At 47.1% G+C, this 1,153,433-nt stretch overlaps 3 protein-coding genes and 1 non-coding gene across 10 annotated transcripts in view; all 4 read right to left on the reverse strand.

The window, feature by feature from the left end:
• fmn2b (formin 2b) overlaps positions 1 to 329,383 on the reverse strand; it is a 499,858-nt gene extending 170,475 nt beyond the window's left edge. Inside the window, exons 1-9 of one of the 2 annotated variants that reach the window (XM_038814205.1) lie at positions 329,318 to 329,383; positions 275,753 to 277,684; positions 234,666 to 234,847; positions 212,491 to 212,635; positions 197,737 to 197,748; positions 188,117 to 188,178; positions 125,676 to 127,147; positions 115,547 to 115,691; positions 40,896 to 40,983 (exon numbers count right to left, since the gene is read on the reverse strand). In XM_038814205.1, coding sequence (XP_038670133.1) covers positions 40,896 to 40,983; positions 115,547 to 115,691; positions 125,676 to 127,147; positions 188,117 to 188,178; positions 197,737 to 197,748; positions 212,491 to 212,635; positions 234,666 to 234,847; positions 275,753 to 277,613 — 3,967 coding nt within the window. In that variant the 5' untranslated portion in view covers positions 277,614 to 277,684; positions 329,318 to 329,383. The remainder of the gene's footprint in view (positions 1 to 40,895; positions 40,984 to 115,546; positions 115,692 to 125,675; positions 127,148 to 188,116; positions 188,179 to 197,736; positions 197,749 to 212,490; positions 212,636 to 234,665; positions 234,848 to 275,752; positions 277,685 to 329,317) is intronic. The other variant, XM_038814212.1, reaches the window with a different exon arrangement.
• Positions 329,384 to 404,700: 75,317 nt separating this feature from the next.
• LOC119974893 (muscarinic acetylcholine receptor M3-like) lies at positions 404,701 to 954,671 on the reverse strand. Of its 6 annotated transcripts, none has more exons than XM_038814246.1 (4): positions 954,614 to 954,671; positions 563,545 to 563,688; positions 533,210 to 533,316; positions 404,701 to 407,528 (listed from the first exon to the last, which is right to left on the reverse strand). In XM_038814246.1, the coding sequence occupies exon 4, from the start codon at positions 407,507 to 407,509 to the stop codon at positions 405,716 to 405,718; it is 1,794 nt and encodes a 597-aa protein (XP_038670174.1). In that variant the 5' UTR covers positions 407,510 to 407,528; positions 533,210 to 533,316; positions 563,545 to 563,688; positions 954,614 to 954,671; the 3' UTR covers positions 404,701 to 405,715. The 6 variants fall into 6 exon arrangements, with proteins under 6 accessions (XP_038670174.1, XP_038670182.1, XP_038670166.1 ...); XM_038814254.1 differs by lacking the exon at positions 954,614 to 954,671 and adding an exon at positions 796,761 to 796,841; XM_038814238.1 differs by lacking the exon at positions 954,614 to 954,671 and adding an exon at positions 733,962 to 734,170.
• Positions 419,006 to 419,137, reverse strand: LOC119978776. The gene has a single exon (XR_005463568.1). It is a non-coding gene; the product is annotated as a small nucleolar RNA SNORA35 (small nucleolar RNA).
• On the reverse strand, positions 419,437 to 420,128 carry LOC119974929 (40S ribosomal protein S8-like). The gene has a single exon (XM_038814280.1). The coding sequence runs from the start codon at positions 420,110 to 420,112 to the stop codon at positions 419,486 to 419,488; it is 627 nt and encodes a 208-aa protein (XP_038670208.1). The 5' UTR covers positions 420,113 to 420,128; the 3' UTR covers positions 419,437 to 419,485.
• Positions 954,672 to 1,153,433: the final 198,762 nt, after the last annotated feature.

Genomic DNA, 1,153,433 nt, shown 5'->3' on the forward strand with positions numbered 1-1,153,433 from the left:
TAAGCTTGAGATGATACAAAGATCTGTAGAGGGACAGGTAGCATTGAGGAATCAGGGGGCTGCAGAAGGAATTGGACAGGCTAGGAGAGTGGGAAAAGAAGTGGCCGACGGAATACAATATGGAAAGTGTGAAGTTATGTACTTTGGTAGGAAGAACAGAGGCGTGGACTATTTTCTAATTAGGAAAAAGCTTCAGAAATCTGAAGCACGAAGGGATTTAGGAGTCCAGTTCAGGATTCACTTATGGTTAACATTCAGGTTCATTTGGCAATTAGGAAGGCAAAATGGCTGAAAGAGAAGGGTCATATCTTGACTTCTTCTCCCTGGATTGCAATATCTTAATAGTGACAAATGTCACTCATGCTGCTGTTGGATAGCACTTGCATATCATTAGCAATGCTGTATCCATGTGCTCATTTGACATTGCTAGCCTATTTCACTAGTGTTCCACTGAAGGAAACCATAGATAGTTCTATTGAGCACTATATCATGGTGATCTAGACGCGCCACCATTGCGCGAATCAGTATTCATTGAGCTTATGAACTCTGCAACTCACACAATAAAGTCCTTTATTGGAAGCATTGAATCCAGATAATAAATTAAACAAAATGACAAAAAAATAGACAATGCCATTATCTGTACATATGATTACATCCAGATATTAGACTTCACTTGAATGAAAAGGAAAGTTCAGCTTTAACAACACGCTGTATACCCAAATAGATGGTGCTGCCACAAGATCCCCTCTAAGCTCATCTTTCACAAACATCTTTGTTGGATCTCATGATATGAAAAACAGGTCTTCGATGGAACAACACCTAACCTCCAGCTCTTTGCTAAGTTCTGACATGTGATGAGAAGTTTGCTCTATTTAAATCCTTAGCAGTATGTTATCATTTGCTTGCACGTCTTGATGGGCTCCATCCTGTGTTTGAAAATGAAGCAGTCAAATTAACTCCATTTGCTTCACTTCCAAGTTGACAAATATCTACCATTGTCTACAGCAAACCTGTCATCACTGGTCAATATACACATTGGGATTCTTACATGTTACAAGATTGGTCGTATTGACAACTTCGTAAATAGGACCCAAGCTGTGGAAGCTCGATGATGAAATAGGACACCTCAAAGATATCCTGTGGGATAATGGCTAGCCTGATCAGATCATTTTGCTCCGTCTATCGTGCAAACTCATGAATGGGCCTAAGGCCCTGAAAGTGCCCAGGTTACCTCAGATCTCAAAAATTTGAACAGGTGAAGCTAGCTGTTTCAGTCTGCTACTATGCAGTAGCAACACAAATGGTATTCACCATGTACAGGATGCTGCCTTCAAGCTAAAATGACTTCCTGCTTATCACACAAATGAGTAATGTGGTCCATGAATTCTAGTGCCAGTGTGATGCTGGGTATGTGGCATGTCCCAAAGACTGGTAGATACGATCAAATGGCATAACCTTTACCCAGTTGGCAAGAGGCAAGGTACATACCCAACCAACCCGTGCTTGTAAAACTCAAAAGAGTGTGCAGCATTCAATGTGATTCAGCGATTGGACACATTTACTAAATAATTCTCAGTGCACTAAAAAAAATTACACTGACAACCAATTTAAGATAATCAGTCGGGCTTGTAGTGTTGTGCATTTGTGTGCACTGCAAGCTAAATATATTAATACACAGGACCCTGTGCTTTGCAGACAGAATGAACATGTGCACACATTGCCCCGTCTCAGCTACACAAAGTGATGGCCATTCACTGGTTCGGTCTTCAAGCCAATTCCTTGGCCTGAATCATGCTGCTTCTTTTAAATTTCCAAACAACGCTTGGTAGTTAACGGTCAGTTACCATTAGCTGGTGCATTCTCCATGGCAATGCCTCTGCCAGAGTCCATTTGCCAACCAATCAGCACTCTGTTGTCACACAGAAAGTTTTTGTTGTTTCCCCTGACATTGGTATTCTTGGGATTATCCTGATGAATGTGAGATGAAAGGCTTCGACAAAAATGTATTTTTCAGCAAAATCCTGGATGTATTAAATTGCCTATGCTGTCCATCTCTCCAACCCCCTCCAACCTCTCCTCACATGCAAGTGCAGGGAGTTCATAGTTCATCACCTGGATCAGGACTGTGTCGTTGCTACATCATCCCCGTACCGTTGACCTCTTATCCTAGCCCTGATCCCACTTTACTTTGCAGTTTCTCTCAATCTCCCTCCATGGTCTTGAAACTCAGTCTACTTGATCAAAAACCACCTGACTCAGTTTCCTAGCCCAATAGGAAAAATACTGCTGATGCTGAAAACTTGAAATAGAATCAGAAAATGCTGGAAACACTGTGGAGAGAAGCCGAGTTTTAGTTTGAAGTTTGGATGAAAGAGCATCAACCACCTGAACAATAACTCTCGTTTCTTTTCTCCACAGATACTGCCAGACCTGCTGAGGGTTTCCCCCACCTTCGGTTTTTACTCTTCTTCAAAATCCCATACTAATCACGGTCCATAAGCACTATACATTTGCACCGCTCCAGGATGATTTATTTTACAGATTGACCATGGTGTTTTATCCTTCCTGGTGCTCTTTGATCATTTCATCATCTATTACAGGCAGGAAAGGCCCCAGGGCCAGATGGATTCACAGTAGGGTTCTGGCAGCGGTTCTCGGATATCATGTCTGAGATTCTGGTCTTTGTGACTGCGTAGGTTTCCTCCGGGTGCTCCGGTTTCCTCCCACAGTCCAAAGATGTGCAGGTTAGGTGGATTGGCCATGCTAAATTGCCCTTAGTGTCCAAAAGGTTGGGTGGGGTTCCTGGGCTGTGATGGGGTGGAGGCGTGGACTTAAGTGGGTTGTCCTTTCCAAGGGCCGGTGCAGACTTAAGGGGCGGAATGGCCTCCTTCTACACTGTAAATTCAATGAACAGTTGGTCACATCATCTTACTTCAATGTCTCCTCAGCCATTCAGTTTCTCAGGAATTGCCCTCGTGTTCCAATCCGATCTCTCTCATGGCAGACACAGTATTTCAAGCAGTGGTTTCTCTTTCCATCTACACTATCACCTCCAGAGTCCTTCAAGCATCTCTTCCTCATCAACAAGTAACCACTGGGCAATAGTGTCCACAGGCGTGCCATTTACTTTTGTGGGCAGTGCAATGGCACTCAGCTCTATATCTTTCTACTTTTTCTCTTGGTTCCTTGCTTGTCCAACACAGTCTAGAAACTGCGCCATTGCGTGGGAAGGCTAGCATGCAACTGTCACCCTAACAACTATGTTGGCTGGAATATAACTCCTGACTCAGGCACCAAATCAAATAATTGCTGGTAGATGCCAGACTGAGGATAGTCTCCTGTGCACAGTGCCACTGGGGACTAACTTACATGAGTCATAACATTCTCCGGCTCAACAGCAGGAAGACTAAAATCATCATCTTTGCCTTAATACTACTTAATCCCATTTCCCTCAACTTTATCCATTTCCTTGACCCCTTTTGAAGTTGAACCAGACATTTCTGAAACTCATGTATTCCTTTGTCAACTCCAGACTTCACAACTCTCGAATCAAAGCAAAATACTGCAGATTCCGGAGATCCGAAAGAAAAACAGAAAGTGCTGAACAAACTCAGCAGCTGAACTTTTTGAATCCAATTCTAAAGGGAGTAGAAATGTGATGGGTTTTATGCTGTCCTAAAAAGCGTGGGTGGGGAAAGGAGGAGGGGGGTCCGGTAGAACAAAAGGGAAGACCAGGTGTAGGTTAGGGGGTGGGAAAGATCTTGCTCTTGTGCTCACAGTATTTTTTATTCGACCTGCTGCAATGTTCTAGTTAAGCACAATTAAGTATGAGAAACTGTGCCTCATCTTCTGATTAGGTACTATTCAACAATCCAACAACTTCAGACCATAAACTCTATCCTGCGTTTTGATTTTTATTTGTCCAGCGCCAGTCTGTATCTTTTTTCCCCCCATGTTTTTGCTTTCTGACAGAGCTGTCCTTTATTCTGCCATTAATACTTCCTCTGGACCAAGGTTTTGTCTCTTTACAACAGCCATTACCATTCCCTCTGGTTTTTGTTCCTGGACATCTTTGTTATCTAATCCCATCACATTTCTACCGCAGTTCAATGCTGAAAAGTCACCGTGGACTTGGAACATCAAAGTCCCATTGCGAGCGCATTTAAACGCGTGCTTCCCGGCACTCGCAGCGCTGAGAAACACAAGGTTATAAAATGGCAACTGGGCCAAATGCCTTCTGCATTGTAAGGATTCTATATTTTACCCTACAGCAATCTCTCATTGCTCAATACCACCAGACAGTCCATCCAGTCATTTCTCTCATCACTGTTAGTAGGATCTTGCTCCACTTAAACTAGATGCTATATTTACAAGAATGCTAGTTAACTACAAAAACATGGAAGCTTTACCAAAGCTTTGCATTTTAATTCCTGTCGCTTCATTCCTTAAAAACCATGTTGGACTAAGAAAAGTCTCAACTATCTCGCACCACCCCTCTTTAATTTTCTCAACATCCCCCATCTCCAGTGATCTGCATTGCTCTGGAAACTGGCCACCTTGCAAACGTTCGTCCAAATGTACATGTGTGTGCAAGCTTTGACAGCAAGTGTCAGTAGTTGATGGTGGCAATTTGACTGTGGGAGGTTTTGCAGAAAAACTGACCAACCCATTGTCCACACATGTGCACTTCCAGACAGGGATATTGTGTGTTGGACTGCAGCATGCTCGACTGCTGCTTGCATAATTACACCACAAACAATGGAGATCAAAGCTGCTGAGATTGCTTTCTTGCTATCAGTCAGCCATCCTTGCTTCGCAGCCCATATAATAAAGGCACTGAGACACGTGCCTCAAATCAGCGTCTTGGCAGACCTTTCAAACACAAATCTTCCAAGTATATTGGCCATCATTAAGCAGAGGCAACTTTGCTGGTTTGGTCATGCTAAATACCATCACACTGCTGCTTGTAGGAGTTTGCTATGCTTAAACCTGCTGCTGCATTTACGCTTCAAAAAATATTTAATTGGCTATTAAAAGTTTGGTTATGTCCAATGGTCATGAAAGACAATAAATGCATGTTTTTATTTGGTGAACCCATATGGCTCTTGTTGTTGTGTTAAAACGTCACTCGTGAATTATATCTTCCCATTTATAAAACCCTCAAAATGCCATTGCATTTAGTATTTGCGCCCCCTCTCTTCCCCCCCATCCGACTCCCATCGGATTAGGAAAACAAAGGCGATTTTAAGGGATTTATATTTGTATTGGAAAACATTGGAAATAAGATATAGTTTCGGGTGGGTTTAACTTAATACTTGTATGCCTGGAAGGTACTATAGTTAGATTCATGCTAGACAAAGGTGTTTGTATGTGTGCGGATGTGTGTGTGTCAGCATGTGTGAGGGTTGGTTAAGATCCAACTATGATGGAGGGAGCTACGGCTTGAAGAGTAAATATCATTGCTTGGCAGCTGGTGGTCCTTGTAAGGGAGAAAAAATTCCTTTGCATTTTAGTTTTTGTTAGAAGCTACAGATGTTTGTAGATAGACAACCAGGGAGGGAACAGCTCCCACAGCTCTGCTGAAAAGAAATGGTTTTAGAAAGCCAAAGAGGGAATGTCTCAACCTTCTTGGAAGAAAAACCATACAATGGGGTAATGGTTATCTAAAGAGCAGCTCGTTCAGAAAACTGGTGAAATGAAAAGAAGTTTCCAGGTGGCCTGAGGTTAGGTACTAGAACAGAGGACTGTTCAGTCAAGTCAGACAAATCTCAGATTTTGCCAAAAATATGTCTGAAATGATTTTCAGGTTTGAGATTGTAGTACAAAAACTGTGGAACACGAATTGAAATATCTGCGTGAATTGATGGCTGGACCTCAATTGTGCAAAATCAGTTAAGACAAAGAAATACGAAGAAAGGTTGGTGCAAAACATGGTGTGGACTCACTGGTGGAAGTGGAATGGGAGCTCTGTACTCGAGTCTTTTGGAAAAAGTGGAGTGAACTCTGTAATGCCAACCTGCTCATGAAAAGCCTTATTATTGGAAAAGATTTTAAAGCCTATTCTTTAGAAACTCTTACGTGACAATCATCTGGGGGGTTTCTGCGGAGAAATCCACAGACAGTAACGTGGGATCAGAGTTGAGAGTGTGTTCGACTGCAGCCAATCTGTGATTGTAGTGAGGCAGTAGCAAATATTGTGCAGCAGACATAGCCCGTGGCTCATTTCAATCAGTGTTAAAGGCAAGTCATGTTCAGAATTTTATTTCCTGAAAAAGCTTCAGACAACAAAGGATTTTTAAAATATCTTTTCAAAGGTTTGGTGCTATGCCATGTGCACAAGTTCTGTCTCAACCCCCAAGCCATCAGCTCCCATGTCTTATGGTCGTATTATGGTTTTCCACATTCCCAAGGACAGCCACAGGATCTTTAACCGTGCAGATCATTGCCGGAGCCAGATACTTGTGGGGACATTGATGGAAACCCAGCATACTTATGGCATTCTTCTGAATTTCAAAATACTGACCGATGCATTCAATCTGTTACAATAGAAGAGGTGCAAGTGTTTGTGTTGTGCCAATTGCCTGATACTTGGCGAAATAGGAAATGAAGGACTCAGGAACTGCTTAATGGGGCAAATGCAGAAACTGTTTTTGAAAGGTGAATGGAGACGAGCGCCCAAAGAGCTTCATGAAATTTAAGGAAGAGTGCTAACCCAGTGATTAGTGAACTGCAACTTGAAGTTACGTATCACCACGATACAGATTGTTAATACTATCGGTCATCACAATTCAGACTGTACTGTGAACAAGACCAAGCTAGCCGTGAGACAAAATTGAAACTGTAGCCATGACAAAGCTACATTGAAAAATGAAGATACAAAACTATTCAAAGCATGTTGAAGGAGTCAGTGGACTTCGGGAGAGTGCAAGGCAAAGGTTTCAGACGAGCAATGTTGGAAACTGAAACCCTGTCTTGGGTTCACTTTAGACACTCGCTTGGATTTCACATTCTGATCACTAAATGGTGGATTTTAATGGAAGTTTTACACGGACAAGATGGAATTGAACTTGACCTTGGGGTTCTACAGCAGTGACATACATAGCTGCCACCTCTACTTGTCAACAGACTGGTCAAGGAAAAATGGTCTTTTGTATGAGATGCAAGAGTGCTGCAACGTCCAAGCTAGGTTCCATCAACAATCAGGCTCACCAGAAGAGGAAGAGGAAAAAACTCAAACTCCAAAGTTCAGTTTCAAATAATATAACCAAATAAACAGAGGGGTGAACGGATAGAGGTCTGATAAATTGCGCAGGGTCGAGGTAGGATGGATGCAGAGGCGATGCTGCCACTCCAGCCCCACTAAAAGAAATGGTCACCAATCCCAACGGGGAATTCAGGAGAATATTTCTTCATCCTGAATATTTCTTCACAACTTGAAACAGGCTACTGCAGGAAGTGGTTGAGATAAACAGCTCGATACATTTAAGGGAAAGTTAGACAAATACCTGAGGGAGGAAGAAACAGAAGAATATCCTGCTTGTGTTGGATGAAGTAGCCAAGTGCAAAATTGAAAATCATTAGCATATGCTCAAATGGTCTATTTCTGCACGCTAAACTATACACACACCCCTCCACCTGTTTCAATGATTTTCCAAAACTAGAGATAACTCAACTTTTCCAAAAGAAAATGTCATAATATCCACTCATGTATATAATGAGATGCAGACAGGCAGTGATTGACACACAGGATGACCAATGAACACACAACACAGAACAACCAATCACCAGACAGGACACCACCACTATAAAGCCCACAGGGCATTAAGACTCCCGCTCTTTTCGGGGCCCAGCCACTGAGACAGTCAGAGTGCACAAGTTAGTGGGCACTACTGCCATGTGGTAGCCAGTAAGTCTGGTCGAGCCAGTAAGAGGTCGTTAGTAGAGTGTCAACCCACAACTGAACATGTACAGCAGTTCATAGTTAAATAAAACAGTGTTGGATGATCTCCTGTGTCAGACGCTTGTTTCCAGCTTCCCTGCATCCAGTTGCAGTCAACGTCGAACCAACCTGCCTAACACATCAGAAAAATCCCACATTCCTGAGTTTCTCCGAGGCCTATTATACGGCAACCTGTTTGTTCGTTTTCGTCTGCTGATTTCCTGTCCTTTTTCTGAAAATGTAAGAATAATTTCCCCTATTTTGTGATGGAATCTCCTCAAAGCCTCAAATCTTACTGCAATTTAATTCCATATTCCTCCTTTATCCTCCTTTACAATATACATTAATGATCTGGAAGAAGGTACTGAAGGCACTGTTGCCAAGTTTGCAGATGATACAAAGATCTATAGGGGGGCAGGTAGTATTGAGGAAGCAAGGGGGCTGCAGAAGGACTTGGACAAGCTAGGAGAGTGGGCAATGAAGTGGCAAATGAAATACAGTGTGGAAAAGTGTGAGGTTATGCACTTTGGAAGGAGGAATTTAGGCATAGACTATTTTCAAAATGGGAAATGCTTCGGAAATCAGAAGCACAAAGGGACTTGGGAGTCCTTGTGCACAATTCTCTTAAGGTTAATGTGCAGGTTAGTCAGCAGTTAAGAAGGCAAATGCAATGTTAGCATTCATGTGAGGGCTAGAATACAAGACCAGGGGTGTACTTCTGATGCTGTATAAGGCTCTGGTCAGACCCCATTTGGAGTATTGTGAACAGTTTTGGGCACCGTATCTAAGGAAGGATGTACTGGCCTTGGAAAGGGTCCAGAGGAGGTTCACAAGAATGATCCCTGGAATGAAGAACTTGTCATATGAGGAAAGTTTGAGGACTCTGGGTCGTACTCGGAGTTTAGAAGGATGAGAGGAGATCTTATTGAAACCTACAAGATACTGCGAGGCCTGGATAGAGTGGACGTGGAGAGGATGTTTCCACTTGTAGGAAAAACTAGAACCAGAGGACAGCATCTCAGACTAAAGGGATGACCCTTTAAAACAGAGATGGAGAAATTTCTTCAGCCAGAGGGTGGTGAATCTGTGGAACTCTTTGCTGCAAGAGGCTGTGGAGGCCAATTCACTGAGTGTCTTTAAGATAGAGATAGATAGGTTCTTGAATAATAAGGGGATCAGTGGTTATGGGGAGAAGGCAGGAGAATGGGAATGAGAAAATATCAGCTGTGATTGAATGGCGGAGCAGACTCGATGGGCTGAGTGGCCTAATTCTGCTCCTATGTCTTATACCCAGAGTTTCCGGCTTTTCCTCTTTAGAGCAGTGACTCACTTCAGCTTCTTTTAAATTCTCTTGTTCAATTATGGATTAAGGTGTTTTTTTTTCTTTCCCTCTCCATTTCCCCTGCACTCAAACTCATATCAACATTAACATAAAAACAGGGAAAAGCATGGGCCATGCATGGGCCTTGTCAGCCTGCTCCACCAATCCGTAAGATCGCAGCTGAACCTTTACTTTCCTGCCCCTTTCCCATATTCCTCAATGTTTTACCATGCCCAAAATCTTAGCAACTATGCTCTCCAAGAATTGCATACGTTTCAAGATCACCATTTTTATTCTTCAAAACTCCTCAGGATACAGGTCCATTCTACCCAATCTCACCTCCCAAGATGGACCTCTCTCAGGAATCAGTCAAGGAAGCTTTGCTGCACTCCTTCAAGGCAAGTATCTCGCCCCCTGGCTAAGGAAACCAGACCAGCACACAATACTCCAGGTGTTGTACCACCCAAGGTCCTCTACAGTTGCAGTCATTCCTTGCATGTGGAATGCAACTCCCTTGCAATAAAGGCTGACAAACCATTTGCCTTCATAATTGCTCGTTGTACCTGCAGCCTTGCACTGTCACCTTAACCATAGGTTTCGCTAACCTTGAAACACGCCCTACCTACTGATGGCAATTCCATTGCTCCAGGATTTGTATGTTCTCCTGTATCTTGACTGGTGCATGCACGTCCGTGACATTCAGAACATCTTTGGAAATTTTTACTAACAGGTAACCAGATAAAGTTCTTTTGCACAGCAGGGAACTATGTTCTGTTTTTTATTTCTAGTTTCCAAACTTCCCTGGCCTTTGTGCTTTACTTCACATGCTTCCACTTAGTCTCAAGAGCTTCCAACTATGCTTTCAATTTCACACTCTTGCTGTGCTCGTAATGTTAGCTTTTCTTTGCTGAAGCGTTGCATGTAGGGAGCTGCTCTATTCATTAAATACGAAATGTTGAAGTTGCTCCTTTGTGGAGCGGGCTTAGATTCTCATCTCTACAGATCTGTGGTTCTACCAATCAATTACCGTTATAATAGTGCCCCATGTTATACAAATGGATGGCACGGTAGCACAGTTGATTCGTAGTACTAGGGACCCAGGTTCGATTCCCGGCTTGGGTCACTGTCTGTGCGGAGTCTGCATGTTCTCCCTGTGTCTGCGTGGGTTTCCTCCGGGTGCTCCAGTTTCTTCCCATGAGTCCCAAAAGTGATTTGTACATTCTGAATTCTCCCTCAGTGTGCACGAAGACGCACCAAAGTGTGGCGACTTAGGGATTTTTCACAGTAACTTAATTGCAGTGTTAACGTAAGCCTATTTGTGACACTAATAAAGATCATCAAAAAGTGTATGAACTCCAGATGCAAATCAAGTTTGGAGAGGTGCAGCCATTTAATTCAAAGTTGCCTTCATTTGAGAAAGGCAGTTTGCAGATTGACCTGGAAACTCTTCAAACATATGAGCGTGTGAATTTTTCCTGTACGCTGAAATCTTATGGTTTAACCCACAGCAAGTTAGCCTGAGCAGAAGCCGCCTTTGAAAAGGGACATACCAGCATTAGCAGCTAAGCAGTCAAGCTTCAGATTCCAAGCTACACACAGACAATGCCGGGAGAAATTATTTAATACCTGAGACAAGTGCATCCACAAACTCACAACGGGAGATCCCCTTGTTACAAGATGATCTTGCACTCACAGCTGGATCATATAATGAGAGATGTTCAGCCTCTGCAAGCTACAAGCACAGTGAATGTTGAATGACTGTCGTTGTATGCAAATGGTAGAAAAAACTAAATCAGGGGAAGTAAACCTACATGATGACAGTGCATATATTTCAAAAGCACTTCAGTGGTTGTAAAGCTGAAGACATCCAGTCTATATGTAGCAAGATCTGGACAACATCCAGGCTGAGAGAAATAAGTGGCATGTAACATTCAGAACACCCAAGTGCCTGCTAATGACCATCTCCAACAAGAGAAAATCTAACCATCTCCCCTTGACATTCAAGGGCATTACCTTAATTAAATCCCGCACTAACAGCCTAGGTGGTATCTGACCAGAGAATTACACAAGATCACAATACTGTGGCTACAAAGGTCAGAGACTGGGAATTCTGCACTGAGCAATTCACCTCCTGACTCCCCAAAGTCTGTCCACCATCTCCAAGACACAAGTCAGGAGTGCTATGGAATGCTCTCCATGGGCCTGGATGAGTGCAGCTACATCAGTCAAGAAGCTAACAGTTGTGGAAAAAGTACTCCACTCCATTCTTTACCTTCAACAAATACTCCCTTCACCACCAACACAGTGCACGCCATACGTACAGCAGTAACTCAGCAAGTCTCCATTTACAGCACCTTCCAAAGCAGAGACCTCACCACCGAGAAGGAGAAGGCCAGCAGATGCATGCGAGAAGCACCAGCTGCAGGCCCTATAAATAAATAATTTCCAAGAGCTGTGTGTGTGGAGCCTGCACGTTCTCCCAGTGTCTGCGTAGGTTTCCTCCCACAGTCCAAAGATGTGTAGGTTAGGTGGATTGGCCATATTAAATTGCCCCTTAGTGTCCAAAAGGTGAGGTAACTGGGTTGTACGGATAGGTTGGGGGCCTAGGTGGGGTGCTCTTCCGGAGGGTAGGTGCAGACTCAATGGCCAAATGGCCTGCTTTTGCACTGCAGGGATTTTATGATTTTGGTGAAGATATATAGGGGATTGGACAAGGAAAAAAAAGGGAGGCTTACGGCAGATACAGGGGGTCAAAACAGTAGAAGCCCGAGAGGAGTACAGAACATGCAGAAGGGTACTTCAAAAAATTAGAAAAATGAAGAGGCAGCAAGTATATTAAGGGCAAGAGGGTAACCAGGAAAAGAGTAATATCCATCGGGGATCAAAGTGGCAATCAGTGTGTGGAGCCAGAAGACGTAGATAAGGTTTCAATTAAGTGTTTTGCATCTGTGTTCACTATGGGGAAGGACAATGTTGGTATGAGGGAGGGAGGACTGTGATAATGTTTGCACAAATTAACATGGGGGGGTTGGGGGAAAAAGTATTAGCAGTTTCAAAGGGCTTAAAAGTGAATAAATCCCCAAGTCCAAACGAAATGAGCAACACAGTGGCTAGCACTGTTGCATCACAGTGCCAGGGATCTGGTTCAATTCCAGCCTTAGGCACCTGTGTGGAGTTTCACGTTCACCTCATGTCTACATGGGTTTCCTCCCACATACCAAAGATGCGCAGATGAGGTGGATTAGCCAAGCTAAATTGCCCAAAGATTAGTTGGGGTTACAGGGATAGGAGCGGGGGATTGGGCTTGGGTAAGTTGCTCTGTTCTATCAGAGCAAGGGCTGATCCAGTCTCGATGGGCAGAATGGCCTCCTTCTGCACTGTTTGGATTCTACGTATCCACGCTGTTGTGGAAGGTAAGGGAGGAGATTGCAGGGGCTCCAACACTAATTTCAAATCCTCTTTGGCCACAAGAGAGATGTCAGGGGACTGGAGAATGGTTAATGTGTTACCATTATTCAAGAAGGGTAGTAGGGGTAAACCAGGTAATTACAGGCCAATCATTGAATTTACTGTGCAGTAGGCCATTTGGCCCATCATGTCTGCACTGGCCATTGGAAAGAGCACCCCACTTAAGCCCACACCTCCACCCTATCCCCGTAACCCAGTAACCACACCTAACCTTTTTGGACACTAAGGGCAATTTGGCATGGCTAATCCGCCTGACCTGCACATCTTTGGACTGTGGGAGGAAACCGGAGCACTCAGAGGAAGCCCACGCAGACACGGGGAGAATGTGCAGACTCTGCACAGTGATCCAAACCAGGAATCAAACCTGGGACCCTGGAGCGGTGAAGCAGCTGTGCTAACCAATGTGCTACCGTGCTGCCCAATGAGTCTAACATTAGTGGAAAAAATTTCTGAGGGACAGAACTCATTTTCACTTGAAGAGGCAAGCTTTAGTCAAGGATAGTCAGCCTGACTTTGTCTGGGGGAGATCATGTCTAACAAATTTGACTGAATATTTTATGGTGACGACTAAGTGTATGGATGAGGGCAGTGCAGTTGATGCAGTCAACATGGACTTCAGTAATGATTTTGGCAAAGTGCCACATGGGAGAATAGCTAAGAAGATAATAGAGCCCTTGGGATCCAGGGCAATCTGGATCCAAAATTGGCTTATTGGTTGGACGCAGAGGGTGAGGACCAGAGGTTGTTTTGATGACTGGACGCCAGGGTCCAGTGGTGTACCACAGGGAGTGGTGCAGGATCTCATGCTGTTTGTAGTGTACATTAATGATCCAGATGAGAAAGGCATGAAAGTAGGCGGTATGAGTAGTAAGTTTGCAGATGACACGAAAATTGGTGTGCGATAAAGAGGAGGAAAGACTTATATTACAGGATGATATAGACAGGCTGGTCAGGTGGGCAGAACAGTGGCAAATGAAATTTAACCCTGAAAAGCGTGAGGTGATGCATTTTGGGAGGACTAACAAGGCAAGGAAACACAGTAGGATGCTAGGAAGCACAGGGAACCAGAGGGATCATTGGGTGCATGTCCATAGATTCCTTAAGGTAGCAGGACAGTAGAAATGGTGGTTAAGGCGACAGATGAGATACTTGCGTTTATTGGCTGAGGCATAGGATATAAGCCATGATGTGGAGATGCCAGCGTTGGACTGGGGTGAGCACAGTAAGAAGTCTTACACCAGGTTAAAGTCCAACAGGTTTGTTTCAAACACTAGCTTTCAGGGCACTGCTCCTTCCTCAATATAAGAGCAGAGAGGTTAAAATGGAACTGTATAAAACGCTCGTTCGGTCACAACTAGATTAATGTGTGCAGTTCTGGTCACCACACTATATGAAGGATGTGATTTCAATGGAAAGCGTGTAGAGGAGATTTACAAGATTTACCAGGATGTTTCCTGGGCTGGAGTGTTCCAGCTGTGAAGGGAGGTTGACTAGCCTGGGGTTGTTTGCCTTAGAGAAGAGAAGGCCGAGGTGTAGAAAAGTATGAAGGAAGGAAAAAAAAATATTCATAATGCACTAACAGTATGTTTCCCAGCAATCCATTACTGAAAAACCGATCAAATTGAAAGCAGGCCAAATTGTTATTAAGTAACAATTAGAAAGCAGGCTATATGAGCAAATTCCTCTTTTAAAAAAAAAGCTACAAACCCCAAATTGGCGAGCTGCAGAGAAATACCCATCGATCAATCACAAAATATACTTCCAAGTTGGAAATCTGAACCCCATCTTGAATTTTCGTCAGAATAAAATCCCAGAAAAGGGATATACAACTCGCAACAAAATATTACTCTGTCATCCTCTTCTTCAAAATCTGAGAAATGTTTTGTTTTAAAGAAATTATATATTTCCATTTATGCAGATATTCCTTTTTAAGCACATATTCCTTTTCAAAAAAACCGATAGCACCTGTACAAACAAACTGGGGTTTATTTAATGTCTCATCTGAAAGACAGCACCTCTTATGAAGTAGACTTTGGCTACAATATGCATGTTAAACACTGTCCCTAATTAACACCACATTGGGGATGAGCTGATTATATAATAGACGAGCGCTTCCTGTTCCTCTCACTCGTTTGTCTACACTTAAGCACCTTCCAGCTCACTCAGATATTGATGGAACCATGGTACTTGCCAGAAACAATCACAAAATACATAATTCAAAATCTGTAAGGATACCAACATTGTTGGTCCCTGGGCCCACATCCCCCTCAGAATGCTGACAGTTTAGTTTCAGTTTGGCATAGAGGCCAAAGAGTGTTCCATCTAGACAGTATTTAACACTGGCACCAGCGGGCTGGTGATCTTTGATGAGGTGAATAGCCACCATCAGATAGATTGTAAATAGTATGGGGATGATCACACATCCTTTCTCGCCCCTGGTCCAGATTTTGAAGTTACCTGTATCAGATCTCCCACTCATAGTTGCAGTTATATTATCACAGAGAAGGGGCAAGGAGTGTTATTTTTCTGTCCAAATCTGAAGGATGAGTGTATGGAGTTTTGATGTGATCAAAGGTTTTGAAGATCTCAACTGGAATACCATCAAGGCTGCAGGCTCCAGATGTTCAGCGAGCAGGAAAAAAAAAATTCATAATGCACTAATAATTTGTTTCCCAGCAATTGGGAATTGCTGAGAAACCGATCAAAAATCATGGGACAGTTGCAAAAGGTTATGCTGTGCCATGAAATTCTAATGTCCTTGTTCACCTATCTGTCGTGCTTGGTGCAGGGGCAACTTCCTGGAAAATCTCAAAACGCATTGGGCAATCAAATAAACTGTAAACAGCAAATAATGCGGAGGTGCATGCTTATTCTTACCACATTGCTGGCAAACTTTCTTGCCAATTTTATTAACATATATTTAAAAATTGGTGCAAGGAAACTATGCGGATGAAATAAAGTCTCTTGAGTGCAGAAGTTTTGCTGAATCAACAAATTCCAGTTAGCGGAACAACAGGACAATATACCTACACCTGAAATTTCTTCAAACCTTTGCTGACGATTGGCATAACTACATGCCTCTGGCAGCAAGGTGCAAGGAAACTGCGCCATAGTTAGCTGTGGCTGTAGGCAGCAATCCAATCCAATCCTGAAGTTATACTGATGCTCATAAATCACTGAACTGCTACCCTCATATTATTATAGCAGATATGAGCACAGCTGCCAAGATGATTTACTGCTCTGGAACTCGAAATCTACTTGCCTTACACTTGTGATCTTAAAAGTATAAGACAGAAAAATCTTATTTCCACAGAGGTGCTATTTTACTTGGTGATGTCAACAAATCTGCCCGGTCTTTGTAATATTGAATTCATCCTTTGAAAGCATTTGATTCCAGATTTGCAGCTCACTATCATGGAGGTAAATTGGAATTTGTCACTTGAAGTGAGTAATTAAAATTATGGTCACGAAATATGCGCCACTTTCCAAGAAGGGATGGAATGCCTCAGGAGTGTAATTAGTCTTTCTATGAATTTAGTAAATCTTGCGCCTGTGCTTATTTGAATCAATGTCTCCTGAAGGTGTCATGCCTCAGAAAAATCTAATTTGTACACCGAATACAAGCCATTTAGCAGAAAGGAGGTATTGACTTCAAAACAAACATCTGGGTACATGATCAAATTGAAAGCAGGCCATTGTTATTAAGTTACAATTAGAAAGCAGGCTATATGAGCAAATTCCTATCTTTTTTTTAAAAAAAAGCTAAAAACCCCAAATTGACTAGCTGCTGAGAAATACCCATCGATCAATCACAAAATATATCAATCAAAAAGTTGAAAATCTGAACCCCATCTTGAATTTTCGTCAGAATAAAATCCCAGAAAAGGGATTTACAACTCGCAACAAAATATTACTCTGTCATCCTCTTCTTCAAAATCTGAGAAATGTTTTGTTTTAAAGAATTTATATATTTCCATTTATGCAGATATTCCTTTTTAAGCACATATTCCTTTTCAAAAAAATCGATAGCACCTGGACAAACATACTGGGGTTTATTTAATGTCTCATCTGAAAGATAGCACCTCTTATGAAGTAGACTTTGGCTACAATATGCATGCTAAACACTGTCCCTAATTAACACCACATTGGGGATGAGCTGATTATATAATAGACGAGCGCTTCCTGTTCCTCTCACTCGTTTGTCTACACTTAAGCACCTTCCAGCTCACTCAGTTATTGATGGAACCATGGTACTTGCCAGAAGCAATCACAAAATACGTAATTCAATATCTGTAAGGATACCAACATTGTTGGTCCCTGGGCCCACATCCCTCTCAGAATGCTGACAGACCCCAGGAACCATCAGTAGGCTGAAACATAGATTATCCTCCTACAATGGTACTAAACTATCGGCCCATTTTCCAAGCTCGTAAATGCCTAGATTTCCAGCCAATTGCTAATAAATGGGAGCTCCAGAACCTCAGAAATTATTTCCCTGTGCTGCTAAACACCCTTTTGACATACAACACTCCTGTTGCCTCCTTGGATTCATTTCAACAAGGATATGAAATAAAAATTTGGTTTCCCCAGACTACCATTTAGATATTCCAAAATATAATAAAACATAATTTGACCTTTTCAATTAGCAAAAACTAATGGTACTGATAATACAGTATGCTCTATGTTATAACACCCTCAATAGAAATTGCAGGCTAAGAACCTGCAGTGGTAATGACAGCAAAACTATCCACTTGCGCCATCGCTCCACAGATGGCGCACTGTTCAGAAACCCCCCCCAGATCATAGACGATGGAAACAATGACAGGACCTTCCACTCAACACTCTTGTGGTAAATGCCCCCAAAAAGTTGTACCTTGCTGCATCAGCTTAACCAGGTTATTAAACGGATTACGTACTTTAAAACTATCCTCAATGGCCCTGAAATACTCAATTTGTTTTAAAGATTGTGAAATGCAAAATTTCTTCACGATATAAAGATTTCACATTTTTGATGAACTATATTGTAGTCTATGTCAATATTTTAAACTTTTGTGTAAATTCAACCATTAATTTAGCGATCTCAAAATTTAAACTAAAAACGCAGGGTAAAATGTCTTTGCTTTCCCGATTTGTGCTCTGTGAGATTACTTCAATGTGATTGGCTCCTTACCCTGCTTGCTGACATCACTGTTGCTGGAGACCTGGAGATCGCCTTGATTAACAGTTTAATCATGGTACTAATGAGGAAAGCCAGAAACTATATCAGAGAGAGAGCGCACTATATTTTTCTGGGATGCAGCAAGCATTGCTGTTGACCACAAAATCTAGCCCATAGCCTCCAATGCACTGAGCAATGACATGGGAAAGTTGTTAAGCAGCCAATACCATTGCATTTGTGACTCATATTAACAGATTGCTCAGCCATGAGAAAATATCTTGTGTACAAATAATTGGACTCACTCTCCCCAAATGATTTCACTTCCGTTGAAAATTCTCTCAACAGTGACAACAGACCACAAATACGTCAAAGTATTTCTAAAAGCAGCTAAAACTAGGTGCAAGTGTATGAACATGGAAATTTTAATGGTTCTTATGGATTTAGAGTGCTTTTAGTGGCACAGTGATGTTGTTCCTGGACTAACAGCCCAGATCATCATTCAAACTCATCTGGTTCACTGTCCTTCAGGGATTGAAATCTGCTTTCTTTACTCTGTCTGGCCTGTGTGTGAATTCTGACCATGAAAAACATTGACGCTAAATGGCCCAGGAAGCCATTCAGTTTAAGGGCAATAAATGCTGACCTGACCAGCAACACTTGAATCCCAATATTTGATTTAAAAAGTAACATTTACAGTTGGAATTTTGCCATCATGTATCTTGTAGTGTCTTCTACGTACCTAGAAGTGTTGCATTCAGAACTCACATCGAAGGATGACAACTAATGCTGCCAGTCTTAGGTTTGTGGGAGTATTATGAATAACGATCTGAACTTAAAACATGTTTAATTAAAGAGGTTCTTAAGTTATAAAGTATTTTGCCGAGAAAAACGGATGCAAATTAACATTTTATCCCTGTCTCTCCCAAATTTTGGATTTTAATGTTTCGGGATTAATGTGCGCACACTAAAACAGGTGGTGGAGCTGACCTATTTGCTCTCGAGGGTTAGGATGTTTTTTAAAAATTGAGTTTTTAATTTTCTATAAACAAAACAATATACCCTACAATCTGGTATAGTACAGTACAACCAATCAACCACTTTAAAAAAAAAACAAGCAGCTGGTTCATCTAACCAGGCAAAGTAAAGAAAAGGAACAATAAGATGAAGAGAAAAAGGACAAATTCTATAAAGAAATGAAACAAAGGCATACACCCTTGCATAAACTATGTTAGAGGCAATGTTGCATATTCTACAGAAAGCCTGACACTGCAGCAGCTGTATAGTCAAGAGGGCTCCCATACCTTTTGGAATGAATCCGAATTAGATCTAAGTATACAAGTTAGAAATTCCATTGGGATATACTCCATAATAATTTTGTGCCAATTCTGTACAGAGGGGGCCTCATCATTAACCCAAAAGCAGAAAAAGTTTTGAGCCACAAATGTTAGAATATCATTGAGATCAATTGTCAGCCCCACAATCATAAACACAGGATCCACCTCCAACGTCGTATCAAAGATATTTTCCAGCTCTTGATGCAAACCCCACCAATTGCTTTTAATTTTAAGGATCAGATACAGCGAATATAGTCCCCCATCATTTACAGTTATGACACATGGGATATGCTGGGGTCCATCTTGTGTCTTAAGCTTGGAGTGATATGCAGATGATGTAGAATCGCCTTTATTCTGTTACAGAGATAGATTTTATTCACATTCTCCCAGATATGACCCCAGGTCGCATCATCAATATTTACCGCAAGGACTTTTTCCCAAATCTGCAGAATCTCTTGTCTAATGGGTTATAAAGCTGACTAATTAATTGCTTCGGTTCTGTGGACAGTAAGATTTGTGTACCTTGTGTTGCCCGCTTTGGTTCTGTGGACAGTAAGATTTGTGTACCTTGTGTTGCCAGCTTTGGTTCTGTGGACAATAAGATTTGTGTACCTTGTGTTGCCCACTTTGGTTCTGTGGACAGTAAGATTTGTGTACCTTGTGTTGCCCGCTTTGGTTCTGTGGACAGTAAGATTTGTGCACCTTGTGTTGCCCGCTTTGGTTCTGTGGACAGTAAGATTTGTGTACCTTGTGTTGCCCGCTTTGGTTCTGTGGACAGTAAGATTTGTGTACCTTGTGTTGCCCGCTTTGGTTCTGCGGACAGTAAGATTTGTGTACCTTGTGTTGCCCGCTTTGGTTCTGTGGACAGTAAGATTTGTGTACCTTGTGTTGCCCGCTTTGGTTCTGTGGACAGTAAGATTTGTGGACTTGTGTTGCCCACTTTGGTTCTGTGGACAGTAAGATTTGTGTACCTTGTGTTGCCCTATTATGTATCTTTTATTTTCATGTACTAAATGATCTGTTTGAGCTGCACGCAGAAAAATACTTTTCACTATACCTCGGTACACGTGACAATAAACAAAATCCAAATTTTTTTCCAGTGGAGAAAACCTGGCATTAAGATGCAGGGATATTTTATTAAGAATGAAGTCTCTAAATATCTAAAAAAAAATGAATACCTTGGGATAACACATTGTTGACACCGTTACTCAAAAGATAAGAAGGAAGTTCCTCTGAACAGGTCCCACAGTCCTGCAAGTCCCTTATCCCTCAAAATGTCAAAACCATGGCCCACGAGACTGGGAAGAAAATCTGGGTTGCCCTATATGGCAGATAGAGGGGACATCACCAAACCACGGACCATTCCCCATGCTCTCAGATCACGATTATTGGATTTTCAAATTTGCCTGGCACAGCCTTAAAATTTATAAGGAACTCCAGAATTTGTTAAAGATATTCATACTGACCAGCTTCAATATCAAGCCAAGAGGAAGTGCTGTCCCCTCCAATCCACTCTTGTATAAATCTAAGATGAGAGGCATATCAAGGCCATCTTTTGAACTTGGAAGTTGTAATTTGGCCAATATTAAGCGAGGTCTCTTTTTGTGCCATACGGAGGAGATAAACACCCCATTAATTTCTTTCAGGAGCTTACCAGGAACTAAAATTGGTAGAATCTGTAGAAGATATGCCAGCCTACGTAATATATTCATCTTAAAATCAGAGATATCCAACCCAACCATGATATAGGTAGAGATGACCAGAGATGTAGGTCCCACTTTTTTTGCTAGGAGTAAGGGGGCAAAAGTTTGCCTTATACAATTGACGGAATGAAGGGGTAATAGAAACACCCAAATAGGTAAACCCCAAAGGGGACCTCTAAAGGGGGCAGGAACAAGGGGTGGAGGCCTTCCCTTTCGCCTTCCCAATGGCATGGCCTCAGACTTAGCTAAATTTATTTTATAACCTGAAAAGGAACATAACTGACCCACAATGGCAATAACAGCAGGAACAGACATTTCCAGCTCAGACAGAAGTAATAGCACGTCATCCGTAATCGTATGTTGCTTTCTTTCTTTCAGCATTGAATGGCTAGGACTCCACCACACACTGTCTCTGTTTCAGCCAATCTTATTTCCAGCTGACTAAGAGTCCTTCCTTTCATTTGGTCCCATTTCCAATACATTATTTTTTTTTGGACTATTTTTGGTCCATGGACCCATTATCAGGATGTGCTTTTAAGCAGAAGTCTCCAAGATGAAACAGCCTGCTTACCAGGGCACTGCATTCTCAGGTTATGTATTTTGGAACGGAGAAGTCAGACTCTTCGGCACCAAGTGGATCTTAGGAACCTGTTTTGGACGGAGTCTGTTCATTTGGTTAACTGGCAACCAGTAGGTTGGCCAGAGATAGTTTTCTGCCTGACAACAGTCAGTGATTTGTTCCTGTGTGATGCTTTCTGAGAGAACTGGGCAGAAGTGTTTAGACTTTGGAGGTCTCTTTCTCCAAGTGAAATAACTACTCTATTGTTCTGAGAGCAGTGAGTGTCTGACACATCCTTTGCTGTAAACTTGAAATGATAAGGAGTCTGCAGAGTAAGTAGACAACCTTAAAAGAGAAGACCATCTCAAGCTGAAGAGAAAGTTGTATCAAAACGAAAGCCTGAACTTCAGAAAGACATTGACTGTCCCAGTGAAAAGATCTTTACCCTTTTATTTTTAATAATATTTACTTTCCCTTTCAACCACCCTTCCCCTGCTGTGCTGTTTGCATGTGTGTGTATATAGAAAGTGGGACGAGTTAGGAAGAGGGAGTTGGGAAAGGGCTGGGAGATTCACATTTTCTGCCTGTTTAATTATAATACTGTACATAATAAAAGGTTATTTGTATTTTAATGTTACAACCCCGGTGACTGTAGTTGATTAGGTTCAACTAAGGACCTTACGTATTTTAAATAAAATCTAATTTCAGCATTGTTGTGTCTCCGGGTCAAGTGGGGCTGGAATGGACTGCATATTAGCCCGGGATGGGGGGGTGGGGGGTGGGGTGCGTTGACACTACTGCCATTACTTATTCAGAGAAAAGAAAAGAAGGGTGTGGGATGTCGACACAAGGAATTTGGCCTTTGATCCGCTGCTGATTTTTAGTCCCGCTTGGGTGTGTGCAGAAACCTGTCTCCCACATCTCCAGCTATGCAAAAAACGCCAGCGACAGATTATATACTTGTTTTCTCGTAAATTAGACTTGTCTGTACTCTTGCAGAAACACCAGTTACCAATTAACGATTCTTTAAACCCAAAATAAAACAAACACAGAAAAACTATTCCCAACCACAAAGCAAACCATCCTAAACCATTAACGCACAGGGGGTTTTCCCCTTACCAAATGGGAGTATGCCAACATATCTTCCAGAACTATACCAAGGAGCCTTTCTCTTTAAAAAAAGGAGTGAACTGCAATATAAGGAGGAAGAGAGTGAGTCGTTCTCTCTGCAATCTAACCTTACCTATTGAGTCTGAGGTCACACCTCCACCACCCAGCAGTGGCATCACACATTTATCAAGATAATAAAGAAGGCAGCACGGTGGCATAGTGGTTAGCACTGCTGCCTCATGGCGCTGAGGACCTGGGTTCGATCCCAGTCCCAGGTCACTGTCTGTGCGAAGTTTGCACATTCTCTTCATGTCTGCGTGTGTCTCATCCCCACAACCCAAAGATATGCCGGGTAGGTGGATTGGCCATACTAAATTGCCCTTAATTGGAAAAAAAAAGAATTGGATACTCTAAATTTATAGAAAAAAAAAGGTAACAAAAGAGACCACAAGATGTAGATGGATGTTTATCATGCCAGTCAGTGCCATGCAAACTGTAACTAGTAATATTAGTCATTAAAGATATGTACAAGTACAAATCCCTGCTTAAGTATAGTACTCATTCCAGTGATCAGTTACTAAGCTACTTTTATCAGAATGTTAAGTACAACCCCACAAACCCAGAATAAAAGAAAATTACAATGAAAAGAGATGAAGTCTGGACTTTATAGTCAACTGCAATCTGTTACTAATGACATTCATCTGAAGGATCAGAGTTGTTGCCTTCCATGGTGTTCCCAAAACCCATGGCTTTAGCCAGGGTTTTGTAGAATCGTTGAATGTCACCCTCAACATGACAGGATTCAATCAGGCATACTGTGCTCCAATGGACTTTGGCCATCTTCTAACTTCGTCAAAACCCTAGGGCCTTTGTTGTATTGCTGCTGAAAAATCTTGAAAGAAAAAGGCCTTCACTCCATCACAAAGCAAGGCCACACTCGGTTCAGCTGTCACTTTTTAACGACCTTTGAAGTTATGAAAATGGATAAAAATAGGCTGGTGTCATTGGCTGTCTCTAGGCCTCAAAGCAAGTATGTGGCAAGTAGACGGTGTACCCTTTCTAATTTTAATGTGTCTGATTTTCATTTTCAATATTGAGAAAATGTGGTACCCAGTTCTCAAAAAAACCCAAGTGGGAGCTTACCCTCTGCTCCTTCTGGAAAACCAATAATCCAATTTTGTTTTCCATCTCGCCTCGATTCTCTAGATCATCTAGATGCTCCGACATTTTGAGCAGTTGTTTTCCCATTGCATTGGAACCGGGCCTCTACCGAGAAAGTTGCATTTTCCACTGTAAAAAATCTCTCCTCAGCTTTGCCTGCTTTGCCAAGAATTTTACTCATATTCAGCAGTTATTTAGCATGAGCACTGATATTTTGTGGTGATTGAGGGAAATTTCTCATCAATGACCCTGATAATATTAGCAGCCATCAGTTATAATGCTTTTGAAGTGTTGGGTTGTAGCCACCTGGGGTGACCACGTCCCGATTCCAAAATGGACACTCGCAAAGAGTACAGGGAAAATTGGACAGTACTAGGAAAACAAGCAGGTGCAAGGTTTGCCTGTGGATTGGAACTTGCAGATCCCAGACAGAACTGATACTACAAGCCATTAGCATAGTAATGAGCTATCTCCAGTGACAAAAGAGAAACATTTAAGCCATCGGTACCAGGCCAGACTCCCCGGCGCCAGTGGAAACTAAAACAAAGGCAGGCCAACGGTTACCTAGGGCCCGCCCAGTGATCAAGGAACAATCCCTTTATTGGAGAGAATCAATACAAACGATTGGGACATGGTCCAATTAATTGGGGCCAAGTTCAGGAACCGCCCAGAACAGCGCGAAACCCTTTGGGGTATAAAGAAGAGTCCCCAAGGTCAGAGCGCTCGCTTCTTCTTCACCTTCATCTTGGCCTTGGCTCTTAGCGACGGGAGGCCCGCCAAGCACCAGCCAAGTAAGTCTAAGTCAACGCATGCTGTGAGATAGGAGCTCCTAGCTGCTATTCTATACCAGTTCGAAGCCAGCAGTATCAGAACCGGACAACGACCATTGTTCCTTTGACTGAGTGGGCACCCGAAGCTAAGTATAGGCTTTTAGTAGTAGTTGTAGTTTAGTGAGTAGAGTTTGTGCATGAGTAATAATTGACTGTGTGTGTAAATAAATGTGCATTGATTTCAAACTTACTAACTGGTGTATCGAGTCAATGATCAAGTATTCGGTTTTGAATCTTGTAGTGGTATCAAAAAGATACCTGGCGACCTTTGAGCAAAGGTAATTAAAACAGAGCAAATTAAGGAAAGTATAACGAGCAACAGGGTTGAGGGCTGAGTCATCCATCCAGTCGACTCCAACCCAGTTGCCTCCATCTGCTCTTTCTGGTCATTGTTTTTTTTTCATATTTCTTTAACATTTTGTCAGCAAAATTTGACTAAAACTCTTCCAGGGACATAACACTGAGTTCTCATTCCCGAATTAGCTGACTACGAGCTGTATGAGCACAATAAATACAAACATTTCCAGCTAAATGGTGCTAGGATTCAACAAGGAACTCCTATTCCTCCGCTTGCATCACGCAAGCCTCCCCCCCTCCCCAGGTTTTTTTTGCAGAAATTGTCATTTGTATTACTTTTCTTCAACACTGTTATTTTATATTTCTAATCAGGAAGGAACGAACTAGAAGGATCCGTAAGGTAAAAGATGAAAAATCCTGATTAAGAATGTGCACTCTAAACCAAGAAATGCAGAAAAATTATAAACAAGACAGCATTTGTGCAAAGAAAAACAAAATTAATGTTCCAAGTCCGTGAATTTTATCAGAAGTGGGAAGAAGTTAGAGATGCGGAAAAGGTTTTAAGCAAATGGCAAGAAGAGCGGAGCGGCAGAAAGATAAATAAGAAGGTCTATGATCAGATGGAAGGCAAGGGAGATTAGGTGATTGGAATCGGAATGTATAGAAACTAAACATGGATCTACAGGAGGTGCAAACGGCAATAGGAAAAGCATTACCAGCGGCTGCTATCTGAAACAAAGTGGGAAATGATCTGAAATTATTGAATGCTATGTTGAACAGTTAACGTACAGCTTCTGACTAAACGAAACTCCCAGTTTTCTACGACTTTGTGAATTTGCCTCTGACCCACGTCGGGCATCTTTGCGCATCATTGGTTTTCATGGGAGGAACTGGTCTTTGCTCTCCCTGCTATGTCCACACTTCTAATCTTTGCTCTGGACTTGAAATTCCTTTATGAAAGTCTTTAACACAAATAATTGGATAAACGGTGTATGTTTTGCCTCATCTTAGGGTTATTCTGCATGATGATAATACCTCCACCAAGCCAGCTCTGGTTAAAAATTCATCCACTAACAATAGACGCACTGTAACATCAGTCAAGGTGAGGAGTTTTAACAGCCAGTCTTCCATCACTAAAAATATCAAACTATTCTCTGGGGTTGGATAGATTACTTACTCCACAGTTCCTTTTTCTTTAAATTTAGCAGAAATACAATAGCACCCTTTTGCTCAAGTGTATCTGGATGTCCTTTCAACAGTCAGTTTGACATTCATCTTCCCTCACCTCCCCCTACCTAAAAGAAAGTACCATTGCTAGAGGGTGAGAGTGATAAAATCTAAATGGATTTTCAGGCTTGCTTATCCTCAATAAATCTGCCCTATTCCACTTCAAACAGCTGTTTGAATTGTGATAAAGAGTGCTACAGAAGAGAAGAATCTAGACTTTGATTTGAAAAAATAAATTGGAGCGCCCCAAATTAATTTGCTCCACAAAGAGGGCACTTAAATGCTGGATAATGACACGGCAGCATGAGAAAAGCACATCGAGAGATCATGGAGTCAGGTGGCAAGAGGAACTCAAAATGGGAGTTGGGGAGGTGACTTTAAAATGGGCAAATCATTTGACAGTTTATATCCAAGAGTCCAAAATAACAACAAACTAATGAAGGAAAATCACAAGTTCCTGCTGTTATTTCAAAGTGCCATGGAGAGGAGGGAAGCCATGCCAGAGAACCAAAAGGTGCCAAAAGTGACATCCTCCTTTCTTTTAGTTAAACAAAGGATTCTGGGAAATGCCACAATACCACAAAGGCAATTGGTTCACAACGGTCAGTGAACTACTTCAGTCAATAATACAGGTTGAAACGTTACTGCGTTCTTAAACTCCAAAGCATGACGCCGGGTCTGCATAGGTTTCTGTTTGGTTGGCTGTGCTTAGCTAACCCGTGCCATTCTTCGACAAAATGTGAAATTACAATGCAATGCACTGCATATTTTCAAAATGGTACCAAAGGGACATATGGAAAAGGTAATGATACATAGGAAATCAGAGAATGGTCAGTGATATTTGGGAGAGTAGGAAGCAAAGCGCAGCAGAAAAAAATATTTTCCCACTAAAAAGAGAAGGCTCAATATGTTTCCTAGGAACCTGCATTACTTTTGTATTACCGTATTACTGCTGCTTTTAGCTGCTATTCATTGAGGTAGAGATTTCAGAAGAATGGCTGATGACATCAAATTAGTGTACGGGAAATGGTGGGTTGGCTTGTGGTGGACAGAATGAATGTAGAGTGGGCAAGACAGGCGCAGTTGATTGGGGAAGTGAAGTATAGCAAGCTTGGTCTTATTTAACACGCTATCGTCTAGAGTTCTCTACTATCACTTTCAGTGTTCAGATTATGCATCCTTTAAAGAAAGAACCATAATAGATTGTAAATTGACAGACTTTGCTCCTGGGCACTGCACTGAAATTAATGGGGCAGTTTTGCTTGAACATTTGGAGCCAATTTCAGCCGGACTGACAGCTTAATATTTCTTTAAAAATCCAGTCCGAAACTCGTGGTGTCAAGTTGGTCTTCAGTTGCGGCGGTTTTACTGCATTGCCCTGCTGTGCTGGGACGTGTGCTGCCCAAGTGCTTCCTTTCTCCCCTCAATCCATCAAAGCTAGAGCAGTACCTCACCTTGTGTCCAGAATAAAGTAACTGCCGGTTAACTTGCATTTTTGATTAAGTTGCACCATTCATTCATTCCCTGAGCATGCTGGCTGACAAAGATTTAGCAGTACACCTTGAATAGCCAGACATTAAGTGGAGTAGTGATGCAGAAAGACCACGGTGTGCAGATACACAGGTCGTTAAAGACAATGGCATAATACAGATGATCAAAAAATAGGTCACCTGGAATCTTTAGTAGTGTTGCAGAGGATAGGATGAAGAGGGTTAAGTGCAGATTAACGTAGGATAGAGACTCAAGTTAGAGTCTTTTCATTAGAACAGGAATGATTAAGAGGTGATCCAACTGGGATCCTGAAGATCAAGAGGGGTTATTGGAGTGATAGATTGAAGGGCCTGACGTTAAAGATACAAGAATTGAAAGAGAAAAAGTTAGGAAACGTTGACTCAAGGAGGTATTAGCATGAGAAACTTTCTACCACAAACTACCACTGGAGTAGTCGGTCATACCCTTTAAAATAGGAAATGAAAGTTGCCATAGTCTCAGAGTACCAGAGGCTGCACTCCGTTTTGCGGGCTGGCTGTCTGATTTAATCTGAGGGTCACCGCACCTCAGGTGAGGGGCACAGTTAAGAAGGTGGAGCCTGCATGGATCACCACAGCCGATGCAGGAATTGAACCCGCGCACTTGGCATTGCGAACCAGCCACCCAGAGTTAATGAACCCACCCCTACCCCCACTCCCAAAATAGGAAATAGCTACATGGAAAAAGGAGGAATATTGAAGAGATGGGGGGGCTAAGAAAAAGAGAGATTGCATTGACAGCTATGAGAAAAACCATTACTGCAGATTTGATGGCAGGTTTCTGTGCTACAGCCTACGACAACGTGAAACTTGACATTTCCTAGATACTTGGGTTAGCTGACCACAGGGTCAATAAACATGGCAATATTGAGGTACGCACTGGGAAACTAGGATTTGTTATCGACACAACGTTCTTACAGACAAAATAGCTCAAGCTGAGAGAGAGACAATTAGGCTGATTAAGTGTTGTACAGAAGCAAATAAAGATCGGCACAAAAAAAAGCACTGTTTTCCATTTGTACTTCAACTCAATTTTTAAAAAAAATAGAATTTGAACCCAACATAAGGAGCCATTTCAAGATTCATCAGAATTCTTCCAACAGCGTTTTAGAATTACATAAATCTTGCTTGAAGTTTTATGGAGTCTCATCTCATCATGAGGCTGCGGAAATAATTGCCAGCAGCTGTCACATTTGTTCTCAGCCCACAGTGCCAGTGGAGAGAGAAGCTGTCCATCAAAATTAAAACAGAGACAATGACAGAGAGTAGATCAAATACCACATTGGTTGGATGCAACATCCAACATTCTTTTAAAGAGGGGTGGATTCATACATGGGCCGACTGGGGCCCAGCCAAATTTGGGGCCTCCGAGTGAAATTCAGCACAACGAAGAACTGCGCCAACCTTCAAATCAACTTTGATTTTTAAGTATACTTTATGATAGGGGTTTGCTTTCTTCTTAACGTGGCATATTAACAATTTACAGCCGTATTTCTTTTTCCAACATATTTGCTTTGTGGTGGGAGGGTGTGGGATGCAGAAAGGATGGAGCACAGTCTCCAGAGTGTCTTCATGAAGTTCTGAGGTGATGGATATTTTAAAATTATTTTTATTTTATTTTATTTTTTAAAAAAAAAAGAGTACCCAATTACTTTTTTTCCAATTAAGAGGCAATTTAGCGTGGCCAATCCACCTAGCCTGCACATCTTTTGGGTTGCGGGGGTGAGACCCACGCAGACACGGGGAGAATATGCAAACTCCACATGGACAGTTACCCGGGGCTGGGATCAAACCCAGATACTCAGCGCCGATGATGGATATTTCTGTCATGACATGCACTTGCTTAGTGTTTTTTTAAATAGATCTTTTGAGATTTCAGTCTTTGGGACTCAAGGGCAACCTTGGTGGACCCCATGAAGCATTGTTTGCACCCTTGCATGTAAAAAAAGGGTTTCTCCCCCTATCCCTCACTTCAATGCCAAGCTGAGCTTTAAGCATTTTCTTCTTCACAAAGCATTTGAAGCTGTTGCAATATTAGGCAATGGTACAAGTTTTTATAGATTTACAAGGTTGATGGTGACCCTTTTAACATTGAAAAAAAAATGTTTGCTGCATGTAGATGACACTGCTCTCATGCTCACAATGATTTAAGTTTCCAGGGCAGAGAGACTTAAAAAGAATAGCCATACGTGTCCACATCAGAATGATACTCTTCCTTTCTGGTAATGGACGACACTGAAGAGGCAGCATGGTAGCATACTCGTTAGCACTATGGCTTCACAGCTCCAGGGTCCCAGGTTCGATTCCCACTTGGGTCACTGTCTGTGCGGAGTCTGCATGTTCTCCCAGTGTCTGCGTGGGTTTCCTCCTGGTGCTCCGGTTTCCTCCCACAGTCCAAAGAAACGGAGGTTAGGTGGATTGGCCATGCTAAATTGCCCTTAGGTTAGGTGGGGCTGCTGGGTTATAGGTCTAGGGTGGAGGTGCGGGGTTAAGTAGGGTGACTTTCCAAGAGCCGGTGCAGACTCGATGGGCCGAATGGCCTCCTTCTGCACTGTAAATACTATGACATCTATGAAATAGATATGCTGTTGAAGCAACCCTTGCGAGTTGCTGCATTGCATACACAAACTACAGCCACAGTGCTGGAAGGAGTTGATTACGAATCCAGGGAGTATAAGTACCAGTATACAGTATAGATGTATACAGCATGGAAACAAGCCTTTCAGCCCAGCTTGCCCATGACACCCAGTTTCTATTACTAAGCTAGTCCCACTTGTCCACATTTGGCCCATATCCCTCGATACCTTCCCTACCCATGTAGCTGTCTATCTGCTTTTTAAAGGACCAAATTGTACCCGCCTCTACCACTGCCTCTGGCATCCCATTCCAGATGCTCACTACCCTCTTTGTGAAGAAATTTCCCACCTGGTCTCTTTTGTATCTCTCCCCTCTCACCTTAATCCTATGCCTTTTAGTTCAAGACCCTTCTACCTTTGGGAAAAGTAGTCTACTATCTACTTTCTCGATGCTCCTCATTATTTTTTAATATAAATTTAGAGTACCCAATTATTATTTTTTTGTTTTCCAATTAAGGGGCAATTTAGTGTGGCTAATCCACCTAACCTGCACATCTTTGGGTTGTGGGGGCGAAACCCACGCAGACATGGGGAGAATGTGCAAACTCCACACGGACAGTGACCCAGGGCCGGGATTCGAACCAGGATCCTCAGCGCCGCTGTCCCAGTGCTAGTCACTGCGCAGCGTGCCGCGCCCCCCCCTCATTATTTTATAGACCTCTATACAATTACCCCTACGCCTCTTATGCTCCTTGGAAAAAGGTCCCAGCCGATTTAGCCTTTCCTTATTACTCAGACCATCAAGTTCTGGTAACATCCTCATAAACCTCTTCTGCACTCTTTCTAGTTTAACAATATCCTTCCTGTAATAGGGTGCTCAGAACTGAACACAGTATTCCATGTGTGGTCTCACTAATGTCTTGTACAACTTCAACAAGACGTTTCAACTCCTGTATTCAATATTCTGACCAATAAACCCTTGCATGCTGAATGCCTTCTTCACCACCCTGTCCACCTTTGACTCCACCTTCAAGGAGCTATGGACCTGTATTCCTAGATCTCTTTGTTCTGTAACTCTCCCCAGCTCCCTACCATTAGCTGAGTAGGTCCTGCCCTGATTTGATCTACCAAAATGCATCACCTCACATTTATCCAAATTAAACTCCATCTGCCATTCATCAGCCCAATGGCCCAATTAGTCAAGATCCTGTTGCAATCTTATATAACCTTCTTCGCTATCTACTATGCCACCAATCTTGGTGACATCTGCAAACTTACTAACCATGCCTCCTACATTCTCATTCAAACCATTAATTAAAAATATATATAACAAATAACAGTGGACACAGCATCGATCCTTGAGGCACACCGCTGGTCACAGGCTTCCAGTTTGAAACACAACCCTCCACAACTACCCTTTGGCTTCGATCACCAAGCCGATTTTGTATCCAATTGGCTACCTCACCCAGGATTCAGTGAGATTTAACCTTTTGCAACAACCTACCATGCGGTACCTTGTCAAAGGCCTTGCTAAAGTCCATGCAGACAACATCGACCGCACTGCCCTCATCTGCCTTCTTGGTTACTCAAAAAACTCAATCAAATTTGTGAGACATGACTTTCCCCTTGCAAAGCCATGCTGACTTTCCCAAATTAGCCCTTGCCTGTCTAAATGCCTGTAGATCCTGTCCCTCAGAATACCTTCTAATTACTTGTCCACTACAGAAGGCCAAGCAGTCTGTAGTTCCCAGGCTTATCCCTGCAGCCCTTCTTAAACAAGGGCACAACATTTGCTACTCTCCAAACTTCAGGCATCTCTCCTGTGGCTGTTGATTATTCAAATATCTCAGCTAGGGGGTCGGCAATTTCCTCCCTTGCCTCCCACAGCATCCTGGGATACATCTCCATCAGGTCCCGGGGATTTATCTATCTTGATGCGCCTTAATACCTCCAGCACGCTGCCCTGTTTTGCAGGGTGCTGACCTTCAAGTGTTCGGGCCATTGTGTCTAGCCAGATGAGTAATTATTCCCATTTCTGACACGTTCTGCACAAGGAGAATCATCAGATGGTGAGCCACTTTTTGTGCAGTACACCAACTGCTCGTCCTGCTCTTGCAATGACTGTGTTGATATGGGTGATTCAGTTCACCGACTGGACAATAGTGACTCCACAACAGGTGGTAATAGTAGAGGATTTGGTAATGGGAGTTTTGCTGGAGACTAAGGGAACATAGAAAGACTTCTTTGATTTGAAACAGGAGAATTATACCAACAGTTATAAAGGACCTTTATGTCTGGAACTCATTTCAATATAACTTTGCAATAGGAGCCATTCAATCAGTAGAGACTTTGCTGAATATATGAGTGTATCATTTTCCTCCTTATTGGAATTGGCGTGCATATGCAGTCCCAGAGACAATTTAATGGGATTAAAAGAAGAATCAAAGAATCCATAGTGTGGAAGGAGGCCATTTGGCCTATCGAGACTGCACCCGCCCTTGGAAAGAGTACTCTACTGAAGCCCATGACTCCACTCTATCCCCGTAACTCAGGAACCCCACCTAACCTTTTTGGACACTAAGCAGCAATTTAGCATGGCCAATCCACCTAACCTGCACATCTTTGGACTGTGGGAGGAAACCGGAGCATCCGGAAGAAACCCACGCAGACACAAAGAGAAAGTGCAAACTCCACACAGACAAGTCACACGAGGCCGGAACTGAACCCGAGTCCGTGAAGCTGCGAGACACAAGTACTAACCACTGTGCCACCATGCCACAGGATACATCTGTCGAAAAATACATCTTTCCCAGTTGCATAAATAATTGTTTTGCCCCCTGGTTACTGCCACAGAACCAGGCCAATTCATCCCCACCAACCCCAGCAGGGGGCATCGCAGAGCCGCTCCACAGCAAGCAATGGGGTTCAAATTCTGACCAGCCAGAGAACACCACATGACCATTGCCGAACTCCATAAAGCTCCAGCATTCAATGACCAGGAGAAAAAACAACCTACTTTTATTCAGTGCCTTTAACATAATCCCAAAAAGGACTTCAAAGGGGTGGTCAAACAAAATTTGATACCGAGCCACACAAGGGAGATTTTTGTGGCAGGCGCCCCACTGGGACATCGGATTACTTGCTCAGGTTGGAGCTGCTTTGCAATGCCACTCCGTCAAGATTAGTGACTGGTATAGAAGTAGGGCCTCCATACAGTGACATTCTTTGTTTATGTGTGTTTTCCTCCTAAATTTGTAGTACTTTGAGGAAGTATTCTATCTCAACTTTTCGCTCTATTAAACTGTTCAATTCCAAGTTTTGTTTTTATATCCATATCATGGTGCGTCAGTGATCCGACTGCCAGTTGAAAACCTGGTCATTGTTAACATTTGAACACAGTCCCTTGGTGACCAGGTTTCAATATTTCTCAAGGCAACTGTGGCAGCTGGAAAAGACATCATGAGTAAAAGCGAATGAGAGTGCAGAAGGCAGTCTCCACCCGCCAAAATGTGGCATAATCAGCTCCGAAAATCAATTAACCAAATTGCAATCCTATCCACGGTGTACATGTATATAGGATAAAAGAAAATAAACCCACTGGTGCTGAAATGTTGTTCCTCCAAGTGGGATGTTGACAAGGATTGGATGAATAAATGCATTAAGTGAATCAGGAATCTGGTCCTGAATAAACAGACTTATAGAGGGTTAAAATAATTCACTTTAAGTCCTTCATGCCGCCTTACAAAGCCCTTCCAATATATACACAATTAAAATACGTCTGTGTGGCTCACTTGGAAGTTGAATGCAAATGTGTTTTTCATTATTATATCCAACCAGAATTCCCGTGTGAGCAAGGATTGCTCCATGACAGTCTGTGTTTGAGAAGGATTAGGAATGGCTATTTGTAAATTGCAGATCTTTTCCTCCTATACTAGTTAATGCACAGCAACCATTTGGTATTGTTGGGCCATTATTCTAGCCTGAACTCCAACAAATTTAAAAATCATGTTCAATAATATATCCAATATAAACTCAGAACACTTTAATATTTACTATGTACTGGAATACATGGGATGACTGAAACTCCCATTACATAGCAATAGATTAACAGTGATCCGGTGGACAATATGGTTCAGCTCATTGACAGCACTTGGACCTAATCAAATTGAGAGACTGCACACTTGAACAATCTAATTGGGAGTTGATTCCTTATGTTTCAATATGATGTATCTGGTCAAAATCTGCAGTGGTTGCACTGTTAAATATAGAATAACGGATATCTGATACTTGTTCAAAGGCAGCAAACTTATGGAAAGGTTCAGAGGATATCTTTTACAGTTAGAACTCCTACAGTGTAGAAGGAGGCCATTCAGTCCACTGGGCTTGCACCGACGCTCTGAAACAGCACCCTACCGAGGCCAACTTTCCCATCCCAACCCATAACCTGCACATCGCTGGACACTAAAGGGAAATTTACTGAGGGGAGTGGAAATTCTGGAAAATCTCAGCATAGAAAATATCTTTGCTGAGATTTTCCAGCATTTTCCCTTTAGTTTCAGATTCGAGCATCCGCAGTAATGTGCTTTTCTCTTTACTGAGGGGAGGGTACCCGGTTTCTCCAACACAAAATTAGTGTTTGTACCGTTTGGCCTTGTATATATTTTTTATTGTTTTAATAAAAAGATATGGCCAATCCACCTAACCGGCACATCTTGGGACTGTGGGAGTAAACCCACGCAGACACGAGGAGAGCGTGCAGACTCCACACAGTCGACCAAGGCTGGAATCGAATCCGGGTCCCTGACACTATGATGCAGCAGTGCTAATCACAGTGCCACCTTCAATATTAGATTGCTAAACTGGTGAATTGCTGTCCTCCAGCATCAGTTTTTATTTATAGTGCATGGCTTTTGATTTATTTAGCAGTTTTAATGCAATTTCTATTTCAGATGTTAGCTATTGCTCGGCGATTGCCCACTTGCCCTCGAACCTAAAGGATTCTGCATTCAAGCCCCACTCCAAAGATGTGAACACACAATCCGCAGAGGGAATGCTCCATCACTGGAGATGTTGTCACTCAAGATGAAACTTTAAACAGAGATCCCATCTGTGTTCTAAGTGGAACTATTCAAAGAGGAGCAGAAGAGGTTTTTTTTCCTTAGTGTCTTGACCAAAGTTTATGCCTCAACAAAACAATACTCCCCAACAGTTAAATTGGTAATTCATCTCATTGCCATTTGGGGAAACTTACTATGTGCAAACTGGCAATGTATACTTATGCTATTACAGTGGGCCCACTCTTACAAATTACCACAATTATAAAAGTAGTTAATTGACTGAACTACCTTGAACATTCTAAGGTCATGAAAGGGACAATATATTGAGTGGCACTAACGATTCATACAACCATTAATTATGAAAACCAATAAAAACACTGACTGGATAATATAAAAATGGCCATTTGAATTTCAAACTGGACATGAAGAGGCAATGAATTTCTACATAGATATTTGAACTGAGGTTCAGAACACGAATGCAGAGAGCTGATTTCAACCAGAATGGAGATGAAGAAAAACGGTTTTGGTAAGTCCTATTGCACCATGTATAATGGATGTTAGCCCTGTTATAACAAAGCACTTAGCTGTAATCGCTCTGGAACGCTCAAGATGCAATTTGTGCCATTAAAATTTCCTTGATCCAATTCCAGTTGATACACAATTGAAAATGAGTAGGAAAGAATGAGACAAAATATTATGCCGAGACAGCACCATCGATAAACAGCGCTGATTAAGGTCAGGCTCTCTTTATTCATCCCAAAGGAGTGCTTAGGAGTTACGTGCATTGTAATATAAAATGGCAATATCGTGAAGTGTGTGACAGTAATAAACCCAGATGCAACAAGTGGACTTCTAACCAGGTGAGTGAGGTGAGGTGCAGAAGACTGATCCCCAAGTATGAAGCGACAAACGTGGGCCGTTGTTGCTCCGGTTCCACAAAACTGACTGCTCTTGAGGGGCGTGACCTCAAGCTTGGTTTAACTGCTCCAGCATTGCTCGACTGAGATGATTCACTCCAACGCGAGCACCAGAAGAAAAAGATACAAAATTCATTCGTTCACTGGCTCGTCGGGACTTGAAAGGGGCTGGAAAATCCCAACACATGTCGGGTGCACAAAAGTCTGGGGCTTACACGTGCTGCTGCGAAATAATGTGCAGTACATTTCGAAACAAAGTTACAGGTTTTCATGTCAAGTCATTGTTAATATAATTGCACATCATGCAAGCCTCACAGTGAACGTGTGTCATGTGTAGCAGACCCACAGATGTTAGCTTGACTCCTTTATTCATTTGGTTCTCATTATTGACTCAAACTGACTCGAGTACTTGACTGAGGAAAACGACCATATCATTGTTTTCAGACTTCAGTCTATGACTTAACTGAAATACATCTGCCAGTACAAGAAATACCAAGTGCCTCTTGGCGCCAGGGTTGGCGCCGTAATATATGACTAGCACTCGGGATTTTTTTGATTTAAGAAGTTTAGTAACCCCCAGAAATCTATTTCACAGAACTCAGACTGTGACTAAATGTGATTCACAAACATCACTATTAATCCTTTTTAAATTCTTAAAATTTATTGCAAAATATTCACGCAAATCGGCATCCAACTCGAGAGGCATTATTGGAAAGCAGACAACTGCCGTAACAGCATTTAACCCTCTAAACAGTGGAACAATCTCCATTTCACAACGTCGTTAGAGGTACACATTTCGTACCCCACCCCAAACCTTTTCCAGTCATACTCGAGAGTTGCTAACTGAGAAATACTCTTGCTGCTTGGGTTATTTTTTTAATCACAAGACTCGCCAAATTTATCGCGCTAGTAAAGGACCCTTGAATTTACAAGCATTATTTTTTCTGGAATGCCGCCACTTTGAGACCCATCCTCCAAGAACATAGGCAAGACAATTTTAGCACTTTTCTGTCACCTATAACCACACTTCATTTTTTTCTGGGTGTGCATGTGAAGTTGGCACTCTCACATCACTCAGACAGGGGCCATCACACATTTACATCAATGAGCTTCAATTGCAAGCCAACCCGACCACTCATTTAACTAGTTTCAGTGGTTTAATTGCTCACATTGGGCTCTCCGAGGGAGTCCTTCTCTCATAGAAAGCCCCTCAAACGTGAGCAAAACCAAGTGTCCATCCCATTAGCCCTGCCAAGCAAGTCTCAAAAGTGAAAGATGCGGTATATGGAGAATTGCATTGTGCACTTTGTCCAGTTAAGGCTTCCATACACGTGGACCAGCAGAAGTTGACTAGGGGAATAAAGGAATCCCATGTTTTAACAGTTCTGATACTGAATGCATCTTGCTGTTTCTTCCTAAGAACTTCACAAAGCCAACTTCCTCTATTGATATTCTTACAGGAATGATGATGATCAAGTTACTGGTCAATGCAGTCCATCATTTTGCGAACTTAGACCATATGATCATAAGGTATATGAGCAGATTAGACCACCCAGTCTGCTCCGCCACTCGATCATGGGTGAAATGTTCTTCATCCCCATTCTCCTGCCTTCTCCCAATAGCCCCTGATCCCCTTAATCAAATCCGCTTATTAATCAGGAATGCCAGAGTTGTACTTGAGGTGCTGTTACCTACAGACCAAGAGCTGGAAGGTGGAATTAGTTCTTTCTTTGAACATATGAGGAGGGGGCATAATGGTATTATTGCTGGACTAGTAATCCAGAAACCCGGGATAATGATCTGGGGACCCGGGTTCGAATCCCACCACGGCAGGTGATGGAATTTTAACACAACAAAATATCTGGAATTAAAAGTCTAATGATGACCATGAGACCATTGTCGATTGTCATAATAATCCAACTGATTCACTAATGTCTGTGTCTGCTATCCTTACCTGGTCTGGCCTACATGTAGTTCACTCTCAACTGCCGCCTCAAGGGCAATTAGGAATGGGCAATAACTGCTGGCACAGCCTGCGATGCCGACGTCCCATGAACAAATGGTCGACGTCCCATGAACAAACGAACAAAAGCTAGAAGCAGGAGTAGGTAATTTAGCCTCTCAAGCCTGCTCCATCATTCAACATGCTCAGGGCCTTAACTCCACCGTCCTGCCCATTCGCCAGAATCCTTCAACCTATTACTAATTAAAAACCTGGCTAACTCCTCCTTAAATTTACTCACTGTCCCAGCATCTCCTACACTCTGGGGTACCAAATTCCACAAATTCACAACTCTTCCACAGATTCACAACCCTTTTGGCAAAGTCGTTTCCCCTCAAATCGGTTTTAAATATGCTACCTCTTCTTCTAAAATTATGGCCTCTCATTTTAGAATGCCGCACAAGAGAAAGCATCCGCTCCCAGTCTACTTTATCCATACCTCTCATCATCTTCTATACCTCAATTTGATCTCCCTTCATTCTTCTAAACTCTGGAGAGTATAGGCCTAAACTTTTCAATCTCTCCTCATACGACAAACCCCTCACCTCTGGAATCAATCTAGTGAACCTCCTCTGAACTGCCTCCAATGCCACTACATCTTTTCTCAAAAAAAGGGACCACAACTGTGCACAATACTCCATGTGTGGTCTCACCAATGTCTTGTACAGTTGCAACACTTCCTTACGTTTATACTCTCTTCCTTTACCTAAACATACAAACATTCCATTTTCTTTCTTTATTATCTGCTGCACATACATGCACGTTTTCTGTGACTCATGCACGAGGAGACCCAGATTCCTCCACATTGGAGCACCCCAAAGTCTCTCCCTATTTGGATCATAAGTTGCCTTTTCATTTTTACGACAAAATGCATGACCTCACACTTACCCACGTTAAACTCCATCTGCCACATTTTGGCCCACTGACCTAACCTATCTATATCCATTTGTAAGGTTCATATTTCCTCATTGTAACTTACTGTCCCACCTATTTTAGTGTCATCGGATTGTAAATAGTTGGGGCCCCAAGGACCAAACCCTGTGGCACCCCACTAGTTATATCCTTCCATCCAGAAAAAGACCCATTTATCCCGACTCTGTCTTCTGTCCCTCAGCCAGTCTTCTATCCAAGCTAATAAATTACCCCTAACCCCATGTGAACTAACTTGGTGTATTAACCTTTTGTGTGACACTTTATCAAGCGTCTTTGGGAAGTCCATATACACTACATCTACAGGATCTTCATTATCCACTTGGCTTCTTACATCTTTGAAGAACTCTGGAAAATTAGTCAAACATGATTTACCCTTCATAAAACTATGCCGACTCTGATGGATATTGTTTTGACTTTCCAAATGTCCTGATTATGTCCATAATAATGGATTCTCACAATTTCCGAACAACAGATGTTAAACGAACTGGTCGATCATTTCCTACATTCTGCCTCCCTCCCTTTTTGATTAAGGGCATTACATTAGCATGTTTCCAATCCACTACAACCTTTTCTGTGTCCATGGAATTTTGGAATATTATAACCAATGGATCCACTATCTCTGCTGCCACTTCCTTTAACAACCCTAGGATGTCGGCCATCAGGCCCTGGGGACTTGTCAGCCTTCAATTCCAATAGTCTGTTGAGTACTGTTTCCCTATTGATGCTGATTGCTCCAAGTTCCATCCTTTCTATTACCTCGGAATTACCCGTTCCTATAGGGATTGTGCTAGTATCCTCCACCATGACAACTGAGGCAAAATATTGATTTAGCATCTCTGCCATTTCTGTATTCCCCACTATTAACTCTCCGGTTTCATCTTCCAAGGGGCCAACATTAACTTTAGCAACTCTCTTCCCTTTTATGTACTTCTAGAAGCTTTTGCTATCCTTGTTACAGGACATTCATAATGCGTATCTGTAAGCTCAATGGGGTGTCCATGTTCCATAACGTTGCCAGCATGGATTGTTCTCTTAATTGGTATATTTAACTTCGCTAAAATGTTCTCCTCCTGATGGGGTGGTTAGTTTGTAGGCCTGAGTAATTACTGCAGCAACCTCAACTCCCATGGTGTAGAGTACAACACTGGGGAGCTCCTGCACCATTTTTCAAGGGACAAGATTGAGATGAGGATTCACCTTTTGAGGTGCAGCAGTTGCAAATTTTGCACTTGGATTCAGAAATTTTTCATGTTAGTAAGTCAAGGTAGTATTTTGCACTTCTCATGAATATTTGTCCAACATACATCAAAGATGTAAGCCGACCTATTCACAAGTGATGAAAACCTTACGAAATACATTCAAGCTCATGCTCTCTACATCTGTCCCACCTTTTTCTCCAGACACGCACCAACCTTCACAAACAGCAATATTGAATCACATGCACTTCATTTTAAGCACTGAAACTCAACCCTTTCATTTAGGATTTACAGTACAAGCCATGTTACATGCTTACTGTTCATGGGGTGAATTATGAATGACAGAAGTATCAATTCAGGTTACTACTGTGGAGGTTGATCGTGTGTGCGCATTCATCACTTTAATATAAGCTGACACTTACTCCATTCCCGCATATTGCATATCCACCTATCTTCAAAGTAACATTACTGATAACAACTGAAGTCGGAGCACATTGCGGACAGCTGTGAATGGATTCTGGAAAATCGTGACAAATAATTTTATGGGGAATTTACCAACAACCGTTGAATGGGCTTACCATGCTGGATATCTTTCATCTCCAGGTGAAGACTCGACATTAAAATTCCAACAGCTTGCGACCTCTTATTGTTCAGAAGTTTCACGACCTGGAGCAAGAAAGAAAGAAAGAATGAATCCAGTTGTTGGGAATCAGATCATAAATACACATCCCATTTTATAAAAAGAATGTAATTTTCAGGAGACTGGAGGTTTTTGAAAGCTGTCACCCGAACTGCAATAATGGTGGAGCCGAGGGAAGCCAGTACAATTAACACCAAGAATACTTCCATCTCGAGGGATAATGAAGATTGAAATTCACAAAGGGGAACTTGAGGATCCTTTCTGACATTAACAGGAATGCGTGAAACGAAGCAACCGTGAACTGGGGAAAAAACAAGCTTCAATGAGCATCAGCTGCTCTCAATTCACTCTGAAGCAAGAGCTAGTTTACTCTTAACGGGACCTGTATTTCTAACATTAACACGTAAAAAAGTGCAACTGCAGGAACATAAAGCCAATAATGCATTTGGATTTCTATAATTGTCAAATAGCAAAGTAGTACTGATGAAAGCTGTACAAGGCAGTGGTTAGCCACGGTTAGAGTATCTTGTGCAGTTTTGGACACTATTATGGAAGGAACATTAAAACCAGAGACCCTACGGGGTGGATTCACTAAGTATGATCGCAGGAATTAGTATGATGCCAGGCATGGGGAATTACTTTTAAGAGGAAACACTCAAGATACTGGGACAATTCCCACTGATGCAAAGAGGGATTTTAGAAACATTTAATATAGAAAACAAGGCTAAAGATCGTCTGACGAAAAAGTTCCTTCTTCCAGTCAACTTTAGTTCCAAGTGCAGATATCGCAGAGTCGAATTTGTTTTGCAATTTGATCAGCAACAGACTCCGGAATAATATTGGAATTTTGCCCATATTAAATTTCAAAATCGAATCTAATGCATTGCACAACATTGATCCAATATCAAAGCTATTTGTGTAGCTCATAGGGAGATATTCTAGATCTCGGCGAGAACAGCTTATCTGATTAAATAGAATGCTGTTGTGCAAAACGGTAGATGGGTACAAACTGCCATGGAATATGGCAATGGCATCGTGAGGTACGAGATGATGGAATAGATATAATTTTTAAAAATATATTTTACTCCAAACAATACAAAAAGTTTCACAGGCATATGAAAAAAAAACCATTGCGAACAGGTTGTCATTTTTTGTTTTTGCAAACTATCTACTATAACCCTGGAAACCTCCAGCACCCCCCTAGCCTATCGCCCTTCCAACCCCAGCCCCGCATCCCATCTCTCCTCTTGCCAATTGCTGGCAACCGACTACCGCCCTAACCCCCTCCCCCTTGCTGGCAACAAACATATCTTTAAAAACAGTGATGAATGCTCTCCACCTTGAGCAAAACCCTTTTTCTGACCCACTAAGGACATTTTTGATTTTTCTCTTGTTCTAGTTGCAGAAATCCTGCCATGTCCCCCAACCAGAGGTGGCATTGCTGACCTCCACCCAAGCAGGATTTGTTGCCGGGCAATCAGAGAGGCGAAGGCCAAAACATTGGGCCTCTTGCCCTCTAGACGCTCCGGCAAATCCAATACCCCAAAAATTGCCACCAATGGGCATGGCTCCAACCTCACCCCCACTATCACCAACATGGTCTCAAAGACGGAGGCCCAGAACCCGACCAATTTTGGGCCGGACCAGAACATACGGGAGTGATTTACTGGCCCCCTTAAATACCTCTCGCACTTATCTCCACATCGGGGAATAACCCATTCATGCGCGATCTAGTCATGCGCGCCCTATGGACAACTTCAAATTGTATCAGGCTCAGCTTGGTACAAGAGGAAGTAGATTTTACCCCATACAATATCTTCCTCCAGGCCCCTCCCTTCAGAGCCAAGCTCAATTCTTCTTCCCACTTCCCCTTTATCTCTTCTAATGGTGCCTTTCCCATCTCCAGCAACCACTCGTATATATCAGTGAACCTCCCTTCTCCCACCTCATCACAAGATAACATCCTATCCATCAATGTATGGCTCGGCTACCCAGGGAACACAAAGAGTTCTTTGTGAACAAAGTCATACACATGCATATGTCCAAAGAGAGCTTTTGGACATAATCAAAGATTCTTCCTTCAACTCCTCCAGCCCCATGAACCTACCCTCCACAAACAGTTCCTCAATCGTCTGGGATTATTCCTCTCCATCTTCCAAATCCTGTAGGTTGTGTCCATCACAAATGGTGCAAATCTGTGGTTTCCGCAGATTGGCGACAATACTGACATGTCCCACGATCAGAAATGCCAGCTAATCTGATTCCGGATTTTAAGTGATGCCACCACTACCGGGTTTGGACGAGGAAAACGGGAGAGGGGCTGTGACCAATGTCCGTAAATATGACTGAACACAAGAGACCTCTTCCATTCCCCCACTCCAATGCCTACCGCACCCCCCCCCCCCCCCCCCCCACACACCCACCATCACTGTTGCACCTTCTCAATATTTACCGCCCAGTGGTAGAACATTAAATTTGGTAATGCTAGCCCTCCCGAACACCACCCCTCTGCAAAAAGGCTCTCTGAATCGTGGGTGCCTCACCTGTCCAAACAAAAGCAGAAATGAACTTGTCCACCTGAACAAAAGACGATTTGGGGAAGGAAGATGGAGGGGGACTGGAACATAAATAGGAACCTCAGCAGAACATTAATATTGATCCTCTTTACTCTTCCTGCCAAGGAAAGCAGGAGGGCATCACACCTCTTAAAGTCCACTTTCACCCCCTCCACCAGACTGGCCAAGTTCAATTTGTGCAGTAGAGCCCAATCATGAGCCACCTGAATTCTGCCATTGCTCTTGGTCAAATATGTTTCTACTCGGAGAAGATTCCACACTTCCTGCATGATCCGATTTCACTATGACCGTTTACTCGGCTCTCACAACCCCCGGGAGCACCGATTTCCCCACCACAAATTCGCCTATTTGGGAGTACACCTTCTTAATAAAATCAGTGTCATCCCAATGCGGAGTGTAAATGTTAACTAAGAATACTGGTGCCACTGCCAAGACTCCATTCACCATCATAAATCGCCCCCCAGAGTCCAGCACCCTACTGACTGACGTAAAAACTTGTTAAACACGATTGCAACCACTCTCGACTAAGAATCAAAATTTGAATGGAATGCCTACCTCAGCCATCCCTTCCTTAGGCTCGTCTGATCCCTAACCCTCAAATGTGTCTCTTTCAAGAAGGTTACATCAGCTTTCAAGTCCTTCAAATGCGCAAACACCCACAATCTTTTGACCGGACCATCTAACCCACTCATGCTCCATTTAATCATCCTGATATGGGATATCTGAACCCACCCCTATTAGAATCTGTCATATCCACTTTGATGGGAGATCCAACTGAATCCAGGCACGCCTCGGTTCCCGGCCCACCCAAAATGGCTGCCATTACCCCCTTTGCCCAAACCTAAGCACAAAAAAAATGTGTCATCAGCACTCTACCGTCCTACCCCCCTCACTTGTTTCTCCCCCCCCCCCCCCACCTACGCCTTCCTAATCATCACCCCTGCTCCTTCCCCCTTCAAACAATCAGATCGGCCAACAATCTCCCGAAAACACTCTCCCACCCAAGAATGAAAACCCAACCAACCGAGGCATTCTGCCTCTGCCTACCAACCTAACAAGCCACCCCCCCCCCCCCCCCCACCACCCCAGGCTACCCGCTGTAGCCCTCTCCCTCACACCGCTCCCATTTACTAACATCCATGCTAGCATGGTGACCCCCACTTGGAAAATGACAAAAATAACTCAACCCAAATGCCAGCCCCCATCCACCTTGTGCAAAGCCAATAGGAACAAATCCATAACCCCCCCCCCTCCCCCTCTCAATGGGGTCCAATATCCCAAACGCCCATTGAGAACAAAAACACAGAACTCAAAGTAATCTTGACATCAACCATGGTGAAGAATCAACGCATAAATATGTAAAACCTCCAAACATTCAAATAACAAGAACACCAGAACAGTACATCATTAATTCCCCCCAAATCATTCTCTCTCTCAGTTATTTGCCTGCCCCGATGTATTAAAATACTGTTCTCGAAGGTGACCCATAGTTTTGCCGGGTACAACATTCCGAATCAAACTTTGTCACCATTGCTTCTTTTGCCAATCACCTTAAATCTGTACCTTCCGGTTCTCGATCCGTTCATGAATAGTTACATTTTCGCCCTATCCATTCTGTGCAGACTCTGTGATTTTGAATACATATATTAAATCTCCACTGAACCTTCTTTTCTCCAAAACAAACATTGCAACTTCTCCAATCTACCAATGCAAATGAAGTTCCTCATGCCGAAAATAATTCTGCATCTTCTCCAATGCATTCACGTCCTCACTCAAGCATAGCACCCAGAACTGGATACAATACTCCAGCGTTTTACACAAATTTGCACAACTTTCTTACTTTTGTACTTATGCCCCAGCGAAGAGTGCTGCATACTTTATTCATTCCTTTCTCAGCCCCCCCCCACCCCCCACTATCTTCAATGACTCATGCACATATGCACCCACGTCCCACTGCCCCGGTATCCCCTTCATAATTGTGCCATTTTATATGATCTCTCTACATCCTCCCTACAAAGTGAATCACTTCACACTTCCCTGCATTAAATTCCATCTGCCTCTGTGCACCCATTCGACCAATTCTACCCTCCTCAGCGTACACAATACTTCCAAGTTTAGTATCGCCCACAAATTTTGAAATTACGTCCTGCGCATCAACGTCTAGATTAATATGCAACAAAAAGAGTAGGGGGTACCAACAGCAACCCCTGGGAAATCTTCCTCCAGTCCAAAGAAAATCATTAATCACCACTAGTGACGAGAAGCAATTTCATATTCATGTTGCCACTGTCCGTTATTCCATGAGCTGTAACTTTGCTCATTGTTTACAAATCCTTATTTTAAACCCCCCAAAATATATATGTTTTCTTTTGAAACAACTGCGTGCATAGAAACGTGTCTTTAACTTATGAAACCGTGCAATCTTGTGAGGCTATTGTACACAGATAGGAACAACTCTCGAGACATTGCAAATTCTGATTTTTTTTTAAAAAACAGATGAGAAATCCTGCTACTGTTGAAGATAACTCGTTTCCACCAGAAGCCCTGAGCTTTCTTCAGTCATCACATTAGTCTGAAGGTTGCTTTTGGCATTTATGTTGATCTTTCACTTACAGCTTGAAACAAATAAACTTTTCTGGTGCAAAAACTAATTCTAGAGGGGACTGATGCATGAACTAACTTTAAACTCATTCTTTTAGCAGGCTGCTACTTAGAAAGCAAGGTGACGTGTTTTATTAACTGACAGGTCTAGCAATTCATTTCTTTTACAACACCAAATAAAGTCTTTCATCAAATTTGTTTTAATGGCATGATTTGGGTCAAGTTTCCTCACAGCTGATAAAAATCTGTGACAGCCATCAGGCACTAAGTGCTGAAATATTAGCCACCTAATGCAAGAGATTATTGACAAGCTTGAGGTTTTTATGGATCTTCATACAAAGGATTGCAGGGTGCAAAGGTTTTCCTTAATTGCAATAATGTCATTCCTTTGATACACCCATTTTGTCAAACAATTTAAAAAGGCAACTGACTTTCGCTGCTCCATTGGAAATTTACCAAGAACGAATGAGATATTTTAGCTTTAACAAAAAAAAAGGCAAATAATGTATCACACTTTCAACATTCTTTCCTATTTGTATAAAATTCAACCACGCATCAATCAACTTGGCAGACATTGCAGTTTAATTAATGGGTATGATCCTTCAAAAGTATAATCTCAGATCAGTCTGGAGTGTACTTTGCATTTATGTACAGGCAAAACATTGAATACTGTTCCAGCAACGCTACTTAAATGCGTGGGCTAATTATGATGTGGGAGAGAGAACAAAATCAGGAATTGGGCGCGATTTAACAAAAAGGTTTCCAAGTGTCATTTTGGGCTCGATTGGCGGGGCAAGATTGCGGCCCATATTTAATGGCACTTTAGTGCTGAAAGTTAGCCCCACAAACTTCTTGCCATTACTGGCCGTCATACCCATCAATTCACTGGACCTGCACCTCAGCGCCTCACTGCTAACAAGGGGGAATTGCTTTTAAAGGATGCTTCACCACTCACTCCCAGTCAACACGCAAGCATGGCGGTGCACAAACCTGTTCCTTGTGTTGGAGGTATCGACCTGGCCAGGCATCTCGCGCCATCAATGTGAGATGAGACATCCTGTTCCCAGAGAAGGGGGGGGGGGGGGGTCGGAGGCCGGAGCAGCAGGGTCACCAATAGCGCCTTGGGAGGCAGTGCCTTCAGTGCAGGCAGCATGACCAGGTGAGCTGCCCTCCAATGTTGGAAGAAGACCAATGACCAGGAAAGGTAAATCACCATCTCGCTCCTAGCATCAGTTCTGCCTGCCACCCCTTAAATTCACAACCCCTCCCACCCCGACACAAATCACTGCCTGACACCTCGCACCCTCCCCCTACATCCGATCATCGTGCTGGTTCTTCAAAAGTCACTGGCAGCCACCAGCACACAACCACTTCATGATTGGGTGCGATACCCACACATGCCACCAGCTAAAGACCCCCCCCGGACCCATCAAGCATACGGCTCATAATGCTCTCTCTTTGTCCTTGCAGGAGAAGATAGCCCATATTAAAAGGGAAAGGGCCAGGATGGTGGCGGTGAGGGAAGGTTGGGGGGAGGGAGCAGGAGGGTTGCGGTGTACCAGAGATTAGAGTCCTCAACTCCTGTGAGGAACAGGCCCTGGAGATCACGGGTTGCCCAAGGAGATAGCAGTCACCGTCAGAGAGGTTGCCCTTCGCAAGAAAGGCGAGGATCCACTACCCCTTCAAACAGATGACTTTTCTCAAGTGAGTTGTCCTGCCAGACAAAATTATCTTTCCCTCTCGCTGAACACATTTCCATTGTCTCGCAAGATCATTTGGGTGATATGGAGTCATTGTGGACAGCACGGTAGCACAGTGGTTAGCACAGTTGCTTCACAGCCCCTGGGTCCCAGGTTCAATTCCCGACTCGGTCACTGTATGTGCGGAGTCTGCACGTCCTCCCCCTGTGTGCGTGGGTTTCCTCCGGGTGCTCCGATTTCCTCCCACAGTCCAAAGATGTGCAGGTTAGGTGGATTGGCCATGCTAAATTACCCTTAGTGTCCACAAAGGTTAAGTGGGGGTTGCTGGGCTGCGGGGATAGGGTACATACATGGGCTTGAGTGGGTTGCTCTTTGTAAGGGCCGGTGCAGACTCGATGGGCCAAATAGAATTTACAGTGCAGAAAGAGGCTATGATTCTATGATTCATTCCCCCTCCCCAGCCATCCAAGAAACTATCTCGGAAAAAAGCTCTGAGGGGACCAACATTCCGAACATTCCCCACCTTCGACCAGCACAGGGAAACATACTACAGCGAGCGACAATAGTGGACAGGCTTAGGGGGCACAATCTGGTGAGCACCACGCAGTTGCTGATGTGCATCAGGTGGAGGCAGGAACATCCAAGGACAACAGCAGCCTGAGGTCTGCTGTCTCAGCCGGGTTCCAGTCAGATGCCGAGCCTCTGGACAAGGTTATCCCAAAGCTGATGCAGATAATAGGATGCAGATAATAGGACTGCCATGAGATTCAGCGGCATTCCATTGAGTGCATAAGAGGAGTCCCGAAGGCTAGGAATGCAGGAGATGATGCCGACAATGCGTGGTACCGAGGCCAATACTGCTAGGGTGGCGACCACAGTGGAAAGCCTGGGACGCACCATCCGCATCTTGAGTGGTACTGCAAGGCATCTCTCAATCTATGACGACCATGACTGAGGGCCTCGACATCATTTCCCAGTTGCTTATCCCTCACATCTTGTAGCCACATTGTTATTTTAACGAAAAATCACAAATCATCAACACGTTATTCAAAACATTTTCACAATTTTAATAAAAAGGGATCACTGTCTGGCAAATCTGCACATTAGAGAGAGACAGCTAGTCTCCGTTCCCAAGATCTAACCAAGGTGTGGGATCTAACTCCCTCGCCTTGGACACCACAAGAGAGCACCGTTCAGTGCTGGTCTCCACAAACCCCCTTATAGTGAGTAGGGGCTTGTGGGGGGCTGTGGCTGACAGAAGGGGTGTGTGTAAAATTGTATTCAAGAAAAATCAGACTCTAAATATTATGTGCTTTAGTATGTCAAATTGTAAAACTGTTAAAATTGGAAAATGCCAATAAAAATTTATATTTTTTAAAAATTCTGATAAAAAAACAAGTCTCAATGGGTGAGATTCACATCGCGAAGTCTTGCAAGATTACGTTAGATTTTGCGAGGCATGGCGAGCTGGGTAGACACTGAATGTGGGTTTCCTGGTATCTACCAGCTCGCACCACACTGCTTTTCTGGCGCAATGCGACTGGTAGATCCCACCCACTGTTTTGAAGTAGTATTACCTACACCTCCATTAACATTTGAGGTTTTTTGCTGGTCACCCATGCAGCTTCACCTTGCTTTGTAATAACATAGTCATTCTTTATTAAAATCGTGAAAGTGTTCAAAATTAGGTCGAGTCCTAACATGTCTAAACCAACCAAAACCCATCAGTAATTCTCATTCACAGCTTTGGCACTCTTGTAACCAATTGGCGAGCTCATGAATAGTCAGAAAATTCTCTAATCTGATTCTATTCCCCGACTGTATAGCCAAGTGCATAATATACAACTGTGAACATGTTTCTTTTAAGATTTTCGCTGTAAGAGCCATATTTCCCATTTCAGATTACAAAATCACACGGAGGACACCAAATACAAAAACACTCCACGCTTTTGAGAACTAATTTTCAGAGCATAATCGAGGTTCTTTGTTTTCATATGAAGAGCACTGCCAGTTGCATAAACTATCAGTCATGGAAGGCAACTGAATTGCATCTGATGCTGTACAGAAGGTATGTCCATCATACCCCTCTGAGTCACAAGCAATTCCCTTCATAGACTGTAATGTTTCACATGCAATGGGGCTGGGTAACCAAATAGGCAGCAAGAATTAATTCTTCCCTCGTATTTGGTGACACACAACACAGCCTACAGCTTACTAATTTCATATAATCACTCGAGAAACATCCTTTTGTCACCCCCGGTCTCAGAATAAGAGGCGGGCCAATTGAGGTGGAAAGGAGGAGAAATTTCTTCACTCAAGAGGTTGGTGAATCTTTGGAATTCTCTACCTCAAGAGGGCTGTGAGTAATTGAGCACAGTTCAAGACGGAGATCGATAGATTTCTGAATAGTGAAGACATCAAGTGATATGATGATATAAAAGCATCTAGGTTTATTGATGGCAAGAAATGTGTTCAATGCTCCCAGTTTCATTGTGAAGATCATCATCATTTTCTGGTTTGTCAATCACCTCATGTGACAGGATACTGAATGGTCACACTCATTGTGAGGAGGGGGAGTCCAGAACTTGGGGGTCACAGTTTGAGAATAAGGGGTAAACCTTTTAGGACTGAGGTGAAGAGCAATTTCTTCACCCAGAGAGTGGTGAATCTGTGGAATTCACTACCACAAAAAGTAGTTGAGGCCAAAACGTTGTATAATTTCAAGAAGGAACTGGATATAACTCTTGTGGCTAAAGGGCTCAAGGGATATGGTGGGGAAGGTGGGATCAGGGTACTGAATTTGATGATCAGCGATAGTCATAATAACTGACGGACCAGGATCGAAGGGCCAAATGGCCTCCTCATGCTTCTGTTTTCTGTGTATGTTTCTGTGTATATGTGGAGAGTGGGGAAAATGGCATAAGAGGTAGTTGATCAGCCATGACCTTTTTGAATGGCTCCATGGGCCAAATGGTCTACTCTTGCTCTCGTGTTCCTCCATTCCTATTGAATAGAACACTGGCTAGAGTACATAAATGGGGTAATATCTGTGCCCCCACCCCAAGACAAAGGTACAGTGCTTTTCCTTTTTAAAAAGGATGTTCTTTTGCACTTTCAGCGCGTAGTTACATTTCAAAAGCCATTTCACACAATTGCAGTTTGACTTAATGTCTCTCCCTATTGCTGAGGCGACTCAAGCCAAGATTTGTCCCCACAGGATACCCTTAATTTCCACCAGAAATCAAAATAAATGGCTAATTTAAATACCAGAACAATCTGTTTAATCATTGAACACCAATAGTCATCAGTAAACACACATGCTCAATTTATTCTTGATTAGCTAAGTCAACAAACGTTTTAGGAGGATAATGCACTGCAGATGCTCAAATGCTAATAAATCCCATAAACAAATCATTCCACAATAAGGCAACTTAAAGGACTTTTGACTTTGACCTGGGTTACTTGTGTGGACTCTGTGGTGATCACAAGTTAACCAGATGCAACACAACTGAGCGACCACTAGAGGGAGCACGGGAGAGCCATATAAATAGATCAGGACAGGAAGTGAGGAGACACTCTTCACAGCAGGGGGGCTGGTAAGCAGGACACACAGCAAGCAAAGCTGGTAGTTAGCACTGGAAGGTAGTTCTAGGTCGAGCTCTGGAAACTGAACGAACTCACAATAAAGCATCTTCTCCACACTTGAGACTGCGAGCTTTATTAAGATACGAGGAACAACACATGGTACCTAGGAGTGATTTCAGACGCTTACGACAGGACAACTCAGCTGCAGATACAGAAAGCACAAAATGGCATGGAAATCTCCTACTGGACATTTGACTGGGGAAGACATCGCTAATTCGAGGATGTGGCATGGATACCCACCTCAGCTGGACACGACTGGTAATGTAATAAATGTCTGGAAAAGGTTCAAACAAATGTTCGATTTTTATCTCATAGCTAATGATGTAGCAGACGCCTCAGACAAAATTAAAATAGCAATTCTCATCGAAGGGCCTGTCAATAAGAAAGTGTATAATGGATTTAAACACTCAAAAGGTGAAGACAGGAACAGCTTACAAACGTTACTAAACAAATTTGAAGAGTACTGTGAGAAATTTGAACAGCAAGGCATGCTCAGAGTCCAAACTGCAGAGAGGCTGAATGATGCAAAACTTCAAAAATCACAAAAAGATCAGGAAATCGCGAATGCACAGTACAGATCAAAAAGAAGAAATAACATGAATTTTTCACAAAGCCAAAACGCTGAAATCCAGTCCAGATCGGAAAGAAAAGGTAACTTACAACTTTTAGAAAGAAAAAACGCTGAAATCCGCGATAAAATGGCGTCGGAGCACATTTTGCAGTCTCTGGTAAGCAAAGAACTACAAATCGCGTCTGCGCATGCGCCGGAACCGGAAGTTGCGCGTGCGCCGGAACCGGAAGTCGCGCATGCGCCGGAACCGGAAGTCGCGCATGCGCAGTTTAAAAAAGATCGCGGCGCCGATCGTTATGCGCATGCGCAAGCCGCGCATGCGCAGTCAAAAAAAGTCTTCGTCGCGGACCGTCATGCGCATGCGCAAGCCGCGCATGCGCAATGGACACCGAACCGCACAAGGAAAGAAAGCCGATTTGCGCATGTGCAAGTCGTTCCTACGCGTGACGTCATGACGTCTGAGAATCCTGACCACGCCCACTTAAAAGGGAAATACCCGAAAATTGAAAACAAGACACTTAAAGTGGTAAAACCAAATTTTCTTGCCTCAGAACACAGAAAAACGCCTGAACTTAAACCAACAGTAAAAAACAACTTGCACAAAACCTTGGAAAAAGCTGCCTTCACCACACACAGTGAAGCGAACAAAAAGAATTCCGAAACAACAAAAGATGATTTGTTTTTCGACGATTACCTCTCAGACCTGACTGGGTCAGTCGGATATGCTTATCACAGCATCAGCGACACGGTCGCAAAGCACAACACGAACCAACTCGTGGTAGATGAATCCAACCAAGATGATTTGGTTTTCAAAGAATACTACTCAGACATGGCTGAGTCAGTCGGATATGCTTATCACAGCATCAGCGACACGGTCGCAAAGTTCAACACGAATCAACTCGTGGTAGAAGAATCCAACCAGGATGATTTGGTTTTCGGAGAATACTACTCAGACACAGCTGAGTCAGTCGGATATGCTTATCACAGCATCAGCGACACGGTCGCAAAGTTCAACACGAATCAACTCGTGGTAGAAGAAGCCAACGAAGATGAAATGGGTTTCAAAGAATACTACTCAGACATGGAGGAGTTATTTGGACATGCTGATCACAGCATCAGCGACACCGTTGCAAAGCTCAACACGACTATACTCATGGTGGATTAATCCAACACCATGGTGCCATGGCAGCTCGTCGATACACTGGATGACAGCAATACCCAAGACGAAGACGACGCCACACAGAGAGCACAGGAAGACTCCACGGAGCGAGCGATGACAGGCTCCACAGTGCGAGTGATGAAAGACGCCAACAGGGATGCAAGCAAACACTCCCGGGCGGACACCAAGCATGAACAAGACCATGAAGGTAAACCCGCTGTACCTGAGCAACCGCAAGCAGACTATGAAAGTCTACCAAGCTCACAGGAACAAGAAGAAAGAGCGGACTATGAAAGTCCAACACGCTCACAGGAACAAGAAGCAAGAGCAGACTATGAAAGTCCAACACGCTCACAGGAACAAGAAGAAAGAGCGGACTATGAAAGTCCAACACGCTCACAGGAACAAGAAGAAGACAATGCACCTCTGCCCACTGCATGCGAAGACAGTGACAAGGTGATCACACTCAACGTACAGGATCACAGTGAGACTGACAGTTCTCAGCTTGTCTGTACCGAAGCACAGAGCGAAAACAGTGACAAGGTGCTCGCACTCGACGTACAGGATCACAGTGAGACTGACAGTTCTCAGCTTGTCTGTACAGAAGCACAGAGTCGGGCCACCCAACAGTCCAGAGAGACGATGCCGAAAGAAAACATGCAGATTTTGACTCCAGAAGAGGAGCACCTGGAGTCCAGTGAGATAACATCAACAGAAATCATGAAGATTTTAACTCCAGAAGCGGAGCACCAAGAGTCTAGAGAAACCACGTCAACTGAAATCATGCAGATTTGGACTCCAGAAGAGGAGCGCCGAGAGTCCACAGACACCGCGTCAAATGTAATCGAGAAGACTTTGACTCCGGAAGACGAGCACCAAGAAAGCAAAGATGCGGAATCCAATTCTCCACAACTGATTGATGTCACCTGCACCGATGCAACATCAGATCATTCGCACCACTCGCGAGAAGACGAGCACCAAGAAAGCAAAGATGCGGAATCCAATTCTCCACAACTGATTGATGTCACCTGCACCGATGCAACATCAGATCATTCGCACCACTCGCGAGACGGAATGCTCAATGACTCAAATTATCCACTCGGGACACTCATAGAGTATAACAAGAAAAACAAAAGTCAAAAGAAACACAGCAAGAACAAAAACAACATGAAGCGCGACAAGACCAACAACAATAGCAAGAAGCACAGCAGAAACGAGAACGACAACAGCAAGAAGAAAGGCAACATGAAGCGCGACAAGACAAACAACAATAGCAAGAAGCACAGCAGAAACGAGAACGACAACAGCAAGAATAAAAGCAACATGAAGCGCAACAAGACAAACAACAACGTCAGGCACAAAGATAGCGACAACGACAGAGGCAGAAACAACAAGAATGGCAACAAACACAACAAAGTCAGGAACAAAGATAGCGACAACGACAGAGACAGAAACAACAAGAATGGCAACAAACACAACAAAGTCAGGAGCAAAGATAGCGACAACAACAAAGACGGAAACGACAAAAACAGCGACAAGTACGGCAACGGAAACAACAAAAACAGGAACGACAGAAACAACAGCAATGAAACAACGACTTGTACACAATGGCAAAGCACACCAGCATCCAAGGCGGATGAGACAATAAATCAACACCACAAGCACAGAAAAAAGTCCATGCCAGTCAACATCAGTGATGTGACCATGCAGACACCTCGGGATGACGCATTGGGTACTTAAGATAACAAGGAACACCAACAACATTCACAGCGGACTTGCAATATCAATATCACCACGTCATCAACAACAAAAAGAAAAAAAAAAGCTCTGAACAAATTCATCAAGTTTGGACTCATAAATGTTTTTATTAAGATTGGACATATAAATACATTGGCTTTGTTAACTAAGGCAATAGCATCATCACTTGTATAGATACGCATATCATAAGTTACTGTTTTGTATAAAATTTCTTTAATGATGTACAGAAACTATGTAATGAGAAAAAGGGGGATGTGGTGATCGTAGATTGACCAGATAAAAAAAAAAAAAAACAACAGAGCAAACACGAGCGGGAGAGCTATAAATACACTGGGACAGGATGTACAATTTTCTTTAACGATGTTCAGAAAATATGTTAAGAGAAAAAGGGGGATGTGGTGATCACAAGTTAACCAGATGCAACACAACTGAGCGACCACTAGAGGGAGCACGGGAGAGCCATATAAATAGATCAGGACAGGAAGTGAGGAGACACTCTTCACAGCAGGGGGGCTGGTAAGCAGGACACACAGCAAGCAAAGCTGGTAGTTAGCACTGGAAGGTAGTTCTAGGTCGAGCTCTGGAAACTGAACGAACTCACAATAAAGCATCTTCTCCACACTTGAGACTGCGAGCTTTATTAAGATACGAGGAACAACACAGACTCTTCTCATGAAGCTTCTTTGGAATTTAGTCTGCCGTTAGGATCATTAGCTTCCCCAGGTAAGCCTGGCGGGGGACGCAATGTGAACCATTAATTTGACGGTTCAGAGTTCACCTTGGACAGGCAAAAAGTACACAGAAAAGACAAACCAATAGATTCCCTCAAAGGCTCAGTACCGGCCCCAATCTTGTTCAACCTGTACACAAGTTACTTTTCAAAAACCAACTCCAAAAATTCATACATGCCAACGAGATCGGCCTCACAACTCAAGCCCCCGACTTCAGTCCAAGGTGTTGGACCAGAAACGAGGACTTGTCAAAACTTAAACAATACGCACACAGAGTTGACAGCCAGCTGAATGCTACCATGTATCTGTTGACTTATAACAACCACAAAGTGCCCCCTCTCCTGTCATTTCATGTTGATCTATTCAGCCCACACAAGGTACGGCTCCCATCAATGCGGCTGTTGATGTGGAAAAACCCTCCCACCGAGGAGTTCCAAAGGAAATTCCACCTGGCTAGATGAACGTGAATCACTCAACATGGTTATCATGTACCTGGTCTCAAACCTAACCCGACTGCTGCCTGGTTTCAACCTTCCTAGGAAAGATTGGTCCACCATCCTTATCAGGTTCAGGACCGGCCACAGCCCCTCCTTGGCCAACCTCCACAGATGGCGAGAGCACCTGTGCGAGAGAGCAAACTATGAACATCATAGAAGAATGTCCAACCCACAGACTCAGCAGCGGTCTGTCCGTACTCAACACAGCAGGACCAGAGGAAACTGCTCAGCTTGGGGATTACACATTCGCCAAATTAATAAAAATGGAAGACCTACGCTTTTGAGAAAAAAGCGGATTGATTTATAAAAGAGCACCTATCAATTCAGCATAAGACGGTTAAATGAGCCAACCAGTTCTTTCTCCGAGCCTACCCCGCATCCAAATTAATTCCCCTTCCATGCTCTCGCAGAATTACCAACTCACACTTTGACCTGCTCCACGAAATCCAGGAAACTGCTGGCCCCTCACGGAGATGAGCTCCACAAATGGTACCCTCATTATGTACAATCTCAACCAGGAAATGCTGGCATTTTATTCAATTACTGCAGAACAATCATGCCCAATCAAGTCTACACATGTACTTTCATGCAATGGTTTGTCGTAAATGGTCAGAAGTAGAAAGCCTAAGGGCAGGATTCTCCGTTCCTGAGACTGAGTGCTGACGCCGGGGCAGGATTCGTGGACTTCTAAGACAGCAAAACTGGCGGCACACCTGGACCGAATCAGCGACCGTGGAGGGGCTAGCGCTGGCGCCACATGGAACATACTAGATCCCAATGGAAAATGATGCCGGATTCGTTGGGTCCGTGATTGACACTCAGGAGGCTGACAAGCTGCAGCCGCGTATACACATTTCACTCCCCACACACACCATCCCAGCCAACAAGATGGCGCTTGTTGATCTGGAGTGCGCCCATCCCGTTGAAGAGTCGGTTGGTGCCAGATGGCAGCTAGTGGGTGGCCTGGGGAGGGGGGGGGGGGGAGTGGAACACGCATCTGACCTGTGGTACTAAGTTCACTGTGGGCAGTCGGTGGCCTACACAGTGCATGGCTGCCTTGCAGGCTGTGGCAATGGTGTTCTGTGCCAGTCTACTGGCCCCACGGCCCAACTGCTGGCTGTCCCCTGCTACTCCCCCGGTCAGCGGCACAACCGTCAGAAAACTATGGCAATTTTGGACACTTCTTGTATCCCCTGTCTCTCCCTCAGCAGCTACGGTGCTTGTTTCATGATTTTTGAAAGCACAAGTGAATCTCATTGTCGAGAATTCTCCCCAATGGAGGTGGAGAATCGGGGACACGCCAGAGAAAACCAGGTCAGGCCCGCTAATGATATGCAAACGGCATTTACTGTATGTGCTGAGTGGAACGCATTGTTGCCGCTGTCGAGGCACTGGAGAATTGCGATTTGGCATGAACCCGGCACCCGCCATGATTTGAGCTTCAAAACCGATTCTCCACTCAATGGCCTTTCCTGATTTCAGCATCAGCCAACGGAGAATCCCGCCCTATATTTCTCTATTGGTGCATTCATAATACATTAAAATGGGCAAGAAACATTGTGCAAGTTCAGTTTACATTAACTGCATATTTTTCCACCATTCAATGAATCTCAATGCTGAGGCAGAGCGCGAAGTGCTGCTAACTCAGCCAATGGCCAACAATCAGACAGCGCCATTTGTATTTCAGTTTAACCACCCCACTGCTCCTTGCCTTAAGCGTTTGTACCACATGTAGAAATAAGGGGCCTCATTGCTAACCGGACAGAAAAACTGCAACTACATTTTACACGTGACATTACAGCAGCAAAAAAATTAACAACTTTGCAACTACTAACCAAACACTTCCATGTTTGGATATTAATTGAAATTTGTTAGCTGCACAAATGCAGGCAAACATATCACACTGTCTTTTTGTGCTAATTGAAAAACAAAATCCACTTCAAAATGGAAGTAACTTAAAAGTTAAACCTTTACTCTTGAAGGTAATCAGGATTCTCTGTACTTCAAAACAAGTACAGAGCTCAGCGTTGAGTTTTGCAATATTGTGAAGCTTGATGGCACATCATCATGAATGTAACCAGAGCCATCTGGATGTGATGTTCAAACAAGGGCATTCCTCAAAACATGTTGAAGATGTAACTATTATCTGAAGTTCTGGCGGAATGTGTTCGGAGACTACTCGGCTCCTGCTCAGAGAGGAACCCACTGGGAGATTAAATTTAGCAGCTCCAGTTATAAACACTGCTCGCAGTAACATTCCATCACAATGGAAAAGCAATTTACCTCCAGCACCTTTAGGCACCAGCCTATTATTTCTGTGTGGGTGGGAAGAGGATGCAGATAGTGCTCCTTAATCTCATTCACATTTAACATGCGATTTGGCACCCTGCAAATTTGAAACAATCTCACCAGCAACGCATATTCAGATATCTAAGCAGATTGGGGTGATAAATAACTTGGAAAAAGTTTAATGTAATTCTTCTCAGAACAATATTTTTTCCAATCACTCCAGCACCAGGTTGGAAAGCAAATCATGGCTCTGCACCACTCCACCATCCCTCTCTCTCCACAGTTTTATATTTTATGCTGGATTAAATTGCCTCATCACTTCTTCCTCAAAAATTTAGAATAGCTTTGTTCTCTTTTACTTGGTAACAACTTTCTCTCATGCTCCCAAGGATGGCAGATCTCAGAGCATCCAACTTCCCAATGAGGTAACAGTGATGGAGCTTTGAATGACCTTATTAAGAGCTGAATAATCCCTCCTTTGCAAAAATGCTGACAGGATGCCGAGGGCATTCTCCTCTATGGAGAAGGGGTACCGTGATTGCATTTGTAGCACATCGAGTCTCTTAGTTAGAATCTATACAAGAATCCGTAGAATTCCTACAGTACAGAAGGAGGCCATTCAACACTACAAAGATTTGTACCCTAGATACAAAGGAAAGGGCAACTGTTTATAGCCAGATAAGCATCAACATTGGGCTGCCAGCCGATATGGTATTATATCGTGATCTAGAGGCTCAAAGTTCAAAATCCACCATACCCAGAGACAAGGTATCTACGTCACCCTCCAACACACTGATCTATAGTATGCATTTCTACATAATAAATGGTATTAACTCATCTCGCTTTCTTTAAACATCTCTGTAAAGTCCCAGGCAAGTGACCACTTTGAAGCGATGACTGTAACAAAAGTCCAATTTATTATACCTACTATATTAAACCTCTTAATCCCCGAAAGGCTTCCCATGCCCAGCCCACATGGGCAGGGTTTTTAATGTCCCAGAGGCCCTTGGCTTAAGGGGATGGCTCTGTTCACCCCCGCCGCACCCCCCCCCCCCCCCCCCCCCCCCCCCACTCATCTAGGGAGATCATACTTAGGTGAGGCCACAGGGACTTGGAGGTTGCAGATCCCTTGGCCTTCAGTCGGGTTATAACAATCTCCTTCATTAAGGGGTCAAAATCTTGATAACACTGTGGGAGGTACATCACAAGAATTGCAGTGGTTCAAGGCATGAGCTAATCCCCATCTTCTCAAGGGAAATGCAAAACAGCCAATATAAGCACTTTTCAGCGATGGCCATATCAGAGTGGGCCTTTAGGAAACAAAATGTCCTACTCCTCCATAGAGATAAAGCTCAACTCTCACAGATGTTGTGTCGGATGATAAGGGTGGAAAGACTACACCTCCATGGCTATTTTCCCCTTTCCTCATTTGAAATGATCCCCAAAGATATGAGCAGAGATCATACACGAGTAGCAACTTAGAAAGCAAAGTCTTGGATTGCAATAGATACATTTCGGTCAGTATAACTCTGGAGCTCTGCCATTCGGTGCAATAGACAAAATGAGATTTAATGATTTGCTTCCTCAACTTCAAACCATCCTGATACCATAAGACTTTTGAGTTGAAGGCAAAATAATTCAGAAACATTTCCCAATATCCACACTACCGCTCACATTCCCAGGTCCTCTTGAACCAGAAACCCATCAGTGGCTAAAAATAAAATTGTTCCTTCAAAAGTCATAAGTAGCAGAGATTATTGGCCAATGGATATTTTCCGGACTGGAGGTAGGATCGTAGTGGTGTCCCACAGGAGTTGGTTTGGAGACCCTTGCTTTCCCGGATATGTATTAATGATCTAGATCTTGGTATACAGGGGACATTTTAAAAGTTTGTGGATGATGCAAAACTTGGAAGTATTGTAAACTGTGAAGAGAAGAGTATGGAACTTCAAAAGGACATAGACAGTTGGTGGAGTGGGCGGATAGGTGGCAAATAAAGTTTAACACAAGGAGTGTGAGGTGTTGCATTTTGGCAGCAAGAACATGGAGAAACAACATTAAATAAGGGGTAAAATTCTTGCAAGAGCAGAGGGACCTGGGTGTTTTTGTGCATAGATCAAGGAAGGTGGCAAGATAGGTGCAGAGAACGGTTAATAAAGCATATAGTATTCTGGGCTTTATTAATTGGTACACAGCGTACAAGAGTAAAGAGGTGATGCTGAAATAAAAACAGAAAACGCTGGATAAACTCAACAGGTCTGGCAGCATATGTAGAGAGAAACAGTTAATGCTTCACATATAAATGGCCCTCTACAGATGTGATCAGACCTGCTGAGTTCATCCAACATTTTCTGCTTTTATTTAAAATTTCCAGCATCCACAATATTTTACTATTATTTGAGGTGATGCTGAACTCATAAAAGACACTTGTTAGACCCCAGCTGCAATAGTGTACACAGTTCTGGGTGACTCACTATGGGAAGGACGTGAACACATCGGACAGAGTGCAGAAGAGGTTTACAAGAATGGTTCCAGGGTTGAGAAGCTTCAGTTATGTGGACAGATTGGAGAGACTGGGGCTGTTCCCCTTGGGGAAGAGGCGATTTGATTGAGGTGTTCAAAATCATGAGGTGGAATAGTCAGATTCGAGGGGGCAAAACTGTTCCTGCTCTTAAAAGGATCAAGAACGTGAAGGCACAGGTGTAAAAAGATTTGCAAAAGAAACAAATGTGATAAGAGAAAAAAAACAATTTTATTTTTAATTTTTTTCATGGGATGTGGGCGTCGCTGAGCCAACATTTATAGCACATCCCTGTGGACGCTTAAGAGTCGACCACATTGATGTGGATTTGGAGTCATATGTGGGCCAGACCAGGTAAGGATGGCAGATTTCCTTCCCGAAAGGACATTATTGAACCAGATGGGTTTTTACGACAACCGACAATGGTTCCATGGTTGTCATTGGACTTTTAAATCCAGATTTTTATTGAATTGAAATACCATCATCTGCCCTGGATTACCAATGACAACACCACCAAGTCACTATCTCCCCATAAGAGTGGTTCGGGTCTGGAATGCACTTCCTGTCGAGGCATTCAAGAGGGCATTAGATGTTTACTTGAACAGAAACAATGTGCAGGGGTATAGGGGAATGGCACCAAGTCAGGATGCTCATTTAGAGAGCCATTGCAGGTACATTGGGCCTCCTTCTACGCCGTGACAGTTCTGGGATTCTGTAAATTCAGAGATAAAATCAGTTTCAAAACAAACATCTATTTCTACATTCGAGAAAAACAAGATGAGGATTTAGGAGTCAAACTACATGACAACCTACAATTATGTGCACAATTCGCAGGCTCCACTTTTATGTGGCTCACCATCAGATTCTCAGTTAAGACAGAGACGAGCCTAGTTATTTAAAAAAAAATCTAATTGTGGTGTGGCTGGTGGAATCCTTTGTTGGTGGGGCAAAATTGTTAGTGATTACACAGAGAGAAGTAGTAACCCTGTTTTTAGCACACGATGCCTTGGGTGTTTGACCGATGTGGGCCTTCAACTAATCACTTCAATCCACTGGGACTGACCATCAGTGAAATAAGTTCTGGCTTTCTCCCCGTGTTTGTGCAGATTTCCTCTGAGTGTTCCAGTGTCCTCCCACAGTCCAAAGATATGCAGGTTAAGTAGATTGGCCAAGCTAGTGCCCCTTAGTGTCCACAGGTTAAGTGGGGTTACAGGAATAGGGGCTGGTTTAGCTCACTGGGCTAAACCGCTGGCTTTTAAAGCAGACCAAGCAGGCCAGCAGCACGGTTCGATTCCCGTACCAGCCTCGCCGGACAGGCGCCGGAATGTGGCGATTAGGGGCTTTTCACAGTAACTTCATTGAAGCCTACTCGTGACAATAAGCGATTTTCATTTTTCATTTCATTTTCATTAAAGTGGGGTAGTGGGCCGAAGTAGTGTGCTCTTTTGGAGGGTCAGTGCAGCTCCAATGGGCCAAATGGCCTCCTTCTGCACTGTAGGGATTCTATGGAATTACCTGTTGCACGCGTAATGCAAATAATGTGCCACACATACCATCAGAATGTTCAGAAGAAACATTTTACACAGGATTGTGCTTCCCATGACTGACAAAGGCAAGCATCTTCCCACCCACACCTGACCTAGTCCCCATAATGCGGTGGAATGCCCACACAACAGTCCACGTTACGTAGGTACACCTATGGTGCTGTTACCAAGGGAGCTCCAGGATTTTGACACAGCGAGTCAGGGTAGTACGTGGTTTGGAGGGGAAATGGCAGGTGGTAATGATATGCATCTGCTGTCCTTGTCCTTCAAGGTGGGGGAGGTTTGAAGGTGAATAGCTTTGGATCCAACACGTGCATGGCTCCAATCTTCCACAAAGCATACTAGTGCACTCTAGAGATTTGCTAATGAAAAAGCAACATCGGATTGCAGGCCTAATGGTCTTCAGTCCCACCCTTCAACCGATGCCAATGGTGCCAACAAGCTCCAGACAATTGTGGTATATTTTTCAGGTTAATATTGAAAGTTGGCAGGGGTTGAAAGCCTGTTGGTTGACATTGAAGAATGTCAATGCTGCAAGAATTTAGAATTACAGGAGAAACTGGGGTTGTCGCTATCCAGGGAGAATAGCCTTAAAAGGATGTGCTTCATGCATTCTATTATATCTTGTATATACCTCGTACCCAATCTCTAGAAGACAGAATACATCAACAAAAACTACTCTCATCATTCAAGATCCTCCCTGTTATGAGCTCAAAAGGTCTTTCAAGTGCAACATGTATTGAACTGAACATAACATGGCTGTCCCCGGACATTTCCCCATGGCAGAGGTGGCATGCTTATGGCAAGCCAAGTAGTACACCAAGTAATGATTGTATTTCAAAACCCAAACATCCTCAAAACCATCGCCAACTAAGCTTCTGATCTTGCTTCTCAAACCTTCACAGAATCAGGTCTCACTGTACCTTTTATGAGGTACTCTGGGACATTTCTCTACATTCTCTATAAATGCAAGCCAAGAATATTCTAAAATTATTGCTGTTTTAGCAGGGTCCTTGGGCGGGATTCTCCGTTTGCCGGCACGCGGGGGTTTCCAGACAGCGTGGGGCTGCCCCACAATAAGAAACCCCATTGACCGGCCGGTGTAACGGAGAATCACGCCGGCGGTTCGAGGCTGAAAAGTGGTGTGGCGGGGCAGAGAATCCAGCTTCTTATCTAGCTACATGGGGAGCAAAATTGAATCGAGAGTCTTGTTGACAGATAGTGTTATAAACTGGCGCTTTCATAACTTACGGAGGATGGGGCACATGCATTTTAATTTAAAACTACATGATATTCATTTCCAACTACTCATGCATGTTGCAGTGGGAAATCTATCCATCTCTAGTTCTTTCTAACCTACCTTTAAAATGCGATCTTTAAAAATTCACCCCAGGAAACAAAATTCCAACATGTCTTGTGATGTGAGAGTACCTTTAAGAAATGGTGTTTAAGAAATGTACCTTTAAGAAATGTGTGTTTAACAGTGATGTCAGAGTGTGGGTGGAGTTGGGCTATCTGTCAGCATTTTACTTTTGTTTCAGGCTGTTTGCTACAGGGTGTGTTTTAGTTTCATACTCAGTGTTGGAGCTGAAGCCAGACAAAGCAGGTGTGCTGCTGTTCTCTCTGCCATGAAAAGACTATCTCTTGATCATTTGGTGAATTTAGAATTGTAAATGTTCTCAGTAGTGAATGTAAACCTAATGTGCTTCTGCTAAAAGGTGTTTCTTTTGTCTTCTGGATGTTGTTTGGGAAGTTATTAAGGATTAGTTAGTGTTGTATTCTTTGGGGCTGTATTTGAATTGATGGTTGCTAAGATGATCACTGTACGTTTTAAAAAGGTTAACTTGAGTTCATAGAATAAACATTGTTTTGCTTTAAAAAAAAATCCGTTTGCATTTCTGCTGTACCACACCTGTAGAGTGGGTCGTGTGCTCCCCATACCACAATCTATTAAAAGTTGTGGGCAAAATCATAACGGTGCCCAAGGTATAGGACTTTGAGGAAAGCAACAACAAAAAAAAGAAGAGCCTCGTGAAAATATGCATTGCATAAATACCATGCATGCCAAATGTAAGCACCCTAGCCCCGTGCATCCACACATCATTGTCTCCCAAGGGAATTCAGCATCCCTCATTGAGATTGACTCTGCTGGATCCGTTGTAAAGTAGAAATGGATACAGGCAGAAGAATAGTTGAGGAGATGGCACAGCTGGATGGAATGCAGTTTGCGTCACGGCGGCACAGTGGTTAGCACCACTGTGGTTAACGCCAGGGACCTGGGTTTGATTCCAGCCTTGATGACTGTGCATCTCTCCGTGGGTTTCCTCCGGGTGCTCTGATTTTCTCCCACAGTCCAAGATGTGCAGGTTAGGTGCTAAATTGCACTTTAGTGTCCAAAAGATGTGGTTAGGTGTTGTTATGGGGTTACAGGGATAGGGCGGGGGAGTGGGCCTCAGTAGGGTGCTCTTTCAGAGGGTCAGTGCAGACGCAATAGGTCAAACGGCCTCCCTTCTGCTACGGTTCCATGGAATGCAGCAGAAGCAGAAGCATTCTCCTTTCACTGGTTGTCTATAAGCAAACCAGGCAGAAAAAGTTGCAAAATAAACCAATGCTTTCAGAGGATCAAGGTTGAAATGGTTACTCAGGAGTGAAAAACAATTTTCAAAAGGAATTGTTTGAGACAAACCTGGCATCAACTGATACAGAGTTTCAGTTTCCCCAGTATTGGCTGCAGACACCTTTTGTCAAGATCATTGAATCATTTCAATATAATAGAAAAAAACAGAGGCCATTCCGACCATGCTCACCAGCTCAATTGAAGATGATCCTCTCCCACGCCCCTAACTTTTTCTCCCATTTGTTCCTTGATATCTAGCAAATTCCCTTTTTGAAAACTATTGAAGCCGCATCCATCACTATCTTTTTTTTTTTAAATTTTTTTTTATTGGAATTTTTTGCAGAAAATATAACAAAAAGTATAGCAAAAAGCAGTAATATGCAACTAACAGCCCCATAACACCCACAATTCCCCCCATACCGTAACATCACATGTATCACATTCCCCCACCCCCCCCAAACAAGAGAACTTAACCATAAATAAAAATTAGATCAATCAAATTTAAATAAAATAAGCTAACATAATCAACGCCCCCCCCCCCCCCCCCCCCCCCCGGGTTGCTGCTGCTACTGTCCCAGTACCCTATCGTTGAGCCAGAAAGTCGAGGAAAGGTTGCCACCGTTTAAAGAACCCTTGCACCGATCCTCTCAGGGCGAATTTAACCTTCTCAAGCTTAATAAAGCCCGCCATGTCATTGATCCAGGTCTCCACGCTTGGGGGCCTCGCGTCCTTCCACTGTAGCAAAATCCTTCGCCGGGCTACTAGGGACGCAAAGGCCAGCACACCGGCCTCTTTCGCCTCCTGCACTCCCGGCTCTACCCCAACCCCAAAGATCGCGAGTCCCCATCCTGGCTTGACCCTGGATCCCACCACCCTTGACACCGTCCTCGCCACCCCCTTCCAGAACTCCTCCAATGCCGGGCATGCCCAGAACATATGGGCATGGTTCGCTGGACTCCCCGAGCACCTGGCACACCTATCTTCACCCCCAAAGAACCTACTCATCCTCGTCCCAGTCATGTGGGCCCTATGCAGCACCTTGAATTGGATGAGGCTAAGCCGCGCACACGAGGAGGAAGAAGCATCCATCACTATCAAGCAGTGTATTCCAAATACTAAATCACTCATTGCATAAAAAACATTTACCTCCTGGTTATTTTGCCACTCACCTTTAATGTGTGCCCTGTGTTTACCGATCCTTCAAGCTATTGAAAACAACTTTTTTTAGTTACGCTAACTATTCATCTATCAAATCCGCTTTTAAACTTCTCTGCACCAGTGAAATACAGTTTATCCATATTAATGTAAGCCATTCATCCCCAGAATAATTCTATTCCATACTATCCCCAAAGCCTTGATGTTGTTCATCAAGTGCGGTTCCCAGAATTGGACACAATACTCCATCTGGGGTCAACTGCATCAAGAGGTGGATGAAGCCTCATACAAATGCATCCTCTGGCTTAATTTAAGCTATTCCCTCACTGTACTTATGAAATTATTACCATTGGAAACTGCAATAGGTGTGCGCGGGGGGGGGGTTTACAAAATGGTTACACAACATTAAAATAGTATGAAAAACTTTCCTTTTAAGTTCTAATCATACAAACAATCTGGCTGCCATTGATACTGTGCTCAGTTCTGTTCTGTAACTTGGAAAGAGCTCTCAGTTTGTCATGTGTAGTAAATGGGGAGACGACCGTACCACCCGTGTCTGAGCAGCCGATATCTGGGGGGTGGGGGCTGCGAGAAGTGACATTGATAAACCATGTGTGATAAACAAACAGATTGTCAACTCCACATGGAAAGCAATTGAGCCCACCCTAATGCACAAAAGATTTAGCCTTTCTTCTTCACCATCTGCTCCTGCAAGCCACACTCTCGAAAAAGTACTTTGAATCAACTAAGTGCAATGTGTAATCATTCTTATAGAAATTAAGGCTTTTGGACCAGATCACTGCGTTTTGAATGATAGTTCAGCACCATCCAAATGCTTAAAGCATGTGTCTGACATAGACGAGAGATTACTGAAGCTGATAAATTTGCAACAGTTAAAGCTTCTTTTAAAAGGGGGTAGTCAGCTAACAAAAGGCAATAAGAAGAATAATCTTTATTGTTGTCACAAATAGGCTTACATTAACACTGCAATGAAGTTACTGTGAAAATCTCCTAGTCGCCAGATTCTGGCCCTGTTCGGGTACACAGTGGGAGAATTCAGAATGTCCAATTGATCTAACAGCACGTCTTTCGGGACTTGTGGGAGGAAACCGGAGCACCTGGAGAAAACCCAGGCAGACACAGGGAGAATGTTCAGACTCCCACAGACAGTGACCCAAGCCGGGATTTGAGCCCGGGACGCTGGCGCTGTGAAGCAGCAGTGATAACCATTGTGCTCAGCAAAAGTTTATAGCAACAAAAAAGGAAGGACGGTAGAAAGAGGGAAAATCGACTGTGGATATTTGAGGAAATAAGGGAGAGTATCAAATTGAAGGAAAAAGCATACATAGTGGCAAAGATTAGTGGGTGACTAGAGGACTGGGAAATCTTTAGGGGGCAACAGAAATATACTAAAAAAAATATAGAGGAGTAAGATAGATTATGAGAGTAAACTTGCTCAGAATATAAAAACAGATAGTAAAAGTCTCTACAAACACATAAAACAAGAAAGAGTGGCTGAGGTAAATATTGGTCCTTTGGAGGATTAGAAGGGAGACTTAATAATGGGGGATGAGGAAATGGCTGAGGAACTGAATAGGTGTTTTGGGTCGGTCTTCACAGTGGAAGACACAAATAACATGCCAGTGATTGATGGAAATGAGGCTATGACGAGTGAGGACCTTGAGATTATTGATATCACTAAGGAGATAGTGATGAGCAAGCTAATGGGGCTAACGGTAGACAAGTCTCCTGGCCCTGATGGAATGCATCCCAGGGTATTAAAGAAATGGGTAAGGAAATTGCAAATGCACTCGTGATAATTTACCAAAATTCACTAGACTCTGGGGTGGTCCCAGCGGATTGGAAATTAGCAAACGTGACACCACTGTTTAAAAAAGGAAGTAGGCAAATAGCGGGTAATTATAGGCCAGTGAGCTCAACTTCGGTAGTAGGGAAGATGCTGGAATCTATCATCAAGGAAGAAATAGCGAGTCATCTGGACGGAAGTTGTCCCATTGGACAGACGCAGCATGGATTCATAAAGAGCAGGTCGTGCCTAACCAATTTAGTGGAATTTTCTGAGGACATTACCAGTGCGGTAGACAACGGGACCGAATGGATCTGGTATATCTGGATTTCCAGAAAGCTTTTGACAAGATGCCACATAAAAGCTTGCTGCATAAGATAAAGATGAATAGCGTGAAAAGTAAAGAAGCAGCATGGATAGAGGATTGGTAAATTGGTTTGGCAGATGGAATACAATGTTGACAAATGTGAGGTTATCCATTTTGGTAGGAACAACAGCAAGAGGGATTATTTAAATGATAAAATATTAAAACATGCTGCTGTGTAGAGGGCTCCGAGTGTCCTAGTGCATGAGTCGCACAAAGTTGGTTTACAGGTGATTAAGGTGGCGAATGGAGTTTTTCCTTCCTTGCGAGAGGGATGGAGTTTAAGACGAGGGAGGGAGTTTAAGACTAGGGAGGTTATGCAGCAACTGTATAAGGTGCTAGTGAGGCCACACCTGGAGTATTGTGTGCAGTTTTGGTCTCCTTACCTGAGAAAGGATGTACTGGCTCTGGAGGGTGTGCAGAGGAGATTCACTCGGTTAATCCCAGAATTGAGGGGATTTGATTACGAGAAGAGGTTGAGTAGACTGGGACTGAACTCGTTGGAATTTAGATGGATGTGAGGAGGGGGGGGGGGGGGGGGGGGGAAAGAGATCTTATAGAAACATATAAAATTATGGAATGGAATAAATAGGATAGATGTGGGGAGGTCGTTTCCATTGGCGGGCGAAAGCAGAACTAGGGGGCATAGCCTTAAAATAAGGGGAAGTAGATTTAGGACTGAGTTTCGGGGGAACTTCTTCACCCAAAGGGTTGTGAACCTATAGAATTCCCTGCCCAGTGAAGCAGTTGAGGCTCCTTCATTAAATATTTTCAAGATAAAGGTAGATAGTTTTTTGAAGAATAAAGGGATTAAGGGTTATGGTGTTCGGGCTAGAAAGTGGAGCTGAGTCCACAAAAGATCAGCCATGATCTCATTGAATGGTGGAGCAGGCTCGAAGTGCCAGATGGCCTACTCCTGCTCCTAGTTCTCATGTTCTGATGTTCTTCTATGTCAGCAGAACGCTTTCATTTTTTTAAATCTAAAATGTAATAACATACAATATTTTAACCAGGATAACCAAATAATTTTCCAGTCTGTTTCCAGTGACATCGGCAAAGAGCCATTCAGGATTACTGTTGGAATGGGGTTGGGAAAGGTTTCCATTCAGAATGTAACGGCTTAGCTGGGTTTAAGTACTCCGTGAAAGGAACGAGCCTCTAAACTGAAGGGAAAACTATTTTTGGTTTCAAAGGAAAATTTAAACTGGTTTCCAAAATGTTGCCACAAATAAAAATGCCCCGGGCCTTAATGTAATAAACTTAATACTTTCAGCATTGAGCTATTTTCAATCCTACCCCATTTCTATTTCTTTATTTCTCCTTTTCTTCAATCACCAATCCACCTTATTTTTAAAATACTGCCACGGTCTCTGCTTCAGTCACTAAATATGTTCCATGGCCCTGCATTCATGTGTTAAAAAAAAAATAGATACATTCTCCTGCTCTCTATCTGAAATCTGTTGCACCTAATCTTCCAACTATTCCCACTCATTCCAGACCCATGAATCATTGGGAAGAGTCGATTTTCATCTCCTCCATTCCACCCCTTTACAATTTGGAAAATCTTTAAAATGTGTTTGAACAGAAATTATTACAGGTTGACAAGATAATCTTCACATCGAGTTTTTTCTCACATCAGGCAGTCTCCTAGTCAATCAGTGGTATGACTTTCTATTGCCTCAATATCTCCATGGAGCCCAGAAGTACGTCAAATATGGCCTGAAGTTTTGCATAAGATCCATATTCAATACTTTTTGCCACAAATTCCAATACCATGGTTTTGCTTTATACAAAAATATGCAATGACTTGACAGACTTAAAGTGATGCTTTTTAAGTCCTTTTCTTCTAATTTCCTCAACTTCCCCTCCTCAAAGCAGAAATAATTGCTTATTTTTCAAATCCCACTTGCTGGCATACATTTCCATCTGCCAATATCCCTTTGCAACTTCCTTTGGGCTCAGAACTACCTATTTTTCTTTTCAGTCTTTGTCTGCAAATTTGAACACCATCCCCTCCAGTCCAGAGTTCAAATTAGTGAACAGAAGTACATTTTGAGCAACAAAGCAGCTTTTGCTGGTCCTCCAGGTTTGTAATGCATCAATCCCACTTATACCACATCAAATACCTCCCTTGAGAGTAACTCCACTGAATTAGGAACAGAATGGCTCAACTGCGTACCTTTTGGACTAGTGTGAGACAAAATTGTTGAAAACTGTCCAAACTACAAATTCATATGTTTGTAACCTAGGTGGAAGTTATGGAACCCATGTCACTATCTGAAGAGATGCAGGAGCTCTTCTTGTGGTCTGACCAACTCCGCACCAGAAGTAAAATAGACGGGTCATCCATTTGACAGCAATTTGCAAAATGGTTTCCACCTTTGCTTGCTCATTTGTGACATAGTTCATCGCTCAAAGGATGTCAAGAGGTTTTGAAGGCATTTTGCATTTGGAAGTCTTTCTTCTTCCAACCTGGTTTGGAAGAGAATGTAAAAACTTGCAACATGAGCCAATGTGCCCTTGTATTCCACAATATCAGAGAGAAAATCAGACAATAAAATGAATTAGAAGAGAAAGCCCACCCATCTATCAGGCGCATTGTATACTTAGAGACCAGGGAGAATCTTGCCTAATCATAGTCTCTATTCAATATCCTAATGGGAAGTCAACCATATATAATTGTCCACTATGGAATCATTCAAACTTCTCTCAGCCCAAGGTAACCAAAGGAGATGTGCTCTGTCCAGATCACTTAAAATGCTCTAAATCCCCCTTAATACTGAACACTTGACCACATAGCTTGACACATCAAGGGGAGGCGATGGTGTAGTGTTTTTGTCACTGGTCAGAGACCAGGGTAATGCACTGAGGTCCTAGGCTCGAATCCCACCACTGCAGATGGTGAAAGTTGAAATCAATAAAAATCTGGAATAAAAGTCTAATGATGATGGCCATGAAACCATTGCCAATTGTCGTAAAAACCCATCTGGGACGTCCAACTATGGGGATGTGCTGTGAAGTCGCACATCAGGTGGCTCTCCTCCCACGAACCTGAATAATAGGCTTTTTTCTCCCGAAAAAGCCTGCTGACACCAAAAAAAACCATCCCCACACCACTACCACAACAGGAAAATGTCAAATAGCAGCCATTCCAGAGAACTTGTGGAAACCAGGAGCAAAAACTCGGGCCTCGCCAGAGCTAGGGGGACCGGCCCCCAGGGGACGGTGGAGGATGTTTCTATCAAGAGAATTCCGAGAGCATCGGGAAGAGATCAAGTTGGGCATTCAAGCAGCGGTGTAGGGTACGGTAGCCGAAGCTCTGGCGACCATGCAGGTGGCCCCAGATAAGATGGAGAGGTGACTGCAAGTACAGGAGGAAACGATCAAAGAGCTGGAAAAAGCTGCAAACGACCAGGGCAACTGGATCGTCGCCTTGGAGAAGGAGGTGATAAGGCTGGCCACAACGCAGTGGAACTTGATAGGGAAAAATTGAGGACCGCAAGAACAGGTCGAGGCGGCAAAACCTATGAATCATGGGCTTACCGGAGGGGATCAAATCTAGGAAGCCCACAGACAATGTGGCCCAAATGCTGGTCAACTTGGTGGGAAGTGAGAGATTCCCCAACCCACAAAAAAAAAGAATTTAACAGGGCGAAGGCCGCGCTGTACAAAACCGATGTAAGGTTTGGGATGCTGTACCCAAGCTCTGGGTCACATTCCAAGGCAGGAAACACTTCTGCACGGCCCCTGCAGACACAGACAAGTTCGTCTCGGTGAAGACTAGAGAAGCAGCAGCAGAGACAGCGGTGAAGAACTCTTGGGAAGAGACTCAATGTTTACTTTCTACTTTCTGAATTGCGAACTGTGAACCACCGCCCCCCGACCACCATGTCGACCACTTTGCGCGGGGTTGTACTGCCTCATTCTGGGGACGGGAGAGGAAAGAGAGGAAGGTAAGAACAAGTGCAGCAAAGCGTAGATGGTGGTGAGGGGAATAGCGGACAAGCAGCTCAGGGTTCGGGCGATGGGGGGGGCGGCACCACACTAGCGGGGTAGCTAGCACCGGGAAGTGTGCAGGAGTGAAAGGTCAATGCGCATCTCCCACAAGGTGAGAAGCACCTGTGGGGGGGGGGGGGGGGGGGGGGGGGGGGCAGCTACAGGGTAGGGGGGAAAGAAGATGGTGGGGGGAGGGGGGGGGAAAGAAAACACCACAAGGGAAATACAGGTAAAGAAGGATTGAGGACATTCGGCTGGCTAAAGTAGCACAAGTGGATAGCACTGTGGCTTCACAGCACCAGGTCCCAGGCTTGATTCCCTGCTGGGTCACTGTCTGTGCGAAGTCTGCACGTTCTCCCCGTGTCTGCGTGGGTTTCCTCCGAGTGCTCCGGTTTCCTCCCACAGTCCAAAGACGAGCAGGTTAGGTGGATCAGCCATGATAAATTGCCCTTAGTGACCAAGAAGGTTAGGAGGGGTTATTGGGTTACGGGGATAGGGTCGAAGTGAGGGCTTAAGTGGGTCGGTGCAGACTTGATGGGCCGAATGGCCTCCTTCTGCACTCTATGTTCTATGGCAGGGGTGGGCAAACTTTTCCGTGCAAGGGCCACATTCAGAAATTCACAATTTTAAAGGGCCGCATAGTATATTAAGTAAAATAATTACTTCACCCGGTTATGATTCTGGGCGCCTCATATAGAACATAGAACAGTACAGCACAGAACAGGTCCTTCGGCCCTCGATGTTGTGCCGAGCAATGATCACCCTACTCAAGTCAACGTATCCACCCTATACCAGTAAGTAATCCAACAGCCCCCCCCCCCATTAACCTTGAAAAAAAAAAAAAAAATTCTTTAAATGACTTGGTGGGCCACATAAAGACCTTTGGCGGGCCGTAGTTTGCCCACCACTGTTCTATGGTGACTTGGAACAAAATGGCACTGCAAACAACCACTATGGAGGGTCCCTGAACAAAGGGAAACCCTGGAGTGCAGGGGCTCACCCACATGGCGTACTCACAGTTGCTGGCCATGTTGGGTTCCCCCTGGACAATGGTAAACCCCGGAGCACAGGGACCTGGCCTAATGGGGATAACAGTGCCTGCGGCAATCTTGGACGCCCCCTAACAATGGGAACCTCCAGAGGGCAGGGGTGTGTACACAAGGTAAGTATGAAATTAAAATCGCTTATTGTCACGAGTAGGCTTCAATGAAGTTACCGTGAAAAGCCCCTAGTCGCCACATTCCGGCGCCTGCCCGGGGAGGCTGGTACGGGAATCGAACCGTGCTGCTGGCCTGCTTGGTCTGCTTTAAAAGCCAGTGATTAAGCCGAGTGATCTCGCAGGAACGGGGGTGGGGGACAGTACATCATGGTCAGCGGTGTCCTAGACAGGACACCAGTAGTCCTGGTGAACATGTACGCTCCCAACTGGGATGACACTGAGTTTATAAAGACCATGGCGAAATCCCCGACGTCAAGACACACCGACTGACCATGGGGGGAGACTTTAACTGTGTACAGGACCCACGAATGGGCAGGTTGAACCCCAGAATGAAGGCTACAAGGGTTGGGCACACTGGATATGTGGAGCTTGTTCAAGGAACAGCTATTGCATGTTCTTGATAAGTACGTACCAGTCAGGCAGGGAGGAAGGGGTCGAGCGAGGGAACCGTGGTTTACCAAAGAAGTGGAATCTCTTGTTAAGAGGAAGAAGGAGGCCTATGTGAAGATGAGGCGTAAAGTTTCAGTTGGGGCGCTTGATAGTTACAAGGAAGCGAGGAAGGATCTAAAGAGAGAGCTGAGACGAGCAAGGAGGGGACATGAGAAGTCTTTGGCAGGTAGGATCAAGGAAAACCTAAAAGCTTTCTATATGTATGTCAGGAATAAAAGAATGACTAGGGTAAGAGTAGGGCCAGTCAAGGACAGTGGTGGGAAGTTGTGTGTGGAGGCTGAGGAGATAAGCGAGATACTAAATGAATACTTTTCGTCAGTATTCACTCAAGAAAAAGATAATATTGTGGAGGAGAATGCTGAGACCCAGGCTATTAGAATAGATGGCATTGAGGTGCGTAGGGAAGAAGTGTTGGCAATTCTGGACAAGGTGAAAATAGATAAGTCCCCGGGGCCGGATGGGATTTATCCTAGGATTCTCTGGGAAGCCAGGGAAGAGATTGCTGAGCCTTTGGCTTTGATTTTTAGGTCATCATTGGCTACAGGAATAGTGCCAGAGGACTGGAGGATAGCAAATGTGGTCCCTTTGTTCAAGAAGGGGAGTAGAGATAACCCCGGTAACTATAGGCCGGTGAGCCTAACGTCTGTGGTGGGTAAGGTCTTGGAGAGGATTATAAAAGATACGATTTATAATCATCTAGATAGGAATAATATGATTAGGGATAGTCAGCATGGTTTTGTGAAGGGTAGGTCATGCCTCACAAACCTTATCGAGTTCTTTGAGAAGGTGACTGAACAGGTAGACGAGGGTAGAGCAGTTGATGTGGTGTATATGGATTTCAGTAAAGCGTTTGATAAGGTTCCCCACGGTCGGCTATTGCAGAAAATGCGGAGGCTGGGGATTGAGGGTGATTTAGAGATGGGATCAGAAATTGGCTAGTTGAAAGAAGACAGAGAGTGGTAGTTGATAGGAAATGTTCAGAATGGAGTTCAGTTACGAGTGGCGTACCACAAGGATCTATTCTGGGGCCTTTGCTGTTTGTCATTTTTATAAATGACCTAGAGGAGGGCGCAGAAGGATGGGTGAGTAAATTTGCAGACGACACTAAAGTCGGTGGAGTTGTAGACAGTGCGGAAGGATGTTGCAGGTTACAGAGGGACATAGATAAGCTGCAGACCTGGGCTGAGAGGTGGCAAATGGAGTTTAATGTGGAGAAGTGTGAGGTGATTCATTTTGGAAAGAATAACAGGAATGCGGAATATTTGGATAATGGTAAAATTCTTGGTAGTGTGGATGAGCAGAGGGATCTCGGTGTCCATGTACATAGATCCCTGAAAGTTGCTACCCAGGTTGATAGGGTTGTGAAGAAGGCCTATGGTGTGTTGGCCTTTATTGGTAGAGGGATTGAGTTCCGGAGCCATGAGGTCATGTTGCAGTTGTACAAAACTCTAGTACGGCCGCATTTGGAGTATTGTGTACAGTTCTGGTCGCCTCATTATAGGAAGGACGTGGAAGCTTTGGAACGGGCGCAGAGGAGATTTACCAGGATGTTGCCTGGTATGGAGGGAAAATCTTATGAGGATAGGCTGATGGACTTGAGGTTGTTTTCGTTAGAGAGAAGAAGGTTAAGAGGTGACTTAATAGAGGCATACAAAATGATCAGAGGGTTAGATAGGGTGGACAGCGAGAGCCTTCTCCCGCGGATGGAGGTGGCTAGCACGAGGGGACATAGCCATAAATTGAGGGGTAATAGATATAGGACAGAGGTCAGAGGTGGGTTTTTTACGCAAAGAGTGGTGAGGCCGTGGAATGCCCTACCTGCAACAGTAGTGAACTCGCCAACATTGAGGGCATTTAAAAATTTATTGGATAAACATATGGATGGTAAGGGCATAGTGTAGGTTAGATGGCCTTTAGTTTTTTTTCCATGTCGGTGCAACATCGAGGGCCGAAGGGCCTGTACTGCGCTGTATCGTTCTATGTTCTATGTTCTAAAATTAAATTCGCCATCCGAGGGCTGGAGGAGGGCTTCCGTAAAACGGCGGAGCTGTTTATTCGGTTGTTCCAAAATCTGTCTGTAACCAATAGCTAAGAAGGGGCAGCTTTAGCCCCTAAAGATCAAAAGTTTTAGCTTTAGGGGCAGCAGGGTAGCATGGTGGTTAGCATAAATGCTTCACAGCTCCAGGGTCCCAGGTTCGATTCCCGGCTGGGTCACTGTCTGTGTGGAGTCTGCACGTCCTCCCCCTGTGTGCGTGGGTTTCCTCCGGGTGCTCCGGTTTCCTCCCACAGTCCAAAGATGTGCGGGTTAGGTGGATTGGCCATGCTAAATTGCCCGTAGTGTCCTAATAAAAAAAGTAAGGTTAAGGGGGGGGTCGATGGGTTACGGGTATAGGGTGGATATGTGGGTTGAGTAGGGTGATCATGGCTCGGCACAACATTGAGGGCCGAAGGGCCTGTTCTGTGCTGTACTGTTCTATGTTCTATGTTCTAAGTCGAAGAACAGGGAGGGCAGTCATGACACAGCAAGGAATTGGGGGGGGGGGGGGGGGGAGACATGGAACCCAATCATGCTCAATAAAAGAAACATGAGAAGTAGTATCACACCAACATAACTAGAACAGGTTACAAGTACAGATGAGGGAAGAAGGCAAGATAAATGACCAAGGGGTGGGAGGGGGGAGGGGCGGCAGGAAAGGATAAGAGGAGGGGAAACAGGGGAAAGAGCCAGAATGGAAATAATGTAAATAACGCAAGAAGTAGAACGCTGATATACATATGTAGATAATTGAAACCGACCGATGTGTAAATATTTTTCTTTGTCTTCTGTCTCAATGTTTGTTCACACTTATCCTTGTTTTGTAAATCACAAAAAACACAATAAAAGCATTTTAAAAAAAAGTAAAACCCCATCTGGTTTACTGATGTCCTTTAGGAAAGGAAATCTGCCATCCTTACCTGGTCTGGCCTACATGTGACTCCAGACCCACAGCAATGTGATCGACTCTTAACTGCCCCCTCAAGGGCAATTAGGAATGGGCAATAAATGCTGGCCCAGCCAGCGAAGCCCATGTCCCATGAATGAAAACAAAATTAGCAACTATTCTATGACACTGGGTCCCCCGAATGTCATTTGAATGAGACAATTGAATACAGAAAACACAGGAATACGGCAATAATCACTGTCCCTCGTTGCCTTTTCCAGTTTTCACCTCCTTCTGCTTTCGATTGACAAAGCATCACAACTCTGTGGGAGAAAGAAACATTCTTTTCCGACTGCAGTATCGCTGGAGGCTTGCTCAAAGCCAGTAATCTAATCTTAGTGCAGTTGATAAACTGCTTGAGCTTTACTTTCGCAACATCTAAATCTCTCAATTAGATTACTGCCTAATAACCATTCCCAGGTTGTCATTGCTCCCGACGAAACTTAGTCAACAATAAAATCAATTTTACATTAAAAGCTGCTGGTTTTGAAAACCTTTCTGTATTTACAATGATCAATTGGACAATTTATTTAGGCAATTTTGAAGATTTTTGTGACCTTATTAGAGGTTAAAATATCAAACTGCGCAACAATTAAGTTCATGTCCTAAAACTGTGTGGACAAGCCAACTTTGAACTCAACACCAATTCCTATAGGAGCAGTTGTGAATGACTCTGGATAGTCACTCACCTTTTGAAATAAAACAGGAAATTGATCTATAACATGCATTTTCACACACTTCTTTCAAACTCCTCCATTACAAATTCCTATATTCACATTTAGAATGAATCTTCTTCTGTAAATTTGTCATGTTGCAATTAGATCCTTCTCCCAGTGACTATAGCAGAATCTATGATGCGTCATGTCCTGTTCTTTCAACATAACGAGTTTAAGTGGACAGTTGCCATTATAATAAAGCTATTTAGAACGGAAACAGAAAAATGAAACAAACATAAGAGGGGCTTATTTGGGTCGCCCTGCTCCAACTGAATATTTCTGCCCTCACACCCCACTTCCCCAGAGGAATACCTTTAGTCCATATGTGGACATTTAAGATTTCCATTGGTATCAAAGTTCCGGGCATGGGGTGGGGGAGGGTCCACATGATGTGAGCACAGGTGAAGCTGTGTTTCCATAAGCTCTGGCACTACTCAGCCAATAGTCCTTCCATTTATTGCGTTCACACAGATTGTGCTGGACTAATCCTGGAGTCAGGGCTCCATATTATGTCCCTGGAAGATTTCTGGCAAACAATTGCTGACAAAATGCCGAGAAATATTAAGAAAACTGTCGACAAAAAGGAGCAATCATGAGTGATAGGAGTGGAGCCGACATCTCACCATGGCGGCTTAGTGAGCAAACAGGCTCTCGATCCGGAACTCTTAAAACTGATGACTCATTGATGAGAAACTCTTTCTGTCAGCACAAAAATCAGTGCTCATACTATAGAGCTTCAGAATAAGGGTAAAAATCTGAGGCCGGGAGAAGGTGGTCTGGATTGTCTGTTTGCCAGAAAGAGCAGGGGTTAAGCTTCCAGTTAAATCCTTTGAGAGCTGGATACCATGTCTCAATTTAGAAACGAAAGGTGGGCACATTAAGTTATAAAGGGCACATCTTATCCTGTCTCGGAAGACGAGGGACAATCAACAATCCCGGTCCACAGTCATCCATTTTCATAACTTCAAGGATCGCCGAGCGTATTGGAGGCAGTAATGGGACCTTGCTCCATGAGAGAGTGATGGTCTTTTTTTCCCTAAGATTTCTCGGCGACGATCAGATGCATGGGGTGTGATGAAGTTAGAAAATGCCTGAAGGCTGTTGGAGAGTAATATGCCCTACTGTAGCCTACTATACTGAAGGCGATATCCAGCACCTCTATAAAGACATTCGACAATCTGGCTAAAGCCTCATCTTTAGTAACAAACTGCACTTCACTGTATAATTCAGACTCTGTCCCTTGTCATTGAATTAATCCTGATGCTGTATTGGTGTTTTTCATTCTAACAGAGATGATTTAACAATTGAGCACTACAGTGAGTTTTTATCCTCAAGAATGGCAGGGACTTCCATCTCTCTTCAATAAAGATTACTCCTCAGCATGCTCCTTCCAGTTAAGGAATATTCTGTGCTAGTTGTATGGCACTAGAGCTGTATGAAGAATTTCCTTCTTCCTTTTCATCCACATGCTTATAAAGTAGGTATATGTTTTATGATCTCCTTTGCTCTGATCATAATGAATATTTGTGGTGTCACTGCTGGGGCGTGGGTGTGTGGATTAAATCTCAATAGGAGAGTTAGAATGCAGAAAGAACATTCTGTGCTCATTGCTTTTTGTGGCATAGTGTGTCTCCTCCTTTTTGAGGAAAAAAGACTCCTTGGTGTAATTATATAAGGTTTGCAGGTAAAGCCCTAGAGGGCGTCACATTTGGTGAGGAAAACTCCCTTAGACCTATTGGCATTGGGGTGATTGAAAAAAAAGATATTTTGGGAATAATGAATCATTAATTGGCTCCTGCAAGGATGCAGACAAGTCTCATGTCTTAGAAAAAGACTTTATGTAGGTCACTGGCACTTCCGATATGTTTGGAGGTGGAGAATGCATGTTTTAGTGCATGCCCGAATGAGGCAGAAAGCATTTTCCTTGTGCTGGTATCCTGTACTCACTTTGGTTGAACAAGCAATGGCAGTAGTTACTTCAAAACTCTGCTCTTGGAATGTACGGGGTGTCATGATATGCAAACATGCAGCTAATGAACACAGAGTAGGACACGACCAATGAGCAGTCAGGACACTCAGGGCTGGTATCTCACTATAAAAGGGATGAGGCACTCACACCCCGCCTCTTTCCACAGAACAACATCTACAGAGTGAGACCGGGTGTATCTCAGCATCACACCCCCGCACGTGGCTTAGAGCAAGGCTGGTTCAGTTAGACTGAGTTACTACATTTAGATTAGCAGCGAGTCGAAAACATTGCGAACTGTGCTAATAGTTCAATAAAACACATTGAACTCACTTCAAAGTCTGGAGCATCTTTTACTCAAAACTGCATCAAGTGGCAGCTTGTGTTATTCCAAATTACATAACACAACACGGGGGATACAGCATCCTATTAAAACAAAACAAAAACGATTCGGGGGCGCAATCTACCAGCCTTGTGGCACCAGACCCGGTGACGTGACAAGGCCGGTAAATCTCGCGAGGGTCCTCATCAGATTTACAATGCTCATTATGCCTTACAAGATCTAACGAGATGTCACGATCTGGATCCCGCCCTCACTGGGCATGATCCAGATTTGCATATTCAAGTGAGTAGTTAGTCTCACTTGAACCTGTCTATGATGGAGTTACCCAAGGCTTGGGACGAATGGCCTCGCCTCGGAGACCCGCGGTAATGCCTTTAGCAATGGTTTCGCCAAATGTGGACCAGGCGTATTGTCACATGGGGAAGGGCGGGTCTCCCAGGCGAGAATTTTATAGATTTTGCTACCTTTGATCAACTACCTTTGATGGACAAAATTCCCATAACTAGGATTCCTCCCCCTCAACAGGCAAAAGATTTTAGCATTGTTATGCGAGGATATAGGATACTTGGAGGCTTGGAGAACACCGAATCCCAAAGATAGAGTTCACCTCCTTCTCCACTCCCCACCAATGTAATGCTAGAATTGATTAGTTTCTCATGCCCAAGACAATATTACATTTAGTGGCTCCTGCTTTGTTGGTAGTACTGTAGTCTCCAATCATGCCCCGGTCTTCTTCAAATTCTTATTCAGGGGGATTTACCCTGTGTGGTTGCATGCCCCTTTCAAGGAAGAGTTCTCAGAGGGTCATGTGACCAGTTTGGCCAATCAGGCTGGAGGGTGCAAAGCTTGGGGCTGATCATGGGTTTTCCTCGCCAGCATGGTAGCCTTTATCTTACCTTGTAAATAGTTACTTACCTGGATAAGTATGTATTTATTGATCTATTTGGTGGTTGCCTGTTGTACAGGATGCTACACTTGGAGATTATGTAATCTAAACAGCATGGAACTCCTTTCTAACCCAACGTGCTGAGACGAGTATAAAAAGTTTGCCAAACAAAAGCAATAAGAGTTTGAAAAAAAAACGGAGTCGGTATTTGGCTTTCCTTACTAAGGGGGATGACACTAGGGCTAGATTCCATGGGTAATAGAATGATTAAGCTGGAGGCTATTAATAGGGAGTGTAAAAGCTTTGGTGCCACGGCAGCATTACCAATGGCTCAGAGTAGGTATTCAGGGAGCCCAGTGGTGCAGTCCACGGTGAAGACGTGGAATCAGTTGAGGAGGCATTTTAGGGTGGAAGGGATGTCGGTACTAACTCCACTGTGCGAGAATCATGGGTTTGAGCCGGGGGGATGGATCGTGTGTACAGGAGGTGGAGAAAAGTGGGGCTGGCAAGCCGAGGGTAGAGCTGCTGAGGGGGAGTGAGTTCAGGTATCTGCAGGTTAGGGACTTTGCGCGAAAAGGTCTGGAGGGGGTTCCCTAGGTTGCCAGGATACACCCTGCTTTAGCGACTGCTGCTTTCGGATGTGGAAGGCGAGAGAAGAATTGGGGATATATACAAGTGGCTGGGGGAGAGGGAGGTGAGCGGATGGTGAAGATCAAGGAGTAATGGGAAGCAGAGTTGGGAGCGGAGATCAATTGGGGAGTATGGAGTGAGGCACTGCAGAGAGTAAACAGACCTCCTCTTGTGCAAGGATGAGCCTGATACCGTTTAACGTGGTGCACAGGGTGGAAATGATTCGGGCAAGAATGAGTGGGTTCTATCAGGGGGTAGCAGAAGAGTGTGAGAGGTGTGGGCGGTCGGCAGCGAATCACACGCACATGTTTTGGGGTTGCGAAAAATTGGGAGGATTCTGGGCGAGAGTGTTACAGTCTTAGCCAGGATAGTGGAGGAGGGAGTGGACCCGGACCCTTTGGCGGCGATATTTGGGGTTTCAGAGAAGCCGCAGCTCATGGACAGGAGGAAGGCCAATGTCTTGGCCTTCGTCCCTGATTGCACAGCGGTGAGATTTTGCTGGAGTGGCGGTTGGCATCGCCACCAGTGGTAGTGGCTTGGTTGGGTTACCTGCATGACTTCCTGCAATTAGAGAAGATAAAGTATGAGTTAAGGGGTTCTTCAGGGAGGTTTGAGGAAAGGTGGGGGATGTTTGTGACCGTGTTTGAGGGGCTGTTCGTCGCGGGGGAGGAAGGGGTTAAAAAGAGGAAAAATCTGTACAGACTGTATAGTTGATTGTTGGGAAGTATGTTTCCTGGGGTGTTTATTTGCTGTAACCTGTTTTAATACATGTTTGTAATAAAATACATTTTTTAAAAAAACCTTAGATGCCGATTTATATAAAACAGGTCAGTTAGGGATTCATTAGTACGTATGTGGCATTTTATCTCTTCCTTTAGATTCCCAACAATTTCTGACGACCAAAGGTTGACCCTAACTGCTCCCAATTCCAAAGGGGAAATGGTATTTGCCCCGAGCAATCTTCAATCTGGTAAGACTCCGTGGCCTGATGGTTTTGGGAGTGAATTTTAAAAGGAATTTAAAGACTTGCTTATAGATTCTCTGATTGGTGTGTACGTATATTCATTCATTCAAAGCAGATCTGGTACCTTTGAGAAGCAAATATTTCCTTTATTTTGAAGGCAGACAAGATCCCCGAGGAATGTGCATCCTATAGGCAAATTTCAAGTTTACATTAGAGTGAAATTGTCTATAAAAAAAAAATCCTTCCCTGATTATCAGGGGTGGTCAGATTGGGTTCATAAAGAGCCGAAATTCCATGCAACAATGTTAGGAGATTAAATATTATTCCAAAAGCAGGCGATAGTCAGTTTAGTCATCTCATTAGATGCCGAGAAAGCTTTTGACCAGGTGATGGCATAGAATTATTTATTCTACACGCTGCAGAATTTTGGGCTAGGAGGGGAGTCTGTCAAAGTGGATACAGTGCTCGATATTAATCCTCTGGCGGCAACTCTTACCAACAGCGATTGATCTGATCACATTAGTCTTCAGCAAGGGACGCGGCAGGGTAGCTCTTCACCCCAGTTTTTGTTTGCAATAGCTATTGAACCTCAAGTTGAGGTAATTAGATTGAATCCTTTGAAGTTTGGGTTGTCTAGTTGTGGGAGACAACATAAGATCACGTTATACGTGGATGATGTGGACGATTTAGATCTAAGCCAGACGTCTCTGTTTCTGCTACTATTATTGATCATGAACAGGTTTGGCTCTTTCTTGGACGATAAAATTAGCTGTGACAATCTGAGGCAGTGTCGCTGGATATGCTTGGTGGTGGGGGGGGGGGGGGGAAAGAGAGAAGAGGCCTCACCCCTTCTCCCTCCCTCCCTCCCCCCCCCCCCCCCCCCCCCCCACTCACATGTGGGACATACATTGCCGGTCCTCCTTACTGATATCGTGGCTGGCTAGGATAGTATAGATTAAGATGAATGTCTTGCCTAGGTTGTTACACCCTTTACAGATGCTACCAATTTGGCTTCCTGCTGAGATCTTAAAAGGAAATTAATGGGGTTTTTAAATGGAATAAATAGAGACTTCCCTTAAAATTGGCTGAATTGCAGCTTCCTAGTTCAAAGGGAAGTCTGGGGTTGCCGAATATTAAAGGTGCATCAATTAGCTTCACATCTCAGATTTATTAAGAGGGGACCATGCCTCCATTTGGATTGATATTGAAGCTGGCCTGCCTGGATAAACCTTATAAGCTCTGTTAATTCTTAGGTATTTTCAAACTGTGCCGAACAAGTGCGAGAATCTAGTAAATATCAAGACTCAGGAGAATAGAGGATTGTCCATGAGCTGGAAGGTAGATTTAATTTGACCTGCACTCTCTTTCTCATTTAGAGTAACCCAGATTTCCCACCAGGTCTTATAGACTATGGTTTTGATATTTGGAAGGACAGGGGACTTATTATGCTAGGGGACATGTTTAGGAACACTTCCTGGTCATCTTTTGAGCAACTGTATAAACAATAGGATGTCCTGAGACATTCCTTTTACAGATATCTACAACTTATGAATAAAATCTCTAATAGATCTCTGCAACATGATGCTAGTGTCTCCCTGGTGGAAAGAATGCTGATTTCTATGGAAACAAAGCAATTAATTAGCACATTTTATGACATTATATTCTAGATCCCGTACAAATTTGCTAGAGACTGTGGTTTGGGGAAAAAGATCTCAAAGTGACTATTAACTAGGAGCCCTGGGGCATTATCTGAGAAAATGCCAAGAGAATCTCACTCTAATAGGACAAAGGAGACCCAACTATTTTGTACTGTCTGAATGTTATGCCAAGCTTAAGGCACAGGATAGACCCCGATACATTTTCTCTGTGCCAAAAATGCAAATTAGTGAGAGGAGACTATACTTATTGTGTATGGTACTGTGTCAAAATTAAATCCTACTGTTTGGGCATACTTGGAGCTTGAGAAGATATTTGATACGGCCTTAGAGTTTGATCCTTTATTCTTGGTTCTGGGGCGCCCAGACAAAAAGATAATTGATGCTAACGAGAAAAGGCTGTGCAATATCCTAACATTTGCAGCAAAGAAGAATATCCTTTGTTCCTAGATTAGAGTTCAGCCTTCTTCTGTTCATAAAATTATTACGGATTGCATCCCAATGGAATTCTAACCTGTATACCCCGATCCAAGTCGGATGCCTTCCAAAATGTATGGGCCCCTTATTGAAAATACTCAGGCTAGCATCCGACTTACTCCTACATGGTTTAACGCAAGTTACAAAACCAGAAAATGTTGGACAATCACAGCAGGTCTGACAGCGTCTATGGAGAGAGAAGGGAGTTAATGTTTTGAGTCTGGATGACTCTTTTGGCAAAGATTTACATAAGTTATGTAGTTCCACCTCTAATATACTCGAGACGAGGGTGTGCAGAACCTTGCTATGCTATCATTGTTTTATCCTCCCTCCCCCCACCTCCACCCAATCACTTAATTGGAAGAGCTGGGTTTACTGAACCAACTGAGTGGTTTTCTCCTGACACTCTGTACTTTACAACACACCCTCAAAAACTGGTTTTGATTGTAAAAGTGGAAAAGCTGATCAAAATATATCATTTTTAAAATTGCAACGAGACACATCAGGAGGACAAACAGGTTTCCATCACACAAGAAACAATAACAAAAATCATTTGGAGTGCATTCACTCTATAACTACAACACTGCTGTGAAGTGATTTCACTCCACTCAGACCGTAAAATTGTGTGTAAACACAATACAAACCTAGATCTATGGACCCAACTTGTAGGAGACTTACTGTGACTCACTTTGGGAGGCAGGGTTCGAAGCTGTACTCTTTTACAAACTTGTAATGTAAATTCACACACCGTAGTATTAACATTTTTCAATTCAATTCTGAGGGGTAAAGATACTTGCTAAAACAATGAACTTATCATCTCAAAACAGAAGTTTGTAGTTTAAGTTTTCCTAACAGCAATAAAGGCTAAATGTAAAGAATCCTACATCAACAGGTTACAATGCATACAGAATCCTCGAATGTTATTCCACTTCATATCAAGGGCAGGGAGAGTGTTTAAAAGGTTCAGAGTAATTTTCAATCACAGTCTCTCCAAAAAAACAATGGTGCTCTTGAACTGCTGACGCAGACAGTGAGGCAAATAGGATTGTACTGGTTAGCAGTGTTATTGAAATAACCAATAGGAAGACTATGCAATGTCACTTGGGTCTCTTGGCAACTGCAAAAAAGGCGATTGCAGATTGGAGAAAGGTTGCCAAAGTCACTGTTATTCAGCAGGATCCCATTGCAAACATGAAATGAAATGAAAATCGCTTATTGTCACAAGTAGGCTTCAATGAAGTTACTGTGAAAAGCCCCTAGTCGCCACATTCCGGCGCCTGTCCGGGGAGGCTGGTACGGGAATCGAACCGTGCTGCTGGCCTGCTTGGTCTGCTTTAAAAGCCAGCGATTTAGCTCAGTGAGCTAAACATCCACCCAAACACGTGTTTGTACGGGCTGTTTAGCACACTGGGCTAAATCGCTGGCTTTGAAAGCAGACCAAGGCAGGCCAGCAGCACGGTTCGATTCCCGTAACAGCCTCCCCGAACAGGCGCCGGAATGTGGCGTCTAGGGGCTTTTCACAGTAACTTCATTGAAGCCTACTCGTGACAATAAGCGATTTTCATTTCATTTCTTCCTTTCCCCTTAAAACCTTTCACTTAAATGTCCAGTCACACTTCTTTCCCATATGGTAATAAAATAGTATGGCACACACTCAGGATGGCACATAGGCACAAAATGACACAGACACTACCGTGCTATTGAAACGGTTCTTTGCACAGCAGCTGTTGCAATCTATTATCACCGTTCCCTCATTGGTGCTGGGCCCAAATCCTTTGCTAATACCACTGTGGGTGCATATCTGCACCAGATAGGCTGCAGCGATTTAAGGTGGCAGCTCATCATCACCTTCAAGGCCATTAGAGATGGGCAGCAGATGCTGGACTTTCCAAGAATTATTACATCCCAGGAACAAATAAGGGGCAAACTCCTTCCACCTTGGCTGTAATAAGTCATTGCCAAGTGGGAGGGCTGCAGAGTAAACACAAATGTCAAGTTGCTTTCTGCACTTGTCAAAATGTAGCAGTGACTGGTGTCTTAAATTCTGGATAATGGAAGTGCTTGATGTACCAGTTGATTTCCCTGAAATGCACTTTTTAAAAATTTTCCTCTTACAGCATGGAAACCTGTGGTGGGTGTTTTTAAAACACTGTACAAGATTCAACTACATTTTGCAAAACAGCTTTTTGTTTTTGAAAGCTCTCGTCATACAATAATGCTACTAGCTTAAACAACCAGTTTCCACAGAGTATCATGCAGGAAAAAACTTGAAAATATGGAGTTTCTCATTGTGTGTTAAACATAGAACAAAGAACAATGCAGCACAGGAACAGGCCCTTCGGCCCTCCAAGCCTGCGCCGATCACGTGTCCTATCTGGACCAACCGCCTGTATCCTTCTATACCCTGTCTGTTCATGTGCCTATCCAGATAAGCCTTAAAGGTCGCTAACGTATCTGCTTCAACCACCTCACTTGGTAGTGCATTCCAGGCCACCACCACCCTCTTGTGTAAAAACTTGCCGCGCACATCTCCACTGAACCTTTCCCCCCTCACCTTGAACTTGTGCCCCCTTTGTAATTGTCATTTCCGCCCTGGGCAAAAACCTCCAACTATTCACCCTATCTATACCCCTAATAATTTAAAAAACTTCTCTCAGGTCACCCCTCAGCCTCCATCTCTCGAGGAAGAACAATCCCAGTTTATTCAATCTCTCCTCATAACTGATACCCTCCATACCAGGCAACATCCTGGTAAATCTTTTCTGTATTCTCTCCGAAGCCTCCACGTCCTTCTGGTAGTGCGGTGACCGGAATGGGACACAGTATTCCAAATGTGGCCTCACCAATGTTCGACATAACTGTAACATATTTTTCAAGCTTTTAAACTCGATACCTTGACCTATGCAAGCAAACATGCCATCTGCTTTCTTTTCCACCTGTGCTGCCACTTTAAAAAAAAAAATTTATTTTATAATTTAGAGTACCCAATTATTTTTTCCAATTAAGGGGCAATTTAGAATGGCCAATCTACCTATCCTGCACATCTTTTGGGTTGCGGGGGTGAAACCCACGCAGACACGGGGGGAATGTGCAAACTCCACACGGACAGTGACCCAGGTCCGGGATTCGAACCCGGGTCCTCAGCGCCACAGGCAGCAATGCTAACCACTGTGCCACCGTGCTGCCCCCTGTGCTGCCACTTTTAAGGATCTGTGGACCTGCACACCCAGATCTCCCGGTGTCTCTGTGCTCCTGATGGTTCTGCCATTCATTTTATAGCTCCCACCTGAATTGGATCTACCAAAATGCATCACCTCGCATTTGTCAGGGTGAAAGTCCATTTGCTATGTTCAGAGCCAGGAATGCTCGTAGCTAATACCAACTGGGGTCTATTGCAAGCAGGGTCCTATTGAGAAGACAAACTTTTCCAATTCCCACTCACCCATTCAATGCTGGGGCAAATTATTCACATCATTTGGGAAAACCTGAAGTTGCAATGGATGAACCGAAAACCTACAATTTCAGAATCGACTGCCATTTTCAGCTCATGCACCGCAAGTCAATGTATTAGAAGAACCCCAATGGAGAACAATGTTGCATTTATGCAACAAAATCTCAAAGATACTTACAATGAGGGTGGTTCATGATGTTTTTAAATGTGTGGCACACAGATGATATATTCCGCAAGTGATTTTAAAATCTATATATGGCCTTCCATGACCTTTCCTGAAATGGTGGTGGGGGCAGGGGGGGTAAGAGGAGAATCCAGATTAGGCAAGGTAGGACATTAATTTGAGCTAAAGACACAGATTTCCTTGCAACCATGACCGAAGAAATACAGACAAATGCGCAATTCACAAATATAAATACACATATATATATATGGTCTGTTTGAAATTAGTCACATTCAATTAGATTATGAAGCTTTTCTTCTAGTTATTTTCACATTGCGAATCACAATGCCATCTTATTGAGATGCACAAGGTATTTTGTAACCCGAAAACAAAACTAGACAAGGAATTAAGTTCGATACTAATGTGTTTATTTCTTGGAAGGGGTGGAATTCCAACTGGACTCCACGTTTGAAGTGCAAACCTTCAATTAAGAAAAAAATCTCATCCTCTTAAAAAAGAAAAGGTAGCTCAAAACCTCTGCGAGGTCATGAGTTCAGGTCTGACCGTCAAAGGATATTCAAATCCTCTTGGGTCTTTCAGGATGGAGTTTCACTAGTGCTTCCAGTTAATTTACCACTATGCTGCCCAGAAATTAAGCATTCGGTCACAGAGCCAGAGGGGGAAAAAAAAGGGGAAACTACCTTTCCACCTTTCATTTCACAAATAAAGCAGAATTTTGCTTCGGAAATGTTACGCCCAGCTTGTACCATTTTACAGACAGAAGATGCGACACGTTTCAGGAAAGCAATTCATAAAACATTTTTGCAAATAGAAAATTAAAGAAATGCAAGCTTGCATTGAGAACATTGGAAGGTATACAGGGTAGAATTTGGATTTGTTTATTGCCACGTGTACCGAGGTACAGTGAAAAGTATTTTTCTGCATGCAGCTCAAACAGATCATTAAGTACATGAAAAGAAAAGAAAAACAAAATACATAAAAGGGCAACACAAGGCAAATCAGGTGAAGCATACAGGAATGTAGTGTTAATCAAGTCAGTCCATAAGAGGGTCGTTTTGGAGTCTGGTGACAGCGGGAAAGAAACTGCCCGTGCGCATTCTAAGACTTTTGTATCTCCTGTCCGTTGGAAGAAGTAAACAGTTGAAGGATCTCCTTTGATCGGATTTTTCCCGATTACAACAAACAAAAAAGGGTAATTTGTTCGTGGGATGTGGACATTGCTGGCGAGGCCAACATTTACTGCCCACCCCTAATTGCACTCCAGAAGGTGGCATTGCGCCGCCTTCTTGAACCGCTACAGTCCATGTGGTGACGGTGCTGATGCACGAACAATTGTACAAAGACTAAGGTTGGATACAACTGTGGCTTTATTGCAGTAAAATGTGTGGCCTCCCACAGCAGCTGGCGAAATGGCTGCTGAATAGAGGACACGCTCCTCCTACTGGGTGGAGCCAGAAGGCAGGGGCTACCGGCGAACCTGTAGTACAGGTCCTACCTTACATCACCGAATACAGGTGTAACCGTGGTTTACCACAGGTGCACCACTCGACTATTAGAGAGGGAGTTCCAGGATGTTGATCCAGCGATCGGAAGTAATGGTGATATATTTCCAAGTCAGGATGGTGTGTACTTGTATGGCATTTTCCAGGTAAGTAGCAGCTTTCACAAATTCAAGCTCCCCAATGTGTTATACAGCCGTCAGTGGTATCACATTTATCATAGAATCCCTACAGTACAGGAGATGACTATTGAGTCTGCATTGACTCTCTGAAAGAGCATCCTGCCTTCGCCCCCAACCTATCCCCGTAATTCAACAAATTTGGTGCTATTTGCTTTGCTGATTTGCAAACCAGATACGCAAGGAACGGTGAATGCCAGCTGTGGATCAGTCAGAGTTTGAACGAGACAAGTTAGAGAAACTAAATATTCACAAGCGAGAACAATGGCCCAATTGGGAAGAGGAGATTATTAAGGTTATTCTTTTCAACGGGTCCATATTCCACCACACATGTATAAAAGTAATCCACAAAGATCAAGCTTCTCCATATTACAAGAGTCATTACGAAAATTAACCAGACCAAATGGCATTTTATAGATAGATCCAACAGGACCAGTTAATACGGTCTTAATGTATTTTGTTCTTTGTAAATCAAAAATGCATCAGGTTCTTCAACTAAGACCATGTAAATCAATTTTCATGGTATCGTTTACTACACTGCTTGGTCTTATCTATTGTGGTGAATGTATAAATACTGTTAATTCACCAGTATGACTGTATTATGTTATACTATGTTATTAACCCTGTGGGCTCCATCTATGGGCCATTGTGTGGCTTCACCCACAGGGGGAGATGTTGGCGCATGTACGGGCTCTCCCCATGGCTCCGCCCATTAGAGGAAGTATAAGAGCAGAAGACCTGTGGGACCGCCTTCAGTACTGTACCGGTCACAGGCAGGCAAAGTTGTAAGCTGATTAAAACCACTGTTTACTTCGACTCGAGTCTTCGAGTGAATTGATGGTCGCATCAATTTAATCAACTTAAAGAACTACTATGGAGTCAGCCCTCAAACCTGACAGACTGGAGCTCGATCCATAGGCCGTGGAGGCAAAATAAAATTTTTCACATTGGTTTTGGTGTTTCAAGGGCTACCTTGCCGCGTCGTCAACGTCATCCATCACGGATGAACAGAAATCGAGTCTCCTCCACGCACGGGTGAGCCATCGCATTTCTGCTCAGCTCGACGAAGCCACCTCCGATACAGATGCCCTCGCAATACTCAAACGCATCTATGTGCAGCCTGTGAACGAGTCTACGCGCGACATATCTTCACTACTTGCCGGCAGCACCCCAGGGAGTCGCTGGATGACTGTCTGCACGACCTCAAAGCCCTCGCGCGCAACTGTAACTATCGGGCCATTACGGCCACTCAGCACATGGAGCTCGCCGTCCGAGATGTTTACGTTGCGGGGGTCAGATCGAACTATGTGAGGCAGCGCCTGCTCGAAAAAGGGGCCCAGGACCTGGATGACACTGTAAAACTGGCGACTGCGCTGGAGGTCGCTTTTCAGAGTCTCACTGCGTTCCCGGCCGACCACGCGACTCCCTCGTGGGCCCCCCGACCAGAGACTACCCCAGGCCTGTGCCGCGCGGCTGCCCGCTCATTATGGGGGGGCTACCTTGCTATTTTGGCGGCCAGCCTCAACACCCCCGGCAACACTGCCTGGCCCGCAACGCGAACTGCAGCAGCTGCGGGCGGAAAGGACACTTCGCCAAGGTCTGTCTGGCCAAGCCTAAACACTCAAACTCACAGACCCGATCCACCGACTCTCAGGCCCGCAGACCCCGCAATGTGGCAGCGTGTCTGCCGACTCCGACTCCACACAAGACGTGCAACTCATGGGTGCCGCCATCTTGGCCACCCTCCCCCACGCAGCAGGCCACGTGCGATCCATGGGGGCCGCCATCTTGGGTGCCATCTTCCTCACCGCCCGCCACACTCTATCAACGGGGGCCGCCATCCTGGCCACCATCTGCTATGCCACTCGACGCGTATGACCTGCACGGACAGTCATCGCGGGGCCGCCCCAACACTGCCAATCACGCCGCCGATTACCCTCAACTCAGTGCAGTCACCTTGGATCAGTCGCGACCCAAGAACCTCAGGCACTCCATGATGGCCGTCCGGGTTAACGGGTATGAGACACCTTGCCTGTTCAACTCCGGGAGCACCGACAGTTTTATTCATCCGGATCTGGTAAGACGCTGCTCGCTCCCGATATTCCTGATGCAACAAACAATCTACCTCGCCTCTGGGTTGCACTCAGTACAAATCCAAGGGTGCACTACTGCAACCTTAGCGATACAGGGCGGCGAGTATACGACGCCAACCTCCACCGATTTCTCCAAACCGCCCAAAAACCTAACCTCAATTATAAAAAGGCGAAATGCGTTTTCCACACAACCAGACTAGCCATCCTCGGCTATGTCGTGGAAAACGGGGTCCTAGGGCCCGACCTTAGCTCCCCCTCCTACACTCCCTCTCCCTCACTGTCCCAAAGCCCTCAAGAGGCACCTTCGACTTTTTTCCTATTACGCCCAGTGGGTCTCCCAGTATGCGGACAAAGCCCGCCCACTATTTAAGGCCACCCTTTTCCCACTAGCAGCCAAGGCTCGCCAGGCCTTCAACTGCATCAAGCCGGACATCGCCAAAGACGCCATGTGTGCGGTGGACGAGTCTGTCCCCTTCCAGGTGGAGAGCGACGCATCAGAGGTCGCTCTCGCCGCCACCCTTAACCAAGCAGGCAGGATGGTAGCGTTCTTTTCACACACTGTCACCACCTCTGAACTTCGACACTCCTCGGTCAAAAAAAGAAGCCCAAGCCAACGTGGAAGCCGTGCGGCACTGGAGGCACTACCTCGCTGGTATAAGGTTTACCCTTTGTCACCGACCAACGATCGGTTGCCTTCATGTTTGATAATACACAGCGGGGCAAGATCAAAAATGGTAAGATCTTGAGGTGGAGGATTGAACTCTCCACCTATAATTACGATATAGTATATCGTCCTGGGAAGCTCAACGAGCCCTCAGATGCCCTGTCCCGCGGCACGTGCGCCAACGTGCAAGATGACCGACTACGGTCTATCCACGACGACCTCTGCCACCCGGTGGTCACCTAGCTCGCCCATTACATCAAGGCCCGCAACCTGCCCTTCTCCACCGAGGAGGTCAGAGCTGTAACCAGGGACTGCCAAATCTGTGCGGAGTGTAAACCACACTTCTATCGACCAGACAAGGCCCACCTGGTAAAGGCATCCTGGCCCTTTGAACGCCTCAGTATTGATTTCAAAGGGCCCCTCGCCTCAAATAATTGCACTACCTATTTTCTCAACGTTATAGAGGAGTTCTCCCGTTTCCCGTTTGCCATCCCATGCACCGATATGACCACCCCCACTGTTATCAGACCCCTGCACAGTGTCTTCACCCTGTTTGGTTTCCCCAATTATGTCCACAGTGACAGGGGCTCGTCATTCATGAGCGACGAACTGCGTCAGTACCTGCTCAGTAAGGGCATCAACCCGAGCAGGACTAGCAGTTACAACCCCAGGGGAAACGGGCAGGTGGAGAGGGAGAACGTGATGGTCTGAAAGACCGTCCTACTGACCCTGTGGTCCAGGAATCTCCCAGTTCCTCACTGGCAGGAGGTCCTCCCCGATGCTCTCCACTCTATTAGGTCCCTCCTTTGCATGGCCACAAACCAGACTCCTCATGACCGATTGTTTGTCTTCCCTAGGGGAACTACCACAGGGGCCTCGCTTCTGTCCTGGCTGATGACACCGTGTCCTGTCTTCCTCCGGAAACACGTTCAGACCCACAAGACCAACCCCCTGGTAGAGAGGCTCCTCCACTCGAACCCACACTATGCATACGTCGAACACCCCGATGGCCGGCAGGATACCGTTTCCCTCCGAGACCTGGCACCCGCAGGCTCCTCCACCACTACCACTACTGTACCCCCACACTATAGCCCGCCCAACCTCCCATGTCCAGCGCCCCCACACCTGTTTGGTTCCCGTGCTCCCTTCCACCCGCACACCCGTCCGCAGGAATGAAGCTCCGGAAGAGCCGCCCCTGGACCCGCACCGGACCCACTTCCACAGCCACCCATAATGGATGCGACACCAGCGCTTCGGCGGTCGCAACGTACGATCCAGGCGCCGGACCGACTGAATTTGTGAACGCATCACCCCCGCCGGACTTAAATTTTTTTATTTTTTTTTAACAGGGGGTGAATGTGGTGAATGTATAAATACCGTTAATTCACCAGTATACTGTATTACGTTATACTATGTTATTAACCCTGTGGGCTCCATCTATGAGCCATTGTGTGGCTTCACCCACAGGGAGAGATGTTGGAGCATGTACGGGCTCCGCCCATGGCTCCGCCCTTTAGAGGAAGTATAAGAGCAGCAGACCTGCGGGACCACCTTCAGTATTGTACCGGCCGCAGGCAGGCAAAGTTGTAAGTTGATTAAAACCGCTGTTTACTTCGACACGAGTCTTCGAGTGAATTGATGGTCGCATCATCTATATTATGGCCAAAATTCCCTGGCCTTTGAGATGCTGTAGTCCATCAGCAACGCAGCCTTGCCTGCACATTTCCCAGCGGAGTGGCTTCAATTGGAAATCCCATTGACAAATGACAGGAATAGAAAATCCCGCTGCCAGCGAATGGTGCACTACTGAGAATCACGTGGCTGGTGGACCGGAGAAACCAGCCCTATATATTTAACCACCCACTCACTTTGCAAATTACTTTGCTGAATTCCTTACAACGCCACATAAGTAGGTGATCTATGCTAGAGCCTCCCAAGTGATTCTCTTGGATCTGGCCATCACTAGGCAAGGATACCATGCATTAAATCATTAGAATTCTCTTTACTTGTACAGACTGTGGTTGATCCTCTTGGCAGAAAATATTGCATTAGCCCAAACCACTAAGAATTCTGAAGACAAGAAATATTTAAGTAACTTTACTGTACTAATCTAAAGCCCAAACATCCACTTAGACATTCCTTTAACATCTTCGGAATTTAAAGAAACAAACATTCAGAATCAACATGATGCATTGACTTAACAATATTAAGATTCATGGGTTTTAGTCAAGGAAAAATATTCCTTTCGTCAAGGAAAAATATTCCTGCCCTTAGATCATATCAGTTGACAAAGGTAGTTTTAATACAAGACCTATCGATCAGACAAACAAAATTGTAGAATGCAGGTAAAGTCATCACAGTCCCAGTTGACCATAGGCTGCTGTCCCCTTTGAGGGGGAGAACTGACTGGTGGTGATTTAACCAGAGTATCACCACACCTCAGGAGAGGGGCAAGGTTGAGAAGGAGAGGCCTTCATGAATAACCACAGCCAATACAGGAAGCAAACCTGCGTTGTTGGTATCAAACCAGATGTCTAGCCAAATGAGCTAAACTGGCCCCCATCACGCCAGGATGGTAAACCAGAGTTACAAAAGAATGTTGAGTATCCGGTGAAAGTTAAGACTCGAGATAGAAGTAGTGATACAAGTGGCTGGCTAAATGACAGAAAATATGCTGCATAGTTGTGGTAAACCACTGTTACACCTGTATTAGGTGATGTAAGGTAGGACCTGTACTACAGGTTCGCCGGTAGTCCCTGCCTGCTGGCTCCGCCCAGTAGGCGGAGTATAAATATGCGTGTCCTCATTCAGCAGCCATTTTGCCAGCTGCTGTGGGAGGCCACACATCTTAGAGCAATAAAGCCTCAGTCGTATCTAACTCTAGTCTTTATACAATTGATCGTGCATCCATAGTATATCGCATTACAAACATGGGTAGCTGCCAGAGAGACATATCATCACGCAGGCTTTGCCAGGACTCAAAATAAAGGCGTTCTAAATCCATTAGATCTTGATATTCCTTTAAATTTATCCGACGTAGAACTTTAAAGTACAAAGAAAACCATTAAGAGCATTTTGACAGGTTAAATTTACCAGACGTGGAACGTGCAACATAGAGTTCAAACTTTGCACAATTATTTTCCACTATTTTAGTATTCCGAGACAAACCTTGAAAATTTTATTTTGGCAATTACCTTCATAGATCTTTGCTGGATTGCTATTCCAAAGTGGGTGGTGGGGCGCGGGGGGCGGGGGGTGTGGGTGGGTGGGGGGGGGGGGGGGGGGGGGGGGGGGGGTGGAGAACAACTGCAGGCGAATCCCTAATCTTGACATGACTCAAATGCGCAACAGGTTTTAGCATAGGTCATCAATTTAGGAGGAAGTGTGTGGAAGCCAGTGAATGCGAAGATGGAATTGCGATCTGCGGCCATCTCAAAGCAAATTACTAGTACCTCCCACCCCCCTTCCCCACAGGAACAAGGACTCAGAAGCTGACAGATGAATTTGCCTTGGGAGCCCAGGCATCACACCGATTTGGTTTTCCCCAACAAATGTCTGTTTAAAAGCTTGCAAAGATATACACAAGACAACAAAAAGAAAACTAAATGAAAACACATGCCTCTACACATTTGTACTTTAAACCATATGTTGGCATATCGTAAAGTAAACTGGTCTCTTGCAGCTAAATGCGTGTATGCTTAACATGCGTCTTTTTGTGGAGGGCTGGGCTAATGCAATTGAAACATTGTAATATTCCTGCGTCCAAGTCAAATCAGGCAATTATGCTCAGCACGAACACTGGCATGGTACAGCCAGCTTTGAAGTTGCAGTATCTTTATTTTAATTTGCACAAAGCCATCTATCCAAAAGCAATTGTCTACTTCAGTCGCCACATAAAGTAAATATTGATGGATTCTTTTATTTCCTTCATCTGCTGGAGGATTTTTGTTTTTAAAAAGTCCATTTCTTTAGTTATTTTGCAAGCTGTAAGATGTTCGCTCTACGCCACTATCTATGCAGCGTACATTCAAATTCACGGATTTTATTTGGCTGGACAACACGGGCAAAAACAAACTGCAACTTTCAGTGATTTGCAGCCTGGGTATAATAATCCCTTCATATACATTTCAATTGACATTAAAAGATGTGGACACCAATCAACAAAACAGATTCGGAATTCTGGAATATTTCAACTTCACACAAATAAATGAACATAGTCCAGAAATAATATCCTACAGGTCAAGTTAGATTTATTGTCACGTGTACGGAGGTAGAGTGGAAAGTATTGTTCTGTGTTCACTCCAGACAGATCGCTCCATACATGAAAAACATAGGACATACGATAAATACACAATTAAATAGATAGACATAGACATACAACAGGAGAGAAGATGCGGAGAGAGATCAGTTCAGTCCATGAGGGCCATTCAAGGAGTCTCTTACAGCAGGGAAGAAGCTGTTTTTGAATCTGTTAGTGTTCTCAGACTTTTGCATCTTCTGCCCGATGGAAGAGAGAATGATCCAGGTGGGAGGGAGCTTGAATTATGCTGCCTGACTTCACAAGGCAGTGGGAGGTGTAGACAGGATGGGAAACAGGTTCTCGTGATGGACTGTGCTGTGCTCATGACTATCTAGTTTCTTACGGTCTTGGACAGAGCAGTTGCCATACCAGGCTGTGATGCAGCCAGGTAGAATGCTTTCTCTGGTGCATCTGTAAAAATTGGTAAGAGTCAATGTGGACATGTCGAATTTCCTTAGTTTCCTGAGGAAGTATCGGCGCTGTTGTGCTTTCTTGGGTCATAGCATCGACATAGGTGGACCAGGAAAGATTGTTGGTAATGTTTACATGTAGGAATTTGAAGCTGTCAACCATCTCCACCTCGGCACCATTGATGCAGACAGGGGTGTGTACGACACCTTGCTTCCAGAAGTCAATGACCAGCTCCTTAGTTTTGCTGACATGGAGGGAGAGTTCGTTGCCGTTGCACCATGTCAGTAGGTTCTCGATCTCCCTCCTTAATTAATAAGGAAATCAATGGAAATTATAAAGGAAATTTGCCGATATCCTATCATGTGATATAAAAGTAATCTTGGTCAGGTGCATGTTGGTAATGACCAGGCATTTCACCAAGGCTACAATCATAGTAAACCCAGGCGTTCATTGACGTCAATCAGACAGCAGTAGATTTCATGCAAGTTTCAACTTCTGGTATTTTAGTTTTTTAGAAAATCCTGAGTGCAAAATAATTCTATGTATAGATTCCCCATGTTATTACTTACGAAGAGCCACAGTTTATAAAACGGTCCAGCAAGTCACTCAGTTGTAGCAACCCTCTGAGAACGAGTTCAAGAACAGACATGGGTGGACCCCGCTTGAACGCTGATTATTTTAGGAAGAGATTTTAGGAGGAAATGTGCGGAAGTCAGTAAATGCAAAGAGAAAACAGAGATCTTTGGCCATCTCAAAGCAAATTACCAATACCACAGACCACAGCAATGACTCAGAAATCAGACAGTGAAACTTGTGCATTTTTGAGTTGTTAAGATTAGGGACTTGTCTGAAGTTTTCCCCTCTTTGGTATAGCAATCCAGCAAATAAATATGAAGGTAATTGCCAAAGAAATCTTAAAAAAACAAAACCCACCGCATGTAGGCTGAAATACACAACTAGCAAAATCTCGCAACCCAGCAGGTACTACAACTGCACAGGTTGAAGGAGGCAGCTCACCACCATTTTCTCAAGGATAATTACCAGGGGCAGTAAATGCTGGACTTGGCGGCGATGACCACATTACAAAAGCAAAAAAACCTGTTGCCGCAAGGGGAACGTTGGAATGTTAAAGTGAGAGAAGAGTGCCACCGTGCCACTGAATCAACATGCAAAGACATTTCGTAGCAGGTCGAGTGTTTTCCAAAATTTTGCTTCCAAGAACCAATCCCAATGAGCAAATAAAATTATTTATTTTCTATCCCACATTATCAAATTTTGGCAAATAATATTTTGGGGGGGGGTGTTGGAGAGTTGTTTACTGTCCACCTTTCTCGAGACATGAACTTTTATAACAGATCAGGAAATGTAGAAGTTTATCAAACTAACATTCCTTTGACCTCCATTACATATTTTGGCAACAGTACTTATTTCCTCTCGTATGTCATTGCCCTTCTTCCTTACAAAATTTCTGATACCTTAATTTTAAAATACCTCCCCTCCCCGTGCTGTCCTTGCATGTTACCGCAGTATCTCTAACCTCCCTTTCCCCTCTCTCAAATTGTTGAATATGTTTCCTCCAAGATCTTTGCCCACCTCTCCCTAAAACTCGCTGCTTGATCAGACTTCCATCGCTCTGCGGGTTCTGAAGCAGGTGTAACTAAAATTCAGAAGTGTACAGTGCCCACGATACAACATTACTGTATTTCCTGTTCTCCTCAGCTCCTCCACAGTTTGATGTGGAGATGCCGGCGTTGGACTGGGGTGAGCACAGTAAGAAGTCTTACAACACCAGGTTAAAGTCCAACAGGTTTGTTTCAAACACGAGCTTTCGGAGCACGGCTCCTTCTTCACCTGAAGAAGGAGCCGTGCTCCGAAAGCACGTGTTTGAAACAAACCTGTTGGACTTTAACCTGGTGTTGTAAGACTTCTTACTGTCCTCCACAGTTTGACATTGCTCATCCACCTCCAATGCTTCAAATTGTTGAGACTGCTGGTTGGATTCCATTCTGCAGCAGACTGTCTTTACCAATGGTTACTCTACCCCTCCACCATCTCCCTGTCTCTACCAATGGTTTCTCTATCCCTGCACCATTTCACTGCCTCTACCAATGGTTTCTCTATCCCTGCACCATTTCACTGCCTCTACCAATGGTTTCTCCACCCATGCACAATCTCACGAGTCCTCCAAATGATCCAGCCTTCAATCTTGTATTCAAATTCCTTTAGAGCCTCACCCCTTTCTATTTCTAACCATATCTACCTACACCCATAGTCCTCCCCAACCCACTCCTCTGTGTCCTTGTCTTCTTCGACCCATTTACAGGAGCTTTCTGCTCCTTCCTCAACCAAACTTGTTATTTCATGAAAATAACTTAAATTCAAATCATTTGCAGCAGATTCCCTGGCATAAATTGCTTAAGCTTGGTTTTTGTCTTTTTTTTTTTTTAAAATCGACATGTATCAAGGAGGGATAAAAACTTTTTCATTAAAACTACCAAGGGGGCTGCTTAATTAATGGACAGAATTTTACAGTCCCAACGTGGTGCAGTCCGGGCGAGGCGTTCAAAGCTCAATTGACTTCCGCAGGACTGGAAATTTCTGGTGGGAGGGGCCAGAAACTTCTGTGCAATATTTAAGCCTAATCTTATACTTCCGTCAGAGTGGTGTGCTCCCGTACAGTTGCAACAAATGCAATATAGTTTAATAATAATAAACAGTTCAAAAGTGTTCCTGGACATTGGGATCTCTAGAATCTCAGATTAATTGGCACAATAAAATGGACGGGTTTAAACTAAATGCAAACACGTTGATATTTTAGTCTTTGAAGAAGTACGATTTGACGGCGAGGATGACAAACACAAGGACGATTAACATTTTCAAACATTTCTACCAGCTCTTAATGTATTCCCTTAAAGTTGGTGTTTTAGTCATTAAGATGAATTAAGATGCAATCACTCAATCACACTGGCTTCAATAACACAAGCAAACTGCAGCTCCAAACAAGCAGAGATGATAGAACATAGAACAGTACAGCACAGAACAGGCCCTTCGGCCCTTGATGTTGTGCCGAGCAATGATCACCCTACTCAACCCCACGTATCCACCCTATACCCGTAACCCAAACAACCCCCCCTTAACCTTACTTTTTTTTAGGACACTACGGGCAATTTAGCACGGCCAATCCACCTAACCCGCACATCTTTGGACTGTGGGAGGAAACCGGAGCACCCGGAGGAAATCCACGCACACACTGGGAGGACGTGCAAACTCCGCACAGACAGTGACCCAAGCCAGGAACCGAACCTGGGACCCTGGAGCTGTGAAGCATTTACGCTAACCACCATGCTACCGTGCTGCCCTAAATGATGATATTTAATTACATGTAAAACAAAAACAGAGTATCAAGCTGAGCTCGAATTTTATGAAGGACCCTTAATAACAACAATTGCCAAACCAAATCAAAGATATTGGGCTGGATTCTCCGGCCCGCCAGCTGAGTGTTCCTCGGTGGCGCGCCGTTCACTGGCGGCCGGATTCTATCCTCCTGCCGCTTGTCAATGGGATTTCCCACTGTCACCACCCCATACTTCCGGGAAACAAGCTGTTGGCGGTTCATTGCTGGCAGGAAAAGTGAATCTCAACGATCGGAGAATTCCGGCCATTATTCATCATATGAATTTTGATCTCACAAAAGGTATTTATTGTTAAATAAACAATAATAATAATTATTATTATTCAGATATTAAGAACATCAAAACAAAAGAAATAGGATCCCCAAGGTGGCAGAACGCAACTTCTGGTCTCTAGTGTTACTCAGATAGTTCAAGCTTTATGGTCCAAAGATCTTTCAGAATGCAATTTGCACACAGACACTGCAGCCATTGTTATCAAACATCCTCAATATTTTTCAGATTAAATGATCAATTAGCAACAAGATGGTTATGGTTCTGAATCTACACATTATCGTCTTAGAAATATTGTTGCAGGCTTCTGTCCACACTAAAAAGCTGGTGTCTAGTATTTAAATGATTAGCACATACACAAAAGCAGTGTTTCATTCATGGTGCAAGAGACACCATGCTTAGCCAATTCACAGTCATTGACTAATTATACTTGCACAATTGAGTCAAATGTCAGGACCTTTCTAAAATTAGGTAGATGCATTCATGAGAGGATAGGAGCTTCCATATTTTGCGATGGTTGGAGTGGGGGGGGGGGGGGGGGGGGGAGGGGGGAAATTCAAGCAAGGTGCACTAATTTACACTCGGGCTAGATGTGGTACATGAGGTTAAAAACACAGAAGTGTTAGGAGCCAGTTGCTTGCCTGTCTCGATAAGCAGGGCATAGTTCTGCACACGTTTAACCTGCCCTTCAATAACAGTTACTGCAAAATAACTAACAGCACAAATCAGAATTAACAGGATGGAATTAATTTCCTCACAGGCAAACAACATTATTGTGCGAGAGCGATTATAAAAATTCACAAAAGAGAACCAGAAAAATCAATACAGCATTTCAGATTACCTATAGCCTGCAGTTTATACAGCAATGGTTTGCAGCATACATTATTTCATTGCTGCCACCTGGAACAGTTTTGCTTTTCAACACATCTCCTTAGCCAACGGGTTCAGTATGTTTGGGGGAAAAAAAGTTCAAATACGCCATCAAAGTGATGTTCAAACAACTTTTGTAGTAGCAAAAAAGTCTTGCTTGTGGAAATGTTAAGCATTCTTTGACAAATGGTCTGGACATGCTGAATTGACATGTATTTAAAGAAACCCGATTCTAGGACGCAATCCCTGCAGATAATCAAAGTGAAAGCCTGGGGTATGAGGAAAGGCATCCAGACCCCGATCATCGACATGCTGCCCCTTTCGTAAGCTTCGTGAACCAAAAATTTCATTTCAGCAAAGCCAAGGAAATACATTTTTGGTGAAAGTGTGTGGCGATAATGCTCGCTTATCATAAAGAATGACACGGATTTACATCACAGAAGAAAGAATTTTGCCCCCAAATGACCTATGCCAGTGTTTATGCTCAATGCAAGCCTTCCCCCACCTTGCTTCATTGAACACTATTAGCATAACCTTCTATTCCTTTCACCCTTGTATCCTTAACTAGCTTCCCTTTTAATCCACCCATGCTTTTTGCCTCAATTCTTCCTTGTGGTAGAATGATCTACATTTTCTCTGAGTAAAGAAGCTTCTTCTGAACAACTTAATATAGCACCTTTAATATAAGAAAATGCCCCAAAGTTCTCTTATTTCCCTGATCTTTTATTTCTTGTCGCTACATTTTTGATTCATGGATGATAATGAACATGTCTCTTTATGGCAAGCAGCCTGTACCTTTACTTCAAGCAGAATAATCTAGAGGTTACAGGAAAGATCACTTTGCTAGCCTGTGCTGGCACTCTGATTGGTTGATGGCCAATAACTGGCCGAAAAAGGGCATACTCTGCCAGGTAACGGATGGTGATTGGATCCTATCCCAATGGAATGCTTTTCAAAGTCCCATGGTTTCAGTTTTGATCCTGACAGCACAGAGGAAGGTCTTGCTTCTCTGTCCCCTCACTTTGCTTTCCAGAAAACCTGTGCAGGCTATATTTCTGAACTGGCAGAGAACCTAGATTAATCCATTTACAGAAGAAGCATTACAGATTGTGCAAACAGAAGAACCTGTTTTTTCTCTCCAGAAAATCTGAGACTAGTGAATTTCTAAACTACAAAGAGCCTGAATTAGTGAATCTACACAGAAGACCATTACAGGCTGCATACAAAGGGCGCGATTCTCCCAGACAGGGAGAAATCGTAAGGCTGGCGTCAAATCCGGGCGGGTTTGACGCCAGCCTCCCCCTCCCCGACCGGGAACCGATTCTGGTCCCCGGTCGGGGCTAGTATGCCGCGGCCGTGAACTCCGGCATCGCGGGCTTAACGAATTCCGTTAAGCCCGCTTGCCAGAGTTTGCGCCGGCTGACGCATCACATGACGTCAGCCGCGCATGCGCAGATTGGAAGACTCCAACCCGCGCATGCGCGGATGACGTCATCGCGCATTTGCGCGAAACCCGCGCTTGCGCGGGCCGGGATGCCCCTCAGCCGCCCCGCGAAGTGATACAGCGGGGCGGCGGAAGGATAAAGAATGCGCGGGAATCGGACCCGCTGCCCGCGATCGGTGCCCACCGATCGCGGGCCCATGGCACCCTTGGCACGGCCATGGTACTGCCGTGCCAATCGGTGCCATGGTTTTCAAAATCGGGACTTTACGGCCGTTTTTACGAATGGCCAGACCAGGTGTGTTTGCCGTTCGTAAAAACAGCCGTAAAGGGCTTGGACTTCGGCCCATCGGCCAGCTGAGAATCGCTGCTGGCCGTAAAAAACGGCGGCAGCGATTCGTGTCGGGCGTGGGGGGGGGAGAATAGCGGGAGGGCGTCAGACTAGCGTGGCCGTAAAAATTTACGAACCCCGCTATTCTCCGCACCGTCGTGAGTGCAGAGAATTGCGCCCAGAGACTTTCAGCTACAAGCTTGCTGAGAATAAAGGTGTGCTAAAAAACATCTGAAACAAAGACTCGTTTTCCTTTTACTTTCAATTTTTACACCTTTACACCTCTGTTTTTGTCTGTCTTGAGTGTTTGCATATGCGCGTGTGCGCAAGCACACTGACAACAGGTGGGGGCAGGTTAAAGAGGGAATTAGGAATTAGCTAAAAGTTAACCAGTTGTATTTGCTGTATATGTGGGATTAGCTACTCGACACCCAACTAAGGTTTTGCAGTCTCTGTACATCCAACATACAAAGAATGAATCTTATAACGATCACCATGAAATCTCATTTCAACATTTCAAATACTCTAATATAACAGAAAGGAGAACTGGATCCCTTCAACTTTAACCTGGATTTTACTTTTGTTCCATGGAGTCAAACTTTGTGATTGCACATTTGCATTGATGGGCACGCATTTAGTTTGACGTCGCTTTCTCTTAATGCTTCACCACTTTTGCGACTGGTGCGTAGAGATTGATTAATACAAGTGACCATTCTACATTCAGAGGGATTGCTGGAATGACACGAGTAGCGCAAGAAGCAATAATTCATTGAATTTGTAAAGACAATTATCTCAGATGCTTTTTTACCTTTGGTTGTACTCATGGAACCACCCAGACTCGTTGCCCTGCTCATGACACTGGGAACATTCAATTGTAAATGTGAACTAGTTACTATTCAGACATATGTACGACCTAATTCGGAAGATCCTTTTGCAGTTTAGTTTTTAAAACTGGACAGGATTCCAAATATCACAGTTCTGTAGATTAAAGCAGTATAGATGAATGTACTTGTTCAATGAGTACAAGGTATGATAAACTTTACAGGATAATGCTTCAACTGTGGATAAATCCAGCTGTTCCTCCAATTAACATCAAGACAGTTTCTGAAAGTTTGATCCAGTTGGCTAATTTTCACAAAAGCACATTAAACCAAATTTCCAATCAGTGTATTTTACTCCAAATGGGTCACACAATTGGTAACTCCTTGCTGCTTGAGCCCCTACACCATCCTTTCTATAATCTATATATACACACGCAACTAACAGTGACATGTTTATGACTTGGAATGCAACATGAACATGTTGGCATAGGATTAGTCTCCGAACATTCACCTTTGGGTTGTTTATCTTCATCAGTGGATCAAATAGTTCATTACTTTTTTCTGTTTTGATACAAATTTCAATTCAAGAATGCACATTTATTTCCGCATCAAGTACATTTATGGTGCTGAGTTGTGAAAGGTATCACCCACTCTTTGTTGCTGATCAAGTGGATACTTGCCAGATCGCCACTTGGAATGCAGAGCTGTGCTAATAAAGGGATAAGCGCCGTTTAATGACGGTGCTTTGCTGCCACTGGATTCTGCATTCCTAAACAGCAATCCAGTAAATTGCTGCAGCAGGACCCAGTCAAGCAAAGCCATGTATGGGTAACACATACCGTTAAACCGGTTTCGGAAGAACAGAAATGTTCTGTCCTCCCGAACGGAAGGGTTTTCCAAACACCACGGGGACACCATCATCAAGTAGGTTACTTGCATTACATTATACTGCAGGAACTGGAGAAAAATGATGGTTGATGAATTTCTTCAAACTTTTCACTTCAAGTGAAACATGGCTCAAGTCAATTAATCAAGGGCAAGGTTAAAAGTGGTCAGCTTCTATGAGTTCTCGTCCAAGTGACACAAATTGCCATTTCTTACAAATTTAGACGCTATTCCCGTACCAGCCTCCATGAACAGGTGCCAGAATGTGGCGACTAGGGGCTTTTCACAGTGACTTGGTTGAAGCCTACTCGTGACAATAAGCCATTTTCATTTTTCATTTCATTTTCCTTGCAGTGCTTGAAGACAAAGTTGGAACGTTACATTAACTAATTTAGAATGAATTGCATAATACATAGAGAATTGTGAAGCAACATACTGTAATAAAATATTGAGTTAGGGTTCATTAGGATGGCGCGGTGGCACAGTGGTTAGCACTGCTGCCTCACGGCACCAAGGACCAGGGTTCAATCCCAGACCTGGGTCACTGTGGAGTTTGCACATTCTCCTGTCTGCGTGGGTCGCACTCCCACAACCCAAAGATGTGAAGGGTAGGTGGATTGGCCACATTAAATTGCCCCTTAATTGGAAAAATTTAAAAAAAAAGAGTTAGGGTTCGCCATCATTTAGATTGTCCTCGGGTATCAATTTGCAGGACACTGCGCAAGCAATGTGGGTTATGGTCAGAGAGGCATTAAAAAGGGAGTAACATTTGAACATTTCAATGTTGCAGAAATCTTGCAGATGCCGGGGGGGGAAAAGGCCTTAACAGTTAATCCAATCGCATAATGAAGTGCCTGTTTTCCTTCCATTAGGTATTGGACAGTAGTGCATTACAAGGGTAGACATACCAAGGCAGCACGGTAGCACAAGTGGATAGCACTCTGGCTTCACAGTGCCAGGGTCCCAGGTTCGATTCCCCGCTGGGTCACTGTTTGTGCGGAGTCTGCACGTTCTCCCCGTGTCTGCGTGGGTTTCCTCCGGGTGCTCCGGTTTCCTCCCACAGTCCAAAGACGTGCAAATTAGGTGGATTGGCCATAATAAATTGCCCTTGGTGACCAAAAAGGGAGAAGAGAGAGAGAGAAAAAGCCCAGAGTTATACTGAGCATGGTCTCAATTGGGCAACATCCTCTATTATTCTTGCCAAAATGAAAGCACTTTGTGTCACACCCTTGAAAAGTTAAAGATCAAAACACTTTTGTCACATTGCTCCATTGAATCCTGCATGACAGAGCAATGCCAAGATATAGCGCACTCATTACAGTTTGATAATATATTTCCACTTTCCTCAAACCTCTTCAACCAGTAACAATTCTGATGAAATGTTGATTGTTTTCTCTGCAGTCAGACCGGAGTATTCCCAACACTGTATTTCCAATAGAAAATCTGTCTAAATTGGCAAAATCCTCTCAATGATCTATGTGAAACCATTAACAAAGTGATGGGTTCTTTCAATAGAAAAACAAAGAGCTGGGGAGCCAAACAATTCGAACTAAAAAGATCAATAGAATGGGCCAGAAATACCCCTGGCTGGCATCTAACCAGAATCAGTATTTCTTCAAATCCTGAGCCAAGGTCCTCTGTTGGGAATATTCTTGAAAACATTCTTTTCAATTATACTAAACAGAAGAATTTATCAAGAAATTCTGGTGCTTCATTTATGTAATTATTGCAAATTGCTAACCTGCAGAGAATTTGTTCTTTAAACCACTTTAGGACTATCCTTTACCACACCCAACCTAATCTTAAAGTATTTTCAGAGCAATCCTCTTCACTCTTCATTGGCATTACAGCTTTCAGAATCAGGCATTTCATTATTTTTCTTGCTACCTCAACCAACCTGCCTGTTATCCCCCATTACTCCAACTTATCCAAATTTGAATCATTTTTTAATATATATAATTTAGAGTGTCCAATTACTTTTTTTCCCCAATTAAGGGGCAATTTAGCGTTGCCAATCTACTTAACCTGCACATATTTGGGTTGTGGGGATGAAACCCGCGCAGACATTGGGGAGAATGCAAATTTGAATCACTATATGAACAGCATCAGTCATGAAATATAGCTTCCTGCACATTCTCCCCATGTTTGCGTGGGTTCGCCGCCACAACTCAAAGATGTGCAGGCTAGGTGAATTGGCCATGCTAAATTGCCCCTTAATTGGAAAAAATGAATTGTATACTCTAAATTTAAAAAAATAAAAAAAAATAAAAGATAGCTTCCACCTTCATATTATTCTATTTCAGTAATTGATTTTATTTAAAAAGAACTCTTTCGATTAAACGAGTTTGCAATATCTCCCAACCAGCTGGTCATGCATTACTTCTCTCACCCAGGATTACACCCTATTATGGCTTCTTGCCAATTTTCCTCAAGTCATTCTTGCTTTCTTCCAACATCTCTGGGCTAATTTTCTCAACTTCCCCATTGCAGAACAGTCACAAGAGAACAAGGAAATCTATAACTATGACAGCCCTTTCATGTCGCATCCTGTTAGTTGATCTCAAGGGACATCTGGACTCGTGTTAAATTGACCTCCCAGTGGCAGCGCAGGTCGGGGGCCACGTACGGCGATTCTCCGCCCGGGATGGGCCGAGTGGCCATCAAGAAAGCCAGAGTCTTGCCGGCGCCGTTCACATGTGGTCTTTCCCCCCGGGACCTCACAGTCCATCCTGTCGGGGGCGGTCTGGTGGGGGGGGGGGGGGGGAGTGCGCCGAAACAGTGGCCTGCCCCGCTATCGGGGCCTACCGATTGGCGAGCCGGCCTCTCATGGTGGGGGCCTCTTTTATTCCGCGCCAGCCCCTGTAGCCCTATGCCATGTTGCGTCGGGGCTGGCACGGAGAAAGAAGCTACCGCGCATGCATAAGTTTGCACCGACCGCAGCGCGCATGCGCAGACCCGCGGCGCCCGTTTGACGCCGGAATCGGCAGCTGGAGCGGCGTGGGTCGCTCCAGTGCCGTGCTGGCCTCCTGGAGGGCAGAGGATCGCTACACTTAGCGGTCCGATGATGCCGTCGTTAAACCCTCCGATTTTTACGACGGCGTCAACACTCTGCCGTCAGAAGGGAGAATCCCGCTCTTGATCTTCGTATGAAATGCAACAAGGTGAACTGCACAGAATGGTTACAAATGTAGAGCTCAAAAGATTCAATGAATGTGACCCAATTCAGGGCAACACACGAGGCATTTTGCCTTGCTGATCACCAGAAGAAGTGAGGCAGGCTGGGGGATATCTACAGAGGTCACACTGCAGTAGCACAACTAGATAAACATAACTGCAAAACTAATTGTACATTTTGATTCATAGGATTTCTTCTGAAAGTTATTAACAGCCTTCAGGCAATTTGTACCAGTCCACAATGACAATCTTGACATCATGGATAACAATGACTGGAGATGCTCGAGAGATGGTGGAAGAGAGAGGGATTCAAATTCCTGGGGCATTGGGACCGGTTCTGGGGGGAGGTGGGACCAGTACAAACTGGACGGTCTGCACCTGGGCAGGACTGGAACCAATGTCCTGGGGAGGGGGGGGGGGGGGGTGTTTGATAGAGCTGTTGGGGAGAGCTTAAACTAATGTGGCAGGGGGATGGGAACTGATGTAGGAAGTTGGAAGGTAGTAAAACAGGGACAGAAACAAAAGGAAGTAAGGGGGAAAGTGCAAGGCAGAGAAGCCATAGTCAAAAATCAAAAAGGGCGACAGTACAAGGTACAGTGACTGAAGGGAGCTCAGTGAATAGGCCCAGTAATACTAAAAGGAATAAAACTGGAGATGTTAAGATTCAAAACAGAGGTAAAAAACCCAACATAAGTGTACTTTATCTGAATGCTCGTAGTATTCGGAATAAACTAAATGAGTTGATGGCGCAAATCATCATGAATGACTATGATTTAGTGGCCATTACTGAAACATGGTTAAAGGATGGTCACGACTGGGAGTTAAATATCCGAGGGTACCAAACTATTCGGAAGGACAGAGTGGATGGTACGGGAGGTGGTGTAGCTCTGTTATTTAAGGATGACATCCGGGCAATAGTAAGGGATGACATCGGTGCAATGGAGGATAAGGTTGAATCCATTTGGGTGGAAATCAGGAATAGTAAGGCGAAAAAGTCACTGATAGGAGTAGTCTATCGGCCACCAAATAGTAACATTATGGCAGGGCACGCAATAAACAAAGGAATAACTGATGCATGTAGAAATGGTACAGCAGTTATCATGGGGGGATTTTAATCTACATGTCGATTGATTTAACCAGGTCGATCAAGGCAACCTTGAGGAGGAGTTTATAGAATGTAACCGCGATAGTTTCCTAGAACAGTATGTAATGGAACCTACGAGGGAACAAGATCTTGTCCTGTGTAATGAGACAGAATTGATTCATAGTTAGGGATCCTCTCGGAAGGAGCGATCACAATATGGTGGAATTTAAAATACAGATGGAGGGTGAGAAAGTAAAATCAAATGCTAGTGTTTTGTGTTTAAACAAAGGAGATTACAATGAGATGAGAGAAGAACTAGCTAAGGTAGATTGGGAGCTAAGACTTTATGGTGGAACAGTTGAGGAACAGTGGAGAACCTTCAAAGCGATTTTTCACAGTGCTCAGCAAAGGTTTATACCAACAAAAAGGAAGGACGGTAGAAAGAGGGAAAATCGACCGTGGATATCTAAGGAAATAAGGGAGTATCAAATTGTAGGAAAAAGCATACAAAGTGGCAAAGATTGATGGGAGACTAGAGGACTGGGAAATCTTTAAGGGGCAACAGAAAGCTACTAAAAAAGCTATAAAGAAGAGCAAGATAGAGTATGAGAGTAAACTTGCTCAGACAGTAAAAGTTTCGACAAATATATAAAGCAAAAAAGAGTGGCTAAGGTAAATATTGGTCCTTTAGAGGATGAGAAGGGAGTTTTAATAATTGGAGATGAGGAAATGGTCGGTCTTCACAGTGGAAGACACAAATAACATGCCAGTGACTGATAGAAATGAGGCTATGACAAGTGAGGACCTTGAGAGGATTGTTATCACTAAGGAGGTAGTGATGGGCAAGCTAATGGGGCTAAAGGTAGACAAGTCTCCTGGCCCTGATGGAATGCATCCCAGAGTGCTAAAAGAGATGGCTAGGGAAATTGAAATGAAAAATGAAATGAAAATCGCTTATTGTCACGAGTAGGCTTCAATGAAGTTACTGTGAAAAGCCCCTAGTCGCCACATTCCGGCGTCTGTCCGGGGAGGCTGGTACGGGAATTGCAGATGCACTAGTGATGATTTACCAAAATTCACTAGACTCTGGGGTGGTCCCGGGGGATTGGAAATTAGCAAACGTGACACCACTGTTTAAAAAAGGAGGTAGGCAGAGAGCGGGTAATTATCGGCCCGTGAGCTTAACTTCGGTAGTAGGGAAGATGCTGGAATCTATCATCAAGGAAGAAATAGCGAGGCATCTGGATAGAAATTGTCCCATTGGCAGACGCAGCATGGGTTCATAAAGAGCAGGTCGTGCCTAACTAATTTAGTGGAATTTTTTGAGGCCATTACCAGTGCAGTAGATAACAGGGAGCCAATGGATGTGGTATATCTGGATTTCCAGAAAGCCTTTGACAAGGTGCTACACAATAGGTTGCTGCATAAGATAAAGATGAATGGCATTAAGGGTAAAGTAGTAGCATGGATAGAGGATTGGTTAATTAATAGAAAGCAAAGAGTGGGGATTAATGGGTGTTTCTCTGGTTGGCAATCAGTAGCTAGTGGTGTCCCTCAGGGATCAGTGTTGGGCCCACAATTGTTCACAATTTACATAGATGATTTGGAGTTGGGGACCAAGGGCAATGTGTCCAAGTTTGCAAATGACACTAAGATGAGTGGTAAAGCGAAAAGTGCAGAGGATACTGGAAGTCTGCAGAGGGATTTGGATAGGTTAAGTGAATGGGCTAGGGTCTGGCAGATGGAATACAATGTTGACAAATGTGAGGTTATCCATTTTGGTAGGAATAACAGCAAACGGGAATATTGTTTAAATAATAAAATATTAAAGCATGCTGCTGGTGCATACACCAAGTTTTGGTGTAGGTGCAGAGAGACCTGGGTGTGCTCGTGCATGAGTCACAGAAAGCTGGTTTACTGGTGCAACAGGTGATTAAGAAAGCAAATGGAATTCTGTCCTTCATTGCTAGAAGGATGGAGTTTAAGACTAGGAAGGTTATGTTGCAATTGTATAAGGTGTAGTGAGGCCACACCTGGAGTATTGTGTTCAGTTTTGGTCTCCTTACTTGAGAAAGGACGTACTGACACTGGTGGGTGTGCAGAGGAGATTCACTAGGTTAATCCCAGAGTTGAAGGGGTTGGATTACAAGGAGAGGTTGAGTAGACTGGGACTGTACTCGTTGGAATTTAGAAGGATGAGGGGGGAATCTTATAGAAACATATAAAATTATGAAGGGAATAGATAGGATAGATGCGGGCAGGTTGTTTCCACTGGTGGGTGAAAGCAGAACTAGGGGGCATAGCCTCAAAATAAGGGGAAGTAGATTTAGGACTGAGTTTAGAAGGAACTTCTTCACCCAAAGGGTTGTGAATCTGTGGAATTCCTTGCCCAGTGAAGCAGTTGGGGCTCCTTCATTAAATGTTTTTAAGGTAAGGATAGATAGTTTTTTGAAGAATAAAGGGATTAAGGGTTATGGTGTTCGGGCCGGAAAGTGGAGCCGAGTCCACAAAAGATCAGCCATGATCTCACTGAATGGTGGAGCAGGCTCGAGGGGCCAGATGGCCTACTCCTGCTCCTAGTTCTTATGTTCTTATTATGTTCTTATGCTTAACTTGGTGTATGAGTTGCCTAAGTTACACAGTTAAACTCAGTGAGATACTGAAATAATTATAGCAGGGCTTCCCAAAAGGGAACTACTAACCCCACTACCACCCCCCCCCCCCCCCCCCCACCCACGTAAGGCATAAAGCCCTCCTCCCACCCCCTCAGAAGCTGGGAGTCACATGAAGTTTGAGGAATTAACACTCGGAAGTGTTATCGGACTCGAAACGTTAGCTCTTTTCTCTCCCTACAGATACTGCCAGACTTGCTGAGATTTTCCAGCATTTTCCCTTTCGTAATACTCGGAATCACTGGATTATAGAACTAACTACAGAAGAGAAATAATTTGCCCAGCCAGACTGGGTACGGATGGCAGATTTTATTCCAAAGGAACATTAATGAACCAGATGGGTTTCTTACCACAATCAATGAGTTTCATGATCACCATTATGGAGACGGGCTTCAATTTCAGATTCAAAACAAAGGAATTTAAATTCCACCAACTGCCATGGTGGGATTTAAACTGTTACCCCAGGGCATTTGCTTGGGTCACTGAATCAATAGACCAGTAGCATTGCCACTGTGTCACTATCTCCCCCTAAAGGTAGCAAAGTACAACACCATTCACTGTTTGGTGCATTTTTTTCAGGTGTTCTTGATCCATTTTCTACACTATCTGTCCTTTTGTAGTTCCTTGGTACTTCATCCAAGCCAGCTACCCTCCCAAAAAGTGAGGATCAAAGAACTCAGTGCAGCCTACTGTATAATGCTGTTTGAGACATAAATTTGAAGCAGATTCTTGGAGGAGCATATTACATAGAATTTACAGTGCAGAAGGAGGCCATTCGGCCCATCGAGTCTGCACCGGCTCTTGGAAAGAGCATCCCACCCAAGGTCAACACCTCCACCCTATCCCCATAACCCAGTAACCCCACCCAACACTAAGGGCAATTTTGGACACTAAGGGCAATTTAGCATGACCAATCCACCTAACCTGCACATCTTTGGACTGTGGGAGGAAACCGGAGCACCCGGAGAAAACCCACGCACACACGGGGAGGATGTGCAGACTCCACACAGACAGTGACCCAAGCCGGAATCGAACCTGGGACCCTGGAGCTGTGAAGCGATTGTGCTATCCACAATGCTACCGTGCTGCCCATATATTCTATGTCAGATGCAAGTGGGGTGCACTGTAATATATTCCACCACGAGAAACATGCTGAACTGCACTGGAATATAATCAGTCATGTAAACCTTTTCAAACAGTACGGGAGTTCCGACAAGCAGGGGTGGTGAAGAGTTCTGACAAGGATGGGTGGTAAGGGTGGAGGGGTGGCGAGGGTGAAGCAGTGAATCAGGATCACATCTCAAACTCCTACAGGCCCATTTACATCGCTACATTCCTGGAGATTAGAACATTTGTATTGTAAGAAAGAGGGAATGTGTAAACTACTCAAAAATCAAGCGGCATTAGTCCTCTCTTTCCCAATGGCACCTCTAGGAGTCCGGCAAAAGTAATTACATTGAAACTGATTTACCACATTGGTTTACCATCTGAGAATATCTCAGTCAGTAAAAAAAGGCACTGAATCTTATCACAATATTTGTTTTAAATATATTTGTTATGGTGAAGAAATGACATTCCACAAAAGTAAAAGCCTTTTTTCAGGGCCAATGAGGGCTTTCATAAGTAATTAGTATGGCACTAAAGGCTCAGTTGCACCTCATTCAACAGGATTTAATCTTTGTAAGGGTTTTCAAAGCAAGGCTAATAACCTAAAAAGATAAATTTGCATCAGTTCAGCAATTCTACTTGATTACAGACAGGCAGGTTGTGGGGGGGGGGGGTGTGGAGGTAGCAGGTTAGGTGACTTCACTAACATTACCCATTGGGAAAAAAAAAAAGAATACAACAACCAAAAGCAACCTCTGGATTTCTATGCTTAGCTGAGCATGCGTGGGCGGCAAAAGTTGCTGTCAAGTACGAGGGAAGTTATGACAATAAAGGCAGACAGTTTCTCCATCATTGAAATGATGAAATGATCTTCTGAGGCAAATAAATGATGATAATATTTTACAACTTGTGCAGAGGGAACATGCCTCTCTATTAATGACAGGAAGAATATTGGTGTCACATGTGGTATCAGAATTCCATCTCCTTCAGTGTAAATATGAAAACAGGAAAGACCTGCATTGACAAAAACGAGGCCATAGAACGCTATGTTGATTATTTACAGAGGCATATCAATGTTGCGTTAGCTTGTATTAAAATGAAATCAATATAATGCAGTTTTGATAATGCGGCATGCTGTAGCATTCTTAATCTTTACGTTACCATCTTTTAACATAACTATGGGAAAAGTGTTTGCGTAGAGTTAATAAAAAGCAGAATGGTAGGGTTTCACTCAAATATCTCCAGGCTATTGGCATTGCAATTTCGATTAGCCGCAAAAGTAAAAAGAACAAGCATTTTTATAGCACTCATTCACATTTTCTGGATATGCTATGTGCTTTACAATCGTTGTTACTAAGGGAGCGTTGTTGCTGTTAATATCATCAAGGCCCCATAAACAGCTTGATCAATTATCCTATGTGGAGGAAACACCCACATTTGGGGATCACAGAAATCAGTAGTTGGATGTACCCAAATGGCCAATGACAATTATTTGGCTTTTCTCCACCCAACACTTCAATTGTGGACATAGGTCATGATTGGTACATTACTCTTCCCTGTACAGGCATTTGACATTGACATTGACATTTGACATTGGAAAATAGGCGACATGTTTAGATAAAGGATCTGGATCGGCGCAGGCTGGGAGGGCCGAAGGGCTTGTTCCTGTGCTGTAATTTTCTTTGTTCTTTGTTCTAATTGGGTTACTCCAGGTACATCAGCACTAAATGCTAGAAATCAGAAAACGTAGGAAATGCACACTTCGCTAGCCGATATGCGAAAGAGAAAAATGGAGCAACATTTTGGCAATGCCCATAACTCAGAACTCCCTGTTTGGCTTTCTACGCATATCTCAAGGTAACATTTGGTATTTCATTGTGCAGGCTGCTGCTAAGGTTTCTTTACAATCTAAGATAATTTACCTGTTTAGTTTTTGTTTTGCTGTATGTATCTAAAATTGGCTTTTTCCTTTCCTTGACAGCTGATTTCGAAAAGTAATTTTCCAGCTCCTGGACATTAATGGAGGGTTCCTCCAGTGCTGCCCAAATGGGCAATGTTTCTGTTTCCCTATATATATATTTAAAAAAAAGAAAGAGTTGTTTTAGATCACAAGTGTACTTAAATTCATAATAACTTCTTTGCTTCAATAAAAATGCAAGTGCTGACTTGTGAATTATTTAGGGAATAATCACAGCAGTCTGCAAGGGGAATGCTTCATTTTAATACACCAGACATAAGCTGGACAAGGAACACTTACAAACACACAATGTAATGGAGAATCTGCAATCACAAGTTTACTAATGCATTGAAAAGCTCTTTAGGTTAAATACTTATTTCTTTTTGAAAAAGAAAGTGTTTCCAGCGGCTGTCGGTAGATTAAATTCTGATAATCTTCCAGTCATGACATCATGCCCCAACAGAATAGATCACAGATGTTGAACATGATACCCATCACCAAACCAGAACCCCCTTCCAAAACAGCAGCATTTGGGACATATCTTCAGCCGCAAAATAATTAGCTATTAAACATTTTACTTGTTTCTTCTGCAGCACAACAAACTCAAGATGAGAAACGCAAGCAAACCACTTGATATTTAACCCATCAACGAATCCTTGCAACTGGATACTTTGCCAGCAGCAACTCCCACACAATAATTTCTCAAATTATTTTCATTGCAGCGATTTTGGTTATTAATATTCATGGCTATTCTACTGTTGTCCAAACAGTTCAGAAGGACAATACATTGCTTTACACCCAGTTTTGTTAACAAAGGGGAGGAAGAGATAACAATTGGTGAATGTTGAAATGCCCAGATTTGTGCTGCTACCACTCTATAGTAAAGCGAAAAGCATTGTGGGCCAGAACGGTGCTCCACCTTGGGTTATCCTGCTTGGAAGCCTGGGAGGTGCAAGCTTTTAACAGTCCAGATTTTTTTAAAAAGAGGGATTTTACAGAAATCACAGAATGATACAGGCCATTTGTATCACTAGAGTTGTACTCGCTCTTCGGTGGAGCGGTTTAGTCATTTCAAATCCCTGGTATTTCTCTATAGCTCTTTTTTTCCCCCTCCATCGAGCATTTATCCAATTCTCTTTTGAATGTTACCACTGAATCTGCTTCAACCACCCTTACCCATCATAACGGTATAAAATAAAAGGTTCTTCATGTTGCCTCTGGTTGTTTTGCACCCGAACAGGTACTGTAGCCTGGCGACAAGGGGATTTTCAGTAACCTGAAAATGTCTCAAAGATATGTCCCAAATGCACTGTTAATGTAAGCCTACCTGTGACACTAATAAAGATGAAGATTATTATGACCTTTATTCCTAGTGGTCAGTGAAGGGGATTCTTCAGGGCAGAAGAAGAGTCACACAAACTCAAAATGTTAACTCTGTTTCTCGCCCCACAAATACTGCCGGGGTTTTTCAGCATTTCCGGTTTCTATTGCCCCACATTAAACTACATTCACTTGCAAGGAGGTAAGACGAAGGATATGATGGAATAACAGACAAACTCAACAAAAGCCCCACAAAGTAAATAATAGAATTTAACATTTATATCCCTACATATCCCTAAAATATTGGGCAAAATCTTTGGCTCTTCACTCCGGTGAGGTCTTTTGGTCCCACTGACGACGCATCCCTGGCACCCATTTCCTGGCGGCATTGTCGGAATCAATGGGAAATCCCATTGATAGCGACCGCCCAGAAGATCCAGCCGCCGGGCATTAACAAGCTGCCTCCTGCCGCCGAAAAACACACCACGGAGAAGCCAGAGAATCCAACCAAATATGCTGCCTGCTTAATATTTCCAGCACTTTGCTTCATTTTTGTAAACTGATCACTCAGAAATGTGTTACAGATCAAGTAAGCAAGGTTAAAGTTGAAGATATAGTCGCACTGCATTATCACAGTGAACCCAGAAAATACAAGGGAGGGAGCAGATTGCCGCCATTTCCATAGAATCCCTGCAGTGCAGAAGGAGGTTATTTTGCCCATCGTGTCAGCACCAACCCTCCGAAAGAGCAGCTGACCTAGGCCCACTCTCCAACCCTATCCTCGCAACCCCACCTAAGCTGCACATCTTTGGACACTAAGGGGCAATTTAAAGCATGGCCAATCCACCTAACCTGCACATATTTGGACTGTGGGAGGAAACCGGAGCATCCGGAGGAAACCCATGCAGACACGGGGAGAATGTGCAAATTCCGCACAGTCACCCAAGGCCGGAATCAAACCCGGGTCCGTCGTGTTAACCATTGTACCCCCATGCCATATTAGTGTTCAAGCACGTCTGGATCTGGAACTGCCTGCTGCTGCTGAAACTGCGAAACAATGACTGCTGAAACTAATTTATATCCCATCAATGGCCACATGCTTCAAGATGATTTAATTTATTTCTTTGCCTTTGTTATACTTCCAAAAAGCAAGAGGAGACAGCGCCGAACTGATGATGCAACATCAACGTGAGCACATTTCTCTTTGTAAATAGACTGCTTGGCAATGATCCTGGAAAGCCACAATCTCTCTACTGTTAAAATTCACAGAACAAAAGCCAATTTTGTATAAACAACACTATTGCCTTTGAGTAGTACAAGTAAACAAAATCAATCTGGATCAAAACCGGACCTCATTTCCCAGCGCTTTTGCACACGTGACAGTATTTAGCATAACCCTATAAACTAATCTCCATGTTGGCAACACTCCTTTTAGGATCAATTAACCCATTTACAATTGTGCTACAAATTTATTGTGAAAAGTATCACAGCTTTTGATTGAGTGTAAATAGTGGGAAATTATTTTGGCTCAGTATTTGCACTGGTAATGGTGATTAAATTGTTAACAATCGCTCTCAATGCTGCAGCAAAACTGACAACAACCTCTGGGCTCCACACTTGCAGAATAACATATAAATCCACAAGTTGCTGTCAACGATTCTACCTTTCTCCAGACAATGTGCTGTTAAGGTACGCCCAGGTTGCAGCTAGAGAATTCATGAGAATTTCAACTCTTACACGGGTCGCCTTGCTGAAAGAACATTTGAAAAGTTACAACTCATTAAATTGGGCCAACAGGATTTTTGAAGGCTTACCAACATCATAATTACTGCAACAGTGGGCCGCATGGTAGCAGTGGTTAGCACTGTTGCTTCACAGCGCCGGGTTCCCAGATTCGCTTCCCAGCTTGAGTCACTGTCTGTGCGGAGTCTGCACGTTCTCCCCGTGTCTGTGTGGGTTTCCTCCAGATGCTCTGGTTTCCTCCCACAAGTCCCAAGAGATGTGTTGTTAGGTAATTTGGACATTCTGAATTCTCCCTCTGTATACCCGAACAGGCACCGGAATGTGGGATTAGGGGCTTTTCACAGTAATTTAAATGTTTGTACCGTACAAACCAAAGCTATTAAAAACTCTAGGTTGGGGATGGGGGGGGGGGGGGCAATAGCAGGGATACAAGTATAAATGATTAGGTGATGTTCAAGCTTTCTTCACCCAGTTTGAGGCTGCAGTGTTAATGTAAGCCGACTTGTGGCAATAAAGATTTTTTAAAAACAGCTTCAGTGGCTCTTAAAAGCTAATGTTATCCATAGAAATTACCCCAAATCATTAAAAAAAATCCACTTTTTCCAAAGAAGTTTACTTTTATTTTACTATCTAAAAGTTGAAATTAATCTTAACTGCCTGCTTTGCTTTATGTGAATACTTCAATGTGATTTGCTTATTACTTGCTTGCAGACATCACGGCTAGACACACCAAGACATCCTGTTGATTGGGCAGATTTAAAATGGTCATCTGGAAAAGAGGCCACAGAGATTGCTACTAAATTGGTGTGGGTAACTTTCTCCAAGGCTAGGAGCAAGCAATCTCGTTTCTCCATTGACCACAAAATCCAGGCCATTTACTTTGGATGCAAATGTAGTTTGTCTCGAGTCTTTCTATTTCCCAAGGCTGGAATACAAATGCGTACGAGCCCAATGCTCAATAAAACATGTTCTGATAATGAAAAATGCATACAATATATTTGTAACTATGCAAACCATTTAGGGATATGGACTAATACAAAGCAAATGGAGGCTTCACTGGACATAATGCACAGGGTCTTGTAGAAAGGAGGGATGAGATAGTGAAAGCCATTAGCCTCAGTGTTAACAGTCTTCAGATTCATCAGAATGAACTATTCTGAAATGCTCAGGGGCAAGAGTAGCTTGCAACTATTAGCTGGCTTCTCCGAAAGCTTGAACATCACCTAATTGTTTATACTTGTATACCTGCTATCTCCCTCCCCCAACCCCACCGTCTCCCTGTTATCCCCATCCCTCCCTTCCCATCCCCAATCAGGAGATTTTACTAGCTTTGGTTTGTGCAGTACAAAAGTTAAAGTCAGAATAGTTCACCCAGTTTGAGGCTGCTCTTTGTACTTTTAACAGATAATCCAACATTAAATACAACATTGTAGTTTAAGGGAATTGACAGGTAACAGGCAATGGAATATATGGCATTTTCTGTCTGTTTTACCTCCAGATCTGCCTGCCCCAATCCTGAGAACATCCATCCCCTAATTGTATTTGCTGTGTTAACAAATTGGTAAACACCTCAGTAATTAGCACTGTTGCTTCCCAGCACCTGGGTTCGATTCCCAGCTTGGGTCACTGCCTGTGCGCAGTCTGCACGTTCTCCCTGTGTCTGCGTGGGTTTCGTCCGGGTGCTCTGGTTTCAACCCACAAGTCCCGAAAGATGGGCTTGTTAGGTGAATTGGACATTCGGAATTCTCCCTCTGTGTACCCGAACAGGCGCCGGAGTGTGGCGACTAGGGGACTTTCACAGTAACTTCATTGCAGTGTTAATGTAAGCCTACTTGTGACACTAATAAAGATTATTATTGAATTCAATTTGTCAATCATTTATATCTCCTTGCATGTTTTAGCCTTTCTTCACTAGTACATGTTTTGGGATGTTGATCACATTTCCATCATTTAAATAAATTAGCTGTTCCCTATCATTCATGTAAAAATGCTATAAAAAGATATACTTTGACACCTGATTCAAAACTATAATATCTGCATTTCATTTTTTTTAAATCATATTTTCTTTGAACGTTACATTGCTTTGGAAGAGTTAGCATTGACACAGTTGACTCTCGTGCATTACATATAAAACTTACACACATTTGGACCCAATAGCAACTTGGATTTTGTCCAGTACCTTGAACATAGTAAAATGCTTCAAGGTGTTTTTCAGAAGCAAACAAAATTTGAGTCTACACGAGGAAAAATTAGGGAAGATGCCCAAAAAATACAAAAGGATTGGATTAAGCCTTTCAGCCTTTTGAGCTTGCTCCAACAGTAAGATCATGGTGGATCCAATTGTGGGCTAAACTCCACTTTCCTGTCTGTGCCCCCCCCCCCCCCCCCCCCCCCCATCCCCACTCCAATAACCCTCAACTGCTTTGCCAATTAAAATCTATCTAGCTTTGTCTTGAATATGTTCAAACCTCCACTGCTCTCTGGAAACAAGCATTCCACAGAACAACAACCCTAAAAAAACAAATCTCCATCTCACTCTTAAATGACAGACGCATATTTTTTTTTTAATGTGTCCCTGTTTCTAGACTACCCCACAAAGGGAAACATCCTTTCAGCATCCACATTCCTTCAGGATCTTTTGTATCTCACCAAGATAATCTTTCGTTCTTCCAAACTCCAATGGATAACCTCCAAGGACAGCACCGTGGCAGTTAGCACTGCTGCCTCACAGCGCTAAGGACCCGGGCTTGATTCCGACCTTGGGTGACTGCATGAAGTTTGCACATTCTCCCAGTGTCTGCGTGGGCTTCCATCGGAGCTCCCGTTTCCTCACGCAGTCCAAAGACATTCAGGTTAGGTGGATTGGCCACGCTAAATTGCCCCTTGGTGTCCAAAGATGTGCAGGGTAGGTTACGGGGTTGTGGGGATGGGGGAGTTTTGAAGGGTCTGTGCAGACTCAATAGGCCAAATGGCCTCCTTGTGCGCTACAGGGTTTCTATGATATAATCCCAACCTTTCCTCAAAAGCTAATCAAGCGAACCTTCTCTGAATTGCTTCCAATGCAATTATATTCTATCTTAAAAACTGTACAGTGCTCTAGATACAATAGCCAAGTATTATATTTTGAGGAGTTTGTTAAAGGTGAAGAGGATGAGAGGGGGAGAGGTTTAGGGAAGAAATTACAAAGTTTAGGGCTTCGGCAGCTGAATAACGGAACAATTAAATTCAGGATTGCTGAAAATGCCAGAATTAGAGGATAACAGATATCACCAGAGTACAACATTTACTTGATGGCAGTATTGCCATATAAATTACTCACTGCAGCCTATACCTATTATTAACATTGTAAAGCTGAACATAACATTAAACTACAGGAAAGATGCTCACCCACCCCAAAACCACTGCCCACCTCCGTCAACATTACTTAAAGGGATCATGAACTTCTTGCCGGCTAATTTCTGGGTTAGTTATTTTGGTTGTTGGTGCAACTCTACATGATCTGGGGAGCTTTTTATAATCTAAAGTTTCATTAGCCTGGCTAGAGCTGGAGTGTCTTTTTTGGTGACTTAAAGGCAAAAACTGGTTGCTTCAAGACATGGGTGGTCATTACTGGATCGTTACCTCATCAAAAAGAGGGTTGATGAGGGTAATGCAGTTGGAGGTGTTGTATATGGACTTCAAAAAAGGTATTTGGCAAAGTTCCAAAGAATAGATTTGTCAGCAAAGGTTGGTTAAGCTCATGGAATAAAAGGGGCAGCAGCAGACAGCTAATTGACAAGCAATTAGTGGTGAATGGTTTATTTTGGACTGAAGGAAGTAATGCAGTGGGGTTCTCCAGCGATCAGCACTAGAACCATTAGTTTCACTAATCTATATTAATGACCTAGATTTGGAATTGAAATGAAAAAATGAAAAATGAAAATCGCTTATTGTCACGAGTAGGCTTCAATGAAGTTACTGTGAAAAGCCACATTCTCCACATTCCGGCGCCTGTTTGGGGAGGCTGTTACGGGAATCGAACCGTGCTGCTGGCCTGCCTTGGTCTGCTTTCAAAGCCAGCGACTTAGCCCAGTGTGCTAAACAGCCCCATATTGCAGGGCACGTTTCATTTTTAAAATACATTTAGAATACCTGATTCTTTCTCCAATCAAGGGGCAATTTAGCGTGGCCAATTCATCTACCCTGCACATCTTTCTGGGTTGTGGGGGGTGAGACCCACACAGACACGAGGAGAATGTGCAAACTGTACATGGACAGTGACCTGGGGCTGGGATCGAACCCGGGTCCTCAGCGCCATGAGGCAGCAGTGCTAACCACCATGCCGCCCAGTGCAGGGCAAATTTCAAAATTTGCACATGTCAGCAAACGCTGAAGTATTGCGAGTTGCAAGGAGGATTGTGAGAGACGTCAGGAGGATATAGACAGGCTGGTGGAATGGGCAGGCACAATGAATTCAATGCACAGAAGTGCGAGGTTCGTTTTGGTAGGAAGAACATGGAGGGGCAATAAAAAGGCTACAATTCTAAAGGGGGTGCAGGAACCAAGAGACCTGGGGGTTACATGTGCACAAACCTTGGAAGGTGGAAGAGCAGGTTGAGAACATGGTTGAAAAGGCATCCATACACCTTTGTATTTGTAAACAGAAGAATCACATACAAAAACAAGGAAATGATGATGAAACCTTTGTTCAGCCTCAACTGCAGCATGGTTTCCAATTCGGGGCACTGCACGTGAAGGCTTTAGAAAATGTTCACAAAAATGGTTTGCAGGGATGAGGGACCATAGTTCCTTCTGTGGATAGATTAAAGAAGCTGAGGTTGTTCTCCTTACAGAAGGGATGATATGAGGGGCGGGATCTTATGGCCCCGCTGACTGCACATCCTCGCCATGGGGTGGATTCAATGGAAAATCCCATCGACAGTGGCAGGGTCAGAAGCTGCCTCCTGCCACTGAGAAACATACCGCGAGATTCTCTGGCCTCACGCCCTAGTGTTTAAATCCATTAGGTGTCCATTAGTTAAATAGAGAAAAACTGTTCCCAGCCATGAAAGGCTAAAGGACACTAATTTAAGATGATTGGCAAAGGAAGTAATGGCAACAGGAGGAAAAACTGCTTACGCCAATGAATGGAGTGTATCTGAAATGCGTGGTGGAAACAGATTCAAGTTTCCAAATCGAATTGGATAATTACCTGAAGAAAAAAAAAATACTTGCAGGGTTAATAGGGAAATGGCAGGGGAATCAAACTAACTGCATTACTCCTGTGGTGGGCTGGCATAGACCCATCAGGCCAAATGGCCTCCTTCTGTGTTGCATCCATCCTAGGATTCTGTGATCTTGGAGGACTGGGGACAGGACAAGAGATGGTTACAGACATGGGAGGCACTGAGGCTTTGGAGGGATTTAAAAACAAAGATGAGAATTTTTAAATTCAAAGCGCTGTTTAATCTGGAGATAAAAAGGAGGTGAAACTGACGGGTGAACAGGACTTGATGCACATTGGGAAAAGGGCAGCTTTTGATTCCCTCAAGTTTGTGAGGGGTAGGAATGCGGGAGGCTGGGCACAAAAGTGTGCTGAAATAATCAAGTGTAGAGGTAACAAAGGCATGGTCGAGTGTTTCAGCAGAACTTAAGTACCTGCATGATTTGTTTTTCTTCATTTCTAATAGTATTTCAGTCACCAGCAGCAACTTCAGAAAGCAAGTCAAATGGTTTCAGTACATTAAAAATACCCACAATTTCGTACAAAGGTCTTCCCAATCCCAAACCAATAGCTGGTCGCTATGCAAAACGCATTCACCTTGGGCTAGTCTTGCATTTGTTTTTCTGCACAGGCCTAATGGAGCACAAGCAAAAAGTGTGAAAAAGTCATCCATCTTCACCTTAGCTAGGTTAGGAGGCCCAACATCACCTACAAAATAACCCCAAAACGAGAATGAACTTGCGCGACTGGAGTGATAATTGCCCATACTTTAGTTATGTAGTTTATTGACTCAAACTCAACCAATGCTTGAAGGTGCAAATAGGGGATGATGTAGTGAAGAAATAGAGATCAAGGGCAGTATGGCGGCGCAGTGGTTAGCACTGCTGCCTCACGGTACCGAGTTCGATCCCGACCCCGGAGTCAGTGTAGGGTTTGCACATTCTCCCCGTGTCATAGAATCCCCAAGTGCGGAAGGAGGCCATTTGGCCCATCAAGTCTACACCATCCCTCCGAAAGAACACTCACCCAAGCGCAAACCCCAGACCTTCTCCACAACTCTGCTTAGGGCCAATTTAGCAGAGCCAATCCAGCTAATCTGCACATCTTTGGACTGTGGGAGGAAACCTGAACACCCGGAGGAAACCCATGCAGACAAGGGGGAGAACGTTCAAACCCCACGCAGACAGTCACCCAAGGCTGGAATTGAAACCGGGTCCCTGGCGCTGCGAGGCAGCAGTGCTAACCACGGTGCCACCGTGCTACCCTGTTTGTGGGGGTCTCACCCCCACAACTGGGTAGGTGAATTGGCCATGCTAAATTGTCCCTTAATTGGATTTATTTTTTTAAAAAGGAGATCATGACATTGTCACACTAATCTAAACCAGAGGCTAGGTTTGTTGACATGGGTTGGGAGGTTGAGAAATAAACGAGTTGTAATGAGGGGAGCGATGTGGGGTTGAGCAGAAATCTGGCAAGTATGATATGGCTTTCTATTAAACAAAAACTTTTAAAAACGATTACAAAAAAGAACCTATAAATTTGTTCAAAATATTTCAAATCACATTTAGAACTATGATATCACTTTCATTTGTCTTCCCCAAACAGTGGTATTAACGGATCAAAACTCCCAGAAAACTCTGGTTATCCAGGAGACTAATGGATAAGATGATTTATTAAAACCCCCCAACGCGGGATAAAATAATTTGGTATTTGGTATTGCTAGAATCCAGATCATGGAAAGATATTTAAACACCTCAGGAGATTCACCCAGCAATGTTAGCAAAGCAGTCACAATATGCAGCTATAGACAGCAGAACCATCTAATTACCTTTTGTTGCTTAGCTGGATTCTTGACCAATAGAGAGGTTTCATTGGACGGGATGGATCAATTGGAATTTTCCTGGGCAATTTGTCTTTAGTCATTCCCAATGCAAAGATTCCCACTGGAAGAGGTGGTGGTAGAAAACCACAGCCTGGAGGAGGAAAGGGTGGTGCTGGCAGACCGTGGCCTGCTGGTGGAGGCGGAGGGATTTCAGTTCCAGGGAACACAGAGCCTGGCAGAGGGGGTGGGGGAGGAGGGAGCGCAGAGCCAGGCAGAGGGGGAGGGGGTGGGGGGAACACAGAGCCAGGCAGAGGGGGAGGGGGAGGGGGGAGCGCTGAGCCAGGCAAAGGGGGTGGTGGAGGTGGAGGAGGCACAGAGCCAGGCAGAGGGGGAGGGGGAGGAGGAAGCGGGAGCCCAGAGCCAGGCAGCGGGGGAGGAGGAGGAGGAAGAGGGAGCACAGAGCCAGGCAGAGGGGGAGGGGGAGGGGGAGGGGGAAGAGGGAGCCCAGAGCCAGGCAGAGGGGGAGGAGAGAGCACTGAGCCAGGCAAAGGGGGTGGTGGAGGAGGGGAAGGCACTGAGCCAGGCAAAGGGGGAGGAGGAGGAGGAAGATGCACAGAGCCAGGCAGAGGGGGAGGGGGAGGAGGAAGAGGGAGCCCAGCGCCTGGCAATGGGGGAAGTGGAGGGGGAGTGGGAGGGGGAAAAACAGATCCAGGCAGGGGGGGTGGGGGAGGAGGGGCAAACACAGAGCCAGGCAGAGGGGGTGGGGGTGGAGGAGGCGGTGGCGTCAGGAATGCAGAGCCAGGCAGAGGGGGAGGAGGTGGGAGCAGAGAACCAGGCAAAGGAGGTGGTGAAGGTGGTAGCTCACACCTGGACAATATAGGTGGACACGAGAGGTCAGTAGATGGTAGAAAGGGAGCTTCACCATCAGCCAAAGATGAAGACAGTCGATTGGATAAAAAGTGCGGCAAAAATTGTTGTGCGTTTTGATCCGATGTCGTAGACACAGAAAGGGGTATTTCACTTGGGTGAGGCGTCAACGTTTGTGCCAAAGTACTATATTGGTATGTCGGTGTTTTTGGCAGTGATGAAGCTGCAGATACAGACTGATCCTGAGATGAAGAAACCCTGCAACTTGGAAGTGGAGGTTGTGATGATTGTCTATCAAATAAAGGCACTTGGTCAGTTGGATATTCTTGAGTAGGGGAAGTCTTTACAGATATAGCATCTACACAAGAAGTCTGTAAACTGCGAAGAAAGGTCGGTCTGTCTGCTTGAAGGTGAACATCTGAAGAAGCTTTTGAGACTACATCCTCACTAACAGATCCGTGGTCCTGTACAGTCCTCTCTTGGTCCAATAAGACAGAATGCTTCTCCAGGTCAGCTATTTTGGTCCTTAGATGTTCAATTGTTTGTTCAAGTTTCTGGATAACGTCAACCTGCTCTTCCTTCAACTCTGGTGGCTTCTCTTCATTATCTTTCTGAAAAGGAAGGTGCATCACCAGCGTTAGATTTAATTTATAGCACTCGCAACAGTCACAGCTTATAAATCAAAATGGAATACACAAGAATAAAACAAGATTGGCCATTTAGCCTCTTGAGCCTATTTCGCAATTTAAATAAATCGTGGCTCATCTGCATCTCAAAGCCATTTACCAAATTTGATTCAGATCCAATGATAACCTTGAAGAAGAAAATCAAGTCATCCAAGTATTCAAAACGTCAAACAACTCAGCATCCACATCCACACCATGGGGCCTCACGGTAGCATGGTGGTTAGCATCAATGCTTCACAGCTCCAGGGTCCCAGGTTCGATTCCCGGCTGGGTCACTGTCTGTGTGGAGTCTGCACGTCCTCCCCGTGTGTGCGTGGGTTTCCTCCGGGTGCTCCGGTTTCCCCCCACAGTCCAAAGATGTGCGGGTTAGGTGGATTGGCCATGCTAAATTGCCCGTAGTGGAAGGTTAATGGGGGGATTGTTGGGTTACGGGTATACGGGTTACGTGGGTTTAAGTAGGGTGATCATTGCTCGGCACAACATCGAGGGCCGAAGGGCCTGTTCTGTGCTGTACTGTTCTATGTTCTATGTTCTATGTGGGAAAGCAAGTTCTGGACATCACTCCCTTGTCTGTGAAATTATACTTCCTAGTTATGCCCTCTTGTGCCAGATTCCACCACCAGAGGAAAGTTTCTCCTTGTGTACCTGATCAAGCCTCCTTCATCACATCAAACTATTTGATTTCATCGCCCCTTACCCGTCATATCTGAAGAGACTACACAAGACAAGTTTATGCAAACTTATTATTCAATCCTTTTTAATTTTGGTATAATTCTGAAGAGTCAAAGCAACCGCCTGCTCCAGGTCAACACATCCTTTTGAGGTTCAGGCCCCACAATTGAATACAGTCAGGCCCCACCCAGAAGACTAAAGCTCTCTGCAACTGAAACATAACTTCCTCACTTTTGAACACCGACGTCTTGATGTAAAGGCAAACGTTCCATGGACCAAGCTTTTACTGACACATGCAGGTGGACTCCATTTCTTGCATCCTCCACAGTTCCTGGTCTCTCACCATTAAGGACATTGTCCCTGTGTTTGCATGGGTTTCGCCCCCCACAACCCAAAGATGTGCAGATTAGGTGAATTGGCTATTAAGTGCCCCTTAATTAGAACAAATTAATTGGGCACTCTATATATTTTTTTTATAGTTAGAGAAGAGTTCAATTATTCGTTACCATTTGTACGATAGTTATTCAGTTATCTTTCCACATGTTCATTCTGTCAATAAACTATATTACTACTCAAAGAACTAGATGTCCTGTGTGTATCATTACCATGGCCACAACACAGAACATAATATTACCTACAATTCTGTGCACATTATTTTATGTTTAAATTCATGCAGAACTCATCACACAGTTAGGGGGCATGGGATACAGGGAAATTTGGCTGTCTGGATACAAAATTTCCTGGCCGAAAGACGACAACGAGTGGCAGTGGATGGAAAGTATTCCGCCTGGAGGTCGGTGACCAGTGGTGTCCCGCAAGGATCTGTTCTGGGACCTCTGCTCTTTGTGGTTTTTATAAATGACTTGGATCAGGAAGTGGAAGGGTGGATTAAAAAGTTTGCCGATGACACAAAGGTTAGTGGAGTTGTAGATAGTGTTGAGGGTTGTTGCAGGTTACCAACAGGACATTGACAGGATGCAGAGCTGGGCTGAGAAGTGGCAGATAGAGTTCAACCTTGACAAATGTGAAGTGATTCATTTTGGAAGGTCGAATTTGAATGCTGAATACAGGGTTAAAGGCAGGATTCTTGGAAGTGTGGAGGAACAGAGGGATCTTGGGGTCCATGTACATAGATACCTCAAAGTTGCCAGCCAGGTCGTTAGGGTTGTTAAGAAGGCGAGTGTGTTGGGACTTCCGGTTGCGGCTATGACCAGCTAAGTCGCACGTTTGGCTGCTCCTGCTACAAAGGTGTTTTCGGGCCGATTGGAGGGCCCCAACGGCGCTGTAAGGACAAATCCCGGTGGGGGAAGGCTCCCTGAAGAGAACCAGACCAACTTTATGGTCGGTACCCGGAGTGGGGTGGTAAAGAAAGCAACAGCAGCTCCCAAAAAAAAGCGGGGGAAGAAGACCAAAATGGCGGCCGGTGGCGCACCCGAGGAATGGAGGAAATGGGCGGAGGAGCAGCAGGCCGCTCTCCTGCGCTTCTTTACGGAGCTGAAAATGGAGCTCTTGGAGTCAATGAATGCGACGACCACCAGGCTGATGGGAGCCCAGGCGACCCAAGAGGCGTCGATTCGGGAGCTGCAACAGGAGATGACTGTGAGGGAGGAGGAGGCCACGGTCCTCGTGGGAAAGGTAGAGGTGCACGAGGCACTCCACCTGAAATGGCAGAGCCGTTTTGAGGAGCTGGATACCCGAATGAGGCGGAAGAACCTGAGGATCTTGGGCCTGGCAGAAGGCCTGGAGGGGTCAGACCTCCCGGGATATGTAGCAGAAATGCTGAGCTCCCTGATGGGGGCAGGGGCCGTCCCTTCGCCCCTGGAGCTGGAAGAGGCCTACAGGGTCATGGCTAGGAGGCCAAGAGCAAATGAGCCCCCGAGGGCGGTGCTGGTGCGGTTCCAGCGACTCAGCGACCGTGAGAGAGTGCTGGAGTGGGCCAAGAGGGAAAGGAGCAGCAAGTGGGGGAATTCGACGGTGAGGGTCTACCAGGACTGGAGTGCGGAGGTGGCAAAGCGGCGGGCCCGGTACAACCGGACGAAGGCGGTGCTACATGCAAAACGGATCAGGTTCGGAATGCTGCAGCCAGCGCGCTTGTGGGTCACCTACAGGAACCAACACCACTATTTTGAGTCCCCAGAGGAGGCGTGGGCCTTTGTACAGGAAGAGAAACTGGACTCGAATTAGACCCAGGGGATACTTGGCGGCCGTAGCCGCTCGGGTACTTTCAGCTGAATTCTTTGTTTGGATTTTGAACTCTTGCTGTGGTTTTTCTTCTGATGTTTTTTCCCCCTTTGCCAACTTCCCTTAGTTATTGTTATTGTGGTTATTCATGGTTATTTATGGTTATTTATGCTGTTTGGTAGAGGGCGACTGTTAAGTACATTGTTATTTGTTATTTATCTGTTATTTATAATGTTAAGTTGGGGAGGTGGGACGGGGGGGGAGAGCAGATCGGGGATATGGGCTCCTAGGGGGGGTTCTTTTACAGGCATGGACGGGGACGGGGGTGGAACTGAAGATGGTGGGGTGGGGTGTGGCAGGGCGAAAGCGCGGGCTTTCCTCTGTTTTCCCGCGCGCGGGGCAGAGGAGGGGGGAGGGGAGGAGTGCGGGGCGTGGCTAGCAATGGCGACCTTTCCCGCGCTGGAGCGGGGCCAGGAGGAGTGGCAAGGGGGGGGAGGCCCCCCCCCGAGCCGGGGGGAGTCGGAGTGTGGCAGGAGCAGCCGGGTCAGCGTGAACCAGCTGACTTACGGGAGTACGATGGAGGGTACATCGCGGCTAGGAGGGGTCCTAGCCCGGGGGGGGGGGGGGGGGGGGGGGGGGGGAGGGGGGTTAGGGAGGGACACCGGGTTGCTGCTGAAAAGACCAGAAACGGGAAGTGGAGGACTGGAGAGGTGGGGGGAGGGGGACATCGTCATGGGGAGCGGGTCAGAAGGGGAGGGTCGACCCGGGGCGAGCAGGGAACAGGACATGGCTAATCGGCAGGGGAAGGGGGCGGGTCGTCCCGCGACCCGGCTGATCACTTGGAACGTGAGGGGGTTGAATGGGCCGGTCAAGAGATCAAGGGTATTCTCGCACCTGAAGGGACTGAAGGCTGATGTAGCAATGTTACAGGAGACCCATTTGAAGGTAGTGGACCAGGTTCGCCTGAGAAGGGGGTGGGTGGGACAGGTGTTCCACTCTGGATTGGACGCAAAGAACCGGGGGGTGGCGATTCTGGTGGGAAAGAGGGTGTCGTTCGTGGCGGAGGAGGTGGTGGCGGATAAGGAGGGTAGGTATGTGATGGTGAAGGGTAAGCTGCAGGGGGAGAAAGTGGTGATGGTCAACGTATATGCCCCGAACTGGGATGACGCGGGTTTTATGAGGCGCCTATTGGGCCTCATTCCGGGACTGGAGGCAGGGGGCTTGATCATGGGGGGGGACTTTAACACAGTGCTGGACCCCGGGCTAGACAGATCGAGCTCAAGGACCAATAGGAGGCCGGCAGCGGCAGAAGTGCTGAGGGGGTACATGGAGCAGATGGGAGGAGTAGACCCATGGAGGTTTGGTAGGCCGAGGGCGAGGGAGTATTCCTTTTTCTCCCACGTCCATAGAGTGTACTCCAGAATCGATTTCTTCGTGTTGAGCAGGGGGCTGATCCCGAGGGTACGGGAAGCTGAGTACTCGGCCATTGCGATCTCTGATCATGCACCGCATTGGGTGGATGTGGAAATGGGGGAGGCGCGGGACCAGCGCCCGCTGTGGCGGCTGGATGTGGGGCTGTTAGCGGACGACGAGGTGTGTAAAAGGGTCCGGAAGAGCATTGAGAGCTATCTGGACTTGAATGACACGGGTGAGGTGCAGGTGGGGATGGTCTGGGAGGCCCTGAAGGCAGTGATCAGGGGAGAGCTGATCTCCATAAGGGCGCACAGAGAAAGAAAGGAGAGGCAGGAGAGGGAGAGGCTGGTGGGGGAGCTATTGGAAGTGGATAGGAGATATGCGGAGGCACCAGAGGAGGGGCTGCTGGGAGAACGGCGCAGCCTGCAGGTCAAGTTCGACCTGCTGACCACCAGGAAGGCAGAGACGCAGTGGAGAAGGGCACAGGGCGCGGTCTATGAGTATGGGGGAAAAGGCGAGCAGGATGCTGGCACACCAGCTTCGCAAACGAGATGCGGCTAGGGAGATTGGGGGAGTGAAGGAGAGGGGCGGGAAGGTAGTGCAGAAGGGGCAAGAAGTGAACGGGGTCTTCAGGGATTTTTACAAGGAGTTGTATCGGTCTGAGCCGCCGACGAGGAGAGGGGGAATGGAGGACTTCCTAAACAAATTGAGGTTCCCAAGGGTCCAGGAGGGGCTGGTAGAAGGGCTGGGGGCGCCAATAGGGCTAGAGGAGCTAGTCAAGGGAATAGGTCAGATGCAAGCGGGGAAGGCGCCGGAGCCAGATGGGTTCCCGGTGGAATTCTATAAGAAAAATGTGGACTTGGTGGGACCGGTACTGGTACGAGCCTTTAATGAGGCGTGAGAGGGGGGGGTTCTGCCCCCGACAATGTCGCAGGCTCTGATCTCCCTGATATTGAAGCGGGATAAAGACCCCGTGCAGTGCGGGTCCTACAGGCCTATCTCGCTTCTGAACGTGGATGCCAAGTTGCTGGCAAAGATCCTGGCAGCTAGAATAGAGGATTGTGTGCCAGGGGTAATCCATGAGGACCAGACGGGGTTCGTGAAGGGGCGGCAGCTCAACACGAACGTGCGGAGACTGCTGAATGTAATTATGATGCCGGCAGTGGAGGGGGAGGCTGAGATAGTGGTAGCGCTGGACGCGGAGAAGGCATTCGATAGGGTGGAGTGGGAGTACCTGTGGGAGACGTTGGAACGGTTTGGGTTTGGGGAAGGGTTTATTAAGTGGGTGAAGTTGCTCTACTCGGCCCCGACGGAGAGTGTAGTGACAAACGGGAGGAGGTCGGAGTATTTCGGGCTCCACCGAGGGACCAGGCAGGGATGTCCCCTATCCCCCCTACTTTTCGCACTGGCGATTGAACCGTTGGCGATGGCACTGAGGGGTTCAGGGGGGTGGAGAGGACTGACTAGGGGAGGGGAGGAACATCGAGTATCGCTGTATGCGGATGATCTACTGCTGTACGTGGCAGACCCAGAAGGGGGAATGCCGGAGATAATGGAACTATTAGCAGAGTTTGGGGACTTTTCGGGGTACAAACTAAATTTGGGCAAAAGCGAGGTTTTTGTGATACACCCGGGGGACCAGGGAGAGGGTATTGGGAGACTCCCCTTCAAGCGAGCAGGAAAGAGCTTTAGGTACTTAGGGGTGCAGGTGGCAAGGAACTGGGGGACCCTCCACAAGTTGAACTTTTCCAGGCTGGTGGAACAGATGGAGGAGGAATTTAAGAGGTGGGACATGGTACCGTTGTCGCTGGCGGGGAGGGTGCAGTCAATCAAAATGACGGTCCTCCCAAGGTTCTTGTTTTTATTTCAGTGCTTGCCCATCTTCCTCCCTAGGGCCTTCTTCAAAAAGGTGACGAGTAGCATCATGAGCTACGTGTGGGCACATGGCACCCCAAGGGTGAGGAGGGTCTTTTTGGAGCGGAGTAGGGACAGTGGAGGGCTGGCACTGCCCAATCTCTCGGGGTACTACTGGGCGGCAAATGTGTCAATGGTGCGCAAGTGGATGATGGAAGGGGAGGGGGCAGCTTGGAAACGAATGGAGAGGGCGTCCTGTGGCAACACAAGCCTGGGGGCCCTAGTAACGGCACCATGGCCGCTCCCCCCCACGAGGTACACCACGAGCCCGGTGGTGGCGGCCACCCTCAAGATATGGGGGCAGTGGAGGCGACATGGGGGGAAATGGGAGGTCTGTTGGCGGCGCCAATAAGAGGGAACCATAGATTCATCCCGGGGAACATCGACGGGGGATTTCAGAGCTGGTACAGGGTGGGCATACGGCAGCTGAAGGACCTGTTTATAGAGGGGAGGTTTGCGAGCCTGGGAGGGCTGGAGGAGAAGTTTGAGCTCCCCCCGGGAAACATGTTCAGATATTTACAAGTGAAGGCATTTGCTAGGCGGCAGGTGGAGGGGTTTCCCCTGCTCCCCAGTAAGGGGGCGAGTGATAGGGTGCTCTCGGGGGTCTGGGTCGGAGGGGGGAAGATATCAGACATCTACAAGATAATGCAGGAGGCGGAAGCAGCATCAGGGGAGGAGCTGAAAGCCAAGTGGGAAGGGGAGCTGGGAGAGCAGATAGAAGACGGGACGTGGGCGGATGCACTGGAGAAGGTCAACTCTTCCTCCTCGTGTGCGAGACTGAGCCTCATTCAATTTAAGGTGCTGCATAGAGCTCACATGACGGGGACAAGGATGAGCCGGTTCTTTGGGGGTGAGGACAGGTGTGTCAGATGTCTGGGAAGCCCAGCGAACCATGTGCATATGTTCTGGGCATGTCCGGTGCTGGAAGGGTTCTGGAAGGGGGTGGCAAGGACGGTGTCGAAGGTGGTGGGGTCCAGGGTCAAACCAGGATGGGGGCTTGCGATCTTTGGGGTCGGGGTAGAACCGGGGGTACAGGAGGCTAGGGAGGCCGGAATACTGGCCTTTGCGTCCCTAGTGGCTCGACGAAGGATATTAATTCAATGGAAGGACGCGAGGCCTCCAAGCGTTGAAACTTGGATTAACGATATGGCTAGCTATATTCAGCTAGAAAGGATCAAATTTGCCCTGAGAGGGTCGGTACAGGGATTCGCCAGGCGGTGGCAACCTTTCCTTGACTTTTTAGATCAGAGATAGACGTTCGGGGTCGTGGCAGCAGCAACCCGGGGGGGGGGGGGGGGGGGGGGGGGGAGGGAGGGGGGGGGGAGGGGAGGGGGGGGCAGCAAGGGTCGTGGGGGGACATGCACGACTGTAACGCGGGCAAGTCTGCTCGCTGCTCATGTCTGAAACTGTAGGCTGCCTTGTTTGTTAAGGTTGCCTGGGGGGGGGGGGGGGGGGGGGGGAGGACTGGTGCGCGCGAGAGGGCGGGCGAGGGAGGGACATTTGCCTAGAGGGATTGTGTTGTAAATAATTTAAAAATTAGTAGGGGTAAATGTTTGTATGGAAAAACTCTTTCAATAAAAATAATTTAAAAAAAAAAAAGAAGGCGAGTGTGTTGGCTTTCATTAACAGGGGGATTGAGTTTAAGAGCCGCGAGGTTTTGCTGCAGCTTTATAAAACCCTAGTTAGACCACACTTGGAATATTGTGTCCAGTTCTGGTCGCCTCATTATAGGAAGGATGTGGATGCTTTGGAGAGGGTACAGGGGAGATTTACCAGGATGCTACCTGGACTGGAGGGAACTTCTTATGAAGAAAGATTGAGGGAGCTAGAGCTTCTCCCACTGGAGCGAAGAAGGGAGAGAGGTGAACAAGGTGATGAGAGGCATGGATAAGAGTGGATAGCCAGAGACTTTTCCCCAGGGTAGAAATGGCTGTCATGAGGGGACATAATTTTAAGGTGATTGGAGGAAGGTAAAGAGGTGATGTCAGAGGTAGGTTCTTTATACAGAGAGTGGTGGGTGTCTGGGATGCACTGCCAGCAGAGGTGGTGGAGTTAGAGTCATTAGGGACATTTAAGCGACTCTTAGACAGGCACATGGACAGCAGTAAATTGAAGGGGTGTGGGCTAGGTTGATCTTAGATAGGATAAATGGTCGGCACAACATCGTGGGCTGTAGGGCCTGTACTGTGCTGTGCTGTTCTATGTTCTTCTACACCATGCTTGCAACCTCAAGTCATTCAAATAATACTTGAATATCTTAGAAATCACTAAATCATGACTTAGTCATCTGGACTTCACCGATTCATCACATAAATCCTAATTACCATTGGTAATTCCTGGAGATTTGGCTACTGTAAACATCATTATTTTCTCCTGCGTTGTTCTATAAAATCCAGTAAGCTCCATCCCTCGATGTATTTTCAGGTTCCCCTCTGCCGCAGCTGTTTTAACTATGAAAGCTCTTTAACTATGAAATCACATTTAACAAGTTTACCATTTTGTTGCCGTCCATGATAGTGCTGCCTCCATTATATTTTAATGGACCTATATTCTCCTATAGCAGTACCTCAATAAAATCTTCTGCTTTTGATATCCTATTATGACCCCAGATCAGACCCCAACAGTGGCTAGGATACTGGACAGAAACCCCAATATTTTATTTTTGGCTTTGCAAGACTGAGGAAAGGAGACTTCACTCCAGGAGTGATCTCATGACGAAATAAGGAATATTAAAACAGTTTTTAAAAAAATCTTTAACAACACACCACTTAAACAATGCTACTCAATAAACTGAGTACACTACGATTAACTTCTATCTTTATTCCCACTCAAACAACAAGAAAAAAAACATCTTTGCTCTCAATCCACTGAAATCCCATTAGCACATTGGACTACATGCTTTACAGACATGCTTTTTTGAGGAAGACAGATCTTTTGACGATGCTTTAAAGTAAAGCTCTGAATCCTGTCAGAACCATGCAGAAGCTCTGGCTCTATTTCTTCAGATGCTGTTTCAGCTAGTTTGTTCACCTTTCCAACACACTGCTCCTCTATCTGCAGGCACAATTTTTTAACTGAACTGCGGAGAGCAAACTGCTTTACCTCTGTTCAAAGTGTTATCTCGAACTCTACTGAACTGCTTTCTGAAAAATGCCTGATAGCTTCGCTCCACCCAATAATGACACCATTTCACCAAGCTGAAACCTAATTAACTCCATTAGGAATCCCCTTAATCCAAACAAAACTGCATTAGCCCTAGCATTTTATGATTGCTTAATTGCACCCTTGGCTCCCAAAACCTTTATTGTCTTTCAAACCAAGATTTTTAAAAAACATGCTTGCAGCAGTCAAACACAGTAACCCAGGCGTTTAACCCCTACTGCACCAAGTAACTATAATACAATATAGCTGAAATTCCTACATTCATCATCATCCCTTGCAGGATTTCTTTTTCTAGTTTCCCATCTCTACTTCCTTTCTATCCCCATCACTTTCTCTCACTCCCAATCCATTCAATTCTGGTTTTCCATTGGATTTGTGCATCTTTTAAACTTGACTGCTTTCTACACAAGAGGAGAATGTTCTTTTAGGCCCATGTAATCACTTTACATTGCATCCACTACTTGACCCCTCAACAGGTCTGCTCCTTTTATGGTAAATTCATTCCTCAGCCAAAGTTTGCCTTGCTTAACTTTAAAACTAGTTTGGGACATCCTTTTCTCACTCTCAAACTGTATATGAACCTCAACAATTCTATAGTTACTATTTGCATTACGCTTTCTGACCATCACATCGTTACATGATTTAGGCTCGCTAATCATCACTAAATATAGTCTGGTCTTTTCCCTGGACAGTTCTAAGACATGGTGTCCTAGATAACTATCCCGAATACATTATAGAAATGCTTTGCCTTTCAGTACTAGAGTTGCTTTTTTCTCAGTCGGTGAGAAAATTTAAATCTTAAATAAAAACAAACTTGTGCATCAGTTGTAGATGTATTCTTGCAAGGCGGAGGACATTGGTAACACTATTTATTGCCCATCCCTAGGTCATTACTTAAGAGTCGGTCGATGCAGAATTGCCAGGCCACAGTGATTACCTTTTTCATTTTTCATGAAATGTGGGTATATCTGACAAGGCCAGTATTGTTGCCCATCCCTAATTTCCCTTCAGTGGAGTAGGTTGGTTTAGAGGGCAGTTGAGATTTCAGCCACATCGCTGTGGGTCTGGAGCCACATGTAGGCCAGACCAGGCAAGGATGGTAAAATTTCCTTCCCTGAATGATGTTAATGAACTGGTAAGTAACATGCCCTTCACTGCAGCACAATTGTAAACTAGTGGGCTTTCAAGCACTTTTCATGCTAGCCCAGAAACAAATGGACGTTTTTTTAAAATTAGGTTTTATATTTTTACAACTTGTGTTTCGATCGAATACCATAACCACTGGCTTGCTTTTTAACAAGTGCAACATTTTATTGTTAAATGAAAAGTGCAGCAGAACTTTCAGTATCTGTAAAATATTCCATCACTGAAGTAACCCAAGATGTTATGTCAACCTAGTTTTTGTTCAACTGTTTACATGTCTGGACAATACTGCTTCCTATTTTTCTGGACCTCAAATGTTCTGAAAAATCCCCAAGTCCTCCTTGCAATATTTGCCTCCGACTTCAACTTCTGCCATAATCCACGGCATTGCATTTTACTTTCAAGCCAAACCTTGCTTTTTCACCTTTTTTCCTGTACCTTTCAGAGAAACTCTCAATTGAATGACAAAAGTAATGCAAGTTGGATAGTTTTACCAAGTTCATTGTAGCCATGTCTTGTTTTGGCAGAATAAATTCAGGAGCATATTATTACAAGCAATTAAGTGAAATGTAATTTAATTTATGTGCATCTATTCAATATCTCCCCCTGCCAGGATAAAAGTGTTTTAAATTTAAACAGAGAACATATACAGACCATGCTTCACATAGAGGTGCCAGAGTTTCCACTTTAGGCACAATTGGCAATTTGGCCATGGAGAAGTCCCCCCCCCCCCGATCATAGAAATGTATTGCAAGGAAGGAAGCCATTTTGTCCATCATGTCTGTTCCAGCCTACAAGTAGTCATCCAACTTAACCCCACTTTCCAGCTCTTGGCCCTCGTCAGTTGTGGCATTTGAAATGCAGAGCCAAATATTACCACTTCAGGCAGCGAGGTCCAGACCTCCAGCACCCTCTGGATAAAAATATTTTCCCTCTTACCACTTCTAAACCTCTTACCCTGGAGGCCACACCTGGAGTATTGTGTGCAGTTTTGGTCTCCTTCTCGGAGGGAGGATGTTATTGCTCTCGAGGGAGTGCAGCAAAGGTTTACCAGTCTGATTCCAGGGATGGCGGGACTGTCAAACGAGGAGAGATTGACTAGGTTGGGATTGTTCTTGCTGGAATTCAGAAGAATGAGGGGGGATCTCATAGAGACTTATAAAATTTAACGGGACTAGACAGTGTAGATGCAGGGAAGATGTTACCAATGATGGATGTGTCCAGAACCAGGGGTCACAGTCTGAGGATTCAGGGTCAACCATTTCGGACAAATATAAGGAGACATTTCTTCACACAAAGAGTGGCGAGTCTGTGGAATTCATTACCACAGGAAGTAGTTGATGCTAAAACCTTGAATATATTCAAGAGACGGCTAGCTATAATACTTGGGGAGAATGGGATCAAGGCCATGGGGAGAAAGCAGGATTAGGCTATTGAGTTGGATGTTCAGCCATGAAAGTGACAAATGGCGGAGCAGGCTTGAAATGCCGAACGACTTCCTCCTGCTCCTATCTTCTATGTATCTATGTATCCATGTACCCTAAACATAGGTCCCCTGGTTAGGGACCTCAACCACAGGGGTAGGGTCTTCCTATTCACTCCAGCTAGATCCCTCATAATTCAATACATTTGAATTTTATCTCTCCTTAGCCACCTTCATTTCAAAGAAAACAACCTTTGCTCATCCAATCTTCCCTCATTAGCAAAACTTTGTGTGCAAGCACAGCCTTCCTATAGTACTGGGACCAGAACTGCACACATGGATACTCCAACTGTGGCTGGAGTAGTGCTTTATAGAATTATAGCATCACTTCACAGCTCATTTGTTTTATGCATGGGCTAATCAAGGCAAGTATCCCATTTAGCTTCTTAACTATCCCATCTACCTGTTCAGCCACCTTCAGGTTTCTGTGGCCATGTATTCAAGGTTCCTCTGCACCGTACTGTAACATTTAGTGTGAATTCTCTCACTTTGTTGAACTTTTCCCATATACATGACCTCACTTTCCTGGACTGAACTCCATTTTTTCCCGTCTCACCCAGCTCTAGTACATTGATATCTTCCTTTCTTTGTTGCCAATCACAAGGCCAAATTTTGTATTGTCTGCAAACATCTTAAGCCCCTGCAAATCAGTCCACTAATATATATCACACAAAACAAAAGGACCAGTACGGAGGTCTGCAGAGGTCCATGAGAAACACCCTTCCAGTCACAAAACCACCCACAGACCATTAAACTTCGCTTCCTTCAGTTTCCACTCAAAGCATTTCAGCGCATGTCGAATCATTTATGAACCAATGCAATCGGACAGCATTTAGAATGTTTCTTTTATAAATTGCTTCAACAAATTTCCATTAAAAAAAATCAAAGCTTTTTCATTGTAAATGAAGCATATATAAATGTTGTTTACTTCTCGATATTTATCGAAGATTGCTCTTGAAGATTAAATATTCCTGCTCTTGTTCTCACTTCAGGTCTAAATCCAGACTGCCATTCATCAATTTTTGCTTGAAATGGATTATTTCTTTCTGCTATGACTTTCAAGATCACTTGAATAAGACCACTCATTCAGCTTATAATTCTAAAAATGATTGCATGCCATTGCTTTAGGTGTTTTGAGTAACTTAGCAAATAATTTTTTTTTTTAATTTTAGAGTACCCAATTCATTTTTTCCAATTGAGGGGCAATTTAGTGTGTTCAATCCACCTACCCTTTGGGTTGTGGGGGTGTGGTGAATGTATAATTCACACTGTGTATCACTGTGTCCCTGTGGGCTCCATCTGTGAGCCGTTGCGTGGCTCTGCCCACAGGGGGAGATGAGGAGCATGTACATGGGCTCCGCCCATGGCTTCGCCCATGGCTCCTCCTACAACCGGAAGTAGAAAGTGCTGCGGTCTTGCGAGCCTGCCCTCAGTTCATCTGGTTGCAGGCAGGCTCAGTTGTAAGTCGATTAAAGCCACAGTTTACTTCTACTCGTGTCTTGAGTGAATTGATGGTCGCATCAATTTAATAGACTTGAAAAACTACCATGGAATCAGCCCTCATGATCAACTGGAACTCGATCCATAGGCCGCAGAAGGCAAGGAAATATTTCTGCATTGGCTTCGGTGCTTCAAGGCCTACCTGGCTGCGTCGACTACCTCCGCTGTTACTGAAGAGCAGAAACTCAGCCTTCTACACGCACGGGTGAGCCATCGCATTTCTACTCAACTTGATAGTACCGACTCGTACACCAAATCCCTCGCAATACTCGACCGCCTGTACGTGCGGCCCGTAAATTAAGTTGACACGTGGCATATCTTTACTACCCGCCGCCAGCACCCTGCAGAGTCGCTAGAAAACTACCTGTGTGACCTAAAAGCTCTAGCACGGGAATGTAACTTCCAGGGTGTGACAGCCTCCCAGCACATGGAACTCGCTGTCCGAGTTGTGTATGTTGCAGGGGTCCGGTCCAATTACGTGCGCCAGTGTCTCCTCGAAAAAGGGGCCCAGAACCTGGAAGACACAGTAACGCTAGCAACCTCATTGGAGGTCACTTTTCAAACTTTAAACTCGTTCCCAGCTGATCACGCGACCCCATCGTGGACCCCCAACCAGAGACTACCCCAGGCCTGCGTCGCGCTGCCATCAACCCACCACGGAGCGCCATCGTGCCACTTTTGCGGCCAGCCCCAACACCCACGGCAGCACTGCCCGGCCCACAACACGACCTGCTGTAGCTGCGGACGGAAAGGACACTTTGCAAAGGTGTGCCTGGCTAAAACCAAATCCTTAAACTCGAAGGCTATCCGGAACAATCGCCTCTCCATCTCACAGGCCCGCAGACCCCGCAATGTGGCAGTGTGTCTGCCGACTCCGCCTCCGCACGACATGTGCGACTTATGGGGCCCGCCATCTTGGCAATCCTCCCCTATGCGGCCGGCCATGTGAGAGTCACGGCGGCCGCCATCTTGGGCGCCATCTTCCTCGCCGCCCGCCACGTGCGATCAACGGGGTGGCCATCTTGGACGCCATCTTCCTCGCCGCCCGCCACGCGCGATCCACGGGGGCCGCCACCTTGGCCATCACCCGATATGCAAATCGACGACTACGACCTCTGCAGACAGTCATCACGGGGCCGCTCCAGCACCGCTGATGAAGCCACCGACTACCCGCGACTCAACGCAGTCACTCTGGACCAGTTGCGGCCAAAGCACCTCAGAAGCTCCATGATATCAGTTCAAGTCAACGGATACAAGACACCATGCCTCTTCGGCTCCGGGAGCACCGAGAGCTTCATTCATCCAGACCTGGTAAGACGCTGTTCGCTCCCAATCTTTCCAGCACGGCAAACTATCTCCCTCGTCTCGGGGGTGCACCGTTGCGACACTAACGATACAGGGCGCCAACTGCTCCAACTTTCAATTATATGTCCTCTCAGACCTCTGCGCCCCTCTCCTACTCGGACTCGATTTTCAATGTAACCTCAGGAGCCTAACACTCAGCTTCGGCGGACCCCTGCCCCCTCTCACTATATGCAGTTTAGCAACTCTAAAAATCGACCCCCCTCCACTCTTCGCTAACCTCACCGCTAACTGCAAACCCGTGGCCACTCGCAGCAGGCGGTATAGCCTGCAGGACAGGGTATTTATTAGAGCCGAAGTCCAGCGGCTCTTACGTGAGGGAGTCATAGAGGCCAGTAATAGCCCCTGGAGAGCTCAGGTGGTGGTCGTCAAGACCGGGGAAAAGTTCCCGATGGTGGTTGATTACAGCCAGACCATTAACCGGTTCACGCACCTCGATGCGTACCCCCTCCCCCGAATTGCAGACACGGTCAACCAGATCGCCCAGTACCGCATATTCTCCACGGTGGATCTGAAGTCTGCATACCACCAGCTCCCAATCCGCCCGGAGAACTGCTACTACACGGCGTTCGAGGCAGACGGCCGCCTCTTGCATCTCCTCCGGGTCCCCTTTGGCGTCACAAATGGGGTCTCGGTGTTCCAACGAGCAATGGACCGAATGGTGGACCAATACGGGCTGCGGGCCACGTTTCCGTACTTGGATAACGTCACCATCTGCGGCCATGACCAGCAGGACCACGACGCCAACCTCCACCGATTTCTCCAAACCGCCCAAAAACCTAACCTCAATTATAAAAAGGCGAAATGCGTTTTCCACACAACCAGGCTAGCCATCCTCGGCTATGTCATGGAAAACGGGGTCCTAGGGCCCGACCCTGACCGTATGCTCTTACAACTCCCTCTCCCTCACTGTTCCAGGGCCCTCAAGAGGTGCCTTGTATTTTACTCCTACTACGCCCAGTGGGTCCCCCAATATGCGGACAAAGCCGGCCACTATTTAACACCACACTCTTTCCACTGTCAGCCGAGGCCCGCCAGGCCTTCACCTGCATTAAGGAGGACATTGCCAAAGCCGCCATGTGGGCGGTGGATGAATCCGTCCCCTTTCAAGTGGAGAGCGACGCCTCAGAGGTCGCTCTCGCCGCCACTCTGAACCAGGGAGGTAGGCCAGTAGCTTTCTTCTCCCGAACCCTCTCCGCTTCGGAACCTCAACACTCCTCAGTCGAGAAAGAAACTCAAGCCATTGTGGAAGCCGTACGGCACTGGAGGCACTACCTCGCTGGTAGGAGGTTTACCCTCATTACCGACCAGGGGTCGATTGCCTTTATGTTCGACAACTCGCAACGGGGCAAAATTAAAAATGACAAAATCTTGAGGTGGAGGATCGAACTCTCCACCTATAATTATGATATCGTATAACCGTCCGGGAAGCTCAACGAGCCCCCAGATGCCCTGTCCCATAAGACCATAAGACCATAAGACATAGGAGTGGAAGTAAGGCCATTCGGCCCATCGAGTCCACTCCGCCATTCAATCATGGCTGATGGGCATTTCAACTCCACCTACCAGCATTCTCCCCGTAGCCCTTAATTCCTCGCGACATCAAGAATTTATCTATCTCTGCCTTGAAGCCATTTAGCGTCCCGGCCTCCACTGCACTCTGCGGCAATGAATTCCACAGGCCCACCACTCTCTGGCTGAAGAAATGTCTCCGCATTTCTGTTCTGAATTTACCCCCTCTAATTCTAAGGCTGTGCCCACGGGTCCTCGTCTCCTCGCCTAACGGAAACAGTTTCTTTGCATCCACCCTTTCTAAGCCATGTATTATCTTGTAAGTTTCTATTAGATCTCCCCTTAACCTTCTAAACTCCAATGAATACAATCCCAGGATCCTCAGCCGTTCATCATATGTTAGACCCGCCATTCCAGGGATCATCCGTGTGAATCTCCGCTGGACACGCTCCAGTGCCAGTATGTCCTTCCTGAGATGTGGGGCCCAAAACTGGACACAGTACTCCAAATGGGGCCTAACCAGAGCCTTATAAAGGCTCAGTAGCACATCGCTGCTTTTATGTCCCGCGGCACATGTGCCAGTGCGCAAGACGATGGATTACAATGACCTCTGCCACCCGGCTCGCCCACTACATCAAGGCCCGCAATCTGCCTTTCTCCACCGAGGAGGTAAAAGCTCTCACCAGGAATTGCCCGATCTGCGCGGAGTGTAAACCGCACTTCAATAGACCAGACAAGGCCCACCTGGTAAAGGCATCCCGGCCCTTTGAACAACTGAGTATTGATTTCAAAGGGCCCCTTCCCTCGACCAACTGTAATGTGTACTTCCTTATCATCATAGACGGATTCTCTCGCTTCCTGTTTGCCATCCCGTGCCCTGATATGACCTCCCATACAGTCATCAGAGCCCTGCAGTGTCTTCCCTCTGTTCGATTTCCCTAACTATGTCCACGGCGACAGATGTTCGTCCTTCATGAGTGACGAACTGCGTCAGTACCTGCTCGACAAGGGCATCGCCTCGAGCAGGACTACCAGCCATAACCCCAGGGGGAACAGGCAGGTGGAGAGGGAGAACGCAACGGTCTGGAAGACCATCCTACTGACCCTATAGTCCAGGAATCTCCTGACCTCCCACTGGCAGGAGGTCCTCCCCGACGTGCTCCATGCAATTAGGTCCCTCCCATGTACGGCCACTAATCAGACTCCTCACGAGCGATTATGTGTTTTCCCTAGGGGCACTACCACGGGGGCCTCGCTTCCATCCCGGTTGAGGACACCGGGCTATGTTCTCCTCCGGAAGCACGTCCGGACACATAAAATGGACCCGCTGGTAGAGAGGGTCCTACTACTACATTCAAACCCCCACTACGCATTTATCGAACACCCCAATGGCCGGCAGGACACCATTTCCCTCCGGGACCTGGCGCCTGCAGGATCCACCACCACCACTACCGCCGAAGTACCCCTCACACCACACCCGACCCCCCAAGCCCTGCGCCCACGTGCCTACAGGTTTCCTGCGCCCCCTTTCGCCCGTCACACCAGTCAGGAACGAGGCTCGGAATGAACCACCCCCGAAGTCCACCCTTAGATTCACACCGGACATCAGCACACAGCCATCCGAAGTGGCTGCAACCCCGGTGCTCCGCCAATCCCAGCGGACGATTCGAGTACCGGACTGACTCAACTTATAGACCCGTCACCCCCACCGGACTTGATTTTTTAACGGGGGTGAATGTGGTGAATATATAATTCACACTGTATCACTGTGTCCCTGTGGGCTCCATCTGTGAACCGTTGCGCGGCTCTGCCCACAGGGGGAGATGAGGAGGATGTACAGGGCTCCACCCTTGGTTCCGCCCATGGCTCGTCCCACAACCGGAAGTATAAAGTGCTGCGGTCTTGCGAGCCTGCCCTCAGTTCATCTGGTCGCAGGCAGGCTCAGTTGTAAGTTGATTAAAGCCACAGTTTACTTCTACTTGTGTCTTGAGTGAATTGATGGTCACATCACGGGGCGAAACCCACGCAAACACGGGGAGAACGTGCAAACTAACTTAGCAAATAATGATAGTCTTTGGTTTACATTCGACAAACAAATTTCTGTTATCACTTCTAATTCCGTTTCCCATGGGCCTTCAGATGTTCTGTTGTTCATTCATCTGTGACTGGACATTTGTTTCTGTCCTCAATTTCAAAGCATTCTTCACAATGTTTGGTCTATTAGTTGCCTCTATCTTGAGGATCCTTTCGAGGATCATCATACAGTCTACATATATTCTGTCCATTTTTCTGCTGCTGCATCTCTCTCATCTGCATCTCTTAGGGGCTGGTTTAGCACACTGGGCTAAATCACTAGCTTTTAAAGCAGACCAAGGCAGGCCAGCAGCACGGTTCAATTCCCGTATCAGCCTCCCCGAACAGGCGCTGGAATGTGGTGACTAGGGGCTTTTCACAGTAACTTCATTGAAGCCTACTCGTGACAATAAGCGATTTTCATTTAATTTCATTTCAAAATACCATTTTGCCATCTCAGTCTTTTATGTCCCCACTTTCTGTTATCCTTTTCCATTTATCAGTCAAAAGCTTTCACATTCTGGTGCATAACTCATCTTTCCAGCTCCAATACTTCATCATACATCTTGTTTGGCCATTTCTCTTTCGCCGTCCCAATTTTTATTCAATCGTGTTAACCACCAAAAGTCAATGGATGTGTTGTTGAAAGGTGGCATTGACAGTAAAGATGTGAGGCTTATCCAGAGCCCACATTGGGATCAAATAGTGAGCATCAAATTAGAACATGGAGTCCATGTTCTAAAGTGAAGAGAGGAACTTGGGAAGGCTACTGTACAGTCGCCAAAATGTACACCAAACAAATTTTCAAAGAATTGTTTGTACGTCAAGGGGTTCACAATTGGAGGCACAAACATAACATTTATTTAAATAAATTTAGAGTTCCCAATTAATTTTATCCAATTAAGGGGCAATTTACCATGGCCAATCCACCTACCTTGCACATCTTTGGGTTGTGGGGGCGAAACCCATACAAACATGTGGAGAATGTGTAAACTCCACATGGACAGTGACCCAGAGCCGGGATTGAACCTGTAACCTTGGCGCCATGAGACAGCAGTGCTAACCACTGCACCACCGTGCAGCCTTGGCACAAACATGAATTGATGGTTGGCAGGCAACACGTGTGCAGAATCAAGAGAGCCTCACAAACTATTGTAGCTCAAGTAGGGCATCAAAATACAAACAAATAGTTGACAGAAGGAATACATTAAAATAAGCTAGAGTGCATAGTGCCTGCCACACTGGAACAATTAGATGAGTTTGTCTAGTTAGGACAAATTATAACAGAAGATGGCAGGTGCACTGCTGAAGTCAGAAGGATAGGGATGAGCTGAAATAATCTTTTGAAAAGCGCAGCAGAAATAGGCCTTGATTTTGCTGTAGTTGGATGAGGTACATCACAAAGCAGTGGAAGACAAGCTGCAGCTGATGTGAGAGGATGAGCTTATCGTCTGGCATAAGTCACTACGAACAGCAGCAGGTGCAGTTTGATAATGTAGCTGAAAATTGGTTTTATCGTAAAAGCAAGCATTTTCTTTTCATTTACAGGATGTGGACATCACTGGCCAGGCCAGCATTTATTGCCCATCCCAGATGCCCTCGAGAAGGTGGTGAGCTGTCTTCTTGAACTGCTTGCAGTCCCCGAGGTGTAGGTATACCCACAGTGCTGTTAGGGAGGGAATTCCTAGATTTTGACCCAGCGAGAGTGAAGAAATGATGATATATTTCCAAGTCAGGTTAGTTAGTGACTTGGAGGGGAACCTCTTTTTTTTTTATAAATTTAGAGTACCCAATTCATTTTTTTCCAATTACGGGGCAATTTAGCATGGCCAATTCACCTACCCTGCCCATCTTTTTGGGTTGTTGGGGCGAGACCCACGCAGACATGGAGAGAATGTGCAAATTCTACATGACAGTGACACGGGGCCGGAATCATTAAATCATCCGAGACATGTGAAGCCTCGGTCACGTTATTCTGCATGGCGATCTGACCTGCACCCCTCCCCTTCCCTGTTTGCCCTCCCCCAGCCGCAGCTCTCCAGATACAGTGGTCCTAGATTTTGAACCTTGTCCCCCACCCTAACCACATGAAAGCGATGGGTGCGAGCTAGCTTTCAGCAGACCAGGCAGGAGTCAGACTATGGCATAGATTGAGGAGCGCTAGAGCTCAGCTCACTGTGGGATATCATCACCCTCCTGCCTGTATATTGACCCACTGACAGCGTCAACACAGGCCCACCAACCTGGAGTGATATAACAAATCCTGGGAGAATGGAACGGGGTGATTGGAGAGGCAGGGCAGTGAAGCAGTGGTGAAATAGCAGAAAAAGCTACTCAGAAGTGGGCAAGTTCAAGGGCCTCCTTAGCATTCCGAGCCTTCCAGACCCTCACCTCCACCATCCTCCAGCTGCTCCCATGGGTCCTACTGGGTTCCTCCTCCTCATTTTCTGATGAAACCATATGTTCCTCCTCGTCCACCACGTCTTGCCGCTGCTGTGCCATGTTATGGAGGGCACAGCTTACCACCACAAAGCCAGCGAACCGCTGCGGGCGGGGCTGCAGTGCAGGCATTGGAACCGCATTTTAAATAGCCTGATGCACTGTTCAATGACAACATGCGTGACACATGGGCCTCATTATATGAGTCTCTGCAACGATCACCGACTGCTGCTCTGGCATAATTAGCCAGGACCTACATGGGTACCCCTTATCCCCCAAGAGCCAACCAGTCATCCTGGGATGTTCCTCGAAGATGCCAGGGATTTCCGACTTCCCCAGGATGTAGTTGGTGTGCACATTCCCTGGGAAGCATGCACACATGTGCATAATCTTGACGTGACAGTCGCACACAAGTTAACCATTCAAGGAGTGGAACCCCTTCCTGTTAATGATGGGCACTCCTGGACCACCCACTACATGCAAAGAAAATGCATACCATCAATTACCCCTGGACTTGGGGCATCCCAATGTTGGCAGAGAAACCTGCTGCCCGGGCATCTTGATTAGCTAGATCCAGTTTATACAGTCAGCAGCCTAGGTGACCAAGACTCTGCTCATCATTTGGCCCATCAGCTCTGCTCTGCCTATCAAGGAGATCATGACTGATTTGAATCCTGAACTCCATTTTCCCACCTTATCCCAATAGCCCTAGATCAATAACCCTATTTACTAAAATGGTCCATCTCAGCCTTGAACATATTTAACGGCCCAGCCTCTACAGCTCTCGGCGGTAAAGGATTCCACAGATTCGCTGCCCTCAGAAGAAATTCCTCCTCATTTCGGTCTTAAATGGTCAATTCCTGACTCTGAGATTATGTCATCTGGTCCTAGACACTAGCAGCTACCTTGTCAAGCCCCCTGAGAATCCTCTATGTCTCAACATGGTCACCTTTCATTCTTCTAAATTCCACTGAGTACAGGCCAATCTACTTAACCTCCCCCTCATAAGAAACTCCCTCCATACCAGGGATCAAGCGAGTGAACCTTCACTGGGCAGCTTCCAATGCCATTATATAATTCCAACGCTTTTCGGCTTTTAGAACAAAATAATTTACCCTGCCACGTATTAGTTCAAAAGCTTGTTCTCATTATGGCAGTTACCGATTAGATTCAGTCTCTATCATGAAAATCATGGAATGATCCCCAATATGATACTTGAGACGAGAAAGTACAGACTAGTCGATGCAAAAATAGAACAGAGTCAAAAGCAAAAAGGAGGCAAATCTTTCCCAAACAGATTCTGGTAAAGTCATTCAAATGCTTGAACTACCTCCCACTGACTACCTGGTATTCACGCCGGACCACATCACTGGGAATGCATCAAAATATAGTCTGTTGCAGGTTAATTAATGAATGGAATTATTAAATACCCAAAATATGACGTGATCACACTATTATTTTCAAAACGAGAGCGGCATAAGATAAAACAATTAATTAGCTCCATTGTAAAATTCACTTTGGTTAAGGAGAAAACCCTGGCATTCCAGTCCACTGCCATTGAAATTATTTGCATGAAAGATTTGTTGCATCTTTAGCACCTGCTTTAGGCAAGAGTGGGGGGAGGCGGGAGTGAGGGTGTACATGCAGCACGCACACCAAAACCCTGCTGCTCTCCAAGTACCACTTTTGTCAGGACTTAAAAGTCTTTTAATGTATGTAGATATTTCTCAACACTTGCAACTCGAAACAAATCCAAAAATGCAGCATGAGGCTTTGCTCATAGCAGAGGCCAATAATTGCTCATCATTGGTATTTAGTGAACTGACACATTCTTCAAATAGTGCATCATCGGCACTGCCATTCGGCGCATTGCTCATACAACATTTCTTGAATTACTTCATAATTGTCTCCCCTTTTGCTAACCACTGAATTTCTCATTTACTTACACGCCTGCAAAATGGTGGGCTGCTTTATTTGCCCGGTTGGTGTCAAGTCACTACTGGGAGCCTCCATCCATTCAGTCAATCAGTTCACATGAATGCTTTCAATAGCAATGCTGTTTATAGAAATGTCTAGGGACTGCATTTGGCACAGGAGGCACCTTGAATTACTGCTCTCTGCATCTTCAATTCCCAAACTCTCTTCTCTGCAGCCTCACATGCGTGCCTGGAACTGATCACACACTAAGAGTTGGCCAGGCCTTTTATTGGTATTGTTTTCGTGCCTTTAATGTCTGTAGTTTGGTTCGAGAGAGCATCAACGTTTAAGGGAACTTCATCTATATTGCCAATTTGTTCCAGGTTCACAACACATTTTGTTTTTCCCTTGTTTTAATCATGAACCTGTGAAAATCAAATCTGTATTCAGCCAGTATCTCCTGTCCTGGTTCTGGGACACATTTTCACCCTCTGCGTTTATATACATCTGTGGCACCAAGATGTTGCCCCATCAAAATCAGTGAAATGATTTGTTACCCAATGCCCTTCTTGCTTCACATAATCATTTTGGCAGATACAGAAATTCTATGTGCTTGTGATCTATTATCTAATTTTCCACCTTTTCTTCTAACTATACTTGGTAACTGCAGCACACCCATGAGGAGTGTGCTTGACATTTTAAAAAATGTTTACAATTTTTTCCCCACTTGCTGGTTTCATTCTTATATCATTTTCTTGGTTGTGTGGGGGGGGGGGGGGGGGGGAGAACCCAAATGTCTTCCAGTCACTATTCCCAGGCTCTGCCATTTTCAATCCTACGTTACAAGAACATCCTTTTTGCCTTGACTGCCTGTGCTTTCTTTCAGATAACTATTGACATTTTTAATGAAAATTAGATCTGCCTCAAGATTTCTGACCAAGGTTCGGTTTAGCTCACTGCTAAAACTCCCGCCTTCTGCCGAGATTTCTTGGAATGGAGCTCAAGATGCCCCTGACTGTACAACACATTATTCAACACTCCAGTTTCTCAATCCTTTGGGAATGGCAACTTTATTCACATGGACAAATTTCTCCCAGTCTCTTAAGCTGCCACCCATCAAATGAAATTCTGTACTCCCATGCACACCACCCAGGGGCTTTCCCCACTAGACCTCACCTCTGCACTGATCAGAATTGCTTTTGACAAGCGGAGTCTCATTCTTCTCTCCTCTTCCCCCCCCCCCCCCCCCCCCCCCCCCCCCCGACCCACAAGTCATCCAATAGCTTGCTTCTATTCTCTCCCAGCCATTATACCACATATGTGGACAGCGTAATGTACAAATCAATCATTGTACCCTCTTTGGCCAATCATGTGTCAGGCAGTAATCCAAGGTGTTATATAACACTTTCTCTTTCATGAAATGTCAGAGCAGAAACAATAGCTTTTAACTCACTTTTACATTACAAATATTCCATGTACTTAGCATAGTAAAGAGTGCTATCAAGTTACAGAGCAAGGGGGAAAAGTCAAGAGTCTAGACTCCTGGGTGAAAGATTTGGCTCCTCTTCGAGAAACCAAGATTCCTCTAAAGTATTAAGCCATAATGATTAAGCATCACAATCTTCAAAGAGAATAAGGAATGAATGTAGTGGCACAGGTTCAGTGTAAGGACCCCTGGTGTACTGTTACATACGCAATAAAATCTGTCTTCACTTTGGCTGGCAGATGTAAGAATGTATTATTTTATCGTCACGCTATAACTCAGTTTCCTTCTTTAACCAAAAGGTTGCATTTCAAACAAAAGAAAATGTCATCCTTTCCCGAAATATGGTACAAGCAGGAGAAAAGCAGCCAGTACGCACATTAATCTTTAACCCGAAGTTGACGTTACACTTGAGACATTGGTCTCAGACCAGTATCTGGATAGGGTGCTGCCCCTATGGGTTGCGCTGAACTCGGCAGGGAGAATATTCTTAGACATTAGGGCATACAGTTCCCCTCCTCGGGTGATTATTGATAAAGGCCGAGAGGGAGCATTGCCCCATCATAGCATTTAAAAATAAAGCAATTAAAGCTTTTATTTGTTACACGAAAGGTAATCCAATGGAACATCTGTAAATGTGACTTCCTGAGCATACAGCACACAATGGGAGCTGAATGATATTCTGACTAGAGAATTGCTTTCTCAAAATCTACATGAATGCAGAGATCCACACCTTGAAAATGTCATTCGGATATGAAAAGAGGCACGACCAGTAGTCTTGTTTCAGTTGATAAGATTGATAGACTCGAGACCTGGGTGGCAAAATATTCTTACACCACTATTGCCATTTTCTTTTCTCAAGAACGAAGAAAAACCCATCAAAGCAGGAACTGTTTGGACACAATCCAATGGTAGGAATATTTTTTTAAAATCTGCATCAACTTTGCGAAATCACATTGATGTGGTTGTATACAGGGATCCAAATGGCTTTCATTTGGAGACATTTCTGCCAGTAAACATTGATCTTACATAAATGAAATATGATATTCCCTCAGACTTGCAAACTACTTAAAAAAAAAAGATAATTCATCTTTCCAAATTGGACCGGTGCTGGAACAGAAATCCTGAACCATGCTCACTGGTGGTTCATCCGTCTTGGTCGGATTTAAAGTGACATCAGGTTTCCCCGCAGTAACAGAAGCACATGAACATCCTCGGACAATCAACCCATACAATCTTATGCAAGAAAATTTCCTAAATACCCAGTTATAAATGCAAAACTATTAATCACAACATGGCTACTTTTCTACTGAACACAGATCAATCATGATGAAGATGAGAGAAGGGTTTCAACATTCCATGCAACACATTGCGATGGAATCATAGAATTAAACAAATTAAACAACAGGAGGGAGCCATTCATCCCATCATACCGTTGCTGCCCCTTTTTAAGAGCTGTCCGAGAATTCCCACTTTTTTGCCCTGCAACTTTAGACCACCACGCCTCTGCCGGCTTTCCAAATCAGCCTCGTGCGCCCCCCTCCCCCAGCCTTCCCCCCATAACCCTGCACATAATAGATTATAGAATTTACAGTACAACAGGAGGCCATTCAGCCCATCAAGTCTGCACCGGCCCTTGGGAAGAGCACCCTACTTAAAACCACACCTCCACCTTGTCCGTTTTGGACACCAAGGGCGATTTAGCATGCCCAGTCCACCAAACTTGCACATCTTTGGACTGTGGGAAGAAAACAAGAGCACCCGGAGGAAACCCCCACAGACACGGGGAGAAAGTGCAAACTCCACACAGTCACCCAAGGCTGGAATTGAACCCAGGACCCTGGAGCTGTGCCACACCAAATCATCTAACTCCTGTTTGAATACTTCAATTGAACAGGCCTTCACCAGAGACTCGGGCAGCATTCCAGACTTTAAACCACTCACTGTTTTCAGTTTCTCCTCAACACACCCCACTCCTCCCCCCACCAAATTGCTTATTTTGCCAGTTATCATAAATCTGTGCCCTCTTGTGCTCGATCCTGTCATAATATCCACTCATGTATATAATGAGATGCAGACAGGCAGTGATTGACACACAGGATGACCAACGAACACACAACAGAGAACAACAAATCACCAGACAGGACACCGCCACTATAAAGCCCACAGGGCATGAAGACTCTCCCTCTCTCAGGGCCCAGCTACTGAGACAGTCAGAGTGCACAAGCTAGTGAGCACTATCACCATACGGTAGCTAGTAAGTCTGGTCAAGCCGGTAAGAGGTCATCAGTTAGATTAATAGAGTGTCAGCCCACAGCTGAACATGTACAGCAGTCCACTAGTTAAATAAAACAGTGTTGGATCATCTCCTGTGTCCAACGTCTGTTTCTGTCTTCACTGCATCCAGTTGCAGTCAACGCTGAACCAACCTGCCTAACACATCAGATCCTACCACTAAAGGGAACAATTTTTCCCACATCTACTCTCTCCAGACCCCTCCATTATGAACAGTCCGTCAAATCTCCTCTCTATCTTCTGTCCTTCAAGGCAAACAGTCCCAACTTCTCCAATCTATGTACGTAACAAACTCCTCATTGCCGGAACTATTTGTGAATCCTTTCTAAATTCACTGTAATACCTTCACTTTTGTGGGCCTAGAATTGGATGGCAAACTCAAAGTTTGAGGCGGAACCAATTCCTTCCCGTTAAAGTGCATCCAATTCCCTCTTGAAAATTATCCCATCTGCTTCCACCACTCTTTCAGGCAGTGCATTCCAGGTCATAACCCAGTGTAATAAATTCATCTCACCTCAGGTTCTTTTGTCATTTAACATATATTTGCGCCATTCAGTTACCATCTGCAAATTATTGTAACGTAGGAGGTGTATGTCATTCAAGCAGGTGTCCGACCCATTCAATCCCTCAAGCCTGTACTGCCACTCGACGAGGTCATGCGGATGAGCTCCCTCAAAACCATTCCTCCATTTCTCCTCCCGCCCCCCACCCCATCCCTGGATATAATCAGTATCCAGAACCCTACTGATCTCAGTCTTGAATGTAGACAATGACTGAGCTTCTGCTGCCCTCTGAAGTAGAGAACGCCAAAGTTTCACGTCACCGTTGAAAGAAGAAATTCCTCTTCATCCCAGCCCGAAATAGATTGCCCCTTATTCTGAAACTGGTGTCCCCTGGTCCTCGACCCTGTAGCCAGGGAAAACATCTTTATTTAACCCAGTTGAGCCTATAGCAATTCATTCTTTGAAACTTCAGAGAAAACAGGCAAATGCTCCTTTATCCCTCTTCATAGAAAGAGAAAAGAGGAGGACTTGTTCAGATCATCGAACTATCCCACCTCCCCTCCCCCCGCACCCACCCACCCCCAACATCCTTTGATCCCCTTCATCTCAAGTGCTATATCTAACTCCTTATCTAAGGGTGCAGCACAATAGCAGTGGTCAGCACAGTTGCTTCATAGTTCCAGGGTCCCAGGTTTGATTCCCGGCTTGGGTCACTGTCTGTGCAGAGTTTACACGTTCTCCCCGTATCTGCGTGGGTTTTCTCCGGGTGCTCCAGTTTCCTCCCACAGTCCAAAGATGTGTAGGTTAGGAGGATTGGTCATGGTAAATTGCTCTTAGTGTCCAAAAATGGATAGGTGGGGTTACTGGGTTACAGGGATAGGGTGGAGGCGTGGGCTTAAGTGGGGTGCTCTTTCCAACGGCCGGTGCATCCTTGATGGGCTGAATTGCCTCCTTCTGCACTGTAAATTCTATTCTATAATCCTTCTTTAAAACATACAATATTTTGGCCTCAACTGCTTGGTTTTCACAGTGACATCATTGCAGTGTAATGTAAGCCTACTTGTGACACTAATGAAGATTATTATTTCTGTGGTAGCAAATTCCACAGACCGACCACTCGGTGAAGGCATTTCTCCTAATTCAGTCCTAAATGGTCTACCCAGTATCCTCAGATTGTGACCCCTGGTTCTGGACACCTCTACCATCGGGAATACCCTTCCTGCATTGACTCCTGGTTCTGGTCACTCCCACAATCTGGAACACCCTTGCTGTATCTACCCTGCCTAGCACTGTTAGAATTTTATAGGTTAGGAGTTCCACCTCATTCTTCTGAACTCCAGTGAATACAATCCTAATTAATTCAATCTCTCCTCACAAGTCAGTCCTGCCTTCCCAGGAATCAGACTTGTAAAACTTCTCTGCACTTCCTCTGGAGCAACAACATCCTTCCTCAGATAAGGAGACCAAAACCACACACAATATTCCAGGTGTGCCCTCACCAAGGCCCTGTGTAATTGCAGCAAGGCATCTCTGTTCCTGTATTCGGATACTCTCACAATCAAGTCCAACATACCATCTTCCTTCTTTACCATCTTCCTTCTTTACCACCTGCTTTAGCTGTATGCTTACCTTCTGCGACTGGTGTACAAGGACACCTAGATCTCGTTGCACATTCCCTGCTCCTAATTTATGACATTCGGATAATAATCTGCTTTCCTGCTCTTGCTTCCAAAGTGGATAACCTCACATTTAACCAAATTATACTGCATCTGCCATGTATTTGTCCACTCACTCAACTTGTCCAAATCAAGCTGAAAGATCTCTGCATCCTCGTCACTGTTCACTCTCCCACCCAGCTTTGTATCATCTACAAATGTAGAGATATTACATTTTGTTCTCTCATCTAAATCAATAATATATATGGTGAATAGCTGGGGTCCCAGCATCGATCCCTACGGTACTGCACAAGTCAATGCCTGCCATTTGGAAAAAGATCAGTTTATTCCTAATCTTGGTTTCCTGGCTGCCAGCCAGTTTTCTATCCATCTCAATACAATACCTAATCCCATGTGCTTTAATTTTACATGTTAATCTCTTATGTGGGACTTTGTCAAAAGCCTTCTGAAAAACCAAATAAACTACGTCCACTGGCTTCTCTTCATCAACTATACTAGTTACACCCTCGAAGAATTCCAGTAGATTTTTCAAGCATGATTTCCATTCCATAAATCCATGCTGACTCTGTTCGATCCTGCCACTTTTCCAAGTGCTCTGCTATAAAATCTTTGATAATAGATTCTAGAATTTCCCCCACTACTAATGAATGAAATGAAAATGAAATGAAAATCACTTATTGTCACGAGTAGGCTTCAATGAAGTTACTGTGAAAAGCCCCTAGTCGCCACATTCCGGCGCCTGTCCGGGGAGGCTGATACGGGAATCGAACCGTGCTGCTGGCCTGCTTGGTCTGCTTTAAAAGCCAGCGATTTAGCCCAGTGAGCTAAATCAGCCCCTAGATCAGTAATGTCAGGCTTACTGATCTATAAGGCCCTGTTTTCTCTCTACCTTCCTTTTTAAATAGTGGGGTTACATTAGCTATCATCCAATCTGTAGAACTGTTTCAGAGTCGACAGAATCTTGGAACATGACCACCTAATGGATCTATTTTTTCTTGGACCACTTCCTTAAGTACTTTGGGATGTAGATTATCTGGGCCTGGGGAATTATCGGCCTTGATCTCCTTTAGTTCCTCCCAGTCACTAAAACCTGCGTCTCCCAACATTTCAGGTATGCTATTGACGTCCATCTTTGAAGAAGGCAGAACAAAAGTATGTATTTTGTTGGTCAGCCATTTCTTTGCTCCCCATTATAAAGTCCTGTGTTTTTAATCCTTAAGGGACCTATAAGAACATAAGAACATAAGAACTAGGAGCAGGAGTAGGCCATCTGGCCCCTCGAGCCTGCTCCGCCATTCAATTAGATCATGGCTGATCTTTTGTGGACTCAGCTCCACTTTCCGCCCGAACACCAAAACCCTTAATCCCTTTATTCTTCAAAAAACTATCTATCTTTACCTTAAAAACATGTAATGAAGGAGCCTCAACTGCTTCACTGGGCAAGGAATTCCATAGATTCACAACCCTTTGGGTGAAGAAGTTCCTCCTAAACTCAGGCCTAAATCTACTTCCCCTTATTTTGAGGCTATGCCCCCTAGTTCTGCTGTCACCCGCCAGTGGAAACAACCTGCCCGCATCTATCCTATCTATTCCCTTCATAATTTTAAATGTTTCTATAAGATCCCCCCTCATCCTTCTAAATTCCAACGAGTACAGTCCCAGTCTACTCAACCTCTCCTCATAATCCAACCCCTTCAGCTCTGGGATTAACCTAGTGAATCTCCTCTGCACACCCTCCAGCGCCAGTACGTCCTTTCTCAAGTAAGGAGACCAAAACTGAACACAATACTCCAGGTGTGGCCGCACTAACACCTTATACAATTGCAACATAACCTCCCTAGTCTTAAACTCCATCCCTCTAGCAATGAAGGACAAAATTCCATTTGCCTTCTTAATCACCTGTTGCACTTGTAAACCAACCTTCTGTGACTCATGCACTAGCACACCCAAGTCTCCCTGAACAGCGGCATGCTTTAATATTTTATCGTTTAAATAATAATCCCGTTTGCTGTTATTCCTACCAAAATGGATAACCTCACATTTGTCAACATTGTATTCCATCTGCCAGACCCGAGCCCATTCACTTAACCTATCCAAATCCCTCTGCAGACTTCCAGTATCCTCTGCACTTTTCGCTTTACCACTCATCTTAGTGTCATCTGCAAACTTGGACACATTGCCCTTGGTCCCCAACTCCAAATCATCAATGTAAATTGTGAACAATTGTGGGCCCAACACGGATCCCTGAGGGACACCACTAGCTACTGATTGCCAACCAGAGAAACACCCATTTATTCCAACTCTTTGCTTTCTATTAATTAACCAATCCTCTATCCATGCTACTACTTTACCCTTAATGCCATTCATCTTTATCTTATGCAGCAACCTTTTGTGTGGCACCTTGTCAAAGGCTTTCTGGAAATCCAGATATACCACATCCATCGGCTCCCCGTTATCTACTGCACTGGTAATGTCCTCAAAAAATTCCACTAAATTAGTTAGGCATGACCTGCCTTTAACGAACCCATGCTGCGTCTGCCCAATGGGACAATTTCTATCCAGATGCCTCGCAATTTCTTCCTTGATGATAGATTCCAGCATCTTCCCTATTACCGAAGTTAAACTCACTGGCCTATAATTTCCTGCTTTCTGCCTACCTCCTTTTTTAAACAGTGGCGTCACGTTTGCTAATTTCCAATCCACCGGGATCACCCCAGAGTCTAGTGAATTTCGGTAAATTATCACTAGTGCATCTGCAATTTCCCTAGCCATCTCTTTTAGCACTCTGGGATGCATTCCATCAGGGCCAGGAGACTTGTCTACCTTTAGCCCCATTAGCTTGCCCATCACTCCCTCCTTAGTGATAACAATCCTCTCAAGGTCCTCACCTGTCATAGCCTCATTTCTATCAGTCGCTGGCATGTTATTTGTGTCTTCCACTGTGAAGACCGACCCAAAAAACCTGTTCAGGTCCTCATTTCCCATTATTAAAACTCCCTTCTCATCCTCTAAAGGACCAATATTTACCTTAGCCACTTTTTTTTGTCTTATATATTTGTAAAATCTTTTACTGTCTGTTTTTATATTCTGAGCAAGTTTACTCTCATACTCTATCTTACTCTTCTTTATAGCTTTTTTAGTAGCTTTCTGTTGCCCCCTAAAGATTTCCCAGTCCTCTAATCTCCCAGCAATCTTTGCCACTTTATATGCTTTTTCCTTCAATTTGATACTCTCCCTTATTTCCTTAGATATCCACGGTCGATTTTCCCTCTTTCTTCCGTCCTTCCCTTTTGTTGGTATAAACCTTTGCTGAGCACTATTTGTCTTCACCCACCGTTTTACCTTCACATACCTAGAGAAACCTTTACAGTCAGTTTTTATCTTCCCAGTAAGCTTACCCCCCTTTGTAATCAATACCTTGGCTCTCCTTTAGACAGTCGCACCATCCCAGGATTTAGCTGGTGAATGTCCACTACGCACCCTCAATAGTTAATATATCCTTGCATAGGGAAGGAGACCAAAACAGCACACAATACTCCCCACGCCTAACCAGGGTTCTATACAATTGAAGCAAGACATCTTTACTCCTCTACTCAAATCATCTTGTGATAAGAAGGCACACATCTTAGACCCCACATCCAAATCATTAAAATAGATTATGAACAGCTGAAACCCACTCGTTATTGTGGTATCCCAACCAACCGGAGAATGGCCCATTTGTTCCAATTTGTTTTCTATCAGTTAATCAATCCTCAATTAATCCCTTGTGATGGAATTTTGTTTACTAACCTCTTGTGCAGATCTTGTCAAAAGACTTGCAAAAATCAAAATACATCACATCCACTGGTTCCTCCTCATCTATTCTAGTCGTAAAATGTTAAAAATTCTAACATGTTTGTGAAACATGATTTCCCCTTCACAAATCCATACGGACTCTCACTAATATCATCCATTATTTTCTGAAGTGTCCAGTTACCACATCGCTTTAAAAAAAATGGATTCTACCCATTTCCCCATTACCAATGTCAGGCCATCTATTGTTCCTTACTTTATCCCTCCTTTCCTAAATTTTGGGGGCAGGGGGGCTTATTTGCTACTTTCCAATCTGCTGGCATCACTCCAGAATCTACAGAATTTTAATGATGACTATTCAATGCATCTATGATTTCTGCAGCCTCCTCCTTCAATACACCTAGACCATCAGGTCTTGGCGATTTAGCAACTTTGTCTATTGAATTTCTACAGTACTATTTTTAAAACTAATATCCACATCTTTCAGCACCTCATTCCCAATAGTCCCTTGCGTCTCTATTATACTAGGTCCAGGTTTTGAGATGGTAATGATGCCAAAAGTATCATTTGTCATCATTATTCTACTCAACCTCACAGCTCGGGAATGTGCACAGAATGCAGTGATTGTATGCTCCTCGAGAATGGGTGTTGTGTCACCCTAAGGCTCCAGTCCAGACACAACCAGTGCATGCCAACAACTTGCGTCTCTTGCTTCAAGAACCCTTGAGAATACATTACACCATCCTGAATAAGGTACAATTGGCTTTTTAAAATTGTGCACCAAGATCATAATTCAGCCATGGCACTTGTGGCAGACATTGCACCATTGGCTGGCTTGGTTGAGGAAATGAGAGCCGTTCTCACAAACTACAGTGTGCAGCATCAAACAACACATCAGACTACCAAAGTTTAGAATTACTGCGAAACAACCTCACTAGTCCAGAAAAAGAAATTTTACATTTGTGGAATGTCACATTTATCCTGTAATAACGCACAAGAGATCCTGTTCTTTTTTAAAATCAAAGCAAAGCGTGGAAGTTAAAAAGAAGGTTATAAGACACACGTTCGGCCACAACTGGAACAATGCCTAATTCTAGGAACCACACCTCAGGAAAGATATGAAGGCTCGAGAGAGGATGCAGAAACAATTTGAGATGGGTTCCAGGCATAAAGGACTTCAGCTAAGGGGATAGATTGGAGTATCTCCACAGAAGAGAAGGTAATAGAGGAGAGATGTGACACAGATGTCCATAAGCATTGGAGGAGGGGGGGGGGGGGGGGGGGGGGGGGGCAGAGAAAGAGAGGAGAGACAGACATACAGATAGACAGACGTACGTTTGGAATCTGGGATGAATCTGCCTCAACCACCTTTTGAACATTACAACCATGATTTTCAGGAAGGAGTTGAATAAACACCAGAAGAGAAGTGCAAGGCAATGGTAAGAGGGTAGTGGCGTGGGACTAGTTGAATTACACCTACAGAGACCCAGCACATGACAGATTGAATAGCCTTCTTTGGTGCTGCTTTAACCATTGTGATCCAATGCGCACATTAACTAACACCTTTGGCAAGTTTGTATATACCACATCAACTGTATGGACATTTCATCAACCCTCACTGTTACTTCATCAATACAACTCAATCGTGTCAGTCAAATGTATTTTGCCTTTAACAAACCTGTGCCGGCTGTTACTTATCAACCCATTTTGTTACAAGTAACAATTAGTTTTGATAAAAGCAAAATACTGCAGCTGCTGGAATTCTGAAATAAAAACAGAAAATGCTGGAAAACCTCAGCAGGTCTGGCAGCATCTGTGCTTCCAGTCCATTTGACTCTTCCTCAGAGCTATATGGACTTGAGACATCAACTCTGTATTAATTAATGTTGAGCGTTGCTAGAAATTGATACATCTAGAAACAAGCTTCAGCACATTGCTGGCTATTTAAAAAAAAACATGCAATCCCACACACTGGATGGCAAATGTCCCAGGATGGTGCTGGTCTCCAATTATCTTTCAGTTAGGTGGCATTAGTTAATGGATTGTCACGTGTACCAAGGTACAGTGAAAAGTATTGTTCTGCATACAGTTCAGACAGATCATTCCAAACATGAAAAGAAAATACATATTGCAAACACAAAATACACAATGTAAATACACAAACACAGGCGTCGATTGAAGTGTAGTACTTCTTAGTAGAAAAGATGTGTGAAGAGGTCAGATCAGTCCCTAAGAGGGTCATTCTTGAGTCTGAAACAACAGGGAAAAAGCTGTTTTTGAATCTGTTAGTGCGTGTTCTCAGACTTTTGTATCTCCTGCCCGATGGAAGAAGTTGGAAAAGTGAGTAAGTCGGGAGGGAGGGGTCTTTAATTATGCTGCCCGCTTTCCACAGGCAGCGGAGGTGTAGGTAGAGTCAATGGATGGGAGACGGGTTCATGTGATGGACTGGGCGGTGTTCATGACTCAAGTTTCTTACGGTCTTGGACCGAGCAGTTGTCATACCAGGCTGTGATGCAGACAGAAGGATGTTTTCTATGATGCATCTGTAAAAGTTGGTAAGAGTCAATGTGGACATGAAATTCTCTTTAGTTTCCAGAGGAAGTATAGGCGCTGTTGTGCTAATACATATGAATGTAGGGCCAGGGAGATGCCGTCTGCTGTGGACCGGTTGTGGCAGTATGCAAATTGCAGTGGATCTAGACATTCTGGGAGCCTGGAGTTGATGTGCCTCATGACCAACCTCTCAAAGCACTTCTTTACGATCGATGTCAAGGCCGATAGTCATTGAGGCACGTTGCCTGGTTCTTCTTCGACACCGTGATGGTAGTCTTCTTAAAGCTGGTGGGGACCTTTGAATGGAGTAGGGAGAGGTTGAAGATGTCCGCGAACACATCTGCCAGCTGGTCCTTGCAGGATCTAAGTGCGAAACCAGGAACCCCATCAGGACCTGTCGCCTTCCGAGGGTTCACTTTCAGGAAGGCTGATCTGACTTCGGAAGCGGTGACGGTGGGTATGGGTGTGTCCAGAGATGCTGGAGCAGTTGACAGCTGTTTGATGGTTTCCTGCTCGAACCGAGCATAGAATGCATCAAGTTCATCAGGGTGGGATGTGCTGCTGCCGGAGATTCTGCTCGGCTTCGCTTTGTAGTCCATTATGTGTTTAAGTTTTGCCACAACAGACGAGAGTCCATGACGTTAGTCTGTTATGCTAGCTTGGTCTAATATTGTCTCTTGGCATCCCTGATGACTTTGCAGAGCTCGTACCTGGATTTCTTGCATATAACCAAAAGAGAAAATGCTGGAAAATCTCAGCAGGTCTGGCAGCATCTGTAGGGAGAGAAAAGAGCTAACATTTTGTGTCCAGGTGACCCTTTGTCAAAGCTCTGATACAGAGAAAGTGGGAAATATTTATACTGTGGAGTAAGAATGAAAGATGAGTCATAGCTACAGAAACCCAGGGAACCCGGGTGCTAATAGCCGCAGAAACTATGGGGAAAGAGTGCTAATGGCAGTCGCCAGAGAACAAAAGATGTGAAAGGCCAAACAGCAGAGGGTAAACTGTGACAGATGTAGATGTGGGGGATGGGGAAGGGGGAAGCAAAGGGGAGAAAGAGTAAGGAAAGGTGGATAAGATGGAGGGAGTGTTAAATATGAATATAAAGAAAGACAAGAGAAAAAGAAATGGTAAAATACAGTTAAAATGAAATGGGATAAAAACAAATGGGTCGAGGTGGGGTAGAGCTGAACCTCTGAAGTTGTTGAATTCGATGTTGAGACCGGAAGGCTGTCGTGTGCCTAACCGGAAGATGAGATGTTGTTCCTCCAATTTGCGTTGAGCTTCACTGGAGCATTGCAGCAAGGTCTTGTGTTTCTTGTATAGAAGTCAGGGTAGCCTGACTTAAACGCCTCAGACCTGGCCTTCAGTAGGGAGTCAATCTTCCGATTAAGCCATGGTTTCTGATTGGGGAACGTACGTACTACTTTCTTTGGCACGCAGTCTTCTACACATTTGCAGACAAAGCCTGTGACGGTGGTGGCATACTCGTTTAGATTGATCGCTGAGTTCTTAAATATGGACCAGTCCACTGACTCAAAGCAGTCACGTTGGAGCTCTTCTGTTGCCGTGGATCAGCACTGTCATAAACAAAGAACACATATACACATCCCTTATACCCAACCCACAGAAACGACCCCCCCCCCCCCCCCCCCCCCCCCCCCCCGGGCTGCTACTGCTGGCCTTTTTCCCTACCGTTCTGCCAGGAAATCTAGGAAAGGCTGCCACCGCCTGAAAAACCCCTGTACTGATCCCCTCAGGGCAAATTTCACCCTCTCCAATTTGGTAAATCCCGCCATATCATTGATCCAGGCCTCCACGCTTGGGGGCCTCGCATCCTTCCACTGAAGTAGAATCCTCCGCCGGGCTACTAGGGACGCAAAGGCCAGAACACCGGCCACTTTCGCCTCCTGCACTCCCGGCTCCACGGCAACCCCAAATATTGCGAGTCCCCAGCCTGGATTGACCCTGGATCCCACTTAAGTTTCTGCATGTATGCCAGGAGAAGGAGCACCATCTTATGGTACAATTTTCTGAAGTGATGTCGTGTCATGGAATGGCAGGTGCCCTTGATTTTGGTGCAGCAGTGGTCAAGAGTGTTGGCGCCCCCTTGTGGGACAGAAGTGTTGGTGGAATTTTGGCAGTACACTCGAGGTTGGCCTGGATGAAATCCCCGGCCATGAACGAACAAGGCCTCCTGGTGTTCTGTTTCATTCTTATTTATAGCAGTGTACAAATTCATCCTGTGCCTAATGTTGCATTTTAATGCATCTTAAAGTAAATCAGGATGATAAGCGGGCGAAGACAAAAAAAAGGTCTGAATTTTTGTTCACATTATGTATATAGTCGGGTCACATTGAGATCAAAAAGGAGGTGGAGTTGGGTGTCTTGTAAAACATGAAGATAGTCATGTCCCCAGAGCCTAATGGGACTGACCTCAGAAAATAGAGGGAGGCAAGGGAGGAAATTTCTGGGGTCTTGACAGAAACTTTTGTGCCATCATTGGCTACAGGTAAGGTCCCAGAGGACTGGAAAATAGCTAATGTTGTTCCTTTATTTAAAAAGGGTAGCATGGGTAATCCAGGAAATTACAGGCTGTGAGCCTTGTGTCAGCAGTAGAGAAATTATTGGAAAGGAATCGAGACAGGATTTTCTCCAGTTTGGAAGCAAGTGGACATATTAGCGAGAGGCAACATGGTTTTGGGAAGGGCAGGCCATGTCTTATTAGCTTGATTGCGTTTTTCGAGGAAGTGGTGAAGGCAATCGATGAAGAAAGGGTAGTGGATGTTGTCTGCATGAACTTCAGTCAGGCCTTTGACAAGATTCCTAATGGTAGACTGGTACAGAAGGGCAGCAGGGTAGCATGGTGGTTAGCATAAATGCTTCACAGCTCCAGGGTCCCAGGTTCGATTCCCGGCTGGGTCAGTGTCTATGTAGAGTCTGCACGTCCTCCCCCTGTGTGCGTGGGTTTCCTCCGGGTGCTCCGGTTTCCTCCCAAGATGTGTCCAAAGATGTGCGGGTTAGGTGGATTGGCCATGCTAAATTGCCCGTAGTGTCCTAATAAAAGTAAGGTTAAGGGGGGGGGGGGGGGGGGGGGGGGGGTTGTTGGGTTATGGGTATAGGGTGGATACGTGGGTTTGAGTAGGGTGATCATGGCTCGGCACAACATTGAGGGCCGAAGGGCCTGTTCTGTGCTGTACTGTTCTAAGGTAAAGTCAAATGGGATCAGAGGTGAGCTGACTCGGTCATAGAAGACAGAAGGTAACATTGGAAGGGTGTTTTTCCGAATGGAGGGCTGTGAATAGTGTTCCACAGGGATCAGTGCTGGGATCTTTGCTGTTTGTAAGTATAAATGATTTGGAGGAAAATGTAAATAATCTGATTAGTAAACTTGCGGATGATACAAAGGTTGATGGAATTGCGGATAGAGATGAAGACTGTCAGAGGATACAGATCTGTTAGAGACTTGGGCAGAGAGACAGCAGATAGTGTTTAATCCGGACAAATGTGAAGTAATGCATTTTGGAATGTCTAATACAATTGGGAAGTATACAGTAAATGGAAGAACCCTGAAGAGTATTGACAGGCAGAGGGATCCGGGTGTACAGGTTCACAGGTCACTGAGAGTGGCAATGCAAGTGGAGAATGTAGTCAAGAAGGCATTCGGCGACTTCCAGTGGCAACCATGAGGGAGTAGGTCACACATTTGGTGGCTCCCGCTCTGGCTAGACAGTCGGACCTTTCCCCCCCCGACTTTGTTTGCGCTTTCAAGCGCTGGATTTGAAGAAACAGTGAACAAGTGTTCGGTGTATATATTGGTTTATGGAACAGAGAACCCGAAGAGATCGAAAGGGAAGAAACAAAAAGTCAGGGTCGAGCTGGGTGTTGGCTGCAGCAGCGGACAAGATGACCAGTGTCCAGACCCCTGGGGCTTCGACCCAACCATCAACGGAGGAGCTGATGCAGGTTATCCGGGAAGGCTTCGCCAGACAGAAACAAGAATGCCTGGACCAGATTAAGGAAACGGTGGAGAGGATGGAGCAGAGACTAGATGCCCAGGACAGAATGATCCAGAAACTGAAGAAGGCGCTAGCTGAACAAGAGGAACACCAGACGGCTGTGGAGATGGAGGTGGGGATGCTGAGGGACCGGCAAAAAAGGTTGCTGGAACAGGTAGAGCATTTGGAGAACAGGCATGTAAGCCGCGGCAAGGAGACCCCCCTCGGGCGATGGTGGTCAGGTTCCATAGGTACCTGGATGAGGAGCGTATTCTCCAATGGGCCAAACGCACACGGAGCTGTAAGTGGGACAACAGCATTTTGCGGGTATACCAAGATCTAAGCGTGGAGGTGGCCAGGAGGAGGGCAGGCTTTAATCAAGTCAAGTCGATCCTGTTCAAGAAGCAGGTTAAGTTTGGTCTGTTGTATCCAGCACAACTTTGTGTTACGTATGAGGACCAACATCACTACCTTGAGTCGCCTGAGAACGCTATGGAGTTTGCCTGGGAGAAAGGACTGGTGCCAACTTGAGACCATTCTGCTCTAAGTTTGAGAAACTGTTTTTCCTGCTCGTTTTAAATGTTGTTTGCACTGATTTATTCATTTGTTTGTTTTCGTTCCTGGTTTTTCTCTTCGATAATTGTGTTTTGTTTAAGAAGGGGAAAGTAGTTTTTAAAATTGTTTGATTTTGGTGAGTTTTCTGTGTTGTGAGGGGGATGGTGGTGGGGATTTTTGACTTTGTATTATTTTGAGTGGTATTACTTTGTATTATGGCGAGAGTTTGGCTTTGTTTTTCTTTACACGGACCTTGGTTGGCGTCTGTTTCTTAAAGGGGGCGGCCGTCAGGGCTGGGTTGATGAGGGCGATGATTTCTAGGGGCGGGGGAGGGCAAGTAGGTACCAATAGGTGGGAGACATGCTGGCACCGGAGCTGCGGGCCACTAGGCTAGCTGGGTGAGTGTTGTTGCTGGGGGGGGGGTTGCTTGGCTGACGAGGGAGGGATTCGATTTTAGAAGTGCAGAAGCGGTCGGGGATGGGCGCTCCCAGGAGGCGGGGCTACAGAGGCGTGGGGCAGGGGCTGGGGGCAGGCCCAGGAAAGGGGATGGATGACTGGCAAGGGAGGGGGCACGGTGCCCCCCAATGAGGCTGGTTACATGGAATGTTAGAGGGCTAAATGGGCCAGTGAAGAGGGTAAAGTGTTCGCACATCTTAGGGCTTTAAAGGCAGACGTGATAATATTGCAGGAGACACACCTGAAGGTAGTGGACCAGATCAGGTTGAGGAAGAGCTGGGTTAGTTAGGGCTCGACGCTAAGACCAGGGGAGTCGCGATTCTGGTGAACAAGCGGGTGCAGTTTGAGGTGGGGAATATCGTTTCGGATGGGGGAGGTCGCTACATTATGGTTAGCGGTAAGCTGGAAGGAAGGAAGGTAGTCTTGGTCAACATATATGCGCCAAACTGGGATGATGCGGATTTCATAGAGAGTGCTGGGGAAGATACCAGACCTGGATTCCCACAAGCTGGTTATGGGAGGGGATTTCAATACAGTTATGGATCCAGGCCTGGACCGGTCGTGCTCAGAAACGGGCAGACTGTCAGCAATGGGAAAAGAGCCGAGGGTGTTCATGGAGAAGATGGGGGGGGGGGGGAATCCGTGGAGTTTGGTAGGCCGACAGGGAAGGAGTTTTCCTTCTTTCCGCACGTTCATAGGTCTACTCCCGGATCGATTTTTCTATACTGAGTAGGGATCTACTGACAGGGGTGGTGGATGCGCAGTATTCGGCAATCACCATTTCCGACCATGCCCCGCATTGGGTTGAGCTTCAGGTGAGTGAAGAGAGCTTCCAGCGCCCGCAGTGGAGGCTGGATGTGGGACTGCTGGCGGATGAAGGGGTGTGCGAGAGGGTGAGGAAGTGTATACAAAACTACCTGTAGGTCAATGAGAGGGGGGAGGTCACAGCAGCGGTGTTGTCGGAGGCACTCAAGGCAGTGGTGAGAGGGGAGCTGATTTCAATCCGGGCTCACAGAGACAAGACGGACAGGGCAGAAACGGACCGACTGTTAGTGGAGATCCTGCAGATTGACAGGAGGTATGTGGGAACCCCGAGTGCGGAGTTCTTGAGGGAACGGAGGCGGCTGCAGGTGGAGTTTGGGGTGGTGTCCACGGTAAGGCAGTAGAGCAGCTCAGAAAGGTGAGGAATGCGATATATGAACATGGAGAGAAAGCCAGCAGGATGCTGGCTCAGCAGCTCAGAAAGAGGGAGACGGCTAGTGCAATAGGTAAGGTGGAGGGTGGAGGCGGTAACTTGGTAGGGGATGCGGCAGGTGTGAACAGGGCTTTCAAGGACTTTTATAGCAAACTTTATAGCTCAGAGCCCCCCGCGGGGCTGGAGGGGATGAGATGCTTCTTAGACAGCCTGACATTCACAAAAGTGGGCAGGGAGCTAGTAGAAGGGCTGGGCACACCGATCAGAGTTGAGGAGGTAATAGAGGGCTTAAAGGCCCTGGGCCGGATGGGTACCCGGTAGAATTTTATAAAAAGGGGCAGAGGGATGCTTCCCCAGACGATGTCGCAGGCCACCATCTCTTTGATTTTAAAACGGGACAAGAACCCGGAGTCGTGTGGGTCTTATAGGCCGATCTCCCTTCTTAACGTGGATGCTAAACTGCTGGCAAAGCTTTTGGCCACTAGGATTGAGGATTGTCTGCCGAGTGTTATTAGGGAGGACCAAAAAGGGTTCGTTAAAGGTAGGCAACTGGGGATGAATATGAGAAGGTTGCTCAATGCGATCATGATGCCCCCAGAGGGAAAGGAGGTGGAGGTAGTGGTGGCAGTGGACGCGGAGAAGGCTTTTGACCGGGTAGAGTGCGACTACTTATGGGAAGTGCTGGGATGGTTTGGATTTGGGGTGGGTTTCATCGACTGGGTCAGGCTGCTATATCAGGCCCCGGAGGCGAGTGGGAGGACAAACAGGACGACTTCCTACTATTTCAGACTGCACCGTGGGATGAGACAGGGGTGCCCCTTCTCCCCACTGCTGTTTGCGCTAGCTATAGAGCCGCTGGTAATTGCTCTGAGGGCTTCAGAGGGTTGGAAGGGGCTGGTTCAGGGGGGGGGGGGGTTGGAGCATAGAGTTTCATTGTATGCAGATGACCTGCTTTTGCACGTTTCGGACCCGATGGCAGGGATGGACGGAATCATGGTGACCCTGGGGGAATTCGGCCATTTTCGGGTATAAATTGAATATGACAGTGAATTGCTTGTAGTCCAGGAGAGGGGCCAAGGGGTCCGGTTGAGAGAGTTGCCGTAAGGCTAGTTGGGGATAGTTTCAGCTACCTGGGAATACAAGTGGCACGGGATTGGGGTCAACAGCACAAGCTGAACCTGTCCTAGCTGGTAGATCAAATGCGAGGGGAGTTCCGGAGGTGGGATGCGCTCCCGCTGTCGTTAGCTGGGAGAATACAGACAGTTAAAATGACGGTCCTCCCGAGGTTCTTATTCGTGTTCCAGTGTCTCTCCATTTTCATTCCACGTTCCTTTTTTAAGAGGGTAAGCAAAATCATTTTGGGCTTCGTATGGACGGGCAGGTCCCCGTGAGTAAGGAGGGTGATGCTTGAGCGGAACCAGGGGGAAGGGGGCGTACACTGTTGAATTTCAGCAACTATTATTGGGCGGCTAACATAGCCATGATAAGGAAGTGGGTGGTGGGGGTGGGGGTGGGGTCGACCTGGGAGCGGGTGGAGGCAGCCTCATGTAGGGGTACCAGTCTGGGGCGGTTGGTGACAGTGCCTATGCCGTTCCCGCCGGCGCGCTTCTCCACCAGCCCTGTAGTGGTGGCAGCCCTTTGGATCTGGGGACAGTGGAGGAGGCACGATGGAGCAACGGGAGCATCGGTCTGGTCCCCAATATGTGACAACCATTGGTTTGCCCCGGGGAGGTTGGACGGGGGTTCCGGGTATGGCGGAGGGCGGGGATTGAGCAGATAGGAAATTTATTCTTGGAGGGGAGCTTCCCTAGCTTGAGGGCGCTGGAGGCAAGTTTGGGTTGACAAGGGGGAATGGATTCCAGTATATTCAAGTGTGGGACTTTTCGCGCAGGCATCTGCCATCTTTTCCACACTTGCCACTAAGGGGGATCCAAGATAGGATAGTGTCTAGAGGCTGGGTGGGGGAGGAACATGTCTCGGATATTTACAAGGAGCTCATGGGGGCGGAGGAGACGCAGACCGAGGAGCTGAGGCATAAATAGGAGGAGTTGTTGGGGGGGGGGGGGGGGGGGGGGGAGGGGGGGGAGATTGAGGAAGGCCTGTGGGCAGACGTGCTGAGCAGGGTTAATGGGACTGCAAAATGTGCCAGGCTCAGCCTGATTCAGTTTAAGGTCGTCCACCGGGCCCACATGACAGTGTCCCAGATGAGCAGATTCTTCGGTGTGGAGGACAGGTGTGTAAAGTGTCTGAGAGGTCCGGCAGACCATGTACACATGTTTTGGGCGCGTCCAAAACTTAGGAAATACTGGCGGAGTATTGAACATAAGGGTGACAATGGGTCCGGAGGTGGTGATTTTTAGGATTTTAGAGACCCTGGAAGTCCAGGGGGAGAAAGAGGCTGACGTTTTGGCCTTTGCTTCCCTGGTAGCCCGGAGAAGGATACTTCTAGCTTGGAGGGAGTCAAAGCCCCCGAAGTTGGAAGCCTGGCTGTCAGACATGGCGAGTTTCCTGGGCTTGGAGAAATCAAGTTCGCCTTGAGAGGGTCGTTGTTAGGGTTCGCCCGGAGAATTAATCGTCAGCAGGGGGGCGGGGGGGGGGGGGGGGGGGGGGGGGGAGGGGGGGAGGGTTAGGGGAATGTAGTATCGGGGGTCAATTAGGCAGATCTGGGTAGGACGGGTTAGGGCAATTGCACTGTGTACTTTGTTTATTGTACAGTCCTTTTGTTTTCACATTCTGTAATTTTACTGTCTACAATGCCAAAAACTACCTCATTGAAATTGTTCATCAAAACAAAAATAAAATAAAATTGATCACTGTCAATTGCCTGTTTAACCTTAAAAAAAAGGCGGCATTCAGCATGTTTACCTTCATCAGTGGGGCACAGAGTACAAAAATTGGCAAGTCATGCTGCAGCTATATAGAACCTTAGTTAGGCCACACTTGGAACATTGTGTTCAATTCTGGGGCGGCATTCTGGGGCGGCCTACCCGGCGTGACGGAGGGTCCCGGAGTAGGGGAGTGGCACCAACCACTCAGAGGTCGCGCCTCCCCAAAGGTGGGGAATTCTCCCCACCTTTGGGGGCCAGCCCCGCGCCGGAGCGGTTGCCACCAGAAGACCAGCGCAAAAAGCCGGCGCCCCCGGCAGCGGGGCTGGCCGAAAGGCTTTCGCCGGGCCGGCGCATGCGCGATGTGGGGTTCTCTTTCGCTTCCGCCATGGCGGAGGCTGTGGCGGCTGCGGAGGAAAATAGTGCAGCCAGGGCACTGGCCCGGAGTCTGAGCGGGTGGCCCCGATCGCGGGCCAGGCCACCGTGGGGGCACCCCCCGGGGTTCGATCGCCCCCCGCCCCCCCCAGGACCCCGGGGGCCTGCTCGCGCCGCTGATCCCGTCGTTCGAGAGGTGGTTTAAACCTCGGCGGCAGGAGAGGCCTCCCAGCGGCGGGACTTCGGCCCATCCGGGCCAGAGAATAATTAAGCCTCAATAAACAATGGCATCCCGCCAGCGCCAGCCGTTCTCCGAGGCGGGCGGCGGGATTTGAAGAACGCCGTTTTATGGCGGGTGGGAGAATTTTGAACATGCAGGAGCGGGATTATCGGCGCCCCCGGGCGATTCTCTGACCCTGCGTGGGGTTGGAGAATTTCGCCCCTGGTCTCCACGCTACCAGAAGGATGTGGAGGCTCTGGAGAGGGTGCAGAAGAGATTTACCAGGATGGTGCCTGGTATGTCGGGCATGAGCTATGAGGAGAAGTTGGAGAAACTTGGTTTGTTCTCACTGGTACAACTGAGGCAACCAGAGAAGTCTACAAAATTGAGGGGCATGGACAGAGTGGATATTCAGAAACTTTTTCCCAGGATGGAAGAGTCAATTACTAGGGTTTAAGGTGAGAGGGGAAAAGTTCAGAGGAGATGTGCGAGGCAAGTATTTTTATACAGAGGATAGTGGGTGCCTGGAACTCTCTGCTGGAGATGGTGGTGGAAGCAGGTATGCTAGTGACGTTTAAGGGGCGTCCTGACAAACACATGAACAGGATAGGAATAGAGGGATACGGGCCCGAGAAGTGCAGAGGGTTTTAGGTTAAACAGATAGCCTTGCTGGCACAGGCCTGGAGGGCCAAAGGGCCTGTTCCTGTGCTGTACTTTTCTTTGTTCTTTGTATAGCGCAAAGTGGCAACATCACTGCATTTGAGGGACCAGAAAATTAAGCACTCTTACGATCTGTAGCAAAACGCAAATGCGTCTAGGCCGCTTCAAACTGAAAAATGGCATTATTATACACAAAGATTGAAGAATTGCCACTGATATCATTTCGCATTGGCTGCTAATCCAATTCCGCCAGTTTGAGTGAGATTTTTAAGTCAGGTGCTAGTCTTGTACAAATGGCCATAAAAAGAGGTGGTCACGATAATACATGTAGGGTCAACACTGCCTTACATGCTTACCCAATAAAAATCAATCTCAGCTTCATCTTTCAAATTCCTCCACGATCACATAACTCAGGTAAGTGTTTATAGATTTTCTTTTGTGCACACACTTTGTTTACAACCCTCAGACACGTGATATATGAACTGACAAAACAACGACAATCAAAAGTCGCTCACAAATTTGGGCCATCCACACAGCATGACATCCGACAGACTCTAAACATTAATATTTTTAGCTGCAACTTTATTTTTGCGGCAGCCATTGGATTTGTTAGCTGATGGAATGCAGTGGGCGAGCATTAGGTTGCCTCTCGTTTAGTTGAATGGTACAGGCTTGGAGGGCCGAAGGGCCTCTTCCGGTGCTGTATTAATTTTGTTCTTTGATGGTGGTTAAGAGGGGGTGAATCTCTCATCAATACCTTCCCTTAATGGCACAGCTAACTGGTTAAAAAATAGTGTAACTTGTATTAAGGTGGGCTGTTTTGTCATTGCAGTGGCAGAGTGATGAACGAGTGGTTATCAAGTGTGGTCATTACTACGTTGCACAATTATATGCCAAAGCTCTGATTTTGAACTATATGACAACTGTGCATGCCTCAATTTTAAAATTCCCATTCTTATTTTAAGAAGGTCATACCTTCCATCTCTGGGTAATCTCCCTCAGCCTACAACTATCCGAGATATTTGCACTCACTAATTCTGGCCTCTTGAGCATCCCCAAATTTAATTCCACCAGGAGCCATGTCTTGAGCTGCCTAGGCCCCAAGCTCTGCACAATACCCTCCTTGCACCTCTCCACCCTGGTTTTCCCTCAAGGCATTCCTTCATCCAACCTCTGGCCAAGCTTTTAGTCAGTCACCTCCCCAATGCCTCTAGTGACTCGGTGATCTTGTTTTGTGTACAGCCTTGTGAAGCACCTTTAGATATTGTGTGTTGAAGGAGCTACACTGCAAGCTGCTGATATTATCAAGAAGGCACGGGCGGCACAGTGGTGCAATGGTTAGCACTGCTGCCTCACGGGACCGAGGACCCAGATTCGATCGCGGCCTGGGTCACTGTCTGTGTGGAGTTTGCACATTCTCCCCATATCTGCTTGGATCTCACCCCCACTACCCAAAAAAGATTCACGGGATAGCTAGATTGGCCACGTTAAATTGCCCCTTAATTGGAAAAAGCAATTGGGTACTTAAAAATTTTTTTAAAAAGAGATTGTGAATGTGAAGGCACCAGGGTTACGTGAAGTTCTGGGTTTAACTTTTTCTCCCCAATTCCAGTTGATGTTTCTACACTACCACAATCTGAGGCGTCAGGTATATGGGTTAAGACAAATAACAACATAGCTCAATGGGATTACTGTGTCTGCCAGCAGAGGGAAGCAGTACACAATAGACTTCAATACATCTGCTCATAACTATAACTATGGCAAACGTCACATGCTGTTTTCAGTCATGTATCTATCATCCCCAGTTAAGAGAGTGGGTGGGTGGGTGGGTAAGGGGACCACCATATTACAATATAAATGTGGCTATTTTAATTCCACAGCAGAAAGCAATTTCAAACCACAAATAAATGGAGAATAATCCTGCCACCCAGTAGCATTCCCCCAGAGACCTGCTGTCACGACAGGACCGAACGTAATGGTTTGTGAAGCGTTATGGTGTACAAAAGCATGAGTTTCGTTTTTTTTAAAAACACTTAAAATTAGGTCAGAGCCTGGGAATTCTGTGGCAAGTAACCCACCTTCCGACTCCCCAAAGCCTCTCCACATCAATCTACAAGGCATAAATGAGTATAATGGAATACTCCCCGCTTGATTGGAGGAGTGCAGCTCCATCAATACTGAAGAAATTCAAAAGCAGCCATAACAAGCAGTCCACCTGGTCAACAGCCCATCTCTCAATTTCAAAGAACCTACACCACTGGCATACTGTGGATGCAGTGTCTACCATCCACAGCAACCAATGCAACAAGTGGCAAAGGTTTCTTTCAGAAACACACCCCAAATCCATGATATCTACCACCCAGAAGGACAAAGGCAAAATGGTACGGGCATCATGTAAACAAGCATCCCACTTCTGACTTTACAATGCAGGAAAGGCCATTGGTGAAGCAGTTGAAGATGGTTGGGATGAGGACTTACCCTGCGGAACTCCTGCAATGCTGTCTCTTGACAGACTGTTGCCCTCCAACCATCGGGAGGGTGGGGGTCGATCGCAGCATCAGGGGGTTGGGGATGGGGAGGGGGGGGGGGGGAAAAGAGAGGAGCCACACCTCAACATCCTGGGGTGCCCCAACCCTGAAGAGGCCTTCAGAGTGAGGCATCCCCTCCTTTCCCACTCGAAATGGGGAAAGATGCAAATGCCACTTACCCACACCCATCTTTACCAGCCTACAATTTGAGGCAGGACAGGATAAGATCCTGAAACATATTTTATTCACTCCTTCGGCACCTGCCAAATCCTTTGCACCTAGGTTTGGACCAGTGGGCTTTTCCGGGGATGGTGTGGGGGAGGGGGGGGGGGGGGGGGGAGGAGAAAGAGTGTTGTGGACTCCCGTGCATTCAATTTTACGCTACCCTCTCGCCTGCCTCAGAACCCATTTTGGAGGAGGGTCAATTTCTGACCTCGATCAGCAATGGCCTTCTTTGGCAATTACATTGTTAAAGACCAGTGATCATTAGCCCAACCCCAATTGTGCACAGCTGATATTTTGGCTTTCATTTGTTTTGGTGTAAGGTAGGATCCTGTTAAGGGGCTGCCCCTTTAATTTGTCCCTCAGTATGTTTGATTTAGTTTCCTTAGCTATTTGATTTGCACCAACATAGTTGGAACAGTTTGGGGTGGCGAAACAGAGAGGCTGTCACTCTGCTCAGCTGCTAGATTTGTTCTGAAATTATCCTATTTCGCACAGTGGTACGACCCCACATCACGATGGAGGGTGGTTTCATCGGCTAGATGGGACACCATCTCCACAAGAACTATAGAACATAGAACATAGAACAGTACAGCACAGAACAGGCCCTTCGGCCCTCGATGTTGTGCCGAGCAATGATTACCATGGTGAATGAGAGGTTCCCTTGCGTTGGTTCTCTCGCCACTTGCTGCAGATGCAATCGGGCAGATATGTCCTTCAAGACTCAGCTGACTCAGTCAGTCATGGTGCTACAGAGTCATTCTCGGTGATGGAAATGCATGTTCCCTGGCCAGAGTACATTCTGCCCTCATGCTCTTCTCAGGTGGTTCTTCCAAGCGGTATCCAATGTGGAGATGCACGGATTCATCAGCTGAAGGAGGGCAGTAGGTGGCAACCAGCATTAGGTTTCCACCCACACTAGATCTATCCTGCCAGAGATACAAGACATACTCTTTCCCAGGGTAGAGGGGTCAGTCACTAAGGGGAAGGTTTAAGGTCCTTGGGGCAAAGTCTAGAGGAGATGTGCGAGGCAAGCTTTTTACACAGAGGGTGGTTAGTTCCTTGAACAAGCTGCCAGGCGAGGTTGTGGAAGCAGATACATTAACACCCTTCAAAAGGCATCTTGACAAATACATGGAAAGGATGGGTATAGAGGGATACGGCACTTGGAAGTGCTGAGGGATTTGGACAAAGGTGGTATCATGTCCGGTACACACTTGCAGGGCCGAAGGGCCTGTTCTTGTGCTGTACTGTTCTTTGTTCTATACCCAAGGATGGTGATGGAGGAGTCTAGGGCATTGGTTAAAGTTTGTGAATTCTCCGAGACCATGTTAGGCTGTTGCTTTATTTTTATTTTCTTGATGTGGGTGGGTGGGTGGGGGGGGAGGGAGGATGAACATTAATAAAACAGACAACAATGCAAGATTGCTTCACAGTTCCACTCCACATATCTGTGAAGAACACATTATAAATAAATATGCGCTTGTGCAATGCTTCAATTGCCTACAGCAGCTCATTTTCATTTGCATGTGAGAAGGAGTGGAAGCAGAACAAATCACAAGTTTCAGCAGCACAGATATGGACAACAATCCAAAGCTGACATTAAAAATTGCTGCTCTTGACATTATTAAAATTGGCCGACTTCAACAGTTGAAGGTTGGGAACACTGACCAGCATTCTCTCCCTGGCACAACAAAGAGTACAGCTGTAAATGTAGCAAACCTTGGGGTCAGAGTCGTCTTGACATTCCCTCAACAAACATAGTCATCAGAGGACATGCAGGAAAGATGCACTTGTGCATGAGACAGCTGGGCAACTGTGAAATTTATTTTTAGCCATCATTTTAACAGCTATCAACTTATTCATTCACTTAAACTTTTATACACTCTGTATACCCAAATTCAGAAGAATGGGATTAAAATACACTTTGCAGTGTAGATCAGTTGTTTTCCAAAATCACCACAAGGTACACTTTTGCAAGTTGGATAGTGATTCCGTTCTGAAACATTCAATGCCCCTTTACAGAAAAATGATTCTCCCCCACCCCCATGACATCTCGTAGCAGCTTCATAATGACTAGAATTTTCTGCATCTCTTCACTGCCACCTACTGTTTGTTCTGCCCGATTTTTAAAATAGTGGGTGAGAGATTGGGGAGGATGAAGGATAAAAACAAATGTACAGCACTCCAAAAACTGAATGCAAAATGAGTTACAAAGTGTAAAGACCAGAGAGCTAACAAACATTGCTGTGATGTTTTTAAATAGTGGAGACACATTCGTTCATATAAAATTGCTTTTCCATCTTTGCAGTGCAGTAAATGATTTCATTTAAGTTAAGAGTTATGATAGAATGAAGCACTGTCATTATCATTTTGGAGCAACTTGTAGTGTCTATACTGTAAGGAAACTTCCCAAGCCAGGGACTGGGATCGATTCCGACCGTGGGAGAATTCTGTCTGGAGTTTGCATTCTTTCGGTGTCTGCGTGGGTTTCCTTCAGATGCTCCAATTTCCTACCCCAGTTCAAAGATGTGCAGGTTAGGTGGGATTGGCTATGCTAAATTGCCCCTAGGTGAGGTTATGGGGATAGTGTGGGAGATTGGGCCTGGGTGGGGTGATGAATGGCCTCCTTCTGCACTGTTGGGATTCTATGAACTTTAAAAAACCTAGTACAACACCACAGCAAACCACAAAAGAAGCAATTGCAACATGAGGGGAACCTTTTTCATGCAGTAAGGGGTGAGGACCTGAAATGCACAGCCTGACGGTGCGGTGGAGGCAGGATCAATTGAGGCTTTCAAAAGAAAATTGGATTATCTGAAAACAGAAAATAGTAGGGCTACAAAGGAAAAGGGTGGGAGAGAGGCACTTGTTAAATTGTGCCGTCAGGGAGCCAGACAAACATGGCAGGCTGAATGGCCTCCTGCTATACTGTAACCATTAATAATAACTTATTGTCAAAAGGAGGCTTCAATGAAGTTACTGTGAAAAGCCCCTAGTTGCCACATTCCGGCGCCTGTTCGGGGAGGCCGGTACGGGAATTGAACCTGCGCTGCTGGCCTTGTTCTGCATTACAAGCCAGCTGTTTCGCCTACTGTGCTAAACTAGCCCCTAAATGCTAAACCATTTGATGATAAGATGCTAGGGTAGATGGTCGAAAGCTTGTCCGGAAAGAGAGAAGCTTTGAGGAGTTTCTCAAAGAAGTGAGTGGGGTAAAGAAGCAGAGAGTTGCAAGGAGAGTAACTGCACAGATAGGGCCTAGACAACAGGAGGTGTGACCATCAATGGTGATTTTCCCAGATATTTAAATGAGGAGAAACTTATGTTCATTGAATAAAGTCAAGAATCAATATTTCCAATTTATTGCTTCTATTAATCAATTAGTAGCAGGCCAAAGTGGTCTATAATCTATTAGAACAAATTAAAACTCGTGAATAGTTCTACACTTTGGTTGAATTTGTTCTGATAGCTGTTTTAATATGGTGTCAGCATTTCTGGCTCATTGATGAGAAAGCTACGTGAATGTGAACCCTCTATTAGTAGTTTTTAACTATTTACAGATATGGTCATGCCGGGTCTTGCTCACCATGCATGTAAGCTGCTTCTAGAGCAGGTGGGGGTCGCGACCTGCAGGTGGGTCACGGGCAGGTGTCGAGAGGGTCGCGGATCCGTCCATCGCGGCGCTTCCAATCGCGGGAATTCACACGCAACAGCCACAGCAGCCGGCATGCTTTAAAAACGGCGGCCACGACCACCTAAAAAAATGCGGCCGCACTGTATAAGCGTGCCCGCTCATCAGTTCGCATGCGGCCCGGGAGTGTTGGAACCTGAACCCGGGGTCAAAGTGCGATCCCAGCATAGCGGCGGCCGACTTAGTGGTGATCACCGATGATGAACAAGGCTATGACCTTGATCTGTTTTGCATCCCTAAACATTATTCAAATGATCTGGAGAGAGAATGGTTTAATCATGGATTGAACTGAACATTTGGCAAGGGATATAATAGAAGCCATGGAAAATCATCACATCGTCACCCTCTGTGTACTGAAGAGTGGCGGTAAGATTTTTGCTGACCTTTTAAACTAAAGCATTGAATCAAAACAGTGACCAGTCAATCCCAATTATGGTGAACTTAATCCACTTGAAGAGTTACCGTAATGATCAGTCAACAGAGGAGCCATTCAGAGATTACAAACTGATGTACAAAATCGACGCTTTCCTCCTCGAGAAATTATCCTCACTGGCTAATTAATTTGTTGATGAAACTTGGATACTAACCACGTCTTACCTCTCCTCCTGTGAACCTAATTGGAGTGAGATCGTGAGGATCAAGAAAGCTCACCTCTCACATTAAAGGTAAGAGAAAATGGTGGGTCGCGAAGGTCGGCCGGTTGGTAAAAATGCGTCCCCCGAAAACACTGTTCTAGAGTACCCTCTCTAGGCTGTTCTTTCAGTCTACTACCACGTGACTCTATGCACCATACTGTGGTTGATGCTACTTTCTGGTCCCATATTAACCCTGGCTTTGCCAAGCAGATTTACATTACAATTACATTGCAGGTGGATACAACTACATCCTACATTACCCAAAGGATTTTATGCAGAAATAAGAATTTGCATCCTCCCTATCCTTACTTGATAAGTAAACTGCCCAGTTTAGAACCAACTATTCAAATCAGGTTATTCATTAAGGCCCCGCTTTCTCTACCTTGCCACTCACCTGAGGTCTGGTGATCCTCAGGTTAAACCACCACCAGTCATCTCCCCCTCAAAAGGGGAAAGCAGCCTTTGGTCATCTGGGACAATGGCAAATTCAACTGCTGATCTCTGAAGTTACTGAGGTCATCCAGGATAGTAAGTGTGGTGCTACAATTGGCTCAGCATCCACATTTTGAGGATAAGAAAAAAATTGCTGCCTTTTCATAGCTAGTTAATCGTTGGAGGCTACTGTTACTTTCAAATTAAACAGATAGGGGGAAGCCTATGAAATTTCAGTGCAGGTTGTGGAGTGATTGGTTACAGCCTTCCTATGATGGTCCCGATCATGGGAGAAGCGCCCACTGCCACTACCGACTTTTACTTCGAGAATGGCTGCCGCTGCCACCTTTCAAATGAAAAGAAATGATGCTGTGTACAGTCTTTCGGCCAGGAGGTGGAAGCAAAGAGCAGGTCATACGCCCTGCACATACATTTGACGTCAAGTCATGTGCCCTCCACGTATGTGCTTTTGTCGCCAAATCACAGAACAGAGCAGATTCTTTTTTCCAGCTGCTGGCAAGCAGACAAAAGATGGTTTATTTTCTTAAAAATAAGTGACAGCCAGAGACTCAAATAGGCAGTGCAGGAACTGTACAGGATCTCTCAACAGACGATTCTGCTCGAGAGTGCTGCTAAGGAGAGTCAAGAGTGAGACAGAGAAATGCTAGTGTTAGCTATGTACAGCGCTCCATGGGGCCCCTTTGGTTAACAGCCCACAAAGGAAATCTTAACTCGGGAACAAAGAAATATAAAAGATGATTTCCTGAGGTATGGTTGTGTCATTTGTGCCAATGCAAATACGGATGCAAAGCCCATGTGTGTTATATGCAGGGAAGAACTGGCAAATGAGAGGAGAAGTTTCAGATTTTGAAAAAGAAGTGTTGGGTGAAAAGTTCCTTTTGAGGTCAAGACTACAAAGTTAAAAGGCCACGCTGCTGTATCTGACCTGTGATACGACATTAAATCCATGTCAAAACCCCCGAGGTTGTCAGCATTCTGGAGTAACATCTCCCAGGAGTATCCAGTGTTGAGTAAAACAAGCATTTTGTTGCTATTGTGGCTCATGATGACATACACATGCAAGGCTGGAGTTTCCATTTTCATAAAGATGAAAATGACACAAAGGAACTGGCTGAAGTCTGCACCCGATATGTCTGCCCTCTCCTCCTTTGAACCTGATTAATGAGAGATATTAGAGGACCAAACATGCTCCCCTGTCACATTACAGGTAAACTAATGTGGCGTGGGTCGTGAAGGTCAGCTGACGCGAGTCAAACGTCAGCCATTTGGTAAAAGCTGGTTCCAGGAAAAATGTTTGAAAAACACTGTTCTAGAGGAAATCAGGAATGGATCTGAGCAAGGCAAACACCAAGAAATCTTATTGGGCGGAGATATGAAGTATTCTGACATGAACAGTACAAAGTACAAAGGAGGAAGCATACTTACAAACAATGAATTCAAATGAGCTATGAAAAGACAAATATATATCTAATTTTTCATCTCTTGACAACGTTTTTAAAGCTATTTTCTTTAAGGAAATCTCGAAATAATTGAAACCTGAGGGAATGTAGCTCCACACTTGTCAAGACAAATGTTAGCCATCAGTCTCAAAGATGGACTATCAATAACTAACACTTACCACCACATTAAAATTGTACTTGCACCAGGCCTTTCAAGCCTGCCCCACCCTTCAATATGATCATGGCTAATCAATGCCCGTCTCAAATCCTTTTCTGTGCCATTTCCCATAGCTCTATTCCTCAGTCAAATATCATCCAACTCCACTTTAAATACTTCTAATGGTCCAGCCTCCACCACCCTCCGGGGCAGAGAATTCCAGAAATTTCTACGCACCTCAGTTTCAAATGACCAATTCTCCTCTATCGACTCTATCGAAGGAGAGGATCAAATATGAAGGCAGGCTAGCCAGTAATATAAGAAATGATAGTAAAAGTTTCTTTCAATACATAAGAAACAAACGACAGGCCAAAGTAGACATTGGGCCAATTCAAACTGATTCCGGAAGGCTAGTGATGGGAGACGAGGAAATGGCTGGAGAACTTAATAAGTACTTTGCGTCTGTCTTCACAGTGGAAGACATGAGTAATATCCCAAAAATTATAGAGGGTCAGGGGGCTGAGTTGAGTATGGTTGCCATTACAAAAGAGATGGTGCTAAAAAAGCTAAAAAGGTCTTAAAATTGACAAATCTCCTGGCCCCGATGGGCTACATCCTAGAGTTCTGAGGGAGGTGGCTGAAGAAATAGCGGAAGCGTTGGTTGAGATCTTTCATAAATCACTGGAGTCAGGGAAAGTCCCGATTGGAAGATTGCTGTTGTAACCCCCTTGTTCAAGAAAGGATCAAGACAAAAGATGGAAAATTATAGGCCAATTAGCCTAACCTCGGTCGTTGGTAAAATTCTAGAAACCGTTAAGGATGAGATTTCTAAATTCTTGGAAGAGCAGGGTCGGATTAGAACAAGTCAACATGGATTTAGTAAGGGGAGGTCGTGCCTGACGAACCTGTTAGAATTCTTTGAGGAGGTGACAAGTAGGTTAGACCAGGGAAACCCAGTGGATGTGGTCTATCTGGATTTCCAAAAGGCCTTTGATAAGGTACCACACAGGAGGCTGCTGAGTAAGGTGAGGGCCCATGGTGTTCGAGGTGAGCTACTGGCATGGGTTGAGGATTGGCTGTCTGACAGAAGGCAGAGAGTTGGGATAAAAGGTTATTTTTCGGAATGGCAGCCGGTGACCAGCGGTGTCCCACAGGGTTCAGTATTGGGGCCGCAGCTGTTCACCATATATATTAATGATCTGGATGAAGGGACTGGGGGCATTCTAGCGAAGTTTGCCGATGATACGAAGTTAGGTGCTCAGGCAGGTAGTGCTGAGGAAGTGGGGAGGCTGCAGAAGGATCTAGACAGTTTGGGAGAGTGGTGCAGGAAATGGCTGATGCAATTCAACGTGAGAAAATGTGAGGTCTTGCACTTTGGAAAAAAGAATCCAAGCATAGACTACTTTCTAAACGGTGAGAAAATTTATAAAGCCAAAGTACAAAGGGATCTGGCAGTGCTAGTCGAGGATTCCCTAAAGGTAAACATGCAGGTTGAATCTGTGATTAAGAAAGCGAATGCAATGTTGTCATTTATCTCAAGAGGGTTGGAATATAAAAGCAGCGATGTGCTACTGAGCCTTTATAAGGCTCTGGTTAGGCCCCATTTGGTGTACTGTGTCCAGTTTTGGGCCCCACATCTCAGGAAGGACATACTGGCACTGGAGCATGTCCAGCGGAGATTCACACGGATGATCCCTGGAATGGCGGGTCTAACATATGATGAACGGCTGAGGATCCTGGGATTGTATTCATTGGAGTTTAGAAGGTTAAGGGGAGATCTAATAGAAACTTACAAGATAATACATGGCTTAGAAAGGGTGGATGCAAAGAAACTGTTTCCGTTAGGCGAGGAGACGAGGACCCGTGGGCACAGCCTTAGAATTAGAGGGGGTAAATTCAGAACAGAAATGCGGAGACATTTCTTCAGCCAGAGAGTGGTGGGCCTGTGGAATTCATTGCCGCGGAGTGCAGTGGAGGCCGGGACGCTAAATGGCTTCAAGGCAGAGATAGATAAATGCTTGATGTCGCGAGGAATTAAGGGCTACAGGGAGAATGCTGGTAGGTGGAGTTGAAATGCACATCAGCCATGATTGAATGGCGGAGTGGACTCGATGGGCCGAATGGCCTTACTTCCACTCCTATGTCTTATGGTCTTATGGACTGTTACATCCTCAAAAGAATGAGCCAATTTGTCAAACTTTATGTACCTTTCATAAAAGCATGTTGACTAGGTTTGATTATATTCAACCATGCTAAATGATTAGCTATTTCCCTTTTCATTATTGACTCCAGAATCTTGACAATAACAGATGCTAAACTAATTCCCTATAGTTCCCTACCTTCTACCTTTCTCCATTTTTAAACAAAGGAGTCACATTGGCCGTCTTGCAATCTTCTGGTACCCTCCCGGAATTTAGCGAGCTATGAAAATTTGAACCAATGGGTCCACTCTCTCTGCAGCCACTTCTATTAAAAGCATAGTGTGCAGTTCGTCGGGTCCTGGTGACTTGTTCACATTTAGCCACTTAAGTTTCTCTAAAATTCTATCTCTGGTGATTGGGATTTTTCAAAGTTCTCCCTCTTATTTGAAATCAGCCCATCTGATATCTTAGGGATATTTGCAATGTCCTCCACGGTGAAGATGCAAAAAATATATATTTAGTATATCTGTCATTTCTTTGTTTGCTGTTATTAATTCACCAGCCTCATTCAGTAGAGGTCCCACATGTACCTTAGCCACCTGCTTCCTATTTATATATCCACAGAAACTCTTAGTATTGTTTTTATACTGCATACAAGTTCTCTCTCAAAATTCATTTATTCTCTTATGAGTCTTTTGCCGCTGAATCCTAAAAACCTCAGTCCTTTTGTCTACCACTATCTCTTGCTACTTTAGTGTATCCTGCTTTTCAATTTATTATCCTTGACCACCTCTTTCTCATGGAATCCCACTTTTTGATTGGGATAAACTCTTGCTGAGCATTATGGACTGGCTGTTTGAATATCTGCCACTGCTCATCTACTGATCTGTATCTTACTTTGTTTACCCAGTTCACCCAAGACAACGCCTCCCTCATACCATTATAATTGTCCTTATTTATGTTCAAGACGCAGGTTACGGACCTGTGGCTCTCATTCTCAAACAGCATCTGGAATTGTATCATATTGTGGTCACTACCCCAGGGGATCGTTAACCACGAGATCCCTTATTAATCCTTCTTCATTACAAAACCAAATCTAAAACTATCCTATTCCCAGGTAGGCTCCACAAAGTACTGCTCTAAAAAAGAATCCCTGATGTAGTCCACAAATTCTTCTTCTATGCTACCCTTGCTGTTTCGGTTTGTCCTATCAATGTGCAGATCAAAATCACCCTTGAAACATGCCATTGGTAGTTCCCCATTTATGCTCTGGCCTCTTGAGAAGTCACATTTTGAGAGTCTATAGACTACTCCCACCCTTGCCTTCTTTCCCCCGTGATTCAGGATTTCAACCCAACATCACAACCAACTACTTATGTATTGCAACTCAGCACTGCTCAGAAACCTTCCTGGATTAACAGTGTTACCCCACCTCCTTTACTCTTTGACCCGTATACCCAGGAATGTTGAGCACCCAGTCCTGGCCACCCGTCATGTTTCTGTAATAGCTAAGCCTCACGTCATTGACTGCATTTCAATAATCCAGATTGAAAGGTGCCATTTTGTTTGCAGAGCTATCATCTCATACAGCAACTTAATTTTTGCATTTAATTGCCGATCTGACCTTGCCTTGTGTTCTACCATTTGCAAATAACCACTTGCACTATTGGCCACATTGTTATTTTGTTTTATGGACCAAAAAGCTGTGGTGTCCATTGCTGTGTTCATATAGATAGAGTAGGGATACGATGCCGATTGGTACAAGGGATTAGTTTAATGGCTTCAAATTTTGGGCTTTGTTTCCATTCACCGAGGAGTTCAAGCAAGGATCGAAAAATGTTGATAATTAAAAATAATGAATGATTTTGAATCTGGGGAAAAGTGTGAAATATCATTTTTACTGGTTGATGAAGTTATAAGAATGGACAGATTTAGGGTCAAAATTTAGATGAAAAGAAGAATTAGAAGATAGATTTTCATTGTTCACACACATCATAGCCATTATCATAAGTGGCTATGATGGCAGCAAACTTGCATTTGAAAACAAAGGATTAAGAAAAAGGATGGCAACAGAAAAGATTTGGCAAATCCAAGTGCTGCGACAGTAAACTGATTTTTTATTTCAAATCACACTGTAAAAACTATCACATCCAGCATTTTAATTCAGTAACTACATTGAATCCCATCCCCTACCATTTCCCCTTTTCATTCTTACAGCACTGATCCAGATTAAACAGCTTGATTCTTGAATGAGACATCTTGATCAAGCAGAAGTTTTTCTTTCATTTACAGATCTTTTACTGGTTGCACAAGATTACTTTTCACCGAATACAGCAACAATAAATAGAACATCTTGATCATCCTACATTGGTGTTCCCTGTTCTAGAAGCCCAAACCACAAGGAAACAATCTTTTCCTATTAATCCTATTCAATGCTGTCCTAATTTTAGTAAAAAGCCTTACAACACCAGGTTAAAGTCCAACATGTTTGTTTTAAACACTAGCTTTCGGAGCACTGCTCCTTCCTCAGGTCCCTTCACCTGAGGAAGGAGCTGCGCTCCGAAAGCTCGTGTTTGAAACAAACATGTTGGACTTTAACCTGGTGTTGTAAGACTTCTTACTGTGCTCACCCCAGTCCAACGCCGGCATCGCCACATCATGTCCTAATTTTAAACACTGCTCTCGAATAACCCCTTAATTTTCTCGACTGCAATGCAGGCCACATTGCATGCCTCCGTTTCCAGCCCAGCCTAACTCCTTTTGGCTGCACACTTCAGTCAAGTGGTTCACTACCCCTTTCTCTCAGAACATAAGACTTCCAGGTTCTCATTTTCAAATCAGTCCCAAGGTTTCATCATAGAATCAGTACAGTGAAGGAGGCTGCCATTCAGCCCATTGTGGCTACACCAACCCTTTAAATGAGCACTCAACCCACGTCCACCCCCCCCCCCCCCCCCCCCCCCCCCCCCCCCACAGCCTCCAACCTCCCCTCCCTATCCCTGTAACCCCATAAACCAACCTACACATCCCTGGACACTTGAGGGGCAATTTATCATGGCCAATTCACATAGCCTGCATATATTTAGACTGTGGGTTCAAACCGGAGCACCCGGAGGAAACCCTTGTAGTCATGGCGAGACATGTGCAAATTCCACACAGTCACCCAAGGCAAAAATTGAGCCCAGGTCCCTGGCACTCTAAGGCAGCAGTGCTCATCTTGCTCAAGATGAACAATAATTTTCATTCGCTGCGTACTTAATGAGTGTCATGGATGGCTCCATTCATACAGGATCACTACTTATTGGCCATACCATCCATTTTGCTCACCATTTATATTTTCTTTAAAACTACACCTTTGGATGTTGAAAGGTTGCCACTCTTTGGAAGAGTATCCATTGCCTGCTTGAAAAAAAACCTTCTGTTCAACTATACACCTTCCGTTTCCCTATTCCTTAGATTTCCTGCCCCACATTTGGTACGTTCCTCCATCATAACAGCAGCTATACTTGTGGTTTTAAAGCATGTTGGAAATAGAGGCCTAATATTATTACTGAAAATCGACATATAAATGCACATTGCATTATTGTTCATTTTCCTGCTAAGAGGTATAACAAGCAAAGTCTTATTGCTGCATTTGTGAATATATGCATTAAGCAATATGTCAACTTTATACCACTATTCCATTCACTGCCTATGGGTTTTACAGCAGTAATTATAGGTTTACCTTTCCTTACAGCTGGTTAATTATTACATTTTAAAGCTGTTGCCTGTGTGACTCACTAATGCAGGAAGTTTAATTTGCTACCCAAGCTGCGATCCTCCCCCAATCTGTTATGGCTGAGATTTGATTTCCCCTAAAAGAGGAAAGGGGAGAGGACGGAGAAATTAAATCACAACTTGAACAATCACAGCATCACTCAAAACCTTTTCACAAAGTTTTGGAACAGATGATGCAATTTTGGATTGCTGCTCGTCAGTCTGTAGTTCGACAACATCGTAAAGTGAAAGAGTCTATTTGTTTAAAATGAAAACGAGACATTTATTTATTTGTAGCAGATGAACAACACGATGAAACATTTAAGATAGGGAACATGTTAAATTTTGTCACTCGAGTCCAAAGCTGCTCCTCATGTCTTGGGTAGCTAAAGCATGACTATCCTCAATTCTTAATTTTCCACAGTTAATCCATTTTTTAATCCCATCCATACTGTGCCATCCTTTCCCATACATTAATCAACTTAAATGGAAATAATTTCAGAATTGTAGCTTACATTCAATGTTTGGAGCTCCTCTTTCTGTATTCGCTTCAAACTCAGAACAGCATCGTGGTTCTCTGTAACAAGACAGCAATTGTCCTCAGTCACCACAATTGGGAAAAACATTTACATTCATTCAATAAAAAAAGTTTGCTCAGACTTTCTTCCCCAGTTCAAATCGTAAAATATGCTCGTAACGCAATGGCAAATGATACAAAAGAAAAAAAGGGGTGGGGGAAAGAGAAAGGCAAGACTCCCAGACAAGTAGGCACACTCATTTACTTTCAGCAAGTTCATCAACATGCATGCTCTGACACTCCTCTAATAAGTGGAAATGCCCAAAGCAAACACAACAGTAGACATGTTTCCGGTTGATTAAGCTGAGCTGTCACAAAAGCACTAAACATTGATGAACATTATACATTCACGTCAAAATATCAGCAAAGTAAATATGAACAAAACTAGTTCAAAAATTCCATTTTGCTCTGCGATTGATGATTAAACACAAACTCAGGTCATCTTGAGGAAGTTTGTATTTTGTCTTTTTTTTTCCATACACTACATTTCCCTTAATATTGCAACACTACTATATTAGCAATGGAAATTTAGAATTTCTAAAGTTTACCCAAGATCGACAAGTTAATGGTATCCTGAAATTCTGAACACAACAAAGATCGAGAATGAAGGACATGACTGCACTTAAAATGCTATTACAGTGTACTTAATACTTCCTAATAATGAGTTACTTGCTTGGAAAACACTATCTAGATAAACTGAAAACAGGGAAATCCGACACCTCGCAAATAAGAACAAAGTGCAACCAAAATATTAACTTTCACTTTCTTTGGCTCAAACACTGTTCTGCTAACCTTCCACCCGCCTCATCCAGCAATTCAGCTGGCTACTCACCCTTTTAAATCCCCAAAATGGAACAGTCCCTCAGGTTTTTAAGCTCTCGGCTAAGAATCTAGCTCGACATTTTCTCTCGTTAGCCCATAAAATTATGTAACCATAGCAGCTAGCTGTCAGCTCGTACTGAACTGTTCAGTTCCTTCAAACACAGATGCTGGCTCTCTGCCTCTTGAGCTACTGCACATTTTAATGGGGATTTAAGTTGGGAACTTCTTGTACGGCACTTTGCATTGGCCGAATTAGCTACAGAATAGACACCAAGCACAGAGTTTACAAAGCTGCAGTCAGACAAACTCCTGAAGCATGAACAGATCGCAGCTGGAGTTGTTTCAGCAAACATCTTGGGCTCTCATCTCATTCCTCTTCTTTTTGCTCCTCCAGGTTTAGTAGGGGGCACCACAATTCTGGTTGATCTGTTTCCTCCAGTCAGACACCCAATCCTCTTCCAATTCCACTGTGATTAATTCTCTAACCATCACATCTGTCCACCTGGTCTTCGGCCTTTCTCTTCTCCTTCATCCTGACAGTCCCATCTCCCAGTACTTGGCTCACCACATTTTCACCCTCTCTATAACAGATAACCATATCATGTCAATCTCTTCTTGGCTTTCTTCAATGTTTTCACAACCTTTACTGCCCCCCCCCCCCCCCCCCCCTCCCCAAGCAGCTCACTACCAAGTATAAATATTAAACTAATTTGCCGGGGGATGGGAACCTATGCAAGGAGTCAGAGAAATAGGGAGCAAGAACAAAAGCAAAAGGTAGAAAAGTGAATAAGAAAAGTGAGAGGTGGAGAAACCAAGAACAAAATTCAAACAGGGCAGTAGAGAAAAATATTGGGAGCAAGACAAACATTGTGAAAAAGACAAACTTAAAAGCTCTGTTCCTTTGGCATTTACAATAAAGTGGATGAATTAATCGCGCAGATAGATAGAAATGGGTATGATATAATTGGGTTTACGGAGGCATGGCTGCAGGGTGAACAGGGATGGGAACTGAATGTCTCAGGGTTCAGTATATAGGAAGGACAGGCATAAAGGAAAAGGTGGTGGCGTGGCACTGCTGGTTAAAGAGGAAATTAACACAGCAGTGAGAAAGGATATTAGCTCTGACAATGTGGAATCTGTATGGGTAGAGTTGAGAAATACCAAGGGACAAAAAACATTATTGGGTGTCATATATAGACCCCCAAACTGCAGTGGTGAGGTTGGGAATGGCATTAAACAAGAAATTAGAAATGCATGTAATAAGGGAATATCGGTGATCATGGGTGATTTTAATCTTCACATAGATTGGGCAAATCAACTTAGCCACAATGCGGTAGAGGAAGAATTTTTGGAGTGTATACGGGATGGTTTTCTTGACCAATATGTGGAAGAACCAACTAGAGAGCAGGCCATCTTAGACTGGGTACTGTGTAATGAGAAGGGAATCATTGTCAATCTGGCTGTACGAGACACTTTGGGGATGGCGACCAGAACATGATAGAATTTTGTTATGAAGGTGGAGAGCGAAGTAGTTGATTCGGAGACTAGGGTGCTAAATCTTAATAAAGGGAACTATGAGGATATGAGGTGCGAGTTGGCCTTGATAGATTGGGGACAGTTACTTAAAGGGGTGACAATGGATAGACAATGGCAAACGTTCAAGGAACTCATGGGGGAACTACAGCAACTGTTCAATTCTGTCTGGCACAAAAGCAAAGGGGGTAAGAGGGCCAATCCATGGCTTACAAAGGAAATTAGAAACAGTATCCGATACAAGGAAGAAGCATACAGATTGGCCAAGAAAAATAATAGGTCTGAGGATTGGGAGCAGTTTAGAATTCAGCAAAGAAGCACCAAGGGATAGATTAAGAAGGGGAAAGTACAGTATGAAAGGAAGCTTGCAGGGAACATAAAGACTGACACTAAGAGTTTTTACAGATATGGGAAGAGAAAGAGATTGATAAAGAGAAATGTAGGCCCCCTACAGACAGAAACAGGAATGCATAGTAAGGGACAAAGAAATGGCTGAGCAATTGAATACATACTTTGGTTCTGTGTTAACAAATGAGGACACAAATCAGATCCCAGAAATGTTGGCGAATGAAAGATTTAGGGAGACGGAATAACTGAGGGAGATCAACATTAGGAGATAAATGGTGCTGGGAAAATTAATGGGATTGAAGGCGGATAAATCCCCAGGGCCTGAGATCTGCATCCCAGAGTGCTTCGGGATGTGGTTCTGGAAATAGTGGATGCATTGGTGTCATCTTCTGGGATTCTATAGGCTCTGGAACTGTCCCTGCAGATTGGATTGTAGCGCACGTCACTTCGATATTCAAAAAGGGAGGTAGAGAGAAAGCAGGGAATTATAGACCAGTAAGCCTAACAATCGGTAGTGGGGAAAATGCTTGAATCCATTATCAAGGACTTTATAGCGGAATATTTAGAAAACAATGGCAGGATCAGTCAGAGTCAGCATGGATTTATGAAGGGAAAATCATGCTTGACAATTCTGTTGGAATTCTTTGAAGAGGTAACCAGTACAGCTGACAAGGGGGAGCCACTCGATTTGGTACATTTGGACTTGCAGAAGGCGTTTGACAAAGTTCCGCAAAAGGGATTATTACGCAAAATTAAAGCGCATGGGATTGGGGGAAATATATTGAGGTGGATAGAAAACTGGTTGGCAGAGAGGAAACAAAGAGTAGGGATTAATGGGTCCTTTTCACATTTGCAGGCAGTAACTAGTGGGGTACCACAAGGATTGGTGCTGGGACCCCAGCTATTCATAATATATATTAATGATTTGGATGAGGGAACAAAATTTAACATCTCAAAGTTTGCAGATGATACCAAATTAGGTGGAAGGGTGAATTGTGACGAGGATGCAGGGATCCTACAGCAAGATCTGGACAGGTTGGACGAGTGGGCAAACCAATGGCAGATGCAGTATAATTTGGATAAGTATGAGGATATTCACTTTGGAAGCAAAAACAGGAAAGCAGATTACTACCTGAATGGTAGTAAATTGGGAGAGGGGAGTGTGCAGCGGGACCTTAGTGTCATTGTGCACCATTCGCTGAAGGTAAGCATGCAGGTGCAGCAGGCGGCAAAGAAGGCTAATGGCATGTTGGCCTTCATAGAACATAGAAAAATACAGCACAGAACAGGCATTTCGGCCCACGATGTTGTGCCGAACCTTTGTCCTAGATTAATCATAGATTATCATAGAATTTACAGTGCAGGAGGCCATTCGGCCATCGAGTCTGCACCGGCTCTTGGAAAGAGCACCCTACCCAAGGTCAACACCTCCACCCTATCCCCATAACCCAGTAAACCCACCCAACACTAAGGGCAATTTTGGTCACTGAGGGCAATTTATCATGGCCAATCCACCTAACCTGCACATCTTTGGACTGTGGGAGGAAACTGGAGCACCCGGAGGAAACCCACGCACACACGGGGAGGATGTGCAGACTCCACACAGACAGTGACCCAAACCGGAATCGAACCTGGGACCCGGGAGCTGTGAACAATTGTGCTATCCACAATGCTACCGTGCTGCCCTTAAGAACAAATTAATCTACACTCCATCATTCTACTGTAATCCATATACCTATCCAATAGCCGCTTGAAGGTCCCTCATGTTTCCGACACAACTATTTCCACAGGCAGTGCATTCCATGCCCCCACTACTCTCTGGGTAAAGAACCTACCTCTGACATCCCCCCCATATCTTCCACCATTCACCTTAAATTTATGTCCCCTTGCTAATGCTTTGTTCCACCCGGGGAAAATGTTTCTGATTGTCTACTCTATCTATTCCCCTGATCATCTTATAAACCTCTATCAAGTCACCCCTCATCTTTCTCCGTTCTAATGAGGAAAGGCCTAGCACCCTCAACCTTTCCTCGTAAGACCTACTCTCCATTCCAGGCAACATCCTGGTAAATCTCCTTTGCACCTTTTCTAAAGCTTCCACATCCTTCCTAAAATGAGGCGACCAGAACTGCACACAGTACTCCAAATGTGGCCTGACCAAGGTTTTGTACAGCTGCATTATCACCTCACGGCTCTTAAATTCAATCCTCCTGCTAGTGAATGCTAGCACACCATAGGCCTTCTTCACAGCTCTATCCACTTGAGTGGCAACTTTCAAAGATCTATGAACATTGACCCCAAGGTCTCTCTGCTCCTCCATATTGCCAAGAACCCTACCGTTAACCCTGTATTCCACATTCATATTTGTCCTTCCAAAATAGACAACCTCACACTTGTCAGGGTTAAACTCCATCTGCCACTTCTCAGCTCAGCTCTGCATCCTATCTATGTCTCTTTGCAGCCGACAATAGCCCTCCTCACTATCCACAACGCCACAAATCTTCGTATCATCTGCAAATTTACTGACCCATCCTTCAACTCCCTTATCCAAGTCATTAATGAAAATCACAAACAGCAGAGGACCCAGAACTGATCCCTGCGGTACACCACTGGTAACTGGGCTCCAGGCTGAATATTTGCCATCCACCACCACTCTCTGTCTTCTATCGGTTAGCCAGTTTGTTATCCAACTGGCCAAATTTCCCACTATCCCATGCCTCCTTACTTTCTGCATAAGCCTACCATGGGGAACCTTATCAAATGCCTTACTAAAATCCATGTACATTACATCTACTGCTTTACCTTCATCTACATGCTTGGTCACCTCCTCAAAGAAGCCAATAAGACTTGTAAGGCAAGACCTACCCCTCACAAATCCGTTCTGACTATCCCTAATCAAGCAGTGACTTTCCAGATGCTCAGAAATCCTATCCCTCAGTACCCTTTCCATTACTTTGCCTACCACCGAAGTAAGACTAACTGGCCTGTAATTCCCAGGGTTATCCCTATTCCCTTTTTGAACCGGGGCACGACATTCGCCACTCTCCAAACCCCTGGTACCACCCTTGTTGACAGTGAGGACGATTGCCAACGGCTCTGCAATTTAATCTCTTGCTTCCCATAGAATCCTTGGATATATCCCGTCAGGCCCGGGGGACTTGTCTATCCTCAAGTTTTTCAAAATGCCCAGTACATCTTCCTTCCTAACAAGTATCTCCTCGAGCTTACCAGTCTGTTTCACACTATCCTCTCCAACAATAGGGCCCCTCTCATTCGTAAATACCGAAGAAAAATACTTGTTCAAGACCTCTCCTATCTCTTCTGACTCAATGCACAATCTCCCGCTACTGTCCTTGATCAGACCTACCCTCGCGCTAGTCATTCTCATTTGTGTAAAAGGCCTTGGGGTTTTCCTTGATCCTACCCGCCAAAGATCTCTTAGCTCTCCTAATCCCTTTCTTCAGTTCCCTCCTGGCTATCTTGTATCCCTCCAGTGCCCTGTCTGAACCTGGTTTCCTCAGCCTTACAGAAGTCTCCTTCTTCCTCTTAACAAGACATTCAACCTCTTGTCAACCATGGTCCCTTACTCGACCATCTCTTCCCTGCCTGACAGGGACATACATATCAAAGACACGCAGTACCTGTTCCTTGAACAAGTTCCACATTTCACTTGTGTCCTTCCCTGACAGCCTATGTTTCCAACTTATGCATTTCAATTCTTGTCTATCAGCATTGTATTTACCCTTCCCCCAATTGTAAACCTTGCCCTGTTGCACACACCTATCCCTCTCCATTACTAAAGTGAAAGTCACAGAATTGTGGTCACTATTTCCAAAATGCTCCCCCACTAACAAATCTATCACCTGCCCTGGTTCATTACCGAGTACCAAATCCAATATTGCCTCCCCTCTGGTCGGACAATCTACATTCTGTGTTAGAAAAGTTTCCTGGACAAACTGCACAAACACTACCCTATCCAAACTATTTGATCTAAAGAGTTTCCACTCAATGTTTGGGAAGTTGAAGTCACCCATGACTACTACCCTGTGACTTCTGCACCTTTCCAAAATCTGTTTCCCAATCTGTTCCTCCACATCTCTGGGGGGCCTAGAGAGAACTCCCAACAAGGTGACTGCTCCTTTCCTATTTCTGACTGCAACCCATACTACCTCAGTAGGCAGATCCTCCTCGAACTGCCTTTCTGCAGCTGTTATACTATCTCTAATTAACAATGCCACCCCCCCCCCCCCACATCTTTTACCACCCTCCCTAATCTTATTGAAACATCTATAACCAGGGACCTCCAACAACCATTTCTGCCCCTCTTCTATCCAAGTTTTCGTGATGGCCACCACATCGTAGTCCCAAGTACCGATCCATGCCTTAAGTTCACCCACCTTATTCCTAATGCTTTTTGCATTGAAGTATACACGTTGAAGTATAGATTCATTGCGGGAGGTTTTGTGTATGAAGCAGGGATGTGTTGCTGCAATTGTACAGGGCCTTGGTGAGGCCACACTTGGAGTATATTGTGTGCAGTTTTGGTCTCCTTCTCTGAGAAAGGATGTTCTTGCTTTTGAGGGAGTGCAGCAAAGGTTTACCAGACTGATTCCAGGGATGGCGGGTCTGTTGTATGAGGAGAGATTGACTAGGTTGGGATTGTTCTCACTCGAGTTCAGAAGAATGAGGGGGGATCTCATCGAGACTTATAAAATTCTAACAGGACTAGACAGGGTAGCTGCAGTGACGACGTTACCAGTGATGGGTTTGTCCAGAACCAGGGGTCACAGTCTGAGGATTCAGGGTAAACCATTTCGGACAGAGAGATAAGGACACATTTCTTCACACAAAGAGTGGTGTTTCTGTGGACTTCATTACCACAGGAAGTAGTTGATGCTAAAACTTTGAATATATTCAAGAGGCGGCTGGATATATCACTTGGGGAGAATGGGATTGAAGGCTAGGATTAGGATTCAAAGCAGGATTGGGCTCTTGAGTTGGATGATCAGCCATGATAGTGACGAATAGCAGAGCAGGCTGAAAGGGCCAAAAGGTCTCCTCCTGCTTCTATCTTCTATCTATATATTCAAAGCATTTAGGCCTAAATTTTCCAATTTCAATGCCAACTCGTACATTTTCTAAAATGGGTTACTAGCGGCATTACTATACAATCAGAAAGTCTAGAACATGTCCAAGTTGAAGATGGTATAACAAAGACCAAGAAATGTAAACCTTTCCCCGATGAGAGACGTGTAGCATTAATGTACAATAAATTAGTAACTCTATTCCTTTGCCAAATGAACAAACCTTGACCAGTTTAATCATGGAGGAGGCAGAAATAATTAACTGAGAACCAGCCATCACTTTAAGCAGAGGTGGAAAGAGAAACGTAGACAGAGGTGCAAGGGTGGATTGACTGTTTTACATTCTTCCAATATTGACTTTTTCCTCAGTCACTATCCAACTAGGAAGGGTGATTTCTTTGAAAGTTGTATAATTTGAGAGAGCTAGAGGGATTTGATGTTGAGAGGCAGTTCTCTGAACTGGAGATTGTAGAGCTAGGGTCATAATCTCAGAAAAAATACTTGGCAATATAGGACTGGAATGAGATGACATTTCTTTACTGAGGTGATTGTGAAGCTTTGGAATTCACTACCCTAGAGGGCTGCAGATAGTATATTCAGGAGTGGGGGTGACAGATTGTTGGGTACTATGGGCCTCAAAAGATTTAGTGAAAATAGAGTTGAATAGAAGCTCAACAGTGATCTTTCTGAATAGTAGTACAGGCTAGATGGGTCTTATGGCCTGCTCTTATTTATCTTTTATTACATATAAATAGAAATCAAGGGTGGACACAGAGGACATTACGCCAACATATGCAGATGGAATGAAGAGAATGGTTTAATGTAAAGTGGACTGCGAGCACCATTAGAGTGACATAGACAAGTACTTTGGGCAAATAGATGTCAAATGCACTTCATTGAAGAGAACGTGCACGCTAAATGGTACCAGTTTTCAAAAAGATCAGAGGAAGTAGTTTTTGATACACTCGGTGCCCAATTTTAAGCACTCAAGGTGTCACAGACAGAATAAAGAGTGTAAGAGGGAACATCATGAATAAAGGTTCTGGCTGTAAAGTGGGGGGGTGGGGACAGAGGTGGAGAACTGGGATTATTGTCATCACAGCAGCAATTGCTTCATGAGGTTACATGAGTGCACAGCATTGCTGTAGTCTGGAAGGTACCATACAGGCCTTGCCCTGCGCAAAATATGACACGTTTGCAGCGACACCATAAATTTCAAGGGACCATCCAGCAGACAAAGAAAAAACTGGTCACACGGGCAGCACGGTAGCGCAGTGGTAGCACTGCAGTCTCACGGCGCCGAGGTACTAGTTTCGATCCCGGCTCTGGGTCACTGTTCGTGTGTGCGTGGGTTTCGCCCCCACAACCCAAAGATGTGCAGGCTGGGTAGATTGAACACGCTAAATTGCCCCTTCGTTGGAAAAAATGAATTGGGTACTCTAAATTTTCAAAAAATCTGGTCACACATAGCAACTAAGTTTTGAAGGGAATATTGGTTAAGGGCCATACCTGGATCCAAAATTAGATCCTAGCAACCCAGCTTGATCATTTGTGTTTTCAGTTATCACAAACAAAGCTCCTGCTGGGTCACTGCCAACTATCAGCTTTATGAAGAAATTACAGCTCTTACATTAAAACATCAAGCAGGAATAATTTCCCCTCAAAAATAGATCCCTCTCTCTCCCCCACCCCCAATCCCCTCAAGTGGTGGGCTTCAAGATAGTGCAGTGCAATGAAAATAATTGGCACAAAGTTTCTTTTAGCACCTTACCTTTCGTTTCCTCTGCAGGCACGAATGCATAGAGTGAATAAAAATGGCTACATTATTTCAGAAACATATTTCAAAATCAAACCAATGCTGGAATCACTAAAGTAGACTAAAGCAGCTTATCGGAGAAAAGGGGTATTGTAATGGAAACAGACAACACTTGGGAATTTGATTGAGCAGTTTTAAAAACATGCATTGGTACAGGTGAGCAGAAACAGACTTCCGATTGATTTGAGGGGTGTGGAACCAGGTACTGAGATAAAAGGTTAATGACAGGCTTGGATCTTTTGCATGTGTTGTTCTTTTACACAGAGGGTCATAAGGCCATAGATTGCTTCTGGAGAGTCGCAGTCCACTTTACATTAAACCAGCATCTGCAGTTGGAGATTGCAGCAGAGGCCATGTCAACATTGAGAAACCGAGGGCAGCACGGTGGCACAGTGGATTAGCCCTGCAGCCTCACGGCACCGAGGTCCCAGGTTCGATCCCGGCTCTGGGTCACTGTCCGTGTGGAGTTTGCACATTCTCCCCATGTTTGCGTGTGTTTCGCCCCCACAACCCAAAGATGTGCAGTCTAGGTAGATTAGCCATGTTAAATTGCCCCTTAATTGGAAAAAATGAATTGGGTACTCTAAATTTTAAAAAAAAAATTGAGAAACCGGGGTAGCTGATGAAAAGGCATTTGTGTTGAGGGGTCAAAGCTTGCCTTAAGTGCCATAAGATACCAGAGTTTCTGCTGATGGGTCTTGAGTTTTACATCAACATCGAAATGTAAGCAATGCCGCAAAGTAATGATCATCTTTAAATAAATACCTTTTACTCCAAGTCTGTTATATTTAGAGGTAAATTTGCAAACCCTTCACTTGCCCTGTTTTACTTGTTACCACCATCACCACAATTGACATTTCCCCCCTCCCCCAAAAGTAAATCAACTATGTCAGCAGACATACAATATCCTTCTCGAGCAAAGAAAAAAGCCTTATTTCCAATATTGAATTGCACAATATTGGTTGTGAATCAATCCTTTTAAGATAGGAGTGCATAATTCACAATAAAGCTCTCATTGCAGTTTCTCTCATGCCAGGTTTCTTATTACTAAACTATGTCGGACTTTAACAGCAATCGCCAGTGATGCAAAGATATTTAAATTGCATTTGCTTGGCGCTATATTCTTTTTTAGGCAGAAAATGTATCGTGTACAGTTATCTGAAGAATATTTGCAAAATTTCTACTGTTGTAGGAATGACAAAGAATCTATTAAAAATGTCTTCACTCAAGATACAACACCCCTACATTCTGAGCCGACCAGTTCAGAGATGATTCCCAATAGTGTGACAATTATGAGCTTTGCAAGATTATTTTTACAGCAAATGAACGGATCATGTGAGCTGCTTTCCATTCTGCCCGACAGTAAGCCTGGATGGCTTGATTGTTAGAGGTCAAAGGAAGCTTTACATTATTTTATAGGGGGGTGCTGAGGTGCAAGTTATTTACACTCGAAAACAATGGCAGCAGTATAAAAGATTACAATGAGTAATCAGTCTCCCAAAGTCCCAGAAAGTTGTTGAAGGTACAGGGTGTAAATCGTTGGGCTATCATCTGCCCACTTACTTCCAGGATAAAAGGGAGCTGGCGTCAAGAATAGCTAATCAGGAGTTTCACCAAGATTCAAGGTTAATGCGTTTCATGTTGCCATGGAAAAGAGCAGAGGAAACAATTTGAGATCAGGTTACACACTGCCCCTGCAAATCAATAAATATCACAGACAGGCAGCAGTTTTCTGTGGTCAGCAGGAAGAAGAGGCTGCTTGACTTTGAGAGCTATCACAGCTAGAAGAAAAAGGGATATGATCTCCAGTCAAAGAGATGCATCCTGCAGTCATCTAAGGATTCCAGGAGATTCGTCCTGGCAAGGGGAAAGAATGATCAGAGCAGGTCTAGCTGCGGGTGATGGATTGAAGGAACTTTGGCAATTAAAGATCTGTCGCTCTTTCAGATGCGAAATGGGCAATAACTATAAAAGAACAATGTTCATCTCTATAGTTTAAGCAGAAGTTGCCTCCAAAAAGAAAATGGTTCAGTCAAAAGTGCTTTTGGTCATCTGTTACAGTAAAGTTTTCAAAACATGAAACCTTGTCGTGTAAATCTTTCAGCTACTGACTGGTCGTTCAAATTTCTGTTAAATGTTATCAGTCTCTTCAGAGATCAGACTGCAGTTCTCCTGCATTTAGGTCTCAAGCTCCTGTCATGCCAGCTACTCAAAAGTTGCAAATCTGGGCAAGGTAGACATCCCGATAGATTGTGAGCAGCAACATTTAAAGTGTTGCAATGGGTCATAAATGTCTAGTCCATGGCTCATAATGATATTTTAGAGGTAATTGTTAGTCCTGGGAAGTTTAAAAGTAACATGGAAAATGGGATAAAGGCAACTAAAGCGCCTTGAAGATTAAAACGCACGTCGCGGTCATTTTGATTTAAGGGATTAACAACTAAAAAGGCAAGATCATGAATCATAAAATTTACAGTACAGAAGCAGGTCATTCGGTCCATCGAGTCTGCACTGGCCCTCAGAAAGAGCACCCCACTTAAGCCCACACTCCCACCCGATGCCCGTAATCCAGTAACACCACCTAATCGTTTTGGGCACTACGGGCAATTTACCATGGCATGTCTACCAACCTGCACATCTTTGGACTGTGGGAGGAAACCAGAGGGCCCGGAGGAAACCCACATGGACACAGGGAGAATGTGCAGACTCCACACAGACAACGACCCGAGCCAGGAATCGAACCTGGGACTGTGAAGTGACTATGCTAACCACTGTGCTGCCCCAGCAGGTGGGCTTACTTAGCTGATCATTTGGAGACAACGGGTCTACACTGCTTGCAAAACAAATGCAGCCCATTGTTCATTATTTTAAAATACGTATATCGAAACTTTTTCATATTAATCACAACAATCCAAACCAATCAACAGATATACACTATGGAAAAGAAACAAAAGTAGTAGAAACGTACACAACACCTAATTTATTTTCTTTATTTTAAAATAAATTTAGAGTACCCAATTTATTATTTCCAATTAAGGGGTAATTTAGCATGGCCAATCCACCTAGCCTGCACATCTTTGGGTCGTGGGGGCTAAACCCACGCAAACACAAGGAGAATATGCAAACTCCACACGGACAGTGACCCAGAGCCAGGATCGAACCTGGGATCTCGGCACCGTGAGGCAGCAGGGCTAACTCACTGCGCCACCGTGCTGCTTAAAACACCTAATTAACTTTTAACACGAAAACTAACCCAAACCCCGAACAGCTGACGAACTCCTTCAAAAGGGAAATGAATGGTTGCCATCTTAGGTAGAAGCTCTTCACTGACCCGCTGATGGTCTACTCCTCCAAATGCAGAACTGACGTGAGATCACCCAGCCAAGCCCAAGCATTGGGCGACGTAGGAGACCTCCACTCAAGCAGAATTCACCTCCGGACTAAGAACGAGGGAACTAAGCCTGCACCTCATACCGAACCACCGGCGAATCGGACACCCAAATATGGCCACCAGCGGATGTGACTCCAAATCTAAATGAAGTATCTCCGACATGGTGTGAAAGAAGATAGAAACCTATCAAGTTGGGACAGGACTAGAACATGTGTGTATGGTTAGCCGGCCCACAGGAGCAATGGTCATACTTATCCACAACCCCAGGGAAAAAAAACAACTCATCCTAGCCCTGGCCAAATGTATCCTATGCAAAACCTTGAAGTGAATCAGATTCGGCTCAGCAAGTGAAGATATGGAGTTGATGGTGTGAAGGGCCTCACTCCACACCTCACCTTTAGGAATGGGACCCAATTCACCCCCCCCCCCCCCCTCTCCCAATCCCCCCAATTTGGTCCGTCCACCACTCAACGGAGCAGAATCTGTTGAAAGGATATGGCCATATATGTTCCAAATAGACCCCACATCAGGTCCAGCCAGGGACTGAATCTTCTTCAACAGGGAAGAGGACAGTGCCAAAGGAAAGGAGAAAGAAGCTTTGCGTGAAAAATCGCGAATTTGAAAATATCTGAAAAGACTGGAACGGGGCAGTAGGAATTTTTTGGTGAACTCCTGCAAGCTAGTAAACCTCCACTCCACAAACAGGTCCCCAAATCTCTCCAGAACCTTCCCATCCTAAGACTTTAATGTCGAGTCCAAACCAGTTGGAAGAAAAAGGTATTATTACAAATGGGAGCGAGTGAAGACAGGGGAAGGAGCGGAGTCTGCACGTTCTCTCCGTGTCCGTGTGGGTGGTATGGTTCCTCCCACATTCCAAAGATGTGGTTAGGTGGATTGGCTATGCTAAATTGCCCTCAAGTATCCAAAAAGATTAGGTGGGGTTACTGGGTTACAGGGATAGGGAGGAGAGGTGAGCTTAAGAAGGGTGCTCTTTCTGAGGACTGGTGAGGACTCAATGGGCCGAATGGCCTCCTTCTGCACTGTAAATTCTATGTTCTATGTGGAGGGTAGGTGGACTGGCGATGTTAAATTGCCCCATAATTGGAAAAAAATAATTGGATACTCTAAATTTATTTTAAAAAGCGATCTCCATCATAAGGTGTCATTAGACACACCCAGAATTAAATGTACAAGCTGCTACAAGAACTTCTTAGAATTCAAATCGGTAATCCATCTGGACCAGAAGCTTTGCCAGATACCATCAAACCAATACTTTAAATTTCATCAGGATGCAACAGGGACTCTAACTTGCCATTCCTCTCCACCTCAACAGTAGGGACGAGTACGCCGTCCAAAAGGTCAGACGTTACCGATCCACCTGAAGGAATAGGAGGTGAAGAGATAGAGTAGACAGGATAAAATTGTTTCCCTTGATGGAGGCTTCTAGAACCAGGGGACATAGATTCAAGACAAGAGGCACGAGGGGAACTGTGGAAAATCTTTTTAACACAGAGGGTGGTGGGTATCTGGAGTTGGTTGCCCGAGTTGGTGGTGGAGGTAGAGACCCTAAACTCTTTTTAAAAAGAGTGCAGGAAGGTGGAATTCGGGGGCGGGATTCTCCCATTCGGCAGCAGAGTGTCCATGCTGTCGGAAACGCTGTTGCGTTTCACGACAGCATGAACGGACTGCTGGGTGTACCAATTCTGGCCCCTACAGTGGGCCAGCACGGCGCTGGAGGGATTCACACCACTCAAGCCTCCCATCCCGGTGCGAACTGTGCGCTGTAGGATCCATGTACGTGCAGTGGCGCCAACCCGCGCATGCACGGTGGCTTCCCTCAACATGCCAGCCCCGACGTAACATGGCACGCGATTTCAGGGGCTGGCGCGGAAGAAAATAGGCCCGGGGAGCGAGAGGCCATCCCGCCGATCGGTGGGCCCCGATTGTGGGCCAGGCCCCATCCAAGGCCCCCCACACAGGCCGCCCCCAGTGTGGACAGCGGCAGCGGGACTCTGCCTTTTTAGAGCGGCCACTCGGCCCATCCGGGCCGGAGAATCGGCGGCCTGGCCGCGTACAGCTGCACGCGACCACGCCGCGCCAAACACAGCAGCGGCACCGATTCTCCACTCCGTGGCGAATCGCATGCCGTCGTCGGGGCGGCGTGGCCCGGTTGCAAGGATTCTCCGGCCCAACCCCGAGCTCGGAGAATCCCGCCCAGGAAGGGCACCTGGATGCCCTCGGGCTGGCATGGACAAGACGGGCTGGATGGCTGTAACTCTTCTGTTATCTCAGGATCGTGGTAAAAAGATTCAAAAGCCGCATTAACCCGTGGAGTAGGAGAAACGAGGTGACCGGTCGAATTGTGTATCTGAGATCTCCCGGGAGGCCGGCTGCCATTTAAGCTGGTGAGCTAAAAGACGACTGACCTTCTCCCTATATTTGAAAAACGTGCCCCTCGAATGTCGCAACTGGCTTACTGCCTTCCCGGTCAACAATAGTTCCAACTGAGTTTACAGTTTTTTCCCCCTACTTGCCAGCAACTCCAGGGTAGGATCAAGCAAGTCCTGGTGGTCCACTTCAAGAATGGAGTCCACCAACCTCTGCTGCTCCACCTTCGCTGTCCTCACCAAATGCACTTTATAGGAAATAATTCTTTCCCCCCCCCCCCCAAGGAACACCCTAAGAGTCTCCCGCAGCTTGGGAGGAGAGATCGGCTCGGTCCGGTTAAATGTTATATTGTCCTGTGACAGTGGACATGAGCTCACAAAATTTCTTATCCGCTAACAGTGCTGTGTTTAACCTCTATGGTGGACATTGGGTGGGGGACAGGCTGTAGTGACAAATCAACAAAGTGCAGAGCATGATCCGAAATAACAAATCACTGAGTACTCAGCCACCACCACTGAAGGGAGTCGAGACCGATCAACAACAACAAAAAAAGTCAATCACAAGTATACTTGATGAACTTGCAACAAAGACAAAATAGTTGTCACTTGGGTACAAGAAACACCAAGGACCCCCCTCCATCCCATCATGAAAGATGACAAAGACCTAGTTATTCACACTTGAGCAAAGGAATTGGGCTTGGAGTGATATAACCTTGCTTCTAAAACACAGTACAGGTCCCCATCCAAAAGGCAGAGAACAGAACCCTTTAAACCAGGGCTGGTTTAGCACACTGGGCTAAATAGCGGACTTGTAATGCAGAATATGGCAGCAGCACGGTTCAATTCCCGTACCAGCCTCCCCGAACAGGCGCTGGAATGTGGTGACTAGGGGCTTTTCACAGTAACTTAATGGAAGCGTACTTGTGACAATAAGCCAATATTATTATTATAATTCATTAGAATCACCACACCCTTCCATTGAAACCTGAATGAAAGACCTGGCCTACCCACCTCTTGCACAGCCTGGTTTGGTCTCTGAACCACAAATGTGTTTTTTTCAAAAGAACCACACCGGAAGTTAAACTCTTACGGTGAACACAGTAAGAAGTCTTACAACACCAGGTTAAAGTCCAACAGGTTTGTTTCAAACACGAGCTTTCGGAGCACGGCTCCTTCTTCAGGTGAATGGAAAGGCTTGTTCCAGAAATGTTTATATAGACACAGTCAGAGATGCCCCGGAATGCGAGCACCTGCAGGCAATCAAATCATCAAAGATGCAGAGAGAGAGGTAACTCCAGGTTAAAGAGGTGTGAATTGTCCCAAGCCAGTTCAGTCGGTAGGCCTCTGCAAGTCCAGGCTTGTTGGTGGGGGCCGAATGTAATGCGACATGAATCCCAGATCCCGGTTGAGTCCGCATTCATGCGTGCGGAACTTAGCTATAAGTTTTTGCTCAGCAATTTTGCGTTGTCGCGTCTCCTGAAGGCCTCCTTGTAGAATGCTGACCCGGAGATCAGAGGCTGAATGTCCTTGACTGCTGAAGTGTTCCCCAACTGGAAGGGAACAGTCCTGCCTGTTAATAGTCGCACGATGCCCGTTTATTCGTTGTCGCAGTGTCTGCATGGTCTCGCCAATGTACCACGCTTCGGGACATCCTTTCCTGCAGCGTATGAGGTAGACTACATTGGTCGAGTCGCACGAGTATGCGCCGCGTACCTGGTGGGTGGTGTTTCCACGTGTAATGGTGGTGTCCATGTCGATGATCTGGCATGTCTTGCAGAGATTACCCTGGCAGGGTTTTGTGGTGTTGTGGTTGCTGTTCTGAAGGCTGGGTAATTTGCTGCAAACAATGGTTTGTTTGAGGTTGCGCGGTTGTTTGAAGGCCAGTAGTGGGGGTGTGGGGATGACCTTGGCAAGATGTCCATCCTCGCTGATGATGTGTTGGAGGCTGCGAAGAAGATGTCGTAGTTTCTCCGCCCCAGGAAAGTACTGGACGACGAAGGGTACTCTGTCAGTGGTGTCCCGTGTTTGTCTTCTGAGGAGGTCGGTGCGGTTTTTTGCTGTGGCGCGGTGGAACTGTCGATCAATGAGTCGAGCGCCATATCCCGTTCGTACGAGGGCATCTTTCAGCATCTGTAGGTGTCTGTTGCGCTCCTCCTTGTCTGAGCAGATCCTGTGTATACGGAGGGCTTGTCCATAGGGGATGGCTTCTTTAATGTGTTTCGGGTGAAAGCTGGAGAAGTGGAGCATCGTGAGATTATCTGTGGGCTTGCGGTAAAGCGAGGTGCTGAGGTGACCGTCCTTGATGGAGACGAGTGTGTCCAAGAATGGAACTGAATTTGGAGAATAGTCCATGGTGAGTTTGATGGTGGGATGGAACTTATTGATGTCATCGTGTAGTCGTTTCAGTGATGTCTCGCCGTGGGTCCAAAGGAAAAAAATGTCATCGATGTATCTGGTGTATAGCATCGGTTGAAAGTCCTGTGTGGTGAGGAAGTCCTGTTCAAACTTGTGCATGAAGATGTTGGCATATTGAGGTGCAAATTTGGTCCCCATGGCTGTTCCGTGCGTCTGGATGAAGAATTTGTTGTCGAAGGTGAAGACGTTGTGGTCTAGAATGAAACGGATGAGTTGCAGAATTGCGTCTGGAGATTGGCAGTTGTCGGTGTTGAGGACTGAGGCTGTTGCAGCAATGCCGTCGTCATGGGGGATGCTGGTGTAGAGTGCCGAGACATCCATTGTGACAAGGAATGTTCCTGGTTCAACTGGTCCATGGGTGCTGAGTTTCTGTAGGAAGTCCGTCGTGTCGCGACAGAAGCTGGGTGTACCTTGTACGATGGGTTTCAAGATGCCCTCGATGTGGCCAGAGAGGTTCTCACACAGGGTCCCATTGCCTGAAACGATAGGACGGCCTGGTGTGTTGGCCTTGTGTATTTTCGGGAGGCAGTAGAGATCTCCAATGCGGGGATTACGTGGGATGAGAGCACGTAGGGTGTTCTGAAGGTCTGGATCTAAGGTCTTGATCAGTCTGCTGAGTTGGCGGATGTGTTCCTTGGTTGGATCTGCGGGTAACTGCCTGTAGTGTTCCTGGTTGTCGAGTTGTCGGTATACTTCTTTGCAGTAGTCTGTTCTGTTCAGTACGACGGTGGCCCCTCCTTTGTCTGCTGGTTTGATGACGATGTTGCGGTTGGTCTTGAGAGTGCGGATGGCGTTGCGTTGTGCTTGGGTGACGTTTGAGGCTGCCTTGTGATTGCGAGTGATGAATCTGGCATTGACACGACTTCTGACGGCTTGAGCATACATGTCGAGTCTAGGGCAGCGGCCTTCCGGAGGGGTCCAATTTGACTCTTTCCTTTTCGGTTGCTGCACTGCAGATCTCGCGGTCTGCTGTTCCGGTTCATTGGTCGTGTCCCTGGGTTCGCTGTCGGCCTCTTGGGGTCTGTGGAAGAATTCCCGGAGCCTCATTCGCCTGATGAATTCCTCCGTATCTGCCGCGAGACTGATGGGGTCCATTTTGGTGGTGGTGCAGAAATTGAGCCCTCTGCTGAGGACTTCGATTTCGTCTGGTTGAAGGGTGTAGTCTGACAAGTTGACAATGGATTTCCCTGTATTGTTTTCGACTGTTGTACCGGGAGAAGCTTGGTTGCTGCTGGTGGTGATGCCAAGTTTCTCAAGCTTCCTGTTCTTGGTGTGCATGTAGGTGGCATAGTATTGCTGTCTCATCTGTTTGGCGGTGTTCCGCAGCTGGTCTGCTGTGTCCTGAGCGCAAGTTGAGAATATGGCCTCTCTCTTGGTTTCCAGGTTGCGTCGACTGCTGTAGAGTTGGTGTACGAGGTGTTTGAGGAGTGTGACAGAGGTGCGGTGGCAGAGTCTTTCAGCGTAGTCTGTGTTGTAAGTCGACTTGAGTGGGTTTTTGATCTGTAGTCCTTTCGGGATCTTGTCTGCTTTTTTGCATCTTTGTAGAAACTGAATGTCAGTGTCTACAGACATTCTTACGGTGAAAGTATGTCCTCTACCTTTTCACTGGCCCGTTCCAGGTCACCAAGCAAATTGAGGGTCTCCCAACCCTCCAAATCCAGAGTCAGCCATTTCCACCGAGAGATTACCCAAGGGCTACTTACCAAGGTACACTGAACAGAGCTACTCAAGATGGCCAACCCACCAAGTCACAAAACTGGGCAAAAGAATATCAACAGACGTGGTCAGCAAACTATCCCCACCCCCCTCCACCATCGAATACAACCACATCAAAGTACAAATACAAATAGGAGTGACGCAAACAAAAATTACTAAAATCTACATCTAACAAACCCAAACTAAACAAGAACTCCACTATAATGAACTGCAGCAAATCCTTCAAAACCTCTCCTGTTAGCTAACTAAGTTAGCAGGGAGGCTTCCAACTTAAAGAAAATTAGTTATAAACAACAAAATACCAAGACAACCATATACATTGCATTCCAAAAGGAGGTTATGTATTATCATAACAAATAGAACCCTACACAGTGCAAAACTCCAAATCTAAACAAGAACTATAAAGAAAAAACAAGAACAAGCATAGAACCCCTTACAATGTAACAATTCAACATGCCCCTCTACAAAACCGGATACTCAAATTACACCGTGCCCAACTTAGTCTGCTTCTCCTGGTGCGTCGAAAAAAAAAAGTATTTTTCCTTCAAATTTACTGAGTGGAGCTGGGGAGAGACCAAATCAAACCAGACTCTACTTTTATACAGGGCCATCTTAACTCCATTGAACACCACCCATCTCTTCGCCAGCTCTGCACCCATGTCTTTATACAACCTGATGGAGTGGCCTTCCCACTACCCATTTCAAACTATCTCCTTTTCCCTGAATCTGTGGAATGTCAACATCAATGCACGCATTGGATCTTCAGGACGAGGCCTCAGCTGGAGTGTACGACGGGCTCTAACCAACTCAGGTAGGGATTTGAATCCACCCCCACCCACCATCTTACTGAACATGCCGGAAACTTTTTTGGTGGGTGTTGGGCCTTTCCATCCTCTCTGGCAGCCCCACCATTTGAGTGTTTTGCCTCCTGGACCTATTTTCCCAGTAACTTGCCTTGGCTCCCAACGATTTATTCGCTTCGGCCGACGGAGACAGGCAATCCCATCGCTCTGGCCCAACAGGGTCACTTTCATATCTTTGATCGTGGCTCCCCGGGTTTCCATGATCTGATTGGTTTTCCCCAGAGCCTCTCGGAAGGGGGACAAACCAGAGTCTCTCGGAAGGGGCCAAGGCCTCTTCAATTTATTTCCTGAGGTCCTCTGGCAAAATACATTCTGCTGCTTTTCAAATTCCTCCGCCAAGGTACGCAAAAGCATCTCGGCTGTTAGCGGAGTGGATAGAGTACCAGAAACTGACTCCGCCATTTTACCTGCTGATGAGCTCAGAGAGGCCTCGGACTCCATCGACAAACGTCTGCTCTCAACCTTCTTTTCCTGGACTTATTTAGGCATTTCAGTGGCACAAGATCCTTGTTACAGTAACTATGTGGGTTTTCAGGAGTAAATACTCCATGATATTAAGAAAAGGGGCAAATGAAAATAGAGTTCTCCAGTGGGAGCCAACCTGTGCGTGCTTACCCCCTGCATTACGCCACTGATGTCCCCCTCCCAGAGTTGTTTTGTATGGAGGGCTCGGGCAACAATGTATTTAGAAGCAGTGAGTCTAGAAGACTGTGTCATTATGAAGATGGGTGGAATTCAAGGAGGTTTAGCACTTCAATTTATCTCTATGTTTGCTGGGGGAATTAGTGTTCTGTAACAGGGGAAAAGACCATACCAAAAAGGTGCTGCTGATAGCAGGTTTGAGGCAGAAAAATGACATTATTGTTAGCTGGCTCTGTGCAATTGGAGTTCAGGAGAAGCCCCAAGAGTCATTTGATAGCTCTGTGCAGTTAGGCGTCAGGAGAAGTCCCAAGAAATGGAGAAGGTGGCAGAAGTTCACTGATGCATACTGGAAAGGGTTACGGCTCAGAAGAAGCCTTTGGAGCCATTTATAGCTTGGTATATCTGGCAAAATTGGAGCTTGGTGAAATACATGGGGGAGTGCCCGCCCAGTGAAGCTAGACAGCTGTTGAAGAGTTGAAAATGAGCTAGTTCCAGTCGAGTCTGGAGTGCAAACTGAGAAATTGAGTCTCAGGAGATGAGGCAGAACCCCTGGGAGGTGTGCAGTTATTGAGGGAGTCAGAGTTGGAGTGGCAGGTAATTCAGAGGTTTGATCTTTTGAAAGTGACAAAATTTGGAGTCCCTCCTGAAGGAGACAGAGTTTTAGGAGATTGGTTGACTAAATGTTTATTGATGCCTGGGCAGTATGCCGAGAATTCCATCGGTTTTATGTTGGTTGTATTTGCTAATTATTGTGCTATGTGGAATGTTCAACCTCAGTTTGCCTGCTAGTCACATGCACCTCATACTAAACCTAGAAGGATATTATAATTCATATTTTTAATGAAATTTTTCCCAAATCCTGTCCTTAAGTGTCTCAAATAGAATATAGAACATAGAGCGTAAAGGAGGCCATTTGGCCCATCGAGTAGGCACCGACCCACTTAAGCCCTCACTTCCACCCTATCCCTGTACCCAATAACCCCTCCTAACCTTTTTGGCCACCAAGGGCAATTTATCATGGCCAATCCACCTAACCTGCACGTCTTTGGACAGTGGGAGGAAACTGGAGCACCCGGAGGAAACCAACGCAGACACGGGAAGAACGTGCAGACTCTGCACAGACAGTGACCCAGCGGGGAATCAAACCTGGGTCGCTGGCGCTGTGAAGCCACAGTGCTATCCACTTGTGCTACCATGCTGCCCTAACCTTAAACTTTGTCCAATTAAAGCAAAATGGTGGGTGAGAGTGTGAGTGTGAGTGTGAGTGAGTGTGAGTGAGTGTGCGAGTGAGTGTGAGTGTGAGTGTGAGTGTGAGAGTGAGAGTGAGGAGTGAGAGTGTGAGTGAGAGTGAGTGTGAGTGTGAGGAGTGAGAGTGTGAGTGTGAGTGTGAGTGAGTGAGAGTGAGAGTGAGAGTGAGAGTGAGAGTGAGAGAGTGAGAGTGAGAGAGTGAGAGAGTGAGAGTGAGAGTGAGAGGCTCTCAAGGATCATAACAAATATAAAGAACTAAAACAATCTCAGACTTCAATTTAATGTTCTCAATTTGAATATGTCTGACCATGAATCAGAAATGGCGTTTCTCTATCTCAGAACTATCCTTCTGTCTTGAACATGTCCTCCTGCACTATCTGTCATGGTGATGATCTCCAGTGATACTAGCTACGAGTGGGTCAGGATCTGTGCTGCTGACTTGACTCAAGTCAAAGGAAATGCTGGAAGAACTCAGCATCTCAGGAGAGAAAAACATAGAGGAACCTTTCAGGGTTTGTAAAAAAAATGAAGCTTCGATGAAAGGTTGCAGATCTGAAAATGTTAGCTTGTTATTCCCCCCCATAGATAATGCGGACAAAGTATTTCCAGCATCTTTTGTTATTTTCATACTTCCAATGCCTGCAGTATTTAACCCTGTTCATTTTGGGAGTATTCATCAGTTGTCTGCATGTTTGACACAGAGTGGGATTATATTTGGAGGAGCTCCCTCTGTGGGCAATTTGAATTTTACAAGAAAGTACCTTGTACCATGACCAACAAAGTCCATGCACCATGTGGGAATCCACATGCATTACTTAGAATCGCACTATTACTGAAATTATTTTGGCCAAAGGATATCGGTTAGGTCTTCTGGTTCCCACAAAAGAGAAAGAATCACATTTTAAGACTCAAAATGCTGGAGTGGCATCAAGGCAGATGCTTTCTGATGTGGCTGGTGGACTGATGCATTGCTATTTGGTACATGACTGCAGACTAGCAGTAAAATGTGGCACCCTGGATGCATATTTACATAACAATTGACTTCTAGTTCTTTGCACAAAAACACATCAATATAACAATGGCTAACCTACATCAAAGGGCGAGGCCTGTGCTGTGTCTAAAATGACTTCAGGCAGGGGAGTAGCTTTTGTGTATCGAACTACATTCAACACACCTCTGGACATTAGCAGATGTCAGCACCTGCACTAGACCACAGGTGTAGCCGAGGCAGATCCAATTTTGTTGCACCTCGCTATCTTGCAGGGTTGAAGACTTTGCATCTGTACTCATTGGAGTTTAGAAGGATGAGGGGGAAACTTATTGAAACTTACAGGATACGGAGAGGCATGGACAGAGTGGACATGGAGAGAATATTTCCCACCAGTAGGAAAAACTAGAACCAGACGGCACAGCCTCGGACTGAAGGGACGATCCTTTAAAACTGTGAGGAGGAATTTCTTCAGCCAGAGTGAATCCGTGGAACTCATTGCCGCAGAAGGCTGTGGAGGCCAAATCACCGAGTGTCTTTAAGACAGAGATAAATAGGTTCTTGATCAAAAGAGGATCAGGGGCTATGGGAACAGTGCTAGGGAGCATAGAACATAACAGCGCAGTACAGGCCCTTCGGCCCTCGATGTTGCGCCGACCTGTGAAACCAATCTGAAGCCCATCTACATTATTCCTTTATCATCCATGTTTATCCAATGACCATTTAAATGCCCTTAATGTTGGCGAGTCCACTACTGTTGCAGGCAGGGCATTCCATGCTCTTACTACTCTCCGAGTAAAGAAGGAGGCAGGAGAATGGGGATGAGAAAATATCAGCCATGATTGAATGGCGGAGCAGACTCGATGGGCCGAGTGCCCTAATTCTGCTCTATTGTCTTATGCCACTTGCCTGCCTCAAATCAGCAGAGAACAGATTGGGAAGTTAATTTATAAAAGGGAAACACGATGCAAACTAACATCTTGTTACAACCGACAAAACTTATCAAAGCAAGCTACAAGACATTTCCCTCCCCAACCCTTCCATCACACGTTTGCTCACCCGATTCCACAGACTTCAGCTTTCCTTCTGTCCAGGCTTTGGCTGGCGGCCACACTGCCTGAATTCTCCCAGGGATACGACCTTCCACGTGGTCACGTGACTGGGTTGGTTGGCTGACTGCTGCCCACGTGTACAGCTTGTCTTGCTTTTTTCAAGAACAAAGAAAAGAAAAAGCAAGCATTAGCTTTCAGAGAAGCACTGATGGGGCAAAGCCACTCGCCTTTCAAGTGGATTCCTTACAAAACATTTTCAAAACTGCAAACAGGACAGCCACATTTTGAGAAGCGTTATTCAAAACGTTTTGCTTCCAACAATGTTAATCTCAAAGTGGATCACATTTTCATAGCTGTACCCCCATATAAATGTTAAGTAAGAGCTGATTCCTGGCTTTTGAGATACATTTCTTAAGTTTTACCTGCCCAAAGCTGCCATCTGACGCAGCTCTTGCCTTGGTCTGCTGGTCACCGTGGATGGTTACGACCTCACCAAGTTTTCTTTGAACAGTTTTCTTCCACCTCAGCAAAGCTAGGTCAGCATCTGCTATGGTCATTTTGCAAAACGACTCTTCATCACCCTCTTTGGTGTCCTTCCTCTCTGCCAGCATGTTTGTGAAAAAGTCTGGCACCAAACCAGTGAAAGTCGAAGTGTCTTGGGACCAATTATTGTTATTACAGTTACCAAGAAACTCATTCCTTATGGGTACTGTCTCAGCAAATTCTACTCCGGCTTCAGACAATTTTGATGCAGAGTCAAAAATGGCACCAGCGCTGCTTCTGCAGTTCAGGCTGGGGAGTAGCTGGCCCATTCGTTCTCCTTTCACAGTGTTGTCTCTGATAATTAAAGCATTGCCATTTACCCAACTGCCCACCATCACCTCATTTATTCCATCACCGGCTTCACCTTCATTGTTGTTCAGTTCCAGTTCTTTTAACCAGTGTGTGGAGAGCAAGTGCTGCAACGCAGTCACTTCCGCGGGTCCACTCTCCCACTGAAATTCAGTAGTGTTTGAAGAGGCTTTGTCCTTTTGCTCGGACAGGCACGAGCTTGAAGCTGTATTTTGTGTTGCTTCCAAGGTATTGTTCAGGAAATCAGCCAAGCCCAGGCTGTCGTTTGCCATCTCACAGGAGGACAGTTCTGTCTGGCCTATTCTTTTATCAAGCACATCTACTGCTCTCTTATCACAAACAGATATCCACAATTTTGCTCGGACTTGCAAAGTTTCACCGCACATCCTTCAAATTTCATTACCCATGATCAAATATACTGCAGTCTCCTGTTTCCATATTTCAACGGTAGCAGAATCGTCCTTTTGAAGGTTCAGATATTTGAAGGCCTCAATAATCCTTGTATTTATTTGCATCAGAAAATTTCCCTCACATCTTGCTGCATCACAAGGCTCCCTGTGCCACGTCTACAGTGTCTGCTGGGCTCGGAGATATGGTGCATACAGACGCAAGAGATCAACTTCCAATGTAACTGATCCAGTATTAGAAGACAAGAAGCCAAGCTGCACTAAATCATTAAACAGCCAGGTTGCATCGACATACCAGTCCTCTCCTGCGTCCAATTCCAAATGATTATCCTTAGGTTAAAACCAGCATCAATATTCGCCGTAAAACTATCCACGTTTAAACTGTTCATTTGTTCTACACACATTCAAGGGCACTGCAGGGATATTGCAAGTCGAACGCAAAGCCAGCATCAGGCCAGTTAGAACAATCAATTTGCATAAACTTGATCAGGATGCAGCACCTGGCTCTGCAATGTGACTGGAACATCAGCATTCCCATTTGTATTTCTCGTGCTGTAACCCAACCAGTTGAATATTCAAGACAGTTACACAACAAACACTCTGCTAGCACAGTATTAACTAGCTCCAAGAACCTCAGCATAAACACTGGGGATGTACTGCAATAAAAGCATTAGCAAAGGAGAGGCTGTACTATGTAAAGAAAACTTTAAGAAATTGTAAACTTTTATTAACAGAGGTAGGAACTTTTAAAGAACAGATGAAATGAAAATGAATGAAAATCACTTTTCACTTGTAGGCTTCAATGAAGTTACTGTGAAAAACCCCTAGTCGCCACATTCCGGCGCCTGTTCGGGAAGGCTGTTACGGGAATCGAACGGGAATCGGTTGAGCAATGTGTTGATTCACAATAGATTTCGGAAATACACGGACCTAGATTTTGCAGTCATCAGCAAAGAGAGAGCTGCCCACAAAGATCTAACAATCTCTATGCTGCGATTCCATCTTTTCCGATGTTACTTTGAATCTGACACCAAATCAAGAGGATCTGTGGCATCCAGCAACAATTGGACTGTCGTTGAAAAAAGACAAATCACATTAAAGTATTCTCACAGACAGCAAGCCAGGAAACTAAAAAGCACTGATCAGCATTTACTTTTGGTAATTAAATAATTGGGACAATTGTTTTTTAAATATTAGTTTGATATTTCCAAGTTATGAAATCATAATGTGGAAACACATTAATACTTATACAACACCAAACTTCCAGTGTCAGAGTGGTTATTCAGCAGCAGCTATGACTTAGGCTGTTGAAAACCCAGGAGCACATTTCATAGTCCCGGTTTCTCCACAGTGAGGACTGACATTTTAAAAAAAAATCTTCATCTGTAATTTTCACCATTCCATACTATAGTTTTTCTTCTGCACACGCTTTACACAATTTGGGGATTACATGCATAAACAATATTCAGTAACATGAACAGACAGAGGACGGATGTTCAAGAGGAGACTGTTTAGCCGTAGACCACTGCATCAGCACATCTCCATAAATAAAATGAACAAAGCAACAAGGAAGAAGTATATTTCAATACTTCAGTGAAAAGTGCACTGCACTGCTTTGTATATACAATGAGTCAAGCAGGTCCCACATTTCCATTGTCAGTCAAGGGGAAAAAACCTTAAAATCCAACGCCCATCTGAATCGGAGGCTACTCGAGCCACCAGAAAACATTAGTGTTGGTTAAAATAAGAATTTGAGCTCAGCATGCAAGTGGATATTCACTGTTGCTGGGGCAACGTCCTGGAGCTCCCTCCCAAACAGCACAGGGGGTATATCTACACCTCAAGGACTGCAGAGGTTCAAGAAGGCAACTCACCACCACCTTCTGAAGGGCAACTAGGGATGGGCAAGAATGCTGGCCTAACCAGCATCGCCCATATCCCGTAAATGAATAAAACAAAAACAACACTGAAAGTGCAGTGCTGGGTTGCCAAAGGTTTTCCTTCCTTAAACAAGTCATCCAAGCTGCTTGCTCTAAATGAATCATTGCGCTATGAGCAATGATCCCCTGGTGTTTGACTAAACACTGCTTATTCAATGAATACCAACCTTCTCAAATAAAAAAAACCCACATTAACTCACCATTTAGGGGAAATGTTGTATGCAAGTTCTTGCTACGGAGGGAGTGCAGTGAACAAAGTTTACCAGGCTGATTCCTGGGATGGTGGGACTGTCATAGGAGGAGAGGCCAAAGGCACAATTCTCTGGAAAGATTTCCCAGTGTAGTAGCGAGTGGGAACTGCCCCGAGCGTCCCGATGCTTGGCCCAGCGAGGCTGGCAATGCTATTCAACGTGAATTGGTCTACATCACTAGACTCCATGGACCCCTCACCACAAATGAAGGCTGCCAGCTGATTCGCCAGCACCGCGCTCATCAACCCCTGCTAACAAAGGTTGAACCCAAGCTGTACTTGCTCAGCAAACCCCAGCCAGCTTGCATCAATGGCGCCGGGGAGACCGCCCAAGATTTGGCGATACGGACCTCGGGAGGCTCCTAGGTGCAGTGGAGACCAAGAGGGATCTCCTGTTCCCAGAGGGTCCTGGTAGGTCAGCCACAGGGCAGCCAGTGCTGTCTGGGAAGAGGTGGCGGCAACTGTGGGCGCCGGGAGTGTGAACAGGATGACTTGCCTCAGTGCCAAAAAAAATCAATGAGCTACAACGGGCAGCACGAGTGAGCAGACACCCTCCCCGTCCAGAGTTCTTTCTGCACCACTCCGCCCCCCCCCCTCCAAACTCTCCATGCGGCCCCCTACCCTTCCTTCACCCACCCTTCCCTGCAGCCCCCTCCCTTCACATCCCACCTGTGGTGAATGTGATACACACCGGATTATAACCTGTATATACACATGTGTCTATATTGTAAGTGCAGTTGCACTACCTGACCACCAGGGGGAGTAGCTCTGGGAATGCTCGAGAATTGTACTGGGCTTCTCCCTTGGCTCCGCCCAGGACTCCTCCCCCTGGAGCTGCTGTGTAAAGATCAGTGCCACATGGTCAGCCGGCCAGTTCACCGAGCGTTCAATGGCTAACAGGCTGGCTCTGTTGTGAGTATATTAAAACCGCTATTCTAATCCTACAAACACGTGTCCGTAGAATTGTTGGTTCCAACACCCCCTCACACCACTGTGAACTACGCGTTTGGCTAATGATGCCCTCTGTGTCTCTTCAGGACAAGCTCTCCCACAGCCATTGGGAGAGGGCCCAAACTGGCGGAGGCGTGCTGACACAAGTATCCTCGCCACGTTCGAGGAGAGGCACTGGAGGTGACTGGGGTGGCCAAGGACAGAGAGGTTATCGATGCGGAGGTTGGCGGAAGCCGCAGAGGTAAGGAACCTCCGGGCCCCACCCGGAGGACCTGTCAAACAGGAGTTGTTATTGCCTTACTGACTGACCCATCCCTCCCACTGACCACATGTCCATTCTCCCGCAGGTCCTGCAGCCAACAGCACCGTTCCAACCCGGGTGGCCCCCTCCAGCCTCCCAGGAGATCACCTCATTGGTGATCTGAGAGGACGACACGATCAAGGCGGCACAGCTGTCATCCCAACTCTCCACCAGCGCAGATAAACAGACCTCGGTGGGAAAGGTTAGGTCAGGTTTCTGGGAAACCTGCTGATGTACATCAGGGGGAGGCAGGAACCGCCAGGTGAGGCAACAGTCGGAGGTTAGGATGGGGTCAGGACATTCAGAAGGAGAGGTCAGGAATGATTCAGCAGGCCCACAGCCGATTGGAGATCCCAGAGGCCACAGGCGCTGGAGACGTTGCTGGCAAAGTATGGCATTGAGGCTAGAGTGGCGACCGCAGTGGAGAATCTGGTGCACGACATTGGCACTATTAGTGGAGGTGTCCAAAGCGTTGTGCATTCAGTGATGGCCATGGCAGAATATGCAACTCGCTGACGTAGTTACCCAGTACCAGGCTGACCTTGATGAGGTGCTGCGGGATATGTCCCGCTGTCAGATGGGAATGGCCAAGGTGCTGCGGAGCTTGCCCCAGTCACAGCTGGGCATGGCTGAGGCACTGAAGATGATGGCACAATCATGGAGGAGAATCACATAGGGCGTCGACACGATGGTGCAGGCATCGGAGAGCTGCCAGGGCTGATAGAACCGGCCTCGAACCAGCTGCCCCTCCATCGGAAGGTGAACCCCACGGCCCTATGGGCACAGAGTTGGTGGAGGCACTGGGTGTCAACTCGGACTCATCGCATGAAGTTCCACTCCTCTGCCGAGGCTGCATCTTGAAGTCAGCCCAGGGGGCAGGAGGCATAGCTGTGCACGTGTCGCCAAGTGCACCGGGACCCTGCGGCCCCAGAGGACGCCCACCAGTGGCACTAAAGGCCACAGGATGAGGTAAGCATTTTGATGCCTCCATCTTAGATGTGCATCCTGGGGAGACACCTAGACGTCGCGGTAGAGGGTCACGGATGGCACAAGGGGAGGGTGGAGGGGAAGGGTAGGCACCATCGTGGAGTGGGGAATTGTATAATAAATTAAACACCCTTGAGCACAACCAATATGACGTCTCTGTCACTTTCTTCTGCAATGCGGGCCGACCTCCGAACCCTTGGCCCATCTCTCCAGGCATCTCCTCCCCTCTTCCCTCGGGGGCACCACGTGCAGACGATGGGTGTGAGCGGGCACTCAGCAGACAATCAGGGGTTAGACTATGGCATAGATTGAGGGGTACTGGCGCTCATCTCTCTGCGGGTTATCACCCCCCTGCCCTCGACAATGACCCACTGACAGTGCCGACACAGTCCCAGCACCCTGGGGTGATATGCCTGGATGACCCTGGATGTTCAGATGTTGGCCGCTGCGTGTGTAGTGTTGCCTCATGCAGTGTTCCAGCATAGTGTCCAGGCTTCACGGTCTACTTGGGATACAAGGCAATGACTGCCACATGCTACATGACCCACCCACCCACCCACGGGAATCCACTTGGGAATTGTGAAGCACTCACTGAACCACGATTGGCAATTCCCTATTAGCAACGGCCTTCAGCTGCACGGCCAGAGGCCTCGGCAGTCGGTGGGGATTATGGATGACCTGAGGGGCAGACAGGCAGGGACAAGGGTTATCCCTGGAACAGATACACATGATTCTGTGGTTGGCATGGTGGTGCAGTGCGCCACACCCTCCGCCCCTCCCTACCACCCTCCCACGGCAGCCCACACTACAGAGGGTCCCCCACCCTGCGGAGGGTCCTCATCCCCCCCCTCACAGCCAAGGCAACCCCAGCTCCCACCAGGGTGGAAAACCCGGTGCCCTCGAGCTCTTTGCCTGTGAACAAGATGGCTACTCACCTCCTCTGCTCCCCACAGAAGCCTTTCTGCCAGGTTCACGTTTTTCAAAAGAGTACTAATCGGCACCAGTGTGACCACTTACTGGGGAGGCTGCTGAATCATTGGTGGCCATTGGATATGGGGATGCTCCCGTTAATTGTATGGAAATAGGGCTTAAATGATAATTGGTTCCTTGCCACGCTAAGGCAAGATCTCCATTTTGCCGAGGGGAGCAGGTTGGTTGCATCAAAAACTGTTTGGCGGCCGCCGCGGTTCTAGTTTTCTGCCTTTCCCACTATTCATCGGCCTTGTTTCGCTTGAGTGCTCAACGAGATAGGAGGATCGCGCCATGTGTCGATTAGCATTATATTCATTGGAATTTCGAAGAGTGAGAGGGGTATCATAGAAATTTAGGATTAGGGATTAGACTGGGTAGATTAAGAAAGAATGTTGCCGTTGTGCATGGGGTGGGGGGAGCCCTTAGCTAGAAGACATGTTTTGAGGATAAGGGATTAAGGGATGTGGGGGTGGGGAGGCAATACCAGGGTATTGAACTTGATGATCAGCCATGATTATAATGAATGGCAGAGCAGGCTCAAACATTGAACAGCCTCCTCCTGCTTCTATCTCTAAGCAAGATGGCTACCATGTTTGCTACAGAAGTCAACATTTAAAAAAGGAACATTATATAAATCACAGGTGTCTCAAATCAACAGAATTTCTATATAAACACAAGGACGCTTACACTTATCAATCACACAGTAGGTTATGGTTAGACACAACAGGCAAAATTCTCCATTTGGGAGACTAAGGGGGAGATTCTCCAATATGGAGCCCAAGTGTTCGCGCCGTCGTGAACGCTGTCGCATTAGGGGGCCAGCAGGGCGCTGGAGCGGTTCACGCCGCTCCAGCCTCCTTTTGTGGTGCCAAATGGGCGCTGCGCCAACCCACGCATGCAGAGTAGGGCCGCGCCAACCTGCGCATGCATGGGGGACTTCTTTAGCATGCCAGCCCAGACTCAACATGGAGTCGGTGTTCAGGGGCTGACTGCGCCAGAAAGTAGGCCAGGGGGAGGGGGGGGGTGGGGGAAAGAAAGAGGCCGGCCCACCGATCGGTGTGACCCGATCGCGCGCCAGACCCCATCGGAGGCCTCCCCCCCACACCCCACAGGCCGGCCCCCCCCCGACCGTTCGCCCTGAGTTCCCGCCGGCAGAATCCAGGGGTGAACGGCGATTCCAGCGGCCGGCACCGCGCCAATCGCACCAGCACAAATGGCGCTGATCCTCTGCACATCAGAGAATCGCGCGTTGGGGCGCCGTGGCGGAAATTCGGGGGGGGGGGGGTGCAGCGGTCACTATTGAGGCCTGTACCCTGAAAGGGACAGAGATTCAGGGAGGGTTTCAAAGGCTGGTGTATAGGTGTCCTGTGGTTGGGGTGAGTTCTGCTGATCCCGTGCTTCTCTGCAATGGGACAGCAATGGGCTCCTGATTGAACTTGGTCCTTGATGATACAGCTGGGGTATGGGGTAGGAGGGTGTCCCGAGAGGCGGCCTGGGTGGGCTTGGGCACTTAAAAAGGACACTCAGCAGTTTGAGCAGTCAGGAGCCTATAAGTAGCACCAAAGGGTATGTTTAAAAGACAGACTGCAGCACTGAGCTAGACCGCCCCGAGTCCACAAACTTGGCATCAGTCACTACCCACTGTTGCCCCTGGCCCAGGCAGCCATCCACCTGTAAGCCCGTCCGTTTTCAATGATTTTTCAGTGTTTTTGTAGCCTCCCATTGGGGAGACATCCCTCCCAAGAGGAGCATCACAGAAGGGCGGAGCACACAGTGTCCAACCCGCTAATCATATTTAAATGCACGCAAATGTCGGTTTTGCAAACCACCTCCAGTACACAAACCTTTTTATTGCCACCAGCAAGGGACTGGAGCTCAGCAGGCCAGCCTGGCCAGACGCCCGATTCACGGTTTTCGTTGCAGCATAGAGAGGCGGAGCATTCTACCCAACTTGAAGATTCGAGCTCGGATGAAATATAGATTTTGAGGTGGTCATTTGGCCCATTGATTAGGCACCGGCCCTTGGAAAGGGCACCCTACCTAAACCCACACCTTCACCCTACCCCCATAACCCCACCTAACCTTTTGGGGGGGCAATTTAGCATGGCCAATCTACCTAACCTGCACATTTTTGGACAATGGGAGGAAACCGGAGCACCCGGGGAAGAGACCCACACAGACACAGGAGAAAATGTGCAGACTCTGCACAGACAGTGACCCAGCGGGGAATCGAACCTGGGACCATGGCGCTGTGAATCACTGCTAACGTGCCGCCCACATAGCCACTTTGAAATTGTACCAACACAAATGGAGCTCACCTCACTGCACACAACGGCATGATCAAAAAGTCTCCCATGGAATTGATATTGAAGGGTAGCAGCTGTGGACTTTAAGAGGGTTAATTACTTCTGAAAGTACTAATTACGCAGCAAGGTTTTATTTGGGTGCATCAACGCACGTGTTAATCGCAAGGAGTAATTTTGGTACAAAAAAGAAATCAGCAGAAGCTGACTCATGCTCTGCATCAATTGATTGCTGTTTATGCAATAGCAACAACCAAAAGGGCTGCTCTCCAAATTCCTACAGTTTTCCTTAATCCATTTGGAGCCTGTATTGCAGCAGAACAAAGGCGCTGGCGGCGGCCTGTACTGAGACAAGCAGGACAGAGGCCAAAATAACACAAAGGACAGCGAGGGGGCATGCAGAAAAATCCCCAAGTTACCCTGACGCACTGTAACAGGCCCATGTGGACAGCTGGGGAACGTGGCTACCATTTAAAACAAGGCCAGCTACGCTGATGCAATATTGAGGATACTGTATCCATACTTTTGGAAGTCTGAAAGGGCAACATTGTTAAAACGTGAACTTTGCATTGGGATTGTGTACTCGAGAATCAGCACATTACCAGCAGGGATTAGTTAACATTTACAAGACTTGCTGGCATTTCAACTGATTGGCATGGTGTCAAACTGTAAAATTTTATGTTGCTTTATCTTTCAGCCATAAAAAGCACAAACAATAGCTAAGGTTAAAAATGTTAAAAGTGCTTTCATCTAAATGCCTCATCCAAACTCCATTAATTCCCTTGGGGGAAGAGAATTGTCGTCCGCAGCATGAAATCTTGTACCCTGCAACAACTAATACACATATCCATTTATAATGTACAAAATTGCAGAAATTCAATTCACTTGATTGATTTTTCATCGTTCCTGATCCCCATTCCAGCAAAATGGATCCAATGACAATGCAAACTCGATGGAGTCATCCCATAGTTCCACTGCCACATTTGGGGGTTAAAAACCTTGACCATATTTTCCCAAGTGACTGGAAAATAAAAACTAACGCACGATAGAGAGAGCGGAAAATCGGCAGCAGGTCCATTCGCCCTGTTAGGCATTTCACCTCCACCCTCCCTCCCCCACCCTGCTAGAATTAACCCCCCCCCCCCCCCTCCACTCAGCTAGAATTAAAAACAAACAGTCCTGCAAACACATTGATCTTACAAATAAACGGCATTTTATCTGAAGCTGTTGGGCTTCAGATGTGACAATACATGATCTGCCAACAAAGTTTAATGCCAATTAGTGAGTGGTTTACATCCGCAGTACAGTTCCTAGGTCCTGATGCGAGATCCTAATGCGACTAAAGTAGAGTTTCTCTGCAACTGGAATACAGGGATCTCCCGATTGAAGGAGAGACATTGAGGGTTTGTTGTGTTAGGTACACTGGTATAACACTGGCTGCAACTGGATGCAGCATAGATCAAAAAGATACTCCAGACCTTGAAGTTAGTTCAATCAGGTTTATTGAACTAATAGCACAGTTATCACAGTTCTCTGCGATTTTGACTCTCTGCTAACTGAAGTGTGCTTCCTCTGTCTGACTGAACCAGACTAGCTCTTAACCATGTGGTGGAGGTGTGAGATTGTAACAAACACTGACTCTCTTGTTCCAGTGGAAAGAGGCGGAGTGTGAGTGCCTCGTGTGTTTTATAGTCAGATCCCACCACTGAGTGTCCTGCCTGCTTATTGGTCATGTCCTGTTCTCTGTATCTATTAGCTGCTCGTCTATGCCTGCCTGTATATCATTATGTGTGTGTCTGCATATCATGACAGGGTTTCTAAGTGAAACTGTGAAATCGTCAGTTACAGTCATTGGATTTCTAAATGCTGGTACAGGTTGTTCGTGTGTTTGCAGTGAAATTCTATTCCGCGCTGTTTAATTTCTAATCTCTGTGCATTACCAATTAGCACCAGCACACAGTAAGACCCCAGTATCTCGGCTTCTCTTCAGTACCCAACATTTGGTTAGTCTGTACAAAAAAAGCGTAGCTAGCGACACTGCCAATGTCCAAACTAAAATAGTAGGAATTCTAATCCAGTGCATTATAGAAATTACAGTGCGGGATGAGTCCATTCAGCCCATCAAGTCTACACCTGCCCTTGGAAAGATCACCCTACCCAAGCCCACACCTCCCAGAAATCCTGAAACCCTACCCAACCTTTTTGGACACAGAGTAATTTAGCATGGCCAATCCACCTAACCTGCACATCTTTGGACAGAGGGAGGAAACCCTCACAGACACGGGGAGAATGTGCAGACTCCGCACACAGTGCCCCAAACCAGGAATGAAACCCAGGAGCCTGTAGCTGTGAAGCAACTGTGCTAACCACTGTGCTACCATGCTGTCCCCAAATTAATCCAATCAGGATGGCTAATTGTTAAGACCAGGACTCATCAGCATGAAGGTAGTTCGTGAACTGACAGACTGGAGTTCCAGATTCTAAAAGTGACTCACATTCATTTGAAAGTCTTGACATGGCATGATCAGACTTTTCTTTATGATGGAAGCATTACAATTTGAGGCCTAAATATCGCGAGACTGAATCTGCTCTATTTTTAAAAAGGACAATTTCGAACGGAGGACGGAACTTGGCTACAGCTGCTATCAGTTAAAGGCTATTTGCATGCTTCAACGCCTCCCTATTAGTTATAGCGCATAATAGCACCAAGTATACAATTATCACGGATACTCAAGCTTATGACAACATTTCCAATAGGACAGGCATAACTGATTTGTATTGAAAATGGCAGCAAGTGCTAGAAATAGAGCAAAACACTGTTCAGCTTCTGGAGGAAAGGAATACATAATTTGTATTTCAGATGCTGACAGATCTGGGCTGCAAGTCCAGGGGCAGTTTTATTTCTGATTTGTAGCACAATCTTGCTTTGTGTTTCATTGTTTTGTTTCAAATCCACCTGCAATAGGATAACATTTGCACTTACACTCCCGGGCATCATTGAAGTGCACTGTGGAATTGTATAGCAAAGGGACTGGCCATTCAGCCCATCACACCTGTGATGGTTCTTTGAAAGTCCACACACACATACACAACTTGTTCATTCAATTACCCATCATGTCATCTTCAGTTTTGGATGGTTTATGGCTTGCTCAATGATTCAAGGACTACTGGGTTTGTGCATTTTGTTTTACATTATCTGGGGCCAAGACAAGAAACACTCCCAAAAACTATTCACTTTCCATTACTTTTGGTCACAAAGCAAAAAATATTTCAAGCATATATACTGCAGCTTTGCAAATATAATCTTAAGGCCCATGACTAGAAGTTAACGAGTGACTGGAGGTCATTCTGACTCATGACTTAATTATTTTTAATGCATCTATATTCAAATCATACTCAAGTAAAGCTGTGAAAACTGCAGGCAAAAGAAAAAGTATTTATTGGAAAAACTGGTTGTTCTTGAAATCAAAAAAGAAACAACCCGAGCCCATTTTGTAATGAACCGTTCAGCGATGACATCACTAGAGGGGGAAGTGTGTCATGCAATCCAGTCTCTGTTTCGCTTCTACTGCTGAGCAGAACACACAGTTGGGACGTCCCATTTGCCTACTCTAAACAGATGAACCCACATAGAACATAGAACGATACAGCGCAGTACAGGCCCTTTGGCCCTCGATGTTGCACCGACATGGAAAAAAAACTAAAGGCCATCTAACCTACACTATGCTCTTATCATCCATATGCTTATCCAATAAACTTTTAAATGCCCTCAATGTTGGCGAGTTCACTACTGTTGCAGGTAGGGCATTCCACGGCCTCACCACTCTTTGCGTAAAAAACCCACCTCTGACCTCTGTCCTATATCTATTACCCCTCAATTTAAGGCTATGTCCCCTCGTGCTAGCCACCTCCATCCGCGGGAGAAGGCTCTCGCTGTCCACCCTATCTAACCCTCTGATCATTTTGTATGCCTCTATTAAGTCACCTCTTAACCTTCTTCTCTCTAACGAAAACAACCTCAAGTCCATCAGCCTTTCCTCATAAGATTTTCCCTCCATACCAGGCAACATCCTGGTAAATCTCCTCTGCACCCGTTCCAAAGCTTCCACGTCCTTCCTATAATGAGGCGACCAGAACTGTACGTAATACTCCAAATGTGTTTCCACAACTCGGTGATTGGTCGCTAGATTTAACTAGATTAAGCGAGTCAGAAAGTCATGGCGAACCCACAATTTGGACCTTCAGCACAGACTGCATGGTAAGATTGGTCCCCCACCCCGGCATTACCCTGATTGACAGGCTGAGCCTTGGCTCCGGCAGTGAGGCAGGCTTAGCCTTGGCTCCGGCAGTGAGGCAGTTGGCTAGTGCTGCAGCGGGCAAGATATGGCTGGTAAGAGTGAAGGGATGCAAGAGGTCAGGGCCAGGGGTGGGGAAGGAAAATAGAAATCAGGATCTGGTAGTGAGGGCTGAAGGGGAGGTCAGAGGCCCTTTGATGGGGTCAAAGAGCTAAAGGGTTGGGGGGGGGGGGGGAGAAAGAGCAAGAGGAATGTTGGGGGGGTGCCTCATTATGGAGGCTTCTCAGGCAGCCACCCAACTCCAGGTGTGAAGGCACTTGCCCTTGAAGTCCATCCAGCCCTCAGCTTAAAGAGACTACTGATCTGACGCTGAAGAAACTCGGCAAAGTGAAATAAAAGTGAGGAAATGAAGATCAAAGAGGTTTACATTTTTTGCACTTTAACCCCGGCAACCCACCTGACCTAAACCCATCCTTTCCTTAGGCTAGCCCCTGGCCCATTACATTCACTGTAAATTAAACCAAATAATAGATAGAGAAATACAGCACAGAACAGGCCTTTCGGCCCACAATGTTGTGCCGAACTTTTGTCCTCGGTTAATCATAGAATTTTGGACACTAATGGCAATTTATCATGACCCACCCACCCAACCTGCACATCTTTGGACTGTGGGAGGAAACCGGAGCACCCGGAGGAAACCCACGCACACACGGGGAGGATGTGCAGACTCGAAATCGAACTTGGGACCCTGGAGCTGTGAAGCGATTGTGCTATCCACAATGCTACCGTGCTGCCCTTAAAAAATTAATCTACACTCCATTATTCTACCCTAATCCATGTACCTATCCAAGGTGTTCCCTTTATTCTTCAAGGTAATATTAATACAAGATTTAAAACAAGCTGCACAGCACAGGGATGCATACATTTTTTGCGATAAATTGTGCTCATCACAAAATATTACTTCCAATTTAAAAACAGAGTATTTGAATGAATGGTCCAAAGTGGCTTTTGCGATTGACATTGGGTACAGATTTCCATGCAAATGCATTGATATTTGTTAATCTATGCAAATTCATTCAAAGTCTGTCTTATTGCAAGGCATCACAAATCTCTGTTCAACTAAACATCTATTTATACAACGAATATTTATCATTGGCTCGACAGATGGAGCTCAGTGTAAAAAGTATAGCCAAATACAACTCCAGAAACAAAAGCATCTCCCTTCAGAATTGCAGCTTTGTTCACATATTCATTCTGTCGCCTGATTTTCTGGAACAGCTGCTCAATAGCAAGTCTTTTCCTGTATTCGGGATGGGGTCTTTCTGGCGATTAATTGGGCAGCAGAGGCCTAGTTTGGGGATTTCCAAGTAAAATTTCCAGTCCTTCCCCCTCCCACACAACCCTCAACTGTGCAGAGGTGTGTCACCATGGTGGAATAAGAGTAGAAAACGGCCTTGTTTTCAGGAGAGGAACTAAAGCTCAAATTCAGTTCTGTCCAAAAGACCCATGTTTTGTAATCATATTTTATTAGTGATACTAATAAGTTATACAGCACAACAAGAGGCCCTTCAGCCCATCGTGTCCGTGCCGGCCCTCAAGCACGTATCTATTTTAATCCCATTTTCCAGCACTTGGACCATAGCCTTGTATGCTATGGCATTTCATGTATTCATCTAAATGCTTTTTATGTTGTGAGCATTCCCCCCGTCTACCATCTTTTCAGGTAGTGAGTTCCAGATTCCCACTGCCTTCTGGGTCAAAAGATTTTTCCTGAAATCCCACCTAAATCTGCCACTTACCTTAAATGTAAAAGGGGCTGGGTTAGCTCACTGGGCTAAATCGCTGGCTTTTAAAGCAGACCAAGCAGGCGAGCAGCGTGGTTCGATTCCCGTACCAGCCTCCCCGGACAGGCGCCGGAATGTGGCGACTAGGGGCTCTTCACAGTAACTTCATTGAAGCCTACTTGTGACAATAAGCGATTTTCATTTCATTTTTTCATTTACCCTGGTGATTTAACCTTCAACTGAAGCACGGTAGCACAGTGGTTGGCACTGTGGCTTAACAGCGCCAGGGTCGATTCCCTGCTGGGTCACTGTGTGGAGGCTGCATGTTTTCCCCATGTCTGTGTGGGTTTCCTCCAGGTGCTCTGGTATCCTCCCACAGTCCAAAGACATGCAGGTGAGGTGGATTGGACTGCTAAAAATTGCCCTCATTGTCCAAATGGGTTAAGAGGTGTTATTGGGTTACGGGGATAGGGTGGAAGCGAAGGCTTAAAGTGGGTCGGTGCAGACTCGAGGGGCCGAATGGCCTCCTTCTGCACTGTATATTCTATGTAAAGGGAAAAGGCTCTTCCTATCTACACTATGGGCGGAATTCTCCGCTCCCCACGCCAGGTGGGAGAATCGCGGGAGGGCCGGGCGACTCACGACACACCCCCCGGCGCCCCCCGCTCGGAAAAATCGCCGTTTTCCGTTTTTCACGAAAACTCAGATGGGCCGAGCGACCTGCCGTTCCCGACCGGTTCACGACGGCGGCAACCACACCTGGTCACTGCCGTCGTGAACATGGGCGCCAAATGCTGGTTTGAGGCTTGTGGGGGGGCGGAGAGGGGATTGAGCACCACGGCCGTGCTCGGGAGGGGACGGACCCGTGATCGGTGCCCACCGATCGTCAAGCGACGAAATCTTTCCCCTCAGCCGCCCCACAAGATCAAGCCGCCACGTCTTGCAGGGCAGCGGAGGGGAAGACGCCAACCGTGCATGCGCGGGTTTGAGCCATCGAGACGTCAGCCACGCATGCGCGGGTTGGAGCCGCCCAACCTGCACATGCACAGCCGACGTCACTTAGGCGCCGCCGTCACGCCATTCTCGGCGCGCCGCTTTGATGCAAGCGTCAAGGCCCGGCGGCCGAGTGTTACGGAGCACTGCTCCTAGCCCCCCGGGTGGGGGTGAATAAGGTGAGAGGAGCGGCCTCCGAGGCCATCGCGAAACTCGGCCCAGTTCACGACGGCCTTCCCGATTCATCGCGGGAGCGGAGTATTCCGCCCTATGTGTCTCAGAATTTTGTACTCCTCAATCAGGTCCCCTTCTCTGTTCCAAGGAATACAACCCAAGCCTAATCAGCCTCTTGGTAGAACGCTTCAGCCCAGCCAACATCCTGGTGAATCGGTTTTGCACCCTTGCTAATGCAAATCACATTCTTCCTATAATGTGATGAACAGAACTGCACACTGCACTCTAGCTGTGGCCTGATGAGTGAGTGTTTTATATAGATCCATCATAACCGCGATGCACTTATATTCTATGCCTCAGCTAATGAAGGCACATATCCCATATGCCTTCTTAACCTTATTATTTACCAGCCCGAATGCTTTCAGGCATCTTTGGACATGCACCCAAAAGATCCCTCTGGTCCTCTACATCCTAGCGTCCCACTGTTCATTGGGCATTCCCTTGTCTGGTTTGTCCTCCCAAAATGCACCACCTTTCACTTTTTAGGGTTAAATTCAATTTGCCACTGTTCTGCCCATTTGACCAGCCCATCTATATCGTCCTTTAATCCAAGACTTATTATTTACCACTCGTTATTTACCACTAGGGCCTTTTCACAGAAACTTCATTGAAGCCTACCTGTGACAATAAGTCATTATTATCATCATCACCAATTTGTGTGCCATCGGAGCTCAATATCTGGTTAGATTATTAGCTGCTTCACTGGCACTTGATGGCTAATGTGAACTTGCTGCATATTTCCACGGTCACCATAAGAGAGAGAACATATGCATGTCATCTGGAAATCTAAAAGGTGCTTTGACACCGGTCTGAACTCCAGAGGAATGCAAAGTGAGATTTCCTCCTGCAGGCAGCAAAACTAGTTCACACCTAAAATCACAAGTAAGAAATTACATAATAAAAACTAAAGAAATCAAAGTGCTGGAAAATCTCAGCAGGCCTGGCAACAATCTGTGAAGAGAGAAACACAAGAGGGTGGAATTCCACCATTTTGAGATGAAGTGCCGTGGCGGGGGCAAGAAACATCCCAAACCTCCCAGCCCCGGTATCATTAAATTATTCACCCGAGTGTTTCACGGTATGTCCCGTCGCGGGACAGGCCTGGATGGCGCATAGTCCGTCGTCATGTCTGGGTGCCTTATTGAAAAGGTGCCCAACATCATTGTTGAAGAAAGAAGGTGGACCTCCTGCAAAAGATAGATAGATTCCAGGAGCAAATTGACCAGAAGACGGACCTACTGACAATGAAGACGGATCTCCTGGAACATTCAGAGTCTGAAAGATGGACGTCCTCTCGGGGGCCCCTGCTCTGGCAGGTTCACCTGCAGATGATCTCCTGACCTACAGCTGTGGTGTTACAGGATCCAGGCTTGTGGGCGGCCTTGGCAGGCAGCCGCAGGCGTCGTTCAGCTGAGCCCCAAATCTTCATGCCAACTTGTTCTGAACGTGTTTCAGTCCAGCGTCAAATACTCTGGGCGTGGGGAAAAGCAGACCTTCATCTGCATCCTATTGACAGGATGCAAACGAGGTGCATGGCAATTTCTGGTGGGTTCTCTAACCCACCATGGTGGGCACCAGCGGAAGATACCGTTGTAAACTCACATTGGCGTGAAACCTATTTCTGGGCCTCCTGCCGTATTCTGCCCTCATGTACGCCATCATGGTTACCACTGTGGCTACTTATGACAATGAAGATTATAATTATTACATGCCAGTGGGGGTTTGGGAGAATTCCATCCAAATAGTTGACATTCTTAGTTCAATATGACTCTTTTCTTTGATTGAAACATTTGGCAGGATTCAGTGCCCCCCACCCATGACGGCAGAGGGGGCCCGCTGCTTTGATATTTTGGCCCCACCCCCGCCAAGGTTTCTTATTTTATGAATCCCCCCGCCTCTCTGAGACCTGCGGCGGGCGTTTGCTATCGGCGGGAACGGAAGATCCAGTCGGTGGGAACAGCCGGAAAGTTCCAACCATTAAGTCAGTTTTTCCTCGACCCGTTGCCAAATCTAGAGATTTCTTCCAGCACTTCATTTTTATTTCATATTTCTGGCATCTGCTGTAATTTGTTAAAAGCAAAAAAACGTCATCATTGCGATCCCATCACTACTTGAAAATATTTCTCTACTTAAAAATGCAATCCTTCAAAAATCTGACCTTGAGCAATTTTATTCACTGCTTTAAATCCTCTGACGAACAAACGCTGGCAAAAAAAATGAATTGGTCATCAAGACAAGCATCTCAACTCGAACGCTCCAGACAGATCTGGCAGTACTACTGGAACCAGCACCAAAGTCAGGCTCATTGTCACAAGAAAAAAAAAAGCTGTCAGTTAGCAGCTTTTCGACTTTGCGCCACATTTAGTTCTTTCGTATCAATAAATTCCGCTCCCCAAACTCCAAACGGTTCATCCACGCTCGAGCCCAAATCTTTTGCATTAAGAGTAAAAGAAATTATAGATCCTCTGACAACAAATTTAAAAAAGTATTAAACTTTGCATAGCGCAAAGGCTGAAACCCGTAGCTTCTGGAGCCGAATATTAGATTTCCAAAATGTGGAGATGCCAGCGTTGGACTGGGGTGAGCACAGTAAGAAGTCTTACAACATCGGGTTAAAGTCTAACATGTTTGTTTCAAACACAAGCTTTCGAAGCACTGCTCCTTCCTCAGGTGAGGAAGGAGCAGTGCTCCAAAAGCGAGTGTTTGAAACAAACATGTTGGACTTTAACATGGTGTTGTAAGACTTCTTACTAGATTTTCAAAAGCAGCGATTGCTAGCAGGAGGCCTATTTCTAGACAAAATGCTTTCTCCACAAAGATTAAGAATCAACAAGCAGCGAGAACTTGTGCGCGCAGCTCGCCTTTGTCAATCTGGGCTCCAGCTGGGCTGTCTTGCATCATCAAAAGTACCTCAGTCGCAGATCACCAGATGAGGAGTCAGGAACAGTGAGTGCAGGTTCCTTTTTATAGTCCTTGACTCGGCAGGTTGAAGCTTCTCTGGGAATAGTTGCTAAGACCTCCTGGCTGTTTTAGAAGCCGCACACAGTGCTTTCCACTTTTGTCAGAGGAAAGGAAGTTAGTATTTAGTCTAACAGGAACCTCAAAATTCCTCAGCAATACAAGCTGCCCCTGCTTCTGCTGTAGACTTACGTCAACCTTATTCTGCCTATTTGTATGTAAGAAAGAGCAAAGAGGATATTTAAGTTTCAAGAGCACTTGCTCAATTTGTACACTGGCAGTTGCTATTACCTCAACTTTATGATCAATTCTTTATCCCTCTTTTAAACCTCTCATCATTAAACATAGGCACCTGTTTTTAGTTTTCCCTCAGGCCCAGAGGAACAGCATTTACTTGCAAAGGATACAAATCAAAACGGTGATACTTTTACTACCCCAACTTTTAGAATTTGAAGGGCGATAACATTAAAAAAAGGTGAAAAGGAGAAATTATGGGGTAATAATAATCTTTCTTATTGTCACAAGTAGGCTTACATTAACACTGCAATGAAGTTACTGTGAAAAGCCCCTAGTCACAACACTCCGATACTTGTTCGGGTACACAGAGGGAGAATTCAGAATGTCCAATTCACCTTATAAGCACATCTTTCGGGACTTGTGGGAGGAAACCGAAGTGCCCGGAGGAAACCCACACAGGCACAGCGAGAACCTGCAGACTCCGCACAAACAGTGACACAAGCCAGGAATAAAACCTGGGTTCCTGGCGCTGTGAAGCAACAAGGCTAACCGCTGTGCTACCATGCCACCCGAGTCACGAGTAAGTGACTTAATTACACCACCTCTCGAGGGGCTCCAGACTTTTCTTGGTCCTCTGCACCACTTCCATTTGGAAGCCAATTTTCATAGCCCCTCTCCCACTGAAAACACATTGCTGAATTCTTGACAGCTTTCACGTTGCTGCCACTTAAAAATAATGGAGCCATAATCGGCGACCTAAAAGTGCTTTGGCTGATTAAGCAAACTTTCTCACAAAACGATCACTGAAGCATGAGCTAGTGACTAGGCTGAGCACACCTCACATGGCCATACTCAAATTCATGACATTTTGACAACCTGATCCATATCGCTATGGTGCAGGAGGGTGCCATTCGGTCCATCGAGTCTGCATCAACTCTCTAAAAGAGCACCCTACCCCAGGTCCACTGCACCATCCCCCTGCACCCCCACCCCGGGACCCCCATCCCCATAGCCCCACGTAACCTGCACATCTTTGGATACAAAGAGGCAATTTAGCATGGCAAATCCGCCTAATTTGCACAGCTTTGGACTGTGGGAAAGAACCACAACACCCTTAGGAAACACAGACACTGGGAGAATGTGAAACTCCTCACAGACGGTCACCCAAGGTCACAATCAAACCTGGGTCCCTGGCGCTGTGCAGCAGCAGTGCTAACCACTGTGCTGCCATTGACAGAGCGAGATTGGCTGGAGGGGTGGGGAGAAGAGGAAATAGCATTTTTGATATGCGTCGTTTCTCAGCTTTCTCAGTTGGTTGTAAGCTTTCATATAATAACAAGTTTAGGTATTCAGCAAATTGCTGGTGCCGGGGGAGGGGTTAGTGAGGAAAAATATTCAACAAGTCACAGTTGAGAAGCAAATTTCCACTACAAATTACTACTCTGGTTTCAATTACTTTATTTGATACCAAGGCGCAGCGATCAAACACTTTTTAATGAGTTCACATCGCAATGGCTCGATTATTAGCTGAATTGTTGGAGCACTTCTCCCACGTAGTCAATAGCCCTGGTTTAGAACAGTCAGCATGTCCATCCCTAGCGCATGTCAAAACTACCAAGAGGCATGATTTACAAATGATAAAAAAAACTCTTTGAATCTCCTACCTAACAATGTCCAATTTACCAACTGAAGGGAACGAATCACTGCATCACTCAGACATTAGGTTGCTAACTCTGGTTAAAGTTATTCTTGGAGATTTCAGCACATGGCCTCACACTTGCAAATAATTCAAGCAATCAAACAGCCTTTACAGCTCCCACCACCCTCCTCTCCCAATAGTTTTCTAATTGAATCACAGAATCATTACAGCACAGGAGGTAGCCATTTGGCCCATTGTGGTCTACACCCGCTCTCCAAATGAGCATCATGACTGAGGGCTGGGACGGTGGCTCGCCCTGCTGCATCAGTGCCGAGGACCCTGGTTCAATTCGGCCTTGGGTCACCGTCTGTGTCGGTTTCCTCCAGGTGCTCTGGCTTCCTCCCACAGTCCAAGAATGTGGAGGTTAGGTGGATTGGCCAAGTTAAATTGCCCCTAGTGTCCAAAACAGATGTGTAGCTTAGAGTCGGTGCAGACTCGAAAGGCCCAATAGCCTCCTTCTGCACTATAGGGGTCCTACGATATTTTCTTCCATGAAGTGTCGTTGTTCTGCCTTTTCCTCTGTACATTGATTATCGAATGCCATCTTGAATGCTCTGATTGAGCCCGCCTCCAGCACACTTCCAGGCAGTGCATTCCAGACCCCAACCAAATGTTCAAAAATCAAACAACGCCTTGTAATATCCCTTTAAGTTTGCTCCTGGGGTTTCTTGCAGCAGTGTTCAAGAGTTTAATATTTAATTGATGGAGGTTCATAGTCATTCCTGAGATGTGTCCACAACCATATTGTATAGTCCATGATCCGCACACAATGGCAAACAGTTGATTTGCAAATCACTATAGCACATTAAAGATCCAAGCTCAAGCACTTCAATGCAAGGAAATACATACACATAAAAGCACCTGCACCCCCACCAACACCCAACGCATCCCCATACCACATTGAAACTAAATATCCGCCCAACAAGTAGTGGGGGGGGGGGGGGGGAATTGATTTCCAGAACTTTAATTCAGAGCATCCCAGGTTCAGTCCGAATCTTACAGAATTAAAAGAAACTTACATCAAACATGGTGGTGACGGTTTGTGGAGCTTCTCCACAAAACTGTTCTCTGAAGCAGTCCCCGAACGGAAGTAGCAAACCCATAGCCAGAATACGAGAGCAAAGTTTCTCAGCTTCTTCATGTTCGCCTGTGAGTTGCGCCGTTTCCTGCTGCCCAAAAAGCTTCTCCAGTAAGGTTCTCCCTGCAAGAAAGATGTGAAGTGTCATGTTCAAAGAAAACATCAAAAAGACTTATGAAAAGAACTTTTGCAGAGCAGACTGGATAGCAAGGTGCTTCCTCAGTTGCACAAGAGTAATGCAAGATGGGCGGCATGGTGGCACAATGGTTAGCACTGCTGCCTCACAGGGCTGAGGATCCGGGTTCGATCCCGGCCCTTGGTCACTGTCCATGTGGGGTTTGCACATTCTCCCCATGTCTGCATGGGTCTCACTCCCACAACCCAAAGACTGGGTTGTATTGGCCATGTAAAACTACCCCTTAATTGGAAAAAGTAGTGCAAGGTACATAGAAGCAGCCTTCAGCAAGCCAAATGACCATTCACAAGAAACATTTCATTCACACTGCCATTTCAGCACATGGATTAGCTTTTTGCATGGAATAAGGTAGAACCTAGCACAAATGGGCCTGTTCTTTTTTGTGAGGGAGGGAGAAAGATGGCATACCTCAGGATACTGATGTGCCACATCTATTCGAAGGAACATTATTAGATTTATACCATGCTCTCGCCTTTGTAAATGTATTCTTTATACATGAAGCCATCACATACTAAATTACATTTTAATTAGGAGCCAATTACATCTAACCTTTTGTCCTAGCTTCACACTGGGCTACAAAGTGACATTGAAGCTGAACAGAGGCGAGGCTCTTTCAAAAATAGCTTTAAACCACCTATTTAAATTGGATTCAAGTGGCGAACACAGTTGGTACAGAGGCAAGACTGCAGATCTAGTTGGTCTATTAACACTAGGATGTTATATTAGAATGCAGGAATATTGGGCCAGAACCTCCAACTAGCATTGGAAAGTAGTGGCCCATTGGAATTACAAGGCTCCAATGGTTGGAGCTGCTTGGGACCTGCTCCGAAAGAGCTCCTGCAGGCTCCATTCTGGATTCAGGGAGCCCACTGCACTGGCTGACGTAAAGCAGTTAAATTTAAAGGGGCCAGTGAAATTGGCAGGCCAGGGAGAAAGCAAGTGGATGGGATTTGGGTGGCTGGGTGGGTCAGAGGTGATCGGCTTGGGTCAAGAGTCCGGGGGGGGGGGGGGGGGGGGGGGGGTCCCTGTGGGAATCTGTCTGGGTATTTAAAATAGTTACACAGCAGTAGTTTCATTTCCAACTTTTTCTGAGATAACAATTAGAATAACTCTGGCAGAACCATCCAAAGTTAATGATTTAAATCACTACTTCAGCTGGTTCCCAGCGCAGTGCCATTGCCCACAGGAAATGAACCCTTCGGACAATTGCTGGATAAACCCTTACTTGGGAACTTCCGAGAGGGATTTCCCAGTACATCTTTGGGGTATCCCCACTCTGATTCCCAACACTGGAGAACCAGGAGGTTAAAGGTCAATGATAACGTGTTTTAATTGCTGTGAATGACAAATTGTTATAAATTAATTCAATATATTGCATGGGCTTAAACTGGGATCTGTCGGAGGGGTTGTTCAAATTCCTAGCAACGTACAATGATTGAATGTACATTCTCAGATCTTATAACCTAGTTTGCATTTAGTTGCAGGTTACATTGCTTGAACAAGACGATGCAAGGTATTCTGATACTGAGGGGAAGCGGTGTTGAAACTGATGTTTCTCTGCTAACTGCTGTAATCCAAGGAGAAATAGCTAGGTTGCAAGGTCAACGAGAAGTCAGAATAAAGCAGCAAGAAATAACTGGTTTCATGTTTAAAAGTAAGTGCAACTCCTGGAAATCATTTACCAGCCATTTTAAGGGACTGGAGGTTTATAGAATTTTGGTGACCTCAATGCTACGGTCTACAATTGTTGGATTTTTTTTTCATCATTGACATTCACTCAGGTTTTCGATGATTCTTCTATGCAGATGACAGAGTTTAAGTCAGGGGTTATATAATTTACGCGCCTCAAATTGGCCTCAGCAAGGATATCAGCTATTGGCTGGTAGAGGCCGTGGTGCATGGTTGGCTCAAGCATTTGCCCGCAGTTTCCCTCACCATTCTCTCTCATTGCCGCTCCTGCTGACGTCCTCACACCTTTTGTGATGATGGACTCCAGTTTTGGTCACCATTGGGTGGCAAAGTGGTTAGCACTACTGCCTCACAGCACCAGGGACCGGGTTCAATTCCTGCCTTGGGTTACTGTGTGGAGTTTGCACTTTCTCCCCGTGTCTGCGTGGCTTTCCTCCAGGTTATGCGGTTTCCTCCCACAGTCCAAAGATGTGCAGGTTCGGTGGATTAGCCATGCTAAATTTCCCGAGTGCCCAAAAGGTTAGGTGGGGTTACTGGGTTCCGGGGATGCGGTGGAGGTGTGGGCTGAAGTAGGGGGGTCTTTCCAAGTGTCGGTGCAGACTCGTTGGGCCAAATGGCCTCCTTCTGCACTGAAACTTCTATGATTCTATGATTTCAGATTGTAAAAATACACTTTGTTTGCACCATAATGAGAATAGTGGTAGCCAAAAGCAAGCTGTGATAAAGACCCTTCTTCCAGATTATCTGCTTGAAACATAGAAAAGAATCATCAAATTAGCATAAATGCTGCCCTTTTCTCTTATCCATACAACAGACCTATACGGAGCTACAGCTGCTGAGAATCTCCATCACTTTTTCCCCCCCAAATGCTGACAACATGGCATTCCTTCAACAGCTTTTGTTACATAAGAATTGGGTGCGTGCATTTTGTACAATCCTCGTGTAATTCTCTTTTCTTAATTCAATGTTTCGGACTCCGCTCTAAAACTTATAGACCCTCTTGAATTTCAGTTGAAATGAAAATCGCTTATTGTCACAAGTAGGCTTTAACTGAATGAGCCACCTTTTTCCATCCTCCCCACCGACAGAATTGTACATCGGACCCAACAGTGAATTCAGGAGAAGAACTTGCATTCACATGCCGCTTTACCTACAAATGAAATGCTTTTGCAGTGTGTTCACTGTTGCAATGTAGGAAGCAAAGCAGCTCATTTAAATGCAGCAAGGTCTGGATTTCCTAGACCTGGATTTCACCTTGGACGATACACACAACTATAAAAGATACCCCATTGCACCAAATAATGCAAAATCTGCAAATAAATTGGAAAAAGATTAACTGGCTGACTTCCGTTCTTTGATTAACCCAGAGTCAAGCTCGACCTCTACTTTACACAAAGCAAGTGTGATACTCCTGTAAATAAGCTGAGTTTAGTACATTCCGGATTTGCGCCGTTCAACAGAAGTACCAGTCGTCATAGCAATTTTCTGACTGATCGAATGGTTGTATTGGCAGAATGAAACCAAACCAATAGTCATGCATTTAGCAGTGAATGTGCAGTAACACGTTACCCACAAGAACAATACTTTGAACAAAATCATCAAAGTCAGGACAGAGACTTTTATACTTATTTGTGTGTCCAACAGCTATAAATCTATTAAGTTAGTAGAATATCCAGCATCTGGTATACAAATTGCATGGGTATAGGCACCAGGTAAGCGGTTCACCCTTGACCAATTTGGATTTTTTTTCCCCCCCACAATGAAATAGCTGAGGACCAAGAGATGCAGGATCAGACTGTGGTGAATGTGATTCACACTATATATAGTTGCCAATATCACTCCATGTATATATGTTCGTTATCTACCCATTGTAAGTGCAGTTGCACTATCCGACCACCAGGGGGAGTCGCTCTGGGAGTACGCGAGAGTTTGTACTGGGCTCCTCACTTGGCTCCGCCCAGGACTCCTCCCCCTGGGACCGATGTATAAAGATCAGTGCCTTAGAGCCAGCCTGCCATTTCACCTGAAGTTCAATGACGAATAGGCTGGCTCTATTGTAAGTGTATTAAAGCCTCTATGCACATCCAACTACATGTGTTCGCTGAATTGATGGTTCCATCACAGACCAAAGCTTCACACCTTTGCCAAGAGACTAAAATATAAAACTCTTTTTCCTCTAATAATGTTGGCATTCTGTATTCAAGAGGTGCCTTGTCCAACTACCCTCACTGTACTCAAAAAACAAGTTGCTTTAATTTGAGGGAATCGTTGGAAGTTATTTGCTCACCTCTGGAATCTCGTTATTCAAGAATCTGACAGTTGTAATGTTTGCACCAAAATAAGTTTGATATGGTTTTCGCCCCAGTTGAGTACGTTCTAACTGTGCAGATTTTGTGCTCACATATCAGTGAATAATATGCAATGTACCTACTCATTCCAATCCCGATGTCTTTCTTGACTAGAACACTAGTCAATGCCATTTTTGGCTCTAGTGGCATTTCTAATTCAAATGGGAAACTGTTATTTGCTGCAAGAGACCTGGGAAGGTGATGCTAATAAAGGTTGGGTGGACTCTGCTCAGTTTCATCCTGTATGACAGATCCAAGGCCGACATGGCTGGATGGGCACTTGAAGTCTGCCTCTTCCCTGTCCATCCAATCTTGGGTCATGGAGCTTTTCGCTGACCAGCCACATCTTATCCGCACTTGGGAAAGACAGCAGGTAATGTTTGGGTCAATTGCATGGAGAGAATCTCAAGTCAGCCAAAGATAAAAATTATTTTGAATAAAAACAATCCTAATTATCAGTTGGCATTTGTGGATAGATGTGCATGCAATGTAACAGATAATACCAAAATATTATATTTTGTATGGACCAGAGGAAACGATGACTCAATTTAAAAATCATTAGCCATATGTCAAATGTGTTTTTTTAAATCTTTATGGTCACAAGTGGTCTTACATTAACACTGCAATAAAGTTACTGAAAATCCACATGTCGCCACACTCCAACGCCTGTTCAGGTACGCCGAGGGAGATTTCAGAATATCCAATTCCCCTTACAGCACGTCTTTCGGGACTTGTCGGAGGAAACCGGAGCACCCGGAGGAAACCCACTTGGACACAGGGAGAACATGCAGACTCCACACAGACAGAGACCCAAGCCGGGAACTGAACTTGGGACCCTGGCAGTGTGAAGCAACAATGCTAACCACTATGCTACTGTACTTGTTTCTGAATACCAATCTATTAATTTGAGATGCACCCTTACACATAGGGCTACAGTAAATGGTGCTATAATTCTCACCTATTCACAACTTTGCTACAACAATATTATTAGTGTCACTCATGTTGATTCAAGCTACACAATGCATTTTGGCACATGCAAGCTAAAAATTAAGTTAGTAATAATAATCGCTTATTGTCACAAGTAGGCTTCAATGAAGTTACTGTGAAAAGCCCCTAGTCGCCACTTTCTGGTGCCTGTTCAGGGAGGCCGACGCTGCTGGCCTTGTCCTGCATTACAAGCCAGCTCTTTAGTCCACTGTGCTAAACCAGCCCCAGTTCCCAGTGTTCGCATTGAGGTTGAGAAATGTCCACTCATCCTGATCAGAGATCTTACTCCAGATATCCCTCTCAGTGGTCTCGGCAATGTATAATGTGTTAGATTCAGAAGCTGCTTTTAGACAAAGAGGAGATTGTTCATTTAGAGAGACCATTTGTCCCTTCATCAAGACTGGATAGGGCATGACTGACTTATGTACCATTACAGTGGGACCTGCAAGTAATGAACATTTTAGGGACTGGTATCAGCTTTGTTACTTTGACAAAATTAATTGAAGGAAAGCAAGAGGGTACTGTTTGCAGTTATCTTTAAATATTAATATTGAACTTTTAAAAAAAGGAGTGACCCCCTCATTTAAATCACTGTTTACACAAAATTTGACAAAACAGCTGGAGTGACTCGGATGCTATTACATGCAGTCGAGCAGAAAATACAATAAGCCCGCAAGTTAATTTATTACATATTAACCAGATAATAAACTTTAACCAGCTAATCATTCTCAGGTTTTTAAATATCAAATACAGACTCATCTGGTGAATAAACTTGCCCAAATCTGGTTGGAAAAATTAGTGAGTTCATGTCACACTAATGGGTAAATTGACAAGAAAACGGGATATGCTGCGAGTTATGAATTGCCACAAAACATGATTTATGCTACTGGTCACGCACAAACATGGCACACTCGGTTGAATTAAATTCAACACAGAAACTTTTAAAAGTTTTAAAAGTCGCCATAGTCCCAGATGGCCATAGGCTGCTTTTCCCTTTGGGGGGGGGTTTAGGAAAGAGAGCTGACTGTTGGTGATTTAACCTGAGGATCACCACACCTCAGGTGAGTGGAAAGGTTAATAAGGCAGGACCTTCATGAATAACCTCAGGTGGTGCGGGAATTGAACCCGCGCTGTTGGCCTCGCTCTGCAATGCCACAGGACATCATGGCATAGGTCATCAGATTCTGAGAAGTAACAAAAATTAATCTCCAGTAGTATTGAAGGGTTAACAGCGACTGTGCTACAGCACATTCAACCTCCAAAATGATGTAGACAAGGTTCCAAACTTCTGCTAACCATTTCCCCGTAGCGAGCAACTGAATTCTGCCGTACCACAAGGGGTTAATTCTCTTCCCCAGTGAGCAGTGGGGCCTGAGTCATTGAACTTTTGTAGGTGAAGTCAGGTTTTTTGATTGACGAAGGAGTCGAGTTATGTGGGGGGGCAAGCAGGAAAATGGAATAAGGGCCATAATCAGACCAGGCATTGAATGGCAGAGCCTTATCAGGCCAAATGGCCTACTCTTGCTTCTATTCATTTTCCTGCTATGTTCTAAAGCAGGGTTATAGACTGAAGCTTAAAAGATTTTCTAGAGACTATGATGGAGAGGACGGAAGAGAAATCAGATGATGCTAATTTTCACAATTTAGAACCCTTCCCTGGTTAAAGTAAACAAAAAGGGGCTTCCGGTTGCGGCTATGACCAGCTAAGTCGCACGTTTGGCTGCTCCTGCTACAAAGGTGTTTTCGGGCCGATTGGAGGGCCCCAACGGCGCTGTAAGGACAAATCCCGGTGGGGGAAGGCTCCCTGAAGAGAACCAGACCAACTTTATGGTCGGTACCCGGAGTGGGGTGGTAAAGAAAGCAACAGCAGCTCCCAAAAAAAAGCGGGGGAAGAAGACCAAAATGGCGGCCGGTGGAGCACCCGAGGAATGGAGGAAATGGGCGGAGGAGCAGCAGGCCGCTCTCCTGCGCTTCTTTACGGAGCTGAAAATGGAGCTCTTGGAGTCAATGAATGCGACGACCACCAGGCTGATGGGAGCCCAGGCGACCCAAGAGGCGTCGATTCGGGAGCTGCAACAGGAGATGACTGTGAGGGAGGAGGAGGCCACGGTCCTCGTGGGAAAGGTAGAGGTGCACGAGGCACTCCACCTGAAATGGCAGAGCCGTTTTGAGGAGCTGGATACCCGAATGAGGCGGAAGAACCTGAGGATCTTGGGCCTGGCAGAAGGCCTGGAGGGGTCAGACCTCCCGGGATATGTAGCAGAAATGCTGAGCTCCCTGATGGGGGCAGGGGCCGTCCCTTCGCCCCTGGAGCTGGAAGAGGCCTACAGGGTCATGGCTAGGAGGCCAAGAGCAAATGAGCCCCCGAGGGCGGTGCTGGTGCGGTTCCAGCGACTCAGCGACCGTGAGAGAGTGCTGGAGTGGGCCAAGAGGGAAAGGAGCAGCAAGTGGGAGAATTCGACGGTGAGGGTCTACCAGGACTGGAGTGCGGAGGTGGCAAAGCGGCGGGCCCGGTACAACCGGACGAAGGCGGTGCTACATGCAAAACGGATCAGGTTCGGAATGCTGCAGCCAGCGCGCTTGTGGGTCACCTACAGGAACCAACACCACTATTTTGAGTCCCCAGAGGAGGCGTGGGCCTTTGTACAGGAAGAGAAACTGGACTCGAATTAGACCCAGGGGATACTTGGCGGCCGTAGCCGCTCGGGTACTTTCAGCTGAATTCTTTGTTTGGATTTTGAACTCTTGCTGTGGTTTTTCTTCTGATGTTTTTTCCCCCTTTGCCAACTTCCCTTAGTTATTGTTATTGTGGTTATTCATGGTTATTTATGGTTATTTATGCTGCTTGGTAGAGGGCGACTGTTAAGTACATTGTTATTTGTTATTTATCTGTTATTTATAATGTTAAGTTGGGGAGGTGGGACGGGGGGGAGAGCAGATCGGGGATTTGGGCTCCTAGGGGGGGTTCTTTTACAGGCATGGACGGGGACGGGGGTGGAACTGAAGATGGCGGGGTGGGGTGTGGCAGGGCGAAAGCGCGGGCTTTCCTCTGTTTTCCCGCGCGCGGGGCAGAGGAGGGGGGAGGGGAGGAGTGCGGGGCGTGGCTAGCAATGGCGACCTTTCCCGCGCTGGAGCGGGGCCAGGGAGGAGTGGCAAGGGGGGGGGAGGCCCCCCCGAGCCGGGGGGAGTCGGAGTGGGGCAGGAGCAGCCGGGTCAGCGTGAACCAGCTGACTTACGGGAGTACGATGGAGGGTACATCGCGGCTAGGAGGGGTCCTAGCCTGGGGGGGGGGGGGGGGGGAGGGGGGTTAGGGAGGGACACCGGGTTGCTGCTGAAAAGACCAGAAACGGGAAGTGGAGGACTGGAGAGGTGGGGGGAGGGGGACATCGCCATGGGGAGCGGGTCAGAAGGGGAGGGTCGACCCGGGGCGAGCAGGGAACAGGACATGGCTAATCGGCAGGGGAAGGGGGCGGGTCGTCCCGCGACCCGGCTGATCACTTGGAACGTGAGGGGGTTGAATGGGCCGGTCAAGAGATCAAGGGTATTCTCACACCTGAAGGGACTGAAGGCTGATGTAGCAATGTTACAGGAGACCCATTTGAAGGTAGTGGACCAGGTTCGCATGAGAAGGGGGTGGGTGGGACAGGTGTTCCACTCTGGATTGGACGCAAAGAACCGGGGGGTGGCGATTCTGGTGGGAAAGAGGGTGTCGTTCGTGGCGGAGGAGGTGGTGGCGGATAAGGAGGGTAGGTATGTGATGGTGAAGGGTAAGCTGCAGGGGGAGAAAGTGGTGATGGTCAACGTATATGCCCCGAACTGGGATGACGCGGGTTTTATGAGGCGCCTATTGGGCCTCATTCCGGGACTGGAGGCAGGGGGCTTGATCATGGGGGGGGACTTTAACACAGTGCTGGACCCCGGGCTAGACAGATCGAGCGCAAGGACCAATAGGAGGCCGGCAGCGGCAGAAGTGCTGAGGGGGTACATGGAGCAGATGGGAGGAGTAGACCCATGGAGGTTTGGTAGGCCGAGGGCGAGGGAGTATTCCTTTTTCTCCCACGTCCATAGAGTGTACTCCAGAATCGATTTCTTCGTGTTGAGCAGGGGGCTGATCCCGAGGGTACGGGAAGCTGAGTACTCGGCCATTGCGATCTCTGATCATGCACCACATTGGGTGGATGTGGAAATGGGGGAGGCGCGGGACCAGCGCCCGCTGTGGCGGCTGGATGTGGGGCTGTTAGCGGACGACGAGGTGTGTAAAAGGGTCCGGAAGAGCATTGAGAGCTATCTGGACTTGAATGACACGGGTGAGGTGCAGGTGGGGATGGTCTGGGAGGCCCTGAAGGCAGTGATCAGGGGAGAGCTGATCTCCATAAGGGCGCATAGAGAAAGAAAGGAGAGGCAGGAGAGGGAGAGGCTGGTGGGGGAGCTATTGGAAGTGGATAGGAGATATGCGGAGGCACCAGAGGAGGGGCTGCTGGAAGAACGGCGCAGCCTGCAGGTCAAGTTCGACCTGCTGACCACCAGGAAGGCAGAGACGCAGTGGAGAAGGGCACAGGGCGCGGTCTATGAGTATGGGGAAAAGGCGAGCAGGATGCTGGCACACCAGCTTCGCAAACGAGATGCGGCTAGGGAGATTGGGGGAGTGAAGGAGAGGGGCGGGAAGGTAGTGCAGAAGGGGCAAGAAGTGAACGGGGTCTTCAGGGATTTTTACAAGGAGTTGTATCGGTCTGAGCCGCCGACAAGGAGAGGGGGAATGGAGGACTTCCTAAACAAATTGAGGTTCCCAAGGGTCCAGGAGGGGCTGGTAGAAGGGCTGGGGGCGCCAATAGGGCTAGAGGAGCTAGTCAAGGGAATAGGTCAGATGCAAGCGGGGAAGGCGCCGGGGCCAGATGGGTTCCCGGTGGAATTCTATAAGAAAAATGTGGACTTGGTGGGACCGGTACTGGTACGAGCCTTTAATGAGGCGCGAGAGGGGGGGGTTCTGCCCCCGACAATGTCGCAGGCTCTGATCTCCCTGATATTGAAGCGGGATAAAGACCCCGTGCAGTGCGGGTCCTACAGGCCTATCTCGCTTCTGAACGTGGATGCCAAGTTGCTGGCAAAGATCCTGGCAGCTAGAATAGAGGATTGTGTGCCAGGGGTAATCCATGAGGACCAGACGGGGTTCGTGAAGGGGCGGCAGCTCAACACGAACGTGCGGAGATTGCTGAATGTAATTATGATGCCGGCAGTGGAGGGGGAGGCTGAGATAGTGGTAGCGCTGGACGCGGAGAAGGCATTCGATAGGGTGGAGTGGGAGTACCTGTGGGAGACGTTGAAACGGTTTGGGTTTGGGGAAGGGTTTATTAAGTGGGTGAAGTTGCTCTACTCGGCCCCGACGGCGAGTGTAGTGACAAACGGGAGGAGGTCGGAGTATTTCGGGCTCCACCGAGGGACCAGGCAGGGATGTCCCCTATCCCCCCTACTTTTCGCACTGGCGATTGAACCGTTGGCGATGGCACTGAGGGGTTCAGGGGGGTGGAGAGGACTGACTAGGGGAGGGGAGGAACATCGAGTATCGCTGTATGCGGATGATCTACTGCTGTACGTGGCAGACCCAGAAGGGGGAATGCCGGAGATAATGGAACTATTAGCAGAGTTTGGGGACTTTTCGGGGTACAAATTAAATTTGGGCAAAAGCGAGGTTTTTGTGATACACCCGGGGGACCAGGGAGAGGGTATTGGGAGACTCCCCTTCAAGCGAGCAGGAAAGAGCTTTAGGTACTTAGGGGTGCAGGTGGCAAGGAACTGGGGGACCCTCCACAAGTTGAACTTTTCCAGGCTGGTGGAACAGATGGAGGAGGAGTTTAAGAGGTGGGACATGGTACCGTTGTCGCTGGCGGGGAGGGTGCAGTCAATCAAAATGACGGTCCTCCCAAGGTTCTTGTTTTTATTTCAGTGCTTGCCCATCTTCCTCCCTCGGGCCTTCTTCAAAAAGGTGACGAGTAGCATCATGAGCTACGTGTGGGCGCATGGCACCCCAAGGGTGAGGAGGGTCTTTTTGGAGCGGAGTAGGGACAGTGGAGGGCTGGCACTACCCAATCTTTCGGGGTACTACTGGGCGGCAAATGTGTCAATGGTGCGCAAGTGGATGATGGAAGGGGAGGGGGCAGCTTGGAAACGAATGGAGAGGGCGTCCTGTGGCAACACAAGCCTGGGGGCCCTAGTAACGGCACCATGGCCGCTCCCCCCCACGAGGTACACCACGAGCCCGGTGGTGGCGGCCACCCTCAAGATATGGGGGCAGTGGAGGCGACATAGGGGGGAAATGGGAGGTCTGTTGGCGGCGCCAATAAGAGGGAACCATAGATTCATCCCGGGGAACATCGACGGGGGATTTCAGAGCTGGTACAGGGTGGGCATACGGCAGCTGAAGGACCTGTTTATCGAGGGGAGGTTTGCGAGCCTGGGAGGGCTGGAGGAGAAGTTTGAGCTCCCCCCGGGAAACATGTTCAGATATCTACAAGTGAAGGCATTTGCTAGGCGGCAGGTGGAGGGGTTTCCCCTGCTCCCCAGTAAGGGGGCGAGTGATAGGGTGCTCTCGGGGGTCTGGGTCGGAGGGGGGAAGATATCAGACATCTACAAGATAATGCAGGAGGCGGAAGAAGCATCAGGGGAGGAGCTGAAAGCCAAGTGGGAAGGGGAGCTGGGAGAGCAGATAGAAGACGGGACGTGGGCGGATGCACTGGAGAAGGTCAATTCTTCCTCCTCGTGTGCGAGGCTGAGCCTCATTCAATTTAAGGTGCTGCATAGAGCTCACATGACGGGGACAAGGATGAGCCGGTTCTTTGGGGGTGAGGACAGGTGTGTCAGATGTCTGGGAAGCCCAGCGAACCATGTGCATATGTTCTGGGCATGTCCGGTGCTGGAAGGGTTCTGGAAGGGGGTGGCAAGGACGGTGTCGAAGGTGGTGGGGTCCAGGGTCAAACCAGGATGGGGGCTTGCGATCTTTGGGGTCGGGGTAGAACCGGGGGTACAGGAGGCTAGGGAGGCCGGAATACTGGCCTTTGCGTCCCTAGTGGCTCGACGAAGGATATTAATTCAATGGAAGGACGCGAGGCCTCCAAGCGTTGAAACTTGGATTAACGATATGGCTAGCTATATTCAGCTAGAAAGGATCAAATTTGCCCTGAGAGGGTCGGTACAGGGATTCGCCAGGCGGTGGCAACCTTTCCTTGACTTTTTAGATCAGAGATAGACGTTCGGGGTCGTGGCAGCAGCAACCCGGGGGGGGGGGGGAGGGGGAGGGGGGGGGAGGGGGGTGGGAGGGGGGGGGGGAGGGGGGAGGGAGGGGGGGGGGAGGGGGGAGGGGGGGGGGGAGGGGGGAGGGAGGGGGGAGGGAGGGGGGGGGAGGGAGGGGGGGGGCAGCAAGGGTCGTGGGGGGACACGCACGACTGTAACGCGGGCAAGCCTGCTCGCTGCTCATGTCTGGAACTGTAGGCTGCCTTGGTTGTTAAGGTTGCCGGGGGGGGGGGGGGGGGGGGGGGGGGGGGGGGGAGGACTGGTGCGCGCGATGAGGGCGGGCGAGGGAGGGACATTTGCCTAGAGGGATTGTGTTGTAAATAATTTAAAAATTAGTAGGGGTAAATGTCTGTATGGAAAAACTCTTTCAATAAAAATTATTTAAAAAAAAAAAAGTAAACAAAAAGACAGTTTCCAGGTGTGGTTTATGACTGCTTTTAAACCAGCTGCCTACCAATGCAATTTGGAACAATCAACCTAAACAGCGACAGAGAACGTCATCAGTGAGTGGTGCTTTGTTTCAAAACTAATCCTCAAATTCTTCAACTGAGGAGTCCATCAACACTCTCTGCCGCAGTGCACATAAGAACTTACTGAATTCATAAAGGTGCTTTATAGGAACATTATAAACAACATTTAACACCAAATCAGATAAAAGAGATTATGACACATGCGCAGAGAGGTAGGTTTTAAAAGGACTTTTAAGAGAAGAGTGGAGTAGAGAGAGACAGTAAAAGTTCAGGAAGGGATTTCAGAAATTAAAGCCCCTGGCAACAGAATGAAAGGCCGTCATTGGTGGATAAAAATTATAAACAGGAAGCTCAAGAGGCCGGAATTAGAAAATCTTAGATATATCTGGGAGGGTTGTGGGACTGAGGGAAGAGATTGCATAGACATGGAGGGTCAATTCAGGTCAGCAAGCACAGGGGTGATCGGTGAATTGGACTTGTTGAGTTAGGGCATGAGCAAAGGTGTGCAAAGTTTATGGAGGGTGTATGTGGGAGACATGGTCATTAAGTCGTCGTCTTAATTCCAGTCACTTAATGTTGTTGCCCATGCCTTATTTTTTTAATTTAAATTAGAAAAATATTTGAAACTGGTCTAGAAAATTGCATCATATCAAAACACAGGGTAACTTCACAAAATAGTTTTAAAATATATAATATTCCTGTACAGCAACGGGAGTCGAAACTTATAATGGAGTTGATACAGAATCAAAAGTACATCATTTTGAGGGCTTAAGTTCCACTATGACTGGAGTCTAAATGTTAAATAGCAATAGGATTAAACTCTTTAATAGTAATTTGGTAATATGGAACTGGAGTATTGCTGAAAAAAAAATGCTGTTGAAATTTCTCATCTTGCACTCATCAGGACAAACGCAAGGATATAAATTGTAAAAAAGGGAACAATTAATACTGCATGAGAGGAGTGCCGGATTGGTTGGCAAGTGGACTGATTGGTAGAGGTGCTGCTATGGAGAATGCGCCTGGGAACAGTTAACTGTCAAACTTGTTTAAATTCAAACTAGATAGGTCAAATTTGACTGGCAAGCCACTGCCATGGGAAATGAACCAGGGAATGGCTGGCCCCCAAGCTTTTGTTCAGTTCAAAGAGACACAATGTGTGGACATGCTCCTTTGGTCTTCAAGGGATGGGATCCTGTCTGAATATATTTGTGGCTTTTAGCACATGCAAGTGAGCCACACTGTGAGCCTGACTGATAATCTTAAATTGGTTATCAGTGTAATTAGCATAATCAGGATTGTTTACTAATCAGGGAATCACATCTAAATGTTGGAAACTACGTTTTGAGTTTTGTAAAGACAGACTGGTTGGGTACAGGCAGTGGAGAACAGCCAAAAGAGTGAATCTGCTGGTTGTTAGGACATACATATCTGACATCATGATATGGAAATTCAAGTCCGACATTACTCATTTGCCTGATAGGAAGAATGTCCTCTTGGCTCAATGGCAGCATCCCGTTACTGGAGAATGCCATTGGAGTTGCTGCTGTAGAGTAGCAGCATGGAACAGCTTCACCTGTTACTCAAATTTTTGAAAAAAAACCTTACTCTTCCAGAGTAAGTTGAGGTAGACTGGGCACTTTTCAGGATTAAAGTGGTGGCCTTATGCCCATCCACAAGTTTGCGTGATACACAGCGAGCAATGATTGAACAGGGCGGCCATTATCCCACCGGATGGCTTTGACGTGCCCTCTTTCAGCATCAGGCCTGCAAGTAAGAAAATGGCTCGGACCCTATTTAGGAGGTCAAGGTCAATCATTTGCCTCATGGAACTGTAGGAATTCCAGGGCTTATATTTACCAATAAAGACAGACTTGCGGTAGACAGTAGTAGATAATACCTTTTGACAGATCTCTCAACGGGCACATTGAGGAAAGGGAGCTAATTTGACTGCTCCATTTTAAAAGGTGAATTTGAGTGCAGGATGTAGCTCATTAATATGTGCGGGAGGAAATTCATGGGGACAAATACAGATTCAAATCTAGCAAACATATCATCTACATACTGAAAATATGCATGGGGTAGGAGGTTGTGGCTCATTCCATCGAAAACACGTTTCTCGTGGAAACCAACACTGATGTTGGCAAGAGCTGGGCAGAGAGGGGATCCCATGGCAACACCATCAATCTGGGCACTCATCCCAACTCCCAGATTAATCTTCCAGCCAACAACAATAATTTTATGAACCAGTAGGCCAAGAATACAAATTACTTTTTCTGAAAGCAATTATTGTACAGACAAGATTCTGATGCCCATACAGATGGTTATAAATAGAAAAGGTTGATTAACTGAATGATTATCCATTTCTTCAAGGAGTTCTACGGATAACAGAATAATCAGTTCTGATGCAATAGCTCTGCATCATGCATGCTCAGACAGTGAACATCAATAAGAATCAACAGTAGGTTGACAATAAGTGCACCCATGACAAAACTATTGCTGTAGTCAAAGCTGAAGCCAGAGAAAGCCAAGTGAAGATGCAAAGGATTGTGAAGCAAGTGTATTAAATAGAGTGCTTACTTTATGCACGACTTTGCTTTAGTATGAGAAAGATTAATTCCATCTTTTTCGGCCCCAATTGTCAAAGACTGCAATGCCAGCCCGACTCATTGTGGCGCTAACAATTGCACACAAAAGACTCGATAAGGTACAAGAGAGGCTTTATTACAGTGAGATGCTATTCCTCCGGCTGCAGCTGTAGAATGGCATCTCAGTGAAACTCGTGCATATTTATACTGCTCCCTGGGGGCGGAGCTAACCGGCAGGGGCTTACCAGCAAACCTGTAATAGAGGTACTGTCATACATCCCCTAATGCACGCACCCTCATATACAGTGGTAGAGATCACCACATTCACCCCCTGTAAAAAATGAGTCCGGCGGGGGTGACGTGAAACTATAATACATAAAAGTGATATAATTACAGGGGGGGTGGGGAAGGAACCAAGAGTCCATCGGGCAACCCTGTGCCCATCACAGGTTGAGTCAGACTGGCGGTTAGGACGTTCCGTTGTGAGCGACACAGCAGTGGTGGTGACGACGTCTGCACAGGCGTGTCGGCGATGACAGCGTAGGTGCTGGCGGTGTTGGCGCTGGCCAGTGGCCGGATGACTCCGGGAGCGAGCCAAAATCTTTCATGTCCCCTAGTGTGGGCAGGGGAACGAGGGATGGACCTGGTGGGGCTGAATTCGGGGGCGCCGGGGAAAAAGAGGGTGGCGCGTGGGCAGGGAGGAGTGTGGGCATGGGATCGGCACCCGCGGGAGCCAGGTCCCTGAGCGAGACTGTATCCTGTCGGGGAACTCCACGTAGGCATATTGGGGGTTCGCGTGGAGCAGGCGTACCTTGTCCACCAGAGGGTCTGCCTTGTGGTGCCTGACATGCCTACGAAGGAGGACTGGCCCTGGAGCAGCGAGCCAAGTCGGGAGCGACACCCCGGATGTAGACTTCCTAGGGAAGGCAATAACACGTTCATGGGGTGTATTGTTAGTTGCAGTGCACAGCAGTGACCGAATGGAATGAAGCGCGTCAGGGAGGACCTGCTGCCAGTGAGCGGCTGGGAGGTTCCTGGACAGTAGGGCCAGCTGGACGCCCCTCCATACCATCCCGTTCTCCCTCTCTACCTGCCCGTTTCCCCGGGGGTTGTAGCTGGTCGTCCTGCTGGAGGCGATACCCATGCTGAGCAGGAACTGACGCAGCTCATCGCTCATGGACGAGGATCCCCTGTCACTGTGGATATAGTCGGGGAAACTGAACAGAGCGAATATGGAATCAAGGGCCTTGATGACGGTGGCAGACGTCATATCCGGGCATGGGATGGCGAAGGGGAACCTAGAGAATTCATCGACCACACTAAGGATGTAGGTGTTGCGGTCGGTGGAGGGGAGGGGCCCTTTGAAATCCACGCTGAGGCGTTCAAAGGGGCGGGACACTTTCACCAGGCGCGTGCGGTCTGGTCGATAGACAGCGGCGTAGGTGCTGGCGGTGTTTGCACTCAGCACAGACCTGGCAGTCTCCGATGACTGTCTGTACTTCCTCGACGGAGTAGGGCAGATTGCGGGCTTTGACTAGGTGGTACAACCGAGTGACCCCTGGATGGCAAAGGCTCTTGTGCAAGGCACGGAGCTGGTTCACTTGTGCGCTGGCACATGTACCTCGGGAGAGGGTGTCTGAGGGGAAATTGTGTGGACTGGATCAGTGGGCGGGCCTTGTCCGCATATTGTGGGACCCACTGGACGCAGTAAGAAAAGAACCCAAGGCAGCGTTTGAGAGCCTTGGGGGAGTGGGAAGCTCCATGAGGGGGTGCATGCGGTTGGAATCGGTCCCCAGTAGTCCGCTCTGGATATGTAGCCGAGGATGGCTAAGCGGTCTGTGCTGAATATGCACTTCTCCTTGTTATAAAAGTGAGGTTGAGGAGAGATGTGGCGTGGAGAAATTTAGCAAGGTTGGCGTTGTGGTCCTGCTGGTCATGGCCACAGATGTTGACATTGTCTAAGTACGGAAACGTGGCCTGCAGTCCGATCCAGTCAACCATTCGGTCCATTTCTCGCTGAAAAACCGAGACCCCGTTAGTGATGCCTAAGGGAACCCTAAGAAATTGATACAGGCGACCGTCTACCTCGAAGGCAGCGTAGGGACGGTCCGATTTATGGATGAGGAGCTGGTGGTAGGCGGACTTCAGGTCAATTGTCGAGAAGACCCGGTACTGTGCAATCTGATTCACCATATCAGATATGCGAGGGAGGGGGTATGCGTCGAGCTGCGTGTACCGATTGATGGTCTGGCTGTAGTCCACGACCATCCTGTGTTTCTCCCGTTTTAACCACCACCACTTGGGCTCTCCAGGGCTGTTGCTGGCCTCGATGATACCCTCCCGAAGCAGCCGCTGGATTTAGGACCTGATGAAGGTCTTGTCCTGGATGCTGTACCGTCTGCTCCTGGTGGCGACGGGCTTGCAATCTGCAGTCAGATTGGCAAAGAGGAAGGGAGGGTCAACCTGGAGGGTCGTGAGGCCGTAAACGGTGAGGGGAGGTAGGGGTCCGCCAAATTTAAGGGTGAGGCTCTGGAGGTTACATTGGAAGTCCAGGCCCAGTAATAGTGCAGCACAGAGGTTGGGGAGAACGTTGAGGGGGGGGGGGGGGGGGTTGTTGGGTTATGGGTATAGGGTGGATATGTGGGTTTGAGTAGGGTGATCATGGCTCGGCACAACACTGAGGGCCGAAGGGCCTGTTCTGTGCTGTACTGTTCTATGTTCTATGTATAGACGGAAACGGCTGAATTCAACGCCCTGTACGGTGAGTTTAACCAGACAGAAACCCCGGATCGGGAGAGAGTGGGATCTGGTGGCCAGGGAGATCCGCTGGTTGGCGGGATGGACCGCGAAGGAGCAGCGCCTTACCGTGTCCAGATGGATGAAGGTGACTGTGCTCCCGGAGTCGATGAGGCAGGAGGTCGCGTGGCCGTTGACAAGCACCATCCTAGAAGCAGTGGCCAGGTTGCGATGACGGGATTGGTCGAGGGTCATGGAGGCGAGTAGCGGGCGATTGACCGAAGAGTCCGACGAGTAGCAGCAGCGACCCGGGTCCCGTGGTCCAGTTCCGAGGGTAGGACAAAATGGCGGTGTCTGGAGTACCTGCGGGGAAGAAGATGGCGGCGCCCATGCAGCGCACGCTGTGGGGGCGGGGCAAGATGGCGGCGACCATGGAGCGTACGTTGCGGGGGCGGGGCAAGATGGCGGCGACCATGGGGTCGGAGGATGAAGATGGCGGTGCCCATGGTGCGCACATGGCGGGGCGGTCAAAGATGGCGGGGCGGTCAAAGATGGCGGCGCCCACTGAAGGCACATGGCCCCGGGGACGGCGAACGGCAGGGCCCATTGCGCGATCGGCTGCTGCAAGGGGGGGGGGGGGGAGAAAGAGTTTGGGCGTGATAGCAGCAAATGCACGGGACTGACACACCGCTGCATAGTGCCCTTTCTTACCACAAGACGTACAGGTCGCGGTGCGGGCTGGGCAGCGCTAGCGGGAGTGCTTCTGCTGACCGCAGAAGTAGCTGCAGGGACCCCCAGGGTGCGTGTGCGGCGAGCAGCGTAGGCATACTGCGCGGGAGCGGCCCCAGTCGGGGGGTCGGTTGTGGGGTCCACGAGGGGTAGGATGGGTGGGCCGCACGGCTGACGGGGTAACGATTGCACATTACGGGAAGTGGCCGTCATTGAGCGCGCTAAGGTCTTTGTTGCCGCAAGATTGAGAGCGACCCCTTCCAGCAGTCATTGCCGGATGGGGTCCAATGCAATACCCGTTACAAATGCATCCCGCATGAGTTGATTCGAATGTTCCGTGGCCGCGATGGCCTGGCAGTCGCAGTCCCGTACTAGAGGGATAAGGGCCACCAGAAGTCCTCAATCAACTCACCCGGTTGCTGAACACGAGTGGAGAGTACATGTCTCGTAAACAGAGTGTTCGTCGATTGAGCGTAGTTCTCTTTGAGCAGTTCCATGGCCCGGACGTAATTAGGCCCGTCCTGAATCAGCAGGAACACACTGGAGCTGAGCCTCGAGTAAAGGAGTTGTACCTTCTGAGCTTCCGATGGTGCAGGGTCTGCTGAGGAGATGTAGGCCTCGAAAACAGCCAGCCAGTGGTTAAAATCTTTCCTGGCATGTGGCGACTGCAGATTCAGCTGCAGGCGATCATGCTCGATTCCTATGTCCATGATGCTGGAAAATCTCACTGTAATAAATTGTGGTGCTAACAATTGCACACAAATGACCTGATAAGGTACAAGAGAGGCTTTATTACAGTGAGATGCTATTCCTCCGGCTGCAGCTGTAGAATGGCATCTCAGGGAAACATATGAATATTTATACTGCTCCCTGTGGGCGGAGCTAGCTGGCAGGGGCTTACCAGCAAACCTGTAATACAGGTACTGTCATACATCCCCTAATGCAAGCACACACATATATGCAGTGGTAGAGATCACCACACTCATACAAAAAGATAACACACCCACACCCTGAGCACCTAAAAAGGAGTCAAACCTAAAACTTCAGGGCATTGCACACAAGTGATAATAAATTGTGGTTTGCATCACTCACACACCACACACGTGTACAGACACACACATTTCCCCCCTTCATCAGTCTAAACACAATGCTTAATTTTCATATTTGTTAAAGAAAAATGACTGTGTTGTGAACAGTATATCATTTAGTTTGTAAACATATTTGTGCGTTAACAAAGGCAAAATGGTTTCAGCTTCATTTTTGGTTGTTTGCGAGCCTTGGTGCTAGGGAGTCTACAGACTTGTGACTGAAAAGATGAGGGGCTGAACTCACCATTTTGGAGGCCATATGCAGACACCGACGCGAGAACTCTGGCGGTTTACAACGGCAAAATCGGCGGTGAACTCTCATCGATCCTGTGACTGGTGAGGGGCGAGCAACAGCGGCCAGTAAAACACCCGGCTCCCACAATATAAACGCCTGGAGAATGGGCAGTTCAGTGGCCACGCGTGCGCATGGCGGCAACCTGCAGCAGTCGTGCCGTAAAACATGGGGCCGTCCGTGCGTGGACCTGACCTGCCAAATAGTGCCCACTTGACCGCCCCCAGCCATCCCCCACCAGTTCCACCAACCCTTGCAGAAGCCCCCCCCCTCCCCCCAGCAGTATGGCTCCCGGCCGACTGTGGTGGTGCTGGACACATTCCGCAGCCACCACGCCGGGTTCCGGCCCGCTGAGACCACACATCAACCACATGGTCGGGAACTCGGCCCATCGGGTCGGACTATCAGGATAGGGTGACGCGCCAATGGCGGGCAGCGGCAAGGCAAAGATGCCATTTTGGAGGGGGCGGAGGATAGAAAACTGGCTTAAACCGGCACCGCCCCCGATTTTGGCAGCGGAAGCGATTTTCTGACGATCACAGATTATGAACTCTGCGTCGGGGAACGGTGAATCCTGCCCCATATCTTTTCGGGTTTGTTCGTGTGTGTACACTTTTAATGAAGTTTCACAACCCCTGAAGTTAAAGAGATGGGTTTAAAATTTGATGCATGTGGGGAGGAAAACAAAGTTAAAAAAATTTTTTTTATTGTATGCAGGGACAGGACCTAGAAAAGACAGAAGACAGTTCAGTGTGTGTGTGTCAGAGAGCGCGTACAATGAATTTTAGCTGTTTAAGAAAACATCACAGGGTTAATAGGACAGTAGTTGGCTGAATAGTCAGTTATGGAACATCAATTTAGCAGAGGTTCTACTGGAAGACAGTTTATTTATTTGTTAAAATAAATTTGAGTGCCCAATTCATTTTTTCCAATTGAGGGGCAATTTTAGCATGACCAATCCACCTACCCTTTGGGTAGTGGGGGCGACACCCACGCAAACACGGGGAGAATGTGCAAACTCCACACAGACAGTGTCCCAGAGCCGGGATCAAACCTGGGACCTCGGCGCCGAGAGGCAGCAATGCGAACCACTGTGCCACTGTGCTGCCCTGGAAGAAGTCTTACAACACCAGGTTAAAGTCCAACAGGTTTGTTTCAAACACGAGCTTTCGGAGCACTGCTCCTTCCTCAGGTCCATACAACAGGAAACTTTGTTTCCAACAGCAGGAACAGGCTATCCTGCTACCGGCCAAAGGCAAGCTGCCCCCATGAAAGATGCCACTGGAAAGAGATATGGATGGGTTAAGAAGTGATGGGAAAATGTGAAGTTCTCAATTTTGACAGGAAGAACCGAACAGCAGAGACTTCAGAGTACTGCATTACAGTGATCTGCACATACTCGTCAGTGAATCCCAAAAAAAATAGCACACAGGTATAGCAAGTAATTAAGAATGCAATTTGAATGCTGCCATTTATTGCAAGGAAAATGGAGTATTAGATTAAGGCAGTCTTACTACAACTTGGACGAGACTGTACCCAAAGTAGGGTGTGGTCGTATTACTGAAGGAGGGATGTACTTGTATTAGTGATAGTTCAGAGAGCGTTTACTGAGCTGATATTATAGGGAGAACTTGGGCAGGTTGGGCCTATGCTCACTGGAGTTTAGCAGAGATATGATCTTATTGAAACACAAAGTTTCTGAGGCAGCTTGACAGGGCAACTGTTTAGAAATGGAGGGGGAGGAAGGAATTATTCTCTCACAGATGTTAATCTTTGGAATTTACCACCCCCAACATGCAGTAGAATCCAGGACACCAAATATATTCAAGGTCGAGTTTGGCAACATTTTGGTGTGCATAAGAGTGGGGAAGAAATCAGTCATGATCTTATGGCATGGCAGAGAAGGTTCAAGGAGCCAAATAACCTAATCCTGCTCCTATGTCTTATATTTTGCTTTCAATCAAAATAAGTTGGCTGTAAGAATAAATGTACTTCAAATAAGTCTGGAGCTTTTGTATTGGTGAATGGTTCAGCTGATGAAACCAAGACAAAATATCTTGCTTAAAAAGAATTTACTTCAAGAATGCCAGTTTGCATCCGTGAATACAATTTTCAAGTACAAGAACAATGCTGATTCTCGAAACTAAAATGCAAATAGAACATTCTGGAAATATTCAGGTCAGGCAACATCTGCAGAGTGAGAAACAGAGTTAACATTGGAGGCGGTCAATGACCTCATTCATCAGGCCTGCATAAAGGGCTACACAGCACCACAGTGGTTAGCACTGTTGCTTCACAGCTCCAGGATCTCCGGTTCAATTCCCGGCTTGAGTCACTATGTATGTGGAGTCTGCACATCCTCCTCGTGTCTGCGTGGGTTTCCTCCAGGTGCTCCGGTTTTCTCCCACAGGCCCCGAAAGACTTGTTAGGTAATTTGGACATTCTGAATTCTCCCTCGGTGTGTCAAACATGCGCTGGAATGTGGCGACTAGGGACTTTTCACAGTAACTTCATTGCAATGTTAATGTAAGCCTACTTGTGACAATAAAGATTATTATAAAAGCTTAGTCTGCAAAGGTCTGTTGTGTTTTTAACATATACACAAGACATGGAGGGGCAAACGGAAAAAGGTGATAGGTGGCGTGATTAAATGAAGAATGGGATGATGGTGCAATGCAAAAAAAGGAGATTGTAATGGGACAAGCAAAGAAACAAAAAGATGGTCCAAAGGAAGCGCAAAACGGCAAGACGACCAACAGCTGTCACCTGAAAAAGTGAGAGAAGAGGAGAGATTATGGTACAAAATGGTTGCATATAATGTGGAGTCCACAAATTGTTGTTCAAGTTTATATTGTCCTTCAGTGGAACAGTGTAGGCAGGAGACAGATCAGCGAGGGAAAATTCATACAACAGGGACCAGAAGCTTGAATCATGCTCTCGTGCAGAGGAGAGATATTCTGCAAAGCCATACCCTTGGCCACCCCTTTGTGAGCAGCAACTAAGTAGACACATGGAAGGAATGTTTTGGGTAATGGATACAGAGAAGGGAGGAGGCTAAAAAGGGAAGCTGTTGGATTGCCTGTGCTTTCATGGATGGTGCCATGGGAAGGGAAGGGTATGACAGAGGAACAAAACTGTGAGGGAACAGTCCGTTCAGAACGTGAAAAAGGGATATGGAAGAAAATAATGTTTGCCTGCAAGCTAGAGGTGATGGAAGATGATGAATTGAATGTGGAGACTGATAGAATGGAAGGTGGATAAGGGGAACCCTGTTTAACCTTGGATGACCGTCTCTGTGTGGAGTTTGTACTTTCTCCCTGGGTTTCCTCCAGGTGCCCCGGTTTCATCCCGCTGTCCAAAAATATGGTGGTTAGGTGGATTAGCCAAGCCAAATTGTCGCTTAGTGTCCAAAGGGTAGGTGGGGTGCGCTTTTAGAGGGTCAGTGCAGACTCGATGGGCTGAATGGCCTCCGAAATGGGCCTGGGTAGGGTGCTGAATGGCCTCCTTTTACATTGTAGGATTCTATTCTCTAATATAGTGAAGTAGGTGCATGTGTTGGGAATGTAACAAATAGGCGAACACTTGAACTAATAGAAGGCTTGTCGATATTAAAGAGTGATAAATGTTTTGGTTGAATCGGGCCTCACGGTAGCATGGTGGTTAGCATCAATGCTTCACAGCTCCAGGGTCCCAGGTTCGATTCCCGGCTGGGTCACTGTCTGTGTGGAGTCTGCACGTCCTCCCTGTGTGTGCGTGGGTTTCCTCCGGGTGCTCTGGTTTCCTCCCACAGTCCAAAGATGTGCGGGTTAGGTGGATTGGCCATGCTAAATTGCCCGTAGTGTAAGGTTAATGGGGGGATTGTTGGGTTACGGGTATACGGGTTACGTGGGTTTAAGTAGGGTGATCATTGCTCGGCACAACATCGAGGACCGAAGGGCCTGTTCTGTGCTGTACTGTTCTATGTTCTATGTTCTAAAAGTCATCAGAACCGAAATGATAAACAAAGCATGAAGTAAGGTTGGAAAACAAAAGCACGAGCAAGGGAGTAATAGATACAGTGCTATTGCAATGGGGAGGTGTTAATGGGCAGAATGATTTGAATATGTGGTGGAGTAAAGTGTGAAGATCTTTATTGAAATTCAGATTGCACGTCCTCAGCCTGCACAAATCGCCTTCCAGCATTTTTGCTCATTTAAAACGTAGTCTAATTCGTTTTTTTGTAAGCCACTAACAAGTAGACTCTCTGTTGCACAATGGAAACATTGATTTTCCCCCAAATGCCCCAACATCCAGCACCAAGCCATCTCCAAATACAAAACAAACTGTTCATCTCCATTCAAATTTCCATTCAGAATTTGCTGTCAAAGATAACCTGGAAGTGATATGATGCACTTAAAGATCTTTAATCTGTGAAAAATGGGATAAAATTGTCATAGTTTTTTAAAAACAAATAATTGCTAGATTGCATAGTGTTATGCACCAGCCCAGTCTACAACGTTTTTAGATTGGCTGTATGGAGTGCTACATAAAAGAGTATTACAGGGCAATAATACAGGAAACATTGTTCAAACCTCGGAGGTACAATTAACACAAGGCTGCTCACAGGATACAAAACAGGCAGCAGCAAACACCTAGAATTAACACCCAAGCTGCAGCCCTTTCACCATCATCTGACATATCAGACTGCGGTACATAATCACCTAGCAACCAATTAAAAGGTAGTCATTGCCATCAAAATCACAAGGCGAGATAGCTTAGCTCCCTCACCGACTTCAAGACATCACAGCTTACGTTAGACTTAAAAAGTGACGCCAACATGTGGCACATCACCTTAACAATTCACTGGCCTATTCCATTAGGTTTAAAATCAGGTAGAATTATTCTGTGCTTTACGTTCACTTTCTTAAATAGTGGGCGGGAGGGAGGAATATTCAGAACGGTTTCAAATGCTGGGAAAAAAATAGTTCCTGTCATGCATTGTGTAATTTATGTGAAATCTCTGGATTGAAAAATTGAGACCATATTAACCTCATGATCTGTAATAATGAACGGTTTCTAACTTTGAAACGCTTGGGTAACCATTGGGCAGCCTGTAAACACAGTAATTTGTAACTAGCTCCCTCATCGACAAATCCTTGTCCAGCCAGATTTTGAAGCTTTAACCAGAGTCAGAATCATTGTGCAACCAAAAAATAAGGAACAATTCAGCAATTCACGGGGAGGCAGTGGCATAGTGCTATTGTCACTGGACTAGTAATCCAGAGACCCAAAGTCATGTGCTGGGTACTTGGGTTTGAATCCCACCAGGTCAGATGGTGAAACCTGAATTCAATAAAAACCTGGAATTCAAAGGTGGCTAGGAAACCATTGTTGACAGTCATAAAATCCCATCTGGTTCACCAATATCCTATAAAAGTGGGCGGCATGGTAGCTAGCACTGCTGCCTCACAGATCCAGGGTCCCGGGTTCAAATCCGGCCTCTTGAGATTTCCTCCGGGTGCTTCAGTTTCCTCCCACAGTCCAAAGATGTGCATGTTAGGTGGATTGGCCATGCTAAATTGCTGTTTAGTGTCCAAAAGATTAGGTGGGGTTATGGGGATAGGGTGGAGGCGTGGGCTTCAGTGGGGTGCTCGTTCCTGGGGCAACTGCAGACGCGATGGGCTGAATGGCCTCCTCCTGCACTGTAAATTCTATGATTTTATGATTCCATGACTTTCAGGTCACATGCTTGGTACTTTTAATACCATAAATCCAGTTAATAATAATTTATTATTGTCACAAATAGGCTTACATTAATGCTGCAAAGAAGTTACTGTGAAAATCCCCTCATCGCCACACCCATGTTCGGTTACACCGACAGAGAATTCAGAATGTCAAATTCACCTAACAGCACGTCTTTTGGGACTTGTGGGAGGAAACCGGAGCGCCTGGAGGAAACCCACATAGACATAGGAGAACATGCAGACTCTGCACAGTGACCCAAGCCAGAATTGAACCTGGGACCCTGGCGCTGTGAAGCAACAGTGGTTGCCACTGTGCCACCGTGCCGATCTTTGAAGTCAGAGGAAAATGTGCAAAATTATATAATTTCTCACAATTTATCAGATATTCGGAAACATTAAAAGTTTGAACAATATAGTCCAAATCCAATATTCCGCAGGGGAGGAGGAGGAGAATCTTTTTCTCAAAGCATCATCACTGTGGAATTCTCTTCCTCAGTAAGAAATGGAGGCTGGGCCATTGAATTATTCAAGGCCGGGTTACATAGACAAGAGAGTCAAAGGTTATGAGGGACAGACAGGAAAGTGGCCCCGAGTTAACAGGTCAGCCATGATCACATTGAATGATGGAAAGGGCCGAATGGCCTCATCCTATGTAACATGTTCTCATGTTCCCAATACACCCAGGGGTGGCCTACATGCTTCGGATACAATTTTTACCCACTGACTAATATTAATAAAAAAGGTTTATACTTTTGACCTCATCTAATTATCTCTTATTGTTCTTGTATTGCTCGTTTAAGAAATAGAATTTTCCCAGAGTACTTAAACAAAAAAACTCCTTCGTCTAGGAGGAGAACATTCCTCTACAGGAATACATCATATCAAAAATCAGTCATGGATACAACAGTGCTCTTTCAAAGTCTAAGAAATTTTCATTGTTCTTTCCCCATTTTGAACAGTGGTCATGTACTTCAGTGACTTTCTGTCAAGTACAACACCAAAAATCATCTTACTCAAGGGTCACACAAGAGTACTCAAATGCGCCACAGTACAGAACAAGCAAGGTTGCAAACCCATCCAGCTCAAATGGACCTTTCCTGGACAACTGCTACATGGAAGCTAGATAATCTCAATTGATAATTTGAACAAAATGATAGCTCTCAATAGAATACAAGTGTTTCAGATACTGGCACAGCACCGCTTTCCAACCGCATTCCATGTGTGATACAGCAAAATAATAGCACCAAATTCCAGTGACATCCACAGCCAAGTTAAACACAAGGAAAGGCAGACTTTTGCTGTGTATCGGAACAAGAGACATGGACAAAGTCAGAAATGATAATTAGTCCTCAGGATTGATTAGTAAGAGACTATTTTTAATAATACGGTCTTCACATTCAGTTCACTGAAAGTCCTTCCAACCCCTCAAATATTAGTACCGGGGTAATGGATCTCTGAAAACTAAAACAGGTCAGAGCACACCCCAGGCAGAGGACGGTCAGAGGTTTCATGTGCACTGGCTTGTTGATTTACTTACGCACTGATATCTTTTTGCCCAGTCTGAAATAGAACACAAGTCTTATCTATTCTAGGTGGATGCTCAAGGCTCTTCATAGTTTAGATACTGGGTTTTGAGTTGGGCAGATGAACAAAAGGAAAAGCAAGATTCAACTGGAGTTATTTTGCCATAGTGGGTGTCTTTGGGATATGGAAATGCTTACAAAAAGAAAAGCAAATTGAGATAGTCACTTTCCCTTTCTCAGTGAATGCCCCACCTGCTCCCCAACTTCAAAGCCTCTTATGCTGGACTTTGAAAAATTATTCATTATGTCTGACCTCAAATATTACTGAAGGCATAACTGAAGGAATTGTATTTTATGGTGCATTCTCTCCAACCCCATCTAAAATTGCCATCAACCCCTGAAATTGCCAAAATGTCTGGTGGATCCTAGGAGGAGCTGGACCCTGCCAGTCCGGTTCTTTCCCCATCCATGGCACACTTGTGGATCCTCCATCTGCAGGAAAGTCAGAACCAGTAGTAAGTAAGTTATGCCATAGTAATGGCAACACACGCACATTCACATTCCTGCTCAGTTGACCATAGACGATGCAATTAAATAACCCTCTTTTCCTCACCACACAACTTAATGAAGTTAGCGACACAGAAAAGAAAATCCACATTATTAAAGTCTGTGAAACCATCTCACTCCCACAGTGATCTGGAATTCATCAAGTAACATGCAACATATTAAAAAAAAAGAGATTGCATTGCAACGATTGAGTAGATGTATTGTTACTTGGCATGGAGGTTGCAGTTATGGACAAATCCATCCAAGCATCTGTACCAGCTTAAGAGATCAAATAAAATAAACTTTTCAGAAATGGAAAATGTGCAGCAAGTTATTATGCAGCCAAATTTTAACTGTAGGTACTCAGAGGGGAAGGACGTGTGCAAGGAATGATAAACTAAATATGGCTTCCTCCAACACCTGGAGACATTGTATTCATTATGAGATGCAATTGCTTCCAGTTCCGATTTACTGATGCATTCCTTCTAGGCTGCCTGGTTAGCACAGTGGTTAGCACAGTTGTTTCGCAGCGCCAGGGTCCCAGGTTCGATTCCTGGCTTGGGTCACTATCTGTGTGGAGTCTGCATGTTCTCCCAGTGTCTGCGTGGGTTTCCTCCAAATGCTCAGATTTCCTCCCACATGTCCAGAAAGACACGCTCGTCAGGTGAATTAGACATTCTGAGTTCAACATCAGTGTACCCGATCAGGCACCAGAATGTGGCAACTAGGGGGTTTTCACAGTAACTTCATTGCAGTGTTAATGTAAGCCTACTTGTGACAATAAAGATTATTTATATTCATTTCTTGGAAGTTGATGCTGTTAGATATTAAAATATAACATGGCATCAAAACCAAATATGAACAGTCTGGTTCAAAGAACAGTCTTTGCCTTTCATTAATAAATCCCTTTGTTACTAATGGAAGCCTCGTCTCAAGCTACCGCAATGGTTTTGTTTGAAATGGCAGTTCAAATACATAAAACAATTTTACTGGTTGTAAGCGAGCACCATGCAGAACTATTTTTGCTTCTTTTCACTTACCCCCTTGAAAAAAATATATTGGAATATCAGGTTTGTTTTAGATTTAAAATAGCAGACGGATACAAACTTAAGTCATTCTGCTCTGATGCCTGTCTGAATTTACTTAACCTTGGACAAAAACAACTAACAAGTCAAGGCAAGAATGGAAGGAGAAGATCAGCAAAGACATTGGGCTAAACAGCTGGTTTGTAATGCAGAACAATGCCAGCAGCACGAGTTCAATTCCCGTACTGGCCACCCCGAATAGGCGCCGCAATGTGGCGACTTGGGGCTTTTCACAGTAACTTTATTGACAATAAGCGATTATTATTATTTATGCCAGGGACTGGTAACCTGTCAAATGTCATTAGAGTTTGACTTCCTTCTGTACTTAAAATGTGGCTGGAAACTTAACAAAACATGATCTATTTATTGAGCATCATTTGTTGGATAATAATTTCACTTCTGAAGCTTGTACTCTCAAGAGGTTTTCCAATTTTTAGGAGTGGCAGTAAATGGTAATTAACACATCAACATGTACCTGGTTGGCTATCAGTTTTAAAAAAGGAAAATTGAAAAATCAGGCAGACTGTTGGTTGGGGCATGCGGAGAGCAGGAATCTCTCTATAGATCAGCGTGTGGCTGCACCTTCAGTCAGGCAGACAGGGAGGCCATGTAGTCCTATCAGACCTAAGTCCACTATCATGTAGAAGGACAGGGGCAGCAGATGAGGTTCCCCTCCAAGCCATTCACCATCCGGACTTAGAAATATATCACCGTTCCTTCACACCCACTGGGTCAAAATCTTGGAACTCCCTATCAAACAATGTTGTGGATGTACCTACACCAGATGGACTGCAGTGTTTCAAGCCTTCTCAAGTGCAATCAGGGATGGACAAAGAATGCTGGCCCAGCCAGCAAAGCCCACATCCTGTGGATAAATAAAGAAAAAGAAAATGGGAACATTGGAATCTTGGTTTGGCATTAGGTGCCCGGTACCAGGCAGTATGCTGCCCCATCCCCTCCCCTCCCCATAGCATCACAAAACTGGAAGATCGGAAAATCCCAGTCCATTAACTGACCTCAAGGCTGCCATCGAACCAAATTCATTGTTGGTTTGATATGGGTGGGCTGCCCGATTGCGCATGAACTGCCTGCCCTAAAATGCTGGCACCAGAAACAGGATTGCGAAACCAGCATGCCCATCAGTGTCAGTATTTTAGGAAACTGAGCACCTCCATGGGACCAGAAGACTTTTCCCCACGTCTGCAAATTTTAAGCCCTTTTTCAAAAAGTGTACAAGGACAAGGCCAGCAACTGCAGACCAGGGCAGGTGATTTCAGTGGTAGGAAATCTTATGGAAACTAAAGTTCGGGCCAAAGTCAATAGCCATGTTAAGGAAAACCAGCTAGATTCTTAAAGGGAAAATCATGTTCAACAATTTGGGAGTTTTTTGTTGAGCTGTCAACAGAAAAGTGTTGATAAGGGCAATGCTGTTGATGTGTATATGCATTTTCAAAAGGCATTTGATACAGTGTCACACAACAGCAAAACTCTAGCTCATGGAGTAAAAGGGAAAGTAGGCACTTGAATAAGAAATTGGTTGATCGACAGGAATCAGTCGTGATAAATGGTATTTCAGATTGGAGAAAGGCTCTAAGTGGGAGTTACCCATGGGGTCAACATTGGGACCTGTATTTATAAATGACTTATTAATGACTGTGTGTGGTGTGCATGGCATACTATCAAAATCTGTAGATGATACGAAGATTGGAAATTTCTCAACCTTGATGAGGATAATCTTGAACTTGTAAAGGACGTAGACTGGGATTGGGCAGAGAAGTGGCAGATTAAATTCTATGTGGAGAAGTGTATGAGGGAATTCATTTTGGTGGGTAGAATATGCAGAGACAGCACAAAAGAAAGGGAGAAACTCTTAAGGAGGTGCAGGAACAAAGGGACTGGAGTGAGTATGTACATAAGCTATTGAAGGTGACAGGGCATGTTAACATTGCTTACGGTATCCTAGGTTTTATTAATAGGGACAATGTACAAGAGTAAGAAGCTCCTGTTGAATTTATACAAGACATGAGTTAGGCCTCATCTGGAGTACTGCGTCAGTTCTGGACACCTAACTGGAGGATGGATGCGATGGTATTGGAGACAGTACAGAGGAGATTCACAAGAATGATTCCAGGGATGAACAACTGTAGCTATGAAGATAGATTGGAGATGGTTTTGCTTGGAGAAAAGGAGGCTGAGAAGAGACTTGATCGATATTCAGAGGGGGAGAGACAGATTAAATAGTGGGAAACTGCTCCCTCTCTCAAGAGAGCATCAATAACTAGAGGGCACAGATTCCAAATAATGGACAAAAGGACTAAAAGTAATGTGAGGAAAACATTTACTACCCAAGAGTGGTGGGAGTCTGGAATGAACGTCCAGATAGGGTCGTGGAGGCAGAGTCTATTGAGGCATTCAAAGGGAAACATGTACAACTTTACAGGGACAAGACAGGGGAGTGGGATTGAGTAGAGTCCTTTTGCAGTGAGTCAGTGCAAACTCGAGGGGCCGAATGACCCCCTTCTGCATCAACACCAGCCACCAACTACCCCCACCAAAGAGACCATGGCAAATGTTGCTCTCCAATCCAAAAGCAATGTAAAAGCAATGTAATGTTTATACTCCAACTGCTCCCACTGGCTAATTCAGACCAGAGATGGAGTCCGGAAACTTTCCTCATGCATATTACCCCATACTCACTGGATAAACTGAAGCCATCATGGATGCTATGTCATTCCTCTCCTTGAACCATAATTAAAGTATAATTCCCTGCATTTTAAAGTTTTGGGGAGCTTATCTACATAGATCATAGAAATTTCATTTCCATTCCTTCAGTGCTGATGGCTTATTTAACTTTCCAATCATTTATAATGAGAGTGTCACAGTCTTTTCCTGTGATTTTACACATTAAATTCCACACTTTGAACAGCATTTTAAAAATCTTCCCTTACGCATGAAAGCAAAGTCATGAAGGTTTTCATTGCAAGTACCAGAAATCTAAAATGGACGGGATTTCTGTCATAGTCACTCATTCACAAAGTCAATGACAACAAAGCCTATGCAACGGACAGTTCCCATGCTAACCTTCAGCTGTAGGGAAACATTGCCAAACATCTGGCTTCCAGGCTGGATTCTATAATCAACCCAGATGAGTGATCTCTCCAGTTCTGCAACTGAACACACAAAATTCCCAGGTTTCAATCAACTGTCTTTAGGGCAAAGAATCAGATAATGTGGGCAAAAGGTTTTTCTCCCTCAAACATGCACAAATTGCGACATCCCCTGGTTTCAAACAAAGGGGCAGGCTTTCTTCTTGTTCCGCTTGTTCATAGGACTCCCCTCCCACAGATATGGACTGAAGCACAAAACATAATTTTGCCAATGGCATTATGCTGCATGCAACTCCACGACCTTTCAGCCTGCCAGAAGTTTCAGCTGTGTCTCAGACTACGAACTTGAGAATGTCAAAGCAAAATACAAGACCCAACCACCCTGAGAAATCAGTCAGCCCATTGTCGTCAACAGACATCAGCTTCAAAAACTGTAGAGAACTGAACCAATGTCCAAGTTTCCATCTAATTGCAAAAAAAGGTCCTCCCATCCCTAATTGCAAGAAAAAGTCCTTCCATCTCACAGAGCAAACACTAAAAAAGATGAACACATCAAGCACATCTCAATTTCTCTGCTCCTCCCATACTGTAACCCATCTCCACCTGAATTGGTAGCCAGAGGCAACCTGAATGTTGTCAACCTGTAGATAAGGGGTGGTGCCATTGCTGCAGAAAAAAGGGGCAGGAAGCAGCCATTCGAATCTTCAGAGTCTGCTCTGCCATTCAATATTGTGGCTGATCTTCTATCTCAACATCACACTTCCCCACTCTCACCAAATCCCTTGATACCTTTCGAGTCTATTTCCTTCTTAAATACATTCACCGACTTGGCCTCCACAGAGTTAACTGGTACAGAATTCCACAGGTTCACCATCCAAGTGAAGAGGTTTCTCCCCACTGTCCCAAATGGCTCTCTCCGTATCCTGAGACTGTGACCCTTTGTTGTAGGCCTCCCAGCCAGAGGAAACAACATCCTTACATCCAGTCTGTCCAGCACTATCAGAATTTTATGTTTCAATTAAATTCTCTCATTCTTCTAATTCCAGTGAACACTGGCCTAGTCGACAATCCCTCCTCATACAACAATCCTGCCATCACAGAAATCAGCCTGGTGAACCTTTGCTGCACTTTCTGTACAGCAAATATATCCTTTCTTAGATACGGAGAATAAAATTGGACACAATACTCCAGGTGTGGTTGTACCAGAGCCCTGTACAGCTGCAGCAAGATCTCTTTAATCCTGCACTCAAATCGTCTTGCAATGAAGGCCAACATACCATTTACCTTCTTAACTGCTTGCTGCACCTGCATGCTTGCTTTTAGCGATTGGTGTACAGGGACACCCAGATCCCTGTTGCACATCAACATTTCAATAATAATTATGTTTCTTCGCCCAAAGTGGATAACTTCATATTAATCCACATTATACTGCATCTGCCTTTTATTTGTCCACCAACTCAGCTTGTCCACTTCACCTTGAAACCTCTTAACATTCTCCTCATCACATTGTGTCGTCAGCAAACTTGGAATTTGATGTATATTTTGAATAGCTAGGGCCCAATCACGGATCCATGTGGGACTCCACTCATCTCTCCCTGCCACTTCAAAAAAATATCCATTTACTTGTACTCTGTTCCTGGTCTCCGAATCAATTCTCAATCCATGCCAATATATTATCCCCAAGCAAATGGGCTTTTTTTGCGCACTAACCTCTTATGTTGGACTTTATCGAATGCTTTCTGAAAATCCAAATATGAATATACGAAGAATACAACTCATCGTTTTCTTGCCCCACTGAACTTATTTCTTCCAATCTCGACTTTTATACTTTTTGTCCCTTGTCCAGTTCTTCTCCCCTTGCCCCTTGCCACCCCACACACTGCAGCGTCTCGTCACTTCAACAGTTCCCAGTTTCCTGGCCCTAACCACCTCTTCATGATGGACCAATCCCACTCCATCTCCATTCCCCAACAGGGCGGTATGAGCTCGCCGCTTCTTTCTTGAACAGAGATGCATCCACTATCACCCTCCTCCACTGAGCTGAACTCGATTCGCACATTGGATAATGTTGCCACCAACTCCATTCCCTTTTTATGGGCACCCTCATGGGTCAGAACTATGCCTGCCTTTTTGTGGAATGCATGGAACATGAATTATTCCAGTGCTGTTAAGGCCCCCTCCTTCAACACTTTTTCCAATACACTGATAACGTATCAGTGCCACTTCCTGCCCCAAACTAGATTTCATTGGCCGGTTACCGGTACTCGCCTTCCATCATCTGATCCATCTGACTCTTTCCTTCTCATCGCCTTCCTTTCCCCCATTCCTAGGAATAGGATATCAACTAATTTTTAACCAAAAACCCACAGACTCCCACAGCTACTTTAGCTACACTTTCTCACACACCCTACTTCAGTAAGAACCCTTTTCCAATTTTCACAGTTTCTCAATTGCATCTGTAGAGATGATGCAACCTCACATACTAGAGCTCCCAGTAAGTCTTCCTTTTCCCTGAACTGAGGATTCATCCCGGTGAGGGTGATCAGCACACTTCTGCTCTCACCTCTCCTCCTTCCCAGAAGCTGGTCCTCGCATTCTTCCACACCAGCCTCTGTATTCAATGATTCATCATTTCAACCAGCTCTAGTGTGGCACCACAACCTCCCCTCCCTCCCCTTTTCAGCATTCTAAAGGGACCATTCCCTCCGTGACATCCTGGTCCATTCTTCAATCACCTCCAATGACACTTTGACATGCAAGCGCATGAACTGCAACACCCTTTAGCTTCTCAATGTCCAAGGGCACAACTCTCCTTTCAAGTGAAACAGCGAGTTACTTGTACTATTTTCAATTTAGTGTACGGTATTTGCTGCTCACGATTCGGTCTCCTCTACCAACAGGGAGGCCAAACGCAGATTGGCTGATCACTGTGGAGTACCTCCATTCAGCACACAAGCATGACTCAGAGCTTCCTGTTGCTTCATGTTAATTTGCCCTTTGCTCCCACTCTGACCTTCTGTCCTGCTCAATATCCCAAAGAAGATCAATTCAATACAAACTGGAGGAACACCTCATCTTTCAATTGAGTCTAGAAAGCTGCAACACAGCCAGAGTTCAACAATTTCAGACCATGAGCCCTGTTCCCCATTTAGTTTCTTGGTTGCCTGGACATACCTGGTGTTCGACGCAGTATCAAAATCTTTTGTCATTGAACCTCTTTCCTCCACCTGATCAGATTTTGCCTTTATTCTTCCTCTACCACTTTCTCAAAGCAGACTACATTCCAATTTTTAATCCGTTCTGACAAAAGGTCATCCTCAAACAGAAATGTTAACTTGTTGCCGAGGTCAGTCTTTTGCATTTTGGCATGTGAAAAATGCCTTCAATAAAAATATTTCTTAAAAAACTGTTTCAAATCAATAGACGATGCCCGACTTGCTGCGTATTCCCGGCATTTAATGCTTTTATTACACATCGTCTTTTTTGATCTACTGGAGCCAATCCGGGTCTGAACATAAACCAGAAACAGCACACATCTGGTCTTTGTGGAGGCCGATGGTCAAGGATATTTCACCTCCACCACCAGGAAGGAAAAGCCTCGCAAACTTTGGAAATTTCTATGGGGTGGAGCAGCTATAGTGGGAAACATATCAAGAGCAAGAGATCATTCGAGAAATTAGACATTTCCCCATAACATATTTAGCTGGGAATGCAGAAAAGAACTGCCTGACCAGACTTCCGGCGGTGGCATATAGGAGGAGGTCGCATATTGGGTGGCTCCTGCACAAGACTTGATTTTTTAGAATTTAATGCCTGGTCCCAGAGGCAATTTTTGGTTAAATAAGTGCAGGAAGACATAAGGAAGAAGGATGTCCAAAACCCAAAGGAAAGCAGCCATGAAGGAGGAGGCGAATGAAGGTTTGCCGCTGAGTGGAAGGGTCGGCTCAGCAACTGGAGGGATGGTGGAGACTGGGTCGCTGGGGGGGCCGCACTGTTCACGGCAGAAAAGATGACCAAGGTGATGGTTGCGGAACTTGAAAAACAGTTCGCAAAGGACATGGAGGTGATGAGGAAGGAGATGATGGCAGCATTGAAGGTGCTGGTGGACAAGTGGGTGACATGGTGGTACAGCGGTTAGCACTACTGCCTCACAGCACCAGGGACTCGGGTTCAATTTCGACCTTGGGGGATTGTGTGGAGTTAGCACATTCTATCCGTATCTTCATGGATTTCCTCTGGGTGCTCCGGCTTCCTCCCACAGTCCAAAGATGTGCAGACTGGCCATGCTAAATTACCCCTCAAGTGTCCAGGTTACTGGGATAGGGTTGGGTAGTGGGCCTAGGTATGATTCTCTTTTTAAGGGTCGGTGCAGATCCGATGGGCCAAATGGCTTCCTTCTGCACTGTAGGGATTCTATGGTTCTTATCATTTCCTATAGACCAACTACAATGGGTTGGGAGAGGAGTCAATGGTTCATAATACTGCACAAACCAGGATTTCGTCCATCCCCAAATTGGACCAGAGGTTTGGTGGCCATAGAGTCATGCTCCATCCTGTATTATATCCCTGCTTTTGCCTCTGGGTCCTACAGAGCATCAAAGTTACTAATCATTACTTAATACCTACCATCTTTCACCGTGATAACCGCATGTCAGCTTTAGAAAACTGTGGTCCAAATCTTTCAGAATCTATGCTGACACTTCAGTATAATGCAAAGTGCCAGCCACATTGACAAAAGAGCATCGATTGGCTGAGATGTGAAACCATTATCTTGCTTCCCTGTTGGGGAACTACCATGGAATCTTTTCCTCAGAAACCAAGTCCTTGTATCCTGACCCAAATTTTCTCCCTCAATATTTATCACGTTATAATTCTTCAGAAAAATCTAGTGATTAAGTTAAACTTCTAATCTTAATACTTTTATTCCCAAATACAAAACGTCATTCTCATTCAGTTCCCACAAAAAGGGCAAAGTTAAATTTCATTTGGTTTCTTTGCAGATGTTTTAGGAACTGCATTCTTTAAGTTAATCTAATTTTCTGTGAAGACCGCCTTACTGATTACAAATCATTGCACTCCAATGTAGCGAGGCACCTTAGTGCACGTCAAACATCCTTAAAATGGTCAATACTAGGGCAGTAGGGTGGTGCAGTGGTTAGCACTGCTGCCTCTCGGCACCGAGGTCCCAGGTTCGATCCCAGCTCAGGATCACTGTTCGTGTGGAGTTTGCACATTTCTCCCTGTGGTTGCGTGGGTTGCGCCCCCACAACCCGAAAACGAGCAGGGTAGGTGCACTGGCCATGTTAAATTGTCCCTTAATTGGAAAATGAATTGGGTACTCTAAAATTTCAACAAAAAAAATGGCCAATACTTCTAAATTTTCCAAGCAGATCGCATATGGCCTACAAGAGCGAATAGCACCAACTTTTTGGTTTGCAATATAGTTCGATACAAAATGCCATTTTATGGAGTCAACGTTTCTGCTCCCGAGCCATAACAGTTTAAAACATTGGCGTAAATTTGAACAGAAATCCCAGGCTTCGGTGAAAAGTGAAAGTTAGTTAATCAAATCAATCACTTGTTTGTGAATTTAGGGAGCATGGCGGCTTCACGGCCACTGGATTGAAGGTGCAATTGCTGCAGCCTTCTGGATCAGGAATTCAACCCCTCAAGAGCTGCTCGCCAGCAGCATTCCAGATAGTTATAACGTCATTGAGATTTACAGCACAGAATAAAAAAAGAGGCCCTTCATATCTGTGCCAGTCATCAAGCACCTATCCGAATCTCATTTTCCAGCACTTTATCTGTATTTTTGTTTGCCTTGTATGTAAAGTGTTCATACTCGATGCTCCTTAAATGACGAGGATTCCTGCCTCTACTACCCTTTCAGGCAATGAGTTCCAGATTCCCAGCACTCTCCGGGTGAAAATATTTTTCCTCAAGTCTCCTCTAAATCTCCTACCCTTTACCTTAAATCTATGCACCCTGGTCATTGATCCCTCTACGAAAGGGGGAAATGTTTCTTGCCATCCATCTCCCTCATAATTAGGAGCACCTCAGTCAGGTTCCTCTTCAGCCTTTCTGCTCCAAGGAAAACAACCCCAGCCTAACCAGCCACTCTTCAGAGCTGAAACGCTCCTGCCCAGCCGACATCCTGCCCAGCCGATGTCCTGGTGAATCTCCTCTGCAACTTTTCTCATGCAATCACAGTTTTCCTACAGTGTGGTGACCAGAACTGTACATGGTACACAAGCTGTGGCGCAGAGTGTTTTATACAGCTCCATCGTAACCTTCCCACTCTTATATTCTGTTCCTCAGCTAATAAAGAGAAATGCCCCAAAAGCCTTCTTGACCATCTTCTCTACCTGCCCTGCTGCCTTCAGAGATCTTATGAACATGCACCCACCCTCTGGGTGTCTGTACTTCCTAGCATCCAACCATTCATTGTGTATTCCCTTGCCTTGTTAGTCTACCCAAAATGCATCACCTCACGTTTTCAGAACTAATTTTATTTGCCACAGTTCTCCCCATCTGACCAGCCTGTTTATATCATCCAGTAATCGAAGGCTTTCCTCCTCACTGTTGGCACACACCATATTTTGTGTCATCTGCGAACTTACTAACCATAACTTCCATTTAATAGGTATTCCTGGTGAATGAGCTGGCACAGCGGGCTAATTTAGTAGGGGGGGGGGGGGGAAGATGCCATTTACGGTAGCAAGGGATAGGTTTAGGTACTTGGGGTTTCAGGTAGCGAGGGAATGGACGGGGCTCCATAATTGGAACATAATGAAGCTGGTGGAGCAGGCTAGGGAGGATCTTAAAAGGTGGTATACATTGCACTTGCGCTGGCGGGGAGGGTCCAAGTGGTGAAAATGACTATTAAACTGAGGTTCTTGTTTATCTTTTAAGTTCTCCCATTCTTCATACCAAAGGCCTTGTGTTTTTCCGGAAAGTCGACACGATCATTCCTGAGTTTATATGGGTGGGGAAGGTGCCGAGGGTCAGGAGGACCCTGCTACAGAGGCAGCAGGGGGGGTTGGCTTTGCCGAACTTGCTTCATTATTATTGGGCGGTGAATGTGGACAAGGTGTGGCGGTGGTGGGAAGGAGAAGGGGTAGAGTGGGTTAGGATGGAGGGGGAATATTGTAAGGGGTCTAGTTTGAAGGCTATGGTGACTGCAGCATTGCCAATGGCTCTGAGTAGGTATTCAGGGAGCCCAATGGTGCAGTCCACGGTGAAGATATGGAATCAGTTGAGGAGGCATTTTAGGGTGGAAGGGATGTCGGTGCTAACGTCGTTGTGCGAGAATCATGGGTTTGAGCCGGGGGGGATGGATAGTGTATACAGGAGGTGGAGGGAAGTGGGGCTGGTCAAGGCGAGGGATCTGTATTTGGAGGAAGGGTTCACCATTCTGGAGGAGCTAAGGGAGAGGGTAGAGCTGCCGAGGGGGAGCGAGTTCAGGTATCTACAGGTTAGGGACTTTGCGTGAAAGGTCTGGAGGAGTTTCCCTAGGATGCCGGGATATACTCTGATGTAGCGATTGCTGCTTCCGGATGTGGAAGGGGAGGGAAGAATTGGAGATATATATAAGTGGCTGGGGGAGCAGGGAGGCGGGTGGGTGGTGAAGATCAAGGAGAAATGGGAAGCGGAGTTGGGAATGGAGATCAATTGGGGAGTATGGAGTGAGGCACTGCGAAGGGTAAACGGGACCTCTGCTTGTGCAAGGATGAGCCTGATACTCCATTTCAGAGAATCGCGCCCATTATTAAAGTTCATGCAGACTACATAGACTGCACTGCCCTCATCTACACACCTAGTCACCGCCTTGAAAAAAATCAAACGCATGGAACCGGATCATTTACTCTGGTTGGAAATCTTGTCAGATGCTAAACTGGCATGGCGCGGGTATGGCTGGGGAGAGCAGTGAAGAAATAGGGGTCTCCAGTGTGACCTTAGATAACCGTTAGAAGCAGCATTGACTAAATGGGGAGAAACATTTTCATGTGGAGAGTGATGCAGGTCTGGAATACGATGCCCGAGAGTGTGGTAGAAGCAGGTTAAAATAGAGACGTTCACAAAGAAATTGCATTATCTGAAAAAGGAAAAATGTACAGGGTTATGGGGAGATAGCAGTGGAGTGGCATTAGATGCACGACTCAAGAAGCCAACACAGACACAATGGACCAAATGGCCTTCTGTGCTGTAACCATTATTGATTTTGATTCAATCAGATATAAATACTTGATGTTGCCCTTCCCGACTTGGTAATGTTCCTGCCCAGTTGCAAATGATTATTACACTCACCTATGAGAGTTCAGAGCAGAGTTGCAATGTTGACCATGATATTACATTAGGAATGGTGCAGTCTCAACATCAGTTGAATGAGAAATATGCTGTAATAGAACTTGTGCAGATTCGCACCCAGTCAGATAGCAAATATTTTATATTAATTCATGAAATGTGGGCACCACTGGCTCGGACAACTTGCCATTTTGGAGACCACAATCTACCACTGCTGTCACTTTCAGAGTGTGTCTGGTGGATTTTCTAGCGCATAAATCAATATTGGTTTAGAGACAGTCTTCATCAGAGTACAGGAGAATTGGAAGGACAGTGAAACCTTTGCAATAGACTTACCAGTGAAGATCTCGGGGTAGCTGCTGACAGATAGCGAAGGCCTTTTTATAGGTCCCAGAGAGAGAATGTCTGGAGATTCCGACTGGTGCAAAGTATCCACGGACCCTGCTTTCTTTATACTGCTTCCCTTTGGTTGTTTGACTTCATCTGTCCAATCAGCTGAGCGACTGAGTGAACCCTTACCACAGGAGAATTTCCGCTGCTTGGATTGCCCTTTCTCCCGCTTGTGGTCAGCTGTACATCGCCGGCGCTGAAACAGCGGGCTCTGTGATGGTGAGACAGAGGGTGAGTTACTGGGAGAGCTCAGCTGCCTGGTAGTTGTTCTAACAAAGATGGCGTTCACCGGAGGATACGGCCTGACTAAAGCTGATGCTGCTACAGGGAAAGTCCTGCGCGATCGCAGCGTACTGGCAGGAGATTCCAACTTGCGTGCGTTAACGCAGTGGGCACCATTTTTGAGTGCAGAGCCGGTTGCATCAGAATCAAGGGCGGAGTGGTCACAGGTCAGCACGCTGTCCACACTGAAGTCCGCACCCTGCTCTTCAAAGTGGCTTTCCTCAGCTTCGTCACAGAGGCAGACTTTTTCAGGAGTGAAGTGCACCGAGGAAAAGTCAAATCCATTGTGTGTGAATGACAAATCACACTCAGGACCAAAGCCCACCTCTGGGCTGTGCTCAGCAGTGGTTTCTATGGAAACATGCCTCTCTGTTACAGCAGCCTGTAGATGCTCGGCACTTTCACCGGCTAACGTGCTGTTGGTTTCCTCAGTTTCAGCCCCCGTCTTACCCTGCTCATGCCACCTCTCGAGAGAAGCAAGGTTTCCTGCCTTGCCGGCCCCTGGAGAAGAGACGTGCGCCACAGCAGGAACAGTCTCTTTGTTATCAATCCCGGTCGGGATGGCAAATTCCTCCTTTCGGAAGAGGAGACTGTCAGTTTTTCTCTGTGTTTGCAGTTTGTCAGCAGCAGCACTAATGGACCCCTGCTGTAGCTTAATGGCATGCTGAATATCAGAGAGCAAATCTTCATGTTCTGCGGCTGAATGAAAGCTGTAAATATCCGTATCCGATCCAGAACTAACCCTTTGTCCATCCTGGAGCTCCGAACCAGCTGGGAGGCTGTCGTTGGTGATGTCTAAATGCTCAGCGTCTGTGTCCGACAGGCCTCCTTCATCAGCCGAAATGCTTATATCGGGAGTCTTTGTAATAGAGTGCACGCTGTCTAATTCTTCTGTTTGCAGGGCCCGGTTTTCCAACACATCATCTTTCGATCCGCTGGTGCCATTTTTACCCCGCGATAGTGTTTTTCTCTTCCTGATGGAGAACACCGATCGAGACGACTCTGACTTTTTCTTCCTGCTGTCGCTTCCCTTACCATGTTTGGAATGTGATTTCTTGCCGCCGGACACTTTCTTTGTGCCATCAGCGTCCTTGGGCCTAGCATCCTCCACGCACTCCTGCCCATCTCCTCCGGTCCTTTTCAGCTTCCCGTCCTGGTTCCCCATGTTACCGAACAGCCAAAAGCTCTTCCCCCTCAAGCCATGATGAGGCTCCCGGGTCGTGTCCGCTGTCAAGCCGTTAGCTAAGCCAGTGGTGGCAGCTCCCGGAGATGCAGGAAAAACAAACACTCGCTCAGTGCCGGAGATTCTCCCATCTGCTGTTGCAGTCTTTTTGCATAATGTGGTCCCCTCCTCTGGGACATGCTCAGTGCAGTTCGCACTCTTGCACTGTCTGTGAGCGAGCAGCCCGGCAGCCTTCTCCACACAAGGCAAGAAGCACCGCTCGGTGATGTTGTCAGTCAGTTTCTCAATTGTGTGAATGGCTTTCGTCGTGCAGTCAGCATTCCTTTTAAAGAGGAAATCCATTCCAGGAGGTCAGAGGAACACGAGAATTCAAAAGCGATCAGCTGAAGCTCTGAAACACTGCAATTGTTCTTCTGGAAAAGAGGGAAGGGGTGGGGGGAGAAAGAGATTGGATTAATTACACACTGCAGAATTAGTTTAAAAATAGAAGAGATAAAAATGTAACGCATCTTCAGTTTCTGTTCCCATAGAAACAGTTTACAGCCCACAAGGATACAAGATCCCCAGAGGGATCAAACCAGACTGCTGAAGCACCCTCCCTCCACAGAACAAAAACAAATCAAAATCAATGGATTAAGCAGCACCCTTGTTATTCCAGCCAATGTTTAGAATGTTTGAAAGTCTGATTGGTGTTTATCTCTTTACTTACACTGGGTAACACCACAGCTAACATTTAAGCAAATGTTTCATCTGCCCTGAGGCTATATATTTCTAAACTGCTGTTGAGTAACAAAGACTTTGCAGTTGATTTATACTGGAAGAAAAGGGAAAGCCACTTGATTTAGGACATGATTACTCTGATGAGATAAAGAATGTCCTTAATTTTAAAATATCAAAAAGAAAAAGCAGGCTTTATCATGTAGGAATATAAAAGCTTTCGGTTCAAGTTCCATTATCGAGGCAAGGTGGATTGCAAAGCCTAAGCAGCTACATATACAGACCTCTCGCGTGCACAACAAGCAATGACATGCACTTGTGTGGTTCTCTCTCTCTCTCACTCCCCAACACTAGTCATTGAGAGGGCTGGGGGAGGGAAGGAAGGGGAATAATGAATGAGTTGTAAACACGGCTGCAGCCTGGCTCCTATTCTGACTGGATCAGCGAAGGTAATTGTAAATCAGGAATGTTTAGCCGTAACGTAATCAGTATAGTTAAAAAAAAGAATTGGAGTAAAAAAAAGATACTCAAAAAGTCTCATCAATATTGACACATTAACCAATTCTGGGATCTGTGACTTTCGTAGGGATTTGTATTACAAGCATTTTTTAAAAAATAAACATTTTATTGAGGTATTTATTGGTATTATAACAACACAATAAACAATATACATGAAACTATAAACATAGTGCAAAAGCCGTCACCCTCCCTTACAGGTCCCACCTTTATTAACCCCCTACTCTCAGCTAAAACTAACCCCCCCCCCCCCCTTCTGCTGACAATTAATTTTCCACGAAGAAGTCGACGAATGGTTGCCACCTCCGGGCAAACCCTAACAGTGACTCTCTCAAGGCGAACTTGATTTCCGCCAAACAGAGAAAGCTAGCCATGTCCGATAGCCAGGTCTCCGGCTTCGGTGGCTTTGAGTCCCTCCAAGCTAATAGTATCCGTCTCTGGGCTATCAGGGAGCAAAGGCCAGAATGTCTGCCTCTTTCTCCTCCTGGATTCCCAGGTCTTCCGACACCCTGAAAATTGCCACCTCTGGACTCAGCGCAACCCTTGTTTTTAACACCGTGGACATGACATCTGCAAACCCCCGCCAAAATCCCCTAAGCTTCGGACATGCCCAGAACATGTGGACATGGTTCACTGGTCCTCCTGCACGTTTTGCACACCTGTCTTCCACCCCAAAGAATCTGCTCATCCGGGCCACTGTCATCTAATGAAATGAAAATCGCTTATTGTCACAAGTAGGCTTCATTAAAGTTACTGTGAAAAGCCCCTAGTCGCCACATTCCGGCGCCTGTCCGGGGAGGCTGGTACGGGAATTGAACCGTGCTGCTGGCCTGCCTTGGTCTGCTTTCAAAGCCAGCGATTTAGCTGTGTGCTAAACCAGCCCCTAGGCCCGGTGAACGACCTTAAATTGTATCAGGCTGAGCCTGACATGCTGCGGACGCGTTGACTCTACTCAACGAGTCCACCATAGACCATCACCTATCTCTCCTCATTGCACTTGCGATTCAGCTCCTCGGTCTGCGTCTCCTCTGACCCCATATGCCCCTTGTAAATGTCAGAGACGCTCCCTTCTACCCACCCTCTGGAAACTACCTGTCCTGAATCCCCCTTAGCGGTAGGAGCGGGAAGGTCGACACCTGTTTACATAGGAAGTCCCACACCTGCAGATACCTGAATGTGTTTCCCCTCGCCCACCCAAACTTCTCCTCCAGCGTCTTCATACTCTGAAAGCTCCCCTCTATAAACATATCCCCCATCCTCTCAATCCCTGCTCTCCGCCACATTCGGAACCCCCCATCCATACTTCCCAGGGCAAACCGGTGATTGTTACAGATTGGGGACCAGACCGATGCTACCACATGTCTCCTCCATTGCCCCCAGACTCTCCGGGCTGCCACCAACACAGGGCTGGTGGAGTACCGTGTCGGCGGGAATGACAGAGGCGCAGTTACCAATGCCCCCAAACTGGTGCCCTTGCATGAAGCCGCCTCCGTACACTCCCACGCCGACCCCTCCCCCACCACCCACTTCCTGATCACGGCTACATTCGCCACCCAGTAACAGTTACTAAAATTTGGCAGCACCAGCCCGCCCTCTCCTCCACTCCGCTCAAGCATTACCTACCTTACCCGCGGGGTCTTGCCCACCCAAACAAAGCCAGAGATCACTTTGTTGACCGCGGAATAAAGATGGAGAAACATTGAAATACAAAACAGGAATCTCGGGAGGACCGTCATCTTCACCGTCTGCACCCTCCCAGCTAATGAGAACGGGAGTGCGTCCCATCTCCGAAAATAGTTCTTCATTTGGTCTACTATCCGGGCCAGATTTAATTTATGCAGCCGGTCCCATTCCGGCACCACTTGAATTCCTAGGTACCTAAAGCTTCCCCCTACTAACCTAAATGGCAGCCCACCCAATCGCCTCTCCTGTCCCCTTGCCTGGAGCGCAAACATCTCACTTTTCCCCATATTTAGCTTTATACCCTGAAAACCAGCCAAATTCCCCGAGAAGCCTCATGATTTCTTCAATCCCCTCTACTGGGTCCAATACATACAGAATCCACTATCTCTTTTAACCCGATCGGGGCCCCCACCCCTTCTCCCAGCTCCCATATTCCAAGCATATTGACCTGTTTTTCCTCCAGAAACATATTCTACATTTTCTTTCCCATTCATTTTAAGACCAAATGTTCTCAATTTGTAATAATGACTTTATCATCTTTACCAGTCTTCATCCGATCTACAATTATCTTCTCTGTCAGACTGGTGGGAAAGGGAAAACTTTTAGAAATTTTCAGGACAAGATTAAAATTCACTTGGGTGGGTTAATTAAGGAATACCGGCACGGATCTGACAAGAGAAAATCATGTTTAACTAACATCCTGATGTTTTTTGGTGAGGCGGCAGAGAAGGTTGATGAGGGCAATGTGGTTGATGTCAGAGAATTTACAGTGCAGAAGGAGGCCAGTCGGCCCATCGGGTCTGCATCAGCTCTTGGAAAGAGCACCTTACCACTTCACCCTATCCCCATAACCCAGCAACCCTACCTAACCTTTTGAACACTAAAGGACAATTTAGCATGGGCAATCCATCTAACCTGCACATCTTTGGACTGTGGGAGGAAACCGGAGCACTCGGAGGAAACCCACGCAGACACTGGGAGAACGTGCAGACTCCGCACAGACAGACAGTCACATGAGGCTAGAATTGAACCTGGGACCCTGGAGCTGAGGCAGCAGCGCTAACCACTGTGCCACCATGCTGCCCTATGTGGTGCACATAGACTTCCAAAAAGCAGTTAACACAATGCCACACAGACTTGAACAGTGGCAACATGTATAGAAAATTGGCTGAATGATAGGAAAGGGTGGTGAATAGTGGATGCTTTTTTGGTTGAAGTATGTGGTACAGTGGCATAATTTCAAAATTTGCAGATGCTGAAATTGGAAGTATCATGGATTATGGAGAAGGATAGTGTTAAAACTTCAAAAGGAAACTGGCAGAATAATGGCAGATGAAAGTTAGCACAGATGTGCGAAGGGATATTCATTTTGGTAAATGCAGAGAATAAGGATACTTATAAACATTCAAATCAGCAGCAGGAATAGGCTACTCAGCTCCTCGAGCCTGTTCCACCATTCAATTTGGATAATGGCTGAACTCATTCAAACCTCAACCCCAAATCCCTGCCCACACACCCTTGCTAACCAAGAATCTATCTGGCTCAGTCTTAAAAATATTCAAAGATTCTCCGTGTGCTATTTTTTGAAGGAGAGTTCCAGACACAACTTGAGAGAGAGAGAGAGAGAGAAAAAAAAATGTCCTCATCTTGATCTCAAATGAGTAACCCCTTATTTTTAAGCAGCGATAGGGTACAAACCGAAAGGGGGAGAAGGAGCAGAGTGACCTCAGGATATAAGTGCATAGATCACTGAAAGTGACAGGGCAGGTTGAGAGACTGGTTAAAGGATGCAAGATCTTAAGCTTTATATTAGGTGTGGTGGTATGATTTGCATAGCTGTCTGCCATTGGTGCAGAACACTGGCTTACCATTGGCCCTGGTCGGTCATGTGCCTCTTGACCGATTGGTTGAGACCAGTCACGTGACGGCTCTCCGAAAGGTCGAGAGGCTGAGTTAACCCCGCCTCCAGAGCGAGGTATAAATAACCAGAACGCTCGGCGGTCGTCCATTTACTGTCGTCGACCGCAGGACTAACTTCTAGCTTATTAAAGCCTAACTTTTGTACAGCAACTCATCTCGCGTTCGATTGATGGTTCACCAATAGGGACATGTTGTAGAAAAGCAATGAAATTATGTCAAGCCTGTATCAAACTTTGATTCAACCTCAATTGGCCAATTGCATCCAGTTCATGGCACCATGCTTTAGAGAGGATGCAAAGATATTAGAGAGAAACTTGCACGAGTATGCAGCTCCTCATATCTGCAACCAGTTATGTAAAATCTGGTGCTGTCCTCCTGGGAGAAGTTACAGAAAAGGTTTAATAGATGTGCTCGACACGTCTGGACAGAGCAGTTAAGAACAAACTGTTCCCATGGATCCAAGAATCAGAGGACACCAATTTAAAGTGATTGTTAAGAATTGGGGACAATAGTTATTTAATCACAAATTAAAACCAGGAGTTGGTTAGAGGGAGATGTCTGGAGGAATGAGGAGATGCAAATTTGCTTCTCAGCGGAAAACAGCATTTTACATATGTGACAGGAGAAAATAGGCCAAGGACCAAACATCGAGGACTGAAAGACTTAAGATCACGGATAAAGGCCAATATCTGTCCCGGACTTGCCAGTCAAGGTCTTATTGCTCTGTTGTAAAGCGTGTGTGTGAGAGAGTGAGAGTGAGGAGTGAGGAGTGAGGAGGAGTGAGGAGTGATTGTATAACCTTAACATTTGAATGCATGTGAATAAATATTGATTGTTTAATTAAACAGATTTGCGGTCGACTTCCGGTTGCGGTGATCCGGAGCGAAGCCACACGTTCGGTAGCACCCCCTAGTTTTGGACTTTCGGGCTATTTTAAGGGCCTGCAGCGGCACTGGTTCGACGTTTCCCCGGGTGGGAACGCGGCCACTGTGCTCAGCTGCCGGTGGATGGGCTGGACCAGGAGCGGATCAGTCAGAAGATCGACTTTGAAGCAGAGAAAGGTGCGAGGCAAGGAAAACAAGATGGCGGCGGGCGGAGAACCGGCAGCGTGGCAGCAGTGGGTGCGGGAGCAGCAGGAGCTGCTTCAGCGCTCCTTCAGGGAGCTGGAGGCCGAGATCCTGGAACTGTTTAAGGCCTCGCTGGACAGGATCATGGCGACTCAGACGGCTCAGGCTGCAGAGATCCGGCAGCTACAGCTAAAGACCTCGGAGAACGAGGACGAGCACCTGGGCCTAGCAGTGAAGGTGGAATCGCACAAGGTGCTTCACAAGAAATGGCTGGCAAGGATGGAGGAGATGGAGAACCGCTCCTGTCGGAAGAACCTGCGGATTTTGGGCCTCCTGGAGGGGCTGGAAGGTTCGGATTTGGGGGCCTACGTGGTTGTGATGTTGAACTCGTTAATGGGCGCGGGGTCGTTCCAAGGACCCTTGGAGCTGGAGGGGGCCAATCGAGTGCTGTTGAGGAAGCCCTGGCTGAACGAGCCGCCTAGGGCGGTGCTGGTCCGCTTTCACCGTTTCGTTGATCGAGAGTGCATGCTGAGATGGGCGTAGAAGGAAAGGAGCAGCAGGTGGGAGAATGCGGACATTAGGATCTATCAGGACTGGAGCGCGGAGGTGGCGAAGAGAAGGGCTGGCTTCAATCAGGCGAAGGGAGCGCTTCACAGGAAGTTGGTGAGGTTTGGCCCGTTACAGCCGGCTTGCCTTTGGGTCACTTACAAGGACCGCCAGCTCTACTTTGATTCTCCGGAGGAGGCCTGGGCTTTTGGCCAGGCAGAGAAATTGGACTCGAACTGAGGACAGGGGGACTGGGGAATGATGTACATTGTCTGGAGGCTTTGTCCTCCTTGGTATCCTTTCGTTTTTATTGGCTGTGTTTGATGTTGCTTTTTTGTTGCTCCGCTTCTTCGTTTTTTGGGGCTGTTATCTATTTACTGTGGTGCTTTTTAGTTTTTTTCCCCACTGGTGGAGGGTTGGGGAGCTGTTCGCGGTCCCGCTGGGTCACGTGCCCATCTTTTTCCCGCATGTTGGGCTGGGGGGGCGGGATTCGGGATGGAGGCGCGGGCTTTCTTCCCGCGCTGGAGGGGTTGGGGGCAGGGCCGGCACTAGGAGGGGAGATTGGTGGTTGCATTGCATCGGGGGGTGGGGGGGAATCGTCGGTATGGCGGGGGTAGCCGGGGTCAGTAGGAGTCGGCTGACTTACGGAAGTACAAAGTTAGGGGTTACGCAGCTCGGGGGGCCCTAGCTCGGTTGGGGGAGGGGGGGTGAGTAGGGGGGTGGGGTTTCCCGGGGTGCTGCGTAGGGAAATGGCTGGTGAAGGGGGGGGCTGCCACCGTGGGGAAAGGGCCTGGGGGGGGTTCGCTGGGCACGTGGTGGGCCGTGGGAGAGCTATGGCTGATCGGCGCAGAGGGAGGGGGGAGACCCCCCCAGATTCGGCTGGTCACATGGAACGTGAGGGGGCTGAATGGACTGGTGAAGTGGTCCTGGGTCTTGGCACACCTGAGGGGGCTGGGAGCGGATGTAGCTATGCTCCAGGAGACGCACCTTAAGGTGGCGGATCAGGTGAGGCTGAGAAGAGGCTGGGTAGGACAGGTGTTTCACTCGGGGCTCGATGCGAAGAATCGAGGGGTGGCGATCTTAGTCGGGAAGAGCTTGTCGTTTGTTGCATCTAATGTGGTGGCGGACAGTGCAGGTAGATATGTAATGGTGAGTGGTAGACTTCAGGGGGAGCAGGTGGTTCTGGTCAATGTGTACATCCCCAACTGGGATGATGCGGGCTTCATGCGGCGCATACTGAGCCAGATCCCGGACCTGGAGATGGGGGGTTTGATCCTGGGTGGGGACTTTAATCCGGTGCTGGATCTGGCTCTGGATCGCTCGAAGTCTAGGACGGGTAAAATGCCGGCGGCGGCCTCGGTGCTGAGGGGGTCCATGGATCAGATGGGAGGGCTAGACCCTTGGAGGTTCTTGAAGCCGGGGGGTAGGGAGTTCTCCTTTTTCTCCCATGTTCACAAGGCTTACTTCCGGATTGACTTTTTTGTTCTCAGCAGGGCGCTGATCCCGAGAGTGGTGGGGGCGGAGTATTCGGCGATAGCCATATCTGACCATGCACTGCATTTGGTGGACCTGGAGCTGGGGGAGGGGAAGGATCAGCGCCCGCTGTGGAGGTTAGATGTGGGGCTTCTGGCAGAGGAGGAAGTATGCGGGCGGGTCCGCAGGGGCATAGAGGGGTATTTGGAAGCCAACGATAACGGGGAGGTGCAAGTTGGGGTGGTTTGGGAAGCGCTGAAGGCAGTAGTTAGAGGGGAGCCTATATCCATTCAGGCGCACAGGGAGAGAGGGGAGAGGATCGAGAGGGAGGGGCTGGTGGAAGAAATGGTAAGGGTGGATAGGAGGTATGCAGATGTCCCGGAGGAGGTGATTTTGAGGAAGCGGCGCAGTCTCCAAGCGGAGTTCTATATACAGACCACCCGGAAGGCGGAGGCGCAGTGGAGGAGGGCGCAAGGGGCGGTATACGAGTACGGGGAGAAGGCAAGTCGGATGCTGGCCCACCAGCTTCGGAAGCGGGAGGCGGCGAGAGAAATAGGGGGAGTCACAGATGCAGGAGGGAACTTGGTGCGGGGTGGCAGAGACATCAATGGGGCATTCAGATCCTTTTACGAGGGGCTGTTCCAGGCGGTGCCCCCTTGGGAGGCGGGCGGAATGGACTGCTTTCAGGATGGGCTGGAGTTCCCAAGAGAGGATGAGCAGGTGAGGGTCTGGGGGCCCCAATCGAGTTGGGGGAGCTGATGGAGGCGCTGGGGAACATGCAGACAGGGAAAGCGCCGGGACCTGACGGGTTCCCAGTGGAATTTTACAAGAAGTTTTCAGATCTGCTGGGCCCGCTGCTTGTAAGGACCCTGAACAAGGCGAGGAAGGGGCGGGGCTCTGCCCCCGATGATGTCTAGGGCAATTATCTCTTTGATCCTGAAGCGGGACAAGGACCCCCTCCAGTGTGGATCCTTTAGGCCGATCTCGCTCCTTAACATGGACACAAAGTTGTTGGCAAAGGTACTGTCCAGAAGGGTGGAAGATGTGGTCCCGATGGTTATCCATGAGGACCAAACTGGGTTTGTGAAGGGGAGGCAGCTGAATGTCAACGTACGGCGGCTTCTTAATGTTATGATGATGGCGCCGGTGGCTGGGGAGGCGGAAATAGTAGCATCGATGGATGCGGAGAAAGCTTTTGACAGGGTGGAGTGGAGTTACCTGTGGGAAGGGCTGAGGAGGTTTGGGTTTGGTGAGGGATTCATCAGCTGGGTGTGGTTGCTGTACAGCTCCCCGGTGGCGAGTGTGGTGACAAACGGGAGGAGGTCGTCGGATTTCCGGCTTTCCCGGTGGACGAGGCAGTGGTGCCCCTTGTCTCCCCTGCTCTTCGCGTTGGCGATTGAGCCCTTGGCCATGGCGCTGAGGGATTCAAAGAACTGGAGGGGGGGGGGGGGGGGGGAGAAAGAGAAAGAAGAGCACCAGTTGTTGTACGCAGACGATTTGCTGTTGTGCGTCGCGGATTCGGCTGGGGGGATGCCAGAGGTATTGAAAATACTTGGGGAGTTTGGGGACTTTTCCGGGCTATAAGCTCAATGTGGGGAAGAGTGAGCTGTTTGTGTTGCACCTGGGGGACCAGGAGAGGGAGATAGGGGAGCTCCCGTTGAAGAGGGCGGAGAGGAGCTTTAGATATCTTGGTGTCCAGATAGCTAGGAACTGGGGAGCCCTGCACAGGCTTAACTTTGAGGCTGGTGGCACAGATGGAGGAAGAGTTCAGGAGGTGGGACGCGCTGCCACTTTCGTTGGCAGGCTGGGTCCAGTCGGTTAAAATGATGGTGCTCCCGAGGTTTTTGTTTCTCTTCCAGTGCCTCCCCATGTTGATTCCGAAGGCTTTTTTCAAAAGGGTGAATAAGAGTATTCTGGGGTTTGTGGGGGCGCGGAAGGCCCCGAGAGTAAGGAGGGTATTCCTGGAGCGAAGAAGGGAGGCAGGCGGTTTGGCGTTGCACAACCTGTGTGGGTATTACTGGGCTGCGAATGTGGCAATGATTCGCAGGTGGCTGATGGAGGGGGAGGGTGCCGCGTGGAAGAGGCTGGAGGTGGCGTCCTGTGTAGGTACGAGTTTGGGGGCATTGGTGACGGCCCCGTTTTCACTCCCCCCGGCAAGATATTCCACAAGTCCGGTGGTGGTGGCGTCCCTCAAAATTTGGGGGCAGTGGAGGCGGCACAGAGGGGTGGGTGGGGGAGTGAAAGCCTCAGTGTGGGCCCCAATATGGGGCAATCACCGGTTTGCACCAGGGAGAATGGATGGTGGGTTTTTGAGTTGGCATAGGGCAGGCACCAGGCGGATGGGGGACCTTTTCCTCGATGGGAAGTTTGCGACTTTAGAGGAGTTGGAGGGGAAGTGGGGCCTCCCCCGGGAATGCTTTCAGGTATATGCAGATTAGGGCATTTGGTAAGCAGCAGGTGGCGGAGTTCCCGCTGCTGCCGCCTGGGGGGGTGCAGGACAGGGTTCTCTCGGGGACGTGGGTCGGATCTCGGCGATTTATCAGATGATGCAGGAAGAGGAGGAGGCCTCGGTGGAAGAGCTGAAAGCGAAGTGCGAGGAGGAGCTAGGGGAAGAGATTGACGATGGGACGTGGGCGGATGCCCTGGGGTGGGTGAACTCATCCTCTTCTTGCGCACGGCTCAGCTTAATTCAGCTGAAGGTGCTGCATAGGGCGCACATGACTGGGGCCAGGATGAGCCAGTTCTTTTGAGGGGGGTGGGGGGGGGGGGGGGGGGGGGGAGGACAGGTGCGGGATGTGTTCGGGAGGCCTGGCGAACCACACCCATATGTTCTGGGCCTGTCCGGCGTTAAGAGGGGTTTTGGAAGGGGGTGGCGGGGACTTTGTCCAAGGTGGTCGGTTCCAGGGTGGAGCCGGGCTGTGGGCTCACGATCTTTGGGGTAGCATCGGAGCCGGGAGTGCAGGAGGCGAGAGAGGCTGGTACACTGGCCTTTGCGTCTCTAGTAGCCCGGCGTAGGATTCTTCTACAGTGGAGGGACGCGAAGCCCCCGAGCCCGGAGGCCAGGATCAATGACATGGCTGGGTTCATCAGGCTGGAAAAGATTAAGTTTGCCCTGAGGGAGTCGGTACAATTGTTCTTCCGGCGGTGGCAGCTTTTTCTCGATTTCCTGGCGGAGAGGTCGAGGGTGGTCAGTCTCAGCAGCAACCGGGGGGGGGGGGGGGGGGGTTCGGGACTTGTTAAGGGGGTTTGTTTTTGCGACGGTGTGTTTGCTATTTTTTTTTTCTTTCTTGTACAGTTATTAGTTATTAATTTATTACTTTGTATTGGGGGGGGGGGATTTCTGTTTCTGTTTAGTTTTACACCTTGTTTACTTTAACTGTTGGGAGAAAATTTGTTGTTGAAAAATTGGAATAAAAATTATTTTTTTTAAAAAATGAAACAGATTTGCCATCACTTGTCCCCCGTGATGTGTTAGGTAGGCTGGATCTATTGCAGTGTAGAGAGAGACAGACTTCCAACACTTGAAGAGATGCCACACGATTTTATTGAACAACTAACTATAACACATGTTTAACTGTGGGTTGACACTATGCTGACTTGACTGGAGACCTGAGGCTAGCCTGACCAGACTAACTGACTACCACATAGTGTTTGTACTAGCTGCTGCTCACAAGCTCTGACTGTCTCAGAGGCTGGACCCCAGAGAGCGGGAACACTGGTGCCCTCTGGCTTTATAGTGGTCATGTCCTGTCTGGTGATTGGCTGCTGTGTTCTGTGTGCTCACTGGTCATCCTGTGTGTCAATCACTGCCTGTCTGCACTCCATCATATACCTGGATGTATATTATGACACCCCGCATATGGGTTAAGACACACAGTGGTTCAGCAACAAGGCGGGGGGGGGGGGGAAGAGAGAGAGAGAGAGGGGGAGGAGGGGGGGAGAGAGAGAGAGAGAGAGAGGGGGGAAGGGAGGGAGGGAGGGAGGGAGAGAGAGAGAGAGGGGGGGGGGGAGAGAGAGAGAGAGAGAGGGGGGGGGGGGGGGAAGAGAGAGAGAGAGAGAGAGAGGAGAAAGAAAACAAACATCAGAACTGTATCAAGTCAAGATATAGTCTCAAACAAAATAGCCATTTTCAGCCTTCGCTGAACCTAAAGCCATGGCCAGTTCAACTTGTTTGTGATAATTATTGGCTGGATTTAGCTTGTAAAAATTATTTAAAATTGTATGTTGCTTGGGAAAATGGGTCTCAGTTCAAATCAGGAGGTGGATTAGGTAGTTGGGGACCAAGGGATAGTTTCATGAAAACTGTTGTGTGTATAGTCATAGTATACTTAAGTATCATGGCATGCAAGTCATTCTTGTCATGTGTGCTTTTGCTTTTAATTGTTCACAGACCATTTGACTGTTGTGCATTGTTCCTCATATTATACCAGAAAACATATACACCACTACGAACTGTTGTCCCAGGTTACCCTTCTGGGTTTTGGGATACCCTCACATTTAACATCAGCTTGGTTCGCAATAGTTAGCATCATTGATACAAGGATTTAAAAAAAAAAACAAATGCAGCAAGTGGTTAGAATCTGGAATGCATTGCCTGAGCGTTACGATGGAGAAAGGTTCTAATCATGGCATTGAATAAGATTCATTAAGTGAAAAGAAACTGCAGGATTAAAGGGAAAATGTAGGGAAAAGGGCAACCGCTCCTGCAGAGCTAGTACAGAAATATTGGCCTGAATGGCCTCCTTCTGTGCAGTAACATTCTGAATCTCCTTGGGTTCAGCTGGAACATATTTTAACCAAACATGGAACAAAGACATCAAGAAAGGGAAAATCTGAGGTTTAAACCCAGTACAGAGGAAGGTGGAATGAGGTAGGCCTCAACCTCAGTACTCAAATGGTGACAAGAGGGAAGAATTACAAAATAAATTAGGCTTGCCCATGGTGCCCTAATGGTTGAATAGTTGGAGTTACTTAAAGGGTGACTTTTTCCACAAAAGTATCACAGGGCAGATTGCATCAGCTGGACCTAGATTCTGGCCATCCACCCCGTGCGTCCTACATCGTCGAGTGTCAAATTTTGCTGGAGGCATTTTATTTCCTTCATGGGACCATCTAAGTACAAGCTGCTGTTGTGAGCATTGGCCATTGAGTTCTGCAGAAGAGGATAAGTGGTGAAGTTATTCATAAAACATTGACACACTGTCTACCCTTCCTGAACATAGAACACATGGCCCAAATCTTCCAGTCTCTATTGGAGGAGACCAGACACATGGCTGGGATGTGCATTGGCACTGACCTAAGTGGGAAATTGGCCAAGAAGGTTCAACTGCTGATGGGCTATACCCCTGCCCCTTGGGGCACTCAATGGGAGAAACGTGCAGAGTTATGTGGTGATTTGCCTATGGGCTATATCATAGTTGGATTGTGCGCGACAGACACACCATGCGGTCTACCTTTGATTTGGTTATAAAGGGAGTCACATCCAGCCATCTTGAGAAGGTCGAGAGGGTATTAAGACATACACGTGAATGGTCAGTGCTCGGTGCAAGTTCCAGAGGAGTAGTTAGTAGACTTAAGGGGATCAGGGGTTATGAGGAGAAGGCAGGAGAATGGGGATGAGAAAAGTATCAGCTATGATTGAATGGTGGAATAGACTCAGACTTGATGGGCCAAGTGGCCCAATTCTGCTCCCATGTCTTATGGACTCCATGATAACGCACTCTGTATCAGATTGCTGTCCTTGCCTGGGCTACGTATCTGGAGTCATATGGCTGACCCTTAACTGCACTCTGAAATGGTCCAAGAAGTCACTCAAAAAAACAATAAAACCAGCAGTGGACCTGTTGGCATGGACAAGACATGGCCCAGCCAACCCTGCTGGTCCTCGATCCTCAACAAGCACAGAGGGGAAATTTACTCTGGATTGGGGCAGTGGGGGTGGGGGGGTTGGGGAGGAGACTTCAACATTCATCACCACTATCCGTAGTTTCATCGGTCCATGAGTGTCTCCACGTGTACTGTCCAATAAAATCCCATCTTTACACTGAAGGTACCCTCCTTAGAGTTGGGAAATACTAACCCAGCATTAAATAAAATAATTTCACAACAGAGCTAGCACCTCAAAACTGGGCATCCATGAAGAAAAGGATATTAAAAAATTTGTGGGCCTACTGTGGTATCCAGTGAAAGAGGCTAGTGAGGGGAGCTGAGTGTGTGTATGAATAATTTAATTAAGTTGGGATAGAGTGTCTACAGAGCTAAAGAACAACAAGAGTAACTGTGACACGCAGGCATTTCAAGTGAAATGGGCCAAGTTAGATGTTGGTAAACAAGACATGGGTGGATTTGCCTCTAGAAATGTGTTCAGTTGATTAATGTTCAAAGGGAAGTTAAAAAGTGGTTTACAGCTTGGAAAGGGTTGTAAATAAGGCAAAATTATTAAATACTATTTTACCCTAAAGTAGTGGCCATAATGGAGCTCATAAAGAGTTTTATATCTTGGGAAAGGTCAATTTCAAAGAAGGATAAGGACAATGGGAAAAGATAGAAGAAAACAATACATATAAAGCGGTTGGGAACTGCTGTGTTGGGGATGTAATCATGAAGTCCTCCTACAGCGTGTCTGTGCTGGGATAGGAATGGAAAGGAGCCAAGTGAAAAAAAGTTTTCAGCCAAGAAACAAAAGTCTGTTTTTCAGAAAGCAGGGTTTACATGTTTTTTGGAATTTCCTCAGCAGAGGGGGAGTGAGTGAGGATTTCTTTCCTGCAGTAACAGTGGGTGGCAGGTAGTAATATTACTGGAATTGTTTGTAGATTATATATCTACAAGGATTGTTGCCTAAAGGGGTATTTATTTAGGAGTACAACAAAAATGAATTGAATGGTCTAAAATGTAACTTTGCATGTAAAGTTAAGTTTTCTTAATAAATGTCTTAATTTAATATTTAAGATCTCCAAAAATGTCACTGGAATTTGTGGCTCCTGACTTCAGTACATATATCTTCTCATAGTAAATAAGTTGTGTAGCTTGCCAAGTTTCCCATCAGCATTTGTTTTGCACGGCACTCAGTACCTGCTGGATGGTAACACACCCAAACCTCGAGTTGTATTCAACCATAACCTGTAATCTCGCCATAATGTGAAAATGAGGAAAATGCAAATCCAAAAAAGGTCAGAAAAACAACTCTGGTCCATGAGGAGGGTGCAGAGGGGCATGCCCGAATCAGCATGGAACATGCCAAAATGATTTAGGTGCCAACCTGAAGCTATCGACTAGGACCACATGTATGCTAAAAGCCGAAGCAGTATCTTATAGAAAAATCTAATATGTGGGCAGAATGGTAGCACAAGTGGATAGCACTGTGGCTTCACAGCGCCAGGGTCCCAGGTTTGATTCCCTGCTGGGTCACTGTCTGTGCGGAGTCTGCACGTTCTCTCCGTGTCTGCGTGGGTTTCCTCCGGGTGCTCCGGTTTCCTCCCACAGTCCAAAGACATGCAGGTTAGGTGCATTGGCCATGATAAATTGTCCTTAGTGACCAAGAAGGTTCGGAGGGGTTATTGGGTTACGGGGATAGGGTGGAAGAAGAGGGCTCAAGTGGGTTGGTGCAGACTCAATGGGCCGAATGGCCTCCTACTGCACTGTATGTTCTATGTTGTTCTCTGCCAGCGGGGATGGATGGAGATGGTCAGGAAGTGCAGACCAGTCAGCATCATTTGCAGTTCCTCAGATATCGAAGCAGTCCATGCCTGCATGCAGGAAGACCCAGACAACATTCAGACTGGGCGAAGTGGCAAGCAAAATTTGCATCACGTGCAGGTTAGATGCTGGGAATTCTGCATAAGGTTTCTGCCCCACCACAGTACCAAAATAGGATGTGATTATAATAAAGGTAAACTTGTGTGCAGCCTTTGAACAGTTAACTATACCATCCTTCACCAACACCTACCTACTATCATCCAGCTGGTGGGACTTCTCTTACGTGGTTCAATTCTTATCAAATGTAACCAGAAAATCACTTGCAAAGGCTTCTCGTGCTACCTCTGTGCTGTTATCTCTGGTGTTCCCTTGGGAATCTATGCTTGGCTCCCTCCTCTTTCTCATCTGCAGGCTGCCCCTTGGCGCCAACATCCAAACGCACCATTGCCATACATATCGATGACACCCATCGTCATCTCACCGTCACATCATTCAATGTCTCCACTGTTGCTCTATTACCACACTTTTCATCTGTCATCCCTCACTGAGTTCATGCTCCAACATATTATGAATATGACAATATTATAAATTCTTGAACAATGAACATCCCAGGTGATGTTGCTATTGGACAATTTAGATCCCAGGGTGGATACTGGCTTCATAATCCCAACTTTTATTTTTGTTGAGATACATGGAAGGTGGCAACTGAACAGAGTCACAGGCGTCTGATGCACCTTTTAAATAATAAAATGTTTATTCAACAAGAAGGCTATTCCTTTACCCAACTACATGTTACGCTTATATACAGACATGTTAGGATAACTACAAGGGTCCTTTTTGTTGATTCCCTTATTTCCTTTTTCTGTTATTTGGTTATTTATCATTTTTCTGAGAAGTTGAGAGAAAGCTCCTGGACGCTGAGAGAGAGGAGGCTGTGTGTTGCTCTCTATTAACCATTCCAGACCAGACCCTAACCGAGGCTAGGATATGCGACAGAAACCCCAATACTTTATTTTAATTTTGCAAGACTGTAAGGATACCTCGCTCCAGGAGTGATTTCATACAAAATAAAGATATGGTATATTAAAACAATCTTGAGCACTACCAGTATTAAAATAACTATCATGCCAGAAAATAGCATACGATTACCACTTAAACAATGCTGACACAATAACCCTTAACTGCTATCCTTACTTACAGTCAAACAACAGAACCATCTCAGATTCCAATCCTCTTAAATACAGTTAGCACTCAGGAATACTTGCTGTCCTTAGATGTCTTGAAACTCCACTTTGAGCAAGATAAATGTTTTGACTCAGCTTTAAAGAAAGTCCAGACCCCGTCAGAACAATGCACTCTTGCTGTATCTCTTCAGAAGCTGCTTCTCAGCTAGTTTTCCAGCTACACAACTAAAACTCTTAATGCTTGGAAATAAACTGTTAGTCTGTCTGCAGACAGATCTTCAACTGAACTGTATTGAGAGCAGATTCTTGACTTCTGTTCACATCCCAATCTAACTAAAGCCCTTTTCTGCAAAATGCCTGGCACCCTTGCTCCTCCCATTAGTTCCATCTTCTGACCCAGCTGGAACACAAGGGTGGAATTCTCAGCTTCCCAGCCATGTGTTTCTTGGCGGCGCACTGTTTGCTGGCTGTGGGGTTCTGCACTCCCGCTCTGCTTGTTAATGGGATTTGGCCACCCCCATGCCGCCGGGAAACATGCGGGCAGGGATGGCTCTTCTGGCAGGCAAATGAAAATGCAACAGCCAGAGAATTATGGCTAAAGTCTCGAATGAACTACCCCACAGGGAACCCTCTGAAACCAAACGAAACCCGGATACCCAGATAACAAAAACTAGAACAGGCAATGCAAAAATGTAACGGTAGCACAAGTAGGCAGCACGGTAGCACAAGCGAGCAGCAATGTGGCTTCACAGCGCCAGGGTCAATGGTTCGATTCCCTGCTAGGTCACTGTCTGTGCGGAGTCTGCACGTTCTCCCCTTGTCTGCGTGGGTTTCCTCCGGGTGCTCCGGTTTCCTCCCACAGTCCAAAGACGTGCTGTTAGGTGGATTGGCCATGATAAATTGCCCTTCGTGCCCAAAAAAGGTTAGGAAGGGTTACTGGGTTACAGGGATAGGGTGGAAGTGAGGGCTTCAGTGGGTCGGTGCAGACTCAATGGGCCAAATGGCCTCCTTTTGCACTATGCTCTATGTAACATCACCAGATGTGTTCCCCACCATGGGGATTAACCGGAAGTATTCGCTATTATCCAAATTCAACTTAAAAGGCAGAGAAATAGTCAAAACTTCTAACTAGCTTCATTATCTCATGCACTGAGGATACTGGGTCTGTAATATAAAACAGATCATAAGACACTCAGATAAAAAGACGCTAACTATGCTCCCTCCCCGATTTATCCCCCTCTAATATGGCCTGCGATTCCATTGCTAAAGCAAATAGGACATCCCTGCCTCAGGGGAGAGTTCAAGGCACTTGTGTGAACACTAGCAGTGGGGGCCCTGAACAGTAAACAAATCCAGGAGATGAACTTTTGCCCAAAACCAAACCTTGCAAAAGAGAAATCCCCACTCCACCCTATCAAACACTTCTTCAGCATCCAGGGAAACAATCACCTCTGGTTCCGGCACTGGGCAGGGAGAAAGGACAATATTTAATAGCCAACATATATTTGATGACATTGACAACCCTTAACAAAGCTTGTCTGGTCTTACGTGATCACCTATGGGAGACAGGACTCGTGGGTATTTTAACATCCACATTCTAAAGCAAAATAGGTCAAAATAACGCACATTCCACAGGGTCCTCGTCCTTCTTAAGGAACAGGGAAATAGAGACTGACGCAAGTGTACATAGAACATTACAGCGCAGTACAGGGCCTTCGGCCCTCGATGTTGCGCCGACCTGTGAAACCACTCCAAAGCCCATCTACACTATTCCCTTATCATCCATAATGTTTATCCAATGACCATTTAAATGCCCTTAATGTTGACGAGTCCACTACTGTTGCAGGCAGGGCATTCCACATTCTTACTACAAAATATAGATAGTTGGAGAGTTGGGCAGAGAAATGGCAGATGGAGTTCAACCCAGGCAAATGCGAGGTGATGCATTTTGGAAGATCAAATTCAAGAGCTGACTATAATGGTCAATGGAAAGGTCCTGGGGAAAATTGATGTACAGAGAGATCTGGGAGTTCAGGTCCATTGTACCCTGAAGGTGGCAACACAGGTCGATAGAGTGGTCAAGAAGGCATACAGCATGCTTGCCTTCATCGGACTGGGTATTGAGTACAAGAATCGGCAGGTCATGTTATAGTTGTATATGACTTTGGTTAGGCCACATTTGGAATACTATGTGCAGTTCTGGTTGCCACATTACCAGAAGGATGTGGATGCTTTGGAGAGGGTGCAGAGGAGGTTCACCAGGATGTTGCCTGGTATGGAGGGTGCTAGCTATGAAGAAAGGTTGAGTAGATTAGGATTGTTTTCGTTGGAAAGACGGAGGTTGAGGGGGGGACCTGATTGAGGTCTACAAAATTATGAGAGGTATGGACAGGGTGGATAGCAACAAGCTTTTTCCAAGATTGGGGGTGTCAGTTACAAGGGGTCATGATTTCAAGGTGAAAGGGGGAAAGTTTAAGGGAGATGTGCGTGGAACATTTTTTTTACGCAGAGGATGGTGGGTGCCTGCAACACTTTGCCAGCAGAGGTGGTAGAGGCGGGCACGATAGCATCATTTAAGAGGCATCTAGACAGGTATATGAATGGGCGGGAACAGAGGGAAAATAGGAGACAGGTTTAGATAAAGGATCTGGATCGGCGCAGGCTGGGAGGGCCGAAAGGCCTGTTCTGTGCTGTAATTTTCTTTGTTCTTGGTTCTTCTTTGTTCTCCCGAGTAAAGAACCCACCTCAAGTGGAATGGGCAATGAACCACAGAGACAAGGAGGAGTCATTAAACTCCGCAAATGTCTCATAAAGCTCAATGGGGAATCCATCAGGGCCAGGGGTTTTACCCGTCTCCATCAACCCAATGCATTTCATAATTTCCTCAGGGCCCAACGGGGATTCCAACTCTTCCCGCCTTTTCCTCTCCACCACTGTAATGGGTAACTGTCATGGCTGAACTTTCGGGCAAGAGCTCCGATCACCTCCATGATTTTAACCCCTCCTCCCGGTATTCCTCGGTCCAGATAGCCACCAACATCAACAAAATACCACTGCAGCAGAGGCAAAGAACGTTGTGTAATAAAGGACTTTGATATAGCTCTTGGGGCAAAAGGGATCAAGGCATATTTTGGGGGGGCGGGTGGGAAAGAAGGCTGGATCAGGGTATTGGACTTGATGATCAACCATGATCATAATAGATGGTGGAGCAGGCTCGAAGGGCCAAATGGCCTCCTGCTACTTCGATTTTCTATGTATGTTTCTACAAATTACTCATCAGCTTGTATCACCTCCTTGGCCAATTCGTTCCGAGAATTCAGCACCCTTGGGATGAAGTGGTTAAAATCGATCACCATTCCCCCTATGGAGTCTTATTCCTTTCTCCCTTCTCACAATTATGGCTGCTATTTTCCCCAAAGTGCCACTTGTTACCTTTAAGAATCTTGACTACGTCAATAAAATCCTCCTTCTTTTACATATCAAGGGGATAAGGAAACACTTACCACACCCAAGGTGGACATAATCAACTGTAGCTTTGAATCACTCCTTAAATCCATCCTTTGCATAAATCAAGCCATGATTGTACCAAATGTGAATTTATTGGTGATTAGTGTCATAATATATACCAATATATCATGGTGCAGACACACACTGATGGACACACAGGGACCAATCAACATGTACAAACACCGCAGCCAATCACCAGTTAGAATACACACACTATAAAAGGCAGAGGGCACCACGGTTACCGCTCATTCTGGGTGCTACCTCAGAGTGTAACAGGAACTTATTCAGGCCAGCATGGCCTCACAACATGTGCTGAGAGAATCAACTGGTTCGGACAAGGCTTAGGTCTCTAGTTTAAGTTAGCATTATTTAGACCCACAGTCATCGTGTGTTAGTTGCATTATTTAGACCCACAGTCATCGTGTGTTAGTTAGTTAGAAGTAGTTAATAAAATGGAGTTGAACCTTCATCAGTGTTGGAAGTGTCTGTTCATCTCTCACGCCTCATGGTTAACCACAGAAATACAAATTTTCAACACCGGGGGCGTGGCATGAATCCCGCCCCACTGTTCCAACGCCGGCTGCCATATTCTCCGCCGCTGGTTTTCGGGTGGGATCGGAGATCATGCCACACCAGTCGGGGCCGCTGGCAGCGCCCCCCGCCAATTCTCCGGGCCCCGATGGGGCGAGCAGCTGCCGGAGTGGAGTAGACATGGTCCCACACGATGGGACTTAGCTGGTAGGCCGGCTGGTATGGTCCTCGGTTTTGGGGGGGGGGGGGGGAATTTTGGAGAAAAAATTAAATAAATAAATAAAATATTTTAAAAAAAATATCGGGCTCCAGGGGGCCTCACCCACAATCGGAGCCCACCGATCTGTGGGCGGGCCTGTGCCATGGGGGCACTCCTTCCTTCCACGCCAGCCCCTGTAGGGCTGGCCCTCTGCGCGGCGCTAGAATAAGCCAGTCGGTCTGCGAATGCGCAGAACCATGCCAGCGGTTCTGCACATGCGCTAACACACGCCGGCCCTTTGATGCCGGTTGGCGGGGCGCCAACCCCTCCGGCACCGGCCTAGCCCCCGAAGTGTGGAGGATTCTGCAACTTCCGGTCGGCCCGATATCAGAGTGGTTCGCGTCGCTTTTTACGCTGGCATCTGGCCATCGCGGGAATTTGGAAGAATCCCGCCCCCGAGTCAGTGTGGAGGGAGAAGACTGTGGAAAGTGGAAGGAGGGAGAGAGAGAGAGAGAGAGAGAGAGAGAGAGGGAGAGGGAGGTCTATTGTGCTTTGTGTCTGAAGTGGTCACCATTAAACACTGCTCTTTATAAAACAGATATCATAAAGTAATAAAGTGAGACAACAGTATGAGCAATCACGTTTGTTTCATCGACAACGGATAACTCTGAAGTCAGTTGCATGGTCAGGACCCAGCAGGTTATTCTTTGCACAACAGATACATGAAGTGGTCCTCCCCAGTAGGGACAAATGCACTCGCCATGTGGAATGCCAACATGCCAGGATGCATGACTCTACTGGGGAGGACCATGTGGTGATCGTAGATTGACCAGATACAAAAACAACAGAGCAAACACGAGCGGGAGAGCTATAAATACACTGGAGCATCAGCGACACGGTCGCAAAGCACAACACGAACCAACTCGTGGTAGATGAATCCAACCAAGATGATTTGGTTTTCAAAGAATACTACTCAGACATGGCTGAGTCAGTCGGATATGCTTATCACAGCATCAGCGACACGGTCGCAAAGTTCAACACGAATCAACTCGTGGTAGAAGAATCCAACCAGGATGATTTGGTTTTCGGAGAATACTACTCAGACACAGCTGAGTCAGTCGGATATGCTTATCACAGCATCAGCGACACGGTCGCAAAGTTCAACACGAATCAACTCGTGGTAGAAGAAGCCAACGAAGATGAAATGGGTTTCAAAGAATACTACTCAGACATGGAGGAGTTATTTGGACATGCTGATCACAGCATCAGCGACACCGTTGCAAAGCTCAACACGACTCTACTCATGGTGGATGAATCCAACACCATGGTGCCATGGCAGCTCGTCGATACATTGGATGACAGCAATACCCAAGACGAAGACGACGCCACACAGAGAGCACAGGAAGACTCCACGGAGCGAGCGATGACAGGCTCCACAGTGCGAGTGATGAAAGACGCCAACAGGGATGCAAGCAAACACTCCCGGGCGGACACCAAGCATGAACAAGACCATGAAGGTAAACCCGCTGTACCTGAGCAACCGCAAGCAGACTATGAAAGTCTACCAAGCTCACAGGAACAAGAAGAAAGAGCGGACTATGAAAGTCCAACACGCTCACAGGAACAAGAAGAAAAAGCAGACTATGAAAGTCCAACACGCTCACAGGAACAAGAAGCAAGAGCAGACTATGAAAGTCCAACACGCTCACAGGAACAAGAAGAAAGAGCGGACTATGAAAGTCCAACACGCTCACAGGAACAAGAAGAAGACAATGCACCTCTGCCCACTGCATGCGAAGACAGTGACAAGGTGATCACACTCAACGTACAGGATCACAGTGAGACTGACAGTTCTCAGCTTGTCTGTACCGAAGCACAGAGTCGGGCCACCCAACAGTCGCCGAACGATGCCGAAAGAAAACATGCAGATTTTGACTCCAGAAGAGGAGCACCTGGAGCCCAGAGAGACAACGCCAAAAGAAAACATGCAGATTTTGACTCCAGAAGAGGAGCACCTGGAGTCCACAGAGACAATGCCGAAAGAAACCATGCAGATTCTGACTCCAGAAGAGGAGCACCTGGAGTCCAGAGACATCAAACAAAAAGAAACCATGCAGATTTTGACTCCAGAAGAGGAGCACCTGGAGTCCAGTGAGATAACATCAACAGAAATCATGAAGATTTTAACTCCAGAAGCGGAGCACCAAGAGTCTAGAGAAACCACGTCAACTGAAATCATGCAGATTTGGACTCCAGAAGAGGAGCGCCGAGAGTCCACAGACACCGCGTCAAATGTAATCAAGAAGACTTTGACTCCGGAAGACGAGCACCAAGAAAGCAAAGATGCGGAATCCAATTCTCCACAACTGATTGATGTCACCTGCACCGATGCAACATCAGATCATTCGCACCACTCGCGAGACGGAATGCTCAATGACTCAAATTATCCACTCGGGACACTCATAGAGTATAACAAGAAAAACAAAAGTCAAAAGAAACACAGCAAGAACAAAAACAACATGAAGCGCGACAAGACCAACAACAATAGCAAGAAGCACAGCAGAAACGAGAACGACAACAGCAAGAAGAAAAGCAACATGAAGCGCGACAAGACAAACAACAATAGCAAGAAGCACAGCAGAAACGAGAACGACAACAGCAAGAATAAAAGCAACATGAAGCGCAACAAGACAAACAACAACGTCAGGCACAAAGATAGCGACAACGACAGAGGCAGAAACAACAAGAATGGCAACAAACACAACAAAGTCAGGAGCAAAGATAGCGACAACAACAAAGACGGAAACGACAAAACAGCGACAAGTACGGCAACGGAAACAACAAAAACAGGAACGACAGAAACAACAGCAATGAAACAACGACTTGTACACAATGGCACTACTTGGCACATGATGGACGATGCCACAGCACACTGCAAAACGATAACAAGACTACAAACATGTCATGGGATGACAACGAATCGCACAAACTCACGTCTGCTCCAGAACAAGCAAGCACACCAGCATCCAAGGCGGATGAGACAATAAATCAACACCACAAGCACAAAAAAAAGTCCATGCCAGTCAACATCAGTGATGTGACCATGCAAACACCTCGGGATGACGCATTGGGTACGTAAGATAACAAGGAACACCAACAACATTCACAGCGGACTTGCAATATCAATATCACCACGTCACCAACAACAAAAAGAAAAAAAAAAAAAGCTCTGAACAAATTCATCAAGTTTGGACTCATAAATGTGTTTATTAAGTTTGGACATATAAATACATTGGCTTTGTTAACCAAGGCAATAGCATCATTACTTGTATAGATACGCATATCATAAGTTACTGTTTTGTATAATTTTCCTTAATGATGTACAGAAACTATGTAATGAGAAAGAGGGGGATGTGGTGATCGTAGATTGACCAGATACAAAAACAACAGAGCAAACACGAGCGGGAGAGCTATAAATACACTGGGACAGGATGTACAATTTTCTTTAACGATGTTCAGAAAATATGTTAAGAGAAAAAGGGGGATGTGGTGATCACAAGTTAACCAGATGCAACACAACTGAGCGACCACTAGAGGGAGCACGGGAGAGCCATATAAATAGATCAGGACAGGAAGTGAGGACACACTCTTCACAGCAGGGGGGCTGGTAAGCAGGACACACAGCAAGCAAAGCTGGTAGTTAGCACTGGAAGGTAGTTCTAGGTCGAGCTCTGGAAACTGAACGAACCCACAATAAAGCATCTTCTCCACACTTGAGACTGCGAGCTTTATTAAGACACGAGGAACAACACAGACCATTTTCCGGTTGCAAAAGATCATGGAATAATTATGTCACTTGGAATCCCAATGCTGAAATGTTTGAAGATGGCTGCCATTTTGTCAATGTGACAGGATACACAGTCAGTTTCATTGAGTGACTTAATCTTACAGTAGGGATCGAGGTTCAACTCTAGCCTTGGGTGGATTTTGCACGTTCTCCCAGTGTCTGTGTGGGTTTCCTCCAGGTGCTTCGGTTGTCTCCAAAGATGTGCAGGTTAGGTGGATCGGCCACACAAAATTATCCCTTTGTGTCCAAAAGGTTAGGTTGGGTTCGAGGGATAGGGTGGGGGTATGTACCGAGGTAGGGTGCTCTTTCAGACGGGTGGTGCAGACCCAATGGGCCAAATGGCCTCCTTCTGCACTGTACTTATTCTATGGGCACGATCTTCCAGAACATTCCCAAGTGTTGCAGGGGATTGCCACAGGTTTCCGGCGCTCGGCCCAGAAAAACCGGCAACACAGTCCATGTCATTCGGTCCACTTAAGGAGGCTTCATTGCCACCAATAATGCCTTGCAGATGATTCGCCGGGTCCGCACTCGCCAGCCCTCTCCCCGCCAACAAGGTTAAGCAGCACTTAAACTACTTCTCTTTCTCGGCCAACCCCAGCCAGCTCGGAATAATGGCACCGAGGACACTGGCCTCAGGATTTAGGGACGTTGACCTGGGGAGGCTCCTGGACATAGTGGAGACAGGAGGGATGGTCTGTTCTCTCGGGGAAGGGGCCCGGGAGGGTGAGGCACAAGGCAGTCAGTGCTGCCTGGGATGAGGTGGCTGCAGCAGTCAGCTCTATCAGTGTGACCGCACCCCACCCACTCTCTCTCTCCCCCCTTCCCCCCCCAATCCTGCCTTCACACCCCCTCTCCCACCTTTGAACCACACGTGTGGCTAATGATGTCCGCCCAGGAAAAGCTCTTCCTCAATCAACGGGGGAAGGGCCCAGACTGGCGGAGGGGTGCCGGACGCGAGAATGCTCACCTCCTTCGAGGAACATGTCCTGGAGGTGACCGAAATGGCCGAGGACAGGGCGGTCACCAATGTGGAGGCTGCAGAGGTGAGGAGTTCTGGGATCCACCCAGAGGACCTGTCAAACATGAGTAGCGATTGCCTTATTGGCTGACCTATACCTCCCACTGACCATGTCCATTCTCCTGCAGGTCTTCTAACCGATGGCGCCGGCCCATCCCGGGTGGCCCCCCTCCTGAGAAACACCTCGGAAGAGGGCTCCGAGGATGAAACCGTTATAGTTGCGGCATAGCTGTCATCCCCACCCTCCACCAGTGCGGTTACACACACCTTGGTGGGAGATGTTAATGGTCAGGCTTCTGGGGCAGTCCGGTGAGCACCACACTGCTGCTGATGTACATCAGCTGGAGGCTGGAACCCCCAGGCAAGACAGCAGTCGGAGGTCTGCTGGATCCCAGCCGGACACGGAGCCTCTGGAAGTGGGTTACCTGGAGCAAATGGAGTAGATAGGGAGGGGTCAGGACATTCAGAGGGAGATGTCCACATCACTTCAGCAGAGCCATAGCCGCATGGAGGAGTCCCAGAGGCTATGGGCACAGGAGATGGCGCCGGCAAGGAGTAGCACACTGCTAGGGTGGCGACCGCAATGGAGAGCCTGGTGCATGAAGGTGTCCAAGGCATCGTGCAGTCGGTGACGGCCGTGGCTGAGGGTCTTGGTAGTATGTCTGCCTCGCTGGGGGATATCACCCAGTACAAGGCCGACCTTGATGAGGTTCTGGGGGACATGTCCCGCTCTCAGATGGACACGGCCGAGGCGTCACGGAGCTTGTTGCAGTCACAGGTGGGCATGGCTGAGGCACTGCAGAGCATGTCCCAGTCACTGAGGAACATTTACATGGGCATCGACACCAAGGCAGAGACTGGGCTGGCAGAGCCAGATGATGCAGGGGCAGCTGGGGCTCAAACCAGCTGCCCCTCTGTACCAAATGTGAACCGCAGGGCCCTATGGACACCGATCGGGAGGAGGGGACACTGGATGCTAACCCGGACCCATCATCCTCTGTGTTCCTCCCCTCTGATGAGGCCGCGTCTCAGGCAGTACATGGGACAGGGCGCCATGGCAGTGGATGCACCGCCAAGTAGCCGGGGCCCTCTGGCGCAGAGCCCCCAGAGGATGCCTGCCAGGGGCATCAAGGGCCATGGGCCGAGGAAGCAGCTGGCTGCCTCTACCCCAGATGTGTATCCTGGGGAAACACCAAGCTGTAGTGGTGGAGCTAGGAGGGCCAGGTACGTTGAGGATCACTGTGGGCACCGGGAAGGGTGTATTGTACAGCACAACCATTATGATGCCTGTCACTTCCTTCTGCAGTACGGGCTGATACCCTGACTCTTTGCCCGTCTCAGCAGGCAATCTCCCCTCCCCGTGGCACCCACCCACCCTCCGGCCATGGCCACATCCCCGGAGCTGTGTCCCATCCCCTGGGTGTTTCAGATGTTGGCTGCTGCGTGTGTGGCATTGCCTCCCGCAGGGTTCAGGCTTAGTGTCCAGGCATCAAGGTGTGATTGGGATTGGAGGCAATGACTCCCACATGCTGCATGGTCTGCCTGCCCACAGGAATCCACTTGGCATTTGTCAAGTGCTCACTTAAGCCAATTCCTCATTAGTGATGGCCTTCAGCTGCGCAGCCAGAGTACTCAGCAGTCAGTGGGGGTTATGGGTGATGGGTGGGCAGATGGACAGAGACAAGGGTCACCTCAGGAATGAGGTTGGCATGGTATTGCCGCAAGCAATTGACCCCCCCCCAGTGCCTTCCCGTCCATGGTGGCCCATCCCCAGCTGAAGGTCCCCCAACCTCCGCCGAGCATTAGGGTGGCAAGCGCAGGACCCCCGGGCTCTTTGCCCATGAGCAAAAATGGCTACTCACCTTCTCGGCTCCCCATGGAAGCCCTTCCATCAGGTTCATGTTTTTCCAAAAGGAGTACTAATCGGCACTAGCGTGAACACTTGCTGGGGAGGCCGATGAATCACGTGTGGCTGGTGGATATGGAGTCACTCTTGGTGATTGTACGAAAATAGGGCTTTAGTGGTGATAATTGATTTCTTGCCACGCTACGGCGAGATCCCGATTTCGGCTACAGGAGCAGGTCGGTTGCCACGCTACGGCGAGATCCCGATTTCGGCTACAGGAGCAGGTCGGTTGCCACGCTACGGCGAGATCCCGATTTCGGTTACAGGAGCAGGTCGGTTGCCACGCTACGGCGAGATCCCGATTTTGGCTACAGGAGCAGGTCGGTTGCCACGCTACGGCGAGATCCCGATTTCGGCTACAGGAGCAGGTCGGCTGCCACGCTACGGCGAGATCCCGATTTCGGCTACAGGAGCAGGTCGGTTGCCACGCTACGGCCAGATCCCGATTTCGGCTACAGGAGCAGGTCGGTTGCCACGCTACGGCCAGATCCCGATTTCGGCTACAGGAGCAGGTCGGTTGCCACGCTACGGCGAGATCCCGATTTCGGCTACAGGAGCAGGTCGGCTGCCACGCTACGGCGAGATCCCGATTTCGGCTACAGGAGCAGGTCGGTTGCCACGCTACGGCGAGATCCCGATTTCGGCTACAGGAGCAGGTCGGTTGCCACGCTACGGCCAGATCCCGATTTCGGCTACAGGAGCAGGTCGGCTGCCACGCTACGGCGAGATCCCGATTTCGGCTACAGGAGCAGGTCGGTTGCCACGCTACGGCGAGATCCCGATTTCGGCTACAGGAGCAGGTCGGTTGCCACGCTACGGCGAGATCCCGATTTCGGCTACAGGAGCAGGTCGGTTGCCACGCTACGGCGAGATCCCGATTTCGGCTACAGGAGCAGGTCGGTTGCCACGCTACGGCGAGATCCCGATTTCGGCTACAGGAGCAGGTCGGTTGCCACGCTACGGCGAGATCCCGATTTCGGCTACAGGAGCAGGTCGGTTGCCACGCTACGGCGAGATCCCGATTTCGGTTACAGGAGCAGGTCGGTTGCCACGCTACGGCCAGATCCCGATTTCGGCTACAGGAGCAGGTCGGTTGCCACGCTATGGCGAGATCCCGATTTCGGCTACAGGAGCAGGTCGGTTGCCACGCTACGGCGAGATCCCGATTTCGGTTACAGGAGCAGGTCGGTTGCCACGCTACGGCCAGATCCCGATTTCGGCTACAGGAGCAGGTCGGTTGCCACGCTACGGCCAGATCCCGATTTCGGCTACAGGAGCAGGTCGGTTGCCACGCTACGGCGAGATCCCGATTTCGGCTACAGGAGCAGGTCGGTTGCCACGCTACGGCCAGATCCCGATTTCGGCTACAGGAGCAGGTCGGTTGCCACGCTACGGCCAGATCCCGATTTCGGCTACAGGAGCAGGTCGGTTGCCACGCTACGGCCAGATCCCGATTTCGGCTACAGGAGCAGGTCGGTTGCCACGCTACGGCCAGATCCCGATTTCGGCTACAGGAGCAGGTCGGTTGCCACGCTACGGCAAGATCCCGATTTCGGCTACAGGAGCAGGTCGGTTGCCACGCTACGGCGAGCTCCCGATTTCGGCTACAGGAGCAGGTCGGTTGCCACGCTACGGCCAGATCCCGATTTCGGCTACAGGAGCAGGTCGGTTGCCACGCTACGGCGAGATCCCGATTTCGGCTACAGGAGCAGGTCGGTTGCCACGCTATGGCGAGATCCCGTTTTCGGCTACAGGAGCAGGTCGGTTGCCACGCTACGGCGAGATCCCGATTTCGGCTACAGGAGGTCGGTTGCCACGCTACGGCGAGATTCCGATTTCGGCTACAGGAGCAGGTCGGTTGCCACGCTACGGCGAGATTCCGATTTTGGTTACAGGAGCAGGTCGGTTGCATCGCAAACGGTTTTGCATCCAGCACGGATCTAGTTTTTTGCCTCTCCCGCTATTCACCGGCGCGCGAGCAAACGAGGCTGGAAGATCGCGCCCTATGATTCCATGTATGGCGGCAAATGAAGTGAAACCTGGGTACAATCGAGTTAACTTTGTTCACAACTTCAAAACTGCTTTATTTCCTTCCAAATTATTTACAAAACCCAGAGAAATCTTGATCAACTCCAATGAGAACATTTAATGTTAGTTTTCAGACAAAAATGAATTACTTACAGGACAAAGAATTGGTCACAAGTCCAAAAGAAATCTTAGTTTCTCCCTCTAGTGGCCAAATGGATATACGACACCACTACTGCGCTAAATTCCCAATTTAAAATGCATTGGTGCGACAAACCAGCACACGCCATCGAGTCTGCACCGGTCCTTGGAAAGAGAGCCCCATTTAAGCCCCCACCTCCACCCCATCCCAGCAACACCACCCAACTCTTTTGGACCATGCACGATGGCCAATCCACCTAACCTGCACATCTTTGGACTGTGGGAGGAAATTGGAGGACCCGGAGGAAACCCACGCAGAGGCGGGGAGAAAGTGTAAACTCCACACAGACAGTGAACAGGGAAGGGGCAGTGATTAGCTAAAAAGAACCAGTTTGATAGAGACGGAGGCAAGTAGTGGAGTCCAGAACAGAATGGAATAGAAAACAAATTAGAGAAGCATATAAATTGCTCCAACTTGGTCAACACTTCATGTCAGAAAACTGTGAACCATGAACATATTTATTAGCCAGTGTCTTAATATCTTGATTCAAAATTAAATAGAGCAGCAGGAGCAGAAAATGATAAAAAGCAAATTACTGCGGATGCTGGATCTGAAGCAGAACAGGAAAATGCTGGACAATCTCAGCAAGCCTGCCAGTATCTATGCAGAGAGAAGGGAGCTAAAGTTGAGAGTCTGGATGACTCTGTCAAAGCATCATCCAGACTCAAACGTTAGCCGTATTCTTTCTCCACAGATGCTGTCAGATCTGCTGAGATGGTCCAGCATTTTCTGCTTTTGAGCAGAAGAAGCAAGTCTCAACCATCGCTAATATCTTTAAACAGCAACTTACAAAATTTCCCAGTTTTGAATGTTCATGAAAATATTTTTACTAAGTATAAAATGCAGCGAGCCTTCCAGTCAGCTTAAATTATAGCTCTACGAAAAGTGATATGTAGAAGCAATATTCAACGAGTGACCAATCTTTGGAATAGAGTTCTTAGATGGTGGAAGCTGATAGCAGTGATTCATTTACAGACAAATCAGATTGATTTATTTCAGAAGGCAATAGTTTGGGAACCCAGTATACATGAACAGGGGCTGGTTTAGCTCAGTGGGCTAGACAGCTGGTTTGTCATGTAGAACAAGGCCAGCAGCGTGGGTTCAATTCCCGTACTTGCTGAGTTCTGAATTCTCCCTCTGTGGATCCGAACAGGCGCCGGAATGTGGCGACGAGGGGCTTTTCACAGTAATTTCATTGCAGTGCTAATGTAAGCCTACTTGTGACAATAAAGATTTATTATATGAGCAATGGCAAGTGTAGCATGCTTGGCGGAAATAATTTGGAGCAATATGATTCAAAGTTCTCCAGCACTCCCAAGGTCTTACTTCCATCAGTCCGGGTTTGTTGCAAATTAATTGCTAGAGGTTCCTTGCTACAATTAGACAACAATTCCATTATTATATAGCGTATGACTCCTAGAATGGCAGAAGGCAGAAAGGATGGATCTTAGTCTTTTATCCATTCAGTTTTTCACAAGTTCCCCAAGAGTTTGTCCTGCAAATGGATGGCAGTAGATAATGTTTATAACTATGCAGAGAGAATATTTTTGAGTTTATAGTACTTGCATACTAAATGCTTTTCGGGGAGAAAAGTAATGGAAAAATATTGCTTTAACCTTCAAACTGCATCTTGCTCCGTGCCCGGTGAACTGGCTCTCAATGCAAACAGCTCAAGGAGGTCTATATTTGCAGTGCGCAACTGATCAAATCTGAAGCTGATATTTGCAAAAGGAATGAAAAGATCACTGCTGCCTTTTCACCATGACCGTCTTGTAATCTCGCAGGAGATACATTAAGTATCTGAATTACTGTTACAAGCATAACAAAAAAAGAAATTTATGGTGCCAAATAGAATCCAGGTTTGCAACACTGCATAGTCTTTCACTAACTAAAATGAAATCCAGCCTAGAATGCCAACACCGGCTGTCTAAGAAGCATGGATATTTGGGCAATGTATCCATGGGACAGCTCGCCAACAGTCACTCCGAGCACGCAAGGGGAACAACATTGAGGAGGGCAAGTGGTTGGTTGGGTGGGGTCATTCTGGAAGAGCAAGGGCACAACTATTCAAAAAAAAACAATTTACCATTGTGTTAAACTCCATACAAAAGTGACATCTGGTGTTACAAATACCACCAATTTAATCTAGTCAACATGATCATGATTTTGCTGTATTTAAGAGGAAAACAACACTACAATTGCAGTTTAGAAGTCTTTTTTTTGGGTAACTAGTACAATTGGAAGTGCAGCTTAGATCTAAAGCCTGACCCACACTGCAGCAAAGGAAACTGGTCTCATTCTGCTTCATTTTGGAGGCAAGTTAATAGCTGGAACTTTAGTCCAAAGCAGAAAGCTCCTTGTGCAAAATGGTGGAGGCTCTTGGTTAATGCACATTTTCAAAGTGTAACTCAACCCTGCCAACTAGAAGATCACAGCTCAGAGCTGATCTGTGCAGCGCTAATTAACACCAGTCAGCACAGCAAAAGAGACAACAGTCTGTGTGCCCTTTGGGACTGGGAATCACTAACTGCCAACAAAGACTCATGGGGGAAGATAGCATCTGGTACAGCTATGATGTTGAATGCCGATTTCATTTTAAGGAGGTAAAATAAGCCAAACTATGGAACCTCCCAGCTTCTCAATTGCTGCCTAAATCGGTGGAGGATAAACATGATATGGCAGCATTAACATGGACACGATTTACCTCTATCCAGAATTTGAAACGCTGTGTTTAGAGCAAAGAGAAATTTGCAGATGAAACATTATTTCCATCCTATGGGCAAAATAGGAGAAGCAGTAGGCCATTTGGCCCTTCGAGCCTGCTCCATCATTCTACTGGCCTGTCCATGTTTCTAATTCTACATTCCCATCGACCCCCCGATAACCTTGGATTCTCTTGCCTAACAAGAATCTATCTTCCTCCCCATGAAAAATATTCAATGACCCTACCTCTACAGGCAGAGTTCCAAAGTTGGACAATGCTTGGAGAGAAAGAAATTCTAATCGCTGTAAAAAAAAGGGCGACCTATAATTTGATAAAAGACAGTGCTCCCTAGTTCTGAACTCACCCACAAGAGGAAACCTCCTTTCCACACCCAGCTGGTCAATACCATACAGGATCTGTTATACTTCAATTAATTCACCCCTCACCCTACTAAATTCCAGTGGAAGCAATTATCAAGATAGAAGTGACGGTGTTCCAGAAGCATTGCCTGTGATATACATCAAACATCATAGCTGCTGCACCAAGAGAAAAGTTCAAAGCAATATTTCCACTTCATTTGTTTTAGGAGGAAAAAACAAACAAGCATTTAGACTCATCACCTGACTGTGTATATAAATTAGAAGCACTTAATGGCAAACTGGAAGTCTTAAGCCTATACAAAAAAAAAGCAGCTGGTCAAAGGGCAGAGGAAGCCTCTTATTTGTCAAGCCTATTTTTACTTTCTAAAAATATTGACCTGCAAGACATAGGAGCAGAATTAGGCCATTCGGCCCATCAAGTGTGCTCTGCCATTCGATCATGACTTGTGTTTCCCACCCCCATAACCCTTGATCCCCTTATTAAATCGAGAACATATCTATCTCTGGTCTTAAAGACGCTCGCTGACTTGGACTCCACAGCCTTCTGTGGCAATGTGCTCTACAGATTCACCACCCTCTGGCTGAAGAAATTCCTCCTCAGTTCAGTTTTAAAGGATCAGCCCGAGGCTGTGCCCTCGGGTTCTAGTTTCTCCCACTCGTGGAAACATCCTCTTCACGTTCACTCTAGGCCTCTCAGCATTCTGTATATTTCAATGAGACCGCCCCCCCCCCCTGCTCAACCGTCACATAAATCACAGCGACCACCATCCCCTGGCTGGGAGAGCCCACGCCAGGTCGCAGAATCCCTGCCCCGGTCTTTAAAATGGAGAGTTGGGAGAACCTTGGATAACCACAGAGCTTCTCAAGCTGAAGAATTCAGTCTGCCAGAGTTCAGTAAATGCCACAGCTTTAATGACTTGATAAGTGTCGTCAACCATCCAGAAATATGGATTCAAATTAATAACTACTGGATATTAATGTTGTACGTGTGCGGGCGAAAGAGCATGCCAATAGCAAAATTTCAGAGTGCCGTTACCTTCACTACAGTTCAGAATCCAATACCTCCCCTTCCAGAGGAAGGGTGAAGAGCAGCTGGATCGTCTCAGTTTTTACTTTGCCATCCGCATGCTAGCCGAGACCCGATAAAAATGGCCACTGTGGGATTGCCACATGAAGGACATCAAAGCAGATTTCTAACAGCTTGCCTGTTATTATCAGCAAACATCAACCTCTCAGCAGGACGGACTGGTTAACAAATCAGGAGAAACTCACAGGCCAGGCAACTGGAGCCAGTTCACAGTCAGTAAGAAACAGGGATTATCAAGAAGGCCTTAGAGATCAGTGCGACACCCCTAGTCTCAACGTTTAAGAAGAGGGGGGACACAGTCTTTTGGACTGCAAGGTTAAATGTCTCCCTCGGCAAGGTCAATATCATACAAGTTATCCTTGACAGGAATATTTACCATAACTTCAATGCTGCAACTCCCATCAATAGTTTTGTAAATTACAAGAAGCAAAAGACAAAATAGCTAACTAACTTCGGTGATCAAACTACTAGCAGATCGATCTCTAGCTTCCAAACAGGGGTCTCTTTTCTGCAGGGGCTTTCTGAAAGTAGTTTCGTTTCTGGGGTATCTCTTTATTTAAGGGGTCTTTGGGAGGTCTCCTTATTTAGGGGTCTCTAGGGGGGTGGGGGGGGGGAGAAAGAGAGAAAAAAGGTCTCCTTATTGTGGGGGTCTCCTCATTTAGGTGGTCTCTAGGAGTCTCCTTATTTTGGGAGTCTCTTGGGGGGTCTCTGTATTTAGCTGGTCCCAGGGGTGGGGTAGGAAGGTCTTGCATGGGGGGGGGGGGGGCCTGTAGCCTCAAGATCCCGGTTGAGGCTACAGGATAGGATGTCCCGAAGCGTGGTGCATTGGCGAGACCATGCAGACACTGCGACAACGAATAAACGGGAATGTTCCCTTCCAGTCGGGGAACACTTCAGCAGTCAAGGGCATTCAGCCTCTGATCTCTGGGTAAGCGTTCTCCAAGGTGGTCTTCAGGACACGCGACAATGCAGAATTGCCGAGCAAAAACTTATTGCTAAGTCCCGCACGCATGAGTGCGGCCTCAACTGAGACCTGGGATTCATGTCGCATTACATCCACCCCCCACCATCTGGCCTGGACTTGCAAAAGCGTACCAACTGTCCTGGCTTGAGACAATTCACAACTCTTTAACCTGGGATCACCCCCTATCTCTGCATCTGTAATGATTTGATTATCTGCAAATGCTCGCATTCCAAGCATTTTCTGGCATCTCTGACTTTGTCTACATAAATGTTTCTGGAACATACCTCTCCATTCACCTGAGGAAGGAGCAGTGCTCCGAAAGCTCGTGTTTGAAACAAACCTGTTGGACTTTAACCTGGTGTTGTAAGACTTCTTACTGTGCTCACATGGAAAGAGTTCTTTAGCCACTGTCATGAGAATGTCACTTTAATAAATGTTTGGCTGCTCCGGTTACTGCAGTGATGTCAGAGTGTGGGTGGAGCGGAGCTCTGGCTCGGCTTTTTAGGTTCACTTTGAGAAAAGCTTGGGTGTGTCTGTTTTTTTGGTTTCATTTCAGTGTTGGAGCTGAAGCCAGACAAAGCAGGTGTACTGCTGTTCTCTCTGCCGTCAAAAGACTATCTCTTGATCATTTGGTAAATTCAGAATTATAAATATTCTCAGTAGTGAATGTAAACCTAATGTGCTTCTGTTAAAATGTATTTCTTTTGTCTTCTGGACGTTGCTTGGGAATTTATTAAGGATTACTTAGTGTTGTATTCTTTGGGGGTTGTATTTGAATTGATGGTTGCCAAGATGTTCACTGTATGTTTTAAAAAAGGTTAACTTGAGTTCATAGAACAAACATTGTTTTGCTTTAAAAAATACTTCTAGAATTCGGCTGTACCACACCTGTACAACGGGCCGTGAGCTCCCCATACCACAATCTATTAAAAGTTGTGGTCAGATGAATTCCATGCTACACTTTGGGGTTCTCTAAATCCTGGCCCATAACACCACCAGTACACTTAGGCTAATGTTAAAAGGGCCATCAGGGAGAATACTAAAGGATGGATTATCTCAAATGCAAATTTGGACAAAATCTTCAAAAAAGGTGTAAATTTGTACACATTAGAGGTAAGGTTAAGGGGGGGGTTGTTGGGTTACAGGTATAGGGTGGATACGTGGGTTTGAGTAGGGTGATCATGGCTTGGCACAACATTGAGGGCCGAAGGGCCTGTTCTGTGCTGTACTGTTCTATGTTCTATGTTCTATAAATGAATATCATGGAATAAAGATGGAATATGTCCAGAGAGATAGATAATGGGCAGGACTTTTCAGCCAGGCCCACTTGGCCACTGGATCTTTACTTGGTCCCCATCTGTGGCGATCTTGCGGCAGGCACAGCTGGAAAACCCAGCCCAATACCTCAAAGAATATTGGCCAGTTAAAACAGCTAGCAGTGAAAATGCTGATCTGAAAATAAGCATGGACGGAGGCCAAAGGATGACTAGGTTAGTGCTTCCACTCTTGATTCAGCTCATTGGCTGTTAACACCCTTGCCGCATTTACCTACAGATGCAAGTTCTCAAACCACTTTTCCATCCTTATAATCCGTAAAGTTGAGCTCATGCAAAGGCTCACTGTAATATTAGACATAGGATGAAAACTAACATCTTTTTCTTGGCACGATTAACCATCCTGTCCTTGGCCCAATCATCTTCAGCTGCATCATAAGGTCAGAAGTGGGCAGGGATGTTCACTGATGATTGCACGATGCTCAGAACCATTCACGGCTTGCTCCTCAGATACTGAAGCAGTTCATATCCAAATGCAGCAAGTCCTGGACCAACAAGTGGCAAGTATCATTCATGCCACACAAGTGCCAGGCAATGACCATCTCTGACAAAAGAATTGAACCATCACCTTTTCACGTTCAGTGGAATCTCTCCGTATCAACATCCTGGGAGTTACTATTGAACTGGACTAGCCATATAAATACTGTGGCTACAATGGGAGATTGGAAAGGTTGTAGCAATAAACCCTCCTGACCCCCAAAGCTTGTCCACCATTTACAAAGGCACAATTTAGGAGTGTAATGGAATACTCGCCACTTGCCTGGATGACTGCAGCTCCAACAGCACTCCATCATCCAGGATAAAGAAGCCCGCCCGCTTGCTATCCCTTCCACAAACATTCACTGCCTCCATGACTGACACACACAAGCAGCAGTGTGTACCCTTTACAAGATGCATTGCTGGATCTCATCAAGGTTCCTTAGGCAACAACCTCTAAACTCACAACCACTACCATCCTGAAGGATAAGAGCAGTAGACACAAGTGATCACCACCAGCTGGGAAGTTGCCTGCAAGTCACTCACCGTCCTGACTTGGAACTAGATCATCCCTGGGTCAAAATGCTGAAACTCCCTCATTAACAGCACTATGGGTGTATGGACACTACATGGATTGCAGCATCACCTTCTCAATGGCAATAAATGCTGGCCTAGCCAGCGACACCCACATCCAGTCAATAAAAACAGAGACTGCCAAGTTAGTTGACCAAAATATGGGGTCATGGTCTCGATTACGACATTGAAGATTAGTCAGGACAATGGGGGAAACACGAACAAGCAGATGGGGTGGCAGCATCCAGAGTGTGGTGTTAATAACAGATACAGCGCCAAAGCAGATGCAGATTACCTATTGGATCACAGTACCCATCTGGGATGATCCAAGTTTCCTTGTTCCTTTGAAATGCCAGGCAGGAAACAGTTAAAGCTCAGGAATAGTCAAGCAAACAGGATGGCCATTACCTGTTAACCAGACGTGCCAACAACAGTTGCAAATGTTTCAGGAGATGTTATTAGGTCTAATTGACTCTCAAGGGGACAAGAATAGAGCTTGCAGCTGCCTTGTTACTTGGGCTTAAAAGCAGAGGTAAATTTACAATTCAGGTCTCAGATTCAATACTAGGAGTCATGCTGAGAGCGTGGAGTCAAGACAATAGTGGAAGGCATAGCTTGACAGGGAGGTACGGTGGCACAATGGTTTGCACTGCTGCGCATACTGACAGGGATCAGAACTCAATTCTGGTCATGGGTAACTGTGTGCGTATTGGTGTGGAGTTGGCACTTTCTGCCAGTGTCTGTGTGGATTTCCTCAGGGGGGGCCATGATGTGCAGGTTTGGAGGGGGGGGGGGGGGTTTACACAGATAGGCCGGGGGAAATTGGCTCAAGTAGGGTGGAAAATAGGCCAAAGTAGGGTGCGAGGGACAATGCTGACGCAATGGGCTGAATGGCCTTCTTCTGCACGGATTCTATGAACTGGCAAATAAGGCACTGGGCCTCACCCAATACAAAAGTTGATAATATCAATTCTTGCCCTATTCTAATTATTGATCTTCTACTTATTGATAAAATAGCCATTATAGTGATCATAGAATTTACAGTGCAGAAGGAGGTCATTCAGCCCACTGAGTCTCCACCGGCCCTTACAAAGAGCACCCTACTGAAGCCTACATATCTACCCTATCCCTGTAACCCAATAACCCCCACTTAAATTGCCCTTAGCGTCCAAAAAATGTATCATGGCCAATCCACCTAACCCGCACTTCTTTGGACTATGGGAGGAAACCGGAGAAAACCCACGCAGACACGGGGAGAATGTGCAGACTCCGCACAGACAGACAGTGCCCCAAGCCAGGAATCGAACCTGGGACCCTGGAGCTGTGAAGAAATTGTGCTAACCACTGTGCTACCGTGCTGCCCCTGGTGATGCCTGGTTCAAACCATTCAAACTTTTATCTTTGCTGCCAATTACAAAGCACAAGGAGGCTGATCTTGGAAAAATCAATGAGAGTTTCAGGATTGGTCAGCAAGTCAGTTTGAAAAAGGCAACCCTTCAGGAAGTGTAGAGACTTGTCACCTTTTAGTAATTGGAGTGTGGCCAAGAGATGGTTTCTGCAACCACGTCTAATGATGGCGAAGAAAGCTCTACTGAGAAGATCTGCGTGCCCAATCCGATATCCGTTCTTGCGAGATGAGTAGGAAAAAGCAAGTATACCAAAAGATTCATCAGAAGCAGGTGGATGAGGAGATAAAACTTGAACCAGGTAAAATCCTACAGGAATGGACTAAGCCACAGGTTGTTACTGCCACAGGATTGATAGAGAGGGAGCACAGTTAATACCAGGCCTTTGACTCCATACAAATGTTGTAAAAAGTGTCTCTTCAAAATCCTTTGGCCAAGTGGGTTAGAAAAAAGGTAAGAGCTACATGCCTACAGCGAAGAATTAAAATTGCTGTCCGAAACTGTTTTTTCTATTTTTAATTTAAAAAAGAGGAAGAGGCTGTTTGATTCAATGCTCAGTTTCAAAGCACGTGAGGGAGTTTGCTGCTAGCTACGTGATCCTAAAAAGTTAACAGTTGATTTAATTATGGCAAAACAATTCGGTGCATACCCAATCAGGTTCATATTGAACACTGTTTATACATCACAGAAGATCCTTTGCAGGTCACTCTTCTTGAAAGTGTATCAGTCAGTTCAGATGGCGGGATGGTGAAATTTGAGAGTAGTCAGTTGGCATTGTATGGACCAGGTAGCCGGAGTCTTCCTTTCAACCACCACAGAAACAAATTATCTGCTGATTATCACATTGTTGCTGAGTTTTGTACTTGGAACAGAGAGGGATGGTACTTTGTAGAAATCGGAAGTCTCAGTTACAGAACAGACTATTGAGCCAATGGCAGCTCTCTGTACTGCTATACATCAGTTCCATTCCCCTGCTCAATTTTATTTCCCTCCAGCGCCCATTCAATTTCCTTTCTAAAATCCATCGTTGCCAATTCTACCACCTTTGTGTGCAGGAAGTTCCAAATCAATGCCACTCACTGGGTAATGTTCTTCCTCACATCCTCCCCCCCCCCCCCCCCCCGCATCTCTTATCCAAAATCTTAGTCCCCCTTGTCCTTGGGACCATCGACAATTTTATTTTATTAAATAATTTACGGGATGTGGACTTTGTTGGCTAGATCAGCATTGATTGTGCATCCCGAGTTGCCCTGGAGAAGGTGGTGACCTGCCTTCTTGAACAGCTGCAGTCCTGGACGGGTGTAGATACACTCATAGTGCTGCTAGGGAGGGAATGCCAGGATTTTGATCCCGACAGTGACAGTGAAGGAATATATCCAAGTCAGGATGGGGAGGGACCTGGGAGGGGAACCGCCAGGTAGTGGTTTTTCCAGATATCTGCTGCTCTGGTCCTTCGAGATGATAGCGGTTGTGTGGTTCGAAGGTGCAGCCTAAAGAGGCTTGGTATTCCTGAGCACATCTTGTAGATGGCACACATGACAGCCACTGTTAGTCTGTGATGGAGGGAGTAACAATCAGTGGGCTTCTTGTTTTGGGATGGTGTCAAGCGGTTGTTGAAGCTGTGCTCATCCAGGCAAGTGGAGAGTATTCCATTACAGCCCTGATTTATGCCTTGGAGAGAGTTGGCAGACCTTAAAATGGGTCAGGTGGCGAGTTATTCACTGCAGGATTCCAAGCCTTTGACCTGCTCTGGTAGCTACAGAATTTATACGGCTCTGAGCACCGAAGAACAGCATCTAAAACAGTTTCAAACATCAATTTTATTTCAGCACTAAGCTTGTAGCTCACCCAGTTCAGTTTCCGTTCAATGGTAAACCCCAGGATGTTGATAGTGGGGGATGTGTTTTAATGTTAAAGGGGCCATGGTTACATACTCTCTTGTTGGAGACCATCGTTGCATTGAACTTGTGTGGCACGAATGTTACTTGGGTCAGCCCAAGCCTGGAAATTGTCCAGGTCTTGCAGCCTGCTTCAGTATTTGAGTCAGTCATCGCAAACGGTGCTGAAAATTGAGATGTCATCCACAAACCTTATGATGCTTCTAACCTTATGATGGAGGGAAGGTCATTGATGAAGCAGCTGAACGTACTCGTGTCTGGGACACAACCCTGAGGAACTCCTACAGTCATGTCCTGGAGCTGATATGATTGACCTTCAACCGCCACAATAATCTTCCTTTGTGCCAGGTATGACTCAAAGCAGTGGAGGATTTTCCCCCTGAATCCCATTGACTTGAGTTTTGCTAGGGCTCCTTGATGCCATACTCGATCAAATGCTGCCTTGACGTCAAGCACAGTCACTCTTACATCACCTCTGGCATTCAGCTCTTTCTAAATGGCATCCCAATCTCAAGAGGCCCCGAAAAAAATCCCCCCCCCCCCCCCCCCCCAGACTGAACGCAACATGGGAGGGTTCCCCTGTCCTTCTCCGCACCCTCCAACACCCATGGCAGGCAACCCCGTCCCAATCATTCAGAAAATGGTGATGCCAGGATTCCAGGCTGGCACTGCCAGGATGCCCAGGTGGCACCAGCACATCACTCTGCCCGAAGGACATGCAGCTGGGGGCCTCCAATCCCCTTGGGGACCCCCCATGAGTACTGTTCTGTCTGGTCCCTGTTGGTGGGTACCAGTACCAAACTGTCCAGAGTCCCCGAGGTGAATGGATTGAATCCCAAAGCGTCAGATACCTCAGGAATCTGCACATTAGAGCAAGGCTTACTGCCGCGCTCTAATATTCAGATTCGCCAAAAAATAATCTTGCCCATTGTGGGCAGGATTCCTCTTGCAATGTCTCACGATGATGCGTCGAGTCTCACGAGGCATTGCGAGCCAGGTAAATCCTTTTCACCAGCTATGCTGGGCCACGGCGAGCTGTTTTTCTGGTGCTGCATGGCAAGAAGATTGTGCCCATTATTTCTGAAGTGTCAGATCCAGGGGATTTATAGTCCCATTAAGTTCTCTGGTACTTAAAAAAATAACCTGCAGTCCTCATTTACACTTGGTCCTTGAATCTCTTATTTCTGGATTTAAAAAAATATTTTCCTTATATTCTTGGGTAATAAATTCTCATGGCTCCGCTTGTAATGGAGTAGTTATTGCTAATCTTCTCCCTTTTTACATACCTGTAGAAACTTCCTTTTTACATATTGACATGATATGCAAACATGCAACCAATGAACACTCAGAATAGGACAACCAATGGGCAGTCAGGACACTCAGAGGTGGCATCACCACTAGGGGGCATGACATAAACACTATAAAAGGGATGAGGCACTCACACCCTGCCTCTTTCCACAGACAGACATCTAGAGAGTTATACAGGGTTGATCAGCAGCATCACACCCCAGCACATGGCTTAGAGCAAGCTGGCCGGTTAGACGGAGTTACTACAGTTGGTTTAGCAGAGAGTTGAACTCATTTGAGAACTGTGTAAATAGTTCAATAGACACTTTGAACTCATTTCAGAGTCTGGAGCATCCTTTAGTTAAGACTGCATTAAGTAGCAGCCTGTGTTATCTGAAGCAGCATAACACAACACATACCTGTAGAAACCTCCATTTTACATACCTGTAGAAATAGTCACTTTTTATATTTATTACCAGTCTACTTTAATTCTATTTTCCTTTCCAAAATCTTTTTCATGGTCCTTCTTTGCAGAGTTCTAAAATGGTCCCAATCCTCAGGTTTACCTTACTTTTGGCAAGGAACAGTGTGCTTGGGTTAAGAATAAGATACAAGGTATAACTTGCCGAAAAGAAGATATTTAGTTCAATGCGAAATCTTGAACTGTCATTTATTCAGCTGCATCAGTCTCAACAAGGATTTTAATGTTGTGCTACAACAAAAAAAGGGGGACTCGATTAACTAATTAAAAATCAAATCCTCATTAAAAAAAGACAACCCAAGAGAGATTGACCGATCAAGCAGGTGTCCACACTATGGGGCTCCTGGAGCTCAGAACAAACACCCTACCTACTAACCACCAGCAATAACCACCTAAAAACATGCATGTCACAGCCAGTACAAACACAATGATTTGGTTCTCCTGCAAAACATTTTACAATGGCTTCATAAGCACTTGGGCGAGGGAATGATCAGTTCATTCTGCACTTAGTGCTTGAACAGCGAGGTAGATAAAGAAATCTGTTCTACAAAGTCGAACCACACCGGAGACATTCATAGCAACACCAATCCCCAATTTGATTTGGCTCCGATTAGTCTTCAGCTGAAATCTAAACTAGACCTAGGAAAGGAATTTAAACTGAGAAATGCACTAACGTTTTTAAATTTACAGCATTTAAACAATGTGGATACCAATATTAATCATTTGTAATTAATTGGGCTTCAACTATACAAACAAACATAGTTTTATTTTTTGTCCATCTGTGTGGGCTGCCAGTGTTGGTTGGAGTCCACCCATGCACTTCTCGATTAAAGTGGTATTTGAGGCAACGCTGTGGGACAGTTCCCATAAATGTGATGCACCAGCCACCTGGTGTGCAAGGCAAGTGGGGGCGGGAAGAAATGGAGACTTTCCAGCCACTAAACCTGTGATAAGATTCAGGAAGAAGTCTCGCAATACCAGGTTAAAGTCCCAACAGGTTTATTTAATAATAATCTTTATTAGTGTCACAAGTAGGCTTACCTGCAATTAAGTTACTGTGAAAATCCCCTAGTCGCCACACTAAGGTGCCTGTTCGGGTACACGGAAGGAGAATTCAGAATGTCCAATTCACCTAACAGCACGTCTCTCGGGACTTGTGGGAAGAAACCAGAGCACTGGGAGAAGGTGCAGAATCTGCACAGTGACCCAAGCCGGGAATCGAACCCAGGTCCCTGGCGTTGTGAAGCAACAGTGGTGACCACTGTGCTACCGTGCCACCCCTCACAAGCTTTCAGAACACTGCTTCTTCATCAGGTGAAGTGGAGGCAGGTTCACAAACGGCATATACAGGCAGAGACACAATTGTAAGATAATTACAGATTGGAATGTGAAGAATGGTTGGAATGCCAGTCTTTACAAGTACAAACAAACAGCATGGGTGGAGCGAGGGATAATTACAGGTAATCGAGGTGTGAATTGTCTCAAGCCAGGACAGTTAGTAGGATTCTGCAAACCCTGGCCGTATGGTGGGGGGTTACATGTGACATGAACCCGAGATCACGGTTGAGGCCGTCCTCATATGTGCCTTTAAATGTATTTTACTCACAGTTGGTAGGGTGGAGGCCAGCCCTCAGGCCTAGAGACCAATTGAGCCCTTTAAGAGAATAATTTATGGACCTCTCCCACTGCTTCTGGTCCTCCACCACATGGGGGTAAGAGTGGGAGACATGCCTGGTCAGCTATGCTGGATGTACAGGCTGTAAAAGTCCTGGCGACATACTAGCAACCTGTTCCAGGACAAAAGACCTTGCAATGGGACGATCCTGCCACCACATGGTGGATGTTCGTGTTGTTGCTCACGGGCTCTGGCTGTCTCAGAGGCTGCATCCCAAGAGAGCGGGAAAACTAATGCCCTCTGGCTTTATAGTGGCCATGTCCTGTGTGTCAATTGGTCATTCAGTGTGTCAGTCAGTGTCTGTCTGTACACCATCATATACTTGTATGTATATTATGACAATTGTTACTTGTTACTTATAAAATGCAGAGCAACAAACTACAAGCACTTTGCCGCACTGGGAGGAAACAGGTTCGAGCACAACCCCATGCTAATTCACAGAGGCATGCTACCCATCTCCACACCCAGGTTGTTTACCTCTTCGAGTGAAAATGTATGGGTATGTACATTCTTAGCGGATAGGAAACCTGAACTTGCTGAGGTGCTGAACGATGACATGTTCTTGGGCTAAAGACATTGAGCCAAATAAATTAACTATGGAAGGTGGAAGAACTGAAACTCGTGCGCTAATCTGCCACATCAATTAGCCACCGAGCTCCCACTCTGATCTCTGCCCTTGGCCTGCTCCAATGGAACTCAGGAAGCTGCACCCTCCTGGACATTATATAGCCTTCTGGATTCAACATGGAATTCAACAATTTTAGATCATAATATTTGCTCCCATTTCTGCTGTCTGTATTTTTGCTGGTTTGGTTTTGGCTTCTTTCTTTCTATTCCTTCTCTTTGCATACAGATGGTTGCTATTTCAACAGCTTTCAAACAGAGGGAGCCACCCACGGTCCTCTGGGTCTGTGGCCACACTACACCGACAGATGGTTGCTTTACACCATTCACAACTCAACCCATTACCACTTTTTTGTCATTTAATCTGTCCTTCCCTCCGCCTTACCATGGACTTTCCCTTCTTTTCGTCCTCCCACTCCGCAGTCACTGACCAGAAATGTTTCCCTTCATAGATGCTGCCCGACCAGGTTGAGTATTTCCAGCATTTGTTTTTAATTTCTGATTTTCAGCTTCTGCAGTATTTTGCTTTTGTATTTATACTAAAAACCCTTGAAAAAGGTTCAACAACAACAGGAAGAAGTGACATTTCTCAGTGTGCCCCCCTCCCCTGCTGATCAAACTCAATAAATATACAAGTTATTCAACGGCTATCCCTACTGGTGCCTGAAACAATCTGGGCTGAATGAGTTATCAAAGCAGCACACCTACATCCCAGTGCTGTCCAAGGTGATGCTGCTCTCAAAAACCTTTTATGTGGTGCAAGTCCAGTGAGTGTTTCTGGAGCAGCTGCAAGAACTGACCATTGGAGGTGATAAGTGCAAGGACTGGGCCTCTGACTTACTCTGCCATCATTTAGGCCAAGTTGTACATTTATAGAATATTGCTGCAACACAGGAGGCAATTGGGTCCATCATCTCCATGCCAATTCTCTGCAAAAGCAGATTAACTGGATCCACTCCTTCACATCCTCCACATTGCCTGCCTGCCTGTGAATGTAGGAGTGTTGATCCACATTGCCTGCCTGTGAATGTAGGAGTGTTGATCCACATTGCCTGTGAATGTAGGAGTGTTGATCCACATTGCCTGTGAATGTAGGAGGGCTGATCAGTACTTTTGCAGATGATACAAAAATTGGTATGGTCGTAAATAGTGAGGAGGATATTATTCGATTACATGAGGATATAAGCAGGCTGATCAGTGGCAAATGGAATTCAATCTGGATAAGTGTGAGGTGATGCACTTGGGCAGGATAAACAAGGCAAAGGAATACTTAATAAATAGCAGGGCCCTGGAAGCACTGAGGATCAGAGGGATCTTGGTGGGCATGTACACCGTCTTGTGTTCTGTGATCCCACCATTGTAATGATGTACATGGAACATCTAGTTGGGTTATCTAGAACGATTATTTATTAGCAAACATGTGGAAAGATAACTAACAGGTTACTAGACAAACAAAGTTACTAAATGAATTTGGTGAACTCTTCTGGAGCGACTCTCGAGTGCGACTATCCTGTTGTACGTCTTACTACCAACTGGCAGGTATCTCCGGTCACATAATGCATGTCTGGTGCCACCAGCTGGTTGGAGGTTGCATAGCTAACTAGCTACAGAACTGTCCAGAAGCATATTACCACACACACCAGTCCCTCAAGGTAGCAGAGCAGGTGGATACAGTGGTTAAGGCAACTTATGGTATGCTTGCCTTTATTAGCCGAGGCATAGGGTTTAAGAGTAGGGAGGCTAGGCTGAAACTGCATGATACATTGGTTAGACCACAGCTAGTGTGCAGCTCTGAAATCCACATTATAGAAGGGATGTGTTAAAACTGGAAAGGGTTCAGAGGAGATTTACCAGGATGTTGCGTGGGCTCGAGAGAATTAGTTAAGAGAGATTGGATAGACTAGGGTTATTTTTTTTGGAGCAGAGCAGACTGAGGGGAGGGGTGGGGGAGGAAAAGAGACAGGATTGAGATGTATAAAATTATGAGGGGCATAGCTAGAGTAGACAGGAAGAAACATTTCCCCTTGGTGGAGGGTTTAGAGGGGAAACAAAATACCCAGGAGGGTGGTGGGAGTTTGGAACTCGCTGCCTGAAAGGGTGGTGTAGGCAGAGACCCTCGTAAAGTAAAGTATTTTAGATGTGCACGTGCTGGAAAATGGGATTAGAATAGTTTGGTGGTTTATTTTGACCATCACAGATACAATGGGCCGAATGGCCTTTTCTGTGCTGTGGACCTCCATGACTCAATAATTCAATGATCTTGAGATTCAAAGTGCACTTGAAGATCGGCATCCCAACACACACGACAACTTGAATATTTTAGTAGTTGTACGAAGCACACATGTGACACCTAGTGTCCTGTTGCTTACATTACAACCATTTTGTTGCGGAATTGCCTCACGTTTGTAAGCATTCCCGACTACCTTTCTGAACAGGTTCGTTCTTCAAAATCAAACTTAAATTGCTAGTAGTTTGAAATCAAAGGTGCAGTTCACAATTCAATTCAGCAGCTTATCCATTCAGCTCCCCCTTTCCTTCATCACAGCATGTACAATTTATATCAGAAGTGCTCAATCATATTCAGAACTAAATAGTTATAGGAAAAACTCACCACACCCCAAGACAAAATATGCAATACTACAAGAGACATTACCCACCAGTATCATCCATGATTTTGCCACAAGCCCAGCAGCACAAAGAATAATTAAATGAAAGAAAAAAAAAATCAAAGTATTTGGTAATTCATATAATCGACTCAATCCTGTTCTTTATACAATTCCCCGACGAGCTACAGAGCATTCATAGTCACTAACACTATCTATCTTTTAGAAAAATGCGATGGCTATAAACTGTTTTCTATGGACTACAGGTTCAGCCCCCACACATGCAACGTAATCAACCGGAATTGGTGGGGTGGGGGGGGGGGAATCATGAGATGGGCAAGGCAGACAAAGTAGTGTACTGGGAGGGGAGCAAGCGAAGGATATACCAGGACCCGAGTTCGCCAAGCAGTGGTTGAGCTACAACCAGATGAAGACTGCCTTCTACAAGGAGTGGGTGAAGCTTGGGGTGCTGCACCCAGCTCACCTGTGGGTCATCATCAGCATCAGGGGCTTTAATTTTGATATGTCGGAGGAGGCGAGGGAGTTTATGGAGACCGTGGACTGTGTGGATTCTGAACTGTGGAGATGTTAAATGTGGGTTTACAGAATAGGTGAATTGATGAATTTAAGGAGAATGGGAGTGGAGAGGGTGAGTACGCTTTCTTTTATGTTTGGGTTTAAGGGCGTGGGGGGGGTGGTGAAGAGTGGATTTGGGGAAGGCGGGTAGACAGAGACCCTGGATGGGGGCCACGATGCTAGTTGTTTGCCTAATTAACGGGAGTGAAGTGGGGGGGGGGGTCGACAGGAGGAGGGAGAGTGGGGGTGGGGGTAGATGGGTTGCAGACGTGGGTAAAGCTGGCGTAGCGCAGTTGATTAAGAACGGATGGCGGCGGACATCTTGGGGAAGGCCCGGATGAGTGTGGGCATGGACCGGTGGAACTGGGTAATGGAGGGATATGGCTGACTGGCAAGGAAAGAGGGTGGGGAGCCCCTCCAATCCGGTTGATTATGTCGAATGTGCGGGGGCTGAATGGGTCGGTTAAGTGGTTGCGCAAGAGTTTGAAGGTGGACATCGTGTTTCTTCAGGTGACACACCTGAAGCTGGGGGATCAGGTGTTCCACTGGAGGTTGGATAAAATGATGAGGGGGTGGTGGTGCTGGTTAACAAGAGGGTGACCTTCGAGGTCGGCAGTGTTGTGTTAATCACCCTGGGGTAACATGGACTGCAACTGGATGCAGTTGTACTTGAAAATAGACTCCAAACTTTGATGTTAGTTCAATACGCTTTATTGAACTTGTTCAGCAGTGCACACAGTTCACTGTGGGTTTGACACTCTACCAATCCAAGCGTGCTCACTATAACTAACTAGACCAGACTAGCTCTGAGCCGTGTGTAGAAGGTGCAACTGATATATACACCCTGACTGTCACTACAGTTGTCACCAGAAAGAGGCAGAGTGTTGATGCCTTGTGTGTTTTATACTGCCAGACCAGCTTCTAGTGTTCTGCCTGGTGATTGGTTGTGTTCTGTCCTGTGTGTTGATTGGCTGTACTGGGTGTCTGTCACTGCCCGTCTGTATCTCATTATGTGCATGAGTGCATATCATGACAGGCAGTATATCAGCTGACCCTGGGGACAAGTATGTGATGGTGAGCGTGGTGCAGGGGGAGGATCACTGGCCACAGTGAGGCTGGATGTGGGGTTTCTGGTGGACAATGGGGTCTTAGAGTGAGAGCGACCATTCGAAATAATGTGGAGCTGAATAATACAGGAGAGGTCATGGCCTCCACACTGTGGGAGGCACTGAAGGCAGTAATAAGGGGGAGAAATTTATTTTGTTATCGGGCACATAGGGAGAGTGGAACGGGAGGCCCCGAGGTTAATTGAGGACATCCTGAGGGTGGACCGGAAATATTCAAGTGGCCCCGTAGGAGGCGCTGCTAAAGGAGAGACACAGGCTGCAGATAGAGGTTGGACTGTTATCCATAGGGCAGCTGTGGAAGGCCAGTGGGGCAGTTTATGAGTATGTGGAAAAAGCAAGCAGGATATGGGTCATCAGTTGAGGAAGCAGGCGGCATGTGAGCAATTGGAAGGGCGAGGGATGAGAGAGGCATGGGGTGTTGGTGCTAGAGATGGTGAATGGGCTCTTTGAAGCCTTCTATCAACAGTTGTATGAATCAGAGCCTCCGACCAGGGAAGAGGGTATGAGGCGGTTCTGGCTGGGCTGGACTAGACCAAGAGTGGTGGAGAAGGAGCAGCTGCAGGGACTGGGGACCCCCGGTTGGGCTGAGAGAGGTGATGGACTGTGTGGGTTTGATGCAGGCAGGGAAGTCACTGGGTCCAGATGGGTTTTCTGAGGAGTTTGGGTCAGAGCTGTATATTGAGTTTGGGGGGGGGGGGGGGGGGGGGGGGGGGGGGGGGGGGGGGGGGGGGGGGGGGGGGGGGGGGGGGGGACTTTGGCAGGGTGTGTACAGACAGTGAACATGACCGTGCTGCCCAAGTTTCTGTTCGTATTTCAGAACCTTCCCATCTTTGTTCCCAATTTCTTTTATAGATAGGTGAATGGATGATTGATGTTTGTGTGGGTGGGGTAGACCATGCAGGTGAATAAGGTTTTCTACAAGGCAAATGGTTAGTACTGTTGCCTCATAGCACCAGGGACCCAGGTTCGATTCCAACCTCGAGTGACTGTCTGTGTGGAGTTTGCACTTTAGGGGTTTCCTCCGGGTGCTTTGGTTTTCTCCCACAGTCCAAAGATGTGCAGGTTAGGTGGATTGACCATGCTAAATTTCCCCTTAGTGCCCAAACATTGGATAGGAATAATGTGCTCCTTTGAAGGGGCGGCACAGACTAGATGGCCAAATAGCCTCTTTCTGCACAATAGGGATTCTACAATTCTGCAGCAGTACTTAGTAATTTTTTTTAAAGGCAAAAACCACCTCTCCTCAAAAGCCATTCTTCATTAATTGTAAATGCCAAGATATCAGTGACACATCAATTGGACCTACTCAATATCAACCTGCCCTATGCTGCACAAAGTCTCCTCTCTGAAACTTAGCGGCCATTCATAATCAGCAAGAATGTAAAGATGAAAAGGGAGCAAAGGATACATATTGTTACACACAAATCAAGTTTCACGTTGGGAATAAAACTAATTGGAGTGAGGGAGGGAGCAACAATGCCAAACCCTGTGCAAAAACCTGCCTCTTTCATTTTGCCAACATGCCCTCCTTTATCCTAAATCTGTGTAAGGAACTAATGGATTTCATCTTCAGTAAAATGGTGGCTCTTTGACCACCCCTCCCCCTCCTTGCTCCCATTCGTCTGATGGACAGATCTGATGTCTTCACACATCTTCTCTACTGAGCAGTACTACACTCCTGTATGCTTCACCAGAATCCTGTGTCTATGTATTTACGTAGTGTATTTATGTTTCCCCTATTATGTTCCCCCTATTATGTTCCCCCTATTCTGTATTTTATTTTTTTATGCACGGAAATGATCTGTTTGAGCTGCATGCATAACAATATTTTTCACTGTATGCTAAATCACTAGCTTTTAAAGCAGACCAAGGCAGGCCAGCAGCACGGTTCGATTCCCGTATCAGCCTGAATGTGGCGACTCGGGGCTTTTCACAGTAACTTCATTTGAAGCCTACTTGTGAGAATAAGCGATTTTCAATTCATTTCATATGTGACACTAAGCCAAACCAAAGAAATCAAGATACTTCATTCACTTTCAAGAGAGCCAACTGCAGGTACATTACATTCCTTGTACAATGAAAACAAACAGTACATAAACACAATCCTAAAACTAACTGCATATAGAAAAACAGGCACGTGTTCCAAAAATTAACTCATTTGCAGAATTAATTCATAATGTGAATAGCCATACCAAAATATTACTCCCAAAGAACTACTGAAAACTCAAATACTTTTTCTGCAAATTGGAAGTTTATAATCAAAAGAAAAAGTTTCTCCTTTGTCCCACAGCTTCAGATGGCAGTCAACAGTAGAACATAGAACAGTACAGCACAGAACAGGCCCTTCGGCCCTCGATGTTGTGCCGAGCAATGATCACCCTACTTAAACACACGTAACCCGTATACCCGTAACCCAACAATCCCCCCCATTAACCTTACACTACGGGCAATTTAGCATGGCCAATCCACCTAACCCGCACATCTTTGGACTGTGGGAGGAAACCGGAGCACCCGGAGGAAACCCACGCACACACGGGGAGGACGTGCAGTCTCCGCACAGACAGTGACCCAGCCAGGAATCGACCCTGGAGCTGTGAAGCATTGATGCTAACCACCATGCTACCGTGAGGCCCCTAGAGGAACCGGATCAGAGCAGTTACAGCTGTGCCATTCAAATCTCAAATCCTGGAGTTTGTTAGGCAGTGAGAAAGAAATATCTTAAAAAAGCTATATCCTGAATAAGTTTCATCACCCCATTTAAAGAAAATCCACAATTGAGTAAGGATCACAGTGTAAAATACTCTTATTCACCTTCTGCTGTTTATGGGTGGCAGGTTCAGCATGAGTGAGCTCTGGTGAGCATTCACAACACTCACCTCCAGACAAAATACAATAAATAACACTGAAAAGTTAAGGACTCATGAAATGAGATGGCAATGGCAATAAAGTACTTCAACTAACCTCACCTGGAACCTATTTATTGGAGCACTAGTACAATTAGGGAAAACACACACATTCCCAACTCCTGGTTGGGATGGTCTTTGAAATACCAAAACAAGCAGTAAGGAAAAAAAAACTTTAATGATGTATAGTACCTATAGTTGCAATTTTGATACAAGTCATATTTTCATTTGAACAAAATTGCCACAAGTAGTGTGCCACAGCAAATTATCTTACCTCAAGGCATGTAGAATTAAACTAATGGACCTTCTGACAAAAAGACATAACATGAACAGCAGAACATTGAACACTGCTTCATAACATTGCTTTACTTGATCATATTTTGTAGCTTTCTTACAGAGTAGAATTTGATAATTGCGTGAATATTAAAAGTAAATTTGTCACTTAAAAGCAAATGTACTGTTGAAAATATACTCACCTGCACATATTATCTACCACACATTTTCTCAACATGAATAAACTACCAACTAAACATACTATAGCTTAAGTGGCTCTTTTCATTAAAGAGAATCACTACTTGAGCAGTGAAACGTCACTGCAGTGGGCCTAAAGAGGAGCAACTGAGGTGAGGTTAGTTAAAATGGGATCTTTGGCAGAGGTGGGGCTATGCTGAGTAAGACTATTGAGAGGCGGGGCTGCAGTGGATTGAGGCTGCTCAAAGAGTCATTGGAGAAAATGCCTCAGATAGAATTAAGCCCTTTAAATGTGATTCTGCTTGTAACAGGATGTTACAAATGAATATTGAACTCAACGTCCAACAGAAACATGTTAATCCCTAGTTTCTTATGAGTGCACAACAGCAACATGTTTCAATCTTTATTCTAAACCTCTGAAATGTGTAGTCTTATCAGCGATGATTGTGTTGGAGACAACAGCAATTCTTGCAATAGTACTGGGTTTGCCGTTACATCTACACCATCACAATTTAATTTTGATCAATAAATCTGCCAGGTCCTTTCCATTTTAAGAGGATCTAATTTCATCCATATTGATTCCTGATGAGTAATCTTCCGCTTGTGAATAAAATCAATCCAATTTACAATACGCTATTAAAAGTATGCTTGACATAAAATAACTACACATTCTATTTATACCATTGATACCTTTCTCAATTGCGACCTATTCTTTTTCTAATCGAGCCCTTAAGTTCACGTCCACCTCATTATGGCAGTGATGCACTCAACTGTCAAAAAAACAGATGATTTTCTGTCAATTTGAGTAAAAAGAACTGGTAAAGGTTCCAGCGAATTAAAAAAACACAAGACGATGGATCAAAAATGAGCGCTGAAGATAATATTCAATTGAGTTTCTGTCTAATGGGTGTCAGGTATAATATAGTCACACAGTTCAGGTGAAAGCCATGAACTGCAAGGGGAAAGAAAAAATAATTTCCAAATGCCATCTGAACCCACACATTAGATTCCATCCACCGAGTCACTCTTTTCAAGAAACTATTAAAAACAATATAGGGCGGGATTCTACGGCTGCTTTCGTCCGGCAACCGGAGAATCCCGCCCGAGGACAATGGAGTTCTCCATTGTACGCGGCTCGCCCGTGGCCTTCTTGCGGCGGGAGAATCCAGCCCATATATTTTATTCCACACACAAAAAAAGACATCAATATAGCACAAAGTAAACAAAGTACATATAGATTGATCAATTTTCCCATTTTAAACCCCAGCCCCCCACCTTCCTCCCCTCCCCCCTACACCCCCCCCCCCCCCCCGGACACCCCCCCCCCCCCCCCCCCCCGCTGCGCCCCCCCCCCCCCCCACGACAAACAATTCCTCAGACACGGGCAGAAATGGCCTCAAAGGGTGTTAAATCCCTCCTCTGACCCCTGAGGGCAAACATTATCTTCTCCAGCCTAAGAAATTCATACAGATCCCCCAACCATGCCGCGACCCCATGACGGCTCAGCCAACCTCCAACTCAACAGTATCGGTCGCCGGGCAATCAGGGAGGCAAAGGCCACCACCTCAGCCCTCTTACGTCCCCAGCAGCCCTAGCACCTCCAACACTCCAAAAATCGACACCATGGGGTCCAGCATCATCTCCACCACCACAATCTCCGACAGACTCTCAACCATGGCCTCCCAGAAGCTACCCAACTTTTCACACCCCCAGAACATGTGAACATGGTTCGCCTGCTCCCTTGCACACATCCTCTACTCCCGGGAAGAACCAACTCATCCGAGCCTGAGCCATATGATCCCTATGCACCATCTCAAACTGTATAAGACTAATCTTCGCATAGGAGGAGGTTGAGTTAATTCGATGCATGATCTCACTCCAAATTCTGGACCCCAATCCGATCTCCATTTCCTCCTCCCACTTCCACTTGATCTCTTCCACAACCACCCATAGATATCCCCAATTCTCCCTTTCCCCCACTCAACTGGGACCAACAGCTTCTCCAATAACATACAGTCGAGCAGCCGAGGACCCGTGGGCAGCTCTTTCTGCCCAAAACCCCTCACCTGTCAATATCTATACTCGCTCCCCCTCAGCAACTCAAACCTCTCCTACACATCCTCCAACCTCACAAACCTCCCCTCAGCAAACAGGTCAGTGAGCCGCTCTATCCCTTCCTTCCCCCATCTCCTAAATATCCCATCCATCCGCCACCTCCCCCCTCCCCCCACCCTCCGAAACCAATTTGTCCATCCTTCGTAAAGAAACCTTGGGAAGGAAAATTGGGAGGGTTAAACAAGAACCTCGGCAACACATTCACCTTTACCACCTCCCTGCCAGTGTCAGGTGCTCAAAGTCCCATCTTTTGAAATCCCCCCTGACCCCCTCTATCAGACCAACCACTAATAATATACACTTTATCACTGTAGGAGGGCAGCAGGGTAGCACAGTGGGTTAGCACTGTTGCTTCACAGCACCGTAGACGCGAGTTTGATTCCTTGATGGCTTGGGTCACTGTGCAGAGTCTGCACGTTCTCCCTGTGTCTGCGTGGGTTTCCTCCAGGTTCTCCGGTTTCCTCCCACAAGTCCCGAAAGACGTGCTGTTAGGTGAATTGGACATTCTGAATTCTCCCTCCGTGTACCCGAACAGGCACCAGAATGTGGCGACTTGGGGCTTTTCACAGTAACTTCATTGCAGTGTTAATGTAAGCCTACTTGTGACACTAGTAAAGATGATTTACCATTTGAGCTGAAAAAATAAAGTCCAGTTCATTCTAAGTTCTATGAGCAATGCTCACACAGTGAATTCAGCCTGAGAATAGTTTTAATGAAAGCAGCACATTCCCTGAAACATGGTTTCAAAAAGAATTCTTGTGAAATTGTCTTGACCAGGAGGAATTGGGCGCTTGGTGGCCTAGGCCCAGTAGAGTTCCCTACCGCAGCCTGATGCTATCGTCACCTGAAGAAATGCCGATTTCCACAGGGTTGACTGGACAGTGATCAGTAATGAGAGCTCTGATTGAGTCGTCTCGACTGAGCCTGATTGGCAGTGGCTATTGGAATACAGATCAAAGAATGAAACACGACCATTTTTGGATGGCGACATAAGGTACAGGATGATAAGTTTTTTTTAAATTTAGAGTACCCAATTTTTTTTTTTCCAATTAAGGGGCAATTTAGCCTGGCCAATCCACCTAACCTGCACATCTTTGGGTTGTGGGGGGTGAAATCCACGCAGACATGGGGAGAATGTGCAAACTCCACACGGACAGTGACCCAGGGTCGAGATTCGAACCCGGGTCCTCAGCGTCGCAAACCCAGTGCTAACCACTGCGCCACATGCCGCCCCAGAGGATGATAAGTTTATCGCTGAGCACCTGAAGTGCATCAAATTCTAACTTGATGTTCTAAGCCCATGATGACATTTATAATTGTTTTTATATATCAGCAATTGTCTATTATATATTATGTACATTTTTTTTTAAATCTGCTCGACCATCTGCACCACCATTTTGAATGAGAGAAGGCTGAGTAAATCACAAGCGAGCATTTCTTCACCATCGCTTAGGTGTCAAAGCAGTACAGTCATAGCTTTATCCATGCATTTGCAGTTTTAAGATTCGATTCACAACATCATCTGTTATAATTACTCCCATTTACCTATCTCTTCTGTTTCTTCCTTCGGTACCTTATTTGGTGAGGAGCAGTGATCTGCTCTCTGGGGCTCTGCCAACAATCTTGGAATGAGATGTCCAGAGGCGAAGGGGGGGCCACCTCAGTCACCCAGTGTTTTCTCTGAGATTTTTTCTTCTTCCCTGGCTTCCTGGCAAAAAGCACCTTTCTTCAATGGCTGGTCCAAGATCCCAAGTCCAGTGTGAGAAGAATTGCAGCCGTCAGCAAGTCTACCTCTTTGTTGCCTCCAACAACCGTGCACTATTTTTAATGGGAGTGGGTGTAGTGGTGCTTGGAGACTGAAATGCAATTCAATGTGAGGCAACCAAATGTACAGGAATAGAGAAGACACTGTGTATGACATGACTTTTACTCTAGGGGATGCTGCAACATTGTTTTTGCTGAGATTGTAATGCTCCTTGTACTATCGCCACACATGTTTCTTATAAATTAAAATCTACAAACATACAAGAGATATACAAAGCAGTCGGTGTATGAGAATTTCATGGCATATTTATGAATGGGGAATCGCTATCTTTTACTCTCCTTCTCTGCAGGAGGAAGTGGCAGACAGCATAAAAAGGATGAAGACCAGAGAGGAACAGCCAGTAATGTGACGCTCCCCGTGCTGGCACAGTGACCTGCTGAGATTCATAAATCCTCCAGAACTGACCGAGTTGGATGTGACCAAAGTTTGTGACGATTATTTATACCCCTTTGTTTACCTCAGAAAAACAAGGCTGCATGAAGTGACACTGTGATGGCTGCCCCCTGTTAATGTCTCATCAGTCAGAAACCACTTTATTCACTTCTATTTCTCACCTAGGCCGTTCTCAGCCACAGAACCTGAAGAATTGGCGAAGAAGCCTTTTCAGAAGCAGCGACCCAACAAGGATGCGCTATTACATGCTCCGTCGCTCCCAAGCATCAGCCCAGAGATTGGCACACTGGGTATATGTTAGACAGTGAGTTTCAGTGGTAATCGATCCAGTGCGAGCGAGCAGGCACAGATAGTGGTGACAGGGACACACCAGGAGATAGCTCACCAGAATGTGAGGTCCAGTTATGAAGAGAAAATTGCTTGAATCACGCAATGTAATCGAAGGACTGCCATAATTCAGTGCCATAGCTGAAAGCATATTGTGTAGTGCCATTGTATGAGGCATCACCAATCTGTAGTGTACTTTGCAGAATGTGGCCAAGACAGTGCTGCCCAGCCCTCACATAAGGAGTTAATGCAAGCAGCCTTTGCAGCTTTGGTAGAAACTGTCATCACTCCAGACTCCCTTCCAAGTCACACAAGATCCACATCATATATCACCCTTCCTTCATAATCGCTGGGTCAAAATCCTGGAATTACCTACCTAACTGAAAATTCACCAAATGGACTGCAGGGAACTCAGAGCAATGACTCACCACTCCCTTCGCAGCGGCACCTAGGAATGGACAATAATTGCTGGGTTTGCCTGAAATGGCCATGTCCCAACAATGAATGAAAGAAACCTCGCTGTCCCACCTTGGAGAGAGACTAGTGGACTGAATGGATCCAGATTCCACCTTCTTCAGTTTAACCACCCACCAATCAGTGGGACCTTTGGGCCTTCGGACCTCAGTTCAACATCTCAGCTGAAATATAGCAGTAACCCATCAGCAAAGTGTGGCTCCAAAAACCCAGCAGATCTACAGCTTGGAGAGCAGAAAATAGATATCACAAATGTCTGCCAAGATTCCTCTTCAGCAATCACTCGCTAACGAGTATGACTGTCCACCTAAGAAACTCTGTGTTACTGGTCATGGATTCTATGGGTTCTTGCATGGCTAATGAGCCCGATCCTCGAGCCGCATCTTCGACCGTACACTTGGCAGGTGTTTCCGGGAGGTGGGATCTATCCTTGGATTCTAAATCGCTGGTATTCCTTTCTCAGGCTCCTTTTCCAGGTCTCCTCTTGCCGTCGGGTGTCCTTGAAGAATTGTATCCCTTCACACAGAAGTTCCTTTTGGTCTCTTTTGGGCAAGGGCCTCCCAGGCACCTATCTTGCGTTTCTTGAGACAAGCCTTCAGGGTGTCTTTGAAGCGGTTCCTTTGTCCTCTTCTTGTTCGGGAGCCTTCTTTGAGCTGGGCGAAGAAGATTTGCTTTGACAGTCGGGACTCTGACATCCTAAGCACAAGGCTGGCCCAGCGAAGTTGGTTTTGGATGATCATGGCCTCGATGCTGGTGCTCTTAGCTTCTTCAAGGACATTGACGTCAGTACGCTTGTCCACCCAACTGATATGGAGAATCCATCTCAGACAGCATTGATGATACCTCTCCAGGGCCTTGCGGTGGCTTCTGTACGTAGTTCAGGTTTCTGAGCTGTTTAGAAGAGTTGACAGGACGATCACCTTGCACACGAGGACCTTGGTGTCAGCACAAATGTCGCAGTCATCAAAGACTTTCGTCCTTAGGCATCCGAAGGAGGCACTCATGGATTGGATACGATGTCGGATCGATGTCCGCCTTGGAGGATACGTGGCTCCCCAGGTATGGGAAATGTTCCACATTTGGTAGGGTTTCTCCATTGATGTTGATGGAGGGAGAGACCGAGTATACATCCATTTCTTATGTCCTGCCATTTTCTTTTAGGAAGGCCATGAGGGACTCTCCATCCCATAAAGGTACCCCAATCATTTTCTAATTGACCTTTAAATAATTGTGTTGAAATAGTGGCCACAAATGCGAGTTTGGAGTGGAAGGAAGGTTTGAGTAGGTGTCGCAGCACATAATATTGGAAACTCTGCTTCTAATATATATCAGGATTTGGATTTCTTTTTTCTATTTGTTCATAGAATCTGGACATCGCTGGCCAGGGCAGCATTTAGTCCCCATCCCTAATTGCCCCTGGAGAGACCATGGGGAGCCATCTTCTTGAACTGCTGCAGTCCACCTGGTGTAGGCACATCCACAGTGCTGTTTGGAATGGAGTTCTAAGTTTTCACCCAGGGACAGTGAAGGAACAGCGATGTTCCAATTCAGGACGGTGTATAACTTGGATGGGAGTTTGCGGGTGATGGTGCTCCCATGTATGTACTTGTCATTCTAGGTGATGGAGATCATGGGTTTTGAAGGTGCTGATGAATGAGGCTGGGTAAGTTTCTGCAGTGCATCTCGCAGATGGCATACACTGTTGCCACATGGAGTGAGTTTATGGTACTGAGCTTCTTGAGTGTCATCGGAGACATTTAGGGCGCGATTCTACTAATATGTTGTGCCCAACACCTATTGGGGCACGCTGGGTGCATCGTGGGGCAGGCCCAAATCGGACTTTGCGACTGGCGGCTCTTGGCACGATTTGGACTATGCTCTCGCTGGATGTGATCCAGATAGTCATATTTAAATGCAGCATTAGGCTCATTTAAATATGCACGCCATATTGAGGCCGCATTCTCCTGACGTCCGAGAATCACCGGTTGGACTGGCGAGGCCTCACCTGAACGTCGATAAGTACTGGTCTCCAGCGGAGACCAGGCGTGATGGCCGCTCCGGGAGTCTTGGAGGCCATTACAGCCGCCGGGATGGTCAGGGACAGGACAGGATAGTACCCAAATTGGCACTTCCAAGGTGCCAGGGACACTGCTCACATGCCAGGCTGGGGTGCCCGGAAGCTAGTATGGCACTGCCAAGGGTCTGGGCCTGAGCACGGCATGTCCAAGAAAGGGGGGTGAGGGAGAATATGAAGGGTGGTGGGGGGGGGGGGGGGGGGGGGGGGGGGGACATGAAGGTGCCACATAACATTTGGGGGGGATGAGTGAGGGATGCTAATAGGGGGGGGGGGGGCGAAAACAGGGGCCCTCAGTAACCCCATAGCAGGGTCCTCACTTGGAGTGGTGGGTAATGCCCATTTCTGTGGGGGGTGCCATTATCTATGGGGTGGGGGTTGTGGGGGACCCTGAAACTCACTTAGAGTTTGGGGCACCCTTTCAAAACAGCGCCCCAAACTCTGAGGAGCCAGCCTTGCCAACGGGTTCAGCTCACCACTGTTGAAAAACTTCTTAATTAGGCTGGACCAGGGAAAACCTCCCCAAGGCCCCAGAAAATGACGAGAGTGTGGATGAATCCAGGTCTGGATCACATCCAAACAGCTGACGGGAAACACCCTGCCAAACACGCCCAAAATGACACTCAGAGATCTTTTGGGTGAAGCGCATCCTTGATTCAGACAAGTATTATTCCATCACACGCCATTGCCATGTAGATTGTGGAGCAGCTTTCAGGAGTTCAGACAGTGAGTCACTCTCCTCAGAATTCCCAGCTCCTTGCCTGCTTTTGTAGACACAATGGCCGGGTTTCTCCAATCCCCCGGCCAAGTTCTGACGCCGGCGTGAAAAGTGGCATCAGCCACTCCGTCGTCAGCGGGCCTCAAGTGGCAGGTGTTCACCCCATCCGAGGGGGCTAGTACGGCGTTGGAGTGGTGTCCGCAGCTCCGGCGCCTGAAAGACAGCGCACCACGGCCGGCGCGGGTCCCGCATGTACGCCACAGCCGGTGCATGTCCGCGCATGCATGTGGGTTGCCGTCTCCGCTCCGGCCCCCGGGCAAAATGGCAGAGCCCTACAGGGGCCCGGTGCGGAGGAACATAGGCCCCCACGGAACTGGCCTGCCCGCCGATGGGTAGGCCCCAATTGCGGGCCAGGCAACCTTAGAGGACACCCCCCCCCCGGGTTTGGATCCCCCCGCACCTCCACCAGGACGGCCCCCGCAGCCAGAAGTCCGAGGTCTCGCCGGGGATGACAATGCGTAACCTACGCTGTCGGGACTCGGCCGAACTCGGCGGGCATTCGGCCCATCGAGGCCCGGAGAATCGCTGGGTGGGGGGACACTTTCAATGGCCCCCGACCGGCGCTGCGGCGATAGGTCAATGCCATTGTACATCATGGGGAGATGGTTAGTTTCTCTCTTGTTGGAGAAAGTTATTGCCTAGAACCTGTGTGGGTGTGAGTGTTACTTATTCAGAAATTCAATCCAAATGATTCATATTTTCTGTTTCCACCAAATGAAGGGCAGTGGTGTTGAAAGAGGCAGCTTTAAATTCCAGACTGAGCTGGACAAAGTATATAAATTGATAGGATAATGGAATGTGAAAATATACCGTGACAGATGTGAATAGTAATAATAACAATGGTACATTAGAAGGCAACACACATACATGGAACAATGTTAAGATAGCTGTGCAAAAAGTTTAAAGATACTTCGGGGTCACTGTGTGGAGTTTGCACATTTTCCACGTGTCTGTGTGGGTTTCACCCCCATAACCCAAAGATGTGCAGGTCAAGTGGATTGGCCACGCTAAATTGCCCCTTAATTGGAAAAACATAATTGGGTACTCTAAATTTTAAAAAAAGTAAGATACTTAATAGACTCATCATAATATCCCGTATTAATGCAAAGCAACAAGCAGTGGCACCAAAAGAATGTTAAATTTCATAGCAACAACAGGATAAAATAAGGCCGAGGATGTCATCATCAAACTTTACAGTGCTTTACTCAGATCACACCTTGAATAATGTGTCCACGTCCAATCACCAATTACTGGAAATAATGCACAGAAAGTCCATGAAGTTGATTCCATTTGAGAGGAATGACTGGAGAAATCTAAACTTAGAGTCCAGAAATGTGAGCTGTAATTCTCCTTCTCGCGCCACCAATAGCGGAGTTACGGGTGAGGCAGAGAATCCTGTGTCAGGGATTGGAGCTGGCTGATTCCGATGCTGGCATCAGGATTGTGGGAGGATGAATATGGGTTATTAAAACCCGTTTGCATCCACATAGAGGACCGGGCACTATATTCTCTGGGTCCTCTGGGCTGGGAATCACATGGGCGAAAAATGCTACATGTATCAGCAAGTGTGGCCCAGACGTAGTGGACTTCATGGTGAGCAAGGGGTAATTCCTTTAGGGAGTTGCCCCCAAAATCGATCCGAGGGCCACCCCTCCCTCCACAATGCAAGACCTGCCTACCCCACCCCACTAGGCCCGTCCCCACCACCCCTGAGATCCTCTAAATAAAGAGACCCCCCCAGAGACTCCCTAAATAAGGAGACTCACCCAGAGACCCCTAAATAAGGAGACATCCCAAACATCCCTGAAATAAAGAGATCACCACAGACCCTACAGAAAAGAGACCGCTTTCAGAATGCCCCCGCAGAAAAGAGATCCCTGTTTGGAGCTAGAGAGCGATCCAGACAGAGGCAGTGAAATAAATTATAGCTGCAAAACTCATCTGGCTGTACACCTGCTGGCTCAGACACAAGAAGCAATGCCTGTAAATTCCTGGAAAGAGAAAAACAGTCAGTTGTGTTTAAACACGCTCAGACCCTTGGGGCGAGATTCTCCGCAAATGCGGAGAATCGTAAAGGCTGCCGTGGGACAGGCCTTGACCCACGGCAGCCTTCACGCCCACTTCCGGGGCCGATTCTCCCCCCTGGGTGGGGCTAGGAGCGGCGGCGCGGCCTTGACGCATGCACAGTTGCCGTCTTTTCCCTCAGCCGCCCCGCAAGATGTGGCGGCTTGATCTTGCAGGGCGGCGGAGGGAAAAGAGTGCATCCGTTACGAACTCACGGCCCGCGATCGGTGGACACCGATCGAGGGCCTATGCCCCCCTTGGCATGGCCGTGGTACTGCCATGCCAATCGGGCCCCCAGATGCCCCAAACGGGCATCTGGCGCCCATTTCACGACGGCAGCGAGCAGGTGTGTTTGCTGCCATGTTGAAACGGGCGTGAAGGCCCGGCTGCTCAGCCCATCGGCCTCGGAGAATCGCCGCTCGCCGTAAAAAGCGGCGAGCGGCGATTCGTGCCGTGGGTCAGCGTGGGGGGGGGGGGGGGGGGGGAGGGGAGAATAGCGGGAGGGCGTGAAAAATGTCGGGAGGCCCTCCCGCTATTCTCCCACCTGGCGTGGGGGTCAGAGAATCGCGCCCTTGAGCTGCAAGCCATTCATTCATTTCCATTACTAGGCTGTGATTGACAGCTGCCAAACACACACAGCTGTCAGCTTTTCTCCAATTCAACTTCCTCCACAATTGAGTAACTCTGAATTACACCAAATGCAATGCTTATAAATATAAATACATTGGATACAGAACTGGCTAGGTTATAGAAGGCAGAGAGTAGCAATGGAAGGTGCTTTTCTGATTGGAGGGCTGTGACTAGTAGTGTTCTGCAGGGACCAGTGCTGGGACCTTTGCTGTTCGTAGTATAAATAAATGATTTGGAGGAAAATGGCCACCCCCAGGCCACCCCCACAGTCCTCCCAGCCTTCGCCGAAGCCCCCCCCCCCCCCCCCCCCCCCCCAATTAGCAACACAACTCCTGCTCGACACAGGTCTGATTAGTAAGTGTGCGGACGACACAAAGGTTGGTGGAATTGCGGATAGCGATGAGGACTGTCAGAGGATACAGCAGGATTTAGATCGTTTGGAGACTTGTGCGGAGAGGTGGCAGATGGAGTTTAATCTGGACAAATGTGAGGTAATGCATTTTGGAACGTCTAATGCAGATAGGGATTATACAGTGAATGGTAGAACCCAAAAGAGTATTGACAGTCAGAGAGATCTAGGTGTATAGGTCCACAGGTCACTGAAAGGGGAAACACAGATGGAGAAGGTAGTCAAGAAGGCATACGGCATGCTTGCCTTCACTGGCCGGGCCATTGAGGATAAAAATTGGTCAGTCATGTTGCAGCTGTATAGAACCTTAGTTAGGCCACACTTGGAGTATAGTGTTCAATTCTGGTCGCCATACTACCAGAAGGATTTGGAGGTTTTAGAGAGGGTGCTGAAGAGATTTACCAGGATGTTACTGGTATGGAGGGCTTTAGCTATGAGGAGAGGTTGAATAAACTTGGTTTGTTCTCACTGGAGCGACGGAGGTTGAGGGGCGACCTGATAGAGGTCTACAAAATTATGAGGGGCATAGACAGGGTGGATAGTCAGAGACTTTTTCCCAGAGTAGAGTGGTCAAATACTAGGGGGCATGGGTTTAAGGTGCGAGGGGCAAGGTTTAGAGGAGATGTACAAGATGTATTTTACACAGAGGGTAGTGGATGCCTGGAACTCGCTGCCGGAGGAGGTGGTTGAAGCAGGGACCATAGTGAAGTTTAAGGGGCATTTTGACAAATACATGAATAGGATGGGAATAGAGGGATACGGACCCCGGAATTGGAGAAGATTTTAGTTTAGACGGCAGCATGGTCGGAACAGGCTTGGAGGGCTGAAGGGCCTGTTCCTGGACTGTACTTTTGTTTGTTCTTTGTTTTATCAACCACTTCAAACAGAGTTAAGTGCTGTCAATTTCCAACTGCCCAATTCAAAGTCACACAAGGTGAAGGGAGGTGATTGGAAAGCATGTAATTCTGTTTGAAGTGGGCCATCATCAAAGATGGTGGGCACGATTCTCCACACCCCATGCCGGGTGGGAGAATCGCAGGAGGGCCGGACGAATCATGCCACACCGCCATGGCACCCCCCACGATTCTCCCACCCCCCCCCCCCCAAAAATGGCGTGTCGCATTTATCGACAGGCCGCTCGGAGAATCGCCGCTCGCCATCTCTCATGGCGACCAGCGATTCTCTGGCCCGGATGGGCCGAGCGGCCAGCCGAACCCGACCGGTTCACGCCGGCGCCAACCATACCTGGTTGCTGCCGGCGTGAACAGCGCGTGACAGGTGAGTGTGGGGCCTGTGGGGGGCGGAGGGAGGATCGAGCACCACGGGCATGCTCAGCAGATGTCAGGCCCATGATCGGTGCCCACCGATTGTCGGGCTGGCGTCTGTAAACAACGCACTCTTTTCCCTCCGCCGCCCCGCAAGATCAAGCCACCATGTCTTGCGGGGCATCGGAGGGGAAGACGGCAACCACGCATGCGCGGGTTGGAGCCGGCCAACCTGCGCATGCGCGGCTGACGTCACTTCGGTGCCTGCCGGCCGCATCATTCCCGGCGTACCGCTTTGATGCAAGCGTCAAGGCCGGGTGCTCGGGCTTCACGTGCCGCCGCTCCTAGCCCCCCGGGGGGGGGGGGGGGGGGGGGTAGAATAGGGGTCGAGGAGCGGCCTCCGACGTCGGCACCAGAATTTATAAACATTGTGGTTAGAACACTTTAGAGTTACTCAACCGTGAAGGAAGATGCTCAGCTCTGGCAGGAGAACGTAGGGCTGGATTCTCCGATTTTGAAGCTATCTCTGGAGGATTCATGACGTTTTACGTGGGAACAATTGGCGAGGCTCAGCACCGATCCTCCGGCCGGCGAGGGGCTAGCAGCTGCGCCATGTTAATCGCACGGCCTTCCCAATATAAATGCCTGGAGAATTGCCGGGTCTGTGGCTGCGCATCTGCATGGCGACAACCTGCAGTGATCGCACCGCACAACATGTTTCCGGTGTGCATAGACCCGACCTGCAAGATAGTGCCCCCTGGACACCCCTTGCCACACCCAGGCCACCCCCACCAGTCCTCCCAACCTTTGCCGAAGCCCCCCCCCAGTCAGCAGCACAACCCCTGCCCTGACACAGCCCGCAGCTGCCATGCTGGGTTCCCGACTGCTGAGACCATGAGTCAACCACACGATTAGAAGTCGGCCCATTGGGGTTGGAGCACCGGGGGAGGGCCTTCAGGTAACGGCCTGAGGCTGTCCCAATGGCGTGCCGTGTGCTCCTCGATGATCCCATTTTGGAAGGGGCGGAGCATCCAAAAACAGGCGCCGTCCCCAATTTCATCGTAAAAAGGGATTCTCTACCCGATCGCCAATTACCCCACCCATAGTCTCCCAAATGGAGAATTTCGCCTTGATCTTAAAGATTTTTACGAGATAGCTAAGGGAGTGGGAAAGTTAAATATGAGCTTATGAAAACAGAGGCAGATGGAAAAATCTGCTGTTCCATCTAGACTGTAAAGGCTTCTGCATATTGTGAACCCCAATTCCTCCATCTCGTACATCAGCCATGCAGGAGACAAACATACCAGAGACAAATCTCAGAGCTTCTTTTCCAAGTCCCAAAGGTGATCAAACAGGTCTCGGGAGACCGTGCTGGCGGGGTAACACAAACCCCAGCACCTATACATTTTTATTTTGTTATATTGGCGACTCTCAAGAACTCATCAAGCTCCTTTTGAATGTTCTCAGCCAATCAGCAGTTGCTACATATGCCACTGCCTTGTTCCATTGGTCATTGGCTCTGCGATAGTTCTCAGTCAGGGTAAAAAAACCTGAACACTATAGACCTATTGTGGTAACTCAAGGCTTTTAAATTAAATATAGACGTGTTAGCTTTTCTCTGAAACTTTTCTCATGGCTGTACTTTACCCACCATGTGGGGGCACCAAATCTGCACACAAAATTCTAAATGAGACCAAATTAAGGCTAACTGCAAATGTAATCACTCTGGCAATATATCCTTGAGATCTATTTGTTTTTGTCTCTGCTTTATAAACTATGTAGCATTGAACATGGAAACCTTGGTATACACATACTTTGGAACACCACCTTTTAGATGCTTGCAAATTGTATCTAGATGTCTCCAATATATATCTTTCTTATCTAACCTATGCTTTTCTCATCTGAAAAGTTGCAGATGGTTTCCTTGATGTCGTCATCCTTCCAGACCATCGATAAGGACAGTCACGATCAATTGCCTTAAGTCCCTGAAAGACTCCACGGGTTGTCATTCAGAATCACGATGTGTCACAGTTGCACTCTGACTAAGAATTAAACCAATTGCTCTTCAACCTAAAATTCTGCCTCTAATCTCACAGGGCTCAGCCTTATTGTGTGGTGTCTTGTCAAAGGTTTTTGTGAAGTGAATCCGCATGGGGAAGATTTGTATCCAGCCCACCTGGGGAAGACAGTGAAAACATTGATAAGTATAGTGGTCGGGTAATTTGTGCTGTGCTGCTAATGCACTCGTGACTGCTGCCATTTTCACGATAATGTTTTCAGCCAAGAGAGAGGCAGCCTGAGAGCTGTGCGCAGTGGTAACCGCACCATTAAAACTGAGCATGCTGGGATTCAGAGAGAAGCAATGAGCTGGAAGTAAACTTGTAATTTTCCCTTGTGGCTTGCCTGGAAAGTTTTGCTATCGATCTCAAAACCATGGGCGCGATTCTCCGCTCCCCACGCCAGGTGGGAGAATCGCGGGAGGGGCCCCCAACTAATTTCACGACCCTCTGGCGCCCCCCGCGATTCTCCCACCCACCGCTTGGAAGAATCGCCGCTCGCCATTTTTCATGGCGACCGCCGATTCTCCGACCCGGATGGGCCGAGCGGCCTGCCATTTCTGACCGTTTCACAATGGCGGCAACCACACCTGGTCGCTGCCGTCGTGAAATCGCCGTGAGATGCCTGTTTTGGGGCTTGTAGGAGGCCTGGTGGGGAATGAGCACCATGACTGTGCTCGGGAGGGGACAGGCCCGCGATCGGTGCTCACCGATTGTCGGGCCGGCGTCTCAATTGGACGCACTATTTCCCCTCCGCCGCCCCGCAAGATCAAGCCGCCACATCTTGCGGGGCGGCTGAGGGGGAAGACATTCACCGCGCATGCACGGGTTCGAGCTGTCAGCCGTCGAGCTGTCAGCCGGTCACATAGGCGCCCCCGTCGCGTCACTCTCGGCGCGCCGCCCGGTGGCCGAGAGTTACGGAGCGCCGCTCCTAGCCCCACCGGGAGGGCAGAATAGGGGGCGAGGAGTGGCCTCCGAGGCCATCGTGAAACTCGGCCGAGTTCACGACAGCCCTCCTGATTTTTCCCGGGAGCGGAGAATTCTGCCCCTTGCATTTCGAACTGTCAGAGGCTACAGCTGTTATCTTCTTAGTAGTGTATGGATCCCCATGTTTAAACTTTGTTCTCCCTGTTTAGACCTTGTTTTCATTGCTTAATTCCTTTATTTTCTGTTCTGTTGGCTTCTGTAGCATGCACCAACTTGTATTTTTAAATCAACAACTCCCCCCAGTAGAAAATTCATTTTGGACTGGTCCAAGATCCCCCCCCCCCCCCCCCCCCCCCCCCGCCAGTGGAATGTGTTTTGGCATGGTCCAGTGATGACATTGTTGGCTGGCAGCCAGTCCCCTGCTATGCTATCAGGGGTCTTGTCTGACCCTTGATCCTGATCGGTGTTGGCAAAGAAGGCAGATTCCATTTTGAGTTAGTCCTGTTTGGTCCAGGAGATGCCTGGTGATGAAGGCTCTCTATCTGGCCAGTCTGTGCAAATTTCGCTTCTGATTAAAAGACTGAGGTAGGCACAATGCTGATAGCATTCTTCTGGGACTTCTATCTCGAAGAGAAATATCTTTTCTGTCTCTCCACCACAGCAAGTTAAAACCTAAAGGAAGATCTGACCAGTGATCAATAAGCAGAGTGATTGGAAAACTTCTTTTAAATTCTCAGGTCGAGAACTTTAATTTCACCTCAGTGTGACTGAGAACCAATCTGGTGGAGGCCAGTCAGGATTGAACCTGTGCGGGAATCTTCAGTGTGAAGACCCAGATTACTAAAAATGAAAGTGACTCCCCAGAAGAATCTCTACAGCTTGTGAGGTCCGATTGAAGGCACAAACCAGAAGGTATGATCCAAGACTACAACCCCAGCAGGAAAGATATTCATCCCACACCCTTTTAATCCCCATTATTTTGATCCTTCCCCTTCCCACTGCGTGTCTGAAATGTGTGTGTGTGGGTAAAGGGTAGCATGATGAAGGGGAGTAATTAGATTAGCATACCAATGTTCTATTATCACCATTACATATTTATCTCTTCTCTTATTATAAATAAACCCCTTTTGTATTTTACTTACAAATCTGGTGTGCAAGTCATTGAAGCAGTCGAGGGCCAGAGATCTCATAAACTTTATACAAATTATTGGTTAATCCACTTATGTTGGGACTTTGGGTCTGTGGGGCTGGAATTGACTGCGCACTTGTCTAGGATTTCATAAAAGTAGGTGCGTGAGGAAGCTATAGATTGAGTAGGGCCACCTCTCGGCTTTGTAGGCTGTTGAAGATTGGCTGTTGCCAGGGTAATCTGCTCAGCTGACTGGCTGGCATCATGACAGATATTGATTGAGGGGATGGCAAAGGAACAGATTTGCTAACCTTCCGAGAGAGAAGGCACACATATCCCACAACAATCATGATCTACCGAAGGGCAAATCTTCTGCACATTTCTCCACAGCTCATGATTGGGCTTTTTCTTCTTCAGTTTCTCATAAGAGCCTCCCATTTTCAGCTTCAGTGAGCAAGGAGCAATATGACGAGAGAAAATAACACTTGAGGTGCTGTCAGGTTGCCCCTCTAATGTTCTCAAAGGGCACACAAGTCCTCTTCCTTTGCCCCCGAAGCAGCCATTTTCCTCAGAGTTCTAGCTTTTCCACCACGGGGTCTGCTGTTGGGCATGGATTGTAACCCTGAGCATGGAATCCTTACTTGGGCCTGTGGCGACTTGCAATAGGATAGTGACAATCACCCATATAGGTCTCGAATGACTCTGCTATCTGTGTGTCCCATATAACCACCGCCAATTCCTTCAAAGCCTCAATCTATTCTGTCTGCCTATCCACTATCGATGGAAGACGGAGGCCAAAGCTTGTATGGTAGTTATTTGAACTACCAACAAAACTCTCACATTTGTAAAGATAGGCCTTTGCAGTGAGGGCCTGACTGCAGTGGCCCTCAGGCTGATCACACCCTTCATGATAGAATTTAGAGTGTTGATGCTATATCGGATGACAACATGAATGAACTGCTCCAGCCCTTGCATTATCATATTTTTCTTCATTGTGGAGCCTTTTGCTGTTTCAGCCACATGTCACTCCATTCCAGTAGACATATTTCCATTGTTGGATCACTACACACCACTTCTGTACCCTCAGTTCAGCCAGGAGGAAGTCTTCAATTCTGGTGATCTCTTTCCTGGGTTATTCAATTCATTAAACCCTGATGTTGCTTATTCATGCCCGACATCTTCACACATACAGATCCCTTTATCAGGCTATGTAATCCACTTGAAGTACCAATGGTGTTTCCTGAGGATTGTTTGGTGATGCACATCTTGAGAGAAATCAAGGAATGTGTCTATGAAAGAAAAAACATTGGAACAAAATAGAGGACTTACAGCCCACATCCACCAAGAAGACTCCATGCGAACTGTAGACAGGAAGAAAGAATTTAGTTACTTTGATTAGCTCCACTAGAATAGTGAAGGCAAAAAGGTGAATTCATGAAGCATTTAAAATCAGAGACTTCAAGAATGAATAGGAAAATATTATTTCTTCTTGTTGTTAAACTAAGGGATCATCAATTCTCAGCTTACTACAAATCCTCCAACAACCTTGCTCCTCTCTACCTCTGTGAATTCCTCCCAGCCTGAATGTCAGCCATTTTATTTACTCATCCAACTCTGGTTTCCTTCACATTGATGGTAACTTCCATTTAATTTTTATCAATAAACCTTTTGTTGTTCCAGCCTCCATATCCCGGAACTCTATCCCTGAACCCATTGCTTTGCTAGCTCTCTTCTTTATGTTAAACTTCGACATTTAATTATTTGACAATGCCACACAAACACCAGCCCCAACACTTTTACCGTTGCTTAGGTTATGCTTATGGATCTTCAAAATGACTAGTGATGTTCACTGCATAAATATAAATTGCTGTAGGTACTTATGTAGATAGAAAGTAAATGCTAAACCTTTATGGAAACCAAAGGCTCTCTGGGGGTGGCATAATCAGGCAAAATTCAACTATTGTCTCAAAGGAAATTTAATGACCGAAGTTTTATGGCTTTTCCTGCTGGCTGGATCTTCCGGTCCCAATTAGGGTGACCCCCACCATGGCACATTCCCCAGCGGAGGGTACAGGGCACACAGAGCTTTGCAGGCATTGGTGGGACTGGAAGTTCCTGCCAGCAGCCAATGGAAAGCCATCTCCGCCACTGCGAAATATGCGGTGGGGGTTGGGGGGGTGGAAAATCCCACACAGAGATTTTGAGTTCAGGTTCTTGGATAGTTATGGGATGATATGGTTTTGATGGTCATTATCATGGGCATTGCAACAGTAGCAGAGAAATTGCATGCAAAACCATAATTGCAATAACTTGGTGGTGTGCGTTGAAGGCAATGAAAGTCAAGGAAATTAAGGAGCACAGGATGTCACAGTTTCAGTCTATCCCTGATTTTTCCCACTTCAGGGAAACACGGAAAACAGATACAGGGATCACAATGTGTGGTATAGGGAGCACGCAAACTTGGTGTACCTGCTCATTATAATGATAGCAAAACACAAGCAGCGTTAAAAGTACAGTGGAATCCATAATATCCGGTTCCTTGGCAGGGAATATAAGTTAGTGTGGAATCCTGACATCTTGTTTCTTAGCGAAGGACATAAGTTAGTATGAAAACCATAATATCCTGTTTTTCAGTGAATGACGTAAGTCTATGGAGACAGGACGATGGAGGTAGCTTTCTCAGGAATGCACTTTTCTGTAAATTACCTTAACCTCCAAGGGCAAAGTGGGGATGGTTACGTTAAAGAAAGAGTGAAAGACCTTGCTCTTCTATTAGGTCACAGTGAAAAGTCTTACAATACCAGGTTAAAGTCCAACAGGTTTGTTTCAAACACAAGCTTTCGGAGTACTGCTCCTTCCTCAGGTGAATGATTCACCTGAGGAAGGAGCAGTGCTCCGAAAGCTAGTGTTTGAAACAAACCTTGATGCACGATCAATTGTACAAAGACTCAGATTGGGTACAACTGTGGCTTTATTGCAGTCAGATGTGTGGCCTCCTACAGCAGCTGGCGAAATGGCTGCTGAATAGAGGACATGCATATTTATACTCCTCTTCCTGGGCGGAGCCAGCAGGCAGGGGACTACCGGCGAACCTGTAATACATCACCTAATACAGGTGTAACAGTGGTTTACCACAAACCTGTTGGACTTTAACCTGGTGTTGTAAGACTTCTCACTGTACTCACCCCAGTCCAATGCCGGCATCTCCACATCATGGCTTCTATTGGTCAGTTTTCCCTGTCTACTATTGGCTAGAATTACTGTCCTTTCATTGGCCTAAAATGAAAGTTTAACCGTGATATTATTGGTGTGTGTGACATGCAAATGAAGGATTAGACTGCAACTGTAATGCTATTGGTTAATCAAGCTATAAATGTTTCTGCTTCGCTGGACTCAGATAGAGCAATGCAGTGTACCCCACTGGTTTGCTCTCCGTGTGCACATGTCAATAAAGATTGATCAAAGAGTGCTCCTGTGTATGCCTTGCAATAACTTCAACAGTACTACTGAGGAGAATTTATAATGGTGAACGGGAAAATGGTGGAGAAACTAAACAATTATTTTGCGTCTGTCATGGAACCATAGAATTCCTACAGTGCAGAATAAAGCCATTCAGCCCATCAAGTCTGCATCAACTCACTGAAAGAAGATCCTACCTGTGCCCAAACCCCTACACTAACCCCGATTTAACCTGCACATCTTTAGACACTAAGGGGCAATTTAGTATAACCAGTCACCTAACCTGCACATAGAACATACAGTGCAAAAGGAGGCCATTCGGCCCATCAAGTCTGCACCGACCCACTTAAGCCCTCACTTCCACCCTATCCCCGTAACCCAATAATCCCATCTAACCTTTTTGGTCACTAAGGGCAATTTATCATGGCTAATCCACCTAACCTGCACGTCTTTGGACTGTGGGAGGAAACCGGATCACCCAGAGGAAACCCACGCAGGCAGGGAGAGAATGTGCAAATTCCACTCCACACAGTCGCCCAAGGCTGGAATTGAACCTGAGTCCCTGAAGCTGTGAGGCAGCAGTGCTAACCACTGTGCCACTGTCTTCACATAGGAAGGTACAGCAAACCTCCCAGAAATACCCAAAAATCAACTGTTTGGAAAATCAGGAACAGAAAGAAATTAGTATTAAGAAAGAAGTTGTATGTGAAAATCTAATTGGATTGAAGGTTGATAAATCCCCTGGACCCGGTGAGCTCCACCCCGGGGTATTGAAGGCGATGGCAACGGAGATAGTGGATGCACAGGTGGTTATCTTTCAAAATTTGATAGGTCCTGGAAAGGTTCCTGTAGATTGGAAAGCAGCAAATGCAATCCCACTATTTAATAAAGGAGAGAGAAGGAAGAAGGAGAACTATAGACCTGTTAGTTTGATAGTAATATGATTACGCAGAGTCAACATGGATTTCTTTTTAAATTATTTATTCATGGGGCGTGGGCTTCGCTGGCTAGGCCAATATTTATTGCCCATCCCTTATTGTCCTTGAGAATGTGGCGGTGTGCTGCCTTCTTGAACTGCTGCAGTCCACATGGTCTAGGTACACACACAGTGCTGTTAGGGAGGGCATTCCCAGTGATAATTAAGGAACGGTGATATATTTCCAAGTCAGGGTGGTGCATGTCTTGGATGGGAACTTCCAAGTGCTGGCATTCCCATGCATCCGCTGTCCTTGTCCTTCTAGCTGATAGCGAGTTTGGAAGATGCTGTTGAATGAGCCTTGGTGAGTTATTGCAGTGCCTTTTGAAGATATTATGCACTGCTGCCTCTGTGCTTTGGTGGTGGATGGAGTGGCTATTTAAGGTGGTAGATAGAGTCCCAATCAAATGGGCTGCTTTGTACTGAATGATGTTGAGCGTCTTGAGTATTATTAGGGTTGCACTTATCCAGGTAAGTGGTGAGTATTCCGTCACATTCCTGCCTTTTACCTCATAGATGGTGGTCAGGATATGGGGAGTCAGGAGGTGAGTTACTCATTGTAGAATTCTCAGCCTCTGACCTGCTCTTGTAGCCACAGTATTTACATAGCTAGTCCATTTCAGTTTCTGGCTCACGGCAATCCCCATGCTGTTGGTGATGGAGGTTCAATGATGGTTATACCATTGATGGTCGAAAGCAGAGGTTTGAAGGGGAGTGAATGCATGGTAGCTAAATTTGTAGATGACACATAGAAAGGTAGGAAAGCATGTCCTGGAGGGGGTTGGAGATAGATGTGAATAGTTTGAGGGACTGGGCACAACTCTGGCAGATGGAGAATAATATGGGAAAATGTGAAGTTGATCACTTTGGCAGGAAGAATAAAAAAACAGTATTATTGAAACGGAGAACAACTGCAGAATAGATTTAAGGTCACAGCTGGAAGACTAGAAGGAGAGTTGAGAAGAAAGCTTTTCACCCAGAAGGTGGTGGGGGTCTGGAACTCACTGCCTGAAAGGGTCAGAAACTCTCATAAATTTAAGAAGTATTTAGATGTTCACTTGCGCTGCCGTAACCTCCTGGGCTTTGAGCCAAGCGCTGGGAAATGGGATGAGTGTAGTGGGATCTTTGCTGACCAGCATGGACATGATGGGCTGAATGTCTTCCTGATGTGTTGCAAATGTCTATGAATCTATCAATTCTGAGGTGTGGAGGGATCTGGGTGCTCTGGTGCATAAGTCACACAATATTAGTATTCAGGTACAGCAAGTAATTAAGAAGATTAATGGAATGCTATCCTTTATTATGAGAAGAATTGAACATGAATGTATGGACATTAGTGAACCAGAGGAGTGTTTCTGACAATTGATTCATGGTTATCATTAGGTTTTTTAATTACAGAATTTTATTTGATTCAAATGGTGTGATTCGAACCCAGGTCCCCAGAGCATTAGGTGGTTCTCTGGATTACTAGTCCATTGACATTACCATCACACCACCATCTCCCCTTACGACAGGGCATATCTGGGCAATGTTCAATATTGCCAATTGGATGCCAGTGTTGTAGCTGACCTGGAGTAGCTTGGCCAAGTTCAGCTAGTTCTGGAGGACAAGTCTTCAGTGCCACTGCTGGAGTATTGTCAGGGCACATAGCTGTTGCAGTATCCATTGTCTGCAGCTGTTTCTTGATATCATTCGGAGTGAATCGAATTGCCTAAAGACTGGCATTTGTGATGTTGGGGACCTCTGCAGGAGGCCGAGACGCATCTTCCACTTGTTACTTCTGGCTGAATATCGTTGCAAATGCTTTTCAACCTTGTGTTTTGCACTGTTCTGGGCTCCCCCATCATTGAGGATTGGGATATGTGTGGAGCCTCCTACTCCAGTTATTTGTTGAATTTCCATCACCATATGGCAGCACTGCAGAGCTTGGATCTGATCCATTGGTTGTGGGATTGCTTAGTCATCGCCTGCTGGTTTTGCTGTTTGGCATTTAAATAGTCCTGAGTTGTAGCTGCATCAGTTTGGCTCCCCATTTTTGTATATCCGTGGTGCTATTCCTGGCACACCTTCCTGTACTCTTCATGGAACCAAGTTTGATTCTCCAATGTGATGGCAATGTGCTGGGCCATGAGATTAAAGATTGTGGTACAGTTCTGCTGCAGCTGATAGCCCACAGCACCTCTTGGATGGTCAGTTTTGAGTTGCTGGAAATGTGCAAAATCTATCTCACACAACAAGATAGATAGATAGATAGATAGAGAAATACAGCACAGAACAGGCCCTTCGGCCCACGATGTTGCGCCGAACTTTTATCCTAGGTTAATCATAGAATTTTGGACAATTTTTCATGGCCAAACCACCCAACCTGCACATCTTTGGACTGTGGGAGGAAACTGGAGCACCCGGAGGAAACCCACGCAGTCACGGGGAGGATGTGCAGACTCCACACAGACAGCGACCCAAGTTCGAAATCGAACTTGGGACCCTGGAGCTGTGAAGCAATTGTGCTATCCACAATGCTACCGTGCTGCCCTTAAGAAGTTAACCTACACTCCATTATTCTACCCTAATCCATGTACCTATCTAATAGCTGCTTGAAGGTCCCTAACGTTTCCGACTCAACTACTTCCACAGGCAGTGCATTCCATGCCCCCACTACTCTCTGGGTAAAGAACCTACCTCTGACATCCCCCCTAAATCTTCCACCATTTACCTTAAATTTATGTCCCCTTGTAATGGTGTGTTCCATCCGGGGAAAAGTCTCTGACTGTCTACTCTTTCTATTCCCCTGATCATCTTATAAACCTCTATCAAGTCGCCCCTCATCCTTCTCCGTTCTAATGAGAAAAGGCCTAGCACCCTCAACCTTTCCTTGTATGACCTACTCTCCATTCCAGGCAACATCCTGGTAAATCTCCTTTGCACCTTTTCCAAAACTTCCACATCCTTCCTAAAATGAGGCGACCAGAACTGCACACAGTACTCCAAATGTGACCAAGGTTTTGTACAGCTGCATCATCACGTCACGGCTCTTAAATTCAATCCCTCTGCTAATGAATGCTAGCACACCATAGGCCTTCTTCACAGCTCTATCCACGTGAGTGGCAACTTTCAAAGATCTATGAACATAGACCCCAAGATCTCTCTGCTCCTCCACATTGCCAAGAACCCTACCATTAACCCTGTATTCCGCATTCATATTTGTCCTTCCAAAATGGACAACCTCACACTTGTCAGGGTTAAACTCCATCTGCCACTTCTCAGCCCAGCTCTGCATTCTATCTATGTCTCTTTGAAGCCGCCAACAGCCCTCCTCACTATCCACAACTCCACCAATCTTCGTATCATCTGCAAATTTACTGACCCACCCTTCAACTCCCTCATCCAAGTCGTTAATGAAAATCACAAACAGCAGAGGACCCAGAACTGATCCCTGTGGTACGCCACTGATAACTGGACTCCAGTCTGAATATTTGCCATCCACCACCACTCTCTGTCTTCTATCGGTTAGCCAGTTTGTTATCCAACTGGCCAAATTTCCCACTATCCCATGCCTCCTTACTTTCTGCATAAGCCTACCATGGGGAACCTTATCAAATGCCTTACTAAAATCCATGTACACTACATCCACTGCTTTACCTTCATCCACATGCTTGGTCACCTCCTCAAAGAAGTCAATAAGACTAGTAGGGCAAGACCTACCCCTCACAAATCCGTGCTGACTATCCCTAATCAAGCAATGCCTTTCCAGATGCTCAGAAATCCTATCCCTCAGTACTCTTTCCATTACTTTGCCTACCACCGAAGTAAGACTAACTGGCCTGTAATTCCCAGGGTTATCCCTATTCCCTTTTTTGAACAGGGGCACGACATTCGCCACTCTCCAATCCTCTGGTACCACCCCTGTTGATAGCGAGGACGAAAAGATCATTGCCAACGGCTCTGCAATTTCATTTCTTGCTTCCCATAGAATCCTTGGATATATCCCGTCAGGCCCGGGGGACTTGTCTATCCTCAAGTTTTTCAAAACGCGCAACACATCTTCCTTACTGACAAATATCTCCTCAAGCTTATCAGTCTGCTTCACGCTGTCCTCTCCAACAATATGGCCCCTCTCGTTTGTAAATACTGAAGAAAAATACTTGTTCAAGACCTCTCCTATCTCTTCAGACTCAATACACAATCTCCCGCTACTGTCCTTAATCGGACCTACCCTCGCTCTAGTCATTCTCATATTTCTCACATATGTGTAAAAGGCCTTGGGATTTTCCTTGATCCTACCCGCCAAAGATTTTTCATGCCCTCTCTTAGCTCTCCTAATCCCTTTCTTCAGTTCCCTCCTGGCTATCTTGTATCCCTCCAGCGCCCTGTCTGAACCTTGTTTCTTCAGCCTTACATAAGTCTCCTTCTTCCTCTTAACAAGACATTCAACCTCTCGTCAACCATGGTCCCTTACTCGACCATCTCTTCCCTGCCTGACAGGGACATACATATCAAAGACACGCAGTACCTGTTCCTTGAACAAGTTCCACATTTCACTTGTGTCCTTCCCTGACAGCCTATGTTCCCAACTTCTGCACTTCAATTCTTGTCTGACAGCATTGTATTTACCCTTCCCCCAATTATAAACCTTGCCCTGTTGCACGCACCTATCCCTCTCCATAACTAAAGTGAAAGTCACAGAATTGTGGTCACTACATCCAAAATGCTCCCCCACTAACAAATCTATCACCTGCACTGGTTCATTACCAAGTACTAAATCCAATATGGCCTCCCCTCTGGTCGGACAATCTACATACTGTGTTAGAAAAGCTTCCTGGACACACTGCACAAACACTACCCCATCCAAACTATTTGATCTAAAGAGTTTCCACTCAATATTTGGGAAGTTGAAGTCACCCATGATTACTACCCTGTGACTTCTGCACCTTTCCAAAATCTGTTTCCCAATCTGTTCCTCCACATCTCTGCTGCTATTGGAGGGCCTATAGAAAACTCCCAACAAGATGACTGCTCCTTTCCTATTTCTGACTTCAACCCATATTACCTCAGTAGGCAGATCCCCCTCGAACTGCCTTTCTGCAGCTGTTATACTATCTCTAATTAACAATGCCACCCCCCCACCTCTTTTACCATCCTCCCTAATCTTGTTGAAACATCTATAACCAGGGACCTCCAACAACCATTTCTGCCCCTCTTCTATACAAGTTTACGTGATGGCCACCACATCGTAGTCCCAAGTACCGATCCATGCCTTAAGTTCACCCACCTTATTCCTGATGCTTCTTGCATTAAAGTATACACACTTTAACCCATCTCCTTGCCTGCAAGTACTCTCCTTTGTCATTGTTACCTTCCCCACTGCATACGTGCTTTGGCGTCCTAACTATCGTCTTCCTTAGTTGCTGGACTACAGATCCGGTTCCCATTCCCCTGCCAAATTAGTTTAAACCCTCCCGAAGAGTACTAGAAAACCTCCCCCCCAGGATATTGGTGCCCCTCTGGTTCAGATGCAACCCGTCCTGCTTGTACAGGTCCCACCTTCCCCAGAATGCACTCCAATTATCCAAATACCTGAAGCCCTCCCTCCTACACCATTCCTGCAGCCACGTGTTCAACTGCACTCTCTCCCTATTCCTAGCCTCGCTATCACGGGGCACTGGCAACAAACCAGAGATGACAACTCTGTCTGTCCTGGCCTTTCACTTCCAGCCTAACTCCCTAAACTTGTTTATTACCTCCACACCCTTTTTCCTACCTACGTCGTTGGTACCAATGTGCACCACGACTTCTGGCTGCTCACCCTCCCCCTTCAGGATCCTGAAGACACGATCCGAGACATCCCTGGCCCTGGCACCCGGGAGGCAACATACCTTTCGGGAGTCTCACTCGCGACCACAGAATCTCCTATCTATTCCCTAACCATTGAATCTCCTATTACTATTGCTTTTCTATGCTCCCCCCTTCCCTTCTGAGCCCCAGAGCCAGACTCAGTGCCAGAGACCTGGCCGCTGGGGCCTTCCCCCGGTAGGTCATCCCCCCCAACAGCATCCAAAACGGTATACTTATTTTGAAGGGGAACGGCCACGAGGGATCCCTGCACTGTCTGCCTGTTAGTTTTCTTTCCCCTGACTGTAACCCAGCTACTCTTGTCCAGTACCTTTGGTGTGGCTACCTCCCTGTAACTCTTCTCTATAACCCCCTCTGCCTCCCGGATGATCCGAAGTTCATCCAGCTCCAGCTCCAGTACCTTAACACGGTCTCTGAGGAGCTGGAGTTGGGTGCACTTCCCGCAGGTATAGTCAGCGGGGACACCAGTGATTTTCCTCACCACCCACATCCTACAGGAGGAGCATGCAACTGCCCTAGCCTCCATCCCCTCTTACTTTACAGAATTAGCTGCCCCTTGGACCAACTGGACCTCCGCCCTCCGACTCTACTTCCAGTCAGCTGTACTCTAAACTCCTGGCTCCCTTCACGCTGGAGGGTATCCTCAATGTGAAGATGGGAATTTGTCTTTACATGGTCACTCTTACCACTGTTGTCACGGACAGATGGTAGATTGGTGAGGTCAAGTAGGCTTTTACCTCTTGAGGTTCCCTCACCAGCTCCCGCAGAGGAAGTCTAGCAGTTATGGGCAGAGGAAGTCCAGCAGCTATGAGCGGGATGGTCGCACAGTGGTTAGCACTGTGGCTTCCCAGCACCAGGGTCCCAGGTTCAATTCCCAGCTTGGGGCACTGTCTGTGCGGAGTCTGCATGTTCTCCCTATGTTTGCGTGTATTTCCTCCGGGTGCTCCGGTTTCCTCCCACAAGCCCCGAAAGACGTGTTTGTTAGGTGAATTGGACATTCTGAATTCTCCCTCTGTGTACCCGAACAGGCGCTGGAATGTGGCGACTAGGGGATTTTCACAGTAACTTCATTGCAGTGTTAATGTAAGCCTACTTGTGACACTAATAAAGATTATTACTATTAACATCCTTTTGGACATGACCAGCTTGGTCAGTGGTGATTCTTCCAAGTCACTCTTCATGATAGATAGTGAAATGCCCCACCCAGAGTACATTCTGAATCCTCGTCACCCTCAGTGCTTCCTCTAAGTTCTGTGCAACATGGGGTTGAGAGTCGATGTTGAGAACTCCCGGGCAACTCACCCGCAACTATATACCACTGTGCCTTTACCTCCAGTTGGTCTGTACTGCTGGTGGGACAGAGCTTACCCAGGAATGGTAATGCTGGTCTCTGGGACATTGTAAGATCTGAGAAAGTCTACATCAGCCCAATTTGACTAGCTTGTGAGACAGCTTTCCTAATATTGGCACAAGACCCAAGATGTTAATAAGAAGGCATTGTAAGGTCAATAGTGCTGGGTTTGCCATTATCATATCTGGTGCCTAGGTCGATGCCATGACATCCATTGCATTTCATTCCGTTTGACACAACTGAATGTCTTGCTCGGTCATTTCAGAGTCATGCACAGTGTTGTAGTCTGGGTTTGCATGTAGGCCAGGCAGGGTAGGGATGGTAGATTGCCTTCCTGAAAGGGCAGCAGTGAAATAGATGGGTTTTTACAGCAATCCACAATTCACAGTTACTGAGACGACCTCATTAATTCCAGATTTAACAATTAAATTTAAAAATCCACTAGTTGAGCTGGTGGGATTTGAACCTACATCCCCAGAGGATTGCCCTGGACCTCTGGATTATTAATCCAGTGACATTACGACTATGGCACCATGTTGTATTTGATGAAATTGTTGGAGTTTTTTGAGGATATTACTTGTAGTACAGATAAAGGAGAACCAGTAGATGTGGATTTTCAGAAAGTTTTTGATAAGGCCCGATACAGGACACTGGTGAACAAAATTAGAGCATATGGTATTGGGAGTAATATAGTGGTCAGGATTGAGAATTTGTTAATGGACAAAAAACAGGGAGTAAATAAATGGGTCACTCTCAGGATGGAAGGCTGTTGTTAGTGGGGTACCACAAGGATCAGTGCTGGGGTCACAGCTGCTCACAATCTATATAAATGATTTAGATGTGGGGATCTAATGTAATATTTCCAAATTTGCTGAGAAACCAAATTGGTGGGAAAGTGATTTGTGAGGATTGGACAGGCTCATTGAAAGAGAGGGAAAGAGAGCGTTAACGCACCCTCAGGAGAGGTTGAGAAGTCATGACCTTCATGAATAACGTCAGCCATGGTGGAACCCGCACTGTTGACGTTGCTCCACATCATAAACCTGCCATCCAGCCAACGGAGCTAACCGACCTCTGACAGGTGGAATAGAGGTGCAGCAGGCAATTACGAAGACACATGGCCTTCATCATAAGGGGATGTGAGTACAGGAGTAAAGATGTTGTGCTGTAGTTGTATACAGCCTTGGTGAGACTGCACCTGCACTATTGGAGGTTCACCAGACTAATCACTAGGATGGTGGAATTGTCTTATGAGAAAGGATTGAGAAAACTGGGCCTGCATTCTCCAGAGTTGCAACGAATGAAAGGTGATCTCATTAAAGCTTTTTATAAGGCATAACATGGTGGATGGGATGTTTCCCCTGGCTGGTGAGTCTAGAACCAGGAGACACAGTATCAGAATAAGGGGCAGGCCACTTAGGATTCAGATGAGGAGAATTTTTTTCACTGAGGATGGTGAATCTATGGAATTCTCTGCCCCAGAGGTCGGTGGAGGATTAATCATTCAAAATGCTCAAGACCGAAATCAATAGATTTCTGGATACTAATGACAACAAGGGATATGAGGAAAGTGGAGGAAAATGGCATTGAGGTAGAGATTAGCCATAGTCTAAGTGAATGGTGGAGTAGGTTCGATGAGCTTAAGGACCTACTCCTGCATCTATGTTTCTATAGGGGCTGCACACCTAATCAGGAGATGCAAATACTTCAGAGGCTGGCCCATGTCAAGCTAGCTTGAGTTATTTAAAAGCCAGACTGTGCCTCTTAATGGCGAGCTGCTGCTGGAATTCATTGAAGAAGGGATTTGGAATGGGAGAAGATGCAGGAAATGGCACAACATGGCAGAGAATGGGCTCCAAGTTTCTTTTGAGGCAGAATGGGAGGCCTTGGTGCAAGGGGCGGACAGTGGGAGAGAGATTGTCATCCACAGGGGCTTGAGGGACCCGACAAACAAATTCTGGAAAGGCAGTGGCAGCAGATAACAACGAATGTCAGTGCTGAGAATTTAGCATTTTAGCAACAAGTAGTTCAGTGACATCACATGAACAGCCAAGGTCAATAAATGCATCTTCAAATGCCACGTCCCACCTACTACATCATTAGGCTCACACTGTTCAATGCACTGCATCCCAAACACTCACCTACCACCAATCTCTACCGATGACAGGTCAGACTTTCCTTACATAGCTTCACCTCACTCTTACACACAGCTACCCAGTCAACTATGCATCACACTCGCTGACCCAGCTCCCTCTAGATTGCCGGTGTATAACTATGGGTAGAGAGACAGTGGACAGACATGCTTGCCTATCCTCGCCCATGTGGTCCCTGCTACCATTGGAGCAGCCTTTACTGAGGCTGTGGTCAGAGGCCGGCTGAAGGCAGGAAAGTTGACCATATGCCCCTACCTAATCTTCCTTCTCAGATCCCACTTCGTCCTCATCCCACAATCCATTTAGATTTCCGAGCCATAGAAGATGTACAGATGCAACCTTTTGTTAGTGGGTGGCCTTGATGTTTCCCTGAAGTAAGGCACCTGCTCTCATTTCTGGCAATAATGGATAAATCTATTTTGACTACAAGAAGCTCATGATGGCATCGCCTGCAGGCATTTTCAGATCTGGAATAGTAAAAACAACAATGCCAACAGGACCCTTGCAGCTGTTCAAAACAGGTCAACAACATTGAAAATATTTGTATTTTGTGGGATCAAAAGGACTCAGCTGTTCCACCAGACACCTTCCTCAACAAAGCCAGAGGTGGAACCTCAGGAGGACCTGGATGGGGTGGAGGATGGACTGAATGCCGAACACGCCCAAACCCGGCAGCTGGCGAGGCGATTTGAACTTCTTGGCTTCTTCTGCCACTGGTCAACTGCCTTCCCTGAACAAAGAGATGCTGCAGCTGGACAGTGTCGGTATGAGCAGGGCAAAAGCACAGGCTGCTGGCAGCAAACAAAGAAGGTACATTCTCATGGCATTCGAGATAACCTTTCGGAGGGAAGGCGAGAGCTCAGCATAGGGATCCTGTAACTTCCTGTCGGACCCAGAGGAGTGCTCTGGTCCTATAGTGAAAGTACCTCAAAAGGCCTCCACTGGTATCCGGTCTACTTTTTGCTGTCTTCACCTGATAGGAAAGCCACAACGGCTGAAGACTAGACCAGGATAAGATGAAATGGAATATGATTCAGGCAGGCCATCAGCTGGCATCCAGGTCAATTGTAAAAGCAGACAATGTTAAAATTGTCACTCGTCAGTGTAGATGATAAACGTTCAGAGCTCAGCTTCACGAGAAGCTGAGAAACACAGAATTTCAGAATTGTGACAGCACAGAGGGAGGCCATTCGGCCCATCATGCTTGCACAAATTCTCCGGATGAGCAATTAACTTACTGTCATTCATAGAATAGAATAGAATCTCTACAGTGCAGGAGGCACCCATTCGGCCCATCGAGTCTGTACTGACCCTGGGAAAGAATACCCTGCCTAGGCCCCCACACCCCGACGCTATCCCAGTAAACCCACCTAATCGTTTGGACACTAAGAGGAAATTTAGCTTGGCCAACCCACCTAAGCTGCACACCTTTGGACTGTGGGAGGGAACTGGAGAACCTGGAGGAAACCTATGCAGACACGGGGAGAAAGTGCAAACTTCACAGTCACCCAAGGCCAGAATTGCCGACTTCCCGTAATCCTACAAATGTTTTCCTTTCAGTTAGCAGTAACCCCCCTTTTGAATGCTTTGATTAAACCTACCTCTATCACACTTTCAGGTAGGGCATTCCAGACCTTAACCACTCAGCGTGTGAAAAGGTTTTTCCTCATTCCGCTTTTTCTTCATTTGTCGATTACTTTAAATCGGTGCCCCTCGTTCTCAATCCTTTCACGAGGGGGAACAGTTTCTCCTGATCTACTCTGTCTACATCCCTCCTAATATTAAACACCTCAGTCAAATCTCCTCTCAACCTTCTTTTCTCTGAGAAAAAGAGTTCCAACCTCTCCAATCTATCTACATAACTGAAGTTCCTCATCCCAGGTCCACAGACCATTCTTATGAATCCTCCCTGCAGTCTTCAATGTCTTCACATCCTTCCTAAAGTATGGTGCCCAGAACTGTACACAATAATCCAGATGAATCCAAACTAGTATCTTATGCTAGTGTCTTCAATATGAGGGGCGGGATTCTCTGATCCTGAGGCTAAGTGTTGACGCCGTTGTAAACTCCGTCGCATTTGTCGACGGCATCAACATGCCCTTAGAAGCAGCGATTCTGACCCCTATAGGGGGCCAGCATGGCACTGGAGGGACCCATGCTGCTCCAGCTACTGATCCCGGTGTCAGATGGGTGCTGCGGGTCTGCGCATGCTCAGTGGGACCGGTGCCAATGTGCGCATGCTCAGTGGGACCGGTGCCAATGTGCGCATGCTCAATGGGACCGGTGCCAATGCGCGCATGCTCAGTGGGACCGGTGCCAATGCCGCATGCTCAGTGGGACCGGTGCCAATGCCGCATGCTCAGTGGGACCGGTGCCAATGCGCGCATGCTCAGTGGGACCGGTGCCAATGCCGCATGCTCAGTGGGACCGGCGCCAATGCGCGCATGCTCAGTGGGAACGATGCCAATGCTCGCATGCTCAGTGGGGCCGGTGCCAATGCCGCATGCTCAGTGGGACCGGTGCCAATGCGCGCATGCTCAGTGGGACCGGTGCCAATACACGCATGCTCAGTGGGACCGGTGCCAATGCCGCATGCTCAGTGGGACCGGTGCCAATGCTGCATGCTCAGTGGGACCGGTGCCAATGCGCGCATGCTCAGTGGGACCGGTGCCAATGCGCGCATGCTCAATGGGACCGGTGCCAATGCCGCATGCTCAGTGGGACCGGTGCCAATGCCGCATGCTTAATGGGACCGATGCCAATGCGCGCATGCTCAGTGGGACCGGTGCCAATGCCGCATGCTCAGTGGGACCGATGCCAATGCCGCATGCTCAGTGGGACCGGTGCCAATGCCGCATGCTCAGTGGGACCGGTGCCAATGTGCGCATGCTCAATGGGACCGGTGCCAATGCGCGCATGCTCAGTGGGACCGGTGCCAATGCCGCATGCTCAGTGGGACCGGTGCCAATGCCGCATGCTCAGTGGGACCGGTGCCAATGCGCGCATGCTCAGTGGGACCGGTGCCAATGCCGCATGCTCAGTGGGACCGGCGCCAATGCGCGCATGCTCAGTGGGAACGATGCCAATGCTCGCATGCTCAGTGGGGCCGGTGCCAATGCCGCATGCTCAGTGGGACCGGTGCCAATGCCGCATGCTCAGAGGGACCGGTGCCAATGCGCGCATGCTCAGTGGGACCGGTGCCAATGCCGCATGCTCAGTGGGACCGGTGCCAATGCGCGCATGCTCAGTGGGACCGGTGCCAATGCGCGCATGCTCAGTGGGACCGGTGCCAATGCGCGCATGCTCAGTGGGACCGGTGCCAATGCGCGCATGCTCAGTGGGACCGGTGCCAATGCGCGCATGCTCAGTGGGACCAGTGCCAATGCGCGCATGCTCAGAGGGACCGGTGCCAATGCCGCATGCTCAGTGGGACCGGTGCCAATACCGCATGCTCAGTGGGACCGGTGCCAATGCCGCATGCTCAGTGGGACCGGTGCCAATACCGCATGCTCAGTGGGACCGGTGCCAATGCCGCATGCTCAGTGGGACCAGTGCCAATGCCGCATGCTCAGTGGGACCAGTGCCAATGCATGCGTGTGCAGTGGGACCGGTGCCAATGCACGCATGTGCAGTGGCTCCCTTCTCCACGCTAGCCCCAACACAACATGGTGTCGGGCTACAGGGGCCGGCGCGGAACAAAAGAGGCCCCCCGGCCTGAGAAGCCGGCCCGCTGATCAGTCGGCCCTGATCGTAGGCCAGGCCACAGCGGAGCCCCCCCCCCCCCCCCCCCCCCCCCGTGGTCAAACACCCCTCCTCCCCCCCCCCCCCCCCCCCACCAGGCCACCCCCGGATGCCTGCACGCCGAGATCCCACCAAATAAGAACACATGTGGACGGTGCCGGCGGGACTCGGATTTTTTGCACGGCCGTTTGGCCCATCTCGGGCAGAGAATCGCCGGGGGGGGGGGGGCATGTAGAGCGGCCACCCGACTGGCGCCGTGCCAACTGCGCCGATGCCAATGGCGGCAAGGCTCCGCTCTCCAGAGAATCGGCAGACTGGCATTGGGGCGGCATCGCGCGATTCACGCCCGCCCTGGCGATTCTCCGGTCCAGCCTGTGCTCAGAGAATCCAGCCCAAAGTTCTTGCCCTGGTACTCCCTGCCCCTATTAATAAAACCTGGAATACTATATGTTTTCATAGAATTGAATTCATAGAATTTCTACAGTGCAGAAGGAGGCCATTTAGCTGATCAAGTCTGCCCCAGCCTTCTGAAAGAGCACCCTACTAAGGCCCACTCTCCCACCCTATCCCTGTAACCCCATTCAACCTTCACATCTTTGGGCTGTGAGGGGAAACCGGAGCACCAGTTTATCATGGCCAAGCCACCTAACCTGCATATCTTTGGACTGTAGGAGGAAACCGGAGCACCCGGAGGAAACCCACGCAGACACAGGGAGAATGTGCAGACTCCACACAGACAGTCACCCTGGTGCTGTGAAGCAGCAGTGCTAACCACTATGCTACCATGCCGCCGTATTTCATTAACCACTGTCTCAACCTGCCACATCAATGTCTTATGCATGTATACTCCCAGGTCCCTCTGACCCTGCACCACTTGAGATTGTGCAGCTTATTTGATACTGGGCTGAATTCTCCAACGTGCCCGCTGCAGGAATGCCACGGGCGTGCCGCGTAGAACGGAGAACTCTATTGACCGTGGGCGGGATTCTCCGGTGTCTTGGCCGACGTGGCTGGAGAACCCCATCGACTCACCATAATCTTCCTGCCACTTTACATTTCTCCACATTGAACTTCACCTTCCACCTGCATTGCCCATTCCACCAGCTTGTCTATGTAGCTTTGAGGTTCTACACTGTCCTCATAGTTCACACTGCTTCCACGTTTTGTATCATCTGCAAATTTTGTATCTGTGCCCTGTAGCTCTAGGTCATTAATATATATCAAAAAAGGCAAGGGAGCGATTCTCCAATATGGAGCCCAAGTGTTTGCGCCATCGCGAACGCCGTGGCGTGTCACGATGTTGCGAACTGGGCCCGGGTACAACCGGTTCACGCCGCTCCTGCCTCCTTTAGCGGCGCAACCCGCGCATGCGCAGTTGGGCCGTGGCAACCTGCGCATGCGCGGGGGACTTCTTCTGCGTGCTGGCCCCGACTCAACATGGAGTCAGTGTTCAGGGGCCGGCCGCTCCAGAAAGTACTCCCGTGGGGGGAGAGGCTGGCCCGCCAATCAGTGTGCCCCGAACGCGGGCCAAACCCCATCGGAGGCCCCCCCAGTGAAGGAGCCCCCTTCCCCCCCACCACCCCACAGGCTGCCCCCCGACCATTCGCGCAGAGTTCCCGCCGGCAGCGACCAGGGGTGAATGGTGCCGGCGGGACTCTGTCCTATCGGCGTGGCCGCTCGGCCCATCTGGGCCGGAGCCGATTCCAGCGGCCCGCGGCCAGCGCTGCGCTAAACGCGCTGGCGCAAATGGCGCCGATTCTCCGCACCTTGGAGAATCGTGCGTCGGCGTCGGGGCGTCATGGCGCGGTTGCAGCGATTCTCCGGCCCGGCGTGGGGCTCTGAGAATCGCCCCCCAAAAGTCCCAACACTGATCCTGAGGAACTTCACTACAAAAATTCCTCTAGCCCAAATAAAACATTTATCAACCAAAACTCTCTTTTGCCTGTCACTCTAGCCAATTACATGTCCATATTGCTATTTCATTCCATGAGCTACAACTTGCCTCACAAATCTGTTGTGTGGCACTGTATCCAATGTGTTTTTGGAAGTTCATGTACACCATATCAACAGTGTTACCCTCATCAATCCTTTCTGTTATGTCTTCAAAAAACTCCTGAAGGTAGTTAATCCTGATTTTCCCTTCAGAACCCCATGCTCCCTTTCCTTAATTGCACTTGTATTGTGACTCTTAATTTTATCCCGAATTACCGTTTCTTTCCGTTTCCCCACCACCAAAATTAAACTGAGTGGCCTGTAGTTTTTGTACTTATCTTTCCCATCTTTTAGAGCAAGGTGTAACGTCTGCAATTCTCCAGTCCTGTAGCACCACACCCAAGTCTAAGGAACACTGCGAAATTATGGCCAGTTCCTCTGTAATTTCCACCCTCACTTCCCTTAGCATCCTTGAATGCATCTCATCCGGCCCTGATGCCTTATGAAACTGAAGTACAAGCAGCCTATTCAATACCTCCTCCTTATCAATCTAAAACCCTTCTGGTCACTGAATTGATTCCTCTTTCACCATAGCCTGGTGAAGACCAACGAAGAAGATGCAACTCTACTCTGGACACCTCCCCAGCCTTTAGTTGCTGAGTTCTTCCTAAGATTATTTCAATATGTGGTTCATTAGCAGAGGACTAACTCAGTTCAAACAGAAGGTCTGTTCTATTTCTCGAACACTTGACACTGTTTTCCGGATTATGAAATAAGATTAGCATTTAGGAAGCTGATTGTATCTAAAGTATGAATTTGTCTCCATCCATGTCATGGACTAATTCTTGAGGAACAGAAATATCAGACTAATTTCTAATATAGAGGCAGTTTGATGCCAAGATCCATTATCTAAAAGATTCTTAGCTGCATATTTAATGCCCATTATTTTGGGAAGCAAATGTAAAGCATGCTGCATTTGGGAAATGTCCCACAATGTATGCCCAGCAGCAAGGAAAAATATTGAGTTTTGTTTTTTGAGAGTAGGTGTGTACCTGAATCTCAAACCTCAAACCTGAATTTGTCATCATTTGTTTCTCATGTTTTGCCAATGTGATGATCTGATTGTTTGCATTAATGTAATTTACTCTCTTAGTCTGCTGATTTCCCTTTAATGCATAAACAAAGGAACAATCGATTCAACAAAATGAGTGTATTAACTGGAGAATCAACTTATGCTGGTGGATTTATGAATAGTGCAGAGATTGGGAAGTATCAGTGAGGAAGGCATCGAGCGGATTGCTAAAGACAAGACAATACCTACGGTGACAGAAATGTTCAGAGGATGTGTCGCTGATAGATGGAGAACCTGGCTTGGGTTTACCATGGACTCAAAATGTCATCAAATCCAACAGAACACTGACGTTTTTTTAAAGAAGGACATAAACCATTCCTAGTTAAGCGATAGAGAAAGGCCCATGATACATGACCCATGTGTGCCATAAGAACATAAGAACATAAGAACTAGGAGCAGGAGTAGGCCATCTGGCCCCTCGAGCCTGCTCCGCCATTCAATTAGATCATGGCTGACCTTTTGTGGACTCAGCTCCACTTTCCGGCCCGAACACCATAACCCTTAATCCCTTTATTCTTCAAAAAACTATCTATCTTTACCTTAAAAACATGTAATGAAGGAGCCTCAACTGCTTCACTGGGCAAGGAATTCCATAGATTCACAACCCTGTGGGTGAAGAAGTTCCTCCTAAACTCAGTCCTAAATCTACTTCCCCTTATTTTGAGGCAATGTCCCCTAGTTCTGCTGTCACCCGCCAGTGGAAACAACCTGCCCGCATCTATCCTATCTATTCCCTTCATAATTTTAAATGTTTCTATAAGATCCCCCCTCATCCTTCTATATTCCAACGAGTACAGTCCCAGTCTACTCAACCTCTCCTCATAATCCAACCCCTTCAGCTCTGGGATTAACCTAGTGAATCTCCTCTGCACACCCTCCAGCGCCAGTACGTCCTTTCTCAAGTAAGGAGACCAAAACTGAACACAATACTCCAGGTGTGGCCGCACTAACACCTTATACAATTGCAACATAACCTCCCTAGTCTTAAACTCCATCCCTCTAGCAATGAAGGACAAAATTCCATTTGCCTTCTTAATCACCTGTTGCACTTGTAAACCAACCTTCTGTGACTCATGCACTAGCACACCCAAGTCTCTCTGAACAGCGGCATGCTTTAATATTTTATCGTTTAAATAATAATCCCGTTTGCTGTTATTCCTACCAAAATGGATAACCTCACATTTGTCAACATTGTATTCCATCTGCCAGACCCGAGCCCATTCACTTAACCTATCCAAATCCCTCTGCAGACTTCCTGTATCCTCTGCACTTTTCGCTTTACCACTCATCTTAGTGTCATCTGCAAACTTGGACACATTGCCCTTGGTCCCCAACTCCAAATCATCAATGTAAATTGTGAACAATTGTGGGCCCAACACGGATCCCTGAGGGACACCACTAGCTACTGATTGCCAACCAGAGAAACACCCATTTATCCCAACTCTTTGCTTTCTATTAATTAACCAATCCTCTATCCATGCTACTACTTTACCCTTAATGCCATGCATCTTTATCTTATGCAGCAACCTTTTGTGTGGCACCTTGTCAAAGGCTTTCTGGAAATCCAGATATACCACATCCATCGGCTCCCCGTTATCTACTGCACTGGTAATGTCCTCAAAAAATTCTACTAAATTAGTTAGGCATGACCTGCCTTTTACGAACCCATGCTGCGTCTGCCCAATGGGACAATTTCTATCCAGATGCCTCGCTATTTCTTCCTTGATGATAGATTCCAGCATCTTCCCTATTACCGAAGTTAAACTCACTGGCCTATAATTTCCTGCTTTCTGCCTACCTCCTTTTTTAAACAGTGGCGTCACGTTTGCTAATTTCCAATCCACCGGGACCACCCCAGAGTCTAGTGAATTTCGGTAAATTATCACTAGTGCATCTGCAATTTCCCTAGCCATTTCTTTTAGCACTCTGGGATGCATTCCATCAGGAAGGTGCTTTTGCATTGACAAAATGCATTGTGGCAAATCTTCAATCTTGACCATTATCAACAAGGAAGGCAAGAGCAGCAAGATGATGGGAACACAATGACCTCCAAGTTCCCCACCAAGGGACACACCATCCCCATTAGGATCACTGCTGTTAGGTGGCACGGTGACGCAGTGGCTCGCACTGCTGCCTACTGAACTGAGGATCCGGGTTTGATCCCAGCCCCCGGTCACTGTCCGTATGGAGTTTGCACATTCTTCCGTGTCTGCGGGAGTTTCACCTTCACAACCAAAAGATGTACAGGGTAGGTGGATTGGCCACCCTAAATTGCCCCTTAGTTAGAAAAGAATTGGGTACTCTAATTCACCTGAGTTGGCCACTTCCCAAGTTCAAAATGGAGAAACACAAGGAACGCAGGGAAAACTGGACAATTCCAGAGAAACAAGCAGTTTGCAGACTTTTCCTGCGTATTCTGCCTGCAAAGAAAGCAGACAGCACTGAAACCAGCAGCCATGCATATTAATGAGCGATTCCCGGGCATAATAGTAACAATCAAAGGTGATCGAAGTAAAGCTTGACTCCTCGGCGCCAGCAGGAGTCCAAGACAAAAGAAGCAAACAGGCACCCAAGGACCGCCCAGCGATCGGGAAACAGCCCCAGTATTGGGGAATTCAAACCAATCGATTGGTATGGGATCCAATCGATTGGAAGTAAGCTCGGGGTCCGCCCAAAAGGGCACGAAGCCCCTGAGGACTATAAGATAGAGCCCCCAAGGTCAGTTCGCTCTCTTAGCCGGCCCTCCCAGCAGAACATCTTAGCAGCTCTCGAAGAACTTGACCGTAAGAAGGAGAGGCCTGGCCAACTGCTGCACCATCAAGTAAGTGTCGAGTCCACGCACGCTACGAGATAGATGCTCCTGACCCCTTAGTCCGTACCAGCTGGAAGCCTGCAGACTCAGGATCGAGCAAGAGGCCATTGTTCCCTGACCCAGCGGGTTCCCTCATCCAGATAAGTATTGGCCTGTTAGTGGTAGGAATAGCCTAGTCTTTTAGTATTGTATGCATGAGTAGCGATTAACTGTGTATTAATAAACGTGTTTTGATTTGAACCTTACTAACTGGTGTATTGAGTCATTGATCTGAACTTGAACTTGAACCTCGTGGTGGTATCATAATGATACCTGGCGACTCTAGAGCTAAGTAATAAAACAGAGCCATTTGAGTGTAAAGCACACTCACCAGAACGAGCAACACACACCATCCCCATTAGGATCACTGCTGTTAGGTGGCACGGTGGCGCAGTGGCTCACACTGCTGCCTACTGCGCTGAGGATCCGGTTTTGATCCCAGCCACCGGTCACTGTCCGTGTGGAGTTTGCACATTCTTCCGTGTCTGCGAGAGTTTCACCTTCACAACCAAAAGATGTACAGGGTAGGTGGATTGGCCACCCTAAATTGCCCCTTAGTTGGTAAAGAATTGGGTACTCTAAATTTATTTTTAAACAAGGGTCACATGCTGCCAATCCTCCATCATTATTGGGTCATGCCCTGGAATTTCCTACCAAACACAATTCTGGAAGCAGAAACAAAAAAAAGAATCTGCTACGACTCAGATGGTCCACTGTCACTTTCTCAAGACAACTGTAGAAAATAATTGAAAAGTCTATGGCTTTCGGTGTGGACCATGGAGTAAGTGGTCACACACAAGGCAGCTCCTGCCCAAGGTTACAGAAAAGAGCTCTTTTTTAATCAATACGGTGTGGAATTTTGATGAAAAGACGTAGGTGAATGTTGGAGGAGTACTTTCCCCCAGGAATGGTATGTTTCTTGGTTTCCAGACCCAGCAGAAACAGTGAAAGATTTGGCTGAAGCTGCAGCAAAGAGAAAAGCCTCTTTCAGCATGCAGGCAGGGGAAGGGCGAGCTTAAAGGCCTCATGCTGACTTGAGGGCCTTTATTAAAGCTGAATTCTAGCAGCAGAGGGAACAACTGTGAAAAGATCTCACCATGGCCATTGAAGAAGCGGTGACGGCTGATTTCCAGTGACGGTGGGTGGGAGGCAGCCGCGCGTTGGAGGGCTCCCGTTCGGGAACGGCATTGTCGGGGATTGACGCACGGTCCTAGGGGCAGCGAAGGCAGTGAGGGCCATGAGAAAGCACAGGGAAGGGATATGTCGAGGTCCAGTAAGAAAATGGCTGTGAAAACAGCTGAAAGTTCGTCGGGGAATAGAAAGGTCACCGCGGGGTCACCAAGGAAAATGGAGGCTGGAGTACCGGGGGAGGCCGTATTGCTTACGGCTGAAGAAATAACTAAGGTGATGGCTGCGGAATTCGAAAGGCAGTTTACAAAATACATGGAGACAATGAGGAAGGAGATGAAGGAGGTTTTGAGTGTGCTGGTGGAGGAGGCGATTTCCCCGGTGACGACGGCGATGACGAGCGCAGTGGCGGAGATGCGGGAGCAAGGAGAGGTGCTGAAGGAAGTGGAGGAGTCATTATTGCAGCATGGTGATCAATTTACGTTGATGGGGAAGGAGATGCGGAAGGTGTTGGAGATTAATAAGGATCTGCGAGGAAAAATGGAAGACCTGGAAAACAGATCCAGGCGACAGAATTTGAGGATTGTGGGGCTGCCCAAAGGAGTTGAACGGCTGAGGCCGACTGAGTATTTTGCTGCGATGCTGGTGGAGCTGGCGAGAATGCAGGCTGCTTTCAACCGGGTGAAGGGGGCACTGTACATCAGCAAGGTGTAGTGCGGCATTATTTTGGAACGGCGGAGGCAGCGGAGGAGTTTGCGAAGGCAGAACGACTGTGGCAGAACTGAGAAATTGAGAAATGGCCATGTGCCGATGTAACCTCATGACTGTATTTTCTTTTTCTCGTTTGTTTGTTTCACTGCGTGCGGGTGTATGGGCTAAAGAAGCCGATGTTGTATATATTTGGACAAGGGAAGTGATGTGACTTTCACTCGAAGTGCGGGCTCTTTGGGGTGTAGGTGGAATGTGGGGTTTGTGTGCTAAAAGGGGATTTTGGGGCTTTCATAGGGTCGGCAAGGGGGAAAGAGACCCGGGCGGGGGTCTCCACGTTGGCCGGTCTAAGCCGGCCAGTGAACGGGAGTGAGGTGGGGGGAGGGGCTGCGGCCATTGGAGCCTGGCAGTACAGGGTCCGAGTGGTCTAGCCGGGGTGGAAAGTTGGGGATAAGGAACCGAGGTTGGGGGAAGGAGTTGGGGAGGAGTGGGGGAGGGGGGGTTTTACAACTCTTGTGTATCATGTATGGCACTGTTTCAGAGGTTGGATGGCGTTGAGAATGTGTGTGTGTGTGTGTGTGTGTGTGTGGGGGGGGGGGGGGGGGGGGGGGGGGGTGGACTCTATGGTGACCATGGGCGGTCCCGGACTCCTTTCTTCTTTTTCTCCTTTGTTTTTTGTTTCCACCGTGGGAAGGTTTGTTTTATTGGATGCATATATTAACAGGTGGGCCGTTGTTTGGGGTGGTGGGAGGATGGGATCGTTGTTATTGTTAAGGGGATTGATTTTGTATTCGTTACCATTTACTGTCTGTGGGTGGGGTGTAAATTTTGAAGGAAAGTGTGAAAATGGAGAATAAAAACATTTATTAAAAAAAAGCTAGTTTTCCACGGGTTTTGTGCCATATGGTGGTGACAGTACTAGCTGAGAGCCACACACTGGTAGCAAGGACTTTAATAGATTCACAAACCAGCAGGGGGAGGGCGGGGGTGGGGGTGGGGGTGGGGGGGGGGGGGGCTAGTGTAGAGTAGAGTAGGGGAATATTGAGGCAGGTCCGTGCGTGAACAGAGCCGTGGTTTGCATTATGTTTAATGTGGAATTTGTGTCTTGACTTCTTTTTTGTTTGTACTGTTCAATGTCAGTATTTCTATATGCCTAAAATACCTCAATAAAATTGTTTGTAAAAAAAGTCTAAAAGAATTGAGTGCAAAATGGCAGTTATGCTTCAGCTACACAAAGCTCTGATTAGATCATAATTACCATAAGCAGTTCTTTGGAAGGATATATTGGCCTATGGGGAGTGCAGCGTGGAATGATATCTGAACCTGAACGTGGGCAGCACGGTAGCATGGTGGTTAGCATAAATGCTTCACAGCTCCAGGGTCCCAGGTTCGATTCCCGGCTGGGTCACTGTCTGTGCGGAGTCTGCACGTCCTCCCCGTGTGTGCGTGGGTTTCCTACGGGTGCTCCGGTTTCCTCCCATAGTCCAAAGATGTGCGGGTTAAGTGGATTGGCCAGGCTAAATTGCCCTTAGTGTCCTAAAAAATAAGGTTAATGGGGGTTGTTGGGTTACTGGTATAGGGTGGATACGTGGGCTTGAGTAGGGTGATCATTGCTCGGCACAACATCGAGGGCCGAAGGGCCTGTTCTGTGCTGTACTGTTCTAAAAGAAAAACCCAAGAGTTAATCTACAAGGAGAGACTAAACAAATATGGTAGTATTCCCTGGTTAAGAGGTGATTGGCCCTTGAATCCGCACTGACCCTCTGAAAGAACACACCACCTCGGTCCAATCCTCTGCCCGATCCCTATAACACCACCTAACCTACACATGTTTGGACACTAAGAGGAAATTTAGCATGGCCAATCTACCTAACCTGCTCATCTTTTTAAAAAAATAATTTTAATTAAGATTTTCCATAACATTTCAAAAACATAAAATAACAACAAGAAAACCATATTAACAACAACAAGAAGAAAAAAAAAACACAATAACCCCCAAAACCAACCCCCCCCCCCCCCCCCCCCCCCCCCCCCAGTAACTACAAAAAGAAGAAATAGAAAGGCACCCGGCATATTCAATAAACACATATACACATTTCTCCCTTCCCCGCAAACCCCCCCCCCCCCCCCCCCCGCCTCCTCTCCCTCCACCACCCCCCCACCGGTTGCTGCCCAAACTTCCCCTCTAACTCACCCAGGCTCGCAAACCTCCCATCCACAAACAGGACCCTCAACCTCCTAATACCTACCCTGTGCCAGCCAAGAAACCCGCCATCGATGCTCCCTGGAACAAACCGGTGGTTCCCCCGTATCGGGGACTCCATTGAGCCCCCCACCTCCCCCCTATGCCGTCTCCATTGCCCCCAAATTTTGAGGGTATCCGCCACCACCGGGCTCACGGTATACCTCGTTGGGGGGAGCGGCAACGGCGCCATTACCAGCGCCTCTAGGCTCGTGTCCACGCAGGACGCCATCTCCATCCTCTTCCATGCTGCCGCTGCCCCAGCCATTACCCACTTACGCACCACCGCTGCGTTGGCAGCCCAATAGTACCCACAGAGGTTGGGCAACGCCAGCCCCCCCCCATCCCTGCCCCACTCCAAAAACACCCTTCTCACCTTCAGAGTCCCATGCGCCCATACAAATCCTGTAATACTCCTGTTGACCCTCCTAAAAAAGGTCTTCGGGATAAGGATGGGGAGACACTGGAACAGGAACAAAAACCTCAGGAGCACCGTCATCTTGACGGACTGCACCCTCCCCGCCAGTGACAGTGGCAACATGTCCCATCTTTTAACTCCTCCTCCATTTGCTCCACCAGCCTAGTGAGGTTAAGTTTGTGAAAGGCCCCCCAGCTCCTAGCCACCTGGACTCCCAGGTACCGAAAGCTCTTCCCTGCCCTCACTCTTACCCAGGTTGAGCTTGTACCCAGAAAAGCCCCCAAATTCCCTAAGGATCTTCATCATCCCCCGGCATTCCCCCCACTGGGTCCGCCACATACAACAAGTCATCTGCGTATAATGACACTCGGTGCTCCTCCCCACCCCGCACCAGACCCCTCCAATTCCTCGACTCCCTCAACACCATGGCCAGGGGCTCAATTGCCAATGCAAAGAGCAAGGGGGACAGGGGACACCCTTGTCTCATCCCCCGGCACAACCAAAAGTACTCCGATCTCCTCCTATTCGTGGCTACCATCGCCATCGGGGCCTCATATAACAGCCTCACACAACTGACAAACCCCTCCCCGAACCCGAACCTTTCCAGCACCTCCCACAAGTACCCCCACTCAACCCTATCAAAGGCCTTCTCCGCGTCTAATGCCACCACTATCTCCGCCTCCCCTTCTACCGCCGGCATCATTATAACATTCAGAAGCCTACGTATGTTGGTGTTCAGCTGTCTTCCCTTCGCAAACCCCGTCTGGTCCTCATGAATGACCTCCGGCACACAGTCCTCTATTCTTGTGGCCAAGATCTTTGCCAACAGCTTGGCATCCACATTTAACAATGAGATCGGCCTGTATGATCCACACTGCAGGGGGTCCTTGTCCCGTTTAAGGATCAAGGAAATCTGCGCCCGTGACATAGTCGGGGGCAAAGCCCCCCTTACCTCTTTAAAGGTCCTAATCAACAGGGGGCCCAACAGGTCTGCATACATTTTGTAAAATTCAACCGGAAACCCATCCGGCCCCGGCGCCTTCCCCGACTGCATGCTGCCTATCCCAGTGACTAGCTCCTCCAGCTCAATCGGCACCCCCAGCCCCTCCACCTGCCCCTCCTCCACCTTCGGAAATCTCAGCCTGTCCAAAAAGCGCCCCACTCCCTGCCCCCCCCCCCCCCCCCCCCCCCCCCCCCCCCCCTCCACCGGGGGCTCGGACCGGTACAATTCCCCATAAAAGTCCCTGAAGACCCCATTAATGTCCACCCCCCTTCGCACCACATTGCCTCCCCTATCCTTAACTCCACCAATCTCCCTGGCCGCGTCGCGCTTACGAAGCTGATGCGCCAGCATCCTACTCGCCTTCTCCCCATATTCGTACACCGCTCCCTGTGCCTTCCTCCACTGAGCTTCCGCCTTTCCGGTGGTCAGCAAGTCGAACTTGGCCTGAAGGTTACGTTGCTCCCTCAACAGTCCCGCCTCCGGAGCCTCCGCGTATCTCCTGTCCACCCTCACCATCCCCCCCACCATCCTCTTCCTCTCTCTTTGCTCTCCCCTCTCCCTATGGGCTCGGATGGAAATCAACTCCACTCTAATCACCGCCTTCAATGCCTCCCAAACCGTCCCCACTCGGACCTCCCCATTATCATTGGCCTCTAAGTACCTCTTGATACACCCCCGAACCCGCCCTCCCACCTTCTCATCCGCCAGCAGTCCCACCTCCAAGCGCCAGAGCGGGCGCTGGTCCCTCTCCTCCTCAAGGTCTACACAGTGCGGGGCATGGTCCGAAATGTCTATGGCCGAATACTCGGCATCCTCCACCCTCGAAATCAGCCCCCTGCTCAGGTCAAAAAAATCGATCCGGGAATAGGCTTTATGCACGTGGGGAAAAAATGAATACTCCCTGGCCCTCGGCCTCGCAAACCTCCACGGATCCACCCCTCCCATCTGGTCCATAAACCCCCTCAACACCTTAGCCGCCGCGGGTCTCCTGCCCGTCCTGGACATGGATCAATCCAATGGGGGATCCAGCACCGTGTTAAAGTCCCCCACCAGTATCAAGCCCCCCGCCTCTAGATCCGGAATGCGGCCCAACATGCGCCGCATAAAACCCGCATCGTCCCAGTTCGGGACATAGACATTCACCAGCACCACCCGCTCCCCCTGCAACTTGCCGCTCACCATCACATACCTCCCTCCACTGTCAGCCACCATCTTTGACGCCTCAAACGACACCCTTTTCCCCAACAGGATCGCCACCCCCCGATTTTTTGCATCCAGCCCCGAATGAAACACCTGGCCTACCCATCCCTTCCTCAGTCTAACCTGGTCCGCCACCTTCAGGTGCGTCTCCTGGAGCATGGCCACATCCGCCTTCAGCCCCTTCAGGTGCATAAACACACGGGCCCGTTTGACGGCCCATTCAGCCCCCTCACATTGCAAGTTATCAGCCGGATCGGAGGGCTCCCTGCCCCCCTCCCCTGCCGACTAGCCATAACCCGTCCCCTGCCCGCCCCAGGCCAGCGCCCCCCGCTCGGCCTGTTCCCCACGGCGGCAAACCCCCACCCCGGTCCCCCCTGCATACTCCAGCTCCTTCCTGGCCATTTCAGCAGCAACCTGGTAACCCCCCCCCCCCCCCCGCAGGCTAGGACTCCCTCCGCAGCACTCCCGTGAGCCAGCTAACTTCTGCTGACCCCGGCAGCTCCCAATGTGGGACTACTCCTCCTCCCCCAGACCCATCAGCAGACCCTCCTCCTCCCCCTCCCGCTCTTGCGCAGGAAAAAAGCCCGCGCTTCTCAGCTCCGACCCCGCCCCCATCTACCCTCAGCGCGGGAAACAGAAGAAAAACCCGCGCTTTCCCTCTGCCCGACCCCGCCCCCACAAAAAAGACAGCACCCCACCCGCCCCAGAAACAACACACAACCAGCTTAAAACAGCATGAAACAGCATAAAACAGAGACCCTTCCCACCAAAAGTTAACTCAGTTACTTACAAACCCCCGACCCTCAGTCAGAGTCCAACTTCTCAGCCCGCACAAAGGCCCATGCCTCCTCCGGGGACTCAAAATAAAAGTGCCGGTCCTTGTAGGTGACCCACAAACGCGCCGGCGGCAACATGCCAAACTTCACACTCTTTCTGTGGAGCACCGCCTTCGTCCAGTTGTACCCGGCCCTCCGCTTGGCCACCTCCGCACTCCAGTCCTGGTAGATCCGATCTACCGTGTTCTCCTACTTGCTGCTCCGCTCCTTCTTGGCCCACCTAAGCACGCACTCTCGGTCAACGAACCGGTGGAACCACACCAGCACCGCCCGTGGCGGCTCATTCGGATTGGGCCTCCTGGACAGTATTCTGTGGGCCCCATCCAGCTCCAGGGGCCCCTGGAGGGACCCAGCTCCCATCAGCGAGTTCAACAAAACGACCACATAGGCCCCCAGGTCTGGACCATCCAGCTCCTCCGTGAGGCCCAGTATCCTCAAATTATTCCGCCTCGACCGGTTCTCCATCTCCTCGAACCGCTCCTGCCACTTCTTGTGGAGCGCCTCGTGCATCTCCACCTTTACCGCGAGGGCCGCGACCTCATCCTCTCTTTCGGAGGCTTGTTGTCGGAGCTCCCGGATCTCCGAGCTCCCGGATCTCCACCCCCTGGGTTGTCTGCGTCGCCAGCAGCTTGTCCGTATTCGCCTTCAGCGAGTCTAGCAGCTCCACTTTTAGCTCCTGAAAACAGCGCTGGAGAGTTTCCTGCTGCACCTGCGGCCACTTCCTCCATTCCTCGAGGCCTCCGCCGGCCACCATCTTGATTCTCTTCCCCCGCATTTTCTTAGGCGCTGCCACCACTATTCTGCTGGCCCCGCTCCTGGTCAAGACCATAGACCACTGGGGATCCGGTGCAGACACCTTCCCACGTCAGGAACCGTCGAGCAAGTACCGTTCCTGGTGGGAGCTGCCGAACATGCGGCTTAGCTCCACATAGCCGCAACCGGAAGTCAACCTGCTCATCTTTAACACCTCTGCCAGAATTAATTTTTGGGCAGGAAGGCCCATAGTCAGCCTTCCTGCCCCGCCACTAATTGAGGCCCTTAAGTAGCCTCATCCTGCAGCCACTGGTATTAACCCAGCTGCACGTTGGCCTGGCATCATGCATTTTGCAGCCAGCTTGCCATCTCCAGTTGTTGAGGGGTGGGGAGGGGGTCATGGGCGAGGCCACTCCATCAAGGCACTCTGTACCTGATTGAGGGACTGGTCATCGGGAAGGGGGGGTGGTGGTGGCTGAGGGCCAGCCGCTGTACTTGCTGCCGATCGCCCTCTGCACCCCTGCCCCCTCAACCCTGACCCCCATCGTGCCAAAGTGCGAAACCCTCTCCCTCACCACCATCACTACCACCACATTGGGCAGCCCGGTAGCACAAGTGGATAGAACTGGACTTCTGGTTACGGCTATGCAGAGCTAAGTCGCATGTTCGGCAGCTCCCGCTTGGAACGGACTTTTGGGCTCTTTTCAGGGCCCCCAACGGCATTTTTTCGACATTTCCCGGTGTGGGAAGGAGACTGCAACATTCCCCCGACAGTGTATGGCTTGGACCAGGAGCGGGGCGACTAAAAAAGTGGTGGTGAAGCCAAAGAAAGTGCGAGGGAAGAAAAGCAAGATGGCGGCAGGCGGAGACCAGGCAGCATGGATGCAGTGGGCGCAGGAGCAGCAGGAGGTTATCCAGCGCTGCTTCAGCGAGCTCAAAGCGGAGCTGCTGGAGCCGATGAAGGGCTCTATTGATAAGCTGCTGGAGACCCAGGCGGCCCAGGGGGTGGTGATCCGCGAGGTCCGGCAAAAGATGTCAGATAACGAGGACGAGATCTTGGGCCTAGTGGTAAAGGTGGAGGCGCACGAGGCGCTCCACAAAAAATGTCAGGAACAGTTCGAGGACATGGAGAATTGGTCGAGGCGGAAGAATTTGCGGATCCAGGGCCTCCCGGAGTGGCTGGAGGGGTCGGACGTGGGGGCCTATGTGGTCACCATGTTAAACTCGCTGATGGGAGTGGGGTCCTTCCAGGGTCCCCTGAAGCTGGAAGGGGCCCATAGAGTGCTGGCGAGGAGGCCCAAGGCTAACGAGCAGCCGCGGGCGGTGCTGGTGCGGTTTCATCGGTTCGCTGATCGGGAGTGCGTACTCAGGTGGGTCAAGAAAGAGAGGAGCAGCAGGTGGGAGAATGCGGAGGTTCGAATATATCAGGACTGGAGCGCGGAGGTGGCGAAGAAGAGGGCCAGGTGTAGCGCTAACAATTATACTCAAAGATGAGAGACTTGTACAATAGAGGCTTTATTGCTGTGCAATGCTATTCCTCCATCTGCAACTGTAGACTAGGGTCTGAGTGACTCACATGCATATTTATACACAAGCTCCCTGTGGGCGGAGCTAGCTGGCAGGGGCTAACCGGAGGTACCTGTATTACAGGTACAGGCATACATCCCCCTACTGCAAGTACACATAACTACAGTGGTTATATCACCACATTCACCCCCTGTAAAAAAAATGAGTCCGGCGGGAGTGACGTATGACTATAATACAAAGGATGAGCTATTTACAAGAGGGTCCAAACAAAGAAAACCAAGAGTCCATCTGGTCAGCAGGTTACAGGTTGAGCCGAACCGGCGGTCGAATGTTCCGCTGTGATCGGCGTAGCTATGGTGGCGACGTTGGTGCAGGTGCTCGCGGTGTTGGTGCTGGCGGGATGACTCCGAGAGCGAGCCAAAATCTTCCAAGAGCGAGCCGAAATCTTCCGTGTCCTCCAGTGTGGGCAGAGGGACGAGGGATGAACCAGGTGGGGATGAATAGGGGGGCGCTGGGAAAAGGCGGGTGGCGCAGGGGGAAAAGGGGTTGTGGGCATGGGATCGGCACCTAAGGGAGCCAGGTCCCGGAGCGAGACTGTGTCCTGGCGGCCGTTGGGGAACTCCACGTAGGCATACTGAGGGTTGGCGTGGAGAAGGCGTACTTTGTCCACCAGGGGTTCCGCCTTGTGGTGCCGGACATGCCTACGGAGAAGGACTGGGCCCGGAGTCGTGAGCCACGTCGGGAGTGACACCCCGGATGTAGACTTCCGAGGGAAGGCAAAAACACGTTCATGGGTGTACTGTTAGTTGCGGTGCACAGTAGCGACCGACTGGAATGGAGCGCGTCAGGGAGGACCTGCTGCCAGCGAGCGGCTGGGAGGTTCCTGGACCGTAGGGCCAGCTGGACGGCCCTCCATACTGTCCCGTTCTCCCTCTCTACCTGCCCGTTTCCCCGGGAGTTGTAGCTGGTCGTCCTGCTGGAGGCGATACCTCTGCTGAGCAGGAAATGACGCAGCTCATCGCTCATGAATGAGGATCCCCTGTCACTGTGGGTGTAGTCGGGGAAACCAAACAGGGCGAAAATGGAATCCAGGGCCTTGATGACGAATTTCGGAGGCGTGGAGGGTGCGTGAAAAGAATGCCACGGGTCTACCTGCCTGATTCAGCGTGGCGGCAAGTGCGACACCTGAAGCGTCGCTTTCTACTAGGAAAGGCAGTGTCTCGTCACTGCGTGCATCCCGGCCCTGGCTATGTCTGTTCTAATATGGGCGAAGGCCTGTTGTGCCTCGGCCGAGAGGGGAAAATGTGTGGACTGGATAGGTGGGCGGGCCTTGTTCGCGTATTGTGGGACCCACTGGGCGTAATAAGAAAAGAACCCAAGGCAGCGTTTGAGGGCCTTGGGGCAGTGGGGGAGGGGGAGCTTCATGAGGGGGTGCATGAGGTCGGGGTCGGGCCCCAGTAGTCCGTTTTGGACTACGTAGCCAAGGATGGCTAAGCGGTCTGTGCGGAACACGCACTTCTCCTTGTTGTACGTGAGATTAAGGAGCGATGCGGTGTGGAGGAATTTAGAAAGGTTGGCATCATGGTCCTGCTGGTCATGGCCGCAGATGTGACATTGTCGAGGTACGGGAAGGTGGCCTGCAGTCCGTACTGGTCAACCATTCGGTCCATTTCTCGCTGAAATACGGAGACTCCATTCGTGACGCTGAAGGGAATCCTAAGAAATTGGTACAGACGACCGTCTGCCTCAAAGGCAGTGTAGGGACGGTCCGATTTACGGATAGGGAGCTGGTGGTAGGCGGATTTCAGGTCAATAGTAGAGAAGACCCGGTACTGTGCAATCTGATTGACCATATCAGAAATGCGGGGGAGGGGGTACGCGTCGAGCTGGGTGTACCGGTTGATGGTCTGGCTGTAGTCCACGACCATCCTGTGCTTCTCCCCGGTCTTAACCACTACCACCTGGGCTCGCCAAGGGCTGTTGCTGGCCTCGATGATACCCTCCCGAAGCAGCCGCTGTACCGTCTGCTCCTGGTGGCGACAGGCTTGCAGTCTGCGGTCAGATTGGCAAAGAGTGAGAGAGGCTCGACCTTGAGGTTCGCGAGGCCGCAAACGGTGAGGGGAGGTAGGGGTCCGGCGAATTTGCGGGTGAGGCTCTGGAGATTGCACTGGAAATCCAGGCCTAGTAAGAGTGACGTGCAGAGGTTGGGGAGAATGTACAGACGGAAACGGTCGAATTCCACGTCCTGTACAGTAAGTTTAACCAGGCAGAAACTCCAGATCGGGAGAGAGTGGGACCCGGAGGCGAGAGAGATCTGCCGGTTGGCGGGATGGACCGCAAGGGAATAGCGCCTTACCGTGTCCGGGTGGACGAAGCTCTCGGTGCTCCCGGAGTCGATGAGGCAGGAGGTCACATGGCCGTTGACCAGCACCGACGTGGAAGAGGGTGCCAGGTTGCGAGGACGCGACTTGTCGAGCGTAACGGAGGCGAGTAGGGGGCGATCGGCGGTCGAGTCAGATGAGTCCGGCGATGAACAGTAGCGACCCGTGTCCCGTGGCCCTGTCCCGGGGGAGGACAAAATGGTGGTGTCTGGAGTACCTGTGGGTAAAATGGCGCCGCCCATGGAGCGCACGTTGTGGGGTCGGGACACAATGGTGGCGCCCATGGAATGCACATGGCGGTGGTGGATGAAGATGGCTGCGCCCATGGAGCGCACGTGGGGTCGGGGGAAGCGTAAAACGGGGCCCATTGAGCGAGCGGCTGAGGCAAGGGGACCGGGGGCATGATAGCGGCAACCGTCCGGGACTGACACACCGCTGCAAAGTGGTCTTTCTTGCCACAAGCTTTGCAGGTCGCGGTGCGGGCCGGGCAGCGCTGGCGGGGGTGCTTCTGCTGACCGCAGAAGTAACAGTGGGGACCCCTAGGGAGCATGGTGCGGCGGGCAGCGCAGGCATAGTGCGCGGGGCGGCTGCTGGGGGGGCCGTTTACGGGGTCCACGAGGGGTAGGACGGGTGGGCCGAGTGGCTAGCGGAGTAAGATCGCGCACTACGGGAGGTGGCCGTCATGGAAAACACCAGAGCCTTTGCGGCCGCGAGGTCGGGGGCGACCCCTTCCAGGAGTCGTTGCCGGACGGGATCCGATGCAATGCCTGTAACAAAGTCATCGCGCATGAGTAAATCAGAATGTTCCGTGGCTGTGAGGGCCCAGCAGTCGCAGTCTCGTACCAGAGGTATAAGGGCCCTCCAGAAGTCCTCAATCGACTCACCCGGCTGCTGGACGCGAGTAGAGAGTTGATGCCTTGCAAATAGGTTGTTCGCCGACTGTGCATAGTTCTCCTTGAGCAGTTCCATAGCTGTGGTGTAGTCAGTCACATCGCGAATTAGTGGAAAGACACTGGAGCTAAGTCTGGAGTACAGGAGTTGCTTTTTCTGAGCCTCCGTCGGGGGAGGGTCCGCTGAAGAGATGTAGGCTTCAAAGACTGCCAGCCAGTGAACAAAGTCTTTTCTGGCGTGAGGCGGCTACGGATCCAGCTGCAGACGGTCAGGCTTGATTCTGATGTCCATGGTGAACGGAAAACCGCACAGCAATAAATTGTAGCGCTAACAATTATACTCAAAGACAAGAGACTGGTACAATCTAGGCTTTATTGCTGTGTGATGCTATTCCTCCATCTGCAACTGTAGACTAGGGTCTGAGTGACTCACACGCATATTTATACACAAGCTCCCTGTGGGCGGAGCTAGCCGGCAGGGGCTTACCGGAGGAACCTGTATTACAGGTACAGGCATACATCCCCCTACTGCAAGTATGCATATCTACAGTGGTTATATCACCACACCGGGTACAACCGGGCAAAGGCGGTACTGCACAGGAAGGGGGTGAAGTTTGGCATGCTGCAGCCGGCGCGTCTGTGGGTCACCTACAAGGACCGGCATCATTATTTTGAGTTTCCGGAGGAGACGTGGGCCTTTGTTCAGGCCGAGAAGCTGGACACAAACTGAGGGTCGGAATGGGAGGGTCGTGCATGGGGATGGTTGGGGGTTGTTGTGGTTGTGTTACATTTTGAGGGGGGGTTCTTTGTTCTTGTTTATTTTTGGTTCGGTGTGGGTGGTTAGGGTGGGTTGGGCATTGTTTTGGTGGGGTCTGGCGGGTGGGCTCTTGGAGGGGGGCAAGTAAATGGAGTGGGGGGTGGATGGCCAGTAGGGGGGATGGGGCCCCGCGGGGGAGGGTGAGGGCCGAGTCGGGGGTCAGGGGACTGGGCCTGTAAAAGGAGGTGCGCCAGAGGAGGCGGGGCCGGGCAGGTGGAAAGCGTGGGCTTTTTCTCGTGCTGAAGGCTGGAGAGGGTGGGGCCGGGGCGGGGAAGCGTGCGCTTTTTCCCATGCTTGGGATGGCAGGGGGAGGCGGAGAGCTTGCTGGTGGGTAATGGAGGGGGAGGGGAAGTCCCACAATGGGAGGAGTCGAAGGAGAGGCGGGAGCGGCCGGGGTCAGCAGGAGTCAGCTGACTTGCGGGAGTGCAATGGGGGGAGCAATGCAGCTAGGAGGGGTCCTAGCTGAGGGGGGGGGGGGGGGGGGGGGTCCGGATTGATGCTGGTATGGGCAAGGGGGAGCTGGATTGAGTAGAGGGGTCGGGATGGGGGTCTGCCGCCGTGGGGAATGGGTCGGGCGTGGGCGCATGGCTGGCCTTGGAGGGGTTATGGCTGGTCGGCGGGCAAAGGGAGCGGGCAGCCCCCTGATTCGTTTGATTACCTGGAAAGTAAGGGGACTGAACGGGCCGATTAAGCGGGCCAGGGTGTTCACACACTTGAAGGGGCTGAAGGCGGAATAGGTCATGCTCCAGGAGACACACCTGAAGGTTGCTGACCAGGTAAGATTGAGGAAGGGGTGCTCGACGTAGGCGTTTTGAGGGTTTGCGTGCAGCAGGTGGACCCTCTCGACTATTGGATCCGTTTTATGGCTCCTCACGTGTCTCCGGAGTAGGACTGGACCCGGAGTCGTCAGCCAGAGTGCAAGCGAGACCCCAGAGATGGACTTCCTGGGGAAGACAAACAAACGATTGTGAGGGGTCTCGTTCGTAGCCGTACAGAGGAGCGACCTAATGGAATGTAGGGCATCGGGTAGGACCTCCTGCCAGCGGGCGATTGGGAGACTCCTTGACCGTAGGGCTAGGAGGACAGCTTTCCAAACTGTCACGTTCTCCCTCTCCACTTGCCCGTTTCCCCGCGGGTTATAGCTCGTCGTCCTGCTCGAGGCGATGCCCTTGCTGAGCAGATATCGATGCAGCTCATCGCTCATGAACGATGTACCCCGGTCGCTGTGGATATAAGCGGGGAAACCAAACAGTGTGAAGATGCTGCGCAGTGCCTTGATCACGGAGGCCGAGGTCATATCGGGGCAGGGGACAGCAAAAGGGAAGCGGGAGAACTCATCGATAACGGTGAGGAAATAGATGTTGCGGTTGGTGGACGGGAGGGGCCCTTTGAAGTCCACACTTAGTCGCTCAAAGGGCCCAGAGGCCTTTATCAGGCGGGCCCTGTCTGGTCGATAGAATTGCAGTTTGCATTCCGCACAGATCTGGCATGCCTTAGCCATGGCCTTGACCTCCTCTGTGGAGTAGGGTAGGTTGCGGGACTTGATGAAGTGGGCAAGTCGGGTGACCCCCGGGTGGCAGAAGTCATTGTGCATGGATCTCAGACGGTTCAATTGCGCGTTGGCGCATGTGCCGCGGGACAGGGCATCCGGGGGCTCATTGAGCTTCCCCGGACGATATTTAATATCGTACGTATAGGTGGAGAGCTCTATCCTCCACCTCAGAATTTTGTCATTCTTTATTTTGCCCCGTTGTGTGTTATCGAACATAAAGGCGACCGACCGTTGGTCGGTGACGAGGGTGAACCTCCTACCGGCTAGGTAGTGCCTCCAGTGCCGCACGGCCTCCACTATGGCTTGTGCCTCCTTCTCGACTGCAGAGTGACGGATTTTCGAGGCGTTGAGGGTTCGGGAGAAGAACGCTACTGGTCTGCCCGCCTGGTTGAGGGTAGCAGCCAGGGTGACGTCTGATGCGTCGCTTTCTACCTGGAAGGGAATGGCTTCGTCCACCGTGTGCATGGCGGCCTTGATGATGCCGGCCCTGATATGGCTGAAAGCCGACTGGGCCTCAGCGTCAGGGGAAAAACCGTGGTCTTAATGAGTGGCCGGGCTTTGTCCGCATATCTGGGGACCCACTGGGCGTAATAGGAGAAAAGCCGCAAGCACCGTTTGAGTGCCTTGAGACTACGGGGAAGGGGAAGTTCCTTAAGGGGACGCATGCGGTTGGGGTCTGGGCCTAGGACCCCGTTTTCTGCAACGTAGCCGAGGATGGCTAGCCGGGTTGTGTGGAACACGCATTTCTCTTTGTTATATGTGAGGTTGAGGGCCCGGGCAGTCTGGAGGAACTTCCTCAGGTTTGCGTCGTGGTCCTGCTGGTCATGGCCGCAGATGGTGACGTTGTCCAAGTACGGGAAGGTAGCCCGTAAGCCGTACTGGTCCACCATTTGATCCATCGTCCTCTGGAAAACGGAGACTCTGTTTGTGACACCAAAAGGGACCCTGATGAAGTGAAACAGCCGACCGGCTGCTTCGAAAGCCGTGTAGGGGCGGTCCTCTGGGCGGATAGGGAGTTGATGATAGGCCGATTTAAGGTCGACCGTGGAGAATACCCGATACTGGGCGATTTGGGTCACCATTTCTGCTATGCGGGGAAGTGGGTAAGCATCGAGTTGTGTAAAGCGGTTTATGGTCTGGCTATAATTCACGACCATTCGCTGCTTTTCCCCGGAGCGGACTACCAATACTTGAGCCCTCCAAGGGCTGTTGCTGGCCTCTATGACCCCCCTCTTTTAGTAGCCGCTGAACCTCTGACATGATAAAAGTCATGTCTTGGGCACTGCACCGCCGACTCCTAGTGGCGACGGGCTTACAGTCGGGAGTGAGGTTCGCGAAGAGGGGGGGGTGGCGCAACTTTGAGTGTCGCCAGGCTGCAGACCGTGAGTGGGGGCAGGGGGCCCGCCGAACTTCAGTGTCAGGCTCCAGTGGCTGCACTGAAAGTCCAGACCGAGCAGCAGGGGGAGGCAGAGGTGAGGGAGGATGAAGAGTTTAAATCGGGTGTATGCAGCGCCTTGAATTGCGAGGTCAGCGACACAATACCCCGTGATTTGTACCGAGTGGGAACCCGAAGCGAGGGCGATAGTTTGGGAGTCGGGGTGCAGGGAGCAGCACCTTACCTTGTCTGGATGGATAAAGCTCTCCGTGCTCCCTGAGTCGAATAGGCAGGGAGTGTCGTGGCCGTTGACTTGAACCCGCATCATCGAGTTCCGCGGGTGCTTTGGCCGCGATTGATCGAGTGTGATCGCTCCTAGTTGCGGGCCATTGGAGTCGAACTCACAAAATGGCCGCCCGGTGTCACAGGATGGCCGCCACCGCCGGTCGAACGTGTTGGGTTTCGAAGATGGCCGCTCCCATGGCTCGCACGAGGTCGATGCCACGTCGGAAGTGGGCGTGCCCGGCCGCAGCGCAGCCGCGTTGCGGGGTCCGTGAGACCGGGAGCTTGATTTCTGGGCCTGGTGAGGGTTTCGTTTGTGGCCTTTGGGCTCAGCCACGCAGACTTTAGCGAAGTGCCCTTTCTTCCCGCAGTCGTTGCAGATCGCGGAGTGGGCCGGGCAACGCTGACATGGGTGCTGGCCTTGCCCACAGAAATAGCATGGGGAACCCCCGGAGTGAGCGGATCGCTGCGCGGCACAGGCCTGTAGCGTGGCTGAGTCTGGAGGGGATCGACAGGGGTTCGCAAGGTCCACGGAGTATGTACGGAGGTTACGGTGGGACGTTTTGAGAGAAGAGGTGAGCGTTACCGTGCCATGGAGATCCTTTGCCCCGTCTTCTAGGAGCCGCTGCCGGATGTACGAGGACCTGATCCCGGACACAAGGGCGTCGCGAATATGCAAGTTCCTGTGGTCTTCTGCCGTCACTGCTTTTTGGTTGCAGTTCCTCGCGAGCTGTTGCTCATTCTGAGTTAGTGTGTTTAACACTCCTCCAACAGAGGAAGTGTGCTTAACATTCGCTTGGCTCTGTTTCTTGTTTCTATGCTCTGGAGTCGCCAGGTGCCGTAAGAGACACCGTCACAAGCATCAAGGTCAAGTTCAAAGCAATAAAGCTATACACCGATTAGTAAGTCCAAACAATTAGAGTTTATTATAACAATTATAATAAATACTCATGCACACACTAAAGACTAACTTACTTCTCTACCATTAAACGACTAATACTTATCTAAGAAGGAACAGGCAAGGTCAGGGAACAAGGCCTTCGTTCCGTTCTGGTCTGCAACTTCTTGATACTGCTGGTCGGCACGGGTATAAGTAATGCCTGGGTCAAGGTAGCGGTCGTCGTTTTGGCACTTACTTATCGATGGCTGCTGCTCGACGGCTGGTGTAAAAGACAGGATCTGGAGGCTGGAGTCGGAGGCCGGAGACAGGAGACCGAACCATGTGCGGAACCTTCTTTTATAGGTCCCAGGAGGTCCATGCCCCTTGGGGCGGGCTTCCTCACCTGCTGGGTATCGATTGGGCCTTTACCCAATTGATATGATTTGAACCCTCCTATCCTACGGTCGTTCCTTGATGGCTGGGGCGGTTCTTAGGACTCATTGTCCTGGTTTCGCTGGCTCCATCGTGTCTGCTTCTCTATTGAAATTATCAATAGATAATTGAGTGTATCTATTGTGCCCGGGATTGTCCCGGTATCACCTCATTAGTATGTAGATGGCTTTCCCATTAACAGCGCTACCTGAACTCTGCAGCTGTCGGGAAACCGGTTTTTGCAAGTGTCCCAATGCTTAAAGCTTCTGCAAGCTGTTTGCTTTTGACCATGTCGGTTTTTCCCTGCACTCTTTGCAGTCTTCCATTTTGTATTCACTGGTGTCCATCTTAGATGGCTACACTCCCTCCTTGTGATCCTCACTAGAAATTGTGAAGGATCACCTATGTACGGGTCTTTTCTGTTCCTTTGGGTTCCCTGACCTTTGCGAGTTCCAGGGCGTCTACTCTGTCCTTAACTATGGCAAAAATGTTTAGATAACATTTCTCTAATTGGCACTATGTCAAAGGGGACATGCACTACCAATACACGGGAACCTCTACCTATCACAATAACTACTCTCGTCTTATTTTAAAAAAACATTCTATCATATCTTAAAATCTTACTCATTCATACCACAGTACATCTTGCTTTCTGACTCGGCAGTCGAGTACAGAACCATATAATACATCCATATCATTTTTATTTACAGATCGCTATAAATAAATTTCTTATGCATCAAGGGGTTGGGGGGATTGGTGAAAACCGAAAATAGGGGATTGAACTCCGTAAATGGTTGAGGGGCAGGAACGGGAGGCTCTCCTTCTCCATTTCCTCAACCTGAGGGTCTGCACTATGATGCAGAGAATTGCAATCACCAGAAGTGATTCAATTATGTATGACATCGAGTACCAGGTCATGAATTTGGTGCACCAGGTCTGAACCTCGCTGATCATCGCTGAGCATGGAGAAGTCGGTGTGTGGGAAACATTAACGGCGGGGCTCATGGGGGAAACATGGTTTGCGTCTACGTGCAAAAATACAACAACATTAAATAGAAATAGGTAGGCTTCCATCTTGGTCTTCTTTCTTCTCTTCCTTCTCTTCCTTTTGTATGGCTGATCTTGCCGTGATCCCTCCTTCGACTGTTCGAAAGCTATGGGATCAAGCACAGTATCTGTCAATACAGTTTAATATCTGTAATGCTAGTGTATCTGTCCTCTCATTCCAATTGTCCCTTAAATGAATGGCCAAGTCACACCCTGTGACTCCCCTCATTTTTTTTTTTCAAATGCGAATTTAGGACCAGACATACACCTAACAACTTTTCCACTGCGAGCCGTCTCGCAGGCTTTGCGATTTACCATCCGAATGTTCCTGGATGTAAATAGCATGTGGGATGGCTGCCGAAGGGCTACCTAAAGAAAAATGAAACCAAATTTTGAACAAAAGGTCGAATGAGTTGCGTATGGGCCGCTACGGGTAAGATTTGTATGGGATCCCCGGGTAAGGCGTGCTGTGCCGTACCCGAGCTTGGCTGACCAAAGGGGTTCTCAGACAGGGCGGGTCCTCAATGCCGTTTCTCCACTGCCTGAGCTACCTGAATTGAACGGGCATGAATGTATTCGTCGTGGAATTGCAGCCTCTATTCACAGAATAGAGGGGCACCTGAAAAACAAGGGAGGAGCCAAGATGCTCCAACATCTGAAAACATAAGACAAGTCATGAACTTTGTCGGTTCACCAGAGGATATCTAACTGAAGTTCTCAGAGATATCTGCGGACAAACTAACGTGTATGTGAGGTGGTCACAAGCTTTTCAGCTGAAAAGACAGTAATCGATCTGCAATCAAACCCTTAACATATAAAAAAAAAAACAAACGTGCAGGTTCCATCAGAAAGGATATCGCTTCCCTCAAGCGGTTCCTCTGTTACATCATCTGGACACCTCACTTCTCTTCTTTCTCTGCGAACAGGGTCACAAAGGGGTTGCTGTGTCGGGAGTCAGACATCACGTCTTCCTCTTCTCCCGGATCCCATACTCTCGTATGGATCAGGCATGCAATCTGTGCATTATGTGACCGGGGGTCACTCTCGTCATTGCGGACAAGTCGCCATGAAAATGTCCCTGTGCCAAAATGTGGTGTCTAAATTTGAAGTGGCATAGTCGGTGTCGTCGGTGTTGGGTGGTGGGTCTGGGTGTGGGTTTGGATATTTAATGTAGGTGACCTCCATGGAGTCACTGGAGTCGGGGTCGTAGTCGCTAAAGTGGGGGCTGTAGGGTGGGGTGCTGTGGCTGTCCTCATTGTCACAGTCAGTGTTGCTGTCTCTGCTGTGGCAGCTTGTGGGCGTTCCGGGGCGTGGTCTGGAGTCAGTGGGCAGAGTTGAGGGCGAGTCCGATGAGGAACTGGTCTGTGAGGGGGAGGGTGGAAATGTGTCTCTCGTGGGCGGAGCGAGATGTTCTGTAGCGTCCAGTAAGACATGGTGTGTGTGGTTGGACTGTGTTCCATAAGCCTTTAACTGGTTAATATGAAACCACGCAGTCTTACCGTTGGGGTATTTTATTCTGTAAACGGAGGGGCTGATTTTGTCCGAAATTGAGTACGGGCCGGAAAATTTAGGAGCCAAAAACGTGCTGGGGTTGTAAACAGATAACATAACCTGTTGCCCAACCTGAAATTCCGTGGGGTGTACATTCTTATTAAAACAAGCCGTGCTCTGTTTTCGTCGCTTGCCTAGGGTTACTGCGGCTGTTAACTGTGCAGACCTCACAGTGTCAACTAAATCCTTGACTGCCTTCTCATGTGTGAGGGCCATCACTTCGGGGCTAGTCATGTCCAGTCCTAAAAGGAATTCTGTCCCTTTCATAGGGCGTCCGGTCATGAGTGTGTGTGGGGTGAATCCTGTGGATGGTGAAACCGTGTTGCGGATGAACATTAGTGCGAATGGGAGCACTGAATCCCAAGTCGAATTGTTCTCCTGTACCATCTTCCTAAGGGTCGATTTTAGGGTCCGATTCATGCGTTCTACTATCCCGCTTGACTGGGGGTGATACGCAATGTGGAAATTTTGTTTGATGCCGAATATGGTCAGGACGTTCTTCATGACCCATCCTGTGAAGTGAGATCCCTGATCTGACTCTATACTTCTGGGGAGACCCCATCTCGTAAAGATGTGGTGGGTCAGGAGCTTTGCAGCTGTCTTAGCTGTGTTGATTCGTGAAGGGAATGCCTCTACCCATTTGGTAAAGGTATCTATAACTACCAGAACATATTTATAGCCATTCCTGCAAGGGGGCAATGGTCCTATAAAATCGATCTGGAGGTTTGTCCAGGGGCCATTAACGGGGCGAGTATGGCTAAGTTGTGCCTTCTTTGAGTACCTCTCCGGGTTATTTTGTGCACAAATTAGACAATTCTCGATGTAGTGTGTCACATCGTTTCATAAGTTTGGCCACCAACAGAGTTGTCTGAGGTGTCTTGTGGTTGGGTCGATCCCTTGGTGTCCATGACTGTCATGGAATAAGCCAATCATTTGATTCCTATCCTGTTCAGGAACCACATACAGTTTTATCTTTGATGATCACACCCTCGTGTGGTCAAAGCGTGTCTGAACCTATCATATTGGGCCACAAAGTTTCCTTTAAAAATCTCCCTGAGATTTCCGTCCTGTTTCTGTGCCTCAACTAAATCTTTAATATCTGTCTGTGAGACCTGAACTGCACTCACAGGGGCGCTAGCTGGTGCGCTAGCTGGGGGTGTCCAAAAGTGACCTCGCCTGGAACCTGCTTTTGCCAGTGCGTCAGCTTTTACATTTCCAGGGGGGGATGACCGATGGTGACTCCTAACTTTAATTATGCCATAAGTCCTATCCTTTGCTTTGTCTAGGATATGGCAGAGTAATGGGGCTGATGGAAGGGGTTTCCCGTTTGCGGAGACAAAACCTCGTGTCCTCCACAGGGGTAGAAAATCTGTTAGGCTGTTGCAAACATATGAACTGTCCGAATATATGTCTGCCGGGCTGGGAAACAAATCTGGGTGGTTCACTATATAAGCTATGGCCGCGAGCTCTGCTGCCTGCGCGCCTAAGTGACCCGGTAATTTTAAAGAAATTTCCTCTAATGCGCGACCCTGCGCATCCTCCACATAGATCCCGCATCCATTGATGCGTTCTCCATCTAAAACTGTGGATGAACCGTCCACGTATATTTTCAGTGGGCCACACGTGTCTGTGTGCTGGGGGCTCTGGCTTGAATTTTCTATCTTTCTGGGGGGCGTCTTTGCTATGAAGGGTCCTGTGTTGTGTAGGGGTGCTACAATCTCACATTCAAGGGGCTGTCCTGGATACTGGAGGTTGTCTGCTAAAAATGTGTGTGTCCTTGTCCGTTTTACTGTTATGTCCCGTCCTTGTAACAGTAACGTCCATCTAGCTGCTCTGATCTGGCTCACTGAACCGTCCTTCAGTCGACCGTCTAAAAGTAACTGTGTGGGGGTGTGCTCGGTCAAAATGGTGATGGGATTGAGTCTGGTAATGTACGAGAAGCACTGAACTGCCCAAGAAACTGCTAGGAGGTGCCTCTCGCAGGCTGAAAATCCTTGCTCTACGGGGTCTAAAAGTCTGGAGGCATAAGCCACGGGTCGTAGCTGCTCGTGCCGTTCCTGGAGGAGCACAGCCGAGAGGGTTAGATCTGTGCTAGCTACCTCTATTGCATAGGGGGAGAGTTGGTCTGGGACTTGTAGCACGGGTGCTGCGCTAAGGGCCTTTTTTAACTCTTCCACAGCCTCTGTATGCTGCGGAAGCCATTCCCATGGGGCTCCTTTCTTAAGGAGGTCTGAGAGTGGGGCTGCCTTTGTCGCGAAACCATCAATATGGTTCCGACAGTACCCAACCAGTCCTAAAAACGACCGGAGGGCTGAAACATTCTGGGGAAGGGGCAATTTGACAATCGATTCAATTCTTTTGAACTCGATCTCGCGTTTGCCGTGCGTGATGACTGTACCCAAATACATCACTTTGTTCTCTAATATTTGGGCCTTCCTGGGGTTAACTTTACATCCGATTGAGTTCAGAAGTTCCAGGAGCTTGGCCAGAAGCGTAATGTGCTCTGCCTTGGTGTCTGCCTGCAGTAATAGGTCGTCCACATACTGTACCAGACATTCGGGGCGGGAAAATTTTGCTAAACCATTTGCCAGCTGTCGGTGGAAAATGGAGGGTGAATTGTGGAATCCTTGTGGGAGGCATGTCCACGTATACTGCTGTCCTTTAAATGTGAAGGCAAATTTGTACTGGCACTCCTTTGCCAATGGGAGTGACCAGAAGCCATTGCTAATGTCCAAAACCGTGAAGAATTTTGAGTGGAGTCCCTGTTTGAGCATGGTCTCGGGACTTGTTGCTACCGTGGGGGCTACTGCTGGGGTTACTTTGTTGAGCTCCCGATAATCGATGGTCAGGCGCCATGATCCGTCGGGCTTTCTCACTGGCCAAATAGGTGCATTATTGGTTGAGGCTACTGTCCTAAGTACCCCTTGCTCCAATAAGCTGTCTATTACCTTTCCAATTTCTCCCTCTGCTTCTAGGGGAAATCGGTACTGTTTCTGTGGTCTGGGGTCAGGTCCGGTAACTTGAACTTGTCCAGTTATTCTGCCGCAGTCGTGCCGGTGACTGGCAAATGCTGTCCTGTGTCGGTTTAAAACTGCCCTAACTTGTCTGTCTGTACTAAGCGTGGTCAAGTCGAAACAATAGTCGCCTGCTGCGCTAATCCGATTAGCGTACTCTCCTACTGTGAGAGTTGCGGGTGCTCTGTCTGATTTTGCCATTCTCCAGACACACTGGTTTACTGGATCGAACGACAGGCTTGGGGCATTCATAAAATCAATACCCAGTATGTGTTCTGCTATGCGGGGCAGATTAACTAGAACAACGGGGTGTCTGGTGGAGATGTTCCCTAGCTGAATTGCTACGGGGGCTGCAATGTGTCCCTGCTGCGAGTGACCTGTAAATCCGCTGAGTGTAATTGTGGATGTGGTCGGCCACGTGTCTGCCTGTGCTGTGGTGGTGGAATTAATTGTGGTGCGGGACCCTCCTGTGTCCCAAAGTAAATCTATGGGCTTCCCTCTAACCTTTGCTGTGCCTACCGGCCTTCCGGATTGGTCCCAGAGGGTGTCACAGACCCAAGTGGGGGAGCCCGAACACCGTCAGTCCGTTCCGTCCACATTGGTCTGTCCTGACTGTAACCCTATACTATGGATAGGCTTCGCTCTATTCCTGTTCAGAGTGCCTGTCTGCTGGCCTCTCTGTGATCTCTGTGGGGCATTGCATTCTTTTGCAAAATGACCTAACTGACCACAGTTGTAGCATTCCTGCGACTTCTGTGGAGGGCTGTTCTTCCCTTCATTTACCCATGCGGGTTTTGGTGCGCTCTCACTGCCTGAATATCCGCTGCAGCCTAAGCTTCCTCTGGGGTCTTCACCTTAACTTTGCCCTGAACAGATTTTTCCCAAGCGCGGGACAATCTTTTCAGAACCCATTTCTCATTATGGGCCTCCTCTGAGGGGTCATAACTATTGCAAGCATTCTGTTCTGCATCTGTGGCATGGGAGATTATGGTGCGGGTCCATTTAACCATGTTGTCTCGGTTTAAATGCGCTCGGTCGAATTCGCCAAAAACTGCAGTGAAATGGATCCACAGCCTTCCTGCGAATGCTGTGGGGTGCACTGTCCTCTTTTGCCTACATTTGTTCAGGCCTTCGACTAGGTCTCCTCTATTATATCCTATCGCATCCGGAATGGATGTATGCATCTCTTCTAGTGTGCCTCCTCCAACGTTCTGTGGGTCGGGGAGGGCTGCAACTACTGATGGGTCTAAGCTCAAAACAGTGAGCTTAACCTGCTCTCTTTCATCCAGGCCGTACATGGTAGCCTGCTGTTTTACCTTTGCGAAAAAGTGTTGGGGATCTGCAGTGGGGAGAAATGGAGTGATTTTCTCACACGCGTCCCTGAGTTGCATTACAGTTAAGGGGGTGGTGTAGGTGATTTTGGGTGCGCCGTCTGTGGTTGCCTTTCTTTGGGTGGTGACTGGATTCATTGGTGCGGGTGCTATCTGATCTGTGGGGGGTTAGGGTGCTTTCCTTTTCTGCTGCGTTGCTGGCGCACATGTTCCCTGAACATAGCGCTGCGCTGTCTCACTCAGTTCCTGCCAGTCTGGGGCATTCTCCTCATCTAACTGTGTTCCAAAGGTGCTTTGGAACCCATTCTGCACTGAAAGCAGCGATTGCAGCTCCGCAATCTGCTTCCTACACTTTGCGTGGTCCACTGTGCTCTGTCTTTGCTCAGTGGTGGCAGCATGGAGTGCTCTTAAAGCTGCCTTTAGGTCAGAGCATTGCCTCTGTAATGCCTCTACCTGCTTTTCTGATTCATCTCGTATCAGGACTGCAAGTTGCACATCCTGATAGGCTTTTTCATATTGGGTCTGGGAACTGCTCAGATGGGCTAGACACGACTGATGTGCCCTCTTGGCATCATCCACCTCTCTACCCTTCTCTGCCAGCTTCCCTCTTAGCTCGAGGTTTTCCTTTTCGATGTCCCTGACATCCACTTTACTCATCCTATTCCTTTCCTCTAACTCTGCTCGGAGCATCCGAACGACCTCCTCAGTGCCTCGCAATTGTGCCAAGCAGGACACAATTGCCATCGGCTTGCGTGCTTTACTAAGAATTTTCTTATGAATTTGAGAGAGGTTCTCCCACCAAGTATTTCCTATACTCCCGGGACCTGTCTCCTCATTCATACTAAACTCATTACAAAGGGGCCATCCTTTCCCTTTTAGATACTTGCGGAGTTCCAGCTCCCACACGGGACACTCTGCTCCCGTACTCTGCTACTGCTGGTCGCTGCGACCACGAACTGCTCTGGGTTCATGAGGGGTTCCATTGCCTGCATGGCCATTTCCTCCTTCTGTCTTTAATTTGGAACAGGGGATGTTCTGGTAATGTTTAAAAAGACGGGTAAGGCTTTCACTATGTTCCGCTTAAAAAACTACCGACAGTTTGTCGCAACACAAAAATCTCTCAGTTTAACCTTACAACCCTGTTAGTTACGCATGCACAAAACACACTACCGAATTATCGTTATTGATTTGAACTCCTTGAACACTTGTGATATTTCCTTTTTCCCAATTAGATTTCCAATTCAAATTTCTGGGTTCTCTCGGAGTGGGGGTGCCACTTCTAATCGAGTCCTGGCGGAGTCGCCACTAAATGTTGCTCGTTCTGAGTTAGTGTGTTTAACACTCCTCCAACAGAGGAAGTGTGCTTAACACTCGCTTGGCTCTGTTTCTTGTTTCTATGCTCTGGAGTCGCCAGGTGCCGTAAGAGACACCATCACAAGCATCAAGGTCAAGTTCAAAGCAATAAAGCTATACACCGATTAGTAAGTCCAAACAGTTAGAGTTTATTATAACAATTATTATAAATACTCATGCGCACGCTAAAGACTAACTTACTTCTCTACCATTAAACGACTAATACTTATCTAAGAAGGAACAGGCAAGGTCAGGGAACAAGGCCTTCGTTCCGTTCTGGTCTGAAACTTCTTGATACTACTGGTCGGCACGGGTATAAGTAATGCCTGGGTCAAGGTAGCGATCGTCGTTTTGGCACTTACTTATCGATGGCTGCTGCTCGACAGCTGGTGTAAAAGACAGGGGGCGCGATTCTCCGCCCCCCACGACGGGTCGGGGAATATCGGGAGGGCCTTCCCGACATTTTTCCTGCCCTCCCGCTATTCTCGCCCCCCCCCCCCCACCCAACTCCCGACACGAATCGCTGCCGCCGTTTTTTTACGGCCAGCAGCGATTCACAGCTGATAGATGGGCCGAGGTCCCAGCCCTTTACACTGTTTTTACGAACGGCAAACACACCTGGTCTGGCCGTTCGTAAAAACGGCGGGAACAACTCGCTTTTTATAACCATGGCACCGATTGGCACGGCAGTACCAATGCCCGCGCACTATTTCTCCTTCTGCCGCCCCGCTGTATCCATTCGCGGGGCGGCTGAGGGGCATCCCGGCCTGCGCATGCGCGGGTTTCGCACAAATACGCGATGACGTCATCCGCGCATGCGCGGGTTGGAGTCTTCCAATCCACGCATGCGCGGCTGACGTCATATGACGCGTCAGCCGGCGCTAACTCCGGCAAGCGGGCTTATCGAAATTCGTTAAGCCCGTGATGCCGGAGCTTACGGCGTCGGGCTGCTAGCCCCGACCGGGGACCAGAATCGGTTCCCGGTCGGGAAGGGGCGCGCTGGCGTCAAACCCGCCCAGGTTTGACGCCAGCCTTACGATTTCTCCCGTTTTGGGAGAATCGCGCCCAGGATTCTGGAGGCTGGAGTCGGAGGCCGGAGACAGGAGACCGAACCATGTGCGGGACCTTCTTTTATAGGTCCCAGGAGGTCCGTGCCCCTTGGGGCGGGCTTCCTCACCTGCTGGGTATCGATTGGGCCTTTACCCAATCGATATGATTTGAACCCTCCTATCCTAGAGTCGTTCCTTGATGGCTGGGGCGGTTCTTAGGACTCATTGTCTTGGTTTCGCTGGCTCCATCGTGTCTGCTTCTCTATTGAAATTATCAATAGATACTTGAGTGTATCTATTGTGCCCGGGATTGTCCCGGTATCACCTCATTAGTATGTAGATGGCTTTCCCTTTAACAGCGCTACCTGAACTCTGCAGCTGTCGGGAAACTGGTTTTTGCAAGTGTCCCAATGCTTAAAGCTTCTGCAAGCTGTTTGCTTTTGACCATGTCCGTTTTTCCCTGCACTCTTTGCAGTCTTCCATTTTGTATTCACTGGTGTCCATCTTAGATGACTACAGAGTTCAGTGAGTCTTTCCATGAACTCGTCCAGCGTTTCCCCGGAATGCTGGCTGCAGGTTGAGAGCAAATGTCTGGTGTGTACCTTGTTAGTAGGTTTTATGAAGCGTTTCTTCAGCATTTCGTCCGCGCATCATAGGTCGTAGCGTTCTCGATCACGGCGGAGAGTCGGTGGCCCACCCGGCCATGTAGTATACGCAGCATGCGAGTGCTGTCAACATCAGTTGTTGAGGAGTCCAGATAGTCCTCGAAACACCAGAGCCAATATTAAAAAATTTCCGGGGCTTCCGGCGACCTGGTGTCCAGGTTGAGTGTCTCCGGTTTTAGAGCGCTGTTCATCTTGATGTGTCTGTAGATTAAATTGAGGCACCCTCAATTACGACGCGAGAGCGAGGTCGGTAATCAAAAGGCTTTCATCTACAGAGAACTGAACAGCATCCGAGAGAAGTGTGCTCACCACATGGAGCCTAATCCTATATACCGTTTCCTGGGGGCGTAGCCAGAGGCGGAGACCCCAGGGTTTCAAGCATCTTAAAGGGGCAAGGTATTAAAGGTCAGGTACCGTTTATGGCAGTTATTAATACCGTTCATCACAATGCCGAAAATCAGGGGGTGGCGATCTTGGTGGGAAAGAGGGTGTCGTTCGAGGCGTCGAGCATTGTGACAGACAATGATGGCAGGTACGTAATGGTAAGTGGTAAGCTGCAAGGGGAGAGGGTGGTGCTGTCAACGTGTACGCCCCGAACTGGGACGATGCGGGTTTTATGCGCCGCATGTTGGGTCGGATCGCTGACTTGGAAGTGGGGGGCCTAATAATGGGGGGGGGGGATTTAACACGGTGTTGGATCCGGCACTAGATCGCTCCAGGTCTAGGACGGGTAGGAGGCTGGCGGCGGCTAAAGTGCTGAGGGGGTTTATGGACCAGATGGGAGGGGTGGACCCTTGGAGATTTGCAAGGCCGGGGGCCAGGGAATTTTCGTTCTTCTCGCACATTCATAAGGCCTATTCCCGGATCATCTTCTTTGTTATGAGCAGGGCGCTGATTGCGAGTGTAGAGAATACCGTGTACTCGGCAATAGCCATTTCGGATCACGCCCAGCATTGGGTAGACTTAGGGTTGGGGGTGAGAAGGACCAGCGCCCGTTGTGGTGCTTGGAGGTGGGGCTGTTGGCGGATGAGGAAGTGAGCGAGCGGGTCTGAGAAAGCATAGAAAGATACCTGGAGGCTAACGATAACAGGGAGGTCCGAGTGGAGATGGTCTGGGAGGCGCTGAAGGTGGTGGTTAGGGGAGAGCTGATCTCCATTAGGGCCCACAAGGAGAGGAGAGAACAGAGGGAGAGGGAGAGGTTGGTGGGGGAGATGGTGAGGGTAAACAGGAGGTACGCGGAGGTGCCGGAGGAGGGGCTGTTGAGGGAGAGGCTTAGCCTCCAGGCCGTATTCGACCTGTTGACCACCAGGAAGGCGGAGGCGCAGTGGAGGAAGGCCCAGGGGGCGATTTACCAATATGGGGAAAAGGCAAGCTGGATGCTGGCACATCAGTTTCGGAAGCGGGACGCAGCTAGGGAGATTGGGGGAGTTAAGGATAGGAGAGGGAGTGTGGTGCGGAGTGGGGTTGGCATCAATGGGGTCTTCAGGGACTTTTATGAGGAACTGCATCGGTCCGAGCCCCCGGTGGAGGAGGGAGGGATGGGCCGCTTTCTGGGCCAACTGAGGTTCCCGAAGGTGGAGGAGCGACTGGTGGTGGGATTAGGGGCCCCGATTGGGCTGGAGAAGCTGGCCAAAGGGATAGGGAGCATGCAGACGGGGAAGGCACCGGGGCCGGACGGTTTCCCGGTCGAAGTTTACAAAATATATGTGGAGCTGTTGGGCCCGCTGCTGGTTAGGACCTTCAATGAGGCAAGGGATGGGGGGGGGGGGGGGGGGGGGGGGGGGGCTTTTCCCCTGATTATGTCCCGGGCACTTATCTCCTTGATCCTGAAGCGGGACAAAGATCCCCTGCAGTGTGGGTCTTACAGGCCATTTTTGTTGTTAAATGTAGATGCCAAGGTGCTGGCGAAGGTCTTAGCCACGGGAATTGAGGATTGTGTGCCGCAGGTCATCCACGAAGACCAGACGGGGTTCGTGAAGGAGAGGCAGTTGAACGCGAATGTGTGAAGGCACCTGAATGTTATTATGATGCCGGCGATGGGAGGGCGAGGTGGAGATAGTGGCGGCGATGGACGCTGAGAAGGCCTTTGATAGGGTAGAGTGGGGTACTTGTTGGAGGTGCTGAACAGGTTCGGGTTTGGGGAGGGGTTCGTCAGGTGGGTTAGGCTGTTATACGAGGTCCCAATGGCGGGTTTGGCCACGAACAAGAGGAGGTCTGAGTACTTTCGGTTGCATCGAGGGACGAGGCAGGGGTGTCCCTTGTCCCCCCTGCTCTTCGCACTGGCGATTGAACCCCTGGCTATGGCACGGAGGGAGTTGAGGAAATGGAGGGGGCTGGTGCGGGGTGGGGAGGAGCATAAGGTGTCGCTCTATGCGGACAACTTGCTGCTATATATGGAGGACCCGGTGGGGGGATGCCGGAAGTAATGAGGATCCTCAGGAAGTTCGGGGATTTCTCAGGGTACAAGCTGAACATGGGGAAGGGCGAGTTGTTCGTGGTTCACCCAGGGGACCGGGAGAGGGGGATTGGCGTGCTCCCACTAAAAAAGGTGGAGAGGAGCTTCAGGTATTTGGGGGTCCAGGTGGCCAGGAGCTGGGGGGCCCTGCATAGACTTAATTTCACGAGGCTGGTGGAGCAAATGGAGGAGGGGTTTAAAAGGTGGAACGCATTGCCGCTGTCCATGGCTGGTAGGGTGCAGTCAGTCAAGATGACGGTGCTCCCAAGGTTTTTGTTCCTGTTTCCGTGCCTCCCCATTCTTATCCCGAAGGCCTTCTTTAGGCGGGTCAACAGGAGCATAACGGGGTCTGTGTGGGCGCGAGAGACTCCGAGGGTGAGAAGGGTGTTCCTGGAGCGGAGTTGGGATGGGGGGAGCTGGCGCTGCCCAGCCTCTGTGGGTACTACTGGGCCGCTAATGCGGCAGTGGTGCGCAAGTGGGTGATGGAGGGGGAGGGGGCGACATGGAAGACGGCGTCTTGTGAGGGTACGAGTCTGGAGGCGCTGGCAATGGCTCCGCTGCCGCTCCATCCAATGAGGTATACCACGAGCCTGGTGGTGGCGGCTACCCTCAAAATTTGGGGGCAATGGAGGCAGCACAGGGGGGAGGTGGGGGCCTCGGTGTGGACCCCGATACGGGGGAACCACCGGTTTGTCCCGGGAAGAATAGATGGAGGGTTTTCGGGGTGGCACAGGGCAGGGATAAGAAGGTTGGGGGACCTGTTTGTGGATGGGAAGTTTGCGAGCCTGGGTGAGCTGGAGGAGAAGTACGGGCTCCCCCCCGGGGAATACCTTCAGATATCTACAGGTAAGGGCGTTTGCCAGGCGGCAAGTGGTGGAATTCCCACTGCTGCCGCCATGCACGGTATAGGACAGGGTGCTCTCGGGGGTGTGGGTTGGAGAGGGGAAGATTTCGGCAACATACCAGGTGATGCAGGAGGATGAGGCCTCGGTGGAGGAGCTGAAAGGTAAGTGGGAGAAGGAGTTGGGGGAGGAGATCGAGGAGGGGACGTATGCAGATGCCCTAGGGAGGGTGAACTCTTCCTCTTCGTGCGCGAGGCTCAGCCTCATATAGTTTAAGGTGCTGCACAGGGCACACATAACTGGGACAAGGATGAGTCAGTTTTTTGGGGGTGAAGACAGGTGTGTTAGGTGCTCAGGGAGCCCAGCAAACCACACCCATATGTCCTGGGCATGCCCAGCGCTGGAGGAATTTTGGAAGGGTGTAGCGAGGACGGTGTTGAGGGTGGTAGGATCCAGGGTCAAACCGGGCTGGGGGCTCACAGTATTTGGGGTTGCAGGAAAGCCGGGAGTGCAGGAGGCGAAAGAGGCCGGTATTCTGGCCTTTGCGTCCCTGGTAGCCCGGTGGATTCTTCTTCTCCAGTGGAAGGATGCGAGGCCCCCAAGCGTGGAGGCCTGGATCAATGAAATGGCGGGGTTTATTAAATTGGAAAGGGTGAAATTAGCTTTGAGGGGGTCGGTGCAAGGGTTTCTCAAGCGGTGGCAACAGTTCCTAGACTTCCTGGCAGAACGGTAGACAATGGTCAGCAGCAGCAGCAACCGGGGGTGGTGGGGGGGGGGGGGGGGGGGGGGGGCGTGTTCTGTTTTATTTTTGTTTTTCTATATTGGGGGATCTGACGGGGTGTATATATTTGCTATGTGCTTCGATGGGTGTTCATTTATTATTTATGTATCGGGGGAGGGGTGCATTGAGTTGTTTTGTTCTGTTTTGTATTTAATTCTATTGGGTTCCTTTTACATTTTGTTGTTGATATTTTGTGAAAACTTTAATAAAAATTATTTTTTTAAAAAAGTGGATAGAACTGTGGCTTCACAGCACCAGGGTCCCAGGTTCGATTCCCTGCTGGGTCACTGTCTGTGCGGAGTCTGCACGTTCTCACCGTGTCTGCGTGGGTTTCCTCCGGTGCTCCGGTTTCCTCCCACAGTCCAAAGACGTGGAGGTTAGGTGGATTGGCCGTGCTAAATTGCCCTTAGTGTCCAAAAGGTTAGGAGGGATTATTGCATTACGGGGATAGGGTGGAAGTGAGGGCTTAAGTGGGTCGGTGAAGACACAATGGGCCTCCTTCTGCACTGTATGTTCTATGTTCTATCACCTACCTTTGGCCTGGTCCACTCAGCAATACTGGGACTCGGGTGTCTGTCCTTCTAGCAGCAGTCATGGCCTCCCATATGGTGCTGCTGAGCACAAGTGCCGTCGGCCTCTCATTGGGAGGCTGCTCTTGGTTGCTAAGTCTTCTGCCTCTGGGGTCTTGATTCAGGGGATGGCCTTGTCAGTGCCTGATAGGCATGCAGTTCGGTGGGCCTTTCCAAAAAGAAGCAGCATATCTTTCTCGCCAGCTCCCCAGCCGTCAGGGGAGGCTGTTGATGCCTCAATAACGTTCCACCCATTAACTCTGTTTCTCTCTTCACAGATGCTGCCAGGTCTGCAGAGAATTTCCAACATTTTCTGTTTTTGTTTCTGTCAGCAGTGACATCAAGAAACATTTCTACACTCAAAGGGTGTAGAACTCAAGTCCACAAGCAATAATTGATGCAAGATAAATTGTTAACTTTTAACCTGAGATTGATGAATTTTTGTTGAACAAAGGTACTAATGGGTACAAAGCAAAGTTAGATTGCAGGTCAGCCATGATCTAACTGAATTGCAGAACAGACATGGGGGCTAAATGGCCACCCTTCTTCCTATGTTCCAAAATAACATAGATTTGCCAAGGTTGTCCACATAGTGTGAATATTTTGAAAGATTAATAAAGGATTTCTTTTTTAAAATAAATTTAGAGTATCCAATTTTTTTCCAATTAAAGGGGTAATTTAGCATGGCCAATCCACCTATCCTGCACATTTTTGGGTTGTGGGGGTGAGATACACGTAGTCACGGGGAGAATGTGCAAACTGCACACCGAGAGTGACCACGGCCGGGATCGAACCTGGGTCCTCGGTGCCGTGAGGCACCAGTGCTGGCCATTGTGCCACCATGTTAATAAAGGATTTCACATTCAACAGGACTTCGAATTTCTTTTCTTCAGTCTCACAGAGAAGTGAACATATTTCTTCCAATGCCAGCGGTACAACTGACTAGTTTAGGAAAATTCCTCTCCTAATGTACAATAATAATAGTGCAAAGATTTTAATAAAATTTTGCATGACTTTATTGCCGCTATAAAACCAGTTGATAGAACATTACATTCAATATTGAAATGGACACGTCAAGTTATAGAACCGAATTAAGCTACCCATCTCATTTACTAAATTTTACAACATCATACAAAAAGATGGTTAAATTACAGTGGAGTGCTCTTTCATATTGACAATAAATTATGTTGTAAGTCTTCATTTTTACAATACTACCCTTTGGACCTGGCACTAAGAATGAACACTAAAAAGTCAATTGCATATTTTTCTCTAAATTCTTTTTAAACTTGAAACTACTATGATGGATCCAATATTAAATCCGGACCTGCATAACATTGAGGGCCGTTAGTTAAAAAGGGAGTTAAACATATATTGCGTATTTAATTTTTTTTTGCAGTGACAATAATTTAGGTCCAGAATAGTTTCTCTTTGTTGAAATACATAAAGTGAAACAAAATAGATATACATCATATAAAATCCTCTTTTACAATTCTTGGTCTTTGACTGTCCTTTTTAAAGAATTACGCCAGTGAATACAGATACTGCATAACTTTCAAGCTGGTTGATGTCAACGTTTTTTCATTGTAGTATTTCCAATCTTGATTTGCAACTCCAAACAAATAGCAGTCCAACAGCTGATGAAAGGATCAAATCCCAACTCCAATTAATATTGGGTGAATTTTCATGAGTCAGCGATTTACCTCCGCTGCAGAACACATTTTTGGCAGTGGATATGTCTTTTGTCGGGGAGGGGGGGGGGGGGGGGGGGGTTAGTTGAAAGCTGCAGGTTTTTTTTCAGCAGAACCAGTTCTGTCCTACTGAACTATATCACATCGGAGCTGTTCACAAAGCCAAATAGACATTTCATCCCAAGCCCTTTTATTTTCTGAAATGAAGAAGGGTGTGTGGCCATAAAGGGTTTGAAGAAGCGTGAAAATGTAATTTTGTGCGAGGTGAGGCATAATGGGAGGAACCATTTATGAAAATTGAGGTAGGGAAAACTTGAACATTGCTAAAAAGAGACATGTTGCCCAGGTTTTTGGTCTTTGCACCCATCAGCACAAATGCAGGAATGCCAAATTTCAAATAATCACAACAATTTGGGGAGCACTTGCTGAACAATCCTGAGTGTGCTAATAGCCACAATAACAACTGATTTAAGATATCAGTTGAGATGATATTGTGGCTCATTCCCCCCTGTTAGAAGTGATTTACATTCATATCCAGGGGCTCATTCTCTACAAACAAAAGGAATATGTTCAAGCCTTGCACATTTTCTACATTACCTGGCAGCTTGGAGGCCCTCTAGTTGCCCATCTCCAGACAATCAGAGTTGACTTGCCAACCAATAAAGCATCCATTTCTGATATAGCATGAATTCTGATTGTTTGAGATTTTGCATTCTTGTATTTTCCCTGATGAGTGCAAGATGAAAAACTTCAGCAATATGGCTCTCCTTTCAGAAATATTCAAGTTATGTACTCCCAAATGATCATTTGTGGCAACACTCTCGAGGTTTAAGATGCAAAATCCAGTATTTGTAATTGCCATAATGAGATAAAAGCATTTCAGACTAAAGTGTTATATTCATGTTAAATAAATATTAAGCAAAAGCATACATGAACTTCATATGAACAGAAAGATAAAATTATACAATTTAAATACACCAACACGAATTTAAATACTTGTACTGCTGTCTACATCATGTAAACACCATCCGACACATAATACAAAGCAGCGTATACTTCAGCCATGTGCTCACAACACTGATAGCCTGTATGCTCTTGACCAAAGCTGTTAATTGGTACAGAACAGAAACAATCACAGTCTGATGACCAGAGCTTCAGGAAGCCTCGCATGGAATCCTTTTATGGAAAATAACAGTTTGTCTTGGTTGATACTGTTGCCTACGCCTTTTTCTCTTTTCCCATTGACAAAGCAGTAACATTTTAAAAGTGTTTCTGAAGGTTTTGTTGCACAGTGCATAGCACATGGGGTTCACAGTGCTATTGACGTAGCACAGCCAATAACCTAGGTGCCACAGTGTGTCGCGGATGCATTGGTCACAAAATGTGTTTACCAGAACCATTATGTTATAAGGTGTCCATGTGATAATAAAGGCAAGCAAAATTGCGCTGAGTGTTTGTGCTGCCTTCTTTTCTTTTACAAGTGACAATCTTTTACGCTTCGTTATCTCAGTTCTCGTTTTCGATGCAAACGCTTTATTAATTGTGGCTTCTCTAAGAGACATAGATGTGGATGATTTTGCTAATGATGAAATTCCTCCAGAGGTCTTTGAAGGATGGATTGATGGCATTGACTGAACAGGAAGCTTGCCAAAATTGTGGTGGAAGCTATTGCCTTGCTCACCCGAGTCCTTGAGCTCCTGTGTTCTGAACTTCCTTTCCTTTGCATTAGCATCTGCTTTGTCAAGTTCATCACTACAAAGGTCCGTGTTTTCTGTAGTCGTAGACCTAGAAAGGCTGGCAGCCGTCTTAAGCCCCGGTAGGTTTAACACAATGGAGTAAATTGCTCTAGTTTCTGACACCACGTCATCCTCATCAGATGAAGCGGAGTGATCTAAAGAGCCGCCGCCGTCATTGTTATTCCAGCTATCGCTGCTGCTTGCCTCTTGTTCACCCTCAGTGTTGACCCTCCACGTCTTTGAGTTTGGCCAAAAGCGGCAGCTTCTGAGCCTCCTTTTATCTTTCATTCCTGCCCGCTGCATTTCGTTGCTGCTACAGCTTCTGGAACTGCCTGTTTGGTGAACAAAGCGGATGGTTTCCATGTCAGTGCTGGAGGCCTGGAGAGCTGCCAATTCTTTGGTGCGTTTCTCAGTTTCCTTGTAGATTCTCCAGTACAGAATTGTCATGATGGTGACGGGCAAGTAGAATGCAGCAATAGCAGTACCAAAAGTAATTATTGGTTCAGATAAAAACTGTATGGAACATTCATTGGGTTGCACAGTTCTTTCGCCAACAAAATATTGCCAGAACAAAATGGCAGGCGCCCAGAGTATGAATGAGACTATCCAAGCCAGGCCAATCATTATTCCAGCCCTTTTGGGAGTCCGCTTAGCTCTGTAGGTAAGTGGTCGTGTTATTGACAAGTATCTGTCAAAACTTATAACAAGGAGGTTCATGACAGAGGCATTACTGGCAACATAGTCAACAGCGAGCCAAAGGTCACATGCTATGTTACCCAAAGCCCATCTGCCCATTATGATGTATGTCGTGTACAGGTTCATCGAAAACACTCCTATTATCACGTCTGCAAAGGCGAGACTTAGCAGAAAGTAATTATTCACTGTTTTCAATTGTTTGTTCACCTTGAATGCAACCATAACCAAAATGTTTCCAACGATTGTCACCAAGGAGATTATTCCTGTAAAGAAGGCGATCAAAACAGCTTGCCAAACTGTGTGACCTCCGAGAGGGTCAGTTGTGCTATTGCTGAAAACAGACCCATTTGACTCCAGAGTGCTTGCAGGAGATGGTAAGATTGGTCTGAACAAGCCGTTGGCACTTTGCTCTCCTGGCCTACCACCAAGAGCCACTCTACTCTGTGAGCCATCGTTCCAGGAGAGGTTGGCATTGAAGAACAAAGGGGAAGATGTGTTGTTGTAGTCAGGGATCATTGTGACTTTCTGGCATGTTCTGCAAAACAAAAAAGAAAGCCAAATAAAGATGGATTCTGTGCGAAGAGTAAACAGGATTTGGCTAAAAACAACCTGACCATTGAGAATCGGTGGTAAAATGCCCACTCCACATTGCCATATACACTTGTTCAATACAACCTTCTGTCAGAATTTAAGTGGCACATTCACATTTTGAGCTCCACCCTAAAACAAAGTACAGGATCGCGAAATATAGGAATACTATAGGGGAGAAGGTCGCTCATGTTGCGCAGTTTTTCAGCAACACTGCACAGAATCACGTTGACTTCCCCCGAGGCAAGTAATGTCGTGGGCCACTTTTTCTGTAGCACACACAGGTACCTTCATTGTTACCACATGGGTTGTGCAAGTAGTACCTGTAAGCCACTGAACTGACATATGTTTGCATAGCGTTACTAGAAGTGTGAGAGCGTGGGCATTATATTAGTTGTACGAACCCAGTATTCAGACAACAGCAGGTTAGTTTTGTAGCCTTCTGGTGCTTACTAACTAATGGTTAAACTTAGCAGCCATACACCAACACTTTAACAGAAAAAAACAATACATTGGTGAGGAATTGCCTCAGAGGTTTTAAGGGGCAGCAGGGTAGCATGGTGGTTAGCATAAATGCTTCACAGCTCCAGGGTCCCAGGTTCGATTCCCGGCTGGGTCACTGTCTGTGTGGAGTCTGCACGTCCTCCCCCTGTGTGCGTGGGTTTCCTCCGGGTGCTCCGGTTTCCTCCCACAGTCCAAAGATGTGCGGGTTAGGTGGATTGGCCATGCTAAATTGCCCGTAGTGTCCTAATAAATGTAAGGTTAAGGGGGGGGGGTTGTTGGGTTACGGGTATAGGGTGGATATGTGGGTTTGAGGAGGGTGATCATGGCTCGGCACAACATTGAGGGCCGAAGGGCCTGTTCTGTGCTGTACTGTTCTATGTTCTATGTTCTAGGTTCCCCAGCTCCCCCACCATAAGGTTGCGGCAATTAAACATGGTTTTACACCATGCTTTCGGCAACATTATGGGAGAAAAGCAAGGGCAGCTTCCAAGAAATTCATGCCAATTGTGTTTAATATAACATATGAGGCGGGATTCTGCAATAATGGGTTTATGTCCCCACACTGGAGTGAAAAGCGGCGCCAACTACTCCAGCGTCAACAGCCTCCGAAAGTGAGGAATTCTCCACTTTCTCGGGGGCTAGGTTGACGCTGGAGTGGTTCCCGCAGCTCCAGCCGTGCCAAAGGGCTGGGGCGAGTTAGCGCATGCGCGGAACGGCCGGCGTATTTCCGCGCTGGCCCCCGGGCAATATGGCAGAGTCCTACAGGGGCCCGGCGTGGAGGAAAGACGGCCCCCATGGAACCAGCCCGCCCGCAGGTCGGTAGGCCCTGATTACGGGCCAGGCCACCGCGGGCCCCCCCCAGGGTCGGATACCCGCCCTCCCCTCAGGGTGGCCCCCGTACAGCTACTTGCCAGGTCTCGCTGTGTGTGAGGTGAGTAATTCACCCCGGCGGGACTGGGTAAAACTTGACGGCAACTCGGCCCATCGGGGCCCGGAGAATCGCCGGAGGGGCCGCTGTCAAAGGCCCCCGACCAGCGTGGCAGGAGTTCCGCCAGGCCCTGATAAACGGCGCCGGAGAATAGGGCAGCCGGCGCCGGGGTGGCGCGGCGGGATTCACGCCTCCCCCCGGGGATTCTCCGACCCGGCGCTGGTTCGAAGAATCCCGGCCATTATCCCTGGTATAAAAAAGACTGACTGGACTTACATACGAACATACAAATTAGGAGCAGGAATAGGCCTTCAGCCCCTCGAGCCTGCTTCGCTATCCAATAAGATCATGAATGATCTGATTGTAATCTCAACCCCACATTCCTGCCTACCCCTGATAACCTTTCACCCCCTTGTTAATCAAGAAACTATTTAGCTCGGCCTTAAAAATATTCAATGTCTCAATTAAAAATATTGAAGAAGAGAGTTCAAGAGCCTTACGACTCTCTGAGAGAAAATATTTTTCCTCGTCTGTGCCTTAAAGAGTGACCCCTCGTTCTAGATTCTCCGACAAGAGGAAACATCGCCTCCACATCCAGCCTGTCAGTACCTCTCAGGATCATAAAGGTTTCGATCAAATTGCCCCTTACTCTGCTAAACTCTGGTGGATGCAAACCTAGCCTCTCCAACTTTTCCTCATAAGACCATTCCTGGTATTAGTCCTGTAAACCTTAAAGTTGGTCGGACATCAGGATCCAATGCGACAAATCCAAAGATGCTGGTGGAAGTAGGGGATAAAATTGAGGAAGCACCGGCTGTAATCTTTCAAACTTTCTTAGGAGCAGCCAGAAAGAAGACCAGAGAATTGGAAATGGTGCACTCTTGTTCAAAAAAGGATTTAAGGATAAACCCAGGTCAGTCAGTTTAACCTTGATGGTGGGTAAGCTTTTAGAAAAGAAAATCCAGGATGAAATTAACAGTTACTTGAATAAGAATGGATTAATTAAGTAAAAACAATGTGGATTTGTGAAAAGAAAATTGCGTTTAACTAATTTGATTGAGATAACAGAGTGTTGCTCAGACAGAGAGCGCGTTTCACAATAACTTCATTGTAGTGTTAATGTAAGCCTACTTCTGACACTAATAAGCAATATTAATATTGAATATTAAGGCTAATGCAGTTGATGCGGTATACATAAACTTCCAAAAGATCTTTGATAAAGTACCGCACAACAGGCCTTCCAGCAAGGTTCAAGCTCATGGTAAAATGAGACAGTGGCAACAAAGATACAATGTTGGCTGGGTGACAGGAAACAGAGAATAGTGGCTGTTTATTGGACAAGGGGAAGGTATGTGCTGGGATTTCCCCATGTTACTAAAATCTTTTCTTGAAATGTATTAATGACCTATACTTAAGTGTGCATCAAGACACTACTTGAACATAGCGGGGGGGGGGGGGGGGGCACGATAGCACAGTGGGTGGCACAGTTGCTTCACAGCTCCAGGGTCCCAGGTTCGATTCCCAGCTTGGGTCACTGTTTGTGTGGAGTCTGCACTTTCTCCCCGTGTCTGCGTGGGTTTCCTCCGGGTGCTCCGGTTTCCTCCCACAGTCCAAAGACGTGTAGGTTAGGTGGCTTGGCCATGATAAATTGCCCCTTAGTGCCCAAAAACTTTGGGTGGGTTTATTGGGTTACGGGGATAGGGTGGGGGGTGTGGGCTTAGGTAGGGTGCTCTTTCCAAGGGCCGGTGCAGACTCGATGGGCCGAATGGCCTCCTTCTGCACTGTAAATTCTATGATTTGCAAATGACAAAAAACTTTGAACTTTGTCAGCCGTGAGGAGGATAGTGACAGACTTTAAGGAGACATGATGGAATGGGCAAATGCAAAGTAAATGAAATTGAATGCAGAGAATTGTGAAGGGATACATGCTGGCAGAAAGAGTAATGAGAGGTAAAATCAAATAAAGGGCGTGATTCTCCGGCCGTGTTGCGCTCAGTTGAGAGCACAACGCCCCGGAGAATCCCAGGAGAGACCTGCAGTGAGCCTCCTGACAGACTCTGCACCTCGCGATTTCACCAGAGTCCCGCGAGACATTTGGAGTCATGACCCCGCCACAAATGGGTGGGCCCGAATGATTCTCGCGGAAGTAGGTTGTAAACTCACTTAAGACCTACCTGCCCAGATCCACCGGCCTCCCTTGATTCTCCGGCCTCCCAAGGGAGGCTGCAGCCGGGCGCCAATCACTGCTGGTCCACACAAACGTGGACCAGGCAGAACAGCACCCGGGAGATCTCCTGGGCCATCAGAAACCTCTGGATGGTCAGAGTATGTTCAGGTTGGCCCCCTGGCCCTCTCCCTGGAATGCGGGCACCTTGGCAATGCGCAGCTGGCACCTTGGCACTGCCACCCTGGCACTGGCAAGGTGCCTGGATGGCACTGCCAAGCTGGCTGGAGCACTGCCTGTGTGCCAGTGCAGGGGTGCCCAAGTGCCAGAGTGGCACTGCCAAGGGCTGGGGGTGAGGGGGGCCATGCCCATGAAACAAGGGTGGAAGGGTATTTGGTGGAGTACAGGACAGGTATGTAGGGGCCTCGGGTTGTTGGGGAGGTGATGGATAGGGGTCCTAGAAGGGATGGGGTGCTGTAAGGGGACTTGGGGTCCTGAAAAGGGGGGCCCCAGTTTGACTATCACCGCAGCCGGTCCACAGCAGATGCTATCTCCCTGGCTCTACAATCAACACTCAAACACCTCGACAACAATGTCACCTATGTAAAATAGCTGTTCATGGACTACAGCTCCGTCTTCAACACCATTATCCCGACAAGACTAATAAGCAAATTCTGCAATCTTGGACTTGATCCCTCCGTGTGCAGCTGGGTCCTCAACTTCCTCACCACCAGACCGCAATCTGTCAGGATAGGCAACAGCACCTCCTCCACATTAGTCCTAAACACTGGGGCCCCGCAAAGATGCGTGCTCAGTCCTCTACTGTACTCTCTATACACACATGACTGTGTGGCAAGATTTAACTCCAACTCAATCTATAAGTTTGCAGATGATACGACTGTGGTGGGCCACATCTCAAACAACAATGAATCAGACTACAGGAGGGAGATAAATCACTTGGTTGCATGGTGCACCGAAAACAACCTCTCTCTGAATGTCGGAAAGACCAAGGAACTGATCATCAACTTCAGGAAGCGTAGCACAACACACACTCCCGTCTGCATCAATGGCTCCGATAGCTTTAAGTTCATGGGGGTCACCATCACTAACAGTCTGTCCTGGTCACGTTGATGCAAGAGTGAAGAAAGCCCAACAATGTCTCTACTTCCTACGGAAGCTAAAGAAATTTGGCATGTCTGCATTGACTCTCACAAACTTCCACAGATGTGTGACAGAGAGCATCCTATCTGGCTGCATCACAGCTTGGTATGGCAACTGCTCAGTCCAAGATCGCAAGAAACTGTAGACTTTGGTGAACTCAGCCCAGCACATCACACAAGCTTGACACTCCCACATTGATTCTGTATACACCTCCTGCTGTCTCAGAAACAGCATTATCAGAGACCCTTCCCACCCAGGCATTGCCTTCTTCCAGACCCTTTCCTCAGACATAAAGTACAGAAGTTTGAAGACCCGCACATCCAGACATAGGAATAGTTTCTTCCCCACAGCTACAAGACTCCTCAACGACTCCCCCTTGAATTGATCTGTTCGCTGTAAGAACACTATTCATGATGCCCTATGCTGCTCTTGCTCATGTATTTGCTTTGTTTGGCAACTTGTTCCGCACTGTAACCAATCACTGTTTGTTGATGTACCATTGTGAATTTTCTCTCTTGATTATTCTCTTTGTCTACTATGTACGTACTGTGTACATTCCTAGGCCGCAGAAAAATACTTTTCACTGTACTTTGGTACATGTGACAATAAATCAAATCAATCAATCAATCAACCCCTATGGGCAGGTGTCTTCATTTGAGAGGTGAGGGGTAGTGCCCATATGTGTGGAGGATGACATTGCGCATGGGTGGGGGGTGCGGGAGGCCCACAAGCTCACTTAAAGATCGGGGCACCCTTTCAAAATGGTGACCCGATCTCGGAGTTCAGCTCCCCAGTGCTAAAAAAAAATTTTGAGTGTGGGCTATACCAGTGAGAAACTCCCCAGGGGCCGGAAAATGTGACAAAGTGTCATTGAATAACAGTGGGGAACTCGCTGGCAGAGCCGGCGGGAAACTCCCTGGAAAATTAAAAAATTTTTGGGGGAGAATCGCACCCTATGAGTGCAATTCTAAAGGGGGAGCAGGAATAGAGAAACCTGGGCCGGGATACTCCCCTACCCGGCGGGGCGGGGGGTCCCGGCGTGTTGGAGTGGCGTGAACCACTCCGGCGTGGGACCGCCCCAAAGATGCAGAAGTCTACGCACTTTTGGGGGCCAAGCCCTCACATTGAGGGGCTAGGGTCGCGTCGGAGTGGTTGGCGCTCCGCCGGCTAGCGTGGACGGCCTTTGGCGCCACGCCAGCCGGGGCCGAAAGGACATCGCCGGGGTAAGTCCGCGCATGCGCCTGAGCATCAGCTGCTGCTGATGTCATCCCCGTGCATGCGCAGGGGAGGCGGTCACTTCCGCCTCTGCCATGGTGAAGACCATGGCGAAGGCGGAAGGAAAAGAGTGCCCCCACGGCACAGGTCCGCCGGCCGATCCGAGGGCCCCGATTGCGGGCCAGGCCACCGTGGGGGCAGATCGCCCCGTGCCCCCCCGAGGACCCCGGAGCCCGCCCGCGCCGCCAGTCAGGTAGGTGTTTTGATTCCCGCCGGCGGGAGAGGCTTGACAGCGGCGGGACTCGGCCCATCACGGGCCGGAGAATCGCCGCGGGGGGGCCCGACCGGTGCGGAGCGATACCCGCCCCCGCTGAATCTCTGGTGGCGGAGAATTCGGGACACGACGGGGGTGGGATTGACGCCGGCCCCCGGCGATTCTCTGACCCGGCGGGGGGTCGGAGAATCTCACCCCTGAAGTTATTATGTAGACAAATTGTTGAGGGTGGCAGGCCAGCTTGAGAAAGTGGCTAAAAAGGCAGAAACAGATAGAGGCACAAAGTAGAAAATCAAGAATGTTATGATGGATCTTTTTAAACACTTGTTCAGTCTCAACACGTGCATGTTGTCCAATCCTGGGAACCTAGCTTTAGGAACGAATGTGAAAGCTTTAGGTTGTATGGGGCGGCGGCGGCGGAGAGGATAGATTTATGGGAATGGTTCCAGGGATGAGGGACTTCCGTTATGTGGATAAATTAGAAAGGTTGGGGTTGTGTTCCTTCGAGAAGATTTAGAGAAGAATTGATAAAACTGTTCAGAATCATGAGGGTAGATAAAGAGAAGCTGTTCCCATAGGTAGAGGGGTTGAGAACCGGAACTATTTAGTATAGCTTGTGAAGGAAACAAAGGCACCATGATGTGAAGTTGTCTTGCACAGTGAGTGGTTGTGGTCTGGAACGCTCTACCTGAGAGTGAGGTGGAGGCAGCTTCAATTGTGACTTTCCAAATAGAATTGGATAAGCACCAGAGGAGAATGAGGACTATGGAAAAAAGTGAGGGACTAAGAGTGATTTTACAGTCAACCAGGATAGGCATGACAGGCTGAATGGCCTCTTTCTGTGCTGTATTCACTCAATGATTCTATGAAAATTCTGGGCAGTGTGATGGAGCAGTGGGCCATAGCTCCAACAGTATTTTGAGCTCACTTTCTGGAGGATTTTTGGATTGTACTTTCATCCTGCTACCCTGTTGCAGAGCAGATTGGAGTTTCCAGCGCACCATAGCACTGTACTGCTTCAAGTAGGTTACATCATTTTCTTAATACCCATTGAGAACCCTGCGTGAAATATGTGAGAATAATGAGAGGACTGAGGGAAACTAGGTGCAATACATACCTACTAAGTATCACATGAATACATTTATAACTTATGCACAGAAACTAAATTGGGCTCTTGCCAGCACATGACCCATTAGATTTCTTTTCACAGCATGCACATTCCCATTGATGGCAGCCTTTCATTCTGTCCTGTGGGCAACCTGCCAACTAATGCTTGAAGTAGTTTTTGAAGTCCATATCATGGAACATGCAACAATCTCCAAATACGGTAGCTCCCCACAGAATATAACAATCATGTTGATTAGCCTTCAAGAAAACTCTTAAACATGTTGTTGACAAGGTACGCAATGGGACTCAATCGTTTACAGGACACCATTCAACTGAGCAAATGGAAATGCACAGCTCATTTGATTATGGGCTCAGGAGCCCCCCCCCCCCCCCCCCCATTAATTTATTTAATCATAAATTATAATGTTTCATTGTCAACATTTGATTTTGCACTCTCTTCAGTATGTAGTGTATGGTTAGCATAATGGTGGATAGAGGATTGATGAGCACAGGTTGTGGATCATTGTGATGTTTGTAGGGGAACGCTGTGGAATTTATATGATCAAACCCTTTTAATCAAAAATGGAAAGTGGGGGGCAGCACGGTGGCGCAGTGATGAGCACTGCTGCCTCATGGTGCCGAGGTCCCAGGTTCGATCCCGGTTCTGGGTCACTGTCCGTGTGGAGATGGCACATTCTCCCCGTGTTTGCGTGGGTTTCGCCCCCACAACCCAAAGATGTGCAGGCTAGGTGGATTGGCCACGCTAAATTGCCCCTTAATTGGAAAAATTAATTGGGTACTGTAAATTTATAAAACAAAAATAAATGGGAAGTGGAGATCATCAGATTTGAAGGTTGCTATCAGTTTGTGTCTGTCAGAACTGTAATAATGTGGAATAAACTGTAAATGGAACAATGATTTCAAACTACTCCTGTAAAACTCCATTCTGAGCAAATGGGCTTATTTGAAAAGTATTTACTTTTCTCTCTCACAAAGGCGAGGGTAAAATGTTCAATTCATGGGTTTCAAATTGGACATCAAGTTAGTAAGAAGTACAGGCAACAATAATAATGTCTTACAACAACAACTCATGTTTATATACCACCTTTGATGTTGTAAACTGCACCCAGGTGCAACACAGGAGCAATTGTCCAAAAAACAATTGACACTCAGAAGAAAAACTAGGAGCAGGAGTAGGCTATTTGTCCTCTTGAACTTACGCCACCATTCAATAAGATCATAGAACATAGAACATTACAGCGCAGTATAGGCCATTGGGCCCTCGATGTTGCGCCGACCTGTGAAACCACTCAAAAGCCCATCTATACTATTCCCTTATCATCCATATGTCTATCCAATGACCATTTGAATGCCCTTATAGAACATAGAACATTAATGGCATCATGGCAGACCTGATTGAGGGCCTCAACTCCCCTGTGTTTGCCCGCAAACCCCCGACTCCTTTGCAGATCAGAAGTCTCTCTCACTCAGTCTTGAAGATATTGAATGGGCCAGTTTCCACTGCTCTCTGGGGAAGAGGATTCCAAAGATTAATGACCCTCTGGGAGAGGAAATTCCTCCTCATCTCAGCCTCATTTTGAAACTATTTGCCCCCTCCTTCTAGATTCCTTCATGAGGGGAAACATCCTCTCACCCCACTCAGAATCTTACATATTTCAATAAGACCACCTGTCATTCTTCTGAACTCCAATGAGTATAGGTCCAACTGTGCCCAACATTTACTCAAAAGACAACCCCTTCATACCAGGAATCAATGTTTTCTGAGCTGCTTCCAATGCAAGTGTACCTCTCCTTAAGTACGGTGACTGGCAGAACTTTACACTATTCTCTACGTGTGTTTTTATCAATGGCCTGTACAGTTGTAACAAGACTTCCCTACTTTTAGACTCCATCCGACATTCCAGCAACATCCCAAATGACTTTCTGCACCTGCATGCTAACTTTTGAGATAAAAGTAAAGGACATTTGGCAAATAATCCACTTTCTTACTCTTCCTGTCAAAGTGGACAACACCACATTTCCCCATATTATACTCTGCCAAATGTTTGGCCACCCAATGAGCTCATCTGTGCATGAAACCACAGAAGTGGAACAGGTAGGTTTTAAGGAACATCCTAGAGGAGGAGAACGAGTTGAGACATGGAGAGGTTTAGAGAGGGAATTCCAGAGCTGCCGGCCTCAGCAGCTGAAGGCCTGGGCGCTAATGGCGGAGTGATAAAAATTGGAAATATGTAAGAGGTCAGTATTGCAGGAGTGCAGAGATCTCAAGGGGGCATTGTAGGAGTGTAGGTTACAGAGAGGGATGAGATGAAAAATTTTAAACCGCTGTGTTACCAGACCGGGAGTCAGTTCAGAGGCGTCATTCAGCGACCCCGTTGTGTCTGGCACAGATCCGGGCAAAACGGGTGAAATGCGTGAGAGCCCCAAATCGTGCTCTGCGCCAGGCGCCGGGCCGATCATGAATCACCCGAATCGCTCCGTCAGCCGCGATCTGGATCTTGCCCTCGCTGGGGGAGATCTAGATCTACTTATGTAAATTAGCCATTAAATACTCGGGCGCTGGATTTACCCGACACCCGGGACTTAACGCAGCTGTGAAACCTCGCCAGGGCGCCGTTTAGTATTGGTCTATACTTTTTTTTTTTTTTTTGCACTTCCAAAAATATTATAAGCACACTGTTGGAATGTTGACATTGTTTTCTACAGCACTTTAGGTTCTGGAAATCAGTCAATCTCTCTTTGGCCCATTTCTCACCCCGACAAGCCCGTTCCTGTGTACTTGAAAAAATATGTGCCTGCATATTATTGGTCTCGAATTCACTGCAAATTAAACGTCTACCAGCGGACCAATTACTTTGCTTATTTCCCTGTAATGATTGATCTTTCATCACTCACTATTGTCCTGTATACTGGAAAAAGCCTGGATAAAAGACAGCTTTAAATCTCAAATTACAACCAATGAGCAATATTGATGGATTTTTTGTGTAGAAGATGTATAATCCAAAATGCTAAGTTTGCTCACCATTAACCCTCATCTAAATTGATGGCCGTTTCACAAAGTGACAAAGCACACCCACCTATCTTTTTGGTATTTTAAAAAAAAATTTAAATTACCCAATTATTTTTCCAATTAAGGGGCAATTTAGCGTGGCCAATCCACCTACTCTGCACATTTTCGGGTTGTGGGGGCGAAACCCACCCAGACACGGGGAGAATGTGCAAACTCCACACGGACAGTGACCCAGAGCCGGGATCGAACCTCGGACCTCAGTGCCGTGAGGCGGTTGTGCTAACCACTAGGCCACCGTGCTGCCTTATCTTTTTGGTATTTAAAGTCAATGTTTTAATTTGTGATTCAACCTGTAACTCAATGCTAATTCTGCTTATACTTCTACATAAGTAAAACAAATGCAAAGCAAAGCAAAGAAATGCAATATCTTGACAACCCTTAAACATTAATTCTTGTTTTGCCTGGTGCGGAGTATGTCCAGCATTTTGTTTGTATTTTTAAAAATGCAACATCCTGTTAGGTAGCTGCCAACATCATATGGCACTTTACATCAAAGCTACTTCTAGCTTTTTAATAAAAGTTCACCTGGCCTAGAAATGGTTATACCAGATAAGAATCGGCCCTTCCACATCAAGGGAGCTGAGGGGACACTACTTCTAAAATTATCTTGCCATTTCTATCCATCACATCCATTAAAAAAAACAAAAATGGTAACTGCACAATGTCTATGCTGTCTCCTGGTAGAACTCAGCTGCCTTTTCCCGAAGAGACCTCAATTATTTCTCTTCAGGCTTTAATCAGGTAGTACATTCCAGATCCTAGCCAGCTATTAAAATGATTTCCCTCATGCTGCCTTTCATTATATTGCCAATCACATTAAATCCATGGCATCCTGTTCTTCCGCCAATGTGAAGTTTCTCATGTACGATCATGCAAACCGATTTTGCTCATGTGGTCCCCACTCATGTGGCTAATCTCATGTGAAATAGTTCAATACTTTTACAAATTCTGTTCCATAGAAATGATTCAAAACAAGTTTAACCTGTCCCCAGCCTTCGAAAGGGAGAAGCCACAGGTACAAGCTCAGCCCTTCTGCAAACTGGAATTTGATCTCGCACAAGAATGAGACTTGGAAAGCCACAAGCAGGACACCAAGACACTATATTGTGCAAATAGCTACTCCAGTCTTATAAACAGCAGCACATGATGAAAGCTTGAACAAGGCGAATTGCTGTGCACCTTGGAAGGAAGCTAGATAGATCAGCCAACTTTACTAAATGCAAATCTGAAGCTATTCACTTCACATTTGGGATCCAACTACTGCGATGCTTATCCCAGCATAATAACTCTTCCAGAAGCAGCATAGTAGGATTTACTGGTTTACCTACCTTGCTGACAAATACCAGACTGACAAATATATATGCAAAATATACACAAAAACTAAAGATTCTCATATCACAACCGTACAACATATTGGTGAAAAATGGTTTATTAATCACATTTTCCTTAAAGTACTATGTTTATTTGCCCTTCTTTGCTCTGATCTTCCTCAGGTAGAATTCCAGCTCCTTTCCTTCAAGGACGTAGCCATCAGCTCTGCCACATTGGCCAGGTCTTGAAGCTATGCAAGCAAGCAGTTTTCCCTGCTGGAATTGTTCTTCTAGCAGTGAACTGATTTTTGCATTCTTCCTCCGATTATCATATTTCTTCTGAATTTTCTTCGACCTCTTCTTGTTCAGAATTTCTTCTTCTTCAGGAGTCAGTTTAGCACCCTTCTTCCGGCCAAGGGGGAGGACAAAGTGAGACTCGTACCACTGCCGGTAGGGAGTACTGTCGATTAGAACAACACAGTTCTTTACTAATGTCTTTGTCCTAACCAGTTCGTTGTTAAAGGCATTGTACACCACATCAATGATCCTGGTTTTGCGTGTGCAACACTCAGAACCCCAGGAGAAGTTTCCAGCATCCAACCTTAGTGCTCGATACTTCTTATTTCCGCCACGAACTCTCACTGTGTGAATACGGCGTGGTCCAATCTTAGTATTTGCAGGAGGCCGTCCAAGTTCATACTTTCTTTTTTTGTGATATGGCTTCCTTTTACCTCCAGTCTTGCGACGCTTGTGCCAATTGTTCCGGGAAATACCCATTTTCAGGCGCCGATTCTGTATTGGTTTATACTAAACGTGAATCAGGTGTAATGACACCTCAGGGGGTTTTGCAGGCTATGGTAGACCCTCGGGTGGTTGGAGACAGGGCAGGGTGGTACTCTAGCACTCCCCCTGGCACATCAGCACCTTGGAACTGCCAGGGTGCCAGGCTGGCACTGCCATAGTTCCCAGGTGCCAGATTGGTACTAACCAAGGGCTGGAACCCAGGGGGCCTCGACACTTGAAGGGTGGTGAGGGACAATTCCCAGGGACCTTAATAAGGCGGTGGGGGTGAGTGGCAGGGCCAAAATGCGGTGAGGGAACCTGGCAAGGGCAGGGGGGTGGGGGGGGGGGGGGGGGGGTGAGATCGGGGCTGCCGATCAAAATAATGCCCCAATCTGCAAACAGCTGTTCCTGCTGACGAAATTAGCATGCCAGCAAGAAATCACTCTGAGCGGGGCCCCAGCGGGTGGAAAAAACAGCAAAATGCGGTTGAATAACAGGATGATTCGGCGCTGCAGCCGCCGAAAAGTACCCCACTATATGCGCCCAAAAGCAGAATTTAACATTTGTCTGCTGAATCGCGCCCAAGGTCAGCACGCACGGGGCTAATTCCACTGCATTTTCTGTACAGCTCATACATGTGTCTGATGGCAGAAATGGCACAAGTGTCACCTTGCTGAACAAATATAATTTAGATGCTCAGGAATTTCCAACTTGTTTCTGGTACTTAAGTCATCTTTTTAAAAAAGATTGTTGGTATTGAAATCGAAGTGTGTTGAATGTTTATTTTGAAATGTATTTGAAAGTTCTACAAACACCATAAGATCATAATAGGATTTGGAGGAGGGCATATGGCTCTTCAGTAACCTACTCTGGGATTCAATAAAATCATGGGCTGAACATTTACATCCAGTCGACTTTCCTGCCTTATCCTCACACACATGCAGCCCAAAGCTGATCCACCATCTTGTAAAATACAAATGCAAAAGGCAATGCAAGGTTTAGGCGGGTTTTTGTTTTGTGACTTGCAGTAACAAGTCTGAGCTGACCTGGTCTTCTGCCTGGACGTCAAAGAAGATAAATGTGTGTTGTAACAACCTCACAAGAGCAATCTGCAGCCACCGTTAGTATTGCTGATGAAGGGCAGACGGCCACTCGAGTGCTGTAAAATACTTCAAGGAGAAGCCTTTTGCATCTTGTTCTAGTGTTAGACAAGCCAGCACTAAAAACTGTAGCTCTGTTTGCGTATTCCCACTGAAGTATCAGCTACATATTATGAGCCCAACCTTAAACAAGGTGCCCTTGAATAGTCTGCAGTTGATGTTCAGTGGAACCGCCACTACCGCTAGTCTTCAGTCCTCTGAAGACGGAGCCCTCTTACTGTAAGCTGAAATACCATATTCCACAGTTCTTTGTCATTACTTCAGAGAGTCCTGTTTGAATCCCATCTGTTCAGTGATGTAGGCAATTAAATTACTGATTGCCTTTTAAATGTGGCCTTCTGGCTGACACATTTGCTTCCACGCAGTTTCTTTTCATTACAGCAGCAGATCTCTGGAATGTTGTATGGCATTTGCATGAACAATATTGTAAAGGAATAAAATATGCAAGCGATGGAACATAATAACAATAATATTTATTAGTGTCACAAGTGGGTTTACATTAACACTGCAATGAGGTTACTGTGAAAATCCCCTAGTCACCACACTCCGGCACCTGTGTACACGGAGGGAGAATTCAGAATGTCCAATTCACCTAACAAGCACGTCCTTCGTGCCTTGTGGGAGGAAACCGGAGCACCCGGAGGAAACCCACGCAGACACGGGGAGAATGTGCAGATCCGCACAGACAGTGATCCAAGCCAGGATTCAAACCCGGGTCCCTGGTGCTGTGAAGCAACAGGGCTAACCACTGTGCTACCGTGCTGCCTACATGTGGAGGATGCTTATTTTCTAAATAAATTTGTGGATGACACAAAGATTGGCCGGGTGGTTAACAGTGAGGTTGAGTGTCTTGTGTTACAGGAAGTTATAGATGGGATGTTCAAATGGGCAGAAAAGCGGCAGATGGAATTTAAACCTGAGAAGTGTGAGGTGATACACTTTGGAAGGAGGAATGTGACAAGGAAGTATTCAGTGAATGGCCTGACACTGGGAAGTTTTGAGGAACAAAGGGACCTTAGCGTGTTTGTCCATAGATCTTGGAAGGAGGAAGAGCAGGCTAATAGGGTGGTGAAAAAGGCATATGGGACACTTGCCTTTATTAATCGAGGCAGAGATTACAAAACCAGGGAGGTCACGTTGTATTGGAGTTGTATTGAACTTTGGTGAGACAAGAGCTGGAGTACTGTGTGTAATTCTGGTCGCAATTCTAGGAAGGATGTAATTGCATTGGAGTGAGTGCAGAGGCAATTCACCAGGATGTTGTCTGAGATGGAACATTTTAGTTATGAACAGAGGTTGGATAGACTTGGGTTGTTTTTGCTGGAGCAGAGAAGACTGAGGGGATACCTGATCGAGGTGTACAAGATTATGAGGGGCATGGACAGGGTGGATAGGGAACAGATGTTCCCCTTAGTTGAAGGGTCAGTTACGAGGGGGGCACAAGTTCAAAGTCAGGGGCAGGAGCTTCAGGCGGGATTTGAGGAAAGGCTTTTTTGCCCAGAGGGTGGTGAAGGTCTGGAATGCACTGCCTGGGGTGGGGGGGGCGGGGAGTTGGTAGAGACGGGTTGCCTCACATCCTTTAAAAGGTACCTGAATGAGTACTTGGCACGGCATAAAATTGAGGGCTATGGGCCACGTGCTGGCAAATGGGATTAGGTAGACAGGCCAGGTGTTTTTCATGTGTCGGTGCAGACTCGATGGGCCGAAGGGACTCTTCTGCACTGTATTATTCTGTGAAATCCATACGGCACAGAATGAGTTGCAGGACAGATATTTACAAAGCAATTTGTCACTTTGAGTGAGCTGAACAGGGAAAGAAAACCATCAAAAAGCCATAATTCTGCTATAATGAGTCAAATATTATATAACAGACAATTAAGATTTAGACAACTGGGAACTCAGCCTGTCCGTTCCTTACAAATGATGTTTCAGTGGTAAGTAAAAAACAAAGTCACCATAGACCCAGATGACCAGAGGCTGCTTTGTCCCTTTGAAGGGCTGACTGGTGGTGATTTAACCTGAGGATCAGCACACCTCAGGCAAAGGGCAAGGTTGAGAAGGCGGGGATAACCCCATGGATAACCTCAGCCGGCACAGGAATTGAACCCGTGCTGTTGGCATCGTGCTCTGCACCACAAAGTGGTGTCCCGTCAACTGAGCTGAACCGGCCCTCTGCTGGTCTTACTGGTACAGCTATTATCAATATTCTACATTGTCACAAGCAGTTTACATCCAAGTATGAACCTGTCCTTTCTCTTCACAGATATTGGCACTCTTTTAAAGAATACACTATGTTGTTGTTGAAAGAATGTACATTCGAAGTTGACATGCTTTTCTATGTATTTTTTAGCATAGTCGCCTATCACAGGCTTTTTCAAAGTGGCAGTCGCGACCCGCGGGTGGGTCGCGGGCAGGTATAAAAAGGGTCACGGTGCATCCAGAAATTAACATAGGTATCCCAACTACTAGGTAAGATTAGCAGGATCGCAAACAGAAAAAGATAAATGAAAATGGCTTATGTGAGGTGAGATATGGGAGAATGTATGGCCCAGTAGTGAGAAGCAGAGTGGACTGGCAGGGTGACAGACATTGCAAACAGATGGTTAGCTGTAATTTGGAACCATCACATGGACAATATTGAAGCCGAGTAACAGGACATTGGGTGGTCACCAATCAATCCGACTCTTCACTCAACTAAACCTAAATTGAGTAGCTTTTCAAGTTCATCCACCAAGAGACTCAGTTCCCATTTCTATAGAGAAGCGAGCACAGATCCTCACCTTGAAGCCCTCCGCTTACACTCTCTCTCTCTCGGTCCTCTCGTTGGAAGGAGCTTTTAGGAAGCCCAGCACCAGCTTGGAGAGTTTACGCATGACTTCTAGATGTAGGAGGGATAACATTGTTTGGAGAAATCTGTCTTCTTCCTTTCTGGGTCTGGGTGTCGATCCTCACCCACAGTAAAACTCATTGCATTTACCAGATTAAACCTGGCACAGAACAATCACACTTGGATTCTTTCACAACAGCTGCCGAAGGAGAATAGAACATAGAACATAGAACAGTACAGCACAGAACAGGCCCTTCGGCCCTCGATGTTGTGCCGAGCAATGATCACCCTACTCAAACCCACGTATCCACCCTATACCCGTAACCCAACAACTCCCCCCCTTAACCTTACTATTAGGACACTACGGGCAATTTAGCATGGCCAATCCACCTAACCCGCACATCTTTGGACTGTGGGAGGAAACCGGAGCACCCGGAGGAAACCCACGCACACACGGGGAGGACGTGCAGACTCCACACAGACAGTGACCCAGCCGGGAATCGAACCTGGGACCCTGAAGCTGTGAAGCATTTATGCTAACCACCATGCTACCGTGCTGCCCTATCTTCAGAATTTTATGGAAATTCGCTGTCTTTGTCTTGACCCTGCCCCCCTCCCACCCCATAAAATCATCTTGCATTGTACATGAAAAAAAAATATATTTTTTAACATATTTTTATTCTCCATTTTCACATTTTCTACAGAATTTACTCCCCACCAACAAACAGTAAACGGAAATGAATACATTGTCAATCCCCTTATTAACAACAATGATCCCATCCTCCCACCACCCCCCAAACAACGGCCCACCTGATAATATAAGTATCAAATAAGACGAAACCTCCCAAGGAGGAAAAAAAGGTGAAAAGAAAAATCAGGAATTGCCTATGGTCACCATTGACATATACAGTCCACCCCCCAATCTCCCACCTAATATTCAATACCATCCAATCCCCAAAAGGCTACCGTGAATGACACCCATGAATTGTAGACACCCCCCCCACCTGCCTCCCAGACTCCTCCCCTTCACTTCCTTGCATAAACTCCCCCCCCCAACCTCGGTTCCTTCCCCCAACTTTTCACCCTGGCTAGACTCACCGAAACCTGTTCTGCCAGACTCTGATGGCTGCAGCCCCTCCCCCCACCTCACTCCTGTTCACTGGCCGGCTTAAACCGGCCAGCATGGAGGCCACCGTGGAGGGGGGGGGGGGGGGGGAGTTTCCTTCCCCCTTGCCTGGTCCCAGGAAAACCAAGAAATCCCCTTCAGCACACAACCCCAACATACACACCCAAGCCCCAAAAAACCATAATTGCAAATCAAAGTCCCAACTCTTCCCTTGTCCAAATATACAGTGTTGACTCATTTAGAACATACACCAACACGCAGTGAAAAAATAAGGTTACATGAGGCTACGTCGGTACGCGACCCGCTCTCAGTCCCATTTCTCAATTTTGCCACAGTCCTTCTGCCTTCGCAAACTCCTCCACCGCTTCCGCCGTCCCAAAATAAAAGTCCTTGGATTGGTAGGTCACCCTCAACTTAGCTGGATATACTATGCCGCATTGCACCTTGCTGATGTGCAGTGCCTTCTTCACCCAGCTGAAGGCCGTCTGCCTCCTTGCCAGCTCCACCGTAAAGTCCTGGTATAGGCGTATACCAGCTCCAGCTCACTGCACCACCCGCTTCTGCTTTGCCCAGCACAGGACCTTTTCCTTCACGCTATTGTGGTGGTATAACTAGGAGGTTTACGGTACCTATCTGCCATTGGTGCAGAGCACTCGCTACCCATTGGCTCAGGTCGGTTACGTGCCTCTCTGCTGATTGGTTGAGGCTAGTCATGTGACTGCTCACCCATTGGCCGAGAGGCAAGTATACCCGCCTACGAGGTGGGGTATAAGAACCCGTAGGACCCGGCAGTTGTCCTTTCTCTGTAAGTCGACTGTCGGGCACACAACTAGTTGATTAAAGCCTGATATATGGAACTTCTTCACGACTCAAGTCCAATTGATGGTACATCAGCTATACCTACGCAAACACATAGTCACTACCCTTGGCGGCTCACTCGCCTTTGGTATAGGCCTCCACGACCGATGAGCCCGATCCAGTTCATATCGAGAGGGATCGTCCCCCTTCCCCAATAGCTTCACCAACATCGTGGCAAAATACTCCGTCGGCCTCGGGCCTTCCACCCCTTCGGGCAGATCCACGATCCTCAGATTCTGCCGCCTGAATCTGTTTTCCAGGTCTTCCATTTTGGCTCGCAGACCCTTGTTGGTCTCTATCACACTCCGCAACTCTTTCCCCATCGAGGCGAATTGATCACTGTACTGTGATAAGGCCCCTTGCACTTCATTCAGTGTCTCACCCTGCTCCCGCACCTCCGCCGCTACGCTTGATACCGCCGCCCTCACCGGGGCAATCGCCTCCTCCACCAGCATTTTCATAACCGCCCCCATCTCCTCCTTCATCGCTTACATGTGCTTTGTGAACTGTTTTTCATGTTCCACCGCCATCACCTTGGTCATCTTTTCTGCTGTGAGCAATGCGGCCTCCCCTGGTGCTCCAGCCCCCGCTTACCTTACAGTTCCTGCGCTGACTTTTCCACTCACCGACGGAATTTCATTAACCCCCTTTTTCACTGCCGTTTTTTTTTCCAAATATGGACATTTCTCCTTCTTGTGCCTTCTTACAGCTGTTTCAGCCTCCGTTGCTCCCGGGACTGGGCGTTAAAACCCCAAAATTTCTATTCCCGAGTGGGAGACCTCCAGTGTGGGGCTGCCTCCCGCCCGCCATCACCGGAAGTGTCATGTGATAAAAATATTGATATCAATCCCCAAAACAGCTTTTCCAAGTTTAAACCTGTATCCCTTTGTCTTAATCTCAGTTTGATTCACAGTAATTTTCTGGATTCCTCTTCCCCAGCCATTTATTAGCATACTGCATCTTCGCCTGCAAGATTATTTTTAAGATTAAGGGCTATTAAGCCTAAATTTCTCCAGTGACTCCTCTGTGTTAGTCATTGCTCAATGGGTAATGTACTTGTCTTTACATCAGATGGGTGTGGTTTCACCTCTACATCTGGGCTAAGTGTAGTACTGCAGGGATGTTGCCCTGCTAGAAATGCCATTTTCCAATTACCATGGCCGGGATTCTCCCCTACCTGGCGGGGCGGAGGGTCCCGGCGTAGTGGAGTGGCGCCATCGGAATTCTCCGCACCTTTAGGGGCGAGGCCCGTGATGGAGTGGTTTCCGCTCCGCCGATGGCGCCACAACCAGCGGCAACGGCCTTTAGCACTACCCCGCCCGGCGTCGGGGCTGGCCGAAAGGCATTCGCCGGTCCGTGCATGCGCCGGTGTGTAGGGGGGTCTCTTCCGCCTCCGCCATGGTGGAGGCATTGCGGCGGCGGAAGAAAAAGAGTGCCCCCACGGCACTGGCCCGCCCGCTGATCGGTGGGCCCCGATCGCGGGCCAGGCCACCGTGGGGGCATCGTGGGGGATTGGCGGCGTGAGCAGGCCCCCAGGGTCCTGGGGGTGCACAGGCCGATTGGACCCTGGGGCCCGCTCGCGCCGCCAATCCGGCCGGCACCAGAGGTGGTTTAAACCACATCGGTGGGATTGGCCTGTCAGCGGTGGGACTTCGGCCCATTGCGGGTCGGAGAATCGCCGCGGGGACACGCCGATCGGCAGGGCGTGATTCCAGTTCCGGCCGATTCCCGGGTGGCGGAGAATTCCGGCCACGGCAGGGGCGGGATTTACGCCGGCCCCGGGCGATTCCCCGACCCTACGGGGCGGTCGGAGAATTCTGCCCCATGTTACCAAGTTACATGGAGGCTCTGCATCTCATTTGGATGTAAATGATTCCATGGGACTAGATTGCATAGGACCGGGGAGTTATCACTGAGGTCCTCACAAACATTTATCCTTCAATCAACTTCAAAAAAACAGATTGGGGTGGGATTCTCCGGCCGCGTTCGTCCTGCGACTGGAGAATCTGGCCTGGGGTCAATGGATTTTCCCATTGTCGGCTTCTTGCGGCGGGCGGGGCGGAAGAATCCAGCCCCTGGCTTTTTCACATTGCTGTTGTTGGGATTTACTGTGCAGAAATTGGCATCACAGCAGTGACTGTACTTCATTGGTTGTTAACTACTTTATGCACATTTAGTTGTGAAGGTGCTAGAAAAAAATGTAAATTGGGTTTTTTGAATAATTCAAACATTGACATCAACCTCATGGCTCTCCTCTGCCCTCTTCACTTTGAATATATCTCTACTTTCATAGAGTCATATGGTTTTGCAACACAGAAAGAGGCTCTTCAGCCCATCATGTCTGTGCCAGCGATCAAGTGGGTCCCAAAGGTCAGCTAGTTGGCAAAAGTGGGTCCTGGGAAAAAAAGTTTGAAAAACACTGGCCTATAAGACATGTTGCTGAAGCTTTTCATCTTGCACTCATCAGAACAAAGACAAGGAAGCCAAATTTCAAATGATCTCAGCAATTTACACAATAGGGGGAAAGTGCGCTGATTGGTTGGCAAGCCGGCTATGGAGAAAGCAAGAGGTAACTGTAGGTTCCCCAAGCTGCTGGGCAATTTGAAAGAAGCATAAGGCTTGCACATATTCCTTTTGTTCGCAGCGAATGGTCCCTGTATATGAATGTCTGTCACTTCTAGCAAGTGTAATTGAGCCACGTTCTGATTGGCATGCACTTGCTGAACAATCCTGAGTGTGCTAATTACTACACTTAACTACCAGTATAAGATAACCAGTTGAGCTCATAACATGGCTCACTGACATTTTAGGCATCCAATTAATATTTATTTAACTTCAACCTCAGAAGGTAACCCGTGTTGCATGCCACCCATGTAACATCTCTACTACGGACAGTATGGTAGCACAAATGGATAACACTGTGGCTTCACAGGGTTCCAGGTTTGATTCCCCGCTGGGTCACTGTCTGTGCGGAGTCTGCACGTTCTCCCCGTGCCTGTGTGGGTTTCCTCCGTGTGCTCCGGTTTCCTCCCACAGTCCAAAAACGTGCAGGTTAGGTGGGTTGGCCATGATAAATTGCCCTTAGTGACCAAAAAGGTTCTTGGGTTATTGGGATAGGGTGGAAGTGAGGGTTTAAGTGGGTCAAATGGCCTCCTTCTGCACTCTCTGTTCTATGTTCCTGTACCAACAATCTTGTGGCTTCTTTGAAATACATTTATGGCTTCTTCTTATGAAATGAGAAGTCATGAGATTTCACTCAAAGCCTGGGATACCTGACCGGGTCTCACAAGTTTAAAGACATGCCTGTGCAACTTGTGCAACTGCCTCTGTAGTATCACTAGTCAGAGTTCCTGTCGGCAAGTACCACACAGATGGCAGAATCATACGCAGTGAAATACACACTTCCTTATCAGCCAGATTTGTTAGATGTAAATTAGATCAGTGGGTGACAGGACCAGATAAATTAAAACAAACGTTGCAATCCAGCATCCATATGCTTTGTTGATGAATAAACTGCTAATTCAAGAACAAGATAAATGATGGAAAGCGCTCTGATACCATGAGGATAAATATCAGTGAAGGGTTCATCTGCTGTCTTCTGTGTACAGAAGAACGTTGGAAATGCCGGAAAAACACAACATTTCTGGGGTTTCACCTCAGGGTCTTAATGGTTTTGATCAAGTTGCCTCTTACTCTTCTAAACTTTAGTGAATACAAGCTAACCTCTCCAACATTTCCTCATAAGACAACCTTCCGATTCCTGGTATTAATTAGTCTGGTCAACCTTCTCTGAACTGCTTCTAATGCATATTCATCTTTCCTTAAAAAAGGTGTATACCATATACCAGATGTGGTCTCACTGATATCCTGGACAACCACAGCATATCCTCCCTACTTTTTGCAATTAATTCCCCTCACAATAAATGATAACATTCTATTAGCTTTCCTAGTCACCTGCTGCACCGTATATGGAGAAGCCTTTTGTGATTCATGCATTGGGACACCCAGGTCCCTCTTCAGAGCTCCACAATCTCTCACCGTTGAGATAATAAGCTTCTCTTTTAGTCTGCATGCCAAAACTGTTAATTTCACATTTCCTCACATTATACTCCAGTTGCTAGATTTTTGCCCACTCACTTAACCTATTTAAGCCACTTTGTCGACTCCTTATGTCCTCTTCACAATTTACTTTCCTACCTACCTTTGTGCCATCAGCAAATTTAGCAACTATACCTTCATTCCCTTCATCCAAGTCCCAGCCCTGATCCCTGTGTTACACCACTCGTCATATCCTGCCACCTAAAAGACCCATTTATGCCAACTCAACTGTTTTCTTTTAGCTAGCCAATCTTCTATCCATGCCAAAATGTTACCCCCTATACCATGAATTTTTATTTTGTGCAATAACCTTTGACTTGGCACCTTTTCAAATGTTTTATGGAAATTTAAGTCCAGTGCATCCACTGGTTCCACTTCATCCACAGCACACGTGACCCTTTCAAGGAACTTCAATAAAATGATTAGACATGATTTCCCTTTCACAAAACCATGTTGACTCTGCCTAATTGCCTTGAATTTTTCCAAGTTCCCTGCTGTAACATCTTTAACAATGGATTCTAACATTTTCCCTACGACAGATGTTTGGTCAACTGGTCTATAGGTTCCTGCTTTCTGTCTCCCTCCCTTTTTGAATAAAGGAGTTACATTTGCTATTTTCCAATCTAATAGAATCTTCCCGAAATCTAGAGAACTTGGGAAAATTAAAACAAATGTATCAACTATCTCATTAGCCACATCTTTCAGAAACTTAACAACCCAGACCAGGTGATTTGTCAGCCTGCAGATCCAACAATTTGCTCAATACCACTTCCTGGGTAATTGTAATTTTCCTGAGTTCCTCTCTCCCTTCCATTTCCCGATTTAAGGCTATTTCTTGCATGTTACTTGTGTTCTCTGCAGTGAAGACAGATAGAAAATACGGGTGCGATTCTCCACTCCCCACGCCGCGTGGGAGAGTCGCTTGAGGGCCCCCCGACAAATTTCACGCTCCCCTTGCGATTCTCCCCCCCCCGGCTCGGAAGAATCACCGCTCGCCATTTTTCACGGCGACCGGTGATTCTCCGACGAGCGGCCTGCCGTTCGCGACCGTTTCACGACGGCGGCAACCACACCTGTTCGCTGCCGTTGTGAAACGGGTGAGGAGATGCCCGTTTGGGGCTTGTAGGGGGCCTGGTGGGGAATGTGCACCACGACTGTGCTCGGAAGGGGACAGGCCCCCGATCGGTGCCCACCGATCGTCGGGCCGGCGTCTCAATCGGACGCACTATTTCCTCTCCGCCGCCCCGCAAGATCAAGCTGCCACGTCTTGCGGGGCGGCTGAGGGGAAAGACGGACCGTGCATGTGCGGGTTCGAGCTGTCAGCCGTCGTGACGTCAGCCGCGCATGCGCGGGTTGGAGCCGGCCAACCTGCGCATGCGCGGCTGACGTCATTAGGCACGCCGGCCTTAACATTCTCGGCGCGACGCCCCCGCGGTCGAGAGTTACGGAGCGCTGCTCCTAGCCCCACCCGGATGGGAGAATAGGGGGCGAGGAGCGGCCTCCGAGGCCATCGTGAAACTCGGCCGAGTTCACGATGGCCCTCCCGATTTTTCCAGGGAGCGGAGAATTCCGCCCTACATGTCTAATTCATCCACCGTGGCCTTACTTTCTATTACCAAAGTACACAGATCACATTTCCATCAGACCAATGCTTACTTTGGTAATGCTCTTCTTTTTCAAATATCTATTGAAACACTTAGGCCGGGATTCTCCGCTATCAGGCGGGGCGGGCCGTACGGGTGCCGAGTAGTGGCGTGAACCACTCCGGCGTTGGAATCCTCTGCACCTTCAGGGGCTAGGCCAGCACCGGCGGGGTTGGCGCTGTGCCAACCTGCTCTGAAGGGCCTCCGCTGGCCGGCGTAAGTTGGCGCATGCGTGGGAACGCCAGTGTGTTCTGGCGTGATCTCAGTACATCAGTACATGCGCTGCGAAGCTCTTCTCCGCGCCGGCCATGGCTGACCGTTACAGCGGCCAGCACGGAGGGAAAGAGTGTCCCAACGGCACAGGTCCGCCCCGCAGATCGGTGGGCGATGATCACGGGCCAGGCCACCGTGGGAGCCCCCCCTGGGGCCAGCAAGATCCCCCCCCCCCCCCCCCGACTCCGGTCCAGCCGTTGTTTAATTTACGCCGGCGGGACTGGCCGAAAACGGGTGGCCCACTCGGCCCATCGTGGAGCGGAGAATCGCCGGGGGGGGACCGGCAACCGGCGTGACGCGATTCCCGCCCCTGCCGAAAAACCGGCGCCTGAGAATCCGGCAGCCGGCGTCAGGGCGGGATTCACGCTGCCCCCGTGGCGATTCTCCGGCCCGGCGGGGGGGGGGGGGGGGGGGAGTGTTAGAGAATCCCACCCCAATCTCCTCCTGTATATTACGGACTAGCATTTTCTTGTACTCTTGTAGTTTATCCCTCCTGTCAATCGTTTTGTCATTCTTTAATGTTCTTTATATCCTTTCCAATCTTCTGACCTGCCACTCTACTTTGCATAAATATCTGGGGCTGGATTCTCCAATAATGGGGCTCTGTCCCCACGCCAGCGTAAAAATGCTGGCATTTCACTCTGCACTTACCTTAAGAAAGTCCTGAGTAATTCTCCCATCTGCAGGGGGCTGGCAGGGCCCCGGAGTGGTGCTCGCAGCTCTGGCTGCGGATACGTGGCCCCGCACTTCCGGTCGGGAGTTCCCGCATGCGCATGGCAGCGGCCTGCGGCGGCCCGCCTCATGTGACATGGCGGACTCAGATCGCGAACCATGATGGAAGAAGTAGGTCCCCACAAGATCGTGCCCGCCTGCGATCGGTGCCGCCTGATCGTTTGCCTGGTCATCAATGAGCCCCCCCTAGTGAATGATCCACTCGCCTCCCACCAGGGCAGCCGCGGAATGAGTCTGTAGCCGCCACCAATGTTCCCCGATGGCCAGAAGTCGGCCAGTTGTGTGCGGAGAATCGAGGGGGGGCTTCTGTCAATGCCCTCCTACCCGCGCTGCGTAGTTTGCGCGCGCCGATTCTCAACCAATTCACCAGGGTGGCAGTCAAAATTTTGGGGTTGACGCCCATTCTCGCCCATCTCATCCAGCTCATGCTTTTTTTTTAGTTAATAATAATCTTTATTATTGTCACAAGTAGGTTTACATTAATACTGCAATGAAGTTACTGTGAAAATCTCCTCGTCACCACATTCCGGCGCCTGTTTGGGTACACTGAGGGAGAACTCAGGATGCCCAATTCACTTAACAGAACGTCTTTTGGGACTTATGGGAGGAAACCGGAGCACCCGAAGGAAAACCCACACAGGACACAGGGAGAATGTGCAGACTCCGCATAGACAGTGACTCAAGCCGGCAATCGAACCTGGGGCCCCTGGGGCTGTGAGGTAACAGTGCTAAACACTGTGCTTACTGTGCCGCCCACAGTTTAATATTGTGCTTAACTGTTTTAGTTCATAATAGTCTTTATTATTGTCACAAGTAGACTGACATTAACATTGCAATGAAGTTACAGTGAGAATCTCCTTGTCGCCACATGCCGGCGCTTATTTGGATACACAGGGGGGGAATTCAGAATGTCCAATTCCCTAACAGCACCTCTTTCAGGACTTGGAGGAAACCGGAGCACCCAGAGGAAACCCACGCAGGCACGGGGAGAACGTGCAGACTCCACACAGACAGTGATCCAAGCCGGGAATCGAACCTGGAACCCTGGAGCTGTGAAGCAGTAGTGCTAACCACTGTGCTACCATGATGGGCCCTTACCTTGGAATTTTTTTCTTTCATTGAATATTCTGAAATATCCCTTTAAATGTCTGCCACTGATCATTTGTTGATCTATTACTTCAGCACATTTGTCACTTCAGCTCAGCTAGCTCTGCTTTCCATTGAAGCATAGAATCCCTACAGTGCAGAAGGCGGCCATTCATGCCCTCGTAGTTGCCCTTATTTAAGTTTAAAATATTAGTCTTGGATGCATTCTTCTCTCCTGATCGCTTCCAGCTACAGGTCCCTTCACTATGAGATTATCAATTAATTCTCTCTCATTGCACAATACCAAGTCTGCTCATGGTTGGCTCCAGAATGTGCTGTTTCAAGAACTACCCTGAGAACATTCTTTGAACTCCTCATCTACACCACCTTTGCCAACTTGATTTTCCCAATCTATATTTAAATAAAATCCCCCGCATGATTAATGCCGTAATATTCTGACAAGCTCCTATTAACTCTTATTTTATACATTGCCCTATCATGTAGCTACAATTTGGGGGCCTGTACTCCCACAAGTGACTTTTTGCCTTTGGCATTTCTCATCTCAACCTCAACTGCTCCTACGTCCTGGTTCCAGAATTTAGGTCACCCTTCTCTGCTGCACGAATACCACAATTAATTATCAGAGCCACCCTTCCACCTGTTCTCAACTTCCCGTCCTTCCTAAATGTCACAATATTCAGATCCCAGGCAATGACATCCTGTAGCCATGACTAATGGCTATCAATTGTACTTAAGACAATCTGTTTTGTTTTGAATGCAATTTTAATTTAGAGACAGAGCATTAGGTTTTGTCCTTTTATTATTTTTGTAGCATCCAGCCTTATTGGCTGATTTACTTTAAGATTTGTACTCTCGGTCCCTTCCTGCCACAGTCAGTTTATTATTTCCCATATTAGTACCTTTCTCTCTTGCTTTGTGTCTACTCTTTGGTAAACCACAAATTTGATCCCGTGTCCCCAGTGCCGGCCCTAGGGTTGCTGGCGCCCCGGGCAAGCTGAACTTCAGCACCGTGGGGGGCGGGGCTGAGGTGGGGGGGGGCGGAACCGAGGCGGGGGGGGGGGGGGGGGGCGGGGGTGGAGGGGCGGGGCCAAGACGGGGCCGAGGCGGGGCCGATGCGGGGGGGGGGCGGGGGGGGGGGGGGGCCGAGGTGGGGGAGGGGGGGCCGAGGCCGGGGAGGGGGGGGGGGGCCGAGGCGGGGCCGAGGCGGGGGAGGGCCGAGGGGGGGGCGGGGGGGCGGGGGGCAGGCGGGGTGGGGCCGAGGCGGGGGGGGGCAGGGCTGAGGGGGGCGGGGCAGGGCCGAGGGGGGTGGGGGCAGACGGAGGGGGTACGGACGGAGGGGGGGGGGCGGCCGGAGGGGGGGGCGGAGGGGGCGCCCCGGGGGAGGGCGGCCACCACGCTTGCGCTGGTTGGCACCAGCCCAACTGCGCATGCGCGGGACCCGAGTCTCTGGCGCCCCCTAACACATGGCACCCCGGGCGACTGCCCGAGTTGCCGGTACCTTGGGCCGGCCCTATGTGCCCCCACTATTTGTTTGAAAACTCTCTCTGCTTCCCCAGTTATGTGGCTCGTGAGAACACCAGCACAAGCACGGTTCAGGGGCGGAATTCTCTGCCAGCCGGGAATCGTGCCCCGCTGATCGGCGTGCCCCCCGCGCCAATTTTCTTGCCCCCCGTAGCGATTCTCCGGCCCGCGATGGGCCCAAAGTTCCGCCGCTGACAGGCCTCTCTCGTCCGGACGGGAATTGGAGCAACTCTGGTGTCTGGCGGGAGTGTGGCCGGTGGAGCGGGCCCCGGGGTCCTGGGGGGGCGCGGGGAGATCGGACCCCGTAGGGGTGACCCCTACCGATCGGCGGGCGGGCCAGTGCCGTGGGGGCACTCTTTTTCTTCCGCCGTCGCCACGGCCTCCACCATGGCGGAGGCGGAAGAGAACCCCTCCACCGCGCATGCGCCGGTGGTGATGTCAGTGGCCGCTGACGCACCGGCGCATGCGCGAACCGATAAAGGCCTTTCGGCCAGCCCCGACGCCGGGCGGCGGGCGTCAAAGGCCGCTGGCGCCGGTTTTGGCACGGCGCCAACCACTCCGGCGTGGGCCTAGCCCCTAAAGGTGCGGAGAATTCCGCACCTGTGGGGAGACCCGACGCCGGAGTGGTTGGCGCCACTCCGCTACGCCAGGACCCCCTGCCCCACCAGGTAGGGGAGAATCCCGGCCCAGGTGTAGACTGTTCCAATGTACAGGTTCCACTTTCCCCAGTATTGGTGCTAGTGCCCCACAAACCAAACCCATTCTCCCACACCAGTCTTGAATCTAATTTGTCCTTAGCCAATTTGAATGTGGCTCAAGTAATAAACCTGAACTTATTACTTTTGAGGTTCTGCTTCTTAATTTGGTGCCTAAACCCTTACACTGATAATGCAGAACCTCCTTCCTTGTCCTGCCTATGTCGTTTGTACCTACATGGACCATAACCACTAGATTCTCTCCCTTCCACTGCAAGTTTGTGGGCAGCATGGTAGCATAGAGGTTAGCACAATTGCTTCACAGCTCCAGGGTCCCAGGTTCGATTCCCCGTGTGTGCGTAGTTTCCTCCGGGTGCTCCAGTTTCCTCCCACAGTCCAAAGATGTGCAGGTTAGGTGGATTAGCCATGCTAAATTGCCCTTAGTGTCCAAAATTGCCCTTAGTGTTGGGTGGGGTTACTAGGTTATGGGGATAGGGTGGTGGTATGCGGTTGGGTAGGGTGCTCTTTCCAAGAGCCGGTGCAGACTCGATGGGCTGAATGGCCTCTTTTTGCACTGTGAATTCTATGAACTCTATCTATGAAGTTTCTCTCCAGCCCTGAGAAAATGTCCTGACAACCGTCTGGACTCTTGCTCCTTGCTATAAGAGTAGTCTCAATCCCCTTCACTATACTGTTCCCTATTACTACATTCTATGTGAACCCCCCACTTGAATGGCATCCTGTAACACAGTATGGCAGCCTGCCCTTTGGGTTCCCTTACCTGCCTCAGCTGCTGTCACACTGTCCTTCCCGTGCCCACTTTCCAAGCCAGAACACTCTATTTTAAGGGGTGAGACCACCTCCTGAAAAATAACATTCAGGTAATTCTCGCCCTCCCTGATGTGTTGCAGTGTCTGCAGCTCAGCCTCCAACTCACTGACTCTGAGCCGAAGCTCCTCAAGCCACAGACACACTGCAGATGTGCTTGCCCTAGATAAAATTGGGTTCATGAGCTCCAACTTGCCGTGGCACATCACCTGTCCTTCCAGACTTATGAGCTTAATGAATTACTTAATTATTTTGTTCAGCTATTTATTTCCTTTTATTATGGTCGGATCCAATGACTGAATGTATTCAATGCAAATCAGTATAAATCTGGATGTAGGTGGATAATTAGCCATTGTTCATGAAGGCCGTAGACATCTCTCCCCAGAAGAGAGAGAGAGACAAGTGGTTATGTAGCTTGAGGCGTACCACTTCTCATCAAGCATGGGGTAAGGCAAGGAGGCAGGCCTTCATGAACATTTCTTTTGGTGTCTTCCTGCATTGCACACCAACATCTAGTCAACTGAGCTCCTGCATTGATCTCCCATATGGATGCAATACCTTGGAGATCCCAATCAAATCTGCAGGAGTCCCATTTTTGCACTAATAGTTGTAAGATAAATTAAAACAATTTTTATAATTGAGCTTCCATATGCTTTGTTAATTAATAAGTGCTCATTGTAGAACAAGATAAATGATGTAAAGTGTCCTAATACCATGAGGATAATGTCAGTGGAGGTTTTGTCTGGCTGTCCTCCGTAGACAGAGAAGACTTGGAAATGCCGGGAAAACCACTGCAGCACTGAGGTTTCTGATATTCTTCTGGTCAAGTCCCATCTGAGAAGGAGAATTCTGTGTTCGCTATTCCAGCCCCCTACCACACCAATCCCTTCCCCCACATGACACCAAAATCTGTACTATTCCATCTCACTCCAGGCAAATAAGTAGGCCATTTTCATTCGAAGTACATTATGATACAACTTCTCATGCTGTGTCCTCTAGTCGTCCTGCAAAATGTGACCCTTTGTTGGCATAAACGAGATGATCACTTTTTCATGCCAAAACTTTTCTTCCTGTAAATATTTAACTTGATTCACACACAAAAGTTGGATCTTGACTATCCCACATCCCTTGAGTCATAGTAACAGGCTGGTTTGGAAATGAGTTGAAGTATCGCTTCTTCCTCCCAAACTCTTGCTGACAATCCACAAATCTAATTACATCTAACAAATCCGTCTGTCTCAGCCCAGAGCACTTCAATTACATTTCTACATCAGACTTGAAACAACGTATAAGGGATTATAATTTCACCCTTGGCTGCTCTCACACACTCTGAGCCCAGATCTTACGCTTGTATTTGTTTCTCGTTGCGAGAGAAGTCTCGAACTGTGAAATGGTGCCACTGAGTCCCTGCTCTAGCTGCGCTGTGCCTCCAGTATTGATCCTAATCAGTATTCATCCCCGAACCAACCTTACTTCTCGACATATTACCCGGTCATAATCTCTTTGTTGTTTGTGGGATCTTGCTGCGCAATCTGGTTGCCACTTTTTCCCACTTTGGAATATTACTGACTACAGTTCAAACATGTTTGGCTGAAAAGTGCTTTGGGGTGAGCTGAGATCGTGAATGACATGAGATAAATAATGCAAGTGTTTTTTCCCCAGATCCATCCAAGGTGCACATTGTACTCTTCTGTACCTATAATGGTAGATCAGAATCTTTGGTTGGGCGGTACGCATTATATGCATATGCTAAGTGATGGTTGGAGCTTATCCTCCCTTCAGATCTCAGAGAGGCACGAAATGAACTCTGGTAAATGGCAGATGACACCGGATAGAAATAATGGGCGGCATCCTCCGTCCAGGTCACCAGGATCGCATTCCCTGATGGGACGGAGAATAGGGCGTGTGGCAAAATCGGGACCGACGCTGACCCGTTTGCAATGCTCTGGGAATCCCTCTCTCTGGTGGCAAAAATGAGGTCCATGCCGCATGCCAGCAGGAGCATGTGAATAAATGAAAATGCGTCTTTCTCTTTTGTAAATTTAGAGTACCCAGTCATATTTTTTCCTATTAAGGGCAATTTAGCTTGGCCAGTCCACCTACCCTTGCACACCTTTGGGTTGTGGCAGACACGGGGAGAATGTACAAACTCCACACAGACAGTGACCCGGGGCTGGGATCGAATCCGGGCCTTCAGCACCATGCTAATATTTGCGTCATCTAATGCAAATGGGTCTGAATGACCTATTTGCATCTATTTCGTGGGCCCGCCGCCCTAGGTTCTGGCCTCCCATGATTCCCTGGTCACTGAAGAGAGGTAGGTGCTGTGAAATCACATGCTTGATTAATTGAAATGCACTTACCTCTCTTTGATGTGGTCAATGTTTACAAACATTGGCTTTTCACCACTTAGGCCACTGAAGACAGTGAAGGGAGATGAATAAATAAAAGCTGCAGATGATTTGTAGAAGTTATTAATCACAGATCACTACGAGAAATCTATGAATGGCTTGCAGCTCATGGATCTGTGGGAACCAGATGCAGGACACAGCTGCTCTCCTTCCAGGATTGGACACATGGAGCTTCAAGGTAAGTGTTATAGCAGTAATTCTTCTCACTGCCTCTGTCTGGTCTGCCCTTAGCTTCCAGGCATGGATCTCTTTTCCTCGGGGAGGGAGGTCTGTGGGGGGATGATCCCTTTGGGCAGGGGGTCCATCTGAGGGGGCCTCCCTATTACATGAGTCCCTATGGGGGGTCTCCCTGTTACAGAGATCCCTGTGAGGGCCTCCCTATTACCAAGGTCCCTACCTGGGGTCCCCCTATTACAGGGCTTCCTGTGGAATGTCTCCCTATTACATGGGTCCCTGAGGGATGTGGGTCAGGTCACCCCAATACATGTGAGTAGGAGGGGCACCCAGGTAATCCGGGGGGGTGGGGGGGCGGGTGGGACTTTGGTTCCGATTTACAGTGCGGTGGGGCGGGAGAGCGGTGACTGGCTGCGGAACCTCATTATAGGATTGCCCGCTCAAGATGTGGTCCTCCCCATAGGGGGGGGATTCCCTGAGAATCTCTCGTATTCCACGCCATGCATATATTTGCATGGCAAGGAATACGGAATGACTTATCGGTTTGCAATCCCCAAACTTTTGCGATTCAGCTCTGGTGGGAGGACAAAGTCTCCCAGATGGACAATCCAGCTCGATATATGTGTAAAATCCTGCTCTCAGTGTCTGGGAATGACAGGGCATCTAAAGAAAGCAATAAGTTTGACCTGTTTGTCAAAACTGAGGCAAAGCTTTTTAACATATCTCACTTGTACCAACCAAGTTAATACAATTTAGGGCATAAAAGCTGCCATTGTCATTCACATAGCCTGAATCAGCACAAACTGCCCCTTGAAAATCAGCTGCACTTCGAAATTGTAGAACAGCTTGACAATTATCAGTTTGGAGTTTTCAAGCACCGTTTGCACTTTTGCTCTCTTAAAGTAAGAAATTGTGGAATTTCCAAGCTGTCCACAACTTCAAATTAAAAAAAATTGGCATGACACCTTTTCAGTTGTAGAAATCACCAGGAGGAGTGATAATTGTGCGGTGGATGGAGGGGGGAGCTGGCGTGGAGAGCCCCCAATAATTGTGCAGTGTGGGGGTGGGCCTGGGTGGAGTTCAATCTTCAGAGTTTTATCTCTCTCTGATTGGATGCACCCTATAAAGATAGTGCCCCTAGACTCTGTGGAGCCAGCCTTGCCGGCTCTATCAGGTCCCGTCCTGCCAGACTGCTGCTTACAGAGCAGCTCAATATCTGGTCTGAAAACCCAACAGTGCATCTGGAGAGATACATGCCAGTTTTCATCCAGAGCCTGGCGCTGACAAATTATGGGAAAATCTTGCCCAACATCTTTATGTCAAGAACTAGCCATCTACATTTCAGCCTCAGTGGTTGCACTTTTATGGCTGAGGCAGAAAGTTATGAGTTCTCCTGAGTCCTGAGTACATAATCTAGGCTAACACTTGAAGGCATGCTGCATTGTTGGAGATACCATTTTTGAAATAATTAAACCTGTCTCTGAGGCAAATTATACCATTGCGCTATTCAAAAGATCGGGGGAATTCTCGCTGGTGCCCTGGCCAATAATTATTCCCTCAAACACTAAAACTGATCATTTAGAAATTTATTAAAACGTTTATCACAGTAAGGATTAAAACACATCACTGGTTACGGAATGTTTTGATGGCTTCGGTGGCTAATAAAATCAGATAGCTATAGTAGGAGAAGTGGGTTCAATCCTGTCAGTTTTCCAGTCAACTTCTGCAAAAACTCCCCCCTTAATTCTTACCTAGAAACGAGGAGCAGGTGTAGGCCCTTCAAGCCTGCTCCACCATTCAATATGATCATGGCTGATCCTCTACATCAATGCCATCTTCTTGCTTTCTCCCCAATCCCCTTGATGCCATTAAAATATAGAAATAATCTATCTCCTTCTTGAATACATTCAGTCACTTTTATGCGGTAGAAAATCCACAACTTCAAGACCCTTTGCATGAAGAAATGTTTACTCATCTCAATCCAAAATTGTTTGCCTGTATCCTGAGATTGTGTCCCTTGGTTCTAAATTCCCCCACCAGGGAACACATCTTCCCTCCCTCGCCGGCGGGAATCAAAACACCTACCTGACCGGCGGGATTGGTGGCGCCAGCAGGCACCAGGGTGGGCGCAGGGCAATCTGACCCCGGGGTGTGCCCCCACGGTGGCATGGCCCACGATCGGGGCCCACCGATCAGGCGGCGGGCCTGTGCCGTGGGGGCAGATTGCCCCGCGCCCACCCTGGTGCCTGCTGGCGGGAATCAAAACACCTACCTGACCGGCGGGATTGGTGGCGCCAGCAGGCACCAGGGTGGGCGCGGGGCAATCTGACCCCGGGGTGTGCCCCCACGGTGGCATGGCCCGCGATCGGAGTTGCACCCCGCAGCAAACACAGCTTCTAGATCGCAGCCATTGGCATTCTCCAACCACAAATTTAGGAAAGTGGAATACAAAACAAATCTAAAAGCTGCTTCACAGACAATTTTACACATGTTTTACCCTTTAGTTTGATGTGCTGAGAAGATCCCATGACACTTTGCCAAAACTGCTCTTTGAGCAACATTTTGACATATTTCACACTGACTCACCTGGAGTTTTGCGAGTAGTTTTTGTCTCCCTACCTCAGGAAGGATGTACTTGCCATTGATGAAGTTCTGCAGAGGTTCACCAGGCTGATGTTGGGTTGGCAGGACTATCCGATGGGGAGAGATTGGTTCAACTGGGCCTGTATTCACTGGAGTTCAGAAGGATGAGAGGAGATCTGATTGAAATGTATAAAATTCTAACAGGGCTGGACATACTAGATGCAGGGAAGATCGGGGCCCACCAATCGGGCGGCGGGCCTGTGCCGTGGGGCACTCTTTTTCTTCCGCCTTTGCCATGGTCTTCACCATGGCGGAGGCGGAAGAGACCCCCTCCCCTGCGCATGCGCCGGGATGACGTCAGCAGCCGCTGACGCTCCGGCGCATGCGCGGACTTACGCCGGCGGACGAAGTCCTTTCGGCCCTGGCTGGCGTGGCGCCAAAGGCCGTTCACACCAGCCGGCGGAGTGAGAACGACTCCGGCGCGGGCCTAGCCCCTCAATGTGAGGGCTTGGCCCCTAAAGGTGCGGAGACTTCCGCACCTTTGGGGCGGCCCGACGACAGAGTGGTTCACGCCACTCCATTACACCGGGACCCCCCGCCCCATCGGGTAGGGGAGAATCCCGGCCCTGATCTCAGATTCCCGGTGTTGCCGGTGTATTTACACCCCGCCCCTCCAGCTGGCTGTGTTATCTTCACCAGCACTCTGAAATTGTGCAGAGTGCAGTTAAATGATGAGAAAAGGCGGCTGTGAAGCTGATGAGTTTCAAACAGCTTTTCTTGCCCCATCCAACACTGCAATTGTGGGGAGATTACACCCAAATTTTTCATCTCTGCAAAACTAACATCATTTACTATCGCAAGCAATGATGTATCAAATGATGTCAGAAGTGTGATGATATGCCGAAGACTAGCTTGTAAATAATGTTATGCATGACCTCCGACCACTAGGTGGCATTGTAAACCCATCACGAGACCCTGTGATCTGGGAGTTGGGAGCAAACCCCCCCCCTCCCCCCCCCTCCCCCGCAGGCACAAATTGATGGTTCTGCTCCTTGGCTACTCCTGTCTGCTTCATTCCCCTGGCCCCCTTCCAGACCTCTCTACCCGCTCTGTACGATCCGCCTGACAGCCCCTCTATGAGAAATACCACAGATGATCGGCAAATGCTACAAACGGGACACACTTTATTTGTTGGAAGCGCCTTTCATGAAAAGCCATCTATACAGAACAGTACAGCACAGAACAGGCCCTTCGGCCCTCGATGTTGTGCCGAGCAATGATCACCCTACTCAAACCCACGTATCCACCCAATACCCGTAACCCAACAACCCCCCCCTTAACCTTACATTTTAGGACACTACGGGCAATTTAGCATGGCCAATCCACCTAACCCGCACATCTTTGGACTGTGGGAGGAAACCGGAGCACCCGGAGGAAACCCTCGCACACACGGGGAGGACGTGCAGACTCCGCACAGAGAGTGACCCAGCCGGGAATCGAACCTGGGACCCTGGATCCCAGGTAAACGTTTGTTCCAAAATATTAATTGTCCCTTTTCGAAAAACTGGCTCAATCTAATTTTTAAACATTGAAGGGATTACCTCCCATTGAATGCTTTGTAATCAACCATATTCAGCTTGAAATAAACTAGGAGCAGCCTGTGGGAATTTTAATGAAATTTATTTTCAACAGAGGTTGCCATTTTATTTTTGACAATTTTGAAATGTTATGTTAGAGAACATTGATGACTTGTGACTGTGATTATATTTAGAATTTAGATTTTACAGTGCAGAAGGAGGCCATTCGGCCCATCGAGTCTGCACCGGCCCTTACAAAGAGTAACCCACTCAAGCCCATGTATCTACGCTATCCCCGCAACCCCCACTTAACCTTTTTGGACACTAAGGGCAATTTAGCATGGCCAATCCACCTAACCCGCACATCTTTGGATTGTGGGAGGAAACCGGAGCACCCGGAGGAAACCCACGCACACAGAGAGAACATGCAGACTCCGCACAGACAGGGACCCAGCCGGGAATCGAACCTGGGACCCTGGAGCTGTGAAGCAATTGTGCTAACCACTATGCTATCGTGCTGCCCATTATATGTTCACCAAGATGGTGTGAATGGGCCAGCCAACGCCATATAATCAGTCACTTTTAATCCTCCAACTGATTTGGTCCAACTGCTCATATTACAGTCCAGTCATACGAATTGACTTTACAAATGGCTATTCACAGTGAGTATCTTTGCATTGCAAAATTATTTTTGATTCGCGTTTTCTTCAACTTTGTTGGCCTTTTGGGCCTGCATTGTCATTCAGTCACATTCTCCTTCAGTCAGGACAGGCAGGCCAGGGGTAATATCCTTCTTTACCCTGGTTCGCAAAGCTGGCCAGTGATCATATTGAATTGGTTGTTTAAAGAAGCGATGGAAAATACCGAGGATGCTGGAAATAAGACCAGAAAATGCTGGATGCGTTCAGCTGATCAGGCAGCATACAAAGTTAGCATTCCGGGTCTTTCATTAGAACCAGGGAAACATTCAAAATTTCAGAGCTTTACCTCAAAATGTTAACTCTGTTTCCATGGCTCTGATGAAACGCTAATTCCACTTTTCCCTCCACGGATGCTGCCTGACCTAGTGAGTGTTTCCAGCACTTTTATTGAATGGATTGGGTCCACCATTATTTTTTAATTCCAACAATCCTCAGATTTAGATGACCTCCCACACAATAGATGCATGTTTATGTTTTTCTGCAGCTCGTTTTCTCTCCCTGGAAACATCTGCTCGCCTGAAGCCGGAGCCTACTTGAGGCACTACTGTGCACATCAAACATCACTGATCAAGAGTCTCCACTGCTCTTAAACCCTGCCGTAGGGGTGCCAGAAGGATTTGAAAATCAGCCGGTTTGATCATATTATGAGCACACCCTCTGTGGCTGTTACGACCCAGAGGTTGGGCTTGAACCTGAAGCCTCTGGCTAAGAGGCAGGCATGTGACCAGTGTGCCAAAGAACCTCCAGCCACTGGTAAGTGTGTCATGTGCAAACCAGAAATGCCAGCAACTATATAAGGGTAAGGATGAACACATGACAGACAGAGCTGGGATTAAATGTTGTAATCCTCCTCCGAGCAGTTTAATGTGGTGCTGCTGGGGTTTACAGGCCACCTTCTCAAAGCTATAAGCATCAATCACCAGTCTCTTGTGTACCATTCAACGGCTGTCAATAAAAGCTCACAGCATCAAATACACTGTTCAAAGCATCCGATTTTTGCTGATCCATGGCAGCATTCCTTCCTTGCATTGTAAGTCAATGCAACCACATTAAATCTGTAACTGTACTTCCCATGAATGAAATGAAAATGAAAATCGCTTATTGTCACAATTGTCACATTGCTGCAAGCCTTGACACTTCACCTGTCCTGCCATTCTTAATGTGTTTTAAATAATAATAATAATCGCTTATTGTCACAAGTAGGCTTCAATGAAGTTACTGGGAAAAGCCCCTAGTTGCCACATTCCGGCGCCTGTTCGGGAGGCTGGTACGGGAATTGAACCGTGCTGCTGGCCTGCCTCGGTCTGCTTTAAAAGTCAGCGATTTAGCCCAGTGTGCTAAACCAGCTATTATTATTATGCAAAACTATATTTTCTACAAGGAATGACGCTGCGGTCATTGTAACTCCCGGGAAGCCAGGGTTAACATTAAGTCGTAAATCTCCCAGTGTGACCACTCAAGTGAAACACCTCATCCAAAGTGGTTGGGACTTCATCGTAGCTTTTAAAATGTTTTATTATCTGGTTTTCCTCCTCTGGATTGATCTTTACTGACTGCAAGATGAACAAGGAATACACATCTGACTGGCCAGGTACTGTTTGAATAATAATTTGAAGAAATTGCATTTATGTAGAATCACAGAATTTACAGTGCAGAAGGAGGCCATTCGGCCCATTGATTCTGCACCGGCTCTTATAAAGAGCACCCTACTCAAGCCCACACCTCCACCCTATCCCCATAACCCAGTAACCCCACCCAACACTAAGGGCAATTTTGGACACTAAGGGCAATTTAGCGTGGCCAATCCACCTAACCTGCACATCTTTGGACTGTGGGAGGAAACCAGAGCACCCGGAGGAAACTCACGCACACATGAGGAGAACGAGCAACGACTTTAACATAGCAAGTCATCCCAAGGCCCTTCGCAGGAGTATTTTCAAATAGAATTTGACACCAAGCCACATCAGGTGATATTAGGGCAGATGACCAAGAGCTTGATGAAAGAAGTAGGTTTGCATTTGAAAGGAGGAAAGAGGGGGAGAGAGAGATATCCCGAGGTTAGAGCCTGAACGTATTGACCAATGGTGGATGGTTTAAGTTGGTGGTGTGCATGAGACCAGAGTTGGAGAAGCTGGGGAATTTTGGAGGGTTGTAGGGTTTGAGGAGCTTACAGCGGTGGGATGGGAAAGGCCATGCAGAGATTTGAAAATGAGGAGGAAAACTAGGATATCCAGGCATTTCTCAAGCAGGAGCCAATGAAGGTTAGTCAGCACAGGGATGATGGGCGGATAGGACTGGGTGTGAATTACGATATGGGCAGCAGAGCTTTAGCGGACATTCAGTTGATTAATTAGGACTCCGCTACGGGAATCACTGAGGGTGGCAAGGGCATAGAATGTACTCTGGCTGGGTGGCTTCAATATCCATCACCAAGAGTGACTCAGTTGCACCACTTCTGCCCAAGCTGACAAAATCCTGAAGGACTTGTCTGAGTGAGTGGTGAGGAAAAAACCTACTGGACGTTGTTCTCACTTATCTCTTCCTACCTGTTGCAGATGGATCTGACCATGAGCGTATAGGTAGGAGTGACTGCCACACAGTCCTTGTGAAGACAAAATCCAGTCTACACAATCAGCATGCCCTACATCACACAGGAACATAGGAAATAGGAGTAGGAGTGGGCCATGTGGCCCGTAGAGCTTGCTCTGCCATTCAAAGCCATCACGGCTGACCTTTCACGTCAACTCCTTTTTCCTGCCCATTCCCAAATTCCTTGAGAGCCTGAAGTTCTGTCTACTCCAGCCTTAAATGTATTCAATGATGAAGCATCCACAATCCTCTGGTGTGGAGCATTGGACAGATTCACAACACACCCCTTCACCCCCGGGCTACTCCTTGGGATGGGGGATGGAGGGGGTTGCGGCCAGAGCAAGCTCCGGGAGCTCCGCCGTCACCTGTGCTGCCAGTCCTGGAGGCTCACTCTCGTCTCGACCTGGGTATCAATGCTCGCAGCCATGAAACACGAGGAATGTGCCATGTTCCACTGGGGCTGTCCCATGTCCCTCTGGCACTGTGCCATGTCACTCAGGGACCATGCTAGGTCCGTCTGTAACTGGCTCAGGTCAGCCAGTGCCAAGCCAATGCTCTCAAAGTCTGCAGCCATGGCCCCTTATGATTGGGTAACATTCTGAAGCACCGCAGTAATGTCCATGTGGCCCTGGTACATGGCTGCCTGGTACATGGCTGCCCTGTCCTGCGCATCAGCCACCCCCCCGCACATTGTGCCCCAGGCCATGGACATCCTGACCCATGGCTGTGACCCTTGCTCCCAAGGCCTCCACCGTGGACGGCACCTGTGCGGTTTTGGGCCTTGGTGGCATGCATTGTTGGCATTGGCTTCTGCTCCTGGTGATTTAACTCCTCCAACTGCACCTGCAGGCACTGGATAGTTGCTGACAGCCCCTCATGTAATCCCTGACTCTGCGCCTGCATCACCAACAAGGACTGCCCTTTCCATACAGCAGCTAGCCCCTGGAATGGGGTTGCCCAACGACCGTCCACCCCATCGGGGTTCCTATCCCCACATAATGGACCACCGCATTTGTGTTATGGGCACCAGATAGTGCCCAGGAGACTCTTCACTGATGAGCCCAACTGAGGTGATTGTCTTTGGGATAGTGGAGGATGCTGGTGACAGCATTGATGAGAAGTCAGTGTGCTCTGGGGTATTGTGGGATTGAGGTGGGGGGGGGAGAGTTGTTGCACGAGGGCCATGGATAGAACCGCCTCGTCGCCCAGCGAGCCGTGGGGTTGCGGCGGGGGCGACAAACACCAGCCAACTCTGCCACATCAGGAGGTGATCCTGCAAGACACGAGACAACACACGTGGTGAGATCGTAGATAGACATGGAGGGCGGCACACGGGTCGTAGGCATGCTGCAAGGCATTGGGGGCTCATTTGGCTGTCCCATGCCGACCTCCACCTCTGCGACTGCCCGCTCTCCCACCCCACCAACCAGGTCCATCACACTCTGCTCTGAGACGGCGAGGGGCCGCATGTTCAGTGGGCCCCCTCGGATCTTCTCCTGTCCTGGCGGTTGTGGGCCGCCTTCTCCTGAGGGAACAGATAATTCACAGTGTGAGACATTCAGATGTGGGCAGCACAGGGAGTCTGCAGCAGGTGGCCTGTGTGTGCAGGGCATCTGGCTATGGCAAGCAGTATGGGTGTTGGCATGTAGTGTCGGGTGGGGTGCGCGCGGGCTGCCGGCGGATGTGGTTCGGTCACCCTCTAGGAGGTGGGGATGCAGGTAGGGGAGTGTTGGACGGGGGTAATGCCAGGCACATGGTGCTGGTGACTCAACCTGGCTGGCGTGGGGGGTTGCCCAATCTCACCCAGCACTACTGGTCCGCCTGGTGGGGCTGCATTGGGGGTGGGGGAGGGGGGGCTTGATGGGTCTGAGGAGTGTGGGATGTGGGTGGTGCCAAGGGCACAGAGCTTGTGACTCACCTGGGCCACCCTGAGGAGGTCATGTAGTTTGTTTCTGCATGCTGTCTGCCAGCTTTCGAAGGCGGCATGACGTCCCAAAAAAGGGACCCAAGTCTCGCCTCAAGGAAATTAATGCTTCACCAAGCATTAAATTGCTGAAGACAGCCTTCAGGGTCATAGGTGAGCACCACCTAACATTTGGGGAGGAGGGGCGTGGGGCGGCAGGAGTACAGCACACCTGTAAAAAAATCCAGCCCAAAATGCTTACTCGGTTTCACGTCAAGAAGTGTCAAAATCTTGTAGCATGCCTGCTTAGTAAATAAGCTAACAAGTACCACGCTATGTTTATCTTTTGAGAAGCAATGACAGGGTGCATTATTTGCACAGTAGCCCTCCCATAGCACTCAACGCAGCCTCTGGGCTTGCAATTCACAAGTATCTTCTGCTTCCTATATTTGTATAAACAGTGAATCCACATTATCTCCTGTGCAGGTTTTCTGGTCAGACACCAAATTACTCTTTTTATGTTCGCACAATCTATTAGAGAGATGGTACGCCTTGTCAATAAGACGTTGGACTGTGTAAACATTAATACAAAGCATTTGCAGCAAGCTGACTGATTTTTTATCTCAACAACCTGTCTGAATGTTGAACCAGTTAGGAAATTATTGCATCAGCAACTAAATACTAACTCCCGGCAACACAACTGACAGAACAGCCCCATGGGAAATGAACAGGTCAGGTAGTTTGGAGTTTACATCAATATGGTGTGGGCTGCATTGTAACGGTGTTAAAAAAAAGAGAAAAGTGTAATGCGGCTGCAATTGCAGGCACTGAGAGTCCACTTCCTGGAGCTCTCACTTTGCACTACAGCCAAAACTGGCAAGCAAAGTTCAAAATGAGAAGTTGCTGGGTGGTTCATTCTCTTTTTTTAAAGTATTTTTATAAAGGTTTTGCAGAATTTTTCATAATAAAACAGTAGAAACCATAATAACAAAACAAACTAGAATGAACATTAACATAGTGCAAAAAGAGAATATACAATAATAATGAAATGTACATTACCCCATGTGACCTAATCTTCCCACACCATCCCAATGAAGCATTCACCTCTCCACCCCCCCCCCCCCCCCCCCCCACCCCACCACCACCAACTTGGATCCAATGCACGAGAGGGACAACTCATCTTTTAATTAAAGCAGAATTTTGCGGATTCTGGAAATCTGAACTAAAAACAGAAAGTGCCGGATAAACAAAGCAGCTTTGGCGGCCTCTGTGGAAAGAGAAACAGAGTTAACGTTTCCAGTCCCTGTTGATCCTTCTACAGAACTGAGGAGAGGTAGAAATATAATGAATTATACACCTGGAAAGGGGCACGGAGCATAATGTAAAGCCAGTGATTGGTCGGAGCTAAGGAAAGATTGACAAAGATGTCATGGGGGTGAGAAAAGGGGCTGTTAATGGTACCAGTACGGGCTGATGAGTGTTAATAGTGGCAAAAGGTAGGATAGCAGAATGAGTTAGTAGGAGAATAAAGGTCATTGCTCAGTGGCAGCAGAGATGAATATTAAGGGACAGTGACCATGTGGGGCGGTGTGGCGTTGTGTTCGGACAAGGCAGGGGAACCGAAGAACAGAAAACAAAAGGTGGAGAGTCAAGATGGAGGGGAAAGTTCGCAGCCTAAAGTTGTTGAACTCATTTTTGTGTCCAGAAGGCTTTAATGTTTTTTCTTTCGTTCATGAGATGTGGGCATCATTGGCTGGTCTAGCATTTATCGCCCATCCCTGAGGGCATTTAAGAGTCAACCACATTGCTGAGGGCCTGGAGTCTCATGTAGGTCAGACTAGGTAAGGACGGCAGATTTCCTTCCCTAAAGGACATCAGTGAACCAGATGGGGTTTTACGACAATCGACAATGGTTTCATGGTCACGTTTTAGTCCAGATTTTTACTGAATTCAAATTTCATCATCTGTCCTGATGGGACTCGAAACCAGGTTCCCAGAGCATGACTTTGGGTGTTTTTCGATTACTAGTTTAGCGTCAATACCACTACACCAGTCACTCCCTGTGCCTAATCGGAAGATGAGGCTTGCTTCCGATTGGACCTGTCCTAACACAACCCCATCCCTCCCCCACAAGGCCACTGTCCCTTGTTGTTCAGTTTTTCTCCCACTGAGCACTGACCGGTTTCTCCTAATAACACATTCTGCAGTCCTCCGATAAAAGCCAATTACTGCAGATGGGGGAATCAGAAAACAAAACAGAAAATGCTAGACAATCCTCGCAGGTCAACAGCATCTGTGAAGAGAGAAGCGCAGTTAACGCTTTGAGTCTAGATGACTCCTCATCAAAGCATTGACGAAGAGTCACCCAGACTCGAAAGGCTAGCTCCGTTATCTCTCACCAGGTGCTGTCAGGCCTGCTGAGATTGTCCAGAATTTTCTGTTTTTGTTTCTGCTATCCCACCTTTTGCCACTATTGACACTCTTGAGTCCCGAATGGAACCATTAACAACCCCTTTGTAGGCAGCATGGTGGCCTAGTGGTTAGCACAACCGCCTCATGGCGCTGAGGTCCCAGGTTCGATCCCGGCTCTGGGTCACTGTCCGTGTGGAGTTTGCACATTCTCCCCGTGTCTGCGTGGGTTTCGCCCCCACAACCCAAAGATGTGCAGAGTAGGTGGATTGGCCACGCTAAATTGCCCCTTAATTGGAAAAAATAATTGGGTAATCTAAATTTATAAAAAAAAAAAGAAAAAAAAAAACAACCCCTTTGTCTCAGATCTGTGACATCTTTGTCAATCTTTCCTTAGCTCCGACCTATCACTGGCTTTCCATTATGTCCCACCCCTCTCTCCAAGTATATAATTAATCACATTTCTATTGTTTTTCAGTTCTGTAAAGGTCCATATGGACTCGAAGTGTTAACTCTGTTTCTCTCTCCACAGATGCTGCCAGGCCTGCTGAATTTATCCAGCATTTTCTGTTTGTATTTCAGTTTTAATTAGGCATTTTCCAGCCTTCCAGACTTAATGTTGAGTAAAGAATTTCAGATCATAACCTCTGCCCTGAGTTTTTTGGATGGCAACTATTGGTCACAGTTCTGCTTTTTTACCGTCGTCACCTCCTCCGGACACATCTTTTGTTTCTTTATTCCTCCCATTGCCACCTCCCTCTTTCCTTGCACCATCATCTCTTTTGCCATTTAATCTCTTCTGTCTTCCACCCTGTCGTGGACCCTCCATTCCTCCCCAGCCACCTTTCCCCGCTTCTAATAATAATAATAATCTTTATTGTCACAAGAAGGGTTATATTAAGACTGCAATAAACTTACTGTGAAAAGCACCTAGTCGCCACACTCCGGCGCCTCTTCGGATACACAGAGGGAGAATTCAGAATGTCCAATTCACCTAACAGCATGTCTTTCGGGACTTGTGGGAGGAAACCGGAGCACCCGGAGGAAACCCACGCAGACACGGGGAGAACGTGCAGACTCCACACAGACAGCAACCCAAGCGGGAATCGAACCTGGGATCCTGACGCTGCAAAGCAACAGTGCTAACCACTGTGCTACTTGCACTTGTTGTGAACTTGCATTTTTAGCTTTATACAGTTCTGATGCAAGACCATCAACCTAAAACGGTCTGTTCCTCGCTCCACAGATTGTGCAAGACCTGCTGAGTATTTGCAGCGTTTTCCATTTTCTATTTGAGCCAACCCACTAACCGGATGCCAATCTCACACCGACTGTTTCGCAACTAAACCAAGCGATGATTTAATCGAGCACTGATCTCCCACACCCTGCCTGTGTCTTTAATTACTTCTGACCTAAAACATTCTTCAACAGATTATCAGCAGGAAAGGTAATATAATTTTCCTTTTAAAACTCCTGCTTACAATTTAAGAGAGTCACTCACCTTAGTAGAATGAAAACATTTTCAAGCAACAGAAGCATAAAGCAAAACTTTCCACTGGAGCATTTAAAAAATAATAGCCTCTCTTACAAAATGAACAAATCAATATTTAATATGCTGCTGAGGGCATGCGTGACTATGTTCACGTCAGCTCAATGGGCATGTACTGTATCAAAGAGTAAGTCTCCCAAACAAAGCAACTATCTAGAGTTTGAATAAGTATAATCAGCTGATCAGTACAAGATTACACTTGTATTTGTTCACTGTTGCATTGTTTTCCCTGAAAGAAATCAATGAATCACAGGATAAGGCAACTTTTCTGCACTAGTAGACAATTCAAAAGCATTGCATGAGCCATGTTAATGTGTTGCCTGGTCAGCTTGTCAATCAGGAAATGACGTATTGCGCAAAGGTTGGGTATATCAGTGTAGTTGCACTCTCCTCTCTGAGTTAGGGGATTGTGGATTCAAATGCTACTCCAGAGACTGGACTAGCTGTGGTGAATGTAATATAGACGTATATATGTTAATTCACACTGTCTTTGTAAGCGCAGTAGCGCTATCCTACCACTAGGGGGGAGTAGCGCTGGAGCACTCAGGAACTTGTACTGGGCTCCACCCTTGGCTCCGCCCATGACTCCTCCCCCTAGTGCAGCTGTATAAATACCCGTGTCCAGAGTCAGCCTGAGTTCACTACGAGTTCATCGACAGGTAACAGGCTGGCTCTGAAGTAAGTCGATTAAAGCCTAGATTCACATCGGAAACCCGTGTCTGGTGAATTGATGGTTCCATCACTAGCAGTGCTGAGAGAGAGCTGCATTGTTAGTGGTGCCATCGTTTCGGTACGACATTAAACTAAGCCTATACTTCTAAAAATATATCCTGGGGCTATTGGAAGAAGAAATGAGAAGTCATTGGCCAATATTTATTTCTCAACTGGCATCACTTATTAAAAGTCTATTGGACACGATTTAACGGAAACGTTTGTGTGTGGTAGCGAGCGGTAATGGCTGCGAGCTACCTGACGCTCGGCCTGGCGAGGCCGTCACCGCGATAAAACCTTAATTGGTCCACTTTACGAGGCCCCACAGGCTTCTCACAGCAAATCATGGTCTTGCAGGCTGATTCGCCAGGACCGCGCTAGCCAGCCCCTGCTAACAATGGAGAGCAGCATTTAAGCCGATCCTGCACAGCCAACCCTACTCAGCTTGCAGCAATGTCGCTGAGATAACCAGCTCCACGATTCGGTGATGGAAGGTCAGACACGATGCTCTGCTCCCTGAGGGTCTTGGAGGGTCAGCCACAGGGCAGCCAGTGCCATCTAGTGGCAGGCAGCTCGAGGAGCGTGACCAGGAGGACAGGCATCCAGTCCTGCAAGAAGGTCAATGACCTCCATCGGCCCACTTGGGTGAATTTGCACCGGACTCCCGACACCCCCCAGACTCATCGACCCCCACACACTCCTCAATCCCCCGATACTCCCCACCCCCTGGTACTCCCGAACCCCACCCCCCTATATTCTCTCCCCCATACTTCCCATCTCCCCCACACTCCCCATATCCCCATCCCCGCCCCCCATACTCTCCATCCCCGCCCCCCATACTCCCATCACCTCCATGTGGCCCATTTCCTCAAGCCCCCTCCCCCAACACCCAAGCCCTCCTGCCCCTCCATGGTTAAACACATGAGCAGATAACGATGCCTCCTCTGTGTTCCCATAGGAGAAGTTTGCCCATAATCGATGGGAGAGGGTTCAGATGGGCGGCAAGGTGCCGGACATCAGAGTCCTCACCCCCTATGAGAAATGGGCCCTGAAGGTCGCAGGGGTACAAAGAACAATGCAGCACAGAACAGGCCCTTCGGCATTCCTAGCATGGACCAGTCATGATACCACCCTTGGCCAAAACCCTCAGCACTTCCTCGTGCCGTATCCCTCTATACCCATCCTATCCATGAGTTTGTCGAGATGCCTTTTGAACGATATTAATATATCTGCTTCCACAACCTCCCCTGGCAGTGCGTTCCAAACACTCACCACCCTCTGTGAAAAAAACACTGCCTCACACATCTTCTTTAAACTTTGCCCCGCGGACCTTAAACCAATCCCCCCTAGTGACTGACCCCTCCACCCTGAAAAAGAGTGCCTGCCCATCCACTCTATCCATGCCTCTCATAACCTTGTAGACCTCTATCAGGTCGCCCCTCAACCTCCGTCGTTTTAATGAAAACAGTCTGAGTTTATTCAGCCTTTCCACATAGCTGACACCCGCCAGACCAGGCAACATCCTAGTAAACCTCCTCTGCACCCTCTCCAAAGCCTCCACGTACCTCTGGTGGTGTGGGGGATCAGAATTGTGTGCAATATTCCAAATATGGCTTACCAGCATTCTATCTAACTGGAGCATGTCTTGCCACATTTTATACTCGATGCCCCGTCCAATGAAAGCAAGCATCCCATATGCTTTCTTGACTACTTTGTCCATTTGTGTTGCCACTTTCAAAGATCCATTGACCTGCGTTCCCAGATCCCTCTGACTTTCTATATTCCTAAGAGTTTTGCCATTTACTGTAAATTACCCCTCTAGGTTAGACCTGCCAAAATGCATTATCTCACATTTGTCCACATTAAACTCAATTTGCCGTTTCTTTGTCCGAGTCTCCAACCTATCTATGTCCTGCTGTATCCTCTGACAATCCTAAACCACATCTGCCATTCCACCAACGTTGGTGTCTACATTTTCTTCCAAATCGCTTATGTATACTCACAAACAACAGAGACCCCAGCACCGATCCCTGTGGAACACCACTAGTCACAACCTTCCAATCATAAAAACACCCTTCTACTGCTACCCTTTGCCTTCTGTGACCGAGCCAGTTCCATATCCGTCTTAACACCTCACCTCTGATCCCGTATAACTTCGCCTTTTGTACCAGTCTGCCATGACGCACCTTGTCAAAGGCATTACTGAAGTCTATGTAAACAACATCCACCACCCTCTCCTCATCAATGATCTTTGTCACCGCCTCAAAAATCTCGATCAAATTGGTGAGACACAACCTCCCCTTCACAAAACCACGTTGCCAATCGCTAATGAGTTCATTTGTTTCCAAATAGGTATAAATCCTGTCCCTGAGAATCCTCTCCAATAATTTACCTGCTGCCGACGTGAGGCTCACCGGCCTATAGTGCACCACTCAATGATAGCCCAGGAGCCACGACGGCCTCGTTGTATCAGGTCTCCACATCGGTCATTGTCCTCTGTACTAGCATCATTAGCCAGTTCCTCAGCGGTTACCTCTTATTCCCCAAGAGCCAACTAGCTATCCTGGGGTGGTCCTTGAAGGAAACGGGGATGTCTGACTATCCCAGGATGTAGCTGTCGTGCACACTCCCTGGGAAGGGTGCACACATGTGCATGATCATCATCTGGTGGCCGCACATGAGCTGTATCTCCAGGAAGTAGAACCCCTTCCTGTTGATATAGGGCACTCCTTGATGGCCCGGTGTGTGCAAGGCGGCATGCATGCCATCGATTAGCCGCTGGACCTGGGGTGTCCCGTCGATGGTGGAGAAAGCTGCTGCCCAGGCAAACAGGAAATCTGTGACTTCACCAGTGAACTTGCAGGCTGTAGTTTGTGAGATGCTGCACAGGTCCCCATTCGAGTCCTGGAATGATCCTTAGATGTACATATTCAGGGCTTTGCTGACCTTCCTGGCCACTTGGAGCAGGTATCCTCCTCCTGCACGTGGTGTCAAGTCCGTGAGGACATGGAACAGATGCCACATCGTCCCCTTGTTGAGGCGGAGTCTCCTGAGGCACACACTGCCCATCATCTGCTCGAAAGATAAACAACGCCTGTGCTCCTTGGGCCGTCGTGGGCCTCCCCCTCGGAGTCCCTCTCCGGCCAGAAGGACAGCCGGGTCTTCAGGGTGTGGGGCGGGCCCTGCACATGGGCTGCTGCCTCGAGCCTCTGTCTGCACTGCTGCCAGCTGCACCACCAGGGCAATTTCTGCAAGGCCCAAGATATTGTCCATCCCAGAATCAGAGAATTTACAGTGCAGAAGGAGGCCATTCGGCCCATTAAGTCTGCAGCGGCCCTTGGAAAGAGCACCCTACTTAAGCCCACACCTTCACCCTATCCCCCTAACCCATTAACCTCACCTAACCTTTTGGACATTAAAGGCAATTTATCATGGCCAATCCACCTAACCTGCACATCTTTGGACTGTGGGAGAAACCGGAGCAAACCCACGCAGACACAGGAGAACATGGAGACTCCAGGAATCGAGCTTGGGACCCTGTAGCTGTGAAGCAACTGTGCTAACCACTGTGTGACCATGCCCTCAAGTGCAATATCTGTAAGGAATTGGTGAGGGTGTGAGACTGACAACTAACTGTGACTTCCACCACCCTGGGAACCTTCCAGACCCCCCATTGGTCCTCCCCACCCCATGAACCCCCTGCTGCAGCGGGGCCCCTGTATTCCAGAAACCTGCACATAGTTACCTGGACCGGCCGCTGGTTCTCTTCCCGGTGCACACGCACATCCTTTGGTCGCCGACATGTCCCCGGTGCGGTGCCCAGCCCCTGAGTCCCCGGGGGCCTCACGGTAGCATGGTGGTTAGCATCAATGCTTCACAGCTCCAGGGTCCCAGGTTCGATTCCTGGCTGGGTCACTGTCTGTGTGGAGTCTGCACGTCCTCCCCGTGTGTGCGTGGGTTTCCTCCGGGTGCTCCGGTTTCCTCCCACAGTCCAAAGATGTGCGGGTTAGGTGGATTGGCCACGCTAAATTGCCCGTAGTGTAAGGTTAATGGGGGGATTGTTGGGTTACGGGTATACGGGTTACGTGGGTTTAAGTAGGGTGATCATTGCTCGGCACAACATCGAGGGCCGAAGGGCCTGTTCTGTGCTGTACTGTTCTATGTTCTATGAGTGTTCGAATGTTGGCCGCTGTGTCCTAGGTGGTCCCTCCCGCAATGTTCAGGCGCAATGTCCAGGCATTACAACCTGATTGGGAGGCTTGCCAATAACTCCCACATTCTACATCGCACACCCACCCACGTGAAACCACTTGTTGGGTTGTGTGAAGTGCTCACTTAACTACAATTGCCTTATCTGAATTCCCAATTAGCTATAGTCTTCAGCAGGGTGGCCAGAGTGGTCAGTGGGTATTATGGGTGGTCAGTGGGTCAGGCGGGCAGGGGCTGGGGCTGCCTTGGGATGGACCACATGGTCCAGGGATTGGCATGGTGGACACGCGGGCGCTGAGACAACCATCTCACCCCATCTCCCCAAGCCTACCCCAGGCCATGATCTGTCACTCTCCCTGCTCTGCAGCATCCCCCACTCCGCCACTGATGACAACCTATCCTGACCGAAGCTGGCCCCCCGGTGGTTGCCGCACCCCTCTCCAAACACCAGGGCAGCAACCCAAGTGCCCCGGGCTCTTTGCCTGTGAGCGAAGATGGTTACTCACCTCCTCACAACAACCCTTCCACCAGCTTCACATTTTTTAAAAGGAGTACTAATTGGTGTCTGCATGACCGCTTGCTGCTGAGGCCGTTAGATCACGGGGCGGGCGTTCGATCGAGGGCCGCTCCCTCTAATTGTATGGAGATTAGGCCCAAGTGGTGATTATTGGTTTCTTGCCAAGCTGTGGTGTAATTTCGCCAACAGGAGTGGGTTGGTTAGGGCAGCACGGTGGCGCAGTGGGTTAGCCCTGTTGCCTCACGGCGCTGAGGTCCCAGGTTCGATCCCGGCTCTGGGTTACTGTCCATGTGGAGTTTGCACATTCTCCCCGTGTTTGCGTGGGTTTCGCCCCCACAACCCAAAGATGTGCAGGCTAGGTAGATGGGCCATGCTAAATTATCCCTTAATTGGAAAAAATGAATTGGGTATGCTAAATTTATAAAAAAAAACAAAAAAAAGGAGTGGTGGGTTGGTTAGATCCCAAAGATTGGTTTGGTTTATGATTTTGCCGTCTCCCACGATTTAACGGCCTCAGTGCATTTTCGCTTAAGCACAACGTGGCCATTAAATCGCATCCATTATCTCATCATTTTCACAGTGCTGTTTTCTGAACCACATTATTGCTGTAGATATAATTTATTATCCAGTTTTACCGAGCATGTTCTCTGTGGAGCTGAACAGTAATTCACTAGTACAGGTTTGAACTTGGTTGGTGCAGGGTCTGAATCTCCCCCAACTGGTCTTTTATTAAATACAAAACCATGGACACAAATACTGAAAACAGGCCAAACCACATCTGTACTGTCAGGGGTTAATCTTCAAAACATGTCGATACCGAAACCAAGCTACTGGGCCATTACTATCTCAAAGGCAAAAGAGTGGCCATCAGACAATCCAATTATAGAAACTGGGGGACCATGAAAAGATGACCCCAGGCGATAGCACGAGACAAAGAAGAAGTTTCAAGGAGAAATGGACTTTATCACATACATATCAACTCGGGTGCCAGAGACATCACACCTGAATGGGGTCAATTGTTCTGGTCGTGGAAACAACACTGCGATGAACGCTTTTTTCTGGACTAAGACAGGAACCAGCCTAAAAGAGGGTAAACGGCGCTGAACACTCGCCATCCAAACAGGATGTCTCCAGCATTGATACATTTGATAAAGTTTTGCAATAAAAAGGAAAAATATCTGAGTCTTGGGCTGCAGTCAAGGAGGTTCAGGAACGGTCACCCTCATTCATGACCCACAGTTCATACCGGAAGGACCAACTCTGTGGAGAGTTGTATGTAGCAGCCAGATCGGAGGGGATTGGAGCTGAGGTTTAAAGATAGTTTAAAGGTAGCAACTAAATCCTGAAGGGGGTTTGAGTTGAAGTATAGGCAGAAATGTGGGGTTTTGCTTGTGGTTTTCCATGGAGGCGTTTTATTAATAAGTTGTTGTTTCGAGTGTTTTGCGCTGTCATTAAACCTGTTTAAAGCTCCTAGAATTAGGAATGAAGAGTGTTTTTATCTGTTAATAAAAAGGTTTGTGGTTGAGCCTAAAAATACATGACCATGTAAGTTTCTCTTTTATAAATTCCTAAAGCCAAGAACTGACAGTGAGCGTAAACGTCATGCATGTCATAGATTGGTCAAGAGTCTGTTTTTTTCTTCATGTTAATTCAACCTTGAACAGTTGTTTTCTAACTGCTCATAAATTAGAGGAGGTAATTCTGAAATGATGCTCAAACTCCATCAATTTGGTTGAGAATCAATTGTGAAGTAGCAGAGATTCCTTGCGGCAGCCTACCCTGGCAGGAGTAAACAACGGATCAATAAGATAGAAAATACAGGAAAATGAGCGTAACATTCAATGTTCTTCAATACTCATTATTCCCTAGAAAGCAGGAAATCCGATCATGCAAGTCAAGGAAATGTTTGGGACGTTATTAATGTTGTGCAAGCCGCCACCATGAATAAATGGTGTCAACTGTGACGGAACCCGTGCATTCAAAACTTGGATTTTTTTTTAATGGGGTTGGTGCGGGGGAGGGGTAACAGACCCTACCCAAAAAGGGTACTGAGCCTTCAGGTTTCTAGGGAAACGTAAGCTTTAGCAGAAACAGAAAACTTCAGCTTTCTGTGAATAGGTTACCTGGTCACCTTGCTGATCAGGAAGTGTTAAACGCACTATATAAATGCAACTTGGGTTACTGCACAAGATTAAAATGATTGATCTCATTTTATATGCCAATAAAGCATACAAGTTAGCAAGTGCAACATCAAACTGGCCAACCATTTATGTCAATTGCTTTCTTGAAGCCCAATTTGAAATCAATGGCAAGTTTACTCTTTTATGATGTTCGGACATGTATGGGATGCACACATTAACACCAGGGGAAATGTCTGGTTTACATGATATTAAAATATTCTCAAATGTACGCTTTTTTAAACTCATAAATCTCAGCCTCAAATTTAGCTGCACATGTGGGAAGCAAAGGATCATTGATACAAATATACATGGCAGAACCTGCAAAGGGCAGGTGGCACAGTGCTGAGGACCTGGGTTCAATCCCGGCCCCGGGTTACTGTTCGTGTGAAGTTTGCACATTCTCCCCGTGACTGCGTGGGTTTCGCCCCCACAACCCAAAGATGTGCAGGGTAGGTGGATTGGCCACACTAAATTGCCCTTAATTGGACATTTTTTAAAAAAAGAACCTGCAAATGGATCCTTTGCTCGGAGGCAGCATCTCGTGCCCAAGGAAATAGGGATTGGAAGCCAAAGAGTGCTTTGAGCTTGTTGTGCCAGTAAATTCCACCAACTTTTCAACTTTCTCGCAAGGATGCACAAAATGCTGGTGTGAATTGCGTTTGTCTTCATCAGTGGCCCAACTATACACAAGGCAGCTCTTAAGGCAGTGATATCTGTAGAAGGGACTAGATGGAGTAATGACTATTTGCACAAGGTTCAGGATAGCGGATTTGTATTACATAGAATTAAGTAGGACAGACAGCCGTTCAACCCAGCTAGCCTCTGGGCGCGATCCAACGGCCACCCTGTGCTGGAAAAGCAGCTTGCCGGGGCGCAGTGTGGCCATAGAAAGCCGGGAGACCCTGTTCCCAAGATCTACCCGGCTTGCAATGCCTCGCAAGATTTAACACAATCTCGCGAGACGGTGCGAATCCTGAGGCTAAACGCGCTGGCTAGGGGACTTTGTTCCCTTTTGGGAGAATTGCACCCTCTGTTGCTATTGACACTCCATTCTCAACACCTTCCAATCCATTTACCTCATCTTTATTTTTGTCAAATGTAATTCCATTTCATCAGTTACTTATGTTTGCAGGAGATATTTGGGTGTCACCCATCAGGAATAAAGGAGCGTTGACATAATCATGCAAAATGAACCCTTGAAGAGAAATGTCAAATCACTTTTAAAATGCTGGAATATATATTGCAGTGCCTTTCTTTAAAATCCCCAAATCCATGAATTTATTTTATTAGAAAAAAAACAATATGCTGGACAGATCTGTCATTAACAGTACAATACTTTTGAATAGATGCAGAAGTGAAGTAGCTACAAATATTAAACAACCTGAGATAAATTGTTGCTTGACATGGAAACAAATTTGCCTGTGGACAAACCTCAGGATATGTTTGCTGTTTTTAGCAGTCAGATGGTTTAATGAAGGATAATGTTATTTATCGATGCATGATACCGCAGCAGCTCTGGGACATGTGGCTGTTGTCGAATGATTCATTCAACAGCGAGGTGTCCATGTAAATGACAGTTCATTTGTGGCAGAGAGCAAAGAGTGCTCAGTGAAGCCCCATTTGCAAGAAATGAATGCACCATATTATAGTAAAAGAATGATTTATACAAGGCCTTTCACAACCCAATATTTCAAAGCCTTTTTCCAGCCAATTAAGTAGCTTTTGGAACTGAGTCTCAGTTGTAAATGGAGGCATTCCGGCAGTCAATTTGAGCACAGCACGGTTCACAAACCGCAATGAAATAATGATCAGATAATTTGGGTTCTTTTTTAAATAATATTGGTTAAACGATGAATATTGACGAACCTACCAGGGAAAACATCCTTCTTTTTTGCGAGAGTGCCATGAGATCTTAGACATAAACCCGAGACAGAAACTTAGAAAAACCGAAGCCAATCTTCCACTTTCAAAATAGAGTCAATGCGATAAGGCAATTAAAAAATGTAATGGATTATTGGAAGATTTAACCAGAACAGTAGAATATCTGTCTGCAGAAATTCACAAAGCGGTACTTAGATCACATTTAGAATACCACATATAGTTTCAATCAAATATAAATGAGATATATGTATCCAAGAGAGAAGAGAAAATAGCAATGAGATTAAAGCTGAGTAGAAAGGGAAGGAGCTCTGGGGAAAGATTAGAGAAGCTTAAGCTCTAAATCCAGAAGAAAAGCTGTCAAAAGAGGGATTTGCATTGTGCTACATAGGTACAGAAAATGCAAACCTTACTTCTTAATGTAAAGTAAGACAGCAAAATAGGATTAACAAAACATAAACCAAAATTACTGATAAGTAAATTTAAAACAGCTATCGGGAAGAACGTACTTAAAGATACATAAATAGTTGGATTAATCTACTGAACAAAATAATATAGGAAAAGGTCACAATTTAATATTTCTGGCTTGTGCCAGGAACACATTCTGGGCAAACTAGATGGATTGAACTTCCGACAATTCTAAATCAAATAGTTGTGGATTCAATTTCCAAACCACAACCTGAGCTCAAAAATCTAGGGTGATGCCCCAGACCAGCACTGAAGGAGTGCTGCACTGTCAGAAGTGAAAAGAGATGTTGTACCAAAGCCCCGTCTTCCCTCGCAGCTGACCATGAAAGATCCCATGGCAGTATGTTGAAGAAAAGCAGGGAGGTTTATCCTCTAATCAACACCACAAAGACAGATTATTATCTGGCCATTTTTATACTGCTGTTTGTGGGAGCTTGCTGTGCGCAAATTCCCACATGCATTCCCGGCATTACAACTGTGCTACACTTTGCAAAGTACTTAATTTGTTATAAAGTGCTTTAGAAAATCCTGAAGTTATTAAAGGTGTTAGTTAAATGCAATGCATTTCACTCTCTCTCCCGCTCTCCCTTTGATCAACAGAAAACCACAGAATCTGACTGAAGCACCTGAATGGAAAATCTCAGCCAAAAACGTTCCCCTCATAATATTGAGATAGAAACGCACAGCTGGCGCCGGACAGAAGGATACACGTTGCCCACAAGCTGAGGGTCAGTTAGTAACATTCATTGCTTGAGGTGTTCGTTCAGGGTTGGGATTCTCTGGTCTCCCAGCTGCATGATTCCTGGCGATGGGAGGAGGCGCACCCGCCGCTGTCAATGGGAATTCTCATTGAAGCCACCCCATGCACCGGGAAACCCATAGGCATGAGCATGCTGCAGGCGGGACCAGAGAACCCTGCTGCCAGCGAACGGCCGGATAATTCTGGCCCATGTATTGAGGACTATTAAAAGCAATATACTGTGGATAGTGGCGAGGGTGAAAGAATAGCCTGACAATTGCTCAACACGTCTGTCCACTATGGAGCATCAGGCAATTTCACACACGTCTGGAATGGAGCCTTTACCTCTCTTCCCAACCCTGGAGCTCAAACTGATCACTTAGTTTGCAAATCGATGGAGAACGCTATCCCATAAGTCCTCTGGGTGCTGAGAATTTAATTTGCAATGCACATATAGATATCAACAAGGAGGTGTTGGATGTCTTAAAAAGCAGTAAGGTGGATTAACACCCAGGGCCTGATGGGATCTACCCCAGAATACTGAGGGAGACAAGGGACAAAATTGCTGGGGCCATGACAGAAATCTTTGTATCCTCACTGGCTCCAGGTATGGTCCCAGAGGACTGGAGAATAGCCAATGTTGATTTTTTGGAGCAGCTTGTGGTGGAGCCCACTAGGCAACAAGCAATTCTGGATTTGGTGATGTGTAATGCGGCAGACCTAATTAGGGAATTTAAAGTGAAGGAACCCTTAGTGGGCGGTGACCACAATATGATAGAATTTACCCTGCAGTTTGAGAGGGAGAAGCTAGAATCAGATGTAACGGTATTACAATTGAATAAAGTTAACTACAAAGACATGAGGGTGGAGCTGGACAGAGCTGATTCGAAGGGGAGCCGAGCAGGGGAGACAGTGGAACAGCAATGGGCAGGAGTGTTTGGAGGTTATTTAGGAGACACAACAGAAATTCATCCTAAGGAGGAGGAAACATGCTAAGAAGAGGACGAGGCATCCATGGCTGACAAGGGAAATCAGTGACAGCGTGAAAGCAAAAGAAGCATACAATACGGCGAGGATTAGTGGGAAGACAGAGGATTGGGAAGCCTTTAAAAGCAAACAGAGGACAACTAAAAAAGCAATAAGGGGGGAGAAGAAGAACTGTGAGTATAAGTTAGCTAGCAATATAAAAGAAGAAAGCAAAAGTTTTTTTCAATATATAAAAGGTAAGAGAGAGACAAGAATAGGCATTGGGCCACTAGAAAATAAGGCTGGAGAAGTAATAATAGGAAATAAAGAAATGGCAGAGGAACTGAATAGTTACTTTGCATCAGTTCTCACGGTGGATCAGTGGGATACCAGAACTTCAGGAGAATATGGGACAGAATTGAGTGTAGTAGCCATCATTAAGGACAAAGCTCTGGGGAAACTGGAAGGTCTGAAGGTGGATAAATCACTTGGACCGGATGGACTACACCCAAGGGTTCTAAAGGAGATAACTGAGGAGATTGTGGAGGCATTGGTGATGATCCTTCAGGAATCACTGGAGGCAGGGAGGGTCCCAGAAGACTGGAAAATGGCTAATGTTATACTCCTATTTAAGAAGAGAGGGAGGCAGAAGACGAGAAACTATAGGCCGGTTAGCCTGACTTCGGTCATTGGTCTTTGGTCATTGGTAAGATTTTAGAGTCCATTATTAAAGATGAGATTTCGGAGTACCTGGAAATGCACGATATAGTAGGACTGAGTCAGCACGGATTCGTCAAGGGGGAGGTCCTGTCTGATAAATCTGTTAGAATTCTTTGAGGATGTAACAACGAAGTTAGACAAAGGAGAACCAGGGGACATGATTTATTTAGATTTCCAGAAGGCCTTTGACAAAGTGCCGTATAGGAGGCTGCTAAATACATAACGAGGCGATGGTGTTTTGGATAAGATACTGATATGGACAGAGGATTGGCTGACTGGCAGAAGGCAGAGAGTGGGTGACTCGTGGTGAGCCTCAGGGACTACAACTTTTTGCAATATACACAAACGATCTGGAAGAAGGAACTGAGGGCACTGTTGCTAAGTTAGCAGCTGATATAAAGATATGTAGAGGTACAGGTAGTATTGAGGAAACAGGGGGCTACCAAAGGACTTAGACAGGCTAGGAGAGTGGGTAAAGAAGTGACAGATGGAATACAATGTGGAAAAGTGGGGGGTTATGCACTTTTGTAGGAAGAATGAAGGCATTGACTATTTTATAAATGGAAAAAGGCGTAGGAAATCAGAAGCACAAGGGACTTGAAGGACTAGTTCAAGATTCTCTTAAGTTTAACGCGCAGGTTCAGTCGGCAGTTAGGAAGGCAAATGCAATGTGAGCATTCATGTTGAGAGGGCTAGAATATAAGAGCAGGGATGTACTTCTGAGGCTTTAAAGGCTCTGGTCAGGCCCCATTTAGAGTATTGTGAGCAGTTTTAGGCCCCATATCTAAGGAAGAATGTTCTGGCCTCGGAAAGGGTCCAGAGGAGGTTCACAAAAATGATCCCTGGAATGAAGAGCTTGTCTTATGAGGAGTGGTTGAGGACTCTGGATCTGTACTCGGAGTTTAGAAGGATGAGGGGGGGATCTTATTGAAACTTACAGAATACTGAGAGGCCTAGATAGATTGGATGTGGAGAGGATTTTTCCACTTGTACCAAAAAGTAGGACGCCAGGCCATAGTCTCAGACTGAAGGGGAGATCCTTTAAAATTGAGATCAGGAGCAATTTCTTCAGCCAGAGGGTGGTGAATCTGTGGAACTCTTTACCGTAGAAGGCTGTAGAGGCCAAATCACTGAGTATCTTTAAGACAGAGGCAGATAGGTTCTTGATTAATAAAGGGATCAGGGTTTACGGAGAGAAGACAGGAGAATGGGAATGAGAAACTGATGCTTGATCAATGACTCCAGAAGCGAGATTCAGATGACAATTTAAGGATTTATTGGACTAGATTTTAAAGAATGGAGGTCCGAATCAAGCCAGAGTGTCTGCAACTCAGCCCCCATGCGGCAAACCCAGCGGCAACGTTCAAACACTGGCTGGCATGCTTCAACGGGTACCTCAGGACGGCCACGACTGCAGCCACGGAGGACCAGAAGATGCAAGTTCCCCACTTGAGGGTGCGCCCAGAGATCTACACCCTCATCGAAGATGCGGACAATTTTGAGGCTGCGATGGCCCTGTTGAGAGGACACTACATTCTGTATCTGCGCTGCTGGGGGAAACATCTAGTCCAATAAATTGATGCTCGATCAATGACTCCAGAAACGAGATTGGATGACAATTGAAGGCTTTATTGGACTAGATGTTTCCCCCAGCAGCGCAGGTACAGAATGCAGCAGCTGAGGAGACACAGACTCTGCCTTACTGGGTGGAACCAGCAGGCAGGCTTCACCAATGAGCTTGCTGTCTCAGGTACCTCCCACACCAATGGTCTTACAGCCTCAACCTGGGTAACGTAATACCCCTAATACCGACTACCACAGAAACATATCAGCCATGATTGAATGGCAGAGCAGACCCGAAGGGCCGAATGGTCTACTTCTGCTCCTATGTCTAATGGTCTTATGATTTTTGTTTAAGAAGGGTAGAAGGGATAATTGAGGAAATTATAGGCCGGTGAGATTTACGTCAGTGGCAGGAAATTATTGGAAAAGATTCTTAGGGGCGGCATGGTAGCACTGTTGCTTCACATTGCCAGCAACCTGGGTTTGATTCCCGGCTTGGGTCACTATCTCTGCGGAGCCTGCATGTTCTCCCTGTGTCTGCGTGAGTTTCCTCCAGGTGCTCCGGTTTCCTCCTACAGTCCAAAGATGTGCAGGTTAGGTGGATTGGCCATTCTAAATTTCCCTTAGTGTCCAAAAGGTTAGGTGGGGTTACTGGGTTACGGGGATAGGGTGGAGGGATGGGCTTAAGTAGGGTGTTCTTTCCAAGAGTCGGTGAAGACTTGATGGGCCATAATGCCTCCTTCTGCACTGTAAATTCTATGATTCTTTGATTTACTCACATTTGGAAACTGATGGGACTTATTTGCGATAAGGAGCATTTTTTGCAAAGGGGATGGTTTAGCACAGGGCTAAAGAGCTGGCTTTTAAAGCAGACCAAGGCAAGCCAGCAGCACGGCTCAATTCCCATACCAGCCTCCCCGAACAGGCGCTGGAATGTGGCGACGAGGGGCTTTTCACAGTAACTTCATTTGAAGCCTACTTGTGACAATAAGCGATTTTCATTTCATTTCATATCTCACTAACTTGATTATATTTTTTGAGAAAGTGACGAAGATGATTGATGAAGGTAGGCCAGTGGATGTTGCCTACATGTACATCAGTAAAGCCTTTGACAAGGTCCCTAATGGCAGACTGGTACAAAAGGTTCAAGTTATACGGGAGTTGGCAACATGGATACAGAACTGACTCGGTCATAGAAGACAGATGTTAGTGGTGGAAGGGTGCTTTTCTGAATGGAAGGCGGTGACTAGTGGTGTTCCACAGGGATCAGTGCTGGGATCTTTGTTGTTCATAGCATATACAAATGATTTCGAGGAAAATGTAGCTGGCCTGTATGTGGATGACACAAAGATTGGTGGAGTTGCTGATAGTGAAGAGGATTGTCAGAGGAAACAGCAGGATATAGATCGATTGAGGGCAGCACGGTGGCACAGTGGTTAGCATTGCTGCCTACGGAGCTGAGGACCTGGGTTTGAATCCCGGCTCTGGGTCACTGTCCGTGAGGAGTTTGCACATTCTCCCCGTGTCTGCGTGGGTTTCACCCCCACAACCCAAAAAAGATGTGCAGGATAGGTGGATTGGCCATGCTAAATTGCCCCTTAATTGGAAAAAATAATTGGGTACTCTAAATTTATTTTTAAAAAAGGATATAGATCGGTTGGAGACGTGGGTGGAGAAATGGCAGATGGAGTTTAGTCCGGACAAATGTGAAGTAATGTATTTTGGAAGGTCTAATACAGGTGGGAATTATACAGTAAATGGCAGAACTCTTAGGAGTATTGACAGGAGGAGAGATCTGGACATACAGAACCACAGATCACTGAAAGTGGAAATGCAGATGGGTAAGGCAGTCACGAAGGTAAACGGTATGCTTGCCTTCATCGGTCAGGGCAGTGAGTATAAAAATTGGCAAGCCATACTGCACTTGTACAGGACCTTGGTTAGGCCACATTTGGAATATTGCGTACAATTCTGGTCGCCACACTACCAGAAGGATGTGGATGCTTTTGAGAGGGTGCAGAGGAGGTTTACCAGAATGTTGTCTGGAGGGTATTAACTGTGACAAGTGGTTGGATAAACTCAGATTGTTTTCACTGGAACAACGGAGGCTGAGGGGAGACTTGATAAAGGTTTATATGAGTGGCATGGACAGAGTGGATAGTTGGACACTTTTCCCAAGGTGGTCAAGTCAATTACTGAGGGACGTAGATTTAAGGTGCAAGGCGGAAATTTTAAAGGAGATGTGTGAGGCAAGTCTTTTTATACAGAGGGTGATGAGAGCCTTAAACGCGCTGCCAGGGAGGATGGTGGAAGCAGGGATGATAGTGACGTTTAAGAGCCATCTTGACGAATACATGAATCGGATGGGAATAGTTGGATACGAACTCCAGAAGTGCAGAAGGTTTCCTTTAGACTGGCATTGTGATCGATGCAGGCTTGGTGGGTCGAAGAGCCTGTTCCTGTGCTGTTCTTTATTAGACAATGGGCAGGATTTTACACCTCCCTTCCCCATGGTGTATTTTGCAGCGACGGAGGTGTCCTGTCACTGGCTAGTGGCAGGAACTTCTGATCCCGCCACTGCCAACAAGGTTTTCCCATCGTTCGTATCCTCATTCCGCTGTGAAACCCGCAGAAGGGGGTCGCCATTGACGAGACTGGAAGATCCCGCCAACGGGAACGGCTGGAAAAGTTCAGCTAATACCACATCCAAATTAAAGGGGTTAAAAAATACTTGAAATAGGAGCCACTTCTCTCACTTTGTAGACAAGTATTAAGACAGGGACAAATGATTGGGCGGCCTAGTAGCATGGTGGTTAGTACTGTTGCTTCACAGCTCCAGGGTCCCAGGTTCGATTCCCGGCTCGGGCCACTGTCTGTGCTGAGTTCTCCCTGCGTCTGCGTGGGATTCCTCCGGGTGCTCTGGTTTCCTCCCATGGTCCAAAGATAGATGGATTGGCTATGCTAAATTTCCCTTAGTGTCCAAAAAGGTAAGGTGGGGTTACTGGGATAGGGTGGAGATGTGGGCTTAAGTAGGGTGTTCTTTCCAGGGGTTGGTGCAGATTCGATGGGCCGAATGGCCTCCTTCTGCACTGTAAATGCTATGATCTATAAACCTGTTGGCTGTTTAGCTCCATGACAATAGCTTAAAAAGACTATCTTCCCCTGTCGAGTTGTTCCCATCTACCAGCTTTAGTGTACATACATCAGGCTGTATTCTCTGCAGACTGAGACCAGCTTCAGAAAGAATTTGTGATTGTATCCAGCTGCATGCTTCACACCCACATCACTGCATATTATTTTATACATTGTTTGTTAGATTTCCGAAGCTCATTAGTCACTTAATGATGCCTGAGACATGCATTGTTCTTTCATCCTAGTTACTAGAATAGGTTTGTGGCACCAATTTGTTAGGAGTAGACAAATGCCAGAATTTCCAGTCAAATTGTATCACTGATCATTTTTTCAACTTTTTCACTGGACAGCCCACATAAAGTAGCCACTCTCCTCGGAAGCGGGTAACTAATCAAGGGCCGATTTAGGAGGGATTTTCAAAAGCCGATGGAATTTTACTGACATCAGATGGGCCCCCTGCTGAGGGCTGAGCTTGGAAGCCTCCTGGCTGTTTGGGAGTGGGGGGAGGGAGAGAAAATCGCAACCACAGCCAATCCTGTGGAAGGGCTTCTCCTTCACAAGGTTGGCCCTAATAGCACCGTTTTTGTTTTTTTTTATTTTCAGCAGGTTTCGAAGAGCATCTTCATTTTGAGGCGCCATCGTGGCCTCCTACCTGCCTCAGCAAAGTCCCCGTCTCCCTGTGGGGTTGCCGACCGTCCGGTGCTGCCGACCCTCTGATTGGACTTTGAAAACCCACCCGTGATCCTTAATTGGATGGCAAACATTGCGGCAGCCCTTAATTGGCAGGCATCTGCAATATTGCGCCAAGACACGAGAGCGGTCAATACCTACGATAGTCCCGAGGTTTGAAAGTCTATGAAGTCAAGAAGATACCGCTCTTAGAACCCAAAGATTGTAGCTTACAAATGTCAAGGTATTTGGACCTGGTGTTGAATTTCCTTTCCTTCAATGCACAGTCTGTAACAGCAGACAGAGGATGCAAGAAGTCCTGTTCCCAAGATACTCTGAGAAGATGGTGTGACGACTCACCTCCCCGTTCACTTGCTTTTCCGGTACTCCGAGAATAGTTCACAGGCATATAAACCCATGTCTATCCATGACGACAAAAATAGACTGGTAGGAATTTTCCTTTCCTCTGCTCACAGGTGCACTACTTTCCATCCATTAAAACAATTATGCGCCAAACCAGGTTCTGGAGCACAGAAGCGGAAAATGCTTTGACGATTTTTTAAAAAAATGAACACTTTAAAGCAGTAATTGAATTTTACTTGCAGATCACTGAATAGTGTATGAGGTTTGATAGGAATATTGAAGTCAAAGGCATGTCTGGCATTAGGTTTCTAATCGGGATAGTTTCAGTTTTACTCCCCACTTTCAACTGTATTGAACATTATGTCCAGTTCTGGCCACCACACTTTGGGGAAAAAAATGAAGGGATGAGGGAGCATGAAGAAAAGATTCATGAGAATAGATCCAGGGGTGAGGAACGTAACCTCAGTGGGTATAAGGTGAAGAAACTGGGGCTGTCTTCATTTGAGATGAGAAAGCTAAGAGGAGGTCTGAGAGAGGATTTCAAAGCGAGGAGGGAACTGGATAAAACAGAGGGAGAAACTGTTCCCTTGACGGATATCAAAAACCGGAGGACACTACTCGGAGACGATTGTCAGCATTAACAATGGAGAAATGAGGAACATCTTTTTTTGTCCTCTCGGTGAGTGGCTGGGATCTGGAATGCTCAAGATTGTGATGCAGGTGGATTCGATTGTGAATTTTAAAATGGAATTGAATAATTATCTGAAGGAAAAGAAATAGCAGGATTATGGGGGAAAGGTCGGGAAGTGGGACTAGAGTTGGCTGCACACGAAGAGAGTTAGTGCTGATGCAATGGGCTGAATGGCATCCTTCTGTGCTTTTATGGGCGGGATTTTCCTCCCCCTCTGCGCGTATTCTGTAGCAGTGGAGGATGGCTCACCAGTGGCTGCCGACGGGATCTTCCAGCCGTTGTCAATGGGGTTTCCCTTGAACGTATCCCTCGCCACGCAGTGCTGTGCCATTGGCAGGACAGTGAGATCCTGCCAGGTTGAACTGCCAAAAAATCCCACCCTTTGGTTCCAGACCAAAACGATCATTAGTATTATATTGCAAAAAAAAAATTGGTGAAATGTAGCGCTGAAGCCAATCTTTACCCAGTCTTACATTTGTTTACAGAGTTAACCATTACAAGCGCACACCTCCTAACTCAAATACACCACAGTGTCAATAAGTGTCTGTTTATATGTGCTCAAGTGAAATCCTAGGTCATACCAAACCATCTGTACACAATATTCAATTAAAAATTAGTACGCGAATACCCAAGACACAAGAGAAATATTATTCATTATTGTCCAAACCATTTTCTGCCAAAATCCTTTACTGTCCTCGAGCGTGGTAATGTTACGGTATAAGAGTGTGAGTACATGCATTATTTACAGTAGCAAAATGCATCAATCACTTGAAGACATCACAGAGCAAGCTTGCTGCAGTATTGAGGGCCCTGATGTGACAGAATTGAGAAGCCATCAGAGATTAAATTGAATGTAAAGTTTAGGATGTTCCATGCACTTCAATCACAATAATTCTGGTTTCAGTGTCTATGCTTCATATTCAAAGCTTAGAAGCTTTTTAGCCTGCAGAATAACAACATCAGCGCTTCAAAGAGATGGTGGGTGAAACGCTTTGATAAGCTTCAACTTGATGAAGTGCCTCAGAAGTACATGTAAAATTACTTATTAATATTAATCTGGGAAAAGAAGCAGAAAGCTAGTTCTTTATACTGGGAACCGTAGGTGTTTGAGAGTTATGCAACATTGCATATGGCCTGATGTACAAAGGGTACTTCCATCCAATTGTATCTGTCACCCCAGTTGCAACTGGTAAGAAAATGATATCACAATCTGCCTTAGGATAGAGACATAGTGATGAAAACAATATTAAAGCTAGACACTGCTTGCATGTGTTGTGAAAGTAAGAACTTGTACTATGTAATGTCTTTCATGTTACCAGAATGTCCTAAAGGACTATACAACCAACTGAGTATTTCTGAAGTGTAGTCATTGCTGAAGTTGGATGGGAATGTGATGGGGAGCGAGCTTCCACACTCAATAATGAAGTAAATAGTGTTAAACTGTTTTAATCATGTTTTTGAGAAATTAGTGTGGCCCACACATTCTTTTTCCAGTAATAGAACTGATAACCATTAATTGTCAAAAGTATGAAGTTACTGTGAAAAGCCCCTAGTCGCCACATTCCGGCACCTGTTTGGGTAAGCTGGTACTGGAATTAAACCTGTGCTGTTGGCCTTGTTCTGCATCATAAAACAGCTGTCCAGCCCACTGAGCTAAACCAGCCCTTGATAACAGCAATGGGGTCATTTACTTCCATCTGAGGGGCAGACATGGCCTTAGTATAACATCTTATTGAAAAGATGGCATATTTAATAGTCCAGTGCTCCCTCAGTTCTGTTCTAAAATACCGGTCTCGATGGTGAGGCGGGGGTTGGGGAGCGTGCTTTAGATGTGGTGCGGGGGTGGTGGGGAAATAAAGCATAAAATAGATTGGATGGCTAGTCCACTGCATTCTCACCCACCCGTGACAGGCACTCCATAAAACTGGGGCGGGGGGGTTGCCGTGTGAGGCATCCCACTAAATCAAGATTTTTCTAACTCATGGTCGTGACCCACAGATGGGTCGTGGACGAGTGTCAGGAGGGTCATGGAGTGATCAATCATGGTCTGATCGATTGCAGGAGAGGCGCCCAATGGCCGCGACCGGCTTTATAAAATTCCAGCCGCGACCAGCTTTTAGTTTGAGAATGCCGGTCATTCTGTGCATGTGTGCTCCGTCAGGTGAATTCAGCAATGTGCAGGCCCAGAGCGCATCGGGGCAGACTGCCTCCTCCTGACGTCAGCACGCTGTCCCAGTACCATCTCCTCCTGATGTCAGCACGCTGTCCCAGTACCATCTCCTCCTGATGTCAGTGTACTGTCCCAGTACCATCTCCTGACGTCAGTGTACTGTCCCAGGGCCAAGATTAAAAACTGCACACTCTTCCCACCAGAAGCGTCAGCAGTGAGCAGGTAATACGCCCGGCACGTACACTGATGTCACGCGGTGCGTGCTTTGGGCGCAAAATCACAGAGGAGAGATTCCTGCATTTTGTTGCTGACAGAAAGCAAGCAACAGGACTGTGCGAAGAACTGAAGATGGATCATTTTGTAATAAGGAAGAGAGGACCAGAGACACAAACAGGCCAGGATCTCACTACTGAATCTGCTGGAGAGAGCTTCTCAGCAGAGCTCACGTCAGGACATGGCAGTGCTGGTGTGAGCTATATTCAGAGCTCAACCCATTAAGAAGAAGCTGAAATCGTGAACAAAGCAGCGGGAAGATGATTTCTTGAGGTGTGTGGTTTTATTAATTGAGCCATTGCAAATCAGGGTGCAAAGTTCATATGCAAGGAAGTGCTGCCAACTGAAAGTTTAAAACCCTCAAAACTTCAAAGTCATTGGAAGGCATGGAGAAGTCCAAGGACAAACCTCATGATTTTTTTCAAAGCATGCAACGAGAACTTAAATCATCAGCTGAAGTCCCTGGCAGCAATGTAGCATTAAATGACTAAACAAGTGAGATTGTGAGGACAAGCAGGCTCACTTGTTGCATTAAAGGTAAGCGGAAAGATGGGTCACGAAGTTCGGGTGGTGTGGTGCGTGAAGGTCGGCTGGCATGGGTCGCGAAGGTCGGCTGGCATGGCTCCCGAAGGTTGATCGGCATGGGTCGCAAAGGTCAGTCGGTAAAAGTGGGTTCTGGGGAAAAAAATACTGCACTAGATGACCTACCATTAGGCCTATTAAGGTTCTTTACTGTCCAATTAAGTGGCAATCAAGCGCCTCAATCCACCCTCACTGCCATAATATGCTGGGCCTAGGAAGGTGGGTGAGAGCCAGAAGGTTATTATTCACCAATGGCAAGGTGCATCCTTTGGGGGTGTACTGGGGACATTGGGGGCATCTCCTCTAAGCCTTATATCCTCCTTTATGCATCCCTGCTTGTCCTCAAAAACCCACCCCACATTACCCCATTTCCTATGGGGCTAGATCCCTCCCTAGGCAAAAGTACCGGGACTTATTTGTGTCTGGAACCCATTCTGTCTTCTTTGTGAGACAGGCTTGCAGTCCCAGCAGTGCCCACTATTGAATTCTGGTGCTGCTAGGACTGCAAGAGCTGCCACCCAATCAGTACTTCATTTTACTGAAGGACGGAAGTCCCACTCTCTTCATGTTGTGCCTGCCTGCAGTTAATATCACTGTGAGACAGACTTTATTAAAGTTGGTTGGTTTGTGACTGACCTTTCTAATGGAGTGGGGGGGTGAGGAAGTATACCCACTGCTCCTACCCGCACCACCCTCCGTAAAATATGTCCAAGTCACTGGCGTGGGACTTGAACACAGAATCTTCTGACACACAGCCAGTGATACCACTGAGCCAAGAGTAACATTTTAGTGGGATCAGCTTTCTTTTTCTTTCCTTCAGACTTGTTTTTAAATGACTTTATATTGTTAACTTATTTATTTTAAATAGCTGCTCTGCTGAGTTTCTATCTTATTGCACAGCAGCTGGTGCCACCAAAAATGCTCGTTGACAACTTCTATGAATAGACTGATGTTTGATCTGATGTGTTAATTGAAGGCAGTTGGCTTGGATTGCAAGTGGAAGATTAAGGGCTTGGACAACAGAGGAGCCATGGGTTCACTTAACGTATTGTCTCCTTACTCACAGATATCAATGTGAATTAGTGACTCCAGAGATTGCTGGTGGTACCTGCATATTCTAACATCTCTACTTCATGCAGAGCCTATACTGTGATATAAAATAATCCATTTTGGAATTCTCGTAGTCCTCCTTCTTGTAATAAATATAATTTTAGGATAATGTTGTGGGAATATCTCTTTTTGTGTGACAGAACTTTGCTTTGCAACTTTTCTCAAAATATGGCTCAAAATACAATCCTCCAATTCTTTTCTCAACTTAGACCTGTGGATGGAAACATTTTACGGTGGATTATGGCATCTTGTACAATACCAAGACAAAATTCAGATGAGCATTTGGACTCTTTGGACTGAACAGCCTATATTCATGTTGTATTTTCGATGTAAATTGCTTGAATAAAAACTATTAGCCTGTTGGTATTTAATTTTGGAAAGTTTGGTCTAATGAAGGAAAAAGTGAGTCACATATAGTTCGACACATAAATCGTTGTAGGCATTTTCAATATGTACACCATCTTGAATATATACTGCACAACTGATATGGCATATGTTTTTGCCTTCCTCAAATAGATTAAAGTTGCTGATAATTGCACACAGATTCCTGTATATAATTAACTTCACTAAGGTTAACTCCGAACTGGGCATTGTTCATCAATACAAATAAAAGGTGTACCAAGCTCACAAAGGGAAGATTTATTCAGCAAGGCTGAATATCTGTGGCATTGGAAAATACTCCTTCATTTAATCTCGTGAGGTGGGTAACAGTGGGATGGTAGTGTTTAATGTCTATCCTTATTTGCATTGATGACTTTAAGATGGTGTGGGATTGAAGCTATGTGTAGACCAGATCAGGTATGACGGCCTTCCCTGAAGGATAGTCATGAGCCAATGTTTTTTTTTCAACAATCTATCAGCTTTCGTGGCCATTTTCTGGTGCTAGCTCATACCTTTGATTCAGTTTTACATTATGTCATGCTTGGATTTGAACTGTCAACATCTGGCTTGCTTGTCCAGTACAACCAGGCAACCTCACCCATTTCAAAATGCAACTCCATCCACAAATTCTTCAATGGTTCTGAAACAGAGGGCTGCATTTTCCCAGGTCTGCAGAGGTGGGATTGGGAGCAAAGTTGGAAAATGGTAGGTTGGGTCAGCATTCCCACCTCCGAGAGGAAAGCTGGTGGCACTGCCTGGATCTTCCTTATTTTTCTGCATGCATGGGATGTGGACGGCTAGGCTGGCATTTATTGCCCATTCTTAATTGCCCCAGAGATGGTGGTGGTGTGTTGCCTTCTTGAACCACTGCAGTCCATGTGATGTAAATGCACCCACATTGCTGTTAGGGAGGAATGCCGGGCAATCTGTCTGGTTTCATTCCTTTGAGACATTCCTTTGAGACATGGCTTGCTCGGGCATTTCAGAGGGTAATTTAGAGTTGACCACATAGCTGTGGATTTGAAGCTACGTGTAGGCCAGACAAGGTAAGGATGGCAGGATTCCTTCCCCAAAGAGGATTAGCCCATCACCAGGTGACTCTTTACCACAATTGTTTCATGGACAGCATTAGACTTTTAATTCCAGATTTTTCATAATTGAACCTGGGTTCCCAGGGCATTAACCTGGGTTTCTGGCTTACTAGTCCAGTGACAATACCACTCTGCCACCGCCTCCTGACCATGGATAGGTCCCTGCTGATGTTGCATCTTGGCGGGCACCTGCAATTGACCTCCTGTTGGCAGGCGAGGGCAGAGGGATGGGGATGGGGAGGCATCAATACATCCTTTCAATCACCCTGACAGGGACCCTCTATGGTACAAAGGCCACAGTGTGGTGTTTGTCCCCTTTAAGGGTGATCTGCTGGGAGGGTCACATGGCCCAGGTAACCAATCAGGGACCAGAGTGGGGGAATCACTTCCACAGGTGTGTTTTTCTATGTCAATCCTGGAAGCTGACTGGCAACAACAAGGCTGCAAGCCTTAGCAATGTAGTTATATGTCAATAATAATAATCTTTATTAGTGTCACAAGTCGGCTTACATTAGCACTGTAATGAGGTTACTGTGAAAAATTGTTATTTATCTAATTGGCGAATGGGAAATATTACATTGGCGATGAGGATAAAAGAAAACAAAAGTGGTCCCATGTTGAAGTTCAGTTTGAGTTGAAAAACAGAAGAGTGTTTGCAGACTATGCCCTTACTTGAATGGATAGACCCTTTTGATGCACCTGTGAAGGATTGGGCAAAATATATTGACCGTTTGGGCTATTTTCTTCAGGCCACGAAACAGAGGAAGAAGGGAAGAGAAAGGCAATACTTCTTGCACATGTGTGATCCAGGCCTACAATTTAATATGCAGCCTAACACCCCCAAACACGCCTGACTCCATGATATTCACTGAGATAGTTGAATTGGTGAAAACACACTACCATCCAAAGCCATCAGTAATATTGCAGTGATTTACATTTCATTCAACTGGGAGAGTCCCGAGGGAAGCTATTGCAAATTATATTACCAAGTTAAGACAGATCTCAGAGCACTGTGACTTCGGAGCCACTCTCAACGAAAAGCTGTGGAACCGTTTAGTCTGTGGGGTAAATAATTAGGCCATTCAAAGGAAGCGAACAGCAGAGGAAGATATAAATTTTAAGAAGATGTTGGTGATAACGTTGCCGATGGAGAGCACTGAGAAGGGCGGACAGGAGCATCAGAACACGCAAACTGGTGCAGTCCACCAGTTAGGGCGGGAAGCTGCATTCAGCAGTGGCAGCAAAAATTAAGATGTTGTTTTAAAACGGGAAGCAAATTCAGCCATGAATAGAGCAAGAAGGTTTAAAAGAATCCCACAGGTTTAAAAGAATCCCACAGGATTGAAATAAAATGTCACTGGTGAGGGAGTAATCACTTCCCTGAAGCCTGCCGGTATAAAGAGGCTGAATGTTCTTTCTGCCACAGGAAAGGTCACTTAAGGCACCGATGTAAAAGTAAGTCAATTCTACCCAGTAACAGAGTTAGTAACACATTGCAAGTTCATAATGTGGAAAAGTCCAGTACTATGGATTTAAGTGTTCACTTATTGTTCAATGTAAAAGCGGCCAAAGTAGCCCCCATCACTGTGATGCTTTTGGTAAACAGTAGGTTCTTAAATATGTAAGTTGACACAGGAGCCTCTGCCACAGTGATAGAAGAACACACATTTCGATGTTTACAAGAAGTCCAGCCATTGGGTTTGAGGGGTACCCCAGCAAAGCTAACAGCTTACACAGGAGAAGCCATCAAGATAAAGGGTACTACCACAGTACCTGAAAGCTAACAGCAGCGGTCTGCTTAGCTCCCAATAATAATAGTGCCGGCCAAGGGCCATGTCTTTTCAGTCATGGTTGGCTAAAGTACTCAAGTTAAACTGGATGGAGATCTTCCAAGTACGGGAAGAGGGACTGCCTGAGTTAATGAAGAAGTATGAGAACATTTTTTGTGATCAGGCTGCCAAGTTAGATAGGTATTCAGTCCCCAAGATTGAGACTTGTATGCAAAGCTGATTGGAGGTCAGTCTTATACAAAGCTAGATATGAGTCTCACATATCAGCAACTTGAGTTTGACGAGGCTTCCCGAGGTTGTTGCAATAAACATGTACAAAGGTTTGTTTCAGTATACTCCCCTACCCTTTGGTGTGTCATCGGCATGTGCTTTTTTTCAGAGAACAACGGAAGTCTATGACAAGGTCTGCCACGAGTTGGAGTATACCTGGATGATGTTTTGATAACAGAAGCTGAGCACCTGGCTAATTTAGAGGAGGACCTAAAAAAATGTCAAGAAGCTGGGAATATGCTTCCAGAAGGAAAATGTACTTTCCAAGCCACTGAGGTAGCCTATATTGGGTAATGCCTAGATGTACAAGGATTACACCCGGTGGAAGACAAGCAGCGGGATTCTCCGACCCCCCCCCCCCCCCCCCCCCGGCTGGGTCGGAGAATCGCTTGGGGGGGGGGGGGGGGGGGGGGGGGGGGGCGGTGCAAATTCCTCCCCGGCTGCCGTATTCTCCGGTATCGGTTTCCGGGTGGGGCGTGGTTCATACCACGCCGGTTGGGGGCCATTGGCAGCCACCCCCCCGGCAATTCTCCGGGCCCCGATGGGCCGAGCAGCCGTCCGTTTTTGGGCCAGTCCCACCTGTGTAAGTTAGACATGGTCCCACATGGTGGGACCTGGCAGGTAAGTCGGCTGGGGCGGTCCTCGGGGAGGCGCGGGGGGATCCGACCCTGGGGGGGGGGCCATGGTTGCCTGGCCCACAATCGGGGCGCACTTATCTGTGGGCGGGCCTGTGCTGTGAGGCCACTCCTACCTTCTGCGCCCGCCCCTGTAGGGCTCCGCCATGGCCGGCGCAGAGAAGCCAAAAACTGGCGCATGTGCCAGAATACGCCGGCCGGTCTACCATTAACCCGCGCAGTCCCTTCGGCGCTGGCTGGCGCAGGTCAAACCCTCCAGCATCTACCTAGCCCCCAGAAGTGTGGAGATTTCCACACTTTCGGGAGCTGATGACACCGGAGTGGTTTTCCTGCTGGTGTGGGGACTTATTCCCCGGAAAGGAGAATCCCTCCCAAGGTCAGAGGAAGGTCAGCTTTGACAAAGGGTCACCTAGATTCGAAATGTTAGCTCTTTTCGCTCCCTACAGATGCTGCCAGACCTGCTGACATTTTCCAGCATTTTCGTTTTGGTTTCAGATTCCAACATCTGCAATAATTTGCTTTTATAAGGTCAGAGCAATAATGGAATCACCACCCCTCATAAACACATTGGAGTTGAAGACATTCTTGGGAATAGAACACATAGAACATAGAGTGCATTCGGCCCATCGAGTCTGCACCAACCCACTTAAGCCCTCACTTCCACCCTATCCCCGTAACCCAATAAGCCCTTCTAACCCTTTTGGACACTAAGGGAAATTTAGCATGGCCAATCCACCTAACCTGCACGTCTTTGGACTGTGGGAGGAAGCCGGAGCACCCAGAGCAACCCCATGCGGACACGGGGAGAACGTGCAGACTCCGCACAGACAGTGACCCAGCGTGGAATCGAATCTGGGACCCTGGCGCTGTGAAACCACATTGCTAGCCACTTGTGCTACCATGGTCAGTTATGATGAATATTTTCTGCAAAACTTGTCAACATTATTGGCCCCTTTGCACATGCTATGATAGAAGCATCAGCGTAGGTTTGGAAGACACCCCAGAGAAAATCATTTCGCAGAGCAAAGCAATTGTTACATTAATCAAGTATATTGGTGTGTTTTGACCCATCTAAGCAATTGGTGTTAATCTGTGAACTCCAATGTCATTGGTGCAGTATTGTCTCATAAGATGGTACGATGGATCTGAAGGACCTATAAGGTATGTCTCGAGAACCCTCTCAGAGGTTGAAAAAGGCTACTGTCAGGTTGAAAAAGGTTTGTCTATAGTATATGGGATAACAAAGTTTCACCAGTATGTCTACAGGAGGCTCTTCACCATTGTTATGGACCACAAACCACTATCACAATTCCTTCTGAACTTTCGAAAGGCTCCAACTCTACAACAGGAGTGTCGTCAGCAGAGTTGTTGATATGCCGCTGGTGTCTTAGAACCAAACTAAGCCTCGTGTTTCTAAATATGCCGGGGGGGGGGGGGGGGGGGGGGGGGGGGGGGGGGGGGGGGTGGAGGGAAGGGGTCAGCCAGTGCAGTCAGAAGAAAAATCATGATTCGCAGGTAAATCAACAAGGTCGTTTTCAAGGTGTATGTCAAAACCTTTGGAAACAGCTTGAATTGGGTTTCAGGAGTTGTTGTAGCAAAACCGGGACTTTTTTGTCTTATGATGTACAAGGAGGAATCATCTGGAAGCATGCAGACCATTTACGAGGATGCGAATTGTCCCAGCAGCCAGCACTGTCACTTGAAACCATGTTGTCAGCTGGAAACGTTGTTGACTGTCGAAGCAGTGAAGTACCGAGCCAGCCTATGACAGGTGAGTCTGTCGTCCCCATGGAAACGGATGAAGCTGAGTTACCAGTACCTGAGGAGATGCCGGGTACAGTGGTTTCTACGGAAAGCACCCCAGTGGAAGCAGCCCCGACAAAGGAGTTACACCACTCTACTAGAAATCAGAAACTACCTGAAAGGCTCAATGTATGATGGACTGATCGCATATTTTTAATGTTCCAATTATTGACGACTAAGTAACTTCATTATTATCGATGTATAAAAGAACTTGGAGAGGGAGGGATGTGGTGTTTGTCCCCTTTAAGGGGTGATCTGTTGAGAAGGTCACATGACCTGGGTAACCAATCAGAGACCAGTTCAATCCTGGAAGCTGATTCGCAGCCATCAGGCTGCAAGTTTCTGCATTACAGTTACCTATAAATAAATGTTGCAGTTATTATTCACCTAACTGGTGAATGGGAAATATTATACACAGCCATTTTGATGACCTGACAGCTGTGGTCTTGTGTATTTTTCTAGTTCTTTCTTGTACTGTAGAAAGCACCCCCATTTTGTGATGCCCTAATTGTCACCTGCTTGGCTTCGCAACACCCAGCTCACCCGCTGGGCCTTCTGGCTGGACATCTCTGCCAGACCGCCTGTTTCCTTGGTTTGCCCACTGCCTTTAATTGGATGGGTCTCTTGGAGGTTGCATAATAACTTGCCATTTTGGGGAGGATCACAACTGACATCCCATCAAGGCCATTTCCACTTTTGCAACCTGGAATCCTTATTGCAGAGACTGATGTGGGGAGTGTGACTGAACTGGGAAAATTCAGCACAGATTATCATATTGTGAACATTTTAATGAAGCAGCTAATTTTACAAAGATCCAGTAACAATACAAAATTTAATTTGGCGTGTAATGCTTGGTTAATACATTTTGCTTTCACATGGTGGGTTGAAATCTAAGCCCATGTATTAGGGTTGTACATGAAATGCGGAGGTGGTGGCGTAGTGGTATTGTCACTGGACTAATAAACCAGAATAATGCTGTGGGGACCAGGGTTCGAATCCCATAACTGCAGATGATGAAATTTGAAATCAATAAAAATCTGGAAATAAAAGTCTAATGATAACCATGAAACCACAGCCAATTGTCACAAAAACCCAGCTGGTTCACTAATGTCCTTTTTGAAAGGAAATTTGCCTCTGTCCGACATGTGACCCACAGCAATGTGGTTGACTCTTAACCGGTTAAGGGCAATTAGGGATGGGTAATAAATGTTGGCCCAGCCTGCGACGCCCACATCCCATGAACAAACAAAATAAATGTGGGTTTGAATACTTTCAACCCGTAGCACAAAAATCTCCATCATATGACACAAATTGGCAACCTAAGAGGCACCATAAAATGACATGAGTACTCTATTGACATTGGGATTAAGATTTATTGTTTGACCAGGATGTAGAACTGGCTGAGACCCAAGAATGATCAATGGTTTCAAATACCCAAATACAAATACCCAAAATAGAAAAATATTTTATTTATCTTGCAAATGTTGACCAGGATTTGGTTCACAAATATTAAATACATTGTGTGTCTCAATATAATACAAGTGCCTGGCAGATATTCAACTAATAAAGCCCAGAATGGCCTCTAATATAATTATGAGGTGTTAAAAAATTATTATATTTTGCGACTGTAGCTTTAAATTTAGGGTGGATGAAGGAGGTCATATGACCAGTTCTGCCTGACAGTAAGTCTGGGTGTTTTGATTGTTAGAGATCCATTTATTTCGAAGACGAAAGAGCGTTGAGGTCAAAGATAACTAATTAGCATTTCTACCTGAAAATAAGGTTAATCATTTTCGTGTTGTCATGGGAAAGAGGGCAGAGGACGGCATTTTTGAGGTAACCTGTCGGCTTCCCTCCAAATCAATAAATATCACAGACAGAGTTTTTGAATGTGGTCGGCGGTCACCCGAGTTGCAGAGAGTAGGATATAGAAGCAGCCAGTACTGCACCTGAAGCAGAGAAAATTTTGACTCCATTATTTACCATGCGGAACATGGTGGGGGCTTGTGCTCAGATTAAAGAGATCAAGTTCATGATGACTTAAAGGAGGCTGGATGATTCGAGATTCACCTAATTCAGGCCAGAGGGAGTAGTATCTAGTGTAACTCTTACAGTGAAAGTCAGTTCTGTGATCAGGTATTCCTCTATTGAGATCATAAAAAAGGAAGCAGGCCATTGGGAGTGAATATAATTTCAGACTAGTTCCTGGAGGGTGAAGTGTCCACTTAAGGGACAGTGTAATGTGTAATCATAGTGAGCGATAGTGTTAAAAATTTAATGGGGAATCTCTTCTCTGTCGTTTAAAATTTACAGTAATGAAAATGAAATGAAAATCACTTGTTGTCACAAGTAGGCTTCAAATGAAGTTTATGTGAAAAGCCCCTAGTCGCCACATTCCGGCGCCTGTTCAGGGAGGCTGTTACGGGAATATGGTGACTCGGGGCTTTTCACAGTAACTTCACTTGAAGCCTACTTGTGACAACAAGCGATTATCATTTCATTTTCAGTAAGAAGTCTTACAACACCAGGTTAAAGTCCAACATGTTTGTTTCAAACACTAGCTTTCAGAGCACTGCTCCTTCCTCAATTGCCCACAAAAAGAAAATAGTCTTTTGTCAATCTTTTACCCCCAGTCATTTGGTACAGGAAAACTTTTGAAATATGAAATCTTGCCATGTCATTCTTTTGGTTAGTGACTGGAAGTTCAAATCTCTTCTTAAAAGTGATTGGTTTCTACGGAGATGGTAACATCTCTGGTACTAAACTGTGATCACAACCATCCGAATGGCACTTGTGGGAGAATACAGAACCAGGGCTGTTGTTGACTCAGCTTTATTTTCCAGTCAACCTCATTACTTTCGAGGTCATTGTATCTGCTGTTGACGGTTTGATTCGTTTCTCATAAATTGCCGGTGCAAGCATTGAGGAAAACTACAGTTGTGTCACAATCTTTATTGGATCAAAAAATATCTTCAATGCATTTACCAGTGTTCCACAAAATAAGAAACAAATTTTAGAATTGAGAAGATAGGAATGGACCAGCCGTTTATTTAAATTGCACCGGCCTACAACATATGTATTAAGACCATAAGACATAGGAGTGGAAGTAAGGCCATTCGGCCCATCGAGTCCACTCCGCCATTCAATCATGGCTGATGGGCATTTCAACTCCACCTACCAGCATTCTCCCCGTAGCCCTTAATTCCTCGCGACATCAAGAATTTATCTATCTCTGCCTTGAAGCCATTTAGCGTCCTGGCCTCCGCTGCATTCCGCGGAAATGAATTCCACAGGCCTACCACTCTCTGGCTGAAGAAATGTCTCCGCATTTCTGTTCTGAATTTACCCCCTCTAATTCTAAGGCTGTGCCCACGGGTCCTCGTCTCCTCGCCTAACGGAAACAGTTTCTTTGCGTCCACCCTTTCTAAGCCATGTATTATCTTGTAAGTTTCTATTAGATCTCCCCTTAACCTTCTAAACTCCAATGAATACAATCCCAGGATCCTCAGCCGTTCATCATATGTTAGACCCGCCATTCCAGGGATCATCCGTGTGAATCTCCGCTGGACACGCTCCAGTGCCAGTATGTCCTTCCTGAGATGTGGGGCCCAAAACTGGACACAGTACTCCAAATGGGGCCTAACCAGAGCCTTATAAAGGCTCAGTAGCACATCTCTGCTTTTATATTCCAACCCTCTTGAGATAAATGACAACATTGCATTCGCTTTCTTAATCACGGATTCAACCTGCATGTTTACCTTTAGGGAATCCTCGACTAGCACTCCCAGATCCCTTTGTACTTTGGCATTATGAATTTTCTCACCGTTTAGAAAGTAGTCTATGCTTGGATTCTTTTTTCCAAAGTGCAAGACCTCACATTTTCTCACGTTGAATTGCATCAGCCATTTCCTGCACCACTCTCCCAAACTGTCTAGATCCTTCTGCAGCCTCCCCACTTCCTCAGCACTACCTGCCTGACCACCTAACTTTGTATCATCGGCAAACTTCGCTAGAATGCCCCCAGTCCCTTCATCCAGATCATTAATATATATGGTGAACAGCTGCGGCCCCAACACTGAACCCTGTGGGACACCGCTGGTCACCGGCTGCCATTCCGAAAAAGAACCTTTTATCCCAACTCTCTGCCTTCTGTCAGACAGCCAATCCTCAACCCATGCCAGTAGCTCACCTCGAACACCATGGGCGCTCACCTTACTCAGCAGCCTCCTGTGTGGCACCTTATCAAAGGCCTTTTGGAAATCCAGATAGACCACATCCACTGGGTTTCCCTGGTCTAACCTACTTGTCACCTCCTCAAAGAATTCTAACAGGTTCGTCAGGCACGACCTCCCCTTACTAAATCCATGTTGACTTATTCTAATCCGACCCTGCTCTTCCAAGAATTTAGAAATGTCATCCTTAACGATCGATTCTAGAATTTTACCAACAACCGAGGTTAGGCTAATTGGCCTATAATTTTCCATCTTTTGTCTTGATCCTTTCTTGAACAAGGGGGTTACAACAGCGATCTTCCAATCGTCCGGGACTTTCCCTGACTCCAGTGATTTTTGAAAGATCTCAACCAACGCTTCCGCTATTTCTTCAGCCACCTCCCTCAGAACTCTAGGGTGTAGCCCATCGGGGCCAGGAGATTTGTCAATTTTAAGACCTTTTAGCTTTTTTAGCACCATCTCTTTTGTATTGGCAACCATACTCAACTCAGCCCCCTGACCCTTTATAATTTTTGGGATATTACTCATGTCTTCCACTGTGAAGACAGACGCAAAGTACTTATTAAGTTCTCCAGCCATTTCCTTGTCTCCCATCACTAGCCTTCCAGAATCAGTTTGAATTGGCCCAATGTCTACTTTGGCCTGTCGTTTGTTTCTTATGTATTGAATGAAACTTTTACTATCATTTCTTATATTACTGGCTAGCCTGCCTTCATATTTGATCCTCTCCTTCCTTATTTGTCTCTTTGTTAACCTCTGTTTGTTTTTGTAGCCTTCCCAATCTTCTGATTTCCCAGTGCTTTTGGCCACTTTATAGGATCTCTCTTTTTCTTTGATACATTTCCTGACCTCCTTTGTCAGCCATGGCTGTCTAATCCCTCCCTGGATAATCTTTCTTTTCTTGGGGATGAACCTCAGTACAGTGTCCTCAATTATGCATACAAACTCCTGCCATTTTTGCTCTGCTGTCTTCCCCACTCGGGTCTGCTTCCAGTCGATTTTCGCCAGTTCCTCTCTCATGCCCTCGTAATTACCTTTATTTAACTGTAACACCATTACATCCGATTTTGCCTTCTCTCTTTCAAACTGCAGACTGAACTCAACCATACTATGATCGCTGCTTCCTAAGTGTTCCCTTACTTTAAGATCTTTTATAAAGTCTGGTTCATAACATTTGTATTGTATTTTTTTTTTTTAGAGATATAGGTCTGTCATATATATAATTTAAGATGCTCTGCCCTTTACTGAAATATCTGGCGCAATTCTCCTAAAAGGGAATACAGACCCCTAGCGAGCGTGGTCAGCCGCATATTTCCTGGCACTTGCAGTGCTGAGATACTCATGCCTATTCAACGTGACTTGTGTTGAATGAAAGGCCAGAACGGGGAACGTGCGGCCAAGACAGCACATAGCCCCGTTTTGTACAGTGGGGAGCTCCGTTCACCGGAACACCCCACTGTCCCGAGACATCCCGGGACTCCTCGGGCTGGATTCTCCGTTTCTGAGGTTACGTGCCAGCGGGAACGGAGAATCCGCGGGAGGTTCACAACAGGAAAATCACGTAAACCCCTCACCAATTACGGTACTGGTGAGGGGTGAGCACCGGCGCCGCATGAAACTCCCGCGGATCGCGCCAAAAACAGCCGGAGAACTGCTGGGTCCCACGACCTGCGCTGGTTAATCCGTACAACATGGCACCGGCCGCACGCGAACCCTAACCCACCCACCACAACTCCACAGCAAACTGCCTGGATACCCCCACCAGTCCCCCCAGCCCTGCCAGATCCTCCACGGCCAGCGGCACGGATCCCGGCTAAGTGTGGCGGCGCTGGACACTGTCCACAGCTGGCACACCAGGTTCCCGACCGCTGAGACCACACGTGGTCCGCGCCGTCAGGAACCTGGCCCATCGAAGGGTGGAGCATCGCGGGTGGGCAGCCGATGGCACACCAATGGCGTTGAAACGCCGCGCATCACGATGATGCCGCCTTGGAGGGGGCGGAGCTAGGCGGATTGGCATCAAACCGGTGCCTACAATGGGAATCCATTCTCCTCCCGATCGCCGGTCACAATTTCGGCGTCAGGCTACGGAGAATCCAGCCCCTGATCTCCGAAGCCCCCAAAACAATCCCTGACCTCCCCCTCCTCCCCCCGCAGCACAAACACACTATGTGAGGGTCCCCAGCTCCCCCCCCCCCCACCAATACCTAGTAACCCTGGCTCGATCACATATGTGCAAAAGTGCCAGTTTGCCACCCTGGCAATGCAAATGCCAGTGCCACCTGGGCATTACCAAAGTGGCACCCTGGTGACATTGCCAGGGTGGCATGGCCAGGGTATCCAGGTGGCACCAATAGTGCCAGAGCACACTGCTGCCCAAAGGGTATGCAGCTGTGGCCCCCGATCCCCTGAGACACCCCCACAAATGCCATTCCATCTGGTCCACATTGGCGCTCACCAAAGGTCTCTGAGGCGAAGGAATTGAATCCCAAAGCCTCCGATACCTTGGGAATCTACATTTTAAAGTGAGGCTTACTGCCTTTCTCCAATACAAAGCGAAGCCGAGCAGTATCTCCGGCAGCAGTGCACCCCTCCCCGATGAACTCAATGCATCCTATGCTCAGTTCGAGCAGGTAACCAATAATCCGCTGTTGAGTGCCCCAGCAGCCCATAAGTCACCCATACCCACCATCACAGCTTCCAAAGTCAGATCGGCCTTCTTGAAAGTGAACCCTCGGAAGGCGACGGGCCCAGACGGGATGCCTGGTCGTGCACTCAAAGCCTGCGCGGACCAGCTGGCAGAGGTATTCACGGACATCTTTAACCTGTCCCTACTCCACTCCGAGGTCCCCACCTGCTTCAAGAAGACCACCATCACACCGGTGCCAAAGAAGAAACAGGCAACATGCCTCAATACCTACTGTCCGGTGGCCCTGATTTCAGTCGTAATGAAGTGCTTCGAGAGGTTGACCATGAAGCGCATCACCTCCATACTCCCAGAACACCTTGACCTTGATCCACTGCAATTCGCATACCGTCGCAACTGGTCCACACCAGATGCAATTTCCTTGGCCCAACACTCATTCATAGAGCATCTCGACAACAAGGACTCCTACATCAGGCTCCTATTTATTGATACATCTCCACCTTCAACTCCATAATCCCAGCCAAGCTCCTATAAAAGCTCCAAAACCTAGGACTTGACTTCCCACTCTGCAACTGGATCCTCGGTTTTCTGACCAACAGACCACAATCAGTAAGAGTGAACAACAACACCTCCTCCACAACAGTCCTCAATACCGGGGCCCCGCAAGGCTGCGTACTTAGCCCCCTACTCTACTCCCAGTACACACATGACTACGTGGCAAAATTTGGTTCCAACTCCATCTACAAGTTTGCTGACGATATGACCATGGTGGGCCGGATCTCGAATAACGATGAGTCAGAATACAGGAGGGAGTTTGAGAACCTAGTGGAGTGGTGCAGCAACAACAATCTCTCACTCAATGCCAGCAAAACTAAAGAGCTGGTCATTTATTTCAGGAAGCAAAGTACTGTGCACACCCCTGTCAGCATCAATGGGGCTGAGGTAGAGACGGTTTGCAGTTTCAAATTCCTAGGGGTGCACATCTCCAAAAATCTGTCCTGGTCCACCCACTTTGACGTTACCACCAAGAAAGCACAACAGCGCCGATACTTCCTCAGGAAACTAAGGAAATTCTGCATGTCCACATTAACCCTTACCAACTTTTACAGATGCACCATAGGAAGCATCCTATCGGGCTGCATCACAGCCTGGTATGGCCCAGGATCACAAGAAACTTCAGAAAGTCGTGAACACCGCCCAGTTCATCATACGAACCTGCCTCCCATCTATTGACTCCATTTACATCTCCCGCTGCCTGGGGTAAACGGCTGCATAATCAAAGACCCCTCCCACCCGGCTTGCTCACTCTCCCAACTTCTCCCATCGGGCAGGAGATACAGAAGTCTGAGAACATGCACGAACAGACTCAAAAACAGCTTCTTCCCCACTGTTACCAGACTCATAAATGACGCTCTTATGGACTGACCTCATTAACACTACACCCTGTATGCTTCATCTGATGCCGGTGTTATGTAGTTACATTGTATACCTTGTGTTGCCCTACCATGTATTTTCTTTTCTTCCCTTTTCTTCCCATGTACTTAATGATCTGTTGAGCTGCTCGCAGAAAAATACTTTTCACTGTACCTCAGTACACGTGACAAAAAACAAATCCAATCCAATCCAATATGCAGATTTGCTAAAAAGTGATCACGCCAATTGTGGGCAGTATTCACATTGCAATGTCTCGTGAGATTGTGTTGAATCTGGGGAGGTGTTGTGAGCCGGGTAGATCCTGGGGGGTGGGATCGCCCGGCTTTCAATGGCCACGTTTCCTCCGGGTGCTCCGGCTCCCTCCCACAGTCCAAAGACGTGCAGGTTAGGTGGATTGGCCATGATAAACTGCCCTTAGTGACCAAAAAAGGGTAGGAGGGGTCGCTGGGTTATGGGGATATGGTGGAAGTGAGGGCTTAACTGAATGCCATCAAGTCGATGCAGACGTGATGGGCTGATTGGTCTCCTTCTGCACTGTATGTTCTAAAATGACCGATTTACTTTGAGTTCTGAATTGATTTAAAGAAAAAACCCCGCCACATTTAAGGAAAACAGCCAAATGTTCTACATGTTCATGCAAATAATTGAGTTTGGAGACGCATGCATATTACATTCATGCTATTGGCATACATGTTGATGAAATCAGAGATGTATCCCTCAGCTGAAATTGTTGGCGAATATTTCGCAGAGTATAAACCTAAGGTGACAACCTTCTACATCCCCTTTTTTATTGGAATGGAATACAAAAATCATTTATATGCAAATATGGAGCTGTTCATGCAAGCCAGTCAAATGTTACAAAGCAGTACAACTGCATTCCAAGTTACAGTATTGCGGCAGCCAACGGCACTTTCAGAAGAGGTCGGAGGGATCACAGCTGGAAATTGGTCCTTCCAACTCGAATCTTCTCCAAGGAAACAGGCGGAAACATGACCAACCTATTCCCAAATAGCTTTACACAGAGGGAGCTGAATGCATGGAATCTGGTGCCATGGAAGCAAACAATAGGTGTGATTTATCCGCCTTGCCACACTCCACTTGGTGACGCGATGAGACTGTTGAATCTTGAAATGTCTTGCGAGATGTAATGGAGTGTCATGAGACATTGCAATCTGGATCTAACCCTCACTGGCCGTGATCCTGGTGCACATATTTAAATAATCATTAGGCTCCTGTAGATATGCGCTCGCCCGATTCGTTCGGATTCACCGCCTTGCCAAGAAGGCCTCAACCCAGCGTCGTTTGGTACGGGGTTCACAGAGTCGTGAACCAGTCGTGATGCCACCTCAGTGGGTCTTGCTGGGTGTTGTGACCCCTAGCTGGTCAGGGACTGGCAGGGTGGTAGCTTGGCACTCTTCCTGATGCCTGCCATTTTGGCACTTCCAGCTGGGCACCCTGGCAGTGCCAACGTGGTACTGTCATGAATCCTGGGTGGCACTGCCACGCTCAGGGGCACTTCCAGGGTGCCAGGCTGGCAATGTTGTCAGGCTGCCCGTGTCAGGGGTCGGTCTCGGGTGGGGTGACTTTGCCCGTAAGAGGTGGGGTGAGGGGGTCTCAAAGACCCCGAAGAGGTAAGTTGGGTGAAGTAGGGAGGTTCCTGAGCTTGGGGGCGTGGAAAAACGATACACGGGAAGGGATTTAAAGAAGGGGCTGCCTGTACAAAGGCCACTCCGATCCGCGAGTAGTCTTCCTGCAATAGCGAGCGGAGCTCATCAGTGCAGGAAATGACTTAAAGAGCAGCCACAATGAGTTGAGGCTAAAATAATTGCAAAGTGCTGCTGAATAGCAGGGTCTTCCTCGGCGCTACAGGTGCCGAGAAACTCCCTGTTAAATGCGCCGTTCAGCAGACTTGAATTTGAGTCTGTTGAACACGTCCATCGTTTTTTCTGATCTGATACTGATCTGATTCTGATTCTACACTCCTAATCAGCTCGAAGATATTCTCTGGCTGACTCAATCAGGTGAGGATATAGCAGGGTGAAGAACCTAAAGATTGCTTATTTCGAAGCATCTATAACCAAGGATCGCTTATTACTTTAAGGAGGAAACCCGGAGGATGGAGGGGGGGGGGAAAAGAAAAAAACCCAACCAAATAAAAGCAGATGGGTTTCACTAATGGATATATTTGTCTACTTATTTAACCCATATTGAACTTCTTAAGAGAACTAATTTTTCACCTGTTGGAACATCAAATGTTGCAATGAACCTTGGCATGTTTTCAAATTCTTGGAACAATCTGACAGTAGTTCTGTCAACTTTGCACAGTTGTGCAAAGAAATGTGGTATTGTGTGAAGCAAATAATGGCATGATGGGAAAACTAGTCAAGTCTTCTTGGTACAATTGAATTTAACCTAAGACACAGATTCAGAATACACATAGACAGCATGTCCTGAGAGTCTCGATAAGGCTTGAACCTAGAAGTAGTCTTAATACATAACAAGCTGAACAACTATTTCTTCCTGTTCCTAAACAAATTCTTCCCTTTCTTAAAATAAAGACAAGATAATGATATGAAACTCAAGTCCCCTGGAGGTCAGCAAGGTGACGCCATTGTAACGATTATTACTTATGTTTTACTTTCAATCAAATTCCTGACCAAGCTGTATTCATGTTATCTTGATCCTATAATGTATAAGAATCGCCTTCTTTTCCTGTAATATCGCAGACTTGGGACGGACTCAGCAGTTTGTAATTGACTGCTTTCCGACTCCAAGTATCAGCCATATACTGCTAGCAGTCAGTTCTAAATTCGGAAATAAAGTTCAGTTTTGCTTACCTAATGAATGCTGTTTGAATTTCTCTATCACAGTCAAGACGCGGGGAAAATATAAAATACAACAGAAAGCCTTTGCATTTAATGCTGCAACAGGTGCACACTCCCAGGAGAGGTAAAGAATCTTCCCCAAGTAAGGAAATAAAGGCCATTTACCGTCGGCTAACAGAGTCAATAAGTGAATTTGATATGAAGCAAGCATAACAAAAAGCAAGCTTTACAGATCTTTAGAATTTATTCACACTGTTCCTCATAGACTAACATTGACCTGTTAGGGATCACAAAATGCCATTTACCAATGGAGGTCAACCATATAGGTTCAGTGAAAGATTGCATTGTGAATCTTTGGGGAATTCTCTAACCCAGCAAGCAGTGCATGTTCAGTTATTGAGTATATTCAAGGATGAAATGGATTAAAATTTCTATACAAAGAGAATTAGAGGGGCATGGGGGTGGTGCAGAAAGGTAGAGCTGAGGTCAGAGGTCAGCAATGATAATTTGAATGGGAGAGCCGCCTTGTAGGGGTATAAGGCCTGTCAGCTCCTGTTTCTTGTCTTTTTGTGCTCTAATAAAACGGTCCCTAGTTTGTAAGTGCATCCTTTCACTCATACAGTGCTTATCATTGTCCGTCTGCTGATACCCTCGGTGCCAGGGTGTGCTGGGGCATAGGCACGGTATTGTGCTGGGGTGGAGGGGGAGGTGGTGCAATGCCAACCACAGAGACGTGGGAGGGGGAAGGTGGCAGGTGAACCGGTGCCAGGGGGCTGATGCCAACCCACCCATGCCTGATGGAGGTCGTTTAGCTTCTTACGGCCACAAGGTGGCAGTTCACTTCATCCCCCTCCCCTATGCTGATGGCCACTGCCACTGCTTCCCAGGCGACACTGGCTGCCCTGTGGCTGAACTTTCTACCCCCTTCAGAGGAACAGGGTATCCCCTCTGGACTCCAACGTGTCCAACAGTCTGGCCAGGTCGCCATCAATGAAATGTGGTGATTGGTCGGCAGCTCCACCGGGCAGGGCTGCCTCCTCAGTGAGGTTCACACATCTTACTCAGCCCTTGTTTATCCAGCCAGCCGTGTCTAATAGCTGCGGAGCAGGTTGACGTGGAGCCTGTCGACTTCACCTCAACTTTGCTCCTGGAGTGGGCGATGGGGTTGGGGGGGGGGGGGGGGGGGGCTCAGCTGGTTCTGCAGCCACCCCCACCCCCGTCCCCAAAATATGAGGTTATCACTTTGACAGGAAGAATAGAAATGTAGAATATTATTCAAATGGAGAGGGACTTCAGAATGGTGCAGTGCTGAGGGATCTGTGTATCCTTGTACACAATACAGGTACAGCAGGCAATTAGGAAGGCAAATGTTGGCCTTTATTGTAAGGGGATAGAGTCTAAAAGTAGGGAAGTATTTCCAAAACTGTACAGGGCAGTGGTGACACCACATTGTGTAATGAGACAGACTTGATTAGGGAACTTTAGGTGAAGGAACCCTTAAGGAGCAGTGACCACAATATGATAGAATTTACCCTGCAGTTTGAGAGGGACAGGCTGCTATCAGATATAACGGTATTACAATTAAATAAGGGCAATTACAAAGACATGAGGGAGGAGCTGTCCAGAGTTTATTGGAGAAGGAGCCTAGCAGAGAAGACAGTGGAACAGCAATGGCAGGAGTTTTTGGGGGTTATTCTGGAGGCACAACAGAAATTCATCCCAACGAGGAAGAATCATGATAAGGGGAGGACAAGGCATCTATGGCTGATGAGGGAGGTCAAGGACACCATGAAAGCTAAAGAAAAAGCATACAAAGTGGCAAGGATTAGTGGGAAGCCAGAGGATTGGGAAGCTTTTAAAAGCGAGCAGAGGACAACTAAAAAAGCAATATGGGGGGGGGGGGGGGGGGGGATAAGATGAAGTATTTGTGCAAGCTAGTTAGTAATATAAAGGAAGATAGGAAGAGTTTTTTTCAATATACAAAAGGTAAGAGAGAGGCAAAAATAGACATTGGACCACTGGAAAATGTGACTGGAGAAGTTATAATAGGAAACAAGGAAATGGCAGACAAACTGAATAGTTACTTTGCATCAGTCTTCACAGTGGAAGACACCAGTGGGATGCCAGAGCTCCAGGAGAATCAGTGGGCAGAGGTGAATGCAGTGACCATTACTAAGGAAAAGGCCCTGGGGAAACCAAAAGGTCTGAAGGTGGATAAATTGCCTGGACAGGATGGACTACACCCCAGGGTTCTAAAAGAGATAGCTGAGGAGATTGTGGAGGCATTGGTGATGATGTTTCAGGAATCACTGGAGGCAGGAAGTGTCCCAGAGGATTGGAAAGTAGCTAATGTAACACCACTGTTTAAGAAGGGAGGGAGGCAGAAGACGGGAAATTATGGGCCAGTTAGCCTGAGTTTGGTCATTGGTAGGATTTTAGAATGCATTATTAAAGATAAGATCATGGAGTACTTGGAAGTGCATGATAAAATAGGACTGAGTCAACATGGCTTCGTCAAGGGGAGTTCATGTCTGACAAATCTGTTGGAGTTCTTTGAGGAAGTAACAAGGAAGTTAGACAAAGGAGAACCAGTGGACGTGATTTATTTAGATTTCCAGAAGGCCTTTGACAAGGTGCCGCACAGGAGACTGTTAAATAAGTTAGGAGTCCATGGTGTTCAGGGTACGTTCCTAGCATGGATAGAAGATTGGCTGACTGGCAGAGAGTGGGGATAAAGGGGTCTTTTTCAGGATGGCAGCCGGTGACTAGTGGTGTACTTCAGGGGTCGGTTCTGGGACCACAACTTTTCACAATATACGTTAATGATCTGGAGGAAGGAACTAAAGACACTGGGCGGTATTCTCCCCTACCCGGCGGGGCGGGGGGTCCCGGCGTACCAGAGTGGTTCTCTTCTGCCTCCGCCATGGTGGAGGCCGTGGCGGCAGCGGAAGAAAAATAGTTTCCCCATGGCACAGGCCCGCCCGCCGATCGGTGGGCCACGATCGCGGGCCAGGCCACCGTGGGGGCACTCCCCGGAGTCCGATCGGCCCGTGCCCCCCCCCCCCCCCCCCAGGACCCCGAGGCCCGCTCATGCTGCCCGCTCCCGCCGGCTCCAGAGGTGGTTTAAACCACGTCGGCGGGAGAGGCCTGACAACGGCGGGACTTCGGCCCATCGCGGGCCGGAGAATCGCCGCGGGGGGCCCGCCGACCGGCGCGGGGGGCCCGCCGACTGGCGCGGCATGATTTCCGCCCCCGCCAATTCCCGGGTGGCGGAGAATTCCGGCGGGGACGGGATTTACGAAGGCCCCGGGCGATTCCCCGACCCTGCGGGGGGTCGGAGAATTCCGCCCACGGTTGCTAAGTTGCAGATGATACAAAGCTCTGAAGAGGGGCAGGTAGTATTGAGGAAGCAGGGGGCTGCAGAAGGACTTGGACAGGCTAGGAGAGTGGGCAAAGAAGTGGCAGATTGAATATAATGTGGAAAAGTGTAAGGTTATGCACGTTGGAAAGAGAAATGGAGGCATAGAATATTTTCTAAATGGGAAAATGCTTAGGAAATCAGAAGCACAAAGGGACTTGGGAGACCTTGTTCACGATTCTCTTAAGGTTAATGTGGAGGTTCAGTCAGCAGTTAGGAAGGCAAATGCAATGTTAGCATTCATGTTCAGAGGGCTAAAATACAAGAGCAGGGATGTACTTCTGAGGCTCTATAAGCCTCTGGTCAGACCCCATTTGGAGTATTGTGAGCAGTTTTGGGCCCCGTATCTAAGGAAGGATGTGCTGGCCTTGGGAGGTTCACAATAATGATCCCTGGAATGAAGAGCTTGTCGTATGAAGAAGGGTTGAGGACTCTGGGCCTGTACTCGTTGGGAGTTTAGAAGGATAAGGAGGGATCTTATTGAATCTTACAGGATACTGCGTGGCCTGGATAGAGTGGACGTGGGGAGGATGTTTCCGCTGGTCGTAAAAACTAGAAGCAGAGGACACAATCACAGACTAAAGGGACAATCCTTTAAAACAGAGATGAAGAGGAATTTCTTCAGCCAGAAGGTGGTGAATCTGTGGAACTCTTTGCCGCAGAAGGCTGTGGAGGCCAAATCACTGAGCTTCTTTAAAACAAAGGTAGATAGGTTCTTGATGAATAAGGGGATCGGGGGTTATGGGGAGAAGGCATGAGAATAGGGATGAGAAAAATATCAGCCATGATTGAATGGTGGAGCAGACACGATGGGCCGAGTGGCCGAATTCTGCTCCTATGTCTTATGGTCTTATCCAGAGTACTGTTTCAGTTTTGGTCACCTTACATAAAGAGAGATAGATGTACATTGATAGTGGTTCAGGGATGGTTCATGAGGTTATTTTCTGGGATGAAGGGGTTGTCTTGTGAGGAAACATTGAGTAGGTTGCATCTAAGGTCATTGGAGTTCAGAAGAATGTGTGGCCATCTTATTGAAACATGTGCCTGACAGGAAAAATGCTGAAAGGATGTACCCCTCATTTCCTTTCCTTACAGAATGTGACCAATTAACAGGATTCTTCTGGGAACCCCGTGAGAATAAGGACAACTCTCCAGATTCAGAGTCGGGGGTGCATCCAGAGCAGCCCTTAAATACGACCACTGGCCACCCGTGCAGTGTGGGTGCTGCTGAGAAGCGAACAACAAGAGTGGCACTGGCACCATGGAAGCAACTTCAGTGCAGGGGAGCCGTTGGGCAGGATTTTCAAATGGCAGGGTTCCCACCTCCGCCATCCAAAGAGTTGATGGAGAATGTAACCCCACCCAGCACTGCAGCCCTGCAGCCATTTCATGTTTGGAGGAGTCCTGTTTCAGAGAGCTGCCAGTTAATCTGATTGGCCTGCAGCCCGGCCCTCAGCCCTGTAGTCCCAGCAACACCAATGGCAGCAGTGGACAGGACTGAACAAGCAGTCACCAGATTCAAAGTCCCGGACCAGCCTACGTGCTGCGGGATTCAAGGAATGAAGGAGCTATGAGGCCCAGGGCAGGTGGCGGTGTGGGCTAAGTCGGGCCTTGATGAAGAGGCAAGGAGCCTTTTGTTACCATGGGGTGATTCCACACTCTGAGTCCTGATTTGTCACATAGGCCAGGTGACAACTCCTCTGCTGTGTTGCCCTTAAAGGAACTATCACCACATCCCTCCCCTTTATATAATCTTCAGTAACTAATTCACTCAGCCTTAAATATTATCTAAACGTTATGTACATGAGTTGGACAAATATAAATCAAGTCTTTGAGGGTTTTTTCTGTTTCTTGCAGAGCGGTGTAATTCTGTTGTCTGAAATGCTTCCACCTGGGTCGACTTTAACAAGAACTGCAATAACGGGTACCTCTTCTGGAAAGGAGCAGCAGCGGGGAGAGAGGAGCAGCAGTGGGGAGAGAGGAGCAGCAGCGGGGCGAGAGGAGCAGCGCGGAGGGAGAGGAGCAGCAGCAGGGCGAGGGGAGCAGCAGCGGGGCGAGAGGAGCAGCAGCGGGGCGAGAGGAGCAGCAGCGGGGCGAGAGGAGCAGCAGCGGGGAGAGAGGAGCAGCAGCGGGGCGAGAGGAGCAGCAGCGGGGCGAGAGGAGCAGCAGCGGGGCGAGAGGAGCAGCAGCGGGGCGAGAGGAGCAGCAGCGGGGCGAGAGGAGCAGCAGTGGGGCGAGAGGAGCAGCAGCGGGGCGAGAGGAACAGCAGCGGGGCGAGAGGAGCAGCAGCGGGGCGAGAGGAGCAGCAGCGGGGCGAGAGGAGCAGCAACGGGGCGAGAGGAGCAGCAGCGAGGCGAGAGGAGCAGCAGCAAGGCGAGAGGAGCAGCAGTGGAGGGAGAGGAGCAGCAGCGGGGCGAGAGGAGCAGCAGCGGGGCGAGAGGAGCAGCAGCGGGGAGAGAGGAGCAGCAGCGGGGGGAGAGGAGCAGCAGTGGAGGGAGAGGAGCAGCAGCAAGGCGAGATGAGCAGCAGCAAGGCGAGATGAGCAGCAGCAGGGAGAGAGGAGGTTCAGCGGAGCGAGAAGAGCAGCAGCAGGGCGAGAGGAGGTTCAGCGGAGCGAGAAGAGCAGCAGCAGGGAGAGAGGAGCAGCAGCGGGGCGAGAGGAGCAGCAGCGGGGCGAGAGGAGCAGCAGCGGGGCGAGAGGAGCAGCAGCGGGGGGAGAGGAGCAGCAGCGGGGGGAGAGGAGCAGCAGCGGAGGGAGAGGAGCAGCAGCGGGGGGAGAGGAGCAGCAGTGGAGGGAGAGGAGCAGCAGCAAGGCGAGATGAGCAGCAGCAAGGCGAGATGAGCAGCAGCAGGGAGAGAGGAGGTTCAGCGGAGCGAGAAGAGCAGCAGCAGGGCGAGAGGAGGTTCAGCGGGGCGAGAGGAGGTTCAGCGGAGCGAGAAGAGCAGCAACGGGGCACCCACCCAGATTAATTTTGGGACCTGGAACATCAGGGCCCTCATGGACAACCCCAACAGCAACTGAGCTGAATGTCACACTGCCATCATAGCCCAGGAACTCTCTCGCCACAAGAGTGACATCACCGCCTTGAGCGAGACACGACTGGCAGGAGAAGGCCAGCTTATAGAACAAGGTGGCAGATACACCTTCTTCTGGAAAGCCAGACTAGAAGAAGATTGTTGTCTTCACGGGATTGACTTCGCTGTAAACACAAATTGGCCGGACGTTTCAACGAATCAAGGAAGCATTTGACCAAATATGGCATCAAGGGGCCGTAGCAAAACTGAAGTCAATGGGAGTCAGGGAGAAAACTCTCCACTGGTTGGCACAAAGGAAGGTGGTTGTAGTGATTGGAGCTCAACTCCAGGACATCACTGCCAGAGTTCCTCAGGATGGTGCCATAGGCCCAACCATCTTCGGCTGCTTCATCAATGACCTCCCTTTCATCATAAGGTCAAAAGTGGGGATGTTTGCGGATGACTGCACAATGTTCAACACCATTCGTGACTGCTCAGATAATGAAGCAGTCCAATTGCAGCAAGACCTGGACAATATCCAGTTGACAAGTGGCAAGTAACATTCGCGCCACACAAGTGCCAGGCAATGACCTGCAAGAGAGGATCTAACCATTGACCCTTGACATTGAATTGGTATTACCATCGCTGAATCCCCCATAATCAAAATCCTGGGGGTTACCATTGATCACAAACTAAACTGGACTAGCCATATTAATACTGTGGGTACAAGAGCAGGTCAGAGACTAGGAACCTACATCGAGGAACTCACCTCCTGACTCTCCAAATCCTGTCCACCATCTACAAGGCACAAATCAGGAGTGTAATGGAATATTCTCCACTTGCCTGGGTGAGTGCAGCTCCAACAATACTCACGAAGCTGAACACCATCCAAGCAACCCGTTTGATTGCTACCCCTTCCACAAACATTCACTCCCTCTTCCATTGACAAACAGTGGCAGCTGTGTGTACCATCTCCAAGATCCGCTGCAGGAACTCACCGAGGCTCCTTGGATAGCACCTTCCAAACCCGCGATCACTAACATCTAGAAGGACAAGAGAAGAAGATACATGGGAAAACCACCACTTGGAGGTTCCCCTTCAAGTCACTCATCATCCTGACTTGGAAATATATCGCTGTTCCTTTACTGTCGCTGGGTCAAAATCCTGGAACTCCCTCCCTAATAGCACATTAAGTGTACCTACACCAGATGGGCTACAGCGGTTCAAGAAGGCAGCTCACCACCACCTTCTGAAGGGTAATTAGGGAAGGGCAACAAATGCTGGCGTAGCCAGTGGAGCCCACATCCCGTAAAAAATGAATTAAAAAGAATAATAAACTGAACTCCAAGGCACAGCTTTATGATAACATGAAATATTAAATTTTTCAGCTCTGGAAGGAAGGACCCCACACATTTACGGTCAATCATACGATTTTTCTGAAAGATCAATACTTTGGGTTATGATTTGTTGTGAAAATTATATTGCTACATTGCAGGGTGGCTTGTAAGATATCAGTTTGATATGTAGAGATCGGTAGGATGCTAGGCTTTGGACAGTCGAGTTGTCGACCTAATCATGTGTGTTAGTCACCACAACGAGGGTAAACTGAACATTTCTGTCGGGGAACACTTCAGCAGTCAAGGGCATTCAGCCTCTGATCTTCGGGTAAGCGTTCTCCAAGGCAGCCTTCAGAACACACGACAGCGTAGAATCACCAAACTGATAGCCAAGCTCCGCAGACATGAGTGCGGCCTCAACTGGGACCTTGGATTCATGTCTCACTACCTTAAACTACATTTAACCGGGCCACCATCTGGCCTGGACTTGCGAAATCCTACCAACTGTCCTGGTTTGAGACAATTCACACCTATTTAACCTGTGATTATCCCTCTCTCCATTCGCACTGTCTGGACCTGTAAAAACTTACTTACCTGCAAAAACTCGCATTGAAAGTATCATGCATGGTGGCTTTGTTATTATATGTGGTGTTTGTGTACCCTACCTCTTCATTCGCTTGATGAAGGAGCTACGCTCCAAATGCTAGTGATTCCAAACAAACCTGTTGGACTTTAACCTGGTGTTCTAAGATTTCTGTGCCCACCCCAGTCCAATGTCAGCATCTCCACATCATGAACATTTCTGATGAGACTGTAAAACCTGCATTACCTGCTCAAGCACAATCCTATGCAGGTTGGAGGAGATGGCGTGGGGAATTTCCTCTCCTTGGTGGGTATCAATGATGTGGAAACATAGCGAGCAGATTTCCTGGCTGGCATCATGTTAACTATTACAGAATATGGCACACCTTCAATGGAAAAAAACCTGTTTGTCACAAGACTGCGTGGATTTCCTCTGGGCGCTCTGGTTTCCTCCCACAGTCCAAAGATTGGCGGGTTAGGTGGATTGGCTATGCTAAACTAACCTTAATGTGCAAAAAGGTTAATTGGGGTTACTGGGTTAAGGGTGGAGGAGGTGTGTGCTTGAGTGGGGTGCTCTTTCCAAGGACCGATGCAGACTCGATGGGCCGAATGGCCTCCTTCTGCACTGTAAATTCTATGATTCCTCTTGCTCTAGCTGATTTTATGGAGTCAGTTCACCATTTTTTTTGGCATAATCGAGTTCGGGTTCTCAGCCTGTACTCGAGAGGGAAGAGAGGACGGAAGAGTGGGGAAAGGTTTGGCTGGACCCTGGCACCTGCCACATAGCTAGTGGCCACTCATAGGCCAAAGGGGCGAAGGGAGAATCTTTATTTTGTAAAAAGAAAATAGTTGACGTTGTAGAGCTAGGATCACTTCATTCAGTTGCAATTTAACTGCACCTGCGGCCAAATGTAATTGTGTGGCCAATTTATAATTTCTGATGTAAACTGTCGGAAGTGGTAGGAAGACATGGGAGGAGATGGAGTATATCCTAAAATAGCTTTGGCATCAAATACCATTGTGTTGGCTACTATTCATATTCAACAGGAAACTTTGATATCCACCCTTCATGCCAACATCATAATGATTTATTTATGATGAGAAATTAAAATAACAGCCTGTTAGCCACTGTCTGTCAGTTCAAGAAATGTAAATGTTCCACAACCATTTGCTTTTTATCTATCGAATGTATCTTTATTCATTCCTCCACAAGGCATGCTGACTGAGTCCTGAAGGGCACAGCTGCCAAACTTTGGCAATGAGTAGCTAGTGGTGTACCTCAGGGATCAGTTTGGGCCCACAATTGTTCACAATTTACATAGATGATTTGGAGTTGGGGATCAAGGGCAATGTGTCCAAGTTTGCAGATGACACTAAGAAGAGTGGTAAAGCAAAAAGTGCAGAGGATACCGGAAGTCTGAAGAGGAATTTGGATAGGTTAAGTGAATGGGCTAGGGTCTGGCAGATGGAATACAATGTTGACAAATGTGAGGTTATCATTTTGGTAGGAATAACAGCAAACAGGATTATTATTTAAATGATAAAATATTAAAGCATGCTGCTGTGCAGAGAGACCTGGGTGTGCTAGTGCATGAGTCTCAAAAAGTTGGTTTACAGGTGCAACAGGTGATTAAGAAGGCAAATGGAATTTTGTCCTTCGTTGCTAGAGGGATGGAGTTTAAGACTAGGGAGGTTATGCTGCAATTGTACAAGGTGTTAGTGAGGCCACACCTGGAGTATTGTGTTCTGTTTTGGTCTTCTTACTTGAGAAAGGACGTACTGGCACTGGAGGGTGCGCAGAGGCGATTCACTAGGTTAATCCCAGAGCTGAAGGGGTTGGATTACGAGGAGAGGTTGAGTAGATTGGGACTGTACTCGTTGGAATTTAGAAGGCTGAGGGGGGATCTTATAGAAACATATAAAATTGTGAAGGGAGTAGATAGGATAGATGCGGGCAGGTTGTTTCCACTGGCGGGTGAAAGCAGAACTAGCCTCAAAATAAGGGGAAGTAGATTTAGGACTGAGTTTAGGAGGAACTTCTTCACCCAAAGGGTTGTGAATCTATGGAATTCCTTGCCCAGTGAAGCAGTAGAGGCTCCTTCATTAAATGTTTTTAAGATAAAGATAGATGGTTTTTTGAAGAATAAAGGGATTAAGGGTTATGGTGTTCAGGCCGGAAAGTGGAGCTGAGTCCACAAAAGATCAGCCATGATCTCATTGAATGGTGGAGCAGGCTCGAGGGGCCAGATGGCCTACTCCTGCTTCTAGTTCTTATGTTCTTATGTTCAAACTAGGCCTGTGCCAGGTGGCGAGAGAACCAACCAGAAGGAAAAACTGACTAGACCATGTCCTCATCGATCGACCTGTCACAGCTGTAATTGTATAGGTCAGAGTGACCACTGCAAATCCTTATGAAGTGAAAAGCCAGCCTTCACACTCAGCATACCCGCCATTGTGTTGTATGGTCTTACCTCTGTGCTAAATAGGATAATAATAATAATCTTTTATTGTCACAAGTAGGCTTACATTAACACTTACATTAACACTGCAACGAAGCCACCGTGAAAATCCCCCAGTCGCCATATTCCGGTGCCTGTTCGGGTACACCGAGGGAGAATTCACCTCACAGCACGTCTTTCAGGACTTGTGGGAGGAAACTGGAGCACCCGGAGGAAACCCACTCAGACACTGGGAAAACATGCAGACTCCGCGCAGACAGTGACCCAAATCGGGAATTGAACCTGCGACTCTGGCGCTGTGAAGCAACAGTGCTAATCACTGTGCCACTGTGCCATGGTGGCACAGTAGGATAGATTCAGAACAGATTTTGCAGCTAAAACCCAGCATTCATGAGGGGCTGTGAGCCATTAGCAGTAGCAGAATTGTATTTAACTCCAAACTGTAACCTCATGGCCCCAGCATATCCTTTACTCCGCCATCAGCATCAAGCTAGGGAATCAACCCTAGTTCGATGAGAAGCTCAAGGGGGCATATCAGGAGCAGAATCAGGCATATCTAAAAATGGGTTGTTAACCTGTTTGTTTAGCGTATCTTCACACACCCACACTGCTTTTCCCTTGAGGGGATGTGGAGGAAGGATTCCCAAGCTGATTATCAGCCCTATGAACCGTGTTTCTGAACAGTCCTCCATGGCCAACAAGCCCTGACTTGGATTTCAACCCACAGTTTCTGGTCCAGAGGTAGGGCTGCTACCCACTGTGTCACAAGACAGCCTTTTCAACCTGGTGAAGCTACAACACAGGACGACTCGCATGCTGAGCAAAAGAAACAGCATACCATGAACAGAGTTAAGCGATCCCACAACCAGCGGATCGGATTTAAGTTAATTGATGTCTTGCCACATCCAGTTGTTAAGGGTGGACAATAAAACAGGTAACAGGAGGACGCTCCACAAATATTGCCATCCTCAATGATGGGGGGTCCAGCACATCAGTGCAAAAGACAAGGCGGAAGCATTTGCAACCTCCTTCAGCCAGATGTGCTGAATGGACAATCCATCTCGGTCTCCTCTTGAGGCCCCCAGCATCACAGATGCCAGTCTCCATCCAATTTGATGCAGCCCAATAGAAGTGGCTGAAGGCTATGGACCCCTGACAACATCCCGGTTATAGCATTAAAGACTGAATTGTGCCCGAGAACTGGTTGTGTCTCCAACCCAGCTGTTTCAGCACAGTCACGACATTAATATCTACCAGCCAATGAGGAAGAATCAGGACAAATCCAACCCGACCAATTGCCTCAACAGCTTCCTTTCAAGCATCGGCAAAGTGAGTGAAGGTGTTGTCCACAGTGCCATCAGACAATTGTTCATTTAATTTGATCTCTAATTACTGTTAGCAGTTTTCCTACCACAGACGACTGTTCGATAGCCATGGCAACTTGCATTTTATAGTGTACCTTAAATCGCAATTGAATAATCCTAACGTGCTTCACAGGGGCGGAAGAGAAAAATGATGACCAAAATTTTAATTAAATATTTGAGGAGGGTCCTCATGGAGGAGGGGAAGTTGGTGAAAGTGTTTAGGGAGGACAAACCTTCCACTGTTCAGGCTGAAAAACAAATTTGCTGGTTGTGAAATACTTTGGAATGTTTTGACAAAAGGTTCTTGCATTTAATTCAATAAATAATGAAGTGACCTATTCATTAAGGAACTTTGGCATCTTCTTATTGATGATATTATTTTTTAAAATAAATTTAGAGTACCCAATTCATTTTTTCCAATTAAAGACTGATTTAGCGTGGCTAATCCACCTACCCTGCACATCTTTGGGTTGTGGGAGCAAATACCACACAAACACAGGGAATATGTGCAAATTCCATACGGACCCAGAGCCGGAATCGAACCTGGGACCTTGGCACCGTGAGGCAGAAGTGCTAACCATTGCACCACCATGCTGCCCTTATTGATATCATAACAGCGCATAGTTCTGAGTGGCACCACCTCAATTCCTAATAATTCTCTGTTGAATTTGCTTATCTGTAACATGACACTGGCTTCTATGTTTTGCTTTATCTTTGTGTCTTTGTAATGAGCATCTTTTAAGCTGGCATCTGCAGCTTAAAGAAACTCCTCACTTGTTGAACTATGAGGCTAGAAGAAGACCATCCTTCTCCCCTCACTAGAATGTTCTTGGATAGTGATTCAGAAACATAGGGCGAGATTTTCCAGACCCACAGCAGTGTGATTGACTCTTAAATGCCCTCAGGGTGGGCAATAAATGCTGGTCCAGCCAGCGGCGCCCACAACCGGCAAATTAATTTGGGCAGCAGGGTAGCATGGTGGTTAGCATAAATGCTTCACAGCTCCAGGGTCCCAGGTTCGATTCCCGGCTGGGTCACTGTCTGTGTGGAGTCTGCACGTCCTCCCCCTGTCTGCGTGGGTTTCCTCCGGGTGCTCCGGTTTCCTCACACAGTCCAAAGATGTGCGGGTTAAGTGGATTGGCCATGCTAAATTGCCCGTAGTGTCCTAATAAAAGTAAGGTTAAGGGGGGGGGGGGGGGGGGGGGGGGGGGTTGTTGGGTTATGGGTATAGGCTGGATATGTGGGTTTGAGTAGGGTGATCATGGCTCGGCACAACATTGAGGGCCGAAGGGCCTGTTCTGTGCTGTACTGTTCTATTTTCCTGTCCCGCCCGCAATGATGCCTGCTGCTGGCGAGGCCGGAAAATCCCTCCCGTGGAAAATTAATGCCGCGGAAGGAGATCATTCGTGCCATCATGTGCTGGGTGAATAAGGTCTCACCGGCTTAATCCCACTTTCCTGTTCATGGTCTGTAGTCTCACAGGATAGGGCACTGCAAATGAATATCCAAGTATTTTTCTTCAAATGTGAAGGGGTTCCTAGGATCGACAGTATCCTGACAGTGCAAAGGAGGCCATTTGGCCCATCAGGTCTGCACTGACCCTCCAAAAGAGCAGGGTAACTAGGCCCACTCTCCCGCCCTATCCCCGTAACCCCACACATTGATCATGGCCAATCCACCTAACCTGCAAATCTTTGGACTGTGGGAGGAAACTGGGGTACCCAGGGTAAACTCACATCGACACGAGGAGAGCGTGCAAACTCCATATAGTTGCCCAATGCCATTATCAAACCCAGGTCCCAGGCGCTGTGAAGCAGCACTGCTAGCCACTGTGCCCGATGGCCCCCTCTGCTACTCTTCCACTCAGAATGTTCCAGATCTTCAGCACACTGTCGGTGCCAGAAGTTCACCTCTAATTATTTATGTGCCCTGGTTATTGACCTCTCTGCTGAGGGGTCAATCTAGGCAACTTATCATTTTATAATTAAATCTCCTCTCAGCATCTTCAGTTCCAAAGAAAACAACCCCAAACATAGGGCGGGATTTTCCAGTCCCGACCGATATGGGTCCAGACATTCCCGTCCAAAGTCAATGGAACTTTTGCTGATCCGCCAAATAATAATAATAATCTTTATTAGTGTCACAAGTAGGCTTACGTTAACACTGCAATGAAGTTACTGTGAAAATCCCGTAGTCACCACACTCCTGCATCTGTTCAGATACATTGACAGAGAATTCAGAATGTCCAATTCACCTAATAAGTACACCTTTCGGGACTTGTGGGAGGGAACCGGAACACGCGGAGGAAACCTATGCAGACGCAGGGAGAATGAGCAGACTCCGCACGTGACCCATGCCGGGAATCGAACCTGGGTCCCTGGAGCTGTGAAGCAACAGTGTTAACCACTGTGCTACCGTGCCGCCCTCAGAGCAATTTCCATTATCGAATCTTTACTTCCAGAGATTGGTACATAAAAATTCAGGAAACACTCAGGGGTTTCTCCAAGAAAGAAGGTCCTTGCTGCACTTTTGGATACTTGCCTCACAATTAAAGTGGAAAATTTGAGTCACTGACTGGAGGAATTTGAGTCAATGGTGAACGCTGAAATCCTGCAGTGATCTGTCCTTCACTCACTGCTATTCGTATTCTCAATAAGTATAAGATTTATGTTTTCTGTCTCACTGCCCTTCCCCATCAAAGTACTCCCACCACCAGTACTGATTGTACTTTTGTAAGAATTCAGTTGCACATAATAAACTGGGTAAAGAATAATAGATTGCCTACCTTACGGCCCTCCATATGCAAGCTTCCGCAGACTTGTACCTTTGATGGAAGTGTTTGTTTTTGCAGTAATTGTATGCCACTCCCCATACTAGAGCAAAATACCTAACACACATATTTCAAGGAACAAGGAAAGGTCAATCAAGTTAGACAACTGATTCTTTGCTGATATAAAGTCGTGTTTGTTGGGAGTGAGAAAACAATGGGACGGGCAGAGATCTCCTCATTGAACATTTTTGTTTATTGCACTTTACTAAATGCTACACTGCAAAGGATTTTATGAATGCTCACAGGCTCTTCACTTTTGGTGCATCTAACAAGTAAATTCAAATCTCCACTCAAATTAAAGAGCTTCTAACATGAGTCACCCTGCTGCGTCTCAGCTTGGAAAGAGGTATTGCCGGCGCACCAAGTATAATTTTCAATTCATAGAGAACTGTTACATTCCTTCTTTTGAAATGAGTGATGATGAATCCGGATTTAAATAAACCTGGGGGCATTGGATGTCTTCTGCGACTGTGATTTGCCATCAATTAGAGTGGATGTAGTCAGCACTGAACCAAAACTTCAGCAAAGATTGTCTATTCTCCTGCATTAGCAATGCACAAGGGGCTGAGTCAGGCTTCCAAGTAATCTTCTGGCGCAGCTAATTTCAAAGTAAAAGTCAACATTGTCCAACGCGCAATTTCACCCTTTAAGTCACATAAATTGGCCAGTCTAAATTCACAGGTGACAATTTAACGTGGAAATATTCCCCGTTTGAACAATGGTATAGAATGAGCACCGCAGTTGCTCTGGGAAATTTGGCATGAAATACACCATAGAATTGCAAATTTTATTTCCTGTTTTCAAAAATCAAGTTTGACTGGATTTATTGGAACTGACTTGAGTTTCTGTTCTGCTCTTGTCAACACATGCAACAGGCTGCCTGGGCCACCAACTGCGCAAACATCATCAAAAAGAAAAGGAAGATTGCAAATTATAGCCATTCAGAGCCGCAGTGACTTTGCCACAAAAGGCAACAGTGCTGTGATAGTTGCAGCCATCTGGGATGGCCACTTACAACTAGGTACAGAGAAACTAGCAAAGCCTAGCGGGTAAAATGGACAAGCCAGGCAGGCTCAGAGCCTGAAATGCATATTTGTAAGCAAGGAGTCCAGACGGTATCGAAACTCCATCCAATTAGCATTTTAATGGGGCCGATTAGCATTTGATGGCCCATCTTCACCAAAACAAAGGACTGGTACTCAAGCAACCGGAACAGTCCCAGACATTTCGGCACCACTCCCTGTTCAAGGGAAATGCAAACAACAGGGTCAGTGACCGCTTGGGACACACCCAGCCTTCCAGATCCCCGTCCACTTATTGGTTAGGAATGGAATAGAGTGATCAGGAATCACCCAATTAGTGGGGCCCAAACTGAAGGACCGCCCAAAAGAGCGCGAAAACCCCCAAGTGTAAGAAGAAGGGTTCACCATATGTTCGTCCTCTCTTGGACCTGGTGCCCCGGTCACGGCCATCTCCAAGTGCAGCAACACCAGAAGCAAGTCCAAGTTCAACGCTCGCTACCAGACGGATGAGCCTAGCTGAGCAGTAGTTACTCCTTCGGACTCGATAGATCCAGAATCGAACAGCGGCCACTGTTTCTCTGACCTAAGCCGGGTGCCCGCAGTTAAGTATAGTTTGTCTTAGTCGATAGGTGTAGTTAACTAGTAGTGTTTATGTTGCATGACCAATTGTGTGTAAATAAAGTACCCTTGACCTTGAACTAACGAACTGGTGTTTGGCTCTTTAATCGATAGCCGGTTGAACCTTGTGGTGGTATAATTTGGCACCTGGCGACTCTAAGCAGTAGAATATAGATAACATAGAAAGAAGGGCAAACTCACTGATTGCCATAATTGGAACAGAGCCAGAGAAAGGACAGAGTAAAAGAAAAAACTCATAACATAGTTTTGGAGTAGACTCGCAGGCTCCTCTTACAGCTCTGAAACTTCCTTGGCTTGAAAAGTGTGGGGGGGGGGGGGGGGTGGAATGTGGAACCCACAACCAAGTGAAGTAGTTGAGAGGTAAGCGGAGCCATTTAAGGGGAAGCTCGGTAAACACATGAAGAAGAAAGGAATTGAAAATTATGCTGATGGGACAAGATGAATTAGGATGGAAGGAGCGAGGGTGGAGCATAGGCCAGTTGAGCTGGAAAGGCTTCATTGTGGACAGTAATCTTTGTGGAAATGTGCTCTGCCGCTGCCGTGCTTGTGCACTATAGCCCCTGTGTGTGTTGAGGCTATAATAAGCCAAGGCTGGTGCAGTGTTCACTTTCCTAAAGTGGATTGCAGTTTGCCTTACATTCCTGCGTTCATTCTCTTCCTCCTCCTACTCTGACATTACAATCCCAGATCAGACACCAACAGTGGCTAGGATACTGGACTAAGGCCCCAATATTTTAGTTGATTAGAAAGGCTGTGCATTAAACCACCACTTCTTCTCCAACACAGCCCAGTGTAGCTGAAGCTGTAATTCTGCCACATAGCATGGGCCTCCTCTCCTGTGGTAAAATAGCAGTGAATGAGGTGCTTATGCGGTCATTAATTGGCCACTTATGGGCTTCATAGGCCCAAGTCCTCTATTGCTTCCCAGAAAATTTCACACAGGTCAGGCACTGGGAATATCACTCACCCCATCTTGAAACCCACCAGCAGGGCAACATAAAGTCAAGGCTAAAAAATAACATGGATATTGAAATCATGTCAGGAAGTTAATGTAGCATTCCTGTTGTTGTGGAATTTTTTATGAGCTCAGTATCTATCACATTCTCAGTACATTCTACCGAGCTCAGTCGTTGCTGTGTAACTTCCCATTATTTCTGATTTCACTGTACCATTAAAGTTGGTAATTATACCACGGAACATTATCTAAAAAAAACCTCTGTAAAATTGCATCCTCTGCTATTTTAGAGGGGGTGTTAATCCATTCATTTTAATTAGTGCAGAGAGAAATTTAAGATAAAACTCGATGCATTAGGCCATTAGCATTGCAGGTTGTAATTTTGAGCCTGTGAGGGTAAGATCATTATTACTGCTGAGACAAAGGCCTGAAGTTTCTGAGCAGCTGGTCCCACTCCAACATCCTCAGATCTGCTCCTGTTGCATTTCTGCCTCACGACTGGTGTTGTCCCAGAAATGGAACAGGAGCATTTCCGAAGAAAATCCTCCCCAAGGACCTGCAGTTGTTCACGCGGCCAATGGTACAGGGTCTGGAATGCACTGCCTGAGAGCGTGGTGGAGGCAAGTTCAGTCGAGGCATTCAGAAGTGAATTGGGCTGTTATTGGAAAAGGAAGAATGTACAGGGTTATGAGGAGAAGGTTGGAGAAAGGCACAAGAACCTCTCAATTGGAGAGAAGGCACATACATAGTGGGCCAGATGGCCTCTTTGTGCACCCTAACAATTCAGTGAAATTCTGTATCTAGGTGTAACAGAAATTCGATCCTCTTCACAGAGAGCATGGGGCGAAATTCTCCGACCACACGCAGGGTCGGAGAATCGCCCGGGGCCGCCGGAAATCCTGCCCCCGCCGTGGCAGAAATTCTCCGCCACCCGGGAATTGGTGGGGGCGGGAATCGCGCCGCGTCGAGCGGCGAGCCCCCTGCGGCGATGCTCCAGCCCACGATGGGCCGAAGTCCCGCCGCCGGGAGGCCTCTCCTGCTACCGAGTTTTGAGCCACCTCTGGTGGTGGCGGGATCGGCGGCGCGAGCGGGCCCCCGGGGTCCTGGAGGGGGGGCGCGGGCGATCGGACCCCGGGGGGGGGGGTGCCCCAACGGTGGCCAGGCCCGCGATCGGGGCCCACCGATCGGTGGGCGGGCCAGTGCCGTGGGGGCACTCTTTCTCTTCCGCCGCCGTCACGGCCTCCGCCATGGCTGAGGCAGAAGAGAATCCCCCAGCGCGCATGCGCCGGTGGTGACGTCAGCGGCAGCTGACGCACCGGCGCATGCGCGAACCGGCGAAGGCCTTTCGGCCAGCCCCGGCGCCAGGCCTGAAAGGCTGCTGGTGCCGGTTTTTGTGCCAGTCGACGTGGTGCCAACCGCTCCGGTGCAGGCCTAGCCCCCAAAGGTGCGGAGAATTCTGCACCTTTGGGGAGGCCCAACGCTGGAGTGGTTGGTGCCAGTCCCCTACGCCGGGACCCCCCGCCCTGCCGGGTACGGGAGAATGCCGCCCATGGTTAGTGCTGGTTATAAAAGCAAAATTAAAAATGTGAGAGCACTGTCACAGACGATATAGTGAAGCAAGAAAAGAGATAGATGTGAATGGAGAAGAGAAGAACACTGAGACTTAATTCTGAATCAAACCCTTTTCTCGAATAAGAGAGTAATGAAGGAGGCCAATTGGTCTATCAAGCCTGCGCCAGCTTTATCAAAGTGTAATCGAGTTAGGCCCACTCCCCCAATAAAAACTAAAAATTCTGGAATACCTTAACACGTTAGACAGCATCAGACGGTGGTGTTCCCAAGTATCTCCTGCCCTTATTCTTCCAGATGGTGGTCATCGTGGGTTTGGAAGGTTGTCTAAGGAGCTGGTTGGTGAATTTCTGCAGTGCATCTTGTAGATGGTACAAGCTACTGCTATTGTGTATCACTGGCGGAAGAAGTGAATGTTTGTAGAAGGTGTGACAATTAAGCGGGCTGCCTTGTCCCGGATGCTGTTGAGCTTCTTGAGTATTAATGCACACATCCAGGCAAGTGGAGAGGATTCCATCACACATGCTGGACAGGCTTTGGGGAGTCAGGAGGTGAGCTACTCGCCACAGGATTCCTAGCCTCTGACCTGCTCTTGTAGCCACAGTATTTATGTGGCTAGTCCAGTTCAATTTCTGGTCAATGGTAACCCCCAGGATATTGCTCTCCATCTCACCCTGGGCTCTTAGTCTTTTACCACAAATATGTATCCTCTGCTTTATGTGTCCTCTAGTTAGCTAGGGGCTGGTTTAGCTCACTGGGCTAAATCGCTGGCTTTTAAAGCAGGCCAGCAGCACGGTTCGATTCCCGTACCAGCCTCCCCGGACAGGCGCCGGAATGTGGCAACTAGGGGCTTTTCACAGTAACTTCATTGAAGCCTACTCGTGACAATAAGCGATTTTCATTTCATTTCATTTTTCACATTTCCCAGAAGACATGCTGTTGGCGGAATTGCACATTCGGAATTCTCCCACAGTGTACCCGAATAGGCGCCAGAATGTGGCGATGAGAAGATTTTCACAGTAACTTCATTGCAGTGCTAATGTGAGCCTACTTGTGACACTAAGATTATAATTGTAATTATTATTAAAATGGTGCCCAAAGAGTAATGTTGGTGCTGATGGTTCCGTATCATAAATATAACACAATCTTCCAATCCTACTGCTTTTATGGATTTTTATTTTAGTTAAAACATTTTGATGAGATTCTGAGCAAATTCAGGTAACTAATATTCATGCTAGGGATTGAAACACTAAAAATGCTGGAAAACCCTCAGTAGGTGAGGTAGTATCTGTGGAGAGAGGAATAGAATTAACGTTCCTGCCCAATGGCCTTTCAGGCTGTTTCATTGATGCAGAGCAAAGCTCTCTGTAAAACCAGGTCTCAATGAAACCCCAACATCGCAGAGTCAATCACACCTTTTGTCCTACATCATGTTAATATCTTTCCAAAGGCAATGGAACTTTGGCACCACAACTGTTGAAAAAATGTTTTTTTTTTAAGCATTGATACCAGTCCAAAACTCTATATGCAATTTACTAACAGGCTTTTGTATAGCGCTACACAGATGAACTACTTTAAACATGGAGATTTTACTTCCCATGCTTAGTTTAAAATAGGATTTACTTTAAAATGATGAAGGGGCCCAACCTGCAACTTCTCTTTTCGAATGCAATGTAATTCCAGAAATTTCTGCTTTAATTTCAGAACTTCAATATTTACGTTTTTCCTTATTGATCTCTGAAAAATGTATTTTTGCAATGTTCGGGCGGTACGGTAGCACAGTGGTTAGCACTGTTGCTTCACAGTGCCAGGGACCTGGGTCACTGTCTCTGTGAAGTCTGCACGTTCTCCCCGTGTCTGCTTGGGTTTCCTCCGGGTGCTGCAGTTTCTTCCCACAATCCAAAGATGTGCAGCTTAGGTGGATTGGCCATGCTAAATTGTCCTTTGTGTCCAAAAGTGTTCAGTGGGATTGCTGGGTTGTGGGGATGGGGTGGAGGTGTGGGCTTGGGTACGATGCTCTTTTCAGGGGCTGGTGCGGACTCGATGGGCCGAATGGCCTCCATCTGCACTGTAAATTCTATGATTCCCACTCTGTGCTAATTTAATAATTCACCAGGTGATTTAGTACAAACCTGAGAATAGGCCATTTGTCCCACTAATGCTCATAGTTGGTGGCACTGCAATACATCCTGCCTAACCTCCAGCTGAATTCTTTACTGTCTTTAACTCCACGACTTTGCCTGCTAGACGATTCCAAATGTCTATCAACCTTTGAGTGAAGATTTTTCTTCATCTCTGTTTAATCTGTTTAAAATTCATTTTAAACCACTAAATAGTTCTGGCCAATGGGCCTACAGTTTGGACTTACTAGAAATCAAATTCGGGCTTTGTCTTAATTACATCTGGGTCAAAATGATCCAGGGTGTTGGTGAGCTACGGATAGCCTGATACTAGCCTTACGGACCCACACTTACCACCCGGCCCCCAGATAAAATCAGGCCTAAAGTACTGGGTATTATCTCACCTGGCAACCTTGCATATATCATTCCACATGTTTGAAACACTTCCTACAAACTTGACCTGTTCGGGGTCTGTGTAAGGTCATGGCAGGGGAAGAGGCAGACTGTTCTGTGCTGAACCTTGCAGTTAGCGACAGACAGCATTCATGTCTTGCTACACAAACAGGCTCTCGTCTCACCAAAGAGCTCTAATTCCAGATGAATGGCCAGTAAATCAAAGGTGCCAGGAAGAAAAGGAAGACCATGATTGCACTACTTGATGGCGTGATGGATACAGAATCAATACTATCCTTCAAATAGGAAATGAATAAATTCTTGAGTGTTAAAAATAAATTGTGGGGATATAGGGAAAAGAGTTGTGTGGGGGGGGGGGGGGGGGGGGGGGGGGTGGTGGTTGGACTAACTGGATTGCTCTTTGAAAGACCTGGCACAAACTTGATCGGCTGAATGTCTTCCTTCTGTGCGATACTATTTCATCAGTCTGTGAGTACACAACATAAATCCTCTTAAAGCAACTCGTACAGCTCCATCTTATCTTCTGGTACATTAACCCAGCTACTGTGAATCAGAAAATACAGAAATATTCTTAATGTGATACAGGAGCACTGCCGTGAGCCTATCTCTTTACCACTCGAATGGCCCCTAATCTGTTTATCATTCAGGGTTAATGCTGTCATTAAAATATCAGAAAGTGGAATTTAATTAGCAATGTACCAAGGGTTCGAATGCAAGTTCCAACAACTGTTATTTGTAACACTAAGTGATCCCAAAGAGAACTGAATGGCTCTGAGACTACTGCAGCTCAAGCATCGGTGAAATATGTGAATTTATGCAGCGATGGGCAGAGGAATTGTCGGTAAATGAATCATGCAGCTTCGGTCCACTGTCAACCACGCTTCGGGATACAGCTACACACTGCCACAGACAACCTTCCTGCCAGAAGGTGCTGTTTTCTTCTGAAATAAAATGCGTTTGAATTCAATTTGGGGGGGAAAAAAAATTATGGCACATTCCTTCCAGACAACGGCTGAAGACGAGTTATGCTACCAAATGCTACAGGCATTGCAAGTGATCGCTTCCCATGACAGATTAATTTAAATGAATGGCAGATATTTTATTATCCGTGCGAGGTGATTGTTAAAAAGGCATTTGACTGTGGCAGGCTCCTATTCACATGTGCTGCTGCTGGGACCCTCCAGTCTATTAACATCACTTTGCTAACAGCTGTGGCTGTCACTGCCCTCAGCTCCAGCATTAATTATTTGGAATGCTCGACAGTCAAAATGGAAGGGCTACAAAGGTGACTGACCCTTCGAACTGACACTGTCACACTGCATGTGTTGAATTCGGTTTGAAATCTCAGCCGGTGGAATTTAATGCTCTACTACCCCCCCCCCCCCCCCCGAAGTGCGATTGGAGGCGGGGTCATTTAATCGGGTGGGAGGGTAGCAGGAGGGAACCTCACCCCCACAACCCAAGGATGTGCAGGGTAGGTGGATTGGCCATACAGAATGGCACCTTAATTGGAAAAAAAAGAATTGGATACTCTAAATTTATTTTTTAAAAGTCCAAGGATCACCGCACCTCAGGCAAGGGGCACGGTTGAGGAGGCAGGGCCTTGATGAATAACCTCAGCTGGTACAGGGATTGAACCTGTGCCATTGGCCTCACTCTGCATCATGGAGCAGCTGTCCAACCAACGAAGCTAAATCCACAACTGGTACACAATCAGCAGCAAGCAGGTTCACGCCAGCTGGGGGGGACTTCGACCCCTGGTTTCATTGATCATGGGGAAAGTTTGCCACTGACAAGTTAAATGCCTAATTCAGTGGACTCGTGCTATTGCTCGTGCAGGGGCTCGTGCGACTTTCTAGTTGCTGGGTGAGACTCCTCCCTGGGTGAGACGGCGGTAAATATCACTCTGTACCTCTCCTTAACAGCCACTCCATGCAAGCAAAAGTCCAACACTGTTTGGTTATGATGGGAAAGAGTTAAAATCAGAACAATTCTCAATCTTGGTCACCACTTACATTTATTCAGGGTGCAAATCCAACCGGAAAGCTGCAAGAAAGATGTTGCAGCTTTCATAACCCCCAGAAGTCCCAAAATGCTTTACAATCCATGAAGTACTTTTGAAATATTGTTAGTGATGTAATGTAGTGAGTGTAGCAACCAATTTGTGCACAACCAAGTCCCACAAACAGCGCCGAGATAATGGCCAAATAACCTGTGTTAATGTCCGTTGAGTGATAGATATTGGCCAGGACCTCAGCTGTGATATGGCATTTGTCATACCCATCCAGGGGCCTCCAACAATATTGTTTTCCCTCAGCGCTGAATTGGAGTGACGGCCTTGATTTTGTGCTCAGGGGAAGAATTCTCCGTTTGGGAGATTAATTTTTCCAACTGGATCTGAATCGATCCTGGTTTGCACTAGTGTCGGGAGCAGTGCGCAGGAGCAATTCACTCTCCCTTGCCATTCTGTTTTATGCATGGCGGGTACCTTGAAGGTATCCACTCCGAAACACGCTATCGGGCCATCATTCTGAGAGGGTGGCCCCCCTTCCCCCTGCTAACAAGTAGGGGCATCCTCCCGCCACCACACACATTGGACCAACCCCCTCATCACAGCAGCACGCACGAGGGTGACCCAAACAATCCCATGACGCACCACCCAGAAGAGACCCCCTCATCAGAGACCCCCCATATCAGATGCCCCCATATCAGAGACACCAATATCAGTGACATCTCCAAAACTGTGACCCACGCCCACCATATCAGGGAGCACCCCCCATATCAGAGACCTCCCACATTAGATACCCCCATCTCAAGAGATTCCCCCATCAGAGACCCCCATATGAAATGAAATGGAAATCACTTATTGTCACGAGTAGGCTTCAATGAAGTTACTGTGAAAAGCCCTTTTTGTGGCTCCCATCAGAAACCTCCCATATCAGAAACACCCCCATATCAGAGACCCCTAAATCAGATTTGTCCCCATCAGTGATCCGCCCTTCAGAAACCCCCATTTCAGTGACCCTCTTATTTCAGTGACCCTCCCCGATCTCTGATATGGGCGTGTCTCTAATGGAAGGGTCACTTATATGGGGATTTCTGATATGGAGAGTCTCTGATATGTGGGGTCTCTGATATGTGGGGTCTCTGATATGGGGGATCTGATATGGTGGATATTGGATATGAGGGGTCTCTGATATGGAGGGGTCTCTGATTTGGGGGTCTCTGTAGAGGGTTTCTGATGGGGGGATTGGATGATAGTCCCTTATGGGGGTCCCTAATGTGGGTCTCTGATGGGGGGGGGGGGGGGGGAGTCTGATGGGGGGTTGGATGGGGGGGTCTGATGTGGGTCTCTGATGGGGGCTGTGATGTGGATCTCTGATGGTGATCTCTGATTGGGGGGTCTGCTGGAGGAGACTGATGGGGCGGGGGTGGGTGGTGGTGTGTGCAGGATTTGCATTGTGGGAGCATGGTAAATGCTTATCCTTTGCCCACCTTGAGGTCCATCGTGCCAGCGCCATGCTGGAAAATACTATGCCTGCGTGACTCCTGGCCAAGAGCGCTGGAGTATGGCGGAGGTATGAATAATCCAGTGCCCAGCCCGATAATCGGAGGTCACTGAGGAATGAACAGCTAGCTACTTCTACCTGGAGAAACTGGATAGGACACGAGAGTTGCAAAGAGGCAGGCTACCTGAAATTCAAGTTATGGTCCAGATAACCAGATAACCAGGGAATTGGGATAGAAGTGCAAACTGTCAAACTTATTATGAGAACTTAAAGCATATTTTTGGAAGTGGAGTTTGGGAACTCTTCACACAATCATCTTGGGGAACTCTGACGAGAAAACCATAGACACTAATTTAGGTTCAGTGCAGAATGTGAGTATTTGACCACAGTCACCTTGTATGCTTAAAAGGGATGTTGTGTCAATGAGACCATTGTCACTTAAAATGTACTTTGTATTGCATGTTAATCTCTAAATCTGTGTGTATTTGTTAAACTAAGGGGAGTAAAGGAATATTGTATAACAATCCAATTTTCCATGTTTAATAAATGTTTTTTCTTGTTGTTGAAACTAATTAGTCATCCTGTGTCTCTTTCTCCACGCTTTATTAAACAAAAGTTACGGGGCTGGGGCTGGATTATCTGATAGTAAGGCTATGACCCACGCCGGCGTGGGAATGATGGCGTATTACGACAGAACAAATGGCCTAAAACGGACACCGATCCTCCGTTTGGTCGGGGACGAGCATGCCGGCAGCGTAAAGCACCCAGTTCCAGCTGCCGATAAAGCCCAGAGAATTGCCGGGTCCATGGCCGTGGCTCCCGGACCCGGCCCGCAAGATAGGCCTCCCCTTTGGCTGGCACGCGCGCCCCGGATCAACTTCACAGTGCCCCTAGCCCCTGATAAAGATCTCCCCCGCCCGCGGATCGACCCTCCCCTGACTGTGGCACGAATGGACTGAGTCTGCAGCCGCCACGCCGAGTTCCCAACGGATGAGGCCACACGCAACCGACGCCATCGGGAACTTGGCCAATCGGTGGCTGAGCATTGTGGGGTGGGCCTCAGGCAATGTCCTGAGGCTGTAGGTATTTTGCGCGGCGTACCTGGAGAGTACGCCGCTTTGGAGGGGGCAGAGCATCACAAAAGCAGCGCCGCCCCTGATTTGGTCAAGAACTTTGATTCTCTGGCTGACCGCCGAACGCGATTTCGGCGTCAGCGACCGGAGAATCCAGCCCACCGTCTTTTGAGCCTGGGTTCCATTCTGGAATCTTCCTGTCTAGTTATAATATCAGCTGGGATTGTAACAACAAGAATACCAATTGTAAAGTGAAGAACAATGGCATAAGAGAGTCCTGATTTTGGACTATGATTGGTCAAAGCATTGCCATGGAGAATGCACCGAGGAACAGTTAACTGTCAGGCTTATGGTTAAATTCAAACCAGCTTGGACAGCATGTCTTTTTTTTTCAACAATATGTAAAAAAAAATGAATATCAATAGAAGGTGAGTTTGTTCATGCCTAAAATAACTAATCCATAGTGTAATTACAACTCTTTAAGATTTGATGTGAAATTAAAGGACCCTGGGTGGGATTCTCTAGGTGAAATTCTTCCCAATCGGTGCGTTGGCCCGACGCCGGCGTAAAAAACGGCGTGAACCACACCGGCATCAGGCCGACCGTAAGTTGCGGAATTCTCCGCACCCCCGGGGGCTAGGCCGGCGGCGGAGGGGTTGGCGCCGCGCCAGCCGGTGCTGAATGGACTGCGCGAATTTGTGCATGCGCAGAACCGCCGGCGTGGTTCAGCACATGCACAGACCAGCCGGCGTATTCAGGCGCATGCGCAGGAGGGTACAGGGGCTGTCGCGGAAGAAGATACAGGCCCGCACGCAGAATGGTGGGCCCAGATCGCAGGCCAGACCACCGTGGGGGCCCCCCCTGGGGTCGGATCCCCTCTCCCCCAAGGCCCCCTGAGGACCGCACCAGCCAACTTACCTGCAAGGTCCCGCCGTGTGGGACAATGTCCAATCCACGCTGATGGGACTGGCCAGAAACCGACGGCCACTCAGCCCATTGGGGCCTGGAGAATTGCCGGGGGGGGGGCGCTGCCAAAGGCCCCCAACCGGCAGGGCGTGATCCCCGCCCCCGCCCAAAAACCGACGCCGGAGAATACGGCAGCCGGCATCAGAGCGGTGGGGCGGGATTCACGCTGCACCCCCTGGGGATTTTCCGACCCGGCGGGGGTTGGAGAATACCGCCCTCGGTTTTCCGCTGCCGATATCGTAATCGGCGATCGGGCAAAGAATCGATTCACACGCACAAATCGGGGCCAGCGCGATGGACGCCAGTCAGTTATGGATTCATCCCTTTTTCAACTTCACAGCCCATCAATATTTACCCAAAGATTTTTTTTTAAATTTAAGAGTACCCAATTCATTTTTTCCAATAAAGCGGCAATTTAGCGTGGCCAATTCACCTACCCTGCACTCTTTTTGGGTTGTGGGGGGCTAAACCCACACAAAAACAGGGAGACTTGTGGTCTTAGTGGTCGAGCACCCGGCATGGCGGCTGCAGAATGTGTCCAACACCACCACGGTTGGCCGGGATCCATGCCGCTGGGTGGTGGGGCCAGGGGGTGGCCAAGGGATGGTCTGTGGGGTCGCGGATGGTCGGTCGGGTCCGTGCAAGACCTGTGACATGTTGTACGGTGTGATCGCTGAAGGTCGTCAGCCGTGCACATGCCCGGCCCGGGACTTGGCCATTCTCCAGCCATTTTCGGCTTGGGAGCCAGGAGTTTCACCCGGCACCGCTGCTAGCCCTCACCGATCTGGGAATTGATGAGGGGTCGCGCCGGTTTTTTCATCGCAAACCTGCTGTGAATTCTCCGTTCGAGCTGGTACTTAGCCGCTGAAACGGAGAATCTGAAAGAAAAAAATTGCATTCAGAAAGCACCTAATAAGGTCCTCAGCCCTGATCCACAGCACTGAATTACTTTTGACGTCCAGCCACCATTGTTTGGTCGACAAAAGAAAGTACAGATTCCAATGACCTCACTGCCGAGGAGGGTAGTGGGAGCAGAGGTGATTAACAATTTCAAAAGGAAATTTGATGGGCATTTAAGGGAAATAGCTTATGAGGTTGTGGGGATAAAGTGGGAGAATGAGTCTTGCTACAGAAAGCTGTTATGGAATCAATAGGATGAACTGTCTCTTGGTGCCATAATTATTCTATAATTCTATGATCTTCTTAATTTCAAAATGGTGCCCTTGAAAAAGCATAATTTCAAAAGTTTTATTTAGTAAAAATGTTCAAGTCATATTACACTTTCAGTTCTGTTTATCCCAGTATAATAAGAGGCCATTTGTGATCAGAAAACATTGTCAGATACAATAAAGAACAAAGAACAATACAGCACAGCAACAGGCCCTTTGGCCCTCCAAGAAGGGACGGTCATGATACCACCCTTGGGGCAGCACGTTGGCGCAGTGGGTTAGCCCTGCTGCCTCACGGCGCTGAGGTCCCAGGTTTGATCCCGGCTCTGGGTCACTGTCCGTGTGGAGTTTGCACATTCTCCCCATGTTTGCGTGGGTTTCGCCCCCAAAATCCAAAGATGTGCAGACTAGGTGGATTGGCCACGCTAAATTGCCCCTTAGAACAGTACAGCACAGAACAGGCCCTTCGGCCCTCAATGTTGTGCCGAGCCATGATCACCCTACTCAAACCCACGTATCCACCCTATACCCGTAACCCAACAACCCCCCCCTTAACCTTACTTTTATTAGGACACTACGGGCAATTTAGCATGGCCAATCCACCTAACCCGCACATCGTTGGACTGTGGGAGGAAACCGGAGCACCCGGAGGAAACCCACGCACACAGGGGGAGGACGTGCAGACTCCACACAGACAGTGACCCAGCCGGGAATCGAACCTGGGACCCTGGAGCTGTGGAGCATTTATGCTAACCACCATGCTACCCTGCTGCCCCCTTAATTGGAAAAAATTAATTGGGTACTCTAAATTTAAAAAAAAAAATTCCTGCCAGGTGGCCTTTTATGAAAATCAATTGGTTTAGAATTGACTTTTACCCACCCCTCCCCCAATAAAATATAACATTCAGCCTAATTATTTTTAATGTACAAAAATGGGCCAAGTAATATCAGACAGCAATAGATGTCAAGTGAAAGAAGGAGATATTCAGAAAGATGATTAAATGCTTGGCAAAGAGCTGGGTTAAAAAAAGGCTACCAGGGAAGGCAGAGGTTTAGGGAAACATTTCCACGACATGGGGCCCAAGTCGCTGAGGGTAAAGCTACCATTCGTAGGGCAAAACGAGAAAGAATGCCAAGATGTCAGACTCATCAGAATACAAGATGGGTGAGGTGGAATATACTTGGAGGAGGTCACAGAGATAGGTAGCGGGGTGAAGCCATGAAAGGATTTAAATGGGAGTATGTCATTTTTCAATTGGATGCATTGGGGAAGCGTTCGTGCTCAAGGGTGGTGCTTGTATGGGACAATGTGTGGACAGGAGAGCTATGGGTGGGCTGAAGGTTACAAAGGAAAATGGATTGGAGACCAGCAAGGGAATTAATGGATTTTACCCAGCTTGGGAGGTCAATAGAATCGAAAAAGATTTTGTTTCTTTGCAGATTCCGACATAAAACAGGTGGCTAATAGCTGGACGTGGAATTGCCATACTTTGTCGTTATATTTAATTAAAATATCCTTGAGTAAAAGAAAAGGCTGAAATATGGCCAAGTGACTTAGGGCTGGGTTAACATTTGAATTGCTGATCCCAGAGTTGCTTACATTTGTGTTTCCTCCATTTGGTTACTATGTTCTGTGTACTTTGTTTGAAAAGATCCCTGAGAGGTTTCTGCATTGCTTTGTGAACATTTGGCACAATGGTGTAATTTTGTAGATCAGTGCCCACAATGAATGGGGTTGAGACTACCCAACCCCATTACACAAAGGCTCTGTTAACGAACAAAGGGCGGGATTCTCCGAAATGGAGGCAGAGTGTCCACGCCATCGCAAACGGGGGCCAGCATGGCGCTGGAGTGGTTTGCGACACTCCAGCCACAGATCCCGGCGCGACTGGGCGCCGTGGGATCCGCGCATGCACAGTTGCGCCGGCGCCAACGATGAAATGCGCAGTGGCACCGGTGCCAACCGACGCATGCCCGGTAACCTCAGAGCGCTCTGGCCCCTCACCAACATGGCGTCGGGATTCTGGAGCCAGTCGTGCAAGGAAGTAGGCCCAGGGGGTGAGAGGCCGGCCCGATGATCAGTGAGCCCCGATTGCGGGCCAGACCCCATCGGAGGCCCCCCCCCCCCCGGGAACGGAGCCCTCCTCCCCCCCAACCCCCCCTCCCCCCCGCACAGGCCGCCCCCCCAAGCTTTCATGACGAGTACCCGCCGGCAGCGACCAGGTGTGGACACGCCAGCGGGACTAGGCTATTTACGCTTGGCCCATCCGGGCCGGAGAATCGGCGGCCCGGCCGTGTATAGCGGGCAGCGACCAGCACCGCGCCAAACGCACTAGCGCAAATGGCGCCAACTCTCGTCACCTCAGAGAATTACGCGCCGGCGTCGGACCGGCATATCGCGAAAAAATGGCGCGGACGCCGATTCTCCCAGCCGGCGCGGTTTCGGAGAATCTTGCCCAAAGACTTTCAGCCCAGCTCTCAGAGATGCAACACCAGTATCTAATTCACTGTGCTACCCCAGTCGCTTTTACGATGCATCAGCATTCACAGCTGGCAGGTCTGTTGGAGCACTTTATTGTGCACTTATCTCAATACTGTGATGATGGTGCCTGTATATTTAGAACAAAAATAAATCAATTTGCTAATTGTTCTACTTAATTGTTTGGAATTGGAATTTGAACAGGCAAAGCTGGGCTGTCCAGCTAGCAGTAAACACAATTTTCATGACAGTAAAAGCAGAAAAGGCTGGAGATACACAGCAGACCAGGCAGTATCTGTGGGAAAAGGAATAAAGGTTATTGGGTCAGATTTTGCTGTGGAAGTAATGGTGAAGCTAATAGCGCTCCCTGGTATTAAAGTGTAAAGAAGATTTTCCAAAGATTGCACCTGTGTAGTTTAACACAGAATTCAGCAAATTGCTGTTCAGTTTGCCCTGTCCCTTTTGAAGCTGTATCATACCAGCATCCTGTCGATAAAACTCAGCAATGAAATACATGGAACGGTGTGAAGTTGCTGTACTTTGTGTTACTTTGTCCCTAAATGTGCCAGAAAATGTTGGAACTGGCACATTATTGTTCAGAAGCTTTTCAATGGTGTAATAAGTCTTTATCGCTGCTAAATAATCCCTCTTGTACTGAAAATCAATTTACACAAGTGTGAAGTCTCAATCCTTCAAAGTTTAATTATTGTTGGAGATCTGACAAAGTGAAAATAATCTTTCTTTTTCTTTCGTCCCCTTTTGTCTGAATCTTTTAATCTCATCTTTTGTTCCCTTTCTTTACTGCGTATTCTGCACTTGATTTGCCATGGAATCAAATGTGAAATGAAATGAAAATGAAAATCGCTTATTGTCACGAGTAGGCTTCAATGAAGTTAGTGTGAAAATCCCCTAGTCGCCACATTCTGGCACTTGTTCGGGGAGGCTGGTACGGGAATTGAACCGTGCTGCTGGCCTGCCTGGGTCTGCTTTAAAAGCCAGCGATTTAGTCCAGTGTGCTAAACCAGATGTTCAATCTTATATGCTTAGTATTCTGCACACTTCATTAATGGTCCTTCAATCTGATTTAATAAACAGATACTTTGTTGCCTGCCCTAGTCACACAGGTGCCAGATCCCCTATAGAGGACACTGCACCTAAATGGGTTTCTAAGTACTGCAGGTTCTAATGCAAAATCCCTTCCCCACAAAAAATGTCTCTGGGCAAGTTTGTCGTTGACTGCATATAACTCTTATAACCTTTGGTATTGCAGCCAAAGGTCATCTAAAATATTTATTTGCTTCTTATTCAGTGAGTGATATGCAAGTCTAAGTTCTACCATGGAAGTTTGAGAATTTGAGTTAAATTTAGAAAGAAATAGAGTTGATCAGCCTTTATGCTATTAAACTCTATTCCACCATTGATGCAAAGTCTTTGGAACTAATTCACTTGACTGTTTGTCATAAGTTGAATACTCAACCCCACTTCCGCATTTGAACTAAATAGAACACCAGTCAGCATGATGATTGAACAAATGAACCGGCAGCAAAATGGACAGATCTTCTGAGTGTCAGATTTTAAGTTCAGAATGCCGGCTGTGATCCTCTGTTAAATGCGAATGATGCAGTCTTTCCACTAGAAGCAACGCCAGAGAGCAGGTCATTCACCCAGCAGGTACACTAACGTCATGCTCCCTGTACGTCCGTGCTTTTGGAGTGAAATCACGGAGGAGAGATTCCTCCATTTCGTAGCTGCCAGTAAGCAAGGCAACAGGACTGTGAATATTTGAAGATGGATCATTTTGTTATAAGGAAGAAGGGCAGCACGGTGGTGCAGTGGTTGGCACGGGACTACGGCGCTGAGGACCCGGGTTCGAATCCCGGCCCTGGGTCACTGTCCGTGTGGAGTTTGCACATTCTCCCACGTGTCTGCGTGGGTTTCACCCCTACAACCCAAAGATGTGCAGAATAGGTGGATTGGCCACGCTAAATTGCCCCTTAATTGGAAAAAATAATTGGCTACTCTAAATTTATATATTTTTTTAAAATTTTGTTGTAAGCAAGAGAGGCCCAGAGACACAAACAGGCCAGGATCTCATAACTGAATCTGCTGGAGAGAGGGGCTCAGGGGAGTTCATGGCAGGACAAAGCAGTGCCAGTGCAAGCTGTATACAGAGGTTCAGGGCCTCTAGTGAACAACCTACTACGACAAAACTGAAATCAGAAACAAAGCAATATAAAGATGATTTCTTGAGGTATGGCTTTGTTAATTGTGCCTATTGCAAATTAGGATGCAAAATGTGTGTTATATGCAAATGAAAGTTTGAAACCCTTAAATCTTCAAAGGCATTTGAAGACAAAGCATTGTGAGTTCAATAACAAACCTCTTAATACTTTTCAAAGGATGCAGCTGAAGTCCTTAGCAGAAATATAACATTGAATAACAAAGCAAGTGAGATCATGAGGACCAAGCTGGTTCACCTGCCATATTAAAGGTAAGCGAAAATAGTGTGTCACGGACGTCGGCCGGCGTGGGTCGCAAAGGTCAGCCGGTGTGGGTCCCAAAGGTCAGCCAATGTGGGTCCAAAAGGTTGGCCATTTGGTAAAAGAGTGTTACAGGAAATTAAGTTTGAAAAACACTGCCCTAAAGGTCACCCGCTATCTAATTCATAAATCTGGAGCGTGATGGAATACTCTATGCTTGTCTTGATGAGTGCAGTTTCATCAAAACTCAAAAGGCTTGACACCATCCAGGGCAAAGCAGCCCACTTGATTAGCATCCCACTCACCAGCTTAACTATTCACCCCCTCCATTAACGGCACACAGTGGCAGCCGTGTGCACCATCTGCAAGATGCACAGCAGCAACTCATCACGTTCGACAGTACTTTGCAAACCCATGACATCTACCACCTAGAATAACAAAGGCAGCACGTACATGGGAACACTGCCGCCTGCAGGTTCCCATCCAAGCCACATACCATCCAGGGGCTGATTTAGCTCACTGGGCTAAATCGCTGGCTTTTAAAGCCGACCAAGCAGGCCAGCAGCACGGTTCGATTCCCGTATCAGCCTCCCCGGACAGGCGCCGGAATGTGGCGACTAGGGGCTTTTCACAGTAACTTCATTGAAGCCTACTTGTGACAATAAGCGATTTTCAATTCATTTCATCCTGACTTGGAACTATGTCACTATTCCTTCGCTATTGCTGGGTCAAATTCCAGAAACTCTCTTGCTAACAGCTCTGTAAGTGTACCTATATTACACAAACTACACAGTTCATGAAGGCAGCTTCCCAAGGACAATTAAGGATAAGCACCAAATCATGGTCTTTCCTGCGCAGATCACACCCCACAAAAAAATAAAAATAATAATTCCCCTGAGAGCTTAATGCTCTCTGCCTTGACTCCCCTTGAACAGAAAATGCTAGCCGCAATCTACAATGGCCAGTTAGTAATGCAGGCCTTCCAAAATTCTGGTCTCGTCTCCCTTACTCCAGTACTCCATGACTAGGGTAAGAGTAGGGCCAGTCAAGGACAGTGGTGGGAAGTTGTGTGTGGAGGCTGAGGAGATAAGCGAGATACTAAATGAATACTTTTCGTCAGTATTCACTCAAGAAAAAGATAATATTGTGGAGGAGAATGCTGAGATCCAGGCTATTAGAATAGATGGCATTGAGGTGCGTAGGGAAGAAGTGTTGACAATTCTGGACAAGGTGAAAATAGATAAGTCCCCGGGGCCGGATGGGATTTATCCTAGGATTCTCTGGGAAGCCAGGGAAGAGATTGCTGAGCCTTTGGCTTTGATTTTTAGGTCATCATTGGCTACAGGGATAGTGTCAGAGGACTGGAGGATAGCAAATGTGGTCCCTTTGTTCAAGAAGGGGAGTAGAGATAACCCCGGTAACTATAGGCCGGTGAGCCTAACGTCTGTGGTGGGTAAGGTCTTGGAGAGGATTATAAAAGATACGATTTATAATCATCTAGATAGGAATAATATGATTAGGGATAGTCAGCATGGTTTTGTGAAGGGTAGGTCATGCCTCACAAACCTTATCGAGTTCTTTGAGAAGGTGACTGAACAGGTAGACGAGGGTAGAGCAGTTGATGTGGTGTATATGGATTTCAGTAAAGCGTTTGATAAGGTTCCCCACGGTCGGCTATTGCAGAAAATACGGAGGCTGGGGATTGAGGGTGATTTAAAGATGTGGATCAGAAATTGGCTAGTTGAAAGAAGACAGAGAGTGGTAGTTGATGGGAAATGTTCAGAATGGAGTTCAGTTACGAGTGGCGTACCACAAGGATCTGTTCTGGGGCCGTTGCTGTTTGTCATTTTTATAAATGACCTAGAGGAGGGCGCAGAAGGATGGGTGAGTAAGTTTGCAGACGACACTAAAGTCGGTGGAGTTGTAGACAGTGCGGAAGGATGTTGCAGGTTACAGAGGGACATAGGTAAGCTGCAGACCTGGGCTGAGAGGTGGCAAATGGAGTTTAATGTGGAGAAGTGTGAGGTGATTCACTTTGGAAAGAATAACAGGAATGCGGAATATTTGGCTAATGGTAAAATTCTTGGTAGTGTGGATGAGCAGAGGGATCTCGGTGTCCATGTACATAGATCCCTGAAAGTTGCCACCCAGGTTGATAGGGTTGTGAAGAAGGCCTATGGTGTGTTGGCCTTTATTGGTAGAGGGATTGAGTTCCGGAGCCATGAGGTCATGTTGCAGTTGTACAAAACTCTAGTACGGCCGCATTTGGAGTATTGCGTGCAGTTCTGGTCGCCTCATTATAGGAAGGACGTGGAAGCTTTGGAACGGGTGCAGAGGAGATTTACCAGGATGTTGCCTGGTATGGAGGGAAAATCTTATGAGGAAAGGTTGATGGACTTGAGGTTGTTTTCGTTAGAGAGAAGAAGGTTAAGAGGTGACTTAATAGAGGCATACAAAATGATCAGAGGGTTAGATAGGGTGGACAGCGAGAGCCTTCTCCCGCGGATGGAGGTGGCTAGCACGAGGGGACATAGCCTTAAATTGAGGGGTAATAGATATAGGACAGAGGTCAGAGGTGGGTTTTTTACGCAAAGAGTGGTGAGGCCGTGGAATGCCCTACCTGCAACAGTAGTGAACTCGCCAACATTGAGGGCATTTAAAAATTTATTGGATAAGCATATGGATGATAAGGGCATAGTGTAGGTTAGATGGCCTTTAGTTTTATTTCCATGTCGGTGCAACATCGAGGGCCGAAGGGCCTGTACTGCGCTGTATCGTTCTATGTTCTATGTTCTATGTACTCCCATAACTTCAAGTGACACGCCTGGGATAGGGAAGCATTTTTAATGGAAACATGTAGCAAAGAGGACTTGCTGAAATACACAGATGTCCACCAGCCACCTCTGTTGTAAAGTGTCTGATATAGTTGCCCTCCCTCTTATTGATGAATAAGGTATTCTTTATGCACAGGGTAAAGGCATGGAGCTTCAGGGATAAGGGGAGGGGGCTTTAAGTTAATTAGATTTACATTAGTCATTCAGCAGCCTAGCTAAACCTCCTCTGTTTTTCAGTATGCACCATGAAATCTCAGATATAAATCACAACCAATCTCTATATCATTGAAACATTTAAACCCTTGTATAAGCAAACTAAAGTATGACTTGCACTCACATTGCACCACATCATCTTGAGATATCTGAAAGTGTTCCACGGCATGAACTTACTTTTGAAATTGAGTGAGTTATTGTGTCAGCAAATTCACCAATCAGTGTATCAACAATGTCACACATGTGGCACAAAGATGATGTGGTCTGTTTTTGGTGGCGCTGATTGAGGGATTAATATTGGCAAGGACACAGAGTCTTGTGCAATCTGTACCATTGGATATTGAATGCTCACTTGAATCACCATAACAAATCGAAGGAGACTGTCTGGCGCCATAACTGACAAGAACAGGGCATCAGGACAAGGCCTGTATGTTGGTCTTTTTGAGCTGTTAGATAAGATGGATGAACAGTTTTAAAATAATAAGGATGTTATTGGTGACTTTTGTTCCACTGCTACATGTTCAGAGTATGCATTTAGTTGAGCAACAAATGAGTAAAGGCTGGGTTCTGTATTGATTAAAAAGTCAAAAAACAAAGGGTATGTAATTTGAATTATCATCCATTTTATGCAGCAGATCTGATGTAACGATACAGGATTTTTTATTTGTTGCATTGTGTTGTGAAGATGAAAATTATACATTCGCCAAAGGGGTTCTCAGTCCAGATGATTGATAGAACAATATAAATCCAGTAATTATTAATAAAAATCTTGCATCTTTAAACTACCATGACACTATTTCCACACACGGTTTGTTTTCATTCAGCCCCTCGGCCCTAATGATTTCCAGTCATCTGCCTGTGTGCTAATTTGAAGCATCTATTACAGTGTGTATGGAGACGCCCAAAGTAGAAGATGTTCCACCCTCCGAGCTAACGGAGGCGGCCAACAATCTTAAATATGCAGATAATGTAAAATGTCAAATCCAGCCCAGAGTGAAAATCTGCTCATTCTATTGCCTTTATGAAGCATGAGTGAAATGAATCCAGACAGTTGCAGCCTCGCTATTATTGAGCATAAACCAAGAATACAAGACTTCCAGAAACTGGTGGTTTTATTTAAGAGGGACTACAAAACTGGTTGCAGACAGTCATGAAGTTTGTGTCATGGTTCTGGGGTCAGGACCCCAATGTGAGGAGCAATTTGGGGACCCAATTTGCATTGCATTTGTGCCTGATTCTTGATGCCATTTTGAAGAAGATAGCCAATTAATGGCCAGATGGCATATTCGTCATTCAATTAAGTGTGGGTGGTGACTTCCGGAGGCTGGAGCGCGTCAAGATGGAGGCTCCCTTCGAAGAATCTTCAAAGCTCTGAAGTAAAAAAGTGGCCACATGTAACTGGATTGTCATGGTTCTCAGGACTGCAGGAGTTTAGTGACGGAGTTCAGCCCCGCTGGCCTGGCATCGTGAGACCGCTTTCATTCATTGGCTTGGTGATGGCCTCCATGGGAGGCCCATATGTCCTCAACTGGAAAATTACAGTCAGGGATGGAAGATTGGCTTTACTAGGCACTTTAATTGGAGTGAGTGGTGATCTGCCATTTGTGGGTGGGTAGCTGTCAACCACACCCTCCCCCCCCCCCCCCCCCCACCACCACCTCTGAAGCAACCTGCTCCAACCAAAAAGGACTGGAGGATAAAACATGCCTGGACACTGCCAGGCACGTAGGTAACGGGAAAGTGTGGCTTTATCTGCCCACAGTCCCACCTCCACAGCGGAATGAAAATTCAGGACGCTGTACAAAGATCCCCACTCAACTGACAGCACTTGCACCTCTAAGTTGGGCGGTACGGGGGAGCTATGGTTAGCACTGAGGATCCGGGTCACTGACCATATGGAATTTACACATTCTCCCCTTGTCTGTATGGGTCTTACTCCCACAGCTCAAAGACGTGCAGGTTAGGTGGATTGGCCATGCTAAATTGCCCCTTAATTGGAAAAAAATAATTGGGTACTCTAAATGTTTTGAAGAAACAAAAAAACTTACACCTCCGAGTCACGAGGTTATGGACTCGAGGCACCGACCGCCCTGGACACAATCTCCCCGACATTTCCAAAAACAGGGGACCGTACACTGCTGACCCTCCTGGAGACTCCTGGAATCAAAGATAAACCACCTAAACACTACTGCAGATCAACCCAAGAGAAGAATCATAAGGGTTTTGAGAAAAAAAAAGAAAAACAAAGACTTGCACCCTTCATGATAATTGAATGTCCCAAAGCATATTACAGCCGTTGGAGTACTTTTTCAAAGGTAGTCGCTGCTGTAGTGTAATAAACACAGCAGCTACTTTGTGCACAGCAAGTGCTCACTAACAGCAATGTGAAAATGACTAGATAATCAGGAAGTGTGGTGTCGACTGAGGGATAAACATTGGTCAGGACACGAGGGACATCTCCCGTTTTTTTCAAAATAGTTAAGTCTCCAGAGTGGGCTTTTAACTCACAACGTTCCGACTCAGAAGCTTGGGTGCTACCAATTGAGTCACAGCTGACGGAAAGTTGTGGTTTTGCATTCTATCAGCATTTGTTAAGGATGGAGGAACGCCTGTTAGATCGGGGTGGGGGGAGGCTGCTGCTGGGGGGAGGCTAGAAAGGAGGTGGCCACTAAACGAAACCTCTAACAATGCAGCTAACTGACAATCCTAACAGAGGACCTTTTGCTTTTGGATACAGGCAGAGCCCTCCAGCCACCAGATGTCGCACTCCTATCTATCGGCCAGCCGTCAGCTTTGGGTGGGAGCATTTCCTTGAAGGCCGGGAGATAACATCGTTTGGGTCTCATGTTGTTGAGCTCAGTTTGCCAACTCTCTCAGCTTCCATCCTCCCAGTTCCCGCCATTGACTTAGTACTTGTGATGCGGATGCCGGTGAGCGTGGCAAATATCGAGGATGCTGAGATCAAAGTAAAACGTTGAACCAGAGAATCATTCCATTGCCATAGACTTTTTTGTAACCTTCCTATTCAATTTAGAATCATAGAATAGTACAGCATGGCATGAGGCTGTTCAGCCGCTCAGCCTGTACCTGCACATTTGAAAGAGTATATAATTAGTCCGAGTCCTCAGCTCCTTCCCCAAAGCCCTGCAAACTATCCTCTTTAAATGTTTATCCTATTCACCTTTGAAAAGCACTACTAAGTCTTCTTCCATCACCTTTTCAAGCAGCGAATTCCAGATCACAATAACTTATCATTATCTTATCGAAAGAGATGAGGAATTAATTTAACCTAACATATTGGGTGCGATACAGGTGGGTGGTAATCACCTATTCGTTGTGCTTAATTGTATCACGTGTTTGGCATTGTGAAATTGTGGTCATCAGGTTAGGAGGCGTATGCTTGTGATGTGGAACTCTGCAAATAAATGCTTACAAAAGATGTATAAAGATTGGCTCCAGTCTTCTCTTTCACCAACTGGCATTCTGCAATGAACAGGAGGACAGATATGCATTTTAACATCACAACTCGATTTTTAATTTTTACTGGCTTAAATTCTCCCCATTTCCCATCAGCTCAGTCTGAATTCACGCCATCAGGTCCCATTCTGCTCAATTTGATTAAAAGGGGAAACAAACACATGTTATTGCATCTTCAGAAGGGCAAAGTTCCTCTTCATGGTCATGGTTTCACCTGAGGAAGGAGCTGTGCTCTGAAAGCTGGTGATTCGAACCAAACCTGTTGGACTTTAACCTGGTGTTTTAAGACTTCTTACTATGCACGAGACTGACTTCTAAATGTAAAGTGGAGCACTGAGATATCAAGAAACTTACCAATAATTTGATTGACAAGTTTTGCTACATCAAGCTGTGGCAACATAAGCAGGTCCTCGAATATTCCTTATATACTGAGCTCCCAGGCAGGATATTCCTTTTAAAAGCTGGAAAATAACAATACAATATATCATTTGACTTAGCAAAGCATTATAACTGAGATAATAACATAGAGGATTTCAATGAAAATTTACAATGCTTTTACGTCATGTAAATCCCCACAGCCCCATTTTATCAGTTTCACCAAAATAGCGACTACAGGAATATTATTTCAATACACTCCGCACTGACTTCATAATATCAGCAACATTTTTAGACTAAACTGTTTTTCAATATGTAGTCTTCCCTATACTTTATAGATGGGTTTTGAATTGTGACATATACATTTGCAAAATAATGAATGCGAGGTGTGAGGGAAATTGTAAACCGTCCTTTTAACAAAATATTTTTTTTTTCATTCCAGGATTCATTTTGGGTTTATTAGCATGCAGCTTGCACAATGCAGTTCTCTATTTGAATGAAGAAAAACAGGGCGAAATTCTCCCCTACCCGGCGGGGCAGGGGGTCCTGGCGTAGCGGAGTGGCGCCAACCACTCCGGCGTCGGACCTCCCCAAAGGTGCGGAATTCTCCGCACCTTTAGGGGCCAAGCCCTCACATTGAAGGGCTAGGCCCGCGCCGGAGTGGTTGACACCTCACCGACTGGCGCCAAATCCGGCAACAACGGCCTTTGACACCCGCCACCGGGGCTGGCCGAAAGGCCTGTGCCGGTTCGCGCATGCGCCGGTGCATCAGCTGCCACTAACATCACCACCGGCGCTGGGGGATTCTCTTCTGCCTCCGCCATGGTGGAGGCCGTGGCGGTGGCGGAAGAAAAAGAGTGCCCCCACGGCACTGGCCCGCCCGCCGATCGGTGGGCCCCGATCGCGGGCCTGGCAACCGTGGGGGCACCCCCCCGGGGTCTGATCGCCCCGCGCCCTCCCTGAGGATCTCGGGGGCCCGCCCGCGTTGCCGATCCCGCCGGTACAGAGGTGGTTCAAACTACGGCGGCGGGATTGGCCTCTCAGCGGCGGGACTTCGGCCTATCCGGACCGGAGAATAACGGCAGCACAGAAACCCGTAGCCTCCCGCCGGCCCCCGCCATTCTCCGAGGCGGGCGGCAGGATTGGCGGCATGCCGACTTTTTGCGGGTGGGAGAATTCTGGACATGGCGGGGGCGCGATTTCCGGCGGCCCCGGGCGATTCTCCGACCCTGCTGGAGGTCGGAGAATTTCGCCCCCAATGTGGGAAACATTTACTGACTATTAATTAACTTGAAACCCTAGAGAATCATGGAAAATAAAAACTCCAGTTGGACTAGTATCTGGAAAGGCAATGCTCTAGTGGTATTGTCGCTGGACTGGTAATCCAGAGACCCACGGTAATGCTGTGGGGATCTGGGTTCCAAACCCAGGTGAAATTTGAATTCAATAAAAATTTGGATTTTCCAAAGTTTAATGATGGTCATGAAACCGTTGTCATGGGCAGCACAGTGGCGCAGTGAGTTCGCCCTGTGCCTCACGGCGCCGAGGTCCCAGGTTTGATCCCGGCTCTTGGTCACTCTCCGTGTGGAGTTTGCACATTATCCCCGTGTTTACGTGGGTTTCGCCCCCACAACTCAAAGATGAACAGGGTAGGTGGATTGGCCACGCTAAAGCGTTTGGACCTGCTTTTAGAATATACCGTGATGTGCAACCTAGTCTAGTGGGTGGGCCGCATGAGTCACCCTCCTTCATTTCAGTGGGCTGCATGATCGAAATCGGGCTTGTTCACTATGACCCGTGAATAAAATTGAACACATTTAATATACGCTGAATATTTATAACGAGTTATAGAAAATGGTCAATCATTTATATATTAATAGAACTGTCATCAACTTCAAGTGGTATAAACAGAATAAATATTTACGCTTGATTGGATGCACAGGGAGCACATAGCTCTCACCAGTTAACGTTGTCTGCAATCAACATGCACTTCACTTGCCCTTGCTTAATGTGTGTATCACTTCAGTCTGATTGGGAAAAATGCTACACGGATGGAAAGCAGCGGAATGAGGCAACTTTGCGCATGGGCAACAGTCAACAAAATGTCTTGTGGGCTGCACTCAGAACCCTGATGGGCCGCATACAGCCCCAGACCGCAGGTTGCCGCACTGATCACAAACCTCTGGACCCCGTGACTCCAAGCAGAGGCTGCACTGACATTGAACTCTGATCACCTAGTCCAAATCTACACAACACAATTGGGTAGACATTCCTCTGAATCTGTTCACTGATTGTCCCTCGCGTCGTAATGTGTTGCACATTAAGAATTGATTTTAATATCAAGACCGTAAGTATGCAAAAGATTGGATATAGGGACTAGACTAAAAACATTGCGAAATATTGAGACCATTCTTTCCCAAATTCACGATTACAACATTTTCAATGGCAACAAAATTAAGGGTCAGGGATTAGTCACATGATGCAAGCGCGGGAGCGGCTGTATTTTTACGTGCTCTGGCTCTGCTCATCTCTTTACCCTTTTTTAAATCCGCGTGCACGTTTTTTTAATGTCCTTTCTTGGTCTGGCCTACACGTGATTCCAGGTCCGCAGCAATGTTGTTGACTCTTAAATGCCGCCAGGAATGGACGGCAAATGCTGGCCCAGCATTTTACTGTGTTCCGAGATTTGTTGGTCAGTGTTTTGGCACTAGAGTCAAGACGAAATGCTTAAATCCTCAATGATTCATGGCAGCTGGAAGGAGTTGGGGTGGGACCAAATCTTTGGTGACGCGGCTGTGGTGATCGTAGATTTGACTAGATGCAATACAACTGAGCAAACACTAGAGGGAGCACGGGAGAGCTATAAATACACCGGGACAGGAAGTGAGGACACACTTCATGGAAGGCAGAACTCGTAGCAGGACACAGACACACAAGCAGGCAGCATTTGAGGTAGCTGTAAGTTAAGCTCTGAAGAGAGAACGAATTCACAATAAAGCATCTTCTCCACATTTGAGACTACGAGCTTTATTAAGACACGAGGAACAACACATGGTACCAGGAGTGGCTTCAGACGCTTACTACAGGACAACTCAGCTGCAGATATAGAAAGAACAAAATGCCATGGAAATCTCTCACTGGACATTCGACTTGGGAAGACATCGCTGATTGGAGTGATTGGAGGATGTGGCATGGATACCCACCTCCGCTGGACACGACTGGCAATGTAAGAAATGACTGGAAAAGGTTTAAACACATGTTCGATATTTATATCATAGCTAATGATGTAGCAGCAGCCCCAGACGAACTTAAAATAGCAATGCTCATCACAGGGCATGAAGCTAGGAAAGTATATAATGGATTTAAATACTCAAACGATGAAGACCGCAACAGCTTACAAACAATACTAAACAAATTTGAAGAGTACTGTAAGAAATTTGAACAGCAAGGCATGCTCAGAGACCAAACTGCACAGAGACTGAGTGATGCAAAACTTAAAAATTCACTAAAAGAACAACAAATCACGAGTGAAAAGTACAGATCAAAAAGAAGGAATAACATGAATTTTTCACAAAGCCAAAACGCTGAAATCCAGTCCAGATCGAAAAGAAAAGGTAACTTACAACTTTCAGAAAGAAAAAACACTGGAATCCGTGATAAAATGGCGTCCGACCACATTTTGCAGTCTCAGGCAAACAAAGAACTACAAACGGCGTCTGCGCATGCGCAGGAACCGGAAGCCGCGCATGCGCAGTTCCAACCATCCGTTTATCGTTCTGTGCATGCGTCAGCCGCGCATGCGCAGTGTAAAAAAGTCTGAGTTAGTCGGATATGCTAATCACAGCTTCAGCGACACGGTCGCAAAGCTCAACACGAATAAACTCGTGGTAGATGAATCCAACCAAGATGATTTGGTTTTCAAAGAATACTACTCAGACATGGCTGTGTTATTCGGATATGCTGATCACAGCATCAGCGACACGGTCGCAAAGCTCAACACGAATCTACTCGTGGTAGATGAATCCAACACCATGATGCCATGGCAGATCGTCGATACATTGGATGACTGCAATACCCAAGACGAAGACGACGCCACACAGAGAGCACAGAAAAACTCCACAGAGCGAGCGATGACAGGCTCCACAGTGCGAGTGATGAAAGACTCCAAAAGGGAAGCAAGCAAACACTCCCTGGCGAACACCATGCATGAACAAGACCATGAAGGTAAACCCGCTGTATCTGAGCAACCGCAAGCAGACTATGAAAGTCTACCAAGCTCACATGAACAAGAAAAAGACAACGTACATCTACCCACTGCATGCGAAAACAGTGACAAAGTGATCACACTCGACGTACAGGATCACAGCGAGACTGACAGTTCTCAGCTTGTCTGTACAGAAGCACAGAGTCGGGCCACCCAAGAGTCCAGAGAGACAACGCCAAAAGAAACCATGCAGATTTTGACTCCAGAAGAGGAGCACCAAGAGTCCAGTGAGACAACATCAACAGAAACCATGAAGATTTTGACTCCAGAAGAGGAGCGCCAAGAGTCCAGCGAGACCACGTCAAGTGAAATCATGCAGATTTTGACTCCAGAAGAGGAGCGCCAAGAGTCTAGAGACACCACGTCAATTGTAATCATGAAGATTTTGACTCCAGAAGAGGAGCGCCAAGAGTCCAGAGACACCACGTCAATTGTAATCATGAAGATTTTGACTCCGGAAGAGGAGCGCCAAGAATCCAGAGAGACCGCGTCAAATGAAATCAAGAAGAATTTGACTCCAGAAGAGGAGCACCAAGAAGGCAAAGATGAGGAATCAAGTCCTCCACAAATGACTGATGTCACCAGCATCGATGCAACATCAGATCATTCTCACCATTCTCGAGACGAAACGTTCAATGACTCAAATTATCCACACGGGACACTCATGGAGCATAACAAGAAAAACAAAAGCAACATGAAGCGCGACAAGAACTACAAAAATCGCAAGAAGCACTGCAGAAACAAGAACAACAACAGCAAGAACAAAAACAGCAACAAGAACGGCAACAAAACAACAAAGACAGGAACAAAGATAGCGACAACAAAGACAGAAACGACAAAAACAGCAACAAGAACGGCAACGAAAACAACAAAGACAGGAACGACAGAAACAACAGCAATGAAACAACGACTTGTACACAATGGTACAACTCTGCACATGAAGGACAATGCCACAGCACACGGCAAAACAATGACAAGACTACAAACATGCCATGGGATGACAACGGATGGCACAAACTCACATCTGCTCCAGAACAAGCAAGCACACCAGCATTCAAGGCGGATGAGATAATAAATCAATACCACAAGCACAGAAAAAAAGTCCATGTCAGTCAACATCAGTGGTTCGACCATGCAAACACCTCGGGATGACGCATTGGTTACTCAAAATAACAAGGAACACCAACAACATTCACAACGGAGTTGCAATATCAATATCACCACGTCAACAACAACAAAAGAAAAAAAAAACTCTGAACAAATTCATCAAGTTTGGACTCATAAATGTTTTTATTAAGATTGGACTCATAAATATAAATTGGCTTTGTAAAATATGCAATAGCACCATCACTTGTATAGATACACATATCATAAGTAACTGTTTTGTACAATTTTCTTTAACGATGTACAGAAAATATGTAAAGAGAAAAGGGTGGATGTGGTGATCGTAGATTTGACTAGATGCAATACAACTGAGCAAACACTAGAGGGAGCAAGGGAGAGCTATAAATACACCGGGACAGGAAGTGAGGACACACTTCACGGAAGGCAGAACTCGTAGCAGGATACAGACACACAGACAGGCAGCATTTGAGGTAGCCGTAAGTTAACCTCTGAAGAGAGAACGAATTCACAATAAAGCATCTTCTCCACATTTGAGACTACGAGCTTTATTAAGACACGAGGAACAACACAGCGGCTATTTCTGGGAGGTCTCCTGCCTTGACTACACAGTGTATACCAGCGGATAATGACTGCTTATAATGATATTAATCCGTTTGAATGGCTGGGTTCTGCTGTGCCGGTCGTCAGAGCCTAACTTCAAGAGTTACGCAGCATTTTTAATGGAGGCGTTGGAGATGCACAAGGAGGTTCTTGCTGCAGAGTGAGCACTGTCAATGGAGCACGTTTAATCCTGTCTTCGAGGTTGAGGGTGGGATTGGTCTCCTGACCCCTGGTCATGTGTTGTCCTGTTCCTGATGTCAGTTGAAAGGGGCTGGAGATGGCTGACCCGGCCGGATCATTCCCCCCGCTCCTGGAGCCTTGGTTGTTGACCGTCTGGGTTTGGGTGTGATGGCATATTGGAAGCAATGGGGTTCATGTTTTAATCTTTGGTATTCGTGGAAAATATCAATAATTGTTCAGCGTTTTGGATCCTGCCTTATCCTTGATTCTACTTTCTTTGTGTGCCAATGGAGAAGTCTTTATCCTGATAACGGCCTCACATCTCAGTTGTTATCCCGGATTTTGCTCCCTGATAATTGTGTGCTGTCTGTGGAAGGGAAGTGGATAATTTGGGTGTGATGTCCTGCACCACTGGTTATCCTGATTTATTAAGTTTTCATTATGTTATGCTGAATGTTGAATTAGGGATTTGTGCACAAGCTCTTTATTCTATTATCCTTGATGAGGGATGAGCAGAGCCAGAGCGGGATGAGGGATGGAGGGGAGGGGTTGGTCAGATTATTTCTGTCCTCTTATTTTTGTTTAGCCCCTTTCCGTTTTCAGGCCCAGGTGGACAGTGTGTTACGCTGTTGAGGACTGGGCTTGTGTGGCTCCCCGTTAGGGACAAGTCAGTCACTTCTCCTGATTTGGGTCTCTCTCTTTGACTGTTGGGTAATCCTTGGGGCTTAGTTCTCCTGAGTTTTTATGTGGTGATGGTATTGGTTTAGGCCAGGCTCAGCTTCAGGATCAGTGATCAGTATCCTGCTTCTTGGGTGGGTGCATCCTTTTTGCTCCTATGGGAGGTCCTGGGTTGAGATGTGAGGCTTGGTCATGCCTGGTCCTTCCTTCGGCACCCTGTGGTTATATCATGGTTGCCTGTTCAGGCCTGGGCCTGGAGAAGAGTGTAATTAGCACTTTGAGCATTCCTCCATTTCCCCATCAGCTCTGTGGTTCTCGGGATACTGTTTTTTTTCTTCTGTCAATGCTTTGCAGCTATGGGTACAACAAAGATCTGTGATGTTGCCTGCAACCTGTTCTGGTGCAGATGGGTCTTGTATCCATGAAGGAAATATGTTGGGCATTCTGTCCCTGATTCATCCAGTCTTATATGTTCCCATTCTTTCATTGACTATTATTCTGCACCCAACTTGTTGTACATTGTTACCTGTGGCTCATCTTTTTGTTTTGTTTCATGTGATTTCTGTAAAAATGGAAAACTCCAATAAAAAGATTTAAAACAAATTCAGGATAATGTTCACCCAAAGGGGGGCCTTGAAATCAGCAAGAAAGTTCTCTTTGGTAAATCTGAAGAAACTACAAGGGCCCCACCCTGCTGCTCTGCATGTTCCTGTTTTAGGGTCTCGTAGAAGGGTAAGGAAGGTATTACAGGTTTAGAGTCTTGCCTTCAACATACTGCCAGGTATAAGCATGTTTGTCGCTCCTGTAAGTGATCAGACACATGGGACTGACATTGTGGGGCCAAAATCTCTATTTGCAACCGAGGCAATCCCTTACTTCTATAATGTGTTGCATTTAGGTTTTGCAATCGCTGAATTCAAGCTCGAGGACAAAGGAGCAATCGCTTGATCAGGATTGTGAGTTAAAACGATAGGATTTAAACCTTGCAGGCCACAGGATTGTTGTCTCAAACTTCAGAGATTGGTGAATGATTGTTCCCGCTGGAGCCATAAGGAAAGCAATTTTTAAGAGTACTCGCTGAGTACTGCTTCCTGGACCTGTACGTAATTCCCAAAAATAATTTGGAGCAAAAATAGTCCAAGAACACTGTTGACTTGGACAGTCTCTATTCCCAGAAGCATTTTGTTTCTTGTACCGTCACATTGACTGAATTCCCAAGATTTGTTGCAATCTTAAGTGCATTGTGCAAATAATGCTGGTGTTATTCGAAGGGGGTTTATTATGAGACGCCAACAGCAAGGTTCCTTCTTGCCGTGGCTCAAATATTGTTACCGTCAGCATGTGCACCCGCTTAGAAGAGCACAGGCCATAGGGTGGCACGGTAGCACAGTGGTTAGCACTGTTGCTTTGCAGTGCCAGGTTCCCAGGTTCGATTCCCGCATGGGTCACTGTGCGGCGTCTATGTCTGCGGGGGTTTCCTCCCACAGTCCAAAGATGTGCAGGTTAGGTGGACTGACCATGCTAAATTGCCCTTAGTGTCCATAAAAAGGTTCGGTGGGTTACTGGGTTACAGGGATGGGTGGACGGGTGGGCTTGAGTGGGGTGCCCTTTCCAACAGCTGGTGCAAAATTGATGGGCTGAATGAAAATGAAAATGAAAATCGCTTATTGTCACGAGTAGGCTTCAATGAAGTTACTGTGAAAAGCCCCTAGTCGCCACATTCCGGCGCCTGTCCGGGGAGGCTGGTATGGGAATCGAACCGTGCTGCTGGCCTGCTTTAAAAGCCAGCGATTTAGCTGAGTGAGTGAGCTAAACCAGCCCCTCCTTCTGCGCTGTAAATTGTATAATTCTGTGATAAGAACTGGTGAGAAGCTGGCGGGAGAGGACAGCAACCCCAGTTGGAGTTGGGGGGACTTTCAGATTTTAACTGTTGCTCGGCAATAGAACCTTCTGGGCACAATGTGGAATTCAATAATTTTGGATCATAAAAACTGCTCCCATTTTTTTGTTGGCAGCATGCGGTGGTACTAATTCAGCCATGATTGAATGGCGGAACAGACTCGATGGGCCGAATGGTCTACTAATGCTCCTATGTCTTATGGTCTTATGCTTTTCAGTTAATCATTCCCACCCTTTCATAGGCCTTCCCTTTTGTTAATTCTCCACATCCCCCACCCCCTCACCACTCCGCCCTTTTCCTGCCTCTATACTTGCTTAAAACAACAATCCTGTGGATGCAAGGTTTAAAACCATATCGCTTCAAACATTTTCCAATTCTGATGCAAGGTCACCAGGCTGGAATGTCAACTCTCCTTCTCTCTGCACAGATACTGGCTAAGCTGCTGAGTATTTGAAGCATTTTCTGCTTATAGTGCAGATGTTGAAAGCCCGGGCCTCATGTGAATCTCGCCATAGTCAGCTGCTTACAGTTTTTCAGCAGAAGGAGCCAGCTGGATTATATTCCTTGGAGGAGAATGGGAGGTGATCTAATTAAAACATAAAAACCTCTTCAGGGGCTTGGCAGGATGGATGAAAGGAAAATGTTTTCCCAGGCTGGGGAAGAATGGGGTTACGGCCTCAAAATAAGTGGTCAGCTATCTAAGACGGAAATGAGGAGAATTTCCTTCATGCAGGAGGTTTGGAATCTTTGGTATTTTCTACTCCGGAGAGCATGGGAAGCTCAGATATTATTAAGGTGGAGGTCAATACATTTTTGAATACTAGGATAATTAAGGGATTAGGGGATAGTGCAGAAAGATGGAGCTGGGGTAGAAGTTCAGCCATGATCGACTGAATGGCAAAGGAGGCTCAAAGTTCCAAGTGGACCAGTCCAGCTCCTATTTATTTTGTGAAAAGCCAGTAGCCTGGAGCTCACCTGCCGACATCATTAGAAGGCCAGAGGGTGGGACAGCAGGTTTGATCACAAGGTCAGGGTTGGACCAAAGATAAAGAAGTGCAGCAAGTTCAGGAGGAGACAGGTTAGAGTGGGTGAGAGGGGCAGAATAATCTTCTAACCTTTCTCCTCGACCTTAAAACCTTTTTCAAAAATATCTGTTTCATATATTGTCCTAGTGAAACCCCCTCACCCGCCGCCCTGCTCCCCCTCCCACAATATCCAACACCAGGCCATCTGTCTTTTATTCTGAAAGGTGCTTCATTTTGTTGCAATCTCTCACAGCTACACTTTAATATCCAACATATTCTCCCTCTCCAGTTCAGATGAAGTGCCAGAAACGTTAACGCTGAATTTCTTTCCTTACAGATGCTGCCTGACCTGCTGAGTTTTCCCAGCATCCTCTGTTCTCGTTTCATAAGGAGGCCAATGACAGAAAGTTGGTCCGAGGGGTACATAGGATTTTGTGGTTGGGCAAAGCCTACCTGGCCCAGCAGATTTGGTGGATGTGATGGAGCACTCATCCCTCTACAGAGCTCATGAAACAGTGTTTACCTTTAAAGTTTTCTTCGTGGCTAGGTGATTCCTGATATGTTTATTTCGTAGACTGGTCACCCTGTTCAGGAGTCAGTTGAAATTCTATCGGGACCCGTGTACCTTATGGGACCTGCCACCTGCTTCACTACATGTCCAGCTACAATGCATTCATGCAGAAACAAATTGGCGACATTTTCTTGGCCCGCTTAATTATTCCTGCTGTCATATAATTTTGGGAGAATATTCTTTCTAATACCAGAAACGGATGCCAAAGATTTTCCTTTAAGGAACACCTTAACTGAGTTACAGCTGTGGTAGGGATAATCTTGCTCAAAGATACAGCATGTAATTATCAGGGTTAGAGTAATCATTAGAATTAATTTCAATCACCTAAGGCAGTGGGTGAGGAATTTCCCAGAACTTGTTTTCCAAATTGGCCTGGGCTGGGTTTCTTTGTATCTCTCAAGAGGCTTTTAGGGAGTGGTAGGGTGTGCATGTATTCATCAAATCAAGGAACTTCTGGTGTTGGCTATGGAGTGAGGGGTCGCACATTTGGGGCTCCCGCTCAAAGTGGAATTTTTTGGTCCTTTTTGACCTGATTTGAGGGGTATTATGCTGGTGAATTTTGCATAAGCTCTGAAGGATTGCAATGCTCCTCTGGTGGGGCTGGCTTATGGCTTACTAGGCAGGGAGTGTAACAAAGAAGAGGCAGCAGCTTGACCGCGAGAATAGTCGAGGTGCGACGCAGATGGCGAAAGGCACTAGGGCATCCTTGCCCGCCCAGTGGTCTACAGAGCAGCTTGTTAAATTGTTAAATTTCCGAACAACAAGTTCCAGCAGAAGAGAAAGGAGGCCTCAGTGGACCTGGCTAAGGTGGTGCAGCCCCTTAGAGTGGCTATCGAGAGATGAGCAGGGGTTAGAGCTGCAGGGCCTGGCACTCCAAACGGTGGAGGAGTCGATGGGGGAGCACGAGGACTGGCTGGCCTCGCTGGAGGTGGAGATGGTGCGGGTGGCGGATGGCCAATAGAGGTTTGAGGGAGAAGATGGAGGACCTCGCGAATTGCTCCAGGAGACAAAATCTCCGGACTGTGAGGATGCCTGAGGGGGTCAAAGGCATGCAGGCTGCTATGTATATGGCAAATATACTGGAGAACCTGGTGGGGCAGGTGTTCCACTTGGGGTTGGACGTGAAGACAAGGGCTGGTCAATAAGGGAGTGGCCTTTGACATCGGTAGTATCACAGCTGACCTAAGAAGGCAGGTACGTGACGGTTAGCGGGAGGTTGGAGGGGACGCCAGTGGTGCTAGTGAACATTTATGCCCCAAACAGGGATGATGTGGATTTTTTGAGGTGGGTTTTAGAGAAGATTCCAGACCTGGACACGCACGACTGATTATGGGGGGAGATTTCAATACGGTTCTGGATCCTAGGTTAGACCCGCCGTGCCCTAGGTCCCTGAAGTTTACGGCAACAGCAAAAAAGTTGATGAGGTTTATGGAACATATGGTAGGTTTCTGAGGCTGAGAGGGAAGGAGTTTCCGTACGTTTTGCATGTGTGTCGGGTGTACTCCCAGATAGATTTCTTTGTACTGGGTAAGGCGCTGTTGGCGGGGGTGGTTGGTTCGGAGTGTTCGGTGATCATGGTTTCAGAGCACGCACCGCACTGGATGGATCTGCGGGGGGGGGGGGGGGGGGGGTGCAGGGGGAGGCTCATGGCCGCAGTGGAGGCTGGATGTGGGGCTTCTGGTGGACAATGAGGTCTGTGAGAGGGTGAGGGTGGCTATTCAAAATAATGTGGAGTCGAATAATACAGGGGAGGTCACGGCCTCTACACTGTGGGAGGCATTGAAGGCGGTAGTAAGGGGTGGAAATGTATTTCGATTCGGCCACCCTGACTAAGTTTGGACACTAAGGGACAATTTGAGCACCTTACCTAGGCCATTCCACCTAACCTGGGCATCGTTGGAGGAAATGGAGCACCCGGAGGAAACCCACGCAGACATGGGAAGAAACTACAAACTCCACATAGACAGTCACTCAAAGCCTAATCGAATCCAGGTCCCTGGCGCTGTGAGGCAGCAGTCCTAAATACTTTGCCATCGTGCCGCATATTGTGATGTACAATTATGCAATGCAAACTGGAAGATACCAGGAGATCTCTTCCTGGCCATCATTGTTTGCATACTTATATGATATATACATATCTACAAATCCGTCGAACATATTGACCAGACCACGCTACTGTCAATGATGAATTTTGTTTTCAAGTGGACATACTCTAAATGTTGACATTCTTTAACGGGTGCTGGGATTCGCATGCAACAATGTAATTGTGTGAAATCTGAGGCTTACTCTAATACGCATTTTTGAAGATCTTCTAATGAGGCCAGGTCGTCCATCATGTGACAGCTGTCCCACCTGCATGAAAGATGGCTGGGTTATCGAATCTATCGTTTTGGCCACAGAATTGAGATGAGGAAATCAAACAGGAAAGTCTGCCGTCTGGTCACCAAAGTGAGAATACTTTACGAATGAGGTTCAAGATTGCCACTGGGCTATGTGATCATCAACTATATCGCGGCGGAGGTTGAAGATCATTCCTCTGTCAGAGTTATTCTGGATGTTGCACAGAATGCTTAATCGCACGTCATCATAACCAGCCCAAACTCATGGGGCGACATTCTCCCATTTTGAGACTAAGTGCCGTCCAGGAGGTGGGAACGTGGAGTGTTTCCAACTGTGGAGGTTGGTGCGACAACATGCCAAATTTTCCAGCCCTGACCTCAATTAATTATGCACCGGGATGTTTTACGCCCTATTCCGTGGCGGGGTGCTGGCCTGGATGGAGCGTAGTCTGCCGCCGTGTCTGGGTGCTATACTGAAAAGGTGCCCAACATCACTGACCCACTATTGAAGGAAGAAGGTGGACTAACTGAACATGTAGATAGATCTCCGGGAGCACTCTTAGGCTGTGTTATACCGTCAATTCATTGTGAGACCGTGAGAACGAGTGAACATAAAGCTTTAATATCCATGAACTCGTCTGCCAGAGTCGGTTGTACAAATGAGTGCCACCCACAGGTGGCCGGACTATATATGGCTCAGGTGAGGGCGGAACCAGAGGCGGAGCCCACCAGGGTTCCAGTACAGTACCTAGAAGTAGCCCATATCATCACTTCCAGGTCATGGGTCACATCATTATACAGACAGTACAGACAGCTTATGCATTAGTTGAAATACATTCACCACATTCACCCCCTGTTAAAAAAAATCAAGTCCAGCAGAGGTGACGTGGGGTCATTAGAGATTCAGCCTGTCTGAAGGCTGGATCGTTCTTTTAGACCTCCTCAGCTCTGGCGATGCGGGCCTCAGCCGTCAGGGGAAAAGTGGTGGTTTGAATAAGTGGGCGGGCTTTGTCCGCATAGTTGGGAACCCACTGGGATTAGTAGGAGAACAGCCCCAGGCATCGTTTGAGGGCCTTGAGGCTGTGGGGAGGGGAAGTTCCGTGAGGGGGCGCATACGGTCGGGGTCGGGCCCTTGGACTCCGTTCTCCACGACGTAGCCAAGGATTGCCAGTCGTGTAGTGCGGAAAACACACTTCTCTTTGTTGTACGTGAGGTTGAGGGATTGGGCGGCCTAGAGGAACCTCTGAAGGTTGGCGTCAAGGTCCTGCTGATCATGGCCGCAGATGGTGACATTGTCCAAGTACGGCTATGTAGCCCGCAAACTGTACTGGTCCACCATTCGGTCCATCGTTCTCTGAAAGACCGAGACCCCATTAGTTACGCCGAAGGGGACCCTGAGGAAGTGGAAGAGTCGCCACTGCTTCAAAAGCAGTGTAGTGGCATTCATCCGGGTGGATTGGGAGCTGGGAGTAGGCCGACTTCAGATCGACCGTTGAGAACACACGGTACTGTGGGATTTTGTTGACCATCACCTCTCTGCAGGGGAGGGGGTACGCATCCAGTTGCATGAACCGGTTAATAGTCTGGCTGTAATCTAAAACCATCCGGCGGTTCTTTTCCCCGGTCCGGACGACCACCACTTGCGCTCTCCAGGGGCTGTTGCTGGCCTCGATGATCCCTTCACTCTAAAGTCGCTGGACCTCAGACCTGATAAAAGCCATATCTTGGGAACTGTACCGCCTGCTCCTGGTGGTGATGGGCTTACAGTCGGGAGTGAGGTTCGCAAAGAGCGAAGCGGGGGGAGACCTTGAGGGTCGCGAGGTTGCATACCGTGAGTGGGGGTAAGGGTCCGCCGAACTGTAGGGTCAGGCTTCCGTGACTGCATTGGAAGTCTCATCCAAGCAGTATGTGAGCACAGAGGTGAGGGAGGACGTACAACTTACAACGAGCTAACTCGGCACCCTGCATCGCGAGGTTAGCGATTCAGTACCCCCGGATATGGACTGAATGGGATCCGGAGGCAAGGGATATTGTTTAGGATGCGGGGTATATGGGAAGAGAGTAGCACCTCACCATGTCAGGGTGAACAAAGCTCTCCGTGATCCCGGAGTCGAAAAGGCAGGGGGTCTCATGCCCGTTGACCCGGACGGCCATCACTGAATTTTTCAAGTGCTTCGGCTGCGACTGTTCGAGTGTGACTGCGCCCAGCTGCGGGTAGCCAACGTGGTCGGGGTAACAAAATGGCGGCCCCCATGAGTCACACATGTCAGGCTGGGTCGAAGATGGTGACCAAGATGGCGGCCCCCACGAGTCGCACGTGACGGTTGGTGTTGGAGCCGGCAGGCAAGATGGCGGCCCCCACAAGTCGCACACGGCTGATGACGCGTCTGAAGTGGGCGTTCCGGGCAGGCACGCAGCCATGTTGCGGGGTCTGCGGGCCTGTGAGTCCACGGTTTGGGCCTGGTGAGTGTTCAATTTCTGGGCTTTAGGTTGGCCCAGACAGACTCTGGCGAAGTGTCCCTTTTTCCCCCACAGGCGCTGCACGTCGCTGTGCGGGCTAGGCAACGCTGCTGGGAGTGTTGACCCTGGCCGCAGAAGTAGCACTGCGGTTCCCCAGGCTGGACTGGCAGCCACGCAGCACAGGCCCGCGACGTAGTCGGGTCCGACGGGGACCACGACGATGGTGTCCACGAGGGGTTCGACGGGTCCGCAGGGAATGCACTGAGGCTCTGGTAGGTCACCTCTGACGAGGTAGCTAGCTTTACTGTGTCCCGCAGGTCAGTGGTCCCGTTTTCCAGCAAGCGCTGCCTGATGTAGTTCGATTGGACCCCAGCCACGTAGGTGTCCCCGGATCTGTCGGTTCATGTGTTCCTCCGTGGTCACTTCCCGGTAGCTGCATTTCCTCGCGAGTAGGGTCAGGTTTTCCAGGTACTCGTCGAGCGATTCCCCAGCGCGTTGACGGCAAGTCCTGAGGAGATGTCGGGCGCACATCTCGTTTACAGGCTTCACAAAATGCGCCTTGAGGGTTGCGACCGCCGCCTCGTACGTGGCCGCTTTCTCGATCAACAGGGAGATTCGATGGCTCACCCGAGCGTGGAGGAGTCGCAGCTTGAGGGTTTCAGTGGGAGGTGTTGTGAAGGAGTCAATGTAGGCCTCAAAGCAGCAAAGCCAATGTGTAAAGATCTCCTTGGCTTCTGACGCGCGCGCATCGAGTTCGAACTTATCTGGCTTCAGAGCGGCTTCCATGGTGCTGTCACTGGATAATAAATTGTTATACCATCAATTCACTGTGAGACCGTGAGAACGAGTCAACATTAGGCTTTAATATCCATGAACTCGCATGCCAGAGTCGGCTGTACAAATGAGTGCCAACCACAGGTGGCCGGACTATATATGGCCCCAGTGAGGGCGGAGCCCACTGGGGTTCCAGTACAGTATCTGGAAGTAGCCCATATCATCACTTCCAGGTCATGGGTCACATCATCATACAGTACAGATAGCTCATGCATTAGGTGAAATACATTCACCACAGGCTGGAATATGTACCTCCTGAGAACGGAGATGGATCTCCAGTAACATTGATGCTGGAAGGTGGATCCCACTCCAGGAGAGCAGATCTGGAAGGCCCTCCTGCAAAGGTTCCCCTGACCCACTGCTGTGGTTTTCAGGGTTGCGGGTGGCCTCCATCTTGAACTCCGGAGGGAGTCCTGGCACTGTTAAGTTGAGTCCTGAAATCTATATGCCAGGTTGTTCCGAACGCGTTTCATACCGGCGTGTTTTCTCATCGGAATGCCAGAGAATCATCTTTGATCACATTTCCATGCTCAATAATGTCATTAGCTTTTGCAAAAGAAATGCAAAGGCAAATTATTTGACTCTGCACTAGATTGTCTCATACGTCTTAGGCAAATATTGCTAATACTATGATATATACAGTTCCACAGAGAAACCTACACATCCAGAAATATTTAATTAACTGCATCATTGTGCTGGAAAGCATCCATTGATTTTGAATGCCAAAGAATGTTTCCGGCGCACAATAAAGGCTTGAGGGCTTTCTAAGTTTCCCTCAGCAGTTTTCTCTCCCATGCCTCTCCTGAAGGCACAGCCCACTTGCTGGAGCCCTCGCGTATCTCACTGAAGTCAGCATTAGTCGTCTGCAAGCAGTGTTACTGAGTAGCTGCAGTTCGTTTAACTGAGCCCAGCTACCTCACATCCACACTACATTTGCAGGTAGGTAATGGTCACAATTAAGTGGCAGGCTGTTTTTCCTGTACCTAACACTGGGATGTTGAAGCTGACAGGAGCATGGGGTCCACCCAAGCTGAATTTAGCTATCTTGGCAGTGGCCAGGGAACACATCTGGATCTTCCTGCTCTCTGTAACCTCCATGCAGACTGTACTATCTTGTTCTGCCTTTTACATCGATGTAGTTTCAGTGTGAACAATTGTATTGCTTACATTGCTCTAGGATAAAGATATGATCCTGTACCCTTTTACTAGTATGCGTGTGTGTGTGTTTGTATGGTGCATGTGTGTGTGTGCGCATGTTAAACAGAGATGGAAGGTGCAAGGCTGAAAGACGAAAGAGCATTTTGCATTTATATAGCACTTTACACAACCACAAGATGACTCAGTTTACAGCCAATGAAGTACTTCTGAAGTATAGTTACTGTTGCAATGTCAGGAACACGGCAGCTAGATTTCGCACAGCAAGATCCCACAAAAAACAGTGTTATAATGTGCAAACAATCTGTTTTTTGTGCTGTTGATTGAGGGATAAATATTGGCCAGGACACCGTGGACAACTCCCCTGCTCTTCTTCAAAATAGTACCAATGGATCTTTTGCATCTACTTATGCAAACAGGTAGGGCCGTAATTTAAAGTCTCATCCAAAAGAAGGTACTTCTGGCAGTGCAGCACTTCCCCAGTGCTGCACAGGAGTATCAGCCTTGATGTTTGCACTCAAGCCCGAGAGAATTGAACCAAGAACCTTATCATCCACAGGTGAGTGGACTACCGACTGAGCCAGACGGACAAACAAATGCTTTCCATTAAAGTTTTCCGAGGAACTTTTAAAATGTGAAATAAAATGAGCAAACAATGGGTGAAATTTTCTGCCTCACACCGCTGATAGCGGTGGAGAATCCAGCGGGAGTGAAGAAAACGGGATCAGCGCCCATTTCCAATGCTCCAGCTCTCGCTGGCGTTGAGATGAGGTTTGCAAACCTCACGTAAGTGGGTCTGAATGGGGGGAGGATGAAAATGGGCCAGGCACCATATTCTCCGGACCCGCGTGCGCCGGGAATCACATGGGTGAGAATTACTACTGCTCTTGACAAGCATGGCCCTGACGCATGGACATCACATTGGGCCAAGAGGGTAACTCTTTAAGGACCTGCCCCCCAACTCCATCTGAAGCCACCTTCCCCTCCCCCACAATGCAAATCCTGCTCTCCATAAGACCATACAAAATAGGAGCAGAATTAGGCCACTCGGCCCATCGGGTCTACTCCGCCATTCAATCATGGCTGATATTTTTCTCATTCCCATTCTCCTGTCTTCTCCCCATAACTCCTGATCCCCTTATTGATCAAAAATCTATCTACCTCTGTTTTAAAGAAACTCAGTGATTTGGCCTCCACAGCTTTCTGTGGCAAAGAGTTCCACAGATTCAGAACCCTCTGGCTGAAGAAATCCCTCCTCATCTATGTTTTAAAGGATCGTCCTTTAGTCTGAGATTGTGTCCTCTGGTTCTAGTTTTTCGTACAAGTGGGAACATCCTCTCCACGTCCACTTTATCGAGGCTACGTAGTATCCTGTAAGTTTCAATAAGATCCCCCCTCATCCTTCTAAACTCCAACGAGGACAGACCCAGAGTGCTCAACCATTCCTCATACGACTAGCTCTTCATTCCAGAGATCATTCTTGTGAATCTCCTCTGGATCCTTTCCAAGGTCAGCACAGCCTTCCTTAGATACGGGGCCCAAAATTACTCACAATACTCCAAATGGAGTCTGACCAGAGCTTTATGTAACTATATAACCTCAGAAGTACGTCCCTGGTCTTGTATTCTAGCCCTGTCGACATGAATGCTAACATTGCATTTGCCTTCCTAACTGCTGACTGAACCTCCACGTTAACCTTAAGAGAATCATGAACAAGGACTCCCAAGGCGCTTTGTGCTTCTGATTTCCTAAGCATCTTCCCATTTAGAAAACAATCTATGCCTCCATTTATCCTTCCAAAGTGCATAACCTCACACTTTTCCACATTGTATTCAATCTGCCACTTCTTTGCCCACTCTGCTAGCCTGTCCAAGTCCTTCTGAAGCCCACCTGCTTCCTCAATACTACCTGCCCCTCTACAGATCTTTGTATCATCTGCAAACTTAGCAACAGTGCCTTCAGTTCCTTCCTCCAGATCATTAATGTATATTGTGGAAGTTGTGGTCCCAGCATCGATCCCTGAGGTATACCACTAGTCACCAGCTGCCATCCTGAAAAAGACCCCTTTATCCCAATTCTCTGCCTTCTGCCAGTCAGCCAATCCTCCATGCCAGGATCTTACCTTGAACACCATGGGCTCTTAACTTATTTAACAGTCTCCTACTCCTGTGCGGCACATTGTCAAAGGCCTTCTGGAAATCTAAATAAATCAAGTCCACTGGTTCTCCTTTGTCTAACTTCCTTGTTATTTCCTCAAAGAACTCTAACAAATTTGTCAGACATGACCTCCCCTTGACGAAGCCCTGCTGACTCAGTCCTATTTTATCATGCACTTCCAAGTACTCCGCGATCTCTCTTTAATAATGGACTCTAAAATCTGACCAATGACCAAAGTCAGGCTAACCGGCCTATAATTTCCTGTCTTCTGCCTCCCTCCCTTCTTAAACAGTGGTGTTACATTAGCCACCTTCCAGTCCTCTGGGACCCTTCCTGCCTCCAGTGATTCCTGAAAGATCATCACCAATGCCTCCACAATCTCCTCAGCTATCTCTTTTGCAACTCTGGGGTGTAGTCTATCCTGTCCAAGCGATTTATCCAGAACCTTCTCCTTAGTTATGGTCACTGCACTCACCTCTGTCCCCTGGTTCTCCTGGAGCTCTGGCATACCACTGATGTCTTCCACCGTGAAGACTGATGCAAAGTAACTATTCAGTTCTTATGCCATTTCTTTGTTTCCTATTATTACTATTATTACTTCTCCAGCCACATAATCCAATGATCCAATGTCTATTTTTGCCTCTTACGTTTTATATATTGAAAAAAACTCTTCCTATCTTCCTTTATATTACTAGCTAGCTTGCACTCATACTTCATCTTCTCCCCCCTTATTGCTTTTTTAGTTGTCCTCTGCTCGCTTTTAAAGGCTTCCAAATCCTCTGGCTTCCCACTAATCCTCGCCACTCTGTATGCTTTTTCTTTAGCTTTTATGCTGTCCTTGACTTGCCTCATCAGCCATGGATGCCTTGTCCTCCCCTTCGCATGTTTCCTCCTCCTTGGGATGAATTTTTGTTGTGCCTCCCGAATAACCCCCAAAAACTCCTGCCATTGCTGTTCCACTGTCTTCTCTGCTAGGCTCCTTTTCCAATCAACTCAGGCCATCTCCTCCCTCATGTCTTTGTAGTTATCCTTATTTAATTGTAATACCGTTACATCTGATTGCAGCTTCTCCCTCTCAAACTGCAGGGTAAATTCTATCATATTGTGGCCACTGCTCCCGAAGGGTTCCTTCACCTTAAGTTCCCGAATCAAGTCTGCCTCATTACACATCACCAAATCCAGAATTGCCTGTTCCCTAGTGGGCTCTACCACAAGCTGCTCCAAATAACCATCTCTTAAACATTCCACAAATTCCTTTTCTTGGGATTCACTACCAACCTGATTTTCCCAGTCCATATGCATATTGAAGTCCCCCATGATTATTGTAATATTGCCTTTTCACATGCCTTTTCTATCTCCTGATTTATTTTATAGAACATAGAACATAGAACATTACAGCGCAGTACGGGCCCTTCGGCCCTCGATGTTGCGCCGACCTGTGAAACCATCTGAAGCCTATCTGACCTACACTATTCCATTTTCATCCATATGTCTATCCAGTGACCACTTAAATGCCCTTAAAGTTGGCGAGTCTACTACTGTTGCAGGCAGGGCGTTCCACACCCCTACTACTCTCTGAGTAAAGAAACTGCCTCTGACATCTGTCCTATATCTATCACCCCTCAATTTAAAGCTATGTCCCCTCGTGTTGGTCATCACCATCCGAGGAAAAAGACTCTCACTGTCCACCCTATCTAACCCTCTGACTATCTTATATGTCTCTATTAAGTCACCTCCCAGCCTTCTCCTCTCTAACGAAAACAACCTCAAGTCCCTGAGCCTTTCCTCGTAAGACCTTCCCTCCATACCAGGCAACATCCTAGTAAATCTCCTCTGAACCCTTTCCAAAGCTTCCACATCCTTCCTATAATGTGGTGACCAGAACTGCACGCAGTACTCCATTTTCTGCCCCATCTCCTTCCTACTGCTAGGGCACCTGTACATAACTCCCATCAGTGTCTTTTTACCTTTGCGATTCCTCAACTCTACCCTTGCCTGCTTATCCTATATCGTTTCTTGCTATCGATTTAATGTCATTCCTTACTATCAATGCAACCCCGCCCCCTTTGCCCATCTGCCTGTCCTTTTGATAGGACACATATCCTTGGATATTTAGATCCCAGCCCTGATCCCCTTTCAGCCACGTCACTGTCATTCCCGCAACATTGTAGCGGCCAATTTCAATGTGCGCAACAAGTTCATTTACCTTGTTCCGTTTTCTGTGCGCATTTAGGTCCAGCACCCTCAACCCTGCATTGACCACCTCCCTTTTCACACTTGTCACCTTTTTTGCTCTGCTTGAGGGTGAGGTTGTTCTTTTATTGTGGTGCTCTATTTCCCCTTCAGTTATTACACCTTCTAAGCCCACATTCTGGTTCCCACCCCCCCCCCCCTGCCATACTAGTTTAAATACTCCCGAGCGAATTTAGCAAACCTTCCAGCCAGGATATCGGTGCCCCTCCAGTTTAGATGCAACCCGTCCTTCTTGTACAGGTCCCACCTGCCCTTCTTGTACAGGTCCCACCTGCCCTGGAAGAGATCTCAATGGTCCAAAAATCTGAAACCCTCCCTCCTACACCACCAGTTTAGCCATGTGTTTAGCTGCACTATCCTATTTCTAGCCTCACCGCACCCCACCCCACCCCACACCACCCCCTCCTAGACACCCCCTAAATAAAGTGACCACCCCCCCACAGAGATCCTCTAAATAAAAAGACCCCATGGAGACCCCCTAAATAAAGGGACCACCCCCCACAGAGAACCCCAAATAAAGGAAAACCCTAGCGACACCTAAATAAGGAAACCACCCACAGAGGCCCCTAAATAAGGAGATTCCCCCTTCAGACTCCCCCAGAAGAGAGACCCCCACCTGAAAGTTAGAGAGCAGTCCAGCCAGAGAGAGTGAAAAAAATGACTGCTTTAACACTCACCTGCTGGCTCAGACACAGGAAGCAGGATCTGTCAATTCCTGGAACGAGAAATCCAGTCAGCTGTGTTTAAACCCCCTCAGATCTTTTATCTGCGAGCCATTGATTAATTTCTCTTTGATATTAATTTTACAAGGCTGTGATTTATAGCTTCCACATACAAGCAGCTGTCAGCATTGTTCCATTCATCTCCCTTCACGCTTGAGCAACTCTGAAATGCTCTAACTGCAATGCCTATAAACATCAAGCTTTGATTGGCAGCTCCTGGACCACTTCAAACAGAGTTAACTGCGATCAATTTCCAGCTGACCACTTCAAAATAACTCAAGCGTTGAAGGGAAGTGATTGGAAAGCACTTAATTTGTGGGTCTCACGGTGGTGGCCTGTCGTGGGACCTTGCTATCCTTGCATAACACAGGAGAGAGGAGGCCCCAAGGTTTTCTGATGCTGAACTGGAAGCCTAGGCCACCGTGCTGCCCCGATATCTTCCATCTTATGAACTTTGCCAACATTCAACCATGGCAGCTATATAACCCAAACAGATATGGCAACACTCATTGATGCTTCCCTCTTTCTTGCAGGACAGGGTGGAGCAAAACTGGGGCTGCCTGTAGGAGGAGAGCAAAGCCAGCATGTCCAAACCCCGATGGAGGAGATGGTGGTGCCATTATTGAAATGGGAATTGCCCATTGCCAGGTTTCAGCTGTATTTATTAAAGATGACTCCATCTAACTGTCTATCTCACATCACATTTAATTTTCATCGCACATCTCTCCTCACTTACAAGCTGCAGATGGTGTCAGCACAAGCATTTTCCTGTCTTGTTTTCCTCTCACTGCAACCTGGAATCCTGAGCTTTACGAATGGAGCCATAGAAAAGCAAATACGTTATTGGCGAACCTTTCTGGAACACTGATGTGGCCACAACTGGAATACTAGGCAGACTGGAATTCTACCTTTTCTGGTCCGGGGGTGGTGGGTTTAGGGGTGAAGGGGTGGGTTGGGAGTGGGTGAGGGGAGGCAGTAAAGCAGCAGGGAGCCAGTTTGGAATGACTCCCCAATACATTCCCACTGTTTCCCAGCAGTCGGCTGGGAGCTGGGTGCCCAGTGCACAGATGCCAGCAGCCAAATGATTAGCCTAAGCTTCAGGGCCACTGGCATCTCTGTACCAACCCAAGGTGGACATCAGAGCTGGAAGCTCCATCCCCCAAATGAGGAAGCCATGGGGAAAAAAGACATCTTCTCCATGGCTCTGATGCTCGAGACTGAGGGATATCCCCTCCCTCCCACAGGGCCTTCACCCTCAGCTGTTTGGAATATAAAATTAAAATTTTCCCTCTGAGGGCGCCTACATTTTGAGGCGTCTTTGTGCTCTCTAAACTGCCCTGACAGCATTCTCACCTCTGCCTACCCTTGGGGCGACAGTGCTACATGCCGAGACAGAGCTGACACCTAACTGCAGTCAAACAGCATTCACAGAGATCAGCTCGGCATGCAAAAAATAAATGAAGTAAGAAATCACTTGGGAGGTGATTTGGTCTGTGTGCTTTGTGCATCGAAGTGTTAATGAAGTACATGAGATGTATATGCCTGTGACAGGTTTGGAAAGGGTAGACAAGGGGGAACTCTTCCCATTAGCTGATGGTACCAAGACTGGAGGACACAGATTTAAGGTTTTGGGTGAGAGATGCAGAGGAATGTGAGGAAGAACTTTTTTTTAAATACACAGAGTGGTAATGACTCAGGACTCACTGCCCATGAGGGTGATGGAAGCTGAACCAATCAATGATTTGGAAAGATGAGCAGATGGGCAGATGAAGGAAAACAACCTGCAGAGCCACGGGGATTGACAGGGGAAATGAGACCGACTGGAATTCTGAACAGAAAGTTGACGCAGGCACGATGGACCTTTTGTTCCCCACGGCTCAGATCGGGAATCCTGATCGGGTGGAGAATCTCACATTGTGTCAGAAACGGGATCAGCACCGGGCAGCAGCAAACACAGGGCTGGATTCTACATTTGGGAGACTAAGTCCCCATGCCGGTGTGAAAACGGTGGTGTTTTATGCCAGGAAAACTGCTGCAAAAACACCACCGATTCCCTACTCCAGGGTTTGGGGTGGGGTGGGGGGAGGGGTTGATCAGCTAGCAGCCAGGCAGGGTAGAGCTCCCAGCTCCAGCTGCCAATACGGACTGGAGGATTGCCGGGTCCGTGGCCATGCATGCGCACAGCACAGCCGTGCTTCATGGCGCACGCAGCCCGCAGGCCCGGACCACAAAAATAGTCCCACGCTCGCGTGCCCCGGCCATGGAGACGGTGCGTGGCTTTTCAGGGGGTGGAGCGATTTCGGCGTCGGGGATCGGAGAATCCAGCCCACAGCCTCCGTCCAGCGCTGCAGACCATAGTGGGCTTCCCACCCTGCATTTGCGGGAACATGAAAATAGCTGGTTTACATTCACTGGGATGCAATTAACGGGCTGGAAGCTTGTGGCTCCCCCCGCATCCTTTGTTCTGCTCCAACCCCCCACCCCCACAGATAATGTCACCGTGCACGGGGTCTTTTGTATAAGTATTGTCAAGTACAGTCCTGGCGCGATGAGCACCAAGTGGGGGGGTCAGCGCATTACTCATGTGCCCGGCTACCAGACTGCAGAGGAAGGGTCCCCCAAAGGTCTTGGGAGTTGGGTGTGCTCGGGCTGTGGGTAAGGGATTGACCCCATGACCCTCCCCAGGTTGGGGGTTCCGTGCCTAGACTGCCCCTTCCATTTCTGGGCAACCTGAACACCACTCTTGGCATGGTGATCTCAGGTGTTGAAAGGTCCTTTCAGTTACTTAGACTATACTGAATCCTGCTGTCTCTCTCAAGCTAGAAGGCCTCTGATTAGTCCTGCAGTTTCAAGAGGCTGCTCAAAGAAAGCCACTGATTGATGCTGATTGAGAGAGTTCCCCAGTCAAATTCCCAATCAGCAGCCGTTTCCTCCCATGCTGCGGTGTTTCCGATATCTGGAATCAGTCCTGACATCTGGTGACCACCCCAAAAGCAAAAGTTCACTCCTGGGTATCATGGGGGAAGGAATAGTGTACTTATCCATTTCACAACCTATTTGCCCTTACTTGTTCATTTTACTTTACTGCCTAGTGGAATGCTCCTTTCTGTTCTCGATCCAATCCCTAATAGGAGCTGCGACTGGAACAGGTTATAGTTTACAATAATGAGGCTTTTCGTACAGAGGAAATGTCTCAGGTTCTCAAACTGCCAAACAAGGCAGAAATATAATCTTTTTGTTTTATTTTTGATGTTTCTATTAAGTAGACAGTTGACCCATTCAAGCCTTTGAGGAGTGACTCGATTTCCTCTCTTCAGATAAATAGAGTGTAGAAGTTTCCTGACACTATTTGGCACATGAAATAATGCACCAAATAACTTGCTGCAGATAGTTCAGTTTGACATTAAGGTAAAAAGAAAACCTACCAAGACTCCATCTGTGTTGAATACATTTTTCTTCTTCCTCCCTTCGAAGGATGTTCTGTGTCACACACTATATTCTGGCCAAGGGAACAAGCACAGAATGCCACGGACCTGCTCTTTGTTCAATACTGGGGGAATACAAGCATGCTTAAAGGTGCCACTCAATAATCATTTCAAGATCTGGCTGTAAAAATTAATAAAAAATATGCATTTCTGTATTTGTTGTAGGCAGGTATGAAAACAAAGATGCTCTGTGCTTGAAACTTGCACTTCAGTTATGTAGACGTGGGCCGGGATCCTCCCTTCTGGGGACTAAGTATAGCACACCGGCAGGAAAACCAGCGCCAATGATTCCGGTGTCAATGGCCCCACAAGGTGAGGAATTCTCACCTTTCTAGGGGGCTAGGTTAACGACGGTGGGGTTGGCGCTGCTCCTTTCGGTGCGGAAGGGATGGCGCCAGTTCGCGCATGTGCGGAACGGCCAGCGTATTCTCGCGCATGTGCGGAGGACTCTCTTCTCCGCGCTGGGCCCTGGGCAATATAGCGAAGACCTATTAGGGTCCGGCGCAGAAAGCTGCCCCCGCCCCCGGAGGACCACCCTCGCATACTCACCTGCCAGGTCCTGCCGGTGTGTGAGTTGAGTGATTCACGCCGGCGGGACTGGCCAAAAATGGATGGCTGCACGGCCCATCGGGGCCCGGATAATTGCCGTGGGCGATGCTGTCAATGGCCCCCAACCAGCGTGACACCAATCCCACCCCGCTCAAAAAACAAATGTCACCGGAGAATACGGCAGCTAGCGTTGGGGCGGGATTCACGCCTCCCACTGGGGACTCTCCGACCCGGCGGGGGGTCGGCGAATCCTGCCTGTGACTTTCCATCTTGGTGACACGCAGTAGTGTTTACACAGACTTGACTCCATTCAACTCTCCGTGGTCAGTTGGCAGATTGAAACCAATTCAATTAGGAGCAACATTGGGCTGCTGAACCATGAGGCATAAAAATGTTAAGATCAAGTTGGAGTAGAACTCTGCGATATGGCAACTGCTGTGCTCGAGACCAACTGCTGTGTTGTATGGGTATCTTTAAGCATTTCTCTCTTGTGTAAGAACAGTTGATTTGCTGTTCCTAAACTTTTATCTGAAGGCTACCTTAGACACATGGAGCAGGATTCACCGTTGCCCGCGCTGAAATCGCAATCGCGATCAGGCGGAGAATCCCTTCCGATGGACAAATCGAGGGCGGCGTCATTGAGACACTGCCCCCTCAAAACCGGCATCATCGCGTCGCGCGCTGCATGCCGTTAGAACGCCGTCGGCGCGTCATCAGAAGGCCCTCCCCGATGCTGCACCCCCGATGGGCCGGGTTTCCAACCGCACAGCTGACACGTGGTCTGAATGGTCGGGAACCTGGCATGGCGGTCAGGACTGTGTCCAGTGAGGGCTGGGGGGACTGGTGTGGGGTGGCCAGGGGTTGTCCTATGGGGCCGTGTTGTATGGCGCAACCGCTGCAAATCGCCGCCGTGCGCATGTGTGGCCACGGACCCGGCCATTCTCCGGCCTCTTTTGGCGCGGGAGCCGGGAGATCTATCTGGCACCGCTGCTAGCCCCGCACCGAATCGGTGAGGGTTCAGGGCCGATTTTGGCAGCGTAAAACGCCATAGCTCGCATGCCGGAATCAGCACTTAGCTGCAGAATCAGAGAATCCAGCCAATGACTTCTGGCAATGAGGCCATGAAACTGCGGAGTTGTGGCGAGAAATCGGTGGATATCTTTAGAATGGGTATCTCATGGTAGACACTGGGCTGGGCTGGCTGGTTTTTTTCTTGTTGTTTAGCTAATCTTCTAATTATCTTGCTTTTCCTCCTCCCTCAGTTACAATATTGTCAGGATTGTTCCATTATTATTAAAGCTTTAGTGCACTTATTCCATTTAAATTACAATTTGTGACTTATCTAATCTAGTGTGTGTAGAACATAGAACATAGAACAGTACAGCACAGAACAGGCCCTTCGGCCCTCGATGTTGTGCCGAGCAATGTACTCAATGTACTCAAACCCACGTATCCACCCTATACCCTATACCCGTAACCCAACAACCCCCCCCCCCCCCTTAACCTTACTTTTTAGGACACTACGGGCAATTTAGCATGGCCAATCCACCTAACCCGCGCATCTTTGGACTGTGGGAGGAAACCGGAGCACCCGGAGGAAACCCACGCACACACGGGGAGGACGTGCAGACTCCGCACAGACAGTGACCCAGCCGGGAATCGAACCTGGGACCCTGGAGCTGTGAAGCATTTATGCTAACCACCATGCTACCGTGCTGCCCGTGTGTGTGTGTGGTTGCTGCTGCTGAACAATAATGTTGTAAATCTGATTGAAAATGCAAACCCAGGCATGTGATAATTGGAGCTGCTATTCTCGTTATGCTTAATGTATCTGGCAATCAAATCTGCTCGCTATTGTCTAGCTTTGGATTATCTCATGGAACAACGGAGCATTGAACGAATTTGGTAAAGCTCCATGTTGAAACGGTGCTTTGCCGCACCAGCTTCTTGAAGGAAGGTCATCGCCTACCTGGGAAGCTGGGCAAGCTGCATACCTTCAAGATCCGTGCGAGGTGTGTCCCTGAATGGAGTTCTCAAGCAGAATTACCAATTCACATTCTGAGCAAGCCCCATGTTATTTATTAGGGCAGGGTGAAGATCAAGGCTGCAGATGAGCTGGCGGGGACGCGCATTTTAGAGAGTGCTGCATTCATCAGTTACATGGACCTGTAATTGATCCCGGTGTCAAACAGAAAATCTGCAGAGCTGAAATGAACTTCCTGACATCAGAGGGCACCTTGTTTGATCCTACACTCTATTGACTGTTTAGTTCTTCGCAAAGAAGTGAAAGTCATTCAAATATGTTGCCCGGGCTCATCATTGGCAGGAAATTCCTTTTTGAGTTCGCTATTAAAGGAGCGCTGAGCTGCGATGTTAACATAGATGAGAAATTATAGGGGAATTGTACGTTTACACAGGATTTTGGCCTGATTTTGATAACAATGGGAGGTTCATATTGTTACTCGGGTTAACTTTCTATTTGTTATGAATTGTATTAAATTGATTGTTATTGGCCTGTAAAATAGTTTAGCTGAATGGAAACCCCAAATTTGCAAGTGCCAATTGTCATGTGTGTTATAAAGATACCAATTGCTCACAAGGGATTGTGCCAGTGCATTGTTGGTTTATTTATTTATTAATCCTCGGCACATACGACATGGACAGAAAGTTTGAGGACATCAGGAGCAAGGCTGAGCCTGCTCTGCCCTGCTGCAGGTCAAAGTGAAACTGTGGCTGGATTAAATGACACACTTCCCTTAAAGTGATAGCATGGTACTATTCCCTTAAAGGCATATTACCACAAACTGTGGTCAGTGGTAGCATTCTCACTTTTGAGTCAGAGAGTTCTGGCTCAGGTCCCACTCCAAAGCCACAAGTACAAAATCTGGGCTGGCACACAAGTCTAGCACTGAGAGAGTACTGCACTGTCAGAGGTGTTATTTTGCACGAGATGTTAAATTGTGTTCATGACTGCTCTCTTAAAGCTGTAAAAGATCGGGGATGTTCTTGGGAGCTTTCTGTACTCAAATTGGCTATCACTTTTCCTTCATTACAACAGTGACTACTGTTCAAGAGTAAAGCACTTTGGGATGCCCAGAGGTTGGGAAAGCAGATACAGAAATGCAAGTCTTTCTCCTTGTATTGTGGAAGGCACACAAAGCTTTATATCGAAGGACAGGGATGAAGTAATTCTGTAATATGAGCAATATTTCAGGTTGCAGAATAAGCATAACGCCATCATTAAAAAATAACTAGATTTAATTTTTTTGTACTTCATTGACAGCTGCATTACTACAGAGGTCTGTCGATGTACTTGAATGTCCGTAAAGTGTTTGTGATGTCCAGAGGCTGGCGAAAGCTGCTTGCGAGTTCTTCCTTTTCTATTGTTCCATTAAAACTTTCTTTGCACATAAATTATAGATCTAGGGACATGGGAGCAGGAGTAGGCCATTCGGCCCATCGAACCTGCTCCGCCATTCAAGCAGATCGTGGCTGACCATCTACCTCTTACGCCGTTTTCTCCACCGGCCAATGTCTCTGCACCTTCTTTTTTTTTAAACAAGAGTCGCACAGTGGGCTAAACAGCTGGCTTGTAATGCAGAACAAGGCCAGCAGCGTGGGTTCAATTCCTGTACCGGCCTCCCCGGATAGGCGCCGGAATGTGCCGACTAGGGGCTTTTCACAGTAACTTCATTGAAGCCTACATGTGACAATAAGCGATTATTATTATTTTTTTTTTATAAATTTAGAGTACCCAATTATTTTTTCCAATTAAGGGGCAATTTAGAGTGGCCAATCTACCTATCTTGCACATCTTTGGGTTGTGGGGGTGAAACCCACGCATACACGGGGAGAATGTGCAAACTCCACACGGACAGTGACCCAGGGCCGGGATTCGAACCCGGGTCCTCAGCGCCGTAGGCAGCAATGCTAACCACTGTGCCACCGTGCTGCCCAGCGATTATTATTATTAAGAAGCCCCACAGATATTGAATTAATAAGAAGAAGACGACTCACGTGTGCCCCAAGGGTCTGTTATTGTTTGCTGGAACCCACTGTCTGTCAGTCATTCAGTTTCACAGTCCAGCCAAAATATAAGTAGGACAAGGTTGGAAGTGTTTGCAGCATTGCATTTTCTTTTCCTTCAACATTTCCGTTCACCTAAAGATTAGCAAAACAGTAAACCTGGTTAATGTGATGAATATAAGCAAATTACATCTGGCAACACCAATAAACCAACACTGCCTGGAAGTCCTTTGCCAATCATTTCAGCAGAGATCATAGCCGGGATTCTCCGAAAATGGGGCTATGTTCAATTCCCATACCAGATGAGGTTATTCATGATAGACCCAGCTACTCAACCTTGGACCTCACCAGAGGTGTGGTGATTCTCAGGTTAATCACCGCCAGTCAGCTCTCCCCCTCAAAGGAGAAAGCAGCCTATGATCATCTGGAACTATGTTGACTTCACAACAGGTTCACTGGACTAATCTCAGGGACGACAGGATTGCCTTATCAGGAATGACTGAGGAAACCAGGGCTGGATTCTTCACAATTTTGAAGAATGAAGGTGATTGTGGTCACCTGGCAGCGATGAGGTGGAGGCTCGTCATGTGAACAAACAGAGTTTATTGATAACCAGGAACAATGGTACAGAGGCTGCTGGCCTCGCTGCCCAGGGGCAGCACAGAGCTGCTGCTCCATCTCTTTCACGTTTACTACATGGCTGTCTGATGTGTTCTGCCCAAGAGGGCCCTCTGAGGTGATCACCCGCTCTAGGGCCCCATTGGTCCCTGGAGCCATGTGACCCTCTTCTGATGTGCTGTCTTAAAGAGACAGGCACCCCAATCCACTACATCTCTCGCCCTTTAGCATTTTTATACAATCTTCAAAATTAATATAATATATAATTATATGGATGTTTGTGAATCGATGTAGTGATTGTTCGATGGTGAAATCCTGGGGCTCACACTTAACTTCTACTAGCAGGCTTCAACTTCGCACAGTTCCAAATATCGTTCTGCATGGGAATCTTCTATAAAGGATTTCTGCTTTCCGAGTTCTGTCCTCGACTCTGTGCTGACCAAGGACTCTACTTTACTTTTTGGACGGTGTCACTCTCCAATCCTCCATTGGTCCTTTTCTCTGCAAAGTACCTTACTCTACAACACAGGCAGGTAACTCCCACCCCCTCTCCACCCCTATCGCAATACCACACAATCTTATGTGTGATGAATGGAAGATGTTAGGAGAATTGGATTATAAATGTAGCGGACAATTTCAAGATTGAAAGCCTAGTGTTTAAAAATAATTCTGTTCTGCCGGGCCTGGGTGGGTTTTGCAGCCAGCAGATGAAATTGATGAAGGAATGTGTTTTTTCAGTCTAGGCTATTGGACTATGGTTTGACTGGGGAAGTCCCTGGGACATTAATGTGCTTTGCAGCCTGCAGAGACATTTGTTTTTCAGCTTGGGGAGATCAGGTGGAGCCCAGAAAAAGCAGAGAGGCAGTGAGTTTGGGCCGTTTTGAGAGAGCGAGAGAGAGAGAAGTGGAGTGCTTATCTGCATAATTCTGAATCCACAATTCTTTCCAAGTAGGATTGTTAAGAACAAAAGTAATAAGATTTAAAAGCAGGGCAGTGTAAATGGGTAAGTAAGCTGTTCTTTCTGAGTGTGAAAGTAGAAGTTTAATATTGTATTCATAATATAATTTTGTTTTAGAAACACCAAAGCCCTTTTTGTTCATGCAATCTCTCCTGGAGCGAATCATTCTTTCTACACAGTCTTAAAATAAACTAAAATATTGGGGTTTCAGTCCAGTATCCTGGCCATTGTTGGGGTCTGGTCTGGGATCATAATGTATGCCTTGAGAGCTCACTCATGAGCTTGGTCTTTCACTTTTGAAGGCGATGGCCATGGTACCCTGTTTCTGGTACTTTGGTCATGTGATTATGTCCCTTCTCATTCTAGCAGTTCCATCTGCATCTTTCCCATCGGCCATGTTACCAGATTAGCTCTTGTGCATATCTATTAATGCGACTGTTTCAGTGATCTTGTTCTGATACGTCATCTCAATTTCCTTCATCTACTGCATCAACTAATCTTGTGCTTGAGTGTGAGGAGTTGTTTATGCCATACATGGACATGAGGAGTACTTTATACCAGACATCTGCTCCCTCTTCCATCCCTACGTTTTTCTCACTCACCAGCGGCAGTTTGGTGTGAGCCTGTTTCAGTTCCATCTCCCGCAGTCAGTTTACCCAGTTCTTTTCCAACTCCTTTCCTTTCGCATGGTAATCGTGTGAAGCACCCTTGGATGAACTGAAATTCAAATGGCCCCTCGGTATTAAGATAATTCGCTGTTTCCGAATTTGTTCCAACTGAACTTTATTTCCCAACTGTTGCCTTCCCAAGCTTTCACTCAATTGAGAGTTGATCTGTCTGTAACCGATGATTCAGCTTTTCCCCTTGTTTTCTGATCCTTCTTCTCAGCGTGCTTTAGTTTTAAGCTTCGTCCATTTGTCTCATGGAAACTTCCAGCTCTTTGCGGGACATTCCCAATCCACTGACATTTTCCACGATCTTAATACTCTGTTCCTGAACCCCTCGATGTTCTTCCTCATTTACTGTGGCTTCCTTTTGGCCATAATAACTTACCATAAAGGATCACAACCATTCTCCAGTCCCCTGCTCTGCTTCTGCAATCCATTCAGTTTATCCACCTAAGAGTCTATTTCAAGGTGAATCCAACATTCTCTCCAACAACATTTGTGCATGGTTTTGGAACATTGCCACATTCCTTCTGCTGTGGTTGCCTCAAACACTGCACCTACATTCAACATTTCTTCCTTCTAGTTATGTTTATTAAACAATTCTCCCGAATTGCTGACTTGTCCCAACAGAGTTCTTCCTTTGGACTACATCCCAAATGCGATGTCCTCCGCAACACCCTCAAACACCAGACAGTTTCTGCCAATTTCTCGAACTCGTGTGTATTTTCCACACCACTATGGTTCCCAATAAAGGCTCTTGTAATCTTCCATCTGGTTAAACTCATCTTCCTCGTCTTCAGTAGTCAAAGCTCCATTGGTCTTTAGCATTTGAATTTAATATTCTAAATCCCTAATATATCTCTCCAATGAGGTATAAACAGGTATCCTCTATTTGAAAGATGGTGGCTCTCTCTTTAGCAGGGTGTGATTCTTTGAGACCTCAATGTTTTATTTCCAGTCAGAATTTTGATTATTCAATGTTTCAAGCTTGGTTTATTAGGCAAGGAGTTCAGATTCCTTCTTGGACAAATTCTCTTTTAACTGATGAATCTTATTTTTCATTAACTTTGAATGATCCTTGTGGTTGGTGTTGTGCAGGATATCCTACATGGACACCATGAATAACGTCTTTGATGTCTTTCACATTGAGACAAGCAGTTCTCTCATCCGTCACAAAACTGATAGCTTCCATTACACTGGGATTTTCTTGGCTCTACTCGAATTCCATTTTACGACCTCTGTTGCTGAGATTTGTTTCTGCATTTTCTCTCAATCGCCTTTTCTTTCCTACAGGCTCTAACTCCTGCTCCCTTACTGCTGTCTGGTGAATGCTGTACTGTTTCTTACTGGTCTTGATAAATTTCCTAGCCACTCCCACCTTTGGCATAGCGACTTTGATGAAGCTAGGCTGCTTCTCGTTTAGGCTAGGATCACAAACTTTTAACTCATGCCCTACTTGCTGCAGTTTCTGGTTAAGTTTTACCCAACTCTCTTCTCTTCACTCTTAGTTCTTCTTCTGCTGCGGTTTGTCTTACTTCCTGACTGAGTACAGCTTTATCATTTTGCTTGTAGTTAATTGTCAAAACTTCCAAGGAACTTCCCATTACGACACAAGGGGACGGAATGCACCTAAGGCGCGATGCCTTCGGCACTTCACTTAACCTTTTAGAGTCTTCTGGGTTCTCTCCGTGGTTCCATCCCTTTTCCGGGGTCAGGGTTGGGGTCTTCCACTGCTCCCCACCTCTCCGGGGTTTCTTTTGCTGCCTACTCTGAGTCTGATGGTGTCTCTCTCTTGTGGACTTATTACCACCTCTGTACTCCAGCGTTGCCTTTTCTTCGAGATCTTCCTATGCCTCATCCTTGAGGTCTTCACTACTTTCTCTGAGTTGTCCGTAGCTTATGGAACCTCTGTTTAGAGTTGCCCTCTACCTGGGGTCTGATCTGATTTTCCTATCCCTTGTCCTTTGTTTCTTCTGGTGGTTGTTGCATTAACATTGTAAAAATTTAAATTCATTACAACTTTAAGACTGTCAAGCTTTTTTGTACATGCTGATAGCTGCTGTTTCACTGTCTGTGCTTTTCCCTCGCATCTGGAGTTCTGGCAGGAACCTGCAGCTCTTCTTTTGGACCCTCTTCAAAACTGTTGAACGCCTCTTTTTTTTCCAAGTGGAAAATTTTCTCAACGATTTCCACAGCTCTCTTCCAAGCCTCTCAGCCACCCAAATGGAAAAGCAATGTCCTTTATCATTTGTTCCCGATGTGCTGTTTTTTTTATGTGTCAATTAAAACCAACAGGTCCAACGTTGGCAAAACCCAAAGGGCTGCATTTAAAAACTTTATTTTCCTTGAACAGATGGAGGTCTTCTCTCTTGAAAAAACCTCAAAACCCTCGCTGCCTGCAGGGATCACTACCCAACACCCTCCCGCAGGCTCTGCTCAGACCGGGAGCCGAGGTTCTCAGCCTCTCACTTTCCCGTGCTCATGGGACACGTTCTGCAGTTCCTTGAGGCTGTTTTCCCTTTTTATGTTTGACACTGCTCCCTGTGCTCTCCTTTTTCTTGTTTTTCTCCATTAACTTCAGATCCCTTTTTGTTAAACTCAGGATCACAGCTCTTTCTTCTTCAGGGTTATTTTCTCTTCATTTGCTTTATTTCCCCCCCGACATTTCCCCGAACTTCTGACTGTCCAAGCCAATTCCAGTTTGCTCTGCATCTGTCCCTCAGGGTTTGGCACTATCTATTTGCCCAATCAAACATTCGGATGAGCCTTTCCTTCCTCCATGCTTCAATTTAGCCAAATATTCACAGGTTGGCTGAGACCTCGTAATCGATTTGATCCTTGTCGCCAATGTGGTGAACAGGCAGCAGTGAGTCAAAGGCTCTTGTGTGAACAAAGTTTAAAATAATAATAATAATCGCTTATTGTCACAAGTCGGCTTCAATGAAGTTACTGTGAAAAGTCCCCGGTGATAACAAGGGACAATGGTACGGAGTCTGCTGGCCTCGCTGCCCTAGGGCAGCACAGAGTGACACCACACCAACAAAAAGTTCATCAGGATTCTGCTTGTGTGGACATCAAGATTGAATATTCTAATACCTTCCACGTCATACTTTGAGAACGGACTCAAAATGTGTCAGCCTGACGCTCTGCTGTGGTTCCAGTGTCATTTAGTTGTGTTTTGAATATCAATCGGCAGGTGCAAAGCACAAGAAAAAGAAACACACTCAGCTCTTGGAAGGGAATCACTGCAGGCACCTGCCCTCGAAGACAGGTAGCTTAATGGAGAGAGTGAAGAAACCAAACCGCTGAAGGGTGTTATATCTTTTCAGAGCCACGCAGTGATGACACATGTTTCTCTGTGTGTGACAAGTTTTAGTCAGTGTTTTAAAATGTCTATTCCTTGTTTCATTTCTAGCTTCCTGTTCTTCCTACAGTTTTGTTTACTTTTCTCTGAGTCCACGCACAGGCTTAGCCAATCAAGCTCAGTGAGCATCAATTGCAAACAGACCCACATAATCAAACACAGACCAGCTGAATAAACACTACATTGTACATTTAAAAAGTGTTCATGTTTCACTTGGTAACGGCACTGAAGAACCGACACCGGCAGAGTTGTACAGAGTTGGCTGCACATTTCATGTCATTGGCTGAGATGGTCCATTTCCAATCAAAAAAACTGACCAACAAAACTAAAGGCTCTTGAATGGGATTTGCTGTTCAAATTTCCTTCCATTCCATTATGTTACCTTCATACACTGTATTCTTATGCATTCTTGTCAAAATGGCTTTTGTACCATTAACGTAACCCATAGTTTCCAATAAATCAAGTGATCCATCATTTTATATGCGAGGCAATTCATGCAATGCATTATTCTGCTTTCCTATTAAAGCCGCAAAATCTACTTGTTTCAAAACAAACAACAACTCGGGACAGAATTTAATTAATTATTAAGCAGGAAAAGTTGGAGATAGAAAAGTGCTTTTCCATTAAAATCTGAAGCTGAGAAATAATTGCCATTTTAAGATCATTTGCTCTTGAGGCTGACAGAAGCCAGGATTTCCTCCCCTTTAAGAGAAATATTATTGCTACAATTATTTTTGAAGGACTAGAATGCAGACATTGTGTCTCCAGCATAAATAAAGGCCAGTGGTTCACGGGGAGCTCCTGCTCTTACACCTTGCTTACTCCACTGGCTGCGCCTGGGCTGATGGGAAGGCTGCTGACGTTCAGTGGAGATGGTCTTGGAGGATGACCTCGAGCAGCTCTGGGCCTTAACAAGGTTGAGAACAAGGGCAGTGTGAGGACGAATGCTATTTTTCTGCAAGAGGACAGCAGGGTCATCCTCCAAGAAAACATTGCTGCTACCCTGGAGCAGCACCTCAGCAACCCTAATGATCAGTAGCACAAGTGGATAGCACTGTGGCTTCACAGCGCCAGGGTCCTAGGTTCGATTCCCCGCTGGGTCACTGTCTGTGCGGAGTCTGCACGTTCTCCCCGTGTCTGCGTGGGTTTCCTCCAGGTGCTCCGGTTTCCTCCCACAGTCCAAAGATGTGCAGGTTAGGTGGATTGGCCATGATAAATTGTCCTTAGCGACCAAAACGTTTAGGAGGGGTTATTAGGTTACAAGAATAGGGTGGAAGTAAGGGCTTAAGTGGGTCGTTGCAGACTCGATGGGCTGAATGGCCTCTTTCTGCACTGTATGTTCTAGATATCTGCTGGAGGACAGATTGCTGCAGTGTGAAAGCCTGTGGGCCCATTTGCACACTGGCATGGCTGCAATCTGAGATTTCTGAGGAGTTTGGAAGAGTGAGGGCTGACTTGGTTGAAGTACATAAGATCCTGAACGATCTCAACACAGAGTATGTGGAAAGATTCTTGTGGCTGAATCGGAAAATAAGAGGCATTGCTTTAAAATTAGGGGTTTCCTCCCTTTTTGGACACTGATGAGGAGATCCCTCAGAACGTTGTGTGACTTTGGAACTCTCTGCCTCAGAGGGCAGCGGAGGCAGGGCCATTGAATATTTTTAAGGCAGAGGTAGATTATTGTCAGGCAAGGGAATCAAAGTCTATCAGGGGGTAGATGGGAATTTGGAACGTGAAACACAGACAGGTCAACCACAATCTTCTTGAATGGAAGAGCGGGCTTCTTCTGCTCCCATTTCGTATATTCGCATGCCACTGCAGCATTCTGAAATGGGGTGACTGCTGCTGGGGTTCCAACTGAAGCTACCACTGTAGCCATCAAATAGTGCATCATGGTTGGGTCCACAATCGCATGAACAGAATCGGCCACCATCTCCAGACTGGAAAAGATGGAATCCAAACAAGCTGGTGCTGGACTCTTGCATGCTCCCTGACATTGGCTGAAAACCTTCCCAATACACCAAGTGTTTCATTATGCAACCCTTAACAGTGTTCTCTGCACTGCCTAGTGAAGTGCCCATCGGAATCGGAACGCTCTGCAGTAGAATCCAGGTGTGACTTTGCCCTCTGGGCCACTGTCACCTGTGATACCCTTCACCCCTGCCTTGCCGGGTAGCCTACTTGTGTCCGGTGTCTCAGCATCTACAAATCTTGCCTTTAATTTATCCTGAGGATATGTGTAGTGTTGCCTTTAATTTATCCTGAGGATATGTGTAGTGTCAATCGCTGAGCTGGTGTAAGATCAAGTGATGATGTTGATCATCGTCACTCTCTTGCAGTTCCTCCCCTGCCTGGCATTGTGAATCTGAAAATGGAAAAGCACAAGGTAAGGTTGGGGTTTTGCTGGTGAGGAGGTAGTGTAAGGGCAGGGGGTAGAAATAAGAGGTGCATCTTTTAAGAGGAACAGGCTAGATGAGTGCAATGAAGGCTAGCTTTATGCAGTGCAGATTAGCTTTATGCAGTGCAGACTAGCTTTAAGTGCTCAGAAGTTATGGCTTTGGGCCTCCTCCTTCATCCAGCCAATGAACAAGCCAGTTACCGTCGGCTGCACTCAACAGTATTTCAACAAGCAGCATGAAGTTGGCACGCTGGCTACATTGCGTTGAACGAGGGCAGGTTTGTCACGCTTGTGATTCCCATTAAATATTTTTAGGCCCTATTCAATTTAGAAGAACAAGAACATATGCTTGTCAGACAACAATGAGCTCAAACTACATTTTTCATCGACCATCGGGCTTTGACTCTGGAATAATTTTATGTAAGTGTTAGGTATGCTTGAGGCTTCGATTTCCATTCCTGGGCTGAAATTATACACAGGCCCTAGGGAGCCAGCTGGGAGTCGGGGGGGGGGGGGGGGGGGGGGGGGGGGGTGGTATTTGCAAAGTCGGGTGTTGTTCCCATTGACCTCTGCTGCCACTGGTATTTTACCAGCAGCATGGGAGGTAGTGGGTGCCCAACCTCCAATCCCAGGGCAATTGTGACCTTTAAGTGGCCAATTAATGGGCATTGAAGGACCTCTTCCTGCCCCACTTGTATTATACCAAAGGCAGAAAGAGGGGGTAGGGGCAGCACTTAGCCAATTCGGGAGGCTGCCCAGTAAAATTGGGGGGCCTCCCTTTGGATTTAGTGAGGGGGGGGGGGGGGTATTCCTCCTGATTGGGCATCCTGTAGCCCGAGGAGAGCCACTCTCATGAATACCTTCGCCATCCTCACGATTGACGCCCTCCCCACCCCACTACCTCAATGAAGCCAGTTTGGTTGGCTCTGGTGATCCCTGGCCCCACTTATCTTTTTTTTTGCAGTCACTGGTCTGAGGCTTGGTGTAATCCCAGAGGTGGCATTGCAGGGTCTCAAGATTCGGCCCTCAGATTGGGTCTCGGGTCTTGGGACATCCTGCCTCAGAAGGGCGGAAGCCACTACTTCGGGTCTAAAACGTGTAAAATCGCACTGTGGCTTCCAGCACAGGCAGAGGCGGACTTGTCCCAAACTTACTGACTAGAGGGTAGGGAATTACCTCCATATGAAATCCTGGCCCTAATTACGATTCATTTAAGTGTATATATTAAGTCAAGGTCAACAGTGATGCACCCTCTGTCACACAGCTAGACAACAGTTACTGTCCAGGATACATATGAAGAGCAGTCACATAGATAAGGAGCATGAGGGCTACCATTGCCCAGTTTCGACCTTTCGGACAATATGGAGCATCATTGATAGAAGGAATCATAGCTAAGACAACAATCACATAGACACAAACATACAAAATAAGATCCAACATGGGAAAACAGATAGCACGCCTCCTTCAGTCCCTCAGTGATCGGATAAGGATGGATTAATATATCTTGATTCAATATTGATATGTACGTGCATAAAGTAATTGCCTGCATGACCTGTGGGTCATCTACTGTGCTCACGTATCCTGGATACTAGTCTAATTGAATGCCCTATCTCTGTGAAGGCTTTGAAAACAAACAAAAGAACACCAATTGCCAGCTAATAAACACTGAAAGCATTAAATGCCCAGCACTCGATTTAATCATTCTTAGGTAATTAGCCATTTCTGGATCAAACTAAAGGTGCAATAATTCCAACCTCATATCAACAGTTCAATGAGGTTCTTAAACACTGACCTTGTAACAACAAAAATGAGATAAACCAAAAAGGAAAAAGGAAGTTTATCTGGTAATTCAAATAACAATTAAATATAAAGCTACTCAGGGCTATTAAATAATTAGTAAAATAAATCTATTGCCTTTCAGAGACAAATTGGGCCCCTAAAACTCTTCAATAGCCTTCCTCTAATTGATCCAAAGAGTACGGGAAGGACCAAACTGAAGAGTCATTTGACCGTGTGTCCATGGTCTTGGAATTGGACCCTGGCGCAAAACATGACGCAGGGAATAATCCTTCTGCCAGTTAATAGCCAAGCATCCCATCTCATGCAGGCACAAGGCTGCTTAAAAATGCAAATTACTATTCTACTTCACAGAAAATATTCAGGGAGAAATGGAGTATTTCTTTGCATGTGCTTATCTGAGTCAGGACTCTCTCCTTGGCCCACATTATAAAATACCAGCCTGCCTCTGCCTCATTCAAGGTCTTTCCAGAATATAAAACATAAAACAGCTATCAAAGAAAGAGTAAGGCTGATTAGGGACCAAAATGGGGGTTTCCGCATGTGGACAGGGGACATGGCTGATGTATTGAATGAATCTGTCTTTACCAAGAAAGGAAATGCTACCCAAGGCCATGGTGAAAGAGGAGGTGAACCTGACACGAGATGGATTTAAAACAAACAAGGAGGATGTATTGGATAAACTGTCGGTACTTAGACGTTGACAAAGGAATGGAAAGGGCAGCACAGTGGAAAAAATAATTGGGTAATCTAAATTTATAAAAAAAAAGACAAAGGAATGTATGAGATGCATCCAAGGACACTGAGGTAAGAATGAGTAGAATATGCAGAGGCTCGAACCAAAATTTTTCAATCTTCCTTCGACTCACGGGTGGTGGCAGAAGACTGGGGAATTGCAAACATTATGCCCTTGTTCAAAGAAGGGTATAAAAATAAACCCAGCAACTACAGTCAGTTTAGCCTCGGTGCTGAGAAATCCAGATGGGAACAAAATTAACGTTCACATGGCCAAATGCAGATTAATTAAGGAGAGCTAACATTAATTTATTAAAGGAAAATTGACATTAACTAACTTTCCGGATGTTTTTGAAGAGGTACCAGAAAGGGTTGATGAGTGTAAATGCTGTTGATGAGGTGTACATGGACTTCCAAAAAGGTATTTGATACAGGGCTGCACAACAGGCCTCTGAGCTAATGGAATAAGGGGGACTGTAATAAAATAGATACAAAATCAGCTGAGTGACCTGGGGGGACGGGGAACGGGGGGGGGGGGGACGTGGAGAGACAGTGGGCAAAGTTCTCTGTTTGGGAGACTATGGGCTGGATTCACTGCTTTTGAGGCGATGTCCGGAGGATGTGTCTGGTTTTACAACAATAAAGTTGCTTCTGCCCCCGCACCGATGCTCCAACTGATGATGGGTTAGCAGCCTCACCACGTAAAATGCATGCCCTTCTCGATATAAACACCTGGAGAATTGCCGGGTCCGTGGCCACGCATTGGCACAGTGATGACCTGCAACGGTCGCACCGTACAACATGGTGATGGCCGCCCAATCTGCCAGATAGTGACCCCCTAGACACCCCCTCGCCACCTCGGCACCCCCACCAGTCCTCACTGAAGCCCCCCCCCCCCCCCCACCCCCGGATAGCAGCATGGCTCCTGCCCTACTGTGGTGGCGCAGCCGCCACACCAGGTTCACGTAAACTGAGAGCACACATGTCCTGTGCGGTTGGGAACTCATCCCATCAGGGACGAAGCACGGGCGAGGGCCTTCAGGTAACATCCTGTGGCCCTGATGGCGCCAAGTTGGAGGGGGTGGAGCATTCGAACACACACGCTGCCCCCCGATTCGGTGGTAAACAGGGATTCTTCACCCAACTGCCGATTACAATATCGGCATCAGGCAACGGAGAGTCCCGCCCTATGTCCTCCCGCTGGAGGACTATTGCTATCAATTAACATTTCCCTTGGGAATGCAAATTAGGACTCAATTCAGTATTCCTTGCCTTTAAAATTTATGCATGACGAGGAATAGGTAGGATTGTCAAGGGAATCCCACAATTGGGCTGCCATTTTGAGCGGGGGGCTCGATAGCAAAGTCCCGTAGCCCACCAGCCACCCCATCCACGCACCGCAAATCAGCCGGCCACCCCGCCCCCAACCACATCGCAAAGCAGCCCCCCCAGCCTTGTATTTTCTGGGGACACCCCCCCCTTGCCCCAAGTATGTCAAAGGGTCATCTGGACTCAAAACGTTAGCTCGTTTTTCTCCCTACAGGTACTGCCAGACCTGCTGAGATTTTCCAGCATTTTCTCTTTTTGTTTCTGCCTCATTCAAGGTCCTTCCAGAATATAAAAAATAAAATGGTTATAAAAAGAGGGGTAGGGCTGATTAGGGACCAAAATGGTTTCCGCATGGATACAGGGGGCATGGCTGATATGTTAAATCAATCTGTCTTTACCAAGGAAGGAAGTCATTGAAGGTGGTAGGACAGATGGTGAGCAGTTTCTAAAGAATTCAATGCTTAGGTTTTAGTACGAGGGACGCATTTTCACACAGCGAGCGGTTAAGTGTAGTGTCTGAGAGGGTGGTGGAAGCAAGGTCAATTGACGCATCCAAAAAGGAATTTGGGTTATTTGAAAAGGAACAGTGTGCCGGGAGACAGGGAGAAGGCAGGAGAATGGCACGAAGTGAAATGCTCATTTTGGAGATCCAGGGTTGGATTCTCCGATCCTGTGGCTATCGGCCGATCCTCCGTCCAGCGGGTGGGGGGGGGGGGGGGGGGGGCGCACTGGAAGCCGCACATCATAAAGCCCCCGGCTTTACCTGCGGATAAAGCCGCAGAATGATCGGATCCGTGGCCGCTCAAAACTGCCCTATTCTAACCAGCCTCGCCAATCCCGGACCACCCCGCACAAGTACCCCAGCCTCCGCCGAAGACCCTCTGCCAGCTGAATGGCTCCACGCAAGGTCCTCGAACGGTGTGAGCACACGCGAGCGATGCCGTCGGGGACGTGGCCCATTGGGGGTGGAACATCGGGGGAGGGCCTTAGGTGACGTCCTGAGGCCGTCCATATGGCTTTTGAGGGGGCGGAGCATAGGAAAAACGGTGCCTCCCCAGATTCCAGCATAAACTTGGATTCTCCGACCGATCGCCGAACCCAATTTCATCATCAGCAATCGGAGAATCCAGTTTACCCATGATGGGCTGAAAGGCCTCATTCTGCACCTTGATTCTGTGATCCCTCTCCACCCTGGAACCAACGGCTCGCCGGCATCTCTTTTATCTGACAGATTTGATCTGATAACACTTTAGAATGCTTTTTATTACAGTCAAAGTTCTGTACGAATGCAATCTGTTGTTGGTGATTACGCTTTGCTTTCAATGTTCTTTTGACCAGGATATTTGTGGAGACTCGTATGCTCTGAAGATGACACCAAAGCACAGATCAATGTTCAGTTAGCAATTTCTTTTGTACATAGAGTGAACCATTTTCAAGTGTACCCTGGAAAAGAAAAACCTAATGGCTATTTATGACAGGGATACAAATGGATTTAATAGTAAATTATCTCCACTTTGAATTGCAACCCAGCAAGTGTTTTATCGTTTATATATTCAGTACGCCAACATCTATAGTCAGTCAAAATGAGCTACAAAAGCAACTCTGTAGCATTCTTGGCGATAGGCTAACACAGCTGAGCACATCACTATTCTCACCCTTGCATCTTCACCTTCTCACAGGCGAAGCGGAAAGACGTATAAAATCCGTGATCAATTCAGATGAATGACGAAATGAGGAACTTCATGAAAAGCGGGGACAGTTCCTCTTGGAAAAGAGATGGTTGGAAGGAGATCTGTTGGGCCTTTTCAAATACATGGGCGTCTCAACAGAGTAATGTCGTCATAATCCCAGATGACCATAGGCTGATTTCCCCTTCGAGGTGGAGAGATTTAACCTGAGGGTGGTGATTTAACCTGAGGATCACCACACCTCAGGCGAGGGGGCAAAGCTGAAAAGGCGGAGACTTCACGAATAACCTCATCCGGTATGGGAATTGAACCCGCATCATTGGCGTTGTTCTACAGCACAAACCAGCCGTCCAGCCAACTGAACTAAAGGGAGGAATTGTTTCCTTAAGGACAGCGATTTAAGGTGATTTGCAAAACAATCAAAGATAAGGGGCGAAATTCTCCCCTACCTGGCGGGGCGGGGGGTCCCGGCGTAGCAGAGTGGCGCCAATCACTCCGGCGTCGGGCCTCCCCAAAGGTGCTCCGGAATTCTCCGCACCTTTAGGGGCCAAGCCCTCACATTGAAGGGCTAGGCCCGCGCCGGAGCAGTTGGCACCACACCGACTGGCACCAAATCCGGCAACAACGGCCTTTGACGCCTGCCACCCGGCGCCGGGGCTGGCCGAAAGTCCTTCGCCGGTTCGCGCATGCGCCGGTGCGTCAACTGCCGCTGACGTCACCACCGGCGCATACGCGCTGGGGGATTCTCTTCCACCACCGCCATGGTGGAGGCCATGGCGGGGTGGAAGAAAAAGAGTGCCCCCATGGCACTGGCCCGCCCGCCGATCGGTGGGCCCCGATCACAGGCCTGGCCACCGTGGTGGTACCCCCCGGGGTCCGATCGCCCCGCGCCCCCCCCCAGGACCCCGGGGGCCCGCTCGCGCCGCCGGCACAGAGGTGGTTCAAACCACGGCGGCGGGAGAGGCCTCTCAGCGGCGGGACTTCGGCCCATCCGGGCCGGAGAATAACGGCAGCACAGAAACCCGTAGCCTCCTGCCGGCCCCCGCCTTCTCCGAGGCGGCGGCAAGATTGGCTGCACGCCGACTTTTTGCAGGTGGGAGAATTCTGGACATGGCAGGGACGGGTTTTTTGTCGGCCCCGGGCAATTCTCCGACCCTGCTGGTGGTCGGAGAATTTCGCCCAAGGTGAGGAAAAACATTTTATTCAGCGTTAGGATCTAGAGTGCATGGCCTGAAAGGATGGCGAAGGCATATTCAGTCGTATCCTTCAAAAGCAAACTAGGTTAGCACCTTGCTGGGCTATGGGGAAATGGTGGGGGTGTGGGACTAGCTCTTCCAGAGAGCCAGCATGGACATGATGGTTTGAATAGCCTCCTGCATTGTAGCCATTCTATGATTCTAATTCTAACCTGTTCACATGCACAAGGAGATTATTAGCGCACATTGTCTCACAGATGTAACCTCGAGGGTGGCATTAAGAAAGTGAGCTGTAATCTATGGTATTTTGCAACTTTCAGCCACCCTGAAATAGAAATCTTGGACCCGAAGGTATCTGACACATCTCAGTGACAGAAAAGCACCAGTAAAGAAGCAGAATTTGGAAGTGCTGGCAGCAGTGAAAGAGCTTGTGGGTGTGCCTTTGTGACCACCTTGTTAGGCGGAGTTTGAGAAATTGTTGATACAAGTTAATCAGTTAGCCTGATATCTTGAGAGGTTTTTGCAATAGCCAAACAATCTAAAGCGTCACAAATTCCGCCTGATTAAGCTCATCATGTAGTCATTAGAAGCATTGAATTTTTTTTTATGCTGATATATATTTCAGGGTGAGTTCAGACTAATACTGGATATGTGCATGCTCTTGCGAGTGTTTCTCGGAATTTGGCTTTTCCATTTGAATGAGCATAGGTCAACCAGCGCAACATTTCCAGGACACTTGTGACTGTCACAATGTGGGTGCTGGCCCACAGATCAATGGCCAGCAGAATGGCGGCTGTCCACCACCTATCCCGCAGGTTCTGCCCTGAAAGTCCAAGAGAGGCCAAAGCACTCAATGTTTCCTGCATTTGGTGGGGTGCTTGTGAGCTGAGATAAGGCTGCAATGGCCTCAGAACCAGTTCTTATTGTGTTCCTGCATTAACAGGAAAGCAGGCACCAACTCAACGGTAACGACGCCTGCTTCTGCCAGTTTACTGGTGAACATTGTATGGGTCCAGCAATAGCAACACTGATCTTCACTGCCTAACCTTTCCTCAAGGGTTTGGCATCAAACTAAACACAAAGTCAGGAAATATTGAGCCCCATTCCTTCCTCCAGAGACTTGGTGTTTATATTGGGCCATCAAAAAATCAACAGGTCATTCATTAGAAAAACAAAGGGAGGAAGATCAAACCAATGCACAAGTAAATGCTAAAAGGAAACCTAAACATAACCCATTTAACAGAAGAATTTCCCTGTCCTGATGTCCCGATGCTTCTACATGAACCTGTAAGCTGCGTGTTTATGATTTCTCACAAAGACTGACCTTGACTCGAGTACATGTATCGGAGGTTTGGGATGTACAATGATGACACACAGCTCTAACTCATCCACCGCCTCCCTCAACTCCCCACCACCTCCTCTCTGTTGTCAGACTGCTTGCCCAATATCTTTGACCCTGAGATGACCCTAATAATAATAATCTTTATTAGTGTTACAAGTAAGCTTACATTAACACTGCAGTGAAGTTAATGTGAAAAGCCCCTAGTCGCCACATTCTGGCACCTATTCGGGTACAATGAGGGAGAATTCAGAATGTCCAATTCACCTAACAAGCACGTCTTTTGGGTCATGTGGGAGGAAACCAGAGCACCCGGAGCAGATTCCGCACAGACAGTGACCCAAGCCGGGAATCGAACCTGGGTGCCGGTGTTGTGAAGCAACCATGCTAACCACTGTGTTACTGTGCTGTCCATGCACAAATCTGATTTTTTTTTACAAATTATTTATCGCCTTTTCTCCTTCCGCTTTCATTTTCTAAACATCTTGCGAATTTGGAAAACTTGGAGTTCTTGGGAAATCTTGGGAAGCAATAGTTCTGCTGCAGCTAACGTGGGAAGGATAGTGTTAAGGATCTGATATTATTTGAATGGGAAGGAGGTGACTAACCTGCAAGTGGCTAAGCATTAACTGCATGCCTGTTAGGGCATTCAACTTTTCGCTCGCTACTAGCCCGAACCTGGAGTTCTGAGGGCAACAGCAAAACAGATAGAATGGGCTCCATCGTTGTTTGCAATGGTGGTGGAGTTGGAATTGGGAGTGAAGTGGATATTTAGCTGTTGAATCACCGTCAATTATCTGGCAATGATGGCTCCTGTGGTAAAAATAAAAAGTGCAAGAAACACTCAACGGCTCTGGCAGTATCAGCGGAGAAAGAAATGTTGCCAGTTGATGAATAACAAGGAAACATTTGCATGGCGACCGAGGAAGAATAGATTGGGTATTGGGATGAACTGGATAACTTGCCAAGCTAGCGCAGGCATGGTGATCCACTTTAGAAAATACATGTTTTCCCAATGAGCCAGTGTTCATTTGGAGAGATGGATGAATGGAAGCTAATGACCACTTCCAGATGCATGAAGTTGGTACTCTGGAATTAATGAGTTACAGAGGAACATACAGACGTGTGCCACCATGTTTCTGATTCAGGGATTTAAATCTTAAACAGATTTTTTTTTTTAAAAAGACTTCCAAAAGCATTACGTTGTGATTTTAGCAGATAGAAAAACCATCTGTTGACAACTGTTCAGAAAAAAAGCATAAAAATAATGCAGTAGGAATGTTTCTTATGAAAGGCCATTGACTGGCAATGTTTCTTTCTCCACTGATACTGCCAAACCGCTGAGTGTTTCTTGCATTTTCTGTTTTTACCAGAGGAACCAGATAATTGACGGTGGTTTAACAGCTAAATGCTTTTCCAGTAATAGTCAGAAAAAAAGAACAATCCAGACCTGGACCTCGAGGCGGAAATCAATTTTCGGGTGACCACTCCACCATCCATAAACGTGTCTTAAAGCTGGCCACCATGAATGGGTGCTAAAAGAGTGCAAATTAATTTTAGAAATGATAGAAAGCGCCCAGGAACGTTCCTAATTTTTTTTCTGCACGACCGCAACCCAGGAGCGCTCGGAGAGTCAGGGGCGGGATAAGAGATTTTTTTCTTTCAGCCAGAGAGTCGACTGCTATGGCAGTCGATTTGCACAATCGGTGGGCTAAGAATAAAAATATCCTCGAAAAGACAAAGCCAAGACAGGCCGTAAAGAATCGAGTTAATTATCGAGCTGGGGAGTTTTTCCAGCTGCTCGACTCTGCAGGTGGCAGGCTGCAGCGTCAGTCCTCAATACACAGCGAGAGAGAGGCCTGCTTTTGGGAAGTTACTGTTCAGAAAGGAAAAATAATACGATAGTACCAAGATAAAGCAGAATTACAGTTGAAATCTTCTGTGTTAATTCAGATTGATTCTTGCAAAAGGAAATTTTTTTTCTTAACGCCACAGTCCATATGAGAAATGAACATTTTTAAAGAAACCACAAAAGAAATCATGTGAATTAAATTGGAAGAGAAAGAGGTTAGAGGGGAGGAAAAGTTAAAGGAAACGCTGCAACTTAAGAACTGATAACTGCGATGCTGGGAAAAGGTGGCTCTATGGAACCGTTCGATGAGAAAGTGGAATTATGGAGTTCCTATGAAGAGAGATCCCAGTGCCACCTTGCTGAAAATGGGATACTAGACAGCATGAAAGTAGCAGCTTTCTTGAGTGTAATAGGATGGAGAAAGCTTTCAACCGATTACAAAGTCCTGTCCATCCAGCAAAGCCTGGTCTACTAACTTACGAGGAATTGACTAATAATATAATAATGTCTATTGGTGTCAGAAGTAGGCTTGCATTAACACTGCAATGAAGAATGTCCCCGAGTCGCCACATTCCGGCGCCTGTTCGGGTACACTGAGGGGGAATTCAGAATGTCCAAATCACCTAACAAGCACGTCTTTCGGGACTTGTGGGAGGAAACCGTAGCAAACCCATGCAGACACAGAGGGAACGTGCAGACTCCGTACAGACAGTGATGGGAATCAAACCCGGGTCCCTGGTGCTGTGAAGCAACAGTGCTAATCACTGTGTTACCTAACCGCCAATAAGACCCTTGAAGAATATTTCATACCCAAACCATTAATCATAGCAGGTAGATTCAGAATTCAATGACGTAGTTAAGAAGAGGGTGAAATATTCTACAATTTGTAGCAGTATTACAGAAACTAGCAAAGAATTGTGAATTTGGATCGACTTTTGAGAAAATGCTACGAGACAGGTTTGTGTGTAGATTGGAGAAATTAGACAATCCAGAGAAGATTGCTAACAGAAAGTTCGCTAACACTGAAACTTGTTGAAATAGCAGTGTGTATGAAATTGGAAGCAAAAGAAGCTTCCCAAATTGGAGCAGGCGCCAAAATATACAAGATGAATTCTGAGAAAAGAAGATCTCTCGACTTACAAGCATGCCATACATATGCCCAGATGGGATTTTCTCCACAGGGATGTTGGTGTCACATGTGGGTACAAACATCCACCACATCAAAGAGAGGTAAGTGCATTGCAATCACATGCTTGAGCGATTGGAATACACTTACCTCTCTTTGATGTGGTTGATGTTTGTAAACATTGGGGTTTCAGCACTCACTCATGAAGGGAGAAGAATGAATCAAGGCAGCAGCTGTTTTGTGGAAGCTGTTAATCACAGCCCAGGATGAGAAATGAATGAATGGCTTGCAGCTACAGGGTATGAGGAGTTTAAGCATAGGCCGCATCTGTTCTCTTTCCAGGAGTAGATATGTGGGGCGGAATTCTCCGCAAGGCCCGACGCCATCGTGAAACCTGGAGAGGTTCACAACGGCGTCGGAAGCCTCTCCCGGCCCCCTATTCTCCCCTGCCCGGGGGGATAGGAGGGCCTTACCGGGAAACTCGGCCGCTGGGCCTTGTCCCTGGCTTCAAGGCCCGGCGTGCCAAGAATGACGCTGCGGCGGCGCCTAATGATGTCAGCCGCGCATGCGCAGGTTGGGCAGCTCAAACACGCGCATGCGCGGTTGCCGTCTTTCCCCTCAGCCGCCCCGCAAGACGTGGCGGCTTGATCTTGCGGGGCGGCAGAGGGGAAAGAGTGCGTCCCCTTGAGACGCGGGCCCGACGATCGGTGGGCACCGATCGTGGGCCCGTCCCCTCTCGAGCACGGTCGTGGTGCTCGATCCCCGATCCGCCCCCCACAAGTCCCACACTTACCTGGCGCGCCATGTTCACGACGGCAGCGACCAGGTGTGGTTGCCGCTGTCGTGAACAGGCCGGGAACAGCAGGCCGCCCGGCCGATCCGGGCCGGAGAATCGCGGGCCGCCAAGAAAAACGGCGACCCACGTTTCTCCGAGCGGCGTGTCGCAAAACCGGACACGCCATTTTGGGGGGGGGGGGGTGGGAGAATAGCGGGAGCGGACCTCCCGCTATTCTCCCACTAATCGTGATTGCAGAGAATCGCGCCCGTGGTGCTTCCAAGTAAATTTTATAACTGTACTGAACGTCACTGCCCCTGCCTGGACTGCTCTCCAACTTGCAGACACGGGTCTTATTGTGGAGAAGTCTGTGATGGGTCTCTCTAGTTAGAGGGTCCCTGTGGAGGGCTCCCTATAGTTAGCGGGTCTTTGTGGGGAGTTCCTTCAGTTAGGGGTCTCTGTGGGGGTCCCTCTCGTTAGAGGGCCACTGTGAGAGGGTTCCTTTAGTTAGGGGATCGCTGTGAGCGATCTCTCTATTTAAAGCGTCTCTGTGGGAGGGGTCCCTCTTAGTTGGAGGGGTCCCTCTTGTTAGGGATTCTCTGTGGAGAGTTCCTTTAGTTAGGGGGTCCCTGGGGATGTATTAAGGTGGTCTCCCTAGTTTGGTGGGTCAGGTTACTCCTGTACCTGGGGGAAGAGGGTGTGCACCCAGAAAATCCCGGGGCGTGGGGGCTGCTTTGCGATGCGCAGGGAGGTGGTGTTGGTCGACTGCGGGACTTCGCTAAAGAGTCACCTACACAAAATGGCGGCCCGATAGCGGGATTCCTTCGAGAATCGCTCCGATTCCTCACCATGCGTAAATTTGCATGGCAAGGGTACTGAATTGCTTCCTGATTTGCATTCCCAGGGGAACATAAATTGGTAGCAATTCTCCTCCGGTGGGAGAACTTCTCCCAACAGGAGAATCTTGCTCAATGTCTACGGAGATGAAAGAACTGAAATTCAGAAACTCAATGCAAGGCGATACACAGAGATTTTGGGTCTATCCAAAACTGAATGGGAACAAAATTAAAATGGAAGTTGTTACAGGAGTCGCTGTATCTCTCATCTTCAAAAATATATATCAACAAAAGCTCAAGAATGTACTGGGGTCAGTTAGCTCAGTTGACTGGATGGCTGGTTTATGATGCGGAGCGATGCCAACAACATGGATTCAATTCCCATACCGGCTGAGGTTATTCACGAAGGCCCTGCCTGCTCAACCTTACCCCTCACCTGAGGTGTGGTGTCTCTCAGGCTAAATCATCACTAGTCAGTTCTGAAAAGGGAAAGCAGCCTATGGTCCTCTGGAACTATGGCGACTTTCACCTCAAAACTGTGATATAATCTTGAGAATTTACACGGTAGGTAGTTCCAGTGAAGTGTCATATCATGGTGCAAGTTGAAGCAAATGGTTCAGCTGAACAATTGCTATTAAATGTAGTAAAAGGAAATTTCCCTGCACTTATCAAAACAGCATGGTTGAACAAGATCAAAATAAATTGGTAAGCTGGTGGAAACACACTTTACAGAAACCCTTAGAAAAGTACAAGAATATATTTTAAAACACTTTAAGGGAAATGACCAGAGTCGAGGCATAACTTAAGATAAAACCTGATAGCACCCTAAATGCTCAGAGGTAAAAACTGTGCCATTTGCAATTCAACCAAAAGTTGAAGTGGAACTTGGCAAATTGATCAAAGCTGGAGTGATTAAGAGTATGATAACGGGCAATTGGGCAACCCCAATTGTTCCAGTTATCAAGCCAGATGGCTCGGTAAGAAGCTGTGGTGACTTTAAAATGATGATCAACCCAGTGTTGTGTGCTGACCATTCTCCTTTACCATTCACAGGGGACCTATTTGCTGGATTGTTGGATGGACAGAAGTTCAGTAAGATAGATTTGCCCCAAACGTACCCCGAGATGAAGGCAGCAGCTGAGTCACAACCTCTTCTAACTATTGTAACACACAAAGGACTGTTCAGGTACCAGCACCGACCATTCAGAATAATATGAGCACCGGACCTATTCCTAACATCCATGGACCAAATCCTTAGTGGTCGTAACGGTATTCAATTTTAATTATTGGCAGGAATCAACAGGAGCACCTAAAAAATTTAGAAGACACATTTGAGTGTCTTCATGTCAAGAGAGAGAAAAAACAATGGGCGGGATTCTTCCACAACTGGCCGGATGGCCCGACGCCAAGGGTGGAGCGAACCACTCCCGCGTCGGGCCGACGGGAAGGTGGCGAATCCTCTGCACGTCCGGAGTTAGGCCGTCGCCGGAGGGGTTGGCGCCGCGACAACCGAAACCGAAGGGTCGGCGCGAGTTGGTGCATGTGCAGAACCGCCGGCGTGGTTCCGCGCATGCGCAGACTGGTCGGTGTGTTTTCTGCGCATGCGCAGGGGGGTTCTTCTCCGCGCCGGCCATGGCGAAACCCTACAGAGGTCGGCGCGGAAGGAAAGAATGCCCCCACGGCACAGGCCCGCCCGCAGATCGGTGGGTCCCGATAATGGGTCAGGCCACCGTGGGGGCCACCCCCCTTGGCCGGATCCCCCCGTGCTCACCCGAGGACTCACCTAGCCGACCTAGAAACCAAGTCCCATATTAAAACCACTTCATACATTATTATGTGCGAACAAACATTGAGCTCAGACAAAATATTGCAAAGAAGCATATAATACTGAAGTCAAAAATATGCTGAAGAAATCGGAAGTCATTTCGACCTTAAGTTAAAAGGACAACTCGCATATGATGCACCACCCTATGGGGTGGTGCAGTTGTCTCTCATATAATACCAAATGAGAATAAAAGACCAATAACTTTTGCTTTGAGAATGTTGACAAGCACTGAACAGAATTATGCTCAGTTGGAAAAAGAAGCCTTGAGTACTATACTTGGAGTCAGATGATTTCATGGCTACTTGTGTGGAAGGCAATTTACCTTGGTAACAGACCACAGGCCTCGAAGAACGATGTTTGGTCCATACAAAGGAACACCATCTATGGCTGCGAGTCATTTGCAGAGATGGTCCCTCTTCTTATCAGTGCATATTAACAAGATTAAATACAGATGTTTGGCGCAACGTGCGAATGGTGATGGTCCATCACGTTTACCAATGTGGGACAAATCCGAATCACAGGAGAACTATGTAAACTATACGTACTTTCCCCAGGATTGATAGTGTACCTATAACAAGCACTCAACATTAGATTCGGTGATGGGGAAGGTCATGGACATGATCTTGAAAAGTATGCCACGGGATGAACAGAAGAGGAATCTGGAATTTAAGCCGTACCAACCATAAGAACTCGAATTAACGCCATACAATGGAGTACTTATATGGGGAATCCGAGTCACCATTCCTCCATGCTTGCAGAGTTGGATGCTGGATCAACTCCACCAAGGACATTCAGGAGTTGTACCTATGAAATGACTTGCAAGGAGTTATTTCTGGTGACTGGGACTAGACTCACAGATTGAAGAATGAGTAGGTCAATGTCAGTCGTGTGCTAGGATATGTAATACTCCACCTCTTCAACCACTTCACTCTTGGGATTGGCAGAAACACCCAAGGCAAAGAGTATGTATCGATCAATTGAAGGATCTATGTTTCTTGTCCTGGTGGATGCGCATTCCAAATGGAAGGAAATAATGATGATGAAGTCGATGACAAAGCATTTGCATGGTTCGGCAAACCAGAACAGCTAATTAGCCATAACAGGACTCAGTTCACATCAAAGGAATTTGTGGACAATCTTTGAAACAATGGCAAACAACATGTAAAAACTGCGTCTTGTCATCCTTCCACAAACAGATTGGCGGAGAGGTTGATACAGTCATTGAAGAATGGCATCAAAGCATCAAAGGATGAAGGACTGTTAGCTAAGAGAGTAAACATGTTTCTCATTTCCTACACAAATACTGTCCATGCAGCTATCCAAGACTCACCAGCAATATTGAGCGGGATTCTCTGAACCCCGCCGGGTCGGAGAATCGCCGGGGGCCGGCGTCAATCCTGCCCCCGCCATGTCCCGAATTCTCCACCACCAGAGATTCAGCGGGCGCGGGAATCGTGCCGCACCGGTCAGCGCCCACCTACCCCCCCCCCCCCCAGCGATTCTCTGGCCCACAATGGGCCAAAGTCCCGCCACTGTCAACCCTCTCCTGCCAGCGTGGATCAAACCACCTACCTTACCGGTGGAAGCAGGTGGCACGGGTGGGCACCACGGTCCTGGGGGGGGGGGGTGATCTGGCCCCGGGGGGTGTCCCCACGGTGGCCTGGCCCGCGATCGGGGCCCACCGATCGGCGGGCGGGCCTGAGCCGTGGGGGCACTCCTTTCCTTCCGCCTTCGCCATGGTCTTCACCATGGCAGCGGCGGAAGTGACCCCCTCCCCTGCGCATGCGCGGGGATAACGTCAGCAGCCGCTGACGCTCCGGGCATGCGCGGACTTACGGTGGCCGGCGAAGTCCCTTCGGCCCCGACTGGCGTGGTGCCAAATGCCGTCCACGCCAGCTGGCGGAGCGCCAACCACTCCGGTGCGGGCCTAGCCCCTCAAGGTGAGGGACTGGCCCCTAAAGGTGCGGAGACATCCGCACCTTTGGGGCGGCCCGACGCCGGAGTGGTTCACGCTACTCCATCATGCCGGGACCCCCCGCCCCGCCGGGTAGGGGAGAATCCCGGCCATTGTTTTTAAAACGGAAGTTGAGAATTAAGTTCTACTTCTACAATTGTAGAATGACAACAACTCGCCGTGAAAAAGCATCAAAACCAAGAGGTTTTGTGCAAGGAGACAAAAGTTTAGTGAGAAGCAACTCATGAAGTGAGAAGTGGATATCTGCCATGATACTCTCAAAGTTGGGATCTACTTCTTATATGGTGCAAACCGCTGACGAGAGAAGTTGGAGGAGGCACACCAATCCAATCCTCGCTTCCAAAGAAGAATTTGCAGAGTCGGTGTCTGAAAGGCCAAAGTCTGACACTCAAGGTTTGGAAATCCCTGGACCTATGATTGCGAATGAGTCAAATACAGATTCTACACCAGTTGAACCAATTGCATCTGTAAAAGCTGAAGAGGAAATAACTTTAATTAAATGAGGTGCCTGAACCAAGTGTGGAACGGACTCCCGAGAGTGTGAAAGCGAAGACTTCTGAACGATGGATTCAGCCTAAGCATATGGGCAGCACGGTAGCATGGTGGTTAGCATAAATGCTTCACAGCTCCAGGGTCCAAGGTTCGATTCCCGGCTGGGTCACTGTCTGTGCGGAGTCTGCACGTCCTCCCTGTGTTTGCGTGGGTTTCCTCCGGGTGCTCCGGTTTCCTCCCACAGTCCAAAGATGTGCGGGTTAGGTGGATTGGCCATGCTAAATTGCCCGTAGTGTACTAATAAAGTAAGGTTAAGGGGGGTGTTGTTGGGTTACAGGTATAGGGTGGATACGTGGGTTTGAGTAGGGTGATCATTGCTCGGCACATCATCGAGGGCCGAAGGGCCTGTTCTGTACTGTACTGTTCTATGTTCTATAACGAATATCCACCTGAAAGACTCTTGTACCGATGCCTATGTATGTGTACACATCATTGTACAATAATACAATTTTGTTAATTAATCACTGTTCATCATGAGTAAATGTTTAAGTTAGCATTTGGTAATACTTGTGCTACTGAAGTGAAGGGGGAGGTATGTTATGAAGAGTAGTTTCTTTTTAAAACTCTTTCTCCTTGCTCAAAATTTCTTGATTTTGCTGTTTGTTCACGGTAAGTGACTTGATTTTGTTGCCGTCGCTCAACAATGGTAGAGGTGTCAGGCACTAAGAGCAAATCAGTGCCCTATGTGTAGTGTGTCACATGATTACATGGTGACATCATCAGAGGCACTTGGCAGATTTTCCCTCTCTTCCATTTTCGACTGTAAGCAAGCACCACCTCTGCAATAAACTCTGACAACTGGTGAAGTAACGTACGGTGTGGCAACCTGGTTACCCCTTTTATCGACTATGAAGTAAACGCAAAATCCCTTAAGACATAACAGGAGTCGACTTGCTAACCAATCAGCACCCCTTTCTCCTGTAGCATAAATTGTTGTCCTGATGAGTGCAAGATGAAAAACTTCAGCAGAAGGAGATGGTGCCCAGACGGGCCAGTAACATCGCTGGGCTACCAACAAATGTTCTAGGGGTATGGGTTCAAATCCCACCATGGCAGCTAATGAAAATTGAATTCAGTTCATAAATCTGGAATATAAAGCTAGCCTCAGTAATTTAACCATGAAACTATCTTCAATTGTGGTGAAAACCCTTCCTGGCTTCACTAATACACTAACAGGGGTTCGGTTGGAGCAGTAGTTGGATGCACTTAGGAACATGCAGGTGGTGGAAAGCGTCATAGATAGGAGTTATAGAGACATGGTCACACCCAAGGTGCAGGCAGTCAGATGGGTGACTGCTAGAAAGGGCAGGCAGGCAGTGCAGCAATCCCCTGTGGCTGTCCCCCTCTCTAACAGGTATACCGTTTTGGATGCTGTTGGAGGGGATAGCCTGTTAGGGGAAAACAACAGCAGCCTGAACAGTGGCACCACAACTGGCTCTGTTGCTCAGCAGGGAAGGGCAAAGTGCAGGAGAGCAATAGTTATCGGGGACTCCATTGTAAGGCACACAGATAGGCGCTGCTGTGGACGGGAAAGAGACTCCAGGTTGGTATGTTGCCTCCCTGGTGTTGGGATCAAGAATGTCTCTGAACGAACACAAGACATCCTGAAGGGGGGAGGGGTACAGCCAGATGCGGTAGTACACATAGGTACTAACGACATAAACAGGAACAGTACCGGCCTCCCCGAACAGGTGCTGGAATGTGGTGACTAGGGGCTTTTCACAGTAACTTCATTGAAGCCTACTTGTGACAATAAGCGATTATTATTATTATTATAGCCGTACTGCGGGAGGACACCTTGGAGGGCTCATACAATGAAGCAATCTGGGTAGAGCTTAGGAACAGGGCAATCACAATGTTGGGCATTTAGAACAGGCCTCACAACTGCCAGCGAGAGATAGAGGAGCAGATAGGTAGATAGGTTTAGAGAGATTTTGGATAGGTGCAAAAGTAACAGGGTTGTTGTGAGAAGGGACTTTAATTTCCCCTATATTGACTGGGACTCACTTCGTGCTCGGGGCTTGGATGGGGCAGAGTCTGTAAGGTGTATCCAGGAAGCTTTCTTGATGCAATATGTAGATAGTCCAACTAGGGAAGGGGCAATGCTGGATCTGGTATCGGGGAATGAGCCAGGACAGGTGGCTGAGATTTCAGTAGGGGAACATTTTGGGAGCAGTGACCACAATTCCTTAGGTTTTAGGGTACTTTTGGACAGGGATGAGGGTAACCCTCGCGTTTAGGTGCTGGAGAAACTGGGGAAAGGCAAATTATGATAACAGTAGACATGAATTGAAGAATTTGGATTGGGTGCGGCTGTTGGATAATAAATCAACATCGGGCATGTGAGAGCCTTTCAAGCGACAGTTAATTAGGATTCAGGAAAGTCACGTTCCTGAGAGAATGAAGGATAAGTATGGGAAGTTTAGGGAGCCTTGGATTACGGGGGATATTTTGAACCTCGTCAAAAAAAAAGAGACTTTTGTATGGTCCAGAAGGGTAGGAGCAGTCAAAACCCTTGAGGAGTATAAAGAAAGTAGGAAGGTACTGAAGCAGGAAATTAGGAGGAGTCATGAAAAGTCCATGGCAAGTAGGATTAAGGTGAACCCTAAAGCTTTTTATTCATATGTAAAAAGCAAGAGTGTGGCCAGGGAAAGGATTGGACCACTTAAGGACAATGGGGGGGAATAGGAAATGGGCGAGGTACTAAATGAATACTTTGCATCAGTGTTCACTAAAGAAAGGGACTTTGTAGATGTTGGTTCTTGGGTAGGCTGTGTGGACAGTCTGGATCATGTTAACATCGAAAAGGAGGAGGCATTGGGTCTTTTAAAAGATATTAAGGTAGATAAGTCTCCTGGGCCAGATAGGAAGCAAGGGAGGAAATTGCTGGGGCCTTGACTGACATCTTTGTAACCTCATTGCTTACAGGTGAGATCCCAGAGGATTGGAGAATAGCTAATGTGGTACCGCTGTTTAAGAAAAGTAGCAGGGATAATCCTGGAAACTATAGGCCGGTGAGCCTCACGTCAGTAGTAGGTAAATTATTGGAGAGAATTCTCAGAGCTAGGATTTATACCCATTTGGAAAAAAAATGGACTCATAAGTGATAGATAGCATGGTTTTGTGAAGGGGAGGTCTTGCCTCACTAACTTGATCAAGTTTTTTGAGGAGGTGACAAAGATGATTGATGAGGGGAGGGTGGTGGATGTTGTTTACATGGACTTCAGTAAAGCCTTTGTGAAGGTGCCTCATGACAGACTGGTACAAAAGGTGATGTCACATGGGATCAGAGGTGAGGTGGTAAGATGGGTACAGAACTGGCTCGGTCACAGAAGGCAAAGGGTAGCAGTAGAACGGTGTTTTTCTGAATGGAAGATTGTGACTAGTGGTGTTCCACAGGGATCGGTTCTTGGGCCTCTGTGGTTTGTGGTGTACATAAATGATTGGAGGAAAATATAGTCAGCCTGATTAGTAAGGTTACGGATGTCACCAAGGTTGATGGAGTGGTAGATAGTGTTGAGGATTGTCAGAAGATACTGCAGGACATAGATAGGTTGGAGACTTGGGCAGAGAAATGGCAAATGGAGTTTAATCCGGACAAATGTGAGGTAATGCATTTTGGTAGGTCCAACATAGAGGGGAAATATATCGGAAATGGTAAAACTATTAGGAATATAGAAAGTCAGAGAGATCAGATCCACAGGTCTTTGAAGGTGGACAAGATAGTCAAGAAAGCATATGGAATGCTTGCCTTTATTGGACAGGGCATCGAGTATATAAACTGGCAAATCATGCTACAGTTGTATAGAACCTTGGTAAGGCTGCACTTAGAATATTGTGCACAATTCCGGTCGCCACACTACCAGAAGGAAGTGGAGGGTTTGGAGAGGGTGCAGAGGAGGTTTACCAGGATATTGCCTTGTCTGGAAGGTATTATCTATGTGGAGAGGCTGAATAGACTCGGATTGTTTTCATTAGAAAGACGGAGGTTCAGGGGTGATCTGATAAGAGGTCTACAAGATTATGAGGGGCATGGATAGAGTAGATGGGCAGGCACTCTTTCAGGTTGAAGGGGTCAGTCACCAGGGGGCATCGGGTTACGGTTCATGAGGCAGAGTTTAGAGGAGATACGGTACAAGGAAGTGCTGAGGGTTTTGGAAAGGTTGGTATCATGACTGGTACAGGCTTGGATGGCCGAAGGGCCTGTTCCTGTGCTGTATTGTTCTTTGTTTGCTCTCCAGGTAAGGACATCCTTACCTGGTCTGGCCTTCATGTGACTCCTAACCCACAGAAATGGGGTAGACTCTTAACTGCCCTCTGAAATGGCCCAGAAAACCACTCAGTTGAAGGGCTGGCCAAGAGCAATGCCCACATCCCATGAAAAAATAAACAAAAATGAATATGTTTCTCTTTCAGTAAATATCCAAGTCCTGTACTAAGTGACTATTTCTAATAGGATTTCATTTATTTTTTCCCAAAACCAGACTGAGGGTTTTGGCAAAGGTTGGTATTATTACCAGTACAGGCTTGGAGGGCCGAAGGGCCTGTTCCTGTGCTGCATTGTTCTTTTTTCTCTTTGTACTTTGTTCTTAAAACATGCCAGGGTTTTCTGTTTGAACATCCTTGTTAGAATTTGTTTCACATTTCAACAGACTCTTATGAAAAATATTGCCAGGTTCCCTGTTTACTTTTGACAACTCTTAAAATTAAAATGTGTGCCCTAGTATTCCATTATTATGTTCGACAGTTAAACTTACCTAAATTCAAACTCTCTTTTACTGGGTGCAACCTTGAGCCTGCACTAGCTGTCCGCGAGATCGGCGGTGCGGGCGGAAAACATCACGCGAATTGGGAAACGCGATTCTCACCGGAGAGATCGTGGTTGACCATTTTCCCCGCCTCTTTCCGGCAATGTCCTGAGATTCATGCCCACAAAGGGCATGAACCTCAGAACCTCAGGTTAACACATTTGAATTCATTTCATGAATGCTCCCCCGCCTCACAAAATATTTATTCCTTGCTGACATGACATCAGGCTGGGCAGGTCTACAACAGGTGGGGCCAGGCGTGAGGCAGTCAAGGAGATCAATCGGGGGTGCAGAGCTAAGTTTAGCTCCAGGACAGGGACACAGAGAGAGGGACATGCCCAGTCAGTGCCCTGGCACAGGTTGGCACTGCCAGTTTGGTACTGCCAGGTTGTCCCTGCCCCGCCAGAGTGACAGCGTAATGTACGCCCGCTCATTCTCTTTTGGCAAAAAGGCTTACGATTCCATGAGAAAACTGCTGGTCTGTGCGGCTGGAGAGTTACACACCAGTTTTCTGTTTAAGCCTGACATTTTGCTAAACTCGGGTAAGATTCTGCCCACTGTTAAAATCTCAACAAGAACGATAATCTCGTCTCATCGTTCTTCACTTCAGAGACTAAAGCCTGACTTGGACGATGTTCTCATAACTCGGTCCCTTGTGTTCAGGACGCCAACGTTCTCTCCCTTCCCCCACCCAACAAACACACTCGAACATTATCCAATCATTGCTGAAATGAGGACACCAGATTAAAACACAATGCTGCGAATGTGACCTCACCGAGTTCAGGCACAAGTTCAACATGTCACATCCTTAACTACGCATCGCAATATTTGGTTTGCCTCCTTCACAACTGACAAACACTGAACTGATGGGTTTAATGTCAACTGTCTTCCTGCAATACAGGTGGATAACATTCACTGCCTTCTCTTTATCCAACAGATCTACGCATTGCCTGAATAGAATACAGAATGTTGACCAACGTCAACAAAGTAGATTTAAATGGCTTATACTCGTCGTTCATGTAAATATATCTCAGATAATTCTATGTCCTGTTCTCACAGGATTATTTCCCAATAACTGACCTCACAGTCATTCCTTTCCCTGTATAAATCCTCAGTTAAAAAAAAATCCCCTTCAATGAAGTGGTCAATAAGGTGCCACTTTATTTAGCTGAACACAGTACTGTCAATAGAGGACCACCTTCTCGGACCATGCGTTAACCTTCAGCAACAAACAAACCTGATGTTTTCCATCAGCTATTATCCAAGAAGCAAAAATGTTAATGTGAAAATATTTTGCACTGTACACCGATGTACAATCTTTGATATTATGGGCATTAAAACAAAAACTGAATAAAGCTAATTGATCTGGACAAAGTTTCAACTACCTCTGCACAGCTGGCGTATGAAAGGAACCTGAATTTATATAGCACATTTCTTAGTCTCAGGATGTCCCCAGGTGCTTTACAACCAACCTTTTTTAGTGCAGTCCAATTTTGTACAACAACAACTTGTGTTTCTATAACACTGTTAATGTCGCTAAATAGCCCACAGTGCTTCATGGGAGCATTATCAAAGAAAATTTGACACAGATTCTATGGAGAGCAGTACAATAATAATAATAATCTTTATTAATGTCACAAGTAGGCTTACATTAATACTGCAATGAAGTTACTGTGAAAAGCCTCAAGTCGCCACATTCCGGCGCCTGTTCGGGTACACGGAGGGAGAATTCAGAATGTCCAATTCACCTAACAGCTTGTCTTTTGGGACTTGTGGAAGGAAACCGGAGCACCCGGAGGACACCCTCGCAGACACGGGGAGAACGTGCAGACTCCACACAGACAGTGACGCAAGCCCGAGAATCGAACCCGCGTCCTTGGCACCGTGAAGTAACAGTGCTAACCACTGTGGTACCATACCACCGTTTTGAGGAATCTGGCATCCACCTCCAGCGGTAGAAATGTGTCTTCAATGCCGTCGAAGTAATGCACCTCAGCTACCGTGCAGACAGCGATGGCTTACACTCGGTGGAAGAAAAGGTCCAGGCAATTCGGCAGGCTCCCCTACCAGGTGGCCAAACGGAACTCAGACCGTTCCTAGGCCTGGTGAATTACTCTGGTGAGTTCCTCCCAAACCTGGCCACCAAGTTAGCCCCCCTCTACCATCTGTTAAATAAGGGGCAACATTGGGAGGGAACCCGAGAACAGCAGGTGGCTTTCGCCAAGGTGAAACAACAGCACTCCTCATCAAGACTGCTGATCAAATTCTTTTTTTTTTAAATTTGAGATTACCCAATTATTTTTTCCAATTAAGGGGCAATTTAGCGTGGCCAATCCACCTACTTTGCATATTTTTGGGTTGTGGGGGCGAAACCCACACAGACACGGGGAGAATGTGCAAACTCCACACGGACAGTGACCCAGAGTCGGGATCGAACCTGGGACCTCAGTGCCGTGAGGCAGCTGTGCTAACCACTTGGCCACCGTGCTGCCCTGCTAATCAAATTCGACCCATCACGACCACTTCTGTTGAGCTGCGACTTGTTGGGGCTGTGCTGGCCCACACCATGGACAACGGATCTGAACATCCCATAGCCTTCGCCTCAAGAACATTGGCCAACGCAGAGAAGTAATATGCTCAGATCGAGAAGGAGGGTTTGGCCCTTTATGTTCGAGGTTAAGAAATTTCATCAATATGGCTACGGGCATTGCTTCACCGTTCTCACAGGCCACACGTCCTCCCTGGGGCTCTTCAAGGAAGATCGAGCAATTTCCCCCATTGCTTCCACCCGAATCCAGCGATGGGCATTCCTGCTGTCAGCACATGACTATGCTTTGGAACACTGCTCCGGGGCTAAGATTCTTCATGCAACCGAGTAAGCCATCTTCTCCTGTCATCCAGGTTACCTACACCAAAGGCCGGCGAGGTCATTGCCGCCCTCCATTTTATGGACTCATTACCGGTCACAGCATCCTGCATCCGCGGGTGGATCCAGACTGACCCCAGCTATCCTGTGTCCGCCACATGGAGCATTATGGGGCTCAGCACAGGGCTTTACCGCAGGGCCAGGAGGCTTACACCCCAAAAATGCAGGAGATTAGCATAGAGGACGGCGTACTTCTTTGAGGGACTTGCGTAGTGGCCCCTGAATGTGGACACAGTCGGCACCAGATTGGACACCCAGGTCTGTCCAAGATGAAAATGTTAGCTCGTCGCTACATTTGGTGACCCGGCATCGACGTAGACATCGAGCAAGTGGTCCAGCGCTGCTTCCAGTGTCAGGCACACCAGAATGTTCCTCCTGCAGCCCCACTCCACCCGTGGGAATGGCCAGGCCATCGTGGTCTCGCCTCCATATAGATTTTGCGGGCCCCTTTCAGGGTGTAATGATCCTCATCCTCGTCAATGCCCACTCCAAGTGGACAGAGGTACTCAAGATACAGGCAGAGACGGCCTGGGCCACTATAGAGAAACTCCGGCGCATGTTCAGCATGCACTGCACACCCGAGGTGCTGGTATCGGACAATGGTACGCCGTTTAGGAGTGCGGAATTTGCAGCATTCGTGTCCGCCAATGGGATCCGCATCTTGAGGACAACCCCATGCCACCCAGCTTTGAATGGTTAGCTGCGCGGCTTTGCAAACATTTCAACTCAGAATGAAAAAAGCAAACATCGGTTGCTGGATTCTCTGATCCTGCTGCTCTGTCCGTTTGGCCTTACGACCAGAAAGTGGGCACCACCTCCGCACCAATCCTCCTCCCGGTGGGGGGCTAGCAGCCGCACAGCGTAAAGCCCCCAGCTTTACCTGCGGATACAGCCAGAGAATGGCCGTGTCCGTGGCCACGCATGCGCAAGGTGGTGGCCTGCGGCGGCAGAGCTGTACAACATGGAGGCGGCTGCACAGACCCGGCCTGCCAAAAGCCCCCTAAACTGTGGCGGTGCTGGACTCAATCCGCAGCTGCCATGCAAGGTCATTGAACGGTGTTTGCACACGTGTCCCATGCCGTCGGGAACTCGGCCCATCGGGAGCGGAGCATCAGGAGAGGGCCTCAGGTGACGTCCTGAGGCCGTCCATACGGCGTGTGGCCTATTCCCAGAGTATGCCATTTTGAGGGGGCGGAGCAGCACAAAAATGGCGCCGCCCCCGCCTCCAGCGTAAAAGGGAATTCTCCGTCCGATCACAGAAAATTCATCCCCGGGTTCCTGGGAGACCCACTGAGCCAAGTTCTTATTCTGCTACGGGACAATCCCACATGCCACGATGAGAATTGCACCAGCCATAGAAAGCATCCTATCAGGCTGCATCAAGGCCTGGTATGGGAACTGCTCGGCCCAGGACCGCAAGAAACTTCAGAGAGTCGTGAATACCGCCCAGTCCATCACACAAACCTGCCTCCCATCCATTGACTCCATCTACACCTCCCGCTGCCTGGTGAAAGCGGGCAGCATAATCAAAGATCCCTCCCAGCTGGCTTACTCACTCTTCCAACTTCTTCCATCGGGCAGGAGATACAGAAGTCTGAGAAAACGCCCAAACAGACTCAAAAACAGCTTCTTTCCCACTGTCACCAGACTCCTAAATGACCCTCTTATGGACTGACCTCATTAATACTACACCCTGTGTGCTTCATCCGATGCCAGTGCTTATGTAGTTACGTTATATACCTTGAGTTGCCCTATTATGTATTTTCTTTTATTCCCTTTTCTTCCCATGTACTTAGTGATCTGCTGAGCTGCTCGCTGAAAAATACTTTTCACTGTACCTCGGTACACATGACAATAAACAAATCCAATCCAATCCAATCCAAGATGCACCGCTTGAGTCCGTTTTTCAGGAAACTGGCGGGAATGACTGACTTGCTCAGGACCGAACCGAGGCGGACACAGGCCGCTACAGGCCACTGCACGAGTTTGTCCCAGGAGACATGATATACAACCAGAACTTCCGTGACGGATCCGTTTGGATACTGTGCATCGTGTTGGCGAGAAAAGGTCTGGTTTCCTACCAAATACGGATACAGGGTCGCAGGTCTACTCGCCAAGTGGACCATCTCCAAGGGCACTTGGCGGATACTCCAGTCATACTGGCCATTGGTTCGGGCATCCCAGCTTCGCCGTCTTCATAGCTGCCCCTGTTGCCCCCAGCCCCGCCGACTGTCAAGATCATTTTTGAGGACACTGAAATGCCGGATGAAGAAATGCCGAGCTCCGTCTCAAAAATTGAGATGGCTGTTCTGCCAACACCAGAGGCGGCCATGCTGGCTCTCATGACCATACCAGCAATGCCGCTGCCACCCAGATGCTCATCACGCAAATGCCACTCCCCAGTCCAATATACACCTCCTGATATCGCGAGGTCTGCGCCTGAATGCCGTCCACAGGCAAAACGGTCAAAAAGCACTTACCCATGGATGTGGACATTGTTCTGGACTAAGGGTGGGAGGACCTGGGAGCAGGACCATACAGTTTCCCATGACCTCCCCGGAATATAAACTTCCCCTTTAAGGGGACAGGACTTCCCCTTAAAGGGTATAGGGCTTCCACTTAATAAGGAGAGCCCCAGCTGTACAAAAAACCAGGTCAAGGAAGGTGACCTTTCGGGGAGTGGAGGAGTAATTGGAATTGTATTGTAATAAACCTTGTTCGGTAATTTCCACTATTGTCTGTGCATCCTGCTCAACAGTGTCCCATTAAAGAAGACTTCCAAAAGCTATGGAGAGTAGATTGGCCAGGATTGAGAATCAATAAGCCTGACAAATTACTCTGGGCGTTGGGATAGAATTAGAAGACATTTACAAAGTAATTTAAAATTGTCACTATCTCACAGAGAGGGATGAGGAGCTATATCGTTACCCGGGGGGGGGGGGGGGGGGGGGGGGGGGGGGGGGTTGTTGGAGAGCTGCTTCCTTCACCACAGGGAATGAGTGAGGCCAAGATTATTGAAGAATTTTGGAGTGAGGTGGATAAACATTTGAAGCAGAAGAAGATACTGCATGGTAGGGTGAGCTCAAGGCAGTGGTATTCTTTTGGAATAAATCTAACAAACAGTCCGCACAAAGCTGACAGACTGTACAGCCTCCTTCTGTGTTGCAAGCTTTTATGTTTCTATGGATTTTTCTGTTTCTCCGTTTTGTAAATATTTCCATATGCACATTTTCCTCTGTGGAACTACTCTGTAAATATTTCCAAATGTGGACATCCTATTCTATAAATATTCCGTATGTATACACACCTCAAGTGTGAATCTGCTGTGTATGTATTTCAACACGTTACATATACTCTCTTGAGTTTCAAGTCTAAATTACTTCTTTCAGTGTGGGATGCAAAATCTTCAAGATGCAGAGCAGGTGAAGGAATGGCAAAGTACATTGCCAAAGTTTTTGCCATGTGATACGGTATTGGGAATGATTGTGGGGGTGTTTGGGGTGGGGGAGGGGTGCAAGAGGACATGATGGACAAATTACACCGGATATCGTAGATGAGGAAGTCAGACTGAGAAAACTGGTGGAAGTCCAAATGGTTTGGGGCTCTGAAGTCAGATACCCTTAAATGTTGAAGAGGAAGTGGCCAAGGTTATGACCACAATCTTTCACGTAGCCTGGCATACGGAGGTTGTGTCAGAGGATTAGAGAATGGTCAATTTTAAAACTCAGCTCAAAACCCAAAGGAATAAATCAATTTCTGTGGAATATCAGTGAGATTCCTTTCTTCACTGAGGCCTGTTCTGTGTTTTGCGCTTCTTTGAGTGCATTTGTGTGGTTTCCATACGAGCCACATAAACAAATGAAGCTTCCACGATTGTTGGGACTTAAAATGCTGAACCTGATGTATACAATTATGGTTAAATGATCCGAACCTGCCATCTCCATACGTTAAGAAAGGGTGCATTGTGAGAGCTCCACACACTCAGGCCTCTTAGTTTGCATCAGTACTGAGATTAGAGAACCTGAATCAATCTGTCAGAGGTTTTCACAATTTTGAAAACTTTTGGAAAGGTAAAGATGTGGAAAAATGTATCTCACTGGCTGGCTCGTGAGTCAGTAACCAGGGGCATTAATTGAGGATAATTACCAAAGAACACATGGAAATGTTAGCAGATGTTTTAGTGACAGGGGTTGAACATGTGCTCTGGGAGAGGTGTTTTCAGAACCCCAAAATGTATCATGGAGTTCAACCAACCCCCACCTTTAATGGATTGTTGCTTTTGAAGCACGCGGCTTGTTCCCCAGGTGTAGTATTACAATTATGGACACGTGGTTTTTAAAACAAAACAATGTTTATTCCATGAACTCAAATTAACCGTTTAAATAAACATTGGATCTCTTACCACCCCTTACTGCAAAGATAACCCCGAAAATAATACACTATCCAATCCTGCAAACTGTTCCTTTACACATCCAAAAGACTTAACAAATCCTTCACACAGAAGCACATTAGATTTATATTCAATACTGAGACCTTTTTACAATTCCGATTTCATCAAAGGATTAATAGATAGTCCTTCATAGCAGAGATCACCAGAAATGCAGCTCACAGCCACACCCAAGCTTTCTTCAAACTGAAACTAAAACTCCCAAAAAGCAGAAGTGAGCTCAGCTCCCCCCCACCCCACCCGTGACTACACTTCAGTAATATGATCAGCTTCATTTCTTAAAGGTACCTTTCTTAAACATCCAATTCTTAAAGGCACTCTCACATGACACATAGAATTTATGCACCAGTGACATTAGTGGTGCGACAATTAAAGAGAAATGATAAAAATATTAAAAATGTAAATGTCAGAGAGCACGCACAGGAGATGGGCCGAAACAACAATGTCTATGCTGCCCAGTTATAAGATTTTATCATAAAGCCATAATGCTTGAGCTATTTTACTTAGAAATCCAAAGTCCCTCAGCCTTGCTTTGAAATATGCCCAGCATTTACTACCAATAAAAAATAACAAAGGGAATTAATAACTGTACATCTTTAAAAAAATAACTTTATAACCATTAGGCTTCCATAGTTTTTCTATATATTAACAGTAACGGGGATAATTTTCTTACCCATGGAAAATTATTAAATATGAAGCTGCCAATGGGAGTGGCAGACCCTCCTGATGTTACTTCTGCTGTGTGTGTGGTTTAAACATGGGAGAAAGGCGCACAGGAGTAGCAAAGCACCCCAAAATCACGCTCCATTTATGCTGCTCTAGGTAAATGGGGGTGATGTACTTCAGTGTATTACTGATGGAAAAAAGTCCTAAGCTTTGCTGTGCATTAAGCCACAATGCTTTTAGGGAGGGAGTTTGGCCCAAAGACGGTGAAGGAATGGCGATACAGTTCCAAGTCAGGGTGGTCAGTTGCTTGGAGGGGAACCTCCTGGTGCATTACAAATGTTACTCACCACTTGTCAGCACAAGCCTGGATATTGGTCGGTCTTGCTGTATTTGGACATAGACTGCTTCGGTGTCCGGGTTGTCACAAATGGTGCTGAGCATTGTGCAATCATCAGTGAACATCCCCATTTCTGACCATGATGGAAGGAAGGTCATAGATGAAGCAGCTGATAATGGTTGGGCCTAGCACACTATCCTGAGGAACTCCTGCAGTGATATCCTGGAACTGAGAGGATTGAGCTCCTAACATCAGAACCATCGTCCGTTGTGCCAGGTATCACTTCAGCCAGTAGAGTGTCTCTCCCCCCTGCCCCCCCGATTCCCACTGACTCCAGTTTTTCTGGGGCTCCTTGATGCCATACTCAGTCAAATGCTGTCTTGGTGTCAAGAACAGTTATTCTCACCTCACATCTGGAGTTCAGCCTTTTGTCCATGTTTGAACCAAGTCTGTCATGAGGTGCAGAGCTGAGTGGCCTTGGTGGAACCCAAACTGAGTGCCAGTGGGTAGGTCTTTGCGAAGCAAGGACCGTTTGATTATACTATTGATGGTCTCTTCCATAGCTTACTGATGATTGAGAATAGACTAATGGGACAGTAATTGTCTGGGTTTAGTTTTTTCTGTTTTTTATGTACAGGACATACCTGGGCAATTTTCCACATTGTCAGCTAGATGCCAGTGGCTGTATTGGAACAGTTTGGATAAGGACACAGCAGGCTCTGGAGCACAAGTTGTCAGAAATACTGACAGGGCCATAGACGTGGCACTATCTAGTGCCGTCAGCTTAGCTTAACTTGTTAGTAGGGAAGATACTGGAATCTATCATCAAGGAAGAAATAGAGAGCCAATTGATGTGGTATATCTGTATTTCCAGAAAGCTTTTGACAAGGTGCCACACAAAAGGTGCAATGTGTTCAAGTTTGCAGACGACACTAAGATGAGTGGTAAAGCAAAGTGCAGAGGATACCGGAAGTCTGCAGGGGGATTTGGATAGTTTGAGTGAATGGGCTCGGGTCTGGCAGATGGAATACAATGTTGACAAATGTGAGGTTATCCATTTTGGTAGGAATAACAGCAAAAGGGATTATTATTTAAATGATAAAATATTAAAACATGCTTCTGTGCAGTGCAGAGGGACCTGGGTGTCCTTGTGCATGAGTCGCAAAACGTTAGTTGACAGGTGCAACAGGTTAAGAAGGCGAATGGAGTTTTGTCCTTCAGTGCTAGAGGGATGGAGTTTCAGATTGGGAGGTCATGCTGCAACTTTATAAGGTGTTAGTGAGGCCACACCTGGAGTATTGTGTTCAGTTTTGGTCTCCTTACCTGAGAAAGGACGTACTGGCGCTGGAGGGTGTGCAGAGGGGATTCACTAGGTTAGTCCCAGAGTTGAGGTGGTTGGAATACGAGGAGAGGTTGAGTAGACTGGGACTGTACTCGTTGGAATTTAGAAGAATGCGGGGGGATCTTATAGAAACATGAAAAATTATGAAGGGAATAAATAGGATAGATGCGGGCAGGTTGTTTCCACTGTCGGGTGAAAGCAGAACTGGGGAGCATAGCCTCAAAATAAGGGGAATTAGATTTAGTACTGATCTTTGGAGGAACTTCTTCACCCAAAGGGTTGTGAATCTATGGAATTCCCTGCCCAGTGAAGTAGTTGAGGCTCCTTCATTAAATGTTTTCAAGATAAAGATGGGTAGTTTTTTGAAGAATAAAGGAATAAAGGGTTATGGTGTTCAGGCGGGAAAGTGGAGCTGAGTCCAAAAAAGATCAGCCATGATTTCATTGAATGGCGGAGCAGGCTCGAAGGGCTAGATGGCCTACTTCTGCTCCTAGTTCTTATGTCAGCCACTTCTCTTTGTCATGTGAAGTGAATCAAATAGGCTGAAGATCGGCATCTGTGATCCCGGGGACCTCTGGAGGAGGCAGTGATGGATCATCCACTCAGCACTTCTGGCTGAAAATGCTTTCGCTTTATCTATAGTACTGATGTGCTGGGCTCTTCCATCATTGAGGATGGGAATATCAGTGAAGCCTCCTCCTCCAGTGAGTTGTTAATTGTCCACCACCATTTAGGAGTGGATGTGGCAGGACTGCAGAGCTTAGTTCTGATCCGTTGTTTGTGGAATCGCTTAGTTCTGCCTATCACTTGCTGCTTATGCTGTTTGGCACACAAGTAATCTTGTGTTGTAGCTTCAGTCCTTTGCTGCAGCTTTGAATATGGAGCAGGGCAAGCCGCTGGAAGAGAGAGGAGGAGAGGGGATGGGCTTTCTGCAGGAAGTCATATCCTCCCAGGGTGTTTAGAAAAGTAAGAACATACTGAAATTTACTCTCTGCTGCAGCCATAATGTCAAGTTCAGAGCAGAGCAAGGTTTGCATTGTTAGTGGCTGTCGAGGTGACCATGGTGATGAACTTCTGTGTTTGATATAAAGATTGAGTGTCAGGATTGCACGTTTCATCATGGTGCAGGGTGCCATTCACTGTATATATATTATTTTGTGGGCAAGTCACCCCTGTGCAATACTAGAACGAAAAGGATTATTATTCCACTAAAGCTCAGCTGAAGTGTGACCAAAGGCAGCAAATCATACAGATCGATGCCCAGCATCATAGCAGCATTCATGATGCCTTCATTCTGAGGAAGTTGGCTGTGCTTCTTGGAGCCTCACTCACTCCTTGGAGGGCAGATTGTTGGATATTGTGCGAACCCTGTATCTGTATTGTGCACGATTATCCACAGCAATAATGGCTGATGTCTAAGCCTGATTGGCAGCATTGCAGTGGAAGCTGCTAATGTTTCAATGAAAGTAGCGCCTTTTCCCAATAGACACTATACCATTGTTGGCTTCACAAATGAACAAACAGGGTTGCCCAGCACCTCCTTGCCGGAGAAGGTGAGCCTCCAAGCTCTGCACAAAGCCCTGTGCCAGGTTGGTGCTGGACTCTGGCGTGCTCTTTGGCATTGACCGCAGGCTTTACGGCTGATTTCCCAACGCATAGAGTGTTTCATTGTGCACACCCAGCAATGCCCTTCTGCAGACTGCCCCACCAAAGTGCTCACCTGAACCCTTTGCAGTAGAGCTGACAACTGCCTCCTCCTTATCTCAATCCCTGGCTGCAGCCCTTGTGCCCAGTGTCTTAACAGGTGCAGATCCCATTTCTGTGTTATTCTCTAAATAATGTTCAATGTCATTATCTGAGGTGGTGGCAGCAAATGTGAAATCGGGCCACGATGCGTCTTCATCATCTTCGCCTTCTTGCTGTTGTTCCATTGCCCTGGCCGGTTGCACCTCTTGGTAAATGATAAAGAAAAAAAAGCAGAGATAAAGTTATGATGTGGAGGAGGGGGTCTGGGGACCATAGGAGACACATGCTTACACCAAGTGTGTCAGTAAGTGTCATGCAGCTGGTTTGAGCTGTCACAATTGAAATGCTGGGGGAAATGGGTGTGAAGTCAATGTTAAGTGAGAGTGAGGTGCAGCATATGAATGTGAGGTATGAATCCTGACTGATAGAGATTGTTGGTAATTAATGATGGATTGAGCAGCTTAACAAGCTGCTGGTACAATGGGTTGGATATGGTATTTGAAGATCCATTCACTGATGACCACTTGAAGAGTTCAGTGACCTTATTGCAACTGCATCCTGGTCCTCCTGGCATTGATCTCCATGGCTATCTGTTTCCACTGCCTTCTGAGTATGTGCCTGAAGGCCTCTTAGCTTCATGTGGATACAGGATACCACTTTTCCACCACCTGCTGTAAGACTTCAATTGCAGCGTCTGAACCCCTGGAACTCATGCTCTCCCCTGTTGTGCTATTCTTCCTTCCTGCACAACTGTAAGAATTTCCATCACCCCTAGCACTTATCTTGTTCTGGGAGAGCAGGCTATGTTCAAGTGGTGGCTTTAAGTGGTTTCCACCACTCGATATTGACTCCCTGCTGATGCATAACCTATCCACAGTGTGGTTAGCATTGCATTGTCACTGAAATCATTGAGGTGAACAGGTCACATGAAATTGGTGCGTTGCCTGCATAGTGATGTATTGGACAAGGGTAAAACATGCATCATGAGCTCTATTTCTCATTTTCAGGTGCTACTGAATTTGGCCTCCTTCATATAAATGGACTCTGTAAACTGTTTGCTGAACCGTGATGTTTGAACAGTCTATCCTTGCTGAGTCAATAGACTTTGGCTGGCTGTGGAACCAACCTCCAGTTCTGTAAGTTCTGCCTCCAGCTCACACACTGACAGTGGTGGGAATAGATTGTTCTGATTGTTGTGGTGAGAATCTAGGGTGACCATGTAGGCTGCCATATATACAAGGCACGAATGTCAAAGTAAGGTGCAGGCCCCAAGAGTTTGCTTGAATACTTCAATGCACTTAATTCAAATTGATCCAGTAACCTGTTGTAAAACTACTGCAATTGCAACGCAGAATGAAACAATGAATAGAGAATGAGTGCAGAAAGCGGAAAAAAAAACCAAATTCCATGAAGAAAGATGAAGCTGAGGAAAGCTGAAGATTGGTTGTAGTTCTAGTGCACTCACCTGCCATATATTTTCTCAAAAGTCTGGGTAGGTAAGGTATATTGCAAACCAAAAACTCCATAACTGCCTATATGCAGCATAATCGATCCACTTATTGAATGTAAGTTTTGCTTCTCAAGAATGTGTATTTACGCTGCAGAATGTATTGACTGGAGAAATCCAAACTCGGGGAAATAACATAAAAAAGGTGCTTACTACATTCGCAGGAAACCATTTTCTATTAAAGGAATTTTTAGATTGTTGTTTAGACCTGTGGCGTATCATACTTTTGAGGTTCCTTGCTGCTATTGTTTAAAAGCTGAAAAATAGTGCAAGCAGAATATTAATTTACCACAGAAATTTCCAGAACTCAATTAGATAGTTTACTCTCAAGATCTGAGGTAAATTGAATTTACCCTGAGAGCTACACACGGACAAAAAATAAATATCAGAAAGATTAATAGGTGCAGTGAGCTGATGTTCACAGCACCAGCCCGCAACTTATTTGAAGATGTCAGTAAATCACTGTTAAAGTGCTTAGCAAGGAATTTGATGCAATTCATAACTTAGAATATTTCTGCTCAATATAAAATACAGGACAAAAGTTCCAGTGAGTCTTCCCAAATGCCCTATCTCCCCACCCTATCAAACATTTATAGAGCACCTCTACCCACAGAAAGACAGGGGCACCTTCACACACTGACAGACTATTACTCAAATGTGGGATTCACTCCCACTTGTAGCCAAGATCAATGTGTGCCCAGCAGATGGCGGGGGGGGGGGGGGGGGGGGGGGGCATGGGGTTTATTGGGAACGCATCTGAAGCACCTTCAGGCGCTCCCACAAGTTGTTTTTAGCATAGACAGGATGTTGGTTTCTAACTTCAAATCCGCAGCTGCACACCCAAAACTAAGAGAAGGAAGGGAGGAAAGGAAGGGAGGTAAGGGAGGGAAGGGTGGGAGGGAGACAGATCCCCTGGAGGTCATATTTGAGGTATCAATCCTGCCGGAGGTGCAGATGGGTGTGGGATCAGATGTTTTAGCCTTCACCACGTTTATCGCTCGCAAGCGGGTTCTGTTGGGGTGGAGGTCAGCTTCTCCCCCGTGCCTCAGCATGGTTGGGGGATCTGATGTGTAGTTCCTATACTTGGAGAAGGTGAAATTTGCTCTTGGGGGGGGGGGGGCGTAGTTCAGGGTGGGGTGGCATTGGAGGAGTATTTATCCGTTGGAAATATTTGAAGATGTTGAAAATTTGAATTAGAATCTTTTATAAAAAAAATACAAGGCTAGGCACATCCCCAAGCTCTCCCATCAAATCAAAATCCCACAGAAAATACAAATTAACTTGATAAAGAACAAACAACAAGCTCCTCGGCCTTAAGCACTGTATTTCACCCCAAGTCCGCCCTTCTTGACAATCTCATTTGCATCCTCTGGCGCATCGAATATAGTCTCTGACCAAGATCATATTCTTTGCCCTTAAAAGTCACCCAGAAGACGAGCCGGGTACACCACACGGAACCTCATGCACAGCGCAGCCTTGGTCTTTTTAAACACCGCAAACCTTCTCACTAACTCTGCCCCAATGTCCTGGTATATTCTGATGACCTTGTCCTCCTCTCTGCAGTCTCAATGGTCCTTTGCCCACCTCAGGCCCGCTCCTTATCCAGGTATTGATGAAACCTGACTACGGCTCCCCAGAACTGGGCTTCTGTCTCAGCGACAGATGGGCCCAGTACAATTCAGGAGCGGTCAGCCCTACCAAGACCTCCTCCCTACCAAGTTTCTGAACATCTTGGACATATAGTTCATGGAGAATGAGCCCTCCAAGCCCTCCGGCAGCCCAATGACTCTTAGGTGTTGCAGTCTGGAGTGGTTCTCCAGATTGCCAACCTTGGCCTTTAGGCCTCTTCAACCATCAACGTCATCTGTTGTCTCTGCCTCCAGGGAGACAACCCAATCACTGTGGTCAGAGAGCGCCATCTCCACCTTCTGTATTGTTGGCCCCTGTACCTCTAGCCACTGATCCATCTTATCCATGGAAGCCCAAATTGGAGCCAACCATTGCCTTCTCCAGATCCTCAGCAACTGCCTGCTGCTGCTTCTTAAATTTGTTGGTCAAAAATCTAACCAAGGTCTCAGTCGACCACTGAGGGGCCAATGGCACAGCAGAAGCCTCTGCCATTTCCCCCCTGCTGACGCTTGTATTTACTGGACATTATTCATACAAAGCAATCTTACTCTATCACACTGCACCAATTTCCTCCAAACAAATCACCAATAAACTTGGCAAAAAGTGCCAGAAGCCAACTACCCTGCTGGGAGCCACCTCGTGCGTGACTGCTCACCACATAGCCCACACCAGAAGTTCATATTTGTAAGGATAACACAAATTATAAAGTCTATTTTATACTCATGATCACAGAACATATACTGTCCAATAAGTGACAGATTCATTCCAAAGTAGATGCTATGGATTTTTCATCAACTTCCCCAAGACGCTTGTCACACCAACAAGCAACTGGTCTCACTGGAACTTTGTCTTTCACACGAGGGTTTCCAGTCTCTGATCTCAAACAGCAGACCTTGGAATCTTTTTCCCAAACAATGCTTTCTCTTGGATGGCTTCTCCAAGGATCCATCGCCAGGATTTCAAACTGTCCTTTCAGTATTCCTCTTCCCAGGATCGTCACATGCATACAAGCTTCACCTTCCACACACTCTCTCACAGATATTCAGCCGTACCAACAGAGCACCACTGCCTATTTTTCTTTAAGTCTGCTTCCTGCGACTTTCTCATTTTAAACTTGGCGCCTCCTTCTGTGACATAATCCTGACTTCACTGAACAGTATATGTTTGTGATAACATCCTGGGCTAGTGCATGGTCAATACCAGCCCCACATGTCTTGAAGTCACAGCACAAGTTAATTAATCAAAAATATCCAAAGTCTTTGGCTGCCTAATAATCAATCATTAAGTTTGTAAAATAGAAGGCCAACTTATTATCTAAATGGGTAGAGACTTTGGTGTACTCTGGTGCAGAGGGATCTTGGTGTCCTTGTTCATGAGTCAGTGAAAACTAGCATGCAGGTACAGCAGGTAATAAGGAAAGCAAATGGAATGTTGGCATTCATAGCCAAAGGAATATGTTAGAATATAGAACATAGAACAGTACAGCGACTTCCGGTGTGCACCATGGATTGAGTGGTCACACAGAGGCAGCTCCTGCCCAAGGTTACAGAAAAGAGCTCTTTTTTAAGCAACACGGGTTGGAATTTTGATGAAAAGGCGTAGATGAATGTTGGAGGAGTACTTTCCCCCAGGAATGGTATGTTTCTTGGTTATCAGACCCTCAGAAACAGTGCAAGATTTGGCTGAAGCAGCAGACAAAAGCCTCTGCAAGCATGCACGCGGGGGTAGGGCCAGCTTAGAGGCCTCAAGCCTTTATGAAAGCTGAATTCTAGCAGCAGAGGGAAGAACTGTGAAAAGATCTCACCAAGGCCATTGAAGAAGCGGGGACAGACTTCCGGTTGCGGTGATGTGGAGCTAGGCCGCACGTTCGGTGGCTCCCGCTATTTTCGGACTTTGGGGCTCTTTTAAGGGGCCGTAGTGGTGCTGTCTGGACTTTTCCCTCTGTGGGAACACTCCTTCTCAGATTCTCCACCGGTGGATGGCCTGGACTAGGAGTGGAGCGGTCAGAAAATCGGCTTTGGAGCAGAAAAAGGTGCGAGGCAGGAAAGGCAAGATGGTGGCGGGCGGGGAAGCAGCAACGTGGCAGCAGTGGGCGCGGGAGCAGCAGGAGGTGCTTCAGCGCTCCTTTAAGGAGCTGAAGGCAGAGATTCTGGAGCCGTTTAAGGCCTCCCTGGACAAGCTCATGGCAACCCAGGCGGCTCAGGGTGCGGAGATCCGAGAGCTTCGGAGAGCGAGGATGAACTTCTGAGCCTGGCAGTGAAGGTGGAGTCGCACGAGGCGCTCCATAAGAAGTGGTCAGCAAGGCTGGAGGAGATGGAGAACGGGGCCCGTTGGAAGAACCTGCGGATTCTGGGCCTCCCAGAGGGCTGGAAGGTTCGGATTTGGGGGCCTGTGTGGCTATGATGCTGAACACGCTAATGGGTGCGAGGTCGTTCCAGGGACCCTTAGAGCTGGAGGATGCCCATCGGGTGCTGCTGAGGAAACCCAGGCCAAATGAGCCGCCTCGGGCGGTGCTGGTCCATTTTCACCGCTTCGTCGACCGCGAGTGTGTGCTGCGTTGGGCGAAGAAGGAGAGGAGTAGCAAGTGGGAGAATACGGTGATCAGGATCTACCAGGACTGGAGTGCAGAGGTGGCGAAGAGAAGGGCTGGTTTTAACCGGGCGAAGGCAGTGCTCCACAAGAAAGGGGTCAAGTTTGGCCTGCTACAGCCGGCATGCCTGTGGGTCACTTATAAAGACCGCCAGCTATATTTCGACTCCCCGGAGGAGGCCTGGTCTTTTGTCCCAGACGCTGGACTTGAACTGAGGACTGGGGCTGGGGAACGTTGTACGCAGCCCGGAGGTTTTGTCCTCCTTGGTATCCTTTCGTTTTATCGGTTCTGTTGGATCATGTTGGTTTTTTTGCCATTCTGCTTTTTTTTTTGCTTCTTGGGACTGTTATCTGTTTACTTGGGCGTTTGTTTCGTTTGGATTTTTATTTTCCTTCACCGGTTGGGAGATTGGGTGAGGTTCGCGGTCCTGTTGGGTCATGTGCCCTCCTTTTCCCGCGTTTTGGGTCAGGTGGGGGGGGGGTTTGGGAGGGAAGCGCGGGCTTTTTTTTCCCGCGCTAGAGGAGTAGTGGGTGGGACCGTCACGGGGGGGGGGTGGTTGTGTTGCAATGGGGAGGGTCTTTGGGATGGAAGGTGCAGCCGGGGTCAGCAGGAGTCGGCTGGATAACGGAAGTACAATAGAAGGGGTTACGCAGCTAGGGGGGGCCCTAGCTTGGGGTGGGGGGTGGGAAGGTTTGGGGGGGGGGAAGGGGGGTACCGAGTTGCTGCTGAAGTGGCGAAGAAGCTGGAGCGTGTAGAGGGGGTTGGGATGGGGGTCTGTCGCTGTGGGGAACAGGCTGAGCTGGGGGCGCGGGCACGTGGCGGATTACGGAAGGGTGATGGCTAGTCGATGGGGAAGGGGGGTAGGTGGCCCCCTGATCCGGCTGATCACCCAGAATGTGAGGGGACTGAATGGGCCGGTTAAACGGGCCCGCGTGTTCGCGCACCTGAAGGGGCTGAAGGCGGATGTGGCCATGCTTCAGGAGACGCACCTGAAGGTGGCGGATCAGGTTCGATTGAGGAAGGGATGGGTAGGCCACGGGTTTCATTTGGGGCTGGATGCAAAAAATTGGGAGGTGGCGATCCTGGTGGGGAAGAGGGTGTCGTTCGAGGCGTCGAATGTAGTGGCAGACAGTGGCGGGAGGTATGTGATGGTGAGCTGCAAGGGGAGCGGGTGGTGCTGGTCAATGTATACGCCCCGAATTGGGACGATGCAGGTTTCATGCGGCGTATGTTGGCCCGGATTCCAGATATGAAAATGAAATGAAAAAATCAAAATCGCTTATTGTCACAAGTAGGCTTCAATTAAGTTACTGTGAAAAGCCCCTAGTCGCCACATTCCGGCGCCTGTCCGGGGAGGCTGGTACGGGAATCGAACCGTGCTGCTGGCCTGCTTGGTCTGCTTTAAAAGCCAGCGATTTAGCCTGGTGAGCTAAACCAGATATGGAGGTGGGAGGTCTGATAATGGGGGGGTGGGGGGGGGGGGGGGATTTCACCATAGTGCTGGATCCGCCACTGTATCGATCCAGTTCCAGGATGGGGAGGAGGCCTGCGGCGGCTAAGCTTTTGAGGGGGTTTATGGACCAGATGGGAGGGGTGGACCCATGGAGGTTTGTGAGGCTGAGGGCCAGGGAATTTTCATACTTCTCCCATGTGCATAAGGCTTACTTCTGGATTGATTTTTTCGTTCTGAGTAGGGCACTGATTGCGAGGGTGGAAGATGCTGAATATTCGGCGATAGCCATTTCTGACCATGCCCTGCACTGAGTGGACCTGGGGGAGGAGAGGGACCAGCGCCAGCTTTGGCGCTTGGAGGTGGGGCTGCTGGCGGACGAGGAGGTGGGCGGGCGGGTCCGAGGATGTATCGAGAGGTATCTGGAGGCCAACGACAATGGGGAGGTCCAAGTGGGGACGGTCTGGGAGGCGCTGAAGGCGGTGGTTTGGGGGGAGTTGATCTCCATTCGAGTGTACCGGGAGCGGAGAGAGAGGGAGAGATTGGTGGGAGAGATGGTGAGGGTGGACAGGAGATATGCGGAGGCCCCTGAGGAGGGATTGTTGCGGGAGCGGCACAGCCTTCAGGCTGAGTTTGACTTGTTGACCACCAGAAAGGCGGAAGCTCAGTGGAGGAAGGCACAGGATGCGGTGTATGAATACAGGGAGAAGTTGAGCAGGATGCTGGCACACCAGCTCCGTAAGCGGGATGCGGCTAGGGAGATTGGTGGAATTAAGGATCGGGGAGGAAATGTGGTGCGAAGGGGGGTAGACATCAATGGGGCCTTCAGGGACTTCTACGAGAAACTGTATCGGTCCGAACCCCCGGTGGAGGAGGGGGGGATGGGGCGGTTTTTGGATCGGCTGAGATTCCCGAGGGTGGAGGAGGGACGGGTGGAGGGGCTGGGGGCGCTAGTTGAGCTGGAGGAGCTGGTTAAAGGGATAGGGAACATGCAGTCGGGGAAGGCACCGGGGCCGGATGGGTTCCAGGTTGAATTTTATAAGATGTATGCAGACCTATTGGGCCCCCTGTTGGTTAGGACCTTTAACGAGGCAAGAGAGGGGGGCTTTGCCCCCAATGAGGTCTTGGGCGCTGATCTCCCTGATTCTCAAGCGGGACAAGGGTACCCAACAGTGTGGGTCATACAGGCCGATCTCACTCTTGAATGTGGACGCCAAGCTGTTGGCAAAGATCTTAGCCACGAGAATAGAGGACTGTGTGCTGCAGGTTATCCACGAGGATCAAACGGGGTTTGTGAGGGGGAGGCAGCTGAACACTAACATACGGAGGCTCTTGAATGTTATAATGATGCCGGCGGTAGAAGGGGAGGCGGAGATAGTGGTGGCACTGGACGCGGAGAAGGCCTTTGATAGGGTTGAGTGTGGGTACTTGTGGGAGGTGCTGGAAAGGTTCGGATTTGGGGAGGGGTTTGTCAGTTGGGTGAGGCTGTTATATGAGGCCCCGATGGCGAGCGTGGCCACGAATAGGAGGTCAGAGTATTTTTGGTTACACCGAGGGATGAGGCAGGGGTGTCCCTTGTCCCCCCTACTTTTTGCGCTGGCAATTGAACCCCTGGCTATGGCGCTGAGGGAGTCGAGGAACTGGAGGGGGCTGCTACGGGGTGGGGAGGAGCACCGAGTGTCGCTCTATGCGGAGGACCTATTGTTGTATGTGGCGGACCCGGTGGGGGAATGCCGGAGGTGATGAGGATTCTCTGGGAATTTGGGGACTTTTCGGGGTATAAGCTCAACTTTGGGAAGAGCGAGCTGTTTGTGGTACACCCGGGGGACCAGGAGGGGGGGATTGGTAGGCTCCCATTAAAAAGGGCGGAGAGGAGCTTTAGGTACTTGGGGGTGCAGGTGGCCAGGAGCTGGGGGGCCCTGCATAAGCTTAACCTCACAAGGCTGGTGGAGCAAATGGAGGAGGAGTTTAAGAGGTGGGACATGTTGCCGCTGTCTCTGGCGGGTAGGGTGCAGTCAGTCAAGGTGACGGTGCTTCCGAGATTTCTGTTCCTGTTTCAGTGCCTCCCCATCCTTATCCCGAAGGCCTTTTTCAGACGGGTTAACAGGAGCATTACGGGGTTTGTGTGGGCACATGGGACCCCGAGGGTGAGGAGGGTGTTCTTGGAGCGGGGCACGGATGGGGGGGGGGGTGGCACTGCCCAACCTCTGTTGGTACTATTGGGCTGCCAATGCAGAGATGGTGCTTAAGTGGGTGATGGAGTGGGAGGGGGCAGCATGGAAGAGGATGGAGATGACGTCCTGTGTGGGCACGAGCCTGGAGACGCTGGTGACGGCGCCGCTGCCATTCCCTCCAACGAGGTATACCACGAGCCCTATGGTGGTAGCTACCCTCAAAATTTGGGGGCAATGGAGGCGGCACAGGGGGGAGGTGGGGGCCTCGATGGGATCCCCGATACGGGGGAACCACTGGTTTGTTCGGGGGAGAATTGATGGCGGGCTCCTGAGTTGGCACAGGGCAGGTATCAGGAGGTTGTGGGACCTGTTTATAGACGGGAAATTTGTGAGCCTGGGTGAGCTGGAGAGGAAGTTCAGGCTCCCCCCGGGAACGCCTTTCGGTACATGCAGGTGAGGGCGTTTGTCAGGCGGCAGGTGGCGGGGTTCCCTTTGCTGCCGTCGCGTGGGGTCCAGGACAGGGTGCTCTCGAGGGTGTGGGTTGGGGAGGGGAGGATCTCGGCGGCGTACCAAGTGATGCAGGAGATGGACAAGGCCTCGGTTGAGGAGTTGAAGGGTAAATGGGAGGAGGAGCTGGGTGAGGAGATTGAGGAGGGGACGTGGGCGGACGCCCTGGGGAGGGTGAACGCCTCCTCTTCTTGTGCGAGGCTTGGCCTCATACAGTTTAAGGTGCTGCACAGGGCTCACATGACCGGGACAAGGATGAGCCGGTTGTTTGGGAGTGAGGACAGGTGTATTAGGTGCTCTGGGAGCCCAGCAAATCATGCCCATATGTTCTCTGCATGTCCAGCATTGGGGGAATTTTGGAAGGGCGTGGCAGGGACGTTGGCGAGGGTGGTAGGATCCAGGGTCAATCCGGGCTGGGGGCTCGCAGTATTTGGGGTTCCGGAGGAGCCGAGAGTGCAGGAGGCGAAAGAGGCCGGTGTTCTGGCCTTTGCGTCCCTGGTAGCCCGGCAGAGGATTCTTCTTCAGTGGAAGGACGCGTGTGGATTGGATTGGATTTGTTTATTGTCACGTGTACCGAGGTACAGTGAAAAGTATTTTTCTGCAAGCAGCTCAACAGATCATTCAGTACATTGGAAGAAAGGGAATTGAACAGAATTCAAGAAAGTACATGAGAATACATAATAGGGCTACACAATATATACAATGTAACTACATAAGCATTGGCATCGGATGAAGCAGACAGGGTGTAGTATTAATGAGGACAGTCCATAAAAGGGTCGTTTAGGAGTCTGGTGACAGTGGGGAAGAAGCTGTTTTTGAGTCTGTTCGTCCGTGTTCTCAGACTTCTGAATCTCCTGCCCGATGGAAGAAGTTGGAAAAGTGAGTAAGCCGGGTGGGAGGGATCCTTGATTATACTGCCTGCTTTCCTGGGTCAATGGCATGGCAGGGTTTCTCAAGCTAGAGAAGGTGAAATTTGCCCTAAGGGGATCAGTGCAGGGTTTTTTCAGGAGGTGGCAGCCATTCCTGGACTTCCTGGCAGAACGATAGAAACAGGCCAGCAGAAGCAGCAACCGGGGGGGGCGATGGGGGTGGTGGGAGGGAGGGGGAGGGTATGTTTTGCACTAAAGGGACGGGCACAGTTGTTCTGTGTCAATGTCGGGCATTAATTCATTTCCTCTTCTGTGTATACGCGAGGGGGGGTTTCTGTCCTGTCTATTAAAGGGACGGGCAGATGTTTTGGGGGAATGACGGGTGTTAGTTTATCTCTTCAGCTGTGTATGCTATTATGCAAAAATTTGAATAAAAATTATTTTTTTTTAAAAATAGAACAGTACAGGCCCTTCAGCCCTTGATGTTGTGCCGACCATTTATCCTAATCTCAGATCAACCTAGCCTACACCCTTTCAATTTACTGCTGTCCGTGTGCCTGTCTAAGAGTCGCTTAAATGTCCCTAATGACTCTGACTCCACCCTGCCACTGCATTCCACACACCCACCACTCTCTGTGTAAAGAACCAACCTCTGACATCTCCGCTATACCTCCCTCCAATCACCTTAAAATTATGTCCCCTCATGACAGTCATTTCCACCCTGACGTGGACCCCAAGATCCCTCTCTTCCTCCACACTTCCAAGAATCCTGCCTTTAACCCTGCATTCAGCATTCAAATTCGACCTTCCAAATGAATCACTTCACATTTATCAAGTTTGAACTCCATCTGCCACTTCTCAGCCCAGCTCTGCATCTTGTCAATGTCCTGCTGTAACCAGCAACAACCCTCAACACTATCTTCCGGGAGCAGAGAGGATTGGATCTGCATGGGACACTGCTGCAGGGGAGAGGATGAAGACAGCGCCAGGCCCGGGGCTGAGCAGAGAGGATTGGACCTGCGTGGGACACTGCTGCTGGTCGGACAGCTGTTTGTCTGTTTGTTTATTTCAAAATGGAAAAAAACTCAGTAAAGTGACATCACAGGAGACTGTGACCTGATGAACAAATATTTCAATATTTGTGGAGTTATTAGTTTGAATTTGATTTAAATCACTATTTTTAAGTTGATTCGAATTACTATTTTTAAAATTCGATTTAGATTACTATTTTTAAGTTGATTTGAATTACTATTTTTAAATCTCATTTAAATAACTATTTTAGTTTGATTTAAATTACTATTTTTAAGTTGATTTAAATAACTTTTTAAATTTTTATTAAATAACATTAAATTTCAATTAAATAACTATCAAGCAAGATAAATACTCAGGGATAAAGCTAATTAAATAGTATACAGGAAATTGGATATAATCCGACACAAAAACATCTTTCTAAAATTTAATTTCAAAAGTTTAATTTAACGGAATAATTCATAGCAGGACAGCTCCAAGGTGTGTTCTGCTCCTCTTGCTCCATGTGGCAGGCTGGGGACAGTTCCAGTCCCCAGGGTCAGCATGTGTGCAGGAAGTGTCTCCAGTTACAGCTCCTGGAAGCTCGTGTTTCAGAGGTGGAGCGGCGGCTGGAGACACTGTGGAGCATCTGCGGGTCGGAGAGCATCGTGGATAGCACGTATAGAGAGGTCGTCACACCGCAGGCTCAGACTCCGCAGGCAGGAAGGGAATGGGTGACCACCAGACAGAGCAAGAGAGCGAGGCAGGTAGCGCAGGAGTCTCCTGTGGCCAGTCCCCTGCAGAACAGATATACCGCTTTGGATACTGTTCAGGGGAATGGCCTCTCAGGGGAAAACAGCAACAGCCAAACTCGTGGCACCACGGTTGGTTCTGCTGCAGAGGGGAGGGGTTGATAAGTGTGACAGTGCAATAGTTATAAGGGATTCAACTGTAAGGGGAATAGACAGGCATTTCTGTGGCCGCAAATGAGACTCCAGGATGGTATGTTGCCTGCCTGGTGCTAGGGTCAAGGATGTCTCGGAGCGGGTACAGGATATTCTGGAGGGGGAGGATGAACAGCCAGTAGTTGTGGTACACATCAGTACAAACGACATAGGTTAAAAAAAAGGGATGAAGTCCTAAAAGCAGAATACAGGGAGCTAGGAAGGAAGTTAAGAAATCGGACCTCGAAGGTAGTGATCTCAGGATTACTACCGGTGCCATGTGTCAGTCAGAGTAGAAATGACAGGATATATAGGATGAACACGTGGCTGAAGGGATGGTGTCAGAGGGAGGGTTTCAGATGCCTGGGGCATTGGGACTGGTTCTGGGGGAGGTGGGACTTGTACAAACTGGACGGGTTACACCTGGGCAGGACTGGAACTGATGTCCTCGGAATGTGGCGACTAGGGGCTTTTCACAGTAACTTCATTGAAGCCTACTCGTGACAATAAGCGATTTTCATTTTCATTGTGGTGATGTGCATCGCTGTAAATACACAAGGGGTTAATGTAAATACATGTAGACTGGCTAGACACTAGAGGGAGCACCAGAGACATCACACACACACACACTCAACCAATAGATCAGTTAGATAGGACACGACCAATGGGCATTCATGATACACACAGAGGTGACACGACCACAGGATGGCATTACCCAACCCATATATAAAGGACACCACACACATGATCTGCCTCTTTTCCAGTGGAGGCAGTCAGTGAGTACAGACACAGGGTTGATTCAATATCACTCCCACTACGTGGATTGTAGCAGACTGGTTAGTCAGTCTGGGTAGCTATAATAGGATTAGCAGTAGTGTCGAACCCGAGTAATAGAAGTGTATATAGTTTAATTGAAGTAATCACCACGTCTGAACCTTCCTTTGTCAAGTGCACCACAAGGAATCCACTTATGCCACACTTAGAGCATAACAAGACAATTATGAACCCTATCTGTTTTGGCGGAACAATCTCAAGGGGCTCAATTCCCTACTCCTGCTGCTAATTCATCTGCTCTTATGTTAGATCCAGCAATCTCATGCCCCCAGAATCTTGTCACAAAGTAAGAGTGATTCTTATTGTGGAACTCTTTTTTAAAACTTTAAACTTGTTTGAACCTGAAAAGGAAATGGTACTGCCAACTTGATTTCGAGTGGCATTAGTTATATGACTTAAAAAGGACACCTCGATTCATCAGATTTGCTTGACAAATTTTGTTCATTCTCCACCTGCAAAAATGATCCTTTTTAAACTTGAAAACCGGCTCATTTAGCCGCACGTGCTTGAGATTGTTCTGCCATTCAATAAGATCAGGGCTGATCTGACAGTGGCCTTACCTGCACTCTCCTGCCCTCAGCCCCCCCATAACCATCGAGTCTTTTGTCGATTAAAAATCTGCCCAACTCAGCATGGAATATATTTAAATGGCCCAGCCTCCACTACTCACTGCGATAGATAACTACAAAGACCTCTGAGAGAGGAATATCTTCCTAATCACCATCTGAAATCATTGAGCAGGTTGAACGGGACTCCACTGATTTCGATGAGAAGAGACATCTCTAATTGAAGGAAGTATCATCTTTGTTTGACTGGAACTATTGAAATCATTGAATTGCAATGTTCAAGGAGAAATAGGTTTATAGAATGCTCTCTACAACAACCCTGTAAAATTCTGCAATATCTTGTCATAAAAGTTCACTCTGACTCACTCTTTCAATGTAAACCAGGCGACTATTTGTTTTTCTTTGACCGTAAACTGCCACATTCATGGATTGACCCTAGGAAGCAGCTGGAATGGCCTGTAAAAGACAGTCTTTTATAAAAGCAGAAACTCACCACACCTGAACGTGCGGGCAGCCAAGAGTTTGAGCTCCCCACACCCTCTGCTAGTTGAATTTAACAATGTCATATGTGGTGACTTTGTACCATAAAGGCAAAATCACAAAGTGATTGCTCTTGTGTGAGGTCTCTCAGCCTAACTTTTTAGGAATGTATGTTTCCAGTCACGTTGCACAGACAGAACTGCCCAATGTGGAGCCCAATTCGACAGCCTGGTGACATGTTTCTAGGGTCACCTTTATGCCATTTGATTTTCACATCCAGCCCAGACTCAGTGATAAAAACACCTATTTTTTTTTTCCAAGTATCAAATTATTAAACTCTCTATCAATTAGAAAATCCCTTTTGTTCATTACGCCTGTTCTGGCAGGTTAATACTGTTGGTAATCTGCAATCATACCCAGGGCTGTTGCACGCAAACACTGGCTGAAGATTGTAGTGATGTTAAGAGCACACTGAGATTATTGAACCAAGGTACTGGTATGAGTGGGAAAATCAACAAAGCTGGCTACAAGCTGAGAGTTCACGTGCAAGTCATGTTACGAGGTTAAAATATGTTTTTGAAGGAGCAATATCTAAAAGTAATGGCCATCAAAAAGACAATGGTGTGGGTAATCAGTAGAGACAGAGTAAAAGAGGAGTGCGACAATTACCATCACAGTGGTAACGCATTATTCTTGCTCTGAACTGCCTTCTTGAAAAAATGCTATGAGGAGTGACAGTTTTTGCGAAACTTCACGACTGGTTGGAAGCTGAAATGATTGGTATAACACAAGGTAAGGTTTCTTTGAGTATGAAATCAATACACATTGAAGTGTTTTGTATATTAACATGGTGTTGCATGATTTCACCTTATTTAGATCTGACATTTGTTTTATTACTCATCACAACAGCTCCACTTTCATGATTTTGTGTCTGGCAGTACCTCAATTTAAAAATTCTCACCCCAGGCAACTGAAAGCACAGCCACCAATTGAGGAGCAACTCTAATTGCAGAGGGCACAAAGGAATCAAAATGAAAGGAGTGACGTATTTAGTTTCATCCATGGGATGTGGGCATCTCTGGCTAGACCAGCATTTGTTGCTGGGTGACTTGCTTAGGAGTTCAGAGGGCATTTTAATAGTCAGCCGCATAGCTGGAGTGGATCTGGAGTTATATCTAGGACAGACCAGTTGAGAATGACAGATTCCCTTCCCTAAAGACCGTGAGTGAACCAATCGACAACGTTTTATGGTCATAATTAAGACTTTTAATTAGAGATCTCGTATTGAATTCAAATTTCACCATCTGCCGTGGTGGATTGGAAATTGGGTCCAGCAGAGATTTACCCTGGGTCACTAGATTACCAGTCCAGTGACAATGCCACTGAGCCATTGCCTCCGCCAAACAGATAACGTAAGAATAGAAAGCAGACAACATAAAAGGGAACACAAACGTCTTCTATCCACATGTAAACAGTAAATGGGTATAAGAGACAGAAAGGGTGATATGTGCTTAGACGTGCAGGGTCAGGCTAGAAGTGGGGTAGAAATTGATAGGCAGGATGCACTAGAAAGACTGGCTCTGCTTAGAATGGATAGGTTGCCTGTTCCAGATGGCTTGTATCCTAGGTTGCTCAATGAGGTGGAAATAGTGGGCTTCCCATAATCTTCCAAACTTCCCTCGCTACCAGAAAGGTACCAAAGGATTAACAAGTGGCAAGTGTGATTTTACCAGTGGCAGAGCAGGTGACCTGCAAACCCATTGGCCAATTGAAGCCCTCAAGTCCCCATATACGGTGATTGATGGGCTCTTTCCCGCCACTACCTTTGGTTGGGTGGGGAAGAACTCATGCCACGTGGCATGGCGGGGCCTTGTGGCATGCCGCCGCAGTCCCAGTGGTGCCCACCACTCCAAGTGATGCTGCGGGGACAGGAGAGCTGCTGGTAGCTCTTTTGGGCGTGACTTCCTCCCGGATGAGGCAAGCCTCAACCTGCCCCGATTAACTGGACGATGGCCATAGGATCAAGTTGTGGTTACCCGGGCACATGGAGGCGGCCTCACCCTTGACTTTTCAGCCCTAAGGCGGGGCTGCTTCTTCTGCATAAAATTCCGGCCACAGAATAAAACTTTGACATTTGCCAATGATACCAAACTTAGAGGTGTGGCCAACCATGAGGATGATACCCATCAAATGCAACTGGTTAGCAGAATGGGGAGACAAGTGGCAGAAGGGATTTAATACTGAGAAGTGTGAGGTGATACATTTTAGCAGAAGGGACAGGGAGAGGCAACACAGACATAATTACACAATTCTAAAGAGTGTGCAGGGACATGCGGAACTGGGGTTCATTTGGTTATTCCTTGAAAGTGGCAGGACCGGTTTAGAGGGATGTTAGCAAAGAATTTGGGGCGCGATTCTCCCAAAACGGGAGAAATCGTAAGGCTGGCGTCAAACCCGGGCAGGTTTGACGCCAGCGCGCCCCTTCCCGACCGGGAAACGATTCTGGTCCCCGGTTGGGGCTAGCAGCCCGACGCCGTAAACTCCGGCATCACGGGCTTAACGAATTTCGTTAAGCCCGCTTGCCGGAGTTAGCGCCGGCTGACGCATCATATGACGTCAGCCGCGCATGCGCGGATTGGAAGACTCCAACCCGCGCATGCGCGGATGACGTCATCGCGTATTTGCGCGAAACTCGTGCATGCGCGGGCCGGGATGCCCCTCAGCCGCCCCGCGAATGGATACTGCGGGGCGGCAGATGGAGAAATAGTGCGCGGGCAGCGGGCCCGATGCCGTGGTACTGCCGTGCCAATCGGTGCCATGGTTATAAAAAGCGAGTTGTCCCCGCCGTTTTTACGAACGGCCAGACCAGGTGTGTGTTTGCCGTTCGTAAAAACAGCGTAAAGGGCTGGGACTTCGGCCCATCTATCAGCTGTGAATCGCTGCCGGCCGTAAAAAAACGGCGGCAGCGATTCGTGTCGGGAGTTGGGCGGGGGGGGGGGGGGGGGGGGGGGAGAATAGCGGGAGGGGGGGAAAAATGTCGGGAAGGCCCTCCCGCTATTCTCCGACCCGTCGTGGGGTCGGAGAATCGCGCCCTTGGGATATGGAGCTTCATAAATAGTGGTACTGAGTACAAACTCAGGGAGGTTCTAATCTTTATTGTGCTTAAGTTAGGCCAGAAGTAGAGTATTCCATCCAGTTCTGGTCACCACATTTTAGGAAGGTACTTAAGAGGGTGCTGAGGAGATTTAACAGAATGGTTCCAGAGAGGAGCGATTTTACTTACAAGGTCAGGTCGGAGAAACAGGGGTTGTTCTCCTTGGAGCACAGGAGAATGAGAGAAGATTTGATCAAGGTGTACAAGATTAGAGCAGGGATTAGCTAAAATGGTCAAGGAAAAGTTGTTTCTATTATCTGATGGCACTCAGACTAAGGGGGCCCAGAGGTATCGGGTTTTTAGGCAAGAGATGTAACAGGTTGTGAGGAAGAGCTTTTTGAGCTCAGTGCTTGGTAATGACCTGGAAATGGTTGCCTACAAGGGTGGTGGAAGCAGAGATGATCAACATTTTGAAAAGGAAACTGGACAGTCACGAGAAGGAAATGCAGGGCTATGGGTTGAGTGGGAGGAATGGGGCTGATTGGATTGCTCTACAGAGAGCTGGCTTGGAATTAATGGGCCACGTGGCTTCCTTCAGTACTACACCGACCCTGCCTCCCTGCTGTTTTTTATTGTGCTATAAGAATCGGAATGCTGTCTCTGAATTTCCCTTTGCGAAAAAAATCAACCCAACACAGAGGTCAAGGCAAACAATTTTCTGTCTTTTATCTGTCAGCTGGGTCTATTTCTGATTCCCTCACAACCCAGCCCCTGCTAAATGTACATTTATTTAATTCAATCACTTGTTCTTTTCCCAGGTTAAATAATTTTCTCTTTCATTTTCTTTCTCCCATTGAATTTTCTATTTCATTGCCATCTGAGTAATTAACATGAGATGTTTTTGTTGGGCATATATTTGCATTGAGGTGTGTCCATTAAACACACTTGACTACACATATCAACTATGTAAATAGAGAGATAAAGACAGCGAATAACTGCTGCTATAAACAATGCCTATGTGTCATAGGAACTCCTAGCTTGATCTATACAAACAGTGTTCAATTAGTTTGCTCTTTTTGACAGTTGTGCGTGTGTGGTTGGTTAGAAGAAGTTTTTGCATAATTTTAGTGACAAAAATTGAAGCTGGCAATATAAGCAAAGTAATACCTGGTAATGCATAGTAAAACTGGAGTCAGTGGAAATCAAGGGGGAAACTCTCCACTGGTTGGAAAATGATGGTCGTTGTTGAAGGTCAACCAGCTCAGTCCCAGGACATTGCTGTTGGAGTTCCACCAGATAGTGTCCTGGGCCCAACTATCTGCAGCTGCTTTATCAATCACCTTCCCTCCATAATCAGGTCAGAAGTGGGACTCTGTAGATAATGGTTGGAATCTTCCAAGCCCTGGCAATTGACATTCCAAGAGAAGATTCTCCTGATGCAATGCCGCTTCTGGAATTTTCCAATCCTGGCAACACGGTAGCACAGTGGTTAGCACAGTTGCTTCACAGCTCCAGGGTACCAGGTTCGATTCCCGGCTTGGGTCACTGTGCGGAATCTGCATGTTCTCCCAAAGTCGGCCTGGGTATCCTTTGGGTGCTCCGATTTTCTCCAACAGCCCAAAGATGTGCAGGTTAGGTGGATTGGCCACGCTAAATTGCCCTTCGTGTCCAAAAAGGTTACGTGGGGTTACTGGGTTATGGGGATAGGGTGGAGGTGTGGGGTGTTCTTTCCAAAGGTCAGTGCAGACTTGATGGGCCGAATGGCCTCCATCTGCACTGTGAATTCTATATCTATCTGTCTATGGCTGTCAAAGAAATGTATCATGCAATGTCCCTCGAGGAACTGGTTGGAACAGAGTCAGGTCAGGGGAAGATGGGACGTGACACAAGCTGCTGTATACTAACGTCCTGTCTTTGAGTGTTAGTGAATGGACGAATGAATGGGTGAGTGGTTAGGTGGATAGGGTGGGCAGTTGGATGAGTGGGTAAAGTGGTGGGTGATTGAATTGATAGTTGGGTAGGGTGATTGGGTAAGTGGATGAGGTGGTTAGGTGGGTGAGATGGGTAGGTGGGTGGGTGAATGGATAGTTTGGTTGGGGATAATCGGGTCAGATTGGGGATTAGCTGGATTGGTGAGGATAGTTGGGTTTGGCCAGGAGATAGTTAGGTTGTGGAGGGGTGGGGGTATGTGGGTAGACAGCTGTGATCTAGGGTTGGTCAGGTGTGATGGGGAATAGTCAGGCTGAATAGGCAATTTAATCGGGTGGGTGTTGGCGTTTCAGTTCTGCAGTTACCCAGGTTTTAGACTAAGTTTTAAGATGTCTAACATTTCCTGGCTAACTACCCAGGTAAGTACAGTGGAACTGTCTGAAGTCGCAGACTCTAACTCCAAATCGGAGACATTCACAATGTGTCCCTGGGATCCCAGCGGAAGTGTAAACTGCCCGAGCAATTCCCACATAGGTCTGTGCATCAGGACTTCCACAGGGCACGGAAATGGGAAGATTTTGACGAATGAATCAATCTGTGGCTGCGTGCAGCGAGACCTGGACAACATTCAGGCCTGTGCTGCCACGTGGTAGGTAACTTTCGTTCCACCCAATGTCAGGCAATGACCATCTCCAAGCCGAGAACGGGGCATTTAACTATCAGGAAAAGTTGGATAGTCTGTGTTTGTTGCCTTTGGAACAGTGGAACCTAAGGGGAGATTTAATTGAATATAACATTTTGAGAGGTCTAGACCTCTAGATTCGCAGAAAGGTCAATATGCAGGCAGCATAATTTGAAATAATTGTTGAAAAGTTTAGAGGGGAGTTGGGGGGCACTTTATAAATGCTAACAGGTGGTAGGAGTATGTAATTCACTCAAGGGTGGTGGACACAGAAATCCTCAGCGATTTAATAAACACTCGGATGTGCACTTCAGCTGTCATTGCTAAAGGGCTATAGTGGAGGAAGTGGTGTAGTAGTGAATGTCATTAGACTCATAATCCAGAGGCCTGAGTTAATGCTCTGGGGACATGGGTTCAAATCCCACCCCGGTAGCTGGTGGAATCTGAATTCAATTAATAAACCTGCAGACAAAAGCTAGTCTCATTAATGGTGATCCTGAGACCATTGTTGATTGTCATAAAAACCCATCTGGCTCATCGATGTCCTTTCGGGAAAGAAATCTGCTTTCTTTACCTGGTCTGGCCTACATATGACTCCAGACCAGAAACTGCCCTCTGAAATGGCCTAGAACATCATTCAGTTCAAGGGCAATTAGGGATGGGCAACTAATGTTAGCCTTGCCAGCAATACCCACATCCCACGAAAGAATAAAAGTTTACCAAGAGCAGGAAGGATTTGAATAAATAGATTTCTTATTGACCAGTATGGACATGATGGGCTGAATGGTCAGAATCTCTTCTATGTTTCTATGTACCCTCCTTACCATTACCACTGCTGAGTCCCCAACCATAAACATCCTGGAGGTCACCTGAAACTTAAATGGACCAGATGAATCTATAAGGTCAGAGACTGGGACTCCCAAAGTATGTCCATCATCTATCTCCAAGCCATGAGTCAGGAGTGTGATGGAATATTCTCCACTTGCCTGGGTAAGTGCAGCCCCAACAACACTCACTGGACCATAACCCCACCATTGAATATCAAACTGTTGTTTCCAGGACTATCATTAACCTAATCTCCTTTGGAAATGTTCCCTCCACAGACTCCCACCTCATAGTCCCCCTACCCAAAAGCGCCCACTTCTACCTCCTTCCCAAAGTACACAAACAGCATTATTCTGGTAGATCCATCGTTTCAGTATGTTCCTGCCCCACTGAACATATTTCTCCTTATTTCAGCTCTATTTTTTTTCTCCCTCTTGACCAGTCAGTTACCAACTCTATCCATGATTCTTCTGATATCAATCATTTTAACAATTTCCACTTTCAAGGCCTTTACTGCCTGCCTCTCCTCTTCACTATAGATGTCCAACTTCTCTACACCTGTCACCCACCAGGTCGTCAGAGGGCTCTCCACTTCTTCTGCTAACCATTCACCATCTACCACCACCCTCCTACACTTGGCTGAACATTTCAGTCGTGGAACAATTTCTCCTTTAACTTGTCTCACTTCCTCCAAATAAAATATGTTGCTATGGATACCTGCATGGGTCCTAGTTATGCCTGACGTTTTGAGGGTCCTAGTCAGGTCCTCTCCATCACATCTCTCTTTCCATTACATTGACCACCGTATTGGTGCAGTTCCCTGGTCTCACCCAGGATTGGAACATTTAATCAATTTTGCTCGAATTTCAAGCCTTTTCTGACCTTCACACAGTTCAGTTCTGACACTTCACTTTCCTTCCTTGACTTTTCTGTGGTGAGGCTGCCTATTCATATTTATTAGAAGCCCAATAATTCCCATAGCTACCTTGAATATAAATATTCACATCCTGTTTCCTGTAAGGACTGCATCCATTCTCCCAGTTCCTCCATCTCCATGGCATCTGCTTCAATGATGCTACACCTTCCACACTTCTGAGATGTTTTCTTTTTCCTCAGCTGAAGATTCCAGTTCCCTCCCAATGTGATCGATAGGATCCTCAACCAGGTCCAACTCATTTCCCATATACCTCCCAGAACTGTGAGACAGTCCTCCGTGTCCTCATTTTCCACCCCACCAGGCTTTTCAAAGACTCACCCTCTGCCATTTCCGCCAGCTCCAGTCTGATGCCACACAACAGAGCATCCACAATCCTCTGCTATAGAGAACTCCAAAGATTCACAACCCTTTGAGTGAAGAAATTTCTCCTCAACTCAGCCCTAAGCGAGCACCCCTTATCCTGAGACTGCGCCCCCCCGTCCCCCCCATGTTCTAGATTCCCCAGTGAGGGAAAACATAGGGCGGGTACTTCCAGCCCCACCGCAAGTCAATGGGCTTTTGGCCGGGCCTCCGAATGTCCTGTTGTGTCTAAGCTTAGGCGTGGATGACACCTCAATGCTGATTGCAACAGAAATTAGAGCAGGGGAGAGAGATTAAAACCAGGAGATCAATCAACGGGTATGTTGGATATGGGTCATAAATTGTGGATGTCCTAAGTCAGTAGAATAGCAATTGTTTGATGAAGCACTGACTGGAAACAGGAGTCGCTGGCAGAGAAACAAAATAATGTTTTGAAAGGGTTGCTGGAATACAATGTAAATCTTCTTTCATTGTTTATGTAATTAATGAACATTAATGCGTTTGTATATTAATACAGCATTGTGCAGATTCCTTTTATTTGTATTGGGAATTTCTTTTGTTACTCACCCTGGCCATTCCAGTCTCACGATACTAAAAGGCCTGTGTATTATAATTTAAACTGGGGCCAAAATAAAGGGAGGAAGCATTTCCTGCTCACTGGCATTAATTTTAACATGGACACTCAGTATTTTTTAAAAACAGATCAATCCATAACTTCTTTGGTTTCCTCGGCTTTAAAGTTTTCTAACAGTGGAAGATAAGAACGGCAATACAAGGAAAGGCTTCTGGTTTCATTTGAATCCGGCTCTGGCAGATTTTTCCCATCTGCTCTTACGCCAATCACCAGTCTTATGACAGGAAATTTGTGAGGTGCCTTCCACAGCTTGCTAAGCCATGTCTCCTTGGGAGTCTTTCTGAGCAGTCTCAGGCCTCGAGCGCATCATATATTTGTGTCCATTAGTTAGTGCTTGGCATGTGGAGACTTAAGGAATGGAAATTTGTTGTTGTCGATTGAGTAGAATTGTGCTGCTGTCTAGAACCACAAGTTGAATCCAACCTGTAACCACCACACACCTTCTTATTCCTTCGGAAAACAATTTCACATGCATCAATATGTCCCAAGAAACTGGTGGGGATTTAAAATTTTTCATCCTTGCTTTCAAATCCCTCCAGAGTATTGTCACTCCTTATCGGTATAATCTCCAGCAACCTCACAGCCCTCCAATATATGTGTGCTTCCCTAATTCTGACCACGAGCAGCCCAAATCTGAATTGCTTTACCATTGGTGGCCTCTCCTTCAGTTGACTGGGCCCCAAGATCTAGCACACCCTGACTAAAGCTTTCAGTCTCATGCCATCACTTTTCCCCTTTAATTGCTCCTTAAACCTACATCTTTGACCAGATTTTTGGTCTTCCGACCTGGTTCAGCGTCATGTTTTGTTTCATGTGAAGTGCCTTGGGCCTTTTTATTACGTTAAAGGTGCGATATAAATATGAGGTGTTCTTGTTCCACATGAGCGCATCAGGACAAAACGATACACGTTGCTACTTGCTCTCCTCCCTCCCCGGCACCGTACAGGAAAAGGAGTCAAGCGCTGTTTCGTAAATATGCTGCCCCTTTAAGGGGAAGTAGTACACGGATTAATGGACAGAACTAGAAAAAGCACAAATGAAGTGGTGAAATGTGTGCCAAAAGCAACCAACAGAGGGTGAACTGCGCACACTACAACTGGCTGACCCCTGGCTTTACAGAAGGTTTCTAAACATGGAACAATCTGGTCTGGTTTTCTATTTAAGCTGCCTAGCATTCGTTGTAATCAGCTTCTGAAAGGTATCTGCTGAAAAGACCATCAACAAGATAGTGTCAAACTCATTGACCCGCGTCAGTTAAATTGTTGTTGAGATGCATAATGTCACCACCACCACGAGTTGATGTGATTTGCAACACGGGCGACTGTCAATAATTAGAGCAGATGTACAAGATAGTTTTGACACAGAACCGGGAGAGGATCCATTGAAATTTCAAGACGGCTACGGGAATATTTCTGCAGTTTTCTTTACTGATGTTATTGTCATGATATGCAAACATGCAGCTAATGAACACATAGAATAGGACATGACCAATGAGCAGTCAGGACACTCAGGGGTGGTATCTCACTATAAAAGGGATGAGGCACTCACACCCCGCCTCTTTCCACAGACCAACATCTACAGAGTGAGACAGGGTGTATCCTCAGCATCACACCCCAGCACGTGGCTTAGAGCAAGGCTGGTTCAGTTAGTCTGAGTTACTACACTTAGATTAGCAGAGAGTCAAACTCATTGAGAACTGTGCTTATAGTTCAATAAAACAGATTGAACTCACTTCAAAGTCTGGAGCATCTTTTACTCAAAACTGCATCAAGTGGCAGCTTGTGTTATTCCGAATTACATAACACAAGTTATCAGAGAACACTTACACAGATTCCATTAAAGGCCAGCACCAAAAGTATCACTCAGTTACTGTTTAAACTCACCGTGCTATACAGCTAATGTAATTTTGTGCCATGTAAACAATACAAAGCTAGCATTCATGTTGAGAACATGAATAGTGCAATGCAAGATTGAACGCTTTGGCTTTGCTTTGTACATACAAAGTTAGCTGTGCTATGCTATTGAACGGATGTCGTTGCACTTCCAATCCAAACACTTTGGAGCTTAGGTGGTCTTAAGCTTTAAGATGTGCCTGGACTCTCGAATGCTTGTGTGAAATGTCCCCGCTACGCTGTGTGCATTTGTCTTTTCAACAGACGTCACATCCCCTGCAGGGGTTACAGATCTGAGCAGTTCACACTGAGCAGTCAAATTAATACTACACAAATCTCAATTATCAACAGTTATTAATGGGACCTAAAAATAGTTCTAAACACACGGTGAGCCATTCAGCATCTGTAAAAAGTAAGCACTGCCTTTGTCAAAACTGATGCTTAAGAGCTTAGTGAGGATTTTAACCGGGCTGATATTTTATAAAAGCAAGAATATAAGGAGCGTTAGAAAATCTGCTCAGGCGCAGACTACTTAATGCTGGATAAAAGATGATAGAAACAGTCGTGGAAGTAACGAGAGAGGTTAAAAGAACTTGGAGACAGTGGCAGCAGCCTGTATGCTGACAGTGAATAGACAGTCAGTTTCCAAAGCCCCAGAAAAGTGTTGAGAATGTCAAGTTGTAAACAGTTATGCTTTAAGCTGTCTGTTTACTTCAAAGTTTGAAGAGAACTGTGGTTTCAACAATAACGATCAGCATTTCTACTTGGATACAAGGGCCATGTGATTCCCATCGCCATGGTGATGGGCTTTGAAAGGGGAAGGGTCCAAGGTATCCCTCAAATCTTACACACAAGATAGCCAGTCAGTTTCCTGGAGAGCGAGAAAGCCGGAGGCAGAAAGTTTCTATGGTTCACTGTGCAAGAATGTGGGTGGGTGCTCAAACTTGGATTGGAAAGACCAAATGCGCAAGGAATTAAAATGAGGCAGGAAGATTTGCCTAGCTTATGCTGGAGGGAGATTCTCTAGGGAAATAAACCTTTACTGTGAAAGAGTTCTTAGATTAAAGGTTCCAAAGCTGAGAAGGGAAACAAACTAAAGTAAACCCTCAGAGCTAAGAGCCACTTTGGGCTGATGTAGGGAAAATTGAATACCTGCTTAAAGCAGAGTGTAAAGTAATCATATAATTTACAGTGCAGAAGGAGGCCATTCAGCCCATCGAGTCTGCATTGGCCCTTGGAAAGAGCACCCCACTTAAGCCCACGCCTCCACCCTATTCCCGTAACCCAGTAACCCCGCCTAACCTTTTTAGACACTAAGGGCAATTTATCATGGCCAATTCACCTAACCTGCACATCTTTGGACTGTGGCAGGAAACTAGAGCATCCTGAGGAAACCAACGGACACACAGGGAGAACATGCAGACTCCGCATAGACAGTGACCCAAGCCGGGTACTGAACCTGGCACCCTGGAGCTGTGAAGCAACTGTGCTAACCACTATGCTACCGTGCTGCCCATATCAGTGAAGTTTGTTTTCAATGGTGTTAAAAATGTATGAGGTATAAGCGGTGTTTAAAGTATAAGTTACTGATAAAAGTAATGTTTAGTTGAAAGTGTTGTTTGTATTTTGTTACAGTAAAATTCTTGAAATGTGAATTCTTGTGTGATCCTTTCAGCTATTAACTGGAAGGTTGAATGTATTTTCAAATTCATCGGTCTCAAAGGGTATTGCAACAAAATAAACAAATTGTGCTGAAAACAGGTGATAACAGGGAAGATTGGGGGGGGGGGGGGGGGGGAGAATTGAAAATAGAACCGATCAGAAAATGGTGACAAAACACAAATGGCAGCCCCAAAGAGAGAAAATGCAAACCAGATAAGAATAGAGTCACGGATTTTGTGACAGGAATGTTGGGGTGGATTTTCCATTGCCCGGCTCTGCAATCGGGATTCCCAATCGGGTGGAGAATGGGATATCCCCCGACAAATGCGTTTGGCATCGTGAAGCTCTGATCACTCACTGGTGACCTTAACACCCTGCCCGTCCCGTGCCATTTCAATATAATTAACTGGCTAGAAGCCATATTCAGGCGATATCAGAGACTCCCCTTATCAGAGGCACCCAATTAGATATGCCCCTCCCCCATCAGTCACCCCTGCTTCGAAGCTAAAGATCAGTCCAGGCAGAAACTGTGAAAAATCACAGCTTTTTCACTTGTCTGTCCTTTACACCTGTGACATCAGACAGAAGTGTAGAAAGTAGCAACCGTTATTGCATAGAAAGCCAAAACACATCACAAGGCTTTAAACCCCTTCCGATCCTTTAGATCCATGAGGCTTCGATTCACTTTAAAAGAGAAACAGTTTTTAGTCGGCTGTCATTGACAGGATAATTGCTTCCAGATAGTCAGTGTCTGGATATTTTAATTTCCCTTCAAACTTGAATGCATCTCATGTACCCTGTTGTAAAGCCAGCTACAATGCTTATAAATATCTAGCTATGATATGCTGGTTATCACCACATCAAAAGCATTAAGTGCTTTCTGGTGAGAGAAAGTGAAAGCGGGATTTTCTGCCGCATCGGGTACTTTGCTACTGGCTGTGGGCTGCAGAGAATCCATCCCTTAGTCTCCATAACGGAGAATGTCGGCCGTTTTTTCATGAAGATTCTATACCCCAAATCTCACCAATTGCATAAAATTACACAGAATGTATATTCAGAAACGGGCCATTCAGCCCAACCATTCCCATGCTGGCGTTTATGCTCCATTCAAGCTTGCTCCAATCCTTCAATCAGTATGACATTATATCCCCTTGTCCCTCATATGTTTATCTAACCTGTACTTGAATACATCTTATTCTGTGCTTCAATGATTACTCCCTATGCAAGCACGTTTCACATTCTCAGCCATTCTCTGGGTAAAAAAGCTTCTCATGAGTTCCTTTCTTGATTTCTTTGTGACTATCTTATCGCGATGGTCTCTAGATTCACCCTTCCCCAGACAAATTGGAAACACGGGGGTTAAATTAGATAGCCCATAAAAAGGAGTGCCGGGACTGCGGTAATGAAAGTGCTGGTAATATTCAGCAAGTCCGGCAGCATCTGTGGAGAGGTGAAACAGTGTTACCTTTTCAGGTGAAAGACCTTTCTTCAGAACGTGTTGTGATGTGTGAGTAACATGCGTCCATTGTTTGAAATACAGGCAGTATGCCTGCTCATTAGCATGATATCTGCATCCAGACAGTAATAACTGCACTGCTCATTGATTACATAAACCAGCAGCAGACACAAATTTGTAATTTCTCAGCAATAATTAAAGCATCTACTCAAAGGGAAGTACACTTTTGATGGAGTAGATGCTGGCAGTGGTGCAGAAAGTCAGTCCAACCTGGGAAGCAGTGAAGAATGGCACAGCCTGGGAGAGTGTAGATTCCAAGGTTTTTGGATGCTTGGTGGAAGAGGTGGGTGAGGTGGAAATGAAGAGTAATGTCTTGTATTCGTAGAAAGCCGAGAGACCCTCTAGATCCATGCTCAGAAAATAGCAAAGGAGGATAACCATAGAGATCAACACCAGGCGTCTAGCCCAGCGGATCTAGATGCAGTGGCGCAAGAAGTTCAATGACCTCACATGAGTGTTCAAGGTGAGTGAATGCACATTTGAGTGCCATATCCTACCAACTGCACCACCATCCCAATTCAATATCATAATTCGCCTACCAACAATCTCCATCAATCAGAACTCAGATGTGACATTTGAATCCTCACTGCATCCTCACATACGTAGCATTGCTGCAAGCCCCTTGCCTATAATTCACAGCTTGCACACACCATCAGCTATTCAACCATGATAGCTATATCACCCAAACAGTCACTGGAACACTTCCATTTCCTTTGAATATCAGGATGATGCACAACAGGAAGATAATAATCGTTTTACATTTGCTGGGTGATTTCTTCTTAAAAGAGCAACATTTATGTGCCAACTGCCTGGACCCTTTGTGATGCATTCCTGATAGCTGTGCAACCACACCCATGTTGCTTAGAGAGAGCAATTGTGCCTGCAAATCCTAGTCATCGTGGAGGACTTGGTGCTGGCCATTATTGCGAAGTCATTGCTGAGGCCAGTGGTGGGGCGGAAACCATTGAAGATTTTTGGAATCCTCATACCAAATCCTCCTTCTAACATCCCACATACCTTTATCCCACAATTACTTCTGATTTACAAGCTGCAGGTGATAGAAGCAGCTTCCTGTCCCTCCTCTCATCCTCTCACTACAACCCTACCCCTGTGCCCTTTACCTTTCCAATAAAAACAAAAACTTAGGTCAGGTCATGGAGCATCGAGAGGGGAGTGATTGGTGAAGACACATCACCATCATTTGATCTCAAACTTGCAGCCATCAGCTCAGAAATGGAAACTGCATCTGTCCAGAGGATAGACTGGCGGAAAGGTCTGCATGTGGTGAGACAGTGAGCATGCAGCCAGGGCAGCTAGGGAAGGGAGCAAGGACAGTACAGGTTCCACCTTGTCAGAAGGTAAGGTCATTCATGGATTTCACTGCAGAGGACCACTTGGATGGGACAGAGGAACATTGATAACAATGGAGAATGGAGCTCTTGGTGTAATGGCGGATGTGTCTGAAATCCAGAGGTCCCCAGAATCACAGATGTCAGTCTTCAGTTAATTCGATTCCCCCAATGTGAAATTAAGAAACGGCTGAAAACACTGAATGTTTTCTTTTATTCATTCATAGGATGTGGGCGTTGCTGGCTGGACCAGCTTTTATTTCCCATCTCTGAGGGCAGTTAAGAGTCAACCACACTGCTATGAATCTGGAGTCACATGAAGGCCTGACCAGGTAAGGATAACAGAACCAGAGGATCATTAGTGAACCAGATGGGTCTTTACGACAATAAATTTTTCATGGTCATATTTCGACTTTTAATTCTAGATTTTTATTGAATTCAAATTTCACCATCTGCCATGATGGGATTCGAACCCAGGTCTCCAGAGCACTGCCCTGAGTTTCTCAATTACTAGACCAGAGTCAATACCACTGCGGAAGGCAGCGGTACTGTCGCTGGGAGGTGTAAAGGCTAAGGGCCCTGACAATATTCCAGCAATAGTCCTGACGACTTGTGCTCCAGAACTTGCTGTGCCCTAGCCAAGATGTTCCAATACAGTTACAACACTGGCATCTACCCAGCAATGTGGAAAATTGCCTGGACACAAGAAACAGGACAAATCGAACCAGGCCATTTACTCTCCCATCAGTCTACGCTTGATGATCAGCAAAGTGATGGAAGGGGTCATCAACAGTGATATCAAGCCGTACTTACTCAGCAATAACCTGCTCACGAATGCTCAGTTTTTGTTCCGCCCGGGTCACTCAGCTCCTGACCTCATTGCAACCTTGGTTCTAACATGGACAAACGAGCTGAATGTCAGAGGTGAGGTGAGGGTAACTGCCCTTGACATCAAAGCTGCATTTGATCAAGTATGGCATCAAGGATCCTGAGAAAAACTAGAGTCAATGGGAATCAGAGGCTGGTTGGAGTCATGCCTGGCACAAAGGAAGATGGTTGTGGTGATTGAAGGTCAATCATGTCAGCTCCAGGACTTCATTGCGGGAGTTCCTCAGGGTAGCATCATCGGCCCAACCATCTTCAGCTGCTTCCTCAATTACCTCCCTTCCATTATTAGGTCAGAAGTGCAGATGTTCGCTGATGATTGCACAATGTTAAGCACCATTCGCAACTCATCAGATAATGAAGCCATACATGTCCAAATGCAACAAGACTTAGACAATGTCCAGGCTTGGGCTGACAAGTAGCAAGTAATATTCGTGCCACACCAGTGCCAGGAAATGACCATCTCAAGCAAGAGAGGATCTAACCATTGACCCTTGACATTCAATGGAATTACCATCACTGAAGCCCCCACTATCAATATCCTGGAAGTTACCATTGATCAGAAACTGAACTGGACTAACCATATAAATACTGTGGTTAGCAGAACAGGTCAAAGGCTAGGAACCCTACGGTAATTAACTCACCTCCTGACCCCTCAAAGTCTGTCCACCATTCACAAGGCACAAGTCAGGAGTGTAATGGAATACTCTCCACTTACCTGGATGAGTGCAGCTCCAACACTGAAGAGGCTCCACACCATCCAGAACAAAGCAGCCTGGTTAATTACTACCCCTTCCACAAACGTTCACTCCCTCCACCACCGCCAAAGAGCAGTAGCCCTGTGTACCATCTACAAATTGCACTGCAGGAACACACCAAGGCTCTTTGGCAGCACCTTCCAAACCCATGATCACTACCATCTAAGAACAAGAGCAGCGCATACCGGGGAACACCACCACCTGGAGGCTCCCCTCCAAGTAACTGCCCATCATGATTTGGAAATATATCACCGTTCCTTCACTGTCGCTGGGTCAAAATCCCTCCCTAATAGCACAGTGGGTTTACCTACACCACATGGACTGCAGAAGTTCAAGAAGGCAGCTCACCACCACCTTCTGATGGGCAACTAGGGATGGGCCATAAATTCTGGCCTACCAACAACGCCACATCCCATAAAAATGGAGTTTTAAAAATCCTGCCATTATTGTCAAGGTGCACAGAGCAAACATGCACACACCTAGCGCAGGGCTTTGGGGAAGTCTTGGAGCTCATCCTTCCCAACATGAATACGGTGGTCAACTCCATGAGTGCATTTGTGGACCCAACTATGATGCTGTGTGTGGTAGTCACCACTGTTTGTATATATTGCACATATGAGAAGTAATACGGTAAGGCTCCTGTACTACAGGTATGGGGGTAGATCCCTGCCTGCTGCCTCTGCCCAGTAGGTGGAGTATAAATGTGTGTGCTCACCGAGCTGCAGCCATTTTGGCAGCAGCTGTAGGAGGCAACACATCTCTGCTCAATAAAGCCTCGATTACTCACTACTCTCGTCTCGTCGTAATTGATAGTGCATCATTGTGCCTGCTGGCCAATGTTCCATCCTCCAATATAGCACTGGTAGCTTCGACCATATGTCTAAATGCTACAGTGGAACTCAGAATGCTCTCATGAAAATTCTGTCCAAAATAGATGCTGCTGAGCCTAATTTCATGTCCATTCTCTCCATGTCTGCACTACCAAAAGCTTAATGATTTTAGAGATCTCCAGTAGGTCACCCCTCATTCTCCTCTTTTCAAGAACAAAGAGCCATCCTGTAACAATGTTAGAAATGCAGGTCCTTTTAAGTGTCTTGATTCAGAATGCACTGAGGGCAGGTGATGCTCACTGAAGCTTGTACTTAAGTCCTGGGTTATTCCCTATTTGGGAGAAAGCTTCCAGAAGGGTGGAGGATCCAGAAGGATCGAGGGTCTGTACGGGTAGAGGGGAATCTAGTATTTGTACTGAACTATACGATCACAACAAGACAGTCCTGAATCATGGGAATGTCTTCTGGTGTTTGATTCAGTAAATGGATATTCACCTGTAAAACATCTGACTCATCCTTTCCTGACTGGCACAATCTTAAACTTCTGGATTCTCCGCTGTCCAATGCCGAAATCGCGTTCGGCGAGGGGCCAGATAATCTCCGATGACGGCAAAATCGGGGGCAGCGTCGCTTTTGTGATGCTCCGCCCCCTGAAAAACGGCGTACTCGAGGAGTACGCAGCGCCACATATCGATGGCCTCAGACCATTGCCTGAGGCCCGCCCCGCGATGCTCCTAGCTGATCGGCCGAGTTCCCAACGGCGTGGGACTCTCATGGTCTCACCTGTCGTTAATTTAGCATGGCGGCTGCGGACTCATTCCAGCGCCGCCCCAATCGGGGAGGGCCGATCCGCCGGGCGGGGGGCTGCAATCGGGGCTGGGGCACTGCGGGCAGGTGGTCTGGGGCGCACGGTACTATTTTTGCGGTCTGGGTCCAAGGGTTGAGTCTGCCATGAAGCACGGCGCGGCTGCTGCAGAGGTGCTAGATGAACAAGCGGCGAGGGTGGGGGTGAGTGATGAGGGGAATTCATGCACAACCATGGACCCGGCCATGCTCCGGACAATATCGGCAGCTAGAGCTGGGAGCTCTATGCTGCCTCCCTGCTAGCCCCCAGCAAAACGGCGAATCAGTGGCCGTTTTGCGCCAGTCTTCCTGTCATAAAACACCACTGTGTTCACGCCTGCGTGGGGACTTAGTCTCCCAAACGGAGAATCCAGCCCAAGGTGTCTTCCTTTTAAATATTTTTTGAACCCTCTCCAATGCCACTATATATTTTTTATAATATGATGACTGCAGTGCTCCTTGTGTGGTCAAATCAAGGTTCGATGCAATATAGCAAAACAACATTACTTATCAATTCAATCTCTTTCAAAATAAATCCTGGTGCCTTGCCTTTTTTCCTCCAGTATTCTTATCCACTTGTATTGCTACTGTCATAATTTTATATTTGCATTTCCAAACCCTGCAGCTCCTCTACGCCATTTTGGGTTATTTTCTAAGGAACGTTTTACCTCTTTATTTCCCTCAGTAAAACACAGCACCTCAGACTGGTCTGTGCTGAAACTCATTGGCAGTTATACCCACATCTGCAAGATTATTAATGTCCTCTTGCTAATTGTTTAGTCACGTCGAATTGGTGGTGGAGGCATCTCCAGGCTGCTATGTGTCGAAGACATTATAAATCTAGCAGGGAGTTTTCAAATGTTCACGATTGCGAGCAGACTCGTAAATTAATTCAAAAAAAAACTTACAATGTCATAAGAAATAGTGATTGAAGGAGATCATCTGGGATGTTTACAATTCTTATGGTATACAAGTTAAGCAGAAATTAAGGGGCTGATTTAGCACACTGGGCTAAATCGCTGGATTTTTAAAGCAGACCAAGGCAGGCCAGCAGCACGGTTCAATTCCCGTACCAGCCTCCCCAAACAGGGGCCAGAATGTGGCGACTAGGGGCTTTTCACAGTAACTTCATTGAAGCCTACTCGTGACAATAAGTGATTTTCACTTTTTTTCATTTCAGAGGTATTCAAAATTATGAGGGGTTTCAATCGAGTAAATGGGGGGAGTGTTTTCCACTGAGGGTACTGGATAGCTACAGGACACAGATTTGAGGTGCTAGGTGAACAGGCGGCGAGGGTGGGGGTGGTGATGAGGGAATTCATTTTACGCAGCGAGCCGTTATGATCCGAAATGTTCTGCCTGAAATATTTTAGAGTGCATGTGCAAATTTCCACACATTTGGACGTTAAGGAAATTAATCCAGAATCCAGCCCATCTTGCAGTGAGATTGCTGCTGAATTCCAGCTCCCAGTACAGTGTCATCAAGACCCATTTTCAGACTTGACATTGAAAATAGGGGAAATTGGGGGGGGGACTTGTTTAATTAGATGTTCTGGTCTACCCAGTGAGGGAGGGGAGGGAAAGGAGGAAGAAAGGAGGAGCAAATATATATTGACACCAACAGAAAGGAGGATCAGGTCTGACTGTGTTGCCTTTCTCAGTTGAATTGCTTACGGGTGCTTATTTTTTAGATTAACATGCGAATAATATCCTCTCGGGTGAGAGAGCTCAACAGTGGTGGAACTCCTCCCACTAAAGGGATCAGAGTCACTGTTTGGAGAGAAAAGAGAAAATTGGCAAAACCACCAGTTAAGTACAAATCAATTTTATTTCTGACCACCTTTCGTTTTCTTTGTCTCTAAATTCTCCTTGCTCATTTTTAAAAATATCTGTTCATGCTGCGCCAGCATTTATTGCCCATCCCTGAGGGCATTTAAGAGTCAACCACGTTGCTGTGCATCTGGAATCACATTGAGGCCAGACCAGATTTTCTTCCCTGAAGGACGTATGTGAATCAGATGGGTTTTTACGACAATCGACAGTGGTTTCATGGTCATCATCAGACTTTTAATTCCAGTTTTTTTTATTGAATTCAAATTTCACCATCTGCCATGGTGGGATTCGAACCTGGGTCCCCAGAGCATGACTTTCAATCTGTGGATTAGGAGTGCAGCAACAATATCATTACACCACATGCCATTCCAGAAGCCAGCTGGTTATCCTGCACCTAAACCTTTGCCCGTTTCACTCAAGGAGGCCCATGGACTCCTGCGATTAACTCATCTGCTGATATTCCCACCATCCTTCTGGGTACAACAAGGCTACATTGGCAGTAATTCTAAAACCCGTGACATACAGCACCAAGGATAAGGTACATTGGGAGCACCATCACCAAAAAGTTCCCTTCTAAGTCACACACCATCTGATAGCATCTGTGGAGAGAAAAGAGAGCTGACGTTTGAACTCTGGATGACTCTTTGTCAAAGCTTTGTCAAAGCTGAGACAACCAGGCTCGAAACGGTAACTCCCTTTTCTCTCCACAGATGCTGTTAGACCTGCTGAGATTGTCCAGTATTTTCTGTTTCTGTTTTGGATTCCAGTATTGCCCACTTTCTTGGTAAATTAATTGAAAAACACACCTCTCCACCGCTCCTTCAGTCAGCCCAGCTAAATCATGAGCTCTTTTGTGCTCATCTCCTGACTTCTCACGTACTAATTAATGAATTGTATCATGATTATCTGACCATTTATAATAAGAAGTCAGCAAATTACCCCGACTCTATGGAAATAGAATTTGTCCAAACTCATATTGTGATACCTACAAATGATTAAGTTATTATTCACAAAATGTCTCCAGTAAGTGAGATCGAGCAAACAGTTTGCAGATTTAATAACAGCAATAACTTATATTTTTCTATTGCCTTTAATATAATTAAATGTCCCAAGGCATTTCACAGGAGCATTATCAAAGCACGATTGCGAGGTTAGCTAGCTCAGTTGGATGGACGGCTGGTTTGTGATTTTGAGCAACATCAACAGAGTGGGTTCAATTCCTGTACCGGCTGAGGTTACCATGATTGCCTTTGCAATCTTAGTCCCTCGCCTGAGGGTGTGGTGACACTCAGGTTAAATACCCACCAATCAGCTCTCTCTCTCAAGGCATACAGCTGCCTACAGTCCTCTGAGACTACAGCGACTTTCATTTCATCAAAGCATGACTCCCAGCTGTGAATTTCCTGGGACATGAGACAACCCCAAACACACCCAGAATTAAAAGTGCGTGAGCAAACATTGGCTTCCTTTATTAAACTGCTTCTGTCGTCTCTAGCAAGCTCCCTCTGGTGTTACAAATGCACATGGCAATTTCAAGCAAGCAAAATGAACATTGCAAGCCAGATTCTCCGGTTCTGAAGCAAAGCGTGGAAGATCTGTGGCATTTTACGTGGAAAAAAATCAGCGGCACCCCCTCACCGATGCTGCGACCGGTGAGGAGCTAAAAGCCGTGCAAGGTAAAACTCACGGACTCCATGAAATAAACGTAGAATGTCCAGGTCCATGGCCGCGTATGCGCGCAGCGGGTTTTAAAACATGGCACTGGCTGTGGGCAGACCCAACCTGCCAGATATTGCCCCCAGGCTACCCTCCACCAGAACCCCCAGCCCTTGCAGAAGTCCCCCCCCCCCCCAGCCAGCAGCATGGCTAGAGCCCAACTATCGCAGCACTTGACACAGACTGCTGCCGCCACGCCGGGTTCCCGCACGGCTGAGACCAGAAGTGAACTGCGCAGTCATGATCCCGGCCCATCAGGGGCGGAGCATCGGTGGAGGGCCTTCAAGTGACGCGCTGAGGCCGTCCCAATGGCGTGCGGGACGCGCCGTGATGGAGCATACGAAACCTGTGTCAAACAGGCGCCCCCCCCCCGATTTCGCCGTCAAAAAGGATCTCCGCCTGATTACCAATTACAAAATCGTTGTTGGAGAACAGAGAATCTCGTTCTGTATTTTTCAAAACACAATGAGCTGGATTCTCGATTTCAGCGATTAAATGCTGGCAGAAACAGAAGGCCGGGATTCACCGACCCTGCGCTGTGCTCCAATGGGCTGAGTGACCATAAAGTTTTGGCCAGTCCCACCGACGTGCATTACTCACCTGACGCACGGTGGAACCTGGCAGGTAAGTGTGCGGTCCTGGGGGGGAGGGGGGGGGGGTTTCCGACCCCAGGGGCGTGCTGACACCATTTTAGAGTGCGCGGAGACTCGAAAACCAGCGTCAAACCGGCACAGCCCTCATTTGGGCGTCGGAAGGGATTCTCCCCCCCCAATCGCCGATGATATCGGCGTCAGGCAATGAAAAATCCCACCCAATAATTACACTGGCCATTTAAGGAGATATTAGGTCCTATGACCAAAGGTTTGGTCTGATTGGGCCTACAGCCTCTGAGATCCATTGCTGTTCATCATTTAACAGCAGACCTGGTGTTGACTTCTGAATTGCTAGTGCGGGGTGGGGATCTGGAAATGGCTCTACCCATCAACTATTACTTAAAAGAACATGGGGCGGGATTCTCTGTTTTGTGTCTGCCTCATTACCGCCGCCAACGAGGACAGAGGATTTGGCGCCCAGCCAAATCTCCGTTCACTGCAGCGGGAATGGAGAATCCCGCCGGCGCAAAGGAACAGAGAATCAAAGCCTTGAGATTGCGGCCCCTTGCAGTGTGTTCACGTCGCAGGGGATAAATCCCACTGTTGCCAATACAGAGCCGCATAGCTAACACACTATTTCCAAAACCCAGATTTTCCTATTTAAAGGAGCACAAGGGTGAAATAAAAAGCAGCTGAAAAAGAATAAAACTGAGAGGAAAACGGGTCAGGGAAATAAATAATGAGCTTTGCTAGTTACAACTAATAGAAATGAAATAGCCTGAGAGACTGTCACATGATCTGCGCATCGCATGAACATTTCCTGTCGTTTGAACTCTCTAAATTTAACCTTGACTTTTCAATGAATATTAATCAGAGAAAATGATATATCCCTTGGTACCATGTTCTGACTCTTGTTAGTCTCAAAGGCATGAGTGTTTATTGCCATTTAAGAACTACTTTTTATACAATTAACATTGCTTGGTTTTCTCAATTTCAAGTACTCACATAAATTAAAACTGCTTTACTTTCAAACAAAGCAAAATGCCCACTGCTGTGCCGAAAGGTTGCCTTAATAATTAAACTAACAAGCATGGACTAAGAATATTATTGCCATTTAGGACACTATTCCTTTAAGGATTGATGCTTCACTTTTAGTAAGTGTTTAATTTTTTCCCATTTTCTCAGACTTTCACTGTATTCTGTAAAATTCAGCTGAGAATATTAATCTAAGCGATGCAGTGGTGATGGCAGCATTGCTTATTTTTCAGAAACTGAAAACTCTTCCTGGCCCTGGAGGGTTTGGTGTCGGTTAGCAGCTTGTTATTAATGTCGGAATAATCAATCTGCTGGGCGGCTGGAAACCCAGACTTGGCGTTAGTGCAGGATTTATCGCTTGATGCAACTTAATTTGAAGAGACCGAGAAGTAAAATCATAGAATGGAAATTTGAGCGGAATTACACGGCTGTTCAAGCTGGCGAGAAATTCCGGTCTCGCCGACGGTGCGTTGGTTGCCCAGTTAAGAGGGGTGCAGTTGACAACGGTGGGACCTGAAAATCCCACTGGCCGGCCGGCAGCCTCTGCCACCGAAAAACACCTGGCGGGTTGGTCGATAAATTCCCCCCCCCGGTATATTTCCAGGATCAGTGTAATTAATTCATTTCCGGGAGCTTCCAGGTGCTGTTCCCCATTCCATTGGAGAGCCACCTTGAGGGCAATGCGCAGTCAGGACTTAATTTCCATTGAGATACCATTGGTTCCCACACCACACTCTAAGGCGAGACCAGGGAAAATTGCAAGGAAACGGCAGAGACGCATTCCAGTTGGGAATTGCCATTTCCATCGGTGTCCATTTTGACCAGCTGTCAGCAGAATTTCAGTTTCTCCCCTTGCAATGCAAATGACAGAACAGACCGGAGTTGAGGCCAAGAACAGGAACTTGCCCTGGCTAGGATTTTCCACTATCCAGTCTGAAAGGGGATCCCACTGTTGCAGTAGTGGCCAGTGAGACCATTAAGGTGCAGCACATTGCTTACTGCAATGGCACACGTGGGCCCTACCAGCGCCATCCAACCTTGGCGAGTGGCTTTGATCACTGGAGAATTCAGAAACCTTGGGCGGGATATAACGGCTGTTCACGCCGTCTGGAAATTTCGGTCCCACGCCGGTCCCCCGCACACGGGTTTCCTGCGAAGAAGGGTTCTATAAACGGGAAATTCCATTGACAACGATGGGACAGATAGATCCCGCTGGTGAGCCGCATCTGCTGCAGCAGAACACGTGGTGGGGTAGTCGGTAAATCTCACCCCTTATTTTAGGAAATGCAATCAGATTAGTTTATTGATTGGGCAGCGGGTTGGTGTTAGTGGTGGTGGGGAAGGATTGAACCAATACCTGAGCCAGGAGGGCTATGTTCCTCTGGGTCCACAGGGCAGGCAGGTGCCAGCAGAGTACCATCAGCCATTACCCTGAAGTAACCACTCGTATCCCAACCAATTTTTGCACCATCGATTCATTTAAAGCAACAATTGGGCTGTGCTCAGTTCTTAAAGTCATGTATGAATCTGTGCAACAGAAATAATAAGGAATTAAACATACTCCACACATTTGAATGTATCCAATGTCAGAGGCAGTGCCATATAATGCCAACTGGACCAGCATCCTTGAGTTGGCCCACTTACAGGCTTTTCCAATGCAAAATGCTATTGGGGTCAATGAAGTGAATGAAGAGTAGATTTCATTGTTAGCTGATAGTTAAGGCAATTTCATTGCCTTACTGGAGGTGTCATGTTCGTGTAAGTGTCTGGTTTCCTCCCACAACTCCCGAAAGACATGCTGTTAGGTAATTTGGACAATCTGAATTCTCCCTCCGTATACCCGAATAGGCGCCGGAATGTGGCGCCTAGGAGCGTTTCACAGTAACGTCATTACAGTGTTAATGTAAGCCACTTGTGACAATAAAGATTATTATATTATACAAAATTCAGCTCCCTAATGTGAAATTTGGTTTACAAGTTTGAAGAGTTAAATTTCTGTTTGCCTTGGTTGTGTCGCTTCCTTTGAAAGAACTGGTCGAATTGATTTGTACAAAGCAAGCATTCCTGAGGCGTATTGGTGATAATCAACATTGAATCCTTGATGGAATTCTGCCCAGCGAGAAGGATAGCGAAATGCATTCCATGGTATTTCAGATTGCTTATTTGTTCACAGCACCACTGAAAACAGCGTTGATATTAAGCAAGTGGATAACCTTCAAACACATTCATTCCATGAGATTGATGCCAGTGGAAACACGAAATGCCACAAAAACTCTGATGGACAGAAACAAACACAGACAATTTATGGTCAGCCATGAAAGGCAGCTTCCTAAGGAATCCACATTGTACTGTTTGCTGAAGGAAAGAACTAATAGGCAAGGCTCAAAATGGAAACCATTTGAATACAAAACTAAATTAGAAGAGTTAAAGAGAAATAAAATGTAACAGACGCAATTTGTAATGAAAGTACTTTCACTAATCGTGGTTATCTTCTCCACTTGTGATAGATTCAGACGTGACATTGTCTGAAGTTTTGTATATTGACAGTCCAAGAGCAATGAAATGTATTTAAACTCTCAGTTTGTCTACATCTGTTGTTACCAATTCCATTAATGGCATTCAATTGCTCTCCCATCTCTTTTTTTTTAAATACTGATATGAGATGGCAGGATTCTCCGTTCCTGAGGCTAGTGTTGACTGCGGGGCAGGATTCGTGGACTTCCACGACAGCAAAACTGGTGCCGCACTTGGACCAGTTCAGCGACTGTTAAGGGGCTAGTATTAATTGGTGCAACGCGGAACACAATCGGTTCCAACGAGAAGCAGTGCCAGATTCGCGATTGACACTCAGGAGGCTGACAAGCTGCAGCCGCGTATATACACTTCACTCCCCACACACACCATCCCAGCCAACATGATGCCACTGGGTGCGCTGGAGCACGCCCACACAGCTGTTGGGTCATCTGGGGCCAGAGGGCACTAAGGGGGTGGCCTGGGGGTGATACAATACGACCCGTGACCCTAAGTTCACAGTGGGCAGTCAACGGCATGCGCAGCTGCTTGCCTGCTTTTCCGGCTGCAGCAATGGTGTTCCGTGCCCATCCACCCTGACCCCACAGCCCACCTCCTGGCCAACCCCCACTCCTGGTAGTGGCAGAAGCTCCTCGTCAACCGGCACATCCGTAAGCAAACTATGGTGATGTTGGACACTTTCCGTACCCCCTCTCACTTCCTCAGCAGCCACGGCACCTGTTTCACGATTTTTAAAAGCACAAGTGAACCTCGCCCTTGGGAATTCGGCCCATTGGAGGCGGAGAATCACGGTGACCCTGGAGAATATTGGATTAGGCCCGCTAATGGTATGCAACGGTGTTTACTGTATGTGCGTTCTGGAACGCATTGACGGCACTGTCGAGGCGACGGAGAATTGCTATTTGGCGTGAAATCGGCGGCCGCCACAACTTCGGCGCGGAAACAATTCTCCACCCAATCGCATTTCCCGATTGACCAGTCGGCCGATGGAGAATCCCTATTTTTCACATAACTGGGTGTGTGCATCAAACACATTTCAGCATATTTACTCATTTTCTTGAAGGCCTTGGCCAAAGCAGTTTTACATTCAGCTGCCATTGTGCAAATATTGGAATCAAAGTCAGTAGCTAGGAATGGTGGATTGTATAAAACATATTGATGAGGTAATAGTTCAAAGCCGGCATTAAATATCCTTGGAGATGAAGTTAGTTCTTGGTGGCAGTACAAAACTGGCATTAGTGGGCATTTTGCAGAATATCGGGCAGGACTCTGGGCTGCTGCATTTCGATGATAATATTAGGGTCATTACATTGTAGCAGCTTTTTATGGATACAGGGACTGCTAGGCTCACAGTTACTCTGTAACATTATTCATTAGGCTCACATCAGCTAACTCCTGAAAATTAGTTAACAGAAGGTGGCATAGAATTTACAGTGCAGAAGGAGGCCATTCAGCCCATCGAGTCTGCACCGGCCCTCAAAAAGAGCCCATGCCTCCACCCTATCCCCATAACCCAGTAACCCCACTTTACCTTTTGGACACTAAGGGGCAATTTAGCATGGCCAATCCATCCAATGTGCACGTCTTTGGACTGTGGGAGGAAACCGGAGGAAGCCCGCGCAGACACGGGGAGAAAGTGCAAACTCCACACAGTCACCCGAGGCCGGAATTGAACCCAGGACCCTGGCGCTGTGAGGCAGCAGTGCTAACCGCCGTGCCATCCCTCATGTTAAAGGCCAGGCAACAACTGGTTAAAGGCCAGGCAACAACTGCTCTTTGTTTATCCCCAGTTTGTGATCTTTTTGTTGACAAGTTTGGTGCAAGCTGTTTGCTTCGAACTCAAAGTCGGGACAAAAGTGAACATGGCTTAATGTAATGCTGTTTCTTTAGAATATCATTGAATAGGGAGACACTTGGAAGTTTGTAATCACCTTTATGTAATGGTTGCTTGGTGGAGAGATGGAAGAGGTGCTGAATCAAGTAGACCTGGGAGAAGGTTGGCCAAACTTGCTGTTGGGACCTTCCTGATCTCAGGAGGCTTGCCGGTGGGGGATTTGGGAGGGGGGGGGGGGGGGGGGCTGGCAGCAGCTAAGGCATGGGTGAGTAGTCACTGGTGCAAGTATTATTGAACTGTCTGTAACAGAAATCAAATAATAAAGTGCAGTTGTTTTGGGCAAAGTCTCAAGTATTCATTGGGTATTTGATGGTATCTCGAAGGTTATTGATATCCAGAGTAGTCCCCTGAACCTAGGTGGTAGGATTAGACTACAGGTCACAAAATGGGCCACTGGCTCATAATCGCAGGTTAAGCGCAGTGCCCAAGAGCGTTTTCATCCATAATGTCTGATACCTTAACATGTTACCTATGCCCAGGCTGGTCACATGGCAAGAGAGCCTTTTGGCAACATAAATCTCAAGACTGGAGGCAAACTGCAAATTGTCCACATTGAGTTAACTAGTAATGTATCTTGAAGTTAATGACGGGTAGTTTATCTCTACAGATCTAAGCCAACGAAATATCCACTCTGGCAAAAGTTTGAAGACAGAAGCAGTTCTGTTTGGAGATGTGCCAGGGAATCTCCAAGAACATCCCTCTCCATGTGTAAAATCTAATACTAACAGAAAAGTGCAAAGACCACAAACCTTTGTGCACACGGACCTATCAGAATACTTTACAGAAATTAAAACAGAAAATGCTGGATAAACTCAACAAGTCTGGCAGCAGCTGTGGAGAGAGAAGCACAGATAATGTTTCGTGTGCGCCTGATCCTTCTTCAGAGCTGAATAGTGGGAGAAATGTGAAGGATTATATAGTTGGAGAAGGGGCTGGAGGAGTGGAGCAAAAAGGTCAGGGGCAGGTCAGAGCCAAGGAGAGATTATCCAGCAGATTATCCAGAGGTCATCCAGCATTTTTATTTCAGACCTCCAGCATCCACAGCATTTTGCTTTTGGTATATTTTGCAGACTCGGTTCCAGAATAATCTTTACTATTCCTCTCTGAGCTCTCCACAACAAGGAAGTTCCCTTTTGAAAACATGACAACAGAAATTCAGATTGCCTTCACAGGCACTCAATGTGCTCACATGCCATGACGGTGTGAAATTTGGCACCAGTTTGGGATTTTTGTCCAGTATGGCCCGGAAGGATTTTGGTTGAATTCATGTCAACAAATGTATAAAGGGTTCGCTCCCCCAGGGGAAACATGGGCTGAATTAGATAGCCCCTAAAAATGGGGATTGCAGTGTGAGATTAACTTGCACCCCTTTATGTGGAGCTCAACGATTTTCTGTTGCCTGATCAGTTAAAAGCGCGTGCTAACTGCAAAATCCTCCGAACATTCACCACACCAGGTGGCTGTGCATTGTATGTGTTAATCTCCTGTCAATGTGGTGTCCCACATCATTCACTCCAAAGGTGAGTGATGTGTTGGGTATGCTGGGTCTGCGAGGACTGCGTTTACCATAGCAGTGAGAGAGACAGGCTTCCAACACTTGGAGAAATGTAACGATTTTATTGAACTCTGAACTATTAAACATACTTGAACTGTGGGTTGACACTATGCTGAGTTGACTGGAGACCTGAGACTAACCTGACCAGACTATCTTGCTACCACATGGTGGATGTTTGTGTTGTTACTACACGGGCTCTGGCTGTCTCAGAGGCTGCATCCCAAGAGAGCGGTAAAACTAGTGCCCTCTGGCTTTATAGTGGCCGTGTCCTGTCTGGTGATTGGCTGCGGCGTTCTGTGTGTTAATTGGTCATCCTGTGTGTCAATCAATGTCTGTCTGTGCACCATCATATTCTTGTGTGTATATTATGACATCTCCCCCTTTTTAAAAAATGTATACATGGCAATAAATAATGAGTATGTTAATGTGCCTGACTATGTACAAAGTATGTGAGCATATTTACATGACTAGGAACCTGACTATATACAAAAAATACAAACATATTTACATGGGAAGGTGTCTCGTGCAGATAGAGTGCATATAACAAATTATCGAAAATAATATGTACAGGTGATTAAACGAAGAACAAGGCAACAAAACATTCAGTCTATAAATTCAGTCTCTGTGGCGGGTGACAAATTCTGGTTGACCGTAAGGGTGGCACACCACTCGTCGTCCGGATCAATGCTCATCACTGGGAGGGGCGTGGCCTTTTTTGAGGAAAGCACCGCATGCATGGTGATGATGCCCACACGGAATGGGGATGTGAGATCCTCGGTGTCGGGGTCTGGAACCATGTCGGAGTTGGAATCTGCAATGGATTGCTGCACGGACTGGACGTTCCTGCGCTGCTGCTGGGACCGATGTGAGGTGGGCAGTTGAGCAGATCTGCACAAGGCTGCATAGTGTCCCAGCCTGCCATACTGGAGACAGCGTCTAGATTTTGCGGGACATTGCTGCTTTAAGTGGGAGGAGTCACAGTTGTTGCACGTCGTGGCGCCGACATCAGGGCGCTCCGTGCGCCACCGCGCATGCGCAGTGCGGTCGAATGATGTGCGCACCTGCGCAGTTCGGTCCTCGGCCTTGCCGTCCCCTCGGTCGTTGCGCGCATGCGCAGGAGCCCGGGAAAAGCGCGCAAAATGGCTGCCCTCATCCAGATTCAGGCCCTGGAGCTGTTTTACGGCCTGCATCCGCTCCGCATCGTGGGGGCCTTGCCGCGCCGTCTCTGCCGCCTTAATGTTGGAGTACCGGTTAGTAGCGTGCTCATGTAGGACACAGGTCTCGATGGCTATTGCGAGGGTGAGCTGCTTCACTTTAAGGAGCTGCTGGTGAAGGGGTTCGGAGTGGAGCACGAAAACAATCTAGTCGCGGATCATGGAGTCGGAGGTGGAGCCGTAGTTACAGGATTGCGCGAGGATACGGAAATGGGTTAAGAAGGATTGAAAAGGTTCATCCTTACCCTGCAACCTCTGTTGAAACACGTAGCATTCAAAACTCTCGTTGACTTCGAGTGGCTGTCGAACTTGACCAGGACTGTTTTGAACTTGGACTTGTCCTCACCTTCAGCAAATGTGAGGGAGTTAAAAATATGGATGGCGTGGTCCCCGGCTGTAGAGAGGAAGAGAGCAATCTTTCTGGCATCCGATGTGGCTTCGAGGTCGGTGGCTTCGAGATACAGCTGAAACTTCTGCTTGAAAATCTTCCAGTTGGCACCAAAGTTGCTGGCGACGCGGAGCGGCGGGGGAGGGCGGATGCTGTCCATATTACCGGATGGCTGATTGCTGGTCAGAGGCAGACTATCTCGAGGTAGGCCCGTCAAACTCTAACATCATGCACTGGTACCATGATGTGTTGGGTATGCTGGGTCTGCGAGGACTGCATTTACCATAGCAGTGAGAGAGACAGGCTTCCAACACTTGGAGAAATGCAACTCTATTTTATTGAACTAACAACTGTTAAACATACTTGAACTGTGGGTTGACACTATGCTGAGTTAGCTGGAGACCTGAGACTAACCTGACCAGACTATCTTGCTACCACATGGTGGATGTTTGTATTGTTACTACACGGGCTCTGGCTGTCTCAGAGGCTGCATCCCAAGAGAGCGGGAAAACTAGTGCCCTCTGGCTTTATAGTGGCCTTGTCCTGTCTGGTGATTGGCTGCTGTGTTCTGTGTGTTAATTGATCATCCTGTGTGTCAATCAATGTCTGTCTGTGCACCATCATATACTTGTGTGTATATTATGACAGTGAGCACACACTACAGGCACCATTTTGGAGTTCTATAAGGGCACGCATAACGCCCAAGAAATAGACGCTAACAAGCCCACTTCCTCGCTAATGGTTTTCAAAAGTAAAATTCACAGCACTTTCACAAATTAACGAGGAAGCAATAGGAATTGAGCGTGTGCACTCCATGGCAGCTAATCCCCTGTTGATGGAAAAGTTCCCAGGTCTGGGAGTTCAGCATACACGGATTATTCTGGTTTGTGTCATTAGCTCTGAGGCAACCTTTTTCTCCATTATGGTAAATGATATACAGTAGGTTACTTGCCTTAACTAGACATATAGATGCTGTAAACCTAACATCAAAAGGATGGTACTTAATTTAAGACAGCACAGTTGATTTACAGCTCTGTAGGTTAATCCTCAGCATAGAGAACTCAGAGAGCAATCGGAGGACTTACACTCTGCCTCCTTTTCTCTCAGTGGATCCAGTGTGAGTCACTCAGGTAAACTGTGAGGCTCCATACATGAACACAAACACGTACAGCTTTTAACTGAAGTATGAAGGCCAGTTAGCTGAGGAACAAGCAATGTGCAATTGAGTTTTGATTGGGACAATGTTGCATATTTTTATATCGTTCCTCACATATTCAACAGAACATAAACAAGTTTCTTTGTTGATAATTGTACCGCATCTCACTTCAGAACTTTTCAGTCCACCTGCATTAAAGGCAGGAGAAAAAACATGGCAAAACATAGAATATTATAGTATCAGGTACATGTAGCAAGGGTGTCTATCATAGCATTTCCTGATCGAGTCAGGCAGCAGAGTTCCACTTCAGAATGGAGATCCATTGATAGGAGTGACCTGTGATTCTGACCAAAGTCAGAATATCTAATGCATCCATCTGAAATTTATAACAGTGCTATTTTTATATAGACACTGGTCCTTTGCAAACATGTATAGCTATCATTTACTGCAGATTTAAAATGATTTGCTTGTCATTTCGAGCTCAATCCAAACAATTGGGAACAGAGTCCCACAGGGAGCACGTTTAGCCGCGTTATTTCCCTGCGCTTGCAGTGCCGAAAAACACATGTGTATTCACCATGACTCGCATTATATAAGAGGCCTCAATGGGGAACGCACGGCCGAGGCCACACATGACCCTGTTTTGGGAGCTCTGCCTGCCGAAACACCCCAGTGTTTCAGAGGGAAGTTAAGAGCCAAGAACATTACTGTGAGTCTGGAGTTACATGTAGGACAGACCAGGTAAGATGGCAGATTTCCTTCCTTTAAGGACATTATCCTGGGCCTCTGGATTACTCGTCCAGTGATGTTTCCACAACACCACCATCGCCTGATTGATAAGGAACATTAGGAAGTATTTCAACTGACCAATATATGGAATGGATTTCTGAACAGGGTAATGGGAGCAAAAATCCCGGAATCATTTAATAAAACAATTAGACACCACAATAAGGAAGCTTATAGACTCCTTGGATGGATGAATTAATGTGGCTTGAATGGTCTTTCAAATCTGTAATCACCTACTCTCATGAACACTGTCACTCCAAAACAAATGGGGTGGGATTCTCCGGTCTCCGACGCCAAAATCGCTCCCTCCAAAGCTCTAGGAGTCCACTGCACACCCTGTATGGATGGCCTCAGGACGTTACCCGAGGCCCTCCCCCGACGGGGGATCGGTAGCCGTTTTGCACCATTTTTTCGGTCGTAAAAGGGCACTGTTCCCACGCCAGCGTCAGCACTTAGTCTCAGAATCGGAGAATCCAGCTCCACATCTGTTCTTCTCTCTGGGTGAGAAGTTAAGCATATTTTATGGTCTCCAAAATGAGGATAATCATACTCTATAAGTACTCAGGAAAGACCTGTGACCGTTTGCCTTCGGAAGCATCTTCCATCCTTTAACTTGTCATTGTGTTGTGTAAGATGTCGAGGAATAATAAAAGAACTTGTATGTTCTCAGCCACGTCTGCAATACACTAAAGTTTGTCTTAAGCTTGTAACTCAGAAGATTGGCTCTCTGGCCTTGGGCTGCTCAGGACAGATTACGCTGCACCATTAATTAGCTTCTGTAACACTCTTGACAGATGGTTTCATGAACAAAATAGCCTGAACACGGAAGCACCCACCCGTGCTAGGTTTAAATTCAGTTACAGCTGCAAGAACAATTGCCTTTTCATTTCTTACACAGTTTCTAAATTTCTGGCTTCCATATCCATCCGTCTCTCCCTGGATCTGAGCTGCGACAGGCCTCGGCTCTTCGCTATTCTGTGTGCAGTTGACTGCTGCAGTGCAAGCTCTGTTAACATAAAGGATCGCTACTTTAGCTTTGGAATATATCCAAGAGAGAAAAAGATTTCCACTCTCTAGTAGTCAACGACTGTGAGATACAGGGGAAGGTAGAGCCAAGGGTAAAGTGGGAATCGGGGCTTTACGCTCATATCCACTTCTTCACTAAAACTAACAAAAAGATGAATGCCATATGCAATTTATACCTGTCTGTACATTATCAGTTTCAGTCAAGGAGCACCGTATTGCTATCTCCTGGCTCATAGTGTCATTTCCCATCCAAAGTTAAAGCTCTCTACATGCTTAGTTACAGCAACAATTTTAAATGTAAATGTTTGCATTTATGCCAATTCATGCTGACAGCCAGCAGCCATTTTAGGGATCCAGTCAGGCTGTCAGCAGTCGCTGAAAAACAATGTTGGTGTGAGATGGGTTCTCCTTCCTCAATGCTTCACCTCTCTCTGTACCCTCAAAGTTCTCCAACCAGCATCCAGCTGTAAATTAATTAACTGGCACCGGACCCTCTCTCTTCATCACCACAAATAGCAGGGATTTCAGCCACTGTACACCATAACAGGAAGCTCTTACAAGGAGCAGGATTAGGCCATTCGGCCCCTCAAACCTGCTCCACTATTTTATATGATCATAGCTGATCTGATCGTAACCTCAAATCTGCATCCTATCTACCCCCGATAATCACCGCCTTGCTTACCAAGAATCTATCAACCTCCACCTTGAAACTATTCAAAAACTCTGCTTCCACCACCTTTCAGGGAGAGAGTTCCAAAGACTCACGACTGTCTAAGAGATAAAAATCCTCATCTGGTGACCCCTTACTTTTAAACAGTGACCGTCTACAGTCCTAGATTGCCCCCAAGAGGAAACATCCTCTCCCCATCCAACCTGTGAAGACCCCTCAGGATCTTCCGTGTTTCAATCAAGTTGCCTCTTACTCTTTTTTTTAATGTAAATTTAGAGTACCCAATTATTTTTTTCCAATTAAGGGACAATTTAGCATGGCCAATCCACCTACCCTGCACATCTTTTGGGTGTGGGGGTGGAACTCATGCAGACATGGGGAGAATGTGCAAACTCCACATGGACAGCGACCCAGGGCCGGGATTTGAACCCGGGTCCTCAGCGGCGTAGGCAGCAATGCTAACCACTGTGCCACGTGCCGCCTGCCTCTAACTCTTCTAAACTCCAGCAGATACAAGTCTTGTCTGTCCAACTTTTCCTCATAAAGCACGGTGGCACAGTAGTTAGCACTGTTGTCTTACAGTGCCAGAGACCTGGGTTCAATTCCGGCCTTGGGTGACTGTGTGGAGCTTGTACGTTCTCCCCGTGACTGCATGGGTGTCCTCCCACAGGTCATAGATGACAGGTTAGTTGCATTAGCCATGCTAAATTAACCCCTAATGTCCAAAGATATACAGGTTAGGCAGGACTACCGGGATAAGGCAGAGGAGTGGGCCTTGGTAGAGTGCTTGTGGTAGGGTTGGTGCAGACTCAATGGTCCGAATGGCCTCCTTCTGCACTGTAGGGATTCTATGGACACCCATTCCAGGTACTAGTCTTGTCAACGTTCTCAGAACTCTTGCCAGAATAAAACTCCAGTCCACAGTATGCAGTGACCTGAATAAATGTAACTGGCAGCATTGAGGAGAGTGGGGTTCCATTCCTGTCCAGCGCCTTGGCAGCTAAATTTAGCTGCAGGTGAGACGGGGAGAATGGATGAAGATGAATGGAGAAATGGATTGCAATGAGGAGATTAATAGAAAGAAAGAAAATGTAAGACCTGCATTTCTACTGCACGTTTCATGACTCTAGGATGCCTCTTAGCCAATGAAGTATTCTTCAACGGGAGGTTGGGAGATAAGTCCCTGTTGGATATAGTTCGAAGGCGTGCACGGAGCACCAGCTTGAAGTGGGAGAGAGGAAGAAAAGTCAGGGAGTTGGGGGAAGGGGTGGCGGCATAGTCCGGTAAAGTGTTGCATTGACATAGGATCCAAAGGCATAGGACTAACAAGAATGCAGAGAAACTATAACATTTTTGTCATTCATTACAGGCACCAAGAAATGAGCATGATCTGTGGACAGTTCAGACAGAACATAAGAGCAAGAAATAGGGAAAGGAGTAGGCCATATGGCCCCCTTCAGCCTGCACTTCAATTCAGTAAAATCCTGACTGATCTGCTGATCTTTGGCATCAGACGAACTTCCTGTAAATTCTCCACAACCCTCTACTACCTGTAGTTCAGAGGTATATCTAAATCAGTCATGAATATATTCATAGGACCAGCCTCCACAGCACTATGGGATGGCGAATTCTAAAAGGAGACATATAACTGGACAACCCCTTATTCTGAAAGTGTGTTCCTTAGTTCTACATTCCCCTACAAAGAGAAATATCCTCTCGGCATCTACAACATCAAGCTCCCTCAGAATCTTCATGGGCAGGATTCTCCGAACCCCCACCGGGTCGAAGAATCGTCGGGGGCCGGCATCAATTCCGCCCCTGCCGTGTCCCGAATTCTCCGCCACCAGAGATTCGGCGGGGGCCGGAATCGCCCCGTGCCGGCCCCCCCCCCCCCCCCCCCCACCGGGGATTCTCCGGCCCGTGATGGGCCGAAGTCCCGCCGCTGTCAACCCTCTCCCGCCGGCGTGGATCAAACCACCTACCTTACCGACGGGAGCAGGCGGCGCGGGCGGGCTCCGGGGTCCTGGGGGGGGGGGCCGTGCCCCCACGGTGGCCTGGCCCGCGATTGGGGCCCACCGATCGTCGGGCGGGCCTGTGCCCTGGGGGCACTCTTTTCCTTCCGCCTTCGCCAATGTCTTCACCATGGCGGAGGCGGAAGTGACCCCCTCCCCTGCGCATGCATGGGGATGACGTCAGCAGCTGCTGACGCTCCGGCACATGCGCGATTTACGCCGGCCGAAGTCCTTTCGGCCCTGGCTGGCGTGGCGCCAAAGGCCGGCAACGCCAGCCGGCGGAGCGCCAACCACTCCGGCGCGGGCCTAGCCCCTTAAGGTGAGGGCCCCCGCACCTCTGGGGTGGCCTGACGCCAAAGTGGTTCACGCCATTCCATCACGCCAGGACCCCCTGCCCCGCCAGGTAGGGCAGAATCCTGGCCCATGTTTCAATCAGATTTGGGTGAACAACACGACAATGAAATAATAATAAAAGCAAAATATTGTGCATGGTGGAATATGAAACAAAACAGAGAATGCTGGACAAAGCAATAATATTGGGTGCTCTTAATTAACCCAAGACTAACTAATGTAAAGACAAAAGCCATGTGGGGGAAACACCCTTTTAGAATGTTCCATAACCGCTTCCTAAATTAGTCTGCTTCCAGCCTAATCAGGAACAGAGCATTACATGCTTTAGTTCTGGAGAAAGATGTGGGAGAGTAGACAAACAATAGCAATCACAACACAGACTCAATGCAAGGAGAGGAATTATTATGGGTCTGGACCAGAACCCTAATTGTTTTGTTAAAGATCCCAGACTAGAATCCAATTATTACGGGTCCAAGAACGTGAACACCAATTTATTCCGGGATTCCGGACCAGAACCCAAATTTTTCCTTGGAAACTCATGAGGAAATGTTACTGCGTCCCAAGAGTGACCAACAGACAGCTTTTATGGTAAAATAAACTTTAATTTAAACACAGAATTAAACGCATTAGCAACAAGGAAATAGCTTACATTTAACAGTTACAATATCTTACTTGTTTTCTAACTCTGCCTCTATTTCATATATATATATATATATATATATATATATATATATATATATATTACATACATAGATTTCCCAATTAATCAAACCAATGTACCTATGAATACCAATCATGGATAAAATCACCAACAAGGGTTTCCACTTCCTGATATTAGTACAAAGCCTTTCAGAGAGTGAGCCCTTTCAGAGTAAACCCTGTCTGCCCAGCTTGGTGATCCAGAATCGACTCACAAATCAAACCCTTTCCATTAACTATGCCTCCTGAATCCAAAAGCGCACCACATTCTGTCTTGTCACAAAAGGTTACATTATCCCAGAAAAAAAAAATCGACGATTCTCTCCCTTGGTAATCACAGCAAAAATACTCAATACAGACATAAGAACATGAAGATTTCTCACATACATCACAAGAGGGAGAAAAGTCAAATATAGGAATGTTGGGCTGTAAGAAGACAGTGGACAATGGGTGTGGGTACTTAATAAAACAGAGTTGTTCAAGCAGAAGAGAAGGATGAACCAGTTCGACAAATGTTAGCCATTTCCCTGGGGGGGCTCTCTGGATTGATTGTCCTGTTGGCCATTCACTAGACTTACAGTGAGAGAATGGTGGGAACACCAAGCATATTCCGGGGTAGTGGCTCAGTGGGGATTTGGATGACCGGTTGTATCTCTGTATCAGTTTGGAATGTCCTATATAAGGACATGAAACATTCTTTACAAATAGCAGTCAATCTATAGTCACTGCAAAGCTTAACAGTAATAACTAAAAAATATAATGTATCCTCTGAATCACCATAATCTCACTGATTTATGGATTATATTTTAAACATATCTTCACACACACACTTTTTCCCTTTGGGGAATGGTGGGGAAGTAGTGGAAGGATTCCCGAGCTCACTATCAACTCTTTGAACCACGTTATGAATGCTGCTTCCATGACCAAGTCCTGGCATTAGTTTTGAACCTGGAGCTCTGGTCCAAGGATAGGAATGCTATTCCTGTGCCACAAGACATCCTTACAGAGCCTTTAATAGTAGTTAAATGAGGAATTACTGCCCGAACTCCCCCTTCCTCCCTTTCTGCCTCGCCACCCCCGCTTTCGACCCCCCCTTTGCCCCACCAACTTTGGGGGGGGGGCCTGAGAACACCCCCTCACCTCCCCTCCACCTGGTAAGCGTCCCACGTCCTCGGGGCCCACCCCTGCCACCAAGGCACTCAGGCACTGTCAGCCTGGCACCATGGCAGTGTTCCTACCAACCTGGCAGTGCCAGCCCAGCTGCTAGGGGGAGTGCCAGGGTGCCACCCTGTCCTGTCTTCGACCACCCAGGGGTTCACATTTGTGGAAACCAGTACTAAATGGCACCCCAGTGAGGTCTCCCAGGCACAGCCGTTAGGCCCCGGGCATTAGAATACCACAAATGCTTTATTAAATGAGCCTAATGAATCAATGAAATATGCTGATCTGGATCACGCCCAGTGAGGGCGAGATCCAGATTGCGACTGTTGTATTACGTCATAGTAATATCTCTTTGCTTACTTCCAGAATGGTCTGATGGTTTCAGTCTTTAAATTAAGCAAATACTGTTTATTGAATAATGATTATAAATATCTATGAGTTCGTTCACTCTTCTACAACTATAACTGAAGACTAGTTAAATAAGAATAATTATATACTGTTTAACCACACTGGCCAATTAAGCTACATCTTTAACACTCTGCTCACTAGTCACTCCTGATACGAAGAGGTGGGAATCTCCTCTGAGTGTAGCTTCTATACATAGATCTGGGGCGCGATTCTCGGGGAGACTGAGTGCTGACGCCTCCTATTCTCCCCCCTCAGGGGGCTAGGAGCGGCGGTGCGTGAATCCCAAACGCCCGGCCTTGATGCTTGCCTCAAAGCGGCGCGCCGAGAATGACCCGGCCGGCGGCGCTGAAGTGACGTCAGGCGCACATGCGCAGGTTGGCCGGCTCCAGCCCGCGCATGCGCGGTGGCCTTTTTACCCTCCGCTGCCCCCGCAAGACATAGCGGCTTAATCTTGCGGGGCGGCAGAGGGAAAAGAGTGCGTCATTTACAGACGCCGGCCCGACGATCGGTGGGCACCGATCGCGGGCCAGACATCTGCTGAGCACGCCCGTGGTGCTCGATCCTCCCTCCGCCCCCCACAGGCCCCACACTCACCTGTCGCGCACTGTGTGTGGTTGGCGCCAGCGTGAACCGGTCGGGTTTGGCAGGCCGCTCGTCCCATCCGGGCCAGAGAATCGCCGGTCGCTGTGAGAAACGGCGATAGGCGATTCTACGAGCGGCGTGTCAAAAAACACGACATGCCATTTTTGGGAGGGGTGGGAGAATCGCGGGGGTTGCCAGGGCAGCGTGGCATGATTCGCCCGGCCCAAGGGCAGCACGGCGGCCTAGTGGTTAGCACAACCACCTCACGGCGCTGAGGTCCCAGGTTCGATCCCGGCTCTGGGTCACTGTCCGTGTGGAGTTTGCACGTTCTCCCTGTGTCTGCGTGGGTTTCGCCCCCACAACCCAAAAATGTGCAGAGTAGGTGGATTGGCCACGCTAAATTGCCCCTTAATTGGAAAAAATAATTGGCTAATCTAAATTTTTTTTTTTTTTAAATGATTCGCCCGGCCCTCCCGCGATTATCCCACCCGGCGTGGGGAGCGGAGAATCGCGCCCCTGGTTCTGCCATCTAGTGGTTGTCTAGCACTATAATACACGTTAACCCCTTGCATACCAGCACATATACAGATCATGACAGTGGCATGTCGCGAGATTCCATTAAATCTCTCTAAGCGTTTTGAGAAGCGCAGATCTCACGAGGGGCCTCTCGTGAGATTCACGGCTGCGTCCCAACACCAAGTCAGGCGCATGAGGTGTCTAAATCGTGCCAATCTTCGACAAAGAAATTTTGGAGAAGGAATGGAGAAAGCACGGTAGCATTGTGGATAGCACAAATGCTTCACAGCTCCAGGGTCCCAGGTTCGATTCCGGCTTGGGTCACTGTCTGTGCGGAGTCTGCACATCCCCCTCGTGTGTGCGTGGGTTTCCTCCGGGTGCTCCGGTATCCTCCCACAGTCCAAAGATGTGCAGGGTAGGTGGATTGGCCATGATAAATTGCCCATAGTGTCCAAAATTGCCCTTAGTGTTGGGCGGGGTTACTGGGCTATGGGAATAGGGTGGAGGTGTTGACCTTGGGTAGGGTGCTCTTTCCAAGAGCCAGTGCAGACTCAATGGGCCGAATGGCCTCCTTCTGCACTGTAAATTCTATGATAAGAATATACACAGAAGCCAGTTAAATCAGCAGATAAAATTAGCACTGTCGCACTTAATATTGATACATTGAACTATTTTATGAGCTGAACATAAACCATTTTGTGAATTGTCTTGCTTTAAGCTGAAGCTTTTTACGGAGCTTTTGTACAAGCGCTTGCCTCTTGCCGCAGTGACTTGGAAACAGGGGGTGGTCTGAGTGAACTAAAGCAATGGCCAACTGATGCTTATCGCAGCACCAAGCACAGAGCGGTCAATCAAGGTGGTTTCAAAGACACAGTCCTGGCACAATGTGAAGTGCAACAGCTGATGGCTCTGTCAGATCTCACGTAACTAGGAAGTGCAAAGAGCATCATTTGTCCTTTATATGATTAATGGCCGTGTCGAGCGTTCTTGAGCTCCTTTCTCACAGGAAGTCCGACCTGGACCTCAGTCGCTGGTCTCAGGAGGAACTCATTTCTCATTTTGACTCTCGCTAGTTCAAAACAATCATTTGCAGTTCCTTATGTTTATGCTTATAGTTCACGGAGGAAGGAAAGGACACAGAATCACAGTTTTAGAATTCACAACAGGGTTGGATTTAACTCACGCTACAGCCACTTTAGCGAAAGCTGCCACATTTACCCATGATGCTGATAATGACTTGAGAAATTACAAGCAGGAATAAACCACAGTCTATCAGTTCTAATTCTTCATGCCATAGACTTGGAGAATACAAATTTGTGCCTAATGAATCCCCACATGTTAAACGTTCACAATTTCTATCATGGCATTAGAGCATCTGCTGCAGAGAGGTCCTCCAACAGAAAGGAACAGCTTTACGGAGAGTTGCCTCAGGCAACTTGCTCATAGCTATTTTTCTGAATACCACTGGGGGCAGGTCATTCAATTAGGAGATGGTGGTGGAAAGGTGGAGCGTGCAGATATTCCCAGAGAGGACTGCCTAAGTACCTGGTGAAAAACCTAATTGAGTGGTGTGAGGGTTGTCAAGGGATGTAATACTCCCTGAGCACTAGGACCAGACACAAAGATGTGATGGTCTTCCCAGGTTCTGTACATTCCTATGTCCTTAGCATTATAAATGTGCTCTCTTTAATTTTTAATTTCACTGTTTAATGCAGAGTTCAACTGTAATTAACCTTTTTGCTAAAAATGAATGCAGTTAAAATTCTTTCATGCCAAAAACCATTTACTAAGTGCGTCAGCGAAAAGATATGGAGGAAGATGTCAGAAATAATTAGGAATTCTTCTTCAGATGCTAAAGAATTCCTGCCTGCTCAAAGACATGTGGCTGTGTGCTATAACTTGTTTCATTTACCATACGCTTTAATTCCTTTGCCTGTTAAATTTTGTTTTCTTTTGTTTGTTTTTATTCTTCTCATAATGCTTTATCTTCTTTCCATTTTACACTAGCTTTGTTTTGCTTTCGTTCTTCTTCCCATCTACTTCATATTTTCTTACATCTCTGTTCTTATACTTTCCCATTCCTGTATTATCTTATTCCATATTCTTTGAGCCAATTTTTAAAAAATATATCCTCTTCTTGACTGACCTGGTCCAAGCCTTCTCAAAATGGCTGACAGTGTGTGGAATATCTGTCTCCCGCCACAGCTCCCAGTGAAAACCTTCTCTGGGAATATTAAATTAACAGCAGATAACATTTAAGTTCTTCACAGCTATCTGCTTTAGCCAGGATAACGTAATAGCTGAATGAGGACATCAAAAAGGGAATTGCACTCTCTTAAGTTGATCAAACTGCTATTAGGGTACCATAGTAACTTGGCTAATGTACGTTGGAGTGTGCATGAGGTACAGTAAGCAGCAGCACAGTTAAGCTTGAAGGGATAAAATAGGTTTGTGCCTAATTTTGGACATGGAGAGCAAGGAGCCACTTGACAACCCAAGGCGCACCAGAATTTGGCTCCCGGGTGAGCCTCATGTTGATAGTTTGAATAAGCTGCCTATAATGATGCAAGGAAACTGACAGTAAGCGTAATATAAATTTACTTACAAGAATTTACAAGGGTCTACGTAATGCAGCACCTGACTCCCAGTGCAATGCTAGCTGGGAGGACTTATCTCACCAGGCCCTGATCTGGGCCTGCTTTTTACCTTTGTTCATAATGAGCCTCAACTCAGGGAGCTCACACTCCAAGTCCCAAGGCAAGATCAATGAGGGCTTCCCTGTAGTCTTCCTGAGGGTTATGACACTGCCAATGTCTGTGGATTCTACAGAGCAGTTGTCATATTGGTCCTCCTTGTATTTCAGGCTGCCTGACTCATCAGCAGAACCAGAACCACAAAGGCAAGTCCTGTGAGGGGAGAGGAATTAGGAAACATGGCTGACTGCGAACCAGCAATGGCCTTCAATTGTAACTAAGAATCCAGGAAGGTTGCGGGGTTGGGGGTCCACATAATTTTTTTTCAATGGACGTTTAATGACCGTTGGCTCACATTAACTTGTCTCCATACTTGGGGCTTAGCACGGCTGCTTCACAGTGCCAGGGACCCACATTCAATTCCGGCCTTGGGTGACTGTATCGAGTTTCACATTCTCCCTGTGTCTGTGTGGGTTTCCTCAGGGTGCTCCAGTTTCCTCCCACAGCCCGAAGATGTGCAGGTTAGGTAGACTGGCCATGCTAAATAGCCCCTTAGTGTCCAAATGGTAGGGATAGAGTGTTCTTTCAGAAAGTCGGTGCAGGCTCAATGGGCCGAATGGCTTGCTTCTCCACTGAATGGAGTCTGTGATCTGACCCAAGTAAATCGGACGAGATGCCTAGCACCTGACTTGGTGCAAACCAATTTCCGGGTTTGTTTCAAAACAAGCATTAGGGACCTCTGTAGCAATATCATTGAGATTAACACTTGTTCAGATGGTCGCCATGGATGGTCGGGTAACATAGAAATTATGTTGCTGGACTAGTATTCCAGTCCTCACGACTAACAATCTGCAGACTCAAGCTCAGATCCCACCAAAGCAGTTGGAGAAATTAAATTCAACTAATGAAATAAATCTGAAATAAAAAGTTAGCAATGCCTGGGGCTGCCTCTGGAGATCAAGATGGAGGCCGCCTACAACCTGGACCCTGTATTGACCCTGGATTGTCTATGATAAATTGCCCCTTGATGTCCAGGGATGTACAGGTTAGGTTACAGGATTAGGGTGGGGGCATGGGCCCAGGTAGGATGCACTTTCAAAGGGTTGGTGGAACTTAATGGGCCGAATGGCTCCTTCTACACAGTAAGAATTCTGTGGTTCTGCCATGGAATACGGCCCTAAACTCCCAGTCGCATAATTAATAAGGCCAGGGTTGGAAAATGTGGCATTATTTTCTAGCACCCTCAGAAGCAGAAAACATTCCCCATTCCCGCTTCTGCCACAGGCATAGTCAAAAATGGGACAATTCTGCCCCAAACTGCTGCATTGTCCTGATGACAAAATGGGTTCACTAATCCCCTTTGGGAAGGAAACCTGCTTTCCTTCCTTCGTCTGACTTGTATGAGAGTCCAGACACACAACAAGCTGACCCACTCTTAACTGGCCTCGGGAGCAGCCTGGCAAGTCACTCAGTTGTCATCATAACCTGCCCAAGGTCAATTCGGGATCAACAATAAATACTGACCTTCAGTAACAGTCACATGAAAAAAAGCCTCTGCAAGCAACCAGATCAATATCAGGCAAAGATCTCCACCTCGCGCCGCCCGTAGCAGAATTCCTGTTGAGGCGGCGAATCCAGCAGTTGTGAAGAAATCGGGATCAATAATCTTTATTAATGTCACAAGTAGACTTACATTAACACTGCATTGAAGTTACTGTGTGAAACCCAGTTGCCACACTCCAGCGCCTGTTCGGGTACACTGAGGGAGAATTCAGAATCAGTGCTCTTCCCGATGCTACGGCCCTCCCTTGCTGCCATCAGGTTTGAGGTTCGCCAGTAGGAGGATGCAAATGGGCCATTAAGACCCACTTAAGGGGCCGGGCACAATATTCTCTGGGTCTGCGTGATCCTCTGGGTGGGGAATCACGTGGACGAGAATTATTGCAGGTCTAGACAAGCATGACCCTGGTGTAGTGGACCTTGCGGTGGGCCAAGGGGTTGACTCTTTAAGGAAGTTGCCCCAAAAGTCCATCGGAGGGCCACATCCCCCCCCCACCAACCCAAGAGCTTTCCACCCCACCCCCATCAGACTCCCTCACCGCCCCACACCAGAGACCCCCTGAATAAACATTGTGGTGCGAGCACTTCAGAGTTACTCAATCGTGAAGGGTACAATGCTGACAGCTCTGTGTGCATATGGAAGCTGTCAATCACAGACTAGCAAAATCAATATCAAAGAGAAATGAATGAATGGCTTGCAGTTGGTGGGAGGATGGGATGGTTGTTATTGATATGGGGATTGACATTACATTCGTTACTGATTATTGTTTATTGTTGGGTATAAAATTGGGAGAAAATGTGAAAAAGGAGAATTAAAAATATTTTTTAAAAAGATCTGAAGGGGTTTAAACACCACTGACTGGTTTTCTCTTTCCAGGAATTGGCAGGTGCTGCTTCCTGTGTCAGAGCCAGCAGGTGCATTGCCCAGGTGAGTGTTAAAGCAGTACTTGTTTTCACTGCCTCTGTCTGGACTACTTTCTAGCTTCCAGAAAGGGTTCTCTCTTTTGGGAGGCTTGCTGACTGGGGTCTCTCTTCATGATCAGGGTCTCTCTTCAAGGGAGTCTGCAGGGGGCTCTCCTTATTTAAGGGGTCTCTATGGGGGCTCTCTTTATTTAGGGGGTGTCTGGGGGTCTCTTTAATAATAATCTTTATTGTCACAAGTAGGCTTACATTAACAATGCAATGATGTGACTGTGAAAAGCCCCTAGTCAACAGAATCCGGCTCCTATTCGGGTACACAGAGGGAGAATTCAGAATGTCCAATTCACCTAACAGCACGTCTTTCGGGACTTGTGGGAGGAAACGGGAGCACCCGGAGGAAACCATACAGACACAGGAAGAAGGTGCGGACGCCACACAGACAGTGACCCAAGCTAGGAATTGAACCCGGGTCACTGGCGCTGTGAAGCAAGAGTCCAGAGGATCCTGTGGGGGGGAAATGAGTTGGACCTAGAATATCTGGGGTTGGGGGTCACAATTGCACTGTGGGGGTGCGGGTGAGGGGGGTTTGCTGAATTGCGATGCGGGGTGGCAGCCAGCCGCAGGACCTTGCTATTGGGCCGCCCGTTCAAAATATCATCCCAATAGTGGGATGCCCTTGGGAATCCCTCGCAAACCTCACTATGCATAAATTTCCATGGCTAAGGATTGGAATCGCTTTCTCAGGAGAGCAAATCAGGTGGAATTTAGCTCCAGCGGGAGAACATGGGACCGAATTCTCCGCTAACGGGATTCTTCATTTTGCCGGCAGCCCGGGGAAAACCGTATTGGCCAGCCAGCAAAACCCACCCATAGACTTCCAAACGGAGAATTTCACCCACTGTGTCAGAGGTATTCCTGCATTGTTCAGGCATGGGAGGTTAGCACCCTAGATTTGACTTCTGTGTCAACCCCTACCCTCCCCCTTCACCATTTACCATTGAAGTGCATAAGTTGGGAACATAGGCTGTCAGGGAAGGACACACGCGAAATGTGGAACTTGTTCAAGGAACAGGTACTGCGTGTTTTTGATATGTATGTCCCTGTCAGGCAGGGAAGAGATGGTCGAGTGAGGGAACCATGGTTGACAAGAGAGGTTGAATATCTTGTCAAGAGGAAGAAGGAGATTTACTGATCAGAAAAGCAAGGTCGAAATTCAACTCCCAAATTACTGAGGGAAGCTGGAAAGTTGGAGGAAGAGCAGTCTCCATGACATTTTCGATCGGACCACCTGCCTCTGACCAGAGTTTATGGGTGATGTTTAATGTCACCTGCTGATGAGTTTTGGGTGCGGGGTGGATGCCGCCTTTGTGGTGAATTCATACTGTATTGTAATTCACACTGTATTGCATTGCATTGTATTATGTCCTTGTGGGCTATGTATGTGAGCCGTTGCGTGGCTCTGCCCATAGGGGGAGATGAGGAGCTTGTACAGGGCTCCACCCTTGGCTCCGCCCATGGACCCTCCTACTACCGGAAGTATAAAGTGCTGCAGCCGTGAGCCTGCTCTCAGTTCTTCTGGTCGCAGGCAGGCTCAGTTGTAAGACTATTAAAACCACAGTTTACTTCCAATCGTGTCTTGAGTGAATTGATGGTCACATCAATTTAATAGTCTTAGAAAACTTGAAGAAAACTACTATGGAATCAGCCCTCAAACCTGATCGACTAGAACTCGACCCGCAGGCTGCAGAGGCAAAGGAAATCTTCCAACACTGGCTTTGATGTTTCAAGGCCTACCTGGCTGAATCAAGCACATCCGAGACTACAGAGGAGCAGAAACTCAGCCTACTGCACGCACGGGTGAGCCATCGTATCTCTACGCAACTCAATTATACTACCTCATATACTGAGACCCTGGCTATGCTCGACCGATTGTACGTGCGGCCAATTAACGAGGTCTACGCGCGGCACATTTTCACGACCCGCCGCCAGCGCCCCGCAGAGTCGCTAGAGGACTTTCTGTGATATATAAAAGCCCTTGCTCAGGACTGCAATTTTCAGGCTGTAACGGCCTCCCAGCATATGGAACTCGCTGTACGTGATGTATATGTTGCAGGGCTCAGGTCTAACTATGTGTGCCAGCGATTACTTGAGAAAGGAGCCCAGAACTTGGAAGACACGGTAGAATTAGCTACGACTATGGAGGTTGCGTTCCGCAGTCTGAACTCATTCCCCGCAGACCAAACGACCCCATCGTGGGCCCCCGATTAGCGACTGCCCCAGGCCTGCGCCGCGTGGCCACCCACCCACTATGGAGCGCCAGCGTGCCATTTTTGTGGCCAGCCCCAACACCCGCAGCAGCACTGCCCGGCCCGCAACGCGACCTGCAGCAGCTGCGGTCGCAAAGGACACTATGCCCGAGTATGCCTGACAAAATCAAAACTTCCTAACTCCCCCGCAGTCCAGGGCACTCGCCTCCCAAACTCGCAGGCCCGCAGACCCCGTAATGCTGCAGCGTGTCTGCCGACTCCGCCTCCACCCGACATGTGCGACTCATGGGGGCCGCCATCTTGGCAATCCTCCTCCACCCGGCCAGCCACGTATGAGTCATGGGGGCCGCCATCTTGGACGCATCTTCCTCGCCGCCCGCCACGTGCGATCCACGGGGGCGGCAATCTTGGACACCATCTTCTTCATCACCCGCCACGTGCGATCAACTATCTTGGCCATCAAACGAACCTCACCTCGACGACTATGACCTCAGCGGACAGTCATCACGGGGCCACTCCAGCACTACTAATCGAGCCACCGACTACCCGCAATTCAACGCAGTCACGTTGGACCAGTCGCGTCCGAAGCACCTCCAGAGCTCGATGATGTCCGTTAAAATCAACGGGTACAAGACAAGTCTTTGACTCCGGGAGCACCAAGAGCTTCGTACATCCTGACCTGGTAAGACGCTGTTCGCTCCCTATCTTCCCTGCACGGCAAACTACCTCCCTCGCCTCGAGCTCGCACTCAGTCCACATACAAGGGCACACCGTCGCGACCCTAACGATTCAGGGCGCCAGCTACTCTAATTTCCAGCTGTACGTACTCCCCGACCTCTGCGCCCCACTCTTACTCGGGCTTGATTTCCAATGTAATCTCAAGAGCCTCACACTTAGCTTCGGCGGACCCCTATCTCCACTCACTATCCGCAGTCTAGCGACACGAAAAATCGACCCCCCCTCCACTCTTCGCTAATCTCACTGCTAACTGCAAACCCGTAGCCACTCGCAGCAGGCGGTATAGCCTGCAGGACAGGGTATTCATTAGAGCCGAAGTCCAGCGGCTCCTACGTGAGGGAGTCACAGAGGCCAGTAATAGCCCCTGGAGAGCTCAGGTGGTGGTCTTCAAGGTCGGGGAAAAGTTCCGGATGGTGGTTGATTATAGCCAAACCATCAACCGTTCACGCACCTCGATGCGTTCCCCGGCTCCCCAGAATTGCAGATATGGTCAATCAGATCGCCCAGTACCACATATTCTCCACGGTGGATCTGACGTCTGCTTACCACCAGCTCCCAATCCGCCCGGAGGACCGCCACTACACGGCGTTCGAGGCAGATGGCCGCCTCTTCCATTTCCTACAGGTCCCCTTTGGCGTCACGAATGGGGTCTCGGTGTTCCAACGAACAATGGACCGAATGGTGGACCAGTACGGGCTGCGGGCCACATTTCCGTACTTGGACAATGTCACCATCTGTGGCCATGATCAGCAGGACCACGACGCCAACCTCCACCGATTTCTCCAAACCGCCCAGAAACTCAATCTCACCTACAATACGGAGAAATGCGTTTTCCGCACTACCAGACTAGCCATCCTCGGCTATGTCGTGGAAAATGGAGTCCTTGGTCCTGACCCGGACCATATGCTCTTACAACTCCCTCTCCCTCATTGTCCCAGGGCCCTCAAGAGGTGCCTGGGATTCTTCTCCTATTACGCCCAGTGGGTCCCCCAGTATGCAGACAAAGCCCGCCCACTATTTAAGACTACACTCTTCCCAATGTCAGCCGAGGCCCGCCAGGCCTTCAACTGCATCAAGGAGGACATCGCCAAAGCCGCCATGCGGGCGGTGGATGAATCCGTCCCCTTTCAGGTGGAGGACAACGCCTCAGAGGTCGCTCTCGCCACCACTCTGAATCAGGCAGGGAGACCTTTCGCTTTCTTCTCCCGAACCCTCTCCGCTTCGGAACTTCGACACTCCTCAGTCGAAAAGGAAGCTCAAGCCATTGTGGAAGCCGTACGGCACTGGAAGCACTACCTCGCAGGTAGGAGGTTTACCCTCATCACCGGCCAAAGATCGGTTGCCTTCATGTTCGACAACTCGCAAAGGGGCAAAATTAAAAATGATAAAATCTTGCGGGGAAGCTCAACAAGCCCCCAGATGCCCTGTCCCGCGGCACATGCCCCAGCGCGCAAGACGACCGCCTGAAGGCTATCCACAATGACCTCTGCCACCCGGGGGTCACCCGGCTCGCCTACTACGTCAAAGCACGAAATCTACCTTTCTCCACCAAGGAGGTAAAAGCCATCACGAAGGATTGCCCGATCTGCGCAGAGTGCAAACCGCACTTCTATAGACCAGACAAGGCCCATCTGGTAAAGGCCTCCCGCCCCTTTGAACGCCTGAGCATCGATTTCAAAGGGCCACTCCCCTCGACCAATCAAAACATGTACTTTCCTAATGTCATCGACGAATTCCCCCGCTTCCCCTTTACCATCCCGTGCCCCGATATGACCTCCCACACAGTCATCAGAGCTCTGCACAGTATCTTCACCCTGTTCGGGTTCCCCAGCTACGTACACAGCGACATGGGTTCGTCCTTCATGAGCGACGAGCTGCGTCAATACCTGCTTGACAAGGGCATCGCTTCGAGCAGGACTACCAGCTACAACCCCAGGGGGAACGGGCAGGTGGAGAGGGAGAACGCGATGGTCTGGAAGACCATCCTACTGACCCTCCGGTCCAGGAATCTCCTGACCTCCCACTGACAGGAGCTCCTCCCCGACGCGCTCCACGCTATTAAGTCCCTCCTATGCACCGCCACCAACCAAACCAAACCAACCCTCACAAACGACTATTTGTTTTCTCTAGGGGCACTACCACGGGGGCTTCGCTCCCATCCTGGTTGAGGACACCGGGCCCGGTTCTCCTCCGGAAGCATGTCCGGACACACAAAACAGACCCGCTAGTAGAGAGAGTGCTACTGCTTCACTCGAACCCCCATTACGCCTTTATTGAACACCCCGACAGCCGTCAGGGCACCGTTTCCCTCCGGGACCTGGTGCCTGCAGGATCCACCACCACCACCACCGCCGAGGTACCCCTCACACTACACGCCACCCAACCCCCCATGCCCTGCGCCCCCGCGCCTATAGGTTTCCTGTGCCCCCCTTCGCCCGTCGCACCGGTCAGGAATGAAGGTCGGACCGAAACACCCCCCGAGTCCACCCTCATACCCACACCGATCGTCACCACACAGCCACCAGAAGAGGCTTCAACCCGGTGTTCTGCCGATCCCAAAGGACGACTCGGCCACCGGACTGGCTCAACTTGTAGACCCGTCACCCCCGCCGGACTTGATTCTTTTTACAGGGGGTGAATGTGGTGAATTCATACTGTATTGTAATTCACACTGTATTGCATTGCATTGTATTATGTCCTTGTGGGGTCTGTATGTGAGCCGTTACCCGGCTCTGCCCATAGGGGGAGATGAGGAGCTTGTACAGGGCTCCACCCTTGGCTCCGCCCATGGCCGCTCCCACTACCGGAAGTATAAAGTGCTGCAGCTGTGAGCCTGCTCTCAGTTCTTCTGGTCGCAGGCAGGCTCAGTTGTAAGACTATTAAAACCACAGTTTACTTCCAATCGTGTCTCTAGTGAATTGATGGTCACATCAGCCTTCCAACCTCAGCTTCTGGTCTGCCTTCCTGCCTGCATGGTAACTGAAGTCCTTAATTGGACAATTAATGCACACTTATGGGCCTCATCTCACTCTGCTGGTATTCAACTCTGTTGGGTTTGCTTACAGGCATCCGGGGAGCCTTCCCTCATTGTCAGGCACTCAGTGCCCAACCAAGCGACTAAGCAATGGAGATCTGCCATCCTCTTATTGGCCCGCAGCTCTCAGGTGCTGGGATTTCTGTCGCTGGGGTCCTATATCTTGGGGAAGGCCTAACGATGGCCTGTTATTTCAGCAGGCCTCTCCCACCTGTTTTCTAGTCGGTGGGCAAGAGCCCCTTTACCACACCCTATGTGTGTAAATAAATGAGGAGACTGAATATAATTGACATACTCTTGCTGCAGATTAAGATGTACATTGATGACACACTGGCCATTGAAAGTATAATAAAGTAATAGCCTATGAGGCGAGGTGAGGAGTAGGTTTGGAGTTTGGAGGAATGAGGCGCAACTTTATTGAGGCATACAGGACTCTCATGAGACTTGACCGGGTAGATGATGAAAGGCTGTTTCCCCTTATGGGAGAGTCTCGGATCAGAGGGCATAAGGAGTCACTTATTTAAGACAGAGATGAGAAGAAATTTCTCCTCTTAGAGTGTAGTGGAATTCTTTACGGCAGAGGGTTGTGGAGGCTGGGTCGTTAAGTATGTTCAAGGTTGAGACAGATATTTACTCAGGAAGGGGATCAAGGGTTATGGGGATAAGACAGGAAAGAGGAATTGATGATAATCAGATCAGCCACAATCTCATTGAATGGCAGAGCAGACTTGATGGTTGAATGGCCTACTTCTACTCCTATGTCTTATGGTCGTATGGTCTCATGGTTTCACCTTTGTTGTAATGTATTTCTGTAAATCCGATCATTATTAAATTAGACCACAGTATATTTAGAGCTAAAATCTGCTGCGATAATCTTCCATTAAAAAAGTATCAATTTGACCAAACAACATAGGATAATTTGGGCCTCCAGCTCTGTAGATGTTGAACCATACTGCACAATGTCAGTATATTATTTGTGCATTTGCATGAAATCCCCCTCTCTCTCTTTCTAAGGAAATAAATGGGTGAAAGATGAAAGAAGTTAATAGCATTGCATTGAACTTTCGAGTGCTAACTGAAACCTACTTTAATACGGCCTCGACTAATGGTGAAAGAAGAGGTGTCGTGCATTTTACCTTCTGCTTTGAACAAAGATCGCGACAGCGCATCACAATCATTTTAAGCAGGGGTGGCTGACTAGCACACAATGTGTACGAGACTCCATGAGCACGCAGACGGGAAGTGAGAAGAGTTGGCAGAGATTCTAATCTGTAAATTACACAGAATGAAAACTTTAGACTTTGGGAGAAAGAGTTGATGGAAAAGATTAAACTGTGCTCTGGTTTCCAATTCCTTCATATCAAAAATAAATTGTGCACCACCTTTTCAGGAATGTGGTCATTACTTCAGATGAAAATGCCACTGGAAAACAACCGTGGCCTCCAGCACAAGCACAGACCTGAATGGATTATGACAGATTGAATATGAGACAGACAAACAACTGTTCTCTCCTCCATATCTGCATAGTCCGGGGAATCTGTAACCTAAAAGGCAGCAATCGCTTTTCCAGCCACAGTAACTAACAGTGGCTTGTGACACAATGCAATGGGGAAGAACAGATTGTTGCAACCTCTGGGACCACAGGAGAATCAGGAATATTTAATCCTTTAACTCTTAATTGTCTTTTCAAGATTTTTTTGATGCCCGCAAGAAATACAGCATGGCTTAGAAAGCAAAATGAATTACAATAAATTCTGACTTAATTCTTGTCACTGTCCAATGGAAAAGCAATTCCCGGGAACGGGAACATTCCATTGTGACCACTCTTTCTCAGGGATCAACCGTATTTGTAAATGACCCAAACAACATGAAAGAAATGGAAGTCATGGGGAGCACAGAATGATCACCTTGAACTCCATCTGCAACCTGATTTAAACATTTTTTTTTTAGCTTTTTCAAAATAATGCTAACTTCCATGACATGGAGGATATATTAAGCGTTAGAGAAGGGCATTTCGTAACATTTTCAGTTGAAGACTACTGAAATACTTTTCAAAGAATACTGTTGGACCTGGAGGACAAGTACAGGCTTTTAAGCAAAGCTGTGCGCATGGTTCAGAAGCTGGCTGGCAGGTAGAAAACTGCTGGCACTGATTTGAAGGAAAACACCAAGCTAGGGCTGTTACTGATTGGCATGGCTCAAGGCTGCTGTTCTCAATCCTGAAACACAAGTTGGTTAAATGTGTAAATGATACAAAGCTGTGAAGCGGCACTTAAGGAGGCTATTCAAAAACTAAAGAATGGGCTAACCAAAACACCTAATTGGGCCAGAGGTGCTCCGATGGCAGGAAAAGCAAGACCTGCATTGCCAATGACCTCCCCCAACCCCAGTCCACACTCCTCCACCCCTCCTTCAATCCCAGGGGCCTATCACCTTCGGGCATCCTGAACTTCAATTTTTACTTTCCTGTTTGAGGATGCCACCATTTTGATGTGTCCGCGAGGTCTCCGATCTGCCTCAGTAGCACCCACCTATCCCGGTGGCAATGCTGGACAGGGGGAGGGGGGTGCAAAGGAGGTAAAATTCCCGAAACAGTTCAGAGCGTAACAGGCATCTACAGCACTGAAAGATGCCCTCGTACGAACGGGATATGGCACTCGACTCATCGATCGACAGTTCCAATACACCACAGCAAAAAACCGCACCAACATCCTCAGAAGACAAACGTGGGACACGACCGGCAGAGTACCCTTCGTCGTCCAGTACTTCCCTGGAGCGGAGAAACTACACCACGACACCACACAACCCTGCCATGGCAATCTTTACAAGACGTGCCAGATCATTGACATGGGTACCATCATTTCACGTGAGAACACCACCCACCAGGTACGCGGTACATACTCGTACGACTCGGCCAACATTCTCTATCTCGTACGCTGCAGGAAAGGATGTCCCAAAGCGTGGTACATTGGTGAGACCATGCAGACGCTGCGACAATGGATGAACGGACATCACGCGACAATCGCCAGGCAGGAATGTTCCCTTCCAGTCGGGGAACACTTCAGCAGTCAAGGGCGTTCTGCCTCTGATCTTCGGTGAGCATTCTCTAAGGCGGCCTTCAGGACGCAGCGACAATGCAGAATCGCCGAGCAGAAACTTATAGCCAAGTTCCTCACACATGAGTATGGCCTCAACCGGGACCTTGGATTCATGTCGCATTACATTCATCCCCCACCATCTGGCCTGAGCTTGCGAAATCCTACCAATTGTCCAGGTTTTAAACAATTCACACCTCTTTAAACTGTGATTATCCCTCTCTCCAGTTGCTCTGTCTGGACCTGTCGACTTAATTACGTGCAAATACTCGGATTCAAATTATCGTATTGCATCTTTGACTTTGTCTATATAAATGTTTCTGGAACCTACCTCTTCATTCAACTGAGGAAGGAGCAGTGCTCCGAAAGCTAGTGATTCGAAACAAACCTGTTGGACTTTAACCTGTGCTCACCCCAGTCCAACGCCGGCATCACCACATCATACAAGATTGAAAGTTGTGATGCAGCAACTTCAAACTGGACTGAAAATAGACAGGCCCAATTAATGCTGAAACGATAATTAGGATGTTAATTAATCACTGCATAATCGGCATTATTTCAGCTACATTATTATGCTAACAAGCCAAAAAACTGAAAAGGAAAAGCGTAAATGGAACTGAAATTGTGATGAAGGGTGTCAACTGACTCTTTCTTGGAACATTTAACATGACACAACACTGACTCGACTCCAGTGAAAGGGTAGATGAAGCCGAGTGTAGAATTGGTTGCTGGGTCACCATTGACTCTTTTGTGCCACCACTAACATTAGATTTAATCGTAAATAATCACAATGATTTCTCAAAATCAACCGATCTTCTTCACTGCTCTGCCTGAAGAACGGTGCTTTGCCAATTCTTTGTAAAATGATGGCTAAGTGCCGTGCGCTTTTACAACAGGTAGGCTGAGGAGGCAGACCTCAATTCTACCTCAGCTGGAACAGGGAACGAACCCCATGTTGTTGGCATTAATCCAATGGAAATGCTAGCAGTCTCAATGAACATCAATGTGCCTATTCAAGAATAACAGTTTAAGTTAACAAATGGATATGTTTTCCCCCTATAAAGTGTGGAACTGATTGCACTGGTTTGAAATCTGACCTTTGACTAAAGAAGTTTGTATCTAGTACAATGTGAATAAATGTTCAGTATTGTTTATATGCCCAACTGAATAACGACTTTTGCATTTGACTGGGACACAAATCTATCAGTTATTTCATTAAAAATGCAAATAGAGCTCTGTCCTCCAACATTAGCTGCATATTTACTGGAATTAAATTTGCATTAAAACAGTAAAGAGAGCTTGCGTTGACGGCACAGTGGGTTAGCACTGCTGCCTCACAGCTCCAGAGACCTGGGTTCAATTCCAGCCTCAGGTTTGTGTGGAGTTTGCAATTTCTCCCCGTGTCTGCGTGAGTTTCTTCCGGGTGCTCCAGTTTCATCCCACAGTCCAAAGATGTGCATGTTACATGGATTGGCCATGTTAAATTGGCCCTTGGTGCCCTAAGGTTTAAGTGGGATTACTGGGTGGAGGTTTGGGTTTAAGTAGGGTGCTTTTTCCAATGGCCGTGCAGACTCTATGGGCCGAATCGCCTCCTACTGCACTGTAAATTCTATAACGTGATCTTATTTTTATATACACATTTATTTATATTTTTATAAATTTAGAGTACCCTGTTATTTTTTCTAATTAAGGGTCAATTTAGCATGGCCAATCCACCAACTCTGCACATCTTTGGGTTTTGGGGATGAGACCCATGCAGAGAACGTGAAAACTCCACACGGACAGAGATCCAGGCTATATTCGCATTTTATCACAAATAAAGCTCCAGCGAATATTATCCATTATATACAATGAAGTCTTGAGTTATTTGAGGTCAGGTAACCCAACAATAAAATCAACTTTATATCATGGATTGGTTTTCATAACAATCTCTGTTCAATCAAACAGTACTTTGTCACAACAATGGGAAATTGTGACTGACTGAGGTCTACTGATAACTTCACGAGCTAACCAAAAACATATTGAACTGTTAAAAGAGGACCTGTTTTTATTAAACATAAGACACTGACTGAAGATGACTACCACTAGTCACCTAATGCCTGGTATTGTAAGTGGACCACTTTTCTAGAAAGTTCCGATATGGACTGCACTAACATGTTGCATATAATTGCACACCTGGAGGTGTCAAGGTATGCTACAAAAAGAGCCTCATGAAAGGAAGGCAATAAAAATGCAAAATGCTGGAATTTAATCAATTCTAATTCTGTCAAAGCAAGGGGGAGCTGTTAGCTATCCAGGCCACACCCAACCGACTCTCAACGCCACCCGCCTCCCCCCCATCAGCCCACCTCCTACTCCCAGCCCCTGTGGAACATGAAATAACCCCACCTCCTGTTGATTCCAACTGTCTTGAAATGTGTCAAATTGTTCCGAAATGAAAGAATAAAAATGTGATTGCTTGTTCCACAACAATGACTGCAAGGCATGTTAGTCAAATTCCTTTCTTGAAATTTCCAGAAAGCAAGTTTGTAACAACTAGGGCTTGATTCTCCCTTCCTGAGACTAAGTACTGACACCAAGTGCTGGAGCTGCAGGACAAGAAAAGTGTAAGGGATCCCAGGGCGGGTAGGGTAGGGAAGGCCTGAAGGGTGTTGAGGGGGGGCAATTGGTCTCTCAAGGGAGAGGCTAGTGGTGGAAAGGAGGTCCGGAGGTCACTAGGCATAGCGGGAGGGTACCTCAGTCAGCCAATTAATTGGCCACTTAAGGGCCTCAGCTTGTGTAAAGCTGCACTTCCCATCTCAGGCCTTAACAGCCCCAATGTAAAATTGGTGTGTGGTCAGGGCGGGTGGGAACCTGGTGCGAACCCTGTCCGTGCAGTTTCACATTCCCCTCCATCCCACGGAGAAATCCACTAGAGGGGGAGCATAAAATTCAGGCTCAGGAAATAGTGAGCAAAGTTTTCCAGCCCTTCCTGGAAGCGGGATCTTCCAGTTTCGCCAATGGCCACTCCCCACAGCAGCTTCCACAGCGGAAGAGGCTGCAGAGTAGGCAAAAAAGCTCTATATTGGCGGGACCACAAGATGCTACCCAGTGACTCAGGAAAATGGCACTGAGAAACTTCACCAAAACATTTTAAAATATAAGGGGCGGCCATGCAGCTGCGCATACAGCTAACGACCCACTGTGACGTAGGGCCACAGGTCGTATAGGTGTCCCCTCAGGGCATCCCCCAATGCCCTCTGGCCTCAGCCGACCCATCGGGTGTATGGGTGAGTTCTAGCACAACCAGTGTCATCTTGTTGGCTGTGGTGAGTGTGTGTGGGGAGTGTAGTGTGTATGTGTGGCTGCAGCTTGTCAGCCTCCCAAATACCAGTCACGGACCCAGCGAATCTTGTACCATTTTTCATTGGATCGAGTGTGTTCCATGTGGCACTGATGCTAGCCCCTCCACAGTCAATCCAGGTTTGGTGTCAGTTTTGCTGTTGTGAAAGTCCACAAGACCTGCGTCGCCGTCAACACTTCATCTCAGGAACGGAGAATCCAGATCAAGATATTTTCATGAAAGCCATTTACTAACTATTATAAATTATATTATACTAATATGTACTAACTATACTTTATAGCTATTGCCCAATTGTTGCAAACCGTGCTGAGCATATCCCTGAAGGAAATAAGAATATGATGGACGCTGAGTTTGTCGTGATAAGTGCAAAAATCAAAGCTGTTGTCAATAATGTTTCAGAAACAAGGCCAAGTATGAACTGAAGCAGTAAGTCATCTTGGGGAAAATGCCCTTCGTTGATTGCATCTCAATAACGGCAAATCCTATTTGCTGTTTTTTTATATATTTCGTTTTTCATATTTCATTGCCAAATACATATTGCTTGCAACCCCCCCCCCCCCCCCCCCCCCCCGCTCCCCCGCTCCCCGACCCCCAGTACCCAACACCAAGATACCCCATATGTTGCAGAATGCCCACCAGTATTGCTGATGGGCTGCACTGGAGCCTCTACCAGTCTAGCCCTGTAACTCATAACAGGAGCAACATGAAATTGCTTCACTTGTACTCCAATTCTCCTTCCCCTGCACAATTAGAGATCCTGGCCTCTACTTCCTTTGACTCAGGGCGTTGCTGAGCTAACCATTCAAAGGACAGCAGGGTCAAATAGATCCGCTACCCATAAGCACTCGCATACCGATTCCTCAGTATTTTAATCTGAGAATTTTGAAGTGATAATTGGTGGCAAAATATCATATTAATGCATCCAAGCGTTGATTTTAAATGTGGCCAGCTCTGGATCTTGCAATTACTTTACCTTCAAAATAGATTCGTGGACAGCTGGCTACCCCAGATAGATTTTGCAATTACTTTACCTTCAAAATAGATTCGTGGACAGCTGGCTACCACAGGTGCGGTGCGCGTTGGGAACTGCACATGTGTGGCACGTGTTGGGAACTGCGCATGTGTGCCACGTGTTTGAACAGCGCATCGCTCAGGAACCTTGTGGGATTTCCCATTCGTGACGTCATGTCGGCACTCGAAAAATGTGTGGATTTTGGACTTTTTTGATTTTTGGGATTTCGGATAAGGGGTGGTTAACCTGGACCAGTAATTGTAAATTAAAGTAATATTTTGTTTTAATCTATTCGGTGTGGACTCTTCATTGCCCTTTCAAAATAGCCCCTTTAAAATTCTGCCATTCGGCTTATATTGCCTCTCCTTCATATTCTGATCAAAATAATCATTTCACCAAACAACATGAGATGAAAACACAAGTATAATGCAGCATTTAACTAATGCTTTCAGCAAATTAATCAGTAAGGTGAATGGGGCGGCAGACCAAATCATGTTGCCCTTCACCTCTGTGAGATTGCAAAGATCTCCCTCGAACTCCTCGCTGATTGAGCCCAGAACAGCCTCATCAGCAGCTTTGTAAAAGACTTCACATCATCAAGTGGAATACAATTAAATCTCTCCATTAGCAAGGAGCTGCGTCTGCCAGCACTTTCCAAATGAGGGCACACTGGGCTAAATAGCTGGTTTTTAAAGCAGACCAAGGCAGGCCAGCAGCACCGTTCAATTCCCGTACCAGCCTCCCCGAACAGGCGCCGGAATGTGGCGACTAGGGGCTGTTCACAGTAACTTCATTTGAAGCCTACTCGTGACAATAAGCGATCTTCATTTCATTTTCATTAAAGAAAGAAGACTGCACAATCCACCAGGTTCAAATTAAGTATGAGTGGCTTTTGTTGGATTATGCCAGAGCAGCATTGCCAGAGCAGCATTGCCATTTACTGTCAGTAGAAAAGAACATAACGAAAACAATTATAAAATGAGTGATATCGGGCCTCTGAGTTGTTTTACATCATTCTATTTTAGAATGGGCCATGTGGGTGGTGCCAGGACATTAAGCAATCTATCAATTAGAGGGGAGATTTTCTTGGGCTTGGATACAGGTAATAGCAGATGATGTGACCATCAATTCACTCGAGACACGATAGGAAGTAAACTGTGGCTTTAATAGACTTACAACTGAGCCTGCCTGCGACCAGAAGAACTGAGGGCAGACTCACAAGGCTGCAGCACTTTATTCTTCCAGTAGTGGGAGGGGCTATGGGAGGATCCATGGGCGGAGACAAGGGTGGAGCCCTGTACAAGCTCCTCATCTCCCACTGTGGGCAGAGCCGCGCAACAGCTCACAGACAGAGCCCACAAGGACACAATGCTATACAGTGTGAATTAAGCAATGTACATTCACCACATGTAAAAAAATCAAGTCCGGCGGGGGTGACGGGTCTACAGGTTGAGCCGGTCCGGTGGCCGTGTCGTCCGTTGGGATCGGCGGAGCACTGGGGTTGCAGCCTCTTCAGACGGCTGAGTGATGACGGGCGGTGTGGATCTGAGGGTGGACTCCGGGGGTGGTTCGTTCAGAGCTTTATTCCTGACCGGTGCGACGAGCGAAGTGGGGGCACAGGAAACCTGTAGGCGCGGGGGCGCAGGGCGTGGGAGGTCGGGTGGGGTGTAGTGTGAGGGGTACCTCGGCGGTGGTAGTGATGGTGATGGTGGATCCTGCAGGCGCCAGGTCCCGGAGGGAAACGGTGTCCTGACGGCCGTCGGGGTGTTCTATAAAGGCATAGTGTGGGTTTGAGTGTAGTAGTAGTACCCTTTCTACTAGTGGATCCGTTTAATGCATCCGGACGTGCTTCCGGAGGAGAAACGGGCCCAGTGTCCTCAACCATGATGGGAGCGAAGCCCCCGTGGTAGTGCCCCTAGGGAAAACAAATAATCGCTCGTGAGGGGTCTGGTTAGTGGCAGTGCACAGGAGGGACCTAATTGCATGGAGTGCGTCGAGGAGGACCTCCTGCCGGTGGGAGGTCGGGAGATTCCTGGACCGTAGGGTCAGTAGGACGGTCTTCCAGACCGTCACGTTCTCCCTCTCCACCTGCCCGTTCCCCCTGGGGTTATAGCTGGTAGTCCTGCTTGAGGCGATGCCCTTGTCGAGCAGGTACTGACGCAGCTCGTCACTCATGAAGGACGAACCCATGTCGCTGTGTACGTAGCTGGGGAAGCCGAACAGGGTGAAGACACTGTGCAGGGCTCTGATGACTGTATGGGAGGTCATATCGGGACATGGGATACCAAACGGGAAACGGGAGAATTCATCTATGACATTGAGAAAGTACGCATTTCAATTGGTCGAGGGGAGTGGTCCTTTGAAAATCGATGCTCAGGCGTTCAAAGGGGCGGGAAGCCTTTACCAAGTGGGCCTTGTCTGGTCTATAGAAGTGCGGTTTGCATTCCGCGCTGATCGGGCAATCCCTGGTGATGGCTTTTACCTCCTTGGTGGAGAAAGGCAGATTGCGGGCCTTGATGTAGTGGGCGTGCCGGGTGACCCCCAGGCGGCAGAGGCCGTTGTGGATAGCCTGTAATCGGTCGTCTTGCGCGCTGGGGCATGTGCCGCGGGACAGGGCATCTGGGGGCTAGTTGAGCTTCCCCGGATGATATATGATGTCATAATTATAAGTGGAGAGTTCGATCCTCCACCGCAAGATTTTATCGTTTTTTATTTTGCCCCTTTGCGAGTTGTCGAACATGAAGGCAACCGATCTCTGGACGGTGATGAGGGTAAACCTCCTATCTGCGAGGTAGTGCCTCCAGTGCCGTACGGCTCCACAATGGCTTGAGCTTCTTATTCGACTGAGGAATGTCGAAGTTCCGAAGCGGAGAGGGTTCGGGAGAAGAAGGCGACTGGTCTCCCTGCCTGATTCAAAGTGGCTGCGAGAGCGACCGCTGAGGCGTCGCTCTCCACCTGCAAAGGGACGGATTAATCCACCGCCCGCATGGCGGCTTTGGCGATGTCCTCCTTGATGCAGTTGAAGGCCTGGTGGGCCTCTGCTGACATTGGGAAGAGTGTGGTTATAAATAGTCGGCGGGCTTTGTCCGCATACTGGGGGACCCACTGGGCGTAATAGGAGAAGAATCCCAGGCACCTCTTGAGGGCCCTGGGACAATGAGGGAGAGGGAGCTGTAATAGGGGGCGCATACGGTCCGGGTCAGGGCCCAGGACTCTGTTTTCCACGACACAGCCGAGGATGGCTAGTCTGGTTGTGCGGAAAACGCATTTCTCCTTATTTGTATGTGAGGTTGAGTTTCTGGGCGGTTTGGAGAAATCGGTGGAGGTTGGCATTGGGTCCTGCTGGTCATGGCCGCAGATGGTGACGTTATCCAGGTACAGAAACGTGGCCCGCAGCCCGTACTGGTCCACCATTTGGTCCATCGCTCGTTGGAACACCGAAACCCCATTCGTGATGCCAAAGGGGACCCATAGGAAATTGAAGAGGCGGCCATCTGCCTCGAACGCCGTGTAGTGACGGTCCTCCAGGCGGATTGGGAGCTGGTGGTATGCAGACTTCAGATCCACCGTGGAGAATATGCGGTACTGGGCGATCTGGTTGACCATGACTGCAATTCTGGGGAGGGGGTACGCATCGAGGTGCGTGAACCGGTTAATGGTTTGGCTGTAATCAACCATCATCCGGAACTTTTCCCCGGTCTTGACGACCACCACCTGAGCTCTCCAGGGGCTATTACTGGCCTCTATGACTCCCTCACTTAGGAGCCGCTGGACTTCGGCTCTAATGAATACCCTGTCCTGCAGGCTATACCGCCTGCTGCGAGTGGCTACGGGTTTGCAGTTAGCCGTGAGATTAGCGAAGAGTGGAGGGGGGGTCGATTTTTAGAGTCGCTAAGCTGCATATCGTGAGAGGAGGTAGGGGTCCGCCGAAGCTGAGTGTGAGGCTTCTAGGATTGCACTGAAAATCGAGCCCGAGTAACAGTGGGGCGCAGAGGTCTGGGAGTACGTACAGCTGTAAATTAGAGTAGCTGGCACCCTGTATTGTTAATGTCGCAACGGTGCGCCCTTGTATTTGGACCGAGTGCGATCCCGAGGCGAGGGAGATAGTTTGCCGTGCAAGGAAGATAGAGAGCGAACAGCGTCTAACCAGGTCTGGATGCACGAAGCTCTCGGTGCTCGCGGAGTCAAAGAGGCACGGTGTCTTGTATCCGTTGACCTGAACGGACATCATCGAGCTCCTGAGGTGCTTTGGCCGCGACTGGTCCAGAGTGACTGCGCTGAGTTGCGGGTAGTCGGTGGCTCAATCAGCAGTGCTGGAGTGGCCCCGTGATGACTGTCCACGGAGGCCGTAGTCGTCGAGATGAACATCGGGTGATGGCCAAGATGGCAGCCCCCGTTGATCACACGTGGCGGGCGATGAAGAAGATGGTGTCCAAGGTGGCCACCCCTGTGGATCGCACGTGGCGGGCAGTGAGGAAGATGGCGCCCAAGATGGCGGCCCCCATGACTCGCACATGTCCGGCCGTGTGGGGGTGGATTGCCAAGATGGCGGCCCCCTGAGTCGCACATGTCGTGCGGAGGCGGAGTTGGCAAACACGCTACAACATTACGGGGTCTGCGAGTTGGGGGAGCAATTGCTCTGGACAGCCGGAGAGTTAGAGGGTTTAGATTTAGACAGGCATACCTCAGCATAATGTCCTTTTTGACCGCAGCTGCTGCAGGTCACGTTGCGGGCTGGGCAGTGCTGCCGTGGGTGTTGGGGCGGTCCGCAAAAATGGCACGCTGGCGCTCCATAGTGGGTGGGTGGCCGCGCGGCGCAGGCCTGGGGCAGTCGCTGGTCGGGGGTCCATGATGGGGTCGCGTGGAGTTCAGGCTTTGGAACGTGACTTCCATTGAGGTTGCTAGCACTACCGTGACCTCCAAGTTCTGGGCCCCTTTTTCGAGGAGGCGCTGGCGCACATAGTTAGACCGGACCCCTGCAACGTACACATCACGAACAGCGAGTTCCATATGCTGGAAGGACGTTACAGCCTGAAAGTTGCAGTCCCGAGCAAGGGCTTTTAAGTCGCGCAGGAAGTCCTCTAGCGACTCTGCGGGGCGCTAGCGGCAGGTCGTGAAAATGTGCCGCACGTAGACCTCGTTTACAGGCCGCACGTACAATCGGTCGAGCATAGCAAGGGCCTCAGTATAGGAGTTAGTACAATTGAGTTGCGTAGAGATGCGATGGCTCACCCGTGCATGCAGTAGGCTGAGTTTCTGCTCCTCTGTAGTCTCGGAGGTGCTCGATTCAGCCAGGTAGGCCTTGAAACACCGAAGTCAGTGTAGGAAGATTTCCTTCGCCTCTGCAGCCTGTGGGTCGAGTTCTAGTCAATCAGGTTTGAGGGCTGATTCCATAGTAGTTTTCTTCAAGTTTTCTAAGACTATTAAATTGATGGGACCATCAATTCACTCGGAACACAATTGGAAGTAAACTGTGGTTTTAATAGTCTTACAACTGAGCCTGAGGGCAGGCTCACACGGCTGCAGCAATTATACTTCTGATAGTGGGAGGGGCCATGGGTGGAGCCGAGGGTGGAGCCCTGTACAAGCTCTTCATCTCCCATAGGCAGAGCCGCGCAACGGCTCACAGACAGAGCCCACAAGTACACAATACCATACAATACAATACAGTATGAATCACATTCACCACACCAGGCATAGCAAAAAAAACATGAGGTGCCAAGATGGAGAATCTACGACACAGAATACATTGGTCTCCTGAGCAGTGGAAGCAGCATGTGACAGTGACTCCTCACCAACAATCAAACTGCTGCAGTCCTGCCACATCATGTTGTGAATGGTGGTGAATAACTGAACAACTAACGAGACGGGAAAGCTGTGCGAACACCATCATCCCCATGTATTGCGGAGTTCAACATCTAATTGTGAAAGACGAGGCTTTAAGCGATTGTAACCAATCAGTTAGAAGTGCTGAGTGGTCGTCTTTACCCGAGATCCTCGCATCATAGATGCCAGCCTTTAGCCAGATCAATTCACTCCATGTGACATGAAGAAAAGGCTCAGTGCATGGGATACTGCAAAGACTATCCTGACAACATCCCCATTGCAGTGTTGAAGGCTTCTGCTGCAGATTCTGGGTTTTCCATAGCAAGTGACTTGCCTCCTCAAACCCCGAGACACATCTTGCCCAGATGATTTCTTTTTCTCCTTTATTCTTTCATGGGATGTGGGCGTCTAGCATTTGTTGCCTGACACTAATTGTTCTCGAACTGAATAATGAACAATATGGGTTATGACAATCAACAATGGTTTGACTTTTAATTCCGAAGTTTTTATTAAATTCAGATTTCACCATCTGTCATGGCGGGATTTGAACACGGTTCCCCAGAGTATTACCCTGGGTGTCTGGAATACTAGTCCAATGATGACACCACTATGCCACTCCCTCCCTGCATTCCGTTCCAACAACACTTAAGTAACCCAAAATCACCCAGGACAAAGCAGCCAGCCACATGATGAGCACCCCGTCAAACACCAGATGCATCGCAGCAACTGTTTGGCAACAATTCCTAAAGCCGTGACCTCTACCACCGAGAAGATCACAGACAGAGATTCATGGAAACAACACCAACCGCAATTTCCCCTTTAAGTCATACACTATCCTGATTTGCAAATATATTGCCATTCTTTCATCGACACTGGGGCAGAATCCGAGAACAGTCACTGCACTGTGAGTATATCTACAGTGAGTGATTTTAGTGGTTCACCACCACCTTCTCAAGGACAAGTAGGCAGTGGCGTGCAGAGGTCTGGTGATGCCCGGGGCAAATCTTGATTGTATGCCCCAAAGCCCCACGTAAATATTTCATTAAATATCACCAAAAAACCTATAGAAAACGTAGTTGCACCCGTTCTAGAGCTATTCACTGACCTCTTTATCTTTAGAACATAGAACGATACAGCGCAGTACAGGCCCTTCGGCCCTCGATGTTGCACCGACATGGAAAAAAACTAAAGGCCATCTAACCTACACTATGCCCTTATCATCCATATGCTTATCCAATAAACTTTTAAATGCCCTCAATGTTGGCAAGTTCACTACTGTTGCAGGTAGGGCATTCCACGGCCTCACCACTCTTGGCGTAAAAAACCCACCTCTGACCTCTGTTCTATATCTATTACCCCTCAATTTAACGCTATGTCCCCTCGTGCTAGCCATCTCCATCCGCGGGAGAAGGCTATCGCTGTCCACCCTATCTAACCCTCTGATCATTTTGTATGCCTCTATTAAGTCACCTCTTAACCTTCTTCTCTCTAACGAAAACAACCTCAAGTCCATCAGCCTTTCCTCATAAGATTTTCCCTCCATACCAGGCAACATCCTGGTAAATCTCCTCTGCACCCATTCCAAAGCTTCCACGTCCTTCCTATAATGAGGCGACCAGAACTGTGCGCAATACTCCAAATGCGGCCGTACTAGAGTTTTGTACAACTGCAACATGACAACATGGCTCCGGAACTCAATCCCTCGATCAAGGAAAACCCAAAAGCTTTCTATAGGTATGTCAGGAATAAAAGAATGACTAGGGTAAGAGTAGGGCCAGTCAAGGACAGTGGTGGGAAGTTGTGTGTGGAGGCTGAGGAGATAAGCGAGATACTAAATGAATACTTTTCGTCAGTATTCACTCAAGAAAAAGATAATATTGAGGAGGAGAATGCTGAGACCCAGGCTATTAGAATAGATGGCATTGAGGTGCGTAGGGAAGAAGTGTTGGCAATTCTGGACAAGGTGAAAATAGATAAGTCCCCGGGGCCGGATGGGATTTATCCTAGGATTCTCTGGGAAGCCAGGGAAGAGATTGCTGAGCCTTTGGCTTTGATTTTTAGGTCATCATTGGCTACAGGAATAGTGCCAGAGGACTGGAGGATAGCAAATGTGGTCCCTTTGTTCAAGAAGGGGAGTAGAGATAACCCCGGTAACTATAGGCCGGTGAGCCTCACGTCTGTGGTGGGTAAAGTCTTGGAGAGGATTATAAAAGATACGATTTATAATCATCTAGATAGGAATAATATGATTAGGGATAGTCAGCATGGTTTTGTGAAGGGTAGGTCATGCCTCACAAACCTTATCGAGTTCTTTGAGAAGGTGACTGAACAGGTAGACGAGGGTAGAGCAGTTGATGTGGTGTATATGGATTTCAGTAAAGCGTTTGATAAGGTTCCCCACGGTCGGCTATTGCAGAAAATACGGAGGCTGGGGATTGAGGGTGATTTAGAGATGTGGATCAGAAATTGGCTAGTTGAAAGAAGACAGAGAGTGGTAGTTGATGGGAAATGTTCAGAATGGAGTTCAGTTACGAGTGGCGTACCACAAGGATCTGTTCTGGGGCCGTTGCTGTTTGTCATTTATAAAAATGACCTAGAGGAGGGCGCAGAAGGATGGGTGAGTAAATTTGCAGACGACACTAAAGTCGGTGGAGTTGTAGACAGTGCGGAAGGATGTTGCAGGTTACAGAGGGACATAGATAAGCTGCAGAGCTGGGCTGAGAGGTGGCAAATGGAGTTTAATGTGGAGAAGTGTGAGGTGATTCACTTTGGAAAGAATAACAGGAATGCGGAATATTTGGCTAATGGTAAAATTCTTGGTAGTGTGGATGAGCAGAGGGATCTCGGTGTCCATGTACATAGATCCCTGAAAGTTGCCACCCAGGTTGATAGGGTTGTGAAGAAGGCCTATGGTGTGTTGGCCTTTATTGGTAGAGGGATTGAGTTCCGGAGCCATGAGGTCATGATGCAGCTGTACCAAACTCTGGTACGGCCGCATTTGGAGTATTGCGTACAGTTCTGGTCGCCTCATTATAGGAAGGACGTGGAAGCTTTGGAACGGGTGCAGAGGAGATTTACCAGGATGTTGCCTGGTATGGAGGGAAAATCTTATGAGGAAAGGCTGATGGACTTGAGGTTGTTTTCGTTAGAGAGAAGAAGGTTAAGAGGTGACTTAATAGAGGCATACAAAATGATCAGAGGGTTAGATAGGGTGGACAGCGAGAGGCTTCTCCCGCGGATGGAGGTGGCTAGCACGAGGGGACATAGCCTTAAATTGAGGGGTAATAGATATAGGACAGAGGTCAGAGGTGGGTTTTTTACGCAAAGAGTGGTGAGGCCGTGGAATGCCCTACCTGCAACAGTAGTGAACTCGCCAACATTGAGGGCATTTAAAAATTTATTGGATAAGCATATGGATGATAAGGGCATAGTGTAGGTTAGATGGCCTTTAGTTTTTTTTTCTCCATGTCGGTGCAACATCGAGGGCCGAAGGGCCTGTACTGCGCTGTATCGTTCTATGTTCTATGTTCTATGTTAATAAAGGCCAACACACCATAGGCCTTCTTCACAACCCTATCAACCTGGGTGGCAACTTTCAGGGATCTATGTACATGGACACCGAGATCCCTCTGCTCATCCACACTACCAAGAATTTTACCATTAGCCAAATATTCCGCATTCCTGTTATTCTTTCCAAAGTGAATCACCTCACACTTCTCCACATTAAACTCCATTTGCCACCTCTCAGCCCAGCTCTGCAGCTTATCTATGTCCCTCTGTAACCTGCAACATCCTTCCGCACTGTCTACAACTCCACCGACTTTAGTGTCGTCTGCAAATTTACTCACCCATCCTTCTGCGCCCTCCTCTAGGTCATTTATAAAAATGACAAACAGCAACTGCCCCAGAACAGATCCTTGTGGTACGCCACTCGTAACTGAACTCCATTCTGAACATTTCCCATCAACAGGGGGCAGCAGGGTAGCATGGGGGCAGCAGGGTAGCATGGTGGTTAGCATAAATGCTTCACAGCTCCAGGGTCCCAGGTTCGATTCCCGGCTGGGTCACTGTCTGTGTGGAGTCTGCACGTCCTCCCCCTGTGTGCGTGGGTTTCCTCCGGGTGCTCCGGTTTCCTCCCACAGTCCAAAGATGTGCGGGTTAGGTGGATTGGCCATGCTAAATTGCCCGTAGTGTCCTAAAAAGTAATGTTAAGGGGGGGTTGTTGGGTTACGGGTATAGGGTGGATACGTGGGTTTGAGTAGGGTGATCATGGCTCGGCACAACATTGAGGGCCGAAGGGCCTGTTCTGTGCTGTACTGTTCTATGTTCTATGTTCTACCACTCTCTGTCTTCTTTCAATTAGCCAATTTCTGATCCACATCTCTAAATCACCCTCAATCCCCAGCCTCCGTATTTTCTGCAATAGCCGACCGTGGGGAACCTTATCAAGCGCTTTATTGAAATCCATATACACCACATCAACTGCTCTACCCTCATCTACCTGTTCAGTCACCTTCTCAAAGAACTCGATAAGGTTTGTGAGGCATGACCTACCCTTCACAAAACCATGCTGACTATCCCTAATCATATTATTCCTATCTAGATGATTATAAATTGTATCTTTTATAATCCTCTCCAAGACTTTACCCACCACAGACGTTAGGCTCACCGGCCTATAGTTACCGGGGTTATCTCTACTCCCCTTCTTGAACAAAGGGACCACATTTGCTATCCTCCAGTCCTCTGGCACTATTCCTGTAGCCAATGATGACCTAAAAATCAAAGCCAAAGGCTCAGCAATCTCTTCCCTGGCTTCCCAGAGAATCCTAGGATAAATCCCATCCGGCCCCGGGGACTTATCTATTTTCACCTTGTCCAGAATTGCCAACACTTCTTCCCTACGCACCTCAATGCCATCTATTCTAATAGCCTGGGTCTCAGCATTCTCCTCCACAATATTATCTTTTTCCTGAGTGAATACTGATGAAAAGTATTCATTTAGTATCTTGCTTATCTCCTCAGCCTCCACACACAACTTCCCACCACTGTCCTTGACTGGCCCTACTCTTACCCTAGTCATTCTTTTATTCCTGACATACCTATAGAAAGCTTTTGGGTTTTCCTTGATCCTACCTGCCAAAGACTTCTCATGTCCCCTCCTTGCTCGTCTTAGCTCTCTCTTTAGATCCTTCCTCGCTTCCTTGTAACTATCAAGCGTCCCAACTGAAACTTCATGCCTCATCTTCACATAGGCCTCCTTCTTCCTCTTAACAAGAGATTCCACTTATTTGGTAAACCACGGTTCCCTCGCTCGACCCCTTCCTCCCTGCCTGACTGGTACGTACTTATCAAGAACACGCAATAGCTGTTCCTTGAACAAGCTCCACATATCCAGTGTGCCCAACACTTGCAGCCTACTTCTCCAACCTACACATCCTAAGTCATGTCTAATGGCATCATAATTGCCCTTCCCCCAGCTATAACTCTTGCCCTGCGGGTATACTTATCCCTTTCCATCACTAACGTAAAGGTCACCGAATTGTGGTCACTGTTTCCAAAGTGCTCACCTACCTCCAGATCTAACACCTGGCCTGGTTCATTACCCAAAACCAAATCCAATGTGGCCTCGCCTCTTGTTGGCCTGTCAACATATTGTGTCAGGAAACCCTCCTGCACACATTGTACAAAGAACGACCCATCTAATGTACTCGAACTATATCTTTTCCAGTCAATATTTGGAAAGCTAAAGTCTCCCATAACAACTACCCTGTTACTTTCGCTCTTTTCCAGAATCACCTTCGCCATCATTTCCTCTACATCCCTAGAACTATTAGGTGGCCTATAGAAAACTCCCAAAAGGGTGACCTCTCCTTTCCTGTTTCTAACCTCAGCCCATATTACCTCGGAAGAAGAGTCCCCACCTAGCATCCTTTCCGCCACTGTAATACTGTCCTTGACAAGCAGCGCCACACCTCCCCCTCTTTTGCCCCCTTCTCTGACCTTACTAAAACACCTAAACCCCGGAACCTGCAACAACCATTCCTGTCCCTGCTCTATCCATGTCTCTGAAATGGCCACAACATCGAAGTCCCAGGTACCAACCCATGCTGCCAGTTCCCCTACCTTATTTCGTATACTCCTGGCATTGAAGTAGACACACTTCAAACCACCTACCTGAACACTGGCACCCTCCTGCGAAGTCAAATCTGTGCTCTTGACCTCTATACTCTCAATCTCCCGTACCCCAAAACTACAATCCAGGTTCCCATGCCCCTGCTGAATTAGTTTAAACCCCCCCAAAGAGCACTAACAAATCTCCCCCCCAGGATATTGGTGCCCCTCAGGTTCAGATGTAGACCATCCTGTCTATAGAGGTCCCACCTTCCCCAGAAAGAGCCCCAGTTATCCAGAAATCTGAATCCCTCCCGCCTGCACCATCCCTGTAGCCACGTGTTTAATTGCTCTCTCTCCCTATTCCTCATCTCACTATCACGTGGCACGGGCAACAACCCAGAGATAACAACTCTGTTTGTTCTCGCTCTGAGCTTCCATCCTAGCTCCCTAAAGGCCTGCCTGACATCCTTGTCCCCTTTCCTACCTATGTCGTTAGTGCCAATGTGGACTACGACTTGGGGCTGCTCCCCCTCCCCCTTAAGGACCCAGAAAACACGATCCGAGACATCACATGCCCTTGCACCTGGGAGGCAACATACCAAACGTGAGTCTCTCTCGCTCCCACAAAATCTCCTATCTGTGCCCCTGACTATTGAGTCCCCAATTACTAATGTTCTACTCCTTTCCCCCCTTCCCTTCTGAGAAACAGGGACAGACTCCGTGCCAGAGGCCCGTACCCCATGGCTTACCCCTGGTAAGTCCCCCCCCCCCCACAAGTATCCAAAACGGTATACTTGTTACTCAGGGGAACGACCGCAGGGGGTCCCTGCACTGACTGCTTCTTCCCAGTCCCTCTTACAGTTACCCATCTATCTCCAGTCTTTGGTGTAACTACTTCCCTGAAGCTCCTATCTATGACCCCCTCTGCCTCCCGAGTGATCCGAAGTTCATCCAGCTCAAGCTCCAGGTCCCTAACACGGTTTTTGAGGAGCTGGAGTTGGGTGCACTTCCCACAGATGAAATCAGTAGGGACACTGACGGCGTCCCTCACCTCAAAAATTCTGCAGGAGGAGCATTGTACTGCCTTCCCTGACATCACCTCTAGATTTAAAAAAAAACAAGAAGAAGAAAAAGAAACGAAGAGCTTACCTGATATTCCCTCAAACCCTGCTCCCGGTGAAAGGTATGCAAATTTAAAGGCACTCACTCACCTTCACGACAGGCCCCAAGCTGCCTCTAGGTCATCTCTAAGGTATAGGACGGCTGCCTGAAGTTAAATTGCGCTGTAAGAGTTAGTCAATTTCCCCTTAGCGCTGGGATTCTAGGGATATTGTTCTCTTCTTCAGACATTTTGCTTTGCAGCAATGGGTGAGATGTTATGTCTCGAAAGTTGTGCCTCCCTCCTCTGCAACCCCCATGGAGAAGGATAAGAGCAGCAACGTCATGGAAATACTGTTATGACCCTTGTGGAAACAAACTACAAACAACCCAACTAAGACCAATATACAAGACTTCACTTTTATATTAGCAATCACACCAAAATCAACGTAAATTAAACATGAATTAACAGGAAAATTGCAATAATATGACCGATAAATTACACATAGCAGATACAAAGACATATCTCACACATTTCTCAGTCAGCCCATATCGCATTCATTTCAGCCACAATATCCTTCAAAACGTTGAACTTCTCCAAATCAAATTCCATCTTCATTTCTCTAAATAATTAGCACCAAGTCTCATCAAACACCGGCATTACTTCACCCAATTTCCACAAATATAATTTTCACAGTCGACACATTTCCAGATCCCTTCTTCTTCACAAAACCCTGGTCATGTGGGGCCTGTTTGTGCACTATGCCAGTGCATAAAGGGTCCCCAAATCCAGATATAAAGCTCTGTTCAAGATCCGAGCTTCAGCAGCTTGCAGTCAAGTAGAACATAGAACAGTACAGCACAGAACAGGCCCTTCAGTCCTCGATGTTGTGCCGAGCAATGATCACCCTACTCAAACCCACGTATCCACCCTATACCCGTAACCCAACAATCCCCCCATTAACCTTACACTACGGGCAATTTAGCATGGCCAATCCACCTAACCCGCACATCTTTGGACTGTGGGAGGAAACCGGAGCACCCGGAGGAAACCCACGCACACACGGGGAGGACGTGCAGACTCCGCACAGACAGTGACCCAGCCGGGAACCGAACCTGGGACCCTGGAGCTGTGAAGCATTTATGCTAACCACCATGCTACCGTGCTGCCCCTGTCTCTGAGAATCTCCCATTTATAGGACCCTGGGCTTTAAGTATAAAGGGTAAGAGGGCAAAAGTTAAGAGGCCATGATGAATCTTCATAAAATACTGGTTCTGTCCCAAATGGGTGCCCCTGGCCCAAATGTCAAATTCTGGGCATGACAGTTTAGTAAGTTGACAACTATAGAGAGGGTGCAGAGAAGAGTTTAAAAATGGATCAAAAGATAAAGATTGAGAATAAATAAAACTCACCCATGGTGGCATTGATTGCCGTCGATTCGGGAGAATTCGCGCCCTTTTTGTTCACGCTCCAGCCGCCGAGTGCAAAGCCGCCTCTTCACCAGCGGCGACCGCGGTGCGTAGGCGCGCTCCGGCCGACCGCGGTGCGCAGGCGCGCTCTGGCCGACCGCGGTGCGCAGGCGCGCTCCGGCCGCCCGTGGTGCGCAGGCGCGCTCTGGCCGACCGCGGTGCGCGCTCCGTTCTCTTCACGCTCCTGCCCCCATCCAATCGATGCCCGGGGCCAGCGCACCGTCGCCCCCCCCCCTCTGCACGCCACTGCAGGTAGGGGTGGACAACAAACACTGGCCTTGCTGGCGATGCCCACTTATCATGAATGTATTTTTTAAATCTGTCAGGTCAAAGTAGGAAGGTGGACATGAAAACACCATTCAGCTGAAGAAATCCATGTGTTGAGGTTGCTTCAGTGAAATGTTCTGTCACAATTATCAATGGGTCTTAATGACCCATTTACATCCTCCCATTGGCCGGGCACGAACCTCAATCCCGACATCAGTGGGGGATCGGAGCATTGGAACGGGGCACTGATCCCGTTTTCTGCATGACGCTGGATTCTCCACCGCCCGCTGCCGGTAGCAGAAGCCCTGGTGTGGCGGAGAATCCAGCCCAGCGTCTTTATATTTCCTCTATCAAAACCATTCATGGTTTGAACACCTCGATTAAATTTCCTTCCCTGCACTAATGAGAACAATCCCAGCTTCTCTATTTTGTCCACCCAACTCCCTCTTCCAATTTTTTCTTCATTTTTTTTCTTCATGAAGCTTTCGGTCAACATTAACACAAGAGAACAGCTCGCTTTGATACAGCAAGTTTGGGACACTGAGGTTTTGCCAGATTATCACACTGGATCAGGGTGTAATCATAGATGAAATTAAACGTTGGGTGGGGTCAGTGATGGGACTGGTTGGGTGTGAACTATAGACAGGCCGAGCTTGATGGGACAAACAGTCTTTTGGCCAATGCTTTATTGCACTCTTTCATTTGCGGTCCCGCCTGCTTGTTGTGGCTCAGATCAGGAAATGCATGGAATTAGGAGGAAAGAAAGACTTGCATTTACGTCGCATTTCCCACGGCTATCAGATCTCGCAAAGTGCTTTACAGTCACTGTAACATTGCAATGATGGAAACATGGCAGGCAGTTTTGCACAGAGCAAACTCTCTCAAACAACAAGATGATAAAGACAAGATACTCTTTTTTAAAAATATTGATCAAGACACTAAGGTCAGCTTCCCTGCTCTTCTTCAAACTAACATCATGGGATCTTTCACATCTTCCAGAGCAGGCAGATAGCGCCTCGGTTTAGACATAGAACATACAGAACAGTGCAGAAGGCCATTCGGCCCATCCAGTCTGCACCGACCCACTTAAGCCCTCACGTCCACCCTATCCCCGTAACCCAATAACCCCTCCCAACCTTTTTGGTCACTCAGGACAATTTATCATGGCTAATCCACCTAACCTGCACGTCTTTGGACTGTGGGAGGAAACCGGAGCACCCGGAGGAAACCCGCGCAGACATGGGGAGAATGTGCTGACTCCGCACAGACAGTGACCCATCAGGGAATCGAACCTGGGACCCTGGCACTGTGAAGCAACAGTGCTAATCACATGTGCTACCGTTCTGCCCTATTTTTTAATATCTCATCTGAACGTGGAACCTCCGATAAGTGCGCACTCCCTCATTACTGAACTGGATTGTTAGCCTTGATTTTTGTGCTCGGGTCTGAAGGGTAACGTGAATCTTGTGATGCAGAGGGAAGAGTGCCACCAGTTGAGCCTCAGACTGACCTACTGGGGAAAGAAGAATGGATTTGAACTTGCATCCAGTCACTATGTGGTATTACATTTTAGTATTTCAATGTGCCTGAACTTTCTAAGAGGCCAAACACAGGCTGGTTCTGTAATATTCCATTGTGCCAAGCCATCACCCAAGCAGGGTGTTGAAAACATGGACCAAATCCTCATGACTTCCGATGGCTCCCACTCCCTCGGCATATCTACTTCACAGCCCTGTGACAACCCAGTTCTGCAACCTTCTGTAACTCCATTCACTCACACCCTCTGCTTCTCCGGCTCCTAACAGGCTTGAACGCCAACTAGAATTGCCAACTGGATTCCCTTTGCGTCCCCAGGAATTGAAGGTGAATCGCCGTGAGCAAAGTCCTAGGTTAATAATAAAACTAGCAGTTTTGAAAAAGAAAAGAGAAATTGAATATAACAGTTAGAAAAACATTGACTTCCGGTTGCGGCTATGACCAGCTAAGTCGCACGTTTGGCTGCTCCTGCTACAAAGGTGTTTTCGGGCCGATTGGAGGGCCCCAACGGCGCTGTAAGGACAAATCCCGGTGGGGGAAGGCTCCCTGAAGAGAACCAGACCAACTTTATGGTCGGTACCCGGAGTGGGGTGGTAAAGAAAGCAACAGCAGCTCCCAAAAAAAAGCGGGGGAAGAAGACCAAAATGGCGGCCGGTGGAGCACCCGAGGAATGGAGGAAATGGGCGGAGGAGCAGCAGGCCGCTCTCCTGCGCTTCTTTACGGAGCTGAAAATGGAGCTCTTGGAGTCAATGAATGCGACGACCACCAGGCTGATGGGAGCCCAGGCGACCCAAGAGGCGTCGATTCGGGAGCTGCAACAGGAGATGACTGTGAGGGAGGAGGAGGCCACGGTCCTCGTGGGAAAGGTAGAGGTGCACGAGGCACTCCACCTGAAATGGCAGAGCCGTTTTGAGGAGCTGGATACCCGAATGAGGCGGAAGAACCTGAGGATCTTGGGCCTGGCAGAAGGCCTGGAGGGGTCAGACCTCCCGGGATATGTAGCAGAAATGCTGAGCTCCCTGATGGGGGCAGGGGCCGTCCCTTCGCCCCTGGAGCTGGAAGAGGCCTACAGGGTCATGGCTAGGAGGCCAAGAGCAAATGAGCCCCCGAGGGCGGTGCTGGTGCGGTTCCAGCGACTCAGCGACCGTGAGAGAGTGCTGGAGTGGGCCAAGAGGGAAAGGAGCAGTAAGTGGGAGAATTCGACGGTGAGGGTCTACCAGGACTGGAGTGCGGAGGTGGCAAAGCGGCGGGCCCGGTACAACCGGACGAAGGCGGTGCTACATGCAAAACGGATCAGGTTCGGAATGCTGCAGCCAGCGCGCTTGTGGGTCACCTACAGGAACCAACACCACTATTTTGAGTCCCCAGAGGAGGCGTGGGCCTTTGTACAGGAAGAGAAACTGGACTCGAATTAGACCCAGGGGATACTTGGTGGCCGTAGCCGCTCGGGTACTTTCAGCTGAATTCTTTGTTTGGATTTTGAACTCTTGCTGTGGTTTTTCTTCTGATGTTTTTTCCCCCTTTGCCAACTTCCCTTAGTTATTGTTATTGCGGTTATTCAGGGTTATTTATGGTTATTTATGCTGTTTGGTAGAGGGCGACTGTTAAGTACATTGTTATTTGTTATTTATCTGTTATTTATAATGTTAAGTTGGGGAGGTGGGACGGGGGGGAGAGCAGATCGGGGATATGGGCTCCTAGGGGGGGTTCTTTTACAGGCATGGACGGGGACGGGGGTGGAACTGAAGATGGCGGGGTGGGGTGTGGCAGGGCGAAAGCGCGGGCTTTCCTCTGTTTTCCCGCGCGCGGGGCAGAGGAGGGGGGAGGGGAGGAGTGCGGGGCGTGGCTAGCAATGGCGACCTTTCCCGCGCTGGAGCGGGGCCAGGGAGGAGTGGCAAGGGGGGGGGAGGCCCCCCCCCCGAGCCGGGGGGAGTCGGAGTGGGGCAGGAGCAGCCGGGTCAGCGTGAACCAGCTGACTTACGGGAGTACGATGGAGGGTACATCGCGGCTAGGAGGGGTCCTAGCCTGGGGGGGGGGGGAGGGGGGTTAGGGAGGGACACCGGGTTGCTGCTGAAAAGACCAGAAACGGGAAGTGGAGGACTGGAGAGGTGGGGGGAGGGGGACATCGCCATGGGGAGCGGGTCAGAAGGGGAGGGTCGACCCGGGGCGAGCAGGGAACAGGACATGGCTAATCGGCAGGGGAAGGGGGCGGGTCGTCCCGCGACCCGGCTGATCACTTGGAACGTGAGGGGGTTGAATGGGCCGGTCAAGAGATCAAGGGTATTCTCACACCTGAAGGGACTGAAGGCTGATGTAGCAATGTTACAGGAGACCCATTTGAAGGTAGTGGACCAGGTTCGCCTGAGAAGGGGGTGGGTGGGACAGGTGTTCCACTCTGGATTGGACGCAAAGAACCGGGGGGTGGCGATTCTGGTGGGAAAGAGGGTGTCGTTCGTGGCGGAGGAGGTGGTGGCGGATAAGGAGGGTAGGTATGTGATGGTGAAGGGTAAGCTGCAGGGGGAGAAAGTGGTGATGGTCAACGTATATGCCCCGAACTGGGATGACGCGGGTTTTATGAGGCGCCTATTGGGCCTCATTCCGGGACTGGAGGCAGGGGGCTTGATCATGGGGGGGGACTTTAATACAGTGCTGGACCCCGGGCTAGACAGATCGAGCGCAAGGACCAATAGGAGGCCGGCAGCGGCAGAAGTGCTGAGGGGGTACATGGAGCAGATGGGAGGAGTAGACCCATGGAGGTTTGGTAGGCCGAGGGCGAGGGAGTATTCCTTTTCTCCCACGTCCATAGAGTGTACTCCAGAATCGATTTCTTCGTGTTGAGCAGGGGGCTGATCCCGAGGGTACGGGAAGCTGAGTACTCGGCCATTGCGATCTCTGATCATGCACCGCATTGGGTGGATGTGGAAATGGGGGAGGCGCGGGACCAGCGCCCGCTGTGGCGGCTGGATGTGGGGCTGTTAGCGGACGACGAGGTGTGCAAAAGGGTCCGGAAGAGCATTGAGAGCTATCTGGACTTGAATGACACGGGTGAGGTGCAGGTGGGGATGGTCTGGGAGGCCCTGAAGGCAGTGATCAGGGGAGAGCTGATCTCCATAAGGGCGCATAGAGAAAGAAAGGAGAGGCAGGAGAGGGAGAGGCTGGTGGGGGAGCTATTGGAAGTGGATAGGAGATACGCGGAGGCACCAGAGGAGGGGCTGCTGGAAGAACGGCGCAGCCTGCAGGTCAAGTTCGACCTGCTGACCACCAGGAAGGCAGAGACGCAGTGGAGAAGGGCACAGGGTGCGGTCTATGAGTATGGGGAAAAGGCGAGCAGGATGCTGGCACACCAGCTTCGCAAACGAGATGCGGCTAGGGAGATTGGGGGAGTGAAGGAGAGGGGCGGGAAGGTAGTGCAGAAGGGGCAAGAAGTGAACGGGGTCTTCAGGGATTTTTACAAGGAGTTGTATCGGTCTGAGCCGCCGACAAGGAGAGGGGGAATGGAGGACTTCCTAAACAAATTGAGGTTCCCAAGGGTCCAGGAGGGGCTGGTAGAAGGGCTGGGGGCGCCAATAGGGCTAGAGGAGCTAGTCAAGGGAATAGGTCAGATGCAAGCGGGGAAGGCGCCGGGGCCAGATGGGTTCCCGGTGGAATTCTATAAGAAAAATGTGGACTTGGTGGGACCGGTACTGGTACGAGCCTTTAATGAGGCGCGAGAGGGGGGGGTTCTGCCCCCGACAATGTCGCAGGCTCTGATCTCCCTGATATTGAAGCGGGATAAAGACCCCGTGCAGTGCGGGTCCTACAGGCCTATCTCGCTTTTGAACGTGGATGCCAAGTTGCTGGCAAAGATCCTGGCAGCTAGAATAGAGGATTGTGTGCCAGGGGTAATCCATGAGGACCAGACGGGGTTCGTGAAGGGGCGGCAGCTCAACACGAACGTGCGGAGATTGCTGAATGTAATTATGATGCCGGCAGTGGAGGGGGAGGCTGAGATAGTGGTAGCGCTGGACGCGGAGAAGGCATTCGATAGGGTGGAGTGGGAGTACCTGTGGGAGACGTTGAAACGGTTTGGGTTTGGGGAAGGGTTTATTAAGTGGGTGAAGTTGCTCTACTCGGCCCCGACGGCGAGTGTAGTGACAAACGGGAGGAGGTCGGAGTATTTCGGGCTCCACCGAGGGACCAGGCAGGGATGTCCCCTATCCCCCCTACTTTTCGCACTGGCGATTGAACCATTGGCGATGGCACTGAGGGGTTCAGGGGGGTGGAGAGGACTGACTAGGGGAGGGGAGGAACATCGAGTATCGCTGTATGCGGATGATCTACTGCTGTACGTGGCAGACCCAGAAGGGGGAATGCCGGAGATAATGGAACTATTAGCAGAGTTTGGGGACTTTTCGGGGTACAAATTAAATTTGGGCAAAAGCGAGGTTTTTGTGATACACCCGGGGGACCAGGGAGAGGGTATTGGGAGACTCCCCTTCAAGCGAGCAGGAAAGAGCTTTAGGTACTTAGGGGTGCAGGTGGCAAGGAACTGGGGGACCCTCCACAAGTTGAACTTTTCCAGGCTGGTGGAACAGATGGAGGAGGAGTTTAAGAGGTGGGACATGGTACCGTTGTCGCTGGCGGGGAGGGTGCAGTCAATCAAAATGACGGTCCTCCCAAGGTTCTTGTTTTTATTTCAGTGCTTGCCCATCTTCCTCCCTAGGGCCTTCTTCAAAAAGGTGACGAGTAGCATCATGAGCTACGTGTGGGCGCATGGCACCCCAAGGGTGAGGAGGGTCTTTTTGGAGCGGAGTAGGGACAGTGGTGGGCTGGCACTGCCCAATCTCTCGGGGTACTACTGGGCGGCAAATGTGTCAATGGTGCGCAAGTGGATGATGGAAGGGGAGGGGGCAGCTTGGAAACGAATGGAGAGGGCGTCCTGTGGCAACACAAGCCTGGGGGCCCTAGTAACGGCACCATGGCCGCTCCCCCCCACGAGGTACACCACGAGCCCGGTGGTGGCGGCCACCCTCAAGATATGGGGGCAGTGGAGGCGACATAGGGGTGAAATGGGAGGTCTGTTGGCGGCGCCAATAAGAGGGAACCATAGATTCATCCCGGGGAACATCGACGGGGGATTTCAGAGCTGGTACAGGGTGGGCATACGGCAGCTGAAGGACCTGTTTATAGAGGGGAGGTTTGCGAGCCTGGGAGGGCTGGAGGAGAAGTTTGAGCTCCCCCCGGGAAACATGTTCAGATATTTACAAGTGAAGGCATTTGCTAGGCGGCAGGTGGAGGGGTTTCCCCTGCTCCCCAGTAAGGGGGCGAGTGATAGGGTGCTCTCGGGGGTCTGGGTCGGAGGGGGGAAGATATCAGACATCTACAAGATAATGCAGGAGGCGGAAGCAGCATCGGGGGAGGAGCTGAAAGCCAAGTGGGAAGGGGAGCTGGGAGAGCAGATAGAAGACGGGACGTGGGCGGATGCACTGGAGAAGGTCAACTCTTCCTCCTCGTGTGCGAGACTGAGCCTCATTCAATTTAAGGTGCTGCATAGAGCTCACATGACGGGGACAAGGATGAGCCGGTTCTTTGGGGGTGAGGACAGGTGTGTCAGATGTCTGGGAAGCCCAGCGAACCATGTGCATATGTTCTGGGCATGTCCGGGGCTGGAAGGGTTCTGGAAGGGGGTGGCAAGGACGGTGTCGAAGGTGGTGGGGTCCAGGGTCAAACCAGGATGGGGGCTTGCGATCTTTGGGGTCGGGGTAGAACCGGGGGTACAGGAGGCTAGGGAGGCCGGAATACTGGCCTTTGCGTCCCTAGTGGCTCGACGAAGGATATTAATTCAATGGAAGGACGCGAGGCCTCCAAGCGTTGAAACTTGGATTAACGATATGGCTAGCTATATTCAGCTGGAAAGGATCAAATTTGCCCTGAGAGGGTCGGTACAGGGATTCGCCAGGCGGTGGCAACCTTTCCTTGACTTTTAGATCAGAGATAGACGTTCGGGGTCGTGGCAGCAGTAACCCGGGGGGGGGGGGGGGGGGGGGGGGGGGGGGGGGGGGGGGAGGGGGGGGGGAGGGGGGGAGGGGGGGGGGGAGGGGGGGGGGGGGGGGGAGGGGGGGGGGGGGGGGGGGGGGGAGGGGGGGAGGGGGGGGGAGGGGGGGGGGGAGGGGGGGGGGGGGAGGGGAGGGGAGGGGGGGCAGCAAGGGTCGTGGGGGGGGACCCGCAAGACTGTAACGCGGGCAAGCCTGCTCGCTGCTCATGTTCTGAAACTGTAGGCTGCCTGGTTGCTAAGGTTGCAGGGGGGGGGGGGGGGGGGGGGGGGGGAGGACTGGTGCGCGGCGAGGGGAGGGCGAGGGAGGGACATTTGCCTAGAGGGATTGTGTTGTAAATAATTTAAAAATTAGTAGGGGTTAAATGTCTGTATGGGAAAAACTCTTTCAATAAAAATTATTTAAAAAAAAAAAACAGTTAGAAAAACATTAAACGCAGTGAAAAATAGCAGTCTGACCGACCGCCAGTCAGATCATGAGGCGTTTATTCACTTTCTGATTGGTGTAGGAAGGCTGTGCACCATAAGGATGGACATGTCAGGCAATCGATGATGAGAGTGCAGAAGATATGGTGGTTGGAAGCAGGGAATCAGGTGACAAACTCTTCAGGAATATGCCCAGCAAGTGTTGGCCACGCTGTCCTGAACCTACCTGCTGTGGTGAATGTACATTGCTTAATTCACACTGTACAGAATTGTGCCCTTGTGGGCTTTGTCTGTGAGCCGTTGCGCGGCTCTGCCCACAGGGGGAGATGAGGAACTTGTACAGGGCTCCACCTGTGGCTCCGCCCATGGCCCCTCCCACTACCGGAAGTAGAAAGTACTGCAGCCTTGAGAGTCTGCCCTCAGTTCTTCTGGTCGCAGGCAGGCTCAGTTGTAAGACTATTAAAACCGCAGTTTACTTCCAATCGTGTTCCGAGTGAATTGATGGTCCGAACACCTGGTTCTCCTCCTGACATGCTCTACTACACTCCTCATTGAACCAGAACTGGGCGCTGATTTGATGGCAATGGTAAAGTGAGGAATATGCAAGACCAGTTGATTACGATCGAATATAATTCTGCTGTTGGTGCACAGCGCCTAGTGGATGCCGAGCTTTGAGATGCTGCATTAGTTCTGAATCTATTTCATTTAGCATGATCCTGGTGTCACACAACATGGTGAGGCTGTTCTCAATGAAAAGATGGAACTTATCTCCACAGGAATTATGCAGTGGTCACTCCTATCAATATTCATATGGATAGATGCATCTGTGACAGGTAAATTAGTGAGTACAATGTAAAGTAGGTTTTCCTCTTATGTTGGTTTCCTCACCATTTGCCGCAAATCCATTCTGGTTGCTTTGTCCTTCAGGACTCAGCCAGCTCAATCAGTAGTGGAGCTACTGAGTTGTTTTGACGATGAACACTGAAGTCCCCCACCCAGAGTACATTCTGCGCCCTTGCCGCGCTCACTGCTTCTTTTACTAGAACCAGAGGGGACAATCTCAGACTAAAGGGACGATCCTTTAAATCAGAGATGTGGAGGAATTTCTTCAGCCAGAGGATGGTGAATCTGTGGAACTCTTTGCCGCAGAAGGCTGTGGAGGCCAAATCACTGAGTGTCTTTAAGACAGAGATAGATAGGTTCTTGATCAATAAGGGGATCAGGGGTTTATGGGGATGAGAAAAATATCAGCCATGATTGAATAGCGGAGCAGACTTGATGGGCCGAGTGGCTTAATTCTGCTCCTATCTCTTATGGTCTTATGTTCTGCAGGAGCACTGCTCCATCTGCAGAGGGATGGTGGTTGGCGGTAATCAGCAGAATATGTCCCTGATCATGCTTGACCTCACGCCATGACACTTCACTGGGTCTGGAATCAATGTTGAGGACTCCCAGGGTCATTACCTCCTGACTGTATACCACTGTATCACCACCTCTGGTGAGTGTGTTCTGGCGGTGGAGTGACATTCTGAGGAATGGTGACAGCTGTAAGGTATGATTCTGTGAGTAGAACAGTGACAGGCTGTTGCTTGATCAATTCATGGGACAGCTCTTCTAATTTTGGCACTTGTTCCCAGATGATTCCAGGGAAGCACAATGGCACAGTGGTTAGCACTGCTGCCTCATAGCGCCAGGAACACGGGTTCCATTCCGACCTTGGGTGACTGTCTGTGTGTAGTTTGCATTTTCTCCCCGGCATGGGTTTCCTCTGGGTGCTTTGATTTCCTCCCACGGTCCAAATGTGCAGTTTAGGTGAATGGCCATGTTAACGGTCTTTAGTGTTCAAAGATGTGCAGGTTATACGGAGTTACAGGGTTACGGGAATAGGGTGGGGGAGTGGACCTCGGTAGGGTGGTCTTTGAGAGGGTCGGTGCAGACTCGATGGCCGAATGACCTCCTTCTGCACTGTAGGAATTCTAAATTCTATGTTCGTGAGGAGGACTTTCAGAGACGACTGGACTGGTTTTATTCTTACTATACTTTTAGAAGTTGGTACAATTGAATGACTTGCTCGGCCATTTAAAATGGCAGTTAAGAGTCAACCAAATTTGTGTGAGCCTGGAGTCAGGAATATTCTAGAGCGAGTGAAGGTGGCACACGTTTTTCCCTGAAGGACAGTAAAAAGCCAGATGGCTTTTTACAACAATTCAGTAGTTTTATGGTCACCATTGCTGATACTAGCATTACATTTATTTAATCAGGTCTATTTAAATTCTCATGTTTGCAGAACGTCAAATTGTTACAGGGGCCATTTGTCCCATTGGGTTTGTTCTGGCCCTCTGCAAGAGCAAATTAGCAAGTCCTGCTACCCCACCTTTCCCCGAAGACCTGCAACTTCTTTCTCATTAGGTGATTATCCAATATCCTTTTGAAAGCCCCAGTTGATTCTACCATCACCACCTTTTCAGGCAATGCATTCCAGATCAGTGCATAACCAGAGTTTTCCTAATGTCGCTTTTGGCTCTTTGTCTAACTATCTTAAATCAATGTCTTTTGATTCCTGGCTCTTCCACTAATAGGAACATTTTATCTCTGTCTTGCTCTCATGATTTTGAAAACGTCCAGCAAATCTTTTCTCAACCTTTTCTTCACCACGGATAAGAGCGCCAGTTTCTCCAATCCATCCATGTAAGAGGAGTCCCTCATCCCGGAAACTATTTCTCTTGAAACGTTTCTGCTCCCTGTCTAAAGTCTTTCTATTCCTTCCCAAAGTGAGGTGCTCGGAATGAGGTACAATGCTCCAAATTAGGTCAAATCACGTTTTACCAAGATTCATCAGAACACCCTTGTTTGTCTTTTCCTTTATTCACAAAGCCCAAGATACTTTTCAAACCACTTTCACTACCTTCCTTGCCATCTTCAACAATTGTGCCCAAATACCCATCAGCTCTCTCTATTTTTGTACTCATTTTAGAACTGTTGGGATGTACACAGGAGCATACAGAGAAAACTGAAGCAGGAGGAGGCCATTCAGCCCTTCGAGTCTTCTCCACCATTCATTATGATCACGGCTGATCATAAAGTTCAATACCCTGATCCCGCCTTCCCCCATGTCCTTTGATCCCTTTAGCCCCAAAAGTTATATCTAATTCCTTCTTGAAGTTACACAATGTGAAATTACAATGTGAACTCATCTCTTCAGCTTGTTAGCCCAGGCTCTCAGACTGCTAATCCGAGCGCTTGCAATTCAGTAGCTGAAAAAACATTTGCTGTCACCCCACCTCCTTGACTGAGACCAACAGGCTAAACTTTGTGCAGATGTAGGTGGCACGGTGGCACTGAGGACCCGGGTTCTATCCCAGCCCCAGGTCGCTGTTTTGTGTGGAGTTTGCACATTCTCACAGTGTCTGCGTGGGTGTCACCCCCACAACCCAAAGATGTGCAGGTTACGTGGATTGGCCACACTGAATTTCCCCTTAATTGGAAAAAACTAATTGGGTACTTTAAATTGAAAAAAAAACTGTACAGATGCTCACACCTGATCATTGTCTTGGACAGTGTAGGGAGACAACTGCGACCCTCACTGGAAGCTAACTTGTCCCGTTGAGGACAGTGATTGTCTGCCCGATCTCTCAACAATAAATCCTGCAAAAGAAAACCAAGAAAACAGAGAGTAAAACAAATCTAACCCACCCCGTCCCACCGCAACCCAACCTATCCCCGATATTAGTGGCAATTCACACTGCAATGAAACCCTCACTGCAAGTTTGCTTCTAGGATTTATTTTAGGCACATAATTATTATACCATGACTCTGTCAGGTTTCACAGTAGACTCAGAGCCAGTAACAAAGTCCTTAATCAACCACACATGTGTAGCTGATAGCATTAAGTGGCAGGTTAAATAAAAAGCCAATTATTTGACACATATCATTTGGACATTGCACCGTATGGAGACTGTTTAATCCTCGGCCAAGGGAGCTCTGACACGTAAAGATCGAGCTTCATTGAAGGAAAAACTCCTCAAGAACCAACCGATGCTCCGGCAAGCAGCCTGTCAATAATTTACTCGGCCTGAGCCACAAGTTTCGTCATGCGGTTGGGCAGCTACATTATTCATTTAATCACGCGATAACCTGTCAATTAAGTGACAATAATGACGTGAATCTTGTTGGAAGAATAGGCAAGGCAGAAAATTAGTTGCTAAAAACAGTACCTCATAATAACAAAACACATGTGTCCGATTTTTCTGCACGGTTGCAATCCGTGACAATCATGTTTTTTTATATGTTTTCTCTATGGTTCCTAAAGAAGCGCAGCAATAGTTGTAAGCTATTAAATTATATGTACAGCCCATTCAGTTCAGTAGGTTCCTGCATGAGCCTTCTCCATGCTTCTTCATTTAATCCCATCAACATATCCTTCTATTGCTTTCGCCCTCATGTGTTTATCTAGTTTCTCCTTAAGTGCAGCTAGTTGCCTCAGCTACTCCTTTTCCAGTTCCACAGCGAGTTCCACAGTTTAGTTGTCTTATCCATCCCCACAACCACCGGGATGTCTGCGTTCCTCTAATTCTGGCCTCTTGTGCAACTCCAAATTTGATCGCTCCGCACCTTTAGTTGCCTCGGCCCCAAACTCTGGAGTACTCTTCCTACAACTCATAGGGCCTCAACAAGTCTTTCCTCCTTCAAGACACTCCTTGAAAACTACCTTTCGGGCATCTGACCAGACATCTCCTGAGATGGCTTGGCACCTGTTCGGATACACAGAGGGAGAATCCAGAATGTCCAATTCACCTAACAAGCACGTCTTTCAGTACTTGTGGGAGGAAACCGGAGCACCCGGAGGAAACCCACGCAGACACGGGGAGAACGTGCAGACTCTGCGCAGACAGTGACCTAAGCCAGGAATCGAACCTGGGACCCTGGCGCTGTGGAGTAACAGTGCTAACCACTGTGCTACCGGCACCAGAACCCACACCTGCGCAACCTTCTGTTCCATTTAGTCTGTTGTTTTATAAGTCTCCTGTGTAGCACCTTATGATGTTTTATTACATTAAAGGTGCTATACAAATATGTGTTGTTGATCTATATCTCAACTCCCTCAATTACTCCTGATCCCCTTGCCGAATAAAAATCTATTCATCCCAGTTTTGAAAATCGCAATTGACTTAGCATCCACAGTCCTTTGGGTGAGAGCGTAACAGATTTCTTCCATGCGCTGTGTGAAAAAGCTGATTTCATTCCTAAATGGCTTATCTCTCATTTTAAGGTTGTGTTTCTTTATTCTGAATTTGACCAGCAGAGAAAATAGTTCCTCTGTGTCTGCCCTATCGAATCCTGTTAGCATTTTCAAAATCTCAATTAGATCCTCCATCGATCTTCTAAACCCGGGAGGAAATAGCTAAATACGTACAGCCTCTCTTCACAATGCAACCCTTTAAGCTTTGCTGCCGTGCGGGTGAATCAGTGATGAGCTTCCTCCAAGGTCAGTATTTCCTCGTGAGGGGCAGTGCCCAAAACTGAACATGGTACCCAAACAGGGTGTGACCAAAACCCTGTCCAAATGAAGCATAACTGAAATGGTGTGATAACTGCAGTAAAAAGAGAAATAGTTCACTGATGGGTTGGTAATTTAAACTGGCCAGGGCTAGAAGCTCCAGGCTTGATAAATGCTGAATTGGCTGATTTTAGCTAATCCAATAGTGGAAGCACAACTCGTGACCATAAGCATTCCTGAGTATGAAGACCCAGGAGGCCCTTGCAGGTGAATAAACCCGAGTTTGTTTTAGTCACAGAAACGGCCTCTATGGCAGCATACACGCAATACATCAGGACTATCTGAATTCTCCCTCTGTGTACGTTAACAGGCACCAGAATGTGGCGACTAGGGCTTTTCACAGTAAATTGTGACAATAAAGATTATTATTATTGTTACATTAACACTGCAATGACGTTTCTGTGAAAATCCCTTAGCCGTCACACTCCGGCTCCTGTTCGGGTATACCGAGGTAGAATTCAGAATGTCCAATTCACCTAACAAGCACGTCTTTCAGAACTTGTGGGAGGAAACCGGAGCACCCGGAAGAAACCCATACAGAAACGGGGAGAATGTGCAGTCTCCGCACAGACAGTGACCCAAACCGGGAATCGAACCCGGGTCCCTGGAGCTGTGAAGTAACAGTGCTAACCACTGTCCTACCGGCACCAGGACTCATGCCTACGCAACCTTCTGTCCCATTTAGTCTGTTAAACTAGCAGTCGTCACTCCCCCGCCCACGAGATCCTTATCCTCTGAAACGTCCTCTGTCAGCATTACTTTTGTCATTACTCCTTCAAATGCCTCCTAAATTATTCTTCTCTTTGCAGGAAACTCGCTTCCAATCTATCTTTCTCCCCCTGCTAAGTTTTACTGTTTATTCCCTGGCCTGTGCCCCTGAGGCACATGAGAAATATCATAGCAATACAAAGGAAGGAATAGTTCTTGATGACATTGAATGTGGCATCCTAGCTACCAATACCAATCATGTCATCTGACATAAAGAAGCTTTCATGTGACATGTAATTGCAGTTGCAATGCTTTTTTATTTATTCATTCAGGGGAATGTGGGCGTCGTTGGCTGGACCAGCATTTATTGCTCATCCCTAATTGCCCTTGAATTGAGTGGCTTGCTGGACAACAATCTTAACTCAGGATTTATATGGTTATAAACAAACATCAATGAGGTAAATTCCTTGTAATTACTCCTGCCCAGTCATTGCACACAATATAGATTACAAATCAGGCTGAAGGACATTCCTCATTGTCAGCTCTGCAGAGCTTTGCAAAGGATCGCTGAAATGCACTGTGTGATGGGTATTCTGCCTAAATCTCAAACCAAGAATAGACTGGAGATTGAAGAGTGAAGGTCCAGATCCTCCTTTTCCTATTGAGTGCATTTTGTGATGTTAGGACATACCATATCCAATTACACAGAAGGTCCAAAGGGCTAAGGATGATGTCTCCAAGTTACCTTCAAGAAGTGATTATAAACTTTCCCATTAATCGAGTGAGGCACTGTCTGATGTAGCACTAACATGTCCCATCATTATCTGATATTACTTCCGCCAGTTAACCATCTCACATTTTCTGCTTGATTCAATTTATCTCATGTTGTCTTTCCTCTCACTTCTTTCTGTTCTGTTCCTTTTAAATGCTGCTTTCTTGTTGTGCTCTCTATATTCGATAAAGAACTAAGACCCAAAACATTATCTGTTCTCTGCTCAATTGCTGTCTGACGAGCTAGTGTTTTATTTTAGCTGCATTTACCCCACCTTGTTTTCCAGGTCTTTGTTGAGTTAAGTGAACGCTGGAGTAACAATCGGCTGCTGCCACTCGACGCACTGGGGTTAGGGGAAGGAAAGCTCAGAGTGCTCATTCTTTCTGAGTGCTATCCGGTGATATTCTAGCACCAAGTGTAGTGTGCGTCACATCATTGCACATCCTACTACAACCTCATCCTATCTGTCAATCATTCTATTGTATGTGAGATGAGATTTGCCAGGAAGGCTGATCTGAGAACTTGAGGAGGCAACAATTCACTACCAATAAGTGGCACTGCCCTTGTTCAGTGCGAGCACTCTAGCTACCCAAGTGAGATGTGCGTGGGTTCAAGTCCCATTGCAGAGACTTAAGCACATAATCTAGGGTGGCTGTATGGTGCAGTACTGAGGGAGTGCTGTACTATTGGATGTGCCACTTTTTTGGATGAGATACTAAATCAAGGCGCTGTTTAATTTTTCAGTGGGATTTTAAAGATTTCACTACTTCAAAGGCAAGGGAGTTGATCCTACCTTCCTGGTCAATAGTTATCCCTCAATAAACACAGACAATAGGTCATCGACCTGAAAGGTTAACTCTGTTTCTCTAATTCTAATTTCACATTGTCGTTATTCGCAGTATTTTTGCTTTTCCATCACAGATTATCTAGTCCACACCACATCACTGTGTGTAAATTGACATTTGTGTTTCCTTCATTACAACAATGACAATGCTTCAAAATACTTAATGGACATTAGAGCACATTGGAATCTTCCGATATTGTGGAAGACAATCAATAAATGCAAGTTTTTCTTTTCTTTGGTCTTAAAACGTAATCCTTCCATCATATTCCACCGCTCAAAGAAGATGGGACTGAACATGGTTTTGCAAACGGAAGGAAGGTAAAACAAGATGAGATTAAAGAATTGAGAAGGATTTCCATCAAGAAATAATGGGCAGGTTTCTCCGCTCCAGAGTGTTGAAGCTGACGCAGAATTTGTGGACTTCCACAACAGAAAACTGGCACTGTACCTGAATTGATTCAGCGACTATGGAGGGGCTAGCACCAGCGCCAGGTGCAACACAATCGGTTCCAATGAGAAATGGTGCGGGATTTGCCATGTCCGTGATTGACACTCGGGAGACTGACAAGCTGCAGCCACATATATACATTACACTCCCCACACACACTCATCTCAGCCAACAACTGGTTGTGCTGGAGCGTGCCCCTCTGGCTGATGGGACAGCTGGGGCCAAAGAGCACCTGGGGAATGCCCTGAGGGGATACCCATATGATCTGTGACCCTAAGTTCACAGCGGGCTGTCAGCAGCGTATGCAGCTGCATGGCTGCATTGTAGGTCGCCGCAATGATGTTCCATGCCCGTCCACCCCAACTTCACAGCCCACCTCCGGACCACCACCGCTACTCCCCCCAGCCAGGGCACAACCCCCACCCACCAACCGGCCAGCAGCACAATTGTCAGCAAACTATGGCGATGTTGGACACTTTCCGTACCCCCCCCCCTCCCTCAGCAGCCACGCGCTTGTTTCACGATTTTTAAAAGCACAAGGGAACCTCACCGTCGGAAATTTGCCCCAGTGGAGGTAGAGAATTGCGGAGGCCCCAGATAATGCCAGGTCAGGCCCGCTAATGTTATGCCAACAGAGTTTACTGTACGTGCGTTCTAGAACAACATTGACGCCGCTGTCGAGGCACCGGAGAATTGCAATTTGGTGTGAAACTGGTGCCCACCATGTTTCGGAGTCAAAACCGATTCTCCACCCAATCGCATTTCCCATTTCCGGCGCCAATTAACGGAGAATCCCACCTCATGCCTGAAGAGAAATGGCTTCACGTATTGAAGCCTTGACAGCTTGTAGCATAGCCTCACATGTAAGCTTTGTAAAATTGATGGAGTACAAGTAACAATGATGATTCATGGTGGACAAATCACGGAGTATGAACAGCACAAATTTAGACAGTTGAGCCACATTAGTAGCCACGTGAGGAATGTTCAGTTTGTTCCAATCTCATACAGGTGGGATTCTGCAAGAAGCACTTCGATGAAATGTATGTGCTGCATGTCATCAGTGAATCTGAAACACCGGTGCAAACGGTGCCGAAATAGAACGCTGAAGCGAGTCCTTGGTAATGTCCTGGTCCTACACTTTGCAGTCCAAATAGAAGTGAATTAGACGACGAGTGTGAAAGGTGGCCTCACTGCCAAGCAGCACAATAACTCACTGCAGTTAATTAAAACTGAAGGTGCTTGAGAAACAACAGCAATGCCAAGGTACTGGAGCTCAAGTTGGTTCATTGTCCATAAAAGTGCTGAGTGCCACGGACTCTGCATTATCAGGAGCAACGAGATTGTTGTCGTTGTCTTTGTGTCACCCTTGGGCATTACATGTAAATGGCAAATTAACTACACTGAATGGAGTCATCTGTTATTCTTTATTCTGATTACAGTATTCAGACACAGTCCTTGGATGAAGGAGAAATGTGTCAAACTGAGACAATAACTGGCCTTTTCTCCAGTCTTCTCACGCCCCAGTATTTAGTAAAGCTGACTTGAGGTTTTCAACTAATTTGATGAGGGAGCAGGGGGAATAATTTCAGATTAATTATGATATTTCTACTCCTCAATTGTAGCCACAAGCTTGAGAAAGAAAGTTTATGATGATCTGCCGTAGGCAGAAAAGGGGAGAGCAGTTCATCCAGGCAGGAATTTTTGGATAACAACCGTAACTCAATGGGTTGCACTCGTGTCTCTGAATCGGAAGGCTGTGGGTTCAAGTGCCTCTCCTGAGATTTCAACATACAATTGATGCTGACGCTCCCAGTGCTGTGCTGATAGATTACTGTACTGTCAGAGCTGCTGCCTTTCAGATGAGCTGTTCAATTGAGGCTTCACTGGCCTTTGCAGATTTGCTACTATTTCAAAGACAAGCAGGGACATTGTTGCTGGGGTTCTGGCCAACCTTTAGCCCATGAGCAACAGCATTAAAAGAGATTATCTGAGATTTTCATACTGCTCAGTGCAAATTGGCTGTCACGATCGCTGTGTTACAACAACTGTACTGTTCAATGGTTCAATTGTTCTGTACTTGATTGATTGATTTACTGTACCGAAGTACAGTGAAAAGTATTTTTCTGCAGCCAAAGGAACATACACAATATGTACACAGCAGACAAAAAGAATATATTTAACTATGTGAGTCTGTTTACTGTTGATGTTCACTGCACCTGATTGGTTACGCCAGGCAATGGATTCAGGGAAAGGTGGGACAGACATTTGAAAGTGTTGTGAATAGAACCATCACACGCATAGAAATGTGTAATCTCCGCATAGACCCGAAATAGAAAATATCCAACAACAGTGAGTGCATGCGAAAAGAGGGGGAGGCAGTGGCATAGTGGTATTATCACTAGTAACTCAGAGATCCAGGATCATGCTCTGGGGACCTGGATCTGAATCCCGCCATGGCAGATGGTGAAATGGCACAGTAGTTAGCACTGCTCCCTCACAGCACCAAGGACTTGGGTCCGAACCCAGCCCTGGGTCACATCTCCATGTGGTGTTTCCACATTCTCCCCCAGTTTGTGTTGGTCCCACCCCCACAGTCCAAAGATGTGCTCGGTAGGGGGATTGGTCATGCCAAATTACCCCTTAATTGGAAAAAAAAGTCAAAAAAGATGAGTGCAAAACTATTGTTGTAAAAACCCATCTCGTTCACTAATGTCCTTTCAGGAAGGGAATCGGTTGTCCTTATCTGGGGCGGGATTCTCCCATTTGGCGGCAGAGTGTCCATGCCGCCGGAAACGTCGTTGCGTTTCACGACGGCGTGAACGGGCCGCTGGGAGTACCGATTCTGGCCCCGCATGGCGCTGGAGCAGTTCGCGTCGCGCCAACCTGCGCATGTGCGGTGACCTCCCTCAATCTGCCGACCCCGACACATGGCGCGGGAGTTCAGGGGCCGGTGCGTACAAAAATAAACCCGGGGAGCAAGAGGCCGGCCCGCCGATCGGTGGGCCCCGATCGCGGGCCAGGCCCCATTGGAGGCAACCCCCGGGGTTGGAGCCCACCTCCTCCCCCCCACAGGCCGCCCCCCCGACCCTGCGTGCAGAATTCCCGCCGGCTGCGACCAGGTGTGGCGGCGCCGACTGGGCTCTGCCTTTTTAGAGCGGCTGCTCGGCCCATCCGGGCCGGAGAATCGGCGGCCCGGCCACTTAGAGCGGCCCGCGACTGGTGCCGCGCCAAACGTGCCTGCGCCAATTCTCCGCTCCGAGGAGAATCGCGTACCAGCGTCGGGGCTGTGAGAATCCCGCCCATGGTCTGGCCTACATGTGACTCCAGATCCACAGCAATGTGGTTGACTCTTAAATGCCCTCAGGGTTGGGCAATAAATGCTGGCCCAGCCAGCGACGCCCACATGCCATGAGTGAATAAAAATAAAAGACCATTTTCTGTACAATGCTTTGGAACATCCTGATTCTTTCATAGGGAGCTCAGTTCGGAGGGAGCTCAATCAGTTTACCATTATGGTTATATTTTCATTTCCAGTGTTGAACTCATCTTCACTTTACAGGATCATCATTTTTCCAGGTGACCAACCCCAGAGAAGACTCTGACTGTTTGGTTTAGGAACATGGATGTGATGTTCTTTGTGTTGCCTTATTTAGGGTGGTTGGCGTAGCGTTCCACAAAAACCACAATATGGCTTTTACTTAAACAAAGCTATGAGTTTATTTACATTACTAAACGTAGTCCTTTAGAATACACAATTGATCAGTAACATCTAACTACACTCATCTACTCCTAATCTCACTACTGGTATAAACTATAATCTAACCGTCTCACACTAACTGCTCTTATGGCCTTTACTGTCTCCTGCATACACATCTCCCCTAAGGTCTAGCATCACTGCTTTATATAGTTGTGTCTGCAGCTCCCTCTAGTGGCTATTCATGGTACTACATTAACCCATCTAGTTAGGATAATACCACAATGGGAACATAGGGGGCGAGATTCTCTCAGCCCAGGGCCGGGCCGGAGAATCCCCGTGACTGGCGCGAATCATGCCATGCCTCTTCAACGCCATTGGCAATGGCATGGTTGGCGCGGTGCCCATCGGGGGCCGCTCTACGCGCCCTCCCGCCGATTCTAGGCCCGGGATAGGAAGACCGGCCATCGGAAAAAATCCGTGTCCCACTGGCGCCCTTCACACCTGCTGTCAGCCAGTAGGACATCGGCGTGAAGTGTCCGGGGGCGGGCTGTGTGTGTGGGGGGGGGGGGGGGGGGGGGGAAGACAGGGTGGGGGGGCAGTTGGGGTCTGACCCCGAGGGGGGCCTCTGCTGTGGCCTGGCCTATGATCGGGGCCCACCAATCGGCGGGCCGGCCTCTTTGGCTGGGGGCCTCCTTTCTTCCGCGCCGGCCCCTGTAGCCCTGCGCCATGTTGCGTTCGGGCCAGCACGGAGAAGGGAGCCACTGCACATGCACGGACCCCGCGGTGCTCAGTTCACGCCGGGATCAGCAGCTGGCACTGTCCGCTCCAGTGCTGTGCTGGCAGCCCTGTCAGGGCCAGATTTGCTGATCCTGAGGCCGTGTTGATGCCGTCAAGAAACGCGACGGCGTTTCCGACAGCGTCAACACTTAGCCTCAGGATCACAGAATCCCGCCCAGGATTTAGGAGGTGTAGACCATTCAGCCCTTCGAATCTACTCCACTATTCAATTAAATCATGGCTGATCTGGTTGTAGCTTCAACTCCACTTTCCTGTCTGTCCCTCATCACCCTTGCCTCGCTTGTCTCTCGAACATCTGCGTAACACTGCCTTGAATTAACTCACCTCCACGTCTTTACGAGGAAGTAAATTTCACATTCTGACAACCCTCGAGAGAAAGAATTTCTTCTTGTCTCCATTTTCAATGGTAGATCTTTTATTCCTAAAGCCCCATGAAAATCATGTGTGTGACATTTAGGAATTATGCCAGTTAGAGTTGAGCCCACCTCAGGACCTGGAAGCACCCGACATTTGGAGCTCTTCCCTTGATAATTATGGTATGGAGACTTCACAATCAAAGGAAACCAGAAAATGTAGGACCTTCAATCCAGTATGTCCACTAAAAGATGCTCCTTTTGTCCTGACTGAACATGACAACGTGGCCATGATTATCCTCCTTGAGGTGGGTTTCCAGCAGGGTGGAACTTCCATCCACCCTGCTGATTTGACGCCATGCTCAATCAATATCCCTGAGATGAAACTGGCTCCCTATGGGATTCCCATTACTGAAAGGTGTAATGACCCTCACAAAGCTCATGGTGATGCCCGAATCAATCACCCCGTGGGACCCGAGCTTCCCCGTTAGTGGGCGGAGGCTCGCCCAGCTGGAGCTCATAATTGCATTCCATAAACTGAATTTGATTGGGTGGCACGGTAGCACAGTGGGTAGCTTCACAGCTCCAGGGACCCGGGTTCGATTCCCGGTTTGGGTCACTGTCTGTGCGGAGACTGCACATTCTCCCCGTTTCTGTATGGATTTCCTCTGGGTGCTCCAGTTTCCTCCCACAAGTCCTGAAAGACATGCTGTAAGGTGAATTGGACATTCTGAATTCTCCCTCGGTGTACCCGGGCGGGCACTGGAGTATGGCGATCAGGGGATTTTCACAGCAACTTCATTGTAGTGTTAATATAAGCCTCCTTGTGACACTAATGAACATTATTTTTATTATTATTAAAGCCGGCCCAGACATCGATCACCAGTATCCTGGTAGTCCCGCCTGGAACTCATACTGTGTGTATATGCTGCTGTAGCGGCTGTTTCCTTTGACCGTCAAAAAAACACCATTTAATCAACTACTTGGCTTCCTGGGTCTTCATAAGAGGGAACAAACATGAAGAGAATAATACCAGCAGTACTACAGCAGGGTCACAGCTGTAGCACGAAAAGAGCTGGCAAGGGACCTAAAACAAGCAGAAGTGCCTGAAGACTGTACCTGCTGTTCAAGTAAATGTGAAAATCAGAGAAAATAATTATCTGTAATTATAATTAAGGATTATAGTTAAACATCTCCCTTTTATGAGCTGAGAGTAATTTTGTAGCCTGATCAAGGGAAGGCAGTGGCGCAGTGGTTTTGTCACTGGCCTAGTAATCCAGAGACCCAGAGTAATGTTCTGGGGACCCAAGGTCAAATCCCACCATGGTGAAATTTGAATTAAAAAAACAAATCTGGAAGTAAAAGTCTGATGATGACCATGAAGCCATTGTCGATTATTGTAAAGACACATCTGGTTCACGAGTAACCTTTAAGGAAGGAAATCTGCCACCCTTACCTGTTTTGGCACACATGTGACTCCAGACCCACAGGAATGTGGTTGGCTCTTAAATGCCCTCTGGAGTGCCCCAGCAAGTGGCTCAGTTCAGGGATGGGACCAGCCAGCAACGTCCACATCCCATAAAATCATTCAAATTGGCATGGAAGTAAAGCTGATTTTATCATTGCACCCTCTAAAATATTCCCACCAAAGAGATACAAGAAAGACCTTGGGGTATAATTGTGACACTGTGGTTACTACCAGATTACTCCCCAGCAAACCGCAACTTGAATCTCTCCTTAACCTCTCCAATTGATTGATTTACATGATTAACCACATCTTCCTTCTCCAGTGCCTCTCCCCTGTTTGTCCAGTTTGGTTCCACTGTTACTGACAGCATCTCCAATGAAACCTTCTCTTTCCACTCTAGAACCAGCTCACCAGTAGTGGGGTAGTGTCATCGGCTGGATTAGATGTCACAAGGCCCTCAAGAGAATCTGGAGGAGGTGGAGCAGAGGCACTCAGTGGAGGGGGCGGCAAGCTGTCAGCTGGAAGACGATGACAGCTGCCTTTTCATTCCAAAACACAGTGGGAAGGAGGTCCCCATTTTTACATCTCAATGAAAGGTGATTCCTCTGACAATACAGCACTCCCTCAGCCTAGATTACTACTCAGAATCTGTTTTCCAAGCATATTCGCTGCTGGGGTCAATAACAGCACTGTGCGTAAATTAAAATCTTGCTGCATTATGACTTTGTAGTTTGGGGGGTTAGGTTTGAATTGATGGCTGTCAGGGTATAATCCAAAATTAGAGGTTAAAGTTCCACAGCGGGATTCTCCGTTCCTGAGACTAAATGTTGACACCGGGGCAGGATCCGTGGAGTTCCACGACAGCAAAACTGGTGCCGAACCTGGACTGTTTCAACGACTGTGGAAGAGCTAGCACCGACACCATGTGGAACACAATCAATTCCAATGAGAAATGGTGCGGGATTCGCCGGGTCCATTATTGACACTCAGGAGGCTGACAAGCTGCAGCCGCGTATACACACTCCACTTCCCGCACACACTCATCCCAGCCAATAAGATGGCACTGGTTGCACTGGGGCGCACCCATCCCGCTGATGGGTTGGCTGGGCAAAGAGGGCACCTAGAGGGGAGGCTTGGGGTGAGAGCCATATGACCTGTGCCTATGTTCCAGGTGGGCAGTCAGCGGCGTGCGCAGCTACATGGCTTCCTTGCAAGCCACAGCAATGGTGTTCCGAGCCCGTGCATTCCGACCCCACAGCCCACCTTCTGGCCACATTCACTACTACCCCCGGCCATGGCAGAAGACCCCCGGCCAGCGGCACAACTGTCAGCAAACTATGGCAATGTTGGCCACTTTCCATATCCCCTCTCTCTCCCTCAGTGCCTGCTTCAAGATTTTTAAAAGCACAAGTGAACGTCGCTGTCGGGAATTCGCCCCAGTGGAGGCGGAGAATCTCGGAGAATACTGGATCAAGCCTACTAATGATATGCAAACGGTGTTTATTGTACATGCGTTCTGGAATGCATCGACCCCGCTGTCGAGGCAATGGAGAATTGCGATTTGGCATGAATCCGGCGCTCATCGCGATTTCTGCGTCAAAACGATTCTCCGCCCAATCACCTTTCCCAATTCTGGCGTCGGCCAATGGAGAATTCCGCTTTTTGATCCATCTCGTATATCTTCACGTAAATATTAAAATACTTGGTGAAATACAGACCATTAACATCAAACAAATTGGACCGAGTTTTGAGCTTATTACAAAACATGGAGCAGAAATTATTTCAAAAGAAAGGATTCATGGTATCATTTTCAAATATGGTCTGTCACATCTTGCAAAAATGATGGATTTTTCATCCCTGAGATTAAGGGCTGGATTCTCCGATTCCCCATAATAAAACCACATTCGGCGATTGGCTGGAAAATCTGTTTTGATACCGAAATCAGGGCGACGCCGTTTTCCAGATGCTCCGCTCCCTCAAAAATGGCATTATCGCTGAGTACGCCACACGCCATTGGGTTGGCCTCAGGGCATCACCCGAGGCCTTCCCCCGATGCTCAGCCCCCGATGGGCTGACTTCCCAACAGCGGGGGGCACATGTCCTCACAGTTTTCGGGGACCTCGCGTGACGGCTGCGGACTGCGTCCAGCAACGCCACAGTCGGGATGGGGGGGGGGGGGGGGGGTAGCTAGAGTTGTGTACACTGCCCAGTCCATCATGCAAACCCACCTCCCATCCATTGACTCTGTCTACACCTCCCACTGCCTTGGGAAAGCGGACAGCATAATCAAAGACCCCTCCCACCTGGGTTATTCTTTCTTTCAACCTCTTCCATCAGGCAGAAGATACAAAAGTCTGAGAACATGCACTAACAGGTTCAAAAACAGCTTCTTTCCCACTGTTACCAGACTCCTGAATTGTCTCTTATGGACTGAACTGATCTCTCCACACATCTTCTCTACTGTTGTAGTGTTCACCCGATGTCTATGCCCATGTATTTACATTGTGTATTTATCATATGTCCTATGTTTTTCATGTATGGAACAATCTGCATGGACTGTACACAGAACAATACTTTTCACTGTACCTCGGTACACATGACAATAAATCTAAATCTAAACATTTTGTTCAGGGATGCAGGTATGAGAGATGAAAAATATATAAAACTTATAGAACAGATAAGCGATAGATGTGATATATGCAAGATGTACCATTGTGACCCATAGTAAGTATGCCCTTCGTGAGAGATTTTAATTAAGTGGTGGCTATGGATCTTAGGGTGTGGGATAAAGAAAAGAACATTTTCATTTTACACTTTGTATTTTGTAGATTTGGCAACTAGGTTTAGTCAGCCGACGATTATACATAGTACAAAAAAGAAAATAATTGTGGAATAGATAATGTAAAAATGGATAGGGATCAGACTGGGGCCACCAGCAAAGTTTCTCACTGATAATGGGGAGGGATCTGCGAATGATGAATTTCGGGATGTGTGAGAACATGAACATAACCATTATGAATACAGCTGCAGAAAGACCACTTAGTAACGGGGTGTGTAAGAGAAATCATGCTGTGATAGATTAAATGCTTCATAAAATTTTGGCAGATTGACCACATTGTAAATTAACTTTGGCTTTAGCATGGGCCGTACATGCAAAAAAGTCACTCTGGAAGGTAGGGGCTACAGTCCATATTAGTTGTTTTTTGGGTGAAATCCCAAAATTCTTTCAGCCATGAATCGTCATCCTCTAGCTTGGGAGGGGATTACGATTAGCTCTATCTTTTACGAGCATTTGAGTGCACTGCACGTGGGCAGGAGAGCATTCCTTAAAGCAGAAATCTCAGAAAGAATTCAGAGAGCTTTGAGGCACAATGTACAGCCATGGGAAACTATTTTCAAACAGGGAGACACAGCATACTAAAAAAGAGATAGATTTAATGAGTGGAAAGGTCCAGGAAAGGTTATAGGTACAGATCGTAAAACATTACGTTTGCAGCATGGAAACCAGACTGTTTGGGTACACTGGTCAAGACTGGTGGGCACAGATTACAAGTTTGTACACTCAAACGGACTAACTGAAAGTTCTGAGGAACCAGGTATTTTTCATACACATACGTTACAGAATTAATTAATAATTAATAATCGTTTATTGTCAGAAGTAGGCTTCAATAAAGTTACTGTGAAAAGCCCCTAGTCGCCACATTCCGGCGCCTGTTCAGGGAGACTGGTACAGGAATTGACCCCACGCTGCTGGCATTGTTCTGCATTACAAGCCAGCTGTTTAGCCCACTGTACTAAACCACACAGTGGAATTATGAGGACCAGATCGCAGAAATTGACAGGTGGCTGGATTCGCCGCCCCGCCTCGCCACTTTTCAGCCTCGACCCGCTGATAGGATTTTCCGTTGCGTCAGCTGGCCAATGGGGTTTCGCATGGTGGGGCAGCCCCACGCCATCGGGAAACCCCCGGGCGCCGGCAAAACGGAAAATCCCGCCGGCAGAGAATCCCATAGGGTGTCTGAAGAGGGACAGAGTAATTCTCATTAACCAGATGAGGCTATTTATCCCAAAGGACAATTGCCAAAGGTTGGCACTAATGTGACATACTTGCCAAAAGGGGCCAGTAAGTGGAAGGAATAAACTATCATTGGTAGCACAGGGAAGGTCACCAGAAAATATAAAAATATAAAAACTGGTTGAATAATAAGTTAAAGGGGAGGTGGTTAGGCCCATAGATTGGGAACATGAAGTACAAAAATGGAGAGCACAAAAATGTAGTGTCAGTTGGGATAGTAGATCTGGCAGTGAACATGCCCATAGAAAGAGATCAAGAACTATTGAAAGAATATCTCATAATAGGAGGGACAGATCAAGCAGCAACAGTCCAGAATGTGATATAAGGCAGGAAACGGGGCACAGCCTAACAAGGTGAAGAAATATGGTGTAGACTAGGAATGCTGTAAGGAACAGAAGCCGAATGATCAAAAAGTCTTAGTGGTTTCCAACAAATTGTAGTGTCCTAAAAAGTAAGGTTAAGGGGGGGGGGGGGGGTTGTTGGGTTACGGGTATAGGGTGGATACGTGGGTTTGAGTAGGGTGATCATTGCTCGGCACAACATCGAGGGCCGAAGGGCCTGTTCTGTGCTGTACTGTTCTATGTTCTATGTTCTAAATTCAATGATAAATGAATAAAAGCAGTAAAAAACTACAATGTTGGAAAGAATTTGGGGTGTACAGAGATCCCAGATAGGGGACAATGAGTTCCATTTCACAGACGGATATGCACGGAAAAGGTCCCTCATGTTGGAACTTATATATTGATACATTGGCAGTGGTGACACTTGCCCTTGGAGGCAGTAGATATGGCATTTTTTGTATCCAGAACCCTGACTGAAATTTTGAATGGAACATGGTATTCAGGAACATACCTGTAGTGTGTCACATAGACAATGTCACTTTGGGAGAATATCTACTCTATGAAAAGCATCAAGGAAAATAAACTACAAATTCACACAGCAAGCCAAAAAACAGATGCTAGAGAACAGGGAGTTTTACAAGGTCAAGTCATTTGATCACATTTACCCATTATCTGACTGTCTGATGAAAAAAAGGGGCATTATAAATTGCTGAAGAAGTCGCCTTTTCCTAAATGAAAGAGAATGTGAGGGTGGGTAAATAAAATTGAGAAAGGGGAAAAGGGTGCATTTATTGTCAAAAAACTCTATATATTTGTGCTATGGACATTTATGTCAAAATTCAAGATTTATTTTCTTTAAGAGGGGAAATCTGTTAGGAAAGAGTTAATATTCCCCAGTGCTTAAGTTACAATTGGAGCTTTAATTGTTTAATGGACCACACTTATTGTTTGATAGACTGCACATCTATATATAAAAGGGGATACAGGTGCACTATGGTGTTGGAGGAGAACTGATTGCAGAACACAATAAAATTAGAGTTCAAAAGATTGAGACATGTTTTCTAATTCTTATTTTATTATTAGAGATACCCTTGGAGCTTAATATTTGCTCTCGCAGTTTTTTTTTTAAAAAGCATTCTCAGAAAATGCTAACACTTGGAAAAGCTAACAGATTCACATTTGCAATGGAAGGCCAAGTATTTGAATAGTAAGCCTCCTTGGGCCCTCTTCAGGTATATTTATAATAATAATCTTTACTAGTATCACAACTTGGCTTATAGCAACACTGCAACGAAGTTACTGTGAAAATCCCCTAGTCGCCACAACACGGTGCCTGTTTGGCTACACTGAGGGAGAATTCAGAATGTGCAATTCGCCAAACAAGCATGTCTTTCGGGACACGTGGGAGGAAACCGGAGCACCTGGAGGAAACCCACGCATACATAGGGAGAATGTGCAGACTCCGCACCGACAGTGACCCAAGCCGGGAATCAGACCCGGGCACCTGGCACTATGAAGCAACAGTGCTAATCACTGTGGTACTGTGCCGCCCATTTGCTCCAAGGAACAATCATTGATGAACTTTTGGAAGGGAATGTAGGAAATAGGAGGAGTAGACCTATTGTCCCTTCCAGCTTCCTCTGCCATTCAACTGATTTTCTACCTCAAACCGTCTTTCCACACTATCCCAAGATCCCTTCATATATTTAATATCTAAAAATTTGCCATTCAACTGATTTTCTACCTCAAACCGTCTTTCCACACTATCCCAAGATCCCTTCATATATTTAATATCTAAAAATCTATCAACTTCTGTTTTGAACGTACTCAATTATAAAGCTTCACAATCCTCTGGGGTAGAGATTTCCTATGGTTCCCAAGTTTGGGGGGGGGAAGAGGGGAGTGTAGAAGTCAAGCAGACATTTGGGTGTTTTATCTGTCTTAACCGAGAGTATTTTGGCCACTTGAAACATCCCTAATCATCTGCCACATTAATCAGCACAGTCCGGATACTGAAACGATGTCATATTGCTCAGAACATCAAAGAATTCATTTCTCCATGACATATCGAGAAGCTTCCTCTTTACATGGTTTGATTTATTGCAAAGTGGTGCGAATGGAAAATTAATCCTGATCCTTGATTCTATTTCAACGTCATTATTAGGACACTGTCATCATGAGATATTGTCAGATCACGATGGAGCTGATAATCAGGAAGTGAATCTCGTCAAACTGTGTGTGCGTGTGTATCTGTGAACTGTGGCCTACACTTTCTGCTTATTTACTTCCATAACTGAAACGCTTTTTCAAAAGGATGAAACTCTCACCCTGACCGAGTCTGTCCCCTCAATTCTGATATTATTGACAAAATTCTTTGTCATCACTATCTGGGAGGCGAGTTACCCAGCCCCCCCTTAGGGAGGTGGGACAGCCTGGGGCCAAAGGCAATCTGCACTAGTCCCCGGGGTCTGACGTCATGGGAGAAACAGGTCACTTGCATCGAGACACTGTGTGAAATTGTTTGTGATCTTTAAATTGTACTGTTTGTAAGTGGGGCCTGTGCATGGCCACACGCAGTGTGCACTGCACAGGCCCATCCTTCTCTTTCCAGCAACAAATTCTCCTCTCAGCCTAACAGGCAGTTCCTGCACGCTGTGTTCCTGCATTGTAAATGATAGGAAGCGTGAGAGAGGCATATTTACCATTGCCATTTTCTCCTACATCAGTGAGAAACCTCATCTGATGCTTATTTGCTGATACATTATCCATGCGAATGAAAAACTTCCCCTTTCCCCACCCACTTTCCCCCACCCCAGCCATTGTCAGGTGTGCTGTCCATCACATATCGGGATATATAGGCAAGATATTTCAGCATAATTTTCAAATTATATATAATTTATGACAGAACGTATTATCAACAGTGGCGATTAAAACTGATGAGATATTTTGCCCAAACAAAGATCGTGTGCATCCCCCCATGGCAACGCTGCAATGTTTTATCCTGAGAAAACTGTCTCCTTTCTCTTGTCTATGATGGCAGTGAGCGCTGCATGTTTTCTGATACCGGGTCCTCAGGCTTTCCATCGTTAAAAGAAAATTATTGCAGGTGCTGGAATCCGAAACAAAAACAGAGAAAATGCTGGGCAATCTCAGCAGGTCTGACAGCATCTGTGGAGAGAGAAGGGAGCTAATGTTTTGAACCTGGATGACACTTTGTCAAAAGCTTTGAACGATGAGTCATCGAGACTCAAAACGTTAGCTCATTTCTCTCTCCACAGATGATTTCAGACCTGTTGAGATAATAGAATCATTACAGTGCAGAAGGAGACCATTTGGCCCATCGAGTCTGCACCAACCCTCCAAAAGAGCATCCTACTCACGTCCAATCCCCCGGTCTATCCTCGTAACCACTCTTAATCTTTGGATACTTAGGGGCAATTTATCATGGCCAATCTACCTAAAGTGCTAGGATGGCAAGGGGGTTAGCAGTGCTGCCTCATAATGCCAGGGACCCAGGTTCAATTCTGGCCTTGAGCGACTGTATGGCGTTTGCATGTTCTCCCCCTGTCTGTGTGGGTTTCCTCTGGTTGTTCCGGTTTCCTCCCAGTCCAAAGATGTGCAAGTTAGGTAGATAGGCCATGCTAAATTGCCCCTTAGTGTCCAAAAGGTTAGGTGGCGTTACGGTAATAGGACGGTGGAGTGGGCCTGGGTAGGGTGCTCTTTCAGAGGGTCAGTACGGTCTCAATGGGCCGAATGGCCTCCGTTGCACTGTAGTTATTCTATGATTATGTGAAAAGATTGTCCAACCTTTTCTGTTTTGCCTCAGGTTTTCCACCCCTCCCATTTCCCCAACTCCTCACACATATTAGATTTCTTTCATGTCTTAAGTCTTGTTTCTATTTGCTTGATGATCGCAGCTTTCCTCTGGTGATTGCACAACTCGTCCCGATTTAATCATATGCCTGCTCGGAATTAATTTTTTTCTGCCTTTTATCGCTTATTCACCTGCTCAACGTTTCCACTTTTTGCCTCATAGCGTCAGCACTTTGAGCCAACTTTGCGGGACAGAGAGCCTCGGTTCTGATGACAAGATGCCAACAGCCACCATTCCCTCTGGTGGGAAGGACACTTGTGGCAATGAACTGGGCTGCCACTAGAGGTCACATCAAGAGAAGAGGGATAATGGGTGGGATTCTCCGTCAATCGGCGCGATGGCCTGACGCCAGTGCCAAAAACCCCGGCGTCGGGCCCCCCCGAACGTCGCAAATTCTCCGGCCAGGAATGGGCTAGCAGTGGCGTGACGCCATTCGCGACAGCGTCACCCGTCACGGACGTCGTGGCTTTGCAGCACAAAAGATGCCCCCCCCCCCCGGAAACCTGGCAAAATGGCCGCTCGCCGCGCAGCGCCGAGGTTCCAGGAGCGCGTCCCGCTCCTGGACGCAGTGGAGCAGAGGAGGGAGGCCCTTTACCCTGGACACGGCCAAAGGGTCACTCCACGCCTCAGCCGGCGCCTGTGAAGGGAGGTGGCAGAGGCGTCAGTGCTGTGGCCGTAACAGCAAGGACAGGCGTCCAGTGTCACACGCATGTCAATGACGTTGTCAGGGCAGCCAGGGTGAGTAACCCCTCCCCCCCACCCCCGATGGGAGGCACAGCCCTAGGTGCAACCGACATGGCTGCATCCATCCATGCAGGTTGCATTGGCAGGATAGGTTGTGAACCTCTGCCAATATACACACACAAACGCTGGTCCGCATGTATATGTCTGCCTAACACTGTTGCCCTTTACCCTGCCACCTTCCCGCCCCCCCACAGGAGAAGCGCGCTCACAACAACCGGAGGGGTCCACCCGAACTGCGACCACTCGCCATTCATGAAGAGAGGGCCCTGGACCTCGCAGGGCTCACCCCCAAGTGAGTCCCCCCACGGCCTGCTCCCCTTTCCCCCCTTCCCCCATATCCCCCGTGAAGCACACGGCACTGATGCACACGACACCCACACACAGGGGACGGATGCACAGGAGCCATCACTCCAGGGACTCTGGACTTCGGGTCGGATAAACCCGTCTGCATGTCTAACCATGCATGCTGTATTGTGTATTGCAGGACCAAATGTCGACCCACCCGTCCTCGCAGATGCCGACCACCCCCAGGACGTTCCAGGGCGGCCATGAGACAGGGACAGACCCGGCCCATCAGGTATACAACGCCCCCAGGACGTTCCAGGGTGACCACGAGCCAGGGACAGACCCGGAGCACCAGGCAGACGCCAACCCCATCTAGTGTGAGTGTGGCGACGCCGGCGGGCCACACCCAGCGACGAGGAGGGCAGCCACAGCAACAAGCCCCCGTCGCAGCCAACCCAGGACACTGATGCATGGGACACAAGCACCCAGGAAACCTACATACAGGACACACCCACCCAGGACACACCGACGCACAGGACACCCCGACACACAGGACCCTAACACACAGGACACTGAAGCACACGGCACTGACGCACACGACACCCACACACAGGGGACGGATGGACAGGAGTCACCACTCCAGGGACTCTGGACTTTGGGTCGGAGGAGGAGCATGACACTAGTCCACTGCTATCTCTTACTCCCTCCACCATCGCAGAGACACTCACCTCGGTTGGACACTTTAGCGATGAGGCATCTGGGACACTAACTGGTGTACACAACACAGCCGTCCCGCTACAGCAGGTGTAGGCAGGAGCAGCTGAGGGGCCAGGCGTTCAGAGGGCAGCTCGGCGCAAGCAACCATCTGCTGCCCAGATGGGTCCCAGGTTCCTGGAGTTACCACATCCACCCATAGACCCGATGCAGTCACAGACTAAAGGACGATCAAAGGGAGTGACGGCCGGCTTGCGGCAGCTGCAGACCCAGGTGGAGGAGTCCACCCGTGTGCAGGAGCAGGGAGTGGTGCCGGTCATGCATGCCACCCAGGCCGAAACCACACGGATGGTGTCCCCCATGGAGGCAATGGGGCAACGGTGTCAGACATGGGTTGTAACATGCAAGGCCTGGGGCTTTCCGTGCAGGCAGCGTCCGTGGCCCAGGACATGGCTGTCCTCTCACAGGCAGCCATGAGCCAGAGCCAGCAGCAGTTCGCAGAGGCACTCAACGCCGTGGCCCATTCTCAGCAGGCCATCACTGAGGGCATCAGCACCATTGCCCAGGTGCTGGCCGGCATCGCCCAGACACAGATGGGATGGCCAACTCCCTGAGCTCCATGGCTACCAACTTGCAGACCCTTGTTGATACCAGGGCAGGGCTCCAGGACTGGTAGAGCCAGGTGTCGGAGGGGTGCCGGTTGCTCAGTCCGTTCGCATCCCCGCCCCATGTATAGGCCTGGGAACCATCGGGCACGCCGAGGGAGGAGGTGGTGCTGGGGCCCATTCCAGGTCCCCCTGTAGGGGAGATCCCGGAGCACCGCGACACCTCGGACTCTCCCCACTTCCGTCCCAGGTGTATCTGGTGGGCAACAGGCAGGACAGGCTGGCAGCTCGCCATCCTAGTCGCCCGAGCCGCAGCCTGGCCCATCTAGGCTGGGCCGCCCCAGGAAACGGCCGCCAAAGGGGTCCCTAGCCACAGGGCAGGAATCACAGGAGTCCACCTCCAGTACTACTGTCCTGTCTGGGGAACCACCTAGACCTAGTCATAGGGCCTGTAAAGCCAGGCAATTAGACATGGAGTAAGTTGGCATGGGTGCAGGGCACAGATTAGTTATAGGAGCTAGGGTACGTGCATGAACTGTTTTGTTATTAAAATCACTTTCACACCTAAAGAAGCTGCCTTTGTGCTCTGTCCAATGCGTGCAGGGGTGCGGTGTGAGGTGAGCGCCAGTGTGTGTGTGAGGGGTGATAGAACGTCGGCCTCAGGTGAGTGTTCCCCCCTCCCCCCGGGTAGCCCTCGCCAGCCCCCCTGGGCAGACAACGGGACCGTGCGCTGGAGTGTAACGGCCGCATGCAGGGATGGTCCGGGTGGAGGGTGGTACTGTGGCCATGCGTCAGACATTGTCCAACGATGTAGAGCCCAGAGCTCATCGTAGAGCAGGTTGTCATCATCCTCCATGACCTGCAATAGACACACTTCCACCAGCGACCGTGTGAGCCCGGCTGTTGTGCCGCAGGTGGATGTGCAACAGAGGGATGGTGTGCATGCGGGTGGGCTGAGGGTGATAGGCTGGTGCTGTACTGTGCTGTACTGTGCTGTCTGTGCCCATACTCAGTAATTCCCACACCCCCCTAGTTCGTGAACCGAACTGCTATCAACCTGTCTTGTGCCCGCTGGCCCAGCCGGTAACGGTGGGCAGACTCCCGTCCATAGTTAGTGGTGTCCCTCAGGGATCCGTGTTGGGCCCACAATTTACATAGATGATTTGGAGTTGGGGACCAAGGGCAATGTGTCCAAGTTTGCAGATGACACTAAGCTGAGTGGTAAAGCGAAAAGTGCAGAGGATACTGGAAGTCTGCAGAGGGATTTGGATAGGTTAAGTGAATGGGCTAGGGTCTGGCAGATGGAATACAATGTTGACAAATGTGAGGTTATCCATTTTGGTAGGAATAACAGCAAACGGGATTATTATTTAAACGATAAAATATTAAAGCATGCCGCTGTGCAGAGAGACCTGGGTGTGCTAGTGCATGAGTCACAGAAAGTTGGTTTACAGGTGCAACAGGTGATTAAGAAGGCAAATGGAATTTTGTCCTTCATTGCTAGAGGGATGGAGTTTAAGACTAGGGAGGTTATGTTGCAATTGTATAAGGTGTTAGTGAGGCCACAGCTGGAGTATTGTGTTCAGTTTTGGTCTCCTTACTTGAGAAAGGACATACTGGCACTGGAGGGTGTGCAGAGGAGATTCACTAGGTTAATCCCAGGATCTGAAGGGGTTGGATTATGAGGAAAGGTTGAGTAGACTGGGACTGTACTCGTTGGAATTTAGAAGGATGAGGGGGGGATCTTGGTTTGGATTGTATTTGCTAGAGTTCAGAAGAATGGGGGGGAATCTCAGAAAAATCAATAAAATTCTAACAGGACTGGACAGGGTAGATGCATAAAGGATGTTCCCGATGGTGGGTGTGTCCAGACCAGGGGATGCCGTCTGAGGATATCGGGTAGATCATTTAGGACAGAGATGAGGAAAGGTTTCTTAACCCAGAGAATGGTGAGCCTGTGAAATTCGTTACCACAGGAAGTAGTTGAGTCCAAAACATTGTGTGGTTTCAAGAAGCAGTTAGATTTAGCACTTAGTACAAACGGGATCAAAGAATATGGAGGAAAGCGGGATTAGGCTATTGAGTTGGATGATCAGCCATGATCACAATGAATGGCGGAGTGCGCTTGAAGGGCCGAATGGCCTCCTCCTGTTCCTATTTTTTCTATGTTTCTATCTCAGAATAGAGTGGTTACGGCGACACGGTGGCACAGTGGTTAGCACTGCTGCCTCAAAATAAAGGGAAGTAGATTTAGGACTGAGGTTAGGAGGAACTTCTTCACCCAAAGGGTTGTGAATCTATGGAATTCCTTGCCCAGTGAAGCAGTTGAGGCTCCTTCATTAAATGTTTTTAAGGTAAAGATCGATATTTTTTTGAAGAAAAAAGGGATTAAGGGTTATGGTGTTCGGGCCGGAAAGTGGAGCTGAGTCCACAAAAGATCAGCCATGATCTCATTGAATGGCGGAGCAGGCTCGAGGGGCCAGATGGCCTACTCCTGCTCCTAGTTCTTATGTTCATATCCAGCCCAACTGTCCTGAACATTGCCCCCATCCTTCTCATCTGGGGAGGTCTGCGCCTCGTCCTGCTGCTCCTCCCCCTCCTCCAGCCCATCGCCCCTCTGCTGGGCTATGTTGTGCAGGACGCAGCAGACCACAACGTTGCGGCCGATCCTATCTGTCGGGTACTGGAGGGCCCCTCCATGCGGTCCAGGCACCGGAAGCGCATCATCAGCAGCCCAAAGCACCTCTCGATCACACCCCTGGTCCCTGCATAGGCATGGTTGTAGCGGTTCTCCGCGTCGGTCAGTGGCCTCCGTATAGGCGTCATCAGCCACAACCGCAACGTGTAACCCCTGTCGCCCAGCAACCAGCCCCTCAGCCAGCCGGCCGGGGGGGGGGGGGGGGGGGGGGGGGGGGGGGGGGGGGCATCCCTCGCACATGGTGGGGATGAAAGATTGCGCCAATATGAATGAGTCATGTACACTACCTGGGTACCGGGCGCAGATGTGCAGGATCCTCATGCTGAATTGCCTTGGTGGGGGGGGGGGGGGGGGGGGGGGGGGGGGGGGGGGGGGTCTATTTTCCTTTACTCAATTAAAATTGCTGCATGCCACATTCCAAACACTTGGACAACTTCAATCTTTAAACAGCTGCATTTGAGACACTGCACCTGCAGATTATTTGTTGTGTCACCAGAAAAGAATGCAAGGCACTTTGCAGCTGGCCTCTCCTCTTCATGTTGGGGCAGGAATTCTGCCTGGCGTGTTGACCTCTTGGTCAGCAGAGTCCATTTTCCTGAGCCTGTCCATCAGCTTGCCTCTGAAGAGGTGGACAACACTAATGTCTATTGGACAGTTGCTTCCACACAAGAGGTTAATCAATCAAACAAAAGAGTCACAATTGTTATGGCACAGAAGAATTCCATTTGGTCCATCGTATCTGCACTGGCTTGCGGAATGAGTAACTCACCGAGTGCCATTCCCCGTAACCCTGCACGTTCTTCCTTTTCAGATCACAGTCTACTTCCCTTTCGAATGCTTCATTTGAACCTGCCTCCACCACACTCTCCATTTATGTTATATCGTCTCTCCATGTTCTTCTGACCAAAATGAATCAGTTCATATTTTTCTGCATTGAATGTCATCTGCCACCTGTCTGCCCATTCCGCTAACTTGTCTATGCCCCTTTAAAGTTCAACACTCTCATCCTCACAGTTCAAAATGATTCCACGATTTGTATCATCTGAAAACTTTGAAACTGTGCCCTGTATACCAAGGTCTAGGTCATTAATATGTATATATAAACACTGATCCCGAGGGAACTCCACTACAAACCATCCTCCAGCCCAAAACACATCCATGAATTGTGTTCTGTTTCCTGTCACTCCGCGAATTTCAGATCCATAAAGGAGCTGAAGGTTTGTTTCCTTTGGCCTTGGATGAAGCCTAAAAAGGTTGAGGTTGCTGTTCAGGCCACTATTAATCCTTTCCCATCCTTTGAAAGACTTACTGTAAACCTATCGTCACATTTTCCTGCTGCAGACAGTGGTGCGACGAGGCAATTGGACTGGCACAAGCATTTGCATGTGATAGAGCGGAAAGAGGAAGCTGGCAGAGGTGTCAGGAAGGTGGAGGAGGTAATTTCAAAGGGCTTAAACTTGGCAACAGGCCTTAATGCCCAAGCATGCCTTTGTTCTCATCGCTGTCCAACCCCTTTGCAGGCAGCACAGTAGAGGAAAAAAATCAGTTCTTTCTCTTCTGATTGTTGCCAATTAAATAAACATTTGCAACCATTAAACATTTATGAATGTATTGGTCCATAACTTTGAGAATATGTTAAGCTGTGGGCGAGACGGGATGGACGACAGGAGGTGGAAATTGAAAAGAAGAGAATTAAGATGCAGTGAGTTGGCATTGGGTTTAAAATGAAGCCCAAAATAAAAGTTAAAGTTTCCTCACCTGTGAGAGTCATAAACGGATGACCTTAAGTGCTGTTAAACTGGAGACCGTTGGTTGTTAAAAGTAGAAAGGTATACAAGGAGACAGGAGGAAGGATTTTTCCACAGAACTGTCAAGTTATGACAGATCAGCTCTGGAGTTCCACATAGTTGGCCAATCCAGGATTTCTTCAGTGAGAAATATATTATGGATATAAATGGGTTTGGAGGGTAACTGTTAAACCCGACAAGCTGTAAAAATAACATTTTCAATGGAGTCATTACGAATAACTACCTCTCTCATCTGTTGCCTAAATTAAGGGCAAACGGTTATGGTTAATTCATGGCAGCTCAGAGAAAGCAATGCCCCCTCCATTTTGAATTCACACAACATGGATACTTGGTAAATTTCTGCCTTTCCTTTAACAATTGCCTCCACTACAGAAAGATATTCCTATATTTGGGCTCAGTTACTTTATTGGATCCTTAAATATGTTTTCCAAGATTATGTTGCCATTCCGGGTAGTATAATTTAACCGGCAGCTATGTACTTGTGCAGAATATTCCTGATAAGAATGTTGTGTAACACTGCACATAGTCATAAACTCTGAATGATAATGTCATTCCCATAAAAATTACAATGTCATTGGACAATATTAAACAAAACAATATATTTTACTTATTTGCAAGAGGAATAAGTATGTAGAAAACAATTGCGACCCAACAGTGAGTGACCACATTGATATAGCCAAGAGGGTTCAGACTGCATCATAAAGAGAGAGACACTTGGCCATTTAAAATTGTGAGCTCGACTCTGCTACAGTAAGACGGTAACAGCACATTTTCACGTGTTTTTAAAAAAATGTATTTGATACAGTTCATTTTGTTAGAAGCTTCCAGTCCCTTTCTCAAAATATTTGTGTGGACTGTTACTGAGGTAGAATTCCAGAGGTACGAAGTGCTCTGCAGCACATCATCATATGTCCAGTCTTGTTCTGTGAACACAGGCAGCTAGCTGGTCGCGTCAGGCTAGTTGACAGCGGGTGCTTGCCTCACAGTCGAGGCTGCACATGGCGTTGAAGACATTTCGCACACACTGAAGGGTCATCTTCCAGTGAGCGGCAGAATTCACGGATAATTTCCAACAACCCCCCCCCGCCCCCGCCTCGTCCCCATCCCTCGAAGACCAGAGCCACTTGTTGCAGTCAAATTGAGATTAGCCAGGTCAGAGCAGAGCTCGAAATCTAGATTCCCCCTGGTCTCTGTGGGCACACCACACAGAGCATCTCCCTCATAATTCATGAGGAGGGTGCTCTGGGGTTTTGGTTTGATGGAGGACAGCCGATGAACAGACTATTTGTCCTTGATGCACGATGACGTTCCCGATATGTATCAATTACTCTGAATCAGTACCTCGGAAGCATCACTATCTATTATTTCACGCCAACTTTAATAATCCAGGGACTATCAGATGTCACCCAACCCTCTAACGCATGACACTGCATTGCAGGCACCCAAAGAGATAGTTAACTGTCTTGACAGCTGAATCAGATCACCTCCCACTCCCCCTCCCGATATCAATCTCATCACACCTTATTTTAAACAAAAAATAATTAATGTAAAACAATCCATGATTTTCAGAACAATTCGACACGTGTTGCTGATTGTTTTTCAGCATCAACTTACCTGCGTGAAAAAGTACGATTTGACAAATGTTTAAATTCAGTTTGCGCTTTGCAATCGGCGGGGATGGTTGGTTGCCGAGTACGACTCTTACTGAAATGGTCAATCCGTGCAAAGACACTCCAACTTTTTAAGCGAAGAAGAAAGCCCGACAAAGACGAGCTGTGGACGTCCACAAGTCGTGTCAACCTCCGACCGCTCAGTTCAAAGAAGCCGCTTCTGGACGTCGCCTGCCCCAGCAGTTTTGAAGCAGCCTGTCCCGTTTTCCTCAGAATCTCTCGACCAGTTTGCTTTCTGTCAAGTGCGGATTGTTCAGTCGGGAAAAGCGTCAACCCAATCGGGGAGGAAGGCAGCCGCTGGGAACGGGACGAAGCGCTTTCATTTGCTGTTTTTAGTTGGTGCGAGTGGCGAAGTCAAGTGCAGAGAGCGGGAGATCCTGTCAGGCTGTCAACAGCCACACACCGGCGCACTGTCTGGGTGGCTGCAAGCAGTAATTAATGAGTTGGTATTCACGCAGCTTTTTATCCCGGGGGGGGGGGGGGGGGGCGGTTTGGTGAGAAGAGCTTTACATTTTCCCACCCTTTTCTCGTGGGCAGTTTTAGCGTGACTGACACAACTTTCCACACTCACTCTCTGAAACTCAGCATTCCTCCACCACCAGTCAGTCTGTGCAATTCATCCCCTGCAGCGGTGACTGGGTCTCAGCTGTAATTGTCTGAGGAGCCGAGGTGTGGGGTGCCCCGTTTGAAGACCCCACAGTTGTTCTGAACTCAAAATTCTGCGTCCCTTTCCTTCACTTATATCGAAAGTGTGCAAATGTCAGGAGACCGGAATGACATTAACCTCAATGGGGAAAGCTCACCCGCTGAAAGCTGCCCGTTGCTCTGCCCACCCCTCCAATGTGGGGGGTGGGGGCTTGAGGTGACCTGGAGCCTTCCATTGGATTCTGCACAGTGTAGCTACCTGATCTCGTCAATGCTGGATCGTTTAAATATATATCCTTGCCCCTCAAAACACGCTGCAAAAATCTCCAAAATGCCAATCCTAAATTATCTATGACTATTGAAGAAAAGGAAGGGGAATAGGAAATAGCTCTGCCGCGTTTGACAGCTGCAGCAAGGTTTGAGGCTGTGACAGCGACAACTGGGCTCCGATCAAAACTTCAGTAAAGTCCAGCGTTCCAGGGGCGGTGCAGCGTGCACAGGCTCCGGGGAGGAGAGCCTTGTTTGGGTGCCATAGATTCTCAACACTTCAGCTGTCTGTCACCCCAGATGACAGGAATGCAGCATATCTTTGCAAACACTATCGGCGTCGCGTTACAATTAGAATAGCCTTTTGTGCGACTGTTCAGCACACGGCTGCAAATAACAAGCTGAAAGAAGCGCCTTCTTACCTTTCCCCCTCATCTGCAGTTGCGAATTGGATGCGAGGTGTGTGACTTGGCTGGCCCATTGTGTCCATTAATCCACCAGTAGCCGGGCCAGTTCTAACGAGCCCCCCCTCATTGTGGTGCCTCCTCTCAGTTAAGCACTCTTCCCCACTACAGACTGCTTTTGGCTTCGAACCCCTGGTTAACTGACGAGTACTGGAATGCCTTCAGGCACTTGTGGACTGCCGCCGCCCATGTGCTGGGCTGATTTGTTGCTCTGCTCGTGATGTCATGGCTGGCACACCTCCTTGATCTATATGCATACTGTGAGTTGAAGGAGAGATGAAGAATGTTGATGTACCAAGCAGCCAGCTGTGCTGCTCTGCTGAGGTCACAGATTTGCTCACCTCTCATGGACAAAGGTCATTTTCAACTCCTGTCAGCTTTTGAAATACACTGCGGCAGCAGATAACAGACACACACACGCACATACACATATGCAATTGACCCTGCCTCTGACAGACTGGTTGCTTTTCCCAATCGGGCACAGTTTAAAATAATTACTATTACTTGGTAGCGTAGCTACAGATGTGAGTTAAAACACTAACTATGTTAAAGTCAGGGCAGCACGGTGGCCTAGCGGTTAGCACAACCGCCTCACGGCGCTGAGGTCCCAGGTTCGATCCCGGCTCTGGGTCACTGTCCGTGTGGAGTTTGCACGTTCTCCCCGTGTCTGCGTGGGTTTCGCCCCCACAACCCAAAATGTGCAGAGTAGGTGGATTGGCCACGCTAAATTGCCCCTTAATTGGAAAAAATAATTGGCTAATCTAAATTTAAAAAAAACTATGTTAAAGTCGCTCAGTATAGAACCATCATAGAATCCCTACAATGCAGAATGAGGCTATTCGGCCCATCGAGCCTGCACCACCCCCTGGAACGAGCACCCTACTTAACTGCACCCCTCCACCCTGTCCCCATAACGCCAACTAACCTTTTAGACACTGAGGGGCAATGTAGCATGGCCAATCCACCTGACCTGCACTTCTTTAGACTGTGGGAGGAAACCGGTTTGCAATCCATAAGGAGTAAACATTGCAAGTAGGAAAAAGTATAAGTTTATCATCTTGCCACAACCCAAATGTAACATAGAAGGCTTTTGCATCATTCTGCTTGGTATTGCCAAATATTGCTTTCCAATTATATGAAAGGCTCCAACAGAACCGCTGTATATTCAAGCAATAATTGATGAGGAGATGTGTAATCATTCTTTTTAAGCAGTGAGGATAAACCTGTCACTGGCATTGGCTTAGAAAAGTGCCCAGTACTGTCACATCTTTGAGGCCTCATCCTTTCAATTAAGCCCTTGTTTTCCATTCACTAATTTGTTACGAATGGGAGGGGGAAAAAATCAATTGCCATTTTAAAATTAAACCTCTTCCAAACCTCTCAACAGTTTTCCAACTTCCAAAAGCAGTCGTTCATGTGAACAGAATCTTAATGCAGTGATACGAGGGGGTCATATTAACATTCTAAAAACAACCCACCAAGCAAGTATAAGTCTTAATGGTTACCCACAATGGTCAATCACAGCCTTAGTAGTGATTCCTCCGTAATCTCATTTGTAAGTAATTCAGCAGAGTACTTATTAACCCTTGGAGATCATTCGTATTAATTTTAAAAAATATTTTACAAGTGAAGAAGATTTGCGAGCTGCAATCCCATTGTGCATTCTATGGAAATTACAATCCACATTCAAGAAGCTTAATCAGGTTCTAAATGTCAACAGTACTCTAGGGTTGAATTACAGCTTGAAACTAATTGATGGCTAATTGCGATCGATTAACCAGAATACTACTGTATTTTCCTTCCTAATCCTTCCACTCGAGAATGTGGCAACTAGCCCTGGTGCGACAGCCCTTTTGTGCAAGTAATTGTTGTGTTATGTACTCTGGGATAACACAGGCTGCAACTAGATGCAGCTTTGACCAAAGGATACTCCAGACTTTGAAGTAAGTTCAATGTGATTTATTGAACCACTAGCATAGTTCTCTATGAATTCGATTATCCTGCTAATCTTGCTATAGTAACTCAGTCTAACTAACCAGTCTGCTCCAAGCCACGTGGTGGGTGTAATGCTTCTGATCTGCCCCTGTCCTACTCTCTAAGTGTCACCTGTGGAAAGAAAAAGAGCATGTGTGCCCTGTCCTTTTATATGGGTTGTGTAATGCCCCCTTGTGGTAGTGTCACCTCTGGGTGTCTTGACTGCCCATTGGTCGTGTCCTATTCTATGTGTTCATTAGCTGTATGTTTGCATGTCATGACATCCCTGGTGCTCCCTCCAGTGGTTACTTAGTTGTAGTGTATTTACATTAACCCTTGTGTATATACAGTGATGCATATCACCACAGTGATCATCTTCCAAGTCCAAGCCCAGGCCAGTGGGTGCCCCCAGGGCATTTGCTGATGGGCACGCTGCAATCAAGTTGGATCATGTCCTCATCTGTCATCCAGCAGAGAGCACACAACAGCGAGCGGCACTGGTAAATCAGACTCACTACTTCCTTCCCCGGTCGAAAGTCACACGAGACCTAATTCAGTAACAGAGCAGGAAATCAATTTGGGGCTTTCTTAGTCCTTGGGGATCTGGGGCACACATTTACACCCGGTACCATCAAAGGCAAGCATTGCAATTTCTTTTTCAGCCTTCTGTAATTACATCTACTTTTCTCGTTAGTGAAATGCAAAAAGGAAAATTAAAATGCCTGTTAGGCTGTTTTGCACAGCCAATGCAAACAGGTTCCTATTTAAATTGACACTTCACGGCAGCTTTATAAGAAAAGCAGATTTAACATGAAACCTAATTGTGAAGCAAAGATTCTAATCAAGTCTCCTTGAGCTGTGACATTTTTTTCACCCTTTTCTACTGTTGCTAGCATTCGGCAGTGCACTAGTGACAAGGAGATGCATTTTCCATGAGAGAACGCTTGTTTTTTTAAACTTCTTACTTTCAGGCTAAGGTTGGGAAGAAGCAGACTTGTGCGGTTGAATAACAATGTTGCATTTAACAGATACGAGGAAATAAATAACAAGTGAGCACAGAGGGATGCTCCTGAAAGATCTCTGAATACCTGCAGTGGAGAAGGAGGCCATTCAGCCCATCAAGCCTCTGAAAGAGCAGCCTACTGAGGCACACTTCCCCGCGCTATCCCCATAACCCCATACACACATCTGACCATTGGACATGAAGGGGCAATTTTAGCGTGACCAATCCACCTAATCTGCAAAGTTTTGGATCGTGGGAGGAAACTGGTGCACCTGGGAGAAACAGAGACACGGAAAATCGTACAAACTCCACACACAGTCACCTGAGGTCGGAATCGAACCTGGGTCCCTGGCATTGTGAGGCAGCAGTGCTAACCGTGCCACCCACATGTTTTTTCTTTTATTTTCATTCTAGCCCAGTCAAAGGGCTGAGAGGTGGGGGGAGGGGGGATGGTGTGCGGGAGGGGTGGGGGATACGGGGGGAAGGCGGATGGAGGGCCAATCAGAGAAGAAGGGATGGCCGGACTATATTGCTGACAATTAGGCACCATGTGGATAAGAAAAGACAGGATGGGTTGAATTAAAGAAGAGCAGAGTACAGAGAAGGAGAAACGGATAAATAAAGCAACCAGATATCCAGAAAGAGAAAAACACGGCACAAAAATTGTATTGGGATAGGGAGTGACTGAGTAAGAGCCTCTCACAATAAAATAGAGAAAGTTACAGCAGCTGAAGACAGGAAAAATATTTACTCTGAAGCAGACAATTGTTAAACAAAGCAAGGAGAGAAATATTACAGAAATTGCAGCAGTTCAAAAACTGGAAGGAAAAGCAGTGCAGAAATATTAGGCAGATTGTAGTAGAAGCCACCAATATAAATCGTCACCAAGAAATCCAATTGGGAATTCAGAAGAAATCTCTTCATCCAAAGAATGGTAAAAATCTGGAACTTGCTGCACGAGGATTGTTTGAACCAAATCATACAGATGTATTTGAGGGGAAACTGGACAAGGACATGATGGATAAAGATATGGGCGGTTACACTGGTGGATTTAGAGGAGAAAAGATAATAGGAGGCTCAGATAGAGCATAAACACTGACATGGACTGGTTGGCAGAAAGGTCTCTTTCTGTGCTGAAAATCCTATGTAATCCTACGAAATCAATGGGAACATACACAAAATTGAGAGAGAAAGAATGCATTAATCACGAATGAAGGGCAAAATCTTCTGGCCACGTCAGCAGCGGGGAGAAAGTAAATTTGGCGTGAGGCCAAAGATCACTTTTGCGGCGGCGGGATGAACTTTGCAATTATGTTCTCGGGACTTTAAAGGTGGGTTGAGCTTCCTGATGAACGGGAAGCCATTTTGTGTGCATTAGCATGTCATGCACGGTAAAGGCCAGCTCGCCAGAATTAAGCCCCCCCCCCCCCCACCTCCAAATTAATATTCCTGCCAGTGAGAACTTAGAATGTGTACATCTATGACTGCATAAAAGTGGTGGGCACCTGGCGAGGTCGACGTCTGCCATGACTTTGATGTGATTAGCTGCTGCTTTGGGCTTCTGGGGACTGGTCACAAATGCCAGCCTCTTGATTGAGATTGGGTCCCAGTGGTACACGCTGTGCAGAAGCTGGACACAGGAGGCAAGACCACCGGAGAAGGAAGTGAGGCTGGAGGCAGACTAAGCGTGGACTGGTACGAGGTTACCAGTGAAGGAAGACACATTGTCTGAGGGAGTGAGGGAGGCAGCGAGGGAAATGCAAGGACATGGGGTGGAGGGAAGGGCCTTGCTTCTTAGTTCTGGGAGGCCCTGTGATTGGCTGCAAGTAGGAGTCTCTAGGCAGCTATCATGAGATGGTCCTCAAGGGCTACACCGGTGCAGTCTAAGGTGAGGTCCTTGGGGTTGAACTGAGGACAATGGTACAGCAGAAGAAAACAGAGAAGGCATATGGAGGTAGGTGGTGATATTAGGTGCAAGGCTAATGGGGTGAGGTTTAAGGCTAACATAGAGGAGAGAATGGGGGAAGTTGAATAGTGACAAGGGGAGGGAAGAAGATGGTGGGGCAAATCTGAAACATTATGCATGACATTGTTGTATTCTCTGCTATACAATGCTGTCGCTTTGAAACTGTGAATCCTTGAAGTGGGAGGAGGATCTTTTCGGGTCGGTAGTGTTGAAGGCCAGCACAATTGGCTGACTAAAGGGACACCCTAATGGTCATGAGGCTACTGGATGAGAAGCATGCTCAGTTGTTTCCTCTCCATGGTGAGGCCCACATGGCAGCAGGTTTGCTCCTGAGTCATGGGTTTGATAACATCGAGATCCCAGAATCTGATTACTCGTATCTACCAGCTTCTCCTTGAGGACCTGTGACCACCAGCACTGAGAGGCAATCCCATAAAGGTCACCCACGACATCAAATGTCTTTGCTAGTGTTTCCTTCCAGAGGTCCTTTGGGGACCGTTGCTGCATCTCGCAATAACAAACCACAAATGCATCTGAGAGGTGGCAATGCCCTCTTCAGAATAACAATTCCCTCTTTGTCCAATTTGTACAATTCTACCTTGATCCTGAAAGTCAGACTGCTAGTTTATTGACATTGTTTATCTTCTCCCTCTTTGTTTTTTTTGGTCATCTTTTGTTGTATTTTAAAACTTTCCCAATCCTCTGCATTACCACTAATCTTTGTCACATTTAAAGTTTTTTCTTTCAGTTGAATACTATCCTTAACTCCCTTGGTTATCGATGGTTGATTTATCTATTTCCTAGACTCCTTCTTTCCCACTGGGAGAGATCTTTGTTGTGAGTCACAAACTATTTTCATAAACATCTGCCATTGCTGATCAACTGCCTTTTCTGCGAAACTCCTTTCCCAGTCCACACTAGCCAATTTTGCCCTCATTCCTTCGTCATTACCCTAATTTAAGTTTAGCGCTGTTGTTTCTGACCCAAATTCCTCACTCTCAGACTGAATGCTAAATTCTACCATGTTATGGTCACTGTTTCCTAAGGGATCTTTTATTCTGAGATTGTTCATTAAACCTGCCTCATTAACAGACCAAAATAGACTGTTCCCTGGTTGGATCACAACATAGGTTCAAGGAAACTGGCCTGGATACACTCTATGAATTCTTCCTCATGGACTACCTCTGCCAATTTGATTATCCCAATCCACATGAAGATTAAAGTAACCCATGATTAATGTACTGCCTTTTTTACATGCCCTCAATATCTACTGATTTATTATTCGTTCTACAATATAACTACTGTTAGGGAGCCTGTAGACGATTCCCACCAGTGTCTTCTTTCCCTTGTTATTTCTCACCTCCACCCATTTGGATTCTACATTTTACTTTTTGGCTAACATTTAATTTTTTGCTGTCATATTTATTCCATCTCGTTACGAACAAAGCTACCACCCCCCACCATTTCCTTCCTACCTATCCTTACAAATAGTCACATACCCCATAATATTTAGTTCACAGCGTTATTCTCCTTGTAACCAAGTTTCTGTAATGACCATAAGATCATACCCGTTGAACTCAAATTGTGCCCTGAATTCATTTATTTTGTGCCGAATACGAAGTGCCTTTAGTAAAGAACCATTAATTTTGCTTTTTTACTATTCTTTCTCGCTGTGCCCTTATTTTCTGCTTTTAAAAAAATGTTTGTACACTCTGTACCTTCCTGTCACACTCTGGGTATTATAACCTAAATAGCTGCAATGCTGACATATCCTTTTGCTCTGTGAGCTTAAGCGTTCCCATCCCCTCCCCCCCACCACCAGTTTGAAGACCTCTCTACTTCTCCGTGCACCAAGCAATGCTGATATACAGAATCCTGGCACTAAATGCACAGATTAGAATCTGTGCAGCACTCTGTTCTGCCACAACCTCTGGCCACTTGTTAGTAAAATTGAGATTTTTTTCCCATGTCCTCACAAATGTGCCGTGGCAACTTGGAAGCAATATTAATCTTACTTTATCAGGCATGCATTAGGCAGACATGCCACCCCACACCTTCTCCCAATGTGGGGCAGAACTTGCAGAGAGCCCTTGCAGGTGGAGCCAGATAGGTGATTCCACAGGGAGGAGCAGCATGAGAACAGCATTTGGTCCATCAAGATCATTCCTCCTTACAGATGATTGGGGAAGATCAGGTTCATGCCCCTGGCCAATTACCACTTGCTCATTGTAAGCCCATACCCCATGACATCTTTATCATGCCAAAATGTTATAAGGTTACTTTGGAGTCCACTCACTGATAGTGCCTCACCTGCACTCTGGGTTGTTCCATACCCTCCAGTTGCAGCGAGTCTGATAAGTCTCAGTCCTCGATGGCCTTAGTATTAGTGTGGGACTGAGATCCGTCATTCTGGACACGTCAACTTTTGTGCTGCATATTCTTTCTTGCATGGACACTGCGGAGCCCAGCTACACCTGCTGATACTTCACACGGACAGTCTTGCAGTCCTCAGCACCATCCAGCTCACATGCCCATTCTACTCTCTCTCACGCCATGAACTAAGATCTTCAGTCAGGTTCGATGCACTTTGGTTGCAAACCCTTTATGCAACATACACTGCAATGCTTGATAAGAAGAGCAAGCCAAACAAATCTCTAAGTGGGGTCTCACAAAGGCTTCTGTGAACTGCACACACACTTTAATCCTACATTCAAACCCCCTTGCAGGCAAGGCTAACTTGCCCATTGCCTCCTTACTTGCAGCCTTCAATTGCTTGTCAGCTCGAAATGACAAGTCGCCAAGGACAGCCTGTAATAATTGTCCATCACAGCTTTCTCCAAAAATGTAGGGAAGCCTCTGGTTTTTGTTGTGAAGAAGACAGTGTAGAGCTTCACTCGTTCACCTCAAAACTGTATGTGCGGCATGGTGGAACAGTGGTTAGCACTGGTGCCTCACAGCTCCAGGGTCCCAGGTTCAATTCCAGCCTCGGGTGACTGTCTGTGTGGAGTTTGCACTTTCTCCCCGTGTCTGCGTTGGTTTCCTCCGGGTGATCCGGTTTCCTCCCACAGTCCAAAAATGAGCAGGTGGGGTTTTTTGGCGAAGCTAAATTGCCCCTCAGTGTCCAAAAGGGTAGGTTGGGTTACAGGTGGAAGCCTAGGCTTCTCAAGGGTGCTCTTCCCAAGGGCTGGTGCAGACTCGATGGGCTGAATGGCCTCCTTCCGCACTGTGAATTCCATGATTCTATGATACAGTGTTCCTTGCCACTAAAATAGCTTGTTTAACTCCCCTTGCCTATCTCCCCTGCAGAGGGCAGAAAACAGTGAGCTGCAAGTAATGGATTGCATGAAGTGTGCCCAGACCACACATTCACAAATCATGACCAGTGCTTATTCATGCACAAGTGGGATTATTGAGTTATCACTCTGTTGATAACTCGGTTGAGGGTTTTATTATCAGACTCTGGTGGGAGCTCAAATTCCACATTGTTAAAAGCCAATAAATATTGAAGTAACTAGCAGCAAAATGGAATGCAGGGCGCTTCCAAACACTGCAAGTGAACACATTTTTGTAAGTACCAAAAGTGTACACAATGGTGTGCCTTCAATACTTCTTTATCTTTATTTTCCTATTGCTACATTTAGCCACAGCTGAGGTATGGGCAGCTTTCTGACTGCTATTCCCTGTCGCCTGTCAACTTTGGCAGATGTCTTCTGGTTGATCTCGGGTATGGAGAGATTTTCTTATGAGGCAAGGTTGAGTAGGTTGGGCCTGTACTCACTGGACTTTACAAGAATGAGAGGCGACCTTATTGAGACAAATAGAATTCTCAGAGGGCTTGACAGGGTAGATGCTGAGGGGGTGTCTCCTCCTGTGGTAGAGTCTAGGGTCAGAGGGCATAATCTCATCGTAAGGGGGAGCCCAATTAAGACACAGATGAGGAGGAATTTCTTCTCTCAGAGGGTAGTAAATCTGTGAAATACTTTGCAGTAGAGAGCTGTGGAGGCTGGATTATGAAGTATGTTTAAGGTTGTGATAGACAGATTATTAATCAGGAATACAATCAAAGGTTATGGGAATAAGGCAGGAAAGTGGAATTGAGAATTATCATATCAGATGAGTCATGATCTCATTAAATGTCGGAGCAGACTCGGTGGGAGGAATGGCCTACTTTTGCTCCTACGTCCTATTGTCTTATGGTCACCCTATCACAGACTTCCCCATTTGTTCTTCCACAAACCCTTCCCACATTTATTTGTTCATCACCCATTGCACTTCAAACTTTTCTCAGTTCTGATGAAAGATCTGGCGGGATTCTCCGCCCCCTGCCAGGTCGGAGAATCACCGGGGGGCGGCTTGAATCCCGCCCTTACAGGCTGCTGAATTCTCCGGCACCGGGGTTTTGGCGGGGGCGGGAATCCCACTGCGCAGGTCGGGGCACATTGGCAGCGGCTCCCCCGGCGATTCTCCAGCCCGTGATGGGCCGAGTGGCCGCCCGTTTTCGGCCAGTCCCGCCGGCATAAATCACAACAGGTCCTTACCGGCGGGGCCTGGCTCCACGGGCGGCCTGCAGAGTCCTCGGGAGGCGGGGGGGGGGGGGGGGGGATCTGGCCCCAGGGGTGCCCCCACAGTGGCCTGGCCTGTTATTGGGGCCCCCCGATCTGCGGGCGGGCCTGTGCTGTGGGGGCACTCTTTCCCTCCACAACGGACGCTGTCAACCTCCGCCATGGCCGGTGCGGAGAAGAACCCCCTTGCGCATGCGCTGGGATGATGCCAGCACACGCAACTTGCGCCGGCCGCGGAGGCACTGTGGCGCTGGTTGGCGTGGCGCGAAGCCCTTCCGCGCCAGCTCGCGCAGTGCCAAACACTCCAGCGCCAGTCTAGCCCCTGAAGGTGCAGGGGATTACGCACCTTCGGGGCAGCCCGACGCCGGAGTGGTTCACGCCACTCCTTGGCAACGGAGGGGCCCGCGCCGCCGGTTCGCAGAGAATGCCGCCAATCCTGAAACATTAACTCTGCGGGTGGGATTCCCCCCTACCCGGCGGGGCGACTGGTCCCGGCGCCAAGGAGTGGTGTGAACCACTCCAGTGTCGGGCTGCCCGGAAGATGCGGAATCGTCCAGAAGGACCTCCGGCGGCCGGTGCGAGTTGGCGCATGCGCGGGGGCGCCAGCGAGTGCTGGCGTCATCCCAGCACATGCGCAGGGTGGTTCGTCTCCGCACTGACCATGGTGGAGGTCCGCAGTAGCCGACGCAGAGGGAAAGAGTACCCCCATGGCACAGGCCCACCCACGGGTCGGTGGGCCCTGATCGCGGGCCAGACCACCATGGGGGCACACTCCAGGGCCAGATCCCCTCGCTGGACCCTGGATGCCCTCCGCAGAGCCAGATCCCGCCGCTAAGTACCAGGTCTAATTCACGCCAGCGGGACCGGCCTAAAACGGGCGGCAGCACAGCCCATCACATGCCGGAGAATTGCCGTGGGGTTTGCTTCCAATGGCCGCCGACTGGCGCGGCGCGATTCCCGTCCCCACCAAAAGCCCGGCACTGGAGAATTTGGCAGCCGGTAGGGGCGGGATTCACGCCGACCCCCCCACCCTGTCGATTTTCCGGTCCCAGCGGGGTGTCTTTCCACACCTCTGAAGTCCTTCCAACATTTTCTATTTTTATTTCAGATTGCCAGAAATGCTGCTCGTTTTGTAGTATTGTCACAACTGGAAACCCAGAATACATTATGCCATGAAAACAGCACATTAGGAGACAAAGCTTTGTGTCGGTCAGACCCTGTACATCATCCTGACTCAACTAAGAGAGGCCACTAACCGTCCCCTGCCCCCCAAGGCATGTGATCCCCATTTCCCTTAACTTTACGATTGGGATCAAGAACCACAGAATATTATTTATAGAATGGACGTTTAAAATAAATGCATCAATTTTTTTGTTCCCTAAAGGTTCTCAGTCTTCACAAAAAAAGTATTCTTTCACTAAATAAAAAACATATTACCCACTCCACTCATCATGAGAAACGCTATAAGACATGCATCAGTCTTTATGGGAGTTTAGGTGATGAATTCCACAGAGAAGGAAATCCTTTCTGCTGTGAAATTATCGACCCTCTGATAGAAAATGCATACTTGATAAACTTCTGAGAATTTTCAATGCTGGACAGAATTAAAATATTGCCATGACCTCGTGCAAACATGTCAGCATTATGGTAATCTCCTGGTTAGCCGTTTTCCTTATCAAAAACAATGATACATCTGCTGTCTTCGTAACTTTGTGGTGAGTGAATTAATGTAAAAAGAGTCAATTCCTATGACCCAAAAGTATTTGAAATATGCTTATTTTCAGACAAATGCTATAGCTATCTAATCTCTACCGTGCAGAGTACCAATAACGTACAGAACATTTTAAATGTCACCAATTTTAAATTACTCCCATCAATGCACTCATTGGTTGGCGATCTACAATCTTCCGCCACCCCCCTCCCCCAGGGAGCATGATACGAGGCAGGGGTGCGATGGTGGTGGGTGGGATATTAGTGGGTGGCATGACATTCATCTTCCTGCTGTCACTGGCATTTTACCAGCAATGGGGAAGGTAGCAAATGGCCATCCTATCCTTAGGGGCAGCACAGTAGCACATAGGTTAGCACTGTTGCTTCACAGCGCTTGGGTCACTGTTTGGCGTCTGCATGTTCTCCCCGTGTCTGCAAGGGTTTCCTCAAGGTGATCCAGTTTCCTCCCACAAGTTCCAAAGGACGTGCTTGTTACGTGAATTGGACAGTCTGAATTCTCCCTCGGTGCACCTGAACAGGTGCTGTAGTATGGCGACTAGGGGATTTTCACAGTAACTTCATTGCAGTGTAAATGTAAGCCTACTTGTGATACGAATAAAGATTATAGATGACAGACCAATTGAGGTCCTTTAGTGACCAATCAGGATCTCTTCCTGTGCATTTTGCTGTATGTATTCCCTGGGGGCCTCTGCAGGCTGGATGAAGGGGACTCTCCCAGACTTTTCTCAACCAAGCATCGTCCCTTAAAACCTCTCCATTGCTATTTACCTCCCCCTCTTCCATCCGCTACTTCTGCCGATTGGTTACTCTCATCCAGGCCTTTGTCGCTTCCACACTCAGCTATTCCAATGATCCCTACACCCCATGATTGTCACTGCATCCAAAACTCTGCTGCTCCCCTTCTACTAATACCACGGTGTCACCAACATACAACTGGAACAATATCCCATGTTTATGGATGGATGATGTGGCCATGGGCTGGCATGAAGGGAGGAGGGGGCCAAGGAAAGATTCTCGAGAGGCTTCAGAGATACAGTGTGGGGACTGGAAAGCATTGTTGGAGAAGCTCTAGTTAAAATTGGATCGGAAGAATGGTTTGAGTGGGCCTAATTAAGGTAGATAGCAGAGGAGCAGCAATAACAACAGTGCAGTCAGCTGCTTTAAAACCTGGGAGAGATCATGAAAGATAAGGAAGGAAACTATTCTATGGTCACAGTAATAGAGAATGTCAATTGTGAGTTTGAACATTTCAATTCAATTCTGGGCATCACAGAACAAACATTTAACACTTACTTGATGTTCCTCTATTCATTACCTTGACAGAGTTATCAAAAATAACTAAATCAATGGATTAATATCGCTGGTAAATAGTTGGACAAAGAAATGTCATTAAAACACATCACTAGGTCATATCGCCAAATGCAGCTTTGGTTCTTGTCATGTGGCATCATGTTGTAAGTTGTTCCTTTTCCATTGAACAGAAGTTTAAACTAGTCATGAGGATATATCATTGCACTTGTTAGCTGCCCAGTCTTGCATGTTTATAAATCTGGTTTATTTTCTCTCCTCTGCTCAAGGTACTGATTCCATACTAGTGGATTGTTCCATTGAATCCAAAAAGCTTTCCAGTAATTTACCCATGTGACCACGCAAATCTTGGGCAGGATTCTCTGATCCTGCGGGTAAGTGTTGACACGGTCGTAAGCTCTGTCGCGTTTCACGACAGCGTCAACAGGCCCACAGGAGCAGCAATTCCAAGCCCTTCAGTAGGCCAGCACGGCACTGGAGTGACCCATGCCACTCCAGCTGCCAATACTGGCCTCAAATGGGTGCCGCGAGTCTGCCAATGCACGTTGCGACCGGCGTGATTGCACGCATACGCAGTGGCATCCTTCTCCGCGCCGGCCCCTGTAGCCCTACGCCATGTTGCATGGGGCCGGCGCGGAACAAAAGAGGCCCCCAGCCCGAGAGGCCGACCCGCTGATCGGTAGGCCCAGATCGCGGGCCAGGCCACAACGGAGGCCCACCCCAGGGTCGGACCCTCCACTCCCCAGGCCGCCCCCGAAAGAATGCACGGCGAGGTCCCACCGGGGAAGACCACATGTCGACGGCGCCACTGTGACTCGGATTTCTTTGCAGCCACTCGGCCCATCCTGGGCGGGGAATCGCCGGGCGAGCCACATAGAGTGGCCCCCGACCGGTGCCAAGCCGACCGCGCCGGTGCCAGTGGCGCCGATTCTCTGCTCACCGGAGAATTGGTGGACCAGCGTCGGGGCGGCATTGCGCAATCCGCGCCCGGACCGGCGATTCTCCCGCCTGGCGTGGGCTGAGAGTATCCCGCCCCTTATGTGTGAGCCGAACCTGGAAAGTTTTAGCAGATTATTGAACTGCAGGGGCATCACTGCCAAGCTCAATCCTGATCTCATGATGTTCACCTACGTATATTTGCAGCAGAGTCCTTAGACCTTCACCAGGATGGAGAAACCTGGAAGATGTTTCCCATTCATGGTTCAGGGGCAATGAGGTCGTTTGCAGCCCTGTTGGGGAACACTTGCCACAGATCAGAGATTAGTTTTAACTCTGTCTGAATGGGTAGGGTTTGAATGCATTAAAATCTCACCTTAAATCTGCAACTATCACTCTATTTGGCATAGATATCCACTATCTTATCAATGTTGTGATCCCAGTTGATGTAACTGCTAGATGGGAAAGTCCCAGAATGAAACCTTGGCTCAAAAGACCGTAATATTTACTTATTTTAGAAAATGTGGACTGCCAATTAGTTTTTACTGACAAAAAAATAATTTATTAGACATGAAATGTTTGACTACAATACCATACTCCTTCACTCCCACTTACCTTTACAAATGTACATAGGCTTCAAGGATAATACAGGTCACAAAATATATCTTATGCTCTAATGTTCTCAGTAAAAACACAATCCCTGTAAGCCAACAGGCTACATGTGGTCTGACACACTCCACTCTGAAATCAAGTGGCAGATGCCATCCAATCGAACATCTGTGAATTTCTCATCAAATTCCCCCAGATGATTATTAGATAAATGTTTCCAAATTCTACTCTCTGAAAGATCCAATCTTCTGTCTTTCAGTGTTCCACTGTAATAATAATCTTTATTGTCACAAGTAGGCTTACATTAACACTGCTATGAAGTTACTGTGAAAAGCCCCTTGTCACCACATTCCGGCGCCTGTTTGGGTACACGGAGGGAGCATTCAGAATGTCCAATTCACCTAACAACAACGTCTTTCGGGGCTTGTGGGAGGAAACCGGAGGACCAGGAGGAAACCCACGCAGACATAGAACAGTACAGCACAGAACAGGCCCTTTGGCCCTCGATGTTGTGCCGAGCATTGTCCTAAACCAAGATCAAGCCATCCCACTCCCTGTCATTCTGGTGTGCTCCATGTGCCTATCCAATAACCGCTTAAAAGTTCCTAAAGTGTCCGACTCCACTATCACAGCAGGCAGTCCATTCCACACCCTAACCACTCTCTGAGTAAAGAACCTACCTTGGACATCCCTCCTATATCTCCCACCCTGAACCTTATAGTTATGCCCCTTGTAACAGCTACATCCACCCGAGGAAATAGTCTCTGTACGTCTACTCTATCTAGCCCCCTCACCATCTTATAAACCTCTATCAAGTTGCCTGTCATCCTCCTCCGCTCCAAAGAGAAAAGCCCTCGCTCCTTCAACCTTTCCTCATAAGACCTATCCTGCAAACCAGGCAGCATCTTGGTAAATCTCCTTTGCACCCTTTCCAATGCTTCCACATCCTTCCCATAGTGAGGTGGCCAGAACTGCACACAATACTCCAAATGTGGTCTCACCAAGGTCCTGTACAGTTGCAGCATAACCCGTTAATAAACGCTAACACACTATAGGCCTTCTTCACGGCTCTATCCACTTGAGTGGCAACCTTCAGAGATCTGTGGACATGAAACCCAAGATTTCTCTGTTCCTCCATATTTCTCAGACCCCTGCTGTTGACCCTGTAATCCGCATTCAAATGTTTTCAACCAAAATGAATCACCTGGCACTTATCAGGGTTAAACTCCATCTGCCATTTTTCGGCCCAGCTCTACATCCTATCAATGTCTCTTTGCAGCCTACAACAGACCTCCACCTCATCCACTACTCCACCAATCTTGGTGTCATCAGCAAATTTACTGACCCACCCTTCAGCCCCCTCCTCCAAGTCATTGATAAAAATCACAAATAGCAGAGGACCCAGCACTGATCCCTGTGGTACATCGCTGGTAACTGGTCTCCAGTCTGAAAATTTTCCATCCACCACCACTTCTATGTGATAGCCAGTTACTTATTCAATTGGCCAAATTTCCCTCTATCACACACCTCCTTACTTTCTTCATAAGCCGACCATGGGGAACCTTATCAAACGCCTTACTAAAACCCATGTATACGACATCAACTGCATTACCTTCATCGACACACTTAGTTACCTCCTCAAAGAATTCAATCAAATTTGTGAGGCAAGACTTACCCTTCACAAATCCGTGTTGACTGTCCCGGATTAAGCAGCATTTTCCAAATGGTCATAAATCCTATCCTTCAGGACCTTTTCCATTAACTTACCGACCACCGAAGTAAGACTAACTGGCCTATAATTACCAGGGTCATTCCTATTCCCTTTCCTGAACAGAGGAACAACATTCACCACTCTCCAATCCTCTGGCACTATCCTCGTGGACAGTGAGGACCCAAAGATCAAAGCCAAAGGCTCTGCAATCTCATCCCTTGCCTCCCAAAGAATCCTTGGATATAGCCCATCTGGCCCAGGGAACTTATCGACCGTAAGGTTTTTCAAAATTGCTAATACATCCTTCCTCAGAACACCTACTTCCTCCAGCCTACCTGCCTGTATCACACTCTCATCCTCAAAAACATGGCCCCTCTCCTTGGTGAACACTGAAGAAAAGTATTCATTCAACACCTCTCCTATTTCTTCTGACTCCATGCACAAGTTCCCACTACTGTCCTTGACCAGCCCTAACCTCATCCTGGTCATTCTTTTATTTCTCACATAAGAGTAAAAAGCCTTGGGGTTTTCCTTAATCCGACCCACTAAGGACTTCTCATGCCCCCTCCAAGCTCTCCTAAGCCCTTTTTTTTAGCTCATTCCTTGCTACCTTGTAACCCTCAAGCGACCAAACTGAACCTTATTTTCTCATCCTTACAGATGCTTCCTTTTACCTCTTGACAAGACGTTCAACCACTTTTGTGAACCATGGTTCCCTCACATAGCCATTTCCTCCCTGCCTGACAGGGACATACCTATCAAGGACATGTAGTATTTGTTCCTTGAACAAGCTCCACTTTTCATTTGTGCCTTTCCCTGACAGTTTCTGTTCCCATCTTATGCTCCCTAATTCTTGTCTAATCGCATCATAATTACCCCTTCCCCAATTATAAACTTTTCCCTGCCGTATGGCCCTATCCCTCTCCATTGCAATAGTGAAATACACCGAATTGTGGTCACTATCTCCAAAGTGCTCTCCCATAAACAAATCTAACACTTGGCCGGATTCATTACCCAGTACCAAATCCAATATGGCCCCCTCTCTTGTCGGTCTATCCACATATTGTGTCAGGAAACCCTCCTGCACACATTGTACAAAAACTGCCCCATCTGAACTGTTCGACCTATAGAGGTTCCAATCAATATTTGGAAAGTTAAAGTCACCCATGACAACTACCCTGAGACCTCCACACCTATCCATAATCTGTTTTGCAATTTCTTCCTCCATATCTCTATTACTATTTGGGGGCCTATAGAAAACTCCTAACAACATGAAAATTAAATGAAATGAAAATCGCTTATTGAGAGTAGCAAGTAGCAATCGCTTATTGAGAGTAGCTACGAGTAGGCTTCAATGAAGTTACTGTGAAAAGCCCCTAGTCGCCCCATTCCGGCGCCTGTCCGGGGAGGCTGGTACGGGAATCGAACCGTGCTGCTGGCCTGCTTGGTCTGCTTTAAAAGCCAACGATTTAGCTCAGTGAGCTAAACCAGCCCCTAACATGACCACTCCTTTCCTATTTCTAACTTCGGCCCATATTACCTCAGTAGGCAGATCCCCTTCGAACTGCCTTTCAGCAGCCGTTAAACTATCCTTGATTAACTATGCTACTCCTCCACCTCTTTTACCACCTTCCCTACTCTTACTGAAACATCTATACCGCGGAACTTCCAACAACTATTCCTGTCCCTGTTCTAACCATGTCTCTGTAATGGCCACAACATCGTAGTCTCAAGTACCAATCCACGCTCCAAGTTTACCTACCTTATTCCAGATGCTCCTAGCATTGAAGTAGACACACTTCAACCCACCTTTCTGTCTGCCGGTACACTCCTGCAACCTTGATACCCTCCTCAGTACCTTGCTACTCTCAACACTGGCTTATGGACTACAACTCATTTTCCCATCCCCCTGACAAATCAGTTTAAACCCCCCCGAAGAGCTGTAGTAAATTTCTCTCCCAGGATACTGATGCCCCTCTGGTTCAGGTGTAACCTGTCCTGTTTGTAAAGGTTCCACCTTCCCCAGAATGTGCTCCAATTATCCAAGTAACTGAAACCCTCCCTCCTACACCATCCCTGCGGCCACGTGTTTATCTGCACTCTCTCCCTGTTCCTCACCTCACTAGCACATGGCACCGGCAACAAACCAGAGACGACAACATGGTTTGTCCTGGCTCGCAGCTTCCACCCTAGCTCCCTAAATTCCTGTTTTAAATCCCCGTCCCTTCTCTTACCTATGTCGTTGGTACCGATGTGTACCACGACTTGTGACTGTTCCCCCTCCCCCTTAAGTATTCTGAAAACACGGTCCGAGACGTCACGGACCCTGGCACCCGGGAGGCAACATACCATCCCTGAGTCTCTTTTGTTGCCACAGAACCGTCTATCTGTCCCTCTAACTATCCCCAGTAACTATTGCTCTGCTGCTCTCCCTCCTTCCCTTCTGAGCCACAGGGATGGACTCAGTGCTGGAAATCCATTCACCGTGGCTTACCCCTGCTAGGTCGCCCCCCTCAACAGTATCCAAAGCGGTATACCTTTTACTGAGGGGAACGACCACAAAGGATCCCTGCACTGACTGCTTCCTCCCAGCCCCTCTCACTGTCACCCATCTATCTTGATTCTTTGGAGAAACTACATCCCTGAAGCTACTATCTATGACCACCTCTGCCTCCCGAATGATCCAAAGTTCATCCAGCTCCAGTTCCCTAACCCGGTTTCTGAGGAGCTGGAGGTGGGTGCACTTCCCACAGATGAAATCAGCAGGGACACTGACGGCATCCCTCACCTCAAACATTCTGAAGGAGGAACATTGCACTGCCTTCCCTGCCATCCCCTCTAGATAAAACAAGAAAAAGAAAGAAAGAGCATACCTGCTATTCACGCTACCCCTTAGGTTAGAGGAGGTGGAAGGGTGAAGGGTTTAGGAACCGCCCAACTTAAATACAGGTAAAAATAAAACACTTAACCAGCAACCACTGCACCCCGCATGAGAACAGCAATCAGCTATTATGGGCCCGCGCAAACAATTTAAATCTTTACTACTTACCCAGCAGTCACTCTGTCCTCACTCCGACCAGATTCAGCTGAAAACTCCCAACAGTAAGTTTTTAAAAACATTTACTCCCCTTCTAAGCAAGCACTCACTCAGCAACCACAGTGCCGCACACGAGAACACCTCATGGAAAAGAAAAACTACTTACCAGTCACTAGCCAATCACTTACCTGCAGGCTGTGACATCACTGTGACAGACACGGGGAGAACGTGCAGACTCCGCACATACAGTGACCCAAGCTGGGAATAGAACCTGGAACCCTGGAGCTGTGAAGCAACAGTGCTACCCACTGTGCTACCGTGCTTGAGTTATCACGTGTTTCCACACTTCAATACAATCTCTCCGGTACCCAGCCACCAATGGACCCTACAGCTTCACAGGCTGTACTAACGTCACCAACCTTAGGATTGCTTCAGATATCTAGCTTTTCTCTCGTCAACTTCCCCAAGTCTGCACTTCTCAGCTCTGTCTTTTAATTCAGTGAACAGTACCTTGTTCAAATCCAATTCCTCTGGCTTCAATCTTCCTGGAAGTTCTCTTTTCAGTTCCTGGTTTCCAGAACCATAGAATTCCTACAGTGCAGAAGGAGGTCATTTGGTCCATCAAAACAGCACCGACCCTCTAAAAGAGCAGCCTACCCAGTCCCACACATCTGCCCTATCGCTGTAACCCCACCTAAACTGCACATCTTTGGACTGTGGGAGGAAACCGGAGCACCCGGAGGAAACCCACACAGACACGGGGAGAAAGTGAAAACTCCACATACGTCACGCTAGGCTGGGAATCGCTGGTCCCCGGTGCTGTGAGGCAGGAGTGCTAACAACTGAGACACCGTGCCATCCCAGATCTAGTTCTTTAGTTTCTGGCACTTGTTTTCTTGTCCATTACTTCACTGTGTTGCTTCTGCATCTGGCAGAGCTGTGAGAGCTGCCTCCCTCTCAATACCGAGCAATGAGTAGCTACGAGGAGAGATCGGAGAGGTTGGATTTGTGTTCTTTGGAACAGAGAAGGCTGAGGGATGACGTATTGAGGTATGTAACATTGTGAGGGGTAGAGATAGAGTAGATAGGAGGAACCTCTTTCCCTTGGCAGAGAGTCAAAACCAAGGTTCATGGATTCAAGCTAAGTGAGGATTGGAGGGCACATGAGGAAAATGTTTTTACACAGAGGGTGGTGGGTACCTGGAATTCACTGACTGAGTTGATGGTGGAGGGAGAGACCTTAAACTCTTTTAAAAAGTACCTGTATCTGCACTTTAAGTGCTTTAAGGTGGAGACTATGGGCTGCATGCAGGGAGATAGGATTAGAAAAGGCACCTGGGTGTCTTTCGGTCAGCATGGATGAGATGGGCCAAAAGTCCCCCTTCTGTGCTGTATCATTTATATGGTTCTATGGGTCCTGTTAAAACTAAACTCAGAAGGTCTTTCTAACTTAAAGATGGCCCCTGGTTGCTAAACAACAGCTCAGACCTTCTTTAAGCTCTATGGCGTGATTCTCCCAGCCCTGCACTGGGCCGGAGAATTGCCACAACTGCGCCACGCCGCCCAGACGCCTGCGCGCTATTCTCCGAGGTGCGAAGAATCGGCGCCATTTGCCCTTGCGCGTTTGGCGCGGCACCGGTCGCGGGCCGCTGATTCTCCGACCCGGATGGACCGAGCGGCCGAGCGGAAACGGCAGAGTCCCGCTGGCACTGTTCACCCCTGGTCGTTGCCGGCAGGAACTCTGCACAAAGGGTTGGGGGGGGCGGCCTGTGGGGCGGGGGAAAGCGCCCCTTCACCGGGGGGGGGGAGCCTCCGATGGGGTCTGGCCCGCGATCGGGACCCACTGATCGGCGGGCCGGCCTCTCCCCCCGGGCCTGCTTTGTTGCACAGCCGGCCACTGAACCCCCCCCACCATGTTGCGTCGGGACTGGCGCGCTGAAGATGTCCCCCGCACATGCGCGGGTTGGCGCGGCACCAATTTGGCACTGGGAAGGGAGGCTGGAGCCATGCTGGCTCCCTGTGCGGGCCAGAATCACTTCAGCCAGCTCCGATTTCGCGCCGTCATGAAACGCAATGGCGTTCATGACGGCGCGGACACTTAGTCCCGCGATCGGTGAATCGCGCCCCTTGTTTGCTTCTCAAGTCATAAATTCTCCAATCACAACTCAGACACAGTTTGAAATGAACCCAAACCCCCATCCATGCAAATACATTTCTTTAACTTGAATCTAACTAAATTTTTACATATTCTTATGCAGAAACACTAGATTAAACTCACCTAAATCTACACGTATTTCTAATATCCAACAATACAGACATAAATCACTTAAAACTACCTCTGTTTCCTGACATCAGAAAACTTTTTATTTGACTGGTGATGAATGGTAAAAGGTCAGGACAGAGTGGGATGCAGTGCTGTTCATGCCTGATTTGTGGCAATCTATGGCTTCAGCAATGGTTGTCGTACAGTTGTCTGAAGCAACTCCTTTACTGCGATATGCATATCGTGAACTTTGCAGAGTATACAAACTCAGCTGTCATAGGGTAGCAATAACATATAAAGAATAAAGTACAGTACAATCAACACACAGCTTCTACTGTGGGTATTACCTGAAATGCAAGTCATTTATACATTATGGAGATAATTGACTGGTTCAGAACCCAGTGAATGGCAGGATCGCTGGTGATGGTAGGTTGTCAAGGGAACGTTTTTCCTGCAGCAGATGGTTACTGTATAAACAGCTGTTTTCTAACAAATTTCTTATCTTCATCGATTTTGCTGGTGAATGAAATTATGAAGTTATACCTTATGGATTGAACAGAGCAGGATCAGGAGTTTTAATTGTCTCCCATCATGGCACAACGCTCTCCTCAGCTCTGACAGATGTTCAGCAGTTTCCCATGATGCCAGAGTACAACATGCAGGAATTTCACACTGTCATAGTAGATGGGAGCATAATATTTTTAGAATGAGCCACAGTAAGTTCATGCCCCATTGATTGGGGAATTATTAGCCCCCTGATTTGAATTTGGCCCTCTCTTTACGCCGACCCTTTCCCATTCCAGGAAATTTGCCAAGAATTTTCGTGGGCGGTGGATTCTCCTGATCGGCTGTCTGTGAAAGATCAATGGAGACCCTGTTTATGCACCTATCAAGATTTCCGCCAAGCCTCTGCTGGAGTTATGGTGAACAATTGGATCCTGAGGGGCTCCCCGGCTTTAGAAGTGTGTTTAAGAGTTTCCCTTGAGTTCAGAGCCTAAAGCTGGACAGCCGAGGTAGCCCAGCTATTAACTCATGGAGTGTCAGGTATTTTCTGTTTTTGTTATTAACCCGTGGATATATGTTGAGAGGGCGGGACCTTCATGAATAACCTCACCCAGTACAGGAATTGAACTCACACTGATGGCTTTGCTCTGCATCACGAATCAGTTGTCTAGCCAAGTGAGCTAAATATGTACTACCTACAGACCAGACAGAAAGAGCTTGAATTTATGAAGTATCTTACTCTACCTTCAGATTTCTCAACATACTTTGGAGCCAATGAAGCACTTTGAAATGTTGTCACTGTTGATCTATGAAGAAATATGGTGGCCCCTTGGCTAGATCCCCAATGTAGCAGAGTAATAATGACCACATAACCTGTTATTGTCAAGTTGGTTGAGCTATATTGGTTTGGACACTGGGGTGAAATTCTTTAAAATGGTGGCATGGGGTCTTTTACACCCACTTGGCAGGGCACATGGGCTTGGTTTGTTGCCTCATTGGAAAGTGGCAAATTGGAGGCCAGCACAATCTCAGTCCTGCACTGCAAAGTACTGATATATCAAATAATAGTTTTAGACTACACGTCAGGAGGCCATTCAGCTCATCATGCTTGTGCAAGCTCTTTGAAAGAGCTGTCCAACTGATCCCACTCCCCTACTCTTTACCTATTGCCCTCCAGCTTTTGCCTTTTCGAGTATATTTCCAATTCCGTTTCAAAAGTTACTGATGAATTAACTTTGTTACTGACCGTAAAGACATTTTCATCACCCCCCTGGTTCTTTCACCAATTTTCTTAAATCTACATCCTCCATTTACCGACCCTTTTTCATTATTGATGGACAAGGGAGTCAAGGGTTATGGGGGTGGGGGGAGCGGTGACTGGCAGGAAAATGGAGCTGAGACCACAACCATATCGGTCATGACCCCAGTAAATGGTGGGACAGGCAAAAGGAATTGAATGGCCTATCCCTACTCCTAAGTCCTATGTTCCTATCTATGTAACTCAAGCAAAATAACAGAAATCTTGCTTAATAAACAACAGCCCGTAACTTCCTCAAGTGTCAATCACCAATGGATTAGCATTCTGTTGCAACTTCACTGTAAAATAAAAAGCCCCTGTATTGCCCGACCTTCCTGACTCAGGTCGGGTGAAGTAGGAACAGCAAAACAGCTCCATGGCTCCATCATTGGATTGGATTTGTTTATTGTCACGTGTATCAAGGTACAGTGAAAAGCATTTTTCTGCGAGCAGCTCAACAAATCATTAAGTACATGAAATGAAAAGGAAATAAAAGAAAATACATAATAGGGCAACACAAGGTACACAACATAACTAGATAACACCGGCATCGGGTGAAGCATGCAGGAGTGTAGTGTTAATCAGGCCAGTCCATAAGAGGGTCATTTAGGAGTCTGGTAGCAGCGGGGAAGAAGCTATTTTTCAGTGTGTTCGTTCGTGTTCTCAGACTTTTGTACCTCCTGCCCGATGGGAGAAGTTGAAAGAGTGAGTAAGCCGGATGGGAGGGGTCTTTGATTATGCTGCCCGCTTTCCCCAGGCAGCGTGAGGTGTAGATAGAGTCAATGGATGGGAGGCAGGATCGTGTGATGGACTCAGCGTGATGCAAATAGAGCCCAGGAAAGGAGGACACACACTCTTTTTATGGCTTTCGCTGCCATAAAGCAATTGAGTTTAAAGGGACCATTGAAAGGGAGAAAGGTCAGTGAATTGGATGTGGGGCTGGGGGTTCAAACATCAGCTGGGGGGGTGCTGTCTAGTAGGGTCAGGTCGGGAAGGGCGGTTAGACTGGGAGGTAAGGTTTGGGTCAGGGAGGAGGGTGTACACTGTCAGGTCAGGGGTCTTGAGCTGGGTGGGGCAGGACTAGAGCAGGGTAAAATTGTCAGAACCACCTGATGTTAGTGATTTAAATTGCGTTGCCAGATAGTGGCAGTTAAATCCTGGTTTAAAATATATACAATTAATGCGACTACTAAAGTTGTAATTAAGGTATTGTAAAAGGTGAGGTAATGATTTATTTCAACCATTTGCAGAGAGATGGCATGATGGCGTAGTGGTTAGCACTGATGCCTCACGGCGCTGACGTCCGGAGTTCGAATACCAGCCCTGGGTCACTGTCTGTGTGGAGTTTGCACATTCTCCCTATGTCTGCATAGGTCTCACCCGCCCCCCCCCCCCCCCCCAACCCAAAGATGTGCAGGGTAGGTGGATTGGCCACGCTGAATTGCTCCTTTATTGGAAAAATATAATTGGGTACTCTAAATGTATTTTAAAAAACAAGGTGGTGAATGGGATATTGTTTTGATTGTTGGAGGTTCCCTGGAGAGTAGATCATTTATGAGGGATTGCATTTAGTCCTAGCTAAGCAGGTTATGGGGCATCTTAGTGGGATACAGATGATATAATTAATGGGAGGAGCCAGATCTGTCTCACGTTTTGCAAATAAAGTGAGGTTGACTAGAAGAGCCTGACCAGACAGAAGGAATTTCGGGTTGTTCCTGGAAAGTGTCTCACTCTCTCCAAAGGTCTGCACAGATAAGCAAGTAACCTGTTTTGTTAACTTTATTTATAAATGGCATTTGAACAGTACTAGGTTGCTTCATTGGAATTAGTGCCAGGTGTATATGGTAAGTTCAAGTATTTCCTTTTATTTTAAGAACTGTTTAACTGTTAATTGTGAAGCTATTTTTTGATGTTAATGTGGTTAATTCTGTGTTTAAATTAAAGTTTGTTTTAACATAAAAAAAAGTACCTATTGGTGAGAGTCATTGCTCCTGGGGTGAAGTATCCTTTCTTCACAGTTTTACTAATTGAAAAATTGTTTGGGGTCCTCGTTCCGTATCCTAACACAATTGGGGTCTGGTCCGGTATCTTAACACACCTTTTGTGACGTTTCAATACCAACCAAGCATCCTCACTCCCTCAGCATAGCGGTTACAGGCTGTCAAAAAGCTGTGGAAAGCCTGAATCTCTGAAGGCCTCAAGTTTTCAATCAGCAACACCATTGTGCCTGAAATGTATGAGGGTGCGGTTTGAAGTGGCCTTGCAGAGACACGTAGATATAACAAACTACTACCAGTGGTTCCAAAAGAAGGCCACGTTTCCAGATGGGAAGTGTCAGAAAGTCCTGTGCAACAAGAATGATCCGAGTCATAAAGTGTATGTACCACATGAACTGAGTGAACTATGACCAAAAGGAACCATTTTTTCTATGATGTAGCATTCGACTGGTTTCTTTCTTCTTCTCCTCCTCACAATACTCGCAGGGTTAAAAGCAATTTCACTCACGGAAAGCAGCTTTGATTCACAATTGTTCCAGAGGAAACCTTAACCATGAAGTTCTACAGTTGACCAACCGATTCCTGCAGACAGACTGCTTTGACAAATGCCACCAGTGGAGGTATGAAATAAATCTGTAGCATCGAAATTCAAAGAGGTAATGCCTTTGACATCTGTGGCCAGAACTGTCTCTGTCCTGGGTCTAGTCTGCAGGGCTTGACAATTGTCTCGCTGCTGTGTGTGTAGAACCCGAAGACAAGAGTCTTCTGCCGTATTGTCAATACGCCTGGAACCACTTGTGGGGAAGCACGCAGCTACGGCAGCAGGAATGCCTCCCCTTGGTTCAAATCCAAAACATCCATTGATACACCCTCCAGAAATCTTAGGACTTACAACTAAGGGGGGGGGGGGGGGGGCAGCAGCAATGCTGTTGTCAAACGTGTGTTTGATAGGAGAACAAAAATGCAGACGTCAGACTGTGAGATGATAAGCGGTGGACAGTAACAGGCAGGCCTGTTAATGATTGCCTATTAGGCCCTGTGCAGATCTGGCTTTCCTAACTGCAGTCGGAGCTGGTGCCGGCTGCTTCTGGGCAAACTAATCTTGTAGGGGTGCTTCAAACAGGCATTGGGCCTGTCATTTGCATTTATAAACGGCTCAACAGAAAATAATAGAGGGGTGCTGCTCCGGAAGGCACAGCATAAAAGATGGAGGATGCAGATTGAATAATAACTTTCAAAACGGAGCTGGATAAATATCTTTATGTATGTAAATATGACACAGAGCAAGGCAGTGGGACTAATTAGATGAAGCTTTATAAGAATCATCCCAGGCATGATAGGGAAGGGGGGAATGGCCTCTTTCTGGAAGGTTTGTATGATTTCTGTGATATTTCTGGTCTTTATCAACATTGCAGGAGACGCAGGTCTGGCTTGTAAAGAACATGCACCTTTTGCCACCATATTGGAGACTTTGAAGGCCAGAAGGAAAAAAAAAGTTAAAAACAGAGAAACAAGAATACCGGTCCAAACTGTTTTGACCTATTGTGACGGTATTTAACGCTGGTACGTGTCTGTTGTGTGTTGAAATTTATAGGCTTTCGTGTAATTGCACTGGCCACAGAGTCCACATTGCAAAATTGACTACTCTTCAAAATCATTTGACTGCAATATGCAGGATGTGATAGGTGCTTTACAAGCACAAATTTGTACATTCCTCCTGCCAGTTTAAGTTGGAATGGCAGTAATTCTAAAGCAAAATATTAAAATTGCAGGAAGGACAAGACAACAGAGAATCAAAAAGAATCGAACTGTTCTGGATCCAATTATGCGGGAAAAACCAGGAAGACGACGGCAGTGAGAGAAAACCAACTGCAAATAATCAGATATCTTACAGACTAATACGCAAAGCAACCAGCAAAAGTAATGTTTTCATCATGTCGGATTCTATCTACCCAGATATAAAATGGAGTTTGGTTACTGCGGTAAAGACTGTTGAGAATTCAATGCATAAGGGAATAGAACATAGAACATACAGTGCAGAAGGAGGCCATTCGGCCCATCGAGTCTGCACCGACCCACTTAAGCCCTCACTTCCACCCTATGCCCGTAACCCAATAACCCCACCTAACCTTTTTGGCCCCTAAGGCCAATATATCATGGCCAATCCACCTAACCTGCACGTCTTTGGACTGTGGGAGGAAACCGGTGCACCCGGAGGAAACCAACGCAGACACGGGGAGAACGTGCAGATTCTGCACAGACAGTGACCCAGCGGGGAATCGAACCTTGGACCCTGTCATATTATCCACTCCTGTACATAATGAAGTGCAGACAGGCAGTGATTGACACACAGGATGACCAGTAAGCACACAGTACAGTGCAGCCAATCATCAGACAGGACACTACCACAATAAGGCCAGAGGGCACTAGGTTCTCCGCTCTCTCTGGACTCAGCCACCAAGACAGTCAGAGTCCACGAGCTAGCCAGTGCAAACACCATGCGGTAGTAAGTCTAGTCAGGCTAGTACTAGGTCTCCAGTCAGTTCAGTATAGTGTCAACCCACAGCTGATCATGTATATTAGTTGTAACGTTGAATACAATCGTGTTGGATCTTCAACAGTGTTAGAGATCTGTCTCTCTCGCCACACTGCATCAAGTGCAGTCCACGTCGAACCAACCTGCCTAACACATCAGATACATTGAGCAGCCATATGGTAAGCATGTGAGCAGCTGCTCCAAGATAGCTCAGTGCTGCAAAACCTCCTGGACCAAGTTTCTTCGTATTAATAAATACGTTTTTGTTCCTAACAAAGTCTGAAGTCTCTTGACAACGCCAGAGATTTGCCACAATTCTTAACAGAAACTGACTGGAACTTTGCAAAATTAAATAGAGAAAATCTATTCTCACTGGTCGTTGAGCTGCTAACTCGACAACACGGAGATTGTCAAAAGAATAAAGGGAGAGGTCAGAAGAATTTTTATTAATGCAGAGTGCTGCCAGGCATTGACTGCCTTATCAGAAGCTGTGATAGAGGCTGAATCCACAATACCCTTTAAAAGGGACGTAGATGAATATTTAAAATCAAAAATTAAAAGATTATAGAGAAAGGATGGAGATGAGTCAAGCATCCTCCTCTGCCTTTGTAAAGTTCTATAATTCCACGTAAAAAAAACGGTATTAGGCCAATAAACATTGAGAGAACAGACTTTCAGACAATCTTAATGCCAGTTTCCAGATAATTAACAGGGCAGTAGATGCATGTGTGTAACTAGATAATTAAGCAGGCACCGATGCTGTGTGTAACTAGGACTCATTAGAAACACAGAGAAGAAAGAACACCAGCACAAAGATAATAATAGACGTAGGAGGTAAAGGAAGGATATTTGCATATGTTAAATCGACTGGGATAGAGAATAGTGAAAAGCAAATAGAAATAAAACCTCAGAGCATAGAGGTCTGTAAAAAGGATAAAGCAAGCATATGAAGTTTTAATTGTGAAGAAAATGAGGGAACAGTTTTCTCCAATGCTCAGGTTAATCAGGAGAAAGGAAGTAAAATGAAATATAGGAACCAAGATCAGTAACGAATTAGACATAGCTGAAGAATTAATGGGGGTTATTTTGGCCAAAGGGTAAAAATGGGTGCTAATGGGTGCTATCCTTACATATGCCTGTTTGAAAGTCTGGGTTTAGCACAAAGGTTTTGTCCTAATTTCTTAACATTTAAACTTGCATGGAGCTGCTAAAGGTGTAGCACTCGAGTGCTGATGAAGCACAATTTTCGAGGAGCATGTGAGTTTGCACCCACATTCACTGAAGATGTGGAGTGAGCTGACAGTCAGTGGCAGTAGCAGATTTTCGGGATGGCTCAGGGGCCAAGTAAGAAAGTGCACAGATGCTGTCCTAATGGAGGTCCCAGTGGAGGACGTCCATTGAAGGAAGGATGTCCTGAACCTGCAAAGAGGTATCAGGAAAACCAAGAAATTGTAGTATTTTCCTGTTGCCGATATTCTTGTCATATTTGTTTTTAAACTGTGGGGGATGTGTGAGTGCCAACTGAAGTAAGAGACAGGGTGACTGTGAAAATCTAATCTGACAATAAGAAGTAGGTTTGATATGGCAATGAACCTGGAAGGGACTTCAAACAGATGTTTACAAAGGCAATAAACAGGAATAGATTTGAATGAGTTGTGGTTCAAAGGAGAATATGTGCAGCTGACATTAGGTAAAGCCCAGACAGGGTAACTACTTTTCAATCTTAAGAGGTAAATAAAGAAGCAAAGTTTATTAATTCTGGGAGAGTGCATTTCTGAAGAAAATGGGGAAATTAAAAGGAAAGAACGTATTTAAGGAGAGACTGAAATTTATAGGGTTATCTAACTTAGATCTTAGCAGGCAGCAGGAATAGATGGTCAATTCTCAGCAAGCAGTGTGCACAAAGCCAAACCTGAAGAACCAATTGCTGTTAACATCAGAAGACACCTCAAGAGAAAACAAAGACGCTAGTTAAATTAAAATTGTTTGGAACTGTTTTAAAGGGGACGATTCTCCGCTCCCACGCTGGGTGGGAGAATCGCAGGAGGGCCGTTCTGGCACCCCCTGCGATTCTCCCACCCCCCCCCCCAAAATGGCGTGTCGCGTTTTGCTATTCTCCGACCCAGATGGGCCGAGCGGCCTGCCGTTCCCGACCGGTTCACGCTGGCGGCAACCACACCTGGTCGCTGCCGGCGTGAACATGGTGCCAAAAGCTGGTTTGTGGCTTGTGGGGGGCGGAGAGGGGAGTGAGCACCACGACCGTGCTCGGAAGGGGACTGGCCCGCGTATCGGTGCCCACCTATCGTCGGGCCGGCATCTCAAAGGGGCGCACTCTTTCCCCTCCGTCGCCCCGCAAGATCAAGCCGCCATGTCTTGCGGGGCAGCGGAGGGGAAGACGGCAACCGCGCATGCGCGTGCGCGGCTGACGTCATTATGCGCGCCGGCCGCGTCATTCTTGGCGCGCCGGGCCTTGACGCCAGCGACCAGGCCCCGTGGCCGTGATTTGTGGCACGGCCCTCCTAGCCCCCTGTGGGGGGGGGAGAATAGGGGGCGAGGAGCGGCCTCCGACGCTGTCGTGAACCTCTCCGGGTTTCACGATGGTGTCGTGTCTTGTGGAGAATTCCGCCCAAAGTATTGTTACTGTCTGAAGCCATTGATGTGTTTAAGTGTAATTCTATTTTTTTTTCCCCTTTTGGAATAAACATTTACGTCACTATAAAATCTTCACGCGTCGTTGGGGACATAATTTCTGGAATTCAGAATCTTTCCTCATTGGGGCTGGTTTAGCACAGTGGGCTAAACAGCTGACTTGTAATGCAGAACAATGCCAGCAGGGCGGGTTCAATTCCTGTACCGGCCTCCCCAAACAGGCGCGGGAATGTGGCGACGAGGGGCTTTTCACAGTAACTTCACTACTTGTGACTACTCGTCACTACTTGTGACAATAAGCGATTATTACTGTACAAATTGCAAAAAACATACATGTCGGCATTTATTTCAAGTTTCCCTTCTGGGATTTGAGCAGCTTGGCATTTGCCATTAGCCGTGTCATCACAGGGGAAGGAGTTCAACCCAGCCCTCCTGTCCTTTCTCTCTCTCTCAGTGTTACTTTGCCTAGCTTCATCTCCTCCTCCCAATCCTCCTGCAAACCAAGAGGAACGCTGAACAGAACAGTCATCACCAAGCATTCCCTTTCTCCTGCTGACACCTGTAAGTGTCCAAAAATGTCGAGGAACAGAGCACTCAATCTCTTTGGATGAAGTCTCAGAAAATGTCCAGAATAGATGTTGATCGAGCATCCCGGCATTCTCAGCAAAGTGTTCCAGAAAGTCTCCTGATATATTTTGAAAGTCCCCTTCAAAATCGCAGCAGCAAGTGAACAGAAAAAGATGAATATTAATGTATATATATTATGTGCTCATACATTGTTCAAAATCCTCAGCAATGTCTTGCTTATTTCGAATATCTAGTGGATGTTTGGCAGGGGCATGAAATCAAGTGCAATCCATAATGATGTACAGCCTCTTTAATGAATGCAAGTGGTTAATTTAAGTGGTAACCAACCCCTTAAAAATTCATTGGGCAGCGGTTCTTAGAACTGACTTCCACCCCCTTACCAAGATGCCGTCTTGCACTAACCATGGGCTAAACCCGTGCACTAGCTTAGGACCTGACCTCGGAAGCACTTTAGTGCTGAAAGACTCGAGGGAATTCCGCCTACATTTTTTCATGTCAGTATGTACAAGTAAAGAAGCTAATGTAGGGATAGCAGCAAAACGGACACATCAAGAGAAGCAGATTACGAAATGAATGCAACAGAACTAATATTACTGCTGAACGAGTAGCTGGATACTTGAATAAAATTCAAGTAAATAAAACACTTAGATCACTTGCAATTTAGTCAAATATTCTTAAAGAACTGAGGGACCAACCAGCAACACCAATGGCAGAGATACGTAGGGTGTAGTATGAAGGATTGGCGAACAGCAATTTTGTCCAAAGACTGATGTTTTTTGCCATGTGATCAAATCCTAATTTCCCACACCCATAATAATAGCTTTTCAAGTAACTGCCCTGTATCCTTCAAAATAAATAAGAATTCTGCTCCAACATTCACTTATGGCAGCGAATGTAACATTCCAATCCGCCAAATCAAAACTATTTACTGACTTTACCTCTTGCCAATTAATGGAAACAAATCTATTCCATTAGATGCAACAATTTGCTTTTATGCAGTGCCGTGAACATGGGAAAACAGGTCAAGGTGCTTCACAGATATAAATCACCAGTAAGACATGGAAGGAGATATAGAAGATACAGAACATAGAACATACGGTGCAGAAGGAAGGAGGCCATTCGGCCCATAGAGTCTGCACCAACCCACTTAAGCCCTCACTTCCACCCTATCCCCGTAACCCATTAACCCCTGCTAACCTTTTTTGGTCACTAAGGGCAATTTAGCGTGGCCAAGCTACCTAACCTGCATGTATTTGGACTATGGGAGGAAACCGGAGTACCCGGAGGAAACCCACGCAGACACGGGGAGAACGTGCACACTCCACACAGACAGTGATCCGGCGGGGAATCGGTCCTGGGACCCTGACGTTGTGAAGCCACAGTGCTAATCACTTGTGCTACCGTATAAGTATAAGTTTAGTCAAACAACTTGGTTTAAGGAGGATCGGGAGGAGATATAGTATGATTTAAGCAGGGAATTCCAAAGATTTAAGCCTAGGGCATCTGAGGAATTTTACGTTCACTCCTCTACAAAACCACCGGAGCAAAATTGTAAAATTCAGGCCCGCATTGTGAGCCAAGGAAGGTGGACAATCTTCCCTTTAAAATTGACACAAGTGATACAATCTGATAAATGTATGTCGTGGGTGTGTGCATATTTTTCCAACTCAGTTACCAAGAACACTTTTTTTATGACTGATAACTTTGGCAACACTGACTCTTGGATGGGGCCATTCAGACTCTTCTAGAGTAGAGAAGGATAACCTTTACCCAGGGGCTGGTTTAGCACACTGGGCTAAACCGCTGGCTTTTAAAGCAGACCAAGGCAGGCCAGCAACACAGTTCAATTCCCATACCCCCTCCCTGAACAGGTGCCGGAATATGGCGACTAGGGGTGTTTTCACAGTAACTTCATTGAAGCCTACTCGTGACAATAAGCGATTTTCATTTCATTTAGAGCACTACAGTTGGTTTGAAAATGGAAATTTGCAACAGATAGCTCCCACTGTGAATACCATGAGTTATGAATAGGACGCTGGGTGGAAATGCAAAAACTTTGAAGGCATAGGAACAGGAGTAGTCTATTCAGCCCCTTGACCCTGCTTCACCATGCACTGAGATCATGGCTGATAAGTTAACTTACCCACCTCCGTTCTTTATTCCTTACGCCCCTGGCTAGCACGGTGCATAGATCACAGTTAACAAAATTATTAATTGAGCTAGCAAATTCTGCATTTTATTGGAGAGGGTTCATGCTTCAACCACTCTTTCCATGCAGGAGTATTTTCTAACTCTCTTCTGAATGGCCCTCTCTGATTTTAAAGTAATATACCCTTGTCCCATCAGCAGAACAAGTCTCCACTTACATAGAACATATAGTGCAGAAGGAGGCCATTCAGCCCATCGAGTCTGCACCAACCCACTTAAACTCTCACTTCCACCCTATTCCCCCTAACCACTTCTAACCTTTTTTGGACACTAAGGACAATTTAGCATGGCCAATCTACCTAACCTGCACATCTTTGGACTTACTCTGCCAATTCCTTTCAAAATCTTAAACACCTCGACCAAATCACTCTTTCTCCTTCGATATTCCCAGAATTACAATCTTCATTTATATAATTCCTCTTCAGAATCTAACCTGATGATATTTTGGTAAATCTGTGCTACACTTCTTTATCTTCACCAAGGCAGAATTTGGCAGTACCTTCGGTTAGTACTTGTGCAATAAACATTTCTAGTATTTTGGGGCAAACCAATTCAACGAAAATAACAAGTTGAGGGACAATTAAAAAGGTAGCTCCCTTAAAGAGATACTGCATCAAAAGAAAGGAAATTCCAAAGGAAAGTTTAACATCAAGCAAAATGTGATTAAATGGGTCAATAAAGCACCCCAGCATCCATGCAGCCCATCAGGTATGGAAGAGAGTAAGCAGCGATGGTGCACAATAAGCATTTATGCTGCCCAAAATAAAGTTATATTATCTAAAGTGTTCAATGTTCACCGGGAATGCCTTCTGTGTAGCAATGTGCCAGCTGAACTGGCAATCTTCTTTCATGTAGCTTTCATGCATTCAGTCCAAACTAATCCTGATGCATGTTTTTGCCACACCCAACCCAAACTGTTTACAGACACTGGGGACATTGCTGAGCGTAAACCCCGATAATTGTCGCACTTCTTCCACGATGGTTTCAAGAGAAGGCAGTCTGCCACAAGACAGAAAGAACAAGTCGCTCCCACCATTTGTCCTCTGAATCCCATGTGAAGAGGACGCCCACTACAGTCGCGAAAGAAGAACATTAGGAAGTAGGACACCTGATCTCTGCTCAGCCTGAGGAACCTCCATGACAATGTATCTTTACACAGCCAAATTATGGCAAGGTTTCCAATTTTCATGCACAGCACCGCTGGATTATGCAAACCTATACTCACCTTCCAGGCACAATAAGGGCAATTTTCATTTTGTAACAGAGTTAAAGTTACCCCAAGAATTTCACAGATTACCTCCATGTATCGCATATCCTTGGGGAATATGGTCATCCTCCACCCTGTGCGCAAAACCAAGACAACAAAGCCTCCTTTGCTTGATAAGCATGCTTGGCATGTTTGCCCTATAAAGGATTGAATCATTGGTGACTTTGCCTTTCCATGTGATGACAAGGATGGGTTGTGAACAATAGAAGTTGTTGAGTCTTTGTTCTACATCGGTGTAAATGGTACAAACTCCGCATGTCCTATCTTTTTCCCATAACACCTGTGGATGTGTTATCAATTTGTATCCTCAAAGTCACCACCCCTCCCCCTTTACTCTCCTTAAATTATACATATCATTAGATTGACATTTGCAGGAGGCCAAAGGAAACTGCAGAGGTATTGATAATATGGGAATAGGCTGAAAGATTGAAGAAGGAATTCAACATATGTATGTGCGAGGTGATGATTTTTTACAAAAATTGCAGCATATTTAGGAAGGATAGAATCATAGAATTTACAGTGCGGAAGGAGGCCATTCGGCCTATCGGGTCTCCACCTTGTAAAGAGTACCTCACTTAAGCCTACATCTCCACCATATCCCCGTAACCCAGTAATCTCACCAACTGTTTTGGACACTAAGGGCAATTTATCATGGCCAATCCACCTAACCTGCACATCTTTAGGACTGTGGGAAGAAACCGGAGCACCCGGAGGAAACTCACACAGAATGGGGAGAAGGTGCAGACTCCGCACAGACAGTGGCCCAAGTCGGAATCGATCCTGGGACCCTGGAGCTGTGAAGCAAATATGCTAACTACTTTGTTACCGTGCTGCCCTATAAGGAGCCTTAGTGATACAAATTAACAAAGTGGGGAGGGGGAGGGGTGGTGACTTTGAGGATACAAATTGATAACACATCCACAGGGGTTATGGGAAAAAGGTAGGAGAATGGGGATGAGAAACATATCAGCCATGATCGAATGGCGGAGCAGACTTGACAGACTGAATGGCCTAATTCTGCTTCTATATTTTATGGTTTTATGGTCGAAAGGTACCCTGGAATGAGAGAGCTGTTTAAAAAAGCGAATGCAATTCTAGGCTTTATCTCAAGAGGTTTGGTCCTGTAGAATATAAAAGCAAAGAGTTCAGGGTAAGCTAATGTAAAACCTTAAGAGCTCAGTTGGAACAGTGTGTACAGGAATGGGCTTCATAGTATAAGAAGGGTAGAACGATTTTAAAGAGGGTCAACGCAGGTTTACCAGGAAATAGTGTTTTGAGGAAATACAAATGCAAAGAAAGTTTTGAAAACTTGGGCTCATGTCAGCACCATGTAGATTGTGGGGCAACGTGATAAGTGTTTAAACCAATGAAAGGATTGGGCAGGGTAGATAAAAGCAGACTATTTTCAATCATTGAGGTCAAGAATGAGCAGCAATAGCTACAAGGTTAAATACAAGAGATTTGGTGCAGAGGTGAGAGAAACCTCTTCATACAGAGAGCTGTGAGGTTATGGTTTTCACCTTCACGATTGAGGCAGAAACTGTGGCAGCATTCAAGATTAGATTGGAGGACAAGGGGTGGGGTGGGGGAGGGGGTTATGGAAACTGGGCACGCAGATGTGATTAGAACTATTTGCTTGTATGGAGAGTAAACAGTCATGGTGTGGTAGGTTTGAAAGCCTTGTTCCATGTTGTAACGTCTAATGCATTTATATGAGCAGATACCTGGTGAATGGTTCTCCACCCATTTTCCTGATTAGTTTTGTTTGATAATTGGGTGTAATCAATCAGTTAATCCAGTTTCACACTTACCTTGAAGGAGCAGATACCTCCAGCCCCGTTATGTTGAATAAAGTATGCTCCGAGATTTTGAGTTGAGTCTTTCTTCTTTTACCTTTGCTGTTTTGTGAGCCACACACTTGACTCTATGCTCCTTGTATGTCACGACAATGCAGGCATTACACAAGTAACCATAGAATCCCTAAAGTACAGAAGGAGGTCATTTGGTCCACCGAGTGTGCACCGACCCTCCGAAAGAGCAATCTATCTAGGTCCACTCTCCCTCCCTATCCACACATTGATCATGGCCAATCTACCTAACCTGCAGATCTTTGGACACTAAGGGGAGATTTTAGCATGGCTGATAGCCTAACCTGCACATTCTTGGACTGTGGGAGGAAACCGGCGATAATGCAGAATGTGTGGATTGAACTCTGTATAAGAGACCTTCATCCAATAGCAGAAGGATCAATCACAATTTTTATTAGTCTTTGACAACATCATTACCTTGCGAGCAACCTTCCGTTAGCATGATTAACATTGTACGTGAGCCACGTGGCCTGAGGAAAAAACAAAGTCGGGGTCTGAGTGTTGTCACCTGACCATGGCTTGCAAGTTAATGAGCATATGACTTTTAGCACAATAAGGCAGAGGAGTAGAAGTAGCCATTTGGCCCATTGAATCTGCTCCGCCAGTCAATGAGATCATGACTGATAATGAGGCGTTCTGGAGTGAGGGCCTTGCCCAAAATGCACCTGCGCAATATAGCGCAGGATGCAAGTGTGGCGTGGGCAAGTGGCATCCCGCTGGCTTTTAAGGAAGAAGCAGTAAAATTTGGAAAGGATTAGGGCTGGTCCAAATTGGAGTTCCGTCTTAAGGTATTCAAGATCAGTAGCAGTCATTTCCTAAGTATCACTGGTCGCGGTCACATGGGGGGTTAAAATCATGTCTTTATTATAAGAGCAGCACGGAGCACAGTGGTTAGCACAGTTGTTTCACAGCTCCAGGGCACCAGGTTCGGTTCCCGGCTTGGGTTACTGTCTGTGCGGAGTCTACACATTCTACCCATGTCTGCATGGGTTTCTGCCGGGTGCTCCAGTTTCCTCCCACAGCCCAAAGATATGCAGGTTAGGTGGATTGGCCATGATAAATTGCACTTAGTGTCCAAAAAGGTTAGGTCAGGTTACGGGGATAGAGTGGAGGCGTGGGCTTAAGTAGGGTGCCATTTCCAAGGGCTGATGCAGACGCGATGGGCTGAATGACCTTCCTCTGCACTGTAAATTCTATGATTCTATAAGTTAGCAAGAGTGTAGCTCATGTATCGCAAGTTATAAAGCATTACCGACATTAAAACCTTTGAAATATGATTTGGAGGTGGCATGGGATGTGAACAACAATGTATTCCTCGACCAAATTACAATGTTTTCTAAAGGTACAAAGCAATATTTACAAGTAGTAGCTTCAACCTATTTCATATTTACAGTCTAATCATAAATCATCAGAGTATCTTGAACAGATTGGTGTAGTGGCAGCTTACAAAAAGTTCTGATGCCCAGCTGATGGGAGCATTGAACTTCTCTGCTAATACTGTCAAGGCCCTTCTTTTCATTCACTGTTATTCTAGCCCTTCAGATGTCAGGGGTTAGCTGAGCCACTCTAACTAACCAATTAATCTTCTGGACACTTTCATTTTCAAAGATGTTCACACGTGCGAACATAAAACCTCAAAAGACAGTGCCGTTGTTCAGTGATTTATAACAAAGTAAGAATTTCCCAAATGAGAGTATTTGGTTACATCTGGTTGTTGAAATTCAAAATGATTCACAACATTTCTCCCATAAAACAATCATATTGAAGGGGGTAATTTTATCTTTTGATACGAACTGTAAACAGGCTGTGGTGGATTAGCGCCCCGTTAATCCCAACGCCCTCCATTTAGTTCTCCATCCTGTTGCATTGTTTTCAAAGGGAGGGGGTACTGTGGGTTGTCATTTCCAAACCTCCCCTCAGTCTGCCTCTGCCAAAACTTAAATTTACCCTCTCTGGGTGTTATTTGTGACAATTGCTTTCATGCAGTTGTATGAAATGTAATTTTATTCCAACGTCTATGGTTTCCCTCTGACCGCTGTATTAAATGGGTTAACATTTGTTATAATCCCAGGTTAAAGTCCAACAGGTTTGTTTCGAATCACTAGCTTTCGGAGCACTGCTCCTTCCTCAGGTGAATTCAGTGCTTCGAAAGCTAGTGATTTGATTTGAAACACACCTGTTGGACTTTAACCTGGTGTTGTAAGACTTCTTACTGTGCTCACCCCAGTCCAACGCTGGCATCTCCACATCATTTGTTATAATGGCAGACAGCAGAATTTCACGTGTTCCTGTACATTGTATGTTGAGTAGGTCTCATGAAGGGATTCTCAGTCTTGTATGGTTGAACATTAAGTGCTCATAATGACGTAAATATATCCATGTGCATGCAAATATATATATATAAATAAAATTTGAAATTAATTTATTGAATTTGGCCATCGCTGGCTAGGCCAGCATTTATTCCCCAATCCTAATTGCCCTTCAGAAGGTGGTATAAACCAGTGTTTTTCTAACTTTTTTGCTGGGGCCAACCAGGAAACAACCAGCCAACCTTCGGAACCCACACCGAATGACCTTCACGACTGACACTGGCTGGCCTTCGCCATCCACGCTCACCGACCTTTGTGACCCATGCCAATCGATGTTCGTGACCTACAACAGCCGACCTTCGTGACCCATGCCATCCCATCTTCGCAACACACGATATTCGCTAACCTTTAATGCCATATGTTGAACCTGCTTGGTACTCACAATCTCACCTGTTTTTTCATTCAATCCTATATTTCGGAAATTACTTCAGCTGGCGATTTAAGTTCTCACTGCATCCGTCGAAAAAAATCAAGGGGTTTGTCTTTGAACTCGCCACGTTTAGTCTTCAAATGCCTTTGCAGCTATGAGGGTCTTAAATTTAAATTTGTCAGTACTTCCCTGCATATAACACACATGGGGTGAGATTCTCAGCAAATGCGGAGAATCGTAAAGGCTGCCATGGGACAGGCCGTGACCCACGGCAGCCTTCACGCCCACTTCCGGGGACGATTCTCCCCCCCGGGCGGGGCTAGGAGCGCGCCCCACGCGTCACGGCGGCGCAGCCTTGACGACGGTCGTCAAGGCCGCACGTCAAGCGTCACGCCGGCTGACGCGGCCAATGACGTCAGCCGCGCATGCGCAGTTGCCGTCTTTTCCCTCAGCCGCCCCGCACGACGTGGCGGCTTGATCTTGCAGGAGGCCCTCCCGCTATTCTCCCACCCGGCATGGGTGGCGGAGAATCGCTCCCAATGAGCTTTGCATCCTGATTTGGCACAATTAATAAAGCCGTACCTCAAGAAGTCATCTTTGCACTACTTTGTTATTGATTTCAGCTTCTTCTTAAATCACTGCTTTGTTCTGCTGTGGATTCTCCTGAGCCGCTCTATCCAGAAGATGCCTGTTTGTGTCTCTGGCCCCATCTTCCTTATCTGGGAACGATCCATTTTCCATTCTTCAATCCTGTTGCTTGCTTGCTGGCAGCTCAAAATGGAGAAATCTCTCTCATGCCCAGAGCACGTAACCTGCTCTCTGCCGCCACTTCTGGTGGGAAAATTCCATCAGTTTAAAAAACAAATCTGCTCCTAGGTCAGCTTGCTGACGTCAGGAGGAGGCGGTCTGCCCCACTGGGCTTTGGGCCTGTGCATTACTGAGGGGGCTTGCATGCGGGGGACGGCTGGCATTCTGAAAGCTGGCCATGGCCAGCACTTTTAAAAGCTTGTCGCAGCCATTGAGCACTACTTCCCATGATCGGGAATGCCACAACCCATAGCCCACCACCCACTGGCAGGTTGCAATCCTGAATTTGAAAGTGACTGGTGTAAGATGCCTTCTTGAACCACTGCAGCCCCTGAGGTGTAGGTACACCCACTGTGCTGTTGGAAGGGCTTTCCAGAATTTGTACCCAGGAACAATTATATATTTCCAAGTCAGAATGAGTGACTTGGCGGGGAACCTCCAGGTGATGATGTTTCCAAGTATCTATTGCTTTTGTACTTTTAGACGGCAGTTGTCATGGGTTTGGAAGTTGCTGCCGAAGGAACATTGATGACTTCCTGCAATGCACCTTGTAGACGATACACACGTCTGCCACTCTTCGTTGGCAGTGGAGGGGGAGGGCTGCTTTGTCTTGGATTCTGTCAAGTTTCTTGAATGTCGTTGGAGCTGCAGTCATCCAGCGGAGTATTCCATTACACTCCTGATTTGTGCCTTCTAGATGGTGGACAGAATGTAAGTTACTTGTATATTCCCAGTCTTTGACCTACTTTGGTAGCTACAATATTTATATGGCTCATCCAATTCAATTTCTAGCCAATGGTAACCCCCAGGAATTTGATAGTGGGGCTTCAGCAACGGTAATGCCATTGACTGTCAAGGGACAATGGTTATATCCTCTCTTTTTGGAGATGGTCATTGCCTGGCACTTGCATCACACGTATGTTACTTGCCACTTGTCAGCCCAATCCTGGATTGTTTTTGAGGTCTTGCTGCATTTGGACATGGACTGCTTCAGTATCTGAGGAATCACAAATGCTATCGAACATTGTGCAGTCATCAGCGAACATCCTCACTTCTGACTTTGTGATGGAGGGTCATCGAAGAAACAACTGAAGAATGTTGGGCCGAGGACACTATCCTGAGGAATTCCTGCAGTGATGCCCTGGAGCTGAGATGATTGACCTCCAACCACCACAACCATCTTCCTTTTGTCAGGTATGACATGAACCAATGAAGCATTTTCCCCCTGATTCCCATTGACTTCAGTTTTGCTCAGCTTCCTGATGCCATACCTGTCAAATGCTGCCTTGATGTCGAGGGCAGTCACTCTCACCTCACCTGTGGTGTCCAGCCCTTTCTTCTGGTGTTCTGCTAGCTATGAATTAACTCTATGATTAACTTGTCAAATAACTATTCTGCGATGAGAGAATTTAGTGTAAGTGAAAAACTGGAGAGAGAATTGAAGAAGAAATCTGCTCTGAAGAATATGCTGAAGAATATGCCCAGGACAAAATGCACCATGAGAACAGGGACCAGTCATTGGTGTGAGAAGCATATACCGGAATGTGTCCACTAAAATCGGCGGAATGGTTACCTCATCACCGGATGTAATGGGCCAGTCCAAACCCTAAGTCTATTGGGAGGGTGTTGGTTATGGAACAGAATCTCTTCAAGAGGTTTTCATAGTCTTCTGTAGGTTAACTGTAAGTAAACTACCAGATAAATTTACACATGTACAGTAAAGGTTTGGAGGTGCCTCCATGCACAGGTCTATACATGGACCTGCTCAATGTCCTATGGGCCCTGGGTCTGGGTAATGCGCCTTCTCACACAACTGGGGGGGGGGGGGGGGGGGGGGGGGGGGGGGGGGGGGGGGGGTGGTACTGGACTCAGTCCCACATTTACCCTGTATGTGTGAGCCCTTACTACCAGCCTCTTACACTACACCCACAACCCCGCAAGCCTTAATCTAAAGCATTTGGAGTTCTAATTGTTTACATCATATCTTACATTCCTATCAGTCACATACATTTACTTTGTTGTTATTACATTGTCACTACTAGCACACTGCATTTTGGAGCTGGATTTCAAAGGAGATTCAATGGAGTCTTCTGCTGCAGTTAAGGTTTCTTCCTTCAGCTTCCATGCCTTTCTCTGGAGTGTTTTCTGGCAATTTGTTTTCTCTGCACTCTCTAAGGGGCAATTCAGCATGGCCAATCCACCTAACCTGCACATCTTTGCACTGTGGGAGGAAACCGGAGCACCCAGAGGAAACTCATGCAGCCATGGGGAGAAAATGCAAACTCTACACAGACAGTTACCCAAGGATGGAATTGAACCTGGGTCCAATTGTTTTATAACCTTCAAAAAGGTTAGATGGTGGGCAGCACGGTGGCCTAGTGGTTAGCACAACCGCCTCACGGCGCTGAGGTCCCAGGTTCGATCCCGGCTCTGGGTCACTGTCCGTGTGGAGTTTGCACATTCTCCCCGTGTCTGCGTGGGTTTCGCCCCCACAACCCAAAAAAGAAATGTGCAGAGTAGGTAATCTAAATTTATAAAAAAAAAGGTTAGATGGTATTAGGGGGTAGGATCGGGGCGTGGGCCTGGGTAGGGTGCTCCATCAGATGTTCAGTGCAGACTTGATGGGCTGAATGGCCTCCTTCTGCATTGTAAGGATTCTGTGATGCTGTGATTATTACTACACAAGTCTCCATCCAGTCCACATCTGTGAGCGGTACTGCTTCCCAGTCCCACGTTAATCCTTGCTAGATCAGATATGCTTACATAACTGAAAAAATATTAGCCGAATCCTCCGGTCAATCACGGGGCAGCATGGTAGCATAGTGGTTAGCATGATGGCTTCACAGCGCCAGGGTCCCAGGTTCGATTCCGCTTGGGTCACTGTCTGTGCGGAATCTGCACATTCTCCCCGTGTCTGTGTGGGTTTCCTCCGGGTGCTCCGGTTTCCTCCCACAGTCCAAAGATGTGCAGGTTAGGTGGATTGGCCATGCTAAATTGCCCTTAGGTGAGATGGGTTTGCAGGGTTACGTGGATAGGATGGAGGGTGGGGTTACGTAGGGTGCTCTTTCCAAGAGCCGGTGCAGACTCGATGGCCGAATGGCCTCTTTCTGCACTATAAATTCTATGAAATCTATGAAATCGCTGGTGGCTGGATTACATAGAACAGACAGTGGAGAAGCCCTCCAAAAAAGTGATGAGGGGTAATTGGGTTACGGGGATAGAGTGGAAGTGAGGGCTTAAGTGGGTCGGTACAGACTCGATGGGCCAGCAAAGGGCATGTCGCCTCCTGCCATTGAGAATACATGGCTGGAGGACTCGAGAATCCAGCCCATTATGCAATTGTTACCATTATTACACCAACATGATTTCAATTTTGGTGATGTCCCTGAAAGACAAGGTTTCAAGCAGGGGCTAAGTTAGTCTTTAAGAAGTTAAGAACAAGACTCTGTGGGGTTTTGATTCAACATCGTTGATCCCATTTTATGTGCCTGAAACAGGTACAAATAACTAAGAAAGCAGAGCATAGACCTGTGCTTGATCTGCATCGGTGCTCGGGGCAGAGAACATAGAACATTACAGCGCAGTACAGGCCCTTCGGCCCTCAATGTTGCGCCGAGCTGTGGAACCACTCTGAAGCCCATCTACACTATTCCCTTATCATCCATATGTTTATTCAATGACCATTTAAATGCCCTTAATGTTGGCGAGTCCACTACTGTTGCAGGCAGGGCATTCCACGGACTTACTACTCTCTGAGTAAAGAACCTACCTCTGACATCTGTCCGATATCTATCTCCCCTCAATTTAAAGCTATGTCCCCTTGTGCTAGCCATCAGCATCCGAGGAAAAAGGCTCTCACTGTCCACCCTATCTAATCCTCTGATCATCTTGTATGCCTCAATTATGCCACCTCTTAACCTTCTCTCTGATGAAAACAGCCTTAAGTCCCTCAGCCTTTCCTCATAAAATCTTCCCTCCATACCAGGCAACATCCTGGTAAATCTCCTCTGTATCCTTTCTAATGCTTCCACATCCTTCCTATAATGTGGCGACCAGAACTGCACGCAATACTCCAAATGTGGCTGCACCAGAGTTTTGTACAGCTGCAACATGACCTCATGGCTCCGAAACTCAATCCCTCTACCAATAAAAGCTAACACCCCGTACGCCTTCTTAACAACCCTATCAACTTGGGTGGCAAATTTCAGGGATCTATGTACATGGACACCGAGATCTCTCTGCTCATTCACACTACAAAGAATCTTATCATTAGCCCAGTACGCTGTCTTCCTGTTACTCCTTCCAAAATGAATCACCTCACACTTTTCTGCATTAAACTCCATTTGCCATTTCCCAGCCCAGCTCTGCAGCTTATCTATGTCCCTCTGTAACCAGCAACATCCTTCTGCACTGTCCACAACTCCACGACTTTAGTGTCATCTGCAAATTTACTCACCCAACCTTCTACGCCCTCCTCCAGGTCATTTATAAAAATGACAATCAGCAGTGGTCCCAAAACAGATCCTTGTGGTACACCACTAGTAACTGAACTCCAGGCTGAACATTTCCCATCAACCACCACCCTCTGTCTTCTTACAGCGAGCCAATTTTTGATCCAAACTGCTAAATCACCCTGAATCCCATGCCTCCGTATTTTCTGCAATAGCCTACCGTGGGGAACCTTATCAAATGCTTTACTGAAATCCATATACACCACATCAACTGCTTTACCCTCGTCCACCTGTTTGGTCACCTTCTCAATAAGGTTTGTGAGGCACAACCTACCCTTCACAAAACCGTGTTGACTATCCCTAATCAAATTATTCCTTTCTAGACGATTATAAATCCTATATCTTATAAATCTTTCCAAGACTTTGCCCACAACAGAAGTAAGGCTCACTGGTCTATAGTTACTGGGGTTGTCTCTATTCCCCTTCTTGAACAAGGGGACAACATTTGCTATCCTCCAGTCTTCTGGCACTATTCCTGTAGACAATGACGACATAAAGTTCAAAGCCAAAGGCTCAGCAATCTCCCCCCTAGCTTCCCAGAGAATCCTAGGATAAATCCCATCCCGCCCAAGGGACTTATCTATTTTCACACTTTCCAGAATAGCTAACACCTCCTCCTTATGAACCTCAAGCCCTTCTAGTCTAGTAGCCTGTATCTCAGTATTCTCCTCGACAGCATTGTCTTTTTCCTGCGTGAATATTGACAAAAAATATTGATTTAGCACCTCTCCTATCTCCTCGGACTCCACGCACAACTTCCCACTACTGTCCTTGACTGGCCCTACTCTACCCTCGTCATTCTTTTATTCCTGACATACCTATAGAAAGCTTTAGGGTTTTCCTTGATCCTACCTGCCAAATACTTCTCTTACCCCTCCTAGCTCTTTTTAGCTCTCTCTTTAGGTACTTCCCAGCTAACTTGTAACTCTCGAGTTCCCTAACTGAACCTAACTGAACCTTCACGTCTTATCTTTACATAAGCCTCCTTTTTCCTCTTGACAAGTGATTCAACTACTTTAGTAAACCATGGTTCCCTCGCTCGACCACTTCCTCCCTGCCAGACAGGTACAGACTTATCAAGGACATGCAGTAGTTGTTCCTTGAACGAGCTCCACATTTCAATTGTGCCCATCCCCTGCAGTTTCCTTCCCCATCCTATGCATCCTAAGTCTTGCCTCATCGCATCATAATTGCCTTTCCCCCAGCTGTAACTCTTGCCCTACTGTATATACCTATCCCTTTCCATCGCTAAAGTAAACGTAACTGAATTGTGGTCACTATCACCAAAGTGCTCACCTACCTCCAAATCTAGCACCTGTCCTGGTTCATTACCCAGTACTAAATCCAATGTGGCCTCGCCTCTTGCTGTCCTATCTACATACTGTGTCAGGAAACCCTCCTGCACACATTGGACGAAAACGGACCCATCTAAAGTACTCGATCTATAGCGTTTCCAGTCAATATTTGGAAAGTTAAAGTCCCCCATAACAACTACTCTGTTACTTTCACTCCTATGCAGAATCACCTTTGCAATCCTTTCCTCTCCATCTCTGGAAGTTTTCAGAGGCCTATAGAAAACTCCCAACAGGGTGACCTCTCCTTTCCAGTTTCGAACCTCAGCCCATACTACCTCAGTAGACGAGCCCTCATCAAATGTCCTTTCTGCCACCGTAATACCCCTCCCACCTTTTACCAGCTTCCCTGAGCTTACTGAAATATCTAAACCCCGGAACCTGCAACAACCATTCCTGTCCCTGCTCTAGCCATGTCTCCGAAATGGCCACAACATCGAAGTCCCAGGTACCAACCCATGCTGCAAGTTCACCCACCTTATTCCGGATGCTCCTGGCGTTGAAGTAGACACACTTTAAAACACCTTCCTGCCTGCCAGTACACTCCTGCACTCCTACACTCTTGAAACCTTACTCATGGCCTCACTCTAAATTGGTCAGGTTTTTATACATGCTGCCTTGGTGGCAACTTGACATGAGGCTCCTCTGATCATTTCAGACATGGATGATTCAGTTTGTTTGCTCTGATCCAAGTTTACTTTTTATAAGTGGCATTTAATAAATGCCACTAAATGGCACTAAAATGATCTCTAAAGACTGTTCTGAAGGAAGCCCTGAATCTCACAAGAGCGTATGTTCTTCCAGAGTTGGAAAAGCTAAGGGGCCCTCTCCTGGTCCTGATGCTGGTGAAGCAATGACAGGAAAACTGAAATGGAGAGCCTGTTTGACACCCACAACCTAACTGAGCATAAAGGATCAACTTAGTTCAGTTCTCTGTTCTGCACGTTGCCCTAGCATGCGGTATGGCTTCAGGCAATAACAAATGCAAGGGCCAGTGGCAGTGGATCGGGGCTGGTTTAGCACAGTGGGCTAAAAAGCTGGCTTGTAATGCAGAACAAGGCAGCAGCGCAGGTTCAATTCCTGTACCGAGCTCCCCAAACAGGTGCCGGAATGTGGCGACCAGGGGCTTTTCACAGTAACTTCACTGAAGCCTAATTGTGACCATTATTATTATCTGAAACAATTCGATATTTTAAATCAATGTACACATGATCACAGACACTCGTATTAAGTCTCTGCATTCCTAAAATATTCTTCTTTGGCACGGGTCTCTCTGTCATTCAGTTTGTTTGGTTATGCACAAAGTCATGGCCTTAGAGTTCGGTAATCCAAGAGCCAAAGCAGGAAACACTTTTTCACACAAAGGTAGAGACCTGCAATCTCTCCTGCAAAATGTTGTGGATACTGGGATAAATGGAGCGACCAAAACTGGGATTGATAGTTTTTGGTTGGGTAAGGATATCAAGGGATGTGAAGCAATGGAAGGAAAATACCCTGAATTAAATGAATGGCAAAACAGGTGTGACGGATTGAATGGCCTGCTCTGAATTTTGATTTTTGAAATTCATAATCCCGATATTTCTGTTTTGTTCAATTGTTTGGTGGTTCATTATGTGTGGCTAGTATTTGTTCTCTGCTCCCCACGATGAATCAAGGTTGGGTGTTTTTGTGTGCGTTATAATAATATAAAAGCATCAAATGCTCATGAGGGATTGTGGAAACATGTTGTGGGCTCATTTATTATTAGGCACATGTGAACAGATACACATGGACAGAAAGCTTGAGGACATCAGCAGTTGGGCTGTGTGTGTGTGTATTGTGTTCTGCCAAGGCCAAAGTGGAACTGAGACTGGATCACATGGGTAACTTTCCTTAAAGTAAAGGTATGTTGCTATCCCATAAAGGCATATAACATTTCCTTTCCTTATTAAGATTCTTCCCCCTTTGCAAAGAAGTGTAACTATTTACAATACATGTTCACGTTTACTTACCATTACATGAGTGTGTAGGACTAGTGAAGAGGTAGTGTTGGAATAGTATTGTTATTGGACTCGTAATCTGGGTTCAAATCCCAACATGGCAGATGATGAAAGGATCTATGAGTCTCTCAATTGTTGGGGTAATCTACTGGTACATTCAGACTTTGTAATGGTAATCTTGCTGGGAATTGTCTTTAATTCCTGACAGTGATCTATGGGATTTTCCTTCTTGGATGTACTCCCTGGTGCATTTGGGATCCTGTCCTCGGTGCAATAGGGCTGCATGGAGATCGAGGAGCCGGACTGGATCTGATTTGACCTCAGTCATGATTTGCTGTTGTACCTTTGTGTTTATTAACCTCAGAGGATCTTAACTCCTTGTCAGCTCAGCCTTCTGTTGGATTCTGCAGGTGAGCTTGCTGTTCCAACTGTAAAACTGGCAATTCTCCACCCATGCTGTCATTGTGCCAGTTGATCATCTTCCCTTGTAGTTACTAATATTGTTGTCTAGCTTCTGAGTGGCACGGTGGCACAGTGGTTAGCACTATTGCTTCACAGCACCAGGGTCCCAGGTTCGATTCCCGGCTTGGGCCACCAGCTGTACAGAGTCCACATGCTTTTTTTTTATTGTCACAAGTAGGCTTACATTCACACTGCAATGAAGTTACTGTGAAAAGCCCCTCGTCGCCACATTCAGGAGCCTGTTCGGGTAAGGTGATACGGGAATTGAACCCGCGCTGCTGGCCTTGTTCTGCATCACAAACCAGCTGTTTAGCCCACTGAGCTAAACCAGCCCCGTGTCTGCGTGGATTTCCTCCGGGTCTCCGGTTTCCTCCCACAGTCCAAACATATGCAGGTTAGGTGGATTGGCCATGTTAAATTGCACTTTAATGTCCAAAAAGGTTAGGTGGGGTTACGGGGATAGGGTTGAGGTGTGGGCTTAAGAGGGTGCTCTTTCCAAGTGCCGGTGCAGACCCAATGAGCCGAATGGCCTCCTTCTGCACTGTAAATTCGATGATTCTAGAATAGGGCAGAGTCGGTAAAATGGTACATACTGTTCTGCCAACCAGAGAGAAGTAGGTTTGATAGATGGTATGCGGCCATCCCTTAAAGGCACATTACAAAAGGTCTGGTGACTGAGAAAAGAAAATTAAACTGTAGGACTGCAGATAGATATGGGAGAGCAGACATTTTAAAGCTTTGAATTGAACAATTCGTACATATAATCTGGAGTTATATCTTTCTGCATATCTCCAAAGACATGAACAGCAACATATATATAGAAACCAAAACCACCTCATCTTGAGTCAAACAACTCTTAATCACATGGAACTAGTAGATACCACCAAAACAAGGATGGCATGTAACAGAGGAAACCAGCAGGCTGAATGTAATCATATTAAATCTTATCTGTAGATGGGAGGGACCAATAATTGACTTCTTCCCGAGGGGAAAAAGTTGCTACCCAAAATAATGATTCCTCTCTTTTTCTGCCTGTTGCACCAAATTGTTTTTCGAGCAGAGTAGATTCTTGAAAGGATTGACATAATAAATGGGATGGGCTCCCTGGACAACTAATCTTACAGATTCATGAATATATTTTATTCCGATGTGCAGACGAATATTACCTGTAGGGATTCTAAAATATTCACACAATGACGAAGAATGATGTTTAAAAGGTAGAAATGCCACAGGAACCGGGACATTAAAATGATTGGAACTCACACATAGCTGTGAGCAAGGAGCACAGTGGCAACGTGTTTATAATCAATCTCTGATGCTGCCTGCTAAGAAAGATAGCGAAGGTTAAAGGCTTGCTGCAAGGATTCATTCAAAGTGCTGTCAGTGACTTCAAATCAAATTAAAAATACATACCAAGAAAATGTCAACTGATGTTAATTCCAAAGCATTGTCCTGCGGAAAGGAGGTGTAGCTGGGTGGGAAGAGAGGAAAGAAAAGAGCAGCCAATCACAGTTCAATCAAACCTGAGAGCAACGTATCACTTTATAGCTTCTAATAGAAAGAGAAACTTTGTAAAATGGATAGACATAAATTACCAGGAGCTTGGCAGAACTCCCGGTATGTGTTCCTGATGGGGGGGGGGTTATCTTTGCTGGGAGTATTTTTTCTTTTACGATCGCCTCTTGTGTTTGAGTTGCAGCTCCAGCATTCTCATCCATGTTTTGCGAAGCGTGATTATTTTTTTTCCCAAGAATCCATGCGTCCTGAAACCTCTTGAAGAATCTTTCGCCAGTTGGTTACGATGGTGGATTTAGATGAGAAAGAAAATGGGAGGAGGCGTGCCTGGAGCACAATGGCTAGCATGGACCTGTTGGACCGAATGGCCGGCTTCGCTGTCATATATCCTGCGTAATCTTCTGTGAGAACCATTTTCATACAGCTGGAGACCATCATCATACCAAAAGAAAGTCTCAGAATCATTCCTTTCAGCAAACAGTAATCTAAGCCAATTTACTTTGTTTATTTTAAATTACTTAGAAATCTGTTATTATTTCTCTTCACTCGGTTTGCAATTATTTATCTACACTTATCCATTAATTTACTTCTCAGCTGGATTGATACTTTTGACAGGCTGAAAGCCATCGACTTTGCATATTAATGGACCAGGGAGAGGTAGGCTTGATAAATGGTACAAGGAATGACTTGGATTTCTATAATGTCTTTCACTTTACACGTAATGAAGTAGTTTTGGAGTGTAACATCGGAAACACAGCAGCCAATTTATGCACAGGCAAGGTCCCAGCAAACAGCGGTGTGATAATGAGCAGGTAATCTGTCTTGATGACATTGGGTTGAGAGATAAAGGGCTGGGTTACTTTGATGGTTTTTCCTCCCTTCGCATTGAAGAGGTAGAATTCCAAACGGACTACAGAAGATACAAAATGAATGCTGCCTGATATGAAATGGACTCTGTCAATGTTCTTGAACCTATGTTATTATCAGTGTCTTCTGCTGAAGTAGTAATGCTTTCTGCAAAACAAGTGATCCACAACCAGATGCATCCGGAGAGACAATGTGCCGTTGGCAACCTTTGCCCAATGTCTGTATTCTTAGCTACTTATAACTGACAAAAGGGGCCCCAAATTAAGGAACTAGCAAGGAATGAGGAAGGACATGTTCAACGTGGCTGGACTATTGACCCCATGACTTTATGTAACCGTTATCTGTGTAATGAATTGGTCGGGTAAGGCAAACTGCCAATTAGAGGTTATAGGAGCTAACTTGTAGCCATTTATGGCATTGAAGATGCCTGTTATGAATTGTGATGTGAACAGAATTGATTGGGTATACGTAAATGTGAATGCAAACTAATTCCACTTTCCTTCTGTACATTAACCCAGTGTGACCTCAGCTCAGGCGAGAAAAGGTGCTGCACAGACCATGGGGGTCAAAGGCCTTTTCTCCCAGAGCTCTGAAAATTAATAAATTGCTTCTTTACTCATTCAAAGGTCTATTCGTGAATATTTTCACCTACAATATGGCATAGTCAGCTGGATGTCATGGAACTGAGCAGTCGTTCGGGTCAGTGAACGGGGTGAATAGTGAAACTTTGACCACCTAGAAATTAGAGACACTCGGCAAGACGACTGATCAGGGCATGGCACCGGAAGAAACAAAATAATAAACAGACTACGTGAGTGAGAGAAGTGACCTAACTGGTTTATCTTTAATGTGATACTGCCGCGTTGAGAATTAATCAATCAGATTGTTTACAGGTGCGAGAGGTGATTGATGGAGGTATGTTAAAGAACGATGTTGTGAGGCCCTGATCAGGTAAACGGGCATCGGAGAGAAAAGGGGGTGCGTGGAACCCACCAGCGTGGGCAAGAGTTACACATCCGAACCTTCTCGGGAACGGAGGAGGATGCTGCTGGTCCTCTGAGAACCTCGCCGTGAGTACGTGAGTACTATAAGAAGTCCGCGTATTCTCGGTAGGAAAGAATAGGGGGACTGTCTAGATATAAACATTCTCCAATCACACAGGGACGGTAGGTAAATTAATAATGGTGGCAAAAGAAGTTAAAAGGGAGTCCCCGGGCTCCCTCATAAACTCTTTTATGACAGACCGACTGTCGTTAATTAAGAAGATGCAGAAGTACGTCTGGGACGTATCACATACTTTGGAACTCCAGAGAGATTGGTTGACAAAACAAACTAAAGACAAGATCAAGAAAACAGGGGTACTTTTGGTGCATCAATTGGCGGGACTAATAGAACCAGTAAATGTGGTAAAACAGACAAAGACAGAACTAGAGACGAGAGTGAAATGTCAAACAAAAATTAGAAAGGAATTAGAGCATAGATTGCATGAGGGGGGAAGAATGGGGCCGTGTCCGGACACGACCTCCCTGCCCCCATATGATAGTATAGAACCAACTGCCCCTCTTAGTGAGGAAACCGAGGAGACGGTTGATGTGGCACCCGTGAGCCGAGGGGGTACCTTGGCAAACCCGACCGCCAGTTACGAACCATTCACCCCGGGAGAAAGACAACAGATTATGACCATCCTTGGAAAGCTTCAGCCCCGAAGCCAGAATGTAAATTTCTGGACGGAACTCAATGCCGTCTGGGTGGGTCACCAATTGCACTTAAGAGACATTCACCAACTAGTAAGGGCAGCATGTCCGGCAGACAAGCGGCGACTTGTGACCGGCGGTCCTGTGGTTGCTGCAGCCCAGGATTTTAGCGGGGGATGCTGGAGCCACGCAGTGCCTCTCACAGATGAGATAGACGTCCAACAGCCAGCTTTCAACCTTTTTAAGGCGGAAATCCAACGAGTTTTAAGTGATTCACCCACAAACTGGAGTAAGATCACTTCCACCAAACAAAGAAAAGGTGAGGGAGTGTCAGAATGTGGGGAGCGGCTATTTACGGTTTATCAAGAAAGTTCGGGCCAAGCCAACGCTGTTAGGACAGACCCGGCGTTCATATAAGCCTTCAAGGACGGCTTGCCAAGTAAACATCAGGCCATCATTAAACTGGGGGTAGTGACCGCCAGGAACTATGATGACTTAGTGGAATAGTCGTGCGGGGTATATGGGTGAGCTGGTGAAGACACTGACAGAGTTAAGGTAAAACAGGAAAAGGTGGCAGCCGTGGCCAAGTGGGAGTCCGGAGTGAAGCCCAAGAAAGGGCCGTGCCGTAATTGTGGAAAAATGGGCCACTTCGCGAAAGAATGTAAGGGCAAAAATGTTGAGAAACAATGTAACAATTGTAATAACTGGGCCACCTGGAAGCTGCCTGTTTCAGCAAACATGGCAAGCCACCTAGAGGCCAAAATACCCTATCCGCTGCAGAGTATAAGGAATGGACAGAATGGAAGGAAAGCCAGAGCTGATGCCCTGTGGCCCCCTTTAAAAACAAAAGGGAAGGGAGAATTTATGTGTCTGCACTAGTGGGGGGGCCGCCAGTGTGAAATGCTGGTGGACACAGGAGCATCGGTCTCCGTTACAAACCTCCCCCTCCCTATCACCAATAAATCAATATTTTTACAGGGAATTGAGGGCACCAAAATGACGGCTTACTTGAGTACCACGCAGGTGGTAGAGATTGACAACATATACATACCTATGAAATTTTATGTGTGTAAAAATAATGAAGGCACGATTTTGGGCAATGATATCATGAGGGAGTATGAAACTATAATTGATTGTAAGAAAGGAAAATTGAGCTGGCCAAAGCCAGATGGTAGTAAGGGAAGGTATGGACAGGTGGCCAATAACACTGCTACTGTCGGGTTAGCCACCATAACCACCAGGGAATGGAGCGAAGAACTGGGTGGATACGGGACTGTTTGCGGGTCAGTGAGCAATGTTTGGGCAAAAAATAAATTAGACACAGGAAAAGCCAACATCGACCCTATTAAGATTCCCGGGCCAGAACATAAACCAATACCCGATCAAGACGGAAGCTAAAAAGGCAGTTGTGGATATAGTGGAAGGATTAGTAGAAAGGGTTATCCTGAGGAAGACCACCAGCACTACTAATTCTCCCACGTGGCCGGTAAAGAAGCCTGATGGGAGTTACCGGCTGACCATAGACTACACAGCCCTTAACAAGTTGACACCCAAATTGTATCCAAACGTAGCCAGTCCCTCAACCATCCTAAACGGACTATCTCCCAAACAGAAAATCTTCACTGTCCTAGACATATCCAATGGCTTTTGGGCACTCCCATTGGATCTGGAGTCCCAAGAGAAATTTGCGTTTACAGTAGGTGATAAACAATATACGTGGACTCGATTTCCACAAGGCTTCCAAAATAGCCCAGCTATTTTCCACCGCGTAATGAGTGACATTTTAAAACAGATAAAAGTGCCCAAGGGGTACGCGATCTTGCAGTATGTTGATGACATATTAATAGCCTCGGAAATAAAGGCTAATCATCTGGCTACCCTGTACTTAGTATTGCGAACACTGGAGACAGCTGGCCTCAAGGTGAGCCCTAAAAAGGCCCAGGTAGGAAAAACACAAGTCCTGTACTTGGGACACTTAATATCCCAAGGACTTAAGGAGATGCCTCAGGACAGAAAACATGCAGTCCAGGGTATGCCAAAACCCGTTACTGTACATAGAGTCAGAAAGGTGTTGGGACTCTTTATCTACAGTTGGAACTTTATCCCGGAGTTTGCTAAAATAGCAGAACCAATAAAAAGATTAGTGAAAGGAGGTAAGGCCGCGCTAGAACCAGTAGAGTGGGGCCCAGAACAGGAGGAGGCATACACCCAATTAAAGTTTGAGTTTATGTCGGCCCCAGGATTGGGTTTACCAGACACGAGTAAAGACTTCCACATATACTGCAACAATGAAGACGGATTCTATACAGCAGTGGTCACACAGGTCCATGGAGATAGGATAAGGCCCGTCGCCTATTACTCTACGGCAGCGGGACTGGTAGTCACTGGACTTTCCCGATGCATTGCAGCACTGGATTGCGCGGCCTGGGCTGTGAAAGTTAGTGAACCAATAGTTATGACAGGAAACATACTACACACGAAACATACCCTGGTAGAAATGTTGAATACCAGAAAGCTAAGATCCGTCTCGAATATGAGGCGGGTCAAGTGGGAGGCGGTCCTCCTCCCTCCAAGTAAGTTAGTAACCATTGTTAGGGACACGGGGGAGAACCCAGCCGAGGGAATATTAGGAACAGGGGAACCCCACAATTGTGGGGATGGAGACATGAATTTAGAGGAAGACAGGATTAAGGATACTCCTCTGGCAACAGCAGAAGAAACATTCTATGTAGATGGGTCACAAAAGTATGTAGGTGGGCGGCCCCGAACGGGATGGGCCGTAGTGAATGGAACATTGGAGACAGTGGAATCAGGACAAATTGATGGAGGCCTGTCGGCCCAAGTGGCAGAAATAGTGGCGCTCATCAAAGTGCTATAGTTATCAGAGAACAAACAGTGAGCATTTATACAGACAGTAGGTACGCTTTTGGAGTCGTACATGACTACATGACTGCTTAGGGTAGGAGGGGATTTATTACAACAGGAGGTAATCCTATAAAACATCAGTTGAGAATAGAAGCCCTCTTAGATGCTAGTAACAAATCCCAACAGGTAGCAGTGATTAAAATTAAGGCACATTAGAGGGAACAGGACCGGAACAGCTTGGATTGGATAAATCACCAGGGGAATCAAACCGCAGACCTAGCAGAGCAAAAGGCATTAGAACAGAATGAGGTTGAGGAAGTACCGATCGCCCTTGTGGACCACAGGGAGAAAGAGATAAGTATTAAAGAATTCTATGAGGACACCCCTGACGGAGAAAGAGGTACATGGGAAAAGCAAGGTGCGGAGAAGGGTAGTGATGGAGTTTGGCAAAAGATTAATCGGGTAATGGCCCCCAAATATATTCAACATACATTATTGGAGCTCCACCATGGGCTTGGACACTCAGGCAGGGAAGCCATGATAGGGAGCCTGGGAAGGGAGTGGTGGTGGAAAGGAATGGGGCGAGATGTTGCACAATACTGTGATCGGTGCGTCACCTGTGCCCGGCATAATCCGGGGACACCCATAAAAGTCAGAATGGGACACCAACCCATACCACAGGGACCATGGGAACACTTGCAGATAGATTTTACAGGTGCCCTGCCACCATCACTTGGCAAAACATACAGCATAGTGATTATCGATGAATTCACCCGATGGGTGGAGGATTTCCCCATGCGGAATTGTACCACCTTGACAGCCGCCAGAGTCTTAGCTGTGATGTGTTGGGTAAGCTGGGTCTATGTGGACTGCGTTTGATGCAGTGTAGCGAGAGACAGACTTCCAACACTTGATGAGGTGCAACACGATTTTATTCAACATCTATTTTACATGTTCAACTGTGGGTTGACACTATGCTGACTTGACTGGAGCACTGAGGCTAGCCTGACCAGACTTACTGACTACCACATGGTGTTTGCACTGGCTGCTGCTCACGAGCTCTGACTGTCTCAGAGGCTGGATCCTGAGAGAGCGGGAAACTGGTGCTCTCTGGCTTTATAGTGGTCGTGTCCTGTCTGGTGATTGGCTGCTGTGTTCTGTGTTCTTACTGGTCATCCTGTGTGTCAATCACTACCATGTAATATACATGGATGTATATTATGACATCTCCCCCCTTTTTTTAAAGTTTGTGTTCAGATAATAAATATTAAGGTGCATGTGCGTGAAGATGTGAATATGTACGTGACTATATACAGAATATGCTAATTAATAAATTGCTTCTTTACTCACGCAAAGGTCTATTCATGAATATTTTCACCTACAGCATCTTCCCAAGATAGATGTTTCCATCAATGTCAGGTGTAACTTAACCCTGTCAAGAGCTCTTAACTTGCTTACCCACTGAGCCAAATTGGAATGGAAGTGAAGGGTGATATGTGAATATCATGGCTTTCTGATGATCCAAATCGTTACTACTGTCTTTAATCTAACAAAAGGGATCAGTTTGACAGTTGGTGATTTATATGTAGAGTGACAGGATAGTTTTTGCTAAATGATGCTTCTGGCCAAGAGCATAAATGTTGTAAAACTTAATAGACATAAAGTTATCAGGAGCACCACCTGGACTCCCAGTATGTTCTTCTGATGGTTTTGGCTCTGTGCTGGGAGTGAAAGTTTGAACAGTTACTCCTCAAATATCGCAGTTTTATTGACATAATGCTGTCGCTCTCCTCAATGACTTGTTAGACTGACTAAACCCATGGTTTGAAGGAGCTTCAGCCAAAGACATCGTCAATGCGCTACATTCAGAGAGAACCAGCAACACGAGGCAGTTGGTTTGAAGGTACAGATTCAAAATGTCAACCCATTGAATCTTATAGTCCATTTTCACTGCAGGGCAGGCATTTACAAAGTGGGGGTCGCGACCCGCTGGTGGGTCGCGTGTGGGTGTCAGGAGAGTCGCGGAGCCATCCATCATGGCTTTCCCGATTGCATGAATTCACGTGGTACAGCCGCAGCAGCCGGCTATTAACAATGCCAGCTGTGAGCGGCTTTGAAAATGATGGCCGCGACCATCTAAAAATGCGGGCGTACTGCGCGTGCGTGCCTTCTCATCGGTGCGCATGCATGGCACCCAGTGAGAAGCACCGCCTCCTCCTGTCATTAGCATGCTGATGCAGGAACAGACTTTTAAAAAAATGTAATGTTATCTTCCTGCCTGAAGCGAGGCAAGAGCAGGTCACGTGCCACGAAAGCTGACATCATGAGCTTTGGGCGCGATTGCGAATCCTCCATTTTGTCAGCAGCAAACATGCAAAATTTAAAATGGATTGTTTTGTTATAAGGAAGAGAGGGCCAGGTACACAAACAGGCCAGGATCTCACAACTAAACCTGCTGGAGAGAGGGGCTCAGGAGAATCCACAGCAGGAAAAAGCAGTGGTGGTGTGTGCTGTTCAGGAGAATCCACAGCAGGACAAAGCAGTGCTGGTTTGAGCTGTTCAGGAGGGTCCACACCAGGACAAAGCAGTGCTGGTGTGAGCTGTACAGGAGGGTCCACGCCAGGACAAAGCAGTGTCTGGTGTGAGCTGTTCAGGAGGGTCCACACCATAACAGAGCAGTGTCTGGTATGAGCTGTTCCGGAGGGTCCACACCAGGACAAAGCAGTGCTGGTGTGAGCTGTACAGGAGGGGCCACACCAGGACAAAGCAGTGCTGGTGTGAGCTGTTCAGGAGGGTCCACACCAGGACAAAGCAGTGCTGGTGTGAGCTGTACAGGAGGGTCCACACCAGGACAAAGCAGTGCTAGTGTGAGCTCCAGGGCCTCTGGTGCACAGTTCATTAAGACGAAGCTGAAATCAGGCACAAAATGGTATAAAGATGATCATTTAAGGTATGGATTTATTAATTGTGTCAATGTCGGCCGGCGTGGGTCGCGAATGTCAGCCGGCATGGATTGCGAAGATTGGCTGGCGTGGGTCGCAAAGCTCAGCCAGCGTGGATCGTGAAGGTCGGCCGGCGTGGGTCGTGAAGGTCAGCAGGCGTGAATCCCGAAGGTTGGCCAGTTGGTAAAAATGGGTCCCTGGGAATAAAAGTTTGGAAAACACTGCTATAGGGGGTACATGTATACCTTGTCCATGACAGCAATGCTGTATACATTCCAGCCAATTCTTCATATCCTCCATTCTCATATTGATTTGAGGCCATTTCCAGGCAGGAGTTCTGGTCACCTGTTTTGAGGTAGGTCAGAGGTCACAAAATCTCAGTCCAGGGAATGAGGGTCTTGCCAATTTTTGCCCTGCACTCAGCAGGAAAGAGGCCAGACAACAGAAGAAAATCACCCCCCTTTAACTCTAAATTTCCAGTGACTAAACCCAATTTTTCTTCAAAACAAGTACTGGCAGCAGTGGATATTTGAAATCGCTGTTAAATTTGAGCAGCAGTGAGAGTCTGATCACATCCACTGAACCTTTAGGCTATCCTGCTTCATAAAAGATAAATGAAACATCTCTGGCTTTTGTTTCATAGCAACCACGGATTTCACTCCACGCTAACAGAGCCAAAACCAAAAGCATAAATGACACATGGCTAGCCTTCTTAACCCCGGTCAGGGAGAAAAGATTTGAATCACAGAGGATCGGAAAAATAATAAACTGTTTGGGTTTACAATGAAGAGTATTGAACTGAATATATTCTTGGCCACTGTACTAAGGGAGGACAGAAGAGCAAATCTAAGACAGGATGACCTGAAATGTTAATTCTGTTTCTCTCTCCACAGACGCTGTCTGCCTTGCTCAGGGTTTTCCACCATTCTCTGCTTTTATTTCAGGTTTACAACGTCCACAGTATTTTGCCTTTTGATCAGATAATGAGGATTTGGCACAACAGATTTGCCCCTTCCAGAACTCCTTGCCCCAGCTATCGAATCCCCTGTGCCTGAGAAAGGTCAGCAAGCCATTTACTTTGATGTCTATCTTAGACTAAGTTCAACTTCTCCTCTCACTGTGGCTTATACTCGTGGGAAGGTCATCTGATACATTTATTTTACTTAATACATATTTTTGTTAGAGTTTTATCATATATACAGATAACACAACATGATAAACAGGGCAGCACGGTAGCACAGTGGATAGCACTGTTGCTTCACAGCTCCAGGGTCCCAGGTTCGATTTCCGGCTTGGGTCACTGTCTGTACTGAGTCTGCACGTTCTCCCTGTATCTGCTCTGGTTTCCTCCCACAAGTCCCGAAAGCTGTGCTGTTAGACGATTTAGACATTCTGAATTCTCTCTCCGTGTACCCGAACACGTGCCGGAATGTAACGACTGGGGGATTTTCACAGTAACTTCATTGCAGTGTCAATGTACGCCTACTTGCGACAATAAAGATTATTATTTTAAAAAAGGATAGTTTCAGAATTTTGGTCCTTAAGAACTAGTGCCTCTAAACAGATCAATCAGAGAGTGGCCGGGGGGTGGGGGTGGACAAAGCCATACCAAGATGGTCGAATAACATAATGAGATGTACACCTTTATGTATCGCGAAATCAAGACTTGCAGCATGGCTCAAGGAAAACTTGCAGGAGCAGGTCAGATAAAGCAGAAATTTGAGATAGAGGTCCCAAACTTCACAGAATGTATCTGACTGGGAACGGGGTACAGAAGTTAAGAATTCCTTGCAACATAATCCATAACTATACCAATTTTGAATCGAAGGATACTTGTCACTAATCCAGGAGTAAAGGATATTTTTCTGAGCTGCAAATGTTAGTATGTTATAAAACCTTTTTTCATTAACATCAACTATTCTCCTACCTTGAAGACCCAGAATTAGGAATAAAGGATCAAATTCCAAATATCCTCTCAAACTCCTGAACTAGACCAGACCAATAGGATTGAATCCTGAAACAGGGCTACATGCAGTGTATATAATCCTCGACTACGAGGCCCTTTAGGCACATTGGGAAAATAATAGGATCAAACCTTTTAAAACAGTAAATTTCCAATTAAAGGGCAATTTAGCGTAGCCAATCCACCTACCCCCGCACATCTTTGGGTTGTGGGGTGAGACCCACGCAGACACGGGGAGAATGTGCAAACTCCATAGCATCATAGAATTTACTGTGCTGAAGGAGGCCATTCAGCCCATCGAGCCTGCACTGGCCCTTGGAAAGGGCACCCTTATTAAGCACACACCTCCACCCTATCCCCAGAACCCAGTAACCCCAAGAAACCTTTTAGGACACTAAGGGCAATTTAACATGGCCAATCCACCTAACCCGCACATCTTTGGACTGTGGGAGGAAACAGGAGCACCCAGAGGAAACCCAGACAGGAGGAAATGTTCAGACTCCACACAGACAGTGACCGAAGTCGGGAATCGAACCTGGGACTTGTTTTGTTATGCTCTTGACGCAGCATAAGCTGCTTCCTTGAGGTGCACTCTGACAAAGGAAGGTTCAGATTGGAGATAGCTTTAACACATTTATTAAACTGTTAACAGTTCTCCTACTTGGATTCGACTCGCCTGTTAATCCTGCTATAGCTACTCAGACTGACGATCCAGTCTGCTACAATCCAGGTGGTGGGTGTGATGTGTTTCAAATCAACCCTGTGTACTCACTGAGAGTCTCCACTGGAAAGAGGAAGATCATGTGTGCTGTGTCCTTTTATATGGGTTGGTGTAATGTCCTCCTGTGGTCGTGTCACCTCTGTGTGTGTCGTGAATGCCCATTGGACGTGTCCTATCTTACTGGCCTATTGGTTAAATGCCTGTGTGTCATGTCTCTGGTGCTCCCTCTAGTGTCTAGCTAGTCTACGTGTATTTACATTAACCCCTTGTGTATTTACAGTGATGCATATCACCATAGGACTCTGGAGCTGTGAAGCAACTATGCTAACAATTGTGCGACCATGCCGCAGCAGGATCAAACCTGTGTCTTAAACCTGGTGAAATGTGCAAATGGGACAGTATCTTGAACTGAATCTCCTTCATTCTGTTACATATTGAAATTTTCTTGGCATAATCCTTTATGCTACCCCATGTCTCCTCACCAATACCCCAAGTCTCTTTCCCAAGATTGAAAGGTACCGATTGAACTCACACAGCATCTAGAACACAAGGCATCATAAAATTGTCAACTGACTGTTTCGGCGACACAAAAGTCAGGATCTTTTCCTCCAGGGAAATATAAGAGTCAACGTGTATGGTTTTCTTATAGAATTAGAATCATGGACTTTACAGTGCACAAGGAGGCCATTCGGTCAATTGAGACTGCCCCGGCCCTCGGAAACTAACCCTATTTAAGCCTACACCTCCACCGTATCTCCATAACCCAGTAACCCCACTTCAGCTTTTCGGACATTAAGGGCAATTTAGCATGGCCAATCCACCTAACCTGCACATCTTTGGGAGAAAACCGGAGCACCCGGAGGAAATCCACGCAGACATGGGGAGAATGTGCAAACTCAACACAGACAGTGACCCAGGACAGGAATCAAACTCATGTCCCTGGCATTGTGAAGCAACAGTGATAACCATTGTGCTACCATGCCACCCTTGTCCCTAAATTGCAGATTCTTAAAAGAGCAGTAGATCTTGGAATGTTAAATTGTTGGCGTAGCTGCTCAAAGGATCAAGAAGGCATCAATTAACATATCTCCCAGCCTACAAATGCTTCTACCTCTCCAAATATCGATCCATAAGACCTGGTGGGAATTCTGGGTTGCCATGAATGGGAGAGAGAGCGGAAGTCAATTTAAATCTCCCTTCCAGTTGATGGACCATCCTCCACGCTCTTCTAATTATCGGATCCTCACACTTAGCAGAGCCTGATCTAAAATCCCCATAAAACAACAATGCCTGTAAAGGATACACCAACTGGCTTGCTTCAATATCGAGCCAAATGGAGTTGGGGTCCTTTATAACCCAGTCTCTTAAAATGAGATGCTAATTGTATATTCTAATATTCGTCACCCCCCCCCCCCCCATCCCCCATCTCCCTTAGAACCTGAGAGCTGCTACTTGAGAGCTGAGAGCTACCTGAGAGCTGCTACCTGGCCAACTTCCATTGAGGTTTTTTATAATTCCATATGAACCAGTTGGTCACTCCATTGATCTCCTTTAAGACCTCAGCAGGGTAACATCTGTATAGGATACAGTAATCTCGGCAACACTTTTATCTTCATCCATCTTAATCCTATCCAGCCCCAATATTGGCAGGGAGGATCAAAGGATCAAGTTTCAGTTTAAAGATGTAATCAACTGAGGAAAATTGGCCCGTCCAGTTGTTGAAGGGGTAATTCGAACACTCAGATAGGTAAACCCTGAGGAGGGCCACCTGAATGGGACGCTAGCAAGGGGGCGGGGGGGGGGGGGGGGGGTCTACCTCTCAACTCTCCCACTGGCATCGCCTCAGACCTGGAGCCAATTAATCTTGTAACCGGAGAAAATGCCAAATCTATCTACCACGTCAATAATGGCGGGAACCGAGTTGTCCGGCTCCGATTCAAACAGCAGCACAACATCAGCGGGAAGCATGATCTTACGCTGCTTTCCCCCTACTGCGCAACCCAAAAACCAAAGCTGTCTACAGTATTAGCCTCCGTCAAAGGCTCTAACGCCATTGCGAACACCATGCAGGATAAGGGGCAGCCCTGCCTGGTCTCTCTCTAAAGGTCAACATTCTCAGATCAATAACCATTGATAAGCACTGCCAACAAGGGATTTTGGGACAGGACCTGTATCGATCTAAGATATTCCTCTCCCAACCCGAAACTCCGCAACGTCGAAACCAAGTCGTTCCATTCCACCCGGTCAAAAGTTATGTCCGCAGACAGGGAAATCACTAACCCATCCGATACCTGCTTCTAAATAAACTTGGATAATATTCAGTTACCTGCTGACATTATTGCAAGAATTCCAACTCTTTTTAAATCCAGTCTGATCCCCCTGGATGAGCAACAGAAGAATTCCCCCGAAATGCCGCGGCAGCAATGTAGACAACAATTTAAAGCAAAATGCAGATGCGGGATTGGCCTGTGGGGAGCACACTCCTCTGGGTTCTTGCCTCACTTCAAAGAAATATCTGCTTCTCTGGGGGTCGGTGTTATCAACCTGCCTACATGAATGACAGCATATACCAGCAAGTTCTTAAATTCCCTGTTAAAACTCACACCCAAAACCATCCAGCCCAGGGGAGCTCTCTAAAAACCACAGCCACCTCCCTTTTAGAGATAGGAGCATTAAGGATCAGACGTTAATCCTCTGATGCTGCAGGAAACTTGAGGGAAGAGAAGAAGCGCAACGTACGTGTCAGCACGTCTCCAGAGTGGCTCGTCTCTATATCATAGAATTTACAGTGCAGAAGGAGGCCATTCAGCCCATCGAGTCTGCACCAGCTCTTGGAAAGAGCACCCTCACCAAGGTCAACACCTCCACGCTATTTCCATAACCCAGTAACCCCACCCAACACTAAGGGCTATTTTGAACACTAAGGGCAATTTACCATGGCCAAACCACCTAACCTGCACATCTTTGGATTGTGGGAGGAAACCGGAGCACCCAGAGGAAACCCACGCACACACGGGGAAGATGTGCAGACTCCACACAGACAGTGACCCAAGCCGGAATCGAACCTGGGACCCTGGAGCTGCGAAGCAATTGTGCTATCCACAATGCTACCGTGCTTCCGTAATCAAGTGGAGAATATGAGAATAAACCCACATACAAAATCCTAAATGCCAGGAGGGGAAGGGGGAGGGAAAAGGGGGGGGGGGGGGGGGCGGACAATGACTATGTTTGTTTATTTAATTTTAATTTATTTTTAAGTTATTTTGTTGTTCATTGGGGTTGGGGGGTGGGGGGATGGGATACATATGGTCTGGGGGTGTTACAGTTATTATGGGTTATTTTGTTGCATTTCATTGTTTGTCGTTATGTTTTATATTTTCTGTAAACAATTCCAATAAAAATTATATTTTTAAAAATCCTAAATGCCTCATTAATGTCAATTAATCTGTTACCTCTGGAATCACATACACAGGGGATAGTCCTGGAATTTTTTAGTCAAGAAAGCCAAATATTTATTCGGCTTATTCCCAATCCAATAAAATGTTTTCTTTGGAAACTTTGAACCCCTCTCAACCAGCTGGGTCAACAAGGAATCCAGCGCCACCTGATCCATGCTAATCTCTCTCAACAAGTGCCGGTTCTGGGGCGTGATTCTCCGACCCCCCCGCTGGGTCGGAGAGTCGCCCGGGGGCGAATTCTCCGGCGCCGGAGATTTGGCGGGGGGGTGGAAATTGTGCCACACCGGTCAGCAGCTACTGGCAGTGCCCCGCCCCGGCGATTCTCCGGCCCGCGATGGGTCGAGTGACCATCCGTTTTTTGCCGGTACTGCCAGCGTAAATGAAAGTAGGTCCTTACCAGCGGGACCAGGTGCGCAGGCAGCCTCTGGGGTCCTGGGGGGGGGGGGGGGGGGGGGGTGGGATCTGGCCCTGGAAGGTGCCCCCACGGTGGCCTGGCCTGTGATCAGGGCCCACCAATCCGCAGGCGGGCCTGTGCCATGGGGACACTCTATTCATCCGTGTCGGCAGCTATTCCACCACGATGGCCGACACAGAGATGAACTCCCCCCTCCCTGCACATGCACTGGGATGATGCCAGCACATGCTGGCGCTCCCGCGCATGCTGGTGCTCCCGTGCATGTGCCAACTCGTGCCGGCCAGCGGAAGCCCTTCGGCACCGGTTAGTGTGGCGTCAAGCCCCTTCCCCGCTGGCCGGCGCGTTGCAAACCACTCCGGCGTCAGCCTAGCCCCGAAAGGTGCGGAGGATTCTGAGCCTTTGGGCGGCCCGACGCCGGAGTGGTTCATGCCACTCCTTCCCGCCGGAGTTGCCCGCCCCGCCGATTCCCGCAGAATCCCGCCCCTGGTTCCTCCCAAATTCCTTCGCCGCTTCAGCCAATCTAACTTCTAAATGGTGCTGCCTTTCCGAATTTGACACCTTTTGCTGACCATGTAGGAAATAGCCAAGCCTTGCAGGTCTCCCACAAAATGGAGGGGTTCACATCAGAAAGGGAATTGACAGAGTACAGTAGCTCAAACTCCTTCTTAAAATACATAAGAAATGATTTATCCCTGAGCAAAGATGTGTCAAAATGCCATGACTTAGATTGTGGGCAGGAGGCAATCGAGTAAAAAGTCAAGGAAAACAGGAGCATGGTCAGAGATCACAATGCTACCTATAGAGCAAGAAGATACCAAATGTAGGATTGCTGTAGGTGTGAAGAAGTAGTCAACTCTAGTATGATATTGATGAGGAGCTGGGAAAAATGTGAATGCTTTATCTCTGAGATGTGTGGAGAACATTACATCCAAGTACCCCACCTCCTCACAAACCAATGGCAACACCCTAGCCAGAAGGGTGGGGGGAAATTTCTGTTTCCTGGGAGCTTATCCACCGAGATGTTTAAGTGACAATTATTGACCAAAATTGCTGTTCCCTCCTGCCGGTCGGGAATGAGGCAAAGAAAACCTAACCCACCCAGTCCCACTTTAGCTTTAAGTGCTTTTTGTCATTCAGTTGAGTCTCCTGTAACAAGGCTATGTCCATGTTCTCCTTTTTAATAGGGTTATGAGTTCCCCACAAATTCCAGGAGCATAGTTTTAAATTAGCTACTGCCATAGCTCATCCCACCAGAAGAAATATAGGATAGGACTTTCGTGACACATTCGGGCTTGCACCAAAATACACCTCTGCCATCTTAAGTCACACCAGAGGCACAATTAAGTCTTTAGAACGTTCATTTCTTGGATAAGAGTCTGTATCATTGCAGGATCCAGTTAACACTGTACAAACTCCAACACAGCAAATCTACAAAAAGGTCACACCCACAATAGTTTTAAGGGCATTCCTCAACACAAGTGAGGACCTGTAAGACTAACCCGACAGCCGTACCATCATTACCATCAGGAGACATACCCCTTGAAAAGGAGGAGAAGAGATAAGCCAATAGGAGAGTGGGAGCCAAATGTCCCTCCCACATTTTGGGCCCATCCATGAAGACCTAAACCTTTCATCCACCTCCCACCAATGGTGACACTAGATCCTATCAAGATTAAAGAAAGGATACCAAACGACCAGTATTATTGTCATAAAGATACAGACAAGAGAAAATGGTGAATATCTAACACGTGGCACAGCTACCATAAATGAAGATCCCCAAAATTCTTAAGGATAAAATATTCAGCATAGTGCCCAATTGTTAAAACCTCACAATAAGCATGATATATGACATTTATAAAGTCTGGAAAAAAGGCATTATAACAGGAAGAAAGTTCAAATATTTCAATGAGCTGCAGACTGCCAAAATCCTCGACTTCTTTGGACTTTATGAAGGCCAAGGCAGTAGCTGGCTTATTGAAAGACTTAACAGGGTTTTGAGATATCACCCTCAGGGTCGCAGGATAAAGCAGAGCATAATGCACTCCAGATGCCTTGAGTTGTTTTATGACTTCAACAAAGCTCTATGTTCTCTTGTGTACTGGAAGAATGAGATCCTCGCCACCTCAGTCCTGCCACGCCTCACTGCCTCCAGAATCTTCTGATGATCTTTGAAGTTCTGAAAGCAAATAAATTTTAGTCTGCGGCATTTATTGTCTCTAGGCCTCAAAGACAGGATGCAATCTTCCCTATCCACCTTCAAATGTCTAGCCTTCATACAGGTTAAGGAACTTGGTCGGCAGCTCTCAAAAAACTTAACAGGATCTTACCCTCCACTCGTCTGGCGGTCTGATGACCTGGACATTCTTCCTCTGGCCTTGGTCCTCTGGGTCTTCGAGAATTTCTGACATACCACGTAGGTGGTCTTCCAAGAATTGAATGCATCTTCCTCCATGGAAGCAACATTTTGTCTGTTCATTTCATCAAGACTTTTATTGGAATTCTGCAGCTTGGTCTCATGAGCACTGATATTCTGCATTAACAAGCTGAGTTTGTAGGACAGCATGGTGGCACAGTGGTTACTACTGCTGCCTCACTGTGCCAGGGACCTGGGTTCAATTCTGGCCATGGGTGACTGTGTGAAGTTTGCACACGTCTCGTCATGACTGCATGGGTTTCTTCCGGGTGCTCCAGTTTCCTCCCACAGTCCAAAGATGTGCAGGTTAGGTGGATTGCCTCTAATCGATTGCCCCTTAGTGTCCAAAAGTTTGGTGGGGTTACAGGGTGATGGGGAGGGGAAGTGGGCCTGGGTATGGTGCTTTTTCAGAAGATCATTGCAGATTTGCAGCGTGGCATCCTTCTGCACTGTAGGGATTCTATGGATCCTATGACTGTCATCTATTACTCTGATAATGTTCCCAGTCATCATTGGCAGCGCCTTCAAAAAGCTGCTATTCCCACGTCTGCATCACGTAATCCCCCATCAGTACATTTCTATTGGGGCTTATCTTAAGAGCCAACCACTCAACGTCTTAACCTTCTCTGTATGGGAATGCCTATACCTTCCATTGGCTACCTCACCTGGATGACCTAGTTAAGGCTTGGGTAAAGAAAACAAAGGCCGGGATCTTCCAGCCCTGCTGTGGTGGGACCGGCCACGGAGGATGAAGCAAGTCAGCCAAAAGTCCATTTTTAAACTCCAGCCTGTTTTTATTTGATGCAGTTTGGGTGTAGAATTGACATTTAGACAAGGCACCCTCACATAGATGTCATTTTCCTATTCTCTTATTTCCAGACCTAAACGCATTTCACTACTACCATCGACCACAAACCAGTGAATGGGATTAATATGGTGTCAAACCATAATCAGTTCTGCAACACAATGACAGAAAATGCAGGTCAATTTGCTTCCGAGGCGACGCTGGGTTTTTTTGAGTTACACGGGCTGATTACCTCAAATGGCCTGCACAGGCGGTCTCCAAGCACAAACCTTTTCTATTGTTTTCCAACAGTACTCAGTTTCTAAAATTATCCAAGCTTTATATCTTTGGAACCTATCTTTTGACACTAGGCCATGAATTAGTTTGGACTGGGGAGTTTTAAAAGAGTCATTCTGTTGTCTTTAACCAGTTATGGACATGAGCCTGAATAAACACTTGGTACTAAATGGGTTCGCAATCTTGCTTGTGTCATTAATACTTCAAATTTCTGACAGCTACCTACCCGCATTCTATTCTGCCATTTCCTTTTATCTTTGCCATGCCCCCTCCTTCACATTATTTCACATCCCATATTCACAGTCCATAGTCCTACACCAGTGCATACGAGAGGTAAGTGGTAGAGGCAGCCATCAGTTCACCCACCGTCTAGTTTTTCTCCACTTTCCTCCTCTCCGTCTGCTCTTGCCCACTGTTCACCTTGCCACAATTCTGGGCTAAACGTCACAGAATCACTGAATGATTGCAACACCATGTCTGTACCGATTCTCCAAAGGAGCAGTTCATCCAGCGCCACTCGACCATCTTCCCTCCCGTAACCCTGCACATTCTTCCTCTTCAGATAAAAATGCAATTCCCTCTTGGTTGCCTCAATCAAACTTGCCTCCGCTATGTTCTCAGATGGTGCAATCCAGATCCTCATCACTCACTGCTTGAAGAAGGTTTCCCTCATGTCTCCGTTGCAACTTTTGCCAAATACATTAAATCTGTTGCGGTAACATGGCCTTTTTAAGGGGACGGACTTGGCAGACCACATGACTAGCTCGGGGCCAACTGCGGGTTTGCATGGGACCTTGGGAGCAGGTGCCTGGGCAGTGTAGACCCCAGAAGCAAAGAGATAAAACCCATCCGATAGTGTTCTGTGTCTGTATAATTACCAGCCTTTGCCTTTCGTTAATAAACTCCTTTGTTACTACTGGAAGCCTCCAGAGTGTTTGTCGAGCCACCACATCAGTGCGCTCTGGTTCTCGATCCTTTCACCTCTGGTAATATTTCCTGCTTTACTCTGTCCGGATCTCTCATGATTTTGTCTGTCTCAATCAATCCTCCTCTCAACCTTCCCTTTGAGGCAAATACTTCCAACATCTCCAATTTATCTACACAACTGAAGTTCTTCATCCCTGGGACCATTCTCATGAATCGTTGTTGCACTCTTCTCCAAAGTCGTTACATCCTAAAGTGTGGTGCCCAAAGTGGACGAAATACTCCAGCTGAGGGTCGATAAAGATAAACAGTTTACTCTGGTTGGAGATTCTAGAAGTAGGGGGCGCAGTCTAAACATTAGGGCCACGCCATTCAGGAGAGGGGTTGGGAAGCACTTCTACACATAAAGGATGGCTTTGTGAGCAATCTAACGCAAGTTTCTAGAATCAGACAGAAAGTAACTTTATTTACAACAATATGTACACAGTGCCAGAAGTTCACTACTAGTTCCTTCTCTAGCATGACATGAGTTAATCAATTGACCTCAGCCAACAGGATCCGGGCAGGTTATAACCGGTGGTAGAGATTTGGAACTCTCTTCCACAAACGACAATTGATGCTCGATCAGTTGTTAATTTTAAATCTGAGACAGATAGCTTTTTATATGGGCCAAAGACAGGTATATGGAGTTAGGCTACAGCACAGCCATGATCTCATTGAATGATGGATTAGGCTTGAGGCGCTTAATGGCCTACTCCTGTTCCTATGTAAACCAGTGTTCTACACAAACCTATCATAACTTCCTTGCATTTGTACTCTACACTCCGATTTTAATGCATTGGGATACTGTCGGCTTTATTAATCATGTTTGCAATCTCTCCTGCCCCCTTAAATGATTTATGCACATTAAAAACCCAGGTCCGTCTGCTCATGCACCCCTTTTAGAACGTGCCCCAAAGGTACAAAGATCCAAGCCCTCAGTGTATTGGGGACCGGATTGTATTTTATTACTTCATGAGGCAGCAGGTTAGCACCCTTATTACTTTCAATGTTTGGAAGCAGCAGTTATAAATAACTCAGAGTGTACACAAGCCTTAAAATGAGCTCTCAGTACCATCAACTACTTGTTGACCTACAGGCAAATCTGGTGCAAACAATAGCGATGGGATGTGTGGATCTTCATTTCTGGTTGAATATTAACAACATGTTCTCAAGCAATTAAGTTTTGCTGTGAGTAACTGCCTGTGAGTGCGAGAGATATGGGCCTCGAAAGCTCTACAAATAAGGATAAAGATAATAGTACTAATCGGTCACTCTCAAAGAACTGCAATGAAATAATCTGGAAGGTTTTCATTTGGGAAGCAAGGCTGGCACTGCACTGGAACAGCATGCACCGAATTATGAGAGTGGGATGATGGAAATCCTGTGAGCAACAGCCAAATCTAGACACAAAACGCATGTCAATGGCTCACATTGAGGCTGAGCAATAGGAAGAGCTCATCCATTGTGGAGTTGCGATAAGATCTAATTGTTGCTGATATCACACCAGTTCAGTTGTTGTTTAATAAATCCTACATGAGGAATCTGGAGTGCGTGTGTGTGTTGCTCTTGATTTAAATCTGGTAGCAACAGCTGGGTTGCAATATTTATCAAGTCCTGTACGAATGTAAACCATCAGCATTACGGAAAAGGAATTGATACAAGAACAAATTTAACCATTCAAATATTTACTCGGTTACCATTAATGTATTTGTGCTTTGGCACCAATCAGAATTTGCAGGAAGTATGAGAATAGAGATTATGCTTCACGTACTCAAGGGCTTTAGTGACATATTTCTCCTTCGAACTGCGAACATATACTTTGCATCAGTTCAGATCACTGGAAAATTGAATTCAGAAATTCCCTAAGGGACTGGAGCTAATTTACTGCAAATCAGGGGAGGAAGGAGGGAAATGCTCTACTTGGTCATCTAGCAGGTGCAAGATCACCTGCGTGCCTCACCATGGCCGCAGGTACAAGGACCCGAACCATTTTCAAGTTCAGGTCTGTGAGGATTTTCACCCGCAGCAGCAGAAATTCATAAAATGGCAGCTAGATGGGATTAGAATAGATAGGTGCTTGATGGCCGGCACAGACATGATGGGCCGAAGGACCTCTTTCTGTTCTGTAAAATTTGATGACTATGCCTCTCAGCTTTCCTTCAGGCCCCACAAAAAACACTTTCAAAGCAAAGACCAGACCACTCAGGACGCATTTCTGAGTGGACTGCATTAAGTAGTCCCTTGAAGAATTGACGGTGCTCTTTCCAAGGGCCGGTGCAGACTCAATGGGCCGAATGGCCTCCTTCTGCACTGTAAATTCAATGGGCGAGATTCTCCGCACTCCCGACGGTGCGGAGAATAGCGTGGCTCGTAAACTTTTACGGCCACGCTGTTCCGACGCCCTCCCGCTATTCTCCCCCCCCCCACGCCCAACTCCCGACACGAATCGCTGCCGCTGTTTTTTATACGGCCGGCAGCGATTCACAGCTGATAGATGGGCCGAGTTCCCAGCCCTTTACGGCTGTTTTTACGAACGGCAAACACACCTGGTCTGGCCGTTCGTAAAAACGGCCGTAAACACTCGCATTTTATAACCATGGCACCGATTGGCACGGCAGTACCACGGCCGTGCCAAGGGTGCCATGGGCCCGCGATCGGTGGGCACCGATCGCGGGCAGCGGGCCCGATGCCGGAGCGAGACATAGGGCGCGAGAATCGCGCCCTATGTCTATGATGGCTGAGCTGCTTGTGCCTAGCTGGGAGAATTGGACTTGTGCATTTCTGGCAATTTCTCAAGACAAATTTGCAATTGGAGTCATATAACCAAAGTGGGACACTGATTTGCATATTTTGGGTGGGTGCATACTTGGGTCCTGCCTGAAAGTGGAATCAGATGAAGAAACTGAAAGAAGTTGCATTTACATAGCACCTTTCATGGCCTCAGATTTTACCATTGCTGCATTTAATATTACCCTGAAAACTTAGCTGCAAAGCATTTACTTAATAATTAGCACAAGGACAAAATGCCACCTGTCCAATGTTAATGGGCAGAATGTTACCATAGTTTGGCAGTGTCAGGCTCAGACAGAAAACTGTCGTGTACTTCCTCCAGTTGCAAAGACCAGTTTACTGACAGAATCTTGAGCCACTTGGATGAAAAAATGAGTGGGTGTGGTTAAGGCCATGACTGTTTTGGGGCAGGGCCTCATGGAGCCTGGATCAGACTCCTCAGAGATCAGGGCATCATCCTTCAAGGTAACCCCAATCAGCGCTACAGCCGAATGGCCCCCAGAGCCCATCACAGAGGTATCGGAAGCTCCTCCCCGACAATCATCAATGGCATTCTACTTCACCCTCCACCCCACACACCCTCACATCCCCCACTGACATTGAGCGCCCCCCCCCAATACCCTGGAAATATAACCGACACTCCCCCCACACATCAACACCTCATGCACACAATGGGGCTCCCACTTGGCTCAGTCCCTGGCACTAGTTGGCACTGTCAGATTGGCACTGTGCCAACCTGGCTGTGACAATCTATGCCAGGGCAGTGGCAGCACACTGATCGGGCATGCCCCTCTACCCCCTTATGGGGGCTGTACCTTGCTAGCTGCATTCTCTCAGTCTCCAAAGAAATCCTTCCAGAAAGCCAGTCTGGCTTCTGACCACACTGTAGAACAACAGACATGATTTTCACTGCTCGGCAATGTCAATAGAAATGACAGGAGCAACATAAACCACTCTACATGGCCTCCATCGATTTGACCAATCAAGTGGGAAGGCTTATGGTGGTACAGTGGTTGGCACTGATGCCTCATGGTGCTGAGGTCCCGGGTTCGATTCTGGCTCCGGGTCACTGTCCATGTGGAGTTTTCCGGGGCTTGCGAAATCCTACCAACTGTCCTGGCTGGAGACAATTCACATCTCTTTAACCTGTGATTATCCCTCTCTCCAGTCACACCGTCTGGACCTGCAAAGACTTAATTACCTGCAAAGACTCGCATTCAAAGCATCATCTTTTGTCATTGAATTGTCCATATATGTGGTTGTGGAACCTACCTGTTCATTCATCGAAGGAAGGAGCTGTGCTCCGAAAGCTAGTGATTCAAAACAAACCTGTTGGACTTTAACCTGGTGTTGTAAGACTTATTACGGAGAGAAGGTGACCTGCATGTTGACCCACCAGTTACAGCAACAGGTTGTGTCCAGGGTAATGTTAAGGGTGTGGGCGGAGAATGGGGAGGTGGTGTCAGAGCCGGGGAGGTAAATGAGATGTTCAGGGTTATTACGAGAAGTTGTATAAGGCCGAGCTGGGCTGAGAAGAGGGCACATGGGATGATTCTTGGATTAGTTGGAGATCCCAGAGTTGGAGGAAGAGAAGAGGCAGGCATTGGAGGAGCCGCTGGGACTGAGGGAGATGATAGAGAGTATCAGAGGGATGCAATCAGGGAAGGCCCCGGGGCCAGACTGCTTTCGCGCTGAGTTTTATAAGCTGTTTGCGACAGAATTGGCCCCTCACCTGCTGGGGCTGTTTAGGGAGATGGTGGAGAGGGGGGAGTTGCCAGAGGCGCTGACACAAGAGTCGATTACACTGATCCCGAAGAAGGAAATAATCTGCTGGAGTGTGGGTCGTAAAGGCCCATTTTGTTGTTGATTACGGCGTGAAAGTATTGGCTACGGTGTTGGCGGGGAGGATGGAGGGGTATGTGCCAGGGGTGGTTTCTGTGGATCAAACAGATTTTGTGAAGGGCAGGCATTTCACCAGCAACTTCAGAAGGCTGTTAAATGTAGTTATGACCGTCAGGATTATTGTTTCTATGGATATGGAGAAGGCATTTAACGGGGTGGAGTGGAGGTACTTGTTTGAAATTTTGGGAAGGTTTATGCTTGGGTCGAAGTTGGTGCCGTGAGTGCGACCTTTGTTTGTATTCCTGGTGGTAAGCATGCATACGAATGAGATGTGTTTGCGGGTCTTTGGGCTACACAGGGGAACGAGGCAGGGGTGCCCACTGTCGCCATTGCAATTCGCGTTGGTGCTTTGGGGGTCTGCTAAGTGGCGAGAGATTGTGAATGGGGGCAAGGAGCACCGGATGTCATTGTATGCAGACGACCTGTTGTTCTTTGTGTCAGACCTGCTGGAGACTATGGGCAGGATCATGGGCCTGTTAGAGAGGCCTTCTCTGGGTATAAGCCAAACATTGGGAAGAACGAGGTGTTTCCGGTGAATGTGGCGGGGCAGGAGGCCAATTTAAGGGTACTACCGTTTAAGATAGCGAGAGAGGTTTAGGTATTTGGGGAGTCAGGTGACACATGAGTGGGCCACGATGCACAGGTGGAATTTGGCAGCATTAGTGAAGGAGATTACGGTGGATTTTAAGAGGTGGGGCACGTTGCACTTGACATTGGCAGCGAGGGCACAGGTGGTGAATTTGAATGTGCTGCCAAGGTTCCTGTTTATTTTTCAGACACTCCCTGATCTTTCTTCCGGAGGGTGGAGGCACTGATCCCGGAGTGGGGGAGATACCGTGGGTGAAGAGGGCTCTGCTACAAAGGGTGTTTGGTGCTCCCAAACCTAATGTATTATTGCTGGATGGTGAATGTAGAAAAGGTAAGGGGATGGTTGGGGGGGGGGGGGGGGGGGGGGGAGGGGAAGAGGGGGGTGGAGTGGGTCAGGTTGGAAGAGGACCCTGCATGGGATCCAGTCTGTGGACCATGGTGACGGCCATGTTGCCTCTAGCTCCAGGGAAACATATGGGGAGCCCGGTGGTGCAAGCAACAATTATGGTGTGGAACCAGTTGAGGAGGCATTTTAAGTTGGAGCGGGTTAAGGACATTTTTGCAGAGGGGAAATTTGTGGGATTGGACGAACTGCGGGAGGTGTTTAAGTTGACGAGGGGCAGTGAGTTTAGGTATATGCAGGTGTTGCACTTTGTGCAAAAGAATGGAGGGTGTTCCCCAAGCTATTGGAGAACGCACTGTTGGAGCAACTGCTGCTTCCTGACAACTTGGGATGGCAGGATTGGAGATATATATGGGTGGTTGGGGAGCAGGGCAGGGCACACTTGGTGAGGTTCATGTATCAATGGCAGGAGGGGTTGGAGAGGGGAATAGGTTGGGGACTGTTCTGTGAGGCGATGCGGTGGGTGAACTCAACCTCCTCCTGGGCGAAGATTAGCTTGATTCAGTTCAAGGTGCTGCATATGATACACATGACTCGGGTGAGGACGAGTGGGTTCTTCCAGAGAGTGGCCAATGAGTGTGAGAAGTGTGGGCGGGGGAGCGAATCATGCATACATGTTCTGGGGCTGCGAGAAGCTGGAACGCTATTGGGATGTTTGGAACGCTATCCATGATATTGGGGGTGGAGGTCAAGCCAGACGCTAAGGTGGTATTATTGGGGTCTCGGAAAGGCCGGAACTTCTGGGTGGGGGGGGGGCGGCAGGGGCCCGATGTTGTGGCCTTCGCCTCTCTGATTGCTTGGCAAAGGATCCTGTTAAATTTGAGGTCGGACACGCCAGCGGGGGTGGCGGCTTGGCTGGGGAATTGATATGATTTTCTTTGGTTGGAGAAGATTAAGTTCGAGTTGAGGGGGTCAGAGGTGATCTTTGAGGTGCGATGGAAGCTGTTCATGACCCTATTTGAGGAATTGTTCATCGCAGTGTGGAGGGAGGATAAAAGTGGAAAAGTTATACAAACTGTGGATTGTGATTTGATGGACTATATATTTTGCACTTTGTTGATGTTACATGTGTTTGGAATAAAATTCCTTTTAAAACAAAAATGTCCCGGGGGAGGATAGGTACTGGGAACGGCACTTATCCCATGGCAAAAAATATTGTGCCGCCTGCCAGTGTGCCAATTGGCTCCCACGGGAGTGTAAAACTCAGCTCACAATCTTCTGGCAGGTGTGGCTAGGGGTTAAGAGTGTAACTGTTAGCAGATTTTCCCATTCCTCCTGTTTGGGCCACTGAGACCAATAATAATACTTCTAGCACCATCCGACTGAGATCAGATCAAGGAGCAAATCTCTGGTCACTCTTTGAAACCCACCTTGTCAACCAGCTGAGGCACTGGAGTGCCCCACTTATATGTCTGAATGCTAAAAGCTGTACTTGCTGAATACACAACTTTATGAACGAAGGCAAAGGCTGACAAGCAGCTCTTTGCAGCAAGTACATAACATACAAATTTTCATCTGATGGTTAGCAGGCTGCACACATAATGATAGCAAATGGCAAGGAATGGGAATGGTGCACGGTGAGGATTTCACTAGTACATGAAATAATAGAGGGGTAATTATCGGAATTATCTTTACATTCAGAGGATACTTGAATTGTAAGGATCATTTTCAAATGCAAGTTATAATGTATTATTACCCAACATTTGCATGTATAATTAACTTTCGAAATACAAGACGATCCATTTTAATTAATATTGCATTTAATTTGTATTCAAAACATGCATCCATGAGAACTAGCACCTGATTCCTGTTTAACTCCTCCAGCACATAATACACAAACCACATTTATTTATTTACTTATTTTATATATTTTAAAATTTTTCCTCCCCCGCAGGTACTAAGGACGCTGCCATTTTGTCCTCCCCTCGGGACTGGACCACGAGGCCCAGGTCGCTGCCGCTCCTCGTCGGACGCTTCGGACTCTTCGGACGATCGGCCACTACTCGCCCCCATAACGCTCGACCAATCCCATCTTCACAACCTGGCTACCGCTTCAACGACGGTGCTCATCAACGGCCACGCGACCTACTGCCTACTTGACTTCTGGAGCACCGATAGCTTCATCCATCCGGACACGGTAAGGCGCTGCTCCCTCGCGGTCCATCCCGCCAACCAGCGGATCTCCCTGGCCTCCGGATCCCACTCTGTCCCGATCCGGGGTTTCTGTCTGGTCAACCTCACTGTACAAGGCATTGAATTCAGTGGTTTCCGCCTGTGCATTCTCCCCAACCTCTGTGCGTCACTTTTACTGGGCCTGGATTTCCAATGTAACCTCCTGATCCTCACCCTCAAATTCGGCGGACCCCTACCTCCCCTCACCGTTTGCGGCCTCACGACCCTCAAGGTTGACCCTCCCTCCCTCTTTGCCAATCTGACTGCGGATTGCAAGCCCATCGCCACCAGGAGCAGACGGTACAGCACCCAGGACAAGACCTTCATCAGGTCTGAGGTCCAGTGGCTGCTTCGGGAAGGTATTTGCGAGGCCAGCAACAGCCCCTGGAGAGCCCAAGTGGTGGTGGTTAAAACTGGGGAGAAACACAGGATGGTCGTGCACTACAGCCAGACCATCAATCGGTACACGCAGCTCGATGCGTACCCCCTCCCTCGTATATCTGATATGGTCAATCAGATTGCACAGTACCGGGTCTTCTCGACGATTGACCTGAAATTCGCCTACCACCAGCTCCCCATCCGTAAATCGGACCGTCCCTACACTGCCTTCGAGGCGGACGGTCGCCTCTATCAATTTCTTAGGGTTCCCTTCAGTGTCACTAACTGGGTCTCGGTATTTCAAAGAGAAATGGACCGAATGGTTGACCGGTACGGACTGCAGGCCACGTTTCCATACTTAGACAATGTCACCATCTGCGGCCATGACCAGCAGGACCATGGCGCCAACCGTGCCAAATTTCTCCACACCGCATCTTTCCTCAACCTCACTTATAACAAGAAGTGCGTATTTAACACAGACAGCTTAGCCATCCTCGGCTACGTAGTCCAAAACGGACTACTGGGGCCCGATCCCGACCGCATGCGCCCCCTCATGGAGCTTCCCCTGCCCCAAGGCCCCAAGGCTCTCAAAAGATGCCTGGGGTTCTTTTCTTACTACTCCTAGTGGGTCCCACACTACGCGAACAAGGCCCGCCCACTGATCCAGTCCACGCAATTTCCCCTCACGGCCGAGGCACAACAGGCCTTCGCCCGTATTCGCTCAGACATAGGCAAGGCCGGGATGCATGCAGCAGACGAGTCACTGCACTTCCAAGTAGAGAGCGATGCTTCAGATGTCGCCCTTGCCACCACTCTAAACCAGGCAGGCAGACCCGTGGCATTTTTTTCCCGCACCCTCCATGCCTCCGAAATTCGACATTTGTCTGTTGAAAAGGAGGCCCAGGCTATCGTTGAGGACGTGTGGCACTGGAGGCATTACCTGGACGGCAGGAGGTTCACTCTCCTCACTGACCAACGGTCGGTAGCCTTCATGTTTAACAACACGCAGCGGGGCAAGATCAAAAACGACTAAATCTTACGGTGGAGAATCGAGCTCTCCACCTATAATTACGAGATCTTGTATCGCCCCGGCAAGCTCAACGAGCCCCCAGACGTTCTCTCCCGAGGTACATGTGCCAGCGCACAAGTGAACCAGCTCCGTGCCCTGTACGATAGCCTTTGCCATCCAGGGGTCACTCGGTTGTACCACCTAGTCAAAGCCCGCAATCTGCCCTACTCAGTCGAGGAAGTATGGACAGTCACCAGAGACTGCCAGGTCTGTGCGGAGTGCAAGCCGCACTTCTACCGGCCAGACCGCGCGCGCCTGGTGAAAGCGTCCCTCCCCTTTGAACGCCTCAGCGTGGATTTTAAAGGGCCCCTCCCCTCCACCGACCGCAACACCTATATCCTTAGTGTGGTCGATGAATTCTCTAGGTTCCCCTTCGCCATCCCATGCCCGGATATGACGTCTGCCACCGTCATCAAGGCCCTCAATTGCATATTCGCTCTGTTCAGTTTCCCCGACTACATCCCCAGTGACAGGGGATCCTCGTTCATGAGCGATGAGCTGCGTCAGTTCCTGCTCAGCATGGGTATCGCCTCCAGCAGGACGACCAGTTACAACCCCCGGGGAAACGGGCAGGTAGAGAGGGAGAACGGGCCGGTATGGAGGGCCGTCCAGCTGGCCCTACTGTCCAGGAACCTCCCAGCCGCTCCCTGGCAGCAGGTCCTCCCAAATGCACTCCACTCCATTCGGTCACTGCTGTGCACCGCTACTAACAACACACCCCATGAATGCGTTTTTACCTTCCCTAGGAAGTCTACATCCGGGGTGTCGCTCCCGACTTGGCTCGCAGCTCCAGGGCCGGTCCTACTACATAGGCATGTCAGACTCCACAAGGCAGACACTCTACGCCTGCTCCATGCAAACCCCCAGTATGCCTACGTGGAGTTCCTCGATGGCCGCCAGGATACAGTTTCACTCAGGGACCTGGCTCCCTCGGGTGCCGATCCCACTCCCACATACCTCCCCACCCACGCGCCACCCTCCCCTCCCTCGGCGCTCCCAGCATCAGCCCCACCAGGTCCATCCCTCGTTCCCCTGCCCACACTAGAGGACATGGAAGATTTCAGCACGTTCCCGGAGTCGTCCAGCCACTGGCCAGCACCAACACCGCCAGCACCGATGCCGTCGACGCCGACACCGCCTGTGCCGATGTCGCCACCACTGTTGCGTCACTCTCAACGAACTGTCAGACCACCGGTCAGACTCAACCTATGATGGGCACCGGGTTGCAAGATGGACACTTGATTTGTTTTCCCTCCCCTGGAGGGAATTAATCACATTCCCTGAATAAATCACAGAATATGTATATAGTTCCACATCACCCCTGCCGGACTCATTCTTAACGGGGGTGAATGTGGTGCTCCACCACTGTGTAAATATGTGTGTGCCTGTATTAGGGGATGTACAGCAGTACCTGTATCACAGGTTTGCCGGTAGCCCCTGCCAGCTAGCTCTGCCCACAGGGAGCAGTATAAATATTCATGAGTTCTCCTGAGCTGCCATTCTACCAGCTGCAGTCGAAGGATAAACATCTCATGGTAATAAAGCCTCTCTTGTACCGATTTGAGTCTTTGTGTGCAATTGTTAGCGCATCAGATAGTACCATTGGCTCAAGACAATTTAATCCAGGTTAGGGACTATCAGTTAAATTCAGTCCACAGTCTGTGAAGATTCAACGGGAAAAAAGAGTCCCTTTTTGGGCGCGTTTAGCAGGGTGTTTCTAGGCGCTTGCAGCACTCAGAATGACCCCACTATCAAACAGGAACCTTTTTTTTGCCTCGGCAGGGAATGCGCACCGAGGCCCCACTCCCCTTAATTTCCTGCGCAGACGAGCTCAACCCATCAATGCAGGAAGAGATCAAATGCCGCCCCAACCTTTCAACCCCCTTGGCTCCCCACCACGGCCTCTCGACCTCCCAGCACCCCACACTACCTCTCAGGGGGTCCTTGAGCCCCCCTCCTCACCCCATCTCATAAAGGCAGGGAACCCCCCAGGCCCAATCTATGGCACAGGCAGCCTGGCATCCAGACACCAAGGTGGCACTGCCAGGGTGTCTGGGTGGCGATGCCAGGCGGGCAGTGCCAACATTCATGGGTGGCATTGGAGTGCCAGAGTGCCTTGAGCCTGTCTACCGGAGGCCTCCGATGGCCTGGGACAGCCCCCAGGGGATGTTAGGCCTGGTCCATGGATGTGTGAACTTCTGCTAAATGGCATCATGGCGAAGTCTCCCAGTTGCGGGCATTCATTCCCGGGCCTTGGAAGCATTTGGCGCTGACATATTTAAGTGCGCCTAAATACTCCCATAAATATGTAAATCTGGATTTCACTCAGCAAGGGTGAGATCCAGAGCTTGACATTTCGCGTGATCTCGTTAGATCTGGCAAGGCGAAGCGAGTATCACAAATTTCGCAAGGGGCTCTATAAAGGAAAGTTCTTCAAGTTGCCTCATAGAAAATGTTATTATTTGGGCCTATTGTTAATGAAAAGATTGTATGCCTTGATCTAGCAGAATAAGGCATTTGACTTTCATAACCGCTAGCCCTGGCTGATGGTGGCTCATTATAGATTGTATCTATGTTTGATGAAGCATTGCCCTTTTCACATGTATTTTCCAGATATGCACGTTTGTCATATTTTTAGATACTTTGTTTCAGCAGCTGTTCTTGGGCAAAGAGAACTTGTACAGATCACTCTCCTGTCGTTAAGAAATGATTCCAATCTGTCTTTCTTCAATTCCAAGTGGATGATCTCTTCAAGCCAAACTCTTATCTTCCAGATACTTACACTGTTCATGTCACAAAGACATTAACACAAAATAGGGACAGAGTAGGCCATTTAGCCCCTCGTACCTGCCCTGATATTTAGTGAGATCATGACTAATTTCCCATTCCAATTTCCCATGTTCTTAACTCCATATCCCTTGAATCCCTTTGTGTCCAAAATCGATCCATCTCTGTTTGAGCATCTACAGATCTCTGTAGCAGAGACTTCCAAAGGTTTAGCACCTTTTCAGTAAATACATTTCTCTTCAACACAGTCCTAAATGGCTGTCGTCTAATTCTGAGACTGTGATCCTGCCCACTAGTTCTCGACTCCCCAGCCAGGGAAACATTCTCCCAAAATCTACCCAGCCAACTTCCTTAAGATTTGTATGTTTCATTGTTGATTACTTTTCATTCTTCTGAACTCCAGGGACCTGAGGCCTGGTCCACTGATCTCTCCTTACAGGACAATCCCCTCCACCCAGGAACTAGTCTGTTGCATCTTCATTGCACCCACTCAAAGGCAAATAAATTCTTCTTTTTTTAAGCAAATTAAAATTGTACACAGTTTTCATTTTACAACTTCCTGTTCCCATCTGCTCAACTTATCCCTTCTGAACTTAGTGTCATCCAAAAAACATTGATAAAACACATCAATCACTTGATAATATCGAACTTGAACATTGCTGAAAAAGAGACATATCTTCAAAGCTTTTCCTCTTGTACTCATCGGGACAAATGTGGGAATGCCAAATTTCAAACGATCACAACAGTTTATATTCTAGGAAAAGAAGGTGTTGATTGGTTGGCAAGTTGTCTCTGATTTGGCAAGAAATTGCCACGGAGGATGCAATGGGGAACTGTGGGCTGAATCTTTCGGAGATCCCAATCCGGAGATCTCTTCAGGGAACACGTCCCTTGCAACTACGACACACTTGCCGTCATTTTACCATTTCATGTTCTAATTAGCACTGATTGGCAGCAGGTGGGACTTCCGTCCTCAATTGGATGGAGGTCCCGCCTTGGAGAGCTGGCAGCCAATCAGAATAGTCAACAGCTCTCCAGCCTATCCCGGCCAGCACTGCACTGGCTGGAAGGGGTACTGCAGCACCAAGCCTGGGACTAAGTGTCAGGAGATGGAGGCCAGGTAAGTGACAGGGGGCCTGGAGAGGGGCAAGGTAGCGGACTCCTTGAGTGGCGATGGGGTTGTGACAGAGGTGATTGGGGTATTAATGGATACGCCAGGGGGGTGGAGGGAGGTCTGGTGGTGTCCCGTCCTTGAGGGGAGGTTGCCCTAGTCAGAAGAAGGCTTCTACCAACTTCCCTGCTGGAAATGTAATTTTTTTTTCTATTTCCCACACTGGTCTATTTGAACAGCCGAACAATTGTGCCTGGGCTGGAAAAGGCCTTTAAGTGACCATTAAGTGGCCAGGGCTGGCTTCTAGACTGCGGTCCTGCCCACCTTACTGTAAAATCACAGTCTAGTCTGAATGGGCAGGATCTTGGAGGGAATCCTGTTCATACTATTTTATAACCCCCCCCACACCCCCCCCCCACACCCCACCCCCACACCCCCCCCCCACACCCCACACCCCCCTCCCCCCCCCCCCACACCCCACCCCTACGTCAGAACCCACTGGGAGACGGGGGACGTGAAATTAAGGCTTATGTTTCCCATGCTTCCGGGTGATTCGAAAAAGCTGCAAGACTTCAACATAATCCTTTTGTTATGCAGGACTCCAGAAGTCCAAATGTAATGGAAGTTTACATGATCATAAAGTACTTGTCAAGCTATTATAGTGACAAAATTCACCGCTAACATTTGGAAGAGCTTTCAGCTCTAAAACACGAATTGCTAGCCCTGATGTTAAAGTAGCCCACCTTCACTATCATGAAGCATAAATAATTTGAATTTTTGACTGAAATACAAATACCTGATGCCAAAATCATTCAACCATGGCTCAATTTTAATCCAAACCTTGGGTTATCCAATGTGCTGACTGCAGCCGAAGAAGCTGCCATAAAACGGGTTCAAGGCCAAAGTGGACTGCTAGAGGACTTCCCCCGGGTTCTGCGAGGAATCCTCAGCCCTCCCTTGACCTTCCCTTTACCCGATCAGGTCAGGGCCTTCTTCCTTAACCGTGGTGGGGATTGTTTCCTTCAGTTCCCGATAGTCTCCGTCTGCCGCTCGTGCCCAGCTCCCACCCATCTGCCTGCCTCACATCATTCCCACGTGGTGCTCGGGTGGGGCAGGAGGTATCAGACCTAGACAGCCCAGATCTCAAAATGGATGCTAGCCCCATGTGCGTCACTCACATCAGGTTCAAATCAGGCCTTGTGTGCATCATTGTGTAGGCTGTAAACACAATTTACTTAATTGCTCTTTGAAGCTGCTTTTCAAGTGTTTTTTAAAAGCTTATCTAATGGCATTTAATTGCTGCCCCACTATTGCTATTAATGGACCATATCAAGTGTAAATATCATTTAAAACATCCCAACATACTTTAATATTGTAATTATGAACCAGCATTTCCCAAACATATGAGTTGAAGTAATGGTGCGTACTTGCTGTTTGGTTCTCTTATATCATGGTCATATTTTATAAACTCCTGGGTGTTGTCTGTTGGATCAGGGAAGGCAATACCTCACATTGTACTTTATACAGGCAGAGGGGCTACTGTTACCTCACTTAAAAGATAGCAACGTGTTAAAGCCAAGCGGGGGAGCATTAGTGCAGTGTAAAAGCAACATTAAAAGCTGTAGATGGCCTTAATTAAAATCACTAACATTTCGAGCATTAATATTATCTGAATATCTTTCTCAACTTTAGACAGCTGACAATTGAAGGGAATTTTTTCCTCCCTGGGTTACGTGCATTTTAGAATTTTAGACTTTGATATTGAAAATCTGCTAATATTACATCAATAGGGGCTGTTTAGCACAGGGCTAAATCGTTGGCTTTTAAAGCAGCCCAAGGCAGGCCAGCAGCACGGTTCAATTCCCGTACCAGCCTCCCCGAACAGGTGCCGGAATGTGGCGACTAGGGGCTTTTCACAGTAACTTCATTTGAAGCCTACTTGTGACAATAAGCGATTTTCATTTCATTTCATTTTCAATAATGCTTCTCTGATATCTCATAAGCCGCAAAAGAGATAAAGAACCTGAATATGTGATAGCTGCTTTGACCTGAGGAGGTAAGGTGCTGAACGGTAGACTTTCTGTCAAACACATGACAGGTAGTGGAGTTATTAGAATAGAAACATAGAAATTGGAGCAGGAATAGACCCTTCGGCCCTTCGAGCCTGCCCTGTCTTTCATGGCTGATCCTCTATTTCAATGCCATATTCATGCTTTCTCAGCAAGTCTGGCAGCATCCGTGGAAAGAGAAACCGAGCTAATGTTTCAAGTCCAATATGAGTCTTCTTTGGAAGATTTCTTCTTCTGAAAGGGCAGGCTCTGTATGTCCTGCAGTCGCATAGATGATGAAAGAGTGGGCCAGGGTGTCACCAAGGGAATAGTCCCGTCAGAATGCTGAAAGAAGAGGGGAGGGGAGATGTGGCATCACTCTGGAGATGGCGGAAATATGGCAGAGAATGATCCATTGAAGGTGGAGGCTGGTGGAGTGGAAGGTGAAGGCAAGGTGAACCCCATCAAGGGAGGCAGGGGAAGGAGTGAAAACAGAAATGCGAGAAATGGAGCAGATATGGCCAGGGGTCCTGTCAACCACAGTGGCAGTAGTGGGAGGGGACGATTCTTGGTTAAGGAAAAAGAAAGACATCAGAAACTGGTGTAGAATATGATGTTGGGAGAACAGACATAACAGAGATGAGGAAACTGGGAGAATGGAATGGAATCTTTCCATGAACTTGATGAGACAAAGTAGTCGCAGGGTGCCTTTAACAGGACAGTGTCCCTGGCTATAATCTGACTCTTTAGCCCAGTGAGAGCTTCATGTGTGCATTACAAACATGCTCAGAGTTCCTTCCTTTCTCTGGTTACATTTTGAACCATTTTATAGAGAACAGCATATTCAGTGCCATACATTCTAATTAATTGTGGAGCCGCAGGGCAGTTTCTGCACTCGGGTTATGCTGCACGCATTGTCCAGTCCAAAGTGATATGAGACAACCTCTGCCAGTGGCCGCACTTGGCAGGGTGGATGCTGGCCGGCTCTTTTCCCTTGCTGGAGAAGCTAGAATCAGAGTTTACAATCTCAGAGGAAAGAGTTAGACATTTAGGACTGATATAAGGAGAAATGTCTTCACTCAGAAGATTGTGACTCTGGAACTTCCTAACCGAGAGGCCATGGATGCTCAGTTGTTGAGTATACCCGTGATTGAGATCGCTAAATTTTCCGGACACCACGGGAAGCAAGTGGTAGGGTGGAAAAGTGGAATGAAGATAGTGGATGAGGTGCAATCATACTGGAAGATGGAGCAGGCTCAATGGTCGATGTGGCTTATTCCTGCTCCTATTTCTTCGGCTCTTATCTCATTTAAGACAGGCGCTACAATTTACACCACACCTTGAACATGAAGGTGGGGTGGAAAGCACATTCCACTTGCTCTGTTAACACTGCTTTGATGGTGGGTTTGATTTGTGATCCATGATGTGCTAATCACAGCCCTTGGACGGAATTCTCCGCAGGGGGCCAAATTCGTGAAGGCCGTCGTGAACTCGGCCGAGTTTCACGACGGCCTCAGAGCCCGCTCCCCGCACCTAATTCACCCCCACCCGGGGCGCTAGGAGCGGGGCTCCGTCTTTCTCGGCAGCAACCTCGTCACGCCGAGAATGTGAAGTCATCTGCGCATGCGCGGGTTGCTGGGTCCAACCCGCGCATGCGCGGATGACTTAATCGCGCAGACGGCACGAACCCGCGCATGCGCGGTGGCCGTCTTTCTCCTCAGCCGCCTGGCAAGACGTGTCGGCTTGATCTTGCCGGACGGCAGAGGGGAAAGAGTGCGTCCGTATTGGACGCAGGCCCGACGATCGGTGGGCACCGATCGTGTGCCTGTCCCCTCCCGAGCATAGTCGCGGTGCTCCCGTGCCAATTGGGCCCCGGGATGCCCCAGACGGGCATCAGGCGCCCGTTTCATGAATGCAGTGACCAGGTGTGGTTGCTGCCGTCGTGAAACGGACGTGAAGGGCCGGCCGCTCGGCCCATCGGGCTCGGAGAATCGCCGTTCGCCGTGAAAAACAGGGAGCGGCGATTTTTCCGAGAGGGACGGGGGGAGAATCGCGGGGCGCCAGGGGGGTGTAAAAAATGTCGGGAGGTCCTCCCACGATTCTCCCAGGCCACGTGGGGAGCGGAGAATTCCGCCCCATGTGGCTCATTCCTGCTCCTATTTCTTCGGCTCTTATGTCATTTAGGCCAGGCCCTACAATTTACACCACAACTTGAACATGAAGGTGGGGTGGAAAGCACATTCCACTTGCTCTGTTAACACTGCTTTGGTGGTGGGTTTGATTTGTGACCCATGACTGTGCTAATCATAGCCCTTATGTTTAAATAATATGCAGAGACAGATTTCTTCTCTGACATATATTAAGAAGGAACAAAAACATTAGCCAGTAATGTGCAGTAATTTATAATTACCACATGGTGGTGAGACAGTGCATGAGACAAACGTGCTGAAAATCAAGCTGTCTGGTTTACATTCAGTCAGGGATACTGGCTGAATGGGAGTTCATTGGGTGGAAGCTTACAGCCCCGGGGACCGGAAAATGCTGTGAGCCGTTCAAAACTCAATTGACTTCGGGAGGATGGAAAATCCCGCCATATGAAATAATTTCATGGTAGAACTGTTGCTTCACAGCACCAGGGTCCCAGGTTCGATTCCCGGCTTGGTCACTGTCTTTGCGGAGTCTGCACGTTCTCCCCGTGTCTGCGTGGGTTTCCTCCGAGTGCTCTGGTTTCCTCCCACAAGTCCCGAAAGACGTGCTGTTGGGTGAATTGGACATTCTGAATTCTCCCTCTGTGTACTCGAACAGGTGCCGGAATATGGTGACTAGGGGCTTTTCACAGTACCTTCATTACAGTCTTAATGTAAGCCTACTTGGGCCAATAAAGATTGTTATAATTTCAACTCACAAAGTGTCAGGCACATCTACTGCGGTCATTCTCAGGCAGTTGTTGGCTCTGGTTTGTTGAGTTTCTGAGTCAAAAAGCAGTGGGTTCAAGCCCTACTTTCATCTTGAGCACGTCACCTAGCATGAGATATCAGGACCGTACTGAAGGAATGCTGCATGGTCAGAGATGCTTTTTTTAAGATGGGATATTTTTCTTGCTAAGGTACATATAGGAGATCCCGTTGCACTTTTAGAAGAGCAAGGTTTTCCCCGATATGAGAGGAACAGACAAAAACAGTCGACCATTCACACTTCGCACCCCCCTAGTCATTTTATTAGATCATGGCTGATCTGTACATCAATTCCATTCCACCCCCTTTTTTTCATGGCGGAGCATTAGTGGTAGAATGTGAGCTCGTCATGTACCCGAACATTTTGCCAAAGATTGACACAAATGCAATTTATGCCATTCCTTTGGAATTTACACAGAGTTCCCCTGATGTTATGACAGACAGTGGAAAATCATGTCCGCAGTTTGATATTTAAGCTAAATTCCCTTATTTCTGGTGGTTCCCTAAACTTCTCCCTAACATTATTGATGCACGGAACTTTGGCCTGGATTCTCCGACCCGCGCCCTGACGGCGGCTTACTGATTCTCTGGCGTTGATTCTCGGGCGGCCGCAGGATCGCTGCCATGCCAGTCGGGGGCCATTGAAAGTGCCCCCCCCACCAAGCGATTCTCCGCGCCCCAACGGGCCGCGTGGCTGCCGAGTTCGGCCGAGTCCCGCTGGCGTGGGTTATTCAGGTCCCATACGGCGGTGGGACCTGGAATGTGTGTCTGTGGGGGCCGTCCTGGAGGGGAGGGCGGGGGAATCCAACCCCGGGGGGGCCTCCACGATGGCTTCACCCGCGATCTGGGCCTACTGATTGGCAGGTGGGCTGGTTCCGTGGGTGCCTATGTTCCTCCACGCCGGGCCACTGGAGGGCTCCGCCATATTGCCCGGGGGCTGGCACGGAGACGGAAACCCACGTGCATGCACGGAATCATGCTCGCCGTTCCGTGCATACGTGGAATCACGCCGGCCGTTCCGCACATGCGCGGAATCACGCCGGCTGTAGCTGCATGCGCGAACTTGCGCCGGCCATTCCGCATCGGCTGGAGCTGCGGGGACCACTCGTGCGCCGACCTAGCCCCCAAGGAAAGGGAGCATTCCTCATTATCGGGGACCGTTGACGCCGGAGTCGTTGGCGCTGCTTTTCATGCCGGCATCAGAACATGCCCGCGAGATTGGAGAATCCCGGCCCTTACCTCTGTCAGGGTCCTTCCTGTTCATTCCCCTATTTCCCCTTAATGTTTTTGCCATTATCATCTTGATAGGTGCTTAATGGACATACATCTTTAAGTCAAGCAGCAGACAGAATGAACAATTTAAAAAGCTGCAACATAGTATATGGTGTTGGTTTTCGAGCAGCAGAACTCAGACTCTGTGGCGCCCGAGGGATGCCGTGTAACCCGGTTCGATTGGGTGGCTGGTGGCTAATGAATTTGCCAAAAGGTTGTATTCTGACCAGGAAAAGGTGGTAATTGGATCCTGCCTGAGTGGCATGATTTCCAGAGACCTCAGGAAAGCTCAGTTGGAAACATGGATGCTGAGTGACAAAGGCTGCTCTCTTTCGCTCTCTCTCCCTTGTGTTTTCTCCAGAAAAGCTGCACAGTGGCTGTATTTCTGAAACTGCAGAGACCTGAATGAATCTGCAGTAAAAGCCATTACAGCCTGGAAAACAGAGACCTTGGGCGGGATTCTCCCCTACCTGGCGTGACGGAGGGTCCCGGAGTAGGGGAGTGGCGCCAACCACTCAGGGGTCGCGCCTCCCCAAAGGTGGGGAGAATTCCCCACCTTTGTGGGCCAGCCCCGCGCCGAAGCGGTTGCCACCAGAAGACCGGCGCAAAATAACGGTGCCCCCAGCAGCGGGGCTGGGCGAAAGGCTTTCGCCAGTCCGCGCATGCGCCGGCAGTGACGTCAGCGGCAGCTGGCCGCTGACGTCACTGTCGGCGCATGCGCAATGTGGGGTTCACTTCCGCCTCCGCCATGGCGGATGCTGCGGCGGACGCGGAAGAAAATAGTGCAGCCAGGGCACTGGCCCGGACTCTGAGGGGGGCCCCGATCGCGGGCCAGGCCGCCGTGGGGGCACCCCCTGGGGTTCGATCGTCCCCCCGCCCCCCCAGGACCCCGGGGGCCTGCTCGCGCCGCTGAGCCCGCCGTTCCAGAGGTGGTTTAAACCTTGGCGGCGGGAGAGGCCTCCCAGCGGCGGGACTTCGGCCCATCCGGGCCGGAGAATCGCCGCAGGGGCCTCTCCGATCGGAGCGGCGAGATTCCTGCCCCCGCCACTTCCCGGGTGGCGGAGTATCTCTGCCACGGTGGGGGTGGGAATTTAGGCGCCCCCAGGCGATTCTCCGACCCTGCTGGGTGTCGGAGAATTTCGCCCCTTGACCTGAAAGCCCAGTTTGAAGGAAAGCGTGCTTAAAGACAACCATCTGAAACAAAGACTCTTTATCCTTTTACTTATTATTTTCACTCCTCTCTTCCCCTCTGTGTCTGTTTGTTGTGTATATGTGTGTGTGTGTGTGTGTTGTGTTTGTGTGTGTGTTGTGTATATGTTTGTGTGTGTGTGTGTGTGTGTGCATAGAAGGTAGGGTCAAGTTAAAGTGGACAATTAGGAATTACATATTAACATTTGCTGCATATTTTATTGTAGTTCTTGCTGCAAATAAAACAGCTTTATAAAACCTTAGTTCGGCCACACTTGGAATATGGGGCGGGATTCCTCTGCAGTGCCTGCCCAGCGACCGGAGTATCCTGCCCGAGGTCAATTGACTTTTCCATTGTCCACATCTAGCCTGTGGCGATCTTAAAGCGGGTGGGACGGAAGCACCAGCACGTAGTGTTGAATTCTGGTCGCCACACTACCAGAAGGATGAAGAGGCTTTGGAGAGGGTACAAAAGAGGTTTAGCAGAATGTTGCCTTGTATGGAGGGCATGAACTATGAGGAGAGGTTGGATAAACTTGGGGGCCACCAATTGGCGGGCGCGCGCGATCCAGGGGGGGCTACCTTCTTTCGCACCGGCCCGCTGCGTTGGAGCACACTGGCGCGATTCCCCCACAGAATCGCTGGGCCAAGAGGCCTGTTGACGCCGCTGTGAAACACTCCGATGTTTACGCCAGCGTCAACACTTAGCTGCCATATTGCAGAATCCCGGCTGAAGTCTCAAGTTAGAGATCAGGGGCGAAATTCTCCGACCCCCAGCAGGGTCGGAAAATCGCCTGGGGCCGCCTAAAATCCCGCCCCCGCCGTGGCAGAGATTCTCCGCCACCCGGGAAGTGGCGGGGGCAGAAATCTTGCCACTCCGATCGGAGAGGCCCCTGCAGTGATTCTCCGGCCCGGATGGGCCGAAGTCCCGCCGCTGGGAGGCCTCTCCCGCCGCCGAGGTTTAAACCACCTCTGGAACGGCGGGCTCAGCGGCGCGAGCAGGCCCCCGGGGTCCTGGGGGGGCGGGGGACGATCGAACCCCGGGGGTGCCCCCACGGTGGCCTGGCCCGCGATCGGGGCCCCCCTCTCAGACTCCGGACCAGTGCCCTAGGTGCACTATATTCCTCCGTGATCGCCACGGCCCCCGCCATGGCGGAAGCAGAAGAGAACCCCACATCGCGCATGCGCTGGCAGTGACGTCAGCGGCCAGCTGCCGTTGACGTCACTGCCGGCGCATGCACGGACCGGCGAAAGCCTTTCGGCCAGCCCCGCTGCCGGGGGCGCCGGTCTTCTGGTGGAAACCGCTCCGGTGCGGGGCTGGCCCCCAAAGGCGGGGAGAATTCCCCACCTTTGGGGAGGCCCGATCTCTGAGTGGTTGGCGCCACTCCCCTACTCCGGCACCCTCCGTCACGCCTGGTAGGGGAGAATGCCGCCCCAGAAGAGGACAAATCTTCTCTGGCTAACTTTGTGGTAGTGAGATCAACTGCCTGTGTCCTGGCCCCCATGGAGAATTGTTAATTCAGTCCAGACTTAAGCATTGAACTTGGGTTCTCTCTGATCTATAAAGGCTGTATTATTCAGTAGGCATAAGCCATAACTTTGTGCTGTGTTATTTCTATTGTGAGTTATGAAACCTATCTGCTGTAACAGAGATGACACCCATCATCACCAAATATGGAAAATGAAAATGCATAAGTAGTTGAGATTCATAAATCTCCAAGCAATGTTTTAAACGATTCGTATGAGCTTCTCTGTTTCATTTTAGTGTGAAAGCTTGTTGTTTTTAATAAATTCTAGCAGCCTTCAGGCCTGGTGGTCAAAACCTTGAAGTTTGAATGCTCATTGGTTTATTACATGAAGTCCAAAATCCCATTGGGTAATGTTGCAAAATTTCAACCCCTGTTGGATCATCACTGAAAACCATGGTTCCGCTCGCCAATAGAAGGTCAACTCTCATTTGTTAATGCCAAGATGCATTCCCATTGGCTGATGATCTAAAGTCCAAACTTCGGCTGTCATCACGCCTGCTGGCCAACTATTTGAAGCGTTTACTCTGAACAGACTATGACACAAATAACTGGCTCCTCAAAGTCAATGGCCTGAAATCCTGACAGAAAGGAGGCTATCAGAAAATGAAAGGTGAGGTGAGAGTGACTGGCATTGACATAATAATAATGTTTATTATTGTCACAAGTAGGTTTACATTAACACTGCAATAAAGTTAGTGTGAAAATCCCCTAATTGCAATATTCCGGCACCTGTTCGGGCACACTGAGCGAGAATTCAGAATGTCCAAATTACCTAACATGCACGTCTTTCGGGACTTGTGGGAGGAAACCGGAGCATCTGGAGGAAACCCACGGAAGATAATTGTGGCTGTTGGCGATCAATCATCTCAGACCAGGACATCATTGCAGGAGTTCCTCAGGGTGTGTTCTCAGCATCCATCTTCAGCTGGTTCATCAATGTCTTTCCCTCCAACATTCAGGGCAGCAGGGTAGCATTAGGGCAGCAGGGTAGCATGGTGGTTAGCATAAATGCTTCACAGCTCCAGGGTCCCAGGTTCGATTCCCGGCTGGGTCACTGTCTGTGTGGAGTCTGCACGTCCTCCCCCTGTGTGCGTGGGTTTCCTCCGGGTGCTCCGGTTTCCTCCCACAGTCCAAAGATGTGCGGGTTAGGTGGATTGGCCATGCTAAATTGCCCGTAGTGTCCTAATAAAAGTAAGGTTGGGGGGGGGGGGGGGGGGGGGGTTGTTGGGTTATGGGTATAGGGTGGATACGTGGGTTTGAGTAGGGTGATCATGGCTCGGCGCAACATTGAGGGCCGAAGGGCCTGTTCTGTGCTGTACTGTTCTATGTTCTATGTTCTATGTAAGGTCAGAAATGCAGATGTTCGCTGATGATAGCACAGTGTTCAGTTCCATTCACGACTTTTCAGATAAGGCATGCTGCAGGACCTGGACAACCTTCATACTTGGGCTGATAAGTATGATGTGGAGATGCTGGTGTTGGACTGGGGTGAGCACAGTAAGAAGTCTTGCAACACCAGGTTAAAGTCCAACAGGTTTGTTTCAGCAAACAAACATGTTAGACTTTAACCTGGTGTTGTAAGACTTCTTACTGGGCTGATAATCGGAAAGTAAGATTCATATTACACAAGCATCAAGCAATTGCCATCTCCAACAAGAGAATCTCAAACCACCTTCCTTTGACATTGAACAGAATTGTGATTGTCAAATTCCCCACCATCAACATCCTTGGGAGTCACCATTGACCTACGACCAGTCGCATAAATACTGTGGCTATAAGGGTAGGTCAGAGGCTGGGAATCGGAAGGTAATGACTCATTACCTGACTTCCCAAACATTTCTATTATCTACAATACTCCGCAGTTGCCTGGATGAGTGCAGCTCCAACAACACTCAAGAAGCTTGACACCATCAAGACGAAGTAGATCAATTGATTGTCATTCTATTCACGACCTTAAACATTACTCCCTCCATCATTACTGCATTTTTCCTGCAGTGTGTACCATTTACAAGATGTACTGCAGCAAGTCACTCAGCCTCCTTCAAAAGCACCTTCCACACCCATGCCCTCTATCATCTAGAAAGACAAAGGTTGTGGTGACATGGGAACACCACCGCTCCAATTTCCCTTCAAATCTACACACAAGATGTATTTAGAAAAATATCGCCTGTCATTCATTGTCGCTGCGACAGCATCTTTGAACAGCCTAGCTAATGGCACTTTGTGAATGGCTTCACACATGAACTGCAGTATGAAGCAACATATCTCAAGAAAGCAGCTCAGCGCCACTTTTTCAAGGGCAGTTAGGGATGGACAATAAATGCTTGCTTTGCCAGCAACACCCATATCCCAAGAACAAAGATACAAAAAGGAAATCTGAAGTCCAGGCTCCTTTTGTTCAATATTTTAATAATTGAGCTTTTACTGCTTAATGCACCAACACTGTGACTCTGGTTATTCAATGAACCAAAGTCCAGATGTCCACTGTTCATGAAATTATTACCCTTGCAACTCATTGCTCCAATGTTCTGATTCCCACTGGCCAACCTGGGATCTCTGCTGGACACAAAACCCCAATACACGCAAGTCAACTATCTAAGATCCCAACTTTCAACAGTCAACAGGTCAAAGTTATGAAGACTGCTGGTTAATGATCCAAAGCCTTCTGTGAAGTATTGAGCTGTTACGAACATCGACTAAATACTGATCCACCATGACTACTGCAGATCAATAACATGATGTCCTGATTTCAAGTGGTCAGTGATGTGAATCTATGAACTCTGTTGGTCAGCAACACAAGTTCTGCTGATCAATTACCCAAAAAATGGTTCCAATGTTCAACATCTAAATGTCCCAGTTCCTGCTGGTGTACAACCAGAATCCATGGGCGGAATTCCCCCCCACACACCGGGTGGAAGAATCACTGGGGCGCCAAGCGAGTCCAGACACGCCGCCACGGCACCCGCATGCGATTCTCCCACTCCCCCCAAACCAGCGCAACGAGATTCACGGCTGGCGAGGCGAGCGGCGATTCTCCGTCCCAAATGGGCCGAGCGGCCTGCCCAACACGACAGGTTCCCACCGGTGCTGTCCACACCTGGTCACTGCCGGCGGGAACAGATCGGGAACACTGGGGGGGGGGGCCTGTGTGGGGGGGAGGGGGGGGGTTCTTGCACCGGGGGGGGCCTCAAAAGGGATCTGGCCCACAATCGGTGCCCACCGATCGGCGGGCCGACCTCTCTGAAGGAGGACGTCCTTTCCTCCGCCGCCCCGCAGGATCCATCCGACACCTTCTTGCGGGGCGGCCACGGGGAGGACGGCAACCGCGCATGCGCGGGTTGGCGCTCCCAACCTGCGCATGCACGGGTGGCGTCATTTACGCGGCGCCGCTTTTACGTGACGCCAAGGCCCGTCGTGCGTAAATGACGCGGCACCGCTCCTAGCCCCCCCCCCCCCCCCCCGGGGTTGGGGGTGGGGGGGAGAATAGGGGGCTGGGAGCGGCCTCCGATGCCGGAGTGAAACACTCCGGTTTTCACTCCGGCATCGGGACTTAGTCTCCCGATGGGAGAATTGCGCCCCATGAGTCACATGAAAATGCTGGCAGATAATGAAGGGTGTAGATCAGGGGTGGGCAAACTACGGCCCGCGGGCCGCATGCGGCCCGCCAAAGGTATTTCTGCGGCCCTCCAAGTCATTAAAAAAAAAAATAATAATTTTTTTTTAAAATTTTTTTTTTTTTTTAATTTTTTTTTTTAAAGGTTAATGGGTGGGGGGGCTGTTGGGTTACTTACTGGTATAGGGTGGATACGTTGACTTGAGTAGGGTGATCATTGCTTGGCACAACGTCGAGGGCCGAAGGGCCTGTTCTGTGCTGTACTGTTCTATGTTCTATATGAGGCGCCCAGAATCATAACCGGGTGAAGTAATTATTTTACTTAATATACTATGCGGCCCTTTGTGAATTGTGAATTTCTGAATGCGGCCCTTGCACGGAAAAGTTTGCCCACCCCTGGTGTAGATCATCAGTAATCAGCCCCTTCTACAAACTGATTGATTTAATCAATGCATTGTAATTAATGTATGCTTGTAGATGTTAATTAATTGGTGCATTACAAGTAATTTTTGTACCCTTGTAAATATCAACTAATTGATTGATGAATGAATGAATGAATGCATTGGATCCTAGTAGGTCCTGACCAAATGTTTAAATACCTCCACCACTAGAGGTGGACGGAGGTAATGTTCTCACCCATTTGTTGGTCTGTCAGTCCGTAAACAACATATCTCAAAAAATAATGGATACAGTTTGGGGAAATTTGGGACACAAGTAGGATATTACTCAAGGAAGAACTGATTAAGTATTAACAGAGCTGTGAATCTGAATCCTGTAATTTAAAAAAAATGATCTGTCAACTTTGGGTGTAAAGGCAAATTTATTTTTCTTTAAGAATGTTGTGGGTTGTTTAATTTATATTGGCGATCATTTTAGAATGTTATGGATTACTTCAGCTGTTGTCAAAATGTGAGCAGAGTTTTCAGTGTAGATTGTTGGATGTGGTTTGGCTTGAAACCTCCTCAGTGAGGGGAAACGTCTGAATAAAAATAGATTTTTTTTGTTGCAGATTTGTAGTTACAGAGTATCAACCAGACAGGGAAACCCTCAAGAGTTAGCACAGCGTGGTGGAGGTATCTGCTCTACTACGTGCCCTCTTTACTAGTTGAGCTCTAATCAGCAAACTCTTGTTGATAACTGATGAGAAAACCATCCAGTGAAAGCAATGCTGGTCAGATTGTCAATATATTGTTTCAGTGAAATCCTTTAGATCCCATTGACTGAGCTGAATTGAAATGCCTTTTGGTGTTTTTAACGGATACAGTACAATAGATTAATTTTTCTTTCACTTTGGACTCTGTTCGAGTGAATATTCAACACATAGATCACAAACACACGATAAATGACACGATCATAAACCCTTCCCAATCTTCCTGAGCAGCATTATGGAAATAGCTGCTCTATATTCGTGGATTTGATTGCTTAATCCCTTATTTATTGAATGCGTGTAATAGAGGTGAAATATTATTAGCCACAAACGTGCTGAGTGTTGTCTTTTCCTTTATTACTTGAATAATGTGTGGGTATCTGTGACCATGCTTTCGTAACTGATGCCTCAAATGCTAAAACACATTTTTGTCGAATGCAGCTGGGCCATTGCTGTAAAACCATGGCAACCAACCGCTGCCCGTCAGGTATCCTAAATGGGACATGTGTCTATTGAAGTTCAGGCCAGTCACACTATGGCGGCAGCTCAAATAAACTGGAATAAATGATTATCTGTCTTTGATATGGTTCCTGAATAGAAGTTTGTTCATTGAGCTTTAATAATAAGGACTCAGGGTACACGAGCAAGGAGGTTATGCTGAACGTATGCAAGACATCAGTTAGGGCTCTGGTCCCAGGGATGAGAAACTTCAGTTATGAGGGTAGATTGGAGAGTTGGGACTGTTCTCCTTGGAGAGAGGAAGGCTAAGAGGAGATTTGATAGAGATGTTCAAAATCATGAGGATTTGGACAAAACAGATAGGGAGAAACTGCTCCTGTTCATAAAAGGATCAAGAGCGAGAGGGCACCGATTTAAAGTGACGTCCAAAAGAAGCAAATGTGAGAAAACAAATCCTTTAAACACAGTGAGTGGTTGGGGTGTGAAATGCGCTGCATGGAAGTGTGATGGAGGCAGGCTCAATCGAGCCATTCGAGAGGGTATTGGATGATTATTTGAATAGAAATGATATGTAGGTGCACAGGGAAAAGGCAGGAGAATGGCACTTAGTCAGATGCTCGTCTGGAGATGGGCTGAGTGGCCTCCTTCTGCACAATAACTGTTCTGTAATTCTGTGATTTTTGTAACACTAGAGCGGTTTCAAAATCTTTGAATGGATTTTATGTCTGCATCAATTATGAGTGTACTTACATTGTTAGAAATCTATTTTTTTCTCCATCTCCATATGACTTCTGAGGTCTGCCCAAAGTAGATACTGGGTGAGTGACTATGGAGATGGCATGGGGGTTATGAGGTGGCATAGGTTGGCGTGAAGTGGATGTGGGGTGTGGGTGGGGGTTGATGGGATGTAAAGAATGAGGGGCTGGATTCTCTGATTTTGAGGCTATGTCCGGAGGAAGTGTCTTGTTTTACAATGGTGGGGGGCTAGCAGTCATGCCATGTAAAGCTCCTGGCGTTCCCGACATAAACGGCCGGAGAATTACCGGGTCCGTGGCCGCGCATTCGCATGGTGATGACCTGAAGCGGTCGCGGTGTACAACATGGCGCCGATTGTGCATGGACCTGACCTGCTAGATAGTACCCCCCTGGCCATCCCCTTGCCATCTCTGGACCACCCCCACCAGTCCCCCAGCCCTCGCCAAAGCTCCCACTGCCATCAGCACGGCTCCTGCCCAACTGTGGTGGTGCTGAACACAGTCCGCAGCCGCCACGCAGGGTTTAGGAAAACTCAGGCCACACGCAACCCGCGCGGTCGGGAGGGAACCCGGCCCATCAGGGGCGGAGGATCAGGGGAGGGCCTCAAAGTGACGTGCTGGCGCCGTCGCAATGGCATTCAGCATGTGCCTAGATTACGCCAATTTTGAGGGGGCGGAGCATCCATAAAATGGCGCCAATCCCGATTCAGTCACAAACGGGGATTCTCCGCCCGATTGCGAATACGATTTCGGCATCGGGCAACAGAGAATCTCGCCCGAGGTATTTTAACACAACTAGCCCACCTCGGCACTTGACCACTTTGTGGTTGCCTCAGGCCTGCTTTTGGAGTTGGCGGGCCCATCTCCATCTGCTACCTGCCTCCCCAGAGTGGAAGATGTATGCTTGACAAAGAACAAAGAGAACAAAGAAAAGTACTGCACAGAAATAGGCCCTTCGGCCCTCCAAGCCTGCGCCGATCACAATGCCCTAACTAAAAAAAACCTTCTGACCTTCCTCGGTTCTTATCCCTCTATTTCCTCCCTATTCACGTATCCAGCCACATGACTCTTAAATATTGGTAATGTGAATAGCACTATGCCACCGCTTCCTCCTGACAGGGTCCTTTATACTGAGGCAGGTCTGCCGGGTCAGAGCTACCTGTCTCGGTTGCTTACATTTGGCCGAACCTGTCTTTAAAAGTGGAATCACACTGTGTAATATTACCCCCAAAAATTGGAACACATTTTGGGAAATTTGTCAGTCATCTATTTTAATGCATAATCGGTCTTAAGACCTTTGTGCAAAGAGTAAAAAAAATACATTTGAGCTGAATGCATCAATTCTTAATGCTGTAAACACAATTTCAACCCTCGGATAGTTTTTGTAAAGCTATGCCATAATACTGTCATGCAGGTTTCACTTTGCCTGGGTTTAATTAGATTCTTCAAAAAAATGTTTTCAATTCATTGCAGAAATCAATAAAAACACCTTGAAACGTCCCCCTTAACCAGTTGTCTGTTATTTGTTGAAGGGCTGATAAAGTCTCTCTAATATAGACTCCTGCACAATCTGTTCAAATTGACTTGTTAACTTCTCTTAAATAGTATAAATGACGTTGCTCCACAAAGTTCACATTCTACATTAGACCCCAGATATTAAATGGGAGACACTGCAAGTAATAATCACTGTTGGGCATCGAGGCATATAAGTACACCTTTTGAAATCGCTCAGATCCTTCCAAAAATGGGGGTCAACCTACATTGAGTATAAAATACGAGCTGCCTTGGGGGGTGGGTGAGGTCGCCATTTTGAAATGTTAAAAAAACAACACTGGTAATTCAAATTGGGTCTGAGTGTCCGAAGAGTGGCAGTCACAGTTAGATTGCCAGTCTGCTCCTTTTATCTGACCTTAGTCGGAAGCTGGATCTTCCTTGCCTGACTTTTCAATTCGGGCCTGGTGAGAAATGTGAAGCCATGCCAACTCCTAGGACTCTTCAGGGTAGGGCAGCACTGATGGGGGATGCAAAGCCACACATCCTTTTCTGGCACCAGCTGTCATAAAGCAGGTCAGTTTAAAGAGCCCATCTACTTTGAGATGCTGGGGGTTAGGTAAGTGGGTAAAGTGGGTAGGATGTATTGGGGGGTGGGTGATATGAATGGGTCAAGGAAGATGGGGTAGTCACTTGTGGGGGGGTCAAGTAGTCAGGTTGAGGGGTGCGTTGGGTTTGGGCGCAGGGTAGTCAGGAGTTTGGGAGGGTTGTCGGGGGGTGTGGGGATTAGTTGGGGTAATCACAAGGTTGGGACGGCAGTCAGTTGGTTGGAGGGTGGTCCGGGTTACTGATGGGTGACATAGGAGGGTAGTCTGAAAGGTAGTCAGCAGGGTGGGAGGCTCTCGGGAGTGATTGTGGGGTAATTGGGGGATAATTGAGGGGCTCAGCAGATTAGTGGGGGGGAGGGTATTTGAGAGGGTGGAGGGTAGTTGGGAACTCTGGAGAGTAGTCAGAGAGGTGGGGGCAAGTTGGAAAGGCCATGCGGGTAACCGGAGTGTCCCGTGGAGGGCTGGGTAGCACTTAGTAATCCTGGAGTTAGAAGCAATTTTAGTTCTCCTAGCTTTTCCTGGGAAATATACTCTGCCAGGAGAGTCAGAACCATCCGGAGTCTCCGATTTGTATCGGAGTATCAGATGGTTCTCAGTGCAGATTAATTGCCCATCGGCATTTTGACCTTCCCGGGCATTACGTGTGCAGTTCCTGCATGGGAACTTCCGATGGGTTTTCCAGCACATCTTCTGGAGTGTGTACATTCCCCCCACCGTACCTCACAGAAATTGGAAGTTTTTTCACATTAAGTGAATACGACATGGTCTATTGAATGAATTAATCTTGTACAGATACCTTTAACCACAATCAAAGTGTTTTAAAACTGTCAGATTCATTGGGCTGGATTCTCCAATTGGGAGCCTATTGTTCTCCCACCGGAGTTGAATTGCTCCAGTTTTACAATCTCATTGGAGTCGTAAAGTGGGATGCTATTCCGTATTCCTTGGGGATTCCCAGGGAATCCGCCGATCAGGTCGCCTTCTTGAGCGGGTAGTCTGAAGGCGAGCTCCCGCGGTCAGCCAACGCCCCCTCCTGCCCCCCACCCCACACCGCAAGTCAGCCCTGAACCCTCCCACCTCACACCATACAGCAGACCCCCCCCACCCCCAGATTGCCTGGCGCTCCCCGACACGCAAGTATGTCGTGACCCAACCAGCTCCCTCCCCACAGGGACCCCTGTAATAGGGACACCCCCCCCCAATTGGGACCCCTGTAATTAGGAGAACCCATGGGGACCCCTGCTATAAGAAGAACACCCAGAGGAAGCCTGTAATCGTGCTCAACCCACCGGGACCCCTATAGTAGAGAGAGGCCCACCACAGGGACCCCTGTGATAAGGAGACTGCCTCACAGGGTCCCCTGTAATAGGGAGATCCCCCACAAGGACCTCCTGCCTAAAGGCCCCCCCCCCCACCCCCCCCTCCCCCCCCTAGACCCCCTCCCAGAAAAGAGACCGCAGTCTGGAAGGTGGAGGGCAGTCTTGACAGGGGCAGTGAAAAGAATCATAGATGTACAATTTACCTTGCAGCTTCAAATGTTCATCCCTCAAAGGAGAGCAGCTGTGACATGCATCACATGTAAACATTGACCACATCAAAGGTCAAGTGCAGTGAAATCACATGCTCGAGTGATTGGGATGCACTTAGTGCTTGGAATACACTTACCGCTCTTTGATGTTGTCAGTGTTTACAAACATTGGAGTTCAACCATTGAACCATAAGGAGAGATGGTGAATCAAAGCTGAAGACTTTTGTAGAAGCTATAAATGACAGACGACTACTCGAAAACTATGAATGGCTTGCAGCTAATGGATCTGTGCAAACCAGAACAAAGAACAAAGAAAAGTACAGCACAGGAACAGGCCCTTCGGCCCTCCAAGCCTGCGCCGACTATGTTGCCCATCTGAACTAAAATCTTCTACACTTCTGGGGTCCGTATCCCTCTATTCCCATCCTATTCTTGTATTTGTCAAGATGCCCCTTAAACGTCACTATCGTCCCTGCTTCCACTACCTCCTCCAGCAGCGAGTTCCAGGCACCCCACCCTCTTGCCTCGTACATCTCCTCTAAACCTTGCTCATTCTCATTCTCCAACATCGCCAATTACCTGACTGGTCTGTACTTTGGATGAGTCCAAACTGGTCTGGTAAGGTTGATTTTTGATCTGTGGTCATTTTAAAATCAAAAGTATTGTAAAGCTTTAAATGCTGATAGGAATTCCAGGATGGCATTGCCATATAGTTCTTCACAATGAGGTGTCCCACGCTTGTTAGTTTTGGCGGGCTCCTGCAACAATGGCAGTCACAATTTTTGTGCTTTAAATTTTCAGCAGTGATTCCCTGCATTGACCTTTCCAGGGTCTTCCCCACATATGTTTTTTAACGGCTGATATTTTTTCGGGTTTCTTGATCTGATTTAGAGCTCAGCTTCCATGAGTTCAGGCGCCGACCTGCGGGCCGGGCGGTTTGCAGCGCTTTTTAAAATGGCAATTCTAACTGCTGCTGACTTAAAAATGTTTTGGAACTTATTCTGGCGCAGCACCTAAGATTATTCTTTGCTCGCCCCTGCTAGATCTTCTCACACATAAACTGGTCTTCCATGGGATTCAATGGAGTATTCTGCTGCAGTCTTGAGGTTTATTTCTGCCGACTGCATCCAATCTTGCTCTGGAGCTTTTCTGTGGCAATCTCCTTCTGCAACTTCACTTCTGATGGTTTTTGTCATGTCAGAATGCTGCACTTTCAATTTTCCTGGTCTTACTTTTCTTCATCAGCTTCTGTGCATTTTTCTGTTAGCTGTTGCCATGTTGGTGCGATGCCATTCGTTCTGAGTCTTGTACAGTTCAGCAGAAAGTGTTTATGAACTGCTTGCAACCATATACCTTTATGCAGTACATGGTCTAGGTCAGTGTTCTTCAAACTTTTTCTCCAGGGACCCATTTTTACCAACCGGCCAACCTTCGGGACCCAACCCGGATGACCTTCGCGACCCACGCCGGCTGACCTTCGCGACCCACCATTTTCTCTTACCTTGTTTGCTGCTGACATAAATGGAGAAAATGGTTTTGGGTCCCTTATGCCCTCCCTCACGCTCCTCCAATGGAACCTGTTGGATGAAGGTGAAGCCTTCCGGTGTCGGAACGTATGGAGTCTCCATCTGTCTGAAGTTCTGAATGTTTTTCCTGTACAATTTTATCAAATAAACCCCCCCCCCCTCCCCGAACTTGTTAAAAAAATGTAAATAAAATGAATAAAATAAATGAAAAAAATGAATAAACCCCCCCCCAAACTTGTAACAAAAAATAAAATGAATAAAATAAATGAAAAAAATTAAAATTAAATGAATAAAATAAATGAATAAAAACCACTACAGAACACTACAGAAAAGCTGCAACCGATTAAATAAATAGCGGGCGCATGCGCCCCAATTATCGTGCGCGCATGCGCAATGTGGCCGAATGTTTTTAACATGTTTGCGGAATGTGCATGCGCGCCGATCATCGTGCGTGCATGTGCAATGCTGCTGAATTTTTTTTTACATGTTTCCGGCCACTTGCAGCCGGCGTTATGAAAAGCAATCCTCCCGACACCCACCCACGATCCACCCGTGGGATGCGCCCCCGACTTTGAAGAACACTTGGCTAGGTGTAAAGAAAACAAAGGTAGTTTTAAGAGATTTATATTTGTAGTGGTAAACCTTTAAAAAGGTATCTTTTTAAGTGGGTTTAATTTAATGTTTCTGTGCCTGGGAGGATAATACATAGAGTTAAATTCATGCTGGACAAAGCTGTTTGTATGTGTGAAGGTTGGTTTCAATTCCAACTGTGATTCTATTGTGCTTAGAGAGGGCTATGATGTGAAGAGTAAATGAACCAGCAGTGGTTGTTTAGAAACTGGGGCCTCGTAAGTTACAGAATCTTTTAAGTTTTAATTCAGCTAATTTGATCGCAGTTGGAGACAGGACCTCAAGAGAGTGAACATCACTCAACTCTGCCATAAGAAAGATTGGACAAGACGTGAGCTATAAAGAGGCAGGTTTCCTAAAGTACAAGTTACAGTCTAGATAACCAGGGAATTAGGACAGAAAGAATGTTTCAGATGACTGAAGTTAAGTGAACAGAGACCAAGTTCAGAAGAATTCAAGGAAGAGTGAACAAAATGTTCTAACTTGAAGAGACAATTGCAGTAATTAGATTTAAAATGGAGTAGCAGACTCCAAAGGTAAATCCAACGTTTGATGCTATTTTAATACAGTCTGGGAATCGAGTGTTAAAGCAATTGTGAATAGTTTGTACTGCAGTCATGATAAGGAAATCCTAAAATGGGTTGGTGTATAATCCTGGACTGAGTTTGCTGTTAAAATTGGAGTGGAAGCTTTGTTTAAAAACGTCATTTGGAAAACCTGGTTTGGATTTCAGAATGCAAACTGCCAAGGGAAATAATTTTAATGATAGTGTATTTTGGGAGTGGAGTTTGGAAACTCTAATGTGACAATCATCTTCCCGTCCAGTTATAACATCAACTAGGATAATATAAGCTAAGACCTGACTCTATGTTTGCCTTTACACACATTTCTGTCCAGTACAATACTGCCACCTGGACTCGGATTACATGTTTCTTCACATCGCACTACGTGCGGTACTGTACTGAATGCCATGTTAACCCTTTCTATGCCAGACTCAACCACCTGTGTTTTTATGTGATATTTATCTATACCAGGACATCATGGAATTAACTTGGAAATCCACAGAAACCCATTGAAATTAACACAAAGTTACCGGAAATGTATCTACCCAAATGTTGTTGTTGGACACATTTGCAAAACCAAATCAGAAACACAAGTTGCTTAATGGGTGCGTGAAATGCCACAGAAAATATCAAAAAATGACTTTTCATGAACTCTTTGCTCCATGAGATCTGTCTATCTGCATTCATTCATTAATTCTATCCAGATGGATTCAAAAAAATGCAAATGACGCAGAATGATGCTCAGTGGAGCACGAAAAGTACAAACAGTTGCAATCTTCTTTAATTATGCTTTTGCTCAGAATCTATTAAAATCCTTATTAATACTCCTCCATCATGCCAGCACTGTATTCCTAATTAGTTCTCATTTCCTTCCACTGATTGATGAACCCTTGCTTGTATAATTGGTAGTTAAAGTTTTCTAAATAACTAGAAATATTTAAAAATATAAACTAAGTTTGCTGCATCAATAATGTTTCTTTTGAGTCACTGGTTCCTCATCACAATATAATTTTGAGATTTTCCCTACACATGGATGAACCCAGTCAATTTTAGAACTCTAGATTTTTCCTCTTGACTTAACCCTTTAAACGCCAGTGGCATATCTATTGGCGCAAAGATTTAAAAAAAAAATTAGAGTGCCCAATTAATTTTTTCCAGTTAAGGGGCAATTTAGCATGACCAATCCACCTACTCCTGCACATCTTTGGGTTGTGGAGGCGAAACCCATGCAGACATGGAGAGAATGTGCAAACCCCACACGGCCAGTGACCCAGAGCCGGGATCGAACCTGGGACCTCGGCGCCGGGAGACAGCATTGCTAACCACTGTACTACCGTGCTGGCCTATTGGTGCAAAGATAACGGCTATGTTATTATGAGACATGAAGAATCTTGTTGTGGCATTAAGGGTGCTGTTGCTGGCTGGAGAGCTGGCGAGAGACCCACGCTGCCTTGTTTTGGGAATGCCCACCAAACTATGTGCCAATCAGGCAGTGACAAAGTCAAGGGCCGTCCCTTTGAATCAAGACCCTGGGGGTGGAAGTCCGGTCGATTGAGAGCTGCAAGCCAATCAGAGGCCAGCTGCTCTTGGGCTCAGCAGCGCCATGGGGAGGTGATGGCTGCTGCAGAAAAAAAAGCTACCAGAGTCCCAGGATTGCAGAGTGACCAAGACCAAAGATAAGGAATGTGGGTTGGGAAAGGGAAGGAGAGGGTTCGCAGTGTGGGGATCATGGGCAAAGGGGTGTGTGGGTTTGGCAGCAATGACACTGAGGGCATGACTCTCAGTGTGTCCCTTTCTCTTCTCAACATTCAGTCCCTCAATCAGAATAAATAGGGATTTGTTATTTTTTAAAATCAAAACTTTATTATGAATACAATATTAAACTATTTAACTTCACACCCAATAAGAAGAGCTTATAATCACCCTTGAAACACTTCTAAGCAATTTCTCATTAAACAACAAGAAAAGAAACATACAACTCTCCATCTATCTTAACATGAGCATGACAGAGAATAACACTTGCTTTATAAAACAGATTTGGCTCCTGTTAGACCCCCTTCATATTCTGACTGAATATCTTCAAAACGCTAGTGCATCTGGCGTGTTTCAGTTTCTTCCTTGTCCCCAGACAAGACTTCTCTGCTTTAAATTTTTTACTCTTTTATAAGTATCCTACTGTGAGAGAATTGTGGACTCAGTGTCCGACACGTCAGAATTCACCTCTTCTTTCTCCAAACCCTTCTGCAAAACTGGCTCTCTAAAGCTTTTTCCAAATGTCTGTCTGTGTCCCTTGGCTCTACCCAGCAATTACATTATCTCCTCAAGTTGAAAAACAAATTAGCTCTGCAGACTGAAAGTACCTTAACTCCCCAGGGACTTTTCCCAGTCAAACCACAGTCCATTAGCCCAGACTGAAAACCACATTCCTTTGTTCAATTTCACCTTCTGGATCCTCAAAGCTCCCAGGTGTTTACAAAACAAAATCCTTCCTTAAAAGCACAACCACTGCAGTCAGACAGACTATAAACCAGGCTTTTAACTATTTAGTGGGCAGCACGGTAGCATAGTGGATAGCACAATTGCTTCACAGCTCCAGGGTCCCAGGTTTGATTCCCGGATTGGGTCACTGTCTGTGCGGAGTCTGCACATTCTCCCCGTGTGTGCGTGGGTTTCCTCCACAGTCCAAAGATGTGCAGGTTAGGTGAATTGGCCATGCTAAATTGCCCTTCATGTCCAAAATTGCCCTTTGTTTTGGGTGTGGTTACTGTGTTATGGGGATAGGGTGGAGGTGTGGGCTTGGGTAGGGTGTTCTTTCCAAGAGTCGGTGCAGACTCGATGGGCTGAATGGCCTCCTTCTGCACTGTAAATTCTATAAAACCCTTAAATTGTCCCAATATTTAGAAGCCATAAGACATAGGAGCAGAATTAGACCGCTCGGCCCATCGAGTCTGCTCCGCCATTCAATCATGGCTGATATTTTTCTCATCCCCATTCTCCTGCCTTCTCCCCATAACCCCTGATCCCCTTATTAATCAAGAATCGATCTATCTCTGTCTTAAAGGCACTCTGTAATTTGGCCTCCACACCTTCTGCGGCAAAGAGTTCCACAGATTCACCACCATGTGGTTGAAGAAGTTCCTCCTCATCTCTGTTTTAAATGATTGTCCCTTTAGTCTGAGATTGTGCCCTCTGGTTCTAGTTTTTTTCCACTCGTTGAAACATCCTCTCCACATCCACTCTATCTAGGCCTCGCAGCATCCTGTAAGTTTCAATAAGATCCCCCCTCATCCTTCTAAACTCCAACAAGTACAGACCCAGAGTCTTCATCTGTTCCTCATACGACAAGCTCTTCATTCCAGGGATCATTCATGTGAACCTCCTCTGGACCCTTTCCAAGGACAGCACATCCTTCCTTAGATACGGGACCCAGAACTGAAGTGTTGGGCACTGTGGACTTGTGAAGCAGACATATGCCACCAACACTGAAGAAGGTTCAACACTATTTTATTAACTACTTATGAAATAATAGACATACGATAACTGTGGGTTTACACGATGCTAGTTTAACTAGAGGCCTGTGCCTGTCCGAACCAGTTGAATCCCTCAGCACTTGGTGTGAGTCTGTACTATACTTGACGAGCTCCTGTACTTCTGAGAGGCAGCATCCAGAATGAGCGGGAAAAGTGATGCCCTCTGCCTTTATAGTGCATGTGTTCTAACTGGTGATTGGCTGCGGTGTTGATGCATGTTGATTGATCCTAGTGTATGCCCATCAGTATGTGTCTGCACCATGATATGCTGGTGTATATTATGACAAGAACTGCTCACAATACTCCAAATGGTGTCTGAGCAGAGCCTTATACAGCATCAGAAGTACATCCATGCTCTTGTACTCTACCCCGCTCAACATGAATGTCAACATTGCATTTCACTTCTTAACTGTCAACTGAACCTGCATGTTAACCCGAAGAGAATCTTAAACAAGGACTCCCAAGTCCCTTTGTGATTCGGATTTCCTAAGCATTTCCCCATTTATAAAATTATCTATGTCTCCATTCCTCCTTCCAAAGTGCATAACCTCGCACTTTTCCACATTGTATTCCATCTGCCACTTCATTGCCCACTCTCCCAGCTTGTCCAAGTCATTCTGCGGCCCCCTTGCTTCCTCAATATTACCTATCCCGCTTCAGATCTTTGTATCATCTGCAAACTTAGCAACAGAGCCTTCAGTTCCTGCTTCCAGATCATTAATGTGTATTATGAATGGTTGTTGTCCCAACCCCTGAGGCACACCACTAGTCACCGGCTACCATACTGAAAAAATAAATATGCCTAAAATCCTCCATTTATCACACTAGAGAACTTTGAACTTTGCAGTACCTGCTTCAGTCTGTCTGACTAAAACTAACACCGGAGAGAAAAGGTACAGCTACTGAAAAGGTCAATGATTGGGTTGTGAACAGTCACAAAACTGTTATTTTATTTCCATGCAGCCATGTCCATTATCTTAGGACAAGAGTTCAGATAATACTGATGCGTAGATAAAAAGATTGCCCTCCATGTTCTGTGATGAACAGAGAACCGTTCCATTGCCTGGAGTATAATTCTGCTCCATGACTTGTGATAGATGCAATCAGCTAAGTTTTTCAGACAGGAGCTGGAGCAGATGGCTGAGTAAGATAATGCAAAATATGTCAGCATAAAATAATCAGAGCTATTTGAAAAGACTGTCTTGTGTAGCTTGCTATTTGAAAAAAAATGTTGAAAGTTATCCCGCCATCTATCAGTTTAAAAATCTTTCCCCATGAAAAGAGAAGTTAATGGTTTGTTAAAGTAACCTGGCAGTTTTACAAAGGGCATTGTCTTTGACAATCAATTTGGACAGATTCTCTGACTTCACAAAGGCCGGAATACTCCGATCATCGGGATTCTCTTTTCCCGCTGGCAACGCACTCCCGCCTGTGGGTATCCCAGCAACATGGGGGAGCCACAATGAGAAATCCCATTGTCAAGCGGCGGGAAGAGAGAATCCCAACATCAACTAACGGTGCGCGGCCAGGAAATACGCAGTTGGGGGAACGGAGAATACCACCCTCTGTTTTTGATGCCACCTGTCCAGTAAAAAGGGGCAGTATCTCCTCCAAAATAGTGAGAATGACTCACTGCCAATTCGCCCGCCATCTTCCCTAGGGCCTAGTGTATAGCGGATAATCTGAGGGCCTGCCTGGGTGGGCAAGGTTCATTTTAACAAATAAATCAGAGCCCTATGACATTTGAACGCCAATTGCCATTTGAGAACAGTATTGTGGTTATTACGTAGGCCGAATTCGACCCAGAAGCTGATTGCCGAACTCAAAAGGAGCACTAAGGTAAATTTAACCCTATTTTGTGTGGGTGGAAGAGAAAGTGTGCTTCTCCAAAATCTAGAATATCACCTTGGGCTACTCCAGGACCCCTACCAACTCTGAAACCTGCCCCTCCTTCCTACCTCAGATTTCCTTCCGTTTGTGCCTGGTACTGAGACTCCAGGAATCCTATCTGTCTGGATCTAGTCAAGCACAAAGATTAGCTGGCTGTATAAGATTTTCTGGCTGCATAGTATTTTGCCAACGTTCCAATACTTTTGGTGGCAATTCATATTAAATTGCTCACTGTACTAGAAATAGGAAGTTCCCCACTGAGGCACTCACCATCCTGACTTGAAAATATGTTGCTGTTCGTTCAGTGTCGCTGGATCAAAATCCTGGAACTCCCTCCCTAACAGCACTGTAAGAAAACCTACACCCACATAAGCAGCGGTTCAAGAAGACAGCTCACCATCACCCTCTCAAGAGAAATTAGGGATGGGCCCAGCCAGCAACGCTCACAGCCCAATTAATTAATTTTAAAACCAGTGGCACAGAAACAGGTAGGAACATAGGAACATAGGAATTAGAAGCAGAAGTAGGTAATTCAGCCCTCCCAGCCTACTCCGCCATTCAATCAGATCGTGGCTGATCCCTTCCTCATCTCAAATCCTCCTCCTTACCTGTTCCCCATATCTCTTTAACGCATTTTAAAATCAGAAAAATATCAATCTTCTTCTTGAAACCATTTAATTATTCATACTCCACTGCACTATGGGGCACGAGTTCCACAAATTCACCACCTTCTGCGAGAAGTAGTTCCTCCTCATCTCAGTTCTAAATCTACCGCCTCTCAATCTATGTAAGTTCTACTATAAATTCTATGATTCTATATCTGTGACCTTTAGTTCTAGATGGCCCTACAAGGGAAACATTTGTTCTACATTTACTTTATCAGTCCATTTTAGTATTTTATACACCTCGATTAGATCCCCTCTCACCCTTCTAAACTCCAGTGAGTTTAAGTCCAAACGGTTTAATCTCTCCTCATACATCAACCTTTGCATTACCAGAATCAATTCTGGTAAACCTTCTCTGAACTGCTCCCAATGCCACCACCACATTCCTTCCTCAAATAAGGAAACCAAAAAGGCCTTCGACAGAGTCGAGTGGAAATACCTCATAGAGGTACTGGAGCGGTTCGGGCTTGGAACAGGGTTCACCGCTTGGGTAAAGCTCCTGTACAACGCACCCATGGCGAGTGTACAGACCAACAATACCAACTCCCAATACTTCCAGCTGCACAGGGGCACCAGACAAGGATGCCCACTGTCCCCGCTGCTGTTCGCACTAGCAATTGAACCGCTAGCAATCGAGCTCAGGGCAGCAAAAAATTGGAGGGGGATCCGAAGGGGAGGTAGAGAGCACAGAGTCTCACTCTATGCGGATGATCTGCTCCTCTATATCTCGGACCCACAAAGCAGCATGGACGGAATCATCGCGCTCCTGAAAGAGTTTGGAGCCTTCTCGGGCTACAAACTCAACATGAGCAAAAGTGAGATCTTCCCAGTACACCCGCAAGGGGGGGGGGGGGCAGCACTAAAGGGGCTGCCGTTCAATCAAGCCCGACATAAATTCCGCTACCTGGGGATCCAAATAGCCCATGACTGGAAAGGGATCCACAAATGGAACCTCACCAGCCTGACGGAGGAAGTTAAAAAGGACCTGCAAAGATGGAACACACTCCCGCTCTCCCTCGCGGGGAGAGTTCAGACGATCAAAATGAACGTACTGCCCAGGTTCCTCTTCCTGTTTAGATCCATTCCGATCTACATCCCCAAGGCCTTTTTCAAAGCGCTGGACAAACTCATCATGGCGTTCGTATGGGGTGGTAAAAATGCTAGGATCCCAAAGAAGGTCTTACAAAAAACAAAAACCAGGGGAGGGCTAGCCCTCCCGAATCTACAATTCTACCACTGGGCAGCAACAGCCGAGCGAGTAAGGGGATGGATCCAGGAGCCAGAGGCTGAGTGGGTGCGTGCGGAGGAGGCCTCCTGCATGGGAACCTCCCTCCGGGCCCTCGCCACGGCAGCACTCCCATCCCCACCCAAAAAACACTCCAGCAGCCCAGTGGTGACAGCCACCCTCCAATCCTGGAACCAACTGCGGCAGCAACTTGGCCTGACCAAAATGTCGAACAGGGCTCCCATCTGCAACAACCATAGGTTCACACCAGCACTGACTGACGCCACCTTCAAAAGGTGGAGGCAGGACGGGGGGACACTGACAGTCAGGGACCTATACACGGACGACAGGATCGCAACACTGGACGAACTGACAGAGAAGTTTCAGCTAGCTGGGGGGAACGAGCTACGGTACCTGCAGCTCAAAAACTTCCTACGAAAGGAGACAAGGACGTACCCACAACCGCCACGACAGACACTACTGGAAGACCTACTGGACGCAAGTATCCTAGAGAAAGGGAACTGTAGTGACATGTATGACCGACTGGTAGATAGGGACGACACCGTACTGGACGCAACAAGAAGGAAATGGGAGGACGACCTGGGGATGGAGATAGGGTGGGGACTCTGGAGCGAAGCACTGCATAGGGTCAACTCCACCTCCACGTGCGCAAGGCTCAGCCTGACGCAACTAAAAGTGGTACATAGAGCCCACTTAACAAGAACCCGTATGAGTAGGTTCTTCCCGGAGGTGGAAGACAGATGTGAACGGTGCCAAAGAGGCCCGGCCAACCACGCCCACATGTTCTGGTCTTGCCCCAGACTCGTGGAGTACTGGACAGCCTTCTTCGAGGTTATGTCCAAAGTGGTGGGAGTGAGGGTGGAGCCATGCCCGATAGTGGCGGTCTTCGGGGTTTCAGAACAGCCAGATCTATTCCTGGGGAGGAGGGCGGACGCCCTTGCCTTTGCCTCCCTGATCGCCCGCCGTAGAATCCTGTTTGGCTGGCGGTCAGCAGCACCGCCCAGAGCTGCGGACTGGCTGTCCGACCTCTCGGAATCTCTCCAAATGGAGAAAATCAAATTTGCCATCCGAGGGTCGGACGACGGCTTCCACAGAACGTGGGAGCCATTCATGCAACTGTTCCGGGACCTATTTGTGGCCAATGTACAAGAGGAAGAATAGTCGGGGGAAGGTAGCGGGAGGGGCTACAGGTTCGGTACGGGGGTTCGATGGCTAGCTAAGGCCCAAAACCAAACTAAATAAACATGTTGGGGGGGGTGGGGGCGGGCGCAGTTACTACTACGAAGATGCTTACCTGTAAATATGTATGTTAATTTTTGCGTGTTTGTTTGTTGTTTTTTTTTTTTTTTTTTTTGTTCTTTTTCTCTCCTAACAATTTGTAATTTGTTCAATATAAAATATGAAAACTGAATAAAAACATTTATAAAAAAAAATAAGGAAACCAAAACTGGACACAATACTCAGGATGTGGTCTCACCAATACCTTATGCAATTGTAAAAAGCACCTCCAATTTTATACTCCAGTCCCTTTACAATAAACACGGACATTCCATTTGCCCTTTTAATTACACGCCATACCTGCTGACTGACTTCCTGCGATTCATGAACAAAGACATCCAGACCCCTCTGCCCAGACACATTTTGAATCTGCTTTCCATTTAGATAATAATTTCTATTTTTTCAGCCAAAATGGATAACCTCACACTTATCAACAATAAACTCCATCTAGCAAGTTTTGGCTCAATCTCCTAGCCTGTCTGTATCCATCTGCAAAACCTTTATCTAATCTTCACTGTCTGCTGTCCCATCTATCTTAGTGTCATCTGCAAATTTTGCTGTTCCACTCTGTCCCTGCTTGCAGATCATTTATATAGATTGTAAACAGTTAAGGTCCGATGACTGACCACTGCGGCACTCTGCTAGTTACAGTTCACCTGCTAGAGAAGGATCCATTTATCCTGATCCTCTACTTTCTGTCAGTCAGCCAATCCTCAATCCAATCTAGTACTCTACCCACAATCTCCTGCAAACTCATCTTCTGGATCAGTCTTTTATGTGGCACTTTGTCAAACACCTTCTGGAAGTCTAGATATACCGCATCCACAGGTTCCCCATTATCCAACTTTTCTGGTTACATCCTCAAAGAACTCAAGAAAGTTTGTCAAGCATGACTTACCCTTCATAAAATCACGCTGACAATGGTGGATTGAGCTTTGTCTTTCCAAATGTTCAGTTATCTCCTCCTTAATGGTTCATTCCAGCAACTTCCCCACCACAGAGGTCAAGCTAACCGGTCTATAGTTTCCTATTTTTTGCCTCTCTCCCTTTTTGAATAGGGGAGTCACATTAGCATGTTTTCAATCCACTGGGAGCCTTCCCGAATCCAGGGAATTCTGAAATATCATAAGCTATGCATCCATCTCTGCTGCCATCTCCCTTAATACCCTAGGGTGCAGGCCATCAGGTCTCGGACACTATCTGCCTTTAATCACATTAGTTTATTCAATATGTCTTCCTAGTGAGGGTTATTGCATCAAGTTCCTCTGCTTTAACTGTAGTTTTTGGAATATTTTTATTATTTTCTACCATGAAGACAGAGGCAAAATATTGGTTCAGTGCCTCCGCCATCTCTGTGTTCCCCATTATTACCTACCAGTATTGTCCGCTAAAGGGCCAACATTTAGCTATTTGCATCCTCTTTATATACTTACAGAAGCTTTTGGTATTTGTGTTTATGTTTTCTGCTAGTTTCCTTTCATAATTCATCTTAGCACTTCTGATTTTATTTTTAGTCACCTTTTTCTGAACCTTAACATTCTCCCAATCACCCAGCTTACCATTAGCTTGTGCAGTAATGTATGCCCTAGTTTTTGCCTTTATGTCTTTCTTGACTTCCTTGTTTAGCCATGGAATATTTTCTCCCTTTTACAATTCCTCTTCCTCTCAGGAATATACCATAATTGAGAAGTATTTGCTATCTCCCTGAACATCCGCCATTGTTCCTCAACTGTCATACCCTCAATTATTTGTGTCCAGTCTATGTGGGCCAATTCTTTCCTCAGGCCTGTATAATTACCTCTGCCCAATGCTAAAACTCTAATACGGCACTCTGTCTTCTCTTGCTCAATCTGAATTTGAAATTCTAGCCACTCCTTCCAAGGGGATCCTTAATGTCAAGACTATCCATCAATCCTCCTTCGTTTCACAATAAATCAAAAATAGGCAGTTCCCTGGTTGGCTCCATAACATATTGCTCGAATAAATAATCCCTCATACACTCTATGAAATCGCCCTCGAGGCTACTGATTAATCCAGTCAATATGCATGTTAAAATCACCCATGATTACTGTTGTGCTCTTCTCACAAGCCCTCATTATTTCTTGGTTTGTGCTGTGCGCCACTTTGGAATTATTGCTCGGGGGCCTGTAACTTACTCCTAACAAGGAGTTTGTTCCCTTATTTTTCATTTCCACCCAAATGGATTCAACATTTTGACCCTTAGTACCAATATCATTTCTTAATGCAGCCTTGACCAGTGAAGCAACTCCACCCCCTGTTCCATCCAATCTATCCTTTCTGAATACTGCGTACCCTTGGACATTCAACTCCCAGGCTCGGTCCTCCTCCAACCATGTTTCAATAATCCCCACCAAATCATACCCATTGGCCCCTATTTGTGCCATCAGCTCATTCACCTTATTCCGAATACTGCGTGCATTTCGGTACAAGGTTTTTCAATATGTCCAACTGATTTGTCTTTCCCTTGCAGGATTTTCTTGTGCACTACGCTTTTCACACATTTCATTTCTCCATTTCTGAATTTCGAATCCCTCTACCTGCCTCACTCACGGTCGCACCCTGCTGCCCCTGACCACTGCCTTAATTTGAGGTACTTAACCTATGGGTTGTAACTGCTCCTGAAACAAAGTGCCCAGGTAACTCTGTTCCTCCTGGATTTGCGTCTCTGCTGCTCTCCTTGTGTTATTTCACCGTGTCTCCGCCGCTCTCCTCGTGTTATTTCACCGTGTCACCGCCGCTCTCCTCGTGTTATTTCACCGTGTCTCCGCCGCTCTCCTCGTGTTCTTTCACAGTGTCGCTGCCGCTCTCCTCATGTTATTTCACCGTGTCTCTGCCGCTCTCCTCGTGTTCTTTCACCGTGTCTCCACCGCTCTCCTCGTGTTCTTTCACCGTGTCTCCACCGCTCTCCTCGTGTTCTTTCACCGTGTATCTGCCGCGCGCCGTGTTCTTTCACCGTGCCTCCACCACTCTCCTTGTGTTCTTTCACCGTGTCTCTGCCGCTCTCCTCGTGCTCTTTCATAAGAACATAAGAACATAAGAACTAGGAGCAGGAGTAGGCCATCTGGCCCCTCGAGCCTGCTCCGCCATTCAATTAGATCATGGCTGATCTTTTGTGGACTCAGCTCCACTTTCCGGCCCGAACACCATAACCCTTAATCCCTTTATTCTTCAAAAAACTATCTATCTTTACCTTAAAAACATGTAATGAAGGAGCCTCAACTGCTTCACTGGGCAAGGAATTCCATAGATTCACAAACCTTTGGGTGAAGAAGTTCCTCCTAAACTCGGTCCTAAATCTACTTCCCCTTATTTTGAGGCTATGCCCCCTAGTTCTGCTGTCACCCGCCAGTGGAAACAAACTGCCCGCATCTATCCTATCTATTCCCTTCATAATTTTAAATGTTTCTATAAGATCCCCCCTCATCCTTCTAAATTCCAACGAGTACAGTCCCATTCTACTCAACCTCTCCTCATAATCCAACCCCTTCAGCTCTGGGATTAACCTAGTGAATCTCCTCTGCACACCCTCCAGTGCCAGTACGTCCTTTCTCAAGTAAGGAGACCAAAACTGAACACAATACTCCAGGTGTGGCCGCACTAACACCTTATACAATTGCAACATAACCTCCCTAGTCTTAAACTCCATCCCTCTAGCAATGAAGGACAAAATTCCATTTGCCTTCTTAATCACCTGTTGCACTTGTAAACCAACCTTCTGTGACTCATGCACTAGCACACCCAAGTCTCTCTGAACAGCGGCATGCTTTAATATTTTATCGTTTAAATAATAATCCCGTTTGCTGTTATTCCTACCAAAATGGATAACCTCACATTTGTCAACATTGTATTCCATCTGCCAGACCCGAGCCCATTCACTTAACCTATCCAAATCCCTCTGCAGACTTCCAGTATCCTCTGCACTTTTCGCTTTACCACTCATCTTAGTGTCATCTGCAAACTTGGACACATTGCCCTTGGTCCCCAACTCCAAATCATCAATGTAAATTGTGAACAATTGTGGGCCCAACACGGATCCCTGAGTGACACCACCAGCTACTGATTGCCAACCAGAGAAACACCCATTTATCCCAACTCTTTGCTTTCTATTAATTAACCAATCCTCTATCCATGCTACTACTTTACCCTTAATGCCATGCATCTTTATCTTATGCAGCAACCTTTTGTGTGGCACCTTGTCAAAGGCTTTCTGGAAATTCAGATATACCACATCCATCGGCTCCCCGTTATCTACTGCACTGTTAATGTCCTCAAAAAATTCCACTAAATTAGTTAGGCATGACCTGCCTTTAACGAACCCATGCTGCGTCTGCCCAATGGGACAATTTCTATCCAGATGCCTCGCAATTTTTTCCTTGATGATAGATTCCAGCATCTTCCCTATTACCGAAGTTAAACTCACTGGCCTATAATTTCCTGCTTTCTGCCTACCTCCTTTTTTAAACAGTGGCGTCACGTTTGCTAATTTCCAATCCACCGGGACCACCCCAGAGTCTAGTGAATTTCGGTAAATTATCACTAGTGCATCTGCAATTTCCCTAGCCATCTCTTTTAGCACTCTGGGATGCATTCCATCAGGGCCAGGAGACTTGTCTACCTTTAGCCCCATTAGCTTGCCCATCACTCCCTCCTTAGTGATAACAATCCTCTCAAGGTCCTCACCTGTCATAGCCTCATTTCTATCAGTCGCTGGCATGTTATTTGTGTCTTCCACTGTGAAGACCGACCCAAAAAACCTGTTCAGTTCCTCAGCCATTTCCTCATTTCCCATTATTAAAACTCCCTTCTCATCCTCTAAAGGACCAATATTTACCTTAGCCACTCTTTTTTGTCTTATATATTTGTAAAAACTTTTACTGTCTGTTTTTATATTCTGAGCAAGTTTACTCTCATACTCTATCTTACTCTTCTTTATAGCTTTTTTAGTAGCTTTCTGTTGCCCCCTAAAGATTTCCCAGTCCTCTAATCTCCCAGCAATCTTTGCCACTTTATATGCTTTTTCCTTCAATTTGATACTCTCCCTTATTTCCTTAGATATCCACGGTCGATTTTCCCTCTTTCTTCCGTCCTTCCTTTTTGTTGGTATAAACCTTTGCTGAGCACTGTGAAAAATTGCTTGGAAGGTTCTCCACTGTTCCTCAACTGTTCCACCATAAAGTCTTAGCTCCCAGTCTACCTTAGCTAGTTCTTCTCTCATCCCCTTGTAATCTCCTTTGTTTAAACACAAAACACTAATATTTGATTTTACTTTCTCACCCTCCATCTGTATTTTAAATTCCACCATATTGTGATCGCTCCTTCCGAGAGGATCCCTAACTATGAGATCATGAATCAATCCTGTCTCATTACACAGGACAAGATCTAGGACCGCTTGTTCCCTCGTAGGTTCCATTACATACTGTTCTCGGAAACTATCGCGGATACATTCTATAAACTCCTCCTCACGGTTGCCTTGACCGACCTGGTTAAACCAATCGACATGTAGATTAAAACCCCCCATGATAACTGCTGTACCATTTCTACATGCATCAGTTATTTCTTTGTTTATTGCCTGCCCCACCATCTCGTTACTATTTGGTGGCCGATAGACTACTCCTATCAGTGACTTTTTCGCCTTACTATTCCTGATTTCCACCCAAATGGATTCAACCTTATCCTCCATAGCACCGATGTCATCCCTTACTATTGCCCGGATGTCATCCTTAAATAACAGAGCAACACCACCTCCCTTACCATCCACTCTGTCCTTCCGAATAGTTTGATACCCTCGGATATTTAACTCCCAGTCGTGACCATCCTTTAACCATGTTTCAGTAATGGCCACTAAATCATAGTCATTTACGATGATTTGTGCCACCAACTCATTTACTTTATTCCGAATACTACGAGCATTCAGGTAAAGTACACTTATGTTGGTTTTTTTATCTCTGTTTTGAATCTTAACATCTCCAGTTTTATTCCTTTTGTTATTACTGGGCCTATTCACTGTGCTCCCCTCAGTCACTGTACCTTGTACTGTCGTCCTTATGGATTTCTGACTATGTCTTCTCTGCCTTGCACTTTTCCCCTTACTTCCTTTTGTTTCTGTCCCTGTTTTACTACCTTCCAACTTCCAGCATTGGTTCCCATCTTTTTCGTGTTTTTTCACCGTGTCTCCACCGCTCTCCTCGTGTTCTTTCACCGTGTCTCTGCCGCTCTCCTCGTGTTCTTTCACCGTGTCTCTGCCGCTCTCCTCGTGTTCTTTCACCATGTCTCTACCGCTCTCCTCGTGTTCTTTCACCGTGTCTCCACCGCTCTCCTCGTGTTCTTTCACCGTGTCTCTGCCGCTCTCCTCGTGTTCTTTCACCGTGTCTCTGCCTCACTCCTCGTGTTCTTTCACCGTGTCTCTGCCGCTCTCCTCGTGTTCTTTCACCGTGCCTCCACCACTCTCCTTGTGTTCTTTCACCGTGTCTCTGCCGCTCTCCTCGTGTTCTTTCACCGTGTCTCTGCCGCTCTCCTCGTGTTCTTTCACCGTGTCTCCGCCGCTCTCCTCGTGTTCTTTCACCGTGTCTCCGCTACTCGCCTCATGTTCTTTCACCGTGTATCTGCCGCGCGCCGTGTTCTTTCACCGTGTCTCCGCCGCTCTCCTCGTGTTCTTTCACCGTGTCTCTGCCGCTCTCCTCGTGTTCTTTCACCGTGTCTCTGCCTCACTCTTCGTGCTCTTTCACCGTGTCTCCACCGCTCTCCTCGTGTTCTTTCACCGTGTCTCTACCGCTCTCCTCGTGTTCTTTCACCGTGTCTCTGCCGCTCTCCTCGTGTTCTTTCACCGTGCCTCCACCACTCTCCTTGTTTTCTTTCACCGTGTCTCCGCCGCTCTCCTCGTGTTTTTTCACCGTGTCTCCGCCGCTCTCTTCGTGTTCTTTCACCGTGTCTCTGCCGCTCTCCTCGTGTTCTTTCACCGTATCTCCGCCGCTCTCTTCCTGTTCTTTCACCGTGTCTCTGCCGCTCTCCTCGTGTTATTTCACCGTGTTTCCACCGCTCTCCTCGTGTTTTTTCACCATGTCTCCACCACTCTCCTCGTGTTCTTTCACCGTGTCTCCGCCGCTCTCCTCGTGTTCTTTCACCGTGTCTCCACCGCTCTCCTCGTGTTCTTTCACCGTGTTTCCGCCGCTCTCCTCGTGTTCTTTCACCGTGTCTCTGCTGCTCTCCTCGTGTTCTTTCACCGTGTCTCTGCCGCTCTCCTCGTGTTCTTTCACCATGTCTCCACCACTCTCCTCGTGTTCTTTCACCATGTCTCCGCCGCTCTCCTCGTGTTCTTTCACCGTGTCTCTGCCGCTCTCCTCGTGTTCTTTCACCGTGTCTCCGCCGCTCTCCTCGTGTTCTTTTACCATGTCTCCGCCGCTCTCCTCGTGTTTTTTCACCGTGTCTCTGCCGCTCTCCTCGTGTTTTTTCACCGTGTCTCCACCACTCTCCTCGTGTTCTTTCACCGTGTCTCCGCCGCTCTCCTCGTGTTCTTTCACCGTGTCTCCGCCGCTCTCCTCGTGTTCTTTCATCATGTCTCCGCCGCTCTCCATGCTCTCTTTCAGTGTGTCTCTGTGATTTCGGCATCAGAACTGATTCTCCGCCCAATCGTGTTTCCTGATTTTGCCAGCAGCCATTGGAAAAAACCCGCCCCCTACCTTGGGATCTTCCTCTCATTCTATGATCTACTGCAAACTCTGAATTCTTTCAACTCTGGCTTCTTGTGAATCTCCAGTCCATTCAATAACGAATTGTCAGCCTTTAGTTCCCCCCCCCAAATCCTTTCCACTGTCACCTTCTCCTCCATTCACACTTTCTGATAAACCTTCTCCCCAATAAATATCTCCTTCTTTGGCTCAGTTCCATGGCACTTTTTGTCTGCTTACTTCTGTGAAATGCCTGGAGATTTATTTTCTATGTTGAATTCACCATGTCAATGCAAGTTGTCAAATAAGATAGAACATTCACTAAATGCCATTTTCAAGCAGTTTGCTGTTAAACCAAGTGTGTTATCAGTTTTCTTTTTAACACAGAGACCATACTTGCGGGTTTTAGGTTTTGAAACTCCTTCTTGAAGTCATCAGAAAAGCGGACCGAAATAATCTAGAGTCAAGAAGGTCTCAAAAGGCACAAAGGCATGACACATTCTTTACCCTTACCTTTTGGTACATGTAAACGTTTGATTATCTCTTGCTGTATGAAACCCTGTGCCCATAAAGCTGTGGGGTATTGGGGTTGGCGGAAGAAACATGCTTGTCTTCTGCTCACCCAGTAGTAGTGTCTGCGAGCCCACTGGGATCCTTTGCAACTCTAAAATGCATTGTGACGTGATAAATGCACCAATGATCCAAGGCCACAAAAGATGAACTATTCTCCTTTGTCCTAAGATTGCAAGTTGGAGTTTTGTCCAGTCATTGCTCCCAAGCTCTATTTATAACACGTATTCATTTAGTGCAACAATAACTTCACAACTTTTTATAGTGAATAAGGCTGATCAAGGTAATGGCCCTACTTACCCTGAGCTCGTTTGCTAGGATTGCTTTGGTTTGGAAATGAATCAACTATCATTCAGTTGCCACGTGTGTGGTATAAACAGTAACGCTACCAATGGTCTATTCCAACATAAACTGAGCACTGAGCCCAGACTGAAGACGTTCTCCTGATTACTGCATTAAATGAGAATAACACGAGAGTGCAGCGAAAGCCGAGATGAATGGTGTTACCTTTCAAGTACATAAAGGCAGTGCGGCGACAGTCTGTGTAAACACTGAGCTATGAGTTTTCAACATATTGCTATAAATAGCCACGATGTAAAGAGAACAGTCAAAATTGGAAATCAAAAACACAGAAAATGAGCGCCCATCTTCTGAAAGATGGAAGGCAGACTGCCGTTCCAGGCCAGATCCTTCATTAAGATTGGAAACATTAGCCCGCCCTTTTCTGTATCAGATGCGACTGATATATTTTCACCGATTGATGTATTTATATTATCTAATCTATGATATCATTGCTGTCCATGCCACTTCGGCAGGCAATAAGACATCACAACGATCACCATTCGTCAATAGGCTGTTCTATCGCTTCCAATCTAATTTGAGGCAGGCTGCTCCAAAACCCACAGTGGTAGGGTCTAACTCAATCTTCTTTCTTAAAGCACAACTACCAGACTGAGAGCATCTGTAAAGAGGATCGTGTCATCACTGGTTAATAAGCAGCTTAATGTCAGCTACACAAATGTGACTTTTTTGGTGAGTAGCCTGATCAGTCTAATAATAATAATCTTTATCAGTGTCACAAGTACACTTACGTTAACACTGCAATAAAGTTACTGTGAAAATCCCCTAGTCGCCACACTATGCCACATGCAAGAGGGGGAGGTGAAGCAGTTGTGGGTAGGTACGGCTCCAAGGCGTGCAACCAGGTCGACAGGCACAGAAGATGTTCAACCACGATCCCAGGAAGAGGATTGTAGCCAGTGGTTAGGACAGAAAATAGTGGGCAACTTGGAAGTCAAGGTGATTGCGACCGATGTGGAGGAAACCACCTTTGCAAGGATATCGCGGCAGAGAGTTTATTTGTTTTCAATGCAATAGGAGGGGCCATACCAAGCAGAATGTGGCAAAAGAAAAAAAAAAATCAAGTCATGACTCCAGCGAACAAAGAGGAGAATTCAGATGAGGAACCAGGGGCGAAATTCTCTGACCCCCAGCAGGGTCGGAGAATCGCCTGGGGGCGGCTAAAATCCCGCCCCCGCTGTGGCAGAGATTCTCCGCCACCCGGGAAGTGGCGGGGGCAGGAATCTTGCCACTCCGATCGGAGAGGCCCCTGCGGTGATTCTCCGGCCCGGATGGGCCGAAGTCCCGCCGCTGGGAGGCCTCTCCCGCCGCCGAGGTTTAAACCACCTCTGGAACGGCGGGCTCAGCGGCGCGAGCAGGCCCCCGGGGTCCTGGGGGGGCGGGGGGCGATCGAACCCCGGGGGTGCCCCCATGGTGGCCTGGCCCGCGATCGGGACCCCCCGCTCAGACTGCGGGCCAGTTCCCTGGCTGCACTATGTTCTTCTGCGTCCGCCATGGCCTCCACCATGGCGGAGGCGGAAGAGAATCCCATATCGTGCATGCGCCGGCAGTGACGTCAGCGGCTAGTTGCCGCTGACGTCACTGCCGGCGCATGCGCGGACCGGCGAAAGCCTTTCGGCCAGCCCCGCTGCCGGGGGCGCCGGTTTTTTGCGCCAGTCTTCTGGTGCCAACCGCTCCGGCCCCCCAAAGGTGGGGAGAATTCAAAGGTGAGAATTCCCCACCTTTGGTGAGGCGCGACTCCTGAGTGCTTGGCGCCACTCCCCTACTCCGGGACCCTCCGTCACGCCGGGTAGGGGAGAATGCCGCCCCAGAAACGGACAGACTAAATATGGTGAAAGTGTGAAAAACAGCCCCAATTAAAATGGTCCTCACAGTAAATTAGAAATGAAGGTTGACACTGAGGCGTCGGCCACATTTGTGGGTGAACAAACATCCAATATCTTCGATAAGGAGTTCAGCCTTTGAACCTAAGTAGTACAACGGCCAGGTTGGCGACATTTACGGGGGAAACCCTGAAAATTTGGGGGACAATCACAATGCCAGTGTCGTATCAGCAACAGGATACCCAGGCCCGGTCGCCATGAACCAAAATGTGGAAGCCGAACTTAAACACCTGGAAGAATTAAGAATTATCAGACCCATGCAGTTTTCTGAATGGGCAGCCCCCATTGTACATGTGCTCAAATTGGAATGCTCAGTTCCACTATGCGGGATTACAAGCATAAAACCAGGCAGCCCAAGTAGACAAATACCCCAATTCCATGAAATGAAGATCTTTTATTCAAAGTTGGCAGAGAGCTTTCTGTACACCAAACTGATCCTCAGCTATTACTTATTTGCAGTTAGAACTAGATGAAGATTCTCATAGGTTTGCGCCAATGAACACTTAGACAGGCCTGTTTCAGATGCCCTTTTGCATCTCCTTGGTCTGTATGATATTCCAGCAGAATCTGCTCCAGGGCATCGCAAAGGTTGTGGTCTACCTGGATGATGTTTTAGTAATAGGAGAGCATCATGTAAAGAGCAGCTAGCAAGTCTAGAAAAGGGGAAAAGAACATTTAGAGATGCGGGAATCTGACTGAAGCGAGAGAAGTGCGCTTTTCAAGCAAGTGAAGTAACTTGCCTCCGGTTTAAAGTGGACTCAAAATGCCTGTACCCACTCAAAGACAAAGTGAGAGCCATAAGTGAAGTTCCGGCATCTAAGAAGGTGGCAGAATTATAGCCCTTCCTGGGGATGGTAAACCATGTTGGTCGTTTTATTCCCAAACTAGCAATGATATTGACGCCACTACACTTGCTCTGAAGAAAACACCAGCGTTGGCATTGGAAGGAGCCACAGGAGCAGGCCTTCCAGCACGTCAAGCAGGCCATACAGTCATCGAATCTATTGGTTTACTCTGACCCGGGAAAGCCAATCATCTTAACTTGCGATGCATCACCATAGGGGTGGACCTGTTCCATAAATTGGAAGTTGGCTCAGAGAGGACAATTGCCTTCACCTCCAGAACTCTTTTAGATGCCGAGCGGAAATCCGTACAGATCGAGTAAAAGGATCTTGCCGCAATCTATGGCAGGGATTGTCAAACTCGGGGGCGCGACCCACGGGTGGGTCGCAGACGGGTGTCTGGAGGGTCGCGGAGCCGTCCGTCGCGGTGCTCCCGATTGCGCAAATCTGCGCGCAGCAACCGGCTGTCAGAAATGCCAGCTGCAAGCGGCCTTCAAAATGGCCGCAAACATGTAAATAAAATGTGGCCGCACTGCGCATGCGTGCCAGATCATCGCCGCGCATGCGCAGTGCAGCCGATTTTTTAAAAACGGTCGCAGCTTTTTGTTTTACAAGTTCGGGGGGGAGGTTTATTCATTTTTTTCATTTATTTTATTCATTTTATTTATTTTTTTACAAGTTCAGGGGGGTTTATTTTATAAAATTTTACCGGAAAAAAATGCAGAACTTTGGACAGATGGAGGCTCCATACTTTACAACACCGGAAAGCTTCACCTTCATCCAACAGGTTCCATTGGAGGAGAGGGCCAAAGGGACCCAAAACCATTTCCTCCATTTTTGTCAGCAGCAAATAAAGTAAGAGAAAATGGTGGGTCGCGAAGGTCGGCCGGCGTGGGTTGCGAAGGTCGGCCGGGTTGGGTCCCGAAGGTTGGCCGGTTACTAAAAATGGGGCCCCAGAAAAAAAGTTTGAAGAACACTGATCTATGGCATCAAGAAATATCATCCGTATGTCTATGCACGATGCTTTTTAATAATAACTGAGCAGAAGCCTTTGTTGGGGCCCCTTCGTGAAGAGAAGCAGATACCTTCAACCACCTCTGCCAGGGTTTGTTGCTGGCAATGTACGATGACATCTTTCAGCATAGTTCAGGCACATGAATTTCAAATGTCAACAGGCTGAGCCGCCTCCCACTTCCAAAGAACCTGGCACCACCATCCGTGCCTCAAGGAATCCTGGCACTAGACTTCCTCGATACTTTGTCAGTATCGTCAGCTCATTTCAAAAACTTAGACGCAACGCGACCCAGCCTGTCCAAAGTGAAGCGCATGATCTTGACTGGATGGCACCATGATACATGTGACCAGTTAAGACTTTACCTTACACGTAAAGATGAACTCAGTTGTAAGGAGGGACTCTTACTCTGGGATTCCTGAGTGGTGGTACCACCCTCAGCAAGTGAACCACTTGCAGGAATTGAGCGCTGCCATCTGGGCCAAACAAAAATGAAAATGCTAGCTAAAAGTTACATTTGGTGGCCCATTATAGATAAGGATATTGGATGCATGGTGCACCAGTGAAACACCTGCCAGAGACAGCAGATGTTATCACCCACAGCCAACCTCCACCTATGGGAATGACCTGGTCGTCCAAGGACTTGGCAGGCCCTTTCTTGGGCAGAATGTTCCTTGTCTTGTTGATGCTCACTCAAAGATGTCTAAAGGACAGGTTCAACAGCCTCGGTGGCCACAATAGAGTCCCTGCGATGACTTTCTGATATAACAGGCTGAAACATCTGCAGTATAATGACTGTTCATTAGTTAATAGCCAATTTCCAACAGAGTTTTATCATCGATGTTGGTCTTCCATTTTGCATACACAGGAGTCCTAACACCTGATGATTGCCAACACTCCTGTATAACTGGCGTCCAGTTTGACAGGCAGGATGCTTCCAAGAGAGATCGGCGTGAGGCAGCACCTGAAATTTAAACGTAATTTGTTCCTTCAACCTCAATCGTTCGGCTGAAAAATCCACAGAACACTGTCTATTTGTCCCTCATTGTTTCCTCATATTATACCCATGGATCCGACCATATTTTATTTTTCAACATTGCTCTGCCACTTTCTCTTGTTCAATGAAACCTCATTTCAATAAAGAACTTAGACACGAGTTCTGATTTTTTGAAATCTGTGGCAGGAACTTCAACATGAAAATTACAGCAACTTAATCTTCTGTGAAGTGAAAATGGGTTTCCTTTCTTCCTACAATACTGGCCTCAACATTCAAGCAACACTTTTCTTTGTTTTATATTTGGGAGGTATGAAAAACATTAGCATCCATCTCAGACATTTGCTCTGAGCTAATTAAAACAAGTGGAAAATTAAAGAGAGGTCAGATGAGGAGAAATGTGAGCATTTTATTTTGATAGGATGTCCAAGTAAACACTGCCTGAAAGGGTGATGGAAGTGAATTTAATCACACCTTACAAAACGGAATTGGGTATGTACTTAAGAAAACAAAATACTTGGTTGTGGGGAAGAGTAACCTTGAGATCTCTCATGAAGGGGCATAACAGGGATAATGGGTTGAATGGCCTCCTTCTGTACAGTATGATCTGAGGATCATAAAATTCCAGCAACATATTAAAACATGAGGAAAATCTGGACTCCTGTACTTTCTCAAAACATTTCAGTTCTATGTTAAAGGTGTGTCTGGAACTTCGATGGAGATTTCATGATGTTGGTGTAAAATTGCCAGGGACTTTGAAAAGGTGCAAAATCGAGGGGACACTTGTGGAAAATGTTAGCAATGGAGCAATGTTTTTGGGTAAGTGAATACCATTGGCTGATCTCACTTCTGCCTCCTAATCTTCCATCACTTTATCCTTTTCTGACAGGAATTTATCCATTCCTTTTTTTAGACATCTGCCATGCTTTAAGTTATATTTATATTTAAATTTCTGCCCTATTATCCTAAACCTGTTTTTAAATATATGTCAGTTGTATTAACTTTAAGGATATAGAGGTGGGAGGTATTAATTGATTAAGTATATTGAGCACATATACAGAGAGATTTTGCCTGCATTTTCTGTGGCCTCAGAGTCCATGTTCCACAAGGATACAGGTTGCCAGAGGTTGCAGCTCCTTTCGGATTATTTTTAGGGCTGCTCCTCAATATTTAGTTGCACTTCAGCCGTATGCCCCTAATCTTAGTCACCCAGTGTGGCGGGGAGTGAGGATGGCCCCTTCATAAGCCAACTCTTGGGTCCAGCGAAAGTGGCCAATGACATGTCCGGGCAGTGGACAGTCGAGGGCGGTCATCTGACCCAACAACCTTCCCCTATATCGTGACTACATTCAAGGCTGGGTGGCCTTTGGTCATCTGGAGGGGGGTGAGGAGGGAGGAGAACCTCCTTATAAGTGTGATCCTGCACCTGGTCAAGTTGACCAACGACAATTCTAGGCAGTGGGCGATCAAGTGGGTCCTCTGACCCAACTGTCTGTCCCTATACCACAGCTATATTCAGTACTAGGTGGCCCTGAAGAGGGAACGCGCAGTGCCCACCGATACGCTGCAGGCGTTCTGCACCTGATGGGCACCACAGGGGCTGGAGTGTGACATTAGCCTCGTAAATAATGTTTTAATTTAATTGGATAGGTTTTCTTTAAAGTTTTGTCTTTTGTCAAAAAGGGGCTTTGAATTTGTTAATTCATTTAATTTAGGGCTTTAAAAAAAGTACATAGGGAGACTTTGAGATTACTGGGGATTGGTTAGGGAGGAAGTAGGCAAATGTAATGTTGTATTATGTAAATACATCTAACATGAAGGACAACGACTGGCATCTAGTTTGATACTTCACCATCAGGGTTCTGAATGAATGAACAACTATTGAAATTTTAAAAAAGTATTTTCCACAAGTTCTGATCATGTCAGCAATCTTGCTGTCTCCAACTTAATAATACAAAGGAATGTTCATGTTAATTGAATGTCTTTGCAGTAGTTTATATACAAATTAGGCTCTTATGGTGAGTCTCTTCGTCTACCTACAGTGCAGAGATCCAAATGTTGGGCTTGGCATTCCAAGATAATCATTTTGGAACAATTACAATCTTGCCTGCAATCTACAGCCTTTCTCTCCCAATGAGTTTGTTCTTGATAAACAATCCTATTTTCAATACCATACATGATGAAGCATGCCTGTAGAATGCCCAATAAGGAAACGTTTTTTATTCAAAAGTACTTGCATAGCGATTAGCCACTCAATAAACATCAGCCAGCCTCTTCTTTTAAAAAAAAGTAACTCACCAGTTTAACCTCCACACTTTTGTCTTCAAACTCTCAGCCTTCAGAGAAAGAGATGGTGGTGGGTCCCAGTGCCTTCACAGAGCCCAGGTTCCTCTTGCAACACACATTTTTAGGTGCATGCTGAAGCTATGGATCATGATGGGAGAAGTTCCAACACACTTTCCATCACAGGTCTGAACAGGGATTTTACCCACTCTTGTCACCTGTTATTGGCATGTGATGGATGGGTTTGCAGTTTGATAGTCAACCTGCTTGTCAATTGATGAACTCACTTTTCTTTGCCATCATGTCCTGGCGTGGCACTGGCCCCCAGAGCTGCTGGCTTAGAAGCAGGAACACCACCTACTGTGCCACAAGACAGCAATAAAGAAAGAGCTTGTGACTCATAAAGAGATCCTGCCGTTGCCAATGTTACGTTCAGTATTTTTCTTTTCTTTTGCACCAGAAAGTGAACCTTTCCCAAGAGATAAATGTAATTCTATTTACATTTATAAACCTTTTTAACCTGAAAAAAGATCTCCCACTAAATTGTCCTCAAGGAACAATTGCTACCAAACTATCAGAGAGTTCATCCAGAACAAACTAAATGGATGCTCAGTTTGAACTCGAATTTCTGCTCATAAAAATCCAGAGCAGGCCTGGATTAAATTAGAAACATTACAAAACAGACGCGGGTTAGGCCGTGACCAAAGGTAGATAAGGTAGGCAATTTTTAACTAGAATGCCTCAAGTAAGAGGCCAAAACCATTTTTGAATTCTGGCCTCCTCTGAATATCTTCTGTGAGCTGCCAGTGCTGAGGTATCACACCAGGGTTATACACTTCCTGGGCACTTATGGGGAGGAGGGAAATTGAAGACTCCTCCTCAAACAGTAGGCAGGAGCCAAGTCCTCGGCGTGAGGAGAAAGTCAGTCTGGGACAGAATTATGCTCTCCATGACCTCACCAAACTGATTGCAAAAAGCTTTTGGGACCTCTACTGAGCAGGCTCCGGCGGTTCCATCACCGACTTTGATTGGTCCAACATTGATGACCATGTTTTCAGCTGCCTAAGGCCTAAGTTCTGCAATTCCCTCACTTAACCTCTCCAACTCTTTCAGTAATTATTTAGCTTGCTCCATTAAACCTACTTCTTTGATCAAGCATTTGGTCACCTATCCTAATATCTTATTTTTTATTATTGCCTGCAATCAAGGAATCAAGTGAACCCTTGATTCACTTACGGACTAAAAATCTGTCTATCTCAGCCTTGAACATACTCAACGACCCAGCCTCTACAGCTCTCTGCAGTACAGAATTCCACAGATTCGCTACCCTCCAGATGCTGTGGAACACCTGCAGCATCACCTTTGCCCATTAATACATGAATATTGTAGCAGATTCAACAATCCTTCAGCAATATCTGTTGTGTCATGAAAACGTACCTTGTGGAAAAATAATGATTTTTAATCCACTGACTGGAAATCTGCATTGAACTTTTAAAAACATACATTTGAAAAACACAGACCCTAAGGTGACAGGAATTCAAAGCCCAAGATTGCTGGCCCCAATATGCATCAAAAGACCATAAAACATAATCGCAGAAATAGATCATTCGGCCCATCAAGTCTGCTCTGCCATTCAATGAAATGACTGATCTGATATGATAATCCTCAACTCCACTTTTCTGCTTTATCCCCATAACCCTTGATTCACTTACGGACTAAAAATCTGTCTATCGCAGCCTTCAACATACTCAACAACCCAGCCTCTACAGCTCTCTGCAGTGCAGAATTCCACAGAGTCACTACCCTCTGAGAGAAGAAATTCCTCCTCATCTCGGTCTTAAATGGGTGACCCCTTACTCTGAGATTATGCCCTCTGATCAAAGACTCTCCCACAAGGGGAAGCATTCTCTCAGCATCTACCTTGTCAAGCCCCTGAGAATCCTATATGTCTCAGTAAGATTCCCTGTTGTTCTTCTAAATTCCAATGAGTACAGGCCCAAACTACTCAACCACTCCTCATAAGAAAATCCCTCCACACATGGAATCAATCTGGTGAAGCTTCTCTGGACCGCCTCCATGTTAGTATATCTTTCACTATACGTTCCATATTCATTGGAGTGGGCTCAGTCTGTCTGCAAAACCCATTAAAGATGATGACTCCAAGGGGGTGAGAAGGTTTCACATCTCCTTTCTCAATAGCAAGACATCTATGGCAATACCTGAGGTATTCAACTGTTGGAGAGTGGCCATTAAGATCAATCACTTGGACAAAGGGGCCTATTGGCTAAGTTAGCTTCCAGATGGATTGAAATGTGTAAAATTCTAACAGGGCTGGACAGACTAGGTTCAGAGAGGATGTTTTCCCTGGTTGGGGCATCTACAACCAGGGACACAGTCTCAGTATATAGGGTAGACCATTTAGGATTGAGATGAGCAAAATATCTTCACTCAAAGGGTTGTGAACCTGTGGAATTTTCTACCACAGAATGCATTCAGGAAAGAGAATATATTTTTTTGATTTTAATGGAATCATGGGGATTGGAGAGAAAGCGGGAATATAATAATAATAATAATAATCTTTATTGTCGCAAGTAGGCTTACATTAACACTGCAGTGAAGTTACTGTGAAAAGCCCCTAGTCACCACACTCTGGCACCTGGCCAGGTACACAGAGGAAGAACTCAGAATGCCCAAATTACCTAATAGCACATCTTTCGGGGCTTGTGGGAGGAAACCAGAGCACCGGGAGGAAACCCACCCAGACACGGGGAGAGCGTGCAGACTCCGCCCAGACAGTGACACAAGCCGCAAATTGAACCTGGGACCACGGCACTGTGAAGACATAGTGCTAACCACTGTGCAACCATGCGCCCATATGGCATTGAGCTAGGTGGCATTTGTAGCCACCTAAGATGGACACTGGGCTAACAAAATGGAGAACTGCTAAGACTGCAGGGAGAAAGCAGTTTAGCCAAGACAAGCAGTCTGCAAAGACTGATTAGCATTTTGCACGCAGCAAAACTAGTTTCTGGCCAGGTGGAAGATCTCAACCAAAGGTGTTAATAGCAAAACGCTTTGCATATTAATGAGGCAATCCAGATCTGGGCACACACAATAGCAACATTTGGTTTTGAATAGATACTTTAAGTGAAGGCCCAGACAAAACGGCACCAAAAGTATCCATCTCAAAAGACCCTAGAGACCGCCCCACCCATCGAGAAGGGACCCTCAGATTGGGGAATTAGTGAGACATCGATTGAGAATTGATCCAATCAATGCATGGAAGGTAAAGCCCGCCCCGAAAAGGCACGGACATTGGGGACCACTATAAAGATAGACCCCCACACATGGTCCTGTCTGTTCGTGCTCCGGCTTGATCTGTTTTGCTCCGGCTCCGCTGTTTTGTTGCTCCGGCTTGCTGTTTCGACTTCGACTCCAGTCTCCAGATCGTGTCTCCCATCACCAGCCGTTGAGCACCAGCCATCGTTCAGTAAGTCCCAAAACGACGCTCGCTACGTGAACTTATACAGTACTCTTCTAAGAACGAACAGAAGGTGCAGCTAAGAAAGGACCAAAGGCCTTGTCCCCTGACCTTGCTGGTTTCCACTTAGATAAGTATTTAGTCGTTTAATAGTAGAAATAGGTATTAGTCTTTAGCGTGTGCATGCGTATTTATTATATTTGTATAATAAATATTGATCGTTGGAACTTACTAATCGGTGTATAGTTTTATTACTTTGAACCTGACCTTGGAATATTTGTGAGGTGTTTATATACGACACCTGGCGACTCCCGAGCTGAAAATACACATACAGAGCCTAGCAGTGTTAAGCACACGGCCTTTAAACGGAGGCGTGTTAATACACTCCAATAAACGCGTATTACACTCAAGTAAAACGTGCAACACATTGGTGGAATATGACATTGAGATAGTGATCAGCCATGATCATGTTGAATGGAGGAGCAGGCTCAAAGGGCTGATTGGCTTACTCCTGATCCTAGTTTCTATGAGCTAATCAAGTCACCTTTGGAATACGGGGACAAAGGGGGCGATTCGCAGCCTGCATTCGCCATCAGAGAGACTGACGCTGCGGCAGAAAATCTGGGGAAATTGGGAAACTGGGATTCTCTCTGGAGAGAATGCGTTTCCTGATTTTCCCCGTTCCTTGTCGGTAACATCACGATGTTGATGCCCACAAAAGGCGAGAACCTATTTTAATGGAATTCAATGCAGCTTAATATCATTAGCTCGTCCCGTCCCATGATTCCCCCTCACTGAATATGTAAACCTCGCCAACATGATGTCACGTCGACAAGGTTTTGAAAGATGAGATTCGTTTGAGGGGATCCCTCCGGGGGAGCAAAGGTAAGTATAGCCCCTGTGGAGAGAGGGACATGCTTGGTCATTGACTGAGAGCACCCCGGTTTTGTCCGTCACCAAGTATTTGTCGGGTTGTGAAAGATTGCTGAGTTTTGCGAACATGGCACTGCTCTGCAGGAAATGTTATGAGACCGTTTAGTATGTGGCATTAACAATGCAGCCATCCAAAAGAAGCTATTGGCTGAACCTTGCCTGCATCTTCTACGAGCCATATAGATTTTGTTGTCCCAGGAAAGTGCAGAACGAGGGGTGCAGGAAATACAAGGCAGAGAAGTAAATGTCCCAATGGGAGTCTTCCCCGGAAGGTGCCAAGGGCGAGCCGGGTCATTGCGAGGTGTGTGGTGGCTGGCCCAGACCAGAGGTAGACCACAACCCTATCAGAAATCCAAGTAGAGGTGGTTGCCAGCCAAGAGCCCATACCTTCCATCGGGATGAGCCTGAAGAAGATGACTGCATACAGCTAAATTGTGTAACGGCATCCTGGGTGACCCCCATAATGACTGCGCTGCAGGTGAACGGTCAGTTGCTGGACATGGAACTGGCGCAATGGTTTCCACTTTGGGGCAAATTATGTTTGACCGCATTAAACAAGGAATACGGAATTTGAACCTAACTGATACCAAGCTTAGGTTGGCCACCTACACTGGTTAGCCAATGGACTTTGCAGGTACTACCATGGCTCCGGTCATTTATGGTCACCAATCAGCACACCTCCCACTTAGTGTGGTCAAGGGAAAATGCTCCAACTTGCTGGATCATGATCGGTTGGGCCATTTCCAGCTAAATTGGTAGCGCGTCCTCCAGGTGGGATGGGGGCTTAAGCGAAGTGTTGGGCAAGTACCCCGAAGTATTTCAATCTGACTGGGAAAGTAGCTCGCCTTCATGTTGGTTCAGGAGCCCGACCTCGGTATTCCCGGGCACGCCCAGTCGGCAGGCATTGTTGGAAAATGTAGAAATTGAATTCAGTCAGTTGGAGAATCCGGGTATCATCAGGCCCGTACTTTTCGCGGGTTGGGCAGTGCCAGTAGTGCCCATGTTAAAACCACACAAGACAGTCCAGTTATGTGGGGACTATAATCACACCATGAATACAGCTTCAAGTTTCGATTCCTATGCCCTGCCCGCGTTGAAGATCTTGGGCAGAATTCTATAATAATGGGGCTATGTCCCCAAGCCTGCGAGAAAACGGTTGCAAATCACTCTGGACATTCCTGGAGAAAGCCCAGAGTGATTCTCCATTTTGCAGAGGGCTTGCAGAGCCCCAGAGTAGTCCACACAGCTCCAGCTGCCGATACAGGGCCCTGCACTTCAGGCTGCGGGTCCGCGCATGCGTACGGCGGAAACCTGCGCAACATGGCGGATCCACACAGCGGGCCGGCCCCGACATTACAGGCCCCACCCAGATCGCGCACGCCCGCCGATCGGTGGCCCCTGATCATGAGCCAGGCCATCCTGGAGGCCCCCCAGTGACGGATCCCCCCACCACACTAGGGCGGCTGCGGACTGTGTCCGTAGCCACCACTCCGAGTGCCCGCCGGGTGGAACCATGAGTGAACCACGCCGACGGGAACTCAGCCAGTTGTCGGCGGAGAATCGCTACGGGGGCCTCTTTCAATTCCCTTGGTCCCTGCAGAATTGCGGGAAGGCATCGGACCCAATCATGGGCCTGAAGCCCCATTCTCCACCCCCAATCCACTGAGCGCAATTGCAGTACGGAGGCTCGGAGAATCCCGGCCCTTTGTTTAAAATATAAATTTAGAGTTCCCAATTCATTTTGTTTTCCAATTAAGGGGCAATTTAGTGTGGCCAATCCACCTAACCTGCACATCGTTGGGTTGTGGGGGCGAAACCCAGGCAAACAAGGGAGAATGGGCAAACTCCACACGGACAGTGACCCAGGGCTGGGTTCGAACCTTGGACCTCAGCGCCGTGAGGCAGCAGGGCTAACCACTGCGCCACCGTGCTGCCCCGCATTGAAGATCTTTACACAAAGTTGGCGGATGGACATTCAGGTGGACGTGATAGCTCGATATGCGCCATGCATATTTACAGCTTGAGTTGGACGCAGCCTACCGGGAATATGTTACTAAAGATACACAAATATATAGCCTTTGCCATATTTCAACAAGTAATCGAGAACATCCTGAGCGGGTTGCCGCGGGTGGCGTTTATTTAGACGATGTGCTGGACATGGGAATGACCGAATGAGAGCATCTGGAGAACCTTGAGGCAGTACTGAAGTGTTTCTCTCCATCTGGCATCCGCTTGCGCCAAGCAAAATGTATCTTCCATGCAAGGGAGGTGGTCTACTTCGGTTACCAGATGGACCACAAAGGTCGCAGACAAGGTGCGCACCAATTCACGGTGCTGAGGACCCGGGTTCGATCCCAGCCCTGGGTCACTGTCCGTGTGGAGTTTGCACAGTCTCCACATGTCTACATGGGTCTCACCCCCACAATCCAAAGATGTGCAGGGTAGGTAGATTGGCCATGATAAATTGACCCTTAATTGGAAAAGAAGAATAGAATTGGGTACTCCCCACCGCAACGGACGCCTTAGAATCATAGAGTCACAGAATTTACAGTGCAGAAGGAGGCCATTCGGCCCATCGAGTATGCACTGGGTCTTGGAAAGAGCACCCCACTTAAGCCCACGCCTCCACCTTATCCTCGTAACCCAGTAGCGCCACTAACCTTTTTTGGACACTAAGGGCAATTTATCATGGCATTCCACCTAACGTGCCCATCTTTGGGACTGTGGGAGGAAACCAGAGCACCCGGCTGAAACCCATGCAGACAGGAGAGAATGTGCAGACACCGCACAAACAGTGACCCAAGCCGGGAATCGAACCTGGGACCTTGGATCTGTGAAGCAACCGTGCTGCCCAAACATCATTAATTTTTTAGGACTTGTTAACTATTACAGCAAGTTCATCCCAAACCTAGTGACCATGTTGGCTCCCTTGCATCTCCATTTGAAGAAGAATAAAGAGTGTGTATGGAGAAAACCACAGGAAATGGTTTGTCGGCAGGTGAAGAGGCAGTTATCGTTTAGCGGGTTACTGACCTACTACAATCCCATCAAACCCTTACTCATCACGTGCAACGCATCTCCTTATGGTTTTGTCCTGTCACATAGGGCAAATGTGAGGTGATGCATTTTGGAAGGTCTAATGCAGGTAGGGAATATACAGTGAATCGTAGAACTCTCAAGAGTATTGACACTCAGAGAGAACTAGGTGTACAGGTCCACACGTCACTGAAAGGGGCAACACAGGTGGAGAACGTAGTCAAGAAGGCATACGGCATGCTTGCCTTCATTGGCCAGGGCATTGAGTATAAAAATTGGCACGTAATGTTGCAGTTGTATGGAACCTTAGTTAGGCCCCACTTGGAGTATAGTTTTCAATTTTGGTCGCCACACTACCAGAAGGATGTGGAGGCTTTAGAGAGGGTGCCGATTTACCAGGATGTTGCCTGGTATGGAGGGCATTAGCTATGAGGAGAGGCTGAATAAACTAGGTTTGTTCTCACTGGAACGATGGAGGTTGAAGGGCGACCTGATAGAGGTCTCCAAAATTATGAGGGGCATAGACAGAGTGGATAGTCAGAGGTTTTTTTTACCAGGGTAGAGGGGTCAATTACTAGGGGGCATAGGTGCGAGGGGAAAGGTTTAGTGGAGATGTACGAGGCAAGCTTTTTTACACAAAGGGTAGTGGGTGACTGGAACTCGCTGCCGGAGGAGGCGGTGGAAGCAGGGATGATAATGACGTTTGAGGGGCAGTTTGACAAATACATGAATAGGATGGGAATATTGGATTGGATTGGATTTGTTTATTGTCACGTGTACCGAGGTACAGTGAAAAGTATTTTTCTGCGAGCAGCTCAACAGATCATTAAGTACATGGGAAGAAAAGGGAAAAAAATAAAATACATAATAGGGCAACACAAGATATTCAATGTAACTACATAAGCACTGGTATCGGATGAAGCACACAGGGTGTAGTGTTAATGAGGTCAATCCATAAGAGGGTCATTTAGGAGTCTGGTGACAGCGGGGAAGAAGCTGTTTTTGAGACTGTTTGTGCGTGTTCTCAGACTTCTGTATCTCCTGCCAGATGGAAGAAGTTGGAAGAGTGAGTAAGCCGGGTAGGAGGGATCTTTGATTATGCTGCCCGCTTTCCCCAGGCAGCGTGAGGTGTGGATGGAATCAATGGATGGGAGGCAGGTTTGTGTGATGGACTGGGCGGTGTTCACGACCTTCTGAAGTTTCTTGCGGTCCTGGGCCAAGCAGTTGCCATACCAGGCTGTGATGCAGCCCGATAGGATGCTTTCTATAGTGCATCTGTAAAAGTTGGTGAGGGTTAATGTGGACATGCCAAATTTCCTTAGTTTCCTGAGGAAGTATAGGCGCTGTTGTGCTTTCTTGGTGGTAGCATCGACGTGGGTGGACCAGGCCAGATTTTTGGTGATGTGCACCCCTAGGAATTTGAAACTGCTAACCATCTCCACCTCGGCCCCGTTGATGCTGACAGGGGTGTGTACAGTACACCACAAGAATCCAGTGCTGAGCCCTGCTGTTGACCGCCTATGAATATTCTTTTGAGCATCTGCCTGGGAGCAATAGAGGGATACGGACTTCGGAAGTGCAGAAGATTATAGTTTAGATAGGCATCATGATCGGCACAGGCTTGGAGGGCCGAAGGGCCTGTTCCTGTGCTGTACTTTACTTTGTTCTTTGTTCAGGTGGAGATCAGTGTGGAGTGGCTGATTGCTTTCGCCTCTCGGACGCTGGCTGCGGCCGAACAGATATATGTGCAGATCGAAAAAGAGGGTCTGGTGGTGGTCTACGCAGTGAAAGAAATTTCACCAGTACATATACGGCCACCATTTCACTGTTATTATGGACCATAAGCCTTTACTCAGTCTTTTTAAGGAGGACAAGGTGATCCTGCCAATTGCCACCACGAGAATCTATTGCTGGGCCCTGTTGTTGACCGCCTATGAATATTCTTTTGAGCATCAGCCTGGGAGCCAGATAGCGAACGCCGATGCACTTTGAGGTTTGCCGTTTGCCTTTGCTGACTAGCCCCACACTGCCACCCAAGGTCGACAAAGTGGTCGCCTTGCTAAACTTCATTGATTCCTTGCCTGTCACAACATCTCGTATCTCAAGTCAGACAGATCCGATTCTTGCAAACGTTCAACACGATGTGTTATATGGAGGTCAGCATCAATAGCTACCAGGAGAGTTAAGGGCGTTTTTGTTAAAACTGTCCGAATTTAGTGTGGAGGACAGTATACTGCTGTGGGGTATGCGTTAGAAACAAAGACCAGGACTTGATATTGAAGGCCCTGCACAATGGATATCCATTGAAGGTGTTGACGCACAGTTATGTCTGGTGATCAGGCTGGATGCGGACATGGTGAGGATGGCCCAGCAATGTTCCGACTGCCAGGAGCATCAAATGCTCTCACTGGCTACGCTCCTTCACTCTTGGGAATGACCAGGGCAGCCATGGAAATTATTGTATGCCGACATTGCCAACATCTATGACTTTAAAAAAATTCATTCATGGGATGTAGGCGCTGCAGGCTGTGCCAGCATTCATTGCCCATCCCTAATTGCCCTTGAGGGGCAGTTTAAGAGTCAACCACATTACGTTGGGTCCAGAGTCACATATAGGCCTGCTCAGGTAAGGATGGCAGATTTCCTTTCCTGAAGGACATTAGTGAACCAGATTACAACAATCAACAATGGTTTCATGGTTTCACTAGACGTTTATTGAATTCAAATTTCACCATCTGCAGTGGCGGGATTTGAACCTGAGACCCGAGAATACTCAGGGTCTCTGGATTATTAGTCCAGTGACAATACCACTATGCCCCTGCCTCCCACTATTGCCAGTCCAATTCAGGGTTCAATATTCACCTATTAATTGATTCCCATTCAAAATGGCTGGAGGTCCACAAGATTGTGGTGACCACCTCTCAGGCAACCATCGAGAAGTTGCGATTGTCATTTTGCACGCCTGGCATGCCTGAAGTGCTTGTTACAGACAACAGGACCCCTTTCACCAACAAGGAGTCCTCAAGGTTTTGCGAAGGTGAATGGGCTACGGCACATCTGTACTGCCAGTACCACTCAGCTTTTAATGGCTTAGTGAAGCGGACCGTACAGATGTTAAAATGTAGCCTCAAGAAGCAGTCTTGTAGCCATCTGGGATGGCCACTTCCAGAATACAAAATGGATGTTTGCAAAGACTATAGGGAACTATGGACAATGCTAAGAAAGCAGGCAGACACAGAGCCTGTATGCGTATTGGAACCTCAGCCCGCAGACGAGACTGAAACTGTAAGGCAATTAGCATATTGATGGCCCATCTCCAGGAACAAAGGAATGACACTCAAGTAACTGATACTATAGCAGACATCCCGGCATCAGAAAGACACAAATAAAGCAAGGCCAATGGCCACCTAAGACACGACCTGCCATCAGGGCACCCACCCCTTTATTGGTCAAGATCAATACGAGTGATCAAGATGGGCAGCACGGTAGCATGGTGGTTAGCATAAATGCTTCACAGCTCCAGGGTCCCAGGTTCGATTCCCGGCTGGGTCACTGTCTGTGCGGAGTCTGCATGTCCTCCCCGTGTGTGCGTGGGTTTCCTCCGGGTGCGCCGGTTTCCTCCCACAGTCCAAAGATGTGCAGGTTAGGTGGATTGGTCATGCTAAATTGCCCGTAGTGTCCTAAAAAAGTAAGGTTAAGTGGGGGGGGGGGGTTGTTTGGTTATGGGTATAGGGTGGATACGTGGGTTTGAGTAGGGTGATCATTGCTCGGCACAACATCGAGGGTCAAAGGGCCTGTTCTGTGCTGTACTGTTCTATATTCTATACGGCCCAATTAATCGGGGCCAAGTTCAAGGCCCACCCAAAAGCGCGCAAAGTCCCTTCAGGTATAAGAAGAAGCCCCCGAGAGAGAATGGCTCTCTTGGACTCGGCTCTTGAAGCGGAGAGACCCGTCCACCAGCTGCACCAGAAGCAAGTATGTCCAAGGTCAATGCTCGCCATCAGACGGATGACCTTAGCTGTTCTCCTGTTACTTCTTCGTACCCAACAGCCTCAGATCCGAACAACACCCATTGTTCCTCTGACTGAGTGGGCACCCGAAGTTAAGTATAGGCGTTAGCATTAGAGATAGTTTAGTTTGTGGTATTTGTGCATGAGTATATATTATTGTGTGTGTAAATAAATAGTATTGACTTTGAACTAACTAACTGGTGCATTGGTTCTTTGATCAGTATTCGGGTTTGAACCTTGTGGCGGTATCGAAAGATACCTGGCGACTCTAGAGCAAACATAATTAGGATTAAGGAAGGCGACCATATTGACCGCTATATTTAGAACCAGATAAACAGAGCAACAGTCTTCGGGTTCGCTGGCTCATTTCTTATTTTCCAACAGGACCACTCCAGGCCGTGACTAAGGTATCCCCGGCTGAATTGCTGACGGGTCACGCCTTTGTATGATTTTCCCTGACATAAGTGCGAAAGTATGCCACAACTGGGAGCTGCAAGGATTTTCCCCGTTCAATGTCAACCACCCAGATGGTTTGTACCGGGAGATTCAGTGCATATTCGGAACCTTCCAGGCAGTACCCAATGTGTTTCCGGGGATATCCTCCACCAGACAGGTCTGGTTTCCGATCAAGTACAAGTCTAAGGTTGGGTCACGTGAAGGCACCTTGATCATATTCGGTCCAGGTGATTAATCTCTTTCCACATGCAACACTTAGAGAGTAAGGTAGGGGCAGATCAGAAGCATCACACCCACCACGTGACTTAGCGAAGACTGGCTAGTTAGACTGAGTTACTATAGCAAGATTAGCAGGAGAGCCAAACTCATAAAGAACTGTGCTATTGGTTCAATAAATCACATTGAACTTACTTCAAAGTCTAGAGTATCTTTTGGTCAAAGCTGCATCAAGTTGCAGCCTGTGTTATCCCAGAGTACATAACACAACAGTCGCAACAGCTCTTAACAGGGCATCAAGGCAGTCAAGATGCCGAGATGACTGACGACTGAGGTTGTGGACACAGATTCAGAAATGGAAACTCAAGCATTGCAAATTTCTAATGGGGAGTCAACAGTACAGCAGCCACCACGACTTTCCCATCGGAAGCTGCATTCACCGCCCAGGTTCACGTTGTCTCACCCGGTACCTTGGGTGCGTGACCTTGTGTTGCCCTATTATGTATTTTATTTTTATTTTATTTTATTTTCATGTACTTAATGATCTGTTTGAGCTGCTCGCAGAAAAATATTTTTCACTGTACCTCGGTTACACGTGACAATAAGCAAATCCACTCCAATCCAATCCAATCAGACCCAAAGAGAGTCTGGTGCCCTCCTTCTCCACAGTCATAGAACATAGAACATAGAACAGTACAGCACAGAACAGGCCCTTCAGCCCTCGATGTTGTGCCGAACAATGATCACCCTACTCAAACCCACGTATCCACCCTATACCCGTAACCCAAACAACCCCCCTTAACCTTACTTTTTAGGACACTAAGGGCAATTTATCGTAGCCAATCCACCTAACCTGCACATCTTTGGACTGTGGGAGGAAACTGGAGCACCCGGAGGAAACCCACGCACACACGGGGAGGACGTGCAGACTCCGCACAGACAGTGACCCAGCCGGGAATCGAACCTGGGACCCTGGAGCTGTGAAGCATTTATGCTAACCACCATGCTACCGTGCTGCCACTACTACCGTGCTGCCACGTCGGAATATTCTTCGAACTTTGGCGGGGGGGGATGTTATAACCTGCAAGTATCTTACGGGGTGGGAACAATTAACTTTCCCATCAACCCTGTAAAATACAAGCACCCCCATTAAAAAAGAGAGGGACCTCTTAAACAATGTATAGACCAGGAAGGCACACCCAGTTGGGATCGACCATATGATATTTATAATAGATGTTGTAAATATTCTAAGGGCGGGGTTTTCTGACGGTGGAAACGGGCGATTGGGTGAAAAATCAGTTTTGATGTTGAACTCGTGGTGGGCACCGGTTTTAAGCCAAATCGCAGTTCTCCGGTGAGTCGACAGTGGTGTCAATGCGTTCCACTCCGGATGTACAGTAAACACCGTTGGCATATTATTAGTGGGCCTCCGAGATTCTCCACATCCACTGGGGCAAGGTTCACTTGTACTATTAACTCGTGACTTAGGTGCCATGGCTGCTGAAGGAGAGGGGGGGGGGGGGGGTGATTACAGAAAGTGTCCAACTTCACCGTAGTCTGCTGACAGTCTTGCCGCTGGCCGGTGGGCTTCTGGCAGGGCCGGGGGAGTAGCAAGGTATGGCCAGAAGGTGGGCTGTGGAGTCGGGGTGGACAGGCACGGAACACAATTGCTGCATGTGGCAAGGCAGCAATGCAGCTGTGGATGCCATCTTGTTTTCTGGGATGGTGCATGTGGGGGGGGGGGGGGGGGGGGGGGGAGTGAAGTGTGTATACGCAGCTGCGGCTCGTCAGCCTCCTGAGCAACAATCCCAAATCTGGTGAATCCGGCACTGCTTGTCATTGGAATCGATTGTGTTCCACGTGGTGCGGGTGATAGGCCCTTAACAGTCATTGAATCGGCCCAGTTTTGCTGTCATGGAAGTCCATGTATCCTGCCCCGGCGTCAACACTTAGGAACAGAGAATCCTGCCCTTTGTTTCTTTGAACCAGTTGGTGTGGACTCCTCCATAGCCTTATAAAAGATCGAGACTACTAAATCCAGCCGAGTCTCAAAACAGCAGACTGGACACTCCTTTACCTTCATTCTGGATCCAAATTTGGCCAATATGTTCTTCCCTACTCTATAATCCGTATGTTAGTATGTCTGTTTATGTGTATGTCTATCTGTGTGCGTGTTTGTGTATGTGTGAATGTCTGCCTGTGTCTGTGTGTGCATGTCTGCCTGTGTCTCTGTGTGCATGTCTGTTTGTGTCTGTGTATCTGTGTGTCTGTGTATGTCTGTGTGTATGTGTATATGTTTGTGTCTGTGTATCCCTGTGTGTGTGTCTGTGTGTGTATGTCTGTCGATGTGGGTGTGCATATGTCTGTGTCTGTGTATCCATGTGTGTGTGTGTCTGTGTGTGTATGTCTGTCTGTGTGGGTGCGTGTATGTCTGTGTGGATGTGTATATCTGTCTGTGTCTGTGTGTCCGCGTGTGTGTGTCTTTGTCTGCCTGTGTCTGTGTATGTGTGTCTGTATATGTCTGTCTGTGTCGGTGTACCTGTGTGTATGTGTGTGTAAAAGTCGGAATGTATTTTATTTTTTTACTTGGATCGGTTTAAGTACAATAAATCTAATCTCTTTCATTGTAAAACTCAAGATAACCTATCCAATTAGTTATTTTAAGGCCACAGAGTGTAACCGTTAATCACTCACTGAATTGGCAAGTATGTCCTTTTCAAACAAAACAACCTGTTGTGACCAAATGTGGAGAGGGCAAAGAGGAGAACTACTTAACCCCACCTCACCTGGTGTGGTAACTGACACATTGCAAGCTGCCTTGCAATATAACATTTTCACCTGCAAAGATGGCCCATTATCACATTTCCCTCAAGTTTGACACCTTTTAAAATGATGGAATTGATCAATAATGGAACAGAGCAATGACTTCACTTTTTCATTTATTTTTTTAGGAGAAAGTTTCTAATTTTTCAGGGCATATGATGGTGAAACCTATTGCAAAGGTGTGACCATGCTTGTGTAGATATCAACCACCATTATGAAACAACTACAATCGAAAAACTTTGTGCTGCCAGTTCTTTATGCCAAGATGATATAATAGCCTGGAATACTGACGGACAAACGAACGTCATTAACGGTTGTGTTGTTCAATAAATAACGGGATCCACAAAAATCAAATAACCTTGAGACAAAGTACAACAAACGACTGCAATTAAAGACAGACCACTGTCACTCTTCAATCTCATCTTGTTCTGTGCACCCTTTCTCCTGATCCCAGGGACTCCTTTCTGTACTGGTTCCAGTCTTCTTCACATGCTAATCTCTCAGTCTCAATCTGAATCTCTTTTCACTCATTTTTGTAGCCTTTCTCAAAATCACTACAAGAATCATTTTCATTTGCATACTGCCTATAACACAATACAGGGAGCGGAATCAAACAAAGTTTGACATGGAGTGACAGAAAGGGGATATATAAGAGTGAGGAATGGATGCGGAGCAGTAGAAGAACTGGCCATTGGGAAGCATGCTTGCAAGTCCCACCTCCACTTACACCCGCCACCATTTTGCTGTGGGAGAGGAGGGAGTAGGCCTCGGAACAGTCTTGTGCCTACCAATGAGGTAGAATGAAATACCAGGTCAAAATTTTGAGATCCCAATAAAAATCAGCAATACTGGCACCATTAATACTGGGGTTCCAGTTCAGATAGATTTTACTGGAACCTGTCATTTCCAATCTTTACTGTAATTTCCTTTTGGGTGGGGTAATTAAGAGCTAATACATGATCATTTTTGTTTTACTTTTTAGTGAAATAGCCAGACAGTGTCTGGTACCTGACCAACTCAATGGAAACAAGGACTGCCAGCTGATGCAAAAATATACAACTCAAATTGGTACCAAAAAGACTGAACACGGTAGAGCCGTCCTATCCCATGATGGAAGAAATCACTAATTTCACATTCCAAAACGTGGGGAATTTTTACTTCACCAACTTTGGTCCGAAAACATTCACGCGGAAATGGCAGCCATAGCAATTACTGAAGTGAGTCGCAACATGGTCTGCCTTTTGACCGGCTCGCCTCATTTCCTGTCCCCTTGCTGGAGCATAAGAAGACAGGTCCATCTCTTAGGCAATTTGCTCCCTGATTCGGCTTCCTGCTTTTCATCACGGTGGGTTTGTGACCTGGAAATGAACCCACTTTTAGAACATAAGAACCAAGAACAGGAGTTGGAAATTCAACACCTTGATCCTGCTCCGCCATTCAATAAGATCATGGCTGATCTCCTCTTGGCCTCAACTCTACTTTCCTGCCAGACCTCATCGGAGGCCACCCCGGTGAAGGAGCGCTTTTCACCGCCCCACAGGCTGCCCCCCCCAACCCTTCGCGCAGAATTCCCGCCGGCAGCGACCAGGGGTGAGCGGCGCCGGCGGGACTCTGCCATTTCCGCGCGTCCGCTCGGCCCATCTGGGCCACAGAATCGGCGGCCCGGCCACGGACAGCGGTCCGCGACCGGCGCCGCGCCAAACGCGCCAGCGCAAATGGCGCCGATTGTACGCACCTCGGAGAATTGCGCGCCGGCATCGGGGTGGCGTTGCGCGATTGCGCCAATTCTCCGGCCGGGCGCAGGGCTGGGAGAATCACGCCCAATGCCTCATTGCAACTCATTTCTGCCACTTCCATTTTTATTAAGTTCACTTATTTATTTTTAAATAGGGCAACTTCATAAATATTGTGCATAATGTGATTGCAAAATAAGCCACTAACTGAATTGTACAGTGTAACCAGCTCTTTCATGCAGATCAGTGGAAAATCTCTGATGAAGTGCCAAGCACAGTTACTTATTCTGGACCTTTGTACAGATTACAATAGGCTATTTTAGTTATAATTCACCAACAGTGTTAAGAAATAATGCACCAAGCAACACAACCGGCATTGCACTCTTGTTCAAACATTCAAATAGGTTTAATCTCTTTTTTGTAAAACAGCGCATTACAGTATATTGAATTACATTACCAGGCATTTTATGTGAAGGGAAAAAAAGCGATCACTGAACTAGAAAGTCGACAGCAATTAATGACCTATTTCCTCAGACTGCAGAATGAGAACATTATATAAATGTAACCAGGTCTATTTAAACAGGGCTTTTATAGATACTCAATGTAAACTGCAATAACAGAACCAATGATTTGAGGTTAAAGTAGATTGTTCTTTTCATAAGAACATTTTAGAGTCCATTTGACTCATCAATCCTTTTCCACCATTCAATAGAATCATGTCTAAACTTTTACATCGACTCTACTCTCCTACCCCATTCCCATATTCTTCAATTCTCTTTGTGCACAAAAATCTTTCAAACTCTTTCTTGAATATACTCATCGATTGAACATCAGTAGTCCTCCAGGCGAGAGAATTCCAAAGATTTACAATAGTTGTTTTCTCCATTTCAGTCCTAAACGGCTGGCCCCTTATCATGAGCATGTGTGTCCTAGTTCCAGACTCTGCAGGCAGAATAAATGGCTTTTTGGCATCTTCCATGTCAAGCATTATGTGTTTCAATGATATCTCTCTTATAAACCCCAGTGAATAATCAGTCCGTCTGCTCAATCTTTCCTCATCCCAGAAGTGAATATAGTGAACCTTTGCTGCATCTCTTCCAAGGCAGGTATATCCTTCAGGTAGGGAATGTGTGTCCCCTCCAAGGTCCTATATTGCAGCAAGACTTGCCTACTCTTACACTCCAAACCCCATGTAGGCTAAAATACCATTTTCCTTTCCTATTATATTAACTTGCTGTGATTGTTACAAGGACCCACAAATCTTTGTGCATACCAAATAGTCAACACCATTTCAAATTTACTCTGCTTTCCATTCTTCCTTCCAAAGTAGGTAAGTTCATACTTTCCCGACACAATTCTCCATCAGCCATTTTCCACCCCCATCAGTTACTGGCCTTTGCAGCTTTGTGGCTTTCCCTTTATGTTGTCAACAAACATTACACTTGGTCCCCTCGTCTAAGTCACTGATATAGGTTGTCAATAGCTGAGGCCCAAGGACTGATCATTATGAAACTTCACTCTGCTTTTCTGCAAATGACCCATTTCTTTCTACTTTTCTTTCTGTTAATCCCAGGATCCCATCAATAACTCTCTTGCCCTCCATTCCTCTGAAGAATTTGACTTGTGCTGGTGTTTGGTTACATAGGTACCAGCTGCCCTTGAGTAATAAATGCTGTTTCCAAAGAGCAGTGTTGAGCATATCAGACAATGACAGCCATCAAGATAAGTCCTAAAAACATGTTCAGAAGTGTGAATAATGCTCTGCAGCATTCTGTGAGGAATTATTACTTTTCACTGTTCAAATAAAACAAAGCCCAAATCTTTATTTCCAGACAAGCAAGTATTAAAACTCATCACAGCAGTCAAGCCCATACAGTCCTTTTTATGGGCTATCTACAATCAATCTCATGAAAGGCTTTACCACGGAAAGAAAGATTTTCTATATTTAAAGCTAATAAAGCACAAATTAAGAGCATTCACCCACTCTCACATCTTCACCCGAGCTGGCTGCCCTCTCGTCAACACGAACGCCCTTCTGTTGCCCCACACTCCTCGAGTAGCCAGTTTACATCTGACTGCTGATCTGTGAATCTCTCAATTGGTTTAGATGTCAGTTTACCTGGCCAAAGGCAGCAGAACTGAGGCACTGGCGATCCTGCAACTCTCCTCCAAGGGCGACTGCATATTGAACCAGGCTTGTGCCGCGTAACTGCAATAGATCTAACACGAGGGCACTGCAGAAGCAGTCACATCTTCGTCTGGTAACAGGGGGCTGTTTTGTATTCCCACAACAACATATGTCCTTTACAAATTATCAGGATACAAGGAATCGTTTCCACCTTTCTAAGTGAATATGGAGTCCTACATATACCTGTAATCAGCAGTAATACCGCTCCAACTATTTCTACCTTAAGGTACGCCTCCTGGAGCCCATTCGCCTTATGTATCCACTGTTTAAAGAAGATAATGTGCATCCTGACTCACGTTATCCATGTTCATCAGCAATTAACAATAGCAGTACCGCTGCACACTGGAGCTTCCTGCCGATCTCTCTATCTCAGTCAGTTGTTAAATATTTGCCAACGAAGAAATTGCTGTGTTAACTTAGGCAAATCAGTGTTACCATGGTTCCTGAAAACAATCTTCATTTTAGAAGAAAGGGTATTGTTTCTTTGGAAGATTATTAGTTTTAAATTGTGCTCAATTTCAAACAGCATGTTCCCAATTCTGTTTTCCCTAATAATTTGAGACTTTCATTCATCGGTTTCTGTGCTTTTCCCAAAGAAACTTCTCTGATTTGATTTGAAAAGAATGGTTTGAAATAAAATTCACAACAGACTAATTTGGAAGTATTATTATTATTGCAGCAGCTTCTCATCATGTTTATTTTTTCTAATAATATACGTTGATGATTACTGTGATAGAACAGTATGCTAGAAATAAAGCGTTGACTATTGATTTGCTCCAATCGTGCCACAATTATAACATTGGGTTTTGGGACACGGGCGAATATGGTAAGGAGCCAGATGAGTTCTTCATTAACTCCTCAAGGAGTTGTCTAGGGTTTACCTCCCATTTAGGTCTAGGGATCAATGATATTTGATATGCCAAACATTCTGGTGTTTAACCCACTGAGGATCTAAGTGAACTTAATTTACTACCTCTCGGTTAGATTCCCTTCAAGTTGATGAATGGGTGCTTAACTCTTTCTCGTCAAATTGTCAAGGAAGCCAAACCGCAGGTTGTGGACAGAAACCCAATTTATCGTCACGTATCCCAACTTGAAGTTCATGTTGGGTACATGAGTGCTTGGTTGATGCGCAGGGCTGTAATCAGTATTCAGTAGCAGTTGAGCAATAAATCATTAATAGACAGAGTCACTTAACAAACAAGTGGCAAAGGTTACACAGGCAATTCCCTCTAACAGTGTAAGTCAGTTCGACTGGATGCTGAGCATTTGCTGCAGCAACAAACACAGCCTGGAGTTATAAATAGGTGCAATTACTGGAACTGGAAGGGGGAAATGTCTGCAGGGGATATAAGGAAAGATCATGGAGTACAACTAAAGTGGATGGCTCTTTCCAAGAGCCATCAGAGGTAACATGGTCTCCTTTTGAACTGCGTGATTCTAACAGTAATACCAAAGATAGCTGACAGCTCAACAGCTTTGAATAACCAATCCATCAAATAGCGTAAGTCAATATGTGTGATTAATAACGTTTAGAGCGTATACAGCCTCGTCCTTACAAGTGGCACAGTTGAATCAATATCCTGATCTCCCTGGAAGGCAGAGGGCTTTTGGAGGTCAATGAGCCCCCTTTTTGACTCCGGCATTTTCTGTTCCACTTGAACCCACTTTGCACAAGCTCAATGTTCGAGCAGGCATCCTTCTCACCTTCCTCGAAGACCTAAAAAGTGATCCTTTACTCAGCCAGCTACCATGCCACAAGTATAATCTCTGTGTTTTACTTCATGCCCTAATGTGCAGTACCTGAAAAGTTATCCGAATGCAGCTTGTAGATAAATGTTCTTGGAGGACAGGGACAACACATGTGAATGAACAGAAAGACAGCTACTTCAACAAAAACAAGGACAGAAACAGCTAACTCTCTCTAGAAAAGTATTTCCATGGATCATCTGTCATGGTTGTCCAATGAATGTCTAACAGTGATTCATCTGAATTATGCACAACTCAAGTTTTAGATTCTATTTCAAAAAGATGCTGGGAGATCCCACCTCCAGAATCTACCCAGATTGCCATAACTCGAGAGATCTAACGCGATCTAGTGAGACGCCGTGATGTGAATCCCGCCCATTTGGACAGGATCACTTTCTGGCAAATCTGCTTATTGGAGCGAGACAGCTAGTCTCACTCTAATATGTAATCCTGAGATCTAAGCAAGGCTTGGGATCTAACCCCTTCACCTCGGGCGAGTGCCATTCAGAGCTGGTCTCCACAAACGGCACTCATGGTAGTCTCCCAGGAACCCTGGCATTGCCACCTGGGTGTCAACCTGGCATGTCCAAGGTGCCCAGCCTAATTTTGTTGTTGAACCCATATCTTCATGTAACAACCTGCTGCATCGCTTACCATTTATGCTTTTACTTCCCGTTTTATTCCCTTTAGTATTACTGGGCCTATTCATTGAGCTTCCCTCAGTCACTGTACCTTGTACTGTCACCCTTTTTGATTTTTGACAGTGGCTCCTGTGCCTTACACTTTCCCCCTTACTGCCTTTTGTTTCTGTCCCTGTTTTATTACCTTCCAACTTCCTCCATTGGTTCCCATCCCCCTGCCACATTAGTTTAAACCCTCCCCAACAGCTGTAGCAAACATCCCCCAGGACATTGGTTCCAGCCCTGCCCAGGTGTAGACCATCTGGTTTGTACTGGTCCCACCACCCCCAGAACCAGTTCCAATGCCCCAGGAATTTGAATCCCTCCCTCTTGCACCATCTCTTGAGCCACGCATCCATCCTATCTATCCTGACATTCCTACTCTGACTAGCTCTTGGACAGGTAGCAATCCTGAGATTACTACCTTTGAGGTCCTACTTTTTAGTTTAACTCCTAACTCCCTGAATTCAGCTTGTAGGACCTCATCCCATTTTCTACCTACATCGTTGGTGTCTATGTGCACCACGACAGCTGGCCGTTCACCCTCTTTCCCCCCCCCCCCCCCCCAGAATGTTCTGCAACCACTCCAAGACATCCTTGACCCTTGCACCAAGGAGGCAACATACCATCCTGGAGTCTCGATTGCGTCCGCAGAACCGCCTGTCTATTCCCCTTACGATCGGGTCCCCTATCACTATAGCCCTGCCATTCTTCTTCCTGCCCTGCTACGCAACAGAGCCAGCCACGGTGCCATGAACCTGACTGATGCTGCCTTCCCCTGGTGAGCCATCTCCCCCAACAGTATCCAAAGCGGTATATCTGTTTTGCAGGGAGATGACCACAGGGGACACCTGCACAGCCTTCCTATTCTTGCTCTGTCTTTTGTTCACCCATTTTCTATCTCCCTCAATAACCTTCACCTGCAGTGTGACCAACTCGCTAAACGTGCTATCCACGACGTCCTAAGCATCGCGGATGCTCCAAAGTGAGTCCATCTGCAGCTCCAGACCCATCAAGCAGTCTAACAGGAGCTGTAACTGGACACACGTCTTGCACGTGAAGGAGCCAGGGACAGTGGACGTGTCCCTGAGCTCCCACATCGCACACGAGGAGCATGACACGGGTCTGGGATCTCCTGCCATGTCTTAAACCTTTGGTTAACGTATACAACTATAATTCCAAAAAAACAAAAAAAATACAGCTTCTGAAGTATTTCATCGCATAATGGAGCAAATGATGGAAGGCATCGAGGGGATGCGAGTCTATGTGGCAATGTGATCATCTGGTCCACCACGCCCGAGGATCACATCGCTCGCCTCAAACAGGTTTTCCAGAGGATTCATGAAAATGGCCTCCAACTCAACAGGGCCAAATGCTCATTTGGTAGGTCCGCTATCAAGTTTCTGGGTGACCACATTTCACAGCAGGGTGTGCAACCTGATGCTGACAAGGTGCTGGCAATCAATGCCATGAAGACCCCAGAGGATAAAAAGGTGGTCCTCCGTTTCCTCGGGATGGTAGATTTTCTCAGAAAATTAATTCCCAACATGGCATCCCACACCACAGCCCTCCAGCATCACGTAAAAAAGTAGACAGTGTTCCAGTGGCTTCCCGCATATCAAGCGAAGTGGCTTGAGCTGAAGGCGAAGCTCACCACAGCACCAGTACTGGCATTCTTTGACACAACCAAGGATACCAAGATATCCACTGATGCAAGCCAGGATGGCATTGGGGCGGTGGTCCTCCAGCGAGACGACTTCTTGTCCTGGGCTCCAGCGGCACACGCCTCCAGGACCATGACTCCGACCGAATAACGGTATGCCCAGATCGAAAAGCAGTGCTTGGGTCTCCTGACAGGAATAGTCAAGTTTCATGACTACGTATATGGCCTGCCAAAGTTCACGGTGGAAACAGACCACAGGCCTTTAGTCCACATAATCCAGAATGATTTAAATGACATGACATCTCGGCTGCAGCGAATTCTTCTTTGTCTCCGCCTACACACTCGTCTACACACCGGGCAAGGAGCTGATCGTCGCGGATACCCTATCCTGATCCGTCACCATGCCGTGTGAACAGGGCGACTTCATTCGCCACATTGAAGCACAGGTGCAGCTGTGTGCCAGCAACTTCACAGCCACTGATGAATGAGTTATACAAATACGCAAAGAAACTGCCAAAGATCCCCTACTGCAGCGCGTGATGAAGCACCTCGCCCATGGATGGCAAAAGGGGCCGTGCCCCCAGTTCTTCAACATTAAGGACAAGCAGACGGTTGTTGAGGGAATCCTTCTTAAACTAAATAGAATCGTCATTCCCCAAAGCATGCAAAACATGGTGCTCAGACAGATCCATGAGGGTCACCTGGGGTTTGAGAAATGTCAACGCAGAGCTTGGCAGGCAGTTTACTGGCCTGGCATCAGCCAGGACATTGCCCACACAGTCCTCAACTGCACAACATGCCAGAAGTTTCAACCAACTCATCCCAAGGCAACGCTGCAACAGCATGAGATCGTGACCTCTCCGTGGCCCAAGGTCGGGACAGACCTCTTTCACGCCAATGGGCGTGATTACGTGCTCCTGGTCGACTACTTCTCCAGCTACCCGGAAGTGGTGAAACTGTCGGACCTCACGTCCAAGTCCGTCATCAAAGCCTGCAAAGAGACGTTTGCCAGGCATGGGATACCACTCACGGAAAATTGCCTGTTTCTCGTTTTACTGCATCTAGTTGCAGTCAATGTTAGACCAACACAGATAACACATCACCCGCGTGTGCCCTGCACAGATGCAGGGTGCTGAGGACCCGCTTATAGGTGAGTTGAGGCTGGGGAAGGGGTGGTTTGGGGGTCGCATCAGGGAGTCGAGAGATTTTGAAATGGCGGCCCAAGCTCTCACTGCACTTAGGAGTTCCAGTGAGCGGAGCTTCTCGGTACAGAAAATGGGACTATTTGTGCCCTGGGCCGCACATTCCCTGCTGAGGCCTCCAATATACCCAAATGGCCGTTCGATAGTGTGGTGTTTCTGGGCGCTCCGAGTGCCGGGAAACACCCGGCTAATCGTGTGCACTATGGGACACGTTCCCATTCGGGTAGATTGCGCCCCACTAAGTTCAAGTTTTTCCTTTTGTTTAAGAACTGTTTCACTGATAACTGTGAAACTATTTTCTTTGGTTTTAATGTGGTTAATTCTGTATTTGAAGTAAAGTTTGTTTGAACATAAAAGATACCTATTGTTCAGAGTCATCACTCCTGGGTTGAAGTGTCCTATCCTCCAGATTGTTCACTTGGGGTTGAGGGGGGTGTGGGGGTGATAGATGACCTTCAGTGCCTCTGGTTCCCTCTTTGGGGCATTTTTGTGAGGGCCACGAAGAATCCAGCACAAGTTTTACAACAGCAGCAACAACTTCTCTTGCTGCCAAACTCCTCTCTCCCTGGTTCCAAACTGGCCAGCTCTATTTATGCAGGGAGTCTGCTAATGATTTCTCCGCCCCCCTGATTGGGGAAGCTCATACTCCCACAGGATTGTGGGATTGTTATTAGTCCCCAGCCAATGGTAAGCAGGCAGGTTATAACAGGCATGAAGCCTCCAGCACAATTGGTTCACAGAGATGCTGCCTCAAAGAAGCTGGTGACCAAGTCAGGCAGCTGGGCTAGGGTAGCACTCATTGCCAGCACAAAGCCAGTGGCCTGGCAAAATTGCCCTGATATTCCTTAGACATCAATCTGCTCACTTGCCAATGCCATACGACACCGAAGGACAGGTGGGGATTGCAGGTGAGAAAGGAAACCTCTTGGAGCTGTTAGGTGATTTGAATATTCAATTAGGTCATAAGGTATGGTTTTAACAGTCAGCACACATACTCCCCAAATTATCAGCAACTCACCAGGATTATGGGTGTGAGTGAACAGTGGGAAGACATTCCTCATTGAAACTGACAGGCTGGGAAGCCTTTGAAGAACTGCAGCCATGGCCAGGTGACATGGCCAGGTCCACAGCACTTCTTCTCAAAGTGTGCTTTCACTGCTCGACAGGTGTGGTGGCTCAAGACAATACTGGAAGAATCCAGTAATAGGCAAAGGCAAAGGCAGTTAGATACAGGCACCGAACGCTATGTAACAGTTCTTTACACTTCAGCTCTGTGGTCCACACTGCCCGGGTCCTGCGCAAACTCCCCATTAGCTGGGATTGGCATGTTCCCTTGCCATGGTCCCTGAGCCAGTCATGTGATCTGTGCAGCCTGCCCCCTTATAGGGGCCATCCCTTCCCCTGAGTCCATTAACACACGACCCAAAACTATGCACAAATGTTACAGCGGTTAACAGGAACAACCAAGAAAACCTCCCATAATAATTGACCATACCAAGGGAAAACTTAAGCTCGATGACATTTTTGGGTGCAGGATCGACTTGTATGGCCTTGACCTTTTCTTCCAATGGGAGCAACCCTGTCGTATCAATGCAAAATCCTGGGTATGTCACTTCTGAGGCCTGAAACTCAGTTGCAGGTAGGCGTGACTAAGGTCCAATTTTGAATAAGTGATGCCGCCCTATTCAAATACGAGGAATCGGATACCGATCAACCTGGTCAATTTGATTTATTGGCAATTTATAGTCCTCACACATACGTATCAACCTATCAGGTTTAAGGACAGGGACTATTGGTGCTGCCCACTCTGAAAACTACACCAGCTTGAGTATACCAAGCACTTCCAATATTTTTAGCTCTGCTTCAACCTTCTGATCCAATGCGTATGGCACTGATCTGGCTCTGAAGAACTTGGACATCAAATCTGAATTGACATATATCTTGGGCTTTACACCTTTGATCTGGCCCAATTCTTTGTGGAAGACATCTTCATACCTCCTTAAGATATCGTGGACGGCATCAGATGTTTTGAAGATTTCAAGCCAGTTGAGCTTAATCTGCTGTAATCAGTCTCTGCCTAACAGACTGTGTCAATGCCCTTCCATGGCAACCAAAGACAGATTGGCTTCCTGCCCTCTGTAGGTCACTCGGGTTTTGGCTGTTCCGAGGATCTTCAAAATCTCCCCGGTGTATATTGAAAGCTTGGCTGTAGTACTCTTCAAGCTTAAAGACTGTCTTGCTGCACAAAGATATTGGAAAGTCTGCTCACCCACTATGGTCACCGAAGCCCTGGTGTCGATCTCCATTTTAAGGAGTCTACCCTTTACCCTCAAGACAATTTCACTTGGAGCCATCTTATCCAATTGGACTGCATTCAACTGATACATTGCATGTTCTTCTTCAGTGATCTTCTCCACTATGTTCAGTGGCGCTGTACATACAGGATTTACAGTGCAGAAGGAGGCCATTCAGCCCATTCAGTCTGCACCGGCCCGTGGATAGAGCACCCTACTTAAGCCTACACCTCCTCCCTATCCCCAAAACCCAGTAACCCCACTGAACCTTTTTGGACACTAAGGGCAATTTATCATGGCCAATCCACCTAACCTGCATATCTTTGGACTGTGGGAGCAAACCGGAGCACCCGGAGGAAACCCACGCACACACGGGGAGAACGTGCGGACTCCGCACGTCCCAAGACGGGAATCGAACCTGGGACCCTGGAGCTGTGAAGCAATAGTGAGAACCACTGTGCTACTGTGGACTGCTGCTGCTGTCTTTCTCTGCAGTGGTTGAATCTGCCCCTTTCAGTTGCAATAGAAGTACACAAACTCATGGCTGGTCTCCTGGGGATGGTCCCCCCCAAAATGAAAGCAGTCCACCTCGGATTTGGTTTGGCTCCCTAATTCTTTCCCACTCCTTGGGTCCTGGTCCTGTCCTGACGATCATGTCTGGCTCTGAGTTGTGCCTGTTGATCCGCCGCAGACCTCGCAGCCATACCGCCCCATACTTGGATAACTTTCCCTTCAACTGCACTTTGAAGCTCAGTTACACCCTTTTCAGCACACTCCATCACCTGAGCCATCTCCATCACTTTGTCCAAAGTAATTGTGGTCCCCGCCAGAAGCTTCTTGTGGATATTAAGGTTATGGATCTCACAAATGAGCTGGTCACTCAACATGTCGCTAAGCGCGGTCCCAAACTCACAGTGCTCAGCAAGTTGATGAAGTCTGGCTATGAAGGCTGAGACATACTCTTCAAGGTCCCTCACTGTAGGGTTAAAATTATAACATTGGAGGATAATCGAGGACTAAAATGTTGAAGGGTGGAAATGTTCCTTAACCAATTTCACGATCTGGTTAAAGCTCTTTGAGTTGAGTGACTCTGGGGATGTGAGGTTCTTAATCAAATTATACCTTTGTGTCAGAAGTATTCCCTTCTGTGTGTCACCATCTGTGAGTTCGCTCGCAGTAAGGAAGAACCAAAGACATGAGTTAACTGCATGGTCCAACCCCTCGGTCAAATGGGTCTACTTCCCCAATGATTGACATTTCCACTCTTGGTTCAAAGAATTCTGACTGTTGCTGGAGCTGCTCTACTTTCCCAACTGTTCCGTCCTTCCCCCCTCGATTCTAAATAACCGTTATCTGCGATTTGCCACGCCGACAATATGGCAGCTCGAAACATATACGAGAGGCATCCAGTACTAAACATTGGGGCTTATTGATGAAAGGAAACGGCAGTTAGATGGGACGGTGGCATAGTTGTTAACACTGCTCCCTCACGGGGACCCGGGTTCGATTCCGGCCTTGGATGACTGTGTGGAGGTTGCAAGTTCTCCCTGTGTCTGCATAGGTTTCCTCCGAGGGCTGCGATTTCCTCCCACAGTCCAAAGATGTGCAGATTAGATGGGATAATGGAGAGAGAGGGTAAGTGAGCCTAGGTAGTGTGCTCCTTCAGAGGGTCTGTGCACACCCGATGGGCTCCTTTTGCAATGTAGAGATTCTATGGAACAGGCACAGAACACTATATAACAGGTTTATACACTTCAGCTCACTGGTCCACACTGCCTGCGGTCCTATGCTCCCAGGCCCATTCAAACTCCCCATTGGATGGGGTTTATGCACTCACGCGCAATTGGGCCCGAGACGGCCACGTGGTCTGTGGAGCCTGCCCCCGCCCCCACTAAAGGAGCCACATTACCACAAAGGGATTGACAATTTCTTAGAAGTCGCTTCTTCTGTCTTGCACTTGATCACTCACTTTCAGCTGCACTTCCTAGCTGTCAGCTTTCACCACAGCATGGGAGCAGCTTATGTACCTCCGCCTGTCCACCTCTGATGAGGAATATGAGAAGAAGCCACACTGACACCAGCAGTAGAAGCTACTGTCTTCTCACCTACATCTTGCTCCACAGTACAAACAGAGAGGATAGGCACAGAGTTCCAGTGACGCGGAGGCAAGACACTGAGTCTAGAGGCAGAGGATAATCTCTGTTCTCATTTCTGAGCATCGGTGTCTCAGGAAGCGTAAACTCTCACGGCAGGTCCTTGCTGACGCCTGCAGCCTCCGAGAACAGGACCTCCTTTCCAGTGGACCAGGTGGGTATGTGCCAGTGTCATCAAAGTACCCATCACTGGACTGTGACTCCTACCCATTACTCCCTCACCCAGCATCACTGCCCTCACTGCTGAGGTTGTTTCCTATTGGAAGGAGAGGAAACAGATAGTTAGAAAGGTTAGGAAAATAAGAATATCAGAAATATGTGCAGGAGTATCAAGGGAGGCGGGATTAGTAATCCAGAGACCCAGGGTTATGATCTGGGCACCTGGGTTCGCCACCTCACCAGGTGGTAGAATTCAAACTCAGTAAAATGTTTGGAATTAAAAGTCTAATGGTGACCATGAAACTATTGTCGATTGTCGTAAAACCCCATCTGGTTCACTAATGTCCTTCAGGAAAGGAAATCCGCCATCCTTACCTGGTCTGGCCTACATGTGACTCCAGATCCACAGCAATGTAGTTGACTCTTAACTGCCCCCTCAAAGGCAATTAGAGATGGGCAATAAATGCTGGCCCAGCCTGTGACACCCACGTCGCATGAACAAATTTAAAAAAGTAGACTATTTGTCCTCAAGCCTGTTCCACCATTCACGGGTTGAGGGCATTCGTGAAAGTTTATAAAGATGCGAGTGGACAGTAGGCTCCGGAAGAGTGTTGACTATTCAGGTGTGGCCTAGAGAAGAATGAGTGGAGCTACAAAGAGTGTGGGGAGAATGCTGGAGTATGGCGATGAGATAGATGATCAGCCATTATCATGTTGAATGATGGAGCAGGCTCAAAGGGCAGAATGGCTTACTCCTGCTCCTATTTTCTATGTTTGTTAAGCTGAGGTGTACTGTGCTGGAGACTGCTGGAACATTGTGTTTTGTTTAGCACCTGAAATTACCGAAGCTACACACCTTTCCCCCCTCCCGAGTTCCTGCATCCCCTCAATGCACTGGCTCCAGGTTTGAGGGACACCCGTTCTGCTGTCCAAGCCTGCTTGGTTGGAGAGGCTGCCCTCGTCCTCCCATCACTGGGGAAGATCACTTCATTGCAGCCCCTCAACAGCACCAACAGGTAAGAGTGAGAGAACCAGGGAACAGCCTTCCTGGGCCTGCTCCCCATTCCTGCTGTTGCTGCAGCCTCAAAGATCCATGTTGGGTTAAGGTAATCTGGTGCATGTCAGGGTCCTTTTAATCAGAAATCCTTCCATTGACAGATCCAGTACGTGATCCTGGCCACGCTCTTTCACTGGTTGAGGAACCCGGTGATGTGATGCTAATGCTAATGCTCAGGCTGAACCTTGGCAAAGGCCACTCCTTCATTATTTAGTTTCCCGACCTGCTGTTGGTCCTATCATTTCAGCCAAGGCTCATGTCTGCAGATTTTGCCCAGCACCATTTCTCTCACCACGGATGTTTACCGTCCCTGTGTCATTTACAGTGTATAAAATGACTACACTCACTCAGAATTAAAAAACAACACATTAAACTAACAGCAGTGCCACAAAGAGTCCAGCGCTTTCAGGAATAAGAATTTCTATAAACTCTATAGTAAGGGCCTCACGGTAGCATGGTGGTTAGCATCAATGCTTCACAGCTCCAGGGTCCCAGGTTCGATTCCCGGCTGGGTCACTGTCTGTGTGGAGTCTGCACGTCCTCCCCGTGTGTGCGTGGGTTTCCTCCGGGTGCTCCGGTTTCCTCCCACAGTCCAAAGATGTGCGGGTTAGGTGGATTGGCCATGCTAAATTGCCCATAGTGTAAGGTTAATGGGGGGATTGTTGGGTTACGGGTATATGGGTTACGTGGGTTTAAGTAGGGTGATCATTGCTCGGCACAACATCGAGGGCCGAAGGGCCTGTTCTGTGCTGTACTGTTCTATGTTCTATCCTCCTGGGATTATCAACATCGAACTTCTTCAGAAACCAGGCCCATCGCTAAGTAACAAGCTTTTACCCAAACAACCATTTCCCATAATTAGAATCGACGCATCATGGGTAAAGTTATCCTCTGGGAGGTTTCTTCCAGTAAAATCATAAACTTTTCCTTTTACCATCTCATTACAGATGACAAGTGTAAGAAATCTTCCATTCTCAGGACCCCACTGTGACCAGAGGAAAAACCTCTCCCCCATAGTTTACAGTTTCTTAAATATCTTGGACTTCAATGAAGGGACGTCAGAGCAGAGACAATTCCATATTTCATCATGTTGGGAAATGTTAAAAACTATATATTCGCACTTCATGTTCCCAATAAAAACCAGACCGTGAAATTTAAACCTCTTGTATCTTGAACTAAACACTACAAAAGTCAGTTTATCTGTTACAAAGCAGTGAAGAATATTGGCAGAGGAATTGCTGAAAAAATAATAATGAATTAACGGCGCCTGCCATCATTAGTTTGTAAAATAATCCAGCAATTTGCGGCCAAGAGATATGTCATGAGTTCTAATTCTCGAGAAATCGGCGGATAATTTGTGCTGGCCTTACAGTTAACATTCAATCTAACTTCACCAGGGACCTTCCCAGCAAAGTTCATTTCATGTCATGAGATTTCTGGGTTTGCACCATTAATAATAATAATAACTTACTGTCACAAGTAGGGTTCAATGAAGTTACTGTGAAAAGCCCCTAGTCATCACATTCTGGCACCTGTTCAGGGAGGCAGGTACGGGAATTGAACCCACACTGCCGGTCTTGTTCTGCATTACAAGACAGCTGTCTGAGCCCTCTGTGCTAAACCAACCCCTAAATCTCACCATGGCGATTTAAGGCTTGTAATTCATAGAATCAAAGACTTTATGATGCAGAAGGAGGCCACTCGGCCCACTGAGTTTGCACCGGCCCTGGGATAGAGCACCCCACCCAAGCCCATGCTTCCATCCTATCCCCGTAAACCCGACAACCTAACCTAACGTTTTGGACACAAAAGGGCAATTTAGCATAGTCAATCCACCGGAGCTGCATGGTAGATCATTGATTCATTGATTCATTGATGTATTTAGATACTGATTGAGTACATAGCTAAAGAATGGAATTATTCAAAATGCCATGACTGTGAAAGGATAGTCATTGTTTCAGATAATTAATTCACTATTGAACTTTACGGTCTTGTCTGTAGAAAGGCAGACGTTGTTTCAACGACATCATGTCAGAGGACAGATGTCAGAGGCAGTTTCTTTACTCAGAGAGTAGTAGGGGTGTGGAACGCCCTGCCTGCAATAGTAGTAGACTCGCCAACTTTAAGGGCATTTAAGTGATCACTGGATAGACATATGGATGAAAATGGAATAGTGTAGGTCAGATAGGGTTCAGATGGTTTCACAGGTCGGCGCAACATCGAGGGCCGAAGGGCCCGTACTGCGCTGTAGTGTTCTATGTTCTATGTTCTATGAATGTTTTATTTAGTTCATATGCAAGTATACTAAAGTGAATAATTAGTAATAAAGTTGTAATTTGTACACCTCCAATCAACCTGACAATCGACTTTTATTAGAAGATAAAATAAGAGATCCTACACTGCACATCTTTGGACTTTGGAAGGAAACCAGAGTACCTGGAGGAAACCCACGCAGGCATGGGGAGAAAGTGCAGTCACCCGCAGCCGGAATTGAACCCGGGACCCTGGAGCTGTGAGGCAGTCGTGCTAACCACTGTGCCACCGTGCTGCCCCAATTGATGTTGGAAGGACCCTGGTTTATAGCCCTGACATGAAGTCCGGAATTCTCGGCCATCGGAGTTCTCTGCTCCCGCCGGCACATGGGTTTCCCAGCGGTAAAGGGCGGCTTGAATGGGAAATCCCATTGAGTAGCAGTGGGAGTAGAGAATCCCCCCCTCCCGCCAGCGAATGGTGCAAGCCGAGAAACATGCATCTGGGGGATCGGAAAATCCAGCCCGAAACCTAACCTTGGAGACCCAGAAAGGACACAATCTTGGATACGAAGCCTCCCTCCAGCAGGGACTGAACTATTCCAATGATTTTACAATTTAATAAAAATCTGTTTTTTAATATTTCAGTGCTTGTCATGTTATCTACATTCCTGCCATTGTCGGAAGGCAATATTTTTCACGATGCCAAATTGTTTTGACATTCAGAAATGCAAATGAGGTGTAGTCCTTTCCGAACATAATTTTGGAACATACTGTATGAGAAGGAATGTTTGTATATTTTGTGTACCCATGCTGCCATTCACTCATCAATAACTTCTCACGGCCTAATTCGAAAAGTCGCAAACACAAATGATTTACAATGCCTTCTACTTCTGCTTGTTATTTTAAATTTTCTTCTTCCATGTTCTTGAACCTTTTTCTCAATTTCTTTCTCTTCATCTACTCTCCTTTCTTTTCCTCTATTTTTCTTACCGGTGTCTAATTTACTGCCTTTTCTTCTCTGCCAATCGCGCCGTCTCTTTTTCTCTAGTTCAATCTATTAAGGAGATGGACCATTGGCTATGTTGTTCATGTGGCCACGGATACCCCATCACTGAATCATGATCAATTTGCATCACTAGCAATTTGCAGCACAAATATACAGTGGCCTGAAGGGTAAGGTAAAATGTCAAATCACGGGGCTGGTTGCAAAATGTAGCAGGTAAAGGAGCTGTGATGGATTCACACTGGGAGGTCTGAGCTGTGAACAATGTGAGGCCTTTTATTAAGTTGCCAGCATTAAATCACAGTGCTCAGGTTTCTCCCATGAAGGCATGCCAAAGCAACCTCTTGTCTCCACTAATGTTTCCCTTGCTGCAATGACAGCCGCTGCCACACGACTGAAGGTGCCCACATGGCGCCACTCCCACTCCTGCCTCTGGGCCCTCTGCAGCACCCACACTGCAAGGGCAGGTGGCTGCAACTCGATCACTCTCCTGAAGTGAATGGAGCTCCTGGAGGCTGCTCATAAATCGGGCAACATCCTGCTGCAACCACTTATGTAGGCCTCAAATGCAGAATTGCGGCCAGTATTGAGATTGTGAAAATGAAGATAAATTACGTGATATAAATGGCTTTACACTTTGGACATTTCTTTTGGTTATCTCTGTCTACTTTCATCATGTTTAATAAGAAAGGATAATTAAATTAAAAGCCATCAGTCTGATTTTCCTGAATATCTGCAACGACCAATGTCGGGCAGGAAGAACAGCGTTGAAGGCGCCGACAGTAATAGAAGATTTCTCTGCTGAATAATTTGGGACCTTGAAGAAAAATCAGCAGTGTTTTGCTGGCGGTAAGGCCTCTGACTTGCTGCCATGCCAGCAACTATGTCAGGAGGGGACCATTTTCAAAGATTGCCCACGCACAGCGAGTGCCAAAGACTCTGGAGCCCCCGCACCTCACTCTGGCACTGCACCCTGGCACAACTACCTGGCACTGCCCGGATGTACACAAGCATTACCCCTTTCCTCCTAATTACAGGACTCACCTGAGCTCTTCTAGGTGATCTGCTCACGAGGTGCACACCTTGAGAGACATGTCAGGTTTCATGCCGTTCTGTTGTCATGACAATGTGGACGGTGGGGGAGGTGGTGATTCAGGTGTAGAGGCCGGATAATGATATGTTCATTTATTCAAATTATGTTCCCAGCGTTGAACTTCGGGACACGTGCCACATCACTGATGGTGGGGCGGGGACAATCATGTCAGAGGTTTACGCCGATGTAAAGCGCGACTTTGCAGTTCTCCCAATATTTTCCGTTCTCATCGCTGACCAGCCCGACGCAATCAAGAGCGGACGATCCTGGCCATACATAATTTTAACTAGGATAATGCAATGCAAGTGATCAAATAACTTTCAACATATATCTATAATACATTGACTCCTCATGCATAAGCATACTCCCTATAAAATTCTCATTTCAATGTCATAGCACATTCTCTGATTTATTTAGCTGGTATCACTCCTATTATAAAACAACAAATCCTCTAACTCAACATGAGCAGTAGCTTGGGGTTCCTAATGTCATGAAACATTTCTGTTGCTTTCCCTTAACATTTTTGTGTTACACTTCAGAAAAAGATTTATGTCTAAAAGGCTATCATGGAACATGCAGACAAATCTCCAGCTATAGAAAGTACCAGAATCAGAACATTTTCAGCCTCTAAATTGACTTTACCAAGCACATACGGAAAAGATAAACCACCATGGTGACCCACAGTCTAACAGCCATGAAATTATAAATATCAGGCAGTGATTATTTAACGACAATTAGACTTTGAGTCTGAAGGAGACACAGCTTCACCTTACCGGCAGAATAATACACTGTTGAAGTGATTGTTCCTTCAAGGGCAACACAGCGGAGTAAGGGTCACATGGTCCGGATGGCCAATCGGGACCCAGAGTGGGGAATCACCCGATGGGGAGGCATTCTCCTGCTGCAGAGATATTTTGGAATTAACTACAAACATGCAGCTCCTGTGGACGACTTGTAAATAAATCCCTTTTTGTTACACTAATTAAGTCTCTGAAAGTGCCTCATTACAACCCTGCATTATGTGGTGTGAGTACAAACAATTCTACGGGAAGTTTTCTGGTAATATCATATAATCTGTACATAGACAACTTGTACAATGTGTTATAGATGCAAAACAGTCTTCAGTGATTTTGTTCTCATATTATGTATATATAAGTATATTTTATATGAATGTGAATAAATGCAAAACCTTGAGGGTGTCTGTTACATTTCTCACATCATACATCAAAGTGTCAAAAGTATAACTGGAGTTAAATTCCCACTGACAGAAATTTAACTGGTGAGAGAGGTTTGGAAATTGATTGGGAGGTAGACATTTGTAAGCACCTGGCAATCTCCAAATTTCTCTCCATAACAGCAAGTTGAAACTGAATTCAGGCCCTGTTTAATATTGTTCCTCACAAGCAGCACCTGAGAAACACCCATAAAAGAAAGGAAAATCCCATATTAACATAACACCTTGCCTAACCTCAGGACATCCCAAAGCGCTTTACTGTCAATGAAGTGCTTTTGAAATAGGGGGTCAGATGTGGCTTCATTGGCAGCAACCTTGCCTCTGAGTGACATGGCTCTGGGTATAAATCTAACTCCAGGGCTTAGCACAAAAACGATCAAGGGTGACACTTTACTGAAGGACAGTGTGCTGTCACAAATGGGAGCTGGATTCTCCGATTTTGAGGCAATGTGCCCACGCCGGCCTGGGAACGGGAGCGTTTTACGACTGAAAAAATGGTGCAAAACAGCCACCTATTCTCCGTTTGACTGTGGGCTAGCAACAAGGCAGCGTAGAGCACCCGGCTCTGGCTGCCAATAAGACCCGGAGTATTGCCGGGTCCGAGACCACGCACGCGCAGGACAGCTGCCTGCAGTGGCTGCGCCATGCAACATGGCACCGGCCGCGCACGGACCCGGCCTGCGAAATAGTGCCCCCCGTTTGACTGGTTTGTGCTCCATGGACCCGCCCCCAACAGTGCCCCCAGCTCCTGGCTAAGTCCCCCCCCCCCTCCCCAGCTGGCGGATCGCCCCCTCCCGACTATGGCGGTGCTGGACTGAGTCTGCAGCCACCCTGCTGAGTTCCCGACGGATGAGACCACACGCAAGCGACACCCTCGGGAACTTGGCTGGTCGGGGGAAGAGCATCATGGGGGGGAGGGGGGGGGGGTGGGCCTCAGGCAACGTCCTGTGGCCGTCGATACGGCGCACGGTGTACTCTCCGAGTATGCCGCTTTGGAGGGGGCGGAGCATCGTGAAAGCAGAATCGCCCCCAATTTGGTAGTAAACAGGGATTCTCCGGCCAATCGCTGGAGAATCCGCCCGGGATCTTTCGTATGAGATGTTAAACTCAGGACCCAACTGCTTAGATGGGTGGATATAAAAGATCCAATGGCACTTTTCTTGACGCAGAGCTGGGGAGTTATCCTGTGTATTCTGCCAATATTTACCTCTCAACCTGCACCACAAAAAAGAACAATTTATCTAGTGACAGTCAGATTGCTGTTTGTGGAAATTTGCATATTGGCTGACATATTTCCTGCACAACAAAAGTGATTAAATTCAAAGCTACTTCAATGGCTGTACAGCGTTGAGATGTCTACTGGTCACGAAATGTGCTGTATAAATGCAAGACTTTTTTTTCTTTCTTTGTAATATAGTCACTGCTGTAATGCAGTAAACAGCAGATTAGGCTAGCAGGTTCCTGAACATTACTACAGGGGTTGCTCTGAGGTACAATCCTCTGTCGTAGGTACAATCACCTTCAGCTACTTCATCAATGGTGTTCCTTCCATCAGAAGGTCAGGAGTGGAGTTGTTCTCTCACAATGTTCAGCACCATTCCCGACTCCTCAGATACTGAAACAGTGATGTCCAAATGCAGCAAGACTTGGACAATATCCTTGCTTCGGCTGGTAATTGGCAAGTAACATTCCCACCACATTACTACCAGGCAATGACCATCTCCAACAAGACAGAATCTAACCATTGTCACTTGACATTCAGTGGCTTTACCATCCCTGAATCCCTACTATCAACAACTTGGGAGTCGCCATTGACTAGAAACTAAACTGGATCAACCATATCAATACTGTGACTACAAGAACAGGTCAGAAAATAGGAACTCTGCGGCGAATAACTCACCTCCTGACTCCACAAAGCGTGTCCACCATCTACAAGGTGCAAGCCAGGAGTGTAATGGAGTACTCTCCATTTGCCTGAATAAATGCAGTTCCAACATAACTCAGGAAGCTTGACACTATCCAGGGCAAAGCAACCCACTTTAATTGTACTCCATCTATAAATATTCAATCCCTCTACCACTGACGCGCAATAGCAGCAGTGTGTACCATCTACAAGATACACTGGAGTAACTCACCAAGTGCCCTTAGGCAGCACCTTCCAAATCCATGACCATTACCACCTAGAAGGACAAGGGCAGCAGATACCTGGGCACACCACAAACTGGAAGTTCCCCTCCAAGCCACTCACCATCCTGACTTGGAAATGTATCGCCGTTCCTTCACTGTCACTGGGTCACAATCTTGGAACACTCTCCCTAACAGCACAGTGGGTGTACCAACACCACAGGGACTACAGCCAGTTTAAGAAGGCAGCTCACCACCACCTTCACAAGGGTAAATAAGGATGGGCAATAAATGCTGGCCTCGCCATTGAAGCCCACATCCCATAAATGAATAAAGCAAAAGAGTAAACAATGCCGTTGCCAGAGTGCTGATGATTAAAGCAAATCAAAAGGAAATATTTTCAGTATTGTCTTTGCAGGTTTGTCTAGATTTTATTTATTCACTTTCTGCAGAAGACAAATGAGTAAAAGAGACAATTAATTGGTAAAGCATGAAGAGGCTCGATGTATACATCGTCAAAAATTATGCTTGAGCCAAAATATGTTACTGATTTAATGACACATGAAGTGCTGCAAAGCAGATACATTAGGAGCTGTCTTGTTTTGGGTTTCCTGACACGCACACATTTTATTTTGCTGTCTGCCATTCTCTGCCATACAGACTCTTTCGTGACACTGCTTTGGAGTCTTGGCTCAATTCTTCCAATCAGTTTTGCAAGGCCTTCGCCACTTTCGCCTCTCTCACCCAGGAATATGGCTCTGACCGAGGGAGAGAAACTGTTCACCTACCTTAATATTGGGAGGGGGGGGGGGGGGGGGGAGCAATCGGTACCCAGGAAAGGAGGCGTCGACCAGAATTTTACATCGCTCAGGCTGGCTCATTCTTGCCGGAAATGCATGAAATCGCGGGAGAAGAGATCAGGTGCCGTCCTGACATTATCGCACCCTTGAGGAATATTTGATCCGTGGCATACGCGGGAGTTGGAACTGCACCCGGCCACAATCGAGCAGGCAATTTAGACAATTGGCTCGGCATCCTTTACCAAAGTTATTAAGCCAATTAAAAAAAGAAAAACACTCAGCTTCATTTCGAGAGAAGTAGAATTGAAAAGCAGATAATTTATGTTAAAACTTATGTTGAACCTTCATTAGATCATGTTTGGGATAATAATAATCTTTATTGTCACAAGTAGGCTTACATACACAGAGGGGGAGTTCAGAATATCCAATTCACCTAACAGCATGTATTTCGGGACTTGTGGGAGGAAACCGGAGCACCCGGAGAAAACCCACACAGACACCAGGAGAATGTGCAGACTCCGCACAGACAGTGACCCAAGCCGGGAATTGAACCTGGGACCCTGGAGTTGTGAAGCAGCAGTGCTACCCACTGTGCTACCGTGCTGCCCTATCTGACGCACCCAGCCCCCTCAACACCTCTAACAAAACTCCTCTTGCACTACCATGGATAGTCGCACAGTCTGGTCTGCATATTAAAAAATATATAGAGGCACTGGAAAAGATGCAAAATAGATTCAGAAGGATGATCCCAAAACCAGATATCAGGAAAGGGTGACAGACTGAGGCTATTTTCTCTAGAAAGAGAAGGTTAAGGAGTCGTGCTAGATGGATTTGGTTAATGAACAGGTTCGGTAGGGTGGGAGTAGAGAAAATGTTCCCACTGGTGTTATAGTTCAAAACTCAAATACCTAAATACAGCATAAAATTGTCACTAACAAATCCAATGGAGAATTCAAGAGAAATATCTTTACTGAAAGAATGGTAAGAATGTGGAATTCACTTTTATATGGAGTAACTGAAGCGTACAGCACAGATGCATGAACTGTAAGGGGAAACTAGATAAGCTCATGAGGGCGAAAGGAATGGAATGAAACAGATAGAGTCACGACTCAGAGAAATGAAAAGAATGGAAGGAGTGTGCCGGAACAGCCAAAATAAGAAATGCATTTTGCTGTGGTATCGACTGGCATTGTTAATGAGGGAAGTAAAGAAACCATTTTCAAAATTGTAGATGGTGAAATGATCAGAACAATATTAATTGCAGCACTTTGTATGGAACCGCTTCAAACTTGCCTTCCTGAAATTCAGCTGGCAATCACTCACTGTCTCTCTCTCTCTCTGTCCCCACCAAGTCTGTTATCTCATAAAGAGGTGCAATAAATGAATCTGCTGAAACCTGTCTTACTGCCTCATATCATCATGCGCATCGCAAAATACTCCTTTACCTTAGCATTATTCCGAATACCTCCAAACACATTTCCAGAAGCGGAATGCAGGCTTACTGCAATTAAATCGGTGGTTCATCCAGTTATGATAATGGAGGGGAAACATACACAGAAATATTGGACTTTAAAGAAAACCTGAGTTTTATATTTTAAAACGGGCACAACCCAAAAGATTGAGAATTTAGACACAGGCCACCGACAGGAACAACAGCAGGGTGTTTCTGTCAGGGAGAATGGAACCCCTCCATGTTTTTTTCCAGACAGGGTACTTATATAAAGCATTAAAAGACTGACTATCATCTCCGGTAAAGAGAAAGGAAGATGACGGCTATCTCATCTAACGGACCCTGTGTAATTACCTCCCCAGGCCAACTAGTGAAATACACAAAGAAGGGAGTGTGGTGAATATAACTCCGTAATTCACACTGTATTGTATATACATGAGACCGTGCATTTGTAAGCGCAGTTGCGTTGCCCGACCACTAGGGGGAGTAGCGCTGGGAATGCTTAGGAGTTTGTACAGGGCTCCACCCTTGGCTCCACCCACGACTCCTCCCCCTGGACTGCTGTATAAATACCAATGCTCAGAGCCAGTCGTTCAGTTCATCGAGAGTTCAACGCGGAACAGGCTGGCTCTGTTGTAAGTAGATTAAAACCACTGTTCATATCTTAAAGCACGTGTCTAGTGAATTGATGGTTCCATCAGGGAGTTAAAATCTAGCCGAGAGAACTGCCCAGGTCCAGCCTGTGTCTCTGCCCTGCCAGATTCTGTGTGTGTGTTGTGAGGGAAGGCAGCTGGGGGAAACGCTCTCTCTCTGACTGTGGAAGTTAACCAGCCAGCAAAAAGTATCGCGGCTGGAAAAAAACCCTGAAATATCTCTACCAAACCACAGAACACTTGAATCGAAGAATCAGCAAGCAGGCGGAAGAACTCAATTATATTGGAATCAATTCCTGACGCCCGCAACACTTCATCATCTGCTCCTCGCAACTAAAGGACTGTCCTTATCACTTCTTATTTAGATTTACTTATTGTTGGACACAATTCTTACTTCTAATCTGTATGAATGTACATGTACGTGCTTTATCATTTCCCCTTACCTTTTTAGTAGTTATAAACTTGCTCGATCTTAACACAAGAAAGTCTAGTTAAATTGGCTCATTTTTAAACATAACTATTGGGTCTGGAAAAGGTATTCAAGGGAAAGGGACTCTTATTAGATTCAACCTTTGCTGCTACCAGCAGAGGGTGGTTTGAATAAAGACACCAAGTTTGTCATCCTTCTCGCCTGGCTTTGTAACAATTGGGGTGGACGGTGGTAAATCGAGGGCCCTCACCCAAACCAATAACTTTTCAGGAACGTCACTTGAGACTGGTCACAACAAGTTGTTGCCCCTTTTATTTGACGGTTGGATTCACATTTGCTATTTTCAAATCCTCTGGGACAGAACTCTGAAAAAGATCTGGAAAAGGACTCACAATCAGTTGAGGCAATACTTTCCGAACCGAAGGAAGAAAGCCATCTAGGTGAGGAGCCTTTTCTACCTTGAGCTTCAAAGATCTCCAAAGTCTGTCCTGTGACAATTTGTAACTTGTAACCTGATGTGATGTGAGTGAGCGACATGAGAGATTCGGGAAATTTCGAGCATGTTCTTCGGAAGTGTGGATGCCAGGGAGTGATCAAGATATTTAAAATGATGAAGTGCAGCAGGATGGATCAGCAATTACTCTTCACTTTGATGGGAAAACCGACAGCAAAGAGTTTGAGCTAAACCAGCTGAAAGTGAATTCAGGAAAATATTCACACAAAAATGTTTTGATAAAGTATACCACATGGTCTCAGAAGGTAAAATCAATTGGGATAGTTAAAAAGGAGAACGATACTCACCTGGGAAGTGAGGTTATTAAAGGCTATTGAAAAAAGTAAGGAATTAGGGTCAACAAAACAGAACTGACATGACCACTAAAAACAGAGGGTCTTATGACTTGTGATTAATCGTGTGTTTTGAGACCTCCTGTAGTCCGCAACATCACATACACCAGTCTTCAGCCAATTTGATTCATTCCACGTGATGTCAAGAAATAACTGAAGACATTGACAAGGCTATGGGCTCTGAGAACATTTTGGCAATAATACTGAAGACGTGGGCTGGGATTTTCCGAGCCTCCGTGCCGAAATCGGGCTCGGCGCTGGGGCGGAGAATGGGGCGTCAGACCCGCGATCGGGTCTGCGGCCCGGGGATTCGCCGCCAGTCATGCAAGCGCGGCCGACACGGCGCCGGTCATTGAAAGAGGCTCCCGTGGCGATTCTCCACCGGCAGCTGGCCGAGTTCCCGCCTGTGTGGTTCTAACATGCTTCCACCCGGCGGGCACTCGGAGTGGCGGCTGCCGCGGCAACCCTGATGGGGAGGTGCGGGAGGATCCGTCACTGGGGAGGGGGGTTCTTCCAAGATTGCCAAGGTTCCAATCGGGGGTCACTGATCGGCGGGCGCACGGGATCTGGGGGAAGGGGGGGGTCCTATATTATAGGGGCAGGCTTGCTGTGTGGGTCTGCCATGTTGCAAGGACCTGTGGCCAGAAGTGCAGGGCCCCGTATCAGCAGCCAGAGCTGCGCGGAGCATCCAGCACCCCGCTGGCCCCCTTCAGGTAAGTGAATCGCTGGGCCAAGGAACCCGTTGACTCGGGCGTGAAACGTCCAGTGTTTACGCCGGCACCAACACTTAGCCGCCGTTTCGTAGAATCCCGCTCATGTGCTCCAGAACTAGCCATGCCCCTAGACTTGCTGTTTCTGTGCAGCCACAACACTGGCAATTTCCCCCATTGCCCAGCTATATCTTGTCCATTAAGGCAGGGTATATCCAACCCAACAATTACCGCCCCCTCTGTCTACTCTTAATCATTAACAAATTGATGGAAGGGGTCATTGACAGTGTTACCAAGTGGCAAGCACTTACTTAGCAACAACATGATCACTGATGCTTAGTTTTGGTTCTGCCAGGGGTACTTTGCTCCTGATCTCATCACAACGTTGGTCGAAACATGTGAGCTGAACACAAGGAGGAGAGGTGAGAGTGACTGCCTTTGACATCAAGGCAGCATTTGACAGATTGAGCAACAGTCACGGAGCCTGGCCAACGGAGTGTAGGAGTCAATGGGAATTGGGGAAATCTCTCCACTGATTGGAGTCATACCTAGCACAAACAAACTACCCAGGACAAAGTAGCCTGTTTGATTGGCACCCCATCCACCACCTTAAATATTTACTCCCTCTACCATCGACACAAAGTGGCAGCTGAGTGTACCATTTACAAGATGGACAGCAAAAATTCACCAAACAAAGCTGGTTGTGGTTTTTGGAGGTCAGTGATATCAGTCACAGTACATCTTTGCAGGAGTTCTGCATGGTAGTGACCTATCCTCATCCATCTTCAGATACTTCATCAATAGCCTTCCCTCCACCATGAAGTCGGATGTAAGTATATTCGCTGATGAAATGAAAATCGCTTATTGTCACGAGTAGGCTTCAATGAAGTTACTGTGAAAAGCCCCTTGATTGCAGTGTTCAGTACAATTCACAACTCCTCAGATACTGAAGCAATTCATGTCCAAACCTTCAGGCTTGGGTTGATAAGTGGCAAGTAACATTCACACCACACAAGTGCCTGGCAATGACCATCTTCAACAAAAGGGAATCTAACCATCCCACTTGGCATTAGCACAGCCAAATTCCACAATATCAACATTCTGGGGGTTACTATTAACCAGAAACATTCCTCGATCAACTATGTAAATTTGGTGGCTACAAGAACAGGTCAGATACTGTGAATTCTGTGGTAAGTACCTCACCTCCTGACTCACCAAAGCCTGTCCATCATCTTCAATTTCAAGTCACTTATCCGGATGAGTGCAGCTCCAACAACTTTCAAGAAGCTCAACACTACCCAGGACAAAGTAGCCTGTTTGATTGGCACCCCATCCACTACCTTAAATATTTACTCCCTCTACCATCGACACAAAGTGGCAGCTGAGTGTACCATTTACAAGATGGACAGCAAAAATTCACCAAGGCTCTTTGGAATTCTTTGAGGGCATTACCAGCATGGTGAAAAATGGGGAGCTGGTAGATATGGTATATCTGGATTTCCAGAAGGCATTTGACAAGGTGCTGTACAAAAGGTTGCTGCATAAGGTAAAGGTGCATGGTGTTATGGGTAACATATTTGCACAGATAGAGGATTGGTTGACTAACAGAAAGCAAAGAGTGGGGATAAATGGGTATTTTTCTGGTTGGCGATCAGTGGCTAGCAGTGTGCCTCAGGGATCAGTTTTGGGACCAAAATTGTTTACAATTTACACAAATGATCTGGAGTTGGGGACCAAGTGTAATGTGTCAGAGTTAGCAGATGACACTAAGGTGAGGGGTAGAGTAAAGTGTGCAGAGGATACTGAGAGTCTGCAGATGGATATAGGTAGTTTAAGGGAATTGGCTAGGGTCTGGCAGATGGAGTTCAATGTTGGTAATTGTGAGGTCATCCATTTTGGTAGGAATAACAGCAAAATGGACTATTATTTAAATGGTTGAAAATTGCAGCATGCTGCTGTGCTGCTGTGCAGAGGGACCAGGGTGTCCTTGTGCATGAATCACAAAAAGTTGGTTTGCAGGTGCAGCAGGTAATTATGAAGGTAAATAGAATTTTGTCCTTCATTGCCACAGGGATGGAGTTTAAAAACAGGGAGGTTATGTTATAATAATGATAATAACCTTTTATTGTCGCAATTATGAAGTTACTGTGAAAAGCCCCCTAGTTGCCACATTCCGCCACCTGTTCGGATAAGCTGGTATGGGAATTGAACCCATGCTGCTGGCCTTGTTCTGCATCACAAACCAGCTGTCTAGCCCACTGATCTAAAACAGCCCTTTTGTTGCGGCTGTACAGCGTGCGCGTGAGGCCACATATTGTGTACAGTTTTGGTCTCTTTACTTGAGAAAGGATGTATTGGCACTGAAGGAGGTGCAGAGGAGATTCACTAGGTTGATTCCGGAGTTGAGAGGATTGACTTAAGAGGAGAGGCTGAGTAAACTGGGACTATACTCATTAGAATTTAGAAGAATGATGGTGGAGGGGGTCTTACAGAAACATATAAAATTATAAAGGGAATATAGAAGCAGGGAGGTTATTTCCACTGGCGGGTGAAACCAGAACTAGGGGGTATAGCCTCAAAATAAGGGGGAGCAGATTTAGGACTGAGTTGAGAAGGAATGTCTTCAAAGAGTTGTGAATCTGTGAAATTCCCCGCCCAGTGAAGCAGTTGAGGCTGCCTCGTTGAATGTTTTTAAGGCAAAGATAGGTATATTTTGGAACAGTAAAGGAATTAAGGCTTATTGTGAGGGGACGGTTAAGTGGAGCTGAGTCCACAGAAAGATTAGCTATGATCTCACTGAATAGTGGAGCAGGCTCGAGGGACCAGATGGCCTACTCCTGCTCCTAGTTCTTATGTTCTTGTGACCGAATCTTCCAAATGATTGACTACCGCCACCTTGAAGAGCAAGGGTGGCAGATGCATGGGAATACCATCACCCACACGTTCCCCGCTGAGCCACGCACCATACTAACTTGGAACCATAGCCCAGTGTCTTTAATGTCATAGGGTCAAAATCCTGGAACTCCCTTCTGTACAGCGCTGGGCGTACCTATACATCACATGGCCTGCAATGGTTCAAGAAGGTGGCTCGCCACTGCCTTTTCAAGGGCAATTAGGGATGGGCAACAAATACTAGCCTAGTCAACGATGTCCTCATCCAATGAAAGAAAAGAATCTCTCTCCATGACGCAACACACAAAGAAATGTCCTGTAGGAGCTGGAACTTGACAGTCTTTGTCAACCTGATTGTCATAGTGTGTGGGTTGTCATTATTTACTCTAGGTATTGTAAAGGTTGAAAACTTCAGAGGAATTGAATGTGTACTTGAAAACAAAACAACACTGCGGGATCACAGGGTAGTGAGAATAATTGGACATACCTTCCTGAGAGTCAGCAGCAGCAGTATGATCTGAATGGTCTTCTCCTGTGCTGACTCCGTGAAAATAAAAGCTGATGCAAACTAAGAACGTGCACATTGGATTCGAAATGTGTTCAGCCAATTCTGTAAAGACGCTTTGCTGTACCTGGCGGAAATGACTGGACCGAAACTACAACGCTAAATCTCAAACTTAGAAAGCAAAGGAAGAAAATTTCAGATTTAGCATTCTGCACCAAACCTTAATTGGTACGGCTGCTCGGTGACATGGAGCAAAATACAAAAGAAAATTGTTAAATCAAAAGATTAAAGGAGCTTCTCCTTTAAGGGGCAGCAGGGTAGCATGGTGGTTAGCATAAATGCTTCACAGCTCCAGGGTCCCAGGTTCGATTCCCGGCTGGGTCACTGTCTGTGTGGAGTCTGCACGTTCTCCCCCTGTGTGCGTGGGTTTCCTCCGGGTGCTCCGGTTTCCTCCCACAGTCCAAAGATGTGCAGGTTAGGTGGATTGGCCATGATAAATTGCCCGTAGTGTCCTAATAAAAGTAAGGTTAAGGGGGGGGTTGTTGGGTTACGGGTATAGGGTGGGTTTGAGTAGAGTGATCACGGCTCAGCACAACATTGAGGGCCGAAGGGCCTGTTCTGTGCTGTACTGTTCTATGTTCTATGTTCTGTCCTGTTCTTTATTCCAGAAAGCGACACTGCCGATAGACAGTGATGTGAGTTGCACGCTGAAGGATAAATAGGATCAAAGCCAACAGCGGCACTTCAAGTCTTGTGCATCCGCATTCCATGTTCTTTAGAACTTTATGTTAAATGGCTTGAAGCCAGTGTGGGGAAGCATTCCAATTCCAATTCCCTTACCGTACCTGGCGATCGACTTTCATCTGTTTCCACAGCGAGTAGTTCCCGGAACAGGTGGCCAGTCTGTCACCAGGTGCTTATGCCTTGAGGGACGTCACTCCACATCAAGTGTGGCTGACCAGGAGTCTCTCCTGCTCGTCCCGCCAACTATTGACATGCTTGGAAGGATTTGCAGGTTGACACACTCAACCATTTTGACCGTGTTATAAACGCACCTTCCTTGGCCATCAGGTCCTGGGGTGAGACCTGAACCCGGAGCGTAGGGAAGCACTTACGCTACACAATAGGAACATTTTGAACTTCACTTTTGGGAGGTAAACTGGTGGAGCAGATTGGTGTAGAACCTGCTTGATTTTCAGTCAGCAAAGAAACAAAAATCAGACAGGATTAGTTATCAACTCTGCCAGATTCATGACCGAAGTTCATTTCCCCCACTGTGTAATGGAACTTTTATTGAATCATGGCCACCTGACTTTTCATTATGCTACCTGTAGTGACAATTAAATGCAATTTCTCTCAACATGATATCTTGTCTCAATCCTTACAGATTCCCAATAGATTGATACAAAACTACTTCGAACAAGGAAAGCTAATTATAAATAACATTTCGATGGTTACCCAAAGCTGGGCTGAGATTAGTTCTCTTGGAACTCAAGAACGTGGCAATTTGCTGAACCATTCCGAGCCCAAAAGGCACATATATCGAACCAAAGGTCAACAACAGTCGTCCTTTATTGGCAAACATATTCACAGGATATTCCCTGCTGCTATCCCAATCCTCCCACTCATCCTGAAAAATGGTTCTGATTACTTATCATAAACATCATCATAGAATCATATTCATAGAATCTATGACATGGAGATTGGTCCATGCCAACCAAAAATCCCACCTGAGTTGACCCCGCTTGTCTGCATTTGGCCCACATCCCTCGAAACCTTTCCTATCCATGTATCTGTCCAAATGCCTTTAAAATGTTGTCAATGTCCCTGCCTCAACCACTTCCTCTGGCAGCTCACTCCGCAAACATACCACCCTCTGTGTAAAAACGTTTCTCCTCAGGTTCCCATTAATTCTTTCCCCTCTTAATTTAAATCTATGCCCTCTAGTTCTCGATTCCCCAACCCTGGGAAAAAGGCAGAGTGCATTCACCCTATCCATGCCTCTCATGATCTTATACACCTCGATATGATCACCCCTCAGTCACCTACACTCCAAAGAAAAAAGTCCTAGCCGAGCCAACCTCTCCCTGTAACTCAATCCCTTGAGTCCTGGCTGATGTGTTGGGTAAGCTGGGTCTGCGAGGACTCCGTTTACTATAGCAGTGAGAGACAGGCTTCCAACACTTGAAGAAATGCAACTCTATTTTATTGAACTCTTAACTATCATACATACTTGAACTGTGGTTGACACTATGCTGAGTTGACTGGAGACCTGAGGCTAACCTGACCAGACTATCGTACTATCACATGGTGGATGTTCTAGTTGTTGCTCACGAGCTCTGACTGTCTCAGAGGCTGCATCCCAAGAGAGCGGGAAAACTAGTGCCCTCTGGCTTTTTAGTGGCCGTGTCCTGTCTGATGATTGGCTGCTGTGTTCTGTGTGTTAATTGGTCATCCTGTGTGTCAATCAATGACTGTCTGTGCACCATCATATACTTGTGTGCATATTATGACACTGGCAACATCCTTGTACATCTCTTGCGCATTCTCTCCATTTTAATAACATCTTTCCAATAGCAAGGCGACCAAAACTGAACACAATAATCCTGGTGCAGCCTCACCAACGTCATGGACAGCTGTAACATAACTTCCCAACTTCTGTACTCAATGCCCTGACTGATGAAGGCCAGCATGTCGAAAGTCTCCTTCACTGCTCTATCTGCCTGTAACTCCACCGTTAGAGAATCGTGCACCTGAACTCCAAGGCCCCTCTGTTCCACGATACTCCCTCAGGTCCCACTGTTCACTGTGAAAGCCCTACCTTGATTTGACTTTGCAAAATGCAACACCTCACACTTATCTGTATTGAACTCCATTTGCCATTTCTCGGCCCACTTCCCCAGCTGATCAAGATCCTGCTGAAATTTTTTTTAAAAATTTGGAGTGCCCAATTCATTTTTTACAATTAAAGGGCAATTTAGCATGGTAAATCCACCTACCCTGCACATCTTTGGATTGTGGGGGCGAAACCCACGCAAACACGGGGAGAACATGCAAATTTGCTGCAATTTTTGATAACCTTCCTCACTATCTACAATATCGCCTATTTTAGTGTCACCTGCAAACTTACTAGTCATGCCTTGTAATAATCGTGTTTCAACTCAAAATAGACATCAAACCAATATGACGATTTGATGTCAGTTTATGTTGTGTGCGCGCATGTTATTAAAGAGACAGCAGAGACATTATACGAAAGTATACATGAGGTAGGATTTACAATGTTGTTGTAAGCAACTCCTGTTCCCATTTCTGATGTAATTATGCTATCATAGAATCACTACAGTGCAGAAGGAGGCCATTCAGCCCATCGGGTTTGCATCAACATCTCAAATGAGCACCCTACCCATGTCCATCCCACCCTATCCCTGTAACCCCGTAACCTAACTTACACATTGCTGGACACTAAAGGACAATTTAGCTTGGCCAATCCACCTAACCTGCACATCTTCAGACTGTGAGAGGAAAACAGAGCATCTGGACAAAACCCACGCAGACACGGGGAGAACATACAAACTCCATACATACAGTTACCCAAGGCGGGAATCGAACCCGGGTCCCTGGTGCTGAGAGGCAGCAGTGCTAACCACTGTGCCCACTGTGCCACCCCTGAAACTGAAACATTTATGAATAAATGTAAGTACTGGATGTTGGAATAATCTCCATCGATGTTACAGCTGTCAGATGTTATTTACACTAAGAATTTCTCCTTCTGACAGTTTAATTGCTGGTTTCCTCTTTGTTCATCGCTGACTATATGTCTCAGTTGTTTGTCATTGTCAGCTCTGTATTTGTAATTGCAGTTTAAAAATAACGATGTCAATTTTAACCCTACCCTGCAGGCGGAAACCAAGTAGAAATCTGACCTTTGTCATTTAATGACCAGATTCTGCAGATGACATATGCCTCTCTAAAGCATCGAGTTTGGGTTTAGGCAGATCAGGTGTGCTGCGACATTAAAACAATCCTGGTAGAATTTAGCTGTGAGGAAAGGTTTAATAAACTCGGTTTGTTCTCACTGGAACGACTCAACCACTGGAGGTTGAGGGGCGACCTGATTGAGGTCTACAAAATTATGAGGAGCATAGACAGAGTGGATAGTCAGAGACTGTTTCCCAGGGTAGAGGAGTCAATTACTAGGGGCATAGATTTAAGGTGCGAGGGGCAAGGTTTAGAGGAGATGTACGAGGCAAGTTTTTTACACATAGGGTAGTGGGTGCCTGGAACTCGCTGCCAGGGGAGGTGATGGATCAGGGACGATAGTGACGTTTAAGGCAAATACATGAATAGGATGGGAATAGAGGGATACGGACCCCAGAAGTGTTGAAGATTTTACTTTCGACGGGCAGCATGATCGGCACAGACTTGGAAGGCCGAAGGATCTGTTCCTGTGCTGTACTTTTCTTTGTTCTTTATTACCCAAGGCCAGAGCAAGAAAGCTGCAGATACTACAGGCCTTCAATTAGTAAATGTGTAGCCTTCCTTTCTGGACAAGGAGGGCTTATCCAGGTGGCGAAAGAAAAGTCTGCAACACACCTGGTGAGACTTCCTTGTGGCAGCACCAATTTCATCTCATGGCCACCAGACAAGTGTTGTTTTTCATCCATATTGAGGCACTCAGCTGGCCAATCGGACGTAAATAAGGTCTGGAATTTTACTTGCGTCTCAGGCCTCAATTGTAGACCAGTGTACGCATTTTGTTCTTCACCCCGCCTACTGCCTACCTGTAATAACCTGCACAGGACACATCCAGCTGGGGATGATTGTTCCCCATGCTCAATTGGACTGAGTTAACCCAGCACTAGCATAAAGGCAGGCAGCTGTAGAGCCAGCTAAAAGGAATGAGGACCCGGCGAAAGGTATCCGGGCCCTGCGAATGTATGATGCTGAAATAAAGGACTTTTAAGGAGCTCGTTGCACACCCCTGGCTTTATCGCACTACCCAAAACCCTTTCGGGGCTACAGCCAACTCAATGAGGTTGAGTGGAAAACAAATTCGACCTCAGCTTTCTAGTTCTGTGCACTGGCTACCTGTAGCCTAGGAAGCAAGGGGAAAACTTCAAAGGTCTGTTCTCTTGGAGGAAAGTCAACCAGCCAAAAATAATTCAGTGCAACCTGCGTTCTGGGTATTGGTTTTGGGAGTGGTGGCTTCCCACAACACTGCCTCTTCACTAAACACCAGAAGAGCAAGTATTGGAGTGATTCGGATTGAAGTTCAAAATATGGCCTTCTGACCTTCCATTGGTAGTAGTAAGAAATGAGTTATGGCAATCACCCTGAAGAAACCCTGCTTCATATCCAAGTGGCAAGGGAATGTATAGGACGTTCAAAGTTAACATTTTGTGTTTTTTTTCATCTGCTCTGAAGAAGAGTCACTTTCAACTATAAACCTTGCTAACTCGCCACCCCCCCCCCCCCCCCCCCCCCCCTCGCAGTGGGTTTTCTGGCAGCGGCAGGGTGGCACAGTGATTAGCACTGCTGCCTCACAATGCCAGAGACCCGGGTTCAATTCCGGCTTGGGGTGACTGTCTGTGTGGGGTTTGCACTTTCTCCTCGTGTCTGTGTGGGTTTCCTCCGGGTGCTCCAGTTTCCTCCCACAGTCCGAAGATGTGCAGGTTAGGTGGATTGACCATGGTAAAAATTGTCCCTTAATGGTCAAAGATGTGTAGGGGGTTAGGTGAGGTTAGGGAGAGAGGGTGGCAGATTGGGCCCAGGTAGAGTGCTGTTTCAGAGGGTTGGTGCAGACTCGATGGGCCGAATTGCCACCTTCTGCACTGTAAGGATTCTATGGAGGCAGATCGCCATTGGCCATCAGCAGGGTCCTCCAGTCCCACCAAGGTCTATGGCATTTCTCTGGCACGCTCTTCCCGCCATCAGGGAACCTGCTGGAGGACATAAGGGCTGGAAAATCCCACCCATTAACTCTGTTTCTCTCTTCACGGATGCTGCCAGACTTGCTGAATATTTCCAGCACTTTCCGTTTTTATTTTATTTTAGGTTTCCAGCAGCCACAGAACTTTGACCTTCCTCCATGAACGGGAGTGGTCGAAACTCGATTCTCCTCAACCTCCAAATACTATTTAAATTCTAAATTTGTGATATGGTGGCGTGGTCATGTCACTGGTCTAGTAATCCAGAGGCCTAGACTAATGCTCCGGAGACACGTGTTCAAACGTCACCCCTGCAGCTGGTGGAATTTAATTTCAATTCATGAATAAATGTAATCAATAGATCTGGAATTATAAAGTTACTCTCAGTAATTATCATTGATTGTGGTAAAAACCCCATCTGATTCAGTAATAATCCTGTAGGGAAGGAAAACTGGCGTGCTTTACCCAGTCTGGCCTACATGTGGATTCAGCCCCACCACAAAATCACAAGCTTATTACTAATAAATATATTAACAGAAGAAAAGGAGATTGAGGAGAATTTTGTTCGAACTGTACAAATTATAACAGGCTTAGGTCGGGTAGAGAATAAAAATCTGTTCCTATTTGGCGACCCAAGGACCAGAAGACACAGATTTAAGGTTTTGGGCAAGACTTGCTGGGAGACTATGAGGAGGAGCTTTCTTTATGCAGTGAGTGGCAATGACCTGGGACTCGCTGCCTGCGAGGGTGGTGGGAGTGGAGACAATCGGTGATTTCAAAATGAAATTGGATGGGCGTTTAAATGGAATAAACCTGCAGCGCTACACAGATCAAGGTGGTGGGTAGGACTGATTGGATTGCTCCACGGTGAGCCAGTATGGGCTCAATGGGCTGAATGACCTTCTTCTGTGTCAGAGTTTATCCTGTGGGCAGAGGTTCTGCCCCTGCGGGAGGTGAGGAGGTGGCAGGGCCTGAAAATTCGGTTTGTTGGTGTTGGGACTGATACCCAAGGTCTTCCCACCTCCATCAGTAGTGAGTTCTAGACGGGTAGGCCCAAAGTCAACCGTTTCGTCCCACCTCTACCTGAACCCCTTAAATGACCAATCAATGACCACGTATGGGCGTCTTCCCACCTCCATTTCAATATTTCTGGCTCCAGGTAGGCCTACTTACGTGTGGCCTGCACGACCTCTCAAACTGAGTAAGGCTGTGTGTCAGCTGGTGGCAGGGGATTGGGGGGACTGCTGACAACTAGCCCCCTGCCTTGTTCCTGACCCCCATTGTCCCCTTCCCACCCTGTCCCCGTCCGTCTGTCCCCCCCATGAGACCCCTCTCCCCCACACCAATTATTTTTATCCGGGTGGCCCCGTTACCCTGGGACTTCAGGGTTGCTTGTTTTGGCAGTAACCACGGCCTCCTCCATGCAAGGGCTGCCACCCTCTGATTTGCTGGTGGATGGGATGACATATTCCAGGGTCCTCAGTCGGGAGGGAGGCCTGTGGCTGTGCCCTAAAGTGCCTGATGCACAAAAGATACAGCGGGACCACCTCACTTTTAAATTTTGAACATTTTGATGCCAGTAGAGCTTTATGGTGCAAATAAATGAAAGAAAAAAAATTTGGATTGATCTAGCAATTTTCGCATCCTTGACATGTACTATAACACTCCCCACCCACTGAATTACTGTTGCAGTGTCATCTCTGTTTATTTTGCACGTAAACATGACAGAGAGAAAGTTCTAGCAGCAACTTAGATGAGGGATCATTTTCGTGGTGTTGGTTGAGCCATGAATATTTGACGGGATATTGAGAAAGGTTCCTGATCTTCTTGGAATGATGGAGATGTATCTTTTACATTCACCCAAGCCCAGGCAGGATCTCAAGCCCTATTACAGAACCTGATAGCATAATCAAGTCTGGCACTTCAAAGAAGTACTCTAATGTCAGAGGTGATATTTTTAGGTTATCCAAGGGCATGTCAGCTCAGGTGGACATGAAAGATCCCATGGAACGACTAGAGGAACTGTGCCAGTTCTCAGAGAAGAATGTAGTTCTCAACCAACAACCAATATACATTATCTGGCCACTGTTACCTCATAGCTGTGGGAGACTGTGCGGAGTCTGCACATCCTCCCCGTGTGTGCGTGGGTTTCCTCCGGGTGCTCCGGTTTCCTCCCACAGTCCAAAGATGTGTAGGTTAGGTGGATTGACCATGATAAATTGCCCTTAGTGTCCAAAATTGTTGGGTGGGATTACTGGGTTATGGGGATAGGGTGGAGGTGTTGACCTTGGGTAGGGTGCTCTTTCCAAGAGCCGGTGCAGACTCGTTGGGCCGAATGGCCTCCTTCTGCACTGTAAATTCTATATGTGAATAGCGCCAGGAACCCGGGTTCGATTCTGGCCTTGGGTCACTGTCTATGTGAAGTTTGCATGGGTTTCCTCTAGATGATCTGGTTTCCTCCCACAGTCCAAACACGTGCAGGTTAGGTGGATTGGCCATGCTAAACTGCCCCTTAGTGTCTAAAAATGTGCAGGTTAGATGGATTGGCCATGCAAAATTGCTCCTTAGTGTCTAAAAATGTGCAGTTTAGGTTACAGGGATAGGGTGATGCAGACCTTTGCATTGGAATGGTTGGCACTTGAAATTGGGCACCCCCATGGGCATACCACTACTTTGTACAGCTGTTACCTTGAATGAACCTCGAAAGCTATTGTCGCATTCTTTGTTTAAGTGCAGTCTCTTATTGAGCCGGATTTGCAGCTGCAGCTGCTCAAGAACTAAAACCGCCAAGCCTTCGCAATAATTTTCCCTTACGTTGTTTCTTTTCTTATGACGAAGTGACATTCTTCGGAAAAGTCAAACATTTCATTCACAAGGGATGAGGGTCTGATTAGCGAGGAAGACCCTCAGTGGGAATGCTGAGGCCTTGGTAACAGAGGTATCAGCACCCAGCAGCTTGCAGCACCATTGTGTCAGCCAAAGGTCAGAAACCTTTTTGTGCCTAAGTAATTGAGAGCAGCCTGAGATATTGTGCAATCAGTTGCTGTCACTATAGACTAATTGTTCTGCAGAGATAGATTCAGGAATCCTGGTCTTTGCATTGTCTCAAATATTAATAATTGAACATTGCACTGCTTGTATTTAATTGAATCTGCTTGTCTGCTATGCCACATACAACATCGTGAACAGTTTATAGCTGTGCCATTATTTTGTACTTGATTAAGATACATTTGCCTGTAATAGGCACATTCATTGTTTTGTAATTAACTGCTCAGTAATTAATTAAAATAAACTTGCCAACTCAGAGGATAGTATGAATGGGTTTAGATCCAGTAATTGCTACCTGGGACCAATCATAGAATTTACAGTGCAGAAGGAGGCCATTCGGCCCATCGAGTCTGCACCGGCTCCTGGAAAGAGCACCCCACCCAAGGTTAACACCTCCACCCTATCCCCATAACCCAGTAACCCCACCCAACACTAAGGGCAATTTTGGACACTAAGGGCAATTTATCATGGCCAATCCACCTAACCTGCACATCTTTGGACTGTGGGAGGAAACTGGAGCACCCGGAGGAAACCCACGCACACACGGGGAGGATGTGCAGACTCCGCACAGACAGTGACCCAAGCCGGAATCGAACCTGGGACCCTGGAGCTGTGAAGCGATTGTGCTATCCACAATGCTACCGTGCTGCCCAACACCGCCAGCACTCAATATATATATTTTTTAAAATGACCATTTGTTTGGACGTGATGTGGAGACAGCCGATAACCTATAATAGTCATGTTGCTATGGCGAATATCTGGACCTGCTGCTTTTAAATTGTTATTGCTAAAAATCAATTTTTCAATTTTAATTTAAATGAAGCCAGTTTGATTCAAGGTGATTTTTTTTCTCCATCTAACCTTGGCCTGGAATAATTTATTTTGAACAATAAAATATTTTCTCTCCGCACAAGCATCACGCACTGCGTTAAAATGGATAGCGAGAAATGGAAAAGTAAATCAAAATAAAATGCAAACAAATATAACAGCAAACATTTTATGGGAACTGAAAGTAAGGACTGATTTTATATCAAAGCTCTGTGGCGCTAACAATTGTTAGCGTACAATTGCGCTAATAATTGTACACAAAGACTCGAGTGCAGAACAAGAGAGGCTTTATTACAGTGAGATGCTATTCCTCCGGCGGCAGCTGTAGAATGGCATCTCAGTGAAACTTACGAATATTTATACTGCTCCCTGTGGGCGGAGCTAGCCAGCACGGGCTTACCGGAGAAACCTGTAATACAGGTACGGCCATACATCCCCCTACTGCAAGCACTCATATATACAGTGGTTAGATCACCACATTCACCCCCTGTAAAAAATTAGTCCGGCGGGGGTGACGTGGAACTATAATACATAAAGTGATCTATTTACAAAAGGGCAAAGCAAAAGAAAACCAAGAGTCCATCAGGCAATCCGGTCACAGGTTGAGTCGGATTAGCGGTCGAACGTTCTGTTGCGAGCGACGTAGCTGTGGTGGCGACGTCTGCACAGGCGGCGTTGGTGACGATGGTGCAGGTGCTGGCGGTGTTGGTGCTGGCCAGTGGCGGGATGACTCCGGGAGTGAGCCGAAATCTTCCATGTCCTCCAGCGTGGGCAGGGGAACGAGGGATGGACCTGGTTGGGACGAATACGGGGGCGCCGGGGAAAAGGAGGTTGGCGCGGGTGGGGAGGGGCGTGGGCGTGGGATCGGCACCTGAGGGAGCCAGGTGCTGGAGCGAGACTGTGTCCTGGCGGCCGTCGGGGAACTCCACGTAGACATACTGAGGGTTGGCGTGGAGAAGGCGTACCTTGTCCACCAGGGGTTCCGCCTTGTGCTGCCTGACATGCCTACGAAGAAGGACTGGGCCTGGAGCCATGAGCCAAGTCGGGAGCGGCACCCCGGATGTAGACTTCCTAGGGAAGGCAAAAACAAGTTCATGGGGTGTGTGGTTAGTTGCGGTGCACAGCAGTGACCGAATGGAATGGAGCACGTCATGGAGGACCTGTGCCAGCGAGCGGCTGGGAGGTTCCTGGATCGTAGGGCCAGCTGGCCGGCCCTCCATACCGTCCCGTTCTCCCTTTCTACCTGCCGTTTCCCCGGGGGTTGTAGCTGGTCGTCCTGCTGGAGGCGATATCCCTGCTGAGCAGGAACTGACGCAGCTCATCGCTCATGAATGAGGATCCCCTGTCACTGTGGATATAGTCGGGGAAACTGAACAGAGTGAATATGGAATCAAGGGCCTTGATGACGGTGGCAGACTGATGCACCATCAATTGCACGCGAGGCGAGTGATTTACCAATGTCAGGCTTTAATTAACTAGAACACAGCCTGGCGATCGTCTACAGTGGAAAGGAACGATCGTCAGGCTTCTGAGCATTTATACCTCGTTGATAGAGGCGTGGTTAACTCAGCCTCTCGGCCAATCGGTCGAGAGGCACATGACCGACCAGGGCCAATGGTAAGCCGACGTTCTGGCCCAATGGCAGACGAGTATGCAGATCATATCATCACATTCACCCCTTACGGAGAAGGAAGGCGGGGGGGGGGGGGGGGGGGTGTGTGAACGAGACCCGGGGTGGGGGGGGGGGGGAAGAACTGATGATATGAGTAGCCGTCGGGAGAATAATTTTCTCTCCGTACCCTTGTCGAATTTGGGGGCTTGCCACTGGCCCAGACATAACAATATTTACAAAAGGAAGTCCATGGGACCGTAGAACTCTAGATGGATTCGATCAGTCGTTTGGTGGTCCTTGACGTCCTGGCCGAGCGCCGTAGTGGAGGAGGTGTCGTCGGATCGGCTGATGGTCCTGCTGATGTCCTGGAGTCCGGGAGCGATAGACCTCGAGTAGTCTCCGTCACCTGAGCTGGCCGCGGAGACGCCATGGATGAGGGATGGGGAAGCTGAGTGGGGTGCTGGGGTGAAAAAGGGGAGGGGGGGTCTGTGGTGGGGGGGGGCTGCACGCCGGCGGGTGCCAGGTCCCGGAGGGAGACCGTGTCCTGCCGACCGTCGGGGTACTCCACATACGCATACTGCGGGTTAGCGTGGAGTAACTGGACATGCTCCACCAACGGATCGGACTTGTGCACCCGCACATGCTTCCGGAGCAAGATGGATCCGGGGGTGACCAGCCACGTCGGGAGAGGGGATCCGGAGGACAACTTCCTGGGGAAAACAAGAAGACGCTCATGAGGTGTCTGATTAGTTGCAGTACAGAGGAGTGAGCGGATAGAGTGCAGTGCATCGGGGAGCACCTCTTGCCATCGGGAAATAGGGAGATTTCTAGACCGGAGGGCTAGTAGTATGGTCTTCCAGATGGTACCATTCTCCCGCTCGACCTGTCCGTTACCCCGGGGGTTATAGCTGGTCGTCCTGCTAGAGGCGATGCCCCTGTCAAGCAGGAATTGACGCAGCTCGTCGCTCATAAATGAGGACCCCCGATCGCTGTGAATGTACGCGGGGTAGCCGAACAGTGAGAAGATGGAGAGTAGGGCCTTAATGACGGTCGATGTGGTCATGTCGGGACAGGGAATGGCGAAGGGGAAGCGGGAGTGTTCGTCGATAACCGCCAGGAAGTAAATGTTGCGGTTGTTAGAGGGAAGGGGCCCCTTGAAGTCAATGCTGAGACGTTCAAAGGGGCGGGATGCTTTGATCAGGTGTGCGCGCTCGGGGCGGTAGAAGTGCGGTTTGCACTCGGCGCAGATGTGGCAGTCACGGGTTACTGTCCTGACTTCCTCGATAGAGTAGGGCAGGTTGCGGGCCTTAATGAAGTGGTGTAGGCGGGTCACCCCTGGATGGCAGAGGTCTGCGTGGAGGGAGCGGAGGCGGTCTATCTGCGTGCTGGCGCAGGTACCGCGGGACAGGGCATCAGGAGGCTCATTGAGCTTCCCAGGACGATACAAGATATCATAGTTGTACGTGGACAACTCGATCCGCCACCGTAAAATCTTGTCATTTTTGATCTTGCCCCTTTGTGCATTATCAAACATGAAGGCTACTGACCGTTGGTCTGTGAGGAGGGTAAACCTCCTGCCGGCCAAATAGTGCCTCCAATGTCGCACGGCTTCGACTATGGCCTGGGCTTCCTTTTCCACAGATGGGTGGCGGAGTTCGGAAGCCTGGAGAGTTCTGGAGAAGAAGGCCACGGGTCTGCCCGCTTGGTTCAGGGTGGCCGCCAGAGCTACTTCTGAAGCGTCGTTCTCGACCTGGAAGGGGAGGGCCTCGTCGATGGCACGCATCGTGGCCTTTGCAATGTCCGCTTTGATGCGGCTAAAGGCCTGGCAGGCCTCCGTCGACGGCGGGAAGGTCGTGGTTTGCATGAGGGGACGGGCCTTGTCCGCGTAGTTGGGAACCCATTGGGCGTAGTATGCGAAAAACCCTAGGCAGCGTTTGAGGGATTTGGGGGTATTGGGGAGAGGGAGTTCCATCAGGGGGCGCATGCGTTCGGGGTCGGGGCCTATCACTCCGTTACGCACTACGTAGCCGAGGATGGCTAGGCGGTCGGTGCTAAACACGCATTTATCCTTATTGTACGTGAGGTTAAGGAGTTTTGCGGTTTGGAGGAATTTCTGGAGGTTGGCGTCATGGTCCTGCTGGTCGTGGCCGCAGATGGTGACATTATCAAGGTACGGGAAGGTAGCCTGTAATCCGTACTTGTCGACCATTCGGTCCATCTCCCTTTGGAAGACCGAGACCCCATTCGTGACGCCAAACGGAACCCTAAGGAAGTGGTAGAGTCGCCCGTCAGCCTCGAACGCAGTGTACAGTCGGTCACTCACGCGGATGGGGAGCTGGTGGTAAGCGGACTTAAGGTCCACAGTTGAGAAGACCTTGTATCTCGCGATCTCGTTTACCATGGTAGAGATACGGGGGAGAGGATACGCGTCCAGTTGCGTAAACCGATTGATGGTTTGGCTATAATCGATGACCATCCGGTTTTTCTCCCCCGTCCGGACCACCAGCACTTGGGCTCGCCAGGGACTGTTGCTGGCCTCGATGACCCCTTCCGTCAGCAACCTCTGGACCTCGGACCTGATGAAGGATCGGTCCTGGGCGCTGTACCGTCTGCTCCGTGTGGCGACGGGTTTGCAATCGGGGGTGAGGTTAGCAAACAGGGAGGGAGGGTCTACTTTGAGGGACGCGAGGCTGCAGACAGTGAGGGGGGGTATAGGGCCGCCGAATTGAAAAGTCAAGCTCTGCAGGTTGCACTGGAAGTCCAGTCCTAGGAGTGCCGGTGCGCAAAGGTCAGGGAGGACAAGGAATTTATAATTTTTAAAAACCTTCTCTTGGACCGTGAGGTCCGCGATGCAGCACCCGGTGATATGGACGGAGTGCGAACCTGAGGCTAAACCGATTTTGCGTGTTACGGGATGGACAGGGAGCGCGCAGCGTCTTACCGTGTCAGGGTGAACGAAGCTTTCCGTGCTCCCGGAGTCCAGCAGGCAGTCCGTCTTGTGGCCGTTGAGGTGGATCAGCGTAGTCGTTTTGGCGAGCGTGCGTGGATGAGACTGGTCGAGTTGAACGGCCGCGAGCCGTGGAGAAAATCCGTCGTCGCTGTCCGATTCCATGCTGGAGGGACCTTGCGTGGCAGATGTGGAAGTCGGTGGCCAGGATCCATATGTGGGGTGAACGGCCGCGAGCCGTGGAGAAAATCCGTCGTCGCTGTCCGATTCCATGCTGGAGGGACCTTGCGTGGCAGATGTGGAAGCCGGTGGCCAGGATCCCCAGGTGAGATCTGTTCCCCAAGATGGCGGCGCCCAGGACCCGCACGTGGGGTCGGGGCCCCAAGATGGCGGCGCCCAGGACCCGCACGTGGGGTCGGCACCCCAAGATGGCGGCGCCCAGGAAGCCCTCGTGGCCGCTGGAGGCGGAGCTAGCGTTGCCGGCGCTGTGAGCGGAGAGGCGCGCAGGCCGGCTCCAAGAGGTGAGTGACCGGCATCAGCTGCGGGGATGCACAAGCCGGCTCCAGGACGCCGGCTAGGTGCATCAGCTGGGGGGATGCGGAAGCCGGCTCCAGGACGCCGGCTAGGTGCATCAGCTGCGGGGATGCACAAGCCGGCTCCAGGACGCCGGCTAGGTGCATCAGCTGTGGGGATGCGGAAGCCGGCTCCAGGACGCCGGCTAGGTGCATCAGCTGTGGGCGGAGGTAAGGCGCGCGGGCCGGGTGCGGGGGGCCGGGGGCGGGGGGGAGCCGAGTCGCGCTGCGGGCAGGCAGGGACCGGGGGGCCCGGAGAGGCGAGCCGGTCGGGCGCCGGGGCCCGGGGGTGGGGGGAGCCGGGGTCCGGGAGCGAGGGAAGCAGGGCCGCTGCGGGCAGGCAGGGACCAGGGAGGCCCGGAGAGGCGAGCCGGTCGGGCGCCGGGGCCCGGGGGCGGGGGGGAGAAACGTGCGCGGCGGGCAGGCAGAGGCCTGGAGGGGCCGGGGAGGTGCGCATGTCGGCCGGCGGGGCGCGAGTCGGGAGCGGCTGGAGGGGCCCTGGGGGAGAGAGAGAGGCACACAGGCCGTTTGCAGAGGCCTGGGGGAGGGGGGGAGAGTGCTGTGCAGCTTCCAGAAGCGCTGCAGCCAGCGTTTTGGCCTGGCAGACCGTGGAGTAGTGGCCCTTCTTCCCGCAGCTCTTACAGAGGGCGGAGCGGGCTGGGCAGCGCGAGCGAGAGTGCTTAGCGTACCCACAAAAGTAGCAGCGGGGCCCCGTGGATTTATCGGGGCGCCCCACGGCACAAGCCTGAGGGAGGCCGGGAGCGGTGGGTAGCTGGTGGGAAGCGTGCCAGGAGGCGGCCTGGCCAGGGTCATAGGTGCGAGCGCTTTGATCTGCGACCTCCAGGGAGGCGGAGAGAGTCAGTGTCTCCGTTAAACTGAGTTCGTCTCTTTCCAGCATCCGCTGGCGGATCACGGGGGACAGCATCCCAGCCACGTAAGCGTCTCTGACGAGTAGCTCCATGTGCTCTGTAGCGGACACCGCTTCACAGGCGCAACCTCTCCCCAGGGCACAGAGGGCCCGGGCGTATTGGTCTAGAGACTCACCGGGGACCTGCTTTCTGGTGGCCAGCAGATGTCGAGCGAATACCCTGTTGATCGGATTGAGGAATTGTCCTTTTAGCTTCCGTATAGCTTCATCATAGTCTGTTTCGTCTTCGATTATTGAGTAAGCGGCAATACCCACGCTGGGGTGGAGGACGTGCAGCTTCTGTGCCCCGGTGGGGGGGGTGGTTGTAGATGCCAGGAACCCTTCGAGGCAAGTCAGCCAGAGTTTGAAAAGTTCTGTAGAGTTCGGAGTTTGCGGGCTGATGCGGAGGCATTCGGGCTTGATGCGGAACTCCATCTTCAAAGTTGTAGTTAATTAAATTGATGCACCATCAATTGCACGCGAGGCGAGTGATTTACCAATGTCAGGCTTTAATTAACTAGAACACAGCCTGGCGATCGTCTACAGTGGAAAGGAACGATCGTCAGGCTTCTGAGCATTTATACCTCGTTGATAGAGGCGTGGTTAACTCAGCCTCTCGGCCAATCGGTCGAGAGGCACATGACCGACCAGGGCCAATGGTAAGCCGACGTTCTGGCCCAATGGCAGACGAGTATGCAGATCATATCATCACACAGACGTCATATCCGGGCATGGGGTGGCAAAGGGGAACCTAGAGAATTCATCGACCACACTAAGAATGGAGGTGTTGCGGTCGGTGGCGGGGAGGGGCTCTTTGAAATCCACGCTGAGGCGTTCAAAGGGGCGGGACGCTTTCACCAGGCATGCGCGATCTGGACGGTAGAAGTGCGACTTGCACTCTGCACACACCTGGCAGTCTCTGGTGACTGTCCGTACTTTCTCAACGGAGTAGGGCAGATTGCGGGCTTTGACTAGGTGGTACAACCGAGTGACCCCCGGATGGCAAAGGCTATAGTGCAGGGCATGGAGCTGGTTCACTTGTGCGCTGGCACATGTACCTCGGGAGAGGGCGTCTGGGGGTTCGTTGAGCTTGCCGGGGCGATACAAGATCTCGTAATTGTAGGTGGAGAGCTCGATTCTCCACCGCAAGATTTTATCGTTTTTGATCTTGCCACGCTGCGTGTTGTTAAACATGAAGGCTACCGACCGTTGGTCAGTGAGGAGAGTGAATCTCCTGCCAGCCAGGTAATGCCTCCAGTGCTGCACAGCTTCATCGATTGCCTGGGCCTCCTTTTCAACAGAGGAGTGTCGGATTTCAGAGGCATGGAGGGTGCGGGAGAAGAATGCCACGGGTCTGCCGGCCTGGTTTAGAGTGGCGGCAAGGGCGACATCTGAAGCGTCGCTCTCTACTTGGAAGGGCAGTGACTCGTCTACTGCGTGCATCCCGGCCTTGGCTATGTCTGAGCGGATACGATCGAAGGCTTGTCGTGCCTCGGCCGTGAGGGGAAATTGTGTGGACTGGATCAGTGGGCGGGCCTTGTCCGCGTATTGTGGGATGCACTGGGCGTAGTAAGAAAAGAACCCCAGGCATCGTCTGAGAGCCTTGGGGCAGTGGGGGAGGGGAAGCTCCATGAGGGGGCGCATGCGGTCGGGATCGGGCCCCAGTAGTCCGTTTTGGACTACGTAGCCGAGGATGGCCATGCGGTCTGTGCTAAAAACGCACCTCTCCTTGTTATTGGTGAGGTTGAGGAGAGATGCGGTGTGGAGAAATTTGGCAAGGTTGGCGTCATGGTCCTGCTGATCATGGCCGCAGATGGTGACATTGTCTAAGTACGGAAATGTGACCCGCAGTCCGTACCGGTCAACCATTCGGTCCATTTCTCGTTGAAATACCGAGACCCCGTTAGTGATGCCGAAGGGAACCTTAAGAAATTGGTACAGACGACCGTCTGCCTCGAAGGCAGTGTAGGGACGGTCCGATTTACGAATAGGGAGCTGGTGGTAAGCGGATTTCAGGTCAATTGTAGAGAAGACCCGGTACTGTGCGATCTGATTGACCATATCAGATATGCGAGGGAGGGGGTACACATCGAGCTGCGTGTAACTATTGATGGTCTGACTGTAGTCCACGACCATCCTGTGTTTCTCCCCAGTTTTAACCACCACCACCTGGGCTCTCCAGGGCTGTTGCTGGCCTCGATGATACCCTCCCGAAGCAGCCGCTGGACTTCCGACCTGATGAAGGCCTTGTCCTGGGTGCTGTACCGTCTGCTCCTGGTGGCGACGGGCTTGCAATCTGCGGTCAGATTGGCAAAGAGGGAGGGAGGTTCAACCTTGAGGGTCGCGAGGCCGCAAATGGTGAGGGGAAGTAGGGGTCTGCCGAATTTGTGGGTGAGGCTCTGGAGGTTGCATTGAAAATCAAGGCCCAGTAAGAGTGACGCGCAGAGGTTGGGGAGAACGTACAGGCGGAAATGGTCGAATTCTACGCCCTTTACAGTGAGTTTAACCAGGCAGAAGTCCCGGATCGGGACAGAGTGGGAACCAGACGCTATGGAGATCTGCTGGTTGGCGGGATGGACCTTACCGTGTCCGGGTGAATGAAGCTCTCGGTGCTCCTGGAGTCGATGAGGCAGGAGGTCACGTGGCCGTTGACGAGCCACGTGGAAGAGGGCACCAGGTTGCGAGGACGGGACTGGTCGAGCGTCATGGCGGCGAGTAGCGGGTGTTCGGCCGACGAGTCTGACGAGTAGCGGCAGCGACCCGGGTCCCGTGGTCCCGTCCCGAGGGGAGGACAAAATGGCGGCGTCTGGAGAGGAAGAAGATGGCGGCGGACAAGATGGCGGCGCCCATGGAGCGCACATTGTGGGGGCGGGAGAAGATGGCGGCGGGCAAGATGGCGGCGCCTATGGTGCACACATGGCGGGGGCAGCTAAAGATGGCGGCGCCCACTGATCGCACGTGGGGTCGGGGGCAGCAGACGGCAGGGCCCATTGTGCGATCGGCTGAGGTGAGGGGGGGATTCGGGCGCGATAGCGGCAACCGTTTGGGACTGGCACACCGCTGCAAAGTGGTCTTTCTTGCCACAAGCTTTGCAGGTCGCGGTGCGGGCCGGGCTGCGCTGGCGGGGGTGCTTCTGCTGACCGCAGAAGTAGCAGCGGGGACCGCTTAGCGTGCACGGTGCGGTGAGCAGCGCAGGTGTAGTGTGCGGGGGCCGCTGTCAGGGGGGCCGGTTGCGGGGTCCACGAGGAGTAGGACAGATGGGCCGAGTGGCTAGCGGGGTAGGATCGCGCATTACGGGAGGCAGCCGTTATTGATAGCGCCAGAGTCTTTGTAGCCGCGAGATCGAGAGCGGCCCCTTCCATCAGACGTTGCCGGATGGGGTCCGTGCAATACCCATAACAAATGCATCTCGCATGAGTAAATCAGAATGTTCTGTGACCGTGACGGCCTGGAAGTCCCAATCTCGTACCAGAGGTATAAGGGCCCTCCGAAAGTCCTCAATCGACTCACCCGGTTGTTGGACGCGAGTAGAGAGTAGATGTCTCGCAAACAGGGTGTTCGCCGACTGTGCGTAGTTCTCTTTGAGCAGTTCCATGGCCCGGGCGAAGTTAGGCGCATCTTGAATGAGCAGAAACATGCTGGAGCTGAGTCTTGATTAAAGAAGCTGTCGGATCTGAGCCTCCAAAGGTGGAGGGTCCGCTGAAGAGATGTAGGCCTCGAAAACTGCAAGCCAGTGATTGAAGTCTTTCCTGGCGTGGGGCGACTGCAGATCCAGCTGCAGGCGGTCAGGTTTAATCCTGATGTCCATGGTGTAAGGAAAATCTCACTGTAATAAACTGTGGCGCTAACAATTGTACACAAAGACTCGAGTGCAGTACAAGAGAGGCTTTATTACAGTGAGAAGCTATTCCTCCGGCGGCAGCTGTAGAATGGCATCTCAGTGAAACTTACGAATATTTATACTGCTCCCTGTGGGCGGAGCTAGCTGGCAGGGGCTTCCCGGAGAAACCTCTAATACAGGTTTTTTTTATCATAAAATTTACAGTGCAGAAGGAGGCCATTTGGCCCATCGAGTCTGCACAGGCTCTTGGAAAGAGCACCCTACCCAATGTCTTTTTTTTTATAAATTTAGAATATCCAATTCATTTTTTCCAATTAAGGGGCAATTTAACGTGGCCAATCCACCTAACCTGCACATCTTTGGGTTGTGGGGGTGAAACCCACGCAGACACGGGGAGAATGTGCAAACTCCTCACAGACAGTGACCCAGGGCCGGGATTCGAACCCGGGTCCTCAGCGCCGTAGGCAGCAATGCTAACCACTGTGCCACCGTGCCGCCCTCCTACCCAATGTCAACACCTCCACCCCATCCCCATAACCCAGTAACCCCACCCAACACTACGGGCAATTTCCGACACTAAGGGCAATTTATCATGGCCAATCCACCTGAACTGCACATCTTTGGACTGTGGGAGGAAACCGGAGCACCTGGAGGAAACCCACGCACGCACGGGGAGGATGTGCAGACTCCGCACAGACAGTGACCCAGCGGGGAATCGAACCTGGGACCCTGGAGCTGTGAAGCAATTGCGCTATCCACAATGCTACCGTGCTGCCCTAGTCTTTTACTCATACGGCCATACATCCCCCTACTGCTAGCACACATATATACAGTGGTTAGATCACCACAAGCTCAAAATCAGAGAGTGACAGCATGAATCTACCGTGCTTTTCGAAAGCCCCAGTAATTATCCTGTCAGATGTTTCATATACATTCATTCATATTCAATGGCAGACAACATGATTTACTCTGATGTATTACAAAAATAAAATACGGTAGATCTTGGAAACCTGAAATAAAAATAAAAATATCAAATGTTGGAAGCACGCAGCAGGTCTGGCAGCATCTGTGGAAGGATGAACAGAGGCCCTGATTCAGTGATCGCATTTCACCCGGCATGGATCCTGGCGCAACGGGTGAACCGTGCGAGAGTCCCAAATCGTGCTGATCGCGGGTCACCCAACTCGCTCCTCCCGGCCCGATCTGCATCTCACCCTTGATGGGCGAGATCCAGATCTGCATATTTAAAAGAACCATTAGGTGCCGGGAGTCAACCACTGCGCCTGGGATACCTCACCAGCCCACTTTTGGCACAGGTTGCAACAAACATGGACCAGGCGTGATGGCATCTTGGGCCCAGGGTGAGTCTCGCTGGCCATTAGAACCTCTGAGTGGTCAGGGCAGGGTGGTAACCTGGCTCTCCCCCGAGGCACATCGACACTGTCATCTTGGCTCCATGGCAAAAGGTGCCCAGGCACCAGGTTGGCACTGCCAGGGGTCAGGCCTGGGTGGGGGGTCTTGCCTATTGGAGGGAGTGTGAGGGGTGGTTCCAGGGGCTTCAACACATTGTGAGGGTGAAGGGGGTGAATAAACCCCGGGGTGGAGGGGTGCCTGAAACGGGGGGGTGGTGTGCAGTGAACAGGGCTGGGATTCTCCCCTACCCGGCGGGGCTGGGGGTCCCAGCGGGATGGAGTGGCATGAACCACTCCGGCGTCGGGCCTCCCCAAAGGAATTCTCCGCACCTTTAGGGGCTAAGCCTGTGCCGGAGTGGTTCCCGCTCCTCCGGACGGCGCAAACAGCCTTTGGCGCCCCGCCAGCCGGAGCCGAAAAGCCTTGGCTGGCGGAAGTCCGCGCATGCGCCGGAGCGTCAGCGGCTGCTGATGTCATACCGGCGCATGGCCAGGGAGGGGGTCTCTTCCGTCCCCGCCATGGTGAAGGCCATGGCAAGGGAAGAAGAAAAAGAGTGCCCCCGTGGCACAGGCCCGCCCGCCGATCGGTGGGCCCCAATCGCGGGCCAGGCCACCATGGGGGCACCCGCCGGGGTCAGATCACCCCACGCCCCCCTCCCAGGACCCCTGAGTCCACCCGCGCCGCCAATCCCGCCGGTACCAAAGGTGGTTTAAACCACGCCGGTGGGAAAGGCCTGTCAGCAGCGGGACTTCGGCCCATTGCGGGCCGGAGAATCGCCACGGGGGGCCTGCCGACCGGCGCGTCGTGATTCCCGCCCACGCCAAAATCTCGGGGGGGTGGAGAATTCGGGACACGGCGGGCCCCCCCGGGGGGGGGGGGGGGGGGGGGGGTCGGAGAATTCCGCCCCAGGACTGCCAGGCAAAATGACGCTCTGATCTATGAGTAGCCATTCCTGCTGGGCCAGTGGGAAATTGAGTAAAGGGTGACTCCGGCGAGGATAAACTCCCCGATGCCCAAAAACCGGCAAAGTGTAAGTGAATAGCGGGGTGAATCTCAGCACTGCAGCCGCCAAGAAACCCGACCAAAAGCGGACTTCAACTTGTCTCCGCTGAATTGTGCCCAGTGTTAACCTTTTCAGGTTGATGACCGAGCATCAAAATAGTTCTCAGCATTTCCAGCATTTTCTGTTTCAGTTACTGGGATGTAAACAGCCTTCCAGTCACACATTGGTTAATAACAGGAACACTTATCATCATTACTTTAAAGCAAGTCTTTCTTTCCTCCATCATATTGCGTTGAGCCAGTTCTGTAATATAATGGAATGATAAACAAAGAAGAAAGTCTGGCATTTCAATAACAATGTTCACAATCAAAGGACATTCCAAAGTTCTAATTAATTTGTTTTGAATTGCAGCCATTGTGGTATTGTAATGTGGCTGTCAATCTGGGCACAGCAAGCTCCCACTAAAAGCAGTGTGACATTGACCATTGCTTTTTCAGTGTTCATTGAAGAATAAAATTGGGATACCTCCCTTTAATGGATATTTTACGTCCACCCGAGAGGGCAGCCATCTTTGAACATCTCGTCCAATCGTTCGCACCTCTGACAGTGCAGCACTCCCTCGGCACAGCATGGGAGTGGTCAGCCTAGACTTTTGCACTCAAGTCCATGAGTGAGATGTAGACTCACGGGGCTGGATTCTCCGATTTTGAGGCTATGTCCGGAGCACGTGTCTAGTCTTACGACGGAAAAGTCGACGTTGCCCCCGCACCAATGCTCCCCTGGTGGGGGGCTAGCAGCTGCACCATGTAAAATCCCCGGCACTCCCGACAAAAACGGGCGGATAATTACCAGGTCCGTGGCCACACATGCGCACGGCGGCGACCTGCAGCGGTCGCGGCATACAATATGGCGTCGGCCGCGTGCTGACCCAGCCTGCCAGATAGTGCCCCCCCCGTAACCCCCCTCGCCATCCCTGGACCATCCCCACCGCGAGTGTGGCGCCGCTGAACACAGTCCGCAGCCTCCATGTGAGGTTGAGGACATCTCAGACCACAAGTGATCCACGTCGTCAGGAAGTCAGCCCATCGGGGGCGGAGGATTGGGGGAGGGCCTTCAGGTGACGTCCTGAGGCTATCTCAACAGCATGCGGCATACTCATCGATGATGCCATTTTAGAGGGGGCGGAGCCTCTGAAAGCAGGCACCGCCCCCGATTTCGACGTCAAAAGGGATCCTCCGCCCAATCGGCGAACGCGATGTTGGCAACGGCAATTGGAGAATCCCGTCCACAATCTTCTGACTCATGAGGTGAGAATGCTATCAACTGAGCCAGGGAAGAACTAAACGGACAAACTGCATGCCTGTCTGCTAAATATTCTACCTTGGAAATCAAGGGTATGGGAACACAAATGGTTTTGAGAGGGAGAAAAAGATATATGGAGTAGAGAGAAATATGGGATGGAAAAAGGCATTAGGTAGAAGAACGATTTATCCTGTTTAAAAAAAAAATCACACTGCTCCAACCCTCTCAGCTGTTAAAATAAACAACTGGGGCTGGATTCTCCGCAGCTCCGTGCCGAAATTGCGTTTGGCACGGGGCGGAGAATCAACTTTCCCGACAGAATCGGGCCCGGTGCCGCTCTGGCAATTCTCTGGGCCCTGAATATCCGCGCGGCTGGGGGGGCTATTGCCAGAGGCCCTCACAGCGAGCCTCCGCTCCCGATCGGCCGAGTTCCCGACGGCAAGGAACTAACATGGTCTGGCCGGTCGGAATCTCTGCGGCCGCCCTGGTGGTGAGCGGGGGGATCGGGCATTGGCGGGGGCCTTCTAGGTGGCCGGGTCACAGATCGGGCTGGTCCGACGCAAGGGCGCGCGTCCGATGGGGGGGGTTACAGAGCTGCAGCCGTGGTCTGAGTCCACCATGGCACTCGGCGCGGCCACTGGAGGCTGCCGCCGTGCGCATGCGCAGACCCAGAACCGGAAGTGCGGAGGACCATATCCACAGCCAAAGCTGCGTGAAGCTCTCCGGGTCCCTGCTAGCCCCCTGCAGGTCAGTGAATCGGCTTTTATTTTCCTCAGGAAACTGGGGAGTGTAACGCTAGCGTTTTTATGCCGGCCCCATTTTGGAAGAATCCAGCCCCTGTTATTGAAGAAAACCCACCACCTCAGGCTACTAAAGCTGGGCAATAAATTTAACCTTGCTGGCATCACATGCATCCCAAGTTGGTGAAAGCAATACTTCAATGCTAAAAAAGAAAATGAAACGTGAAGTTTTCAGCTTGTTTAAATGAAGCTTTGGGGTGCAAGGTCTGATCTGTTGCCATTAACGCAGTCTGTCCCACGCCATGACACATCCCCAGCTTGTGGCTCTGTCACTGACTTCAGTTGAAATGAGAGCTTTTCTGACAAGATTTGCCACGGTCGAAGCTGAAGAGATTAAGAGCCTGCAGAAGATTTTGCAGATGATGACTGAACATTTTGATGCCTTTGCTGTGTGGGGAATCAAAATCAATGTTCCAGTCCTTTAAAACTGCCAAGCCTGGTAAAGGCTGTTGCCTAGCAGGTCAAAATCCATCTGTCGTCTAGGCTTAGGAACTTCAAACAGCTTGAAGAGACTGAAGTAGGCTTCGCACAGAAGTGCATCGGAAAAGGGAACAAATAGGAGTTTCCGAATTTGATCAGAGGAGATTTGTGGCTACATTTGACCCACAGAAAATATCTTGGAAATCAGTGGTTTAGCATTTAGGTCACATTTAGATTCTTCCAAAATGGGACTATGTCCCCCACGCTGGCATAAAAACTCTCGCGTTTTACTGGAGATTCCTGCAAAAAAGATGAGCTGATTCAATGCCCTGCAGGGGACTAGCAGGGACCCAGAGTAATTCACGCAGCTTTAGCTGTGGATACGGAGCCCCTGCACTTCGGTTTTGTGTCTGCGCATGCGCACGGCAGTGGCCTCGCCGAGCGCCATTGCGGACTTGGTCGGCAGAGCCACACATAAAAACTGGACCCCCCCCCCCCGATCGGCCGCGCGCCCGAGCATCTGACCACGCGGATCTGTCTCCTGGCTGCCTATAAGGTACCCCCTCTGGTGTCTGATCCCCCCCACCACCACCACCACCAGTGTGACCGCGGACTGAGTCCGTAGCTGCCATGCCAGCACCCGATCGGCAATACCAGGTTAGTCCCACGCCATAGGAACTTGGCTGGTCGGGAACGGAGGATCGCTGGGCTGGCCTTTTGTCAATGGGCCGCCAGCCGTGCGGGGAGTGCTCCACGATCACACTGATTCTTGGGTCCAGGAGAATCGCTGGACCAGCGCTGGGCCCGATTTTGGCATGAAATTGGATTCTCCGCCCCCGCGCCCAACGTGACTTCAGCGAGGGGCTGTGGTGAATCCAGCCCCTTATCTTGGTTTTCCCCTGAGAGGACACATATGATAGAAAGTACGTATCTATAAAAAGTTCTTCGAAATGACTTGATCTTTATAAATAAACGCATATAATAACTTAAAACTGTAACAAGATTTGATACCATGCTCTACCATCTATGAAGAGCTGAGGAGAGATTTCATGGCACTGGATGGATTCCATAAGCTCCGAATATTTTTTTACTGTTTCATGGGATGTGGGCAAGGCCAGCATTAGCCCATTCCTAATTGCCCTTGAACTGAGTAGCTTGCTGGGCCATTTCATTTCAGAGGGCAGTTAAGAGTCAACACATTGCTGTGGATCTGAAGTCACATGTGTGGTTGATATGCCTGTGGGCAATATTATAGATGGATGTTGTGTGACCTCCAACCAGCAGGTGGCGATGCAGACTCACCATGCGGTTTCAAGACCGTGATCATGTGAGCATGGTAGCATTGTGGATAGCGCAATTGCTTCACAGCTCCAGGGTCCCAGGTTCGATTCCGGCTTGGGTCACTGTCTGTGTGGAGTCTGCACATCCTCCCCGTGTCTGCGTGGGTTTCCTCCGGGTGCTCCGGTTTCCTCCCAAAGTCCAAAGATGTGCAGGTTAGGTGTATTGGTCGTGATAAATTGCCCTTAGTGTCCAAAATTGCCCTTAGTGTTGGGTGGGGTTACTGGGTTATGGGGATAGAGTGGAGGTGTTGACCTCGGGTAGGGTGCTCTTTCCAAGAGCCGGTGCAGACTCGATGGGCCGAATGGCCTCCTTCTGCACTGTAAATTCTATGATAACTATGATGCTCCCATATGAGTGGAGACACATCCTGTTGCAAAGGGTAGTAAGACATACAGGTGAATGGTTGATGCTAGGTGTAGTTCCAGGGGGGTAATAAGCAGACTCCATGGTAACGTGCTCTGTAACAGATTGCTATCTTACCACACGAGACTCAATACAGATCCTGGTTTGGACAAGTCAAGGTGTTTTGTGGATTCCTTTGCAAGGTATAGAAGACCAAACACAATAGCATGTAGGCCAGACCTGGTAAGATTTCCTTCCCTAAAGGCCATTAGTAAACCAGATGGGTTTTCACAACAATGATTTCAGAGTCAGAGTTATTGAATTCAAATTCCACTCTTTGCCCTGGTGGGATTCCAAACCAGGTCCCGACAGCCATTGCCCTGTGTCTCAGGATTACTAGGCTAGTGACAATACCACTGCGTAGCCACCTCCTTCTAATCAGCAGACAGAGTTTTGTGTGTACTGCCCTGCTACATGTAGAGCCTAGCAGTGAGGGCACTCATAAGGCAGAGAGGATTGCGACTCACCTATGAGAATTATCTATGGGACCCCCCCCCCCCCCCCGTTTTCACCACCACACAGAAATCCAGAAACCAGCAATTCCCCACGAGAATTCAATCCCCACTGCCATAAATTGTGAAAATCAATCTAATAAAATCAAGTCATTTATGTGCCAGGGCCACAAAATACCACGAAAGCTGCAGCAGATTTGAGAAGGATGACAAAGGATCAAGAGTAGAACATCAAACCCCTCAAGCCTGTTCCTCCTCTATTCAACGGGATCATGACTAATCTGCTAACTTCATCCACCTGTCTTTGCTTCCATTTCCCTTGGTACCTTTGGCAAACAAAGAGCCATCAAACTCGCTTTTAAAATTAACAATTGATCTCACACCAATTGCCGTTTGCGAAAGAGAATTCCAAACTCCTGCAAACCTTTGGGCGGAGAATAAATTCCAAATTGCACTCCTTGAAGATCTGGCTCCAATAATTAGGCCGTGCCCTACACCTTTCGTAATCCTCCACCCATTCCCCCCCCCCCCAGCCCCTTCCCCACCGCAATCCTACGCCACCCATCTATCAGAATTGGATTCGCCCGACCTACCCGATCAATTCCCATTAATATTGTCACGGCAGCTGACACAATGTCAGAGCGAGAGTGACCCACAATTTACGATTTCACCACAAACATACTGAACTGTTTAAAGGTGACCATTCTCCATTGTGAGTCCGCCCCGTTACCGCTGCTAACGAGGACGGAGAATTTGGCGCTCAGCCAAATCTCCCATTCACTGCCGCGGAATCGGAAAATCCCCCTGCCGTGAACAGACGAAAATTCTGCCCCAGTTTAAAAGATATAAGAAAAGACAGTGGTCAGAAGTTGGCTGATATTATGAAGCAACCACTTTCTGGAAAATCCCCAACTGGATTGCACTGGCAGATCTGTCCTGAGAGGTTGCATGGAATCTCATACCTGAAGGAGTGTTAAGGATCACTTCAAACAGAGACACTTCAAAGGAAGACATATAAAGTGCAAAAGGTTGGACTTCTAAATCAGGCTTCCAAAAAAAATCTCCTGTTGATTTATATCTCAGAATATGTCAAAAGGGAATACACTGAGAAGTGAGTTTAAAAATGGCCACAACCAGGGTTGGGCAAAGCAGAACAATAATATTGAAGCAAGAAGGACACCTTGCTCTGCATCTTTTCATCTCTCTCTCTCTTGCTGAAAACAAGTGTCTATCAGACAGAGGAGAGCAAGAAGAACCAATCTTCGAAGAATACTGCTGGAAAAAGTAGGATCTCTCTCTTGCTGGGGGCAAGTGTGTTTTCACAGAGACACAGAGCAAGCAGGAAGAGAGGACAGAGGACAGCCTCCTTGGTCCCTCCCGCAGAGGTGAGCAGGTCATGTCTCTCTCTGGGGGACAAGCTAACACTTTAACAGGCTGAAGAACTGTCAAAGGCAACTCCAGAACTCTACTGAAATCACCAAACTAATAGCCTCAACATGCCACCATCTACGCCTCAAAAACAAGCCAAGGGCTTATTAGCATATTCTTTTTAACTTTTATTTGGACTCTTGACTTTCTTTTCTGATCTTTATGAATGTGCGTAGCGCTGTTTATTACTTTTCCTCGGGTTTTAGTGACGAATTAACTTACTCTTTCTTTGATTTAAACCCGATTGATTGGCTCCTCGATTTAAAAAAAAGTAAATACATGTGGACTGGAGAAGGTATCCATGGGGGGGGGGGGGGGGAAGAATTTTAAACAAACATTTGTTGCAACCAACTGAGGGAGTTGAATGAAAGGGGAGCCAGCTCATTCCTCCTTATCCGGTTGTAACAAAATCTTGAAGGTTTTGATCAAATCTCCCTTCAACCTTCTAAATTCCATGCAATACAACCCTTGTTTGTTTGATCTTTCCTTGTAGATTAACCCTTGGAGTCCAGTGTAATTCTTTAAAGCCTATCCGGCACTCCTTCAAGGCCAATATATCTTCCCTAAACCGTGGTGCCTTGAAAGGCCCACAGTCCTCCAGGTGTACTCAAAGCAGGGCTTTGTACGGCTCAAGCATTGTAATATAATGGCTTAATAGTTATGGTAATAGATTTATGGTGTGTGTATATAACAGTGACATGAGCAGTCATGTGCTGGAGAATCTGTCGGGAAAATGGAATAGTCTCTACTGGAGAGAGATGTGTCTATCTAGTGGTTCATCATGTGAATATTGTGCAAATAAAGTATTTTGAAGTAACCTATCTGAATCAGGCAGGAGCTACTCATGGTATGGGGAGGTGGTGGTGTTGCAGTACTGTCACTGCACGAGTAATCTGGAGGCCCAGACTCATGCTCTGGCGACATGAGTCCAACCAAGGTAGCTTGTGGAATTTAAATTCAAATAATAAAATCAGAAATTGAAAGCCAGTCTCAGTGGCGGTGACAATGGCAACTATTGAAAGTCATAAAATTCCCATCTGGTTCACTAATTCCCCTTTAGAGAAGGAAATCTGCCATCCTTAGTTCGTCTGGCCTACATGTGACTCCAGATCCACAGCAATGCAGTTAATTAACTTTTTGTTTTTTGGAAAATATTTTATTAAGGCATTTGCAATTTTAATATTTTTAAACAAAGAGATCTACCAAACACAAAAAAGAACACAATAAATTTCCCTCCAAGCATCAACCCTGACGATCATGATCCATGTAACTACTCCAGCTCATGGTTCTCCCACAATGTAATTAACTCTTAACTGCCCTCTGAAATGGCCAAGCCAGCCACTCATTTCCAGGGCAATTCAGGATGGGCAAAAAATGCTGGCCTTGCCAGCGATGCCCACATCCTATGAAATAATTTTTAAAAAGAGGGACACTGTCCCTGTTTGGATTCGGCCACAAGTTCAACGCATGAAACAAACATTACTTCTACCCCCTTGTATTCTGATACTTCTACATTTTAAAGGCCAGTATCCTATTGATCTATTTGGTTATTTTTTATACCAGCTCATGACAGGGGCTGGTTTAGCTCACTGGGCTAAATTGCTGGCTTTTAAAGCAGACCAAGCAGGCCAGTAGCACGGTTCAATTCCCGTACCAGCCTCCCCGAACAGGCGCCGGAATGTGGCAACTAGGGGCTTTTCACAGTAACTTAATTGAAGCCTACTCGTGACAATAAGCAATTTTCATTTCATTTTAATGATCTTTGGACTGGCTGTTTCCAGCTTTACACCATTCAACGTATTCTATACTTATTAAATCCAAAGTGCATGCTCTACAGGTCAGACTTATCGTGACACAACTGAAATCCCTGTGAATCAGTGATTTTACGGCATGGCAGTCCAGTGCTTAGTATTATTGCTTCAAAACTCCAGGGTCCGAGGTTCAATTCCTGGCTTGGGTCACTGTCTGTGTGGAGTCTGCACGTTCTCCCTATGACAGTGTGGGTTTCCTCCGGGTGCTCTGGTTTCCTCCCACAAGACCCGAAAGACATGCTGTTAGGTGATTTGAACATTCTGAATTCTCTCTCGGTTTACCCAAACAGGCGCCGGAACGTGGTGACTAGGGGATTTTCACAGTAACTTCATTGCAGTGTTAATGTAAGCCTACTTGCGACAATAAAGATTATTATTATAGAAAGAGGTATCTGGCCCATCATGCTCTTTGAAATAGTTACCCAGGACGTCCCACTCCCCTGTTCTTTCCTCGTTGCTCTATAGTTTTTCCCCTTCTAAGTGTCCAATGTCCTTTTCCAGATGACCATACGTTCCAGATGACCATTCCTTCTGACTCCTCCACTTACTTGATTGGACGCTGATGGTTTCAAACTCTCCTGGAATGTATACAGGATTTAACAAGTACTTGGGGAAACCTCACAACTTGTCCTTTCTGTCTGTAAACACAATACTATCACTGACTAATTCTCCCAAACAGACTTGCTGCCACTCTTGCCTCTACATCGATCTAGTGTGTCTGTTCTCTTAAAATAGATGGGTATGGACCGCAAATGAAAACCGTAAATTAGAATTAGCAACTGTAAATTAGAATATCAATAAAGCAAATCAATGAAACAGCATTTTAAAAGACTTGTGTGATTCTAAGTGTACGTATTTGCTTGTTCTACAGTACTGACGTCAAGGTGCCCAAACATTTGATTTGGCATCCACCCAAGTGTCCTGAGCTCCAAGCAAGCTTTGCTTTTAAAACACATACTGGACTGAAATCCCCAGTCCTATATTCCATTGTCTGTCTTGTGGCCGTAATCCAGTCTCTGCTGGAACACACGGGCCCAGATTCTCCCACCCGGCGGCGGGTGGGAGAATCCCCGGGGTGGGGGGAGGGCACAAAAATCGCGTCCCACCGCCCCGATGCCAGCTTCACCATTCTCCAGCGCTGTTTTTCAGGCGCCGGCGGGATCAACGCCACGCCAGTCGGGGCCGTTAACAGTGGCCCCCCCCCCCCGGCGATACTCTGGGCCGACGAGTTTTGCCGAGTCCCGCTGGCATGGATTACTCACCTCCCACACAGTGGGCCTGGAAGGTGAGTGTGTGGGGGTTGTCCTGGAAGGGTGTCCAGGGGGATCCGACCCGGGGGGGGGGGGGGGGGGGTCGGGCCCCACGGTGGCCTGGCCCGTGTTATGAAAATATGGAAAGATGTGTCATTTGAAACATGGAAGTCTGGCAATATCTGGTCTGAGAGAAACATCAGAGGATACAGGGAAAGATCCCACAAAGGGTTAATAGCAGCTGCGAAGAGCAGAATTATAACATGTAGATAGCCTTAGTCAAGCAGGCTTAGCAAACACACAGGATTTTTATGAAGCTAAAAACAATGGTTCACACCTTCATTGAAAGTAACTATCTTAGTAAGCATCTGGAAAAGCATGGGTGAGAGTTTCAGTTGAGTTAATAATAAATGTAAACCTTTCAAGTTATAACCAAGTGGATTTTAGCATACAGCTAAAAGCAATGTTTCACACCTTCATTGAAATTAACTATCTTAGTAAACAGCTGGAAAGGAAAGGATGAGGTTCAGTTGAATTTGCTGACAATTCTAAGTGTGAAGTTCTGCCGATATCAGGTAAATTAAAGAAAACTGGACTATCAGTTGACGAGAAACATAATTTAAAGCCAAAATCAAAATCAAAATTATGAGCTGGGGACACAATTGGAAAATAAAACTATAGAAATGACAGGAACCAAACCAAAATTCACACCTATATTGAAAACAAAGCATTTTTGAATATCACAAAGGAAACAATGTAATCACAGACCTGAGAGGTGAGGTCATGTCAAAATGAATACTTAGTTGTATTAGAATGTTTAGATCAAAGATACTTTTTACAATCAAAATGAAATAATAGTTACTTTACAATAAGCTCATAAAAACTTAATAACTGTTAGAAAGAGAATATAAACCCAGAGACCAGAGTAGGAACTACCAGAACCAGAACTCAGAGAGAGGAGAGAAGCAGAGAAGGAACAAGAGAAGCAAGCAGAGTCAACTCGGTCATGGGAAAGATAAGACATAGCAGCCAAGCTAAAACAGCTAATACATCTAAGGAAGACTAGACTTTAAAGAGGAGGCAGAATCAGCTCAGAGTCAGCTCAGTGATAGCCAGCAGAGCCAGCTCTCATAGCTCAGTACATGGAATCGACAAGACACAGCAACCGAGCTCACCAGCGAATACATCTAAAGAAGAACAGACTTTAAAGAAGATGGATTATCAAGGTTAGCCTGAAGGTCCCTTCAACCAACCAGAAGGATCCAGAAGCGATATATTTTTACTTTCCTGTAAAGACAGTGATTGCAGCTTTTAAAATAAAAAATATAATAATAAAATAGCTTAATTTAACCTGAAACAGTGATTATTCCTAAGTCTACTTTACTTACTTAGCAATGCGGGACTCAGGATCGATGCTACTAAGTGGTAAGTAGATGAAATCTTCGGTGAAGGTATGGGCTATACTGGGGGATAACTTGAAAATATAGTTTGACCTGAATAGCACCCACCGAAGCCTGCATCGGAGTCAGGGAGTGAGAATCCCTGTTCACCATTTAGAATGTCGGCCCTTTTTGGTATAGGGGGAACTCTAAGAACAGTGGTGAGTTTTCAACAACACACGCGATTGGGGCCTACCGATCGGCCGGCGGGCTGGTTCAGTGGGGGCCTACTTTACCCCACGCTGGCCCCCTGTAGGGCTCCACCATATTGCCTGGGGGCCGGCGTGGGGAAGGGAACCCCCACGCATGCACCGGATCACGCCGGCAATTCCACGAATGCGCGAACCCGCGTGGACCATTCCACGCCGGCTGGAGCTGCGGTGACCACTCCGGCACCAACCTAGCTCTCTAGGAAGGTGAGGATTCCTCACTTTTGGCAGCCGTTGGCATGGGAGTCGTTGGCGCCGGTTTTCACACTGGCGTAGGGATATAGCCACATTATTGGAGAGTCCCGCCCATGGTCACAATTGGGAGCAGAGATAGGCCCTGCTGTCCCTCTACCATTCATTAAGCTCACATCTATATACCTCAATTCAATCATCTCATCCTTCCTCCATATCCCATGATTCCCTTCATGTCTAATAACTTATTGATCTCAGTCCTGAATATACTCATCGACTTCAGTGTCTACAGAGCTTTGAGGTGGAGAATTCCAAAGAGCCACACACCCTCTGAGTGAAGATGTTCCTCCTCCCCTCAGTCTCAACTGGCTGACCCTTCACCCTGAGATTATTGCTGCCAGTTTTAAACACTCTGAACTGGGCCAAAAGCGTCTCAGCATCGACATTCTCAAACATCTCTTTGAATTTTTTTATACATTTCAATGAGGTAACCTTTCATCCTTCTAAACCCCAGGGAATCTAGGTCCATTCTACTTCATCTCTCCTCATAGGATGGCCCTCCTTTTTCCTCCCACAGTTCAAAGATGTGCAGGTTAGGTGGACTGGCCATGCGAAATGGCCCGTAGTGTCCAAAGGTTAGGTGAGGTTGCTGGGTTGCTTCAAGAGTGTGTGGGCTTAAGTAGGGTGCTCTATCAGGGGCTGGTGTCGACGCGATGGGCCAAATGGCCTCCGTCTGCACTGTAAATTCTATGATCTATGATCTATGATCTGGAGCATTCTTTCTGAATCTACCCTGTCTAATCCTGTTAGGCTTTTGTAAGTTTCTACGCAATCCCCTCACACTCTTCTGAACTCCAATGAATATAATCGTAACCGATTTCATCTCTCCTCATTTGACAGTCCTGCCACGCCAGGAATCAGCCTGGTAAACCTTCACTGCAGTCCCTCCATAGCAAGAACATCCTTCCTCAGATAAGGACACCAAAACATCACATAATACTCCAGGTGTGGCCTCACCAATGCCCTATACAATTGCAGTAAAACTTCTCTATTCCTATACTCTAATCCTTACTATAAAGGCCAACATACTATTTGCCTTCTTTACTGCCTGCTGTACCTGCATGCTTACTTTCAGTGACTGATGCACAATGACACCAAGGTCGCTGAGTATCCACTCTCTCATTTTACACTCATTCAAATAATAATATGCCTTCTGATTTTTACTATTGAGGTGGATAACCTCACATTTATCCACATTATACTGCATATGCCATGCATGTGCCCACTCACTCAGCCTGTCCAAATCCCACTGAAGCATCTCTGCATCCTCCTCACAGCTCATCTCCCACCTGATTTTGTATCATCTGCAAATGTGGAGATAATACCTTTAGTTTCCCCGTCCACATCATTAATATATAATGTGAACAGTGGAGGTCCTAGCACAGAGCCCTGTGATATCCCACTAGTCACTGCCTGCAAATCACAAAAAGACCCATTTATTTCAACTTTTTTCTTCCTGTCTGCTAACCAGCTTTCTATCCATCGCAAGACACTACCCATAACCTCATGTGCTTTAACTTTACATATTCATAGGATAGCACAGTGGCGCAGTGGTTAGCACTGATGCCTCATGGCACCGAGGCCCAGGTTCGATCCAGGCTCTGGGTCACTGTCGGTGTGGAGTTTGCACGTTCTCCCTGTGTTTGCGTGGGTTTCGTCCCCACAACCCAAAGATGTGCAGGATGAGTGGACTGGCCACGCTAAATTGCCCCTTAATTGGAAAAAATGAATTGGGTACTCCAAATTTATTTTTTAAAAACTTGACATGTTCATCTGCTATGTGAGACCTTGTTGAAATCCTTCTGAAAGTCTAAATAAACCACATCCACCGGTTCACCCATATCAATGGGTAATGGTTAGATTCTCTTTTATTGGAGATGGTCATTGCCTGGAACTTGTGTGGCATGAATGTTACTTGCCACTTGTCATCCCAAGTCTGGATATTGTCCAGGTCTTGCTGCATTTGGACATGGATTGCTTCAGTGTCTGAGGAGTTGCGCATGGTGCTGAACATTGTGCAGTCATCCGCAACTATCCATACTTCTGACCTTATGATGGAAGGAAGGTCATTGATAAAGCAGCTGAAGAAGGTTTGATATGGGACACTACCCTGAGAAACTCCTGCTGTGGTGTCCTGTAACTGAGATGATTGACCTCTGACCACAACAACCATCTTCCTTCATGCCAGGTATGACTCCAACAAGTGTAGAGTTTCCAACCTGATTCCCATTAACTTTAGTTTTGTTATGGCTCCTTGAGGCCATTCTCAGTCAAATGCTGCCTTGATGTCAAAGGCAGTCACTCTCACCTTATCCCTGAAGTTCAGATCTTCTGTCTATGTTTAAACCAAGGCTGTAATGGGTCAGGAGCTGAGTGATCCTGTCGGAAACTAAACTGAGCGTCCATGAGTAGGTTTTTGCTGACCATGGAGTACCACACCATTGGAAATGCTGGGTTGCAGATTAGATGTTAAACCAAGGACTCCTTGGAAAAGATAAAGCATTACACAGCATTGTCTCAAAGAATAATAGGGGAGCCCTCCAATGTGTCCGGGCCAATATTTAGCTCTCGGCATTCCAAAGCTGATGAACTGCTCATTTACAAATTGCTTTTGTTGTCGCATTTTACTGTGCTCAAAATGACTGTTGCATTTTTAAAATCATAGCAATGACCACACTTCAAGGGTACTTTACTGACTGTGAGGTATTTTAGGACACCTGTGGTTGTGAGACATGCTACAGAAATACAAATGTTTCTTTCCTTCCGTAGGGCAAAGGAGATTTTTAACAGATCACTCAGTTAAAATGTACAGTGATGAAACTGAGTAATTTGTCAGTCATTAAGCTCACAGATGCCTTGAAAGATTTTAGTTTATATGGCACATTGATGATGTTCATGGTTATTTTGTTGTTGCAATCTTTAAGTTGCATTAAAACAGGCAAAGAGATTTATGGGCCGCTGTGAAATTTCTGCCTTCGTGTTCGGAAGGACTTCAGAGCTAAATGATGTGCAGCATTCCTTGTTACATAGCGAATGTACAGGCCGTCATGGATGACAATCTTTTCGATTACTTTATCTCACAGTTTGCTCCCGTCAATTGCCTGGAACCCTGCTGCGTCCACCTTCACATCGAAGTTCCTTTGCCTCAGGGAGCAGGGAAGGGGTGGGGCTGGCTCAATTTCCGATCACGTCCCCTCGTCAGAAGTTATTGTTTCTGCGACTATCAGGAGCAAATGCGCAGAGAACTGTGACAGGCTGTGGTGAATGTACATCATGTAATTCACACTGTATAGTATTACATTCACACTGTATAGCATTGTGTCCTTGTGGGCTCTGTCTGTGAGCCATTGTGCGGCTCTGCCCACAGGAGCTTGTACAGGGCTCCAACCTCGGCTCCACCCATGGCTCCGCCCATGGCCCCTCCCACTACCAGAAGTATAAAGTGCTGCAGCCTTGCGAGTTTGCCCTCAGTTCTTCTGGTCGCAGGCAGGCTCAGTTGTAAGTCTATTAAAACCACAGTTTACTTCCTATCGTGTCTCGAGTAAATTGATGGTCACATCACAGGCATCACAATCCATCGGACAAACGCCGGGAGCATGTCGGAAGGTGCCCCTCGACCTATCCAGCAACCTGGAGCTCTCAGTGAGCTGATCTAGTTTAATTCACATGCAAGCTTGTTCTGGGAAATAAATCCATGTTGTCGTTGTGACACTGCTCCATGCACATCTTGCAAAGCAGAATTTAGGGCATAACGTAAATGGGGCGGATACCTGAGAATCCCATTAAAGTCACAATTCCGAACCTTCCCTGACCTCCAGACGGACACATATGGTTTGTGTCCTTTACAACCATTGGGATTTTGGAAGGCGAGTGTTGTTAAGCGCAATCACCTGCTGTCCAGATTCAAACCGTACAGCACAAGTTAATGGGGCTGGAATGGCTTTTTTTCTTTGGAAACATTATTTCCATTGCTTCTCATTTCTGTCACAATTACAACTCTGCTGCTTTGCCGGGTGGCGATGGTTGATAAGTATAAACATAGTAAGATTTTCATATCGGAAAGTGGCAGTAAATCGGAAGGTCAGCTTCACAGGCTGACTATGATTTGTTATTTCAGTCTCTCAACACCAAATGGATTCTTGTATTTAATGGGAGCCTCGGTGTGAACTTACAGATGAGCGGAGGCATGATAATCTTGCTGCTCTATGAGGTTTTGTACCGTGGCTTTGTAATGCTTTGTCTTGCCTGTTTTTTCACTCAGCAGTCAGAATTGTCCCTCTTCTCTGTACTAACTGCAGGCGGCAGAGCCATCACAAGTCTTCATGTGATTCTGGCAAGATCTGGGTAAGATTGAGAGAGTTCATGCACAGCAAGGCCACAAGAGAGATCCGCCAGAGACAAAGATGAGCATCAAAGCAGAAAGCAACAAGCCAATAAAGGGAAGGTGGAATAATGAAATGCAGAGAGCCTGGAGAGAATAAGGTGGGCATTCAAGGTTAGGCTGGGGTTAGGCTGAGGAGAGAGCAGCGGATCAGAGGGTGGGTTCAGGGTAGGGATTAGGAGAGCCACATTATCATGGAGGCGAGAGGTAAAGGATGGCATGACTGGATGATAGGATTAGGAAGAACCAGACTGACTCGAGGGGGTGGGGTTGCAGCAAGAGAAGAAAGATAGGTAATTTCCTGGGAGCAAGCTTGACTCCATCATAATAAATTCACCAGACATACAAGAGAATCTTGTTTTTGCCTCTGTAGCACTTCAGTTGAGGTTAGAGTGAGGAAGCACAACCAGCACAGGGAAACTCCATTCCTGCTCTGCCTGAAGGCAGATCCTTGCCTCGTTGTCTGCTGATACTTCAAACCATGTGGTTTTCCTTGGCAGCATTTTTCAGCAATGATTTTCCATTGCTCCATGCTCTGAGGGGCAGGGTTAAGGGGGCAGATCCCAAATCTTCCCTGGGATCGGTTTTCTTCGCATTTGGAGAGTAAGCTGCTGCCAATGAAATAGTGGTATACAAAAGCACCAATCACTCATAAGGGAGTCTGTAAATGGATTGTGGCTTCATTTATTAATTTTTGGCATGTCTGGACAGATTCACATGGGTAGAAAGTTTGAGGACACTAGCAACAGTGTTGTGCTTCTTTTCCTAAACCAAATAAAAGCAGTGTTGTGTGTGCTGCTCCAGGCTGAAGTGAAACTGAGGCTGGACCACGTGACACACCTCCCTTAAAGTGAAAGCATGCTGCTCTCTCCTAAAGGCATATTACAACATCTACCTCAGCCGGAACTGAATATTCCGGAGTTGAACCCATGACTTTGGGGTTATTATGAACCACAACCTAGTCACCCAGACAACCATGCTCATCGGCCCTCTAGTTCAGAGGAATTAGCCAGGTGTAAATTCTCAGTGTATTACACTGGGGAATAGAGAATAATTTTCATCTTCATTTCTGGACAGGAGCAGAATGGTAACATGATAAAACAAGAGTGCAGCACTTGCTATCTTATACCCATGAATGTCGGCATTTTCAATTTTTGACTGCAGCGATGAAATGGTTGGCTGAGATCCCCCATGGAAACTCATCAACCAAAGCATATTGGGACCAATGACAGCTGTCGGACTGAGGTGATTTTGAAATACAAAAGGGCAATGTGTGCTGCACACTCTGCTCTGTGATCAGTGACATCGAGTGATCCTTAAAGGGACTGCTCCAGACCTCTCAAAACAAACGGTTAACTCAAGTGGTTAGAAAGATTTTACAAAAATGATTCCCAGTGGGTCAGTAAAAGTGTCAGTGCCACCATTCCCTCCGTTTCTTCCCTGAGACAGTTTTCCTCCACATTTTAAGAATAAGCTGTTCCAAAAACACTTGTTCATGAAATGTTAAGTGAATCATGGAACCATACTGTGGAATATTTGCAGCACAGAAAGAGGTGTCATATCCATGATGGCTCTCCAGAGAATCCCTACAGCACAGAAGGAGGCTACTTGGCTCATCGAGTCGCCAACAATGCTCTGAAAGAGCACCCTACCGAAGCCCATTTCCCCACCCTCTCCCCTCAATCCCAGAACCCTATCTAACCTGTACATCTTTGGACCACATTGAGGGGTAATTTAGCATGGCCAATCCACCTAACCCGCACACCATTGGACTGCGGGAGGAAACCGGAGCACCTGGAGGAAACCCACGCAGACACGGGGAGAACATGAAAACTTCACACAGACAGTAACTCAAGGCCAGAATCAAAGCTGGGCCTCTGCCGCTGTAAGGCAGCAGTGCTAACCACTGTGCCACCGTGCCACGAACAGAAGAACTCATCTCGTCCAACACCCTCACCCTGTTCCCGATAGACCTGCACATTTTCTTATATTCTTTATTTTCATACAAGACCCAACAATGAAAATGGAGTGAACTTTGGGCCCACTGCATTAGGCGTGTCCCTAACTACCTCCCACCCGATGGAAGTGATCACATGGCAATCTGGACATGCTGGGAGAATATTTGACTTGGTGGGGTGCAGAGTTCAATTGCTCTATGTTTAATTATGTGAGTCTATAAACTCCGACTGCTCACTGTGTTTGATTAATGAAGCCTGAGAGTTTGCCTCGGAGAAAAGTAAACAAACTGGACGCAAGAGCTAAAGCATGGAGCAGACATTTTAAAACACTGTGAATAAAATCTGTTGCACACATAGGAACTTGTGTCATCTCAGAATAGCTCTGAAAGGTATAAAATATTCAACACTGGGAAGTCTAGAGCTAAGTGTCACAGCTAGGCAATAAAGGGTTGATCATTTCGGATGAGATGAGGTGATGTTTCTTCACTCAAAGAGCAAGACATTCTCTCTTGCAGAGAGCCATAGATATTCAGTGGTTGCTGCGTATATTCAAGACAGAAAGCAGCAGAATCCAGTGATAAGGGGATAGTTCAGGAAGTGGAAGATGAGCCATGATCTTATTGAATGGCAGAGCATGCTCAGGGGATGGAATTTCCCACTCTTGTTCCTATTCCTTACATTTGATGCTGGTTGGAATGCAACCGAGTAAACTCAAAAGAATAATTTGACTTGGTAGTAAAATGGAAGCACATTAACTAAAGGGAAAAATTATTCATAACTTGTTTATTTCGGTTGTTAAAATTATTAAATGAGAAGAAGCACGTACTGCAAGATGGGAAACTGTGAACTGCAATGGAATAGGAGACAGCACACTGCAGCTTACATTGTTCAAGATTGTGTAAAAACATTGGGCGCAATTCTCCCAAAACTTTCCACGTGTGTTCTCCAGCGGGAAACGGGTAGGTCAGCGTGATCCAAACCGCATTCCACCCACACTGAGAAATCTTTCTGGAAGGGGAGGGAAGTTTTACACAGGTACTGGGAGGGGTGGGGCCTAGACATGCCAGCAGGCACGGCTTCACAGAGGGCACCCCAAACTCAAAGTGACAGTAAAGGTATGTCCCCACCGCCAGCATTGGGCTTCAGTGTCCCCCCAACCACCCCCCCGCCTCCAGTGGTGGAGACCAGCAGTGATTCACGCAGGCTTCACGTTGCGCCGGCAGATGGGAGAACAGCAGGTGTCTGGAGGATTCAGCTTAAAGCCGATGATGATTATTTATATTCTACTGTAGCCAGCTGGGATGGCCACTTCCAGAACACAAAATGGATGCTCACAGAGAATGTGGGGAAATGTGGACTATACTAGACAACTGGCAGGCACAGAGCCTGAATGTATATTTGGGAAGCAGTTATTGAAACTGGGTCGATTAACATATTGATGGCCCATCTCCGAGAAACAAAGGACTAACACTCAGGTAGTTGATACTGTCGCAGACATCCCGGCGCCTGTACCCCAACCAAAAGACACAAACAAAGCAAGGCCAACAGGGCACCCACACCTTTATTGGTTAAGATCGATAACAATGACCCAGAAGCTGCCCAATTAATTGGGACCAAGTTTAAGACCCGCCTAAAAGCGGGCGAAGCCCCTCCAAGTATAAGAAGGAACCCCATGAGAGATTCGCTCTCTTGGATTTGGCTCTCAAGCGGAGAGACCCATCCACCAGCATCACCAGAAGCAAGTAAGTTCAAGGTCAACGCTCGCTACCAGACGGACGACCTTAGTTGTTCTCCTGTACCTCTTCAAACCCAACAGCCTCAGGTTCGAACAACGGCCATTGTTCCTCTGACTAAGTGGGCACCCGAAGTTAAGTATAGGCGTTAGCGTTAGAGATAGTTTAGTTTGTAGTACTGTTGTGCATGAGTAGATCTTACTGTGTGTGTAAATAAACAGTATTGACTTTGAACTAACTAACTGGCTCTTTGATCATTATTCGGGTTGAACCTTGTGACAGTATCGAGAGATACCTGCCGACTCTGAAAGTAAACATAATTAGGATTAAGGGAGGCGATCCTATTGACCGCCATATTCATAACCAGATAAATATAGCAACACTACCTTTAAGATGCTGATCTTAGTGCAGGCATGACCCAGATCACGTCAACTGGAGTGGGAGCATTGTGCACTGTTTGGCGCCGTGCGTTTCAGGCCTCCAATGGAATTCTTCTGACATAGCGGGATTTGTGCCGGGCACAACGTGGCCGGAGAATCGCCTCCAAACATTTCAATACACTTATTCCAGTCATTAGTACGTAGGCCACGAAATTCCTTGGAATTGTTCCTCCATTGCCGTCAATGTTTCACCAGGAGGGCAGCAGGTATCGGGTTTTTTTGTGTGTAAAATGTTTATAGCATTTACAGTGCAGAAGGAGGCCATTCGGCCCATTGAGTCTGCACTGGCTCCTGGAGAGAGCGCCCTTCCCAACCCCACACCTTCAACCTATCCCCATAACCCAGTAACCCCACCCAACACTAAGGGCAATTTTGGACACTAAGGGCAATTTAGTACGGCTAATCCACCTAACCTGCACTTATTTGGACTGTGGGAGGAAACCGGAGCACCCGGAGGAAACCCACGGGGAGAACGTGCAGACTCCGCACAGACAGTGACCCAAACCGGGAATCGAACCTGGGACCCTGGAGCTGTGAAGCAATTGTGCTATCCACTATGCTACCATGCTGCCCTTGTTTACCGATGTATTTCCAATTACGTAATGATGGCACATCAGAAGCAACTCCGAGAAAGTTACAGGCCATAGAATCTGTGTACAGAAGCTCAGTGAGTTTGTCACAAGCACACCTTCTGCCACAGAGTTTGCAACACAGCCAATTTCCAAACTCAGACATGGGGAGGAGTTGAGAAGATCCTGGGGAGAGATGGAAAGGCCACTCTGATGTATTGTCCCACCAACGAGTTACAAAGTCTCAATGTGGAAATTGACTACCTTTGCTGGTGGCAAGGGTATGAGCCAAAGAGGAGAAAATTTTCCAAGATTAAGCAATGATTGTGTTTATGAAAGAATGCTTTCAACAGGCTGTCTATCTATCCTATCCTATCTATGAACATTACTAATCAAAATCTTCTATTGAAAAGTATACTGCGGAAACGTCTTCAAGCTTTTCATCCTTCCTAAAGTGCGGTGCTTGAAATTGGACCCAATACTCTAGTTGAGGCAGTACCAGTGTTTCATAACTTCTGTGCTTTTGTACTAAGCCCAGAATCCCGTGTGCCTTTTTAACCCCTTCCTCAACCTGCCTTGCCACTTTCAACAACTTGATATATCCCCAGGTCTCTCTGCTCCTGCACGCCTTTTAGAATGGTATTCTTTATTTTGTATTGCTTCACCTTATTCTTCCAACCAAAATGTATTACTTCACACTTCCCTGCGTTAAATTTCAGCGGCCCCATGTCTGCCCTTTCCATCAGCCTGCCTATGTCCTCTCAAAGTCTCTCAATATTGAAATTATGTCCTGCACACCCAAATTGAGATCATTGATATAGATCAAGAAAAGCAGTGGTCCCAGCACTGACTTCTGGAAAACTCCATTATATACCTTCCTCTGGTCTGAAAAACAACAGTTCACTGCTGTCCTTTGGAGCTCAGCCAACTTCAATCCCATACTGTCATTTTCCTTTTTATTTTATGTACTTCAACTTTGCTGACAAGCCTGTTATGTGACTCTGTACCGGGCACATTTTGGAAGTCCATATATATTTATCTCTCTATCCCTTCCTGGGCCCATGTGGTGGCTATGTCAGTGGCATGACTCAAATCAGAAAATTATATTGTGAGGGAACCCAAGACCAAGTATCAATGAACGCAGCTCTGCATTTCATTAAGTAGCATTTTTTTACATGGTAAATTTTTAGTAACCACCAACTATCCTCAGTTGAACTTATGCATCTTAATAGGAAAATTGATTTTGGCACTGTTATGAGGTGTGTTGATGTCAAGTGTTGAATTACATTTCATCTACTGGACTCAGTTATGGAACTTTTAAAAAAAGCAGTTTCGACTGTTGAAACAAAGACAGTGAATTAAGATGGCTGCCAGGGATCACTTGTCCTGTCTGCAACCACAAGTTAGTCAAGCTTCTGGAAGTGAGAAACATGGATTACAAATAGGGCATGTCTGGACATGCCTCCTGTAGAACTTAACACCTGCTGGTATCAACAACTACTTCACGGACAGACGGAAACGTAAAATAGCTGCCACAATTTGCATCACTATAATGGATACTTTCCATTTTGTCCAGATGGAGATGGAGAACCTACAGAGAGAATGGATTCCCTAAGGTGTTGATATTTTGTTCCAAGCCTAACGAATGGAAGAATGGGCCATTCAGAAGCGATGGCTTAGACATAAATAACCAATCATTTTGGCCATAACACAATGGCCAAGGTCAGTCCCGACATGAGCTAATCAATTCCATGGAAGGTATTGCCCAGGAGCGAGAGAGAGCTCAGGTGAACAAAACAATTTTTTTGAAAGTCCTTTGAGGAAAAGTCAGCTGGCTTTTCAGCAGTTGGTGGAAGTGGCATCAGAAACAAGAAGACGTCGGCCAGTAGAAAGATGCTTGCTTCTCTCTCTATCTTAACGTCTCAAAGGCAATTAGGGGCGGGGAATAAATGCTAGTTTAGCCAATGTAGCCCACATCCTTTGAATTAATTTTTAATAACTAATTTGGACCAGTTTGATATTTCAGACTATTTGCAGCAGATGGAGAAATCCTAAAGTTGACTTTGATTCTCATAACAGCATTCCAGAAAAGAAGAAACAAGAGCTACAGCTTTAAACTTTGCCAGCCAAAAAAAAAAACAAAGGTTTTAAATTGCTTCAGCTGGACCAGGCAGCCATTTACAGCCAGTGAAATATTTATATTGTCTGATTGAATCTTAATTTGGCCAATGGAGAATAGGGGTGGGGATGGGGGGTATTTGTGTGTGTGTGTTTGGACAGTCAGGATGACTGTTTGTCTTTTTTGATATTTTTTGGGTGTCCAACTTAGACAGAACCAGAAGACTAAGTGGGGACCACAAAGCACATTCGACCAGGCATCGACCAGGATGATGGGTCGTATCCACTACCGACCTCTGAAGATTTCTATGCAGAGTCAGTGGGATCCAACGATATTCAGAAAATTTGCCCCAAGCTTATATCATGTGGACCAACAGTATCTCAAATTAAACCACATGGGGGTTATACTCTTACGCAAAGATGGTGCGAAAACTTCACCAAAACCCTGACAAGCTGTAATAGATAAGGTTTTGCAGAGAGTGCTGGATTGCTTGTGTAATCACGATGATGAGTTGATCGTGAGCGCAACAGCGGAAGAGAGCCGTCAGCTTTTAGATGAAGTGTTCAAAGGGCTGATTGATCTTATTGTGGAGTTGAAAAGGAGTAAGAGTGCTTTTGTGCAATCCAGCAAAGTATCTTGGCCTGAAAATCAATGACAAAGGGCTACAGCGAGTGAAAGCGAAGATAGGAGCTATAGTCAGTGCTCTGAAACCAAAACGTGTGTTTGAGTTTCTTATCTCGGCATGGTTTAATATTGTTCACAATTTCTGCTTGAGCTTACAATGGTGTTAGCTCCACTACACGAATTTTTGAAGAAAGATGTGAGCCGGGATTTTCCAGTTCTCCCCCGAAGTCTGCAGAGCTTCAAGTTTTCCGTCCCGTCCATGATGGTTCCCGCTGATGGCAGGACCGGAAAATGGGAATGGGTGAAAGCACAGCAGAATGGTCATGAGGCATGTAAGGGAGATGTGACCGGCAATGAACTACTCGTTCGTTAAGGCACAAACCATGAGGTGAATTTACTGTGTGAAGCTTCGAACTATGAAGTTGGGGCAGTAATCAGTCATGTCATGGATACTGATCAAGAGAAGTATTTGTGTTACTATGACTGACCCAGAGGGAATGCAATGACATGGATGGAAAAGGAAGCACTTGGAATCCTCTTCGGAATCAAGAAGTTCCAACAGTTTTTGGTGTGCAGCAACATGTACCTGATCTCATCCTGTCACATTTTCCTTTGCTCCTTTTGTGTGTAGATCGCCACTTGGAATACAGATCAACAAATTTCCTCAATATCTACCCTGCGAACCTAACAGTTGTTCAGTCATATCCACAGGTTCTCATTAACAGCAAGCTGCCAGTTCATTAGCTGTGGTTACCAGTCTTGAGATTCTGGTCTCGGATTTCAACACATCAGTGACTTATTTGACTTTGTGCTCCATTTTCTGTGCACATTTACTTCAAGCTGCTTACTTCTGTGTTTTGTAATAAGACCACAAGTGACGAATGATCAGATAAAATAATGCTGTTGTAATTAAATGATATAATGAGGTCAAGCATCATGTTGGCAATTGGTTGGCGCACAGTTGACTGAAATATGGCTCAAGAGATTTAAAAGAGTTGGGCAGCACAGTGGCACAGTGGGTTAGGTCCCAGGTTCGATCCCGGCTCTGGGTCACTGTCCGTGTGGAGTTTGCACGTTCTCCCCATGTTTCCGTGGGTTTCGCCCCCACAACCCAAACGATGTGCAGGTTAGGTGGATTGGCCATGCTAAATTGCCCCTTTATTGGAAAAAATGAATTGGGTACTCTAAATTTATTTAAATATTAAAAAAAGAGATTTAAAAGAAAAGGGAAAATAAGTTTGAAAAGGGAACCACAAAAAAACCCCTAGATTTTGAAACAAGTACTGTATGTACTTGTATGTACAAGGCAGCACGGTAGCATGGTGGTTAGCATAAATGCTTCACAGCTCCAGGGTCCCAGGTTCGGTTCCCGGCTGTCTGTGCGGAGTCTGCACGTCCTCCCGGTGTGTGCGTGGGTTTCCTCCGGGTGCTCCGGTTTCCTCCCACAGTCCAAAGATGTGCGGGTTAGGTGGATTGGCCATGCTAAATTGCCCGTAGTGTCCTTAAAAGTAAGGTTAAGAGGGGTTTGTTGGGTTACGGGTATAGGGTGGATACGTGGGTTTGAGTAGGGTGATCATTGCTCGGCACAACATCGAGGGCCGAAGGGCCTCTTCTGTGCTGTACTGTTCTATGTTCTATGTTCTATGTCCTATTGGTCAATGATTTAAAGTAACAGTTAAATCCTAATAGTTGTGAGTGAGAGATCAAGAGAGTGGGAGAGGTGCATGGCCAGAATTGGTTATGACAGGAATGGTTCTAAAAATACTGAATAATTAGTCAATTAGGAAATCATGTCCAGCGTTGTAAAATTGGAAGCTGTGATGTTTTGCATAAACGCCACAAAGAGCTGTAACACTGATTAGCAAACGGCCAACATTTCGGAGACCAAAATAAATTAGCAGTGGCTGTTTAAACCCATTTCTCCTCACTTCTAACTCAAAATAATAACCTAAAATCTGCCTTTATGGGTAAAATGTATATGGCTAGGTGTTATTCATGGGTAAGCTCTGTTATTTTGGTCTGAGTTTGCTGTGTGAAGTTCATTGATTTAAAATTCTGTGACCATACGCTCAGAAAACCCCTCAAGAATATCACAATCAATGACAACCAATTTAAAGTGTTCTTCCACTTCACGTCCCATTGGCACATTTATCTCTCATGAGTTCCGGGTAGGGCTTCTTACTGACGGAAAATTGATGGGAGTGCATAATCGCAAACTGCATCTCTTAATATTTATTTGGCACTGACCTGTATCCAGATTTTCAAGCACTTAACTGATTGCCCAAGTACATCTATTCAGCAGGACCTGGAAAAAAAATAACAAGCTACAGATTAGACAGAGAAATTATTCAGAATCTTATTTAACTCTCTCAGCCTGCATAAACTGCTACGCACACCCACTTTCTCGCCACGTTTTAGCCTGGAAAGATTTGAGGCATGGCTCGTGAATTATTATTTTTTCTCTTAGGAATGTGTGAAAATCAGTATGGATGTGCCTGATTTATTTTGTTTTATGGTTTGGGTTGCTATGGGTGTTGCTAAGTAAGTTCCCTTCGCTGAGATCTGGGCTATTTTAAAAGCCTTCATGTGATGAGTATGCCTGCCCGCTCTCATCATCCAAGCAGCCTCAGTGGGAGAAGCTGGCTCATTTAGAATCCTCATATACATAATCACAACCATTCTGTCTGAGTGACAGCCACAATGAGATCTACAAGGGAAGTTGAAATGGGCCTTGATGGAAAACCTTTCAAACACCCTACAAAGCTTTGTAGTCAACTGCAAAATGAATGTTTCAGACTTCAGGAGACAGACAGTCACTGCATCAAATTTGTGAGGTTTTCCTGTAGGTCATCACTTAAAAGAGTTGGAACATAGTGATTTGGATATTTAACAGATATCAGCCTTTTGTATGAATGTTCAAATGCCCTTCATCATGGCTACTTTTCAGAAATAGCATACATCTATTTATATAGAAACACAGAAGAGGTTTATATCACAGAAGAATGATGTGGAGATGCCGGCGTTGGACTGGGGTGAGCACAGTAAGAAGTCTCACAACACCAGGTTAAAGTCCAACATGTTTGTTTCAAACACTAGCTTTCGGAGCACTGCTCCTTCCTGAGGAAAGCTAGTGTTTGAAACAAACATGTTGGACTTTAACCTGGTGTTGTAAGATTTATCACAGAAGAAGGCCAATTAGCCCATCAGAGCCATACTGGCCATTAATAAAAGTGATCCAATCTAATCCCATCTTCCAACTCTTGGTTTACAGTTTTGTAGGTTGTAGCCACCTGGGTTGGCCACTTCCCGATTCCAAAATGGAGGCCCACAAAGAATACAGGGAAAATTGGCCAGGCACAGAAAACATGCAGGTGCAAGGTTTCCTGTGTATTAACACTTGCAGAACCCAGACAGAACCGAAACCAATAGCTATCTACATAGTAATGAGCAATCCCCAGAAACAATTAGAAACATTGAAGCAATCGGGACCAAACCAGACTCCCCGGCACCAGCGGGAGCCAGGACAAAGGAAGGCCAACGGACACATAGGAACCGCCCAGCGATCAGGGAACAGCTCTAGTATTAGAGAAATCGATTGAAACGATTGGGACATGGTCCAATTAATTGGGACCAGGTCCGGTGGTCGCCCAAAAGGGCGCGAAACCCCTGGGGATTATAAAATAGAGTCCCCAAGTTCAGCTCGTCCTTCTTGGCAGGTTCTCTTAGCAGCTCTAAAGAACTCTTGATCGTGACTCTCAACAAGGAGAGACCTGCCTAGCAGCTGCACCAACCAAGTAAGGCTCCAGTCAACACACGCTACGAGATAGGCGCTCCTAGCTACTAGTCCATACCAGCTTGAAACCTGCAGCCTCAGAACCGAGCAAAGGCCATTGTTCCTCTGACCTGGTGGGCCACTCCAAAAGCTAAGTATAGGCCTTTAGTGTTAGTGATAGTCTAGTAAGTAGAGTTTTATGCATGGGTAGTGATTGACTGTGTGTATAATAAATGTGTTTTGATTTGAAACTTCCTAACTGGTGTATTGAGTTATTGATCAGCACTTGGCTTTGAACCTCGTGGTGGTATCAGAAAGATACCTGGCGACTCTAGAGCAAAGGTTATTAAAACAGAGCAATTAAGTAAAAGCACACCAAGCAACAAGGTTCCAACACCTCAAGTGTATATTCAGATTTTTAAAAATTCTATGAGGATTTATGCCTTCACCACCATTTTGGGCATATATTTTGCAGATTATCGCTCATGAAAGTGAGAGGTTTCAATGCTGGCATACAGAATATGTTCCATTTTGAGTACCCATAGACAGCACTTCAATCAACTCTTCTTCAGCCATTGCTGCAGCTCAAGGACTGACCCCACCATAGAATCACAGAATTTACAGTGCAGAAGGAGGCGATTCGGCCTGTCAAGTATGCACTGGCCCTTGGAAAGAGCATCCTACTTCAGTCCACGGCTCCACCCTATCCCCGTAACCCAGTAACACCACCTAACCTTTTGGACACTAAGGGGAAATTTAGCATGGCCAATCCACCTAACCTGCATATCTTTGGACTGTGGGAGGAAACCAGAGCACCCAGAGGAAACCCACGCAGACTCGGGGAGAACATGAAAACTCCATAAAGGTCGAGTCCAGAATTGAACCTGGGACCCTGGATCTGTGAGCCACCATGCCGCCAGTGTAACATGATTCAATTTCTCAGTCTAGATTCTGTGCCAAGGCCACACATCTATGTTGAATTATTGCAGAGACTCCTTTTTAAACAATGAAGCACTTAGAACAGGGAATTCTGTCAACTCTTCATCTGTCACAGCAGCTTGGCACCGATACAGAACAAAAAGCTGATCCCTGTTAAACTGCAACCATAATCTTTTCCCTTGTATCCCTTACTTGATATCAAACTCAGCTGTCAAATCCCCATTCCATCCCCTTCTGTAAGCAGATCATCACAGTTACCTGGCCATATCTAACCCATGGAAGGATTATCAATCCCACAAACATCTAGTGTGGAGATCTTGTGGTAGAGTGGGTAACGTCCCTGCCTTTGAGCCAGAAGCTCCAGGCTTGATAGCACCCCAGGACTTGATGGCCAAGGAAGGTGCGTTCACAACACGAACAAACAGGCTGAGTGTGTCAACCTGCAAATCCTTCCAAACATGTCAATGGCTGGTGGTAAAAGCGAGAGAGACGCCTGATCGGCCACACTTGATGCAGAGTGGCACCCCTCACGTTGTAAGCCCCTGCTGGCAGGCTAGCGATCTGTTCCGAGGATTATTTATTCTGGAAACGGATGGAATTCAGCCTTAGTGCCCCACTCGGTGTGCAAAGAGAAATGGGAATTGGGGGAATAAACTTCCAGTAGATCCTAATGGATCTGTTCATCATTGAAACAATGATACCAGATGGATTGTGAGGCTTCTACATTCAAGCCTTTCTCAAGGAAAATAAATGGTCATAGATGAATTATGTTTCTTTCATAATTGGTTTGTATCATGTGTCACTGCTGTAATAATGTGCTCGATAATGGTGAACAGATAAAGCTTAATATTCTGAACTGTCACATTACTCCTCCTGCCCAGTAAAAGAAGTATCATTGTCTGTAAATGTCATTCCACTTGGATAATCAAACTGGATAATTGGAGATTAAGTCCAACATATCTAATCATTGAGAGGACCATATCAGAGGTTTTTTTTAATTGGATGTTGGGACAGCATTTCTTGCTAGAGAAAGCAAACTCCATTTTCTTTCCACTGTACGTGTATCTCAATGCACATGGACATATTCTGGGCAAGGTCACTTGGGCTTTGAACAACTGATGTCCGATTGTCCACAGATCTAAGAAATGCAATATAACTTATAGAATGGAGCTGGGTAAACTGTTTGAAAGCCTCTAATGTAGTAAAGCTCCCCCAAGGAGCTTCACAACTGCAATGAAAAGAGGTGCCAAAACAAAAATAGAGAGAACAGGAGGGCGGACAAAAGCTTGATCATAAAATTGGGCTTTGCGGATGTTTTTAAAAGTGTGCAGTTTAGGCAGCATGGTGGCGCAATGGTAGCACTGCAGTCTCACGACACCGAGGTCCCAGGTTCAATCCCAGCTCTGGGTCACCGTCCGTGTGGCGTTTGCACATTCTCCCCGTGTTTCCGTGGGTTTCCTTGGACATGGCCAACAGAAAAGAGGTATTGGAGGACTGTGTGATTCATTGCCTCTAGGTAAGAGCTAAAGGAAACTGGACACACTACAGCTAGTGCCACATACAAGCATGTTCTAGCTTTGTTTGGGGCTGTGTTACTGCGGTGACAGAAATTTGCTGGCAATAGCACCTGAATCAATTGTGGGGAACAAATTAAACTCTTAATGTGAATGGTTTGATGTCGTTTTTCCACTTGTGGGCAATGGAAGAAGCATGCCATTGCCAAAGATTTGAATGAACCCTCGTCATTAACATTAATGGCAGAAAGTTGGTCAGGAATGGAGGACATCTACAATGTAAGTAATTATTGGCAGCAGTGAAGTTTCAAATTGGTCTCAGTTACATTGCTGAAATCAGAGTGCCTCTTCACATAGTGACATGGGTTCATTTTGCTTTAAATAGCAAGGAACAAATAAAAAAACTCCAACTTTTTTATGCCTTTCATATTCCATACAGGAAGCAATAAAGGATAAAGATTAGCTGCACCTGGAAATGCATTTCTATATAATAATAAAGGGAAAAATTGACAAGACTTATATTTATGTAATGTGTTATTATCACTTTCAAAAATAACTCAAAGCGCTCCACATAGGATCACTAGTTTCAGATATAACGATTGTTGCTAGGCTAAGCAGTCATTCCCCCACCCCGCCAAAACCCCAGGAATAATTTAAATCAATGACCAATCAAAATCTATTCGTGGGCGAATGGCCAGGAGACAAGGAGAGCGCCCTGAACATCTTTGAGTGTAGCCGCGGGTCCTTTAACATCCATCTAATCAATTAGGTTATTCATGAAGGTTGCCCACCTTCTCCACCTTGCCCCTCGCCTGATGTGTGGTGATCCTCAGGTTAAATCACCACCAGTCGGCCCTCCTCATTCAAAGGGGCAAAGCAGACTATGGTAATCTGTGTCTAGGGCAACTTTACCTATAAACAATTACAATATGCAGATTGAGCATCCCAAATGATGGTAGTTCGTGACAACACAACATTTTATCAATTCTGTATTGATAACAGAATTGTAACCATACCCTTCATAAAATTCAGAACCTTTCTCCTCAAAGAATGGAACTCCCCCACCAGAGCCAAAGTGACTCAGAAACCAATGTGTATGTTTTCTGCAAGGATTTTCATTGCAATGTTTTCTTTTCATTGCAACCTTTGCATTGCAATTCTCCCCGCACCTTGTACTCTTTAGAGCACACAGGACGTGGCGATGATCTTATGCCAGGTCTCTGCCAATATCCCTCTGAAACTAAGCATCAGGGACTGGAAAGTCCTGCAAATGTTTCCCATCACTCTGTGGAGAAGCCTTTGGCCTTCAGCTGGAGTCAACACCAGCAGTGCGAGACATGCTAAAACATAATATTTTGTAACAAAATCTATTTTTCCTAGAGATTTATCTGCTCTATCATAATAAAGATTTTGTTTTGAAGATTTTTAAAATAAATTTTCAAACCATTTTCACCATCAGCAAAGCAAGTACGAAGGGCGGGATTCTCGGGACTCCAGCCATGTGTTTTTTAGCAGCGCGCCATCCGCTGGTGGCGGGATTCTATCTTCCCACCACTTGTTAATGGGATATCCCATTGAAACAATCCCATGCCGCGGGCGTGAGTGCACTCCCGGCTAGGAAAAGTGGATCGCTTTGGCCGGAGAATTCCGGCCGAGATTCAAAGCCATGGTTCTCCGCACAGTCTAGTTTGGTATTTGTCAAAGCTTCTTAATTTCCTTCCCCTTCTGTTTTAGCTTTTCAGAACTGCAACCAACCTTTGGACCAGAGTTACCCTCCTCAGAAAAGTTTCTAAGGTTAGACTTTTCCAGCTTGTAGATATTCAATGGAAGCAATACTCTGAGTTTACTGTTATATTGAATGGCATCAAAGCAGAGAATGTTGATGAATTAGCTGCATAGCGGGCAGCACGGTGGCACAGTGGTTAGCACTCTGCCTCACGGCGCCAAGATCCCAGCTTCGATCCCGGCTCTGGGTCACTGTCCGTGTGGAGTTTACTCATTCTCCCCGTGTTTGCGTGGGTTTTGCCCCCACAACCCAAAAACAAATGTGCAGCTAGGTGGATTGGTCACAACTAAATTGCCCCTTAATTGGAAAAAATGAATTGGGTGCTCTAAATTTGTTATAAAAATTAGCTGCATACAGTTAGTAGATCAATTAGTTGCTGCCCTCCAATCCCATTGGGTGCTTTGCTTGCTAGATATATGGCCCAGGTTTCTTTTAAAACTGGCCACCAAAAATGGTGTCTAGCAAGAGATGCTGGGGAAAATGGTCAAGGGTATGGACAGGCAGGCTGCAGAGCACATCAAACAAAGTTGCAGCAAAAGGCTTTGCAGACTTCAAATGATTTCATAGGTTCATGCTAATAACATAAGCAAAAGCCCATCTCCAGGCCACTCCAGGATCAATAGAAATATCCTGTTAATCACACTTGTTTACCAGACACAGCGGCACCTAACTTCCTTATTTGGAAAGCCTACATGCATTCAATACCTTCAGGCATGGCCACTGAGTGCCCACCCCATAATTGATGTGGCAGCCCCTGACTGGACTTGATCGATCAGGCTGATTGAGCCCTGATCAATTGATTGACAAATGACCCAGAGACCGCCCACCAAAAGAGTCACAAAATTCAAACAGTATAGAAGTTACTGCACGGATTCATTCTTTCTCTTGAGCAGCAGTTGTCATAATATCCACTCATTTTATAATGAGATGCAGACAGGCAGTGATTGACACATAGGATAACCAGTAAGCATACGACATAGTATAGCCAATCACCAGACAGGACACTACCACTATAAAGCCAGAGGGCACTAGGTTTCCCGCTCTCTCGGGACCCAGCCACTGAGACAGTCAGAGTCCACGAGCTAGCCAGTGCAAACACCATGTGGTAGCTAGTAAGTCTGGTCAGGCTACTACAAGGTCACCAGTCAGATAAGTATAGTGTCGACCCACAGCTGAATATGTATAGCAGTTCGATAGTTGAATAAAACAGTGTTGGATCTTCTCCAGTGTTAGACGTCTGTTTCTAACTTCCCTGCATCGAGTGCAGTCCACATCGAACCAACCTGCCTAACACATCAGCAGTAACGAACAACGGTGCCTTCCACCGGCCGACGAAGGAGACCATCCACGCTACCAGCAGATGAAGACCAGAGCCAAAAGAGAACCAGACTGATAACCAACTAACAGAGGACTACAAGGCCAGAACTACAGATAACAGGCCTGTATCTGCCTCGCACTTGTCGGTCACAGCCAAGTTAAGTAAAAATCTTGGAACTATTGGTGTATAGTGTAACCTATGATTGGAAGTGTGTGATTGAATAACCAGAACCATTGTGTGAGCGTGAATAAATATTGTTCTGTTTTATAAAATGAGTCTCATAGTCATTTGTCCACTGTATATTGGTTAAGATGCACTGTAATTTTGAAAGGGCAACAAAACTAAACCAATATGGGCTGAGGGATGGACAAGTTCGCTCAAAGTGTGACCCTCAGGTTGAACCGCATGATTCCAGCGACCACAATTTTAAAAAATATAGTTTGTTTGGGGACCAAAGACAATTGCACTCTTGGGTGCTTTTGCTTCCCTAGACACTAACTTGTCCTGTCACTGTAAAGGAGATTTTAACTAGCGAGGCAAGAATTCTTCTGTCATTTACAAATGAGTTAGCCCTGGAGAGTATGGTGGCATCAGTAACTTCTTTCTTAAATAGAAGCCAAAAGCTGGATGAAAAAGAAAAGAGACCTGCTAAAATTGGGAGAGAAAAGTCTTCAATCTCAACATAAAAGTTGGTCATCTGGCCAGAAGCTGGGGTGGTCGGAGCGGGGTGGCCGAGACGCAAGCCAAAGACTGCTAAATGAAAAGATCAATGTTTGGCGACTTAGCAGACAACCCATGCGTGCTCCTGGGATGCAGCAACACCACTAGTGAAATCGGGCTGCACTGGAGCTGCTACGTGTGATCAATCATTCAGTTCACATCATCATTTTCAAATGAAGTATTCTTATATAAAACACCGTGATGCACTTGTGTATATTTGTAACATGCGATCAGCTCTTGACCATTTACTTGAGCCACAAAAATATTCCTAAAACAACACTTTTCTTTTTTCTGACTACTCATTTGGTATTTGTTTGCTATGTGCCAGTAAGAGTAAAGTGTGTGTCAATAAATCTAAAGATGGAATTAATCAAATACACTTATCTCTGTTGCTTAATTTGTCCATTGTGATGTATATAATTAGCAGCGGCAATAATTCTTTCCCTTAACACAGGTTACTTCAGCTGGTGTTATCAAGCGATTGCTATGATCAGATAAAGGTGATCACATAAAGTGGCTTTCAATATATCACATGGATGATATGGAAACTGAATAATGCTTAAAACACAAGGCTATTCACAGATGATACAGGACGAGTAGAATCATAGAAACGATGATTTTTAAGATTGCCAATTTGCACTTTTACTGACATCCCCTATTAATAATTCTAGGCACCAAGACAACAGTTGTAGAGGCGCAATAATGCAATTAGGCTTAGATATGCTCAGTTGATGACAGTATAAAAGGTTGAGATATGGCACTGAAAGGAAACTAAGCTCCTTTTCATTTAAAAAGAAAGGGTATTGCCTTGTAAGTAGACAATGAGGAGAAATGATAACATTGAAAGGAGGTGCTTGAGTAGAAAGAGCAATTCAAAGTAGTTACGAGATCATGAGATAGTCCAATTTTTGATTAATCCAAACAGCTGAATTACAAATGTGATATTATGGACAATAAATTTGAACTCTTTAATCTTTAATTCAGGAGATGCTGGGTCCCAGTCTACATTATGACACGTGCATTCACATTTCATTTTACTTCCATTTCTCAACAGATTTCCATAGGCTTTGTCGGAGTTTTGCTTTATCTGTCATCTATGTTGAATAAATTAATAAAAAAAAGTAATTTAAAACCGTTAAACAATTTCACAAGTAAAAATGTATTATTCTCATGGATCTTTTATTTCCTGACTGAAAGATTGATTAATACTTTCTTTTATTTAAAATTGTTTCAATTTCATTTGACATTAAGGAACATGAGAAGTACTTGGCGTTCATTAAATATTATTTCCAGATTCTTCTCCCCTTTATGATTTACAAAGAAAACAGTGGGTTGAAACTGCAGCTGTTCAAGTCCTTTTTCCTCTCTCTCGCTCTGTCTTGAGGTGCCCAGGACATCTCTTGAGAATGCCAGGTTTTAACCTCGCTAAGATGCTGGTTCAAACTGAGAGTAGAGAGAAGGGCTTCATGTCTACTGTTTCAAAACAGTTGGAAGAATTGAATTTAATCATGGCAAGACATGAGAGCCAATTTGAAGGCCGCAGGCTGGAAATATCCCAACGCGGTTGAACCTATGTTCTGAACCTGATCTGCAAAAGATAATTACACTTAGATCGTGACCATGAGCATTTTTTTTATAAAATAGTCGTTGCTGAATACTGGAATACTGAAAAATAATCACTCGCTAATGCCATGTATTTGATGGACAAGATGGAAGAAAATGTATTGGGGACTGCTAACTTTACTGATGCAGCATGTTGCAGTGCCACACAGCTTTGTTCTATCTCGACTGATCTTAAAAACATTTGGGCTAAGATTCCTCCGCTCATCAGAATGGCCATAAACTCTATTGGCACCAATGGACGGACATAGCCTCAGTGAAAGGCCATGGATGTAGAATGGGTGGGGCCTCAGGCTGTGACTTCCTACACCAATAGTTCCATGCTCTTCGGCTTTACAGTCACCCAGCATACCTTTGGAGGTCAGAATATTGAATCAGAGTTAGATTACCCTCCTGAAGAGTGACAGTGGGCAGTGGATTCCAAGGGTGGGAGGATGGGGAAGAGGTGTCTAGGCCAGGATTGTACTCTGGACCCTACAAAGAGGGGGGAAATTCAGAGGACATTTTGAAAAATGTTTTGAGGAGACAGGTTCACTCCCTCTTCACACATAAGCAGGTGCCTGAGGTGTATCGCTACCGATACAGGTGCTTGGCAGGGGCATGCAAGCAACATGAATTCATAGTGACTCTACGTGCTCCAATGAGAAATTGGCAGAGGCCATAGGTCCTAAAAAGTAAAGGTTGGGGGGGGGGTGTTGGGTTACGGGTATAGGGTGGATACGTGGGTTTGAGTAGGGTGATCATTGTTCGGCGCAACATTGAGGGCCGAAGGGCCTGTTCTGTGCTGTACTGTTCTATGATCTATGATCTATGAAACATAGAAAATAGGGGCAGGAGGAGGCCATTTGGCCCTTCGGGTCCACTCTGCCATTCAATATGATCATGGCTGATCATCCAACTCAAAAGCTTAATTCAGCTTTCCCCTATCCTCTGATCCTTTTCGCCCCCAAGTGCTATATCTAACTGCTTCTCGAAAACATACAGGACACGATCTGCCCACCATGCCGCACTCAAACGGGAGTGCGACGCAGTCGATGGATGCCAGGACCTCCTGGCAGCCAGTACGCCTCAAGATCAGGATCCCGTCCACAATGGGCGTGACCAAGCAGTGCTTGCTTAAGTAGATTTTAACCCTACTTAAACAAGCTTACCCGGGATCTACTGGCCTCTCCAGGGAGGGCCGCAGATGGGTGCCATTCAGTACTGGCCCACACAAACGTGGACCAGGCGGAACTGCATGCAGGGGATCCCTTGGGCAATCAGAGGCCCCTGGGTGGTCAGGGATAGGTAAAGATGGCACCCTGGCACTTCTCCTGGAACGTGGGCACTTTGGCACTGCCAGGCTAGCACCTTGGCACTGTCATTCTGGCACTGTCATTCTGGCACTGCCAAGGTGCACATGTGGCACTGCCAAGCTGGCAGAAGCACTGCCAGCATGCCAGAGTGGCAGTGCAAGGGTTCCCAAGTTCCAGGGTGGCACTGCCAAGGGACAGGGCCTGAAAGGGGCCATTCCCATGAAAGAATGGTGGAGGAGGGCTATGAAGGGTGGATGGTGTAAGGCAGGTAGGAAGGGGCCTCTGGGAGGTTGAGGGGGTGAGGGGTGGGGTTCCTGGAAGGGGGAAGCCTGTAACAGGGAATTGGGGGGCCTGAAATGAGAGCCCCCAGAGCCCCCATAATGGGGTGTGTTCACTTGGTGATGGTGATGGGTTAAAGCCCATGGGCGAAATTCTCCCCCCCCCCATGACGGGTGGGAGAATAGCAGGAGGGCCTTCCCGACTTTTTTGACGCCCTCCCGCTATTCTCCCCCCCCCCCGCCGAAATCCCGACACGAATCGCTGCCGCCGTTTTTTTACGGCCGGCAGCGATTCACAGCTGTTAGAAGGGCCGAAGTCCCAGCCCTTTACGACCTTTTTACGAACGGCAAACACACCTGGTCCTGCCGTTCGTAAAAACGTCGTGACCACCTGGAAAAAAATAACCATGGCACCGATTGGCACGGCAGTACCACGGCCGTGCCAAGGGTGCCATGGGCCCGCGATCGGTGCCCACCGATCGCGGGCAGCGGGCCCGATGCCCGCGCACTATTTGTCCTTCCGCCGCCCCGCAGTATCAATACGCGGGGCGGCTGAGGGGCAACCCGGACCGCGCATGCGCGGGTTTCGCGCAAAAACGCGATGACGTCACCCGCGCATGCGCGGGTGGAGTCTTCCCACCTGCGCATGCGCGGCTGACGTCATATGACGCGTCAGCCGGCGCTAAGTCCGACAAGCGGGCTTAACGATTTTCGTTAAGCCCGACTTGTCGGAGCCTCCGACGTCGGGCTGCTAGCCCCGACCGGGGACCAGAATCGGTCCCCCGTCGGGAAGGGGCGCGATGCCGTAAAACCCGCCCGGGTTTTACGGCAGTTTGACGATTTCTCCCGTTTTGGGAGAATTTCGCCCCATGTGTGTGGGAGGTGACATTGCACAAGCTCACTTAGAGATTGGGGCACCATTTCATGACGGCGGCCTGATATCTGAGGAGCTTTTCCGGACAGCAAGTTCAGCTGCCAGTGATGAAAATAATTTTCAGGGCACAATTTAATGGAAAGGTTGGTGGCGAGTGGGAAGTACCACGAGCTCCCCAACGCTCGACCCGGCGAGGCCGTCACCGGTGCCAAACGTTAATTGGGCCATTCAACAAGGCGCCACAGGCTTCAGGACGCAAATGATGGTCTCACCGGCTGATTCATCGGGACCACGCCCACCAGCTTCCTGGTAACAAGGGGTAGCAGCACTTAAACTGATCCTGCAGAGCAAACCCCACCCAGCTCGCAGACATGCCACTGAGGAGACAGGTCCCACAATTCGGGGATGCTGACCTGGCCAGATTGTTGGATGCAGTCAAGATCACACGGCATACCCTGTTCCACTGAGAGGCTCGGAAGGTCAGCCACGGAGCAGCCAGTGCTGCTTGGGAAGAAGTGGCAGTGGTTGTCAGCTCGCGGAGCGTCACGAGGAGGACCGGCATTCGGTGGCAGAAGAAGAAATGAGCAGGAATACTGTATTCTAGAGCTGCACTTTACAGGGGGGTGATGACAGAATCATAGAATGACTACAGTGCAGAAGGAGGCCATTCAGTCCAACGTGTCTGCACCAGCCCTCAGAAAAAGCACCCTATTTAAGTCCACGCCTCCACCCGATCCCTATAACCCAGCAACCCTACCTAACCTTTTGGACATGAAGGGGCAATTTAGCATGGCCAATCCACTTAACTTGCACATCTTTGGACTGTGGGAGGAAACCGGAGCACCTGGAGGAAACTCACGCAGACACGAGGAGAAAGTGCAAACTCCACACAGACAGTGACCCGAGGTTGGAATTGAACCTGGGTTCAATTGCTAACCACTGTGCCACCCCAAAAGGTGGGACGGTAGAATCAACTGGATGCTGACTTATTCCATGCAGGTCTGCCCTGCACTGATAATACACTGCGGGTAGGCTAAATTGTAACAGTGAAACTTACAGTCCTCACTGAGGAGGAAGTCCCACCCTTGGGGGCTGTCAGCCAGTCCAATTGGAGAGCAGCTTGGCAACACTAAAAGGTCAGGAGCGGACAATGTTGGGACTGCAAGAAATGCCAAGAAGGCACAAAGAATGCTGGAGTGAGGTACATCTGAGGTATTGCGGGGAGGAGGGTTTGCCCAGCTGAGCGAACGGTCGGCTGAGGTTTGGAGAGCAGGCGGGTCGGAAGCTAGAGCAGAGTACTGCCTAAGTGGAGGGGCTGCCTCCAATGTGTAAAGGGCCCCCCTCGAAGAAAACTCCCCCCCCCCCACCTCCTTCCCACCCCTTTAAAAACATTTACAAAATAATAATAATAATCTTTATTATTGTCACAGTAATAACAATCCTTATTGTCAAGTAGGCTTACATTAACATTGCAATGAAGTTACTGTGAAAAGTCGCTAGTTGCCACACTCCGGCGTCTGTTCTGGTCCACTGAGGGAGAATTCAGAATGTCCAATTCACCGAACAGCACGTCTTTCAGGACTTGTGGGAGGAAACCGGAGCACCCGGAGGAAACCCACGCAGACACAGGGAGAACGTGCAGACCCACACAGACAGTGACCCAAGATGGGAATCAAACCTGGGACCCTGGAGTTGTGAAGCAACAGTGCTACCCACTGTGCTACCATGAGATCAAACCCAGATCCTCAGAGCCATGAGGCAGCAGTGCTAACCCTTGCACCACCGTGCTGCCCTCTTAATGAATTATTTACATAGGGTGAGTGGGCTGCCACTTTTAGTGTGCGCCCACCTACCATGATGCAGGGGGTCGTTGGGCGGTGGCAGGTTGGGCACCAGCTCTGTTTCACGTCCCTCCCTCTGAAAACACGAGCAGTGGGGGCACAGGAAGCCCAGCCCCTAGTCGTTATCCACTGGATCCTTCTGGATAGTATGTACATGTGGGGGACACTGGCCAATAACAATCTTTAGCTGTGAAATTCCCCATGGCCGAACAGCCCAATAGAGGCTATTATCCAGATTCCTGCACGGCCAGCTGCGATAATGGAGCTGTTCATCACAATGCTGCGGCATTTCAGCATCAGCCATTGACTTGAGGGGACATGAGGATTAATGCAAGTCACATGTATTTGGCTGTTGTGCAGCAGACCGTGATTCATTCCCAAATAGCTTTACCCGTTTTGGTGAATAGTTCAATACTCCTTCAGAAGGATTTGCATTACAGAAAAAAAGGATTTTGAGAAATAAAAACTATGCTGTGCTAGAGAAGTGTTTTTGTTCTGCTGCTGACTCTCACGCCATACTCAGTGGGCTAATCATAGCCAACAAGCTAACTTAATGATGTCTCCAGATGTCCCCTAAAGACGCTTGAATACCCTTATCGCATATGTGATTAAAGATGAAGACAGCCCCTGAGAGAATCTCAAGGTCCAAATGAACTAGCTTCAGGTTTAGAACTGTGAAAGTAATTATCACTGTGCAGCGTTGCAAGAAAACATCATTTAGGAAATCTATGGAATTACACTTAAGTTAAAGCAAAGCCTTTAATGAACAGACGTGAGACTTGTGACTTGTTGAAACCCGGCCAATGTTTGATAGGATTTAAAAGGGGCTTGAGTTCTGCTCCCTCGCGGTACACCCCGCCAACCAAAAAATCTCCTTGGCCTCCGGATCCCATTCCGTGGCGATCCAGGGGTACTGTACGGTCACACTCACGGTCCAGGGCGTAGAATTTAGCGGTTTCCGCCTCTATGTCATCCCTCGCCTCTGCACTGCCCTACTACTTGGCCTGGACTTCCAGTGCAACCTCCAGAGCCTAACCCTGAAATTCGGAGGGCCCCTACCACCCCTCACTGTGTGCGGCCTCGCGACCCTAAAGGTCGATCCGCCTTGCCTCTTCGCAAATCTAACCTCAGATTGCAAGCCCGTCGCCACCAGGAGCAGACGGTACAGCGCCCAGGATAGGACCTTCATCAGGTCCGAGGCCAGCAACAGCCCCTGGAGAGCCCAAGTGGTAGTAGTTAAAACTGGGGAGAAACACAGAATGGTCGTGGACTACAGCCAGACCATCAATCGGTACACGCAGCTCGACACGTACCCCCTCCCACGCATATCTGATATGGTCAATCAGATTGCACAGTACAGGGTCTTCTCAACGGTAGACCTCATATCCGCCTACCACCAGCTCCCCAGTCGTAAATCGGGCCATCCATACACTGCCTTTGAGGCGGACGATCACCTCTATCACTTCCTCAGGGTTCCTTTCGGCGTCACCAATGGGATCTTGGTCTTCCAAAGGGAGATGGACCGAATGCTCGACTGGTACAGTTTGCGGGCCACCTTTCCGTACCTAGACAACGTCACCATCTGTGGCCATGATCAGGACCACGACTGCTAAAAGTACACCCTGCTAAAAGCAGCCAAAATAGGACCCTGGGATGCTCCGGTTTTGTCACACAATTCTCAGTGGCTGAGAATGGTCTTCAGGACAGCAATGCAGGCAGCTTTGAGGTGCATGCCTCCTTCTCTCATTCAGGTAAGTATGCTCCATTTCTATCACTGTATTCTGATTGCATTTTGGTCAACAATGTTTGGTGTGGGCTGGAGTTCATTGCTTATTAGAATTTTGTGTCTGCTGCCTAGAACTGGAGGAGTCTATTCAGACCTCAATGCTATTGACATCATTGTGTACCTATGCACAATCACACTGGAATTTCAGTTCATTTCATTCATGCTCCTGGACGGCTCAAAATTTATGTGTTATCTCAAAAGCATATTTTCTTTCAGGAGGTTTTCTCCTCAGAACAGAAAAAAAATTATGTTGCATCGAAGCAAATAAGAAAAAACATTAAAAACATTAAGGACACTGTGGGGTTGTGTGAGCTGAAATCAATATTGGGCTTAACTCAAGCCTGGAGTGATAGGATGGAAGACCCTGCTAGTTGTAGGATACCTCAGATAAACAATAACTTGCATTTATATAGTGCCAATTGTTGTGATACGAGTGTGTGTACTTTTAAGGGGATGTATCTTAAGCTTCTATCAATCACCTCTACCTCAATATAGGATGTAATGTAGTAATCCCATAAATTGTCTACAAACAACAGCAGTAGGAGCCAGATGTACTACTTAACCCCCTAGTCCACTCCATCTGTATGTAGTCCCATAATGTAGTGAAATAAAGAAGCCAGATTATTGTTTCACAAATCTTGGCTGTGTGATTGACCATTTATGTTGAAGAGAAGAATGTAACGTGGTAGCAGCATGATTTTGAAGATTTGACCGAGAACAAAACAAGTTTCAATCCATCACGTGCAGCAAAAAAGATCATAATTCTGCTGCTCTGTACAAATCCTACACATCGTACTTTCATTCTGGAATCGCACCTCATGCCAGCCAGCAGGCACCAGGCTGTGGTAAAATTCCTCGAAATTTGGAGAGCTTAATCAGTATAAGTCTACCTGTTGCGAAGCATAAGCTGGGACAGAAATGAAATAACTGACTCTTGTAATGAAAAATTGGGGAAAAAATTACATTTAAAACATGAAAGTAACACTGAGAATGCCTGAGATTTTTAATGAAATGGAAAAATCCCACAAGGGGTTAACAGCAGCAGCTTGTTTGAAATGCAGTCAGCTTCACAGATGGGAAGGAAAACAGCTAGGAACAATTCATTCTGATTTACAAGTTAAAAAGTAATTTGATCGACACAAATTCTTAAGTTATATGAAAGGGAACAGTATTTCACAATTCTTTAAGAAATTAATTATTTTATTGAACAATTAAGAAGAACGGCCAAAATCTAAGGTTTAAAATAAGGGACAACTGTTAAGCGTGAAAACTTGCTGGCACCAGTAATAAGATGAGACAACTGATTTACAAATAAAGAAACCCATAAGGTGACATGGTTACACTATAACACACCATTTTGACGTTAAAACCTTTTCGAAAATGGCCAAGTCAGATAAGGATAGAGTCAAAGAGGGTAACCTGAACATGACATTAGCTTGACCCAAAGATGACCCGGGTTGAGACTAAAAGAATCATTAAAAAAGACATAAATCTGAAAGGGTACTGACAAAGACAGAGACAAATTTATTACAAGTCAAGCAAAGTGAAAAAGTTCAAAGTAAGTAATATCCAGCTGGTGGAATGAAGCCGCGCTGTTGCAAAGGGTCTAACCGATAGAAACTAGCTTTCAACCGTCAGGGTCAAGCAGCAGAAGGGAGCCATTTGTGAAGGTCAGGCTGCACAAAAATTGCGATAAAAACTCTGAAAAGTGAGCAGAAAATCAGAGAACCTTCCTCGGTGATGGGACAAGCAGTATCTGAAGACCGAGCAGCCCAGAGAAGCAAACAGAAGACCAAAAGTTAAACAAAAACGATTGTCAAGATAGACTTGAAAGTCTTACAACTGATCCGAACAAGAAAAGTTCTTTTTTACCTTTCTGTAAAAGTAGTTTTTATCTTTTAACTTGAAAATAAAGTAGAGTTTAAATTGATAACCTGAAAGAGTGTTATTATTATTAGAAAGTTTACTTTACTCTACTTAGCAAGCCGGACCCATGTGTAAGCTACTAAATGGTAAGTAGATAAAATTCTTCTATGAAGATATGGGTTATGCCGGGGGATAACCTGAAACACTAGTTTGACCCGAATAGCACCCACCTAAGTCTGCATAGGAGTCAGGAAGTGAGAATCCCTGTTCACCATTTAGAATATCTTGATCCTTTTTTGGTATAGGGGGAATTCTAAGAATAGTGGTGAGGTTTTTACTTCACTCTGGAAGGTCTAACTTTAAGTAGAAATCATTTATAAATGTACTTTGTATAATAATTTGATGGGTAAACCATTCATTCGAAAAAAGGGGGGATGTTGTGATATGTACTTTTAAGGGAGCGTAGATTAAACAGTTGGCAATCACTACCACCTCAAGACAGGATGTGATGTTGTAGTAGCCCCCTAACTTGTAGTCAGTCTACAAGCAATAGCAGTAAGATTAGGATGTAAGACTGAGCCTCCTAGTTAACTCTCTCTGTACGTGGACCCATCTTCAAATGAAGTACGCAGATTATTAATTCACTAATCCTTATCGTGTGATTGGTACATTAACATCAAGGAGAAGAACGTAACACATATAACTTGGTAAAACATTCCAAAGGAAATAAAACTTGACACTGAACCAACATAAGGAAATAAGAGGACAACTGGGCAAAAACCTGCCCAAAGACGTGGGTTTTACAAAACATTTTTCAGCTCTTCAGTAAAGTGGGTTTGGGCAATCTCAATTCACATTCAATGTTTGGAAGTTAAAAGCACCAAGCTGCACATAACTAGAACTAATTTAGCAATGTCACTCAACAGGACCACAATAATAGTTGGGGGGAGAAAGGTTTTACATTGCTGTGACAGAGTGCAATTATAAGATCGAGCACAGACACACATGAGAAGGGATTGGAATGCCTTATTTAAACATTTTCCCCCGTATAGATCAATTGATTGACAAGCGAATGAGAAAAACATCCTGCCCCCAGAATCTCACTGACTTTTTGTTTTCAATAAGGCAGTCAAATACAGATACTGGCCATCTTCACAACCCACTGAGGTAAATAGAAAGAAAATTCTAGTTTTCAAAAGTTATTGAAATAATGAAACAAATAACATATCACTGTTCCTTTTTATTCAAAATCTTCTCCTGAAAGGAAAGGAATTATGCGTTGTAACTGCCAAATAAGGTTCGATCCTGGGCTTGGCTCACTGTCCGTGTGGAATTTGCACATTCTCCCCCTGTCTGCGTGGGTCTGACCCCCGCAACCCAAAGATGTGCAGTGTAGGTGGATTGGCCACGCTAAATTGGCTCTTATTCGGAAAAAAATAATTGGGTACTCTAAATTGTTTTTAAAAGTAACTCCCACACAAGTAAAAGGTCTGTAAGGATATGATTACAGGGACTTAGGAGAAGGGGTGGCATAGTGGTATTGTCGCTGGATGCGTAACCCAGAGCCCCAGAGTTATGCTCTGGGGACCTGAATTTGAACCCCGCCATGGCAGATGGTAAAATTTGAATTCAATAAAAATCTGTAATTAAGAGTCTAAAGGTGACCATAAAACCATTGCCGATTGTCGTAAAAACACATCTGGTTCACAAATGTCCTTCAGGGAAGGGAAGGACGTCTGTCATCCTTACCTGGTCTGGCCTACATGAGACTCCTGATCCACAGCAATGTGGTTGACGCTTAAATACCCTCAGGGATGGGCAATAAATGCTGGCCCGGCCAGCAATGCCCATATCCCATGAACAAATTTTTTAAAATGGAGTCCTGGTGGGATAAATTGTAACTGAATTTTACCTGCAGAATCTTCTGGAATTTGTGACAGAAAACAATCTCACCTCGTTTATCTGGGGGATATTATTTTGTGAGGATTTTTAACTCATAGAGGTTAACTAAACGAAGAATCAAAGCAAGTGGTTGCCTACAAATATAAATCTGACAGTGCTTGATCATTCTCAAGGTGATGCAGCACGTATTTGGGGAATTCTCTTTGAATGCCATGACACACTAGAAAGCTGACAAGAAGGGTTAGGCTTAATCATACAATCATGTGCAGAAGTGATTCCCTCCGCGATTAAATTTGCAAACGGATTTGCAATCTAGTTGAAGTCACTTTGGTTTCAGTATTCATTATACAATTGGTATAACATTTGCACCCCCTTCTGTTTGGAATTTCCGTCGTGTTTACATTGAGGAAGCGCTGGTACGGTATAATAAGCATCCATCTTTGTGACCTTGGTTTAAATCTAGCACAAACTGATGGCAGTTTGATGGCAAACTACGAAAGCACCGAGCACTGAATGAAATTAGATTTTCCCAGGCTCACTCAAGTCCCTGGAGGTTTTTAGCCTAGAGCATTAAATTGTGCTTAATTTGCGACCATTTGACAACTTCAGATGCAATACTTTATACCTACTGCCTGGAATAGGATATGGAATGTGTCAGACAAGTGGATAAGTGCCTTTCCAGGTTAGAGCTTTTGGGGAGCTAAGAGGAGCTGGATGAGCTCAAATATTTATCAAAATAAGTATCTTATAAGGTCGAAGTAATGCCATTTATTAATGCATGATTGTCTGAGACTTTATGTCCAAATTTAGTTGTATACTTAATTATAAAACCAATTCTGCCTGATATTCATTCCATTAGATCTTTCTCTTCTTAAATATTAAGCAAAACCTTAACATTGCAGTAATAGGCTTATTATATCCAGTAGATTTATCCTGGGTTTTCACATAATGAAGCTTTTACTGCTTTAAGTACTTAAATCTCACTTGCGTCAGTAAGATAATTAGTGCAGAAAGAGAAGTTTTTAATACTTATCAATTAAATTCCGGTGGATGTGACACATTGGACACCGAAGAATAAAGCTGGAAGGGATTTGAGGGAGAGTGCTGTCATCATCAATGGATGGATGGATTTACAATTGAGAGAAATGACATTTGCCTGCAGATTTCCTTCCCCACTGAAAGAGTCTGCATCTTGCTGGTGTTCAACGGCAGTTGTCAATAACTAATTTATTGTCACTGTGTAATTTCTGGCCATTTATTGCTTATTTTATTTCCCTTTTAACTTGGGTGCAAAGGCTGGAGTTGCTTGCAGCAAGCTGAGCAAGATAGACAATGAAGAAATAAAGTGACAACTCTATAGAGGGAGGGTCCTTTTTTATGTTTATAATAACACAGAGGCTGGCTTTGGCCTACCAGCGGGATTCCCTGTTCCCGCTGGCAGAGCACCCGCGGGTTACCCAGTGGCAAATAGTGGCTTCAATTATGTGGTATTATCATAACTGTCAGCACTGCAAGGATTAATGTAGTGTCGAGAGTAGCCACTAGAGGGAGCTACAGTTACAACCATATAAGGCAGTGATGCTAAACCTTGTGTGAGAGTCAGGGAGAGTGTGTGCAGGAGTTAGCTAGTGAGAATTAGATGAGCAGGTAGTGTAAGTGAGTGCAGATCATAGTTTAAACCAGTAGTGAGATTGGCTGTAGATGAGTGTAGTTTAGGTGTTAATAATCAACTGTGTATTCTTTAGGAGTATGTGTCGAATCCAAGTTAGTAATGTCAATAAATAGAGCTTTGTTTAAGTTAAAGCTATTTTGTGGTCTTTGTGAACACTATGCCAGCCATCCGGAAATAAGCAACGCAAAGAACACCACAAATGAGAAATCCCATTGGCAAGCGGCTGGAGTAGAGAACCCTGCCGCCAGAGAACGGCGCATCGCAGAGAAACACACGGCTGGGGGAACCGGAGAATCCTGCCCAATATGTAACTCTGAATGCGTTAATGTTGTGCGTTACTCTGAGATGAATGTCATGATGTGGAGATGCCGGCGTTGGACTGGGGTGCGCACAGTAAGAAGTCTTACAACACCAGGTTAAAGTCCAACAGGTTTGTTTCAAGTCACTAGCTTTCGGAGCACTGCTCCTTCCTCAGGTGAACATGATAGAGGACATTTGTCTGAAGATATACATGTGTGAGAGATGGGCAGGATTTTGTAGCTGGGAGAATGAAGTGTCACAAGTCTCCATTACTGCACCTGAAAGGCTGTGCATAAGATGTAAGCAATGAAGAAGACTGTTAGTTCTGTAGCATTGCTACATGTCAGTCTGGGGGGTGGGTGCGTGGGGGGAGAGAGGAGCGGGTAGCATTTGTGCTAAATAGCTATCCAAGAACGTTTCAGACATTCCTTGTGTTTGCTTATTTAAAAAACTTCTTTCATTGGTTCCAAGCATCGTTGACAAGGCCAACCTATGTTGCCCATTCCTAATTGCTCTTGAGAAGGTAGTGGTGAGACTCCTTCTTGAACTGTTCCTCACGGCGCAGTTAGGGAGGGAGTTTCAAGATTTTGACCCTGTGACAGTGAAGTATCATGTCACAAAGGTGTATGAAGCAGAACCTGCCCACTAACAGACTTGAGTGTGAAAGAGAAGCAATAAGGATATTTCAAACACCATGCAACAAGCTACAAAAATCACACACATGGAATGGCACTTAATATGTATCATTCACAAGAATCTTTCTGCAAATATTGATTTGGAAATATTCCAGCTTTCACTCTCATTTTCTAAGTGCATTGGCAGCTTATTTGGATTCTTATGATGCTGGGCTAAAAAGACTGTCCCATTCCGCTCATGGAATCTTTTCATGATTGTCTTCTTGCTGAACAATATAGCTCAAGAGTTAATATTGGTATCGAAACCAGCAGTAGGAAGCCGTATCTGAAAACTCTTGTCTGCTGAGAAGGGGCTAGAAAAGGAACCATAGGTTGGTAAACTTTACTTGTCCCAAGGGAGAATAAACTCTCTGTAGATCATCATAAACTTGGGGCGGGATTCTCTGATCCTGAGGCTTAGTGTTGACGCTGTTGTAAACGCCGTTGCGTTTTACGACGGCGTCAACAGGCCCCTAGGATCAGCGATCCTGCGCCCTGCAGGGGGCCAGCACGGCACTGGAGTGACTCACGCAGCTCCAGCTGCTGATACCGGCGTCAAACGGGTGGCCGGCGCAAGTTTGCGCAAGCGCGCTGTGACCGGCTGGAACACGCACATGCGCACTAGGTGCCTTTTCCATGCCTTGCCCGAAGCAACATGGCGTAGAGCTGCAAGGGTCTGGCGCAGAGTAAAAAAGGCCCCAACCAGGAGAGTCAGAAAGCCAGCTGGGAAATAATAGAATGAGAGACAATCTTTTCATACTTTTGTAGGTATTTATTTACAGAGTTATATGTTACAAGCATGCACCTCCTAACCCAACCAGCACAATTCCAGTAAATGAAAGCAAGATACTGAAGATGCTGGAAATCTAAAATTAAAATAGAAAGCGCTGGATAAACTCAGCAGGTCTGCCGATCGGTAGGCCCCGATCGCGGGCCAGGCCACGGTGGAGGCCCCCTCCTGGGGTCGGACACCCCCCCTCCCCCCACTAGGCCACTCCCCGCAGCATGCACGCGAGGTCCCGCCTGCTCGGACCACATGTGAACGGCGCCGGCATGGCTTGGCCTATCTCGGCAGCCACTCGGCCCATCCAGCGTGGAGAATCGCTGGGGGGCCGCTCTGCCAGTGTCACGCTGACTGCGCCAGCACCAATGGCAGCAATTCTCCCGTCACCGGAGAATTGGCGGACCGGTGTTGCATGTGTCTCACCCCCGGCGATTCTCCGACCCGGCGTGGGGTCAAAGAATCCTGCCCCTGGTTTGTGAAAATGATATTTACCCGCAAGTTTAAAAGCAATGTTTGCGTCCTGTTGTAAAACACCAAGTATTGTCACTGTGAAGACGATGGGTGGGATTCTCTGTCCATTCACGGCAAGTGGATTCTCTGATCCCGCCTGTAGTGCCAAATTCACCATCCTCACCAGCAGCTGTAGAGGGTGGAGTCACAATGGAGAATCCTGGCCAATATCCAATGCAATCGTGATCACTCGTTATATTTTACTCTCTTCACAAAATGTTGAAGATCATTTGGAGGAGCACAAAGTGAGACTGGGTCTTTCGGCCCTGCTCATATCAGAGGGTCCTCAGCCAGAAAGCCAGCTGGGAAATAATAGAATGAGAGACAATCTTTTCATACTTTTGTAGGTATTTATTTACAGAGTTATATGTTACAAGCATGCACCTCCTAACCCAACCAGCACAATTCCAGTAAATGAAAGCAAGATACTGAAGATGCTGGAAATCTGAAATTAAAATAGAAACAGAATTAATGTTTCAAGTCCATATGACCCTTCTACAGAGCAGTCTATGTTTAGTTGAAGGGGCACAAGTGAAACCCCAGTTAATGTCCATAACCTGCCTATAATTGAACACAATATCCAATTAATAAATCGGGGAGGTGGTGATGTAATGGTATTGTCACTGGACTACTTAACTAGAGACCCAGGGTAACGCTTGGGGATCCAGATTCAAATCCCGCCACTGCAGATGGTGAAATTTGAAATCAATAAAAATCTGGAATGAAAAGTCTAATGATGACCATGAAACCATTGCCGATTGTCGTAAAAACCATCTGGTTCACTAATGTCCTTGAGGGAAGGAAATCTGCTCTCCTTACCTGATCATGTCTACATGTGACTCCAGACCAACAACAATGCGGTTGACTCTTAACTGCCCCCTGAAGGGCAATTAGGGAATAAGTGCTAGAACAGCCTGCAATGCCCACATCCCACGAACGAATAAACAAAAAGAGGTATCATAAACAGCAATTACTTTTTATTTTACAATTTATTTTATGATCGATAAAGATTGGTACTTTTTGCCTGGCTGATAGTTTTGGAGTGCAGCAGTCGGTGAATTTCTGATTGATTTTATATGCAGACCTCTACAAAAGGGTGAGACAGCTGGGATAATATCAGGCCTATGGAAATGACCTGCAATCAGAAAATGCTCAAGCTGAAGGCACATCAGCTGGACTTCAATTGTTCAATGATTAAGTTAGGGCGAGGGGGAAAAAGGGTGGAAAATCCATTGAGGTATGACGGATATATCCCACCTTGAAATGAAAAACAAAAATAAATGGAAAAGAAAAAGCTGTATTGTTTAACAATAATATTTGCATCAAAATAATTAAAAGCAAAAAAAAACTTATCCAGTGTTCAACACCTCAAAGCAGGTAATTGTGCATCTTCAGCTCGTTTTGTATCCCATTACATGCATTTTCCATAGAAGGCAATGGAAGAGAAAACTGGCCGAGATGTAAAATGGGCTGAAGATTTGCTATCAATGAAGACCAATTTTACTCCCACTGACATTAAAGACAAGCAAAAACGAGATTTCCCCCTGCCCCTTCAATTGTTCTACATATTGGTAACCTTCTGTATTTGTGCAATTCTGACAGGCTGTCAGCTATTCAGGGAGATTTACATCTGAATTTATTGTGAGTTATTTATGCAGTTTTAGCTTCCATAAAGGCTAAAAAAAGAAATATTTTGGAAAAGTTGCTTGATGCCAGTGAACAGCATCCGTCAGAAAAACGTAATGTGCTGGGAATAGTCAGTAGGTCAGCCTGACCTGCTGAAATCTTCCCGAATGTTCTGTTTTTATTTCAGATTTCCAGCATCTGCAGTATTTGTAACATCACTGAGCAGATTTTCTATTGGCCCCTGGGTGGTGGATTAGGAGGCGGAGGGACAATCAGCAGGAATCAATGTCGGGCCTGTGGCCCTCTGTAGTCCTTCCCCGGGTGCATTTTCCCAGCACCAGATGTAGATCGGCTGCCCGGTCCATGGAGGCGGCGAGCCGATTAGCAGAAATTAAAGGGCCAATGAAGGATCATTTTGTGGAAGTTTGCCAATGGCAAGGTAACGTGCGTCACCAGGAAACATCAGCAGCTTAATCATAGAATCATAGAATTTACAGTGCAGGAGGCCATTCGGCCCATCATGTCTGCACGGGCCCTTGGAAAGAGCACCCTTCTCAAGCCCACGCCTCCTCCACCCTATCTCCTTAACCCAGTAACCCCAATTAACCTTTTTGGACACAAAGGGCAATTTAGCATGGCCAATCCACCTAACCCGCACATCTTTTGACTGTGGGAGGTAACCAGAGCACCCGGTGGAAACCCACGCAGACACGGGGAGAACGTGCAGACTCTGCACAGTGACCCAAGCTGGGAATCAAACCTGGGACCCTGAAGCTGTGAAACAACTGTGCTAACCCCTGTGCTACCGTGCTGCCCTGCAACAGTGCAGGGAGCCATCATAAGCAGAAGCAGCACTCGCGTCCTCAACCATCTCCTCACAAATGTTTCCCTCTACCCTTGGCCCCCTGGATTTTCCCATTTTGATTTACCCCGGGATCTCCTGCTTGCCTGTCTCGGCAGGTACCACTTCTCCCAATGGCGCTGCCAAAACTTCAGAGCTGTTGGGCCGACACCATCAGGAATGTGTCTGTCGTGCTGAACTTGACAGCAGGCCCACCGATAACTGGTTAGGAGGCGGCCTGCAGTAAAATCACCAAACTAGTCCTCAAGCCAATGGTAAAATTCAGCACAGCCACTGTCAGTTGAGTTAAATGTCTTATCTTCTGACCTTTTTTTTGGATGGTTGATTTTATCTTGGAAAGACTTGGCTATTGCCAGTGGAGTGGGTTCAGTATTGCTGCAAAACATATGCAGAAGCTCAAAGTTTTCTTCTGTGCAACAATCCTCAACTTTTGAGTGATAAATCAAAATGTCAGTGATCATGACAGACAAACTTGATTTACAATCTCCCACTTTCATTCATTCGGAACATTGGATGCATTTAAACAAGCTAGGTACTGAAGATCAATCACTCTCACTCTCTGAATCTCTAAGGAGGTGAGAGGAGTGAGATCAATCGCCAGAGAGAGAAAGAGAGCTAGTTTTATCTCTTGAGGTAGATCTATCTTGAGGGGGAGAGATAGGTTTACCTCTAGTGAATGAGAGAGAGAGAGGTGGGTTTACCTCTAGTGAGGCAGAGAGGTAGGCCACAATTTTAATGTAGTGATGGGGGTCTCATCCGTCGGTTGCAGAGATGATGAGAGCTCCGTGTTGCCTACTTTTGTGACATCCCAATCAGGCTCTTAATGGGGCAATGCCTGGCCTTCCCTGGAATTAAAAACCTTGGTTAGAAATGCTGCCCCTGAGAACTGACAGCCAATCAGGAGCCGGCAGTTGTGCTTTTGGTCACAGCGCCACAAGGAGGCGGTGGCTGTGCCAGTAATGCAGCCACCTGAGGCCTAAGATCACTGAAGGACCCAGGCCACAGGTAAGTGATAGCAAGAGGGGCATCGCAGGAGTGGAGTGGGTGCTTTCCCACCCTGAACGTTTTAGGGCAGAGATAAGAAGGTGTAGGCCCCTCCTGTCACCCTCCTTCCTGATTAAATGACTCCCACCACAAAACACATCTCGGGGTAGGGCATTAAATTCCATTGAGTTAGATCCACCTCTGCAGAGATATTGATGTAGATATATACAGACACACTATTCAAAGCTACCGTGGGCTGGATTCTCCGGGCCCCCAACCCTGTATTTCTCGGCAGCGTGCCGTTCACTGGCGGCGGGATTCACTATTCTCACCACTTGCCAATGGGATTTCAAATAGACGCCATCCCACTCTGCGGGGAACCCCACGGGCGGGAATGTGCTGCTGGCGGGAACAGTGAATCGCAACAGCTGGAGAATTCCGGCCCATAAGTCCAATACGTTTCCAATGTCAGTCTGTTTTATGTGCAAAGCATTATCATTTAAAAAATGAAAAGGTGCCTTCAATTAATAGTGGGCCCCGTACCCCTGCCGACTTTACCATTCAATAAGATCATTGCTGACCTCCACCTCAACTCCATTTTCCTGCTCTATCTTCATATCCCTCTATTCCCTCAGCATCTAAAAATCTACTGACCTCAGTCTTGTACATATTCAGCAACTGAGCAACCAAGCCCTCTGGGGAAGAGAGTCCAAAGATTCATAATGCTCTAAGTGAAGAAATTTCTCCTCATCTCAATCCTAAATGGTCAACCCCATATCCTGAGACTGCTCTGTCTCATTATAGATGCTCCAGCCAGAGGAAACAACCTCCCAGAATCCACCCTGACAAGGCCTCTCAGAGTCTTGTCAGAGTTCAAAAAGCAAAATCACCTTACATTCTTCTAAATTTCAGAGAATATTCGGCCTATTCTACTTGATCTCTCTTCATCACAAAACCCTTTTATTCCAAGAATCCATCTAGAGTCTGGAGTGCTTAGTGTGATTTTACGTTGACCTCTTACCTTAATCAATGTAAATCAAAAGCCATCATAAAGTAAAGGAGTTAAAATGACCCCCATTCGATCGATTAGAGACAATTCCATTTAGCTTTTCCCCTCATTATTTTCTACCATCTTCCTTATTCTCTGACGACGGTGAATCGTTTTCTAGGTTCCAGGTACATTCCAGTATCTCGCCCAAATAGCATTCTTCACATGTGAACATCCGGCAAATTGGTTCAGGAAGGTTATGTGCCAACACACCCGAGCATTCACCCACATATTTGACTGCAATCGAGAATGTCAACTTAAAACCAAAGGCAAAACATTGCAGATGTTGGAAATCTGGAGTATCAATAGAAAATGCAGGAAATACTCAGCAGGTCAGGGGGAGACAAATAGATTTGACGATGAGAAAAAGTTACAATTTAAGCAGGTCTTACAGAGGCAGGGGAAGTAGGGAGGGGGAAGAGACAAATCAGGGCAAAAGAGAAGCTGTGTAATCGGGTGGAAAGCAGAAAAGATTAAATAGCAAATGATGGGGCAAGGAAAAACAAGGTGTTAATGGGTAAAATGAAGAAACTGAAGCCGGTCCTCTTCTTTTTAAGAATTCCCAAGGGATTGAGGATGACTTGCTTCCCCTCTGGTTCAATGGGTTTTGAGATGGCTGATCAGTCCACATGTGAGAGAGTCAGGTAGGTGAGTTATTGGGAGGTTAGTGCCCTCTCTCTGAATTGTCAACTTTACTCTGCACGTATCCAACAAAGTCTCTCGATGTGTTCAGTGTGTTCCCGAATAAGCCTCCTCCATTTTGGTCAGTCAAAAGCAAGGGACTGCCATGAGTCGGCAGGGACACACACATCATGTGATCGGCCCCCTCACTGAGTGCATAACACACACACTGTGACCAGCGCCCCCCCCCCCTCACTTATTCTGAGTGTGTAACACACTCACACTGTGATTGGCCCCGTCACTCGTTCTGAGTGTGTAATGCACACACACACACACACACACCGTTACATGTTCTGAGTGTGTCACACACACACACAAAATATCAATCGTTCTGAGTGTGCAACGCATACAGACATTGACCAGCCTCCCTCACTTGTTCTGAGTGTAACACACATACACACTGGACGGAGTTCTCCGGTCTCCGACACCAAAACCACGTTCGGCGATTGGCCGGAGAATCCCCGTTTGCGCCAAAATTGGGGGCGGCGCCACTTTTGTCATGCTCTGCCCCCTCCAAAATGGTAATCTGGACGGCGTATGGATGGCCTCAGGATATCACCTCCCCCGAAGCTTCGCCCCCCCCCCCCCCCCCGATAGGCCGAGTTCCCGACGATATGGGTCACTCATGCTATTTAGTATAATGAACACAGCGTGGTGGCTGTGGACTGAGTTCAGCGCCTCCACAGTCGGGGGGAGGGTGTCCAGCACCTCCACAGTCGGGGGAAGGGTGTCCAGCACCTCCACAGTCGGGGGGGGGTTGGGGGGGGTTGGGGGGGGGGGTTGGTGGGGGGGCGTTCCACGGGCAGGGAGCTGGGTTTGGCGGGAGCCGGGGGCACTGGTGGGGAGTGGTCCAGGGGTGGAGAGCCTGGCCAGAGGGGGGCACTATTTGGCAGGCCGGGTCCGTGCATAGCCTGCACCATGTTGCACGTGCAGCTGCTGCAGGCTGCTGCCGTGCGCATGCGCGGCGACAGACCCGGCAATTCTCTGGCCGTATTCACAGCTAAATCCGGGGGCTTGATGCTGCGTGCCTGCCGGCCCCTCATCAGACAGCGGATTGGTGCAGCTTTGGCACCATTTTTGCAGGCGTAAAATACCACTGTTCCCACGCCAGCATCAGCACTTAGTCTTCAAATAGGAAAATCCAGCCCCCCAGATTCATGCCCCTCCTCACTCGTTCTGAGTGTGTAACACACACACTGTCACATCCTCTCACCTGTTTTGAGTGTGTAACTCACACACCCAAACACACACACACACACTCATTCTGTGTGTAACATATATACACACACACCCTCACGTGTTCTGAGTGTGCAACACATGTATACAAACACACCCTCACATGTTCTGAGTGTGTAACACACATACTCTGTGACACCCTCCCCCCACTTATTCTGGGTGTGTAACACATATGGGGTGACGGCACGGTAGCATAGTAATTGGCACTGCTGCCTCATAGCGCCAGGGACCTGGGACGGGATTCTCCCCTACCCGATTGGGGGGGGGGGGGGGGGGATGTCCCGGCGTATCGGAGTGGTGAGAACCACTCCGGTGTCGGGCCTCCCCAAAGGTGCGGAATTCTCCCCACCTTTAGGGGCTAGGCCCGCACCGGAGTGGCTCCCGCTCCGCCGACTGGCACCAATGGCCTTTGGCACCACGCCGACCGGCGTCAAGGCTGGCCGAAAGGCCTTCGCCGGTCGGCTTGAGTCCGCACATGCGCCGGAGCGTCAGCGGCCGCTGACGTCACCACCGGCGCATGCGCGGTGGAGGGGGTCTCTTCCGCCTCTGCCATGGTGGAGGCCGTAGCGGCGGCGGAAGAAAAAGATTGCCCCCACGGCACAGGCCCGCCTGCCGATCGGTGGGCCCCGATCACGGGCCAGGCCACCGTGGGGGCACCCCCAGGGGTCCGATCGCCCCGTTCCCCCACCCAGGACCCGGTCCACGGCTGGGGCGGGATTTACGAAGGCCCCGGGCGATTCCCCGAACCTGCGGGGGGTCGGAGAATTCGCCCCGGTTCAATTCTGACCTTGCTTCAGTCTGTGTGGAGTTTGCACGTTTTCCCCGTGTCTGCATGGGTTTCTTCCGGGTGCTCCAGTTTCCTCCCACAGTCGAAAGTGTTTTCGATTCCCGGCTTGGGTCACTGTCTGTGCGGAGTCTGCATGTTCTCCCCGTGTCTGTGTGGGTTTCCTCCGGGTGCTCCGGTTTCCTCCCAAAGCCCCGAAAGACGTGCTGGTAGGTGAATTGGACATTCTGAATTCTCCTGCAGTGTACCCGAACAGGTGCCAGAATGTGGCGACTAGGAGATTTTCACGGTGACTTAATTGCAGTGTTGGTGCAAGCCTACTTGTGACAATAAAAATTATTATCATTAAAATAAGATGTGCAGATTAGCTGGATTGGTGGTGATAAATTGCCCCTTGGTGTCCAGGGATGTGAAGGTATTGGCTGTAAGGGCTGGTCAGGGGGCAGCACGGTGGCGCAGTGGTTAGTACTGCTGCCTCACAGCGCCGAGGTCCCAGGTTCGATCCCGGCTCTGGGTCACTGTCCGTGTGGAGTTTGCACATTGTCCCTGTGTTTGTGTGGGTTTCGCCCCCACATCCCAAAGATGTGCAGAGTAGGTGGATTGGCCATGCTAAATTGCCCCTTAATTGGAAAAAATGAATTGGATACTCTAAATTTATTTAAAAAATAGAAAAGTAAGGGCTGGTCAGAATTTGGCCTTAATTTTCCAGCTGTTTAGTGAAAGGTTCATTTTCTCATACGCTGCAGAAAAGGAATCACCAATAACCTCCAGCTCGGTATCGGAATGGGTGCACACTGACGTGTCATCCTGAAGCTCAATGAGTGAAGTTGGAATGCTTGGCGAAAAGGAGATATAATTGACAAAAAGCCAAAACAATAAGAAAACCCGATATCTGAAGAAAATGAAAGCATGGGATCCTATAGGTGTGAAAGAGAGAAGGGACATGCTGTCAGCAGATATGCGCTCCCTACCCCACTTCCAGCACCCTCCGCCAGCCCTGCCCTTTCACTTGGGCCGCAATTCTCTGGAAAAACTTCGAAATGTGGTAGCGAGCGGGAATTGCACCGAGCTTGCGGCACTCGGCCCAGTGAGGCCGGCAACGCAATTCAATGTTAATTGGTCCACTGGCCGAGGCCTCACAGGCGTCTAGCTCCAAATGAAGGCTCGCCAGCTGATTCGCCGGGACCACGCTCGCCAGCCCCACGCTAACAAGGTTGAGCAGCACTTAAGCTGCACTTGCTCAGCCTAACCCGTACCAGCTCACAACAATGGTGCTGAGGAGACCAGCCTCAAGCTAGGGGACGCTGACCTGGGGAGGCTCCGAAACACGGTGGTGGCCAGGAGGCCAGGAGGGATGTCCTGTTCTCCTGAGGGTCCTGGAGGGTGAGCCACAAGAAGCAAGTGCTGCCTGGGATGAGGTGGGGGCAGCAATCAGTTCAGGGAGTGTGACCAGGAGGAATGGCCAGCAGTGCAGAAAGACGCTCTATCACCTACACTGGGCAGCATGAGTGAGTAGACACCAACGCCCCTCCCACCCCACCAAGGGAACAACCACCCTCAACTCCCCATATGACTCCTAGCCCTCCCTCCTTCCCACCTTCACACCCCCTCTCCCACCACTGTGAACCATGCGTGTGGCAAACGATACTCTCTGTGCGTCTCCTCAGGAAAAGCTCTACTATAATCGTTGAGAGCGGGCCCAGACTGGCAGTGGTGTGCCAGACATAAGGGGCGGGATTCTCCGACCCCCCCTGGGAGTTGGTTTATTTTGCACACACACAAAAAGTGGAAAGGTCTTGTGCAACATCCACCCCTTTTTGCATTCATAGAATAAAATAGGGATAAGGGCAAGAAAAGGCCAAAGACCACGATAAAAATAGGAATTATGGTTTCATCCGTGTTCAGAGTCAAGTCAGTCAATGTCCAATGAAGGTTTGTACAAGTGGCTTTGATTGGCAAAATTCCCGGTGTTGGTCCGAGGAACTCAGATCGAGTTTGTCGAAGACACAGTAAACTATTCTTGTACCCTGGAAATTAGTTCACACTGCAGGCAAAATCTAGCGTTCTTATCTGGAGAGAGAGATGGGATCAAAATCAAGCTGCTAGCCTAAACTCTGGTTCACTTTGCAAGTTAAACAGACTCTAACATTCAAAAACTGCATAATTGAAAGAATGCAAACAGCTCAAGTAGGGTGGTTTTGGGTCAAGCTAACGAGGCCCTGTGTTAAAACCCATTTGAACAGGTTAACTGTAGAACCATTATCAGAACATTGACGATGAGGAGTCACAAATAGCTTTGCCCTTGTCCATAGCTGGTTGGTGCAGACATCACAAAATCACGGACAAGGTTTTCCACCACCCAATGTCCTATTTTCAGGCAGGGGAGGTAGCCTGCCTTTGGACAGCGCCAGAGACCCGGGTTCAATTCCGGCCTTGGGTGACTGTGTCGAGTTTGCACATTTTCCCCGTCTCTGCGTGGGTTTCCTCCAGGTACTCCAGTTTCCCCCCACAGCCTAAAGATTGAGGGCAGCACGGTAGCATGGTGGTTAGCATAAATGCTTCACAGCTCCAGGGTCCCAGGTTCGATTCCCGGCTGGGTCACTGTCTGTGCGGAGTCTGCACGTCCTCCCCGTGTGTGCGTGGGTTTCCTCCGGGTGCTCCGGTTTCCTCCCATAGTCCAAAGATGTGCGGGTTAGGTGGATTGGCCATGCTAAATTGCCCGTAGTGTCCTACGAAAAAAAGTAAGAGTAAGGTTAAGGGGGGGTTCTTGGGTTACGGGTATAGGGTGGATACGTGGGTTTGAGTAGGGTGATCATTGCTCGGCACAACATCGAGGGCCGAAGGGCCTGTTCTGTGCTGTACTGTTCTATGTTCTATGTTCTATGTGCAGGTTAGGTGGATAGGCCATGCTAAATTGCCTCTTCGTGTCCAAGAATGTGTTGCCGAGGTGGGGTTACGGGGTTACAGGTAGAGGGCGGGGGAGTGGGCCTCGGTCGGATGCTCCTTCACAGGGTCGGTGCAGACTCGATGGGCCGAATGGCTTTCTTCAGCACTGTCGGGATTCTCCGGTTTTCCTTCCTGTCTTCTTGATGGCAAACTATGTCGATGTATTTAATTCTAGCACCTACTTCATGAACTGTCTTTTGTAAATTACTGCTTCCAATTGGAACAAAATGATACCAGCAATCACTGGAGGTCTTCAAGAGATTGCAGCCACTATAAATACAGACAGACACATAGCAACTGTAACGCACCAACAGTTTGCTACACACAAGACGATCACTACTTTCCATTTCTATTCACATTTACCTTGCCCTGAAGAAATATAACAAGATAAAATTTTAGAGAGTCTTAATGGTAACCTGCAGTATGTCTTTCCTAATTTCAGGGCTACTCTATTAAACTGATGAATTGCAGTTTACATATTGAAAACACTTAAAGCCCATTTTAGAACTGTCCTCAGATGTAGCAATGCAGAAGTATTATTCCATTGCTGCTTTACGTATGAATTTGATTTCCTATTGAAAACAATTACACTCATTTATTCTGGAATATTTCGCAGTGTCAGCCTTCATGCTTAAAATCTAACTTGCAATGCAATTATCTATGTAAACGTACAAGGAACTGTCCTGAGTAAGAATGATTAACTGGGGGAAAGCTAACTTCAAAGAAGGTAAAGATGGATCTGGCCCCAATCCATTCTTTGGAATCAAAACTGTAATTGAACAAATGGGCCGCCTTCAGAGACAGTTGAAGTACAGTCAAGAGAAAGTTAGGGAAAAGAAATACAGTACTCCAGGATGACTAGAGGCTAAGATGAAACAGAATAAGGATGCCCATGACAGATGTCAGATGGATAATACAACTGATAAAGAGGCCAAATATAGAAGATTCAGAGGGGACTTGTAAATGCAAACAAGAGAAGCCAAGAAAGAGCATGAGAAGAATTTGGCAGCCAACATAAAATGGAGTCCAGAAGTCATCTTTAAGCATATAAATATAGAAGGGCGGTAAGCCGAGGAGTGGGGTCAAAGGGGGATTTATGCCTGAAGGCAGGGGACATGGTTGAGGTATTAAATGAATATTTTGTGCCTGTCTTTACTTAGGAAGAAGAGGCTGCAGGTGGTGCAAGGGGAGTTCAGAAACATGAAGGTTTTAAATTGATAAGGAGGAGGTATTGGATAGACTATCTGTGCTTAGCAGCTAAGGCACATGACCACATGAACTGCAATCATGAATACTGAAGGAAATGAGAGTGGAAATTGCAGAGGCATTGGCCTTATTTTCCACTTTTCTTTAAATACAGGGTGGTGCCAGCGAACTTAGTTCCTCTGCTCTTGTGCAGGAGAACAGACAGCAAACCACTGGCCCCAATCTATCACAATTTATTTTGCTCCAAGCTAGGTGGAGTTCCAGCCATGAAGGTCCTCCTTAACCATACCTTTCCAGCTCCTCTATGGCAGTCCCGATCTTCTATTCCCATCTCTATTCGAGACCCACTCTGATAGGTCAATCATTCGGGTGATATATGTATCCTGTCCGTTTCAGACGTCTCACCATCGTGTTGTTCTTCAGATGCTTTTTAACCAGTTCTCTGGTGGCACTTTTTCATTGGTGGTGTTGTCTCTACACGCGATGTCAAGGATCTAATGTAGGGAATGAAAGCAAAACATCGGGGATGCCGGAACAAAGACAGAAAATGCTGGAAAGCCTCAGCACATCTGGCAGCATCTGTAGAGAGATAATGTTTTGAGTCTTCTGTGTGATTCTTCTTGGACGTGAAACATTAACTCTGTTTCTCGCTCCATAGATGATGCCAGAATTGCTGAGATTTTCCAGCATTTTCTGTTTATATTTCTTAGGTAGGCAACACTGGTGAAAGATATCTAACTTATTTGAAACCTTTGCTGTCCTCTTCCATGTCTCACTGGCATAGATTATGGTTGGTGCTATTATGGACACGTTGAGTCCCAGTTTCATTGACCATGTTGATGGTGTTGGATGCCTAGATCATGTGGAGCCACTGGAAGACCGATGTTGCTTTGCTGATTCCTGTGTAGACGTCAATCTCTACATCACCCTCCATGGAGATTTTGCTTCTTTGGTAGTGCTGTGTTGCCCAATGGTGAGGCAGCAGATGTGGAGACCAACCTTTATGTTGCTTCTCTCAAAACTGGTGGTCATGACTTGGATTGTGTGTGACTTGTTGGCTAACAAGGCAATAGTTGCAAAGTCCAACTGTCAACTGGTGGTGTCGCCACTGGATGCATAAACCATTGATTTCCCCATGACAGAATAGATAACCAAACGGAATGGCAAGAGTATGCCTTGGCGTGCTCCTGTGGTGATGTTGAAGGCTGGTCATGACACAGCACCTGCAGTTGCATTGAAAGATTTTGACGTTGTTAATATACATGTTTAGGATGCCGTATTATCTTGAGATGTACCAAAGTGGCTGCTGATGGATATACACACTTGCTCAAAAAAAGGTACAAAGGTAAGCTCAGCGGCACAGTGGTTGGCACTGCTCCCTCACAGCACCATGGACCCGGGTTCAATTCCAGCCTTGGGTGACTGTATGGAGTTTGTACTTCCTCCCAGTATCGGTGTGGGTTTGCTCTGGGTACCTCGGTTCCTTCCCCGCAGGATAGGTAGATTGGCCACACTAAAATTGCCCCTCAGTGTCCAAGGATGTGCAGGTTAGGTGGATTGGCCATGCTAAATTGCCCCTTAATGTCCAAAGGTTAGTTGAGGTTACAGGGTGGGGGGGGGGGGGGGGAGGGGGGGGGGGGGAGTGGGAGGGGGGAGTGGGCCTCGGTGGTGGGGTGGTCTTTCAGAGGGCCGGTGCAGACTCAATGTGCTGAATGGCCTCCTTGTGCGCTGGAGGGATTCTATGATGATGAGAGTCCCCCGCTGATGTAAGTAAAGTCAGTTAAACCTCGTAGGTGGGGAAACAGTTACAAATGGTGTTTTGATACAATGTTAATAGTCACAAGGGAAATGTGGGTTAATCCAGGAAAGCCAGCATTGATTGGTTAATGGAAAGTTGTGTTTAACTAATTCCTGGAGATTTTTCGATGAGGACCAGAGAGAGTTGATGAGAGCAGCCGTCAAAGAGGCATAAAGGCATTTGATAAAGTGCCAGATAAAGGACTTGTGAGCAAAGTTAGAGCTCATGGAATAAAAAGAACATGGATTCAAAATTAGTTGAGTGACAGGAAATGAAGAGTGGCGATGAATGGTTGTTTCGCAGGTTGGAGGAAGTTTTATAGTGGAGCTCCGCAGGGGTCGTTGTTAGGACCCCCGTTGTTCCTGATACACCTTAATGACATTGACCCGAAAGGCACAATTCCAAAAATTTGCGGATAATACAAAACTTGGAAGTATTGTGTACCATGAGGAGGAGAGTGAGAACTTCAAGACGACATTGGTTGACGGAATGGGCGGACAAGTGGCAGATTAAATTTAATGCAGAGAGAGGTGAGATAATTAATTCTGATAGTTAGAATGCAGAGAGGCAATATCAAATAAAGATGCAGTGGGACTGTGTACAAATAGCTGGTTTAGCTCACTGGGCTAAATCACTGGCTTTTAATGCAGACCAAGCAGGCCAGCAGCACGGTTCGATTCCTGTACCAGCCTCCCCGGACAGGCGCCGGAATGTGGCGACTAGGGGCTTTTCACAGTAACTTCATTGAAGCCTACTCGTGACAATAAGCGATTTTCATTTTATTTTTCAAATATGCATAAGCCAATAAAGGTGGCACAACAGGGTGAGAAAATGTTTATTGAAAAATGCAACATCTCGGTCTTTGTCAATAAGGGCATGGAATGCAAGAGCAAGGAATTAACGTTACACCTGTGAAGAAGAGCTCTGGTTTGGACCTGGGCTGGAGTATTGCATCCATTTCAGGGCACCAAACTTCAGGAAGGATGAGAAGGCATGAGAGATAGGTTCTAAATTGCCTGAGAGCACAGTGGGGGCAGGCCAATTGAGGCCTTCAAAAGTGAAATCGGATCATTACCTGAAAAAGCAAATATTGTCAGGTAATGGGAAATAAAGGAGTGGTAGTAGGTGGCTTGCTCCTTTGGAGGGGCAGCACAGAGACGATGGGCTGAATGGCCTCCTTTAGTGCTGTAACCATTCCATGATTCTAACATAGCAGAAGGACATAAGATAATAATAATATCGAATGTACTTGCCCTGCACTGCTGCTGCGGCTGTTACACTCTAATATGCATCTCATTACGTTTACCATAATTAAATATTGCCCGCAGGGAAGTTAAATTTAAAAACCCTGTCCAGCTTTTTTGAGAAGGTCATATTACGTGAGTTATTGATCTGCCACTAAGTAAATGGGAGATCATTTGTACACTGAATTTCCCAGCTACAATTGAGTTTTATCTTTTGGCTTTCTTCCATTAACACTTACCTATATAATGCTGACTTCCCCTCTTTTTTCACAGGATTGGGGAGAGATCTCAAAGGCTCCACAGTTCTGTGATTGAGACGGGGGCCTCGAAATTCAGTGGGACAGCACCCATTATTTGGGCATAAAATGGCCTCCAAAGCCTACAGCACTTTTCGTCAAGAAGCCAGGATACATTGTGTGCCATAATTGATACAGGCCAAAAGGAAAATCAGACAACACAGGCCAAGGGCCTTGCACGCGTTTGATACCCCCCCCCCCCCCCCCCCCCCCCCCACTCCAGCAATAGTTTACTTTCAGACAACTGACCGCAGCTGTAAGCAAGAAAGCCAGATCCGCACAGCAGGTGGCCCTTAATGAGATTGTGGCAGGCTACAACAAACAAGATAAGTGCTTAAAATATATTAACCCGAGTGCCGCTCCTGACCTAGCATTCAAAGAATGGAGGCAGGCCACTGCAGCCATGCCCCAACAGCCCTGTGCTTCATCTTCAACATGGGGATAGTTTTCAGGTTGAGGATTGTGAATCGTCAATGAGTGGAAACATCAGAGGGAGAGACTTGACTGAGCGGAGGGAGCTACTTCAATAAGTAGCACAGAGCATGCATTGAATCTGCTCACCTCTCGCTAATGGAGCCAGAGAAACAGGAAGGCACAGTGCATTGCATCTGTTAAAGGTAAGTGTCCTTTTTCTTATTCGAATGATGAATATGGGGAGCTACTGTTCTTTCGCATTTGGTTTTTTTGAAAAGCTGCCATGACTTTTATATAGTGAATATGGAAATAAATTGGAGTAGACATTCATCTTTCCAGTTGTAGTTAATGGTGGATAAAGGGAGTCTGTTTCACATACAGAATGGGAGTGATAGATGGTCAATTTCTTACTCAAGTGTATAGAAAAAAGAGAAGAGTCATTGTAAATCTGCAAAGCATAAATCAAATGAAACAACAGCGTTTTAATGTGACTTTGAAGGTGATGAAGAGGAACACGGGCGATACCTCCTTTTGTCCTGATATTTGAATTTTAATAAAGGATGAAGGCATAGCGATAAAACGTGAAAATGCGGCATGTTAGTGACAGACACGAGGCAAGGTAATCACACACCGTAATCTGTGAGAACGAAGACGGCAAACATTTTACCATTGTGTTTGCTGATCGCGGTTCTTTTTAAGGTGAAACACGGAAATGGGTATTTAAATAATAACGAGATGTCTAAAAGCATCAGTTTCCTCATTTCAGTGGCGTCTATGAGCCATTATTGTCCTCACTTTGTGATAGCTTATTGTAATAAAATGCATAAAGGTCAAGTAAAGACAGCAACATGATGCTGCTGCAGACATTTTTTTCAGAAGGCATGATAGACTATTACCAGAGCAGACCAGATGATTTGCCAAATGGATGTTCCGCAAATCAAGAAATTGGAATGATTGAAATAAAATTCCATGATAGATGATAGACATAATGAAGTGTAAAGAAACCAAGGAAGTTTGGGGTTAAGGAAAGGATAATAATATTTAAATATTGTTTCAAAATTCAAAATACATGGATAATGTGCAGAAGGGGAGTATAATAATAATAATCTTTATTGGTGTCACAAGTAGGCTTACATTAACACTGCAATGAGGTTACTGTGAAGAGCCCCTAGTCGCCACACTCCAGCGCCTGTCTGGGTACACTGAGGGAGAATTCAGAATGTCCAATTCACCTAACGCGGTGATGTGACCATCAATTCACTCGGAACACGATTGGAAGTAAACTGTGGTTTTAATAGTCTTACAACTGAGCCTGCCTGCGACCAGAAGAACTGAGGGCAGGCTCACACGGCTGTAGCACTTTATACTTCCGGTAGTGGGAGGGGCCATGGGCGGAGCCATGGGCGGAGCCAAGGGTGGAGCCCTGTACAAGTTCCTCATCTCCCCCTATGGGCAGAGCTGCACAATGGCGCACAGACAGAGTCCATAAGGACATAATACTACACAACACAATACAGTGTGAATTACATTCCCCACATGCGGCACTTGTGGAAGGAAACCGGAGCACCCAGAGGAAACTCACACAGACACGGGGAGAATGTGCAGACTCCGCACAGACAGTGGCCCAAGCCGGGAATCGAACCTGGGAGCCCGGCGCTGTGAAGCAACAGTGCTACCATGCCCCATGGGTGCAGATGCAGTCAAATACAATATGGAGTTACATGAACAACTAGGGGACTGATCAATCATCTGGGCGGACTTCAGAAAACATGGTGACATGATCTGAGAGAATGTGGGGAGAAAGCAAGTCCCTGAAGTAGTTGCTATGAATGAAAAAGCACTTTTCAGGTAGAATTTAATGTTGACGACAGGGTTCATGCCCATCAGTTGGAAGACTAGCGAGAGATCTCCATCTGGAGGACGGCCTGATGGAATGAAGTGCCATCAGGCACTTTAACAGGCCATCCTTAGGTCTTCCCCATGATACGGAACTGAAGTGCCTCCTTCTGAGATCTAACTGGCAATCAGAGATCTCCATTGCACCCAAGGTGAGGCCTCAGGTTACCAAAGGACCAGGAACATAGGAGAGAACAAAGAACAAAGAAAAGTACAGCACAGGAACAGGCCCTTTGGCCCTCCAAGCCCGTGCCGACTATGCTGCCCAACGAAACTACAATCTTCTACAGTTCCTGGGTCCGTATCTCTCTATTCCCATCCTATTCATGTATTTGTCAAGATGCCCCTTAAATGTCACTAACGTCCCTGCTTCCACACCCTCTGTGTAAAAAACTTGCCTCGTACATCTACTCTAAACCTTGCCCCTCGCACCTTAAACCTACGCCCCCTAGTAATTGACCCCTCTACCCTGGGGAAAAGCCTCTTACTATCCACTCTGTCTATGCCCCTCATAATTTTGTAGACAAGAGCGAGGGCGGAATGGAGGTTACCGGGAGGGAGGCAGTGGCTGGTGGGAGTGCAGAGGGATTCAGAAGAAGGGACGGGGTATGGTATTCAGTGGCTAACCCCTCCCTTCTTCCCCAATGTTAGGTTCTTCAATCAGGCATAGAGTGCCTATGAATGAGGGACCCCACCCATCCAGGAGGCCATGGGTTTGCTTGTTGGTCTTGCCACATGACAATTCCCCCATTTAATTCCAGTTTTCTTTTAGTGGGTAAGGAAGAGTGAATATTTGATCAGAGCTTCGTCTACCCTGGTCAAGTGGAACATTCCATGCCCCACCCAGGCCACACTTACAACTGTTTCCTGTATTAACGAGCTCCGCTCACCAGAGCAGGAAAAGATCAATCTCTCGATCTCCCACCGCAGACTCCGGACCCCTGTAATGCCGCAACCCATCAATAAGGTGATCATCGAGTCCCACCTCAGAAGGGGAGGGCACTGCTGGGCCTGATCCCAACATGGACATGGTGCCAGCTGGGAGCCTTGGCACCCTGGCATTGCTTCTGCCACATTGCAGTGTCATCTAGACACTTTGGCAGTGCCTGGGTGGCACCCAGGTGGCACTGCCAGGGTGCCCAGCTAGCATACGGGTGCCAGGGTCACCCTGCCCAGAGCACGAGCACCGAGGGGCTCCCGCGCTCCTCGGAGACCCCTTCCAAGTGCTGGTATGCCTGTTCCATGTTTGTTGGTGCTAGTGCTAAATGGCACCCGTTCGGGGTCTCTGAGGCGAGGCTGTTGGACTCAGGAGATGCAGCACAGAAATATTCAAGTGCAACTTGCTGCTCACTGGAATATGCAAATCTGCATCTCGACCTCGTGAGATCTCTTCATATCTCGCGAGGCACGATGAGGCTGTTTAATCTCACGGGAGGCCTCCCGCGAGATTTGTCGGCCTCCTCGCATCCCGAGTTGAGTGAGGCCGCTAGACTGCGCTCCCGTTTTCTCTCCTACCACTTGGATTTGCGTTTATTGTTACATGTACCGAAGTACAGTGAAAAGTATTTTTCTGTGTACAGTCCAGACAGATCATTCCATACATGAAAAATAGGTCATATGATAGATACGCAATGTAAATACATAGACATCAGGTGAAGCATAGGGAGTGAAGTGCTACACAGTAAAGAAAATGCATGGAGAGATCAGTTCCGTCCATTAGAGGGTCATGCAGGAGTCTGGTAACAGCGGGGAAGAAGCTGTTTTTGTATCTGTTAGTGTGTGTCTCTCCTGCCCGATGGAAAAAGTTGAAAGAGCCAATAGCCCAGGTGGGATGGGTCATTGATTATGCTGCCCACTTTCCCAAAGCAGCGGGAAGTGTGGACAAAGTCAATAGACGGGAGGTGGGTTTGCATGATGGACTGGGATGTGTTCACGACTGTAGTTTCTTACAGTCTTGGGCCGAGCAGTTACCATAGGATGCTTTCATTGGTGCATCTGTAAAAATTAGTAAGAGTCAATGTGGACACGCCGAATTTCCTTAGTTTCCTGAGGAAGTTTACGTGCTGTTGGGGTTTCTTGGTCGTAGCGTCGACCTGGGTGGACCAGGATAAATTGTTGATGACGTACACACCTAGGAATTTGAAGCTGTCAACCATCTCCACCTCGGCACTATTGATGCAGACAGGGATGTGAACAACACTTCGCTTCCTGATGTCGATGACCAGCTTTTTAGTTTTGCTGACATTGAGGAAGAGATTATTGTCGTCACACCACACCACAAAGTTCTCTATTTCCCTCCTGTACTCTGACTCATCGTTGCTTCAGATCCGACCCACTACGGTTGTGTCTTCAGCAAACTTGTCGATGGAGTTGGAGACAAATTTTGCCACACAATCGTGTGTGTATAGTAGGGGATTAAGTATGCAGCCTTGAGGGGCTCTGGTATTGAGGACTATCGTGGAGGAGGTGTTGTTTATACTATATTATTAGGTTGCTTATAATCTTGAGCCTCTTAGAGAGAAATAGATGAGTGGCCGTAGTTTACGCCATCACTCTGGCGTGATGTAGTCTCATAGAGCTGGAAAGCAGCTCCACAGAGACAGGGCGCCATCTTTAGAGGGCATCTCCATCAGCACTGCAGCCTAACAGTCACCAGATCCAATCGCGGAACCTTTGGAGGCTCTCCACTCCTCGCCGGTACTCCAGCCTCCCCCTAACTAACATCGCCCACATTCCACCCTCCCACCAACACTGTGTTACAATAGCTGACACTCACCCCCTACCCCCCTCACAATCAGAGTCCGCTTTCCTCCTCCTCCCCCCCCCCCCCCCCCCCACACTGTGCCAACGTGGCAGCGCAAACCTGTGTCTACTTACTTACGAGAGATTTCCTCGACTGCCTTACGCTGGCCAAACCTGTTGTGAGTATTTAGTGAGGGTGAATCATGTGGCGGCGGGCTGGGTAATAATATTTAAGCGCCAGGGTCCCAGGTTCGATTCCCCGCTGGGTCACTGTCTGTGCGGAGTCTGCACGTTCTCCCCGAGTCTGCGTGGGTTTCCTCCGGGTGCTCCTGTTTCCTCCCACAGTCCAAAGACGTGCAGGTTAGGTGGATTGGCCATGATAAATTGCCCTTAGTGACCAAAAAGGGTAGGAGGGGTTATTGGGTTACGGGGATAGGGTGGAGTGAGGGCTTAAGTGGGTTGGTGCACACTCAATGGTCCAAATGGCCTCCTTCTGCACTGTATGTTCTATGTTCTATGATGTAAATGTATCAAATTTGGCTGCCGGTGAGGGGTGGGGAAGATCTGGAAACATGATCTCTCCAGCGAGAATTGCGTTGCCTGATTCTCACAGGATTTTCCGCCCGCGGATGTAATAAGAGCTCAAAATCACCCCCTGTTACTCTGAAAACGTTAGAAGAAATAAAACCACTTCTAACTTCTGAGTAACTATTTTAAACACCAGGTCAAACCTCACATGGAATTCCCCTTACACCCCCACCCCCCCCCCCCCCCCCAAGGGACCCCCCCACTCCCCACCCTCCCCGCCACCCAACTAGCCAATGCTCCCTACTCCCCACCCCCACAGACACCCCCCAACCTGCACACCCAACTTTCATTCCCGACTCAACCAATGCCCCAACCCAACTGAACACCCCAACCCCACCCAACCGAATCTAACCCAGCCTGCCCATCATGGCTGGACCCTCCACCCAATGTATGACCCCCACCCCACCCACCCGACCTCCAATTCCCCACCCGTCCCACAAATCCTATCCACTTACCTTCTCACTGGCCTGTCATTTTCAATCATACCTTTAAACATATTTGCTTTACGGCAGCTACTGCAGTAAAAAGAGCTTCCTTCGCTCCATCTCTCTGAGGCTTCAACACTGGGCCCCAAGATGCGCGTCGGGCGCTGCCTGGATCTTGGCCAGCACTAGTCAGAAGGTTGGGCAAGACATGCACTGAAGATATTTGGCGCAGGTAATTGGATACAGAATCACAGAATACTACAATACAGAAGAGGCCCTTCAGCCCATCGTGTCTGCACTGATGCATGAAAGGCCCTCACTTGCCCACCTAATCCCACTTGCCAGCACTTGGCCCATAGCCTTGAATGTTATGATGTGTCAAGTACTCATCCAGGTACTTTTTAAAGGATGTGAGACATCCCGCCTCTACCACCCTCCTAGGCAGTGCATTCCAGACCATCACCACTCTCTGGGTAAAAGGTTTTTCATCAAATCCTCCCTAAAACTGCAACCCCTCACTTTGAACTTGTGCCCCCTCATAGCTGACTCTTCAACTAAGGGGATCAGCTGCTCCCTATCCATCTTGTCCATGCCCCTCATAATCTTGTACACCTCAATCAGGTTATCCCTCAGTCTTATCTGCTCCAGAGAAAACAACCCAAACCTATCCAACCTCTTTTTATAACTTAAATGTTTAATCCCAGACAACATCCTGGTGAATCGCCTCTGCACTCCCTCCAGTGCAATCACATTCTTCCTATAATGTGGTGACCAGAATTGCACACAGTACTCCAGCTGTGGCCTCACCAAAGTTCTATACAGCTCCAACGTCACCTCCTTGCTTTTGCAGTCCATGCCCCAACTAAAAGTGAGTGCCCCATATGACTTTTTCACCACACTATTAACCTAACCTTCTGTCTTCAGAGATCGATGGACAACACACACTAAGATCCCATTGTTCTTCAAAACTTCCCAGTTTCAGACATTTCATAATATACTTCCTTGTTAAATTACTCCTTCCAAAGTGTGTCACCTCACTCTTTTCAGGGTTAAATTCCATCTGTCACTTATCCACCTATTTGACCATCCCGACTATATGTTCCGGTAACCCAACGCACTCAACCTCACTGTTAACCACCCAGCCAATCTTTGTGTCATCCGCAAACTTACTGATCCTACCCCCACATAGTCATTTATATAAATTACAAAAAATAGGGGTGGCACGGTGCTTCACAGCGCCAGGGACTCGGGTTCGATTTCCGACTTGGGTCGCTGTCTGTGCGGAACAAAGAACAAAGAAAATTACAGCACAGGAACAGGCCCTTCGGCCCTCCCAGCCTCCACCGATCCAGATCCTTTATCTAAACCTGTTGCCTATTTTCCAAGGATCTACTTCCCTCTGTTACCCGCCTGTTCATATATCTGTCTAGATGCATCTTAAATGATGCTATCGTGCCAGCCTCTACCACCTCCGCTGGTAAAGCGTTCCAGGCACCCACCACCCTCTGCGTAAAAGACTTTCCACACACATCTCCCTTAAACTTTCCCCCTCTCACCTTGAAATCGTGACCCCTTGTAATTGACACCCCCACTCTTGGAAAAAGCTTGTTGCTATTCACCCTGTCCATACCTCTCATAATATTGTAGACCTCAATCAGGTCCCCCCTCAATCTCCGCCTTTCCAATGAAAACAATCCTAATCTACTCAACATTTCTTCATAGCTAGCACCCTCCATACCAGGCAACATCCTGGTGAACCTCCTCTGCACCCTCTCTAAAGCAGCCACATCATTCTGGTAATGTGGCGACCAGAACTGCACGCAGTATTCCAAATGTGGCCTAACCAAAGTCCTATACAACTGTAACATGACCTGCCGACTCTTGTACCCAATACCCCGTCCGATGAAGGCAAGCATGCTGTATGCCTTCTTGACCACTCTATCGACCTGCGTTGCCACCTTCAGGGTACAATGTACCTGAACTCCCAGATCTCTCTGTACATCGATTTTCCCCAGGACTCTTCCATTGATCATATAGTCCGCCCTTGAATTAGATCTTCCAAAATGCATCACCTCGCATTTGCCTGGATTGAACACCATCTGTGATGATATGATCTGCATACTCGTCTGCCATTGGGCCAGAACGTCGGCTTACCATTGGCCCTGGTCGGTCATGTGCCTCTCGACCGATTGGCCGAGAGGCTGAGTTAACCACGCCTCTATCAACGAGGTATAAATGCTCAGAAGCCTGATGATCGTCCCTTTCCACTGTAGACGATCGCCAGGCTGTGTTCTAGTTAATTAAAGCCTGACTTTGGTAAATCACTCGCCTCACGTGCAATCGATGGTGCATCACCATCTGCCATTTCTCTGCCCAACTCTCCAATCTATCTATATTTTGCTGTATTCTCTGACAGTCCTCATCGCCATCTGCAACTCCACCAACCTTAGTATCACCTGCAAACTTGCTCATCAGACCACCTATACCTTCGTCCAGATCATTTATGTATATCACAAACAACAGTGGTCCGAGCACGGATCCCTGTGGAACACCACTAGTCACCTTTCTCCATTTTGAGACACTCCCTTCCACCAATACTCTCTGTCTCCTGTTGCTCAGCCAGTTCTTTATCCATCTAGCTAGTACACCCTGAACCCCATACGACTTCACTTTTTCCATCAACCTGCCATGGGAAACTTTATCAAACGCCTTACTGAAGTCCATGTATATGAGATCTACAGCCCTTCCCTCAACAATTAACTTTGTCACTTCCTCAAAGAATTCTATTAGGTTTGTAAGACATGACCTTCCCTGCACAAAACCATGCTGCCTATCATTGATAAGTCTATATTCTTCCAAATCCTATCCCTCAGTATCTTCTCCAACAGTTTGCCTACCACTGACATCAAGCTCACAGGTCTATAATTCCCTGGATTATCCCTGCTCCCCTTCTTAACAAAGGGACAACATTAGCAATTATCCAGTCCTCCGGGACCTCACCCGTGCTCAAGAATGCTGCAAAGATATCTGTTAAGGCCCCAGCTATTTTGTCCCTCGTTTCCCTCAGTAACCTGGGATAGATCCCATCCGGTCTTGGGGACTTGTCCACCTTAATGCCTTTTAGAATACCCAAAAGCCTCCCCCTTCCTTATGCCGACATGACCTAGAGACATGACCCGGAGTCTGCACATTCTCCCTGTATCTGCATGGGTTTCCTCCGGTTGCTCCGGTTTCCTCCCATAAATCCCAAATGACGTGCTTGTTAGATGAATTGGACATTCTGAATTCTCCCTCAGTGTATCCGAACACGCCGGAGTGTGAGGACTAGAGGATTTTCACAGTAACTTCATTGCAGTGTTAATGGAAGCCTACTTGTGACACTAAAAAAGATTATTATTTTTAGGGGACCCAGCATGGATCCCTGGGGTATGCCACTGGTCACTGACTTCCAGGCACTGAAGCAGCCTTCTATCATCACTGTCAGTCTCCTACAGCTAAGCCAATTATGAATCCACTTTATCAAATCACCCTGTATCCCATATGCATCTGCCTTCTTAATAAGTCTCCCATGTGGGACCTTGTCAAAGGGTTTTCTGAAATCCATGTAAACGACATCAACTGCACTACCCTCATCGATATACTAGTTTTCAATCAAATTTGCTAGGCATGACCTCCCTCTGACAAAGCCATGCTGACTATCCCTGGTCAAACCTTGACTGGGATTCTCCAATCCCGTGGCCAAGTTCTGACGGTGGCGTGAAAAGCGGCGTGAACCATTCCGGCGTCAACAGTCCTCAATTGTCCAGAATGCTCCCCTTCCCAGGGGGCTAGGTCAGTGGCAGAGTGGTCCCCGCAGCTCCAGCCGGCGCGGCATGGCCAGCGCGAGTTCTCGTATGCGCGTTACTGCCGGCACGAGTTTGCGCATGTGCACCATGGACAGCGTGATTCCGCTCACGCGCGTGGGCTCCCCACTCCGCGCCGGCCCTGGGCAATGTGGCGGATCCCTACAGGGCCCCAGCGCATAGGAACATAGGCCTCCACGGAAACCAGCCGGCCCGCCGATTGGTCGGCCCCGATCGCATGCCAGGCCCCCCACCCCCTGGGGTCATATCCTCCCCCCCCCCCCCCCCCCCTTTCCAGGACCGCCCCCGCAGAAACACCTTCCAGGTCCCACGGGACCTGAGTAACCCAGGCCGGCGAGACTCGGCCGAACTCGGCGGGCACTCAGCTCGTCTAGGCCCGGAGAATTTCCAGGGGGGCCGCTTTCAACAGCCCCCAACCGGCACAGCGGTGATCCCGCGAGCTCCCGAGAATCGGCGCCGGAGAATCCCAGCCCTTGCTCTCCGAGTGGAGATAGATTCTCTCTTTCAGAATCTTTTCCAATAATTTCCCAGCCACTGATGTGAGACTCACTGGTCTGTACTTCGCTGGCTTGTCTCGATAACCTTTCATAAACAGTGGGATCACATTAGGTGTTCTCCAGTCATCTGCCACCTCTCCAGTGGCCAGAGTGGAATTAAATATTTGGGTCAGAGCCCCGGCAATCTCCTCCCCTGCCTCCCACGGCAGCCTGGGACATAATTCATCCAGACCTGGAGACTTGTCCACTTTTAAGCCCACCAATACCTCCAATACCATCTAACACCCTGTGACAATTTGCTGAAGAACCTCACAATCTCTCTCCCCGAGATCCATAAATATCTCCTCATTCTCTTGGGTGAAGACAGATGTGAAATATTCATTCAACACCCGACCAATGTCCTCTGGCTCCACCTACAGATTTTTCCCTTGGTCCTTAATGGGCAATCTGACACGGAGCCAAGTTACAGCCCAAATTGATATTATACAAATCTCGAGGTATTTTGACTATTCCTTAAATAAATGCACATATAGATTTTTATTCATTGTACTGTTAAAAGGAATGTTCTCGTAAATATTTTAGCTTTGTGCCAATTGGTGATTTATTGTTGGATTATAAAGTACAAGGGAATATGGGAAGGAATCTTTAGACTTGATACCATCCCATAGATGAGGAAGAAATAAAGTGAATATGAACCCATTAAGTGTGAGGACTTATTTCTATTTTGGCAGAGAGAGCTGCAAGAGAGTTTAATAGTATTTGTCGAATCTCCGGCGCTGGGATTCACGCCGCCCCCTGGCGTTTCTCCAACCTGGCGGGGGGTCGGAGAATCCCGTCCATTGTTCCTGATGATCGGGGTCACAAATATAAAATGGTCGGTGAAAAAAGTGAGGAAAGGGTGGCGTGTTTGTTTTTACAAATTGTTGGAGCACGGAGATAGAAGATTAGCAGCAGATGTTCTCTCCCAATTTGCATTTCCATTGAATGAATCACTGACACATGCATGCAAATAATATGGACAAAGATAAACATGCACACACACATGCATGGATATGTGCACTAGACACACATGCACAGACACAAGCATGGACATGGACACAGACACAGAGACACCCTAGGAACTGCCTTGCGAAGTAGGAAGTCTTTATCTGATGATTTTGCACCCATGCTTTGAAGTGGATGTTGGGAGAGGGTCGTTGGATGATAGAAACGAGGAACCAGGCCCAAAGCTAAAATGCCAAAAACAGTTGTTAACAATCTTACCTAAGCACCAAGGTTATAAATTGTCAGAGGGGGAAGAGATTATTGTATTTCCAAGGGAAATTGGGAGAGAACGGGCAGTAGGATTAGCTTAGAAATTGTTCCAAAAATTCCAGCATAAATGTGGTGAGGTCTAAAGTTAACATAGTTGCACCCATTTTATGGGTCTCAAACAAGTGTAACAATGACTAATTTAGCAGTACAGTCTTTCACACCCGCTTTGCATAAGTGTTCAACGCATCGTAAAATTGATGAGGACCTCTCTTTTTATGTACAAAATAAAAGGGGCTGAAATTCTTAAGTCCTCAGCTGGCAAGCTGCACTGGAGTGTCTGATTAGTGTTTGCAACTCGTTGGGTTTATTCTGACGAGAACCAAAGATAAATTTAGTTGAGTAAATACAGAAAGTGCTGGAAAAACTCAGCAGGTCGGGCAGCATCAGTGGAGAGAGAAACGGAGTAAAAGGCCGGGATTCCTAGCTTCTCCCGCCGGACGTGAATTGCACAAGATTGGCGTTCCTGCTGGGCGGGGAGGCGGGGGGGGGGGGGGGGGGGGGGGGGGGGGGGGGTGCAGATCAGGAAGCAATTCTCTATCCTTCTCCATGTAAATGTATTCATGGCCAGGATTGCGAGGGATTCAGAGTTACTGAACCATGAATAAGGTGAGTGAAGCAAGGCTCACAGCTGCATGTGTGTTTGGAAGCTGCCAATCACAGCCCACTAAGGGAGAGGAATGAATGACTTGCTCCTTCAGGATCTAAGGGGTTTAAACCCAGATCACTGCTTTCACTTTCCAGGAATTGACACGTGATGCTTCCTCTGTCTGAACCAGCAGATGTATTGCCAGGTGTGGTAGTCACCACTGTTGTATACATATCGCATATGAGGTGTATTACGGTAAGTCTCCTGTACTACAGGTACGGGGGTAGATCCCTGCCTGCTGGCTCCGCCCAGTAAGCGGAGTATAAATCTGTGTGCTCTCCGAGCTGCGACCATTTCAGCAGCAGCTGCGGGAGGCTACACATCTCTGCGTAATAAAGCCTCGATTACTCTCTACTCTCATCTTGTCATAACTGATAGTGCATCACTCAGGTGAATGTTTCACAATGAAATGAAAATGAAAATGAAAATCGCTTATTGTCACGAGTAGGCTTCAATGAAGTTACTGTGAAAAGTCCCTAGTCGCCACATTCCGGCGCCTGTCCCGGGGTGGGGGGGGGGGGTGGATTCCTGATAGCTGTCTCATTTCTGGAGTGGTTTGCGGTCTGTGGGAGGTCTCCCTATTTAAGCGGTCTCTGTGAGGGTTCTCTTTATTAGGGGTCTCTGTGAGGGTTCTCTTTATTTTGGGGGTCTCTGGATAAGTCTCTTTATTTAGGGGTACCCTGGGGTTTCTTTATTTCAGTTGTCTCGGGGGGTGTGTGAGGGTGTGGTGGAGATGGGCATGTCTGGTATTGTGTGTGGGGGGTTGTGGGTGGCCATTTGGATAGCAACTCTGGTGCCACTTTGGTGGCAACTCCCTTAAGGGGGTACCCCCTTGGAAACCGCTAGGTTCACCCCGTCAGTGCCACACTGATAAATACCAGTAGTAACCAACGCCAACGTGCTTCCTGGCTCAGAGGACCGGAGAATTTGAGGTGGGATTCTCCGACCGCCCGCCAGGCCCGAGAATCGGGGGAGGCGGCGTGAATCTCGTCCCCGCCGGCTGCCGAATTGTCCGGTGCCGGGGTTTTGGCGGGGGCGGGAATCACACCGCGCCGGTCGGCGGCCACTGGCAGCGGCCCGCCGGTGATTCTCCTGCCCATGATGGGCAAAGTGGCTGCCCGTTTACGGCCGGTCCCATCGGCATAAATTACAACAGGTTCTTATTGGAGGGACCTGACTGCGTGGGCGGCCTTTGGGGTTCTCGGGGGAAGGGCGCGGGGGGGGGGGATCTGGCCCCAGGACGTGCTCCACGGTGGCCTGGCCCACGATCGGAGCCCACCGATCCGCGGGCGGGCCTGTGCCATGGGGACACTCTATTTCTCCGTGCCGTCCGGTGTCGTCCGGTGTAACAGTCTGCGAAGGCCGGCGCGGAGAAGAACCCCCTATGCATGCGCTGGGATGACGCCAGCACACGCTGGCACTCCCGTGCATGTGCCAACGCGCGCTGGATGGCGGAGGCCCTTTGGCGCTGGTTGGCATGGCGCCAAGCCCCTTCCGCGCCGGCCGGCATGGTGTAAACCACTCGGCCGCTGGCCTAGCCCCTGAAGGTGCAGAGGATTCCTGACGCCGGAGTGGTTCACGCCATTCCTTCGCGCTGGAGTTGCCCGTCCCGCTGGTTCATGGAGAATCCCGCCCAGGGTACCTCAGTGTTGAAATTCCATTCGGCATTCTACTGTTAACAAACCTCTGCAATACCCTGGGCTGGATTCTCTGGAGAATGGGGCGGAGAATGGGCATTAACGCCGAAATCCGGTCTGTCGCTGCTCCCGCGCGCAAACTATGTGGCGTGGGTAGGGGGCCAGGGCCATTGACGCCCCACCCCCGGCGATTCCCCGAGGAAAACTGGTTCTCTGCAGGTTGGAGAATCACTCTGGACTTTCTTAAGGAAAGTCCAGAGTGAAACGGCAGCTTTTTGACACAGGTGTGGGGACAGAGCCCTACCTTTGGAGAATCCAGCCCATCTGGACTAAATTCTAGTCTCTGTCAGTTTAAACCAATAACGTAGGAGAGACATTTAAGTCTTAGCCAGTCACATAAACACAACTTCAGTCCGGGTGGTGTGTTTGAAAAGTCATAATGTAACAGGGATGGGGGGAATCCCTCAAAGAATGCATAAAAAAGCTCGACATGGTCCAGGACAAAGCAACCCGCTTGATTTCTCCCACTCTGCAAATTAAATTTTCATTTCATTTCATTTAAACCCTCCACCACTGACAAACAGTAGCAGCCGTGTGTGCCATTTACAAGAAGCACAGCAGTAACTTACCAAGGTTCCTTAGGACCTTCCAAACTCACGGCCACCAGCATCTCGAAGGACAAGAGCAGCAGATACCCGGGAACCCCACTACTTGGAGGTTCCCCTCCAAGCCACTCATCACTCTGACTTGCAAATATGTCGCCATTCCTTCACTGTCGCTGGGGCAACACCCTGGAACTCCCTTCCGAACAGTACAGTGGGTGTACCTCACCTCAAGGACGGCAGTGGCTCAAGAAGGCAACTCACCACCACCTTCGGAATGGCCACTAGGGACGGGAAATAAGTGTTGGCCTAACCAGCGACGCCCACATCCCTTAACTGAATAAAACTAAATAAATAAAATGTGCCTTGAGTGAATTTTCTCACCAATTTACTTAACTGACCTCTGTCCTCCCTTTGGTGGAGTAGAGGTCCATATATCTTGATCACCATATCTTACTCAAGTGACCAATGTTGGTGTGTAGGGCTTGACAGTGAATATCATCTCAACAGCTCTTTCTTTACTTGCTTTCACATGAGTGCATTAATATCACAGATTCCTTGAAGCCAGGAAGCCAATGGTAGCACTCCCTCCGCTAACTCAACACGGATTGGAAATCAAACCTGGGAGGAATTTGATTCCAACGTTCCCCTATCTTAGACTGACAAGATGCATTGCGAACATCAATTGAATTCAAAAAGATATTTATCCGAGTGGAGCCCTATCAAATCATGTTTGCTCCTAGCTACCAGGCTACTCTGAGACATTATCGACGGCTGTACTTAAAGAAATGAGTTTGTGACCTTGAGCACATTTGTGGAGCTGGCTGACTTAAATAAATCAGAGGACCAGCTGGGAATGCACAGTATGCTCCAAGGCTGTTTTACTGATACTACAGTGTATTCATGGGGTTTCATGGGGGGCAGTGTGTCCAGATATGGTCACTCTACTGGAAAGAGTCACTACAGAGGCACAACTAAATTAAACAAAGTGCTTATGAAGAAAGGTAAGAGATCCTAAATAGGAAGAACATGGCAACGGTTATCAGTCTTGGTTTAATGGCACCACTCTCACCTCTGGCAGAAGCATATGAATTCAAGCCCCACCTCAGGTGATGCTCTATGACAGTACTGGAAGAGCTTTGCATTGCTGGAAGTACTTTTTTAAAAGAGGCATTTGGTAGTGCAGAACTCGCTCCTCTACCACAAGCCTACCCTCACTGGTCACTGTGCACATTGGGATTCTTACAGTTCCATGTGCTCTTAAGGTTGGCCCTACATGGCAATCTTGTCAATCAGGCCTGAGCCATTTGCTCACCATGCAAACTTGATGTGGAAAGAGGACGCACCAAAGACATCCTGTGGGATAATGGGTACTCTGCGAAGAAAGGTTTGCTCCTTATATCATGCAAAATCATGAACGGGTCTAAGGCCATCACTTTTGGCTCTGCTAATTACCCAGACTACCTCAGGTTACCCTGGTGGGGTAAGGTATCTCGGAGATTTGAACAAGAGGTGAAGCTAGCAGTTTTGCGCGGTTACAATGTAGTAGTAACATGACTGGTATTCACAGATAACAGGATGCTGCCATCAAGCCAAAATGATGTTCTGCCCATCACACAAATGAATAATGTGGCAGATGAATTTCAGTGCCTATGTGACGCTGAGTATATAGGCCGGACATCCCAAAGACTGGTGGACTGTATCAAAGAGCATGACTCAGCCACTGTTTTCAATGGGCGAGATGTGGACTGAACCCAACCTGTGCCTGAAAAACTCAAAACACGGTGTCCAACATTAAATGTGATTCTGCAACTGGACAACATTTGCTAAATAATCCTCAATTTGCTCTGAATTATGCTTGCAATTAATTTAAGATGGTTAGTAGGCACACAGTGTGGCACAGTATATATATATACATATATGTACTGGGACCTACATATAGTAATACACCGGAACCTGATCGTTGCAGTCAGAAAGAACATGAAACACACAATGCATCTGTTTCAGCTACCTGTTTCAGCTAAACAAAGTAAGTGACAACTGGCCATTCCTCAGGGAAATGCCTTAACCAATCAGAGTCAAGCTGTGTGGTTTAAATTTCAAACAATGCTTGGCAGCTAACTGACAGCCGCCATCAACTGGTGCATTCGCCATCGCAATGTCTCTACCAATCAGAGTCGAATCAGCACTCTCTTCTCATACAATACACATTTGCCCTCTCAGGTGAATGTAGACACTATGGCACTTTACGATAAAGAACAGGGGAGTTCTGGTGCCATTTGTTTCAATTCTTTCCCATTTATCTCCCAACCAACATCACTCTAGCAGATTATCTAGTCATCATTTCATTGCTGTTTTGTGAGATCTTGCTGTGCACATGATGCCCTATGTTATGACAGTGACAACTTTTCAAAAGTTGCATTGACGGCGAAGTGCTTTGGGGCTACCAGAAGTCGCACAAAGCGCTCTATATAAATCCAAATCCTTTCTCTATTTCAATTTTTTTATATATAAAAGAAATTAAAAAGATATAGGTAAGGTAACACCAGGTCAAAAAAGAACTCCGAGAAGATGTGAATTGATAAAGTTACAAGCAAACTTAGCATAAACAATAACTTCTCTATATCTGGTGTTCATGATTTATTAAACTGACCACTGCATACTGGTAAGAACGCTGACTGTCAAGGATTCAAAACTCAATTGTGTCCATGTCTATTTTTCCAGAAGGTAATGAGTTCCCGTACCAAACTCCCCGAACAGGTGCCGGAATGTGGCGACTAGGGGCTTTTCGCAGTAACTTCATTGAAGCCTACTCGTGACAATAAGCGATTTTCATTTTTCATTTTCAGATGTGGTAAAGTGGATAATCTAAACACTTTTCTTGGGCTGGATTCTCCGACCCCCCCCACCGCCGGGTCGGAGAATCGCCGGGGGCCGGCGTGAATCCTGTCCCCGCCAGCCGCCGAATTCTCCGGCACTGGATATTCGGGTGGGGGCGAGAATCGCGCCGCGCCTGCCGGCAGGCCCCTCCAGCAATTCTCCAGCCCGTGATAGGCCGAAGTCCTGCTGCTGTAATGCTGGTCCCGCCGGCGTGAATCAAACCACCTACCTTACTGGTGGGACTGGCGGCGCGGGCGGGCTCCAGGGTCCTGGGGGGGGGGGGGGGGGGGATGGGGGGGCGATCTGGCCCCACGGTGGCCTGATCCGCAGGCGGGTCTGTGTCATGGGGGCACTCTTTTCCTTCCACGTCGGGCATCAACCTCAGCAATGGCCGACCGCGCCCCCCCTGCGCATGCACGGGGATGATGTCAGCAGCCGCTGACGCTCCTGTGCATGCGCGGACTTCCGCCGGCCGGCGGAGTCCCTTCGGCACCAGCTGGCGTGGCACCAAAGGCCTTTCCTGCCGACCGGTGGCGCGCCAACCACTCCGGCGTGGGCCACGCCCCTAAAGGTGAAGGCTTGGCCCCAAAAGGTGCAGAGGATTCCTTTGGGGCGGCCCGACGCCGGAGTGGTTCACGCCACCCCATCCCGCCGGGTAGGGGAGAACCCAGCCCCTTATTCCTGTATTCTGATGTTATCCTCGCAATGACTCATGGGTTTCCATTACATATCGAATATTCACTCTGTAATTACTATCAGGTATTCATTTTTTTTTCAAACGCACTTTATTCAAACTTGTATCAAGGTAGTTTACAGCAAATAAACACCCCAGGAAACTTTCTTCCCAACAATCAACTATACAGTCTGTACAAATATTTTGTCTTTTTTCACCCCCCCTCCCCATCACCACCCCCGCCACCACCATCACCCCCCCACCCCCCCCCCCCCCCCCCCCCCACCCCCTCTCTGATTGTACAGCTCCTCAAACATGGTCACAAACATCCCCCACCTTTTCTCAAACTCCCCTGCTGAGGCCCTTAACTCATACTTTATCTTCTCTAACCACAGGAAGTCATTCAGGTCACCCAACCATGCTGCTACCCCCGGTGGCGATGCCGACCGCCACTCCAGCAAAATTCGTCGCTGTGCAATCAGAGAGGCGAAGGCCAAGTCATCGGCCCTCCTCCTCTCCATGAGCTCCGGCTCCTCTGAAACCCCAAATATCGCCACCAAAGGGTCCGGTTCCACTCCCTCCTCCACTATCCTGGCTAAGACCGTGAACACTCCCACCCAGAATCTTCCCAATTTTTCACAACCCCAAAACATGTGCGTGTGATTTGCTGGCCCCCGCCCACACCTCTCACACTCATCTGCTATCCCTGAAAGAACCCACTCATTCTCGCCCGAGCCATATGCACCCTGTACACCACCTTAAACTGTATCAGGCTCATCCTTGCACAAGAGGAGGTCCCGTTTACCCTTCACAGTGCCACACTCCATACTCCCCAATTGATCTCCATTCCCAACTCCGCTTCCCATTTCTCCTTGATCTTCACCACCTACTCGACTCCCTGCTCCCCCAGCCACTTATATATATCCCCAATTCTTCCCTCCCCTTCCTCATCCGGAAGCAGCAGTCGCTCCAGCAGGGTGTGTCCCAGCAATCTAGGGAACCACTTCCAGACCTTTCGTGCAAAGTCCCTAACCTGTAGATACCTGAACTCACTACCCCTAGGCAGCTCTACCCTCTCCCTTAACTCCTCCAGACTGGCAAACCCTTCCTCCAAATACAAATCCCTCACCTTGACCAGCCCCACTTCCCTCCACCTCCTGTATACACTATCATGCCCCCCCCCCCCCCCCCCCCCCCCCCCCCCCCCCGGCTCAAACCCATGATTCTCGCACAGCGGCGTTAGCACCGACATCCCTTCCACCCTAAAATGCCTCCTCAGCTGATTCCATATCTTCGCCGTAGACTGCACGACTGGGCTCCCTGAATAACTACTCGGAGCCATTGGCAATGCTGCCATCACTGTAGCCCTCACACTAGACCCCTTACCATTATTTTCTATGTAATTGCTCTCTGTCTGTAATATGTAATCTCTCAATGACATGACATCATGAAATGGCCCAGGAAGATTTATGTTTCACCACAATAAAATAACACCTACAGTCACTTACATACAGGGAAAACATCAGGGACTGGATTCTCTGTTCCTGAGACTAAGTGTTGACACCGGGGCAAGATTCGTGGACTTTCACAACAGCAAAACTGCCGCCAAACCTGGACCGATTCAGTGACTGTGGATTTGCTAGCTCCGATTATACCTGGAACACATTGTAAAACGGTGCGGATTTGCCAGGTCCGTGATTGACACACGGGAGGATGACAAGCTGCAGCCGCATATATACATTACAATCCCCACTTACACTCATCCCAGCCAACAAGATGGTACTGGTTGAACTGGAGGGCTCCCATCCTCTGATGGGTCGGCTGGGGGCAGAATGCATCTGGGGGGGTGCCCTGGGGGATGCCCAAACGATCTGTGGCCCTAGCTTCACAGTGGGCAGTTAGCAGCATGCATAGCAGCATGGTTCCTGGCTGGCCATGGCAATGGTGCTCAGTGTCCGTCCACTCTGACCCCACAGCCCACCTCCTCGCCAACCTCCTGGCCACCCACTGCTTCTACCCAGGCTCTGGCAGAAGCCCCTCGGCCAGTGGCACAACTGTCAGCAACTATGACGATGTTGGATACTTTCCGTACCTCTCGTGTCTCCCTCATCGGCCTCGATACCGGTTTCAGATTTTTGAAAGTCTGAAATCATCGGCCGCTGTAGTTTTGGCGTCGGCACCGATTCTCCGCCCAATCGCATTTGCGATTGTGAAATCAGTTGACGGAGAATCCTGCCCAGGCATTTCAAGTAGAAAAATTACCCATGCCAAAAAGAAAGTAACTTGAACACAAGTGTAAGATGGTAGGTTGGTAAGAAAGTGCTTCCGTAGAATCACAGAATTGTTACGGTACAAAAGGAGACCATTTGGCCCTCTGCGCCTGCACCGGCTCTCCAAACGAGCATCATGACTTTGTGCCATCACCCTCCCTTTTCCCCTTTCTGCTGCAAATTGTTTCTATTCAAGTAATCAGCAAGGGCGGCACAAACGGTCTCCCTCAAGCCAGCCAGGGACACCAATGATGGCTGCTTTTGGTGTCTGAAACCTGCTTCCACACAAGCGTTAATTGAGCAAGAAGCCTGTCACTGTGCCAATTAAGGGCTCACCCCCCAGAAAATCTAAAAATCAGTCAGTTTCCCATGAGTGTTTCTGACACAACAGACCTACATCCTGTTTCCCATCTCCAATGAGAAAATTCACACCGAGTCACAATACGTTGGTATGATGGACCTGTTACACTTCTCAAATAGCTAATTGACCATTTAATGAACTGGAATAACTGGCAATAATGTCAATCCCACAATTGTGGAGAGTGCAGAAATCAGGATCAATCCAATTTCTTTCATGCCCACATTCATTTCAACAATGGAAAAACAAAAGTTTCATACTTCATCACAGCTCCCTGGCCCCTAATTCTGTGTCACTTGATATATTTTTGTGTATCTCAGTTTTGGTTTGTTCTCCTCTTGTATTTCAGATTTTTTTTAAAACCTCGTGTTTGCTATTTATCTTAGAATTCCAGCCTTTGACACTTTGTTGGAATGTATTTCACCTGCGCTCTATCCATCTCCTCTATGAATGCCTCACTCACTGCCCCACTATGAGAACTGGTTGTGTCCAACCTGTTAATTGGATCAATTGATGTTGAATAAGCTCACATTCAGTTCAGCACATTGATATTGGATTCCTCTCTTTCTTTATCTAGTTTCAGTACAACACTAATTAGATTGGGGTTATTGTTTCCTCTCATAAAAGCAAATTACTGCGGATGCTGGGATCTGAAACGAAAGAGAAAATGCTGGAAAATCTCAGCAGGTCTGGCAGCATCTGTAGGGAGAGAAAAGAGCTAATGTTTCAAGTCCAATGACTCTTTGTCAAAGCTAACAGTCAGAGAATGCAGGGAAAATTTATACTGTGGAGTGAGAATGAAAGATGAGTCATAGCCACAGAAACCTTGGGAAGCGGGGTGCTAATAGTGACAGAAACCAAGGGAAAAGAGTGCTAATGGCAGTCCCGAGAGAGAACAAAAGATGTGAGAGGCCAAACTGCAGATAAACTAACATCAGAGGCTAAACTGTGACAGATGAAAATGTGGGGGGAGGGGAAGGGGAAAGCAAAGGGGAGAAGGGGTCAGGAAAGATGGATAAGATAGGGGGTGGTTAAGTATATATTAAGAAAGACAAGAAAGAATGAAATGGTAAGAGACAGTTGAAATGAAATGGGATGGAAATAAATGGGTCAAGGTGGGGGAGAGCTGATCATCTGATTCCTGTACCAGCCTCCTTGAACAGGCGCCGGAATGTGGCGACTAGGGGCTTTTCACTGTAACTTCATTAGAAGCCTACTTGTGACAATAAGCGATTTTCATTTTTAGTTTCATTTCAAGTTGTTGAATTCGATGTTGAAACCAGAAGCGTGCCGAACCGGATGATGAGCGGTGGAATTCTCCCATTGGGAGACAAACAGCCGACGCTGGAGTAAAACCCGGAGTGTTTAACTCCGGCGTTGGAGGCCGCTCCTCTTCCCCTATTCACCCCCCACCGGGGGGCTAGGAGCAGCGGCACGTGAATCTCGGGCGCCAGGCCTTGACGCTTGCGTGAAAGCAGCACGTCGGGAATGCCGCGGCCGGTGGCACTTAAGTGACGTCAGCCGCGCATGCGCAGGTTTCCCGGCGCCAACCCATGCATGCGTGGTTGCTGTCTTCCCCTCCGCTGCCCCGCAAGACATGGCGGCTTCATCTTGCGATGCGGCGGAGGGAAAAGAGTGCATCTTTTAGAGACGCCAGCCCGGCGATCGGTGCCCACCGATCGCGGGCCTGACATCTCCTGAGCACGCTCGTGGTGCTCGATCCTCCCTCCGCCCCCCACAGGCCCCACACACAGAGGTTGCGCGCTGTTCACGGGTTCGGCAGGCCGCTCGGCCCATCCGGGCGGCCTGTCGAAAAATGCGACATGCCATTTTGGGGGGGGGGTGGGAGAATCGCAGGAGGTGCCAGGGCGGCATGTCATGATTCGCCCGGCCCTCCCACGATTCTCCCACCCGGCGTGGGGTGCGGAGATTTGCGCCCTGCATCTTTTAGAGACGCCGGCCCGACGATTGGTGGGCACCGATCGCGGGCCAGACATCTCCTGAGCACGCCCATGGTGCTCAATCCTCCCTCTGCCACCCCCACGGGCCCCACAAACACTGGTCGTGCGCTGTTCATGCCGGCAGCGACCAGATGTGGTTGGCGCTGCCGTGAACCAGTCGGTTTCGGCAGGCCGCTCAGCCCATCCGGGCCGGAGAATCGCCGGTCGGCGTGAGAAACGGCGAGCGGCGATTCTCCAAGAGGCCTGTCGAAAAAAGCGACACGCCATTTTGGAGGGGGGGGGGAGTGGGAGAATCGCAGTGGGTGCCAGGGCGGCGTGTCGTGATTCGCCCGGCCCTCCTGCGATTCTCCCCCCCGACGTGGGGTGCGGAGAATCGCGCCTGAGATGTTGTTCCTCCAGTTTGCGTTGAGCTTCACTGGAATATTGCAGCAGGCCAAGAACAGGCATGTGGGCATGGGAGCAGGTTCTTGTGTTAAAATGGCAAGCAACGGGAAGGTCAGGGCCCTGAATGCGCACAGACCGAAGGTGCTCAGCAAAGCGATCATCCAGTCTGCGTTTGGTTTCTCAGATATAGAGGAGACCACTTGAACCAAAAGAAACTTCAACCCAAAGCTTCTAGCTCAGAGGCTAGGATGCTACCTCCACACTTACCCAGTCTATTTTATGATTACTGTAATTCCAATAATTTACAAGTCCATTATATCTGGATGCTTCCTTAAATCGCTCACAAATCTCATCCTTTCCAGCCTACAATCAACTCCCAACATGGTCACAAAGTCCTTATTATTTCTTAAATCAATTCAAGCAGACTGAACATCACCATCAATAAAGAATTCTCCTTTCAATATTGCAATTTTATCTTATTTTTCTTCTCTGTCTCTTGTAAAATGGTTATAGCCAGTAATATTGAAGATTCATATGATGATCACGAGCAAAATCTACTGCAGGAAGCAATTTCATTGACATGATTTTTATATTGAATAGGAAAGCTCAAATCTAACAGGAAGGAAGAGTGGAACGGTGGAAATATGAGATGAAAGGCGATTTCTAACAGGGAAACGATCATTCTTTTCTGTATTGTGGAATAAGAAATTCTCTTTTATATCCTCGTTTAGTATGTGACTGACATAGGTATATCACAGCACTAATAATATACAATGAATGCAGAGTTCTTCACAGTATACATACATGCATACCATGTAGTATGGTGCAGGAGCGCGGTTACATACTTCTAACTCTCAGCCTACACCCACGATTCCCATGTCATGTGAGACATTGACCCACCAAATTCAGATTAGCTCTTACCTGCTCTAATCTGCGCATGCTGCCTTTCATACTCATGGCCTACCTGGGAGTGAAAAACTGGGCCAATATCATGAGGCTCTTCCCCCCCACGTACCCCCAGCCCCCATATTTGAATGTGACACTGGTGACAGGAACTGGGCACAGTATTAGGATACAGCCAAACCAGTGAACCATATGGTTTCCACATAATGTCCCCCAAACAATACCCTGATTGCAATCAGGTCAACATTTGATTTGGGCCAGAATTCTCCGGTCTTTGCGATTCTCTTTCCCACCTGCAGCGCACCTCTGCCCATGGGTTTCCCGGAGGCGTGGGGTGGCTTCAATGAGAAATCCCATTGACAAGCGGTGGGAATAGGGAATCCCGCTGCCAGCGAACAGTGCGCCGCCGAGAAACACGCGACTGGTAGCCTGGAGAATCCAACCCTTGATTTGATTGTCACTTCCGTGCATAAGACTCTCTCAATTTGATGCTTAGCTAATTTGGCAACATTAATTCTCTACATTGTTTTGGTTCAAAACCCTAACGGCTGAATGAGGCAGCAGGGTAGCATGGTGGTTAGCATAAATGCTTCACAGCTCCAGGGTCCCAGGTTCGATTCCCGGCTGGATCACTGTCTGTGTGGAGTCTGCACGTCCTCCCCCTGTGTGCGTGGGTTTCCTCCGGGTGCTCCGGTTTCCTCCCACAGTCCAAAGATGTGCGGGTTAGGTGGATTGGCCATGCTAAATTGCCCGTAGTGTCCTAATAAAAGTAAGGTTAAGGGGGGGGTTGTTGGGTTACGGGTACAGGGTGGATACGTGGGTTGAGTAGGGTGATCATGGCTCGGCACAACATTGAGGGCCGAAGGGCCAGTCCTGTGCTGTACTGTTCTATGTTCTATGTTCTATGTTAAAGGAGAACTCATTCTGTTGCAACCCACAACATCATCAAAGGGTACCTGATAAAAATGCCATTTGGGCGCGATTCTCCGCTGCCCACGACGGGTCGGAGAATAGCGGGAGGGCCTTCCCGACAATTTTCACGGCCTCCCGCTATTCTCCCCCCTCCGGCCGCCCCCCTACACGAATCGCTGCTCGCCGTTTTTTACGGCGAACAGCGATTCTCCACAGGCCGATGGGCCGAATACCGCGGAGTTTACGCCGTTTTCACGGCCGCGATCACACCTGCTTTCAGCGTTCGTGAAAACGGCCGCAAAGTGCCCGTCCCGGACAACCATGGCACCGATTGGCATGGCCGCACCACGGCCGTGCCAAGGGTGGCATGGGCCTGCAATTGGTGGGCACCGATCACGGGCAGTGGGTCCGATACCCGCGCACTATTTGTTCTTCCGCCGCCCCGCAGCCTCAGTCCACAGGGCGGCTGAGGGGCATGACGGCCCGCGCATGCGCGGGTTTGACGCGTCTGTGTGATTACGTCATCCGCGCATGCGCGGGTTGGAGCTGGCCAACCCGCCCATGCGCGGCTGTCGTCAACGTGCGCGTCAGCCGCCGTGACTCTTGGCGGGCGGAGTTAGCGACGTTCGCTAACTCCGCGTCGCCGTGATTCCCCCGGCTCCGATACTAGCCGGGGGGGAGAATCGTGTCCCGGGATGGAGCTCCGAGGCTGGCGTGAAACACGGCCAGTTTCACGCCAGCCTTCACAGCACGCCGGATTTGCGGAGAATCGCGTCAACCTTTACAGTTGACCAAGCAATTTGCAGGTAGGAGAATTGCCAAATTCCACCTACTTTAATTGCAAACCACTGAGAAAACGATAGCTTGACACTTATACAGCAGAGCACAAAGCAGGAAAATGTATGTGTAAAACGTATCATGATACTTTCTGCTTGATTAACTGACCTATTGTTCAACATTGTTTATAAATGCAAGAATAAAGTTAAAAAGTTATCTTTGTCCGACTTAAGACTTTCCTTGTAATTGTGAAAGACAAATAATATTTTATTGAATTCTCCCATACCCATGCCTACATCTACCTTCTCAGCCTTATGTCCAGTGTGGAGTATGAGGAGGTAAAGAAAGAACAATTTGCGTTTATATAGTGCTTTCATGACTGCCAGATGTCACAATGTGCTTGACAGCCAATGCAATACTTTTACAATGTAATTACTGTTGCAATGAAGAAAATGCAGCAGCCAATATGTACACAGTAGGCTCCACAAACAGCAATGTGATAATATCCAGATAACCTGTTCGGGTGGTGTTGAGTCAGAGACAACTTCCCTGCACTTCCTCATAATAGTTCCATGGAATCTTTGACTTGAGCCTGGAAGGGCAGTTTAGCATCTCATCCAAAAGACAACATCTCTGCCAGTACAGCACTGCACAGAGTGCCAGACATTATTTCTGTGCTCATGTCTTGGAGGGGAACTCGAAAGTAGAACCTTGTGACTTGGCGATGAGAGTGCTTCCCAAATGAACCATGCCTGACACTCATGGAAAGCCAAAGGAAAACCTAAAGGAAATGTGGAGCGCTTTAAAAGAAAGATGCCAGTGACCCAACTGTTTCCTGTTTCCATAATCGCCATCGTCAGCGTTCCCTCGAAATGGAGGCTGACGTCCGTCAGGCTTGGTGAGTTTTCATAATAAACCCCTGGTGACGGGCATTTTCTGTTGTGCGTCTCTTTGAGTGATATCACTAAGTTCTGCTACTGTGGTATCATGAACTTGGCACTGCAGTGCGCCTCTATCCAGCCCATCACTCAAGGGGTAGTTCCAAACAAACTCTCTGCTCCTGGACTGGCACGCATCAGTCTGAAGCTCAGCAGTATAATAGGATGTAGCCAGAGTGAGCAGAGAGATGACAGGAATGGTATAGGTATCTCAGGACATTTAAAATGTATTTCCTCTTTAAATGATGCAGCAATTCCATGTTGCTCTTCCTTTTCACATTTGACACTGAATAGTGTTGAGGGCTGAGAGCTCAGTGATGGAGTGATCAAAGCATTTCAACACTGAATGGTTTTTAAATGATATTACCAGAGAATGATGGGAAAGTGCTAACAGTAGTGGTTACCATTAGCACCTGGATTCTCTTCATTAAACTTGCTTGAGGGATGAACTCTAGTGTGATAATCAAACCTTTAGATCACATGCAAGAAACTAAATCAAACTTCTCTGGAGACCTGTAGCAAAAGATGTTCTCCTCAATGTAACTGCAGCCATGAAAGAACACTGGGGATTTAGAGAAATTGAGCAATAGTTATTACATGGATTTTTTTTCCGGATAGGTTCTGGTTTGAGCTTATTAAAAAGGCATGGGGGAATCTTTGTGCAGGATAATAGAACCTTTTTCATGTGTGCACTAAATGGTAAAATTGCCGGTGTCAAGTACACCCCAAGTCAAGTATTTTTTTTAAAATTTAGAGTACCCATTAATTTTTTCCCATTAAGGGGCAATTTAGTGTGGCCAATCCACCTACCCTGCACATTTTCGGGTTGTGGGGACGAAACCCACGCAAACACAGGGAGAATGTGCAAACTCCACACGGACAGTGACCCAGAGCCGGGATTGAACCTGGGACCTCGGCGCCGTGAGGCAGAGTGCTAACCACCGCGCCACCGTGCTGCCTAGTCACCTTTTCTAATGGCTCCTCCTCTTGCTTGGCTGAACAGCAGAACATGAGAAATAGGACCAGGAGTGGATCACACGGGCTATTGAACCTACTCCGCCATTCAAAACGATCATGGCTGGGCTCGGGCTATGGATATATTCAACGATGGAGCATCCGCAACCCTCTGGGATGGAGAATTCCAAAGATTCACAACCCTTTGAGTGAAGCAATTTCTCCTCGTCTCAGTCCTAAATGATCGGCCCCCTTTGCCCCGAGACTGTATCCCCCGTGTTTTAGATTTGATGCACAGCACCTTGAATGGTTTTGTCACTTCAGACGTGCTAGAGAAATGTTGCAGCAGTGAATCTGAGGGTCCCAGGAACCTTCCGTCCCTTATGGCTCATAAGGGTATGTGATCTTTCTTTTTGGTCAACTATCCCCAGGCTTTCGCCTGCCTGACCTTGGCACCCACGCTGTTTCATAACAGGTGAGCAGCTGGCTTCTCATAGTCCAGTTCCAACATGGCAGGAGATGCTGGGATCCAACTAGAACCGTACCTACTTATTTAAGCATCCAGTCACATGGGCCTCTGATCAACTTCAATGCATCGAGGTAACGCTGGGGAGGAGAAAATGTCATTTGGCCACTGGGTAATGTCCGCCGAGCCCAGCCAGAGCTGGGATCGAACCTGGGACCTCGGCGCCGTGAGGCATCAGGGCTAACCCACTGCGCCACTGTGCTGCCCTCCCCAAGTCAAGTATAACATAACTGGATACAGCTCCTAGTCAAATGCTCTAACATAACATACAAGGGCTCATTCCACTTCACTGGTGTGACATTTGTAGTCCTACATCAGTCATCCTGAAGAGACAACCATTTAGTGCCAACGTGGTGCTGAACTAAGCATTCTGCAGGTTGTAAAACTGCTCTTCGGCCTCGGTGGCCTGGTTAGGTTCAATCAGGTTGATGGGATGAAAGTGTCTCGTTCATGACAACTGTATGAAGCACGATGCCTGATGGTACAGTACCAATATACAATTCCATTTTCAAAAGCAAAATGAAGAGAGGCAACATGAAATAAATGTTACAAACTTAAGAGGTGGTGCAAAAACAGGGAGACCTGGAGGTGAGTGCACAAAGATCTTTGAAGGCATCAGGACAAGATGAGAAGACTGTTCAGTTGAAAAAGCACGTAAAACCCTCGACTTTAAATAGGGGCATTGAGCACTGTGATGATTGTAAGAAATTTGTATATATATTGTAATGTTGCAGTAATATTTTAAAAGGCTGGTTTAGGGTGTGTATATATTTGCTACAGTAATATTTATAAATTTCCTAGTTTAAAGACAGATTTTGTGGTTGCAGAAGGTGCAGCTAAGGTGTCATAAATGTGAGATCATCATTCTTTCAAACCATGCTTATGTTTACAAGGAGAGACCTAATAGGTTGTTGTAATGATATCTGGGGAGTAGGTAATTAGACACACTGAGCTGGATCATCCATTTGGGAGACTATGGGCCAAATTCTCCAATTTGGGCAGTACGGTAGCATTGTGGATAGCACAATCGCTTCACAGCTCCAGGGTCCCAGGTTCGATTCCGGCTTGGGTCACTGTCTGTGTGGAGTCAGCACATCCTCCCCATGTGTGCGTGGGTTTCCTCCGGGTGCTCCGGTTTCCTCCCACAGTCCAAAGATGTGCAGGTTAGGTGGATTGGCCATGATAAATTGCCCTTAGTGTCCAAAATTGCCCTTAGTGTTGGGTGGGGTTACTGGGTTATGGGGATAGGGTGGAGGTGTTAACCTTGGGTAGGGTGCTCTTTCTAGGAGCCGGTGCAGACTCTATGGGCCGAATGGCCTCCTTCTGCACTGTAAATTCTATGAAATTCTATGAAATTTGAGGTTACGTGCGAAGGACCTGCAGCATTTTACGTGGAACAAAATCGGTGCTGCCCCCTCACCGATGTTGCGACCATAAAAATCCCGGCCTCCATGGAATAAGCGGCCGGAGAACCGGGTGCGTGGTTGCACATGCGCACGCCCCTGACCTGCAGCGGTTGCGCCGTAAAACATGGCGCCAGCCGTGCGTAGACCTGACCTGTCAGATAGTGTTCCTCTGGCCACCTCCTCACTAGCCCCTGGCCACCCCCCACCAGTCCCCCCAGCCCTCGCGAAAGCCCCCCGGCCAGCAGCATGGATCCCGCCCGACTGTGGCCGTGCTGGACACAATCCCCAGCCGCCTCGCCGGGTTCCCACATGGCTGAGACAATAAGTGAACTGCGCCGTGGTGAACGCAGTCCATCACTGCAGCACATCGGGGGAGGGCCTTCAGATGATGCACTGAGGCTGTCCAAACGGCGTGCGACGCGCACCATGATGATGCCTTTTCAGAGGGGGCGGAGCATATGAAACCTGCATCCATCAGGAATCGCCCTGATTTTGGGGTCAATAGGGATTCTCCGCCCGATCACTGATTATGAAATCGCTATCTTGGGCATGTGGACCAATAGTGAGGTCCTGTGGCCATCAGCCCCTGCAAATCAGCTCCGACCCCCCCCTCTGCATCTCAAATTGGCCATGACCCGCAGCGCACTGAAAATTGGCCCCGACCCCCCCTCATCATAAATCAACACCAACCCACCCCCCACAACATGGCAATCCCCACCCCCGGATTGCCTGTGTGACCCCGACCCCCAAGTGCCAGGATGACCCGAGCTACCCCCCCCCCCCCCAGGAACTCTTGTAATAGGGGGACACCCACAGGACCCTTATATTAGGACCCCCCCAGGGACTAACCATCACAGTAGTCTAAGTGGTGAAACCCCAATGTTTGTAAACACTGACTACATTAAAGAGAGATAAGTGTAGTGAAATCACATGCTTGAGTGATTGGAATGCACTTAGTGCAACTTACATCTCCACCATACCAGGGCCATGACAATCACACCAACGTGATTCCTGGCTGCGAGGACCGAAGATACACGGGTGGGCAGAGCATAGGGTGTCAGGCCCGCTAAATAGGTGCAAATGGTTCATTATGAACCATTTGCATTTATTTACATGCTCCTGCTGGCAAGTGGCGTGGAAATCGTTCATGCCACCAGTGGAGGGTTGGAGCATGGCATTCAAGGCGGCGCCCGGCACTGACCCTGATTGTGCCCCGGCACACGATTCTCCATCCCATTAGTGAACGCATTCCGGGTGTCCCGAGACCAAGAATCCAGCCCATTGTGTTTAAACCTGAGTGATTAGGTCATGGAATTTGAGTGGGATGAATATGATGGAGAAGCCGGCAGTCAGTTTTTAGTTAGGTTTCTGGAAGCTGTGAGCAGAACAACAGCTTTTGCAGAAGGCTGTCAGATTCAACATTAATCTGAGTCAGGGATCCACAGGTTGTTTATTGAAAGGGCCTCTCTCCTGTTCTTCAAACAGTTGTTAAAAAAAAACTCTTTATGGAATATAGAACAGTACAGCACAGTACAGGCCCTTCGGCCTATGATGTTGTGCTAACCATTTATCCTAATCTAAGGTCAACCTAACCTACACCCCTTCAATTTACTGCTGTCCATGTGCCTGTCCAAGATGTTGCTTAAATGTCCCTAATGATTCTGACTCCACCCCCCATGCTGGCAGTGCATTCCATACACCCACCACTCTCTGTGGAAAGAATCTACCTCTGACATCTCCCCTGTGCCTTCCTCTAATCACCTTAAAATTATGTCCCCTCGTGACGGCCATTTCTGCCCTAGGGAAAAGTCTCTGGCTATCCATTCTATCCATGCCTCCCATCACCTTGTACAACTCTATCAAGTCACCTCTCATCCTTCTTAGCTCCAGTGAGAGAAGCCCTAACTCCCATAATCTTTCTTCATAAGACATGCCCTCCAGTCCAGGCAGCATCCCAGGAAATTTCCTCTGCACCCTCTCCAAAGCATCCACATCCTTCCTATAACGAGGCGATGCTGACAAGTAATCCTATGTTTGCTAACTTTATTTATCAGTATGTTTTTACCTGTGATGGTTTTTGCTTGATTGGAGATAGAGAAGGTATCAGTTAGAAGTTAAAGTGTTTCCTTTTAGTGTTCAGAATTGCCAAACTGTTAATTGTAAGCCGTTTTCTGTGATACTAATGCAGTTAATCCTTTGTTGTGAATAAAGTCTATTGTAATATAAAAGGTATCTATTGGTCAATGGAATAATTTCTCGAGAGAAGTATCCTTTTCTTGCAATTTTATAAATTTTTTTAAAGTATTGGGGTTCCTGGCAAATGTTGGGTTCTGGTCCTGGACCGAAATAGCACAAATAAAGGCATCTTGATAAACCTTTATGAAACACTGGTTGGACCCCACGTTTAGAAAGTGTGTTCAACCAATGCAGAGGAGATTTACGTGAATAGCGCCAGGAATGCAAGACATGAGTCATGTGGACAGATAACAGTAACTGGTGCTTGTCCTCCTCAGAGCAGGGAAGGTTAAGTGGAAATTTGATGGAGGCGTATAAAATTGCTGATAGGTTTTGATACAGTTTAAGTAAGGAGAAACGATTTTCAATGGCAGAAGAGTCAGTAATTACGTACAGATTAAAGGAACTAGACAAAAAAAATGCAAAGGCACTATGAGCATTAAACAGTTTACGCAACAACAATTTTCATTGCATTGGATCATTAACGGTCACTAAGGTGAAAGATGGTGCAGACAGATTCAATCATAAGTTTGAAAAAGGGAATTGGATTCATACTTCAAATCTGCATGGATTTTGGGAAAGGGCAGAGGAGATGTGGCTCTTTTGAAGACAATCCAAAGATGTGCAGGTTAGGTGGTTTGGCCATGCTAAATTGCCCATTAGTGTCCAAAGCGTAAGGTGATCTGTGGTGACTGCAAGGTTCATTGGTTTTGTACGGGGTGTAAAATGGGTGAATGGGCATGGAGGTACCTGAACATGGCATGGAGCAAATGACGTGTTATGGAGGATGGGTGGAGCCATTGCGAGGTATGGAAAGTATGACGGGCCATGGGGGTGAATAGAGGGGCATTCCTTGGCATGGGGGCATGAGTAAGTATTTTTGGAACTTGCCTTTCAAAATGTTTTCCCACAAAGACTAAGGTTCATGTTGCCTCTGAGGTGCTTTACAAACCGGCCCAACTTAATAAAAACTGCAGAGGGTGAAAGGACATGCCTATCCCTGCAATGGAACAGGGATTCAGCAGTGCTTCGTTCCAGAGTCCTCCTCCTACCTCCATGTTCAGCTCCCACTTTTCCCATGTCTCGTCCAGTGGGGCCCTTACCACATCTAACATGCATCCGTACATGTCAGCAGAGTTGCTGTTCCCTAATTCGCCTGCTGCCACCAGTCTGTGAAGGAGTGTATGTCCAGGTAGCTGAGGAAACATTGCGGTTGCCTTGCGGAGGAAGTCCCTCAGTTGTAGGTATTGGAGCTCATTCCCTTTCAGGGGCTGCAGATTTTCTGTTCAGGAGCTGCAGCGGACAGTGCACCATGGTTGAAATGGTGCCTGAGCTGGTTTCAAGTCCTTAGTTTGGCCACCACTACCAGGCTTCTCGAGTATTTGGCTGGGGAAGTGGCCAGTGCTGAGAGGGATGTCCCCTTACAGTAGGTCTCCTCCATATGCACCCATTCCACCTCAGGCTCTCTCACCCACCCCCATACCCTTTCCGTGTTTGCTGCCCAGTGGTAGAGTAGGAGGTTCTGCAATGCCAAGCTGCCCACACGACTCCTTCTTTGCAAGACGCTTCTGCAGCTTCTGTTTGTTTTTCCCACACTGCAATAATTCACCATAAATAATTCATCTACTTTGGTGATGAAGGTCTTGGGGATGAAGATCGGGAGGAATCTGAATACAAAAAGGAACCTTCGATTTTTACACCTCTTTGCAGTCACATTGAAAATTCAGTGGCTTATCGCCATTCTTTCACTGTTGTTGGACCAAAATCCTGGAACTCCCTTCCTAACAGCACTGTGGGTGTATCTACAGGGACTTCAGTGGTTCAGGAAGATATCACCACCTTCTCAAGGGCAATTAGGGATGGGCAACAAATGCTGGTCTAACCAGCGAAGCCCACATTCCATGAAAGATTGAAAAAAGTATATAACACTGACTAGGGGATATCTTTGAATGCAGTTTCTCGGTCATTACAAGTCGTTAGGAGCTGAATTATACTCCCCATTTCCCAACCTCTCAGTGACCTGCTCAGTTATACTGTGGAAAGGACAATACTTAATCCAGACCAATGAGAAGTTAACATCATAAAATAGTTGAGATTGCGAACATGGCAAACTTTCAATTTCTTGATTCCTTCCTTTTTTAATAGGGATATCACACAGGGTGAGTGCAAATCAGGGCTTTGTTTGCAATCACCTTGAGGACAGCGTTCCTTTGTTTAAAAATTAATTTCTATAATGGTAGTGCTAGGGAATGTCTGCAATTCTGGCTTTTTAATTAAAGTTGAAATCTCTTTACTGGAGATCATGGTTAAGAATTGACCTCAGTTCTGTAGAACTCCGGTAGTTCTGTTCCGTTAAAGCAAAATGCAATGTGTGCTTTTAATAATAATAATCTTTATTATGATGTTGGATGATGTTGACACTGCAATGAAGTTTTTGTGAAAATCCCCTAGTCGCTACATTCCGTTGCCTGTTCGGGTACACAGAGGGAGAATTCAGAAGGCGGGATTCTCCGACCCCCCCCCCCCCCCCCCCCCCCCCGGTCAGAGAATCCCCGGGGGGCTGCGCGAATCCCGACTCGCCACCCCGACATCGGCTGCCATATTCTCCGGCGCCGTTTTTCGGGCAGAGGCGGGATTCCCACCACGCCGGTCAGGGGCCGTTGGCAGAGGCCCCCCCAGCGATTCTCCGGGCCCTGATGAGCCGAGCAGCCATCCGTTTTTGGCCAGTGCCACCGGTGTGGGTTACGTATGGTCCCACATGGCGGGACCTGTCAAGTAAGTCGACATGGGCGGTCCTCGGAGGGGGGGGGGCACGGGGCGATCCGACCCAGGGTGGCCCCTACGGTGGTCTGGCTCGCAATTGGGCCCACCGATCTGCGGACGGGCCTGTTCTGTGGGGGCACTTCTTCTTCCGCGCCAGCCCTTTTAGGACTTCGCCATGGCCGGCGCGAGAAGAGAACCCCCAGGCATGTGCCAAAATACGACGGTCGGTCTGCGCATGTGCGGAATCACGCCGACGGTTCTGCGCATGCGTGAGATCATGACAGCCGTTCCGCGCATGCGCAAACTTGCGCGGTCCCATCGGCTCCGGCTGGAGCGGCGCCAACCCCTCCGGCGTCCACCTAGCCCCCTAGACAGGTGATAATTCCTTACCTTGGGGGCCCATTGACACCGGAGCCGTTGGCGCCGGTTTTCCCGCCGGCGTGGAGAACCCGCTGAGAATGTTCAAATGACCTAACAGCACGTCTTTCAGGATTTATGGGAGGAAACCAGAGGAAACCCACACAGACACAGAGAGAATATGCAGCATGCAGACTCCGCACAGACGGTGACCCAAGGCAGGAACCGAACCTGGGACCCTGGTGCTGTGAAGCAACAGTGCTAACCACTGTGCGGCCGAAAGAGACACAGGAAATGTTGGTAGTACTCAACAGGTCAGGCAGGATCCATGGCTCCAGAAACTGCTAACGTTTCAGGTCAACACACTTTCATCGACACAAAATATATCTAAAAATGTTTTCCTGCAGCTGATAATCAGATAAAGGTGAAGTGATGGGGCTCATTAATTTAATGAATATTGTAAATTTCACCTCTGAGATTACAGATCAAATTTAATATGAGCACTAAGTGTTACTAATTACTAATTGGGATGAGAGAGAGGGATCCAATCTTTTTTTCAATTCATCCTTGGGTTGTGAGCACATTGGCAGGGCCAGCAGTTCCTAAGTGTCCTTGAGAAGGGACTGCTGAGCAGCTTTCTCGAACCGTTACAGCCCATCTAGTGTAGGTACATCCACAGCACTTTTCAGAAGGGAGATCACAGATTCTGACCTCGAGACAGTGAAGGAACGGCGACACAGATCCAAGTCAGGATGGGGTGTGACTTGGAGTGGAACTTGCAGGTAGTGGTGTTCCCATGCATTTGCTCTCCTTGTCCTTCCAGACGTTAGACATTGTGGGTTCGGGTGGTGCTTTTGAAGGAGACTTGGCTTGTTGCCATGGTGCACCTTGTATTTGGTACACACTGTTGCCACTGTGCGCAGTGCTGGAGGGGGTGAACACGTAAGCTGGAGGATGGGGTCAGATCAAGTGGGTTCTTTGTCTTGGACTGTGTCAGGTTTTTTGAGGGTTGTTGGAGCTGCAGACATCCTGGCAGGTTGGGAGAGCATTCTATCACACTCCTTGGGGAGTCTGGAGGTTGTTACTTGCCGCATGCTTACAAGATGTGAGTGATAGTTATCAATAATTTGTGGTGTTTCTCTCATTTCTTTTGTTACAGACATCTTTGAACTTTGGTTTTATTTTCAATGGACGGTATCTTTCAATTCTCATACCTTTCAATTTCCTGGCAGGGAGCAAAGCAGTCAACATATTTCCCTGTAACACTTTGCGTGGGTCAGCGGGACAGTGCACCTGGGGTGGGATTCTCCGTTTTTCCAGCGCCTGGGGCTGTCCTACAATGGGAAACCCCATTGACCGCCCGGCGTAACGGAGAATCCCGCCGACGGGTTGGGGCAGAAATGTGGCGTGGCCGGGTGGAGAATCCAGCCTCTGGTCTTTCAAGGAAGCTCATCAGAACAAAGAGACAGCCTCTTTTCAAAAAAACTGCAATTAGAAAGAACACTTGCTCAAAAGAATAAGCACTTCAGAGGTAATGGACACCTGAAGAGCAATAGAAAATAAACAACGGTAATCCATCATTTGAAATTGTCTGGACCTGGAAATCAAGAACCATGTAAAAGGCAATGAGCTGTGAAATTGAATGTGAGCAATTCAGTTCAAAGCTTTCAGACTTTGAGCATGCACAGAGGCTTGAAAATATTAAGGGCAATGGGATTGACTGTGAAAAGTACCGTCAAACATTTTCACCACATTAAAGGGCAGACTTTCACTTTCTTGTGACAGATCATTGATATTGACATTCTGGGAGAGAGATTTAAAGTTTTAAGGCAATAGAGATAACACTTTCACCTTCACCTGAAAGATCTTTGAACTTGACATGCTGGGAGAGACATCAAAGTGTTCCAACATATCAAGGGAAGGCTTTCAACTGAAACTTGACATGCTGAAGGGCAGTTTAATGGTTTTCAAACCTACAGATGGGAAGACCAGCTAAACACACCCCCTGGCTCCCACCTCCATTGAAGGACCTCCGTCAACACCCTGGAGGTAACTGCAGAGAGGATACTCACTCCTTTGCTCCCCGAGTGCAAGGTGCCAGGTTCCCACTTGTCAGGACTTGGTACCAATTCACGCCAGCATGAGTCTCGGCTAAGGGGCTGGAGAATACCAGGAGGCCCTTCCTGCCTGATAATAGTATGGAAATGAAGGTTAATTAGGTGCTTGCATGTTCACACTCGCTCTGGGTGAGAATCTCGTCGAAGCAGGCGGAGCGGGCAGGAAGACTTGCAATGGACGTGATTTAATGGAAATGAAACTGAGTCCCGTGTTGGGCACTTTTAGCAGGGTGTTTCCCGCCACTTGCAGCATCAAGAATGATCCCGCTATTAAACGGGACCCTGCTTCATTTTGGGCATCGCGGGGAACGCCCCACTGAGGCCATACTTAGGCTCATTTCCTGCACTAACGAGCTCAGCTCATCAGTGCAGGAAGAGAGCGGGGTGCCATTTGTAAATGGTGGCCTGATCTCTGGATCCCCCCATTGCAGCCTCCAGACTGCCCAAACTTACCAATTAGGGGGTCCTCAAGCTCCACCCTCCCTCCCGGACCCCATCACATAAGGGCAGGGCACCCCAGGCCCATTCCCCGGCACGGGCAAGATGTCACCTGAGCACCTTGGCACTTCCATCCTGTCTCCCTGGCATTGACCATGCCAACCTGGCAGTATCACCTGGGCACCTGGGTGGCACTGCCAGGCTTGCATCCAGGTTAACTGCCAGTGTGCCAGGCTGGCAGTGCCAAGGGTGACATTGGGTGTGACAGGGTACCACCCTGTCCAGAGCCTAAACACCCGGTGGCCTCCGATTACCTGGGAGACCACCCCAAGTGCTGGTACGCCTGGTCCACATTTATAGAATGCAGTGTAAATGGCGCTTGCTCAGGATCTCCGAGGCGAGGTTGTTCGATCCCGCACCTTGTGTAACTCCGGCGCAGGCATATTCATGTAAGTCTATCTATTGACTTGAATATTCAAATCTGGATCACGTCCATTGAAGGGATCCTGAGTCAGGCGTGCCCAGCTGGTTTGATGCCCGGTGCCAATCCTATTTTTGCCCTCGCGCCCGATTCAGCAGGCCATCGCCATTTCCACCTCAGGCTAGCAACCCTGGAGAATGTGCCAAAGAAGCGAAGATGTGCGCTTAATTTGAAATGGAGTCGTGAGAGCTGAGAAGACATGGGAAGAGTCAATGATGGACCAGAAAGATTTCCCTACCCTCTCAATATTGTGATCAGGAGAACAATAATTAGAAACATAATATCTTGTGGTAATAGCCAACACAACTAGAGATTAGAAATTGTTAAGGGTAGAGACAGATGGAAGATAAAAACTCTTCCAAATGCAGCTGAGAGCACAACATGGCATTGACTAAGCAGGTTGGAAAGTATAAATTTGGCACAATATAGAGCCAAATCTGCATTGAAGTCAATTAGTTCAATTCCCCTAACAACTTCTGAACATCCCCTCCCTTTGCCCCAGATTTGGGTGCCATGCATTTCACTAAGCTTGGATCCCCATTCGATTCCTTCGCTAAACCCCTTTCCTTCGCCCCTTTAGCCACTCATTGAGGTTGCTCCTTAAAATCCAACACATTCACCCAGTTCTGTGGCTGCCTCTCCTAACAGCTTCTCCTTTGTGCCAACATTGATTTGAAATTGCGCCTCTCTTAAGCACCTTGGGGTCTTTCTTCGATATTAAAACCACTAAGTTATTGTTGATCATGAGCGCTTTTTTTTGTTATTGCATAAAACACTGTAAGAGGATCCCAATGCTTAAAATATTGGCTCCCATATCTCGCACGCTACAACAAACTGGGGACTGTGTACAGCAACCGCCGCAATAAAAAGTCAACTGGCATGTAAATAGAGCAGCTTGTGGTGTTGCAATGAGATAAAAAAGGACGAAAATCAGTCTGGTCCTTTATGTGATCCGTCAAGAGATTCAGAATACCCAAGCTGTTGTGCGACCGAGTAATATTGCACAGGCCGAGTTTCCCACACTGACTTCCTGTCGCTTACATGCCAACTCGTTACTAGCAGCAGCTGACCAACTGCTTCCAAACAGCCTCCAAAAATGCTGGCAACTTTCTACACAGAGGCAGAGCACAAAAGCATGGATGATATGCCTAACTTTCATGAATCACTGCTTCAGCCTCGGGAGGGGGCAATGTATCCAATTCTGGGCACCGCACTTTACGAAGGATGCCAAGGTCTTAGACAGAATGCGGAGGTGATTTGTCAGAATGGCACCCGGGAAGAAAGACTGGGCTTGTTCTCCTTTGAGCAGAGAAGGTTAAGAGGAGATTTTACGCAGTTCAAAAACCACGCATGACTCCGACAGAGTAAATAAGCAGAAACTGTTTCCGCTGGCAGTAGCGTCGGTAACCAGAAGACACAGTTTTAAGTGATTGGCAGAAGTACCAAAAGTGTGATGATTTCTTTTTAAATTTTGCTGTTGAAAGAATTCTGGATGGGAATTTAAATTGGGATGAGGACCAAAAAGGCAGCAGAGCGATACGGACAGGTTAAGTGAGTGGGCAACAAGGTGGCAAAAAGGACAGCATGGTGGCGAAGTGGATAGCACTGCTGCCTCATGACGCCGAGGCATCCCGGCTCTGAGTCACTGTCCATGTGGAGTTTGTACATTCTCCCCGTGTTTGCATTGGTTTCGCCCCCACAATCCAAAGATGTGCAGGATAGGTGGATTGGCCATGCTGAATTGCCCCTTAATTGGAAAAAATGAATTGGGTACTCGAAATTTGTAAAAAAAAAGGTGGCAAATGGAGTATAATGTGGGAAGTGAGGGGTTGTTCACTTTGGTAGCAGGAATAGAAAAACAAAATCCCGACAGAAGGAGATCATTTGGCCCATTGAGTCCATACTGACCGTCTGAAAGAGCACCCCAACTCAGACCCACTTCCCCGTAACCCCACCTAAACTGCACTTCTTTGGGCTGTGGGAGGAAACCCGCACAGACAAAGGCAGAAGGTGCAAACTACACATAGACTTGTCATCCCAGGCTGGAATTGGACCCCTGGCGCTGTGAGGCAACCGCAGGCTAACCACTGTGCCACCGTGCCAATGTGAAACTTGTGTGTGTTAATGTTCAGAGAAATTTTGATATACTTGAACAAGGAAAACAGAAAGTTGGAAAGACAGGAAGCAATTAGGAAGACAAATGACTATGTTGGCTTTTATTTCAAGGGGATTCACCGGAATAAAGCCATTTTGTCACAATTGTACAGGGCTTCGGTGAAACTATATCTGGAGTATGGTGAATAGTTTTAGTCTCCATATTTAAGGAAGGATATACTATTAGAGGCAGTACAGAGAAGGTTCATTAGATTTGACCCTAAGACGAGAAGGTTGTACTATGATGAGAGGCTGAGTAAACTGGGCCTATAGGAACTCAGAAGAATTTAGAAGAGATGGGGAGGATTTCGTCCATCCTGGGACTAAGTCACATGAGAGGGCGGGAATGTGGAGTGTTTCCCACTGCGGAGGTTAGCGGGAAGGTGTGCCAAATCTTCCAGCCCTAACTTCATTAATTATGCAACTGGTGTTCCATGGTGGGGCAGACCTGATTGCACGTTGCCCACCATCGTGTCTGTGCGGGTGCCATATTGAAAAGGCACCCACCATCACTGACTCACCATTGAAGAAAGACGGTGGACCTCCTGAAAATGGAGTTGGACCTCCAGGAGTACTCTGAGACCAGAATATGAACCCCCTGATAAAGAAGATGGATCTCCAGGAACATTCTGAGGCTGGGAGATGGAGCCCCTCCATGACACCAAATCTGGAAGGTTCACCTGCAGATGCACCCCACACCCACTGATCCAGTGTTCAGAGATCCAGGGTTGCTGTCGGCTTCCATTCTGAATTCCAGAGGCACCTCCGTACACCACATTGTTCCAGAAGTATTTTGCACTGGAGTCTTTTCCCACTCGCACTGCGGAGAGTTGGACGTGGGTGTTCGGGCCTTCATCTCCATCCTATTAGAAGGATGAAAATGAGGTTTATACCTTCCTCCACGGATTTCTTGATCTGCCATGACGGGCAGGAGCAGAAGATCCCACGGGAAATTTGCATCGGCATAAAAGTGAATTTCCGGCCTCCTGTCAAATTATTTGCCTGACTCCCTCCTGCCATTGAACCTGCTGGCAGGGGCATGGGAGAATTATATCTATGATCTCGTTGAAACATACAAGATTCTGAAGGATGTTTGACAGCTGTGTGTACCTGCTGGGAAATTCCGAACACAAGGGTACAGACTCATGTCAATGGCTCTCATCATTTTGGACTAGAATGAAGAAATATCTCTTCACTCAAATTGTGTGAATCTTTGGAATTGTCTACCAAGGAGGATTGTAGATGTTCCATCTTTGAGTATACTTAGCCTGAGATGGACAGATTTCTGGTCACTTGGAACTAAGGGGAGCAGGCAGGAAAATGGAGTTAGAACAAAGAACAAATAAAAGTACAGCACAGGAACAGGCCCTTCGGCCCTCTATTTCCTCCTCATTCATGTATCCATCCAGACGCCTCTTAAATGTTACTAATGTGTCTGTTTCCACCACATCCTCCAGCAGCGCATTCCAAGCACCCATCACTCTCTGCGTGAAAAACGTATCCCGCACATCTCCCTTAAACTTTCCCCCTCTCACTTTGAACCTGTCCCCCCTTGTAATTAATACTTCCACCCTTCGAAAAACCTTTGACTATCCACCCTCTCTATGCCTCTCTTAATTTTTTAGACCTCTATCGGTTCTCCCCTCAGCCTCCATCTTTCCAGTAAAAACAATCCGAGTTTATTCAACCTCTCCTCATAGCCAACACCCTCGAGATCAGGCAACATCCTGGAGAACCTTCTTTACACTCTTTCCAAAGCTTCCACGTCCTTCTGATAATGTGGTGGCCAGAACTCAGAACTGCAGGCAAAACTCCAAATGCGGCCTACCCATGGTATTATACAGCTGCAACATGATTTCCCAACTTCTGTACTCAGTGCTCCGGCTGATGAAGGTAAGCATGCCATATGCCATCTTAATCATCGTGGCCACCTCTGTTGCCCCTTTTAGGGAACTGTGGACATGCACGCCCAGATCCTGGGCATGTTAACATCCTAAAGGTTCCGCCATTTACAGTATAATTCATACCTAGATTTGATCCTCCAAAATGCATTACTTCGCAGTTATCCAGATTAAACTCCATCTGCCATTTTTGTGCCGGAGTCTCCATCTATATCCTGTTGTATCCTCTGACAATCCTCGGCACTATCAGCAACTCCGCCAATCTCCGTGTCATCTGCAAACTTACTAATCAGACCACCCTTATTTTCCTCCAGACCATTTATATAAAATACAAACAACAGAGGTCCCTGCACTGATTCCTGCAGAACACTACTAGCTACAGATCTCCAGTCTGAAAAATGCCCTTCCACCACTACTGTCTTCTATAACCAAGCCGGTTCTGTATCCATCTAGCCAGCCCACCCCGAATCCCATGTGCTTTTAGTTTTTGTACCAGTCTGCCATGTGGGACCTTGTTAAATGCCTTACTAAAGTCCATATAAACTACATCCATAGCCCTTCCACCATCAATTTTCTTTGTCACCTCTTCAAAAAACCCAGTCAAGTTGGTGAGACATGACCTTCCCCATACAAAACCATGCTTCCTGTCACTAACTGGTCCATTTTCCTCCAAATGTGCATATACCCTGTCCCTCAGTATCTTTTCCAAAAGCTTCCCCACCACTGATGTCAGGCTCACTGGCCTATAATTTGCTGGATTATCCCTGCTTCCTTTCTAAAACAAGGTAACATTGGCTATTCTCCAGCCCTCTGAAACCTTGTCTGTGGTCAAAGGGGATGTGAAGATATCTGATAAGGCCCCAGCTATTTCTCCCCTTGCCTCCCACAGTAACCTTGGATAGATCCCACCTGGTCCTGGAGACCTGTCTACTTTAATGCAATTTAGGATACTCAACACTTCCTGCATTGACGTTCTCAAGAGCGTTCACACACCCATCCCTGACCTCAACATCTGACATGTACTTCTCCCTGCTGAATACCGATACAAAGTACTCATTAAGGATTTGGATTGGAGTGGATTTGTTTATTATCACATGTACCAAGGTACAGTGAAATGTATTTTTCTGCGAGCAGCTCAACAGATCATGAAGTACATGAAAAGAAAAGGAAATAAAAGAAAATACACAATAGGGTAACACAAGGTACACAATATAACTACATAACACCGGCATTGGGTGAAGCATACAGGGGTGTAGTGTTAATGAGGTCAGTCCATAAGAGGTTCGTTTAGGAGTCTGGTAACAGCGGGGAAGAAGCTGTTTTTGAGTCTGTTCGTGCGTGTTCTCAGACTTTTGTATCTCCTGCCCAATGGAAAAAGATGGAAGAGTGAGTAAGCTGGTAGGCAGGGGTCTTTTATTATGCTGCCCGCTATCCCCAGGCAGTGGGAGGTGTAGATGGAGTCAATGGATGGGAGGCAGGTTTGTGTGATGGACTGGGCTGTGCTCACGACTCTCTGAAGTTTCTTGTGGTCTTAGGTTGAGCAGTTGCTATACCAGGCTGTGATGCAGCCAGATAGGATGCTTTCTATAGGGCATCTGTAAAAATTGGTAAGAGTTAATGTGGGCATGCTGAATTTCCTTAGTTTCCTGAGGAAGTATAGGCACTGTTGTGCTTTCTTGGTGGTAGCGTCGACGTGGGTAGACCAAGACAGATTTTGGAGATATGTACCCCTGGGAATTTGAAATTGCTAACCATCTCCACCTCGGCCCCATTGATGCTGACAGGGGGGTGTACAGTACTTTGCTTTCTGAAGTCAATGCTGGCATTGAGGGACAGATTGTTGTCGCTGCACCACTCCATTAGGTTCTCAATCTCCCTCCTGTATTCTGACTCGTCATTATTCGAGATCCGGCCCACTATGGTCGTATCGTCAGCAAACTTGTAGATGGAGTTGGAACCAAATTTTGCCACACAGTCGTGTGTGTACAAAGAGTATAGTCGGGGGCTAAGTACGCAGCATTGCGGGGCCCCAGTATTGAGGACTATTGTGGAGGAGGTGCTGTTATTTATTCTTACTGATTGTGATCTGTGGGTTAGAAAGTCGAGGATCCAGTTGCAGAGTGAGGAGCCAAGTCCGAGGTTTTGGAGCTTTGCTATGAGCTTGGTTGGGATTATGGTGTTGAAGGCAGAGCTGTAGTCAATAAATAGGAGTCTGATGTAGGAGTCCTTGTTGTCAAAATGCTCTGGGGATGACTGTAGGGCCAGGGAGACTGTGTCTGCTGTGGACCGGATGTGGCGGTATGCGAATTGCAGTGGATCAAAGTGTTCTAGTAAGGAGGTGATGCGCTTTATGATCAACCTCTTGAAGCACTTCATTACGACTGAAGCCAGGGCCACCGGACAGTAGTCATTGAGGTACGTTGCCTGTTTTTTCTTTGGCACCAGTATGATGGTGGTCTTCTTGAAGCAGATGGGGACCTCGGAGCGGAGTAGGGACAGATTAAAGATGTTCACGAACACATCGGCCAGCTGGTTCACGCAGACTCTTAGTCCATGACCAGGGATCCCGTCTGGACTCGTCGCCTTCCGAGGGTTCACTTTCAGGAAAGCCGATTTGATTTTGGAAGCTGTGATGGTGGGTATGGGTGTGTTATGGGCTGCTGGGGCACTTGACAGCAGATCGTTGGTTTCCTGCACAAACCGAGCTTAGAATTAATTGAGTTAATCGGGGATGGGTGGATTGCTGCTGGAGATACTGCTCGGCTTCGCTTTGTAGCCCGATATGTTGTTTAGAGCTTGCCACAACCGCCAAGAGTCTGTAACGCTAGCCTGTGACTCTAGCTTGGTTGATATTCTCTCTTGGCATCTCAGATGGCTTTGCGGAGGTCATACCTGGATTTATTGTAGGGTCACCTGACTTGAACGCCTCAGACCTGTCCTTCAGTAGGGAGTCAATCTCACGAATGAGCCATGATTTCCGGATTTCACTCGCTTCCTGTCGTTCCATGCATAACTTCCCTCCATTGTCCTTCAGTGGGCCTACTCTTTCTCTTGCTACCCTCTTGTTCCTAATATATGCATAAAAAGCCTTGGAGGTTGAAGCAGAAGATCAGTCATGACCTTAATGAAAGGCAGACCGAGATCAAGTGCCTATATGGCCTATTCCTGCTCTTTATGTCATGTTCTCAATGCAGCCAGTTATTATGGCCTGGAATGCACAGCCTGAAAGGGTGACGGAAGCTGATTCAATTGTAACTTTGAAAAGGAAACTGGTCAAATATTTGAGGGGGAGAAAATTACTGGGGAGTAAGCCTCATTTGATAGCTTCTTCAAAGAGCTTGCATGTGCACAGTGGGACAAGTGACCTCTCCCTGTATCATAAGATTCAACGATTCTGGAAAACACAAATTATCCTGAAAATTAGTCTGAGTTGAAAGGAATCAGTCCCCTTCTATTGTCCTCAATATGTGCCTTAACTGTATTCACACAATTATGCTTTCCATTACTGTAGGGAGAGATTACCACTTTACATGTATTCTGTGTGGTTTTGCTAATTTCCTCTTATGAGCTCATTAACCTTTCTAACTCATGCCGATGGCAGGCTGGCTGTAAGAGCAGGTGAGATTCCCAGTCAGCCATGTGATGGAAAGAAATTGGAGACTCGACCATCACTATCAATATCTCCAGGACCATGCAAGCTCTTTGAAGATGCTTTCAGGCAACACGGTGGCGCAGTGGTTAGCACTGCTGTCTCACGGCGCCGAGGTCCCAGGTTCGGTCCCGGGTCTGGGTCACTGTCCGTGTGGAGTTTGCACATTCTCCCCGTGTTTGCGTGGGTTTCGCCCCCCAACCCAAAGATGTACATGGTGGGTGGATTGGCCATGCTGAATTGCCACTTAATTGGAAAAACTGAATTGGGTAATCTTAAATTTATTTTTAAAAAAGAAGCTATGTTGTTACGTCAACTTGGATTGTTTTGTTGGGGGGGGGGGGGGTGGTGGCTGCTGGTTGGCTCAGTTTGTTGGATGGCCAGTGTGGATCAGATTGATGGCAACAGCATTGCGTTTGGTCCCTGTTCCGACTGGGGTGGATTTGAGATCTAACTCCTTGCCTTACTCCTGATGAAGATCGTGGCGCAGTGGGTCAAACCTGCCTTCAGGCGGAGAACACAAGATGAAGATGTTGAGCTCCTACCTGGGGTAAAGTTCCATGGGATCTGGCCACACCCTGGCACCTTATTCAATTAGCCACTATTACAGGCATCATCAGGCTGTTAAACTGTATGTGGCATCATAACCAAGCCTGGTGTATGTGTGCATGCACACGTGCAGCATTACAAAGCAACCAGAAATGGGAACCTTGTATGAATATTCACTCTTTACCCAAAAGGTATGAAGCATCATGCAGCACCTGTACAAATTCAGCTGTACTGCTGCCCTGGCTAAGATTGGGCAGCTCAGCTCTTTTCATTCACACTGTTGACCCTTCTCCTCCTTAGCATAGTTTAGATGGTGGCTCTGTGGTAATGTCACTCGACTACTAATCTATATGTCGAGGTTAATGCTCTGTGAAAGCAGCCTCAAATCCCAATATGGCAGCTGGTGGAATTTTAATTTAAATAATAAAGCTGGAATTATAAAGAGATTCTCAGTAATGGTGACCACAGAGTCTATTGCTGCAAAAACTCGTCTGGTTCATTACTGTCCTTTAGGAAATCTGCTGTCCATGTCTTGGTCTGGCCTACATCTGACTCATGTGGTTGACTCTTAACTGCCCTCAGAAATGGCCGAGCAAACCGCTCAGTTGAAGGGCTACAAATGCTGGCCTTTCCAGTGATGTCCGCATTCCATAAAAGAATAAAAATGATTTAAATCTATTTGGGCAGAGGCTCACAGATGGTTTTTATCAATAACAGTGATAATTTAGTCCCAATAATTTGTAAATAAGAGGCATTATAGTACCTGCAGATCTATACACTTTAGGTGTTCAAGTGCTTCAACTCACTCTTATAGCTAACATAGAGAATATCATTAAAATCACGCCTGCCTAGACTGAATTTGGTGCCAGGTTTTAGCAGTGAATATATTCTAAATGGTGGCACAACCACAAGCTCATCTGTCGCACTCTGATGTACAATAGACACCCCGGCCTAGAGTTCCCAAGCTATTTTACTGACTGGAATTCTCCAGAAAGCGATGAAAACGATGCAAAAAGTATGGAGGAATTCTGGGTACAAATGACGATCGGCGCAAATGTCGCTCCTGTGATCTTCAACGCTGCTTTGAAAAGATAACATTGCACTGGGTCCTGAGTCCAAAATTGGCCCAGCTCACAGATGGAATTAACTGCCATCGGATTGAGTACCCTAGTGTCGAATGCGAGCTGACAGAGGGTCTAAACATTAACTGTTTCTTCTATTTTGGCACAAGGATAATAATAGGCAAAAGCTTTGAAATTAAAGAATATTTCATTTGCTCAGAGACTGGTTGCTTTGCACAGATAAAATGAATCAATGGTTTTGCTGCTGAGGAACCCGTATCTTCATCAACCATACTTTTTTGAACTGTGGAAAAACATTGTGTTATTTGGAGACAAATTTCTTCTTTGAAAAATGTTCCTGATTTCGCCTTTGGACTGGGAGCAACAATGTCTTTCCCAGGAAATAAGTACGGTACTTGAGAAGGGCAAAAACTGTTTGCTTGTTTGCTCTACAATCATTTTATTTGACGGGGGTGGGGGTGGGGGAGAGACCTGGTTTAAAGGCAAAGGCGACTGAATTACTGGAAATCAAATGACAGGGGTGAGCTTTACGTTTTGGACATGTGCTTTTAAACTCAATTGGGACTGAATTGAGAAACTAAAAAGTTGCCCAGCTTGCCTTCTCCTGGTCTTTCCTGAAGTAAAGTAGTTGGCAATAGGCAGGTAAGAATCTTCAGCCCAGTGTACTGGGGCTGGTTTAGCACAGGGCTAAATCGCTGGCTTTGAAAGCAGACCAAGGCAGGCCAGCAGCACACGGTTCAATTCCTGTACCAGCCTCCCCGAACAAGCGGCGGAATGTGGCGACTAGGGGCTTTTCACAGTAACTTCATTTGAAGCCTACTTGTGACAATAAGCGATTTTCATTTCACATGGACTCTTTGGAAACCTGACAGGCTGAGGAGAGAGGGATTGATCTGGCTCTATTCTCCTCCATGCCAAGCTCCGTTGATGAGAACCTTCAGACATCTGTTGAGATCATTGCCCCATCTTCACATGGGGGAGATCCTGACCAACAATTTCAAAACCATCGGACTTTATCCTCTATTTTATAAAGCCTATACTCCAAAGTCGATCTCTGCAGAGACACCATCTACTTTTTTAAAATGATTTACGGGACGCAGTTGTCACTGGTTAGACCAGCATTTATTGCCCACCCCTAGCCGCCCTTGCGAAGGTGGTGGTGAGCTGCCTTCTGGAACTGCCGTAGTCCCTGAGGTGTGGGTACACCCACTGTGCTGTTTGGGAGGGAATTCAAGGATTTTGATTGAGAGACAGTGAAGTAGACAGGGATGTAGTTCCAAATGAGTGACTTGGAGGTGAACCTCCAGGTGTTCATGTTCCCGGGTATCTTCTGTTGAGGGTTTGGAAGGTTCTGCCCAAGGAACCTCGGTGAGTTCCTGCAGTGCCTCTTGGAGATGGTACACAGTGCTGCCACTGTTTTTTGGCCATGGAGGGAGTGAATGGTTAAGGTGGCGTTTTAGGTACCAATCAAATGGGCTGCTTTGTCCTGGATGGCGTTAAGCACCTTGAGCGTTGTGGAGCTGCACTCATCCATGCAAGTGGAGAACATTCCTACACACTCTGGACTTCTACCTTGTAGAACAGGCTTCGGGGAGTCAGGAGATGAGTTACTCACCATGTGTTACGTCTAGCCTCCGAAGGCAAATAATTGGCCATTTTGTGAGTGAATGATACTTTTAAAGTAATTGTGAGACCTGTGGAGTTGTGGGGCTAGATATAATAATAATAATAATAATAATCTTCATTGTTGTCACAAGTAGATTTTACATTAACACTGCAATGAAGTTGTGATGTTCTTTGCATTGCTTATTTAGGATGTTAACATAGTGTTCCACAAAGACCACAGTATAGCTTTTACTGAAACAAAGCTATGATTTTACTTACATTAATACTAATAATAATAATCTAAACTGGATTTCGACACTTAGTTCTTTTAGAATAAAGAACTGATCAATAAGGTCTAACTGCACTCATCTACTGCTAATCTCACTACTGGTATAAACTATAATCTAACCATCTCACACTAACTGCTCTTATGACCTTCACTAACTATCTCCTGCATACACTCTTCCTGTAAGGTCTAGCATTACTGCATTATATAGTAGTATCTGCAGCTCCCTCTAGTGGCTATTCATGGTACATTAACCCTTGTAATGCTGATTAGTTCTGATAATACCACAGACGTTACTGTGAAAATTCTCTAGTCGCCGCACTCCGGCGCCTGTTCAGGTATACTGAGGGAGAAATCAGAATGTTCAATTCACCTGACAAGTACGTCTTTTGGGACATGTGGGAGGATACTGGAGCTCCTGGAGGAAACCCACGCAGACACGGAGAGAACGTGTAGACTCCGCACAGACAGTGTCCCAAGCGGGAATTGAACCTGGGACTCTGGCGCTGTGAAGCAACAGTGCTAACCACTGTGCTACCGGGCCACCCACTTCCATAAACTCCCATAAAGTGCACACTGCTCCCATTCCTGCCGCAACAATGCATAATTTCCTTAAATTCAGTTATTCAAATCAGATTATTGACAGGATGAGGATTAGACACGCAAATAATAGTTATTTTCAGTGATTAAATCTATTTCAGCTGTATTAATAATACTGCCAGGGTGCCATTCTTAAATATATCATGGAACTTTTTTTCAATACAAAATATATGTTTTCAACTAATTTCCAAAGTGTTGCTCAATTGCACTGTTTAACAGAATATTGGTGATTAAAGCAACCTGTTAACAAGATTGATTGAGCAGAAACTTGAGCAAAAAAAAACAGTTCTGAAAATAAGTGGCATTTCCACCTGAATTGCTATTGCACCCAAAGAGGAAACTCTACCCCCAAAAACTCTACCATGCCTCACGGTAGCATGGTGGTTAGCATCAATGCTTCACAGCTCCAGGGTCCCAGGTTCGATTCCCGGCTGGGTCACTGTCTGTGTGGAGTCTGCACGTCCTCCCCGTGTGTGCGTGGGTTTCCTCCGGGTGCTCCGGTTTCCTCCCACAGTCCAAAGATGTGCGGGTTAGGTGGATTGGCGATGCTAAATTGCCCGTAGTGTAAGGTTAATGGGGGGATTGTTGGGTTACGGGTATATGGGTTTAAGTAGGGTGATCATTGCTCGGCACAACATCGAGGGCCGAAGGGCCTGTTCTGTGCTGTACTGTTCTATATGCACATAACCTCCTTGGAGGGGCCACTTCTCGGAACATAGGAACATCAGAATTAGGAGCAGAAGTCGGGAATTCAGCCCTCCGAGCCTGCTCCACCATTCGATCAACTCATGGCTGATCTCTTCCTGGCCTCAAAGCCACCTCCTTACCTATTCCCCATATCCCTTTACCCCATTTTTTAAAATCAGAAATATATATATCTCCCTCTTAAAATTAAAAAATTTAGTGATTCAGATTCCACCGCACTACGGGGTAGCGAGTTCCGCAAATTCACCACCCTCTGCGAGAAGTAGTGCCTCCTCATCTCAGTTTTAAATCTACCACCTCTCAACCTATATCTGTGACCTCTCGTTCTAGATTGCCCCACAAGGGGGAACATTTGGTCTACATTTATTTTATCAATCCCTTTTAGTGTTTTATATACCTTGATCAGATCCCATCTCATCCTGCTAAACTCCAGTGAGTATAAACCCAAACTGTTTAATCTCTCCTCATACTAAACCCCTTTATTCCCGGAATCAATCTAGTGAACCTCCCCTGAACTGCCTGCAATGCCATCACATCTTTCCTCAAATAGACAACCAAACTGAGACACAATACTCCATCTGCAGTCTCCCCAACACTCTATACAATTGCAACAACACTTCTCTACTTTTATACTCCAGTCCTTTTGCAATAATCGTTAACATTCCATTATTACATTTTGGACCTGCATTCAGACTTTCTGCCAACCAGCTTTGTGCCAATGAGCCCACGTGAACAGCATTTACAACACAATATAGATCCAGCTCCGTAAATAGAATTTCAATCTATCTGAAACACAGTTGGGGATATTCTCACCAGAGGACAGGTGTGGAAAACTGGCGATTGAGATTTGTGTCACCTCATCCAATTAGCCATTATTCAAGTGCTTACGAGCAGTTGCAACCGCGCCTGTCGTTGTTAAGCCTGATGGTGTACACACACCATGGCATAAAGGAAAATAACCAGAGTCCCACAGGCTGCTTTCCCCTTTGAGCGGGGGGGGGGGGGGGGGGGGGGGGGCGAGCTGACAGGTGACAATTTAACCTGAGGATCACCACACCTCAGGCAAAGGGCAAGGTTGAGAAGGCAAGGCCTTCATGAATAACCGCAGCCAGTACAGGAATTGAACCCACACTGCTGGCCTTGCTCTGCATCATAAAGCAGCAGCTGAGCCAACAAAGCTAAACCAGTCCCCATGGCATTGTGATCAGGGAATGGGAACTTGGGATCAATATTCAGGTCTTAGTCTCGGAGATGACTGTAGGTGAAATGTAGCATCAATAAAGCTGGCCTGGCGAGTTCAGCTGAGAAGCATACGACTGTGAACACACACCTACCTGATTTTCCTTTTCATCAACTTCGCTGCAGCCAGTTTTCTGCCTGCAGCCAAGCTGAAAATGTCCCTCATTTATATGTGTATCTCTAGTTTTCTTCTTCATACCAACAGCTGCTAAAATACCCAACACGATTTCAGGCAGCATTTTTTTGAAGCAGCAGCTGAATTGAAATCAAAGCTGAAATTAACCGACCTTGCGAACTGTTATGTTAACGCTGTTATTTCCTCAGGCTGATGCCTTGCCTGAAGGTGTGACCACCACAGTGAACATTTGTGGTAACAGCAGCTTACTGCTAAATCTTGCTGTGAGGTGGCAGCAGTCCAGTCTGCTTTCAGCTTCTGTTTGACAGAAAGGCCCATCACTTTGTAACAAGCCCTTCGGGTTAGATTTTTATGCATGCATTTTGCATGTGGAGTGAAACATAGTGAGGGTTTACACCCAAGATACCAAATGCCTGAGAAAAGTAAGGCAGCCTTATACATGACATTTACTCTCCGGTGTACTGAGGAGGTAAAGTTTAACCTAACTCAAAGGTTGGAAACCCACAAGATCAGGTGGAATTTCAGATTGATGTCCTGCCAATATTACTCCTGAAAGAGACACAGAGGGGTTAAAGTAGTCTCTTTAAGATGTTAAGCCCATTGGTTTGTTGGCACAATGGTTAGCTCTATTGCCTCACAGCACCAGAGACCTGGGTTCTATTGCAACCTTGGATGGCTGTGTAGAGTCTCCACATTCTCCCCGTGTCTGCGTGGGTTTCCTCCGAGTGCTCCGGTTTCCTTCCACAGCCCAAAGATGTGCATGTTAGGTGGATTGGCCATGCTAGAATTGCCCCTGAGTGCCCCTGAGACAGGTGGGGTTGTGGTGGTGGAGTAGGGGAGTAGGCCGCAATAGAGTGTTCTTTCAGAAGGTCAGTCCAGACTTGATGGGCTGAATGACCTCCTTCTGCACTGTAGGGATTCCATGACTGTCTTAACTATCAGAATGCTGTACTGCATCCACAATGTCAATTTATTTGAATAATACTTTGCTCAGGGCAAATTACTAAATAAATGTTATAAAGGCAAAAATAGTGTAAAACAGTGTGTCCAGCACAGTGTTCTGCTTTTTGAATAGTGTAAAGCAGATAATGAAAATACTCAATTCCCTCCGCATGCAGACATTCCCTTCAAACCTAAAGTCTTCAGTGAACACACCGTGATCATTTGCATTTAAATGACATCTACATAAAGAAACATACCGAGGCACTTCACAAATGAATATAAGGAAACTGATACCAATCCAGGAAAGGAAATTGAATGCCTCAACACATACATTTAAATTGGTGGAGAGGGGAGTGGAGGTGGAAGACTGGAATCAGAGAAGAATAGTGGTCGGGTGGAAATATGCAGCCGAAGGAAATGACAGATGGTGATTTCAGGTCACAGAGGATATAGACCAGGATGAAGAAATCGCATCACGCACAGTGCCTGTTTCTCAGGTGCCACACAGTCACTGAAGGATCCAATATGGTACATGGTGTGCAATGCACTTGTTCATTCCACACCAGGTTTGCGCACGCGCCATATTGATTAGGGCGTCTTGTCATTGTCTAGGGCACTCATCCAAACCAAGTTTTAGAACCATTGCCGAGGAAGTCAGGGAACCTACTGATCATTTCAAGCCCCTCCAGCAACTGGTTGGTGTCCAAGCACAGTGTGCAATGTGTACACCCCTGCCAATACCCTCAGGTGCAGGACGGCGAACCTGAAAAAAAAAATGCTGGAAACTGGAAACGGAAGGGCTAGTAGAAAATGCTTTACTTATACCTGAATGTGGAGGCAGAAGGAGCAAAAGTGCTCCTCCTGACTCCGCATTTGCAGACACTATTGATATCAAATCCCGTGCGAAGGAAAACGCAACAAAATAGAAAGTTGCCAAAGGATGGGAAGATGGTCCAAATGTTGCAAAATGTGAAGTAGAAACATTTTGGAAGTTAAAGCAGAATAAAGTCACAGAGATGATCAAAATCTTCGGTATCTGCAGGCAGAGGAATTAACGTTGAATTTGTACACAGCTGCAATAAAAATTATTGTGTAAGGTTTGGGGACTCTTTCTCAGAAGGATATAAAATCCAAGAAAAGATGAATGTTGATTTACTGGGATATTACCATGGATTAGGGTTACAGTTATGAAGAAAATGTTGGAAAGTTAGAGAGCCAAATAGGCTAAAGGATGAAGATGGTTGCCCTCAAGATTATGAATAAATATGATAAAGTAAGTATTAATAGCATGTTTTTAACCGGTCGGTGAGGTACAAATGAGGGGAAATTAAGGTTATCGTAATTTGATTAATTACAAGTTAGAAAACAAGTCCTTACAAAGGGTGATTAGAAAAGATCATGCGAACATGTGAATTAGGAGCAAGAGTGGGCTATTTTGCCCCTCAAACCTGTTCTGATAGAACATAGAACATAGAACGATACAGCGCAGTACAGGCCCTTCGGCCCTCGATGTTGCACCGACATGGAAAAAATCTAAAGGCCATCTAACCTACACTATGCCCTTATCATCCATATGCTTATCCAATAAACTTTTAAATGCCCTCAATGTTGGCGTGTTCACTACTGTTGCAGGTAGGGCATTCCACGGCCTCACCACTCTTTGCGTAAAAAAACCCACCTCTGACCTCTGTCCTATATCTATTACCCCTCAATTTAAGGCTATGTCCCCTCGTGCTAGCCACCTCCATCCGCGGGAGAAGGCTCTCGCTGTCCACCCTATCTAACCCTCTGATGTTTGAGAAGATCGTGGCTGATCTGATTGTGGCCTCAACTCCGCTTTCCTCCCTAACCTCTATATACTTTGACTCCCTTGGAAATCAAAAATCTATTGAACTCAGCATAAGCACATGTTCAATATTCAGCCTCCCTGAAGTGAAGACTAATGGCTCTCTGAGAGATCCCACAATAGCACTTTGAAAGGATGTCCCGAAGTGCGGTACATCGGCGGGACCATGCAGACGCTGCGACAACGGATGAACGGACATCGCGCGATAATTGCCAGGCAGGAATGTTCCCTTCCAAACGGGGAACACTTCAGCAGTCAAGGGCATTCAGCCTCTGATCTCCAGGTGAGCGTTCTCCAAGGCGGCCTTCAGGATGCGCGACAACGCAGAATCGCCAAACAGAAACCTATAGCCAAATTCCGAACATATCAGTACGGCCTCAACCGGGACCTTGGATCCTCCCCCCCCCCCCCCCCCTCCCCCACAGTCTGGCTTGCGAAATCCTAGCAACTGTCCTGGCTTGAGTCAATTCACACCTCTTTAACCTGTGATTATCCCTCTCTCCAGTTGCTCCATCTGGACCTGTAGACTAAATTACCTGCAAAGACTCGCAATCAAAGTATCGTATTGCATCTTTGACTTTGTCTATATATATGTTTCTGGAACTTACCTCTTCATTCACCTGAGGAAGGAGCAGTGCTCCGAAAGCTAGTGATTCGAAACAAACCTGCTGGACTTTAACCTGGTGTTGTAAGACTCCTCAATTTGAAAAAGAGCAGAGATCTTCACCCCAATGTCCTGACCGATGTTTTCCCTTCCAACAAATGAATCGTTAAACACAGAAATAAAACAGAAAATGCTGGAAATACTCAGCAGGTCAGACAGCATGTGTGGTGAGATAGACAGTTTCAGGTCATCAGAAAAGTTCTCATGATCTCCGGCATCTCCAGTATTTTGCTTCTGTCTCATGAAAAGTGGGTTATCGTGCCATTGCAGTTTGTGGGAGTTTGCTGTGCCCAAATTGGCTGCCCCATTTACCTCAATTAAAGGTGGCAACACTTCAAATGAGTTTCATTGGGTGTAAAACATGTCAACATGTCCCGAAGTGAGGAAGAATGGGAAATAAATGCAAGCCTTTCTTTCTTGCAGCGGTACATATGGAAAAAGTATTTTGAGCAAAATACCACCAGGAGGATATTACACCCTCTTTTCAATAATACTGAATAATTACATCCTTCTATATACAGACTGCAGCTGGTTTATTAGGGGAATTGAGTCAGGAGGTTAATTTTATTTTAAATACAGAGAGTTGGGACAAATTAAACATCATATTATTTACAGTGCTGCGATGGTTTTTGCTCAGAAACACTGACAAAAAGTATTTTTAAATAGGTGACTGTGTGAAGTGTGCATGTTCTCCCTGTGTCTGCATGGATTTCGTCTGGGTGCTCCAGCTTGCTCCCGCAGTCCAAAGATGTACAAGTTAGGTGAATTAGCCATGTTGAATTGCCCCTAAGTGTCCAAATATGTTCAGGTTAGTTTAGGGAGTTGCAGGGTATGGGGTGGGGAGTGGGCCTGGGTGGGGTGCTCTTTCGGAGGGTCGGTGCAGACTTGATGGGCCGAATGGTCTCCTTTTGCACTGTATGGATTCCACGGATTCTATGGAAAATAATTTTCAGCTGAAATTTATTTTCCGCCCCAAAGCATTTTGTACCAGAGCTTTTATTCAAACCAGCCTGACTGCTGAACTCAGTTTTTAACCTCGGCCATTAAATCACAGTGTGAGAATTAATCATTTGGATTTATTCAGCTCACAGCCACATTCCTTCCCTCATCTTTCAGTACAGGCCATGTCTTCAGGGGTCGCACGAAGCGAGCCAGTGCCTCCAGTGTTGTCTCTGCAAATGGAATGAGTTTTTATATGTCTTTATAATCGGTACCGCGAGATACCCCATGTGTATTGCAAGCTCAAAGGGTTAGACCTCTGCTGGTAACAGGAACAATCAGTGACGGTGACATTATTATTCAAAAAGAATACATCTATGAAATCAGAGTTACCAGGCAGGATTTCGAGGGCTTGTTCCATCACGACTGCTAAATCTTGCGAGAGGACCATAACGGAATTTGTGCCAGCAGGCTCTCGATTTAAGGTCTCCCCACTCCCCACTAGCTCATGAATTTATATCAGTTGAAATATTAATAAATGGCTTTACGTCGTAACGTTCGGCACCATGTAATGCTGCCCCCACTCCCCTCAGTGGCACAACGTTACGCTGGCATGAATCGCTACTGGTTTTCGAAAACGAAGTGATGGTGACCACTTCAGCGGTGCAGAGGTGCCTGGAGGCGCCAGGATTGAGGACTCAGGCTGGGCACTGCCCCCTGGCACCATGTCAATACCGGGTGGTAGTCCTCCCCCATTGTGGAAGAGTGTTTCCCCTTATGTTGGATGCAGGGGAAGATGAGTGCGCGTCGCCAACAGCGCGGGGGGCTAGGGGAGAGCGTCCCCTGAAAACGTTGTGGTGGGGGTTACCCTCATGCTTGTAGGGGAGATCTTCTATGGCCATGACAGAGTGGGGGGGAGCTAATTTTGTTCGCAGATCAGGGTGCCCTTTAAATATAGCGCCCCAATCTCTGTGAAGAAGGCATTGCCAGCTCTACCAGGACCCACCCTGCCAGAGTGATGGTGCAAAGCACGTCCCCCAATTTTGTTTTGACAGTGCCAGAAGATCTGGTCAGAAAACTTGGCTGTGCAGTCTACTGGCTAAAGATTCATAGGGATCGCATGGTATAGAAACATAGAAAATTGGGTTAGAAGACGGCCATTCAGACCATTGTCTGCTCCACCATTCAATACAATCATGGTTGAGCCTCTCTCTAAATGCCATACTTTCACTCTCTCCTCATACCCTCTGTAGCCTTTAGTGTCTAGAAATCTATTTCCTTCTCACATATATTCATTGGCTTGGCCTCCACAGCCTTCTGGGGTATAAAATTCCACAGGTTCACCACCCTCTGACCGAAGACATTTTTCTTCATCTCTTTCCCAGTTGGCTGACCGTGTGTCCTGCGACTGTTCCAGTCCAAGGAACCATTATCCCTGCATCCAGTCTGTCCAGCCACAGTCAGAATTTTATGTGTTTTAACGAGATTCCCACTCATTCTATACTCCAGTGAATATAGACCTAGTTGACCCAATCTGTCCTCACATGACAATCCTGCCATCCCAGTCTGGTGAACCCTCGCTGCACTCCCTCTATGGCAAGTATACCCTTCTTGAACATCCCTGCATCTCAATGTGAGAGGCCCGAGGCCCCATTGTTCATGTTTTTACATTGAGTTTCTGTATTCGGGCGACTTATCAACATTAGAATGAGGAGTAACCCTGTCATTGCAAATGTATAAGGCATTGGTGAGGCCACACCTGGAGTATTATGTGCAGTTTTGGTATCCTTATCTGAGGAAGCATGTTCTTGCTATGGAGGGAGTGCAGCAAAGGTTTACCAGGCTGATTCTTGGACTGTCATATGAGGAGAGACTAAATTGGTTAGGATTATATTCATTGGAGTTTAGAAGAGTGAGGGAGATCTCATAGAAATGGACCGAATTCTAACAGAATTAGACATAGTGGATCAGAAAGAATGTTCCCGATGGTGGGAGAGTCCAGAACTCGAGGGTCACAGTTTGAGGATGAAGGTTAAACCTTTTAGGACTGAGGTGAGGAGAAATTTCTTCACCCAAAGAGTGGTGAATCATGATAAGCCATCAATTGCACGAGAGACGAGTTGCTTTACAAAAGTTAGGCTTTAATAAGCTAGAACTTAGCCCTGCGGTTGTCTACAATAAAATGGACGACCGCCAGGCGCTTCGACTATTTATACTTCGGTAAGGAGGCGTGATTAACTCAGCCTCTCAACCAATCGGAGCACAGACACATGACTGGTCTCAACCAATCGGTCGGGAGGCACATGACCGACCAGGGCCAATGGTAAGCCGGTGTTCTGCACCAATGGCAGACAGCTATGCAAATCATATCACCACAAATCACTACCACAGGAAGTAGTTGAGCCCAAAATGTTGTATAATTTCAAGAAAGAGTCATGGTAGCATAGTGGTTAGCACAGTTGTTTCACAGCTCCAGGGTCCCAGGTTCGATTCCCGGCTTGGGTCACTGTCTGTGTGGAGTCTGCACGTTCTCCCCGTGTGTGTGGGGGTTTCCTCCGGGTGCTCCGGTTTCCTCCCACAGTCCAAAGAGGTACAGGTTAGGTGGATTGGCCATGTCAGTGTATTGAACTTGATGATCAGCCATGGTCAGAATGAATGGCGGAGCAGGCTCGAAGGGCCGAATGGCCTCCTTCTCCGAGCATCCTATCCTATTTTCTATGTATGTTTCAATGTATGAACCCTGATGCACCCCAGTCGGTTTTTCCCTCCCGCAGATACAACTCCTTTAATAAATGCTCATTGTTTCTTGTCCTTCGGCTAACTTCTTGTTCATTCTTAGGGCTTACCCTGAATCCCAAGAGCTCTAGGTTTAATCACTGGCACCAGAACCATCATGGCCCATAAACTATTTGGTCATTTCAGTCCGTTCCTATCCCCATAATCTGACCCTTTTCTGGTTTCTAAACGGTTATTTTACAGGAGTTAAAGAAATTAATCAACATGGGAGGTCATGAGACAGAGGGAGAGATTTCCTTCTTGGAGTTTGTAGAAAGAAATATAATTGCGCTCTTTATAAACATTTGCGATTTAATTATAAACAAACGGAAATTATGAACTTCTCTGATGGTCAAATATCCCTCTGTCCCAATTTTCCAGAAACTTAGGATCACCATTTAACATTAAAGAGAACGGTCTCAATTTATTGCAGAACATTATTCATAAACAATACTGAAAGACATCCATTCAACTCTGCTCCCCCTTGCGAAGGTTTGCTACTCCAATTGGTTGTAAATTGGCATATGTTACGTATTATAGTGCTTCTTTCCCCAGAGGGCTATTTAATTGCTCAAATATTTTTGTTGTCTTAGGCAGTCCCTTGGGATTGAGGATGACTGCCTGCATGCTGATTCAATGCGTTCCAAGATGGCTAATGAGTCCACTGTACGATCTGCAGACTCTACTATATGTGGGGCAGCTGATGTTTGAAGGATTGAGTAAATGGATTTTTTTGAGGGGCTGTGTGCTACTTCCTCTGTGTGGACCAGACCTCTGCTTGCTTCAGTCACAACCTCTTGAGGTGCTTCTTGGCCTTCCCGAAAGCTCATTCTCCATTTTGGGTGGTCGAGGACCAGGGAACCCCACAAATCGGTGAATATGTTGGATTTTTTCAGGGATGCTTTGAGAGTGTCCCGAAAGTATTTCCTCTGTCCTTCTGGAAGTCTCTTCTTGTCATAATGCAGTTCAGAGGAGAGCAGTTGGTTTGGGAGTCTGGTGTCAGGCATGAGAATGATCCACCCCACCAGTGAAGTTGGTTTCAGGCCATTGGTGCCTCACTGCTAGACATGTTGGTTTTGGAGAGGATGCTGATATTAGACCACCTATCATGCCAATAGATTTGAAAGATTTTGTGCAAATCTGTTGGTGTGTTTCGCCATTGCCTTGCGGTGCCTGTTGTAGATTGCCCAAGCCTCCTTACCATATAGGAGTGCTGGAATCATTACCGTTCGACAAACCATGACCTTGTCTCGCTTTTTTTGGTCCTTGTCCTTGGATACCATTTCCTCAGTTGTCCAAAGGTTGAGATGGCATATTAGAGATGGTGACTGATTTTTTTCACCTCAAATAATTCCACAACCAACCAGAGGATGTATCATATGTACATTAGATTGCATGTGCATCTTAAATTGTGGGAATTGTCTTACTTCAAAAGCAGCCATACAATTAGAGAAAATGGCTGCAGAATCTAAAGGTACATAGTATTATGTGGCTTCTACAGCACAGAAACAGCCATTTGGCCCCACCAGTTTGTGCTGCACTTACAGATGAGGAAGCCTATCTGCTCCATCTTACTTTCTCCGACCTCAGGAATCCCTTGCGTCCTTCATTGCTCCATCATAGTTCTTCTTACACCATTGCAAGATTTTTGCCTCCTATTGAGCTGCTCAGGAGCCCATTCCAGTGCTGATCAGCCTGCACGAAGAGCCGCCTCTTGAGATAAGTCCGAAGGTTACCTTTTATTAATATGGGTTTTGGTTCATTTGCCCAACCCTACGAATATAGTGTTCTGGATTAACATTTTACAGGCCGTTCACTTTCACATGATGCTTTTACCATTCTGACATTTTCAGCTACTATGACTAGATAGCCGTGGCAAACAAAGGTAAATGTGGATAATGCAGAGACCAATGCCTAAATCACACACCAATGAATCACCACAAAAATAAAGTGCGAGGGTTGATAGCTTCAGGCGGAACATGTCCTTTAGAAAGCCCTCATTGATCAGAAAAGACATCTTGACAATATTCTAGGCAATGTGGGATAAAACCTGAGAACTTCTTTGTTTATAAGGCAGCAGGAAGTGATTTCTCTGGGGCACGAGTAATGTGACAGATGAAGAGATTTTTTTTCCCCTGGAAGGACGGGTTCTATTTGAACCACCTAGACTGGCTTGTGTTTTCAATTACCAGTAGATGCCATGAGCTGTCAGGAATCTTCCATTCTCTCCTTGTCAAGGGAAGTGTCACAGTTGACTAACAATTGCAATGAAATTATGTGACCAAAGCAAATCTGACTTATCAAGGGCATTAATTAATGATGCTGGAAGTAATCAAATGCTGTTTTTGTTATGAGACTCCAGGATCTTCTGTTTAATTGAGGGATCTCATTCTGCTCATTTACAATCCCAACCATGCAATTACAAAGGACTTGATGCACTACATTTATTCAATCACATTCCATAGGTTGGTGTTCCACAAAAACTTTGTTTATTATCCATAAATCTTATCAGTTCCCTGTTTGTTTTTTTAATATTGTTGGCAGATTGCCTTCGCTGAGCCAAGTTGGGCTTTAATAGCAATTTGACAGTTCTGGTTATTTTCCACCTTGGTGCCAGTCGGCATGTTATCAGGTTTATTGACTTCAGCCTCACATCAATTGCTACTTTATAATCTTGTGACTCAACTGTGTGCATTTGTATGATTCTGAAAGAAAGGACAGCTACGCATTTATATAGTGCTTTTCAAGACTATTTGACATCTCAAAGCACCAATAAAGTATGTTTTGAAGCACAGTCACTGTTTCAATGCAGCATTCAATTTGTGCACAGCAAGCTCCCATAAAGAAACTGCGATAATTGTTATCATTCGCTGTGCTAAGGAGGAATCTGCAACCAGCCTTTCCTTAAGAAAGGGCTATCCACATAACTCAGCGAACAAAGGCACTCACCTTTCCTCCTCTAACACAGATGCAAACCAGCTCTTATATATAGGTTAGATTTAGATTTATTGTCATGTGTACAAAGGTACAGTGAAAAGTATTGTTCTGCTTACAGTCCAGGCAGATGGTTCCATATATGAAAAACAGGACATACGGTAGATACACAATGTAAATACACAGACATAGACAACAGACACATACTTATGAATGATGCCGAAACCTTTCCCCAATTTGGAAAAGCTGCTATCACTTACAACTAGAACAGGCATTTCACTGCGACGGGATTGCAGCATTTACAATAATGAACAGTAAATCATGTTTTAGTGATGCCTATTGAGGGGTAAACATTGGCCAGGTCACTGGAGATAACTCCCCTGTTCTTCTTTGAAATATTGTCATGGGATATTTTGCATCCAGTCTAGTTGGAAAATGGGGCCTTGGTTTCACATCTTACCCAAGAGAAAGCATCTCTCTGACAATGCAGCACTCCACAGGTGCTGCACTAGAGTGCCAGCCTTGATTTTTGTGCTCAAATCCAGGAGTGGGACATGAACCTCATACCTTGTAACTCAGAGACTAGAATGTTACCAAATGAGGCAGATATAAAGCAAACGTAACACTAAATCCATGTCACTGAGGACTCTTTCCCATTTTTCTACCATCAGAGTCTGGCACCATAGCTTCCTGAGGCATTCGAACTTCCTCATTTTTCCTTTCATTAATCAGTACATTTGTCGCACAGGTTTGATTATTTGTGCTGTAGAAAGCCTTTCTACTGTGCTATATTGGTTCTATGTATTATTTTGGACCAAAATCAACGAGGAGCTCTGGATTGTGCATATAGTTCTGATGGTGCTATTACATCCAGTCAGAAGTGAAATTGGTGGGAAGCCATTAAGGAGTGTTCTATAATTAAAAGTTAATCATTACACCTGAAAACATTAGCCTTTACTGGCTGGAAGATAAAGACATTAAATTGCAAAATCATAAAAGACTGATTCTGATTATAGAACCTAATGTCTAATTTAAAACACCAGAGTGATGGTTGGGAAAAGCCCAAACTATACCAGCGTTTCCATTACTGTAAATTAAAACAACCTGACATGTTTATTTGGAGCACGTAGAAGTTTTTCTGAAAATTGAGATCTCTTGTAAATGATTAATTAATTAGTTTTGGCAAATCCCTGTGTTGTGTTTTTATAAATGCACCGATCACTGATAAGGGAATGGTAACCGTGTTGTGGATTCAGACACAAAAGAACAGACATGCATGAATAGAAAACTTGAAGACATCAAGCTTTCGCTCACAGGCAAGAGTGGATTACATGACACATTTCCCTTCTGGTGATGTCAAGCTGCTGTGCCTTATATTATAACAGCCTGATGCACATTTCCTCCTTTCCAATATTAAATGGTGCATTAAACTCCAATCATGATTAGCTTGTCGCATTCTCACCTCTTGAGTCAGAAGCTTATGCGTTCACGGCCCACTCCAGATCCAGAATTTTCCGTGAGTCGGTGGGATCGCTGAGGTAGAACCAGGTGTGGATGATGAACACTCTCCCTCCACCAGCACCTGTGGCCCGCAGGTAGCCTGCAGTCCAAAACATACACTGAGCCAACCCTCACCAGCCTGAAAACACCCCTCCTCAGACGGCAAGCAGGCTCCTTCTGCCTCAGAGCAAAGCACCTCCGTCAGCCTTGGACCAGCAGTTGCAAATGATCCAGCCAAGTGGGGTGCAGCTGGCACCCACTTGCGATCACGGTGGAAGCCATGTGGGGTGGCCCCACATTTCAGTGGCGGCTGCCGGAATTTTCACCTTCAGGCCACTTGAGCATGGCAGGACGTCCTCCTCGCCAGGGACAGAAGGAGGAGACTTCCCCACCAAACCAAATGAGCCTGGACAGAGGTCAGCAGCCATGGAGTGCTCCGGAGAACATGGCTCCAGTGCTGCAAATGGATCAAGGAACTCTGTGTACTGCCAGGATGAGTGACAAATATCAGCCCCATTTGGGGTGCAGAAAAGGGGTAAGTGCAACGGTGTGGATGTGAGGTAGGGAGACCCCGCCATGCGGAGGCTGGAGCATCTACTGTGAAAGGAAGGCCTGCAGCTCTATCATGGGCATTAAGCCTGGCAATGCTAACCCATGCAAGGGCACTCTAGAGTAGCCCAATGCCACATCCATGCCATCGGCCGCAATGCTGCATGAAGTGTGCAAAGTGATGAGGCATTATTAATGATTAGGCTCGCAAAGCCGAATGGCCTATTCCTGCTCCTATGTTCCTTCGTTCCTATATTATGGTTACATTGGTATGGCCATTAACAGAATTCTCCTGTGTTTCCACAGGTTAAATGTCTCAGAATGCCGGGATATGGTAGTGTCCCGTTCATCACAATCCTGACCCCAATGGCGAAGGAGGCGTTAAAGCTGGCAGGATACCAGGATGGCTGCTTAGCAACAGACCAGAGGTAATCATCAGGAGAGCATAAGTGAGGTTGTGTCTTCCAGTTAGCAAACATTTGAGATGCAGCAGCCTCTGTCGGTTCCTGTCTGGAGTGGAGAGCGGGCCTGATCTTTCTGTTTTCTCTCACAGGGCGAACACAGGACAAGAGAGCTGCTATGTCCAATGAACATTAGTTCACCTCTGAAGAGGAGCATCCAAACATAAGAATTAGAAGCAGGAGTAGACCACTCGGCCCATCGAGCATCCTCTACCATTCAATAAGAAATTCACTGATTTGATTAACATCAGCTCCAGTTGGAGGAGATCCACGGCGATGCAGATATCCCTGCTCAGGAGAGGGAACATAGAACATACAGTGCAGAAGGAGGCCACCTTAGTCCTCACTTCCACCCTATCCCCATAACCCAATAACCCCTCCTAACCTTTTTTTTGGTCACTAAAGGCAATTTATCATGGCCAATCCATCTAACCTGCACATCTTTGGACTGTGGGAGGAAACCGGAGCACCTGGAGGAAATCCACACAGACACAGAGAGAATGTGCAGGCTCCACACAGACAGTGACCCAGCAGGGAATCGAACCTGGGATCCTGGCACTGTGAAGCCACAGTGCTATCCACTTGTGCTACTGTGCTGCCCATGTAAGGCTGATGATGTACACCAGCTCAAGAATCCTTTTGTTGCTATATGTTCTGGGGCGAAATTCTCCGACCCCACGCAGGGTCGGAGAATCGCCCAGGGCCGCCGAAAATCCCGCCCCCGCCATGGCAGAACTTCTCCGTCACCCGGGAATTGGCGGGGGCGGGAATCACCCCACGCCGATCGGCGAGCCCCCTGTGGCGATTCCCCAGCCCATGATGGGCTGAAGTCCCGCCGCTGGGAGGCCTCTCCCGCCGCCGTGGTTTGAACCACCTCTGGTGGCGGCGGAATCGGCGGCGTGAGCGGGCCCCCGGGGTCCTGGGGGGGGGGGGGGGGGCACAGGGCGATCGGACCCCGGGGGGTGCCCCCACGGTGGCCAGGCTTGCGATCGGGGCCCACCGATTGGCGGGCGGGCCAGTGCCATGGGTGCACTCTTTTTCTTCCGCCGCCGCCACTGCCTCCACCATGGCGGAGGCAGAAGAGAATCCCCCAGCGCGCATGCGGCGGGTGTCAAAGGCCGCTGGTGCCGGTTTTGGCGCCAGTTGGCGTGGTGCCAACCGCTCCGGCGCGGACCTAGTGCGGACTGGTTGGCGCCACTCCCCTACACCACGACCCCCCGCCATTCTGGGTAGGGGAGAATCCCGCCCATGGTGTCCCCACTGAGCAGTTTTTACTTGGCAGAGTATTATATTGTGATGAACAGAGGGAATTTTTAAATATATTGTGTTTTGTGCCTGTTTCAGCAATGTTATTCAAAGAACTTAGGTTAAGATATCCAGGTTCTATGTCTGTTAAAGGTGTGATTAAGGGGTTAACAGCTAGGCAGGCTGTGATATCATTCTTTGGAGGGACTGGACCTGTTTTTTACTTTAGTTTTCAGCCCTGTCCCATGTCTGTTGTTTTTAGTTTCATTTTGAGAGTTCTGCTCTGATTTCTGAGAAAGGAGGCGTGTTTCTCAGACTGACTTCTGAAAGCTTCTCTCCCAAGGACTTTGTGCATCAATCTGTAAGCCACTGAGTGTTGAGGGATTTTGCTTACTTACAAGTTTAGAAGCAGATGGAAAAGTAAGCCAAAAGACCTTTCTTTTTTATTTGGAAGAACTGTTTAACTGTCAACTGAAAAGATGTTTTTTTTCATGGATGTTAATGGGATTAATCCTGGGTTAATAATAAAATTTGTTTTAGTATGAAAGATCCCTGGTTGTCAGTGGATTCACTCATGGAGTGAAGTTTCCTTGCCTCACAGTTTAAAATGTTGGGGTTTGATACGATTTCCTAATCTCAATTTGGGTCTGGTCCGGGTAACATAACAAGATTTCTGTTCTATCTTTCAAGCTCACACTCCGTAATTGCATTTCTGCCAATTGTTTTTGAAAGATCGCAGACTCTTGAGTGAGAACTTCCATCTTTGCTCGTTCCCGATGTTGGGGAGGTCCAGAACTAGGGGTCTCAGCCTAAGGATAAGGAGTAAGCCATTCAGGACTGAGATGAGGAGGAACCTCTCTCAGAGAGTTGTGAACTTGTGGAATTCTCTTCCACGGAAAGCTGTTGGGGCCAGCTCGTTGGATATATTCAAGAGGGAGTTGGGCATGGCCCTTGCAGTTTAAGGGATCAAGGGGTACAGAGAGAAAGTGGGAATAAGATATTAAATTTGTATGATCAGCATGATCAGGGCGGCACGGTAGCACAGTTGCTTCAGAGCTCCACAGTCCCAGGTTCAATTCCCGGCTTGGGTCACTGCCTGTGCGGAGTCTGCACATTCTCCCGTGTCTGTGTGTGTTTCCTCCGGGTGCTCCGGTTTCCTCCCACAATCCAAAGATGTGCAGGGTAGGTGGATTGGCCATGTTAAATTGCCCTTGGTGTACAAAAAAGGTTAGGTGGAGTTACTGGGTTATGGGGATAGGGTGGAGGTGCGGGCTTAATTAGGTGCCCTTTCCAAGGGCTGGTGCAGACTCGATGGGCCGAATGGCCTCCTTCCGCATTGTAGATTCTATGATATTGAATGGTGGTGCAGGCTTGAAGGACCGAATGGCCTACTCCTGCTCCTATCTTCTATGTTTCTGTACCTTTCTTCAAATGGATATAGGCTGCAAATATTTAGCTAGTAGTTGACACGTGCTTTATATTGTACAATTGGCCTTATAATATAACTCATTCTCTGACTTAATGAGATACCAGAAGTTCTTCCTCATTTCAGCCTTGAATGGCTTACCCCTTATTCTTATGCCGTGACCTCTTGTTCTGGATGTCCCCAACATCGGGAACATTCTTCCCGCATCTAGCCTGTCCAGTCCCATCAGGATTTTATATGTTTCCATGAGATCCCCTCTCATTCTTCTAAACTCCACTGAGTACAAGCCCAGTCAATCCAATCTTTCTTCATATGTCAGTCCTGCCATCCGCGTATTAGTCTTGTGAGCCTTCACTGGACACCCTCAATAACAAGAATGTTCTTCCTCAAACTAGGAGACCAAAACTGCACTCAATACTCAAGGTGCGGCCTCACCAAGGCCCTGTATAACTGCAGCAAGACATTACTACTCCAACATTCAAATCCTCTTGCTATGAAGGCCAATATGCCATTAGCTTTCCTCACCACCTGCTCTTCCTGCATTCCAACCTTCAGCGACTATTCCATCCAGGACACCCAGGTCTTGTTGCACTTCCCCTTTTCCTAATTCACCATTCAGAAAATAATCTGCCTTCCTGTTTTTGCCACCAAAGTGGACAACCTCAGGTTTACCCAAATGATGTTGAATTTGCCAAGTATCTGCCCTCTCAGCCAGCCTGTCCAAGTCACCGTGAAGCCTCTTTGCATCCTCCTCACAGCACACACTGCTACCCAGCTTACTGTCATCTGCAAATTTGGAGATATTGCATGAAATTCCTTCGTCCAAATCATTGATGTATATTGTGAACAACTGGGGTTCCAGCACTGAACCCTGCGGTACCCCACTAGTCACTGCCTGCCACTTGAAAAGGATTTGTTTATTCCCACTCTATGCCTGCTGTCTGCCAACCAGTTCTCTATCCACGTCAATACATTACCCTCAATACCATGAGCTTTAATTTTGCTCACTAACCTCTTGTGTGGAACCTTGTCAAAAGCCTTTTGAAAGTCCAGATACACAACATCCACTGGCCCTGTTATCCATTTACAAAGGAAATTAGAAATAGTACCTGATCCAAGGAAGAAGCATACAGATTGGCCAAGAAAAATAATAGGTCTGAGGATTGGGAGCAGTTTAGAATTCAGAAAAGAAGGGCCAAGGGATTGATTAAGAAGGGGAAAAAACAGTATGAAAGTAAGCTTGCAGGGAGCATAAAGACTGACACTAAGAGTTTCTATCAATATCTGAAGAGAAAGAGATTGGTAAAGACAAATGTAGGCCCCCTGTAGACAGAAACAGGGGAATGTATAATAACAGACAAAGAAATGGCTGAGCAATTGAATACATACTTTGGTTCTGTCTTCACAAGAGGACACAAATCAGACATCAGAAATGTTGGAGAATGAAAGGTTTAGTGAGAGGGAAGAACTGAGGGAAATCAATACTAGTAGAGAAATGGTGCTGGGAAAAGTGATGCGATTGAAGGCAGATAAATCCCCAGGGCCTGATAATCTGCATCTCAGAGTGTTTAAAGAGATGGCTCTGGAAATAGTAGATGCATTGGTGGTCAACCTCCGCAATTCTAAGACTCTGGAACTGTACCTCCAGATTGGAGGGTAGCTAATGTCACTTCAATATGCAAAAAGGGAGGTAGAGAGAAAACAGGAAATTATAGATCAGTAAACCTAACGTCGGTAGTGGGGAAAATTCTTGAATCCATTATCAAGGATTTTATAGTGGAACACTTTGAAAACAGTGGTAGGAACAGTCAGAGTCAGCATGGATTTATGAAGGGAAAATCATGCTTGACAAATCTGTTGGAATTCTTTGAAGATGTAATGAGTACAGTTGACAAGGGGGAGCCAGTCGATGTGGTATATTTGGACTTTCAGAAGGCATTTGACAAAGTCCCGCATCAGAGATTATTGTGCAAGATTAAAGGGCATGGGATTGGAAGAAGTGTTTTGAGGTGGAGAGAAAATTAGTTCTGAGAGGAAACAAAGTGTAGGAATTAATGGGTCATTTTCAAATTGGCAGCCAGTAACTAGTGGGGTGCCACAGGGATTGGTGCTGGGACCCCAGCTATTCACAATATATATTAATAATTGGATGAGGGAACAAACTGTAACATCTCAAGGTTTGCAGATGATACCAAGTTGGGTGGGAGGGTGAATTGTGACGAGGATGCAGGGGTCCTACAGCAAGATCTGGACAGGTTGGGCGAGTGGGAAAATCAATGGCAGATACAGTATAATTTGGATAAGTATGAGGTTATTCACTTTGGAAACAAAAACAGGAAGGCAGATTACTACCTGAACAGTTGTAAATTGGGAGAGGGGAGTGTGCAGCAGGACCTGGGTGTCCTTGCGCACCAGTCACTGAAGGTAAGGATGCAGGTGCAGCAGGCGGTAAAGAAGTCTAATGGTATGTTGGCCTTCATTGCGAGAGGTTTTGTGTACAGGAACAGGGATGTGCTGTTGCAATTATACAGGGCCTTGGTGAGGCCACACCTAGAATATTGTTTTGGTCTCCTTTTCTGAGGAAGGATGTTCTTGCTCTTGAGGAAGTGCAGCGAAGGTTTACCAGACTGATTCCAGGGATGGTGGGACTGCCATGTGAGGAGAGATTGACTAGGTTAGGATTGTTCTTGTGGGAGTTTAGAACAATGGGGGGAATCTCATGGAGACTTATAAAATTCTAACAGGACTAGATGCTAGATGCAGGGAAAATGTTCCCAATGATGGGTGTGTCCAGAAGCAGGGGTCACAGTCTGAGTATTCAGGGTAAACCATTTCGGACAGAGATGTGGAGCCATTTCTTCACACAAAGAGTGGTGAGCCTGTGGAATTCAATACCACAGGAAGTAGTTGATGCTAAAACATTGAATATATTTAAGAGGCAGTTCGATGTCGTACTTTGGTGAATGGGATCAAGGGTTATGGGGAGGAAGCAGGATTAGGCTATTGAGTTGGATGATCAGCCATGATCGTGATAAATGGCGGAGCAGGCTCGAAGGGCCAAAAGGTTTCCCCCTGCTCCTATCGTCTATGTATCTATGTATCTGAACTGGACTAGCCACATTAATACTGTGGCTACCAGGGCAAGTCAAAGGTTAGAAATCCTACGGTGAGTAACTCACCCCCTTCCCAAAGCCTGTCCACTATCTACAAGGCACAGGCATACTCTCCACTTGCTTGGATGAGTGCAGCTCCAGCAACATCCAAGAAGCTTGACACCATCCAGGACAAAGCAGCCCGCTTGATTGCTCCTCCTTCCACAAACATTCAACCCCTCCACCACTGATGAACAGTGGCAGCCGTGTGTACCATCTACAAGATGCACTGCAGGTGGCATGGCCGCACAGTGGTTAGCGCTGTTGCTTCACAGTGCCAAGGACCCGAGTTCGATTCACAGCTTGGGTCACTGTCTGTGTGGAGTCTGCACATCCTCCCTGTATCTGCGTGGGTTTCCTCCGAGGTCTACGGTTTCCTTCCACAGGTCCCGAAAGACGTGCTTGTTAGGTGAATTGGACATTCTGAATTCTCCCAAACAGGTGCCGGAGTGTGGCGACTGGGGGATTTTCACAGTAACCTCATTGCACTGTTAATGTAAGCCGACTTGTGACACTAATTAAGATTATTATTATTAACTCACCAAGGTTCCTTAGACAGCACCTTCCAAACCCACGATCACTGCCATCTAGAAGGACAGGAGCAGCAGACACCTGGGAACCCCACCACCTGGCGGTTTCCCTCCAAGCCACTCACCATCCTGACTTGGAAATATATCGCCATTCCTTCACTGTCGCTGGGGCAACCTCCTGAAATGTCCTCCCTAACAGCACAGAGGGTGTACCTGCACCTGAAGGACAGTACGGTCCAAGAAGGCAACTCATCACCACCTTCTGAAGGGCAGCTAGGGATGGGAAATAAATGCTGGCCTAACCAGCGATGCCCACATCCTGTAAATTAATAATTAAAAAAAGCCATGATCTTATTGAATGGTGGATCAGGCTCGAGGGGCCGAATTACCTACTCCTGCTCCTATTTCTGATGTTCTTAGTTTTTTATGAACTTAAGGCCTTTATTAAAATATTAGACAGAAATTTTTAACACCTTTCTTGTCAATATTACACAGTAGCATTTCAACCCCTTTGACTACCAGCTACCTTGCTCCTGGATTCGAAGGTTGTGAGGTCAGATCTGAGTGCAGAATGTGCACATAATCCAGATTGATGCATAAGCATGTCTAGCAATTACAGCACAGCAGAGCCTATTTGTCCCGGCCAGTCTGTGTTGATATTTAACCTTCATGCAAGCAAATACTTTGAGTTACATTACCCTCCCAGTTCTCTTAATCAATTTTGTATTTCTCATCCCGCTATCCAATCTAATCCTCAATGTTGATACAGCTTTGTCTCAATCACTATGATCACACAGCTCTCTGTTCCAAAAAGCCTTTATTAGCCTTGTACCAATGGTCTCTCATTCTCCAGCCCTCGACTACATCGCCACAATATGGAGAGAATGTTGCAGTGTTGAAGTTGCCGGCGTGTGAAGGCGACTCAAACCTGATTGAAACAGATACAAAAGATCCCATGGCAGACTTCAACGAGGAGCAGGAAACCTTGAACTATCACCACATGTGTTGTCTTATTTATTAGTTTTCTATTATTGGGCCTTGCAGCGTGAAAATTGCCGGCTGTGTTAACTGCATCACTGTGGCTGCAGTCATAAAGCGATCCATTAGTCACAAGACACTTTGGGATGTCGTGAGAACACCAGGTAGGGTCGACAGATTTCTCCAGCCTCCCAGCCGCATGTTTCTCTATGAAGGGAGGTGGTGCGCCGTTCACTGGTGGCTGGATTCTCTGCTCCCGCTGCTGTCAATGGAAAATTCCATTGAAGCCACCCCACTGGGAAACCTGTGAGCAGTGGTGCATTGCCGATGGGACCAGCGAAGAGCAGGAGAGCTCCAGTTGATGTAACAGTATAAATCCCTGCCTTGCAGATAATTCCAACCAATTATTAATTCTTAATCATTTACTTTTCACTAATTTAATTTTATGCTGAATACAAATATATTTCTCATCATCCCTTGAAATCGCAAGTAGTTCTTGGATTACCTTATCCTTGCCATTTAATATTTTCTATATTTTAATGAGATTCCCCTGGTCATCTTACTTCTTAGTTCTTTCCACCAACACCCCCATCTGCTCTTTGTTTCGTAAATCTAAGCACACAGAGGCCATCCTACCCACCAGGCCTATGCCAGGCTTTATGCTCCACATGACCGTCCTCCCATCAGTCTTCATGTAACCCTCATCAACATGTACTTCCCAGTCATTTCTCTCTCATGCGCTTACCTAGCTTCTCCTTACATGTATCTATGTTATCTGCCTCAACAACAATGCTTTGAGATAGCGAGCTCCACATTCTAACCACTACATTGGTAAAGAGGTTTCTCCTGAATGCCCTACTGGATTTATTAGTAACTGCCTCACATTTATGGTGATTGCTCTGTCATACCTACAAGTGGAAACATCTTCTGTACGTTGACACAATCAAACCCCTTGATTGCTTTAAAAATCCATTCAGGTCGCTCCTCAGCCTCTGCTTGGCTACAGAAAAGAACTCCAGCCTGTTCACCCCCCCCCCCCCCCCCCCCCCCCCCCACTTCCCTCCCCCAAGACATGTTTTCCAGTGGGACAGGTGGCCCCCCACTGGCCACCGGTGGGATCTTCCAGTCACACCAAGGGCTAGAGCGGCATGGTAGCACAATGGTTTGCACTGTTGCTTCACAGCTCCAGGGAGCCAAGTTTGATTCCCGCTTGGGTCGCTGTTTGTGCGGCGTCCGCACGTTCTCCCAGTGTCTGTGTGGGATTCCTCCGGGTCCTTCGGTTGCCTCCCACAAGTTCCAAAAGTCGTGCTTGTTAGGTAAATTGGACATTCTGAATTCTCCCTCAGTGTACCCGAACAGGCGCCTTAGTGTGGCGACTAGGGGATTTTAACAGTAACTTGATTGCAATATTAATGTAAGCCTACTTGTGACACTAATAAAGATTATTATTATTATTATTATGGCATTTTGCATGACTCGCCCGCCCCTGGGGGTCACCTTTGACAGGACTGGAAAATCCCGCTGGCAGGAAGGACTGGAAAATCCCGCTGGCAGGAAGGACTGGAAAACCCCGCTGGCAGGAAGGACTGGAAAATCCCGCTGGCAGGAAGGACTGGAAAATCCCGCTGGCAGGAAGGACTGGAAAATCCCGCTGGCAGGAAGGACTGGAAAATCCCGCTGGCAGGAAGGACTGGAAAACCCCGCTGGCAGGAAGGACTGGAAAATCCCGCTGGCAGGAAGGACTGGAAAATCTCACCCTCTGAGTTTCGGTATCATCCTTGTAAATCTATTTTGTAACTTTGTTAATGTCTCTATATCTTTTTTTTGTATAATATGCACAGCAGAATAATGCAACCACAAGTGCAATCTAATCTGGGATCTATACAAGTTTAAAAGCACTTTCCTGCTAACCCACTGGAAATAAATCCCTAATCTCGGGAATCTTGCTACTACATGCACACCCATTGAAATCATTACTCTAGGTGTACTTTAACCAGGATATAATAGGAATTCAACTTCTCAACAATTGAACCGAAAGGTTTATTGCTTTAAGGCGCAGCATGATGGCACAGTAGTTAGCACTGCTGCTTCACAGCGGCAGGGAGCTAGGTTCGATCCCACCTTGGGTGACTGTCTGTATGGAGTTTGCACACTCTCCCCGTGTGTGCGTGGGTTTCCTCCGGTTTCCACCCACAGTCCAAAGATGTGCAGGTTAGGTGGATTGGCCATGATAAATTGCCCTTCGTGTCCAAAGATTTGCAGGTTCGGGGGAGTTATGGGATTAAGGGGATACGGCAGGCGTGTGGGCCTAGGTAGGATGCTCTTTCAGAGGGTCGGTGCAGACTCAATGAGCCGAGTGGCCTCCTTTAGCACTGTCGGAATTCTATTCTAATCTACGGATAAGGACAGTAAGAGGAATAAACTACTGAGTCAGAACAAATTGAGGATTTCCAATCGTTGAGCAGACCTGATTAGAATGAGTCCAGTTTTAAAATGAAAGAGATCAGTAATGTCATCTGGCACTTCACAGGAAAATCGGAAAATCTCCGGTCCACTCTGCTCATAGGTCACCCTGCTCTTTTCCAAACTCCTGTAGTATCCTGGAAGAATTTGAGCTGCAAAATGCGAAGTGGTGCGCAAAGGTTTTCTTCTGCCAAATCCGAGCGTGATATCCCATCCCGTCCCTGAAATTTATGCCCAGAGTGTTACTTTTGTAGGTCACCAAGAACAGACTACCCACCCCCCCCCCCCCCCCCCCCCCCCCAACCTCAGGGGAACGTCAATACTGAGAACCTTGGCCTGTATGCAAATCGTGAGCAAATGGTAATTACTTTTCTGGTCATGAAACTTTTGTGAATTACCATTTTCAGACAGTTAGCTGAGAAGTGCACTTAACATATCAGCAGAATCCTTGCAAATCAAAGACTTATCTGAAGGCAAAGCTACTTGTTCTACTTGTGACAGCTTTTTATAGAAGTTTCTGTTCTTATTGCTTTGAAGGAGGGTGAGAACAATGTAAAGAATGAGTGGCAATGACTTTGATTTAATTCATCTGTCCCCCACACCAAATACCTGAGCGTCCCAGAGGGCCACCATGGAACACTCAGAAGGCAGATTAATAAACAATGATGTTTTTAAATGTGTAAATGAGGAACGCTTCCCTCTGCCATTCAACGTATTTCCTACTCCCAGTTATCAATCACAATCCAAAGGCGAATAAATCAAACTCTGCACACACTGAATTTTTAACCAAGTTCCCAGGAAGCCAGATGAGGTAATCATAATCCAGCTCCTTCAAGCCTGTCAGAGAACTCAAAGGGTATAAATATTGTCAGTCATCTCATCATGAAAGAAGCTCCATCCTTTCTGTGCAGCTGCACGCAAGTTGCGAACACATTGTGCAGCTCACAAAAATCAACTGTAATGTGCTCCTTGTCTTGATGCCATAATAGGAAAAGTTCAAGAAGGCACTTTCTTTATTAAAGACTAACATGAAAATTGGATCTACTGGTGGGACGCAAATCTCCCTCCGGCTTTAATACACAGCATTGATTTTGCTGTCAAGCAGCTCACATTTTCGATGTGTTGAATTAACAGCTGCTTCATTTTAGGTCTCACTGCCGACCACTTCCATTAATGGTGGCCAGGGGAAATGGGGGGTCATTCACTAATCTATCTAGTCTCTGATCGTGTTTTCACTAGTCTCTGCTCGTGTTTTCGGGATCCTTAAGGGGGAGGGGGAGCAGCCCCAAGTCGTGGTCCACATAGGTACCAACGACATAGGTAGGAAAAGGGATAGGGATGTAAGGCAGGAATTCAGGGAGCTAGGGTGGAAACTTAGACCCAGGACAAACAGAGTTATTATCTCTGGGTTGTTACCAGTGCCACATGCTAGCGAGTCGAGGAATAGGGAGAGAGAGCAGTTGAACACGTGGCTGCAGGGATGGTGCAGGAGGGAGGGTTTCATATTCCTGGACAATTGGGGCTCATTCTGGGGTAGGTGGGACTTCTACAAATGGGATGGTCTACATCTGGACCAGATGGGTACTAATATCCTGGTGGGGAGGTTTGCTAATGCTCTTCGAGAGGGTTTAAACTAGTTCAGCAGGGGATTGGGAACCTGAGTTGTAGCTCTAGTACACAAGAAGCTGAGAGTAGTGAGGTCATGAGTAAGGTTTCAAAGTTGCAGGAGTGTACCGGCAGGAAGGAAGGTGGTTTAAAGTGCGTCTACTTCAATGCCAGGAGCATCCAGATAAGGTGGGTGAGCTTGCGGCATGGGTTGATACCTGGGACTTCAATGTTGTGGCCATTTCGGAGACATGGATAGAGCGAGGAATGGTTGTTGCAGGTGCCGGGGTTTAGATATTTCAGTAAGCTCAGGGAAGGTGGTAAGAGAGGGAGAGGGGTGGCATTGTTAGTCAAGGACAGTATTACGGTGGCTGAGAGGACATTTGATGAGGTCTCGAATACTGAAGTAGTATGTGCTGAGTTAAGAAACAGGAAAGGAGAGGTCATCCTGTTAGGGCTTTTCTATAGGCCTCCGAAAAGTTCCAGAGATGTAGAGGAAAGGATTGCAAAGATGATTCTGGATAGGAGCGAAAGAAACAGGGTAGTTGTTATGGGGGACTTTAACTTTCCAAATATTGACTGGAAACACTATTGTTCAAGTACTTTAGATGGGTCTGCTTTTGTCCAATGTGTGCAGGAGGGTTTCCTGATGCAGTATGTAGATAGGCCAACGAGAGGCGAGGCTGTATTGGATTTGGTACTGGGTAATGAACCAGGACAGGTGTCAAATTTGGAGGTAGGTGAGCACTTTGGTGATAGTGACCACAATTCGATTATGTTTACTTTAGCGATGGAAAGGGACAGGTATATACCGCACGGCAAGAGTCATATCTGGGGGAAAGGCAATTATGATGCGATGAGGCAAGACTTAGGATGCATCGGCTGGAGAGGAAAACTGCAGGGGATGGGCACAATGGAAATGTGGAGCATGTTCAAGGAACAGCTACTGCGTGTCCTTGATAAGTATGTACCTGTCAGGCAGGGAGGAAGTGGTCGAGCGAGGGAACCATGGTTTACTAAAGCAGTTGAAACACTTGTCAAGAGGAAGAAGGAGGCTTATGTAAAGATGAGACGTGATGGTTCAGTTAGGGCACTTGAGATTTACAAGTTAGCTGGGAAGGCTCTAAAGAGAGAGCTAAGAAGAGCCAGGCGAGGGCATGAGAAATCTTTGGCAGGTAGGATCAAGGATAACCCTAAAGCTTTCTATAGATATGTCAGGAATAAAAGAATGACTAAGGTAAGAGTAGGGCCAATCAAGGACAGTAGTGGGAACTTGTGCGTGGAGTCCGAGGAGATAGGAGAGGTGCTAAATGAGTATTTGTCGTCTGTATTCACACAGGAAAAAGACAAAGTTGTCAAGGAGAATACTGAGATACAGGCTACTAGACTAGAAGGGCTTGAGGTTCATAAGGAGGAGGTATTAGCGATTCTGTAAAGTGTGAAAATAGATAAGTCCCCTGGGCCGGATGGGATTTATCCCAGGATTCTCTGGGAAGCTAGGGAGGAGATTGCTGAGCCTTTGGCTTTGATCTTTAAGTCATCTTTGTCTACAGGAATAGTGCCAGAAGACCGGGGGATAGCAAATGTTGTCCCCTTGTCCAAGAAGGGGAGTAGAGATAACCCCGGTAACTATAGACCAGTGAGCCTTACTTCTGTTGTGGGAAAAGTCTTGGAAAGGTTTATAAGAGATAGGATGTATAATCATCTGGAAAGGAATAATTTGATTAGAGATAGTCAACATGGTTTTGTGAAGGGTAGGTCATGCCTCACAAACCTCATTGAGTTCTTCGAGAAGGTGGATGAGGGTAAAGCAGTTGATGTGGTTTATATGGATTTCAGTAAAGCATTTGATAAGGTTCCCCACGGTAGGCTATTGCAGAAAATACAGAGGCATGGGATTCAGGGTGATTTAGCAGTTTGGATCAGAAATTGACTAGCTGATAGAAGATAAAGGGTGGTGGTTGATGGGAAATGTTCAGACTGGAGTCCAGTTACTAGTGGTGTACCACAAGGATCTGTTTTGGGGCCGCTGCTGTTTGTCATTTTTATAAATGACCTGGAGGAGGGCGTAGAAGGATGGGTGAGTAAATTTGCAGATGACACTAAAGTCGGTGGAGTTGTGGACAGTGCAGAAGGATGTTACAAGTTACAGAGGGACGGGATAAGCTGCAGAGCTGGGCTGACAGGTGGTAAATGGAGTTTAATGCAGAAAAGTGTGAGGTGATTCATTTTGGAAGGAATAACAGGAAGACAGAGTACTGGGCTAATGGTAAAATGGTAGTGTGGACGAGCAGAGAGATCTCGGTGTCCATGTCCATAGATCCCTGAAAGTTGCCACCCAGGTTGGGAGGGTTGTTAAGAAGGCTTTTATTCTAGAGGAATTAAGTTTCGGAGCCATGAGGTCATGTTGTACAAAACTCTGGTACGGCCGCATTTGGAGTATTGCGTGCAGTTCTGGTCGCCACATTATAGGAAGGATGTGGAAGCATTGGAAAGGGTACAGAGGAGATTTACAAGGATGTTGCCTGGTATGGAGGGAAGATCTTATGAGGAAAGGCTGAAGGACTTGAGGCTGTTTTCGTTAGAGAGAAGAAGGTTAAGAGGTGACTTAATTGAGGCATACAAGATGATCAGAGAATTAGATAGGGTGGACATTGAGAGCCTTTTTCCTCAGATGGTGATGTCCAGTATGAGGGGACATAGCTTTAAATTGAGGGGAGATAGATATAGGACAGATGTCAGAGGTAGATTCTTTACTCAGAGAGTAGTAAGGGCATGGAATGCCCTGCCTGCAACAGTAGTGGACTCGCCAACACTAAACGCATTCAAATGGTCATTGGATAGGCATATGGACGATAAGAGAATAGTGTAGAGGGACATTAGAGGGATTTCACAGGACGGTGCAACATCGAGGGCCGAAGGGCCTGTACTGCACTGTAATGATCTATGTTCTACGTACCTATTGAAATGATTTTGCAAGTTTCTTCCCAAAACCTTGAGTGAGTCGCAGAGGTGGCAGATAACAGCATATTGGGTGGGGTATGTCGAGAGCTATCTGCAGTCGGAAGGGTAAGGAACATGGGTGAATGGCAGTGAGAGAATGTGACATAAAGGAGGTGGAGAGAAAGTAATGTGAAGACACGACAATGCAGGACTGAAGAAAGAACAAGTGAGACAACAGCGGTGAAAAAATAAAGAATAGTTCAAAAGGTTGGAGAATGTTTTCAGCTACCCTGAAGGCCATTTATCTTGGATGGCATAAATTGAACTTTGCATTCCAGAGAAATGTGGAGAAATGAGAAAGTATATGTGAAGATACTATGAAATGGGGGTGAGAGAGGGAGAAACCAGTGTTGATTTTAAGAAGTGCAGGGTATATGAGTATGAATAGAAAACAGCATACTGTAATTTCTATCCTTTACACATATTTCCATTGGACCAGGTAAATATCTCAACAAGTTGGGGGTTCAATATTTCATTACGTTATCAGCAAATTATTTATGAAACTCTAGTGACTTTCAGCAAAAGACAGCACTAAAAGTTAGGCTCGATATTCGTTGCATGTCCAGTACATATTTTTTTTTTTTTTTTATAAATTTAGATTACCCAATTATTTTTTCCAATTAAGGGGCAATTTAGCGTGGCCAATCCACCTACTCTGCACATTTTTGGGTTGTGGGGGCGAAACCCACGCAGACACGGGGAGAATATGCAAACTCCACACGGACAGTGACCCAGAGCCGGGATCGAACCTGGGACCTCAGCGCCGTGAGGCGGTTGTGCTAACCACTAGGCCACCGTGCTGCCCTATGTCCAGTACATATAATTAAATATTTAATTTTAAAACAATAAGCTGCTGTATGAATGACGATAAAGAATTCATAAACTCTGATCATAATGATGCATTAGGCCCATTATAAATCTTAACAGAAAACCTAAATCTTGTTCAGAGGCAAAAAGTTGTCGTGCCAGAACAATAAACTCTAATCGCCGTCTCCAGAGAAATGGTCAGTTGTCTTCCCAACATTGCACCGTCACATGGAAATGCTATTTCAATTGCATCGGCTGCCTCGTGTACATTGACTTGCATTAAAGCCTGAAATGTGACCAAAGGCTGGAATTGCCCAGAGCATCACTTTCAATCAACTGTCCAAGTTATCCATTGCTGCCATGAAAAATCATCCAAATGACTACTTATAAAGGTAATGATGGGAAACAGCGAACTGCTGCACAAATGGATGGCTTGACTAAACTGAGAGAGAGAGAGACTTTTCCCTGAGCAGTATAGACTGTCTTAGAGGAAGAAAATGGTACAGTATGAATTATTTATTCAAATGAACAAAATGCTATTCATTTGGTGACACTAATGTATAGTATGATATAGAATGCAATTTCCTTTTCGTAAACATTCTATGAGTTTATTGGCTGTGTAGTGTTCTCTCATTGTGGACAGCAGGAACAGCACAGAATTGCAGACCAGTGTAGCACGATAACCTGCATTCCTAAACTGTTTGTATCCATCTACCACAACCATTAGAACGACTTATCTAAGCACTAAGTGATCATTTTTAATAGGTTAATAACTTTAATAAGGGCAGAAAACTTATGGATTTTTTTACATTCTTCCTTTGATCAGTACCTATTTGCAATGCGTCGTAGCATTTAAAGTGTGAAGAGCTGGGATTTTCCGCTCCCGTATATGGCGGGCGGGAGCGGAGGATATCGGGGGATTGCAAATTCAGTTTAGTGTCGTTGTAAAACTAGTTTGTGATCATTCGCTCCATCTGTCAGTGGCAGGCTGTGTTTCCCACTGCTGGACATCGGGAAGCTAATTTCAACACGGTGAATCTCATTCTCAGCCCTGCTCGCTGGAATCATTCCCCCGCACTGGATCATGAACTCATCATGCCGACGTGTTTCACAACTGTACATAAACAACAGGCACCTAACAACCTGCCCCTCACTCGGGACTTTGAGGTTCATTTTCCTACCTTGTTTTGGACAGCACTCGCGGGCATCGGTAGCAGGCTTCACACAGGCAGCACCATATCATGTTGAGGGGGGCCTCAAAGGCAAGTCTCCACCTACCAGACCAGTGGTAAGGCAGGTGTGGTAAACCACTGTTACATGTGTATTAGGTGATGTAAGGTAGCACCTGTATTACAGGTTCGCTGGCAGCCCCTGCCTGCTGGCTCCGCCCAGGAAGAGGAGTATAAATATGCGTGTCCTCCATTCAGCTGCCATTTTGCCAGCTGCTGTAGGAGGCCATGCATCTTACTGCAATGAAGCCACAGTTGTACCCAATCTGAGTCTTTGTACAATTGATCGTGCATCAATTTATTGCAGTAAGATTTTCTACAAGATGGACCTCCGAATCAAACCAGATCACCTGCAGCTGGATCCGCAATCGACCGATGCCAGAAAAGACTTTACTCACTGGCTATCTTGCTTCGAGGCTTACATAAACTCAGCGACCACCCCTCAACGGAGGCTCAGAAGATACAGATCCTGTACTCAAGATTGAGCTCCAGCATGTTTCCGCTGATCCAGGACGCCCCAACCTATGTGGATGCCATGGCGCTCCTCAAAGAGAACTACACGCAGAAAGCGAACACACTCTTCGCCAGGCACGTACTCGCCACTTGCCCTCAACTCCCTGGTGAGTCCATTGAAGACTTCTGGCGGGCCCTAATCCCACTTGTCCAGGACTGTGACTGTCTGGCCGTCACGGCCACCGAACATTCTAATCTCCTCATGCGCGATGCTTTTGAAACGGGGATTGGGTCGGACCTCACCCACCAAAGACTGCTTAAAGGGGCCACGCTCGACCTAGCGGAGACTAAAAAGCTAGCGCTCTCCATGACGGTCGCCTCATGTAACGTTCAGGCCTACCCCTCCGGCCGCACGGCCCACCCCTCCTATCCCTCGTGGGAGCTGGTGGTATGCAGACTTCAGATCCACCGTGGAGAATATGCGGTACTGGGCGATCTGGTTGACCATGTCTGCAATCCGGGGAAGGGGGTACGCATCGAGGTGCATGAACCGGTTAATGGTCTGGCTGTAATCAACCACCATCCGGAACTTTTCCCCGGTCTTGACGACCACCACTTGAGCTCTCCGGGGGCTATTACTGGCCTCTATGACTCCTTCACGTAAGAGACGCTGAACTTCAGATCTAATAAGCACCCTGTCCTGCAGGCTATACCTCCTGCTGCGAGTGGCCGCTGGTTTGCAATTGGCGGTGAGATTAGCGAAGAGTGGAGGGAGGTCGATTTCCAGAGTTTCTTGACTGCATACAGTGAGTGGGGGAAGGGGTCCCCTGAAGCTGAGTGTTAGGCTCCTGAGGTTGCACTGGAAATCCAGTCCTAGGAGGAGGGGGGCGCAGAGGTCTGGAAGTACATATAGTTGGAAGTTGGTGTAGTTGGCGCCCTGTATTGTTAACATCGCAATTGTGCGCCCTTGTATCTGAACGGAGTGCGACCCCGAGACGAGGGAGATAGTTTGCTGTGTCGGAAATATCGGGAGCGAGCAGCGCCTTACCAGATCTGCGGGGTCTGCGGGCCTGTGGGTTGGAGGAGCGAGTGTTCGGGTTAGGGTTCGAGTTAGAGTTTTTAGCTTTGCCCAGGCAGACCTTAGCAAAGTGCCCTTTCCGCCCGCAGCTGCTGCAGGTCGCTTTGCGGGCCGGGCAATGCTGCCGGTAGTGTTGGGGCTGGCCGCAAAAGTGGCACGATAGCCCTCCGTGGGGGGCGGATGACCGCGCGGTGCAGGCCTGGGGCAGTCTCTGGTCGGGGGTCCACGATGGAGTCGCGTGATCGGCCGGGAACGCATTTAAACTTTGGAAAGCGACCTCTAACGAGGTAGCTAGTTTTACCGTGTCCTCCAGGTCCTGGGCCCCTTTCTCGAGATGACGCTGCCGCACATAATTGGATCGGACCCCTGCAACATACACGTCTTGGATGGCAAGTTCCATGTGCTGGGAAGCTGTCACGGCCTGGAAGTTACATTCTCGTGCTAGAGCTTTAAGGTCGCACAGATAATCTTCTAGCGACTCTGCAGGGCGCTGGCTGCGAGTTGTAAAGATGTGCAGCGTGTAGACTTCATTCACAGGCCGCATGTACAGGCGGTCGAGTATCGCGAGGGCCTCAGTATAAGAGTCAGTTACATCAAGTTGAGTTGAAGTACGATGGCTCACCCATGCGTGGAGGAGACTGAGTTTCTGTTCTTCTGTAACGGAGGAGGTAGTCAACGCTGCCAGGTAGGCCTTGAAGCACCGAAGCCAATGCAAAAAAATGTATTTTGCTTCTGCGGCCTGTGGATCGAGTTCCAGTCGGTCAGGTTTGAGGGCTGATTCCATTGTAGTTTTTAAGTCGATTAAATTGATGCGACCATCAATTCATTCAGAGACACGAGTTGAAGTAAACTGTGGCTTTAATCAGCTTACAACTGAGCCTGCCTGCGACTATACTGAACTGAAAGCGGACTCGGAGGACCGCAGCATTTATACTTCCTGCTGGGGGCAGAGCCAAGGGCAGAGCCCTGTACATGCTCCTCATCTCCCCCTGTGGGCAGAGCCGCGCAACGGCTCACAGATGGAGCCCACAGGGACACAGTAATTTACAGTGTGAATTTATAGTGGTTACATATTCACCACACAAATTTTCACTCAACATAGCTGACAGCAACAAGCACATAGCATTCTGGGAGATTTCTAAGAAGTTATCAGACATCATACCAATTCTGGGATACTATCCACAACTTATTTTCCTTCCTTCCTATGTTAATAGTGGTTGGGTTCACGGACCTCCGGATCCTCCATTGTACAATGGATGCAGGAAAATGATCTAGTCAATGGTCTAAGCTAGCTACAAAGAATATAAGACATAAGTACAGGAAGTGTCAGTGAATCAATCCATTTCCACCACCCCACCTCCCTGCCTGCCCACCTCCCCCCCACCCCGCCCCGACTATGCATCTTATGTGATTTGGCTTTTGTCTTGACATGGGAGGGGGAGATTTATTCCACATATGGACCACTTAGCAGCAACGAACCCAAATAACAGTTATTGCTTTCCTCCAGGCATAGCAGAGTTTCATGTTTTAATTTTAATTTACCTCTGAGAATAACTTAACAATTCAATCGTAAATTGCATTGAACTAATGCTAATTTGATACACAACCATTATTAGGGATCCAGCTAACCGTTGTTAATGAGCAAGGCTCACAACTAAGAGACAGGAAAGCACTTGCTGGGTTTTTCCGGCCCTTCTGGGGTGTGTGTTCCGGTAGCGGAAGCGGCTCCTCATTGGCCGTCGGCCAGATCTTCCAGTCCCGCCGATGTGCACTATGATGGAATCACCTTTGGTGGGACCAGAATATCCTCCCTCCCCCCCTCCCCCCCCCGCTCCCCTACGGCAGGGAGGGCTGGAGAATCTCTACATTGAAAATTACAAGAGCAAATGGTCTCCTTCTCAGAGCAATCATTAAAAAAGAATTGGAAGAAAGATAATGCCTTGTAATGAGTGCTCTGCTGAATATTTAATCGACATTCAATTTATGCTGCAGAAATTTGCACGATTTCCACTGTGAATCTTTGGGATTCTCTACCCCAGAGGGTTTGAATGCTCCATCGTTGAATACATTTAAGGGAGTTAAGGGAATGAAGGGATGTGGAGAGTGTGTGGGAAAATGGAGTTGAAGGCCAAGATCAAATGGTGGAACAGGCTCGATGAGCCATGTGGTCGACTTCTATTTTGTGTTCTGGTGCTCACCAAAGCCCAACGACAGTGGTGGGAGACTAACTGTGCAGTGAGGCTGAATTGATTCCAGCCAAACAGTGGTTCAGTTGTTGGCATCTTTGCCTTCAGGTCAGAAGTTTGCGCACTCGTGTATTTCCAGCTTCAGAATTTGAATACATAGGGCAGGATTCTCTGACCCCGCGCCGGGTCGGAGATTCGCTAGGAGGGAGTGCGAATCGCGCGACGCTGCTCTGACGCAGGTCTGCCGATTCTCCGGCGACATGAGAATCGGGGTCATTGGCGTCGGCGTGGCGCCGGTCGGGTGCCGCTCAACGTGGTCCTTCCGGCAATTCTCCCCACACGATGGGCTGAGTGAGGCTGAGTGAAGCGCTCCAGTGCCGTGCTGGCCCCCTGTGCAGAGCAGGATCGTTGATCCTAGGGGCCAGATGACGCCGTCGTAAAACACTTCGGTGTTTACGACGGCGTCAACACTTAGCCCCAGGATCAGAGAATCCCACCCATAATTTTTTTCAATTAAGTTTTACAGCATGTGGGCTTCGCTGGCTAGATCAGCATTTGTTGCCCATCCCTAATTGCTTTTGAGAAGGTGGTGGTGATCTACTTTCTTGAACCGCTGCAGTCCATGTAGTGTAGGTAGACCCACTGTGCTATTGGGGAGGGAGTTCCAGGAGCTTGACCCAACGACAGTGAAGGACCAGCGATGTATTTCCAAGCCAGGATGGTGAGTGACTGGAGGGGAATTTCCCAGTGGTGGGGTTCCCAGGTATCTGCTGCCCATGTCCCTGAAGATGGTAGTGGTCGTGGGTTTAGAAGGTGCTGCCTAAGGAGCCTTGTGAGTTCCTGCAATGCAGCTTGTAGATAGTACACACAGCTGCCATTCTGCCTCGGTGGTGGAGGGAGAGAATGTTTGTGGAAGGGTTGCCAATCAAGTGGGCTGCTTGATCTCGGCTGGGGCATTTGTCATTTATTACTGGCAGCCATCGATATCAGGCATGTCTTCCAGTAAGGAGGAGGTGCAGCCCTCTCACCGACTCTCCAGCTGGCTGGTGAGTCTGCTATTAAATACCACCCCATATGTCACTATTGACCCAAACCCCAAGTAAATGGTTCCCTCTAGCCACAGCCAGAGGCTCGCGAAATAGTTGATGGTAACTTAATGGGTGCGCCCTTCAAACTATGTCAACGGTGGGTCAAACTTCCATGTCTTTTTTTGCACGGTACATTCCAGAGGAGGCAGCTATCATTTTGGTTCATCAAGAATTCACATATCACAGAGGTCAGCCTCACTGAGTCAAGAAATGACTGAAGCAGGTTTACTTTTAGTTTATTTGTGTGGTTCATTATCCTGAGTACGAATATTACCATCTCACCTCAAAATTTCAAATGAGCATATTTTGTGTTTGATGTTTTGAACACCAGAGTAATGGGAAGCAGTGTGCAGGGCCTACAAGCACCGTAGTTAATACTTAACAAAGTACCTATCACAACCCCCACAGAGGTCACGGGGTGTGGACCTTCCGGTTCCCTGTTTCCTCCGTGGAATACAAACCTCCACTGTAACGGGGCAGAAGTTCCCCTTTAATGAGGGGAGCCCTCATAGTATAAAAGCCCCGACCTGTATGCAGGTCGAGGAGGGAGAACCTTCAGGGAGTGGAGAGCTATTGTGTCTAAAGAATAAATCAGTATTGTTGCATCCAGTCTACTGTTTCTGCGTGGATTCACTCTGCACGGATTCTACAGTACCTATCTTTCTTCATGTATTCCATGAAGAAAGACTGCAAAATGGGTCAGATCTTTGCCTCCTTTACCACTCCTGACAATCTGAAAAGCAGGAGGTACAGCTTTGAAAATCTGAACTCAAGGGTTTTGGCCTGTACAGCAGTTTTTGTTGTCGGCATCATGATTTTAATGTATTCATGTAAAACTTGGCCTGCCTTGTGGCAAGTAGCTTATCAGAACATTACCATTTCCATTAATAGTTATCTGTTTCCTTTAAAAGAACATTGTCAAATTATATAATCATAGCAAGTATCACACATGCTAAAAAAATCTCAATGATCCGTGACGATTCATAACAAAGTCTCCCAGTAGAATCATTTTTCTGCAATTTCTCTCCCCCATTTTGAAAGACGAAGGTCTCTTTCTAATAATGAAATCTGTCAATTTCATCCAGTCCATTGCTCTTAATGATTTGGGATTTTATATTACCAAGAGGTGACTTGCTTCATTACTTTCAGCTGCCAATAATATTCACTTCAGAATTTGCAGACTTGGTCGAAGTACAGACGTTACATATGGCTGGTACTTCATGATAAAAGAAACAATATGCCGTTAAGTCAGGATCAAGCTTCGGAAAGACTTTCCGCAGACACATGGGCTGCGCTAATCTAAAACCCCGCCATTTAACTGGAGCTTTACATTGGCTATGGTATCTGTTACTCGTTAATTTAAAAATAAAATAAAGATAGCAGCATTATCCAGATAAAGCAATCAGCATGATGTTCATTTGCAAATATTAGTGCATAATGAATCTTTTATACAGTTACCATCACGGTGACTGTTATGTTTGCAAAAATAGGTATTTTAAAGGTTGATGTGATCTCGATGGACTCCAGAGGTTATATTCGATAATAACAAAGTGCATTTTAAGCTTTATAAATGAGCAAATCTCATTATCATATCAATGAAATTAATTAAAATTTGTCTATTGGATACCAGTGCAATCAGAGTGGAGTAGAAATCCCTTTACAGTTTGTAATTCAGAAACTGCAGATCAGAGCCACATTAAATATTTAATAAACATTCTCAGCTTGTTGTAATGTGGGTGGGGAAACAAATAATTTTTTTTGCATTTGAGGAGTTAAGGCACTTCTAAAGGCTTTGCACATCCAGAGTTGCCTTGTGATTCTGTGTGAATTGCAAAGCTCATTTCTGTGTGTAACAGATTGTCACTGTTTTCCACCACAATACGCAGAAATAAAGGACGTGACATGAGATGTTACTGGATGCCATTTATACCCTATGGGTACTGTTTATATCTGATGAGCTGGCGTCTTAGCTAACTCATAAATGATAGTCACAAATAAAATATAATTAGAAAGAAAGGCTTGTACTTATACAGTGTTTTTCACAACCACCAGACATCTGAAAGCATTTTACAACGAATGAAGTTCTTTTGAAGTGTAGTCACTGTTGTAATGTAGGAACGTGGCGGCCAATTTGCACATAGCAAACTCGCACGCACAGCAATGTGATAATGATCGGGTAATCTGTTATTTGCGAGGTAGATTGAGGGATAAATATTGGCCAGGAAAATCTGGCCAGGAAAATCTCCCCTGAAAATTTTTTGAAATAATTCCATTGGCTCGTTCACATTCACGCACGCACGTCAGATGGGAACATTTTGTGAGAAAACCAGCATCTCTGACCGTGGACTGGATTGGACTGCAGTCCCAGTCCTGATTTTATACTCATATCCTGGAGTGGGATTCGAACCCAGAAACTCTGGACGCAGAGGCTCTTTCATCTGAAAGCAAGAACTAGGAAAGCAAGATTGAGGTTGGCATGTTTTTCTTTATTCATGGGTTTTGGACACCACTGGCAAGATCAGCATTTGCTTCCCATCTCAAATCACCCTTGAGCTAAATGGTTTGCTCGGTCATTGCAGAGGCAATACCATTACAAAAACTAGCTTTTCAATTCCAAATTTATTAATTGAATTTAAATTCCACCAGTGGTGGGATTTGAACCAATGCACAGGTCATTAGCCTGGGCTCTGGATTATCAGTCCAGTGATATTGCCATTACGCTATCATCATCCCCATGCAACGAACAGGAAACAAAATGGGTGGGGTGAAGAGGGAGGGGAAAAGATGACGGTCTGAAACCGTTGAATCCAATAGGTCGGAGAGTGCCTAATTGCCAGATGCGTTGCTGTTCCTCGAGCGTCCATTGAGTTTTATTTGAACACTGGCATGGTCTGAGAACAGAGGCGTCAGCATGAGAGCCAGGTGGAGACTTAAAATAGCATTCCACTGTGAGTCCAGGATGCTTTCAGACTGAATGCTTTCAATAACAGCGCTTGGAAACTAAGGAAATTCGGCATGTCCACAATAACTCTTACCAACTTTTACAGATGCACCATAGAAAGCATCCTATCTGGCTGCATCACAGCCTGGTATGGCAACTGCTCGGCCAGGGACCGCAAGGTACTTCAGAGAGTCGTGAACACAGCCCAGTTTCCATCACACAAACCTGCCTCCCATCCATTGACTCTGTCTACACCTCCCACTGCCTGGGGAAAGCGGGCAGCATAATCAAAGACCCCTCCCACCCGGCTTACTCACTCTTCCAACTTCTTCCATCGGGCAGGAGATACAGAAGTCTGAGAAAACGCACGAACAGACCCAAAAACAGCTTCTTCCCTACTGTTACCAGACTCCTAAATGACCCTCTTATTGACTGACCTCATTAACACTACACCCCTGTATGCTTCATCCGATGCCGGTGCTTATGTAGTTACATTGTATATCTTGTGTTGCCCTATTATGTATTTTCTTGTATTCCATTTTCTTCCCATGTATTTAATGATCTGTTGAACTGCTCGCAGAAAAATACTTTTCACTGTACCTCGGTACACGTGACAATAAATAAATCCAAATCCAAGCTGTTCCGCAATGCATCATCCAGTCTGCATTGGTCTCTTTAGTGTGGAGGAGACATCATCATAAGTACAAATAAATGACTATTTCAGGAGCGTTCAGGACTTTGGACAATGAGGAGAGAGGAACAAAAAGGTGCACCTTGTGTGCTCATATGGAAAGGTGCTGTGGAAAGAGAACGCAATCTTGGGAATGACTGAGGAATGGACCAGGGTGTCATGGGGTGAACAGTAACTCCAGAATGCTGAATGAGGAGAGTAAGATGGAGACGGATATGGCAGAAGATAATCCTACAAATACGGAGACAAGTAGAATGGAAGGAAAACAGGATCTGGGAAGGAAGGGAAGGGGTAAGAACAGAATTGTGGGAAATGAGTCAGGCATGGTTGAGGTGGGTAGTGGGGAGCATCCTCGGGTGAGGAAAAAGAAAGGCATATCGAAAGTTGTTCATCATCCTGCCATTCGCACCTCCTCGACCCATATTTTGTTGCTTATTTGTCCCATAAGTGTCTCCTGAATTCTGCCCTATCACAGATCTTCACATTTGTCCCTTTTCCCCCACCACTCCCTTCACATAAAAGCAATTAGATTTCTAACTTGTCCTAATACTGAAGAAAGGACAGGACCTGAAATGTGAACTCTGCTTCTCTCCCCACGGATGCTGCCTGACCTGCTGAGTGTTTTCCAATGTTTTCAATATTTATTTCTTCCTGAATCAGTCTGGCTCTAAACTTTAGGCCACGTCTCTTCATCATAGACTCCCCAATCAGAGGATATAGTTACTCTCTAGCTAACCGAGGAACAAATTGCATTCAGTACAACTGCAACTAGCATCTTTTAGAAGCATTGTATTAGAATAGGGCTCTACCCATAAAGCTGACCATGCTCCCAGGGCGAATTCACCACCATTGGGAACTTCCACTAATTGCGCTTGATTGTTGGTTTTTGAGGAAGCACCACAAATTAAGTTGAATCTTCTGAGCACGAGAACATTAATGGGAATGTTTTGAAAGGCATGCATGTTTTTTTAATATCTAATTAATTAAATAACTGACAATCTGAATAGGAAATAGTATTGGATGTATTTAAAAATTCATATTCAGTCATTTGAAATCAGGGGCTGAATTCTCCCCTACTCGGCGGGGCGGGGGGGTCCCGGCGGGCTGGAGTGGCGTGAACCACTCCGGCGTCGGGCCGCCCCAAAGGTGCGGATTTCTCCGCACCTTTAGGGGCCAAGCCCTAACCTTGACGGGCTAGGCCTGCGCCGGAGTGGTTGGTGCCCCGCCGGCCGGTGGGAAAGGCCTTTGGCACGGAAGTCCGCGCATGCGCCGGAGCTGCTGACGTCATCCCCGCGCATGCGCAGGGGAGGGGGTCACTTCCACGTCGGCCATCGTGAAGGCTATGGCCAACGTGGAAGGAAAAGAGTGCACCCACGGCACACCCCCGCCCGCCGATCAGTGGGCCCCGATCGTGGCAGGTTGATCTGGCCCTGGGGGGTGCCCCCACGGTGGCCTGGCCCATGATCGGGGCCCACCGATGGGCGGAGCCCACCCGCGCCGCCAGTCCCGCCGGTAAGGGAGGTGTTTTGATTCACGCCGGCAGGACCGGCATTACAGCAGCGGGACTTCGGCCCATCGCGGGCCGGAGAATCGCTGGGGGGGGGGGGGGGAGGGGCCCGCCGACCGGTCCCACTGAAGACGACTTCAGTGTCTGGCGGCGGGAATTGTGAGCCACGTACAACGCCGAGGACATCAGCGGGACCGGAAGCTCCCACTAGTGGCCACTCTCGAGCAGCCTCCATCGCCAAAAAATATGGCGTGTGTGGGTGGGGGAGGGGGGGATAGCCCACCCACTGTGATTAGATTTTACCCATTTTTAGCTGTGTTAATCAAAATGACCACGTTATCACTTTTAAATAGGTCATGATTTTGTTTTAAAACATGTGTTTGGAAATGCTGCTGGATTGCACCAGTTCACAGCATTCGGTGTTCCACAGAAACTCAGGGGAGAGAAAGGCTCCACAGCGGGACAATGTTTGGATGCAGTTTGCACCACAATCATCAATAATGCCCCCAAAGCACGAATCATACTCCCACATTTAATAGCAGAAGCATTTCTATCTTTAATATGGCTCATGCTGATGCCATAAAAATGCATTTGAAGAAAACAAAATCGCATAGCAGGTCTAAACAGGGGAAATTAAAATTGAATTAGGAAAAATGTTCATCACACATCAGAAAAATAACATCCTCTGCTAAAATACTAAAATTCTGGGGTTAATGTTTGCATCCATTTTGCACTGTGGTTTCATGGTTCTTAAACTGGTGGTCAAAGCAGAGGCACAATGCTAAAGAGTTCTAGGGTGCATGGTGGCACAGTGGTTAGCACTGCTGCCTCAGCGCCAGGGATCCGGCCTTGGGTGACTGTGTGGAGTTTGCGATTTCTCCCCGTGTCTGCGTGAGTTTACTCTGGGTGCTCCAGTTTCCTCCCACAGTCCAAAGAGGTGCAGCTTGGGTGGACTAGCCATGCTAAATTGTCCCTTTGTGTCTGATGATGTGTAGTTTGGATTAATTTGTAGACATTTGGAGAATATTGGAAGATACAAGGCAATCCTTTCAACTTATGCCTGTCAGAAGCCAAGTGTTGCAGGATGGAGAAAGTATGAAATTTGCTGACCCCTCCACATCCCTCAGTCAGACGCATTGTAACATGGTTACATTTCAATGGTGAATCATTTAAGGACATTTTGGCCTGGGATGAATTTTACTTAATTTCTTTCAAACTTTTCAGTCAGGCAGATTAAAACAGTGGTTGCAACTTTAATTGAGTTTGGAACTCTGGTAGTTTATCAGGGTAACTTGGAGAATATAGAAATGAAAAACCATGGCATCATGGAAAACATAGGGCATTTTCAGGAGGCGATGGGCTGCATGTACTTACAATAATAATCTTTATTATCACAAGTAGGCTTACATTAAGACTGCAATGAAGTTACTGTGAAAAGCCCCCAGTCGCCACATTCCAGCGCCTGTTCGGGTACACAGAGGGAGATTTCAAAATGTTCAAATTACATAACAGCGCGTCTTTTGGGATTCATGGGAGGAAACCGGAGCACCCGGAGGAAACCCACGCAGACACTGGGAGACTGTGCAGACTCCGCACAGACAGTGACCTAAGATGGGAATCGAACCCGGGACCCTGGCACTGTGAAGCAACAGTGCTCACCACTGTGCTACCGTGCCGCCCATTGCTACTGTGCCACCCAATACACTTCCTTGCACATGAAATTTTTATGCATATTGGTGGAATGCAGGGAGTGTCTGCAAGCTACTAGGCCACTGGGAGGAGGAGCTGTATCTGACACCCCAACTTACATCTACTAACATGCACTGCAGAGTTGCTTATCATTACAATGAGTGGGAGGCCTGGCCTATTTTTCCTTTGTTTCCTCAATGGTAGTGAGACCATATGTAAGCCTAGGCAAAACATCAATCTGAGATCAGCCCACTCAGCAGTAACCAGGAATCCAAAACAAAATCTAGCCCGTAGAAACCTTTTCAGCCATGAAGACAGCCAAATGTATTAAAATCCATTTGATAGGCTTATCCGAGTTACCTGCTGGTCAACAATAGTCACCCAATTTCCACTTTCACTTTCATTCGTATAATCCTTTTATTTACGCTTGATATTTTTACTACTAGTGCCCTGGGCGAGGTCCCCTAATTTGTTAATTTTATTCTGTCCCCAGGTGGGGGGTGGGGAATTAGCTGGCCTACCTTCATTATTCAATCTCCCGCCTCCCCACCCCCGCCCCCACAACTGCCTCGGTTGATCGCAGCAAGGTAAATTTAAACGGTATTCCTTCCCCATGTATACCTTTTCCCAGTTCAAATGCATTTACTTTTGAGAAGAAGGCAATTTAACGAGGTCTTCTTGGTGCAAAGAAAAAATAGGTTTATTAATGACTAAAAATACCAAAGAAAGTTATAAAGAGCACAACACACACAACCACACACTGATCAGATGGGAATCCAGATAAAAGTTTTTAAAAATGGATCTGTCTTTGGCTTGTCTATGAGCGGAGATGGTGGTAGGTTGCGGCTGTTAAGTTGGGTGATTCTCGTAGAGTTGACTTTGGCAGGTTAGCAGTTAATTTGTAGACACTGGATTCTGCAGTGTAGCTGGAATGCCATCTTTTAGATTGTGACTTTTGCAGAGATTTCTTCCAGCAATAGCCAGAGAGAGAGAATTTCTTTTCCTGCCAGTTTTTTGTAGAGGCGACTGACTGCTGGCTATTCTTGTTCTTTTGTCACATACACTGACACATCAGCACTCATACACTGATCAGGTCTACAGTTGGCTTTTTATCCCCGTTCTCAGTGTTTTCCTGAAAGGGAGCAAGCAACATGTCTTTTGCCCCAGAGTCAGTTTTCTTTGAACTCGGTTCATTTCCACATTCTGAGATATAAAATCAGCAGGAGGTGGGTTTTGGATGCCTACTGAGATGTGACAATCAACCTCCATTGTCCTCACAACCACAAGAAATTTTGTCTTTGCATTTTTTCTATCTCCTCTCTCTATCTGAATTAGGCCTCAATATCTTCCAGGTGCGACAGTCCTACTTTCGCCAACCTCTGCCACGTGTTGCCATGTGTGAACTGCTGGCCAATGACTGGCCACCTCCACAACCACAAAATATGCCACGGGGGATGGGGAGGAAAATTGCAATTGAATCACTGCCCAAAAATAGACGCAACTCAGCCGCTGACTTACACGAATACACACAAGAGAAGATTTTTAAAAAAAATCAAAGTGCATTTTACCACTTTAGTTTAGTTTAGATTGTTTCCTCTCAGGCTGTTATTGGGCGGTATTGTTGCGTTGATACTTTCAGCCTTTCATTCACCGTCTGTCATTGATATTCTGACTCGTGGCAATAAAAATAAATAGATGGTAGTTGAACGTCTGTTCTGCTACTTTACAGAAGCATTCTTTCAGAGCCTCACCCCTTCACTGTTGGGCTTTCCCTTTGAGTGAATGGGTGGCCATAAATCCATGATATATTTAAAGTTGATTAAAAAAAAGGAGTTTAAGCAATCTTGTTCAACATCCCTCGAATAAACGGTTTGTGACAATACCCATCTGAGTCGCAACAGACAGCTGGAAGTATTGATTATAATTTTAATTATACCTGGAGTCAGGTTTCATTTTTCATTTGTTATTAATCATATTACTTCCCTGGCTAGTGGACCGTGAGGTTATAGGAATTCAAAAGCACGCCATGTAAGATAACTTTTTTTCAAAACCATCATAATAAAAAGGAGCAGTTTTGAATAACCAATGCATAATATTCATTAAATAGAATTCAGTTGTTAAAAGCAGATGGTTATTCTGATCGTAAATATGTCAGAATAATGCCAATATTGTAAAGCTTTATTGAGCTCCAGTACAAGAGTTTAATTCTATCTGCCCTGAATGTTGAATAAATGCACCAACTAAGCTACACCAGGAAACATTAGCACCTAAATGTTCTGATTCCACCCTCAGCAGGAATCGGCACGGGTGGGACAGTAAATATGACAGACAATTCAAAGGTCCATCGATCTTGGGTGGGGATTTCCAGTCCTGGAAGAGGTCCGACCCTGGAAAGAGAAGTAGGCCATTCAGCCATTCGAGCATGCGCCACCATTCATGACTGATCTGGTACCTGAACCTCATTTGCCTGCCACAGCTCCACATGCCTTGATCTGTCAACCAACAACTATCAATATAATCATCTTTCAAGGGGCAGCAGTTTGGCACAATGGTTAGCACTACTGCATCATGGCGTCGAGGACCAGGGTTCGATCCCAGCCCAGAGTCACTATTCAGGTGGAGTTTGCACATTCTTCCCCCTGTCTGTGTGGGTCTCACCCCCAACCCAAAGATGGGTGCGGTAGGTGAATTGGCCACGCTAAATTGCGCCTTAATTGGGAAAAAAGAATTGGGTACTCTAAATTTACTAAAAACAAATAATCACCTTTCAAGGAAAGAAAGTGCAGTATAGACGCAAAGCCAACACCTGTTGCCTATTCCTAACAGCTCTTGAGAAGATGGTGGTGAGCGGCCTTCTTGAACCACTGCAGTCCACCTGTTGTAAATACACCCACAGATACTCGGAGGGAGGGAGTTCCAAATTCTGAACTAGCTAAAGGGAGGTGACAGTGTTAGAGGTACAAGCCAGGGTTGTGTGTGGCTTGGATGGGAACTTGTAAATGGTGGTGCTCCCTTGCATCTGCTGCCTTTATCTTTCCATGTAGTGGAGGTTGTGGGTTTGGAAGGAATTATTATCATCTTGTTATTAGTAAGATAATAAATCCTTAAACAAATCATTATTATAAATAGCTGATGGACAGCTCCTATTGATACTATCTTATATTTTGATCATAGATTAGAATCCTTGTAGTGCAGAAGGAGGCCATTTGACACATCGAGTCTGTGCCAACCCTCTGAAAGAACATCCTACAAAGGACTACTCCCACACCCTGTTCCCGTAACCGCACCTAACCTTAGGACACTAAGGGGAAATTTATTATGGCCAATCCACCTAGCCTGCACATATTTGGACTGTGGGAGGAAACCAGAGCACCTGGAGGAAATCCACGCAGACACGGGGAGAATGGGCAAACACCACACAGTCACCCCAGGTCGGAATTGAACCCGGGTTCCTGGCGCTGTGAGGCAGAATCATCAGCAACCTTGACAAAAAAACTAACAGTGTAGGTTTGTTCAGTAATTTGAATTCATCGTGCTCTTTAATCGTCAGAAGAACCCAGGGTAGTTCACAGCCAATTAAGTAACTTTGAAATACAGCCTCCGTTGTAATGCAGGCAGCGTAGAAGCCAATTTGTGCAGAGCATAATCCCATAAAGTGCAATGAAGTCAAGACCAAGACAAGATAGTCTGTTCAGTGATGTCGCCTGAGGATTACATGCTGCCCTATAAACAACAGGAAACCTCTTTGAATAGTGCCGTGGGTATCTTTCACATTCTGCTGGATAGGAAACCGGTTTTAACACCTTATCCTAAAGAAAACCCCTCTGACAGTTCAGCACCCCCTCATTGTTGTGCTCAATTAACAGGCCGCAAGTTGCTTGAGTCCCTGAACTGTGGCTTTAAGTCATGAGTACAAAACTAAGCCAGAGCCGGTGCTCCCTAAAGCTCACCCTGACTGTCAAAATTATACTTAAAAAAGGACAGTGAATTTCAGGCGGTTGTTAATATTTACCGAAACACAGTTGGTTTGGTCTAATAGAACGCCTCATAAGTAATTAATGAACTGTGTGATGATATGGGCTTTAATTGACTAATTGCCTCTCGTGTTCTCAGTAGCTTCCACTATTCATGCTGAACAGAAATGTCGAATTCCTGTGGGATTGCAGCAGTCAAATGAGCAGCATTTACTGCAAGAGTGTAATCATTGATGTCTCTACTCTCAGTGTGTTCTCCTGACCCCTCTCCTTTCAGTTCCCTGGACAGCTTCAGCAAACCAGAAATCTGACAAGGCTATGGATACACATAATATGGAAATTAGGCCCCCTTTGATTAAAAAAAGAATCAAACTAATTATTTGACTGAGCAAACATCCACAGGGAAACTTTATAAAATGGCATCGCGGCAGAAGGAATGAAATGGCCATTGTGGTGATATGCATCACTGTAAATACACAAGGGGTTAATGTAAATACACGTAGACTAGATAGACACTAGAGGGAGCATCAGAGACATGACACACATTCAACCAATAGGTCAGTAAGATAGGACACGACCAATGGGCATTCAAGACACACACAGAGGTGACACCACAACAGGAGGGCATTACACCAACCCATATAAAAGGACACAGCACACATGATCTTCCTCTTTCCAGTGGAGACTCTCAGTGAGTACACAGGGTTGATTTGAAACACATCACCTCCACCACCTGGATTGTAGCAGACTGGTTCATCAGTCCGAGTAGCTATAGCAGGATTAACAGGAGAGTCGAACCAAGTAGGAGAATTGTTAACAGTTTAATAAACGTGTTAAAGCTATCTCCAAGTCTGAATCTTCCTTTGTCAGAATGCACATCAAGGAAGCAGCTTATGCTACGTCAAGAGCACAACAAAACATGGTACCAAGGAGTGACTGTTAAATCCATATAGTTACAACTCAGCAAACAGTGACAACCAGCAACAGCAGCCAGGCAAGATGATGTTCAAGATTCCGGTTCCACAGCAGTTCAGGTACCACGGCAATCTTAGTGAAAACTGGCGTTGGTTCAGGCAGAGATTCGAGATCTACCTGGTAGCGTCCGACCTAGATGGCATGGCGGATGCAGAGAAAATAAAGCTTCTACTTACCATCGCGGGCCCAGAAGCAGCTGAAATCTTCTAGACCTTCAAATACACAAAGTGGCAAAACAAGAGCGACTTCCAGGCAGTCCTGGACAAATTCCAAGGATTCTGCGAGGAACATACAAGAAGAAAAGGTAAAAGAGGCACTAAAACGCATCACGAAGCGAAGGTAGGCTTCCATTGATGAAATCTGCAGTTTTGACTGGTGGCCATCTTGGAAAAGGTGCCGCACATGCGCAGTTGCGCGAAGAGCGCACAGAACGGGAAGGTCCGTTTGCGCATGGGCAAGAAGCCGCGCATGCACAATTGCGTAAAAGGCCCCCAGTAAAGGAACAGCGATCTGCGCATGCCCAATCGCTTCCTACGACCCACACCACACGCTTTGTGATGCCAGAGGCCCCGGACCACGGCCACTTAAAGGGGAAATGTCCCAAAACACGGAAAAAAAATTTAAACCCTTAAAACCTGATTCTTTCACCTGGAACGACAGCACAATGCCTGAAATTCGATCAGTAGATGAAAGTAACCTCCGCAGAATCCTGAAACAAGCAGTTAGGACCTCCCAAAGAGATGATACAGTCCTTGAAGACTATGTCTCAGACCTTGAATTCTTCTTTGGACATCGCGAGCCCAATGCCAACTCCGACACAAAACGTGATGATATGGTCTTGGAAGACAACGACTCAGACGAAGATTTCACCTTGGGAGGTGGCTACCCCAGTATCAAACCTGAACTGCAACTAGACGTGTTGTACATTGACGACCCCGACGATGAGTTGTATGGATTGGGGAATCTTCAGCCCAGCATATATGACATCACGACTCGTGAGTGCAGGATTATGCTGCGCCTGACGCCAAGAGACAAAGAGCGGTACAAGCCCACAGAGAGCGGCCTGCTGCCACACAGAGAGTGGTCCACGCACCGTAAAGGGTCCCCGACCCGACCCCACACAGAGAGTGGTCCACGCACCACGAAGGGTCCCAGCCCCCACACAGACAGTGATGAAAGACTCCACAGCGAGACAACTGCATGTCTCCACACAGAAAGTGACTCCAGTGTCATAGACCTCCACAGCGAGCTCATGGACAGACTCCATAATTGAAGGAACGCAAGCCTCCAAAGCGCAGTCCTTGCATGAACAAGACTTTGAGGGTCTAGCAACCTCCTCTGAGCAACCAGCAGCAGACGATGCAAGTCCGCCACGCTCAAGTGAACAACAGAAAGACTATGACAGCCTGCCATGCTCAAGTGCACAGCAAGAAGACTATGACAGTCTACCACGCTCCAGTGAACAACTAAGCGACTATGACAGTCCACCCAGGTTGTTTGAGCCACCAGAAGAAGACTCTGACAGTCTACCCAGCTCAAGTGAACAGCAAGAAGACACTGAGGCTCTACCCACTGTATGTGCGACAAGTGACGACGGCATTCCACTTCCCATACAAGATGTGCAACGTGACAGACCTCAGCCAGTGTGTAACTCGGCAATCACAGTGAGACTACTGGTGACTCCGGTGATACCATATTACTTCAAACCTCATTCGCTTGAGCCTCTCCACAAGCAAATGCATACCTGAATGTGTTGACTCCGGACGTGGAGCATCACGACACCTCAGAAGATGCACGTGAACCTGCAATGACTCCAGACGGGGAGCATCGACAAGCCAAAACTGACTCAGGTGAAACAGACCAGACTCCAGACGGGGAGCATCGATGAGTCAAAGCTGATTCCAGTAAGCCGGACATGACTCCAGACAGGGAGCGCCGCGAACTCAGTGACGGCACGCTCAAGGGAACAGCAGATGCCACAAAGGACGCTGACATGAGTAACTGTGTGAAGGACTCGTATTATCCACAGAGTGTGGTCCTTGAGTGCAGCAAACACAACAACAAAACCAACCAACACAACAGCAACATCAAAAACAATAGCAAAAGGTGTACCAAAGGCAACAACGTCGACAACAAGCACGACAAAGACAACACCACTGGAACTATAACTGGTACGACATGGTACAACTCTGCCCATGAGGGACACTGTTACTGCTCAGCTGGGTACAATGACATACTATGGCAGGACAACACAGATTGCATACATCGCGACCACAAGCATCGGAAGAAAAAAAGACTCCAAATCAGACAACAAAGTGATGTGACCATTTCTTGCTTCCTTACGCGCAGGGGCACTGACGGCGTTTACAAACAATGCCACCATCAACATCACCACCTCACCAACCAAACAAGAAAGACACTCGACCGTAATAATTAATGAATTTTGGATTCAGGATTAACAGGAGAGTCGAATCCAAGTAGGAGAATTGTCAACAGTTTAATAAATGTGTTAAAGTTATCTCCAAGTCTGAACCTTCCTTTGTCAGAGTGCACATCAAGGAAGCAGCTTATGCTACGTCAAGAGCATAACAAAACAGCCATTGTTCTGCAATGTTCTGGTTTAAGTGACAGTCCTCATTCTGCCAGAGAGTGAAGCAAACATCCTCCTTTAGGATTTTTCTCATTTTAAGCGAATCAAGGTGAAAGCTTTCTTTACTAGTGAGTACGTTATCTTTATGTAAATTTTAGATTGAGGTCCATGTCAAATCTCCTGTCCACAGTCACCTAATGGTGCACAGAAACTGCTGTAGTAGGCTTGATTGTCGGGAGAAACACAGGCCGGGATTTTCCACGGCCAATCTGGCTGGGTGTGTCCGGTGACATGACTGGAATATGTCGGCAGAAGGCCCTAAACGCGTTTCCTGACGGCAAGATGCGATTGTCCCCTCCACTGCTATCCTCCTCCCCCCACCCCGGCCAATGGTAAGTCACATTCCCTGCCATCGGCATTGGGGACATAATCATATTAAATTTTAATCTCTTTATTGTGGCCACACGCTGGAATCCTTCCCCCATGTCAAATTTAAATCCCACATCAGCGTAATATCAGAATAGTGCGATGAATGATTGGTTTCAAAAGAGGTGCACCCGGCAAGCTAAATCCAAGGGGAACTCACGCGGGGAGTGGGGAGGTCACAGGAAATCTCCACAGCAGCTTCTTCATGGCCACCTCCTCCACACGCAGAGGATGAACCCAGAGAATCGTCACTCATATGCGCCTTGGTAGACCCACGGTGGCGTTTGTCATTCCAGAAGATGATGATGAACCAGTGTCATCAAAGACTGCGCACATATCCACTACCAGTGTCACTGAAAGTTACAGCGGTGCTCAATTTGTACACTAGTGGCTCCTTCGAGGGCTCCCCAGCTGGCTTCTGCAGGATCTCTCAAGCCTCCACACACAAATGCACCAAGGTCACAGACACCATCTTCATGAAGGCACATAACATTGTGCATTTTGACCATGATCAGGCAAGCCATGAAGCAAGAACATTAGGATTTGTGCAGATCTCTGGATTTCCACAGGTGCCATTGACTGCATTCATGCAGCACTCCGAGCTCTGTGACATCAAGCTGTCAACTACTTCAACTGCAAGAGCTTCCACTTCGCTGAATGTTCAGCTGGTCTGAGACCATACCAAACGCATCCTGTTCTCATTGTCCAGGAATATTGTTCATCATAATAAGAAGCCATATACATGGTGACTCTGTTTATTTACACCAGTTAACACTATGTACAAGTGATTAACACCCATGCTCATGCTGCGCAACTATACTTCCTTGACCTTCCTTGACCTGCCGCAATGTTTTGGCACCTCCCCAACATCCACAATGCAAGGGGGGCAGCCTGCTGTGTGCTACGCTCTGTTGTCTGTGATGACATTGGCTGGCGGCCTCTGGAGGGCCGAGACTTGGGGGGTCGCCACCTGCTTTTGGGGTACTGCTGTGAGGCAATGCCACCCTCCTCGGCCTATGGTGCCAGAGCTGAAGGGGTCACAGGAAGAGGCGATTCGGATGGGCCGGACTCTCCCCGAGTCACCTGGGTGCATGGCTCCGGGGTGTACATCTGCTGATCCTCCTCCCTTTGGGTGCCTGGCTGCTCCCTTGAGAGGGAGGGGCAACTGCCTTGCAAGCAGAAGAGTGCACCCGAAATTCCTTCCCAATGTTCCCAAACATTTCTTTGTAGCTGCATAAAATGAGGCAAGACCGAGTCCAGAGGCTCCTCATCTGTCTCGGACTCAACAGATTCCTGCCTCCAGCAATCCTCCAAGTGTCAGCATGTTAGGATGTCCCTTCCTCCTCCGCCTGCTATGGATCAGACAGGGCGGTATGCTCACAGATTGTGACCCCGAAGCTACTCTATAACTAGGCTGCACTGAGATGTGTGTCTCTGTGCTGGTCGAGGGTGTGGTTAAGCTCTGTGATGGGTCAGCATTTTTGGTGTCTGTAGATTGTTCATCTGTGCTGTTCTCAGGGTTGGATTCCAGGATCTGGACCCCCTCGGCTGCTTTCCAGGTATGCGAAAGAAAGGAGAGATCATTAGTGCATGGCAGGGGCCTGTGAAACAGGGAACGTCGCTCACAGCATATCCTCTGATGGAAGTTGGGCTGGATCCTCACCCAATTGAGCATTCACTTTCAGCACATGAATGATCCACATTCTTGCCGACCAGCTGAAATCCTCTGTCTTCAAATTGTGAGAGGACCTTGAGTTCGGCCAGCCCCGCGCCAGTCTGGAACCTCTCCTCTTTGTTGTCTGCCAGCTTATCCTGCATGAAGAGAGGGTAAGCAGGACATATGCCAGGTCAGCTGGTAAGGATGCCTGGCATGTGTAGGTGGTGACTGGGGCCATGGACAAAATGAGCACATGGCCTGCAGGGTAGATGAAGGTGTGTGTGGAAGACTGAGTGATGGTTTCCCTTATACTGGCAATGAGTAAGATCCCTGTGGTGGGTCTGCGAGTGTGTGAGTTGAGAGTGATGAGAACAGTGATGAGAAGAGCTACTTCCAGTTATGTATCAGAGAATACATCCCTATTGGTAAAGAGTCACGTGATGCGTCGTGACATCTGCAGAATGTTTGTGCGGGCTTTGCAGTTCTCCATCTTCGATTGCATGAGCAACACCGCTCAGTAAAACTTCGTATCGAGTTTGAAAGAATCCAGAGTGCGGGGACCTCCATAACTTTTATCTTTAGGGCAACAAATAGATAGAACAAAAGAGAAAACTGATGATGAGGATTGAGGCAATAGAAAATTGCTGAAGCAGAAATTCGTCAACAGAAATAATGGAGTTGACATTGGGAACAAAGGAAGATACTCGGGACCGGACTCATGCACACACACACCCACCCACATATACACCCACACACACCCACACACAAACATGCACACATATCTGTCTTGTTATGCACTTGGCATAGCATAAGCTGCTTCCTTGATGTTCACTCTGACAAAGGAAGGTTCAGACGTGGAGGTAACTTCAACACGTTTATTAAACTATTTACAATTCTCCTACTCGGATTCGCCACTACTGTTAATCCTTCTATAGCTACTCAGGCTGACGAACCAGTCTGCTACAATCCATGTGGTGGGTGTGATGTTGAATCAACCCTGTGTCTGTATTCACCGAGAGTCTCCACTGGAAAGAGGAAGATCATGTGTGCTGTGTCCTTTATATATGGGTTGGTGTAATGCCCCCTTGTGGTAGTGTCACCTCTGTGTGTATCGTGAATGCCCATTGGTCGTGTCCGATCTTACTGACCTATTGGTTGAGTGTCATTGTGTCATGTCTCTGGTGCTCCGTCTAGTGTCTAGCTAGTCTACGTGAACTTACAATAACCCCTTGTGTATCTACAGTGATGCATATCACCACATCCCCCCTTTTTTGTGTTACATATTTTCTGTACACTGTTAAAGTTAGTTGAACAAAAAACAGGTAGATAAGCGATGCTCTGTACAAGTTATGATAACAGTGATCATTAAACAATAAGTAAAACTCATATATATGAGTCTAAAACCCATCAATTCTCATGGTCGAATGTCTTTCTTGTTGGGTTGGTGAGTTGGTGATTTTGATGGTGGCATGTCCTTGTGAACGCCATCAGTGTCCCTGTGCATAAGGAACCAAGAAGTGGTCAAATCACTTTGTTGTCTGATTTGGAGTCTTTTTTTTCTTCCGATGCTTGTGATAGCGATGTTGGATGGCATCTGTCCTGAAAGCCAGGTTGCCTGTTGGTAGTGCAGCACACGTGAATTGGGAAGATGCAGCGTCCTGCCATGGTATGCCATTGTACTGAGCTGAGCAGTAACAATGTCCCTCATGGGCAGAGTTGTACCATGTCGTACCAGTTGAAGTTCCATTGGTGTAGTCTTTGTCGTGCTTGCTGTCGACGATGTTGCCTTTTGTACGCGTTGTGTTGTTGTCTTGGATACGGTTTTCATACGTTGTGATGTTGTGTTGGATGGTTCTGTTGTTGTGTTCGCTGCGCTCAAGGACTACACTCTGTGGATAATACGAGTAATTCACACAGTTACTTGTGTCAGCGTGCTTTGTGGAATCTGCTGTTTTCTAGAGCGTGCCGTCACTGAGTTTGCGGCGCTTCCCCTCTGCAGTCATGTCCGGCGTACTTGAATCAGCTTTGGCATTTGGTTGCTCCCCATCTGGAGCCTGGTCAATTTCATCTGAGTCAGTGTTGGTTTGTCGATGCTCCCCATCTGGAGTCTGGTCAATTTCACCTGAGTCAGTGTTGGTTTGTTGATGCTCCCCGTCTGGAGACTGGTCTGTGTCACCTGAGTCAGTTTTGGTTTGTCGATGCTCCTCGTCTGGAGTCATAGCAGGTTCACTGGAGTCAGCTGAGGTTTCTTGATGCTCCATGTCAGGAGTCAAAACATTCAGGAATGCATTTGCTTGTGGAGAGGCTTAAGCGAATGAGGTTTGAAGTAACGTGGTGTCACCGGAGTCACCAGTGGTCTCACTGTGATCGTCGAGTGCCTCTGCACACACTCGCTGGGGTCTGTCATATTGCACATCTTGTATGGGAAGTGGGATGCCGTCGTCACTTGTCTCACATACAGTGGATAGAGCCTCAGTAGCTTCTTGTTGTTCACTTGCGCTGGGTAGACGGTCAGAGTCTTCTTCTGGTGGCTCAAACAACGTGGGTGGACTGTCATAGTCGCTTTGTTGTTCACGTGAGCTGGGTAGACTGTCAGAGTCTTCTTCTTGTGGCTCAAAGAATGTGGATGGACTGTCATAGTCGCTTTGATGTTCTTTGGAGTGTGGTAGACTGTCATAGTCTTCTTCCTGTGCACTTGAGCATGGCAGACTGTCATGGTCTTTCTGTTCGCTTGAGCGTGGCGGACTTGCATCGTCTGCTGCTGGTTGCTCAGAGGAGGTTGCTAGACCCTCATGGTCTTGTTCATGCAAGGACCGCGCTTTGGAGTCTTGAGTTTCTTCTATCATGGAGTCTGTCCATGAGCTCGCTGTGGAGGTTTGTGTCACTGGAGTCACTTCTTGTGTGGAGACGTGCAGTTGACTTGCTGTTGAGTCTTTCATCGCCTTCTTTGTAGAGGCTGGGACCCTTTGTGGTGCATGGACCACTCTCTGTGTGGCAACAGGCCGCTCACTATGGGCTTGTACCGCTCTCTGTCTCTTGGTGTCAGGCAGCAGCATAATCCTGCATTCACGAGTCGGGATGTCATGTATGCTGGGCTGTAGATCCTCAAATCCGAAGAACACATCCGCGTCTGTGTCGGATTCTTCACTGTAGAACACATCTCGTTGCGTTTCAGATTTGGTACTGGGGTTGCCATCTCGAATGGTGAAACCTTCGTCTGAGTCGTAGTCTGCTAGGATCATATCATCACTGTTTGTATTGGAGCTGGCATTGGGCTCGTGATGTCCAAAGGAGAAATCAAGGTCAGAGTCGAAGTATTCAAGGACTGTATCATCTCTTTGGGCGGTGCTAACTGCTTGTTGCAGGGTTCTGTGGAGGTTACTTTCAGTTACTGGTCGAATTTCAGGCATTGTGCTGTCGTTCCAGGTGAAAGAATCAAGTTTTACGGCTAAAATTTTTTTTCGTGTTTTGGGACATTTCCCCTTTAAGTGGGTGTGGTCTGGGGCCTCTGATGTCATGAAGCATGTGACGTCGGTTGTAGGAAGCGATTGCGCATGTGCATATTGCTGTTCCTTTACTGAGGGTCTTTTTCGCAATTGCGCATGCGCGGCTTCTCGCGCAACTGCACATGTGCAGTACCTTTACCAAGATGGCCGCCGATCAAAATTGTCATTCTTTGCTCCGGGATCTCAGCCTCGTGGTAAGTACTGGCGCCTCTCTTACCGTTTTCTGTTGGTTTGTTTGTGTTTTCCTCGCAGTATTTACCGAAATTGTCCAGGACTGCCTGGAAGTCGTTCCAGTTTTGCCCTTTGGAGAACTTGAATTGTTTAAAGATTTCTTCTGCTCTGGCACTGACGATGGTGAGCAGAAGCTCTGTCTTTTCAACACCGGCCTCGTCTTGTAGGTCGGCTGCTACCAGGAAGATCTCAAACCTTTGCCGGAATGCCCGCCAGTTTTCGCGGAGATTGCCGTGGCACCTGAGCCGCTGTGGAACTGGAATATCGATCATCTTGCCTGGGTGTTGTTGCTGGTTGTCACTGTTTGCTGAGTTGTAACTATATGCATTGAAACAATCACTCAACTGGTACCATGTCTTTTTATGCTCTTGGCGTAGCATAAGCTGCTTCCTTGATGTTCACTCTGACAAAGGAAGGTTCAGATGTGGAGATAACTTCAACACGTTTATTAAACTATTTACAATTCTCCTACTCGGATTCGCCACTACGAGAACATAGAACAGTACAGCACAGAACAGGCCCTTCGGCCCTTGATGTTGTGCCGAGCAATGATCACCCTACTCAAACCCACGTATCCACCCTATACCCGTAACCCAACAACCCCCCCTTAACCTTACTTTTAGGACACTACGGGCAATTTAGCATGGCCAATCCACCTAACCCGCACATCTTTGGACTGTGGGAGGAAACCGGAGCACCCGGAGGAAACCCACGCACACACGGGGAGGACGTGCAGACTCCGCACAGACAGTGACCCAGCCGGGAACCGAACCTGGGACCCTGGAGCTGTAAAGCATTTATGCTAACCACCATGCTACCGTGCTGCCTTTAATCCTTCTATAGGTACTGTTAATCCTTCTATAGGTACTCAGACTGATGAACCAGTCTGCTACAATCCACGTGGTGGGTGTGATGTTGAATCAACCCTGTGTCTGTACTCACCAAGAGTCTCCACTGGAAAGAGGAAGATCATGTGTGCTGTGTCCTTTATATATGGGTTGGTGTAATGCCTCCTTGTGGTAGTGTCACCTCTCTGTGTATCGTGAATGCCCATTGGTCATGTCCTATCTTACTGACCTATTGGTTGAGTGTCTGCGTGTCATGTCTCTGGTGCTCCTTCTAGTGTCTAGCTAGACTACATGTACTTACATTAACTCCTTGTGTATCTACAGTGATGCACATCACCACAATATCCACATACAAACACACACACACACATATACACATACACATTGGGTGAAGTACAATTCGGAAAAATTGCTTGCCATTGAAGTGAGTAGGGTCTGGGATGCAGGGACCACGTGTGTGGCAAAGCTAAGTGGGCTGCAGAGATCAGAAGTCTTCAGACTCTGTACAGGCCACTACTTGGGGAAAAGATGAACTACAGTCAGGCAAAAGGAAAACATTCTAGTTGCTTGTGGGTAAGTTGTTTGTGCCATACCTTCAACAGAATCGGAAGGGAGGAAGTTTGTTGAAGTATAGACCCTTGGAGCAGGAATCCAAAATGGTGGGAAAAAGGGTGCCATGGATGCATTTGATGAAGACTGTGAGACTTGGAACACAGAGGAGGAAAGATCCCAATTAAACCTCATAACAGATCAAACACCGGAAGAACAAAATGTCTCAACATTTTTCAGTTCAGTAGGGCATAAAACATTTATGCTGCTACGAAACCTAGTTCAGCCAGCAAAACCGAGAGAAAAGACGTGCATTGAACTAATGAAGATTTTAGACGGGCAGTTTTCTCCTCTACCATTATTGATTGCAGAAAGCTTTTGGTTCCACCGCCATAAGAAGTAGGTGAAAACATTTTACAATTCATAGCAGCTTTAAGAAGGTGAGCAAAATATTACAACTTTGGTGCAATACTTGATGGTACTCTTTGTGATAGGCTGATTTGTGGACTCCGCAGAGAAAGTTACTTCCTGTCAGTGATTTAACTCTCAAACCTGCTGTTGTTGAAAATACGGAAAAATGTGTCATTTGAAACATGGAAATCTGGCAATATCTGGTCTGAGAGAAACCTGAGAGGATACAGGGAAAGATCCCATGAAGGGTTAATAGCAGCTGCAAGGAGCAGGATTTAAAAATGCAGATTCTTTCTCTCAAGCAGGCTTAGCAAACACACAGGGGCCCGGATTCTCCCCTACCCGGTGGGGCGGGGGGTCCCGGCGTAGCGGAGTGGTGCCAACCACTCCGCCGTTGGGCCTCCCCAAAGATCCGGAATTCTCCGCACCTTTAGGGGCTAGGCCCGCGCCGGAGTGGTTTACGCTACGCCAATGGCGCCAACGGCCTTTGGCGCTACGACGCCTGGCGTCGGGGCTGGCCGAAAGGCCTTCACCGGTCCGCGCATGCGCCGGTGCGTCAGGGGCTGCTGATGTCACCACCAGCGCATGCGCATTAGGGGAGGTCTCTTCCGCCTCCGCCATGGTGGAGGCGTGGCGGCAGCGGAAGAAAAAGAGTGCCCCCACGACACTGGCCCGCCTACCAATCGGTGGGCCCCGATCGCGGGCCAGGCCACCGTGGGGGCACCCTCCAGGGTCCGATTGTCCCGCGCCCCCCCCCCCCCCCCAGGACCCTGGCGGCACCAGAGGTGGTTTAAACCACGTCGGCGGGATGTGCCTGTCAGCGGCGGGACTTCGGCCCATCGCGGGTCGGCGGGGTGTGATTCCCGCTCCCGCCGAATCCCAGGTGGCGGAACATTCTGGCCACGGCGGGGGCGGGATTTACGCTGGCCCCGGGCGATTTCCCGACCCTGCGGGGGGTCGGAGAATTCCGCCCAGGATTCTTGTATTAAGCTAAAAACAATGGTTCACACCTTCATTGAAAGTAACTATCTTAGGAAGCATCTGGAAAAGGAAAGGATTAAGTTCAGTTGAATTTGGTGTCAATTCTAAGTGTGAAATTCTACTAACATCAAGTAAATTAAAAGAAAATTGGAGACTATCAGTCTCCGAGAAAAATAATTTAAAGTCAAAATCAAAGGCAAAGTTATGAGCTGGGGACAATTGGAAAATTAAACTATAGAAATCACAGGAATTAAAAGTAACACCTCTATTGAAACCAAGGCATTTTTGAATATCACAAAGGAACTTTGAACATCACAAAAAACAATGTAATCAGATCTGAGAGGTGAGGTTATGCCCAAAATGAATACTTAGTTGTATTAGAATGTTTACATCAAAGATAATTTTCACAATCAAAGTGAAATAAGTTAATTTACAATAACGTCATAAAAACTGAATAACTGTTAGAAAGAGAATATTTGGTGTTGGAGAGGTTTAATAGCACACACTCAGACAAACTCACACAGACACATACACTCACAGACACACACACTCACACACACTCAGACAAACACACACTCACACATACACACACTCACACATACACACACTCACACAGACACACACTCACACAGACACACACACTCACAGACACACATACTCACAGACACACACTCACAGACACACACACTCAGATAAACACACACTCACACATACACACACTCACAGACACACACACTCACAGACACACACACTCAAACAAATACACACACACTCAGACACACACACTCACAGACTCACACACTCACAGACACACACACTCACACAGACACAGTCATGCAAACACACTCTCATACAGTTACACACTCACACAGATACACCTAAAGACACGCACATGCTCACACAGACACACACAGTCACGCGTACTCACACAGACACACACAAACTCAGACACACATACACTCACACAGACACACACTCACAGACACACACAGTCAGAGAGACACACACGCTCACACAGGCACACACACTCACACAGACACAGTGATGCAGACACACTCTCATACAGTTACACACTCACACAGATACACCTAAAGACACGCACATGCTCACTCAGACACACACAAACTTAGACACACATACACTCATATACACACACATGCACAAATGCACACTCAGACGCACACAATCAGACACACACACTCACAGACATATGCACATACACTCAGGCACACACAGACTCAGGAACACACAGACCACAGGCACACACACTCAGGCACACATTACACAGCCACAAAAACAGACACACATACACTCACACAGACACACTTGCACAAACACACACACTCACATGCACACAATTAGACACACACAGACTCAGACACATGCACACACACACACATTCAGGCACACACAGACTCAGACACACAGACCACAGATACACAGACTCAGGCACACACTACACGTGCACAAACACACACACAGCACACAATCAGACGCACAGTCACAGACACATACACACAGACATATGCACACACACACACACACTCAGGCACACACAGACTCAGGCACACACAGGCCACAGGCACACACACTCAGGCACACATTACACAGACACACACACAGTCACAAAAACAGACTCATACAGACACACACTCACACAGACACACGTACACTCACACAGACACACATACACTGACACAGACACACTTACACAAACACACACACTCAGATGCATGCAATTAGACACACACAGACTCAGACACATGCACACACACACACATTCAGGCACACACAGATTCAGACACACAGACCACAGATACACAGACTCAGGCACACACTACACGTGCACAAACACACACACACACTCAGAAGCACACAATCAGACGCACACAGTCACAGACACATACACACAGACATAAGCACACACTACACAGACACGCACAGACATACACAGACACAGACACAGGCTAGACACTCAGCGGAGAAATGCTGGAGGAGAACTCTGGCAAAAAAGGACCATATTGCCATATTGAGCATGTTGGGCTCAGAAAACCTCTCCAACACCAAGAATACACAAGAAACACACTTGTACAGACACACACATGCTGATACAGGCACACACACACAGGCATACAGACACACAGACGAACACAGACACTCACACAGACACACAGTCACACAGGCACGCACAAACATACACACAAACAGATCATGACAGCGTACAATCATGTTAAAAGGGTGAAATCAATAGAGATAAAAATCAGGAGGGATGTAAAATGGATAGCCAATTCACAATTAAACTCTATGCTATAAAGTCTAGAGCTGCCTCTTGTTTCTTCATAATTGTTCTTTCATGGGATGTAGTAATCACCGGCAAGGCCAGCATGTGCTGCCCATCTCTAATTGCACTTGACTTGAGCGACACGCTGGGTCTTTACGGTGGGCAGTTAAGAGCTAAACACATTGTTATGGATCTGGAGTCACATGCAAGCCAGACTAGGCAAGGATAGCAGATTTTCTTCCATTCTCTCTCTCACTTTCTCTATCTCTCTCTCTATTAACCTGTCTAGTGGAAATGGAAGATTGGACAAAAGTGACCAGTGTGACCATCACTCTCAACTTTCCTTAGCTGACTTGCAACCTCTTACTATGATGTTACTTCCACTTATCCACTTTATAAAGAACCGTTGAGAAAAGCTTGAAGTTAACCAAAGTATTAAAAATTGGAACAAAATGATCTCTCCACATACAAGCACTTAGACGAGCTGAACTAGTTTTCCAGGCATTAAATCCTGTGCAGATGAATGAATAGAGTCCATTATCAACTGTTAATTTTCCACAATTAATTAAATTCCAGATTCCCATGTTCCATATTAATTATGAATTGCTTTGTCTATATCCTGGGAGGCATTTTAGTCAGTGCAATAGTAATTGGGAGACTGATAGGAAATTTTGCTAGCGTTCTGATTTTCCATTCTATCTTAATGTATCTGATTGTCCCTTTGTATATGCTTCTGTGACGAATTGTCCACTTATTGTGGAGGGAAATCACTACCAGGAAATGGCCACATTTATAGTACAAAGATTTGCAGGTTAGGTGGATTGGCCATGCAAAATTGCCCCTTAGTGTTCAAAGATGTGCAAGTTAGGCAGGATTGCAATGATGGGGCAGGGGTTCGGGCCTAGGTGGGGAGGTCATTCGGAGGGTCGGTGCAGACTCGATGGGCCGAATGGCTTCCTTCTGCACTGTCGGGATTCTATGATACGTAAAGTGGAGGAGGGAGAGAACTCAAAATCATACTCATTAGTTAGTGTTCACATTCAGGAGTACTTCGGTGGGACCGGGGAATGCTTGAGCAGTTTGGGCCTGTGCATCATTGGAATTTAGGGGAATGAGAGGTGGAAGGGGTTTGACAGGATAAGTGCCAAGCGAATGTTTCCCCATGATGGGAGGAGATGGGAATCTAGAACCAGGGGCACAGTTTCAAAATAAGGGAGCTGCATTTAAAACAGAGATAAGGAGCAATTTCTTCTATCAGAAGGCCATTAGTCTTTGGAATTCTCTTCCACAGAGAGCAGTGGAGGCTGGATCATTGATTATATTCAAGACCAAGTTATACAGAAATTTGATTGGCAAGGGAGTCAAGGGTTATGGCGATGGAGAGGCAAGAAAGTGGTGGTACAGTGGTTAGCACTGCTGCATCACAGTGCAGGAACCCGGGCTTGATTCCGGCCTTGGGTGACTGTGGAGTTTGCATGTTCTCCCCGTGTCTGTGTGGGTTTCCTCCAGGTGCTCCGGATTCCTCCCACAGTCCAAAGCTGTGCAGGTTAGGTGGATTCGTCATGCTAAATTGCCCCTTAATGTCCAAAGATGTGCAGGTTAAATGGGGCTATGGCAGGTAAAATAGTGCAGATGCAGCCGGGGGGGCGGGGCGGCGGGGGGCGGGCGGGGGGAGGGGGGGGAGGTGGGGGGAGGTGGGGGCGTGCGGCCTAGGTAGGGTGCTCTTTCGGAGAGTTTGTGCAAACCTGATGGGCCAAATGGCCTCCTTCTGCACTGTAGGGATTCTAAGGATTCTACGGAGATCTATTCTTCTTGAGGGGCACTTAGATTCAAAAGGATTTCCAGAGACATATGATCAGGATAGTGTTCAGAAATATTGTAAAGAAGGATCAAAGGCCTGCAGTCACTCTTAGGTGAGATGTTAGAATCAATAGCAATGGAAAACAACCTCGGAATATTTATCATTGACCACCACTATACATCTTAAAATAAACCCAGGTGTATATTCCTGATGAATAATGTAATGGTGTTAGGTTCCCAGTTCTGAGCTGCGTGGTGTCACACTGACCTGGAGAACAAAACCGCTGTGCTGTGAACTATTGCAATGTAATTTCCCATCCACAATTTTCCTTGTGGTGAATCCAATCGGAGAGATGTGCTGACCAAAGACCTGAAGCATCTCCTCACGGGGATGGAGAGAAATCGGGAGAACAGTCACTTGAGGATGTTGCCTCACACACCTTACTGGCAGATTGCAGCTTGGCACTCAAATAAACTTGGACCGCTGAAGCCAGAAATTGTAGCATGGTCAGCAGGTTCTGGTGCAGCCTCTTCAAAACCATGCCCATGTGGGTGTACCGGTGTTTATGAGACAGCGAAATCCTGGGTGCCACAACCCTCAACCGGCTGCTGAGGCATTGGAATGCCTCAGTCAGATCACACGCTTCCTGGCAATGAATGTGTGCATCGTTCTGCAAATAACTGGCACAGAAATGCTAGATGGACGCTCTATTGGTTTTCCCACAAGAGCCAGGCACCAACCTGCAGGTAAGGTCTTTTTAGTAACATCAATCTGGAAGTACTCCAGAATGTTTTTGCAGGTATTGTAGTGATTTCCTGGATCTGCCGCCAGAGAGTGTTGGTACATCCTAATATGGGAAGGATGGGTAAACCTATCATTAGATTCTTGCTATACAAAGGTGTTTGCATCTGGCAGTTTTTGCTTTCAGATAAAACTGTGCTGAGAGAGGGTTGCAGTGTGAAAAGTAAACAAGCTATGCAGAAGTAAAAGTCATTGCTTAGCAACCGGGGTCCATTTGAGGGTAAGAAGGCCTTTTGAGTTTAGTTTTGAGATAGATATATTGCAGTTGCCGATAGGAAGCCGGAGAGTGAATATCTCTCAGCTCTGCCAGAAGATCTGGACAGGACAATGTAATCTTCTTTGTTCAACACTGGGAGCACAGTGGTTAGCACTGTTGCTTCACAGCTCCAGGGTCCCAGGTTTATTTCCGGCTTGGGTCACTGTGTGTGCGGAGTATGCATGTTCTCCCCGTGTCTGCATGGGTTTCCTCTGGGTGGCCACCCGCAGAGTCAGGTTCCGCCAGAACGGACCCGGTTTGCTTTACGCCGGCGGGACCGGCCAAAAACGGGCGGCCTCTCGGCCCATCGCGGGGCGGAGAATTGCCGGGGGGGGGGGGTGCTGCTGCCAGCAGCCGCCGACCGGCACGGCACGATTCCCGGCCACGCCAAAACCTTGACGCCGGAGAATTCGGCAGCCGGCATTGGGGCGGCGGGGCGGGATTCACACCGCCCCCCCCCCCGGTGATTCTCCAACCCGGGGAGGGGGGGGGGTGGTCGGAGAATCCCACCCATACTGTTCAGTAATTTGGACATTCTGAATTCTCCTTCTGTGTACCTGAACAGGCGCCGGAATGTGGCAACTGGGGGATTTTCACAGTAACTTCATTGCAGTGTTAATGTAAGCCTACTTGTGACAATAAAGATGATTGTTATGATATTGTATTACAAGTACACTTGTAGCTAAAGTTATAAATTATTTATTAACATTAACTGTGGGTCAAATATATACAAAACAACAGATGAATAACAGTTTGAACATGCACAAGCAACCTCTCTCTCAGCTCCCTTGTCAGTCTGACGTCACCTGACTCTAACATTCATTTATATACTAATGAGACCCTTTGTGATTAGTTGGTGAATTACAACACAACCATGATATCACTACATCCCCTTTCCTTTGAAGGAATAAATTAATACATTATCATTAATATATTTACATGTGATATCATTAGCGTGTGAGTCCAGCAGTATTAATATTTTTCTTTAGAATTTTTAAAACTGGTTTAATAAATATATATATATTATTTTACTGTTCTCCATGACATTCTCATATTCAGGAACTGCCGAACTATCTGACACTACAGCTAACATTGTTTCTGACGTAGATTCATCACCCATCATGTTGTTGTGAAAGTCTTCACTGGTTTTCAAGAGTGCGTGACAATTTCTTCTTGAAACTAACCCTTCCTCTGTCTGTACATTGCAGGAATGAGGAGCTACTTCTTAGAGTAGAATGGCTTTTCTCGACCACTTGCCTGAATCTTCTATTCTCACAATGTCATCACTACTCAGAGATGGTAGAGTTCTGGACACTCTATCATGGAACTGTTTTTGTTTTGTTTTAATGTTTTGCATTTCCTACACTACTGCATTCTCCTCCTTTTCCAAGTACGGAAGTGTGGTACACAACCTTCTATTCCTGAGTAACTCTGCTGGCGATCTACCATGTGACAATGGTAACGCTTTGTTTTTTTAAAAATAAATTTAGATTACCCAATTATTTTTTCTAATTCAGGGGCAATTTAGCATGGTCACTCTAATCCTAACCCTGCACATCTTCTGGTTGTGGGGTGAAACCCACGCAAACACGAGGAGAATGTGCAAAATCCAGATGGACAGTGACCCAGGGCCAGGATCGAACTTGGGACCTTGGCACTGTGAGTCAGCAGTGCTAACCACGGCACTACCGTGCTGCCTATGGTAACACTTTGTAATGTGATTTATCAAGTTATTTATCAGATTGGCTGTCTATTGCTTTCTGTACTGATTGTTTTACACTTTTTTCGTTAAGACATTTGGGATCCATGCCTGTACGAGTATCACCATTTTTTCTGTTTCACACATACTATGGAATTTTCCCCATTGGTAGGTTCGTCTATCTTCTTGATAACTTGCAGTTTCATATCAGATACGGGTGGTAGGGTAGAAATGAGATTGACATGCAGATCTACATCTTCAGCAATTTCAGTACTATTAGTTTGTATCGGTACTTTAGGTATTGCATCTTCTTTAAATTGTATTGCATTGGCGAATGGTAATGCACTAAAATCAGTGAACACATCACTGAATTTGCTGATAATGTTCTCGGAATCATTGGAGTGTTGATCCAACCCTTTGTGGATGCTATATACCAACTGCACTAGACGTAATTCTTCACAGGACTGATATAATAATGAATCCAAGCCCTCGGACAAAATATAAAATGGGACGGAATAAACTGTGTTCTTCACCACCACCACCACACTCAGGTCACAAGCACCATAACATTTCAGCCTGGAGCCCAGTTATCAGTGGCGTACCGCAGGGATCAGTTCTGGGTCCTCTGCTGTTTGTGATTTTCATTAACGACTTGGATGAGGGAGTTGAAGGGTGGGTCAGTAAATTTGCAGATGATACGAAGATTGGTGGAGTTGTGGATAGTGAGGAGGGCTGTTGTCGGCTTCAAAGAGACATAGATAGAATGCAGAGCTGGGCTGAGAAGTGGCAGATGGAGTTTAACCCTGACAAGTGTGAGGTTGTCCATTTTGGAAGGACAAATCTGAATGCGGAATACAGGGTTAATGGTAGGGTTCTTGGCAATGTGGAGGAGCAGAGAGATCTTGGGGTCTATGTTCATTGTTCTTTGAAAGTTGCCACTCAAGTGGATAGAGCTGTGAAGAAGGCCTATGGTGTGCTAGCGTTCATTAGCAGAGGGATTGAATTTAAGAGCCGTGAGGTGATGATGCAGCTGTACAAAACCTTGGTCAGGCCACATTTGGAGTACTGTGTGCAGTTCTGGTCACCTCATTTTAGGAAGGATGTGGAAGCTTTGGAAAAGGTGCAAAGGAGATTTACCAGGATGTTGCCTGGAATGGAGAGTAGGTCATACGAGGAAAGATTGAGGGTGTTAGGCCTTTTCTCATTAGAACGGAGAAGGATGAGGGGCGACTTGATAGAGGTTTATAAGATGATCAGGGGAATAGATAGAGTAGACAGTCAGAGACTTTTTCCCCGGGTGGAACACACCATTACAAGGGGACATAAATTTAAGATAAATGGTGGAAGATATAGAGGGGATGTCAGAGGTAGGTTCTTTACCCAGAGAGTAGTGGGGGCATGGAATGCACTGCCTGTGGTAGTAGTTGAGTCGGAAAATTTATGGACCTTCAAGCGGCTATTGGATAGGTACTTGGATTAGGGTAGAATAAGGGAGTGTAGGTTAACTTCTTAAGGGCAGCACGGTAGCATTGTGGATAGCACAATTGCTTCACAGCTCCAGGGTCCCAAGTTCGATTTCGACTTGGGTCACTGTCTGTGTGGAGTCTGCACATCCTCCCCGTGACTGCGTGGGTTTCCTCCGGGTACTCCGGTTTCCTCCCACAGTCCAAAGATGTGCAGGTTGGGTGGATTGGCCATGACAAATTGTCCAAAATTCTATGATTAACCTAGGACAAAAGTTCGGCGCAACATCGTGGGCCGAAGGGCCTGTTCTGTGCTGTATTTCTCTCTATCTATCTCTATCTTAATGCTTGAACCATTATAATCTCTCAGAGATATTTTGTGATCTCTTCTAATTGGCTGAATTTTTGGATTTTAAAAAATCAGTCATGCTGATTAAATTGGCTTTGGCACCAGTGTCTAACTTCAATTGGACCAATGCACCATTAACTTCAAATGGCAGCAGCCATTTGTCCTCATCAACCCCATTTATTTTAAATGGAGTATCAGTTTGCATTTTCGTATGTGCTGGAGAATTTTTTGATGTCTCCAAAAAATTCTTCTTCTCTGTTATTACTCCAACAAACAATGACATTTCATCACTGGAAACTGTGTCTACCACTGTGCTAACTGATCTGAAGTTGAGCTTAGAGTGACTATTCTGAGCGAAGTGATTTTTTTCCTTTGCATCTGGAACAAAACTTGTCAAACGCTGGACTCTTCCTTAATTTGTGCCTTTGACCACATCTTTTACACATAAATACGTTGTCCTGATCTTTAACCTGTTTGTTGGTGTGCGGGGAGCAGCAGTAACGTTCTCCCCTTTTTTTTGGAAGTTTCCCGCCTTTTTGGAAAAAGGGCAGCAACCGGAGTGCTTTCCTCCAAGAAGACTCCACCATTACTGAGAAACATTTTAGAATGCTGTGCTGCTAATTCAGGAGACTGACAAATCTTAACTGTTTGTTCCAAGGACAACTCCAATACCCTCAGCAACCGTTCCCTCAGCTTATTTTCATTCACACCAAACACAATTTGGTCCCGAATCATGGAAGATTCCACTGTGGAAAAATTATAGGTTTTAGCTATTAAATTTAAATCAGTGATGCAATGATCTATGACTCTTCTGTATTCTGTAAACGTGATATAAACACATAGCGTTCATAAATGTCATTCTTTCTTGGTGTGCAATGTTCATCAAATCTTTGAATGATTCGTTAAAATTTTACCGTCTTCAGTATTTGCAAATTTAAACGTATTTAACATAGCAATTGCTGTGGGCCCTGTTGCTGTTAGGAACATCGCTACCTTAGCGAATCTGACTGATCTCCTAAATTTACTGCAGTAAAAAATAGATTAAATTATTGTTTAAACACACGCCAGTTGCTGTCCACATTACCATGAAATCTGAGACATGTTGGTGGCTTCAATGACTCCATGTAGTTCATTTGTGCAGTCTGCAAAATCTTCAAATCTCTGTGGACCTCGTGCTCGACTGCACTGATGATGTGATAGTTTTTTCTCAGTGTTTAATACCATCTAGCCCTAGTGCCATGTAATGTTCTTGTCGGATGGCCTGATTTATATTACAAGAACACTTGTAGCTAAAGCTATGAACAATTTATTAACATTAACTGTAGGTCAAATATATACAAAACAACAGATGAATAACAGTTTGAACATACACAAGCAACCTTTCTCTCAGCTCCCTAGTCAGTCTGAGGTCACCTGACTCTAACATTCACTTATATACTAATGAGACTCCTAGTGGGCAGTCGGTGAATTACAACACAACCATGATATCACTACGGACAAGGGGGCTGCAAAAAGGCAGAATACCCAAAGTATCAGATGAAGTCCAAGCAACTTGGGAATTGTGACAGAAAGAATGTCTTGGGAAGACTCAAGTAAAGGAAACAGAGACCAAGAAGTTGAACATAAGAACAAAGAGCAGGAGTAGGCCATCTGCCCTTCGAGACGCTATTCAGGAGAATTCAAGGGAAAAGCAGATAATGTGTTCTGAGTTAAACAGACAGCTGCAGTAACCAGATTTTAAGTGCAAAGCAGACTTCAGAGGTAATGTTTGGTGCCATCTGGGATGTCTGGGAATCGATACTTAAAGCAATGGTGAAAAGTTTGTGTAACAGTCAAACAAAATAATCCTGAAGGGAGAGGTGTATTTGGAAGCAGCTGAGGGGATGCACTGTTCAAAAGAAGATTTGAAAGTGTATTTTTTGGAAGTGGAATTTGAAAGCTCTCATGTGGAAGCTGACATTTGGCTTATGCTATTAGAATCATCTGGGAAGGATTTTGAAGCAAAACCCACAGAAATTGTTCAGAGTGGAGTGTATTTGACCACAGCAAGCCTGTGTGTGTAAAGGGACTGTCTGTTTCAGGGACCATTATTGCTTAAAATATAATTTGCAACCTGAGTTAACCTTAAAATCTATGTATTTTGTGAAGATAAGTGGGAGTAGAGGAGTATTATATTATTATCACTCTTTGTGTTTAATTTTCTTGCTGCTAAAAATGAATTAGCTGTCACGTGACTCTGTTCCACCCCGTTTCCTAAAAAATAAGTAGACGTTACAGTCTTTTCAGCCAGGGTACCATTCTGGGATCTTCCCATCCAGTTTTAATACTAACTGGGATCATAATAGTATGAAGCCACAAGAGGTATGGGTGCTGTTGTGTCACTGACTGCAGCAGGACAGGGAGATGAAACAGAGGCAGCTGAGAAGGGAATCATGTTCTCTCTTAACATGGAGCTGGATTATTCCATGCTTTTTGATACTCAGCATCTCAATGTGCATATCCATCAGTGCTGCCACATTGAGTTCCTCATCTGAGCCCTCTGTAACATGACTCTTCTGCAGCCTTGTCCTCCGTTCTGATGGCAAATAAGCCATTCTTTGCCACTGTCCTGCAACTAACTCATGCCCCATAAATAGTTTCCATGAATACCACATGCAGATCCCAGCATTATACCAGCCCCTAAGGTATGTGCACTGTTGATATCTGTGTTTGGAGCAGGGAGTGTGGTGGATCATGTGGCATACATAGAAACATAGAAAATAGAAGTAGGAGTAGGCCATTCGGCCCTTCATGCCTGCTCTGCCACTCATTATGATCATGGCTGATCATCAAGTTCAATACCCTGATTCTGCCTCCCCCCCCCCCATATCCCTTTTCCCTTAGCCCCAAGAGCTATATCTAATTCCTTCATGAAATAACACAACATTTTAGCCTTAGATACTTTGTGAGGACATATTGGGCTGCAGCTCTCTCTCTCTCTCTCGTCATCCTGGAGCTGCTGTGACTGGGAAGGAGGCAGTCTTAGGTATCTGACAGCAAAACAATTAAGAGGGGAAAGTTGATGTAAGGGAAGTGGGTTTTGGTGGTGTTGAAAGCAAGATGCAATGTCATGTGAAGATATATTCATTGACCTTGACTATCTGCACCCCACATTTCTTGTTGCACTGTTGCAAGACTCTTGGGTCCAGAATCTGGGAGTTGACCTGCCAGTAGCCTGCTCCTATCCCCTTTTTTATCATGCTCCTTGAGGGCTTCCTGGTTCCTCACTGATCTATGCCATCTCTCCTTCTGACCAGCTCCACCATGCGTGCCTCCAGCACTGCATCCAGAACCTCCCCCTAGCTCTTGGGGTTGCATGGTGGCACAGTGGTTAGCACTCTTGCCTCACACCGCCAGAAGCCTGGGTTCAATCCCGACCTTGGGTGATTGTCTGTGTGGAGTTTGTTCGTTCTCCCTATATCTGCGTATGTTTCCTTTGGGTTTCCTCTGGGTGGTCCGGTTTCCTTCCGCAGTCCAAAGGCGTTCAGGGTAGATGGATTGGCCAAGCTAAATTACCCTTTTGTGTCACAAGGACAGTTTAGATGGGGCTCTGGGGATAGGGCAGGGGCATCGGCCTGGCTGGGGTGCTCCTTCAGAGGGTCAGTGCAGACTTGATGGGCCGAATGGCCTCCTTCTGCACTTTATGGATTCTATGATCTAGTCTGGTTTTCATTTTTCCATCGTTTAAATACCACCAATATTATTCAGTGCAGATCCCCTTTAAGAGAGACAGCCTGCCTTTAGAAAGAGCAGGCTGGCTCCATCAAATGATATTTTCAAAATGCTGCTAAGTGCCGAGGCAGTGGGCAGCCTGAAAAAAGAATGAAACAGCATGGAACCTGCCCGGTCACATACTATAATAATATAAATAAGATGGATGCACCAAATCTGCCTGTTGCCATCCTCAAATCTGAACTGGCATGGGCAGGTCATGAATCATAATTCCCATGCCCAAAAAGCGGATCAGCCGATGGCATTCATTCCATGCTTCGGATCAAGGATGATACTTGATTTAACTCAACCACCCCTGGAAGAAGCTGACAATTGAGCAGATACTGCAGCTTTGAAAATCTCAATGTCCAATGCATGTACAGTAGCTTCACCCCAATCGGGCACTCTCCCTTTGAATGTAGCTACTAGACAATGTCAGCCATTGTAATGAATGATTGGTTACCAGATCTGGGTGCAAAAGAAGTAAGCAAGCTTTCTCCGTTCATCCTTGTTATATCCTCCACAAGACCCACGGGAATGACCCAATTAATTTCCCCATGACCCTCGTGGAGTACGAGCTTCTCTGCCAATGCCGAACTCCCCTCAGCGAGATAGTTAACTCAGGGCATTTAAAGCTAGCCCAGGTAGGAGCCGAGCTACAGAATAGGCCCGACTGGGGCTGAAAGTGTTACTTGCCTACACTTTACTTTGGTAACAAGCCATTCATTTTGACCATCCTTCCCAGAATCCTCTGTGACTACTAAAATCTTATAGTTGCCATTCTTCCTGCAAAGGTTGCTTTGGCTAATTTGGCCTTAAATGTAGCAACAGTCGACTATGCAGATATTGGAATCAGTGATGGAGTATGTATATGTAAGCATGAAAGGCCAACATGTGCCTCGGGTATTGTAGGTGGAGTATTCTGTTGTAGTTAAACTAATTGCTTGTAATAGCTCTTGTTATTTTTATGTTATCTTCACGATCGCAGTGTTCACAATCCATAAAGAATCAAATTAAAGGAGAGGGAGGTTGCCCTCACGCTGAGTATGTTAGTGGCTTGTTACTTCTGACAGATGGAAAAACGCAGCTCAAAATTCTTCATGTAAATTTGCCAGAGACATGTACAAAAAGAAGGCTGTTTCAGAGTTACTTCCGCTTTATTGATGAGACAGGGAGACAATTGAGCAGGATTGATTTAGTCTTCCAGATCTTTTACATTCACATTTATGACTCTATCCATTAAAAGCGAGGACAACTTCCCTGATGACTGAACTGGCTAAACTAATGACTCATACAGGCACAGGAAGATCCCATGCTCAATCCCCAGTCTTTATTGAGTTATCTATTATCAACCAGGGTAATATTTGTGGTGCTACAACTGACATCTTGCAGAACTCTCTCTAGCAGTGCACACCACCTCTCCCGATCTCCCTTCATGTTAAACTTGACCACTCTGCTTCCTGTCCATTAGGCAATCTTCACTCCACACTCGCTGCCTTTTTCTCGCAGGCCTCTTTTGCGATAATCTACCAAACGCTTTCCGACGATTGTCGGCTTGTGTGAGTTACAGTGCCGGACATTTTTTATTCTCTGCTGTGTTTCAACCACTTGTGTCGGCCACTGCTCACAGAATCACAGAATTGTCACGGTGCAGAAGGAGACCTTTCGGCCCCTCTCGCTGGCACCGGCCCTCCGAATGAGCATCATGACTTCGTGCCACTCTGCTGCCTTTTCCTCGTAGCCCTGATACTGGTGACTCCTCTCAGACTTCCTTTCACAGCTTGTAAGCAGCCGGACGTGCGGAATATAAAAATTGTGCAGGTCTGCATGTCAGCACAGTGTCAATTCCACTCAAAAAAAGAAGCTGCAAAAGCTTAAACCTCGCTCCCCACTAAAAAGACTATTTTAATTCACAGTTGTACGTAAACACCATCTGCTTACCTCAGTTGGCCCATTCACACCTGCAGCAGACTTCTCAGATTTCCTCGTAGGCTGTGTGATTTATTACAATGTTTGATCCAGATTATACAGGCTGAATGAAACAGCTCTGATCCTATTAAAGACCAGGCAGCAGTATTTCAGTACCAGCCGAATACAGCTACCTCTTGTTACCTTAGAAGACCCTTAATTCAAAGTGTGCAAAACTGTAGCCTCCCTGACAGCACTGCCCTGCTTCTGGAGAGCAGTGCGCAATTCATTCAAAAGCCACCATATAAATGCAAGAGAAATCACCTCAGTGTCACATCATCCTTCCCAGGTCCATTCTCTCAACAGGAAAAGGTCTTGTTCCCAACGTCCGTCCGCAGGTGTTTGCCGAGCCGGTCTGGCTGTGACCCTGGCTTTGGCTGAATTCTTCACACTCGCTCTCTCAATGATCACAGCAGTCTATCCTTTGCTCTCTATAAATTTATGCTGCACCCGTCACCTTCTGTGACAGGTCAGGTCTGTCAAAGGTTGAATGTGAGGGGCTGTCAAGCCTCTCAGGGCTGCTGTGTCGGCTTCTGAGCTGGAGGGGCTCGCTGGCTCGATGCGAAGTGCCTCAGCACCTCTTGCACACAGACTGTCAATGAATGTGATAGTCAGATTCCCCTGTAGGAGAGGCAGAAAGAGAGTATGAGCGAGGAAGATAAATGTGAAGGAATAAGGTGAAGTGCAACAAATTGCCGGAAAGGTAGTTTGTGGACCTCGCTTGACATCCTGATAACACGCTTCAGCCACTACCCTGACTTCACGTTTCTGTTACGTCTAGGGGCTTTTCAATTTCACAACACACTCAAATCAGGATAGCATGATGTCCGCAACCGGCAATCATCAGAACAGTATAAATTGTCCAATGACAAAGAACAAAAGAACAAACAACAAAGAAAATTACAGCACAGGAACAGGCCCATCGGCCCTCCCATCCGGCACCGATCCAGATCCTTTATCGAAATCTGTCGCCTATTTTCCAAGGATCTGCTTCCCTCTGTTCCCCACTCATTCATATATCTGTCTAGATGCATCTTAAATGATGCTATCGTGCCCGCCTCTACCACCTCCGCTGGCAAAGCGTTCCAGGCACACACCACCCTCTACGTAAAAAACTTCCCACGCACATCTCCCTTAAACTTTCCCCCTCTCACCTTGAAATCGTGACCCCTTGTAATTGACACCCCCACTCTTGGAAAAAGCTTGTTGCTATCCAGCCTGTCCATACCTCTCATAATTTTGTAGACCTCAATCAGGTCCCCCCTCAACCTCCGTCTTTCCAACGAAAACAATCCTAATCTACTCAACCTTTCTTCATAGCTAGCACCCTCCATACCAGGCACCACCCTGGTGAACCTCCTCTGCACCCTCTCTAAAGCATCCACATCCTTCTGGTAATGTGGTGACCAGAACTGCACCCAGTATTCCAAATGTGGCCTAACCAAAGTCATATACAACTGTTACATGACCTGCCAACTCTTGTACTCAATACCCCGTCCGATGAAGGCAAGCATGCTGTATGCCTTCTTGACCACTCTATTGACCTGCGTTGCCACCGTCAGGGTACAATGGACCTGAACTCCCAGATCTCTCTGTACATCAATTTTCCCCAGGACTCTTCCATTGACCGTATAGTGCGCTCTTGAATTAGATCTTCCAAAATGCATCACCTCGCATTTGCCTGGATTGAACTCCATCTGCCATTTCTCTGCCCAACTCTCCAATCTATCTATATTTTGCTGTATTCAACAACACATCCCCCGCTTCCGATTAGGCAAATAGATCAGAACTGCTTTCAAATTCAGATGACTCAGACACTATAGAAGGCGGCCTCTCACCGCTTCGAATTCACACTAAAGCCAATGCTGGCTTGACTCGGTGGATTAACCATTTTACCCTGGGTCAAATGTTCCAAGTGACCTTTGGCTTTGTGGTAGCATTTCCACCTCTGTGTCTGTAGGTAGTGAATTTAAGCCCCACTCTAGAGATGTGAGCACAAACTTTGGGCAACACGAGACTCCAGGGCAGGATGAAGGGAGTGCTGCAATGTTGAAGGCACTGTTTTCCGGCTGAAATGTAAAAGAGAGGTTCTATCTACCCTCTCGGATGGACAAATAGGGACATTGCACTATTAGGAAGAAGAGCAGGGGTGTTACCCCAAAGGTCTAGCATATATTTATCCCTCACCATTAAAATTGATAATCTGGTCCTTATCACATTGCTGTTTGTAGGATATTGCGGTGGCCAAATTACCTACTGTTTCCCACATTACAACAGCAACAATGCTTGAAAAATACTAGCCATGATGTGGAGATGCCCTTTGAAACAAACCTGTTGGACTTTAACCTGGTGTTGTAAGACTTCTTACTGTGAAAAATACTTGACTATGAAGCACTCTGCAATGTCTTAAGATCACAAAACTTGCTATATAAATGAAGATTTTAAAATATATATTTATAAATGCATGCATTCTTTTGTTATGTAGGAATAGAGTTATCATCAGATATGTCCAGAGAAGCAGAGCTGATATTTTACAGATTTTGTTACTCAGTACTGCAAAACGCCTGATGGACCAGGTTCAACACCTAGCATGTTGCCGATCATTTGTCAGATGTTGAAGGGACACTCAGCTTGCTCAATGACCCTGCTCTCCATGGAAGGGACAAAGTGGAACATGATCAGCGACTATCAGCAGCACTAACTCGACTCACAGACCATAACTCGAACGCGCAGAAGGACAAATGCACATTTGCGGCACTCGAGACTGACTGCTTGTGGCTACAGAGTGACAGCCTACAAACAACAGCATCAGGACCATTCATGTGTTTTCAACATGATCTCTCCCGAAAGAGTTAACATCACCCTCAGTACTGCCAAATTTTGTCACAAATTTGCAAAAGATGATGGAGCCTCTCTGGAAGCTATTGTGCAAAGATCAACATTGGAAACAATGTGGTTCACACAGCAAACAGCATTTGAAATGCAAACGGTGAAGATAGCACCTTGGCCTGTGCTCATTCATTTTAGCCCATAAAACGGAGACATATGTCGCAACAGATGCTTTGGGAACTGGATTTGGAGCCGTACTCTTACAGCACATTTAAGGAAGCAAACGACTGATCACTTATGCATCATGTCTGCTGTCAGAAACAGAATGTAGATACTCTACCAGAGAGCGGGGAAGCACTTGCCTATATCTGCACCTGTGAGCATCAGCACACTTCCACACTCATCACCGAGTGCTGACCGCATTGTTAGCCACCGCTAATCATCTGCAGATGGTCAGATTGTCCTCAACGGTATAGCTTTGAGGTTGAGCACCTTGGAGATTCACACAACCGAGTAGCTGACATGCTGAGCTCGGAAACTATTGCAGACAGCGTCAGTGATAGGAAAGCAACCTGTGACATTGAAACTACATGATCCTAACGATTTCAGAGGTGCGACTGGGAAGCTTGTTGAACCATGGAATTCCTACAGTGCAAAAGGAGGCCATTCAGCCCATTGAGTTTGAATCGACCCTCTGAAAGAGCACCCAAACTCGAACCATTCCCCCGCCCTATCCCCATAACCCCACCCAACCTACACATCCTTGGACACTTATGGGCAATTTAGTATGGCCAATCCACCTAAACTTCACATCTTTGGACTGTGGGGGGAAACCGGAGCACCCGGAGGAAACCCACGCACACAGGGGGAGAAAGTCACCCAAGGCCTTCTGTGATGCCAAAGTGCTAACCACTGTGTCACAGTGCCGCCCCAATCTTGCATCGCAAGAGGAAATGGAGGCAGAATCAGCGACAGACAGAGTACTGCAGAAAGTAAGGCAGTGCAGAAAAACTGAGTGGCTTTGTAAAATAGAGGAAGAACTGATCCCATACCACAGAGTACGCAATGAACTCACATTGTTTGGCGATGACTGCAATGAATGTGGAACTCAAGTAATTATTCCAAAACCGCTACAGCAATATGTATGTCATCTTGCCCATGAAGATGATTCTGTGAAGCAGTCTGGTGCCTGGCAATAAATGGTCATACAGGAGGTTTGTTTGAAACTGCATCGCATGTACATTCAATGAAAAGTCTGCAAAACAGTCTCCGGCTCCCCTACAACCAACCCCATGGCCAACAAAACCATGGCAACCACTCCAAGTTGATATTTTTGGAGAATTGCAGGCAGCCCCGAGGAATCAACATTATCTGCTTGTTGTTCATGATCCACACTGCAAGTGGCCAGAAATCATTGCAACAGATTCCGGAACAACCATTTCAGTCATTGACATTCCAAACAAACTGTTTACAAAACAGGGTATGCTGGACGCTATCACTACAGACAATCGGCCACAGTTTGTTTCCTGCCAGTTCACAGAGTTTTCAGCAAGGTACAGAATTTATCACCATCTGACATTGCGATGCAGCCCCCAGTCGAATGACAGAATTGAATGATGCAACAGGGCTACCACTGACAGTTTGAGGGCCAGAATTTTGGTGAAGAAAATATTCAAACAGTCTGTTCACATCCTCCCACGCACAAATTGATCTGCCTGACACTCTCAAACCTGAAAGTCAGCAGCCAAACCTATGGGCGGAGTTCTCCATTGGCCGACGGCGAAATCGAGAAATGCCATCAGGAGGAGAATCAGTTTTGACGCTGAAATCGTGGCGGGCACCGGTTTCACGGAAAATTGAAATTCTCCGGTGCCTTGACAGCAGCGTCAATGTATTCTGCTCCGCACGTACAGTAAACGCTATTGGCATATCATTAGTGGGCCTGACCTAATATTCTCCGGGGCCTCCACGATTCTCCGCCTCCGATGGGCCGAGATCCCTACAGCGAGGTTCACTTGTGCTTTTCCAAATCATGAAACAGGCGCCGTGGCTGCTGAGGGAGAGAGAAGGGGTATGGAAAGTGTCCAACATCGCTATGGTTTGCTGACAGCTGCGCCTCTGGCCGGGGGGGGGGGCTTAGCACAGGGCCGAGGGAAGTAGTGGGGGACGGCCAAGAGGTGGGCTGTGGGGTCGGGGTGGACAGAAATGGAGCACCATTGCGCGGCCTGCAAGGCAGCCATGCAGATGCGCACACCGCTGACAGCCCACTTTGAACTTAGAGCCACGAGTGTTACGGGTGTCGCCCCAAGAGCAGCCCCCTGGGTTCCCTCTGGCCCCAGCCAACGCATCAGTGGAATGGGCGGGCTCCAACGTGAACAATGCCATCTTGTTGGCTGGGGTGAGTGTGTGTGGGGAGTGTAATGTGTATATGTGGCTGCAGCTTGGCAGCCTCCTGAGTGTCAATCCCGACCCCGGTGAATCCCGCACCATTTCTCGTCAGAATTTATTGTGTTCCATGTGATCGCCAGTGCCCGCCCCTCCACAGTCACTAAATCGGTCCAGGTGTGGCATCACGTTTGCTGTTTTCGAAGTCCACGAATCCTGCCCCGGTGTCAACATTTAGTCTCAGGAACGGAGAATCCTGCCGAACAACTTTTGCCCGTCACTGACCAGTGTCAAAACATCACCGCCAGTTAACGACCATCTCAGATAGTCACTTGGTAATCCAGAACTTGAGTATTGCTGAAAAAAAGATATGCTGTCAAAACATTGGCTCCCTGTTACATTTGCCATGGCAGCAAGCATCTTTACCAATCAGAGCCAACTTGCCAGCCAATCAGCAGCCCTTTTCTCATGCAATATATTTTGTTGTTCCCGTTGAAATTTGGTGTTCTTGCTTCAGTACTGATGAGTGTAAGACAAGGAATTTCAATGGTATGTCTCTTCTTTCATCAATTGTCGAGAAGATCAGAGTGAAATCTGATGAAATTGCAAAGTAACAAAGTAAAGCAAAAGTAAACTTTGACAGATGAAGACGTGCACAGGACCCACAATTTGAGGTTGGAAATTGGGTTTGAATACAAGAGGCCAAATCGTGCTTAAAAAACCTGCATCATTGGTATCAGGTCCAAAGCAGATCCAGTAGTTGCTGAATATCAATGTTTATCTGTTGGATGGTAAATGGTTATGGGGATAGGGTGGGGTGGGCATTAGAGTGCCCATTCAAAGGAACAGTGCAGACTTGATGGGCCAAATGGCCTCCTTCTGCACTGTAGGGATTCTATCTAATCTCAGATCGAAGAGACCTCTGCATCTCAAAGACGATTTCTGTACTTAGAACTCTAAGAAATTATGTGATGTATATGTTTTCGCACAGAATGATTCCATTGAGAATAATATATTTAATTAAGTTGGGAAGATTTACCATTCAGTGGTTTGATTGACTTGTACACGGTAAAGCTAGTCAGTTCTGTGGGTGAAGCTAGAGAGCTAAGAAAACGGAGAAGTTTCCAGAAAGACCTGAGGATCTGAGTAGATATCATGTGCGTCGATAGAAAATCCTATAAGTTCTGAGAAAATTGTAAGTACTGTAAACAAACCTATTGTAGATTTGGAACTAGCGTTATCTCCGCATTGGTCTGAGGTAATTTAGACATCTACAGCATTACATGACAAATTACTCTTCCTCAAATCTACATTGTTTTTGAAAGCAAACAGTGCCTCAGTTTAATGTCTCTTCTGAAAAACATCACTCTCTCAGTACTGCTTGGAGACTAGATTTTATGCTCAAGTCTCGCTCCAGGAACCAACAACCTTGAGTTCCAGGCAAGAGTGCTACCAAGTGAGCCATGGCTAACAGGTTCCAGCAGAATATAAAAAAATTGGGCATAACAAACCTACAAGTGATTGTAGACTATAGAATCACAGAATAATACAGCGCAGAAGAGGCCCTTCGGCCCATTGAGTCTGCAACAATGCATGAAAAACACCTGACCTGCCAACTAAAAGGGGCTTCATTAAAGCCTACTTGTGATAATAAGCGATTATTATTATTATCAATCTCATTTGCCAGCACTTGGCCCATTGCCTTGAATGTTATGACATGCCAAGTGCTCATCCAGATACTTTTTAAAGGATGTGAGGTAACCCGCCCTTACCACCCTCCCAGGCAGTGCATTCCAGACCGACACCTAAAAATGTTTTTTCCTCAATCTCCCCTAAACCTCTGCCCCTGACCATGACCTTTTGACCCCACGTAACTGACCCTTCAACCAAGGGGAACAAATGCTCCCTATCCAGCCTGCCCCTCATAATTTTGTACACCTCAATAAGGTCGCCACTCAATCTTCTCTGCTCCAGCGAAAACAACCCAAGCCTATCCAATCTCGCCTCACAACTTACATGTTCCATCCCAGGCAACATCCTGGTGATGGATCAGCAGTCAATCTTATTAAAGAGTTGTTGCAGCATTATTCTTTCATTCTTGGGATATGATTGTTTCTGGAAAAGCCAGTGTTTATTGCCCATCCTTTGTTGCTCTGAGACGTCATTGGCGAGGCACTCTCTTGAATCACTACAGTCCATATGGTGGATGTGCTCCCACAATATTGTTAAACAGGGAGCTCGAGGATTTTAACCCAGTGATGATTAGACAAAGAGCTCACGTGTAACATTTTTATCATCTTGCAACAATGTTGAATAAACAGACGAATTGCTGAGTGGGAATCCTGGAGTCCATAGGCTGATTCAGTACAAAATGTCATTACAATAAGAGTATTGGAAGAGGAAAATGGCGTTCACCCCATCCAGAGGAGTCAAGGGCTCGTATCATTCAGGGCTCGTATCATTTTAGTGTTTAAAATTTTTTTTTTTACTGCTAACACCTATGTCATTTTACATCGTTGATTGAAGAATTTATCCAATTTCCACTTGAATGGATTATTGATTTAATATTTCTTGTTTCAGCCAACAGCATCTTCCATAAATCAATATTCCACATGCTATCTTTAATATCTGGCTCATTCAATTTAGAATCACATCCTCGGGTATTCTACAAAATCCTCTTGATGCACGTTATAGATTTCTTCATTATTTTGAATAGAACTTGAATCATATTCCTCTTAATCACCCTTTTCACTCCTCTGCGAAGAATAAACTTAGCTTCCTTACCATGTTTTCAATCCAAAGGCTGGAGTCGTCAGCAGCAGCCTTCTCGAAATCCTTCCTGTCTATGTGTCCCTTCTTTTGTGTGATGCCCTGACATGGAACTTGTCAGGGGGCCAGCAACTAAGACTTTGCAGGTCCGTTTGAAGGAATCACTGGTAACCCAATAGCTTATTCGCCCTTGCAGCCGCTTACTGATCCCAATGTGTTTTGTTCAATCTTCCCAATTCCACTTGAATTTACTGCTGTGTTCTCCATATGATACTCTTCTGCAGTGTATTCTCTGTAGCCTTTTAAAAATTCTCTCATGGGATATGGACCTCGCAGGCAAGGCCAACATCGGTTGCCCTTCCTTAATTACCCTTGATAAGATGGTGAGCCATGGCAACATCACTATTTTGTGGAAATGGTATTCCGCTGGAAATCAATTTCAAAAGTCAAACAAGGGGCAGCACGGTAGCATGGTGGTTAGCATAAATGCTTCACAGCTCCAGGGTCCCAGGTTCGATTCCCGGCTGGGTCACTGTCTGTGCGGAGTCTGCACGTCCTCCCCGTGTGTGCGTGGGTTTCCTCCGGGTGCTCCGGTTTCCTCCCACAGTCCAAAGATGTGCGGGTTAGGTGGATTGGCCATGAAAAATTGCCCGTAGTGTCCTAAAAAGTAAGGTTAAGGGGGGATGTTGGGTTACGGGTATAGGGTGGATACGTGGGTTTGAGTAGGGTGATCATGGCTCGGCACAACATCGAGGGCCGAAGGGCCTGTTCTGTGCTGTACTGTTCTATGTTCTATGTTAAGACACACATCTTGGGCACCCAGCAGAATATAAAACCAATGGGCATAGCTGAGAGCCCGTCACCTTGACTCATTGCAGTCCATCTGGTCTGATTTTTCTGTAGCTGTATGATGGCATTTAGTGTCAACCACATTACAATGGGCCTGGAGTCACACACAGGCCAGGCCAGATAAGGATGGCAGATTACCTTACCGAAAGGCAATTACTGAACTAGATTAAATTTTACGTGATTAATGATAGCCCCATGGTCGGCATTATTGAAACTAGCTTCATATTCCAGATCTATTAATTAACTGAATTTATTCATACAAATTCCACCAATTTGGGAGGATTTGAAACCGTGCCCCCAGAGCATTAGTCGGGGCCTCTAGTCCTGTGATATTATCATAACATCATCATTCCATACAGGAAGTCCAGAACAATTCCAGCGTATTAACAATTCCATTGTTAACGTAGCTGCCAGTAACTTCATTGCAGTGTTAATGTAAGCCTACTTGTGACAGTAATAAAGATTATAACATTATTATTGTATGTTCCTGTGAGCCTGGAGTCTCATGTTGGCCATATCAGGTAAGGATGGCATATTTCCTTCCAGAAGTGAACCAAGTGGGTTTTCACAACAATTGGCGATAGTTTCATGGTCACCGTTGTCAAGACTAGTTTGCAATTCCAATTTTTAAAAAATAATTGAATTTAAATTCCACCTGTTACCGTGGGGGGATTTGAACACGTGTCTCCATTATATTAACCTGGGCCTCTTGGATTACTAGTCCAGTGACATTCAACCCTAAATGTCACTTTGCTTTCGTTTGTTAATATGATAAATATCTATAAATTGTGAAGAAGAAAAACGCTTAAAACTAAAAAAAAACAATTTTACTGTAAAAGTTCCAAATCTTCTGCGTGAACATATGATACTCCGACACTTCCTTCCCATTTGTCCCTCCCTACAAATTAGGCGCAATTTTGTGCATCGCATATTTGCATTTTCCCCCTTAAAACGGTGGGGCTAGGAGCGGCGATCCATAACTCTTGGCCGCGGGGACGTCGTGCCAAGAATGACGCGGCCGGCGTGCCTAATGACGTCAGCCGCGCATGCGCAGGTTGGCCTGCTCCAACCCGCGCATGCGTGGCTGACGTCATGACGCTGACGGCACGAACCCGCGCATGCGCGGTGGCCGTCTTTCCCCTCATCGCCCCGCAAGACGTGGCGGCTTGATCTTGCGGGGTAGCGGAGGGGAAATAGTGCGTCCGATTTGGACGCCAGCCCGACGATCGGTGGGCACCGGTGGGCCTGTCCCCGCCCGAGCACAGTCGTGGTGCTCTTTCCTTGCTAGGCCACCTACAAGCCCCAAATGGGCTTCTCACTCCCGTTTCACGACGGCAGCGACCAGGTGTGTTTGCCGCCGTCGTGAAACGGCCGCGAACGGCAGGCCGCTCGGCCCATCCAGGTCGGAGAATCGGCGATCGCCGTGAAAAACGGCGAGCGGTGATTCTTCCGAGCGGGAGGGGGGGCGGGGGGGGGGGGGGGGGGGGAATCGCAGGGGGCGCCAGGGGGGCGTGAAATGTGTCGGCTGGCCCTCCCGCGATTTTACCACGCGCGTGGGGAGCGGAGACTCGCGCCCGTGGTCTTTTGTCCTCCAATGGAAAGCAAGCAAATTGGGCCCACACCTCAACTTACAAAACTCATGTGACTACCTACTGCCACCACAGAAGCAAAGAATCAAACAGATCAGGAGGTGGCCATTCAGGATGAATTTTGATGTGTCAGCATTTTTAGAGCAGTCTGGTGCCAATAGTAAAGGATCTTTTTTAAAAATAAATTTAAAGTACCCAATTCATTTTTTTTTCCAATTAAGGGGCAACTTAGTGTGACCACTCCACCTAGCTTGCACATCTTTTTGGGTTGGGGGCGAAACCCACGCAAACATGGGGAGAATGTGCAAACTCCACACAGATGGTGACCCAGGGCCGGGAGCAAACCTGGGACCTCGGCACCGTGAGGCCGCAGTGCTAAATAGTAAAGGATCTTGATTGATACCCTTTGGCGAAGGGAAATTGTTCCAGCTTGGCTTGGTGACCGTCCCCGATGTATACTACTCAACCGAACATCTGTCAGCTTGATCGTTGCTAGCTGAAATTTCATTTTAAATGTGTTATGGGATGAAGGCAACAGCTCGTTTCCCTCTTTTCACTAAATCCTGTAAACACAACTAATGCTAAGAGGAGCAGGATTTATTCCTCTGGAACATTCCTCACCAGCCAACGTGGAACCACCATCTGTTCCATGGGGAAGGCCCAATGGTAGTAAATGGCCACCATTGGCCTTCCTCCAAGAATCAGGATGCTGGTGGAGGAAGTCCTGGTAGCTCCTCATTACTGTCAATACTATGAGGATCAGTGACGGCTGCTGGTAATGCATCCACAGATGAGTGAGTGAGGAATGGGGATTGTGAAGGGGTGTCATGGACAAGGGCATGGAAGTGGGTCGCTTTCTACAGCTCCCCTTTCCTGATGCCAGATCCCTCAATCAGGCACAGGGTGTCTGATAATGAGGCACACTCCCACGCACACTGAGAGGCTGCTGGCAAGCCTAACATGCTGGGAGGCCTTCAGTGGCCACTGGAAAGATTTGCTGTTCCCATTTAGCTCCTGATCCATAATTGAATTGGAGTTGGCTCAGGGATAATGAAAGTCAATTAGCTCATTAAAGAGCCTAATCGACATCCCGCCAGCAGTGGCTGAGAATGGCATATCAACTCCTTCCGCCCACTGACTGAGTGAGGGGAGACTCTGCTGCTGCCAGGAGACTGACACAGCAAGAGACCGGAGTACAATCACTCAGAGAAAACTAACAAACCCTCCAGAGCAGGCCTGGCCAGTTCTCACTACCGGGTAGTAGTTTGAGTTCAAGTTGTCATCCTGAAACTTACGTGACTGTTCAAACAAGTGCAGAACTAAGGTGTTGCTGAGCTAAATAAAGTTGTATTAAATAACGTTTGTATTGAGCCTAATCCAAATTACAACTGATTTGTCTGTTTCATCAGTTGAAGCCAGTAGAGGTGACAACAGTTTGACATCCCTGGGTGGGCAAGACTTAAGTTCAGACTTAAGACTGAGAATTAACATCTCAGTCACCTAGTCTGAGCTTCAATTAACAGGGCATTGAGTCCCACATGATGGCCAGGATCCAGTGGGTGAAGGGAACTTAAAGCAAATGATTAGGTAGCCAATGAGTTCTGAGGGCATGTTCAAACTATCAACATTGGAGGCAACAGACTACAGAAGCAGTCGCAATGCTTTGGATGGTCAGAATAGCCAATTTCTGCCTCTTTTTCTGTAAAGTCACTTCTATCCTTTATTCTACATTGCTGAGCGTATTAAGCTGGACATTTAGTTTTATTTACTCTTTCACACGATGTGGACGTCGCTGACCTGGTCAGCATTTGTTGCCCTTTTCCTAATTGCCTTTGCAAAGGTGATGGTGAGTTGTCCGCTTGAATCACTGCAGTCTATGTGTGGTTGGTACAACCACACTACCCAGTGTTAGGGTGGTAGTTCCAGGACTTTGGTCCCTGCGACAATGAATGAACGGTGATATGTCAGGATGGTCTGTGGCTCAAGAGGGGAATTTGCAGCTAATGATGTTTCCATGCACCTGCTGACCTTGTGCTTCCAGCCAGTAGAGGTCGTGTGTTTAGAAGGCTCTGTCGAAGGAGATGCAGTGAGTTACTAGGCATCCATCAATGGGTTTGAAGATGGGGGCTGATCATTAAATCCAGCAGGTTGCCTGCCCATCGCCTACTTGCCTGCCCCTGCCCCTATCACAGTTATATCAGTTGTGAGGATGGCATCAGGCAACCTGCCTGTCAGTCGACCAGTTGATGTCCTCAGGTGGGCAACTAATGCCCATTCAAAGGTCTCATCCTACTTCCCCTTGAATTAACAGAAGGCAGGACAGGCCAGCCTGACAGGTTTTCCCTGGTGGTTGGTGGTGGGGTACCTCTGAAACTGCTTCCCTGGGCCGATTGTTGAGATGACCATCACGGAGTGGCATGAAGTGAATGTCAAGCAATTTGTATCTGAAATAAATGGGAAAGTGGGGAGCAAGACACCCCGGGTGCATTCAAAGTATCATGCTTTGGAGTGATGCAAGCAAATACCTGGGAGATGGCTCCCTACCCACTTCTTATTTATGGACAAGGACATAGCGTGGGCTCAGCAACAGAGGATTGATATAAAAATGCTGCAATGGGACCAAAAGTAGCTTTTCTTGCATCTATATGTTCGGAAATCATGATAAAATGGAAAAGAAATAATCCAATGTTTGGAAACGTGTTCTAGTGGTTGTATGGAAGAGAAGAACAACCTATTTTAAAATGGAAATTGTCAAAAAAAAGTTGACTGGGTTGGTGGTACTAGGGCTTTTGATATGCTGGTTAACCTCGCAACATTATAAACAGATGTTTACCTAAGACAAGTTGGTAAAAATGGAGAATTGAGTATCAAATTTTAAGTAAAGATGGTAAAAGTTCAAAAGAGGTGAGAGTGAATTTCACGCTTAAATTCTAAAAGGTGAACTCATGTAATAAAAGTAATTAAGAGTAACTTCTGAGAAGGCTATTTCAGATAACTGAAGGTCAAAAGGATAAACAGTGCACCAGAGGCAAGTTTATCCTACGCAAGGGAACTATTTTTAAGATCACGGCCGACAGCAGGAAACTGTATCAAGTTTCAACAAACTGTGCCTTAATTAAGCCTGTTGGAGAAGCCGGTTGTCTCTATCCCAAGTTGGAAGCAACCCCAAAAGGTAGAGGTGCCTTGTGTGTAAACTATTGCTGGATTTGCTTATAGTCTTCAAGTACATTTAAAAAATTATCTTTATTGGTGTCACAAATAGGCTTACATTAACACTGCAATGAAGTTACTGAGAAAATTCCTAGTTTCCACACTCAGCCACCTGTTCGGGTACATTGAGGGAGAATTCAGAACGTCCAATTTACCTGACAAGCAATCTTTCAGGACTTGTGGGAGGAAACCGGAGTGCCCGATGAAAACCCACATAGACACGGGAAGGGCGTGCAGACTCCGCACAGACAGTGATGCAATCCGGGAATTGAACGTGGGACCCTGGCACTGTGAAGCAACAGTCCTACCCACTGTGCTACTATGGGATGTAGTTTGAAGAGGTTAATATCTGAGGTTAGGAAAATAGAGGGATTTGAAACTTGTTACATTTAAAGACACTGTGCATAGTCATTAATGTAGTTATTTTTTTAAAATTCCAACTAAGGGGCACTTTAGTATGGCCAATCCACCTACCTTATACATCTTTGGATTGTGGGGCCAGACCTACGCAGGCATGGGGAGAATGTACAAACTCCACATGGACAGTGACCCGGGGCGGGATTGAACCCGGGTCATTGGTACCAGGCTAACCACTGCTTCATCGTGCTACCGCCATTAACGTAGTTAAGTCTATTTTTAGTGGACATTCTTTTTAAAAAATAAATTTAGAGTATCCAATTCAGTTTTTCCAATTAAGGGACAATTTAGCATGGCCAATCCATCTCCCCTGCATATCTTTGGTTTGTGGGGGCGAAACCCACACAAACACGGGGAGAATGGGCAAACTCCATATGGACAGTGACCCAGAGCCGGGATCGAACCAGGGACCTTGCCGCCGTGAGGCAGCAATGCTAACCGCAGCACCACCGTGCTGCCCCTTAGTTGAAATTCTTGTGTATTTCACTATTCAGTGAACATTTATTTTGTTTAAATAACCACAAAAATGCCTGGATAATCCTTCAATGGTCATCAACTTTTGCGCACATTATACCAAAGTCCAAAATACAGTTGAGAACAGATATTCCAGGTTTTCCTTACATTTGACATCAACTCTCCTGCTCATGTATACCTGACCTGACCTGAGTCCTGATATCATCGTGAGGTTCAAAGTGATTACTTTCTCACTGAGAGCTCCCACACTGATGGACAAAACGTTGAAAAAAGTAGAAGGGATGAAATGAAAATTGCTCACAGGTCATAACAAACCAGGATCTGTTATTATTAACCTTAAACATTATATTCAGTTTGATCCCCAGTGTGAAATAACAGAATTAAAAGTTAAAGACTTCAGCCTTTGATGAAGGTGGCAGACTGGGAACAGTGGGCAAAACAACTGGCTTGTAATGCAGAACAAGGCCAGCAGCGTGGGTTCAATTCCCGTACCAGCCTCCCCGAACAGGCACCTACTTGTGACAATAAGCAATGATTATGTTTAAATGTTCTATGATTTTATCCACTCGTCCAAACGTATTCTTCTTCGGTTGTTGCCTATCTTTGTCTAATTATTTGTCTGTAAAGAGCGCTGTTTAAAGGTGCTATTTAAATGTAAATTGGTGTAGTATACTTATCAAGTGTCCTGTAGTCTATATAAACAGTCCCTGCATGGTGAAAATCCTGGAAATGTCTGGGAATTCCATTTCCCACCCCTGAGCATGGCATTTCCTATTTTTCCGGGGGCAGAACCCCAGAGTCAGGCCAGGGTTCACGTGTGCATGGTTTACTGAGGCAGCTGGCCAATTAAATATCCAGCTGCCTCCACTGAATCGGGACGTTTGTAGGCCAGGAGTATGGAATCCACAGTGTACTGTTTAGAACTGGTAAGAGGTGGCCCAGACTTGGTGGATTTGTAAAGGTAGCCAGGGTACCATTTGGATACACCTCTGCACATGATCCAGGGCCACCATTGCGAGGGGTAAGGCACGCCTTGGGAGGAACCTTATGGAATTGCTAAGGTAAACATAATTGTGTGTGTAAAAAGGGCAATTACTCATTGAAACTGTTGAAGTTATCAAGGAACTGTCAAAGAACTGTCAAGCTATCAAAGAAATGTCAAGCTGTCAAGAAACTGTGATAGCTGTGAAGGAACTGTAAATGTACTGCCAAGTTGTGGAGGAATTGTAAAGTTGCAATGTAACTGTCAAGGCTGTCAGAAACTAAAGACCTTTCAAAACTGACAAAGAATACTAGGTGAGTTGGTATGGGGAGTGGGTAACAGCAAAGGATATGGATGGAGCATAAGTTGTCATGAGTTGGCACTAAGTTGGCACTGGAGCTATAAAGGGTCATGGAGAGGTCATAGCATGTATGAGTGCGGCATGTGGGGCAGTACGGTGGTGCAGTGGTTCGTGCTGCTGCCTCACGGCGCCGAGGACCCAGGTTTGATCCCGGCCCTGGGTCACTGTCCGTGTGGAGTTTGCACATTCCCCCCATGTCTGCATGAATCTCACCCCCACAACCCAAAGATGTGCAGGGTAGGTGGATTGGCCGCACTATATTTTCCCTTAATTGCAAAAAAATAATTGGGGCATGCATGGTGCATGGGGAGGGGCATGTAGCAGGTAAGTAGAGATGAGAGGTGAGGGCTGGCGGGCTATTTTTTGTGTTAGCCTTTTTCAAAGTAACTGAAACAAAATGCCAGGGCACAGCATCAGGCCTTCCAACCATCCCGCCCCCACACACAGCAGCCTTTGCACTCTTTCTTGGGGCAACAGGCCTGACTTCCAATCTCGCCTGACCCCAGAATGAAAATCCGAGTAAGTGGCCATTTTTAATGGTTGGGTTGGCAGAGCAGGCAATTCTCATGCCCAGGAATGAAAATTAGGGCCAAAATGTTGCACTTTTGGAGCAACTTATTTTGTAACACAACTGAGGGAATCAAATTACATCCAACATGCAATACATCACAGGAACATACCTGTAATAGGCATAACTCACGTTGCAAACGCTGCACTGTTAGGGATAAATTCATTTTATTTATCAAATCTTTCTTGTTGAACAAAATTAATTAATGTCCGATGTTTACACCAGAGATCAAAACAATAACACCTTGCTTTTATAAAGCACCTTGAACTTCTAAATTTTTCCGAGGTGCTTCACTAGAACGATATGGAGCAAACATTTGGTGCCAAGCCTTGTAAGGGTGTGACAGTAATGTCACTGGACTAGTAATCCAGAGGCACAGGTAATGGTCTGGAGGACACTGCAGCTGGTGGAATTTAAACTCAATAAATAAATCTGGAATATAAAGCTAGTAATGGTGACTGTGAAACTATCATCGATCATCTTAAAAACCCATCTGGTTCACTAATGCCCTTTCGAGTAGGAAATCTGCCATCCTTACCTGGTCTGGCCTATATGTGATTCCAGACCCACAGCAGTGTGGGTGGCTCTTAACTGCCCGATGAAATGGGGTGAGGAGCCACTCAGAATCACAGAATTGTTACACCGCAGAAGGAGGCAATTTGGCCCATCACGTCTGCACCAGCTCGTAAAATGAGGATTATGAATTAGCGTCATTCCCTTGCCTTTTTCCCATACTCCTGCACATCATCTAATGCCCTCTTTAATGTCTTGACTGAACGTGCTTCCACCATACATCCAGACAGAGCCTTCCACTGAATTACTCGCGCTTCTGTTCAATTTCTTTGATAGCTTGATAGTTCTTTGACAGTTCCTTGACAGCTCAACAGTTTCAATGAGTATTTGCCCTTTTTACACACACAATTATGTTTACCTCAGCAATTCCATAGGGTTCCTATTGGTGTTACTGTTGGTGTTCCTGTTGGTGTTACTACTGGATGGGAAGATCCCAGAACCTTAGCTCAAAAGACCTTAATATCTTACTTTTTTAAGAAAAAGTGAAGGAACAGATCATATAATTTCCAATTAGGTTTGAGCAACAGGAACAAAACATTTATTAAACACTACTCCACCTTATCTTCGCAAATGTACAGATTTCAAGGGGAACACCCCTTTCTGAAATCAAACGGCAAATGCCACTCAATCAATCTTCCATGGATTTGTCCTCAAATTCCCCCCAGATAATTGCCACATGAGTGTGTCCAAGCTCGACTCTCAAAAATACATGCTTTCATATATCTTTTCAACCAATGATTTCCATGAACTGTTTTCATGGAGATTCCACCTCTAGGATTTCCAACTTTCCTTTCAAGCAAAGCTTCCTCTCTACTGTTTTAACCAGGATCTGCATCCAGATTTCCAACTATCCTTTCACAATTCCTTTGTCCTGAATGCTTTTACACAAACTCCGGGATTGCTCCACAATTATTTCAACTAATGCCTCACAAAATATAGTGAGATAACATAAAACTTAGAACCACTTCAGATATCTTTCTGTCTTCTCACTAGCCAACTCCATCTCAGCTCTGTCAGTCTTTACTAAACAGTACTCTGTCCTAGTTCCAGTTCCTCTTTGTTCCTTTAATTTCTTACTTCTTGGAAACTTCTCTTCATTTCCTTAGTGTCCTTAACTAGTTGTTCTTTAAGTTTCTGGCCTTCTTTGCCCCTTACTTCATGGTCAGGCTTTTCTTCTAGCAAAGCTGAGACCTGCTCATTCTCTACCTCACTGTCGTCAACTGCTATAAATTCAGCTAAATACAATCACAAAAATCCTTCCAACTCTAAATAATAATAGTAATAATCGCTTATTGTCACAAGTAGGCTCCAATGAAGTTATTGTGAAAAGCCACTAATCGCCACATTCCTGCGCCTGTTCGGGGAGGCAGGTACGGGAATTAAACCCGCGCTGCTGCCATTGGTCTGCATGCAAGCCAGCTATTGAGCCCTGTGCTGAACCTCCAGTGGCTGAGCAGCATCTCTTTCCTTCTCAAAGCTTTTATTTACTTTTTGCACTGTACACCTCCCTAAGTACAACATAAGTATAGTTTTAAATGAGTCCAAAACCCTCTTACATATAAACACATTTGTTTAACATGAATCATATTGAATCTTACCCTTTCCTGCACAAAAACACTTTATTAACCCCATTTAAATCTATATCTTATTTCTTATATTTAACAATACAAATATAGACCACTTAAAATTACCTGTGTCTTCCTGACTGTCTGACAAAGTTTTTTCTCAGTTTACAATTGCAATGAAGAATGGCAGCCAGTGCTGGCCAAGCTAGTGATCCCACATCTCATTAAAATTAAAAAAGGAGACATTCAGGCGGATGACCCAAGTTTTCTGAAAGAGATTTGTTTAAAAGAGCATGTTAAAGGAGGAAAGAGAGTTAGAGAGGTGGAGGGGGTTGAGGAGGAAGTTTCAAAGCTCACGGCAGCTGAAGTCATGGTCACTAATGGTGGAAAGACTAAAATTGGGGTTTCTCAAGAGGATGCAAGTAGAGGAGCCCATATATCTCAAAGGGTTGTGAGACTGAAGCAGGTTACAAAGATTGAGGTGGGTAGGAGGAAGAGGCCATGGCAAGCTTTGGAAACAAGGAGGATAATTTTAAAATCAGGTGTTGCTGAACAAAGAGTCAACATAGGTCAATGAACCGAGGTGATGGGTACAGACCATATAGTTCATGCTAGGTTATGGGCAGCAGAGATTTAGATTATATTAAGTTTATATGGAGCCAATGTCAACTACAAAGAAACATTTGCATGCAAATCCATTCTAATTTAATGAAAATATATATTTAGATGTGCATACTATGGGTACTTATGGGTACAGACACGGGCAGCACAGTAGCATAGTGGTTAGCACAGTTGCTTCACAGATCCAGGGTCCCAGGTTCGACTCCCGGCTTGGGTCACTGTCTGTCCGGCATCTGCATATTCTCCCGTGTTTGCATGGGTTTCTTCCGGGTGTTCTGGTTTCCTCCCACAGTCCAAAAATGTGCAGGTTAGATGAATTGGCTATGCTAAATTGCCCTTAGTGACCAAAAAGGTTAGTTGGGGTTATGGGGATAGGGTGGAGGTGTAGGGATAGGGTGGAGGTATGGGCTTAGGTAGGGTGCTCTCTCCAGGGGCCAGTGCAGACTCGATGGGTCGAATGGCCTTCTTCTGCACTGTAAATTCTATGATTCTATGATTGTTATACTGAAGGTTTGATACTTAATTGGTAAGCAGGTCTTATGAGCAAATAAGAGCAAGTTGTTAACTAGATAACTGTGAACATTAAGAACAGGGCAAATTAAAAGTGAAGGATTGAAACAGATGTTATCTCAATGGAGGAATGCCTTCCAATCCAGAGACTGCTCAAGCAACTACTGTCAGGCAATGATCAAAGCTCGTGAAGCATGGTTATGTTCACCAGAGCTTCTTGTTCTTGCCTGGAACTTCCCACACATGCTTTGGCTGTGCTAATAAATTCCAAAAGTCTGAGTTCAAAAAGAGCGTTTAGACTCAAGTCATATTCCCATTTATGATGCAAATTTCACAAATCTTTGAGATAGGATTGTTCAGTAACCAAAAATGAAAATCAAAGTGTCGAAGGAAGGTCCCAAGAGAAACTGAGATTTTTTTTAAATGCAGCATTTACTGCTCACCATCACTGTAATGTTTCCTCAACATTACACATGCTCAGAATGTTAAGTTTCTGTTTTATCTGTGACCCACGTATTATTACCGTTTTGCAGCTCTTTCACAACTTGATTGCTGGCTGGCAGGCGGTCTTTTCTGTTTTGCAATGGTGAATGATCGAGGACCAGACCCCAACAGTTAAGAGGCACCAGACAGAAATTACAATATTTTACTTAGAGGAAAGAATACTTCGCTCTTGGAGTGATTCCATGCACAAATAAGGATATGGCATATTAAAACAAACGTTATTACTCACACAGGATTGAAATAACTTTAATCTTTAAGAGAATTGCTGACAATTACCCATTACACAATGCTCAACAATGAAAGTGAAACGCTAAATCCTGACTCCTATTTTTTATCTCCACTCCAGCAAACCCCATCTCAGGTCAAAATTCATTTTTAAATGCAGTTAGCCAACTCAGGAATGCATGTTTTATTGAGATGTCTTGGATACTGCTTTGAGAAGGAGAGATCCTTCGGGAACTAGCTGCCCTGTCTGTCTCAGACTGCGGTTTAACCTGCCAGCCTTTGAGAAACTGCTCCTGTGTTGTTCACAGGAAAATCGTTAACTCGTTACATTTAGAGAAGCTGCTGGTCTGTCCACATCGCAATCTAAACTGCTAGTCTGTTCACAGACAGCTAAAAGCTGAACTCCAAACTGAACGTCAACACCTGACTGCTTCAGCCCCAGGCTCATCCCATTAACTACATCATCTTATTAAAGCGAAACACAATGCCTCTAATAATCTCACCCTAAGGGAACCTTCTTCATATAAATAAAATTCCATTAGCCTAACATTTACGCGGCTTTAATTGTACCTCTGTAGCCAAAATCTGCTTTTAAATCAGGACTTTGAAAAACATTGCTGCAGCAGTCACACATTACTCAGGCTTTTAACCCTCCTTGCACCAAATGCGTATAATACAATATATATCTGAAATTCCTTCCTTCATAGCAATTGGAAGTCATGAATTGACTCCAAAAAATGGCTGGGTGGGGGGTTGTTGTGAAAGGGGGTTTTGTTTTATTGACATTGATGGGGGGTGCAAAGGTGACTTTTATTTTGATTCACAGAATCAGAATTAATTTCCCTGCCCAAATTTCCATTAACTGAAGGTTTGCTAAACTATTTCAGGGAGAGTTAAGCATTAACAACAATTGGATCCGGAGTCAGACCAGGGGACAGGAGTGAACCAGCTTGGTTTTTACAAAAGTACAATAGTTACGTGGTTCATTATTAATGATACTGTTTTTTTTGTAGATATATCTCTTAACTGAATTTAAATTCCTCCAGCAACACACTGATGGAATTTAAACTCATGTCTCTGGTTCATTGGTCTAGACCCCTGGATTAATTTGTCTAATAGCACAACCATTCTGCTGCCATTCACACTGTACTGTGCAGTTTGCTCCTCCTGCAGATCCAAACCTGGCTGCCAAACAGTTTTGTGCAGTGCACTGCACACCGTGACTATTCTGGAGACCCTGGACGATGGTTACTGAAAGGCATTTCCAGACCTCTTCAGATACCTGAAGTCCATCTTCAGCTTGTTCCATTGGCTATTTGATGGCCAAAGGTTATTTATTGTCTCATTCCTGTGACTCATTCCTTGAGTTTCTGAGATGCTTCAGAGGGGCAGATGGTGGTGTAGTGGTAATGTCAATGGACGAGTAATCCAGAAACCCAGGCTAATGCTCTGGGAGGAACGGGTTCAAATGCCACCGTGGTAGCTGGCTGAATTTAAATTCAATGAATATAAATCTGGAATTGAAAGCAAGTCTCAGTCATGGTGACATTGAAGCGATCGTCACTTGTTGTAAAAACCCATCTGATTCACAGGGGAATCTGTTATCCATACCTGGTCTGGCCTGTATGTGACTCTCTGTCCACGGCAAGGTGGCTGACTCTTAACTTCCCTCTGAAATGACCCAGCAAGCTATTCAGTTCAAGGGAAATTTAATATGGGGAACAAATGCAACTTCAATTTCCACATGTGTATATTTGATAGCAAACTGCACCTGTGGAAAGACAGCGAGAGCCGTAAACATGAGCACCCGCTCATTCTGACTGCCACATTGAAGACAAAGCCCTGGCAAAGAAATAAGAAATCACCTTCTGTGTTCCTTGTATAATTCTCCAAGATAGCTAAAAGTTGTAGTGTTGATAAAGAACATCAAGCTATGTATCTGAAACAAAGCGAGTTTATTTTACAATACTTCAAATGGTTTGCACACTTCACTAAGTAATAGCTAATAAAACAACAGTATAAAATCTATGTTCCAGAAATCTATAATATATTTTTAGAACAGCTAACAATCTTTCTCAACCTCTCACTATCCTTCTTCATAACCTTCTCCCAGAATACCTAGAGACACAGACTTTTATAAGACTACTCTGTGGTGCCATCTAGCGTTGAGAAACATGAATATCATCTTGTTAACCCTTTGCACTCCTTACATTATACATATCATTACACGCCTGTCTCGTGCATTTGTAGGCCACAAATTATGATGTTCTGCAAATGTCGCCAGATGAGCCATTGAATGATCGAGAATCAAAAAATGTTAAGGGGAGTGGTGGACTTCACAGTCACCAGTAAAAAATACCCACGGGGTCCACTTGGCAGAAGCCCTTGCTCCAGAAGACTGCAAATATCTGCCACTACCTGGCATGCCACACTGAGCCTCCTGCCCTGAGGACTATCAAAGAAGGGCATCCACTGTCTGTAGACCTTGTGTGCTGCATATGGCCTCCTGAAAGTTGCACTTCAGCTAATCCTTTCTCTGTCTCCTGGAGCTTAGTGCCTGCAAGCAGCACCTTGGCACTGGTACAATTCCCTTTACTGTTTCTGAAGCTCCTACTGGTAGATTTCTTGGTCCTCATCTGAAGTCCAAAGTAACAGAATGTTAGCCGGTCCATTCTAATATGATAGATGCGAGCTTTAAAGTGCAGAACAGATCTCTGAACTACCAAAGGTCAGGTGACACCTCCAAAATGTGTAAAGTTACCTCTCAGTACAAGAATTGTGGACAACTCTTTAACAAAAGCAGATAAGGAAACAGTTATGAGTGCTCAGTGAATATTGACATGTTCCCCTGTCATTAGGTGGGACAGTGGCACAGTGGTTAGCACTGCAGTCGCTCAGCGCCAGAGGCCCAGGTTCAATTCCGGCCTTGGGTGACCGTCTGTGTGGAGTTTGCACGTCCTCGCCGTGTCTGCGTGGGTTTCCTCAGGGTGTTCAGGTTTCCTCCCACAGTCCAATGATATGCAGGTTAGGTGGATTGACCATGATCAATTGACCCTTAGTGTCCAAGGATGTGCAGGTTAGGTTATTGGGTTATGGGGATGGAGCAGGGTGGACGGGGAGTGAACATGGGTAGAGTGTTCATTCCAAGGGTCGGTGCAGTCCTGATGGGCCGAACAGCCACTTTCTGCACTGTAGGGATTCTATGATTCTATTGCTCCAGCCTCCTCAATTGCCACTTTTTTCTTGCATAACTACACCTTTAGGCTCTGGTAGCACCACAATGGTACTTCCATATACAGCTTAGCTTCTGGATTGATGATAAATGCAATGAGCACTGGTGATAATACGAGGCTGTTGAATCATGTGTGTAAGACTTAACTGTCAGCATAGTAATCGATTCCTCCAAATCTCAATGCAGTTGCTACCAACCACGCCCTGGTGTTGTCAAATTTAAGATACGTTTACATTGCAAGTTCAATGCTGATGCAAAGATTGGATCCTGAATCTAGCCTGGAGGAGAGACCGGGCCTAAATTACTGAATGTCTGGGAGAAAGTTCAGTGTAAGCATGAATCTCTCCTTATTAACTTGCTAATGGAAATATTCTAAAGGAGGGTGTTTGAAATTTCAAGTCTTTTGGCTGACTCGATTGTGTGGTTGACCTTGGGAAGAATGGTTGTTGATACACTGTCCTGTAAACAAGTGCAGCTGAGTTCTCTGTCGGCAGGATTCTCCACTACGCCATCAGCGCACCTATGCCTGCAGGTTTCCCGACCATGTGGGATGGCCACAATGGGAAAGCCCATTGGCCGCCTGCAGGAACGGAGAATCCGCTGCCTGCAAGGGCGTGCCATGCGGAAAACATGGCTGGCACACCGGAGAATCTTGCCTGTGGTCTTTGTAGTTTGTGTTGATGGTGACCTCATGGACTGGATTCTCCAAAAATGGGGCTATGTCGCCAAGCCAGCGTAAAAGCGCTGTCACTTTATTCCCCAGTTTCCTTCAAAAAATAAAAAGAGCGATTCACTTACCTGCACAGGGCTAGCAGGGAGCTTCACACAGCTTTGGCTGCGGATACGGGCCCCCGTATTTCCGATTCTGAGTCCATGCATGCACCATGGAGTACTCGGATAGCAGACAATCACGAAAAAACAAGGTCCCTCTGTCCGGTCCACACCCCTGCATCTAACCCACCCAATCGTCGATCCGTCCGTCAATCAGGCCCCCCCCCCCCCCCGGTGATGGATCCCCCTGCCCCCCCCCCCCCCCCCCCCCGGTGATGGATCCCCCTGCCCCCCCCCCACCAGGACAGCCGCGGACTGAGTCGGCAGCCGGAGCGAGTCCCGACTAGCCATACGTGGTTAGAACCACGCTGTCAGGAAATCGGCCGGGAGCGGAGTATCGCTGGGAGGGCCTCTGTTAATGGTCCCCCCAGCCACACGACGAGCGATTCTCCAGGGCCCGGAGAATCGGCGGAGTGGCGGTGGGCACGATTTGGTCATGAACGTCGATTCCCTGCCCCCGCGCCAAATGCGATTTCGGCGTGGGGCTGCGGAGAATCCAGCCCCATGCTTTGTCAGTATCAGAAAGCGCTAAAGATAATTTAGGGATGATGTCAAGAAGCACATCTTTGCACAAAGGCCAATCTTAATCTGGAACTTTTTTCCCCCAACAAGCTGATGAGGCCTGATCAATTGAAAGGTTAAAAATTGAGATTGGTAGATTTCTATTGGACACTAAGCTCTGTGGAACCGAGGTAGGCAGATGGTGTTAGAATACAGATCAGCGATCATCTGATCCTCTTTCAATAAGCTGCCTGTCTAGATTATAAACTCAACTTGATGAAAAATCACATTTCAACAAGGCCGAAGTGGTCCGATTAATTTCCTTGGACTTGAGTATTAAGCCTTTTAATGTACAAAGTAAGTAGATACTCTTGGGTAACATCAAGCATCAGTAACCACATGCTAGATAATTCAACAATCTACCATTGACCGTATATCACAAGTCTGCTTTTGGCTGACTACATTATTCATTGGATACTGTAACAGGCCTAAGAATAAGAAAGGGTGACAGTTTCCTTCAGGTTAAGCACAACATTAAAAACAGTCACTGAGATGTTGAGGGCTTGTAATTATTTCATATACTGAACTTTACCATAGAATTGTGAAACTTCAAAACTAAGCACTCATTGTATTCCGGGCCTTTCATTGATAGTCATTATTAGTAATTAAACCTTTACATTATAGCCAAAAGTGAAAGGACAATTTTTAAAAGATTGTAATGGAAATTATAGTTAATAGCTGGAATCGCTAAATGATGACACACAAATTGCATTTCAGCTCATACTTGCCTCTCATGAATGACTAATGTGCAATTAGGTCCCATTGTGGGGCTTAGTCATCAAGGTGTACACGTGGGAGACAAGGTCAGGTTGTCCTGAATAATAGGGTTGGTTTAGCTCAGTGGGCTAGACAGCTGGTTTGTGATGCAGAACAAGGCCAGCAGCGTGGGTTTAATTCCTGTACCAGCTTACCCGAACAGGGGCCAGAATGTGGCGACTAGGGGCTTTTCACAGTAACTTCATACTTGTGACAATAAAAGATTATTATCATTAATTATCTAACTCTGGCTCAGCTAGGAAGGAGCAAAGTGGTGGTTAGTTCTACACTGGTTCTCCCCTGCCATGGAATTCAGTTGATCCATAAACAAGAATCTCTTATAAATGTGGCCTCCTCCACCAACTCCTCCATCATGAGCATGGTTAATATAGTGCACCACTGTCTGAGGAGCACTTAAATGGCATTCTTGCGAGCTGTGGATATTCATTCTGGAACGTGTCTGTAACTGTGTCAGAAAGGCAGGAGGATTTCCTTCGCTCGCAATTGTTTCATCAGATCATGGAGGATGAATAATAACAACTGTCATTTCTGCGCCACCTTTAATATTGAAAATAACCCAACACTTCATGGGGATGTGACAAAGAAAGCACACATTTACAATTTCAGTTAGGATAACAATGAGAAGACTCTTTCTGCCGTGATTGGGATGTCAAAGCCTAACTAGGCAAAGTTTTTCTCCATGCACACCAACAGAATGCTGGCAGTTTTAATGAACTCACCAGCTTAGACCTTACTAAGGGCAGCACGGTAGCATTGTGGATAGCATAATTGCTTCACAGCTCCAGGGTCCCAGGTTCAATTCCGGCTTGGGTCACTGTCTGTGTGGAGTCTGCACATCCTCCCCGTGTGTGCGTGGGTTTCCTCCGGGTGCTCCGGTTTCCTCCCACAGTCCAAAGATGTGCAGGTTAGGTGGATTGGCCATGATAAATTGCCCTTAGTGTCCAAAATTGCCCTTAGTGTTTGGTGGGGTTACTGGGTTATGGGGATAGGGTGGAGGTGTTGACCTTGGGTAGGGTGCTCTTTCCAAGAGCCGGTGCAGACTCGATGGGCCGAATGGCCTCCTTCTGCACTGTAAATTCTATGTAATTCTATGTAAACACTTCTCCAATACTGTAATACTGTATGGATACTTTCACATTGGCCCAGTTGTTCCGGAGACCGAACATGTGGCCCAAGATGCACCCTGCGGAAGTCCTGACGTGCTGACCTCTGAGGGCATTGCCCAGTAAGTTTCAACTTCTGATGGATAATCCCCATAATACCCGGGACCCTCCACGAACATCTCCGCGTCTGAGCGAGAGGTGGAGGCTGTGGACACTTCCACAGTACTTAGCTGGGTAGTTTAACTCTTGAGCAACTACGTAACTGAACCCCCCCCCCCCAATCACTCACGTTGCCCCCAAATTCCCCAGCTTCCAACTACTCACCCTGTCACCCTCACTACCCCTCACTCAACATGAGCCCACTGACTACCTGACTACCACCCCAGACTATCCCCTGACCAACCCAATTACTCCTTTGGCAGACCTGACTAGTCCCTAAGATGACTACCACTACCGCCGATCCAAACTACTGACCGAAGCATCAACTACCACCTCACACATCTGCTACCTCAGCCACCTCCCACCGTACCCACCAGCCACCTCACCCACCTCTCAACCTACACACCAGCCACCTCACCCACCTCTCAACCTACACACCAGCCAGCTCACCCACCTCTCAACCTACACACCAGCCAGCTCACCAACCTCCCAACGTATCCACCAGCCACCTCACCCACCTCTCAACCTACACACCAGCCAGCTCACCAACCTCCCACCGTACCCACCAGCCACCTCACCCACCTCTCAACCTACACACCAGCCAGCTCACCAACCTCCCACCGTACCCACCAGCCACCTCACCCACCTCTCAACCTACACACCAGCCACCTCACCCACCTCTCAACCTACACACCAGCCACCTCACCCACCTCTCAGCCTACACACCAGCCAGCTCACCCACCTCTCAACCTACCCACCAGCCAGCTCACCAACCTCCCAACGTATCCACCAGCCACCTCACCCATCTCTCAACCTACACACCAGCCAGCTCACCCACCTCTCAACCTACACACCAGCCAGCTCACCCACCTCTCAACCTACACACCAGCCAGCTCACCCACCTTTCAACCTACCCACCAACCAGCTCACCCACCTCTCAACCTACACACCAGCCAGCTCACCAACCTCCCACCGTACCCACCAGCCACCTCACCCACCTCTCAAACTACACACCAACCAGCTCACCCACCTCTCAACCTACACACCAGCCACCTCACCCACCTCTCAACCTACACACCAGCCAGCTCACCAACCTCCCACCGTACCCACCAGCCACCTCACCCACCTCTCAACCTACACACCAACCAGCTCACCCACCTCTCAACCTACACACCAGCCACCTCACCCACCTCTCAACCTACACACCAGCCAGCTCACCAACCTCCCACCGTACCCACCAGCCACCTCACCCACCTCTCAACCTACACACCAGCCAGCTCACCAACCTCCCAACGTATCCACCAGCCACCTCACCCACCTCTCACCGTACCCACCAGCCACCTCACCCACCTCTCAACCTACACACCAACCAGCTCACCAACCTCCCAACGTATCCACCAGCCACCTCACCCACCTCTCAACCTACACACCAGCCAGCTCACCAACCTCCCAACGTATCCACCAGCCACCTCACCCACCTCTCAACCTACACACCAGCCAGCTCACCAACCTCCCAACGTATCCACCAGCCACCTCACCCACCTCTCAACCTACACACCAGCCAGCTCACCAACCTCCCACCGTACCCACCAGCCACCTCACCCACCTCTCAACCTACACACCAGCCAGCTCACCAACCTCCCACCGTACCCACCAGCCACCTCACCCACCTCTCAACCTACACACCAGCCAGCTCACCAACCTCCCAACGTACCCACCAGCCACCTCACCCACCTCTCAACCTACACACCAGCCACCTCACCAACCTCCCACCGTACCCACCAGCCACCTCACCCACCTCTCAACCTACACACCAGCCAGCTCACCAACCTCCCACCGTACCCACCAGCCACCTCACCCACCTCTCAACCTACACACCAGCCAGCTCACCAACCTCCCAACGTATCCACCAGCCACCTCACCCACCTCTCAACCTACCCGCCAACCAGCTCACCCACCTCTCAACCTACACACCAGCCAGCTCACCCACCTCCCAATGTACCCACCAGTCAGCCCACCCACCTACCATCTCATCCACCTTCCACACCACCTCCCTAACACCTCTCTCACCTCACCCACCTAGCCACCCTCCCATCCTAACCATTCCATCATTCATTAATTCACCCATTCACTCACATTGACTTTGGATATTTAAACTTACCATACAAAGCAACTAGTACCATAAAAGAGGGCATGTTCTGTCGTCTCCCATCTCTTCTGAGATTTGATGGATCTCTCTGGGGAACTCTGCCCCAGGATTTCTGAAATAGCCAGGCTCAGAGGATGCAGCAAGGCATGTGGAGCAGCGCTGAGGTGGGGGAAGATACGAGTGGTGTGGCAATCTGACATTGATTGCCACTTCTCAGAAAACCCGGGCCTCTATGATCCAATCAGGAGCGTTAATAACAATAGCTTCAGTGTGAATATTATTCACTTACATGGCCTAACAATTAATTTCTTGGAGAAACTTGTAAGTTATAGCAACGTTTTGAAAATTATTCCACATATCCAGTTGAAATGAGGACCTTTTGCATGGAAGATAGTCGCAATACAAGGTGGAGGGATTTTCCAGCACAGAAACAAACTACTGCCGCTGCTGGAAAACTGAAATAAAAGCTTTAAGGGTGTGAAATTCAGAACCATGGAGCAAATGAAGATGGCATTACAGAAGCTGATTGCCCCCCTGTGAGATTTTAGTAACTTGAGGAAGCCAGCAGTTAGGGAATAGAGGTTTATTTAACTCCATACAATATTCTGCTCAAGGCAGCAACTCACTCCCAGCACAGTCCTTTCTGGGAGAAATAACCACACCAGGCCCTGCTTTGGGCCGGCGTTCATGTTAGTTTGTAATGAGCTCCATTTGGGTAGCCTCCACCCCCATCTGGGAAGCTCGCACTCCACGAATCCCATGGGGCGATCAAGAATGGCTTCTCCGTGGTCCTTGTAGGGGGTATAACAGGGGTGTGCTCTGCAACATCAGCTGCTTCCAGCAACGCACAATGCACCATCGTGAGAAGGGGGCATGTTTAGACACCCTCTGTGAGCATCCGAAACAACTTGAACTAAAGCTATCCTGATATCAGACATCCCCAACTGGCTGATGGTTCACCCATTTTCTAAGTTTGGACCACAAACATCCATTCAATGAATGTGCATGCAATCATCAAAGATCACAGGTTTGGCAGCAAGCCCAATCAACAATTTGCAAGTGAAATGCTTTTGACTTACGGTTAGCCTGTGTTTGTGGACGTACTGTGCTTTAATGTGTTTTTACTGATCCTTACAATCAGGGAGGACAGAAGAATTTCTGGCCCAGGTAGGGGGGCAGTGATGGCAGGTGCATCTTGATCTGCAACATGGCAATGAAATGAGATGGAGTAGAGTCTGCAGAAAGCTCGGGGAAACTCAGTGAAGAGGGTGGAGGAGGACAGCTCGATACAGGAAATCCGAACCACTTCTCTTATCAACAACTGCATTGGGGCAGTGCCTGCAGTTTTCCAGGTTCATCAAGGAGGTGGTCACTGAACTGTGCCACCTCTTTCACCCGATTCTGGAACCTCAGGCAAGGCCATAGACAACCCTACAAACGGCCAAAAAGGTCACCATCATCATCTACTTTTACATTACCAGAGGGGAGTGAGAGAGATCAAAATCATTTCATAATACCTCAGCCATCACAGCATTGTCGGTTTGTCTGTGTGGCGGAGGGGGGGGTGGCCTTAGCTCAAAGAGACTATCGCCTCCATACGAGGCCAGTTCATCGACATTTCTCAGAGTCGGCACATGCAAGATGTAAGGCTTAGTGTCTTTGCTAACAGTCCCAATGCTTATCAGTGACATCGACTGCAACTACAAAGCTCTGTGGACAACTTCCATGTCAATCAGGAGAGGTTTAGAAACAAGGGTTTCCAATTCTTAAAGGTGTAGTTGATGAGCGACCCTGTCAAAACTATTATTTTGGTGACTGTTCTCCATCTTGGCAGCAGCCTTGATGCGTTCATCCTGTACTGCCTCAGTCCCTCCTCAGTTCCATTAGCTGGAGTTCTGGTAAGAGAAAGGGACCCAGGGTTTGGGAGGGGATATGGGGTGGGCAGCCTCCCCTGGTCTTCTCTCCATTCCTATGGGTGTTGAAGCCTGAAAAGGCCATATATTGGCAAGCTTCCCTTCAACAGGCTATGGTCCCTTTAAGCAGAAATAACTCCTCTGACAAAATGGCTGCATCATCCTGCCCAACCTCCCTAATTGATTGGAGAGCCCAGAGTTTTGCTCTCAATTGGTCACCGTTCAGAAAGAGGAACTGGAAGACCCACTATTTTTACCATCGGATTCCCAACCCAGAAAAGTGGTCCCACTCAAAGCTATGGCGGTACGATTCTGTCCTTTAACTTGATTTCTCTCTCCACAAATGAGCTACTCAACATTTCCAATACTTTTATTTACTGTCCCAACAATCTTGTGGGTTTTTTTTCCTAAGTAGATTAACAATGGAAATTAAACACACAATTCCAGCAGCAGGGTAGCATGGTGGTTAGCATAAATGCTTCACAGCTCCAGGGTCCCAGGTTCGATTCCCGGCTGGGTCACTGTCTGTGTGGAGTCTGCACGTCCTCCCCGTGTGTGCGTGGGTTTCCTCCGGGTGCTCCGGTTTCCTCCCACAGTCCAAAGATGTGCGGGTTAGGTGGATTGGCCATGCTAAATTGCCCTTAGTGTCCTAAAATGTAAGGTGAGGGGGGGGGGGGGTTGTTGGGTTACGGGTATAGGGTGGATACGTGGGTTTGAGTAGGATGATCATGGCTCGGCGCAACATCGAGGGCCGAAGGGCCTGTTCTGTGCTGTACTGGTCTATTCTATTCTATTCTATTCCATCTCCATGTTGAAATCCCAATCTGTAAGCACATATATGGCACCAGGTGCTTTACTCGGCACTTTCACTGCTCAATCTGGAAAGCCTGAGTTGAAATTGTATTCCTGAGCCTTGGGCACACTGGAGGGATGTCATTCAATCAGATCATGGCTGATCTCTTCCTGGTCTTAACCCCACCTCCATACCTGTTCCCCATATCCTTTTAACTCATTTCTTTAATCAAAAATATATCTGTCTATGAAATACATAATCCTGTGTTCCTGTTCATGTAGATGTTGAAGATCCCATGGCACTATTTAAAGAAGAACAAGGAGTTCTCTACATATTCTGGGCAACATTTATTTGGGGCACCCTGCTCCAAGAGGATTATCTCCAGGACGTTACCTGACAATGCTGCTCAAATTGGCTACCTTGTGGCTTCCACTGCGTGTGGTTGGTGGACAGGAGCAGGAACCGACTGGAGTCAGGTGGACAGAGACGAAAATGGCATTGGGGCCTACATTAGATCACTGGGTTCACTATTTGTATTAACACGGTGCATATGGGCAGATCTCGAGTTTACTTCTGGCAGTGCCTCACTTTTGGAACAATAACAAGAGCGACTGAGAAATGCACACACTCATGCTTCATACTGGTAATACTTAAACAGCATTGTGGATTGAATAGAATCAATTCCATTCCAATTCAGGTTCCCAGCACTTAAGAGTTTTCTACTTACTTCAGCGCTTAGTGTTCATTGTTATTACTCATTCAGAACCACTGCGCGTAGTGCAAATGTTTTGCTTCCACAGCATCGGGGGGGCTAATAATGAGCAATTTTTTATTGCAAAAAGTTTGTTGTTAGCTCGTTGTTTTGCATCATTTTAATGCCTGGCTGCATTTATATCTTGGGACATAAATGCTGGATACGCATTTAAGAAAACAGCCCTTTGCCCTGTAATATTTTCCAAATTTGGACCAGTTAATTAGTTCTGCGTGTAAGATTTCCTTTGCTATCTCTGGAAATGATAATGATAATTTCATCCGGCAGGCTAGCAATTTATGCAGCGCTGTTTTCATTCTGTCCCGGGGGAAATTCATTTTCACCAGCTAGTATCTTCTTTTACGTGCCACTTTCCAGAGCTATGTACCTGATCCAACCCCCACCCTCCCACACCTGCAAATATTAATTTAGTTTGCATATTTTGTGCTGCATTTTCTGATATCTAGATAACTACAATGAACATGTGTGTTGTTTCTTCTTTCTGTTTGAAAAGAAATGCCATGCTCATTGGTGCTATCGGCATGTTCCTTTCCAAGTCGTTCACCATTCTGACTTGGAATAGTATTGCTGTCCCTTCACTGTCACTGGGTTGAAATCCAGGAACTCTCTCCCATAACTTGTTAAGATCACTGACCAGACCCCCGACATTTGTTCGGATACCAGACAAGAACCATGGACACTTTTTTCAAATTTGTATATGTGGGAGGTAAGGGTACTTCGCTCCAGGAACTATTCCACTGACCTATAGGACCTTTGACATTAAAATAAACTTCATTCTTGACACAGGATTAAACACATTAACATCACAGAAAATAGCTTACAATTAACAGTTAAACAATTTTATACAATAAAAATAAACTTTAACTCACTGATTCATTTTCCATCTCCAATCAAGCAAAAACCATTACAGGTCAAATGGCACTTATAAATGAAGTTAGCAAACACAGGTATACTCTCTCTCTTCTGGATAGAGATTTCTTGGAAAGACTGCTTGGAGATAGAGAGAAACTCTTTCAGACACAGCTGCAAGTCTTTCTATATTTGAGAGACCACTGCTTAACCTGATCATCTTTGGCAAAAGCTCCTGCTCAGTTTCAAGCTCAGGTCAAAACTAAAAGGTAAACTGCCTGGCTACGTCCATTAATAATATCAACTTTATCCCCTGGCCACAGATCCCCTGGCTTACTTACCTAATTCTAAATACAAAGACTCAAATTATCTACTCTCTGGGAAATTTTCTTTCTGTAAACAAAAGCCCATTCGGACACTATTTGTAAACATGCGCAATAGTGAAATTAATGATGATCTTACTTTTATGGAATCTTAGTTTCCCCTTTTGCACCCACATGGTCTGGATGCATTAACCTAAATTCTTTAATAATATTACTGCAACAGATACATATATATATATATACCTGAACTCAGGCTTTTAAAAACATTACTACAACAGATATAAAATAAAGTATATATAAACATTTCCCACATTAATCTCAAACAGCACTGTGAGTGTATCATAACCACAGGACTGCAGCGGTTCAGGAATGCAGCTCAGCACCACCTTCTGAAGGACAGCTAGCGATGGGCAAGAAACGCTGGGCTTCTCAGTGATGTTGCCATCGCAAGAACACGTTTTCTTTTTAAATTTTGATGCTCCACAGGGAGGCCTCCCAGGAAGAAGCAAAAGAAATGCATTAAAATGTACATTTTGGTTAATGTCAACACATTGAATCTTCATAATTAATAGATTTATATTCCTAATGACAAAAGAAAACTATTTAGGATTTCAGTTGGCCAGCCAAGTCAAAATCCCCAAAAGCACCAAGACCCAGATTTTTGCAACAACAGAGAAGCTCTCCTTGAAATGGCCATAAATGCTAAGTCCATCCTACACCCCTGAACCCAGCAATGCACACCTTCATGAGGGCAAGACTAGAATCATGCCAGGGTTCACTAATACACAATCTGGGGAGGTAGCTGACCATTTAAATCACCAGCTGTCTCCACTGAGGAAGATTTTGGAAGAACAGGAGTGTGGAAACCGGATTGTGCAGATTATAACAGGAAAGAGGAGGCCTTAACTTGATCGATGTCTTGGAGAGGTAAAGTACCCCTTTGGATAAGGCCCCAGACACCTTTGGGTAAGGAAAACTTTGGGAGTGATAAAGCGCTCTTCTGGATTATTAAAAGTGAACATGATCATTCATTTTTAATGCTAAAGTTCATTGGAATTGTGAAGCTGTCAAGGAACTGTAAATGAACTTTATAGCTGTCAAGGAACTGTTAAAGAACTGTCCAACTATCAAGGAGCTGCCCAGCTGTCAGGGCACCATCAAACAGCTGTTCAGCTATAAAGGAACTTCCCATCCGTCAAAGAAATGTCCAGTTGTCAGGGAACTGTTAAATAACTGTCAAGGAATTACCCAGATGTCAAATAACTATCCATCTGTCAAGAGTCTGTCCAACTGTCAAGAGACTGTCAAGGATCTGTCTATATTCAGAATACTGAGTACAGTTTTTGTCACGTTATTTAGGGACAGGTATATTATCATTAGAGGCAGTACAGAGGATATTTACTAGGATTATCCCTGTTATGGAGAGGCTGCCACATGAGGAAAGATTAAACAGGTTGGGTCTGTACTGATTGGGGTTCAGAAGAAAGAGAAGTGGTATGATTGAAACATATACGATTCTTAGCGGGGTTAGTCAGGGTAAATATTGGGAGGCTTTTTCCACTAATAAGAGATTGCAGAAGCAGAGGACATAGTCACACAATAAGGCGGTGCTCATTTATGACGGATTTAGGGAACAATCTATTCTCTCAAAGAGTGGTGAATCTTTGGAATTCTTTACTCCGGAGAGCTGTGGAGGTCGAGTCCTCGATCATTTACAAGGCTGAGATTGATAGGTATTTAATCAGTTGGGGAATTAAGGTTACGGAGAGAAGGCAGGAAAAGGACGTAGTGAGTGTTAGATCAACCATGATCTTATTTAATGGCAGGGCAGGTTCTAGGGGCTGAATGGTCTGCTCTTGTTCCTATTTCTTATGGTCTTATGAATCTGTCAAAGATATCCAGTAGGTGTCAAAGCTGTCAAGAAGATGGGGCAGCACGATAGCATGGTGGTTAGCATAAATGCTTCACAGCTCCAGGGTCCCAGGTTCGATTCCCAGCTGGGTCACTGTCTGTGCGGAGTCTGCACGTCCTCCCCGTGTGTGCGTGGGTTTCCTCCGGGTGCTCCGGTTTCCTCCCACAGTCCAAAGATGTGCGGGTTAGGTGGATTGGCCATGCTAAATTGCCCGTAGTGTCCTAAAAAGTAAGGTTAAGGAGGGGGTTGTTGGGTTACGGGTATAGGGTGGATACGTGGGTTGTGGGTTTGAGTAGGGTGATCATTGCTCGGCACAACATCGAGGGCTGAAGGGCCTGTTCTGTGCTGTACTGTTCTATGTTCTATGTTCTATGTCCAAGGATACTAGGTGTGTTGGAATGAGCGGTAGAGAAAAGGGTTGTGGTTGGGGGCCATGTGTTGGTATATGTTGGACCTATGTTGGCATAGGGGGTTCAGAGAGAATGGGAGGTGGTAAAGTGACTCTTAGTTGGGAGACATGGATATAGAAGGGCACCAAGTTGGCATAGAGTTATTCGGTGATAGGGTGGGTTGAGGAGCACTAAATTGGCATCAGGTTTTGGGGGCATGGAGCAGTGGGCATGAGTTTGAACAGCTGAGTAATTGAGGGGTGAGGGCTGGAGGAACGTTTTTGTTTCACTATTACTTTAAATTTATTTAAACACAGTTCCATGGCACAGAGGCAGGTTGTGCATGCAGCCCTCCACCGTATCCAGCAGCAGCTTGCTGATTCAATCCGGGTTCACCCACTGCGACTCCTGTTTCAGCACACTCCACACCCCAGCCAAAAATCCATCTCCGGGTTCATATTTCTAAATGCCGAGTTCGCCGAGCCAGAACATCTCCCAAGCCAGCCAAATCTGTCTACATCTCCCGCTGCCTTGGGGAAATGAGCAGCAGAATCAAAGACCCATTCCACCCGGGTTATCCTCTCTTCCAACCTCTTAAATTGGGCAGAAGATACAAAAGTCTGAGGGGCAGCACGGTAGCCTTGTGGATAGCACAATTGCTTCACAGCTCCAGGTTCCCAGGTTCGATTCCAGCTTGGGTCACTGTCTGTGTGGTGTCTGCACATCCTCCCCGTGTGTGCGTGGGTTTCCTCCGGGTGCTCCGGTTTCCTCCCACAGTCCAAAGATGTGCAGGTTAGGTGGATTGGCCATGATAAATTGCCCTTAGTGTCCAAAATTGCCCGTAGTGTTGGGTGGGGTTACTGGGTTATGGGGATAAGGTGGAGGTGTTGACCTTGGGTAGGGTGCTCTTTCCAAGTAGACTCGATGGGCCAAATGGCCTCCTTCTGCACTGTAAATTCTATGATATCTATGAACCTGACCACGGGGCAAAAATAAGGGCCTAATTTTGGGTTCTGTCCCCTACATACCAAGCTCAGCCCATGCCCACTCCGAACTCAACCCCCAACTTCTTTATCTAACCCTCAAGTGCTGATCATTCCTCTCTCCCTGTCTTTACTCTCAGTGGAGCACTGTTCTCACCTTCCCTACCTCTGCCCACCCCATCCTACATCACAAGCACCGGTCAAGGCTCATCTCCTGCCCCAAATAAAATAAGGTGAGTTGGAATTCCCGCTCTCAGGAAAATCCGTGCCCACATTATACAGGCCATGATGTGGAGATGCCGGCGTTGGACTGGGGTGAGCACAGTAAGAAGGAGCACCTGAAGAAGGTGCCGTGCTCCGAAAGCTCGTGTTTGAAACAAACCTGTTGGACTTTAACCTGGTGTTGTAAGACTACTTACTGTGCACATTATACAGCACCACCTTCCAAGGCAAGTGGGCCTATGGTAAGCCACCTTGTGAGTGTTGACTTTAGTCTGTGACTACGCAAACAGAGAAGAGCTTCCAGAATGCAGACTGTCGAGATAAAATGTGTGGTTTGTTTGTTTTATATCTTCACACACACACATTTCCCCTATGGGAAATAGTGGGAAAGTGTTGGAAGGATTAGCAGGATGATTGCCAACCCCTTGAAAGGTGTCATGAACACT

The sequence above is a fragment of the Scyliorhinus canicula genome, chromosome 1 (genome assembly GCF_902713615.1).
Source record: "Scyliorhinus canicula chromosome 1, sScyCan1.1, whole genome shotgun sequence".
Lineage (NCBI taxonomy): Eukaryota > Metazoa > Chordata > Chondrichthyes > Carcharhiniformes > Scyliorhinidae > Scyliorhinus > Scyliorhinus canicula.

Coding starts and splice junctions, on each gene's coding strand:
- LOC119974929 (XM_038814280.1), bottom strand. CDS start 420,112: ATGGGTATTTCCCGGAACAATTGGCACAAGCGTCGCAAGACTGGAGGT.
- LOC119974893 (XM_038814231.1), bottom strand. CDS start 452,872: ATGCTTCTGTTGCTTGAAAATGTTTTCATTCTACTAAG. Junction 407,529..452,834: donor AATGTTTTCATTCTACTAAG/GTGAGTGACTCT, acceptor TTTGTTTTGCAG/AACATGCCAGAAAGTCACAA.